Genomic DNA, 813,786 nt, shown 5'->3' on the forward strand with positions numbered 1-813,786 from the left:
TTTTATAATTAAATTTGAATTCCTTATGTTTAAATGTTTAAAACCATTTACAGTAAATAGTTTTACAGATGTCATTAACAACTCACTAAGAGAATAATTTTATCCAAAGACACTCCTTTTAAAATGGCTGTGTGCTCAATTGCCTTAGTCGTTTCAGACTCTTTGAGACCTTATGGGCTGTAGCCCTCCAGTCTCCTCTGTCCATGGTATTCTTCATTCAAGAATACTGGAGTGGGTTGCCATTTCCTCCTCCAGGGGATCTTATCTACCCAGGGATCTGAACCTGCTCTGCCAGCGCTTCCTGCATTGCAGGCAGATTCTTTACCTACTGAGCCACCTGGGAAGCCTTTCATTTTTTACTTTCTCTTTTCGTCTCCCCTTCCTTCCTTTCTTCCATTCATTAGAGCCACTTCTTCTAGCCTAATTTGAGAAGAATGTTATTGGTATTCTGTTTACAATATAGTCTCTAAAATGTAGTATTCAAGTGAAATATCAAAATTTAAGTTAAAACACTGATATTAAGATATTTTTACTCTGGGTTTTGGGGGAAGACAATTTCTTTTTAATGATATTCTGTTTTTCTAGTTTTCTGATAAACTGAAGAAATGTATGATTTATTAACTTAGAAATGCAAATTATGTTAATTTCTAACCTTGTAGTTTTTAAATTAACTAGACTTGCAAGATTTTCAAAATAGAATACCACTAAAAAGAAGTTGTCTCCCCCCAAAACCCTAGAGTAAAAATATTTTAATATCAAAGTTTTAACTTAAATTTTGATATTTCACTTGAATATTACATTTTAAAGATTATATTGTAAACAGAACACCAATAACATTCTTTTCAAATTAGGTTAGAAGGAAGTGACTCTAATGAATGGAAGGAAGGAAAGAGGAAGGGTAGAGGGAAAAGAGAAAGTAAAAAAAGAAAAGCTGATTCATTTCTAGGATTCACACTTATTTCCAAATCATGGCACAATATTTCCAACTAGGGTACAATTTCCGAATTATAGTACAATATCATGGTACAAATGCTGTTATTTACTTCAGAGTAATCACCAACTCAGTGGACATGAGTTTGAGTAAACTCCAGGAGTTGATGATGGACAGGGAGGCCTGGCCGCAAAGAGTCAGACACAACTGAACAACTGAACTGAACTGAACAATAAGAGCTGATAAACTTGTATTTCTATCTTCATTCCTACCTAAAAATTCACCTACAATTCACATTTTTAGTTTGTTTAAATAAATCATAGTTAAGCATGACATAATATATTGCTTACATGGCCAGATAGTTGAAAATCATATTCTGATTTTGGTCTTTAAGAAAACAAATAATTTTATTTTTTTTCTAAATATTAAAATACAATATGTTTCATGTGTTTAGACACTGCTTATTGCATATCTAAAATATGATGGTATCTTAAAAATTCACCTCAAAGAAGAATTGAAATATAATTTTCTTGACCTTCAACTAGAGTAAGAGTCCATGGATTTGATGTAATTATCAATTCCAAGGACTTCCCTGGTGGCTCAGATGGTAAAGAATTTGTCTGCAATGCAAGAGACCCAAGTTCAATCCTTGGGTTGGGAAGATCCCCTGAAGAAGGAAATGGCAACTCTCTCCTGTATCCTTGCCTGGAGAATTCCATGGACAGAAGAGCCTGTGGGGCTAGAGTCCATAGGATCAATTTCAAAACATGATTGTAAAAAGAATTATCTTAACCATTTGACCATTTGTGTTATACTATATATATATATATATACAGGCTTCCCCAGTGGCTCAGTGGTAAAGAATCTACCTACTAATGCTGGAAACACAGGAGATGAGGATTCGATCTCTAGTTTGGGAAGATCCCCTGGAGGAGGGTATGACAACCCATTCCAGTATCCTTGCCAGGACAATTCCATGGACAGAAGAGCCTGTTGGGCTAGAGCCCATAGGATCGCAAAGAGTCAGACATGACTGAAGTGACTGAGCACACACAGGTGGCATTAGTGGTAAAGAACCCAGCTGCCGATGCAGGAGACGTATAAGAGACATGGGTTTCATCACTGGGTTGGGTGGATTCCTTGGAGAAGGGCATGGCAACCCACTCCAGTATTCTTGCCTGAGAATCTCATGGAGAGAGGACCCTGGAGGGCTACAGTCCATAGAGTTGCAAAGAATGAGACACGACTGAAGGGCCTTAGCATGCACACACATGCACACATATGTGCACACACAGTGTGTACATGTGTATTCATTCTAAAATATTTGTTGAGCTCTTTCAAATGTTCAGTTCTCTTCATTCAGAAAAGTTAATGGTGATGTGAGTAAAATAATTTACTCTTTAAAAGTAACTTTTTGTTTAAAATATAATCATGGTTATTTTATATGAGTTAGAAGCAATTGTACTTACCAAAATGTACTTCCTTTTTGATTTTTTAGCAATGTTGATATATTTGCTGACATTTGAGTTTCAAAGTTGTAAGCCACTCAATGAACCAGATGCAATATTCATGTAGATTTATTTGCACTTGTCTGTTTGAATCATACTTATATTCAGAAAAGCATTGATGTCTCATTTTTCAGTACTATATTGTTCAGAATTCTTCTGTATGCTCTCCGACTATTGTTCTTCATGATATATGTGGTCTAGATTCAGGTATGAATGATTAACTTTTTATTAAATAAGGAATGTATGACACTAAAACTAGTCTAAGCTTTCATTTGTAGGAGAAATAATTGTATTCACAAATACTATTTGCTTTTTAAATGATGAGACTTTAACTGAAATTGGAGAAGGAAATGGCAACCCACTCCATTATTCTTGCCTGGAAAATCCCAGGGACTGGAGAGCCTGGTGGGCTGCCATCTATGGGGTCACACAGAGTTGGACACGACTGAAGTGACTTAGCAGTAGCAGCAAACTGCAATTAATTTATTTGGAAAAAAAGAAGGATTCTAATGTTTAATACTAAGCATGTTTCAAGGCTTGAGACAGTCTTAATTGTTTTATTTTGGTAAAACAGTAAATTAATCCATTTATATCTATAATTTGCATGCTCTAAGTTCAAGATAGAAGCAACAGGAATATAAAGAATATTGATCCACAAGTATGTCAAAACATCAGGTCTAAACTTTAGTATTTGAATGAGTACCATTATCTAAGTCATTTTTTTTTTGTTAATATAAAATTCAGAAATGTTCTATAAACAGTATTGTTTTCATCTCATCAGCTTTAAAATATAAATTAAATGATTGAATTTTATGTAAAATTTGACAATGTCAAATACTTATAGTTAATTTGAGGCTCTTTCCTTTAAGAAACTGTGTAATCATGGAAAAACACATACACTATTTATTTTGGAAATTTTTCTTTGATGTTAGAATCAAATTGCCAATATCCACTGGATCATCGAAAAAGCAAGAGAGTTCCAGAAAAACATCTATTTCTGTTTTATTGACTATGCCAAAGCCTTTGACTGTGTGGATCACAATAAACTGTGGAGAATTCTGAAAGAGATGGGAATACCAGACCATCTGACCTGTCTCTTGAGAAAAATATTACCTACCTGTCTCTTGAGAAACCTGTATGCAGGTCAGGAAGCAACAGTTAGAACTGGACATGGAACAACAGACTGGTTGCAAATAGGAAAAGGAGTACGTCAAGGCTGTATATTGTCACCCTGCTTATTTAACTTATATGCAGAGTACATCATGAGAAATGCTGGGCTGGAAGAAACACAAGCTGGAATCAAGGTTCCCGGGAGAAATACCAATAATCTCAGATATGCGGATGACACCACCCTTATGGCAGAAAGTGAAGAAGAACTAAAGAGCCTCTTGATGAAGGTGAAAGAGGAGAGTGAAAAAGTTGGCTTAAAGCTTAACGTTCAGAAAACTAAGATCATGGCATCTGGTCCCATCACTTCATGGGAAATAGATGGGGAAACAGTGGAAACAGTGTCAGACTTTATTTTGGGGGGCTCCAAAATCACTGCTGATGGTGACTGCAGCCATGAAATTAAAAGACGCTTACTCCTTGGAAGGAAGGTTATGGCCAACCTGGATAGCATATTTAAAAGCAGAGACATTATTTTGCCAACAAAAGTCCATCTAGTCAAGGCTATGGTTTTTCCAGTGGTCATGTATGGATATGAGAGTTGGACGGTGAAGAAAGCTAAGCACTGAAGAATTGATGCTTTTGAACTGTGGTGTTGGAGAAGACTCTTGAGAGTCTCTTGGACTGCAAGGAGATCCAATCAATCCATCCTAAAGAAGATCAATCCTGGGTGTACATTGGAAGGTCTGATGTTGAAGCTGAAACTCCAATACTTTGGCCACCTCATGCGAAGGGTTGACTCATTGGAAAAGCCCCTAATGCTGGGTAGGATTGGGGGCGGGAGGAGAAGGGGACGACAGAGGATGAGATGGTTGGATGGCATAACCGACTTGATGGACATGGGTTTGGGTAGACTCCGGGAGTTGGTGATGGACAGAGAGGCCTGGCGTGCTGCAATTCATGGGGTCGCAAAGAGTCGGACACGACTGAGCGACTGAACTGAACTGAACTGAATATTTTTCTGGAAGATACTCAAAACAGTTCTAGGTTAGCATATCAAATCTTAAAAACTTCACAGAAAAAAAAGCAACTTGAAGCTACACAAGATATACTTTGGCTTATTCTGCTGTCATATTGCATTTTCTTCTTGTATAGTATATTTATAGCAAAAGAAAAATATGTGTATAACATATGTCATGTACATATCACAGATATATAATACATATTACAAGTATATATGCTTTTAATTCGATGAAAACAAACTTTCTAGTAGTTTTCTAATTCAGTAACCAAAAATTTACTAGGCAAAATTTTTGTGTGCATTTGTGCTGAGCATTGTGAAGAAGGTACAAGCATTATTTGGATTTGGTTACTAACTATCAGAAGTTTATATTGTATTGAAGGATACATACATGTGAATTACTCCAGTACAAACATTTTATGCTACCTCATAATGGAGTCCAAATTGTTACAGTTATGAAAGAGGAGAGGAATCATACCCTCACCCTCTAAGGCACGAATCTCTACAGTTAAACCTACTGCTGGTATGGATTGATTCTGAAAGCTAGTGATGAACTTTTACTTATAATACTAAAGGTTATGCACAATGGCCAAATAATGCTATTAGATTCAAGTAACTTACAGTTTTTAAATGAAATGTGCTTAGCAGTCGAAACGTGACATCAGGTACCCACAAAAAATAATTTTAACTAAATTATGTAGATTTCTTAATAATATATTTAAATTTATTTTATTTTTACTGGTAATATATTATTATTTATTTTTCATGCCCCAGAATGACCAGCTGTGTCAAAATAACTTTGTTTTCATGTAATTAGAATAAATACCATTGAATATTGACATAAATGTTTGATATTTATTCAAACAGGGAACAACTAATGAAAGAAGGAAAACTGTCTTTAAAAAAATCTTTTGTATATTTTATAAAAATTTATAAATAATATTGTGGTTTGGTTGCTCAGTCGTGCCCGACTCTTTGTGACCCCATGAACTGTAGCCCACCAGGCTCCTCTGAAGAATTATGGGATTCTTCAGGCAAGAATCCTGGACTGGGTTGACATTTCCTTCTCCAATAAATAATATTATCCATATTTATAACCATTTTCAGTTAAAACATTTTATTTTTATATGAATAATACAAAATATTGTTTTACTACAGTCAAATTGGAGATAGATTAAAAGTGTCAGATAAATAGAAGTGATTCCCTAATGATCTTTAAATTGGGTTTTGAAGGTAAGTTTCTTTTAATAGAAATGTTGCCTATAATATTTCAGTTTATTTTGAAATTAGGTAGCAGGCTTGCATTTTTGAAGTTCTCTTTTTTTTTTTTTTTGATGGGGGTGTATATTAAACTTGATTAAAAAATAAAAGAGCAAGTCTTGAGTGACATAGCATTATACTTCCAAGTGAGTTTTAACAACCCAATATTAATAAAAACTTAATATGCCTAACAGTTACTTTTTAGTTCAGGTTCTAAATCATTTTAATCATAGTGTGTTTCTTTACTATGGCTGTTAACATGTATACATGGAATAAACATTTCTCAATATACCCTTATATTTTTCTGATTAAAAATTCTATATAACTCACTTACACCCATCATTTGACAATTAGCATATGGTTTTTCATATCCTTGCCTCACTTTGATGCAGATTCCAAATTCCTAAGGACCTCAAAAAATATAAAGAGAAGAAAATGTTTCTTTCACATCTCTACAAAATATATATGATAAATAATTCATATTTAAATACTAATAATATTTATCTTTTTCATCAAATTTACCATCTTTATTAACTTTCTTCATAAAAGATAATATATTTTTCAACTGTAAAAATGTATATAGTTGCCCTTTTCCTGTTTTTTAAAGATTATTAAGTACTCAAGTCATTTTTAACTTTATAAAGTGTAATATATGAGTAATAATTATTACACATATGTGGTGCCTATTGTGAGTTGTTGGGAAAATCATCTTTTCTCCTTGGGGAACTAAATCCTACTACAGAGTCCATTTGAGATGTCTCTAGTATTTCAGAGTTAAATTCCATCGTGGTTCATTGTATTAGAAGTATACTGAGGATGATAGTGTTTAGAATTCAATTGTATTATATTTTATATTTATATTTTTATAGGTAAAAAGTAAATATTTTAAAATAGTGGGAAAAAAGCAAACATAAACACTAGCCTGGCTTAGATTAGCTTTAATATGTAGTCAAAGACTTTTCTTGATTTGCTTGCTCCTGACTTATTTTGCAGCATAATTTGAAATATATAAGCAAAGGGAAGAATATTCATGCTTGTCTTTGATTATTTTCACCTAATGAAAAAATAGTAAAGTTATTTTCTTATGGAAATTATGTACATTGTAAAATAAATATCAAGCTTATATGTTATTTATCTAAAGCAAAACTCTATGCTAATACTGCCTTACAGTATTTGCAAAAATAAAAGTATTGTATGTCTTTGCTGTTCAATATAAATGCCACTAACCACATTCAACATGTAGCTTTTGAGTGTTTGTGATTAGTGTGACTGGAAAACTGAATTTTTTGTTATTTATTAGATTTAAAATTAAGTAGCCATGTGTGGCATTAGCTAATACATATGTACATGTGTGTGTGTGTGTGTATTCTAGTTTTATTTTCAATACTTCCACTTCCATGTTGATAATGGGAGAAAATAAGAAAGGAATTTGAAAACCATGTGAACACACAGTACAACTTTCTACAAGAGGAGCTCACTTTTACTAGAGAAATTCTATTACAAACAGTCATGTTTATCATCAAGAAAAATGAAGCTCACCTTGAACAATAACTTTGCTACTGCATGTGTTTACAGTCTTCAAAGCTAGCCTATGATGTGCCTTTTTATAATGCATTCAGTTAGTCAGAAGGCATTAAAAGTAATCACTCTGATAAAAACTTTATTAAAATTTATTTCAATTCTGAGTAGAATTACTTGCCTAACATGCCTAATCATGGATACTAAAACTTTTTAGATGATTCAGGATCTGCCATCACCCTGCTATGACCACTATGTCTGTTACACCTCCCTAGGTTCCACAAAAATCACAGTGGCCTGAAAGACTCAATAGCATCAGTGGAAGTTCCAAATCCAATATACCTACCTGGAGATTTGTTAAAGAAGCAGCAAGATTTTTCCATCTAGATACTAGTATTTGTATTTGTTTTGCTTTTGAACTTTCAATTTACATGTAAAAACACTGTCAGGATCTCATTTTTATTTTAGTAGATTTTTTAAAATATGAGGTTTCACAAAAAACTTGGAGAATCAGTTTACCACTGTTTTATTAATATTGCCCTAAAGTTTGTCACTTGATGATATCCTTTCTAACTTTAATTTATCATAAGCACCAAAGTTAAAAAAAAAAACCCAGAAAAAAATTCGATAAAAAAGTCATTTCCTAAAGAAATTTTAAAATATGATAAAATAGAGTATTAATTTTTATATTACTTAGAAAACAGTTATATAGTATTTATTAAGTACCAGACACTGTTCCAAGTCCAAATATTCATTTCAGATAATTTCAAATAGATAACTAGTGGGAAGTTGCCATAAAACACAGGGAGCTCAGTCTGGTGGTCTATGATAACATATAAGAGTGAGATAGCGGATGGATGAGAAGGAGGCTCATTAGGTAGAGGATATACGTACACTTATAACTGATTCACATTGTTGTACAGCAGAAACCAACACAATATTGTAAAGCAATTATTCTCCAATTAAAAATAAAAAATATTTTTAAATAACAATTTCAAATACTAATAGTAAACAGGAACTTAATTACTCCTCAAAACAACATTCTGAAGTAGTTGCTGTTGTTATCATTATCTTACAGATTAGAAAGCTGAAACACAGAACTTGCCCAAAGCCACCAGGATAGGAAGTGATAGAGCAGAGATGTGAACCCATCTCTGTGCCTTTCATTGCTATGCTGCCTCTCCTGTTGCTCGGACTGTTGACCCAAATATACACAAGCATGTGCATATGTAGTTGGCATACACCTGTGTATCTATGAAAATTTATCTAATTATATGAAATTAAGCCTAGGTCATGGAATCCTTTCAGTGAATCTTCTTCCTGTGACTAAGTTCCCAAATGACCTCATTCTTCATTCCCACGGCCCAACATTTGTTACTCTTGCCTGCAGCCTACAAATTGGCACTTTCTGTCTGCCTCAACAAGGATTAAATTATAAACTGCTGCAGCTGCTGACCTTCAACACTCCCTGTAAAGAGTTCAGGGTGGATATTAGGAATGAGGCACTCTGTGCTCTGGGAAAAACTGGCAGACGAGGTCTTTGGAGAGTTAGATGTTTTCAGAAGATTTTATGAGCCCAATACTTGCATGTCCTCATCTAGAAAAGCACTAAAATCCTTCACTGCGATGTCTGCACCTGGTGACTAACAGTAACCTTCACAAGACTAGCAGAAACCATCTGTAAAAACATATGTGCTTGATTGCATGTACACCCACTTCACCAAAATCACACGTACGGACTTTCCTTACTACCTCTTGGGAGTAGACTCTCGGAGCTATTTGAAATGCTATCTCCCAGGCTATAGTCCTCATTTTGCCCCAAATAAAACTTAAATCACAATTCTCACTTTGTGCATTTTTTTCAGTTGACATACTGAATACTTTTTCTCTCTTTTCTTAAAGTTGTTCTCCTAAATGACACCTGTCTCCCAATACTACTAGCTCACATTTATTCAGCAATTTTTCTATGCATTGTATGTGGAGCACCTTTTCAGGGCACTAAGGATTAAAGTGATGAACAAAAGAGACAGACGTGTGCTTACATATAACTCACTTTCTAGAGTTCATATGTCTAAAATGCTTATCATGTGTCTCACTGTTCTAAGAGCATCATACATGCTAAGTCATTTAATATTCACAGTCCTATGAAACAGATACTCTTATTATACCCATTTTAAAATGATAAAGCCAAAATATACAGAATATACACTAATTTGAGGCAGATTAGTTATTCTTGCATTTTAAGGAGTGTTGTGTCTGCTCTTTGTAATTCAGGCAATAACATAAACAGAGTAAAGAAATAGGAGGCTTGGTCAATAATTCCAGAGTAAGTTAATAGTGGTTTGTCCTAGGGTGCTGACAGGAAGGGAAAAGTGAATGGATTTTCTATATATTTTTAAGGTGGAATGGATAGGATTTCCTAATGATTTGGATGGTGTTTCCTGCTATTTTATATGTATTGTTTTATATATATATATACACACATATATATATGTATATGTATATATAATACAATATATATTACAATATATACAATAATACAATATATAAATACAAATACATATATATATATAACAAATTTACATTTGCAAAAAGCCCATTCAAGCCATAAATTGAGCTATTGAAGGAGAATTTGAAAAAAGGTTTCATTTTGTGCGTTCTTAACAGTACCAAGATTCTGCCCTCATTCTTCTAGAAAATAGTAATATATCAATATTGCTTCATCTATTGTAATAAATGCACCGTATATTGATGTGCTAATGCAAAATGCTAATAATAAGAGAATTTATTTGCCAGAGCCCAAAGATAATAGGAACTTTATTTTCTGTTCAATTTTTATGTGAACCTAAAACTACTCTGAAAAATAAAGTCTATTTTTAAAAATGGCATTATTATTTATCTCTGGGAATTATTTTTCTATTATTTATATTCAGTCTAATTTTTATTTATTTTCTATCCCCAGTACAGTATATTATTATATAGAACTGGACCTCCTGATGTGATTTTTTTCCAAGTCAATTATTCCTTTTTCTATGTGGTCAAATTTTGATGAACTTATTGGCTCTACTTAGTATTATTTGAAAATTTTAATAATATTAAATTTCCAAAACTCTTTTTGAATGTTTGATTGCCCTATTTCAATTACAGTTCAGTTTTTGCTGTTTTGTTGTATACAGCAATATTTTGTTTGCTATTTGTGATTAATCTGAGTCAGACCTCTTCAGTTTCAAATGACAGAAACCCTATTTCAAACTAGAAAATGAGAAGACATTCATTGGCTATTATTAGTTCAACTCTGACCAATGGACAGATTTAACAAATCATGATTGCCGGAAGGATATAAAATTCTCTTTGTTTGTGACCGGTTCATATATCTACTCCTAATACCGTGGGATAGGTTAAACACTATGTAAGTGAAAGTGTTAGTCATTCAGTTGTTTCCAACTCCTTGAGAACCTATGCCTATAAACTGTCAGGCTACAATGTCCATGGAATTCTCCAGGCAAGAATGCTGGAGTGGGTAGCCATTCCCTTCTCCAGGGGATCTTCCTGACCTAGGGATCAAACTGGGATCTCCTGCATTGCAGGCAGATTTTACCTTCTGCATCACTTTACCTTCTGAACCACCCTCTGAACCACTAGGTATGCCCCTAAACACTAGGAGACCTATGCAAGTTAAAACTAGTAAAGGGTGGTTTTTGAAGAAGAAAAACAATGGATGCTAGTCAGACAAAAAGATTATCAGAAGGAAAAATATTATATTATTTTAAAATATCTCTGTCCTCCAAGGTTAGCTGTTTTATTTGTTTAAATAACTTATTCTTTGTTGGAGTGGGGGGGAGGAAGGGGGCAAAGTGTAGAAGTAGAGATTTACTTTCCTTAAAGAAACTAGATATGTTTGCTTCTCCCTATACTTCTAAATAAAGGACCAATTAATAAAATTAGCTAGTGTGGATCTTCTCTTTATATCACAATTTTATTTGCAGGTGGCCTCTCTTCTGCCTTGAAAGATTGATTGAAAGTTTACTTCCATTCGGAGAAGGAAATGGCAACCCACTCCAGTACTCTTGCCTGGAAAATCCTATGGACAGAGGAGCCTGGTAGGCTGCAGTCCATGGGTTCACTAAGGGTCAGACATGACTGAGCGACTTCACTTTCACTTTTCCCTTTCATACATTGGAGAAGGAAATGGCAACCCACTCCAGTGTTCTTGCCTGGAGAATCCCAGGGACGGGGGAGCCTGGTGGGCTGCCGTCTGTGGGGTCGCACAGAGTCGGACACGACTGAAGTGACTTAGCATTACTTCCATTGCCTTGGCAGGAAACTGTCAGGCTACTTAGACTGCAACCCATCCTCTTATCAGAATAATTAATTCTTTACTCTGAATAAAATAAAACCCATTTTAGGAACCCTTGCCCACCCCTGAAATTCAATTCTATTTCTCTAGAAGTAGGCCCTTGAATTTGTCCTGGGTCATATATTGTTGTCATCGGTCAGCTCTTGGTAGAGTGTAAAGTCTGTTGCTGGAGCCCCAAGGGAAGAACACCTCTCATCTCTGCTCCAGACTTCTATGGATGCTTTATACTGTGTGTAACAAATAGTAAAATTGATGTTTTGACAGTAAGCTGATACCAAGATACAGCAAAGCCAGATTATTATGTGTATTTACAAAGGAACTTTACATGACTCCACTCCATGTCACCTGGACACATCTGTTAGAAAAAGGATTAGGGCTTAAATGAGAAGGATTTTGAAGAAACTTCTGTGAAAAAAAAAATGTTGTCTTACTGCAAAAATAAAATGGTGGTTGAGAGAGATTCATCAGACCACTTCAAGCTCAAAATGTGTTTGTTGCATATGGAAGACATAGGGGGCTGATGCATAATTCACTCATGATATTTCATATTTTTACTGCTTGTACCTTAGTAGCATAAAAAAATTTATTATATTCAAGACTCAGTGGGGCAGGAAGCTCAGACAGGGTGCAACTTGGTGCAAAACTCATCTCTGTTTCATAAGGCCCAAGGCCTCAGCACAGAAAACTCAATGGCTGTGGATGATGCAAGGCATCTTTCCTAACTTGTCAGGTAGTTGATACTGGCTGGTACCAAAGCTGGAACTGTCAATCAGGATTTCTACACTCTATACCCGTCCATCTGGTCTAGGCCTCTTCAGAGAACAAAAGTCTTACATCTCAAGTGTAGACATATGAATATCACCTTGTAAGAAAAGCATGTGTGCTGGAAAATCTTGTTGTGGTCATTTTACAAAGAAATTAAGATAGGGATGCAATCAGAGCAGCCCAAACCTCAATTTGTTGGACAAAGAATGAGTGGGATGTATGAGAGTGAATATTCCATCAGCTCCTATTGAATTCAGCTTCATAGGGAGTAAAAGATTGAGGAATTCCAGTAGTGAAAACAGACACTATGTCATCAAGAAAATGAAAATTAAAAAACAACAGTGAGATACTATCACTCTCCTATTAGAATGACCAGAATCTAGAATACCAGTGACACTAACTACTGGTGAGGATGTGGAACAACAGGAACTCTGATTCACTGCTGGAGGAAATGCAAAATAGTACATTTTGGAAGATGGTTTGGTGGTTTCTAACAATTATAAGCATAATTTTACCATACAAATCAGTGCTCCTTGATATTTATTCAAAGGAGTTGAGCCTTTATCCACACAAAACCCCACAGATTGTTGTTTGTAACATCTTTATTCATAATTGCCAAAACTGAGAAACAACCAACATTTATTTTAGGTAGATGAATTGATAAACTGTGGTACATTCAGAGAATGGAGTATTATGCAATGCTACACAGAAACGGACTATTAAGTCATGAAAAAAAAAGCATGGATAAACTTTAAATGCACATTACTGAGTGCAAGAAGCCAATCTGAAAAGGCTACATGCTATATGATTCCAACTATATGACATTTTGGAAAAGGCGAAACTTTGTATATGATGTGCTGGAAAGGAAACAATGAAAAGCTCAGCGGTTGTCAGGGATTAGGAAATGAGGGGAGTGAATAGCTGGGGCACAGAGAATTTTTAGGGCAGTAAAAATACTCTATATGACACTATAATGATGGATCCATACTGTTATATACTTATCAAAACCTATAGACTGCACAACACCAAGAATGAACCACAATGTAAACTACGGACTTTGGAGAATAATGATTGTCAGTGTAGGCCCATCAGTTACAACAAATGTCCCATTTTGGTGAGGGACATGGATAGTGGGGGAGGCTATGCCTGTTTGAGGACAGAGGGTATATAGGAAATTTCTGTACTTTCCCCTCAATTTTGTTGTAAACCTATAACTGCTCTTAAAAAATAGTCTTTAATGAAACAGAAGATAAATACTGGGTTTGTAAGATAATGTGGAATGAGTCATAAAGGTCCAACTGGAATAGAAATGCATCCTCTCAGTTCAAAGGAATGAAAATATCAGTCACAGGAAAAAAATCTGAAAATTTTACAATAGCAGCTCATGAGAAAGAAAAAGAAAGTTAGTGTAAAACCCTTGCCAGCAGCAGAAACAGAGAAGCCACCAATTTCACATAAAATTCTTTCTAGTCTCTTGTACCTTTTTCCTTCCTTGGCGGAACAAATCACTGCTAGAGTGGAAAGCCTTGACTATGAAGAGAGAGCAGAGATCAATTATATCACTGAACATGAAAGTAGGTAGGTTAAAATAGAAGTAGAGTTAGAGGAGAGAAATGTGTTAAGAGACCATACTCCTGAGTTAGTGTTTAATTAGTATTTTGAGAGATACTCTATTCCAAATCAAGTCATGATTATGAGGTTAAGTGGTTGTCCACTGCCTGAAACAGAAAACTCATGGAATATGTCCAAATTTATATTCAAGGATGGGAAGACTTCTTTCCGCATTGAAAGAAAATGTTAAGGAACAGGAGGAAACCAAAATAGGTTTTCAAATAGATGACATTCTATGAGCCATATATTTAACACACTAATTGCATGCAGCTTACTTTGATCAGGTTTTTCATCTTCCAGAAATACACATGTATTTCTATCCAGTTAATGGTCTGCTAATATTACTTCTATGAAATTACTCACTTTTATTCTTTACTACCTGCAGGGACAGAAAACATGCATCCCCAGATTAACCTCAATCCCAAATACCCAGAGTCAGACTAGTAGAGAATATTGAATGCTAGGCTTGGGAAATTAATTTTGTTTCAAGTTGTAACTTCAGTTTTCAGAAACGGTTTTTCTGCTCTCATCTTGCTAATTTTCTGTGAAATACTTGCCATGCACACACAGTCTCCTTCCAGATTAGGTAACTTGTTGTAGGACAATAGTGACTTATTCCAGGTGATAACTGATTCACATGTGTACATCATTTTATACCAGAGTTGGTTTAAGAAATATGATATGGACCCTGATAAGTCCCTGATACTGTGACTGATTTTATATAACCTATATACAGTGTTGTTCATAGTTACAGGTACACAGGTGTGATATTATTCTGTTGAAGAACTTGAACAATATGCCTCAAGTGGTCACTTGATAACAGCAGAAGCATTAGAAAACTACCTAGAGGAATTTAAAAGTTACTGCTTCTGGCGATTCACTCAACTACTTTGCAAAATGAAATTTCTTAACTGCTAAAATGAGTCATTTGGCATTTGTGGGAATGTTTTCAGTTTTAGTAGAAAAGCACTCTATTAGTGTTATTAGTGTTATATCAATAAAATCATAAGGTAAAATATTAACTAAATAGCCCTATAAGTTAATAGTCACTGCAATACTAATTTGAACTTTAAGGGAAGATAAATTTGTTGATAATTACTAAGAGGGAAAATGTTAGCATAAATAATAATATCTGTAGGTATATGAAATGGTAAGAGTGTTGAAAATACTTCTAAAGGAGAATTCTAATAGGGTTGCTTATCAAAAAACGTTTTATTGTAGAGAAACTTGCTGTTCTTAGTAATAACTGATAAGACCCTTGAACCCAAATAATGTGAACCATAAGATATTGTGATTTTCCTTCAACATTTAGAAGATAAACACATTAATATGGACAGCAGATCTTCAAGATAACTCAATATAGGCAGTATTGATGTGACTGAAGGTATCATCGCTTGCTGGAAGCTATGTAAAATAAGACGGAGCTTTTCTTAAAATACTGATGTAACAAAAGCTCTCTGGGATATACACCACAATTACACTTCATGTTATTTCCAGCTTTATATCAGAGAAGGCATTCAGATAAACTTAGCAAAATATGGTAAATAAAAGCCTATGTGCATAAAGGGATGTTTATCTATCTATTTTTAATATATGCATGTATGGAAGATATGCCTAATATCTCTTTTTAATCAGTTTTAGGTCCACTAATAATTATCTTAAAAATCTTGTTGCAATTGAAAATACCTAATCAATAGTGAAAATGTGAAATTAAGAAATATATGATGACAATGAAAAAAGTTTTGATTAATTGATTTCTGTTTTATTTCTGGTATATATATAAAAAAGCAATATTCAGGTTCTTTAAAGTGAAAGTCAACAGAATGTAACAATTTATTTTTAATATATAAAGGATAAACTTACATTTATTGGGTACTTTAGAATGAAATTTGTGGGTGGGGGCATCTAAATAATTTACACACTTGAACAGACTTAAAATTATTTATTGACAAACGTTTTGTTGTGATGTATTTCCTCTGTAGAATTCCCATTCAATCATGAGATGAGTTTTAATCCATGTGAAAATACTGGTGGAAATTCTTTTGATATATAATGTCCAAAGATAGCTGCTATCAATTCCTTCCTCCTGAGTGAAATACACATACTCTTCCTCACATCAAAAGGTGGAATTTATTCCCCTGTTCTCTTGAATCTGGACTAACTGTAGTAACTTGTTTGAACCACTAGAGTGCAGTGAAAGTGGTATCTTAGAACACCTGAGGCTAGGTCATGAGTCTCACTTTCTGCCTGAGCATCTTGGAATGCTTAGGATTCTGAATCTTGGAAGGAGACCGACCATGCTCTCAGAAACCCGAGCCCCGTGGAGTGGCCATTGCAGGTGTATTTAATTGGAAGCAAAGGATGCTTCAATTCGACTGCAAGCATTCAGGAAGTAGACGATCCTGCTTTCCTCATTTACAAATCACAGGCACAAACAAAAACATATGTTTTTCAGCTTATAAACATTTTAGGAAGAAATTAAAATTATGTTAATTAATAAATTTTTCTCTTCATGAATCAGGAACCCATTCTGAGGTAGATATTAGTCAGGTTGCTGGTGTGGAGGGCTGAACTGTAAGCATCCAGGCCTTAAAACTCCCATCTATTGTAGAAAACATAGCCAAAGAGTGATATTCATTGCTTTCCAAGCATCTGGATGAATAGACTCGTTCACCCTTACAACTTAAAATATGCCTACATCAATAATCCTGAAGAAAGATACATGTTCTTCTGCAATTTAAAGATTTTGTTTGAATTGGGGGCTATGTTTATTTATATCAGAAAAATTGCCAACAGAATAATATTTTCACCTTATGGTGAGATTTCAGACAGTTGTATTTTAAAGATTTGTTTCTAAATTTTGAGAAAACTAAATTTTAAACCCTTCTAAATTTGTTACCTTTTTTCCCCTCCTTTCTTTGTTTTCTTCTCTTCCTTTCTTCCTCCATTTCTCATTGTCTGACTTGTCACCATTTATCTACGTTTTATCTTTTAGAACAATGGCGTAAAAAAGGACTAGAATTCAGGAGAATTGATTTCTAAACTAAATTCTGCAAGTAACTAGGTATGTAAACTTGGTTAGATCAATTATAATCTGGAGGCCTAAATTAATCTCTTTGAAACTTTAGGGAATTAAAATAGATTATTGTTCTAACCCTAACTACTTTAAAATTACACAATTCAAAAATGTTTAAAACAAGGCAAATAAACATCAGATGTATATTTGGAAAAGAAAAAAAATGCATCAAGTACTTAGTGTGAGTGACTTACTGGAATGAACTAAAGTCAGAATGAAAAGGCAAATTGCTTTAGGCTATTTATTTCTTATAAAACAATAAAAGACTATAAAATTTCTCTCTAGAAGGAAATAAACTTCTCGTCTTTGACTTCTAAGAGAAATAAACATAATTTTCATGTATAAGGGCTATTGTATAACATAATCGGATCGGTATTAAGGGATCCATCTCTATAATCCCATTGACCACAGATATACTGCATCTCATGCATAAACTAATTTGTTAGTTGTATATTTTAATAATTTATGTGTTCATTTGTCTAATTAAACTGAAATTTCTTAGGGACATCTGACCTTAACTTGTTCAATTTTTTATTCCCAGCCCCTACACAGTATATGGGGCATCCAACAGGCCCTAAATAAAATTTTTGTAGAGGAAAGAGGTACCAATTTATCATCAAGTGGATATTTCTTGTATCAAAACATGCTGCGCTTAGTTGTTCAGTCATTTCGGACTTTTTGCAATCCCATGGACTGCAAGCCTGCTAGGCTCCTCTGTCCATGAGGATTCTCCAGGCAAGAATACTGGAGTTGGTTGCCATGCCCTCCTCCAGGGAATCTTCCCAACCCAGGGCTTGAACCCAGGTCTCCGGCAATACAGGTGGATTCTTTACCAACTGAGCCACCAGGGGAGCCTGTATCATCACATAAAATATATCAAAACCATATAATGAAATTGTAATTAAGAAAGGCATGTCTGTATAACACTGACAATATTTTCAGGTAAGCATCTTAGTGTTGGCCTAACAATATATTTGGGATTCCCTCGTAGCTCAGTCGGTAAAGAATCTGCCTGCAGTACAGTAGACTGGGGTTCGATTCCTTGGTGGGAAAGATCCTCTGGAGAAGCAAATGGCAACCTACTCCAGCATTCTTGCCTGGAGAATTCCTAGGACATAGGAGCCTGAAGAGCTACAGACCATGGGGATTGCAAGAGTCGGACATGACTTAGCGACTAAACCACTACCAAACACTATATTTATAAAGATCTTAGCACACTCCAAGTTAAAAAAAAAAAAAAAGTCCCCTTAAAAAGCATTTTCCCAATAATGAATATTCCATGGGAGTTTATAAGCACCAAGTTTGGTCGATCCAGTGTTATAAGTTGACATAGTAATTGGAGTGCCAAATTTTACTGTAGTCACACTAAATATGATTCAAAATAAGATTCAGGTGGTAAAGGTAACATCTTACCGTGTCAGATTAGGAGTCTGATATATTCTGTTTCAAGTGGAGGCCTGTCCTATTCCTTTATCAGTTTATATCAGAAGGGTTCTTGAGCAGAGTTTTAGCCAGACAGTAGTTTAAAGCATCTGCACACACTTAAATAATGGATTAAAGTAAGTTTGGATCAGATGCAGAAAGTTAAGAGTAAATGTCATCGGTTGGCCACAATTTGTTAAACTGTGACTTCCATAGAAAACCTAATTACTATAAGACTTTGCAAAGGTGTAAACTGTAATTCTTCCTCTCTCTTTCACCTTCGGTCACTGAAAGAGCTGGTGTGCAGGTAGAATTAGTCACTATTTAAATGTAAAAATGTTGGTTAAACTTAAAGGTTTTAAGTATGGTATTGATAATGCTGTGTGATGTTTCACATGGTGCTTAACAAATACTTTCAGCTGCTTTATAGGGCGGGATACAGTATAGCAATTCAATTTCCCAGTTCTAGATTTCCTATGGATGTAGCATTGGTAGAATTCTGACATTTAAGTTTCTAAAATTTGTTCCAGCTAATGGTTTCTTGGGATATGGCTATGAAGTTTAGAACTGCCAAATTGGTTCTAAACATCTGCTGGCTCTCTGTACTAGTTAGTGGACTAAACAACCCTCTTATATATAAAGGATATATTATATATATACAGGGAGACTTGTCAGCAAGTGTCTTCAGGATTGAGAAGAATATGTTCTTCTTATTTAAAATAAGTATTTCAGAATTTGACTTTTATAACAACTTAAATTAGTATCAGTCCAGTTCAGTTCAGTTCAGTCGCTCAGTCGTGTCTGACTCTTTGAGACCCCATGGACTACAGCACGCCAGGCCTAACTGCCCATCACCAACTCCTGGAATTTACTCAAACTCATGTCCATAGAGTCGATGATGCCATCCAACCATCTCATTCTCTGTCGTCCCTTTCTCCTCCCACCTTCAATCTTTCCCAGCATCAGGGTCTTTTCAAATGAATCAGTTCTTTGCATCAGGTGGCCAAAGTATTGGAGTTTCAGCTTCAGCATCAGTCCTTCCAATGAATATGCAGGACTGACTTCCTTTAGGATAGACTAGTTGGATCTTGTTGCTGTCCAAGGAATTCTCGACTCTTCTCCAACAAACTAGTATAGTCTCTTTATTCTTATTCCTGATTGCTCAAATATTGGATACAAATAAGATTAATTTTACATATAGAAAAGTTCATGTTATAAACCCTTATTATTGTAGACAGAGCTTGAAAAATCCTAAATAGAAGTTTAGAAGGTCACATTTTTACTTTGGGTTTGTTAGAATAGCCCTATAAAAATTTGGGCTATTCTTTGCTAGCAAACCTTCCTTGCGAAAAATTCTGAAGGAAATTCTTTAGTCTGAAAGATGGGACATCAGACACAATTTGAATTCATACACACACACACACACACACACACACACACAAACCTTGAAAAGTAATTAAATAATTAGAAAATAAAATATTAATACATATATATTACTTTTAAACTTAATTAGAAGCAATTATCTACAATAATATATACAATTGAATCTGTAACACATAGAAATGTAGTAAATTCAACAATAATAGAAGAAAGGAGGCAGGCAAAGCTGTATTAGAGTAAGAAGGTGATACCAGATTTTAATTTGAACCCACAGAAACAAATGAAGAGGTCTAAAATGTAACTGAGAAGATTAAATTGGTAAAAACTATAAATATATATTTATTCTCCTATCTTCCCTTGGTTTATCTGAAAAGATAAAATAATATAATGATTATGAAAATTATTAGACATAACATGCATAGATATATGCATGTTATGAAACATACATAACTTTCTTGACGAAAGTGAAAGAAGAGAGTGAAAAAGAGAATAAAAAAGTTGGCTTAAAAATCAACATTCTGAAAACTAAGATCATGACATCCAGTCCAATCACTTCATGGCAAATAGATGGGGAAACAATGGAAACAGTGAGAGTTTTTATATTTGGGGACTCCAAAATCACTGCAGATGGGGACTGGCAGCCATGAAATTAAAGGACGCTTGCTCCCTGGAAGAAAAGCAATGATCAACCTAGACATCATATTAAAAAGCCGAGACATTACTTTGCCAACAAAGGTCCATCTAGTCAAAGCTATGATTTTTCCAGTAGTCATGTATGAATGTGAGAGTTGGACTCTAAAGAAAGCTGAGCACCAAAGAATTGATGCTTTTGAACTGCAGTGTTGGAGAAGACTCTTGAGAGTCCATTGGACTGCAAGTAGATTGAACCAGTCAATCCTAAAGGAAATCAGTCCTGAATACCCATTGGAAGGACTGATGCTTAAGCTGAAGCTCCAATACTTTGACTACCTAATGTGAAGAACTGACTCACTGGAAAAGACCCTGATGCTGGGAAGGATTGAAGGAGGGAGGAGAAGAGGATGAGATGGTTGGATGGCATCACTGACCCGATGGACATGTGTTTTGAGTAAGCTCTGGGAGTTGGTGATGGACAGGTAGGCCTGGCATGCTGCAGTCCATGGGGTTGCAAAGAGTCAGACAGGACTGAGTGACTGAACTGAACTGACTGATATAGATATAATATGTATAGAAATAGTAGTACAAATAAGAGGAAATTGTGTATATGGGGATAATAATATTCTGTAAAGACTAGCCCAAGTTTTACTAATCAGAAAATGTCTTTATTTCACCTTCATTTTTTGAAAGATAAACTTGCTAAATGTAAGATTCCTGGTATATAGTGATGTTTTTTCTTTTCGCATTTTAAATATGTCATAGCACTGACTCTGACCTCTGTGGGTTGTTGTAAGAAGTCAACTGCTAATTTTATTGGATTTCTCTGTATGTATTAATAAGCCATTCTCTCTTACTGTTTTCAAACTTTTATTTATGTCATCTTCTTTTAACATTTTTGCTATATGCAACCTCTGTGCTTATCTAACTTTGATATTGAATTTGGAGTATATTGAAATTTAGTATATCCAACTTGGAGTATATTGAGCTCCTTGGATATGTAGATTTTTAAATCAAGTTTGAGCTAAGTTAGTCATTATTTAATTATTTTCTGCTCTTTTTATCTTTTCCTGGTATTTCCATTAGGGCTTTCTTGGGGCAATTAGTAGCATCCTATACTTTTCTGTGGCTTTGTTCATTTTCCTTCATTCTTTTTTACCCTGTTCTTATCTTTATTAATCTAGTTCCATGTTTGTTAATTCCTTTCCAAACAGTTAAAATCTAGTTTTGACCTTTCCAGTACATTTTAAAATTTAAATTATTTTAACTCTAGAATTCTCGGTTCTTATTTTATATTTCTATCTTTTTTAATGTTATTCCCTATTTAACAAGACAATGTCATCATATCCTCCTTTACTTTTCAAAGTATGATTTCCTCTAGTTCTTTAAACATAACTGTAAGAGCCATTTTAAGTTTTTGTCTCCTAACTCTGACATCTTGTTCCTTATCTAGGCAGTCTCTGTTGCTTACTTTGTTCTTTGTATATGGGTCATTTTTCTGTATCTTTGTCTCATAATTTTTGCTTGAAAACGAGACATTTTAGATAATATGTCTTCTACTGTGGGGCTTTGCTTATTTTTTTAGTAGCTTGACCGGACCTGTTATAATGTAGTTTATTTCCCCTTCAGTTTAAGGCTTTTGATATTACTCTTCAGAGGACATATCCTTGAGCATGCATCTAGTCACCCTGATATGATAATGGGTTTAGCAGAGATCTCATTAGCCTTTTCCCTGATCTCTCTGTTAAGCAATTTGCCTCATTTGGTATCACAACCAGATGTTAGGCTGTACTAATTGTTGCTGATTGATTTATTATTTTCAACAATGTCCTATAGTAGACATTGTTATAGTGTGATGCAGTTATGAATAGACCACTTTGCCAGGGTAATTACAGAAACAAATCTTTGAGGTTTCTTCCGATGCCAAGAAGAATTGTCTTGTTTCTTTCTCTGGTTCTTTCTGGTAAACTAGCTGGCCTACTGTTTAGCTTGATTCTCTCATGAAGCTACTAATCTCCCCTTAAATACTTACCACCAAAATATCCACTGATTTTAAGACTGACCTAAGGCTTGGACTTCCCCACACACTATTCCCTGGTGGCCTAGATGGTAAAGAATCTGCCCTGCAATGCAGGAGACACAGATTCAATCCTTGGGTCAGGAAGATCCCCTGGAGAAGGGAATGGCTAAACACTCCAGGATTCTTGCTGGGAAAATCCTACATATAGAGGAGCCTGCCAGGCTACAGTCCATGGGATGGCAAAGAATTGGACACAACTGAGTGACTACACACACACACACACACACACACACACACACACACAGAGTATTCCAAATAAAGTCAGTTCCCTTGGGGAGAGATTTAAACACTGTCCTTATGGCCTGCCTTTCCCATTGGGCAAATCTATATTCCACTGTTCTGTAGATTTAGAAAGGGACAGTGGCCCATTTCTAAAAGAGGAAACTTAAGACCCCCTATAAATCAAAAGAATGTGATATAAACAAGAATATAAACAGAGATTAATGGAATAATATATAGAGTTCAGAATTAGACCCATACACAAACTGAATTTTGACAAAGATACCAATATAATTCAATGGGAAAAGATAGTTTTACTATTTCCCAAGAAAAGTGCTTGAACAACTGAATACTTATATGGGAATAAATAAAGCATCACTGAATATAAATAAACCTTAGTTCTTAATATGTTATGAACATAAAAGTAAAATTTAAACCTATAATACTTCTAAATGACAGCTTAAAGATTTGATGACTAGGGATAGGTTTGAAAAGGTAAAGAATTTTATACAGGACACAACAAGAATTTATTAAAAAGAAAAAAATTGGACATCACCCAAAAAACTTCTACTTTTTGAAAATCATCCCTAAGAAATGAAAGGCAAACCACAAGCCATGAAAATATTTATAAGCATATATAAAGTGTTGGAACTAAATCCAAGATACATGAAGAACTCAGTATAAAAAATAATTCAAAAATAAAATGTGATTGAACATTTGAACAAATACTTCTGAGAAGATATATAAATGAATAATAAACTCAGAATGATTCTCAAGATCTTTTAAATTCATCTCAAGTTAAAGCATCCTTTATGTCTCAGTGTGGCCTCATTTAAACTGAAGACTGGTACTCTTTCTCATTTTTTGCATTTAAATCTTTTAAATTAATTCTTATTGGAGTATAGTTACTTCCCAGGTGGCTCAGTGGTAAAGAATCTGCCGACAATGCAGGAGATGTGGGCTTGAACCCCGGGTCAGGAAGATCCCCTGGAGAAGGGAATGGCAACCCATTCCAGTATTCTTGCCTGGGAAATCCCATGGACAGAGAAGCCTGGTGGGCTACAGTCTATGGGGTCGCAAAAGAGTCAGACATGTTTTAGTAACTAAACAACAATCTAGTTGCTTTACAATGTTGTGTTACTTTCTACTATACAGTAAAATGAATCAGCCATACATATACATATACCCCCTCCCTTTTGGACTTCCTTCTCATTCAGGTCACCACAGTTCCTTAAGTAGAGTTCTCTGTGCTATACTGTATGTTCTCTTTAGTTATCTATTTTATACACAGTATCAGTAGTGTAAAGAAGATGTGGTACATATATACAATGGAACATTACTCAGTCATAACAATAAACAAAATTGGGTAATTTGTAGAGATGTGAATGGACCTAGAGAGTGTCATACAGAGTGAAGTCAGAAAGACAAAACAGTATCATATTAACACATACATGTGAAATCTAGAAGCATGGTATAGATGATCTTTTTTGAAAGCAGAAATAGAGACAAAGACCTAGAGAAAAAATATGTGGATACCAAGGGGGAAGGGGAAGGGTTGGGAAGAATTGAGAAATTGGGATTGAAGGCTGGTAGTCTTAATTTTCCAGTTTACATATCACCTGGCTATCACCAGCCAACACAATAGTGGCTTTTAACACATGCAGTTTGGGGAAGATAAAGGGAAAAAAAGTAAGGGACAGGAGGTTGTCATCACTCTATCTGCCCAGTGTATACTTCCCCCTCCCTTTCAAGCAAATGAGAATGGGGTTGAAAAAGAGAGATCTGTCTTGTTGGAAACACTAGTCTTGCGTCTGAAGATTGAGAGGCTTGCTGAAGCAGCCAGGGTCAGTAGAGTAAAGGCTAAGGCTGGAAAATTTCTGTACTCCCACGTAGCAAGCTAAATGTAAGCCTATCTCATGGATCAAATGCAGCACTAAGGAGAAAGAAACAAACTGATTTTTTTTTTTTTTTCTTAAATCATGTCCAAAATGGCAACTTAGATGGTCTGGGAGATGATTGCTGAAAGAGATTGGAGTTACAATGCAGAAACCCCAGAGGAGAAAGTGAGAATTATCTGTAAACAGCCAGAGAAGATTTACATGACATCAAAGACACTTTAAGGGAAGGTCCCCAGCAATGTAGCATCTCTGTACCCAAGAAAATGCCCTCAGGAAAAGTCACCTTTAAATATTTATCTCATCCAGGGACAATATCCATCAGCTCTTTTCAGGCAAATAAGAATGTTTTTGTGAATAACATCTAACTTAGGAACTTGTTTGAGATTTCATTCCCAGCATGGAGCACAATGGTAAATTTAGTTAGGTAATAATATGGACATATTAGAGATTTTTTCCTTGAAAGGAGTGCCAGTTTGGGGGAATATTGGTAACAATTGGTTATGAACAAATACTGAATTTGCTTTTATAAGCACATAATATTAAAATATTAACCAGAACGAGAAACAAAACTGCTAAAAGAATAGCATGCTTATAACTCAGATAACACTTTAATTAAAATAGAACAAAGTAGGACTGTCAACAATTTGATATTTTGTAGATTTTTCCTACAGAAATTGGGAGAAATTCTAAAATGGCTTTACCCTGTTTTTCCCATGCAACTATGCCTTTTTAGTAGGCTTCTTAGACTAAAAATCGAGATTATAGTAAGAAGCATCCTATTATATAAATTTTGTATATTTTATTTTCTATCCTGACATGGTCCAGCGTTGGTTAGTGTGAGGTATCCGTTACATAATTTCAACAGAATTCAAATTGTGAATAATAATAAATAAAAAAGTTAAATAGTCAAATCTTAAACTTCATTTAAAAATGAAGCAAGACACATATTAATTCACCTTTCAGTAAAACATAATCTGGTTAAAAAGAAAAGTGGGAAAATGAACCAATTTAATTATATCAGAATTTCAGATTTAAAAACCTCTTTTTGACCCATTCACCTTCTTGCAGGTTAGTATTATCCTTCTACTTGTCAGTTTAGAATTAACTGTCAAATTTTTCTAGTTACATGTCAGTCTTTCTCTTCATTTTTAAACAGTTTTATTTTAAGAGGGATGTATAGTAAAATGTGCCTTAGATAGACCCCTTATTCTGGCACTAGTAAGATATGTGACATTATTTTTTGAGTTTTATATTTTTAAGTGAAAAATTATACTATTCTATAAACTCATTGTTGATTAAATTAAATGAATAAAGGGGTAAAATACCTAGCATGAATTAGGTGTTTAAGAAATATATTCTCCCTGCTCCATATGGAACTATCCCTTTGAATTTTGAAAATGTGATTGTTTTATCAATTTTAATATTAATTTGACAAAATTCATATAAGAAAATTAAAGGATAAATATATACCAGAATGAGTCAATATTGCAATAAATAAATGACTGATAGTTCCATTATTTCTAAATATAGATTTTATTATAATTCTTAAATATTTTACTGTATTCTCTAAGCACTGAGAAAAATAGCAACTTTTAGTTATATTACAAATTTTACATTGATACCACTAGAGGGACTTGTATTATTAAAAGCGTCTTTCAGAAGCATCAGCAGAAAATATAGGAGGAAAATGTACTAAAATGAAAATGCCAGGTAATAATTTCTAAATTTAGAATTTCAACACTTTATGAAATATAAAAACTTTTTCCTTCATTGATTCATCTTGCTTTTATAGACTGTCTCACAGTAATTGGCATTTAGTGTACTATTAAGAATTACTATATCTCACACTTAATTTTAAGTAATTAAAAACAATGTATTAAGTAATTTTTGAATAGTTTAATAGGTCTTAGTTGTAAGACCTATTGTTTTAAAAGGGACTCTTTAAAGGGGTAGCTCTGCCTTATTTTGACATTTGGAGGCATTAAATTGTCAAAATAAATTCTTCACATTTTTCTACAGTTGATTAAGACTAAATCAGAGGATCCCTTCAAATTATATTTTATGCATAGAGTTTTCTGTAATATGTTCACCTCAAGGTGATATCCAATATAAATCATTTCCTACTTATTAAGCATCTTCTAAATTAAAGGAACTCCACCTTGAATGGATACAAAGATGAACAGAAGCACAAGGCATGTTCTACATTACTTAAGGGAATTACAATTTCCTGTATATCATTTAGGATATAAAGAAGAAAGAGATATCATATTTAAATTAGGATAAGTGTAGCTTTAATTTAAAAGGCTTCTTTTCAGAAAGTTGTCTGCCAATTATCGGGGAAGCTTAGGAAGATTAAACCACGACTGCAGTGAGGAAGGGAGGAAGCAATTACAGGAGAGAGAGTCCCATGGAGGAGACTCTCTGGAGAGGAGCAGTGATCTTAGGTCAAGAACATAGCCAACCATAGAGGAAGCTAGGAGGATAAATACCTATCCTCTCTTTTTTTTTCTCTTCATATCTGCCAGGATGCTCCCTCTGCAGCTCATGGATAGAAGAGATTTCAGGGCAGAGCTCAGGGTAGACAAGAGTTAAGAAGGTATCTACAGAGACAAAGAGAAAGTATTCAGCAAAAGAATCAAGACTAAACTGCTGTAAGAAACAACATGTTGAATTCTAAGTTTAAGTAACTTTCTATGGGAACTTACAGAAAAAGTGATTAACTGTGTACTTGCGAGATCCAGGAACACTGAAGGAAGGAGATGACATGGAATGTGAGACAGCTGAATAGTAAATTGTAAAGTGTTAAAAATAAACAGAAGTGAAGCAAAAAGTATAGTTTGAACAGAAGTTATGCAAAAAGTGTAGTTTGCTTGGCTAGAAGACAGCTTTCTGTGGTAACAAAGGTTTAACACATTTTTATTAAACTATATGTGATATACAGTATTATATTAGCTTGGGGTATATAGCATAGTAATTTGGTATTGTTTACAGATTATACACCATTAAAAGTTATTTCAAGATAATTGCTGTAATTCCCTGTGCTATACAATGTATCCTTATTTCTTATTTTATGCATAGTAATTTATATTTTCTAATCTTACACCCCTAATTTGTCCCCTTTCTCTTTCCCTTCTGATAACTACACATTTGCTTTCTATGTCTGTGAGTCTGTTTCACATATATGTTCATTTGAATAATTTTTTATGTTTCTCATGTAAATTATATGATAGAGTATTTGTCTTTCTTTGTCTGACTTTTTTCACTAACCATGACATTATCTAGGTCTATCCACGTTGCTGCTAATGGCACCATGGCATTCCTTTTTAAGACTGAGTGATATTCCACTGTGTGTGTATGTGCGTGTGCGTGTGTATACATACATTTATATACATACTACAATTTCTTTATCCATTTGTCTTATCCATTCTTCTGTTGATGAATGCTTGTGTTGCTTCCATATGTTCACTGCTATAAATAGTCCTATGGACACTGTGGTTTATATACCTTTTCTAATCAATGTTTTTATTTTCATCTGGATATAAACCAAGAGTGGAATTGCTGGATCATACAGTAGTTATATTTTTAGGTTTTTGAGGAAACTTCATATCATTTTTCATAGTGACTGAACCATTTAACATTCCCATGAAGAGTGTACTAGGGTTCTTATTGTCATTTTATTTGCATTTCTTTGAAAACTAGCAATGTTGAACATCTTTTCTTGTGCCTATTAGCCCTTTGTATGTCTTTGGAAAAATGCCTATTCAGGTCTTCTGCCCATATTTGGATTGAGTTATTTGTTTTTTGATATTGAGTAGAAAAATATTTTGAAGTATAAAAATAATTGGGTTCATCTATGTGATTTCTTAAAAAATTTCTGTATGTGTGTGCTCTTTTTCCAATGTAGAAAAAAGATATTGAAATTAGACACAGAACCCACATGAGGGTATATTTTCCTTTTAAAAATTATTTTGTATTAATTAATTTTATCAAAATAATAGATGTGTCTAGCATGAAATATCAAATACTATTAACAGCTGTCAACTAAAACAACAGTAAAAAACAAACAATAGTTGCTAATAGAGTAGATTTTTTTTGTTTTCATCACAAGAAAAAAATTGTAACCATGTATGGTAACGTATATTAGGTAGACATTATAGTGATAATGCTCAATGTACACAAGTATCAAATCATTACGTTTGCAAATTATTAAGAAACTAAAGTAGTTAGCATATAATATTATATTTCCATTTTTAGAACATCTTGAAAGTTACATCAAAAAGTTTCATAAGTTGAGGCTTTTTTTTCTATGAATTTGAATTTGTCTTTAATATTAAAGTTCAAAATAAACTCATAAAATTAAAAGAAAAATCTTTTTCTATTCCCCAGGTTCATGGATAGCCTTGGGGTGTCATCCTTACTTGGACCACTATTCAGGGTACTCTGAGAAGAGAATACTCTGTTAAGTTTGTATACTGAAACATAAACAGTGATCTTATCCCTTGCCCAATGAAAGTTCTCCTAAAACTTTTTTAAAACTCCCAAAGAATCTGGTTCCCTTATTATTTCCCCAGGTTTTACTCTTCATTAAGTCAAAGTAGTTTCTTAGAACACAGGTTTTCAGCTGTTCTGGGAGAATGCAACTATTTCATCCTCTCACTCCCCAAACAAACAAACAACAAACAGTAATTCTCTAGTCACCCTCCCCTACCATGTCCCATTCCCCAGAGGGGAATCTGCATTTTTCTATTTTCAGTTGACAATAATTGATCAAATCACTTCAAATCAACTGGTAGTGCCATTCTTTTTAATAGCTTCATAACATTATAACATATTTACATGATGTTACATCTCACTTGTCTTAGATATGCCATCATTAATTTAACATTCTCTTGCTGGAACACTTGCTTTGTAATTTTTTAACACTATGACAAATGTTACAGTATATATTTTTGTACATATATACTTATGTGCTGCTGATTTTGTATCTATAAGATACAGTGCCTGGACTGCACTGTCATTAAATTTTGGTAAGATGTTTATTTACCTGTTGCTTAGGTTTTTATTTCATATATCTCCAATACAATCAAGGGTCATTCAGCACAATTAGTGTAATCATATATTTGTCTCCTATTCTGAATGAAATGAATCTACTGATACATAGCTAACAATTTTAACATACTTGAATTACTGTTATAAACTGCTGTGTCAGTCATAATTCTCCCTTGCAAATACTACTTTTAAATAATTTAGTTGCTGTTATTGTTTAGTTTCTAATCCATGCTCTACTCTTTGCAACTCCAGGGACTATCACCTCCCAGGTTATGCAAGAACATGGACTGGGTTGCCATTTCCTTCTCCAAGGGATCTTCCCCACTCAGGGATCAAACCTGCATCTCTTGAGTTGGCAGGTGGATTCTTTACTGCTGAGCCATCAGGGAAGCCCAAAGTTCTAAATACTTTACTCAGAAAATGAATTTATTGTAGTATATTAGCAATTCAGAAAATCTCCAGTAGAATTCAGCGCTTTTCAGACTGAGAAATGCATGAATCTCTTCAACATACTGCTGCAACGTGCAAGTACCATACACAGATGTGGAAGAAAAAAATGCTCTGATGACACTGAACAAAGGAACCTAACTGATAGGACTACACCATTTTAGAAACCACACCTGCAATCTCCTTCTCCTTCCCCAAGCAAAACGGACTCTATATGCTGAAAGTGAAAGTGAAAGTGAAGCAGCTCAGTCGTGTCCGACTCTTTGCGACCTCATGGACTGTAGCCTGCCAGGCTTCTCTGTCCATGGGGTTTTCCAGGCAAGAATACTGGAATGGGTTGCCATTTCCTTTTCCAGAGGATCTTCTTCACCCAGGGATCGAACTCAGGTCTCCTGCATTGCAGGCAGCTGCTTTACAACCTGAGCCACCTTATCTTAGAATCAAGAAGCCCGTCAGGTGGTCTGGTATTACCATCTCCTTCAGAATTTTCCGCAATTTATTGTGATCCATACAGTCAAAGGCTTTGGCATAGTCAATAAAGCAGAAATAGATGTTTTTCTGAAACTCTCTTGGTTCTTTGATGATCCAGCAGATGTTGGCAGTTTGATCCCTGGTTCCTCTGCCTTTTCTAAAACCAGCTTGAACATCTGGAAGTTCACGGTTCATGTATTGTTGAAGCCTGGCTTGGAGAATTTTGAGCATTACTTTACTAGCGTGTGAGATGAGTGTAATTGTGTGGTAGTTTGAGCATTCTTTGGCATTGCCTTTCTTTGGGATTGGAATGAAAACTGATCTTTTCCAGTCCTATGGCCACTGCTGAGTTTTTCAAATTTGCTGACATATTGAATGCAGCACTTTCACAGCATCATTTTCTAGGATTTGAAATAGCTCAACTGGAATTCTATTACCTCCACTACCTTTCTTATTAGTGATGCTTCCTAAGGCCCACTTGACTTCACATTCCAGGATGTCTGGCTCTAGGTGAGTGATCACACCATCGTGATTATCTGGGTCATGAAGATCATTTTTGTACAGTTCTTCTGTGTATTCTTGCCACCTCTTCTTAATATCTTCTGCTTCTGTTAGGTCCATACCATTTCTGTCTTTTATTGAGCCCTATTTTGCATGAAATGTTCCCTTTGTATCTCTAATTTTCTTGAAGATATCTCTAGTCTTTCCCATTCTATTGTTTTCCTCTATTTCTTTGCACTGATCACTGAGGAAAGTTTTCTTATCTCTCCTTGCTATTCTTTGGAACTCTGCATTCAAATGGGTATATCTTTCTTTTTCTCCTTTGCTTTTGGCTTCTCTTTTTTTCACAGCTATTTGTAAGGCCTCCTCAGACAGCCATTTTGCTTTTCTGAATTTCTTTTTCTTGGGAATGGTCTTGATTCCTGTCTCCTGTAGAGTGTCACGAACCTCTGTCCATAGTTCATCAGGCACTCTGTCTATCAGATCTAGTCCCTTGAATATATTTGTCACTTCCACTGTATAGTCATAAGGGATTTGATTTAGGTCATACCTGAATGGTCTAGTGGTTTTCCCCACTTTCTTCAATTTAAGTCTGAATTTGGCAACAGTGGAAACAGTAACTGACTTTATTTTTTGGGGCTCCAAAATCACTGCAGATGGTGATTGCAGCCATGAAATTAAAAGACACTTACTCCTTTGAAGGAAAGTTATGACCAACTTAGACAGCATATTAAAAAGCAGAGACATTACTTTGCCAACAAAGGTCCGTCTAGTCAAGGCTATGGTTTTTCCAGTAGTCATGTATGGATGTGAGAGTTGGACTATAAAGAAAGCTGAGTGAAGAAGAATTGATGCTTTTGAACTGTGGTGTTGGAGAAGACTCTTGAGAGTCCCTTGGACTGCAAGGATATCCAACCAGTCCATCCTAAAGGAGATCAGTCCTGGGTGTTAATTGGAAGGACTGATGTGGAAGCTGAAGCTCCAATACTTTGGCCACCTGATGCGAAAAGCTGACTCATTTGAAAAGACACTTATACTGGTAAAGATTGAGGGCAAGAGGAGAAGAAGAAGACAGGCATGAAATGGTTGTATGGCATCACTGACTCAGTGGACATGGGTTTGGGTAAACTCTGGCAGTTGGTGATGGACAGTGAGGCCTGGCGTGCTGTGATCATGGGGTCACAGAGAGTTGGACATGACTGAGTGACTGAACTGTATTGAACTGAACTATTTTATGAATCAAAGACTCTTACCACTGGAAGTAGGGGAGTCTGGTAGCTAAGTTCTGCCTTCTGAAAGAAGACTATGAATACGTGATATGAGAAATTACTAGAATACAAGATACATGTTTCAAAGATGCTGATGCTGTTAACTTGACAACTGTCTGCAAAGGTCTTAGAATAGTATTCTTTCAACAAACTGCTGTATATAATTTTCTTAAGTTTTACTTATCTTATGTATGTTTACTAGGGAGATAGGTAGTTTTATTTATGTACTATTTTAATTTGGTTTTGAATTTAAAGTTATATTGACTTCTTAAAATAGTACTTAAAATAACATTGGTATTATTGGCTATAGAGGATTATAGAGATATGATCAATTAAAAGCATATTTTAAAAAGAAGCTGTAAAAATCTTTTGTGCATATTTACTGAATTTTTTAGGAGTTATTATCTCTTTTTCCAAATTCTTTCTACAACAGTATGATTTTATTGTAGATATATTCTGGTCATTCAAGTTGTTTTATTTTCTTTTTTCTTAATGTAACTTCTCATCATGGTGCTATTTCTCTGGAACTTTTAACTATATTTTTCTATCAGATTTTTAGGCTAAAATTTTCAGTGTAATGTCTTAATTTAAGACATCAATTGACAGCTATGGGTACTTCAAATCTTTCAACCATTGGAGAATTTTTTTTCTTAGATATTGCCACATTAGAACGTTTAAAACTGTTTTAAAGCATCATGTTTTTTCCATCAACATATAATTTTGCAAAGATATTTCCATAGTTGTATGAGTTTTATATCACTCATCAAAATTTAATTCCTTCTTCTTGATATCTGCTCTGTAGATTCTATGAGGATGCAGATTTTTGAATGGCCTTTAACAAAAATAAGTGTTTTCATTTAGTTTTCACTTAAGCACTAACTTAAGCAGATTCAGTGGGATGTCATTGTGTATTTATTTATGCTATGATTCCAATAGGAGTACCAGTGTATTATAACAAGTTCTTGTATCTATTCTCATGAGTTATTTAGATGTAGTGAAAGTGAAAATTGCTCAGTCCTCTCAGACTCTTTGAGACTCCATGGACTGTAGCCTGCCAGGTTACTTTGTCCATGAAATTCTCGAGGCCTGAATACTGGAGGGGGTAGCCATTCCCTTCTTTAGAGGGTCTTCTCAACCTAGTACAGGCAGATTCTTTACCATCTGATTCACCAGGGAGGTCCAAGAATACTGGAGTGGGCTGCCTATCCCATCTCCAGAGGATCTTCCAGACCCAGGAATCAAACCGGGGTCTCCTGCACTGCAGACGGGTTCTTTACCAGCTGAGCTACCAGGGAAGCGCTATTAGATGTAACTTATATTTCTTCAGCAGAAATGGTAAAAGTTACAAGAGAAATCATTTGCCTACAGAATATCTAAACTTTCCTGAATTTTGTATGAAGAATGTTCTAGTACAAAATACATTTGAGATTTAACTGGTAGAATCTTAAAGATAGGATCATTACAGAGTAAGGTCCACCAGTACTTCCAAGAATACTAGATTATGTCTGTTCCTGTAACGTTTAATATTCTAAAAGAAGGGGTAAAGACTAAAATTTTTAAAAATAAGTCTATTAGATTTTCAGTTAAAATATTAAACGTGAACTGTCATAACCAAGAGGAATCTAAAAAGACAGAGAAATGTAGTGTGGCATCCTGGATGGAATCCTAGAATTTTAAAAGAAGACATGAGGTAAAAATTAAAAAAACCTGATTAATGTATAGACATTAATTAACAACAATACATCAATACTTTTTAGTTGTAATAAATGTGTCATGTTAATGTAAGATGTTAATAATAGGGACAAGTGATGCAGCATATATGATAACTATCAATATTGTCTTCAACTTTTCTAAAAATGTTCTAAAATAAAGTAGTTGGATAAATTTGACCATCTATGATTCAATATATAAATTTTTCCCAGCACTTACTGTGATCTTAAATTAAGAGCTTTTGAAAATTGAACCCACTCTTTCAGAGTTTAGAATCATTCAAGATCAATTGATGTTATAATTTCAATATATAGACTTTTACCAAATCTAAGAACTCTAATTGAGATAAGTTCATTTTTACACTGCCTTTCTACAAGGGAATCAATGCCAATGATTTAAATCATTCATATATTGTTGTTTTGGAGGCATTCTTATGAGAGTAATAGCACAACACATTTATAGAAATACACTTCAATTTGAAGGGATTCCCTTGGAAAATAAATTGAATACAGAAATCACTTTAGAGTATTCAAGCTCTCAATGAGGAAAATATGAAGGGATTTTCTACAAATTTATTCCTATTTTGTTTTTAGTTCATTCTAAAATATTATTATAAGGAAAAGAAAACTTGTTCACTTAAAAAGTTGCAATAGTACAATAAAATAAACATTTGTCTATAAATTTTTAAAAAATTGTATTTCATCAATGAATGCTGAGTTGCTTATGCTATTTATATGTTTGATAGAGCATCCCTAAGAAACAGCACAGCCTGTTTGGACAAAGAACAACTCTATTTATTTGTCCATGAATCATCTATGTGTAGGTTTGCATATGTTAATTCATTATTTTACTTGGTTATATTTGTCATATCATTACACTGACTAATGAAATTTCAAATATCTAGTAACTTCAGGAAACACACAAACAGCTAAATCCATTCTTAAAGAGAAAAATATTAAAAATAAAAATTTAATTATACATTATCTATCATACATTATCTAATGTAAAACTACTTAATATAGTTAATATATGATATGATACGAAGTGAAAGTCACTCAGTCATGTCTAGCTCCTTGTGACCCATGGACTGTACAGTCCATGGAATTCTCCAGGCCAGAATGCTGGAGTGGGTAGCTTTTCCCTTTTCTAGGGGATCTTCCCAACCCAGAGATTGAACCCAGGTCTCCCTCATTGCAGGTGTATTCTTTACCAACTGTGCTATCAGGGAAGCCCTATGATGCTAAATGCTTTATAATTATGACTTATTTAATCTTCAATACTCCCCATGAAATAGTGACTGCTTTTTTTTTTCCAGATCTGAAACAACTTTATTAGAAGGCTGTTTTAAATGAAAACTTCCAATTCTTTCTTAATTTGTTTTGTCACCAATTCCAGTTACAACTCTGTTTATATATAACAGTAATTTTTGCATTGATCTTTGCATCCTATTTGAATTGTCCTCATCAGGCCATTTGAGTGAATGGAAGTGTGACCGTGCCATTGCACGGTGACCAGCATTATTGAGCAGGGGGAGCAGGTGGTGGGAGGTGGCCGGGATGGAGGGGGCCTGCTTCACAGGGTGTGGCAGAGGGAGATGGTGGCCCTCTCCTCTGACCCTCACCCCCAAACTCACAGTGATAGGTACCTCACTGCCCTATCCTTCAAACACGGGGGGAATAAAGAAATCCCTTCCCAATCCAAGAAATGATTTGGAGTTCCATCTTCAATGGGGTGAGAATTTCCCTCCCTCTTCCCTCTTTGATCAACCCTCAGCTCCTAAGGCTTTCTGGGTGCTGGCCCCCACCCTCCGGTGACTGTTCCATTTAGACATAAGGAAATCTACAGCTTTTGGTTGTCACATTAATGAGGAGTTATTGACTAAAGGAAAGGGGTCATAAAGCTGGGCAGGCTAGATCCACACTCCTCAGATCATTAATTTTATAAGAAGTATAATTGCTTCTGAGCTTATTGCAGGAATGTATTTTGACACATACATTCCAGTGTATGTCACTGACGTATATTGCTGCATCGACAGTTAGTTTATTCAACGTATTATACATTGCATCTGTGGAATGAGAGTTTTCAACATCTGCACTGAATTACAAATGAATAAGTATTATATTCATTTGTAAATAAATAAGTAAATATAAGATCTGCTAAAAAGTAGTGTATATATATATATATATATATATATACACACACACACATATATATATATGACTTGATAGAAACTGATTTGCCTTTCTTGAAACAATGCTGATGTCATTATTTGAAAAGTAAATGATCAGTTAACTTATCTAAGCCTACAATCAGTGAATATCACTCTGACCATCTATTCCTCCTTTTCCTCTCCCCAGCCTCCCTCCCTTTCTCCTCCTCTTCCTTATTCTCCCTCTTTGCAAAATGGTTCCATTGTTCGGTTGTTACATTACATTGACTGAGTCTCAGCATGTATTTACCTTCAACTTCAACAGTATGAGGTTATGTAATTCATTTTTTAAACTGGTTTCTAAAATTTGTAAAAGCTTCTGTATTATAAAAATTAACATGTTCATATAGGCTTATTAAAAGAATAGACTTCAGAAAAATGATTTAAATTTCAGCATTAAAATGAATCCAATAATATATCTTTCAGACCACTTCTGTATCATATGACAAAGGGAAAATTTTTCTTTTTCCTAATTGGGTCATATGATACCATAGACTGAAGTAGTTACATAATTGACAAATTTAATTCATATAGAATTTTCTTGTATGGAATTTATTTCTATGAGAACATCCATTTACTGTCTCAAGTTGTTTGGACTACATCAAACAACATAGCCAATAAAATTCACACATGTATACAATCAATTAAAATATTCATTGATTTTGGTGGATAATGTATTCATGGGGTATTGAAATTTTTTAATGCATTCACATGTTTTCATTTGCACAAATGTATTTTTATATGTCATTTTTAAAATTCTTTTCCATTATGGTTTATCATAGGATATTAAATATAATCATTTCCTGTGCTATACAGTAAGAACTTGTTATTTACTCTATATATAATAGTTTGCCTTGCACAAAAATATTATAACCAACTTTATATTATTTAATTTAGAATTAATCATATTCTATTGTTCAGTTATATGTATTGAATGTATATATTTTGATATTCTCTAGAAGAATACTAATGTAATGAAAAAGGCACCCATTATGAGAATATTTTATTTACAGCAATTATCTTTCAGTTGATTTTGGATTACTTCAAAGCATTTCTTTCATTGGAAAAGTTTACATTTGTATTTTGCCTTAGTGAATATTTATAACTTCCTTTTTTAAAAAATTGAAGCATAGTTTATTTACAATATTGTGTTAGTTTCAGGTGTACAGCATAGTGATTCAGTATTTTTGCATATTATATTCTGTTCAGACGTTAAAGAGTCTGCCTGCAATGCTGGAGACCTGGAATCAATCCCCGGGTTGGGAAGATTCCCTAGAGAAGGAAATAGAAATCCACTCCAGTATCCTTGCCTGGAGAATCCCATGGATGGAGGAGCCTGACAGGCTACAGTCCATAAGGCCACAAAGAGTTGGAGATGACTAAGCAACTTCACTTTCACTTTCATAGGTTATTGTAAGATAATTGGTATAATTCCCTGTGCTAAATAGTATGTCCTTGTTCCTTGTCTATTTCATATACTGAAGTTTGTATATGTTTACTCCATATCCCTAATATGTCCCTCCCTCCACTTATCTTTCCCCTTTGGTAACCACAAGTTTGTTTTAAATACCTGTGAATATGAGAAACAACTTAATCTTCAAATAAGATGTCCCATTAAGTATAAGAAATTAATAAAACAATTGTTATATGTTACATATGGATGACATATTTGATCATGGGTAATAGTTTAAATCCATGGTAACTGTCCAGGCAGGCAAATGCAGTATTTAACTGAACGTTGACAAGTTACATATTGAACCCTTTGGGGGTTATGTATGTAGTTTAAAATTTTTGTCATGTGTAATTAATTTTCAATGACATTATAAGTCACCACTGCAAAATTTAACATTATTTAACATATAATACTTTTTTTGAACTAGGAAATGATTAGATAAGCTTGCCACTGCAGCATTTTTCAAGACATGATCACTACTATATAAGATTAAAAATCTCTTGAAGAAACAACCTAGAATAAAACAATTTCATAAGCAAATCCCCCAGGTGCATAAATAACATTAATGTGTTAATTAAGTAATGTGTTATAATGGGGTTTTATGATATGTTCAAAAAAGAATATGTCTGCATTATATGAGTTCTATGTAATATTATATTATAAAATTATAAGAGTTCTATGTAATAATCTGAGATCTTCTGTGACACTAATTAGTGATCTGACCTTGAATAAATCACCAAACTCTTGTATGCTTCATTATGCTGATTTGCAAAGTGAATACATTTACTTGAATAATTGCCAGCTTTTTTCCAAGAACCAAATTCTCATATTCTATTTACTATATTTGCTGATAGAAGATATCAATAGAAGAATCATAAGCAAGTATTTGATTAAAGAATTTCTCTCTCATTTTATTAAAACATCATATAATTTACCTTGGATTTTATTACAGTTGATTATGGCTTTGAATTTTGTGATTTAAATATTTATTTGTTTAACTTTATTATAATTCTCACTAATGATAACAATTACAAATTTCACTTGAGGTTTTAGGCAAAGATTATCTTTTCCTCTTCATAAAATCTTACCTTTAAGATTATATGCTTTATAATATTTTCAAAAATATATTTATACTGAGACATAATTAACATAATTAAAGTGACTTTCTGTGTTGGAGCATAATTTCAATGAAGGGTGGAGATTTCATATTTCATTTGCCAGTTTACTAGTTTTTTTTCTTTTATTATGTGCAATTAATCAGAAAATATTCTGAACTAGTTCCTTTTCCTCTTCATTTTTTGAATTATTTGTACAATATATTAGTTTTTTTAATATTGCTTTTAGAATGACCTGTTTTTTTTTTTTCCTTCAGAACTTAAAACATCATCCTAACTCTACTTCCTGACTTCACCTGTAGCTAGAGTATGTAATATTGACATTACATATTTTCCCACAATTTAGTAGGAAAAATTAGATTTACTAATACTTTTAGGAAAATGAATATTGTATTAATGCAGTGAAGTTATTGATAGATGTGGTAGGCTAAGCAGTTGTTGTTGTTCAGTCTCTCAGTTGTATCTGACTCTTTGCCACCCCATGGACTGCAGCACACCAGGCTTCCCTGTCTTTCACCATCTCCGGAAGCTTGCTCAAACTCATGTCCATTTAGTCGGTGATGCCATCCAACCATTTTGTCCTCTGTCAGGGGATGACAGAGGCTAACAAGCAGTGGCCGTCCAAAAATGTCCACATTGAAATACTGGGGTACTTTGAATATGTTAACTTATATCGCAAAATGAAACTTGCAAATGTGATTAAAGATCTTGAGATATAGAGATCATTCTGGATTATCTGGGTGGGTATAATCACAAGGGTAGTTATAAGAATGAGACAGGAGCATTAAAGACAGAAAAAGGAGACATGGTATCTGAACCAGTAGTGATTGTGATGTACTTTCAAGATGAAGGAAAGGGGCATAAATCAGCAAATGCAGGTGAGCTTCAGAAGCTGGAAAATGCAAAGAAACAGATCCTCCCTGAAGGCTCTAGAATGACTATAGCATTGACAATACTTTGATTTTATATTTCTGATCTTCAGAGCTATAAGAGAAAACTTTTGTATTGTAATTAACTTGGTGGTAATTTATCACTGCAGCAATAGAAAACAAATACAATACCCTCTTAATACATTCTTGCATTTTCCAGTGTGTCTCTGGGCTTCCCTGATAGCTCAGACAGTAAAGAATCAGCCTGCAATGTGGGAGACCTGGGTTCGATCCCTGGGTTGGGAAAATCCCCTGGAGGAGGGCATGGCAACCCTCTCCAGTATTCTTGCCTAGAGAATCCCCATCGACAGAGGAGCCTGGCAGGCTACAGCCCATGGGGTTGCAAAGAGTCAGACATGACTGAGCACACACACATTGTATCTCTACTGCGTAGGTCTTTTGTCAATCTTTTGAATTCCATATCTCATGAAAGCCAGTATTGCTTTTAAGTATCACACTGCTATTTGATAGTTAAACAAAATTAAGTGAAATTAACATTTACCTAACACAATACTACAAACTACTTTTCTCTTTCTGTAAATAATTCATATTATCTAGACTTTATTTTACTTTTTTCTTGAATAAAGTGCATTTGTCCTTCATGATTTGTACAAGCTCCTGTTTCTGGTAATGTTTCCTTTCTTCTTCTACATACACATACACAGACATGTTTGTGTATTTTAAATTCGACTCTCTTTTTTATCTTCTAATCAATCTGAAAAATTATTATATTGGTAATTTAAAAATTATATACTTTATCCGTTTTTTTGGAGGCTCATTACTTTACAATATTGTAGTGATTTTGCAATACATCGACATGAATCCTTTTTAAAAATTCATTATTTTCAGTGTTGATCATTACTAATTTCTCTTCCTACTTTGGTTTAACTTCTTTTTCATTTATCATAAAGTATTGTCTCAGGACTTCTAGCCATTAAATTCATGTTCTAGGTATCAGTGTGGAGGAAAAGAGAAGGCAGAATAGGTATACCTCCCTGCCCAGTCTGCAACATTTAATAGCTTTCCAACCAATACACCAAAACCTCCATGTATATCTACCACATAGCACTTGGTCACATGGCTCTTCCATCTGCACGGCATGGCAGAAAATGTTATGTTTTACTTAGATACATTGTTGACGTGAATAAAATTGAATTTCTATTAATAAGGGAGAGAAATAAAATGGACATTGGATAGTTACTAACAGTTTCTGCTGCATATCATTCTTTTGGGTGCAGGCATGATAGTTAAAATGTTTTTATTGTTTTTCCATTCTTATAACTTCAAGGTCCTGGATATTGTTGAAATCTAGTTTTAGGGTTTCCCTCACAATTTGTCTTATTTCCTTTAAGAAACCTTATTTTAGAGCAGTACTATAATTTTCCAATCATAGTAACATTTAGAGTTGAATAAAAATCGATTTAGACTCAATTTTGTAAATCTACTAATTACCACTCTGTCCAACATCCTTATCTTTTACAGTATATTAGTTCTGATTTAATAGTCATTTGGTCATTATATTTTTCTCAGAAACACACAGGTGATATGAATTCTGAATCTACTTATATCTGAAAATGTCATTCCTTTTCTCTGACAAGTGAATTGTAATTTGAATCTAACTCCTTTGGTCTCAATAGACTATATTTCATTGACTGCTAAGTTTTAATATTATACATAAGTCAGGTATTAGTCAGATTCTCTTTCCTCTAAAAGTTACTTGCTTACCTAGAGGCTTATAAGATTTTATATTACTTTTGGAATTAAAAATTTTCACTGGGATATACCTAAGTAAATGACCTTTCTTATTAATCCTCATTGAGACCCAGGGAATCCTGTCAATCTTCGGGCAAAATCTTTCTTCAAATAAAGGAAAATTTCTCAACTTGTTTAAATATTATCTCTCTTCTATAATTGCCTTTTAAAAAACATTTCTAGACCTTTTAATCTGCATGAAAATTCTCTTGTCAGTGTTCTCAATAACTCATGTTTTCATTGATTGCCATCATTTATGCTATTTCTACACATTTTGTATTTATTTCAATAGATCTTTCAGGACAGCTTAACTTTTAACCATAGCTATTTTTTTAATTGTAACTATTGAAAAATGTAAACTGGAAAATAAATCTCTTGTTGTTGTTTTTCCACAAGTTATTTTATGTCTGATGTCCTTGAGAGATCTTATTCTTTTATTTATATCATCTGACATATCCATTGGTTTCACTTCTTGTGAGATGGTTCTTTGTTTCTTTCTTTGTTTTATTTTTTTTAATTTTCTTGCTGGTCTTATTTATTTATTTATTTTGCTTGCTCATGCTTTAAAACACAGCGACATCACAGGCAATAATCATCTCTGCTAGCATACATCAGTCACCATAGCATTTGAGAACAGCTCAGCCTACCAACGTAGCTATATTCACGGTCCTACGGTTCTTTAAATATCTCACTCAACAGAGCAGGGCAGATACAACTTTTCCCTTAGAACACTCAGAATAATGATGTTTGATCTAGCTGTAAGTGAAAAGTGAAAGTTGCTTAGTCGTTTCGGACTCTTTGTGACCCCATGGACTACATACAGTCCGTGAAATTCTAACTGTCAAACAAAACCTGCTTTATAATGTCTGAGAGTTATTTTGACCTCTGATGCATAGCACCCATTCACTATTTCTGATAAGAAACCCTGTTTATTTTTTGTTCGTTCTTATAAATAGAAAAACGTTTTTCCCATTTTCAGTCCAAATAGCTTGGAAGAAATTGACCCTACAATAGAATTCATGGGAGCATGTTTGAAACCAGCCATCAGCACATTCTATTCTGGGTCAAAAAAATGATCATGGAGATGAGAACAGTCCGTTGACGCACAAGGCATTCATAGAATGAAAAATTCATTTCTCCACTGTGTTTATATTTAAAAGGAAAAATCTAAAATGACTGAAAGTCTTTTTCCCATCATGCATAGTCTTATAAGTCAACACAGATGAGAAAACAACTGAGAAATGGGTAAATTTGTCTTCCTAAGAAACAGGTTGTTTGAAGCCTAGGTTGCCTGAGTTTTAAACTGTGTTAAAAAAATAAATACATATTTCGCTAAGGAATTTTAGAATGTTTTTGAATATCATAAATAATGTATTTTTACAATCTAAATAAGCTTGTGTAATTCAAACCTAGATCAACAAACAGAACATTACCATTACCCCAGAAACTCCTTTTATCCTTTCTTCTAGTTAATCAGTAACATCCAACGATAACCACTGTCCCGTAGCCAAACAGTATATTACTAGATTAGTTTCGTCAGTTTTTACTTTAATATGAATAGTATGGATATGATTTTTGTTCTGGATCCTTTGGCTTGATATTTTGTTTGTGAGATGCATTGTTATTGTCATGATGTTGAAACTCCAATACTTTGGCCACCTGATGTGAAGAGCTGACTCATTGGAAAAGACCCTGATGCTGGGAAAGATTGGGGGCAGGAGGAGAAGAGGAAGACAGAGGATGAGATGGTTGGATGGCATCACCGACTCGATGGACATGAGTTTGGGTAAACTCCGGGAGTTGGTGATGGACAGGGAGGCCTGGTGTGCTGTGGTCCATGGGGGCCCAAAGAGTGGGACACGACTGAGGAACTGAACTGAACTGAATTCCAGTTTGTTTATTACTATTGGTATTCTGGATATCATTCTGTGAACATACCACAATTTACTTATCCATTTTTCTGCTCAAAAGCATTTGGGTATTTTCCATTGGAGGCTATTATTTATGTAATGCTCTGAACATACTGGAACTTGTTTTTCAATGAATGTTTCTAATTCATTTCTGTTGGGTGCACACCTAGGTGTGTAATTACCAAGCCAAAGGGTAGGCACATAGTCATCTTCAATAGATCCTGACAATTTTTCATAATGGTTACAAAATTCATACTCCTACTAGCAATACATGAGAGTTCTCTTTACAGTTTTGCTAATGCTGATATTTCTTTAAAGACTTAAAATTCTGAGTTCTCTGTCACTTGAAATAATTTATTATTATTAAAAGACTTCCTGTTTTATTGGTTGGGCTGCTCTAGCTGTTGTTTTATGGAGGAAATTGGGCAAGACATGCTTATTCATATCAAATTCAAATTTCAATCTTTCTGGAAAGTTTCAAGTACTCTTTTCCTTTCAGTATAAGCATTTTTATCCTGTCATACAGCCTCTTGTCATTCCCATGTAACAATAACTTTATAGAGTCTGTGTTTCTATTTTTGTTGTATTTCCTTCTTAAATCAAAGAAATTAATCTTGTTGTGGAATTATGTGGTCAGTTGATGAGGAGATGCTGTTTCATTAGTCAGATATTGACCCTATTCTATTTTTGACTCGAGATAAATTTAGACCATGTATTAATTCTATTTAATACACAAATAAATAAATTTCAAAAAGGAAAATAATTGTCACAATTGTCTCTTCCAGAAACTTATGATTGATAGTAAAAATATATTTACTTTGTGTGTGGTTGTTGAAATTTTAAAAATATACAAACGATAAATGCAGGAGAGGATGTGGAGAAAAAGGAATCCTCCTACACTGGTGGTGGGAATGTAAATTGATATTATGGAGAACCATATGGAGAATAGTATAGCGGTTTCTTATGCAACTAAATATAGAAATACCATATGATTCAGCAATCCTTCTCCTGGACATATAGCTGGAGAAAATCATAATTTGAAAAGATTCATACATTCCAATATTCATTGCAACACTATTTACAATAGCCAAGATATGGAAACAACCTAAATTATTAATAATATCCTAGCATTAATTTTGGGCTTCCTAGGTGACGCTAGTGGTAAAGAACCTGCCTGTCAATGTAGGAGACATAAAAGACATGGGTTCAATCCGTGGGTCAGGAAAACCCCCTGAAGGAGAGCCTGACAATTCACTCCAGTATTCTTGCCTGGAGAATCCCATGGACAGAGGAGCCTGGAAGGCTACAGTCCATAGGGTCGCACGGAGTCGGACATGACTGAAGCGACTAAGCAGGAGCACGCAAGCACAGGAGATAAGAAAGGGGCTTTCCTGGTGGCTCAGATGATGAAGAATTTGCCTGCCGATGCAGGAGATGCAGGTTTGAGCCCTATGTCGGGAAGGTTCCTTGGAGAAGGAAATGGCAATCCTCTCCAGTAGTCTTGCCTGGAAAATCCCATGGACAGAGGAGCCCATATTGTCGCACAGAGTGGGTCACGACTGAAGCAACTTAGCATGTATAACATTCAGTTATGATATTAATGAGTCCAAGGTTCACAAGAATTTACATTAACAGGTAGTGTTAGTTACCTCCTGAGTCAGTCCTCACCAAGTGTCCTCCTGCCCAGTGTTATCTGAGCCAAAAGGAGGAGACTGGGTTTAAGTTTGGGTCTCAGCAGGGGGAGGGGGCGGAGTTCTAGCAGAGCTGGCGCACCTGTGCCGCTCCTGAGGGAGGCAGCGTCTCTGCGCGCGGCGCACCGCGGCCATCTTGACTTGAGATGCCGGTGCTCTCCGCTTATGCTCACAGTATGAGGTGTCGGCACAGCCGGTTTCATTGGAGGAACTCTGGCCTGAAGGACGGGTAAAAGACCTTTGCATGCAGCACCCTATAAGCAAGTAAAACTAGACTAAGCCCAAACGGAAAAAAGGCTAGACTTTATCTTTTTACTCCTATTTTATTTTTAGTTCCCAGTACTTGTTAACCGGCTTTGCGGGTGATAAATTTCTTTTTCTTTCGTTCTGCTCCTCATTCTTAAGGGGGGGCCTGAAAGATGAATGAATGTCTGCTATAACTGCTTCTTAGTGAGTTTGGATGTCATAACCCAGAGTAGAGGAGCAGAAGTTCTCCCCCGCACCAGTGGAGATGTTTGTCACCAGGTCCTCACCGTCTGTATCCATAGTGAACACTATTTGTCTAAACTTTTTGAGACAAAGAACACCAAATAATTTAAGATACATGCCCCAAATATTAGCAAGAGAATAATGGCCACATGTCAAATTTTTCCTGAAAATGAAGGTACGGAGGTCTTTTGCCTGTAGGGTTTTTCCCTGATGTTGAAACTCAGTGCTGTGGCCTGGTTACCCCTGGTTACACTTCAGGTCAGAGAGGGGTTCACACATGTAGTCGAGGGGGTCCGTTTCCCCAGGTTTTTCTTTTTGGAGATTTGGCTCAGGAGTTGTCTTCACTTGAGTGTGATGTGCCCAGAGAGAGATCTCCTGTAAATTCAGGGCGGAAGGGGTGGTTAGGATCACCAAGTGGGGTCTGTTCCTTTTGGGAGTGAGTGATCTTACATGCTTGTGGTTTTCTAGGTTTTTAGGGTCACCCTGCCTGTTGGCTGGAAGTATTGGAGGGTCTCAGGTCAGTGGGTATCCCTGCACCTGGTTGCCATAATCTGTGAGAGGTTTCTCCTACCTGGAGGAAATATTTGAGTTATTTCATTTGAAGGGGGCTAAGGTATCTCATCTCTTGGGCTTGGGGAATGGATTTACCATAATGAATTCAAATGCACTTAATTTTAATTTATCTTTTGGGGATGACTGTATTTGGAGCACACAAATGCTGGACCATTATCACTTTGTAGGGATCATGGGAGCCGAAACCTGGGAATTATTTATTTTAGTAATGGTTTAGTGACTTCAGTTACCCTTTCACTTCTAGTGGGGAATGCTTCTATACACCCAAAAAAGATGTCTTCTAGCATCCAGAGATACCTGAAATTGCCTGGTACTCTTGGCATTATAGTGAAATCAGTCTTCCAGTCTTCTTCAGGGTCTTATGGGCCCTCTGGTCTTATGGGCCTTATCTGGTGAATCTGGTGTTTGGGTAGTTTATTGTGCAGACAGGGCATGTCTCAACCATCTGACTGATTATATTTTTCATGCCAGAAGTTACCATGACCCCAACTAACTAATTATATATGCCTCCCTCTCAGAGTAAGTTCCTTGATCAAGGAGCCCCCTTGATGGCTTGACAAAGCTGCATTTGAAGAAAGAAATATTGTCCATGTTCATTAACTAGCCATCCATGTCCTCCTAGATTTCTGTTGAAGCCTCGTTTTTTTACTTTGTCTAATTTTTCCTTTGTGTAGCTTGTGGAATAGTTGGATGGATCTGGCTTTTGAGGTGAGGGGTAGTTGATAAATTACTGGTTCTAAGGCCACCCTTTTGACAGTTGCATCTGCCTTGTTGTTTCCCTTTATTACCTTTGCATCCCCCTTTGGTGAGTCCTGCAATAACTCACTGCTACTTTTTGTTTTAAAAGCTGTACCAATTCTAAGAGCTTCAATGTGTTTAAATCATGTTTCACCTGCTTGTTCTCCATAATACACATACTGCCTTCATTCCAAATAGCCCCATGTGCATGTAGCTTGGCATACGCATGTCACAAATCTGTGTAAACCTTTAAGATCTTCTCTGTCCAATTTCTAAGGCTCTGGTGAAGGTTATCAACTTGGCGTTTTGGGCCAAAGTCCCTGGGGGTAGGCTTCTTGCTTCTATGATTTGGGTCTGGAAGGTTACTGTGTATCCCATCAGCCTTTTTCCTGTTAGAAAACTGCTCCCATCTGTAAACCATTCCTCTTCAGCATTTGGGAGAGGCTCACTTCCTAGCCTGAGACAACTGAAATAAATTGTGTCTGCGGTTTCTATACAGTGCTTGGGATCTTTAGTTGTGGTCTGCAAACTCTGAGTTGCAGCATGTGGGATCTAGCTCCCTGATGCTCCCTGACCAGCGATTGTACCCGGGCCCCCAGGGAGTGTGGAGTCCTAGCCAGGATAAGTTTTCACATAGCCACCAGTTTGTCTAAAACATAGCCTGAACTTGACTCGACCTTCTAGGGGATAGCCATTCTGTTCCCCTAGAATGACTAAAGCTTTTACCTGATGTGGAGTCCATACGTGATTGGCTGATCAAATGTTAACTTTTCAGCCTCCTTTAGCAGAGTTGCTGCTACCGCCTGCAGGCAAGGAGGCCATCCCTCAGTGGTTTCATCTGTTTCCCATTGGGTTCCCCACTTTGTATCTTTATGTGGGGAATGGGGGTATTACAGGTTACTGGCATAGTCTAATAAAGCCCTGGTCAGTTAGGCCCTGTGTAATAGGGGCGATGTCCAACAAGACCTCCTGATGGAGAAGGTTCTGTTTTCTATTGGGCCATGTATGTCTGGGTTTTGATGGAGTACTTCACTGTCTTCTACAGCTCATCCCACCCATCCCTGGGCCCAGACCTTGGGATCTACTCTTGGGAGTAAATCTGTCTCTGCTCTGTCTCACTCATTAACATTATCATCTTATGCCCTCTGTCTAAGGGGATGCCAATCTCCAATTTGCACATATAGGAATGAATGGCCTCCTAATGGCTCTGTGAATGCCTGTTCTTGGTCTTTTCTGATACCCTCTTAATTATACAACTCTCATGATTGAGTTTGCCTGATCTGGCTTCATAACTAAGTGGCCTGGGTTATGACTAAGAATTTGACAGACTTTTCCCATGTCCAGTGCCAGCTGAGGCTGCTCAGGAGTCAGCTTAGGAGCGCTCTGGCCCTGTCATTTTTCATCTATTTGGACTGTCTACATTCAAGTGTAGTTGCTTGGATCTGCCATTTCCAACCCCCCTTCAGGGCAGCAAATACATTTTCCCTTCCAGTGTCCCTCTTGTTTATATATGGTGCACAGACGGGGTTCTAATTTCATTGGCTGCTGTCCCTCAGTGGGGGCTGTGGGTCACTCACAGGAGGAGTTGAATCTCGATGGGCAGTTAGTACAGATTCCTATGCTGACCAGTTGACACTGCAGGGCAGTAGCCAGTAGGTGAGCTTGCCTCTAGGCCATTTTATCCTCTGACTTTTCCTCTATTATCTCAGTTATTAAACACATTAAACACCTTCACCACACGAGTGGTAGGTGTATATGGTTTTTTTCCTAACTTCTGAAGTTTATACCTAATGTTGGGGACACTTTGGGAAATGAAATACAACCTCAGGATTATTTTCCCTTCTAATGACTCAGGGGCTGGTGCTCATATAGATTCAGAGTCATTCCCTGAGGCACTCCAGGAATGCATAATGGTTTTCTGTTAACTCCTGATTGACTTCCTTTATCTTATTTCAATAGAGGGATTTTGATAAGGAATCACCTAAGATTTATGTCGTAAGCAGAGGGTGGAGAAGGGGTACAGTGGGGTGGGTGTTTTCTGTTCTTGCAAGCAGCTCACAGAATTTCCTGATACTAGGGTTCCTGGGTCTTGTACGTGGTTCACAGGACTCCCCAGCCCACTTCAGAGAAACTAGTGCCAACTAAAAGAGGTCAAATCATTGGTCCAGTACCTACCTTGGGAACTTTTTTGCACTCCAGATTCTCTGGTCTCTTCTCCTGAGCTCAGATATAGCATCCTTGGCCTCTTAATTTTCTGAGCTGTTCCTTATCACCTGTGCCTTTTCCAGGTCTTGCATCTTGGCTCACAGGGGTGGCCACCTTTCTTTATCAGAAAGTGACTATGGAGAATGCTACTGTTGACCCCTGGAGGTCAGCAAGGAGAAAAAAAATCCCTGGTGTGGCCACTACTGCCTTATATATGGGTCAGGAGGACAGCACTACTGACAAGACAGTGGGCAAAACTTCTGTGGCTCCCTCTCATCCACAGCTCCCTGAGTATTTGATACTGAAGAAAGGCCAGTCAATGAGGCCACAGTATCATTTCCTCAAGGGGACACAGTCTAGATTACTCTGGGGCTCTATTATGTGCACATCACACTTGGACATCAGCTTGCTGGGTAGAGTTGCTGAATTTGGCCAAAGACTGCTGCCATTCTACCCTGTTAGAGTTACTAAAAAAAATTAGAGTCAAGAATCCTCACATAAACCTCCCAAGGCCTCTGTTGTCCTCCCACTGGAGCCAGAGCAAGCTGGAGCCTGACGGATAGGTGCAGGCAAAAAGAGCACAGTCCCCCACTTCTTGGTTGCCAAATTTTGTTACAGACCCTCTTCAGTTGGTCCTAAACACGAGTTCTCCTACCCAGTGTCCTTTGTGCCAATGGAACAAGGCTAAGTGTGGTTCAGAAGCAAAGGAAAATTTTAATCTTTGATCAAAGAATGGAGTTGCAAGCTTGCTCTCTAGAGTACACACTCTCCTCAGTAGGCCTTCGATATGGCTGCTTTAGAGGGTTCTTATGGATCAGGAGAGGGATGGAGTTCTTGCACATCAGGAGCAGCTATGCTGCTTACAGTACTCTAGATCAAAGTGTCAAATGCAGCATTTCTGTACACAGTACTCTGTTGCCATCTTGCACTGAAGTCTTGTGCTCAGTGCTTTTGCACATGGTCCTGCAAGCTGAAGTTTGGGGCACAGCCATTTCACAATAAGACCTCTGGTCTGAAAGGCTGGTTGTGAGCCTTTGGATGTGCTGCTCTATGAGCAAGTGAAGCTAGGCTGAGCACAAAGAAGAAAAGTAAAGATCAGCTTATTTTATTACTCAGATTCTGTTTTTATTTCTTGGGGATTGTTAATGGATTTTGCCAGTGGCAATAGCTTAGACCCAGTGTCACAAGCATCATTTGCAGCAATACATCTTTCTCATTTCACACCATAGGCATTGTAGGACCTTCATTTTTGACCTTTGTTTTAGACCTTCATCTGTGGTCCTGTGATATAACAGAAAACAAACTCAGATCGGTTCATAGGTATGTTGGTAGAATGCTTGTTCTGTGACACAGTTGTAAAGGCCTGTGGGTCACATTTGAGAAAGACAAGACTGGACCAACTGGAGGAGGTGACAGCACTCTGGGTGCCTCTGTAGCTTCTTGGGGACCTATAGACATCCATGTATGTTCTCCCAGGCTCTTCCATGTAAAGTTATTTATTGGATGCCTTTAGAGTAGTGGGAAAACTCTAATGTTTCCTGTAAGAAAATACTTTGCTTTGATAGTTGAATATACCAAATTACCAAAAGATAAAAAGGATTTTTACTACATCACAACTCCCATTAGAGTTAATACTGAAGTATAGTAGCAAGAGGAAACCCTTCCACTTGGCAGATCTTTGAACAGTATATCTGGCCATTAATTTTGCAAGAAAAAAAAAAAAAAAGGAGAAGTGGTTGGAGATAAGAGTTTTCAAATGTAAGGGTAGTGATGATTGGCTTGACTGGTTGGTAAGGGGCCTAGAGTTAATATGATTACAAGTTCAAATGAAGATGTTGAGAGGAAGTATATGATCAAACTTGTGGTAGAGAGTATGAAGTATAAACATTTGTGTGTCAAGTCAGTGTCCAGCAGTGTGCATCCACTGAAGGAAAAGAACTAAACAAACTGATGAATAGAATAACTTATCCATCATACATCAGATCAGCCAGTTCCTGTCCTTGGATACCTGATACTTGATGAGTTAAAAACTATATATGGGTTCAATTGCATGGAATTCTTCTCACCAGCAGTAGTTTAGCTATTGCCAGTGATGAATATTTAAACTCTAAGTAGCAAAGACAGAAGTGGATTCCTCACCATGGTACAAACTCTTAAGGAGGCCAATCAGCCACATAGTAGCAGTTGCTAAATTTCCCTTATATCCAAAGGAGACAGTATTTCATCCTTACTGTAATTGCTAAATATTTCTGATGAGGGTTTCCATTTCCTGCCTGCTTTCTTGGATAGGACCACTATTTAAGAATTCATAAAATGTCTTACTTACTTAATGAGGTCTTGTGTAACACCACTTCAGAACAAGGAAAACATTATATGGCAAAGGTCACGTTAAAGTGGGATTCGGTGATCAAATAGTGTACCTCATCATCACCCAGAATCTGAAAGCCTGATAGAAAGTTAGAATGGTACTTCTAAAGGTACAACTAGGGTGCCACTTAGGCTACGAAACTCGTTGGATTTAGAGTGTAAGTCTTCATGATGTAGTATATATACTATGAACCAACAGCCATTATATTGGGCTGTATTCCTGATAGTTGTTGTTGTTCAGTCGCTCAGTCGTGTCGGACTCTTTGCGACCCCATGGGCTGCAGCACACTAGGCTTCCCTGTCCTTCACTTCATCATCTCCCAGGGCTTCCTCAAACTCACGTCCACTGAGTCATGATGCCATCCAACAATTTCATCCTCTGTCATCCCCTTTTCCTCTAATCATTCCCAGCATCAGAGTCTTTTCTAATGAGTTGACTCTTCACATAAAGTGGCCAAAGTATTGGAGCTTCAGCTTCAGCATCAGTCCTTTCAGTGAATATTCAGGATTGAGGTCTCTTAGGATTGATTGGTTTGATCCTCTTGCAGTCCAAGTGACTCTCAAGAGTCTTCTCCATCACCACAATTCAAAACATCAGTTTTTTCACACTCAGCCTTCTTTATACTCCAGCTCTCACATCCATACATGACTACTTGAAAAACCATAGCTTTGACTATATGGACCTTTGTCAGCAAAGTAATATCTCTGCTTTTTAATATGCTGTCTAGGTTGGTCATAGCTTTTCTTCCAAGGAGCAAGTAAGTGTCTTTAAATTTCATGGCTGCAGTCACCATCTGCAGTGATTTTGGAGCCCAAAAATAAAGTTTTTCACTGTTTCCATTGTTTCCCCAACTGTTTGCCATGAAGTGATGGGACCAGATGCCATGATTTTAGTTTTCGAATGTTGAGTTTTAAGCCAGTTTTTTTCACTCTCCTCTTCTACCTTCATCAAGAGGCTCTTTAGTTCTTCTTCACTTTCTGCCATAAGGGTGGTGCCATCTGCATATCTGAGGTTATTGATATTTCTCCCAGGGCAATCTTGATTCCAGCTTGTGCTTCATCCAGCCCAGCATTTCTCATGAAGTACTCTGCACATAAGTTAAATAAGCAGGGTGACAGAATACAGCCTTGACATACTCCTTTCCCAATTTGGAACCAGTCCATTGCTACATGTCCAGTTCTAACTGTTGCTTCTTGACCTGCATACAGGTTTCTCAGGAGGCAGGTCAGGTGGTCTGTTATTCCTATCTCTTTAAGAATTTCCCACAGTTTGTTATCATCCACACAATCAAAGGCTTTAGCATAGTCAATGAAGCAGAAGTAGATGTTTTTCTGGAATTCTCTTGCCTTTTCTATGGTCCAGGATAGTTAGAATTTGAAGCTAATACTCTGCCCTGTTCGAGGAAGTAAAGACAACACAGAGTTTTCAACAAATGGTCGAGATACAGGACTACATCTCTTAAGTAAGCTAGAACATTATTCAATCCACATCTATGAGGAAGGCTAGTTAGTCCAGGTCAATCTATGGATGAGGAAGGATGGTAATTATTAATAATAATGCTAATAAGAATGGCTTACTTGTAGTATCTAGGCAACATAGTAACAGTGGAATCACCTGTAACATATAACTTTTGTAAGTGGAAGAAGCGGGCATGTAAATGTAACTGAGTACTTGCTGCCTTACCAGCTGTGTAATCCCCCTGGGCAACTAACTTGCTATTTCTGAGTCTCAGTTGCCACTTATTTGTCAAAAAGGGAAGGAAATTGCTCCAATTCCCCTGTGATTATTTTGATTAAAAATTAGTTTTCATGAAGTATTTAGCACAGTGTTTGCTATACAAAAGGATTCAGTATATTTTATTTGTCAAGTATATATTATCAGGATTTTTGCTATTTTTAGAGCAGCGTTGCATTTGTCTTATTAAATAATATTGAAATATTTTTTAAAGGAGAGGATGGTAGTAAAATATTTTATAGAATTCTAGTAGTTGTTACTTAAGGTTTGATGATATTTAACTCAAAATTTTTAGCTTTTTAAAAATTCATTAACCATCTCTCCCTACTATGAGTTAAGTCTATTTTCACACTGTTTAATATACACTAGCTATATCACAAATACTTTTTTATGGTTATACTTAAATATCTTTGTTCTTAAATATCTTTGTTATCTTAGTCAGTAAAAAATCATCAAAAAGTAATTGTCACATTTTACAGGCAAACATCTGTACTAGGATAAGGCAGTTCTAATTAAGAAATATTTTTGCAGTTCTAATGAGGTAGATAAACTGGAGCCTATTATACAGAGCAAAGTCAGTCAGAAAGAAAAACATCAATACAGTATATTTACACATATATATGCAATTTAGAAAGATGTTAACGATGACCCTATATGCGAGACAGCAAAAGAGACACAGATGTAAAAAACAGAATTTTGGACTCTGTGGGAGAAGCAAGGATGGGATGATTTGAGAAAATAGCATTGAAATATGTATATTATCATGTGTGAAATAGATCGCTACTCCAGGTTTGATGCATGAGACAGGGTGCTCAGGGTTGGTGCACTGGGATGACCTTGAGGGGTGGGGTGGGGAGGGAGATGGGAGAAGGGTTCAGGATGGGGAACACATGTACATCCATGGCTGATTCATGTGAATGTGTGGCAAAAACCACCACAATATTGTAAAGCAATTAGCCTCCAATTAAAATTAAAAAAAAAACAAAACAGAAAAAAAGAAATATTTTTGAAACAAATCTTCCCTCTCCTTCCTTTTTACTTAATGACCTATAGATATTTTAATCTAGTTAGAATGCAAAGCAATACAGGTGTTCTAGAAGTTTTGATTTCACGTTCTACCTTCTTCTGTATAATGTTCAAAATTAACATTACTCACATAGATGAAAATTTGACTTAAGTTTTTAACACAGTGTAGATCAATTCTGATAGAACACTCTTCAAAATAATTATATTGATCTGAGTTTATACTGAGCCTATAAAACACTTGCATTAATACTGTACTTAAGCCATGTGTTGTGAACTATTGGTAAATAGTGGTGTTAGGTGGTTGGTTGGAAAATGGCTTATTTGTCCAAGTCATACTTGTGTAAATTATATCACCTTCATGAAAATAAAAAGTCATTTTTTGAGTAAAAATATACATAATAATATGCTGGAACATATTATAATTTTAAATATGTCATACTTTAGAGTAGCTGTCTATCAATGGATTCAAAATAGATATATAGTTAGGCTTCTAAGATTGAAGAGGCAGAACCTCGGAAAAATCTCTTAGGATTTCAGTAGATATTGACCATTAACAAATTTTCCTAAGCTGAAATTTTATTATGGCTATTCAAGACATTTTTATAAAGATATATAGTTATTAGAGTAGCACTGTGAATAAGAATATACCAGGGAATAAAAGTTTCTCAGTGATATACTCATAATACCTTCTATGTACCTATATCACTCCGTTCTTGGTTGAGAACAGCAGAAACCAATTCTGTCTGAATTAAACAAAAAATGAAGTGTGTTGATGGGATACTAAGTATCAATACCTCAAGGAATCAATAGACCAGTGAGAAAATTAGGTTCAGAATACTACCAGGTTCTGAGAATCTAGTTTGCACAAACAGGAAAAGTATAGTGCTTTTCAGATGCCTGGTTAGGCAGTCAGTATTGCTGAACTCTCTACTTCATTCCAGTCATACTTCTGTCCCGGCCACCATATTAAGTCATTATCTGACTTTCAGTTTTTCTTATGCATTTTTCTTCAATATGTAAATTCCTGGGAGATATTTAAGTGGCCTTAAATATTAGTGGCATTAAATATTAAGTGGCCTTGGGCTGCTGCCTAATGGGAAAAAGGAGTATGTGGCTAAATACACTCATAGATCTGTCAGCTCTTTCCAAAACATATGTTGAAACTGAAAGCAAATTACAAAGATCCTTTTCATTTCCAGTGTATCAGAAAAGAGGATTTTGTCACCCATATAGTTCAAGATACTTGACATTGTGTTCTGAATGACACTACATTGTGTATGTCTAGAATTGTTTTCTTGCTACTAAACACCATCGTGTTGGTGGTACACAGCAGGTTACTATCTTTATGCGGTCGGACACGGTGAATGAATGAATCACTTACCTGGATACTGAGACAAGAAAATATGACAATTTAGAAAATTGAAAATTTAGAAAATTGAAAAATATGAAAATTTAGACCAATGTAATTTCGTTATAAGTACACATACTTGGTTGACATCATTTTATTATATGTCTATTGTTGAAAACCTTATTGATTTTTGCCTTTATAGTTAATAGTACTAATGTATTAATCTTATGAGTCAATACTAAATCATAAGAAAATATTCAAAAAATACTTATAAAAGATAATTATTATTGTGCTGATTTATATCTAATTTATATTAATGGAATTCTTTATAAGGAGAATGAGACAAGTAAAAATTGCCATGGTATTTAAAGCCTGCCTGTATAGGATTATGGACAATGTGTTCAATACAGAACACAACCCTGTGACACAATGGGCCCAGATCAAACACTTGAGAAATAACTATCAGCCCAGGTGAGGCACACAGCTGCTGATTGGGCCCAAGGCTATCACAGATGATTGTGATGTTTGTTAATAGCACAAAGGCATCTGGCTGAGGGAACTAGTGAAAGCTAATATCTAGTCCACTGCTCAAATATCTATGGCCCCTGGAAACATCCATCTGCTCCAAGACAGGTAGTGTTGAAGTTCCTCCAGGGTGTTCTATTATTGTACCAGTGTACTTATAACCTGGCCTTTTCCAAGATGTGAACTAATCTCCTGTGGGTTGTGGCTGGACAAATCAGCCTGTCAAGATTTCTTTCCTCTTTGTATAGCATTGAGATTTGATGGAAAATCCAGTGAAAAATTTTCATCCTAAGTGACTCCTTTGACATTTAGCAAAAGGGTTCTCCTACAGTTGATCTTTTCCAAATGAGACTTTGATAGAAATGATATTGATTTATGTAAATTAAAACATATGTGATCCCTGGAGAGGTATTCTTATTTGACTAATTTTTCCTCATTTGTGGATTTCCTAAAAGCAAAGTAACAATCCCAATCTGTCAAATAAGAGAATTATTTTTTAATGAAAGGACCTTTTTTCAGCAGGGATAACTATGCATATCAATTAATATGCAGTCTCAGTTTGTTGACTTTTGCAGACTGCAAGTATAGTGTTCTTTCTTTTAACATTGCTGCACAGCTTTCTGTGATGTGAAATTTGGCCTCTATAGTGAAATCAATAAATCAATGATTTTCTAATTGTTAAGTTGAAACCTAAATCCACGTCTCAGGCGCTGGAGGATCTGCTGCTATTTTTTGAAAACAAAAAGCCTTCCACCAAGTGACTTTCAAAGTGAGTTATGTTTCCTCCTTTAAATGTTAGGAAGCAAGGAGGGGAGCAGTGTGAAATCATCTGTTGCCTGACTTTGGAGAAGAGGGAAAAAATTGACACTGCACATATTTCTAGGAGATAAGTAAGGACCATGAGAAAAGATGTATTTAGGAAACAATTAGTTAATCATTTTTGTCTCTGCTGAGACATCTGGCAAGAGTTATTTCGTTATTTTTGCTATCTGGGAACTTTTTTTTTTCTAAATAAGATAAAGAGCAGTGTGACAGGGCCATACCATGGTGTTTGCTGTGTACATGCGGGGGTGGGGAGGAAGAGAGTTTTAAGCATTATAGATTATTCCAACAAGAAGCCAACTTGCTCTTAAAAAAAAACTATTTCCTCTTATGTTGGGATAGTAATTATGCCAATAAAGGGCTTTTAATTTTAGTCGCACCATGGAGACGTAAGTTGAGAATTACAAATGCCTACTCAGAGTAAAGCACATATAGAAGACAGAGCCTTATACAAGAGCAAATTATGGGAAGAATTATCTCAAACTGAAAATGAATATTTTAGTTCATATGATTGTCACAGGTTTTCAAAATTCTAGTTTTCAAAGTTCAAAATTGAACTGACTTGGAGAATTCAAAGAAATCAAAATAAAAGATTTTGACCTCTTAGAATTTACAATTGAAAACAGACTAATAAGATATAGTAACAAATGTAAAAATAACTCAAAGCGTAGAAAAATATAACCTATTTGCAGAATAATTTTTCTGTTTATGTCATATACAGCTGGTGTTTGACTATTTTTACTATGTGATATTAGCATACTTATATTAATGTGTAGTTACTTATTGTATAAGGGAAAAACTCATTTATACTCATTTATTTGGAAAAACTTTGAAATTTATTTTCCTTATAATTTTTATTTACTTTTTTGTTATGTAAGGCTATTTTTTTAGTCTGTTTATTTTGGAATTTTTCATACCAAATGTTTCTTTAAACAACAACAACAACAAAAAATTATGTTTCTCTGCTCAATAAAAATCAGAAGGAAATGGTTAATGTATAAGGAGCTGCTAGTAAAAGATTCAGGACTTATTTCTTGACCTGACCTGAGGTCTTTCCATCTTTCATTTATTTTCAACAAATTAATCCTTACCTTTACCTTTATTTTCTTCCTACCTCTTTGTCAATATATTATGTCCAATCTTAAAAGCAAACACCACAAACATGAGCTATTACCAAGCTTATTATCATCACAGGCATCCCAGGGTAACATAGGTTCTTATTTATAGACTGTGGGTCTTTGATTTTCATTAATTCTCTTTCTCACCCCTCTACATCATTATCATACACACCGTAACAAAAATAAATTTGGTTTAAATGAACACTAGAGCAAAAACAGGACCAGTAGGAGTGGAAAAAGAAAGAAGCAGGATATTGTGGGTACAGAAAAGAAAAGAGGTAAAAGGTTTCTGTTTTGTCTCAGTGGCAATGAAGAAGAATGAATATTTTCAAATAGTCAGTTATTTTTGTAGTATTGTCATGCTGTTTCCTCTCCCATTTTGCAGACTAGAGGCATTCCCCCTTCTGGTTTTTGCCCTAGTGTTGCAGTTGATAGAGAAAATAAGGAGAGGGATTCACACATATTTAGGAACTAGATTGAATAAACTGAAAATGGAGACAAAAGCCTTTTTACTTGACCTTCTGTGTCCCATATGTCTGGAATTAAGACTCAGTGACTTAAGACTCTTACTTGAAATCTGATGAAAAAAGAAATCCTACATTTAATAACATTCAATAAATTTAAAAAATTCACTCTGCTCCCTTTGTTTTCCAAAAAAAAAAAAAAAATGAGATGTTCCTTTTCAGAAGCCCACATATTTCCAGAAGGAATTGAAAAATGATGGGAAATTCAGATTCATTGTTTAAACATTAAACTTCTTATTTCTGTCTTCAAAGGATAGTGATAAAATTAATGAAGGTAATCATGAATGTCATGGGGTTGGACTCATCTGTTCACGTATTACCAAATTATATCATCTAAACCATTTGTGTGGTCATAATTTAGAGATGTTTATGACTGAAATGATTCTTTGCAGACATATGAACACATAAAAAGGCTTATAAGCTGTTGTATACTGACTCCCTAAATATCACCAACACAGTCTGTTCATAAGACAAATTTGAATTAATACCTTAATCTGGTAAAGGAGATCTGTGTAAGTGGCCAAGAGAACTTTGTGTCTCATAGTAGAGTGTTCAAGATTCAGTTTTACTGAGAAGTTTCAGTTTGATTTAACGTGGGCATTTCAATGTGGGAAATAAATAGGACTGATTAGGATTGGGTAAGAATCAGGATAAAGCACTCTGGGATTGGTAGAAATAGCAAACCAAGGCTTTTTGGTCTTAAGGTTCAAGGAGTCTTAGGATAAAACTGTTGATGCTTTATATTGAAGTTTGTGGGCCTTTCACTAAGTTCCTCTAATAAAAAATTAGTGTATTTGCCTAGATAAGAGTTTTTTGGAATAGAAAAGTTATGCTGATGAAGGTAATGGAATAACAGAATCATATTATTGTAGAAAATGAGCTGGGTCATGTGAGTGAATAGGTGGTTTCAATTCTCAGTGTCCAAGCTCTAATTGTATCCATTATTTCTTTACAAATGTTTCATTATTTTTCTAATAAGCCTGAATGATTATTATTGTTATAAGTTATAAATGTGTGTTATATAAATGTGGAATCAACCACATTTTACAGGTCTAAAGCTTATATAATTTTGCCAGCTTTTTTACAGAAAAAGAACACAAAGGTATGGGAAATAACTAGGCACATGACTCTGAAAGGTGACTTTACCAATGATACTTATGCATCATTACTGTCACGACTGAAGCAACTTAGCAGGAGCAGCAGCAACTGTCAGGGTAGATCCATTTCTGAGAAGAATATTATCATACATGAAGGTTGGCATTGTCCCATTAGGTTACAACTTCATAGACCTAGAGTCAAGAGACCCTTTCCCTAAAATAACTCACGATGGCCTATCCCCTAAGGACAAATATTTCCTGTCATCGGGGTAAATCATACTTCTTGAACAAGCTTGTAGCTTTGCCTTTATAAGCCTCTGACTCAGTCTCTTCTCTGCAACACTTGATTTTATTCAAATATGTGAAATTCTTAAAAGTGAAAGTGTTAGTTGCTCGGTCGTGTCTCACTCTTTGCAACCCCATGGACTGTAGCCCATCAGGCCCCTCTGTTCATGGAATTCTCCAGGCAAGAATACTGGAGTGGGTTGCCATGCCCTCCTCTAGGGGATCTTCCCAACTCAGGGATGGAACCCTTCTCAAGGCCTCAAATAAAGCTCTTTATTCTTTGAATCCTCCATACTTATTATTGTTTCACAGAAAAATACAAATGTTTGGAAATACAAGAACTGTATTAGCCTTAGAAGAAAATTAATCTAGGATAGTCTAAAGATATAGAAAAATTATGGTAAAGCTGGAGTTCAGGAGCAATTTAGAATGGATTGGTACCATGATCAGAATTGAAAAAAGGAAGTTAAAATTAGCTGACAAAATAGCCACAGATTTGCAGATCACGCTGAACAGGCAATCATGATAAGGGCCTTTTAAGAAAGGTGAAGATATGGTGGTTTAGTCGCTAAGTCGTTTCCAACTCTTGTGACCCCGTGGACTCTAGCCTGCCACGCTTCTCTGTCCATGGGATTCTCCAGGCAAGAACACTGGAGTAGGTTGCCATTTCCTTCTCCAGGGGATCTTCCTGACCCAGGAATTAAACCTGGGTCTCCTGCCTTGCAGCAGATTCTTTACTGACTGAGCTATGAGGGAAGATGTAAGTCTGTTACTTGGGCAAGCAGTGTAAGAGGCAGTGATTGAGGAAGGGGAATCAGAAATTAATTTTAGGACAAATTCTATGTGTTTTTCATATGCCATCATGAAGAAGACCTTGATCCTAAGGTCAGACCAAGCTTTAGTCTTCATGTCTCCATTATGCTAGATGTCAAGTAATAAGCCAAATTTATCTACTTGTAGTTTGATTGGTGTTTTCCAAATTTCAGTCTTTTTCACGTTATCTTTAAAACACCTGACAGACTATTTAGTTTTAACTAGATCAACTAACTTTCTTAAACATATATATATATATATATATATTTTTTTTTTTTTTAAGAAGACTCGGGTTTGATCCTTGGATCAGGAAGATCCCTTGGAGAAGGACATAACAACCCACTCCATTATTCTTGCCTGGGAAATCCCATAGGCTGAGGAGCCTGGCAGGCTACAGTCCATGGAGTTGCAAAAGAGTTGCACAGAACTTAGCAACTAAACAACAGCAAAGTATTTTTAAAAATTTCTGTATTATTATTTTTAAAAAATCGCTATAATAGAAGATAACTATGCAAAATAAATTTAAATTAAGGTTTTAAAATTTCAGCTAAACACTGTTACCTAACTAATGTTCTAATAACAAAGGCTACTTTGTCTTCCATTAAAAATTAACAAGTAAAAGTGAGGTGTAAAGGCATAATAAGTGCACATTGAAATTATCTTTGATTAATCAGAAGATGTATAGATACTTGAATAACATCTGTATGTGTTTTCGGTGTTATTTAATGCATCCAGTTTTATTCACATCCTTCATTGCAGAAAGCACTTTTGTAATGGGCAACCTTCATTAGCAAGCAAGCTCATTAGCACATTGTGAAATTTTAACCTCTCCAAAAAATGAAATATTTCCTTTCAGGCTTGAAGCTCATCTGACTACTTTGAGACATAATTTGCCATGGGCTAACAGAATAAGTGGCATCAAATCACAGTCAGTAATTCTTATTTTATCTTTCAAAGATGCATTTCCTTCAATATATAACAAGTAGCGGGTAAGAAAAATCTGATTATACAGCCCTGCTCTTGCTGTTACATGTCACAGTAGTCAACAAGTATTGTGTCAACAATACTTATTGTGCATGTGTTATATTCCAAGCATTGTTGTAGCATTAGCAATATACCAAAGGATAAAAACTTACTGCTCTCTAAATGACATTGGAAAATTTACATCTACAACACAAGTTGACCAAGCAAAAATATACATCTAAATATACTTACAAATATAATTATACAGATATATACATAATACATAAGTACAAAATGAAATATAAATACAAGGATGGATGCCACCATTGATACTATACAATACTATCACCATATATTGCCATTGTGAAGATCAGTATAAACAGTTTTGTACAATCTACAATTTTCTGACCACTGTCTTCTATTGGGTCTTCCCAGGTGGCACAATGGTAAAGAATATGCCTGCAATACAGGAGACGCAAGCCTGCAATATAGGAGACGCAAGAGACACAGGTTTGATTCCTGGGTTGGGAAGTTCCCCTGAAGTAAGAAAAAGCAACTTGCTCCAGTATTCTTGTCTGGAAAATTCCATAGACAGAGGAGCCTGGTGTGCTACAGTCCACGGGCTCACAAAGAGTTGAAAACAACTGAGTGTGCATGCACACAAACACATACACACATGCACACAGTCTTCTATTAGCCCCATATCTAATAGTCTTACTTGCTGATTGATATATTTTGCAGAAAGTTTTTGCCTGCTTGGCTCTAGGAATATTTACCAACTTCTACTTCAAAAACCTTTATGGAAAGATAATAAGTGCTTGAGTCCATATCTTAATATACAGCAAAATTGATCTTCAAATTTTCTGCTTCCATTTCCCTCCATCTGAAGATTCCCTGGAATCTGAGTTCTTAAAGGTAGAACACTTTGTTATTTATATTTATTTTCCTAATAAATAGAAAATAAAGCTCATGGCACGTTGTAGGTTATCAGTATTTGTCTTTAAGTAGATGAACAAAGGAAGGTTGAAGAGCCATATCACTTGAATGAAGTGAAAATTTCACTATGGCTAACTAAACTGTCTAGGCTTTATTAACTCTTAATTCCCTTATTAATTTCTGCAGCTCCTAATGTTAGGAAACAGTGATTTTATAGACCTCAGAGCTTCTGAACTCATGAAAACGTCCTTAGAAACTAAATATTGCAGTGCCCAAGGTCAGAATGTTTCCAAAGCAGTTAGTAATCATAGCAGGCTTTTATTATTATATATGCTATATTTGGGCTTCTCTTGTAGCTCAGCTGGGGAAGAATCTGCCTGCAGTGCGAGAGACTCCAGTTCAATTCCTGGGTCGGGAAGATCCCCTAGAGAAGGGATAGGCTACCCATTCCAGTATTCATGGACTTCTCTGGTGGCTCAGACTTCTTAGGTGGCGAAGAATCCACCTGCAGTGCGGGAGATGCGGGTTCGATCCCTGGGTTGGGAAGATCACTGGAGCAGGGCATTGCAACCTACTCCAGTACTCTTGCCTGCGGAATCCCCATGGACAGAGGAGCCTGGTGGGCTACGGGGTCCACGGGGTCACAAAGAGTCTAATATGACTGAGCAACTAAGCACAACACATAGCACATGCTATATTTTATAACATGATTTTACTAAGAGAGAAGAGAAAGACAGGTAAAAAGTATGATTCCCAAGTGTTTGGAAAAACTACCAAGGAAAAATACATGTTCTGGGCCTTCCAGTGAAAGCTCAGTCCTTTGCTTAATACCTAACCTTTGGTCCAGTATTTTGCTTACTTATGTCATGAGTATATGATCAGCATACCAACTGAAAATTCTTCACTCCAGTTGTTACTTGATTATGAAATGTATTTGTTCCCCTCTGCATGTGACACTGAGATATAACTCCTTGCTGTGATCTTAGCTTGAAGGTAATGCTCTGGTGAACTTGCTCATTCTTATGTGTTTGTTGTTTCTCTACCAAATCAATATCCTAATGCTAGTCTTTGCTAATCTTAACACTTTCATGTTATAACATTCTGTGAATGCCCCTCACCCATAGTGAGGCAAAGTTTCCTAAGGGCTTCTAGTTGAAGATTGAAACAGGCTGAGAATCAGGTTGTCTGGTTATTCACAGAAGTCTAATTACTTCTTATGGCTGACCTTTATTAGTGAGTATCAATTTTCCTTGATTCTAATCTAGTAGATGTTTTGCTGGAATATGGTAAAATAATTTGAGGTTAACAGCTAACTTCAGAATGTGTTTGCTTCCTAATCCCCTCCTTAGAGACATCATTTGTAGATTTGATTGCTGACATTTACAACAATCTTTGAACTCTGGTAATGTCGGATAAAACAATTTAGCATCAGTTCCTGACCACTGAGAATAAGTTTTTAGGGCTTTCTTTTTCCTGTAGATCAAAAACACAAAGTTTTAGTTTATGCTTCAAGACAAAACTTTTCTTGTTTCTATATGAAAACAAACCATTTAAAGAATCTTTTCTTTGAGGGAAAGAGGTCTTCTATGTCTCTCCTATTAAAAATTTTTTTTTTTTTTTTTGCTAAGAACTTTTTTCAGCCTTTGTGAATTCTCTTCATATACACAGTATTACACATTGTTATTGTTCAGCTACTAAATCCTGTCCAACTCTTTGTGCCCTCATGGACTACAGCATGAAATAAGTTGTTTATATATTATATATCCATATAATACATATTTATATGTTTGTAAATTTATATAAATATATATGTATAATTTCATTTCCTTAAGTGATATATTCTTTTCTTCTTGGAAAGATAATGAATAGACAAAAGAAATACACAGAACTGTGACTGCATATAATGTGAACATAATATTCATAGACAATTTAGGGAATTCCTTAGTATTTTAGAACAAATACTGTGACAAATCTTGAAGTGGTTAGACAAGTAAGAAAGGACTCTGAGTTGGAGGAAAGGATATGATCTCTCTAAGACCAAAAATGCAATATGATGGGATTGGATGTTGTGCTAAATTTGAAACTCCAATATTTTGGTCATTTGATGCAAACAGCTGACTCATTGGAAAAGTCTCTGACGCTGGGAAAGATTGAAGGCAGAAAGAGAAGAGAGTGTCAGAGGATAAGATGGCTAGATGGCAACACCGACACAATGGACGTGAACTTGGGCAAACTTCGGGAGATGGTGAGGGAAGAGAGGTCTGGTGTGCTGCAGTCCATGGGGTTGCAAAGAATTGGGTACCATTGGGTGACTGAACAACAAGTTCAGTAATTATGGCTAAATGATAATAGTAATGGACATGAGCTGGCAAACTCATAGATCAACAATTTTGAGGAGAGGAGGCGGAAACACTGCTTGGCTAATATTTATTGAGAAACTAATGAGCTCAAAGTTCCAAGTGAATACTGGTCTTATTTTTTCTCTACTGGGCTCTCTTGTTGATGGCAGCATCTGATACAGAGGTTAAGTAGTAGTGGTGACTCCAGAATTTCTGTGTAAGAGAGGATTATTTATGTCCACATGGTTTGAACAACTAGGGCACTGGGCTTGAAGCTGTGTTTATGTGATAAGTGTGCTTAGTTGCTCAGTTGTGTCCTACTCTTGTGACCCCATAGACTGTAGTCTGCCAGGCTCCTCTGTCCATGGGATTCTCCAGGCAAGAATACTGGAGTGTATTGCCATTTCCTTCTCCAGAGGATCTTCCCGACCCAGGAGTCGAACCCAGGTCTCCTGTATATCAGGCAGACTCTTTACTGCTTGAGCTACCAGGGAAGCCCCTTACGTGATAAGCATACTCTTTTTATTTATATTCTGTATTTCCTTGGGTATTAGTGGTTCTTTTGAGGCTTACCGTGAAAAATAAATTCTGTGTGTGTGTGTGTGTGTGTATATTAGTACCTCAGTCATGTCTGACTCTTTGCCGCCCCAGGCTCCTCTGTCCATGGAATTCTCTGGGCAAGAATACTGGAGTGGGTTGACATTTCCTTCTCCAAAATTCTCTGTAAGTAATGCTTTTATTGTTAACCCTGCTGAGTCATCTGATTCATGAGGTCAATGAGGTCAAAGAGGCAATCGTTCACTGCCAGCTAAATTTAATATCTAGTCTAGTTTTGGTTTCAGTAAATGTAGACAGTCCTAACTTTGGAGTTTCATTATGAACAAATTTCATTCACTGTGCTTTAGTTAACTAACTGCAACTTTCCCTTAAAGAAAGTTCGAATTCCGGTTGCTACATATATTAACTGTGAGTGATAACATGAAGTAAAAACTTTGCTACTACCTTTTCATTGCATAGATTTCTTTGTAAATAATAGGTGCACATCATAATCAGTTACCAGTCATGTCACGTCCTTCAAGATCTGTCGTTGATTGGTGACTGTGTGGTTGTTGTTCAGTTCAACACAGAAAGAAAAACTGTAGACTCTTTGTTTTCCCCATAAACTGCAGTAGCATTTCACAAACTGATAATCAAGAGGGAGTTGTACAACAGAGATGAAAATGCATCAGAGAAACAAAAAGTGGTAATACTGAAAATTGAATTAGAGTCTTGTGTAAATGGAATTCTAAAATAGCTTGAGAGACTCTTTAAGAGGAACTTAGTGGAGGCAAACTTATTGAGGTAAACGAGAAAAGTGGTTGTGATGAAAAGAATGACTGTCTCAGAGAAAGAGACTGGCAAAAAAATTTCACATTAAAGAAACTGTTGAGATATTCATGACATTGTAATTGGAAATGATAAAATGCTGGAAACTGATCAAAACTTAGAAAAGAGTATGGCAATTTTCCAAGATATGGAAAAGATACTTGCTCCATATTATAAGTAACATAATGAGAATAAGCCAAGCAGTGTTTAAACTACTCTATATATTTTTTTAAAAAAGAAATAAAACACCTCAATTCTTAATGTTTCTAATATTTTAAATTGCACTGTACAAAATAAGTGTTAGTTTTACCATATTTTAGTTCTTTATGCATTTATAGCTAACAGCAAAGTAATTTTTGATGTTTTCACAAACATTTAAAAAATTCATTTAGCTGTGTATTGTAGTTTTCCCACTTTTAGTAAGAGCACTTTGCACAGTTCACCTTGCACACTCATTTTTTTGGTCCTGCACTAGTACATACAGTGAGGATTACCTATAGCTTAGAAAACATATAAATATTGGTCAATATACGGTTTAAATTATATTATAGATTAAGGTTTTTGCTTCCAAATCAAATGTTAATAACTAGCATTAATGAGTTAAAGACTGATAGATGAATATCTGGAATAAACCTATTAGAAATACCACTGGGTATTACAAGTATTAAAAAAATTACTATGGTTTACCTTGGAGAGTACATTAAATAAAACATAATTACATTCTTTTTTTGGCCTCTCATTCCCAGCACAATTTGGTTAAATAATTTACTTTTACTTATGCACAATTTGAAAGCACTGATGATCTTTCATAAACTAGGGCAACAAATGCATGCACTTAGTAATATTTTTACATTTGTACTGTAACACAAGCTCTAGTGTTAAAATATAATTGAGGGATGAATACGAAAGATAGCAACTTTTGTTGCCCTCTGAAAATTGTCCCATTCCCCTGCCTTTACTAGTCCCTCTATTCTCTATATTGCTGCAGCTGTTCTCCTTTTCTAGTAGACAATTCTGTTTTTCTTCTCTCTCTGTATATGATTTCAAAACAATCATCAAAAGAAAAGAAACAGAAAAAAATTAAAGAAAAGCTCCTTCAGCATCATGTATCTAGGTTCTATTCATTCTTTTCCTAAATTTCAGCTAATGAATGAAGGGCTTTTTGACTCTGAAACATTTCCCTCTGTGAGACCTTGAGCCCTTTTCTCTAAGAGAACAACTTAACACTGCGTTTATCAGTACTAGATGGTACTTTACTTTCTCCAAACCTGATTCCCAGGATGACAATATAAGAGCATCTAGAATTAGGGTAATGATTCTTTAGGCAACCAAAGCAGTCTCTAGTCTTTCACAATTGTTCCTGGGCTTTGGACTCAGTCTTAAAAAGCATATGAACAATAACAGGAGCCTATCAGAGAGGCTTACCCATACTTCTTGGGTCATAGTAAGCTTTGTCAGAAGTCAGGCTGAAATTTTAAAATATTTACGAACTTAAAGCAATAAGAGGTACTGAATTGTTCCGTGAATATATTCATTAGAATTAAACCCTATATTTGTGTAGGACCTTTGACTCTTATCCTATGCACTTAGCTGTGCATGAATCATTACCTTAATTTCTAACTAACTTATTAAGTCTAACCCAGTCCTATCCTGCTAAGATAGGGTTATCACATAAAATACAGACCACCTAGTTAAAGTTGGATTGCAGAGAAACAAAAAACATTTAAATTATAAATATGTCTTATGAGGTATTTAGGACATACTTACACTAAAGCTTCAGGTTTCTTTTCACCAAGTCGCATATTGTAGTTATCACTGTACTACATCTGGTCAATTCACTGCTGTAATCTAATTTCAGGAAGAAAAAACTTGTATTTGATTGAAGTGTCTAGTAGATCACTTCTGTTAAAAGCAGTCCAACAATGTCCTAATATATGTATGAAATGTTTAACTATGACATTACTTTGGTACTTTGGTAGAAACTCATGTGCATATATTTTGGACATACTTGGGATCTGAGGTATAAAAAGGACATTTTTTTTTTCTGTGCTTTTTTTTTTCCTTAATATTGCTCTTCATCTGAATATGGTAAACTTAATCAACTGATAGTACCAGCTCTATAGTAACTGTCATTTAGGATAGTATCTTGGTGTTTTACAATCTCCCCTTCTTTCTTTGGGGCTTCCCAAATGGCCCTAGTGATAAAGAACTCACCTGTCAATGTAGGAGACGTAAGAGACATGGGTTGATCCCTGGGTTGGGAAGATTACCTGGAGGAGGGCATGGCAACCCACTCCAGTATACTTGCCTGGAGAATCCCATGTACAGCAGAGCCTCAGGCTACAGTCCATAGGGTTGCACAGTCGGACATGAAGTGACTTCGAATGCATACATACATTTTTCTTTGATAAAATTCATGGTGCCTCTGTGCCACAGTTACATCTGTGATAGTGTGACCCACCCCCAACTTAAAACAGAAAGAGCCAATGAGAACTCCTGCCACAGTGTCCTTCAGTCTCTTTCCTGCTTCTTTGAATTTTTGAATAGAGTATCTGAAGTGAGCAGGCTTTGAAACTTGACTTGTACAATATTTTCTCTGTCATATACCAGTAAATTTCTTGGTTTCAGTGACTTGAACCCTAATAAAAATTAACATTTTCTAGATCTGATTCTATGCTTTGTGGTGCTTAGGCTATCCTAGCTCTTTGCAAGATGTGTATTTTCTATGACAGTGGTGATTCACCTCTCATGTATTCCCAGATTGCATCTCCTAAGAGTAAAATATCGTCAGAACAAGTATCCAACTATGTTTACATTCTGTTGCATTCCTTATCATAAAGAGAATTGTTGCTGCTGTTAACTGTTTTTATTTTGTCTTTCATATACCTTGTCACGGTCTTTTGTTTTATCCATCTTACACAGTTTTAAAAAAATAGACACAAGTTTCATTGGAAATAGGATGAAAGAATAGATATTTTCAACTTTCAGAATAGTAGTGTCATGACATCAATAATAATATGTTTTCAATATAAGGCTTATACAAGTAAACACATCTAAAGTAATATAAGTAAATTCAAATGTATTTATCTTATGTGGGTAAATTATAAAAAAGAAATAGAATACCTGACACATAAATGGGACTAGTTTAAATATTGTTCTTATTGTTTTTAAATAAAAAGATGGGGAAGATATTTTGTGATTTCATATGTAAATTTTCTTTCAATTATGGGACCACCTAAGTTTGAACATCATTATAAGAGCAATGTATATGAAAAGTGTGATGTGAAAGGATTCCAAAGCTGTAAGCACTAATGACCAGCACTAGCTACACTACTTCATGCTATCTTGGATGAGAAAAGGGCTTTCTTTATATAATGTCTAATATTTTACATAAAAAGTGTTAATTTTTCAATTGGCTGCTACTTTAATACTTGTTTGGAATGTTTATTGATTTTTTATTTTTTTGTGTGGTGTGGGAATTGAAGACAACAAAATAGCAGTGAGTATACATACTTTTATTCCATGGTATTAGTGGTATAGATGATCAGAATAATCCCTAAATTTGCACACTATACTTCTGGGTTCTTCTTTTATATGTTATTAAAAATATAACTACTAAGCTAGTATTATTGTAATTTACATGTATTATTTCATGTAATCCTGACAATTCTTAAGTGATATTATTTTAAATATTTTAAAGCAAAGGAAACTCCTCTAATAAAGGGAGCTAGACTTTAGAAAGTTGAAGGACCTTAATCAGAACTACACAATTAAGAAACAGATGAATCAGAATTTAAACATGCATTTTTCTTGCTCCAGGACTGTAATCTAGTATAAAATAACAGCCACAGAATTTTGTCTGGAGTGCTTTGTCTTCCAGACTCAGAAAAAATAATTACTGTTTGTAATTCACCTTTGTTTTTCAGTGCATGGTAAAATACCTGCTAATTTATCTGCTTAACAAATACATGCTAAATGAATTTATGCTTGTAAACAGATGCACAGATGAATAAGTAAATATACTTGTGCTTAACTCAGAATAGGTCATTGTTTCAGATTATAGAAATATTTCTTATAATGTTCAATATTTTATAATATTTTAAGAGTGATATCTGTTAAACCCACTTATCTTATGTTTAAGATATTTTTACTACAGAAACAGAAAATGTAATAAGATTTGCCAAACTTATTTGATATTATTTTTAATTGAAGTTGATTTGCAACTCACTATAAAACTAGCATTTGTAATCTAGATTCTGAGAGCTAACAAGACTGCAAAGTATTCAACTCTTTCTATGCAAATTCTATTGAGTGTAAAATGTAAATATGGGTTATTATTGTTAAATTTTTATAAAAATCACTGAATAAAAACATGTTAGAAGCTCAACACAGGGATCGATTCAAAATAACTACATGGTGTTTGTACAGATAATATGCTCTTATATGATAAAATAAAATACATTTCCGATTACTCTATTGAGAGAAAGTAAAGAAGTGTGAAGAATACTTTATATTTAGGAAAACCATACACTCTTGCAAAATATTCAGTTGATTTAGAAAGACAGTCTAAATTTATGAATTCATACATGTTTTTAATGATTAAAAGCACTTCTTATGAAAAACTATCTTTCTCAAATTGAGTTACTTGTTGCCAAGCTTCTCAACTGCTTGGGATTATGAAAAATGTTCTTATAAATTGCATTTGATAAATATATAGCGTTTGTATATTAGCAATGTAAGTGGTATTAAAATATCACTTAAATATACCTTACTAGAGTACTTTAATAAATACTTTGCAGTTGATTCCCCAGCCCCAGCCCTAGAGAATTATACTAAGAGAGTTTGTTCTGGCCACTTCTTCTCAAGTTGCTGCTATCACAATTGGTGCTTTGATTATGGCCTCCCTCCATGGTTTCAGTCCTGCTTACTGTTAGTTATGTTGGAAATAATTTGTTTCCCCCATTGCACCAGAGTGAAATGGACATCCTAACTATTTACCTCCCTTTCTCCATTTTCCAGCTCTCTTAGATCAAGTCCAAGGTTGTAACCACCCTACTTTTTCCTGTGAATAACGTGAAACACCAGGGATTGTCACGCCAACCATAGTCACTTCTCTTCTACTTAAGTCTGCATCAGGAATACACTTCTGTTTTTATCTATATCAAGATTATAATCTTGCTTTACTATAAAATCTTTGCAGCTTTAAAGTATTATCTTCCTACCATATATCAAATCTTTGAAAAGCAATATAGAGTTGCGTGAAGATGCATACTATCTCTTTAATGTGGAGGATTTTTCGGTGTGTGTGCTTAAAACCTTCCCCAGAAATACTTGTGGCATTTTAAATGAGTTGATATATAGGATGTCTTTTCTCTTTGCCCCAGTTGACTGTCATGGGAATTAGTTCTTTGTGAACGGGCTTTGGGCTTCCCTGGTGGCTCAGACAGTAAAGAATTTGCATTGTGGGAGACGAGAATTTATTATGTCAAAATACCTTATTTCTGAAAAGAGTATGATTAAAATCTCAGTCTCTTTTGAAGTTTCAAGAGTTCTAGGGACCTTTCTGGAAATTAAGGGATGATTGAAGGCATTTATTCATAGAAGGGTTGATTTCTGACATTTTCTTTCATGTTCTTGATTACCACTCATCTCAGATTAATGTTTTAAATGGTTGGAAATATGCCCTTCCTGCCTACAGGAATGCCTCTAAGTCCTTGTTTGATGTCTACCAAGTAGGCTCAAGGGTAGAGGGACAGAGTTTTTTAAATCATTCTATGAATTTAGATTATTTTAGAGAATTTAGATCTGTGTCTAGGTCATCACTGCATTTCAAGTCCATAAAGAGTACTGGTTATGGTTGGCTCTGAATGTTAAATTACTGAATAAATGCATTAATAAAATTAGAGCTAAGAGAAGGAATTCAGTTCAGTTCAGTTCAGTCGCTCAGTTGTGTCTGACTCTTTGCGACCCCATCACGGCAGCATGCCAGGCATCCCTGTCCATCACCAACTCCCGGAGTTTATTCAAATTCATGTCCATTGAGTCGGTGATGCCATCCAACCATCTCATCCTCTGTCATCTCCTTCTCCTCCTGCTTTCAATCTTTCCTAGCACCAGGGTCTTTTCAAATAAGTCAGTTCTTCACATCATGTGGCCAAAGTATTGGAGTTTCAGCTTCAACATCAGTCCTTCCAATGAACACTAAGGACCAATATCCTTTAGGATGGACTAGTTGGATCTCCTTACAGTCCAAGGGACTCTCAAGAGTCTTCTAAAACACTGCAGTTCAAAAGCATCAATTCTTTGGTGCTCAGCTTTCTTTATAGTCCAACTCTCACATCCATACATGACTACTGGAAAAATCATAGCCTTGACTAGACAGAGCTTTGTTGGCAAAGTAATGTCTATGCTTTTTAATATGCTGTCTAGGTTGGTCATAACTTTTCTTCCAAGAAGTAAGCATCTTTTAATTTCATGGCTACAGTCACCATTTGCAGTGATTTTGGAGCCCCCCAAAATAAAGTCTGTCACTGTTTCCACTGTTTCCCAAATTGCCATGAAGTGATGGGACCAGATGCCATGATCTTAGTTTTCTGAATGTTGAGCTTTAAGCCAACATTTTCATTCTCCTCTTTCACTTGCTCTTTAGTTCTTCTTCACTTTCTGCCATAAGGGTGGTGTCATCTGCATATCTGAGGTTATTGATATTTCTCTTGGCAAGCTTGATTCCAGCTTGTGCTTCATCCAGCCCAGCATCTTGCATGATGTACTCTGCATATAAGTAAAATAAGCAGGGTGACAATATACAGCCTTGATGTACTCCTTATTCTATTTGGAACCAGTCTGTTTTTTCATGTCCAGTACTAACTTGTTTCCTGACCTGCATACAGATTTCTCAAGAGGCAGGTCAGGTTGTCTAGTATTCCCATTTGTTGAAGAATTTTCCAGTTTGTTATCATCCACAGTCAAAGGCTTTGGCATAGTCAATAAAGCAGATATAGATGTTTTTCTGGAACTCTCTTGCTCTTTCGATGATCCAAAGGATGTTGGCAATTTGATCTGGGATGTTCAAGCTGGTTTTAGAAAAGGCAGAGTAACCAAGAAAAGGAACTACATAATTTAAATATTTGTTGGAACCTTGTATTAAACTCCATTAAAGAGACATACAGCAAGTAGTGTCCAAATGCAATGATATTTACCCCACTATGATTTTCTGAGCACTAGTTAAAAAATCTTTTATTTGACTACCTCCTAAATCCCCCACCTCTTTGTTACCAATATCCCCTTCTGTTGATAAAGACTTTACGTATGTTATCATTCTTGTTTTATACTCATTCCTTGAACAAATCTCTCTTTCATCTACTTCATCTCACTTTCTAGTTCATTATTTTTTATTAATCTATTTTATTTGTCATTTACCTTTAGATAGAGAAGCAGTGTATCATAAAGAGAAGATATCCTGGAACTTAATTGCTGCTGGTTCAGTTACTAGCTCTGCCATTTACTGGCTGTTTGAGGTTTGATAGTATCTTTGTGCTTCAGTTTTCTTATGGATAATATGAAGCTAATAACATGCACAGTGTGTTATAATTAACAACTAAAGTGCATAAATCCCTGAGAATAGGGCAAAAACTAGAAGTCAAGATGTTACCTACATATATTTTGGGTTATTAGATGTCATTTATTGTAAATTGTTTTTCTGATTTAATTTCAGGGATTTAAGAAGATTTCTCTATGTACTGCTTTAAAATGTCTTACAAATGTTAATAATAGTGATAATAACATTAAATGTAGGCGTCAGACTCTGTGTGAAGTTCTGTGCCTTGTGTATTTTGCCATTTAATCTTGAAAAACACTGTATGATTTAAATATTGTCTTTTATATTTTAGTAAAGAAACCAATGGATATATAACTAAGTTCATGGTATATCTGAAATTTAAACTCAGATCTGTCTTACTGAAAAAGTACTCACATTTACTAATATATGCTTAATGTAATGTTTTTTATGATAAAAGGTGAATAATAATTAGTTAGGGATATTACACAAATCATTTTCATATTTCAAGGTAGATTGTAATATAACCTGTAAGACTTTTGAACATTAAAATTCTATCATTACAACATAACTCGTTTTATACAGAGGTTTGTGTATACTATAGAATAACTTACACTCTATTTTCAAAATATAAATACACAAAATAAATTGTGTGTTACAAGTTAGATTAAGATATGGTTCTTCTTTATCATCAGATGCCATAGCTATGATCACACTCCATTGTATTAATGATATAGTCTGTTGTATATGTATGTCTTTCTCTATATTTGTCTGCTTGTCTACTTATCTATCTGTATCTTGGCTCTTATTGTGGTTGGGTATTAGTACAATTTATAGATAATTATTAAAAAAAACTTCCTCTCATTCACTGGCTTTTGCAGTTTTGCTTTAGTAATCTTCTCAGAAAATGTATATAATCTGAAGTATACATCTAGAGTTTTCTTTCCTAAAGTATGTGCTATAAATAATATCCAGATTTACAAAGAACATTGCCATATTAAAGAGTTAGAGAAGTATGGCCAGATATTTTTGACATTTCTTGATTTTAAGACTGTTTCAGTGTCTCATGATTTATAAACTATGGAACCATTAGGGAGTTTTGGTTCAGATATTTGTTACCAGGGGTTGATTGTTACCATAAACTGACTTGAATATTATTGATCTGTTAAGTAACTGAAGTCAGTTAAAATCATAATATTGAGTCTTAATGAGGTAATTAAATGTTCACTTTTATTTGTGCCCTTTGGTAGATGAAAATATTAAAAAGTGAGGGGTGTTGGGACCAAGTAAAAGTATTACAGAGGGATCATAATTCTCTTAGTATAGAACTACAAATCATTAAAGCACAGGTGAAAGTTATGTTAATGTAACAGCATAAATTATTGATATTTTGTCTACTCCAAAAACAGTCCCTGCGTTTTGAATTTATAAACACAGCATACAAGTGTTTTAAGATAAAATCAATGTTTTCTTGAAGCTCAGTTTATGAAAGATATTATGTATTAAAGAGATCTTAGAACTATCAATTTTTGTAGATCTGCTGTCCCAGGTACCGATTTTCTTTTATTTCAGAGATAATTTACGAATTCAACAGAATTTCTTTATAGCAGTGTTCTGAGAATACTAAGCTTCCCTTGTTGAAATAATCTCAGCTAGGGCAGTGTCTTGACAAGGAGAACACATAAATATTTTAAAGCCAACCATTATTCGTGGCTGTTTAACCAACAGGGGTAAGATCTCAGCATGCTTCAGGAAAACAAGTATATATTTTGACCCAGGAGGACAAGGCTTAACCTCCAAAATAATTGTCAGTATTACCATACTTAGTTCCATGACTTGAAGTATCATCTTTAAGGATATTATTTTCAGATGTTTTTCATCCTGTGAATCTCTCCTTATAGCTAACTGTGCACTCATCATCTTCACTTGGATGTATATCAGATTTCTCAAAAGTGACATATCCAGAGTAGAACTACTCATTTCTTCCACCAAACTTGTTTCTTCTATAATCTTTATTAATCTCTGTATTTTGAAACTCCTTTTTTCCAGTTGGCAAGGGAAAACACCAAACCAAACCATTATACCTATTCTTGGCTTCTTTCATACTTCACCATTAATCCATTAGCATATCTTACCTGCATTACCTTCAAAATAAATCCAGAATCACACCACGTAACAGTATGAGCACTCCTACTGTCTTAGTACATGTTACCAGCAATTGTTGCCTAAATTGCTGGAAAATTTTGCTAACTTGTTTTCCTGCTTCTATCATTTCTCACTTTCAGCCTATTCCCAAATATAGGCAGAAAATTTATTTAAAAGTAAGGCAGATCATGCCTTTCCTTACATTAAAAGAATTACCTAAAAATATCATTTACAGTAAAAGACTAAGACCTTGAAATGGCTGTAATACTCTTACACAGTAGCCCTTTCTCCCCTCAACCCTCAGTCCCCCACCAGCCCCACTCCAGGGTTGCTAAATTAGAAAACACAAAACAAAACAACAACAATAAAAACAGAGTATTTCTAAATTTGAGTTTCAGATAAACAAGGATTTTCAAAAGTATGTATGTCCCATATAATACTTAGGATATATTAATATCAAAAATGTTTCATTTATCTGAAATTCAAATTTAACTGGATGTCTTTAATTTACATGGCAATTCTTCTCCATGTCACTTTCCCTGCAAACATTTATCTGACCTTTTCTCTTAGTACTCTCTCCTTCGATCACTTTACTATTTTATTATAACCACCGTGGCTATATGGAGATCATATTCTCCATAATCTGTGGATTTTATTGGATCATATACTCCTATATAAAATAGGACTCTATGAAAAATTCAATATATTAGGGTTTGGGGTAAATTTATTTAGACTACTACTTAACTGCCACACAATTGCACTCATCTCACATGCTAGCAAAGTAATGCTCAAAATTCTCCAAGCCAGGCTTTAACAGTACATGAACCGTGAACTTCCAGATGTTCAAGCTGGATTTAGAAGATCCAGAGGAACCAGAGATCAAATTGCCAGCATCCATTGGATCAATGAAAAAGCAAGAGAGTTCCAGAAAAACATCTACTTCTGCTTTATTGACTATGCCAAAGCCTTTGATTGTGTGGATGACAACAAACTGTGGAAAATTCTTCAAGATATGGAAATACCAGACCGCCTGACCTGCCTCCTAAAAAATCTGTATGCAGGTCAAGAAGCAACAGTTAGAACTGGACATGAAACAGCAGACTGTTTCCAAATCAGGAAAAGAGTATGCCAAGGCTGTATATTGTCACCCTGCTTATTCAACTTATATGCAGAATATATCATAAGAAACGCTGGGCTGGATGAAACACAAGCTGGAATCAAGGTTGCCAGGAGAAATACCAATAACCTCAGATATGCAGATGACACCACGCTTATGGCAGAAAGTGAAGAAGAACTAAAGAGCCTCTTGATGAAAGTGAAAAGGAAGGTGAAAATGTTGGCTTAAAACTAAACTTTCAGAAAACTAAGATCATGGCAACTGGAAACAGTGGAAACAGTGACAGACTTTGTTTTGGGGGGCTCCAAAGTCACTGCAGATGGTGACTGCAGCCATGAAATTAAAAGACACTTACTCCTTGGAAGAAAAGTTATGACCAACCTAGAGAGCGTATTAGAAAGCACAGACATTAGTTTGCCAACAAAGGTCCATCTAGTCAAGGCTATGGTTTTTCCAGTAGTTATGTATGAACGTGAGAGTTGGACTATAAAGAAAGCTGAGCACCAAAGAACTGATGCTTTTGAACTGCAGTGTTTTAGAAGACTCTTGAGAGTCCCTTGGACTGCAAGGAGGTCCAAGCAGTCCATCCTAAAGGAGATCAGTCCTGGGTGTTCATTGGAAGGACTGATGTTGAAGCTGAAACTCCACTACTTTGGCCACCTGATGCAAAGAACTGACTCACTGGAGAAGACCCTGATGTTGGGAAAGATTGAAGGCAGGAGGAAAAGGGGATGACATAGGATGAGATGGTTGGATGACATCACTGACTCAATGGACATGAGTTGAAGAAACTCCAGAAGTTGATGATGGGGAGGCTTCCCTCTCTGCAGTCCATGTGGTTGCAAAGAGTCAGACATGACTGAGCGACTGAACTCAATTTTCTAACATCCCTCAGAGAACATTATCTACCAAAGGACTGCGATTAGCAAATGGCTGCAAGCCCAGAATTTTGGAGCTGGAGTAGGTTTGGGCTAGCCAATTTCTCCTGAAAGTACTTCTTTGGTAAATCACTTGCACCTGAAATCTACACTCATAATCTGCTCTGAGAAAAACAGAACTAGGAAGCACCACTTTAATTCTTTATGAGTGATGGCCTTACCACCTTTGAGTTGAGCTATCCCTCCAGTTGCATTTATTAGACTTACTCAGCCCCCTGTTCAATTCCTGGTTTGGGAAGATCTCCTGGAGAAGGGAACAGCTATCTACTCCAGTATTCTTGCCTGGAGAATTCCATGAACTGAGGAGCCTGGCAGGCTATAGTCTATGGTATCGCAAAGAGTCAGACATGACTGAGCGACTTTCACATTCAGCTCACTGTATTTATATTAAATTGAATATTTTATTGTCGTTGGGAAATGCTTTTATTTTCCTACCTGCTAAGTTCCAGATTTTCCATACTTTCTACATTCTTTCTCAATTTTGTTTCCAAACTGGCCATTTTTTCCCTGAATGTTTATTGTTTTGTTTTTTCAAATGCAGCCAGTAGGAGCCAGCTTATGCTTTCAGTGTTCTTCCTGGTAAGCCTCTTTCCCAAGCCCATAAGATCATTAGGTACATTTTTTATTTTTCAATTACTGCAGGTGATAGTTGTTGCAGATATTGGCCATTACATAACACAAGTCTTCATTTTTCCAGTCTCTTTTAAAAGTTTTTTTTTTCATTTTTATGAAAGCTTTCAGTCTTCTGTAACTACAACTTTTCCCTCACTGTCCCCATAGATAACACTACAAAATTTAAAGTTTTGATGAATAGTGTTGTACTTCTGGTTACCAATTTTGTCACCAGTAATATCATGCTTTGTAAATTATGGTGCTTTGCAAAAAAAAAAAAAATAACACCTTCTAAATTCAGTCGCGTACAATAAAAAGCCTTTATTTCTTATTTACATCTCTGTGGTTTGGCTGGGACAAGGCCAACTCAGTTGGATTATCTCCAAGCCATGAGTTTCTGTCTTATTTATTCTTCTGTGACCAATGGACTTCCTGGGATATGAATTCATGTTGTTGCAGAAGCACCGGAAAGTAAGCTAAAATAGCCGTGCACATTTCAATCCCCTGTTTGAATCATGTTCACTCACATGCCATTGTCAAACAAGTGACATGGGTATATCAAATTTGTATGGGATGTATGCTGCCTCCTTTTGAGGGGACTGCAAAGTCAGGTGACAAAGAGAGCATAGATAAAGGAAGGAGTGAAGAAAGGGGAAAAATCATTTAGTCCACAATAGCTGACTGTATTGCTAAACTCTCTTCAACAGGATGATTATTCAATACCTAGAGTGACAGAATTCTTCTAATAGGAGTGCTATTAAATTGATCCAGTTCCTAGAAAAACATCTTGCCTGTGCTTATTCCAGCTATGGACATGGAGGACAGAAACAAAGAACTTTCTTTTCTCCCAGAAAGCAAAACAAGAAGCCACCAGACTGACTGACCAAACAATTCACTCACTAGCGGGGCAGAGTTATTGCATTATTGTCTAGTTATACTATGTGCTATGGCCGGTGGACTCTGTATATTCTATTCAATCCTCATTTCCAAAGGGGAGTTATTAGTTATGTAATTGTTATCATGGCATAGTGCAAGTGTTGTGGGAAGATAAATCTTCATCTAACGGTCACCACTAGGCTATACAGGGGGCTCATGAAAAGCCCTGACACACACACACACAAAAGGCATATCCCTGGTGACTCTGGACTTAAGCATATAGGCATAGATATTTGAAACATTGGGTTGTTTCCTTATGGAGAGAAAATGCATTGCTTTTATAATAGCTTAAGCATTTATTTATTTATTTATTGCTAGGGGTGTTGGGGGCTTTCCCACCAAAAAAAATCTTCCTGCAATGCAGAAGACCCCAGTTCGATTCCTGGGTCAGGAAGACCCTCTGGAGAAGAGATAGGCTACCCACTCCAGTATTCTTGGGCTTCCCTGGTGGCTCAGACAGTAACAAATCTGTCAGTGATGCGGGAGACCTGGGTTCAATCACTGGATTAGAAGATTCCCTGGAGGAGGGCATGGCAATAGGGGCTTCGCTGGTGGCTCAGATAGTAAATAATCTGCCTGCAATACAGGAGATCTGGGTTCAATCCCTGGGTCAAGAAGGTCTCCTAGAGAAGAGAATGTCAACCCACTCCAGTGTTCTTGCCTGGAGAATTCCATGGACAGAGGAAGCTTGGTGCACTACAGTCCATGGGTTGTAAAGAGTCAGACACAACTGAGTGATTAACAAGCATTTTTTGATAGTTCATGCATTTTTAAAGGCTAATATCTCTTCCTATGAATTCTGTGTATCTTAATGCCTTCATAAGCCTTGGTAGGTTTATGAGGTACATATAGCTGTTGGGTAAACCCCCAAATTCTACATTACCCTACTATGTTAACTGAGTGATTTGGATAGAGCTAACCACACACTCAACTTCAGAATTGAGTCCTTATTGATATAAGTCATTTGGGCTAGTTTTAGTAAAGGCGTTATCACGGATAATTTAAGGTGGATTGCAGATCAAACTGTGCCTGAAACCAAACCCACACCTAGTCTTTATAGTTAGAAAAAATAGTAAATACTCTGTTGCTTAAGGCATTTAACTGCTTTCTTCAAACCAGGTAAAAATGAATAAAATAAGTACTTATGTTTTTATGAATTATAAAATAAAATAAAATTTCTCTATTTGTAAATTGAATAATTTATGATGATGTGGGAATCATACCAAGAACAATAAAAAATTAATTGGGCAGTCACATAATATATAGAAAGTCCAACTCTGTTATTTAAGATCATGGATTGGCATAAATCTCAAGTGAAAAGATAACTGCATAGATATGGCCCTTTGTGTCCTGAGAGATATAGTCTCTGAGTGATATTATTAATTAAGATGAGATGTACATGAAATGAAGAAGTGAACAACAATTTCAGATATCACAGCAGGTGACCAGGAATTAAGAGACACAAGGAAATGTCAGGGAAGGTTTAGAGAAGTCTCACATCTCCATTATACAATTGCCAGATTCCCTACTGGGTCATGAAATCAGAGCCAAATGGCAGCTTGCTACAGACATACATTATTCAATGTAAACTGTTATCAGAAAAGATTGCATAGTCTGTGTGGAGCAGCTAGGAAATAGCCTTTGTGATATTGTTTGATGTGGTACTAGTTATTTAGTCCTTAAAGCAGCATATGTTTTCCCTCACTATTAGCTACTAGGGTTCAAGTCTGAATGAAGTCAACTCTTTAAGTGTATATCAGGTACTATACATTCTCTAGAAGAGGGGTCCCCAACCTCCGGGCTGTGGACCAGTACCTCCTGTCAGATCAATGGCAGTATTAGATTAGAAACAAAATGCCCAATAAATATAATGCCCTTGAATCATCCTAAAACCTACCTCCCACCCCTGATCCATGGAAAAATTGTATTCCACAAAGTTGGTCCTTGGTGCCAAAAAGGTTGAGGACTGCTGCTGTTGACAGTCCTGCTTCAAATTTCTTACTGATAATACATTTGTCTAGTTCACAAATCACTAAAACGGAAATCAAATGTGGTATTACATCTTATATAATAACCTTAGGCAAATGAGCTAACTATAGAATTTAATATTTTATGTATTGTTTTAGTTTTCTTTATTTTAGATTTTTTTTCTAGTTATTGAATGACTTACATGAAGGGAAATATGAAATAATTTAAATAAACTGAATTTAACCACAGACCTTTTCAAGTTGACTAATTTTAATATATCAGAAACTGTGGTCCAATGATGGTGGAAGCCTTCTTAAAGTTTGCCATGACATGATCTAAAGTGAAATTTTTCAATCCTGACAGTTTATGGGTGTATGTTACTCCTGGGACTAATCAGTGTTCTGTTTCTTAATCACCATGCTAAATGTGTTGTTACATTGCTTTCATGTTACAGAATCCTTTTCACTGCTTTTCAGTAGTCTTCTATCATGCCAGGGTTCATAGGATGCAAACAGACTAATAAGATTACTAATTTTTCAATGTTAAGGAAAATACTTCCTTGATAGGTATGTTGTTGTATCTAAATCAGGTCATTCAAAAACAGTAACTATTATTTATTGTCCTTGATTCAAAAGCACAGGCAGAAAATTTCAGATATGTAAAAATGTGACAATGTTTTTAGGGAAAATATCTAATTTTTGTCAATTCCAGGTAAACTGAGTCATGTCACATTTATGTTGTGCCAGTTCAGTATTTTTTCATTTAGTTCCTACAACCATATTGTCTTTTAAGAGCTATTGGTCTAAGATAGCTTTATGGCATTATATTGGTGAGAAGTTTATTAGCCAAGCTTGAAATTTCACCTACCATGCCTTTACATGTCTCTGTTCTCAAACAGGATCTGAAAATATGGCCCATTCTTGGTTCTTTTCCTTGTCATAACTGTGAGAGACTTTAAGTCTGTAGGCACTTTATTCCTTTCAACTTATATTCATACATTCTTCCAGAAATCAGGGACATTTGGCAGCTCTCTAAATCTACTCTCTGCTCCCAGGCTATTCACTAGGACAGCCTTTCCTTGCTCCTGCCTCAGCATCCGAAACAGCTTATATACATGAGGAACTTTATTTTAGTGCCTCTGTGATGGCACAAGGACTACAGTGAAACTACTGACTCCGGAGGGTCCAGAGGCACTTTAATTTCAGATTCCTAAAGACTTTAACTGACCTTTAATACTTTGCCCTCTAACTTCTTTTCCTATACAATCTCACTGTGGTGAGAAACACTAGTACAGTAAAGCTTTCTTCCCTGCCTTTGTGTTATATCTCAGCTGTGGCTTTCCATGTTAAAATAAAATAACTTGATGCCTCTCCTTGGTCTACTATGCCAAGTCCTTTTTGGGACAATAATATTACAGCCTGAATTGAGGCGATATCAGTGGATAGGGAATTGTTAGAGATAAAGCCATAACATCTGGTCTGGAGTGCTTCTCGTGCACAGGCGTTGTGTAAGCATTTTGTATTCATTGCCTAACTTGGTCTTCATAATCACACTCTGTATATTGAGAGAGTGTGATCTCTGGTTGACATGGGCGTTTAACCTAGACAATCAGAGGCACCTTGCTCTCTCTCCTCTGTCCTTGGAATGTATGATCCATTTACTCTTCTACATCAGGAGCCACTTCAATGTTGCAGGCTTGAGAGAGTAATGTGTTGTTGAGCCTATCTGAATGATATATGTCATTGAAATCCAGTGAGTGGAACCAGAGATTTAGTCACTTGTAGCCACGTAAGACAATGCCTCATATAAATGTTCCCTTGCTCTTTAAAACTGCCAATTACCAATATGGAGGTGATCTACCTCCTTCTTCAGTCTGCCCTTTTCCTCCATATATGGGAGTCAGTTTATGATTATATCTGGAGAGCTCCTGACAATTGGCAAGGCAGCCAGGACACCAAAGTAATGAGTCTTAGGAAAGAGATATCCACAAGGGAAATCCCAGGGAGGCCACTGACCTCTATGTGGGGAAGGGTAACCTGTATTTTAGGTGTTTGAGGGTCACCACTTGAAGGCAGGGATACCCAGAAACACCTCAGTGCTGGAGTCCAGCTCCAGCAGCCAGGGAATTGGCCTGAAAGGATGAGCAGTGTCAGCGGAGAATGATGCTGCCTCTGGTTCAAAGTGTGGGACTGCATGTTTATTTTAAGCATCAGGTTTTCTTTTATACTTTTACAAAAGCATTAGGTCAGAGGTTTGACGTCTTCAGTTTCCCCTCACCCAGATTTACTGTCTCCATAAATCACTGTTGTCCTTTAGCGATCCCTCTTAAGTTTCCTTGTGATTACATTGTAACTCATGTTTGTCTCTAGGCTGCATACCACATTCCTCAGTTTATTTCTTATCTTTCTAAATCCTGCTAGCCCCTAATATCTTAAGCTCCTTATCTCCTAAAAACGCTTCTAGCTATTAGTATCTCTAAAATTCCTAGTCTCTATAAGCTATAGTAACATATGCCCACACTACAACATTCCTTAATGAAAAGCAAGAGAGTTCCAGAAAAACATCTATTTCTGCTTTATTGACTATGCCAAAGCCTTTGACTGTGTGGATCACAATAAACTGTGGAGAATTCTGAAAGAGATGGGAATACCAGACCATCCGACCTGTCTCTTGAGAAACCTGTATGCAGGTCAGGAAGCAACAGTTAGAACTGGACATGGAACAACAGACTGGTTCCAAATAGGAAAAGGAGTACGTCTTTACAAGGCTGTATATTGTCATCCTGCTTATTTAACTTCTATGCAGACTACATCATGAGAAACGCTGGGCTGGAAGAAACACAAGCTGGAATCAAAATTGCCAGAAGAAATATCAATAACCTCAGATATGCAGATGACACCACCCTTATGGCAGAAAGTGAAGAAGAACTAAAGAGCCTCTTGATGAAAGCGAAAGAGGAGAGTGAAAAAGTTGGCTTAAAGCTTAATGTTCAGAAAACTAACATCATGGCATCTGGTCTGATCACTTCATGGGAACTAGATGGGGAAACAGTGCAAACAGTGTCAGACTTTATTTTTTGGGGCTCCAAAATCACTGCTGATGGTGATTGCAGCCTTGAAATTAAAAGACACTTACTCCTTGGAAGGAAGCTTATGGCCAACCTGGATAGCATGTTTAAAAGCGGAGACATTACTTTGCCAACAAAAGTCCATCTAGTCAAGGCTATGGTTTTTCCAGTGATCATGTATGGTTGAGAGTTGGACAGTGAAGAAAGCTGAGCGCCGAAGAATTGATGCTTTTGAACTGTGGTGTTGGAGAAGACTCTTATGAGTCCCTTGGACTGCAAGGAGATCCAACCAGTCCATCCTAAAGGAGATCAATCCTGGGTGTTCATTGGAAGGACTGATGTTGAACCTGAAACTCCAATACTTTGGCCACCTCATGCGAAGAGTTGACTCACTGGAAAAGACCCTAATGCTGGGTAGGATTGGGGGAAGGAGGAGAAGGGGATGACAGAGGATGAGATGGTTGGATGGCATCACTGACTCGATGGACATGGGTTTGGGTAGACTCCGGGAGTTGGTGATGGACAGAGAGGCCTGGCGTGCTGCAATTCATGGGGTCGCAAAGAGTCGGACACTACTGAGTGAGTGAACTGAACTGAACTGATTCTTAATTATTCCTAAACTGTAAGCTCAGCAAACTTCTTTTGCCATAAACATTTCCCTCACAAGCAGGTCTCAGATAACAATCTTTCCCATGGCCTCAAGCTTCAGCCTATGTGCTCATCCTGGAATATTTTTCGTAAAGATCCTTGAACAAATGTCAATAGTTAACTTTATGGATTATTTCCTGGGGATAACTGCAGAAGGCTTTGTGCTTTCTCACGCTCCTCGCAAGAACAATAAGCACCTTAACATTCTTTCCAGCCAACTCAACCGAAGGAAGAAAAGGACAAGTCAGAATCAGAAGACCTAACTCCTTCATCCCGGGACCGTGCCTGCGGGATGAAAAGAGGGGGTTGGGGCTGTGCCTCCATTTTGTCAGTAATGCCTAACGCGGCTCCTGACACCTCAGGTTTAATGTGTTTATTTTAATGTATTTAATGAAGAACTGTGTATAGCATACTGCAACAGAGAAGAGAAATGCACGACTGAAACATGGAATGGCCTTTTACTGTCGGCATGCCAGCTAGAGGCTGAAGCTCCAGTTAGAAAGTTGGAAGAAGAGCTGAAGTTAGACAAGGACTGATCTGCAGGATTTGGAGCTGGCAGACAAGGTTGGGGGAGCAGGATGATACGTTGGAGTACATAATGTGGGTTTTGCAAAGCTAGGAAGGTAAGAGATGACATGAACTAGGTCTGAATGCTATGACAAAGTCTGATTGAGATGCTAGGAGGTGGAATCCCTGGGAAAGTAGAGAGAGTGAAGAGCGGGATGTTATGGTGATTGAGGGTGAAACAAAGTGGCTCATGTCCTTAGACTCTAATACAGAGAAAAGCAAAAGAACAGCAACCACCCCAACCAGTGGAGTAGTCCCAGATTCAGGAAACACCTATGTTGAAAGAATATACACCCTCTGGGCTTATTGATATAGCTGTTACTTCAATAGATATAATGGCCTGGATGCATAGAAACAGCTACCACCATAGTGCCCACATGGGAAGACATTACCAAGAGTGCTAGATTTCCCTTAAATAGAGTGATTTGGTTAATGCAGGAACTAACATGTCCTGTGTTGGAGCAATCCACCAGATTCCCAACTGGTAAAGGAAATGGCAAATTGATTACATAGGATCCCTCTCTCCAAGTTGTTATTACTGTTTAGTTGCTCAGTTGTGTCCAGTTCTTTGTGAGCCCACGGACTGCAGCATGCCAGATCTCCCTGTCCTTCACCATCTTCTAGAGCTTGCTCAAACTCATGTCCATTGAGTTGGTGATGCCATCCAACCATCTTGTCCTCTGTCATCCCCTTCTCTTCCTTCAATCTTTCCCAGCATCAGGATCTTTTCCAATGAATCAGCTCTTCATATCAAATAGCCAAAGTATTGGAGCTTCAGCATCAGTTCTTCCAATGAATATTCAGGGTTTATTTCCTTTAGGATTGACTGATTTGATCTTCTTGCTATCTAAAGGACTTTCGAGAGTCTTCTCCAATATCATAGTTCAAAAGCATCAATTCTTCAGTGCTCAACATTCTTTATGGCCCAACTCTCACAGCCATACATGATTACTGGAAAACCATAGCTTTGACTGTTGTACTATTTTGGCAAAGTAGTGTCTCTGCTTTTTAATATGCTGTCTAGGTTTGTCTCCCTCCAAGAGAGTGTGCTAAACATGTCCAATTTGTGTGGGTACATTGTTTGGACTAACCCATACTTTCCTCTGTCGCCATGCAGACCAGGATGCCACCATCAGGCAATTAAAGAAGATGAAAAAAAAATTAGTTGCTCAGTCATGTTTGACTCTTTGCAACCCCATGGACTATAGCTTGCCAGGCTCCTCTGTCCGTGGGATTATCCAGGCTAGAATACTGGAGTGGGCAGCCATGCCTTTCTCCAGGGGATCTTCTTGACCTAAGGATGGAACCTGGGTTTCCTGCATTGGCAGGTGGATTCTTTACTGACTGAGCCACCAGGGAAAGACACTTTTATCAAAAAGACTGTGATTGAGGGTCACATTTCAAAGGTCATGGTATGCAAATCATGGTATGTACAAAATAACCTGGCATTGAATGGATAGTCCATCTCCCTTAAAATGCACAAGCAGCGGGAATGGTAGAAAGGAAGAATGGAATATTAAAGCAGAAGATTATGGACCAAGTACTATCCAGGTTTTAATACATTTGAATTATCAACCAGCAGAGCCTGCAATTCCATATGTCAGACTGTGGACCTCTGTTGACATACCCCGTGCTGTAAAGGTATGGAAGTCTTGAGACCTTGGGAGAAAGCCATTGCCCCCATTCTCACTGTGGAACAATGTGCTATGCTGCTGAGAACACCCAGCCCCATCACACCTGGGAGAGGCATCAGCTATTGGAATCTGCAGTAGGATGTCCCACCAAGATAGATGAGCTACTTGATACCCCTAGGTGAAAGGGAACTACTCAGTCTCTACTGGCATCCCATTGTCTTGCTGCTTAGTTGAACCTGTTGCAATCCACTCTGCCTGGAATGCAACATGAATCACTGAGAAAGGTGGCAGGGTGGGGGCCCTATGCCAGAGAGTGCTGCCTTTCTTGGCCAAAATGTACGGTATGCACAAGCATGTCAGATTCATAAACCTGCAGCTGCAGTAACATCTAAGGATCAGACCACAAGCATAATTCTTATAGAAGAAGACCTTTCTGTACAAGTTTCTTTTAAATGCCTGTCTTTTCATTCTTAGACATCTGCTGCTTCTGTGATTTCTGGTCGTGGAATAGGCACCTTATGGAAATACTTTTCTACAGTGTGCCCACTTGTAGGCCCAGCAAAGGAATTAATCCAGTTGTTCGGTATGTAGGCAAGCTTGTCCTGCTCTTTCTCCTTCATGCTTTCCTAACATTAAGCTTTAGCTACAAAGATGATGTCAAGGAAAGCTACCTATTTTAGTTCTAATGGATTGAGAAGAAGATGTGGTAGAAGAGAAAAAAGACACATGTGTTAAAGTACTCTGAGGATGATGACAAATGCCTTTCACCTTATTCAATTTTGGGCTCTTGGAAAACAGGACATTTTGAATTTCCCCAATAATACCTCCTATCCAATTTAACCTGAGGAGTGTGTGCACCACAATTTTGTCTATGAGCCATTGGTAGATAGGGGAAGATGAGTTTAATGTTACCAAATTTCTGGAGCATGGCCAAACATAGGAAGACATTAAATTAAATGTCACCAAGATTTTCTGTAAGCCTAACATGGCAAGCAGCAAGGTGACTCTGCAGCAGAGGCTTTGAAAAGTGTCCATAATGATATTGGTCCAGAACTGAACTGAACGTGAGTCAGGTGGGGATCAACTTCAGGCAGTGGGCAAGTTTCAGAAGAACACATTTAACTAAACCATCTTCCAACTTTTGCCAAAGATATTATCAAAGCAAGCTGAGTTCAAGTAGAAAAGCTGTTAACAAAATGTTAACAAGATTCATGCTTACATATACAAAGCTTTATATTATATACTATGTTTTCTCAAACTCTTATAACAATACTAACATACATCTACTATTATTTCCATTTGATTGATGACAATCATGAGTCATAGGCTGATTTAAATTGTTGTTGCTCTGTCTCTCAGTTGTGCCCAACTCTTTGTGACCCCATGGACTGCAGCATGCCAAGTCTCCCTGTCCTTCACCATCTCTTGGAACTTGCTCAAACTCATGTCCATTGAGTCAGTGATGCCATCCAACCATCTCGTCCTCTGTCATCCTCTTCTCCTCCTGCCTTCAATCTTTTCTAGCATCAGGGTCTTTTCTAATGAGTTAACTCTTAACATCAGGTGGCCAAAGTATTGGAGCTTAAGCATCAGCCCTTCCAATGAATATTCTGGACTGATATCCTTTAGGATGGACTTGGTGGATCTCCTTGCAGTCCAAGAGACCCTCAAGAGTCTTCTCCAACACTGCAATTCAAAAGCATCCATTCTTCAGCACTCAGCTTCTTTGTAGTCCAACTCTCACATCCATACACAACTACTGGAAAAACCATAGCTTTAACTATACAGACTTTTGTTGGCAAAGTAACATCTCTGCTTTTTAATATGCTGTCTAGGTTGGTCATAGCTTTTCTTCAAGGAGCATGTGTCTTTTAATTTCATGATGACAGTCACTGTCTGCAGTGATTTTGGAGCCCAAGAAAATGAAGTCTGTCACTGTTTCCATTATTTCCCCATCTATTTGCCATGAAGTGATGGGAGTGGATGCCATGATCTTAGCTTTTTGTATGTTGAGTTTTAAGCCAGCTTTTTCACTCTCCTCTTTCACCTTCATCAAGAGGCTCTTTAGTTCTTCTTTGCTTTCTGTCATAAGGATGGTGTCTGCATATGTGAGGTTTTTATATTTCTCCTGGCAATCTGATTTAAGCAAACTGAGTTTGCTTGAGTTGATCGATTTCACATGTCTAGTAAGAGAAGGCAGAAGGCAATGACACCCCACTCCAGTACTCTTGCCTGGAAAATCCCATGGACGGAGGAGCCTGATAGGCTACAGTCCATGGGGTCGCTAAGAGTTGGACATGACTGAGCGACTTCACTTTCACTTTTCCCGTTCGTGCACTGGAGAAAGAAATGGCAACCCACTCCAGTATTCTTGCCTGGAGAATCCCAGGGATGGCAGAGCCTGGTGGGCTGCTATCTATGGGGTCGCACAGAGTCGGACATGACTGAAGTGACTTAGCAGCAAAAGCAGCAGCAGTAAGAGAAGGCCAAGCTTTGAACTCAAGTGAGTAATGAAAGTAAAATTTAATACTCCTTAAATTAAGCTAAACAGGTGTGTTGGAGTGGGGAAAAGGGAGTGTGAGAGAAGCAAAAGGGAAATTGACATTATTTTATTTATACTTACAGACCTGAATATTTATTTTCATTTAAGATACTAGAGTTTATAATGTATATTCTGATTTCATTTTTAAAAAATGATTGATTGTTATATCAGATTTAAGCAGTGTGTTGTATTAAACATAATTATAATCTGCTAATTATGTGTTGCATTTTAAAACACCTAAGTTACATATTGACTTAAAAGTAGAGGAATCTTAAGGCATCCAGATACAATGCATATTACAAATTTTGCTACCACAGAATCAATCCCAGTACTTAATAAAATCAGCCAAAACAGTTTTTAGAAAATCATAAAACAAAAGGAAAATACATCATTGAAGAACATTTTAACAAATTGAGTTTTTTTGTAGTATATCTCAATTGTTTAATTATCATAGTTTCTGCTTCTTATGCCTTTTGAAAGCAGTGTCATGACCTTTTCCTCTCAGAATTTTGAAAAAGCAATTCAATATTCTCCTATTTTCATTTTAGACAAGTCATCACTATCAAAGTTTGACTCTCTTCCTGCTTTTTGAAATTTAGTGACAGATCTGTCAAATTATAGATCACTAATCCCTACCTGAAAGTAATGTCTTTCTATACTTGGAGTGAGCCACATAACTTTAATTATGGGAATTAGCACACACACACAAAAAACACACACACAATTAAGAGAGAGATATAAGGTAGATAATGAGATACTCAAAAATATACTTTTTTTTTTTTTTTTTTAGTTGATAACCAACACTACTACTCAATGATTAAAGATCTTAAAACTGGAAGTATATTTTCCTTAGAAAACAGGGTCTTTGGCTTCTCTGCTTTTTATTAAAATTCTATACAGAGAAAAGAAAAGACAGTACTAGTTCTCTTGATAAATGACAAAGGGAGCCCTGAAATGCACTTTCTCTTCCAATTGAAAGATACATTCAAGTTTCTATCACTAAGGGATGACCTCTGTGAAAACATCAATGTGATGTTTATTTAAATTGAAACGTAAGCATCATGATTTCAAAGCTGGGTCAATTTTTCTAAAAATTATTTGTTTACTTTTATGTTTTTCTCATTAGCTATCTTTATTTGATAAATAAGCAAAACCCCCATGTTCTTTCTGTGGTAAATATTACACAAATATATCGATTTTGTATGTATATATATAATAATATGATTATATATAATACTACAATATATGATTATATATATATACATGATTACATAAATTATATATATATATGTATGTATTATTTATTATTCCAATGTGATTGGATCTCAGTCAACTCTAAATTTTTCCTTTCTCACTTTGAGTGTTAGTTGCTCCATAGTGTCACACTCTTTTGTGACCCCATAGACTCTAGCCTGCCAGGCTCCTCTGCCTGTGGGATTCTTCAGGCAAGAATACTGGAGTGGGTTGCCATTTCCTTCTCCATGGGATCTTCCTGACCCAGGGATCGAACCCAGGTCTGCATTGCAGGCAGATTTTTTACCATCTAAGCCACCAAGGAAGCCCTAATTTAAGTATTGGTTGGGCATTTGTGTTTATGTAGAGCAGAATTTTCCAACTTTATTTTGGGCCAGATAATTCTTTGCTAAGGGGCTGGGGGTGTGTCTTATGCAGTGTAGTATGTTTACAGCACTGCTATCTTTTACCACTATATATCAGTAGCAGCCCTGAACCGGTTCTAATAACCAAAATGTATCCAGACATTGTCGAATGTTGCCTGAGAGGTAAAATCTCCTTTAAGAGAGGCAAAATCTCCCCTAATTAAGAACCATTGTTCAAGAGGTAGAGGACCATAGTAGTACCATGTCTGTTATACTTTGGGAGCTCTTTAAGCTCTCACCGATGCTTTCTGCAACATAAAGTTTACAGGAGCTCTCAGCAGACTTCCTGAGAGACGTTGACATGCTGGTGTATGCCAGTAAATACATCACTTTGAAATTCCGATTTATCATTGCTAATATGCAAAAAGGCATATTGTTATAACCACTTCTTAGTGCCAAGAGGTTTTATTTTTGTGGTTGTTATTGATTAATTTGTTGTTGTTTGGTCTCTCAGTCATGTCCAACTCTTTGTGACCCATGGACTGCAATAGGCTAGGCTTTCCTGTCCTTCACCATCTCATCCCCTGGAGTTTGCTCAAACTCATGTCCATTGAGTCAGTGATGCCATCCAACCATGTCACCCTCTGTCACCTTCTTCTCCTCATGCTCTAAGTTTTTCCCAGCAATAGGGTCTTTTCCAGTGAGTCCACTTTTCACATCAGGTGGCCAAAGTATCAGAGCTTCAGCTTCAACATCAGTCCTTCCAATGAATATTCAATGTTGATTTCCTTTAGGATTGACTGATCTTGCTGCCCAAGGGACTCAAGAGTCTTCTCCACCACCACAGTTTGAAAGCATCAATTCTTTGGTGCTCTGCCTTCTTTAATGATTCAATTCTCACATCCGTTTACATGGCTACTGGAAAATAGGCAAACATATCATCTGTGAACATAGTCAATTTTATTTCTTCCTTTCCAATCTATATACTTTATGTCCTATTTCTCTAGTCTTATTGCACTAATTAGAACTTCCAGTACAATGTTTAAAAGTAATAGTGAGAGGTGTTATCCTCTTTGTCCTTCCTGATCTTATGGGACAATATCCAGTTTTTTATCATTAAGTATGCAGGAAGATTTTTGTATTTGTCCTTTATCAAGTTGAAGAAGTTGGTCTCTAGTCCTATATAGTAGAGAAGTTGTTCTCTAGTCCTAGTTTGTTGAGAGTTTTTATTACGAATGGGTTTTGGATTTTGTTAAGTGTTTTTCTGCATATGATCATGTGATTTTTTTTTTTTTGCCTGCTGGTATTGTGCGTTACATTAATTGATTTTTCAAGTGTTGCACTAGCTCTGCATACTTGCATTAAATCTTATTTAGCCTTGGTGTATAATTCATTTTATAGGCTATTAGCTTTAAATTGCTAATATTTTTTCTAGCATCTACCTTCATGAGAGATATTGATCTGTAGTTTTCTGTTTTGTAATATCCAATTTTGGCATTTGGGTAACAGTGGCCTCATAAATTGAGTTAAGAACTGTCCCCCCTACTTCTATTTGCTGGAAGAGATTTTAGAGAATTGTACTTAAATATTTGGTAGTACTCACCAGTGAATCATATGGGCCTTTTTAAAAGGTTATAAATTATTGATTTTATTTCTTAAATAAAGACCTAATCAATTAACCTATTTGTCCTCGTGTGAGTTTTTGTTCTTTTCAGAAATTATCAACTCTGTGGGCAAAGAGTTCATAATATTTTTATTATCATTTTGATGTGTATGAATCAGTAGATATGACCAATTTTTTATTTCTAATATTGATAATTTATGTCTGCTCTAATTTTTTCTTTTTTTTTTTTGGTTAGCCTGGCTAGGGAGTTGTCAATTTTATTTGTATTTTCAAAGAATCAGCTTTTAGTTTTGTTGATTTTTCTCTATTGCTTTCTTGGTTTGAATTTCATTAATTTCTCCTCTTCATTTTATTATTTTTTTGTAATCTCTTTAGGCTTAAATTGCTTCTCTTTCACTAGTGTCTTCTTAGGCAGAAGCTAAGACAATTGATTTTATATCTTTCTTCATTTCTAATATATAAATATTTATCTGTTACTTGTATACATCCTACAAATTATTATAATTTTTAATTTTCAATTAACTGAAAATATTTTAAAAACTTCTCATGAGCCTTCTTTGATTGATATGTTATTTAGTCATATTTTGTTTACTCTCTAAATACTCAGGTAAATGTTGGCTATCTTTCTGTGATTTCTATTTTTTTAAATTTGTGAGATGAGTTTTATGGCCCCAAAGCCTATAGTTGAGAATGTTCTATGGCATTTAAGAATAATGTATAATCTGCTCTTTAGTTAAGAAGGTTTAGATGGTACTCTTCTATCAACCATACCCTTAGTGATTTACTGCCTAATAGAGCTATCTTTACTAAAAGAGGGATATTGAAGTCTTCAACTATAAGCATGGATTTATTTTTCCTTGCAGATTTAGCCTTACATATTTTGAAACTATTGTTAGGTGCATACACATTAATAGTTTTATATTTTCTTGGAGAATTGACCTTCTTATCATTACATAATTGCTCTCTTTATCCTTAATAATTTTCCCCTATCTAGCTTTTGAGAAATAGAAGCAAAGAAGTTTGCTTTTTAAGAAATTAATATAGCTACTCCAGTATCTTTTTGATTAGTGTTAGTAAATTATATTGCTCTCTGTCCCATTACTTTTATCTTAGTCTTTAGCTTTAAAATGAGTTTCTTCTAGACAAATTTTATTTGTTTTTTTTTTCTTTTAAGTCAGTTTTGTCAATTTCTCTTTTTTAATTGATATTTTTAGGCTATTCACAATTAAAGTGGTTATTGAGGAAGTTGATTTATTTTCCCATGACACTGCTTTCTATTTGTTGTATTTGTTCTCAACTTTTATCTTGCTTTTATCCAATTTGCTTTTAATGAAGCATTTTATACATTTCCATTTTTTCTACTCTGAGTATAAGTTACACTTATTTTCAAATTGTTTTTTGGTGGGCTCCATAGAACTTGCAATATAAGTTTATAGGTAATTTAAGTCTTTTTTCGAATAATGCCTTAGTGCTTTATGGATAGTGCAGGTACGTTTAACATAATATTACTAATTTTTCCTTTCTGTCCCTTACAGCAGTGATTTCATCTATTTTACCTATAGGTATGCTACAATCACTTTATATATTTGTTGTTATTATTATATTGAACAAATATGTATCTGTTATATTCAGTTCAGTTCAGTTCAGTCACTCAGTCGTGTCCGACTCTCTGCGACCCCATGAATTGCAGCACGCCAGGCCTCTCTGTCCATCACCAACTCCCGGAGTCTACCCAAACCCATGTTCATCGAGTCAGTGATGCCATCCAACCATCTCATCCTCTGTCGTCCCCTTCTCCTCCCGCCCCCAATCCTACACAGCATTAGGGTCTTTTCCAATGAGTCAACCCTTCGCATGAGGTGGCCAAAGTATTGGAGCTTCAGCTTCAACATCAAACCTTCCAATGAACACCCAGGATTGATCTCTTTTAGGATGGATTGATTGGATCTCCTTGGAGTCCAAGGGACTCTCAAGAGTCTTCTCCAACACCACAGTTCAAAAGCATCAATTCTGCAGTGCTCAGCTTTCTTCACCGTCCAACTCTCACATCCATACATGACCACTGGAAAAACATTCCAGGTTCCTATGCAATATTGCTCTTTACAGCATCGGACTTTGCATCTATCACCAGTCACATCCACAGTTGGGTATCGTTTTTGCTTTGGCTCCATCTCATCATTCTTTCTGGAGTTATTTCTCCACTGATCTCCATTAGCATATTGGGCACCTACTGATCTGGGGAGTTCATCTTTCAGGGTCCTATCCTTTTGCCTTTTCATACTGTTCATGGGGTTCTCAAAGCAAGAATACTGAAGTGGTTTGCCATGCCCTTCTCCAGTGGACCACAATCTGTCAGACCTCACCACCATGACCCATCCATCTTGGGTGGCCTCACATGGCATGGCTTAGTTTCATTGAGATAGACAAGGCTGTGGTTAATCTGTTAGATTAACTAAGAATAAATAGAATAAAATGTTTCTCTTTTTTCAATCCTTTTCTGATGCTCTTCTCTTTATGTCAATCTGAGTTTCTGAGCTATATCACTTTCCATCAACCATGAAAATCATTTTTAGCATTTCTTGCAGGGCAAGTCTACTGCTGATGAATTCTCTGTTTTTATTTATCTAAGAAAACATTTTTTCCTCTTTTAAAAGGTAATATCACTGCATATAGAATTCCTTTCAGATTGATGTTTTGATATTTTGTTGAATATTTTGAATTTTTCACTCCAGTATCTTCTTGCTTATATGGTTTCTAACAAGAAATTGATGGAATTCAAATTCATCTGTAGGTACGATGTTTTATTTCTCTGATTGCTTACAAGATTTTTTCTTTATCTTTGATTTTCTAAAATTTCCATACGAAACACCTGGTTTTATTTATTCATCATGTTTGGTGTTCTCTGAGCTAGCTTTCTGGTTTGTGGTTTGCAATTAATATTGAAAAAATTTCTTCAAATATTTTTTCAGCACTAATATCACTTTCTTTTCCTTGTGGTATTCTTGATACATGTAATTGCACATTTTGAAATTGTTCCACAGTACATGGATTATTTTTCATTATTTTTTCTCTTTGTATTCCAGTTTCAGTTTCAGTTCAGTTCAGTTCAGTTCAGTCGCTCAGTCATGTCCAACTCTTTGAGACCCCATGAACTGCAGTGCATGCCAGGCCTCCCTGTCCATCACAAACTCCCAGAGTCCACCCAAACCCAAACCCATGTACATCGAGTTGGCGATGCCATCCAACCATCTCATCCTCTGTCGTTCCCTTCTCCTCCTGCCCTCAATCTTTCCCAGCATCAGGGTCTTTTCCAGTGAGTCAACTCTTCGCATCAGGTGGCCAAAGTGTTGGAATTTTAGCTTCAACATCAGTCCTTCCAATGAACACGCAGGACTGATCTCCTTTAGGATGGACTGCTTGGACCTCCTTGCAGTCCAAGGGACTCTCAAGAGTCTTCTCCAACACCACAGTTGAAAAGCATCAATTCTTATGTGCTCAGTTTTCTTTATAATCCAACTCTCACATCCATACATGACCACTGGAAAAATCATAGCCTTGACTAGATGGAGCTTTGCTGGCAAAGTAATGTCTCTGCTTTTTTATGTGCTGTCTAGGTTGGTCATAACTTTCCGTCCAAGGAGTAAGTGTCTTTTAATTTCATGGCTGCAATCACCATCTGCAGTGATTTTGGAGTCCAGAAAAATAAAGTCAGCCAATGTTTCCACAGTTTCCCCATCTATTTCCCATGAAGTGATGGGACCAGATGCCATGATCTTAGTTTTCTGAATGTTGAGCTTTAGGCCAACATTTTCACTCTCCACTTTCACTTTCATCAAGAGGCTCTTTAGTTCCTCTTCACTTTCTGCCATAAGGGTGGTGCCATCTGCATATCTGAGGTTATTGATATCCTGGCAATCTTGATTCCAGCTTGTACTTCCTCCAGCCCAGCATTTCTCATGATGTACTCTGCATATAAGTTAAATAAGCAGGGTTACAATATACAGCCTTGACGTACTCCTTTTTCTATTTGGAACCAGTCTGTTTTTCCATGTCCAATTCTAACTGTTGCTTCCTAACCTGCATACAGGTTTCTCAAGAGGCAGGTCAGGTGATCTGGTATTCCCATCTCTTTCAGAACTTTCCTAGGAGGTTTCTATTCACCTATCTTCAAGTTCACTGATATTTCCTTTGTTAGCTCATCAGAAATCTCCTTCCATTTCTGTCAAACTGTTTTTGATTTCTAGTATTTTCTTTTGATTCATTCTTTGAGTTTCCATTTCTCAGCTTATATTACCCATCTCTTCTTTCATATTGTCTACTTTTTTTTTCACTAGAGCCCTTAGCTTGTTAATTATAGTTACTTAAATTCCAAATTTCATAGATCAAAAATCTGTTATGTCTGAATCTAGTTTTAATTCTTGTTTTATTTCTTTAGACTTTATTGTTTTTTCTTGCCTTAGGAGTTTTGTTATTTTTTTTTTTTTTGAAAGCCAAGCATGATTTATCAGGTAATAGGAACTGACATAGATAGGTTTTATGTGAGGTTCTATGTTAATTTTGCTAGAAGTTGGACTGTGTTTAATGTTTTCTGTAGCTTTATGTGTCAGAACCTTCAGTTTCATCTGTTGTCTTTGTTGTTGTCTGTTTGTTCATTTTTAAATTCCCCTGTATTTTTGAGTTCCCCTAAACAGTCCTTTCCTAATAGAGTCTGAACTTTGTCGACTCTTAACTATAATCAAAAAAGCAAGAGAGTTCCAGAAAAACATCTATTTCTGCTTTATTGACTATGCCAAAGCCTTTGACTGGATCACAATAAACTGTGGAGGATTCTGAAAGAGATGGGAATACCAGACCATCTGACCTGTCTCTTGAGAAAAATATTACCTACCTGTCTCTTGAGAAACCTGTATGCAGGTCAGGAAGCAACAGTTAGAACTGGACATGGAACAACAGACTGGTTCCAAATAGGAAAAGGAGTACGTCAAGGCTGTATATTGTCACCCTGCTTATTTAACTTATATGCAGAGTACATCATGAGAAACGCTGGGCTGGAAGAAACACAAGCTGGAATCAAGATTGCCGGGAGAAATATCAATAACCTCAGATATGCAGATGACACCACCCTTATGGCAGAAAGTGAAGAAGAACTAAAGAGCCTCTTGATGAAGGTGAAGGAGGAGAGTGAAAGAGTTGGCTTAAAGCTCAATGTTCAGAAAACTAAGATCATGGCATCTGGTCCCATCACTTCATGAGAAATAGATGGAGAAACAGTGGAAACAGTATCAGACTTTATTTTTTTTGGCTCCAGAATCAGTGCTGATGGTGACTGCAGCCATGAAATTAAAAGACGCTTACTCCTTGGAAGGAAGGTTATGGCCAACCTAGATAGCATATTTAAAAGCAGAGACATTACTTTGCCAACAAAAGTCCGTATAGTCAAGGCTATGGTTTTTCCAGTGGTCATGTATGGATGTGAGAGTTGGACGGTGAAGAAAGCTGAGCACCGCAGAATTGATGCTTTTGAACTGTGGTGTTGGAGAAGACTCTTGAGAGTCCCTTGGACTGCAAGGAGATCCAATCAATCCATCCTAAAAGAGATCAATCCTGGGTGTTCATTGGAAGGTCTGATGTTGAAGCTGAAACTTCAATACTTTGGCCACCTCATGTGAAGGGTTGACTCATTGGAAAAGACCCTAATGCTGGGTAGGATTGGGGGCAGGAGGAGAAGGGGACGACAGAGGATGAGATGGTTGGATGGCATCACCGACTCGATGGACATGGGTTTGGGTAGACTCCGGGAATTGGTGATGGACAGAGAGGCCTGGCGTGCTGCAGTTCATGGGGTCAGAAAGAGTCGGACACGACTGAGCGACTGACCTGAACTGAACTGAACTATAATCCAGAGTTATTATATGGAATCCTTATTGCTATGGTGGTAAGATGTGGAAGAAGGAGATACAGTCTATAGTCTTCTGATTGTCTCATTCTTTTACTGATTCTGTCTGGCCTGTTATCTCACAAGTATTTATCAACTTTTATTTTGTTTCCCTTAGGTGAGGTAGAAGGCTAGAGAAAGGCTGTAGTTAGGTTCCCTTTCTTCATGTCATGTCAGTCTCTGGTAAAGTTTTTCTCTTATTGCATCATCCTTTCTTATGAAGAACACTCTGGGCATATATCAGAATAGTTTTCTTTCTTCATCTTTGCCATAAACAAAAGAAATTTCTTGCTTCTGCATCATGTGAACTAGGCTGGGTTCCTGGATATGATAACATAAAAATGTGAGGGATCTCTAACAACAAAGAAAATTAGAAGTTTCTTATTCTCATAAGAGTCTATGCTCTGCATCCCGCAATTTTCCAAACTTATTATTTAAGCATTTCTACCAGTATATGGCTTGAGTGACTTCTAATCCTGGTAAATTGATATAGGCTGTGCTTCTATGTACTTGTCACTGCAGATTTTGGATTGGGCTCTATTCTCTGACCTCAGTTCTCAGACAAGCCTAATTAATGTCATTGATTTTCAATTTGTTCAGCTCTTGCCTGCTCTAAGAGGGGAGTGATGACTTCCAAAGACTTTGCATGTTAGAGGTAAGACCAAAAGTCAATACTACTTGTTTTTGAAAAAAAAATCTATATTCTGCTGAAGCATGTAGTATGATATTATGATTTAATATTACTCTAAAATAGAATTCTCCCTTCAAAGAGAACAAAAGTGCAGCTGGGTCTGTGTAAATCTAATTCCTAGTCTGCAAAAACCTTTGGTCAACAATTGCTCAAAAGCAGTTATGACAGAATGCCTATGTAATAAGTTATACAAAGTTTACATATATTTTTAGATCAAATTTAATGTCTAATATCATTGAAAAATTGGTAACAGTGCTTACACTTAACTAGATCATTCGTTAATTATGTTACATGATTGTTTTTTGTTAATAAACATATCAAAATGTCAAACACATTCATATTTTCTATTTTAAATGAAAATAAGTAACTAAATTGAGTTTTGAAGACAACACATAGAATTATTTGTTAATAGCATAAAATAATTTTGTTATTAATATTATACAAATGCCTGTGTGTAATCTTATCATTATGTTTATTAATCCAGTTAGTTGGCAACCTTAAGCAAGCATCACTTCAGATGTCCATTTTTTTCTTATTTTTTTCTTAATTTTTTCTTAAATTTTTATTATGAAATTATTAATTTATATTTATTGGTTTTTATAAGTTTATCTCTAAAATCACTATGCCTATAAATATTCTAGCATAATAGGACATTTTATAAACTTATACCATTGTTTTATCAGAGAAAGAATTCAGCTTGACGCATTTTCATTATATAATTGATATACACAATTTACTTGGCTGCCTAAAGTTAATTACTGGTATAAGGTAGATGTGTCTATAAAGTGTTTTTCTGGCCTCACTTGCCTCATGGAGCAGACTGGGTATAGTACACTATAAGCTTCTGATTTATAATACATTGAAATTCTCCTGCTGCTTTTATGTAAGCTGTCTTAAAATAGAATTTCTTTTACTCTTTTCACACAAATACAAACAATAATATTCATTTCAGTATTGTCGTTAATAAAGGCTTGAAAATTTCATTTCAAAGTTAAGATAGATCATAACAGTGAGCATAAGAAAGGAAATATTTTGCTTGTGATATCCATTTGAATGAAATTCAAAATAATAAAATGACTAGTGTAACAAAATTTTTTAAAAATAAGACATAAAAATCTGCTTTATTATAATATGAAAGGCACTGTACCAAATAATTCCAGATTGATTGAAAAGAAGAAGCCTACACAGGAGATTTATAGTACCTCTGTGTTTTGATTAAGTTGAAATCAGGGGAAAATGGAGAGAAAGAACAAGAGAGATTTGTATCCAACACACATAAAATTTATGTGAGATATACATATATTTACCTTCCTCTTACAGTAAAATGACCATGAATATCATGTGAAATAAGTAAGCTGGCAAATGGCTATGATATCATAAGCTTAGCACTATGGTCTATGAATTACAGAATTCTAGTAGGATTATAGTTTCAGTATCAGTGCAAGAGAGTAAATGAAAGAATGCTCATGTAGTCCGTCATCATAGACTACATGAGAAACTGAGTAAGTGTCATTTTTTATAAACAGTGTGGCTCAGTAGTAAAGAACCTACCTGCCAATGCTGGAGACACGGGCTGTATCCCTCGGTCGAAATGATTCCCTGGGAAGGGAATCACAACTCACTCCAATATTCTTGTCTGGGAAATCCCATGGACAGAGGAGCCTGGTGGGCTATAGTCCATGGAGTCGCAAAGAATCAGACACAACTTAATGACCAAGCAGGAGCACATGATAAATTTACTATTAAATTAATGTTCTTTTTGTCAATTGAATTAAATGAATTCAAGAAATATTTACTAAGTGTCATCTATATTCTGGATTGTATTCTGCACTCACGATGCTTATATTTTAGTGGGAGAGAGTTAAGTAAACACAAAAATACACAAATTCATTTTCAGTTGGTAAACATAAAAATGCACAAATTTATTTCCATGTTTTAAGAGAAATATAAAAGATGATAAACTGAAGATTTGGGTTTCTTCTAATTTCCTATTCAGTCCCTCTTACAGAAAAGGAAAATGTGATATACATGGGTTAAAGGCAGGATATTTTTGCATCAGTGCCATAATGTTTCTCTCTTTTTAGATTGCAACAGTTTTGGGGTACTTTCTTCTTTGTAAGTTATAACCTTTTATAATAAACTAGCTATCTAGTAAGTAAAAAGTTTCTCTGAGTTCTGGGAGACACTTTAACAAGTTAATTGAGTTAATCTTTTGGAGTTAATTCTTAGGACTTCCAATCTATAGCCAGTGGGTCAGAAGCACAGGTGACAACTCAGTTTAGGGATTGGCATCTGAATTGCGTTTGTGAGTGAGCAGCCTTGCAAGACCAAGCCCTTAACCTGGGAGATCTGACACTATCTCCAGGTAGATAGTGTCACAATTGTGTTGATTTGTAGGACATCCAGCTTGTTGGTGTCATAGAACTTCTTGGTGCATGGGGAAACTCCTTCCACACATTAGAATTGGGTGCAGACTACTTAGTACCCTAATTATATTTAGTTCCTGGAATATTTCACCAAGAAGGAAAACACACACACAAAGGCCACTATAATGAGAACCCAGAGTGAAGGATTTGAAAAAAAAAGTAAATTATTTTGAGTATTATTTATGTAATACCTTTCACACTGATTTTAAAATTGTGAAAAATTAGTCTTTAAGAGATTGATAGATAGGGATTTTTCAGGGCTGTTTTCCTGATCCTAGTCTGTTGCTTTTTTCTCCACAACAGGTTCTTATTGCATGTGGTATTTTTCCTCTCAATCTCTATGTGAGCGACATGTGCTGCTTTTATGTTGCTGTCACCGCTTCTCCTTTATACATATGATTTCGTTTTCTTTTATCCATTATGCCTCATTCTTCAGAGAGAAAAGCTGGGATATTCTAGCAGTTCTTGGACCACTAAGAACTAAATAGATGTTAAGGAAAAAGAAAATCATTTCTGTAATCATCTCCAGAGAGTAGAGATGATGATGTTTACATCTGTATGATCAACAGCTACAATTTCACTTCATCTTTTCTATTCTTTGCTGCTGCTATAAACCTGGGTAGGGCTGTTAGTAAAACTTCCTCTTCCAGGCAAAGATATGTAAGGATATTAATGTAAGAGCTAGCGCCAGGTAATTAATTAACCTTATTTATAAAATAAATTGGTTTTATAAATGGAAGAATACCCAAACATTCTGTTGTTATTCTAACTTCATTCATTTATATATAATGCTAAAATTCATTAAATTATACTAATCACCATTAATCGTTAGTATTTAAAGTATCGTTAGTATTTAGTATTTAGTTAGTATTTAGTATCGTTAGTATCGTTAGTATTTAAAGTATACTAATCACCATAAATCGTTAGAAAGGTATTCCCTTTCTGACTTTTTCTTTAACTGTGCTTTTTAGTTTTTTCCTCATTTATCTGTAAGACTATACCAATATTCAAGGTTAGCTTTCAAAACTAACATTCTGTTTCATTGCAAGAGCTTTTTCACTCCAAGTTAATTTTAAACAATACTACTCTCTACAGCTTGATTCATCTAAACAAGATATGCTGCTATGATGGAGGTAGTCAATTAGCTTTTCAGAAATTTAATCACATTTCTCAAAGATTATATAAAAAGCCTCCTGAATCCATTATGAAGACCTAAGCATTTCTTATACTTGAGCAACTTCAGAATGAATGATTTAGTCATGTTTGATATTCATCTATGTGACAGTAAAACAGCTATGTCTAAAATTTGAATACATTTAAAGCAACCTAAAGCCTAAGGCTCTGTAAGTTTTATGCCATTACTACATAGTACAAATGCTGAAGTAAATTTTGCAGAAAGGTTTAAGCTGAGAAAGACTTAATAATCATGTGGTTGAATGACTTTCAATCATTTCCTAAGTTGAAGTGGATATTCAATTTCTTTATGACATTTTATCGCGTATGGACACCAAGACATTGAATGTACCTTAGAGGTCACCTAATGGTCTTACCTGATGGCTCAGACAGTAAAGAAGCTGGCTGCAATGCAGGAGACCCAGGTTTAATCCTTGGGTCAGGAAGATGCTCTGGAGAATGGCTATCCACTCCAGTATTCTTGCCTGGAGAATTCCATGTACAGAGGAGCCTGGCAGGCTACAGTCCATGGGGTCACAAAGAGTTGGACACGACTTAGTGGCTAACATGCTTTCAATGCAAAAATACTCTTTATATGTATATATATATATTAGAGGGAAACATTCAGCTGCTGTTTGAAAAAGATTCAGTAACAAAGAACTCTGTCTCCATGTGGTCTATTCCATTGTTCTAGTTTGTGGAAAATTCTTCAATCTTTATCTCATTTCTTTATGAGTTCAAGTTAAATGTAGGCCAGAAAATTCTTTTGGTTGAAAGGGATGAAAAGCTCCATTTCTTTATAAATATTTGATTTACTGAAAGTTGTTGTTAGATTAAGTGAAAGCTGAAATGCAACATTTTATATAAATATCCTAATGGTTGTAGAGATGAATTGTCTTATTTCATAAACTTTTAAAGTTTTTAGCATGCTTATACATGTCCACACCTAGTTAGAAGTAAGCTTTGTTAAGATGAAATTCAGATGTCAATAGAAAGTTCATTGAAATAAAATGTCTCCATTAGCAAATAAGTTTGGGAAATACACAATCTTTTGTTAATGTACCCTATACCCAATGAGTCATAAGATACATTCACATATAAAATACTTTGAGAATTTATATGGGCCTGAAACCTATCTAAAATTTGTTTAACTGACATTTCCAAAATGTGCCAAAAATGCTTTTAAAGATATAAATAATTATTAGCAACTGGATAGACACTCATGAAATTTGAGAAATACTGTTTATTTGGTTACTTTATCTGCCCACTCTAGGCACCGGTATGTTCACTCCGGTTGTCAGATGGACTATTTCAGATCTCTTCTAAGTATAACATGGGAAGGGATTATTCAAAATAGAAATTCATAAAGATTAAACAAAATCAATTGAGAATGACTGCTTCTGCACAGTAGATGGAGAATAATGTATAGTTCTCTGTTTTGTTAACATAACATTGAGACAAGTTACCTAGAATATGATCAAATTAAAGATAAGCCTCACCAAAGAATTGATGAAAGTCATAGCTAGCTATAACTAAAGGAATTATTTCTGTTCCATTTAGTCTATTTTCATTATTTCTTTTGATAATGTTTGATGAACAATGTGCAAATGAGTGTCCCACACAAGTTCTGTTTCCACTTTTGATTTCATTAATCTATCCAGTTAGAGGAAAATGCATTTCATTTTTTAACTGTAATAATCTGTGCTCCATTTATCTATTTACTTTTGTGAATTCTCCCATTCCTCTATCCTCCCTGGATTGTAAACTCCTTTATTATTTTGAACTAGAGAATTATAGGGTTTTTATTTTTCATAAAATTTGTAATAATTTACTGGGAAATATCATAGTATTGTTTTTGGACAAGTATGCCTCCTGACAGAAAATTTTTTATTCTTTTAGTTTGCATACAATATATGGTTATTGCATTTTAAATTTAAATATAGATTATTTATATCCAGAAAAATATGCCCATTATTTTCTTAATAATGCAATATTCAACTATATTTTAGAATTTCTGCTACCCCTTTCTGAACACATCTTCTCCCTCACTCAGAGATGGCTAATATAGATTTGGTGTTTATAATTCACATGTATTTCTTTGTAATTTGCTATATATGTATAGATCCCTAAGAATTCTGCAAAATTGCATATTTCATATAGAAATAGGTTATACTGGATGCTTTTTCTTCAACTGCTGTTAGCATAATACATTTGTGAGATTTATTCATGTTTATGCATACAGTTCTTGTTTGCTTTTACTACTATGTAGTAATAGTTGAGAAGGCAATGGCAGCCCACTCCAGTACTTTTGCCTGGAAAATCCCATGGACGGAGGAGCCTGGTAGGCTGCAGTCCATGCGGTCGCGGAGAGTTAGACATGACTGAGTGACTTCACTTTCACTTTTCACTTTCATGCATTGGAAAAGGAAATGGCAACCCACCCCAGTGTTCTTGCCTGGAGAATCCCAGGGACTGGGGAGCCTGGTGGGCTGTCATCTATGGTGTCACACAGAGTCGGACACGACTGAAGCGACTTAGCAGCAGCAGCAGTAATAGTTGTATCTATATACCAAAATGTATTTAACTATTCCTCTTCATAAAACAGTAAGTTTTATTACGTTTTTCACTTTTTCCTTTTTTCATTTGTGTGTGTGTGTGTGTGTATATATATATATATATATATTTGTTATTTACAAATATGCTGCTTTAATATCTTGTGCATATCTCCTTCTGTACATGTGTCAGAGTTCTCTTATTTAAAGTAAAATTATAGGATTGTGACATATGTATTCAAATGGACAGCATATGTTCAAAATGGCAACATTATCATGAAATTATTTTCTATGTAATGTATTTTATATTCCAAATCTAACCCCTCCCATACTTGGGAGAATTAATGCTCTTGACCAGACTGCCTTGAAATATGCCAATGACTACAACCAGAATTCTTTAAAAAAAATTAAATAAAGCATATTAGACAATTATATTAACAGAATATAATCTATAATTTTATTATCAATGAAAAATAATTATGAACGTGTTGGTTATATATAGCGACATTACTTATCTGTGTAACTGAGGAAGAAAAAAACCAAGGAGCCTCCAAACTAAAATAACTTAAATTGAAAAAACTTTTCACATACATTATTTAAAACTAAGTCTGTTAATCCAAAACCTAATATAACCTAATGCAAAAGAAAAGGGAAGTTTTTGGACGTTGCTTCTGAAAGTTTCAGGTTCCTTCAAAAAGAGGTTTTTTTCTGTACCTGGTGCTTGTCTGTATTGAGTTCTTAGTAAATTAGATATTGAACAAAATCTATGATTTGTGTTCATCTAGTATGATTATTTAGTCTTTGCTGTGAACACAAGATCTAAATCTGTTTTTTTACTATTTAGGCTGTCTTCTGATCATTATGGCTTACACTTTCCTGTGCATTATGCAATTTTTTATTGTGAAAACATAATTGGCTACCATTTATGTGATAAACCTAGAAAATCTGAATAGTCTTATATATTTTAATGAAATTCAATCCATAATTTAAAGCTGTGCAAGTACAAATAAAATACAGATCTAGATGGATTCTGTTATAGATTGCATAATTTTGCCCCCAAAATTCATATATTGAAATCCTAACACCTAAAGTAATGGTGAGGCCTTTGGAAGGCAATTAGGCCATGAGGGTAAAGGCCTCATGAATAGAATTAGTGCCCTTATAAATGATACCCCAGAGAACTCTTTCAGTTCTTCTGCCATATGAGGGCACAATGAGAGATATATGTAGAGAAAGACAAAATTTTGAAAAATGAAGTGCATCAGTGAATCACGGACAGCTTAAACTGACCTAATATATATGTAACTAGAGGAGAGGAGGGCGAGAGTAACAGAAAAAATAATGTTTAAAGAAACAGTGCTGAAATATTTTGCAAAGTGGTGAAAACAATAAACCCACAAATAAGAAGTTCAATGAACCCAAGCACAAGAAAAAAGATTTTAACCACACAAAGCACATCTTAATCAAATTCCTTAAAACCAATGATAAGATAAATAAACTAATTTAAAAAAAAACAATGATAAAGACAAGCAGCTAGGGAATAAGGGCATCTTCTACACAAAGGGCTTCCCTGGTGGCTCAGCTGGTAAATAATCCACCTGCAATGCAGGAGACCTGTGTTCGATCCCTGGGTTAGGAAGATCCCCTGGAGAAGGGAACAGCTACCCACTCCAGTATTCTGGCCTGGAGAATTCCACGGACTACAGTCCATGGGGTTGCAAATTGTCGGACAGGACTGAGCCACTTTCACTTTCATACACAGAAAGCAAAGATAAAGATGGCAGTAAATTTCTTGTCAAAAACAATGCAAGTCATAAGGCAGTGTTTAAAATACTGAAAAAGCTATCAATAAAAATATCTTTCAAAATAAAGGATAAATAAAGAATTTTTCAGACATACAAAATACTGAAAGAATCATCATTAGCAGATCTACTCGAAAAGGAATGTTAAGGAAAGTCCTGGAGACAGAAGGGATATGACACCAGATGGAAAATATAGTTATTATTTCTAGGTATATTGACTAAAATGAAACACATATATGTTCCTGTGGTGGTCCTAGGAATTCATCAATATCCTAAATAATATTTTAAAATGTTGATTCACTCTGCTGTGAAGTCCTGTGGGCTTTGACAAATGTATAGTGCAATTTATCCTGTGCTATGGTACCATACGGAATAGTTTCACTATCCTAAAAAATTGTTTGTGCTTTACCTATTTGCCATACCCACACTGCACCCCTGACAACCACTGATTACTTTATCAACTCCATAATTTTGTTTTTTTTTTCCAGAATGTCATATAATACTAATCAAATAGTATATAGCCTTCTTAGACTGGAATCTTTCCTTTAAAAATATGAATTTTAGATGCCTTAAGATGTTGCATGGATTGATAGCTAATTCCTTTTCATTGTTAAATTGTACCATACTGTATGGATATACCACATTTGTTTCAATCATTGACCTGTTGAAGGACATCTTGCTTGATTGGTGATTATTAATAAAGCTGCATTCATATGCAGGTTTTAATGTGGATAAGAGTTAATTAATTAATTAGGAGTACAATTGCTGGATCATATGATAAAATTATTCTTAGGTGAACCAGTTCAGTTCAGTCACTCTGTCGTGTCTGACTCTTTGCTGCCTTATGGACTGCAGCACACCAGGCCTCCTTGTCCATCACCAACTCCCAGAGTGTACTCAAACTCATGTCCATTGAGTCGGTGATGCCATCCAACCATCTCATCCTCTGTCGTCCCCTTCTCCTCCTGCCATCAATCTTACCCAGCATCAGGGTCTTTTCAAATGAGTTAGTTCTTTGCATCAGGTGGCCAAAGTATTGGAGTTTCAGCTTCAACATCAGTCCTTCCAATGAACACACAGGACTGATCTTCTTTAGGATGGACTGGTTGGATCTCCTTGCAGTCCAAGGGACTCATAAGAGTCTTCTCCAACACCACAGTTCAAAAGCATCAATTCTTCGGCGCTCAGCTTTCTTTATAGTCCAACTCTCACATCCATGCACGATCACTGGAAAAACCATAGGCTTGACTAGACGGACCTTTGCTGGCAAAGTAATGTCTCTGCTTTTTTATATGCTGTCTAGGTTGGTCATAACTTTCCTTCCAAGGAGTAAGTGTCTTTTAATTTCATGGCTGCAGTCACCATCAGCAGTGATTTTGGAGCCCCCCAAAATAAAATCTGTCACTGTTTCCACTGTTTCTCCATCTATTTCCCATGAAGTGATGGAACCAGATGCCATGATCTTAGCTTTCTGAATGTTGAGCTTTAAGCCAACTTTTTCACTCTCTTCTTTCACTTTCATTAGGAGGCAATTTAGCTCCTCTCCACTTTCTGCCATAGGGTGGTGTCATCTGCATATCTGAGGTTACAGATATTTCTTCTGGTAATCTTGATTCCAGCTTGTACTTCCTCCAGTCCAGAGTTTCTCATGATGTACTCTACATATAAGTTAAATAGGAAAGGTGACAATATACAGCCTTGACGTACTCCTTTTCCTATTTGGAACCAGTCTGTTGTTCCATGTCCAGTTCTAACTGTTGCTTCCTGACCTGCATACAGGTTTCTCAAGAGACAGGTCAGATGGTCTGGTGTTCCCATCTCTTGAAGAATTTTCCACAGTTTATTGTGATCCACACAGTCAAAGGCTTTGGCATAGTCAATAAAGCAGAAATAGACATTTTCTTGGAATTCTCTTGCTTTTTTGATGATCCAGTGGATGTTGGCAATTTGATCTCTGGTTCCTCTGCCTTTTCTAAAACCAGCTTGAACATCTGGAAGTTCATGGTTCACGTATTGCTAAAGCCTGATTGGAGAATTTTGAACATTACTTTCCTAGCGTGTGAGATGAGTGCAATTGTGTGGTAGTTTGAGCATCCTTTGGCATTTCCTTTCTTTGGGATTGGGATGAAGACTGACCTTTTCTATTCAGGGACTAGCTATGATAGACAGAGTGCCTGATGAACTATGGACAGAGGTTCATGACATTGTACAGGAGACAGGGATCAAAATCATCCCCAGGAAAAAGAAATGCAAAAAAGCAAAATCGCTGTCTGAGGAGGCCTTACAAAGAGCTGTGAAAAGAAGAGAAGCCAAAAGCAAAGGAGAAAAGGAAAGATATACCCATTTGAATGCAGAGTTCCAAAGAATAGCAAGGAGAGATAAGAAAGCCTTCCTCAGTGATCAATGCAAATAAATACAGGAAAACAATAGAATGGGAAAGACTAGAGATCTCTTCAAGAAAATTAGAGATACCAAGGGAACATTTCATGCAAAGATGGGCTCGATAAAGGACAGAAATGCTATGGACCTGACAGAAGCAGAAGATATTAAGAAGAGATGGCAAGAATACACAGAAGAACTGTACAAAAAAGATCTTCACAACCCAGTTAATCAGTGCTGTGATCACTCACCTAGAGCCAGACATCCTCAAATGTGAAGTCAAGTGGGCCTTAGGAAGCATCACTACAAAGCTAGTGGAGGTGATGGAATTCCTCCACAATAGTTGAGCTATTTCAAATCATTGTTCAACATGCAGTTAAATATTACTATCTCTGAAGCTTTTCCATTTTCAAACAGGCAGACTAAATTCCACCCCCTACACACTTTTTTTGCTGCCATAATACTTTATACATTCTTGTTTTTTTTACAGATGTCTTATTAAATCCTTAAAATACAGAAAGACTGTTTTTATCCACATATCTGACTCCTCCACTGAGTTTTCAGGAATCCCTTTAGGTTACAGGATAGATATTCTCTTTGTCATTGGGTCTGTGGTGTATACCCAACCAAAGCTGTTGAAAGATTAGATAAACTTAACTCCATTCACTTCATGGCAAATAGATGGGGAAACAATGGAAACAGTGACAGACTTTATTTTGTTGGGCTCCAAAATCACTGCAGATGGTGACTGCAGCTATGAAATTAAAAGACGCTTACTCCTTGGGAAAAAAGCTATGACCAAACTAAACAGCATATTAAAAAGCAGAGAGATTACTTTGCTGACAAAGGTCCATCTAGTCAAAGCTATGGTTTTTCCAGTAATCATGTGTGGATGTGAGAGTTGGAGTATAAAGGAAACTGAGCACTGAAGATTTGATGCATTTGAACTGTGGTGTTGGAGAAGATTCTTGGGAGTCCCTTGGACTGCAAGGAAATCTAAGCAGTCAATCCTAAGAGAAATTAGTCCTGAATATTCATTGGAAGGACTGATGCTGAAGCTGAAGCTCCAATACTTTGGCCACCTGATGTGAAGGACTGACTTATTGGAAAGACCCTGTTGCTGGTTAATATTGAAGGTGGGAGGAAAAAGGGATGACAGAGGATGAGATGGTTGGATGGCCTCACCGACTCGATGAATATGAGTTTGAGCAAGCTCCAGGAGTTGGTGCTTCACAGGGAAGCCTGACATGCTATAGTCCATGGGGTCTCTAAGAGTCAGACACGACTGAGCAACTGAACTGAACTCTATTCACATGGATGGATAAGTTCTCTTGTCTTATCTATGAGTTATAAAAATCATTGTGGATAAAAAGGTAATAGGAAAAATAGAGAGGAACTATATTTTTTTCTACTATAAGACCCAAATTGATTGTATTGTTCTTTAAGAATCTTAAGAATATATAGTTACTATAGACTTATTTTCAAACTCATAAGCCAGTCTCTAAGAAGAGGACATATTGTACAATAGCAAAGAGAGGTTTGTAATGTAGAAGCTGCTCATATATAAATAAGATACTGGACATAAGACATATTAAACACAGAAGAGAGATAATAGCTAGAGCTTATGCTAAAACTATATCTCTATCTTAATTACTTAATACCAATTTCAATTCTTCTTACTAATCTTTAATTTTTATTTAATCTCCAAAATAAAGTTAGAAAATAATCAAAATCAGGGTAAAGTCTAAATAATATTTAGACATTCTAGTCCATGAGTAATAAAGTAAAATAAAAAACTGCATCTAGGTTGGTTTCCTTTGGAAAAATGGTTATATCTAGGTTACCAGAGATAAGAATGAAATTTAGATATGTGGTGCAATTACATTTATCACTGAAATAATCAACTGGCCCTGGAACTAAATGAGTACTAGTTAGATTCATGGGGGAAAAAGGAAAAAAAAAATTACTGAATTAGTATACTGTATAAAAACATATATTGATTTTTTAACTTTTATTTTTAGACATAATTTAGTTTCACATGTAAGCTCTACACTCAAAAGTAATTTAAAAATGGCCAAGCTTCCAGAAATTCTTATTAGCACTACCAGTATTATGGAGTATATGAGATATTTTAAATGTGTTTATTATTTTACTTCTTTCTGTTATATAACTTTTCTAAAATAAAGCAACAAACTTTCTGTTTTCAAGTTTTAAGTAATAAAATAATATTTGCATAATATAAGCTCTTTTACTTGAATATTGAATCAGTGACTATGACTAAATAGATTACAGTCAGGCTACAAATCTATCAGTAAGTAAAATCAATATGAACCACAAAGTTACTAGATTTATGATTCAAACTAATTTATAGTGGTGCACAGATGGCTAGTTATTATTGTAAAGTATTATACTTACTCATTATAAGATGAATATATTACAATTAGTTATTGATTTAGTCATACTTTCATAGGTTATTTTCTTTGTTACAAATGAGATCTGTTATGATCATTCTCGCTTCCCCAAACCCATATATTATAATCTTCAGCATATTGTTCCCTAGACAAATTTTAGAATAAATGTGGAGCAAAGAATTTTTCAGAATAAAATGCTGAATAAAATTTGCAACTCATCAAAACTATTAAAAAATTCTACTTCCTAAGGCAAATAAAGGATTGATACAAACCAGAAGGATGTCATTATATGTAATTCTGAGGTTGGACATTTGCTATAGTAGTTACTTTTATGATCATCATCTTGCTTCCACGGGCAAAATTTTCTAATTCAGTGAGAACTGAATCCAAGATGTTGTACATTCTAATGTAAATGAAGAGAAAAAGAGACACATATGTTAATATACTATTACATTGACCAGTATCTTAAGGTTTTACTGAACCTCACAGACAATGCTTTTCTATGAAATAAAAGATATTGCTTGAAAGAAACTATGTAGTTTTATACATATCTTACTTCAAATTTATTATGACTGAACAGTTTGAGAGAAGAAATGCTCTTGTAATAGAACAAATAACACTGGCTATTTCTTCCTGATGCATATGATTTCTATAATGATACTTCCTAATCTGGGTAGATCATTTTTATTCAACCTTTATAAAACTATACTTGCTATATATTTAATTATATTTGCTATAAAACTTAGTCAAGATTTTACACAGCATATCTGTGTAAAATATATGTAGTTCATTTGTGTGTACTACTAATACATACATCTGATCAATGCATCAAAAACTTTAAAAATGAAGGTTTTATTGTTACTCTTGCTTTAGATCTTTTGTTTACTCTTTTCCTTCTTCCTTTCACTTCTTATAAATGTTTAGGCTTATTTTTTAATTGGTTACAGTTATTTTTAAAAATAATGTATAAATATATATGTAGTTTAATCTTAATATTTATCAGTATTAGTAAATGAATTAATGCAATTGCCTAAGCAATAAGTAAATATAATTTACCAAGGGGTATATAAATTTATTTCAAAGAATAAAGTAATGTCTTCATAATAATTTAGAATCTCATCATTCTACATATTCTTAAATTATATAGAAATGAGCATTGACAGTGTGAAATTATTTAAAGGTATAGACTTCAGTAAATCCATAGTGTTCAAAGATTTGATTATTTAGGAGATCATCTGATACGGGCCATGTTTCTAAATAAACCTGCACATTAAGAATACAAAGTAATATTGAATTAGTTAGTTAGTTAGCTGTGGCTGTGCCGGGTCTTTCTTGCACACATTGTTGTGTGCTTTCTCTAGTTGCAGCGAACAGGGGCTACTCTCTATTTGTAGTAAGTGGGCCTTTCATTGTGGTAGCTTCTTTTGCTGGGGATCATAGTCTCTGGAGCATGTGCACTTTAGCAGTTGTGGTTCATGGGCTTAGTTGTCCTGTGGCATGTGGAATCTTCTCAGACTAGGGGTCAAACCCATCTTCTGCATTGACAGGCAGATTCGTAACCACTGGACCACCAAGGAATTCTGTTAATACAAAGTAAAATTTGCAAAGCATCTTTATTCCTATGATTTCTGCCAATGCCTCAGTTAGGATCATGATGCTTCTGAGTGTAATAGTATATACTGTTTCCTAGAATTACTCAAGTTGCTCTCTGCCTCTATCAGAGCCATAGTGAGGACAAGCTACAGTTGGAGCAAGACTTACTCCCCTGCATGAGGATGGGCAGATGAAATACTTCATAAGACTGACTGTTCCAGAATTACTACTGAACACTTCAGCCAGTATTAAATGACTTTTCTTCACCTCTCTCTCCTACAAACTGAGAGAGTTTTGGCCCACTTTTACCAAATACCCTTGAGAAAGGGAGCTGGGGTGGATGGCTTTGTGGTCCTATTGGCCACTCGCCTTTAATATTCCATCTGTACAAAATATCTAGATATATTTCCCTAGAGTTCAACTTGATAGGAATGCTGCCCCACAGGGTGCAGATTGGTAAGGTGATAATTACTGACCATCTGTAAGACTCTGATATAGTTTTAACCATTTTTTAATTTAATATTTAAAAAGCAAATCCAAAAATTTTCTGCTGATATTTACATAAACTAATTGTATTTCATGTATTTATAGAGAGAAATGAAAAGAGAAATAGGGTAAATTGTGTGATGACTATTACAACTTCTGATTAGTATTAAATTTGTCACTTCCACTCACTTTCTATTGGCAGAAACTAACATGAGCAAGCCCTATTTCACGGGGCCTGGGAAGAATTCTTACACTACAAGTCACACAGTAAAAAATATCACAGGTTATGCTTGCACTCAAAAGTGGAAAAGTGCAAAAAGTCTTGGAATAAGAGAACTGGACAATTGTGAACAGACCAAAAATTACTATATAGTCTTTGTGTTGGTGGCAGAAACTTTTTTGTTAAGAACAATGGTTGAAATTTTTTGTTTGGAAAAAATTCTACAATAGTGAAGAATTTAAGTCACATATTTTTTGTAGATAAGCCCCAAGTTCAGACATTACTTTTTTTGTGGCAACACAAGCATTTAGTATTACTGGAAAAAATACATAACTTAGAAGGGAATTTCATATATAAATTAGTGTGGATTAAAAACAACACAATATTTATCTCATTCACTGAAATTTTCAAAACTTATTCCTCATAAATAAATCATATATTTCTCTATATACCAGGAGTTGGTGATGGACAGGGAGGCCTGGTGTGCTGCAGTGCGTGGGGTTGCAAAGAGTCGGACACGACTGAGTGACAGAACTGAACTGAACTGATACCTAAATTACGTAATAAATTATTAATGTTGTATATAATAAAATTATATATGTGTAATATTATTATATTTTAAATTACCCAATAGTTTCTTCTTTCACAGTACTTTTGCTGACATTGTTGGTTAGATAATCCAAGAGCTAGCTATTCCCAGCCTAATCTCAATTGCTAATCTTCAAACATTAAGGTGAAAACATATGACTAAATATATTTGCTGCTGAGGTGCACAAAGGTTGGCCAGGTTCCAGTTCTGACAGATTAGATGCATATGTAAGTGAAAGTCAAATGGATATTTTTCTAACCTTCTTGATGAATGAGAGAAAAGTTACATTTACTTCTAGCCCAACCCCATTCTTCAATTCAGACTTAAATTGAAGAAAGTAGGGAAAACCACTAGACCATTCAGGTATGACCTAAATCAAATTCCTTATAATTATACATTGGAATTGAGAAGTAGATTCAAGGGATTAGATCTGATAGGCAGAGTGCCTGATGAACTATGGACAGAGGTTTGTGACATTGTACAGGAGGCAGGGATCAAGACCATCCCCCCAAAAAAGAAATGCAAAAAAGCAAAATGGCTGTCTGAGGAGGCCTTACAAATAGCTGAGAAAATAAGAGAAGCTAAAGGCAAAGGAGAAAAGGAAAGATATACTCATTTGAATGTAGAGTTCCAAAAAATAGCAAGGAGAGATAAGAAAGCCTCCTTCAGTGATCAGTACAAAGAAATAGAGGAGAACAATAGAATGGGAAAGACTAGAGATCTTGTCAGGAAAATTAGAGATACTGAGGGAATATTTCATGCAAAGATGGGCTCAATAAATGGTAGCAGAAGATATTAAGAAGAGGTGGCAAGAATACACAGACAAACTATACAAAAAAGATCTTCAGGGCACAGATATTCATGATAATGTGATCACTCACCTAGAGCCAGACATCCTGGAATGTGAAGTCAAGTGGGTCTTAGGAAGCATCACTATGAATGAAGCTAGTGGAGGTGATGGAATTCCAGTTGAGCTATTTCATATCCTCAAAGATGATGCTGTGAAAGTGCTGCACTCAATATGCCAGCAAATTTGGAAATCTCAGCAGTGGCCACAGGTCAAGAAAAGGTCAGTTTTCATTCTGATCCTAAAGAAAGGCAATGCCAAAGAATGCTCAAATTACCGCACAATTGCACTCATCTCACATGCTAGCAAAATAATGCTCAAAATTCTCCAAGCCATGCTTCAACCATATGTGATCCATGAACTTCCAGATGTTCAAGCTGGATTTAGAAAAGGCAGAGGAACTAGAGATCAAATTGCCAACATCCGCTGGATAATCAAAAAAGCAAGAGAGTTCCAGAAAAACATCTACTTCTCCTTTATTGACTATGCCAAAGCCTTTGTGTGGATCACAACAAACTGGAAAATTCTGAAAGAGATGATGATACCCGACAACCTGACCTGTCTGAAAAATCTGTATGCAGTCAAGAATCAACAGTTAGAACTGGAAATGGAACAACAGAATGGTTCCAAATCAGGAAAGGAGTACATCAAGGCTGTATAATGTAACCCTGCTTGCTTAACTTATATGCAGAATACATACTGAGAAATGCTGGACTGGATGAAACACAAGCTGGAATCAATATCAATATCAATATGAAATACAAATGACCTCAGATATGCAGATGACACCACCCTTATGGCAGAAAACAAAGAAGAACTAAAGAGCCTCTTGATGAAAGTGCAAGAAGAGTGAAAAAGTTGGCTTAAAGCTCAACATTCAGAAAACTAAGATCATGGCAACTGGTCCCATCACTTCATGGCAAATAGATGGGGAAACAATGGAAACAGTGGAAGGACTGATGCTGAAGCTGAAGCTCTAATACTTTGGCCACCTGATGCAAAGAACTGACTTCTTTGAAAAGAGCCTGATGCTGGGTAAGATTGAAGGTGGGAGGAGAAGGAGACTACAGAGGATGAGATGGTTGGATGGCATCACCGACCCAATGGACATGAGTTTGAGTAAACTATGGGAGTTGGTGATGGACAGGGAGGCTGGGCATGCTGCAGTCCATGGGGTCTAAAAGAGTCAGAGATGACTAAGTGGCTGAACTGAACTGAACTGAACAACCCCATTCCTGCTTCTGAATATATTCAACATCATAGTAGAATCTGAAGTTACGTGCAACTGTGGAACAAAAATATTGGAGAATAGAACAGAGATAAACATAGACTCTTGATGTGTAAAGATGCTGCTAGAATGTTTGGAACAGCCTACACTGAAATTTCTTTTTATGTGAGGAAAAATTTTACCTTGCCCCCCACCTTGTTTAAACCCTTGCTACTTTTATTCACTTTTACTCACAAGCATTGCTATCTGGTATATTGTCTCAGGAACTATCAGAATTAAAACTATCTTTGTGTCTATTAAAATCAAAATCATCTCTGTAAGCATTTGGCTTCTTTGCTGAAACAGAATCATAATTTCCACCAATTTCTGAAAAACCATAACCTAATTCATTTCCATGAATCAGTGTCTCTTCATATATATCACTCCTGTTGCAAATTTCCATATGTATATAAAATATAGGTCTTAGCAAATCATTATTTTGTTACACAAATCATGGTAAGCTAATATCAAAGTATTATCAATATGAATTTAATTTATTCAAAACTGTTTCTTTTTCTTACTAGCTTTATATTAAAGAAGAAATAGAGATATGCTTCTCTTCTAAGGAAATTGATGAACGTAAATACAAGTATGGCTTTTTAGAAGCCCCTGGAATATTTTATAATTGCATTAGTAATATTAAAATACTCATGTACTCAAGTGTGTGATGTACAGCTTATTGATTTAATGCTTGTTCAGCTATCACTAATGTATTTTCTTTGCCTGTAGTGATGTACAAATTGTGTCTTTTTAAAAAAATAATAGTTTTTACAGTACAGAAAATGGCCTCCTTCATTTCTGCCAGTTGTTATCTAGATTAGGTTCAGTTTATATAGTGAAGCAATTCCAGAGGGTGAATTGGAATAATCTAGATGCTGTTTAAAATCCCAAACCATGTCTCTTAAAATCAAAAGAAAGAAAGAGTTTTATATTTGTTTAGGACATTTATTCTTTTCAAAAGGCTTTCACATATATTACCTCATTGAATCTGAGGAAGATTTTATGTTTGTTTAAAATATTAACTATTTTGTAAATGAGAAAATTGGGGCTCATAAATGCTGAGTAATTGCTAAAGCTCATCTTGATAGTAAGTGGAAAATCTAGGCATGAATTTCAAATTTTGATTCCAGCCTTATGATCTTTTAAAGGCAAAAAGTTTTGTGAAGAAATATTCTATAAACTTTTAAAGATGTTCTATTTGTCTTTGACTTTAAGCACTTTTGCTATGAAATACCTTTGCAGGTCTTTTTGTGTTTACTCTCTGTGAAGTTCGTTGAGCTTGAGCTTCCTAGATGTGCAGACTACCATTTCTCACTAAATTTGGGAATTTTTTAGCTGTTATTTCTTCGAGTTGCTTACCTACCCCTCCCCCATCAAGCTCTCTCTCTTCCTTCTGATGGTCCCATTACCTGTATCTTGGTGTTCTTACTGGTGTCCCATTTTTCTGAGACTTCCATTTTTTCCTTGACTTGAATGATTTCTATCAAACTATCTTGAAGTGCGTTTGTCCCTTCTTTAGACAGTTCTGATTTACTATTTCACCTCTCTAGTGAATATTTTATTTCTGTTGTTACTTTTCAACATCATAATTTGCATTCGGTTCCTTTTATAATCCTTATCTCTTTATTGATATTATCTGTTTGATACTTTATTATCAGCATGCGTGCTGATTCACTCAGTAGTGTCTGACTCTGCAGACCCCATGTACTGTAGCTTGCCAGGCTCCTCTGTCAATGGAATTTTTGAGGCAACAATACTGAAGTGGTTTGCCATTTCCTTCTCCAGGGGAGTTTCCTGACCCAGAGATTGAATCTGTGTATCTTGTGTCTCCTGCATTGGCAAGCAGATTCTTTACCACTGTGCCATCTTTATTTCACTAATCATGGTTTCCTTCAGTTCTGTGAACTTATTCATTACTCTAAAATCTTTTCCTGCCCAATCTTATATGGGCTGTATCTCACAATTGGCTGCTCTTTTTTCAGTGTATGGGTCATGTTTTGCATGTCTTATAATTTTTTGTTGTTGTTGTCGGAAACTGGGCATTTTAGTTAATGTATTATAGCAACTCTGAGTACTAACCATTCTGCTCTGGGGTCATTATTTTTATTTGCTTACTTATTTGTTAGTTGTTACCTGAATTAATTTAGTGACATCAATTCAACTACCCCACCCACCCAATCCTTTACATCCATATCCGCACACACTATTCAGCCCTAGGGTAGTTTCTCAGGAAGCTGCACATTTGGGTATGCCAACACTTACCCTGAGATGGAGCTGGCATTGATAGAACTCTCTCTGGCCACATCCAGGTATTAAGCTGTACTGTATACATGCTAAGGAGCTTCAGTTGTGTCCCATGCTTTGTGACCCTATGGGCTATGGCCCACCAGGCTCCTCTGTCCATGGGATTGTCCAGACAAGAATACTGGAGTGGGTTGCTATTTCCTCCCTCAGGGGATCTTCTGGATTCAGGGATCTAACCCACATTTCCTGTGGCTCCTGCATTGCAGATGGATTCTTTACCACTGAGCAACCAAGGAAGCCCTTTAAACTACTGGTTGCCAGCTGTTTCTGTATTATTTTCAAGTGGCCTGAGACATACATTGCTCTTCAGTTCAGTTCAGTCCTCTCTGACTCTTTGCGACCCCATGGACTGCAGCACAACAGGCCTCCCTATCCATCAACAACTCCTGGAGTTTACTCAAACTCATGTCCATTGAGTCGGTGATGCCATCCAACCATCTCATCCTGTTGTCCCCTTCTCCTCCCATCTTCAATCTTTCCCAGCATCAGGGTCTTTTCAAAGGAGTCAGTTCTTTGCATTAGGTGGCCAAAGTATTGGAGCTTCAGCTTCAGCATCAGTCCTTCCAATGAATATTCAGGACTAATTTCCTTTAGGATGGACTGGCTAGATCTCCTTGCAGTCCAAGGGATTCTCAAGAGTAGTCTCCAACACCACAGTTCAAAAGCATCAATACTTTGATGCTCAGCTTTCTTTCTAGTCCAACTCTCACATCCATACATGACTACTGGAAAAACCATAGCTTTGACTAGATGGACCTTTGTTGGCAAAGTAATGTCTCTGCTTTTTAATATGCTGTCTAGGTTGGTCATAACTTTTCTTCCAAGGAGCAAGCATCTTTTAATTTCATGGCTGCAGTCACCATCTGCAGTGATTTTGGAGCCCCCCAAAATAAAGTCTGTCACTGTTTCCATTGTTTCCCCATCTATTTGCTATAAAGTGATGGGACCAGTTGCCATGATCTTAGTTTTCTGAATGTTGAATTTTAAGTCAACTTTTTCACCCTCTCTTGCACTTTCATCCAGAGGCTCTTTAGTTCTTCACTTTCTGCCATAAGGGTGGTGTCATCTGCAAATCTGAGGTTATTGGTATTTCTCCTGGCAATCTTGATTCCAGCTTGTGCTTCTTCCAGCCCAGCGTTTCTCATGATGAACTCTTCATATAAGTGAAATAAGTAGGGTGACAATATACAGCCTTGATGTACTCCTTTCCCCATTTGGAACCATTCTGTTGTTCCATGTCCAGTTCTAATTGTTGCTTCCTGACCTGCATACAGATTTCTCAGGATGCAGGTCAGGTAGTCTGGAATTCCCATCTCTTCAAGAGTTTTCCACATTGCTCTATACATCAGTTTAGTCAATTTTGGCTTCTTTGAAGGTTGGTTTCTTAGACCCATGTTTGATTTTTGTTCTGACTCCAGGGAGGCCCCTCCTGCTGTTACTAAGTACCTTTGACTGGAACTTCTTCACTTTGTTACAAATGAAGTCAGTTTCTTCCTGAAGAGATTAGGACCTTTTGTATTGTGTGGTCTGTTTCTTCCCCTAGGCAATATACGCAGCCAGAGTTCACATATAGTTGGGGATGGGGACAATGGTAAGCTTCTCTGAATGACACCATTGTTCTAGAAGCTCAGAAATGAAGTTGGGGGTTGCTCTCAGTTTGCCCTCGCAGGAAGTAAAAAGCATAGGAGCCAGGGAAAAGGTGAATAGGGCCCCAGCATGCTCAGCATGCCACACACAAAGTAAAGCTTCTATTCCACGTGTCCTGCCTTTCAACTGTACTCCCCCAAGACTTAACTTCAGTAACAGATAGGGGCAGGTTGAGGAATGCTGGTATTCTGCTCCTCCCCAGAAGAAAGTCATATCTTAGTGCCAGGAATAGAGCCAGTCCTGTCTTCTGGCCTGAAGCGCTCAGGAATGGTGTTTCTACCTCACTGTGTTGGGAGGAAGGTGAGAGGGAGAGCCCTTGATACAAATAACACAGAGTCTTGCCATTCTTATGAAATTTTTATAGATTTAATTGAACAGATACTTCTTCATGTGTCGATCACTCTTAAGACTATTGCAAGAGACTTTAGTGGCTGTATTTTTTTTATTTTTTACCAGTTTCGCTGAAAAGTAGGTCAACAGCACTTCATATTTTCATGTCATAAGTTGATCCCCTCTACAGTAATTTGGATATTTATTTGTAGATAGGCCTAAAGTGATATGAGATTTGCTAGTTTGATTAGAGGCTTAAAAAGCACTGTGTTGAGTCATAGTTTCCCATATAGTTCTGGTGTGAATGATGTAATTTGTTAACTTAGATATGCTTCTATGCTTTCAGTGCAAGCAGAAATATGTAAAAATGTAAATAGAGTTTGAATCTGTGATTTAAATGTAATATGCAAATTTCAAACTATTTGTGGAATTTAAATATTCTGAATTTTTTTTTCACAGTGAATGATGACTAAGGTAGGAGAAACCAATTTAAACAAATTATCCTAAGTGACAATAGATGTGAAAATCAGTGTTTTATGTATAAGTTTGATATTTTCTTCTTTCTTTAAACTTCAGCCAATTTTTAATCTTTAACTGATAATTACAATAATGAAGTACAGTCACAAAAATAAATTATTTTAAGATCAGATTAAGTAGATTTGGGAAGTATATATTTTTGTAGATGTTAAATCTATTCTGATAAGTGTCCAGAAAAAAGACATTGCTTTTGAAGAAATAAAAGCAACCAAAACAGAGTAATTTCTTAAAAATTATTCAAGAGAACAATAGGATCTGATTTTTCTGACAGTTTTCTAGCTACAAATTTACTTTTATACATCAGTATCTCAGGCATATTTTAGTTTGCTAACGTAGACATGTTCTAAACAATTCCAATATAAGAATGAAGTATAAAAATAATTTTTCTATAAGTTATTCTATTGTTAAAAAGCAAAATTCAGCTGAGTAAATTTGAAGATCTAATTGACTTTATTCAACTATTCATGAATCAGGCAACATCCCATCTCGAAAGTAGAAAGGGGTTTCAAGGAGTTGTCAAAAGTGGGAGGTTTATATAGGCGGAAAGAGGGTGGAACAAGAAGTTAAAAAATGGATTATTAAAAAAAAAAAAAGGATTATTTCAGGTTACCTTTCCTTAGGGGAAGGCAGGGGGCCTTAGGGATATTACCTAGTGCTGATTAGGATTTTCCAGACTGACTGGTTGAAAATGTCAGTCCAGAGAGATGCTGCAGTTATGTTAGGCACTAAGTTGTTGTGGATCTTAGCACAAGTGACTCCATTTTGAGCTGGATGTTTCTTTTTAACACTATTCTAGTTAACTTTTCATTTGAAAAACAACTGGAAATATTGTATAAGAAATTAATTATAAAAAAATAATGTGCATAGGTTTTACTATTTATATAGCATTTATATAATTTAAGCTCACTGACAATCACATGCGTGATAACATTATGACATGTTATTTATTTATTTTCCAAGAAATGTTTACTCTGATTCATACAACTAGCATTAATTGAGCAAGTTTTTCTGAAAGAAGTGCTATGCCAAGTTCCTGGGGGAGAAAAATTTTAGAATAATATATTTCCCCCTAAACGAGCTACTAGTAACTGAAAGGCATAGCTATATAATCGACCCCTGAATAATGCAGGGTTAGGGTGCAGTTGAAAATCAGCATATCACTTTATGGTCCTTCCTCCCTATTCACATCTGCAGTTTCAACAACCTCAGATCATGGGTACTGTAGCATGTATGTATTGAAGAAAATCAATGTATAAATGGACTTGTACAGTTAAAACTCATATTGTTCAAGGGTCAACTTTATATAAAATTTGATTAGAGGTTAAAAAAAGCAATTAATGAATCAGTTTTACATATAGTTCTGGTGTGAATGATGTAATTTGTTAACTTAGACATGCTTCTGTGTTTTCAGTGCAGAAGAAAATATGTGAAAATATAAATAGAGCCTGAATCTCTGATTATAAATATGTTTGCAAAATTTAAACTGTGGAAATGTAAATATCCTATAATTTGGTTTTGACAGAGGAGGATGACTAAGATAGGACAAATCAATTTAAATAAATTATTCTAAATGGAAATAGCTGTGAAAATCTATTGTCTTGTGTGTGTATATATATAAATAGTCTTCTAACAACCTACAATTATAACTATCTTCTAAAAGGTAACCTGGCATGTTGCTTTACTGCTCAGAGAATGGGAAAAATATTTCAATAGAAATTCAGATAAAACTATAAATATTCTGTTTGTGGAAAATAGCACTTTGAATGATAGTACACATAATTTAAAGAAATATTTTCCCACTTTAGTTCTAAACTCATTGTCATTATAGAGCTAAAGATAAATTAGCATGAATCAAATGGATGACACCTAATAAAATATTTTATTTTCAAATTCTTTAACAATAAAATTCCACTTTTCTATCAAAATCAATAAGCACATTAAAAAAATCATTCCATTTTAAATCCAGCCCTGCTTTGATCATACTTTTTGGAAGTGAAAGTTGCTCAGTTTTGTCTGACTCTTTGCCACCCCTGTACTATACAGTCCATGGAATTCTCCAGGCCAGAATACTGGAGTGGGTAGCCATTCCCTTCTCCAGGGGATTTTCCCAACCCAGGAATTGAACCTTGGTCTCCAGCATTGCAGGCAGAATCTTTACCAGCTGAGCCACCAGGAAAGCCCTCATTTTACTTATAAGTAAGCAGTTATGGAGGATCAAGGGCTCAGACAGTCCTCTAGCAGTTTCCTTTTCTTAAGCAAATGGGAAAATGGAAAAGAACACTCTCATACATAGGTGAATGTCACCAGAGTGAATTCCGCCATTCTGGATGTGAGGCCACTTGGAAATAGAAGCAATCCCGAGTGGCTCAGAGCCCTGCGTTGCTTGGGATAGGATGCAGGGTAGTTAACATCTAGGAGCAGTGTCAAGAAAACAAGCATTCGAGTCCTGTCTACACTGTGGATTGGCAGCAGAAGCCAGGGCAAGATGCTTTACTCTGCCAACCCTCACTTTGTTTATAAACATGGGATCGTGCCTATCTCAAAGGATGCTGGAAAGATTAAATGAGATGTCTGCAAGTGTCTTTAATTAGCAACCTTGTGCATGAGATAAAGTCACATCCTTAAAATGTATGGAAAAGCTACAACTATAGTAGATCTTTATTTGAGAATCTAAAAGAAACTAAAAAGAATTTTTTAATATCAAATCAATGTGTAACAGGCACATATAAAATAAAATATATGAATTTAATAATATAAATCATTTAACAGGTAGTTACAGTATTGTGTTTACTGTGTGTAAAATACTGATCTAAAATGCTTTTCTTTATTAATACTCCCAATTCCATGTATTGTTGGAAATTTTCATGCAACTCTCTGCTGTAGTTTGTTCCAGTGCGATCTCTAAGTTCAAGGAATATTTGACCTCTAATCCTAGATTCCTCTTTTGTTCCATCAGCCTGTGCTTCAGGGATAGTGTTCTCCTGGGGTCTAAAATAGGCTGAATTCTGGAAGAAAATAATGAATTGAACAATGAAGCTTTTCTCCTTAGCCTCAGGAAAGATAAATTTCTAGCTGTTTCCATGTCCCAGATGTTCGAATAGTTTCACGTTAACTTGTTTAATAAGCACAGCTAACTGCTTCCCTAGTGACTCAGGTGGTAAAGCGTCTGCTTGCAATGCAGGAGACCAGAGTTCGATCCCTGGTTTGGGAAGATCTCCTGGAGAAGGAAATGGCAGCCCACTCCTGTACTCTTGCCTGGAAAATCCCATGGACAGAGGAGCCTGGTAGGCTACATTCCATGGGGTGGCAAAGAGTCGGACATGACTGAGCGACTTCACTTTCACTTTTCACTTTCAACCCAATGTGGTGAGTCATGCTTACACCCATTTTAAAGGAGATGTTATGTGACTTTCTTAGGTCATGTAACTAGTCAGTCAGGGAGTCCTACTGTCTGGCTTCAGAGTCCTTACTTTTCCTTTTTAACTGCACAGACTTTGAACGTGTAGCGTATATTTCTGTAGTTCTGAATGCCTTCATTTCTTATCACTTTGGAAGTCAGGCTAATCTTTTCATGACTCTACTTCCTTTTTTTTTAATGTGATAGTTACTTAAACAAGGAGGGAAGAATAGCTTCTCTCATGTTGCCAACTGTAGCCTAACTCCTCCTATACAATTTCTAAATGAGGAAGTAGAGAACATAGTTTTAGACCCTTCTCATGGAAAGAGATATATGACTCATGATTATTTCCCTGACCTTCAACAATATAGTAACTTAATTGGACTTTTAAACTTCTTTTATTCTTTAAGTTGCAAAGTAATGAAAATAGCCCTTTCTGAATCCCTGCATAGCTTTAACCTTAGTCTAAGTCATCATCATTTTTGCCTGCATTTGTATATGTAATAACCTCTTACTTCTCCCTCCTTCCATCCAGATCACTTTTTAAATGTGCATGCAACACCCTTGCCAAAGAAATTCTATGAAGGCAAGATGATGCCATTCTCACTCAAAACTCCACAGTTTGCATATCACTTAGGTAAAAATGTATCCCCTTTGCTCTAACTTGTTCTTCTGCTATTCTCCTCCCCCTGGTTGGCTTCATTACTGTTCCTTTGTGTTTGCCAGGACTACTCTCATGATTCAGGGAATTGTTCCTTGTTTTTTCACCTGTCTGGAATGCACTTCTCCCCATATTTCACTTTCTCCATATATTTCATTTTCTCTTTTCCTTCAGGTTTTAAAGTATGTCCTCAGGAATGCCTTTCCTCTCCATCTCTGCCTAAAGTGTTATAGCTTCATGACTGCAATTTCTCCCTCTCTTTCTACTTTATATTTTTTTTTTCTGTAGAAAACATCAATATCCAATACACTATATATTTTGCTTCCTTGTAGATGAAGCTTGCTTTTTCCATAGCTGGAGTCTTTGCATGGAAAGCAAAGACTACCATACAGTAAGAGCTTAAAAAATCATTTGCTGAATAAAGAATGAACTGTCAGGTAGGCAAATACTGAGTTGAGCTGACACGCTCTAAGGAAATATATTTCAAATAAATTTGAAAAAAATGCAGTTTTACACATTCTGCAAAAACAAAAAAACAGACTAATTGTTTAACTCTTCTTTAAATTTTTCTTGTAACTGTTGACTGTCTTACCGCTGCTGAGGTTGGTTAGTCCAGGGGAACACAGGGGCTGTGAAATGTGTTCATAAAACACATCAATTATCTCATCTTGGCCTATGATCATTTCTCTCTCTGCTCATTGAGTTTGAACAACAGCCCAAATTACAGACTGCCTGTAAGAAAAAAAAAAAAATGTTATTCCCTTCATTCTATAGAAACTCCTTTGAGAAGAGTCTATCGAATGTTTCTCTAATTTTTTAACCCTGCATCTACTCCAAGAGCCTCACAACCCCAAAAGAAAAGACAAAACAGACTGAGGCAAAAACCTGAGCTCTCTGTTTCCATGTTTATCATGCTTTCTCATTCCTTCTCAACTCTCAGCCTCTTCCCCTTGTCTTCATTTCCTTCTTCTTTATCCCATATCCCTCCTGCTACATCGTCCCTCTCAAGCTGTAAGAACCATGTTTGCTTTGTTTACCACTGGATACATTGTCACCTCCTCTGGGGTCTGAATGTGGCAGATGACTAATATTTGTTGACTGACAACTTTGAAGGGATCCTTCAGGGCTCAGGAGGACTTGGGTGCTGAGGTGCTTCTTTTTAGTGTTGTGTTCATTCATAACTGAAGTAAATATTTGCATACCTGGATTTTAACTTCCTAAACTTGAAACTTTTGAGAACAGTATTTTTTTTTTTAAACAACACTCCTGGCTTTACACTTTGTGATCAGTAAATATTAGCTGAGTGAAAGAACAAATGTTATAATCACATGCAAAACCCAGAAATGGCAAATGTGAAAGAGAATGTATTTTCCCATATGATAAAGCTTTAAAACTCTTCTAGAATGTAACAGGAAACTTATTATCAGGCTGCCTAAACAAAGCCATTCTAATAACATAAGCATTTTAATGTAAAAATATCATCTTCTATGAGCATATGTGATTTTCCAAAAAGTGATTTATTATCTAGATATTGAATACAATAAAGGAAAATAAATGTAGGATAAATAGAACAAAATAGAGATATGCAGAGAGGAAAAAACTAAAGCTAAAAAAATTAGAATACATGAAAATCTTAAAATGAAAAAAATAAACTGTGAGTTTTATGACCAAGAACCAAATGGAGAGAATTTGACATAGGGAAAAGTGACAATGCTTTATTTGTGGAGAAAATTTAAAAAAAAAAAAGAGTCCCCATCCATATTTTTTTTAATTTAAAAATAAAAGGTAGAGTTGACTATATTTTAACATAATACTAGGCTTTGCATAAAACCAAAATTTATCAAAATTACTTTAGAGTAATTTTTGAGAATAAAAGTTATAATTTTAATAATTTTTACCCACAGAATATGAAGAGCACAGTGGTTTTAGACAAAGACTAAGCTTTATGAATCCCATGCTTTATTTCAACAATATTCAAAACATTAATGTGTAAAACTCAACCCTCAGCTCATTTTCCACTGAGTACCCCATGAATTATAAAAATTCTTTAGAGTAAAGAGGAAGGGTTTCTCATTGTATAGCTTTTCAATTACACCAATTTATGGGAACGTTAGAACTATAATTTTCCATAGCAATCTTTGAGCAAAAATAAATTCAAGTTCAGCTATGCTTCACACATTGTTTTAAGCAATCAAAATCATGTTCTGCTCTATTCCTGTCATCTGTCTGTTCAACACATTACCAAACACAACCTTTAATTCACTTTTATGATGAAACCTAGGACACTTCATTAAGAATCTAGGGTTTTTATTAAGTACCTTTTTTGTAATAAGCTCTGAGTTAGGAATTAGGGATGTAGACAAAAATGTGATTCCACCCTTGACTTCTAAGAGCTCAATTATTACTGAAAGTAGAAATATGTATACACATATAAATTGCAGTATCACTTGATATACATAAAGTGGTGGTAAAGCTGTTTTAAGATGGGGGAACACAAAAGTGATCTCATGTAAATGAGATCAGAAGGTCTTTGGGGGAAGAATTTATGTTTATGTTGCTCTCTAGTACTATCAGTTGTTTTTCTGTTATTCAGTGACAGGGAGAAAGGAAACATTCTAAACAAAAATAGTTCAAAATCACTGAGAAGAAAGAATAAATATGAAGACTGGTGCAAGTACAGTGTGGCTGAATCTGAAGTATGGGGGAGGTGGGATCCAGAGAGCTGTCAGATGTCTGAGTAGCTGGTTAAAGAGTGAAAGAGTTAAGCTTTTAATCACTGCCGTGTTATAACCAAGAAGCAAAGACAGGAAAAGCATGGGCTTTCTCTGTTCCATTTTTCCCTATGGAGTGATGCACAGGTCAAAGGTCATGGTGATCAGAGTAGGCATGGGGACATAGATCATCTCACTGTAGAGGGAGCCTCAATAAAAGGCTCTGGAAGTTTTACAAACCCTAAGGTAGGAGAAGAGTAAGAGGGACAGGGGAAGGGAAAGGGGTTGGAGTGGAAAATTATAAGGTATTGAGTCAGAATGGGGAAAAAAATATGTGTTTGGTTCAAGACCACTACGATATAAATAATGCACTGAAGTGAGTCACATGAATATTTTGATTTCCCAGTTATGTTTGTACCATACCCAGTTCAGTTCAGTTCAGTTCAGCCGCTCAGTTGTGTCCGACTCTTTGCAACTCCGTGGACTGTAGCACGCCAGGCCTGCCTGTCCATCACCAACTCCTAGAGTTTATTCAAACTCATGTCCAATGAATCGGTGATGACATCCAACCATCTCATCCTCTATCGTCCCCTTCTCCTCCTGCCTTCAATCTTCACCAACATCAGGGTCTTTTCAAATGAGTCAGCTCTTTGCATCAGGTGGCCAAAGAATTGGAATTTCAGCTTCAACATCAATCCTTCCAATGAACACCCAGGACTGATCTCCCTTAGGATGGACTGGTTGGATCTCCTTGCAGTCCAAGGGACTCACAAGAGTCTTCTCCAACACTACAGTTCAAAAGCATCAATTCTTCAGGGCTAGTTTTCTTTATATTCCAACTCTTACATCCATACATGACTACAGGAAAAACCAGAGCCTTGACGAGACAGACCTTTGTTGACAAAATAATGTCTCTACTTTTTAATATTCTATCTAGGTTGGTCATAACTTTTCTTCCAAGGAGTAAGCACCTTTTAATTTCATGGCTGCAGTCACCATCGGCATTGATTTTGGAGCCCTCCAAAATAAAGTTAGCCACTGTTTCCACTGTTTCTCCATCTATTTGCCATGATGTGATGGGACCAGATGCCATGATCTTAGTTTTCTGAATGTTGAGCTTTAACCCAACTTTTTTCATTCTCTTCTTTCACTTTCATTATGAGGCTCTTTAGTATTTCTTCATTTTTGCCATAAGGGTGGTGTCATCTGCATATCTGAGGTTATTGATATTTCTCCTGGCAATCTTGATTCCAGCTTGTGCTTCATACAGAACAGCGTTTCTCATGATGTACTCTGCATATAAGTTAAATAAGCAGGGTGACAATGTACAGCCTTGATGTACTCCTTTTCCTATTTGGAAGCAGTCTGTTGTTCCATATCCAGTTCTAACTGTTGCTTCTTAATCCGCATTACTCAAGAGACAGGTCAGGTTGTCTGATATTCCTATCTCTTGGAGAATTTTCCACAGTTTGTTGTGGTCCACACAATCAAAGGCTTTGGCATAGTCAATAAAGCAGAAATAGATGTTTTTCTGGAACTCTTTTGCCTTTTTGATGATCCAGTGAATGTTGGCAATTTGATCTCTGGTTCCTCTGCCTTTTCTAAAACCTGCTTGAACATCTGGAAGATCACGGTTCACATATTGCTGAAGCCTGGCTTAGAGAATTTTGAGGATTACTTTGCTAGCATGTGAGATGAGTGCAATTGTGCGGTAGTTTGAGCATTCCTTGGTATTGCCTTTCTTAGGGATTGGAATGAACCTGACCTTTTCCAGTCCTATAGCCACTGCTGAGTTTTCCAAATTTGTTGGCATATGGAGTGCAGCACTTTCACAGCGTCATCTTTTAGGAGTTGAAATAGTTCAACTCGAATTCCAGCACCTCCACTAGCTTTGTTCGTAGTGATGCTTTCTAAGGCCCGCTTGACTTCACATTCCAGGATGTCTGGCTCTAGGTGAGTGATCACACCATCGTGATTATCTGGGACATGAAGCTTTTTCTTGTACAGTTCTTCTGTGTATTCTTGCCATCTCTTCTTAATATCTTCTGCTTCTGTCAGGTCCACAGCATTTATGTCCTTTATCGAACCCATCTTTGTATGAAACATTCCCTTGGTATCTCTAATTTTTTGAAGAGATCTCTAGTCTTTCCCAATCTGTTGTTTTCCTCTATTTCTTTGCATTGATCGCTGAGGAAGGCTTTCTTATTTCTCCTTGCTATTCTTTGGAACTCTGCATTCAGATAGGAATATCTTTCCTTTTCTCCTTTGCTTTTCGCTTCTCTTCTTTTCCCAGCTATTTGAATGGCCTCCTCAGACAGCTATTTTGCTTTTTTGCATTTCTCTTCCATGGGGATGGTCTTGATCCCTGTCTCCTGTACAATGTCACGAACCTCTATCCATAGTTCATCAGGCACTCTATCAGATCTAGTCCCTTAAACCTATTTGTCACTTCTACTGTATACTCATAAGGGATTTGATCTAGGTGTTACCTGAATGGACTAGTGGTTTTCCCTACTTTCTTCAATTTAAGTCTGTATTTGACAATAAGGAGTTCATGATCTGAGCCACAGTCCGCTCCCGGTCTTGTTTTTGCTGACTGTATAGAGCTTCTCCATCTTTGGCTGCAAAGAATATAATCAGTCTGATTTTGGTGTTGACCATCTGGTAATGTCCATGTGTAGAGTCTTCTCTTGTGTTGTTGGAAAAGGGTGTTTGCTATGACCAGTGCATTCTTTTGGCAAAACTCTATTAGCCTTTGCCCTGCTTCATTCTGTACTCCAAGGCCAAATTTGCCTGTTATGCCAGGTGTTTCCTAACTTCCTACTTTTGCATTCCAGTCCCCAATGGAAAGGACATCTTTTTTGGTGGTTAGTTCTAAAAGGTCTTGTAGGTCTTCACAGAACTGTTCTAGTTCAGCTTCTTCAGCGTTACTGGTTGGGGCATAGACTTGGATTACCGTGATATTGAATGGTTTGCCTTGGAAATGAAAAGAGATCATTCTGTCGTTTTTGACACTGCATCCAAGTACTGCATTTTGGACTCTTTTGTTGAACATAATGGCTACTCCATTTCTTCTAAGGGATTCCTGCCCACAGTAGTAGATATAACGGTCATCTGAGTTAAATTCACCCATTCCAGTCCATCTTAGTTCGCTGATTCCTAGAATGTTGACGTTCACTCTTGCCATCTCCTGTTTGACCACTTCCAGTTTGCCTTGATTCATGGACCTAACATTCCAGGTTCCTATGCAATATTGCTCTTTACAGCATCGGACTTTGCTTCTATCACCAGTCATATTCACATCTGGGTATTGTTTTTGATTTGTCTCCATCCCATCATTCTTTCTGGAGTTATTTCTCCACTGATCTCCGGTAGCATATTGGGCACCTACTGACCTGGGGAGTTCATCTTTCAGTGTCCTATGTTTTTGCCTTTTCATACTGTTCATGGGGTTCTCAAGGCAAGAATACTGAAGTGGTTTGCCATGCCCTCTCCAGTGGACCACATTCTGTCAGACCTCTCCACCATGACCCATCTGTCTTGGGTGGCCACACACGACATGGCTTAGTTTCACTGAGATAGACAAGGCTGTGGTCCGTGTGATCCGATTAGCTAGTTTTCTGCAGTTAGAGTTTCAGTGTGTCTGCCCTCTGATGCCCTCTTGCAACACCTACTGTCTTACTTGGCTTTCTCTTACCTTGGACGTGGGGTTTTGCTTCACAGTTGCTCCAGCAAAGTGCAGCCGTTGCTCCTTACCTTGGACAAGGGATATCTACTCACAACAGCCCCTCCTGACCTTGAATGTGGAGTAACTCCTCTCGGCCCTCCTGTGCCCACGCAGCCGCCGCTCCTTGGACCTGGGGTAACTCCTCTCGGCCACCACCCCCGGCCTTGGGTGTGGGCTAGCTCCTCTCAACTGCCACCCCTGGCCTCTGGCCTGGGCTAAAGGGTAGAAGAAAGCAAAGTTTACAAATAAACTTTCACAATTTTGAGAAAATTTTTATAGGAGAAATTTACACTATGCATTGTGTTTATCAGATAGTAGAATCATTCAAATTAAAGTCAGAAATAAGAAAAAGATGCCACTTGTTTCACTAGTACTCAGAATGGTAGTGGCAGTCCTAGTTGATATGTTAAGGAAAAGAAATGTGAAGTATAAATTTTGGAAAGGGAGAGCCAATATCTCTTTATTTTCAGATGATGTGCTTGTTTCCGTAGAAATCAGTAAAATCAACTAACCAAAAAAAATGTGGTTTAAGATAATCCAGCAAAGTAGCCAGAAGCATGTTCAAAAGAAGATAAACAATAATGTTCCTATACAAAAAAGAGTAACCAATTAAAAATGTAATAGATGACATTCCAAAACAATTGAGGAAAAAAATTATGGACTGTCTAGTAATAAGAAATGCATAAGCCCCCCCTTTTTTTGAAAAGTGACAAAATACTATTGAAGGGAATGAAACTAGTCCTAAATGAATAGAAACATAAACCAGTTTAATATGTACAAAATTCTATATTTTTAAGATATCAATCGTATTACATATTGTCTATAAAGTATTTACTATCCTGATCAAAACTGAAGCAGTTTCTTTTTTTGGAAATTTAATGGAATCTTCGGAGAAGGCAATGGCACCCCACTCCAGTACTCTTGCCTGGAAAATCCTGTGGACGGAGGAGCCTGGTAGGCTACAGTCCATGGGGTCGCTAAGAGTCGGATGACTGAGCGACTTCACTTTCACTTTTCCCTTTCATGCACTGGAGAAGGAAATGGCAACCCACTCCAGTGTTCTTGCCTGGAGAATCCCAGGGACGGCGGAGCCTGGTGGGCTGCCGTCTATGGGGTCGCACAGAGTCGGACACGACTGAAGCGACTTAGCAGTAGCAATGAAATTTTGAATGCTTCTTACATTTTTAGATAGAAGAGTCATTGTGCAAGTATAGCGCAAATTATGGAAAAGAAAACAAACCCTAGGAAAAAGAAGGACTTGAATTTATCCTTCTAGCTCTCAAAACTTTCTCTTAAAATATTGCACTGTAAATAATGTAATAGCAAAAATGATGGACAAATATAGCATTACCAGTTTATGGAAAATTACAAAATAAACACATGAGCAGATCAAGATGGCTTTTAAATGGAAGGATAAAATGAAGTATTTAGACAGTAAATTTAAGACTAACCCCAACATTCAAAAAACTATATCATGTCAGTGAGTCCCATCACTTCATGGCATATAGATGCAGAAACAATGGAAACAGTGACAGACTTTATTTTCTTGGGGTCCAAAATCACTGCAGATGGTGACTGTAGCCATGAAATTAAAAGGCACTTGCTCCTTGGAGGAAAAGTTATGACCAACCTGGACAGCATATTAAAAAGTAGTGACATTACTTGGCTGACAAGGGTCCATCTAGTCAAAACTATGGTTTTCCCAGTAGTCATGTATAGATAAAAGACAGTTGGACCATCAAGAAAGCTGAGAGCTGAAGAACTGATGCTTTTAAACTGTGGTGTTGGAGAAGACTCTTGAGAGTCCCTTGGACTGCAAGGAGATCCAACCAGTCCATCCTAAAGGAGATCAGTCCGGAGTGTTCATTAGAATGACTGATTTTGAAGCTGAAACTCCAATACTTTGGCCACCTGATGTGAAGAGTTGACTCATTTGAAAAGACCCTGATGCTGGGAAAGAATGAAGGCAGGAGGAGAAGGGGACGACAGAGGATGAGATAGTTGGATGGCATCACCGACTCAATGGACATGAGTTTGAGCAAGCTCTGGGAATTGGTGATAGACAGGGAAGCCTGGTGTGCTGCAGTCCATGGGGTCACAAAGAGTTGGACGTGACTGAGTGACTGAACTGAACTGAAAATGAGGACAACTCATAACTTATGTAGAAAAAATAAAAATGGAATCGTAACTTCAACAAGTATTAAAACTTTGATTAAAAGAACTCTATTGAGGAAAAATTTCAACTATGTCTAGGAAACATTTTCTTCTATAATTTTAAAGATTGAAGAATAGATTCTTACCTCTGTGATAGGAATGAACTTCTTAAATAAAATTATATAGAAAAGCATTTAGGAGGCATTCAGTTCATTTCAGTCACTCAGTCGTGTCTGACTTTTGCGACCCTGTGAATCGCAGCACGCCAGGCCTCCCTATCCACCATAAACTCCCTGAGTCTACCCAAACTCATGTCCATCGAGTCGGTGATGCCATCCAGCCATCTCATCCTCTGTCATCCCCTTATCCTCCTGCCCCCAATCCTTCCCAACATCAGGGTCTTTTCCAATCAGTCAACACTTCACATCAGGTGGCCAAAGTATTGGAGTTTCAGCTTTAACATCAGTCCTTCCAATGAACACCCAAGACTGATCTCCTTTAGGATGGACTGGTTGGATCTCCTTGAAGTACAAGGGACTCAGAAGAGTCTTTTCCAACACCACAGTTCAAACATCAATTCTTCCGTGCTCAGCTTTCTTCGCTGTCCAACTTTACATCCATACATGACTACTGGAAAAAACATAGCCTTGACTAGACGGATGTTTGTTGGCAAAGTAATGTCTCTGCTTTTTAATATGCTCTCTAAATTGTTCATAAACTTCCTTCCAAGGAGTAAGCATCTTTAAATTTCATGGCTGCAATCACCATCAGCAGTGATTTTGGAGCCCCCCCAAAATAAAGTATGGCACTGTTTCCACTGTTTCCCCATCCATTTACCATGAAGTTATGGGACCAGATGCCATGATCTTAGATCTGAATATTGAGCTTTAAGCCAAATTTTTCACTCTCCTCTTTCACTTTCATCACGAGGCTTTTTAGTTCTTCTTCACTTTCTACCATAAGGGTGGTGTCATCTGCATATCTGAGGTTACTGATATTTCTCCTGGCAATCTTAATTCCAGCTTGTGCTTCTTCCAGCCCAGCGTTTCTCATGATGTACTCTGTGTATAAGTTAAATAAGCAGAGTGACAATATACAGCCTTGATGTACTCATTGTAAAAAAAATCATTTTGGGAATGGATCAGTCATGTCTTCAAACAAGAGGTCACATTTGAGTTAAGCTTGATTTCGATTTTGAACAGAAGATTTTCTGGAACAACTTTAATAAAAGAATAGAAGCATAAAATTGTGTGTCAGGTTTGACAAACTGTCCACAGTGGCTGGAGGTCAAAATATACAATAAGAATCTACACCCTAGGACTTCAGTAGTAGAAGACATTCCATTTAGTTCTGCATCAAATCTCTCTACGTAAAATTTAAAGCTATAAATTTTCAATTTATCTTAATAATACTACTTAGTAATATACTATGTTATTCATTCTAAAATTTATCCATTCATTTAGACTGTAGATTTATAGTCAACTTGTGCATAATAATGAAAGCAAAACCAAGCCAAAGCAATCAGTTAGTATATTATTTTATGTGACTTTGGTAATCAGCTTCAGAATATTTCATTGATCTCACTTGCTGGAATTGATGAGCTTCCCTTCAACAGCTGCTATACAGAGCTGTAGCTTCAGTGTTGGATTCAGAGAGCTCTGATTTACCTTGATTTCTTCAATGACAAACAACGACCAGGTTCAGCTTGATTGCATCTACCCTTGCTTGCTTCCTGGTGTTCTCAACACCACTGAGTTTCAGATTTTAACGTGAAAATGACAAAAGATCACTTATTTCAGTCCTGTTAATGTGACAGTGGATAAAAGTAAGGTATTCAAAGCCATAAAATGAATATCTTAAGATGATGCTTTCTGCTCTTAAAATGAATGTATAATTATTATGTCAACTGGATCAATGCTTAATGATAAATATCAAATTACTTATAAATTATCATAATTAGACAAAAATTTAGCAGCAAGTCAGAATTGGACTGGTTTATAGAATGTGAAGTCTAGTGGGCCTTAGGAAGCATCACTACGAACAAAGCTAGTGGAGGTGATGGAATTCCAGTTGAGCTATTTCAAATCCTAAAAGATGACGCTGTGAAAGTGCTGCAGTCAATATGCTAGCAAATATGGAGAACTCAGCAGTGGCCACAGGACTGGAAAAGGTCAGTTTTCATTCCAGTCCCAAAGAAAGGCAATGCCAAAGAATGCTCAAACTACTGCACAGTTGCAGTCATCTCACATGCTAGCAAAGTAATGTTTAAAATTCTCCATGCCAGGCTTCAGCAATACGTGAACTGTGAACTTCCAGATGTTCAAGCTGGTTTTAACAAAGGCAGAGGAACCAGAGATCAAATTGCCAACATCTGCTGGATCATCAAAAAATCAAGAGAGTTCCAGAAAAGCATCTATTTCTGCTTTATTGACTATGCCAAAGCCTTTGACTGTGTGGATCACCTTAAACTGTGGAAAATTCTGAAAGAGATAGGAATACCAGAACACCTGACCTGCCTCTTGAGAAACCTGTATGGAGATCAGGAAGCAACAGTTAGAACTGGACATGGAACAACAGACTGGTTCCAAATAGGAAAAGGAGTACCTCAAGGCTGTATATTATCACCCTGCTTATTTAACTTATATGCAGAGTACATCATGAGAAACGCTGGGCTGGAGGAAGCACAGGCTGGAATCAAGATTGCCCAGAGAAATATCAATAACTTCAGGTATGCAGATGACACCACCCTTATGGTAGAAAGTGAAGAAGAACTAAAGAGCCTCTTGATGAAAATGAAAGAGAAGAGTGAAAAAGTTGGCTTAAAGCTCAACATTCAGAAAACTAAGATCATGGCATCTGGTCCCATCACTTCATGGGAAATAGATGGGGAAACAGTGGAAACAGTGGCTGACGTTATTTTTTGGGGCTCCAAAATCTCTGCTGATGGTGATTGCAGCCACGAAATTAAAACATGCTTACTCCTTGGGAGGAAAGTTATGACCAACCATGGCAGCATATTAAAAAGCAGACATTACTTTGCCAACAAAGGTCCGTCTAGTCAAGGGTATGGTTTTTCCAGTGGTCATGTATGGATGTGAAAGCTGGACTATAAAGAAAGCTGAGCACTGAAGAATTGATGCTTTTGAACTGTGGTGTTGGAGAAGACTCTTGAGAGTCCCTTGGACTTCAAGGAGATCCAAGCAGTCCATCCTAAAGGAGATCAGTCCTGGGTGTTCATTGGAAGGACTGATGTTGAAGCTAAAACTCCAATACTTTGGCCACCTGATGTGAAGAGTTGACTCATCTGAAAAGACCCTGATGCTAGAAAAGATTGAAGCCAGGAGGAGAAGGGAATGACAGAGGATGAGATGGTTGGTTGGCATCACTGACTCGATGGACCTGGGTTTGGGTGGACTCCAGGGGTTGGTGGTGGACAGATATGCCTGGGTGCTGTGGTTTATGGGGTTGCAGGGATTCGGAAACGACTGAGTGACTGAACTGAACTGAACTGATAGTTTAGTATTGTGTGTGTCAGCCATATAATTCCTGGGTTAGCTAACTTCCCTGCAGGACTATTTGGTATTCTGATTCTCTAATTGTCTAGATTTAAGTGATTGATTTAAACTTGAATTTAATTTTCTGTCGTCTAAGAAAATATATATAGTTTAAGTTGCTCAGTCGTGTCTGACTCTTTGCGATCTCTTGGACTATAGCTCACCAGGCTTCTCTGTCCCTGGAAGTCTCCAGGCAAGATTACTGTAGTGGGTTGCGATTTCCTTCTCCAGGGGATCTTGTCCACCCAGGGATCAAACCTGGGTCTCCTGTATGAAAGGCAGATTCTTTACCGTCTGAACTACCAGGCCACGGAAGCCTGGTAATTCACATATGTTGTAACTTAAATTGTTCTTTAGACAGTAGCTGAAAAACTACTTTTATTTTTTTCAGTTTAGTAAGTTCACAAGTGTAAAATCTTAACACTAGAAACAATATAATCAATGCCATTTTGTTATAGGCTCACCGTTTTGGGGAGTTTTTGCTAGCCATCTATTTATAAGTGTATGTATAGACAAATAGTATTAATACCATGAAGCATGTTGATCTTAAATGTCATATACCCAAACATACATAGCAATTTTTATATGCCTATAGTTTTTCTAAGAACTTGACAAATGTTAACTTACTTAATTATTCTAACATACCAGTGAGATTAGTTCTAATATCCTTGTTTTCTGCTAAGGAAACTGAATACAGACTATTAAATACTTTGCTTAATTCCAACTGCTCTGAAAGTGGTGGAGCCTGGATTACAGCCTAGCCAGGCTGCCTGTCTTGAATCTGTCCTACACTCTGCCACACTATTTTGTTTTTTATGCTAGAATGAAAAATTTTATTGTTAAATTACTTGACAAATAGTGCATACATTCAGAAGAAATGCCAGTTAAACTATTTTGTTTTACTCTATAGTAAAGTTTTTTACTTTTTAAATTGAAAAAAAAAGAAATTTACCTCTCTGCCTCTCAGGATTTAACTGCATTATCTACTGGATACTCTGCTGCTAAGTCGCTTCAGTCGTGTTCGACTCTGTGATCCCATAGATGGCAGCCCACCAGGCTCCCCCATTCCTGGGATTCTCCAGGCAAGAACACTGGAGTGGGTTGCCGTTTTCTTCTCCAATGCATGAAAGTGAAAAGTGAAAGTGAAGTCGTTCAGTCGTGTCTGACTCTTAGCGACCCAATGGACTGTAGCCTACCAGGCTCCTCCATCCATGGGATTTTCCAGGCAAGAATACTGGAGTGGGTTGCCATTGCCTTCTCTGACTGGATACTCTAGAAGTCACTAAAATTTTAAGATATATTTTAAATTAAATATAAATAATTTAAGTTTGTATTAGTATAAATTTATTATACATTTTTTAGGTTAAATTTTAATTTAATATAATTGAAAATATACAAATTTCATATACTAAGTTTGCCTTTGATAATAAACCATGTTGTAGAATGCTTCAAGAAAGTATTATTTTCCATTTAAAATTCTTTCCTTTCTTCAGAATTTATTTTATGTATCCATAATGTGCAACATGTTAAGCTTAGTTTGAAACAGATGTTTCAAATGTCATTTTAATATAAATGCAAAAACAGATAATCTGAAGATAGCAGATATATCAAAAAGTCTTTCAAAAGATCTAGCAGTTGTCATGTCAAATGCCAAAACTAAAAAGAAGAACAGTGGAGAAAATTAATTTTAGTTTAATAGTTGTATTCCAAGGATGACACTTATACTGTGTGGGCCTTTCTGGGATCAGAAAAGCAAAGTAGAGACTCCCAGATAAGTAGGCCATTCTAAAACCTAATTTACACCCTAAACCTAGAGGTATCTTTCATACTATTCATATAGCTAGAGAAAGGACAGCAATAAACACTTGGATAGAAACAGCAGAAAAATATATAATATGGTATTTTTTACTTTATACCACTGAGTTTAGGAAGGGTAGTTAGAATTAGTATGTTGTGTATCTAACAACAATGATACTATCCATGGGTAAGCAATCTGTTTATCCTCTTGTAGTCTCTAAGAATGAGATACTAAATGAAGAAAAATAGCAGAATAGAAACGTCAATGTGCTTAAATCCCTGGTGGGGACAGATACTCTACAGAAAATGTTAGGAAAGGAAGACACCTCATTGATCAAGGAGAAATATGGCTAAATTTTATATAGTACTCTACTGGGGTGGGGAAAAGAGGTAAATATAAAAGAGATTATAGAAACAAGTATATTTTTGTCAACTGCGAACATCCCCAGAAGTAAACTTATTTTTGTAATCAATACATTGTGACCAATAAAAGGACAAGAAGATGATCAGCTACAGACACAGTAATTCATTCAAATATGTTATTAGGGATCAGGGCCAGCAATACAATCAGATCTAGTGCAAAATGAAAGCACAGAGTCGTTGATTAAAAAAGCAGGGAAAACTTGCCTTTAAAGGTACTAAAATATGGAACTTTTATATTTTTTTGTAGTCTCTCTCTTGACTTGTATTAGTGCTTTTATTAATTTTTAAGTAAAAAAAAATCAACTATTAGAATGGATTTTACCTTTAATCTTTATAGTATATAATTCTGTTTTTAATGATTTTTAATTAAGTAATTTATGTTTGGCCATGCAGCACAGCATGTGGGATCTTAATTCCCTGATCAGAAATTGAATCTATGCCCCATGCAGTGAAAGCTCAGAAACTTAACCACTGAACCATCAAGGCATTCCCCTGTAATTCCATTTTTATTTCTTTATTTATTTTTATTTGTTGTTTTAATTGCAGGATACTTGCTTTATAATGTTGGGTTGGTTTCTGTTGTACAACAGTGTGGATCAGCTATAAGTATACATATGTCCCCCTTTCTTGAGCTTCCCTCTCAACCCTCCCTTTCCCCTGCATCTTGACCATCACAGAGCACCAAACTGAGCTCTCTGTGCTATATAACAGCTTCCCACTAGCAATCTATTTCACACATGGCAGTGTATATATGTCAATGCTACTCTCTTAATCTGCCCCACTCTCTCTTTCCCCTACTCTGTCCACAAGTCCATTCTCTACATTTGTGTCTCTATTCTTGCTTTGTGCTTAGTCACTCAGTCATATCTGACTCTTTGTGACCTTTTGGACTGTAGCCTGCCAGGCTCTGTGTTTCTATTTCATACCCTGCACAGAGGTTCATCAGTACCATTTTTCTAGATTCCATACATATATATGCATTAATAAATGATATTTGCTTTTCTCTTTATGACTTCACTCTGTATGAAAGACTCTGTGTTCATCCATACCAGTATATAAATAACCCAGTTTTGCTCCTTTTTATGACTGAGTAATATTCTGTTGTGTATATGTACCACATCTTCTTTGTCCATTCATCTGTTGATGGACATTTAGGCTACTTCCATGACCTAGCTATTTTAAATAGTACTGCAATGAACATTGGGGTACATGTGTCTTTTTGAAGTATGGTTTTCTCAGGGTATATGCCCAGTAGTGGCACTGCTTGTAATTCCATGTTTAAATTCCATTTAAACAACAAAAACAAGTGTGTGTTCAGTCATGTCCGACTCTTTGCAATCCCATGGATTGTAGCCCACCAGGCTCCTCTGTCCATGGAATTTTCCAGGCAAGAATACTTGAGTGCGTTGCCATTTCCTACTCCAGGGGATCTTCCTGACCCAAGGATTGAACCTGCATCTCTGTGTCTCCTGCATTGACAGGTGAATTCTTTACCACTGGCACCACCTGGAAGCCTGACATATTAGAATACTGAAATAATATGCAGAATTACTGAAATTACACAATTTGTATTTCATACCTTGCAGATGCCTATGTATTTTTTTCATATCAGAATAGTGGTAATTTAGCACAAAACTAACTGAACTGTTTTCATTTCACTCTTTGGTATACGCATATTTTACTAAAAATCTCTACTTTCAGCTTATTGGTAAGTGAGGAAGTGTTAGTCAGTTAGTTGTGTCTGACTCTTTGTGACCCCAGGGACTATAGCCTGCCAGTCTCCTCTGTCCATGTGATTCTCCATGTCCAAGAATACTGGAGTGGGTAGCCATTCCATTTTCCAGGAGATCTTCCTGACCCAGGAACTGAACCTGGGTCTTCTACATTGCAGACAGGTTCTTTACTACCTGAGCCACCAGGAGAGCCACAAGTGAGGCAGGACTGAAGGTAGCAGGAAGTGTGGGGTTGCCCTATCTTTCCCTTTCCTTCTGTGTGATCATGTTCAGCATAGGTGATTGGCTAATATGGAGAAACAATACAAGTACATTTGAGAGTATATGGAAGGAACATGTCATTCATGTTCCTTAATGTGCCATTGCTTTTCTCTATTTGAGGCAAATTCTGGTTTTAATAGTCCAAGTGTAGCCTTTCTGGTTGTCAAGGCCTCTGTGTACTTATTTATAGAAAAAACAAGCTTATCTTCCCCTTGAGCCTCCTTGAATCTCCATACATCACGGATCCAGTGGAGCAGGGACATCAAATACTCTATGGGAATAGGGCAACAGAACAGTGGACATACATAGTTGCAGGTAATGTCTTCATTAGTGCACATGCTCTGTTGTTCTATTAAAATTCACTTCAAAGCACAAGTTCAAAGATATAAGCACTAAGAATTTCAAGATGGTTACTGCAGAGCATTGAATCAAGAGTGGAATCCTTCTCATCATGGGTCTCTGTATGACTGCCCAGGTTGTATGCCTGTGAATCTAGCTGTGTTAAAGACAGTATTACCTTTTCAGTTCAGTTCAGTCCCTCAGTTGTGTCTGACTCTTTGTGACCCCACGGACTGCAGCACTGCAGGCTTCCAAATCCATCATCAACTCCCGGAGCTTACTCAAACTCACGTCCATTGAATTGTTGATGGCATCCAACCATTTCATCCTCTGCTACCCCTTCTCCTCCTGCCTTCAATCTTTCCCCGAATCAGAGTCTTTTCCAAAGAGTCAATTCTTTGCATCAGGTGGCCAAAGAATTTGAGCTTCAGCTTCAGCATCAGTCCTTCTAATGAATATTCAGGACTGATTTCCTTTAGGATGGACTGGTTGGATCTCCTTGCAGTCCAAGGGACTCTCAAGTTTTCTCCAACACCATAGTTCAAAAGCATCAATTCTTCAGCACTCAGCTTTCTTTATAGTCCAACTCTCAGTTTGAGTTTGTATTATATTACATTTCTAGGTTAAATAGCTTATTCTAATATATATTCTTTTTTTTTCTAATATATATTCTTAAAGAAAATAATTAAAAATATTAAGAAAATACTGAGTTGTACTATCTGTGAAAACCAAAATGCAAATATAAATCACATATTAGAGTGTCTCTTGATGTTAAAGCGAAAGAAGGTGGCAGAGTTATGATGAGTCATCAGCAGTACTAGATAACAAAGAGGAGAAAAGCCAGCACCACTAAGACAGGCATGAGGAGACAGAACAGACAGTGTAGGGCTCAGAGAAAAGCCATACCTGGAATTGGAATGGACAACCTGAAATGAGCCAGGGCACAGCAGAAGCAACTGTAATTAATTATCATTGGGAACATGTAGACAGAAAGTGATTTCTGGTGGATCCATTTGTTAAGAATAGATCCAGAGGCAAAAGTAGGGTTTTCAAGATAAAACTGAGGCACTGAGAGACAAAAAGTGATAAGAAGTAATTGGGGTACATTAGTCCAATCTCTGTAGAGTGATTGGACTACAAAGCAAAATAACCAGATTTCCAACAGGATGAAGGAAGCAGTAAAAAACTGTAATTCATAATAATGAGTGATGTGATAGAGTGAGTATGGAAGGCTGCAACTGAGACCTTGAACTAAAGACCAGAGCTCAGTAAATGAAGCATGTATTGGTTATTGTTATTGTTCAGTTTCTCAGTCATGTCCAACTGTTTGTGACTACATGGACTACATCATGCCAGGCTTCCTTGTCCTTCCCTATCTCCAGGAGTTTGCTCAAACTCATGTCCACTGAGTTGGTGATACCATCCAATCATCTCGTCCTCTGTCATCCCCTTCTCCACCTGCCCTAAATCTTTCCCAACATCAGAGTCTTTTCCAATAAGTCGACTCTTTGCATCAGGTGGTCAAAGTTCTGGAGCTTCAGCTTCAGCATGTCATTCCAATGAATATTCAGGATTGATTTCCTTTAAGATTGATAAGTTTGATCTCTTTGCTGTCCAGAGAACACTCAAGAGTCTTTTCCAGCACCACAGTTTGAATGCATCAATTGCTTGTGCTCAACCTTTATGATCCAATTTTCACATCCATACATGACTACTGGAAAAACCATAGCTTTGACTATATGGACCTTTGTTGGCAAAGTGATGTCTTTGCTTTTTAATATGCTGTGTAGGTTTGTCATAGCTTTTCTTCCAAGGAGCAAGTATCTTTTAATTTCATGGCTGCAGTCATGGTCCACAGTGATTTTGGAGCACAGGGAAATAAAGTCTGTCACTGTTTCCATTTTTTCCCCTGTCTATTTGCCATGAAATCATGGGAAAGGATGCCATGATCTTAGTTTTCTGAATGTTGAGCTTTAAGCCAACTTTTCCACTCTCTTCTTTCACCTTCATCAAGAGGCTCTTTAGTACCTCTTTGCTTTCTGCCAGAAAGGTGGTGTCATCTGCATACCTGAGGCTATTGATATTTCTCCTGGGGCATTCTTGATTCCAGCTTGTGCTTCATCCAACATGGTATTTTGCATGATTTACTCTGCATATAGTTATGTAAGTTAAATAAATATTGGTTATTCAGTTCAGTTCAGTTGCTCTGTTATAGCTGGAACCAAATCTACAGAGTGATGTGCAGTCAATTGTGACAGCCACTCAGCAGTCTTGAAGTTATAGCTAGTATACTTTAATTATAAACCACTGGTTGGTGTGTTTGAGGTTGTCTGCGCATCCTAGTTGAACAGAGTTGTGTTAAGATTGGATATTGCTGTATCCACAGGGTTGTGCTACATGCTAAGAGCATTGTAGAGACAAACATAATAGAAAAAACATAGGACATATTATTGAATATTACTGTTAAATTCTTCTGGGGCTAAATTATCCAGATAAATGTCTTTTTGTTTCTCTTCTCTTTAAGGAGTAGACCCTAAATAAATGAAAACAAGGAGCAGTCAGTTCAGTTACTGACTGTACCAAACATTCAGTTCAGTTCAGTCGCTCAGTCATGTCCGACTCTTTGCGACCCTATGAATCGCAGCACGCCAGGCCTCCCTGTCCATCACCACCTCCCAGAGTTTACCCAAACCCATGTCCATCGAGTCGGTGATGCCATCCAACCATCTCATCCTCTGTCGTCCCCTTCTCCTCCTGCCCCCATTCCTTCCCAGCATTAGGGTCTTTTCCAATGAGTCAACTCTCCACATGAGGTGCCCAAAACATAATGTTTAAGAAAATGCATTTGAAATATGTTAGAAGTTTTAAAATGCATAAAAAATTCTGCCTGAAAAGCATTAAGTATAAATAAGTATATAGGACTTTGGTGAAATAAAATATTTTAATATACACAGATACATGTATTTTCTAGCCCTCTGCTTAGCTCCTGTAAGAGAACGAATTACTGTTATAGGAAATTAAGTTATAGTACAGGAGGAAGTCCTCACCTTATTAAGAGTTCTAGTCATTCAAATAAATACATTTGCACATCGTTGTAAATGACCCATATTTAATTTCCATCAGATGAAACTGGAATATGTAAACTGACTAATATATGAACATTGTTGTTATAACCGTAACAACTGTAATTGTGATATTGTGTAAAATTAAACATTCATTTGCATCTTATTTTGTAATAGTATTGCAGGTTACTAATATGGACAATGAAGATATGTTTCATTATTATAAAAAACAGAAACAATTTATATATGCTAATTCTAGTACCTAATACCTGTTTATAATGTAATATTTTGCCTATGTTATGATAATATATATTGCTTTCCAGGTTACATTTACATGATTTTAACATAGATATATTAATAAAATGTGCACACAGTGATATAAGAGTCTGTAAGAAAGTATTCCAATCTGCTTTGTCTATGCTAAGCAGGAGAATATTGTAACCATATTGAGGCAGAGTTACATGTTACAGATTTTAAAATTCCTAGTTTCCTTCCCTCTGCTAAAATAGCTCAAGAGGTTGATCTGTTCAGATCTTTGGTTATATCCCAATATTATATTCATTGTTTAAAAAAAAGAGAGGACAACTATTTTACTGCAATTGATGAGTGTTACATAACTTTGTTTAGAATGTTTGCTTAGGACAACTGCTGAACCATTTTCCTGAGTCATCTTTTAATAACATTTTCTTTTCAAGCCTCTGTACCATTTATTTGAGGGAAAAGCAGACCATTCTGATTGCTTAGGTTAATGAAAGCCAATACTTTGGTCAGGAAAACTTTGCTCCACATAATCAAAGAGAACAGTTTGGAGGAAGCATATTCCTGACATATTTCTCTAGGGAAATGAATTCCATTTCTCAGATAATACTACTCAATTCATATATACTCTCCAAATATGTTCCCCTTTAACACATTTTTCAATAAGTAGCCACAACCAGACAAATATCTCAATATCCAGTGATACATGGATAATGACTCATATTTACAAAATTAGGATTTTAATGGAAAACTTTATGACCTCATTTTTATAATAATAAGTTGTTATATGTCTCAGAGTTAACCAAGGAAAATTTATACTTTCTCTGGAAGTTAGAAAAAAACAACTGGAAAGAAATCACAATTTCTTAGTTTTAGATTAAAAAAATGTGTAATAAAAAGTAATATATTGGACAAATTCTGTATGGTGTTCCATACACATGTTGTACACTATAATCAGGAACTTATTTTCTATATTATTTTGAGAGATTTAGAAATGCAGTAAAACATTCTGGAAAATATTTATTGAATAACTGAAAAATATTTTACTAAGGGTATATACACCGTATATATGTACAATTATTCTCAAAATAATACCATGATAATAAAGGTATGTATAAGAAAAATCCTATTTCCAAAACTGTGTAAGAAAGAAATGATAGATGGGAAATAACAATATTATGTCATAAGTTTATGAGTATTATGATGAAAATATTTGCCTTTAGAGTATATTGCAAGCATTAAAATATTTGATCTAATTCTTTAAAGCTACTTACTTATTTTAATTCTAGGTGAATCAGTCTGCATCTTAAAAACATGAGGAATTTTAAAGTAGGATTTTATAAGTACATTCCCCAGAATATGCCTGCAATTATAAAATCCTGGAGGCAATTTTAGATTCTTCAAGCTTGTTCTGAAAATAATTGACATTTTCATAGCCCATTGAATCATATTAGTTATTCATTTTAATACACAGTAAACTCTTTTTCCCATGGAATGGTAAATTGGAATTAGATTGGTTAACTGAGTTATAGTATAATCCATATATACATTATGAATTTTCAAAGAATTAGAATACAGTCAAATATGTTTGATGTAAAATCTATACTAATGTAATCTGCCATTTTTGACTGTTATTTTGCTCCTCTGATGATACATTTATATGGTATTTGGCAGAAGGCTAATAACATACTCTGTGCTGTGCTGTGCTTAGTCTCGTCTGATTCTTTGCGACTCCTTGAACTGTAGCCTACCAGGCTCCTCTGTCCAGAGGATTCTCCAGGCAAAAATACCAGAATGGGTTGCCGTGCCCTGCTCCAGGGGATCTTCCCAACCCAGGGATCTTACCCAGGTATCCCACACTGCAGTTGGATTCTTTGTTTTCTGAGCCACCAGGGAAGCCCATGAATACTGGTGTGGGTAGCCTATCCCTTCTCCAGGGGATCTTCCCGGTCCAGGGATTGAACCAGAGTCTCCTGCATTGCAGGCAGATTCTTTACCAGCTGAACTACCAGGGAAGTCCAATAATGTACTCTAGCATAAAAATTTCTTTTAAAAACAAAACCATAGTAAGTTATTAGCTACATTTTTCTTTTACTTGAAAATGCCCATAGGGAAGTTATGTTTACAGTTTTGTTCAGGCCATGAAACATGTTGAGCTTTTCCTATTCTGCTCATTTCATATTCTCTTTCTTATTCCTCAAACCTCATGCATCTCAAAGAATCTAGCTCTCAGCCATATCTTCACTTCTTACATTATATGTATCTGTGTATATATTTGTTTTTTGCTGTTCAGATCCTAAGGTGTCCAACTCTGACCTCATGGACTGCAACATGCCAGGCTCCCCTGTCGTCCACCATCTCTCAGAGTTTGCTCAAATTCATGTTCACTGAATCGCTAACAATGCTATCTAACCATTTTATCATCTGCATCCCCCTTTTAATGTGTGTGTGTATGTGGGGGGGCGTTATTTCTTCTCATCTTCACTTCCTATTTTCTTTGTCTTTTTCCACAACAAATATTTCTGCCACTATGTCAAATCCCTTACAATTATACAGTGGAAATGATAAATAGATTTAAAGGACTAGATCTGATAGAAAGAGTGCCTGATGAAATATGGATGGAGGTTCATGACAATGTACAGGAGACAGGGATCAAGACCATACCCAAGAAAAAGAAATGTAAAAAAGCAAAATGGCTGTCAGAAGAGGCCTTACAAATAGCTGTGAAAAAAGAGAAGTGAAAAACAAAGGAGGAAAGGAAAGATAAACCAATTTGAATGCAGAGTTCCAAAACATAGCAAGGAAATATAAGAAAGCCTTCCTCAGTGATCAGTGCAAAGAAATAGATGAGAACAATAAAATGGGAAAGACTAGAGATATCTTCAAGAAAATTAGAGATACCAAGGGAACATTCATGAAAGATGGGCTCAATAAAGGACAGAAATGGTATGGACCTAACAGAAGCAGAAGATATTAAGAAGAGGTGGCAAGAACACACAGAAGAACTGTGCAAAAAAGATCTTCATGACCCAGATTAATCACGATGATATGACAACTCACCTAGGGCCAGACATCCCGGAATTAGAAGTCAAGTGGCCCTGAGGAAACTTCACTATGAACAAAGCTAGTGGAGGTGATGGAACTTCAGTTGAGCTATCTCAACTCCTAAAAGATGATGCTGTGAAAGTGCTGCACTCGATATGCCAGCAAATTTGGAAAACTCAGCAGTGGCCACAGGACTGGAAAAGGTCAATTTTCATTCCAAACCCCAAGAAAGGCAATGCCAAGGATTGCTCAAACTACCACACAATTGCAGTTGTCTCACATGCTAGTAAAGTAATGCTCAAAATTCTCCAAGCCAGGCTTCAGCAATACATGAACCATGAACTTCCAGATGTTCAAGCTGGTTTTAGAAAAGGCAGAGGAACCAGAGATCAAATTGCCAACATCCTCTGGATCATCAAAAAAGCAAGAGAGGTCCAGAAAGACATCTATTTCTACTTTATTGACTATGCCAAAGCCTTTGACTGTGTGGATCACAATGAACTGTGGAAAATTCTTAAAGAGATAGGAATACCAGACCACCTGACCTGCCTCTTGAGAAACCTGTATGCAGGTCAGGAAGCAACAGTAAGAACTGGATATGGAACAAGAGACTGGTTCCAAATAGGAAAAGGAGTACGTCAAGGCTGTATATTGTCACCCTGCTTATTTAACTTATATGCAGAGTACATCATGAGAAACATTCATCTGGATGAAGCACAAGCTGAAATCAAGATTGCCGGGAGAAATATCAGTAACTTCAGGTATGCAGATAACACCACCCTTATGGCAGAAAGTGAAGAAGAACTAAAGAGCCTCTTGATGAAAGTGAAAGAGGAGAGTGAAAAAGTTGGCTTAAAGCTCAACATTCAGAAAACTAAGATCATGGCATCCGGTCCCATCACTTCATGGCAAATAGATGGGGAAACAGTGGCTGATTTTATTTTTTGGGGCTCCAAAATCACTGCAGAGGGTGACTGAAGCCATGAAATTAAAAGATTCTACTCCTTGGAAGGAAAGTTATGACCAACCATGGCAGCATATTAAAAAGCAGAGACGTTACTTTGCCAACAACGGTCCATCTAGTCAAGGCTATGCTTTTTCCAGTAGTCATGTATAGATGTGAGAGTTGGACTATAAAGAAAGCTGAGCACTAAAGTATTGATGCTTTTGAACTGTGGTGTTGGAGAAGACTCTTGTGAGTCCCTTGGACTGCAAGGAGATCCAACCAGTCCATTCTAAAGGAGATCAGTCCTGAGTGTTCATTGGAAGGACTGATGTTGAAGCTGAAACTCCAATACCTTGGCCAGCTGATGTGAAGAGCTGGCTCATCTGAAACGACCCTGATGCTAGAAAAGATTGAGGGCAGAAGGAGAAGGGGATGAGAGAGGATGAGATGGTTGGATGGCATCACTGACTCGATGGACATGAGTTTGGGTGGACTCCAAGAGTTGCTGGTGGACAGTGATGCCTGGCGTGCTGTGGTTCATACGGTCACAGGGATTCGGAAACGACTGAGTGACTGAACTGAACTGAACTGATATTTTAGTATTGTCTGTAACGTGTGTCAGCCATATAATTCCTGGGTTAGCTAACTTCCCTACAGGACTATTTGGTATTCTGATTCTCTAATTGTCTAGATTTAAGTAATTGATTTAAACTTGAATTTAATTTTCTGTGGTCTAAGAAAATATATATAGTTTTAGTCGCTCAGTCATGTCTGACTCTTTGCGATCCCTTGGACTGTAGCTCACCAGGCTCCTCTGTCCATGGAACTCTCCAGGCAAGAATACTGTAGTGGGTTGTGATTTCCTTCTCCAGGGGATCTTCTTCACCCAGGGATCAAACCTGGGTCTCCTGTATGGAAGGCAGATTCTTTACCGTCTGAACTACCAGGCCAGGGAAGCCTGGTAATTCACATATGTTGTAACTTAAATTGTTCTTTAGACAGTAGCTGAAAAACTACTTTTATTTTTTTCAGTGTTGTAAGTTCACAAATATAAAATCTGTTGCCATGTGTTTGGGTATACTCCGGGAGTTGCTGTTAGACAGGGAGGCCTGGCATCTTGCAGTCCATGGGGTCTCAAAGAGTTGGACAGAACTGAGTGACTCAACTGAACTGATTTCAAATCTCAGTTTGCATCATCCAACTCAATGTTTCATCAATTTTATCCTTCCCTCTCATATACTACTATTTTTCCTTTATTTTCGTCTGTTTCCATGATCTGTCAATACTTTCAAGCCACCCTATTTCTAAAAATAAAGTTAAAGCATATTTTTTCATTAATCTTCCCTTTCTCTCTGGTTCAATTCTTAACTATATCTCTAGACTACAAATTTTTTGTTTTTTAAACTGCTTTCTTGAAGTTTAAGTGTGATTATCTGATGGTCAAATCTAATAGCTTATTTTCAAAGAAAGGGAGGACTAAGTAAAATGAAATAAACCACCCACTTCCACAAACTGTGTTAGGCAGGTGATCATTGCTACACTGGTAAACACACTTGAATATACACAATAGCTTAAATATAAGTAGTCATTCTTATGAAGCCCCTAATGAAAGTTCTTTTGTGTGTATCTTTCTTCTAAGTCATGAAATAGGGAATCACCCATTCTCATCTTCTGGCTCTTTCATTTTCAGCACATGAATCCAATATTTCTCTGCTCTTGTGCTAGTGCTAAAGAACCTGCCTGCCAATGCAGGTGACATGATAGACTCAGGTTCAATCTCTGAGTCGGGAAAATCCCCTGGAAGGGGGCATGACAAGCCACTCCAGTATTCTTGCCTGGAGAATCCAATGGACAGAGGAGACTGGTGGGCTAAGGATCCCAGGGGGAGCAGAGTGGGACACAACTGAAGCCACTTAGCATAGTACGGCACATCTATACAAAGCTGTTGGAAATGTAAAGAGGGTTTGATTTTGTGTGAGAGGTTTACATGGTCTGACCTAAATACCACTTCCACTCATACTCCTTTGACTTGAACTTAGCCTTAGGCACATTTAATTTCAAAATAAAGTAGCATATATAATCTGTGTTCAGAAAGGACAGAAAATTAATTTAAATAGCATGTGCCCAGTCCTTGATACATCAAGATTTTCCTTCTGAAATTTTTGTTTTTTCTATCTACCTCCTCAATTTTTAAATTCTCTCATTAGATGTGATGATTTCAAATGGGACCCTAGCTATGGCTGACATGTTCATTTTGTTACTCTAACAGTGAATGACAAGACAGAACATTCCCTTATGAAGAACACCAAAACTGTCAGCTGATTATCATGGAGTAATAAAATCTTTGCAAAATAAAGATTATTTTTCATCTCAAGTTATCATTATGGCTCAACATTGTTTGAAGACTCCACAAAGGGCTACTTGACCCTCTTCAATGTATTCCATAAGCATTAAATGGACTTAAAGGGATTTATTTTCAGGTACAGGTTCTTTCACACTGATAGTCTCTCCACTAAAGAAGCTCAACACTCTATCTGCTCTTCTCCTTCCACTTCTTTCATTCTCAGTTCACATAGTAAATTATTAAGTTTAACATGCTTAGAGATTAATATCTATTTAGCATATTTTATTATTTACAGCTTTCCAATAGCCAGAGAAAACATAATTGCCTTTTCAATATATGTTTTAAAATGTATACACTGTAGTGTGAGTTTATTTTGAGTCATTCCTTTATAGACAGGTAATTCTCTTAATCACATATTTGTTAGAAACTCATTGTTTCAATGTGGAAGAGAGGCATATATCATACTGTGGTTTAGTTTTACAAGATTATAAATATATATATGTTGAATAAATTTCCTTTTTCTATTTTTATGATTATTTTAGCTTTATGAATATTAGCTCTGCTAATTACAAAGAAAGGAAAAAGCAATGGCATTTTTATGTTACTCTAATTAACTTGATCACTGAAATAGTGAAGCATTACCTAGGACCAAACTTATATTTTAGAATAGCTAATCAAGTTAACTTGTCTTCATTGATTTATGCCTGCCAAGATTCACAAATCTTCATTTGCATTGTTTAAGGAGCAAAATATTTTATTTCACTTAGATTTTTATTCAAAAACAAATGATGTATCTATATTCTGAGTAGAATATATCCGAAAGTTAATTTACTGTCCAGAATTTACTTAAGAATCCATCGGCTTGAAAGATCAGTTTTATTTAACATTTCAAGTTTGAAGAGTTGGAAGAACATAAAAAAGAATATTCTCAATGATTAGTTCTATTGAAAGAGATTTTAAGTGGTTCCTTTTCAATTGGATGATAATTATTTTTTTCAAGAATATTTCAATTCACCCTTTGTTGCATCTGATATTACTTCCAAATTAGCACTAAACAAGGAATGAGTTTTAGACAATAGAATGGTTCTTATAATACCAAGAATATAACATGAATTTGTGAAAATTGTTCTCCCTGAGTTATAGAATCCTATAATTTTAGCATGACTGAAATTGTGTGGACAGAGCATGATATTGTTTGAATGTAAAATATATATACTATATATATATATGTATATATATAGTTACCTCTTCATTGAATTCAGTTTAGTAGCAGATTTAGATATAGTACCATTGGCTATTTCAGGAGTATCAGTTTCTATATAATTGCTATTGTTGTTGTTCAATTGCTAAGCTGTGTCTGACTCTTTGTGACTGCATGGATTGCAGCATGCCAGGCTTCAATGTCCTTCACTGTCTCCTGGAGTTTGCTCAAATACATGTCCATTGAGTCAGTAATGCTGTCTAAACATCTCATCCTTTGCTGCCCCCTTCTTCTTTTGCTTTCAATCTTTCACAGAATCAGGGTCTTTTCCAGTAGTCAGTCTTCACATCAGGTGGCCAAAGTATTGGAGCTTCAGCATCAGAATCAGTCCTTCCAGTGAATATTCAATGTTGATTTCCTTTAGGATGGTGTGATCCATGAAGAGGTTCTATATGATTACATTATTTAATTTAGTTGTGCAAAAATAATGACTGGAAATCAATTTTATTATATGTAACAAAAGTCGCTCAGTCATGTCAGACTCTTTGTGACCCCGTGGAATATATAAACAGTCCATGGAATTCTCTAGGCCAGAACACTGGAGTAGCCTTCACCAGGGGATCTTCCCAACCCAGGGATCAAACCCAGGTTTCCCACACTGCAGGTGGATTTTTACCAGCTAAGCCACAAGGGAAGCCCTTGTAGAGATATCATAAACTTGCTTTACTTTAAAAAGTGCAGAATTTTACCATAATAGTATTGTATGCATGTGTGCTAAGTCTCTTCAGTCATGTCTGACTCTGTGCGACCCTGTGGGCCGTAGCCCACCAGCCTCCTCTGTCCATGAGATTCTTCAGGCAAGAATACTGGAGTGGGTTGCCATGCCCTCCACCAGGGGATCTTCCCAACCCAGGGTTAAAACCCACATCTCTTATGTCTCTTGCATTGGCAGGTGGGTTCTTTACACTAGCACCAACTCGGAAGCCCAGTGGTACTATATAATCATTAATAAATCCCTCCCTTACTCTCACAAAGTCCTACATATAATAAATTATATATTTATTTATGGGTGATACAAACGGCAACCCACTTCAGTATTCTTGCCTAGAGAATCCTGTGGACAGAGCAGCCTGGTGGGCTGCTGTCCATAGGGTCGCACAGAGTCAGACATGACTGAAGCGACTTAGCATGAATGCATGCGTTGGAGAAGGAAATGGCAACCCACTCCAGTGTTCTTGCCTGGAGAATCCCAGGGATGGAGGAGCCTGGTGGGCTGCCGTCTATGGGGTCACACAGAGTCGGACACGACTGAAGCGACTTAGCAGCAGCAGCAGATACATTATATAGCTACCATAATCATAAAAAAGCAAAGCTTCTTTAAAAATGTAAGTTCAGTTCAGTTCAGTTCAGTCGCTCAGTCGTGTCTGACTCTTTGCAATCCCATGAACTGCAGCACACCAGGCCTCCCTGTCCATCACCAACTCCCATAGTCCACCCAAACCCATGTCCATCGAGTCGATGATGACATCCAACCATCTCATCCTCTGTTGTCCCCTTCTCCTCCTGCCCTCAATCTTTCCCAGCATCAGGGTCTTTTCAAATGAGTCAGCTCTTCGCATCAGGTGGCCAAAGTATTGGAGTTTCAGCTTCAATATCAGTCCTTCCAATGAACACCCAGGACTGATCTCCTTTAGGATGGACTGGTTGGATCTCCTTGCAGTCCAAGGGACTCACAAGAGTCTTCTCCAACACCACAGTTCAAAAGCATCAATTCTTCTGCACTCAGCTTTCTTTATAGTCCAACTCTCACATCCATACATGACTACTGGAAAAACCATAGCCTTGACTAGATGGACCTTTGTTGGCAAAGGAATGTCTCTGCTTTTTGATATGCTGTCTAGGTTGGTCATAACTTTCCTTCCAAGGAGTAAGCGTCTTTTAATTTCATTGTTGCAGTCATCATCTGCAGTGATTTTGGAGCCCAGAAAAATAAGGTATTATACATTATTTATAATTTATGAGTTGCTCAAAGTTAATGAAGGAAACACTGTATTTTTCATAGTTAAAATTAAATATATTTTAAAATGAGTTGTTCATACTCCTTATGAACTCTTATTGCTCATGTTACTGTGCCATATATGTCATATAATTTTATCGGCATAACAGCATTATTATGCAGGTGTTATGAGCATCATCATTTTACAGTTGATACAACTGAAGCTGTGAGAGTTTTAATGATATTCTCATGGCTACCCAGTTGGTAAATGGTAGAGTGGTGATGTTAATCTATTCTGCTGACACAAGAGGTGGAGAGTTTAATTGTGTATAGAGTGGCTTCCCTGAGGGACTAACTGAATCTAATTATTCTTTTTATGTAGTATTTATGTAGTATACTATGAAGAATTTGACCAATAATGACATTGAAATTGAAATGTTCCTGTTTATTTTTTCATATTAAAAAAAAAATCTTTCTTTTTCAACGATTTTGAACTTTTTGTCTAAATTGGATTTTTTAAAACCAATTTTGAACAGCAATGCTTTTTTTTTCTTTTACCTGAGAATTATATATTGTCTGTTCTGGAAAGTTCTGTTATTATTTCTTCAAACATTAACTTGTCTTCCTTTTCTCTATTATTTCCTTTGAAAATTCTGTTAAAAATCTATCTTCTGGAGTTTCTTATCTATTTTTTAATCTCTTCATATCTCTGTATTTTTTTCATGGTTAATTGCTATTTTGTAATTCTCTCTTTAACTCTGTCTTTTTCATTGCGTAACATATATTTGATGTTTATATGTTTTGTTTTCTGTAACAATACTCACTTATTTTATGTTTTCTTTCTTTAATCTCTTTGAATCTGATATTGACTCACATTTCTGAATTTGCACTTTAAACTGTGTTTTCCAACAACCTGAGATGCTCCTCTTTTTACCAATGTACTAAGCCAACCAATGCTTGGAGATATTCAGAGATGTGATGGGATTAGTCAGCTTCTTGCTTTTAATTGGTGAATTAGTTTTTTTCCACTACTCTAAACATTACATTAGGACTCTAGTCTTTGAAATATATTTCTCATTCTGATAAACTTGAGTTATACAGATTCAGTTTCTGATTACATAGGAAAAGGAGCTTCTCCATCTGTTCCTAAAATAGATTTTTTTTTCTTTCAGACTCAACCATATTTATATTAATAGTTTTCTTACTTCTTATTTACACAAATGTGTGTATGTATAATGTGTAAATGTGTTGTGTGTGTGTTTGATGTGTGTGTGAATGTTACTATTTCCCATGTTTGTTCTACTGCCCTTTTATCTGTACATGCCAAGAACTTTAAGTTGGATATTTTGAGCTTAAATGCAAGGTATTTAAGTTGATAAGTCTAGTAAGTCATTAGAGTAATCATCTGTTCAAGGCTAAGTTCAGTCTGGGAGCTTAGAGTAATGGCCGTAATAGTCAAAGCAAGGAAGTGAAGCACTAATATTGAACGATTATCGATGAGTTTAGCAAAACATTTGCAACCTGACGCCAAGCAGAGGAAAATAAACTTAAAAATTCCCAAGAAGAGTCAAAAAATAAAAGAGGATAAAAAAGAACAGAAGAAGAGTGCAATGAATTTGTGTCACAGAAACAAAGGAATAAGAATAGTGATAAGGAAAAGAGGTAAGCAGTTGGTCTGCTTCATGGAAACATGAAGTAGGCTGAAGACTGAAGGGAAGTTTTACTCATTTTTTTTTGATGGTTGATTATATTTTTTTTTTTGAGGGGGGGGTGTGGTTTATAGGATTTTAGTTTCCTGACCAGGGATCGAACTCATGTGACCTGCAGTGGTAACACAGCGTCCTGACCACTAGACTGCCAGGGAATTACTGGTTGTATGTTTTTGTTTTTGTTTTTTTAAAGAAGACTATTGTTTATCTTTTTTTTTTTTTGGTTTATTAAATTAGTTTATTTTCTATTTTTTAACTTTACAATATTGTATTTGTTTTGCCATACATTGACATGATTCCACCATGGGTGTACATGTTTTCCCCTTCCAGAACCCCCCTTACACCTCCCTCCCCATCCCATCCCTCTGGGTCACCCCGGTGCACCAGCCCCGAGCACCCTGTATCATGCATTGAACCTGGACGGGCCATTCGTTTCACATATGATAATTTACATGCTTCCATGCCATTCTCCCATATCATCCTGCCCTCGCCCTCTCCCAGAGAGTCCATAATACTGTTCTATTTATCTGTGTCTCTTTTGATGTCTTGCATACAGGGTTATCTTTGAGAACATAATTTGAATGAATTGCTGACATGGAAACCATTGTGTAATGCAGTGATTATTTTGCATTTTTTTCATTTTTTCATTCAGTGAATATATATTAGATGCCTACTGGTCAAATGTTGTTCTAGGTGATTGAGAATCAAAGAGAAATGTCTGTCCATGGATGAGCTTACTTCTAGATGGAGAGGCAAATGATTAGCAAGTATAACAAAAGCATATTCTTTTGCAAAGTGCTATTCATATATAATATGATCACACTTCACAAAATACTGAAATGGCATAAAGAAAGCAAGAAAATGTGGGACACAATTTCAGCTTTCAAAAGATTTGTCATAGAAGGTGTATCTTCTGAGGAGATGACATTTGAGTAATGCTCTTAATTAAGGAAATCAATGTTATTTATTCCCATACTTTAATTTTTTTTCAACTTTCACTTGTGTTTTCATTTCCCTGGCCTGAAATTATAGTCAAGGAGGCCATACAAATCTGAATATTCAGAAAATACAGCTATTGACTTTAGCTTGAAATTTACTGTTAAGAAAAAAGGAATTGTTTACCCTAACTTTCATGGTTGATATTGTAAGTGGTCACTTGTATTAAGCTTTCCTTTTCTTGGCTCAAGGAAACTACACTTCCAATCACTGCAAAATGAAGTGTCGTGGAACCAGGTCTAGATTATGGACTGTGAACTTAAGCGAAATATATCACATTTGGCCCTGATCATAGGAGGGAAATGTGCTATCTCCAGAAGTACCATTTCTATTATAGCAATCAAGTGATACACATGTTCCTGGAGGTATACATTTGTGGAGCTTCTGTTACCTTGGATCCCTAAGTAACAGATTAGGATAGATACTGTGAGTAAGGAATAAGCCAACATTGTGTTGAGTTGCTGAGGCATCCTTTAACACAAGAGCTATGATTACATATAGAAGTCCCATGAATGATGAATTGGGAGATTCAGATTGACACATATACACTATTGATACTATGTATAAAATACCTAACTAGTAAGAAACTACCGTATGGCTTAGGGAACTTTATATAGTGCTATGGGGTGACCTAAATGGAAGGGAAATCCAAAAAAGAGGGGATATGTGTATATGTATAGCTGATTCACTTTGCAGTACAGTAGAAATGTAAAACATTGTAACTAACTGTACTCCAATAAAAATTAATTTAAGAAAAGAAATCCCATGAATGAAATATAGTAGCTTGCTCAGATGAACTGTGGGGAAACAACTAGCAGGAATGAAAATAAGGGGAAAGGCAAAGGGTAGGTAGACAAAATAACATAGCAAAGTTTCCTGGGTTTTGCTTATCTTACATGAGAAAGTTTGTTGAAGGCAAAAAACAACAACATAATTTTCAGAAAACAGAGATGCCAAAAGAACAGTCAGTACATAATCAAATGGATAGGAAACCTTCTCCCTCAGGTCCCTTTAGATAGAGCCATTCAGACAAATGTTTTTGGGGTGTGGGGAATACTGGACAGCTCAGAGGAGGAGAAATTCATCCCCTTCTCTCACTGTAGGTGTGACATTTACTTATATTTGCAAAGTTTAAGAAGTGAGTCCCTCTTCTAGATATCCAAAGATAGTGATTTACTTTTCTTCAGTTGTTGGTTACTTTTGAGAGCTCATCTAATGATGCATATTTAAAGAAAAACAGTTCCCATATCTGTGGGTCAGACTGTTGCCATCACAGATGCCTTCCAGAGAGAGGTGTATCAGTTCTGAAAGGTTCTTTCTACATGGCATATAAAGATATAGACAAAGGGGATTGAGAGGGTACCCATCATAGAGACTGTTATTTAAGATAGTCTAACAACCTACTGTAAAGAGCAATATTGCATAGGAACCTGGAATGTTAGGTCCATGAATCAAGGCAAACTGGAAGTGGTCAAACAGGAGATGGCAAGAGTGAACGTTGACATTCTAGGAATCAGCGAACTAAGATGGACTGGAATGGGTGAATTTAACTCGGATGACCATTATATCTACTACTGTGGGCAAGAATCCCTTAGAAGAAATGGAGTAGCCATCATGGTCAACAAAAGAGTCCAAAATGCAGTACTTGGATGCAATCTCAAAAACGACAGAATGATCTCTGTTCGCATCCAAGGCAAACCATTCAATATCACGGTAATCCAAGTCTATGCCCCGACCAGTAACGCCGAAGAAGCTGAAGTTGAACGGTTCTATGAAGACCTACAAGACCTTCTAGAACTAACACCCAAAAAAGATGTCCTTTTCATTATAGGGGACTGGAATGCAAAAGTAGGAAGTCAAGAAACACCTGGCGTAACAGGCAAGTTTGGCCTTGGAGTACAGAATGAAGCAGGGCAGAGGCTAATAGAGTTTTGCCACGAGAATGCACTGGTAATAGCAAACACCCTATTCCAACAACACAAGAGAAGACTCTACACGTGGACATCACCAGATGGTCAACACCGAAATCAGATTGATTATATTCTTTGCAGCCAAAGATGGAGAAGCTCTATACAGTCAGCAAAAACAAGACCAGGAGCAGACTGTGGCTCAGATCATGAACTGCTTATTGCCAAATTCAGACTTAAATTGAAGAAAGCAGGGAAAACCACTAGACCATTCAGGTATGACCTAGATCAAATCCCTTATGAGTATACAGTAGAAGTGACAAATAGATTTAAGGGACTAGACCTGATAGACAGAGTGCCTGATGAACTATGGACAGAGGTTCGTAATATTGTACAGGAGACAGGGATCAAGAAAATCCCCATGAAAAAGAAATGCAAAAAAGCAAAATGGCTGTCTGAGGAGGCCTTACAGATAGCTGGGAAGAGAAGAGAAGCGAAAAGCAAAGGAGAAAAGGAAAGATATTCTCATCTGAATGCAGAGTTCCAAAGAAGAGCAAGGAGAGATAAGAAAGCCTTCCTCAGCGATCAGTGCAAACAAATAGAGGAAAACAACAGATTGGGAAAGACTAGAGACCTCTTCAAGAAAATTAGAGATACCAAAGGAATATTTCATGCAAAGATAGGCTCGATAAAGGACAGAAATGGTATGGACCTAACAGAAGCAGAAGATATTAAGAAGAGGTGGCAAGAATACACAGAAGAACTATACAAAAAAGATCTTCACGACCCAGATAATCACGATGGTGTGATCACTCACCTAGAGCCAGACATCCTGGAATGTGAAGTCAAGTGGGCCTTAGAAATCATCACTACGAACAAAGCTAGTGGAGATGATGGAATTCCAGTTGAGCTATTTCAAATCCTCAAAGGTGATGCTGTGAAAGTGCTGCACTCGATATGCCAGCAAATTTGGAAAACTCAGTAGTGGCCACAGGACTGGAAAAGGTCAGTTTTCGTTCCAATCCCAAAGAAAGGCAATGCCAAAGAATGCTCAAACTACCGCACAATTTGCACTCATCTCACATGCTAGTAAAGTAATGCTCAAAATTCTCCAAGCCAGGCTTCAGCAATACGTGAACCGTGAACTTCCAGATGTTCAAGCTGGTTTTAGAAAAGGCAGAGGAACCAGAGATCAAATTGCCAATATCCACTGGATCATCGAAAAAGCAAGAGAGTTTCAGAAAAACATCTATTTCTGCTTTATTGACTATGCCAAAGCCTTTGACTGTGTGGATCACAATAAACTGTGGAAAATTCTGGAAGAGATGGGAATACCAGACCATCTGACCTGTCTCTTGAGAAACCTGTATGCAGGTCAGGAAGCAACAGTTAGAACTGGACATGGAACAACAGACTGGTTGCAAATAGGAAAAGGAGTACGTCAAGGCTGTATATTGTCACCCTGCTTATTTAACTTATATGCAGAGTACATCATGAGAAACGCTGGGCTGGAAGAAACACAAGCTGGAATCAAGATTGCCGGGAGAAATATCAATAACCTCAGATATGCGGATGACACCACCCTTATGGCAGAAACTGAAGAAGAGCTAAAGAGCCTCTTGATGAAGGTGAAGGAGGAGAGTGAAAAAGTTGCCTTAAAGCTCAACGTTCAGAAAACTAAGATCATGGCACATGGCCCCATCACTTCATGGGAAATAGATGGGGAAACAGTGGAAACAGTGTCAGACTTTACTTTTTTGGGCTCCAGAATCACTGCTGATGGTGACTGCAGCCATGAAATTAAAAGACGCTTACTCCTTGGAAGGAAGGTTATGGCCAACCTAGATAGCATGTTTAAAAGCAGAGACATTACTTTGCCAACAAAAGTCCGTCTAGTCAAGGCTATGGTTTTTCCAGTGGTCATGTATGGATGTGAGAGTTGGACGGTGAAGAAAGCTGAGCGCCGCAGAATTGATGCTTTTGAACTGTGGTGTTGGAAAAGACTCTTGAGAGTCCCTTGGACTGCAAGGAGATCCAATCAATCCATCCTAAAAGAGATCAATCCTGGGTGTTCATTGGAAGGTCTGATGTTGAAGCTGAAGCTCCAATACTTTGGGCACCTCATGCGAAGGGTTGACTCATTGGAAAAGACCCTAATGCTGGGTAGGATTGGGGGCAGGAGGAGAAGGGGACGACAGAGGATGAGATGGTTGGATGGCATCACCGATTCGATGAACATGGGTTTGGGTAGACTCCGGGAGTTGGTGATGGACAGGGAGGCCTGGCGTGCTGCAATTCATGGGGTTGCAGAGAGTCGGACACGACTGAGCGACTGAACTGAACTGAACAACCTACTGCTGCAAAATCTATTCCAGTTTTTCATGGTTTAAGCTAGATTCCTCTTAGCTTACCTACACCAAAAAAGACCTATTAATGATACCTTAAATGATTCAATAGTTTCTCACTTAGGCGTGGGAGTACAGGTGGAGAATTTATGAAAAAGCTGGGCATCACAACCTACCACTACCTAATATTCACCTCCTTGGCCAGGTCTGGTTTTCTTAATTGCTGATGCTCCAAATTTTGTTTGATTTTTGCAAATGCTAAGTATTATCTATGTAATGAATGTGGGGTTATTTAGACAAGAGCAGTTCATACTTGGGGCATTAAAGTTGGCTACATTTTGTTTTTTTAACATTACTCCAATGAAGAGATGGGATGAATAGTCTCTGCCCTTTAATCAGGATGTGATACTGCTTTGAATATGGTAGAAATGATGCTCTGCCACTTTCTGGTTCTAAGCCTTAAGAAACTTACAGCTTCTGCTTCCAGTTTCTTAACTTTTCCTTTTAGAGACTTGAGCCACTACCCATGTTTTCTTCTCTATTAATTTGATTTGACAGAGAATGTACTAATCATATAAGTAAACATGTCAATAGTAGCAGTGTTAAAATGAAGTGAGATAAGCAACATGCAAACTATTCTACTCAAAGATAAAAACTGAACTTATTACGCTCATAATACTAATCTTACCATCATTTATGAACTCAAAATTGTGCTTATGCTTTAATTATTATAAAATACTTGCTAAGTTCTAAGAGAATCACTGTAATTTTATAGTAAGAGTGATTCTTGTTTAAAAGTTTTAATTTTTAATATTAAACATTTGGTGGAAACTTTGGGGTTCCCAAGGGGTGCTAGTGGTAAAGAACCAGGTGGCGCTAGTGGTAAAGAACCTATTGCAGGAGAGGTAAGAGACACAGGTAAGAGACACAGGTAATGCAGTAGAGGTAAGACACTTCCTAAGTCGGGAAGATCCCCTGGAGGAGGGCATGGCAACCCATTCTAATATTCCTGCCTGGGAAATCCCATGGACAGAGGAGCTTGGCAGGCTACAGTCCATAGGATTGCACAGTCGGACATTACTGAAGCAACTTAGCACAGCACAGCATTACACAGCAATGGTATAAACTGTAATTCATTGAAGATAGGTTTATTCCAAGGCAAAAATACCTAACAACTGATTCTTCTAATTGGTAGGATGCCTGGAAATAATGAATAAAAGTTATGATGAAAAAAATACTGATTTCTTAGGGCTTCCCTGGTGGCTCAGATGGTGAAGAATCTGCCTGCAATGCAGAAGACCCAGATTTGATCCCTGGATTGGGAAGATCCCCTGGAGAAGGGAATGGCAAACCACTCCAATATTCTTGCCTGGAGAATTCCACGGTCAGAGGAGCCTGGAGGGCTATAGTACATGGGGTCACAAAGAGTTGAACAGGACTGAGAGACTACCACTTTCACTGATTTCCTAAAGGAAGAAAAAATAAACCAGTATATCTTCAGATAAACTTTAATAAAAACTGACTTTCCTAAGAGATGAGTGTGCCTATTCTTGCTTTTGATGTATTTTTATAGTTGGTTCATGCTGTCATTCCCAGCTCTCATATTTTTGATTATGTTCATAATGCTGACCTTAAGTGAATAATATGTTTTAACCACAGGAGAGGGTTAGAAAGTTATGATATTCTGAACTGAAACTATATTAGGTTTTTCTTCAAAATTTCAACCAGGAAAAGATGTCAGAAGAGCAAATACCAGAGAGATCTTGCAATAAAAAAAAAAATCACTAGAAAACTAATCTTTAATAAAATCACTCAGGAGCTATTCTTCAGGGCCCGTTTATTCAAATTCCATAGAAAAAAGAAGTGCTGACTTGACTTTTGTTTGACTATAAGAGTAACCTTTGCTTAATGTAGATACAACCATAGAATGAACCATTGGATTTTACCTGTTTTCCGGTATGGGCTACTAAAAATTTAAGTATGCGCTGGCAAGAAGGCAAAAAGAATAACTTTTAAAGTTTGTTTTATCTAGGGAAATGCTAACTTCTTAACAGATCACCCTCACTTAGTATTGCAATAAAAATCATGGCTATTGGAAATGCTGCCTGTGTTCAAGTTGTGAGGTAATTTTATTTTGTAGTCCTGGTATTTTGCTCTTGTACTGTTTATTTATTTTAGAATGTATTCCAGGGTTATATACTTTAGAATTTTGTCCTTTTTGTTTCTGCTTCTCTCTGCCCCTTAATAAAGATCTGAGCTTTCTAACTTCCTGCCTGCTGTTCTTAAAATTTGAGAATCTTTTAAGCAAGCAATCAATCTATTTATTCCTATCTTTTTGAACTGTGTGATGCACTTTTTGAGAGCTGAAGATACTAAATGACCTCCATATGTAAATTAATAAGTTTGATTGTTTTTTTACTCTTGATAACTGAAAGCACAATTTGATATTTATCTGATATTTCTTTTCTCTTTTCCACTTAATATTGGTTAGGTATGTAACACTGTAGAATATATAGAATCATTTTCACATTTTTAATCATCACTATTACAGAAACTTGGAAGTAAGTGGTATTTTCTGTTAGGCTGTTTTTTGCATAAGAGCTAATGACTTAAAGTAAATACACACCTGTTACTTGTTTATATTTTTTAAGGAAAATAAGCCCTTATTGTTACTGTAACTTGTAGAAGAATCAAAACAACAACAAAAGTCCCACTGGAACTGGAACTAAGCTTAAAATCTCTGTGATGAAAGTATAATTGATTATATCAGCACCATTCAAAATGTAATAGTCATATGTGACAATTTACTTTCATATTAATAAATATGAAACAATTAAAAATTAAAATTTTTAGTCAGATTAGTCATCTTTCAGATGCTTAATATTCATCTCTGGTTATTGGCTACCTAGTGTATCCACTGGGCATACATTGGGCAGAGTTAGGAGATATCTAACATCTCAGAAAGTTCTACTTGAAACCACTACCTAAAAATCAAAGTTATGTGAATGTTGGATGCAGTATCAAGTATGGAGTAGATAATTTTTAAAAGAATGAAAATATTATAAAATAAATTACAATTTATTATAAAATTTTAACATAGTTTTAATTTAGAACAACTTTAGATTAACAGAATAGTTGCAAAAATAGTACTATTAGTATCTTATAATAATATATTTTGTTAATCTGGTACATTTGTCATAATCAATGTACTAATATTGACACATTATTATTTAATAATATTTAATACTGGGCCAAATGTTAACCTTTTGTCAGGTTTCCTTCATTTTACCTAATATCTTTTTTTCTGTTCCATGACTCCATTCAAGATCTCACATTTAGTCTTTATGTCTCCTTTGGTTCTTCTTGACTGTGGCAGGTTCTCAGGTTTTGTTGACCTTGATAATTTTGAGGTGTACTGGTCAGGCATTTTGTAGAATGACTCTCAGTTGGCATTTGTCTAATGTTTTTCTCATGATAAGACTGATGGGTTTTTGAAAAGAAAACCACAGACATCAAGTGACATTTTCATCATATCCATATCCAGAATACATTCCATTACTTTGTCTAATATTGTTGAGTTAATCTTGATTACCTGGTTTAGGTAGTGGGTATCAAGTTTATTCACTGTGAAGTTGCTTCCTGCCCCACCCTACATACTGTATTTTTTGAAAATTACTATACACAGCCCACATAAGGAGTGAGAAGTTATGCTCTGCCTTCTTGAGAACAAAGTATCTACATAAATGATTTGTAATCCTTTTGGATAGTGATTTATCTAGAGTATTGTAATAAATTAAGCTTGTCTAAATGAAAACACAGCATCAACTTTAATTTTATTGGCTATATGCTGTCTTGAATTTACTTACTTGATCCTCAGCATTTTTAAGAGATACATTTGACTTCATGGATAACAATCTCATTAAATATTCAAGTATGTACAGAAATCTCTTCCATTTTTCTTGTATCAAGTTTCTATTGAGATTCATTTAATTACTGGATTATTTAAATTAATATTTATCGAGTCTCTAATATTCACCACCACATTCTTCTAAGTTTTGGAAATATGTTATTTAAATAAAAGACAGTAAAGCCCATTCTCATAGAATTAACATAATAATGAGAGTTACAGATAATAAATATTAATAATTAAGTATAATGTAGCTGTTATTGTTAAGTGTTGTGGAGAACATAAATCAGAGAAAAACGTAGTGATTTTGGGGTTGCTATTTTAACTATTTTTTCCAAACTATTTTAGGCCATTTTATTTTGATCACATACAGTATTAGATTAGTTTCAAGTGTACAACATACTGATTCAGCAGTCAAATGCATTACAAAATGATCACCATGACAGGTTCAGTAACCATTTGTCACCATATGAAATTATTAATAACTATATTCTAATGCTGTATATTATGTCCCTGTAACTTATTTATGACTGGGTTTGTATCTCTTAATCCTATTCACCTATTTTACCCAAACCCCTAATGCCTTCTGGGAACCACCAGTTTGTTCTATGTATCTGTAAGTCTGTTTCTGTTTTGTTTTATTTATCCATTTTTTGTTTTTCTAAGATTCCACATATAAGTGAGATCATATGATATTTTTCTTTGTTTGACTTATTTCACTCAGCATAATACCCTCTAGGTCCATTCCTGTAATGGCAAGATTTCATTATTTTTTCTGGCTAAATAATTATTCATTGTATGTATATATACACATATTACTTCTTTTTTTTTTTTTTTTTCACATATTACTTCTTTATTCATTTACCCATTGATGGATATTTAGGTTGCTTTCATATATTGCTTGTTGTAAATAATTGTGCAATGAATATAGGAGTATATGTCTTTTTGAATTGATGTTTTAATCTCCTTAGGTAAATACCCAGAAGAGGAGTGTTGGTAAATATCCATTTGCTGGATTGTATGGTCATTCTAGTTTTAATTGTTTGAGGAACCTCCATGCTGTTCTCTGTGGTGGCTGCACCAGTTTATCTTTCCACCAACAGTATACAAGGGTTTCCTTTTTCTCCACACTCTTGTCAATACCTGTTATTTGTTTTTTGTTGTTGTTGTTGTTGTTCTTCTTCTTCTTTTGGTTGATAGCCCTTCTGACAGGTGTGGAGTGAATAGTGTGTGTTGAAGTAACATTTGTTCAGTGAATGTATGAAAGCAATGGAGGAAGCCAGGGATTATCTGAAGAAAGTATTTCAAGCAGAGAGTACAGCAAGTGCAGTGGCCAGTGTGTTCTATCATTTGTTAGGTGAAAGTACGATTACAACAGTATAAAAATGCAGCCAAAGTGGTAGTGGGAGAGTTTGAGCCAAGTCCAGGAGATGTGAAGGACAGGGAAGCCTGGTGTGCTGCAGATCATAGGGTTGAAAACAGTAGGACACAACTTAGTGACTGAACAATAACAGTGAACCAGGTAAACTCGGCTTTGTCTTTTAATTGGGAAAGGATTACATCAAGCTGTATACTGTCACCCTACTTACTTAACTTACATGCAGATTACATCATGCAAAATGCCAGGCTAGATGAAGCACAACCTGGAATCAAGATTGCTGGGAGAAATATCAACAACCTCAGATATGCAGATAACACCACTCTTATGGCAGAAAGTGAAGAAGAATTAAAAGGCTCTTGAGGAAAGTGAAAGAGGAGAGTGAAAAAGCTGACTTAAAACCCAACATTCAAAAAACGAAGATCATGGCATCTGGTCCCATCACTTCATGGCAAATTATGGGGAAATAATGGAAATGGTGGCAGTCTTTACTTTCTTGGGCTCCAAAATCATTGCAAATGTTGACTGCTGCAATGAAATTAAAAGGTGCTTGGTCTTCAGAAGAAAAGCTATGATAAAACTAGACAGCATATTAAAAAGCAGAGACGCTGCTTTGCTGAAAAAGATCTATATAATCTCAGCTATGGTTTTTCCTATAGTCATGTATGGGTGTGAGAGTTGACCCTAAAGAAGGCTGAGCACTAAAGAATTGATGCTTTTGAACTGTGGTGTTGGAGAAGACTTTTCAGAGTCTTTTGGACTACAAGGAGATCAAAGCAGTCAATCCTAAAGGAAATCAGTCTTGAATATTCATTAGAAAGACTTGATACTGAAGCTCCAATACTTTGCCCATCTGATGTGAAGAGCCAACTTATTAGAAAAGACTCTGATGCTGGGAAAGACTGAAGGCAGATGAAGAAGGGGATGACAGAGGATGAGATGGTTGGATGGCATCACGGACTCAATGGACATGAGTTTGAGCAAGCTTCGGGAGATGGTGAAACAGAGGGAAACCTGACATGTTGCAGTTTAGTTCAGTTCAGTTGAGTAACTCAGTCATGTCCAACCCTTTGCGACCCCATGGACTGCAGCATGCCAGGCCTCATTGTCCATCACCAATCCCAGAGTTTACTCAAACTCATGTCTGTTGAGTCGGTGATGCCATCCAACCATCTCATCCTCCGTTGTCCCCTTCTCCTCCCACATTCAATCTTTCCCAGCTTCAAGGCCTTTTCAAAGGAGTCAGTTCTTCTCATCAGATGGCCAAAGTATTGTAGTTTCAGCTTCAGCATCAGTCCTTCCAATGAATATTCAGGACTGATTATCTTTCGGATGGACTGGTTGGATCTCCTTGCTGTCCAAGGACTCTCAAGAGTCTTCTCCAACATCATAGTTCAAAAGCATCAATTCTTTGGTTCTCAGCTTTCTTTATAATCCAACTCGCACATCCATACATGACTATAGGAAAAACTAGAGGCTTGACTAGATGGACCTAGGTTGGTAAAGTAATGTCTCTGCTCTTTAGTGTGCTGTCTATGTTGGTCATAAATTTCTCCAAAGACCACACCTCTTTTAATTTCATGACTGCAGTCACAATCTGCAGTGATTTTGGAGTCCCCCAAAATAAAGTCTCTCACTGTTTCCACTGTTTCTCAATCTATTTGCCATGAAGTGATGGGACCGGATGCTATGATCTTAGTTTTTTGAATGTTGAGCTTTAAGCCAGCTTTTTCACTCTCTTCTTTCACTTTCATCAAGAGGTTCTTTAGGTCTTCTTCACTTTCTGCCATAAGGGTGGTGTCATCTGCATATCTGAGGTTTTTCATATTTCTCCTGGCAATCTTGATTCCAGCTTATGCTTCATCCAGCCCTGCATTTCTCAAGATGTACTCTGCATATAAGTTAAATAAAGATGGTGACAATATACAGCACTGATGTACTCCTTTTCCCAGTTGGAACCAGTCTGTTGTTCCATGTCCAGTTCTAACTATTGCTTCCTGACCTGCATACAGGTTTCTCAAGAGGCAGGTCAGGTGGTCTGTTATTCCCATCTCTTGAAGAATTTTCCACAGTTTATTGTGATCCACACAGTCAAAGGCTTTGGCATAGTCAATAAAGCAGAAATAGGTGTTTTTCTGGAGCTCTCTTGGTTTTTCAATGATCCAGTGGGTGTTGGCAATTTGATGTCTGGTTCCTTTGCCTTTTCTAAACCAGCTTAAACATCTGGAAGTTCACGGTTCATTTATTGCTGAAGCCTGGCTTGGAGAATTTTGAGCATTACTTTCCTAGTGTATTAGATGAGTTCAATTGTGCGGTAGTTTGAGCATTCTTTGGCATTGCCTTTCTTAGGGATTGGAATGAAAACTGACCTTTTAAAGTCCGTTAGCCACTGTTGAGTTTTCCAAATTTGCTGACATATTGAGTGCAGCATTTTCACAGAATCATCTTTTAGGATTTGAAATAGCTCAACTGGAATTCCATCACCTCCACTAGCTTTGTTTGTAGTGATGCTTTCTAAGGCCCCCTTGACTTCACATTCCAGGATGTCTGGCTCTAGGTGAGTGATCACACCGTTATGATTATCTGGGTCATGAAGAACATTTTTGTACAGTTCTTCTGTGTATTCTTGCCACCTCTTCTTAATATCTTCTGCTTCTGTTCGGTTCATACCATTTCTGTCCTTTATTGACCTCATCTTTGCATGAATTGTTCCCTCGGTATCTCTAATTTTCTTGAAGAGATCTCTAGTCTTTCGATTCTATTATTTTCCTCTATTTCTTTGCACTCATCACTGAGGATTACTTTCTTATCTCTTCTTGCTCTTTTTGTAACTCTGCATTCAAATGGGAATATCTTTCCTTTTCTCCTTTGCTTTTGGCTTCTCTTCTTTTCACAGCTATTTGTAAGGCCTCCTCAGACAGCCATTTTGCTTTTTTGCATTTCTTTTTCTTGAAGATGATCTTGCTCCCTTTCTCCTGTATGATGTCATGAACTTCCATCCATAATTCATCAGGCACTCTGTCTATCAGATGTAGTCCTTTAAATCTATTTCTCACTTCCACTGTTTAATCATAAGGGATGTGATTTAAGTCATACTTGGATGGTCTAGTGGTTTTCCCCACTTGCTTCAATATAAGTCTGAATTTGGCAATAAGGAGTTCATGATCTGAGCCACAGTCTGCTCCTGGTCTTGTTTTTGCTGACTGTATAGAGCTTCTCCATCTTTGGCTGCAAAGATTGTAATCAGTCTCATTTCGGTTTTGTCCACCTGGTGATGTCCATGTGTAGAGTCTTCTCTTGTGTTGTTGGAAGAGAGTGTTTGCTATAACCACTCTGTTCTCTTGGCAATACTCTGTTAGCTTTTGTCCTGCTTCATTCTGTACTCCAAGGCCAAATTTGCCTGTTACTCCAGGTGTTTCCTCTCATTTACTTCATAAGAAAAAAATCCTGTTTCTCCTTTTCATCTCTGCACAGATTCTATGTGCCTCTAAAAGTGTCATAGCACACAGAAGAATTCTATTAATATTTTTGAATGAATAGATAAATGATTAAATATTTCCCTCCTGCCATCTAGTTTCTATTTGAAACACTATCATTTATCAGTATCCACAAGAAATTGGTTCTGGTACAGACTAGCAAGATCCGTGGAAATTGAAGTCCCATATTGGACTCAATATCCAAGGATTCCCACATCCATGGATTCAAAGCCAGATGTGGAACTGTGGATAGAGAGGGCAGACTGTGTTTATTGGAAAAAAAGTATGCCCATTAGTGAACCCACACAGTTCAAATCTCTGTTATCCAAAAGTCAACTATATGTGCTCCTTGAACAGAAATCTGTGTTTATAATACAATGTTAAGGTGGTCACTGAATGTTAAAATAGGAAACTGCATTCATAAAAAGTGGAACACCTGGATAAGTTTTGGGGTCAAATAGTGTCAAAATTTTTTGAAAAGAGAGGAATAGTTAAAATTCTGAGTTACCAATAATTCTATCTCACAGTCTTACATTTGCTTATTTAAAAATAATTTATCATCAGTCAATAATAAAGTCTCTTGGAAATAGCATTCGTGTAGATTAAAGACACCCAGGTTCTAGTCTTTAAGGCATTTATTTTTTCCATGGATTTTTGGGATGATTTCTTGCTGGATGCTTGATGATTTAGATTTGCTATGTCAATTCGTAGAACTGGAAAGGTTTCCTTCTTGATCATCATAAGCCAGATAACTTAAAAATCCTTACATCATAACTTGATTTGAAATACTCAGCAGTTATAACTTTTGAAAAGATACACTAAATTATAATACAATGCTTTATGTTTTTTTCTTCCTAATCTTTTGGAAACAGAATAAAACCAGAAGCATCAGTCAATATTCCACTTTGATAATGTTTGTTAGATATTCTCAATTTAAATGTTTACACCATGATTCAGCAGTGTTTTTGACAAAAGAAAGCCTATTTGAAGCATTAATTTCCAAGCAGTGCATTCAGTAAGTAATATTTGTATGTGAATGCTGATAAGGAAGTGTAAATTACATTCACAACTTTTAATTGGTGCTAGAAGCAAGAGAAATAAAAGCTTAAAATGTCTAAACAGCTAATAATGCATTAAAGCAGACATTTTATAAAATTTTATAGGTCCTAGGAATCAACATAGACTTCTTTATAAGTTAAATTAAGAACAAAAGTTGTACATTGTATATGCTAATAAGCAAATAATAATAATATTGCTCTCTATTATATATATATATGTATTTATGTGTGTGTGTATATATATATTTATTTGGCTACTGTTTATCACTGAAAATATGCAGCTTATTAATGCCTTGATTTTTTTTACTGCTTTCACTACATTTTTCAAAGTGAATATTTAGGTTTGAAATAGAGACTTCCTTACCAGTGACTAATTTTAACAAAACTACATATTCACATTTAATTAATTATGTATGAAATATACTTTAATAACTATTGAATAATTCCAGAAATCCTACACATGTAAATAAAGAATTCTTGTTCAACAAACCTTAACCTAGACTTTTCAAAAGGTTGTGTAATTTCCTCAGAACCAAAATAATGAAGGCAATAAACAAATATCTGCATCATGGAGAGGACTATTATTATTTATGTGTCCTTTTTGTGTTTATTTGTATTTTTCAGTTTTTAAACCTTATCACAGGTTATTTTAATACTAAGGGCAGATTTAGTTTGTAAATAAATAAACCCATTATTTAAGAAAGAAACCGGATTTTCATTTTGAGGTCCAACTAAAACTTTCAGGTTATATTTCCACTGCATCAAGGCAGTTACTATTTTTTTCAACAGAGCATAACAAAATCCATTCAACATCTTTTTTTCTTCTCTTAGAATTCTTCTCCCATTAAAAATGGATAATTTTACTACTGATCTTAGGAACAATGCATGATTTGAAAGCATCTTCAGGTCCAGCTCAGGGCTGTGTTGCTATGGTGATTTTATGATCCGCATAAGCGCTCCAGCAAGTGTTTTCTTATATAGTCTTGGAAAGACTTTCACCATACACATCACTCCTGTGAAAGGCAAAGTAACTTGAATTCAAAGTAACTATATGTTGATGTATGACAGAAATCAAACCAATATTGTAAACCAATCATCAATCAATTAAAAATAAATAAATGAATAAACCAAAGTAACTGTATTCAGAAGACTGACTAATTTATCTCGGCTAATGGAATGAGTGTGGCAAGTAGTTTAACTCCTCTAATTCTTCTAACAGGGATGGTTTCTTACTTAATATAAAGAATATACAAGTTCCATTGTACATGTATAACACAGATTATGGAAAGAAAAAGATTCTATATGCTTGAGGGAAATTTAGAAAATATTCAGGTAACCTCTTTTTATAGGTGAGGTAATATAGTCATAGACTTAATGAATAGTTTGAACTCAAACAAATATAAATAGTCTGGGTTATAGCAATAACAACCACTCAGACTATTTAAATATAAATAAACAATATATTGACTCCCCTGGTGGCTCAGATGGGAAAGTGTCTGCCTATAATGCAGGAGACCTGGGTTCAATCCCTGGGTCAGGAAGATCTCCTGGAGAAGGAAATGGCAACCCACTCCAGTATTCTTGCCTAGAAAATCCCATGGACGGAAGAGCCTGGTAGACTACTGTCCATGGGGTTGCAAAGAGTCAGAGAGGACTGAACGACTTCACTTCACTTTCACTTTCAAACAAATATTAAAAGGATACCAGAGAGTCACCGAAATAAAGGGAACATTGGAAAATGAGGGCATCATGAAAGTCCTTTCTCAAGTGTTGATATTACTGAACTCAGATTTGGCTATTCTCCACTCACAAGTCAATACTCTAGAGGCAAGTGCTGGTAGGAACTGAAGAGCTGCTTTAATCAGAAAGCCAATAACCAGGAGAAGACAGACTCATGTCCCAAAACCAACTCCAAAGATTTTGCTTGGCCATGCAAATTTTTAAAGGGAAAAAAGGAAAGTAATCTCAGCTAATCATTGAGATAGCAGGTAAGATTTGTCACCATTTCCCACCATCATCCCACCGTGCACCATCTTCATTGCATGAAGACTTGTCTCCTCCTTGTGATCTTTCTTTAGATGCTATACAGTTTGTAAGATTACTAAAGAGGAAGCCAGGGAGAGAAGACCTAGTCCATCTTTTAATTACTAATTATTTATTTCTATTTCTTTTATTGAGGAAAAAATCAACAAGTTAGACATGTATTGTGTAATCAAAAGATTGGAAAAGCTGAGGTTGACCTATAGCTTAGTTAAAATACAAATTTGCTAAGTGATAGGCCAAAAGGGGCCTCCTGCAAAGAATGCTTTTCTGCAAAAAGTTGCTTACAAATCCCCACTGTCAGTCATCATTCCATTTTTATGGGATTGTGGGTGAAGGTCCATCTTCTGTAAATTCTTTATGTAACATGCAACCCATGGCTCTTAAGTTGTGTAGGAAGCTGTATTAAAATGGAAGATGTTGGCATGAGTCTATAGCATCTTTGCTAACAGTTTTAGTTGCCTGCTTACATATATGAACAGAGCAAGTTACAATTATTTTGATATGCACAAAGATGCAGATTTTATGAGCAATAGTGTTAATCTCATCGTCTCGAGGGCACTTCTTGAAATTGTACTCGTAGTAGATTTGGTACTACTCAAGATGGGGCAGTTTATGTCATGGCTACAATCTGGTCATCATACAGTTAGACTTTTCCCTCTGGTGGCAGTTTTAGTATCTGTAAAACAACTCAGGAATGTTCATCAGACACTGGAAGATTCTGTGACCCTATTGTCCTAGTAATTAACTGTTTGAATATGCTCTTTCATGACTCAGGGAGGCCTGGGATATTTCAGCTTTTCTGTAATCAGGAGGAAGGGCACATGGAAGGGCCTTTGTACTGGAAAAGGGGAGGCAACAGGGTTTTGTTCAGTTTCACTGATAATTAATGTAACATTTAATTTCCTTTTTTTCCTAATAATTTTTGGGTCAAAATTTCAAATTCTACAAATATACTAGCAGTAACAGATATTAAAGTCTCATTTTGAAGGTGCATTTTTCCATCTTCTAGTTTCACAAGGATTAAGTCATTAACCACTACAATCACTGAGTAATTGTACACCCTGAGAGGGATTAAAGACAAAAAACATGATAAGGCATTCTGTGCTTTGGATTAAAAAAAAAAATGGCCCTCAAACAGTTAGATATTCTGGGAAGAATTTCAATGAAAACAAGTTATTACAAATTCCCATACATAGGAAAGGACACTAAAATCATTAATGGAGATATCTGTTCCTTCTGAATGACAGTAACCTTTTATTGTTCTATATGCTTGACTGCATGTATTCCCTGGCCTAAATCATTTATTTACTGGCTACATCCCCCTACCACTTCAGAGCAGTTCCTCAGACCTATCTGAGAAGATATCTCTTGAATAATAGTCCTCTGATCCTGATAACACTCAACTCATAGCTCTTACGTTGTGCATTTTTTTTCAGCTGACATCTTATTATCTATATAATGTTGTCTTACTATATATATAAATATAATTTATCACTCCATTTACTGAGGTCTCTTTTATGCACATGTTATTTCCTAAAAATAATTTTATTTATAAAATGTATTTATCTATGAAATTATGTATTTTGGTAGATTTATTCCTATATACCATATGGGTTACTGTTTCTGTGAACTGAGTTTTCAAAACTTGTTTTGCTAAGCACAAAGGTATGGATTTTTATATTGATTTTATATATTTTAATTTTGCTTACTCATCTTAATATTTTGCCTGTAGATTCTATTGAGTTTTCCACATGGGCCATCATTGCATAAAATTATCACATTTAAAATGATTCCTTTCCAATTCCTGTATGCTTCACTCCTTTTTCTACTATTATTGACATGCATAGGACTTCTAGTGACTATCCTGTTGAATAAAATCAATGTTATTTGGTAACTTTGTTTTATCACTTTTGGATAATATCTTACAGTACTTTTATCACACTGATAGTTGCTACAGATTTTTTATAGGTAGTTTTTATTAAGTTAATATTTTTATTAAAATTTTGTTTTACTAAAGTATTTGTCATTGATGATCCTTGTTTTATCTAATACTTTTTATTTAGCTAGTACTAAAATCATTATTTTTGTTTTTTTCCTCTAACTGATTCCTTTGGCAAAATTCATAAAAAGTTGCCCTTTACATTTCTAGGAATAATTCCACTTGATCATGCTATCTGTGTATGTGTTTATAAATAAGCACATATGTATTCCTATCAATGGTGTTCTGTTATTTCATTTATGCTTTTTTCATCTGTAAAGAAAATTTCCTCACAATTTTCTTTCAATGTTGTGTTTCTCAGGGTTCTCCAGAGAAACAAAGCCAATTGCAGATATACTATATATATAATTTATTATTAGACATTGGCTCACTAGATTGTGAAGGCTGGCAAGTCCTAAGATATGCAGGGTGAATTGGCAAGCTGGAGACCAGAGAGAGTCATTGGTGTACTTCCAATTTTAAGGACACAGGCTTGATCTAGGAAGAGTTGATGTTTCGATTTGAATTTGAAGGCAGGATAAAGCTGATCTCCAAGTTCAAAGGCAGTCAAGCAAGAGGAATACTGACTTGCTTGGTGAAGGATCAGTCTTTTTGTTCCATTCAGGACTCCAAATAATTGGATAAAGGCTATTCACATTAGGGAATGCAATCTGCTTCATTTAGTTTGTAGATTTAAAAGATAATTTTATCAAAAAAAGAAACATTCTCACAGATATACCCAAAATAATGTTTCACTAAAAGTCTGGATACCCTGTGGCCCAGTCAAATTGATATATAAAATTATCTACCACAAATGCCTTTCTTTGTTACTATTACATTAAAAATATTAAATCAATATTTTGCAAAAGTTGGTTTATTCATGTCTTAAACTTTTAATATCACTTCTAAAATATATTATGTACTCATGGTATTACCTTTGTGAACAGATTTTTACTAATGTTCCATTTTCTATAATTGTTTGGTCTCTTCAGGTTTTGTTTTTTTGACTAAGAATCAGTTAATTTATTAGTCTTCTCAAAGAACAAGCTTTTAATTTCATTGATGGTATCTATTATGTCTTTACTCTTCATTTTTTTCCTTTTCTGATTTTGTCAATAATGTTTTCCTCTTTTCTCTCTCTTTGTTCTTCTGTAGTGTTCTTAAATTGAATACTTATCCTATTAGTGTCCTTAAATTGAATACTTAACCTATTAATTTTACATGCTTCTTATTTTCCTAATCCAAGTAGTAAAGCTATTATACACGTTGATCTGAAAGAAATAGATTGCCAGATATTTCTCTAGCAAAGATAGGTTTATTCTGGATTGGCAGAGAATTGCAATTTGGAGTCTGCACCTTAGGAGAGCCCTAAGCAAGATCCCCCACAGCAGGGGGAGGAGAATTCTTTTATAGAGGGGAAGAGAGAATGTGGAGGGCTGTTTACTAACAGAATCCATGACTTTTCATTGACTAAGTGCTTACCTGGAAAAACCGGCAGTCTTTCTTCTTCCTGTCAGGTTCTGCTAAAGATGGGAAATACTTTTAGTCTCCCAGATCTATTTAACAGAGGTTTCTGTTTAATAACATTTTACAGGCTCTAAATATCTGCTGCTGCTTTCCTTTTTCATTCAGATCTGAACATTGAATGGTTTTGTTGTTCAGTCCTAAGTCAAGTCTGACTCTTTGGGACTCCATGGACTGCAGCACTCCAGGTTTCCCTGTCCTTCACTCTCTCCTGGAGTTTGTTCATGTTCATTGAGTTGGTGATGCCATCCAACTGTTTCACCCTCTGCCACCCTCTTCTCTTTTTACCTCAGTATTTCCCAGAATTAGGGTCTTTCTGAATGAGCTGGCTCTTGGCATCAGGTAGCCAAAATATTGGAGCTTCAGCTTCCACATCAGTCCTTCCAATGAATGTTCAGAATTCATTTTCTTTAGTATTGACTTAACATTCCAAAAACTAAGACCATGGCATCTGGCCCCAACATTTCATGGCAAATAGATGGGGAAACAATGGAAACAATGACAGACTTGATTTTCTTGGGCTCCAAAATCACGGCAGATGGTGACATGAAATTAAAAGGCACTTGCTCCTTAGAAGAAATGCTTTAACAAACTTAGACAGCATATTAAAAAGCAGAGACATTACTTTGTTTGAAAACATTCTTTGGAGCTCAGCTTTCTTTGGGCTTCCCTGATAGCTCAGTTGGTAAAGAATCCAGCTGCAATGCAGGAGACCTCCATTTGGTTTCTGGGTCAGGAAGATCCACTGGAGAAGAGATAGACTACCAACTCCAGTGTACTTGGGCTTCCCTTGTGACTCAGCTGGTAAAGAATCCACCAGCAATGCACGAGACCTGGATTTGATCCCTGGGCTTGGAAGATCCCCTGGAGAAAGGAACAGCGAACCACTCCAGTATTCTGGCCTGGAGAATTCCATGGACTGTACAGTCCATGGGGTTGCAAAGAGTTGGACATGACTGAGCAACTTTCATGACTTTCTTTATGGTCCAACTCTAACATACATACCTGGCTAATGGAAAAGCCATAACTTTGACTATATGGACTTTTGTCAGCAAATAAATGTCTCTGCTTTTTAATATGCTGTCTAGGTTTGTCATAGGTTTTCTTCCAATGAGCAAGTGTCTTTTAATTTCATGGCTGTAGTCACCATCTACAGTGATTTTGGAGCCCAAGAAAATAAAATATCTCACTGTTTCCATTGTTTCCCCATCTATTTGCCATGAAGTGATAGGATCATAAGCCATGATCTTAGTTTTCTGAATGCTGAGTTTTAAACCAGCTTTTTCACTCTTTTCTCTCACCTTCATCATGAGGCTCTTTAGTTTCTCTTCACTTGCTGTCATAAGGGTGGTGTCATCTGCACGTCTGAGGTTATTGATATTTCTCCTGGCAATCTTGATTCCACCTTGTGCTTCCTTCAGCCCAGCATTTCACATGATATATTTTGCATATATGTTAAATAAGCAGGGTGACAATATGTAGCCTTGACATATTCCTTTTCCAATTTGGAACCAGTCTGTTGTTCCATGTCCAGTTCTAAATGTTGCTCCTTGACCTGCATACAGGTTTCTTGGAAGGCAGGTAAAGTGATCTGGTATTCCCATCTCTTTAAGAATTTTCCACAATTTGTTTTGACCCACACAGTCAAAGGATTTCATGTAGTCAATGAAGTAGTAATAGATGTTCTTCTGGAATTCTCTTGTCTTTTCTATGATCCAATGGATATTGGCAAGTTGAACTCAGGTTCCTCTGCCTTTTCTAAATCAGCTTGAACTTCTGGAAATTCTTGGTTCATGTACTGTTGAAGCCTTGTCTTTAGTGTTTGACCCAAATCTGCATTCAGTCAGGAGAAGCAAAAGGAGCCTGTAGAATTGTCATGGCTAGACCTGGAAATGACATTTTCTATTTATGCTTACATTTTCTTGCAGAATATTTAGATACCTGGTTTTATATATTCCACCTCTAGGAGGTTAGAACTGGACATGAACAGCAGCCTGGTTCCAAGTCAGGGAGGGAGTACGTCAAGACCCTGCTTATTTAACTTATATGCAGAGTACATCATGAGAAATGCTGGGCTGGAAGAAGCACAAGCTGAAATCAAGATTGCCAGGAGAAATATCAATAACCTCAGATATGCAGATGACACCACCCTTATGGCAGAGAGCAAAGAACTAAGGAGCCTCTTGATGAAAGTGAAAGAGGAAAGTGAAAAAGTTGGCTTAAAGCTCAACATTCAGAAAACTAAAATCATGGCATCTGGTCTCATCACTTCATGGAAAGTAGATGGGAAAACAATGGAAACAGTGGCAGACTTTATTTTGGGGGGCTCAAAAATCACTGTAGATGGTGACTGACTGCAGCTATGAAATTAAAAGACACTTGCTCCATGGAAGAAAAGCTATGACCAACCTAGACAGCATACTAAAAAGCAGTGACATTACTTTGCCAACAAAGGTCCATTGAGTCAAGGCTATGGTTTTTCCAGTAGTCATGTATGGACATGAGAGTTGGAATATAAAGAAAGCTGAGTGATGAAGAATTGATGCTTTTGAACTGTGGTGTTGCAGAAGACTCTTGAGAGTCTCTTGGACTGCAAGGAGATCCAACCAGTCCATCCTAAAGGAAATCAGTCCTGAATATTCATTGGAAGGACTGAAGCTGAAGCTGAAATTCCAATACTTTGGCCACCTGATGCGAAGAACTGACTCTTTGGAAAAGACCCTGATGCTGGGAAAGATTGAAGGCAGGAGGAGAAGGCAACAACAGACGATGAGATGTTTGGATGGCATCACCGACTTGATAGACATGAGTTTGAGTAAGCTCTGGAAGTTGTGATGGGCAGGGAAAGCAGGCGTGCTACAGTCCATTGGGTCACAAGGAGTTGGACATGACTTAGTGACTGAACTGAATTGAACTAGGGAAGTTATGAATGTAGTTCAGTTTGGTAGCCAGAGAAGGGGAAATTTTAAATGGAAGATTAGTTAGCAGTCTCCATCAGTTTATGGCTTTTGTATTGTCTTTTCTCTGGAACACATAGTCTGTATAATTTAAATAATTTGGTACATGTTATAACTTGTTTTGTAGTGTAATGAAGTTCAAATGTTATATGTTACAATATGATTCTTAAAAAGAGTACTATTTTTTGTTATGCAGGGTTCTTTATGCATGTATGATACACAGTTTTTTGCACTATGTGAATCTTCTGCATACTTATTTTTTCCTAATTTATCTTTTTGAAAATGATGTTTTAAAGTGTGCACAATGAATGTGGACTTGTCAATTTCTCTATGGTTTTTTCTCAATATATAATTTTCCTTTATGTTAAGATTATGTTTTTAAGAACAAGTGTGTCCTATTTTATTTTGTTATTCTGAACCATTTCTCTTTTATATTAACTCATGAGCTCCTTGGGCTTCCCTGGTGGCTCTAATGGTAAAGAATTTGCCTACAATTTAGGAGACTGGGGTTTGATCTCTGGGTCGGGAAGATCACCTGGAGAAGGGAATGGCTACCCTCTCCAGTATTCTTGCCTGGAGAATTCCATAGATAGAAGAGCCCAGTGGGCCACAGTCTATGGGATAGCAAAGTATCGGACATGGCTGAGCAATTAACACTTTAACTCTTTCATTGGCTCTTTATCTTTGATTTCCTTAAATTCTCTTCTGTCTAACATTTCTAATGCTATGTGTGTGCTAAGTTGCTCTGTCTTGTCTGATTCTTTGCAAATTGTTGAATATCACTCTCCAGGCTCCTCTGCCCATTGGATTTTTCAGGCTGGAATACTGGAATGGGTTCCTATTTCCTTCTCCAGGGGATCTTCCTGACCCAGGAATCATACCCAAGTCTCCTGTGTCTCCTGCATTACAGACAGATTCTTTACCCAATGAGCCATTAGGGAAGCCCATATAATGCTATAACGGATTTCTTTTGGGTTGGTAAATATGTGGAGGTTCTGGGAGGATGATGTGCCTGGACTCTAGAGCATGGAAGTTCCACAACTTTTCCCCATACTTTGTCCTTTGTAAGAGGTGCATAGGCTGCTCCTGGGTTATTTCCTTATTATTACCATAAAAAACTGGTAATCTAGTAAGGAAAAAAATTATATGGACTATTGCCCACCATCTTATTGAGTGCTTACTTTGTGTTTTCAAATATTATCCCTTTTTTTGGGTTACTATCTTTGTTTTGCTTTCCTTTATAACAGTTGCATTTCTTTCTTTCTTTCTCTTTCCTTATGTGGATTTTGTATCTTTGTATCTTTGTACATTATATTCATGTTATTTTACTGTATATTGTTACATTTTAACACGCTTCCTCAACTGAAAATATCTAAAATCAATGCATTTCTTGATCTTCCTCTTCAGGCAATAACAGTGCCTTAAAAAACTTGAAATTTTAATCATGTTCTTCCATTTTACTTGAAAAAGGGTCTACTGTTTGGTTTTCACCTTGTTTTAAAATTCCCAACGTAGCTTTTTGTTTAAATACAGAGTTACTTCTTATTTTATTTAAAAGCATATTTTAAAAATTTTTACTAATCATGTTTTTTAGGATTTTTACTCTGGAGAAGGAAATGGCAATCCACTCCAGTATTCTTGCCTGGAGAATTCCTTGGACAGAGAAGCCTGGTGGGCTACAGTTCATGGGGGTCACAAGGAGCTGGATATGACTGAGTGACTAATTTTCACTTTTCTTTCCTTCACTCTTTAGTTCTAGATATAATTTCCTTTTTATTAAATATATCCAACATAAGAATTATTATTTTTATTTTGTTTATTTTCTTTCAAGGTATTTCAGTATCTCTGTATTTTCAACATGACCCTAGAGTTTGGTTAAGCCTTTGACTACTTTAGTGCCTCTGAGGGTTCCTGGCTCTAATTCTTTTATTATATTAATTTCTAATATCATGATTCTGATACTCATTTCTCTCAGGTCTTCTTTCCTTCCTTCATCTTTCTCTCCCTTTCTTCTTATCTCCCTGTTTCTTGTTTTTTTCTGTCATATTTTCCCCCTGAGCACTTACCTAGGCTGGTGGGTTAAGAACTTCTTAATACTTTTCCTGAAAACATAGCTCATTCAAAATTCCATCTTTACACATAGCTATTAATTCCATTTCCCTTATTCACAGGGACTGAAATCCAAGTCTTCTGTCTTCACACAGAGGTCAGGGCCCAAGTCTTTGCACCCCACTGGTTATATATAGAATTGAAACTGTTTATTAAGTTATATTTGAGTTTTCCCTTTATTTCTGGCATAAAGTAAGTTCATTTTCTTCCTTTTCATATTGGGCATGTGCTTTTTTATTTTATATATATCCAGGTTTTTTTTAAAGTGTTGACATCTAGAGGAAAATTGAAGTTAGCCCTAGCCAACATATTTCAAGTTTTACATTGATTTCAAAGATAAATTAATGTTTTGTGGAGCTTTGATAAGCATTTTATTCTTGAAGTCTACTTGATCTAGCCTCATCTACATAAAGACCTTTTAATTATGAACCTTAAAAATAAAACAGCCAGTTATTTTACAAGCAAAATGGGTTTATTTGGGAATAGCAGAAAACCGCAATTTGTAACAGGCAAACTGTGGTGGCTTCCCTGGTGGCTCAGTGGTAATGAATCTGCCTGCAATGCAGGAGTCAAGAGTTCAATCCTTGGATCAGGATGATCCCCTGGAGTAGGAAATGGCAACCCACTCCAGTAGTCTTGCCTGGGAAATTCCATGGACAGAAGACCCTGGCAGGTTACAATCCCTGGGGTCTCAAAACAGTGTGATAGGACTTAGCGACTAAACAACAACAAAGTTTTGGTGACTCATGGGCAAGTGTGGAGATCAAAGGGGAAGGGCTTAGTTTTAGTAGATTTTAAGAGGATGCCAGGGGCTTCCCTGGTGGCTCAGATGGTAAAGAATCCACCTTCAATGCCAGAGACCTGGGTTTGATCCCTGGGTTGGGAAGATCCCCCGGAGAATGGAATAGCTACCCACTCTAGTGTTCTGGCCTGGAGAATTCCATGGACAGAGGAGCCTGGCAAGCTACAGTCCATGGGGTCACAAAGAGTTGGACATGACTGAGTGACTTTCACTTCACTTCACTTTATTCAAGAGGAAATTGGGGAGAGTTGTCTTGAACAAAAGCTTATTGGGAAGGAGTTCAAGGTTGTGGTGGTTTCTCATGGGCTGCAAGTAGTGGTTAGAGAATTGTTGCTGGGGCAGGAAGGAATCTTCTTTTCTTAAATGCATAAAATAAAATTCCTGTGTGATTAATGTCATGGTTTGTCAGAATAATTCTTATCTTTCTTCTTCCTGCTAGTTATGCAGATTGCAATGGGAGGTACAAGTTTGAGAGCTCTTTCTTCAGGGCTTCCAGATCCATTTTAAATAAGGTTTCCTTTCTTTATTTTCATATAATGAAGTTGTTTAACCAGTAGTTGTAAAACTAGCTAAACATTATAGCTTTTACATAAGCAAATTTTCAAAAAAGTAATGCGTATATACCTCTCCTAACCCCATTCATAATTGTTAATAATTGTCTAGCATGAAATGTGGAAACTGGCATTTGTAAAAATCCTTATGAATTTCCAGTGTGAAACAGGTTTTGGAATCAGTAATTTTAACATGTTCAATCTTATATTACTTATGTCTTATTTCTACAGTAAAGATAGTGTGTAATTCTGAGTGGTGTTATCATGAAGAAATAAAATTATGTAGAAAAACTTGTTTAAAGATTATAAAGGACCACATTCTGGTTTATTATATATCATAAACAGTAAAAGGTAAGAAGTTATGCTCTGAGAATAAAGAGAAACCAGGCTATTTGTAACCATGGATTTCTTCTGTTGGATAGTTTACTAACAGGTGTTCCTATAATATTATAAGGTGTTCTATTTTTAGTCAAATATTTTCCAGTTATTTTTCTTGTAACCAGTAGTATAATAAATATTATTGTACTTATAGCCTTCAGAAGTTTTGTTTTCATTTATGTAGAAGATTCTTAAAATGTCTTAAAACTGTTGTGCCAATAGGTATTGTTTTCAAATTTTTATAGATACTGATTAAATTTTTACCAACAATGAATAGGAATGTTCATTTTCCTTCAACCTCTACAACACTGGTTTGTGATGAGATTTTGGTGGTTAAAAATTCAGTTTTTGAATTTTGTGTTTCAGATTAGTGCTATATAAGTGAGAAAACAGGAATGTTTTGGGTAGCAAACACATATTCTCCTTTCTCATTGACCCTGGTAAACTGCTTTGCAGGCAAAAATATATTCCCTCTGCCTATCTTCCTTATCTAATTTTCTCCTATTCTTTCATCTTGCTGAATTTACTTCCGCTAAAAGATGTCTATCTGTGCTTTTCAGGGACATTGTACTTTGCTTTTCAGCCATAGTTTTCTGCTAAAATATTACCTCCTCAGGAAACCTTTCCCAGACCATCTATATTAGTTTGCTATGGCTGTCATAATAGAGGACCACAAACTGAGTGTGTTTAACAAAAAATTTATTTTCCAGAATTCTGGAGACTAGAAGTCTGAGATCAAGGTACTGGTAATGTTGGTTTCTTCTGAGACTTCTCTCTCTGTAGATGGCCATCTTCTCCCTGTGTCTTCACATCATCTTCTCTTTAAATATGTCTATGTCTAAATGTACCTTTTTTTTTTTCGAGAGTAAATCAGTCATATTGGATTAGGACCTACCCTAATTACCTCAATTTAACTTAACTATCTTAAAATATTGTCACATTCTCAGGTACTGGGAATTAGAATTTCAACTTATGAATTTGGAGGGGGACACAATCCAGCACATAACACCACTCTTTAAAAATATAGTACCCCGACCATGCCCTCATCCTTCATATTTTATTACATATTACATTTAATCACCTTTTCACATTCATTGGCTTACTTATTAACCATCACCCCCACCAGAATGTAAGATTTATGAGGATGCCAGCTTTTCTTGCTTTAGTCACTGCTATACACCCAAGCAATGGCACCCCACTCCAGTTCTCTTGCCTGGAAAATCCCATGGACAAAGGAGCCTGGTAGGCTACAGTCCATGGGGTCGCTGAGAGTCGGACACGACTGAGCAACTTCACTTTCACTTTTCCCTTTCATGCACTGGAGAAGGAAATGGCAACCCACTCCAGTATTCCTGCCTGGAGAATCCCAGGGATGGTGGAGCCTGGTAGGCTGCCGTCTATGGGGTCGCACAGAGTCGGACACGACTGAGGCGACTTAGCAGCAGCAGCAGCAGCATACACCCAAGGCCTAGAAATATGCTTTGCACACAATATGTTCTCAGGAATTATGTGCCAAATGATGGATATATAAATTTTAGATAGTATGAGAATACACAAGACTCAATGTTGTTATGAGTTAACACTCTATTATGGAACTGAGTTTTCCAACTCTACACTTGAAATTTAATTTGAAGTACATTGCCAAATGATCAACTAGATTTACTTTTGTACATTGTGCAAATCTTTAAAATCAATTTAATTATTTTCTCTGTTTTTACATATCTGCATTAGCTAGGGCTGTCATAATGAAATACAAAACTGGATAGTTTAAACAAGGTCAAGGTGTCAGCGGGCTTAGTTTCTACTCTCTCTTTGGTTTATAGACAGCCACCTTTTCTGTGTTCTCTAATGGTATTTTCTCTGTGTAGGTACCCCTGCTGTCTCTCTGTGTCCAAATTTCCTCTTCTTATAAGGATGCCAATTACATTGGATTAAGAGACCGCCCCCCCCCCCCCCGCAAAAGTCTCCTTTTAACCTAACCACCTCTATATACCCTATCTTCAACTACAGTTAAATTCTGAGGTACTGGATATTAGGGATTCAGTATTCCAATTTTGAGAGAGATATAATTTAGTCTATAACAACATCTACTTCTGCCTCAGACTTACATTTTTGAGGATAAATTTGAGGATGACCTCTTTAATACTTATTATCAGAATTAATTGCTCAATATTTGATAGCTTTTTTTATCAGCATATAGACTTGTCATATTTGTTTGGATTTTGGATAATAACCATGGTATTAAATATATTCACCACATTTATACTAAGTTCACTCAACTCAACATGTATTTTCATGGTGAATGACTAAAGTTTGCAGGTAATAATTCAATATCAGTGCTCTAAAATTTTCAGCTTTGTACAGTTGTGCTCTGACTGGCTAGAAAGATGGACTTCTCTTGTGGCTCAGTTGGTAAAGAATCTGCCTGCAATGTGGGAGACCTGGGTTCGATCCTCGGGTTGGGAAGATCCCCTGGAGAAGGGAAAGGCTACCCACTCCAGTATTCTGGCCTGGAGAATTCCACGGACTGTATAGTCTATGGGGTTGCAAAGAGTTGGACACAACTGAGCGACTTTCACTTTCACTTTCTGGCTAGAAAGATAAGGTTCCCTATCAATGGAGGTTCATACACAGTCTTGTTAAACACTTCAGAGGTATTCTGGAGTTGATGGAAGCATTGACTTGGGAAGTATACTCAAAGTTTCAAGGGCTCCTTCTGTGTCTTGGAAATAACAATTTTAATCACACTTCTACTCCTATTTTCCTAAGCTCATATGTGCATAAAGTGATTGTTATCCATTTTAGGAAGATGACCTAAATTGCATGGTAAAGTTTGTAAAGTTCATCCATCATTAAAATCAACCACATAATTTAAGTTTTCAAAATATTTTGGAAATATCAAACACACACATGTTACAGATACACACACACACACACACACACACACACAATTATTTAGGTAAGTCTGCCTGATATATAAAGTGAATTTGAGTTCCTGATCATATTATAAGTCAAGTATTATTTTTAGATAAGAAATATGTTTTATAATTTTAATATGCTGCATGGTTTGTTTTATCAGCTGAAAAAAATATAGTGGCATGTTGCTAACTTTATACTTGTGGGGAAAACATCTAGTGCCTATGTGAGTGGAATTTTAATTGAACAGATGGCTGCTACAGGTGAAGACTAAATAAGGAAAAAATATTTCTTCATGTTATTGACTTGGTTTAAGCTATAATATTTGATTAAACTTTTTCTAGGAAACAGAAAATACTTAGAAATATATACTTTTTGAAGTTTGTAGAAGCAGTTTTAAAATTAAAATAATATACAAATCTCTTTATCACTCATTTATTCACTTGATTACTGGCAAAATTCTGTAGTCAATTAACATAGCTTAAATGAAGTACTTATCTCTCAGCAATCATTACATAACAAAATTAAATTTTACTACAGTTCAATTTGTGTTTCATTGAAGACTGAAGTCTTGTTGGGTAAAGCATATTTGTCACCTCAATTATCATTTTTTTTCCTTTATTGATGTGAATTAGCTTCTTTTATAATCTTACAGACAGGAGAAAGATAAGTTTTGGAAAGGTTCATTTTCTTGTATTTTGGAGTAGTTCACTTTTTAAAAATTTGATCTTAAAAGTTGAATGGAATCTCAAGCTGATGTTTGGGTTGTCATAAATATGTAATCAACTACCGCACAATTGCACTCATCTCACATGCAGTCATCTCACACGCTAGCAAAGTAATGCTCAAAATTCTCCAAGCCAGGCTTCAACAGTACATGAACCATGAAACTCCAGATGTTCAAGCTCAATTTAGAAAAGGCAGAGGGACCAGAGATCAAATTGCCAACATCCGTGGGATCATTGAAAAAGCAAAAGAGTTCCAGGAAAAACATCTACTTCTGTTTTATTGACTAAGCCAAAGCCTTTGACTGTGTGGATCACAACAAAGTGTGGAAAATTCTGAAAGAGATGGGAATACCAGACCACCTGAACTGCATCTTGAGAAATCTATATGCATGTCAGGAAGCAACAGTTAGAACTGGACAGGGAACAACAGACTGGTTCCAAATAGGGAAAAGAGTACATCAAATTGCATATTGTCACCCTGCTTATTTAACTTATATGCAGAGTACATCATGAGAAATAATGGGCTGGATGAAGCACAAGCTGGGATCAAGAGTGCTGTGAGAAATTTCAATAACCTCAGATATGAGGATGGCACCACCCTTATAGCAGAAAGCAAAGAAGAACTAAAGAGCCTCTTGAAGAAAGTGAAAGAGGAAAGTGAAAAAGTTAGCTTAAAACTCAATATTCAGAAAACTAAGTTCATGGCATCTGGTCCCATCACTTCATGGTAAATAGATGGGGAAACAATGGAAAAACTGATAGACTTTATTTTCTTGGCGGGGGTGGGGGGGGCTCCAAAATCACTGCAGATGGTGACTGCAGCCATGAAATTAAAAGATGCTTGCTCCTTGGAAGAAAAGCTATTACCAACCTAGATAGCATATTAAAAAGCAGAGATATTACCTTGCCGACAAAGGTCCATCTAGTCAAGGCTATAGTTTTTCCAGTAGTCATGTATGGATGTGAGAGTTGGACTGTAAAGAAAGCTGAGCACCAAAGAATTGATGCTTTTGAACTGTGGTGTTGGAGAAGACTCTTGAGAGTCCCTTGGACTGCAAGGAGATCCAACCAGTCCATCCTAAAGGATGTCAGTTGTGAATATTCATTGGAATGACTGATGCTGATGCTAAAACTCCAGTACTTTGGCCACCTGATGCGAAGAGCTGACTCATTGGAAAATACCCTGATGCTGGGAAAGAATGAGGACAGGAGGAGAAGGGGATAACAAAGGATGAGATGGGTGGCATCACTGACTCAATGGACATGAGTTTGAGTAAACTCTAGGAGTTGGTGATGGATAGGGAGGCCTAATGTGCTGCAGTCCATGGGGTCGCAAAGAGTTGAACACAACTGATCGGCTGAACTGAACTGACTGAAATATGTAATTATCATAGAAGTTTTTATGGAGAATCTAGTTTACAAGTAAAGAGAAAATATTCATAATTTATATCTCAAACATGAGGTGGCCTTTTAAACATATGCTGCACTGAACAAAGATAATATTGATGCATTTAAATAAATTAATCTTATTCTTCTCTGGTCAAATTCTGAATTATGATCATTTTGAAATTGTAATATATGGATAGAATAGATGTATAAGACTTGGGAATTAAACGTCCATAAAAGTAATCTCAGTTGTCAAGTGACTGCTCACCTACTGAAGGATTAGTACTTGAAGAAGCACATTATGTACACATTCTTAAGCTGCATTTAAAGTCAGGTGATTTACTAAGAATGAATGTATTCTTTCTGAAGTAGCATTCATTACTGACCTGAGAATGAGGAAATTTATGATGTAAATGTGCATGCAAATTATAATCTCTTAGAGTTGATTTTTTCTTCTTAAAAGTAATTATTTAAAACTTGACCAAATTGGAAATAAAATTTAAACATCATTGAAAATTTTCTTTATTAAACATATGATCTTAAGCCTTTTTAAAGCCTTGATTAAGCACAATTGATAATTGGCTTTAATATCTAAGTATTTCCTCAGTTGTCACACTTTCAATTAAATCATTTGTTAGGCCAAAGTACTAGAATTTTTTTAAAATCCAGTTATTTTCACCAGAGCAACCTATACAGTTATTTAGTGAGCAAGTCTGTTAAGAATCGTACAGACTTATAGAGGACATTGCTTGGCTGGTCCTGGTGTCCTAAAGTTAGGGGAGGGGCAGTGCTAGGATGGGACCATGTAGAAGATGCTGGCTGTCGGTGCTAGTAGTATCTCTGAGGGAAACCAGCGAGACTATTATGGGATTGTTGGAAAGACAGCAAACAAGCACCAACTATTGCTGCTGATTTCAATTGTTACTACCAGGATTAAAAAAAGAAAAAGTTAAGCTAATACTGTTTGGAACAGGAAAGAAATAACCTGACATTATTTTCTCCTCTAGTCTTCCAATCCTCTCAAGCCTTCTCAATTCATAGATCTCACCAGAAAATCAGTTATTCCCTTAGCCAACTCTATTTCTTTATAATATTACTGCTCTCAGATATTATACTATTCTATATTTGTGCTTGCTTACTTTCTCTTCAGTGTCATAGATGCCATGTAAGAACACATTTTTGCTGCTTTATTTACTATTCTTCTCCTACTACCTTGAGAATTGAAATACAGGCACTCAATAAATATTTGTATATTAAGGAATGAATGAGTCCCATAGAGCTCTCCTCAATGCTAGCTCTTCATTCTGGAATCCTATTCATTACTTATGATAGAGTCCCTACTAGTGTAGACTTCTATCTGTTCCTGACTTCTGTCTTCATATACAATCTTTTTCTATAAGGGAAGATAAAAATATTTTCCATAATCTCATCTTACCTTCAGGTACTAGTGATTTCCTATTGTATCTGTCTCACCCATTTTACCTGTAATGACTATGTAAGAATGACTGAATAGTGATGTTTATAGCTATATAAACTATCAATTAAAGCATTATTTAATTAGCATGTCTTGGAAAGATTAAGATCCAAGGAACCAGAAAAAAGAATTTTTCCAGATCTTATTTTATAATAAATTAAAAACTTTTTATGTTGCTATAATAATCTCATAAAATTTTTATTATATTTAGAGAGAATCATTTTACTCTAATAAATGAAGCTACTTTCTTCCAAAAAGACAATATATAACATATACAATCATAATTTTATTGTTTCTAGTATTGGACAATTTTCTTTGAAATATAATCTTTACTCTGAATAGTAAACCAAATACTCCCTCTGAAATACTCAAAATATACTTACTTCTCTACTAATCATAAGATATTTTGACAGGTCCATGTTTTATGAGCTGAATGGGGCCACAGTATACCAGGATCTAGAAAGGAAAGCATTCTATGTGGGGGTACATATATTTTGAATAATGTGGCATAATTTATTCTTTTTCCTTGTGAGAAGATATCTTGGCACAGCTATCAGCCAATGTATAAAACACTGAAACAGGCAAGTTGACACTTTTACTAGAGTTCTATGATCCCATAATTTTTTCCCTTGGTAGTATTTCCACTTGAGATCTTTAAAAAGTCTATTTATTCCCCTTAAATAATTGCTTCCCCTTAACCTATTACTAATATTGGAGCATAAAATAATGTATAAATAATTTTGACCTTTTCCTGCAGTATCTGGTTGAACTTGGCAAGTTGTCCTAGAGTTGATAATGTTACAAAATTTCTTTGTTACAAAGTAGTAAATAGGAACACTTTTTTCCATTTCTAAAACTTCTATATTTGAAGGGGACAAAAGAAACTTTAGCTATAAGTAGCCTTTTCTTTTTCTGAAAATCAAGCCTATCATTATTCTTGTAAATTATATTATTATAATGGATTATCAATGAGAACAATTTTAAAGTTGAACAAATCGCATTGATACAATCAATTCTCGAATTATCATTGTTTTATATAGAATACTGAAGAGACTAAAATGTATTTTGGTATTTCTTACAACTGGCTTCACACTTTCTCTTTCAAAATATCAAGTAGTACAGTTTGATAATTCATTTCAGCTTAACATGTGTATTAAGTACCTAGTAAGTACAAGCTTGTAAGAGTAAGGAGAAGGGAATGGCAAACCACTTCAGTATTCCTGTCTTGAGAACCCCATGAACAGTATGAAAAGGCAAAAACATAGGACACTGAAAGATGAACTCCCCAGGTCAGTAGGTGCCCAAAATGTTACTGGAGTTCAGCGGAGAAATAACTCCAGAAAGAATGAAGAAACGGAGCCAAAGCAAAAACAACACCCAGTTGTGGATGTGACTGGTGATGGAAGCAAGATCCGATGCTGTGAAGAGCAATATTGTATAGAAACCTGGAATGTTAGGTCCATGAATCAAGACAAAGTGGAAGTGATCAAACAGGAGATGGCAAAAGTGAACGTTGACATTTTAGGAATCAGTGAACTAAAATGGACTGGAATGGGGGTATTTAACTCAGGTGACCATCATATCTACTACTGTAGGCAGGAATCCCTTAGAAGAAGTGAAGTAGCCATCATAGTCAACAAAAGAGTCTGAAATGCAGTACTTGGATGCAGTCTCAAAAACGACAGAATGATCTCTGTTTGTTTTCAAGGCAAACCATGCAATATCATGGTAATCCAAGTCTATGCCCTGACCAATAATGCTGAAGAAGCTGAAGTTGAATGGTTCTAAGAAGACATGCAAGACCTGCTAGAAGTAACACCCAAAAAAGATGTCATTTTGATTATAACGGATTGGAATGCAAAAGTAGAAAGTCAAGAAATACCTGGAGTAACAGGCAAATTCAGCTTGGAGTACAGAATGAAGCAAGGCAAAGGCTAATAAAGTTTTGCCAAGAGAACGCACTCGTCATAGCAAACACCCTCTTCCAACAACACAAGAAAAGACTCTACAGATGGACAGCACCAGATGGTCAACATTGAAATCAGACTGATTATATTATTTGCAGTCAAAGATGGAGAAGCTCTATACAGTCAGCAAAAACAAGACCAGGAGTTGACTGTAGCTCAGATCATGAACTGCTTATTGCCAAATTCAGACTTAAATTGAAGAAAGTGGGGAAAACCATTTGGCCATTCAGGTATGACCTAAATCAAATCCCTTATGGTTATACAATGGAAGTGACAAATAGATTTAAGGGACTAGATCTGATAGACAGAGTGCCTGATGAACTATGGATAGAGGTTCATGACATTGTACAGGATACAGGAATCAAGAACACCCCCAAGAAAAAGAAATGCAAAAAAGCGAAATGGCTGTCTGACAAGGCCTTACAAATAAATGGCTGTGAAAAGAAAGGAAACAAAAATCAAAGGAGAAAAGGAAAGTTATACCCATTTGAATGCAGAGTTCCAGAGAATAGCAAGGAGAGATAAGAAAGCCTTCCTCAGTGAACAATGCAAAGAAATAGAGGAAAAAATAGAATGGGAATGACTAGAGATTTCTTGAAGAAAATTAGAGATACCAAGGGAAAATTTCATGCAAAGATGAGGTCAATAAAGGACAGAAATGGTATGGACCTAACAGAAGCAGAAGATATTAAGACGAGGTGGCAAGAATACACAGAACTGTACAAAAAAAGATCTTCACGACCCAGATAGTCATGATGGTGTGATCGATCACTCACCTAGAGCCAGACATCCTGGAATGTGAAGTCAAGTGGGCCTGAGGAAACATCACTATGAACGAACCTAGTGGATGTGAAGGAATTCCAGTTGAGCTAATTCAAATCCCAAAAGGTGATGCTGTGAAAGTGCTGCACTCAATATGTCAGCAAATTTGGAAAACTCAACATTGGCCAAAGGACTATAAAAGGTCAGCTTTCATTCCAATCCCTAAGAAAGGCAATGCCAAAGAATGCTCAAACTACTGCATAATTGAACTCATCTAATACACTAGTAAAGTAATGCTCAAAATTCTCCAAGCCAGGCTTCAGCAATACATGAACCATGAACTTCCAGATGTTCAAGATGGTTTTAGAAAAAGCAGAGGAACAAGAGATCAAATTGTCAACATCCACTGGATCATTGAAAAAGCAAGAGAGTTGCAGAAAAACATTTATTTCTGCTTTATTGACTATGCCAAAGCCTTTGACTGTGTGGATCACCATAAACTGTGGAAAATTCTGAAAGAGATGGGAATACCAGACCACCTGACCTGCCTCTTGAGAAGTCTGTATGCAGGTCAGGAAGCAAAAGTTAGAGCTGGACATGGAACAACAGACTGGTTCCAAATAGGAAAATGATTATGTCAAGGCTGTGTATTGTCACCCTGCTTATTTAACTTATATACAGAGTACATCATGAGAAATACTGGCTGGAGGAAGCACAAGCTGGAATCAAGATTGCCAGGAGAAATATCAAGAACCTCAGATATGCAGATGACACCACCCTTATGGCAGAAAGTGAAGAAGAACTAAAGAGCCTCTTGATGAAAGTGAAAGTGGAGAGTGAAAAAGTTGGCTTAAAGCTCAACATTCAAAAAACTAAGATCATGGCAAGTGGTCCCATCACTTCATGGCAAATAGATGGAGAAACAGTGGAAACAGTGGCAGACTTTATTTTCTTGGGCTCCAAAATCACTGCAGATGGTGACTGTAGCCATGAAATAAAAAGACGCTTACTCCTTGAAAGAAAAGTTATGACCAACCTAGACAGCAGATTAAAAGCAGAGATGTTACTTTGCCATCTAAGGTCTGAATAGTCAAGGCTATGGTTTTTCCAGTATCATGTATGGACCTGAGAGTTGGACTATAAAGAAAGATGAGCACCAAAGAATTGATGCTTTTGAACTGCAGTGTTGGAGAAGACTCTTGAGAGTCCCTTGGACTGCAAGGTGATCCAACCAGTCCATCCTAAAGATAATCAGTCCTGAATGTTCATTGGAAGGACTGATGTTGAAGCTGAAACTCTAATATTTTGGTCATCTGATGCGAAGAACTGACTCACTGGAAAAGACCCTGATGTTGGGAAAGACTGAGGGCAGGAGGAGAAGGGGTCGACAGAGAATGTGATGGTCGGATGGCATCACTTACTCAATGGACATGAGTTTGAGTAAACTCTGGGGGTTCATGATGGGCAAGGAAGCCTGGCGTGCTGCAGTCCGTGGGGTCACAAAGAGTCAGACACGACTGAGCGACTGAACTGAATTGAAGTACAAGCTATTGCCAATTGCATTTATTGCCTTCAGCAGAAAAATAGTTGGTCGTGCTAATGATTAAATATGCAAGGGAAACAGTGTGATTGTTACTGGATAGAATAGTGAGTTATAAAACAAGCAGATCCTTAATAATTTAAGGTTCCATTTGGTTACGAGGAGTAGTGAAAGTTTCCCTGAGAGGTATTTTAAGTACTACAGGGTATTGAAAAGTTGAATTGGTGGTTGAATGCATTCCTGTTAGCTACATCCAGGGTACACATTAAGAGGGGAACTGGAAAGCTAGAGAGGAATAACATTACAGTAAGATGTAACAGGGAGATGATGCCCAATACTGATAAGGTAGAGAGTAACAGGGGAAAAGTGAATTTCAACTGGTCAGCATACACAAAGAAAGGTTAATAATAACAAATTAGTTTTAAGCTAGTGTGGTGGAAAAAATACTGATTTCAATAGTAGTCAGAAGGAGGGAGAAAGATAATGTTCAGTTCAGTTCAGTCCAGTCGCTCAGTTGTGTCCAACTCTTTGCGACCCCATGAACCGCAGCATGCCAGGCCTCCCTGTCCATCACCAACTCTTGTAGTCTACCCAGACCCATGTCCACTGAGTCGGTGATGCCATCCAACCATCTCATCTTCTGTCGTCCCCTTCTCTTCCTGCCCTCAGTCTTTCCCAGCATCAGGGTCTTTTCCAATGTGTCAGCTCTTCACATTAGGTGGCCAAAGCATTGGAGTTTCAGCTTCCACATCAGTCCTTCCACGGAGTAAGTGTCTTTTAATTTATTGGCTGCAATCATCATCTGTAGTGATTTTGGAGCCCCAAATTATAACGTCAGCCACTGTTTCCACTGTTTCCCCATCTTTTGCCTTGAAGTGATGGAACCAGATGCCATGATCTTAGTTTTCTGAATGTTGAGCTTTAAGCCAACGTTTTCACTCTCCTCTTTCACTTTCATCAAGAGGCTCTTTAGTTCTTTACTTTCTGCCATAAGGGTGGTGTCATCTGCATATCTGAGGTTATTGATATTTCTCCTGGCAATCTTGATTCCAGCCTGTGCTTCCTCCAGCCCTGCATTTCTCATGATGTAGTCTGCATATAAGTTAAATAAGCAGGGTGACAATATACAGCATTGACATACTCCTTTTCCTATTTGGAACCAGTCTGTTGTTCCATGTCCAGCTCTAACTGTTGCTTCCTGACCTGCATACAGGTTTCTCAAGAGGCAGGTCAGGTGGTTTGGTATTCCTGTCTCCTTCATAATTTTCCACAGTTTATTGTGATCCAAACAGTCAAAGGCTTTGGCATAGTCAATAAAGCAGAAATAGATGTTTTTTTGTAACGCTCTTGCTTTTTCGATGATCCAGTGAACATTGGCAATTTGATGTCTGGTTCCCCTGCCTTTTCTAAAACCAGCTTGAACATCTGGAAGTTCACGGTTCATGTATTGCTGAAGCCTGGCTTGGAGAATTTTGAGCATTAATTTACTAGCATGTAAGATGAGTACAGTTGTGTGGTAATTTGAGCATTCTTTGTTAGACGTGATCAAGAGGAAGTTCGAATTTATAATCTGGGGATTAAGGGAGATAAGAACTTGATTTGTTAATTCCTGCAAAATTTGTGTTTAAACGCATCAGAATTTCTAGAATGTAAACCAAAACCTCATATATATATATATTAAATAATATATGCTATGTATTATATATATTATATGTATATTAGAGAGAGAGTGATACAGAGAGATTGATATATGCATATAAATTGGTTTTTGGATTTTCTTTATTCCCAAACCGGATGTGTTCTCTTTAATTTTATACATCACTTTATGCCACATTTACTGTGCTATCCAAGGTCTTTTGTCGTTGTTCTTTAATTATTTGTGAATTTAGCTCACGGGTGTATTTGTCTGATTATTTCTTGAGTGAAGAAACATTTATTTAACTTTTTACTTCCTTCAGTGCCTTTAGCAATGCTTTACATATAAAAAGAAGCAACAAATATTTACAAAATTTAGTAGAATAATAACACTCCAAGCTGGAAAGTTAAAGATAAACTGCTTTAATCTGCCTATTCAATTCACCAATAAAAACTTCAGGATACCAGTAATTTTATTTTGATTGAGCCAGATTGAAAATAAAAAGTAAGGCCACTTAAAAAATTGAACAAACAAAAGCAGCAGAAAGAAGAAAAAACGTGAAATAAACGCATGTGTAACTTAGTTTCTCTATTCTTCACCAGCATATTTTCATTAACAAGTCTACTTGTAATTCTTACCATGGATCAGTCCAGGCATCAAAGCTTTTGTTCTGTGGGCCACCCTGATTCTCTTGGATAAGGAAGTCTCCCTTCCTCCTGTAAATTTGTCTGCACCTGAAAGCTTAGCTGTTACTGCAGTGGTACTCAACATTGTATTTTGACCTTTCCCATAGCCCTACAGAATTATCTGCTAACCTAGTACCCACTGCTCTTTGGGAAACCACTCACACCTTCAGCACCTCTTGCAGAAAGTAGATATTAATTTGCATTCAAGTGACAGCTTGGTATAGGGGTAGGCTATTTTTTTTTTCTTTTTTTGAGGGGACTCATAGGAACACTTGATTTCCCAGCTTCCCCTGCAGTAAAGTGAGACACAGTGATGATATTAGGAGTGGAAGTGAGATAAGGTACTTCTGGACCAACACAGTTAAGAGTTAGTATGCCTTCCTCTTCTTCTTCTCCTCCCTAACATTATGGTCCAGGAGATCATGTGATCCAACCATTCTAACTGTAAATTGGAGAAAGATTTTTCCAACTGACATCAGACAGATCTCTATGTTTATCTGTTACATAGCATAACAGCTTATCTTGAAAGATATACACGAAAGCATTTTCTTTTTTTTTTTTATTACACTATTGGAAAGATCTCAAAATAGTTCTGTGTGTACCCAAAGGTTTTAAAGAGTTCAGTGCATGATCTTTTTCAGCTTTTCATTCCTGTTCTCTACCTGCCATAGGACAGAGCTAAATCCACTGAGGGCTAAGCCGTGTATTAAATCTGTGATACTTATTGTATCTTGCACAAAGTTTCTCTTTAACTCAGAAGACTATGGCTTGACATTAGGTCAAGTTTGTTGTGTCTATCTTGACCTCTGTATAAATAGAACTTTCTTAGAAATTAATCAGACATGTCCAGAAATGCCTGGATCTTAAAAGCAAACAGGGTCTTAGTAGCAAACATGACACAATATATCATCTTAGTGTCATAAGGAGAAGCTATTTTATAGACATGAACACTGATAAATGAAAAATTTGTATAAATTGCATAATGGCTAGATTTCAAAGGTCTTCTAAGTACATGTGAAATTAGAAATTGCATATTAAAGCACTCCTAATTTCTTGGTTGGGATAACTTGAAATATATTTCCTTATCATTCTTAAATAACCTAGTAATGGAGAATATTGCAAATAAAGAATGATATGTGTGTCCAAGAATTATATGTATTATTTTACCAGTAGTTTTTATAGCATATTTTAGCATTTGAGTTAATGTACGTTCCCAGATTTAAATCTTATAATTTTCCATTTTTGATTGTGAGAATATGAGAGTATTTGAATTTAATATTTTAAATATTTGTTAATGCACATTGTTCCTTGTTAATAATCATTGAATATGATATTAATCAGAGCATTTTCAGTAATTTTCCTGGTTAAGATAAATTTCAGATACTCAAAGCATTTTCTTTGCTCTTTGATTAAGAGGATTATGAGTTTAATCTTAATTGGTAGTTTTGAACTAACCATCTTGAAACACCTCTCTGGAGTAACACATCTATTTTCTGTACTCTTTCCTTTCTTTCTTTCCCTCCAGTTACTTTAGAGAAAGGATCTCTCATTTGTTATCCCCTTCCCAGCTTCTACTCTTCCATCTTTCTCCCACTGTGTCTCATGTCTTCTTCCATAATAATACCCATAAACACACTTTGTTTTTTAGAGCAGAGATTATGACATATTATTCTTTATATTCCTTATGTATATAACAATGCTTGAAAGATAGAGATCATAAATAGGTTTTTTAAAAAGAATGAATGGGTGAGTTATACATATGTTAATAAAACTTTCAACACTATGTAGGGATCCTAATGTCATCAGTAATCACTTTTGCATTTCTAAAACTTTTGCTGGAAAACAACCTGAGAGATCTAGAGCCAGATCAAATTATTCTGACCAACATCCTCAGAATCATTTGTTAAAACGGTGGTTAAACTTGGATAAGCATAGAGAAGATGCAGTAAAATCTTCATGAATTCTAGTTAAACTTGAATACTCTTTATCAACATGTCACTTTAACAATCTCACTCCCATGGTTATGACACAGAATTTATTTCCTGAAATCTCTCAACTGTGAAATCTTATTGAATTCTTTGAACATAGTTTCCTATTTTTGCTGCTCTATCCCTCTCAACATCAATAGCCATCTTTGCAGTCTCATCAAGATTTCCAGTTCTGTTTTGTGTTTTTTCCAGTTCCAACCTTTTTCTTTTCTATCTAGCCCAGATCCCATCGTTTATGACATCAGTTTCTTGCTCTTGCTCACTTCTGTTGCTCTTTCCATCATTCTGTTGCAGGTGTTCTGTAAACCCCAATAAAATATACTGCATCCCAACCCCAAGGTAGTACAACAACTTCATATTATTTTTAGATAAGAAAATAAATGTGTGCCTAGATTCAACTGAAAGTGTTTTAATTTAACGAGGACTATTACCCTTGTTTCTCAATATGTTTTATTATTTCCTTCAATGTTGTTATCTAATCATTTCTTTACTTTCATCACGTAATCTTTCTTCCTTATTATGTCATTAGGCAAATATTCTCTCTGCTTTCAGGCATCAACTTTTCTCTATATTTACCCTATTTGCTCTACTTTCAGTAGAAAAAAATATCATTTTCTTTAGTGAAACAAATATACCTTCCTTCATTTTGGATGCCGCTTCTTCCTGTATTACATCATATAATTCTATAAGATTCTCTTTATGAAAGAAATTTAGTCTTTTAAAAAAAATTTTAGCAATTAAATAATAAAACTAACTTTAAATATTAGAATATGTGAATTTGAAAGAAACACATGTATCATGTATAGATATAGATATTATTGTAGGCATCAGCCTTATGGAGAATACTTAATAATTTGTATGATTTATGATTGAGGTCCTACTGCCAAACAGCATTTATAGTGCAAAAAAATCATGTTTCTGTTAATGAGCACACTGATAGTTTCAATGTTGCCTTTGATCAAAAAGACCAAAGGGTTTTTGCTAAATATTCTGGGAAAGAAATTCTTGTGAGTTTCCAACTGAACTTAAGTAAGAAAGTATATAGAATGTTGTAGTTACAACATCTATCTTGAAAGCATAAATGTAAAACTGGCTGAATATGGACAACTTTGGGAGAAGACAGAAAATAAGAGACAGAAAATCTATTCTAGGTGGCATAAGATATAATTTGAGCACCTTTTAAACCCTGCCTTAAGCCATCCTCAATCTTTAACTTGAGTCATTTTGTTATGGTCATTTGGAACTGAAAAATAATTACTAATATAGTATTTTGTATGCAGTGAATGCTCATTTATACTTAGATTAATTACTGATTAATTCAGTTGAATCTGTTCACTTAATTCTACCATGAAAATTTTATAATTCTTTTTATAAGAATATATAACACCTTTAAACCTTTAAAAAAGCAATTTTCTGGCTACATACAAATATTTATTTTACAGATAAAATTTATACTGATTTGTTATGTTTCTAAAATCTAGAAATAATGAGAAAAGATAAATAAACTAAACAAAACAAGAACATTAGCAGGATTTTGATAATGAGCACATGGATATCAATGTTAAGTTGTTAAGAATTTATGTTTTCATCTTTGAAATATCTTATTGAATAATTTTTATATACTTATTTTAGTCTTTATATTTCCCAGTGAGTTTAGATATTCTTTTTTGTTTGTTTTTTTCTTGCTGCTTTCATATTATTGTTATCATAAATAAAATAAATTTTATTTGTTAAACTACTGGTTTAAGAAAACTGGAATTTGTAAGAGGACATGTGGAAGTACGTGAACTTAAGTGAATGGGGAGGCAGCAGTGTGTTTACACAGTTAAGATCTCCCGGGTGTAGGAACTGAAGAATATATTTACATCTTGCAAAGGAAAGTGGAGGGTTCAACTGAAACAGACTCTGTGATGAGTTCCCTCCTCATGAACGTGATGTCATATTGAGCAGAACTGCTCATTACTCAAATAAATTAGATAAGAATCAGTGGTGGCTGATTCTACATTGGGCAGGGTTCGAATGAGTGACATACATCATTGCTTTCTCATTGGAAAAGGATAAGATCAAATGAAAATGAATATGAGTTGTAGATAATTGGATTCATACAAATTTTGTGAGCTTGAATATTTAGGAGTACAGTGGAACTCTTGTTCCTGTCATTGATATTTTTTATATTTGTGCAAAAAAATTAAGTTCTCATGGTTTCATGTTTACTTGTCTGCCCTCTATTGCTGTCATTTAAAAGGAAAGAAATACTGAAGATAGTAGAAGTAGGACTGGAGATCAAGAGTTTCTTATAAATTTTGAATTTTTTTAAGGTCTTTCATGTATGTCATTTTAAAGTAGTCAGTGTTTCTAAAGATATATAGGTAATAGACATTTTAAATATTTCAGAAACACAAATCTGAAACATATTTTTAAAGAATGTGGTCAACATAAATTTTACACATCAGCCTAATTCTCATTCTATGTTTTTTCTTAAATAGTAAAGGGAATAAGCTAAAATTAATTTAAAAATTATGTCCATTCTTTAGAGAAACATTTCAAATTTGCGTTGATTAAATATCAACAATTCATGAAGCAATGATATTTGTACAAAATGAATAAAATTCACAGTTTGTGTTGATGTAAGTTTGATCACAGTGATCCTGATGTTTAAAACCATATTCATCTTTTTTTTTTTTTTATAAATTTATTTTAGTTGGGGGCTAATTACTTTACAATATTGTAATAGTTTTTGCCATACATTGACATGAATCAGCCATGGGTTTACATGTGTTCCCCTTCCTGGACCCCCCACCCACCTCCCTCCCCATCCCATCCCTCTGGGTCATCCCATTGCCCCGGCCCTGAGCCCTTGTCTCATGCATCGAACATGGAATGGTGTTCTGTTTCACATATGATAATATACATGTTTCAATGCTATTCTCCCAGAACGTCCCACCCTCACCTTCTCCCTCAGAGTCCATAAAATTGTTCTATGCATCTGTGTCTCTTATTCTGTCTCGCATATAGGGTTATCGTTACCATCTTTCAAATTCCATATATATGCATTAGTATACTGTATTGTTGTTTTTCTTTCTGGCTTACTTCACTCTGTATAATGGGCTCCAGTTTCATCCATCTCAGTAGAACCGATTCAAATGTATTTTTTTTAATGGCTGAGTAATATTCCATTGTGTATATGTACCACAGCTTCCTTATCCATTCGTCTGCTGATGGACATCTAGGTTGCTTCCATGTCCTGGCTATTGTAAACAGTGCTGCGATGAACATTGGGTTACATGCGTCTCTTTCAATTCTGGTTTCCTCGGTGTATATGCCCAGCAGTGGGATTGCTGGGTCATAAAACCACATTCATCTTATTGATGGAAATATCAAATCTAAAATTAGACAAGTTGTTTTGTTTTATTTCTGTTTATTGAAGTAGACATGTGAACAATTTCTTATGGAATAAAGACATTTTAAAAACTACAAATCATTATATAAAATGATGCTAAAATATTTTTCTAGTAATTTATAAAGGGAAATGTATAATAATGTTACAATATCTTGAAACATGAGGACGTAATAAACTGATTTAAGTTATTTCTTGACTTGCAGTATCAATAATCTCTAGCACAGTGATTGTCAATGTGAGAATCATTGCTATGATAATTTTATATGATAATAGGTTTAAATGTTTTTTTTAAGTTTGAATTTGTTAAAACATTCTGTGACTTCTAAATTCAGATAATTTCCTTTTCTTAAGGTTTCAAGTACAAGAAATATCTTGTTAAAAGTGGGAAACTTATTTCCTGCTCTTTCATACAGAATGACCAATTATGCTCCAGATTCTTGCTATTTTGTCTTTTATTTTTTCTGAATGAGTGAGCCTCAGGTGCTATTCTTGGCTAATTTAAAGGAACATAAGAGAGAGAATGCATGGGGATATGAACATTTCATCACAAAATCTAATCTTTGGAATTTCAGCATAATGTAGAAACATTTTATAGATGTAATATGTTGATTTCAGGTTCAGTTCAGTTCAGTCACTCAGTCATGTCCGACATTTTGTGACCTCATGGACTGCCGAATGCCAGGCTTCCCTGTCCATCACCAACTCCTGGAGCTTGCTCAAACTCATGTCCATTGAGACGATGATGCCACCCAACCATCTCATCCTTTGTCGTCCCGTTCTCCTCCTGCCTTCAATCTTTATATAAAATAAATGTTATTAGGTTGGTGCAAGTTAATTATGGTTTTACATTGTTGAGTTTTGGCATTTGATATTAGAATACATTCTTAAATAAATGTAGTTATGTTATACATCATTTTAATGCACGTTTCTTGCTTGATTTTTTTTTGCTAGTGACTTATTACTTGCTGTTTATTTTATATTTAGTTTAAACTATAGAAATGATGTTAGACAAAATGCAAATTCAAGCAGTTTTTTATTTGTGTTCAAAATGGGTCAAAAAGCAGCAGAGACAACTTGCAACATCAGCAATGCATTGGGCCCAGGAACTGCTAACAGACGTATAGTACAATGGTGATTCAAGAAATTTTGTAAAGGAGAGGAGAGCCTTAAAGATGAGGAGCCTTATGAACTGACCACAAATAAAAAAAAAATCGTCATTTTGAAGTGTTGTCTTCTCTTATTCTGTGGAAAAACAACAAACCCTTTCTAGATCGGATTGTGATGTGCAATGAAAAGTGAACTGTATATGACAATCACCGATGACTAGCTCAGTGGTGGGGCTGAGAAGAGACTTCAAAGCAATTCCTAAAGCCAAACTTGCACCAAAAAGAGGTCATGGTAACTGTATGGCGGTCTGCTGCCCATCTGATCCACTACAGCATTCTGAATCCTGGTGAAACCATTACATCTGAGAAATATGCTAAACAAATTGATGAGTTGCACGAAAAACTGCAATGCCTGCAGTCGGCATTGGTCAACAGAATGGGCCCAATTCTTCTCCATGACAACACCTGACTGCACATCGTATAACCAGTGCTTCAAAAGTTGAACCAATTAGGCATGAAGTTTTGCCTTATCCATCATAGTCACCTAACCTATTGCCAACTGACTACCGCTTCTTCAAGCATCTCAATAACTTTTGGCAGGTAAAATGCTTCCACAACCAGCAAAAGGCAGAAAATGCTTTCTAAGAGTTTGTCAAATCCCAAAGCTTGGATTTTTACGTTACAGGGATAAACAAACTTATTTCTCATTGGCACAAATGTGTTCATTGTAATGTTTCTTATTTTGATTAGTAAGATGTGTTTGAGTGTAGTTATAAAGATTTAAAAATCCTTGATCCGAAACTGTAATTATTTTTGTACTAGCAACCTAATATTGAAGATGGCATGAAATTAAAATTGTAATGTCCTCATACTTCTGATTTCTTGAGCTTTACTCATGAATATAACTGTCCAAATAAATTAACCAGTTTTGATGTATTGTCATTAGTTGTATTTGATACTTTATTTAGTGTCCTTTAGTTTTTGCTTTTACCTTAGTCACCCTTTTCTGTTCCACAATCCCATTTAGGATGCCACATTACATTTAGTTTTAATAAATTATTTGGGATTCTTCTGTATATGAAATTTGTCTTTACCATCCCATTTATTTATTTATTCAATTAATTTATGTATATCACTTCAGTACTTTAAGTTGTAGCTCAGTATTACTTTATTTTGCTGTTCAAATGTTCCATCTTTGGCAATTTGGAGATGTTTATTTTTGTTCCAGTGTCTTTTTCACATCCCATCAGTATCAGTTCAGTTCAATTGCTCAGTCGTGTCCAACTCTTTGGGACCCCATGAACTGTAGCACGCCAGGCCTCCCTGTCCATCACAAACTCCTGGAGCCTACCCACACTCACATCCATTGAGTTTGTGATGCCATCCAACCATCTCATCCTCTGTTGTCCCCTTCTCCTCCTACCCCCAACCTTTCCCAGCATCAGGGTCTTTTCCAATGAGTCAGCTCTTCCCATCAGGTGGCCAAAGTGTTGGAGTTTCAGCTTCAACATCAGTCCTTCCAATGAACACCCAGGACTGATCTCCTTTAGGATGGGCAGGTTGGATCTCCTTGCAGTCCAGGGGACTCTCAAGAGTCTTCTCCAACACCACAGATCAAAAGCATCAATTCTTCAGTGCTCAGCTTTCTTTATAGTTCAACTCTCACATCCATACATGATTATTGGAAAAACCATAGCCTTGACTAGATGGGCCTTTGTTGGCAAAGTAGTGTCTCTGCTTTTTAATATGCTGTCTAGGTTGGTCATAACTTTCCTTCCAAGGAGTAAGTGTCTTTTAATTTCATGGCTGCAATCACCATCTGCAGCAATTTTGGAGACCCCCAAAATAAAGTTTCCACTGTTTCCCCCATCTATTTGCCATGAAGTGATGAGACCAGATGCCATGATCTTAGTTTTCTGAATGTTGAGCCCATCAGTATAGGTTTCATTTATTCATTTATTTTGATATGACTAAACAAGATGCTCCAGTCTCATCATTCATATTTCTTGCTTGGGTCCTAGAATCAATCATTTCTCTCAGGAACCTGGTTTCTTTTATTGAAAAATGGTATTAGAAATCAAGATATTTGGAGTGTCCTGGTGATGCAGTTGTTTTCACTCAGCTTTCACCCCTGTGGCCCAGGTTCTATTCCTGGTCCTGGCCTGGAATCCAAGATATCCCACAAGCAGTGCAGCACAATCAAGAACCCCCCTCCCCCAAAAAACCAAACAAACAAAAGAAAGAAACAGAGACATTGGCACCAGGTGTACTTTAGCTCCTGGGGTGTTAGCTTCTATGCCCACTCACTGGAAGATAATAAGAACTAGGAAATGTGTGTTTTTTCTAACATATGTTCATTAGTATACCTAGAAATAGTTCTTTTTACCCAATCTGCATCTATATTAGGATGAATATGAGTTCATTCTGATAACTACAACACTAATCTATTACCATGTGGATCATTCTAGTCTCCTTTTGATTACCTCTTAATTCCCATTTCAATGATGAGAATGTAGCTTCCTCCATTCACCATAGATTTGATTATTTGTTTTATTCCAATATATTGAAGAGATGTATAGCAGTATAAGATTTGCTTCACCATGGGAAATACTTTGTCAACTAAAATACAGTACTTATTTACAGTTTCTTTTCCCTAACTCTTACACTCTCTACTTGTTTCCATAATTACTTAGGTCATCACATCCCCACCTGATCTGTCCTCCATCTCCCAGTCCCAGCTCTCACCTCTGCAATGAGGTTATTTCATACATGAGCAAGTGAACTTAGATTTTTGTGTCATATTCTGCACTCCATCCTGGGATCTGAGCAGTTTATACATAATCACTTATCTTTTGCTCATCCTTTGTGCTGTAAAGTTCTATGAGTTTTGACAAATGTATAATATCATGCATTCACCATTGTACTATGGTCTCATACCCACAAATCTCCTGCATCACATGCTCTCCCATAGTCCCACTCCCAAATCCTTGGCAACGACTAATTTTTTAAAAACACTATTTATAGTTTTGCCTTTTCCAGAAATTAGCATAATTGGAGTCATATAGTATGATGTCTTTTCTGGCTAGCTCTTTTCAGTTAGCAATATGTATTTATATTCACCCACATTTCACATGACTTGATAGCTCATTTCTTTTTATCACTGAATAAAATTCAATTATATGGATGTGTAGTTATTTATCCATTCACTTATTGAAGGACATCTTGTCCTTAGGCAATTATGAATGATGTTGCTGCAAAGATTCACATTTAGATTTGTGTGAATATAAATTTTCAGCTCAACTCATTAAAGACGTAGAAAGTTTATTGTTAGATAGTTTGGCAAGAGTAAATTTAGCTTTGTAGGAAACTATGAAACTGTCTTCCAAATTGACTGTACAATTTTGCATTTCCATCAGCAATGACTAAGAGTTTCTGTTGCTCTAGTTCTTAAAAATATTTGGCATCCCAGTTTTAAAAAATATTGGTATCATCATTTGTTGTTGTATTTTAGCCATTTAATAGGTGTCACCCTGCTTATTCAACTTATATGAAGAGTACATCATGAGAAATGCTGGGCTGGGTAAAGCACAAGCTGGAATCAAAACTGCAGAGAGAAATATCAATAACCTCAGAGAAGCAGATAACACCACCCTTATGGCAGAAAGTGAAGAAGAACTAAAGAGCCTCTTGATGAAAGTGAAAGAGATGAGTGAAAAAGTTGGCTTAAAGCTCAACATTCAGAAAACTAAGGTCATGGCATCTGGTCCCATTACTTCATGGGAGATAGGTGGGGAAACAATGGAAACAGTGACAGACTTTATTTTTGGGGGCTCCAAAATCACTGCAGATGGTGACTGCAGCCATGACATAAAAAGACACTTACTCCTTGGAAGAAAAGTTATGACCAATCTAGACAGCTTGTTTAAAAGCAGAGACATTAATTTGATAACAAAGTTCCATCTAGTCAAAGCTATGGTTTTTCCAGTAGTCATGTATGGACATGAGACTTGGACTGTAAAGAAAGCTGAGAGCTGAATAATTGATGCTTTTGAACTGTGGTGTTGGAGAAGACTCTTGAGAGTCCCTTGGACTGCAAGGAGATCCAACCTGTCCATTCTAAAGGAAATCAGTCCTGAATATTCATTGAAAGGACTGATGCTGAAGCTGAAACTCCAATAGTTTGGCCACCTGATGCAAGGAACTGACTCATTTGAAAAGACTCTGATGCTGGGAAAGATTGAAGGTGGGAGGAGAAGTGGGTGACAGAGGATGAGATGGTTGGATGGCATCACCAACTCAATGGACATGAGTTTGAATATACTCTGGGAGTTGGTGATGGACAGGGAGGACTGAGGTGCTGCAGTCCATGGGGTCGCAAAGAGTCAGACACAACTGAGCACTGAACTGAACTGAGTGATACCATATTGTTTTAATTTGCTATCCCCAATTGATGAATAATTTTAAATGTGTTCTCATATATTTATTACCATGAAGTAAATATTCTTTTGTAGGCATCTGTTCAGATATTTTACCCATTAAAAATAACTGGATTGTTTGTTTTTTTGTTGTTGAGTTTTAAGTGTTCTATTCATAATTTGGATATAAGCCCTTTGTGGGAAATGTGTTCTACAAGTATTTCTCCAAGACATTAGTTTCTAATTTTGTTCTTTTAACAATGTCTTAGCAGAGCAGATAATCTCACTTTAGTAAAGTCCAATTTGTCATTTAAAAAAAAATAGATTTTACTTTTGATGTTGCTTCTGAAAACTCATCACTGAAGCCAAAGTCACTTATCTTTCTCCAGTGTTATAGAATATTGCAAATGTAAAATATCTTACATTTAGGTCTTTGATTCATTTTGAGTTAATTTCTGTGAAAAGTGTAAAATGTGTTTAGATTCCTTTTTACTTTTCTTTCCCTCCCCTTTTCTCTCTCCTTCCTTCCCTCCTTTCTTTTAGTTTCTTCCTTTCTTCCTTCTTTCCTTTCTTTCTTTGTCCCAGTACTATTTACTGAAAGGACCATCCTTTCTCACCTTTCTCCACTAGATTCTTGTCCTTGTCCTTCTGCCTTGTCCCTTTTTCAAAGACCAGTTAATTATATCTGTGTGGGTCTGTTTCTAGGTTCTCTTCTCTGTTCCATTGACAAGTGGTGCTGGGAAAACTGGTCAACCACTTGTAAAAGAATGAAACCAGAACACTTTCTAACACCATACACAAAAGTGATCTATGTGCTTCTTTTCACCAGTGGTATGCTGTGTTGATTACTATAGCTCTATAATAGGTCTTGAAGTCATATAGGATTACTTGTCCAACTCTATATTTTTTAGTGTTATGATGAGATGGCAAGATGGCATCACCAATGCAATGGACATGAACTTTGGGACACGGTGAGGCTCAGAGATGTCTGGCGTGCTGCAGTCCATGGGGTTGCAAAGAGTCAGACATGATTGGGTGACTGAACAATGGACATTCTATTAACAAGTCTTTTCCTTTTCCATATGAACTTTAGAATTACTATTTCAATATCTATAAAATACTTTTCTTGGATTTTGATTAAGATTGCATTAATCATTCTTTGCAAGAATGATAGTCTTAACAATATTGTGTTTCAGTCTATGATTATTTTTCTCCATTTTTTAAAGATCTTTGAATTTTTTCATCAAAGTTTTATAATTTTGCATATAGACTTAAACATATTTTGTTCAATTTCTCTAAGAATTTCATTTTTGTGGGAGCTCATATAAATTGTGTTTTTTTAATATTTCAAAACTCAGTTTTCATTGACAACATATAAAACACAATTAACATTTGAACATTACCTTTGTATGTTGCAACATTTCTATAATCACTTATTAATTCCAGGAGTATTTTTTTAATTGATTTTTTGGTTTTCTATGCAGACAATTATATCATCTCAGAACAAAGACAGTTTATTGCATTCTTCCAAATCAGTATATTTTATATTCTTTTCTTGCTTTATTGTAGTACCAGGCTACTAGCATAATGGTGAATAAATGTGATGAGAAAGGAAATCCTTACCTTGTTTCAGATCTTAATGGGCAATTTTCCAATTGCTCGCTGTTAAATATGAAGCTAACCTTGCATTTATTGTAGATGCTCTTTATGAGTTATTGAAGTTCCCCTAGATTTTGACTTTTCTGAGTTTTATCATGAATGGACATTATATATTCTCAAATAGTTTTCCTTCATCAATTGATATAACCACATAATTTTTGTTCTTTAGTCTGTCAGTGGGGTGAATTACATTAATTGACTTTTGAATGTTGACTCAAACTTGCATATGTTAAATTTAACTTTTGTAATATATAATTTTCTATACACTGTTGTATGTGATTTGCTAATATTTTGTTCTAGACTTTCACTTCTGTGTTCATGATAGATGTTTGGCTTTATCTGGGTTAATATCAGGGTAACGCTACCCTTTCCTCAGTTCTATTTTCTAAAAGATGTTGGGGAGAATTGGTATCATTTCTTATTTAAATATTTGGTAGAATTCATCAATGAAAACATCTGAGCCTGGAGTGTACTTTTATGAAAGTTCATTGATATAAATCTGATTTCTTCAGCAAAATTAGGCCTATACAATCCTAAAGAAAGGCAATGCCAAAGAATGTTCAAACTACTGCACAATTGCACTCTTCTCACATGCTAAAGTAATGCTCAAAATTCTCCAAGCCAGGCTTCAACAATATGTGAACCGTGAACTTCCAGATGTTCAAGCTGGTTTTAGCAAAGGCAGAGGAACCACAGATCAAATTGTTAACATCCAATGGATCATCAAAAAAGCAAGAGCGTTCCAGAAAAACATCTATTTCTGCTTTATAGACTATGCCAAAGCCTTTGACTGTGTGGATTACAATAAACTGTGGAAAATTCTAAAAAAGATGGGAATTCCAGACCAACTGACCTGTCTCTTGAGAAATCTGTATGCAGGTCAGGAAGCAAAAGTTAGAACTGGACATGGAACAAAAGACTGGTTCCAAATTTGGAAAGGAGTACAACCAGGCTGTATATTGTCACCCTGCTTATTTAACTTATATGCAGAGTACATCATGAGAAATGCTGGGCTGGGTAAAGCACAAGCTGGAATCAAAACTGCAGGGAGAAATATCAATAACCTCAGAGAAGCAGATAACACCACCCTTATGGCAGAAGGTGAAGAAGAACTAAAGAGCCTCTTGATGAAAGTGAAAGAGGAGAGTGAAAAAGTTGGCTTAAAGCTCAACATTCAGAAAACTAAGATCATGGCATCTGGTCCCATCACTTCATGGCAGATAGATGGGGAAACAGTGGAAACAGTGGCTGACTTTATTTTTCAGGGCTCCAAAATCACTGCAGATGGTGCATGCAGCCATGAAAGTAAAAGATGCTTACTCCTTGGAAGGAAAGTTATGACCAACCTAGACAGCATATTAAAAAGCAGACACATTACTTTGCCAACAAAGGTCTGTCTAGTCAAGATTGTGGTTTTTCCAGTGGTCATGTATGGATGTGAGAGTTGGACTATAAAGAAAGCTGAGCGCTGAAGAATTGATGCTTTTGAACTGTGGTGTTGGAGAAGATTCTTGAGAGTCCCTTGGACTGCAAGGAGATCCAACCCGTCCATCCTAAAGGAGATCAGTCCTGGGTGTTCATTGGAAGTACTGATTGAAGCTGAAACTCCAATACTTTGGCCACCTGATGCGAAGAGCTGACTCATTGGAAAAGACCCTGATGCTGGGAAAGATTGAGGGCAGGAGGAGAAGGGGACGACAGAGGATGAGATGGCTAGGTGGCATCATCAACTTGATGGACATGGGTTTGGGTGGACTCAGGGAGTTTGTGATGGACAGGGAGGCCTGGCGTGCTGCGGTTCATGGGGTCGCAAAGAGTCAGACACGACTGAGCGACTGAACTGAACTGAACTGAATTGTCTATGAGCTTCTTTTCAATATAATGTTTCAACTAAGGTTATAATTTTACTTTGTAAAAATTATTCCTCATTAGTTAACTGAATTGTTCAAGTGCACATTATGCATCATATTAAAATTATACTAAATAATGAATAGCTAAATGGAAGACCTTGGTAAATTTACACTTGAATTAAAGATGGAAATGAGTTATGAAAAATGGAACGAAGTATCTCACATTTTCAAACTAATATTGAAACTCTCTAATTTTGGTTGAATATTTACAATTTAAAATTAAATTCCTGTCACTGCAGATATATTAATATACAATGTAATAAAATAATGTAAATGACAAAGAAGCAGTAAGAAAAGGGTCAGATGGAGAGGCACTACATTATTGTGTTAGAAAGCAAAACAATATAGACAATCTTTCTGGCTGGTCCCAGTATTTCTCAGTTATATTGTATATCTAACCTAAAAATGCACTACAATTGTAGTGCTTTTGTAGCTTGTGTTTGCATGCTCAGTCATGTTTGATCTTTGCAACCCCATGGACTGTAGCCCACCAGGCTCCTTTGCCCATGGAATTTTCCAGGAATTCTGGAGTGAGTTGCCATTTCCTACTGCAGGGGATCTTCCCAACCAAAGGGTAGAACCTGCTTCTTCTGCATCTCTTGCATTTGCAGGCAGATTCCTTACCAGTGCACCACTTGGGAATCCCAAATATACCTTAGGATTAGTTAATAATTGTGCTTGTAAACTACCTACTAGGGTATTGTAAACACTGCATTTATGTATGTTAATTTAAGAAAAATAGAGAAGGGAGAAGAGAGTAAAAGAGAGAGAGATGGAGTTAGGTTTGGAGTCAGGTTTACTGGTCATTTATATCTTAGTTCAAGGTGAGCTGTATGTGGAAGGGATATTTTTTTCCCGTACATTCTCCAAGTTTCTAACCTGGAGACCTTACCATCCCCTAGGGTTTTGGTGTCTCAGATGAATGCTCTGAGTCCGGTTGATAAACATAAGAAGAAAGACAGAAAAGAGGAGAAAACAAAAGAATTTTAAAACCCAGACCAGAGGTGCTATTGATTATTTCCAACCACATTCCACAAGTGAGATACTTTTGGTCAAAATTAAACAATAAGAATCAAAACATTCCAGCAAAAAAAAAAAAAAAAAATCTAATGAAGCAACTTAGAACAGAAGAAAATTACATCACAGTTTTGAAACTTGAATCAAATATCCTTAGACAAGCATATGCACTTATAAAAAGAAAATGAAAACAAATAAAAATTCACCAGAGAATTGGATAAAAATACAAAATGAATTGACTGAAATTAAGTGAAACTAACAGCTGAATTATAAAATCATTTAAATTGGAATTCTAAATTTCATTGTAATTATATGTAAATGGAATTAAGTGAAAATCTAATTAAGAGAGTTGAAGAAATGAATAAATATTGTCAACAAAGTGTAAATAGAAACACTAATTTGAGAGGTAAAATGGATTAGAAAGAAACAGTAATAACACGAGAGGATTCAACACAGCATCTTGGAGCCAGTGAAATATTAATAGAATGGGGGAAAAACTGATTCTTAAAGTAGCATAAAGAAAACTTCTTATAATAATAGAAGATCTACTCTTTATGTTTGAAATGGTACCTCTTACTTTGGGATATTTGATGGAAATTTGACCTGAAATGGTCTATTTCAAGTTATATAGATAAAATTCAGGAGACTTAAAAGCGAAGATTTAATCCTATGGATGTCAAGGTGGAAAGTTGTATTAATTGACGAAAGAGAGAAAATCAGGTTGGTATCAGAATTTTGACAGAAATATACAAGACTGCTCAGAAATAGAGATGTCTTTTCAAGGAAATCAGGACACAAAGAGTAGATCAATAACTTGTAACCACCCAGGGTGTCCTCATTTAACAAGTCTGCAGAACTTCAGTTTTTATTTTCAGTCAGGAACACAAAACTTACTATACTGTCCTTTCAGAAGCATCTTGCAGAAGATGAGCTTTGTTCAATTGAGAAATAACTAGAAAAGATAGAAAAGAATAGCTGTAGTTAGAATTCTCAATTTTTATCGTTGTACTTGGCCATGAAGTAAAGATTGCACTTCTTAGTTTTCCTTATGTGTAGTTTTGGCACTGTTCAAGTCAATGGTACATGAAGTAGAGTATACCAATACTGTAATATGTTTTTAAAGAGATGGGTTGTCCCTTGTTTCCTTTATTCCTTTTATTTTGTGTAGAATGCTGATGTAATAGCTAGAACAGGAAGAGCTCTTTTGAACTATGTGGGCAAAGAGGTCTTGTGTCATAGAGAAACAAGTCAGAAGGGTTAAATACCTGATAGTATATAAATTGTTGATCAGTTGCTTAGTCATGTCTAACTTTGCAACCCCATGGACTCAGCACGCCAAACTTCCTTGTCCTTCACCATCTTCTGGAGCTTGCTCAAACTCACGTCCACTGAGGTGGTGATCCATCAAACTATCTCATTCTCTGTCATTCCCTTCTCCTCCCGCCTTCAATCTTTCCCAGCATAAGGGTCTTTTCCAGTGAATCGGCTCTTCACATCAGGTGGCCAAAGTAATGGAGTTCCAGCTTCAGCATCAGTCCTTTCAATGAATATTCAGGGTTGATTTCCTTTATGATTGACTGGTTTGATCTCCTTGCAGTCCAAGGGACTCTCAAGAGTCTTCTCCAGTACCACAGTTCAAAAGCACCAATTCCTTGGCTCTCAGCCTTCGTTATGGTCTAACTGTCACATCCATATATGACTATTGGAAAAACCATAGCTTTGACTAGATGGACCATTGTCAGCAAAAAAGTTCCTCTGGTTTATAATATGTTGTCTAGGTTGGTCATATCTTTTCTTACAAGGAGCAAGCATCTTTTAATTTCATGGCTGCAGTCACCATCTGCACTGATTTTGGAGCCCAAGAAAATAAAGCCTGTACTGTCAATTGTTTCCCCATCTATTTGCCATAAAATGTTGGGACCGAATGCCATGATTTCAGTTTTCTGAATGTTGAGTTTTAAGCCAACTTTTTCACTATCCTCTTTCACCTTCATCAGGAGGCTCTTTAGTTCCTCTTTCTGACATATGGGTGGTGTCATCTTAATATCTGAGGTATTGATATTTCTCCTGTCAATCTTGATTCCAGCTTGTGCTTCATCCAGCCTGGAATTTTGCATGATATACTCTGCATAGAAGTTAAATAAACAGGAAGGCAATATACAGCCTTGACATACTCCTTTCCCAATTTGGAACCAGCCTGTTGTTTCATAAGGGATTTGATCTAGGTCATACCTGAATGGTCCAGTGGTTTTCCCAACTTTCTTCAATTTACATCTGAATTTGGCAATAAGGAGTTCATGATCTGAGCCACAGTCTGCTCCCGATCTTGTTTTTGCTGACTGTATAGAGCTTCTCCATCTTTGGCTGCAAAGAATATAATCAATCTGATTTAGGTGTTGACTATCTGGTGATGTCCACGTGTAGAGTCTTCTCTTGTGTTGTTGGAAGAGGGTGTTTGCTATGACCAGTGCGTTCTCTTGGCAAAACTCGATTAGCATTTTCCCTGCTTCATTCTGTACTCCAAGGCCACATTTGCCTGTTACACCAGGTGTTTCCTGACTTCCTACTTTTGCATTCCAGTCCGCTATCATGAAAAAGGACTAGATCTGATAGACAGAGTGCCTGATGAACTATGGACAGAAGTTCATGACATTGTACAGGAGACAGGGATCAAGACCATCCCCATGGAAAAGAAATGCAAAAAAGCAAAATGGCTATCTGAGGAGGCCTTACAGATAGCTGGGAAGAGAAGAGAAGCGAAAAGCAAAGGAGAAAAGGAAAGATATTCCCATCTGAATGCAGAGTTCCAAAGAATAGCAAGGAGAGATAAGAAAGCCTTCTTGCAATCAATGCAAAGAAATAGAGGAAAACAACATATTGGGAAAGACTAGAGATCCCTTCAAGAAAATGAGAGATACCAAGGGAACATTTCATGCAAAGATGGGCTCGATAAAGGACAGAAATGGAATGGACCTAACAGAAGCAGAAGATATTAAGAAGAGGTGGCAAGAATACACAGAAGAACTGTACAAAAAAGATCTTCACGACCCAGATAATCACAATGGTGTGATCACTCACCTAGAGCCAGACATTCTGGAATGTGAAGTCAAGTGGGCCTTAGAAAGCATCACTATGAACAAAGCTTGTGGAGGTGATGGAATTCCAGTTGATCCTTTTCAAATCCTGAAAGATGATGCTGTGAAAGTGCTGCACTCGATATGCCAGCAAATCTGGAAAACTCAGCAGTGGCCACAGGACTGGAAGAGATCAGTTTTCGTTCCAATCCCAAAGAAAGGCAATGCCAAAGAATGCTCTAACTACCACACAATTGCACTCATCTCACATGCTAGTAAAGTAATGCTCAAAATTCTCCAAGCCAGGCTTCAGCAATACGTGAACCGTGAACTTCCAGATGTTCAAGCTGGTTTTAGAAAAGGCAGAGGAACCAGAGATCAAATTGCCAGCATCCGCTGGATCATCGAAAAAGCAAGAGAGTTTCAGAAAAACATGTATTTCTGCTTTATTGACTATGCCAAAGCCTTTGACTGTGTGGATCACAACAAACTGGAAAATTCTGAAAGAAATGGGAATACCAGACCATCTGACCTGTCTCTTGAGAAACCTGTATGCAGGTCAGGAAGCACCAGTTCGTACTGGACATGGAACAACAGACTGGTTCCAAATAGGAAAAGGAGTACATCAAGGCTGTATATTGTCACCCTGCTTATTTAACTTATAGACAGAGTACATCATGAGAAACACTGGACTGGAGGAAGCACAGGCTGGAATCAAGATTGCCGGGAGAAATATCAATAACCTCAGATATACAGATGACACCACCCTTATGGCAGAAAGTGAAGAAGACCCAAAGAGCCTCTTGATGAAAGTGAAAGAGGAGAGTGAAAAAGTTGGCTTAAAGCTCAATGTTCAGAAAACTAGATCATGGCATCTTGTCCCATCACTTCATGGGAAATAGATGGGGAAACAGTGGAAACAGTGGCTGACTTTATTTTTTTGGGTTCCAGAATCACTGCTGATGGTGATTGCAGCCATGAAATTAAAAGACGCTTACTCCTTGGAAGGAATGTTATGGCCAACCTAGATAGCTTATTTAAAAGCAGAGACATTACTTTGCCAACAAAGGTCCGTCTAGTCAAGGCTATGGTTTTTCCAGTGGTCATGTATGGATGTGACAGTTGGACGGTGAAGAAAGCTGAGCGCCAAAGAATTTATGCTTTTGAACTGTAGTGTTGGAGAAGGCTCTTGAGAGTCCCTTGGACTGCAATGAGATCCAGTCAATCCATCCTAAAGGAGATCAATCCTGGGTGTTCATTGGAAGGACTGATGTTGAAGCTGAAACTCCAATACTTTGGCCACCTCATGCGAAGAGTTGACTCATTGGAAAAGACCCTAATGCTGGGAAGGATTGGGGGCAGGAGGAGAAGGGGACGACAGAGTATGATATGGTTGGATGGCATCACTGACTCGATGGACATGCGTTTGGGTAAACTCCGGGAGTTGCTGATGGACAGGGAGGCCGTGTGTGCTGCAGTTCATGGAGTCGCAAAGAGTTGGACATGACTGAGCTACTGAACTGAAATGAAATGTTGTTTCATGTCCCGTTTTAACTATTGCTTCTTGAACTGCGTACAGGTTTCACAGGAGGCAGGTAAACTTCCATGTAGATCTTAGATTGTGTGCATGATATGAGAGATACCTACATTTTATTTCTACCTTTAAAAGGTTACTTTGGGTTTCTGATATTGGAAATAAAATATATTTAATACAGATCCAGTCCGTACAATCTTTGCCTGTCATTTGTATCATGTTCAAGATTATCTTTGGAGAAGGCAATGGCACCCCACTCCAGTACTCTTGCCTGGAATATCCCATGGACAGAGGAGCCTCGTAGGCTATAGTCTATGGGGTCGTACAATGTCGGACACAACTGAAGCGACTTAGCAGCAGCAGCAAGATTATCCTAGAAGTTAGCAGACACATGCATGGTTTTGATGGAAGTAGGAGACATTTTCTCATCCAGGGCTTGCTGGTCAGAAAAACGTGCAAGTGGATTGGAAAATTGAAGTTAAATTCCTATTGTTACTTGGATATGCTTGAGGGCCCTATCTATTAAGCTTCCTTGACAAACTGGAAGGTTACAGGGTTGCTTAGGTTGCTACAACTGACAGTTGGGCATATAGCATGATCAGAAAGGCAATATTTTACTGTCAAATAATTGTAGTAGTAATGTATTTTATAATTGAAACTTTTACCTTGCCATTTAAAAATAAGCTTCATGGGGTGCTTTCCAGGTGATGCTGGTGGTAAAGAACCCACCTGCCAATATAGGAGATATAAGAGATGCAGTTTAATCTCTGAGCTGGGAAGATCCCCTGGTGGAGGACATGGCAACTGACTCCAATATTCTGGCCTGGAGAATCCCATGGACAGAGGAGCCTGGCGGGCTACAGTCAATAGGGTTGCAAAGAGTTGGACACCACTGAAATGACTTACCATGTACCACACACGTGGGGTGCTATATCTATGATATGATTGCAATAAAATAAAGGGAGACAGGATACTTTCAGTTTTAATTTTTTTCAAGTCTTTTAAGTATAAATGTAGGATGACGAAACTTAAATGCCAGTATAATGTTTCAAGGAATGAATTTTAACAATTCAAGTATAAAGGGGCTATTATTTAAATAGCAAATTTCTTATTAATGGTAATCAAGTTTTTGTTTATTTTTATTTAATTCAACTTTTTTCTATAATTTTCTGAGTTCTGCTTGCAAAACTTGTTTTAATGTTACCTCTTCTGGTGTTTTTTTCATCTTTGTTATTAAAATACTCCAGACTACAGCAAAAATTCCAGTGAAAAAACACTCTGGATTTAAGTGAATTTATATACTTTTTTCCTAATCCTAGGACTGCCAGCAATCTAATTTCAACCAAATAAAAGTTCTAAACAAAGGCAAGCATGGAAAGCAGTTTCTTTTTTTCTGAGATCTTTGGAAAAGCTTGCATGACAAAGCTCTAGAATAGAGATCTTAAAAATGACCCATATATCCTTGGGACAAATTGATGGGTGTTGGAACTTTCCTGAAAAGAAAGTAACGTTTTGCTCATTTTTTTCCGCTACTTTGCGTCATTCTAGAAACAAATATTTGTATCAAATATTAAGAAAATATTTTAAACCAAAAAGGTAGTGTGATGTGCTCCTGTATAATCTTTATGCCTGCCATATTGAAATGTTTGTAACTTTTTTTCAGTTGATAATTTGAAAATCATGCTCTGCAATTATAATCATAGACCTTTGTTTGCTTTAAATAGGTTAGGCCTGGAATAAATTGAATTATGTAAAACAAAAGAAAGGTCTGTAAATATTAGATATTATGTTACACTTTTATTACTGAATATGGTAGAACAAACATTTTCAATACTTCTGAAAATAGTTCAGTTCAGATTTATGGCACTTAAAAAGGAAGAGTTAATTAAACATAACGTGTTTGTTTTTTTTTTTTTCTTGAGAAGATGGAATTGACTTGTTAACAAAATTCAGAAACTTCAAATCTGTGACACAGTGACAAGAAATAAAGTTTTACTTGTTAGTAAAACAAAGGAGTAAAATACTAAGGAAAGGGAATAAACAAAGCTTTGGATTATCTGTAGGGATGGAGAGCTGTATGCAGCTATAAAGAATACATATGAATATATTTTGCTAATTTTTATTATAATCACATACAATCAAGATTCATTTTGTGTCCTTTTTTTAGTATATGTATATCTTAATCTCTAGGAATTCTGAAAGGAAATGATAAAATGCTGTCTCTAAGATTTTTAAAAAATATATTAACATTTAAATATTACGAGACAACCTTGAAAGATTAAGAAAACTTTATTTTAGTGTATTTTGTTGAATAGGGAATTAACGCATGTTCAGTTCAGTTTATTCATAAAATTGTCAAATTACACCGACTCAAGATTAATTTCATATTTTTCTTATTATTTATATATATCTTCTAGAAATTTGTTGTTGCTTAATATTTGACTGTATCATCAGAAAAAAAAAGAGATCAAATACTTTCAACGTATTTTATGTCAAAATAAACACATTTTGGGTTTTTTTTATCATCTTATATTTTCATTATGACAAAATTTGTACCACCTTATAAATTTTAGTAAATATTTTTTGGGGAAAATAAACTTTGACATTTGACTTTACATATAAAAATTTAAAAAGTAGTCTAAAGTAGTGACACTAACTTCAATAATTAGATAAAGGGTTAATAGAGGGGATAATGTCCTACCTAATTTGATAATTTTATTTGCCTTGGTATATTACCTACAAAAATTCTTTGACAAGTGCATTATATCAAATGGAGGAAATACATTCATTGACTTGAATGTCACAAATTTGAAATATTAATTAAGAGTAAATTTGGCTTGTTGTGCTGTGTTCAGTCATGTCTGACTCTTTGAGATCCAGTGGACTCTAGCTTGCCAGGCTCCTCTGTCCATGGGATTTCCCAGGCAAGGATATTGGAGTGGGTTACCATTTCTTTTTCCAGGGCATCTTCCAGGCGTCAAACCTGAGTCTCCTGAATGGCAGGTGGATTCTTTACCACTGTGCCACAAGTTGAGCTTTATTTTTAAAGCAACTGGTTGTCCCATAATAAAAAAAAAATAAATGTTGAGCATTCACTATAAACAGAATATGTTCTAAACAGAAATAAATCAATGATCAAACTATATTCTCTGACTTTTAAAAATTTTTATTGAGGTATAGTTTACTTAAGATGTTGTGTTAATTTCTGCTGTATAGCCTAGTGATTCAGTTATATATACATTATTTTTGTATTCTTTTCCATTATGATTTATTGCAGGGTATTGAGTATAAATTCTTGTGATATAGAGTAGGACCTTGTTGCTTATCCATTCTATATATAATAGTTTGCAACTGGTAATCCCAAACTCCAATCCATTTCTACCCTCATTCCCTCTACTTCTTGGCAACCACAATCTGTGCCCTATGTCTCTGAGTCTGTTTCTATTTCTTAGATAGGTTCATTTGCATAATATTTTTGATTCTACATATAAATGCTATTATATAGTATTTGTTTTTCTCTTTCTGACCGACTTCACTTAGTATGATAATCTCTAGATCCACCTATTTTGCTGCAAATGCCCTTCTTTTATTCTTTTGTATGGCTGAGTACTATTCTGACAGACTATATAGTCCCTGTGGTTGCAAAAAGTTGGACTTGACTTAGGGGCCAAGCGAAACACAGAAAAGTATTCCTTTATATATATATGTACCCCATCTCGTTTATCCATTCATTTACTGATGGACATTTAAGGTATTTCCATGTCTTGACTATTGTGAACAGTGCTGCTATGAACATAGGGCAGCCTTTACCTTTTTGATTATAGTTTTACCAGGATAGGATATTATATTCTCTGACTTTTGCAGGCAATAGCAGTTGAAGAAGTACAAGCCCTTGAACCCACTATAAATGGTAAAAATTAGCAAAGTTAATTTATAATTTGTAATCATGAACTTTGAGGGTTAATATATTGTTACAGATATATGACGTATATCAATATATGAACAATAATTTCATCTTCTGAAATCAACCTCTCTGAAGTAAACATTTCTTTAAATTTATTGTTATTAAAGTTTTACTTGAAAAAGAGTCTTTAATGCTTGAGTTTGAACTTAAAAGTAGTCAGCCACTTTGACAGTTTATTATTGATATAAAACTGAGAGTCAGAAGAAAATATTTTCAAGTGTCAAGTTCCATAATCAATCTAAGGTGTATTTTATTTTTAAAAAAGGAAGTATTTTGTTGTAAAAGAGGTGATTGAAAGGGTTTGTTCTACAAACTTTGTTTTAGATTTTTAATTTTATGTATGAATCATATGTGAAAAAACAATTGCTTAAAAATCCTTTTAATCTGTAGAACACCTAGTATGTAACTGAATTGTGGAAAGCTATATATATTTTCATTTTATTATAATTAGTTCAGCATTTACTCCCAATGAAAAAAATTTTTTAAGAACAGAAGCTTGACTTTCTCTCTTGTTTTTCAATGCTTAGGAAGAGAGGGTTGTCAATAAATGTTTCTTAAATTGACTTATTTTGCTTGAACATGTATAAATCATTCAAAATAACTATTAAAAGAGAAATAATAGGTAACATTTAAATAAACATTTAGCACATAAGAGACAGCATAATAATTATTTAATTCCTAAAAAGTAATTATTTGATGTATTGTTTTATTCATCAAGTTAAGATTGTGTGTGGCTAACATTTACAGAAAACTAGAAGTAACAGTAGCTTAAATAAAGAAATGCTTATTTCTATCAAAAATAACTGAAGGATTTATATGATAACTCTGTTCCATAATTCTCCACAAACTCGGGTTTCTTCCAAGTGACTGTTTCATTGTGAAGAGTTGGTGATGACGGGGAATGGTGGTTGCAAAAGAAGGGTGGGAAGAAAGGGATGAGGAAGAAGCAAAAATATGGGGTGAACCTACAGATCTCCAGAAACAGATAAATGGCAGCTTTCATTTGTCAGAATTTAGCCATATAAATAAATGCAAGGGAAGGAAAAAGTAAGAAATGTAGTCTTCATTTTGGAAAATCATATATCTAGAACTAATTCTCTTTATGAAGGGAACAAATGGATATTGGTGGATAATTAGCATATTCATTAATATATTTTAGAAGTATATAATCAAGAGGTAGAAAAGTATTTTCCAAAGCTGATACAATTAATAAATGATGGAGTATGTTCGAAAAGTTTATCTGCAGGTGCAGTTTGTTTAAAAGTGTTTTCTAACTTAGAAATTCTGATGATTTCACACAGGGTTTATTTTTATATTATATTATGTGCTGATAGGTACCAGAATTGTAATGGGAAAGAATGTCAACTGTAAATCATGAAACAGAAAAACCTCCCAAAGGATAATTAACATCTTAATCCTACCACTCACCTAGAGCCAGACATCCTGGAATATGAAGTCAAGTGGGCCTTAGGAAGCATCACTATGAACAAAGCTAGTGGAGGTGATGGAATTTCAAATCCTAAAAGATGATGCTATGAAATGCTGCACTCAGTATTCCAGCAAATTTGGAAAACGCAGCAGTGGCCACAGGACAGGAAAAGATCAGTTTTCATTCAAATCCCAAAGAAAGGCAATGCCAAAGAATGTTCAAACTACCACACAATTGCACTCATCTCATACTCTAGTAAAGTAATGCTCAAAATTCTTCAAGCCAGGCTTCAACAATATGTGAATGATGAACTTCCAGATGTTCAAGCAGGTTTTAGAAAAGCCAGAGGAACCAGAGATCAAATTGCCAACATCTGTTGGATCATTGAAAAAGCAAGAGAGTTCCAGAAAAACATCTACTTCTGCTTTATTGACTATGCCAAAGCCTTTGACTGTGTGGATCACAACAAAAATTCTTAAAGAGATGGGAAAAGGAGACCACCTGAACTGCATCTTGAGAAATCTATATGCAGGTCAGGAAGCAACAGTTACAACTGTACATGGAACAACAGACTGGTTCCAAAGAGGAAAAGGAGTACGTCAAGGCTGTATATTGTCACCCTGCCTATTTAACTTATATGCAGAGTACATCATGAGAAACGCTGGGCTGGATGAAGCACAAGCTGGAATCAAGATTGCCAGGAGAAATATCAATAACCTCAGATATGCAGTTTACACCACCCTTATGACAGAAAGCCAAGAACTAAAGAGCCTCTTGATGAAAGTGAAAGAGGAGAGTGAAAAGTTGGCTTAAAGCTCAACATTCAGAAAACTAAGATCATGGCATCTGGGCCCATCACTTCATGGGAAATAGAAGGGGAAACAGTGGAAACAGTGACAGACTTCATTTTTTTGGGCTCCAAAATCACCGAGATGGTGACTGCAGCCATGAAATTAAAAGATGCTTACTCCTTGGAAGGAAAGTTATGACCAACCTAGACAGCATATTAAAAAGCAGAATTACTTTGCCAACAAAGGTCCATCTAGTCAAGGCTATGGTTTTTCCAGTAGTCATGTTTGGATGTGAGAGTTGAACTATAAAGAAAGCTGAGCACTGAAGAATTGATGCTTTTAAACTGCGGTGTTGGAGAAGACTCTTGAGAGTCCCTTGGACTGCAAGGAGTTCCAACCAGTCCATTCTAAAGGAGATCAGTCCTGGGTGTTCATTGGGAGGACTGATGTTGAAGCTGAAACTCCAATACTTTGGCCACCTGATGGGAAGAGATGACTCATTTGAAAAGACCCTGATGCTGGGAAAGATTGAAGGTGGGAGGAGAAGGGGACAGAGGATGAGGTGGTTGGATGGCATCTTCGACTCAATGGACATGAGTTTGGGTAAATTCCGGGAGTTGTGATGGACAAGGAGGCCTGGCATGCTACGGTCCATGGGGTGGCAAAGAGTTGGACACGACTGAGTGACTTAACTGTACTGCCTGAACCCTACCAATCAGAAACACCTATTGCTATTGATTTTGAATGCACTACCTTCTAAGCTATTTATTTGTTGCTCTGTGTGTTCTTCATGGTATATCATGTAGAAATAAATGTAGCCTTTATAGAATCAAGTTGTAGTTTAAGTTGTATAATACTATATGTAGTTAATTTATGGTATATATTCATGTTATATATATAGATCTCTCAACAGACTTCATTTGTGGCATTTAAGTATATAATCAATAAGAAAGTAAAATATAAAAATATTAAATAATAAATGAGGTGGTGAGAACACATGATTGGACTATGTGGTGTTTAGTTAAAAAGACTAAATTTGCTCTGAGGATCCAAGCATTCATTTCTTTACCTTCTCTCTAAGTAAAACTAATTTGATATATATTTCAATTCAGAATATTTTTGCTAATTCCCAGGAAAATCTAATTACATGTATTATTCACTGTCTGAATAAATGTTTTGCAGTTTTTTTTTTTTAACAATAAGTGCTTTTATAAATTCAAGATGGTTGTATCAGGATCTTCTTCTTCCTATAGCACCTCTTTGGGAAAAAAGAAGTCTGTGAAGAGTAAATAAGAGAAGTGATTTATTATATCAATGTAACTGTACTTCATGACAAGGAATTTAAACAAGTTGCTTTAATTCATTATAGTGACAGTGTCATGGTATTTATGGTGTCCACCTTAAAATCTGGTAATTGAATTAGCATATGTGATAGACATTACTAATGCTTATTACTGTCTAGATTTTCTCTTCTTCCTGAGCACAAGGAATATAAATTTTAAGCTTTCTTACAATATAATGGGAACATATGACTATTTCAAAAAGCTATAAAAATCAGCTGATATCATTTCCTTGATAAATTATAGAACAATAGTTGGCAGTTTACATATTCATTTTTCCCAAGTTGAAGGAGATGGCAATCATAGTTTTGAACCACAATCAACCTGCATTTATAAGTAGTACTTTGCTTGGAATTGTTATCAAACTCTCTTGAATTGGACATTTAGTGTAAGAGGAGAAGGAAAAGAGCTTTTGTTAACTTAAGACATTGAGATTTTAATTTAAGACACTTTATCTTTCTAGTACTGAAATTGGATGGAATAATTGAAGCTTTAAATTTTATTTTTTTCTTTTTATTTATTCTGAAATCATATAATAAAGGAGTTGTGACTATAATACTATATTATGTCTGGTTTGTTTCTCATGGAATCCCAAATATTCTTATATTAGCTTATAAAAATGTAATTAAAAGTTGAATTGTAAATAAATATGTCAATTACATAAATTTTATTGTTCTACATGTAGCTACTAATTTATCTGATGTAGAAAATTGGCATAATGTTTAAATAACCATGGCAGGAACACTGTCTGCAATATTGTCTGAAGACCTCTTTGTATAACATCAGATATTATTAATATAACTATCAGTGATTATATTTTTCATGCTAGACTAAGAAGTTTGAAAGAGAGAATTATGCATGACACACATTGTTCACTGTATTAACTGTTAAGAAGTCCCATTGATTCAGTTTCCCAACTGGTTCTTAAATTTGCCTTCTAGTTTCTCCCCAGAACTCTACCCACTTCAGCACTTTTTTCTACTTGAGTATTAGAATACCTCCCTAACTGACTTTCCTATCCTTTGTCTTGCTTTCTCCTTCTCCAACTTTCCCATTCATGCAATGTTGATCTTCATAAAGAGTCTACTTCTTAAAGTTTACGTGGTATATAAATAACTACCATTTATTAAATTGATATGTATAAGATCAAGTCAAAGAACTTTTCGAAATTCATAACATTTCCATCTGAAAAAAAAAGTTCTCTTAAAAAAAGTATCCATCTTATGAGAAAGAGAAAGTTATAAAAGCTTTGCTTTCCTTTGAAATGTTTATATGTAACACAGGCCACACCAGTCTTTAGTAAAATTGACTTTCAATGGCATAAGTAACTCTTATTTCTCTGGATCTAACTCCCACCTGCTGCATTAAGACCTCAGCAATGTGGCACACTACAAAATGTCCTCCAATATTTCTGAACATTCTTTAGGAGTGATCCTTGTCAGTCTCTGAAACTGATTTGTCAGTTTCCGTGGGACACAATATCTTTGTAGAGGCTGCTGATGAATTAAGTCCTCAAAGTGTCTCCTAAATATGGCAGTGTGTGAAGAAACAGCATGTTCCTTGTTTGTATTCTACATTATTGAAAAAAAAATAGTATTATTTTATACCTGGGAATATTACAGTATTTTTATCTGAAAATATAGTCTTTAAAGTCTTTATTTATAGACCTCTCTCTTGCTCTGGAAAGCACATTAATTCCCAAGAAGTTGAATTTGATGAAAATGTGAGAGGCAGCTGCTGCTGCTAAGTCGCTTCATTCGTGTCCGATTCTGTGCGACCCTATAGACGGCAGCCCAGCAGGCTCCCCCGTCCCTGGGATTCTCCGGGCAAGAACACTAGAGTGGGTTGCCATTTCCTTCTCCAACGCATGAAAGTGAAAGTGAAGTCGCTCAGTCATGTCTGACTCTTCGCGACCCCGTGGACTGCAGCCTACCAGGCTCCTCCATCCATGGGATTTTCCAGGCAAGAGTACTGGAGTGGGTTGCCATTGCCTTCTCCGGTGCGAGGCAGAACTCTGCTCTTTTCAGAAACTTCCTTTTTCATGCTAGGGAAGTTGTGATTCCACTGTGCCCTTCCATGTGTCTATCTAAAGGCTCTGAATTGGCTGGTCTATTCTCAGAGGGACAGCAGTCTTGAAGCAGGATTTTATTTCCCTGTGCAGAAATTATACCTAACCACTAGTCCACCAGTGGCTTGAGGTTAGAAGCAAAGTTCCCCTTGGCTCTTGCCCCATTTGAAAAAGGAATTTCAAAGACTACAAAAACAGGTACAAAGTTGATTATTAGAGACTCTGCACAGCATATGGAGAGTACACAGAGAAACAGTTTATTTAAGTCAGAAGTAAGGCAGAAATACACACCCAGCATCCTGAATGAGGAGAGAAATAAAGAGGTGATTTCAACCACTTACATAGGACACTTCTTCTGGGTCTTGTGTAAGGGGCTTCCCTGATGTGGTCTTTGTTTACCTTCAGCCAATTACCTTGTTTCTTTTTGCACACTTGACCTGCTCCAGGACCCTCCCCAACATGTGTGCACAACTTTTTTTAAGAACTCTAGTGCAGTGGCCTGTTAAGGGTAGGTCCACATTTGTTATGGGATGTTGCCCCCCACCATTTGGATCTCCAATGAGCCTTCCTATGCATACATAGTCAGAGAGGTTTCCTTGACCTTGGTAGTGGCCCTCTTATCTCTACTCCAGCAGAGCTCAGCTCCTGCCATCAGATTTGTCCTTGGAGTATCTAGGGAAAACAAAGCTTCAATTTTATTCCACTTGACAAACACCAGCTGTCCAGCCTAGAGGCCCATCTCAGGCCCACCAGTTTATGTATATTACATAGTCATATCTGTATCTCAGCAGACAAAGTGGCTGAATTTTAGCTATTTTATGTTGAAAAGTATAATTTTTATTATATAATAAAATAAGAAAATGAAAAATGTAATATCTTATATAATTTCACAATTTTCATATGAATTTCCAGTTCACATAGGAAGGTATACAACACATATATTAATTTTTTTTTAAGTTAAATGGAATAGAAACATTATGAAAATGAGCTGGTTCAGTTTCTATATTTAAAAGTCTGTTTTGAATGCATACTTTCCTTATAATGCATAATATAGTATGTGAGATACATTACTCTATGCTGATGTGCGCTGTGGGAAGATCATGCATTTTTTTTTCTGTTTTTTAAGGTAGAAGAGACTAGAGTACATGACTGACTAAAGGTCAATTCAGAAGCATATATTCATTTTGAGAGGATTCACAGTCATGGTTGAACACCATTTTGACCTCCTCAATAAAGGCTTTTCACAGAAACCTACAAAGCCATATTTGCCACATTTCTGCCAAGACCAGCATAGAATTTAGAGACTCGGATTGTATCTTTCAGAAGTCAAGCTCTCTAGCACAGTTAATAGATTACTACTTTTTGAAACAGCCTCATCCTGCTGTGGAATAAAAAAAATATATCCTTCAAAGAGAAAACCTATAATAGTCCCTTGTCAGGGAAGTCATGGAGAGGATTTTGGTTTAAGAATACATAAGTCCAACACCCGCTGCTGCCCCAGGTTTCTAGGAATTAATGCGATTTTAGTTCCTGTCCATAAATCATGGCTCCAACATGATTTACTTTCAACTCATCTCCCATGTTTGCTATGAACTTGCTCTGGGTTGCCTTCAATAAAATAAAGGTCAGTGGATAAATAATGCGATTAACAACACAGTGAGATTTTTAACACTGAACACTCAACCCACCAAGAGAATAGAACACTACTGAAGCTAGCCAAAGATGTAACTGTGTAACAGAAAGTCTGCAAATTGGATAATCCACACCCAGGTGATTAAAGCATTGCTTGACTGATCTTGGAATTTGAGTACAAAGTTAATAGAAATGAATTTGTGTGAATGCTTTTATGTGATTTTTATGATTTGTCCCAGCAACATGTATGTGAGGCACTGGAAAACTGCTATCATTGGGTAATTCTGCTGGTGAGATAGAGTAAAAGAATTGCAGATATTATCCAGATTCTATGTTACTAATATGTTTAGCAAATCCAAATTTTACCAAAGTTAGTAAGAACACTTACTTAATAACAGAAAATGTCCTTACAGCTGAGGCTACTTAAAGGGACATTGAATTCTGAGTAAGTAGTCGTGGTTCAGTCACTTTTTAAAATACATTACATTAAACAACTGATGGTACCTCATCTGCAAAGTAAGGTTATTAATACCAAGTTACTAAGGCCCATATTATGAATTCAGTAATTAATGTGAAAATGCTTGGAATGGTAGGAAACTCATTAAGTCTTAAGCGAGCCTGAAACTGTTAGCTAAAAATGAGGAAAGGCATTATTGCTTTATATAAAGATTTTGAATCATTCTTGCCATGCTTGCTTAAATATAAGTGCCAGGTCATTTTGACTCCTTTGAAGAACATTTTTGTTTGTTTGTTTTGTTTTTTCACACAGAGTTTGCTCCACAACACCTTTATTTCATGTGTAGTTCTTGTAAAATCATTAGCATCACCACATCTCCTAGCTAATTTTTACCATGATTCCCTCTTAAGGCTTGTATTCCATTTGATCCTTTTTCATTATTTCCTCAAAGTATGTCCCACATTTAACCATCTCTTAACTCATCCACAAACCTGGCCACAGTCTACCCTGATCTATCACATAAGTGGAAACTGAAAAATGGATGGTGAAGTGAGGTTTTATTGAAGGATAGAATGAGCTTATGAGTTGTGGGAGGCATAGACAAAGGTTTGGATAAGGGTTCAAGTTTTAGCATGTAATTTGTATACACATTTTGACTTGAAAAAGAAAAAAAGCAAAATAACTGCCCTCAGCATTCTTATATTTGATTGAACTCATTAGAAAAATCAAAATGTCCTATATTATTACATATACATCTTTTAAAAGTTGGATTGAAAACAATTTGTTTTGAGGCTAGTAGGTATCCATAGCATTTCTTATAAGGGAGAGAAATAGTACAATAAAGGACAGAAAGAGCAAGAACCTAAGTGAAGCAGAAGAGATTAAGAAGAGGTGGCAAGAATGTAGAAGAACTAGACGAAAAAGGTCTTAATGATCCATATACCATGATGGTATGGTCACTCACCTAGAGCCAGACATCCTGGAGAGTGAAGTCAAGTGGGCCTTAAGAAGCATTACTATGAACAAAGCTAGTGGAGCTGATGGAATTACAACTGAGCTATTTCAAATCCTAAAAGAGGATGCTATTAAAGTGCTGCACTCAATATGCCCAAAACTTTGGAAAACAGCAGTGGCAGCAAGAGTGGAAGAGGTCAGTTTTCATTCTAATTCCAAAGAAAGACAACGCCAAAAAGTTCAAACTACTGTACAATTGCACTCATTTCACACGCTAGCAAGATTACACTCAAAATCCTTCAAGCTAGGCTTCAGCAGTATGTGAACTGATTTCCAGATATACAAACTGTATTTAGAAAAGGCAAAGGAACCAGAGATCAAACTGCTAGCATCTGTTGGATCATAGAAAAAACAAGGGAATTAAAAAAAAAAATCTAGTTCTGCTTCATTGACTATGCTAAAACCTTTGATTGTGTGAATCACAACAAATTGTGGAAAATTCTTAAAGAGATGGGAATGCCAGATGACCTCACCAGTCTTCTGAGAAGCCTGTATGCAGGGCATGAAGCAACAGTTAGAACTGGACATGGAACAACAGACTGGTTCCAAATTGGGAAAGAATTATGTCAAGATTGAATTTATATGCAGAGTACATCATGCGACATGCCGGGCCAGATGAATCAAAAGCTGGAATCAATATTGCTGGAAGAGATATCAACAACCACTTTAATGGCAGAAAGCAAGGAGGAACTAAAAAGCCTTTTGATGAGGGTGAAAGAGGAGAGTGACAAGGCTGGCTTAAAACTCCATATTCAAAAAGTGAAGATCGTGGGATCTAGTCCCATCTCTTCATGGCAAATAGATAGGAAAAAAATGGAAACAGTGACAGATTTTATTCTCTTGAGCTCCAAATATCTACGGATGATGACTGCCACCATGAAATTAAAAATGTTTGCTCCTTCCAAGAAAAACAATGACAAACCTATACAGCATATTAAAAAGCGAGTCATCATTTTGCCAACAAAAGTCTGTATAGTCAGAGCTGTGGTTTTTCCAGTAGTTGTGTATGGATGTGAGAGTTGGACCATAATGAAGGCTGAGTGCTGAAGAATTGATGCTTTTGAATTGTGGTGCTGGAAAAGACTCAAGTATTCCTTGGACAGCAAGGAGATCAAATCATTCAATCCTAAAGAAACCAAAAGAAACCAACCCTGAATATTCATTGGAAAGACTGATGCTGAAGCTGAAGCTCCAATAGGTTGGTTACCTTATGTGAAGAGCTGACTCTTTGGAAAAGACCCTGATGCTGGGAAAGATTGAGCACAGGAGGAGAAGGGGGTAACAGAGGAAGAGATAGTTGGATCACATCACTGACTGAATGGACATGAGTTTGAGCAAACTCCGGGAGATGGTGAAGGAGAGAGAGGCTTGGTGTGTTGTAGTCCATCCGGTCCCAAAGAGCTGGACATGGCTCAGCCACTGAACAAGTAGGAACTTCCACTTTATCCTTTTAACATCTTCTTTTTCCTCTTTTTTTTTTCCCACTCAATAAATTTAACCTGGGCTTCCCTGATAGCTCATTTGGTAAAGAATCTGCCTGCAATGCAGGAGACCCTGATTCGATTCCTGGGTTGGGATGGTCCCCTGGAGAAGGGATAGGATACACACTCCAATATTCTTGGGCTTCCCTTGTGGCTCAGCTGGTAAGGAATCTGCCTGCAGTGCGGGAGACCTTGTTTCGATCACGGGGTTGGGAAGATCCCCTGGAGAAAGGAAAGGCTACCCACTCCAGTCTTCTGGCCTGGAGAATTCCATGGACTGTTTAGTCTATGGGGTCACAAAGGGTCGGACACACTGCGCGACTCGCACTTGCACTTTCAAATTTAACCTGTTGGTGTCACTTAGTGGAACATACTAATTATTAATACTAATTAGCTCAAGGCATTTGGGGCTACTTGACCTGAGATAGCCTTTCTCCAAGTTAAGTGATGCATTATGAGTTTATGTTTAGGGAAACAGTACCAGTCCTATAAAATGATGAGAATAGCATGTTGAAGATGGCATATTTTACAGAGAGATGAATGAATATATATATATATATATATATAATGCATTTTTTTAATGCTGAGTTTCAAATCAGCTTTTTCACGCTTCTCTTTCATCCTCATCAAGAGGCTGTTTAGTTCCTCTTCACTTTCTAATGGTATCTAATGATACCGTTAGAAAGTTACCATGTGCATATCTGAGGTTGTTGCTATTTCTCCTGGCAATCTTGATTCTAGCTTATAATTCATCCAGTCTGGCATTTCACATGATGTACTCCTTATATAAGTTAATTAGGCATAATAAATTAAATAAGGCTGACAATATACAGCCTTGTCATACTGCTTTACCATTTGGAACCAGTCAGTTGCTCCACATCCGGCTCTAACTGTTGCCTCTTGACCTGTATACAGGTTTCTCAGGAGATAGGTAAGGTGGTCTGGTACTTCCATCTTTTTAAGAATTTTCCAGAGTTTGTTGTGACCCATATAGTCAAAGGCTTTAGCGAAGTCAATGAAAGAGAAGTAGATGTTTTTCTGGAACTTCCTAGCTTTCGCCATGATCCAAAGAATGTTGGCGATTTGATCTCTGGTTCCTCTGCTTCTTTGAAACCCACTTTGTACATCTGGAAATTATTCTTGTGTAGATTTAGTAAACAAAATTATTATAAATCAGTGTTGTTTTGAGGAAATTATATTCAGTCACTAATTGATAAATACTAAAGCTGTAGTAAGGAAAAGATGAAGGACTTTAATAAAATAGAAAGGGAATATTACCTTACAACTGCTTAAAATGTGAAAGCGTTAGTTGCTCAGTTATGTCCAACTCTTTGCAACCCCATTGACTGAAGCTCACCAGGCTCTTTTGTTCATGGAACTCTCTAGGCAAGAATACTGGAGTGGTACAGCAAATTTCCACTGCCTATCTATTTTACATATGGTAATGTAAGTTTCCATGTTGCTCTCGCCATACATCCTACCCTCTCCAACACAGTTCTGTAAAGTAATTATCCTTCAATTAAAAAGATTAATAAATTTAAAATTAAAAAAAAAAAAAGAATACTGTAGTGAGTAGCCATTCCCTTCTCCAGGGGATCTTCCCAACCCAGGGATTGAACCCAGGCCTCCCACATTGCAGACAGATTCTTTACTGTTTGAGCTACCAGGGAAGCCCTACAATTTCTTAAGTATGTTTTGGTTTTTTTTGCATATGTAAGTCAAAGTAATTTTGTTTACTATATAACAAATAAACCTCTGGTTAACATATATTTTTAAAATAATTTATACTTTCCTATTAAAAATTCACCATGGGGAACATTTTTAAAATATTATTGGGCTGGACACATGAACAATTGTGGAGTAAAGAAATATTGCCTCTAGAATTTTCTATTTCCTTTTACATCTTTTCTGTGCCATTTAATTCAGAGCTTGCTGATTGGGTAGAACAAACAGTTATCTGCCTAAGGTGACCGTATATAAATGTTTCTGAAACATCAAGGGAATGGATTGAAATACAGTTTTTATAAGTGATTCTTTGTTTAGCTAGCAAAAGAGAAAATTGAAAATGCTTCAGCTGCAATAAATGCATACACATTTACCCACACAATAAAGGGAATAATCTGGTATTACAGTGTGAAATGTTTTAGTAATTTTTTCATGATATTTCCTATGAATCAACCAGGCGTTAATTATTGAATTTATTTCTCAATGTAATTTTTATTTTTAGATATTATATTCTTTCAATTCTTGTTAGATAATTTTGAATATATTCAGTATAATATCGAGAAACAATTAAAGATTGTCTATTTCAAAATAGACAGTATTATTAGCCTGCCCGTGGCATCTACCTATAGGTTACTATATCACACTTTTTATACCATTTGATCTGTATCTCTCCAGGTACTTGGCTCTGGGCATTGCATGCAGAAGGATGAAATTGAGTATATTAATTAGCCTCAAACCATAAATAATTCTTCAAGTTCATAGTATTGGCTGAGCCTTTGCTTGGAGAGCTATTGTCATTGCCTGAACAAGATAGAAACTTATCTTAAAAAAATGTCACTTATATAATTAAGTTCCAGAGGCATTGGATGCTTTATAGGAGGCACAGGCTCAGTGGAACATAAGGAGAACATAACGATCGTTCTCCATTAGAGGGTAACAAACAGATCACATGCTTCCAGAGATGCAACTCTGGCTCCCACACTTTTAATTAGCATTTAATTGCTTAAACTGGTAATTTTCTCTCCTAAAAACATTAGTAGTTCTCAATAATAGGCACCTTATTAAACAGTCCTTATAATTCTTATTTATTCCATACCTCTCTAATGTCAGCGATAAGCCAGTCTGATTCTTTCCATTCCTCCAGTTCCATGTGAGTAATATTCTAGTAACTGCATTCAAAAGACGTTGCATGCTTAGTTTCTCAGTGATGTCTAACTCTTTGTGACACTTTGGACTGTAGCCAACCCCCTCTCCCCCACCAGGATCCTCTGTCCATGGAATTTTTCAGGCAAGAATACTGGAGTGCATTGCCATTTTCCTCCTGCAGGGAATCTTCCCAATCCAGGGGTGGAAACTGCATCTTCTGTGTCTCTGACACTGAAAGAGAATTCTTTACCCATTGAGCCATCAAGGAAGCCCCTACAGGATATTAATAAACATCAGTATCCCACAATGGAGAGACAGGATTCTCTTTGTTTCCTAGGTGTTACATGATTGAACTCTAGAATCCTTAGAATCTCCTTTGTGGAGCCATTCCTTCACTAATTGTTTTAGGTTCAATTCCTGGAAACAGAGAATGGGACAAAGATTTGAGAACACATGATTTATCAAGGATTTTCTGTTAGGAGAAAAGATTTACATGAAGAAAGAGGGATGACATGAAGGAGACCTACGCAAGGTCTTCACATGCAAATGAAGACAAAGGTCTTCACTTTGTCTCAAGTGAAATCTAAACTGCATAAGTTGCAACACAAAATTGATCCCATCTTGAGGCAAAGGGAGTAGAAATTTGTCCCCTCTTTTAGTCAGTCTTTGGTTGTGGGTTCCCCTTGGATGGGCAAAACTTCTCAGATGCAGCAACTTCTATTTTGCCAAGGGCAGTTTTACAAAGAAGAGGGAATCGTCCAGCCAGTAGAAGTCACCTCTCACAACAGTTAGGAAATGGATGCACTGGCTTAGAAAAGTGGGCTGGTAACTGCTACAAGATATGAATTATGGCAAGAGTAAACAGTTAAGATTTGAAATTGATATATAATTTCATAACTTGCAACCTATCTGGTAATTGATTTAGGAATTGAGATAAAGCTACTTCAAGATGGTACTATATAGTAATTTCCCCTATTTTTAGAATCTATTTATTACCTGTATTTTAATAGCAGTAAAATAATTAATAGCAGTAAAATTAATTAACTCTAGTAAGTAGCTAAGTCATTGATTATATCAACACTTGAAAACATCTATGTTGGTTAGAAAACCAAATATTGTACATAATTAAAAAAATTTAATGTGCACCAGCCCCTGGGATGACCCAGAGGGATGGGATGGGGAAGGGGGTGGAAGGGGGGTTCTGGAAGGGGAAAACATGTACACCCATGGTGGATTCATGTCAATGTATGGCAAAACAAATACAATATTGTAAAGTTAAAAAATAGAAAAAAAACTAATTAAAAAAAAAAGAATTTTCCAAAATTTGTTGTGGTCCACACAGTCAAAGGCTTTGGCACAGTCAATAAAGGAGAAGTAAATAATTTTTCTGGAAAAAAAAAATTTAATGTGGATGCAAGAGGAGAATACTCTTATAATATCATATTTATATCATTTTTGTTATACTTATTTGAAAATGTCATTCCCTTATGTCTTAGGTTTATGCTAAGATAAGCCATGTATAAATCACAATATATAAATGAGATTACATATAAATTCTTTGGAAAACTTTACAGAATAACTAATAAAGAAGCAGTGTAGAGGCTGGACTTTTATAAACTCATCAATCAGACTGAGTTGTCTATAGGAAGAAGTCCCTACTAACAGCTTCTGTCAGTATCCTGATGGATTATTCACTGGATTTTATTTGTAGTGAAAGACTGACAAGATGCTCTATTGTGAATGAAGGTCCTCTTCACCACCAGACTTATCAAGCTGGCACTCATTAAAAAATCACACCATTCATTGTTTCATTTGGAGGCTGTTTGCTGATTTGTGTTCCCAGAAGAGGATGAGCAATTTCTGACAATAAAAGAAAGCCCATGAAATGGTGATAAAAATGTACATTTTTATAACACTGTGCAGTTTTTCAACCACTGTCACATTTTTTCTCTCATTTGATTTTTGCAACTGCACTATGAATTTGGCAGGACATACCATGTCTGAATTTTTGGTTTATTTGATTTACAGTCTTTTCTTTATTGTTTTTGGTGAAAAACAGACATTCAAACATATCCACAGTAATACAGAACTGCTAAGTCGCTTCAGTCGTGTCCAACTCTGTGCGGCCCCATAGACGGCAGCCCACCAGGCTCCCCCGTCCCTGGGATTCTCCAGGCAAGAATACTGGAGTGGATTGCCATTTCCTTCTCCAGTAATACAGAAGGAAGTGTTAAATCCAAAATCAGACTCTAGCCCATTTTCTGATTTCTCCAAAGCCTTTTAAAATTTATAATGTTGGAATGTTTTCTCTCAATAGATAATGAAGCATTTTATAAATATATTTGTAAAAATCCGTAACGTTATTTTTAATTTATGAATGAAATACATCAGTCACATAATCCAGGAGGTTTAATAACACTAACAAAGTTTAGTAGGCCCCATTGGATGCTTCCCTGTATTTGGAGAATTACAATATTACTAATCACTACCTTTTCAACTGTTAGCTGCGAAACATACTTGGCTGAGAATTTTGACATTGGAATAATGCTTAGCAGTGGCCCAGATTCAGGAATAAAAACTAGAGTATGGCAGTACAGTTCAAAATACCTTTCCACCAGGAAACACTTTAACACATTTCCTCTGTCCAATTTATTGCGCAGAGCTATTGTGCCAGCTGCTTAATTCAAAAGATCATCCAAGTGCTGCTCCCTTCTCTTCTAACGAGGAGGCAGCAGGTGCAAAGATCAAGTTCCTTTCCTGATGTGGAAACATGGCATTCAGCAGAGTAAGCAGGGACTCAAATCAAACAATAGTTGTTAAGAGCATGAACCCCACAGAATCACTACCAACCTCCTGCACTCCTCAGACACCACCTCTTCACCTTCAGTTTACTCCATCTTACTGTTCAATTTAGTCTTTAGGGATGATTCCAAAAGTGGAGACTAAACAGCAAATGTACAGGAAAATAAAGAAAATGAGACAGATACATTTATTGCCCATTTAGAAATATGTGTGCTCCTACAAGTCTTATATTTGGCAGTGTACATACAGTAAGGTAAAAAAAGGGAAATTTGAAGGGGTTAACACTCGCTTCATTATGTGGCAGCTGGTTTATATCTGAGGCTTTGTGCTCATGCCAGTCTCAGGCCCAGGTAATTTATAATAGCCTAAAGTTCCAATATAAAAAGCACATAGCTGCAGGGAGACATGTCAGCTTCTCTTACATAGCCTGTCATTTCCTTGGAAACATAATAATTAAGATGTCTGGTATAACTGCTTCTGCCAGAAATATTTTTAGATCTCAGCCCATTTCAAGAAACTCTAAATTCAAGGAGAGAATTATTAAATACTGCATGACAAACTAAGGAAAGTACTCTTACAGATTTGTTCTGTCAAAAGGAGCAGATACTTCATCTAAATCTCTCAGTAGTAAGTGGAGGAATACATAGACTTGAATTAAAAATAAAAGGATTGGCATTAGTTTGATTAGAGAAAAAGTAGATGAAATGGGAGAAAACTGTACTCTAATCAAAAGCAGTTTTCAGTCTAAAACTGACACAGTTTTACAGGTTAATTGGCATTGCCCCTGATCCTCATATTAACTCAACTACCTGTTCTGATTGCCTATATTATTCGTAAACAAACTACTCATTATAGCATGAGACTGCTACTGAGGATTCTATTCAGTATCAATTTGAATGGAACCGTCAGAGGGCTTCCCTGGTGGCTCAGATGGTAAAGAATTTGTCTGCAATGCTGGAGACCCAGGTTTGATCCCTGGGTTGGGAAGACCCCCTGGAGAAGGAAATGGCAACCCACTCCAGTATTCTTGCCTGGAGAATTCCATGGACAGAGGAGCCTGGCAGGCTACAGTCCATGTGGTAGCAACGAGTAGAACACAACTGAGCAACACTGTCTTTCTTTCTTCGATCAGAGGAGCAAACCCATGACATTTGTAAGGTGGATTAATTTCTTGGATTAATAGACATGGTAAAACTGTATATTGCATTAAAATAATTTACCTTATAATATGTTTAACTTATATTGGTTGGTTGGTAGTTAAGTCATGTCCGACTCTTGTGATCCCATGAACTGTAGCCCTCCAGGCTCCTCTGTCCATAGAATTTTCCAGACAAGAATACTGGAGTGGGTTGCCATTTCTTTCTCTAGGGGTCTTCTCCAGCCAGGAATCAAACCTGTGTCTCCTGCGTTGAAGGCTAATTCTTTACTGCTGAGCCACCAGGGAAGCCCATTTAACTTATAGAGGAGTACAATTAGATAGTTAAAGGATTTAAATTCAATGGGTTAACATAATTAAAAGAGGGCCGAAAATTTCCCTTTAACAGTGAAGTTTATTTTTCTAATCTCTTTGAGTTTCCTTAATAAACTCTCTTATGAACTCAGATGAGGCCATAAATTCATTTCAATTACAATAAATGAGTCAATAGTTATATGATGAAGGCAAAGACTACATTACAATTTTATGATGAATATTATGAAAAACAGTAATTAAAGGGTCATTTAGATTCAACTAACATTAATTTAAAACTTAGTCTATTCCAGATAATGTGCTAGGTTACCACCCTCACATACATTATCTCATTTAATCTTCATGACTATCTACTAAATGATCCCTTTTGTTCCCATATTTAAGTGACAGGATCAAATCTCAGCATCATAGTTATTAAAAGGTAAATTTCTCTCTATTGCACTTAGTTACTCTTTTCTGTTTGAATTAGATTTCTTTAAGATTTTTATTATCTACTTCTTTTTATGGAAGACACTAACCATAGCATGCAAAATTATAATTCTACCACATATCTACCATAACTCATTGCACTAAAAGTTTTGAGAATGAAAATAATTTATCTTAAAAAGCTATTTGAGCTATGAAGACAATATTTAAAGTGTTAGTCACTCAATCACATCTGACTCTTTGAGACCCCATGTCTATCAATCCAAGAAATTAATCCACCTTACAAATGTCATGGATTTCTTCCTCTGATCGAAGAAAGAAAGACAGTGTTGCTTAGTTGTGTTCTACTCTTTGCTACCACATGGACTATAGCCTGCCAGGCTCCTCAGACCGTGGAACTCTCCAGGCAAGAATACTTCAGTGGGTAGCTGTTTCTTTCTCCAAGGGATCTTGGATATTAAACCCAGATCTCCTGCATTGTAAGCAGATTCTTTACCATCTGAGCCACAAGGAAAGCCCTAAGCTAAATAGACTCCTATTCAAAATATGACTTAGAGGCTTATATAGATTTTGTTAATGCAAATAAAAGAACCTTAATCATGTAATGTTTATTTTCCTTATCTTGCTCTATTTTTCTTCATTGCATTGATCATCTAACTCTAATATCTGTGTCTCTATATCTATTTATTTTGTATATTTACATATGTATGTATCAGTTCTGCTATCTATTGTCTATTTATATTTCAGTTCAGTTCAGTTGAGTTGCTCAGTCATGTCCGACTCTTCGCGACCCCATGGACTGCAGCCTACCAGGCTCTTCCATCCATGGGATTTTCCAGGCAAGAGTGCTGGAGTGGGGTGCCATTGCCTTCTCCGCCTTATAAAAGGAAAGAGCACAAACACAAAGAAGGCAATGTGAAGATGTAGGCAGAGACTGGAGTTATGCTGCCACAAACAAAGGAATGGCTGCAGTCACTAGAAGATGGAAGAGGCAAGGAAGAATTCTTCCTTAAAGCCTTCAGAGGGAGCATGGCCCTTGATTTCAGTCTTCTAGCTTCCATAGAGTGAAAAAATTCTGTGTTTTAAGCCAACTAGTTTGTAGTACTTTGCCAAGGCACCCCTAGAAAGGTAAAACAGGGAAACAAACTTTTTTTTTTATAGTTGACCAACTTTGACTACCAGGGAAATTGGCCAGTCTGCTCTTCCCAAAGAATTGAGCAAGGCATATGGGGTGCAGAGATGAACAGGATCAAGCAGTTCCTGAGGAATTTATAGTTTTATAGAGGAGATAGAAAAACACATAGACAACTGCAAATCACAAAAATAAGCAAATTTGCTAAATGACAGGGGTACAATGAGGTTAGGAGAAGTGAAAAAATCAATATTTTATTAGTTGTAAGAATCTGAGAAAAATGTTGACTCTACTTTAATAGGTATTCTGGGTGTTCCTATTTAAAATTAGACAGTATGGAAATATGTCTACCATGAGTACACATGTGTGTATGTGTGTATGTGTCAGTATACATATATATGCTACAAGATTATTGCACTTGTCATTTGTCTGTTATATTCATATTCATGTGTGTGTATGTATATATTTACAGCCATACATGTGTAGTAAATAAACATTTGCAGAGAGACAAATTACTAGAATGCCTAGCCTAAAGTAGAGATTTAAAGAAGAGTGTTGTGTCATTGTCCTGGATCACTTTTTAACTGTCTTAATTTTTAATTATACTGTACTTGAATGAACTATTTACTTCCAGGTCCCTGACCATTTAAGAACTGATTTAATTATGATTACTTTTTGATAGTATTTTTATTGTAAAATGTAAACCTACTTTTATATATATATTTTTTACTTTTATATTTTTAAAACTGAAAATAATTGACAAAACCCAAATATTGCTGACATGTGTACCAAAAAGTGTTTTGTCCCTCTATATCTAACTTGCAATGATTAGTCCTAAATTTATGGCATAAGCACACAACAATCCTCTTATTTCATATTCACTATTTTTATTTTCTAAGTTTTACTGAATTAATCTGTGAAGGAACCAAACACTTTTGTCCATGCACTGTTCTTCAGTCTTGGTAGGTTTCTGAAACTAGAGGGTGCGTTCTTGACTTTGACCTCCAGCAAGGAGGTTCTCCCATTCTATCTTAAGTGCTGCCCTAGAGGATATTTTCTAAACCTCCTGTCCTTACTGGTGTTTTGCCTCTCCTTACCAACTGCAGTAAATTTTTTGTCTTTGGATGTGGGTCTTATGGTTTTATATGGCTTCTTTCACCAAATATGCAGCATATCTTTGCATAGAGTACTTGCTCAATATGGATAGGTAAAAGCAAGTAGCTTATTCCACAGGGCTGAATTCCTCAGGAATTATCGTCAGGAATTATTCTTTCATCAAAGGTTATTTCAAAAGTACACTTGACATGACAGGCACTAATGAGGATAAAGACATTAAATAATTGAAATCAGATTGCCTGCTTTCTTACTCTTGAGAATGTAATTCTGATGAGGATCTTTGTTTTTTTCTGGCCCAATTTGTAAAATTTTTCCATCTAGAGAAAGAGTATGTGACTCTTACATCATATATCAGATCACCAATACAGTAGATGGGATGGTGGTCTATCAGTATGTCCAAACTGAAGTTATTTTTTAATCAATACTTCTAATGTTAACATTGATGTTTACATGTTCTACTCAGAAAAAGAAAACTGTATTGGCAACAAACTAGACCATTTTTAAAATTTTTAAATTCTAAACTAAACATTGAAGACAAAGACATTAACAGAAAATTATGAATGTTCTTTTACTCACTAAAAATGATCTTTTGCCTAAGCTGGCAAACATCACTCAACAACATTAAATAAAATTTGTATCTGCCACTATAATATCCACACTGCAGTTTATCCATAATAAATTACTCTCCTGATAACCACTATATTCTAATTGAGCTCATCTTCCCATCAATTGGTATGTTAGAAGACAAATTTATTAATTTTAACTGTAAAATGTACTAAATATACTCATGAAGCTAATTTCTTTCCTCAAATTTCAAGCATAGATAGGGATGAATGTTGAAGGGAGCTGTATTCTAGTTCTGAATAGGTTTATACTCATTTGATAAGCTTCTCTGAAGTGTCTGTGAGAGGTAATAGTATTCTGCTGCCTAACTGAGATGTTTAAATCTGAATGATTCAGGGTTATTCCATGCAAATTTGCAATTTAAACAATTCTATAGCACTTCCCAGGTGGCTCAGTGGTAAAGAATCTGCCTGCAATGAAGGAGACCTGAGTTTGATCCCTGGGTCAGGAAGATCCCCGGCAGAAGGGAATGGCAACCCACTCCAGTATTCTTGCCTTGAAAATCCCCTGGACAGAGGAGCCTGGAGGGCTACAGTCCATGGGGTCGCAAAGAGTTGGACAGGACGGAGCATGAGCCACTACCACAGGCCCTGAGTATTCCTTTTTTACCCCAACTGTCAGTATCCAGTTTGGAAGGTATTCTTTATGTCATTTATCTATAAAAAACTTTGAACTATGGATTAGTTTTATTCAGTTATATTTCCCTAGTCCCAACCAAGCAAGGAAATATAAAGATGAATAAATTTCATTTTGCAGAGCATAGGTATGACTGTTCACCAAGATATCCTGTACAAAGCCTTATAAGGATTCCAACACTGGAGAAGAAAATTATCCAGAAAAATAGATGTTTCAGAATTCAGCTTTATGTATAACCCACATCTGTCTAGTTAGATCAGTAATGATGGTATTGTATGCCACTAAAGAAGTTAATTTATTTCGCGTGTTGATACTGCCATTTTCACAATCTCATTCTTTTTACTCCCTTATGACCTTCTCTGGAACTGGAAACTGTTGTTCTGCCCTTCCCTTCTGACTTTCACAAGCTCAGTAGATATGCTGACTAACTCCCTTCAAATAGACATCAAAGATTGTCATTAAAATCCCATCAATGAAATAGTTTTCAAAATTACATTTGTTTTCCATGATTTGCCCATGGGGCTTTTTAATAAAAAGGAAGGATTCCCACTTTAAAAGACTGCAAAATTCTCACCAGCTTCAACTCCCTGATGACTTTAATCTAAATAAAAGTCATTGCAATCCATTACAATAAAGTTATTAGGAAAGACCAAGAGAAAACAAAATTGACAGTAGATTCTCTGGTCATAAATATATTCATAAAACCGTATTACTTCAATTGAAAACCCAGGATATTACTATTTCAGCTGTGCCAGTTAAAATAGAAATCTGAATTGATTTAGATCTATCTTCACATTTCTAACACCTATTTGGCAAGATATGAGCTCTGTAGCTTTTCCAGCATTGGCCAAATAGCAATAACAACAGTAAAATAAATACATATTTCTGAAAACCTAGGCTATGATTATATCTAGTAAGAAATTTCCAGGAAATTTCATTAAGACTAAACATCCCTTCTAATAATTCTATTGCTTAGAAAGAGCCATATTTTGAAATTGCTTTACAAATGTTACAAAGTAAAGTATGATTTAGTAATTGATATGCTTAAGGATAAGAAGATGACTTCTGAAATAAAATTAATTAACATAATTTTATTAAAAGAAAAACAAATAGCCACCCATCCATCTTTACCTTAGATGCCTATGAAATTTTGGAGCTAAATTTATAGTTTATAGAAAGTTAACCAGTTTTATCAATATGATTTTGGTTACAAATTTCAAAGATTCTTGGTATGGTTAAAACTGCATACTGTAGGATTGGTTTTAACTTTTGGAACTCATGCAGAAATGTGTTGAGAAAATAAAGTCTTGTGATAAGTTCTTTGATCATTAACAAATAATGTGCTCTTCATTATGTTTCCTACACACTTGTGTTAATTAGTGCTTTAAAATTCTATTTGTATATTAACCATAATTATTCATCTTTATGATATACTGCATATCAAATTACTATCTTGATATGTATTCATTTATAAGTGATACTTAGAGTCAAATGTTAACCACATTTTATGCCTTTTTCAAAAAAGAAAATAAACTTGCTTTACTTTCAGTTATAAATGTTGAATCTGAATTTTTTCTCCCTGACATTTCTCACATCTGAACTTTGTTGTGAATGATTCACTTTAGAGGAAACACATTGAAGAAAGCAAGTTGGATGGCACACTGGCAAATTTTTCATTCACTCTTTTTCAAAAAAAAAAAAAAAATCAAGTAACAGAGTAACTATCAAGTGTCTGAAACATTTTCCTTTAAGCACCAAATTTAACATTCACTTTAACATAGACATTGTTTTCTAAAATTGATTGCAGTATTCTATGCCTTTATGGAAAGAATTTCCTAATGGAAATTATTTTTAATGCTTAAGGATATGATGATGAATGCTATTGCATTCTTTTAAATATAAAATCTTTAAAATCACTGAAGTACATAAAATTATCTACTCCTACACTTAAAGGCCCTAAACTTCTATAATTTTCAATTTTTGTACTAATTTTTCAGAATCTCTAGCATCTTGTTCAACGAAATGATACCAAACTAACTTTCTTTTGTAATTGAGAATTAGTATCTAGCAGTCATTAATACTACATAAGCTTTGCTTCAGAAAAGTTGGGTTTGAGTACAGGGTATATCATGGAACTTGGTTAAATTAATAACCTAATGATGCCTCAGCTGTGACAATAAGATCTAACTTAGAGTATCATGCTGTGAAGTTTAATTAAAATAGAGCATGCGGACCTGCTGAGTACTAATAAACAGTCAATAAATGCCATCTCTTGCTATTATTATGACTCTAAGAACAATGTCTATTAGATTGGACATTTGAGCTAAAATCTGAGAGTTGAGAAGTCAGTTATGCAAAGACTAGAGTAAAAAAAAAAACATTTCAAGCAAAGTTCCAACAGAGATGTCTGTGAAGTAACAAGAGTATTCTTCAATAGCAGAGATGAAGTCAGGATGCTTTTAGTAAAAATATGAGATAATGTTGAAGATGTAAAGACATTTCACAAAGTACCTGTAGAACATGACAGTAGCCTGAATTATTTCTTAGTGTGGCAAGAAATCATAGCGTGAGTTTCAGTAGTCAAGATTTGATTTCTGTTTAAAAATAATATTCTCATTGCTTTTTATGTAGGAAACACTATGTGGATAAAAGTAGGGAGACAACAAGAGGTGTAGTGTAGGTAAAAAAATAAATAAATAAATAGCCGTGTTGTAGATTAGGGTAATTTTCATAGAGATTGGGGGAAAAAAAGCATGTTTTTCTCATGTTTTATTTTGGATTCCATAACATTTGATCTATGATACTCTAAGGGAATTACTGGTTTGCTCATATTTTTTCCAGGCTGAGTGTTCTGAAAAAACACTTTCACGTGCTGTTGTTATACTATACAAATCAGCACCTTATCCTTTACAAATCACAAATACCTCCTTGGGTTTGTTATGGGTTGAATTGTGCACACAGTGACCAGATTCATTGATTAAAGAATTAATCTTCAGTATTACAGAATATGACCTTATTTTGAAGTAGGTGTTGCAGAGGGAATAAGTCAAGTTTAAATGAGATCATTCTGGAGTAGGACAGGCCTCTGATCTAATGATGACTGGTGTCCTTATTAAAACAAACAAAAAATGCCATGAGAAGACATGCCTACGTGAACACAGGGAGACCACCTGGTGCAGATTGGCATTATGCGGCCACAAGTCAAGGAATTACAAGAAACTACCAGAGAGGCTCAAAGCAGATGGTTTGCTAGAGTTTAGAAGGAACGTAGCCCTGCTACACCTTGATTTCAGACTTCTAGACTCTAGGGCTACAAGACAAGAAATTTCTGTTATTCTAAACCACTCAATTTGCAGTACTTTGTTACAGTGAAAATGAAAGTTGCTCAATCGTGTCGGACTCTTTGTGACCTGGTGGACTATACAGTCCATGGAATTCTCCAGGCCAGAATACTGGAGTGGGGAGCCTTTCTCTTCTCCAGTGGATCTTCCCAACCCAGGAATCAATCTGGGGTCTCCTGCATTGCAGGCGGATTGTTTACCAACTGAGCTATCAGAGAAGCAAACTACTACAGAATTACATAATAGCGCTATCATATGAAGAGGCTTTCTAGGTGGCGCAATGGTAAAGAATCTGCCTCAGTGCTGCTGACACAGAGATTCAGGTTCCATCCTTAGGTCAGGAAGAGCCCCTGACATAGGAAATGACAACCCACTCCAGTATTCTTGCCTGAAAAATTCCATGGACAGAGGAAACTGGCTGGATATAGTCCATGGAGTAGCAAGGAGTTGGACATAATTGAGCATGCATGCACATGCATAATCTGAAGAAATTAAGACTGAGAGGTTTTATAATTAATCCAAGATCAGATAGCATTAAACATTAGAGCTAAAGTTTCAGCCAACAATCTGACTCCAGACAGTGAACTCTTAACAATGATGCAAAATTGCCTGACATATGACATTAAGATACCCCTTCAGTGTGAATGAGGTTTCTGCAGCATCTTTTTTTATCTGCTGCAGAGAAATTTAAGATTCTTCTTGTAACAATAAAACTATTCCTCAGAAACTTGTATTTGAATCAGTTTCTTTAGTTGGAATTTATAATAACCTCTACACTTATGATAATTTTCACATTTTATAGAAAGCGTAAGATAAGTAAGTTTTGCTTAGAAGAGTATTTTAGGGGATTATTGTCAATTAAATATTAGATACTCTTAATAAATTGGGTATCTAGCTACTCTAAATCAGCCTTTCAAAAAAATCTTTGGCAAAACTATGAAATTTAGGAGAAAGCCATTGTTTAGCTTTTTATCTCCTAACAATTGTCTAAATGTACTTTAATATGACATAGAGACATGTGATGTACCAAGTTAATATAGTTTGTAACCCATTTTATTCATATTCTTCTATTTTTATGATTGTTATAAGTTCTAACATAAAGTACATATCTTTAAAGAATATTGCTTGTAAGTGGGAGGATCTAAACTTAATTTAAAAGTTTAAATTAACAGTGGCCTTGTGCAAAATGTACTTGTTTGCAAGGCTGTTTCTTATCTCCTCATACTGTATTTCTGTGCTATAAACCTTAAAGTCCATGTTATATAAATTAAATATTGAATCACATTTTACAATTACTGAACTTTTAAAGTACTTTTATCCAAATAATTAAAAAATTATTTTGCTTACTACTAATTTAATCAGAGAATATTCTTATTTTATTGATAAAAATATTCATGCATAAAGTAAGTAAGGCAGAGGTCATTAAGTTACCAGGGTCCCTGGTGGCTCAGATAGTAAAAAATCTGCCTGCCATACAGGAGACACTGGTTCAATTCCTGGGTCAGAATGATCCCCTGGAGAAGGAACAAGTTATCTACTCTCACCACCTGACACTGTAGAGGAAGTCTCTGGCACTCAACAAAATGAAATTCTTGGCTAAATTCCCAGAATGAATAGCAGCACAGCCTAGAATAATGGCATACTGGTTTCTTAACGTTTAGATTTTGCACTTTATAATACATTATTCTGCCTGTCAGAACTTTCCTATATTAGGAGCTGATTTTTAAAAATCGTCTTGTTCCATAGCCTGTCTACTTGTTCCATGTACCCCTTACTATTTGAAGATGTTCAAATGGTCAATCAGCATTGCTATTTAAAATGACTAATTTTTTTAGACATTGTTCTCCCATCTACACTGAAATTTTATAGTTTTATCTTTAGAAATTGTTTTTCTCAAATGATAAATTTACTTTTAAATAGGAAAAAAAATCACCTTTATTTTATTCCCATCTCTATATTGATTGCCCTCAAGATATGCTCCCTAATTAGTCAAATGGTTGCACCTAATTAGCTGAGCTCTAATTTTGATCTGTCTGTTCACTACCTTCTTCTTGACGGAGACAAGCCCTAGGGATATGAAAGCTTGTCATAGAGTTTCTGACTGTGAAGGGTTATAGTTCACATAATTGCTGAACATTTTATTTGTCATTCAGTCTTTTCCTTGCCTCTTGCTAGCAAAGTACTACTTGTCACAAAAATATATTTATCTTTCTTACCCTTTCTGATCCAAGCCCACTCATGATTGCCCAAGCTAGATCATAGTTACAGGTGAATGGTTTCTATGTTAAGGTGAAAACAGATATTGTAATTTTAATGACTCCATACTAACTGTATTTTTTTAGGGAATAAAGGACAAAAGAGGGATCTGAGGACAAAGAAGGGATCTGAGCACAAACCTTTTTGCCACTTACTTTTTAAAAATGTGATTCCAGTGCTATTGGAAAGTATCCATATAGAAGGTTGGAATATCATGTTGGTTTAGCTGAATTTGGATGGTTGGCATAAATAGAGTGATGGCGCCACCTCAGTTTCAATCAAACTGTCCATATGCTGATCATATTTCTCATTATTGCTTTGAGAGGTGTGATCACTTTAGGCATAGTACCTCTCAGCAGCACCATTATTCTTTATTCTTATCAGGCTGTATAAAGTCATAAGGAGAAGTAGATCAACTGAACTTTCTGTTATGTATCTATAAATCAAATGTCATCCAAATGTGAGTAGTAACACTGAAAATGCAATTTGTGTTTAAATAATTATATCTTTTGTAAATACTTGCTTTTTTCCTTTACTGCTATTCATATGTTCGAGTGGGCACTTTATCTTTTTTTTTTTTTTTAATGACATAGCTGGAATTATCTAAGGAGACAGAGACAACATATCTGAATAAATATCCCTTAAACAACATAATTCTTCTGTAGAATAATGCATTTTACTAAGAAACACATAAAGTCATAGAGATTATTTTAGCAGTTGACAGAAATTATACTCTTTAATACATACCATTGTGAAACTTGGGGAAAATAATCTCTGCAAACCACATTACCTTTAAAGCACAGAATGCTCATTACGGAAAAGTAGTTGTTTGACCTCTTTTCATATTTTATGCTGCCAAGAACTTAACACAAGTATTTTTTTGCAATCTTAGGGCATGCCTCCTCTTGGTTTTAAGAAAAAGAATGATTTTGTAGTAAAGAATTGAACACCTAATAAGCATTCAGAAAACTCTTACTGGTTGATTAGCTGACCTGTCTTTATGAGTGCCATTCTTCCATTCATTAATGCATTAGATAACCACTTTCCTGGTAAAGGAAAACAGTAAAACTGTTTTCATCAGTTAAAGCATTAGCTAATCATGTGATGGATTAAAATTAAGCCCCCACCACCACCTCCACCACTAAAGCAGAGTCCAATAAGATTTTCAATGATCACATTAGGATTTATACCTCAAAATCACCAGATGTTTTGCTGCCATATTCTCTCTTCAACTGCTAAAATTCACAAGGTTTAGGAGATGAGATTTAAACTAATTGAAGTTTTATTCTTCTGTTCACCCTACATACTTCCTATTCAAGACTCAGTCATTCGTTATATTCAAAATTTAATCAGGAAATATAGATAAGGAACATAAAACAGAAAAATACCCTAAATCTAATCACACAAAGTTAAGTACTCCTATCGTTTTGTACACACACATAATTTTGTATAAACTCTTTCAGGTTTTTCCTCATGATTTTATGTTGATATACTATTGACATCACAACACACTCTGTTGTATAGTCTGTATTTGTTACTAAATATTTTCATTAATCTTTTTCTATCAAGAAGCTTGTAATTGCATTTTCATTTCACAGGGCTGTATAATAGCCTTAATATTCCATAATTCTGATAAGCAGACACCTATTCTGGATCTTAAGTTGTTTTCAAATTTATAAAAATTTTACAAATAACCATCTTATTGGTTTTAACCAGATATTGAAATTATTTTGATGAAATTTTATCTTTAGCATATACATATTTTATATTTGTATATTGTTCTAGCTTTTGTTTCATTTTCATTAATTATTGACATCTTATTATTATTTCTATATTTTAATTTACTGTCTCCAAAATAACAAATCTGAATAATCCATTTATCTGTTAGTCATTTTAAGAACAATGGTATTACAGGAAAATAATTTATGTATTTTGTGCTTTCTTCTCATTTCATCACAATGGACATTAAAGTAGACATGTAAATAAGTGTCTAAGTTGAATAAAGTTAATGACGTTCCTGTTTCATCAAGGGCATTTAGAAAGTGAAACTGGCATTTATATTTTATGAGCATAGTTTGGTGCCACTGTCAGAACCTGACCCACAATTGCTTTTGGACCATCACTACAAATGTTATCATAGTGGAAAAAGGCAAGTCATGCCTTAAAATTATTATGAAATAGTTTCCACTTTGGGTCTTCCCAAAAGAAATTGAGTCATCTATCAGTTAGCAAAGCACTTTTATCTACCACTGACCTAATGAGACTGATTTTGTAATGTTGCCTTTGTAGTCTTAGAAGCATTCTCTCAACAAGTACCTGTTGTGCACATTTCTAGTCTGTGAGTGAGTGAGTGAAAGTCTCTTAGCCCTGTCTGACTCTTTATGACCCCATGGTCTGTAGCCCACCAGGCTCCTCTGTCCATGGAGTTCTCCAGACAAGAATACCGGAGTGGGTTGCCACTCCCTTTTCCAGGGGATCTTGCTGATTCAGGGATTGAACCCAGGTCTTCTGCATTGCAGATGAACTCTTTACCATCTGAGCCACCAGGGAAGTCTTTCTAGTCTGTGGAGACACATTAGTGAATAAAACCTTGAGTCAGACTCATTGATGTCTTTTAAAGTGCATGAAGAGTCATCAGATGTGAAAATATTGAAGAAATGTTGAACAGAAACTGATTGTTACATAATATTGTAAGATACTAGAAGATGTGATTTACCACACATGGATTTCTATGGACACTTCAATTTTAAGTGAGGCTTAAAGAAAAACTTGGTATTTGGCTTATTACTGATGCATTTTTTTTAGTTCAGTTCAGTTGAGTTCAGTTGTTCAGTCGTGTCCGACACTTTGAGACCCCATGAATTGCAGCACGCCAGGCTTCCCTGTCCATTACCAACTCCCAGAGTTTAACCAAACCCATGTCCATCGAGTCAGTGATGCCATCCAACCATCTCATCCTCTGTCGTCCCCTTCTCCTCCTGCCCCCAATCCTTCCCAGCATTAGGGTCTTTTCCAATGAGTCAACTCTTCGCATCAGGTGGCCAAAGTATTGGAGTTTCAGCTTCAACATCAGTCCTTCCAATGAACCCCCAGGACTGATCTCCTTTAGGATGGATTGATTGGATCTCCTTGAAGTCCAAGGGACTCTCAAGAGTCTTCTCCAACACCACAGTTCAAAAGCATCAATTCTGTGGCACTCAGCTTTCTTCACCGTCCAACTCTCACATCCATACATGACCACTGGAAAAACCATAGCCTTGACTAGATGGACTTTTGTTGGCAAAGTAATGTCTCTGCTTTTAAATATGCTATCTAGGTTGGCCATAACCTTCTTTCCAAGGAGTAAGCGTCTTTTAATTTCATGGCTGCAATCACCATCAGCAGTGATTTTGGAACCCCCCAAAAATAAAGTCTGACACTGTTTCCTGTTTTCTCATCTATTTCCCATGAAGTGATGGGACCAGATGCCATGATCTTAGTTTTCTGAATGTTGAGCTTTATGCCAACTTTTTCACTCTTCTGTTTCACTTTCATCAAGCGGATCTTTAGTTCCTCTTCACTTTCTGCCATAAGGGTGGTGTCATCTGCATATCTGAGGTTATTTATATTTCTCCCAGCAATCTTGATTCCAGCTTGTGCTTCATCCAGCCCAGCATTTCTCATGATGTACTCTGCATAGAAGTTAAATAAGCAGGGTGACAATATACAGCCTTGACGTACTCCTTTTCCTATTTGGAACCAATCTGTTGTTCCATGTCCAGTTCTAACTGTTGCTTCCTGACCTGCATACAGATTTCTCAAGAGACAGGTCAGATGGTCTGGTATTCCCATCTCTTTCAGAATTTTTTTAGTAGGTAAATGATTATTTCTAGTGAAAACTCTTTTTAAATAGACCTTTCAACTTTTGAGCTTACCTTGAAAGTTGCTTACTAAATTACCTATTTAGAAATATATAATAATATATATTATGGTGCTGCCTATGTTTTGGAGAGCTAATATCAGTGAAACTTTGTCAGCTAATATAAAACAAAGAAAATGGCTTTGATCTGGTGTTATCGAAAATTTCAGGAAATGAAACTTAATCAGTAGATTGCAATGTATTTTCATGTGTTCCTGCTTCTGTGTGTGCTCAGTCACTTCAATCATGTCTGATTCTTTGTGACCCTATGAAATGTAGCTGATCAGGCTCCACTGTCCTTGGGATTCTTCAGGCAAGAATACTGGAGGGGGTTGTCATACCCTCCTCCAGGGGAATCTTCCCAAACCAGAGATTGATCCCGTGTCTCCTGCCTCTTCTACATTCCTAGGCAGCTCTTTACCCACTGAGTCATCTCGGAAGCCCTATGAGTTCCTACTATGTAATTTCTCAATATACCTGTAAAACACCTGTTTGGAAGGGAAAACAGAGCACAGACGAAAATTATACAATTAAATGAATGAAAGTTAAGACTCAAAACCAACCAATTTCTAAAATCTATGAAGATTTATCAATAGGTGAAAAACAGTTGGAGACATATCAAGGAAAATCTTTGGTGACTTGTAGTTGTTACACTGTGTTTATCAGGTAAGGATGGTTTGTCTGGTAGTAGATAAGAAGGCTTCAGCCTTTCCAACAGATTACTGCTTGCAGGCTTACAGATGCCTTATTTTACCAACTATAAAACTTGGGAAACTAGAAATAAATTATACTTTTCATCCTTATCAGTTTATACCTTTCCATAAACTTTCTGAGACTTCTTTAATCATATTCAGTCTGTCAGGATGCTGAGTAGAGGCTGTGGGCCATGGTTTTATTTTAGGAGCTATAATTCCACCACCTAAGATTTATAGGCAAAAACAAAATCAGGAGGAGCCAAGAGCAATATATTTTCAAATTAAGATATCTAAATGGCAGGCCTTACTGAAGTATAGCACCTAAGTCTAGGAAGAGTTGTCCTGTATAAAGGTACTAAAGATGTCAGGCTCTGTGTTAAGAGATGTATTTATCCTTCTCAGGCTGTAGACTGGAGAGCAGGATGCTTCAGGCTTCCAGATGAATAGTGGCAATAGCAAAGGAATAGTCCCATATTTTCTTCCTTGGCAAATATTAGGTCTATTTGGACATATATTTTATAAGATAAGTAATCAGTAAAAGAAAATTAAAAATCCAAAATGTGAAATATATTTTGAAAAAAGAAGAGAAAAGTAATTATTATAGAATAGTAGGAAAACTTCCCACAATTAATCAAATAAAGGAAAAATATTTAGAGAGATTAATATTCTTTAAAAAGTACAAGAAAACATCAACTCAATGAAATGAAAGGGAGAGATCATAAAGCAACATCTAGAAGAATGATAGCAGACCAAGGATTAATAATATCATATTAAGGTATAAGCACTTAAATGAAAACTGATAAATTAAAATGTACTTGAAAATGTAATAACAAATTCATAATTCATTTACTTGGGAAACTAGAAAGACTGCACTAAGGAAAACTGCAACAATTATCGTCAAGACATTTTGAGAACGTCTCCTAGAATGTCAAGTATAAGGCCAGTAATCCAACCTTTCCAAGAATAGATGGTTGGCATTGAGGAGAAAGGGGAAAAACATGAGTGTTAACCCACTTGCGTGAAGGAAATAATAAAATTTAAAAGGCAACTTCCTGATTTGAAAAACTTACTGGCTAGCTGTTTTCAAAGTCCTTATTAATGTTAGAAAAATTAGTGAAAAGACAACCATTCATTATATTTTGAATTATAATGATAAAGGAAAACTAATCAACATATACTCATACAAAAACTACTGAGTTACTTAAAAAACAAAACAGAAAAATCATGTCAGATTATACTCAGACTTTATCTTTGAAAAGCTAAATGCCAAGAAAATGTTGATAAATGTTTAGAGATTTTAAAATGATACTATGTTAATTTGTCACCCAGTAATTCTGATTTCAGATACAATATTGGGTGTACAAAATGATCTCAACTTCTTTCCTCATCAGTCACAAAGGAAGAAAGACCAAATTGTCAATATAATATATGTGCCAAAAATATTGTTGCCTGGTCCAAGAACTTGACCTTTTTGGTTGCTATGGCAAATACGTTTTGATTTTCCAGATGGATGCCTCAGAATTTATAATTCTGACGATATTCAAATTTCAGATTATTTTACTATCCTCATTCACTTGGATTCTATTATTCCCCCCAAAAATTTTGTTGGCATCCTGGCTGCCAAAGTAAGATACCTACAAAGAGAGAATTTTCTAGCAGGAAAACTTGTATTCAGTTTTCCTTTGAAGTTGTTATTTTGAAATTCTTGAATATAGACAATTTGACATATGGTTTATGCATCAATCTAAAATATTTTAAAAATAGAGACACTCTTACTTTGTCAGAAAGTTTTGTGTCTCAAACTTAGGGCAAATTTTTGTACTATGTAATGTTTAATAGTGTTTATAAGGCTTCCATGGACTTAAATAACGGGCTTTACTTTTCTTGTTTAAAATTCTGCTTTGGATGTTAGATTTCAAACATTCATTTCCTTAATATCATAGTAATTACAGTAGAATTCTATTTTTTATTCATGTTTTATGTGAGATAATTGAGCCTCCAAAAAGATAGGAAATTTGACAGTATTCAGTTTATTGTCTTGAAAACCTCCTTAATTAGCATATTTTATAGACCTTTGTGCAATATAGAGACAATAAAAATTCATTTTCATATAAGTTCTACCACCACCTTTAAACTTCTGTTTTAGTAAATTAAAATTCATTGTATTCATTCTAATTCCTGGCATTTGCCTACAAAGCAAACAATATAAACATGTTATAAAGTTTTAAAAAATGTTATAACTTGAAGCAAATAATATAAAAGTTCCTGAAATTTGATGTGCAATGAAATCTCATGAATCCTAAATTATTCTGGCAGTACTTTTATTGCATCAACTTCCCCTAGTTATTTTCAATGAATAACATTGAAAGTATTAAAAAGTTGCAGTTTTCTTACTAGTATCATCATGAAATGTCTTACTGTGTTTTAAAAGCATGATAAGCTCAGATTTCTTTTTTTTTTAAATTGCAGTCAGTCAATTTACAAATTTGTGTTAATTACTGCTGTATAGCAAAGTGATTCCTATATATATATATGGCTTCTCTGGTGGCTCAGACAGTAAGGAATCTGCCTGCAGTGTGGGAGACCTCGGTTGGATCCCTGGGTCGGGAAGATCCCCTGGAGAAGGGAATGGCAACCCATTCCAGTATTCTTGCCTGGAAAGATCTATGGAAAAAAGGAGCCTGGGGCCTGGCAGGCTACAGTCCATGGGGTTATAAAGAATCAGACATGACTGAGCAACTAACACACACACACACACACACACACACACACACACATACATACATATATACTTTGCTATTTCTTTTTATATTTATCCATTCATTTTATATATATATATATATATATATATATATATATATATATATATAAAAGCTTACATCTGCTAATTCCAACCTTCCAGTCTATCCCTCCCTGAGTCCCCTTCTCCTTGGCAACCACCTGTCTCTTCTCTATGTCCATGATTCTGTTTCTGTTTCATAGATAAGTTCATTTGTGTAATATTTTAGATACCACATATAAGTAATATCATATGGTATTCGTCTTTCTCTTTCTGACTTGCCTTACTTAGTATGATAATCTCTAGTTGCAAGCTCCGATTTCTCACATGGGAGAGTACAGCTCATTTTAGGCCTATGGCAACAATGAAAAGGATAAACTAGGAAATGTCTGAAAGCAGCATTTTGAAAATGCCAGATCCTTGTTGAGGGGTCAACCTCTGGGAATGATATACTCTGGCTATTGTATGTGGACTCTGGGTAGTTGCTTCTTTTGGTGGCTCAGATGGTAAAGTGTCTGCCTACAATGAGGGACACCCAGGTTCAATCCCTGGGTCGGAAAGATCCCCTGGAGAAGGAAATGGCACCCCACTCCAGTACTCTTGCCTGGAAAATCCCATGGACGGAGGAGCCTGGTAGGCTACAGTCCATGGGGTCGCAAAGAGTCGGACACGACTGAGCAACTTCACTTTCACTTTCACTGACCGATAGAGCTCAGGTTTGCTGCTAGGTTGCTTTCTGTCTTTCTATGATAGATACGTGATGAACCTGGGTATATTTAACTAGAGAATGAGTGATGCTAGTTATACCTTGGCTAGAGGTGCATAGTCGGAGAAGGCAATGGCAACCCATTCCAGTACTCTTGCCTGGAAAATCCCACGGACAGAGGAGCCTGGTAGGCTGCAGTCCCTGGGGTCGCTAAGAGTCAGACACGACTGAGCGACTTCACTTTTACTTTTCATTTACCTGCATTGGAGAAGGAAATGGCAACCCACTCCAGTGTTCTTGCCTGGAGAATCCCAGGGACGGGGAAGCCTGGTGGCTGCCGTCTATGGGGTCGCACAGAGTCGGACATGACTGAAGTGACTTAGCAGCAGCAGAGGTGCACACTATTAAAATTCTTTGTGTCACATGTTGTAGGATGTAGTTACTAGAACTGCCATATTTTATTTGGATAGAAGAAAATAGAACTAAATATGGATACACATCAGAAACAAATGTTTTCTGAAATTGAGGCTTTGCCTAAATCAAAGAAGTAAACTTGCTATCATATCTCTGTAAATATTTGAAATAAAGGAATTTTTGTAGTGGCACTGCTGAAGTCAGAAAAAATTGTTCTGTCATATGTAATAGTTTTCTGATATGAGTTATATTTCTTTTATGTGGGGAATATAATGGAATTGCTTACTGTGTGCATGTGCAAGGACTCCTTGGTGAAAAACATACTGGAAATATGGAAATGGAAAATAAAATTACTCTTTTTCATTTTGAGACAAAATTGCATGTACCAGTTATTTATAGCTAAATAACAAATTATCCCAAAGTGACTTAAAAATGTAACATAATAAATGTTTATGGTTATGTTCAGATCCTCATAACTTTTGAGGATCTGAGGTATCTTGGTTGGGCAGCTCTTGAAATGGATTGGGTCTGTTTCTAAGAGACATTCATCAGGACTGTAGTCTTCTGAAGGACGGACTAGGTCCAGAAGATTCACCACAAAGTTTGCTCATATATCTGGCTGGCAAGTTGGTGTTGATTGTTGGTGAGAGGTCTTAGTTCCTCTGAAAGTGGGCCTCTGTACAGGGATGCTTCAACACCCATGTGACATGTTGAATGGCTTCTCCAAAAGCAAGTGATACAATGAGGGAAGAAATTCTCATGTATTTTTTGCTTTAACCTCAGAAGTCACATAGTATGATGTCTAAAATATCTAATTGGCCACAATCAGTATTGTTCATTGTGAGAAGGGGCTATACACATATGTAAATAGAGTAAGTCCCCTACCTATGAATGAGTTCTGTTCAGAGAGCGCATTTGTAAGTCCAATTTGTTCATAAGTCCAACAACGTTAGCCTGGGAATCCAACTAATACAGTTGGCTATAGAGTACTATATTGTAATAGGTTTGTAATACTTTTCACATAATTAATAGATGAAAAAATAAACAGAAAAATAAACATTTTAAAACTTACAATGCAGTGCCTTGAAAAGTACAGTAGTACAGTACAACAACTAGCATGTACAGAGACCGGCATTGAATGAACTGACAAGAAGAAGTACTGACTGAAGGAGGTAGAGGAAGTGGGAGATGGTAGAGCTAAAGGATCCTCAGCAGTAGAAGACAGGACAAGCTGTAATTTCCCTCATACCCGACATTGATGGAATGTGTGCTCACATCTTTGAAAGTTTGCAACTTGAAGGTTTGTATGTAGGGGACTTACTGTAAAGGATATGAGAATTATTTGAGGATGATTAGGTCAGTTCATCTTTTTCTTAATGATTCATGACTTCATGTCCATCCCTTTATGAAAAATCTATCTCTTCTCTCCAAAGTCTCTCCCAAGTTCTATTCCATTTCTAACATCAGCTCAGATACAGGATTTTGTCTTTAAATAAGACTCAAGTTTGGGTGAGACATCTCAGGTCTGGTGGCTAGAATGTAAGTCTTTTTGATCTGAAAACATGTTATCTAAAATCACAAGTTATTTTCCCCACTCCACCTCATATCTCCCAATTACATTCAATATACAACAATGGGATAGAAATAGAATTACTAGCGTAGAACTTCTAATTATTACAGGGGGAAAATGAGGAAACACAAGGCAGTCACTATTCCATAATATTTGTGAAATCCGAAACCACACATATTACCAGTTCCTAGGTTAGAATGCTAAGGCTGAAAATTAGGTACTATGGCTCTTGTAACTGTCCTCTGAGTAATTTCTCCTTTTTCATGAAATATTACTCTGGTGTGCTACTGAATGACTTTCTCCAACATGCTTTGGATGTTCACCACCCTTTGTCTTTTCTTCTCCTTTTTTTTTTTTTAATTTTAAGTTAGTTTATCTATTTTTTAACTTTACAATATTGTATTTGTTTTGCCATACATTGACATGAATCCACCATGGGTGTACATGTTTTCCCCTTCCAGAAGCCTCCTCCCTCCTCCCTCCCCATCCCATCCTTCCAGGTCATCCCAGTGCACCAGCCCTGAGCACCCTGTATCATGCATTGAACCTGGACTGGCAATTCGTTTCACACATGATAATTTACATGCTTCAATGCCATTCTCCCATATCATCCCACCCTCACCCTCTCCCATAGAGTCCATAATACTGTTCTATTTATCTGTGTCTCTTTTGGTGTCTCGCATACAGGGTTATCTTTACTGATTAACTAAATACCATATATATGAGTTAGTATACTGTATTGGTGTTTTTCTTTCTGGCTTACTTCACTTTGTATAATAGGCTCCAGTTTCATCCACCTCATTAGAACTGATTTGAATGTATTCTTTTTAATGGCTGTGTAATATTCCGTTGTGCATATGTACCACAGCTTCCTTATCCATTTGTCTGCTGATAGGCATCTAGGCTGCTTCCATGTCCTGGCTATTATAAACAGTGCTGTGATGAACATTGGGGTACACGTGTCTCTTTCAGTTCTGGTTTCCTCGGTGTGTATGCCCAGCAGTGGGATTGCTGGGTCGTATGGCAGTTCTATTTCCAGTTTTTTGAGGAATCTCCACACTGTTCTCCATAGTGGCTGTACTAGTTTGCATTCCCACCAACAGTGTAAGAGGGTTCCCTTTTCTCCACACCCTCTCCAGCATTTATTGCTTGTAGTCTTTTGGATAGCAGCCATTCTGATGGGCATGAAATGGTAATCTTCTCCTTTTAAAATTGAGATATAATTGGCATATAACATTGTATAAACTTGTCATATAGCATGTTGATTTGATGCCATTATATATAGCAATCTGATTACTACCATAGCATTAGGTAACATCTCTATCACATCACATAACTTAGGGTAATACTCTCAGGTTTCATCTATCTGACTGCAAATGGTAGGATTTTCTTCTTTCTCATAACTGAGTAATATTCATTTGTGTACCAATGAAAAGGTACACTTGTTTTATTTATTCATCTGTTGATAGACATTTAGACTTTTCCCCATATCTTGGTTATTATAAATACTGCTGCAATAAACATGGAAGTGCAGATACCTTTTCAATATCCTGTTTTAATTTCCATTGGATATATATACAGAAGTGAGATTTCCAGGTCATACGGTGGTTCTATTTTTAATTTTTTGTGAAACTTCCATACACTTTGTAAAACTCCTGGAAGAAAAATTACAGACGAAGCTCCTTGACACTAGTCTTGATGATAATGTTTTGGATATGACATTAAAAAAAAAGGAAACAAAAGCAAAAATCAGAGTGAGCCTACAATAAACTAAAAGGCTTCTGCAAAGCAACAAAACAAAATGAATAAACCAATAAGCAAAAAACTCACAATCAACAAAATATAAAAGAAACCTATAGAATGGGAGAAAATATTTGCAAACCATATACTGAATAAGAAGTGAATATCCAAAATATTTAAAGAACTTACTCAACTCAATAACAAAAGAATGATTTGATTAAAAATCAGCAGGGGAAATAAATGGACATTTTTCCAAAGAAGGAACTCAAATGGCCAACAGGTACACGAAAATATGCTCTGCATTACTAATCATCAGGGAAATACAATTCAAGACCACAGTGAATTATCACTCTCACACAATAGAATGGTTGTTATCAAGAAGAAAAGTTGTATCAGGTGTTGGCAAGATGTGGAGGAAAGAAAACTTCTGTGCACTATTAGTGGATCTTTGTTCATTTTGTTTAGTCATTGTCTCTTTTAATTAAAACTGGAAGTATATTGCAGTCCTCTTAAGACTTTTTGGATTTCCTACGAATGATATTGGGTCAGATTCACTAAAGAAAAACCATACTTACAAGTTGCTTTGATATAAATACTTTCCTATATGTACCTCTCCTTAAGCTGCTGAGAAATACTGCCTTATATTCTTATATGCTGTATTCTTTATTTGCTGTATCAATTCTCTGAAGTGCTGCCCTTGATATGTCTGAGGTTTTAACAAAGGATTTTGCAATCACATCACTGGTTTTATTATTAGACTGTTTCATAGACTGAAATCTAGTGATAGACCACATAATTAGTAACCTGCAAAGATGTCCTTGTCTTAATCTCTGAAACCTATGAATATGTTACCTTCCATGGCAAAAAGGACTTTGCAGATTTGACTAAGTAAAAGGTGGCCTTGATATAGGGAGATTATCCTGAGTATTCTAGGGGGGTCCAGTGTAATTACAAGGGTCCTCATAAGATATCCAGAAGAGTCAGAGTCAGAGAAAAGAGTTGTGATAACATAACAGAGGTCAGAGCGATGTGGCCATGAGCCAAAGACAGGATAGTTTTCAGTGCTGAAAAATGTAAGGAACAGATTTTCCCCTAGAGCCCCCAGAAGAAATGCTGCTCTGATGATGTCTTTATGTAAGCTGTCTAAGAACCAGTTTGGACTTCTGACCACCAACTTTTAAAAAACTAACTTTGTATTGTTTATATCCTCTATGTTTGTGGTAATTTGTTGCAGCAGAAATAGGAAACTAATACAACTGTGTTTTCCTGAATATGCTTTGGATTTGGTTTTTCCCAGAAGACATTGCTTTCTTTTAACATGTTTTGTCACCTGGAAAGGCTGGGGATTTTCAAACCCAGAAGGCTGTTGCTCTCATATGATCAGTGATTTTGTTTTAAATCATTTTCTTGCATTTTTCTGTATGCATTAAGAGACTAGATGACACATTCAAACACACTGATTGGAAATATCCTTATCTAGATATGACAATATATGAAATATTTTATCTCTTTTTCAAGTTATAATAGATACATTTTCTGCCACTACATAATCATCTTCTTTCTCTTGTTTTTCTGCTAATTATTCTGAATAGATCACAGAGACTTATGTAAATACTTTTCTGGACAAAACATTGGGACTAAGTATGTGCTATAACTTTATATTTTGTAAGACCTATGAGATAATAAAGAATTCAAACTAATTGTTTGGGATATTCAATTTCAAAATTAAATTATTCAGATTAAAAAATGAGAATTCTACTGATAAATATGTGGCCAATTTGTATAATGAGGATGTTATTTTGTCGTTATAGTTAATCAAATATTTATTTATATTTATTTTGCTACAGGTAATGAAAATTTTATTTAGTAATTTAAATAATATTTATCTTTAATACTATATTGAGTTATATATACAATGCAATATACATACACAATAAAATTTTCAAGTATATGGTTAAATCATATTTTGATTTGCACAGTAATGGTATTTACAGTATTTCTTAGCAAAACATAACATGCTATTCTGTAAAGCATTGACATGAAATTTTATCTTATTCATTTGACTATATGAATGTCTCAGTGCTGGTTTATTATGTCATAATAGTTTAGTATAAGTAAGCCTGGAGTTATATGCCTGCCTGGAAAATGGATGATATTAAATAAACAGTTTAACATAATATATGATTTTTACTAAAATGATACATTTGAATTAGTAGAAATGAAACTTTTCTTAAAATTTCTGTACATACTTTATTTTTCTAGGAAAATTTCTGCTAGTACTTTCTCCTGCTATGTTTCTTTAACAGTTCATGTCACCACCGGTAGACTATTTAAAAAGAAGAACTTATAAATTACACTTTTTCCTCAGATCATTCTTAATTGGACATGTACACAATGGAGCATGATTATTTTATTGGTTGATGTTATATATATGTACACTCATCAAACATCTGCCTGATACAGTTTTTATATTCCCCAAAAACCAACCTGCTACAGAAAATCTCACCTGCTAGATTGATATTCTGTTCCCATTTCCTGCTCTAATTATCACTCTAAAGCAGTTATTTTGTCTCTTAATACATGAATTGAGACACAAATATGACATTTATATTGCTAACACATCACGCCACTAGCAGCAAGTGTACTTTCCTGAATTAGTTGGTCATGAAGGAGTCAGGGCCTGAATGAATGTAATACAGGCTAGGTAAATTTACTGTAACAGTTATGAAGTATTGACCAAAAATTGCTGAGTCGCATGGACACCAGAGTAGGGAAAGCAAAAACATCAAGAGGTCAAGATGAGGACACTGAGTGCTTCAAGTTGGATCTAGGGATGCTAGAAGGCAAGTGAGAGAGCATTGAAAACAAACTTGGCCTATTTCAAAATTTTGCCTGCAGCTACAATACACCTCTGTAAATATCTCCATTACAGATTTGTATCTGTCACATCTGTCATTTTGTCACATCATCATAATAGTCTACATCATTTTTGCTTGTGAAACCTGATTGCTGCCAACTACCCATTCTCATGCTCTTTAAAAATCTTCATGTATTTCCTTTGTCATATCTGATTTTCTTCTGTCTCCTTCACTTTAAAGCCTTAACATTTAACTTTATAATTTTATTTTTATTCTTTTTCCAGCTATCAGCCCTCATTTCTTCCTGTGATAAACCCAATTAAAATTAAATACCTCTTGGCACTTGTGATTTCTCCCTATTTGAAAACAAGAAAAAAAATAATTTAAAAATAAATGCAAATTTCCTAGAGTAGTACAAATACCAGTAATTAATGGAAAGAACCACGATTGCAGTAGGTCAAGTACAAAATTGTTGAATATATGACTAAAAAACTTAAATTTACACTATTTGTATCTCAACATGTTTATTTTCTAGCTAACTCAAATGTTAATTCAGATACAAAAAATTCTGTCATAATGAACCAGCCATACGATGATAATCCAAATCTGAGTATCATTTTATCAAATCATACTATTCTAGGTCTTTTCATTTTAGAATACAGAAAACTAAAAAAACAAAAAAAAATCATTATATCTGATTCTCAAAATGTATTTCCTCTGTTTTATTTTTATTTAAAGAAATATCAAGTAAAAGATTTTTTTTCTTTTTATAAGTAAGAGTTAATTTTAAGTAAAACTCAGAATGCAAGGGGAAAATACTTTATAAATGTCACTACACAATTGCTCATAACTGAAGTCTATGAGTCATCCTTGATTTTTTAACCCCCTTATCTCTACATTCAAACACTAACAAGTCCTTTTGTATTACTTCTGAATATGTTTTAAAAATATCCATTGACATCCATTTTTAGTACCACAATCATAGGTCAAACTGTCATTTCATCTTTGATGTACTGGAGGAGTCTTTTAGTTTCATTTGTTTGTTTGTTTTTGTTTTTTCCATGTTTGCTGTTTCACCAACCTCCTAATTCATTCAGGCAGTCTTAACATTTCTTGGGAAGTCTCGTGAAGTCTATGGGACATTTCCCAGAATAATTGTTTCTAAAATAAAATATTTGAATTACAGGGAAAATAATTAAAGTTGACCCTTGAGCAACAGTAGGGGTTAGGGGAACCACCCCTCTATTTAGTGCCAAGTTCATCTCTAAATGATGTTCCATATCTGTGGATTAAACCAATCAAGGATCCTGTACTACTGTAATATGTAGTTATTAAAAAAATCCCACACATAAGTGGTCCACATTACAGTTAAATCTCCCCTATTTGTAAAGTGTAAATCAATTCAGGTCATAATTCTACTCAATAAATTATCACTTAGCTAAAACCTAAAAAGTTCTGTTTAGCATGACCAAAAAGATTCAACTGACCTGCTTCTCCAATGTACTACAACTTGTCCCTTATTTACCAGTCTTTAGGGAGATATGTTTTATTTTCTATTAATACCCAAACTCTTTCTGTCCTCAAGGTGTTTGAACTTGATATTCCTCACATCCGTCTCACGTGTCACTTTAAATCCTCCATCAGTCAGTTCTCTTTTTTATTTTACACTTGTATCTGACAAAATAACATTGTAAAAAGTGTTGATTATAAACTTATTGATCAAATTAGTAACAGTAAATAAAAAAAAAAAGATCATTGCTTTCAAAGGCTCCTAGTTGAAAAGTTCATTCCAAGGATAGTTAGATCTTTTTAGTGATGTTTGCTCTGTGTGAAAATGTTGACATTTTCCATACCATGTGTCTTGCCTTGAATTTGGACATGATAAAAATGCAGTATATTTTATTACTGACAGATTGAAATGGTAGAGAATAGAGTTTTTATTAATTTTGAAATTGCTTTGTCTATACTCCAAAAGATATAAAAGAATAAGCATAGCCATTTTTAAGCTACATATGGGAAAATCCCAAAACTTAAATATTAAAACAAATTACTTTTTGGTTGAATGAACTATATAAAAAACAAGATTATGTTTTAACATATACTATTTTTGAAATTAGTAATTCATGAAAATATATTGCTTAATTGGCTTAGCTCAGTAGTATATATGTATATGTTCCTGTATCAATGACAGGAAAAAGAAAGAGTTAAACCACAAATGGCCTGAAAATTATTGAAGGATAGCTCAAAAAGATGGATTAAGCTGGACAAGGTTTATTTATGAAAAGAGTCAACTGAGACAAAGCGCTGTAACATTTGTCAAACTAGTCAGGGAAGAACGTAAAATCACACTTTAAAGTGTGACCCTTAGGGTCAGAACTCTTACCTAATAACGTCGTTTTGTTTTGAAGAGGTTCATTGAAATTTAGTCTGGCATTTAAAACATTGGGCATAATATGAGATCCAATCAGTCCATCCTAAAGGAAATCAGTCCTGACTATTCATTGGAAGGACTGATGCTGAAGCTGAAACTCCAATACTTTGGCCACCTGATGTGAAGAACTGACTTATTGGAAAAGACCCTGATGTTGGAAAGATTGAAGTCAGGAGGAGAAGGGGATGACAGAGGATGAGATGGTTGAATGGCATCACTGACTCGATGGATATGAGTTTGAGCAAGCTCCAGGATTTGGTGATGGACTGTGCTACAATCCATGAGTTCACAAAGAGTTGGATGTAACTCAGCGACTGAACTGAACTCAACTAAAACATTGGGCATAATATGATTGAGAATACAAATGGTTGTGAATTTCCTCTCAGATAATTAAAACACAAATTTGTTAAGATATTTTCATCTAAAATGATGAAATTCCGCCAATATTGGGCAAGTTCCTTTGTGATTTGATTGCATCTAATCTTGGAGACTTAAGAGAAAATTTCTCATCTTTACTTACAAATAGTGTTATGAGTAGGAAAGTTAACACTGTACATGAAATAACCTGCAACTTATAAAGTGTAGCTAGATATACTTGCTAACTTATCTCTTCTGAAAGAGCATATTTGCTCCAGCAAAGCTAACGCATGTTTTCACCACATGTATTTTATACATGTACCTGAATAAAGGAGAAATATTCTGTTTCATGTAAATTTAAATCACTATGAATCTCTTTTAGAAGAAAACAAATAAATGCTTTAATTTTCTCAGTGATTTTGCTATTTCGCCAATACAATATAAGTAAAATAAGTATGAATTAGCACAACAATGTGAGTAGCAGAGACTTTGGAAATGATGAAACATAAGACATGATCAATAATTTAACTCCGGTGAAAGCTATAAGATTATGTATAGTTCAACATATTCTTGTTTTCATTGGCCGGTTTTAGTCATTTAGAAAGATGTGTAAGAAAATATCTTTGCTAAATGGATGTTGGGAAGGATATTCAACAAAACATAGACTGTATTTTATGTATGTGCTAAACTGGGGATAAGTAGGAGAAGGTCATGGTCATAGAATATGATCTTTCCCCTGTTAACAAAAACAAAGCTGATAACCATAATTCAAAGATTTTTAAAACCAGTGAAACATTTCAGAGCTGTATCTGTGCACTACCAAAAAGATTTTAAAATTCCTTAGCACGTGTTTAAAATGAGGTCATTATTGGAAATATCTCATATATGCTGTATTATCATGCTACCATTTTATTTTACGGCTATAGCCCTCGGATTCTAAAAGTTGGCTGGTCTCACACAATTTGTTGTCTTCCACCAGAAAGCAAAACAAAACAAAACAAAAACCTCTTCTTGACTGGGTAATAACATCAACTATGACAATATTATTATTATAGACTCATTTAAAGAAGAAATACAGATGGCTAACAAACACATGAAAAGATGCTCAACATCACTCATTATTAGAGAAATGCAAATCAAAACCACAATGAGGTATCATTTCACACCAGTCAGAATGGCTGCTATCCAAAAGTCTACAAGCAATAAATGCTGGAGAGGGTGTGGAGAAAAGGGAACCCTCTTACACTGTTGGTGGGAATGCAAACTAGTACAGCCACTATGGAGAACAGTGTGGAGATTCCTTAAAAAACTGGGAATAGAACTGCCATATGACCCAGCAATCCCACTGCTGGGCATATACACCGAGGAAACCAGAATTGAAAGAGACGCGTGTACCCCAATGTTCATCGCAGCACTGTTTACAATAGCCAGGACATGGAAGCAGCCTAGATGTCCATCAGCAGACGAATGGATAAGGAAGCTGTGGTACATATACACAATGGACTATTACTCAGCCATTAAAAAAATACATTTGAATCGGTTCTACTGAGATGGATGAAACTGGAGCCCATTATACAGAGTGAAGTAAGCCAGAAAGAAAAACAACAATACAGTATACTAATGCATATATATGGAATTTGAAAGATGGTAACGATAACCCTATATGCGAGACAGAATAAGAGACACAGATGCATAGAACAATTTTATGGACTCTGAGGGAGAAGGTGAGGGTGGGACGTTCTGGGAGAATAGCATTGAAACATGTATATTATCATATGTGAAACAGAACACCATTCCATGTTCGATGCATGAGACAAGGGCTCAGGGCCGGGGCAATGGGATGACCCAGAGGGATGGGATGGGGAAGGAGGTGGGTGGGGGGTCCAGGAAGGGGAACACATGTAAACCCATGGCTGATTCATGTCAATGTATGGCAAAAACTATTACAATATTGTAAAGTAATTAGCCCCCAACTAAAATAAATAAATTTATAAAAAAAAAAAAAAGATGAAAAAAAAAAAGAAAAACTGCAAAAAAAAAAAAAATAAATATAATTGTATTTGAGCTGGTTAGCTTGACTACTTTATGATTCCTATGTATTGCAGTTCTTTTCTAATTTTTTAAATTTTATTTTCTGATATTTGATTACATTTTCAATAAAAGGGACATGGTTTTATTGGCTGCTCAGGAAGAAAATATGAACATTTTTTTCCCTACATCAAGTTGTTGACTGTTGCTTTCTTAAAATGAACCAGGTAACAAATCCTGATAAGGCCTCTCCAGTGTAGGGTGGTAAGTCATGATAGTAGGGTCAAGGTCTCTCAAACTTTTCACCACCATTTCCCATTATGACTGTAAAATGTTTGTTCCGAGGGCATATCATTTAGGAGATAATAATACAAATTTTTTCTAAAATCTTATGGCTATGACTCATCTGTGCTTCATGATCCAGTGTTCTTACCCGCTGTGCTTTACCTGTCATGTTTATGTCTCCAGTTTAGGGCTATTTGGCATAATTATTATTTTATACTGTTAATGTTGATCTTAACAATGATTGGAGGGCCATGAATACCCATTTAAAGTAGGAAAGAAGTTGTTTCTCTTGATATTGATGGTAGTGCCTGAGTTTGGAAGATGTTTTCCACAGGTGGTAAATATCTCAATACCAATAGAGCTGTTGCATGGAAACTCAATGTCCTAAATATTTGATTTTCATTTCATTTTGTTTCTATTCATATGGATTTTTTTTTTTTTTACCTTGTGTTTGAAGTATATGCCCATGAGAAGTTATGTCAAGAACAAACTTTGGGATAGTAAACACTTGTTTAGAATCACACTTCTACTTCAACTTTAATGTAATGACTGTGAATCCAATTTGTGAGACTCTACTTACTTTTCCCTTAGGGTGGATTTCTTTATAGAATTTCTTTATAGGATTTCTTTATCTTCTTGCCCAGGCAGGTTTGATTTCTAGGATGTACACAATGTGGTTTCAAACTTGAATCCCTGCTGCTTTGAGCTAAACCAGCCAAATCTCTTGACCATGACATGGAAGAAGACATAAAAAACACTTTGAAAACCAGAAAGTGTGGGGTATATACTGTTGAATGTTGCAATATTAGCACAAAAAACATGCTACATCTTTCTTTTTTTATTTTATAACCAGACTCAATATTCCCAGGTCACTCCACTTTAAAGATTCTCTACTTAAATATAGATTTCTTTTAGCACTTATTGCTCTGCTGAAAGAAAAAAGGAAAGGGAAAAAACACCATAGCAACTGCATTTTTGATAGATAGCTTAATCTATTGATATGTATATATGTATATGTTTGTCTTTGTTTAAAGCAACACCACTGTTCTTCAACAGAATATCAGCAGAAAGGATAGACAGATAATATCATAGAAAGAAAATTGTCTAAATATTAAATAGAAATTATGTTCAGTACTATTCTCTCATTGAATGTGTGTATTTTTTTTTTTTGAAAAATAGGTGAACTGTAGCTGACAATATTATCATTGGAATAGCAATTGTAAAATAGGAAAATGTTAAGATACCGTAATGTCATTTACACTTGTACATCTATTCTGTTTTTTTGGAATATACTTACTTTGGTAATTATCAACTACGTTTAGCTCCTCATGGACTAAGCATTTCTTTTGGGCTTCTTCAGTGTAATCTTAAGTTTTCTTTATTTATTTTGACATACAATATAAATTACAAAGTCAAATTAAACTTAAGTTCACCCATCATATGTTTCTCATTTCCTTAGGATGTGACATTTATATACAACTGATAGATTTTCATTTTTGTAATAACTATATAACAATTGATTCTCCATCCAATATTAATAGCATTAATTTTTTTACCTTTTATTTGCCAAAGGTAAATGCCATAGTAATTTTTCACCTTACCTACTTACTTTTTAATATTAAAATTCACATTTTCTGACAACCAAAAACCTTATTTTTGGCAAAGTGTAAGATAACATATTGCTTATTTGCAATACTAGTTTTCATGTTTAAAATAAAATTATGAAATATTTTCCCTCTATGATACTTCAGGTTAGTAGCTTTGAAAGTGAAAGTGAAGGTTGCTCAGTTGTGTCCAACTCTTTGTGACTCCATCGACTACACAGTCCATGTAATTCTCCAGGCCAGAATACTGGAATGAGTAGCCTTCCCCTTATCTAGGGGATCTTCCCAATTCAGGGATCGAACCAAGGTCTCCCACATTGCAGGTGGATTCATTACCAGCTGAGCCAGTAGCTTTTAAACACTGAGATTTTAAAAAGGCTAATTTCTGAATGGTCTGGTTTTCCCATTTCTTTAAGAATTGTTCATAGTTTGTTGTGATCCACACAGTCAAAGGCTTTAGCATAGTCAATGAAGCAGAAGTAGATGTTTTTCTGGAATTCTCTTGCTTTTTCTATGATCCAATGTCTGTTGGCAAATTGATCTCTGGTTCCTTTGTCCTTGCTAAATCCAGTTCGTACATCTGGAAGTTCCCGGTTAACGTATTGCTGAAGCCTGGCTTGGAGAATTTTGAGCATAATCTTGCTAACATGTGAAATGAGTGAAATTATACAGTAGTTTGAACATTCTTTGAAATTGCTTTTCTTTGAGATTGGAATGAAAATTGACCTTTTCCAGTCCTGTGGCCATTAGTGAGCTTTCCAAATTTGCTGGCATATTGAGTGCAGCAGTTTAATAGTATCATCTCTTAAGATTTTAAATAAATCAGCTGGAATTCTTCACCTCCACTAGCTTTGTACTAATACCTCCTAAAGCCACTTGACTTCACTTTCCAGGATGTTTCCATCATGCTTATCTGGGTCATTCAGACTTTTTGTTATAGTTCTGTATATTCTTGCCACCTCTTCTTAATCACTTCTGCTTCTGTTTGGTCCTTGCCATTTCCATTTCTGTCCTTTTTTTGTGTCCATGTTTGCATGATATCTTTCAGGATTTGAAATAGCTCAACTAGAATTCCATCACCTCTACTAGTTTTGTTCATAGTGATGATTCCTAAGGCCCTCTTGACTTCATTATCCAGGATGTCTGGCTCTAGCTGAGTGATCACACCATCATGGTTATCTGGGTCATTAAGATCTTTTTTATATGGTGCTTCTGTATACTTTTGCCACCTCTTCTTAAAATCTTCTGTTTCTGTTAGGTCCATATCATTTCTGTCCTTTATTGAGCCCATCTTTGCATGAAATGTTCCCTTGGTATCTCTAAAGGAAATCAGTCCTGAATATTCATTGGAAGAGTTGATGCTGAAGTTGAAGCTTCAATACTTTGGCTACTTGATGCGAAGAACTGACTCATTGATAAAGACCCTGATGCTGGGAAAAATTGAAGGCAGGATTAGAAGCAGACAACAGATGATGAGACGTTTGGATGATATCACCGAGTTGATGGACATGAGTTTGAGCAAGGTCCTGGAGCTGGTGATGGACAGGGGAGCCTGGTGTGTTGCAGTCCATGGGGCTGCAAAGAGTTGGACACAACTGAATGAGTGAATTGAACTTGCATGAAGTGTTCCCTTGGTATCTCCAATTTCCTTGAAGAGACCTTTAGTCATTCTCATTCTATTGTTTTGATCTATTTCTTTGCATTGTCCACTTAAGAAAGCATTCTTATCTCTCCTCACTATTCTCTGGATCTCTGCATTCATTTGAGTATAACTTTCCCTTTCTTCTTTGCCTTTGCTTCTCTTCTATTCTCAGCTATTTGTAAGGCCTCCTCAGACCACCATTTTGCCTTCTTGCATTTCTTTTTCTTGTGGATGGTTTTGGTCACAGCTTCCTATACAGTTTTACAAACCTCCATCCATAGTTCTTCAGGCACTCTGTCTATCATTATCTAGTCCCTTAAATCTATTCATCACCTCCAATGTATAATCATGAGGAATTTGATTTATGTCATACCTGAATGACCTAATGGTTTTCCCTACTTTCTTCAATTTAAGTCTGAATTTTGCAATAAGGAGCTGATGATCAGAGCCACGGTCAGCTTTAGGGCTTGTTTTTGCTAACTGTACAGTTTTTCCATCTTCAGCTGCAAAGAATATAATCAATCTGATTTTGGTATTGAACATTTGGTGATGTTCATGTGGAGTCATCTCTTGTGTTGTTGCAAGAGAGTGTAGGCTTTGACCAGTGTGTTTTCTTGAAAAATTCTGTTAGCCTTTGCCAGGCTTCATTTTGTACTCCAAGGTCAAACTTATCTGTTCCTCCAGGTATCTCTTGACATCCTACCTTTGCATTCCAATCCATTCTTAAAGAGATAGGAATTCCAGACAATCTTTTCTGTCTCTTGAGAAACCTGTATGCAGGTCAAGAAGCAAGTCAGAACCAGACGTGGAACAATGGACTGGTTCAAAATAAGGAAAAGAGTATGTCAATGCTTTATATTGTCACTCTGCTTATTTAATGTATATGTGGAGTATATCACAAACTGCTGGGCTGTATAAATCACAAGCTGTAAACAAGATTGCTGGGAAAAGCAAGATTTCTGCCACTCTAATGGCAGAAAATAAAGAGGAACTAAAGAGCCTCTTGATGAGAGTGAAAGAGGAAAGTGAAACAGCTGGCTTAAAACTCAACATTCAGAAAACTAAGATCATGGCATCTGGTCTCATCACTTCATGGCAAATAGAAAGGGAAAACATGGAGACAGTGACAGATTTGATTTTTGGGGAATCCAAAATCACTGTGAACAGAGCCATGAAATTAATTAAAAGACACTCCTTGGAAGATAAGCTGTGGCAAATTTAGACAACAAACTAAAAAACAGAGACATAACTTTGCCGACAAAAGTCCATATAGTCAAAGCTATGGTTTTATCAGTAGTCATATACGGACGTGAGAGTTGGACCATAAAGAAGGCTGAGCACTGAAGAATTGATTCTTTCGAATGTTGGTGCTAGAGAAGACCCTTGAGAGTCATTTGGACTGCAAGGAGATCAAACCAGTCAGTCCTAAAGGAAATCAACCTTGAATATTTATTGGAAGGACTGATGCTCAAGCTGAAGTTCCAATATTTTGGCCACATGATGCAAAGTGCTGACTCATTGAAATATACCTTGATGCTAGGAAAGATTGAAGGCAAAAAGAGAGGAGGACAACCCAGGATGAGAGAGTTAGAGAGCATCACTGAGTCAATGGACATGTGTTTTAGCAAACTCAGGGAGATGATGAAGGACAGGCAAGCCTGGCATGCTGCAGTACATGGTTTCACAAAGTCAGACATGACTAGTGACTGAACAAGAACAAAACAATAATTTGAATTTTTTCCTTTTGTTTATTTTAGAAATATTTATTTTTTTTTATTATAAATTTTCACAACTACTTGTTTGGTAAAGATGCTGAAACAAGTGTTACAAATTTATGAAATATTTATTAAAAATTTTATGTCTTACTGATATCTGATCATTGACATAGGACATTTATTCTTTTGGAAGAATTTATTGTTTTTCTATTATTTTTTCTCCATTTCTCTCTGCTATGCCTAATGTTGATATTTCTACATTAACTGTCCCAATGCATGCAGAACTTTAAAATTTCCTATATTTTTTTGCACATTGTAATATTATCTTGATCATATATTTAAATAACTGCCTTCTTCCTTTTCCCTGTTCTCTCTTTCTGAAATATCTATCGATTTTTTTTTTCTCTTTTAGCACGTGAGGGATGTTTGCCACTTATTTCTCTGTGTCTGATAATACTTTCTCCATGGTTCTGAAGAGGAATCTGGTGTTACTTGAACTGCTACTCCTCTGTAGAAAAGGTGTTATTTCCACTTTGCTGCTTTGAAGATACTTGATTTTAGTTTTAGAAGTATGACTATGATGGGTCTTGGGTTATGATAGATTTCTTTGGGTTTATCCTGCTTGAGGTTTGCTCACTTCTAGAATCTGTAAGCATATATTTCTTGTCAAATTTAGTTTTCAACCATGATTTATTCAGAACTTTTTTAGCCCAGTTCTCTTTCTGCTTACTTTCTGGCATTCCATTGACACAATATTAAAACTTTTGTTATAGTTCCATAGATCCCTGGGTCTCTATTCGTTGTTCCCTGTATTTTTATCTCTGTTGATCAGACTGTGTAATTTTCTTCATTATAATTTCCAGTTTACTTATTATTTATTCTGTCCTCCCCATTCTGCTGTCAAACCTATCTTTTGAGTTTTTAAATTTCATTTGTTTAATTTTCCAGTAATTTTCAGCAATGGCTGACAAATATATTCAAGAGATAAAATCTGATAGACAGAATGTCTGAAGAACTATGGACAGAAGTTCATAACTTTGTACAGGATGTAGTAATCAAAACCAGCCCTGAGAAAAGAAAAGCAAAAAGGCTAAATGATGGTCTGAGGAGGCCTTAAAAATAGCAGAGAAAAGAAGAGAAGTGAAAGGCAAAAGAGAAATGGAAACATATACCCATCTGAATGCAGAGTTCCAAAGAACAGCAAGAAGAGATAAGAAAGCCTTACTAAGTGAACAATGCAAATAAATAGAGGAAAACATTAGAATCAGAAAGACTAGCGATCTCTTCAAGAAAATTAGAGATACCAAGGGAACATTTCATGCAAAGATGGGCCCAATAAAGGACAGAAACAGTATGGATCTAACAAAAGCAGAAGATACTGAGAAGAATTGGCCAAGAATGCACAGAAGAACTATGCAAAAACGATCTTCAGGACCCAGATAATCACGATGGTGTGATCACTCACCTAGAGCCAGACATCCTGAAATGTGAAATCAAGTGGGCCTTAAGGAGCATCACTATGAACAAAGCTAGTGGAGGTGATGGAATTCCAGTTGAGCTATTTCAAATCCTAAAGATGATGCTGTTAAACTGCTGCACTCAATAGGCCAGCAAATTTGGAAAACTCAGCAATGGCTGCAGGACTGGAAAAGGTTAGTTTCTGTTTCAATCCCAAAGAAAGGCAATGCCAAAGAATGTTCAAACTGCTGCACAATTGCACTCACTTCACATACTAGCAAAGTAATGCTCAAAATTCTCCACGCTAGCCTTCAACAGTAAATGAACCAGGAACTTCCAGATGTTCAAGCTGGATTTAACAAAGCCAAAGGAACCAGAGATCAAATTGCTAACATCTGTTGTATCACCAAAAAAACAAGAAAATGCCAGAAAAACGTCTACTCTGCTTTTTTTGACTACACTAAAACCTATGACTGTGTGGATCACAACAAACTTTGGAAAATTCTTAAAGAGATGGGAATACCAGACCACCTTACCTGCCTCCTGAGAACTCTCTATTCAGATCAAGAAGCAACAGTTAGAACCAGACATGGAACATACTGATTCCAAATTGGGAAAGGAGTATGTTCAGAGTGTATATTATCACCTTACTTCTTTAACTTATATGCAGGATACATCTTGTGAAATGCTGGGCTGGAATGAAGCACAAGCTGGAATCAAGATTGCAGGGAGAAATATCAATAAACTCAGATATGCGGATGACACCACCCTTATGGCAGTAAGTGAAGAGGAACTAAAGAGCCTCTTGATGATGGTAAAACGGGAGAGTGAAAAAGCTGGCTTAAAACTCAACATTCAAAAAATGAAGATCATGGCATCTAGTCCCATCACTTCATGGCAAACAGATGGGGAAACAATGGAAACAGTGAGAGAAGAGACTTTATTTTCTTGGGCTCCAAAATCACTGCAGATGGTGATTGCAGCCATGAAATTAAAAGACACTTGCTCCTCGGAAGTAAAGCTATGACCAACCTAGACAGCATAATAAATAGCAGAGACATTACTTTGCCAACAAATGTCCATCTAGTCAAAGCAATGGTTTTTCCAGTAGTTTTGTATGGATGTGAGAGTTGGACCCTAAAGAAGGCTGAGCATCAAAGAACTGTTGGTTTTAAACTGTGGTGTTGGAGAAGACTCTTGAGGGTCCCTTGGACTGCAAGGAGATCAAACCAGTCAGTCCTAAAGGAAATCAGTCCTGAATATTCTTTGGAAAGACTGATACTGAAGATGAAGCTCCTATACTTTGGCTGGCTGATGTGAAGAACTGACTCCTTTGAAAAGATCCTGATGCTGGGAAAGACTGAAGGCACAAGGAAAAGGGGACAACTGAGGATGAGACGGTTGGATGGCATCACCAACTCAATAGACATGAGTTTGAGCAAGCTCTTGGGTGATGGTGAAGGATAGGGAAGCCTGGCATGCTTGTAGTCCATGGGGCCACAAAGAGTTGAATACGACTGAGTGACTGAAGAACATGTTGATTTTAATAATTCTTTAAACTTTTGAATAATACTCTTTTATCAGATATGCCTTTTGCAATTTTTTCCCTAATCCTTGACTTGTCTCTTCTCTGACAGTATCTTTTATAATTAAAAACTTTCAGTTCAGTTCAGTTTGGTCATTCAGTTCAGTTTGGTCATTCAGTTGTTTCCAACTATTTCTGACCCTTTGTGACCTTTAATTTTAATGAAATCTAGGTTAATTATTCCTTTCATAGATTCTGCCTTTTTTGGTATATCTAAAAAAATGTCCCCAGTCCCAAGATCATTTCTGTTTTTTTAAATATATTTGAAAAGCAAATTGACAAAATGTGTCAAAAGTGAATTTTTAAATTGACTTCCATCAGCCCACAATTTGACTTATATTTGTGGTATTTTATAGCAAGTGAATTGGTTAGGTAATAAATGTTTGACTGCATGCAAAAATAGAAGAATTCCTGGTTAAGTGCCACTTTCTAATCTGGGTGCTGGCAAAAGGATATTTGGGAATGTAACTGTTTTCCAATTACCTTTTAAACTCTATACATTTGAAATACATGCTCCCTCTACACACACACATGTAATTCCTTCCTTATTTAGAACTGAACTCTTTCCTTTAGTCCATTTGAATCTTGATTTTTGGGGGGAGAGGGTTAGAGGAGAAGGAAACAGTTGTTGACTTTGTTTTTGAACTCTTTTGAACTTCTTTAGGGCATACAAGCTCCACACTGTTAGTCACTTTTCTAGTATTTTAAAATGCTTTTATATTACTTCATATATGCAGTTATTTTCCCATCTTCTATATGCATATTTCCTCTGCAGTATAATAAGACTTTCCTTTACTAATTTTCAAATTTTATTGTATTCTTAACTGGGGTAAGATACAAAATCTGAGCATGAGTAGTCAGCCGGTGTCAGGTTCTCTTCAGGCGAAGAAAGGAGGGAAAGAAGCCAGGTTATTGTATATCTCACTGAGACCACTTATTCTTTAGAGTACGTTTACTGAGTAAGAAGATAAAGCATAAGAAAAACTTGAGTAGAAGACAGAGAATATAGAATGGAAATAATTATTTCCCAGAGTAGAGATCACTGAAAATTAGTACTTATTGTGTGGGAATTGTTAAGCAATGGATACTTACCACCAAGACATGATTTTAAGAAGATTAACATGAATCCAGGAAAGGTAGCTATGATGACAAGAATTTAAATAAACCTCAGGGGATATGTTTAGGAAAATGGTCCTCAAATCAACAAGAGAGTGAAGCCTTAATTAAAAATTTCTCACTAGTCAAGAAATTTAAAAAACTGATTAATATTAATGCATTTAATTAATAATCAAATTTACTAATAAATATTTTATTCAGTTGTCAGAAAAATACTTGTTCCAATTACATTAGTCCCTCATAAAATATTTAATTAAAATTTTGCAGGTAATTTCTAAAATGATTTAAGTTACTTAAAAACATTAAAAGCTGTTTTCAATAATCTTGTAATTGAATTAGGAGAAAATTATTTCTGTTCAATCATTAATAGAATTGAGTCATATTTAACTCTAAATTTCTATTGTAAGACTTTTCTATTTGAGGAGTGTTTAACTCCTTTATGTATGGACAGGTTTTTATAGAATTACAACTATGCTATCTGTTTGGACTTAGATATATTCAATAAACAACTTAATCTGGAGAAGATTAAACCTAGAGGATGATACTGCAATTCCAAGTGAGCTTAGTTTGTGTGATAATTATGAATCTCTAGGTTTACTATAGAATCTTAATTACAAAGAGACTTCCTATCTGAGTTCTGAGTGGATGTCTAATAATTATCAGAAGAATTCTGGATATTCACTGTATATATATAACATCTAATTAAATCTATTTTCTGCATTTCATGCTACTTGACAGTTTTATTTACAAAATTTCCTTTCTGAACTTCAAGCCTGAGTGACTTCTTTCTGATGCAAGTTAAATTCCTGTAAATCTAAGGCTTTGATCAATGACAATTAGAAGCTTTCTAGACAAGCCAAACTCTATCATATTTCTTTATTGTGCTTTCTAACTCATACAGTTAACATGTAGCAGTTATTTGTTGCTTGTAATTTTCTTTTGAGAAATCATATTGCTAAGAGTAAATTTTCTACTTTAACTATATCTGAATCATTTTAAAACAGATAATTTAGATGCTGGCTTTACTGTGTTTCAGTTTTATTTACAAATATTTATTTAAATAAAGCAATGATACCATAGAACAACACAAAATTTTAAAAGTATTTGTATAATATATAAACTTGAAATTCATCATATAAATGCATTCATTTTTCTCAGCTTTCACTCATTAATTTTTGAAACAATTATCTAGATAACACAATTTATAAATGAGGGAAAAGGCTATTTTGAATAAAGGGGAGAAACTATAAAAAATCTTTTCCTTAGTCTTTATCGGAGAAACATGAAATGCTCCTTTAGAAGCAAAGGATAATGGGCAATGAGTGCATCAATGTGTACCCTGACTTACCAAAGAAAATAACTGGGAAAATGGATAAAAGTAATGTTTATACACTTACTTGAGTCTTTAAAAAATTATTTCTTTTATTTTCGCCTGCACTGGATTTTCATCACTGCGCGTGGACTTTGCCTAGTTTTGGTGAGCAGGAACTACTCTCTCGTTGTGGGGCATGGGGTTTCATCTTCTGGTAGCTTCTCTTGTTGCAGAGCAAGGTCTCTAAAGCATGTAAGCTTCAGTAGTTGTGGCTTCTGGGATTATCTGCCCTGTGGCATGTGAGACCACAGATTCTGATCAGGAAACAAACTCATATCCCCTGCATTGACAGGCAAATTCTTAACCACTGGACCACCAAGAAGTCCCCGTGGATCTTTCTTAAAGTGAAAGTGAAAGTCGTTCAGTCATGTCCGACTCTTTGCGACCCCTTGGACTATAGAGTCCATGGAATTCTCTAGGCCAGAATATTGGAGTGGATAGCCTTTCCCTTCTCCAGGAGATCTTCCCAACCCAGGGATCGAATCCAGGTCTCCCGCAATGCAGGCGGATTCTTTACCAGTTGAGCCACAAGGGAAGCTCAAGAATACTGGAGTGGGTAGCCTATCCCTTCTTCAGAGGATCTTCCTGATCCAGGAATCGAACTGGGGTCTCCTGCATTGCAGGTGGATTCTTTACTAACTGAGCTATCAGGGAAACCCCTGATAAATTGTGAATAAATTGTGGTAAATATAGATTTGGGGGTAATTAGAACTTAAGGAGAAATTATCCATTAAAAAAGGAAATCTGTAATATCAGCCAAGATCCATTCAGAAACATGGAATGTATTCCATGCATGTTAAAATGAAGAATTAAATCAGGTCATTGTTTCATTGTTTTTCCTTGTGAAGGAAGACCTGAAAATACAAACTATGTAGTGAGGCCACCCAAGAATTAGCAACATCAGTGTGATGTGATGGTTAATTTTATGTGTCAACTAAGCTAGAGAGTACCCAGATTTGGTCAAACACTATTTTAAGTGTTTCTGTTAGGAGGTTTGGGGATAAAAGATTAACATTTAAATGGGTAGATAAGTAATGTCTAATGTGGACGTGCCTCACGCATCAGTTGAAGACCTGAGTAGAACAGAAAGTTTGACTCTCCCCTGAATAACAGTGAATTCTTCTGCCTGGCAGACTTTGAATAGAAAAATTTACCTGCCTTTGGACACAAACTGAAACATAAGTTTCTCTTCTTGGGTTTCAAGCCTGCCAGGCTTTAGACTGGAACTACTCCATCAAACCTTTAGGTTCTCCGGCCTTTGGTATGAGACTAAAACTACACCATTGATTCTATTGGGCATCTAGCTTGCTAACTCACTGAAAATCTTGAAACAGACTTTGTAAGGAGACTGTATCTATTTCAATATATCTGTATCTCTCTCTCTTATATATATGTTATATGTATAAAAGTATTATATATGTTACATATAAACATATATGTATTATATGTTATATATAAATATATATATATGATCTGTTTGTATATCTATACCCTTGTATATACAATCATATGTAAACAAGGAATATTGCCTACCATTCCAGCTCTATAGAGATTAAGTCATTAGCCAAAGCAATCAACCACCCTGAGGGGAATTCAGGCTGAAGGAAAAGAGGAATCGTACTGTGCTTTGGATAGGGACTCTGGGTAGTTAAGATGTGAATCAAAGTAATAATTTCAAGGAACACAGGTTCTTACATCTTCCCATACACAGAAAAGCACTAAAATCATTAACTTGAGATGACTGTTTTTTTGTGATTAGCAATAATTTTTTGATGTTCAGCTAACATATTCTGTTCCAGAAAGAAAAAAATAAACACTCATATATATCCTGGTTCCTTCCTTAGCTCTTCAGAGCAGTTCCTTAGAGTTCTCTGAGAAGCAATCTTCCAGACTATAGAGCTCAGTAAGATCCCTGTATAGAATTTAGCTCACAACTTTTAGGTTGTGCATCTTTCTTCAGTTGACATACAAATATACATACATAAGTATACATGTTTGTATATCCACACGTAGGCTTCCTAGGTGGCTCAGTGGTAACAAATCCACTTGCCAATGCAGGAGATGTAGGAGACACAGTTTGATCCCTGGGTGGGAAAGATCCCCTAGAGGAGGAAATGGCAACTGACTCCAGTATTCTTGTAGGGAGAATCCCATGGACAGAGAAGTCTGGTGGGCTACAGTCCATGGGGTTGCAAAGAGTCAGGCATGACTGAGCACGCACACTCACACACACACACACACACACACACGAAGTGTATGTATATATGCATCTCATATATATATATATATATCCTTATATATACATATCACATGATATGTATATGTGCATTTTATTGGTTTTGTTTCTTTCGAGAATCCTGACTTATGCAATCAGTAAAGAAACTATCCTCATCCCTATGACTAGAAGTGCAAAGGTAACATTTAGTTTTGACAGAGATCAGGAGCTGAGGCTACATAACTGAATTTAGAGATTTGGCTGAGAGTGGCTGAACTTATGATCGAAGTGCTGAGTATCAGAAACTAGAGCCATGGAGAAAGTATGCCAAACATACCACCCAGTGGATGAGAATACCTGAGCTTCTTATTCCTCTTGTCCTCAAGTCATTCACCAAGACCTCCTATGGCCGAATAGAACTAGAAGTTAGTTTGCAAAGGAATCAAGAGAATTATTTACTAGCATCATAAAACACAGAAAGTGAAGGTGGAAAATTATTCAGAAAGCAAATGCAGATAAAAGACAAAGTACCGCTACAGAAGATTTACATCTGCATTGATATTCATGAAGTTAAAGAAAGAAGAAACGTTGGAAATACTTGGAGCTCTTTTCAAAGTACTATACATATACAATCCAAGAATTATAAACCTTCTGGGTGAAAACGATCTTATGTGTGCTCAGTCATTCAGGCATGTCCAACTCTTTGAGACCCCATGGACTGTAGCCTTGGAGGGAAAGTTATGACCAACCTAGACAGCATATTACAAAGCAGAGACATTACTTTGCCAACAAATGTCCATCTAATCAAGGCTATGGTTTTTCCAGTAGTCATGTATGGATGTGAGAGTTGGACTATAAAGAAAACTGAGTGCTGAAGAATTGATGCTTTTGAACTGTGGTGTTGGAGAAGACTTTTGAGAGTCTCTTGGACTGCAAGGAGATCCAACCAGTCCATCCTAAAGGAGATCAGTCCTGGGTGTTCATTGGAAGGACTGATGTTGAAGCTGAAACTCCAATACTTTGGCCACCTGATGCAAAGAGCTGACTCATGTGAAAAGACCCTGATGCTGGGAAAGATTGAAGGCAGGTGGAGAAGGGGATGACAGAGAATGAGATGGTTGGATGGCATCACCAACTCAATGGACATGACATTGGGTAAACTCCGGGAGCTGGTGATGGACAGGGAGGCCTGGTGTGCTACAGTCCATGGGGTCACAAAGAGTTGGACAGGACTGAGTGCCTGAACTGAACTGGACTGTAGCCTGCCAGGCTCCATTGTGATTTTCCAGGCAAGAATCCTGAAATGGGTTGCCATTTTCTCCTCCAGGGGATCCTCCTGACCCAGGGACCAAACCCATGTCTCCTGTGAGTCCTGCATTGCAAGCGAATGGTTTACCACTGATCCACCTAGGAAGCCCAAAGACTTTTTAGGTTTATCTTATTTTATAATACAGACCATGTTCTATCATATTGCATTATATTTATCTCCTATTCTTGCTTTGATTTTGGCCTGTTTGCAAGAATGGTTTTGGGGTTGAAGTGGATTTTATTTACATAGATGAGGGTTTTTTGAGATGAAAAATTTGGTCTGGAAAGAAAATACATGTTTGATGCCAGAACAGCAACAATAAAAAATGAAAAAAAAAAAGAGTCAGGGGAAAGCAATACGAATAAAAGAAATTGCAAAGACTTTTGTGAAGTTCATTTAAATGGAAAGTCAGTTGTCTATTGTGCAGTGATGAAGTAAGCAGGAGAATTAGACGAAATATGAGATTTTATATGGGAATACAATTATGCAAGGCCACATTAAAGACTGTGAAATTCATACTAAATGCAATGGAAAGCTATTAATGTTCTTTAAAGATGGATATGTGAACATATTTTTCTTTAATGAGATCGATTGTGATCACTAAGTGGGAAATGCACTGGAAGAGTATGTCAGGTAATTAGAAACCAGTCAGGAAATCTTTCCAGGAGAAACTAATGGTATCTTGGGTTTACAAAGTATAAGTAAGCAGAAAATAGTAGAGATTGAAATAATGTTGTGGAAGGACATTATGGTATGCTAACTCCCCAAGTTATTCACATCCTAATTCCTGGAACCTGTGAAGATGGTAGTTTTCATAGTGAAAGACACTTTGAGGATGCAATTAAATTAAGCATCTTTATATGGAGAAATTATCTAGGATTGTTGGGTGGCCCTGCCTGGAGAATTCCATTGACAGAGGAACCTGACAGATTACAGTCCAGGAGGTCACAAGTGTAGGACACGACTTAGCAACTAAACTACCATAACACCAATGTAATCATGAAGGTGCCCTGGTGTGTGCTAAGTTGCTTCAGTTGTGTCTGACTCCTTGTGACCCTATGGATGTGTAGCCTGCCAGGCTCCTCTGTCCATAGGATTCTCCAGGCAAGAACACTGGAGTGGGTTGCCATGCCCTTCTCCAGGGGATCTTCCCCACCCAAGGATCAAGCCTGCATCTCCTGTGGCTCCTACCTTGCAGGTGGATTCTTTACCACTGAGCCACTGCGGAAGCCCACCCATTCACAAGGGACCTTATAAGAAAATAAGGGAGACAGGAAATTCAGTGTCAGAGAAGGAGATATGATGATGAAAACAGAGATGAGGATAAAAGGGGGAGAGGAACAGAAGGAGGGAATGAGAGAGAAAGAGCAAAAGAGAGAGAGAGGAAATGTTACGTTGCCAGCTTTAAACACATAGAAAGGTGCCACATACCAAGGAATCTAAGCAGCTTCTAGAAGTTAGGAAAGGCAAGGAAATGAATTCTCCTATGAATTCTTCCAAAAGCAGCTGGACACGGTGGTCTTCCCACAGGTGACCTCAGTCTGCTGTGAACTTGGGCCTGCTTCGTCAGGAAGGATGTCTTCTCCCCAGGAAATCCTCCTCCTACAATGTTCTCCAGGTCTGCCCACAAGAGCCAGTCAAGCTGGTCCCTCATGGAGCAGTGATCGAGCGGCACACGTGTGTGGCCTTAGATCTGTGTGCAGAGCTGGCGTGCCTGGGTGTGTGTCTGCTTTTGCAGCCAAAAGTGTCCTGAGCAGGAGCCTGCTTTTGTAGATAGCTCTCTGGGTTCAAAAGCCTTCCCAGATGGTGCTAGTGGTAAAGAGCACACCTGCTAATGCAGGAGACATAAGAGACTCTGGTTTGATTCCTTGGTTGGGAAGATCCCCTGGAGGAGGAAATGGCAACCCACTCCAGTATTCTTGCCTGGAGAATCCCATGGACAGAGGAGCCTGGCAAGCTATAGTACATAGTGTTGCAAAGAGTCGGGCATGACTGAAGCAACTTAACCCAATAACATGAATTCTTCAGTTAGAACATAGCCCTGCAAAGTGCCTGATTTTAGACTTCCAGCATTCAGAAATAAAACGGAATACATTTGTTTTGTTTTAAACTGTTAAGTTTGTCGTGATTTGTTACTACAGCAATGGGAAATTAATATATTTAGAAACTCAGAGGAATTAGTGCTGGTTTAAATGTGAGGAATGAAGGAAAGGAATGGGGTCAAGAAAATGTCTCACTGGCTAACAAATGGAGCATCTATTTCAGGGGTGGGAGACTGGAGAAGTATTTTAATGTGTGGACATTTTAAGTTTGAGATATTCATGAAATGACCAAATGGTGACATCAAATATGCAGTTGTTTTTGTGGGTATGGAGCAGAAGCAAAGATAATTCTGGCTATACTAGTGCTTGAATTACCCTATATGTGGAATTTAAAATTATGGCAAGAAATGAGATTCTTGATGGAAGTGATATATGAGAAGTCCAACAATTGAAATCCAAAGCACTTCAACTTTTAGAAATTATATAGAGAAAATAAGACTAGCATATAATATTAAGAAGTAATCAGGAAGGAAGAAGGGGAATATATTTTGTTTTAATGGAAACTAACAAAATATTTTAAGGGAGTTCAGTCACTCAGTTTTGTCCGACTATTTGCGATCCAATGGACTGCAGCACGCCAGGCCTCCCTGTCCATCACCAACTCCTGGAGCCTGTTCAAACTCATGTCCATCGGGTTAGTGATGTCATCAAACTATCTCATCCTCTGTCGTCCCCTTCTCCTCCTGCCTTCAATCTTTCCAGCATCAGGGTCTTTTCCAATGAGTCAGTTCTTTGCATCAGGTGGCAAAAGTATTGGAGCTTCAGCATCAGTCCTTTCAATGAATATTCAGGACTCATTTCCTTTAGGATTGACGGTTTGATCTCCTTGCAGTCCAAGGGACTCTCCAGATTCTTCTCCAACAACAAAGTTCAGAAGCACAGGTTCGATCCCTGGGTCAGGAATATCCCCTGGAGAAGGGCATGGCAACTCACTCCAGTATTTTTGCCTGGAGAATCCCATGAAGAGAAGAACCCAGTGGGCTATAGTCCATGCGGTCGCACAGAATTGGACACGATCGAAGTGACTTAGCAGGCATGCATATATGATTTATACATACTCAAATATTCTGTTGTTTCTGTTTTTCTGAAGAATCCTAACTAATACAGTGAGTAGCAGTAGGGATAGTAAACAGGCACATCTGAATGTGGCAGGAAGTGGAAGCTTTTGTGTATGTAATTTGAAACAATTGTCCTCTCCAAGATTCAGATTCTTCCCCATGATGGGACTATCCTTCTGCTTGTTTTGAATTTCTAATGTAAAAACTAATCAATTTTTTATAATCTATGAATACAGTTTTATATCTTAATAGAAAGTGAGAAGGAATGACAGGTTGGTATCACCAGAGGTTCTCCAATATAGAGCAAGAATTTTACAGAAAAAAAAAAAATGCCTAGAATCTTGCAGGTGTGTGATTCTCAAAAGATCTATACACTGGAACGCTGAAGTCAAATTTTTCAAAGAATTTTTAATTATAAAATACTTAGTTCCCTTTTTTATTTTGACACTCCTTTCTACTTATTTTTCAGTCACACTTTCTCTGCACTGGTGGTAGAGGTGGTGATTTTAGTCGCTAAGTCATGTCTGACTCTCGTGACCGCATGGGTCTTGCAACCCGGTGGTCTGTAGTCCTCTGTGCTCCTTTGTCCATGGAATTTCCCAGGCAACAATACTGAAGTGGGTTGCCATTTTTTTTTCCAGGCGATCCTCCCAACCCAGGTATTGAACCTTGGTCTCCTGCATTGCAGGCAGATTCTTTTCTAACTGAGCCACTAGAAAGGCTGGTATATCTTTATTTAAACCCCAAAGCCTCCTATCTCTATATTTACAGTGCAGTGCTTAGATCTAGACACACACACACGGCAACATTTATAAATGAGTTTATTTGATTGCCTAAGTGAAACCCAAATCTTCCATAGCACATATTTCCGGAACTTCTACCAAACATGTTCAAGGCTTTTGACTTCTTGATATTTTAAAATCAAAATATACCATTTTGATTCAACACTCTTCCACCCACTTGAATTCATGTTTAAGGAATCTCCATTTCTTACATTTATGTTGAAATGATTGATCAGTCAGCTTTATTATTCAGTGGAAGAGTATTTAATCCTGATGTTTCAAATTGTCATTACAAAGGAATAAATAAGTCCTATTTACCATGAAAATTGAAGCAGTGACAATAAGACATGTCTTAAAATAATTGTCAGTGTAGAAATTACTAAACCTTAAGAGTTTTTGATCCCACTAGGCTTGTTGAATTTTCACTTCCACTTTGTTTATTCTTAAATAAATATTGTTCTCTGATTCTGCTTAATAAATAAAATTATAGTTGGTTCTATACTTAATTTTATTTTCTTTTTATTGCTTTTCCTTTGAATTTCTATTAGTTTGACAACTTTATTCAAGATTATATATTGAAGTAGTTTTTCTGTAATTTACATGTTAATTATTTATTTAATATATTAGTACAAATCTATTAGGGAAAATGAATGTACTCTTTAGATAATGCATTTATTCCTTATTGTCATTCATGAAAACCACTGATTAAATACTACATCAGTATCCTTAAAGAAACTATACTTACTTGGTGGCCTAGATTTTTTTTCCAGTAATGTTTGTTGGCTTCCTCAATGTGACTTTCTTCCATGTATCTGTTTAACTTTGTTTTTCTCTTTTACACACTTCTGTTAGCTATCTCAGGAGCTATTCAGATTCTGAGTTTAAGAGAAGTTGACATTTGAATGACTCTTTCTGAATGCCAATATAATGAGTTCTTGCAATTGGAAAAGTCAAATTGATGACTTTCATAAGTGGATGCAGTATACTTATCCCATTTCAATGCCCACATATATGTATTATTATGTATTTTCTCTAATACTGTACACTGATTTTGATAAGCTGATTTCCACCAAAAAGTGGACAATAATTTATAAACAAATCAAGTCTATTCAATGTAAACTTCCTATATATGATTTAGATGAACTCTAGCAAATGTATGTGATACAAGAAACCAAAGAAGCAAAGTTATATGGATAAATTATAATTTTTAATCAAACAATAGAATTTAGATAGTTAATGAAAAAGTAATGATTATTAGGTATAATATAGTGTACAAGGAGCTGCAAAATAAGTATAAGCTTATTCTTTATAAATATGTCATAGCAATGAAGGTAGATTAAAAATTTGAATTGTATATACTTTTATAATTACCAACTGAAAGATAAATCCACTAAACCATAGCTTCTAATTAGGATGCAGAAACTAGCAAGAGTATTGCTCCCACCCTACACATAAAAGCAAACTGGACAAGTTAAACCAGCATAATTTTCAAGCCTATTAAATGGTTAAGCATGCAAAGAAATTTAAGTGAACTAAATTTCAGAATGTAAGTTGTCATTTCTAACAGAGACATGATCCAGATTGGCCTTCATCCTTGATGGAGTAGCAGGGCAGAGAAATACAATACAGACAGGATTAATGAGAAATTAGCCATATTTTAATCACACTTAACTAGCTATATCTGGCCTGGCGTAAATGATTAATGACTGTAGGAATCATAGCCACAGACTGCATCTGAAGCTACTGGCCAACACTTTCCCACAGACTTTTAACAAGTGCACAGTGATTGTAGGCAAAAGGTTGGAATCAGGGCAAGGAAACAGAGAGGTCCCCTCAGAGTCCGAGCATATCCTCTGTAGGTGAAAGGCGATGTCTTGCCTCAAGCTGCAGTCACAAAGAGAGGCACAGCCAACCTGGTAGGAAACATCAGGTCCTCACTGTAAAATGCAGGTTTATAGATGGGGAAGTGTCTCTATTCTGAAAGATAGAAAGCTACTGGTGGGATGATAGAACAAAGAGAACTAAAGTAACTCCCACACCTAGTATCCACATTTCAAGGCAGAGGGCTCTTCCACCCTTAGGAAAGTTGGTCCCTTGGAAGCATATCAGCTAGTGAACACAGAATCTCCACTGTGCTCAGATCCAGTGTTCTACTGAGGGATAATCCTCATGTGGCCTTCAAAACATGTAAAGCTAGTGGTGAGCTGAGCCAAACTAAGGCAATAATAAATTCAAACTCAGCTCAGATAGATTTTATTGACTTGGCATAACTTTTCCTAGGAACAAATACATACTGCAGCTTTTACTTTTGTAAAGCCAGATATCTAGAATATCGTGATCAAGAATCAAGAATCAAGACAACATAATTTGACCCATTGCTAAGAAAGAAAATTAACAGAGGCATACTGAGCAATGACCTAGACCAGATATATAAATTATCAGTGACAGAAATAGACACATTTTTACGACCTCCACTATTTCCTTGAATCATATGAAAATTACCTCATTGTGGACAACATGAATCTCCATGTCAGTATTACTTTGTAAGAAGTCACTCATTGTTTGTATCAGTGTATACCTGTATGCAAAGTGTCTTTTTGGGGTCCTCCATGGTGTCTCAAGTGGTAAAAAAGACTGCCTGCAATGTATGAGACCCAGATTTAATCCCTGGGTCAGGAAGATCCCCTGAAGAAGGGAATGGCTACCCACTCTTGCCTAAAGAATTCCGCGGACAGAGGAGCTTGGTGGAACACAGAATTCCATGGACAGATGAGCTTGGTGGGCTACAGTCCATGGGGTTGCAAAGAGTCAGATATGACTGACCAACTAACACACACAAACACACACACACACAATGTATCTGTTTCCTTTGGATATATGCAAAATGCTCACCCTAGCACTGATATTCAGTTGTTTTTCTGTGCTCCGTTTCAACATAAAACATTGTATATTGGCGATGCCCGTTATTCAAATAGGGATAGAAGGAAATTCACTAGGTTGTTGTTCTTCAGTTGCTCAGTCATGACACTTTGTGATCCCGTGGACTGCAACACACCAGGCTTCCCTGTCCTTCACCATCTCGCGGAGTTTGCTCAAATTCAAGTCCATTGAGTTGATGATGCCATCGAACCATCTCATCCTCTGTCAACCCTTTCTCCCTTTGCCCTCAGTCTTTCCCAGCAACAGTGTCTTTTGCAATGAGTCAGCTCTTTGCATCAGGTGATCAAATATTGGAGCTTCAGCCTAAGCATCGGTCCTTCCAATGAATATTCAGCGTTGATTTTCTTTACAATTGACTGGTTTGAATTTCTTGATGTTAAAGGGATTCTCAAGAGTTTTCTCCAGCACCACTGTTTGAAAGAATCAGTTCTTCAACACTCAGCCTTCTTTATGGTCCAACTCTCACATCTATACATGATTACTGGAAAACCATAGCTTTGACTCTATTGACCTTTGTTGGCAAAATGATGTGTCTGTTTTGAACACGCTGTCTAGGTTTGTCATAGCCTTTCTTCCAAGGAGCAAGTGTCTTTTAATTTCATGGATGCAGCCACTGTCTGCAGTGATCTGGGAGCCCTAGAAAATAAAGTTCTGTCACTGTTTCCACTTTTTCCCCATCTATTTGCCATGAAGTAATGGGACTGGTGTTACCCTGCTTATTTAACTTATACTGAGTACAATATACAGCCTGACATACTCTTTTCCCAGTTTGGAACCAGTCTGTTGTACCATGTCTGTTTCTAACTGTTGCTTCTTGACCTGCATATAGATTTCTCAGGAGGCAGGTAAAGTGGTCTGGTATTCCCATCTCTTGTGGAAAATTCTTCAAGAGATTGGAATAACAGACCATCTTATTTAACTTATATGCAGAGTACTTCATGAGAAACGCTGGGCTGGATGAAGCACAAGCTGGAATCAAGATCAATAACCTCAGATATGCAGATGACACCATTCTCATGGCAGAAAGTGAAGAGAAACTAAAGAGCCTCTTGATGAAAGTGAAAGATGAGAGTGAAAAAGCTGGCTTAAAACTCAACATTCAGAAAACAAAGATCATGGAATATGGTCCCACCACTTCATGGCAAATAGATGGAGAAACAATGGAAACAGTGACAGACTTTATTTTCTTGGGATCCAAAATCACTGCAGATGGTGACTGCAGCCATGAAATTAAAAGACACTTGATCCTTGGAAGAAAAGCTATGACCAACCTAGACAACATGCTAAAAAAGCAGAGACATTACTTTGCCAACAAAGGTCCGTCTAATCAAAGCTATGGTTTTTCCATTAGTCATGTATGGATGTTAGAGTTGGACTATAAAGAAACCTGAGTGCCAAAGAATTGATGCTTTTGAACTGTGGTGTTGGAGAAGACTCCTGAGGGTCCCTTGTACTGCAAGGAGATCAAACCAGTCAATCCTAAAGGATATCGGTCCTGAATATTCATTGGAAGGACTGAAGCTGAAGCTGAAACTCTAATACTTTGGCCACCTGATGTGAAAAACTGACTCAGTGGAAAAGACCCTGATGCTAGGAAAGATTGAAGGCAGGAGGAGAAGGGGATGACAGAGGATGAGATGGTTGGATGGCATCACCAACTCGATGGACATGAGTTTGAGCAAGCTCTGGGAGTTGGTAATGACAGGGAAGCCTGGTGTGCTGCAGTCCATGGGGTCGCAAAGAGCAGGGCACAACAGAGCGACTGAACTGAACTGACTGAATGGGACTAGATACCATGATATTCATTTTTTGAATGTTTAGCTTTAAGCCAAATTTTTCACTCCCCTCTTTCATCTTCATCAAGAGGTTCTTTAGCTCCTCTTCACTTCCTGCCATTATGGTATTGGAATCTGCATATCTGAGGTTATTGATATTTCTCGTAGCAATCTCACATGATGTACTCTGCATATATATTAAAGAAGCAAGGTGACAATATATGGCCTTGAAGTACTCTTTTCCCAAGTTTGCACCAGTTTGTAGTTCCGTGTCTGATTCTAACTGTTTCTTTTCCTTCACGCAGGTTTCTCAGGAGGCAAGTCAGGTGGTCTGGTATTCCCATCCCTTTAAGAATTTTCCACAATTTGTTGTGATCCACCACCAGGCCACTGAGATATGACCTAAATCAAATCTTGTATGATTATACAGTATAACTGAGAAATAGATTCAAGGGATTAGATCTGATAGACAGAATCCATGAAGAACTATTGATGGAGGTTCATAACATGGTATAGGATGTGGTGTCAAAAACATCTCCAAGAAAAATAAGTGTGAAAAGGCAAACTTGTTTCCTGAGGAAGTCTTTATAATAACTGAGAAAAGAAAAGAAGTGAAAAGCAAAGGAGAAAAAGAAAGGTATACCAATCTGAATGCAGAGTTCCAAAGAATAGCAAGGAAAGATAAGAAAGACTTCTTAAGTGAACAATGCAAAGAAATAGAGGAAATTCACTTTATATATATCTTAATTCTGGAAATTATTTCAAATGGGTTGACCTATGAGTATACAAATATAAACCTGATAGTTATTATATGTATATGTATGGTCTTCCCTGGTGGCTCAGTGATAAAAACCACCTGCCAATGCAGGAAGATGAGGGTTTTATCCTTGCATTGGGAATATCCCCATAAGAAGAAAATGGAAACCCACTCCAGTATTCTTGCCTGGGAAATCCCATGGACACAGATCCTGGTGGGCTGCAGTTCATGTGGTCACAAAAAGAGTCAGAATGGCTTGGTGATCAACAACAAATGTGTGTGTATGTATATAAAATATTAGTTGATATTTTGTATCAACTTTTCAATGAATTTCACACTAAATATTAGGTAGCAAAGGAATATGAAAAAATCTTTCTTTCAAGGAACTATGACTTATTGAGCTATTAAGTTTGAGGTAAATAAGAATAATGACTAAATAGTGCAATATAGCCTAGTAGGAATTAAATCTAGTACTTTATTTATAACATATATAATGGTTAATATCTAAATGGTTAAAAGACATAATTTATTGGCTTCTCTCCATGGTGTGTTAAATGTATGTATTACTAACTTAGAATTCATAGAAAATTAGCTTATGCACTTTAGCTATGTTCAATCTAGGTTTTCAGTGAAATAAATACTTCACAATATATTTTATTGTTTATATAGCTTATGTTATTTGTAGAGCATATTTTGTGTTTTTCTAAATGATAAAATCTGTATGAAAATATAATTTATGTTATGAACTATGTCAAGAGCTATGTTTAGATGCTAGATGACTGTGACAAACCTACAAACTGGTTTCAAAGAGATTCTATATTTCTAGTTCAAAATTTTCAAAAGATGCATTAAAAAAAATTCGTATTATAGTAAATTATTATTACATAGAATAAGTAACATGGATGATAAAGAATGACATAAAAAAGTGTAAATATACTACAGTACATCATTATTTGAGAAGCCATATCAGTTAAGGTTTTCACAGAATTCAAAACACCACAAAAATGACACAGAATCATTTAAAAATTGTTTAAGTAAAGGAAAGTCCCTTAATCCAGATTCTATTTTACATTTCCATTTTTCTCTCATAGTCAGAGTGAGGAAGTACAAAGTTTTGGAAATAAAGCAAGTCTTTAGAGATCACAAGCAATCATTTTCACACTACAAGCAGTCGTAAATAGAGCTAAATTCCCTTTAGTAATACACTATTTATCTTTGTGCTTCATTGGGTTCAAAGAAAAGCATTTTTCAGAGTTTAAGGAATTAATTTCTCATTTTTTTTTCGGTTCTAGAAAAGACGTTATCAGAAAAGCATAGGAATAGGAAGCTACAGAGCTATCAGAGTTATTCTTAGTGTATGAAATTTCAATTTAGCAAAATATGTAAAACCCTAAAGGCAGTTAAAACTCAATACAAAGGAACCATTTTGTTTTCACAGTATATTTATTTTGCATCATCACTGACCCACCTGATTATCTGCTGAATGAAATGAGTAGGTATTAGTTTCATAAATTATTCTGTGCTGTATATTTGTTACCAAATCAATGTTACAGTTCACCTAGAAAATTCCCTAAAAAATCCCATGAAGCTACTTAAATAAAATAAATCTCACAGTGTAGACATTTTATATATCTGACATCTAGATTTAACTTTAAAAAATAGCTGAATTAAAATAAATTTATTAAATGTATACTTCATATCCTTCAGTTAAGCTCAGTTCAGTCGCTCAGTCGTGTCCGACTTTTTGCAACCCCATGAACCGCAGCACACCAGGCCTCCTTGTCCATCACCAACTCCCAGAGTCCACCCAAACCCATGTCCATTGAGTCGGTGATGCCATCCAAACATCTCATCCTCTGTTGCCCCCTTCTTCTCCTGCCCTCAATCTTTCCCGGCATCAGGGTCTTTTCCAGAGAGGCAGCTCTTCGCATCAGGTGGCCGAAGTATTGGAGTTACAGCTTCAACATCAGTCCCTCCAATGAACACCCAGGCCTGATCTCCTTTAGGATTGACTGGTTGGATCTCCTTGCAGTCCAAGGGACTCTCAAGAGTCTTCTAAAACATCACAGCTCAAAAGCATCAATTCTTTGACGCTCAGGTTTCTTTATAGTCCAACTCTCACATCCATACATGACTACTGCAAAAACCATAGCCTTGACTAGATGTACCTTTGTTGGCAAAGTAATGTCTCTGCTTTTTAATATGCTGTCTAGGTTGGTCATAACTTTCCTTCCAAGAAGTAAGCGTCTTTTAATTTCATGGCTGCAATCACCATCTGCAGTGATTTTGGAGCCTAGAAAAATAGTCAGCCACTGTTTCCCCATCTAGGAATATTAAAAATTACTGTTACCAAATGACTACTCATTAGGATAATCATAATTCCCTTTGCTCACTGAACTCTCTCTTTATTTTAATATCCATAGATTATAAGATAATTTATAAAATAGTTCATAAATGCATAAAGGTCAGTTATATATTGTGTGAATAAAAAGAGTTACAAGAAGAGAGGATCTGGAGAAGATGGTGATGGCATGATCACAGTTATTATTCCTTTGTATCTTATCAAATTCTTCATTAAAAACAGAAAAAAAAAAACACTAGGATAGTAAAACTAAAGACCTTTGGACAAGATCTGTTGTAAAACTTGGGGAAGAATATCTCTAAATATTTCTGAAGACTCAGAAACACATGGAAGCAAGGGCAAAGTGCTGGTAGCTACAAGAATTACATTGTGTCTATAATGGGAAGAAGCACAACTCCAAACTTGGCTTCTGCTGAAATTTTTAGTTACTGGAAGATATGTTGGACCAGTCTTAAAGAGCACTGGAAATCAGAGAGTTACTCAAGATCAATCTGATGAGTAATGCAGGACTTAGAGTGCTGGAGCAGTTTGAACCCTATTAATACAGTAAATTAATACAACTCAAGCCCCTGTCAACACAAAGCTCCACGCTATGGAGACCAGTGCAGGTGGGAGAATCCAAATTGAGCAAGACTGGGCCAATGGGGAAAGATAAGTTCCTTGTAAAAAGCAGGATAAGAAGCAAAAGTGACAGGTTCCATAAAGTACGTGTATGTGTATATATAAATATATACACATATATACATATATATAAATATATACATGAATAATTTCATTGTGAAATCATAAAAGAAGGAGCTAGTATATTAGTGGAATTATAACATGAAAATTTGTTAGGATGCAGCTAAAACAGGACTTAGAGGAAAAGTTGTAGTTAAAATAATATTAGAATAAATAATGTACTAAAATCAATGACCTGAGTTTCCATTTTAAGACAAAAAAAGAGAGAGAATAGTAATACAAAAGGAGACAGAAAGATGAAAATAATGAAAACCAATGAAGTAGGTAAAGTATTAAAAGCAGAAAATTCAAAAAGCCAAAACCTGGTTGTTCAAAAATATAAGACATATTGACAATCTTTCTTCATACTCCTGCAAAAAACAGAGAACCCAAATCAACAAAAGAAGAAATAAAATAAAGGGATTGTCAGCAAATATCCTACAGACATTAAAATGATAATCTGAGTGATTTCATGCCAACACATTTTGAGAACTTAAAAGTGTTTAAATTTGTTGAAAACATAATTTATAAAATGTTTTGTAAGAAAATTAAATCCAAATAGATCTATGGGTGAATAAATTTATTTTTAAAACCTTTCTGAAAGAAAAATTTAGGTCTAGAGGATTTCACTGATAAATTCTCTCAAACATTCAAGTAAGAAATTGTATTAATCTTTTTTTCTCTATAAGTAAAGAAGGAGGGTCTATTTTCCAATTCAATTTATAAAGCTGGCATAACCCTAATAGAAAAATAAAATAATAAAATAACAGACCAATAATCATCATGATTATTGGCATAATAGTCTTTAAAAAGTATTAACAAATCAAGTTAAAAAACAGATATATACTGTAACCCAAAAGTGTCACTTCTCCAGTCTCCTCCTGCCCCGCAAATGTTTGGAAGCAGCTGCATCACAGGTTAGCTCTATACTGTCTTGACAAAAGTGACTCTTCTGGGCATTAACAAATATTTCCTAGAAATTTAAGCTTCATATAATAATAAAAAAACAATAAAAGTTACTGAGTAAATTTTATGTTTTCAGGCAATATTCTAAGTGTTTTACTTATATTAAGTATCCCAATAAGTATTGAGAAAAACAAGGTGCAATTAGTAAGTGGCAGAAATGTAATAAAAATAGAAAGAAGCTAGTTCCAGAATCCATACACTTAGTCATTGTGTTAAGTTGTGGCCAAATGGCTATAGGACAAAATGTATCAGATTTTACCTAAAATTCTGCCTTAGTTGTTCAATATTCAGTTTCATACAACCCATCATAGAATATGACCCAGTGTTCCTATATTCATGTGATACACAGAGTATATTTTTTTTAACATTTCCAACCATTAGGGCATATATGCAATAATCAACCCCCAAAGAGGAATTTTTTATAAAAAGGAAGCATAGCTTATATAAAATAATAAAATCCAGGCTGAATACCTATCTTTCTGCAATTGTTTAATTTCGGAGGAAGACATCATTTCCCTACAAATGAATGTTTAGCTGAGACATCATTCAGGAGAAACCAAACATTCAATAAAACAATATTTAGATGCTGCATATTTCCTGGAAATTGTTTTATGGTTTTTATCTTAATGTTAAGCTAAACATAAAATACAGGATAGTTAAGTGATAACAAAATAAAAATCAAAACTCTAATCACAAAAATATAGCAACTTTGCTTCTATTTTCTCATTTCACAATTTTTGCTTAAAATAGTACATTTATTTTATACATGTGCTGACTTGTATCACTTTGTAATGGTTTTCTTGCTGCTGTGTCAATTCTAAGATGTATCTAAGTTATTCAGGAAAGATTACCTTAATGGATTTGGGATATTTCAATTTCTATCACCACTGCTTAATATGACTTGAAAACTGAATATGCCCAGTCTTCTTTTATTCCCCACATGTAAAACAAAACTAAATAATATCACTGCAAATTAATTCTTTTTAGCTAAAACAAAAGAAGAGAACCTCCTGTCTTAAAAATGATTATCATGTTGAATTATAGATAGTGCATTAATTTTTATATTTTAACGTTTCTATGTTCGGGATACATTTTAAATAGAATATTTTATGTAACCTGAAATAGTAATAGTTGTAATAGTATATTAATATACTATGGCTGAAATAACAAATTCCTACAAAATTAGTGGCATAAAACAACAAAAACTTACTCTCTCATCTTCTAGAAGCCAGAAGTCTGAAAACAGTATCACTTAGCCAAAATGAAAATTTTGTAGGACTTTGCTACTTCTGAAAGCTCCAGGTGAAAATTTGTTTCTTGCCCCTTGCAGCATTACGTAGTTGCCATCATTCCTTAATTTGTGACTGCATCTCTCTAATCTCTGCCTGCATGGTCACCTTTCCTATTTCTTACTGGCTGCATCTTGCTCTCTTCTATCTGTGTGAAATTCCTTCTGCTTCCCTCTTATGAGGACACATCCAATTGCATTTTGGACCCACCCAGGTAATCCAGGATTATTCCCTCTCAAATGTTTTTAATAATGTTATTTACCATAAAAGTGTGGCAAAAGATTCTCACAGATTCTGGAGATTAGTGCCTGTTATTTTGTGGAAATATTTTTTAGCCTAGTACAAATGGTAATAGTAAAAATAAAAGAAAAAAATAATATCTAAAATGTATTGAGTGCCTATTGTGCACTGTGCTTTGTGCTGAGTGCTTCAAATATATTATTTAGCTTCTCATAATCTCAATGATATGATATTGTACTTTTTATGAATCACCATAGTGGGGCAACAATTTCAAAATTTAAAAACTTAGAAATAAAAAGTAACTGCAATAGTGGTAAAACTCATTGATGATAGAATAGATCCTTTGAGCAAAATTAGAAAATATGTAAAAACTGGTGCAACTTAATTAAATTGCCCCAGGGAAAATGCAACAGAAGCACATCAGAAAATAGATATCTATAGAAATTAAGATGAAAATATTTGAATTTAAAAATAGATATCTAGCCACTTTCAATACATTCCAGTTGCAGTTCAACAGCTCAGTCGTGTCCAACTCTTTGCAACCCCATGAACCATAGCACGCCAGGCCTCCCTGTCCATCACCAACTCCCAGTGTCTACCCAAACCCATGTCCATTGAGTCGGTGATGCCATACAACCATCTCATCCTCTGTCGTCCCCTTTTTCCTCCTGCCTTCAATCTTTCCCAGCATCAGGGTCTTTTCCAGAGAGTCAGCTCTTTGCATCAGGTGGCCAAAGTATTGGAGTTTCAGCTTCAACATCAGTCCTTCCAATGAACACCCAGGACTGATCTCCTTTAGGATGGACTGGTTAGATCTCCTTGGAGTCCAAGGGACTCTCAAGAGTCTTCTCCAACACCACAGGTCAAAAGCATTAATTTGTCGGCGCTCAGCTTTCAATACATTCCAATATATTAATTGGCTCAGAATAATGTATCATGGGAATATATTTGTTTTAGATTCTGTTCAAAATTTTACAAAAATTTACACCTAAAGAATGTACCAGTATAGGAAATTCAGATTTAAAAAAAAAAATGTATGTCATATCTTAAAGTATAAAATAAATAATGATGACAAATACTTTCAAATAAGAAAGTCATTTAAATAAGAAATTTAATAATGGATAAAAACTAATACCTTTGATTTAAAAATATGACATTTGAGCAAAAACTAAAAAGCAGCATTCAGAAGAACATAATATTACCTATATTTTTATCATTAATAGGAGGAAATACTAAATCTTGTCAAATATGTGGCTATTACTATAATGTATAATACAATGAAAATTGTCTTTTTCAATAGGTTCCCTAAAAACTAGCTTGCTGCAAAGCTTACATGCTTCATCTTTATTGGTTACAATCCAATGAAGCAAGAGTGATTGAAAAATGAAGTACCATAAGCTAGGAGAGAGAGCAAATAAAAAGAGCTGCAAAGCTAAATTTATCCTGGCCTCACAGGAAAGTTAGTTGTTTTCTTGGTCACATTTGTCATTCCTGGTGAGAGGTCAGAACATCCATCTGGGCCAGAAGAATGAGCAAATAATCTGCTGGCTCCTTCTTATTGCCTATTTCTCAATGTTAAATGTTTACCCTCATAGCACTTTAACTTCACCATATCAGGTTTGTGTTATTCAGGCCATCTGGGCAGCCAAAGTCCCTCTGATTTAGAAAAAGTGTTATCCAGTACTGCTGTAACTCTATAGTCTCTGTCAGCTGCATTGGGTCAGAACTGGTTGCTGGAGTTTATATAACGTCCCACCCAATTTTAGCTGAGAGTTATACTGAAGTCTTTCTCTTGTCATACACAGATTATGAAGGAGGCAGTAGCTTTAGATGAAGGGCAATGAAAATGGTGAGAAGGATTTAAACTGTGAAAATGACCATCATCCAAGAAACACAGCAAGTGGCCATGGCCAACAGGAGAGTGGAGCTGATCAAATGTTGGGAAGGTCATAAACAACCCATGCACTGCTCAGATCCATGAGTGCCTTTTAGCTATATGTGAAACTTCTCTGAGAACAGGCTGTCATCATTTTCTTCTCCAGAAGGAAGGTGCTTTCATACCTTGGTACTTGTAAATAATGCTGCTATAAATATTAGAGTGCATATATTTTTAAATTAGTGTTTTTGTTTTCTTCGGGTGAATACTCAGAAGTGAAAATGCTGGTTCATATGGACATGAGTTTGAGCAAACTCTGGGAGACAGAGAAGGACAGGGAAGCCTGGCATGCTCCAGTCCATGAGGTCTCAAAGAGTCGAACACTACTTAGTGACTGAACAACAAAAATGGCAGTTCTATATTTGATTTTTTTAAGGAACCTCCATACCATTTTCCATACTTGCTGAACCAATTTACAACCCCATCAACAGTGCATGAGGGTTTCCATTTCTCCACATCCTCCCCAACACTTGTTATTTGTTGTCTTTTTGATGGTCGCTATCATGACAGGGGGCTTCCTAGGTGGCACTAGTAGTAAAGAATCCCCCTTGCCAAGGCAGGAGACTTGAGAGACATGGGTTTGATCCCTGGGTCAGGAAGATCGCCAGGAGGAGGGATTGCCATGGCAACACACTCCAGTATTTTTGCCTGGAGAATTCCATGGATAGATGAGCCTGGTGGGCTAAGGTCCATTTCAGTTCAGTTCAGTCTCTCAGTCATGTCCAACTTTTTGCGACTCCATGGACTGCAGCATGCCAGGCTTCCTTTCCATCATCAACTCCCAGAGCTTGCTCAAACTCACGTCCATCAAGTAGGTGATGCCATCTAACCATCTTATTCTCTGTCATCCCCTTCTCTTCTCTCCTTCAATCTTTTCCAGCATCAGGGTCGTTTCTAATGAGTCATTTCTTCGCATCAGGTGGCCAAAGTATTGGAGTTTCAGCTTCAGCATCAGTCTTTCCAATGAATATTCAGGGCTTATTTCCTTTAGGATGGACTTGTTGGATCTCCTTGCAGTTCAAGGGACTCTCCAGAGTCTTGTCCAATACCACAGTTCAAAAGCATCAATTTTTCAGTGCTCAGCTTTCTTTATAGTAGAACTCTCACATCCATACATGACTACTGGAAAAAACATAGCTTTAACTAGACGGACCTTTGTCGGCAAAGTAACATCTCTGCTTTTTAATATGCTGTCTATGTCCATAGGGTCACAAATAGACACAACTGAAGCAACTTAGCATGCATGCATATTCTGACTGGAACAAGGTGTGTCTTATTGTGGTTTTAACTTGAATTTTCCTATTGATAGTGTCATTGAGCATATATTCATGAGGTCAGTTTGTATGTCTTCTTTGGAGAAATGTCTATTCATTTCCTTTGCATATTTATTTGCAAATAGCATCTCCCATTCAGTAAGCTGTCTTCTTGTTTTATTGATAGTTTCCTTCCATGTGCAAGTTTTCAGTTAGATGTAGTCCCATTTATTTAGTTTTGTTTTGTTTCCTTTGCCTAAGTATACACATCAATAAATATTGCTAATACTCAGTGTCAGAATATATAGCTTATATTTTCATCAGAATTCTATGGTTCCAAGCCTTACATTTAAGTATTTATTCATTTTGTGTTTATCTTTATATATTGTGTGAAAAGTTAGTTTAGTCTCATTATTTTACATGTAGTGGTCCAGTTTTCCCAAAACCCTTTAGTAAAGAAGGTTTCTTTCCCCCATTGTATATGCTTGCCTATTTAATTGTAGATTAATTGACCATTTGAGTGTCCAATCATTTCTAGGCTATGTGGAACCTAAAAAACAAAACAGAAACAAACTCAGATACAGAGTATAAGCTGGTGAGTGTCAGAAGGGAGGGTGTTGAGGGATGGGTTAAATAGGTGAAACGAATTGAGAGGTAAAAACCTCCAGTCATATAATAAATAAGTCATGGGGAAGTAGAATATAGCATAAGGAATGTGGTCAACAACATCCTAATAACCTTGGGGACAGATGGTTACTACACTTATTGTAGTGATCCTTTCATAATGTATGCAAATGTAAAGTCATTGGGTAGCACAGCTGAAAGTAACATAGTATTGTACATCAGTTAGATTTCAATAAAAATGTTATCTCTAGAAAAGAATGGAGGAACAATTCCAATGCTTAATGGAGTGTCTTGTTGGAATTCTGAGGAAATATTTAAGATAATCATACCAAGCTATAATACCAGATTTTCTGGAAGATACAGCCTTAACTAATATTGACACTCTTTTTTATCCAACATCCACTGTAGATTTCCCTACCCTGGTCATCAAGTTAAAATAGTTTGTATCGCTTGCCTGGTGTTAACAACTCAGGTACTAATTCATTTCTTTGCTTAAGAATCCTCCTCAAAATAGCATTCCATGAAGCCATGAGAAAACTATTGGGGTCAATAAGTGAAATGAAATAATTTGTTAATTGTATTATATATCACAAAAGTGACAAACAAAACAGAGTGTATGAAGTTATATGTCAGAATTTGAAACATATAAGCCAGGAGAATATCTGTAATTAATGTAATAATAACCCTATTAAATCAACAACTGTCAGCTTGGGTTAAAAATTTATCGGTGTGCACTTATAAAGGGAACACATCATAAAAATAAAGGTCAAATTTAATTATGCTGACAAAGTTTTATTAGGCAAATGCACAAACATAAAGAAATAATGTTATAGCAATATAGGAATATGTGGCTATAATCACCAGAGAGAAATAGGTGGTCAATTTATATTAAGAAATAGGTCAATTACATAAATATTATGTATTTTATTTAGGCATCTTGTATCATAATAAATTATACAAATTAAACCGTAAACTAAGGAAAGAGATTGCTGAAAATTTTAACATGATATTAATCTACTTTGACTGATTAAAAAGACAATATACCTTTGTATATAGATGTTTTGAGATATTCTATAGATGAATTAGTCTTATTTAATACTTTAAGTAATGGACTGGGTAGCCTATCCCTTCTCCAGCAGATCCTCCCAACCTAGGAATCTAACCGGCATCTCCTGCATTGCATGTGGATTCTTCCCCAGCTGAGCTACCAGGGAAGCCATATACTTTAAGTAGTATCTACTTATTGAATTTTTACATTTACTTCTGCTTTATTCACTATGCCAAAGCTTTTGACTGTGTGGATCAAAACAAACTGTGGAAAATTCTTAAAGAGATGGGAATACCAGATCATCTGACCTGCCTCCTGAGAAATCTCTATTCAGGTCAAGAAGGAACAGTTAGAACTGGACATGAAACAACAGACTGGTTTCAAATCAGGAAAGGAGTATGTCAAGGTTGTATATTGTAACCCTGCTTATTTAACTTATATACAGAGTACATCATGAGAAACACCGGGCTGGATGAAGCACAAGCTGGAATCAATATTGCTGGAAGAAATATCAATAACCTCAGATATGCAGATGACACCATCCTCATGGCAGAAAGTGAAGAAGAACTAAAGAAACTTTTGTTGAAAGTGAAAGAGGAGAGTGAAAAAGTTGGCTTAAAGCTCAACATTCAGAAAACTAAGATCATGGCATCTGGTCCCATCACTTCGTGGCAAATGGATGAGGAAACAGTGGAAACAGTAACAGATTTTATCTTTTTGGACTCTAAAATTACTGCAGATGGTGACTGCAGCCATAAAATTATAAGATGCTTGATCCTTGGAAGAAAAGCTATGACCAACTTAGACAGCATATTAAAAAGCAGAGGCATTACTTTGCCAACAAATGTGTGTATAGTCAAGGTTATGGTTTTTCCAGTAGTCATGCATGGATGTGAGAGTTGGACTATAAAAAAAAGCTGAGCATTGAAGAATTGATGCTTTTGAACTGTGGTGTTGGAAAAGACTCTTGAGAGTCCCTTGGACTGCAAGGAGATCTAACCAGTCCATCCTAAAGGAAATCAGTCCTGAATATTCATTGGAAGGACTGATGCTGAAGCTCAAACTCCAATACTTTGAACACCTGATGCGAAGAGCTAACTCAGTGGAAAAGACCCTGATGCTGGGAAAGATTGAAGGCGAGAGGAGAAGGGGACAACAGAGGATGAGATGGTTGGATGGCATCACCGATGTGATGTACATGAGTTTGAGTAGGCTCCAGGAGTTGGTGATGGACAGGGAAGCCTGGCCAGCTACAGTCCATTGGCTTGAAAGAGTCAGACATGTCCGAGCAACTGAATTGAACAGAACTTACTGAATTTTTACTGTAAAAATAAAGACTATGTCTTCTTTCAAGCATCAGAAAAAGTTTAAAAGCTTTTTCATACATGTCACTCATAAACTGTATTAGGATGAAATGTATACCTGTGAAGAAAATATTTATTTCCAAATTGAATTTAAAAGGAGAAAAGAATAATGAGAGAGTAGTGTATTATTTCAGGTTTCAGGGTTCATAGATTTTTCATACTATATTATTTTCTAAATAATATAAAAATGGAAAAGTTCCTGAATACATTTCATAAATGTAGAATTTCTATGAGGCTAGAAAATATCAGATATAGAAAAAGTTTTGTTCAATAGTGCTTATTATATAAAACATAATTAAATAGAAAACTATATTCAATTGTACATTTAAAAATAATTTCTCACCATAACTAAATGAAATATTTCAGATATCTGAAGTAGGTATAAAATTACAAAATGTGTTGAATAATATTTCATACTTTTAAGTCAATTAGTAAATCAGAAAAACTTCTTAATAGATGTAAAATTATTAATAGTTATGATAAAACATTTAGAAAAATTGGACTGAAAACTAGTAAGTCAAGAGCCAATATAATGCTTTAATATGTTAGATATATTTGTGAAATATGTGTGATACAGAACTGAGCAAAAATTGCATAAGGAGCATTTATATAGTCAAAAACTCAATAAATGATACCAATTCCAATAGTATTATATGTCATGCACCAGGATTTATGCATGGTGAATATATTATGACAATCAATATCTCTTTGATTCTCTTTGGTATTGTCTTGAAGAAGAAGTATTTTAAGTTCTTGAAATCATATCTATTAATCATTTCCATAAGAATTTGCTCTTTAATATATTATTTTAAAATGTGTTCCTACATAGCTATAAAGTGTATTGTCCAAAAATATTTTAGAGTTTTTTTTCACATTTAAAAAAATATGTTTGGTAATAATTTTGGTGCATGACTCATGGTAGAAGTACAATTTAATATTTTCTATGTAAATTACCAGTTAAAGAAAGTCATCCACATATCTACAAGGCATCATCATATATCATTGAATTATATATACTCAGCTATTGTTCTGAAATCTCTCTTCTGTTCTGTTGATTTTTACAAGTTCTTCACAATATTTTATTATTTTAATTACTAAAGGTTTTGATAATCTTGATACCTAGTAGTGCAAATCCTGCAAACATGATATTTCTTTGAATTTATACTACTTATTTGTTTTTGTCACATAAATTATAGAACCAGTTTTGCCATGCAAAGGAGAAAATATGCAGAGGAGAAAATAAAAGCTCCATAGAATTTATATTGGCTTTACTTAAAATTTTATATTGATGTAAGGATAATTATCAACTTTAAAATTGTGAATATTCACTTCATATTTAAACACCTTAAAAATATAAATACCTACATATTTCCTTTACACAAGTACCCTTTATTATTGCTCAATCAGGTGTTATATTCCTCTCTAAAAACTGTATTCCATATTTATCACAATAATATCTATTAATATTGGGAATTGTATCTTTCTAAAAGTATATAGTCAAAGAGCACAATGAAGAATCCTAGTGGTGATATAACTTCTGAATCTTGGCTTTAATAATGCATAGCCTAATCTATAGATGTGATAAAATTACATAGAACTACACAATCACACACAAGTATGATTAAAACTGGATAAATCAATAAAATGAGTGATGGCATCAATATCAGTTCCTGTTTTTTAATGTTGCAGTATTATCTTGCAAAATGTTATAACTGAAGAAAATTGACTAAAACATAATGGATCTCTCTGTTTCTTTGTATTATTTTGAAATGTTGTTGCTGGACCACGGAAAGAAGGCCAGGATTCTTGGCCTCCAGAGGAGAAGAATTCAATCCGGGGCCAGAGACAAGGCTTGATAGCTCAGAGCTTTTGTGCGATAGAGTTTATTAAAGTATAAAAGGGATAGAGAAAGCTTCTGATATAGGCATCAGAAGAGGGCAGAAAGAGTACCCCCTTGCTAGTGTTAGCAATGGAATTATATATTCTCTAATTCAAAGAGTCGGACACGACTGAGCGACTGAACTGAATTAATTATTACACTGAATCAAAAGAATGTCTGGAGGTTGGAAAGACCTCACCAGACCCACCCCCATAATTTACATTTTAGGATAACAGGACAATAGAAAGATCCTCCAGACCTACTCCCATAATATACATTCAAAGATCTCAGGATTAGTCAGAACGTTTTCAGGAAGGAGAAATTGTCCTCCAGCTGGACACATTGTTGTTGTATAATTCCTAGTATAGAGTTTAAACTGAGTTGTATAATTGACTAAACTAAGGAATGCAGAGGAAAAAAAAAAGTTTGTCCTTTTCTCCTCCTTGAGAATTCCAGACGCCTCTCTCCTTGGGGACCCCTAGACTTCTTATCAACCTGCCTAGGAGATGACTCTCTCAATTTCTTAAAGATGTGTATGAATCTATGTTTATATAAAAATAGAAAGTTTAAAATAGAAAGAGTAACATTTTTAACTCACATATATATTCTAATGACTGTTAGTGCACAGGAATATGATGACTTTAGTTCTAACGACAAATTTAGCATGGCTGCTGAATGAGAATTTATGATTAATTTATTTGTGTATTTATGAGACATGATAGAGCACTCTGGAAAACTTTGGGGTGGAGGTATGTTTGGCTTCTATGTGAGCGGAAAGACCAACACTCTGGGAAGAATCAACAGAAAAGAAAAAGAGAAAGTACACCAATTCCTAGGCAGTCAAAGCACAAGAATAAAGAGAAGAAACAATTTTCCAATCTCAGGAAAAAAAGAGGGCATGACCCATGATTCTATATTTATTAAAATGATAAGAAAATGCTGTCAGGTCAGTTCAGTTCAGTCGCTCAGTCGTGTCCGAATCTTTGCGACCCCATGGACTGTGTAGCACGCCAGGCCTCCCTGTCCATCGCAAACTCCCAGAGTTTGCTCAAACTCATGTACATTGAATCGGTGACGCCATCCAACCATCTCACCCTCTGTGGTCTCTTTTTCCTCCGATCTTCAATCTTTCTCAGCATCAGGGTCTTTTCCAGTGAGTCAGCTCTTCTTATCAGGTGGCCAAAGTATTGGAGTTTCAGCTTCAGCATCAATGCTTCCAAAGAATATTCAGGACTGATTTCCTTTAGGATGGACTGGTTGGGTTTCCTTGCAGTCCAAGGGGCTCTCAAGAGTCTTCTACAACACCACAGTTCAAAAGCATCAGTTCTTTGGCACTCAGTTTTCTTTATAGTAGAACTCTCACATCCATACATGACTACTGGAAAAACCATAGCCTTGACTAGATGGACTTTTGTTGGCAAAGGAATGTCTCTGCTTTTTAATATGCTGTCTAGGTTGGTCATAGCTTTTCTTCCAAGGAGAAAGTGTCTTTTAATTTCATGGCTGCAGTCACCATCTGCAGTGATTTTGGAGTCCCAAAAAATAAAGTCTGTCACTGTTTCCCCATCCATTTGCCGTGAAGTGATGGGACTAGATGCCATGATCTTAGTTTTCTGAATGTTGAGCTTTAAGCCAACTTTTTCACTCTCCTCTTTCACTTTCAAGAAGAGGCTCTTTAGTTCTTCTTCACTTTCTGCCGTAAGGGTGGTGTCATTTGTATATCTGAGGTTATTGATATCTCTCCTGGCCATCTTGATTCTCCCTTGTGCTTCATCCAGACTGGCGTTTCTCATGATGTACTGCTACTACTGCTGCTGCTAAGTTGCTTCAGTCGTGTCCGACTCTGTGCGACCCCACACGGCAGCCCACCAGGCTCCGCAGTCCCTGGGATTCTCCAGGCAAGAATACTGGAGTGGGTTGCCATTTCCTTCTCCAGTGCATGAAAGGGAAAAGTGAAAGTGAAGTCGCTCAGTCATGTCCGACTCCTAGCGACCCCATGGTTCTGCAGCCTACCAGGCTCCTCCACCCATGGGATTTTCCAGGCAAGAGTACTGGAGTGGGGTGCCATTCCCTTCTCCGTCATGATGTACACTGCATATAAATTAAATAAACAGGGTGACAATGTACAGCCTTGATGTACTCCTTTCCCTATTTGCAACTAGTCTGTTGTTCCATGTCCCATTCTAGCAGTTGCTTCCTGACCTGTTACAGATTTCTTAAGAGGCAGGTCAGGTGGTCTGGTATTCCCTTCTCTTTAAGAATTTTCCACAGTTTGTCAACCTATTATTATCAATAAATTCAACAAATTGAATTAAACAATTTCCATGAACAATGCAAATAAAGCTCACTCATGAGAAATTTGATAACCTCAAAGCCCAATTAGTTCAATTCAGTTGCTCATTTATGTCCAACACTTTGAGACCCCATGGACTGCAGCACCCCAGTCTTCCCTATCCAACACCATCTCCGAGAGCTAGCTCAAACTTATGTCCATTGAGTTGGTGATGCCATCCAACCATCTTATCCTCTGTCGTCCCCTTCTCCTCCTGCCTTCAATCTTTCCCAGAATCAGGGTCTTTTCCAATGAATCGGCTCTTCACATCAGGTGGCCAAAGTACTGGTGTTTCAGCTTCAGCATCAGCTCTTCCAGTGAATATTCAGGACTGATTTCCTTTAGGATGGACTGGTTTGATATCCTTGCAGTCCAAGGGACTCTCAAGAGTCTTCTCCAATACCACAGTTCAAAAGCATCAATTCTTTGACACTCAGCTTTCTTTATGGTCCCACTCTCACATCCATGTATGCCTACTGGAAAAACCATAGCTTTGTCTAGATGGACCTTTGTCAGCAAAGTAATGTCCCTGCTTTTTAATATGCTGTCTAGATTTGTCATAGCTTTTCTTCTAAGGAGCAAGCATCTTTTAATTTTCTTTTAATTGCATGGCTGCAGTCACCATCTGCACTTATTTTGAAGCCCAAGAAAATCAAGTCTGTCACTGTTTCCACTGTTTCCCCGTCTATTTGCCAAGAAGTGATGGGACTGGATGCCATAATCTTTGTTTTTTGAATGTTGAGTTTTAAGCCAGCTCTTTCACTGTCCTGTTTCACTTTCATCAAGAGACTCTTTAGTTCCTATTCATTTTCTGCCATAAAGGTATTTGAGTCTGCATATCTGAGGTAATTGATATTTCTCCTGGAAATCTTGATTCTAGCTTGTGCTTCATCTAGCCTGGCATTTCGCATGATGTACTCTGCATAAAAGTTAAGTAAGTATGGTGACAATATACAGCCTTGACATAGTTTTTTTCCCAAATTGGAACCAGTCTGTTTTTCCATGTCTGGCTCTAACTGTTGTTTCTTGACCTGAATACAGATTTCTCAAGAGGCAGGTTAAGTGGTCTGATATTCCCATCTCTTGAAGAATTTTTGACAGTTTGTTGTGTTCCACAGAGTCAAAGACTTTGGTGGACTCATTAAAGCGGAAGTAGATGTTTTTCTGGAACTCTCTTGCTTTTTTGGTGATCCAATGGATGTTGACAATTTGATCTCTGGTTCCTCTGCCTTTTCTAAATCCAGCTTGAACGTCTGGAATTTCTTGGTTTACATTCTTTGAAGCTGAGTTTGGAAAATTTTGAGCATTACTTTGTCAGCATATAAGATAAATGCAATTGTGTGGTAGTTTGAACATTTTTTGTCATTGGCTTTCTTTGGGATTCGAATGGAAACTGAGCATTTCCAGTCCTATGGCCACTGCTGAGGATCCCAAATTTGCTGGCATATTGAGTGCAGCGCTTTATCAGCATCATCTTTTATGATTTGAAATAGCTAACTTGAAATTCTATTACCTCTACTAGCTTTGTTTGTAGTGATGCTTCCTAAGGCCCACTTGACTTTGCATTCCAGGATGTCTGGCTCTAGGTGAGTGATCACACCATCATGTTTATCTGGGTCACTCGCATCTTTTTTGTATAGTTTTTCTGTGTATTTTTGCCACCAGTTCTTAATATCTTCTGCTTCCGTTAGGTCCATACCATTTCTCTCCTATCTGTTAAAAAGTTGAATTGTTTAAAATACGTCTCACATAAAAATTTCAGACCTTGATGGCTTCACTGGCCAGTTCTCAGACACTTGATAAAGAAATACTGCATCCTATATAAACTATTGCAGAAAATTAAGGAAAAATGAAGCAATTACAAACAATTTTTTGAGGACAAAATTACCCTAAATTCAAAATCTGTCAGTGAAAATAGCTGGCAAAAAAAATATGGAACAATACCATTCATGAATAAAAATGTTCAATTCCTTAATATTTTATTATATTGCATTCAGTAAGACATAAAATTTGCAATAACTCATGACCACTTAGGGCTTTGTGTCCCAGAAATTGAAAAAGTCAAACTTTATTTATAATTAAACCCACAAATGTCTATTCATAGAAAGGGACTTGCCTTTAGTAAACATCATTTACAAAAATTCTACAGCATCATAAAGAAATCTTTCTCCTAAAATGAAGAAGAAAGCAATAGCTCCTACTCTCACAATTCAAGATTTTACTGAATATTCTAGTCAGAGCAAAAAAAAAATTAAAAAACCCACAAATTTTAAGATACAATTCATACAGTTTAGAAAGGAGGAAGTGGAAATCCTATGGAATCTACAAAATAGCTAACAAAATAATGTGTGAGTTTAACAACGTCACAAGATACAAGGTAACTGTAAAAAAAGAAGTTGCATTCTGTTACTAACCACATCTATTTGGAAAGCAAAAGAAAACTATTTGTGATATCACAATGTGAAATATTAGGGATAAACTCAACCTTGAGTGAAAACATGTATTTATTGCATATGTATGTATTATATTTATTATAGACATACTAAATTTGATTTGGTTTATTTTGCTAATTGAAATGCAGTCGATTTTATTGTTGTGGTAGTTTCAGGTGTTCAGAAAAGTTATTCAGACATATATGTGTGTGTGTGTGTGTGTGTGTGTGTGTATGTGTGCGCACGCTGTACAGTAGGTCCTTGTTGCTTAATTATTTTATATACAGTAGAGAGTATGTTTTAATCCCTAACTCCTAAATTACCCCTCTCCCCTCCCTTCTCCTTTGGTAACTTTCAGTTTGTTTTCTATGACTGTGAGTCTATTTCTGTTTTGTACATAAATTAATTTGTATATTTTTTTTTAGATTCCACATATAAGTGATATCATTTTTTTTTCTTTTCTATCTGACTTGCTCCACTTAGCATGATAGTCTGTAGGTCCATCCATTTTCCTGCAAATGACATTATTTCAATTTTAATGACCAAAGACCATTTCATTTTGTACATATGTATATCATTTTTGTTTTCATTCATCTGTTAATGAACACTTAGACTGCTTCTGTGTCTTTATAAACTGCTATAAACATTGAAGTGCATGTATCTTATAAAATTATAGTTTTCTGCAGATTCAGGTCCAGGAGTGGGATTGTTGGATCATATGGCAACTTTGTTTTTAGATTTTTAAGAAACTTCCATATTGTTCTCCATAATGGTTATACCAATTTACATTACCACAAATAGGATAGAAAGATTCCTTTTTCTTCACACCCTCTACAACATTTATTATTTGTAGATATTTTGATAATTTTCATTCTAACCACTTCATTATAGTTTTGATTTCCACTTCTCTAATAATTAGCCTTGTTGTACATCTTTTCATGTTCCTTTTGGCCATCTGTATGTCTACTTTGAAGAAGTGTTAATTTAGATCTTCTCCTCATTTTTTGATTGGGAGTTTTTTGACATTGAGCTGCATGAGTTGTTTGTATATCTTGGAAATTAATTTTTTTTTTTTTGCCTCTTACCATCTTGTTCTTTTTTTAAAATAAATTAATTTATTTTTTACTTTACAATATTGTATTTATTTTGCCATACATTGACATGAATCAGCCATGTGTGTACATGTGTTCCCCACCCAGAACCCCCTTCCCACCTCCCTCCCCATCCCATCCTTCTGGGTCATCCCAGTGCACCAGCCCCAAGCACCCTGTATCATGCATCGAACCTGGACTGAGGATTCATTTCACATATGATAATTTACATGCTTCAATGCCCTTCTCCCATATCATCCTGCCCTCGCCCTCTCCCATAGAGTCAATATATCTGTCTCTTTTGCTGTCTCGCATACAGGGTTATCATTACCATCTTTATAAATTCCATGTATATGAGTTAGTATACTGTATTGGTGTTTTTCTTTCTGGCTTACTTCACTCTGTATAATGGGCTCCAGTTTCATCCACCTCATTAGAACTGATTCAAATGTGTTCTTTTTAATGGCTGAGTAATATTTCATTGTGTATATATACCACAGCTTTCTTATCCATTTGTCTGTTGATGAACATCTAGGTTGCTTCCATGTCCTGGCTATTATAAACAGTGCTGCGATGAACACTGGGGTACATGTGTCTCTTTCAATTCTGGTTTCCTCAGTGTGTATGCCCAGAAATTAAGTTTCTGTCACATTGTTTGCAAATATTTTCTCCCATTCTTTGGGTTTTCTTTTTGTTTTTTTTTTTACCCTGGGAGAAACCTTTTAAGTTTAATTAGGCCCCATTTGTTTATTTTTGTTTTCATTTCCATTTCTTTAGGAGACAAGTCCAAAAAAATATTGCTGCAAGTTATGTCAAAGAGTGTTCTGCCTGTATTTCCTCTAGGAGTTTTATAGAATCCTGTCTTACATTTAGGTCTTTAATCCATTTTGAGTTTATTTTTGTGTATGGTGTTAGAGAATGTTTCGTTTTCATTCTTTTACATCTAGCTGTCCAGTTTTTCCAGCATCATTTATTGAAGAAACTGTCTTTTCTCCATTGCATATTTTTGCGTTCTTAGTCCTAGATTAATTGCCTATAGATGCATGGGTTTACTTCTAGGCTTTCTATCCTGTTCCATTGATCTATATATCTGTTTTTGTGATAAATTTTGAGCATCATTAAATCAAAAGATGCTAAATCTATATACTCAAGACTATAAAATATAGCTGAGAGATTTCTGAAAATCTAAATTAATGGACAAATATAGTATGTTAATTTGGGTTTCCCTGGTGACTCAGCTGGTAAAGAATCTTTCTGCAATGCAGGAGACCTGGGTTCAATCCCTGGGTTGGGAAGATGTCCTGGAGAAGGGAATGGCTACTCACTCCAGTATTCTGGCCTGGAGAATTCCATGGATTGTATAGTCCATGGGGTCGCAAAGAGTCAGACACTACTGAGTGACTTTCACCTCACTTCACTTCATAGTATGTTAATGATGTTAACTCAAATTTGCTAAAAGATTATTTTTTCTCAAATCAATATAAAAATTCAATGCAATTTCTGTCATAATTATAGTAGGCTTTTAAATACAAAGTGACAAACTCTTTGTACTATTTACATGGCAATGAGATGGACTTAAAGCATTCAAAATTATTTTGAAAAGGACAAGTTGTAAGATACTCACTGTTATAATGTCCCTATAATTGCCAGTCCTGTATGGGAAGAAAATAACTATAGCAGTAGATAAACATGGAATGTCTATATTATAGATAATATATATACAATGTATATATGCATAATTATTGATCTTTGAAAAAGCAGTGCCAAGAAAGGATAAACACTTAAACAAATGCTTCTGGAATAATTATCTATACATAAAAATAACGAGCCTCAACCTTTATTACATGCCACATAAAATTTTAATAGAAAATTTAGTATAAAATTTCTAGATGAAAAAAAGAGAAGCTTACAGTCAAACTTAGGTAGAAGTTGTTTAAAATAAAAAAGTTCATGAAAGATAAAATATTGATACCTTGGACTTAATTAATTATTTTTATTTACCCTTCAAAAGACATTGTTACAACATTGTAAATACAACTCAATAACTGGGAAAATATCTGCTAAATATTTACTTAATAAAGACTTTTTTCAGAATAAAACAATGATATATGATTGTGCAACTTTTAGAATGATTTTAAAAAACAAGCAAACAAAAACCTCTGATAGTAGCAAGTATTTTTGTGCATGTAAAACAAGTAGAACTCATTTATTTCTGGTGAAATGAAAATGATGTAGCCACCTTGAAAAATACTTATAAATTAAACTTTACATTTATTATCTAAAACTGATTCTACCACTGGGCTTTTATTCAAAATAAGTGAAAGTACATGTTAACACAAGTATTTGTACTTCAAATTTCATAGAAGCTTTGTTAACAATTATTGAACAAAAACAATTGGGAGAAGTCAGCAAGGGTCTTTGACATTTAAATGAATAAGCAATTTATATATTCATACAAAGGAACATTAGTAAGCAATAAAAAATAATTAGCTACAGACACAGAGAACAGTGGTGGCTCGGTGGCAAAGAATCTGCCTGATGATGCAGTAGATACAGGTTTGATTCCTGGGTCAAGATCCTCTGGGGAAGAAAATGGTAACCCACTCCAGTATTATTGCCTGGGAAATTCCATGGACAGAGGAGCTTGGCACGCTATAGTTCATGGGGTAATAAAAGAGACAGACACGACTTAGTAACTAAACAACAACAAAAAAAGAGAACAATATGGGGAAATCTCAGAAATATAATGCTAAATTAAAAGTTAGACATAAAATATTATATACTCTGATTTCCTTTATAAGAAAATTCTAGAAATGGTAAGACTTGAGTGACAAAAAGAAAGTACACAGGGAATGGGATAGGAGCCTGACTCCATGAATTGGATACGCAGCAGTAGAAGCAGACAGGCAAATAGATACATATCATGGGGTGGTCTACAAGAACAAAGATTAATGGGCTCCTCTTAAACTTAGGAGCTTGTATGGATCTTAAAATATGTACTTTATTTTTTTTTAAGTAAGAAATGGAATGAGATAATAAGGTAACATTACATTATCCAATTTAAAATAAATGCATATAATATTTTAAAGCATACATTGAAACTAAAGAATATTCATAAAGCACATGAAAGTGTTTTTTTGAAGTAAGGGAAGTAAAAGGAAGAGGGTACAAAAAGATAACATTTTGTGAAATTTGCAGAATTTTTGGACCTTTGGAGAAGTTCCAAAAGTCAAAATTAATTATATATCTTTATGACTACTTGAATGTAGTTTCATTTCTGTTTGCTTTTATTATGTCAACAAAATATAATGACAGTACAATATAGGGATTATGTTATTATAGTGAAGAAGATTATAAAATATGAATATGGATTTTGTTGTTGTTGTTCAGTTAGTAAGTTGTGTTTGACTCTTTCCAACCCCATGGACTACAGCACGCTAGGCTCCACTGTCCTTCATTATCTCCCGGAATTTGCTCATTCATGTCCATTGAGTTGATGGTGCTATTTAAACATCTCATCATCTGCTGCACCTTCTCCTTTTGTCTTCAGTTTCTTCCAGCATCAGAATCTTTTCCAGTGAGTCAGGTCTTTGCATCATGGTGCCAAAGTATTAAGGCTTCAGATTCAGCCTAAGTCCTTCCAATAAAGAGCCAGGGTTGATTTCCTTTAGGACTGACTGATTGGATCTCCTTGCAGTCCAAGGGACTCTCAGGAGTCTTTTTCTTGCACTACAATTCAAAAGCATCAATTCTTTGGCACTCACTACAATTCAAAAGCATCAATTCTTTGGTGCTCAGTCTTCATTATGGTTTAACTCTCACATCTGTGAATGACTCCTGGAAAAACCATAGCTTTGACTATAGGGACCTTTGTCAGCAAAATGATGTCTCTGCTTTTTAATACATTGTTTGTCATAGTTTTCTTTCCAAGGAGCAAGTATCTTTCAATTTCATGGTTGCAGTCACCACTGGCAGTGAATTTGGAGCCCAAGAAAAGAAAATATCTCACTGCCTATGATTTTTCCCTTTCTATTTGTTATGAATTGATGGGACTGACTGGATAATATGATATTCATTTTTTGAATATTGAGTTTCAAACTAGCTTTTTAACTCTTTTCACCCTCATCAGGAGGCTCTTTAGTTCCTCTTCACTTTCTGTCATCATTTGCATAACTGAGTTGAATATTATTTGGTCTATAATCCCATGAATAATATTATTAATAAAATTACTAGTTGTGATTAGATATACATCTATTTTACATTTGTAAAATAGGGACAGAATTAGATACTTTGTAGAAAAGTAAATATAACTTTATGATCACTATTTATCATCATAATACTATTACTTTGTTTTTATAAGCCACACTGGAATATATTTTACACAGAAAAAAAACTCATACTCTTTTTTTTTTCAAATCTGTTTCTAGCTAAGATGTCAATGCAAAAATACCTGCCTAACACTCCCTCTGAGAATCCCATAGGAATGACCTCAGACTATATATTAAGGAGATATAAGATTAGAAAAACATATTCAGTTTAAATTAAAAATTCCTACTATAACTGCAGGACCTGTACAAACAGGCCCTGCCTTGTGTCTAACAAGATACAGATACTTTTTCTGAGACAAGAGAACAAAACCACTAGTCATGAAGTCAAAGCATGTGTAGAGGAGAAAATTTGACCTAAATAGGTTGTACCTCCCAACTCTACCCCATAGAACCAAATAACTGGGATATGATATGAGCCTGAACCCTTAAGTCCTTTCAGAAGCAAAGGGTCCAGGAAGATATGGTGCTGAAGCTCTGTTTACTGTATCTTACCATAAATGGCAAAGTTCCAAAACCCCTAGTCAAAATGTTCCCTGCCAGTGCCTTCACATAGCAACCTGCCTTCCCTAACTCATAAAAATAGAAACTAACCTCAGATAGGGGAGACAGATTCATGCCCTCGCTCGTGCCTCCTTGCTGGTCAACTTTGTAAAAAAGCTGTCTTTCCTCAAAAGCCAGTACCACAGTTTTTGCTTCTGTGTACATCAGGCAGTGAGCTCTGGTAGTAGGTATTGGTACAATACCCTAATATCTGATGCATGACAAACAATTAATTTATGTTAACTATTCTTATTCTTGGCTTTCCTTGGTGACTCAGCAGTAAAGAACCTGCCTGCCAATGCAGGAGATACAGGTTCAGTCCCTGAGTGGGAAAGATCCCCTGGAGAAGGAAATGGCAACCCACTCCAGTGCTCTTGCCTGGGAAATCCCATAGACACAGGAGCCCGGCAGGCTGTAGTCCATGGGGTCACAAAGAGTCGGACATAACTTAGCAACTAAACAACAACAATTCTTATTCTCATAGCAGTATTTTGTTGTCATTATTGTCACTGCATATCAGAAAGTACTCAAGCACTATATTATAATTGCCTGTGTCTTGTAACAAAACACTTATTTCTAGGTATAAAAGATGAAAAAATGACAGAACCCTCTAATACTTATTAATATGAAAGTAACAGAGTACTGCCAAAAGCTTTTGTTTTATAAATGTTGATGTCATGATGTTTTTGATTCTGTAATCTAAGATATTTCTGATTGCTCATTTTAATGATACGTAACTTTTTTTATATCAAATATTCTTGCTAGTTTCACTAACTGAACATTTTTCACTTTCACTGAAAATAGGATACAGAGTCTTTATAAATTATCCTTTATTTTCAGGTTTTTTTTCCTAATAGGGCATAGTCATATTACTTTTTAAATTGATTCTCATCTATTCACATACAATTTGCCAAAAATGGGCTCTATCAAAGAAAGTGTGCATTAGTGACAAAATTTAATATTAATATGTAACACTAAAGGATGGAAAATTAACCGAAAGAAGCAAATAGGTATGTTGGTAGATATTTTTTCTCTTATGCAGATTAGAGATCAAAAACTTAATAGTTTTATTTAAAGAAAACAGTTTAATTATTGGGGAAGGAAAATAAAGAGATAAAGGCAGGGCTAGCAATTTGATGAAAAATCTCTCCATGTCTATGTTGAGGTGGCTTCAGCAGTCACCATTTACATATAGTTATCTGAAAAGTGAAGCTTTCTACAGATCTTTTAGTGACTACTCCTGTTTCTGGTTACTTATAGTTTCTGGTTACTTAATTATAGTGCAGATCATTAGAATTTTAGGAGGAAAACTTTGCCTTCCATTGTTGGTAAGTATTTTACTGACACAATTTATGGCTTGCACTGGCCTTAGTAGGGAGTGAGTGCTTGATAATGAACCGCCATGGTAACATGCAACATTAACATGCAATCTGCATGTTAACATGCAATCTGAAGTATCCATAAAGAATTGTGTTTTGTCTCATATACCAAACCATAATATTGGGTATGTCAATAACATTGATAAACAGCATCAGATGAATGTTATTTATATGAGTTTGAGTTCAATCGAGTTGAAGGCACAAGATGCCTAATCTTGTTTCCCAGAATTTCACGGCTCATATTCCTGCTACTTTGACTACTTCCTCTCAAATATTTCTAGATTTATGAGGAGCAATTGTTCTGCATGATACATTGGTTAATATATGAAAGTGAACAGCTGTAGACTTGCACTAGAGTAGCCCTGACAATGGAGAAGCAAAATCCTTCCAGTGTGTAGAACAGCAAAGAATGTGCTTTATTTATTTTCTAAGAGATGTGATATTAAGGTATAGATTTACTACTGACTTAAATACTGTAGCTAATGGTTTGGCTGAATGTTCATGTATGTAAAAGGAACATAATTGAAAAATTAGGAAAAGAAGTAGACAGAACTTTCCAAATGGGCACAGAGTAGATAGATATGTGTGTCTTGTGTGAATATTCATCAAAGATAAATCTCAGTAGATGAGGATCTTAATAATCAATTGAATGGATTAAGCTATTCTGTATATATCAGGAAGATTTTTTTCCCCCAGTCAACCATGTCTATGCTCAATAAATTTATAAATAAACATGTCATGGCAAAAGAGGTAGAGTATGTACATGAGTTCAACAAGATGGACTTCCAATACTCATGTCTATTTGATTAGAACCATTGCTAACTGTTCAACTTATCACTGGCTGAGACCAATTATTTTGCGAATATGGCACAAGTCTTGTGCAACCTGAGCTTCCCTGGTAGCTCAGCTGGTAAAGAAACCACCTGCAATGCAGGAGGCCTGGGTTTGATCCCTGGGTTGGGAAGGTCCCCTGGATAAGGGAACAGCTACCTACTCCAGTATTCTGGGCAGGAGAATTCCATGGACTGTATAGTCCATGGGGTGGCAAAGAGTTGGACATGACTGAGCAACTTTCCTGGTGGTTGACTAATTACATAAGAACCCTTCCATTGTCATAGACTAGATCCTTATGTAATATGGATTTGCCTTCCTTTCACATTTATTCTGCACAAACCACCACCTATGAATCTCTAGAATATCTTACTAATAATGATGGTATTTCACACAGTTTTGCTTCTGACCACAGAACTTATTTTAGAGCAAGTGGACTGACAATCTGCTCCTGCTTATGGTTTTCACTGGTCTTACCATGATCTCTGTCACTATAAAGTAGCTGGCCTGATAGATCAGCAGAATGACTACTTTTTAAAACAAGCTTTTATTGGGAACATTGTAGATTAACGTAGAAGTTGCAAAGTTGGTGCAGAGAGTCCTTGTAAATTCCTTACCCAGTTTCAGTTTTGGTTAACAAAACATTTAGTTAATCTTATGTTTTGTTAGTATGGTATGTTTGTCAAAACTAAGAAACCAATACTAGTGCATTACTATTAACTAACCTTCAGGCTTTATGTGGATTTCATCAGTTTTTCCATGAATATTCTTTTTCTTTTCCAGTATCCAATACAGGATACCACACAGCAATTAGTTATCATGTCTCTTTAGTCTCCTCTGGTCTGTGACAGTTTCTCAGTTTACTTTAAGTTTTATGGAATTTTTAAGTTTTCTTGGAATTCACAAGAACTGAGCAGTTATTTTGTAAAATTTCTTTCAATTTCAGCTTGTTGGATGTTTTGTCATGGTTAGATTTGGTATTTAATTTTTGTAATGAATGGAGTACCCTTGTTATTACATCATATCAAGAGTGCATTTTATCCATATGACATCACTGATGATGTTAACAATAATCATTTGGTTTTAGATAGGGTTTGCTAGATTTACCCACTGTAAAGTTACTACTTTCCCTTTCCATAATCCAGCTTATGTCCAACCCATTTTAAAGGGGGTGGGAACATTGAGGTTCACTTCCTGGAAGAGTGACTATCTACATTATTATTTGGAATTTGTCAAAAGGAGTTATCTCTTCCCATTTATTTATTCATTCAATCATTTATTTATAATAGTATGATCTCAAGTGAATTGATGTTATACTGTTTGTTATAATCCAGTATTGCATTTTCTTCTTTACTTTTTTGTTCAAATTGCTACAGTTCTGGCCATTGGGAGCTCTTTCATGTTAGTTTCTGAGTCCTTTGAAATATCCTCATCCTTTAATATTTGAGCACTTTTTTTTCTCATACTATAAGCCACTCCATACCACCTTACCTGCCTCCTGAGAAATCTGTATGCAGGTCAAGAAACAACAGTTAGAACTGGACATGGAACAATAGACTAGTTCAAAATTGGGAAAGGAATACATCAAGGCTGTATTTGTCACTCTGCTTATTTAACCTATATTCAGAGTACATTATGCAAAATACCAGGCTGGATGAAGCACAAGCTAAAATCAAGATTTCCAGGAGAAATATCAATAGCCTCAGATATGCAGATTCAAACACCCTTACGGCAGAAAACAAAGAGGAACTAAAGAGCCACTTGATGAAAGTGAAACAGGACAGTGAAAAAGCTGGCTTAAAACTCAACATTCAAAAGACAAAGATCACGGCATACAGTCCCATCATTTCATGGCAAACAGATGAGAAAACAATGGAAACAGTGGCTGACTTTATTTTTTTGGGCTCCAAAATCAGTGCAGATGGTGACTGCAGCCATGAAATTAGAAGACGCATGCACCTGGAAGAAAAACTATGAAAAACCTAGACAGCATATTAAAAAGCAGAGACATTACTTTGACTACAAAGGTATGTCTAGTCAAAGCTATGGTTTTTCCAGTAGTCATGTATGGATGTGAGAGTTGGACCATAAAGAAAGCTGAGTGTCAAAGAATTGATGCTTTTGAACTGTGGTTGGAGAAGACTCTTGAGAGTCCCTTGTACTGCAAGGATATCAAACCAGTCAATCCTAAAGGAAATCAGTCCTGAATATTCATTGGAAGGACTGATGCTGAAACTGAAGCTCCAACACTTTGGCTACCAGATGTGAAGAACTGACATATTGGAACACACCTTGATACTGGGAAAGATTGAAGGCAGGAAGAGGAGGGGATAACAAAGGATGAGATGGTTGGATGGCGTCACTGACTCGATGAACATGAGTTTTAGCAAGCTCTGGGAGTTGATGATGGATAGCAAACCCTGGTGTGCTGCAGTCCATGGGGTTGCAAAGAGTTGGATATGACTGAGTGACTAAACTGAACTGAACAAGTTGCTCCAAGCTCATCTTACATTTTTGCTGATCCAGTTGTAGAATGAGGCATAAAGTGACCTTTAGAAGATCAGAGTACCAGCTGTGTAACAACCTCTTGAGAGACTGAATTAATAAACATTACCATGATGTACATAGCCGTGTTGGGTGATATTGTGGGTTTAGCTTCAGAACACAGCAATAAATTGAGTTAAACAAAATTTTTCATTTCCCAATGCATATAAAAGCTATGTTTACATTATACTGTAATCTAGTAAGTAAGCAATAGCATTATGTCTAAAAAATGCACATACATTAATTAAAATATATACTTTATTCCTAAAAATGCTGATCATCTTCTGAACCTTCAGGGAGTCCTAATCTTTTTGCTGGTGAAGGGTCTTCCTTTGATGTTGATGTGCTGACAATCAGGGTTGAAGATTGAAGGTTAGGTTGTGGCAATTTCTTAAGATAGGTAACAATAATGTTTGCCACATCAATTGACTCTTCCTTTCTCTGGGGTCTCAGATGGTACAGAATCTGCCTGCAATACAGGAAACCTGGATCTGATCCCTGGGTGGGTACGATGTCCTGGAGTAGGAAATGACAACCCACTCCAGTAGTCTTGCCTGGAGAATTCCATGGACAGAGGAGACTGGTGGGCTACAACTCATGGGGTCGCAAAGAGTCAGACATGATTGAGTGACTTTTACTTTCACTTTTTCATGAAATCATCTGTTTGTTGCATGTAGTGCTATTTGATAGTACCTTACCCACAGTAGAACTTTCAGAGTTGGAGTCCTCTCAAACACTGCTTTTTCTTTATAAACTAAGTTTATGTAGTATTCTAAATCAATAGTTGTCATTTCAACAATCTTCATAGCATCTTCACCAGGAGTAGAGATTCCATCTCAAGAAACCATTTTCTTTGCTCAAATCATAAAAAGTAAACTTCTCATCCATTAAAATTTTATCATGAGATTGCAACAATTCCATCACATATTCAAGCTCCATTTCTAATTTTGGTACTCTTGCTATTTCTAACACATCTGCGGTTACTTCTCTGCAGAAGTCTTGAACCTCTCAAAGTTGTCGATGAGGGTTGAAATCAACATATTTCAAACTTCTATGATTATTGACATTTTGACCTTTTCCTTTGAATTATGAATATTATTAATGACATTTAGAATAGTAAATTCTTTCCAGAAGGTTTTTTTTTTTTACACTGCCCAGATAAAGGAATCATTATGTATGACACTTTATGAAATGTACTTATTAAGTAATAATAAGTCAAAATTGCTACTTGATTCATGGGCTACAAGATGGATATGTGTTAGCAGGCATGGAAACATTAATCTCATTTTACATCTCCATCAGAGCTCTTGAGCAATCATTTGCATTGTTAATGAGCAGTAATATTAAAAAAAAATTTTTTTCTGCACAGTTATTCTCAGCAGCAGCCTTAAAATCTCAGTAAAGCATGTTGTAAACAGAAATACTGTCATTCAATCTTTATTTTTCCATCTATAGAGCACAGGTGGAGTATATGTACGCATAATTTTTAAGGATCATAGGATTTCCACAATGGTAAATGAGCATGGGTTTCAACTTAAAGTCATCAGCTATTAATGCATTAGCCCCTAGCAGGAGAGTCAGCCTGTTCTTTAAAACTTTGAAGCCAGGAATTGGCTTCTCTATTAGCTATGAATGTGCTAGATGGCCTCTTATTCCAACATAAGGCTGTTTCATCTACGTTGATAATCTATTGTTTAGTGTAGACATGTTCATTAATTATCTCAGCTGGGTCTTCTGGATAACTTGTCTGGAGCTTATACATCAACATTTGCTGCTTCACCTTGTAATTGCATGTTACAGAGATAGCTTCTTTCCTTAACTTCATGAACCAAATTCTGCTAGCTTCAAAGTTCTCTTTTGCAGCTTCCACACCAATTTCAGCCTTTATCAAGAAGAGGAGAGCTAGGATCTTGCTATGAATTAAGTTTCGTCTTAACGGAGTGTTGTGGCTGGCTTTGTTTTTAATCCAGACCACTAAAACTTCATGTCAGCAACAAGACTTTTCTTATCATCTGTGTGTTCACTTGAATAGCACTTTAATTTCACTGAAGAACTTTCTATTTGCAATCGTAACTTGTCTAACTGGCACAAGTGGACTAGCTTTTGGCCTGTCTCAGCTATTGACATACCTTTCTCACTAAGCTTACTCATTTTTAGCTTTTGATTTAAAACAAGAGACTTGCAACTCTTCCTTGAACACTTGAGACCATTGTAGGGTTATTAATTGGCCTAGTTTCAATGTGTCTCAGGAAATAGGGAGGTCCAGGGACAGGTAGAAAGAAAGGGAACTGCTAGTCTGTGCAGCAGTCAGAATACACATAACATTTATACATTGAGTTCAGTGACTTGTTGTTGTTGTTCAGTTGCTCAATCACGTCCAAATCTTTGGGTCTCCATGGACTGCAGCATGTCAGGCTTCCTCCATCATCTCCCAGAGCTTGTTCAAACTCATGTCCATTGAGTCAATGATGACATCCAGCCATCTTGTCCTCTGCCATCCACTTCTCCTCCTGTCTTCAATCTTTCCCAACATCAGGGTCTTTTCTAATGAGTCAGCTCTTCTCATCAAGTGGTCACACTATTGGAACTTCAGCTTCAGCATCAGTCCTTCCAATAAACATTAAGGATTGATTTCCTTTAGGATTGACAGGTGCGATCTCCTTTCAGTCCAAGGGACTCTCAAGAGACTTCCTTCTGCAACATAGGTAATAAAAGTGTCTAGCAAACATGCCATCAGGGTCTTGGTCTCTGTGCCTTCTACTGTGATTGGTTACTTCAGGTAGTCAGCTCAGAAGCTGATTGAGGAGAAGAGAGACATGGAAGCCCTGGCAGAGCCCTGGCCTACATTTCTGGTTTCATGTCAGTAGATCAGTGCTTCTTCACCAGCTCAGATGCAGGTTTTGTGACCATGATCTTGTGGTGCTCAACTGAAATGCCAAACATTAGTTATGCTTGCAAAGAACTTAAAGAGCAACTGGGTGAGGATATTGATTCCAAAGTGAAGGGAATGGTCTTTCTCAAAGGAAAGCAGGATGTTTGCTTTGATATCCCTACTGCATTGGTAACAGAAGTACAGGAAATGTGGCATGATTCACGGAACAGGCAGCTTTCTGTGGCCATGGAGCAACCAGAACTAGAAGGACCATGGGAGGGATACTGCAACTTCCGAGGACAGCGGGGAGGCAATCCAGGCTTCAGGGGACAGAGCAAGGGCAACCAAGCTGTCAGAGGACAGTGGGAAAGAAGTAGAAGCTTTAGAAAACAGTGATCAGGAGGTGGCAACAAAAGTAGCAGACCCCAAAACAAAGGCCAGAAGTGAAGTTTTAATAAAACTTTCAGACAGTAATTTGAAGTAGAGGATTTATTTGGCAAAAACAGAACTCTGTTCAGCAACATGGAAATGAACATTATTTTTTCACTCCAAGTTAAAAGCACATTGTATTTTCTTCCTGACCACTTGCCCAGTCCCCATCTCTTCCAGAGAGATAAGTTTCATCTACATTATTTCATCTTATTGAAGACTGTCACTTATAACTTTATTTCTACTTCTGTCTTGGGTATTCCTTTGGAAAAGGTGCATGGATTTATTACATTTTTAATGTATTGTCTATAGATTATAAGATAAAGTCAAGCATGTATCTGCTGATACTTTTTAAGTTGACCTTTCTAAGTATTTCTTTATACTTAGAAATGTTTCTTAATAGTAGGCTTCCCTGGTGGCTTAGATGGTGAAGAATCTGCCTGCAATGCAGGAGACCTTTGTTTGATCCCTGGGTTGGGAAGATGCCCTGGAGAAGGAAATGGCAACCCACTCCAGTATTCATGCCTGGAGAATTCCATGGACAGAGGAGCCCAGCAGCCTATAGTCCATGGGATCACAAAGGTCATAAAGAGTCACTCACACAATAGATAGTTGTATCAATATTATCTGGAATTGAGATTTCATTGTTGTCTTTATTTGGAAGTTCAGTATGGTTTTAAAAATTAATATATGGATGGCATGTTGAAGTACTGTGGGCTATGGTAGATTTGAAATGTTTTAACTCCAGTTCAGTTCAGTTCAGTCACTCAGTCAGGTCTGGCTCTTTGTGACCCCATGGACTGCAGCACGCCAGGCTTCCCTGTCCATCACCAACTCCTGGACCCTATTCAAACTCATGTTCATCACGTCAGTGATGCCATCCAACCATTTCATCATCCTCTGTCATCCCCTTCTCCTCCCGCCTTCAATCTTTCCCAGTATCAGAATCTTTTCCAGTGAGTCGGGTTCTTTCCATCAGGTGACCAAAGTACTGGAGTTTCAGCTTCAGCATCAGTCCTTCCAATGAATATTCAGGACTTAGTTAAACCAAACCTGTGTTTTCTAGGCATAAACTTTGCTACATAGTTCCAGGATAGAGTGAGTTACAGAAGACATTTTGGACATCATTTGCAACATAAAGGACAGCTGTATTCTTTTTAAGCTTGGAAGTTTGGTTTAGGGTACTCTGTTATCCTACAGTTCATGCACATTGTCACTGATCTGCAGGTTTACTTGACTGTTGTGGGGCAGCAGCTCATCTTAGATCTCTTCCAGTTCCCTCTGGACTTACTCCTCTAGCTTTTCTGAGTCTTAGGGCAGAGCTTGCAATTTGGGCAGCAGTAGCCAGGTTTTCAGCTTCTTCTTGTTCTGTTGAATCTCTCCCTTCATTTTCCTGGCTCCTGCTTAACTCTGTGGTGTTAGTTTTGCCTGCATGTCACCTGCAATATGAGGATGGAGGTTAGGAGTCAGTAGAAGACAGGCATAGATTCCAGATCCTCCCTGCAAGTTCCATTTTCCCTAACTCATCCCTACTTTACATTCACCTTCCCTTCAGGGCCATTTGTTCTGCTGGCCTCAGGACCAACACCTGAGAAGCAGTGGCTGCTTGTGACCTGTGTAATCAGCTCCCACATTTTGTAAGGTCAAATCTCTAGTAAACCCTCAATTTTATATAATTTCTCATGATTATATTTCTGTGAGCAAATGCTCACTGATAAGCTACAAAGATGGAATATGATATGAGCCTTTCTCTACCCTCCTACCCACTGCTTCATAGAAGCACTGAACCAGAATAGTAAGTAGGTAAAAAAGGACTGAAACTTATGCTACAAAGTTTGTATCCTTAACCACTGTGTTAGAATTAACAAATATTCTCTTGGTAAATGAGATAACTATCTACCAAACAAATTGCGACAAAATTATAATTTATCTACTTAGTCGGGCTTCCCAGGTGGGGCTAGTGGTAAAGAATCCAGCTCCCAATTCAGATTTAAGAGATATGGGGTTGATCCCTGGGTCAGGAAGATCCCCCGGAGAAGGGTATGGCAACGCATTCCAGTATTCTTGCCTGGAGAATCCCATGGACAGAGGAACCTGGCAGGCTACAATCCATAGAGTGGGAGAGTCAGATACGACTGAAGTGACTGAGCATGCACACACTTAGTTACTGTAATCAGTTAGTATTCCTAAAAGAAAATTTACATTTAAAGCATCTGCCTATAACCTTAATATTAAAGAGACACAAGCTGTATTTTTAATAATGACAATACTTTATGATGCAAAACTCGATAGAAAGAAATCTTAAGTTTTGTGTTAATTGGTGGAAGACATAAAACTAATCCATAGATATCTAACTGCTAGACACTAACAATGTGAAATATTAACTTCACATGAGCATGGTCAGTTAAAATCCGTTTATAAAAATCTTTATTTTCTTCAATATGTTTTAAAACTATAGTATTTTTGATGCACCCATGAAAGTCTACACAAGTGTGTGTGTATGTGTGTGTGTGAAATTTATTCTGCTAAGCAATCAAAGAATATAGAAATGTAACTGTCAATCAGCCTGGTGGAAAGAGGCCAAAGGAAACAAATTTGGAATTTCCCTTACCATATACACTATGGACCATGGGGTCCATTTAAAACTTTTCCATAAAATATGCAATGCTATTTATTTTCCTACACTGTCCCAAGTTTTTAGAGATATCAGACCAAAACCTGACCCCTCCCCCCCGGAATCTTTGGATCAATTGTTTAAGGAATAATTTCTCTCTATATCTCCAGGTGGTGAACCCAAGATCAAGACCAACTCTGATGGATATTGAAAGTCACAATAAGGTTAAAGAAAAATGTGTTTCTGAAGATAGTTGCAGATCTTAACCCTAGGATACAAGGTTAGAACCCACAGAGTGGCCCATCAGGTTTTTAAGTTTTTAATTATATGAGTGTATTTACTTTAAATGGTGAAGGCGGAGTAGACACCTCATGTTTTTCCCAGTGACATTTCATATTTTATACATATTGTTGATTACTTTTCTCCTTTGAGCTAAGTGTTACATGTGAAATCTGTACACTTGAATAAGGTTAAATGCTCATGGAAATCAGAATTGTGGTCATAAAAGGAGGCAAGGAGGCATTACCTGCTGTAAGTCTTTTCTTGTCCAACCTCAGGTGGCTCTCGCATAAGTTATGACATTGAACTTTTTAGTCCTTGTATCTATGCCATGATGAACATCAAAATCACCAGTGACCTCTTAGAGAGGATGGAAGGTTTGGAAAATACTTGTCCATTTGGGACTTTCTCCCTTTCCAGGTATGCTAAGTGCTGGTGGCCTGTGCTAGGCATTGTATTTGTGTATATTGTTGTTTGGCCGCTAAGTTGTGTCTGACACTTTGTGACCTTGTGGACTGTAGCCCGCCAGGCTCCTCTGTCCATGGGATTTCCCAGGCAAGAATACTGAAGTGGATTGCTATTTTCTCCTCCCGGGGATCTTCCCGACCCAGAGATTGAACTCTAGTCTCCTGCATTGACAGGCGAATTCTTTACCACTGGGAAGACCAGTGTCCTATATACAAGGGAAGCCCAGCTTGCATATAGGACACAGAAAAATAATGAAAATATCAAATTTAGCTAGAACTATCTCTAAGAAAATTTGTAATCATAGAATATGATAATTATTCACTGCAAATATAAATATTTTAAGAAGAAATATAATGAAAGTTATCATCTAAAATATATAGTTGATTCACATATAGGTTTTTTAGAATAATGAAAGCAGAAAATACAAGATTGCCATTCACAACACAGAGATAGGAATGATCATTTCCATCAGCTGCACACAAATGTGTGGATCAATTAGAGATTGATTTCACTTGAGGGAAAAAAGCCTGAAAAGTCATTAACTCCTTTGAAAGATGCTCAGGATGACCTTTAAATCACTTTCTTACCTTTTGAGTCTGTTATTATTATTTTATCCTGGAAATTCTCTACATTGTATGAAAGCTTTGCTTAGAAGAATCACCTGCTTTTGAAATAATAAAGTTTTAGACTAATGGAGGTACAAAAATGGCTTCTTCCTAAAAACTGTACATTATATTGACACAGTATATTTCTTCTTAAAAATTATAAACTCAGTAAGAAAAAATGTTTAAAAAGTATAGATTGTATTTTATAAAGATGAATTAAATAGGTGAAATTATGTAAAGTCCCAGGGATGCTTACACAAGGTTTATGTTAAATCTTTCAGCTTTCTAATTAAAACAACTATGATATGTGATTTTTTATAAAACTGCACAAATAGTAAATCAGGCTATCCTCCTTTTTAGTAATGTTCACAGATTTTGCTTTTATTTAAGCAATTAAGAAATAAAAACATATTAGCCTAGAATGCTTTGCATGCATTAAAAATGTCAGTTCTAGAGTCTCTTCAAGATTGAAATGAAAACAGGAAAAATAAGATTCCCCTAAAAATTAATTTTGCATTTACTAATGGTCATTTTCTATCAAATTATGTTTTGGGATATGTAAATTTAGAGAAAGTTTTTGCCGTTGGGAACTTTCTATTATTCAAGTAGGCATTTAAAAGGAAATTAATATGAAATACTAATGATTGACTTTTAAAAGACAAATTATATTTCTACTTCTTTGCACAATATGAAGTGAATTTGATATTCTATACAAATTGTTGCTGTGTAAAATATCATTAGTTAATTTATGAGCTAAATTAATCTAATTCTGGTTTGAAAAGAATAAGGTGTGACATTTAGAGAGACCGTTCCATATTTGTTTTATATCAGCTTCTGACATTCGATGTTCAGTAAGTAGTCTGTTCTTGAAATTCAAATTTGACATAAACAAATACATTTTTTTTATCCTGTGATAATAGCATATTATGATTTGTACATCATATTTTACAAAATAATGTTTAAAAGCAAAGTGTTTTCTTATACCCACTTTCAAGACTCAAGTTTTAATTATTGGTTAAAGGTTGCAGGATCTTTTCTGTTTGTTCATTTGTTTTCCACTTACTCTCAAGATAATTTGAAATGGTCTACAGTTAAACTTCAGTTTTAATATTGACTTAATAATATGGATAAATTAAAATTCATTTAGTAAAGGGGGATGTTGAAAATGACTTTTAGATTTATTTTTTAAAATAGAAAAGACTGCATATTTGACTATTGTTATTATTTAATTAAAATCTACTAAGTACAAAATGTAGATATAATGCCATATAGGCTTCTTAGAAATCTTTCAAATATTCAAAGATACCCATATATGTGTTAAGCATCTTTCAGTGAGGAATATCTCCTACTGAGGTTAAAGCAGTCTTTAACAGTTTATCATGATGTTTATTTCTTCTTACCAAGAAAGGCAAAATTAAAAGTGAAAGCTTGTATATGAATTTATTTATAGATTCTTTATTCTATTCTATTGGTCTATGTATCTATCCTTTTGCCAATACAAACTGTCTTATCTACTATAGCTTTAGATTGCATCTTGGTATCTTACAGTTTAAGCACTACAACTTTGTCCTTTTTCAATATATTTTGGCTATTCTAGCTATTTTTGAAAGGATTATTGATTTCTATAAAAAGAAATCTAGCCTAGATTTTTACTGGAATTGCAATAGTTCATACTGCTCCTATTGATATTTCCTCATTATGGAGACTTCGAATCCATGAAGATAGTGCACATCTCTATTTATTTAGATCTCTTTTGATTTCTTTCACCAGTGTTCTGTAATTTTCAGCATTCAGATCTTTGCACATATCTTAATAGACCTATAAATAAGTATTTCATGGTACTGGTATTATAGGAAATGGTAAAATAAAATCTTTAATTTTTAGTTAGTCATTGTCAGTGTTTAAAATATAATAAATTTTTGCATATTGACCTTGCATGCTATGGAATTATTAAACTTTCTTATTCAAATAAATCTTTTGGGTGGATCCTGTGGCATGTTCTATATAACTTATCTGTGAATAGGGAATTTTAATCTTTCTTCTTTCTAGTAAGTGTATCTGACATTTATGTTTCTTGCTTGATTGTACCAGCTTGGGCCTCCAGTATGATATTAAAAATAGGTATTTATTTAATGGTGAGAGAAGATATCTTCACCTTGTTTCAAGCTTTGGGAAAAACTGTCTAGTGTTTTTTCATTAATTGTTTCATTAGCTGTTGTCTTTGTGTGTGTGTTATTGTTTTTGATTTATCAGGTTGAGGTTGCTCTCTTGTATTCCTAGGCTGCCTAGACTTTTTATCATGAGTAAATGTTGAATTTTATTAGAGAACTTTACTGCATCTAATAGGATATTGGTTTTTATCTTCTGTCTGTTAATATGGTGAATTACATTGATATCCAGGTGTTGAATCAGCCTTCTGTTCCTGGGATAAACCAAAAATTGATTTATGGTATATGTATTGTATTTTACATATTGCTGGGTTTTATGTTTTATATATTGCTGTATTTTAATGAATAATTTTGAAAGTGTATTCATTAACTACATCAATATGTATTTTTTCCTTAATTTTTAAATTTAGATAATGATAATCTTCTGAAATAATATGGAAAAAAATCCTCCCTTTTCATTTTCTGGAAGAGTTTATATAGAATTGTTACTTGTTCTTTAAATGTGGTGGAACTCATCAGGAAAGTCATCAGAGCCTAGAGTTTTCTTACTCTGAATATTTTAAAGCTATAGATTCAATGGCTTTCATATATATGGAATTATTCATATTATTATTTCTCCTTGGATAATGATTGCTAGTTTGAATCTTTCAAGGAATTATAGAATCTCATCTAAATTTTCAAGTTTATGGGCATAAATTTGTTTATAATACAAACTTTCTCTGACTTGCAGTGGTTGAACTAACAACTTTTTGATTTTGCGATGGTGCAAAAGTCATATTCATTCAGTAACAGCCATGCTTCAAATTTTTAATTTTTATCTTTTCCCAGGCTAGTGATGTGCAGTATGATACTCACTTGTGATGCAGGGCAGTGGCAGCTCCCAGTCAGTCACTTGTTCACAAGAGAAAACAACCAATCCTCTTACAACTATTCTTTACCTATACAACCATCCTGTTTTTAACTTTCAATGTATTGTTCAATAAATTACATGAGTTATTCAACACTTCATAACAAAATAGGCTTTAAATTATATTTGCTAAACTTTAGACTAATGCAAGTGTTACAGGTACTTTTAAGGTAGGCTAGGTTAAGCTAGGGCTTCCCTGGTGGCTCAGTGGTAAAGAATCTTCCTGCAAATGCTGGAGACATGGGTTCATTCCCTGGGTTGGGAATAACCCCTGGAGAAGGAAGTAGCAACTCACTCCAGTATTCTTGCCTGGGAAATTCCAAGGACAGAGAAGCCTGGTTGCTACAGTCCATGGGGTCACAAGAGAGTTGGACATGACTTAGCAACTAAACAACAACGACATGCTAAGGTATGATATTCAGTAAGTTAAGCTTATTTAATGCTTTTTCAACTTAAGATATTTTAAATTTACAGTGTGTTTATTGGGGTGTAACTCCATCATAGGTTGAGGGATATATTCTCTTATTATCCTTTTAATATTAGTAAGGTATGATGTGATTTCTCCTTCTTCCTTCCTAATATTTGTAATTTGTGTGAGTGTGCATTTCTATTCATAGTGAGAATTTTATCAGTATTAGTGATATTTTCAAATAACCAGTTTTTGGTTTTATTAACTCTATTTTTTAGTTTTTGTTTTAATTTTATTAATATATTGTTCTTTAATATTTCTTTATTTATGCTTGTTTTGAATTTGATTTGTGCTTCTTTGTTTTAGATTCTTAAATAAATAAAATAATTCTTAAATAAAACTTAGATCGATTAGATTGGATCCATTTTTCTTTAAGAATCACACAGCTTCAGTAGCTTTCATTTCCTAATAATGGATCATTTGGTTTCCTGGTATCTACACTCAACTGTTAAGTTATAGTTTAGATGGAGAATAGCACAAGAGGATATTTTCTGGGTATAGATTTGGTTGTACATTATTCTCAATGTACCACCAGCTTCAAATCCCCTGGGTTGACCTTGTGCTGTGACTGGGGCTCATTCCTTGAAAGTTTTACTTAACGGTCTCATTTTACCCCTTGCTTTAGGCTTTCCCCATGTGCCTTCTCTTTGGAAAGATTCTCTCTTCATTCTCTTGTATTCCCACTAGTGGTGTGTTGTTGAATATTTCCTGATGCTTGCTAGGCATTTTGGTGTAGGATGAGAGGAGCAGAGTGTTTTCTATTGTTTAATTCAGCCTAAAGGTGTATTCAGAGTTGTGTCTCTGAATCTTGACAGTGAGACTTTCCAATTTATCCTGCCCATATACAATGGTTGGATATCTTGGATGCCTCCAAGTGTCTTGTTCAAAGAGGGTTTCCTGCCCCTTTCCAATTTTATCCCTCCACACACTCCTACTACAATGGATCTTCCCCCTCTGCCTTTAGGCTGACAATTTGCTGCCTAGTGATTTAAGGCTCTATAGGGGAGGAAAAGGTGAAGGATACGGGGTAGAGCTTATCATTTTCCTCCAGTGGCTGATGTTCTCCTCTCACAGGCCTGCACCAGAGACCCTTTCCTACCACTAATGTTTCTTGTGAGGAAGTGGAGAAGTTTGTAGAAAAGAGCCTGTGAATAGGGGTGAATTCCTTTTTGGATTTGTGTGTCCTAGGGTTTCTACTCTCCCATGCTAGCCTGCATTTAGCTTATAGCAATTTGTTAGCAATTTTAGTGCATTATTTCTAATAGCACTTATGGTATCTGGAATCTTTGCCTTAATATCTTAAAAAAATATGTATCTATTCAAATTTCAGGAAAATTACTTCCTATGACCTTAACTCCCTAATAGGTTAAAGAAAAGCCATGATTTTGTTGAGTACTTTTTCTGTGTGTGGTAGGAGAAATGATCTTTCTAGTGCTCAGTTATTTTTTCAACATCCTATTAGCTGACAATTTTTAGGTCCTCTATCAAAAAATTTTGATGATAATAACTGCACATTATCTGATTTGAAAAAATTAGTTCTTTGCTATTGATATTTTCATTTCTTAATATAAATATTAATATTTTGAAATATTCTGTTTGTGAACCATTATAGAATTTACATGCATGTGCATGCTCAGTTGTGTCTGATGTTTTGCAGCCCTATGGACTGTAGCTCACCAGGTGCCTTTGTCCATGGGATTTCTCTGGCAAGAATACTGGAGTGAGTTGTCATTTCCTTCTCCAGAGAATCTTTTCAACCCAGCGATCGAATCTGTATCTCTTGTGACTCCTGCATTGACAGGCAGATTCTTCATCACTGTGCCACCTGGGAAGCCACAAAATTAATAGTCAGTGACAAATTCTACCTTTTTTCCAAATATGGGAAAAGACTATTGTGAAAGAGGAAAGAAGATGGGGGTATGAGCATAAACATAGATGTTTAGAGAAATAGTGGTTTTAGGGACTATTACTTTGAAAGTTGTATACCTGGAATTGAGTCCTTTATGATTATGCAAGACACAGTTTTTTTTTAGTAACTATTTCCATATCTCTAAAGATGAAACAGCCCATTTTAGGGAAACATGAATTAATCAAAAGGTTGACAAGAATACTTGGTACATCATCATTTTTCCATAAATATTTTCTCTTTTTATTGTTATTAAAACTAATCCAATGGTGAATTAAAATGTAGAGTCTGGAGACGGTCTGAAATAGTCTGAAATAGATATACAGGAAACAAATGACATGGATTGATTCAATTACAAAGTAGAACACAAATGGAGAAATAATTGTTGAATTACAGTTACCATTTTTTACATCCTTCCTGTGTATTTAGAATAAGAACACGACAGATAAATCATTCTTGTGGGATACTATTAGGCAATATCAAAGCCAAAGATATTCAGTGTTGGTCACTGAAGTAATGTTTATATTCTTTGCTTGCAGTGGTACAGGTATGTAGAAAAACAATGTTAATCAAATTCAAAGACCCTGAATTATACACTAGTTTTACTAAAAATTATTCCATTTATTCATAAATATAGGATACACGAGTACCTTTAAAGAATCAAAATATTTTAAAATTATTCTCTATTTGTGCACGTGTTCAATCAATTCTGTAATTGAATCCCTCTAATAATAACCCAAACTGATGAAAACAATTGAACTTGAGGTAGATGATATTGTGAACCAGTATGAAAATATTGTCCATCTTTCTATGACGTTTATAGTTGGATCGATTATGAGGAAGTCTTCATCTCAGAGAATGTTCATGAATAAGTTAACTGCACATATGCATTCAAATTAAATAAAAATATATTATTGATAGAATTGTGAAGTAAAGAGCCTCTTGATGAAGGTGAAGGAGGAGAGTGAAAAAGTTGGCTTAAAGCTCAACGTTCAGAAAACTAAGATCATGGCATCTGGTCCCATCACTCCATTGGAAATAGATGGGGAAACAGTGGAAACAGTGTCAGACTTTACTTTTTTGGGCTCCAGAATCACTGCTGATGGTGACTGCAGCCATGGAATTAAAAGACGCTTACTACTTGGAAGGAAGGTTATGGCCAACTTAGATAGCATGTTTAAAAGCAGAGACATTACTTTGCCAACAAAAGTCCGTCTAGTCAAGACTATGGTTTTTCCAGTGGTCATGTATGGATGTGAGAGTTGGACGGTGAAGAAAGCTGAGCGCCGCAGAATTGATGCTTTTGAACTGTGGTGTTGGAGAAGACTCTTGAGAGTTTCTTGGACTGCAAGGAGATCCAATCAATCCATCCTAAAAGAGATCAATCCTGGGTGTTCATTGGAAGGTCTGATGTTGAAGCTGAAGCTCCAATACTTTGGCCACCTCATGCGAAGGGTTGACTCATTGGAAAAGACCCTAATGCTGGGTAGGATTGGGGGTGGGAGGAGAAGGGGACGACAGAGGATGAGATGGTTAGATGGCATCACTGACTCGATGAACATGGATTTGGGTAGACTCCGGGAGTTGGTGATGGACAGAGAGGCCTGGCGTGCTGCAATTCATGGGGTTGCAGAGAGTCAGACATGACTGAGCGACTGAACTGAACTGATCTATCTAAATGTTCATGTAAGTCTTTCAAAGACGGTGTTTTTTAATATAGATATAATGCATTCATGATCCAGTTCATTTATTTAATGAGATCATTTCTGAAATATGTGATTAGGGATGCATCATTGGCATTTAAAAGGCTGCCTATCTTTCCCAAGCACTTAAGTATAATGGCCTAATGACCTTCCTATAAATACTTTAAGAACCTCAACTGATGATGTTCTAAATTATCAATTATTTGCACCAACTTCTTCTCATATATATAATCTAAGTTTATAATGACCTAGTTCATCTAGTCACCCAGTTACACCCTTATTTGACAACTACCTTCCTTCACCATTGCAAAAGACATAACCAATAAGACACTAATTTTTATTAATTTTTATCACCTAGTCCATGGAGTCGGGAAGAGTCAGACACGACTGAGCGACTTCACTTTCACTTTTCACTTTCATGCATTGGAGAAGGAAATGGCAACCCACTCCAGTATTCTTGTCTGGAGAATCCCAGGGACGGGGGAGCCTGGTGGGCTTCCATCTGTGGGGTCGCACAGAGTCAGACACGACTGAAGTGACTTAGCAGCAGCAGCAGCAGCAGCAGTTTTTAAAAATAGATTTACTTTTCTTAAATGATCCACTATTGAATTAAATTATATCTGTAACCATCTTAATGAACATACTGAAACAGATATGTTTGCTATTTGGTCCTCTTGCACCAATTTTTTTTATTATTCAGCAAAATGAACAAGTATGATAACCTTATTGTGTCTTTGAATTACTGTGTGATAAGAAGAGAATGGAGAATCCCACCATGGGTATAATTATTCTTGTAAGCATTTCTGCTTTGCACAGAGAAATTCAATTCCTGCTTTTTTTGTTTTTGTCCTATTTTGAATACATTTCTATTTTAACATTTCTTGTTCAGGTTATATTTAGATTATGAGATCTTGAAAAATAAGGTTTTCTTTTTTCATTCTCAGTGTAGAGCAAAGTAGCTGAAACAAAGTAAGCATTCCAAAATTTTTAGCTGAATTTATGTTATTTAATGAAATCATAGAATTTTACACCACTTCCAACATGAATGTGTCACTTCATTAGTTGAGTTTTGTCTTTCTTTACACTTAAATATTTAAGAATACATGGCACTGGCATAATGATAGATAAATAGGTCAAGGAAAAATAATCAGAATCAAGAAATAAACCCACACAATTGAATGTTGATAAAGTTCTAAGGAAAAAATGATAATCTTTTCAGTAGTAGTTGCATGAACAACAGATAGTCATATGGAAGAACACAAATCATAACACTAATCCCACAACAACACAAAACTTACCTTGGAATGAATGGCACATAGATCTAAACAAAAAAGATAAAATAAAATAAAATAAAAACTTTCCAAAGATACCATATCATTTCCAAAAGAAGAACGGGAGACCTTGACCTTCTAGATGGGAACTAAATGAACAAAGGATAGTAAGAAAATGTCTGGTGGTGATGGATGTGTCTGATATCCCTACAGTGGTTTCATGGGATCATATATTTATCAAAACTCATTCAACTATGCACTGGAAATGGATGCATTTAATTATATAATATGTCTCAATAAAGTTGATTTCTCAAAAGTATAATGTACTGTGCACACAGGCAGGCTTTGCATATGCAAAATAAATACCAATAAATTTGTAAAATAAAACATTATGATGACATAACACACACATACACTTTAACCACAAAACTGAAAAAGACTGACAAATGTATGGGAGCATTCAGGGCAGGTAGAAATTTCATACTCTACAGATTTAAATATAAATTGAAAAATACTCTGGCAGCTTATTAAAAATTAAACGTATATCTACCATATGACCTAGCAATTCAATGCCATTCTAGGTTTCTATCCAAGAGAGACACACAGACACACACAGAGGATCCTCATTATTTGTGGATTCCCTATTTGCAAATTTACCTACTCTCTAAAATTTATTTGTAACATCAAAATCAATACATGCAGCTCTTTCAGGGGCATTAGTGAACATGTGCAAAGTATCAAAGCAGTTGAGAACTCATCCTGTTTTTACTGGTCAGTTCAGCCTGCCACAACAAAATACTTTAAACTGGGTAGTTTAAACGATAGAATTTGGTGCCAGCAAGGTCAGTGTTCGGGGAGAGCACTCTCTCTGTGTAGTAGATAGCCGCTTCCTTGCTGTGTGTCCCCACATGGCCTTTCCCCTGTAAATGTGGTGGGGAGAAGGTGAGAGAAGGCAAGATCTCTGATATCTCTTCTTATCATGGTATGAATCCCAACAGGAAGGTTGGCACTTTCCCAGCTGAGGCTCAACAATGTCATGTGTTGCATTTTTGTTTCTGCTCTCATACTGTAAATAAGGTTCTTTGCATAATCAATTTTGTGGCATGTTTTTGTGCTTTTTCTTGGTGATTTCACTTTTTGAAATGACCCCTCAGTGTAGTACTGAAGTGCTGTGTTTTGTTCCGAAGCCTACAAAATATTTGAACTCAGGTAGTCACAGCAACTTTATTCATAGTAGCCTGAAATTGGAAACAATTCTGTTTGCTGTCAAGATGTGAGTGAAAAACAAATTGTGTTATACCCATGCAATACAATACTACCCTACCATAAACATGCTATCTATGTACACAGTAACTGGAATAAATCTCTTAAATTTTATGCTGAGTGAAAATACCTGGACATCAAAGAGTATGTGTTTTATCAATTCTTTTTATGGTTAATATAGAATAGACAAACCAAATCATGGTGATAGAAAGTAAATTGATAACTCTGACTTGGCAATTGGGAGAGGGGATTGATAGCAAAAGTTCAGTAAGAGGCTTTGGGGGATGATTAAAATGATCTGTATCAGGCTTGTTGTAAGAGTTTCAAGTGTGGATACATTATCAGAATTCACCCACTTCATACTCCCAATGGGTACATGTCATTGTATATAAATTATAACTTAGTAAAGTGATTTTAAAATTTATAAAATGATATAAAAGACATTGGAAGACTGAAATGTATTGACCAGAGAGGTGACATCTTCAGTAATATAGTTAAAAGAAAATGTGAAATTAAAGAAGATTAACAAATATAAAGATATAGAGGATAAAAGTTGTGAAAACACCTCATTATTCTCCAAGGTTTTGTACAACTCTTACAAACTTCTTTTGATGAAAGAAGAATCCAGAATGATACTTTAAAATTTTTCTTCAGTATATTAACCTGTAGGTTTTTTGGAACATACATACATGCATACACACACATTCACACACACACATACACTCCTTTATATATGCTAGTAGCAGCTGCGCTTTGTTGGAGCAGCTGTGAAGACAGACCCCGCATCCAAGGTAAGAGAAACCCAGGTCAGACGGTGGGCACTGAGAGAGGGGATCAGGGGGCAGACAGGCTGAAACTACAATCACGGACAACTAGCCAATCTGATCACATGGACCACAGCCTTGTCTAACTCAGTGAAACTAAGCCATGCCATGTGGGGCCACCCAAGATGGACAGGTCATGATGAAGAGGTCTGACAGAATGTGGTCCACTGGAGAAGGGAATGGCAAACCACTTCAGTATTCTTGCCTTGAGAACCCCATGAACAGTATGAAAAGGCAAAAAGATAGGACACTGAAAGACACTGAAAGATGAACTCCCCAGGTCGGTAGGTGCCGAATATGTTACTGGAGATCAATGGAGAAAAAACTCCAGAAAGAATGAAGAGATGGAGCCAAAGCAAAAACAACACCCAGTTGTGAATGGGACTGGTGATAGAAGAAAGATTCGATGCTGTAAAGAGCAATATTGCATAGGAATCTGGAATGTTAGGTCCATGAAACAGGGCAAATTGGAAGTGGTCAAACAGGAGATGACAAGAGTAAACATCGACATTCTAGGAATCAGTGAACTAGAATGAACTGGAATGGGTGAATTTAACTCAGATGACCATTATATCTACTACTGTGGGCAGGAATCCCTTAGAAGAAATGGAGTAGCCATCATAGTCAACAAAAGAGTCCGAAATGCAGTACTTGGATGCAATCTCCAAAACGACAGAATGATCTCTGTTTGTTTTCAAGGCAAACCATGCAATATTACGGTAATCCAAGTCTATGCCCCTACCAGTAATGCCAAAGAAGCTGAAGTTGAACAGTTCTATGAAGACCTACAAGACCTTCTAGAACTAACACACAAAAAAGATGTCCTTTGCATTATAGGGGACTGGAAGGCAAAATAAGGAAGTCAAGAAACACCTGGAATAACAGGCAAATATGGCCTTGGAGTACAGAATGAAGCAGGGCAAAGGCTAATAGAGTTTTGCCAAGAGAACGCACTGGTCATAGCAAACACCCTCTTCCAAAAACACAAGAGAAGACTCTACACATGGACATCACCAGATGGTCAACATCGAAATCAGATTGATTATATTATTTGCAGCCAAAGATGGAGAAGCTCAATACAGTCAGCAAAAACAAGACCGGGAGCTGACTGTGGATCAGATCATGAACTCCTTATTGCCAAATTCAGACTGAGATTGAAGGAAGCAGAGAAAACCACTAGACCATTCAGGTATGACATAAATCAAATCCCTTATGACTATACAGTAGAAGTGAGAAATAGATTTAAAGGACTAGATCTGATAGACAGAATATCTGATGAACTATGGATGGAGGTTCATGACATTGTACAGGAGACAGGAATCAAGACCATCCTTAAGAAAAAGAAATGCAAAAAATCAAAATGGCTGTCTGAGGAGGCCTTACAAATAGGTGTGAAACGATGGGACTCGAAAAGCAAAGGAGAAAAGGAAAGATATACCCATTTGAATGCAGAGTTCCAAAGACTAGCAAGGAGAGATAAGAAAGCATTCCTCAGGGATCAATGCAAAGAAATAGAGGAAAACAATAGAGTGGGAAAGATAAGCAAATTAAAGCTACCAAGGGAACATTTCATGCAAAGATGGGCTCAATAAAGGACAGAAATGGTAGGGACATAACAGAAGCAGAAGATATTAAGAAGAGGTGGCAAGAATACACAGAAGACCTGTACAAAAAAGTTCTTCACAACCCAGACAATCATGATGGCATGATCTCTCACCTAGAGCCAGACATTCTGGAATGTGAAGTCAAATGTGCCATAGGAAGCATCACTACGAACAAAGCTAGTGGAGATGATGGAATTCCAGTTGAGCTATTTCAAATCCTAAAAGATGACACTGTGAATGTGCTACACTCAATATGCCAGCAAATATGGAAAACTCAGCTGTGGCACAGGACTGGAAAAGGTCAGTTTTCATTCCAATTTAAAGAAAGGCAATGCCAAAGAATGCTCAAGCTACCACACAATTGCACTCATCTCACACGCTAGTAAAGTAATGCTTAAAATTCTCCAAGCCAGGCTTCAGCAATACCTGATCCGTGAACTTCCAGATGTTCAAGCTGGCTTTAGAAAAGGCAGAGGAACCAGAGATCAAATTGCCAACATCCGCTGGATCATCGAAAGAGCGAGAGAGTTCCAGAAAAACATCTATTTCTGCTTTATTGACTATGCCAAAGCCTTTGACTGTGTGGATCACAATAAACTGTGGAAAATTCTGAAAGAGATGGGAATACTAGACCACCTGACCTGCCTCTTGAGAAACCTGTATGCAGGTCAGGAAGCACCAGTTAGAACTGGACATGCAACAACAGACTGCTTCCAAATAGGGAAAGGAGTACGTCAAGGCTGTATATTGTCACCCTGCTTATTTAACTTCTATGCAGAGTACATCATGAGAAATGCTGGGCTGGATGAAGCACAAGCTGGAATCAAGATTGCTGGGAGAAATATCAATAACCTCAGATATGCAGATGACACCACCCTTATGGCAGAAAGTGAAGAAGAACTAAAGAGCCTCTTGATGAAAGTGAGAGAGGAGAGTGAAAAAGTTGGCTTAAAGCTCAACATTCAGAGAACTAAGATCATGGCATCTGGTCCCATCACTTCATGGCAGATAGATGGGGAAACAGTGGCTGACTTTATTTTTTTGGGCTCCAAAATCACTGTAGATGGTGACTGCAGCCATGAAATTAAAAGACGCTTACTCCCTGAAAGGAAAGTTATGGCCAACCTAGTTAGCATATTAAAAAACAGAGATATTACTTTGCCAACAAAGGTCTGTCTAGTCAAGGCTATGCTTTTTCCAGTGGTCATGTGTGGATGTAAGAGTTGGACTATAAAGAAAGCTGAGCACCGAAGAATTGATGCTTTTGAACTGTGGTGTTGGAGAAGACTCTTGAGAGTCCCTTGAACTGCAAGGGAATCCAACCAGTCCATCCTAGAGGAGATCAGTCCTGGGTGTTCATTGGAAGGACTGATGTTGAAGCTGAAACTCCAATACTTTGGCCACCTGATGTGAAGAGCTGACTCATTGGAAAAGACCCTGATGCTGGGAAAGATTGAGGGCAGGAGGAGACAAGGATGACAGTGGATAAGATGGTTGGATAGCATCACCGACTCGATGGACATGGGTTTGGGTGAACTTAGGGAGTTAGTGATGGACCAGGAGGCCTGGCGTGCTGCGGTTCATGGGGTCACAAAGAGTTGGACAAGACTGAGTGACTGAACTGAACTGAACTGATCTAACAAAGTGCTTAAAATGTAACCAGTACTGTTTGTTGAAATGAATTTTCTTCAACCAAATTTTGTACTAACAAAATTTTGTAAAAAGTAATTATTACAAAATAATCAGAAAGATATGTTTCCAGATGAAAACCTTAAAGGATTTTCTGCACAGATTTGGAGTCTACCTCTTTAATGCAGTCTTGGAATTCTTGCTGATTTGCCATAAAGATGTCATAGACATTATAGGGTCAGATCAAAGTTCCCCTGGAAATATCTTAGTTTTGAAATTGCTAGCATACAGTTATTTCCACATGAAGGTGAACACAGACAAAGGTCTCTGTTAAATAGAATTCTTAAATCAGAAATTTGTCATTTTATTTACTAACTCCAATACCAGTTTAGTACTTCTCCCCCAGTTTAATTGTGGTTATCTTCAAATTGTCTGATACAGTAAGCATGGTTTCAGGAGGATCACCTATTAATAATAATTAATAAGATTAACTAGATTATAATGAATTGTAATTATTAATTAATTATAATTAGGATTAATCATAATCGTTCCTGCTTTGTCTTCGCAAAATGACTTATTGGGAAGCGTTTGAGAAAAACTTGAAGCCTTCTCTCCTGCAAACACTGTTTTCAAATAACTTAAAATTGTTCCTCCTTTACTTCTCCTTGTAAGGCTTTGCTAAAACTTCCATTCAGTATTCAAATAAATCAATATTCGCACTTCCCCCATTAAGTCTGACTGTTGTTAAAGTGGATGTTAACATGAAGTCACCTTTTAATTTATCCAGGTTATAGTTTTGAACATGTGTTGTAATAGCTTAAAAAAGGTCAACAAAGGTTAGCAAAAGTCAGAGTTCAGTACTGGAGACAGAAACCCTTCTTGATATTAATGGCAGGAAGTGATTTAATAAAGTTTAGGTATAGACAAAATCGTAAGAAGTTTTATAACCCACTCAATAAGAAGGCAAAGTGGAGAATGAGTATATATAGATAGTATCCCATTTTGTTTGTTGATAGCTATGTCCATTTATCTGTTTAATTTTCCCACTCTTTGTGTACAGTGACCAAAAAACTCAGCCAACTTTAAAAATTTATATTCTGAGGTAAATTTTTATTGTATTGAATTAGATCTCCTTTTAACATGTAGCTGTAGATCACATCTTCCACGTTTAAAGAGAAATATAGTGTGTATGTGAAAAAAATTCTAATCCACTGACAAATGCTATTTTAGTACTTTGAGAAAAATTTTAAGATCTAAATAGAAAAACTATCAAATCTAAAAAGTGTGAGAACCTCATAAAAAAGTGTGAAAACTGGAATTTTATATCAACTTTATAATTTCTTCTGTTCTTTGTTTTTATTTGCTGAAAAATTAAGTAGAAATACTGTTAATACAGAGTGATTTCCAATGAATGCTAAAATGTTTTGTGACTGTGTCCTTTTCAGATTAATATACACAGCTATTAATGTTAATATACACAGTTATTGATAAAAGCAAGTTTATTATGCATACTTACATAGTTTATTATTAATGGAGAATATTTAGATTTGACACATTAAACCTTGCCACAATTTGTATAGGTTCCTTCCTACTTTTAGATGAGAATTGGCAATCCAGAGCCGTCAGGCCAAGTCTAGCTCACCTCTTCATTTGTAAATAAAGTTTTAATGGAACATAACCATCCTGCTTTCATCCTATCCTGGCAAAGTTTAGTAGGTGAAACAGAGACCTCTGACCACAAGTCATAAAAATATTTCCTAGCTGGTTTTTTACAGAAAAAAATGTGCTGACCCTTGCTTTAAAATCTTTCTCTGGGATCTAAGGCAAAAAACTTACTGGGTGATTCCTTTAGGAAATGGAAAGAGTTTGTTAGTTCTATATTTGCAAAGTTGAATAATTATATAAGAAGCTCTTTTAATATAGGCACTTCTAAAAAGTCACTTTCAATTAGGATTTAAGGGAAAACATATTTAGCACAAGTTCGGTTTAGTTTGTTTTAGAAGAATTTAAGTGTGCTTAAACATTGTCTTGGGCTTCCCTTGTGTCTCAGCTGGTAAAGAATCCACCCACAATGCAGGAGACATGGGTTCGATCCCTGGGTTGGGAAGATTCCCTGGCTAAGGAAAAGGCCACCCACTCCAGTATTCTGGCCTGGAGAATTCCATGAACTGTGTGGTACATGGTCTCACAAAGAGTCCAACATGACTAAGCAACTTCAACATTGTCTTTGAATGCACTCAAGTGATCTAAAAAAAACCTGACAAATCTAACATGTGATCACCTAATAATGTAGCAAGCAAATTACTACAGAATGAGAGACATATTTATACACACACACACACACACACACACACGTGCATACGTAGTTCCAGACAAAGTGTCACACACACTCAGGCACAATCTTTTAAAGCAGGTGAGCCCTGTATTCTCGCCTTTTATTCACATATTCATGGCATCCTAAACGAAATGAGAAAACTAAATCAAACTTGATTACAAAACCAATGGTCTCACCCACGGAGCATTTAATTTTCAAACTGAAAAAAAAAATGTTTATAATTGCTTTTTGAGGCTCAGACCCCACACATGAATTCCACATTAGTCTTTCAAGTTTAGTGTAAATGTGGGTATCCAAAACGCTATGAGTTTAAGCGGTTTTGAGTTCTGTAATGAAAAGTTTGAGCACTGTTCTCAGAGGAAACGCTTCCTGGCAGAGCTTCAGTGAAAGAATATGTGATTGCAGGGAGATTAGAAATTCTGATTGCATTAGGTTTTCATCATTCTGTGGGATAGGGCTGCTGTCAGTGCTGTGTCAAAAGGAGTGACAGATCTGTATCTGCATCCATTGCGAAAGCCCAAGATGGAAGTTGTTGTATACGTTTAACATAGTAATACGTTATTTTCTTGGGCATCAGATATAATAGTAATACTGAAACAATTTTTGCACTCATTTTACATTCTGTTGTGGTTAAAACATATGGTACTTTTATTTATTATCCTTTAAATAAACATTAGCTACTTTCAATGTTATTAGAGAAGTTGCTGAGTATAAATAGAATACCAAGCTATTTTCCTTACTCAGAAAAAAGGTATATGTTCACTACCAGTTTTTAAAAGAAGAAAACACTCTCCATTGATCAGTTACTACAAAGGACAATAAAGATCATGTAATGATATTCTGTGCCTGTTTTCCTGTCTTTAATCTGAGGAGTCTACAAAGAAAGCATATATTCCATATGTTTTCACAAGGGATAAGAATATGCATGCATGCTAAATCATTTCAGTTGTGTCCAGCTCTGTGTGACCCTATGGACTGTAGCCCACCGGGTTCCTCTGTCCATGGGATTCTGCAGGCAAGAATACTGGTGTGGATTGCCATGCCCTCCTGCAGGGGATCTTACTGACCAAGGGATCCAATCTTCTTTTGTCTCATGTATAGGCAGGCAGGTTCTTTACCACTAGTGCTACCTGGGAAGCCCTGGATAAGAATATATATGCATATAAATAAATTTGGTTTCCTTATCATATAGTTAAATAATAATTTTGTCCATTCTATGCAGAGAAACACTTTAGTTGGTTTAAAATGATGATATTATTAAAATCAGTTCAGTTCAGTGGGACAGTCTTATCCAACTCTTTGCAATCCCATGGACTGCAGCACACCAGGCCTCCCAGTCCATCACCACCTCCTGGAGTTTACTCAAACTCATGTCCATTGAGCCAGTGATGCCATCCAAACATCTCGTCTTCTGTTGTCCCCTTCTCCTCCTGCCTTCCATCTTTCCCATTATCAGATCGTTTAGAATGAGTCAGTTCTTTGCATCAGGTGGCCAAAGTAGTAGAGTTTCAGCTTCAGCATCAGTCCTTCCAATGGGTATTCAGGACTGATTTCCTTTAGGATGGACTGGTTGAATTTCCTTGCAGTCCAAGGGACTCTCAAGAGTCTTCTCCAACACCACAGTTCAAAAGCATCAATCCTTTGGTGCTCAGCTTTATTTATAGTCCAACTTTCACATCCAGAATGACTACTGGAAAAACCATAGCCTTGACTAGATGGACATTTGTTGGCAACGTGATGTCTCTGCTTTTTAGTAAGCTGTCTGGGTTGGTCATAACTTTTCTTCCAAGGAGCAAGCATCTTTTAATTTCATGGTTTCAGTCACCATCTGCAGTGATTTTGGAGCTCCCCAAAATAAAGGCTGTCTCTGTTTCCTCTGCTTCCTATCTATTTACCATGACGTGATGAGACCAGATACCATGTTCTTAATTTTCTGAATGTTGAGTTCCAAGCCAACTTTTTCACTCTCCTCCTTCACTTTGCTCAAGAGGCTTTTTAGTTCTTCTTCACTTTCTGCCATAAGGGTGGTGTCATCTGCATATCTGAGGTTATTAATATTTCTCCTGGAAATCTTGATTCCAGCTTGTGCTTCATAAAGTCCAGTATCTCTCATGATGTACTCTGCAAATAAGTTAAATAAGCAGGGTGACAATATACAGCCTTGACGTACTCCTTTTCCTCTTTGGAACCAGTCTGTTGTTCCATGTACAGTTGTAACTGTTGCGTCTTGACCTGTATACGGATTTCTCAGGAGGCAGGTAAGGTGATCTGGTCTTCCCATCATTTGAAGAATTTTCCACAGTTTGTGGTGATCCACACAGTCAAATGCTTTGGCATAGTCAATAAAGCAGAAGTAGATGTTATTCTGTAATTCTCTCGCTTTTATGATGTCACAACAGATGTTGGTAATTTGATCTCTGGCTCCTCTTCCTTTTCTAAATCCAGCTTGAAATTCTGGAAGTTCACATTTCATGTACTGCTGAAGCCTGGCTTAGAGAATTTTGAGCATTACTTTGGTGGTGTTTGAGATGAATGCAATTGTGTGGCAGTTTGAACATTCTTTGGCATTTCCTTTCTTTGGGATTAAAACAAAAAGTAAACTTTTCCAGTCCTGTGGCCACTGCTGAGTTTTCCAGATTTGCTGGCATATTGAGTGCAGCACATTCACAGCATCATCTGTCAGGATTTGAAATAACTCAACTGGAATTCCATCACCTCCACTAGCTTTGTTCGTAGTGATGCTTCCCACTTGACTTCACATTCCAGTTTCTCTGGTTCTTGGTGAGTGATCATATCATCATGATTATCTGGGTTGTGAAGATCTTTTTTGAATAGTTCTTCTGTGTATCTTGCCTCTTCTTCTTAATATCGTCTGCTTCTGTTAGGTCCATAGCATTTCTGTCCTTTATTGAGCCCATTTTGCATGAAATGTTCCCTTGGTATCTCTAATTTTCTTGAAGAGATCTCTAGTCTTTCCCATTCTAATGCTTTCCTCTATTTCTTTGCATTGATCACTGAGGAAGGCTTTCTTATCTCTCCTTGCTAGTCTTTGGAACTCTGCATTCAGATGGGTATATCTTTCCTCCGTTGCCTTTCACTTCTCTTCTTTTCTCACATATTTGTAAGGCCTCCTCAGACAAACATTTTGCCTTTCTGCATTTCTTCTCTTGGGGATGGTCTTGATCACTGCCTCCTGCACAATATCTTGAACCTCTGTCCATAGTTCTTTAGGCACTCTGTCTATCAGCTCAAATCCCTTGAATCTATATGTCACTTCCATTGTATAGTTGTAAGGGATTTGATTTAGGTCATATCTGAATGGTCTAGTGGTTTTCCCTACTTTCTTCAATCTAAGTCTGAATTTGGCAATAAGGAGTTCATGAATTGAAGAGATGGGAATACCTGACCACCTGACCTGACTCTTGAGAAGTTTATATGCAGGTCAGGAAGCAACAGTTACAATGGAATACAGAACAACGGACTGGTTCCAGATAAGAAAACAAGTACGTCAAGGCTGTATACTGTCACCCTGCTTATTTAACTTATATGCAGAGTACATCATGAGAAACACTGGGCTGGATGAAGCACAAGCTGGAATCAAGATTGCTGGGAGAAATATCAATAACCACAGAAATTCAGATGACACAACCCTTATGGCAGAAAGTGAAGAAGAACTAAAAAGCCTCTTGATGAAAGTGAAAGAGGAGAGTGAAAAAGTTGGCTTAAAGCTCAACATTCAGAAAACTAAATCATAACATCTGGTCCCATCACTTCATGACAAAGATGGGGAAGCAGTGGAAACAGTGACAGACTTAATTTTTTTGGACTCCAATATCACTGCAGATGGTGACTGCAGCCATGAAATTAAAAGACATCAGTTCCTTGGAAGAAAAGCTATGACCAACCTGGACAGCATATTAAAAAGCAGAGGCGTTACTTTGTCAACAAAGTGTATCTAGTCAAGGCTATGGTTTTCCCAGTAGTCATGTATGGATGTGAGAGTTGGACTATAAAGAAAGCTGAGCGCCAAAGAATTGATGCTTTTGAACGGTGGTGTTGTAGAAGACTTCTTGAGAGTCCCTTGGACTGCAAGCAGATTCAACCAGTCCATCCTAAAGGAAATCAGTCCTGAATACCCATTGGAAGGACTGATGCTGAAGCTGAAACTCCAATACTTTGGCCACCTGATGCAAAGAAGTGACTCATTTAAAAAGACCCTGATGCTGGGAAAGATTGAAGGCGAGAGGAGAAGGGGATGATAGAGGATGAGATGGTTGCATGGCATTGCCACATCGATGGGCATGAGTTTGAGTAAACTCCGGTACTTGGTGATGAAATGGGAGATCTGGAGTGCTGCAATCAATGGGAGTCAAACAGTCAGATGTGATTGAACAACTGAGCTGAACTGATCTGAGCCACAGCCAGATCTGGGTCTTGTTTTTGATGACTGTATAGAGCTTCTCCATCTTTGACTGCAAAGAATATAATCAATCTGATTTCAGTATTGACCATCTGGTGATGTCCATGTGTGGAGTCTTCCCCTGTGTTGTTGGAAGAGGGTGTTTGCTATGACCAGTGTGTTCTCTTGGCAAAACTCTGTTTGCCTTTGCCCTGCTTCATTCTATACTCCAAGGCCAAATTTGCCCATTACTCCAGATATTTCTTGACTTCCTACTTTTGCATTCCAGTCCCCTATAATGAAAATACATCTTTTTTTGAGTGTTAGTTCTAGAGTCTAGAGGTCTTCATAGAACCATTCAGCTTCAGCTTCTTCAGCATTACTATTCGGGGCATAGACTTGGATTACTGTGATGTTGAATGGTTTGCCTTGGAAACGAACAAAGTTCATTCTGTTGTTTTTGAGATTGCATCCAAGTACTTCATTTCAGACTCTTTTGTTAGCTAAGATGGCTACTCCATTTCTTCTAAGTGATTATTGCCCACGGTAGTAGATATGATGGTCAACTGAGTTAAATTCACCCATTCCAGTCCATTTTAGTTTGCTAATTCCTAAAATGTCAATGTTCACTCTTACTGTCTCCTGTTTGACCACTTCCAATTTGCTTTGATTCATAGGCCTAACATTCCAGGTTCCTATCCAATATTGTTCTTTACAGCATCTCACTTTACTTCCATCACCAGTCACATCCACAGCTCGTTGTTTTTGCTTTGGCTCCATCTCTTCATTCTTCTGTAGTTACATCTCCGCTGATCTCCAGTAGCATATTGGGCCCCTACCAACCTGAGGTGTTCATCTTTAAATGTCCTATCTTTTTGCCTTTTCATACTGTTCATGGGGTTCTCAAGGCAAGAATACTGAAATGGCTTGCCATTCCCTTCTCCAGTGGATCATGTTTTGTCAGAACTCTCCACCATGACCCGTCTGTCTTGGGTGGCCTTACAGGACATGGCTCATAGTTTCATTGATTTAGACAAGGCTGTGGTCCATCTGCTCAAACTGGTTAGTTTTCTGTGACTGTTGTTCTCAGTCTATCTGCCCTCTGATGGAGAAGGATAACAGGCTTATGGAAGCTTCCGGATGGGATAGACAGACTCAGGGGGAAGCTGGGTCTTGTTTTAATGGGTGGGGCTATGATCAGTTCAGTTCAGTTACTCAGTCATGTCCAACTCTTTGCGACCCCATGAACCACAGCACACCAGACCTCACTGTCCATCACCAACTCCCTGAGTTTACCCAAATTCATATCCATTAAGTAGGTGATGCCATCTAACCATATCATCCTCTGTCATCCCCTTCTCCTCCTGCCTTTGATCTTTCCCAACATCAGGGTCTTTTCCAATGAGTCAACTCTTCGCATCAGGTGGCCAAAGTATTGGAGTTTCAGCTTCAACATCAGTCCTTCCAATGAACATCCCAGACTGATTTCCTTTAGGATGGACTGGTTGAATCTCCTTGCAGTCCAAGGGACTCTCAAGAGTCTTCTCCAACACCACAGCTCAAAAGCATCAATTCTTCAATGCTCAGCTTTCTTTATAGTCCAACTCTCACATCCATACGTGACCACTGGAAAAACTGTAGCCTTGACTAGATAGACCTTTGTTGACAAAGTAATGTTTCTGCTTTTTAATATGCTGTCTAGGTTGGTCATAACTTTCCTTCCAAGGAGTAAGTGTCTTTTAATTTCATGGTGGCAATCACCATCTGCAGTGATTTTGGAGCCCAAAAAAGTAAAGTCTAACACTGTTTCCCCTTCTATTTGCCGTGAAGTTATGGGACCAGATGCCATGATCTTAGTTTTCTGAATGTTGAACTTTAAGCCAACTTTTTCACTCTCCTCTCTCACTCTAATCAAGAGGCTCTTTAGTTCTTCTTCATTTTCTGCCATAAGGGTGGTGTCATCTGCATATCTGAGGTTATTAATATTTCTCCTGGCCATCTTGATTCCAGCTTGTGCTTCATCCAGCCCAGTGTTTCTCATGATGTACTCTGCATATAAGTTAAATAAGCAGGGTGACAATATACAGACTTGACGTACTCCTTTTCCTACTTGAAACTAGTCTGTTGTTGCATGTCCAGTTCTAACTGTTGCTTCCTGACCTGCATACAGATTATCAAGAGGTAAGTCAGGTGGTCTGGTATTCCCATCTCTTTCAGAATTTTCCACAGTTTATTGTGATCCACACAGTAGAAGGCTTTGGCATAGTCAATAAAGCAGAAATAGATGTTTTTCTGGAACTCTCTTGCTTTCTAGATGATCCAGGGAATGTTGCAATTTGATCTCTGGGGCCATGATCAGTAAATCTTTAATCCAATTTTCTGTAGAAGGGTGGGTCTGTGTTTCCTCCCTATTATTTGACCTGAGGCTAAACTATGGTGCAGTTAATGAATATAATGGGGAATTCCTTCAAAAGGTCCCATGCTTGCACTTCTACACTCAGCGTCCCCGACCCTGCATCAGGCCACCGCTGACCCATGCCTCCGCCAGAGACTCCTGGACACTCTGGGTCGGTGTCTTGTGGGGTCACTCTTCCTTTCTCCTGGGTCCTGGTGCACACAAGGATCTCTTTGTGCCCTCCCAGGGTCTGTTTCCCCAGTTCTGTGTAAGTTCTGGCGGCTATATTTTGTGGTTAATGGCGACCTCCTCCCATAGGGCTTATGCCATACCTAGATCTACTGCACCCAGAGCCCCTGCCCCCGCAGCTGTCCACTGCTGACCCTTACGTCCTCAGGAGACACCCAAATACAGTTTTGTCTCAGTCTCTGTGGGGTTTCTGGGTCCTGGTGTGCACAAGGTATGTTTGAGCCCTCTGAGTGTCTCTGGCAGGTATGGTGTTTGATTCTAAACACAGTTTTACCTCTCCTACCATCTTGCTACGGCTTCTCCTTTGCCCTTGGATGTGGAATATCTCCTCAAAGTTGCTCCAGCATCCCTAGTACTAGAAAAGACTTTTCTTCATCTTTTGTGTGTGTGTGTGTGTGTGTGTGTGTTTTGGTTAGGTTTATAGATTCCACGCTTATGGAAAAAAAAAAAATCCCCAAGCCAAAGAGATAACTTTTAAGAATACAATGTACTTTTTACACTTAAATAAAGTTTACTAATAAAGAGCACACAAAGATACTGCAAACGTTTTAATATTTATATTGCTAAAGAGTCGTTAAGAATGTCACAGACCTGAGACTTACAGAAAAAGATAAAAATAGAAAAAGTATATTACTGTCTATTTGCACCAGGCTTCTGGAAACTTTTAGAATAGTGATGCTTGGGCCATTGTTTTAGGGAGGAAAAAGAGGGTGTTCAGCCTCTAGTGAGTCAAGGGCTTATGTGTTTTGATTCTCTGGTTCAGATGCAGCTGAAGTCATGTGTGATAGGTAAGCTTTCAGTGAAAGTATGGTGTATATAACCAACTTGCCCTTTTAACTATCAAATAATTATTTATACTGATTTTTTTTTCAAATATGACTCTACCATTTAAAGAAAGTAACCTTGCTCATTCAAGATGTCTTTTGGGGAACTGACATTAATAATTTGCTGTATTACATTACTTGATTCTTATATTTTTATATAAAGTTTATTTGGTCACTGTATACTTTATAATTTTCCAGGGTGGAGGCAGTTGTGTTTCTATCTTACTTCCCTAATTTTTGAAATTTTAGCGAGACTTTTTATCCAAGTTTTTTAGACTCATTAAGTCTTCATATGAGAAACTCAGATTGAGGAATAAGCTATGAACTAATGTACTTTAAAAACTCAGCTTTTTAAATCTCAGTGTTTCTAAAATGTATTTGAAGACCCAATAATTTGTATCTTCTCTGTATTGTGGACCGTTATTTGAGGAAAGTGTTGAGGAAGGACACATAGGACAACAGGGAAAAATTTAAATGTGTTATTTATTATGAGGGAAGCCTGGGTGTAAGAAATACGTACTTAAATTATTCTGAATTCTTGTATTAAATTTGGATAACATTTTAGTTGATGTTTTCAGTACTATATTGGGGCCTTATTTTCTCCATGTCTTTATACTTTTAATGGAAGGATAGAACTGGCTGCCTTGAAAATTCGTAAGCAGTTTCATAATAGCAAACAGTACAGATAGTTAATAAATATTTTGATAAAGCTTATATTATAAATCCCTTTAAAAGTAGCGAGCCTCTTTATTTCATACAGAACTTTTCAAAGACCTTTGCCTACATTAGACTTGTCATCCCATTATTTTAATTTTTTCTTTTAAAATAGTTTGAAAATGAACCTCTATTAGATGTATTGACAAGTTTTATGATAGAAAATAGTTTACATGTTTATTATGTGACGAATGATTAAAAAACAAATCATGATGTATCCCTGAGAATGTAATAAGTGTTAGTGTTTTGACTACCATTAAAAGACAAATTTGATTTTGAGATTCAATATAAATAATATACATTCAGTATTTTGCTCAAGAGGCTTTTTAGTTCTTCTTCACTTTCTGCCATAAGGGTGGTGTCATCTGCATATCTGAGGTTATTGATATTTCTCCTGGAAATCTTGATTCCAGCTTGTGCTGGAATGGATAAGTTCCATGGATAAGTTTGAGCATACTCACATTTTCATTTACAAATAATATTGTAAAATATAAATTATATTTCATATGCTTGTAAGTAATCTGCATTACTGCAATAGACATTAGCTATATGAAGAATTATTTATATATTTTTTAAAAATAAATTTATTGAAATTAATTCTGGATTTATTTTTATAATGGACCCTTTAATGATGTTGCATATAAAATAAAATTTATACACATTTGAATAGTACCTAGGATGGCTTCATGAACTCATGTGAATACTAAGAAATTTAAATCATTTCTAATGCCTCCCTCGACTAGGCGAGTATAAAGTAAATACTTATAATCTTGGTTTTATGAGTATTTTGGATTATTTATAGACAAATAGAATAAGAGGATTTTTGCTTTAGCATTTATAGAAAGCATAGAATGACTTGGAAAATACAGAAAAACCATTGGCAAATTTTCATAATACTTAAACACCATCATCTATTTCAGTATTTTATGACTAGCTGGAACAGTGTTGACCACTATTTTTGGTTGTAATAGGACAAGTCACATTAAATGTGCTATGACTTATTTGTGAACCTGTGCAGAAAGCTTAATTCATCACTTTTTAATGCCAAATTGTAATTGGCATCTATTTTTTTAGTAATGCAATATTACTCATCCATGCTCAAACCCCAAGCTGAATATATGTATTAAAATTTTTCCTTTTCTTTAGCCCTAGTAAATAATTTGTATTCCTTCAAAAATGTCTCCTTATATTGAAACTTTTTTTTTGCTTTTACATTGCAATCACTCTGATCTAGGATTTCACAGTCCAATGTTAATACAATGCAAGAGACACAGGGGCAATTCCTAGGTTGGGAAGAATCCCTAGAGTAGGAAATGGAAACCCATTCCAGCATTCTTGCCTTGGAAATCCTATGGACAGAATAGCATGGTGGGCTATAGTCCCTGAGATCACAAAAAGTCAGACAAAACTGAGTGACTAAACTTGCAATGAAACAACAGCAATCACAATAATTACTTAATTTTAAATGTCCTCCCTGCCCAGTTGTTTCTGGTTTCTTCAGGTCAGATGTTTAAAATGGACTAGCAGGATTGGATTTCTACTAGAGACTTTAGGGAAGAATATATTCCCTTGCCTTTTATATCTTCTGCAGGCTGCCTGCATTTCTTGGCTTATGGCCCCATTCTCCATCTTCAAGGCAACCAGCAGTGAAGTGAAGTGAAAGTTGTTCAGACTATCCGACTCTTTGCCACCCCATGGACTATACAGTTCATGGAATTTTCCAGGTCAGAATATTGGAGTGGGTAGCCTTTCCCTTCTCTGGGGGAATCTTCTCAACCCAAGGATCAAACCCAGGTCTCCCTTATTGCAGGTGGATTCTGTACTAGCTGAACCACAAGGGAAGCCCAAGAATACTGGAGCTGGTAACCTATTCCTTCACCAGCGGATCTTCCTGACCTAGGAATTGAACCGGGGTCTCCTGCATTGCAGGCAGATTCTTTACCAACTGAGCTGTTAGGGAAGCCCTTAGAGCATCTTCGAAACTCTCTTTCTCTCTGCTTCTGTTGTCTTGTCAGCTCTTCTCTAATTTTGACCCTACTTTCTCTTCTTACAATGACTCTTGTGATCACATTGAGCCCACACCTGATAATCTTACATAATTTTCCAATCTCAATAACCTTAGCTTAATCACATCTGTGGCAACTTGTGGCTCAGATGGTAGAGTATGCTCCTGCAATGCGGGAGACCTGGGTTCAATACCTGGGTCGGGAAGAACCCCTGGAGAAGGGAAATGGCAACCCACTCCAGTACTCTTGCTTGGAAAATCCAATGGATGGAGGAGCCTGGTAGGCTATAGCCCATGGGGTCACAAAGAGTCGGACATGACTGAGCGACTTCTCTTCACTTTAATCACATCTTAAAAGTCCTTTCATTTTATTTTACCTTTTTACCATGTAAGGCAATGTAGTCACAAGCTTTAGGAACCTTTGGGGGTCTCTTTCAGGGATAAGGGCATCATGCAAACTATAGAAAATAGCCATTACTTACCTAGAAAACAAAGACAATCTCTTTATCACACTGCACAAGAATTATAACTTGATTCATCATGTAGTTATCTGTTCCTTTTCTTATTCTCTCCATTTTTATGGTGAGAGATATTTTCTTTTTTTCAAAAAAAAAAAAAAAAGAATTCAAATAAATTATCAACTTTAGTGCTACATTAATAAGTTTTGTAGTAGGATCGTTTTCCCCACTTGGGAGTTGAAATAAAATATTCCTCAGGAAAGTAGGTAAGAAAAACCAAAATAGCTATCAGGAACAACTAGGAAGGGACAATAAGGGCAAGGACATCAGTATCAGAAGGAGATAGGAGATGAATGGAAGGAACTACGAGGAAGACTTGTTTCAGAGTTTTCCTTGTACTTTCCTGTACCAAATCATCATTTTGCAAAAACCAGTTGCTCCAGATTATCAGAAAGTTTTAATAACTGCTGAACAAGGGTAGGGTTTTTGGGTAACTTGTGTATATGGTTGCATGAAGAGTTACATTGATTGTAGACCATGGTGGGATTAGACTAATCCTTGAGGAATTCCCCTGTGAATTGGAGCAATGATGGAAACAATAGCATGATATAGTATCATTCAAGGTTATTAAATCAAAGCACTTTTTGACTTTATACTCTAATATTTTCCTACACAAATACTGTATTCCAGCAATATTGTTACACAATATTTCCATAGTGATAGGATTACTCATGTTCTTTTGATTGTATACATTTCTCTTCTCTGAATTGTTCTTTCTTTTTTTTGTCCACCTAGCTCTGATACATCCATAGTCCCACTGAGTGATCTTAAGTATAGTCTTTTCCATGGAGGTATTCCTAAACTCTTAGTTTGATTTTTTTTCCTAAAATTATGTATCAACCTCTCCAAAACTCTCAATATTCTAGAATGTATAATTTGCTCAGAACTGTTTATCTGAAATATAAAAGTAGACAGGAAAAGTGCCACAAATGCCAATATTAAGAACAATGCTTTATATAATGGTTTCAGGTAAGAAATAAGAAATTTTAGAATTAGAATTTCTCCCTTTGTAATACCTAATGAAGAAATGGGTATTGACAATGATCATGGCTGGCTATTAATATCACTCTTAAAAAAAGAGAAATCATGTAATAGTTTCTAATGAAAAAATAGTATCAAATGTCTACATAAGTGTATTCCAATAAAAATATAATCCCAGACACATTCTAATTAACACAGCAAATTAAATGGCCACATTTAAAAAGTAAAACAGAAACAATGAATTTAATTTTAATAGCTAAAATCTGCCTTCAATTATTTAAAAACTACCTTCAGCAAGGTAAATTTCCCCAAATATGTGAAATAACAAACAAGTTATCTAGTAGATCACTGGCTTAAAAGTACCAATGATTGATTGATTTGTTGATAGACTGATTTAACTTCAGCAGTACTGAGGTATATAAAATTGTAGTATAATTAAAGGGTACATTACAGTGATTATGTATATATATGTATAGATATATATACATTATGAACGAATTCCTTTCATTTAGTTAGAAGTATATAGGATTTGAAGTGGCAAGTCCTAAAAAGAGCCAGCTTAAAATTAAATATTTAAAAAAACTAAAATCAAGGCATCCAGTCCCATTACATCATGGCAAATAAAAAGGGGAAAGGTGGAAGTAGTGAGAGATTTCCTCTTCTTGGGCTCTAAAATCACTGAGGATGGTGACTGCAGACACGAAATCAGAAGACCTTTGCTTCTTGAAGGAAACCTATGACAAACCTAGACAGTATGTCAAAAAGCAGAGACATTACTCTGCCAGCACAGGTCCATATAATCAAGGCTACGGTCTTCCCAGTGGTGACATACAATTGTGAGAGCTGGACCATAAAGTAGGCTGAGTGATGAGGAATTGATACTTTTGAACTGTGGTGCTGGAGAAGACTCCTGAGAGTCCCCTGGACAGCAAAGAGATCAAACCAGTCAATCTTAAGGGAAATCAACCCTGAATACTCATTGAAGGACTGATGCTGAAGATGAAACTCCAGTATTTTCGTCATCTGATGTGAACAGCTGACTCATTGGAAAAAGTCCCTGATCCTAGGAAAACTTGAGGGCAGAAAGAGAAGAGGGCATCAGAGGATGAGATGGCTGGATAGCACCACCAATGCAATGGACATGACCTTGGGCAAACTTCAAGAGATGGTGAGGGACAGAGGGCCTGCAAACTTCACTCCATGGGGTCACAAAGACTTGGACATGACTGGGTAACTGAACAACAACAATATCTAGGATTTGAAGTGGCAAGTCTTGAAAAGATAACCTTTCTGGGAATCAAATTCTGAAAGCAGGGAAATTACTTTGACGATAAAGTAAGCAAAATAGAAAAACTTATGATAATACTAAATAATACCTAATGAACTATGGATGGAGGTTCGTGACATTGTACAAGAGACAGGAATCAAGACCATCCCCAAGAACAAGAAATGCAAAAAAGCAAAATGGCTGTCTGAGGAGGCCTTACAAATAGCTGTGAAAAGACGGGAAGCAAAAAGCAAAGGAGAAAAGGAAAGATATACCCATTTGAATGCAAAGTTCCAAAGACTAGCAAGGAGAGACAAGAAAGCCTTCCTCAGCGATCAATGCAAAGAAATAGAGGAAAACAATAGAATGGGAAAGACTAGAGATCTTTTCAAGAAAATTAGAGATACCAGGGGAACATTTCATGCAAAGATGGACTCAATAAAGGACAGAAATGGTAGGGACCTAACAGAAGCAGAAGATATTAAGAAGAGGTGGCAAGAACACACAGAAGAACTATACAAAAAAGTTCTTCATGACCCAGAAAATCACGATGGTGTGATCACTCACCTAGAGCCAGAGAACCTGGAATGTGAAGTCAAGTGGGCCTTAGGAAGCTTCACTATGAACAAAGCTAGTGGAGGTGATGGAATTCCAGTTGAGCTATTTCAAATCCTGAAACATGATGCTGTGAAAGTGCTGCACTCAATATGCCAGAAAATTTGGAAAACTCAGCAGTGGCCACAGGACTGGAAAAGGTCAGTTTTCATTCCAATCCTAAAGAAAGGCAATGCCAAAGAATGCTCAAACTACTGCACAATTGCACTCATCTCGCATGCTAGTAAAGTAATGCTTAAAATTCTCCAAGTCAGGCTTCAGCATATATGAACTGTGAACTTCCAGATGTTCAAGCTGGTTTTAGAAAAGGCAGAGGAACCAGAGATCAAATTACCAACATCCGCTGGATCATCGAAAAAGCAAGAGCGTTACAGAAAAACATCTATTTCTGATTTATTGACTATCCCAAAGCCTTCAAATGTGTGGATCACCACAAATTGTGGAAAATTCTGAAAGAGATGGGAATACCAGACCACCTGACCTGCCTCTTGAGAAACCTGTATGCAGGTCAGGAACCAACAGTTAGAACTGGACATGCAACGACATATTGCTTCCAAATAGTCAAAGGAGTACATCAAGGCTGTATATTGTCACCCTGCTTATTTAACTTATATGCAGAGTACATCATGAGAAATGCCTAGCTGGATGAAGCACAAGCTGAAATCAAGATTGCCAGGAGAGATATCAATAACCTCAGATATGCAGATGACACCACTCTTATGGCAGAAAATGAAGAAGAACTAAAGAGCCTCTTGATGAAAGTGAAAGAGGAGAGTGAAAAAGTTGGCTTAAAGCTCAACATTCAGAAAACTAAGATCATGGCATCCAGTCCCATCACTTCACGGCAAATAGAAGGGGAAACAGTGTCAGACTTTATTTTTTTGGGCTCCAAAATCACTGCAAATGGTGACTGCAGCCATCAAATTAAAAGACACTTCGTCGTTGGAAGAAAAGCAGTGACCTACCTAGATAGCATATTAAAAAGCAGAGACATTACTTTGCCCACAAAGGTCCATCTTAGTCAAAGCTATGGTTTTTCCAGTGGTCATGTACGGATGTGAGAGTTGGATTGTAAAGAAAGCTGAGCGCAGAAGAATTGATGCTTTTGAACTGTGTTGTTGGAGAAGATTCTTGAGAGTGCCTTGGACTGCAAGGAGATCCAACCAGTCCATCCTCAGGGAAATTGATCATGGGTGTTCATTGGAAGGACTGATGATAAAGCTGAAACTCCAATATTTTGGCCACCTGATGCAAAGAGCTGACTCATTTGAAAAGACCCTGACGTTGGGAAATATTGAAAGCAGGAGGAGAAGGGGACAACAGAGGATGAGATGGTTAGATGGCATCACTGACTCAATGGACATGAGTTTGGGTAAACTTCGGGAGTTGATGATGGACAGGGAGGCCTGGTGTGCTGTGGTTCATGGGTTCACAACGAGTCGTACATGACTGAGCGACTGAAGTGAACTGAAGTGGACTGATAAATCAAATTACATAGAAATTTATTTAATAAAGTAATATTTAAAGGGAATGCAAGGAGCTAAGTTAGAAGTACACTAAAAATGCACGACAAATTATAATCAGTAGAAAATTGACCAAACTTATATAATACAAGTAAGAATACAGAAAACCTGAACAATATATAAATAATACTAGGTACCAAGAAAATGTTATGTCTATTCTCTAATTTTCCAAGATAAAGTCACACAGGTCTCTTTCTTTGATCTGTCAAAGCTATCAGTTCAGTTCAGTTCAGTTCAGTTGATCAGTCCTGTCTCTTTGTGACCCCATGGACTGCAGCACGCCAGGCTTCCCTGTCATTACCAACTCCTGGAGCTTGCTCAAACTCATGCCCATTGAGTCTGTGATACCATCCAACCATCTCTTCCTCTGTCGTCCCCTTCTTCTCCTGCCTTCAATCTTTCCCAGCATCAGGGTCTTTTCCAAAGAGTCAGTTCTTTGCAATTCATATCTTCCAATGAATATTCAGAATAAATATTCAGGAATGATTTCCTTTAGGATTGACTGGTCAAGGCAATGCTGCAGGCCAATAAAATAAAATCCAAGAGTTAATAGTCCAGTAGTCTAGTCACCAGTTTATCAGCTATGACTTAAACTGCTTGGCTCTCAGTGTGAACTTAGTAGGGTAAATATTATATTAGCAGGAGAAATTTTTTTTCAAAGGCATTTTTATTTTATCAACACAGTATTGAATTGTGTTAAAACTATTTAATATCTTGTCCAAAGTCTCTTATGGAATGATTAATGTAATGAAAATCTCTGAGATTCTAATACAAGAAATATTTTCCATTGAATAATTAGAATGCCCTTTTGTTAGACAATGAGCATTTTGTAACATAATATATCTCCTTCTTTCCTTATCTTGTATAAATGTTAGAACAAAACTTTTGTGCTAAACTTCTTCCAGGTTTTCTGGTACAATAGGCTCCCAACACATCCATCTCTTTCATGTTAAACCCCGAGTGTTTACTTTTTTTTTTTTTTTTGTAGCTTAACTCATCTTCTTATTGGAAGCATTTGTAGCTTCGGTATTGTGATTTATAATAAAAATGTGCATTTAGTTCTTCAAATAACCAAAATATATTTCTTGTATATATCTGATTTTTTCCATGGTTTCTAATTCCCAAAATTTTTGAATTTCCTAGGAGTTGAGAGGTACAAAGGTGTTTCTTGCTATTTTAGGTGGCTTTTGGACCCCACAAAGGAGAGCTGGTTACGAGGAGAACCAACTGTGTAATTAGAAAGTTGGAACTTTCACTTCTACCCCCTGGCCTTCAGGGTGAGGAGAAAGTGTGGCGTTTGAATCAATTACCACCTGTCAATTAGTTAATCAATCATGACTATGAATAAAGAATCTGCAAAGCCCCAAGAAGACAATGTTCTGAACACATGAAGGTTTGAGAGACTGGGGTGCTTGGAGAAGGCCTGGAGGTTCTACCACACCCCTTTCACCACACCCCTTTCACCACACCCCTTCCACATACTTTGCCCTATACATCACTTATCTTGCTTTTCCTGAGTTATATCATTTTATTATAAACCAGCAATCTAGTAAGTAATATGTTCTATGAGCTGTTATTTAATCTACCTCAAGGAGACTGTCTTTAGAAATTCCAATTGGTAGCTGATTGGCATCTGAAGGGTGCTGAGTCCTTTTGTGGGGCTGAACCCTTTCCCTATGGAATCTGATTCTGTTTCTGGGTAGGTAGTATCAAAATTTGAGTTAAATATTTGGACACTTGACATGATAAATTTCCAATCATTTCTAGAGTTGATGATTAAGCTTTGACATAGAATATTTAAGTTATATATTCCTACAAGTGTTACCTAGCCAAACTGAGGTCTGCTACCCTGTGCACAATAAAGCCAATCTACTGATACCTGTATGGTGAAGGGACATGCAGCCTTTACTCTAAGGCACCATACAGGAAGTCTTGGACAGCTAGTGCTCAAAAGCCAAGACTACCAGATGAGTTTCAGGAAAGCATTGTTAAAGGCAAGGTGAGGGAAGGGAGTCCCAGAGTATGAGATCAGCTTGTGCACGACTTTCTAATTTGTTGGTGGTGAGGTAACAGGGTGGTTGACATTATCAATTCTTAGGGACCGGTAGGCCTGGAGGCTATGTGCTCCAGGTCATCAAGTAGTTAACATCTTCCATTTAGTGGAGGTTTTAATATCTGTGAAACAACTTCAAAAATGTGCATCAAGTACTACTATCTAGGTACTTCAGAGAGTACTGTCTAGGTACTTCAGAAAGGATCTAAAGCAGAGGATATGTTGGGGAGGGAACCCATAGCATTCTAACCCATAGAGACTCTATCATGGGAACCCATAGAGTCTTAAACAAGGCTATGGTAAAATCTGATTTTGATTTCTGGCATCTGAATTGAAATCTTGTATCCTTAACCACTAATGCAGCTTTATAGGTACTGTTAGGCAGATGGAAATTGTATTGAAACTATAGAACAAAACCACTCCCTAAAAAAAACATAATATGTAATTTTCTATACTTCCTAAAGCACTTTGTTTCAAAGGTAAACGACTTTACCTATTACATTGTGTGATAAAGACCCTACATAAAGTTTATTTTAGCTTTAAAAAATTTATTGGTTGGTGTTAAGATTTAAACATATGCTCTTGCTAAGATTGTGTCTGCAATGTTTTGAGACACCTGGCTAATTCAGTAAAATAACTCAAAGAAATTTAAGCTGTATTAGTATACACACATATATACTATTATTACACTGATTGAAGTTTTTCAATTTTCAGATAATTGTACTGTGGGTGTAGTATCACATCACTTTGCCATTGGGTTTAATGATATTACCATAAAGAACTTAAAATCTGCAGACTTATATTGCCAGTACCCTATTTCTTAGCATCTTAATATTCATCAAGGTGCTCCAGTTTCTGTTCCTCCCTCATTCCATAGGATGAAAGTGAAACAGCTGTTGCCAATTCATAGCATATGGACTTATCTTTTTCATTACAATATATTTCCAACTGAACACATTGGAACCTCTTATAGTGAAGTGTTTTTCTTCATAATCCAAATAACTGGAACACAAAAAGACCTACTAAAAAAGATGCATAATTTGTTAACTGTATTTCCTTACAATGTTCTGAGTTTTATAAATGCTTAAAATATATAATAACTACTGTTACATTTTTCCTTGATGCTTTAGGGAAGAAAAGTTAACTACATATTTAACATGGCAAAGCCGTATGTTTGATAGCTGACTTTTGGCATCAAAAGGAATCCCTTCACTATCAATGATTGCTCTATGGAAGTTTGGGGAATAGCTACACTAAAAAGACTGAGAAAGGAAATCAATGATAAGTTTTTAATGATAAAAGAATTTTTCTTCAATTTTACTTCATCAAAAACATCATTAGCAATGGAAAAGTAGTAAACTTTTCTTTTTGTTAGATGATTAATGTATTTTTATAATTAATATGCTTATTTCAGATTCTCTTTAAATGTGAAATGTAAATCTAATATACTCAAATTTTCATTCACTTGAATTTAATAAATTGCTAGTAAATTATATCTTAGTGATTTATAATCTACACACAAATATTGTTTGACATAACCAAACAAATGATAACATAATCTGCTATTTATGTTTTTTCCAATTAAAGTACTAAATATTATTATTTAATAAATATTTTAAAAATTAATAATATTTGACACCAAAGAAAAATTTCATGAGATCAATCATATTTGTTTATTTACTGCTATAGTCTAAGATCTAGAATAAACATGGCATATTTCAACAACACAAATACTTGCATGACTTGGGAAATTATCAGGAATACCATTAAGGAAAGTTAATTTTGATTGGCAAGTGATAGACATTGTTTTCTTCAATACTGACAGCATTTTGCCATTCTAAGTTAAAAAAGAGACCTCTTAATGTATATTTTTATCAACTGTGAAATTTAGTATTTTTAATGCAAATTTTTAAGAACATCAAAATATTTTAAAATGAGTATTTAGATAATTTTAATTAGTATGCTTCACTTGAATAATTGAATATTTTCAAAATATTTTGTGAGCGTAATCAATTGTTTATTTCAGTCAGGAAACTCATTATTTTTGAGATAGTTACTCTGAAAGATAATGTAAGAGTAATTTGAGTCTTGGCAGTCAGAGGATGAGAAAAAAGTGAATGGAGAATACGTATAGGTAAAAATAAGTTGTCAGTGCAAAAATATAGTGTTCTTTTTTTGTGGACAAGCAAAGCTGTTGAGAAGAAAATTAAACCAAAACTGCCATAACAAGAACAACAAGCATAGCTTAACTTTCCCCGTTTTAAAAAGTGAATTGTAATCAAGAGCTGACAAGACAAACACTACTACTAAATAGATATTCAATTCGTAGAAGAGGAAATTACACCATGGTTGTGAGACAGCGATCACCGATGGAAAATACAGGAGATGTGTTTCTTGAAAAGCTAAGGTGCTGCGGCCTGAGAGGAAAGCAAGAATAACCCCTGACGTCTTCTATTTCATCCAGGAAATGGAAGGATGAAACCATGGATGTAGCTGAGATAAATAGAGATCAGAAAGGAATTATAAATGTGTAGTAAAATCTGCGTAGTCACTGCGTAGTTTTATATCATTTTCTACTATGTCTATTTTACTAACTTGTTGACAAATACTTTTGCTACTGTAATTATTCCAAGAAGAAATAAGACTATGTCATACTGGCATGTAGTTTTTTGAAACTAATAACTTAAAGAAAAGTTTACAAATGCAAATATAGACTTTAAGTAATTGTAATTTTCAACTAAAGTAATACTTTAGTAATTATAGTAATACTATTATACTAAATAGTATTATCTAAAAATTATATTATGCCAAGTATTATAGGTAGGTGTTTATATACATATAAACAGCATATATATGTTTTTGTCTATGACAATAAAAAACTTTCAAATTTTCCAGCTTGGAAAAACAGGTTGTGCATATTATAGATATAGTTTATATTTTTAATTGAATTCAAATTTATTCCTAAAACTAAATTTGTGAGAGGGGGGATAAAAGCTCTAATAGAAGAATGGAACTTGTTACAAAAGTCAGAATTTGCTTTCTAAATCCACTCAACAGACATGTATATTGGATTTGCCCATTGTTAAAATGTATAGAATTTCCATTAAACTTGTCTTTATTTCCATCTCATACACAAATCCTCCAATCCATAAATCAAAAGAAAAGGATTAAAGATATAAACTGAGAGAGGACACTAAAGGAGGCATCACTGAGTAGAAGATATCAACATGATTTAAGAAGATGGAACAAATGAGGAGAAATGACTTATCTAGCAGCATGGAATAATTTGAAATTGACCTGGTTTGGTAAAACTAAGTGGATACCTAACACTCATGTTCACTTAAATGACTATTCAAGTCACTCAAAATAAAGCAAAAATCCTATACAGAACCCAGCCCAGCATGATCTGCTTCCCATTACATCTCTGACCGTGTTGCCAGTCTTCTCCCATGCGTTTACTTTACTCCAGCCACTGAGGTTCCCCATGAATCCGAGACACACCAGTTGGGCTTCTGCCTCAAAGGGTTGCATTCCCTTGTCTCTCTGAGAGGAAGATTGTCAGAGCATCACCATGGGTAGCCAACTCACTTTCCTATGTCTTCTCTTTGTTCAAAAGTCACAGAGATTCTCTGTGACCATTCCATCTAAAACCTCAACCCCACCTCCATCGCATATCATCCTTGCATGGTCTGTTTTGTATTACTAGCAATTATAATTGACTAATATACTATGCATGTTATTTATTTCTTGTACATATTATTCTTTTCCCATGATATAATGAAGACTACGTTGCTGCTAAGTCGCTTCAGTCATGTCCGACTCTGTGCGACCCCATAGACGGCAGCCTACCAGGCTCCCCCATCCCTGGGATTCTCCAGGCAAGAACACTGGAGTGGGTTGCCATTTCCTTCTCCAATTTCCTTCTGCCATTTCCTTTTCTACGTTAGAGAAAAGTATATGATTCTTATCATGGCTGTAAGAGTCTGAAACACTGTCTAGAATGTGGTATAATCTTAATAAAGATGAGATGAATAAAGGATCTTTTTAAAATGTAATTGGGTACTTGCCTGACGATGAACATTGAGCAGTATTTCTTGTTTTGTTTTGTTTTTAAATATAGTACATTTTGTTTTTCTTCCAGTTTTGTACAGATAGAATGGACATACAGCACAATGTGTAAGTTTATGGAATATATCACATGATTTGACTGACATATATCATGAATTGATGACCACATTGAGAGCTTTTAAAATATATTTTTCAAAAGTATTATAATACCACAATGTTGAAAATTTCCCAATGGCTTTACTCTTCAAAACTGACTTTGAGAATGCCAACTTCATTTTAGCACCACCCTGTCTCTACTTTCCACAGAGACACTGAACTGTTTCTAAGGATATGCATTATCTGTACTGTTATGTCCATCTTCCACAGGAAATTTTGTATTTAAAAGGCTCCAGATCAGTTGATGGAGAAGGAATTGGCTACCCACTCCAGTATTCTTGCCTGGAGAATCCCATGGACGGGGAGCCTGGTGGGCTGCTGTCCATGGGGTTGCACAGAGTCGGACACGACTGAAGCACCTTAGCGTGCATGCATGCATTGGAGAAGGAAATGGCAACCCACTCCAGTATTCTTGCCTGGAGAATCCCAGGGATAGAGGAGCCTGATGGGCTGCTGTCTATGGAGTCACACAGAGTCACACACGACTGAAGTGACTTAGCAGCAGCAGCAGCAGCAGATCAGTTGAACACTAGTTAGGGGACATTGAATCAGCATTAGCCTTTCTATTTTTTATTGTTATATTCTGATAAATTATACATAATATGCAAAAAATAGCTATTATCTGTCACAGAAAATTTAAACAAATGGTCTATTCATGTAAGCAGAAATTAAAAGGTATGTTAACAGTTATCCTTAGGAAGTTCTGTAATAAAGCACCTCCCAAAGTAGACAATAAATACGAAAGCACTAAGATAGCCTCCTCCTAACAGTATATACAGTCATTTTCACATATAAACTAACAATGTGTCTGCCTTAAAAATACAAAGAAATTTATAAAGCTGCCAGCATAATTTAGCCCCCAGAAGGAAAATCATAAAAAAGTTCCTACGTTATAGGGAAATAAATTAGGAACAAGAAAATCATTATTAAAAATGATTGAGAGAGAAGTCATAATTTTATTGTAAGGATCTTACTACACAAATATGCTTTTTAAAAATCTAATTAACATTCTAAATATATAGGTAGAATATTTCAAGTTGGTTATTATCAGTGTTTTTACCACATTTCTGTATTTATTAGGCAGTATCTGTTGAAGTGTAGCCACTGGTCAGGGAATTTCAATATTTCTGAGCATTGGTTTGCTATACTTTTGAATACACTTAAAGTGATGTTTTTAATGGAAATTTTTTTTTCATGAATGATGGTATGCATTTTGGAAGTGTTTTATCTTTGTCTGCATGCTCAGTCACTTCAATAGTGTCCGACTCTCTGCGACCCCACGGACCATGGCCCGCCAGGCTCCTCTGTCCATGGGATTCTCCAGGCAAGAATATTGGAGTGGGTTGCCATTTCCTTCTCCAGTGATAAAGTATGAAGTGAGTGAAGTGAGTGAAGTGAAGTCATTCAGTTGTGTCTGACTCTCTGCGACTCCATGGACTGCAGCCCACCAGGCTCCCCTGTCCATGGGCTTTTCCAGGCAAGAATACTGGAGTGGGTTGCCATTGCCTTCTCCGTTTTATCTTTGAGACACTTTATTTCTTCCTTTGGGAATTCAAAATAGGGAGATACAAAGGAGTAGGCAAAAACAAGAAATAGAAAAAAGAAAGAAGACAGAATGAAAACAAAAATCCAAACCTCTGAACTATCAGCATTCACTATTGATTGACCTACAAATATAAAGAACATGACTAACAAATTTATTTCTCTCTAATTCCTATAATTCCTCTTTATTCTTATTTGTTGAGAGTTTATTTTAAAATAAAAGTAGCTTAACCTAATCACATTATTTTATTGGATTTTTAATTTTTGAGCTGATGGAATATTTCCTCCTATTGCATTCCACTTATCTTGTTTCTGAATATATTATCTATGTTTACTATTCCTTTTATAATCATATATAAACTCTAAGACTTGCCTCTGCTTGAAAGAATGCAAAATAACTCACTTTACAAAAATTTATTTTATTTTTATCTAACAGTTCACAATTTTAATGGAATGCATTTTGCTTAATATCTTAGAATTTAGATGTGGTGAGATAAATAATTCAGATTTAAAGTATTATGAAAGTGGTCACCTCTGCTTTATTCACTAATGCAATATATTTAAAGTGTGGACTCCTTTATTTTACATGTAATATCTTCTTATTTATTTCAAATATTTAGTCATATTCACTAAATTAATTGTTCCAATGATCCAACAATTAAATATATTCTACACTCCTTTTTGTTGCTGCTACAACTAGCAACATGGATATTATTTTTTGGACAACACATTGAGAATGCCCTAATATGCTTTAAATTTTATATTCAATATTTAGTTCGAAAATTATTTTTTCTGCTAAATGCATTGTCCTTCAATAAAGTATATAGTTTTGCTTTTTAAAAATGTTAAGTGATATGATACAATATCTATACTTTAAGTAATTTTGCTAGAATAGAGATCATATGATTTCTAAAAGTAGGTCACTGAGTTTTGAAGAATACAATCTATGCTTTTCCATCAATGCTAGGATAATTACTTCAAATATAAAGTCATTATAATGTTTCTTGATAATGTTAATGTTCTTTTCTATAAAACAATTTTGAGGTCAATAGAAGGTAAACATTTACTAAGTAGTTTTAACAGGAGTCATTGTTTAAAAAAAAAAAAGACTGTCCCAGTAATTATCTGGATTTGACAGATTTGATCCATGAAGTTTTCCTAATGTTGATGTAAAAAGCTTCCACACTTCAAAGGTATATAATAGGTAGTAGTTATTCTAACGGAGAAGGCAATGGCAACCCACTCCAGTATTCTTGCCTGCAAAATCCCATGGACGGAGGAGCCTCTTAGGCTGCGGTCCCTGGGGTCGCTAGGAGTCGGACTGGACTGAGCGACTTCGCTTTCACTTTTCACTTTCACGCATCGGAGAAGGAAATGGCAACCCACTCCAATGTTCTTGCCTGGAGAATCCCAGGGACAGGAGAGCCTGGTGGGCTGCCGTCTACGGGGTCACACAGAGTTGGACACAACTGAAGCGACTTAGAAGCAGCAGCAGCAGTTATTCTAAGCAGTAATTAAACAACTAATGACAAAGAAAGATTATAAATGATAGTATAATTGACTACATTAGAAATGAAGAAAAATAAAATGTCTTATTAGACTTATTCTTGTTTGAATTTAGTGAAACTGTTGAAAGCACAGTAATGTCTTAACTTACCTAGCTTTCTAAGTGCTATAAGAATAAAAGAAACTGTGAAAAGACATTGACTATTGATATTTAAAGAAAAAAAGATAATTTGTGTTTGTTTTAGGTGGTTCTTCAGAAGCAGAGCTTGGAGTGGGTAATTGGATGCTAGCGAGTTATTGTGAGCATGCTCTCAAGAACACACGTACAGGAGTGAGAGGAGCAGGATGAGTAAGGCAAAGAAACTATGCTGGAATATGTTTTCAGATGTTGTCTAGGTTATTTCGTGGGGAACTCTGGAATGTAATTTGTGCTGCTCTGTCTGCTCACACTTGAGACAGATCTCATACTTCCAAATAACTCATACTTCCAAAGTCAGTTATTGCCTATAGAGTCATGCTACCAGTGCAGTGGGATGCAGCATAAATCTTAAGACCACAGGGCCAGGCAGCTTCTGTCTCTAAAGGGCATCCTCTAAGACAGTTCGCACACATGAGACATTAGTTTCAGTACTTGGACCAGCAGCAACAAGGGGGTGGGGACACTGTATTAGTTTCCTTTTGGTATTGTAACAAATCATTAAGAATTCAGTGCCTTAAAATATTTATGCTTCCAGAGGTCAGAATGGGTTTTACTGAGCTATTGCCAAGGTTTTGGCAGTTCAAGTTGCTGCGCAGTCGTGTCTAACTCTTTGCAACCCCATGGACTGCAGCACACCAGGTTTCCCTGTCCTTCACCATCTCCAAGAGCTTGCTCAAATTCTTGTCTACTGAGTCGGTGATGCCATCCAATCACCTCATCTTCTGCTGTCCCCTTCTCCTCTTGCCCTCAATCTTTCCCAGCATCAGGTTTTTTTCTAATGAGTCAGCTCTCGGCATCAGGTGGCCAAAGTATTGGAGCTTCAGCTTCAGCATCAGTCCTTCCAATGAATATTCAGGATTAATTTCCTTTAGGATTGACTGGTTTGATCTCCTTGCAATCCAAGGGACTCTTAAGAGTCTTCTGGAAAGAGAAAACATGTACACTCATGGTGGATTCATGTCAATGTATGGCAAAACAAATATAATATTGTAAAGTTAAAAAATAGAAAATAAACTAATTAAAAAAATTAAGAGTCCTCTCCAACACCACAGTTCAAAAGCATCAGTTCTTTGGTTCTCAGGCTTCTTTATGGAAGTATGGAAAGTATGAAACGGTAGTTTCAGTATCCCCTGCTTTTTGAAAGTTTACATTATGCCACTTCACTTATACGAAAGACCTATCTCTTTTTGCCAACTGAAAGAAAAATCCAAAAAGGATTTTGGCTTTTATGGAAAAGGGCAAAAAATGGAAATAGTCTTCATATTTTGTTTTGTGGAGAGTGCTCATCCACAGCAGTGAGAGTGTCCCTAACAAAGTCCTTCCCAGAGAACAAGACTCAGCATCTCAGTATTAAGCTGCCATAGCTTTGAACTGTGTCTGTGAGCACCTGTGTTTTATCTTGTTCTATTTGTGCATTTGTTACCAAGATGTGTCCTATGGTAACTGCTTCTTCACTTGATGCTATTTTAACTTATAAAAGGGCGTCCCAGGTGGCTCAGTGGCAAAGAATCCACCTGCAGTACAGGAGCCACAGGACACACAGGTTCGATTCCTGGGTTGTGAAGACCCCCTGAGAAGGAAATGGCAACCCACTTCAGTATTCTGGCCTGGAAAATCTCATGGACGGAAGAGCCTGATGGGCTACAGCCCATGAGGTCGCTAAGAGTTAGACACAACTGAGCACACATTCACAACTTACAAAGGGTTTCCTGGGAATGCAGTACTATAAGATAGAGAGGGAAACCTGTATTGCATTTCTTCTGGAGATTGTATGGGACGACTTGTTTCCTTGTCTTTTCCAGCTTCTGGAGACTGCCTGCATTTCTTGGTTCATGGCTATGTTCTTCATCTTCCGATCTTTCTCTAACTCTGATTCCCCTGCCTTCTTCTTATGGGAACCTTTGTGATTACATTGGCTCACATGAATAATACAGAATAACTCTCTATTTCAAAAAACTTAATCATATCTGCAAAGTCCCTTTTGTTATATAAGGCAACATATTAACAGATCCTGGGGATTAAGACATGGACATCTTTGGGGGGCACTTTTCTGGTTATCATAGGTTCCAAGAGACCCAGCTATAACTTAATAATAAGTCATAGCAGTCATACAAAGATATACTCTTCAAATGTAGAAATATTTAAAAAATTAAGCAGTAGAGCCATGTGTATAAACATAGAGGAAGGATTAAGTCTTATACATGATTGTTTTTCAACAGTATGACCCTGATGTAAATCTAAGCAGTGTGCATTGTTTGGAACTGGGATATGGGCTTGTGCATCTTATAGTAGGTAAAGAACAAATAATCAGTTTGCATATTTCTAAGCATAAGAGTCAGCAGATAACAAAAACACATTAAGCCATATTTTTGTTTCCAGTTATGCCCATTGACTACTAAAGAGAGAAATATGGGGAATAAAAACCAACCTTTTAAATTATTTATAGTTTGGAAGCATAAATGTAGATCAAACAATTTTTTTGTATTACATTAAGTATAGATTAAATATCCTGATCCTCAGGAAATAAAACCTAAGAACATTTGTTTGGAGACAGAGAAAGAGTAGTGAGATATCTGTGTTTAAGTTCCAATTGAAATTGACTTAAACAACTGCAGTGGCGATGATAACGATTAAGGAATTTGGGGAATCTTATCCTGCAAGGTCCAGAGAGTAGAGTTTACATTAGACAAAGCTGAGTATAGGTGTTTAAACGGTTACCAGGTTTCAGACTTGGGTCTCTCCTTTCCCTCAGTTAATAAACAGATTGTATTCCTTTTCTCTCTTCTAGCAGTGGCAAGTTGGATATAAGCAATAAAAGTTTTATTTTATCTTTCATTCATTCCAAGCACACACACACAAATGAGCCAACTATCCAAACATTTTTATGTAAAATCCTGGAAAATTTCATTGTGGTAGTCTGAATAATGACCTCTGCAAATGCGCATTCTCTAATCTCTGGAATTTGTGAATGTTACCTTATATGATATGATTAAAGATTATGAAATATGAAGACTATCCTGGGTAATCTGGATGGGTCCTAAAGGAATTTGTAAATATCCTTATAGGAGGAAGACAGAGGGCAATATAAGAAGAAAAGTAAGCAATGGTACCACAGAGGCAGGGATTAGAGTGAGGCAGCCACAATCCATAGAAATGCTGGCAGTTTTCAGCAGCTGAAAGAATCATGAAATGGATTCTCCTCTAGAGTCTTAGGAGAGCATTATTTTGTATGAATTAATCACTGTGAGTGAAGAATAAATTGCATTAATTGCTCTGGCCTGAGTTAAGTGTGCACAACTTGAGTAGAAGTACCAGATGGATTGAAGTTTCATGGATTAAAAGTCAGAGAGGGATGTTTTTACAAAGTAAAAATGGCACTAGTTTCAGAAGTTGGGTGAGTGGAAGCTAGGCATTCATACCCAGAAGACATTTATGACATTTGGCACTCAGTGAATATGACTAGTATATTCCAGGGCTCTACTTGGTTGTCCGTGGGTTTCCAGGTTGGTGTGGAGACAAAATTCCTTCTTAGGGAACATAATGCTCCAACGTAGGTGGAGAAAGAAAAAAGTTTGTCTTCACTCTCTTCTCCCTTTCTAACAGATGAACTGCTTTTCACAAGTAAAACAAGATTAATCTGAAGATGAAAAGATAGATATAAAGTTGAAGTCTATTTAGGCGTTTAATATTAGCATCTTCATGTTTTGATTATTATTTTATAGAAATTACTTTTAATTTGTTTTTAGTCCTAATCAATTTCCAAACTATGAAAGTGCATCTCATAATTCTTACTACATTACTCTACTTAGAAATAAAAACATGTCTAAAACAACCATCTTATTAATGTAAATGTACACATTTTTCTCTCTAATAAAAAATATAATCAATTTTGTTAACTCTAAATCTCAAGATATCTATATCTGTGTTTTTCTTCCTTTTGAAAATATCTATACCTAAGATCTTATCGGTTTTGGTCATCACGACAACCACAGTGACATGTTTTGTTTCTTTTTACCCTTTACCAATGAGGAAGACCAGGAGTCCATTCCTTCATGCGTTACTGCCCCTGGCTTTCTAACTTCACTCTTATTCTTCCATACCCAACCAAAGAAGTACTGACAATTTAATTTTAAGCTACATATTGAAAAATAATTCCTTTACAAAATAAAGTAGCTCTCTATCAGCTATAGATATTAAGTTCAGGTTCCTTGGCTTGACATTCAGGTCTCTCCAAATCTGACCAATCTAAGCTGTGAAACATCTATTAACACTCTTCTCTACCCTTGAGACTATCACACTTAAAATGCTTAATATTCCTTTATGCCTGCTTCCTGTGCATCTTGCACTACATTGTTCTTTGTAAATTTTACATATCTTCCAGAACAGTGTTCCCAAAATATGAACTGATGTTCAACTGCTTCAGAATCTTCTGCAATGTCTTTAGAAAATTCAATTTTTGCCCTATATCCCAGGCCTACTCATAGGAAGTACTGATTCTTGTCAGGCTTCCCTGTTGATTCTTTTATACACTAAAGTTTAAGACTCTCAGAAGTTGACTCAAGATTCATTTCCTCCACAAAGACTTGTCCAATCATCAGAGCTGATAATAAAATGCATTTTTAGATATTTAAATTCCATAATTAGAATTGAAAAGATTTACTTTCATGTGCTATGTATTTTAATGCATCCATATATGTATTTTTTAATTTCCAACATTTTAAAGGACAGAGGCAATTAATTGCTCATTTAATATTCTACCATAACCAAATAAATATTCTAAACAATTTATTTAAATTTCCAAATTACAGAAAAAATATCTTTAAATGCCATATTATATATTCCAAGATATTTATTAAAATATTTTAACTTTTCAAATTTATTCACAGAAAATACTCAACATAATTTAACTTCTTTTTGAGTATAAGTTTACTTTATAATCACATCTGATATATTTCTTGCAATTATCTCTTAAGTGGATACTACTATTATTCATCATTTAAGAAGCTGAGCTCCTAAAGGTCTTTGGTTACATATTTCTTTATACTTTACCAATGTTAGTCACCAAGTTACCAATTATGGCTCTGTCTGGGCTTATTCCTTGATGTCTAACTGTGGACCTCATGTACTTTGCCATTAGGAGACATTGCCTTACTAAAGTCATTTTATGTTGAACGAGCTTAAGGAATTGACCAGAATGGCATATGCCCAAGGCATGGATTTAAAATATTGCAAACGTGTTTTGGTGCCAATTTAACTGAGATTTTCTCATACAAACTCCTGTATTAATGACAGACTGCACATTGATCAAACTTCTACAGATTTAGACAGTGTATCAAAAAGAAAAAAATCACAGGTGACAAATATCTCTGTTGAATTTTTTTTAACAGAATAACTATATTTGTAGGTTGGGAGAAATGAAAGTTAGAATAACTGCTAACAAGTAGTCACCTTAAATCAAAATTCAGTTTAAAACCAATGAATGCTTATAATGGTGCTAGGTAATGGAAATTATTTATTTTGTTTCCTAAATTTTTTACAAGTTAAAATTTTCCACATAGGTCAAATGTCACATAACAAATGCTACAATAAATATTTATTTAAAATATAAGACAAAAACATGTAATTTGAATTTAGTAAAACATATTTTCCTTTTTGACAGTGTTAAATAAATATTATACACATATTGAAGGGATAGAACTTGAATCCAGAGCCACACAATTGATCTCTCAAGTGTTGCACACATATCTCAGTCCAGTACTAAATGTGTGTTTACCTTTTGGAGTTATTATTAGGTTTAAATGTCACATCTGTTGATACACTAAATTGCCCTCAGAAATGCTATTTTTTCAACCTTGTGGCTGGCTGCTGCCTCATTGTCAAGGTATCAGCTGTTACTTTCTGAATCTTCACTGACTCAGTCACATAATATGTATCATTTGTAATTTAGATGCCGTAGACCTGTTCTCATAGGTACTTGCCAATGCTTGTTTACAAGCTGATGTATAAGTCTTTGAATCCAGATAATGAGTTAGACTTAAAAATCATAACATTATAAATACCCTCAATGAAAGGAAATGCTGAGGGGAATGTTATTTTAAAATTACATGAGTTTATGTTTGTAGCTATTAGGCTTCTATTCTCTGAAGATTTGTTTCACTTATTTGTAATTTCTTTGTTGTTTTATACATTGGTGTGCTCATGAGGTTTAACTTGAAATTGGACAAATTTTTTATACATGCGTATTACAATGACTAGATATATGGGGTTCAATATTGGGGGTTAATAAACTGTTGAATGGATAAATTATTCTATTATAAATTTCTATTGTTACTCAACATTACCTATAAATGGGAACATATCAATATCCATATTTGATGGAAGGATCCAAAATACATGGAAGATGAATTGATTTTAAAGGTCAGATAACAAATAACAGGCTTAGACTTTGAAGTGCTTTGCCTACCAGTTTCTCAATTCACAGAGTATAGGTGGCTTTAGTGAATACAAACAGAAAAAAATACTTGTTCAGGAAGCAATATATAGAAGATAATAAGAGAAAGTTTAGGCAATTTTATAAGACATTTAACTTTAAGAATACCTGTCAGAAAGAGTGCAACTTGCATGATTGATTATGTACTGTTACAATATGAAACAGTTTATAAAGTCCTAAAATGAAGGATAATAGGTTAGTCTAATGCATAGGCATGCATCTTTTCCTATTTAATAAAGTTTCCTGCTTATAATCTATTTTCAAAGTGCTTTGGAAAATATTATAATATTTTACTGTATTTTCAATGCATTGAAACAAAGAAAAACCCTTCCCTGAAGTGTGTATATGTCTGCTTGTAAATCATTCTTTTAGGATAAAAGTACATAAATTTTGAGAAGTCACAGTACACATAAACATAACTTTGAATATAAATGCACAAAATAATAAATAATCCACATTTTCAGCTACAAACACTTTTTATTCAAAATTATGCTTGATGATATTATAATACTATGGATCAGCCTGTTCATACAAAACTGAAATGAAATGAAAGTATTCAAGTAGGTCAAAATTCTGCCTTCTCCATAGTAATAGAATATGCTATTCTATTCCTTCCATAGGATTTATATCACATATCATAGAAAAAAATCTATATTAGAATATGATGTCATTTTAAAAATTGCCTTTTCTGATTAGTTTGTGACATAGTCTTCATCTTCCAAAGATGAATTAACACTTGGCTATAGAAGCTGTAGCGTTAATGTCAGTATATCATTTAACCAACATTTTTTTATCCTCAATTCTGAGAAGAGGACTACATATAAAATTAATACAACTTTGAGATTAAAGTAATAAATACAAGTTAGCATTATAAATCTGTATATTAACTCTCATTGATATTTTGTAAGTTTGATGGTAGTTAAGTTTTAATCTCCAGTCACAAATATGATGCACTACTCTAATAAAACCACACAGTTTATGTTCATGACATATGGGACGTTTTAGAGAATAATGAAAATTGTTTGAGTTTATATGCATATCTTCGGTCAAATCGTTTTTGAAGACTTGGCCATAATGATTTTCTCTTTTATAGAAATAGATAAGAAAAATCTTTAAATATTAGCTTCAAGGACATTAAAAATGTTTTTTTCTTTTACCCAATAAATTATGCTTTTTTTTTTTTTTACTTCAGACTATTTGATTCTACTTTCACCATGGCAATAAAACTTAAGTTTTTAGTTTATTTTAATCTAATATTTCTTCCAGTTCTGTGTTTCAAATCATATATTTATAGTATGCAAATTTTACTATAATCTGAATCCCACTTTTAAAAATCATTTGAGGAATACATAATAAGCAAACAATCTTACATTAAAATGTTAAAAGATGAAAATGATGTCTTATATAAAGATGTGAAATATAATTCAATTATAATGAATCACATTTGAGCAGCCAGTGGACAATGTATGTTCGAACCAATAGGAAAGGTCCTCTGTATGTAAAAATTATAGTGTGACCATTTAAGAACATCCCAAGGGCTATGGATGAAACTGAGAAAGATTTTCTCAAGCACAGAGAAGCTGTCCCTCATACAAAAAGGTGGTCCTACAAAGAGACTTGCACTGGAGTAACAATTGTGTCATTGGCTCAAAGATACTAGCATAACTGGGTTCATATCTGCTTTAATTTGTTTCCACAGCTAGGAAAAATAAAACCTATAAAATGCAATTTTGTCCTCAGCACATAGGTATTTTAATGATACAAATTACAGGAATCTTTAGTTTAGAAACATTATTTTGTTGTTATGAAAGGCAATTATTATTTTGTTAAATAAGACAAAATTTACCCTACAGGACTGTGATCAAAGAAACCAAGCTCTATTTGCAACTTACTTGTTCCTAGATTGTTACAAAGAGTAATAACTAAGATAATTTTTACGACTCTAATATTGCCTTTTTTCAAGTAGATAATATTTGACAAATTTTAACTATGCTCCTTATTAGTATTAGTAGTCAAAATAGAAGTTTAATTTAGTGTCTTCTAATTTAGTAAAAAAATATAATCCCTTTGGAATAGACGTGTAACTGTTTTTCCAATATCCATTCTGTTTTTCTTCCTTTTTAAAGGAACTACATTTTGTGATGTAGCATCCCACTCAGTTAAGTAGTGACAAGTCCATTTCAAATTAAAATAGCTCATGAAAGGTACAAGGAAGCGTTTTGGATGGGAAAAAAGGGCGAGTTCCTTAAACAGAGTCAGCTTAGTCTTTTGCTCTTTACCCTTCCTTTTCCTGTCTATCTAGAATAGAATGTGATGGCTGGACTGTAGCATTAATGTTGACACTATGAGAAAAATGCCATAAAGATTTTTAAGATTCCAAATCTGACATTTTTGAGCATGTAAACCACTATCACCAACTGCCTACCTCAGACTACTTATTAAACAAGAAAAATAAACCACTTTGTGTTTATTCCAACTGAGTCATGTCTCTGTCACTTGCAATTGTGTAAGATGCCTCATTAATTAATTTGCCACTTGAGAGGAAAAAAAGCTTAACATATTTATTACCCACTATTACCCAAAACACCGTTTAATAAAAACTCTTCTCCTTTAAACATAATATTCTTCTTCTACCTCTTAACATATTATTTGTTTTATCAGACATGGTGATTTCCAAAACAGTATGGAATCTGCCTTACCTTTTCAGTAAAAGTTGATAAGGCGTTTATTTGTCATAAAAATAATACCAAAAGAACATTAAAAGAACATTGTAAGGCTAACTCTGGGAGAAAAAATACAATGAACTATCATTCACACTGATGGTTTAAGATTCACAGAAGGTCTAGGAGCAGGAATCTAACCCTCTGCTATAAATAAATAGCAAAAGCTACAATTAATTTTCAAAGGAAAGTAAAGATAGTTCCACTGAGACCTCATACCCTGCACTGAGAACACAAAATTAATGGATGCATCTTTTTTCAACGTTCACTGCTGGTAAGAATAATAGCCAATGGTACATTGCCTTCCCATTAGAGTTAGTAACCTCCAGAGAGACTGTGAAGGCAAAGAGCATTTCACAAAGTCACTATTTGATAAGGATCATTGGTGAGTATATAGAGTTTCTTCTCTGTGGTTTCAGAGGGAGAATTTGCAAAATGTTATGGCTGCTTATTTGCCTATGAGAGACTTATCTGGAGATTTCATTTATGGATATTTGAGAAGCTCATATTGCAGCATTGCAGCCAATTTAATGTATTTTAAAGTTAAAGGAAGAGAAAGGCCAAGATGCAAACCTAGCTCTACCCAGGGGAGGACTACCTATTGTGTAGGTTCATTACCGGAATGAATAACAGGAAGGTGTTCAACTTCTGTACTAAGGTTGATAAGCCAGCCTGCTTATTTTAAAAGTTCACATGCAGAAGATATGCTACAACTTCTAACACAACAAAAATCACCCTTGGAATTTTAAGCTCTGAAGTACATACTGTCTACACATTTGAGGTGGCATTTTAGATGCAGAGTTGAATTGCACACTCATACATACACAGCACTCAAAGTGAACTCCATCCTTCAATCTCAACAGACATTTTGTGCTATAAGATGCTGAGATAGCAAAAGATGTGGCTTAGCTTTAAGACTGTTGATAGTACTTTTGAAGGGCATCAAAAGATGCCCTAAAATATATATTAGCATCCATTTAATGCTGAGAATCTGGCATCTATTTCATACTACTTTAAAACTGGAAGAGATAGATTGTTTCTGCTGTTATACTTTTGATATAGATAGTTTGGAGGAACAATTTTTAGCAAGGAACTTGAGGTTTATTTATAATATCGTGACTAATAAGTAGCAAATTGAACCAAGCTTTCCTAGTTTCTTTTATAAACATGTCAGTTATTGGTTACTCCCAACTCCATCACTCACATCAGGAAGCTTTCACTTTAAAATAATTTATCTGCTTTTATATAGCCATACAAAAGAAACAAGGTAAATACAAACCAAAGGATTTTTTTATTCTCCAAGGAATTTGATACTATCAAATAGTTAATTCCATTTAACCATTTGCTATTCACTCAGAGAATAATGGTTGAATTCCTACTTTCTTCAGGACACTGCTACAAGATTGAAGATTTGTGTTTATAAACTGTTGTTAATATAATTAAAGGCAAGTGGAAATTGATCTCCTCTTTTGGACCATTTAGAACATTTGAGCAATCTTTCAATCAAATGTAATTTGTTAGACTAAAGAGAGTGATGAGAGTAAGACAGATTGGTTGAAATAAGGCTGGGAAGCCCCTAGAAAATCCATATTTGGTTTGGATTTGAAAAATCACTGAGGTAGTTTATGAACTAGAGTTTATAAGTGTATCTGTCTCCAAATTTTTTTGGCAGAGAGAAAGAGAGTCCATAGCCTCTAATTGAATGCCCACAATATACCCCAGTTCTTGTCCACTTCTATTGTAAAATCATTGGTGTAAGAAAATCTATTTCAGAATCTTTCTCTAGTACATTACTTTTGTAATTATCATTGAACCACTGGCAATGCTACTCTGCGGTAACGAGTGTTGAAAAGTGAAGACCCCTTTTAAAAATTTGTGGAGGATGATATTGAAAGAATCACTGTAAACAATATTGTCTTGCTTTGGGGCCCCAAGTACTTCAGGGACAGATTCTAAGGTAGTCATATGTCCATGTAAAGTCTCAGTTCTCCCAAAGACTGAAACTCATGATTCTTATGTCTAGAAATTTGAATATTTAGAATTGCATTTGAATGGATGTAATTGAGCTTCCCTGGTGGCTCAGATGATAAAGAATGTGCCTGCAATGCAGGAGACCCGGATTCTATCCCTGGGTCTGGAAGATCCCCTGGAGAAGGGAACAGCTAAACACTCCCATATTCTTGCCTGGAGAATTCCATGGACAGAGGAGCCTGTGGGCTACAAGTCCATGGGATCACAAAGAGTCAGACATGACTGAGTGACTCACACTCACTTTTCACTTTTTTCAGATATGATTAGAAGGGTTATGAAGAAGTACTTCAAGGGATGGGAGAAAGGGATAATATTAAATATATTGGTAACAGTATGACTTTAGAACGCAAATAAACCATAACTGTATTTACAGACAAATTGAAGATCTTACTGGGTTTAAGCGGAGTGACAGAGGGGGCTATCTGAGACGTTGTTGCAGGAATTAGGTAGGAAGGCCTGATGAACTTGAGCATTAGTGTCTGGCCTCAAGCTTAACTATATTTGAGTTATGGAAACTACTTAGAAAGTTATTAAAATTGTGAAATTATTTCAAGCATTAATGTAAATCATGATTAACTGTGATGCATTAGATCTTAGTTTGAATACACAAAACTACAAAAAAATGTTTTTCAAGGACTCTTGTTGTAAAGCTGTCTTTGTTAATAAACATTACTACTAAAAACTGGAAAACACATGTTAGGTAACACAGCAGTGAGAAAAAGGATGAATTTAGAAATTATAAATCACTCTTGAATTGAAACTTGAAGCCTGTAACTTCATCTTTAAAATAGGATGTAGGTTTCAGATTCCATTTTTAAATTAAACTATAAATATATATTTATTTATTTCTAAAGATAAGGTATTGATATTATTATTCTGTTAGCTCATATGAGTCTAAACTCTGTTTCAAAGCATTTTATATTCTTGCTGCTGTGATCATGATAGAAGTATGTTACACCTTGGTAGGAAAATAATATTGCTATATTTCTGTCTACCCCCAAAGAAGTAGCATTAGATCTTTTTGGCTATCAAGGTATTATCTAGTTTACTGAAGCAGTACTTATTAAATAGTAGGTAAAGTACCACCTATTTGAAGTTAACTACCTTTGAAAACTGTATCATCTCTTACAGGTCACCAGGATAGTATTAAGTTACTGCTTCAGTGCACTAAATAGTACTTACTGGTCTGAAAGAGCAGAAGTAGTCTCTAAAGACTGACTTATGGCTAGGGATAGATTGCAAATAGGATGAATGAAGTTCCACTAGGGAACATTTATCTTAGAACTGCATCTTAATAGACTGGACTTTTGAGCCTTTAGTCATTTTATTAAGTGGATAATAAGAAACTTGTTTTATATGTAAACTTTAAAGCATGGCCATTTTGAGCCTCAAGCTATTCTTTTTGTTGGTTTGTTTGTTTTTCCTCTTCTAGAGTCCACAGTCCATGCTCTTAACCATAATTTTTTGTCTTGTCTACATGTCTATAGCCTTTTCATAAAGGGTGCATATTTCACACATGAATTATACATAAAGGTATATCTATTTGCTAAGGTACAGAACAACGTATTAAAAAAATCTTTGAAATCATGTCAACAAGTTATCCTTAGATTTTGCCAGATGAAAAGAGGGTTGAGAACTAGAAAGACTGAAGAGCAAGAAGGGTTATCTGAAAGATTAGTCAAAGATATTCAAAGGAAATGGTCAGCATCTTTAAAAATATGAGGTTCTATACTATTTTCTTCTAAAAAAAATGGGAAGTTGGCCACACATTCTTGTTTTCAAATTAGAAATTGTGTTAATCTTTTCCTTTCTAAATTTGCTCATATTTTTAAAATAGGAGGGTACATATTTTTAGTTATTGCTAATAAATTTTTGAACATATTCCAAGAACAGGTACAGAAACAGAGCTTTGTTTCCATCCTATTTTTAATTTAATCACTTGCCAAAATCCAGAGTAAATGGAAATAATGACAATATATATCTCTCAAGGTTGTTTTGCACATTATATATTACTTGAGTTCATGTATGGGGTATTATTGAAAGAGAAATATTTACCTTCTTAACTACTCGAAGTGAGGCGGCTGTGTTAGCTCCGCGCAGAAGCGAGGCGGCTGCGACGGCTCCGCACAGAAGCGTGGCCAAGGGGAGCTAGGCAGGGCCAGGGGCTGGGGGCCGGGTCGGCGGCCAACTGGAGCTAGGCCGGGCCGGGGGCCTGGGGTGGCAGCGAGAGGAGTTACCCCAGGCCCAAGGAGCAGTGGCTGCGTGGGCACAGGAGGGCCGAGAGGAGTTACTCCACATTCAACGTCAGGAGGGGCTGTTGTGAGTAGATATCCCTTGTCCAAGGTAAGGAGCAACGGCTGCACTTTGCTGGAGAAGCCGTGAAGAAATACCCCACGTCCAAGGTAAAAGAAACCCAAGTAAGATGGTAGGTGTTGCGAGAGGGCATCAGAGGGCAGACACATTGAAACTAAAATTACAGAAAACTAGCTAATCTGATCACATGGACCACAGCCTTGTCTATCTCAATGAAACTAAGCCATGCTGTGCGGGGCCACTCAAGACAGATGGGTCATGGTGGAGAGGTCTGACAGAATGTGGTCCACTGGAGAAGGGCATGGCAAACCACTTCAGTATTCTTGCCTTGAGAACCCCATGAACAGTATGAAAAGGCAAAAAGATAGGACACTGAAAGATGAACTCCTCAGGTCAGTAAGTGCCCAATATGCTACTGGAGATCAGTGGAGAAATAACTCCAGAAAGAATGATGGAATGGAGCCAAAGCAAAAATGATACCCAACTGTGGATGTGACTGGTGACAGAAGCAAAGTCCGATGCTGTAAAGAGCAATATTGCATAGGAACCTGGAATGTTAGGTCCATGAATCAAGGCAAATTGGAAGTGGTCAAACAGGAGATGGCAAGAGTGAACGTTGACATTCTAGGAATCAGTGAACTAAGTTGGACTGGAATGGGTGAATTTAACTCAGATGACCATTATATCTACTACTGTGGGCAAGAATCCCTTAGAAGAAATGGAGTAGCCATCATGGTCAACAAAAGAGTCCGAAATGCAGTACTTGGATGCAGTCTCAAAAATGATAGAATGATCTCTGTTCATTTCCAAGGCAAACCATTCAATATCACAGTAATCCAAGTCTATGCCCCGACCAGTAACACCGAAGAAGCTGAAGCTGAACGGTTCTGTGAAGACCTACAAGACCTTCTAGAACTAACACACAAAAAAGATGTCCTTTTCATTATGGGGGACTGGAATGCTAAAGTAGGAAGTCAAGAAACACCTGGCGTAACACGCAAATTTGACCTTGGAGTACAGAATGAAGCAGGGCAAAGGCTAATAGAGTTTTGCCAAGAGAACGCACTGGTCATAGCAAACACCCTCTTCCAACAACACAAGAGAAGACTCTAGACGTGGACATCACCAGATGGCCAACACCGAAATCAGATTGACTATATTCTTTGCAGCCAAAGATGGAGAAGCTCTATACAATCAGCAAAAACAAGACCGGGAGCAGACTGTGGCTCAGATCATGAACTGCTTATTGCCAAATTCAGACTTAAATTGAAGAACGTAGGGAAAACCACTAGCCCATTCAGGTATGACCTAGATCAAATCCCTTATGAATATACGGTAGAAGTGACAAATAGATTTAAGGCACTAGATCTGATAGAGAGAGTGCCTGATGAACTATGGACAGAGGTTCGTGACATTGTACAGGAGACAGGCATCAAGACAATCCCCATGGAAAAGAAATGCAAAAAAGCAAAATGACTGTCTGAGCAGGGCTTACAGATAGCTGGGAAGAGAAGAAAAGAGAAAAGCAAAGGAGAAAAGAAAAGATATTCCCATCTGAAGGCAGAGTTCCAAAGAATAGCAAGGAGAGATAAGAAAGCCTTTCTCAGCGATCAGTGCAAAGAAATAGAGTAAAACAACAGATAAGGAAAGACTAGAGATCTCTTCAAGAAAATTAGAAATACCAAAGGAATCTTTCATGCAAAGATAGGCTCGATAAAGGACAGAAATGGTATGGACCTAACAGAAGCAGAAGATATTAAGAAGAGGTGGCAAGAATACACAGAAGAACTGTACAAAAAAGATCTTCATGACCCAGATAATCACGATGGTGTGATCACTCACCTAGAACCAGACATCCTGGAATGTGAAGTCAAATGGCTCTTAGAAAGCATCACTACGAACAAAGCGAGTGGAGGTGATGGAATTCCAGTTGATCCTTTTCAAATCCTGAAAGATGATGCTATGAAAGTGCTGCACTCGATATGCCAGCAAATTTGGAAAACTCAGCAGTGGCCACAGGACTGGAAAAGGTCAGTTTTCATTCCAATTCCAAAGAAAGGCAATGCCAAAGAATGCTCAAACTACCACACAATTTCACTCATCTCACACGCTAGTAAAGTAGTGCTCAAAATTCTCCAAGCCAGGCTTCAGCAATACGTGAACTGTGAACTTCCAGATGTTCAAGCTGGTTTTAGAAAAGGCAGAGGAACCAGAGATGTAATTGCCAATATCCGCTGGATCATGGAAAAAGCAAGAGAGTTCCAGAAAAACATCTATTTCTGCTTTATTGACTATGCCAAAGCCTTTGACTGTGTGGATCACAATAAACTGTGCAAAATTCTGAAAGAGATGGGAATAGCAGACCATCTGACCTGTCTCCTGAGAAACCTGTATGCAGGTCAGGAAGCACCAGTTAGAACTGGACATGCAACAACAGACTGGTTCCAAATAGGAAAAGGAGTACATCAAGGCTGTATATTGTCACCCTGCTTATTTAACTTATATGCAGAGTACATCATGAGAAACGCTGGGCTGGAAGAAACACAAGCTGAAATCAAGATTTCCGGGAGAAATATCAATAACCTCAGATATGCAGATGACACCACCCTTATGGCAAAAAGTGAAGAAGAACTAAAAAGCCTCTTGATGAAAGTGAAAGAGGAGAGTGAAAAAGTTGGCTTAAAGCTCAACGTTCAGAAAACGAAGATCATGGCATCTGGTCCCATCACTTCATGGCTAATAGATGGGGAAACAGTGTAAGCAGTGTCAGACTTTATTTTTTTGGGATCCAAAATCACTGCTAATGGTGATTGCAGCCATGAAATTAAAAGACGCTTACTCCTTGGAAAGAAGGTTATGACCTACCTAGATAGCATATTTAAAAGCAGAGACATTACTTTGCCAACAAATGTCCGTCTAGTCAATGCTATGGTTTTTCCAGTGGTCATGTATGGATGTGAGAGTTGGACGGTGAAGAAAGCTGAGCACCGCAGAATTGATGCTTTTGAACTGTGGTGTTGGAGAAGACTCTTGAGAGTCCCTTGGACTGCAAGGAGATCCAATCAATCCATCATAAAGGAGATCAATACTGGGTGTTCATTGGAAGGACTGATGTTGAAGCTGAAACTCCAATACTTTGGCCAACTCATGTGAAGAGTTGACTCATTGGAAAAGACCCTGATGCTGGGTAGGATTGGGGACAGGAGGAGAAGGGGACAACAGAGGATGAGATGGTTGGATGGAATCACTGACTCAATGGACATGGGTTTGGGTAGACTCCGGGAGTTGGTGATGGACAGAGAGGCCTGGCATGCTGCAATTCATGGGGTCGCAAAGAGTCGGACACAACTGAGCGACTAAACTGAACTGAACTGATCTACTCAAATAATAAATATTAAAATGTTCAAATAAAATTAGAAGCTGCCATTTATCATAACTTTTACACTAAAAATGCATGAATCCAATGCAATACTTGCATTTAAGTATGTAGCACTAATGGATTTCCAGGTTACTCTAGTGGTAAATAAACCACCTGCCAACGAAGGAGACCTACGAGATGGTGGGTCTATCCCTGGGTCAGGAAGATCCCTTAAGGAGGACATGGCAACTCAATCAAGTCTCTTGCCTCGAGAATCCCATGGACAGTGGAGCCTGGTGGGCTACAGTCCATAGGGTTGCAAAGAGTTAGACATGACTGAAGAGACTTAGCACACAAGCAAGCATGTAGCACTAAAAATGTATGTAACAGAGATAAAAGTTGGGGGATAAACTATTACTCCCTGATGATGACATCCTACACACAAAATGTCAGAACAGAGGTAAATGATGCCTCTTAAAGGTATTTTTTCTTTAATAAATATAAACATTTTTCACATCTCATTAGCAACTGAGATTATTCTATTTTAGATTTACAATGTACTACAAATTTAAAGTGTTGTAAGTTTAGCATAATAGACTTTGAAAAGAGCAATAAATCTATGGAGTAGCATTTTGAAGCCAGCTCTTACTCCTTTTCTAGTGGACTCAGTGACAAAGAGATTCACCTGGAATCTTTGTGTTTGGACACAAAAATTTGCCTCTCCAGATATGAAGGATAAATTCAAAAGTATTTGTGGTACTTGTTTTTATTTTCTTTCCTTCTAATGTAACCAGGATTATGAGTTAAAGTTTCTATTAGATGCTGTTTTCTGTTTTGCTTTCTGCATCCTGACTCTTAGGGAGACATTTCCTCTTCTTGAATGCATATACTTGGCGTATAAATTCCTTCATGCACTCTGAAACCACAGTTACATCTGCACCAACCTAATAATTTTATCTAATCTTTCCACCAGTTTTACTGAAAATATTTGCTTGATTGGAGTTATATGTATGTGTGTGTGTGTGTGTGTGTGTGTGTGTGTGTGTGTGTGTGTGTGTGTATATATATATATTCATTCATGTGATTTGCATTTTACCAACATTTGTATATAGCCTATTCATTTGGGTGTTTCTCTCACTATTAACCCAGGTTTTGATTTCTACTCTTCTACCACTACATATGATTGGCTGAACCTCAATCGTATTTTGAACCACAGTTTCTTCAAAAGAATTGTGGAAATACAGATTTTAGTTTTTCTATATGTGAGATCTGAGAAAGTACTTCAAAAGGAAATCTGAATAAATGGTGAGCAAGCCGATCCAAAAAGTTGCAAATATTTTCTCTGAAATAAAAACTGCTAAAAGTTTCATATTTTATACTCCAAAGTGATAACAATATATTTAACAATTCAGTATTATTGCCTCAAATTTTATGTAACATCTCTCTCTCTCTCTATATATATATATATATATATATGTGTACATATATATAAAATGGAGAAGGAAATGGCAACCCACCCCAGTATTCTTGCTTGGAGAATTCCATGGACAGGGTAGCCTGGTGGGGTACAATCCATGGAGTTACAAAGACTCAGACACGATTGAGCAACTAATACATACACACACATACACACACACACACACACACACATACACACACACACACACACACACACACATATATATATAATGCCCATTGTGGGTTTTTTTCAGTATTGCTTCCTTGTGCACAATACACTTCAACTTGCTCAATACCTCAGTCTCCCCAATCAATAACTAAGATTCAAAACACATTTGACCCTACAAAAGTGTAGACAGAGTGAACTGAAAATTAAATGGGGAAAATAAATAATCTCACATAAAGATGTGGATAGTTAAAGAAACTCGTGATAGAAATAATACTTCAACCAATATCAGTGTGAGAACACTTGAACTATATAAAGTTACACACTGAGTACGTAAAGAAAATTAATAATCCAAATTAACTTCTATACTGAGCAAAATAAACAATTAGTATTAGAGAAGGCCTTGACTTCAAAGAACACAATAGCATGAGGAATAATGGTCATTCATTCTCAGCAAGTGTCCAAACTCCATTTCATTAGACTGCAAATACATGTATCATTATGAAAAATACTCTGGCTAATTTCAAGTTCTAAGTCATTACAAAGTGATATTAGGTGCAATAAATTCCTAACTATAAAATGTTGCTCTCTAAGAAATGATTTCAGCTTTATTTAATTTGGTATTACAGTATTAATTAGTATCAGAGTTATAAAATTGCAGTTTTAGCCCTGGGCATTTTGCCACTCCAAGTACTGTTTACTAAAATAAATCTAGCTGGAAATAATTGTTTTTATAGTGAGGGATCTATGATTCTTTATTATGAATTAGATTTGGGAGATGATATTTCAAGGGCTTTCTGTGCCACAATATTAATAAATTTTCTACCTACAAACCCTCACAAAATTATAAGTATAGAAATGAAGAAATATTCCAAATGTACACAGTGAGGCTGACTTTACATTATCTCTTCTTTTAGAAATATTTTTAAACCCTGGAACTTTCACATACCAAAGGCCTCACTTGTATCACACTTGAGCAATGACTGGTTCTCCTTTTTCTGCAGAGGTTTCCAGTGTTGAAGTAGAGACTGAGCCCTTCACATAGCCTCTTCCTCACTAGCTCATCCTGGCTCCTATATTCCTCTTTTCTGCTCTTTAATTTTCTTTAATGATTTTCTTCAGTGCCTATGTATATCTTAATCCTTCTACCTCTTGTTTAAAAAAATCTCATTTTGAGTGCTTATCCTGAAAAATTGAATTTATTAATATGTCATATATTATACGGAGAATAGGGAAATCTTACCACTGAATGCATTAAAATAATATACCGCTAGACCCTGAACTTCTAATAGGGTTTTAGTTGTGAATATCTTTGAGAGTTGTCAAAAGAGAAAAACAAAACTGAATCCTTCACTACTTAAAAATGCTCTTGCACAAATGCCAGCAATCGTACACAAATGTCACACCAGCAGTCTATTCTCTGTTCTGTTTAATTACTACATTGCAGTGATAGTTCTATAATTTTAATTGTGAAATTTTCCCCCTTGAAAACCAAGACAAAATATAAGAGAGAAAAACAAGTTGTAATATTAGAACTCATTCAACATTTAGAACATTGCTTGTACCATCTCCTTGAGTTTCAAAAAATCAGTATACAATGTAATCTAAATACAAAATTGTATATAAGTATTTGTATTCATGTATGATTTTTATAGACACATCATAATTTAACCATTGTCAAAAAGTTATCAATTTGATACGACAGGCATAAAATACTGAGACAGACTGAGATCATCATTGTTTTCATATGTAAATTTGTGTCTATGAGTTTTCTAAATATAGTCATGTATTTTTTACTAAGTTAAAATTTTATCTAATGCTTTAAATGAACTGTATCACAGAAGCTAAAAGTAGATAGAAAAAGACAAATTTTCAAAGTACACCTGGCTGCATGAAACTTTAGAATATTCTCTACCTGATCTGTAATGCAAATACTTACAGTTAAATGTGTTACTCTATTACACAATGTTGTGGTTGTTAGAGAAAAATCTAATAAACAGATATCCTTTATTAAAGGCTATCAGGAAACAAGTTGTGTTGAACTGCATCAACTTTAATATCATACATAAATCTCATCTCCCACTTGCCAAAGCTTGCTAATGCTTTGTTCTATTAATAATAGAATATATCTTTAATACAAAAATTTAGTCAGGAGGCATAGGAAGCATGTAATCCTTTCAGCTGATTTATTTCAATAATGGGAAAATGTTTTTCAATATGTATTAGTATTTTAATTTGACCAGTCTGTGTATGGGCTACCCAAGTGGCTCAATGGATAAAGAATCTGCCTGCAATGCAGGAGATGCAGGCAGACATGAGTTCATTCCAAGGTCAGGAAGATCCCCTGAAGGAGGTCATCGCAACCCACTCCAGTATCCTTGCCTGGAGAAAACCATGGACAGAGGACCCTGGTGGGCTATAGTCCATAGGGTTTCAAAGAGTCAGGCACACCTGAAGTGACTGAGCATGATCTGTGTATACCATCAAGAACATAGGGAAAGATTGTTTAGGAAAGAATTGTCTGTTTCAAGACTAATCAATTGTCTTCGTTTTATACTATGGCAAAATATTATCTTTCTCACAGTAAACAATTTGGACTTACTGCAGGTCATTTCTATCCAATCCCCAATTGGGAATAGCTCAGCATTTTACATTTCTATGAATCAAATCTTGAAAAATTATTAGTTATGCTAGTGACAAAATAAAACCCATGAAATTCATTTTTAGTTGGAAAATTTTAAAACTTTGAAGTAACGTATATCCCCCCAGATTCTCTTTGGTCTCTAGAAGACTTCAGATTTGAAATTGTAATACAGAGAAACAAAAAATGATGCTTTATTGTGGGTGTAATTGGGTCCCCCCTCAAATATAATTGCACAGATCCACTTACACATGGATTTTTCTCAATAAATACATACTACACTATTACATGATCTGAGATTAATTCAATCTGCTAGTGCAGAACTGCAGATATAGAGGGCCACCTGTAAAGTTATACATGGATTTTTAACTGCGGGCAGGCATGTTAGCACCCCTAATCCCTGCATTGTTCAAGAATAAACTGCATACAACTTTTTAAGTAAGAGAATAGAGGCTGAGAAGAGAGAGAGGAGATGGAGAGGGAAAAGGATAAGTTATTAATAGTTTTGTTTTTCCCCCCTAATTTCCAATATTTTGCCTGTAGTCAGAAACTTACTGTCAGAAACATGGTTGTTGGAGTGCTCTGCTGACTAAAACATATGTATGGTCAAAACATTTTTATCAACATCTTTATCAAAAATTTAGATTTTGTGCTCATCCCTGCTAAAATTTACTATTGTGGCTCTACCCAAATATAGAGAGGCAGCAATATCTTCAACTGAATTTACATATATATATATAGGTTTCCTTGGTAGCTCAGACAGTAAACTGCCTGCAATGCAGGAGGACTGGGTTCAATCCCTGGGTTCAAAAGATCCCCTGAAGAAGGAAATGGCAACCCACTTCAATATTCTCATCTAGAGAATTATTTATGGACAGAGGAGCTTGGCGGGCTACGGTCCATGGGATCAAAAAGAGTCGGACAGGGCTACGTGACTAACACTATATGTACATATACATAGGCTTCCCTGGTGGCTCAGTCAGTAAAAAATCCACCTGCAATGCAGGAGACCCACGGACAGAGGTGTCTGGTGGCTACAGTCCATGAAGTCACAAGGGTTGCACATGACATAGTGACTATACCACCATACACACACACACACACACACACACACACACACACACACGTATATATATACACATACATATGTATGTATGTATTTGTGTGTGTGTATATATATAATTATTGATCATTCTGTAAAAGGGAAGAAAAGAACTGTCAACAGCCCATGCTGCTCACAAGGTATCTGTGAATACAACCTTATTTGGAAATATGGTTCTTGCTGATGTAATTAAGTTAGGATGAGGTCATATTCGACTAGCATGGGCCTGAGTTCAGTACAACTGCCCATATAAGAAGTGGAGGAGAGACACACAAGGAGAAGATCATGTGACAACTGAGGCAGAATTTGGAATGATGAAACTCTGTAAGAAAAGGAATGCCGAGAATTGTTGGTAAAAACCAGAAGCTAAGAGAAAGACACTGGGAAATACGCTTGACATCCCAGAGGTTAAAAGTTTGAAATTGTGATGGCCCACTGGATCATTTTTGAGGTGCTTTTAATTTTGATCTAGCATACTCAAAGGTCTTAATTTCTGTATTTCCTTTCCTGTTATTATTTGAACTCTAATGTTCTAGACAGAGTTTAGACTCTCTTGAGAAAAAGAATTTCCAAGATTTTTTCTCCTTTTCTGAAATTGCTTAGGCCTGAGAAATTGTTTCTTTAGGGTAAATTTAGCCCTAATATCCGAAGTCCCTGTCACTGTAAAATCAACCTTAACAGATGGCTGAAATGAAGCCGTTTTAATGTTTCTGAAGGCTGGGTCCCTGAGAAATGCTAAAAACAATGCTTATGCTGTGTGATTATGAGTATTATGAGAATTCTGCCTGAACCATTTAATTGGATAACATTTTTGAAAATGCCAAATTTTCTTCTGTAGTGGTGTGGTATGCCTCAAGTATTTAATTTTCATCTATTTCCCCATTCCTTTCAGGAAGATGTAAGTGAGTTTCTAATAGCTTATTCCACTCAAATTGGTTCATTTTCTTCTTTAGGTAGGTTGACATACAATTTGTCTAAACCAGAGAAATTTTTGAGAGTGACAGGGGCAGCAGGCATAAACCGTGGCTATGCTTGGCTGAACAGACTGTCTCACAACATAGCAGGTTTGCTGGAATTGAAATTCTTTCTTCTTCTGAGTATCTTTCTACTTTGTAGCTCAGTTATATTGCTTTCTAAAATATTTTTTCCCAAATTTTATATTTAAAATCTCATACATACGAGATATATATGTATACATACATGCATATATACAAAATTTAATATGTACTAAAATCACTTACTGTTATGAAAAATCTTGTCCATCTTCACTCCCTCATGCTGCAGAATCTCAACAAGAATATATTTTCTCAATGGACCTATTTGTAACCCAAGTCTGGATTGATTGCCATTTTTCTGTTCTCAGATTCCTTTCCCTTGCTTTGAACTCTAGAGTGGTGGGGTGGCATTACATGCTACATTTATCAGAAGTCCTTGTACCCTGGATTCTGATTGAGTTCAGTCAGTGGAAACCATTGGGAAGAATTTGGCTGGAAAGAGGAAGAGAGGTAGAGAACTTTCCACTCTGAAGTCCCAAATAATGCTTGTGTAGCCCTTTTTGGCAGAGAAGGCAATGGCACCCCACTCCAGTACTCTTGCCTGGAAAATCCCATGGATGGAGGAGCCTGGTAGGCTGCAGTCCATGGAGTCTCTAAGAGTCGGACACGACTGAGCGACTTCACTTTCACTTTTCACTTTCATGCATTGGAGAAAGAAAGGCAACCCACTCCAGTGTTCTTGCCTGGACATTCCCAGGGACAGTGGCGTCTGGTGGGCTGCCGTCTATGGAGTCACACAGAGTTGGACACGACTGAAGTGACTTAGCAGCAGCAGCAGCCCTTTTTGGTGGTCCAAGCTTCTATACTTTTCTGAAGACCCTCAGCTCTAGCTACAGCCAAATGACTCTTCTCAGAGTGCCAGCTACTGCCTGATGCCTCTGCACAGCAAGACTTGGTTCTGGAAGTATCTCATGGTATTGTGCTCTAGTAGCATGGTCTCCCTCCGGCCCATCCAGCCCTAAAGTTAATTAAAGCTTCCTGTTGTATTTATTTAAATTTTTTGTGTTTCATCTCTGCCAACAACCTTGAAACTAGTTTCTTATTTAAAATTTTTCTGTTCATGGTACTGTTTTTCTGACCATACCTGAATATACTCAGAAACAATCTATTAATAAACAAACTGTCTTATATTTAATAGTTCTCATTGTCACGTGTAGAATTCTAAAGTGGCTTTCAAGGTTCATGCTCACAGATATACATGCCCTGAATAATCCCCTCTCTTTGACTAAGGATGAAACTTGTGGATACAGTGGAATATCACATGATTGTTTGTTTACATTAAATGACATTTTACAGATGTGATTATCTTCCCGTATCAGTTGACTTTGAGTTAACAAAAACATGTTACTGTGAGTGGGCTTGCTGTAGTCAGGGGAACCTTTAAAAGAGGATTTAGGATTTTATTATTTTTTTTGCAGTAAATAAATTTAATCATTAGGCATTCATATTTTTGAGCATGTTTCAGTTGCTTAGTAAAGGTAGGATAAAAGATCACACTTTTGATATTTCTAAATAAAATTTATTCTGATACAGACAGTCTTGATTTTGGTATTCCAATATCAATCATTTTTTGTGGGCACTCACCCCAGGGATTTCAGAAGAAACTAATTGAAGACAGGACTGTAGTATATTTATAGTTTCCACTATATTCATTTGACTGGTTCTATAATGTGGGCAATATTCTTCTATTAGCATCCAACTCCTACACACCATGCTTGGTCACCTGGACCTTCATTGCATCTTTCAAATTAGGGCTTAATATTCAGTCATCAGAAAGCTACACAGTCACTGCAGCTCTAGGTGCTACATGAGAGTATGTACACCTGGATTTTTCTTTCTCACGAAGTCTTCCGCTCCTCTCTTCCCATCTTGGAAATCAAATCTCCAGCCACCAGTGAGGCCATTCTCACTTTTCCTTACCACAAAAAGCACACACTATTTGGCCTTTATATCTCAATTGGTCTCTGAAAATCCATATAAAAAATAAGTAAGTGTACATGTTGAGCTCTCAAAATTTAAAAACTGCATTTCAAGTATGTATTTCTTTTTCAATTTATGTTTGTCCAGACTCACTTTCTGGAATCCAGTCCCATCACTTCATGGCAAATAGATGGGAAAACAGTGGAAACAGTGGCAGACATTTTAGGGGGCTCCAAAATCACTACATATGGTGACTGCAGCCATGAAATTAAAAGATGCTTACTCCTTGGAAGAAAAGTTATGACCAACCTAGACAGCATATTAAAAAGCAGAGACATTGCTTTGCCAACAAAGGTCTGTCTAGTCAAAGCTATGATTTTTCCAGTAGTCATGTATGTATGTGAGAGTTGGACTATAAAGAAAGTTGAGTGCTGAAGAATTGATGCTTTTGAACTGTGGTGTTGGATAAGACTCTTGAGAGTCCCTTGGACAGCAAAGGAGATCCAACCAGTCCATTCTCAAGCAAATCAGTCCTGAGTGTTCATTGGAAGGACTGATGTTGAAGCTGAAACTCCAATACTTTGGCCACTTGATACAAAGTACTGACTCATTTGAAAAGACCCTGATGGTGGGAAAGATTGAAGGTGGGAGGAGAAGGGGACAACAGAGGATAAGACAGTTGGATGGCATCACAGACTCAATGGACATGAGTTTGAGTAGACTCCGAGAGTTGGTGATGGACAGGGGGGCCTGGCATGCTGCAGTCCATGGCGTCACAAAGACTCAGACATGACTGAGTGACTGAACTGAACTGAACTGAGACTCTCTTCTGCTCCTTCCTAAGTGATCTCCTCAATTCTTCTTCCCTGAGGAAAGTATATAGAAAACATGCCTATCCCATTCTCCAGGACTTTAGTTTTGTTTACCTCACTAACCATTACAAACCCCACTGAACTCAAATTACTATTATTCTTTTCTTTATAATGAGAAGCCTCAGAATCATCTTCTGAGTTGTAGTTTAAAAATACACATTTTTGTAAATAAGGCTATCAGTCATCTTTTTCTATGTTGTTAGTCTATTATACTAAACTTCACATTTATGGTATTTTGGTAATAATAATTGGTTATAAGATAAAAATACAGTTAATTATTTGCTCACAGTGAGTAAGGAGTAAAATTTTGTCTTTCATTAAGTGTAAATGGTTAAAGACCCTCTCACATGAACTCCAGTAACCACTGAGATTCTCAAATCCAATGTGCAAGTGAATCATCAGAGGGTGACTTTCTCAGAAAACGAATGCTCAAATAATTAAAAAAACTCTTTGCATTTCTTAACATGGTATTCAAAAATGAAAAATTTTTAACATAGTACTGGAAAATTAAACTTCTAATGAAGAACTGAGACTGTAATATAAATCTGAAAAAATATAAATGTAGAGAGATCCAGACAATATTTAGAACAGCCATATTTACTGTGATATAATATATTATATGATGTTGAGGCTGCAAAATGTTTAAAAACACAATAACTAAAACAAAAGCAAAATCAAAGGTAGTTGAAACCAACACTGAGTGACTCTGGGAGATGCAAACTCTTATCAGTTACATAATATTCAAAATGGAAATGAAAGTACTTGTCATGGTGTAATAAGTGTAAAAGACTTTGATGATAAGAAGATTAAAAGTAATTTAAGTATCTCATATTTAGAATAATAGCATGATAATGTGATAATATAAATAACACTCATGAATATAGGCACCATTTCACTAATAATATAAATGCTGGTGGTGATGGTGGTGGTTTAGTCGCTAAGTTGTGTCTGACTCTTGCGACCCCATGGACTGTAGCCTGCCAGGCTTCTCTGTCGATGGGATTCTCCAGGCAAGAATACTGGAGTGAGTTGCCATTTCTTCTCCAAGGGATCTTCCTGACCCAGGAATTGAACCCAGGTCTCCTGCACTGCAGGCAGATTCTTTAACAACTGAGCTACAAGGGAAGTCCAATACAAAAGTTAGTAATCTGGAAAAAGAATGAGCGATTTTATTTTAGCAAATACTTTTAAACACATTTTTAAAGATTTTGTTCTGCTGCCTGCATTATACCACAATGGGTAATGTTTTAGATGAAGATAATGTTGAAAACTATCTTCTGACTATTCATACTGTTCATGAGGTCCTCAAGGCAAGACTATTAAAGTGGTATGACATTCCCTTCTCCAGTGGACCATGTTTTGTTAGAACTTTCCACCATGACTCATTCGTCTTGGGTGGCCCTACACGGCATGGCTCATAGTTTCATTGAGTTAGACAAGGCTGTGGTCCATGTGACAAGTTTGATTTCTTTTCTGATATTGTGGTTTTCATTCTGCCTGCCCTCTGGTGGATAAGGGTAAGAGACTTATAGAAGCTTCCCAATGGGAGAGACTGACTGTGGGGGCAACTGGGTCTTGTTCTGATGGGTGGGGCCTTGCTCAGTAAAACTTTAATCCAATTTTCTATTGATTGGCAGGGCTGTGTTCCCTCCCTGTTGTCTGCCTGAGAACAGACTATGGTGGAGGTAATAAAGATAATGGCGACCTCCTTCAAAAGAGCCCATGCACGACTGCCACACTCAGTGCCCCCAACCCTGCAGCAGCCCACCACTTACCCGGGCCTCTGCCAGAGACTCCTGGACACTCACAGGCAAGTCTAGGTCAGCCACCTGTGGGATCACTGTTCCTTTCTCCTGGGTCCTGGTGTGTACAAGGTTTTGTTTGTACCCTCCAAGAATCTGTTTCCCCAGTCCTGTGTAAGTTTTGTAATTCAATCCCAATTGCCTCCAAAGTCAAATGAAGCTAAAGGCAAAGGAGAAAGATATACCCATTTGAAGGCAGAGTTCCAAAGAATAGTAAGGAGAGATAAGAAACCTTCCTTAGTGATCAATGCAAAGAAATAGAGGAAAACAATACAATAAGAAAGACTAAAGATCTCTTCAAGAAAATTAGAGATACCAAGGGAATATTGCATGCAAAGATGCACAAAATAAAGAACAGAAATGGTATGGACTTAGCAGAAGCAGAAGATATTAAGAAGAGGTGGCAAGAATACAAAAAAAGAACAATACAAAAAAGATCTTCATGACCCAGATAACCACGATGGTGTGACCACTCACCTGGAGCCAGACATCCTGGAATGCGAAGTCAAGTGGGCCTTAGGAAGCATCACTGCTAACAAAGCTAGAGGAGGTGATGGAATTCAAGTTGAGCTGTTTCAAATCCTAAAAGATGATGCTGTGAAAGTGCTGCACTCAATATGTCAGCAAACTTGGAAAACTCAGCAGTGGCCACAGGACTGTGAAAGGTCAGTTTTCATCCCAATCCCAAAGAAAGGCAATGCCAAAGAATGAACAAACTACCGCACAGTTGTACTCTTCTCACACGCTAGTAAAGTAATGCTCAAAATTTTCCAAGCCAGATTTCAACAGTATGTGAACTGTTAACTTCCAGATGTTCAAGCTGGATTTAGAAAAACCAGAGGAGCCAGAGATCAAAATAACATCTGCTGGATCATCAAAAAAGCAAGAGAATTCCAGAGAAACATCTACGTCTGCTCTATTAACTATGCCAAAGCCTTTGACTGTGTGGATCACAACTAACTGTGGAAAAATCTTAAAGAGATGGGAATACCAGACCACTTGACATGCCTCCTAAGAAATCTGTATGCAGGTCAGGAAGCAACAGAACTGGACATGGAACAACAGACTGGTTCCAAATAGGAAAAGGAGTAAGTCAAGGCTGTATATTGTCACCCTGCTCACTTAACTTATATGCAGAGTACATCATGCAAAATTCCGGGCTGGATGAAGCACAAGCTGGAAGCAAAATTTTTTGCCAGGAGAAGTATCAATAACCTCAGATATGCAGATGACACCACCCTTATGGCAGAAAGCAAAGAATGTTGGCTTAAAACTCAACATTCAGAAAACCATGATCATGGCATCTGGTCCCATCACTGCCTGGCAAGTAGGTGCCAAAACGATGGAAAGAGTGACAGACTTTATTTTCTTGCTTGGGCTTCAAAATCACTGCTGATGGTGACTGCAACCATGAAATTAAAAGACACTTGATCCTTGGCAAAAAGTTATGACCAATCTAGACAGCATATTAAAAAGAAGAGATATTGCTTTGCCAACAAAGGTCTGTCTAGTCAAAGCTATGGTTTTTCCAGTAGTCATGTATGGATGTGAGAGTTGGACTATAAAGAAAGCTGAGCACTGAAGTATTGATGCTTTTGAACTGTGGTGTTTGAGAAGACTCCTGAGAGTCCCTTGGACTGCAAGGAGATCGAACCAGTCCATCCTAAAGGAAATCAGTCCTGAATATTCATTGGAAGAACTGATGCTGAAGCTGAATCCTGATTGAAAAACTAGCTCATTAGAAAAGACTCTGATACTGGGAAGGAATGAAGGCAGGGGGAGAAGGGGATGACAGAGGATCGGATGGTTGGATGGCATCTCCGACTCACTGGACATGAGTTTGAGCAAGGTCCTTGAGTTGGTGATGGACAGGGAAGTCTGGTGTGCTGCAGTCCATGAGCCCATAAAGAGTCGGACACGACTGAGCAACTGAACTGAATTGAACTGATCTTATAGTTTTAAAATTACATTTTTCAAACCAGAAAAGTTTGGAGAAAAACCTGACAACCTGTGAAAGTATGTTTCCTGTTACATTTCTGAGATTCCTTTGTAAAACTACTGTGTCTTTTAAGGTACAAATATAAAAGCTTGAAATTGGCTAAAAATATCTTTGATTATAGTGTGACATCTCATATTAAAATGCACTGATCTCACTGGAATAAAATTAAAATAAATTTTTAATTAGTATAACACTACACAGCATGCCAGAGAAATACTGTAATTTTCTATACAGCTATAAATGCTGCTATCTTGAGACTTTTATTATAAATCAGGATGATGTAAACAGGTTATTCATATAGTGTAATACTAAGTTGTTTCAACAAGTCTACAGTACTGGGGGTTTTCATTATTTGAACTTTCTGTATATAATAAGCTCCTTAATAGAAACTTATAAAATAGAATACTTATAATTCTCTGAGCCATTCACGCACTTAGAGCTACATAAAAAGGGGTATAATTAATTGATTAGTAGATGTTTTTAGTCCTACGTTATTCCACTTTGTTCACTAGAAAAATATTTTATGCATATTAAATGATACTATTATGTACACTGTCCTGGGGAAATTAATGTTTGTGATTATGTACTGAATTACAAAATAACAGTTGAAGGCATTTGATGTGAATTTAATGATTTAGCCCATAGCTTCAAGGACGTCCCTAGTACCATAAAGAGTGATCCAATTTTTAATTAGATCATGGTATCTTAACATGCATTCTGAAATAAAAATAATTGAATTTTTTACATACTTAACCCTCTTAAAATTACCTGGCAGATTTTGTAGTTACTTGAAGTTATACCAAGAATTTGATCATTGCTAAGTTAATTAGGTCCTTTACACCTTAGTTTCCTCTTTAACAAAAAGGAAATAATATCAGCAATCTCCTTCAGCTGGAGTGAGGAATAAATCAAGTTTGTGCATGTAAATATTCTAGTATACTGTTTGATGTGTGATATTCAATTCTTTTTGTGATATCTCATTCTTTTTCAGATTTCACTCTGAGACATTTAAAGTCTTGTCAACTGACATTCCTCTGTAGATATTCTAAAATTCATCCTCATAGGACCGTTTATTGCTCACATTTATCATGTGTTTTCCCCCATGACTTTCTATACTGTTGAACAGATGCTTCCTTGGAATGAATGTGTCTTTCATTCCACCTGGTTCATGCTCTACACACATTGATGTTCTTCTCATCCTTACATGCAGACTCAGAATGAAGACCATCTTTCCACTGAATACGACTCCTGTCTTCAGAGTTTGTGTCTCTTACAAAAATTCATTTTTATTTCATGTTTGGCATATTTATCTTGTAGAGTTATTTTTCCTTATATCTGCCCCACTGGAATTTAGGATTTTGAGGATAATGTTACATGCTTTCAATTCATTTCCATATACTACTTCTCCTATTTTTTAAGAAAATTTTGTCAATATATGTTCTATCAAATGTGAAGAATATAATTAACTCTGTATATACCATAAAACCCAGTATAAACAATATGTGATATTTAATATTAAACTCTTGTAGCAGATGGTGGACAGTATCCATCTGTATGGCTCTATATTCTCAACTCCCATCTAACCATAAGCTGTATCTCCTGTACAGAATTTCCAGTAATGTCAAAAGTCAAGTAACATGCAACCATGTTAGACTCAAAAGGCCTCAGGTTCTAGTCAGGGTACAGACAGAGGAAGCTGGAACAGAGTGCTATCCCAAATTAAGTGAATCTAAAATATGGGATTATTCCTTTCTGCTCCTAAGATTGTGAACGCTAGTGGGAGACTGGTGAGCAAAAAAATTTCTTTCCAGTGCTCTGAAGTAAGGACTGTACACTTACCAAATGGTTCTGTGCATCTCTTAACATTTAATGAATAGCCACTACAGACATGGACATGAACTCAATGAACAAGCAAAGGAAAGACAAAAGCAAAACCACAACAAAATAAAAATAGAATGAGCACCTTTCTAGGATCTGACTGTTGGAAAAAATGAAAAAAACAGCTAGAATAATATACAATAAAAACATGCAAATAAATTAAACACACATGAAAAACTTTCTGAAACAAAGGCAAAATAAAGTTGCAAAAATGTGAATCTAAACCACCACCATTGCATAAATATTAAGTATCAATAGATTATTTGAAGTATAGATGAAGGCAACATTGGATAAGATGGTTGGATGGCATCATCAGCACAATGGACATGAGTTTGAGCAAATTCTGGGAGATAGTTAAGAACGGAAAGGCCTGGCATGCCTCAGTTCATGGGGTCACAAAGAACTGGACACGACTTAGTGACTTAACAACAAGTATAAAATAAAACATAGTAGCTTATGTGTTTCCCAGGTGGCACTAGTCCTAAAGAACCTACCTGTCAATGCAGAAAATATAAGAGATGCGGGTTCAATCCCTGGGTTGGGAAGATCTCTTAGGGGAGGGCATGGCAACCCACACCAGTATTCTTGCCTGGTAAATCCCCATGGACCAAGGAGCCCGGCGGGCTGGAGTACATGGAGTCTCAAAGAGTTGGACACAACTAAAGTGACTTAGCACGTAGGCATGCATGTCATAGGTTATAATATCCAGGAGAAGGAATGTACTAAAGGATACGAAAGGCTTGAAAAAAATCAGATAACTTAAATAATAAATCTTGAGTGCATTTTTAGATATTTTCTGAATGTTCATTTACATATTTTAAAGCTTTTTTGTTGTCCTGTTTATCCTTATTATATCTTTCCTTCTCACCATCTCTCTCTTTCATCACTATTTTTACAGTTGTATCACATTAACAATAGAATACTTTCTTCAAATATATAAATACCTAGTATTATTTATGCCTAGTGCTGCATCCTCATTAATATAGTGGTGAGTATCCCCTCCTGTCACGCTGGAGACCAGGGTTCGATTCCCCGACGGGGAGGCTGACTCGATGTTTGGGCTTCCCAGGTGGTGCTCATGTTAAGAGCCTGTCTCCCAATACAAGAGACGTAAGAGATGTGTGCTTGATTCCTGGGTTGGGAAAATCATCTGGAGAAGGGCATGGCAACGCACTTCAGTGTTCTTGTCTGGAGAATCACATAGACAGAGGAGTGTGGTGGGCTAGTCCATAGGGTCACACAGAGTCTGACATGACTGAAGCCACTTAACACATAATACAACCTGAAAATGAAAAATTTAAAATTTAAATAACTTAATAGCAAAATTACATTTTGAAATAATACTCCCTTTTATCCTTTGAATCATTGATTCAAAGCCTTTTATGACTTACAAAAGCAATTTTTATATTACTTTGCTATTTTATATATGAATACCAACTTTAAAGGTGCTAAATAACTTCTAACATGCTGTGACAAGAGAAAAAGCAAATATTAGAGCAAGTTTTTATCTTTTATCTTTAAAGATATAGTTTTACCTTTAATCCAAGTAAGTATAAGCACATACTTAGATTACAATAATTGAACCATTTTTTGACTGTGAATAATAATTTACTCTAATTTTAAAATATGGGGATATAATAATTGGAATTTTGCGCTATGCTTCCTGTTTATTCATAAGTAATATATAGCTGCACCATATAGTATATAGTTTATGCAGTATATAGTTTTTTATTTTTGATGACTTTGGGCCAGTTTTTAACATGGTTACATAAATTATTTATGCATATTCATAGCAGATGGACATCAATATGATAGGTTTTTAAACAATGTATTATATATATATGGATATTTAATATCCTACTTAAATCATGTTATGCATAAGCTTAAAATATTTATTTTCACTAATCTACAGACAGACATTATCACAAAGAATAAAATTGGATTTAGATGTTATGTGTGTGTGTGTGCCAAGTCACTTCAGTCATGTCCAACACTTTGTGACCCTATGGACTGTAGCCTGCCAGACTCCTCTTTCCATGGGATTCTTCAGGCAAGGATACTGGAGTGGGTTGCCATGCCCTCCTCCACCTAAATTTACACTTTTGGCAGAACTATTAGATTGATGCAAATGGAACTGTGGTTTTTGCATTGTGGAAATTTCTGTTTGATATTGCAATATATTCTTTATAAATGTGGTTATGTTGTATGTCATTTTAATGCATATTTTTCACTGTATTTTTTATTACTTTCTGTTTATTTTATATGTATTTTAAACTATGGAAATAATTTTAGACAAAAAGTAAATTTGAGTGATTTTCTTATTCAGGTTTAAAATGGATCTTAAAGCAGCAGAGACAACTCCCGACATCAACAATACATTTGACCCAGGAACTGCTAATAAACGTATGTGCGCAGTGATGGTTCAACAAGTTTATTCATTGCTTTCTTGATCCACATGCTCACAGGTAAATAAATATTCAGTACTTCTTTTATAACAAAAGAACTTGTGCTTAATAGAAGAGTTTATTTCAAGAAAGGAAAATAATAATATATATATCAAATGCCCACTACTGGACACATATTTTATTGTTTTATGCTTAGAAATTAATATAAGGAGGTTTGCATCAACTCAGCTATTTTTTACAGAGGAATTATTCTTTATCTCTTTATTTATCTACCTACAAATATATGTGCTCTTGTATATCCATATAACACATACACACACACACACACACATATATATATCACGGAGTACATATAATGCATTCTACATATTTAAGATGTATTTTCATAGAATTCATATACATGTTTATGTATGAATTGTATGTTATTATTGGTATGATTATTTATTCTGAAATGGGATTTAAATATGGGGTAATATTTGACTCATGAGAAGGTTTTAGGGAATTTGTGTATCACTGGCATCAGATCAAATATATGTAGCAAGGTTAATAGTAGGTCAGTATCCTAAACATGAAAAAATAACATTCCATGCTAAGTGAAGTTGAAGTGTTGGAAGTTTCAGGGAAAACAATGGTAGAAGGACTATAATGCTCAGTAATTGCAGTGTTCTAGAATGGATATACTATGTGGATGTACTTCCAAGTATATCCACCAGAAGATATACTGGAAGACCCACCAGAGAGTGTGTTCTAAGGAAAATAACAGACCACAAGCATACCAGTTAAGATGTTTATAATGAATGTGCTGGTGAAAAGAGCACCAGCATCTCTAATGAATGCAGGGGTGGTTTTCTTCTGTAAGTCCAAACCTGACAGTAAAAGAGTCAGTTTCAAAACTTGTCTGATAATAATGGCTATTATAACACCTCATAGTAAAAAGCATATTACAGCACTTATTTGCCACAAGCCAGAAGATTGTAATTATAATAACTACCAAGCTTTACGTGGTGACCAAGAGAATATGACTCATGAATAGTTATGGAGATGATTAAATTGCTATTATATTAACCATTTCCAACCTAGGTATAAATAAATGGATGGCTGTACTATGAGAAAAGAAATCAAGAACAAATAGCTAGAATCCTGAGGTCAACCCTGCAAATGAAGATTCATGATTTCCATCCCAGTTTTTAAAACTGATCAAGTGATCAGACCCAAAATTCTTGAACTGAAGAGGTGGCTGCAGTTTTAGGAAGAAGTGACTCTGCAATCCCAGGTTATTTATATATGAAATGAATCCATCAGTACTTCTTCAAAGGACCATAGGACAGTTTATATGAGTAACTGAACTGGGAAATGGAGAATACCTAAACACTGTTATGAATGTTGGGTAGGAGTACCTAATTGTCATGATATCCTGAGTCCTTAAGTGTCATCATGACCATTCTCTTAATGTAGTAATACATAAAAATCAAACAATAAATCAAATCTTAGCTAGGGTCTGGCTTACACTGGATAAACATACAGTATCTGAACTCATCTAATGACATTTTCTTTAGGACTTTCCTGGTGCTCAGTGGTAAGGAATCTGCTTGCCAATGTAGGAGACGCGGGTTCGATCCCTGTTTCAGGAAGATCCACTGGAGAAGGAAATGGCAACCTACTCCAGTGTTCTTGCCTGGGAAAAGTTAGGCACAGAGGAGTCCTGCAGGCTATAGTCCATGGGGTTGCAAAAGAGTTGGACATAACTTAGAGACTGGGCTTCCCTGGTGGCTCAGCTGGTAGAATTCATCTGCAATGCAGGAGACCTGGGTTCAATCCCTGGAATGGTAAGATCCCCTGAAGAAGGGAAAGGCTACCCACTCCAGTATTCTGGCCTGGAAAATTCCATGGACTGTGGGGTCGCAAAGAGTGGGACACGACTGAGCTACTTTCACTTTCACTTAGCCACTAAAACAACAACAACAAATATGTAATAGGAATTGTCATAGTTGGTAGTTTGCACAACCCTTATGTTCTTGATCTGTAGGATAGAAGCTACTAAGTGGGAAGTAAACTAAAAGTCTCTTAAACTGGTTGTCTCCAGCCAAGGTAGTAAGTACAAAATAATATCTCATTCAGAGTTGTGAGGAGATTAGTATCACCTTATAGACCTAAAGGATGTAGAAGAGGTTATCAGTGTCTGATGTGTCTTTCTGTACTTCAGTAGTTAAACTCCTATAAAAACCAAATGGATCATGAAAGATAACTGTACACTATTGCAAAATCAGTCAAGTAATCAAACATAGTATTTTTGCTAAACCAGATTAATGTAGTCTGGGGCATGGCATTTAGCCATTGATTTAGTGAATATGTTATCTTCTATTTCAATCAAAAAAGAAGGTCAGAAACTGTATGCACTCATGTCATGAACAGGTATACTGATTTAGTTTTATAGTCATGTCAATTATTCTGCTTTCCATCACAATATAGTCAGAGGATATCTGGATATCTTGGACATACTGCAGAACATCACAGTGATTTATCACATTGATAATAATATTTTGCTTGAGTTTTATGAGCATGACATGACTAGCATGCTGGAAGATTTGATAAGGCATCTATACTCTAGAGAGTGGAACATAAACTCTATGAAGATTTAGGAACCTGACATATGCTAAAACTACTTAGGAAATATAGTTAAACAGGAGTATTCTGGGAATTCTCTCCAAAGTAAACATGAAGTTGCTGTAACTTTCTCACTTATAAAACCCTACGACTCTCAAGGCATTAATGGTTTATACCAGTACCCTACTCTCAACTCATACCTATGGCTGATGGGAAATTCTGTATGACCTCCTAAATAAGGATAAGAATGTCTGAACTTAATTTATAGAGGGGTCATTTCATTGTATGGGTGCACATAAAAAGTGGACAGCAGTTTTATTGTAGCCTACTCAGGGGTGAACTTGAAAGATAATATCGAAGGAAATTCTTTGGACAGTGCGTCTACTTTTCCACTTCAGCAGAAAACAATGTATCAAAGTTAGAACATAAATAGTTTTGAGAATAGAGACAAATCTCCTGGACAAATGATCAAGAAATTGGAGGAAAACAGATGGGAAAATAGGAGGAAAGTATTATGAAGTAAGGGCTTCCCTCGTGGCTCAGCTGGTAAAGAGTCCGCCTGCTACGCAGGAGACCTGGGTTAGATCCCTGGGTTGGGAAGAGCCCCTGGAGAAGGGAAAAGCTACCTACTCCAGGATTCTGGCCTGGGGAATCCCACGGACTATACAGTCCATGGGTGGCAAAGAGTCAGACGTGATTTAGCAAATTTCACTTTCTTTTTCATTATGAGGTAAATGCATGTGGATGGACATATTGAAGTAAGCATGACATTTTTATCATATATTATTGTCCACTAGAGAGCTTTCACCATTGAAGAAGCACTGAACTATTAGGTAAATAAAATTGCCTGGCTAGTTGGTGTCATCCAACTAGCTGACACCTTGTCTTTCAATGGACAAGCCAGTGTTCGCATGAAAAGATATGACTGAAGAAGCTTCTGCAGAGGCAGAAGCCTAACAGAATGAACTCCCATTGCCAAAAATGATCTAAATTGCCAACAATAGACACCAACAATAAAACCCCAAATGACATCATTCTAGAGGAAACCTACAATACTTGGTGGCAAATTTATTATATTGTATTCCTTACATTCTGATCAGATCAAGAGTTTGTTCTCACGTACATAGACATGTATCCTGAGTATGGATTTGCCTTTCTTGTTAGCAGGGCATTGACTAGTACCTACTTCAGTGAGCTTATGGGACATCTGATCTATGGACAAAGAATCCCTTAGAATACTGTATCAGACCACTGAGCACATTTAAACTAAAAATGCTATAGGAGTGGCGTTTGTCCACAAGATCTAATATTTCTGTCACTTATTGTACCACCCAGAAGCCCACTGGCCTGAAGAAGATACACTGAGAATAACCGCTCTAAAGAAATATTTTGTAATAATAGCATGCATCATCCAGAATCATTAACACATATTGAAAAAAATGTTTATTTTGCACTGTTTCTCCAGAGGACAAATACATGGGAATGGGAAGCAAAGCATGGAAACAAGAGTACCCTCAGTTATTATTAACACTTCTAATGGTATGCCAGGAACTTTTGAAATGTCTCTGCATCTGGGCACTGCAGGATTATAGGTCCTAGACCCAAAGTAAAAGAGGAAAGAGTTCTACAGGACTATTACATATACCTGTTGCCCAGACACTTTGGCGTTATTTTTATTCAAGAAATAGCAACAAGAAGGAAAGTCAATGTTTGCTGCAAGTGTGATTGATACTGTTAATAAGGTGGTATATGCTACCCAGTAAATGCAGGGAAGATACAGATAATCAGTTTAAGGGATTTTTGATGCTTCTTGCCCAACTGTGAATATAATTAGAAAAGTACAGTAACTCCAAATTAAGAAGGGCATAGTGACTAGGACTCATCTTGTGGATGAAACTCTGGATCACACCAATGGGTAAGACATCAAGGCAAAAAAGAAGTACGAACTGAGGGCAAGGAGAATCTAGAATGAACGCTGGAGGATGATGACAATGAATGACAACTGAAGTACTAACAGTGACTGCCTTTGCAAAGTCTGAGGTCTATTACTGTCACATCCCTCTATTAGTTTCCTTTCAGAAATAACTGTTCAATGGAATTTTGAGGGAGCTGCTCCACAAACATATATGGAGAGTGGATCCAAGTAGCACGATTGGTGGAATGAAGTACACAGGATCACATTGCCACCCAGATCGAATTTTGAGACTCAGCTTGCTGCCTCCCGCTGAGGAATGTGGTCAGCAGACTGCCTCCAGCTATCAACTACTTCAGTCTGGTTTGGCTGCAGAGACATGCCTTAACTGAAGTCACACTTTCTCAGGGATGCCTGAATCCTATGACTAAGCAACTCAACCAGTAAAGCCGCTTAGTTGTGTTTGACTTTTATGACCCCATGGATAGCAGGATGCCAGGCTCCCCTGTCCATCACCAGCTGCCAGAGCACGTTTAAACTAAAGTCCCTCAAATCGGTGATGCCATCCAACCATCTCATCCTCTGTTGTCCCCTTCACCTCCTGCCTTTAATCTTTCCCACCATCAGGGTCTTTTCTAATGAGTCACTTCTTTGCATAAGGTGGCCAAAGTATTGGAGCTTCAGCTTCAGCATCAGTCCTTCCAAAGAATATTCAGGACTGATTTATTTTAGGATGAGCTGGTTGGCTCTCCTTGCAGTCCAAGGGACTCTCAAGAGTCTTCTCCAACACCACAGTTCAAAAGCATCATTCTTTGGCACTCAGCTTCCTTTATAGTCCAACTCTCACATCCATACAAGACTACTGGAAAAACCAAAGCTTTGACTAGATGGACCTTTGCCAGCAAGATAATGGATCTGCTTTTTAATATGCTTTCTAGGTTGGTCATAGCTTTTCCTCCAAGAAGCAAACATCTTTTAGTTTCATGGCTGCAGTCACCATATGCGGTGATTTTGGAGCCCCCCAAAATAAAGTCTGTCACTGTTCCCATACTTTCCCCATCTATCTGCCTTGAAGTGATGGGACTGGATGCCATGATCTTAGTTTCCTGAATGTTGAGCTTTAAAGCAACTTTTTCACTCTCCTCTTTCACTTTCATCATGAAGATCTTCAGGTCTTCTTCGCTTTCTGCCAGAAGGGTGGTGTCATCTTTACATCTGAGATTATTGACATTTCTCCTTGCAATATTGATTCCAGCTTATGCTTCATCCACCCTGGCATTTCCCATGATGTACTCTGCATATAAGTTAAATAAGCAGGGTGGCAGTATACAGCCTTGACATACTCCTTTGCCAATTTAGAACCAGTCTGTTGTTCCATGTCCAGTTCTAACTGTTACTTCTTGACCTGCATACAGATTTCTAAGGAGGCAGGTCAGGTGGTCTGTATTCTCATCTCTTTAAGAATATTCCACAGTTTGTTGTGATCCACACAATCAAAGGTTTTGGTATAGTAAATAAAGCAGAAGAAGATGCTTTTCTGGAGTTATCTTGCTTTTTCTATGATCCAATGGATGTTGGCAATTTGATCTCTGATTCCTCTGCTTTTTCTAAATCCAGCTTGAACATCTGGAATTTCTTGGTTCACATACTGTTGAAGCCTAACTTGTACAATTTGGCATTGCCTTTCTTTGGGATTGGAAGGAAAACAGCATTTCTGGCCCTGTGGCCACTGGTGAGTTTTCCAAATTTGTTGGTATATTGAGTGCAGCATTTTCACAGCATCATCGTTTTGTATTTGAAATAGCTCAACTGGAATTCCATCATCTCCACTAGCTTTGTTCGTAGCGCTAAGGCCCACTTGACTTCCCATTCCAGAATACCTGGCTCTCGGTGAGTGATCATACCATCATGGTTATCTGGGTCATTCAGATCTTTTTTGTATAGTTCTTCTGTGTATTCTTGCCATCTATTCTTAATATCTTCTGCTTCTGTTAGGTCCATACCGTTTCTGTCCTTTATTTTTCCCATCTTTGAAAGAAGTGTTCTCTTGGTAACTCTAATTTTCTTGAAGAGATCTCTAATCTTTCTCATTTATAGTTTTCCTCTGTTTCTTTACATTGATCACTTAAGGAAGGCTTTTTTATCTCTCTCTGCTGTTCTTTGGAACTCTGCATTCAGATAGGTATACCTTTTCTTTTTTCCTTTACCTTTCACTTCTCTTCTTTTCTCAGCTATTTGTAAGGCCTTATCAGACAAACATTTTGCCTTTTTGAATTTCTTTTTCTTGGGGATGGTTTGGATCACCAACTCATGTACAAAGTCATGAATCTCCATCCATATTTCTTCAGGTACTCTCTATATCTAATCTAATCCCTTGAATCTATCTGTCACTTCCACTGTATAGTTTGAAGGGATTTGGTTTAGGCTATACCTGAATGGTCTAGTGGTTCTCCCTACTTTGATCAATTTAACTCTGATTTTGCAATAAGGCATTCATGATCTGAGCCACAGTCAGCTCCCAGTCTTGTTTTGCTGACTGTATTGAGCTTCTCTGGACTTCCCTGGTGGCTCAGACAGTAAAGTGCCTGCCTACAATGCAGGACACCTGGGTTCAATCCCTCAGTTGGGAATGTCTCCTGGAAAAGGAAATGGCAACTCACTTCAGTATACTTGCCTGGAAATTCCCATGGATGGAGGAGCCTGGTAGGCTATAGTCCACAAGGTTGCAAAGAGTCAGACACTACTGAATGACTTCACTTACTGAGCTTCTCCATTTTTGGTCTCAAAGAATATAATCAATCTGATTTTGCTATTGACCATCTGGTGATAATTCTGTGATCCACAATGGATTTCCCAGCCTGGGAACCCAGAAAATTCACTTTGGAGGCCAGTGAGATTTGATGGCAGAAATTCCATGGGACTGGGGAAACAGACTTTTGGGGGCACAAACGGGACCTTGTGCACACCAGGACCTGAGAGAAAGGAGCAGTGACCCCACAGGAGACTGAGCCAGACTTGCTTGTGTGTGTTTATGAGTCTCCTGAAGAGGTGTGGGTAGACAGTGGCCTGCCATGGAGTCAGGGTCATTGAATACAATAGTACTGGGAGCCCTGGGGTGTGCTGGCATAAGTCCTTTTGAAGGAAGTTGCCATTACCCATAGCATAGTTTGGCCTTAGCCCAAACTACAGGGAAGGATCACAGCCCCAGCCATCAACAGAAAATTTGATTAAAGATTTACTGAGCATGGCCCCACCCATCAAAATGAGACCCAGATTCCCCCACAGCAGGTCCCTCCCATCAGGAAGATTCCACAAGCCTCTTATTTTTATCCATCAGATTGCAGACAGAATGACAAAGCAAGACAGCAGTATAAAGGCCTGGCCATTTTTGTCCATCAGGTAAAACTTCGATGGAAGTCACACTCTCAAGTGTCCCTTCCACAGACTGGCTGAGGCTTTGTCCACCCTGTGCCACAGTTTGACTTGTTCCTCATCCCCATTATTCTTCTCTTTTCTTTTCACAGATGTTAATGTCTAATAAATGTTAATACCTAATAAAAACTTCAATCTTCATATCAGAGTTGGCTTATAGAAAACCCGTTGGATATTTCCTTTACATACATTTGTACACAGAAATGGAAAACTTAAGATGTGGTTTCTCTGTGTTATTTCTAGTACTGAATCAGCTTCTGGGTGGAAGCAGTAGCTGCCATTTGAATGAATCACCAACTTTCCTGTAAAATATTATCTTAAATAGCCCTTTTAAAGTGACTCTGGCTATTACTCATTTGTTCTAATTAAATGATGTGAAGACAATCCTGAATCTCTTATAGTAAAACATGATTATAATTAGATTTCCATTTCTCTTTGTGCCTCTATAAAGATCTTTTATATTCCTCTCTCCCATCTTACTTCTCTCTTATACTAGAGCTGTTATGTTTCTGTGTCTTTGACATATGTTTAATGATTATAGCTTCAACATTTTTGAGCTGAATAATGAAGCTTCATCAGGCAACGGCTACCAGTAACATATGTTTTATATCTATAAAGAATGCTGTTCACTGACTTTACATACCAATATGATATAATTTTGTAAATTAAGTCAGATGTACATAATGTACTTTAAAATGGAATATATCATTTTCAAAGGAGAGTTATTTATATCTGGGGTTTTGGTTAACTAAGCAATTTGTTTATATCAGTATTATAATATCTATAATAGTTTCTTGGTTTTTGCTTGGTTGCCATTAAATCACTGTCTTTTTCATCAATTCAACATTTCCAATAGGTTCTATGAATACATAAATTCATAGTAATTAAGAGTTATTACATTGTTTACATCATACTGTAAAAGAATTAAGTGATGCGTTCCTTCATTCCCAGTACTATGCATTTTTCAATATATCAAACTTTCCTAAACTCGTTTTTCATAGATTAATAACTTGATTTTTATTTTAGTTATATGTGTATATATATGTGAAAATATACTCTTTTCTCTGTTTCTGATATAAAGCAAACTGTTTACCAAAAAATGGTAACAAAATTAGCAAAAATTGATTTGTCATTAATAGGGCGGTGATATATGGCCAGTTACCTAGGCATCCATAATTATCTCTGATATATAATTTTAAAACAAACCTTTAACTCTGAGTTATAGCAGATCTGCCAAAATAAATATAGACCATAAAGCAGTGTGGTAACACATGTGGCTAAAATTAATGTATGGATATTAAATAAATTATACATACAGAAGGACTTCCTTGGTATCTCAATCAGTAAAGAATCCACCTGCAATGCAGGAGACCCAAGCTTCATCCCTTGTCAGAAATATCCTCTGAAAAAGGAAATGGCAATCCACTCCAGTATTCTTTCCTGGGAAATCCCAAAGACAGAGAAGCCTGTCGGGCTACAATCCATGGAGGTCGCAAAGAGTCAGACTTAGCGACTAAACCGCCACCACCACCATCTCATACACAAACACACTAATATGTATATACTCTGCTCATATGCAGAAGGCTCTCTGTATGCCTTCTTTACTATCCCCTCTAGGACCTTACAGAAATTAATTGTACACAGTATCCAGAATATTCTTAGAAGAATACAAATCAGATAGATCATGTAGTTCTCTTGTTGAAAGCTCTCAATGATTGACTCTCATACTTAGAATAAAATAAAATTTCCTAAACCAGTGAATTAGTTTGCTGGGCTTCCCAGGTGGTGCTAGTGGTAAAGAACCCCTTTGCCAGTGCAGGAGACATAAAAGATGTGGGTTTGATCCCTGGATCATGAAGATCCCCTGGAGGATGGCATGACAACCCAGTCCAGTATTCTTGCTTGGAGAATCCCATGGACTGAGGAGCCTGACAGGCTATAGTCCATAGGGTCGCAAAGAGTCAGACACAACTGAAACAACTCAGCCTGCTATACAAAAGAGTACCCTAAACAACAGACATTTTCTCACAGTTCTGGAAGCTAGAAATCTGAGATCAAGGAGTCCACAAGATTTTTTTTTTCTTGCCGAGGCTTCTCTCCTTGGCTTGTAGTTGGTCTTCTTCACGTTCACATGGTGTTCTCCCTCTGTGTCTCTGTGTCCTCACTCCCTCTCCTTTTAAAGTTAACAGTCATACTGGATTAGAGTCCGTCACATTCTGAGGTATTGGGATGAAGAATTCAACATATGAATTTGAGGGAAAATACGTCAGCCAATAAAAGCAAAGGCACAAATTTTACTTCACCTAACCAGGTACTTCCTGAACACTTTTGTATCTTTCAAAAGAAAATTCTTTACTTGAAATGAACATTTTATTGAGTGAGAAACAACGAACTGGTATGAAATTTAAAAGCACTATGTTACAGGGTAACTTAAAAGTTGAAAATGGGAATATTCTTTAACCTTTACATTTACTGATTATTACAGTGGGGTTTTCAGATGGCATGAAAATGGTTAAAAGTGATTGCTTTATACTATTTTAAGAAAGAGACTTTAATATCCTTTATGATTATCAGAGACATTTATAAAAAAATAACCTAAGTTAAGTTTTGATTATGTTTATGAAAAGAGTAAACTAAAGTTTTGCTTATCTGGCTTAAATGGTTTCGTATGCTTGAGGGAGCTTCGATTCTAGTCTCTGTTTGGTTTTTATTTAGATATCTTCTACCCTTCTGGTCCAGACAAAGAAATCTTAGACATTTTTCCAGTTTTTCGATTCCAGCCTATTTCTACTTTGACTCATTTCCTCTGATTTAAAAACTCTTCACAGTGGTTTTGATTTTGCAATACTTTCTTCTTTCTTAAAACTTCAATTTAAGTGCCACCTCATAAGACAGATTTTCCATTAAAATAACAAAATTAGAAAACATTGTCTAACATAATGCTACTTTAATTTTCCTCATAACACTTTTTGTTATCTGATGTTCTCTTTTTTAGTTATATGTTAAATTCAGTTCTCTCAATTGAATATACAAAGAGAAGGAGAAAGAGAGAGAGAGACAAAGAGGGGATGAGGCTCTCTTCTCACTGTGTTGAAATAACAGTAATATAAAAATCCCTGGCACATAGAAGGTAGACAGTAAATACCTAATTACCTTATGACATGAATGACTACATGGATGGATCTAAATAATTAAATGTTGAAAATTACTTGTTTCTTATTTTTTAAAATATAATTAATCATTATTTAAGATTGAATAGACATAACACAAATAATGTTTGATAAGTAGCTAAAATTTTACATAGTTGAAGAAAGTTTTTAAATCATTCACTAGTTAGAATTACAACAATATCTTCATGAATTAAGTTGATCAGGTGTTACTTCCTTCAGTCAATCATTAGAATCATATATTTTTAAACTAAATGTCTATAGTCATATATCAAGTTAGAAAAATCAGGGCTTAAAATAGTTTCCTTCAAAACTAAAGGCTTATTGCACTGTGGATATCCTTCTTTATACTTGTGAATATGTAGTTACCCTCTCAATAATATTGAGGCATTTTGACAATGGATTTTGAAGAAAATGCTTCTGCTTTTATTGCTTATTTCAGAAGAATAGTACTAATAGTATAAGATATAGACAAAGTAGGAAGAAGTAGCTGTGAAATGATAGAAGTTGGTGTGAAGTTCTTGGGAGGAAAAGAATGCTAACATTCCTCAATACTTATTTGTTTAACGTTGTAGGATTTTTCTCTGATGCTGTATGAATACAATTGAGACACATCCCCAAACCCTCAGATTGCTCACACTGGAAACACTATAATGAGCCAAGATATGGATTGCCTTTAAAAGAGGAAACTAGAAACACAGTTATAGGAGCTGATAAGAAGTAATTTTTCTTACAATGAAGCAAATGTCAGGCAGGCTTTTTTATCAGCTCTTTTGATTTTTGGATACCTTCAATGTGTGTTCTGTGGTTTTAGCTTAGACAGTGTTTAACTTGTCATGGGTAAAGTTTGTAAGACCTGAGATGACATACTGTTAGGATATTAATCTTGACTATTTAAAGAATTGGTGAGCTTCTCCAGGTATTAAGAAGGTATAAATAAAATATTAAAAATTATCTTTTATTCATATACTGATAACTACACATTTCTGTCACATTGTTTTTGTCTTTAAGAAAAAAAATCTAAATTTTATAAAGCTAGATTAATTTGAATGTTATCTTTAATTAACCCTTCTCTCTACTTAGTAACTTCTCCCTGAGTAGGAATATAGGCAAACTAATTGTTGGTTCTGTTGCTGAAGATGCATTCATTTAAACTGTAATTCCAAAATGTGTGCTTATGGTTTCCACAGTTTGTTAAAACCTGGTAATCTAGATTACTTAAACTAGTGCTTGAATGTGATTTTGTTAAATCAAAAAGCTATTAATTTTTGTAAATTATTTCTGGTAAATATACATTTTAAATTGGAAAGAAATAGAATCCTAGGCTTTTAAATTTATTTTAAATTCATATTTAGTATTCATATATAAACTTGTGTAACAGTTTTTAACTTTTGCTTCAGTTTTATTTATTAATACTTCTCCAGTGATTTTTCTAGATTCTTAAACATAAAATGGATTTTTAACTCAAAAAATTTTGTGTGTATTGATCATCCATTATTTTCACTATTTTTAGTAACAGTTTTCCTTAAGATGTTTCTATAATAGTTGACAGCTCTTCAAAACAATAGTAACAACAACATCAAAATGTTGTCAGTAACAATGCTACCTTCATTTGGGATTAGATCAAGCTGTAATAAAAAGATTATAGTATATAAGAACAACTGAATGGTGAACAAACCTAGAAAGTCAAATATATTTCTGCAACATCCATTAAGGAGATCACCATCTCTAAAACATGTCTAAGATTATGACTACTCTGATTTAAATAAGTGACTTAAAATATTACAGAGTAAACTGGAAGTATTATTTTAGTATAAAGAAGAATTTTCAATTTAAAGAAATCCTTAATGTTAACTATATTTTTTACTATAAATAACATACGAGGGCTTCCCAGGTGGCACAATGATAAAGAATCTGCCTCCCAATGAAGGAGATGCGAGATGTGGGCTCAATCCCTGGATTGGGACGATCCCCTGGAGTAGGAAATGGCAACCCACTCCAGTGTTCTTGACTGGAAAATTCCACGGACAGAAGAGCTTGGGAGATTACAGTCCATGGGTTTCCAAAGAGTCAGACATGACTTAGCATGCATGCAAATGACATTCTAGAAAGTGATACCTGCTGATGCCAAAAGACTATAAAAAAGAAATATAGATACATAAGCAAGGTAGCTGGATGTCACCAGGACAGGAACTCATCATGTTATTTCATTAAATTGTTTGGGGGCCATAGTCTGTGCTTCACCTTTACAGGTCTGTAAACTCAAAGAGAGGTAAACGTAGAGTGTATGAATGCAATAATAATAATAATATAGTAATAAGAGGATCTTGCTCTTATTAAAACTTGCTCACAAAATGGTAACTGTAAAGATTTTTATTTTTACATTTTTAAAGATGTAAAAAGGATTGTGTCTGTCCTCACATGTGAAGAAAAAAATAAGACAGTTTGAAGAATGGATACGCATTCTTGCTTGTTCTTTATGTTGTTGTGCAGTTGCTCAGCCATGTCCAACTCTTTGCAACACCATGGACTGCAGCACACCTGGTTTCCCTGTCCTTCACTATCTCCTAGAGTTTGCTTAAACTCATATCCATTGAATCGGTGATGCCATCCAACCGTCTCACCCTCTGTTGTCCCCTTCTCCTCCTCCCTTCAATCTTTCCCAGCATCAGAGTATTTTCCAATGAGTTGGCTCTTCACATCAAGAGGCCAAATTTCTAATTAACATAATATTGAAAATCCTAGTTAGTGTAATCAGAAAAGATGTAAAATTGTTTTTGTTTGCAGATAACATGATTTTATATATAAAAAGTCCCAAAGACTCCACCAAAAGCTGTTGGAACTGATAAATTAATTTAGTAAAGTTGCAGTAAATAAAATCAACAAACAAAAATAAGTAGAATTTCTATATACTAACAATAAACTATCTGAAAAATAAATTAAGCGAACAATCACATTTATAATAGCATAAAAGACTTGGAAATAATTTTAAACAAAGAAGTGAAAGATATGTACACTGAAAATGATAAAATAATGATGACAGAAATTGAGAAAGACAAACAATTGGAAAAGTTTACTATGCTTATGGAATGTAAGAATTAACATCATTAAGATGTTCATATTGCCCAAAGTGACCTACAGATTCAGTGCAATCTTTATTAAAATACCAGTGGTAGTTTTCACAGAAATAGAAAAACATTTCCAAAATTCATGTGGAACAACAAAAGTCCTCATACAGCAAAAGCAACCTTGAGCAAAAAGAACAAAGTTGGAAGTAACACTACCTGATTTCAAAACACACTGTATAGCTATAGCTATCAAAACAGCATGTTACCAGCATAAAAATATATAGACCAACGGAACGGAATAGAGCCCAGAAATACATCCATGCATTTATAAGCAATGGATTTTAGACAAAGACAGTCTCTTTAGTAAATGATGTTGGGGAAAGTAAATATTCACATGCAGAAAAATGAAATTGGACTTTCCTCTGACACCATTTATAAAAATCAACTCAAAATTGATTGAAGACTTAAACACAAGATCTGAAACTGTAGAAAGTAACAACATAAAAAAGAAAAAAACTTTTTAACAATGGTCTGAGCAAATTTTTTTGGATACAATACTAGAAGCATAGGCCACAGAAGCAAAAGTAAACAAATATGATTGCATCAAACTAAAAAACTTCTGGATAGAAAAGGTGAAAAAAAATCAACGAAATGTCGAGACAACCTATGGATTCGGAGAAAATATGTTAAAATCACACATCTGATAAGTTGTTATATAATATCTATACCCAAATAGCTCAATAGCAAGAAAACAACCTGATACAAGGCAAAGTTCCTGGATAGCCATTTCTCAAAAAATAAAAAACAAAAACAAAAACACAAATGTCCAATGGTATATGAAAAAATGATCAACATTATAATCATCAGGGAAATGCAAATCAAAAGCACAATGAGATGTTACCTCACACCTGTTAGAACTGACTATTATCAAAAAGACAAAATTTGTAAATGTTGGTAGGGATGTAGAGAAAAAGGATCTCTGTACATTGTTGGTGGAAATGTAAATTGGTACAGCCATTATGGAAAATAGTATGGAGGTTTCTTAATAAAGTAAAACTAGAACTACCATATAATTTCTCAATCCCAGTTCTGGGTATCCAAAGGAAGTGGAAAAATTTCTGTATTCACTGAAGCATGACTCACAATAGTGAGGAAATGGAATCCGCCTACTTGTAAAATAATTGGGTGAATGAATAAAGAAAATGTCACACACACACACACACACACACGTATAGCAACATTTAAAAATAATGAAATCTTGCTATTTGCAATGACACAGATATATCTAAGGGATGTTATGCTAAGTGAAATAAGCCAGTCATGAGACTGCATGATTTCACTTATATGTGGAATCTAAAGAAGTTGAACTCATAGAAGCAGAGAGTAGAATGGTGATTGCTTGGGTCTGGGTAGTGGAGGCAACAGAGAACATGGTCAAAAATACAAAGTTTCAGTTATGTAGAATGAATAGTTCTGGAGAGCTAATACACAGATTTCTGACCATAGCTAATATGTCTTTGTATACTTGAAAGCTGCTAAGAGAGATGATTTTAAATGTTCTCACTGTACACAAAAATAATAATTATATGCTAATTACCTTGATTGTAGTAATCATTTATACATTTATAAAATCTTTATTTGTCAATTAGCTTCAGTAAGCTTGAAAAAATGTTTACCTTGAAATTGTTATTTGTTCACCTGTAATTAATTTAGGTAATCTAGAAGATGAAATTTGGACATTTTGAGTGTTGAGATTTATATGAGCTTTGGGACTTTGAGTTGATATTGTAATGGATTGAGACTTTTGGAAACATTGAGATAGGATACATATATTTTGCATGTGGGATGGATGTAGCTTCTTGAGAGTCAATAGGTATACTGTGGTAGGCAGAATAATGGCCTCCAGAATATGTTTATGCCTTAATCCCCCAAATCTGTGAATTTGTTACCTTATATGGAAAAAGAGACTCTGGATTAAGACTTAATACAGGAAGATCATTCTGAATTATTTGGGTGAGCCCAATATAATTAAGAGTCCTGATTAAGAGGGAGGCAGGAGCACCCGAGTCAGAGAAGGAAACAATACAGACAGAAATCAGGGAGGAGAGGGATTTGAAGATACTATACTTCTTGATTTAAAGATGGGAGGTGGGCTCACAAGCCAAGGATTCTAGGTAGTCTTTGAAGGATGGAAAAATCAAGGAACTCATTTCTTCCCCTAGAACTTCCAGAGAGATTGTAGCTGTTTTAACAACTTTGAATTTATCCAGTCAAGAACACTTTAGACTTCTGAACCTCAGAGCTCCAGAACTGTAAAAGAACAATTTTTGTTTATTTTAAGCCACTAAGTTTCCCAAAGTGTGTATAGGGAAAATTTGCTTTGTAATAATTAGAAGTGTTCAAAGAATGTTTTATATTTGTTTCTTTCTCTTCTTGATCAATTAGAATTAAGTTTGGAAAAAGACTAAGCAGGTGATTTAATACAGGACTTGTCCCTACTTTTAATAGATACTATATTTCAGGAATCTCTCAGTCAGAGATATGATACACATTTTTTTTTATATCTCTGCAAAACACTTATTTTTTTTTCTTCTTCATGTCTATTTCAACTAATTAGCTAATAAATATGTGTTGTAATATCTTTTTAAATTTCACTGTTGATATGACTATTTTTCTAGAACATTTCATGACTGAGATCTAAACATTAATAGATAAAATGAATTCTGGCATTTCTTATCTATATTTGCCAATTATTTTGAATACTAGATATGGCAATAGCTTGTGGTATCTAATATCAAAAATTTAGAAAATTAAAAGTAAATCATTCCATTGTTCAACTGAAGTTGTTAAGAATAAGCAAAAGGAGGATTTCCTTTTTATGATAACTTTCCAATATACAATCAGTTAACTTTAGGACTATTTCTCATGCATTATTTAAAATGCATTGCTCACTGTACTATTATTCTGAACTTGATTTTTTTAATCGTATGTATGCTGCCACAAAATAATATGTTATTTTTTTCAATCTTTAGATTAAACTGAAAGGTGACCGGTATCTGTGCTGTGCTTAGTCACTCAGTTGTGCCCAACTCTTTGCGATTCCATGGATCATAGCCCACCAGGTTCCTCTGTCCATGGGGATTCTCAAGGGTAGAATACTGGAGTGTGTTGCCATGCCCTTCTCCAGGGGATCTTCCCAACCTAGGGATCGAACCCAGGTCTCGCACATTGCAGGAGGATTCTTTATCATCTGAGCTGCTAGGGAAGCCCGTGACTGATACCTAGACATGCTCAATTAGTATAACTTAATTTAAAATTGAAAAAATCAATTTTATGTTTTCAACCTTATAAATATTTATACATAACTGAGAAACAATGATAGAACAAAAAGATTATTTTGAAAAAAATGCCTGTTTTAATTAACTGATATAATCAAGTAGATAGTCATCTAATTGTGCTATTTTGGTTTTCAAGTCAATTAGATGTTGAGTAGAATGAATTATTCATATATTTTTCCACACTATTCTAGAAGGCAAATGTTTTCTATTCATTACATTTTTCACCTTTTGCCAAGGAAAAAAAAAATCAATTGAAAACAACATACCATTCAGTCTTCTTTACAATAAATATTACACTAAAACTGATGGAAATGTGAAGAGAGTACTTGTTTATTGTTGTGCTGTTGAATTTTGCTTTAACTTTCAGGGTATCAGAAGGATAGATTACTTTAATGTTCAGTCTCAGATATAAAAGTCATTGCTCTGCTCACATAAAAATTAAGTTGGTCCATTTTCTAATACCTGCTCTAAATATCATATGTAATATGTTTACCCATTCATATGTTTCCAGTGCTGCCTACATACAAAGCACTCTCTCTGGTGCTTTAAGGAAAATAATTTAATTGATAATTATATTACAAATCTGTAAAACAAGTTCTATTTTTCTCTGTCCAAGCTGATGTATCAAAAATCTGACCTATCCTGAATAATCAAAAATTCTCTTAGAATCCTTTTTACACAATTTTTGTTGGGCCATTTACAATTCACTGTTACCCTTATCCTAAAATAACATTGTGTATAAGATTTCTAACTTGGATTGAAATTTAATTTTTACATATTTATTTTGTCTAATCAAATAGATATTAAATTACTTTAGCATAAATCTTAGCAATTCTGTGTTGTTGTTACTGCAATGATTTAAGCTAAATAATGTTGTGTATATTTGGCGCAAATTCAGTACTCATTAATTTAACCTTCTAAGTCCTGTTGTCACCATTCATTTCTATTTTTGCTTTATTTTCCTTTGTCATTTTGTTGAGTAGTGACATTTTCAACCCCCATTCTTTAGAATCTCATGTTAAAGTGAGTTTAACATTCTGAGCCACAAAATAAATATGGTCCAGAATTATTAGTTTTATATGAGAGTTTGAGGAAAATCCCAAAGTATCAGTAAAATATTTTTTTTTTTATATTTAAACAAATGTGCAATTAGGGGTAGAATACAACTTAAGAAATGCTGTACTTCTATTGATCATCTTCAGACTTCTTCAACAACCACTCAACATTCTTATCAACATACTTCTCTATATGAGCACTGCATACTGCGAAACTTTCTTCTACCTTATTATTTAACATAGCTCACTGCTGTTCTGTTGCTTTTCACACATTTTTTTTTTTTTAGAGGGGAGTGGTAGATTTTCATTCTCAGTCTTATTTTCCTTTCCTACCTATTAGGACCTGTTTCTCACTTTCTCATCCTAATACCTTATGATAATTTGATCTATTCAAATAAAGCCAACTTTCAGAGAGTTAAAAGTTGATATAATTGTGATTGCATGCACGAAGACATAACATTCAGATCAAAAATAAAGTGGATCTGATGGAATGTTGAAAAAATCCTGAACACTATTTATAGAAGTTGCCTTTGTATTTCTGTTTTCCTCCCTCAAAGGTACCATTACTTAGGCATGCTCCTGCTTAAGGAAGACTTTTTTTCCCACAGTATTTTTTAAAAGACAAAATGAAAGACTTGTTTCATTTTCCTACCTATCTATTTTCCTTTCTAAGTTAAGTCTCATCAGTGGTTGTGAAACCTTTTTGAGAGAAGTAAGTTTCAGTATTGCATTTTGAATTACAGGCAACTTTGCTCTTGTAACATAGCATACCATGCTGCATGTCATTTTGGGTCAGGATCTTTATGAGAAAAGTCTGTTTTCTGAAAAGGAAATACATTTTCTTGTTGATATAATTCAACTTTTCACAATATGAGATATGTGATATAAATTTTCAAGAGTGCTGTTTCAGACTTTAAAATCAAACATGAAAATAAGAGGAAGAAAATGTAAATGCAATACTTCTACAAAAATGAGTTAGAATTAAAAAATTGTGATGAAGCTTGTGTGACAAATGTTTTAAATTGGCAGGTCACTATTTTTTAATTCTTCTAAAAACAGAGCTTATAGTATCAAAAAGACTTAAAGTTTTAAAAATTAATTCTCATTCACCAACTATGTTTCTTTTATATAAATCCCAATTATGCAGACAGAATGCTTTGTAGTTAAATTGTAGAAAAGCTTACTAATAACCAAAATGTTCTTTTTTCAGTGTATAAAAAAATAATGTATTTGATTAAACACAAAGAATTTGTTTTCAAAGGAAATTGTAGCAAAGTGTCATACTGGAAGGCTTCCCAGGTTGCTCAGTGGTAAAAGATCTGCCTGCCTGTGTAGGAGAAGCAAGTTCGATCCCTGGATCAGGAAGATCCCCTGCAGTAGGAAATGGCAACCCACTCCAGTTTTCTTGCCTAGAGAGTCCTATGGACAGAAGAGACTGGCAGACTACAGTCCATGGGTCACAAAGAGTTGAAAATGACTGAAGTGACTGAGCACATTTGTATTAGAATCAAATTCTTGCACTGTCTAGAAAAAACAAGGAGATAACAGAGGATTCAAACAAATTGTTTAAAATAAGAAAATAAAAAAATCCAGGAAAGATATAGACAACATATGAGTCAACACACAAGTCATTAAAGGGAACATCTGAAGTGCAAGCGATTACAAAGGGATTCTAAAACTCACTATCCGTTAGAGACACTCAATTTTTAAAAATTTTTATTTATAGAAATCAGTATGATAAAATTAGATAATGAAAGCTTTTCTTGTGCTCAGTCACTCAGTAATGTCTGACTCTTTGTGACTCCATGGACTGCAGCATGCCAGGCTCCTCTGTTCACGGGAATCCCAGGCAACAGCCCTGGAATGGGTTGCCATTTCTTCTTCCAGGGATCTTCCTGACCCAGGGATCAAACCTGCATTGGCAGGTGAATTCTTAACCAGGTTTTTCTTAGGGTATGGAAAATAGAAATTCATTCCAGTGAAGTACACAAGTACGGATTTTTTGGGAAGAAATCTGGCACTACTTACTAACATTATAACTATCTTGTGATCTCACTACTAGGCTATAAACCAGTGAAATTTACAAACACACATGTTTTGTGAAGGATCTGCCTGCAATGCAGGAGGCCCGGGTTCTATCTCTGGGTGGGGAAGATCCCCTGGAGAAGGAAATGGCTGCTCACTCCAGTATTCTTGCCTGGAGAATTCCACGGACAGAGGAGCCTGGCGGGCTACAGTCCACGGAGTCGTAAAAAGTTGGACATGACTGAGCAACTAACACTTTCACTTTCAAGTAAAATATAATAAAGCTTACCATAAGATGGTTGGATGGCATCACCGACTCGATGGACATGGGTTTGGGTAAACTCCGGGAGTTGGTGATGGACAGGGAGGCCTGGCGAGCTGCGATTCATGGGGTCTCAGAGTCGTACACGACTGAGCGACTGAACTGAACTGAACTGAACTGAAGATACTATGGCATTTGGTTAGAAGCAGTAACATGCAGTTTATGGGCCTATGTCAAAAGGAAAGCAGTGAATATCAAATATAATGGGAATGTAGAGGGACTGTCTCTCTCATGTAGTAATGGTGGAAATGTAAAACAACACAGTCACTCTGGAAAAAAGTTTGACAGTTTCTTACAAAGCCAAAGCTACATTAACGTACTACACAACAGTTATGCTCTAAGTATTTTTCCTAAAGAAACGAAAACCTACATTTAACACAAACCTGCACAAATCTTCATAGCCATTTTATTTTGAATAGTCAAAAACAAAGAATATACATTTTCTTCAGCAGGTAGCTAGAAAAACTCTGCTGTATACATATCGTGGAATAGAATTCAGCAATAAAAAGGAACAAAGTATTGCTTCACACAATTTTGTGAATTTCAAGGCGTTATTTTGAGGACAAAAACCAATTTGGTGTATTTTCTATAACTTTCTCAATGTGACACAATTTTAATTATAAAGAACAAGTTAATATTTGACACAGCTTAACTTTAGGGAAGGGTGTGACTATTAAAGTGTAGCAAAAAGGAGTTTATTTGTGGTTATTAAACAGTTTTATAATCTGACTATATTTGTTGGTTAGACAAATCTATACATGTGATGAAATTTCATATAACTACACAGGAAAAGTTTGCAAGTAAAATTTTACCTTATACAGGCAAATTCTATATAAAGTTCTTAGTTTTGTTAATAGTTTGTTTTTTTTTTTCATTTTCTGAATGTTGAGTTTTATTTTTTATTTTTGGGGATTCTGGAAGGGGAACACATGTACACCCATGGTGGATTCATGTCAATGTATGGCAAGACCAATACAATATTGTAAAATTAGTTTTGTTAATAGTTTAAAAAATGCCAAATTTCTGGTCTTGACAATGTCATTTTTTAACATGATAGTTTTGGGAGAAGATAGATAACATGTACAAATAAACTCTCTGTACTATTTTTGCCATTTCTTTTAAATTTAAAGTTATTTTAAAATAAGAATTTAAAAATAAAGTACAAATGGATTTGGAAACTAGTAGTGCTGAATTAAATTTACAAATTAATTTTAGCAGAACTGACATATACATGTTACAGTTGACCCTTGAACAAATCTGGTTTTCATTCTGTGGGTCCACTTAAATACAGATATTTTTCATTATTAATTTTACCCTACTCCATGGTCTAATGTCATTGATTGAATCCAAAAATATGAAGGAACCAAGGGTTAAAAGTGTGGAATACAATCCCCATGTTGTTCCAGGTCAGCTGTACATTAATTCTTTCCAAACTTGGAAGAATAGTATCTTAGTATTTCTCTTCCCTTAGAATTTGTTCAAGTCCTCATTTTGTCTTTGCAGTTAAGTTTTAAATTTAAATTTCTTTCTATATAGAATTACATATATAGAGAGAAATTAAATTTTTCAGATTCAGATTTTGTTTATGCTTAATTCTACTTAGTTCATTTTTTAAATTCTGGTTATTAATGTGAAATATGTATTTAACCTTGCAGTATCAGATGGGTTATAGTTCTTGTCACATACAATTTTTTTTGTTTCTTCTAACCTTTGAATTTGACTATATAGCACATTTTATTCATGGTTTATTAGTTTTTTGTTAATTCTATTAGTTTCTCTGTGTATAAATCATAATTACATAGAAGAGTGTCAACAGCCTTAAGGGAAGATTGTATTTTCTAATATTGTATAAATAATATTAAGTGAATGAGAGGATAAGCCATAGACTGGGAGAAAATATTTGCAAAATACATATCTGATCAAAGATAGTTATTTAAACTAGACAAAGAACTAACGACTCAACAATAAGTTAACAGACAATCCAATAATAAAAATGGAGCAAAGATCTTGACAGAGAGCTCATCAAAGGTATAAAAATGCAAAAAAAATTATGATAAAATGCTCCACATCTTATGTCATCAGAAAAATGAAAATTAAAACTATAATGAGATATCACTACACACCTCTTACAATGTCTCAAATCCAGAATAATGGATGTGTCAATGTAGGTTCATCCTTGCTAAAAAAAAAAGTACCATTCTGGTTAATAATGTTAATGGGGCTGCTATGCACATGTAAGGGCAAGGAGGATATGGGAAATCAGTATTTTTTTTTTTCTTAATTTTGTTGTAAATCTAAAACTGCTCCAAAAATTAAGATATTTTAAAAAATAAACAGAGGAATGAAATCAACTCATTAACTCACAGGCCTCCTTGCTGTGGGAGGTATCTCATTATATCCCAATGTCTGTGGAGATGCTGGGTCACAAAAGAAAAGTACTTTTTAAAATCGTATGATTCTTATACTAATGAAATTACTTTATAAATTGATGGAATGCTTAGTAATAAACTCCTCTGTCAAAAGTTGGCTACAGTAGTTTCAAAGAAAGACTTTGAATTGTGAATTTTTCACAATGAAAAATTCATTGTGAATCAAGCTAGTGATACACTTGATAATAAGAAAAATAACTGGCATAAGAGTTTAAAAGTGATTTCTTAATAGAATAACTGTCACTATAAGGACGAGGTGATCCATTCCAAAATTCTTTAATATATCATGCATAATTCAAAACAATACTAAACTCAGCAACATATGAATTTTAAAAGATGGATGGTGGAGTACTGCCAACTAGCTCTATGACTATACTCCAGCAGCGTAGTGAGATTGACAATACACTTTTAAACTAGTAAGGCAAACATAACCAGGTTTACTTGAAGTCCTTTACAATAAGTAAAATAAACACAACTCACTAAGCAGTGGAATTAAAGAAAGGAGAAAAGTTCTTGAATTTGTATCTCCCTTGTTTGATACAAACGGAATAGACAGGATGTTATAACTGGAAACAAAGTTTTACTGAACTAAATGCAACTTTTCTACTAAGTATGAATCAACAAAATGATTTTGATTTTAGTGAATGGGGAGAAGAGCTTCACAAAGGCAAAAATAACTCAGTAGGACAAAACATAAGTTACACATTTTAAAAAACTGAATAATTTTAAAAATTAAAAATTGAATTGAACAACACAATTCAAAAGACTCAGTATTTTACTTGTTAATAGGTGCAATAGTTTCCTATTACATACATATTTTCCCTGTTGATCTTAAAAGTGGTGGTTGAGCATTAAAGGATAAAGTTAATGAGCAAATAGAACTTATATGATAGACTGTATCTAATTGAATGTACCACCAGCTGTCCATGTGCAGTTCATTTATAATGTAATCATGGTTACAGTGTTGCTTTCATTATGTTTATAGTTGTCTTTGAATGTACCATGAGATTTCTCAGTTCATAAAATTTTATATTATGCAGTAATATGTGTTACCTCCTAATATTATACCTTTGGTTTTATATATTACATATTTTAAATCTAAATTATAATATGGATTATTATAAACTGGTATCCAAAATTTTACCTAGATAGGGAAGAGTTAATCAGTGAAAAATATGAAAGAGCATGTCATAATTTATTCTGTTAATGTGCTTGTTTACAATCTATAACATAATGATGTGTTTATGTATTTCCAATTAGGAGATTTCATTACATAATTTTATCACATAACTACACAACTATATATTACCACATAATTGTTGTTGTTCAGTTACTCAGTCATGTCTGACTCTCTGCCACCCCATATTGCAGCATTCTAGGCATCCCTGTTCTTCACTATTATTCCTTCTGAATTTGCTCAGACTCATATCCACTGAGTTGATAATGCCTCATCCTCTGGCAACCCCCTTCTCTTTCTGTCTCAGTCATTCCCAGCATCAGGATCTTTTCCAATGAGCAGACACTTTGCATCAGGTGGCCAAAGAATTGGAGCTTCAGCTTCAGTATCAGTCCTTCCAATGAATATTCAGGCTTGATTTCTTTTACGATTGACTGGTTTGATCTCCTTGCAGTCCAAGGGACTCTCAAGAGTGTTCTCCAGCACTATAGTTCTAAAGCATCAATTCTTTGGCTCTCAGCCTTCTTTATGGTCCAACTCTAACATCAGTACATGATTACTGAAAAAACCATAGCTTTGCCTATATGGACCTTTGTTGGCAAAGTGATGTCTCTGCTTTTTAATATGCTGTCTATGTTTGTCAAAGCTTTCCATCCAAGGAGCAAGCATCTTTTAATTTAGTGGCTGCAGTCACCATCTGCAGTGATTTTGGAGCCCAGGAAAATAAAATCTGTCACTGTTTCCATTTTTTCTCCAATTTGCCATGAAGTGATGTGACTGGATTCCACGATCTTAACTTACAGAATGTTGAGTTTTAAGCCAGTTTTCACTTTCATCTTTCACCATCATTAAGAGGCTCTTGAGTTTCTTCTTGTATTCTGCCATAAGGGTGCTGTCATATGCATATCTGAGGTTATTGATATTTCTCCATATATCAGTAATGATATTATTAGGTTGATGTAATTTGTTATTATTATTGTTTAGTATACTAAGTTGTCATTGCAAGAGACTTAATCAAACACTTCCTAATGATATGTTCAAAATTGTTCTCCAAAATTGTTATTTATCACATGTCTTGTGAGATGCAGTAAGGTATTTTCAAAAGGCAACTGTTTGAGAAATATTATGAAAATAATATCATCAGTTCAGTTCAGTCACTCAGTTATACTCAACTCTTTGTGACCCTGTGGGCTGCAGCATGCCAGGCTTTCCTGTCCATCACCAACTTCTGGAGCTTACTCAAACTCATGTGTATCGAGTCAGTGATATCATCCAACCATCTCATCCTCTGTCGTCCCCTTCTCCTCCTGCTCTCAATCTTTCCCAGCATCAGGGACTTTTCTAATCAGTCAGTTCTTCGCATCAGGTGGCTAAAGTGTTGGAGTTTCAGCTTCAACATCAGTCCTTCCAATGAATATTCAGGACTGATTTCATTTAGGATGGACTTGTTTGAACTCCTTGCAGTCCAAGGGACTCTCATGAGTCTTCTGCAACACCACAGTTCAAAAGCATCAATTCTTTGGTGCTCAGCTTTCTTATAGTCCAACTCTCACTTCCATATATGACCACTGGAAAAACCATAGCCTTGACTAGATGGACCTTAGTTGGCAAAGCAATGTCGCTGCTTTTTAATATGCTGTCTAGGTTGGTCATAGCTTCTCTTCTGAGGATAAAATGTCTTTTAATTTCATGGCTGCAGTCACCATCTGCAGTGATTTTTGGAGCCCCCAAAATAAAGTCTGTCACTGTTTCTACTGTCTCCCAATCTATATGCCAAGAAGTAATGGGACCAGATGCCGTGATCTTAGTTTTCTGAATGTTGAGCTTCAAGCCAACTTTTTCACTTTCCTCTTTCACTTTCATCAAGAAGCTCTTTTGTTCTTCTTCACTTTCTGCCATAAGGGTGGTGTCATCTGCATATCTGAGGTTATTAATATTTCTCCAGGCAATCTTGATTCCAGCTTGTGCTTCATCTGGCCAGCATTTCATATGATGTATTCTGCATATAAGTTAAATAAGCAGGGTGACAACATATAGCCTTGATATTGTCCTTTCCAAACTTGGAACTAGTCTGTTTTTCCATGTCCACTTCTAACTGTTGCTTCCTGACCTGCATACAGATTTCACAGGAGGCAGGTCAGGTAGTCTGGTATTCCCATCTCTTGAAGAATTTTCCACAGCTTACTGTGATCCACACAGTCAAAAGCTTTAGCATAGTCAATAAAGCAAAAGTAGATGTTTCTGGAACTCTCATGCTTTTTTGATGATCCAACAGATGTTGGCAATTTGATCTTTGGTTCCTCTGCTTTTTCTAAATCCAGCTTGAACATGTGGAATTTCACGGTTCTCATACTGTTGAAGCCCAACTTGAAGAATTTTGAGTATTGCTTTGCTAGCATGTGAGATGAATGCAATTCTTGTGTGGTAGTCTGAACATTCTTTGGCATTGCCTTTCTTGGGACTGGAATGAAAACTGAATTTTTCTAAAAGTAGGAAGTCAGGAAACACCTGGAGTAGCTGGCAAATTTGGTCTTGGAGTACAGAGGGAAGCAGGGCAAAGGCTAATAGAGTTTTGACAAGAGAACACACTGGTCATAGCAAACACCCTCTTCCAACAACACAAGAGAAGACTACACATGGACATCACCAGATGGCCAACACCGAAATCAGATTGATTATATTCTTGGCAGCCAAAGATGGAGAAGCTCTATACAGTCAGCAAAAACAAGCCCAGGAGCTGACTGTGGCTCAGATCATGAACACCTTATTGCCAAATTCAGACTTAAATTGAAGAAGGTTGGGAAAACCACTAAACCATTCAGGTATGACCTAAGTCAAATCCCCTGTGATTATACAGTGGAAGTGACAAATTGATTTAAGGGACTAGATCTGATAGAGTGACTGATGAACTATGGACAGAGGTTTGTGACATTGTACAGGAGACAGGGATCAAGACCATCCCCCAAAAAAGGAAATGCAAAAAAGCAAAATGGCTGTCTGAGGAGGCCTTACAAATAGCTGTGAAAACAAGAGAGACAAAAAGCAAAGGAGAAAAGGAAAGATATACCCATTTGAATGCAGAGTTCCAAACAATAGCAAGGAGAGATAAGAAAGCCTTCCTCAGCGATCAATGCAAAGAAATAGAGAAAAACAATAGAATGGGAAAGACTAGAGATCTCTTCAAGAAAATTAGAGATACGAAGGAACATTTCATGCAACTATGGGCTCAATAAAGGACAGAAAAGGTATAGACCTAACAGAAGCAGAAGATATTAGAAGAGGTGGCAAGAATATACAGAAGAACTGTACAAAAAAGATCTTCACGACCCAGATAATCACGATGGTGTGATCACTCACCTACAGCCAGACATCCTGGAATGTGAAGTCAAGTGGGCCTTAGAAAGCATCACTACGAACAAAGCTAGTGGAGGTGATGGAATTCTAGTTGAACTATTTCAAATCCTAAAACATGATGCTGTGAAAGTGCTGCACTCAATATGTCAGCAAATCTGGAAAACTCAGCAGTGGCCACAGGACTGGAAAAGTTCAGTTTTCATTCCAATCCCAAAGAAAGGCAATGCCAAAGAATGCTGAAACTACTGCACAATTGCACTCATCTTACACGCTAGTAAAGTAATGCTCAAAATTTTCCAAGCCAGGCTTCAACAATACGTAAACCGTGAACTTCCAGATGTTCAAGCTGGTTTTAGAAAAGGCAGAGGAACCAGGGATCAAATTGCCAAGATCCTTTGGATTATCAAAAAAGCAAGAGAGTTCCATAAAAACATGTATTTCTGCTTTATTGACTATGCCAAAGCCTTTGACTGTGTGGATCACCATAAACTGAGGATAATTCTGAAAGAGATGGAAATACCAGACCACCTGACCTGTCTCTTGAGAAACCTGTATGCAGGTCAGGAAGCAGCAGTTAAAACTGGAAAAGGGGGGTATATAAGTTTATTGAGTACAAAATTTATCTCTGATTTTCCTTAGAACTCTAGGGACCACCATTGCTTTTACTTTCAATACATTTTTTTTTTTTTGCTATTTATATGTAGTGAACAGCAATCATTATAGGTGTATATATTGGTAAAGTTTGATGAGGATGAGTTTGGTGTAGAGTCAAGATAAGGAATTTTCCATCACCCTAGAAAGTTTCCTCACTTTTTATCAATAGACAGTTCCCACACAGAGGCAACTTTTTTTCCTGATTGATTATTTTTTCTGATTATGGAATTTCATATATTTAGAATAATACAGTAGGTATACTTCTTTGTCTGGTTTCTTTGCTTAAAGATGAATACATGTGTTACCATGCATACATCAGTGAATCATTTCTTTGCATTGCTAAGTAGTACTTTATTTAATTAGCATGTGCCTGTTTGTTTCCTCATTCTTCTCTTCATGTGTATTTTATTTTTTAAATTAATTTATTTATTTTAATTGGAGGCAAATTACTTTACAATATTGTAGTGGTTTTTGCCATACATTGACATGAATCAGCTATGCGTGTACATGTGTCCCCATCCTGAACCCCCTCCTACTTCCCTCCCCATCCCATCCTCAGGGTTGTCCCAGTGCACCGGCTTTGAGAGCCATGTTTCACACATCGAACTTGGACTGGTGACCTATTTCACATATGGTAATATATCTTCATGTGCATTTTAGTTGTTTCCTGTTTTGGGCAGTTATAAATAAAGCTGCTGTAATCATTATGATACAAGTCTTTTTTATGGGCACGCGTTTTAGGTTACTGGCTTAAATATCTAGCAAGCAATTCTTTGATCATAGAGTAGGTCTATATTTATCTATGGGGCTTCCCTGGTGACTCAAATGGTAAAGAATCCATGTGCAATGCAGGAGACCTGGGATTGATTCCTGGGTTGGGAAAAGCCCCTGGAGAAGGGCAAGACAACCCACTCCAGTTTTCTTGCCTCGAGAATTCCAGGGACGGATGAGCCTGCTGGCTACAGTTCACAGGGTAGCAAAGAGTCAGACATAACTGAGCAACTTTCACTTTCATGCTTATCTAAGAGACATTTTCAGATATTTTCCCAAAGTCATAACATTTTATGGCATCACCAACAATATAAGAAAGGACATGATGTTCCATGTCCTTGTTAACATGGAATTTGATTAGTCTTTCTAATTTTAGCCTTTCTGATAGCAGGCTCTCACTGGAATTTTAATGATAGTTAATGATACTAAATGCTTGTTCTCAAAGACTTTATGTAACATTGATATTATTTCTTTATTATATGTTGATACAATTCTTGCATAAAATTATCTGACTTGTTTTATTTAGTTGGATGTATGTATGTGTGTGAACCTTATCTTAAAATATAGTCTGCATCCTAGTTAAGAGTTATTTGGCTTTTCTATTTCATATTATGTCATTTTGGTAAGTTAAGCTTTTCAAAGAATTTGTCAGTTTCTACTACATTTTAAAGTCTATTGGCAACTAGTTATTCATTATATTCCCTTATTAATGTTTAACATCTATGGAGTCCATCTTTTCTCTTCTTTCTTTTCTTACGTTGCTATTATGTGCTTGAAAGATTTCATCCTTATAAGTCCTATTTTATTTTATTAGTTTTAATTATATTTACAAAGAAACACATTTTAAACTTATTTTATTTTTAAATCATTTTATTGAGATATATTTGACAAATAGAAATTGCATACATTTAAGGTGTACAACTTGATGATTTTGTGTATACATATATATTGTGAATGGTTTCCCACTTGTTGTTGTCCTTGTTGTTTAATCACTAAATCCTGTCCAACTCTTTGGGACGCCATTAACTTTAGCTCAACTATATTGTCACCCTGCTTATATAACTTATATGCAGAGTACATCATGAGAAACGCTGGGCTGGAAGAAGCACAAGCTGGAATCAAGATTGCTGGGAGAAATATCAATAACCTCAGATATGCAGATGACACCACTCTTATGGCAGAAAGCGAAGAAGAACTGAAAAGCTTCTTGATGAGAGTGAGAGAGGAGAGTGAAAAGTTGGCTTAAAGCTCAACATTCAGAAAACTAAGATCTGGCATCTGGTCCCATCACTTCATGGGAAATAGATGGGGAAACACTGTCAGGCTTTATTTTTCTGGGCTCCAAAATCACTGCAGATGGTGATTGCAACCATGAAATTAAAAGACACTTACTCCTTGGAAGGGAAGTTATGACCAACCTAGATAGCATATTAAAAAGCAGAGACATTACTTTGCCAACAAAGGTCCATCTAGTCAAGGCTATGGTTTTTCCAGTAGTCATGTATGGATGTGAGAGTTGGACGGTGAAGAAAGCTGAGCGCTGAAGAATTGATGCCTTTGGACTGTGGTGTTGGAGAAGACTCTTGAGAGTCCCTTGGACTGCAAGGAGATCCAACCAGTCCATCCTAAAGGAGATAAGTCCTGGGTGTTCATTGGAAGGACTGATGTTGAAGCTGAAACTCCAATACTTTGGCTACCTGATGTGAAGAGTTGACTCACTGGAAAAGACCCTAATGCTGGGAAGGATTGGGGGCAGGAGGAGAAGGGGACAACAAAGGATGAGATGGCTGGATGGCATCACCAACTCGATGGACATGAGTTTGGGTAAACTCCGGGTGCTGGTGATGGACACGGAGGCCTGGCGTGCTGCTATTCATGGGTTCACAGAGTCGGACACGACTGAGTGACTGAACTGAACTGAACAGACTTATCTGTCCATGGGGTTTCCCAGGCAAGGACACTGGAGTACGTTGCCATTTCCTTCTCCAGAGGATCTTGCTGACTCAAGGATCAAACCCATGTCTCCTGAATTGGCAGGTGTATTCTTTCCTGTTTAGCCACCAGGGAAGCCCCTCAGTGGTACAGATTCGGCGTGCAATGCAGAAGATGTGGATTTGATCATTGGGTAGTGGAGGTCCTCTGGAGAAGGAAATGGCAACCCACTCCAGTATTCTTACCTGGAGAATCCTATGGACAGAGGGGCCTGGCAAGCTACAATGCACAGGGTCTCAAAAGAGTTGGACATGACTGAGAGACTAAACAACAAACATGCATTGTAAAAGGATCACCACAGTCAACCTAAATTAGCTATCCATCACTTCTGCATAGTTACCCTCTTGTGTGTGTTTCCGTGTGTTCAGAAGATTTAAATTGCCCTCTATTCCCTTAGAAAATTTCAAGTATTCACCACTGTGACAGTTACCAGGCTATACATAGATCTCCAGGAAATATTTATACCATATAACTGAACCTTTGTATGCTATGTCCAACATCTTTCAGTTTCTCCCATACCCTAGACCTTGGCAGCCACCATGCTACAATCTGAGTTTATGAGTTTGACTTTTTTAGATTTCACATATAAGTGAGCTCATGCAGTGTTTGTCCTTCTGTGCCTGACATTTCACTAGCATGATGCTTTCTATGTTATTTTCTATTTTACTGACACTTTCATGGTATATGTTATTTCTTTTCTAAACTAACTTTTGCTTTGTTCTGTTCCTTATATTTGTTCCTAAAAAAGGAATTTATATCACTTATTCCTCTTAAAATTTATCTTATAAAAATGTAAATTTATTTCCAAGCACTGTTTTAACTTTTTTACACAAATTTTGATTGGATATGCTTTCATAATCATTCAGTTCCAATATTTCCTAATACATCTTGTGAATATTTCTTTGAGCTATTTTTTTTAACTAAGTGTGCTGTAAAATTTTCACATGCTTTTTTCACATACTTTGACCTTTTCTAATTGTTTCATAATTATTGTTTAGAAGTTTGTTTTTTCAGCCAAGAGCATATTCTTTAATATTCCAGTCTTTTGAAATTTATTAACATGTATTTTATGAATCAGAATAAATTTTATCATCATAATGTCCCCTGAACAGTTGACAAGGATTTCATAGTTGTTGGTTATAGTGTAAATATTACTTAGATCAATATGGTCAATGAGATGAAGATCGCATATAATTTTTTACTGGATATTTTTGGCTAATATTCTATCAACTATTGAAGAAGATGCATGAAATCTCCAACTGTGTATTTGCGCACTTGTCTAGTTCTCCACTAATGGCAGTCTAAATGCCTTCAAATATTTCTACATAAATCAAATGTGTTGCTGTACTTTGTTGTTGTTGTTTAGTTACTAAGTTGTGTTGGACTCTTTTGTGACCCCATGGACTGTAGCCCACCAGGCTCCTTTGTCCATGGTATTTCCCAAGCAAGAATATTGGAAAGGGTTGCCATTTCCTTCTCCAGGGGATCTTCCAAATCCAGGGACAGAACATGCATCTCTTGTGTCTCCTGCATTGGCAGGCAGATTCTTAAACTTAGGCCACTAGAGAAGCTTTGAGAGTATAATTAGATACCAATATAACAATGTAAGTGGGTAATTAACTCTATAAAACTTATTAAACTGTTCTCCAAAATGGTTGTGCCATTTTGAATATTATCAGCAATGTGTTAAGAGTTTCAGTTGCTTAACATTTGGCATTTTCAGTCTTTTAAAAGTTTGACCATTCTAATAAGTATGTTAGTACTTCATGTGGAATTAAAATTTTTACTCCTGTGGTACCTTAGAGTTGAGAATTTTTATGTATATTTTGACCATTTGCATTTCTTCTTTCATAAATGCACTGCCCATTTCATTTACTTATCATCTTATCATTGAAGGTAAGATATTCTTATATTATATTTATATTATGCAATATTAGTGTGATGTATTTTATTATACATACCTTATAATTATAGTATATATTCACAATATTATGGATATAATAATGTTATACTTTCATATACTAGTGTTTAGTAGTTATGTTTATTTTTTGTTCAGTCTTTCAGTCATATCCGACTCTGTGATCCCATGTACTGGAGCACACCAGGCCTCCTTGTCCTTCACCATCTCCTAGAGTTTGCTCAAACTCATCTCCTTGAGTCACTGATCCCATCCAAGCATCTTGTACTCTGTTGTCCCCTTTTCCTCCTGCCTTCAATCTTTCCCAGCATCAGGATCTTTTCCGCTGAGTCAGCTTTTCACATCAGATGGCCAAAGAATTGAAGCTTCAGCTTCAGCATCAGTCCTTCCAATTAATATTCATGATTGGTATCCTTTAGGATTCACTGTCTTGATCTCTTTGCAGTCCAAGGGACTCTCAAGAGTCTTTTCCAACACTACAGTTTAAAAACATCACTTCTTCTATGCTCAGCCTTCTTTATGGTCCAACTGTCACATCCACACATGACTACTGGAAAAATCATAGTTTGACTATGCAGATCTTTATCAGCAAAGTAATGTCTCTGCTTTTTAATATGCTGTCTATGTTTGTCATAGCTTTTCTTCAAAGGAGCAAGCATCTTTTAATTTCATGACTGCTGTCATCATCAGAGTGATTTTGGAGCCCAAGAAAATAAAGTCTGTCACTGTTCCCACTGTTTCCACATCTATTTGCTGTGCGGTGATGGGACCAGATGCTATGATTTTACTTTTTGAACGCTGAGTTTTAAGCAGGGTTTTTCACTCTTCTCTCACCTTCATTAAGAGGCTCTTTAGTTTCTCTTCACTTTCTGGCATAGGGTGGTGGATATATGTTTTATGTTTATGTTCATTTATTTATTATGTAAGCCCTGATTTTCTTCCATGTTTTCCTACAAAATTTTAAGTTTATCATTTAATTGTATTGGTTAATTTTTATATAAAGTGAGATTAGAGTTGAAATTCATTTTTTTCCAAATAAATATCTAATTATACTCCATATTTTAAAGCTCAGTTATTAGCAGAAAGCATTTATTTGTATAAAATCTTTTTGTGGAACACCCTTATAATCAAATGTTTTCTGTTACCTCCAGTAATGCTGCTTGTTTTGAGCTTGACTAACCTGATTTTAACTTCCAAAATTTCTGTGTTCTTAAACCATGAATTTATCTTTGGTAGACATTCCATAGTAAGTTTTTTTTTTTAATTCTTTTTTACAATCTCTGCATTTAATAAAGTCAATTTATAATTAATATAATTATTGATAAGTTTGGATTTGTTTATTCCTCTACTGTTTTTACTCTCATTCTGACATCAGCTTTTTGTCTTTTTCCTTAATTCCATGTGTTTATTTATAACCACAACTTTTTCTAAATGTTTTGTTGTAATTATCTTCCTTTAATTGTATTTTAGCTGTTTATTATTTCAGTATTAAAATTTTTTCCCTAGACTATGTTCCCTTAAATTATTATAGTGTAATTAGTGTTAATATCATTCTCAGTTCAGTTCAGTCGCTCAGTCGTGTCCAACTCTTTGCAACCCCATGAATCGCAGCATGCCAGGCTTCCCTGTCCATCACCAACTCCCGGAGTCTACCCAAATTCATGTCCATCGAGTCGGTGATGCCATCCAGCCATCTCATCCTCTGTCATCCCCTTCTCCTCCTGCCCCCAATCCTTCCTAGCATCAGGGTCTTTTCCAATGAGTCAACTCTTAGCATGAGGTGGCCAAAGTGTTGGAGTTTCAGCTTTAACATCAGTCCTTCCAATGAATACCCAGGACTGATCTCCTTTAGGATGGACTGGTTGGATCTCCTTGCAGTCCAAGGGACTCTCAAGAGTCTTCTCCAACACCACAGCTCAAAAGCATCAATTCTTCAGTGCTCAGCTTTCTTTGCCGTGCAACTCTCATATCCATACATGACCACTGGAAAAACCATAGCCTTGACTAGATGGACCTTTGTTGGCAAAGTAATGTCTCGGCTTTTAAATATGCTATCTAGATTGGTCATAACCTTCCTTCCAAGGAGTAAGCGTCTTTTAATTTCATGGCTGCAAGCACCATCAGCAGTGATTTTGGAGCCCCAAAAAATGAAATCTGACACTGTTTCCACTGTTTCCCCATCTATTTCCCACGAAGTGATGGGACCAGATGCCATGATCTTCATTCTACTTCATATAAAATGTGAAAACTTTACAAAAGTATAGTTCCATTCATCTACTTCTATTCTTTGAGTTGATATTGTCATACATTACATCTATATGGCTTATAAATCTTCAAATAGTGTTTCAGTTTTTGTTTTAAGAGAGTTATATGTTCTTTAAAAGTATGAGAAGAAAAATAAGCAATCATATTTACCCTCAAATTTTTCATTTTTTGTTGTTCATTACTTCCTGAAGACTTGGATTTCCATCTTCTTGTCATTTTTCTTCAGGCAAAGAACATGATGTAGTATGTTTTTACAATGTAGATCTGGCAATAAATTATTTCAGTTATATTTAACTGAAATTTTCTTTAGTTTGTCTTTATTTTTGAAGAATACATCAAGAGTATAGAAAATTATGAGGTAACAGATTTCTCATGTAACAGCTTTGAAATGAATTCATCATAAGACAGAAAAATAATCTTTCCAATAATTCTTTCTAATAAAATTTAATAGCATGAATGCATGTAATATATATATATATAAGCACTTACTAGTATTTTTTATAGTCCTTATCTACTGCTCCTTCTTCTTTCTTCTTTTGAATTCAATCTAATCAGGATTTAGTACCTGTTTATTCATTTCAAAAGTTTTCTTGTTAGTCACTAATTGTATCCTTACAAAACTAGTCATCCTTTTTGACCTCTTAGTAGAATTTGAAACCGTAGTTTATTTGTTTTTTTTTTTTCTTTTTCGCCCAAAACATACCTTCATATAGATTTTGAAACAGTGTGTTACAATTATCAGTACTTCACTAACTCACTAACTCCCAATTTTAACCCACTGTTTAACCCTTCTAGTTTTACTTGCCTATTCCCGTATCTTCTACTTAAGGTTAAATTAACCCAAGATATAATTGTTTTGTCCTTTTTCTTTTCTCTCTGGAGCAGTCTTTATACACTCCTTGCATGCGTGCATGCTAAGTCACCTCAACCATTCTGACTCTTTGTGACCCCACAGACTGTAGCCCTGCAGGACTCTGTCCATGGGATTCTCCAGGTGAGAATACTGGAATGGGTTGCCATGCCCTCCTTCAAAGGGTCTTCCTGATCCAGGGATCGAACCCATGTCTCTTATGTCGCCTGCATTGGCAGGTAGGATCTTTACCATCAGTGCCACCTGATAAGCCCCACACACTCCTTAGATGATCTCATTTTTTTTCCTTATGGTTTTGCTTTCATAAACTCTAGATACAGTGCAAAGAGCAGAGTAATTTCTTTATATTAGCTTCCTATTTCTGTGCAATAAATTATCAAAATACTTATTAGCTTAGACAACACTCATTTATTATCTCAGTTTTTGCAAATCAGAACTCTAGGCTTAACTAAATTCTTAGCTCAGAGTCTGACAATGTTGAAATCACTGTTTTCATCCAGAGATTCAACTAGGGTATTATTGACTTCCAGTTACATTAAGGTTGTTGCCAGAATTCATTTTCTCATGGTTGGGTCATTCAAGTCCAGCTGAACCCTGTCACTCTTATGATTTTCACTTGATTAAAGTCAAGCCCATCAGGATTATCTCACCTTTCACTAACTCAGACTCAATGGACTTGAGACTTGAATTAGATCTAAAAATTTCTTCCCTTTTCCATATTCTACTGTCCAGAACAGCCATGTATTCCACCCACACTCAAGGAGACATGGGTTATACAGGGCATAACACCAGTGAATTCTGCTTACCATGTTGCTCAACAAATATTGGAAAGTGAGTGAATAAAGATCTGGGATTGTGGAGTGGAAACAGTTCATTTTAGTTTTCTTTTTTTATTTTCTAAAGGTGTAGACTAAAGTAATTGATTTGAGACTTTTCAGTGGAACCCAATTAAGTCAAATTTGTTGAAAGTGCTGTAATCGACAATATTTTTGATAAAGTTTATATATTTCCCAAATTTATTTTTTATCATTTTTTTTCTTTAGGAATCAGTTTTAAAGGTAAATTAAATACTAAAAATATACTTTATATTTACTAAACTAGTTACTATTCCTGGCACTTTTAAATCCTTTGTATATAGTCACATTTACATCTGCTTTTTCCCTTTGCTTGAAGAATTTTATTTAACATTTCTTGTTTAAGGACTACTTTATTGACTTCTTCCAGTATTTGTATGTTTGAAAAAGTATTTAGTTCACTTTGTTACTGAGCTCTAAATGACATACAATAAATCACACTTATTTTTAGTGTACAATTTGATGTATTTGACATATTGATACAACTATGAAAAAGCCAACACAATCACAATAGTAAACATATATATCACTCTCATTTGTTATTTATGTGATTATGTATATAGTTAGTTTTAAGGGTATGATCTTGCTTTTTTGTTTCTTTTTGGTCCCACCATTTTCTTTCATTTTTAACTGTTAATAGAATTTTGAATTAATTAAATAATTTTATAATTACATTGTATTGATTTCACTTATCAAAATTTAACTTTAATCAAATTAAGATTTATCACAATGAATGTACATTAAGGAAAAAAGTAAAATTGCATTTCCTTTCCAGCCTTTTTTCCATTTTGCCATACATCATATTTATACATATACTGTGAACTCCAAAATACATCATTATATATTTGTTTTAGCTGTCAATTATAATTTAAAATAATTAAATAATAAAAGCAACTGTATAATATGTATATCATATATTATATAATTATATTAATGTATGTTACATATTACTTACCATTTTTGTGTCCTTCATTCTTTTGTAGAAACCTGTATTTCCATCTGGTGTAATTTTTCTATGTCTGAAGAGCTTACTTGAATATCTCTTATAGTGCAGGCTTCTTCTAATAGATCCTTTTCCCTTTCACTTGTCTAAATCATTTTTATTTAATGCACATTTTTGGAAGATACTTTCTCTGGTAATGGAATTCTAGATTGACATTTTATTTCAGATTTTGTAGCAGTACATTAAAGATCCTCTTCCTCCTGTATTTCTGAAGAGAAATGTGTGTCATAATTATTTTGACTCCTTATATCTAACTGCTTTCTATTTTGACTCCATTAAAGATTTTCTCTTAATATCTGGTTTTGTACTATTTGAATATGTATGCACTAGTTTATTTATTTCTTTATTTACATTTATTTTGTTTTATTTAGGATTACTCAGCTTTTGGATCTATGTTACTATATTTTCCATCTAATTTGGAAACTATTCATCCATTATTATTCAAATATTTTTCTGATATCCTTTTGTTTTCTTTCAGGGATAGCAATTATATGCAAATGAAGCTGCTTGATGTTGTCCTAAATCTCAGTGATCTTTCTACCTATATTAAATTCTATTTTTCTCTCTCTATGGTTCATTTTGAATTTTTTTGGTTTCTACATGTTCAAGTTCTCTAATATCTTCTTATACAATATCTAGTCTCTTTTTAAACCAATCAGTATATTTTTCATTTCACACATAGTTTTCATCACTTAAATTTTAATTTAAATATTTTTCTATATATTCCACGAATCTGTTTAAATTTGTGAGCAATGGAATACAATTATAATAACTATGGTTATCATTTTGTCAACTTTGGATTGAATATAATGTTAGAATATAATGAAACAATTTTTCTAGGTCCAAAATTACTTCCTGGGAATGAGTTAAGCACACTGGGATGCTGCATTAAAGCCACCATGCTAATGTGCCATGCAAATCACCAGAGTCCCTCTCTCCAGTAGGAAATCATAGGAAATCAGATCCTAGGAGAGTTTGACTGATTGTACTTAGGCATACTAATTTTAATATTTAAAGAAAAATGATCCCCAAAGCTTAATTTCTCATGATATGTACATGTAGAATTTGTCACACGTAGAATGTCAATTTTGACTTTCATAATATTCTTATATTCTTGTTGTTTATGACTGTAGAATGACAAAATAACCATTTATCAGATATTAAGTCAATATGGCAAAGAAATGCATTCTTTGAAACTGTAATTTAGATCACTCTTCCAAAAATACTTTGAGGGAATAATAAGTTCATAATTGCAATCAAATGTGGTCTATTGAATTTATTTCACATCGCTGCTAATAGTTGTATGCACTCACTAGAGAGAAAATCAAAATGGCATGCCTGATGACTCAGATGGTAAAGAATCTGCCCCCAATGCTGGTGAACTGGGTTTGATCCATGGGTTGGGACAATCCCCTGGAGGAGAACGTGGCAACCCACTCCAGTATTCTTGCTTGGAGAATCCCATGGACAGAGGAGCCTGGTGGGCTACAGTCCATGGGGTTGCAAAGAGTTGGACATGACTGAGTGACTAAGCACAGCACAGAGAGAAAATCCGCGCGCACACACACACACACACACACACACAAATGACTATACAAATAAAAATAATTGGTACACAATAAGCTTGAAAATACCTTGTAGTCTATTTAGAGCAAGTAACCATTTAACTACGAAATCATCTACAGATGTTGTTTTAAAATAAAGGACAGCTGTGAACCACCTACGTTTTTTTTTTGTCCCCTTATCAATAAAATTCACGTTTGAATCACTAAATGCTTGTTTCAGTACATTGTACATAGCTCATTAGAAATTTTAAAATTTTGAATGAATATATTTTGTAACCCATTAATTTTATTACTAATTAGAAGTAAAACAGACAATACAAAATGTGACAGATCCAGGACCAGCTTTATATAGAGAGCTTGCTATGTTGCAATGAAAATATTGAAATAATTTTTGTAACACAGATGTGATAGGAAAGCTGGTTCCAGAGTGTTTAGAACCACTTTGTCAGTTTGTTTGCCTTAACATGAATCAGGTCCTTCTTTATAGGCAAACTTATTTGATAGCTGGTAAGGAAAACTTTGTACTTCTTATTCACATATTACCTATATTCATTTGAGAACTCACTCATTTATCAGTTTAAGTAATTGATTATCAAGTAAACCTGGAATGTTACATTTTAAAAACAAATAGATCTGGAATGTTATTTATCTATTGTGTATTCTAATGGCAAATGAGTATTTTTTTTTTTTTAGAAAATATGTGCTATATGCATGTATATCCCTCAGTTCATGTATGTACTTCTAATGGCATTGAGCAATTATTCATAATATATAATAGAGACATTATAATCATCATACAAAGTAAAGATAGTCTCTTTAACCTCAAGTTTTGCTAGAAATAAATAGTCTAAGTTATGATTTTCAACTTTTTAGCTAGAATACATATTTTTACTAGCATTAAAAGCTTAATATAGGAAATGTGTCCTCTTTTTATTTAAGTTGTATTTTGACATGTTTGGTTAAAGAACATGTACCATGTCATCATTTTACTACAATTATTACTCTAATTTCCATTTTGTTATATTACACTTTGGAATTTTATTTGATAAATTCTACATATACAAAGTGCTGTTTTGGAAATAAGTCATATCAGTTCATAAGCAGGGTTAAATTTTCAGAATCTTGTGAGTTGTTGGAATTCACACCAAAAGCTTGAAATCTGCCATGTTATGATGATTTATATCACAGAAACAGACAAAGGAAATCAGAGAGTTCTTCTCCTAATAGGAGAACTAGTTTTTCAATATTTATCAGCATATCACTACAAACACACATGTAAAATAAATCTTTATGTTCTTTAGCCATGGCAGAAAGAATGGCCTCCCCAAAAGGTATTGTATTCTTATTCTTGGAACCTGTGAATATTTTATGTTATATGACAGAAGGGGCTTTGCAATTGTAATTAATATTATGGATCTTAAAATAGTGACTTTATTTTGGATTATCCAGGTTGACACAATCTAATCACCTGAGTCTTTAAAATCTGAGAACTTTCTCTGACTAGGGGCATGAGAAATGAGACAAAGGGAGGTTTCAGACAGAGTGTGAAAAGAACTTGACCCACTGTTGCTGGTTTTGAAGATGAAAAGGGTCATAGGCCAGGTAGTAATGGGAGGCCTGTAGAAGGTGACTGTGATCCCTGGCCAGAAAGGTAACCTCAGTTCTACAACTGCATGGAACTGAACTCTGTCAAAACCTTGAATGAAGCTGGAAGTGTATTCTCTCCCAGGGACTTCTGAAAAGAGTTCTGGCAACGGGTTCCTTGATTTCAGCTTGTGAGATGCAGTGCAGAGAAATAAGCCATGTTCCCATGGACTTCTACCTTACAGTATTCTGAGATAATAAATTTGCCATGACAGGAATAGAAAGCTAATACTTGCACATATACTTTGTGGTTTAATCAAATTCAAATATTTATTTTAAATTTATAAGATTTGAATAAACTGTGTATGATCTTCACTCATGCCCCATGAGTATTCTTCATAGTTTTTCCAAGGTACTTTGGCCACCTCATGCGAAGGGTTGACTCATTGGAAAAGACCTTAATGCTGGGTAAGATTGGGGGCAGAAGGACAAGGGGACAACAGAGGGTGAGATGGTTGGATGGCATAACCGACTCGATGGACATGGGTTGGGGTGGACTCTGGGAGTTGGTGATGGACAGAGAGGCCTGGCATGCTGCAATTCATGGGGTTGCAAAGAGTCGGACACGACTGAGCGACTGAACTGAACTGATTAATGTTCCTAAGTAAGTATCCAATATAGTCTTGACAACCTGATAAAATGTGCTTTTTTACTTGAAAAAATAAAAACATAATCCAGATAAAACGAATTTTTTTCAAAGAGACAAAAATATTTCAATTATTGTGCTGTGCTCAGTAGCTTGGTCGTATGCAACTCTTTGTGACCCCCGGACTGTAGCCCACCAGGTTCCTTCTCCATAGAATTTTCCGGGCAAGAATGCTGGAGTGAGTTGCCATTCCCTTCTCCAGGGGATCATCCTGACCCAGGGATGAAACCTGCGTCTCTTGCACCTACTGCACTGGCAGGTAGATTTTTACCACTGTGCCACCTGGGAAGCCCCTTCAATTAATGAAGGTACTACAAATTTGATTATATGTGTTTCAAAGTTACTAAACCACATGTTTCTTAATTATTATTTAAATAACTAAATTCTGTTTTAAAAACTATATTAACAGTGTTTCCAGGATTATCTCCAAGCAGTTAATTATTACTACTTACTATCAGTTAAAGCAGGTCTTTAGAATTGTCTTCATATAGAGGATCTCTGGGTCTCTACAGAGATAACCTAATGTTAAGATATTTAAATTTATTACTATAAAGATGTGTTCCTAAAGCACATGCTAAATTAATATGAATAAGTATGGCATGAGGTTTTTATAGCTAAGATTTGAGAATAATTCATAAAAGGATAGAGCAGAGACTTTAGAAGGATGATGTATTTTAATTAAATGATCTACGTTAGTTTAGATTTCTAAATATTTACAAGATATGGCAAAAGAAGTCATTTTTAGAACCCTTTGAAATTGGAACATAATTGAAATAATTATATATTTTACAAATATAAAAAATATTTAAGTACATTTAGTAACTTAGTAAACAGTCTTACATACACAATGTATACAACCCACCTGTTTACTCTGCTGAGGGGAAATAGTCATAAAAGAGAGAAGAATGTGTTAAAGAAATAATTTAGAATGATATAAATAAATCATTTAAATAATGGATTTAAAATAATACGCAGATACTCCTCACTTTGGCAATTTTTTACTTTAGAAATAAAAAATGCATAAAATATAGGTTGAATTAAATTTTCAAAAAAATTGGAGACTTATCACATCTCCTAAGTTTAGTGAGAATATTCTCCCATTAACTAAAGAAATGAAATCTTATTTATATGCGGGTGATGCTGCTGCTCAGTTGTTCGGTAGTGTCTGACTCTTTGTGACCCCATGGACTGTGTAGCCTGCCAGGCCCCTCTGTCTATGGGATTTTTCATGTAAGAATACTGGATTGAGTTGCCATTTCCCTCGCTGGGAGATCTTCCCCACTCAGGGATCGAACCCTCATCTCCTGCATTGGCAGGCAAATTCTCTACCACTGTATCACCTGGAAAGCCCCTTATTTGTGGGGCACAAATAAATTGAACAAAAAAATGATTTTGCATGTTAATGCTTTATATACTTGCTTTTCCTACATTAAAAATAAATGTATATATATAATAGGCACCTATGTATCATATATCATATAGAGTTTATATATATACATATTTATGGTTTATTTTTATATACATACACTCATTCAGGCAAAAAATAGGGTTAGAGGTTTCTCATGGGTGATGAAAGATCATTTGTTTTATATTGATTCTGAACATTTTATTTCAAATACTCATGATTTCAATTAATGAGTTTGTTAAGTCTTTTTAAATTAAGAATTATTTTGGATATTTTGGATGATCCTTAAATTGCAAGAACAAATCACTAAAACACACAAGCTTTTTACTGTACATCACTAAGCTTGATGAAATGAAATAGATCTTTTTTAGAATTGTGTAACATTTGATGACTATCCATCCATGAAACAAAATTATACCAATGCCTAATTTGTATCATTTCTAAATCTTGAGTTTCTATGTACTTCTAATACACCATTAGATTTCAGATTTGAACAGCACGCTATTGATTAGAAAGGAATATATTTGAACTTATTTGAATGATCTTTAAAAATCTCATTTTGAAACACTTCATAGATTGTTAAAGGCATGCTTTTAACATGTTCATAAGCAATAGTCCCTCTAGTCCTCTTCTTCCGTGACAAGACCAAAGAACCTGGATGATGCTAATCTAGAAGGACATTCACAGTTCATGAAAGAATCATCACTGCTAATCAAATCAGAGAGAAAACCCACCACTCTGCACCACTGGAGACATTTCATGTACTGAATATTTCATAAGAAAGGGGCTCTAGCTGAAGCAGAAATTCTCAACAGCTTCAGCTTGCGTGCAAATATTTACTTAAACACTCTAGCACAGTCCAATTGGTGTGCAGCAACACCACCAGTGAGCTTGGAGTGATCCTTATAAATTTTGGTAATTACATGTGACATGCTTCTTGCTGGATCACAGCAGCTTGTCTTGGTTCCTCTTGCTTAGCCAGCAATTCCCCACCTTGCACGATAAAGTGGGCAGGGTGCCACAGAAAATCGGATGCAAACACAATGACAAATGTCTGTTTTGACTGCTTAAAATTGAACTCAATTGTTGATTTGCAAAAACATCAAAACACAATCCAGGACTGACACCAAGCCTCTGAGCCAGGAGAATTGGTGTGAGTGTAGAACTTGAAAAGTCTTAGAAAAGAATACACCAGAGTTTGTCACAATTTGCAATACCAATTCTTTGTTACAATGACACACAATGCCCTGCTACATTTTTCTCTACCTATTTAAAGAGCTTTGCCTCTGCCTGCATTTGGAAAAAAAATCATGTTCAAAGATTAAAACAAAACAATCATTCTTATTGTTTCAAAAGATAATTTTTACAATGTCCTGATGACTACCTTGAATTAATCAAAGATGAAAATATGAAAACTTATTTGGAAATGAATCATAGTAACTTAAAACATTTGTTAAGTTTTGATAAGAAACTCATTTGCATGAATATCAAAGAACCAGTCTAAGTTGAACCAGTTTATTGTTAAACTTAGAAGTATATGTTACTTCTTAATAACTTCTCAGATTTTATTCCTTTTGGAATTAATCATAGTGATTTCCCTCTATCCTAGGAGCTTTAAAATAAAGCTATCAATCAATTCTTTTACTGTTTATGCAATTCAAATATTTTCCCTTTAACATTGAAATATATTTATATATATTGCAATAGATATAGTGGATATATATCTATATATTCCAATATATAGTGGATATATTTAATTGTCCTTATTTGGATTCCAGCCTAGAATGAGGCTTTCATATATTAGTAAGAAGGACTGTTAATGAGCTAATGAGGCAGAGAGAGAAAAATAAAATATCACATAGTTTAGTGCCTTGAATAACAGGAATATAAGAATAACATAAAGAGATGCATGAGTAAAATAAAAATTATCTGTAACTTCGATACATTAAAAAACCCACAAATGTATAAGGGTAACTGTTAATTGGTAGTCTTCATTAATAATATATATCCAATTTATTAGAATGGTAATAGGAACTAGAAAAATGAAAACACTGGAAGTCGATTATAGAAAAAAATAAAAATCAAGTTATCAAATTTAAGGCATATGTAATTAACAAGATAAGAATGGACTTCTATATTAAAACAAATTTTTAAGTACCTATGAGAAACTTTTTGAATATAAGATATGATGGAAAATGGTGTGAAGTGTGAAGGTGTAAATTAAAATTAAAATATTCCCTATGTCTATGGCAAGAATTTGTAGCAGAGTTAGCCTCCCAATAAAAGCAACTATGCACTGTGTATAAACTTATTTAAAATGTCATCTACTGAAATGCCTCACAGAGCTTCCAAGGCAGCTTGGCATAAAGACTAAAGATGCTTTAGACAGAGCTCAAAACTGCATCATGGCCACTAAATTCAGGAAGCTGAATTTGACATTAGAAGTTTAGCTGATCACAGAAGAGTGACAGTAGAACTCATCTTGGATGCTGTCACTCCTCTCTTTTGTGGATTTTCCTTGTGGAATGGAGGGATTCATGGATACTTTCTAGGAAAATGGTTAGGCTGAAAGCAGATCTTATGTGATAAATTTGCTTCAGCATTCCATTTGTCTGAGCTGTTGGAGTCATCTTTCTAAAAACATAGGAAAATTCTGTTATTTCACTGTTTATCATAAGCAGACTACACCCTTCTGTTTCTTCTGCTTTGATAACCGACTCTTAAGATGAAAATCTTACATATATTCCCTATATCTTTTAAAAATAATTTGGTGAAAGTTTTGTGATTCTTTTGGCATGCACTGCACCATCTCACAAGTCATATTTGTTATTCACCCTATGATGACAGTTGGCGACTTGAGTTTTATTATAGATCTAGAAGCACTGAGATATGATAGGGTAATATCCTTACTAGTATCAACAGTTCCTTGCAAGGCAACCACTATAGATTCTATTAATACAGGGAAGGGGAAACTAACTTCTTCAAACAGGAAAGGAAGGGGTGATTCTAGAAGCAAAGTTTAGGGTATTATTGTCTTCAGCTTCAACTGATGCATCCCATTTAGCCTTACCCTGAATTTTAGGGTCTCATGTCCTCCCAAAGTTTAAACTTTTAAAATAAGAGATCCTGTGAAATTGGGAATCAAACTTGCTTTTCACCACCATGAATATACTGCACACTTTGTGTTCAGAAATCATATCCTTCAGGAGATAATGGTTTTTGTTGTGCTCTTGTTGTTGTTTCAGTTTATTTTACAATATTATCAGATACATTAATTGCAGTTTTACAACACAGTAACTCAATGTTTTTACAGATTATAGTCTAAAGGAAAGCAATGCCAAAGAATGCTCAGACTACCGCACAGTTGCACTCATCTCACATGCTAGTAAAGTAATGCTCAAAATTCTCCAAACCAGGCTTCAGCAATATGTGAACCGCGACTTTCAGATGTTCAAGCTGGATTTAAAAAAGGCAGAGGAACCAGAGATCAAATTGCCAACATACAACTGATCGTTGAAAGAGCAAGAGAGTTCCAGAAAAACATCTATTTCTTCTTTATTGACTATGCCAAAGCCTTTGATTGTGTGGATCGTGACAAACTGCGGAAAATTCTTCAAGAGATGGGAATACCAGAACACCTGACCTGCCTCCTGAGAGACCTGTATGCAGATCAAGAAGCACCAGTTAGAACTGGATATGGAAAAACAGACTGGTTCCAAATAGGAAAAGGAGTCACCCTGCTTATTTAACTTACATGCAGAGTACATCATGAGAAACACTGGGCTGGAGGAAGCACACGCTAGAATCAAGATTGCCGGGAGAAATATCAATAATCTTATATGCAGATGACACCACTCTTATGGCAGAAAGTGAAGAACTAAAGAGCCTATTGATGAAAGTGAAAGAGGAGAGTGAAAAAGTTGACTTAAAGCTCAACATTCAGAAAACTAAGATCATGGCATCAGGTCCCATCACTTCATGGCAGATAAATGGGGAAACAGTGGAAACAGTGTCAGACTTTATTTTTCTGGGCTCCAAAATCAATGCAGATGGTGACTGCAGCCATGAAATTAAAAGATGCTTGCTCCTTGGGAGGAAAGTTATGACCAAACTAGACAGCATGTTAAAAAGCAGAGGCATTACTTTTCCAACACAGGTCCATCTAGTCAAGGCTATAGTTTTTCCAGTCATCATGTATGGATGTGAGAGTTGGAATATAAAGAAAGCTGAGTGCTGAAGAATTGAAACTTTTGAACTGTGGTGTTGGAGAAGACTCTTGAGAGTCCCTTGGACTGCAAGGAGATCCAATCAGTCCATCCTAAAGGAAATCAGTCCTAAATATTCATTGGAAGGACTGATGCTGAAGCTGATACCCCAATACTTCAGCCACCTAATGCGTAGAACTGACTCATTGGAAAAGACCTTGATTGACAGCAGGGTCAGATTGACAGCAGGAGGAGAAGGGGAAGATAGAGGATGAGATGGTTGGATGGTATCAGTGACTCGATCGATATGAGTTTGAGTAAGCTCCAAGAGTTGGTGATGGACAGGGAAGCCTGGCATGCTGCATTCCATGGGGTCCCAAAGAATTGGGGACCACTGAGCAACTGAACTGAAACTGCTGCAAAGAACTCACTCATTTGAAATGATCCTGATGCTGGGAAAGATTGAAGGCGGAAGGAGAAGGGGACCACAGAGGATGAGATGGTTGCATGGCATCGCTGACTCAATGGACATGAGTTTGAGTAAGCCCTGGAAGTTGGTTACGGACAGGGAAGCCTGGCATACTGCAGTCCATGGGGTGGAAAAGAGTCGGACATGACTGAGTAACTGAACTGAGATAAGTTCTTGTTATTTTAATGCTGTCTTCTCTTTCCACAAAATTTACTTGGACAACTCATTAAAAGCACCACTTATACTAACTCTCATTCCGTCACTGATCTTTCTTTGGAATTCCACAACAATGTCCCTATATACTTAAAATATTTATTGATGCAGTTGCCTTATAGGCCCTTCAAATCGTTATATCTAGTTTTAAGCTCCTGACCTCATCCTGTAATATTGCTATCCTCTCAGTGTTACCTGGCTTAGCAAATGATATTATCATTTCTCTCATCTCATAACAAGATCTAAAAATCTTCAACCTTTTGGACCTCATTTCCTTACTTCTCAGGCTTCTCTGATCACTCAGTTGGTAAAGAATCCTCCTGTATTGCAGGAGACCCCGGTTTGATTCCTGTGTCAGGTGCTGCTGCTGTTGCTGCTAAGTCACTTTGGTCGTGTCCGACTCTGTGCGACCCCATAGACAGCAGCCCACCAGGCTCCTCCGTCCCTGGGAATGTCCAGGCAAGAACACTGGAGTGGGTTACCATTTCCTTCTCCAATGCATGAAAGTGAAAAGTGAAAGTGAAGTCGCTCAGTCATGTCCGACTCCTAGCGACCCCATGGACTGCAGCCTACCAGACTTCTCTGTCTATGAGATTTTCCAGGCAAGAGTACTGGAGTGGGTTGCCAGTGCCTTCTCTGCTGTGTCAGGTAATCTGCTGGAAAAGGGATAGGCTACCCACTCCAATATTCTTGGGTTTACCTTGTGGTTCAGCTGGTAAAGAATCTCCCTGCAATGTGGGAGACCTGAGTTCAATCCCTGGTTTGGGAAGATCCTCTGGAGAAGAGATAGGCTACTCACTCCAGTATTCTGGCCTAGAGAATTCCACGGACTGTATAGTCCATGGGGTTGCAAAGAGTCAGACACGACTGAGCGACTTTCACTCCTTGCTTCTCTAATCTTACCCAATCAATTACTAAAATACTACATAGTCTACACTATAAATAAAACTCTAATGTTTTTACCTTTGCCTTTTACACAAACTCTACCTGGTACAGGTCATAATCAGTTTACTCTTGAATTACTAAGGATCATAGTTTTATAGTTTTAGTAACAGGAATTACTGAACATCATAGTTGTTTCTTATTCTTCTGTAATTATATTCTCGGTGTGGGGGAAAGAATAGTACCTCTCTAATATAAATTTTATTGCTTTACTTAAAATACATCTTTTCTAACAATTCTGACTGTGAAGTTAGAAAGCTTTAACTCACAAGATACTTCATGACACTGTCCGGGATTAATTCATCAATGTCATCTTTTATAAGTAATCTTTTCATTTACTATAATTGGACTATTCAGATAGAGTAATATTTTATGAAAATAATAAAGGCTTCTTATACAATTATTATTTTTTACTTGTTCTTCCACTACACTTCATGCAGTAGGGAATTCTTTCCTCACTTAGTAGCCTCAAGGTGAGAGATTTTATGTAACGAAAATGACAATTCTTCATGTTGAGTTTCAAATTGTTTCCTCAATCTTGTAACAGAATTAACACTCTTGGAAATTTGGAACTTTGAGTGCATGGGCTAGTTTTACTTTTTTACACCTTTGGGTACTGCTGGTAATGGTGGTGGTATGTGTGTGTGTGTGTGTGTGTGTGTGTGTGTGTGTGTGTGTGTGTGTGTGTGTGTGTGTGTGTGTGAAATGAAGAACCATACATTATGAGATAACATAATTTCATGGCTTTATAATTTGGTAAGTTACTACAACCAAAGTTTAGATGTTTGCATTTAGTATCTATGTGATAAAAGCCTCTAAGCATACGTACTGGGTATGGTCTTATTCAATATTTATACTAATGACTTTCACAAAGACACATGCTATGTGGCAATAAGATACACAGATGGCACAGAACAGATGCATCTGGGACAGGTGGAAACACTGTAGGATAGCACAAGTAAAAGAGAAAAAAAAATGCGAACCGTAACAACACCAAAGAAACCCAAAACTGCTTTCAAACAAGATGAAACATTATGATTTAGTAATACTACACACCTGTTTTTTTATTACTTCCTTAATTTTACAGGAAAAATTACTAGGCTTGACATGAATCTTACCACATCCTCTGACAAAAAAGAATACAACATCCCATGACCCTTCTGTTATTAACCTGCTTGAAAGAGCTCTGTCTCCAGCCAGGTCTATTTCTAATTAGATGGAGGACTATTCTTAATGGGGCTTTCTACCTCAAGGCTGTTACATCAAAATCAGAGGCTGGTTATTTATTGGATTATTTCCTTCATTGAAAACTTAGATTAATAGAAGATATAGAGCCAAGTATTTTACATTTTGAGTCAAAATCAAAACAAAGTTCTTTCAAGTCCTACTATTATGACAAATCTCCTATTCACACTAATCAAAAGCACATGTGAACTAATCATACTTTTTATGATAACTGCTTTATTCCTTCCGGGGGAAACATATTAAGATTATTATTGTTTTATGGATTTTCTTAAACAACTCCATATCTTTTTTTGGTGAATGCTTCTCATGTAAGGAAAAAGGGTTATCAGTTCAGTTCAGTTCAGTTCATTTCAATTGCTCAGTCATGTCCGACTCTTTGTGATCCCATGGACTGCAGCACGTGAAGCTTCCCTGTCCATCATCAATTAAAGGAGCTTTCTTAAACTCATATCCATCGTGTTGGTGATGACATCCAATGATCTCATCCTCTGTCAACCCCTTCTCCTGGCTTCAATATTTCTTTTTCCAATGAGTCAGTTCTTCACATCAGGTGGTCAAAGTATTGGAGCTTCAGCTTCAACATCAATTCTTCCAATGCATATTCAGGACCGATTTCCTTTAGGATGGACTTGTTGGATCTCCTTGCAGTCCAAGGGACTCTCAAGAGTCTTCTCCAACACCACAGTTCAAAAGCATCAATTCTTCAGTGCTCAGCTTTCTTTATAGTCCAACTTTCACATCCATACATGACTACTGGAAAAATCACAGCTTTGAACAGATGGACCTTTGTTGGCAATGTAATGTCTCTGCTTTTTAATATGCTGTCTAGTTTGGTCATAGTTTTTCTTCCAAGGAGCAAGCAACTTATAATTTCATGGCTACAGTCACCATCTGCACTTATTTTGGAGCCCAAGAAAAGAGTCTGTCACTGTTTCCAATGTTTCCCTTTCTATTTCCCATGAAGTGATGGGAACAGATGCCATGATCTTAGTTTTCTGAACGTTGAGCTTTAAGCCAATATTTTCACTCTCCTCTTTCACTTTCATCAAGAGGCTCTTTAGTTCTTCTTCACTTTCTGCCATAAGGGTGGTGTCATCTGCATATCTGAGGTTATTGATATTTCTCCCAACAATCTTGATTCCAGCTTGTGTTTATTCCAGCCCAGCGTTTCTCATGATGTACTCTGCATATAAGTTAAATAAGCAGGGTGACAATATACAGCCTTGATGTACTCCTTTTCCTATTTGGAAGCAGTCTGTTGTTCCATGTCCAGTTCTAACTGGTACTTCCTGACCTGCATACAGGTTTCTCAAGAGACAGGTCAGATGGTCTGGTATTCCCATCTCTTTCAGAATTTTCCACAGTTTCTTCTGATCCACACAGTCAAAGGCTTAGGCATAGTCAATAAAGCAGAAATAGATGTTTTTCTGGAACTCTCTTGCTTTTTCGATGATCCAACAGATGTTGGTAATTTGATCTCTGGTTCCTCTGCCTTTTCTAAAACCAGCTTGAACATCTGGAAGTTCACGGTTCATATATTGCTGAAGCCTGGCTTGGAGAATTTTTAACATTACTTTACTAGTGTGAGAGATGAGTGCAATTGTGTGGTATTTTGAGCATTCTTTGGCACTGCCTTTCTTTGGGATTGGAACGAAAACTGACCTTTTCCAGTGCTGTGGCCACTGCTGAGTTTTCCAAATTTGCTGGCATATCGAGTGCAGCACTTTCAGAGCATCATCTTTAGAATTTGAAATAGCTCAACTGGAATTCCATCACCTCCACTAGCTTTGTTCGTAGTGATGCTTTCTAAGGCCCACTTGACTTCACATTCCAGGATATCTGGCTCTAGGTGGGTGATCACACCATTGTGATTATCTGGGTCGTGAAGATCTTTTTTGTACAGTTCTTCTGTGTATTCTTGCCACCTCTTCTTAATATCTTCTGCTTCTGTCCATACCATTTCTGTCCTTTATCGAGCCCATCTTTGCATGAAATGTTCCCTTGTTATCTCTAATTTTCTTGAAGAGATCTCTAGTCTTTCCCATTCTGTTGTTTTCCTCTAAGAGTGTACATTAAACATACACACAACCATACACATATTTTATAGATTTATACTCTCCCATGTAGAGATTTACAAGATATTACAGTCACATTTCATTCATTTGTCAAAAAAGAATAGCATATACTTTGTGCCTACACTAATTATTTTTTTCTTTTTAAAAACAGCTATATTGAAGTATAATTAATAGTTCAATCTTAAATATTTTGCTATAATAAAAATTTGTAAATGTGGAATGTATACCAATCCAATATGAAAAATGTCTTTTTTGTAGGTTTTTCCAAACCCCTTTATATTGCTGAAAGCAAAATGAGAAGTTTGAGAAATATGTCAAATCAACTTGCTTCTAATTATTTCAAGAATATGCCCTCCCCAGTAAATAAATACACATCAAATTCATTTTCTAGAACAAAGTTGTGATCCCATTCAGAATACATTAAAATTTATATTTATTCTAAGAATTAGTAATGCTCGATGACTATTGTGTATTTAAAATATGCAATGTTGTGTTAGTCATAAAGATCTACAGGTCATATCATCTACAGACCATCTACAGGTCAATATCAAGCACATGAGAAAATATTTTTTACTTGCAAGACACCTGCTACCATGTTCTAGAAGTCTCAAGACCTATGGTGGGAGATGCTAGCTTATTGTCTTACAGAAACTGAACTAATAATAGAGTTATATTCAATGTATTCAGTCATAATCAACCTGCCTTTTATTTGTATTCATTTGTTGCAGTTACATACACTTTTCTGAAGCCTGTGTTGAACTTCCATGTATTTGAAAAAGTTTTATGATCCTTTTTTTTTCATTTTCTTGAGTCTAAGGCAAGCTTCCTTAAGCAATCCTCATTTTATGAGATTTCTTCACTTTATATATTTTAGCTCAACTTCTCTGCATGGGCCACTATTTCTTAAAACCCTGCCTGAAATTTGCTTCCTAGACGTTAAGCTAAGTTTCCCAGTGTTGCTCACAACCAGAGAACACAACAGCTTCATTAACTACTGTATTCTTTAGTTTCTGCTTCAATCAATTTTGCTCCAATCAGGTATTCTCTTTTGTAGCCACTGTGATAGTCTGACCCATGAACCTAAGGTGATCTTGGTCGGAACTGCTTTCAATTTAGATGTCTTTCATGCTCTGGAGCTGATTTTTTACTAACTAGAACATTTTATGTTTATCACAATTGGTCTTCATTATCATTATCAGGTTGTTCGCTTTACTTTCTTATAGTGATATAAGATATAGTTATATTCTAATATACACATATACATACATGTATATATATAGTTGTATGATTGTATTATTTGTGTTTGTGTATGCATGAATAATAATGTAAAGGTTCACTTGATATTTTATCTCTGAACAGTTTATATCAACTTTAACTTGGATATACTTCCCATAATTTTGAACTAGTCACTGAAAAACTTTTGATAAGGTCAAATCTGAACTCTGTGATACACTACTGGGCCTCTAGCTAAGATTATATTATACCATGATCTCTGAACATAGTTAATCATCAAATCTGGAAAAAACCCACACTACTGCATTCAGCTTTCCAATATTTGCTACCATTTCTCTGGTGCAGCCTTGCCTAGAAAAAAATTATATTTGAATGCCACTGCTCCTATGTGCCTGGATTAATAATGGCAAGGAAAATAACCTTGTTTTATTGAGTCTATAGAGTAGTAATAATTATGCCCATCCCACATGCATTAATAGAGTTTGATGAATAATGGTAAAATATAGGCATTAAAAGTAGGCATTTGATAAATAAGATATATAAATTTGATCTGAAATAGTTTGATACTATATCATACATAATAAAAATATGAGCTTAAATTCATGTAATAAATATCTTTGTACTTTTCTAGTTAAATTCACATATATGTAAATATTTTGAATTAACTGAAATTAGGGAAAGCATATGGAATTTATTAATGAAAATTTTTTGTTGACAAGTTAAATTTATATAGATAGCTATTTTTATAATATTTGTACCACTTTTTTTGAAAATGTGGTTTGCTTTTTTATAATTTTATTTATTTATTTATTGGCTGTGCTAGGTCTTCATTACTGCACAGGGTTTTCTCTAATTGTGGCAAGTGGTGCCTACTCTCCAGTTGTGGTGTGTGAGCTTATTGCTGAGCATAGGCTCTGAGGCACATGGGCTTCAGTAATTGTGGCTCTCATCAGACTCTAGAGCACAGGCTCAATAGCTGTCATGCACGGGCTTAGTTGCTCCACAGCATGTGGGATCTTCCCGGATTCAGGGATTGAACCAGTGTCTCCTGCATGAGCAGACAGATTCTTTACCAATGAGCCATGAGGGAAGCCTCTTGTACCACTTTTATAAGATTATTAAAAAGACTTAGTCATGCAATGATTGGCTAATATGTTTTCTTTATTGTATATAGAATTTTCTTATTTATAGATGATGCTGGAAGGTGTTAATCTTTTTGTTTGAATGATAGTATCAGTGTTATTGAATTCAGTATAAAGTTATATTTTAGTGCACTTTTCAAATATTAGCAACAATAGAAACAAGCTTCCTCACTAGGTGATCTTAACTAGAGCATATACTTTAATAATTTATGCATACATATGCTCAAACAATATGTATTCACAAGTGATCATTATTTCCAACAAGTATAACAAACTAGGTGCAGATTTTAGTGATAAATCAGAAGTAAAGACTGAAATTAAGATTCAAATTTATTTAAAACAGAATAACAAGGAAACGTAATGGTAAACATAGATGTATGATTGCAGACAAAATGTGGCATATTGTAATTTGCATGCCCGTGTGCTCAGTCATATCCAACATTTTGTGATCCCATGAACTGTGTCTCACCGGGCTCCTCTGTCCTCCTCTGGTGGATCTTCCCGACACAGAGATCAAACCTGGGTCTCCTGTGTCTCCTGCATTGGTAAGTGGATTCTTTACCACTGAGCCATGTAGAAAGCCAGTATATTTTAATAGTTGCATGTAAGTGTTAATGATCTTGAAACATGTTGTTTTGATAGTCTTTTATAAAAGCACAACTTTCACTTTTTAAAGGTTTTGAGAAATAAAAATTTTATAGAGAGCACATAATCTTTGTGTAGTGTTCTTTTACAAGACTGTGAAAAATGTAGGTTTATGTAATTTTCCTCTTTAAAAATAACTTAGTGGAGGTATGATTAATATACTAAAAATTGCATGTTTAATGTATGCAGTTTAATTAGTTTGAGTATCCACATATACCAGTGAAAGCCTCACTGCAATCAAGGTAATAAACACATCCATCACCTCCAAAAGCTTCGTTGTATCCATTATTTTTATGTGAAGTGAGAATGCTAAGCATGACATATATCTGCTTAACAAATTTTTAAGCGCACAATATTGTGCTGTCAATTATAGACACTATGTTGTATAGTGTATGTCTACAAAGTCATCTTGCATAATCGAAACTTTATACCCATTGAACAGCTCCCTATTTCACCTTCCTCTTGGCCCTGGCAGCATCATTCTACTTTCTGCATCTGAGTTTCACTGTTTTATATTCCATATATAAATGAAATCACACAATTCTTGTCCTTCTGAGACTGGCTTATTTCACTCTGCATGATGTTGTGTAGTTTCATCCGTGTTGTTGCAAGTGGCAGGTTGTTGCTCTTTTAAAGGCTGAATAGCATCTAATTGTATGTATGAATATACTGAGTTTCTCTGGTAGCTCAGCTGGTAAAGAATCCACCTGCAATGCAGGATATCCCTGTTTGATCCCTGGGTTGGGAAGATTCCCTGGAGAAGGACATGGCAACCCACTCGAGTCTTCTTGCCTGGAGAATCCATGGACAGAGGTACCTGGCAGGCTACAGTCCATGGGATCATAAAGAGTTGGATGCAACTGAGTGACTAAGCACAGCACAGCACATGGGTATATTGCATTTTCTTTGCCCGTTCATCTTTGGATGAACGTTTAAGTTATTTCCATGTCTTGGCTAGTATGAATAATGTTTCACTGAACATAGGCATTCATATAACTCTTTGAGATACTGATTTCATCTTCTGGATAAAACCCAAGCATTGAATTGCTAGATTGTTTGATAGTTTTAATTTTAACATTATGAGGGAGCTACATACTATTTTCCATAGTGGCTGCACCAATTTACGTTCCCACCAACAGTGCATAAGTGATCCAATATCTCTATATGCTCTCTTTTGTCTTATTTTTAATAACCATTATTCTAACAGTTTTATTTATTATTAAAAGTAGCCAGAATTATAAGATGTATAAACAGTATAAGAAGCAAAAGTATAGATAAAATAACAGAACTGACAGCTTGCAAATTGCTTGTTGTCATGGGATCTTATGTTGGTTAATGCTTATGAATTAATCCCATATAGATCAGTCTTTAAGGGTAAACACAAATCAAAGAAAAAAAAATCCCATATTGAAAATAAGGGAAGAGACTCCTCCTACTCTCTATTCCATGAATATTTGCTTTAGAGAACTTTTAATTGTGAGCTTTTTCTCTGTTTGAAATGTACATAAATCTTTTTTATAAAAGCTGTAAGCCTCTTACCAATTTTATGATCCAGGAATGAATATTCAAGGATCTGGGAACCACATCTTTGACAAGTAATAATCAAGAATGATAATACTTTCTGTGGGAGAAGAGCTGAACTTCTGCAGGCACTTTGCTCCAAGTTGCAAAGCTGTCTCCAGTTATGAAGACATTAGTAGTTTATATTTCTCTCTGTGTGTGTTAGTTGCTCAGTTGTGTCCGACTCTTTATGACACTGTGGACTGTAGTCTGCCAGGCTCTTCTGCCCACGAAATTCTCCAGGGAATACTGGAGTGGGTTGCCATTTACTTCTCCTGGGGATCTTCTGGACCCAGGGATTGAACACGGGTCTCCTGCATTTGCGCAGATTCTTTACCATTCTAAAACACTCTAACTTACATATTTAACTTGAAACTCAAGAAGACTTGAAAATTTTTAGTCTATTTTTAGTAAGAAAAACATGGGTAAATTTAGAATGATTTCTTTGTTTTCTGACTGTGGTATTCAGTTGTGGGCTTAGGTCTTTCCTCTAAGAGACTTGTCTTTCTGGTAGTGTATTTTAATATACACCATAAAGAGCTATCAAGTCATTATTGAAAGAAAAAATATTAAATATAATTTACCTCTAAAACTGTTTATCCTTTTGTGATATGCACAACTTAATCTTCATTTCCTTTTGCTAATGAAGCAAATAAAAACCACAATGAGATATCACCTCACAACTGCTATTAATAGAATCACTATTATCAAAGAGACAAAAGAAGTGCTGGCAAAGATTTGGAGATATTGGAATATTTGAACACTATTGGTGGGAAGGTAAATTGGTACAGTCATTATGAAAAACAGTATGGAGGTTCCCCCAAAATCTAAAGCTACCATATGATCCAGCAATCCCACTTCTGGGTATATAGCTAAAGGAAATTAAATGAGTACATATCAGAGATATCTGCATTCCCATATTCATTACAGCTTTATTCACAGTAGCCCAAATATGGGAATGACTTTAATATCCATTATCTGATAAATAAACAAAGAAAATGTGGACTATTATTCAACCTTAAAAAATAGAAAACCTGCCACTTTCAACATAGATTAAGTTAGAGAACATTATGCCGAGTGAAGTAAGCTAAACAGGGAAAGATAAATACCCATGATCTCATTTATATGTGAAATCTAAAATAGTCAACCTCATAGATGCAGAAAGTATGATTGTCGGGAACTAGGAGAGGGTGGGGGGAATGAGAAGATGTTAGTTAAGAGGTACATAGTTTCAGATTTACAAAGTTAATAAATTCTGGGGATCTAGTGAACAGCAATGTGACCATATTTAACAGTACTCTATTGTGTACAGTTGGCCCTTGATATCCTCAGGTTCAGCATCAGTTGATTGAATCTGCAGATGCAGAACAGTATAATATGAAAGGTCAACTATACTACAGCATTTTGTGTAAGAGACATAAGCATCCCAGAATTTTGGTATCCATAGAGATCTTGAAACTAGTTCTTTGAGGATATTGAGGGATATCTGAACTTGAATTTTACTAAGAAAGTAGAGTTCAAGGGTTCTTATCATAAAAAAAAAAAGAGAGAGAGAGAGAAAGGGAAATGAAAATAAAGCAATAGGAGGTGATGGATCTGTTAATTAGCTTGATTGTAAATTCACTGTTACACAATGTATACGTACCTCCAAACATCAAGCTGTACATCTTAAATATGTACAATTTATATTTGTCGATTATGCTTCAATAAAATTGGTGAAAATGATTACCCATGACTGAAAAAAGCAAAATAAGGACACTATTTTATAATTATTATTGCTTTCTATTAAATATGATCTGGCAAACTTTGGAAAATTCCAAATTTGTGATTAACATTATCAATTAAAGTTTTCCTGATAAATTGCCACAAGAAATAATATTCTCACGATGTCCTGATTTTCCATAAAGAGAGGAAAATAGCCATATTTAACTTAAATATTCTATTTGAACTTTCCCCAAATTTCACATTCCACTTTTTGTGTGAAACAAAATTATTAAGTACCATCACAGTTTTTGAATTCTTTACTTCCCCTTATGTATGTCATCAGCATTGTTTATTCTTTGTGTGTTAGTGTCATTTTTCAAAGAGAAACATACTGTAGAGCATTCTGAAATTTATGTTTTGCATGACAGAGCACAGAAATGAACAGCATTCATTGCTCTGTGGATTTTGCCCAACTGGTCAAGGTTTGGATTCACTGATTTGGGGCATTTGGCACTATCAATAGTTCGATACAACAGTTTTACTGCCATTACATTCTTTTCTGTAGTTACTCTACTTTTTAAAGACCTTGAGAGTCCTTGCTCAAAATTTTATCCTTGCAAATTTTTTTTTTTACTGTTAAATAATATTTAGAGGAACAAATTTTCTTCCCTCATATTTTGGCTGAAACATTAATAGTAATAGCATTATATACTTTTATTAGAACCTTTAGATTCTATTTTTAAGAATGCATGTGTGTGTGCGCTAAGTTGCTTCAGTTGTGTCTGACTCTGTGTGACCACATGGAGTGTAGCCTGCCAGGTTAAGAATGCATAACATATTTTAAATATTTTATCTAACACCTATATATGTGTGTATATGTGTGTGTGTGTGTGTATATATATATATATACACATCTCCCCAGGTTTTACAATACCACAATTAAAAATAGTTATGAAAATCAAATAATAATTGGCAATTGATAAAAGATTATCCTTTTCAAAATACCCATTGCTTGAGAATGTCAGTTTATAAAATCATCTATAATATTTCAAGTGTTTTGAGTGGCCAGAGTGATAGTAAATTGTTGTTTCACCCACTGACACAATCAAAAAAAAAACTTCAAAATATTTATTACCGCTCCCTTGAGGAAGTTTGGTATGAGAGTCAATGAAGATATAGGTAATTAAAAGGCAATATGAGTCATACGATTATTACTGTAAAGGGCCATAGACAAGTTGTTTATGAAATCATGAAAATGAAATATATTCCACACTACTGAGGAAACTTATATATCATTTTGACTAAGGCAAATAATTAAGTTTAGTTTAAAAATAGGCTAGAAATGAAAAGAGTTAAATGGAAAAAACAGATACAAAATTTGTTGAATTTGTATTTTTAAAAACTGTCCCAGGAAAAAAGATTACCATTGAACTTGAACTGGCTAAAAAATAGATTTTCTGGAAAGTTTTGGCATAGTTTGTGGTGACAATTTGTGGGTCATTTCTAAGGATAGAGTGGTTATACAATAAATCATTAAATAGAAGTTAGTTGTTGTACAATAAAATAAATTATTAGATAATAAATATATGAAAATCTGTAAAAGGTTCAAATATCAGAAATAAATTTGAAGAGAATAGATAAAAATATTTTGTTCTTAATTGGAATTACTGTGCTGCTATTTTTATTCTGTATATTTTATCTCAATTAGTCTCAAACAGCACTTTACTTTTTATTATATAATGATTGCTAAAAGTCATTTTTTAGTGTCAAATAAAGGATTTTAGGGAGACCAATTTAAAAGATGAGGATCATCCTCATTGGTGCTTTTATTCCACAGAATTTTAAATTAAATCATTTAGGGCGGATGGCTATAGAAGGGCATTCAATGTCATTCAGAGGTAACTTTTGGAAAAATTATAATACAGCCTTTTAGTCAACATAACAAATGAATTTTGGTTGGGTTTCTTGGTCTAGATATTGTACATTAATAATAGTAGCCCTTTATCTTAATTTTGAGTATATAAATACTGAGAGTTAGAAATATTCAATTTATAGTTTAGTATAGATACAAGGTTGAATGCACTTATCACACTTCATTGGTTGAACATTTTATACTTAGAAAAAGTGTTAAGAGTCTTTTTTATTGATTCACAGGCTAAGCAATTTCATTTTTTGTTTTCATACTTTGACCTACAACCCTAGGATCCATTAGGGCACTACAATAGCAAGGTGTAGACACATCAACTACAAAGAAATAGAACTAAAATGACACTGTCTCCAGCTACGGATGCATTAATAGACCTGAGAATTCAAACGTAGAAAAGGCAATTTTTTCCTGCTGGGAAGTGAAGTCCTCAAGAGAGCCATCTCAGACTGAAGAACATGATATGAAAATCAATAAGAGCCCTATTGTGCTACTGATGTGTCCGGGAAGTGTCATTTTATATCTTGCTAGCGGATATCTAAAGGAAGTTAAAGCTACTTTGCTCATAGTAATTGGATGAATCCTTTTTCATCAGTGGTCTATTTTGCTGCTCAAAGTAAAAGTAAAATATATTGTGGGATCCAGTCTGAAATGAGATACTATGAAAATAAATTAATGTGGAAACTGTTAGGTCTTCACACAGATGCAAGAATGAAATCAATGATGTTTTCCACTCTCAAAATTCCTATAATTATACATGAATCTAAACAGATAACTGTAAATACTAGGATAAATGGCAGGAAATTGTGGTCTGGGAGAAAGTGTATAGTCTAACCAGAGAAAGAACCTTTAAAGGCATTGTTATGAACATCAGAATGATTTGAAGACCTTGAATAGCTCATTTGAAAAATATAATTTTGTAAATGGCTATTGCATTAAATCTAAAAGAGATACAATGAAAACAATTATATTACTGGAAATAATAAAGATATTAATTCACACAATTTTTATTGTTTATGCTACTAAATACCTTATTTTGCCAAATCACTATAATAAAAAGTTTGAGAGTTTTATGGAAACTATAAATAGTTTCCCCAAAAGTCACTTGCCAATTATCTCATCATTTCCCCCAAGTATCTGCATCCTATTGAAAATCTTAATATTCTCTTATTGCTATCTTATGATATTTGAAAGAGGCTGAGGAAGGTGAGAGTAGCTATTAAAATTTGAAGTTTATATTTTAGATGCTCATTTCATCTCTTTTTACTTTTACTGTATTCCACAAAGAATTTGAAATGGCTAAGACACAAACTTACATAGATATCCTGAAAAGTTTGAGACTTCTGAATTTGAATGTTTACTAAATTTAAATGTGCTTCATTAGTTAGTGGAAAACTCTGGGAATCATAATTCATTATGTTTTCAACAGGCGTTTTGTGGGAGATCTGGGTTCCATCCCTGGGTTGGGAAGATCTCCTGGAAAAGGGAAAGGCTACCCACTCCAGTATTCTGGCCTAGACAATTCTTTGGACTGTGTAATTCATGGGGTCACAAAGAGTCGGACACGACTGAGCAAATTTCTCTTTCACTTTTGAGAGATGTCTGTATGAATGTCTCTGTGTAACACACCAGTGTCCACAAACACAAGTATGTGACCTCAAAGGTGAAAATGATTGGGCAAAATTAGTAGAACGATAAGGGGACAAAGATGTTTTAAATGAGAAATGGAAGAACTTAAGGATTTAATTTCCTTTGACAAATAGAAGTGGTGGTAATTGGCAGAACGACCCCTGCTTCTCCATGATGTGGAGCAAGCAGAGGGATTCTACTCCAGATCTCTTATTAATGGAAGGCTCACTCTGAACATTTGGTATCTGAAAATTCCATGGATCTGCCCCCAAACTAGTAACATCTTTTATTAATTCCAAATATTGATATATGTGTTCTTTCAAATAAGTTTTATAAAATCAAAATATTTTTCAAAAGATGTGAACTCAGATTATGAAATAATAAACATTTTCAGTTTTAAGATGCACTTTTTTCTCATTTTAACGGTGAAACGAATCCATCCTATAATCAATGGCAACTTAGCCTTATCTAATAATTAAGCTAATAATTTATTTATGTTTCATAAATAACATTGCAATATCATGATTTGGTATAAGTTATAGTATCTTAGATTTGATATATGGAATCTAATTATATACCTGGCAATTAAAACCAATGAATAGCCATATTTACAATCTGATAGAACAATAGCTATAATTTCTGGAAATAATAGGGACAGAATTTAGATTCTCCTTTACTAGTGCTATTACATATTTCTCCCTCTTTCCCTCTTACTGGTTTTGAATATTTTGTCTCCATTTCCTAAAATCAACTTCATGGAAAAAGGGCATTTCCCCAATGTTCATTCTCCTTCATCCTCTCTATTCTCTGTATGGCTGATAACTGTATTTCTAAAATAAGAATTTTATCATGTCAAACTCTTAATAAAGTTTCTCAATTCCTTGTTAGCATCTTCAGGATAAATTTTCAACTCCGAGAATGATACAAATATTTCATTATGATCAGATTGATATAAAACCCTGTCTTTTATTTCTTCCCACTTTCAATATCCACTCCTGTCTCCCTTTACAAAAGTACTTGCATATACCCAATTATAAAGTTTCCATTTGATTTCATATATTGATTTCTTCAAAAGGTATACTGTTGAACAAATTTCGGACATAATCGATAGCTTTGCATGAATGAATGAGTAAATTGAATTGACAATTAGGGATTAGTCATTTGATGTATCAAAAATATCAATTTAAATACTTATGATATTTCTAAAAACATTGATTTACATATACATATTTTATTAAAGTATCACATTTCTTCCATTCATTCCTTGTCTTCCCAACCCAGGGATTGAAGCTGGATCTTTTGCATTGGAGGCACATTCTTTACCATCTGAGTCACCAGGGAAGCCCAGTTTATATGCACATGTGTGTTAACACAAAAAGCTTAATTATTTTACTCTCTATAATAAAAATGTGTCTTATTCTAACTTTTACAAAAATTATGCAGTGCTGCATTATCTGTTCATAACTGTTTTATGTACCAATATGATTTTAGTGGTAGCTTTTGTCATGACAAAGAATAAAGCATTTTATTTAGAGGATCTTAATTTGTATTTCTCTATTTTCTACTACACTATAAATTCTGATCTTGCATGAGCCAACTATAATATTTTTGCATCTGTATTTTCAACTTCTAGGAAACTGTCTAGTTGGCTGAATTAATGAACTGTGTGTTTTAGCTTTAGTGGATTTTAAACTATAAAGTTGCTACTTGAGTAATGAACATATTCCTCTGTAGCTGATATTTTAAAGAAATTAAATAGTTATTTGTTACATGGTTATTACTGGCAAGGAGAGGCAAGGAGATTTTTGCTTTAACTATGTTTTAGTGAACATAAAATATTTCAAAATAAATAATTAAACTGACTATGAGCTTAAAAGGTAGATATTTTTGTATTATATGAAAATATTTGTGAAACAGAATGATTAATATATATTGCATTTGTCTATCTATATCATCTAAAATGATTGAGATTAAAATATACCAATCTTCAATGAAAATGTTGCAGTTTAATTAGTGGCATTTGACAGATACTTTCAAAGTTATTTGGCCAAGAATTCTTGAGTAATGATAACTGCTGTCTTCTTTTTTTTTTAATAGTTTTCAGGCACATAACTGGTGCTGTGCTTTTCTGTCTGAAATGTCTTAGTGTTTGGCATATTAACAAATCAAAGGAATGTTTCACAACTAAGTACAATAGCAAGGAGGCTATAGTACAATAAACACTCTCAAATTCTTGTTTTCTATAAAATTCAAAGTAAAAAGGAAGTGAAATCATCAGGTATTTATTTGATGACACATTGAAATAATCATCTGTGTAAGTGATATCAAACAATACTTGTCTTTCTATCTCTGATTTATTTCACTTACTGTAATAGCCTCCAAGTCCATACATGTTGTTGCAAATGGAAAAATTGTCTTTTTTAACAACTGAGTAGTTTTGCATTGTATAAAGATAGATGTGGTACATCTTTATCTATCCATCTGTTGATGAACACTTAGGTTGCATCCATATCTTGGCAATTATAAATAATGCTGCTATTAACCTCAGAGTGCATGTGTCTTTTCTAATCGTTTTTTTATTGATATATATATATATATATATGTATATATATATACACCCAGGAGTTGGGAAGATCCCCTGGAGAAGGGAAAGGCTACCCACTCCAGTATTCTGGCCTGGAGAATTCCGTGGACTGTATAGTCCTTGGGGTTGCAAAGAGTCGGACACGACTGAGTGACTTTCACTCACTCACATAACCAGGAGTGTAATTGCTGGGTTATATGATAGTTAAATTTTTAGTTTAGTGAGAAACCCCCATAATAGTTTCCACAATGGCTGCATCATTTTACATTTTCTCCAACAGTGTGCAAATGTTCCTTTTTCTCCACATCCTTACCAACATTTATTATTTGTGTTCTTTTGGATGGGAGCCATTCTGAACAGTGTGAGGGAATATCTCCTTGTGGTTTTCTTTTTCTTATATGATTGCTTTGGCTAGGACATACAATACTATGTTGAATAAAAGTGGTGAAAGTGGGCATCCTTGTCTTATACCTGATCTTAGTGGAAATGCTTTCAGCTTTTCCCCACTGAGTATGATGTTGGCTTTGTTTTTGTCATATATGGCCTTTCTTACGTTCAGATATGCCCACTTTCTGGAGAGTTTTACCATAAATATATGGAAAATTTTGTCAAAAAACTTTTCTGCATCTATTGAGATGTGTATGGTTTTTATTCTTCAATTTGTTAATGTGTCACCTTGATTGATTTGCAGATATTTAAAAAGCTTTGCATCCTTGGAAAAAATCCCACTGAGTCATGGTGCATGATCCTTTTAATGTATTGTTTTATTCAGTTTGTTAATATTTTGTGGAGGATATTTGCATCTATGTTCCTCAGTGATATTGGCCTATAATTCTCTTCTATGGAGTTATCTTTGGTTTTGGTATTAAAGTGATCCTGGCCTCATGGAATGATTTAAGAAGTATTCCTTCCTCTACAATTTTTTGGGAATTTTTGAGAATGCTAGTTGGCAGGCTGACTATGTGGGTAATCTGTTAGGCTTACCAGTCCAGAGTTAGGCTTGGTTGGCTCTCAGCTGGTGGGGCCTGGTAACAAAACCCCAGGGGCCACTGGGGTTAGTGCTTTCTCACTAGTAGATGGAATTAGGGTCCAGAAAATGCTGTGGCTACTGCCTGCCAACTGGTAGGTGAAGCCATGTCTTGGGGTTAGTACCAGACTGTTAGCAGGCAGAGCCAGGTCTTGAAGTCTGGCTGCAGGGCCCAAGAATCCCAGAGTTGAAGTCAAATTGCTGATGGGGAAGTGGTGGTTCCTTCCAAAGTTGAGTATGGGGGGTCCAGGCTGTCCTGAAGCTTGCATCTGCCTGCTTGCTGGACCCAGGGCAGGGTCTGGCCAGCCGTGGACAAGGTGAGTCCACAGGCTGTGGCACTGTGGTTTTCTTGCTTATGATGTGTGCCCCTGGTGAGTGGGGCTGATCCAGAGGCTAGACAGACTGTCTGGAGGGCAGGGCCAGGGCCTGCCCACAACTGTTGGAGCTGTGTCCTTGCCCTGCAGAGGGCAGGGCTGTGTCCAGAGGAGTGTCCAGGGCTCAGGAAAGCTTCAGGTAGCCTGTCTACTGATTAATGTGTTCCTGCCCAGCTAGTTGTCTGATGTGAGGTGTCCCAGCCCTGCACTGCCCAACTACAAGCTATTGAGTGGGACCAGGTTTGGCTCTAATGTGCCAGAGGGAGGATTCCACAGTGGCACCCATCTTGACCAGTGCCCAGATGGTAGAAGGAGCTTCCAAGAATAGCTGCCTTCAGTATCTATTTCCCCATAGTGAGCCGCAATCACTGCCCGCCTCTTCAGGAGACTCACTAAGTCCAGCAGGGAAGTTTGGCTCATGCTTCTATCAAACTACTCTGTTTGTCCTGGGTTGTGAGATTTGTGTGCATCCTTTAAGAATGAAGTCTCTGTTTCTCTCAGTCCTGAGGGACTCCCAAGATTAAGCTTTGCTGGTCTTCAAAGCCAAATGCTCTAAGAGTTCATATTCCCAGTGGGTGGATCCCTGGGCTGGGGAGCCTGATGTGGAGCTCAGAACTCTCACTCTTGTGGGAGAACACCTTCAATATATTTATTCTTCAGTTGTGAGATTGCAGCTAGGGAATATGGGATTTAAGTTTATCTTGAGTCCATCTCTCCCACCCATCTTGTTGGGATTCCTTCTTTATGCCTTTAGTAGCAGGAGATCTTTTTCTGGGAGGTTCTGGTCTTTTTCATCAATAGATGTTCTGCAAACAATTGTGATTTTGGTGTACTCCTGAGAGGAGGTGAACTCAAGGTCTTTCTACCCTGTCATCTTGTTCAATATTCTCTATGATTTTACTGATGTGATCCACCAAGTCACATATTGAGCTACATGTGATTTTACTAAAATTAACTTTTATTATATAAAGCATTAGATACATATGCATGTACAAATATATTTTAAAAATATATATATTTAAACTGATATATGTAATATATTATCTTTGAGTTAGGCAAGAATTGTTACACAACATTTATTATGAGAAAAGATGTTAGTTTCAATAAAAATGACCTCTACCGAGCTAAGCCTTGACATTGTAGGTGGTCATAATAGCAGAATAGTAAGGAATTCAGTTTGACCATCTGATGCGAAGAGCTGACTCAATGGAAAAGACCTTGATGCTGGGAAAGATTGAAGGCAGAGGGAGAAGGCAGCAAGGGAGGATGAGATGGTTGGATGGCATCACTGACTCAATGGACATAAGTTTGAGCAAACTCCAGCAGATAATGATGGCCAGGGAAGCCTGGCATGCTGCAGTTCATGGGGTTGCAAAGAGTCAGACACGACTTAGAGAGTGAACAACAGCAACAACAATAAGGAATTCACAAGGTATATTAAATTTTGTGAGGTGATTTTACTGGAATTGTATTTTTGGTATGGAATCTCTCATTAAAAATACATAGGCATTCCTACAGCTCCATTTTTCTTTCTCAAGATTTGGTTTCTATTTGGGGTCTTTTGTGTTTCCATACAAAATGTAATTTTTTTTTTGTTTTAGTTCTGTGAAAAATGCCACTGGTAATTTGATAGAAGTTGCACTGAATCTGTATATTGCTTTAGGCAGCATAGACATCCTCACAATATTGATTCTTCCACTCCAGTATGTGATATGTCTCTCCATCTATTTGTGTCATCTTTGATTTCTTTCATCAGTGTCTTATGGTTTTCTGCATATAGATCTTTTATCTCCTTAGGTAGGTTTATTCCTAGGTATTTTAATATTTTTGTTGCTGAAGTGAATGGGATTGCTTCCTAAATTTCTTTCTGATTTTTCATTGTTAGTGTATAGGAATGCAAGGGATTTCTGTGTATTAATCTTGTATCCTGTGATTTTGCTAAATTCATATTGATCAACTCTAGCCATTTTCTGGTACTATTCTTAGGGTTTTCTCTTTATAGTATCAAGTCATCTGCAAAGAGTGGGATTTTTACTTCTTTTCCAAGCTGGATTCATTGCAGCACTATTTACAATAGCTAGGACACAGAAGCAACCTAGAAGACCATGAACAGACAATGGGTAACTAAATTGTGGTACATATATACAATATTACATTTATGTGGAATATTACTCAACTATAAAAATGATTGAATTTAAGTCAGTTGACTTGATGTAGATGAATCTAGAGCCTGTTATGCAGAGTGAAGTAAATCAGAAACACTAAAAAACAAATATTGAATATTAACACATATATATGGAATCTAGAAAAAAAAATGGTGCTGATGAACCTATTTGCAGAGTGGGAATAGAGATGCAGAGAAAGAGAATAGACTTGTGGACACAGTGGGAGAAGGAGAATGTGGGATGAATTGAGAGAGTAGCATAGAAATATATATATTACCACGTGTAAAACTGATAGGTAATGGAAAGTTGCTATAAAACACAGGGAGCTCAACCTGGTGCTCTGTGATGACCTAGAGGGGTGAGATGGGGAAGGTGGGAAGGAGAGCTAAAGTGGAAGTGAATATATGTATACTTATGACTGATTCTTATTGTTGTATGGCAAAAACCAACACCACACTGTAAAGCAATTATCCTCCAATTAAAAATATATAGGCATGAATAATGATTATCCTTTAAAATCTAAAATGCACCTTCAATTAAGTAAGTTTTCTTCCATATCTTTTGTTTTTCTCCACCTCTATTCTATTATTTGAACAGCCTTCCATATGCAAATTGGCCATTGTATTTAATATGAACTTATATTTTGTAGATATTAATTGGTAGGAATTCTGAGTGCCTACATTAGAGTCAATTCCTCCAAAAGGGTCTTGCAATTATTTCCAATGTGGAAATATTTTAGTTTTATTATTTTTTTCAAGTATTTTTAGTATTTATTTTTAATTGATTGATGATTGCTTTACAATATTGGTTTCATTTCTGTCATACATCAACATGAATTATCCACAGGTGTACCTACATCCCTTCCTTCTTGAGTCTCCCTCCCACCTCCTGCCAATTCTCACCCCTCTAGGTTATTACAGAGCCCCTGTTTGAGTTGCCTGCATCATACAACAAATTTCCATTGGCTACCTATTTACATATGTTAGTGTATATGCAAACCCCTATAGAGGGTATTTTTTGTATCAAATGTTCAGGATGTATAGTTTCATCTACCTTCTATGTGGTTCAAGAGAGAATTCCTTCTTTGTAAGCAGTTGCTGAAAAGTAGGATTTTTTAATTTGTTTTATTAAGTAGTTTTCCCTTTGATAAGAGGGTTGCACTTGAGTGTTCTAGCATTATATGAGCACCTCGTGGTTTTTCATCACACCATCTTTCTTCCTTTTCCCACTCTGTCTGGTTAAAATTTAGGACTCTTAAGTTCTGCATGACGACTTAAGCCTCTAAGAAACTAAGGTACTTGTCTTTCAGTTTCTTCTTCATTTTTGGTCCTCCTTAATTTGCGGTTCCTTATGAGTTCAATAATGCAAGTAATATATATGTTTTTAGTTATAATAGTTTTCTTTCTCACATAACATCTACTTGGCTAAACTATATATAGTTCAGTTCCAACAAGTACATTTTCCGTTCTCAAAGTTCTTTCATGTGACTGGTGCAGATGTTTGCATTGTTGATTCTGTATTAGTCATTTCTAGAACTGTCTTTTAGACTTTACATATTTTATCATTGTTTCTATTTTAATAGATAACTCTTACCTTGAAACTGCTAAATATCCTTGACTAATGAATCTTTTATACTTCAAGCCAAGCTTCAACAGTATATGAACCGTGAACTTCCAGATGTTAAAGCTGAATTTATAAAAGGCAGAGGAACCAGAGATCAAATAGACAGCATCTGCTGGATCATCAAAAAAGCAAAGAGAGTTCCAGAAAAACATTTAATTCTGCTTTATTAACTATGCCAAAGCCTTTGACTGTGTGGATCACAAACTGTGGAAAATTCTTCAAGAGATGAGAATACCAGACCACCTGACCTGCCTCCTGAGAAATCTGTATGAAGGTCAAGAAGTAACAGTTAGAACTAGACATGGAACAACAGATTGGTTCTAAATCGGGAAAGGAGTATGTCAAGGCTGCATATTGTCACCTTGCTTATTTAACTTATATGCAGAGTACATCATGAGAAAAGCTGGCTGGATGAAGCACAAGCTGGAATCAAGATTGTCGGGAGAAATACCAATAACCTCAGATACGCAGATGACACCACCTTTATGGCAGAAAGTGAATAAGAACTAAAGAGCCTCTTGAAATTGAAAGATGAGAGTGAAGTTCGCTTAAAACTCAACATTCAGAAAACTAAGATCATGGCATCTGGCACTTCCCAGCAAATAAATGGGGAAACAGTGGAAAGAGTGACAGACTTTATTTTAGGGGGCTTCAAAATCACTGCATATGGTGACTGCAGCCATGAAATTAAAAGATGCTTACTCCTTGGAAGAAAAGTTATTACCAAGCTAGACAGCATATTAAAAAGCAGAGACATTACATTGCCAACAAAGGTCCGTCTAGTCAAAGCTATGGTTTTTCCAGTAGTCATGTATGGATGTGAGAGTTGGACTCTAAAGAATGCTGAGCACCAAGGAATTGGTGCTTTTGAACTGTGGTGTTGGAGAAGACTCTTGAGAGTCCCTTGGATAGCAAGGAGTTCCAACCAGTCCATCCTAAAGGAGATCAGTCCTGACTATTCATTGGAAGGACTGATGCTGAGGTTGAAACTCCAGTACTTTGGCCACCTGATGCAAAGAACTGACTCATTTGAAAAGATCCTGATGATGGGAAAGATTGAAGGCAGGAGGAGAAGGAGACAATAGAGCATGAGATGGTTGGATGGCATCACTGACTCAATGGACATGAGTTTGAGTAAACTCTGGGAGTTGGTGATGGGCAGGGAGGCCTGGTGTGCTGCAGTCCATGGGTCGCAAAGAGTTGGACATGACTGAGTGACTGAACTGAACTTAACTGATCTTTTTTTCTACAGTTTCACATCTTTATTTGTGCTATCTTCCAAAATAGCAAAATCTCAGGTGTTCTACACTTTGAAATTTTCCTGACATTCCTGATATTTTTAAACACTAGAGCTTAGTTTTTCTCAAACTGGCTATTCATTTGACCAAATCTCAGTCCTAAAAATGGGAGAAACTAAACAAGAGGCATACTTAGGCATAGTGTTTTCCACTTTTCTTAAAGATTAAATTATTACTGACTTTTTCAACTTAGTATTGTATTCCCCATAAAAAGAGTAGAATAATAATTTGACTTTGTTTATTCTATAGATATCAAAGACACTCAAAGTGTTTGAAGTTGAAGAGTAGGTTTACAATATTGCAATCAAAGCCATTAAAAATTCATGGTTATTATGACAGCAAACACTTATACAATTGGTATTAGTTCTTGTAGTTCAGTCTCTCAGTCGTGTCCAACTCTTTGCGACCCTATGGGCTGCAACACGCCAGGCTTCCCTGTCCTTCACCATCTCACAGAGCTTGCTTAAACTTATATCTATCGAGTTGGTGATGCCATCTAACCATCTAGTCCTCTGTTACCCCCTTCTCCCTCTGCCTTAAACCTTTCTTCAATATACAGTGTGTTAGGTGTTAGTACTAACACACTGTATGTATTAACAGTTTAATCCTCAAGACAACCCTGGTGAAGTAGATGTATTATTATCACAACAAATTTTAGATAAACTGTAGTGCAACTAAGTTCAGAAGAGTCTAAGTTTCACAGAGCTATTAAGTTATGAAGTTAAGTTTTGAATTCTAAGCACAAGATTCAGACTCACACTTAGGCCTACATATAACAATATGTGAAAATTATTATTTTTACTCTCTAAAACAAAAGAGAATTTGAAGAAATGGAGAGGGACATTTGTAAGATTTTTCATGAAGCTGGTCCTTGAGGAAAAGATGGTCAGTGTAATAAAAAATCAACTTAATCTCCACAAGTAGCTGGATACAAATCACCGCTTTGACATCTGACAATGTTGCTATTTTGCATAGTTTATTTAGTCCCATTGACCATGACTTATATGTTCTGCACAATGGATATGGCGTTAACAACTTGTAGGTCTCTTGTGAAGATTACAGATTGGTAAATGTGTATCATAAGTGCCATTTTCCTTTTTTCTTTCTAGTGTCACTAATAAACCAATATTTTTAAGATGGGACAGTTTAGGGAGGAGATAATAATTGGATAAAGCTCATAACAGTCAATCCATGATCTGGAGTATTAACACTAGTCTAGATAAGTAGAAAAACTTCCTAAGGGAGACCTTTATGATATAACTAAATGTTAGATTGATTTCAGGTTTAGTGCATCTTCACTTTCCTTTCTGAAAAGTAATCTACCAGTATGAACTTCTTAAAAATTTACACTTCTTAGTGGAGCAATTTCACATCTGGAAGTCAAGCTGGAGACCATGATCTTAAACATGATAAAAAAATGTGATGTTCATTACAGCTTTTGAAATAATAAACAAACAAATATGAACTACAGTAGAAAATTTAAATAGTGATATATGATAGAATATTACACATGAAAATATTTTTGAAAGATTAGATGTCTTGTTACTATAATTAAAACTGTCTTTTAAGTTATGTGGACATGATTATTACATATATAGTAATACAACAAAATGAAATTAAGACTTTAGAAAGGTATGGAAGAAAAAAGACAAAGATAGTTTTTGGTAAAAATCAGAAAGAAAAGTTGCCTTACTGGTTATCACATCTCTTCTGCTGCTACCATTAATCTTAGTATTCTCTGATAAAAGTGAATTATTGTTCTTACTCAGAGTCAGGGAACATCATTCCATCACCCTTTCTATAGGACTGAATTTCACTGCACCTGCTTAGATAAAAATTTGCACTCTCAAAGAAATAGAAACATTTCATGCTTCTCTTTATTCATACGATTTGTTTAATTAAAACAGTACCAGTTTAATTATAAAATCTTACTTTGGTTTATTTGCTTAAGATTTTATGATATAATCCAACTTAAAACATCTTCTGATCTTGTTATAATGTTAAGATTATTTGAACTTTTGTTTTATTTGAAAACTCTCTTTAAACTTCTTTTTCCCACTTTGCTGTTTGATATCACTTTGTATTTTTATCAGGTCTTCAAAAATCTCCTTTTCATCTTACAATATTTCAGAAGAATAAAGTGTTACGGGTTGCACATCTAAAAGAAACTGGTACTATACTATTTTACAAAGCAATTACTATGGTTAACAGCTGCTCAGAGCTACCTTTGAAAGAATCTCTCAGCCTAACATGCCACAAACTGTGTTTTTCTTTTTTTGCTTTTTTCTTTCATCTTGCACTTTTTTTTTTTTTTTTGAACAGCCATACGCTAAATTACTATAACAGCTATTTAGTGTGGATTTATATGTGGTCAACTTCTGTATTTGTTTCCCTGGGAGTGGAGTAACTTCTTTTTTCAGCTTTTTTAACTGCTCCATAGTCTGTCCAGTGAAATAATTTTAATTAGTTATTTTCTCTCAGAGCTCACTCTAAGTGGAACATTGGGCAGTATGATCTAGATAAGAGCTCATTCATCAAATTTATGTTAATTCTTGAGAACATGGCTGGACTTTGGATAGCTATTTGATTTGGGAAATACAGGAGACTGAAGTTCTTAGAAGAGGTTCAGTAATACACAATCCATAACATAGATATTCCCTTGTAAATTGAAAGCATAAAATCCGATGTCAAAAGTGAGACTAAAGCACGTTCTATGTGTAAATGCAAATACATATCAAAATAATCAGTGTTCTTGGGCGCAATCATACTATATACAAAGTAATCAAAAATTATTCAGAGATATTATAATTCTTAATAGTGACTAAATCAAGCTTCCCAAATATCTAAAAATGTGACAGAAATATATAAATACATATTTAACTATAACTTATGGAATGGTTATAAAAACCAGCTGTAAAAATAGCCATAAAAACTATCTTATGAAGTGTTTTTAGGAGTTGGGATATATTTATAATAAATTATAATAAGTGTATAACACATCCCCAACAGAATAATAGTAGCCTTCTAAATGTACAAATAACTTTGCAAAGTAAGTCATGGAAAATAGTGATAAGGTATTTTTTAAAAAGTGTAACAATAACCAATTTTGGCTGTTAAGCATGTTTTTGATTTTTACCTTTCTCTTTCTTTTTTCCAAAAATTTCATATTTACTAAATTTGCTATGATGGGTATAAGTGATTAACTTAGAAGAGTAAAAGGCAAAAATTGCAATTTTAAGCCAGTAATACCTAAAGAAAATTCTCATTTTTTGAGAAGTGAGCAGAGGAAGAGGGTAAGACTGAGTCTACAAAGTTAACCATTTTTCTGTAATCCCTGGGCTAATGAACTGATGTGATTCCCTCATCTTGAGATCCATGCCTCTTCCCATAGCTAATGGAAAGGAATAAGGAAGACTACCCCTTCTTTTCTGGCTTCAGAAACACAGATGCAAGGTTAATACAGCTATACCTTCTAATGGGAAATAATATGCACAATTCTATTTATACCTTTATATTTAGAATGTACGACAGATATTCTTCCTCCTTAAAAAAAAGCGTGAAAGTTGAGAAACTAAAATCAAAATTATCTTAATTATATCAGAACCATGTGCATGCATGTGTGCTAAGTCGCTTGTTGTGTCCGACTCTTTGCGACCCTATGGACTGTAGCCCACTCCCAGGCTCCTCTGTCCGTGGGATTCTCCAGGCAAGAATAGTGGAGTAAGTTGCCATGCCCTCCTCCAGGGGTTCTTCCCGACCCAGGGATCAAACCAGCATCTCTTACATCTCCTGCCTTGGCAAGTGGGTTCTTTACCACTAGAACCACTGTACTTTAATAAAAGCACAGTCTTCTGAAATTAAATGTTCCTTAATCCTAAATATTAGTATTGGGTTATTTTATGAACAAAGGAACACTAATATATCATTTACAGTTTCCATGCCAAACAGAACCCAATTTTAATTATGAACACATGTTTGAAGGAATCCTTGCTGTTTCAGAGAATGACTCTTATTGCATAATACTCAGTGAGATAAAGCACAGTTCATTTTCCAGTCAGGTATAGTCTTTTGCTTTCAAGTAGATGTGGCATAAATGAATTTACACCTGAAAACCTGGTAAAAACCTATTTCATGATTAATTAGTTTCTTCTAGAAACTCAGGTAAATGCTGGATGCCACACATTAAAACGAAGAGATAATGACTGACAGAATAGAGAAACATGGGTGTGCATAAATTGTTTCTGACCTGATTTAAAGACTTAAACTGAAAATTTAACATCGAAATGAATATTATAGTAATGTGTCACATCCATCATTCTCTCAGCCAGTGTAGCATCGTCAGGTTTTATCACAGCACGAGTACTGACATTGTTTCATTAGGTTGAATCTTTGTTTTAGTCAAAGTATACAGTTCCTACAGGCTGAAATATTGTAGTTGTCTCTAGAACCCATCAGTTTTCATAGTACTGTGTAGATCTTTGCTACATTTTTGAAGTATTTTCATGATCATATAAGGCTGCAACCATTAGACAAAAAGCACAGAATATTGAGAATGACTGCTTGTTGAGACTTTAGATGTTGCTAAAAGCCTGAGAGTCATCTGCTTCAATAACTTCATTTGTTAAATTAGAAAACTGAGGTTCAGAGAGGTTTATTTTATTGTCATGGTCACATAATACTTAACAGATCGATTTCAACATCTGGATGTCCAGACCCCAGATTGATCCGATTTCTTAAAAAAAAACAATCTGAAAAGTCCTGTGGTTATTCTCTTTAAAGAAAGAGCTTCATATGAACATAAGTTGTCATACGCCATCTAAGTTGATAATTACTTTTTTATACATGCCAAAATAAGTGTTCCTAGTTTATTTTTAATCTTTCAATATATAACATTAGTCACTTTTAAAAGTTATTTTAAATTAAATTTATCTGTGTAAGTCATACATATATGACATGCTTTTGTAATTTTTGCACTAATATCTAAAAGTAGCATTTTTATAACATTCATTTTGTTACAACTTATAAAAAATGCTGATGGTATCTTATTCGGTTACATAGTAAAATAGAAACAAAAACAAAATCGTTACAATATTTCATTACCAATTACCTGAGTAAATTAAATTTAATATTGTGGTGAATTTCATTTTCTTTCTTCCTTTCTTTCTCTCTCTCTCCCTCCTTTTTTTAATCTATCATTTATCTTCCACCAGGGACTTCCCTGGTGGCTCAGACGGTAAAGCGTCTGCATGCAATGTGGGAGACCAGGGTTCGATCCTCGGGTCGGGAAGATCCCCTGTGGAAGGAAATGGTAACCCACTCTAGTACTCTTGCCTGGAAAATGCCATGGATGGAGGAGTCTGGTAGGCTACCGTCCATGGGATTGCAAAGAATCTCACATGACTTAACAGCTTCCCTTCTATCTTCCTATTATCCATCTCATCTATCATTTATCTGTTTATCATCTAATTATCTATCAATCATATACCTATTTATTCATTCCTGTAGTTTTCACTTTTTTCTTTAAAATTACTCTTCGAAAATCTTATTTTCCAGTTCATTTTGTATTCAATCATGCTCATTCAAACATTACTCATGCTCAATGTGCAGAGAAAATGCACACTTTGTTGGAATGAAACTACCAGGAATAATAGCATTAAGGTCTTCAAAAAGGAATATTCAATGCTTAAATACAAACTAATATAATAGATTTTTAACAAATAAAATTAGGGCAGTAAAATTCTACCAGTGAAACTTATAAATGTTTAATGAATAGTAGTAATTTGGAAGAAGAATTTAAAGAAAACCATTTTCTTGAGCATAACATTACTGGTTAGAAATGGGTTCTTAACTATACAAAATATGGCTTCCCAGGTGGCTTTAATGGTAAAAAAAAAATCTGCCTGCCAATATAGGAGATGAAAGAGCTGCAGATTTGATCCCTGGGTGGGGAAGATCCCTTGGAGTAGTAAATGGCAACTGACTCTAATATTCTTGCCTGGAATAGTCCACGAGGCAGAGAAGCTTCATGGGCTACAGTCCATGCTGCTACAAATAGTTGGGCACAACTGAGCAACCGAGCACACACACACAACATTGCTGGGTAGGAATGGGTTCTTATTTACAAAATTAAATGTTGTTAGGCAGAGAAAGATTCTTAACCTAAAGTTCCTTATTGAATAAATTCATTTGGCATCCACTTTGGACATATGAATATCATTAATGACCATTAGTCCTGTCTTGTGAGACAGAGAGATTGCCACAGCAGATACACATGGAAGATCATTTAGTTTACAGCTCATACAACAATTAAAATATATTTAGTGACTATAAGATATAGAACATTAGTTTAGATGGATCATTAGTCTCATTTGATACACTCGTTTTATTTTTAACATACTTTTGGAAAGTGCCATTTTACCTCTTATACAATTAGAGATATATCAACTTGGAAGAGCCTTAGTTGTGACTATCCATAACAAACAAATAGTTCTAAGGACTCAGGACACATTTTAAGGTATGAGACTGCTCAAGAAAGTATATTATTAGTATCTTTATGATAATGAGATTTTGTGTGTGTCAGTGTGCGTACGGGTGAGAGAGAATCATAATTAGATAGACTGGTTTGAATCTTATTTCTTACTCACTATAGAAACACAAAACTATGGCTTCTCTTATACAAAAATAACAAATACAAATAATTAGCATCCACTAAAATGGACTGGAATGGGTGAATTTAACTCAGATGATCATTATATCTACTACTGTGGGCACTAATCCCTTAGAAGAAATGAGTAGCCAACATAGTGAACAAAAGAGTCCAAAATACAATACTTGGATGCAATCTCAAAAACGACAGAATGATCTCTGTTTGTTTCCAAGGAAAGCCATTCAATATCACAGTAATCCAAGTCTCTACCCTGACCAGTAACGTTGAAAAGCTGAAGTTGAATAGTTCTCCAAAGACCGACAATACCTTTTAAACAAACAACCAAAAAATATGTCCTTTTCATTATAGGGGACTGGAATGAAAAAGTAGGAAGTCAAGAAACACCTAGAGTAACAGGGAAATTTAGCCTTGGAGTACAGAATGAAGCAGGGCAAAAGCTAATAGAGTTTTGCCAAGAGAATGCACTGGTCATAGCAAACATTCTCTTCCAACAACACAAGAGAAGACTTTACACATGGACATAACCCAATGGCAAACACCAAAATCAGATTGACTATATTCTTTGCAGCCAAAAATGGAGAAGTTCTATACAGTCAGGAAAACAAGACTGGGAGCTGACTGTGGCTCAGATCATGAACTCCGTATTGCCAAGTCAGTCAGTTCAGTTCAGTCACTTAGTAGCATCAGACTCCTTGCGATTCCATGAAGCACAGCATGCCAGGCCTCTCTGTCCATCACCGACTCCTGGAGTTTACCCAAACTCATGTCCATTGAGTCGGTGATGCCACTAACCATCTCAACCTCAGTCGTCCCCTTCTTCTCCTGCAATCAATCTTTCCCAGCGTCAGTGTATTTTCATATGGGTCAGCTCTTCGCATCAGGTGGCCAAAGTATTGGGGTTTCAAATGAACACCCAAGGCTGATCTCCTTTAGGATGGACTGGTTGGATCTTCTTGCAATCCAAGGGACTCTCAAGAGTCTTCTCCAACACCACAGTTCAAAAGCATCAATTCTTCTGTGCTCAGCTCCCTTGATAGTCCAAATCTCACATTCATACATGACCGCTGGAAAACCATAGCCTTGACTAGATGGACCTTTGTTGACAAAATAATCTCACTACTTTTTAATATACTGTCTAGGTTGGTCATTACTTTCCTTCCAAGGAGTAAGCGCCTTTTAATTTCATGGCTGCAATCACCATCTGCAGTGATTTCGGAGCCCAGAAAAATAAAATCAGCCACTGTTTCCACTGTTTCCCCATCTATTTGCCATGAAGTGACGGAACCGGATACCATGATCTTCGTTTTCTGAATGTTGAGCTTTAAACCAACTTTTTCACTCTCTTCTTTCACTTTCATCAAGAGACTCTTGAGTTCCTCTTCATTTTCTTCCATAAGGGTGGTGTCATCTGCATATCTGAGGTTATTGATATTTCTCCCTTTAATCCTGATTCTAGCTTGTGCTTCCTCAAGCCCAGCATTTCTCAAGATGTACATTGCATATAACTTAAATAAACAGGGTGACAATATACAGCCTTGACGTACTCCTTTTCCTATTTGGAACCAGTCCGTTGTTCCACGTCCAATTCTAACTGTTGCTTCCTGACCTGCATACCAATTTCTCAAGAGGCAGGTCAAGTGGTCTGGTATTCCCATCTCTTTCAGAATTTTCCACAGTTTGTTGAGATCCACACAGACAAAGGCATTGGTAGAGTCAATAAAGCAGAAATAGATGTTTTTCTAGAAATCTCTTGTTTTTTCAATGATTCAGCGCAAGTGGCAATTTGATCTCTGGTTCCTCTGCTTTTTCTAAAGCCAGCTGGAACATCTGGAAGTTCACGATTCACATATTGCTGAAGCCTGGCTTGGAGAATTTTAAGCATTACTTTACTAGCATGTAAGATGAATGAAATTGTGCAGTAGTTTGAGCATTCTTTGTCATAGCTTTTCTTTGGGATTGGGAGGAAAACTGACGTTTCTAGTCCTGTGACCACTGCTGAGGTTTTCAAATATGCAGACATATTATTTTCAGCACTTTCACTGCATCATCTTTCAAGATTTTAAATAGCTCAACTAGAATTCCATCACCTCCACTAGCTTTGTTCATAGTGATGCTTCCTAAGGCCACTTGACTTCACATTCCAGGAAGTCTGGCTCTAGGTGAGTGATCACACCATCATGATTATCTGGATCATGAAGGTCTTTTTGTATAGTTCTTCTGTGTATTCTTGCCAACTCTTCTTAATATATTCTGCTTCTTTGGCTTGGTTTAGTTGCTAAGTCATGTCCGACTCTTGCGACCCCATGGATGGTAGCCTGCCAGGCTCCTCTGTCCATGGGATTTTCCAGGTAAGAATACTGGAGTGGAGTGCCTGAGAATTATGGACTGAGGTTCATGTCATTGTACAGGAGACAAGGATCAAGACCATCCCCAAGAAAAAGAAATACAAAAAGGAACAATGGCTGTCTGAGGATGCCTTACAAATAGCTGTGAAAAGAAGAGAAGTGAAAAGGAAAGGAGAAAAGGAAAGACATACCCATTTGAATGCAGAGTTCCAAAGAACAGCAAGGAGACATAAGAAAGCCTTCCTTAGCAATCAATGCAAAAAATAGAGGAAAACAATAGAATGGGAAAGACTAGAGATCTCTTCAAGAAAATTAGAGATACCAAGGGAATATTTCATTCAAAGATGGGCTCAATAAAGGACAGAAATATTATGGATCTGACAGAAGCAGAAGATATTAAGAAGAACTGGCAAGAATACATAGAAGAACTGTACAAAAAATATCTTCACGACCCAGATAATCACGATGGTGTGATCACTCGTCTAGAGCCAGACATCCTGAAATGTGAAGTCAAGTGGGCCTTAGGAAGCATCACTACAAACAAAGCTGGTGGAGGTGATGGAATTCTAGTTGAGCTATTTCAAATCCTGAAAGACGATGCTGTGAAAGTGCTGCACTCAATATGCCAGCAAATCTGGAAAACTCAGCAGTGGCCACAGGACTGGAAAAGATCAGTTTTCATTCCAATCCAAGGAAAAGCAATGCCAAAGAATGTTCAAACTACTGCACCATTGCACTCGTCTTACACGCTAGTAAAGTAATGCTCAAAATTCTCCAAGCCAGGCTTCAGCAATATGTGAACCGTGAACTTCCAGATGTTCAAGCTGGCTTTAGAAAAGGCAGAGGAACCAGAGATCAATTTGCCAACATCCGCTGGATCACGAAAAAACAAGAGAGTTCCAGAAAAACATCTATTTCTGCTTTATTGACTCTACCAAAGCCTCTGCCTGTGTGGATCACAACAAACTGTGGAAAATTGTTCAAGAGATGGGAACACCAGAGCACTTGACCTGCCTCCTAAGAAACCGGTATGCAGGTCAGGAAGCAACGGTTAGAACTGGACATGGAACAACAGACTGGTTCCAAATAGGAGAAGGAGTATGTCAAGGCTGTATATTGTCACCCTGTTTATTTAACTTATATGAAATGTACATCATGAGAAATGTTGAGCTGGAGGAAGCACAAGCTGGAATCAAGATTGCCGGGTGAAATATCAATAACCTCAGATATGCAGATGACACTACCCTTATGCCAGAAAGTGAAGAAGAACTCAAGAGCCTCTTGATGAAAGTGAAAGAGGAGAGTGAAAAAGTTGGCTTAAAGCTCAAAATTCAGGAAACTAAGATCATGGCATCCAGTCCCGTCACTTCATGACAAATAGATGGGGAAACAGTGGAAACAGTGACCTACTTTATTTTTTGGGCTCCAAAATCACTGCAGATGGTGATTGCAGCCATGAAATTTAAAGACACTTACTCCTTGGGAGGAAACTTGTGACCAACATAGATAGCATATTAAAAAGCAGAGACATTACTTTGCTAACAATGGTCTATCTAGTCAAGGTTATGGTTTTTCCAGTGGTCATGTATGGATGTGAGAGTTGGAGTATAAAGAAAGCTGAACGCTGAAAAATTGATGCTTTTGAGCTGTGGTGTTGGAAAAGACTCTTGAGAGTCCCTTGTACTGCAAGGAGATCCAACCAGTCCATCCTAAAGGAGATCAGGCCTGGGTGTTCATTGGAAGGACTAATGCTGAAGCTGAAGCTCCCATTCTTTGGCCACCAGATACGAAGTGCTAACTCATTTGAAAAGATCCTGATGCTGGGAAAGATTGATGGCAGGAGGAGAAGGGGACGACAAAGGATGAGATGGTTAGATGGCATCACTGACTCAATGGAAATGGGTTTGGGTGAAGTCCTGTTGTTGGTGATGGACCGGGAGACCTGGCGTGATGCAGTTCATGGAATGCCAAAGAGTCAGACTCGATTGAGCAATGAACTGAATTGATCTGTCTGATGAAACCTCACAAGATTGCAATTTAACAGGAATATTTGGCAGATATCACAAACAGGTACTCACTAGAATATAGAGTACTGTGTATTTCACTTGTCAGTGTTTATTTCAACAAGTTATGAAAACAAATACTTTAAACATTTTCCAAGAATTTTATTTCAAATTGTTGTTATATTGTTCAAAAGGAGTCTTTTATATATATATATATATATATATATCAAATAGAGAGAGTTCTTTTAAGTTTAGCTAAAAGAATTATAAGTCTGATGCAAAATAAATTATACTTTTGACTCTATATTACCTTTCTTTGAACTGTTGTATATGATGTGAATGAACACTACATAGGCCACATTAAACTAAATGACCTGAAAATCAATAATCATAAGGTATTCTTTATTTGTGTTTCCTCTAATTAGAATCTACACCCTAGAATGATGTTGTGATCTATAAATAGAAATGAATTTAGGATGGTTCACTTGCATGTATGTTGGTAATTTAAAAAATGACCAGCAGTCCACAAATTGCAACTTGAGGTTTATTTGAGTTAACACGTTTTTAAAAATCCTGTAGTATTTCTTAAATGCATAGAAAAGTATGTGTTCATAAACTGTAGTATTCCAGTAGAGTCATAATAGATTAGTTTACAGAGTATAGAGGAAGTTTTCATAAATAATATATAGAAAAATAAATTATTTAGCAATGTGAAATGTTAATTTGCTTTTTTAAATCATAAGTAAATAAATAAATATTCTTTGGTTAGAAAGCTAAAAAAAGTGTACAAATTTTAATCACTGAAGTCAAATGTCTGCTAGTAATTTATTTGAATTTATTCAAAATTATATACAGGTTAAAATTATTAATTATTATAATCAATTTGTGCTTCCAGTTAGGTTAGATATTTCTATTACTAAACCATTTATGTTCCAAATGGTTTCAAAAATATATTATTAAATTCTTTGCATATTTAGAATAGTATAAGAAACATGTTACATTATTTTAATTAATATATTATAAAATTATAAATGCATATTTAACAATTTCAGGTACAGCTTCATTTTAATTCTTAATAATTTGTTCTTTTATAATTTAACTTTTATTTATGAAGTGTGAATTTTCAGAAAAATTAACAAATTTTCCAAAGATCACAGATTCTAAAGAGTTAAAAAAGGCAGTTAAATATATTTTTTCTATCTAATTTTGAAATGCTTATTCTACTATACCCTCTGTGGCTGTCACAGAAGTTATCTGTAGAAAAATATACATCTGGTTATTACTTAATAAAAGGAATATTGCTTAGAAGCTCAACATCTTCATATTTTAAATGAGAATTAACATCTTGAATATGTATACATGAAGGCATCATCAGGTAAAACTGGTGTAGAATTTATTTCACAGTGAACATCTTGGGAAAATGCATGAATATAGGTATAGAATATAAAAATAATTCAGTGAGGTTGGACCAAAAAGATTACATATGTTTAGGCCATAGAATGGCCATGTGTGTCTGTGTGTTCGGGTCAAGGGTGGAGGATGAGAGATGCTATTTATATCATATTAAAGCCTATGGTAGCTACTATTTCATTTAAAAATTACAGTCAAACACTCTGTGTTGACACAAAGTCAAATTTTAGAGTTTGAAAAATAAAAATTTAAAATGATCTAAGCAAATTCTATTTCACTATGTCAATAACAATTCTGGTAAACAGTGTTAATAAAACCACTTACTTTGCTGAATGTTGTCTTCATGCTTAATTCTCTGTGCTAATAGTTACAGTTACAAAAATTATTTAATACTGTAATTTCTTATGTCAAAATGGTTTTGAAATAGTGGAAATATTTAAAGCAGTCAAAGGAAAATAAATAACTGCTATATAGAGGGAAATTATTTTATATTGTTATAAACACTGGGAGTTTAATTCCATAAGCTGTAGCATATTTATTAAATATAAAAGAAAAATAGAACAGTGTGATATAATGCTTTCAGGAAATCATCATAAAAACCGTGGGATGATTGTTTTAAGCACCTTGTAAGGAGTTATCAACATATTACTTCTATTTGTCATTGTTTTATATCTTACCTTTGCTTGATAGAGTAAAATACATTGAATCTATAGAACAGCAAAATATAGTTTAGTCATCAAAAGTGATGAAGACTCAGACATAAGCAATGATCATGGAATATAGGAATAAATTGAGATGAAATGAATGTGATTCATGCTAAAGGCAACATTCAAAATCATGTATATAATGGTCTGCATTTTGGAATTTTGCAACTGTGGATGAGAATATGACATTTAATATAGTAATGTAAATGCCTTTAATTCTTATTGATATGTAATTACTTTAATTTATTTGGCTATTTTAAGTAAATTATTAATAATACCTTTAATTAGCAATCACCAATCACTATGTATCATTACCCTTGTAAATATTTTACACATGCATACACACACATAATTTAATTCACTCAACATGGAAAGCAATTATCTTTACATAGAACTATTATTTATCTTCATTTTATAATGATACAAAAGGCATAAAGAAAGTAATTGCCTAACTTTACTAGGGAAATTTGTACCTAGGCAATCTTGATCCATATTTCATGTTCCATGTAACACTGCACTGTGCCACTTATTCTAGTTTCTATATTTGGATTGCTTTTTATGTATCCTACCTGTGTTGTTTCTGCAAAGATACATAACCATTTGACTGACATTTGAAGTATATATTCAATCTGTATTGAATTCATGTATACACTATATACATTTATATGTAAAGTTTTAAGATATTTATATCATCAAATTTAATGTAATTTTAACCACCTCCTATCAAGATGATAGCTGCCAGCATGCTATGGCAGTGTTCATGTCAGATTCAGGTCTCCTACCAAAGGCAATAGGCACACAATTAAAAGTTTTGCACGAGGTAGTCCCAAGATGGTGGAGGAATAGGATGGGGAGACCACTTCCCCCCCAACAAATTCATCAAAAGATGATTTGAATGCTGAGCAACTTCCACAAAACAACTTCTGAGTGCTGGTGGAGGATATGAGGCACCCAGAAAGGCAGCCCATTCTCTTTGAAAGGAGGTAGGACAAAATATAAAAGACAAAATGAGAGAAAAAACAGTTAGGGACAGAGACCCATCCCAGGGAGGTAGTCGTGAAGGAGGAGAAGTTTCCAAACAGCAGGAAACCCTCTCACCGGTGAGTCTGTGGGGAGTTTTGGAATCTCAGAGAACAACAAAACTGGGAGAGAAACACACACACACACACAGAATATGCTCCTAACTGCAACTCCCAGAGGAGAAGTAGCCCAGATGCTTATGTCCGCCACCAGTGAGCGGGGTCTGGAACGGAGGCACGGGTTGTATGCCTAGGGTAAGGAGCAGGCCTGAATCCTCTGAGGACAATCTGAGGGGGCTAACATGAGATAGCAACCCAAACTGTGGGATAGCCAGAGAGAGAGGGAAAAAAAAAGAGAGAGAGAGAACTTTCCTGTGAAAGGCTTTAACCTAACACACAGCCTGGCCTGCTCACAGAACAAAGAATTGAGCGAACCAGAGGAGAGCTAGTCAGCTGCAAGCAAGCCCCTTCCCCACCACTGGAGGCAGAGAGGCAGGTGTGGGACAGCCAGAGCCAAAAGGCGAGGGGCAATCTTGGTCCCAGAGACCGGCATCGTCTACCAAACCATGAGCAGGCTCCCAGTTGCTAACCAAGTCTTCCTGGTATCCTGAACAGTTTACATCTGCCAGGAGGGTTGCAGCCTGAGATCAGTTCCCCAGAGGAGGCACATGGAACATCTGAGTCAGTGTTATCTCAGCACACCAGGGAAACCAAGCAGCCAGGACCAGGGAGGTGGTTAAGATGCACGGCCCACCTGGGACAGTGTGCTCAACAAGCACATGGTCATTTGAGTTGCTCAGACCTGGGAAGGGCACAAAACACATGCCCACCCGAGTCTGTGCCCTTGCGGAGTACCCGAGAACCTGAACCTGAGCAGCTCAGACCTGGGAATTGCACGAAATGCAGGGTCCGATTTGGACAGTGCCCCTGCAGAGCAACCTGGAGCCTGAGCAGTGTAGACCCAGAAAGCACATGCTGCAGTGAGCTGGGGCAAACCCAATGTGGTCCATACACTGCAAGAACCCCTACACATGCCAGTGATATTTGCTTGCAGGTTTCCTCACTCCCCACAGCACAACTGAACAAGTGAGCCTAAATAAGTGACCACCTTCGACCCCTTGTGTCAGGGCAGAAATTAGACACTGAAGAGACTTGCAAACAGAGGAAACTAAAATAAATAAAGAAGAGGGAACTGCTCTGGAAGTGACAGGTGAAACAGATTAAAACCCTGTAGTTAACATTGACTAAGCATTGGAAGGGGCCTATAGAACTTGAGAAAAAGTACAAGCTGAAACAAGGAACGATCTGAAACTGAACTGACCCCAGACTGCAACAACAGCTCCAGAGAAATTCCTAGATATATTTTTACTATTATTATTTTTTAATTTTTAGCTCTTTATTACTACTTTAATTTTCATTTTTATACCTACTGTTACCTTGCAAAAAATACCCTATTTTTAAAGCAAATTTCATATATATATATATATTTTATAATTTTTGTGATTGGTTTTGTTTTGTATTTTTAATATTGTATTTTTGATAGTTTAACCTCTACTCCAGATTTTTAATCTTTGCTTTTTGGTATTTGTTATCAATTTTTTACCTTTAAGAATCTAATTTTCATTATTCATTTTCACTTAGGGGTGTGATTACTGGCTTGATTGCCCTCTCCCCTTTTGACTCTCCATTTTCTGCCCCAGGTCACCTCTGTCTCCCTCTCCTCTTCTCCATGTAACTCTGTGAACCTCTCTGTGTCCCTCCTGTGGAGAATATTTTCACCATTAACCTAGATGTTTTACCATCTGTACTGTATGGATGGAGAAGTCCTGAGGTTACTGTAAGAATAAGACTGAAACCAGAGGCAGGAGGCTTAAATCCAAAACTTGAGAACACCAGAAGACTCCTGAGGACTTGAGAACACCAGAAAACTCCTGATTCCAGGGAACACTAACTGACAAGAGCTCATCCAAAAGCCTCCATACCCACCCTGAAACCAAGCTCCACCCAAGAGCCAACAACTTCCAGAGCAAGACATAGCATGCTAATTCTCTAGCAATGAAGGAAAAGAGCCCAAAACATTAAAATACAGGCTGCCCAAAGCCATGCCAAACCCATAGACACCCCAAAACTCACTACTGGACACTTCATTGCTCTCCAGAAAGAGGAGATCCAGCTCCACCACCAGAACACAGACGCAAGCTTCCCTAACCAGGAAACCTTGACAAGCCACTTAGTCCGACCCCACCCACAGGGAGCAACCTTCACAATAAAGAGGAACCACAAACTTCCAGCCTACAGAAAGTCCACCCCAAACACAACAGTCTAAACAAAATGAAAAGGCAGAGAAATAATCAACAGGTAAAGGAAAATGATAAATGCCCACCAAACCAAACAAAAGAAGAAGAGATAGGGAGTCTGCCTGAAAAATAATTCAGAATAATGATAGTAAAGATGATCCAAAATCTTGAAAGCAAAATGGAGTTACAGCTAAATAGACTAAAGACAAGGATTGAGAAGATGCAAGAAATGTTTAAAAAGGACCTAGAATAAATAAAAGAGTCAATCAATAATGAATAATGCAATAACTGAGAACAAAAGCACTCTGGAGGGAAACAACAGTAGAATAACTGAGGCAGAAGACAGGATAAGTGAGGTGGAAGATAGAATGGTGGAAATAAATGAGGCAGAGAGGAAAGAAGAAAAAAAGAATTAAAAGAAATGATGACAACCTCAGAGACCTCTGGGACAATGTTAAATGCCTCAACATTAGAATCATAGGAGTTCTAGAAGAAGAAGACAAAAAGACAGGGCATGAGAAAATACTTCAGGAGATAATAGTTGAAGACGTCCCTAAAATTGGGAAGGAAATAGCCACCCAAGTCCAAGAAACCCAGAGAGTCCCAAACAGGATAAGCCCAAGGTGAAACACCCCAAGACACATATTAATCAAATTAATGAAGATCAAACACAAAGAGAAAGTATTAAAAGCAGCAAGAGAAAATCAGCAAATAACACACAAAGGTATCTCCATAAGGATAACAGCTGATCTTTCAACAGAAACTCTTCAGGCCAGAAGGGAATGACAGGGCATACTTAGAGTGATGAAAAAGAAAAACCTACAACCCAGATTATAATACCCAGCAAGGATCTCATTCAAATATGAAGGAGAAATCAAAAGCTTTACAGACAAGCAAAAGCTGAGAGAATTCAGCACCACCAAACCAGCTCTCCAACAAATGTTAAAGGATCTTCTCTAGACAGGAAACACAGAAATGTTTATAAACCCGAACCCAAAACAACAAAAGTAAATGCCAACGGGATCATACTGATCAATAATTACCTTAAATGTAAATAGGTTGAATGTCCCAGCCAAAAGACAAAGAATGGCTGAATGGATACTAAAACAAGACCCCTATATATGCTGTCTACAAGAGACCCACCTCAAAACAAGGAACACATACAGACTGAAAATGAAGGGCTGGAAAAAGATATTTCTTGCAAATGGAGACCAAAATAAAGCAGGTGTAGCTATGCTTATATCAGATAAAATAGACTTTGAAAAAAAGGCCGTGAAAAGAGACAAAGAAGGACACTACATAATGATCAAAGGATCAATTCAAGAAGAAGATATAACAATTATAAATATATATACACCAAACATAGGGGCACCACAATATGAAGGCAAATGCTGACAAGTATGAAAGGGGAAATTAACAGTAGCACAATAATAGTGGGAGACTTTAATACCCCACTCACACCTATGGATAGATCAATCAAACAAAAAATTAGCAAGGAAACACAAACTTTAAATGATACAATGGACCAGTTAGAACTAATTGATATCTATAGAACATTTCACTACAAAACAATGAATTTCACCTTTTTCTCAAGTGTACACGGAACATTCTCCAGGATAGATGACATCCTGGGCCATAAATCTAGTCTTGGTAAATTCAAAAAAATTGAAATCATTTAAAGCATTTTTTCTGATCACAATACAGTAAGATTAGATGTCAACTACATGAAAAAAAAAACTGTTAAAAATATAAACATATGGAGGCTAAACAACACACTTCTGAATAACCAATAAATCACAGAAGAATTCAAAAAGGAAATTAAAATATGCATAGAAATGAATTAAAATGACAACACGACAACCCGAAACCTATAGGATTCAGTAAAAGCAGTGATAAGGGGAAAGTTCATAGCAATGCAAGTTTATTTCAAGAAACAAGAGAAAAATCAAGTAAGTAACCTAACTTTACACCTAAAGCAACTAGAAAAAGAAGAACCCCAGGGTTAGTAGAAGGAAAGAAATAGTAAAATTAGGGCAGAAATAAATGAAAAAGGAACAAAGGAGACTATAGGAAAAATCAAGAAAACTAAAAGCTGCTTCTTTGAGATGATAAATAAAATAGATTAACCATTAGCCAGACTCATCAAGAAAAAAAGGGAGAAGAATCAAGTCAACAAAATTAGAAATGAAAATGAAGAAATCACAACAGACAACACAGAAATACAAAGGATCATAAGAGACTACTATCAACAACTATATACCAATAAAATGGACAACTTGGAGGAAATGGACGAACTCTTAGAAAAGTATAACCTTCCAAAACTGAACCAGGAAAAATAGAAAATCTTAACAGACGCATCACAAGCATGGAAATTGAAACTGTATTCAAAAGTCTTCCAACAAACAAAAGCCCAGGACCAGATGGCTTCACAGCTGAATTCTACCAAAAAATTAGGGAAGAACTAGCACCTACCCTACTCAAACTCTTCCAGAAAATTGCAGAGGAAGGTAAACTGCCAAACTCATTCTATGAGGCCACCACCACCCTGATACCAAAACCTGACAAAGATGCCACAAAAAAGAAAACTACAGGCCAATATCACTGATGAACATAGATGCAAAAATCCTTAAAAAAAATTCTAGCAAACAGAATACAACATATTAAAAAGATCATATGTCATAACCAAGGAGACTTTATCCCAGGGATACAAGGATTCTTCAATATTCTCAAATCAATCAATGTGATACACTACACTAACAAATTGAAAGATAAAAGCCATATGATTATCTCAATAGATGCAGACAAAGCCTTTTACAAAATTCAACACCCATTTATGATCAAAAGCATTCCAGAAAGCAGGTATAGAAGGAACATACCTCAACATCATTATAAAAGTCATATATGATAAACCCACAGCAAACATTATCCTCAATGGTGAAAAATTGAAAGGATTTCCCCTAAAGTCAGGAAGAAGACAAGGGTTCCCACTCTCACCACTACTATTCAACATAGTTTTGGAAGTTTTAACCACAGCAATCAGAAAAGAAAAAGAAATAAAAGGAATCCAGATTGGAAAGAAGAAGTAAAACTCTCGCTGTTTGCAGATGACATGATCCTCTACATAGAAAACCCTAAAGACCACCAGAAAATTACTAGAGCTAATCAATGACTATAGTAAAGTTGTAGGATACAAAATTAACACACAGAAATCCCTTGCATTCTTATACACTAACAATGAGAAAACAGAAAGATAAATTAAGGAAAAATTCCATTCACCATTGCAACGAAAGGAATAAAATACTAACAATAAATCTACCTAAAGAAAGAAAAGACCTCTATATAGAAAACTGTAAAACATTGGTGAAAGAAATCAAAGATGACATAAAGAGATGGAGAAATATACCACGTTCATGGATCGGAAGAATCAGTATAGTGAAAATGAGTATACTACCCAAAGCAGTCTATAGATTCAATGGAATCCCCTATCAAGCTACCAAAGGTATTTTTCAGAGAACTAGAACAAATAATTTCACAATTTGTGTGGAAATACAAAAAACCTCGAATAACCAAAACAATCTTGAGAAAAAAGAATGGAACTGGAGGAATCAACCTGCCTGACTTCAGACTATACTACCAAGCTACAGTCATCAAGACAATATGGTACTAGCACAAAGACAGAAATATAAATCAATGGAACAAAATAGAAAGCCCAGAGATAAACCCAAACACATATGGACATCTTATCTTTGACAAAGGAGGCAAGAATATACAATGGAGAAAAGACAATTTCTTTAATAAGTGGAAAATATTGGGAAAACTGCTGGGAAAACTGGTCCATCACCTGTAAAAGAATGAAACTAGAACACTTTCTAACACCATACACAAAAATAAACTCAAAATGGATTAAAGATATAAACATAAGACCAGAAACTATAAAACTCCTAGAGGAAAACATAGGCAAAACACTCTCTGACATAAATCACAGCAGGATCCTCTATGACCCACCTCCCAGAGTAAAGGAAATGAAAGCAAAAATAAACAAATGGGACCTAATTACACTTAAAATCTTTTGCACAATGAAGGAAACTATAAGCAAGGTGAAAAGACAGCCTTCGGAAGGGGAGAAAAAAATAGCAAATGAAGCAACGGACAAAGAATCAATCTCAAAAACACACAAGCACCTCATATAGTTCAATACCAGAAAAATAAACGACCCAGTCAAAAAATGGGCCAAAGAACTAAACAGACATTTCTCCAAAGAAGACATGCAGATGGCTAACAAACACATGAAAAGATGCTCAACATCACTCATTATTACAGAAATGCAAATCAAAACTACAACGAGGTACCATCTCACACTGGTCAGAATGGCAGCTATCCAAAAGTCTACAAGCAATAAATGCTGGAGAGGGTGTGGAGAAAAGGGAACCCTCTTACACTGTTGGTGGGAATGCAAACTAGTACAGCCACTATGGAGAACAGTGTGGAGATTCCTTAAAAACCTGGGAAGAGAACTGCCATACGACCCAGCAATCCCACTGCTGGGCATACACACCGAGGAAACCAGAATTGAAAGAGACATGTGTACCCCAAAATTCATTGCAGCCCTGTTTACAGTAGGTCGGATGTGGAAACAACCTAGATGTACATCAGCAGATGAAAGGATAAGAAAGCTGTAGTACATATACACAATGGAATATTACTTGGCTGTTAAAAAGAATAAATTTGAATCAATTCTAATGAGGTGGATGAAAATGGAGCCCATTATACAGAGTGAAGTAAGTCAGAAAGAAAAACACCAATACAGTATATTAACACATATATATGGAATTTAGGAAGATGATAATGATGACCCTATATGCGAGACAGCAAAAGAGACACAGATATAAAGTACAGACTTTGGGACTCTGTGGGAGAAGGCGAGGGAGGGATGATTTGAGAAAATAGCATTAAAACATGTATATTACCATGTGTGAAAGAGATTGCTAGTCCAAGTTCAACGCATGAAAGAGGGCACTCAAAGCCGGTGCACTGGGACAACTCTGAGGGATGGGATGGGAAGGGAGGTGGGAGGGGGGTTCAGGATGAGGGACACATGTACACCCATGGCTGATTAATGTCAATGTATGGCAAAACTCACCACAATATTGTAAAGTAATTAGCATTCAATTAAATTAATTAATTAATTAAAAAAAACCTTTTGCACAACAAGGAAACTATTGACAAGATGAAAACATAACCTACTGATTGTTAGAAAATACTTGTAAATGATTTGCCCAATAAGGCTAAGATCCAAAATATACAAACTTCACATAAAACTCAATATCAAAATAATAGCAACCTTATTAAAAAATGGGCAGAATAACTGAATAGTGAAAAGTGAATGTTTTAGTCATTCTGTGCTGTACTGTACTTAATCGTTCAGTCGTATCTGACTCTTGTGAACCCATGAACCATAGCCACCAGGCTCCTCTGTCCATGGGATTCTCCAGGTAAGAATACTGGAGTGGGTTTCCATGTCCTTCTCCAGGGGATCTTCCCAACCCAGCAATCAAACCCGAGCATCCACATTATAGGCAGAATCTTTACTGTCTGAGCCACCTGGAAAGCCCAACCGAACTGACATTTTTCCAAAGAATATGGATTGAAATAGGTACATGAAAAAATGCTCAACATTGCTAACCAACAAAGAAACACAGATCAAAATCACAATGAGATAGCACCTCACACCTATCATAATGGCTATCATCAAAATATTTACAAATAACAAATTGTTGGTGAAGATGTAGAGAAAAGGGAACCATATTTCACTATTGGTAGAAATGTAAATTTGCGCTGCCACTCTGGAAAACAGTATAGAGAAAGATCTTTAATCCATTTTGAGTTTATTTTTGTGTATGAAGCTTGGGAGTGTTCTGATTTTATCCTTTAACATTTAGCTGCCCAGTTTTCCTAGCACCATTCATCGAAGCATATGAAAAGATGCTCAACATCACTAAGTTTTAGAGAAATGCAGATCAAAACTATAATGAGGTATCACTTCTCAATGATCAGAATGGCCATCATCAAAAAATCTATAAAAAAAATGCTGGACAGGATGTAGAGAAAAGGGACCCTCCTACACTGTTGGTAGGAATATAACTTAGTAGACTCACTATAAAGAATAGTATGGAGGTTCCTTAGAAAACTAAAAATAGAGCTACTATATGATCCAACAATCCCACTCCTAGGCACATATCCGGAGAAAACTATACTTTGAAAAGATACATGCACTCCAGTGTTCATTACAGCAGTACTTACAATAGCCAGGACAGGCAAGCAACCTAAATGCCCATTGACCTAGGAATGGACAAGAAGATTTGGTACATATATACAATGAAATATTACTCAGCCATAAAAACAAATGAAATAATGACGTTTGCATCAACATGGATGCATGTAGTGATTGTCACACTGAGTGAAGTAAGTCAAATAGAGAAAGACAGATATATGATATAGCTTATATGTGGAATCTCAAAAATGGTACAGTTCAGTTCAGTCGCTCAGTTGTGTCCAACTCTGTGACCCCATGAATCGCAACACGCCAGGCCTCCCTGTCCATCACCACCTCCCAGAGTTCACCCAAACCCATGTCCATCGAGTTGGTGATGCCACCCAACCTCTCATCCTCTGTCCCCTTCTCCTCCTGCCCCCAATCCTTCCCAGCATTAGGGTCTTTTCCAGTGAGTCAACTCTTCGCATGAGGTGGCCAAAGTATTGGAGTTTCAGCTTCGACATCAGTCCTTCCAAAGAACACCCAGGACTGATCTCCTTTAGGATGGACTGGTTGGATCTTATTGCAGTCCAAGGGACTCTCAAGAGTCTTCTCCAACACCACAGTTCAAAAGCATCAATTCTTCAGCACTCGGCTTTCTTATAGTCCAACTCTCATATCCATACATGAATACTGGAAAAACTGTACCCTTAACTAGACAGACCTCTGTTGACAAGTAATGTGTCTGCTTTTGAATATGCTGTCTATGTTGGTCATAACTTTCCTCCCAAGGATTAAGCATCTTTTAATTTCATGGATGTAATCACCATCTACTGTGATTTTGGAGTCCAAAAAATAGAGTCAGCCACTGTTTCCACTGTTTCCCCATGTATTTGCCATGTAGTGATGGGACCGGATGCCATGATCTTAGTTTTCTGAATGTTGAGCTTTAAGCCAACTTTTTCACTCTCTTTCACTTTCATCAAGAGGCTCTTGAGTTCTTCTCTGCTTTCTGCCATAAGGGTGGTGTCATCTGCATATCTGAGGTTATTGATATTTCTCCCGGCAATCTTGATTCCAGCTTGTGCTTCCTCCAGCCCAGTGTTTCTCATGATGTCTTTTCAAATGAGCCAGTTCTTAACATCAGGTGGCCAAAGTATTGTAGTTTCAACTTCAACATCAGTCCTTCCAATGAATATTCAGGACTGAGTTCCTTTAGAATGGACTGGTTGGATCTCCTTGCAGTCCAAGGGACTCAAGAGTCTTCTCCAACACCACAGTTCAAAAACATCAATTCTTTGGTGCTCAACTTTCTTTATAATCCAACTCTCACATCCATACATGACTACTGGAAAAACCATAGCTTTGACTAGATGGACCTTTGTTGGCAAAGTAATGTGGTTGTTTTTTTTCATATGCAATCTAGGTTGGTCAGAACTTTTCTTTCAAGGAGCAAGCATCTTTTAATTTCATGGCTATAGTCACCATCTTTACAAATGCATAATGCCATGTATCTATTGCGACAGTATTGAAACTATTAGTTTCACTATCTTAAAAATATCCCCTGTGTTTCACTTATTCCACCTTCCTTCTCACTTTGAACCTCTGGCAACTCCTGATCTTTTAAATGTATGTATAGTTTCACCTTTTCCAGATTGAAATAATATAATCATATAAAATCTAATCTTTTATACTATCTTCTTTCATTTAGAAATATGTGTTATAAGACTGAACTGTCTTTTGTAGCTTGAAAAGGCATTTCCTCTCTTCTATAACTAATACTCATTGTATAAATGAATCATTAATTTTTATTTATTTACCCACTCATTGAAAGATACCTTGGTTTCTTGAAGTTTTTGCCAGTTATGTGTAAACATCTATATGTAGATGTTTGTTTGCACATAAGCTTTGTGTTGATTACTATTTTTTCAAAATCCCCTAGAAGTAGGGCTTTTTTCAGGGAGTTGTAAGATCAAATAGTAACAAAGTTGGAATGGGGCTTTTCAAAGGAAATCAATATATTACCTTTTTTCTGATGATTTTTTTTTTAAAATAGGCTTCAAAAGAGTCAGCCCTCACGACTAACACATCAAGGCTCTAGGGAGGGGAGATGCAGATTTACTCCAAGTAAAATGCCAGACCCCACTGCTCTTACCAAGGTTCATAGTTTTTCTTGAATAAATGCTTTTCATGTTTTCTGTGCTTTTGGTTAATTGCAAAAGTCCTGAAATGTTTGATAATTATGGTTTGGCTGTATTTTTATTTCTTCTAAGAGAGAGTGAATTCACAGATGTCAACTCGAACTTTTGGGAGTCCCACACTATTTCGGTAATCACTTTTCAAATACCTGTCCAAGCATAGCTGACATAAATCAGAAAAAAATGCTAAAAAAAATCTGTTTCCTGACCTCTTTCCCTAGACATATTAACTCATAAATTATACACTCTACTATGAGAGACACTTTACGCATTTTCCACTGAGAATTATGGATCACCATATTTCCAGTCTCTGATAGTAGCTCACAAGCCACCAACTGCCTAGCCCCTATGCCAAAGATGTCTTTTTGTTATGATCACTGTTACTGTTTTCAATGGCAGCAACTCACATCTAGATATCAGCTTCTGAATTAGTTATGAAAGACTTGGTATTGCATCATTTTCCTTAACAAATGATTTTTTATCTCACTGGCATAAAATAATATGTTTTATTTCTCTTCTACTCCACCCAAAGTATCAAAATTTTGGCAGAGGGAATTCTTCTCAAGGTAGTCACTCTAGACTCAAGCTGATGGAGGTTGTTGCAACTTAAATAACTCAAAATTGACAAGGGAGGGTGAGACGAACTTGCTCAGAGACATAAAATACTTTTGCTCACACTTCACTGGCAAAAACAAGTCATATGTACAAGTTATATGTACATGCCTCTAAAGAGGAGAACTTACAACAGAAACAATAGAAGTATACTCACAATTCCAACAGTTCCTTGTCCTGTTATAAAGTAGACAAGCTAGAAGATTTGCATCCTAATGCCTATTCTGAGCATGTCTTATATCTGTACAGCTACATCAGGAGAGTAGCTATTATTGTAGGTTTGTAGTTCTAGCCTAAAGATGGAAAAACATATTTCATTTCCAGTGCTGGCTAAGATATATTGATAGCAGGGTGGTGTGTTGAGAAGTATTGTGAAGCCTCTTCAAGGCTCAGGGGAGAAGATTGCTATGATTGATTAGTATGTTTCAGATAAACCAAACTATATTATAGACATCTGAAATAGGTAGTTCAATCATTCTACTCTCTAGAGCTCTAAGCATACACTGTGAACAGTCATGCTTTAGCTCTAGAAGGATAGGAGTGTTTTAAACAAAATATCATGTCAAGTCCTTAGAATATTTTAATAATAGTTATAATAATTATAGTCATCTCAATGATAGAAATATCTGACATCTCATGGACAGTAAAATGAAATACTGCCACACTGACAAATACACGTTCCAAATATTATTGTCAAATGTCTCTATATGCATGTACACATATTTACTAAAATTTAAACTTTGATATGAGTGTCTGAAACTGTTTATCTGTGCATAATTAGTTATCATCAGCAGAGGTACATGTGAAATTATTTGACATCAGCTGAAAATATTTCTAATAACACTGTTTAATCAAACTTATCTAAGGAATTCCTACCTATAAGTTACCAACCACTTCCCTACCACTACTACCAGGCAAAATTTGGTCTTTCATCAATGAAAGCTGCTGCTATTACATGGTGCCTAAATTTGCAGATGTTTAAGTAACAACATCCTAAATTGCATGGCAAATCCCTTTCCCTTCTAATAATCAGACACTCAGACTGAATCAGCTAGACTCATTCTGTAAAATTGTTTTCCAGAATGCTTTTCTATCCATTTGGCAAAAAGATCTCAGTTGAGGCCAACTGCAGTTGTCTTCCTTGATTTGTCACATGGTGGATGTAATGAAGCATTAATATGGGTCTTCTAAAAAATCCTTAAAGAGTTTTAAAGTGCCCATTCTCACTAGTGATATGAAAATAGCACGAACTTTTGGTTCTCTATAACCAACACAAGTAATGACTTCATTACCTAAGGACTTTTATAACATCAATTGATACTTGCCATTTATGATAAATCAATTTCTTCTGCTTTTGGCAATTATATGTTCTTACCAAATAATATTCATGTTTCATTGTGTTTTGTTCTATAATAAGTCATGTGCAATGTTAAATTTGGAAAAATGTTTTAAATATTTTATATAATAAATGTAACTTATAGGCAGGGTTCTAGGAATTAACTGTCACTTAGTTCATTTTCTTCTTTTTATATAAATGATAGGAAAATCTTCCATATTTAATGACTTGTCCAAGATCACAAGTCACTTAATTCTAAAACCTGTGTCTGTGTCTCCTGACTTAATTTAACAAACATTCCCCTGATATTTGATTTAAAATCTACAATTAGCTTTATTGTATTTTGTCCTAGATTCATGATTAAAATATCTGGCATTCTGTGTAACATCTTATACCAAGAGGTAGTTACATAATACAGCACACAATGTCATGGGTTTGTAAGTTAGAAATTTTGACTTGATTCACTAAGGATGGTTTGTTCCTACTTTATGATGTCTAGTGTCTCAGTAGGAGGTCTAGAAAAAAAAAAAACAACCTTGAGAGGATGGGTTTGGAATATTTTAAGGTTACTTTACTTACTTGTCTGACACTGATGCTATAAAGATTCAGAGGTGGGGTCGGACACAATGTGGCTCCTCAGGCGACTCTTTCTGTCTCTATGTGATTTCTAAAAATGTTATCTCCAACACGATGGCTTTCGAGTATGCATAATTCTTATGTGTCATCTCAGGGCACCCCAGACATGTGTCTCAAATGAGATATTAACTTTTAAGCCACATCAAACTTTATGACTCATAAATCACTGTGATGCATCTTTCACATTTTATTTATCAAGGACATTACAAAAGTCCACCAAATTTTAAGGGAAGGGTACACTAGTATCTCCTCTCTCTCTCTCTCTCTCTTTTTTTTTCTTTTTGGAAAAATGTCAGTATCATTTGCAGGAAGATGAGTGTGATGGCATATATATTGCTATATATTGGGAAAATATAATCCACAAATGTCTTTCTATTTCACTTTAAAATTTACACTCATCCCCGCCACCAAAATTGCCCAGTCCCCTCTTGCTATGGCAATATCTAGGATCTTCAGGTGCAAATGAGTCTCCTTAAGTATAGCTGCTGCTCCATGATATCAAGGCAATTTTTAGGTTATATTTGGTAATTTAGCAAAAATAGTTTAAATTATTTATGGAATCATCCAATAATTTCACAATTTTTAAAAAATCGCTAGTATCTTATATTGATTGATTATGTTGATTTATTGCCTAAAATTTAAACATACTCACACCCATACTCACAATTAAGGTGTTATGGTATATACAGGATCGTTATCATGTATATCTTTTATATCATTTGGGGAGAGAGATAAAGTGATTTTTAAACTTTCAACAATTTTTTTCACAATTCCTTAGGTTGCAATTTTTGTTTCTCTGACAGCATATTTATTGCTAATTTTGTTTTATAACGTACTTTAATCTATAACTGGATGTATTTTAATTTATGAAATTTTATAAAATTTTATTTCTATCTGATTTGAGGCATATATTTTTGCTGTATATTTTGTCATTGTTGTGTCATGATTTTCCTCTTATTCTATATACTCCTTTAGGGTGATAACTATAATCTGTTCATATTTTCTAGATCATTCTGTGTACCCATGTATATTTGTTGAAATAATGAATTTGTACATATTGTTTTTATACTATATTCTCTAGACCATATTAAAGAAAAATGTTTGTCCATAATAATTGTTTGATTTTTAAAAGAAGTTGAATACTTTTGGGGTCTCAATTATTTCAGGTAGTCTGTTAAGACAGAACATATGAAAGATATATATTCAAAATTTATTTCCTCCATTGTCATTTTTCATAATTGTTACGAAAGGTGACATGAATAGAATGAATAAAGCTGAAAATGTACTTTCCCACCTTCTTGTGTAACAGTTGAAACTCTGATTATGCTCCATCAAGAATGCTTCTTTTTTAGGCTTCTCTGTAAAGGAGAGAATTTATTTAGTTTGCTCATCCGCCAAAGCAGAAAATTAGACTACTCTCAAAGACTGATCAGCAGGGAAGAAAGTTATCTATATATTTACAGCTGAGTGTAAGTGACTTTGACATTGGAAGTCATGCTGTATCACCACATTGGTAAAATTATTTGGGAAATAAAAGCATAAAATTGTTCATCAGTATCTTTATGAAATATATGTAATGTAAACAAAATAGTTCATTGAAACAGCCTGAAAAAATTCCAATAAAAATTAAATTTGTTATAGAGGTATGTGGGCTTCCCAGGTGGTGCTAGCAGTAATGAATCCATCTGCCAATGCAGGAAATGCAAGAGACAAAGACATGGATTTGACCCCTGGGTTGGGAAGATCCCATGGAGAAGGAAATGACAACCCACTCCAATATTCTTGCCTAAAAAATCCCATGGATAGAGGAGCCTAGAGGGCTAGAGTCCATGGGGTCACAAAGAGTCAGACCTGACTGAGCATGCATGTGCCTATAGAGACATGTAGAAAACCAATGAAATATGTGAAAACTGAAAGATACTAGGGGAGATATTGAAAATACAAATGTATGAGGAACAGCAGTTAAATTTTCTATTGCTGTCTTACAAATTACCATAAATGGTGCCTCAATACACATTTATTATCTTACTGTTTCTGTAGGAGAAGAGTCTGGAGATGATTTAGCTCAATCTTCTGTTTAATGTCTCATAAGACTGGAATCAAGATGTCAGCTTTTCACCTGGAGGCTTGATTAGGAAAGGATCTACTTCTAAACTCACTTGGATTATTGGGAGAATTTCACTGGGGCTGCAGGGCTGAGGCCACTGCCTTTTGCTGGATACTAACTGCAGTTCCTTGCCATATGGCCTTTTCCCTTGGCACTCTCATGACAAAGCAAACTGTATCTACAAAGCTAAGGGAGAAAGTTTACACAGTAAATATTGTACTAATATAGAATCTTACACAGTTTAATGTAATCATGGTGGTGCCCTTCCATCATCTTTGCTGTATTTTCTTGGTAGAAGCAAACCACAGATCCTACATGCATTCAAAGAGAAGAGGTTATAAAGAGATGTCAATATCAGAAATTCATATGAGCTTAGAGATTTTTTTACACAACATCTGAGGATCAAGTTGTGTAGCAGTCATACTATTTCTATAGTGGCTGGACCAACTTAGATTCCCACCGATAGCTGTTCAGGGGTTCCCTTATCTTCACACCCTCACCAACACTCATCACTTGTCTTCTTGATGATAGACATCTGATACATTCGAGTTGATATCTCATTATTTCCCTGCTGGTTAGTGATGTTAAAGAGCTTTTAATGTACCTGTTGGCCATTTGGGTGTGTTCTGTAAAAATATGTCTATTTGGTTCATTTGCACAGTTTTTGTTTGATTTTTTGCTTATGAGTGGCATTATTTCTTTATGTATTTTGTATGTTAACGCCTTATGCAATATATGGTTGGCAAATGTATTACTCCCATTCTGTAGATTTTTTCATTGTTTTGTTTCTTTTGCTGTACAGGAGTTTTTTGGACAGATAGTCTGGTCTCTATTTTCAAATGAATGTCTTCAAGGCAATTTCAGAGAACTGTCTGTTGACCTAAGTGCTGAACATTTGAGAGTCCTTGCTCCACCTCTTGAAAATCCATATCAATTTCTCAAAGAATTTGACTATTAAAAGAATACAGCATTTAACCAAGGTAGTACAATTTCAGGGGTAAATAGGTAGCTCTGAATAGAGCTTTTCACTTAGAATCAATGTGGAATACTGAATAAAGCTGGATGTCCCAGATGGGGCTAGCAGTAAAGAATCTGCCTGCCAATCAATGCAGGAGATGCTGGTTTGATCCCTGGGTTGCGGAGATCCCCTGGAGGAGGAAATGGCAACTCTCTCCAGTATTCTTGCCTGGAGATCCCATGGACAGAGGGGCCTGGTGGGCAACAGTCCATGGGACCTCAAAGAGTTGGACACGACTGAGTGACTGAGCACACATATCTATAATCATCTTTGGAATCTCCCAGAACAGAATATTCCGGGTTCTCCATTATTCCCAGCAAATATTTTCATTTTAAAGGACTTGTTGAATAAAGCCCAATGACAAATGATGTTACTGACGTGTCATATCACACTTTAGCACATGCTTGAATACCAGGGAGGATTAAATACAATATAACACATCTGCACTTCTATGTTATGTCAGCTGTTACAACCTGCAGGGACCATTTCAATTCCACCTAATCACAGATAAATTTTCTTTCAGCTTATTTAAGTTTCAGAATTTCTATTCTTCATTGTTTCAGTTTCTATTTCTTTGCTGATATTTACTATCTTTTAAAAATTCTTTTAGACATTTTTATTACATTTTACTCTAATTATAAAAAGTGTTTTAAAATTTCTATCAACTTATTGCAGGAATTATCTGGAAATCCATCTCTGTTGATTGAATTTCACCTTGAGATTGTGTCACTTTTTCATATTTCTTCATTTGAAGAGTAATATTTGATTGTGTGCTAGACATTGTAAATGAGACATTGTGAAGACTTTAGATCCTGAACATTTTAATTTTTGTTATTATTTTAGAAAATTATTATTTTTGTTGGATTCAAAGTGTAAACTCTGTCTTTTTTATAGTATCTCAAGTCTCCATTCTTTCTACTGAACTGAGATACTTGGATTCTGTCCCATGCTTACTTGTTTAGGGAGTCACCAAGATGTTTGGGTAGAGTTTATATAAAAGAAGTGGACTTCCTCTGGCTTCTTTTACATTTTCTGTTGTCTTCTCTATTTTCACTAGCTCTGGTTTCCCAAAATTCTGTCCACTGTTTCTTTAAGATATAGACTATGGATTTCATATCAGTGTTACAGCTACTCTATTTAATCAATGCCTTCCTTCAGATTAAAAATATTAAAACCTACTCTAACCTAAGAACATCCTTTTTAAATGCTTACTACTCTGTTAACACCATGATTTTCTATGTTTTCCTCTGCCTACAAGTATTATTTTTCTTAATGTGTGTGTGTGTGCATGCGCTTGTATGCACGTGTGTACTTTGACCAGAATTTATAGTCATTTTGATTAGAATTTTGCCAAGAATTTATAGTTATTTCCATAGTAGATCTATCCAATGGGAATTTATATGTCCATAGTAGGATTAGATGTTCCAGGAGCAAAACCAGCAATGAAGGGATGCAATTTAGAGTTCCAGGGTCTTTTAGTCCTTTTTCTTTTCAAGAATTCTTCAGTGGCTTAAACATGATTATATTGTCCTCTTTTATTTCTGTGTGTGAAATTAAAACCTTCAAATTAATAATACTAAGAGTTTACAACTGCCAAAGGGGATGATCCCTTAATATTTTGGTAATATCACTTTGAAATTATATTTTTTTAGCCAATCTCATTCTTATAGCAGCTAAAATTTAACCTTTATTCTCAATAAAATTTCTTTAGTAGGTACTAAGCTTTACTTTTTCTGTTTTATTAAGCAAAATTTACTTTTGATTCAGGGAAAACTAGAAATATTGAACATTAGAACATAGTTTCCTTAGAAATGCAAATGTGTATCAAAGAAATGTAAAATATAAATTTATCTATTTTTAATATTTTTAAAATTAGAGGTCATTAAGATGTCTTAAATAATAGATTATTTAAATTTTGAATAAATTATTTTCATTTTCTCAACACATATTCATCTCAGGAATAGCAAGCAAGTATTGCTTTTATAGCAGCAATATGACCATAATGTCAATCCACATACAATTTTAAAATAAAATAATTTGGAAATACCAAAAAATAGCTTTGATATACTTAGAGCAATTTTAATTTTCCCTAAAGAAAAATTAACTAAATTATAAATAAGTCACTTCCAGTGATGATGCTTCTAAAGTTATTTTATAAAGAATAATAAATATTATCATTATATTATGATAATTAAAACAATATTATAAAAATTATCATTCTAGTGAATGATGCTTCTAAAATTATTTTATAAGGCATTGGGTTAATGAATCATTAATAAGCATTTTTCTCTTTATTAGCAAACATGTACTATAAAGAAAGCTGAGCACCAAAGAATTGATGCTTTTGAACTGTAGTGTTGGAGAAGACTCTTGAGAGTCCCTTGGACTGCAAGGAGATCAAACCAGTCAATCCTAAAAGGAAATCCATCCTGAATATTCATTGGAAGGACTGATGCTGAAGCTGAATCTCCAATACTTTGGCCGCCCGATGTGAAGAACTGACTCATTTGAAAAGACCCTGATGCTGAGAAAGATTGAAGGCAGGAGGAGAAGGGGATGACAGAGGATAAGATGGTTGTATGGCATCACCACCTTGATGGACATGAGTTTGAGCAAGCTCTGTGAGTTAGTGATGGACGGGGAAGCCTGGCATGCTGCAGTCCATGGGGTCACAAAGAGTCGAACATGACTGAGCAACTGAACTGAACTAGCAAATATGTATTGAGGACCTTATTGACAGATTCTCCTTTATGGGAAGCTTTCACAGTTATCATATTGACATACCATTAGAAGTTGGCCAAAGATTCAAATATGCCACTCTGCACTTAGAAAAAGACCTTAAGATGCAGACATTATGTCTGCATTGGGAGTTTCAGGCCTGCTATGATCTTTCCATTTCTACAGAAAGTCACTGATTTCCTGTCAAAGAGAGATTCTGTGCTCTGGTGCTCATGAGCACTTTACACCACAGACAATAGCCTGAAGGACATTTAGTGATATTTCATTCACAAGAATTCTTGATCTAATAAGAGTGTTCATCTTGGAACCCACTAGTTTTTACCACTCACACATAGTTCTATAAGGAGGGTATGCTAATTAACAAAGATTTTATGTAACTCTTTTCAGAATTACTGAAGATAGCTCAGAAATTTATTTAATTATGATGATGCCACAGTATCATGTTAGTAATTATCCAGGGATCAGTAGGAAGCATTGGTGGACTATAGCATGACAAGCTCTTTCTGTTAGTGTCTTCATTTGAGAAGAATGAGATACACCAAATCTCAAGAACTGAAACACCAATAATCACCTAAATAAAATCCATAGTTTAAATTAAAGTTCACTCTTGGTGTTATACATTCAGTGGGTTTGAATATCTGTTCATATATTCATGAATTGATGAGTGGTATGCATTTATCAATATAGTATCATATTTATACTATACTGAATAATTTCACTGCCCTAAACTTTCTCTGTGCTCTAAATATTCAACCCTCCCATAATGAAATCTTTAAAAATGCAGTTCTTCTGTTGTGCAAGCCAGATAAATTTAAGCAAAGTTACTTAGGGACAGTGGCTGAATCTACTTCATTGTAAAATAGGAATAGTATATGTTTTAAATAATTGATATTCTTTCATGATGATATTGGATGATTTTTAAATTATTTATATTTTTCAGATTACTTGGAAAACAAGTTTTCCTCAATTTTAAGACTGACTTGCATTGAAGTAGCAAATTGTCTCTTGCTTATTTTGCTAAGTATATTCTGTACGGATTTTGAAACAATATAAACTGGCATGTTTATACCAAATAGAATTCTCTTATGTACCATTTTCTACCCTTTTGATAAGGACATAAAACAGATAAATGCTCCTCCAAACAAAAAGAGACATGTGGTAACAAACATACAATGTTTAAATTTTAGTTTACATATACAACTAGATTTTTTAAGGCATGAATTTATGTATTGGTATTCTGAAATTCTCTCTGAGAGACTGACATATAAGTTAAAATGAACTTTCACTTCATGACATGGGAATTTAAACGATTTCATAAATAAACTTATCTTGTATGTTTTATTTTATAGTTTATTCAGATTTTAACAAGAGAATCTTAATAGTTTATAAATTATCAGAAAATGGGCATTAAATGTGAAAAAATTACAATTTAAGATGGAGATTTTATGAGATCTGTAGGTCTTTGCATCCAAAAGACAGATAATATAGTTAAAGATTTTTACAAAAATCAGTAACCTTTGTGAAATAAGCATCGTTTTGCTTAACCAAGGAAAGGCTCAAGTTTTTGCATCTACCTCAACTTTGGCATGGAGTTTAACAAAGATAAATGATACTGTGAATAAAAAGAGGCATTTTTTATTGCTTCACACTTCAGCACATTGAAGTTTTTCCACTTATTTTGCTTTATTAATTTTAAAGAAGATGGCACTTAAGAGCCTGATTGCTGCATTGCTAGAAATAGACTCAGAAACATTCAAGCATTTATTTGAAGAAAATTACTTAAAAAAAAAAAAACAGCTATTGAAAAAGATAGATAATAAGAGGTAAAATGTTAAATTACTAGTATTTTGCTTTATAGTTTAAACTATAAAAAAAATTAAAAATTGCATACATTGTGGCTACATAGGTATTACGCATACAGGCATTTTATGTGTGTGCTTATATATATATGTATATATATATATATAAGCACACACATATATAACAAAAATTAGCATTGTGCCTGTGGATTCAGTTCAGTTCAGTTCAGTAGCTCAGTTGTGTCTGACTCTTTGTGACCCCATGGACTGCAGCATGCCAGGCTTCTTTGTCCACCACCAACACCAAGAGCTTGCTCATGTCCATCGAGTCACTGATGCCATCCAACCATCTCATCCTCTGTCGTCCCCTTTTCCTCCTGCCTTCAATCTTTCCCAGCATCAGGGTCTTTTCCAACAAGTCAGTTCTTCCCATCAGGTGTCCAAAGCATGTGGATTATTTTCATTTAAATAACTTTGAAAGTTCAAGTAATTTTGTATGTTATATTTTTTCCTATTGCTAATTCATTCTAAATGTTGTGAATTATTTTTTATTGATTTATGGAGTAATTGAATAAAATATATTTGCTTTTTTAATTGAATGTCAAAATAAAATGCTTAGCATTTGGCTTATATTAATTTATAGTGAACCAACAGACAAATATTTAGGGAAGCAAAATATTACTCAGAATCCTTTGTAAAGTATAAGGAAATATTTTTTCTTTCCCCTCTATAACATAACAATAGAGACATTCTAGAATTTGGAATTTGATGTATGCAGTCACCTTTAAAAATTAATTAAAAACAGTTTTGGTCCAGGACAGATATATTGTGTGAAAATGGTCAAGGGATGATTTAGATTATTTTTAAATAATTAAAATAAACAAATATTTTAACAAAATGTAACCATATAATATTAGAATAACAGTGTTTAAAGGACTATGGAGGAAAAAAAAAAAAAAAAACGCTAAAGTCCATTCAGGTTTTGACTATCTCTGGAGGAGGCATGTAGAACAGAATTTTGTAGTATTTTATTTCAGTCTCAGATCTTAATTTACTTATTTTTTAGCTTTCAACTTGTTTTAAAATGCATTTCATAGGTTCTGTGTTTATAGAGTCAGGATAAATTTACAAAAAGCAACTTTTATGAATAATCATGCAGAACAATGTACTGCATTATTTGGAGAGTCAATGTCTTAAATCTACTTAAAATCAGTATAACTTATGTAACAAATAACTACATAGGTAACATTTTCTTTTCTTGCAATGTGTAGAACAGTATTAAGATATGTTAATAAAATACTAGTTAATGAAAAATGATGATACCTTCTAAAAATATTTTAAGAACATAGAACTTCCTATTTTATATCATATCTAAATCAAAAATGTCAATTAATAATTACGTGGTAATTTCTGCCATTCTACAAGGACACTTCAGACAATGAATGATTAATCAAATTGATGGTGGAATTTAATGAACAAATTAACAAAATATCTGTTTAATTGCATCATCTAACTGTGAGTTCATAAGAATTATCTTCTTGAAACTTGAAGAAAAGAACTTTGTGAGGTATAGAGTGCAACAATAGCTCATAGCTAGCATTATTGTACAGTTTACTTATTTCTTGGACACAAAACAATGACAGTTGTGAAAAAAGCAAAGATTAAATGTACACCTATACACACAAAGAAAAAAAATAAATGACAACGTTTACACATAACAAGATAAAGTTTTGAGGCAGGTGTAACTTTTTGACCGAAATGGTAAGGACCTAACAGAAGCAGAAGAGATTAAGGAGGTGACAAGAGTGCACAGAAGAACTATACAAAAAGATCTTCATGACCTAGATAACCACAATAGTGGGATCACTCACCTAGAGCCAGACATTCTGAAGTATGAAGTCAAGAGGGCCTTAGCAAGAATTACTATGAACTAAGCTTGTGAAGGTGATGGAATTCCAGCTGAAGTATTTAAAATCTTAAAAGTTGATGTTGTTCAAGTGCTGCACTCAGTATATCAGCAGATTTGGAAAACTAATCAGTGGCCACAGGACTGGAAGAAGTCAGTTTTCATTACAATCTCAAAGGAAGGGCAATGCCAAAGAATGTTCAAATTACCATACAATTTCACGTGCTAGTACGGTTATGCTCAAAGTCTTTCAAGCTAGGCTTAAGCAGTATGTAAACTGGAAGCTTTAAGATGCAAAAGCTGGGTTTAAAAAAGGCAGAGGAACCAGAGATCAAATTGGCAATATGAAGAAGCAGGGGAATTGCAGAAAAACATCTACTTCTGTTTCATAGACTTTCATAAGCTAAAGCCTTTGACTGTGTGGATTACAACAAGCTGAAAAATTCTTCAAGTCTTGGGAATACCAGACCACCTTACCTGTCTCCTGAGAAACCTGCATGCAGGTCAAGAAGCTAAAATTACAGGACATGGAACAGCAGACTGGTTCAAAATTTGTAAAGAGTACATCAAAGCTGTATGTTGTCACCCTGCTTATTTAACTTATATGCAGAGAACATCATGTGAAATGCCAGGTTGGATGAATCACAAGCAGGAATGAATATTGCCAGGAGAAATATCAATAACCTCAGGTATGCAGATGATGCCACTCTAATGGCAGAAATTGAAGAGGAACTAAAGAGCCTCTTGGTGAAGGTGAAAGAGAGGAGCTGAAAAAGTTGGCTTGAAACTCAACATTAAAAAAAAAAAAAAACTAAGATCATATCATCTGGTCCCATCACTTCATGGCAAATAGAAGGGGAAAAAGTGAAAGCAGTGACAGATTTTATTTTCTTGGACTCCAAAATCACTGAGGATGGAGATTGCAGTGGGAAATTAAGACACTTACTCCTTGGAAGGAAAGCTATGACAAACCTAGACAGTGTATTAAAAAGCAGAGACATTATTTTTGACAAAGGTCTTTATAGTCAAAGGTATGATATTTCCAGGAGTCATATACAGATGTGAGAGTTGGATGATAAAAAGAAGGCTGAGTGCTGAAGAACTGATGCTTTCAAACTGTGGTCCTGGAGAAGACTTGATAAGTCCCTTGGACTGTAAGGAGATCAAACCAGTCAATCCTAAAGGAAATCAACCCTGAATATTCATTGGAAGGACTGATATTCCACCACTTTGATCACCTGATGCAAAGGGTCGACTCACTGGAAAAGACACTGATGCTGGAAAAGACTGAAACAAGAGCGAGGGGGCATGGGACAGAGCATGAAATGATCAGATAGCATCACTGACTCAATGGACAGGAATTTGAGCAAACTCTGGGAGATAGTGGAGGACAGAGGAGTCTGGAATGCTGCAAAGAGTCGGGCACGACTTTACACGTAAATGATAACAACAAAATAGCTTTTTAAATTATGATTTTCTCTGGCTATATAATCAGGGATGAGATTGCTTAGTCATGGTGGTTCTATTTTAAGTTTTTTAAGGAACCTCCATACTGTTCTCCACAGAGGCTGTATCAGTTTACATTTCCACCAACCGTGTAATAAGAGGGTTCTCTTTTAACCACACTCTCTCCAGCATTTACTGTTTATAGACTTTTTGATGATGGCCATTCTGGGCAGTGTGAGGTGATACCTTATTGTAGTTTCGCATTTCTCTAATAACTCATGATGGTGAGCATCTTTTCATGTGCCTCTTGAATTCCTCTATGTCTTCTTTGGAGAAATGTCTATTTAGGTCTTCTGACTATTTTTAATTGGATTATTTACTGTTTTGATGTTGAACTTCATGAGCTGTTTATATATTTTGGAGTTTAATCTCTTGTCAATTGCTTCATTTGTAAACGTTTGACCCCATTCTGAGGGTTGTCTTTTCATTTTGTTTATGGTTTCCTTTGCTGTGCAGAAACTTTTAAGTTTAATTAGATCCCATTTGTTTAAATTTGTTTTTATTTTCATTACTCTAGGATGTGGATCAAAAAGGATCTTGCTGTGGTTTATGTTAAAGTGTGGTCTGCCTATGTTTTTTTCTGAGTTTTATAGTATCTAGTATTACATTTAGATCATTAATTCATTTTAAGCTTATTTTTGTGTATGATGTTAAATACTATTCCAATTTCATTCTTTTACATGTAGCTGTCCAGTTTTCCCAACACCATTTATTGAAGAGACTGTCTTTTCCCCACTATATTTTTGCCTTCTTTGTCATAGATTAAGTGACCATAGGTGTGTAAGTTTATCTCTGGGCTTTCTATCTTGTTCCATTGATCTATATTTCTGTTATATTTTAATACTATACTGTGATGATTGCCTTAGCTTTGTGATATAGTCCGAACTCAGGGAGCCAGATTCCTTCAGTTCCATTTTTCTTTCTTAAGATTGCTTTAGTTATTTGTGGGTTATTTATTGTTTTGTTCTAAGTCTGTGAAAAACACCCTTGAAAATTTGATAGGGATTGCACTAAATCTGTAGATTGCTTTGGGTAGTATAGTCATTTTCAGAATATTGATCCTTCCAATTCAAGAACATGGCATATCTCTCCATCTGTGTCTTCTTTGATTTCTTTTATCAATATCTTATAATTTTCTAAATACAGGTCTTTTGCCTCCTTAGGTAGGTTTATTCCTAGGTATCTTATTCTTTTCATTGATATGTTAAATGGGACGGTTCCTTTAATTTTGCTTTCTGCTATTTCATTATTAATGTATAGGAATGCAAGAGATTCTTGTGTATTAATTTTGTATCCTGCAACTTTGTCAAATTCATAAATTAGCTCTAGCAGTTTTAGTGACATCTGAGAATTTTCTATGTATAGTATCATATAATCTGCAAATGGTGATCTTTTTGATTCTTCTTTTCCAATTTGTATTCCCTTTATTTCTTTTTCTTCCCTGATTGCCATGGCTGTTACTTCCAAACTGTGTTGAATAAAAGTGACAGAAGTGGACATCTTGGTCTTATTCCTGATTTTAGAGGAAAGGCTTTCACTTTTTCAACATTAAGAATGACATTTGCTGTGGGTTTGTCATATATGACCTTTATTATGTTGGGGTAAGTTCCCTCTATGCCCATTTTCTCAAGTTTTTATCATAAATGTTCACTGAATTTTGTCAAAAGCTTTTTCTACATATATTGAGATACTCATATGGTTTTTATTTTTCAGTTTCTTAATGCAGTGTATCACGTGATTGATTTGCATATATTGAAGAATCTTTGCATCTCTGGGATAAATCTCTGTTGATCATGGTACACAATCCTTTTAATGTGCTGTTGGATTCGATTTGCTAGTATTTTGTTAAGGACTTTTCATCTATGTTCATCAGTGATATTGACCTATAATTTTCTTTCTTTGTGATATCTTTTTCTGGTTTTCATATCATGGTGATGGTGGCATGATAGAATGAGCTTGGGAGTGTTTCTCCCTCTGCAATTTTTGGGAAGAGTTTGAGTAGGATAAGTGTTGGCCTTTCTCTAAATGTTTGATAGAATTCACCTGTGAAACTATCTGGTTCTGGACTTTTTTTGCTGCAAGATTTTGAATCACAATTTCAATTTAATTACTTATGATAGGTCTGTTTATATTTTCTATTTTTTCCTGGTTCAATCTTAGAAGGTTGTACCTCTCTAAGAACTTGTCCATTTCTTCCAGGTTGTCAATTTTTTTTTTTGGCATATGTAGTCTCTTATGGCCTTGTCTTTTTGGCCTTTTAGTCTCTTATGATCCTTTGTATTTGGGGATGTCAGTTATGACTTCTCCTTTGTCATTTCTAATTTTATTGATTTGAGTCCTCTCCCTTTTTTATCTTAATGAATCTGGATAAAGGTTTATCAATAACATTTATCTTCTCAAAGGAACAGGTTTTAGTTTCACTAATCTTTGTTATTGCTTTCTACATTTCTATTTAATTTGTTTTTGCTCTTTTCTTTATGATTTCCTCAGACATGGGGTTTACCAAGAGGATCAGGAGGAATTAATCCACGTAGCTGCACAGAGAGATTTTAGTTCCCCTTCCTTAGAGGCATAGCCCCTGTGGGCCACTCTCAGGCATCTGTTCCCCATCCAGGCAAAAGAGGGCAAAAGCAGTGACTGATTGAGGAACCCAGGCTGATTGGGGCACCTACTTGCTCAGGGCTGGGAGAAATAAGGCAGCCACAACTGGAACGTGTGCAAAGTGCCCACTGTGACAGCAGGAGGTTGCAACATACTGGGGCACAACCAATAGTTATTACCTCCCTGAGTTCTCTTTCCAAACCTGACCAGCTAGCATCCAGCTCCCAACCTTAATAGGAGATACATAGTTCAGTCTGAAGGCGTGGACCTTGCTTGCAGTTCTTACTTTGTCTTGCCTTCCACAGGCTGGTTGTTGCACATCTCTCCATTCCCTCAAAAGTCTCTTTTCTGTACCAGCTGATTTCTCCACCATGAATGGGTTTTTCTCTGTAGCCATATAATTTTATCACTGAATTATTTAAATCCTTATTGACTTAATATTGGATGATATTCTTTTACTTACTATTTTAGATGATCTTGTACTAAATTCTACATTACATCAATTATTTACTCACCAAGTTTCTCTCATATTTACTCCTTAGCAAGAAATACTAAAAAGGCATGTTGATAAGTTTCTTATTAAAATTATATTCTTGCTGTGGAAGATCTTGACTTCCTGAAGAATATCATTATCTGTAACTGACAGCCAATTCATTTATCTGTAGAATTTCATTGTATACAGTGTACTGATTAATTTTATGTAAAGTTGAATTCTTTCAAAAATTGATGACAAATATTATTTACATCATTGTTGTTCAGTTGCTAAGTAGTATTCTACTATTTGTGACCCCATGAACTGTAACACACAAGGCTTCCCTTTCCTTTACTATCTTCCAGAATTTGGTCCTCATGTCCACTGAATCAGTAATGTCATCCAACCATCTTATTCTCTATTACCATGTTCTCCTCCTGTCCTCAATCTTTCCCAGCATCAGGGTCTTTTCCAATCAGTAGGCTAATTGCATCACGAGGTCGAAATGTAGGAGCTTCAGCTTCAGCATCACTGTTACCAGTGAATATTCAGGGTTGATTTCCTTTAATTTCCTTTAGGATTGACTAGCTTGATCTCCTTGTGGCCCAAGGGACTCTCAAGAGGCTTCTCCACAATTCAAAAGCATCAATTCTTCCATACTCAGCCTTCTTTATGGTCCATTGCTCACAATGTATATGACTATTGGAGAAACCATAGCTTTGACTATACGGACTTTAGTTGGCAAATTGATATCTCTGCTTTTTAATGTGCTGTCTAGATTTTTCATGGCCTTTTTCCCAAGGAGCAAGTGTTTTTTAATTCTGTGGTGGCAGTCACTGTCCACAGTGATTTTGGAGCCCAAGAAAATAAAATCTGCCACTGTTTTCACTTTTTTCCCATCTATTTGCCATGAAGTGATGGGACTGAATGCCATGATCTTAGTTTTGTGAATGCTGAGTTTTAAACCAGCTCTTTCACTCTCCTCTTTCACCCTCATCAAGAAACTCTTTAGTTCCTCTTCAATTTCTGCCATTAGTGTGGTATCATCTCCATACGTGAAGTTGTTGATATTTCTCTTTGTGAGTCGTGATTCCAGCGTGTGAGTCATCATGATTCCAGTCTGTGAGTCATCCAGCCCAGCATTTCACATGGTGTACCCTGCATATAAATTAAATAAGCAGGGTGACAATATAAAACCTTGACCTGCTCCTTTCCCAATTTTGAACCAGCCCATTGTTCCATGTCCAGTACTAACTGTTGCTTGTTGTCCAATATCAAGGCATCTCAGGAGACAGGTAAGGTTGTCTGGTATTCTGATCTCTTTAAGAATTTTCCACAGTTTTTTGTGATGTCCCTGGTGGCTCAGATGGTAAACAATCCACCGGCAATGCAGGAAACCCAGGTTTGATCTCTGGGTTGGGAAGATCCCCTGGAGAAGGGAATGGAAACCCACCCAGTATTCTTGTCTGGAGAATCCCATACACAGAGGAGCCTCCTAGGCTATAGTCCATGTAGGTCGCAGAGTCTGACACGACTGAGCGACTAACACTTTCACTTTCACATCACATAGTCAAAGAATTTCCTGTCACCAATGAAGCAGATGCAGATGTTTTCTGGAATTCCATTGCTTTTCCTTTGGTCCAATTGATGTTGGCAATTTGATCTCTGGCTTCTCTGCCTTTTCTAAATGGAGCTTGTACATTTGAAAGTTCTTGGTTCATGTATTGCTGAAGCCCAGCTTAAAGGATTTTGAGCATTACCTTGCCAGCATATGAAATGAGTGCAATTGTATGGTAGTTTAAACACTATTTGGAATTGCCTTTCTTTGGAATTAGAATGAAAACTGACCTTTTCCGGTCCTGTGGCCTCTACTGAATTTTCCAAATTTGTTTGCCTATTGAGTAGTACACTTTAACAGATCATCTTTTAGGATTTGAAACACCTCAGCTGGAATTCCATCACTTCTACTAGCTTTGTTACCAGTAATGCTTTCTAAGACTCACTTGACTTCACATTCCAGGAGGTCTGGCTCTAGGTGAGTGACCAAACCATCATGGTTATCCAGATCATTAAGATCTTTTTAGGAGAATTCTTCTGTGTATTCTTGCCACCTCCTCTTAATCTCTGCCCTTTATCATGAGCATTCTTGCATGACATTTTCCCTTAGCATCTCCAATTTTCTTGAAGAGATCTCTACTCTTCCCCATTCAATTGTTTTCCTGTATTTCTTTAGATTGTTCACTTAAGGAGATTTTCTTATCTCTCCTTACTCTTCTCTGGACCTCTGCATTTAGTTGGAGATATCTTTCCCTTTCTCCTTTGTCTTTAATTCTCTTCTTTTCTGAGATTTTGTAAGGCCTCCTCAGACAACCACTTTGCCTTGTTACATTTCTTTTTCTTTGGGAAGATTTTGGCCACCACCTCCTGTACAATGTTACAAACCTCCATCCATACTTCTTCAGGCACTCTGTATACCAGATCTTCTCCCTTCAATCTATTAGTTATCTCCACTGTATAAGGGATTTGATTTAGGTCATACCTTAATAGTCTAGTGATTTTCCCTAATTTCTTCAATTTAAGCCTGAATTTTGCAATAAGAGTTCATGATCTGAGCCACAGTCAGCTCCAGGTCTTGTTTTTGCTAACTATGTAGAGCTCCTCCATCTTCAGCTGCAAAGAACATAATCAATCTGATTTTGGTGTTGACCATCTGGTGATGTCCATGTGTAGAATCATGTCTTGTGTTGTTGGAAGATTGTGTTTGTTATGACCAGTGCATTCACTTGGCAAAAATCTTTTAACCTTTGCCCTACTTCATTTTATACTTTTTTTTTTTTTTAATAAATTTATTTATTTTAGTTGGGGGCTAATTACTTTACAATATTGTAATAGTTTTTGCCATACATGGACATGAATCAGCCATGGGTTTACATGTGTTCCCCTTCCTGGACCCCCCACCCACCTCCCTCCCCATCCCATCCCTCTGGGTCATCCCATTGCCCCGGCCCTGAGCCCTTGTCTCATGCATCGAACATGGAATGGTGTTCTGTTTCACATATGATAATATACATGTTTCAATGCTATTCTCCCAGAACGTCCCACCCTCACCTTCTCCCTCAGAGTCCATAAAATTGTTCCATGCATCTGTGTCTCTTATTCTGTCTCGCATATAGGGTTATCGTTACCATCTTTCAAATTCCATATATATGCATTAGTATACTGTATTGTTGTTTTTCTTTCTGGCTTAAAAACAACATTTTATACTTTAATATCAAACTTGCCTGTTACTCCAGGTAGCTCTTGACTTCCTTCTTCTGCATTCCAGTCCCCTATGATGAAAAGGACATATTTTTTTGGTGTTAGTTCTAGAAAGTGTTTCAGACTTTCATAAACTATTCAAGTTCAACTCTTCTGCATTAGTACTTGGGCCTAGACTTGGATTACTGTCATGTTGAATGGTTTACCTTGGAAGCAAACCAAGATCATTCTTGTTTTTGGTTTTTAAGATTGCACCCAAGTACTGTATTTCAGACTCTTATAACTCAAGGCAATATAATTTGCAAAAACAAATTAATGATGTGACCTGTTAGATCTCTTTCAGCTATAAACATTTTCTTTCTATAACATAAATAGAAAAGTGTTGGCAAGGATAGATAAAAGTATTTAGGAAGTAGGGTGAGATTTTTCTATTCATTTTTCAGGAAACAAGTTAATGCCTTTTCAAAAATTCTAGAATATTTAAGTCAGAATAAGTCTCAACAATGATGGGAGCTATCCCAGTCTGCCATTGACCTCTATAATTATGCCACTCTTTCTTTCTCTTGGGTTTTCCACAATTATTTCCTTCACGAATGAGGGTCCAATACCTAAGGCAAAAGTCATCTACAAGAATCTCAACCAAAGAAACTGCATTCTCTGGGGAAAAGCTGTACCTATTACAAGACTTCTCTAGTATTCCCTCCAGGCATAATTAATTGGGTGAACTCTTAAAAAGTAGTATTCTGGTAACTGAATTTTTTAGGGTTGATAAAAAGTGACAAGTTTTTTCACAACCCCAAAAGAATAATGAATAAAAAGAATTTTTGCCTCAACATATTAGCATATTTTCTGGTTTTTCTAATGCATTTGCATTAATATGACCTACTCATATGTTTAATATTAAATATGCATTGACATTTAGTATATATCTTAGACAATGTTTTCCAAAATATAAACTGGTGCTTTATTTCAAGTAGATAATAATGAAGCTTTTTTCTTGTAGATTATATTTAAAAGCTTCATGTTTTAAGCCTATAGGATGATTTTGAGGTAATTCATTCTGCTTGTAAATACTAGCAGAAGACACTGGTTCTCTGATACTTAAATGGCCTTTTCAGCAAAAATTCAACCATTTTAAAATAATATATCTCTTGAAAAATGTGTGCATTATGCCTATTTTTGGATAAAATGCTTTTTATAAGATCATAAAAAGTAGCATGTTTTATGAGATGCTCTTTCAGAAACGTTCAAAATTTCAAATATATTTGGAGAACAAAGAGATAAACATTTGCAATATCTTATAGGAATTGAATCATTAATAATATTTCTGGAGTTTTTTATTGTGTTATAATGACAAATGCCAAAAAAATGGCATGAATTAGTTGTCACAAATATAAAGGAACTCCCTTTATTTCTTATATATAATAAAATGTTTACTATGTGTAAACATTTACATAACAAATTAAGCAAATGTTTATCTGTTTTGAAATAGGACAACCATAGTTCAGTTCAGTTCAGTCACTCAGTCGTGTCCAACTCTTTGATATCCCATGAATCACAGCACGCCAGGCCTCCCTGTCCATCACCAACTCCCGGAGTCTACCCAAACCCATGTCCATCGAGTAGGTGATGTCATCCAGCTGTCTCATCCTCTGTCGTCCCCTTCTCCTCCTGCCCCCAATCCTTCCCAGCATTAGAGTCTTTTCCAATGAGTCAATTCTTCACATGATGTGGCCAAAGTATTGGAGTTTCAGCTTCAACATCAGTCCTTCCAATGAACACCAGGACTGATCTCCTTTAGGATGAACTGTTTGGATCTTCTTACAGTCCAAGGGACACTCAATAGTCTTCTCCAACACCACAGTTCAAAAGCATCAATTCTGCGGCGCTTAGCTTTCTTAACCGTCCAACTCTCATATCCATACATGTCTACTGGAAAAAACATAGCCTTGACTAGACAGACCTTTGTCGGCAAAATAATATCTCTGCTTTTAAATATGCTATCTAGGTTGATCATAACTTTCCTTCCAAGGAGTAAGAGTCTTTTAATTTCATGGCTGCAATCACCATCTGCAGTGATTTTGGAGCCCCCGAAAATAAAGTCTGACACTGTTTCCACTTTTTCCCCATCTATATCCCATGAAGTGATGGGACCAGATGCCATGATCTTAGTTTTCTCAATGTTGAGTTTTAAGCCAACTTTTTCACTCTCCTCTTTCACTTTCATCAAGAGGCTCTTTAATTCTTCTTTGCTTTCTGCCATTAGGGTGGTGTCATCTTCATATCTGAGGTTATTGATATTTCCCCCAGCAATCTTGATTCCAGCTTGTGTTTCTTCCAGCCTGTGGTTCTCATGATGTACTCTGCTTATAAGTTAAATAAACAGGGTGACAATATACAGCCTTGATGTACTCCTTTTCCCATTTGGAACCAGTCTGTTGTTCCATGCCCAGTTCTAACTGTTGCTTCCTGACATGCATACAGGTTTCTCAAGAGACAGGTCAAATGGTCTGGTATTCCCATCTCTTTAAGAATTTCTGCTGTTTATTGTGATCCACATAGTCAAAAGCTTTGGCATGGTCAATAAAACAGAAATAGATGTTTTCCTGGAACTCTCTTGCTTTTTCGGTGATCCATTGGATATTGGCAATTTGATCTCTGGTTCCTTTGCCTTTTCTAAAACCAGCTTGAACATCTGAAAGTTCATGGTTCACGTATTGCTGAAGCCTGGCTTGGAAAATTTTGAGCATTACTTTACTAGCGTGTGAGATGAGTGCAATTGTGTGGTAGTTCTAGCATTCTTTGGCATTGCCTTTCTTTGGGACTGGAATGGAAACTGACCTTTTCCAGTCCTGTGGCCTGCCAGAGTCCAGCTCCGGCAGCCAGGGAAGCACTGAAGGGATGAATGAAAATGATGCAGTCTCTCGCTCAAAGCACTGGGCTGCATGTTTATTTTAAGCATCAGGTTTTCTTTTATACTTTTACAAAAGCATTAGGTCAGAGGTATGACATCTTCAGTTTCCCCTCACCCATATTTACTCTCTCCATAAATCATTGTTGTCCTTCAGAGTTCTCTCTTAAGTGTCCTTGTGATAACATTGTAACTCAAGTTTGTCTCTGGGCTGTATATCACATTCCTCAGTTTGTTTCTTACCTCTTTAAATCCTGTTATCCCCTAGTAACTTAAGCTCATCATCTCCTAAAAAGGCTTTTAGCTATTAGTATCTCTAAAATACCTAGTTTCCATAAGCTATAGTAAAATATGCCAATACTACAACATACTTTAAACTTTTAGCTTCTAACTATTATAAATTATTCCTAACCCCTAATCTCAGCAAACTTGTTTTGCCATAAACATTTCCCTTACAAGCAGGTTGCAGATAGCAATGTTTCCCATGGCCTCAGGCTGCAGCCTATGTGCTCATCCTGAAACATTCTTTGTAAAGATCCTTAAACAAATGTCAATAGTTAGCTTTATGGATTATAACATTATTTCCAGCCAACTCAACTGGAGGAAGGAAAGGACAAGTCAGAATCACAAGACCTAACTCCTTCATCCCGGGACCGTGCCTGCGGGATGAGGAGAGGGGGTCGAGGCCGTGCCTCCATTTTGTCAGTAATGCCTATTGCGGCTCCCAACAGTGGCCACTGCTAAGTTTTCCAGATTTGCTGGCATATTGATTAGATTTGACCTAAATCAAATCCCTTATGATTATACAGTGGAAGTGACAAATAGATTTAAGGGACTAGATCTGATAGACAGAGTGCCTGATGAACTATGGACAGAGGTTCATGACATTGTACAGGAGACAGGAATCAAGACCATCCCCATGGAAAAGAAATGCAAAAAAGCAAAATGTCTGTCTGAGGAGGCCTTACAAATAGCTGGGAAAAGAAGAGAAGCGAAAAGCAAAGGAGAAAAGGAAAGATATTTCCATCTGAATGCAGAGTTCCAAAGAATAGCAAGGAGACATAAGAAAGCCTTCCTCAGCCATCAATGCAAAGAAATAGAGGAAAACAATAGAATGGGAAAGACTAGAGATCTCTTCAAGAAAATTAGAGATACCAAGGGAACATTTCATGCAAAGATGGGCTCGATAAAGGATAGAAATGGTGGACCTAACAGAAGCAGAAGATATTAAGAAGAAGTGGCAAGAATACACAGAAGAACTGTACAAGAAACATCTGCACCACCCAGATAATCATGATGGTGTGATCACTCACCTAGAGCCAGACATCCTGGAATGTGAAGTCAAGTGGCCCTTAGAAAGCATCACTACAAACAAAGCTAGTGGAGGTGATGGAATTCCGGTTGAGCTATTTCAAATCCTGAAAGGACAACCGTGAGTCCAAGGTAAAATACGTGTTTCCAAAAATTCCCCTTGGGTTCAGAAAAACCAAAGAAGTCAATATACAGGAAAATGAAGATAACACATTATTGACATATTTTTAGTTAGTTGGAAAAAATATTACATTCTTTTCTTTCTACTTGCTACTGCTGAGGCTGAATTAGTCTCAATACAATGAATCATAAATATTTTAAATGAATTGTATGGATAATCACTGTGCCTATTGAATTTTGCTTCCTCATTTTTATTTTACATTGTTATATAAATTAATTAATAGTATACTCTTATTTCCTATATAATGTTTGGAAAGTAACACTTCTGACACTTCTGACACTTCTTTCACTGTTGATATTAATATTTTGTTATCAGACATCTCTTTATGAATCAGTCTTACTATTTTATCAATTTTATAGCTCTCTTTCAAAAATTAACTTGGTTTTTATGGTTTTCTTTTACTTTGTTTTGTGTTTATATTTATTTCTCTTCTTATTTTTATTGTTTTCTCCTTTTTTCATTGGTTTTAATCTACTTTTATTTTTTTCTTTAGCTTTTCTTTACCCTTGTTGGAAGCTTAATTAATTGATTTTCAACATTCTTATTTTATGATGTATAGATTTAGATTTAATGTATATCTAATTCACTTTCAAGATGCATTAGATACAATCTACATTTTTCAGTAATATTTTCTTTACTGTTCAGATTATAGTAAGTTATGTGATACATTATAATTTATTTTTCGACCTGCTTGTTATTTAGAAAAGTGCTGAATACTTTTGAAGCACTTGGGGATTTCCTAGGTATCTTTGTATTATTATTGTTATCTAATTTATTGCCATGTTGTTAGACAACAAATACATGTAATTTTAATTCTTAAGACATTTTCAGAGTTGTATTACATCTCTAAAGGTGCTCAAAATTTGAAATATGAGTGTGGATTTATTGATTTACCAACATTTTGTTATAAAAATTGAACTTATCTATATGTCCATAAATTTTTAGTATTATATTATATTATATATACTAATGATAAGCATTAGTGATTGACTATGGAGGCATAGACTGAGTTTCCCTTTGAAGATGTAGAACACTTACAGAGGTGTGCATGCTAAATCATTTCAGTTGTGTCTGATCCCTTGTGACCCCATGGACCATAGCTCACCAGGCTACTCTGTCCAGGGAATTTTCCATAGGCATATGATAATTATATCATATATACTAATATGCTATTATATCAATGTACTAATATAGATATATATTAATATATTATATTATTTCAGTGAATTTATTCTTTTACTATTTCATGATGTCTTTTTTTATTTCTTATAAGACTTTTTTTTCTGTATCTTTGTCTTGTATTCCTTAGTCTGTGTATTCAAAGAATATATTTTGCCATATTTTTAATTTTCAACATTTCTTTGCCCTTAATTTAAAATGTGCATGCTATAGACATCATAAAGATGGCTTGTGTATTTCAACCTACTCTAAAAGATGATAAAAGTTGCTAAAAATGGAATCATTGGGGGATATTTTATCTAAAATAGCATACGAAAATTCAGATTTCAATTCCAGGTCATTGATTTATCTTTATTTCAATAGCTCAGGACTAAACTGATAACTTATTTACATACAGCATTTAGAACTATGTGAAGTTGAAAAACATTTTAAGAATGATTTAATCATAATTTAATCATGTATTCCTTCTGATGTAGAATTTTCATAATTTTCACATGTATCTATGCATTATATAGGAGGCTTTCCAGGTCGTGCTACTGGTAAACAACCCACCTACCGATGCAGGAGACATGAGATGTGGGTTGGCTCCCTGAGTTGGAAAGGTCCCATGGAGGAGAGCATGACAACCCACTCCAGGATTCTTGCCTGGAAAATTCCCTGGACAGAGTAGCCTGGGGGGCTATGGTCCATGGTGTCACAAGGGGTCAGATAGGACTGAAATGATTTAGCACGCACACATGGATTATATAGCCTCTACACTGTAAAGTGTTCTACATCTTCTAAGGGAAATTCAGTCTATGCCTCTGTCAGTGCCTCCATTTCACTCCTTATTTGAAGAAATATATTATGAGTAAGGTCTTTTCTTAAAAGTTTGCAATACATGACTGTTGTCTTCTATTTTTCTATTATGAATGATGTTGCGTTTAAAAAGTATTTTTTTCAAGTTATAAGAAAGATGTCTTAACTAACTCTGTCATGTATTCTGTTACAACAAAAGTAATGCTACACACACTGGATAAGATTTTGTACATTATTTTTGGATAATTTACATATCAGATGTATTTGGTCAGAAAAAAATAGCATTGCTTCAGTTCAGTTCAGTTCAGTTCAATCGCTCAGTCGGGTCCAACTCTTTGCGACCCCATGAATTGCAGCACGCCAGGCCTCTCTGTCCATCACCAACTCCCGGAGTCTACCCATTCCCATGTCCATCGAGTCAGTGATGCCATCCAACCATCTCATCCTCTGTCATCCCCTTCTCCTCCTGCCCCCAATCCTTCCCAGCATTAGGGTCTTTTCCAATGAGTCAACTCTTCGCATGAGGTGGCCAAAGTATTGGAGTTTCAGTTTCAACATCAGTCTTTCCAATGAACACCCAGGACTGATCTCCTTTAGGATGGATTGATTGGATCTCCTAGCAGTCCAAGGGACTCTCAAGAGTCTTCTCCAACACCACAGTTCAAAAGCATCAATTCTTCGGCGCTCAGCTTTCTTCACCGTCCAACTCTCACATCCATACATGACCACTGGAAAAACCATAGCCTTGACTAGACAGACTTTTGTTGGCAAGGTAATGTCTCTGGTTTAAATATGCTATCTAGGTTGGCCATAATCTTCCTTCCAAGGAGTAAGCGTCTTTTAATTTCATGGCTGCAATCACCATCAGCAGTGATTTTGGAGCCCCCAAAAATAAAGTCTGACACTGTTTCCACTGTTTCCCCATCTATTTCCCATGTATTGCTTACATTTCTTTATTTAATTTATGATAATATTAGATTAGTACATAGTTTCTAAACACTTAATTCAAGAAGTTAGCGTTTTTCTGACACCCTTAACATCTTGCTTTGATTTAATTTAATAAAGTAGTTCACCAAAGACCTGTTATACTCCGTTTGTACAAAATAATTATGTTTTAAGAAGTTAAAAGTGAAAGTGAAGTTGCTCAGTCCTGTCCGACTCCTTGTGACCCCATGGACTGTAGTCTACCAGGCTCCTCCTTCCATGGGATTTTCCAGGCAAGAGTACTGGAGTGGGTTGCCATTTCCTTCTCCAGGGGAATCTTCCCAACTCAGGGATTGAATCCGGGTCTCCTGCATTGTAGGCAGACACTTTTACTGTCTGAGACACCAGGGAAATCTTCAAGAAGTTAAGGTATACTTAAATTTAAATGTGATCTATGACACACAGCTTTAACTTGTCATATCAGTATCTTACAGTAAATATCATTTCCCTTTAGTAAAATACTCAGGTCTAACTAAAGGAAATAACAGTTGTTTAAGGGATACAACTTAAACTGTTACTGATATGGTAGTAAATTGCTTGTCTGTCAGTTTTTTAATTAAAATGTGCTTTTATTTAAATTTCTAGACTTAGTATTTGACTTGAATCGAGCAGACAGAGGATACAATTTAGTGTTCAGCACAGAGTGGTATTTCTGGAAATTGGAGAAAGTAAAATGTACCTTAAAATATCAAGACAAGGAGACTGATCAGCTTGATGTCTCTTTTCTCTCTGTATATCTATGCCTGTCTGTGTGTGTCTCTCTCTCCAAACTGCATATGCTACTATTTCCATTTAAGTAACTGAATGTCAAAGTGAAAATCTTCATGAGTTTTCAAACAGTGTAAACCTGCATGTATCAGGCTTATTTCAATTAAATATGGGCTGTGTTATTTCAGTTGAGAGTTCTCATGACAAACAGGTAGAGAATAGATTCTTGTATCAATATTGCTGATGTATACTTCACTTCACTTCACACACACACACACACACACACACACACACACACACACACACACAGTTTCTTTATTTGTATTATATCCAAATGACTTTTTTAAGAGCCATAAATAAACACATTTAGATTACATAGCAGAAATAATACTTATATTTAGAAAGAATTTTTTAGAGATTACAATGGGAACATTTATCAGTTGTATCATTTTTTGAGGAAACTGTTTCCTCTCCCACCACTCATACTATCCCTCTTTATCTTGGAATTCTTATCTCATCTCCTGGGACCACCTGTCCCCTTTAGCATCAAGCTTGAAATATCTCACAGTAGTGATTATGTTTAGAAGGACTGCAGTTTTTAAAGAGGAAAAATTCCAAACCTGGAGAATGTATCTATTCAAGATGCTTAGGCACAGCATGTTATCTGAATATGTGTTGGAGGAGGGAAGTAGTTTTTCAGGAAAAGGCACTATCTTTGAGATAGAAATGGATTGACCCAACGCAGACTTTGGAGTGGAAATGAAAGAAGACTGAATAAGCAGTGTCTCCAGATTTTGTTTGCTAGTGAAGAGATCGTTTGAAGTCAAGAATATAGAGCTTATTTATGTCTTTTTACACCCCTCTCCAGCCTTTTGATCACCCAAAACTATAACATGATCTTGTGAAGTTACATACCTTGTTGTTGTTGTTTAGTCAAAGTTGTGTATGACTCTTTGCAACTCTATGGACTGTAGACACCTGGCTCTTCTGTCCAGGGGATTTCCCAGTCAAGAATACTGGAGTGGGTTGCCATTTCCTTCTCCAGGGTATCTTCCCAATCCAGGGATGGAACCCATGTCTCTCCTGCTCGGCAAGAGGATTCTTTACCAATGAGCCACCTGGGAAGCACTACGCAGGACTTACCATTGACGCGTGTACGCCAATGTTCATCGCAGGACTATTTACAATAGCCAGGACATGGAAGCAACCTAGATGTCCATCAGCAGATGAATGGATAAGGAAGCTGTGGTACATATACACAATGGAATATTACTCAGCCATTAAAAAAATACATTTGAATCGGTTCTATTGAGATGGATGAAACTGGAGCCCATTATACAGAGTGAAGTAAGCCAGAAAGAAAAACACCAATACAGTATACTAATGCATATATATGGAATTTGAAAGATGGTAACGATAACCCTATATGTGAGACAGAATAAGAGACACAGATGCATAGAACAGTCTTATGGACTCTGAGGGAGAAGGTGAGGGTGGGACGTTCTGGGAGAATAGCATTGAAACATGTATATTATCATATGTGAAACAGAGCACCATTCCATGTTCGATGCATGAGACAAATGCTCAGGGCCGGGGCAATGGGATGACCCAGAGGGATGGGATGGGGAGGGAGGTGGGTGGGGGGTCCAGGAAGGGGAACACATGTAAACCCATGGCTGATTCATGTCAATGTATGGCAAAAACTATTACAATATTGTAAAGTAATTAGCCCCCAACTAAAATAAATAAATTTATTTAAAAAAAAAAGAAAAGAAGCTATAAACACCTGCTCTTCCTCCTTTAGAGGTGACGTGAATATAAAAGGAAACACAGATGCATTTTGAGTCATTATATAAAGTTTAGGCATTCCTATTGTCTACCATGGCCATGAAGTTTCCTTTGTGGTTCTTTTTTAAATACTTGCATCTTTTAATTGTTATTTCCATGATAATTAGTGAAGTTAGAAAATAGAGTTAATGATATCCGTGAAGTGAAACTAAAATAATGAGATTATTTTGTTTCTTAAAATAATATATCAGAATACAGTATGTGTGGAGCGGAGAGAATGAAAAAGACAATATAAAGTAGTTTCTCAGGAGGATATTTACTTCAATGAATTAGATAATTGTTATTGAAAATATTTCAAGAAACCGTCATAGTACAATAATTACCCTCAGAAAGGGATTGACATGGGTAAAGATTGAATCATGGCCTCTGAAAAGATATGTTGAATACTAATCCCTGGGAATTGTGAAAGTGATTTTATTCAGAAAAGAAGGAGTGTTTGCAGATTTAATAGGTTAAGAGTCTCAAGATGAGCTCATTCTGCACGATTTTGTTACCACAAAACTCTGGAAGCACCAGAAGCTGGAAAATTTAAGAAAACATTCTCCCCTTGAGGCTTCAGGAGTATCACCCTGATGACATCTTGCTTTCAGATTTCTGGCCTCCAAAACTTTGAAATAGTAAATTTATGTTGTTTTAAACCAGTCTGTTTATAGTAATTTAGTACCAAATTCCAAGAAACTAATACAAGGGGCTAAATAATAACCTGCATAAATCACTAACAAACTAGTAAACTGGGTCACCCATAGTCACACTATGCTGTGATCAAATGATATTCTGAAGTTTTTGGATCGAATAATTTTGAAAGAATTTCCTTACACTCAAGGTTTCAATACTTTTTCAGGGTATATGTAACAGATTTTTAAATTCAGGCTAAAAGAATAGTGCTAGAGAAAGCTTTGAACAATGAAAGCATAATCAAACAATACACACATGAAGAGTGAGAAGTCACAAATTGTATTTTTTAACTAAAAAAGAAGTCTGGTATATTCTTATACAACTATGAACTATGTTTAATTACTTTGACTAAACTGCAAACAAAATTGGGAGTGAAACAGAAAACAGTGAATAATTTATCCAGCATTGAAAGATAATAAAGAGTGGCTCATACAGGACAGGATCATCACAACCTGAAGAAATAAAGAAGACACTTTCATATTGAACTAGGTGAAAAGTCTAGCCAGATTGACAACTTTTTAGCATTAGGGAATTTGATATGTGTACCAGTGAACGTTGCACATAGCTAATTCCTTATTCAATATTATTTTCATAAGTAAGTTTAGTTCAGTTCAGTTGCTCAGTCATGTCCAACTTTGTGACCCCATGGACTGCAACACACGAGGCCTCCCTGTCCATCACCAACTCCCGGAGTTTACTCAAACTCATGTCCATTGAGTCAGTGATGCTATTTAACCATCTCATCCTCTGTCCTCCCCTTCTTATTCTGCCTTCATCTTTCCCAGCATCAGGGTCTTTTCAAATGAGTCAATTCCTTGCATCAGGTGGCCAAAGTATTGGAGTTTCAGGTTCAGCATCAGTCCTTCCAATGAATATTTAGGACTGATTTCCTTTAGGATGCACTGGTTGGATCTCCTTGCAGTCCAAGGGACTTTCAAGAGTCTTTTCCAACACCACATTTCAACGCATCAATTCTTCGGCACTCAGCTTGCTTTATTGTCCAACTCACACCCATATATGACTACTGAGAACCATAGCTTTGACTAGATGGACCTTTTATGGCAAAGTAATGTCTCTGCTCTTTAATATGCTGTCTAGTTTGGTCATAACTTTTCTTCCAAGGAACAGTGTTGTTTAATTTCATGGCTGAAGTCACTATCTGCAGTAATTTTGGAGGCCAAAAGAATAAAGTCCGTCACTGTTTCCACTGTTTGCCCAGCTATTTGCCATGAAGTGATGGGAACAGAAGCCATGATCTTAGGTTTCTGAATGTTGAGTTTTAAGACAGCTTTTTCACTCTCCTCTTTCACTTTCATCAAGAGGCTCTTTAGTTCTTCTTCACTTTCTGCCATAGTGGTGGTGTCATCTGCATGTCTGAGGTTATTGATATTTCTCCCAGCAATTTTGATTTCAGCTTTGATCCAGTCCAGCATTTCTCATGATGTACTCTGCATATAAGTTAAATAAGCCGGGTGACGATATACAGCCTTGACGTACTCCTTTCCCTATTTGGAACCAGTCTGTTCCATGTCCAATTCTAACTGTTGCTTCCTGACCTGCATACAGATTTCTCAAGAGGCAGGTCAGGTGGTCTGGTATTCCCATCTCTTTCAGAATTTTCCACAGTTTGTTGTGATCCACACAGTCAAAGGTTTTTGACATAGTCAATAAAGCAGAAATAGATGTTTTTCTGGAACTCTCTTGCTTTCTCGATGATGCAACGGATGTTGGCAATTTGATTTATGGTTCCCCCATTTTTCTAAATCCAGGTTGAACATCTGGAAGTTCACGGTTCAAGTACTGTTGAAGTCTGGCTTAGAGAATTTTGAGCATTACTTTACTAGCGAGTGTGATGAGTGCAATTGTGTGGTAGTTTGAGCATTCTTTGGCATTGCCATTCTTTGGGATTGGAATGAAAACTGACCTTTTCCAGTCCTGTGATCAATGCTGAGTATTTCAAATTTGCTGGCATATTGAGTTCTACAGTTTCACAGCAGCACCTTTCAGGATTTGAAATAACTCAACTGGAATTCCATCACCTCCACTAGCTTTGTTTCTAGTTATGCTTCCTAAGGCCCACTTGACTACACATTCCAGGGTGTCTGGCTCCAGGTAAGTGATCACACCATCATGATTATCTGGGCCATGAAGATCTTTTTTGTACAGTTCTTCTGTGTATCCTTGCTACCTCTTCTTATATGTTCTTCTTCTGCTAGATCCATACCATTTCTGTCCTTTATTGTGCCCAACTTTGCATGAAATATTCCCTTGGTATCTCTAATTTTCTAGAAGGGATCTCTAGTATTTTCCATTCTATTGTTTTCCTCTATTTCTTTGCATTGATCACTGAGGAAGGCTTTCTTATCTCTCCTTGCTATTCTTTGGAACTCTGCATTCAAATGGGTATATCTTTTCTTTTCCCCTTTGTCTTTCACTGCTCTTCTTTTCATAGCTATTTGTGTGGCCTCCTCTGACAACCATTTTGCTTTTCTTTTTCTTAAGGATGGTCTTGATCACTGCCTCATGTACAATATCATGAACCTCTGTCCATTGTTCTTCAAACACTCTGTCTATCTGATCTAATCACTCTAATCTACTTCTCCCTTTCACTCCATAAATCATAAGGGGTTTGATTTAGGTCATACCTGAATGGTCTAGTGGTTTTCCTTACTTTCTTCAATTGAAATCTGAATTTGGCAATAAGGAGTTCATGATCTGAGCCACAGTCAGCTCCCAGTCTTGTTTTTACTGACTGTATAGAGCTTCTCCATCTTTGGTTGCAAAGAATGTAATCAGTCTAATTTTGGTATTGACCATCTGTTGATGTCTATGTGTAGAGTCTTCTCTTGTGTTGTTGTAAGAGGATGTTTGCTATCACCGGTGCATTCTCTTGGCAAACATCTGTTTGCTCCTGCCCTGCTTCATTCTGTACTCCAAAGCCAAATTTGCCCATTACTCCATGTATCTCTTGACTTCCTACTTTTGCATTCCAATCCCCTATAGTGAAAAGGGCATCTTTTTTTGCTCATTAGATCTAGAAGGTCTTGTAGGTCTTCATAGTACTGTTCAGCTTCAACTTCTTCAGCATTACTGGTCAGAGCATAGACTTGAATTACTGCGATATTGAATGGTTTGCCTTTGAAATGAATAGAGATCATTCTGTTGTTTTTGAGGTTGCATCCAAGTACTGCATTTCAGGCTCTTTTGTTGACCATGATGGCTACTCCATTTCTTCTAAGGGATTCTTGCCCACAATAGTAGATATCATGGTCATCTGAATTAAATTTACCCATTTCAGTCCATTTTAGTTCATTGATTCCTAAAATGTGGACGTTCACTCTTGCCATCTCCTGTTTGACCACTTCCAATTTGCCTTGATTCATGGACCTAACATTTCAGGTTCCTATGCAATATTGCTCTTTAACATCCACAACTGGGTGTTGTTTTTGCTTTGGCTCTGTCCCTTCATCCTTTCTGGAGTTATTTCTCCACTGATCTCCAGGAGAATATTGGGATCTACTGACTTGGGGAGATCATCTTTCAGTGTTCTCTCTTTTTGCCTTTTCATACTGTTCATGGGTTTCTCAAGGCAAGAATACTGAAGTGGTTTGCCGTTCCATTCTCTAAGGGACCACATTTTGTCAGAACTCTCCACCATGACCCATCGATGTTGTGTGGCCCTCCATGGCATGGCTTATTGTTTCACTGAGTTAAATAAGGCTGTGGCCCATGTGAGCAGATTGGTTAGTTTTCTGTGCAGTTGATGCTCCAGCCTTCATAAGTAAATTAAGAATGAATTATAAAATATGTAATAATAAGAAAAAGAATGGAAACCTAACATATTAATAGTCTTTCTGTAATTACTAGTTAAAGGTTCTTATGTATGTCATTTTAGTTAATTTCCTGGAATACATGCAAACTTAATGAAAGTTTCCCTTTAAGGTTTTAGTACCGAAATATTAGTTTTTAAGCAAAACTTCTTAAAATAATGTTTCCAAAGTATTCAGCAAAAGCTCAAGAATCAGAACAGAGTGACAGAAATATGTTTTTTTTCTTTTTTATATTAAAGTATAGTTGATTTAAAATGCTCTGTTAGTTTCAATTATATTGCAAAGTGATTCAGTTATCCATATACATATTTGCTTCCCATATATGTTCTTATAGAATATATAATACAGTTCTGTGCTCTATATAATAAGTAGGACGTAATGATTTCTATTTTATATATAGTACAGAGTAAATGTTAATCTCAACTTTTCCCCTTTAGTAACCATAAGTTTGTATTCTAAGATTGAATCTATTTCTGCTTTGTGAATTTCAGGTCAGTCACTCAGTGGTGCTTGACTCTTTGTGACCCCATGAACCGCAGCACGCCAGGCCTCCCTGTCCATCACCAACTCCCAGAGTCCACCCAAACCCATGTCCATTGAGTCAGTGATACCATCCAACCATCTCATCCTCTGTCGTCCCCTTCTCCTCCTGCCCTCAAACTTTCCCAGCATCAGGATCTTTTCAAATGAGTCAGCTCTTCTCATCAGTTTGCCATAGTATTGGAGTTTCAGCTTCAACATCAGTCCTAACAATAAACACACAGGACTGATCTCCTTTAGGATGGACTAGTTGGATCTCCATGTAGTCCAAGTGACTCTCAAGAGTTTGCTCCAACACCACATTTCAAAAGCATCGATTCTTTGGTGCTCAGCTTTCTTTATAGTCCAACTCTCACATCCATACATGACTATTGGAAAAACCATAGCCTTACCTAGACGGACTTTTGCCGACAAAGTAATGTCTCTGCCTTTTAATATCCTGTCTAGATTGGTCAAAACTTTTCTTTCAGGGAGTAAATGTCTTTTAATTTCATGGCTGCAATCACCATATGCAGTGATTTTGGAGCCCAGAAAAGTAAAGTCAGCCACTGTTTCCACTGTTTCCCCATCTATTTGCCATGAAGTATGGGACCAGATGCTGTGATCTTAGTTTTCTGAATGTTGAGCTTTAAGCCAACTTTCTCACTCTCCTCTCTCACTTTCATCAAGAGGCTTTTTATTTCTTCTTCACTCTCTGCCATAAGGGTGATTTCATCTGCACATCTGAGGTTATTGATATTTCTCCCTGCAAATTTGATTCCACCTTGTGCTTAATCCAGTCCAGCGTTTCTCATGATGTACTCTGCTTATAAGTTAAATAAGCAGGGTGACAATATACAGCCTTGACGTACTCCTTTTCCTATTTGGAACCAGTCTGTTGTTCCATGTTCAATTCTAACTGTTGCTTCATGACCTGCAAACAGATTTCTCAAGAGGCAGGTCAGGTGGTCTAGTATTCCCATCTGTTTCAGATTTTTTCACAGTTTGTTGTGATCCGCACAGTCAAAGGCTTTGGCATAGTCAATAAAGCGGAAATAGATGTTTTTCTGGAACTTTCTTGCTTTTTCGATGATCCAGCAGATGTTGCATTTATTGTCTGGTTCCTCTGCCTTTTCTAAAGCCTGCTTGAACATCTGGAAGGTCACAGTTCACGTATTGTTGAAGTCTGGCTTGGAGAATTTTGAGCATTACTTTACTAACTTGTGAGATGAGTGCAATTGCGCGGTAGTTTGAGCATTCTTTGTCATTGCCTTTCTTTGGGATCAGAATGAAAACTGACCTTTTCCAGTCCTGTGGCCACTGTTGAGTTTTCCAAATTTGCTGTCATATTGAGTGCAGCACTTTCAAAGCATTATCTTCCAGGATTTGAAATCGCTCAACTGGAATTTCTTCACCTCCACTAGCTTTGTTTGTAGTGATGCTTCCTAAGGCCCACTTGACTTCACATTCCAGGATGTCTAGTTCTAGGTGAGTGATCATACCATCGTGATTATCTGGGTTGTGAAGATCTTTTTTGTACAGGTCTTCTGTTGTATTCTTGCCACCTCTTCTTATTGTCTTCTGCTTCTGTTAGGTCCCTACCGTTTCTGTCCTTTATTGAGCCCATCTTTGAATGAAATATCCGCTTGGTATCTCAGTTTTCTTGAAGAGACCTCTAGTCTTTCCCATTCTATTGTTTTTCTCTATTTCTTTGCATTGATCCCTGAGGGCTTTCTTATCTCTCTTGGCTAATCTTTGGAACTCTGCTTTCAAATGCGTATATCTTTCCTTTTCTCCTTTGCTTTTCGCTTCCCTTCTTTTCACAGCAATTTGTAAGACCTCCTCAGACAGCCATTTTGCTTTTTTTGCATTTCTTTTTCTTGAGGATGGTCTTGATTCCTGTAATCTGTAGACTGTGATGAACCTCCTTCCATAGTTCATCAGGTACTCTTTCTGTCAGATCTAGTTCCTTAAATCTAATTCTCACTTCTGCTATATGGTCATAGGGATTTTATTTAGGTCATACCAGAATGGTCTAGTGATTTTCTTCATTTTCTTCAATTTAAGTTTGAATTTGGCAATAAGGAGTTCATAATCTGAGCCACAGTCAGCTCCCGGTCTTGTTTTTACTGACTGTATAGAGCTTTTCCATCTTTGGCTGCAAAGAATATAATCAATCTCATTTTGGTATTGACCATCTGATGATGTCCATGTGTAGAGTCTTCTCTTGTGTTGTTGGAAGAGGGTGTTTCCTATGACCAATGCATTCTCTTGGCAGAACTCTATTAGCCTTTGCCCTGCTTCATTCTGTACTCCAAGGCCAAATTTGCCAGTTACTCCAGGTGTTTCTTGACTTCCTACTTTTGCATGCCAGTCCCCTATAATGAAAAGGACATCTTTTTTTGGGTGTTAGTTCTATAAGGTCTTGTAAGTCTTCATGGAACTGTTCAACTTCAGCCTCTTCAGCATTACTGGTAGGGACATAGACTTCGATAACCGTGATACTGAATGGTTTGCCTTGGAAACAAACAGTTCATTCTGTCGTTTTTGAGATTGCATCCAAGTACTGCATTTCAGACTCTTTTGTTGACTATGATGGCTACTCCATTTCTTCTAAGGGATTCTTGCTCAGAGTAGTCGATATAATGGTCATCTGAGTTAAATTCACCCATTTGTGAATAAGTTCATTTATATCATTTAAAAAATTTCCACAAATATGTTGTCATATGATAGCTGCCTTTCTCTGACTTAGTATGATCATCTTTAGGTGCTTCCTTGTTGCAGCAAATAGAATTGTTTCTTTGTTTATGGCAGAGTAATATTCTCTTTTGTATATGTACCGTATCTTTTTCCATTCATCTGTCGATGCATTTAGATTTGTTCATTGTCTTGGCTATTGTAAAAAATTGCTGTTATGCATATAGGAGTGCATGTATTTTTTGAAGTATGTTTTTCTCCAGATATATGTCCAGGAATGGGATTGATGGATCATATAGTACCTTTATTTTTAGTTTTTTTTAGAAACTTCCACACGGCTCTCCATAGTGGCTGTACCAGTTTATATTACCACCAACAGTTATAGAGGTTCCCTTTTCTCTACACTCTCCAGCATATACTGTTTGTCGACTTTTGATAATGGCCATTCTCATTGGTTATGACCAACCTATACAGCATATTAAAAAGCAGAGACATTACTTTGCCAACAAAGATCCATCTAGTCAAGGCTATGATTTTTCCAGTAGTCATGTATGGATGTGAGAGTTGGACTATCAAGAAATCTGAGCACCGAAGAATTGATGCTTTTGAATTGTGGTGTTAGAGAAGACTCTTGAGAGTCCCTTGGACTGCAAGGAGATCCAACCAGTCCATTCTAAAGGAGATCAGTCCTGGGTGTTCAGTGGTAGGACTGATGTTGAAGCTGAAACTCCAATACTTTGGCCACCTGATGTGGTGGCCAGCTGACTGGCCATCCCAGCTGACTCACTCGAAAAGACACTGATGCTGGAAAGATTGAGGGCAGGAGGAGAAGGGGACGACAGAGGATGAGATGGCTGGATGGCATCACTGACTCAATGGATATGGGTTTGGGTAGACTCTGGCAGTTGGTTGTGGACTGTGAGGTCTCGCGTTCTTCAGTTCATGGGGTTGCAGAGTCAGACACAGCTGAGGGATTGAACTGAACTGAAGTGATTCTCATCAATTTGAGCTGATATCCCATTGTAGTTTTGATTTGTATTTATTTAATGACTAACAATGGTGAACACCTTTTCATGTGCTTTTTGACCAGCCATATCTCTTCTTTGAAGAACTGTCTGTTTAGATCTGCCCATTTTTTCATTGAATTATCTGTTTTTTGATATTGAGCTGCATGGGCTGTTTGTATATTTTGTAGATTAATCTCTTGTCAGTTAAATGGTTTGCAAATAAATTTTCCCATTCTCTGGACTGTCTTTTTTATTTATTTATGGTTTTCTTTTCTGTGTAGAAGCTTTTAAAATTAATTCAGTTCAGTTCAGTTCAGTCACTCAGTTGTGTTTGACTCTTTGCAACTCCATGGATTGCAGCATGTCACGCCTCCCTGTCCATCACCAACTCTAAGTGCTTACCCAAACTCATGTCCATTGAGTTGGTGATGCCATCCAACCATCTCATCCTTTGTCATCCCCTTTTCCTCCCACCTTCAATCTTCCCCAGCATCAGGGTCTTGTTAAATGAATCAGTTCTTCACATCAGGTGGCCCAAGTATTGGAGTTTCAGCTTCAACATCAGTCCTTCCAATGAACACCCAGGACTGATCTCCTTTAGAATGGACTAGTTGAATTTCCTTGCAGTCCAACGGACTCTCAAGAGTCTTCTCTAACACCACAGTTCAAAGGCATCAATTCTTTGGTGCTCACCTTTCTTTATAGTCCAACTCTCACATCCATACATGACTACTGGAAAAACCATAGCCTTGACTAGATGGACATTTATTGGCAAAGTAATGTCTCTGCTTTTTAATATGCTGTCTAGGTTGGTCATAACTTTCCTTCCAAGGAGTAACTGTCTTTTAATTTCATGGCTGCAATCACCATCTGTGGTGATTTTGGAGCCCCCCAAAATAAAGTCTGACACTGTTTCCAGTTTCCCCATCCATTTCCCATGAAATGATGGGACCAGATGCCATGATCTTAGTTTTCTGAATGATGAGCTTCAAGACAACTTTTTCACTCTCCTCTCTCACTTTCATCAAGAGACTTTTTAATTCCTCTTCACTTTCTGCCATAAGGGTGGTGTCATCTGCATATTGGTCTCATTTATTTATTTTTACTTTAATTTTCATTACTCTGGGAGTTGTATCCAAAAAGATATTTTTGCAATTTATGTCAGTTTTCTATATTCTCCTCAAACAGCTTTATAGTATCCATCATTACATTTAGATCTTTAATCTGTTTTGAGTTTATTTTTGTTTACGGTGTTAGGGAGTGTGCTGATTTCATTCTTTTACATGTAGCTGCTCATTTTTCTTAGCACCACTTATTGGAGAGACTGTCTTTTCTCCATTGTCTGTTCTTGTCTTTCTTGTCATAGATTAATTGACCATAGCTGTGTGCTTTATTTATGGGCTTTCTATTCTGCTCCATTGATCTACAAATCTATCTTTGTGCCAGTTGCATGATGTTTTGATTAATGTAGCTTTATAGTATATTCTGAAGTCAGGGAGCCTGATTCCTTCAGCTCCATTGTTTTTCTCAAGATGGATTTGGCTGTTTGGGGTCCTTTATGATTCCATGCAGATTTTAAGATTTTTTGCTCTAAATCTGCAAGAATCTAGGAGTATGTGTTTAAAATGAATATTTTTTAAGTCCTAATACAGGTCAGGTGAATCATGAACTTTTTATAACTAGTACTACCTTAACAAGATTTGTGATCTCACTGTGTTGCAGTTTACAATGATTGCATTCCAATCTTTCTAGAAATGTGGGACACTTAGTGAGGAATTAAAGGTGATGAGATTAGACGTGCCCATTTAAATGACTCTTGAGAGTCCCTTGGGCTGCAAGGAGGTCAAACCAGTCAACCCTAAAGGAAATCAGTCCTGAATATTCATTAGAAGGACTGATATTGAAGCTAAAGGTCCAATAATTTGGCCACCTGATGTGAATAACTGACTCATTGGAAAAGACCCTGATGCTGGGAATGATTGAAGGCAGGAAGAGACAGGCATGACAGAGGGTGAAATGGTTGGATAGTATCACTGACTCTAAGGGCATGAGTTTGAGCAAGCTCTGGGAGTTGGTGACGGAACATGCCAGGGAAGCCTGGCATGCTTCTGTCCACGGGGTCGCAAAGAGTCAGACGCAACCGAATGACTGAACTGAACTGATTTAAAAGTGAGTAGGAGTCCATGAGCTGAACAGTCTTCAGTGTGTTTCATATGAAGAACAAAAAGTTTTTTTTTTTCTTTTAACTGAATTGCAGATTTAATAATCCATGGATTCAGATGGTGAAGGGTCTGGTTTACCAATTTAAAGAATAGAATTTACTCCTCAAAAAAGTCAGATATTTAACTCCATTATTGATTTGCTTTTCCTGTAACAGAATGTGCACGTAATATTTGTACTATTAAGAGAGATCTGTTACAGTTCTCTGCTTTCAACTGTAGGTTATATGGGCTGTGTCTGTTGGAATTTTGATTGGATTGAAATAAAAGGTGAGATCTGAGAACAATGTAAATAGGACTCCTTGAGAGAATTAATATCCATATTGGGCTTCTTGACTCTGAGGCATTCCATGCATGCACTTTTGGTGGTGGTTTCTGATCCGAAATGTGAATCTTATCCAGGCTCAGCCCTTACCAGTGGAAGATGAAAGTGAAGTCGCTCAATCATGTCCGACTCTTTGCGACCCCGTGGACCGTAGCCCACCAGGCTCCTCTGTCCATGGGATTTTCCAGGCAAGAATACTGGAGTGGGCTGCCATTTCCTTCTCCAGGGGATCTTCCCAACCCAGGGATCGAACCCAGGGATCGAACCCAGGTCTCTTGCATTGCAGGCAGACGTTTTAACCTCTGAGCCACCAGGGAAGACAATGGAAGGTTATAGGAGCTAATTGTGGCCTCATAATCCTTTGCTGTGAGGAAGACTTTGGTCTTTATTACCTTATGGCTTTTTCTTGCAATAACATCAGCTTTTTATGATGATGTTATTTTAGATCTTGTATGTCTTCTTTAGCATTTGAATTCAGACATCTTTAAAGCAAGTTTGAATTTTTAAAAGGAATAGCATTTCTGTTTGTGTGGGTTTTAATTTGGGCTTCAGAATATACACTTATAATGCTACATTTACAAAAAGTAAAATTAAAATGTGTTTTATTTGAAAATCAATAGAAATTCAACCATAGAGTTCAAATTAAATACTATGGTGAAAACTTGGAGGATAAAATTTCAAATTTACTAATGACACATTTATTTATATTTACCAATATGTAATTCTTACAATTTTATTATGAGCATTGTCTCCTAATAATAATAGAGGCAAATATTGAATCAACAATTCTCAAATTTTCATTATTGATGGGCTGAGTTATTCCATGATGCAAAGTAAAAACTTCTTTTTTCTGGAAAATATTCAGGACCATATTGAAACATAGGTTAACATTCATATTGTTAATTGAAATATTATTGTAATGGATGTCTTGCACAATGTATAATTGTTTAAAGGTACATCTTATTCTAGACAGTTTTGAAGGGCATTATATGAAAGTTAGAAAATCAATGTCAAAAATAATAACATATCAATCTGGATTTGAGTTCAATTTATCTTTTCATAATGGCTGTATAAAAAGGAATTATTTGATTTGAGTTTAAGCTAGCAAAGCCTATTGGAGGATGCACATCACATTTTTTTTTTTTTTTTTACTTTTAAACTCTTATGTTGCATGCTGAGGAAAATAAGGTACACAAAGTATGTAGAGTGAAAAATATCTCGCCAAAAGTATTTGGTAATAAAGCCTTTATAAAATTCTCAAGAAAATAAGGAAATCAAGGAGAGTTGAACAATGAGCATTACATAATTTCATTGACTAAATGTTTGTATTGTTTATGGTAATAGTGATGGCTGTAACTAGCTCCAGACCTTGAGAGAATTTATTTCTCACTCAATATAATACTTAAAATTCAGACATCAAGATATTGTCATATTCTAGAATCACAGAAGGCTTCTCTTTCAGCCAATTGATAGAGAAAGAAAATATGGAGAAAGGATATTTATTACCCACTTTTTCATGGATAAGATACACATCACTTCTGCTTACATAGCAATTGCAATAATTTGTACCACGACATCAACTAGATGGAAAGGGAACTATAAAGGTAATCTCAGTCCGGTCAATTGTTCCCTTTCCACTGTACTGTTGAATGGGTTCTGGTGCAGAGTTGATTATCTCTTGGTGTCAATTTTAACCACTATATGGCACTAGAAGACCAACTAGTGTTACTTGGTACCATTGTTCTATAGTGTTTTCTGAGGTTTTGAGAATACTGTCCTGTGAAATATTTCATGAATAAAAAATAATTTCAATATTGTTTGGAAAAGAATCTATATAATAGTCATATGCTTTTGATACATATCAAATCTAAAAATATGTAGCATTTCCAAAACATAAATTCTAAAACTTCCCACAAAGGAAAATCTTGTTAAATTTTAAATTTTATTTTCAAAACATCATTGCATGTTTATTAATATATAATTACATAAAATAAAATTGCAAATAATTAAATGATTTGTTCCAAAAATCTAAACATAGGTTTATATCTGTAAAACCACCACCACAATCAAGATAATGTGCATAACTCTTTTTCCTCCAAAAGATTCTTCATGCCTCTTTGTAATTGCTTCTTCTCTGAACAACCACTGGTTAAATTTCTGGCAATACAAATTAATTTTCATTTTAAAGAGTTGAATATTAATGAAATCATTTAATAAGTAAGATTTTGTCTGCCATTTTTTTATGCACCATGATTCTTTTGTAATACATCCATGTTGTGCTATGTATGTAATAAGAATAACTTTTTTTGGTGAAATATGTGTTCAAATATTTTCCAAGGTTATTTATTTCATTTCTTGTTAATAGAGTTAAAAGGTTCTTATATGTTCTCCACACAGATCTTTCAACAGGTCGTGATTTGCAAATATTTACTCCCAATCTGTAGTTTATCCTTTCATTCTCTTATCAGTGTCTTTCTCCTTGTTAGTGATACACTTTTATGATATGATGCATTCAGACTCACAGCATTCCTGTTTCAATTGTCACATTGTATCATGTGATTGAGAACTCTTATAACACACATAAACAAATTAAGCTAACAAATGTAATTAGATTTTGCTGCTTTCAGTTCATCATTCATAATATGCTACATGTTGTAACTTATAGTGTATTCAAACTAACAGCCAGCCATTTGGTAATATATTCTCCGCTTTAAGAATGATTTATTATCTAAAGACAATTTCTAAATACAGTGTGTAGTGATTATTGCTCTTTTAAAGCTCTTTATTTCATCAAATACTCATTTAAATTAGTTTCTATGTACTTTATTATACATGCTGGTATGACAAATTCTTCAAATTAAGTTGAAGTAACAGCCATTGAAAATCTGAGCTGCTAAAGTCTTTGAGCTTAGGGAGAAAATAGAAGAAAACAGTTTAATGCACAATTTCATCTGCTAGTGCTGTTAAAACAAAAATTTTTAAAGCTGTCTCTCAATGCTTAATCATAAAAAATGCAAAGGAAAAATGAGTAAAAGTCAATTTAGAAGAATGCTTCTGTTCTGTCTTACTCTTTTAAGATATTTTCTAACTTTTCTTTTCTCTGTTCATGTTGAATCACAGGAAAATATTAAAGAACAGTTTGTTCTTTTGGAATAGTGTCTTTATTTCTAAAAACTAAAGTACTATTATAGACATTTGTTTTCCAGGGAATAAAGAAATCAGAAAAGCAGGTGTGGAATATTTACTCTTTTGTGAAATTTGTATTTGTTTGGTTTCTCTTTGATAAGAGTATGGTAAGGTAGAAAATACACATTTTTTTCAAACCTTCTATTTATTTCTTACTCGAGTGATTAGAATACCTTTCTTTCTCCTGGAAAATGCTTGTGGCAACAGCTTGAAATATTTCAGTATTTCCTATATAAAACTTGAATATTGGCCTTCTTACAATTGTATTTTCTATTCACATCTGAATCTCCTTCCCAGGATTTCTTCACGTTTGTGAAGAAAAGGACTGCAGATCAGAATTCAAATAACTATCTCATGCTCAAGGAATTTCAGATTAAATTTTAGTCTTTTGATTGAAATGAATTAAACAACTTAAAGTTCTTTTTCTAAGCATTAACAAGGCTATGCTCATTTTGATCTTAAGGTATTATGAATTTATAAATGGCTTATAAATGTAGCATTGGCCTTAGGAAATATCTAAATGTTTTGCATTTATAAAAATCTTTCATATCACCATCAGTCTTTATATAAAGAAATTTTTATGAGACATGTAAAGATATGTAAATGTCTAATTAGCCAAATCAGCCTCCAATGTTATTCAAAGCTATGGAGAAATTCAAACTACTTAATCCTTCAGAAATAACTTTGAAAGTACTTAAAATGTGTATACCATCCAAAGGAAAGATTTATGTTCAAGCATTTTGTTCCATTTTTCCAAATGAAAAATATTTTTACCTCACCATCAATATTTTGCTAATTAATGCAAAAGTTTTTGTCAATAAAATTGAAATGAGTGCCCATTTTGTCATTAAAATATATGCTGGATGATATATATATATATATAATTTTAATGATATATTGAATGACTTCTAATATGAGAGTTGACTTATATATGTGTTTATGGTATATATGTACATTATACATAGAGAATAAAAAAGACAGAATGTATTTGGTTTTATAATAATATACTACATATTTAATATTTATTATAAAAAAGAAATAAAGTTAAATTCTGTTTCTAGTTTTGTTGCTTCTTGTGTGACCTTGGACAACTTAATTTTCCTAGATGTTCATTTTATTTTATGACATTCATTCATTTTTAAGATATCTAAGTGATGAGCAATACTTTGAAATGTGTTTGTGTGTAAATACATTTTGGCCTTTTGGTAATTTAGTGATGAAGTTAAAAACAAAATGAGATTTTTATAATTAGGGAAACGTCTATGTAAGAAAACACCACATGACATCACTGCTCTTAAAAGACAAACTTGATTTCAAATCTAAGAGCAGAGCTATGTAAGGACTGAAAGTGAACAAAAGATATGGAAATAAATCATATGTATTTTGTATTTATGTTAAGAAATAATTATAAAATGCATTAATAGCAAAAACAAATCCTTGAATGTTATGAAAAGTAGCTCATTTCAATTTGGGGATTATTTCCTTAGATACATAAAATACTAACTCCTTTTAGACATGGTTTTTGTATGTTTACTTCACTTGGTATTCTTATCCATGTGTGAGCCCTGACCATTTAATCAGCATGGAGTTAGGGAAGTGTGAGCTTCTTGACCTTGTAAATTACTAATTACCATTAAATTGGCCTCAATCAACTTGAGTGTAATTGAAGTAGCATGGTTCTCTGTGTAGGTGAACAGTTTATTGAATGCTTATTTTGTTACATCAAGCTGAAAATGTTAAATTATAAGCCAGAGTACTTCCTGAATCAATATGAGACATGTCCCAATTATCAATTGTGAGACTTCTCAAACTTCATTGTTTACTTTTTGTGTATAGCATAGCTAACTATTCATGAGTTAATAGCCAAACAAAAATCAAAGGTATATAGAGTTTTGTCAGTGGATATCTTCAGGAAAGGATGATTCTAAACTTTTCGAGTACTGGTTGTATTTTTTAAAATTAATTTAAATGGCAATTATGTATCAATTAACAGCCAATACTGCATGCACAATCGTTGGATGGGATTTTATAACAAAACTCATCATTAATATTTCTACAATTTTAGTATAAATTCAGCATTAGAGAACTCATGTATTAAAGATTTCAATATGCAGAATATGCCAGAATTTTCATTTTAATCTATATAAGTTTAACTGAGAATTAGATTAAATGTCTTACATTTTAGTACCTTCCATATATTCCAAGAAGTTTTATTTACTGTAGAGTAACATATAGTATCTAATATACCTAACACTCATTGCACTGGAAAAGACCCTGATGCTGGGGAAGATTGAGGGCAGGAGGAGAAGGGGGATGACAGAGTATTAGATAGTTGGATGGCATCATCAACTCAATGGACATGAGTTTGAAGAAACTGCAAGAGAGAGTGAAGGACAGGGAAGCCTGGCATGCTACAGCTCATGGGATCTCAAAGAGTCAGACATGACTTAAGGACTGAACAATAATATTCAGTGAAGGCAAATCTACAGGGAAAGAAAAATTATAGATTGTCATATCGCTTTCTTCCTATAAATTTAGAGAAAAATTTATAGCAAAATGGTGCCTTTTTAATTTAGATCTCAATTTTTCTTATGCCAGTTATAAATAAACAGATGTGTAAATTTTTTTTTAATTTAAATACTACTAAATATTAGTGATAAAGTTATGTAGGGCTAGTTCGATTCAGTTCAGTCACTCAGTTGTGTCCGACTCTTTGTGACCCCATGGACTGCAGCAGGTGAGGCTTCCCTGTTTAACACCACTCCTGGAGCTTACCCACACTCGTGTCCATTGAGTCAGTGATGCCGTCCAACCATCTCATCCTCTGTCTTCCCCTTCTCCTCCAGCCTTCAATTTTTCCTATCATCAGGATCTTTTCAAATGAGTTAGTTCTTTGTATCAGGTGGCCAAAGTATTTCAGCTTCAACATCAGTGCTTCCAACTCAACTCTCAGGACTGATCTCATTTAGGATGGACTGGTTGGATTTCCTTGCTGTCCAAGGGACTCTCAAGAGTCTTCTCCAACACCATAGTTCAAAAGCACCAGTTCTTCAGCACTCAGCTTTCTTTATAGTCCAACTCTCACATCCCTACATGACTACTGGAAAAACTATAGCTTTGACTAGATGGACCTTTGTTGGCAAAGTGATGTCTCTGCTTTTTAATATGCTATGTAGGTTGGTCACAAGCTTCTCTTCTAAGGTGGAAGCGTCTTTTAATTTCATAGCTGCAGTCACCATCTGCAGTGATTTTGGAGCCCCCCAAAATAAAAATCTCTCACTGTTTCCATTGTTTCCCATCTATTTGCCATAAAATGATGGACCGGATACCATGATCTCAGTTTTCTGAATGTTGAGTTTTAAGCCAACATTTTCACTTTCCTCTTTCATCAAGAGGCTCTTCAGTTCTTCACTTTCTGCCGTAAGGGAGGTGTCATCTGCATATCTGAGGTTACTGATATTTCTCCCAGCAATCTTGGCTATGTAGGGCTAAGTGACATTTTAAGAAATAATTCAGTGCCACCGGGGGGCGAGGGGGAGATAGGGATGGTCAAATGTAAATGTGAATGTTTATTGCTTTGTTAATTTCCAATGAGAAATATTTCATGTGTTAGCCTTAGTATTTTTAAGAATAGAATACCATAATTTTTGATGTTATACTAGAATATTTATTGGGTATAACATAGGCTCTGATTAAACAACATTTTGCCTGTGATTTTTTTGTGTGTGTGTAGAAAATTTTAAACTTAAGTGTGGAATGGAAAATCTATGACTATTTCATTGATAATGTTTTAGTTCAGCTCGCTACTGCTGCTGCTGCTAGGTCGTTTCAGTCATGTCCAACTCTGTGCGACCCCATAGACGGCAGCCCACCAGGCTCCCCCATCCCTGGGATCCTCCAGGCAAGAACACTGGAGTGGGTTGCCATTTCCTTCTCCAATGCATAAAAGTGAAAAATGAAAGTGAAGTCGCTCAGTCGTGTCCGACTCTTCGCGACCCCATGGACTGCAGCCTACCAGGCTCCTCCATCCATGGGATTTTCCAGGCAAGAATACTGGAGTGGGGTGCCATTGCCTTCTCCGTCCAGCTCTCTATTCAGGTGCAAATCCAGTATTTGTACTATGTACTAAAATTAGTAAAGTAGTAACATCCTATAATATGTCTGCCTGTCAGTATAAAAGATGTAAGAAATGGTTTTTGAAAATTCATTTTTAAGCTTGCTGTATATAATGATATAGAAATTTTACTTCATTTTAAGCTTAAATGTTTTCCACATTTGATCCATGTTTGATAATTTCCCTTTGAATTTTTATGTAAAGAGTAGTTTAATCATAAATTTGTTAACTGACCACAAGTTAATGTCATATTTGACATATATTTTGAAAATTATATAACAATAATAATTTTGGTAAGCAAACAGATGCACAAAGAAACAAGAAAAATGTACACAAATTAGAAGTTTGTGGAGTAACGTCAGAATTTTCCATTCTACTTATGAATATAAAACATTGTGATAATGAGAAATAAAAGCACAAATTTTATTTCAGAAAACTATAAGAAGACAAAAACAATGAACACAAAACAGAAACACAAAAAATGTCTGAGAGCAGTGAAAGCTAAAGGTGTCAAAACTGTGAAGAGAAAGAAAATTCCACAACTTCAGATCATAAAATAGCCAAAGAAATACAAATTAAAGTTAAATATTATACCTATAGATGCAAAATCTAAATTGCTTATTTGTAAGAGCAAGAACAGAAAGTTGAGGCTGATATTGGTTCTTCCTTCGACCTAGATGGAATTACACATGTATCAAGACACATTTGCATGAATTAATGTTTCTCAGTGGCTATGGGGTAGGAAAGAAATTTTTTGCTGTGAAAAACTCATGGTTTCTTTTTCCATGTGGTAGTGAGATACTACAGTTAGACAAGTTCAGTTGGAAAAAAAGTGAGTTTTGGAGAATATTTATATAGCTTTGAACACTATTCTGTGTCTTCCCTATAGAATAAACTTACTCTGTATCACTCTTCCAGAAAACAAAATGACCATCTTTTTAGAAAAAATTAAATAAAATCACAAAAAATATATACAAATATAGAGAAAAAAATGGACACAGTCAAAAATGCAAATACGAAAGAACTACCCTCACCCCTTGCCAAATGTTCAATTGAGCCAATAAAAGTAACGCTATCTATTTTTCATATTTAAAACTTAAGAGATATAAGATGAAAGAAAAAGGAATATGGATGACGTGTATTAGCAGAGTGCAGAAAAGATGTGGAAGGAATAATTAAAATATTATAAAAGTAAAGGAAACATTTGAAGGGATGGTTATATGGAAAGATAGGTACTAATGAAAGCACAGTAAAAGAAATGTTAAAAAAAAAAAATTGAAATGGAAGAGTAATAAAGAACAAAGCAAAAAGAAATATAGAAAAACAAGTGTATGTACCTGAGAAGTTGATACAACATCCATAGAGTTGTTTCCCAAAGAAGAAAATATTAAATGAAAGAGAATAAATATTTATATATGTGATATTAGAATTTTTTTAAAAATTTAAAACAAGCTTTAGAAACATTTGAAGGGCAAAGTACTTTTCAGTGAAAATCAATTTAGAATGGCATATTCAAAGAAATAAACTCTTAAAATTATTGGATATTATTGCAAAGAATCCATTTGCAATAGGCAAAAATACAGCATTATTTATTAATAAGATGTTCATATTTCTTTAGTTGTTAAGAACAGTGCCAGTCTTGCCTTGTTGTCTCAAGTGCCAACATTCAAAGACTTTTAATTTTTAATGAATTATTATTGTTACTATTAGTATTATTACTATTAAATGTTGCTTTAAAATAGATGTAGGTTACATGAAGTGAAAGTCGTTCAGTCATGTCTGGCTCTTTGAGACCCAATGGACTATACAGTCCTTGGAATTCTCCAGGCCAGATTACTGGTGTGGGTAGCCGTTCCCTTCTCCAGTGGATCTTTCTGACCCAGGAATCGAACTGGGGTATCCTGCATGGCAGGTGGATTCTTTAACAACTGAACTATCAGGGAAGTTATCAGTTACATAAACTGATTTTTTATTCCCAGGTTCTGTTATTGTCTTCTTGATAGTGTATGAAATGTAGATGTAATGAACAGGAAGTTCTCAGTTTATCACATGATTAATATGGGAAGAACAACTGGAATAGCCCATTTCTCTGACTTTTCAGATACATCATAGCACACATCTCCATCAGCCCTTCATGTGCAGATCTCACTGGTGACACAACATACACTCAAATAGGGACCACAAACTCCTTCAGGTCCATGAAAAAATTAACAAAAGCATTACTTTCTTTTCTGTCCGTTTGGTGTGACAGTTACCCAGTTTAAGTGTGTGTCTTTATTTTCTTGTTTATTTCCTTGTTTGCTCACTCTTTAATTTTGCAATCTGCAATTTGTTACTAGTGAATTGATCAAGATAAATGTATATTTATTCCAAAACAAAGAACCGAATTTCCATTGCTTGACAAAGTTTTTGGTCAATGTGTAACTTGCAGCAATATGTTTACCAGCGCTTATTTGTATTGGGCTTCCCATGTGGCACTATCAGTGAAGAACCTGCCTGACAGTGCTGGGACTTAAGAGACTTGAACCAAATCCCTGAGTTGGAAGACCCTCTATGGAAGGATATAGCAACCCACTCCAGTATTCTTGCCTGGAGAATCCCACAGACAGAGGAGCTTGGCAGGTTATAGTCCACAGGGTCGCACAGAATTGGACACGACTTAAGCAATTTAGCACAAATGCATGCATTTACCTATATTACCAATACTTGCTATTAAATTCCATAGTGAATGAGATCACTAATCTCATGAAAATCGGAAAACATAGATGCACCAGCATCTAGTTAAAAAGACAGTAGTTATTTTGAAAGAATGTGCCAGAAGATGATGATCTATTGGGGATGTATTGGGGAGGATAAGGAGATTAGTGCAATTCAGTTCAGTTTGTTTCAGTCACTCAGTCATGTCTGACTCTTTGTGACCCCATGGACTGCAGCATGCCAAGCCTCCCTGTCCATCATAAACTCCCAGAGTCTACTCAAACTCATGTCCATTGAGTCGGTGATGCCATCCAACCATCTCATCCTCTGTCGTCCTCTTCTCCTCCCCCACCTCAATCTTTCCCAGCATCAGGGTCTTTTCAAATGAGTCAGCTCTTCTCATCACGTGGCCAAAGTATTGGAGTTTCAGCTTCAACATCAGTCCTTCCAATGAACACCCAGGACAGATCTCCTTTAGGATGGACTGGTTGGATCTCCTTGCAGTCCAAGGGACTCTCAAGAATCTTCCCCAACACCACAGTTCAAAAGCATCAATTCTTCGGCGCTCAGCTTTCTTTATAGTCCAACTCTCACATCCATACATGACCACTTGAAAAACCGTAGCCTTGACTAGACGGATCTTTGTTGGCAAAGTGATGTCTCTGCTTTTTAATATGCTGTCTAGGTTGGTCATAACTTTCCTTTCATGGAGTAAGTGTCTTTTAATTTCATGGCTACAATCACCACCTGCAGTGATTTTGGAGGCCAAAAAAATAGTCTGTCACTGTTTTCACTGTTTCCCCATCTATTTGCCATGAAGTGATGGGACTGAATGCCATGATCTTAGTTTTCTGAATGTTGAGCTTTAAGCCAACTTTTTCACTCTCCACTTTCACTTTCATCAAGAGGCTCTTTAGTTCTTCTTCACTTTCTGCCATAAAGGTGGTGTCATCTGCACATCTGAGGTTATTGATATTTCTCCCGGCAATCTTGATTCCAGCTTGTGCTTCATCCAGCCGAACGTTTCTCATGATGTACTCTGCATAGAAGTTAAATAAGCAGGGTGACAATATACAGCCTTGACGTACTCCTTTTCCTATTTGGAACCAATCGGTTGTTCCATGACCAGTTCTAATTGTTGCTTCCTGACCTGCATACAGATTTCTAAAGAGGCAGGTCAGGTGGTCTGCCATCTCTTGAAGAATTTTCCACAGTTTGTTGTTATCCACAGTCAAAGGCTTTGGCATAGTCAATAAAGCTGAAAGAGATGTTTTTCTGGAACTCTCTTGCTTTTTCAATGATCCAGTGGATGTTGGCAATTTGATCTCTGGTTCCTCTGCCTTTTCTAAAACCAGCTTGAACATTTTGAAGCTCACGGTTCACATATTGTTGAAGCCTGGCTTGGAGAATTTTGAGCATTACTTTACTAGCGTGTGAAATGAGTGCAATTGTGTGGTAGTTTAAGCATTCTTTGTCATTGCCTTTCTTAGGGATTGGAATGAAAACTGACCTTTTCCAGTCCTGTGGCCACTGCTCTGTTTTCCAAATTTTCTGACATATTGAGTGCAGCGCTTTCACAGCAATTAGGATATGGTTAACAACAACAACAAAAAAATGTGCTTGAGATTCAGCATACAGTATTGCTTATAAAAAGAATGCAAGTATGTTTTAAATATAGGAGAACATGCCATGGAATCAATAATCATTGCTTCTTTTGGAATCCATCATACTCCTACTGATTTCAAGCATGTGTGAACACTCTGAAGCATGTAAATAGAAATTTATTTTCTCACAGTTCTGGAGTCTCCAAGTCCAAGATCAAGCTGACAGTAGGGCTGGCTTCTAGTGTGAACTCTCTTGAAATAATCAAGAATATTATACTAGATCCATCTTAATCTACCTTAATCTTACTCTTAATCTCAGTTAACAAACAATAAAAAAAAGTAAACAATGAGGATAATTTTAATAGTTACCTTATAACACTGAGTGATATATTGCCTCAAGCAATATTTGACTTACCACAGGAACTAGTTGATTTCATGGAAACTAAAACACATATCACCCAACAAAAAATAAATATGTTTACTGAACACATTTTCCTTCTAAGGTGATTCAAAATTAATTGTTGTGTTTATAGATTGGTCATGATCATTGACAAATACTTCTGTGCAATCTGTGGAAGAAATTGAGTACTTAACAATCTTCATCCTTTTCTGAAACTTGATAAGAGGTAAGATTTTTTTTTATCATTTTCTGTAACTTTTTCTGTCATCATTTGTGTAAAATTTAAATTTTAAGCATGAAAAACTATAGAAAACTCATGAACACTGTTAGAGATAATTTTTCTATTTTATAATAAAATTATAAAAAGCTATAAATTATAGTCTACCTGTCAAACATATTTTAATGAAAAGGTGTGAATTATCTTTGTCATAAAAGTCACCTGTTCAAAAATTAAAGAAATGCGTAATCAACATTTTGGAGGGACTATTATGACTTCAAATAATGAAATATGTAGTTTCTTTAGTTTATTTTTATTTAATTGAATAAATTTCTAGCTTTTTGTTCTAAACAAAGCTCAAGAATCCATATTCAAATTAAATAGAGATACAGTGTGTAAGTTCAGTGTAAAACTGGAATTAATAAATTATATATGTATATTCTTTCCAAGCAATTTATTACATATGTTCAAAAGACAGAATGATACATAATATGTTCAATATTATATTTCTAAATTTGTATAGCATGATTTTCTGGAGTTGGTATGAAAACATATTGACTAATGTCATATTTTCTCTTACAGTTTGTTATTTTGAATAATTTACATGTTGAAATTTGAAAGACAAATTATCAGAGGATGTATTAAATATATAGTCATTACTGGAATCTAAGTTTATATTGTCTGTGTTTCCAACCACCAAAATTAACACTATTTTTGAAAAATGTTATTTATTAATACAGGCATTTTTCTTTAAATTGCTACAGAATTTTCATGGTTTCCTCATATAATTTGGGAGTTGGTATGATATATATGAATAACTGATCAAATATTTTTTCCTTCAGAATATTTGCATTGTATATCCATTTGTTTCTGTCATTTTTAATTTTTCAATTCAAAGTTTACCTCAGATCAAGTTTTTAACCCAATAGAAATAGGATTAGGGAAGCTCACAGCTTGATAGCGTGGTATTTTTGCTAAATTAGTCCCATGACTGTTTTGCACAGGAATTTGTGTGTGCAAATACCTTGATTAGATTCACATTCTCAGGCTAAGTTCTGAAAATTTATCATTGAAGAAGTAAATTTACATTTAAATGTACTGCTGCTACAGCTACAAGTTAAATTCCAATTTAGTCCTGTCAACAAAAATTAAGGTTATATATACAACAGTCTAACGTGATAGAGTGACAATCATGTATGATGTATATGACTTTGAATCTGATGTTAGTTAATGCTCTCTGAATAGGCAGATACTTATAAGTTACAAACTGAAGGCTTAGGAACTTGAATGATATTATATTAAAAGTTCTAAATTGAGTTTCCCAAGTTTGTAATGAAAAGCTTCATTTGATTAGTTTGTGAATAAAGTGAAGAGAAAGGAAATAATCGAGAAGTAAAAAGACGGAGAAGGCAATGGCACCCCACTCCAGTACTCTTGCCTGGAGAATCCCATGGATGGAGGAGCCTAGTAGGCTGCAGTCCATGGGGTCGCGAAGAGTGGACACAACTGAATGACTTCCCTTTCACTTTTCACTTTCATGCATTGGAGAAGGAAATGGCAACCCACTCCAGTGTTCTTGCCTGGAGAATCCCAGGGACGGGGGAGCCTGGTGGGCTGTTGTCTATGGGGTCACACAGAGTCGGACACGACTGAAGCGACTTAGCAGCAGCAGCAGCAAAAAGTAAAAGAAGGAATGGTGAATAAGATGTAACTGAATTACAAGATTTCAGATTAATATTCCCAGTAAGTGGTATATTTTCTGTTCACAAAATATTATAAATTATTTTAGAAGGTATGCTTTTGCTTGAGTTGCTATATCATCAAACATTTCAGGGAGGGAAAACCTTCAAATTCTTGTTTGCAAAATTGATGAATGTTCAATAAAAAGTATATTCAACAGAGCGGTCTTCTCTGTCCTTTGCACAGAAGAAAAGATTATTAAAGTAATTAAACAATTGCAATTAAAATCTTTCTCAAATGTTTACTCAAAAGCAGGTCTTTAAGGTGACTGATCACTTGACAGAAACGGCTTTGTTAACTTTTTAGTCGACAGATTATCTGTGCTGTGCTAGTTGTGTTTGACTCTTTTGTGACCCCGTGGACTGTAGCCCACCAGAGCTATGGAGATTCTCCAGGCAAGAATACTGGAGTGGGTTGCCATGTCCTCCTCCAGGGGATCTTCACAGCCTAGGGATTACACCCAGGTCTCCCGCATTGCAGGTAGATTCTTTACCATCTGAGTCACCAGGGAAGCACAATGGATTATCTACTCTAAGAATAAAAGAAATCAAATGACAATTAACAAAAACACCAATGATGCTAAAAGAGTTTTTGAAACGTGGGCTAAATTCATACAATATATTTTAGTGGCTGTGCCTTTACTTAACTCCATTGCTGTGCTTAGAATGTATGCAAGTTTGTTGGTTACTACTGGTTTTGTTTTCTGAATCAAATGTTTATATTCTTGTGATTTAAAATATGTTAGAGGAAATGAGACCAGCTTGGGAAGGACTGATAACTGTGGTAGGATCATTCAGGCTTAAAATAATTTTTTTCAGTATAAAGACTATGGTTATCCAAGTGAAGGGTCAGAGGACTTGGCTACAGGAGGTATGAAAAATGCTAAACTGGAAAAATGAATTAAAGAGGGGAAATAAATAATGCAAAGAGTTTAGGAGAGGGTTTGTGAACGACTCTTAGTCCTTAACTCTATGCAGGGCTTCATACAGACTCAGCTGTGTAGGATGTGAACTATATATGGAAGTTAACTTCAGTCTTCTTTTAAAATTATAAAGATGGAATGTACTTATAAATTTCTATGAGTGGGATGCAAATTCCGCCTCTAACCTCAGCACTCAGTACACAATTCAATTGTTATCTGGTTGTAAGAATACTTCAGTGTTCACAGTTATTTTAGTTGATTATTCTCATTGCCTTTGTGATTCTCTTTTATATTATTTAAAACATGTTTCACTGTATTAATAAAAACTTTTGTGTTTCTTGGTACATGTGACACTTTCAAAAATAATATAATTTTGTGTCTGGGAGGATTCTTTTTCTTTCTATTCTATTTTTTCAAATATGGAGAAAAACCTATTTCAACCTATACATTTATTGAATCAAGCTACAAATATGGAGATAAAACTATTTTTAAACAGGCAAAATAGTTTGTCTACATAAATGCAAATATTTTAGCATATTTTTGATAATATATCCAAAATGTTGGAGAATACGTAGAAAAAGTTTATAATTAGTTAGGAACTGAAGACTCCAGCCGCAAAGAGCTGTCACTGTAGGTTCTATGGAGAGAGCAGTGGAGTGCAGCTGGGACTCCACTGTCTATGGTGAGCAGCAGAATGGAGACTTTGGAAATAGTCCTATGGCAAGAAGGGGTATTCCTAGAAAACACAGGATGGGTCAGAAATGATAAAATTTCAAAGCGTATTATCAGAAAATAGTGGGGAAAAGCATTCAGACTTTGAAGTAATGTTAGACAGTTATAATCTGTATAAGTACTTCATGCTAACTGTGCTACTGAAGCTCCTAGAAAATTATAATTTGAACGGTACAAGAGTAGGTGTTCATGTCTGAACAAAGCAGAGATGAAACTGTAAAAACAGGATAAATAAGATAGTAAAAATGCTATATGGTAATAAATACACTGTGAATAAAATACACTATGGAGGTTGAGGAAAATTGTCAGAAAATAAAGCCCTCCTGGAATAAACAGATAAAACATGGAGATGAAAATAGGCAAAGTATAATGTAGAAGAGGGATAAAAATGAATTACTGGAGTACCTGTGCTGTGTATTCATCAATCAAAAGAAGCAGAACTACAATTAATGTATAATGGAAATTATCTGAAAAAAATGAAACCCAGTGAATGCAAATTGAAAATCTTAACTATTATCTTGGAAAAGTTCATATTTTTATTTTGTGCAAAAACCAAACCAAATAAACTCTGGAATAAACACACTTAATAAAGACCATAAAGAAAATATTAACTATTTCTACAAAACGCAAAAAGTAAAACTCAACAGCTGTATAAGAGAAGCTAAATTTATCTCTATAAAACTAATTTCCTGAACACAATAGGAGTATAAAATAACATAGCTTTAAAAAGGTAACCACACACATTCCAGTTCTTACTAAATGTGAAAAAAAAATTTCTCGAAACTAAGAAACATTAATAGCACATACCTGACTAGTACAGTTTTTCTCCAAACTGTTACTAAAGCATATGTGCATTAGTGTAATAGACTTTATGCCCTACACTGTCTTTTGTAGAGTGACTTGCCATTCCTGTCAATATGCCAAGAGACTGAGCACAGAAGGCTAAACTACTTGAAGCAGAAATGTACTGTGGCTATGAGAAACACCCATGCTCTAATCGCATCCTCCATGTAGTGATAACTAACTCATTCTAATGTATCATTTCTAAAAAAAAATGTTAAAATGGTAAGCTATTGTCTTTATCAAACTATGTTTGAGTCCATATTAAAATAAAGCTTTATTATTTTTATTATAATTGATAATCTTAAAAGTTACATTATTTTAATGGCTCAACATGAATATATTGATGTATAAACTGAGACTTGAGTCTCTTAGTATGATATAATTATCATTTCTTGATTGTTATATAGTTTGAATAAGCAAATTCTTTGATAATCCATCTAGATTGAGCTTTTATTACATACTGATAAACCAATCTTGTGCACATCTCTGATTATTTTCTATGGATTTATTTCTAAATATGTAATTTCCAAATTGAAGAGGAAGGATTTAATAGTCTTCTTAAATCACAAACCTAGAAACAAATGTTATATAATATTGATGAAGGCAGTAATCTTTTACTTGGTTCTTACATAAATGACAAAATCTAATGTTCTTTTAGTAAATCATATGCTGAATATTGATTTAAAGTGGCTATGAAATAGCATGTTACTGACTAAAGATCATTACTACTGATCAAATGATATTAAAAAAAAAGAAATGATGAGTGGCCTGTTGGTACTAATGCAGTACGCATATCTCACAAACTCACTTTGCCTCCCTTAACCTAGGGAATTCCCTGATAGATCAGTTGGTAAAGAATCTCCCTGCAGGGTAGGAGACCCGGGTTCAGTTCCTGGGTTGGGAAGATCCCCTGGAGAAGGAAATGGCAACCCATATCCAGTATTCTTGCCTGGAAAATCCCATGGACAGAGCAGCCTGGTGGGCTACAGTCCATGGGGTTGCAAGAGTTGGACAAAACATAGTGACTAAACCACCATGTAAGGCATTGTAGTATCCCTTTCTATTGCTGAAGTACAATAACAGACATTTAATTTAATCAAATGCTCAGTTACTTTATCTATATGGATTAACTCACTTTGATTATGCCAGTTACCCCTAGAGAAGCCAGTTCTCTGGAAAAGTATACTAAAAAACAAAACAAAAACTAGTTGCTTTTTTATCTGGTGTCCATGCTAAGTTCACCATACTTTTAACTTAACTTATTTTTTTGCAACTAGCATGCATTTTAGAGTTATAACCACCTCCCTGGCATCAAAGGCTTAAGTAACAAGTAACAGTGGTTGAGTTGCAGAAGCAGAAATTGGACACAGAGCAACTAAAGCATTAACATAAGTTTCAGCTAAAGAGCTGCAAGTGTTCAAGTTGAATTACTTGTAACATGACTTACAACAGAAGGATAAATTTTACCTGCATTTTCACAGAAAGCAACAATGGTAATATATAACCTGATTTGGAAAGAGGCTGTAGTTCTCATGAAAATCAAGCAAGCACAATAAATTGAGGGAGTTAACCAGAAAGGAGATATCACTTCTAGCTTATTAAATATTATTTCCATTTGAAAAAAAAAAGAATAATGAAGAGAAATTTACCAAAATTAGAAAACATTAAAAACATGTCTTTGATTTTTTTTCAACCAGGATGGGAATCTTATTACAGTCACCTTTGCAAAATCTTCCTTTCCTCTCATCTAAAGAAATTTAGACAACTCTTTCTCTCCCCCTTCCTTTACTGCCAGTCATACTGTTTCAGTCACACTTAACAAAGGATATTAGTATAACTCAAATATGCTTAGCTAGTAAATATATTAGCATTTATTCCTTAAATGGTAAAATATGAGCATTAAAACTGATGTATAATAATAGATGTTAAACAAGAAAAAATCTTGAAGTATTGCAATTCCAATCTGAATTTGTTTGTATCAAAATATAATTTTCATAGTGGCACCAGTATGTATATACAGGGGTGATTTCTGTTTCTACATATGAAAAGCACATAAAATATTTTTAAGTTAGGAAATATATATAAAGTAAATTAGCAAATAATGCTAGTAGCAACACAATGAAATAGCCATGCTTTGACTTAAATTACTGGTATTCTTCATAGTGACTGGTTACTTATTCATTTTCCCTTTCACATAGCTCATCCTATCAACATTGTAAACAGCTTCCTTGACTGTACAGAAAACAAATTATACTTTTCTAATGCCTTCATCTCATGGGCATAATCAGTAAAAGTTTCTATCATCATCATCATCATCCCTACCATGTCTGTTTTTCCTTAAAAGCATATCATACAAAGGTCACATGCTTTTAAGATTTTTTCTTTCACTATTGTCATAGATTGAATTGTATCTCCTTCAGATATGTGTGTCAAAGTCTTAACTCCTAATGTGACTGTGTTTGTATCTAGGGATTTTAAGGAGGTTTTAGTTAAAGTTAAATGAAGTCATGGGGATAGGACCCTAATCTGATAGGGCTGGTATCCTTACAAGAAGAGACAATGGAGATCTCTTTCTCTCCCTATTCTGAAACAGAGGAAAGGCCATGTGAAGACAAAGTGAGAAGGCTGTCATTTGCAAGATAGAAAGGTCACACTAGAACCATCCCTGCTGGCATCTTGATCTTGAACTTCGAGACTCTAGGAATGATAGTTGTGAATTCACTTAATGTTTATTTTCTATTCTTATAATTTGAGATAAAACAAAATTTCATTAAATTCAAGGAATTACCTATGCCTTTTCATGTGTTAGGACAATGAATATAGTTCAATATTTTGAGTATGGTTAAACTTAACACTGAATAATTATAAATATTGCAGAGTTATCAACATAGCATGATGTTTTCAGAACATTTAAATGTATTACATATAATTTTGTTCACCAAGATACTTAGTTCAGTGTTTTTAGGAGAGGATATATTTTTCTTCCATTTTCTTTCTTTTGGAATTAATGTTTTCTTACACCTTTCTCATGTATAAACTCTTAGACATTATTGAGAAAGCCCAACTGTGTAATTATCCAGGATCTTGACAGTATGTTTTCCGTAGTGGTATTCTCCAATGTGACTGTCTCATGTAGTTCACACAGTAGGTGCTCAAGAACTACTGATCAAATGAGGATAATTTGGGATCTATAGGTACAAATCTATTTCGTGCTTCCCACTTGAATGGAACAGATTAGGATGTATTTCAAACAAGGCAGGTCAATTCCTTTTGTTCATTTGTAATCTGGTTGAAGTTAATAGACACCATAAGTCACTCTATGGGAGTAAGTAACTCAGTTGAGAAGATGTCTTAACTCTTTTCATATACAATGAAACCATTTGTGTTTTGGAGATTGAGTTACTACCACAAGTTGCTTAGGCCCTGGTGGTCATAGGATTTATTAAGGAAGTTTAGGACACTGAACTGACACTTTAATAAACAATATTTCATGTTAATATACTGTATAAGAGAAAATGAAATAAAGCAGCATTTTTTGAGCCAAATCTGTCCATTTTAAAAGAATTTTTGTGTCAAAACATGATTTTCTCACACTACTTTTTAGAGTATATGAACAGGTTTAAAGACAAAGCAGAAGGTGTACAAAATGTCCTTCGTTTATTGCTCAAGAAAAATATGGCCTCCTAATGAAGTAAGACAGAAACCCAAGATGTGATAAATGATCTCTAACTCCTGCAACACACATACACACACACACACACACACACACACACACACACACACACACACACACAGAGGACTCTGTTTCAGAGCAGATATGACAGGAATGAATTTTTTTTTTAAATGAGGGCACATAAGGTAAAAATTTACTCTTCTGTTTCTAAAACCCTGCATTTTACTTTCTTTCTTAAGAAAATTTCACTGCATGTAGAATACACAGAGCTCAGTGAAGATGGAGTATACACACATCATATTATATCTCTCTAAGTAGGCAAAAGGAAAGAAAATTCTACAGTTTGTTTTTAATGTAATGCCATGCAATAATGCCATATTCTTAGTCTGGTAAACTAAAATCAATAAAAGCATATGGGCATTATCACTCAAGAACTAATGCCAATTTAAAGTTAATACAAAAACATCTATTGATATTTTAATATCACTTAATGGCAACAGTTTTTTTTTCTTAAATTTTAGAAATAAAATTCCACATGGCTTTCTTTTTCATTTGTTTTCACTCTCTCTCTTGGTCTCTCCTTCCCTCCCTCTCTTCCTCCCTGTTGCACATTTTAGGAGTCAAAATAGAAAAGTCAACTTTTTACCATGTCTCTCACTATATGTTTAAATTGTAGCAACATAGTATAAATGCAATTTTGGATTTCCTCATATATAAAATTAAAAATTTCATAGAGACTCAATTCTATGACATTCTTTCAGCCTTTCCCTATGTACACTCTCCTTCTTATTTATTACAGATATCATGATTTGTCAGGTTAATAATTTCACTGCAACTAACTTTACCCCCTTTAATTTCCTTTTCTTTTGTTACACTTACTTGTAAATCACCCACTCAGGATGTATCCAACCATTTTTGTTCTCCATATATACATAACAGGGAGCTGTAAAAATGTATAATTTAATTAAGATTCTTGATCAATTCATATGTGTTAAGTACCTTCAAGGCTTTTGGGAGACACAAAATAACAAAAGAGCAAAGATCCCTGATTATATTCTAATGAGGGAGATACATGATAAGTGAGAGAAATTAGGAATTTTTATGATAGTCAAGGGCTTCCCTGGTAGCTCAGTTGGTAAAGAATCTGCCTGCAATGCAGGAGACCCCAGTTCAATTCCTGGGTTAGGAAGATCCCCTGGAGAAGGGTTAGGCTACCCACTCCAGGGTTCTTGGGCTTCCCTGGTGGCTCAGATGGTAAAGAATCCACCTCCAATGTGGGAGACCTGAGTTCAATCCCTGGGTTGGAAAATTCCCCTGGAGGACCATGGTAACCCACTCCAGTATTCTTGCCTGGATAATTCCCATGGACAGAGGAGCCTGGTGGGCTACAGTCCATGGGGTTGCAAAGAGTCGGACACAACTGAAGTGACTAAGCACAGCACAGCACACGATAGTTAAATATACATAGTGCTTTGAAAAAAAAAAGATAAAGCAAGGAAGGAAAATAGAGTAGAAGAGTGTGTTTAAAGGGGTCTTCATGAGAAGACAAACTTTCATAACACCTGAGGAAGTAAGGATGTAGGGCTTTGCAGATGTATGTGGAAGAGAAGTACTAGCAGAGGAAACAGCAAGTGCAAAATTTCAAGGCAAAAACAGACCTAGCATGTTTTCAAATTACAAGAATGCTTAAGTGTATTTAACAGGGAGTAAGGGAAATTGTTATACATGCTTAAAGTCAGGGAAGTATTAGAACACAAGGACCTTAGAGGTATATAAGAACAGCTGCACACACACACACGGCTTATATGACGTTACTGTGGAGACTATTAGGCTAAAATCTTTAGAGAAAGCCAATAGTCTGGAAATTCAGGCAGGAATTATATAAAATGGACTAGTAACCCCAGTATATAGGCCTTTATGTTTTCTACATTTTCACAGGTGTCTAGGAATGTTAACCTTGAGATTTCAAAGGCATCCCAACATGCCATCAACCTTCGTGCTTCAGGATGATGAACAACTTGGTAAGAACAGTGAATCACACTAACATGGGCCAATTGCCACATATTTTATGCTGTGACATGTGTTCTTTGATCTGAAGCAATTGTGGAATGCAGTGGATAATGCAGTGCATTCTGTGTAAATGAATGGCAGAATTTGCAGAAGCATTGCATGTAGGGAAGGCAAATCTGTACCCAGAGTACATGTCTATTCCTGAAAGATTATCTCTCCCACGATGGAAGCAATCCAAGGTACTCAACCTGCAAATCTGGTAGCCAGCTCATTCCCCTGGGGAATGGTGTCATAACAGGTACTCAGTATTGTTTTCTGCTGCTGCCTGGTTGGGCATTCAGCAGTGGCTATAGTCAGTTTAGCCTTGACAAATGGAAGTCCATATTGCTGAGACCATGCATCACCCCCCACCATGACTGTTTTGTCATGAGCCCATTGGAATAACAAGAGTGGCTGGGGAAAGAGGTTGACTGATAGTCACAGAAAGAGTCACCCTATTTGCTTAATTATTAAAATCCTCCTCTGCTGAGGTCATACTCTGATAAGACATAAACAAATATCTTCACAAATTCTGACCCATTTTGAGAAATAGTTCCACATTCCTCTTTCTCCAATCTCTGCATAATCAACCTTCCAATTATTTTCTTTCAAGTCCCTGACCATCCAGCCAAATTATTTGACCAGAACACAAGAAACGGTATACAGTTACACATCTGGCTGTTTCTCCTTGCTAGCAACATGAAAAACCAGTTCACTATTTGAAGTTCTGTTCTAGGAGGATTTCCCTTCATCACTGTCCTTCAGGGATATCACAGGAAAGAGCTGGAGTGTTGCAGCTCTTCACCTCCTGGTGGTGCCTACATATCACATAGAACTATCTGTAAACCATCCCAAGTTGTCTTTTCCTCAGTCATCTGATTGCAGGGAACTCCCTTTGATGCAGGCTTGGAGAGAGAAGGCAGTGTGGCAGGAATTTTTACTAAGGGCATTGCCCACTTCCTCATGTAACTGTTTTGTATCTTCAGAAATGTCTGTATCCCAGTCTTACACATACCACTTGTATCTGATGATGAAGTGCTGCTGTGCATGTCCAACTTTATTGTGCTTATCTCAGAATATACCAAATTTTTGATGGACAGCTTAGATCACTTGGTAACTTAGGGCCTGTGGTGAACCATTTATTCTGTGCTAAAGGCCAGCAAAAAAATACTTTTGAAAAGGAGAGTAGTTATCCCCAGAGGATGGCCAGACTTTCCCTCCAAATTCTAAGGGTCTGCATGGGATTCAACCATAGGAGCTATTTATGCCATGTATGTACTTATGCTATATTTTGATGACAAACAAATGTAGCCAAATATAAACAATAAGTGAATGTGCTTAAAGAGTATTCATGAGTTTCTTACATTACTGCTGCAACTTTGAAGTTCAAATTTTTATCAACATATATGATATATTTTCTCTGCTCATTTCTATCCCATATTAAATTGTTATTTACTTTGATCTTGATCCTCTTTCTTGAACATAGTAAACATTGAACGTATGTGTGAGAAATCCTTGGAAATAAAGTGATTTAGAAGTGTTGGGGAAAATTCATTTAAAAAGCTTTATGTTTGTCTTTCCATAGTGTATATTAATAAGTATGCTTTTCTGATAGTTATTTTTCTTATTTGTAAAAATTCTACTTCATTTTATTTTTCATCAAAGCTGTGACATCTGCATATACTATCTTTGGGAGATAGTTTCATTTAAACTTTTTCTGTGGACATTTTTTTGTTTTATTTTTTCTAAAATTGGTGGATTCTTTCAAATATTAAGTAAAGTTTTGTCAATAAATGCCTTTATCACCAATTCAGATGAAGTAAATTAAAATCCACATTGATTCCAAGGTACTTTTAGTTCAATTAGATATAACTTTAAATAGTCTTTAAATGATTAAGAGTCCTTTAAAGAATTTGGGAACAATTGTGAGTTTGCTATGACTTTTACCATACCAAGCTGGACTTAGAAAAGGCAGAGGAACCAGAGATCAAATTGCCAACATCCACTGGATCACTGAAAAACAAGAGAGTTCCAAAAAAACATCTATTTCTGCTTTATTGATTATGTCAAAGCTTTTGACTGTGTGGATCACAACAAAATGTGGAAAATTCTGAAAGAGATGGGAATACCAGACCACCTGACCTGCCTCTTGAGAAACCTGTATGCGGATCAGGAAGCACCAGTTAGAACTGGACATGGAACAACAGACTGGCTCCAAATAGGGAAAGGAGTATCTCAAGGTTGTATATTGTCACCCTGCTTATTTAACTTATATGCAGAGTACATCATGAAAACACTGGGCTGGATGAAGCACAAGCTGGAATCAAAATTGCTGGGAGAAATATCAATAACCTCAGATATGCAGATGACACCACACTTATAGCAGAAATTGAGGAAGAACTAAAGAACCTCTTGATGAAAGTGAAAGATGAGAGTGAAAAAGTTGGCTTAAAGCTCAACATTCAGAAACCTAAGATTATGGCGTCTGGTCCCATCGCTTCATGACAAATGGATGGGGAAACAGTGGAAGACTTTATTTTAGGGGGCTCCAAAATCACTGCTGATGGTGATTGCAGCCATTAAATTAAAAGACGCTTACTCCTTGGAAGGAAAGTTATGACGAACCTAGACACCATATTAAAAAGCAGAGACATTACTTTGTCAACAAAGGTCTGTATAGTCAAGGCTATGGTTTTTCCAGTAGTTATGTATGGTTATGAAAGTTGGACTATAACGAAAGCTGAGCGCTGAAGAATTGATGCTTTTGAACTGTGGTGTTGGAGAAGACTCTTGAGAGTCCCCTGGACTGCAAGAAGATCAAACTAGTCCATCCTAAAGAAGATCAGTCCTGGGTGTTCATTGGAAGGACTGATGTTGAAGCTGAAACTCCAATACTTGGGCCACCTGATGCGAAGAACTGACTCATTTGAAAAGATCCTGATGCTGGGGAAGATTGAAGGTGGGAGGAGAAGGGGACGACAGAGGATGAGATGGTGGGATGGCATCACCAACCCAGTGGGCATGAGTCTGGGTAAACTCTGGGAGTTGATGATGGACAGGGAGGCCTGACATGCTTCAGTCCATGGGGTTGCAAAGAGTTGGACACAACTGAGCGACTGAACTGAACTGAACTGAACTTACCATATCCTAGGGTTTCAGGATACTAGAAAATTATTGTTTATTTACCTGAATATGGTCACATATATTTAAAAGATCTGCTAGTACATACACTGTTGCTCTGACCTCATAAAGTTATTTTTATTTAAAAGATATCCATCTTATATACATTTACAGAGTATTTGCTTTAAATTGCAACTTGAAAGTATAATTCATTATTCTAATATTTTCTGTTGTTGTTGTTTAGTCCCTCAGTCATGTCCAACTCTTTCGTGACCCCATGCACTCTAGCCTGCCAGTCTACTCTGTCCATGGAATTTTCCAGGCAAGATTACTGGAGACAGTTGCCATTTCCTCTTTCAGAGGATTTTCCCAACCCTGGGATCAAACCCGTATCTCTGCATCTCCTGCATTACAGGCAGATTCCTTACCCCTGAGCCACTGGGGAGCCCATTTTAATGTTAAGCCACTCCTAAATAAAGCTAGTACAATTTAAAACTTGCATTTGGTGGCCACTTAGTTCTGGTTGTATTTGATATTACCATACCCTCTCAATTAAGCCATGATAATAACTTACATAGAACAGGCATGTGGTTTTCCTGGTGGCTCAGTAGTAAGGAATCTACCTGCCAAGGCAGGAAACATGCATGGGTTTGATCCCTGGGTTGGAAAGATACGCTGGAGAAGAAAATGGCAACCCATTCCTGTATTCTTGCCTCGAAAATACCGTGGACAGAGGAGCCTGGCAAGCTAAAGTCCATGGAGTCACAGAGAGTCTGACATGACTTAACAACTAAACAACAGCAAAATAAACATGATGAATAGTTATTATTGCCCATATTTTTATATATAAAAGTAGTTATCTGTAAAATCCAATACTAAACAGATACAAGTTCTCTGCAAGTTGTTTATATTCAAACTACTAGGATCAAGATTTCTATTTTGTTATCATCAATTTTTTTTCCTTCTCTCAGGGTGTTGCCTTAAATTTTGAAAACATTTTCAACATTAGATATTGTATTGATAGGTAATGCATTTAGCATGGTTTTTTTTTTATCAATTCATAAAACCATAAAATGCAGGAATGCATTTGTTTTTATCATGTTTAAAAGATTTTTTCATTCATGAATATAGTTAGGGATATAAATTAAGAAAAATGCATGTCGCTAGCCTGGGCTTTCTGTCTACTAATGTGTGTGTCTATTTTTAAGGGATTGCTAAATATTCCTTCTATATTTAGCTCATTGTAGGCATGCAAATACTAAATAATATGAATTCTCTCATAAAGAAAATATTATTTAGTATTTGCATGCCTACAATGAGCTAAATAAAGAAGGAATATTTAGATTTATCCTGTGTCATAATATATCTTCTTAATCAATGTGCTCTTTAGATTCTTAACAAAAATTCTCTTTCTTAAAAATATCTGAGTCCTTTTTTTTTGAGGTAGGGAGGATATCAGATAGCAAATTCATAGTTAAGTGAATAATGCTTATACTCTGCTATAAATTAAAACATTGTTTAGATGTATCTATTTAAGTTGAGCTTTTTCAGTCTGTATTGTTCAGTTTTCAGCATTAGTATACATAATATCACAAATGTTTATTATAGCTTAATATGAACACCAAACATATGATAACTTAATAGACCTAACTGATTAAGGTATGTGTGTAAGGAAACAGGGCAATCATAAATATCTCATATTTTTGCTTGAGTGCCTGGTTGGCTAAGGGATAGAGAGTATTGTAAGAAAGACTGAGGGAACATCAAGAGAGACTGTGTGTGGATATGGGCGTGTGTGTAGGGGCAGTGCACAAGAATAAATTTTTGTGATACTGGCATGTAAATTTTATGTGATTGTGAAGTGGTATATGCATGGTGTAGACATAGGAAATAAAGTCAAGGATGTGGAAACCATTTGGGCAACAATTTGCCTTTATCAAATTTCACATAGCATTTTAAATTCATGAAACTAGATGGGATGTCTTAAAGACAATTTGTAGCTAGAGAAGGTAAAGAGGTCTCAGACAACCGCATTTTGAGGTTCCAAAGGAAATGGGTGTCATGAGGATCGCAATGAGAGTCCAATCAAGTTGAAGCCTGGGATTCCCAATGGGCAGAGAAAAGTGTGTTTTAATCAGAATGACATGAACACCAAGGCCAAAGAGTGCAGATATGGGGAGTCAGACGAAACAGAGAAATGACCTTTGTTAATGTTATTTGTGTCTTTAATAAGAGGTGATTAATCATAATGAAGAGAAAAATAACTTACTTAAAATATTTTAAGAAGAGAATATAAGGATAGTTAATATATAAGGATGACTAAGAAAACAGTCTAAAAGATTGGAAATGAAATAGTTTAAAAAAAAAATGGACCAATGATCCAGGGAGGGTGTTAGGACAATGGAATTTTTTATTTTTTCAGAAATTCTCAGAGACAAAGCCTGGGTTAACACTTATTTGTCCCCAGGATTCCTGGGGAGCTGATATTTCATTCAGTTCAGTTCAGTCACTCAGTCGTGTCCGACTCTTTGCCAGCCCATGAACCGCAGCACGCCAGGCCTCCCTGTCCATCACTAATTCCCTGAGTCCACCCAAACCCATATCCATCAAGTCGGTGATGCCATCCAACCATCTCATCCTCTGTCATCCCCTTCTCCTGCCCTCAATTTTTCCCAGCATCAGGGTCTTTTCCAATCAGTCAGTTCTTTGCATCAGGTAGCCAAAGAATTGGAGTTTCAGCTTCAATATCAGTCCTTCCAGTGAACACACAGGACTAATCTCTTTTTAGGATGGACTGGTTGGATCTCCTTGTAGTCCAAGGGACTCTCAAGAGTCTTCTCCAACACCACAGCTCAAAAGCATCAATTCTTCTGTGCTCAGCTTTCTTTATAGTCTAACTCTCACATTCATACATGACTGCTGGAAAAACCATAGCCTTGACTAGATGGACCTTTTTTGGCAAAGTAATGTCTCTGCTATTAAATATGCTATCTAGGTTGGTCATAACTTTCCTTCTGAGGACTAAGTGTCTTTTAATTTCATGGCTGCAATCACCATCTGTAGTGATTTTGGAGCCCCCCAAAAATAAAGTCAGCCACTGTTTCAACTGTTTGCCCATCTATTTCCCATGAAGTGATGGGACCAGATGCCATGATCTTAGTTTTCTGAATGTTGAACTTTAAGCCAACTTTTTCACTCTCCTCTTTCACTTTCACCAAGAGGCTTTTTAGTTCCTCTTCACTTTCTGCCATAAGGGTGGTGTCATCTGCATATATGAGGTTATTGATATTTCTCCCAGCAATTTTGATTCCAGCTTGTGTTTCTTCCAGCCCAGTGTTTCTCATGATGTACTCTGCATATAAATTAAACAAGCAGGGTGACAATATACAGCCTTGACGTACTCCTTTCCCTATTTGGAACCAGTCTGTTGTTTCATGTCCAGGTCTAACTGTTGCTTCCTGACCTGCATACTGGTTTCTCAAGAGTCAGGTCAGATGGTCTGGTATTCCCATCTCTTTCAGAATTTTCCACAGTTTATTGTGATTCACACAGTCAAAGGCTTTGGCATAGTCAATAAAGCAGAAATAGATGTTTTTTTGGAACTCTCTTGCTTTTTCGATGATCCGACGGATGTTGGCAATTTGATCTCTGGTTCCTCTGCCTTTTCTAAAACCAGCTTGAACATCTGGAATTTCACGGTTCATGTATTGCTGAAGCCTGGCTTGGAGAATTTTGAGCATTACTTTACTAGCATGTGAGATGAGTGCAATTGTGCGGTAGTTCGAGCATTCTTTGGTATTGCCTTTCTTTGGGATTGGAATGAAAACTGAACTTTTCCAGTCCTGTGGCCACTGCTGAGTTTTCCAGATTTGCTGGCATATTGAGTGCAGCACTTTCACAGTATCATCTTTCAGGATTTGAAATAGCTCAACTGAAATTCCATTACCTCCACTAGCTTTGTTCGTATTGATTCTTTCTAACACATTGATTACCTATTCCTATTCACAACCTGGTGGCTCAGCTGGTGAAGAATCTGCCTGTGATGCAGGAGACCTGGGTTCGATCCCTGGGTTTGGAAGATGCCCTGGAGAAGGGAAAAGCTACACACTCCTGTATTCTGGCCTGGAGAATTTCGTGAACTACAGTCCATGGGAGTGACAAAGAGTTGGATACAACTGAGTGACTTTCAATTTTCACATACACAGTCAACATCAGCATATTATCTGAACTGTAGATAAAAAATACATGTAATTAACAATATATTTCAATATATAAATGCTCAGCTAAAACTTCACTAGAAAACAAGTTTAGGTGTATGTGTTTAGATTTATATGTCTAAACCTATACAAGAAATCACAAGAAATATATGGTTTCACATGTAGAATCATACAGTTGGGTTGGACTATTTACACAAACATCACTATTTTTGTTAATTGAAAGGACTTTTGGAAATAACAGGCAGTCTTTATTTTGAACTAAATGAATTTCAGTCTTTTCTCAGTTCCCCGAATATCAATTTATTTAATGATGATTTATTTAAAAACTATTATAGAAGATTTTTAGGCATAGTTAAAATATGCATTAAACTTAGTTTTAAGTGTTAAAACGTGACACTGTGCCCAAACAGGCATTTTTCATGACAAAACATTTAAGTATTAGAAAATACAGAAGTGAAATTCATTATATTAACACATTAAACAAAAACTATGATTTACTTAATAAGTACTTAAAATGTAATTTGAATAATTTCCACAATCATTCTATAAAAATTCTAAATTAAATTAAATGTGGTTATCGGATTATAAAAGACTATTTGCAGGAGCAACATCAAACATGATTAAAACAGCGAATTATGAAACCATCTTTAAGAATGTTGGAAATATGCATTGATATGTTCACTTATCATGTTTTTAATATAAAAATGGGAGTTCAATGTTGAAGTCTCAAGAATTAGAAACTAAAATTACACATAAGCAAATATAAACATCCCTATGTACTAATGAGATAAAAAAATTATACAGAAATCTCAAGAGATTTTTAAAAAATTTATTAAAATAAATAAAGGGATTTGGCAAAGTGTTGAATGCTAGGCAAATACACACAGATTAATATTTTGTTTTTGTACTATAATAACGATAACCAACTTGAAATAGAAATGGAAATAAATTACATACCAAGTAGTAATAAAAATTATAAATTTAACAATAAGGGTATAATGTTAATAAAAAAGGTACATGAAATTTATTGAAACATACATATCAAGAGCTAAACAAATGAAAGCAATGGCACCCCACTCCAGTACTCTTGCCTGGAAAATCCCAATGGACGGAGGAGCCTGGTGGGCTGCAGTCCATGGGGACGCTAGGGGTTGGACACGACTGAGCGACTTTGCCTTCACTTTTCACTTTCATGCATTGGAGAAGGAAATGGCAACCCACTCCAGTGTTTTGCCTGGAGAATCTCAGGGATGGTGGAGCCTGGTAGGCTGCCATCTATGGGGTCACACAGAGTCGGACACGACTGAAGCGACTTAGCAGCAGTAGCAGTAGCAAACAAATGAAAAGGCTAGTGATAATGGTGGAATTTTGGTTCAGTTCAGTTCAGCCGCTCAGTCGTGTCCAATTCTTTGCGACCCCATGAACTGCAACACACCAGGCTTCCCTGTCCATCACCAACTTCCAGAGTCTACCCAAACCCATGTCCATTGAGTCCATGAGGCCATCCAACCATCTCATCCTCTGTCGTCCCCTTCTCCTCCTGCCCTCAATCTTTCCCAGCATCAGGGTCTTTTCCAATGAGTCAGCTCTTCGCATCAGTTGGCCCAAATATTGGAGTTTCAGCCTCAACATCAGTCCTTCCAATGAACACCCAGGACTGATTTCCTTTAGGATGGACTGGTTGGATCTCCTTGCAGTCCAAGGGACTCTCATATTGGAGATTAAATATTCTATATTTACCCCCAAAATAATAACATGAACATACATAAGAATCAAAGCTAAATTTGCATAGAAAACTATGACACATCAAGTGTCGGCACTGAATGCAAATGTGTAGAAAAAAGGCATGATTCATTTTAAAGTAATTAAATGACTTTCTGGGAGACTTGAGTAAGTGGAAAATAGCTTCAATCCTCAAGGCACTTATATTTTTATTCCCATTAGTATTATGAACATACTTATATTCTTAGTCTGGTAAATGTGCTCCACTTTGCAACGACTTTTCATAGCTTAAATTCTATTGGTATCATCTGATTCTCATGACAGAAAAAAAAAAAAGCTAAATGGCTTAAGTGTCTGAAATATTATGGAAATGATGTCCGTATTCAATTCTACAATGGACTAAATCACTTACAAGTTTTCCATTCTTCTCAACACTATGCATTTTAAATTATACTTATCTGTGTTATTTGTGATCTAACAAATATGCTGTTGTTTAGTCACTAAATCATGACCAGCTCTTTGTGGGCCCCATGGACTGTAGCCCACCAGAATCCTTGGTCCATGGGATTTCCCAGGTAAGAATGCTGGAGTTGCTTGCCATTTCCTTCTCCAGGGGATTTTCCAGACCCAAGGATCAAACACATGTCTCCTGCACTGGCAGGCAGATTCTTTACCGCTGGGCCTCTTGCTTATAATATATCTGAAAAGTCTTAAGTTTTCAAAATGATTGGTATTACTTAAAAAAATACTCAGTACTCCCAGCTTTAGAATTATAGATCTGGATGATTTTTCATTAGTTAAGAAATCTGAAATAGAGGAATCCAACAAAAATCCTGATTCTGGATTTCTTTAGTTATATTTGGGAAACTGTTATTCAGAGTACTGTGAAAATTACTATATCACCACCAGGAATGTCTAATGAGAAATAACTTTAATACTAGCATGAATGAAATAGTAAAGAACTTGATTAAGCAAAGCCATCAGTGTAAATTGCCCTGAGGATTGGATGAACAAGCACCACAAATGAGGGAGATTTACCCGTTTAATCAGCCAAATCTGCACCTGCAACACTGACTGTGGTATCCAAATGACTGGGCAGCCTTATCCAAATCAAACACAGAGCAATATGTAAGGTTCATCAGGCTATATTCTTGAGGTGAATGGAAAAGAAATGTTTCACTAAAATCAGTAAGGAAAATCTAGCATAGGCCCAAAATCCGAATGATGGTTCTGTATTTGATTTTTTTAATTAAAAATTGCCTATTGGTCTGAGAAAATGATATATTTTCTACTTATTGAAGGTACTTTTAATAATTATCATTTTAAAAAATGATCCTGTAATCATGTAGGCTATGAAATCTCTAATACTAAAGACTTTCTTAGAAAATGCAAGACTACTCTTTCAGATGCTTGAATTTAAAAATGATTACTTTGGTTTTATATTCATTCTTAGATTAATGTATTTGAAAGATAACACATCCACTATTGAAATGCTTTGGGTTTATATCTATAAAATTATAGATTTCAAAAAGACTCAAGAAAATATTCTTCTAATGTTAATAATAATTATTTAAAGCATGTCTCTAAGAGATTAGAACTGACTCAGCATCAGGTGATAGAAGATAATTTCTCTTTGTTGGAGATATAGACTTGTAGACTTGAAAGGAAATTCATTTATAATCAGATTCAAGCGTCTCATTCTACATAGATATATTTTAATTAAGATGCTCAGGACTCCTGTACACATTTTGAATCTTTAAAGTAAATTTTTTTATTTTGTATGCATTTACTAATTATCAATTTCTTTGAACACCAGGTATACACTAAAATATTCCAACTCCAACTTTTCCCTTATGCTTTAGCCCTATATTTTCATCCTTAGTGTCTTTATGTTTGACTGGCAAATACATTTTCCAACTTTGGCTTTGAATGGTAGCTGTTATGCAAGATCTAGTATTCCTTTCTTATATATTCATTCACTTTTCATTTATTCATCCATCTACTCTCTACCTAATTAACACCTATTATGAGCTAACAATTCTTCTAGAGACTAAAGTTCTAGCACACAAAACTCCTTTCGTCATAAAGCTTATTTTCAAATACAATGCACACACACAAACTGGATAAATAACTCAATTTTGGTATATAAAACAGTGATATGAAGTGAAATGAATATAGGAAAATAAATTGGAATTCCATTCAGAGGGATGCCAAGTTATCTTATAATTTTAAAAGTGTTGTCAGAGAAAGGACTCACTGGATGATTAAATTTTGAGTCAACTCTTAAGGGATATTGGGAGCAAATTGAAGGTTGAGAAAATACAATTTTAAGTAGAGGAATTAGGCGATATATAGACCTTTGGCCAAAGGTACTATTGAAGTCTGTTGAAGAAATTCTAAGGAGGACAGAAATCTGTGAGCAGGAAATTGAGAGGAAGGTAGTCAGAGATAAAACAAAAGCAAAGATAGAATGACATAATCTGACTTTATTCTTAGAGAATAACTCAGTTCAGTCTGTTCCATTGATAATAAATAGACGGAATTAAGAATGAAAGCCTGAAGACCAGTTAGACTCCTAGTGTAAAATCCAGGTGCAGTTTTGACAAGAGTATTAGCCTTGGAGGTCAAAAAAAGTGTTTGGAATCTGGATATCTGTTGAAGTACAACTGACAGAGAGTAGAAATTGGAGGTGCGTGTATGCTCAATCATTCAGTCGTGTCCAACTCTTTGCGACCCCATGGACTGCAGCTTGCCAGACTTCTCTGTCCATGGAATTTTTCAGACAAGAATACTGGAGTGAGTTGCCATTTTCTATGCCGGGGGATCTTACTGACCCAGGGATTGAACTCGTGCCTCCTGCATCTCTTGCACTGGAACGCAGTGCCAAATAGGCAGATGGATCTAAAGAATGATGTTCTTGGGAAATGTTTAGAGTAGCAGGATCAGTTTCATTAGTGGCAGCAGTGTACCTTACTGGAAAATCTTGATTCTCTATTTTCTGATAATATGTGGTTACCCTTGAGCTCAAGTTTTGGTCAATATTATGTAGCAGATATTGCCAGATATGGTTTCCAAGAGATCTCTTTTAAAATGAAGGTTTACTTATTTATATATATATATATATATATTTTTAAGGGTCCACTATTTATTTACTAAATATTTATGCTAGATATTTAGCAAGAACTAGAAGCACAGAAATGAACAAATAAAATTCAGTCTCTGCCCTTCATGAAGATTTGAGAGGGAGAGAAAATTAAAAGTAATTTTAATATTAACTTAGAGAATATGTGAAAACTTATTACAATTTATTTATTCATTATTTTTTTAAATTAGTTTATTTATCTATTTTTTAACTTTACAATATTGTATTGGTTTTGCCATACATTTTTTGTTTTTGCACCCCCTCTGCATTTCTCTTCTTCCTGCCTGCAGTGCAAACACTATAAGTGTATTTCATCTAGGAGTAGGCCCCTTGTGTATGGAAGGTCACACAAAGAATGGTGAAGCAGGAAATCCAAAGGAAATTGGATCCCTGCTGATATCATGAAAATGCCAGGCTATCTACCTCCTGACTTCATTTTATTTGAGGGAAAAATATACTCTTGTCCTAATTAAATTACTTTTTTCAGTTTTCTCTTATCAGCAGCCAAGCAACAACAAAAGTTTACCTAATCCACTCAATCTATTCAACACCTCCATAATCTTTCTCTCTCTACATTCTCCTTAATATTAAAATTTAGAAAATTTGCTACCTTTTGTTTTTTTCTCTCAATAATCTCTAAATCAAATAGGATCTGTGGTACTGTTAATTCTATGACAGGATGTCTTTATAATACAAAACAAAATCAAATCCTAAAATGACAGATAAGCCTTATAAACAGACTGATTCTCCTCTGAGACCAATCTAGGATTTCTCTTTCACTTTTTTCAGTCTCAAGAGCTAACCATTAAACTGTTAGAAAAATATAGTTGATACATTCATTATATCTTGTCAAAACACAGTCCCATTGTATCCATCTCCAAAATATATCACATTCTATTTTTAAGATCTTCATTTTTATAGCGCTTTCAGAGTACTATTAAATTTATCTTACTTATTCACCTGCTTACATATTTTTTTTTTCCTTTCTCCAAATGATGTCTTATGAAATTAAGGTCTGCGACTGTCTTGCTAACACCTTAGTATTAATTGTCTAAAACATGAGTAGGTGTTCCAAATTATTTGCAGAAAAAAAAAAAACCTTGTGTGTGCATGTGTCTGTGTGAGTATATTTCTGTATGATTGACAGGAAGACAGAAGAAAATTAAAAAAAAACCTAAGTGAGCTTTGTACTTGAATATATATGACTCAGTTATAAACCTGATATGACTGAGCAATCACAGAAATCAGATTTTTTTCTGAAAATGACTCATTTAAATACCCAACTAAGGAGAGTATGAGTTCCAGAGAGAAAACTAGATTAAGGCAGAGAGAAAAACAAAATTACTTTTTTTAACATCAGAATATGTGACTGAAAAAATGATACATATGATATGATTCCAAATAATTTGGTTCAAGTGTTTTTATCTCAGGAATGTATTCATTGTCTCAAAAACTTGAACTTCTCATGTATGGGGCAAGACACAATGATGTTAGAATAAGATGCTTGAATTAAAAACAAACAAACAAAAAGACTAGATAGAGATCCAAAATACAACACATGATTCTCACAAAACTGTTTGTTAACTGGATATGAGTTTAAAAATCCAAAAATATATACATCCAATATATACACCCAAAAATATTTTATTAAACATGTTCAAAATCATTCTATTTCCATAACAAGGAATAAATAAATATTTTCTAGACAGCCCCCCTCAAAATTAATTAGAAATCCATTTGTCACTGTTGCTCAACTTAACATATTTAAACTTAGATCATACTGGTTATACTAAATGTTGATTATTCGATGAAGTAAGAACACATTTCTGTAATATCATTATCAGTTTTGATTTGAAGATTAAGCATTCTCTGATGGTGTCAGCTCATTCTGACTGCGCACTCTGATCGTGTCTTTTCCAGTGAGTCAAAATTGTGAATTAAGATTTTCTGTTTGTTAAATGTAAAGCATGGATAAAAATAAAAACCTTTATAGGTTCCACACATAAGGGTGGATATGATATTTTCACTTCTCTGTCTGACTTATTTCATTCAGTATGACACTCTATGGGCCCATCCATGTTGCTCCCTTATATGTGGAATCTAAAAAGAAATGATACAAATGAACTTATTTAGAAAGAGACTCACAGACTTAGAAAATGAACTTATGGTTGCTGGGGGGAAGAGATAGTTAGGGATTTGGGGCAAGTCATGTACACACTGCTATATTTAAAATGTATAACCAACAAAGACCTATTGTATAGCATATGGAACTCTTCTCAATGTTATGTGGCAGCCTGGATGGGAGGGCAGGTTTGGGGAAGAATGAATTACATGCATATGTATGGCTGAGTCCCTCGCTATTCACCTGAAACTACCACAGCACTGTTAATTGGCTATATCCCAATACAAAATAGTTTTGATGCTAAAAAAATTAAAAATATATATCCCTGGTGGCTCAGAGGGTAAAGCATCTGCCTGCAATGCAGGAGACTTGAGTTCGATCCCTGGGTCAGAAAGATCCCCTGGAGAAGGAAATGGCAACCCACTCCAGTACTCTTGCCTGGGAAATCCCATGGACAGAGAAGCCTGGTAGACTATAGTCCATGGGATCGCAAAGAGTCGGACAGGACTGAGCGACTTCACTTCACTGTATATATAAACCAGAATGTGAAACTCTCCCTACAGATTAAGCTGAATGTAGATAGTTGATAAAACACTATGAGCACATTTTTCTTTCAATTAATATTATATGATAATAGTAATTACTACTGTTCATTTTATATTATATTTTAACTAAATATTTGATGAAAATGCAGAAAATAACCAGTTAAATATAAAATTTAGCCAATATAATTACAGTATGTTATGGGAAAAACATATATTAGTGACTGTTTAGGACTGTTACAAAGAAAACATTAATGTGCTAAGATGCATTCTTGCTTTGGAATTCTATGCTGTTAAAATTGCAAGTCCTACTTAAAGTTTTTTTCTTTTGAAGCTATATTAACAGTTATTAAATTATTAGTCTAACTTAATGAATTTAATCCTGAATTCAGGTACTTAATCATGTTGCATAAAATTCATTATACCTTACCTTTCCTTAATTTAGATCATAGATTAATGAAAATGTCACAGTTAAAAATATCTCAGTGATGCACTTGTAGAAATGATTCTGTGTTTTGGTATGGTTTTTTATTTACTCACCAATGTCTTTCTGACAGAACTAAAACTGTAACTCAGAGAATTACATTACTTACTAGTTATATAAAGGTAATTCATTATTGGCAAGTTCTGCTTGTGCCTATAAGAATTTTCCTGGTTCTATTCTGCCACTGAATATTGGGTTCCTTTTCAATACCCCAATGTGATGTCCATCTAGTATCTGACTGAAAACATTCAGAGGACTAGATTCCCCTATTTGGGGAGGACATTTCTACATTTGGACTGTTTTCGCTAGTACACCAAAAAAAGGAATCCAATTTTCAGTCATTTGTCATACTTTAGGTAATTACAATTTAATACATTATTTTTTAGAACAGTTTTAGGTTCAGAGCAAACAAGACAGGAAAATACATATATTTCCCCTATACCCTTTGCCCCACACGTGCATAGTTTACTTGAGGGTTTACTCTTGGTAATGTACATTCTATGACTTGGAACAAGTGTAAATGACATGAACGGGAATTACAGTGTTATATAGAGTATTTCTACTGCCCTAAAAATATTCTGCTCTCTGCCTCGTCATCTTGTCTATCCCCTATCCCTGGAAAATACCAGGGAGGATTGCTATATCATACAGCGAATGTATATATAGTTTTGTAAGAAACTAGCAAACTGTTTTCCAAAGTGACTGTACCATTTTGCATTCTCACCAGCAATGAATGAGAGTTACTGTTGCTCCACATCCTCATCAATATTTGATGTTGTTCTGGATCCAAGAGCAAGAAATAATAATCTCACAGTACTTGTGGGAGCTAGATCTGAAGCTTCCCTATCACTTCTGTTATTGTATAGTCAAATTAAGTTGCAAGGACAGACTAAACTCACATCTAGATGTGTGGAGTGTCATAGGGGCAAGAGAAGAAAAGGAATTTATAAGGGTCATTTTTGTATCCTATCAACCACAATTTACCATGCATTTTATTTTGACAAATCAAACATTATTTGATAAATTTGTTAAAATATAGATAGATTGTCCAATATTCTATTGAGGAAGAGCACATGGCAATTACTAATATCTCCAGAAAGAATGAAGCAACTGGGCCAAAGCTGAAATGACACTCAGCTGTAGATGTGTCTGGTGGTGAAAGTAAAATCCAATGCTATAAAGAACAGTACTAATAGGAACCTGGAATGTTAGGTGCCTGAACAAAGTAAATTGGACCTGGTCAAGCAGGAGATGGCAAGAGTAAACATCAAAATCTTAGGAATAAGTGAACTAAAATGAACAGGAATGGGCAATTTAATTCAAATGTGGGCAAAAATCTCATAGAAGCAATGGAGTAGCCCTCATAGTCAACAAAAGAGCTGAAATACAGTACTTGGGTGCAGTCTCAAAAATGACAGTATGACCTCTGTTTGTTTCCTAGGCAAACCATTCAACATCACAGTAATCCAAGGATATGCCTCAAACACTGATGCCTTAGAAACTGAAGTTAATCAGTTCTATGAAGACCTACAAGACTTTCTAGAACTAACACCAAAAAAAGATATCCTATTAATCATAGGGGACTGGAATGCAAAAGTAGGAAATCAAGAGATACCTGGAGTAACAGGTAAGTTTGGCCTTGGATTACAAAATGAAGCAGGGCAAAGATTAACAGCATTTTGCCAAGAGAACGCACTGATCAATAGCAAATACCTTTTTCCAACAACACTAGAGATGACTCTATACGTGGATATCACCAAATGGTCAATACAGAAATCTGATTGATTATATTCTCTTCAGCCAAAGATGGAGAAGCTCAATACAGTCAGCAAAAACAAGACCAGGAGCTGACTGTGGCTCAGATCATCAGCTCCTTATTGAAAAATTCAGGCTTCAACTGAGGAAAGTGGGGAAAACCACCAGGCCGTTTAGGTATGCCCTAAATCAAATCCCTTATGATTATACAGTGGAGGTGACAAATAGATTCATGGGATTAGATCTAGTAGACAGAGTGCTTGAAGAAGTATTGACAGAGGTTCATATATTGTACAGGAGTCAGTGACCAAAACCATTCCCAAGAAAAAGAAATGCAAGAAGATCTAGTGGTTGTCTGAGGAGTCTTTACAAATAACTGAGAAAGGAAGAGAAGTGAAAACGATGGGAGAAAGGGAAAGATATACTCAACTGAATGCAGAGTTCCAGTGAATAGCAAGGAGAGATAAGAAGACCTTTTTCAAAGAACAGTGCAAAGAAATAGAGAAAAATAATAGGATGGGAAAGACTAGAGATACTGTCAAGAAAATTAGAGATATCAAGTGAACATTTCATGCAAGGATGGGCATGATAAAGGATAGGAATTGCAAGGACCTAACAGAGGCAGAAGAGCTTAAGAATACACCAAAGAACTGCTCAAAAAAGTCCTAAAGATCCAAATAACCATGATAGTGCAGTCACTCACCTAGAGCAGACATCCTGGAGTGTAAAGTCCAATGAGCCTTGGGAAGCATTACTATGAACAAAGCTAGTAGAGATGATGGAATTCCAGCTGAACTATTTCCACTCCTAAAAGAGGATGTTGTTAAAGTGCTGAACTCAATATGTCAGCAAATTTCAAAACCCTGGCAGTGGCCACAGAACTGGAAAAGGTCAGTTTTCATCCCAATACCAAAGAAGAGCAGTGCTAAAGAATATTCAAACTATCAAAAAATTGCATTCATTTCCCATGCTAGTAAGGTTATGCTCAAAAATCTTTCAAACTAGGTTTGAGAACTTCCAGATATACATACTGGGTTTAGAAGAGGCAGAGAAACCAGAGATCAAATGGCCAACATTCATTGGCTCATAGAGAAAGCAAAGGAATTCCAAAAAATCATCTACTTCTGCTTCATTGATTACACCAAAGCCTTTGACTGTGTGGATCACAACAAACTGGAAAATTCTTAAAGAGATGGGAATACGAGACCACCTTAAATGTCTCCTGAGAAACCTGCATGCAGGTCGACAAGTAACAGTTAGAATCCGATATGGAACAACAGACTTGTTCTAAATTGGGAAAGTACTACAAGGCTGTCACCCTGTTTGTTTAAATTATATGCAAAGTACATCATGCAAAATACGGGGCTGGATGAGTTGTCAACTAGAATCAAGATTGCCAGGAAAAATATCAACTACCTCAAATATGCAGATTCAGTTCAGTCACTCAGTTGTCTCCAACACTTTGTGACCCCATGAACTGCAGCACAACAGGCTTCCCTGCCCAACACCAACTCCTGGAGCTTACTCAAAGTAATGTCCATTGAGTCGGTGATGCCACCCAACCATCTCATCCTCTGTCATCCCTGTCTCTTCCTGCCTTCAATGTTTCATAGCATCAGGCTTTTTTCCAATGAGTCAGCTCTTCCCATCAGGTGGCCAAAGTATTGGAGCTTTAGCATCAGTCCTTCTAATGAATATTCAAGGTTGATTTCCTTTAGGATTGACTCGTTTGATCTCCTTGCAGTCCAAAGGACTCTCAAAAGTCTTCTCCAACACCACAGTTCAAAAACATCACTTCTTCAGTGCTCAGCTTTCTTTATAGTCCAACTCTCACATCCATACATCACTAAAGGAAAAACCGTAGCCTTGACTAGACAGACTTTTGTCAGCAAAGTAATATGCTTTTTAATATGCTGTCTAGGTTGATCATGGCTTTTATTCCAGGGAGCAAGCATCTTTTAATTTCATGGCTGCTGTCATCATCTGCAGTGATTTTGGAGCCTCTCCCAAAAATAGTCTGTCACTGTTTCCGTTGTTTCACCATTTATTTGCCTTGAAGTTGTGGGACTGGATGCCATGATCTGTTTTTTGAATTTTGAGTTTTAAGCAAGCTTTTTCACTCTCTTCACTTGAAGATGATACCATGCTACTGGCAGAAATTGAAGAGGAACTAAAGAGCCTCTTGATGAATATGAAAGAGGAGACTGAAAAAACTTTCTTAAAACTCAACATTCAGAAACCTAAGACCATGGTAACCAATCCTGTCACTTCATGGCAAATATAAAGAGGAAAAGTAGAAGCAGTGACTTTTTTTGTTTGTTTTTCTTCTTGGGCTCCAAAGTCACTGGAGAAGGTGACTGCAGCCATAAAATTAGAAGACACTTACTTTTTGGAATTAAAACTATGATAAACCTAGACAGCATATTAAAAAGCAAAGACATCACTTTCCTGACAAACATCTGTATAGTTAAAGCTATGGTCTTTCCAGTAATCATGCATGGATGTGAGAGCTGCACCAGAAAAAAGGCTGAGCATAGAAGAATTGATGCCTTTGAATTGTGGTGCTGGAAAAGACTACTGAGAGTCCCTTAGCAAGATCAAACTAGTCAACCCTAAAGGAAATCATCCCTGAATATTCATTGGAAGGACTGATGCTGAAGCTGAAGCTCCAATACTTTGGCCACCTGCTATGAAGAGCCAACTCACTGGAAAAGACTGATGTTGGGAGAGATGGAAGATAAAAGGAGAAGAGGGCAGCAGAGGATGAGATGGTTAAATAGCATCACTGACTCAATGTATGTGAACCTGGGGAAATTCAGAGAGATAGTTAGGTACAGGGAGGCCTGGCATGCTGCAGTCCCTGGGGTCGCAAAGAGTCAGACTGACTTAGTGACCGAACAATAACAAATATTTATTTAATCAAAAATACATCAAGAAGAATAAAAAAACTTGAACATGGAATAGTGATACAAATAAAAATCAATACTAACTTGGTAGATATAAATCTTTAACATACCTGTCATTGTTTTAAGTGTAAATGTACTAATAACTCCTATTATAAGACTAATATTTTCAGACTGGTTGAAAAAATACATGATACTTTAAAAATGCACAGATTGCACATAAAGGTGGCTGAAAATAAAAGGACAGGGAAATGCTTTTCGTTAAGTCACTATCTGAAGATAAGCTGATGAAATAGACTTTAAGGCACAGCGCATTTCAAGAAAGAGACCACGTGATGGCATAAAGGAGAAAGAGATAATACTTGATGGTAAAAGAATCAATCAATATGAAAAATAATATATTTAAATTATGCACATACATTAATACAATCTCAAAATATTTAAACAAAAAACAATTAAACTAAAGGCAGTAAAAGGAAAACAGAACACTGAGAGAGAAAAAAAAAAACAGGAAAAAAATCAGCAAAGTTCAGCAGTTCCATGTAACAATTAACAAACTATTTGACATATACAAAACACTGCAACTGACAATGACAAAATACCCATCTTTTTATGTTCATATTGAAAATTTAGAAAAATTGACAGATTTCTAAAAGTGCATAAGTTTTTAAAACTGAAAGAAAAAATAATAGAAAATCTGAATTCTTAACACTAATTTAAAAAAGAAAACCATAATTAAAAGACTTCCCTCAAAGAAATATCCAAGTCCAGATATCTTTCTCAATGATTTCTTTTAAACATTTGACATGAATCTTGAATAGTCCCTTTTAGATGATAAGAAGGAAGAATTGTTGAGCATTCCCATAAAACTAATGAAGTTTCGTTTTCCATACCTGAGAAGTACATTAAAGGAATAGAGAAGTAGCCTCTGAGAGTCGGTAGCTGGTCTTACACTTTTATCAAGGCTTTCCTGTTCCTAAGAACTTGTATGGTACTCACAGCTATGCCCATGGTGCTCTCGTCCATTGAACAATTTAACATCAACATCAGACAAGACTCCTCTGGAAACTGAGTGGATCAGTTCAAAACAAGACCAATCCGTATTCATGCACAATTTTAGAGAAAACAGTAATGTTACCCAAAGTACTAAAATAACCAAATATTCTATCTAGCTGATGCAAATCACTGCTGCTTCTTTACTAATGACTTTTCCCTCATACTGCTCTTTCTATCTTCTGGAAAAGAAATATTAAAATATTACGTTAGAGTATTATTCCCACTTTCTGATGGTATCTAATCTAGGACAATGCCACATTTCCATAAATCCTCAGGAAATTCTCAACATAAAAAAATTACTACAAAAGAGAGGGGATGTATGTATACCTATGGCTGATTCTTGTTGAGGTTTGACAGAAGACACCAAAATTCTGTAAAGCAATTATTCTTCAATTAAAAAACAATTACTATATAAACAAAAACTCTGTTACTGAGACATCCATTGATTTCAGTGGTGAGCATACATCCTCACTGAAACAAGATAGCAAACCCAGCTTTATTCAAATACAGTTGTGTTCTTCATAATATTTTTTCTTGAGGGCATTGACATTTTGAATGTGCTTGTAAAATGGTGTGAGAGCATGGAAATGAGATTGTGAAACTGGAGGAAGAAGAATGCCTACAATCCAGAGCCCTAAAGATTTTCAGGAGGATGATACAATGGTTGCCCTGGATGTTTTATAATTTTATAAGAAATTATATTTTTTGGAAAGCAGATTTTTCACTGTGCTAATTTAAGAATGACACAAAGTTCATTGCTTACTGATTTTTTCTGACTTTAATTTTTGTGTGTTAATGGTAAGATTATTTATAAGGTTTACTAGAATCACTGAAGAGGTAGGTTGTTTGCATTAAGCAATTCTCTGTCAATTCTGAATACAGTGAATTTTTATTTTTTTATATTTGAGGTAAATGAAATAAAAACCAAGTAAGTCATCTTCCTTTAAATTTAACTCAATTTTATTTCATACTGGGCATGGCACATAGCTGTTAGTTAATAGGTACACCCCTAACCTGAGAATAAAATATTTTTTAAAAAAGCTTTAATCAAATGTCTTCCCTTATTGAATCTGAAAGCTTTACTGATATCTGGAGGTGGAGCACTTATTGGAATGCAAATTCATTTCAGCATGGAAAATGATTTCGAACATTCATTATAGTTTCTATTTATAGTATTTTTAACTTTTTCATAAGTTAATGAACAAAATAGCAACCTGCCACCTTATAATGTATCACAAGATAAATTGAAGGAGATGTGCTGTTTTCACCTTTCTGATGAAACTAAAATGTGATAGATGAAATGTCAGAGCATTATAATAAATACAAAAGCTAATAGCCTATTAATCTTACTTCATATGTGATGTACCAAATTAATAAAGATTATTTCTGTGTTGCATCTATTTTTAAGTTTTCTTTAGTATCCTTGTTAGTTATAAACTGTAAACTTCATAAAGTTGAAGGTGAGGAAATGGAACTATTTAAATCAATCTGCAATTCTCTACTAATGTTCAGTTAATAAACTATATTTAACACATAGATACATGTATGTTATAGATATGTTTCTATGCTATATATATACACATATTATATATTTCTATGTCATATAATTGTTATAGATATGTTTCTAAGTTATATATATATACACATCATATATTTCTATGTCATGCATTTACCATAAGATCTGTATATATATATATAGCATAGAAACATATCTGTATCTACAGAAACATACATATATCTATAATTTTTATGCTGTATATACAAAGAAAAGGCTTCTACGATGGCTCAACAGGTAAAGAATCTGCCTGCAATGCAGGAGACACAAGAGACACAGATTCGATCCCTGGGTTGAGAAGATCCCCTAGAGAAGGAAATGGCAACCCACTCCAGTACTCTTGCCTGGGAAACCCCATGGACAGAGGAGCCTAGTGGGTTACAATCCACAGGGTCACAAAGAGTCAGACACGACTGAGCAACTAAGCACAGCACATACAGAGAAAGGGGGAAGCTTGATTGAAGTATTGTCTTGAGAAATTTACTTAAACAATATAGTTTTTAAAACCACAGCAACTCTGAATTTGTCATTATTTATAAATGATAAACATACTGTCTTAAGATAGTACCCTTTGTTTTCTTCAAAGTAGAATGCTCTGATTATATTAAATATAATTATGGCTTAAAACACTCTTCCATGTATTTGACATATACTCTTTTAATAAAGAACACACAATATTCATTGAAAGATTATATGCTCAAGGCTATGGTTTTCCAGGAGTCATGTATGGATGTGAGAGTTGGACTATAAAGAAAGCTGAGCTCCAAAGAATTGATGCTTTTGAACTGTGGTGTTGGAGAAGACTCTTGAGAGTCCCTTGGACTGCAAGGAGATCCAATCAGTCCATCCTAAAGGAGATCAGTCTTGGGTGTTCATTGGAAGGACTGATCTTGAAGCTGAAACTCCGATACTTTGGCCACCTCATGTGAAGAGTTGACTCATTGAAAAAGATTCTAATGCTGGGAAGGATTGGGGGCAGGATGAGAAGGGGACGACAGAGGATGAGATGGTTGGATGGCATCACCAACTCAATGGACATGGGTTTGGGTAGACTCCTGCAGTTGGTGATGGACAGGGAGGCCTAGCATGCTGTGGTTCATGGGGTCGCAGAGTCGGACATGACTGAGCGACTGAACTGAACTGATATGTCAAATATTACCGATTTGTATTGGATATGTAGATAAGTATGTACATACAATAATATAGGACAAGTAATCTGGTATTTAAAATAAAGATGTGGGATAATTTTGACATTTAATATTATTTATTAAATATTAGTTTATTTATATATAATTAATTTATGTATTAAATATTGATATTAAATATTAAGATAATATTAATATCTTTTACAAGACAAAGCACATAATGAGTGTAGGAAATCTTTCTGTCCAAACTTTAAGGAAGTGCTCAGAAGAATGATGAAAAATATGGTTTTAAATTAAAATTTTAAGCTGTTGCTTATATCTAATGCATTAAAAATTTATATTTATAAATCCATCCTAAAGAATACGACAGATCTAAAAAATCATAGATTGAATATATACTATCCCCTAAAAAAATAATCATTTATTAATGCTTAGATGTATGTTTGAGTTCTATTTATTCCTAATTAAAAATGATTGAATAAACATTTCCATTATGAAATACTTTCAGAAATGAAAATTTTCTTCTTTGTCAGTCATAAACTGCTGGATATTTGAGACTTTACTGTCACAGAAGCTGTGTTGCCTTACACTGTAATAATTTTATTTTCTCCCACTTTTATCTTAATTTTATGGCAGGCTTTTATACTTTTATGATTCCCTAGAACACACTGAAATTTCCATTGTGTTTTAAGGTTTTAGAATTCCAACACATTTTGTACTCAATCTGGGGTCCCACAAATATTTTCATTGTTACAAAGACAATGGGTGACTTTTGGGGTTTAAACTTAAAATTCAAATATACTTAACTATCCAATTGGCTAAATAAAAGAAATTTTAATGTCTTAGTTTCCCAAAGCTCTAATCAAAGTGACCTAATTTTAATCTCAAAGAAGCTCAATTAGAATATAATTGAAACATCACATGGGAAATTTAATTTATCCTATTAAACCTTGATTCAAAAATTAACATGTGATTAAAGGAAATTGTCAAAGTGAAACATAGAGAATGGAAAGCTTAAAAGTCAGAACAACTTATTTAGCAAAATCTTTCCTAAAGAGCCCCTGTGTTCTCAGGATAAGGATAGAACTATTTTAACAGGTGTCATAATTTCCTAGGTAGAATATTTCTCCAAAGTCATTTCCCCTCACTTTAGATTGATGAGTTGTAAACATTCTGTTACTAATTTTGTTTTCCATTTAGAATGATAGTAGAAAGAATTGCCACTTTGGATAACATAAGAATTACAATTTGCAAAAAAAAAGTTTATTTTTACTTTTAAACGAAATAAAGTTATTTACCTTTAGTATCTTAATGTGTTCTACTGCTATGTTTCTTCCCAAAGTGTAACCAGCTCTAGAATGTAGAAATACCAGTGTCCAGGCTGCAAAATATGATGCATCTACCAAGGCAGTATCATGTTTAAAGTGAGTCCATTGGTCCTTCTGGCAAGACATTCAGACTTAGTTCTGTACGTATTCTTACTTTAGGGATGTGGCCTAAATCCAGAGCTAGTTCACTAAACATGATCCTAGCATTGTAAAAACGCTTCAAAATGAGGGATGTATACAAAGGAAAGGCAGGAGAAAAAAAATGAACTTTTACTGAAGTGCTTATATTATGTACTAACAGGTCATTTGAAAACAGTGAATATTTGAAATGACCTTGGTAGAGAGAAATAAACAATTAAATAAATAAAATGTCACAGAGCAGCACAAACTGTCACCCTCCAATACAAGTCAAACACCTACTCTAATGAATGACTCTCATGCCCATAATACAGTTTTGTGAATTGCTTATGTTGATGGTGTGTGGCACATCATTTACATTCCATGATAAATAATAAAACATCTCTGGTGGCCCAGCACTTCCATTATGCTCTCTATTATAGTCTGACCAGGTTGAAATTGAATTTCAAATTTAAAATCTACTCTGTCCTATTGCAGTTTTACAACTGAACTTGCATTACTTAAGCTTTGTTCATAGTACTTCTAGAGACCACAAACCAGGGTTTAATTGTTAATTAATTAGATAATATGTCTGGGTAAAAGACACAGATTAAAATGGATGAAAAATTATAATATTGCTTTGAAAAAAAATTGATGGATAAATCTGCTTTTCACCTATAGTACATTTAATATTCTTTCAAATTATCAGTAAAGGTAGTTTAAACATTATGTTGAATACCACATTGAATTTTGTTCTTCGATGCATAAAAAATCATTTTCCTATTCCTTTTGAGTAATATTTCACCCTTTATCCAATTAGAGCAAAGAATTTATGTGGTCCAAATAAACTAGCTGCATATATGAGCAGCAGTATTTCAAGGGGAATATGCCCTCAATGATTTATCAGAAAACCTTGTTAACTTGTAAGAATGATTCATAGGTTGCTGACTGAAAAGCAAAGCAGAGCCTGTGAGAAGAACCAAGTAGACTGAATTCTGAATCTATATTGGTTTTAATAACTATCAATACCATTAATTTTCTAACCCTTTTTACTATGAAATCTTTATGAAATATGCCACTGCAGAATGATGACTTATATTTATTGCCTTAAACAGCTAAATTTTGTTGCTCTTGATTGAATGCTAATTATTAATATTATTATTATTGCTAATTATTATTATGATTATTATTATTTAGAGACATCCCAGATGCCAATCCACCTGCAAATGCAGGAGACGTTAAGAGACACAAGTTCGATCCCTAGGTCAAGAAGATTCCCTGGAGAAGGAAATGGCAACCCACTCCACTACTTTTGCCTGGAAAATTCCGTGGGCAGATGAGCCTGGCAGTTTACAGTACATGGGGCCGCAAAGAGTCAGACATGACTGAATGACTCAGAACTCAGGTTATTATTATTATTTAGTAGACCCTTTACTATGTTGAAAAGATCCCCTGGAGAAGGGAAAGGCCACTCACTCGAGTATTCTGGCCTGGAGAATTCCATGGACTGCATAGTCCATGGGGTCGCAAAGAGTCAGACACGACTGAGCGACTTTTACTTCACTTCACTTCACTTACTATGTCCCAGGCATATTGCTAAAAACTTTGCATGCTTAATGTGTTGGAGTTTTTCACAGCAACACAGTACGGCTGATGCTCTCATTATTTGCATTTCATCTGTAAGTAAACACAGGTTTATGAAGACTAAGATGAAACAGGTAGAAAGACAGAGCAGCCACCTCATATCCCCAACTTATTTTTCCACTGACTTTAAGTCACTATGCACTGATTTCTCATTTTACATCCAAACAATTTTTGCTTTCAAACTTAGATTGTGAATGTGGCAAGTGATAGGGCCATATAGGCTTCCCAGGTGGTGTTAGTAGTAAAGAAGCCGCTTACCAATGCAGGAGACTTAAGAGACATGAGTTCAATCCCTGGGTCAGGAAGATTCCCTGGAGGAGGATATGGCAACCCATTCCAGTATTCTTGCCTGGAGAATCCCATGGACAGAAGAGCATAGCAGGCCCCAGTCCATAGGATCGCAAAGAGTCAAACCCAACTGAAGTGACTTAAGTGTTAATCACTCAGTCATGTCCACCTCTTTGAGACCTCATGAACTACAGCCTGCCAGGCTCCTCTGTCCATGGAATTCTCCAGGCAAGAATACTGGAATGGATGCCATTCCCTTCTCCAGGGAAGTGACTTAGCACATAGGTATATATTTGTATATAAAGCACATATGTGTGCATGCATATATATATATATGTATATATATGTATAGTCAAACTAAGATGAGGCCGTTAAGGTGCTCCCTAATTCAATATGACTGTGTCCTTATGAAAAGGAAAAGATTTGTCCATAGAGAAACATGCAGACAGGGAGAACAACATGTGAGAGTGAAGGCAGAGTGACTCATTTATAAGCCAAGGAAAAGATGGCCGACACACCACCGGAAACTAGCCAGGAAACTAGATTCTCCCTCATATTCCCCAGAAGGAACCAACCCTGTCAGCACCTTGATCTCAGACATCTAATCCTGTAAAACTGTGAAACAATGCACTTCTGTTAAAGATATTTACTTTGTGGTGCTTCATCATAACAATCTATGTAAACTAACACAAATATGCTGTGCTTTTTTACTTGAATTAAGACGTATACTATATCATAATGATATATGATGAAACTATGAATGCAATTCACTAATATATTTTGTTCAAAACAGCAAATCCATTTTTGGCCTAAGAATCTAAAAGTTAAAAACACAGTATTTAAAAGTGAACATAAACTTTAAAAATCAAGTTAGATATAAAAGTCTCCTACTAAAATTAAATTGCTCTTCATTTCTTGATTTTGGAAATTAAACACAATGGCATATTTAATGCAAAGTTTTAACTCACTAAACTGTAGTAAAGAGGTAGTTGAATAGAATTCCATAACTATCAGTTCAGTTCAGTTGCTCAGTCGTGTCCAACTCTTTGCGACCCCATGAATTGCAGCATGCCAGGCCTCTCTGTCCATCACCAACTCCCGGAACCTACCCAAACCCATGTCCATCAAGTCAGTGATGCCATCCAACCATATCATCCTCTGTCATCCCCTTCTCCTCCTGCTCCCAATCCTACCCAGCATCAGGGTCCTTTCCAATGAGTCAACTCTTCGCATGAGGTGGCCAAAGTATTGGAGTTTCAGCTTCAACATCAGTCCTTCTATAGTTTTTCAAAATTAGACATGGTCCTTTTCAAGTATCTAGTTTTCAAAGTGGTTTTGAAATAATGACCTGACACACAAACACAGTAGCACATTTAAAATTTGTTGAATACAAACAAATAATTATGTTTCTAGGAAAATCTTTTAAAAATAGAATAGTAGTTTTAGAAGAAACTGGATTTTCATTTGGGCTTAAGTTATTTGCAAGAGACCTGGGTCTGATTCCTGGGTCAGAAGATCCCCTGGACAAGAAAATGGCTACCCACTCCAGTATTCTTGGCTGGAGAGTTCCATGGACAGAGGAGCCTGGAGGGCTACAATTCATGGAATTGCGAAGAGTCAGATACACCTGAGCAACTTTCACTTCACTGTTTTCTGTTAAAGTCCAAAGCAGCGCTTGTTTTCATACCTGAATTGAATTTGGAAAAATTCAGGCTGCTTTCCAACATTGACCTTTAAGGAAATATCTCTTCCTGGTCTTGGAAAAAAGTTCCTTTTTTTTGTTGTTGTTATTTTCTGTGGAATATTTCTACAAGTATTTGATCAACTGGGCAAGAATCCATACATTAAGGACTGTTAAGACTTTCTTTAGAATACTGTTGAACAGAGAACTGCAATAGAAAAAGAACTTAGCAAAAATCACTAATGAAATATGTCATTCAATTGTTTTAATATTATGGTCTAAAATCTGAAGAATAATATCAACTTCATTTAATTCTAAAAGAAAAATTTGTATTTTTCATACTCTTCTTTGTCATTAAGCCAGTTGTTCTACAGAGAGTCTCACTTATTTGAATTACCATTGCCCTTTCTACATGAAATACTGAATTCACATTCAATTTGTTTAACTTAATAGAAAATATTTATAATAAAGATAATAATGAATCACTCAGAAAGATACTCAGAACTTTTATTTTTGGCCCAAGTGAGTATTTTCAAACTAATCTAGGTCACCAACAATAGTTTCTTCACCTTTGATTCAAAGCTTCTCGATTGTTAGATTTTAAAACCTAACTTTAAAAAACTTAAAGAAAAAAAGTATTGTAATGTCTTAATTTTGACTTTTCATTTTAATGTGCATTCTGGCAACTTACTTTAACATTTTGAAAAAAAAAATTTGTATTTACTTTTTGTAAACAAAAATAGACTACATAGAAATTATACTAGAGTATTAATATTTTACATCAAATATTGTTTAGTGTGCTTTCAACAACAAATATTATAGCAGATTTTCTTTTTATTCATTGGGTTATTTCAACCTTTGTTTGAATAGATAAGCCAATTAATAATAATTCACAAGTAATTTTATCATGAAAATTTATCTTCATGATCGTGGCCATACATTTCCTATACTTGTGACTTATTTCCATAAGTTACATAAAAGTAGGCTTTTTCTCATTTTATTGTCTTAAAATCAATTGTAGAAGTCAGTATAAAACTTATAAATGTCAGGAATATATGGATAAATTTGGACAAGGTCCAGTTTACAGAAACAGCCTCCTTTTAAAATATTACATGTTTTATCTCTGTTTCCTGTCTTCCTGCTTCTCTCTCTCTGACTCTGTGACTAAATACCAATTAAAATATATTTTACTTATTTTTTGTAATTTTATATTTGTATGTACTTCATTAGAATTTAAAAAATAAAAGTAAAATATTTAAACTAGATTTAGATCGTATAAAATGAATCTATAAAATATGATAATGTTTTAGTCACTATAGGCTAAGTTTTGCAGTGGTAAAAATAGATCCATAATCACAGTGGCTCTGCAAACAAACATCTATTCCCTGTTCACATAAAGGTGGACACAGCGTCAAATGATCTCTAGGACCACTGTGCTCCATGATTTTGATTGCTTTAATCTTCAACCACAAAGTCTCAATAGAAAGTGCTTTCCCAGTGCCACAGCACAAACATAGAGCCCTGTTGTGTTTCACAGGAGCAATAATACACTTTGTCCGGAAGTGACCACATGTTCATTATCCATGAATCAGTTATACTGATTACTGTCACAATTATTACTGACACAATTATTACTGTCACAATTAAATCATAAAGGCTGAAGAGATGTGCCTGGAAATAGAGGTTTTGCTTGGGCAAATGAAGTCCCCATAACAAATCATATTATTATTTCAATTTCACAGGGGAAGGAAAGTGGAATCAGAAAACCTAACAACCTCTTTAAGGTTGGACAATGCTTAATGAAAGAGAATTTTGAAAGGTGTGTATTTTTAAGTCTCAGTTACTCCCACACTCTGTTTAGTTTAAGAACCAAATCTGAAATGAGTAATCCACTGTGGCAGAAATTTGCCCCACTGTAAATTAGGACAGATTGTTTTATCCTTGGAGTTATATATATATGTAATTCTCTGTCTATAACTAGATATAAACATAAAAATATGCACAGCTACAGATTCCGATGTCATATATTAGCAGCTACACTGATGACTGTTGCATTTCTCAACATCATGATAAATAGGAAAAGAACAGAAATTCTAAAAATATTGATACATACCTTTAAACATGTGTCCTGTGTCATTTACATGGAGGGAATCAGACAACTCAACCAAATGCAAAGTAGATTTTAACCCAGAAAGTAGTCCAAAAATGGGGAGAAATTGTACGTATATAATTTATTATATATGCTGTGCTATTCTTAGTCACTCAGTTGTGTCCAACTCTTAATGACCCCATGGACCATAGCCTGCTAGGCTCCTCTGTCCATGAGGATTCTCCAGGCCAGAATACTGGAGTGAGTTGCCCAGCCTTCCTCCAGGGGCTCTTCCCAACCCAGGGATCAAACCCAGGTCTCCCACATTGCAGGCGGATTCTTTTTTATTTTTTTTAACTTTTTTAAAATTAATTTATTTTTATTGGAGGCTAATTACTTTACAAATTTGTAGTGGTTTTCTGACATATATTGACATGAATCAGCCATGGGTGTACATGTGTTCCCCATCTTGAACCCCCCTCCTACCTCCCTCCCCATCCCATCCTTCAGGGTCATCCCAGTGCACCAACCCTGAGAGCCCTGTCTCATGCATCAAACCTGGACTGGCGATCTATTTCACATATGGTAATATACATGTTTCAATGCTATTCTCTCAAATCACCCCACCCTCGCCTTCCCCTACAGAGTTCAAAAGTCTGTTCTTTACACCTGTGTCTCTTTTGCTGTCTCACGTGTAGGGTCATCATTATCATCTTTCTAAATTCCATATATATGAGTTAATATACTGTATTGGAGTTTTTCTTTCTGACTTATTTCACTCTGTATAGGCTCCAGTTTCACCCACCTCATCAGAACTGATTCAAACGTATTCTTTTTAATAGCTGAGTGATATTCCATTGTGTATATGTACCACAGCTTCCTTATCCATTTGCCTGCTGATGGACATGTAGGTTGCTTCCATGTCCTGGCTATTATAAACAGTGCTGCAATGAACATTGGGGTACACATGCCTCTTTCAACTTTGGTTTCCTCGATGTATATGCCCAGCAGAGGGATTGCTGGGTCATATGGGAGTTCTATTTCCAGTTTTTTAAAGAAATCTCCATACTGTTCTCCATAGTGGCTGTACTAGTTTGCATTCCCACCAACAGTAAGAGGGTTCCCTATTCTCCACACCCTCTCCAGCATTTATTGTTTGTAGACTTTTTGATAGCAGTCATTCTGACCAGCGTGAGATGGTACCTCGTTGTAGTTTTGATTTGCATGTCTCTGATAATGAGTGATGTTGAGCATCTTTTCATGTGTTTGTTAGCCATCTGTATGTCTTCTTTGGAGAAATGTCTGTTTAGTTCTTTGGCCAATTTTTTGTTTGGATCACTTATTTTTCTGGAATTGAGCTGCATGAGCTGCTTGTATATTTTTGAGATTAATTCTTTGTCAGTTGCTTCTTTTTCTATTATTTTCTCCCATTCTGAAAGCTGTCATTTCACTTTGCTTATAATTTCCTTCGTTGTGAAAAAGCTTTAGAGTTTAATTAGGTCCCATTTGTTTATTTTTATTTCCATTAATCTGGGAGTTGGGTATAGAGGATCCTGCTGTGATTTATGTTAGAGAGTGTTTTGCCTATGTTTTCCTCTAAGAGTTTTATAGTTTCTGGTCTTACATTTAGATCTTTAATCCATTTTGAATTTATTTTTTTGTATGGTGTTAGAAAGTGTTTTAGTTTCATTCTTTTACAAGTGATTGACCAGTTTTCCCAGCACCACTTGTTAAAGAGATTGTCTTTTCTTCATTGCAGGCAGATTCTTTACCAACTGAGCCACCAGGAAAGCTCAAAAATACTGGAGTGGGATAAAATTGACTACATGGTAAATGCTCTGTTTTCCTAAAGTGCAACACTAGGTTTTATTTTTTTACAGGTCAACCTATACATTTCTGTGTGACCTTTGCCTCAAAATTTAAATGTTGTTTACTAAGAGTTATTTTCCATAAGTTTATACCCTTCAGAGTCTAATTTTCTATGCCTTTAGCTATTTCTTCTATTTCCATACTTCTTAATAGCTTGATTAAGTTGAAATTTATTGATTTATAAATTTCAAAGAAGTTAAAATGGATATCTACAATGAAAAAATGAGTATTTTATTTGACTCTGCCTTCATATATTCCTTCACCTCTAACCAATATCAACATATCATAATTATTTGCTAAATCCAATATCTGTCATTTATAAAATCATGATCATGATACACACTTTTTTTTGCAAATGCGTTTCACAATATACTCTGAGGTGGATCATTTCAATGTGGACAGTTGTGTCCATACTAGTTTTGAGTTGTGAGTTTAGTTCTTAAAACTATTGAATTAGTTCTTTGGTGATACATTCTCTATATTTTCTCTGTTCTCTCTTTTTTTAGAATTCCTTTTATATTGATATCAGTTTGCCTGTTTGTTTGCTTGTTTTAGTGGATACTTTTATTTATCTTCCCCTCTAAAATCATTGGCTATTCAGCGAAACCATATTTCCAGTTTTCCTTGATTCTTGATACAGTCAGAGCAGAATACTTCACCAATGAAACTGAATAAGAGAAATGTCTGAACTTGTGGTTTTGCTTGTTTGGAAGATACTCACAATGGAGTTTTATATTCTTTTCCCTTTTGATGAATAGAAATGATGAGCAACATTGAAAACTACATATTTAGGATGAGAATGCTACTCTGCCACTCTATGTTCCCTCCATAACTTGTGTAGCAAAATCTGTCACACACTATTGATTATTATATAAAATTGACAGCCGATTTGTTTGAAATATTAAATTCTGATGTTTTTGGTTATTACTGTTAGAATTCTACTTTAACCAGTAATATGTTTATTTTAGCCCTTCCTTTTTACATCACTTTCTCAGATGATGAACACTTTTACTTCTGCTATTATATTTTTAATGAACTCTTTCCTGTTCTTGGATATTTGTTTCTTTTTTTTTTTTTAATTCTGTACTTTGATACTTTCTCTGTTTCCTCTAATTTTCTATTTGCTTTAGTTTCTGTATCTATGGTAGAAAATCTTGTTTTCTTTTGCTAGTACTCATTGATCACAAACTTTTCCATAATATTAAAAACTGAAATACTGAAAAGCTGAATGGAATCTATGTGATCAAGTGTAAGAGTTTATCTACTGGATTAATTGCAATGTTAAAGGCTGGAAATCAAGGTTTTCATAATTGAGGGTAGGATCTTTTCATTTGCTTCATCTATTTCTCTAAATAGGAAACTTCCAGTCACTTCTAAATGTGGTTCTATTTGTGTCTGGTGGATTTAAATAGCTCTTTTAAAAAGGTTCTTAGGATCACAACAGGCTGATTTTGGCTTAAGCTTCATATATTAAAAACAGTTATTTGTAAGACTATTTCCCTAATCATAGACAGGGTTACTGACATCAAGCAAGTAAAAACTCACTAATCCATGATTAGTAACAGCAGAAATCTTTCACTCTTCTTAGGAATCAATGTCCAAGGGGAGAGAGAATTTACCAGGACCTCAAGAAAATTGTTGAATGGAAATGGCTACTCCACAGTGGTCAGTGTGCTACTGATCAGTATGCAGAAAGGGGGGAAACAGGACAATGGATACCCCTGAGGATATCCAGCCCAGCCTTTCTCTCCTGAGACCAGTTGGTGTTGATGTTCCAAGTTCAGATCATTTAGGTTAGTATCTTCACAAGCGTAAGCAACTTTTCACCTGTGGAATAAAAAGGTATGTTGTTGGACTGCATTGCTCTGGGAAGGAATTTAATTATCTAACCATTCATTAAACATAATTTTGACTAATATTACTGTTTTCAGTCCTACCATCTCTTTCAGAAGTATCTTTCTGATAACTATCAAGGCAAAACTAATACAACTAGTATCAGTTAATTTACTTTTTTCATGTGTTAAATTTCTGATTTGTCTACAAGCAAACATGCAAGTTTTTCTTTTTCACTTTTTTTTGATGTGTGTGTGTAATACATAAGAACATATTTTTAAGTTCCTCAAGAAACCTCTAAAAATGGTTAATGTCTTAAGCAAGAGAGAAACTGGAATTATGCCACATGATTAAGACTACTTAGATTTGAAGCCAGATCATCTAGTTTAAATCTTGTTTTACTTGTTTAATTTATTAGGTGTGTGACTGAGTATCTGCTTATTTTTTGATGTTTAGTTATCTCACATGAAAATGGAAGATATGAAATTAACAATATATTGTATGTTATATTGAGTAAAGTATCTGGAACACTGATTTAGCCATTACTATATCAATAACTGGATTCATTTTGCTTTGCTTTGTTTTATGTTGGATTATCTACAGAGAATAGATCACTGGCCACCAGAAATTAATTCAAGGAATCTCATTCCGGAGTCAGAAGTCTAAAGATGTTTGCATTAGTTTCCTACTCTGTTATAACAAATCACCACAAATTCGGTTGCTTTTAAAATAACCTAAGTTTATACTTTTATAGTTCTGTGGGTAAGAAATTTGAAATTGATTTCATTATACACAATCAAGGCTCTGTCACGTATTGATCTTCCTCCTGGAGATTTTAGGAGTCCTTCCCTCCTCTTTTCCAGCTTACAGAAATCACCTGCATTGATGGGTTTGTGGCCCCTTCTTGAGAGGTAGCAGTGTGGTATCTTCATTCTCTCTTTGATTCTGACCCTCTGCCTTTTCTTTAAAATATAAGGGCTTTTGTTATTATAATGAGCCCATCCAGATAATCTGTGATAATACCCCCTTCTAAATATCCTTCACTTAATCACATCTGAAAAATTCCCTTTGTAATGTAAGATAACATATTTACAGGTTCTCGGGATTAGGACATGGACACCTTTGAGTGCCATTATTCTGCCTCTCACAATGTTATTCAGTCATACTCTAAATTATGAACTGCTGTAAATGAAACTTCCAGATGCAATTAAGGCTAATTATCAGCTGACCATAAAATTGACTTATTATATTGGATTGTCCTGGATATTGCTAATTTGGCCCTTTAATGATTATTTTTCAGATGACCAGTAAACCATATTAATCTATATGTGGGATTTTACACAATAGACATCGAATAATTTATCTTTATTTACTCATGCGCTCTAAGAGGTAATACACATGTGTGCATATACACATACATATACACACACTGATACATTTCAAAGATTATAATGATATATATGTATATAGTTTGCTTTCGTCAGAAAATTAACAGAAACATTTAAGAATAGATTTTAGATCCAATCTGACCCACTTACTAAGTCTTGAAAATAATTGAGAGGAAGTCACTGTGTCAATGAAACACAATCTTCATTTTAATTGTACAAAGTACCTGAGTAGAGTTTCTCAAAATCCACAAGAGTTATGTAACTGTTTGGAGATTAAATAATTATATTAATAATTCCCTCTTCCCCTTTGACCATACCTCTCCATCACAGCAAATTCTTCTCATTTAGCGATGAAAATCTTCAGGATTCCTGAAACAGAGAATAAATCTTTCCTAGACTAAAGTCATGTAGATTTAAAATTGCATGAATTTCTTCCCAAATTATAAGGAATGTATAATTCATCATAACCTTAACTGAAGATAAATATATGGAGTTAATGCTTTATTTATACCACTACACTCTTTTGGTCAGTCCTACAGAGGTGGGGGTAATTCAGTTGACCCTTCTGTGCTGTGTTTAGTAGCTCAGTTGTATCTGACTCTTTGTGACCCTGGACTGTAGCCTGGCAGGCTCCTCTAGTCCTGGGGATTCTCCAGGCAAGAATACTGGAGTCTGTTGCCATGCTCTCCTCCAGGGGATCTTCCCAACCCAGGGATGGAGCCCAGGTCTCCCATAACACAGGCAGATTCTTTACCATCTGAGCCACCAGGGAAGCCCTCTGCTTCTCAGGTATAACAACTGCAGGTACAGTTGCAGCTCGAAGAGCAACACAGCAATAGCTGGACACTACATGCAATGCAACCTAGTAACACAAAGCAGTGTCACCACTATAATCAAATAATCCACAGCAACAACTAATGCAGCTAACACTGAAGGCAGTCAGAAAACTCTGCAAATTTCCCAGTTTCTTGTAACAAGGTTGAATGATCCTAAAATGTCTGAAACAGAGTACCAGCCCATGGGATGTGAGCTCACAGACTATGCCAAAGAGCTCCTTCTGTCTAATTTAGTTCAGGAAGAAAGCTTGTCCTCAGATAAGGATAAATAGGGGAGATGATAGATTTGGAGTTATGGGCTATGTTGATATTATATCTTTAGTTGTTGTTTTAGAAAATCCAAATTTAAAAGAGACTAATAAAGGAAATGAGCCTTTATTACTTCCTCTTTAATGATCTTTCAGTTCACAGACAGTGTCCCTGTGCTGTATTTGCCAATGAAAGTGGACAACTAAAATCTCACATTTGTTTAGTGATTGCACTTTCAGGTCTGTCACTCTTGTTACCTTGTGTGCACTCTGAAGAAAGAGACAAATACATATGGTGATCTTTTCCATTTAGCCAACTTTTATTTCTAGCAGGTAAATGTAGGTAGCAGTGCAGGAATGAACTCTGTTTCCTATGTTGTGACTGCAAAAAGCTCAAAATTATTAGGATACTCTATTTCCAAACGGAAGAGGAAAACTGAAACCTCTAATGAAGCTGCTGTGTATATTTATGAATATTAATGAATAAAAACTGCTTAGATGGTTTACCTGGAAAAAATTTTATTAGTTGGTATTGTCCTACCAAATTTAGGATCTATAAATCACAAACTACCTATTACTATTCCACCACCCCTATGTCCCTGTGTTAAAATAGAAAGTTGGGAGAAAAATAAATCAATAAATTTACATGCAATTTTATTACATAACTCTGATGGTCATTTCATTTCCCAGCTACATGTCTTTTGAAAACCAATTTTAATTCTTATTATATTTTTGCTATTTATTTTAATATAGAATTTATTTTTAGGAAAAAGTTTTAGATTCACAGAAAATTGAGCAGAAAGTACAGAATTCCCTTATACGCTCTCTCCCACACATGCATAGCCTTCCCACCATCAACATCCCAAGTCAGGGAGGAATATTTGTTACAACTAATGCACCAACATTGACACATACTGTTACCACTCAAAGTCCATAATTTACATTAGGGTTCACTATAAGCTTTGCAAAGTCTATGGATTAAACAAGTGTATGATGACACATATCTACATTGGTAGACATACAAAATAGATTCACGGGCCAAGAAATCATTGCACTCTAATTATTCACCCCTCCTCCTCACCAAAACCCTGCCATTCATTGATCCCGTTTACTGTTTCTATATTTCAAGTTCTATGTAACCAAACAATCAGTGGCTATATAGCTGGAATCACCAGAACTTAGCCTTTTAAGATGGGGCTTCTTTAATTTGCATTTCAGTTTCTTCTGTGTCCTTACTTGGCTTGATAGCTCAATTAATTTTAGTATATGGATATACCAGGGGCTTCCCTGGTGGCTATGCTGGTAAAGAATCTGTCTGCAATGTGGGAGACCTGGGTTCCATCCTTGGGTTGGGAAGACCCCCTGGAAGAGGGCATGGCAACCCTTAGTGTTCTTGCCTGGAGAATCCCCATGGACAGAGGAACCTGACAGGGTACAGTCCAGGGGGTCACAAAGAGTTGAATACGACTGACTGACTTTCACTTTCACTTTCATGGATATATCAGAGTAAGCATTAAGATTTCTATTAATTTTCTGTAAGATATAAAGTAATCTAATTGTTACCTTTATCAATTTAAAATCATTCTATATTTGCATTTTCTTAATGATATCCATTAAGGATATTAATAAAGCTTTGAATCAGGTTATGAGTGTTTGATTTTAGATTTGACAGTAAACGAAATCATACTCTAGTAAATGTTTCATATTTTAAGACATCTGCTTATTTCTATTAGTAATATAAACACAATGCTTATATAAATTTTTTTTTGCATTAACATGATGTGTTTGCTACTCTGCAAGTTCTTCATTATTGTCCTTCAAAATTTTCCTTGGCTCATAACAAAATGCATTAAATTAATCCTGTGTTGTATACAATACCTTAACTCCGCTTTGGCATTTTATCTTCTATAATGTATACCAAAGTTTCACTAATAGTATTGTGGTTATACTTCCTAGAGATATTTTCAAGTATAATTTAACATTTATTTTAGGAAAAGAAATGTATTATAGGCTATGTGTGTTGATTATCTGAAGATCTCATTTGAACTCTTAAAAAAAGATCTATTATTATTAATTTTCTTAACCCCAATTCATATCTTATAGAATTACAGAACTAATTTATGTAAAATAATGATTCTTGAATCTAAAATAATTTAATGGAAACTAATGAGCTAATTCAAATCCTAAAAGATGATGCTGTGAAAGTGCTGTGAAAGTGCTGCTCTCAATATGTCAGCAAATTTGGAAAACTCAGCAGTGGCCACAAGACTGGAAAAGGTCAGTTTTCATTCCAACCCCAAAGAAAGGCAATGCCAAAGAATGCTCAAATTACCACACAATTGCACTCATCTCACATGTTAGTAAAGTAATGCTCAAAATTCTCCAAGCCAGGCTACAGCAATACATGAACCGTGAACTTCCAGATGTTCAAGCTGGTTTTAGAAAAGGCAGAGAAACCAGAGATCAAATTGCCAACATTCACTGGATCATCAAAAAAGCAAGAGAGTTCCAGAAAAACATCTGTTTCTGCTTTATTGACTATGCCAAAGCCTTTACTGTGTGGATCACAAAAAACTGTGGAAAATTCTGAATGAGATGGGAATACCAGACCACCTGACCTGCCTCTTGAGAAACCTGTATGCAGGTCAGGAAGCACCAGTTAGAACTGGACATGGAACAACAGACTGGTTCCAAATAGGAAAAGGAGTATATCAAGGCTGTACATTGTCACCCTGCTTATTTAAATTATATGCAGAGTACATCATGAGAAATTCTAGGCTAAATGAAGCACAAGCTGGAATCAAGATTGCCAAGAGAAATATCAATAGCCTCAGATATGCAGATGACACCACCCTTATGGCAGAAAGCAGAGAGGAACTCAAGAGCCTCTTGATGAAAGTGAAAGAGGAGAGTAAAAAAGTTGGCTTAAAGCTCAACATTCAGAAAACTAAGATCATGGCATCCGTCCCATCACTTCATGGCAAATACATGGGGAAACAGTGGAAACAGTGGCTGACTCTATTTTTTGGACTCCAAAATCACAGTAGATGGTGATTGCATCCATGAAATTAAAAGATGCTTAATCCTTGGGAGGAAAGTTATGACCAACCTAGACAGCATATTCAAAAGCAGAGACATTACTTGTCAACAGAGGTCCATCTAGTCAAGGGTACAGTTTTTCCAGTAGTCATGTTGGGATATAAGAGTTGGACTATAAGAAAGCTGAGTGCTGAAGAATTGATGCTTTTGAACTGTGGTGTTGGAAAAGGCTCTTGAAAGTCCCTTGGACTGCAAGGAGATCCAACCAGTTCATCCTAAAGGAAATCAGTCCTGGGTGTTCATTGGAAGGACTGATGTTGAAGCTGAAACTCCAATATTTTGGCCACCTGATGCGAGGAGCGGACTCATTTGAAAAGACCCTGATCCTGGGAAAGATTGAAGGCAGGAGGAGAAGGGGACGACAGAGGATGAGATGGTTAGATGGCACCACCGACTCAATGAACGTGAGTTTAGGTAAATTCTGGGAGCTGGTGATGGACAGGGAGGCCTGGCGTGCTGTGGTTCATGGGGTCACAAAGAGTCATGCATGACTGGCCGACTGAACTGAACTGAACTGAATTTATATTCTGAACAAAATTTATAATAGATTATGCATAAATTGGTCTTCTCAGGTGGTGCTAGTGGTAAAGAATCCACCTGCCAATGCAGGAGACATAAGAAATGTTGATTAATTCCCTAGATTGGGAAGATTGTCTGGAGGAAGGCATGGCAACTCACTCCAGTATTATTGCCTGGAGCCTCCCACAGGAAGAGGAACCTGGTGAGCTACAATTTATAGGATTGCAAGGAGTCAGATATGACTGAAGCACTTATCATGTATGCATGAACTATGATATTTTGCTGCTAAATCCGAGGGGTAAATAAATTATTTAATCATTATTATGTAATCAAGTGTTCTTTATTATTGATGACGATGGCTAGGTAGTTTTATTATAGGTGTTAAGATTCTGATACATCTCATTTCAGACAAGGTAAAAGCTTCCTCCATGAAAATATTGGGAAGCACCTGAAAACAATGATGTTTTCCACCCTGGGCCTAGTTATTTGCAATTCATTCATAATTCTTAACCTTCAGAAATTGATATATAACATCTGTTTAAAGAGAACTTATTAATGTAACAAGGACCAATCTGGCTCTTGAATTTCAAATGTTATCTTAATTAAATTGGTGTCCTTGTACTGAATGTATTTAGGGGCCTGGGATATACATGAGTTCTGTAAATGAAAATATTAATAATGCAAATGAATTTTAGTCTATGAAATGTCTCTGCATCCCCAGATACAGAAGGAACTCTTACTATAGCTTGTGTTGTTATTACAGTTCATTTTTCCATTGATTGCAAACTTTCTATACATTGTTCACAATTGTACTAATCTTTCACTTTTATTAGTTCACAATAACTATAATCTTATATCTTATGGTTCAGAAGTTACATAAAATATATTCTACTCTACATGAGGTTAAAATATGTAATATATTTTACTTTTACATATCAGTGTCAAAAATTAAAAATGCAATGATTTCAAGACAATTGCACTTTTATTTACTTATATTCATGGTATTAACTGGGTTATAGATATTTGTGATCTGCTCATTGGGTCACTTAATTATAAAGAACCCTAAATGTAAGAACACTAACAGACACTATGATTGTATATGCGCCTATTGCATGTGCAATATGTATGTAGATGTACATATTAGCTCTTTCTTTTACATGAAATCTAAACAATGGTAAGTTTACACAAGTTTAGGCAGTATACAAATAATAAGGCTGTATATAAATAAATGAGTTTGGACTGTAAAACTATACATAAATGAATATGAATTTAAGCTCCAAGTGTTATAATATCATTCAATCAGAATGGGTAATAAGTATATTACTACAATAAATATTCACTAAGTGCTTATAATCGGCTTGTGCTGTTGTTATGCAGGCAACAAAGTCAGAAAACAAAGTGTTCATGCCAACATGGGGATTGTATTCTAGAAAGAAAGGTGACTTTCAAAAAACTTATATAGTATAAATTGTGCAGTAGTTTGAGCATTCTTTGGCATTGCCTTTCTTTGGGACTGGAATGAAAACAGAACTTTTCCAGTCCTGTGGCCACTGCTGAGTTTTCCAAATTTGCTGGCATGTTGAGTGCAGCACTTTAAAACTGTCATCTTTTAGGATTTGAAATAGCTCAACTAGAATTCCATCACCTCCACTAGCTTTGTTCATAGTGATGCTTCCTGAGGCCCACTTGACTTTGCTTTCCAGGATGTCTGGCTGTAGGTGAGTGATCACGCTATCGTGGTTACCTGGGTCATTAAGATCTTTTTTGTATAGTTCTTCTGTGTATTCCTGCTACCCCTACATAATCTATTTTGCTTCTTTTAGGTCCATACCACTTCTGTCCTTTATAGTGCCCATCTTTGCATGAAAATTTCAGTTGGTATCTCTAATTTTCTGGAAGAGATCTCTAGTCTTTCCCATTCTATTGTTTTCCTCTATTTCTTTGCATTGATCACTGAGGAAGGCTTTATCATCTCTCCTTGCTATTCTTTGGAACTCTGCATTCAGATGGGTATATCTTTCTTTTTCTCCTTTGCCTTTTGTATCTTTTCTTTCCTCAGCTATGTGTAAGGCCTCCTCAGACAACCATTTTGCCTTTTTCCATTTCTTTTTCTTGGGGATGGTCTTGATCCCTGCCTCCTGTACAATGTCACGAACCTCCATCCATAGTTCTTCAGGCACTCTGTCTATCAGATCTAATCCCTTGAATCTATCTGTCACTTCCACTGTATAATCTTAAGGGATTTGATTTAGTTCCTACCTGAATGGTCTAGTGGTTTCCCTACTTTCTTAAATTTAAGTCTGAATTTGGCAATAAGGAGTTCATTATCTGAGCTGTAATCACCTCCCAGTCTTGTTTTTGCTAACTGTAGAGTTTCTGCATCTTTGGCTGCAAAGAATATAAACAATCTGATTTCGGTATTGACCATCTGGTGATGTCCATGTGTAGAGTCTTCTCTTGTGTTGTTGGAAGAGGGTGTTTGTTATGACCAGTGTGTTCTCTTGGCAAAACTCTGTTAGCCTTTGCCCTGCTTCGTTTTGTACTCCAAGGCCAAATTTGCCTGTTACTCCAGGTATCTCTTGACTTCCTACTTGTGCATTCCACTCCCCTATAATGAAAAGGACATCTTTTTTAGGTGTTAGTTCTAAAAGGTCTTGTAGGTCTTCATAGCATCATTTAGCTTCAGCTTCTTAAGCATTACTGGTCTGGGCATAGACTTGGATGACAGTGATATTGAATGGCTTCACTTGGAAACGAAGAGATCTTTCAGTCATTTTTGAGCCTGCCTCCAAGTACTACATTTTGGACTCTTTTCTTGACTATGATGGCTACTCCATTTCTTCTAAGGGATTCTTGCCCACAGTAGTAAATATATTGGTCATCTGAGTTGAATTCACACATTCCAGTCCATTTAGTTCACTGACTTCTAAAATGTCAATGTTCACTCTTGCCATCTCCTGTTTGACCACTTCCAATTAGCACTGATTCATGGACCTAACATTCCAGGTTCTTATGCAATAGCAGACCACCTGACCTGCCTCCTGAGAAATCTGTATGCAGGTCAAGAAGCAACAGTTATAAGTGGACGTGGAAGAAAAGAGTGGGTCCAAATCTGGAAAGGAGTACATCAAGGCTGCATGTTGTCACCCTGCTTATTTAACTTATAAGCAGAGTACATCATGAGAAATGCTGGGCTGGATGAAGCACAAGCTGGAATCAAGATTGGCGGGAGAAATATCAATAACCTCAGATATGCAGGTGACACCACCCTTATGGCAGAAAGCGAAGAAGAAATAAAGAGCCTCTTGATGAAAGTGAAAGAGGAGAGTGAAAAAGTTGGCTTAAAAAAGGTGGCTCAACTTCCAGAAAACTAATTTCATGGCATCTGATCCCATCATTTCACAGCAAATAGATGGGGAAATAATGGAAACAGTGACAGACTTTATTTTTGGGGGCTCTGAAAATCAATGCAGATGGTGACTGCAGCCATGAAATTAAAAGACGCTTGCTCCTTAGAAGAAAAGTTATTACCAACCTAGACAGCTTATTAAAAAACAGAGATATTACTTTACCAACAAAAGTCTGTCTAGTCAAAGCTATGTTTTTTTCAGTAGACATGTATGAATGTGAGTATTGACTATAAAGAAGTCTGAGCGCCGAAGAATTGATGTTTTTGAACTGTGGTGCTGGAGAAGACTCTTGAGTCCCTTGAACTGCAAAAAGATACATCCAGTTCATCCTAAAGGAATTCAGTTCTGAATATTTTGTGTAAGGACTGATGCTGAAGCTGAAACTCCAATACTTTGGCCACCTGGTGTGAAGAACTGACTCATTGTAAAAGACCCTGATGCTGGGAAAGATTGCAGATGAGAGGAGAAGAGGACAACAGAGAATGAGACGGTTGCATGGTATCACTGACCCTATGGACATGAGTTTGAGTAAGCTCTGAGATTTGGTGATGGACAGGGAAGCCTGGCGTGGTGGAGTCCATGGAGTGTGTCCATGGAGTCGCAAAGCATCAGACGGAACTGAGTGACTGAACTGAAATGATGTAGTATAAAGTAGTCAGTACAAAAGTGCAAGTGGGTTGGATGTTCAAAGGTATAAGAGATCAGCTGAATGCTCAGAAAACCTTTATAAAATAAATAATGTTTCACCTGGCCTTTGAATTTGTAAATGCATAGAAAAAGCAGATTCTGAAAGAGTTCAGTGCACAAAAAATAAATGGCATGAAAAAAAAAACACAGACAAGAAAGCATGACATGAAATCTGGGGAAATTCTCTCTTCAGTTTGATAGTACATGAAGGTCTGATTGATATAAAATCATTTTTAAAATTCACATAAGTTAAGAAGCCTAAAATTTTTATTCTCTATACCATAATATATTCAATGCATTTACCTAAAAGTCATATATTTTGGTACATATTTAATGAATATTAATATTATTGCAATGTATAGCAGACACAGAAGGAATTCAGTATGGAAGAACCACAAGAATATTTCCAGCAAATTCTGTAAACCACATGACATCCTATACAGATTGTAACTTGTAGTATGTGCATAGACCAGTCAGAATGGATACCAGCTAGTATGCCATACCAGTTTCTAGTGATTCGCAGCATCACATTAAGTTGTAATTTGACTCATTAAGATTAATTATACCTTATCCAAGTTATACATTAAAGTGCAAGTGTTACTGCTCAGTTATGTCTGACTCTGTGTGACCCCATGGACTGTAGCCCACGAGGCTCCTCTGTCCGTAGGATTCTCCAGGTAAGAATGCTGGTGAAGTGAAAGTCGCTCAGTCATGTCTGACTCTTTGCAACCCCATGGACTTGGAATTCTCCATGGAATTCTATGGAATTCCCAAGCCCAGAATATTGGAGTGGGTAGCCTTTCCCTTCTCTAGGGATCTTCTCAACCCAGGTATGGAACCCAGGTCTCCCACATTGCAGACGGATTCTTCAATAGCTGAGCCACTGGAGTGGGTTGCCATTTCCTCCTCCAGGGGATCTTCCAGACCCAGGGATCAAACTCGATCTTCTCCATTGCGGGCAGATTTTTTTACTGTCTGAGCCACCAGGGAAGCCCCCAAGTTATATAAATATCTACAATGTTGAAAGTTTGAGCTTAATATCTCAATATATATAAATAGACATTTTGTTTCTAATTACACTATATAATTTATTTCAGTGATGAAAGTGAAAAATTTAATAGATATGAATTAGCTTTTTACATCCTACATAAAACATTCTATTTTCTTGTTGAAGCTCCTTTCCTCCTTATCAAATCACAGAAGTTTATCTTTCTTTTTAAAAAGTAGTCATTAACTGAATTTATATAGTAACACCATTTTGTGAAATAATAGCATTTCCAGTTGACAATAAAAAAGCAAATTAGTCTGTCTAATGCATCTGATTCTTACTGCAGCAGTAATTTTCTAACATCTGCAGCTATACATATTCATTAAATTTCTCTAATATTATAAAGCAAAAGATTATCAACAATTCTTAAAGGTCTGGAAAGAAACAGAGGTGACAAGAAAATTACTGTACTATATTCGATGTTTTAAAAAAAAATTGGAGCTATATTTAGTATTTGTACTGACATAAAAAATTAAAACAAACATGAATAAATAGCTCTTATCAACTTCTCCTTTGGAAGAAAATAACAATTGAAACTTAAGATATCATTTGGCTTTCTTAATATATAATTAGAGGCAGGTTACTCTGAATTTCACATCAACCAGGATTGCACTCAGGAATGAATGAGTAATTCCAGTTAATTTGTATATGTGTATGTGTGTGTATTTCAAGAGATAGAGAAGTGTTCTCTGGCAAGGACATTTTTTTATATCAAATTTATGTCTTTTTTTTTTCTCTATAGGGCTCTAGTATAATAAGATTTGTATATGAGATTTTTACCTCTTTACTTGCTTGGAGTAATAAACTCCTTCACTTTTTTTTTTACTGTAGGTGTAGAAAGCTACCCTATTTAAGACAGGTCCTCCTTAGAATGGCCCATGGCAAACAATGATCAAAACAGGGTCTGAAATCCTTGGACACTTACTTCCAAATTAACTATTTTTATATATGAATGTTTACCCCAGAGCTCCCTGTTGTTTTGCTAGAGTTTGCTTCATAGACACTCATCACAACTTGAAACAGAATCTCCCTAATTCTACTTCTCCATCAATTCCTCATTTTTCAATCCTTAATAATAACCTTCACACCGAATGCCAATCAGTGTTTCTTATAAAAAGACCCACATGTTCAGCACACAGAGAACCAGATGATTGTCAATGCTTTTCTTCTGTTTCATACATTCAAAATGAGAATTAGGCTATACAGTATGTGACATACTTGTTTGTAAAGAAGAAAATATTGAGGAAAAAAAAGGGAAAATATAGAGAAAGTACTTAACATGTAAGTGTATGGGCATAAGTTATTCCCATGATGGGAGATGAAAACTTCTTTCCTGTCTGTCCCTTGGAGCAACTTTTCAAGGTCCTTTGGTTCTACCGAAATGAACCACCAGCAGATCCATTTGTGAGCAGCTCTGATGAGGTAATTCGTATTAGGGCAGGTAAATCAGCTTGTCTCTGTTCAGAGACAATTATCAATGAACAGTTTACATGTGCTCAATTGACTTAAAATTTACTTAATGGTATATATTGCACACCATTTGACAGGCACTTGGCTAAACACTAGAAATACTATGGCCAGATGTTTAAGATATACCTTTGCACTGAAGGAATTCAAAATCTAATGCAGAGAACAATTATGTAAGCAAATATGATAACTGTTGTAAGAGAAATAATTGCAAGGTACAGTAGAGGTACAAGGTACACAAAGGAAGGAGCAATTTATTGTTAATTTTAATGTGTTTATTGATCTGTACTAGTTATTCTTACTCCTTCAACTGTGCTGCTTCTAAATTGCTCTGTATTGAGAAAATGTATCAGTGCTTTTACCATAATCATGTATAAAGTTATCAGCTATAAATGACATTGTGAGTGAGGTCGGGTCTCACTTCTGAAAAAGTGATTTTTATAGGATATAATTAGTGACACATTTTGAATATTTGAGGAAATTAAAAAATAACTCTCTGGTTTTCACCTCTATTTCAGTTAGAGGATTTGTTGGAAACCTGAGTTTCATATGTAAGTTGTTATTCTACAACTTATTTTTTCACCAGATTCTGAGGGTGAAAATCCCAGGTTGTCTATGATATTAATCATTAAGCCTAATGGGTTAAGAAAACAAAGAGCTGGAGAATGTAAAAGGAATGCTTCTTCAAACTCCACTGGCTTCTGTGAAGAGGGATTTTTCTCTAAACATTTCGGGATTTTGCCTGACCACCTTAGCTTTCCCAAAGAGATGGAATGAATTACGTGCATGGTCAAGGTGAGCAAAGAAGCATGCAACTTATTTTCATTCTTCTTTCTTTTCTTGATATATGACTGTTCTTGGAAAGCTTCAACAAGTATTTATTTAAAAACTTTGATGTGCCAAATACTGTTATTGTTGGAATACTGCGGTGAGTAAATGGGACAAAAATTCTACCCCTCATAGAATTTCAATTGTAGCCAAGTTAGAAAGACAGTAACAACATAAATAAATAAAATAGAAAGTATGTAGAACCGTGATGAGTGGAATGGAAAAGAAACTAAAGCAGAGAAGGAGATTGGATTCACAGGTGTGGGAAGGATTAGTAGCTATTTTAAGTGTGATAGTTAGAAAAGCTCTTACTGATGTAGTATTTGAGCCAAAACCTTAAGGGGAGCGAGGGGGTCATATGTTTAGTTATGAGAAGACTATTTCAGATAAGGAAAGAAAACTTGCAAAGCCTTTGTAATGGAATCCCACTCAGGAAATTCAAGCAAGAGCAAGAAATTCTGTGAAGTACTCTATTAGGTTTCTCCATACTAATAAATTTTAAGAAGCTAGCTTACACACATTAAGCAAGAAGGGAAGGAATAGTAATGGTGGCTTCTGTTTGTCATTACAATAAAAATGTTTAATAAATTCTGTGATTTTATACCGGGAATATATAATATACCTTGCTTTCTGTTTAACACATGTTTTAATATATATTATATTATATTAATATTATATTATTAATAGACACTAATATTAATATATTTAATATATAATACTTTGACATATAACATATTAGTTTTGGGTACAACATATTGATTCAGCATTTGTATATACTGTGCAATAATTATCACAATAAGTTTAGTTAACACCCATCGCCATATATAGTAACAAAAACTTTTTCTCATAATGAAAACTTCTAAGATTTACTCTCAGAAACTTTTAAATATTTGATACAATATTAACTGCATTCATCATGCTGTTCATTACATTCCCATGACTTATTCATTTTACAACTCCAAGATTGTACCTTATGACCTCCTTTACCCATCTCATCCACCTTTCATCCTCTAGTAATCACCAATCTTTTTTCTGTATCTACAAGTTTATTTCACTTAGCACAACTCCTTCAAGGTTCAAACATGTTACAAATGGCAATGGCAAGATTTTATTCTTTATATATGACTGAAATACACACACACATATATGTATAAATGCATATATATATGCATTTATTCCACCATGGGACAGAGAATACATTTAGTATTCACTTTAGATCAATGTCTATTTTATTAATGCAGCTGTGACATAAATTATTCTTTGCCCTTTAAAAATTTTATGGCTTTAAATTATGATTTATTTTAATATGGAATAAATGTGTGCTCAGTCACTCAGTCGTGTCCAACTTTTTGTGACCCCATGGACTATAGCCCTCCAAGCTCCTCTGTTCATGGGATTCTCCTGGCAATAATACTGAGTAGATTGCCATTTCCTTCACCAGCAGATCGTCCTGACCCAGAGATTGAACCCACGTCTCTTACTTCTCCTGCATTGGCAGGCAGATTCTTTACCCCTGCGCAACCTGGAAGTCCCTACAGATATCTGTTTCTAATTCATGTATTTATTCCACTGGCCTTCCCAGGTGGCACAGTGGTAAAGAAGCCACCTGCTAGTGCAGGACACATAGGAGACATGGGTTTGATCCCTGGGTTGGGAAGAAACCCTGTTGGAGGAAATGGCAACCCATTCCATAATTCTTGCCTGGAGAATCCCATGGTCAGAGGAGCCTGGCGGTCTACAGTCCAATGCAAAGAGTTGGAAATGCTCACACACACACTCACACATATATTTTCTTTATCCATTTATTCATCAATGATTGATGGTCAATTTAAGGTTGTTTTCATTTCTTAGATATTATAAATATTGCTTTAATAAACATGGCTGTGCATATATCTTTTTGATTTAGCGTTTGGATAAATTCTTGAAAGTGGAATTTTTGGATCTTATGGTACCTATATTATTAATTATTTGAGAAATCTCCATACTGTTTTCTGTAGTGACTGAACCAATTTACATTCCCATCAACAGTGCAAAGCCTATGACTGTGTAGATCACAACAAACTGTGGAAAATTCTTAAAAGATGGGAATACCAGACCATCTGACCTGCTTCCTGAGAAATCTGTATGCAGGTCAAGAAGCAATAGTTAGAACTGGACAGGGAACAACAGACTGGTTCCAAATTGGAAAAGGAGTGCATCAAGGCTGTATATTGTCACCCTGCTTATTTAACTTATATGCAGAGTACATCATGAGAAATGCTGAACTGGATGGAGCACAAGCTGGAATCAAGATTGCTGGGAGAAATATCAATAACCTCAGATATACAGATGACACCACACTTACGGCAGAAAGCGAGGAAGAACTAAAGAGCTTATTGTTGAAAGTGAAAGAGGAGAGTGAAAAAGTTCACTTAAAACTCAACATTCAGAAAACTAAGATCATGGCATCTGGTCCCATCACTTCCTGGCAAATAGAAGGGGAAACAGTGGAAACAGTGATAGACTTTATTTTCTTGGGCTCCAAAATAATTGCAGGTGGTGACTGCAGCCCTGAAATTAAAAGACGCTTGCTCCTTGGAAGGAAAGTTATGACCAACCTAGACAGCATATTAAAAAGCAGCGACATTGCTTTGTGACAAAGGTCCTTCTAGTCAAAGCTATGTTTTTTCCAGTAATCATGTTTGGATGTGAGAGTTGGACTATAAAGAAAGCTGAGGACCAAAGAATTGATGCTTTTGAACTGTGGTGTTGGAGAGTCCCTTGGACTGCAAAGAGATCCAACCAGTCAATCCTAAAGGAAATCAGTCCTGAATATTCATTGGAAGGACTGATGCTGAAGCTGAAACTCCAATACTATGGCCACCTGATGTGAACTGACTCATTAGAAAAGACCCTGATGCTGGGCAAGATTGAAGGCAGGAGGAGAAAGGAATGACAAAGAATGAGATGGTTGGATGGTATCATCGATTTGATGGACATGAGTTTGAGCAAGTTTCAGCAGTTGGTGATGGACAGAGAAGTCTGGCATGCTGCAATCCACAGGGCTGCAAAGAATCAGATAAGATTGAGCAACTGAACTGAACAACAGTACACAGTGTTCCCTTTTCTCCTCATTCTCTTGCCTTCTTTGTATTTCTTGTCCTTTTGATTATAACCATTCTGTCTAATGAAGGGGGCATCTTGTCATTTTGACTTGCATTTCTCTGAAAGTTAGTGATATTGAGCATATTTTCATGTACCTATTGACCATCTGTATGTCTACTTTGGAAAAAATGTCTATTCAGATCTTCCACTCATTTAAATCTAATTGTTAGGACTTTTTTTCTTTTTTTGCTATTAAGCTGTATGAGTTTTAGTATATACTTTGGATATTATACCTTTATTCAGAGTGTGGTTGGCAAATCTTTTCATTTCATTTCCTTTTGCACTCAATCTATTTTGATCTATTAATTGGTTAAAATATAAGGAGAAAATCCAAATCATGCAGATATATAGTTGAAAAAGAGAGTTTATTTGAATATTTTCAGCTGGCTGTAGGGATTCTTTGATACTCCAGAAAACATAAAAAAAAAAAAAATAATGGCAGCTTTTTGAAGGTTAGTTACAAGAGCTAATCTGAGGCCACAGGAATGAAATTTTCCTACATTGCTGCATTAAAATATGTTGGTCTCTCTCTTCAGAATAAGAGACACAGATGCACAGAACAGTCTTATGGACTCTGAGGGAGAATGTGAGGGTGAGATGTTCTGAGAGAATAGCACTGAAACATGTATATTATTATATGTGAAACAGAACACCATTCCAGGTTCAATGCATGAGACAAATGCTCAGGGCTGGGGCAATGGGATGACCCAGAGGGATGGGATGGGGAGGGAGGTGGGAGGGGGGTTCTGGATGGGGAACACATGTAAACCCACGGCTGATTCATGTCAGTGTATGGCAAAAACCACTACAATATTGTAAAGTAATTAGCCCCCAACTAAAATAAATAAATTTGTTAAAAAATAAAATAAAATAAAATATGTTGGTCTCTATAACTTCAAGTGGATTATTTACATGGATTATTTTATAATATTATGCACAGGTCTTTCAGAAAACACTGATTCACAGAATTATATAGATCTTCCACATATTACACATTTCATGATATGATATCAAAAAATCATCTTTTATAAACTATCAAAAATAACTTTACAAAAAAGCTTTTAAGTATGATTTTCAATCTAATGTTGATAGATAGAAGTTTTCCAAATATCTAATTTTCATCTAAAAGGTCCAAATTTATCACTGACAGCAAATGCTGTCATATTTTTAAAAACAACAGTTTTATTTTAGTCATTTTTCCAGAAAAATGATCGGTGCAATATGAGACTAAAAATATTGCTTGCTTATCACTCATTGTTTCAAGTGAAAATGGTATTTTATTGAAAAAAAAAAAAACTAGTTAGCAGGGAACATAAATCAACAAACAAGTTCTTTTTACTCTAGACAAACATTTTGTAATACAGTAGAAGTGTTTTAGTTTTATTTCTTGTTTTGTCAGTGTTAAAAATAGGTTACTCAGGTTAATATTTGGTTAATATTTAATAAAATGAATGGCTTTTCTATTTCATAAAAGATATTCTTAGGTTTTTTGTTTTAACTGTGAATCTACAGCATTAAAAACTACAGTGACTACTAAGCATTTCTAGTGTCCAAACCTTGATTTGTCCCAAGGTACCATTAATTGACTCACCATTGTTCATGCCTCATAAGGCAAATATCAACATGGTTAAAAGGGCAAAGAACTACTTTGAAGAGAGTTTTTACCTAACACTTTATAACAATGTTTCTCTAAAAATAGTCAGCTAAGAGCCTGGGCCAGACTTAACATTTTGCAATAAAAAGTAAATATCTAGGCTTCACGCTCTATGTACTGAATCAGACACTCTGGAGGAATATGAATTTTTAGCAAGCTTACAGTTTCTGGCTATGGGTGTTGTTTTTGAGAACCACTCTCCTAGGAATTCTCTAAAAAGTATAGGTCAGAAAAAATTTTCAAACATATTTTGCTACTCAGGCTTCTTTCTGCTTTAGCTCTTTTGCTATTTCCTGTCCATCTCTAGGGTAGATCACTAACATGGTAGCATACACCTGCTTTCAGCAGCTGAATTAATAATACATCTGATCTCTTCAACAAATTCCTCACTGGATATTTCTACAATTGTTAGTGTTTTCTGTTTGTCTCTCTCACTGGCTCATAGGAAGATATTTACCTCTTCTGGTGTCCTGATAGTTTAGAAGTAAGGAGTGACTGGAGGAGGCAACAAGAGATTGAGGGAGGGAGGAATTTTATTCATCACATTTCTTTCTTCAACCCAGAATTCCTAGACCTTAATGGCAGTCAGATGGATAGCTTGAATAAAGAATGTTGAGACAGTTCTCTAGGCCTGCCAGAGCATAGCTTATCTCCAACTGTTATCAGAATTCAAGTTTTCTCTCGAGAAGTTTCTGGGCATAAAACAACAAAGGATGTCTCTAGACACTATTCAGTTGACTCTAAATATTTTAAAATAATTTAGGTTATTTCCACCTAGAGCATCCCAAAGCGATTAATTTTCTACCCTGGTAAAATCTAATCTCACTAGACTTTCCATCTCTGACATTCTTCATTAATGCCCTAAAGAAGACTCTTTATGTCTGTGTCCTTGATTGTCTCTTTATTGTCTTTGCTTAATAAAAATCACCCACTGACATTTCTATTGCCTCTGTTAGGCAAAGACTGTCTTTTCAATAAGGTCGTCTTCTAACTGTGTTTCCATTACGCTCTCTGCCACCACCACACCCATCTATATAATTAACAAATTCCCAAGTCCTCAACTTCTTTACAAACTATAATTTTCTCTTCTTAATCTTACATTCCCATACTCTTTTGACTGCTTCACAGTCTCTTCTTATCCTTCTCAAATTGAATTCATTTGATTTCAAGGTTTCAAAAACAAGCTATTTGCTAATGCTAAGCACAAGCATTTCTTCTGATTTCTAGGACCATATGTTGTTGCTGTTCAGTCACTAGCCATGTCTGACTCTTTGCCACCCCATGGACTGCAGCACATCAGTCTTCCATGTTCTTCACTCTCTCCCAGAGTTTGCTCAAACTCATGTCCATTGAGTCAGTGATGCTATCCAACCATCTCATCCTCTGCTGCCACCTTCTCCTTTTGTCTTCAATCTTTCCCAGCATCAAGGTCTTTTCCATTGAGTCAGTTCTTCGCATCAGGTAGCCAAAATATTGGTGCTTCAGCTAAGCATCAGTTCTTCAGTGCACAACCTTCTAAATGGTCCAACTCTCACATCCATACATGACTACTGGAAAAACTATAGATATGATTATATGGACTTTTATCAGCAAGGTAATGTCTCTGCTTTTTAATATGCTGTCTAGATTTGTCATAGCTTTCCTTCCAAGGAGAGTGCATCTTTCGATTTCATGGCTTCAGTCGTGCAGTGACTTTAGAGCTCAAGAAAATAAAATCTGCCGCTGCTTCCACTTTTTCCCTTTCCATTTGCCATGAAGCAATGGCAGATGCCATTACCTTAGTTTTTTTAATGCTGAGTTTTATATCCAACCATAATATTCAATACTCAGATAGCTGTTGCCTTTAAAGAATAGTTGTCTGCCCTTTATGATCAGACTGGGTTAGACATCATTCATTCATTCATTTGTTCATCCAACAAGGATAAATTATGTAGTTTCAGCCATGTCTTATGTAGGAGATAAAGAAATAAGACTCTTCACACTCATAGGTTTAATGTATTGTGGACATTATATCTGTAAAGAGTTAATTGCAATATAGTGTTACAGAGGGGCTTCCCAGGTGGCTTCATGGTAAAGAACCCACCTGCCAATGCAAGAGACATACATGATGCAGCTTCTATCCCTTTTTTTTCCCTCTTGGGAAGAGCCCCTGGAAGAGGTCACAGGCAATCCACTCCAGTATTCTTGCCTGGAGAATTCCATGGAGCCTAGCAGGCTACAGTACATAAGGTCACAAAGAATCGGACATCACTGAAGCGACTTAGCATGCATACATACCCCATGAAAGATGGTTCTAGATATAATAGTAAATTCATAAAGAGTGGAACATTTAGTTATATCTTGAAAATCACAAGAGTTATGGAGAGAATGGATCTTGAGATGTATCTTAAAACATAGTTAACAGTTAGTAGCAACGCAGATAGAGAGGGGGATATGTGGAATTGCAGAAGTGCTTAGGCTGCAGTATTATATCATGAGTATGCTTCCTTCCTCGTACTTATTAAAATATATTGTATTTGTTCATTGACATTTATGTCCTCATGAGAGACTGCACCTTAATTTTTTAATCACTGTGTGTGATGCAAAACATGATACATTTTAGGCATCAAGTAAATGTGTATAATGAACTAGTGACTTGTTTTAGTTTATACAAGCTTTTAATGGAGAAACCAGCATCAAAACCTAAGTCTCATTACCTCAGTCAATTTTTAAAACCTGCATTGTACTCTGCATGTACTAGGATTCTGATTTAAAAATGCAACATACATGTATGTCTGTTTAAAAGCTATCTTACTATCTGGACTTTAAATGAAGGCTTAAAATCTTGCACCAGTAGGTGATTGCCAAAGATTTTTCATTTGTGGAAGTTAATATATTCTTTGCTATACCTCAGAATTAATTATTTATAAAGTGGGTGATTCACAATAAAGATGGAATTTACAGCCCAAAAGAGAATTTTTATCATTTATTGACTGGAGACCCTTATCCCTTAATGAAAATCTGTAATGTAAAGCATTTCATTACATGTGACATTTTCTGATCACACTTTTAGATGCATTTATATACATTTAGGAATATAACACTCTTCAGCTTTTTGAATCAGTTTCTTTATTCCATGTCTGCTTTCATAAATGCTTTTCATTTATTCTCTGTCATGTACCTTTGACTTGTGGTGATATTTATAATAAGTCAATCAGCAAAGGTGACTGACTGAATTGATTTATGCCAGATGGACCTATCCCCTTCACATATAAATGGCATGAACTCCATAAATCTAAGTTCTAAAGGTGTTAGCCAGCTTTAATGAAAGCAGAGACGTTGACCCAAGAAGATGAGCAATAACTTTCTTCTCTGTTTCTTTATACTGTAAAGAGCAAGAGGTGTTCTTAGATGTAGCCAATACAACTTTCTATTATTTCCAGATTGCCATCTGTTCTATGTGACTTACACATTTTAAACATCTGAATTTATAAATATTTATCCGAATTATTAATATTAAGAGACCTTCAGACATTAGTCAACAACTACAAATAATATAAACAATAGTTATTGAGTAACCATTTCATATTGGGAACCTAGGTAAGAAATTTGTGATTTCATTTATTCTTCAGAAAAAATCTGCTAAATCAAATACTAAAATGGACAATGCATTTAGCATTTGATGAAACCACAGCATTAGAGAAGCTAAATAAGTTGTTCACAGTTATAGGTAAGGACAGAAGAAAGAATTTAAACCTTTCTATTCAAATTTCAGAGTCCAAGCTTTAAAATACTAGACTGCATGACCTCTCCTTTACTACAGTCCAAACACTTTATATATACATCTCTGGAGAAGGGAATGGCAACCCGCTCCAGTGTTCTTGCTTGGAAAATCCCATGGACAGAGGAGCCTAGTGGACTACAGTACATGGGGTCGCAAACAGTCAGATGTAAATATATATTTACAGGAATCTTATACTAGAAAGTGGAAGGGCTACAGTATAATCTAATAAAAGTTGTATAAGAGAATATACACATGTATATTATGAAAGTTCAAATAATTATTGAAATAAAGGAAAGTATACACAATAGTAGCAGAAAAAGAATTAGGAAAATATTGAAATAATGTATGCAAGAGATGAAAAGGAAAGGCTATAAGATGGTCAGATACAGGTTAGAAATATGAGCCTCACTAAGGTACTCTTTGTTGTGACAAATAGGTATAACTTCAGTTCAGTTCAGTTGCTTAGTCGTGTCTGACTCTTTGCGATCCCATGAACTGCAGCGCACCAGGCTTCCCTGTCCATCACCAACTCCTGGAATCTACACAAACCCATGTCCATTGAGTCGGTGATGCCATCTAACCATCTCATCCTGTCGTCCACTTCTCCTGCCTTCAATTTTCCCAGCATCAGGGTCTTTTCAAATGAGTCAGCTCTTCGCATCAGATGGCCAAAGTATTGGAGTTTCAGCTTCAACAACAGTCCTTCCAATGAACACCCAGGACTGATTTCCTTTAGGATGGTCTGGTTGGATCTCCTTGCAGTCCAAGGGAATCTCAGAGTCTTCTCCAACACCACAGTTCAAAAGCACCAATTCTTCGGTGCTCAGCCTTCTTTATAGTCCAACTCTCACATCCATACATGACCACTGGAAAAACCGTAGGCTTGAATAGACAAACCTTTGTTGACAAAGTAATGCCTCTGCTTTTTAATATGCTGTGTAAGTTGGTCATAACTTTCCTTCCAAGGAGCAAGAGTCGTTTAATTTTATGGCTGCAATCACCATCTGCAGTGATTTTTGAGCCCCCCAAAATAAAGTCAGCCACTGTTTCCACTATTTCCCCATCTATTTACCATGAAGTGATGGGACCAGCTGCCATAATCTTCATTTTCTGAATGTTGAGCTTTAAGCCAGCTTTTTCACTCTCCTCTTTAACTTTCATCAAGAGTCTCTTTAGTTGTTCACTGTATCATCTGTATATCTGAGGTTATTGATATTTCTCCCAGCAATCTTGATTCCAGCTTGTGCTTCATCCAGGCCAGCGTTTCTCATGATATACTCTGCATATAAGTTAAATAAGCAGGGGGAAAATATATAGCCATGACGTACTCCTTTTCCTATTTGGAACCAGTCCATTGTTCCATGTCCAGTTCTAACTGTTGCTTCCTGACCTGCATACAGATTTCTCAAGAGGCAAGTCAGGTGGTCTGGTATTCCCATCTCATTCAGAATTTTCCACAGTTTATTGTGACCCACACAGTCAAAGGCTTTGGCATAGTCAATAAAGCAGAAATAGATGTTTTTCTGGAACTTTCGTGCTTTTTTGATGATCCAATGAATGTTGGCAATTTGATCTCTGGTTTCTCTGCCTTTTCTAAAACCAGCTTGAACATCTGGAAGTTCACGGTTCACATATTGCTGAAGCCTGGCTTGGAGAATTTTGAACATTACTTTACTAGTATAACTTATTATGTTTAATTTTATTTTCTAAGAAATCTAATAATGGGTAATAATTACAGTGGCCCTTAATTATGTTGTCAGGATGAGGAATCCATTCCTTACAGACATGTTTCATAAATAAGTTAAAAGAGAATATGGAGACAGTCTGACTCATGGAATCTTAAAGACTGTTAATAGCAGCATGTTGTAAAGAGCCCATAGTCACAAAAATACTATTTATGAGTTTTGTTATTTATTAAAGCATTATTTTATCTTCCAAATTATCTTACTATAACAATTCTTAGCTCTAAAAATTCTAGTTATTGAAATTTTACATATCTATGTATATGTATGTATGTATATAGGATAGATAGATAGATAGATAGATAGATACACACACACACACACACTCAAAAAGGGAAAGTTCTGATGTTTTTCTTTTGGTAATTATAAGTAATTTCTAGTTCTTAATGAAATACAATTTAAAGTATCACTTAACAAAATACCCTGAATTGTCATCTCACTTTTAAAATGTTCTGAAGGCTACTTAGGATATTTCAAGGCCATATATATTTTTCAATATGCAAGAAACATTTCAAAAATATGAAATCTAGCCCTTATCCTGTTATGAAGGTCCTAATAAATGCTAACAAAGATTATAAATGCTTTCAGACCAGGGCTGCCACCTAGAGCTAAGCAGATGATGTAACTCTAGGAGATACCACTCACAGCGTCATTTATATGATGACCACTCCAGACCATCTTCGTGGAATATTAAGAGTAGAGAAATTTCTAGGAATTTTAGAAGGAAATATAACACATTTAACATACTTTGATACATCACACTCAAACGTTCTTTTAAAATTTGGAAGTTGTATGTAACACATCTTGGTCTCAATTTTAATATTAACCCAAATTTTGTGAAACTGAGAACAGACTCATGGACATAGATCTACATCAGCCTTTAATTCTCAATGTGTGGAAGATATCTATACAGATTAAGTGCCAAAAGTGAAGAAGTGATAAAGTATTTATGTCCCAAAAGAGTAGCTGATACTTGTGGAATGTATTTTAGTTCTATACTTTGAGTGATAAGTAATATTTGCCTTTCATTTTTGTGACCTTAATATAGCTATAATGAGTAATAAAAAGTATTTTTATATTTGATCAGGGAAGTATTAGAGACTACAATAATTACTTTTTTCCATTTGAATTCCCTAGAAGAGAGTTGCTAATAGAAACAAAGCTTGTTTGTGGAAAAAGCTATTTTCAAATTATTTGAAGAAAAATATAAAATATCCAGAGCTCTATTTAACATTTGCAAAATGCTTTAATAAAAAAGCGAGTCATACATCTCTGAGCTCAGGAGGGATATAAACCACAAACAGTACTTTGTTTGTTTCTTTTTGACTAAATGCATAAGTCATTCTAATGGCTAGTTAAATAAGACCAAATAATTACATCTGAATTTGCATCAATCAACCATTCATTTATGCCCTTTTCACTAATGTCTATTTAATGCTTGGTTGTTACTTGTTAACATTTTACTTGAGAACATGAGCTCAGTATTGAAAGGATCATTTTAGACTAATATAAAAGTATTTAATATTTGAATGATGGGACTAATTATTTTTATTTGAATAAATACAATTTGAGCTAACAAAAGACCTTCATTATAAGATGTGGAAAAGAGTTATTATATTCATATTAGTATTACATTTCTTATCCCTTTTACATTCTATCATTAAAAATATGAAGTTCCTGTGCACAGCAGATTTTAAGTTAAAGAAATTCCAGATTTTAAAAATATTTATGTTACAAAATTTATTTCTGAAATATATTTACTGATTATTTCTTCTAGTTTTCTTGTCCTGGGTAAGTTCACTGGAGGCTCTGCATAAAGAAGAGAAAAGAGGTGTGAAGAAAGACAAAATTTTTGTCTCATTTGACAGTATTAAATACTACATATCAGAATAATGTGTCAATTCAAATATAGCACCTTCCCTCCAAAAAATGTTACATGCTGGAAACTTTGTCATGTTAGAGTTTGCCTGTAACAGAGTTACATATAGATTTGAACAGGATGAATCTTACAATTGAAAAGTGAATCTGAGTTTGTAAATAATTATTCTTACTATCTCTTAGAAAACTTACACTTAGAAAATATTTTTTAAAAAACTAGATGCTAATATAAAAGTGCTGATGGAGTAGAAGACACACCATGACTTTGCTTAGAGTGCTTTTCATGTTTTCTTCGCTTTTGTTTTTTTCTCATTTGCTGTGCTATTCTGATCCTCAACTCCACTATATCTTCTATTTAGGAAAATGGTGACTCATTTACATTTGTGTACTAACTATAGGAAAAATAAGTGTATTGAGCTATCATATTACGTAGAAGCTGTTTATTCATTTACTTATCATTCAAAAGATAGTTGAAGGGCACTTTAATGAGACAGTTACTGTATCAGTCTCTCAGTCGTGTCCAACGTCCAACTATTTGCAGTACCGTGAACTAAAGCCCACCAGAATGTAGCCCCTCTGTCCATGGGATTCTCCAGGCAAGAATACTGGGTGGGTTGTCATCCCTTACTACACTGTAGTGGGTTGCCATTCGCTACTCCAGGGAATCTTCCTGACCCAGGGATCAAACCCACGACCCATGTCTCCAGCCTTGCCAGGCGGATCCCTTACTACTGGCACCATCTGGGAAAGAAACTGGAGTCTATTATACAGAGTGAAGTAAGTCAGAAAGAGAAAGACAAATACTGAATATTAATGTATATATATGGAATTAAGAAACATGGTACCAAGGATCCTAGAGGCAGGGCAGCAAGGGAGACACAGATGTAAAGAACGCGCTTTTGGACTTGGTGGGAGAAGGCAAGAGTGGAATGATTTGAGAGAACAGCATTGAAACATATACATTACCATATGTAAAATAGATGAGCAGTGTGAGTTCGATGCATGAAGCAGGGCACCCAAAACCAAAGCTTTGAGACAACCTAGAGGGATAGGATGAGGAGGTAGGTGGGAGGAGGCTTCAGGATGGGGGAACACATGTATACATATGATCAATTCATGTTGATGTATGGCAAAAACCATTAAAATATTGTAAACTAATTATCTTCCAATTAAAATAAATTAATTAATTGAAAATAGTGACTTGAAATACAAAGTTCCTGCCTGTCGGGAGCTGACTCTCTAATACAGAAAGAGGGGAATATGTTTAGTATGTTAAATATTAAGTTCTTAACTGCTCTGATTGAAATATTTGCACAGTGTGATGAGAATCAAGAAAGGTGACATCAGTGTCAAATGATAGATTTAAGGTAGGATTTAAAGAATAGATGGAAAGTTGAGAAAAAGGTTGATTCAAAGGATGGATGAAGTAAGTCAGATAGAGAGAGTGGTAGAGTCCCATGGATGATGAATGATGAGACCAGCCATTTTAGTAAGAGGCAGTGATGTGTGGCATCATAATGATGGAACTTGGAATTAGGTCAGTAAAACAGGAATGCATACTCTGAGTAGAATCTATGAAGCTAAGGAAATAGCTTTACTAGGCTTTGTTGTTGTTCAGTCATGTCCGACTCTTTGTCCCCCCATGGACAGCAGCATGACCGGCTTTCCTTTCCTTCACCATTTCCCAGAAGTTGCTCAAACTCATGTCCTTTAAGTAGGTGATTACATCCAACCATCTCATCCTCTGTCACTCCCTTCTCCTCCTGTCTTCAATCTCTCCCAGCAACAGGGTCTTTTTCCAATGAATCACCACTTCCCATCAGGTGGCCAAAGTATTGGAGTTTCAGCTTCAGCATCAGTCCTTCAAATGAATATTCAGGACTGATTTCCTTTAGGATGAACTGGTAGGATCTCCTTTCTGTCCAAGAAACTCTCAAGGGGCTTCTCCAACACCTCAATTCAAAAGCACCAATTCTTCAGCGCTTGGCCTTCTTTATGGTCCAACTCTCACATCGATACATGACTACTGGAAAAACCATAGCTTTGACTGTACAGACTGTTGACAAAGTGATGTCTCTGCTTTTGTATATGCTGTTCAGGCTTGACATAGCTTTTCTTCTAAGCAGCAAACATCTTTTAATTTTCATGGCTGCACTCACCATCTGCAATGATTTTAGAGCCCAAGAGAATAAAGTCTGTCACTGTTTCCATTTCCCTATCTATATGCCATGAAGTGATGGGACCAGATGCCATGATATTAGTTTTCCGAATGTTGAATTTTAAGCCAGCTTTCTCACTCTTCTCTTTCACTTTCATCAAGAGGCTCTTTAGTTTTAATTCACTTTCTGCCATAAGAATGGTGTCATGTGCATATCTGAGGTTGTTGATATTTGTCCCAGCAATCTTGATTACTGCTTGTACTTCATTGAGCCCGGCATTTCATCAAGGCTGTATATTGTCACCCTGCTTATTTAACTTATATGCAGAGTACGTCATGAGAAATGCTGGACTGGATGAAACACAAGCTGGAATCAAGATTGGTGGGAGAAATATCAATAACCTCAGATATGCAGATGACACCACCCTTATGGCAGAAAGTGAAGAAGAACTAAAGTGCCACTTGAAAGTGAAAGAGGAGAGTGAAAATTTTGGCTTAAAACTCAGCATACAGAAAACTAAGATCATGGCATCTGGTCCCATCATTTCATGGCAAATAGATGGGGAAACAATGGAAACAGTGAGAGACTTTATTTTGGGGGGGGGCTCCAAAATCACTGCAGATGGTGACGTAGGCATGAAATTAAAAGACACTTGCTCCCCTGAAGAAAAGTTATGACCAACCTAGACAGCATGTTAAAAAGCAGAGACCTTACTTTGACAGCAAAGTTCTGTCTAGTCAAAGCTATGGTTTTTCCAGTAGTCATGTATGGATGTGAGAGTTGGACTATAAAGAAAGTTGAGTGCTGAAGAATTGATGCTTTTGAACTGTGGTGTTGGAGAAGACTCATGAGAGGCCCTTGCTCTGCAAGGAGATCCAACCAGTCCATCCTAAAGGAGATCAGTCTTGGGTGTTCATTGGAAGGACTGATGCTGAAGCTGAAACTCCAATACTATGGCCACCTGATGCAAAGAAATGAGTCATTTGGAAAGACCCTGATGCTGGGAAAGATTAAAGGTGAGAGGAGAAGAGGACCACAGAGGATGAGATGGTTGGACAGCATCACTGACTCGACGGACATGAGTTTGAGTAAGCTCCAGGAGATGGTGATGGACAGGGAAGCCTGGCATGCTGCAGTTCATGGGGTCGCAAAGAGTTGAACATGACTGAGCAACTAAGCTGAACTGAACTGAAGCAGAGTGACAATATACAACCTTGAGATACTCCTTTCCCAATTTGGAACCAGTCTGTTGTTCCATATCCAGTACTAACTCTTGCTTCTTGACCTGCATACAGGTTTCTCAGGAGGCAGATAAGGTAATCTGGTATTCCCATCTCATTAAGAATTTTCAGCAGTTTGTTGTGATCCCCACAGTCAAAGGCTTTAGCATAGTCAATGAAGCAGAAGTAGATAGTTTTTCTGGAATTATCTTGCTTTTTCTATGATCCAAAGGATGTTAGCAAACAGATGTTGACAATTTTATTTCTGGCTCCTCTGCCTTTTCTAAATATACCTTGTACATCTGGAAGTTCTTAATTTACATACTGGTGAAGCCTAGCTTGAAGGATTTTCAGTATTACTTCACTAACATGTGAATTGAGTATGCTTGCGCAGTAGTTTGCACATTCTTTGGCATTGCTCTTCTTTGGTATTTGAATGAAAACTGAATTTTTCCAGTCCTGAGTTTTCCAAATTTGATTGCATATTTAATGCAGCACTTTAAGAGCATCTTCTCTTAGGTTTGGAAATAGCTCAGCTGATATTCCATCACCTCCAATAACGTTTGTAGTGATGCCTCTAAGGCCCTCTTGCCTTCACGTTCCAGAATTTCTGGCTCTTGGTGAGTGATCACACCATCATGGTTATCCAGGTATTTAGATCCTTTTTGTATAGCTCTTCTATGTATTCTTGCAAACTCTCCTTAATATCTTCTGTTTCTGTAGGTTCATACAATTTCTGTCCTTTATTATGCCCATCTTTGCATGAAATTTTCCCTTGGTATCTCTGATTTTCTTGAAGAGATCTCTAGTCTTTCCCATTCTATTGTTTTCCTATATTTCTTTCCTGATTTCTTTTTATAGCAGTAGCTCTAGTGCCGTGACATGGATAAGGTAGGGGAAAGTTCTGGGGTGGTGGGGGTGGTGACATAAATATACAGCTCCAGAGAGATATTAAGTACAGTATCTCAGATAAAATGCAATAAGCTTCTAGCCTAAAATATTGACTTTATAATAATAGGGCCACAAGCTAATTTGAAAGGTAGAATTGACAGTACTCCTCTTCCAACAGAGATTGAAGAAACAAGAAAAGAGATGACTGACTAAAACAGGATCATTAGAGAGTCTGAAGGCCATGGACTCCAGATGAAAACTAGCGATTAACAGACACAGGGAGGCCTCCTGTTTTAATCAGTTGGTACCTTAGGCAGGTGAAATGATTGTAGATGATGTGTATTCTAAGAACTGAGTAGAAAATTGAGGGAGATGTCATTAATTATGTTCATTTTTCTCAGTTAAGTAGAAGGCAAAGAGCAATCCATTGTAGTTGAGAAGATGATGGGTAAAAGAGTTAAAAGAGATTTATAAGTATTCGGAATGACTGATAAAAGGAGTGGTGAAGGTATTTGTTCCTAAGTTGTGTCTGATTCTTTTGAACCCGATGGATGGTACTCTCCAGGCTCCTCTCTCCATTGGATTCTCCAGGCAAGAATATTGGAATGGGTTGCCATTTCCTTCTCCAGGGGATCTCCTGACCCAGGGATCAAACCCAGATCTCCTGCATTGTCAGACAGATTCATTACTACTGAGCATCAGTGAAAGTGAAAGTCGCTCTGTCTTGTCCAACTATTTGGAACCCCATGGACTATATGGTCCATGGAATTCTCCAGCCAGAACACTGGAGTCTTCCCCTTCTCTAGGGTATCTTCCCAAACAGGGATAGAACCCAGGTCTCCCACATGGCAGGCAGATTCTTTACCACCTGAGCCACAAGGGAAGCCCAAGAATACTGGAGTGGGTGTCCTATCCCTTTTCCAGCAGGTCTTCTGGACACAGGAATTGAACCGAGGTCTCCTGCATCCAGGGAGGGGCTTAAAGGAGTGGGAAAGGAGGTAATTAAGAATTGCTAAGAACCTTCTAGGTCTCACAACAAAATAAAGTTATTTTGAATATTTTATTTTTTGTTTGCTTTTCAAAAGCTGAGGGGCAGTGCTGAGTAATAATTAACCTAAATGTGATCTCCTGGTATGGATTACAAACAGGAAGAGGGGTGGTTACTGATTTGAAGAAGGTTGGGGAAGTGTAAAGATAGAATGCTAGATAATCATTCAATAGTCATTCACCCGTAGTCTAAAGAAGCCATTAATTCATAAAAGATCTTATTTTTGGAGCACTTACTCAATGCACTTTATGAAAACAGAAGAGAATTTGAGGTTCTTAAGAAGTTTGAAATCTTAAGAGGAATATGTTTTACCCTTATAAAATCAGAGAATTAGACAGAATTTGAAATTTTAACAGTCATTTCTGTTACCATAGTCATATCTAATGTACTTGGAAATTCACTTTACTTTTTAAATGGTGTCACTTTTATTAATAGAACTACCTTTCTCATGTTATAATTTACATATGTATATATAATGTGTATATATCTATAGATGTATATTTATACATAGATGTTTATTAAATGTATGATACATATTTTTATTTGCTAAGTCAATCTAAAATGAGGCATAATATTGCTGAAGTTTTGTATAGATTTGACAGACAATGACTTTGAGTAACTATATTTCTATGTTTCCATATAAGTATGACTAAAATTTGAATATCCTACTGTCGATAGATAGAATTATTATTATACTTGGTAGTAAACTGATTAGACCAGGAACCACCTTTCTTCCAGACTGCTCACTCAGTTCAATCGCTCAGACATGTCCAACTCTTTGCCACCCCGTGGACTGCAGCACACCAGGCTTCCCTGTCCTTCACCAATTCCTGGAGCTTGCTCAAACTCATGTCCATCGAGTCGGTGATGACATTCAACCATCTCATCCTATGTCATCCCCTTCTCCTTCCTGCTTCAATCTTGCCCAGAATCAGGGTCTTTTCCAATGAGTCAGTTCTTCATATCAGGTGGCCAAAGTATTGGAGTTTCAGTTTCAGCATCAGTCCTTCCAGTGAATATTCAGGACTGATTTCCTTTAGGATGGACTGGTTTGATCTCTTTGCAGTCCAAGGGACTCTCAAGAGTCTTATACTCATTAATACTCAATAAAAACAAAGATAAAAGATATATTAGAAATATATTCATTCTACTTTCATAAAATAGGCGAAGATTAGCCAAAACATTCCTATTGAATGTCCTTAGTGAAATAATTTCAGTGAATTAAGTGAGCCCATATTCTATTTTTAACTTTATTGAAGTACAGGTAATGTACAATGTTTTCACATTTTGGTGTTATCTGCCAACCTTCTGTGTATTCCTCAATCCTATTTTCCTATTCTCATACTTTATAAAGTAAAGGTGAAGATCTATTAGTAGGTTTGTAGATTAAGCAAGAGAGGAAATATGTGTATCATGATGCACATATGATCATTCATTGAGGAGGATATTTCGTCTCTGAAGAATGAGTTGGAATTTTTAGCAATGGCTATAGGATACTCTATGTGCTCAAAGAATTTGTAGTGGCGAATATTTGGCTAATGAAAAACACTTGTTGATTTGTAGGAAAATTCATATCAATCCATTTTAACTAACTGGAAAATACATTTATTTCTATACAGAAAATATTATTAGTTTGAGAAAGAATTTATCAATATTAATGTTTTCAAAATAGAAGGAATACATTTTTGTAAAGACCTAATGGACGAATCACGGTAGAGAGAGTCAAATACATGATGAATATTTGATGATTCAGGCTTCTTCCAAATACACCATAGATCTATTCAGAAGCCTGGGTGTCACCCCACATCAGCCTATCTTTCCATTCACATTCATAATGGTAGACTATATATGGAACTAGTAATAAAGAATCTGCTTGCCAATGCAAGAGATGGAGGAAATGAGGGTTTGATCTCCGGGTCAGGAAGATGCCCTGGAGGAGGGCATGGCAATTCACTCCAGTATTCTTTTGTGTGTGTGTGTGTGTGTGTTTAACAGCAGTTTTATTGTGACATGGCTCACATACCATACAAATCACCCATTTAAAGTATGCAATTCAATGGCTTTTAGTGTATTCACAGATATGAATTTTAAATATATTTGTCACCTTAAAAAGAAACTGCATGTCATTTAGCTGTCAGCCCACTACCTCCCCACACCTCTCCTTATCCCTCAGTCTTATGTGACCATGAAATCACTTGCAGTCTCCTTTTTCCCTCTTTTGGACTTTTACATGACTGAAATTGCATGATATGTGGCCTTTCTCTTAGCATAACGTTCTCAGTGCTCATTCAGGTTGTAACAGATGTCAGCACTTCATTCTTTTTATGGGGAGAGCACTCCTCCACGCATTTTGTTTGTCCAGTCCTCTATTGATGGACTTTGTGAGATTTCTACCTTATGGCTTTTATGAATAACTATGGTATAAAATTTTTGTGTGTGTGTAGACATATGTTTAATTTCTCTTGAGTATATACCTAGTAGTGAAATTGCTGTGTCACATGATAACTCTTTTGTTTAATTGTTTAAGAAACTGAGAGAAACAGAGTTTTCCAAAGTGTCAGCACCATTTTATATTTCTACCAGCCATGCATGAGAGTTCTAATTTCTCTGTCAGCACTTGCTAATATCTTCCTTTTTCATTCTAGACATCATAGTGAATAGGAAGTGATATCTCATGGTTTTTATGTGTATATTCCTGATTACTGATGTTGTATATATTTGTATAACTTCCATTTGCATAGTTTTCTTGGTTGTCGTTGTTGTTCAGTTGCCCAGTCATGTCTGACTCTTTGTGACCCCATGGGCTGCAGACCGCAGGCTTCCCTGTCCCTCACCATCTCCCAGAGTTTTCCCAAGTTCATGTTCTTTGTATTGGTGATGCCGTTCAGCCATCTCACCTTCTGATGCCCTCTACTCCTTCTGCCCTCAATCTCTCCCAGCATCAGGGCTTTTCCAATGTTGTATATATTTGTATAACTTCCATTTGCATAGTTTCCTTGGAGAAAAGTCTACGCAGATCCTTGGCCTATTTTAAAATTAAGCTTCTTGTCTGTTTATTATTAAGTTGTAAGAGTTCTTTGTATATTCTAGATATAAGTCCCTCCCTTATCAGGCATATGGTTTGCAAAAACTTTCTCCCATTCCATGGGTTGTCTTTTCATTTTCTTTTGCAAAGCAACTGACAAAGAATTAATATCAAAAATATGCAAACAGCTCCTGCAGCTCAATTCCAGAAAAATAAACGACCCAATGAAAAAGTGGGCCAAAGAACTAAACAGACATTTCTCCAAGAAGACATACTGATGGCTAACAAACACATGAAAAGATGCTCATCATCACTCATTATCAGAGAAATGCAAATCAAAACTACAATGAGGTGCCATCTCATGCCAGTCAGAATGGCTGCTGTCCAAAAGTCTACAAGCAATAAATGCTGTAGAGGGCGCAGAGAAAAGCGAACCCTCTTACACTGTTGGTGGGAATGCAAACTAGTACAGCCACTATGGAGAACAATGTGGAGATTCCTTAAAAAGCTGGAAATGGAACTGCCATATGACCCAGTAATCCCACTGCTGGGCATATACACCAAGGAAACCAGAATTGCAAGGGAGATGTGTACCTCAATGTTCATCACAGCACTGTTTACAATAGCTAGGACATGGAAGCAACCTAGATGTCCATCAGCAGGCAAATGGATAAGAAATCTGTGGTAAATATACACAATGGAATATTACTCAGCTATTAAAAAAGAATGCATTTGAATCAGTTCTAATGTGGTGGATGAAACTGGAGCCTATTATACAGAGTGAAGTAAGTCAGAAAGAAAAACACTGATACAGTGTATTAATGCATATATATGGAATTTAGAAAGTTGGTAACGATGACCCTACATTCGAGACAGCAAAAGAGACACAAATGTAAAGAATAGACTTTTGGACTCTGTGGGAGAAGCAAGGGTGGGATGATTTGAGAAAACAGCATTGAAACATGTATATTATGATATGTGAAATAGATCGCCAGTCCAGGTTTGATGCATGAGACGGGGTTCTCAGGGCTGGTGCACTGGGACAACCCTGAAGGATGGGATGGGAGGGAGGTGGGAGGGGGGTTCAGGATGGGGGGACACATGTACACTCATGGCTGATTCATGTCAATGTATGGCAAAAACCGCTACAATATTTTAAAGTAATTAGCCTTCAATTAAAATTAATTAATTAATTTAAAAAAAAGACAAAATGCAAGAGCTAAAACTAAAACAAAGTAGATCTTAATGACCTTGAGTTCAACAAAGCACTCTTAGATGTGACACCAAAACCATGAGCAACAAAAGAAAGATGAGTAAATTGGACTTCATCAATATTTGAAACTTTCGTACTTCAAAGTGAAGCACAAAAGAAAAAAAAAAAAAAAAAGAAAACACTCCAGTATTCTTGCCTGGAGACTCCCATGCATAGAAAAGCCTGGTGGGCTATAGTCAATGAGGTTACAAATAGTCAGACACGACAGAAATGACTTAGCATGCATGGATATTTTATTTGATTTTATATGTTGAGCTCAGAAAACGTACTTAAATTTCAACCATTTCAGTAAAAATGACAAGTAATAAATTTGCCACTTTTTTCCCTAGCAATATAGTACTAAGAATTAAGTAAAATAAAACAGTCTATTTTTGTTTTATAAGAGTAAAATCTCTCTTGTAAAACTTCATTTTGCATATTGTTACCATAATTCACTTTTACAAGGGCTTCTGCATGCATAAGTGACAATGGTAGTACAACTAAAGAGGAGCATATTTTTGTGTGAAAATTACTGTTGTTGTCTATTCAAAAAATATTCTTGATTACTCAGCAGTTGATTTTAAGGTAGAAGCATGGTTTAATGATTCAGATAAGTTTAAATAACTTAAATCAGGTTATATTACTTTTACATGGTGTTTTGTACTTTTCAGTGTATTTTCTTCTGTATTTTCAGTGTAGAATCTATTTTCATATCTCATCATAAGTAATTTTTCATTAAGAAACAAGCATACTATGCATATTTAGCCATTTGCAAATATTTGTCATCACTCTTACAATTTTCACAAATACTTCAATAACTTATTTTGTTAATTCAAAATATTCATGTATTTATTAACACCTCTTCAGCTCTTTCACTTTATTTCAAAGTGGATTAATAATAACTACCCATACTCAAATTATGGCTGTTAATTTTGATGAATATTAACACGATCCATTAATAGTTTTTCACTTCACATTTCCCATTTGCAATAGACACACCCCAGGCCTCTGGCTAAACCCAGGAAGCATATGTAGGACTAGGTATCTTCATCATTTGAAAACCTGCTCTTATTTCTGATGTTGTTTTCAGCTTCCTGGAGAGATATGATCCAAGGAGGCTGGAGGCTTTGTGCAAATCAAACTTATGAGAGACTCTATAAACTAGAATACCAATGACTGTACTTATAACAGCAAATGTAACTATCAAATAGACCAAAATGCCACTAATTTTCCTTCTTGTTGGCTGATCACTACTTTCTCTTCATGTCAAGCACACACATACACAATGTATTTTATCCATATTGGTATTTAATTATGGGTGGCATGTCCATAATCTGTAACATAAATAGGCTGAAACAAGTTGAATTGATAATTTATGTAAAGACTGTTGCTTCAAGCTATCTCCATCCTGAGTACTGAGATCTTTACTAGAATATATAGCCCTCTTGGGCTAATGGATACAGTGAACTGTCACTCAAAGGGCTTTTGATCTTGGAATTTGTTTATATCCCAAAAGGAACTGTTGAAATAAGACTGAAAACATCTATGCAGTGATAAATTACATTTTGTATAATTATAAATATATATTGAATTCTGGTATAAACCTCTGTTTCTCTTGATAGAGACCTAGTGATAATCCATAACAACAGTTGCCTGATTCATTTTTGCCCTAATCATCAGAAGTATGGCATTTACTCATTATTTGAGGCTCTTAATCTAATGTTGTGTTTAGCTTAAATACTTACTCAGAACAATATTAAATTACTTAATATTTAACCACTCTATTAAATTCAGTTCAGTTCAGTCGCTCGGTCGTGTCCGACTCTTTGCTTACTTGATATTTAACCACTGATATTTATAGAATCTATTTTTCCTTGTGGTGTTTTGAAATTTGGTCCACTGCTTAATTAAAATGACTGTGATTCTGTATCTGTGTCCCCTTAACCTGTAGACTTTATTCTTGTATGTTCTTTATTCTCTGTCATCTTCTACACCTATATTCTCCTGTGTCTTGTAGGACGTGGGAGTGATTTTCAAGTATTCTTTGGCTAGAAGAGTTATATGTTGATTACAGGTGAAAAATTGATCCCCCACTTGCTATTCCATTTTGACATTCATGTGATACCACAAAGTGTCCCAGACAGGTAACTTGTTGCTGGTGTCATTAATGACATCAAACATATCATGGAAAAGGTCAACAAAAATCATAATGTCATACATAGGTTATATATTTTTATAATAATTCAAAATGTAAGAAACATTTTATTATTGTATTAGCTCAGCTTGCTATAACAAAATATCATAGACTGGGTGGCTTAAACAACAGATATTTATTTCTCACAGTTATGGAGTCTGGGAAGATCAAAACGTCAGCAAGTTTACAGTCTGATGAGAACAATTTTCCTGGCTCGTAAATGGCCTCCTTCTTGTTGTGTCTTCACATAGTGGAGACAGAGGAAGGACTCTGCCCTTATAACTTCCTCTAAGCCTAATTACCTTCCAAGGGCCTCACCTTCTTATACTATTACACTGGAAGTTAGGGTTTCAATATATGAATTTGGAAAGATGTAAACATTCTGTCTACAACAATCAGCATTGTAACACACAGATAAGAAAGTGAAGAGTGGTCAACTCTGAAAGCTGCCAGTTGATCTGGCACTAACAACTAGAATATGGGGTTCTCCTGCTGAGCATAGAAATTTCATGGATCACTGGACGAGAACACAAAGATTATCCAGTAAGTATGTCTGTTCACACACAAAAACAAGAAAGTTTTGTGAATTACAGAGGTGACCAAACAACTTCTTTATCTACTCAACTTGATTGTTATTTCTTTGCTAATTACAGCTTTAACCCTGATTCATTTCTCCCAGCCACTATGTTAAATTAAGATACTTGATTATGTAATTATTCTTACCTGTTAAAAACACTCAATTCCAGAAAAATCACCTCTTTCTTGAACCATCTTCAAAATTGCATACCACAGGTTTAATTCCTTTAAAGAGCAGCATGAAATGCACTCTCACAGAAATTTCTCCCTGTTCTCTATAATGTGAACACCTTCCTTTTACTGTGAAAAGTGATAAACCCAACTGTGTTTTGTTGCACATGTGTTCCTAGTGATTTTTAGCCAAGTAGTACAGCACTGATAAATAATAATTTATTGTGCATTATGCTGTATAAAACTTAGTCCAATTTAAAAATAACTAAGTCAATTTTATGCTTTTCTCAAATTAGTGTTATGTAATGACAGAATTCATTAAAAAACAGAGACATTATTTTGCTGACACAGGTCCGTAGAGTCAAAGCTATGATTTTTCCAGCAGTCATGTATGGATATGAGAGTTGGACCATAAAGAAGGCTGAGTGCCAAAGAATTGATGCTTTTGAACCGGGGTGTTTGAGAAGACTCTTGAGAGTCCCTTGGACAGCAAAGAGGTCAAACCAGTCAATCCTAAAGGAAATCATCCCTGAATATTCATTGGAGGGACTGACGCTGAAGCTGAAGTTCCAATACTTAGGCCACCTGATACGAAGAGCTGACTCATTTGAAAAGATACTGATGTGGGGAAAGAGTGAAGGCAGGAGGAGAAGGGGACGACAGAGGACAAGATGGTTGGATGGCATCACCAGCTCAATTGAAATGAGTTTGTGTAAGCTCCAAGAGATGGTGAAGGACAGGGAAACCTGGAGTACTGCAGTCCATGGGGTCACAAAGAGTCAGACATGACTGAGTGACTGAACAACAGCAACAAGGACAATAATAGCAACAGAATTAACCACTTGGGGAAAGCTGATGTGATGTCAAACAGCTTCCAGCCATTAGGAAAGAGCTGCAGAGAATAATTTTCTAATTTTAGTTTTCCCTAAAAAAAAAAAAAAAAGTATTTATTTTAAAGCAATGAATTGCCATTTTTATTATAAGTTCTTAAAAATAATAAAGCATACACATAATCCCCCTTTTAAGAAACTATAAAACCAAATGTGCTAATTCAAAAATATATTGCATTAGAGAGTATTTGAAACATATTGGTTTTTGAAAAATATTTTCTTTTTAAAATTCTAGTAACTAAGACATTAAACTGACACAAATAAATAGCTTATTTGTCTCAAGTGTCCCAATGAACTATATAGAAAATCAATTTTGGCTAAACAAAGAACAGATGGTAAATAATGTGTTTACATTAAAATGACTATGATAGTAGTCACAACATAAAAATAAGCACTGGGTTTCATTTTCTCAGGCTGAATGTTGTAGACTAGAGAAAAGAATTATCACAAGGGAATGAGAGTAAGTCTCATATAATTTCCTTTTATTACCTTCAGAGAAACCAGCATTATCATTATCATAAGCAGATGAGTAAAACAGAGCTTTATAATAACTCATAATAGAAGAAGATAATTTAGAAAAATCATTAACATTATCATTTTCTTTGAAATCCTTGAATGCGAATGAAAACAAAGGAGGTTAATAAATATTTTAAATGAATAGCTTATTTAGTTACCTGAACACAAAAGATCTATTATCCAATGGCATAATTGACTGTGTGTGTGTTTTGACAGCCCAGCATATTTTTGCAAGCATTCTTCTGCAGAGTTTAAGTTGTAATCCTTACAGTCTTTTGATTTGATCCAAACTCACCAAGGTCTTACAACTCTTAGCTGAAAAGAATAATGATTACTCAGTGGAGCAAAATGAATGCAAGGCAAAAAGCTGTCACAATATTTACAATAATATGTTTTTCTATATTCTCATAGTTGCTTAGGGGATTATTTGGATTGAGAATTTAATGAAATTTTTAATTATCCTACATAGTCAAATTTTTAATGATTTTTTCCTGTACTTTTAATCAACTTTGGTAATGTATTCCTACATTTTTTGAATTTCATATTACCTTGGATCATATCATTTTCTTCTCTTTCATTTTTAACCTCTTTTATTTCCAAAACAAGAGAAGAAGAAGAGGAGGGAGAGTATTAGAGGGAAAAACAAGTAAAAGAGAAATAGTAAGAAAGCTAAGGAATAATAAAGCAATTTCCTTTACAAAGTTTAAAAATAAAGTGGTTAGTAGGACATAAAAAAACCATTACATATTGTATATTTTTCTAAAATATGCAGAGCTACCATCCATTAAAAAATGAAAAAAAACTCTAACGATTTATAATGGCGAATACTGACAATTAAAGAACCTAAAACACTAATAGAAACAGTATATTTTAACATTTCAAGGCTTTGCATAGTAAGGAATGCCCAAATACAATATATCTGATTATAATGAAGAAGGAAATGGGACAGGAGAAGCTGGAGATAGCAATCTCAGGGAGACAAAAATGAAAAACAGACAACAGTTATATCTTCACTTAAGATTTGATTATATCTACTAACTTTTTTTGGTAATTTCCTTTCATTTAAATCAAGAATTATTTGCTTATTTGTATTTTTTTCTTTTATATAACATCTTATCAAACTCCCCTTTCTAAACATGTTATTTTTTCCTTGGCTACTTTTGAGGAGGAACTTTTTCTTCAAATATATTAACACAGCTGTTTCTCTTTGTATTGTTGGTGTTTAGTCATGTCTGACATTTGCAACTCCATAGACTATAGAGCACTAGGTTCTTCTGTCCATGAGATTTCCTGGGCTAGAATACTGGAATGAGTTACCATGTCCTTCTCCAGGGGATCTTCTTGACCCAAGGATCAAATTTGCGTCACCTGCTTGGCAGGCAGATTCTTTACCACCAAGCCACTAGGTAAAGCCATTCTCTTTATACATTTTTTTTTCAAACAAATTTTGTATCATCTCCCTAATGTAAATTCTGGAAACTCCTTCATTTCCTTTCTGTTGATACATACTACATAATTCCAGTTACTGCTAGAAAATTCTTTCATATCCCACATATTCTAAATATCTTTTTTCTTGATTCATTTTTCAAGTTTTCACATTATATCACAAAAATAGCATAACAACAAAAATAAGCTATTTAAATCATGAAGACAAAAAATATATATATTTATTAATGTTGTATTCACTCTTAAAAAAAAAAGTCTTCAAGAGGGCTTCCTGGGAGGGAAGCATGGCTTCCATCCCTGGTCAGTCCTGCATTCTGCAAGGCCTGATCAAAAAACAAACAACAACAAAATAAAAACCTCTTGAAATTGAAGTATTCCAAACTAACTTTGCAGAGTTGTTTGAAGGTTAGTATGGATATTCTTTTCTAGTGACTCCTAAAATCCACAATAAAGTGATCTACTGAATCACAGGTATTGAGTAGAAATACGCAAATCCCTTTAGGGACTATCCATTTATATTTGTTGTGGGAGGAAGGAGATGAAATGCTAAAAACACAAAGGGAATGTCTTCCTCACTCTATATATCCTTTGCGGTTTGGTTAGGAGTTTCATTCTGTGGTCTCCCATCTCCATGATCTGGACTAAGGGGATATCCAAGATTTGGATCATTTCAGAGAATGAGAAAGCATGGTGACTCCTCCCTGGTTCCTAAAGCTTCCACCAGGAAGATTCACATTTCATAGGTATGCACATTTTATTAAATGAAGCAGGTCATAGGTCTATCAAACTTCAGTGTGAGAATATAATTCTAATATTATGAAGATAGTGATTTTGAAATATGTGGTATGTAGCAATTACTTATGACTTTAGAAAGTACCTTAAAGATTAAAAATTCCTTGATGTGAGGCTATTTAACAATATGTCTCAGAATTTTTTTCTGTACAAATCTAGGAAATAGAGTGTTTAATATGAAAATGTCCACTTCAAAAACCTTGTTTTTATGTTTAAATATAATACATTACCACTTTTTAAAAATTCAAAAAGAAAAGTATAAATAACAGTATAAAGATCATTTAAAGTTTCATAACTAAAAAATAACTGAGGTTAACATTTTGGAACATATTTTGGAATTTTTAATACATGCCTACATTTTCATATAATTCATTTATTGGGCTTGGACTCTCATACTGTTTTTTTACCTGCTTTTATTCATAAGACATCTTTCTATGGTACATGGAATTCTCTTAATAACTATATAATAACAAAACCTTGTAATTTTTATGGTTTCTGTTGCTGCTGCTGCTGCTAAGTCGCTTCAGTCATGTCCGACTCTGTGAGATTCCGTAGACGGCAGCCTACCAGGCTCCTCTATCCCTGGGATTCTCCAGGCAAGAATACTGGAGTGGGTTGCCATTTCCTTCTCCAATGCATGCATGCATGCTAAGTTGCTTCAGTCGTCTCCAACTGTCCGACTCTGTGCGTGTTCAACTTTGTGTGACCCCATGGACAGCAGCCCACCAGGCTCCTCTGTCCACTGGATTCTCCAGGCAACAATACTGGAGTGGGTTGCCATTTCCTTCTCCATGACGGTTTCTAATGATAGCAAATTATACGGTAGTGAAAAATCTAATTCCAAATGAGATGGTATGAAGAGGTGGGGCCCTTGGTAGGTGACTAGGCCCTGAGAGCAGAGCCCTCATGAATTTAATTACAGACCTTATAAAAGAAATCCCAGGGACTCCCTTCCCCTTCCCATATAAGACACAGGATATCTACTTACCAGAAAGTGAGCTCTCACTAGACACTGAATCTGCTGGCACCTTGATCTTAGATTCTCCAGCCACCAGAACTGTGATAAAAAACATTTCTGTTGTTTAAAGCCATCCAGTCTATCCTATTGCAGCTGCCTGAATGAACTAAGACAAAGTCTATAAATCTATTTCTTGACTTTCTAATCTGTTCTCCTGATCTCTTTGTCCAACTTTACACAAACATCACATTCTCTTGATTACTGTTGCTTATTTATGTTTCAAAATCAGGTAGAGTTCTCCTGTATAGCTCTTATTTTTCAATATTGGTTTGTGTGTGGTAGTCTCTTTGCCTTTCCATATAAATTTAAAAGTAGTTTGTGGAAAAAAATACTTCTAGGATTTTGATAGGGGTTGTATTGAAACTGTAGGGTCTTTCTTGAAAGGAGGGCAGTTGTCAGCCTGGCAGAGGTACAAGACTTTGATCACCATGGTAAGGTAGGGCTAATGTTGCATATACACATACATAACATTACTACAACTGCTCCTTGGAAGGAAAGCAATGAAAAACCTAGAAAGCATATTAAGAAGCAGGGACATCACTTTGCTGACAAAGGTCCATATAGTCAACTGTATGGTTTTTCCAGGAGTCATGTACAGATGAGAGATGCATCATAAAGAAGTCTGAGCACTGAAGAAAGGATGATGTTGAATTGTGGTGCTGGAAAAGACTCTAGAGAGTCCCTTGGATGTCAAGGAGATCAAATCAGTCAATCCTAAAGGAAATCAATCATGAATATTCATTAGAAGGACTGAGGCTGAAGCTAAGGCTCTGATACTTTGGCTACTTGATGCAAACAGCCGATTCTTTGGAAAAGAACCAGATGCTGGGAATGATTGAAGGCAGGAGGAGAAGGGAGCAACAGGGGATGAGGTGGTCAGTTGGCATCTCCAACTCAATGGACATGAGTTTGAGCTAACTGCAGGAAATAGTGAAGGACAGGCAAGTCTGGTACACTTCAGTCTATTGGGTTGCAAAGAGTTTAAGAAAACTTAGCAACAAAACAACAACAAAAAATTTTACATAAAAAGGAAAGAGACGAATATGTTTGGCATCTGGGTGGCTCATGGAGTACCTCTTTGTATTTCACTGCTCGGTACTGATCATTAATGAACATTAGCCAAAGCCTGTGAAAGGCTCAAATCTCTGAGGAATAAGGATCTAGGTCAACTCCCCACAAAATTTACCTACACCAGCCAAGGTGTTGCTTTTGAGAAGAATCTGAAATGGTAACCCAGGAGGAAGATAATAAATATCACATGTATTTTACTGCTAGCTGTTAGGTTTAGGGTAATTTGTCTCACTATTCTTTCCGTTATACATTTTTCTGGTAATGATAAATTAGAATCTTGGAGGATCTGTTATCTAAGGCCAATTTATGTGAAGTGAAGTTGCACAAAGGGTACACTGTAGCAACTGCTGTGGTACATCACACAAATTTTCCTTTAAGGATCAGGGTTGTTGTTCAGTCAATAAGTCATGTCAGATTTTTTGTAACCCCTTGAACTGCAAGGATCAGGGGGGACCCCGTTTTCTAGGAATGTTGCCAGCTAAAATTGTCTTGTTTGGGTTTGACTGTGCAGATCATAACAAACTGTGGAACATTATTAAAGAGATGAAAATACCAGACCATCTTACCTGTCTCCTGAGAAAACTGTATGCCAGCCAAGAAGCAACTGTTAGAACCCTGTATGGAACAACTGACTGGTTCAGGATTAAGAAAGTAGTATGACAAGGATGCTTGCTGTCATCCTGTTTATTTAACTTATATGGACAGCACATCATGAGAAGTTCCAGTCTGGACGAGTTACAAGCTGGAATATAGATTGCCAGGAGAAATATCAACAACCTCAGACATGCGGATGAGGTTGCATGGCAGAAGCAAAGAGGAACCAAAGAACCTCTTGATGAGGATGAAAGAGGAGAGTTAAAAAGCTGGCTGAAAACAAATTATTAAAAAACTAAGATCATGGCATTCAGCCCCATCATTTCATGGCAAATAGAAGGAGAAAATGTGGAAAAAGTGACAGATTTCTTCTTCTTTGGCTATAAAATCACTGTAGATGGTGACTGCAGCCATGAAATTAGAAGATGATTGCTTCTTGGCAGAAATGCTATGACAAACCTAGACAGTGTATTAGCAAGCAGAGACATCACTTTGCTGACGAAGGTCCATATTGTTGAGGCTATGGTCTTTCCAATAGCCATGTACGGTTATGAGAGCTGGACTGTAAAGAAGGCAGAGCGCCAAAGAATTGATGCTTTCAAACTGTGGTTTTGGAGAAGACTCTCAAGAGTCCCTTGGATAGCAAAGAGATCAAACCAGTAATTGAAAGGACAGATCCTGAAGCTGAAGCTCTAACACTTTGACCACCTGATGCGAAGAGCTAACTTATTTGAGAAGACCCCAGTGCTGGGAAAGATTGAAGGCAGAAGGAGAAGAGGGTGACAGAGTATAAGATGGCTGGATGATATCACTGATTCAATGGACATGAACTTGGGCAAACTCCAGAAGATAGTGAAGGACAGGGAAGCCTGGTGTGCTGCAGTCTATGGGGTCGTGAAGATTCAGACATGACTAGGTGACTGAACAACAAAATTGTCTTTCTCTCAAGGAATTGTCCTCAATCAAAGGGAACTGCCTACACCAAAGTAACACCCATTTGAAAACTAATTCATGTGGGTATAAAAAAGCCTGTCCCCCTTGTTTCAATTCTGAACCTATTTGAATTTCAATTCTTATTTCACAACTATCTTGTAGAAGTCTTGTTTTCAGGGGAATCACAATTCAACCTCTTTCTCAACAGGATCCTGTTGCTGATATTCTCTTTCATTTGTTATTGCTGAGAGCATTTTGCAGTAATATCCTTCCACATATAAACCTTTTCTCAAGAGACTTCCAGGGAATTAGGTCTCATATAATCTTTTCAGTTATTTTGACAACTAGTCGATATATTAGAAAGAACATAATTTGCACATGTCTAGCATATAGGAGCTAATACTAAAAAAGTATACACACAAGTGAACTTAATTTGCTTTTATTAATTTTATTCATACTTTTACCAAATATGTTATATATTGTTTAAGTATCTTATAAATATCTGAAAGTTACTATTTTTATAAAATTAGAAGATTGCTATTGCTCTCATTAAAGCTCAAATGTCTTATTTTATACATTATATTGCCACCAAACATATATCGAGGGTCAATGTTTATCAATTTTATTACATTTGAAAAAACATACTATCTGTGTTCACAATGACCCTATGAGGTAGAAACTATTACTGCCCCCATATTACATGTGAATATGCGGGTAAAAGTAAAAACAGGGTTTTCTGTAACTCTTCATAAACTTAATAAGGTGGCTGGCCTTGAACCAACTCACTAATCAGGAGTTAGCAAATTTTTTTCTGTAAAGGAATATAGAGTAAATATTTTAGATTTTGCAAGCTGAATACAGTCACTGTGGCAGTCTTTAAAAAAAAATTCCCTACACTTGAAAAATGTTAACATATTTTGAAGCTAACAGGCCACACAAAAACAGGCAGAAGGCTGAACTTGTCCTACAGGCTGTACTTTGTAATCTTTGTGCTATACTAAAAGAAACTACTTTCCTTGCCCCTGGTTACTTGTTATGACAGATCCTAGAAGAAAATATTCTAACCTCACTATTGAAAGTTCTTTTTACTGATTTATTTGTTGTCCCTGTAAAACTGGAAATAAAAACTGCTGTTGAGTTGCTTTCTACTTATTATTATAAATATACAATATTTAAGTAGACAATGCTATGATGCAACTTGAAATGTTTAAGAGTTGAATGTTAAATGTTTATTTGAATTTTTTTTAAATAAAGATGAAACTGAGTCAGTGTCAATCTTTATTGTAATATATGTGCTTTTATTTAACTAAAAGCATAGCCTGATGCTGAAAACATGAGAGAGTTTGTTATATGATTTTATGTCTACTCAGAGATAGATTTTTAATCAGAAAAATCAGCAGTCTTTCAAATTAACAACTTCAATAACCATTTTCAATTAGCAATAATACTTTACAAGCATCCAATTAAATCTCAGTTAAATATTTATCTGAAACATTAAACATGATGGAATGTCCAATAGGTAAGGTGAAATATTTACATAGTCTGAAGATTTCTGCTGGAGAAAAAAAGTAGCTTTGTCCTCAGAAAAGAAAATTTTATTTTATGAACCTAATTTCTGCTAGGCATATAATTTGTATTTACTACTAGTTGATAATATATTAAACCAAAAATCCAATCAAATTGACTTCTGTATTTGTAGTATGTGTCTACATATGTGGGTGCATGAATTCTAAGTTGCTTCAATCGTGTTCATGACTTGTGACCCTATGGACTGTATTATCTCCCCATATCTGGTGACCCTATGGATTGTAGCCCACCAGGCTCCTCTGTTCATGGAATTCTCCAGGCAAGAATACTGCAGTGAGTTGCTATGCCCTGCTCCATGGGATCTTCCTGACCCAGGGATCGAACCCATGTCTCCTAAGTCTCCTGCATTGGCAGGAAGAGTCTTTACCACTAGCGCCACCTAAGAAGGCTGTCTACATACTCATGTGTGTGTGTGTGTGTGTGTACATATGTATATATGTATATATACATACATATATATAGTCATGGACTTCTCAGGTGGTGCTAGTGGTGGTAAAACTTACCCGCCAATGTAGGAGATGTAGGAAACATGGGTTGGATCCCTGGGTCAGGAAGATCCCCTGGAGGGGGGCATGACAACCCACTCCAGTATTTTTGCCTGGAGAATCCCATGGATAGAGGAGCCTGGCAGATTCATAGGATCCTACAGACCATGGGGCTTCAAATAGTTGGACATGACTGAAGCAACTTAGCACACATTATATATAGAGAGTTAGACAGTTTTATATATTTTATTTGTGTATGTATATTCAATAGAAACACTTGAACACAATGATAAGAAAGCCTATAATTACCTATATGCCACAATTTGATTCATCTGTGTACTGTGTTAAAGAATAGCAATTATTTTGTAGTAATGCAGTAGAATGGTAAGTTAGTTGATTATTTGTTGTTGTTCAGTGGCTCAGTCATGTCCTACTCTGCAACCCCATGGAATGCAGCATGGCAGGCTCCTCTATATTTCACTATCTCCTGGAGCTTTGTCAAACTCATGTCCATTGAGTTGGTGAAGCCATCCAACCATCTCATCCTCTGTCATCCCCCTGTCCTCCTGCCTTCAATCTTTCCCAGGGTCTTTTCTAATGGATTGGCTCTTTGCATCAGGTGACCAAAGTATTAGAGTTTCAACTTCAGCATCAGTCCTTCCAATGAATATTCAGGATTGATTTCCTTCAGGATTGACTGGTTTGATCTCCTTGCAGTCCACTGGACTCTCAAGCCTTCTCCAACATCACAATTCAAAAGCATCGATTCTTCGGCACTCAGCCTTCTTTATGGCCTACTGGAAACGTCGTAGCTTTGACTATACAGATCTTTGTCAGCAAAGTAATGTCTCTGCTTTTTAGTACACCATGTTTGTCATAGCTTTTTTTTCCCCAAGGAGCAGGTATCTTTTAATGTCATGGCTACAGTCATCATCTCAGTGATTTTGCTGCCCAAGAAAATAGTCTATCACTGTTTCCATTGTTTCCCCATCTATTTGCCATGAAATGATGGGACCAGATGCCCTGATTTTCATTTTTTGAATGTTGAATTTTAAGCCAGCTTTTTCACTCTCCTCTTTCACATTCATCAAGAGGCTCTTTAGTTCCTCTTCACTTTCTGCCATAAGTGTAGTGTCATCTGCATATCTGAGGTTATTGATATTCCTCCCAGCAATCTTGATTCCAACTTGTGCTTCATTCAACCTGGCATTTCACATGATGTACTCTGTATATAAGTTAAATAAGCAGCGGGACAATATACAGCCTTGATGTACTTCTTTCCCAATTTTGAAACAGTCAGTTGTTTCATATCCAGTTCTAATTGTTGCTTCTTGACCTGCATACAAGTTTTGTAGGGGACAGGTAAAGTTGTCTGATAATTCCCATCTCATTAAGAATTTTCCACAGTTTGTTGTGATTCACACAGTCAAAGGCTTTAGCATAGTCAATGAAGCAGATATTTTTCTGAAATTCTCTTGTTTTTTTCTATGATCCAATGGATGTTGGCAGTTTGATCTCTGGTCCCTCTACCTTTTCAAAAATCCAGCTTGAATATCTGGGAGTTCTCAGTTCACATACCTTTGAAATCTAGCTTGGGGAATTTTGAGCATTACTTTGCTAGCATGTGAAATAAGTGCAATTGTGTGGTAGTTTGAACATTCTTTGGCATTTCGTTTCTTTGGGATTGGATAAAAAACTGACCTTTTCCAGTCCGGTGGCCACTGCTGATTTTTCCAAATTTGCTGGCATATTGAGAGCAGCACTTTCACAGCATCATTATCTAGGATTTGAAATAGCTCAACTGAAATTCCATTACCTCCGCTACCTTTGTTCATATTGATGTTTCCTAAGGCCCACTGACTTTGAACTCAAAGATGTCTGGCTCTAGGGAAATGATCATATCATCGTGGTTATCTGGGTCATTAAGATATTTTTTGTATACTTCTTTCATATGTTCTTACCACCTCTTCTTAATAGCTTCTTCTTCTGTTAGGTTCATACCATTTCTGTCCTTTGTGTGCCCATCTTTGCATGAAATGTTCCCTTGGTATCTCTAATGTTCTTGAAGAGATCTCTAGTCTTTCCCATTCTATCATTTTCCTCTATTTCTTTGCATTGATCACTTAGGAAGGCTTTCTTATCTCTTTTTGCTATTCTCTGGAACTCTGCATTCATATGGGTATATCTTTCCTTTTTACCTTTGCCTTTCACTTCTCTTCTTTTCTTAGCTATTTGTAAGGCCTCCTCAGACAACCACTTTGCCTTTTTGCATTTCTTTTTCTTGGGGTTGTTTTTGATCACTGCCTCCTGTACAATCCTATGAACTTCCATCCATTGTTCTTCAGGCACTCTTTCTACCTGATCTACACCCTTGAATCTATTTCTCACTTCCACTGTATAATTGTAAGAAATTTGATTCATTGATACCTTAATGGTCTAGTGGTTTTCCCTACTTTCTTCAATTTAAGTCTGAATTTTGCAATAAGATGTTAATGATCTGAGCCACAGTCAGCTGCCAGTCTTATTTCTGCTGACTGTATAGAGCTTCTTCATCTTTGTCTGCAAAGCATATAAACAATCTGATTTCAGTATCGACCATCTGGTGATGTCCATGTGCAGAGTCTTCTCTTGTGTTGTTGGAAGAGAGTGTTTGTTATGACCCATGTGTTCTCTTGGCAAAACTCTGTTAGCTTTTTCCCTGCTTCATTTTGTACTCCAAGGTGAAACTTGTGGTTAGTTGATTTTACCAGCATGTATTAAAAGAAAAGCCTCTAAGTGAATGTACTAGTAAAAGGAACATACTGTGATTTGGAAAAGCGTTTGGAAGTCATGTAACCTAACCCAATACCAAGTTAATCCCTACAATCACCTTCTTTTGCAAATTCTTGAACAGCCCAAAGAAAAATAATTCACTGGAAAACATACTCTGTAATCAATAAAGAGAACTTTAAATTCTGGAAGACAATCAAACAAGCTTATTCCCTTCATTTCAGTATTTATTTCAACTCCATTGTTTCATTCTAGTAATCTTGAAAAAATAACAAGAATAAAAAGTATCCATTTCTATATTTATCATCCACAGTCTTTGGAGGTGATCTAAAATCCGTACAATATTATTATTTTGATCAATATTATGTCAGAGCAAAATTCATATAGAGGGAAAGGAGAAATTCCAATTCTAAGAGTGATTTGCAGTTTCATTAGCTATATAAATCTCATCATACTTACTAGATGGATCATCATGCATCAGTTGTGACAAGCCCTAAACTCTGTAAACATTCATTTTCATCTGTGAAAACTTAACTTGAAATTAGAGGATCTTTATGAAAATTTCCAGCTCATAATTCCCAGGGATGTACATCTGACTTGAAATTCATGACCTGTTTTCTAATGGAGAAGTCTCTCAGTGTTGAAATGGAGATATTTGTAATTCTTTTCAAGCTCCTAGACACAAGCTGAATCTATGTGACTTCACTTCCTCCATCAGCCTGATTAGGTCCATACGATCTTACCCAAATAGGCAAATAGCTGGGTCCATGTAAGGATCTTGTTCCTTATAATTCATCTAAAGGTAACTCATGCCATTCACATGTCTGAGGAGCTTACTGACAATTTAAGTAAAGTCCATTCTCTTTGGCAATATTTGGAAGTATCATTTTATTATAATTAGACTTTCATTAGCATAAATTACAAAATGCACACTGCTATGCATAACTATTACTCAAATCTAGGATTCTTTATTTGTGTAACCCAGAAATAATTACAATGCCTAATGCTTCATTGGTGGCTTTCTACACCACCCCTGGGTTATTTATTCCTGACACTTCTTTATGTGTGTCTAATTTTATATCTTTTAAAAGGCAATAGAGTGTGGCTAGGAACATGTTTTTGAAGTTACAATCATTCTCAGATAACAATTTCAATCAACTCAATCATATATCATTATAGATAGAAAGAGCATAAAGTCAATACTTACATATGAAAGCCAAGAAATTCTCAAAATTTCAGTATTAAAGAGTTAAATGACATCTGCATGCTGAATTGGAAAATATTTTCATAGTGTTCCTTCTCTGAATATAGGCATTTGAAAATAACCTAATATATACAATTTTATTTTCATAAAACAAGAATCACCTCTTGATTTATATTTTACAACTATCTTAAAATATGTATTTTATTTCCCATCTCTAAGTAAAACTATTGCAATGATAAGAAGTTTTTTAATCTTAAGATAACTATGTTTTTCAAAATTTGTTTTTGGAGCAAAAGCATTCCAAAAGTTTACCTAGACTTTCATATCATTTTACTTTATATATTTTCAAAAGTTTTTAAACTTTGGCCCAGGCTATGCTATGTATTATTCCAATAAGACTGAAATTATCTTGATTGAAATAACATCATTTGTGATATTTGTAAGAGGATATATTTCATCCAGGAGGATATATATGATTTGCTTCTTTGTATCTTTTGGTGTGCATTATAATCAGACTTACTGGTGCCACAATTTATAAAATATTTATAAATCTAAGAAGCAAATTCTGAATGACTGCTACAAGAAATTTCCATGCAAAAACTTTTTTCTAACTAGTTACTAATCCCATAAATGGTGTTTGAAATAAGATAATGGCCAAGGAAAATGATAATATGATTTATCCAAGCTATTTTTCATTAATAATTTTTACCAGTAAATTTTTTACTGAATGATTAAAAACAGAATACTAAATTAAGGATTTTTTCATAAAATCTCAACACAGATAGAAATTTATTATTAAATGTTTTAATATATTTTAATGCTTCATGATTTCAGGCAATTGTATAAAAATTATATAAAGAAGATGAATAAATTGAGCATTATATATTAATGTATTAATGTCTGCTGTATAATTATTATAATTATGTATAATAGTGCTAATATAATACTTTTCAGATTCTAACATGTTTAAACCAGTTATTTGATAATAACCTAGTCTTATTTTAGAGTTACGTGCATGCATGCTAAGTTGTTTCACTCTTATCCAACTCTCTGTGACCCTCTGGACTGTAGCCCACCAGGCTCCTCTGTCCATGGGATTCTGTAGGCAAGAACACTGGAGTGGGTTGCTGGGTCCTCCTCCTGATCCTTCCCAACCCAGGGATTGAACCCGTGTCTCTTAAGTCTCCTGCATTGTCAGGTGGGTTCTTTACTACTAACACCACATGGGAAGCCCATTTTGTACTTGAGTTTATATTTTATAGTTATTTGTGAAGTATTAAATTTTTCTATTTATGTGTTAAAATAAGACTAACATAGCAATTTGCTGATTTGTGTGCTTAGAGTAAGTTAAAATAGTTTGTGTGTGGATAGAAAGACAGAAAAATTTCAACAAAGGAGAGGTATCAGACCCTGAAATTTGCCAACACTAAATAGTATATGGAAGTCTGGTGTGCTGCAGTTCATAGGGTCGCAAAAAGAGACAACTTAGCGACTGAACAACAAAAAAAATATTATATGCAGGAAATCAGTGACAAAGGAGTAGTAGGTGGCAAATTCAGGGGATTGATCAAGAATGAAGATGTCTGGGAGTCTTGGCACCATCGTACTAACTCTCTCAGGAGTCTGAATAAAAATCTATGCATGGATTTGTTACCAACCCTACCATGGCTGAGCTGGTAAAGAATCCGCCTGCAATGTGGGAGACCTGGGTTCAACCCACGGGTTGGGACGATCCCCTGGAGAAGGGAACGGCTACCCACTCTAGCATTCTGGCCTGGAGAATTCCATAGACTGTATAGTCCATGGGGTCGCAAAGAGTCAGACAGGACTCAGCAACTTTCACTTCTACCAAGTCAGTCCCCAACAAGGTTCCTACTGCCCTCGGAGCCAAAAGATGGAGATGGAGTTGGGTTTACTAGCAAAACAGAAGTTCTTTTCTCTGATCAAAGAATGGGGTTTGGAGCTCCTGCTCTGGAGCTCAGACAGCACGTGGTGTTCTCTGGGAGGGGATGGACACAGCTGTGCAGCTCCAGCTCCAGAATTCTGTGCTGGGCACTGTGTCTCTGCACAGAACCCGCTGGGCTCAGCCATTTTGCAGGAAGGACACTGGTTTGAAGAGTCGTGAGAGAGGTCTCTGCGTGTGGCTCCCTAAGAATTGAGTGAAACTAGATGAACACAAAGGAGAAGAGAAAAATAAAAATTAGACCATATTTTATCGCTCAGCTTCTATTTTTATTTCTGTGGAATTGCTAATGGGCTTTGCCGGTGAAAATTTTTCAGGCCCAATCTTGAAAATCACAGAGCCTTTATGTGGAAAGTTTCAGTGTGGAGAGCTGCCTCCCTCAACAGCTGGGGGGGCCCAGCCAGTGCATTCTCCTCTCTGAAAGGAGTTGCAGTCCTGGAGTCAGGACCTCCTGGCTGGTCAGGCTCTTGGGCATGTCTACATTCCTAGCTCAGGAGCATCCATTTGGGGGCCTTTTTAGAGGGAGAGGGAGTGTTTTGCCAGAGGCCTTTCAGGCACCACTCCCAAAGCTTCCCCATTAAAAGGCAGGAGAGAACTTTGACGGCTCTTCTTCATGGTGACTCAGTGCTTGGCAGTTCTCTACACCTAGCCTTTCTCTCATTCAGATCCATGAAACCACAGGAGCCTTTGCTTTGGGGTTCCCTGTGCATTAAGAATGTTATTGATCCCAGGTCCAGCTGCTCACTCCTCAAAAGCCAGTTTGGTGGAAAGTTTGCTTTATTCTGGATGCTAAAACCTGGAGGGAAGGGTGGATGCTCACTCAAAGTCTAACTGCCCCACTACCCACCCACACACACACATACACACACACACACCCTATAACTTATATCAGTGGACAAGATCTTTTATAGGCTGAGGGAGGGGGGGCTACATGCAGAAATAGCACAGTCAGCTCTGATAGACATCTTGAAATTGGTCACACAGTGGTTTGATCAGTGTCACCTTGGTTGTTTTAGGTACAATTAATCTTTGGTTCCAAGGTCAGTTTGTTCCATTTCTTCGAGGCCAGTTCTTGGAATTGTGGCAGCTTATATCATGGCTAGAGTCTGCTCATCATGTAGTTAACTTTTTCCACCTGTTGGGGTTTTCAGTATCTACAAGATAGTTCACAGGGTATCTTTCAGAATGTTACCTACAGCTCTTGAGAGGAAACTAAAGGTTCTTGGCTATGCTTAATGACTAAACTTTATTATTTGGTCTCTTTGACTGTTTTCCTCTGTTTCTGCATGTTCTCATCTCTCCGATTCAGCTTATTCTTTGGCTAAACTTTTCCACAGACAAAAGATAGGCAGAGGACATGGGAGGGGGCATGGGGAAGGACCATGGAGTCCTGCTCCATTTCAAGAGGAACCCCATATTCTTTCTGTGTGTGCTAATCCAATTAAACTGTGACTAGAGCCATGCTGCAGCAAACATGGATGAGGAGGAATGGACTTAACGCTCTCTCCTGTTTAGCCTATTGCTTATGTTATGACATTCATTGATTAAAGAATCCTTGAGCAATATTTTCCTTTTGGAAAGTTGTATGAGTTATTCCAATATTTGGCAGCTCAGTTCTCTCCAGCTCAGCTGAGCCCTACACAGGAAACTAGCCAATAAATTTTTATTAATATATTTATGCTAAATTTGGAAATTCTCAAATAAGATGCCTGGGGAAAATGAAGATACAAAGCCTTGATTATTATTAGCTGTGCTTAAGAAATAAGGAGGGGAATTCCCTGGCAATCTATTGGTTAGGACTCCATGATTTCACTGCAGGGGCACGGGTTCATCCCTGGTTGAGGAATTAAGATCCTGCATGTCCTGTGGTACAGACCAAAAATAAATAAATAAATAAAAGCAACAAAGAGCTTCATACCAGAGTTTCAGTCTATTATTCATCAATGAAGCAGATGCTACTAATATGTCACCTGTCTCAACACTGAGAGACTTAACTGAACTGACCTGAACTGAACTCAACACAGGACAGATAACACAGTATATGAGGAAAACAGGAAGGGCTAATTTGGGAGATGAAGTCAGGGTGAGAATAAGGATCAGTTTGTTTTGAAATATTCTTTAATTTTGTAACATCATGCAAAGGAGAGAATGACTTAATTTGGGAGATAGGATTAATATATTTAAATATAGATTTATGTTCCAAAAATGATTTAACACCTATAAAATATATTTCTCTCTGCAAAACTCTTTGATTAAACATTTATGGGCAGTATTTTCTTGGTCTGCATGTAAATTTTAGAAATTTTTAAGTAAATTGTGTTATGTTCCCAGAGATCAAATTGCCAACATCTGCTGGATCAATGAAAAAGCAAGAGAGTTCCAGAAAAACATCTATTTCTGCTTTATTGACTATGCCAAAGCCTTTGACTGTGTGGATCACAATAAACTGTGGAAAATTCTTAAAGAGATGGGAATACCAGACCACCTGACCTGCCTCTTGAGAAACCTGTATGCAGGTCAGGAAGCAACAGTTAGAATTGGACATGGAACAACAGACTGGTTCCAAATAGGAAAAGGAGTATCTCAACGCTATATATTGTCCCCTGCTTATTTAACTTATATGCAGAGTATATCATGAGAAACGCTGGGCTGGAAGAAGCACAAGCTGGAATCAAGATTGCTGGGAGAAATATCAGTAACCTCAGATATGCAGATGACACCACCCTTATGGCAGAAAGCAGAGAAGAACTAAAGAGCCTCTTGATGAACATGAAAGAGGAGAGTGAAAAAGTTGTCTTAAAACTCAACATTCAGGAAACTAAGATCATAGCATCTGTTTCCATCACTTCATGGCAAATAGATGGGGAAACAGTGGCTGACTTTATTTTGGGGGGCTCCAAAATCACTAGATGGTGATTGCAGCCATGAAATTAAAAGACGCTTACTCTTTGGAAGGAAAGTAATGACTCTCCTCGACAGTATATTAAAAAGCAGAGACGTTTTTGCCAACAAAGATCCGTCTAGTCAAGGCTATGGTTTTTCCAGTAATCATGTATGTGTGTGAGAGTTGGACTATAAAGAAAGCTGAGAGCTGAAGAATTGATGCTTTTGAACTGTGGTGTTGGAGAAGACTCTTGAAAGTCCCTTGGACTGCCAGGAGATCCAACCAGTCCATCCTAAAGGAGATCAGTCCTGAGTTTTCATTGGAAGGACTGATGTTGAAGCTGAAACTCCAATACTTGGGCTACCTGATATGAAGAGCTAGCTCACGTGAAAAGATCCTGATGCTGGGAAAGATTAAGGGCAGGAGGAGAAGGGGACGACAGAGGATGAGATGATTGGATGGCATCATTGATTCAATGGACATGAGTTTGGTTAAACTCCGGTTTCAGGAGCCTCGTTAGGCATTACTGACAAAATGGAGGCACGGCCCCAACCCCCTCTCCTCATCCTGCAGGCAATGGAATCACAAGTTAAATACAGGACGCTTAAGAGAAAGTAGATAATAGATGGTAAACCTGATTCTGAGAGAATCGCTAAAGCAGGAACTCTGGTTAAAGGGCAACAATGATTTATGGAGACAATAAATCTGGGTGAGGGGGGACTGAAGATGTCAAACCTATGACCTAATGCCTTTGTCAAAGTATAAAACAAAACCTGATGCTTGAAATAAACATGCAGTCCCGCACCTTGAGTCAGAGGCTGCATCATTCTCCACCAACACTGCTCATCCCTTCAGGCCGATTCCCTGGCTGCTGGAGCTGGACTCCGGCACTCCGGGAGTTGGTGATGGACAGGGAGGCCTGGCATGCTGTGGTCCATGGGGTCGCAAAGAGTCAGACATGATGGAGTGACTGAACTGAACTGGACTGAACTTGTTTACAAATTAAGTTATCCACTGTTGTACTTCCCATTTTATAAACAAAATACAAAGCAAATTATATAGACACAAATATAAAATCATGATTGCACTACTAGACTAGATATTCACAAGTTATTGAGCAACCCCCTCCCCCTTCTTTTTGACTTGCTGTTCCTTATACTGTAACAGAATTTGACATAAAGACAAATGAAAATGTAGATATTTTGGTCACTTTTCCAACCTCTGTTAGCTAAGTGGCTGCTGTTGTTTACTCACTATATCCTGCCCTACTTTTTGTGAGGACACAAAAACGGGACATAGAAACAGCTGGGTCAGAAAAAGGAAGAAATAGATAGATTTTAGTACAGTGAATAAAATATGTCCTTATTGTTTATTTTGTCAGGAGTTATCAGAGAAAAGAAAAATAAGAAAGAAAAGTCAATGAAATGTGGCATGCATTACACCTGTCAATATTAAATTGCAAATAAATGAATAGGCACTAGGGGGAAAAGAATAAACACTGTTTGCCTTTATATACCAGGGTGCACCAGAAATGTGATAGTAGAATAAATGTATAACTGCCGGAATTATAGGATGAACTAGATTAATTCATTTACACATTTTTTAAAGTGATTACTGAAGCCTTTAATGTAATCATAAAATGTGTTAGGGAATTTGTTACCTGCCTTCCTTTCCAGCCTGGTCTTTTATGTTTTGTTGTTTGGTCACTATCCTCCAGTCACAATGGTCATCCTCAAACCTATACAGCTCTTAATCTGGAACTCACATACCATCTGATCCTGCAATTCTCTCTTAATCTTATATACAAAAGAATCCTCCCATGGGGTCACTTATAGGCAGAATTCTAAGATGGTCCCCAAGATTTCTCACCCCTCCCCACCAGTGTACATGCCTGCATAATTCCCAGAACTGTGAATCAGTTGGAGTAACCACCTTCACAACATGATGTTACCTGGCACAGTTGACCTTAAAATGGGAACCTTACCCAAGTGACTGAACTTAATCACAAGAGCCCTCTAAAAGGAGAGTTTTCCTTCAGCAAGAAGAGGAAGCCAGAGGAATTCATGACAGCTGGCTGAAAGAAAGCAAAGATGCATGTTATGAACTGTTGTTGCAAAGACAAAGCATCTAGGAGCTGCTTCTAGAAGCCTGGTTTGCAGACAGTAAGAAATTTTAATTTCAGTCATAACACCATAAGGAAGTGAATTCTTCCAACAACCAATAAGAATGAAAAAGAACCTGGAATCTCAGTTAAGACTTGAAGTCCTGGCCAACATTTTGACTTTATCCCACTGAGACCCTGAGTGGAGAATCCAATCTTGTGGTCCCTTGACTTCTGATCTATAGAAACTGCAAGAGAATAAATTTTTATTGCTGTAATACTTGTGGTAATCTGCTATGCAGCATAGAAAATTAGGAAGAGATGAGTGAAGAACTTTATCATGATATTAAAGACAATCAACATATCACTGAGGAAAGCAAAAGCAAAATGTAGATTGTATCATTATATTCCATGAGAAATTAGGAATATCAGACTACCATTTCACAAAGCAGCAGGTATCATAAAATGCCAAGTGGGAAAAAGTAAAACAACGATGCAATATACAATAAAAATAATTTATATGAATTGAGAAGATATGTTTATACAGCATCAAGGCATGCTTTAAAATAAAATACATAAGCAAAAGAGGGAACATTAAACCTATTAGAATATCTGCATATAATCAGGAGATTTGGAGTTGGGAATCCAAGTAAAGGAATAAATCAAAACCAAGAGAGGGGCTTTGCAAGGAAAGTAATAACAATGTTTTATTAACTGAAAAATTTTGATTAACTTAGCTTCCAACACATGAAGTAGGGGAAAGGGTAGAGTCAAAAACCAAGAGTCCTACCAATTTTTATCTCTCTAGGACTTTTACTTACATTCATGCTGTTCTTGTGAAAAACTCCTACTTGCTCCTAAGAGTCAATTTGAATATTACTTTCTCATAGAGGTTTTCCCATATGTTCCACTAAAGTTGCTTCCCTCTATGCAAATACACATTCTTTAGCATATTGCATTTTTCTTTTCAAAACATGGAACACACTTGTTATAACTTGTGTTTAGTGTGATTATTTTAAATATTCACTCTTTGGTAACTTCTGTGAGAGAGGGACTGTATTTCTTTGCTTAGTGATAAATTTCTCTATCAATCATGGTGCTTAAAAAATATACTTTGAATATATCAAGGAATAATTCAGTACAGTTTGGGCGACCCACTCCAGTGTACTTGCCTGGAGAATCCTATGGACAGAGGAACCTGGTGGTCTATAGTCCATAGGGTTGTAAATATTCAGACACAGCTGAAGTGACTTAGCACTCATGGTCTTCCCCATGGCTCATTAGGTAAAGAATATGTGTGCAATGCAAGAGCCATGACAGAGGCAGTTTTGATTCCTGGGTCAGGAAGATCCGCTGGAGAAGGAAATGGCAACCCACTCCAGTTCTTGCCTCACAAACCCATGAACAAGAAGAGGCTAGTGGGCTGCAGTCCAAAGGGTCACAGAGAGTCAGACATGACTGAGTTTACACAACAATAATGGAATGAGTCAAAGCTGTCTCTACCTTCCCTTTCTAAGAGTAAGTGATTTTTTTCACTTCCTAAGAATGGTTTTCATATTTCATCTGATCTCTTTTGTTTACCTCAGGAAAACCTTTCTCTGACTGACAAATGTGAGTCTTGAATCCAAAGATCCAAAGTTACTATTAACTAAGGACCATTAAACCACTGACAACCACAGGCAGTTGTGTTTTGACACATCATCTTTTCTCTGTGATGGCAATGATTTTGGATGTTGAAAGGACTACTTCAGATAATCGTGTTTAAAATTGAAAATACATTCCCATGATGATGTATTTCTAAATCTTCCCTTTTATATTTTCTAGTTTTTTACAATGGTATAATTTTCCTCTGCCAGAGTCATTTCCTCACAGGTATTTTTATTCTTTCTGTCTGGAATTTACAAGAGTTCTGGCTACTCTAGAAAATGCATTTCTTCTAGAACTGAAGAATAACAATTTAAAGAATATCTACTACTTATGGGTGTTTCTGTTTAAAAGTTTTGTTATGGTCTATGCTGGAAGAAATCACTCATGCTGTTGATAAGCCCATTATTTACTATGCCAGAAATATTTTTAGTACTGTCTTTTTCTTATTATCGCTTTTACAATTGCACAAATGCTTCCTTTTTCCATGAAACCAATTAAATAATATTTCAGATTAAACAAAGTCTAAAAGATACAATCTGTGTTGCCACATGGCTCCAGGAAAAAAAAAATAAACATGTATTTCCTAATTAGGATTTTGGATACAAATGGATGTTAGCATAAAAATGAGAAAAATCTCTCAAGAGAATTACTTTTTTTCTAAAAAGTAAATAACCAGAAATATGATTAAATTTATAAGATAATATACCTCATCTCACCTCTTTAAGTGCTAGGAAATGAGAAATTTCTTTTTATAAAATGTTTATCTTTTTTCCTTAGTAAATTATTGAAAGCAAAATAAGAAAATGAAGCAATCTTAAAAATAATGTAACAGTGATGCTTTTAGAATATTCTGAATTCTATTGTAAAGCATCTTAGGGCATTCTATACTCTAGCTCATTACAAAGAGATTTCAAAATGCTCATAAATGCTCATTAACAAATAAATCCATTTTTTTTAAGTAAAAGGAGACCTAATGAGGAAAGGAACTGTTTCTAAGTAACTATTCTAAGTGCTCTGTGTTGTGTTAATCTCCCCAAGAATATTCCCCTATAGACATCTTCAGCCCATACTAGGAATGAGGTAAATAGATTTAAATTATTCCATTTGTTCAAGTTTCAAGACCACCATTTGACCAAGAAGTATGCACTTGCCTCATCTGCATCCAGTCAACAGATGTGAACTGAGTAATTGCTATGTTCAGTAATGTACTGTTTTGGTCACCAGAGTACTGCAGGTGGTATGGGATTCAGTTTGTAAGCCTATCTTCTCTCTCTTGAAATTGCAGAGAGTTAGATAATTCTCCTTTATTATAGACATAATTAGATAATTTTCCTAATTGTATTAATTATCAGACTCTCTCAACTTTGATTCCCTCTCTGGACAAATACAGCCTCCATGTAGTCAGAAATGGATAAACAGGTAAATAGTACTAGTTTTTCTTATATTATATGCCTTTTATTTACTCTTTTAAATAAATTAGATGATTGTCATTTAAGCACCTAACTCTCTGACTCTTGTGGAGCAGATGTGGATGGTTAAACACATCTCTAATTTTATGTCTGTGGATAACCACAAATTATATAACAAGCACTCTACTTCTGGAGATATTAAAATATGGCTCAGAGGGCAGCTGGATAAGGGCTTTTAGACTGCAAATTGGTATGGCTTTCTTATAGTTCAAATTGCTTTGAAATTTTAAATGAAATAGAAAAAATAAGAAGAGCCAGTTAACCTGTAACAACATAATAGTTAAAAGCCTAGTGTCTCCACTAAATATTGCTGCCAATAAGTCTTGTGCCTTCTGTTTCTCTATAAATCATCCAAATGACTCATCTTTTTGTTCAGTATATAGCACACAGTAAGTGCATATAAAGTCATTATATGACTTTAAAAATGGCCCTAGGTCTATTATCTGATGTATTTAAGTTGTGATTCTTATTCGTGCATGAAAAATAAATTAACCACCTGGAAATTTAATAGGAAATCTTTGTAATATAAAGTCAAAACCAAGTTTATACAAAGCATATAGTTACTTCGGAATCTACTTTAAACAAAAGTAAACCCAGACAAGTTTCATTACTTCCCAAATTAGGTTTTGGATCATTTGCTTATTCCATTTTGACTCAGTTAACTACAAGGAAGCATATCGCAATTGAAGATAAGCAACTTATTTTCTACATATAAAAGAATTGCATATTTTTCATCCCTTAAAGATGTTTTTGTAAAGCATTTTAGTTTGGTTTAGAATTTCCTTTAACATATTAGAGTGCCACATTCAAATAAACCTATGATAGAACAACAAAGCAATGACAAAATATTTCATAAGTGAGAAATAAAATGCTTTCATCATTAGTATAGCAACCACTTTCATAACGCTAAGATGTTCAGCCACATTTAGAAAATCAAGCTTTTACAATTTTCCCAACATCTGTCTCTTATTGGAATTGGTGAGGTGCATGTGAAATTCCCCAGGTGAACTAATGATAAAAGGCAAGAAGAAATTTATAAATGCAAAACTTGACCTGATCTCAGGTAACCTGAATCAGCTTAATTATATCATAGCTCTTAGTAGTTTTCTTAAAAACAAATAGTAATAATTTTAGCAAATATATTCTGAGAATAAAAGCAAGAAGTAAAGAATGGTGACACTCTTTAAACAATACTTGATGATTCTTTATTGTTAATTTTATGATGATAATGCTGATGGTCAGAGAAGGCGATGGCACCCCACTCCAGTACTCTTGCCTGGAAAATCCTATGGACGGAGGAGCCTGGTAGGCTGCAGTCCATGAGGTCGCGAAGAGTTGGACACAACTGAGCGACTTCACTTTCACTTTTCACTTTCATGCATTGGAGAAGGAAATGGCAACCCACTCCAGCGTTCTTGCCTGGAGAATCCCAGGGACAGGGTAGCCTGGTGGGCTGCCATCTATGGTGTCACACAGAGTCGGACACGACTGAAGCAACTTAGCAGCAGCAATGCTGATGGTGGTTGTAGTAGTCATACTAATAGTAATATTTTGTGATTTAGTATAGAAAATTTTTAAAAAGAAAGATAAAAGTAGAAGAACCAAGAAAAGAAAGAAGAAGAGAGAAGAATAAGAGAAGGAGAAGAAGAGAAAGAAAAACATGGATGAATGAAAAACAAAGTGATGAAGTAACTGGCATGAATGTCAATGGCTAGTTATTAGAAAAATATAGTATGCATATATTTATTTAGAATCTGTTGCCATTTAAATGATTAAATATATATGAATATTAATTCAATTCATATCAAGAAAAATACCCATGTTATATCAGTATGATTTTCCAGTTGATTAAATTTCATGTTTGATTTAATTGACTGTTTTAAAACTGTTAATGTTGTCTTATTGATTATTACTCTTCAGTAATACATTAGACTTGTGATTCTAGTTCAGCTGTTTTAAATGTATGACAATCGAACAATAAATATGTTGGAGATTTCAAATTTCACTGTGTGGGACACCATCGGTGATCCACCCATATTGACCAGGATTTCCTTTACTGTTTCTGAGTCCTCTTCTGTGCTTTTATCTCCAGGAATCTCACCCTATTCCTCCTAAAGGGAGGACTACCCTTTCTCTACTAGAGCAGCAGAAAGCTCCAGGAATTGGAAGTTAAGCTCCCCTGGAGCCTGACACCTTTGTTTAAGGTGGAACAAACTCTGAGGCAAAGCCTACATTCCAGAGCCCCATGCAGACGTGTCCCATTCCTGTCACTACACTGCTGTCCTCCCTTCTAAGTCCTCTAATCCCCTACTCATGGCCATCAGAAGTACTTTCTTAGCAAGTCACTTCCACATAAAGCTTTGTCTCAGGTTTGCTTTTAGAGAACCTGACCTAAAACAACTGTAAACCAAATACATGAATTACATTTTGGCTTTTCTGTGGAAATCAAAAATTTTGAAAATGAATCACAAAAAACAGAAAGTCCTCAAAATTAATTCATGTATAAGCCCAAATTTATTTAACAATTTTTCCTGTTAGTACCGGCCTGGGTATTTTGGATCCTAGGATGTTTTGTGCTTCAGTGGTTCAGAGAGAGGAGGTTGTTAGCTTTTCTTATCACTATAAAATACAAACCCTGAAAATTATAGAAACATCACACTTACAAATTGAAAGTAATGAGATAGTTGGTGATAATTATGGACATCAATACATTTTAATTACTATTATACAAAAACAAAATAAATTAATCATTTTAAAGAGAGTTATGTGTAACATATGTATGTATAATAGGAATGACTAGATCCGTATTCACACTATTCAATGTGCCATAACTTTTACTTAAAACTTTACATATTTTGATAGAGAAAAATGAAAGTGAACTTGCTTATATATGGAGTTATATGCACTGAAATTTTCTGTCTCCTAGATTTATGATTTTAACATTTTTATATTTTTAGCAAATATTCAAAAACATTATTAATATTTGCATTGAGCACAGTCTATAAAAGCAATTATTTGGATATAGTACATAATTCTATAATATTTATTAGGAAACTTGGTGTCATGTGGTTCACATAATTAGCTTTTGGCCAAGACTGACAAAGGAATAAGTTTCTAATTCTTACTAGGATTATGTAAAGAGTGAGTGGAAAAATTGTTTATTCTACATAATAAGGGAGTCCAGGGATGAATGTGACTACAAACACAGCTGGATCTGCTTTCAATATATATTAATATCAGGACAGAATTTCTTAAACATTCCTTAGCTCTCCTTCTCCTACCTGCATTCCTATGCCTTTGACCTGATTCTCAGGTGGGCTGTTTCTATTTAGTAGTAAAAATTGTGACAAGCAGCAGCACTAAATCCATCTTTTCTTAGGTAAAAAATTCTGTAGAAATTGTGTGCCTTTATCCTACAAGCTCAACATAAACCCATGTTTGATTTTTATCGGCTCAGGAGGTCATATAACAATCTAATCACTATATTAAAGGGGATATAGGCAATCTAACCTAACCTGAACCTCATATGTTAAGAGATGGAGAAGCTGTGTATTCAGAAGAAGGAGGAATGACTATTACATATATAAAAGCAAAGATTCCCTGGATACTATTAAACCTAGGATGTTACCAGGTTAAAGTCCTGGCTTAAAATTGCCACATAATAGAGTGTTATCACGTATCTAAGAAACTGATTAGAAGTCAAGTAGAAATCACCAAGGACAAACCCAGGAATTGGAAGTAAATGGTCAATATATATTGATTTCAAGTTGATGTGTTCAGTCTTACTGCAAAAATGTGCAGTTGAGTGAATCTGACCAGATTGAGGCATTTTCTTTCCTTTCTCTCTCTTTTAAACTTCTAAAATGATGTCTCTTATCACCTCTCTTAATACTTATCTTTATGTATATCAATCTTGATTTTTATCTTTATGCACATCAGTGTTGGTTGTAACTTACTTATTTTCAACTTTACATTATTTGTGATGTTGATAGATTTGAGATATTTATTTTGTAATATAAATTATAGTTTCTTTACTTTATTATTTTACTGATCAATACACTTTTCTATTTGGCAAATATGCATTTATTAATTGTATACAAAGTTTTGAGAACTATTTTTAAGGTAGGGCATGCAAAATTATTAACCCTTATTCCTCTTCTTAAAGATTTCAATATCTAATACACATAAAATATCTGAGCAAGAATTATATTCCACAATTTTCCCTTTTGTAATTCTTTTATCCACAGAATATCTTGTACATAGTAAATGCTCCAAATATTTCATAAATGGATAAATGCAAATATATAATGTGATTATCAAACATATTTTCCACATATATATGAAGGCTTCCCTGGTAGCTCAGCTGGTAAAGAATCTGCCTGCAATACAGGAGACCCCAGTTTTATTCCTGGGTTAGGAAGATCTACTGGAGAAGGGATAGGCTACCCACTCTAGTATTCTTGGGCTTCCCTGCTGGCTCAACTGGTAAAGAATTCACCTGCAATGTGGGAGACCTGAGTTCAATCCCTGGTTTGGGAAAATCCTCTGGAGAAAGGAACGGTTACCCACTCCAGTATTTTGGCCTAGAGAATTCCATGGACTATACAGTCAGTCCATGCGGTCACAGAGAGTTGGATAGACTGAGTGACTTTCACTTCACATATAGGTCATTGAAAATATTAAAAAAAAATTAAAATTCATTTCAATCAAATCATGTGTGTGTGCTAAGTCACTTTAGTCATGTCTGACACTTTGTGACCCTATGGACCGTTGCCTGCCAGGTTCCTCTGTCCATGAGATCCTCCAGACAAGAATATTGGAGTGAGTTGCCATGCCTTCTTCCAGAGAATCTTCCCCACCCAGGGCTCAAACACGCATCTGCAGCTTCTGCCTTGCAGGCAGATTTTTTACCTCTGAGCCACCAGGGAAGCCTCAATCAAATCATAATTTTCCTCAAATTAAGTGGTTAGACTTAACACTGAAATATATAAATAATTAAATATTTAATTAGGCATGAATATTCTTCTCTCCTTTGTTTTAGAAAGAATTTCATGGAGTGATTTTGAAAGCTTTTGTGATTTCAGAAATTTGTACTAATTTAAAATGATGAAATTGGTTTTTTAAGAAAATCTAGTGGCATTCAAAGATATCAAAATAGTTTTAGTATTCTTCTATAAAAAATTTTACCAAGACATCTATTTATAGACATCATTAAAAAAGTTCCCTTGATGGCAGTGACATCACAGATATCAGTCATTTCACATTTTGTTGCTCAATTTCTCCTCATATACTTTCAGTTCAGTCAGTTCAGTCGCTTAGTCATGTCCGACTCTGTCCGACCCCATGAACTGTAGCAAACCAGGCCTCCCTGTCCAACACCAACTCCTGGAGTTTACTCAAATTCACGTCCACTGAGTTGGTAATCCCCTCCAACCATCTCATTCTCTGCCGTCCCCTTCTCTTCCTGCCTTCAATCTTTCCCAGCATCAGGGTCTTTTCAAGTGAGTCAGTTCTTCACACCGGATGGCCAAAGTATTAGAGCTTCAGCATCAGCCATCAGTCCTTGCTGTTGTCCTTGTTGCTGCTGTTTAGTCACCAAGAAGTGTCAGACTTTTTGTGACCCTATGGACTATAGCCCACCAGGCTCCTCTGTCCATTGGATATAAATGAATGTAAATTCAAGGAGAAATAGTTGGGAATTAGCAACTTTGGTACAGTTGATTAATGTTAATACATCACATGTTCTTCCCAAGATAAGTCATTATGTATATTTTTTAGTTTTAATTCACTGTATCCAGAAGAGAGACCTCACTTGAAGTGAAAATAAATTAATGAATAAACAAATAAATGTAGAAATGAAATGTAACTGTTAATTAGATCAAACTGAAGGAGCAGTAGGGTAAAATTGGAGTATTAAAAATCAGAGTTCAGAAACTAGTTTTGGATATGAGAAACAATACTAGTTGTATATAGCAAATGCAACATCTTTTGGGTATAAGTGTATTTGAGCTATCATAATGAAATATCACAGACTATATGATTTAAACATAAAATCATTTCTCACAGTTTTGGAGGATGGAAAGTAAGATTAAGGTCTATCAGGGTATGTTTCTGGTAAGGTGTCTCTTCCTCCCTTGCAGAGAGCTACTTTGTCCTTATCTGGCCATTCCTGAGTGAGCACTGAGGGGAGTGGGGCAGGGAGGAGGGGAAAGAGAATAGAGTGACCTAGAAACAGGTTCCACTTTTTGACCTCAATTAACCATAAATACTTCCTTAAATGTCTCATGTTCAAATATAGCCACACTGGGGGTTTGGCCTTCAACATAAAAACTTTGTAGGGATACAAACATTCAGTGGCTAATAATGTAAGTGATATCTAATAATATGATAATCCATTTTGTTATAGTGCTGTTTTCTTCTCCTGTGAATTCTTCTTAATACATTATACTCAACCTTGAATTAATTTAAATAATCAAATTTCTATAGTCATCATGGTGACTATATTTAGCAACTCCATATTTCATATTTGAAATTTGGTAAGACAATAAATCTTAAAAGTTCTCATCACAAGGAAAAAACCTAACTATGTATGGTGGCAGATATTAACCAAGCTTATTGTGGTGATCATTTTGCAATATATACAAATATCAAATCGTTATATTGTACATCAGAAGCTAGTAAAATGTTATATATTGATTATACCTCGATAAAAAGAAATAAAATTGAATTTTATCATTTAGCACACCTAATTTAAAAATTGCAGTTTTCTACTGTTATAGAAAATATTATTAATTCCATATATATACTAGTCCATTATTATTATTTGCAATTTTTTTCTTAAAAACTTTTCTCAAAAATATTAGCAAACCTTGAATCTGGACACAGAATAAAGTTATCTGCTGTGAGATAATGGAAAATATATATTGGTCTCTGCCCCTTGTTCCTGACACAGAGCTCCTGAAATACTTGTAATTTCCTGGACAATAAGAGTTTCTTTTGTTCTGTGTGGACTATTCTATGAGGGTTGCTCACTAGAAAGACCAAGCCATGATAAGAAGCTTGGAATTTTCAGCCCTATCCTTCATTCTCTTAAGAAGAGAGAGGGCTGAAATAAAGTTACTGGCCATCCCAATGAAGCCACCATAAAAATCCCATCGGTAATGGGGTTGGCATGCCTCTGGATCAGTGAACATTTAGAGGACATGGAAACTCCCAAATCCCTTCCCACATTCCTTGCTCTACTCTTCTCTTCCATCTGGGTATTCACCCATATCCTCTATCATCCCCTTTTATAATAAACTGATAAAAATAAGTAAAATATTGCTCTAAGTTCTGTGAGCTGCTCTTACAAATTAATTAAACCTGAAGAGAATATGGTTGGGACCTCTGATCTATAGTCAGTAGTCAGAAGTCTGGGTAACAACCTAGACTTCCAACTGGCATCTGAGGTGAGAGTAGAGGGCAGTCCTAGGAGACTGAGTGATTAGCCTGCGAGATACAAACATCTGCCTGGATACACTGTCTCCAGACAGATAGTATTAGAATTCAGTTCCATTATAAGATGCCAGTAGGTGTCTTAGAGAACTGTGTGGGAAATCTTCACATTACATGATCAGGAGTATTCTGTGTGAGTACTCAAGGAAACACACAGGCAAGTAACACACAATAGAGAAGAACTTGGTTTTCATTATAGGAAGGAAAAACTCAGTTTTTTTCCTTTTTATCCATAATTTCAGTTTTTATACAAACAGAATTTCTCCATCATTTTGTAAAACAAAGGAGTTACCATTGGATGTGGCATAGAATACTTAAGCAGAGAATCAATGACTACAGTTTTTACTCTTAGGTTTCATATCGCAGCAGTTGTTTCATTTCTCAGGCTCCTCAATTAAACAAAGAAGCTAGACACACAAAGTGCATTATCCTTTTATTCTCTAGTTTTGTACAACACACCCATGAATATATTTCAGATCCTACTGTTTTTGTTTTTGTTTTTGTTTTTTTTGCTATTCTCTGCCTTGCTTCTTTCCTGAGGATTTGGAAACTTCATAGTACAAATTTAATTTATATGGGTTTAGGTAATTTTTTTTATTTTTTTAATAATCTAAATAATATATATTATAAGAATATAAATAATATTAATAGCCTTGGTGGCCACGCAGTTACTTAAAGTGATATTTCCTGAGTATGAATTCAGTGGTTCAGTTACTGATCCTGGATGTTTCAGACACATTTCTTTCCTAATCCTTCTTTTCCAAGCCACACTCTGAGCCAGAACTCTTGTATTTGGTCCCTAGACCTTGTTGGAGAAAGAATGATTGAGAGATGTAAAGATTCATTATATTGTGAAAAAACTATGAAAATCACTCAAAAAATTACCTTATGTAATTTATTTATTTCCAATATCTTTTTAAAGGTAGATCACAGATGAAGAATTCAAATATCATGGAAATTTACCAAGTCTCAGGATAAAAATTCAGATATAGCGAAACTAAAACCCATTCCCTCTTTCAAACCATGTTAATTTCCCAAATCAAGTCTTTCGTAATATTACCTCCTCTGCCCTGATTTTTTCACATTTTCTCTCCTCGGTTTCTGTTCCATCTCTGATCACTACAGGTCTCCCTGCTGCTGCTGCTGCTGCTGCTAAGTCGCTTCAGTCATGTCCAACTCTGTGCAACCCCATAGAGAGCAGCCCACCAGGCTCTTCTGTCCCTGGGGTTCTCCAGGCAATAATACTGGAATGGGTTGTCATTTCCTTCTCCAATGCATGCATACATGCTAAGTCGCTTCAGTCGCGTCCCCAACTTTGTGCGACCCCATAGATGGCAGTCCACCAGGCTCCCCTGTCCACAAGATTCTCCAGGCAAGAATACTGGAGTGGGTTGTCATTTCCTGCTACAACAGTTCTCCCTACTTTTTAAAAAACAAAAGCCTGCCTCCAAATCCTGTTTCTGGGGCACCTGACCTCCCTACTTTCTTGCTCTTAATACTCAACAGTGGAGAAGCATGTGGTGACTCTTCCATTAACACTTCTTCTAATTCTGTGTTATTACTGATTCTGTCAGTAATAATGACAGGAGTGGTGGCTGCACAGCGCAGGAGCTGCGGACAGGAGATACCCCACGTCCAACGTCAGGAATGGCAGCCGAAAGGAGAAAACCCACGTCACAGGTAAGAGAAACCCAAGTAAGATGGTAGGCGCTAACAGAGGGCATCAGAGGGCAGATGGGCTGAAACCAAAATCACAGAAAACTAGCCAATTTGATCATATGGACCACAGCCTTGTCTAACCCAGTGAAACTAAGCCATGCCATGTGGGGCCACCCAAGACAGACGGGTCATGGTGGAGAGGTCTGACAAAATGTGGTCCACTGGAGAAGGGAATGGCAAACCACTTCAATATTCTTGACTTGAGAACCCCATGAACAGTATGAAAAGGTAGAAAGATAGGACACTGAAAGATGAACTCCCCAGGTCAGTAGGTGCCCAATACCCTACTTGAGATCAGTGGAGGTATAACTCCAGAAAGAATGACGGGATGGAGCCAAAGCAAAAACAACACCCAGTTGTGGATGTGACAGTTGATAAAGCAAGGTCTGATAGTGTAAAGAGCAATATTGCATAGGAACCTAGAATGTCAGTTCCGTGAATCAAGGCAAATTGGAAGTGGTCAAATAGGAGATGTCAAGAGTGAACGTCGACATTCTAGGAATCAGTGAACAAAAATGGACTAGAATGGGTGACTTTAACTCAGATGACCATTGTATCTACTACTGTGGGCAGGAATCCCTTAGAAGAAATGGAGTAGCCATCATAGTCAACAAAAGAGTCCGAAATGCAGTACTTGGATGCAATCTCAAAAACAACAGAATGATCTCTGTTCATTTCCAGGCAAACCTTTCAATATCACGGTAATCCAAGTTTATGCTCCGACCAGTAATTCTGAAAAAGCTGAAGCTGAACGGTTCTATGAAGACATACAAGGCCTTTTAGAACGAACACTGAAAAAAGATGTCTTTTTCATTATAGGGGACTGGAATGCAAAAGTAGGAAGTCAGGAAACACCTGGAATAACAGGCAAATTTGGCCTTGGAGTACAGAATGAAGCAGGGCAAAGGCTAACAGAGTTTTGCCAAGAGAACGCACTGGTCATAGCAAACACCCTCTTCCAACAACACAAAAGAAGACTCTACACATGAACATCACCAGATGGTCAACATCGAATCAGATTGATTATATTCTTTGCAGCCAAAGATAGAGAAGCTTTATACAGTCAGCAAAAACAAGACTGGGAGATGCCTGTGGCTCAGATCATGAACTCTAAATTCAGACTTAAATTGAAGAAAGTAGGGAAAACCACCAGACCATTCAAGTATGACCAAAATCAAACCCATTATGATTATACAGTGGAAGTGATAAATAGATTTCAGGGACTAGATCTGGTAGACAGAGTGGCTGATGAACTACGGATGGAAGTTCATGACATTGTACAGGAGACAGGGTTCAAGACCATCCCCAAGAAAAAGAAATGCAAAAAAGCAAAATGGCTGTCTGAAGAGGCCTTACAAAGGGCTGTGAAAAGATGGGACGTGAAAAGCAAAGGAGAAAAGGACAGATATACCCATTTGAATGCAGAATAGCAAGGAGAGGTAAGAAAGCCTTCCTCAGTGATCAATGCAAAGAAATAGAGGAAAACAATAGAAGGGAAAGAGTAGAGATCTCTTCAAGAAAATTAGAGATACCAAGGGTATATTGCATGCAAAGATGGGCTCAATAAAGGATAGAAAAGATATGGACCTAACAGAAGCAGAAGATATTAAAAGGAGGTGGCAAGAATACACAGAATTATACAAAAAAGATCTTCATGACCCAGATAATCATGATAGTGTGATCACTGACCTAGAACCAGACATCCTGGAATGTGAAGTCGAGTGGGCCTTAGGAAGCATCACTATGAACAAAGATAGTGGAGGTGATGGGATTCCAGTTGAGCTTTTTCAAATCTAAAAGATGATGCGTGAAAATGCTGAACTCAATATGCCAGCAAATTTGGAAAACTCAGCAGTGGCCACAGGACTGGAAGAAGTCAGTTTTCATTCCAATCCCAAAGAAAAGCCATGCCAAAGAATGCTCAAACTACTGCACAATTGCACTCATCTCACATGCTAGTAAATATTGCTCAAAATTCTCCAAGCCAGGCTTCAGCAATATGTGAACCATGAACATCCAGGTGTTCAAGCTGGTTTTAGAAAAGGCAGAGGAACCAGAGATCAAATTGCCAATGTCTGCTGGATCATCAAAAAAGCAAGAGAGTTTCAGAAAAGCATCTATTTATGGTTTATTGACCATGCCAAAGCCTTTGACTGTGTGGATCACAATAAACAGTGGAAAATTCTAAAAGAGATGGGAATATTAGACCACCTGACCTACCTCTTGAGGAAGCTTTATGCAGGTCAGGAAACAACAGATAAAACTGGACATGGAAAAACAGACTGGTTCCAAATAGGAAAAATAGTACATTAAGGCTGTATATTGTCACCCTGCTTATTTAACTTATATGCAGAGTACATCATGAGAAACGCTGGGCTGGGTGAAGCACAAGCTGGAATCAGGATTTCTGGGAGAAATAACAAGAACCTCAGATATGCAGATGACACCGCCCTTATGGCAGAAAGTGAAGAAGAACTAAAGAGCCTCTTGCTGAAAGTGAAAGGAGAGTGAAAAAGTTGGCTTAAATCTCAACATTCAGAAAACTAAGTTCATGGCATCCAGTCCCATCACTTCATGGCAGATAGTTGGAGAAACAGTGGAAACAGTGGCTGACTTTTTTTTTCTGGGCTCCAAAATCACTGCAGATAGTGATTGCAGCCATGAAATTAATAGACGCTTACTCCTTGGAAGGAAAGTTATGACCAACCTAGACAGCATATTAAAAAGCAGAGACATTACTTTGCCAACAAAGGTCCGTCTAGTCAAGGCGATGGTTTTTCCAGTGGTCATGTATGGATGTGAGAGTTGGACTATAACGAAAGCTGAGTGCAGAAGAATTGATGCTTTTGAATTGTGGTGTTGGAGAAAACTCTTGAGAGTCCCTTGGACTGTAAGCAGATCCAACCAGTCCATCCTAAAGAGATCAATCCTTGGGGTTCATTGGAAGGAGTGATGCTGAGGCTGAAACTCCAATACTTGGCCACCTGATGCGAAGAGCTGACTCATTGGAAAAGACCCTGATGCTGGGAAAGATTGAGGGCAGGAGGAGAAGGTGACAACAGAGGATGAGATGGTTGGATGGCATCACCAACTCAATGGACACAAGTTTGGTTAAACTCCAGGAGTTGGTGATGGACAAGGAGTCCTGACATGGTGTGGTTCATTGGGTGGCAAAGAGTTGGACATGCCTGAGTGACTGAAATGATCTGAACAGAACTGATTTTGTATACTAACTGCTTCTGTGCTCCTAATCCTGAATTTACTCTGTAATTCTGAGTTCTACCCAGCTGTCCAGTCTTTGGATCCTGGGATCAGTGGCTATATAGAGGACTCTTCTGTGCAGATTCAAAAAAGGCTTTGCAAATGTCTTTGCCCTTTTGGAGACATTGCTACTCTTTCTTTTCAATTGTCAAGGTGTAGACAGTCTATACAAACATAACCATATTTAACATGATGATGTACAAACCCAGAAAATATCTGGCTTATGAATTTTCTGTTTTGGATATCATTCCTTTATAGTTACCAATGTAATTCTATTGGCTTGGAATTTTGTGAGATTTCTTTGTTGTTTTCTTTTTTAAATATTTTCTCTTTCTGACAACATTTGCTTGTCAGTGGATGATGAGAAAAATATCTCCACATTAAGAATGGTTAAGACATACTTAGTACATAGATAATGTACTTAAAAAAAAAAAAAACTAGTTATAGAGCTTTTTTGATACCAATCCCTGTTAATTTCTGTGCACTGTTTGATAACTTGTGATATTATTGTAAAATATATTAAAAAATCACTTCACTTATTCATATCACCTTTGTCTTACTATCAACATGTAGATGTCACTTGTGTGTAAATTATTTTACTTTTGTAATAGCATTACTATTAATGGAAAGTATAGATCCAGTGTTAAGACATGTTTATCTCAGGTGAATGGAATAATATGTGCTAGATAAATAGTTGAATTTTCGATTTTCTCTATCTTTCAGTTTTCTACATGAGACATGGGTATCCTTTGTAATCAGCAAGTAATATATAATAATGTTTTAGCGTAAAAACAGAATACACAGAAGAAAGTACTTTTTGGTAGACTAACTTATAGTAGATATTTATGTTTAGAGTTAGTCATCATGTTTAAATAAACACTTTAAATTTACACTGCATATTCTGCAAGAGAAAAAAGAAAAAAAAATGAGCAGCCTTAATAGGTGAAAATGAAGAACTACTGTGTAGCTTTGAAACATAATATATATCTTCTTGGGGTGTACTGTGCTTAGTCACTCAGTCATGTCTGACTCAGTGACCCCATAGACTGTAGCCTGCCAGGGTCCTCTGTCCATGGGGATTCTCCAGGCGAGAATACTGGAGTGGGTTGCCATGCCCTCCTCCAGGGGGATCTTCTCAAAACAGGGATTGAACTCAGGTCTCCCGCCTTTCAGATGGATTCTTTACCATCTGAGCCATGAGAGAAGCACAAAAATAGTGGAGTGGGTAGCCTATTCCTTCTCCATAGGATCTTTTGGACTCAGGAATTAACTGGGGTCTCCTGCATTTCAGGTGGATTCTTTGCCAGCTGAGCTACTAGGAAAGTCCATTGATTCTTTATTCCATGCCTCTTTACTAATTCCTTTGAATATTTTTGCTTCTTTTTAAAACAAATTATTATTATTTTTATTTTTCAATAACCATAAAGGAATTTGTATGGGACACCATGGAAATAAGCCATGATGAACTCCCTCAAAACGACTTTCATCACACCATGCTCCAAACACAAGAGCACTTATTTTATGCTCATTGGGGATCTTGCATTGACCAAGGCATATAGGATCTTTCAGAGTAAATAGCATTGTGGAATTCCATAAATATGAAAATACACAGAATGTACACAGAACCTACACATTGTCTAACTCATGGGTTTAGTATGGTATGGTTTTGCTGCTGAAGCATAAGTTTATGGTTTACAAAACTACAGATCACTGACCATATTAACTGAAAAAAGAATTCTAAGTTTTTCAGTGAGAAGAGAGTGAGAAGAGAGTTTTTCAGTTTTCATAATGTAAATGTAGGTTGTTGATGGACTTTTAGTATTGGAGAGGTCTAACAGTTAATTAGACAGATTATTCTACAATTTAGGAAGAAATTTGAAGTTGTACATTTGAATATCTACAGCAGTATTTGTTAAACCCATTAGTGTAAGCTCATCCAAGATGAGACGTTTAGATGGCAAGAATAAAAAGGAAACGGCAGCAACCTGAAAATGTAAAGATCAGGAGGAAGAGGAACAGTAAAGAAAATTGACAAAGAAATAGTCTTTAGTAGATGTAGAAGATATTTTAGCAGACAATGGTGTCTGAATTCTGAAGGAGAAAGTTTCAGGGACATAGTTCAAAACTGCTTATAGATGAAGTAAATATAAGCTTTTACCATTCTATATGTATGTATGTATATATGTGCTATTTATTTGCTGTTGAATCAATGTTAGTCATTTATATTTTACATTAAATACTATGCTAGTTGAAATAATCCAGAGTAATAATTGATATATGCTTTATATAAAATTTTACCAGAGGCTTTAAAGGCTCTAGGGGACTTGCTTTGGCTCAACTACCATTACTGTAATTAAAATATATGGATGGTCAAACAAGTGCTTATGTCCTTGAATATCAGATGTAAGAAACCAAAGAAAACTATCAATAGGGAAAAAGTTTGATTTTAACAATCTTCTTTTTAAGATCTAAAATAAAAATCAAAGCTTTTTGTTCCCACTTCCTCTTATATGCGAGGTTGTCTTAATGAGAACAACAATCAATATAGGAAGATTAACAGAATATGGAGCTATAATGAAGAAAAAATAAAGTTTAAAAATAGAAAAAAGCCTTCTTCTTTTGATAGGTAGATGGATACACATACTTATTTTCAAAGGCATACAATTTATTTTTAAATGTAATTTATATTGATTATTTCATGCATCATTTTATGTATTCATTTAATAATCATTAATTGAATTTCTTTTGTGACAACTCCTTAAATTTCACAAAGGTTCACAACCAAGTGACACGGAGGGAGACTGAGCATTTAATTATAATTGAAGGACTTTCACTATGTCCATTATTTTCCTGTGACAGGCATTGCTTTTCACAGGACCACAGTCTTTTTAGATGCTAATGATTCCAATCTGTATGTTAGAGATACATATGTGGGTAAATTGTAAGAATGTGATGGCTACACAGTTCACAGGCTTTAACTGTTTTAGAGACAGAGGTGGGCAGGGCATTGGTTAAAAAGATGTTGTGTGCTTTAAAGCAGGTGTTGACAGATATCTTATACCAGTCAGAAGTAAGAACAGAACATGTGTCTTAAAAATACATGTTACGGGCATAGTTAGCCTTAGAGGAACAAAGGACCTGCTGGCATCAGATCAGGAGCCATGCTGCTCTGAGACCTGTGGACCAGTAACCTACTCAATGCAAGCTCCCTCTGAGGGTCCCTCTAGATGAGTTCTTACTTTAAGCCCTAATCCACTCTCCTACCTGCACTTCCCGATAACCCTGATCCCCTGGGGGCTAGCTCCATGGATTAATTTTCCTCTTCATTTCAATCTGTTGTAATGGTACCTCCAGATTATTCTGCTTCCTTTGGGATAATCTTTTTCCTAGCAAACCTAGAATTCAGCATTTATAATTTTAATTTTGTTTTCAAAAACATTTTTAGTGTTAAAAGATACTAAAATTCTGAATACATGCAGTTTCTTTTTGGTTTTCTGATAAAACAATTCTACTTTTCTGGGAAGATGATGTGGGTGGACCTGAACAGCCATACAGCTATAGTAATTCATACTGAAGGACAATTGGAAGTGGCTTTGATTGCCAGAATGACAAGGTCTTCTATTGGCATTTAGAGAGTGAGGGAAAGGCATTTTAAAAGTCCTGAAGTGTGAACCACAGAAACAAGAAAAATTGTTCCAACCAGAATAACAATAGTATCTCTATTTGGAAATATTGAAATGGAAGTGGCTGTTTACGGTAATTTTAGTCAAGAAAAATAAAGCACTAAATATTTCAGAATATTTCCCTACCTCTCATAGTAATTCTAGTACAATGTAGAAAATTATAGAGATCACTATATATCTGATAATTTAGAAAGATTAAAAGAGGTAGAACTTCACATAGTTCATTTAGTAGAGTAGTGGCATAGCTCATAGAAAATATAAATTTAGAACTCCTGCTGATAAATAGAAAATATCCTTGTTACTCTGTACTAGGTCGACAATAAGAAAGAGCGAACAGGTACTTTTTAAACAGAGATCTTGCACAGTGCTGATTATAGGTGCTGTGTAATTTTTTAAATTGCATGCACAAATTAATAAAAATGATCTTAAGTTCTGGTGTACATATATAGAAATGATATTTTTCTAAGTTTAGAATGTAAGACATTGAAAACCATGTATCATGTTATTTTGGAGAGATCCCACTTTTTAATCAGCCATTTAAACATCTTGCCACAAAATGCAATGCTGTAAATTTCTGTTACTACTGAAATTTTTATTTCTTCTCTTTAAAAGAACATAATCCAGCTCTTTCCTTATTGGGATTAGCTTCCAGGTGTTGAACAATCAGTTAATTGTTCAATTCACTATTCCTCATTTACTTCAACATATTTGAAAGTGAAAGTGAAAGTGAAGTCGCTCAGTCGTATCCGACTCTTTGCGACCCCATGGACTGTAGCCTACCAGACTCCTCTGTCCATGGGATTTTCCAGGCAAGAGTACTGGAGTGGGTTGCCATTTCCTTTTCCAGAGGATCTTCCTGACCCAGGGATCGAACCCAGGTCTCCCACATTGTAATTAAGACGCTTTACCATCTGAGCCAATTTAAATAATATCAAAAGAATTTTATAGCAGAAGTTACATTTGGAACTGACCAGATCAAAGTTTCATAAATTAAAGAATGATTTAGAGTCATTAAAAAATAAGTGAGGTGCCAAATGTAATTTTAAGAAGGACTGTTGATTCACTTGTCAAGCAAATAATAACTCCTTTAGAGGGTAGATTGTGTGAATAGTTTTTGTTTATTTTTAGGGGAAAAAAAAAGCAACTTTCTATCCAGTTATTTTTTTTTAACACTAGAAAGTTGATGTTTCTAATTGTGTTATCATATTTCAGCACATTTGAGCAAACATCAGAAAACAGAAAAACAGCAAAAGTCTGTATCTAGCACATGTAAGATCTAAACTATAATTCCCATATCACTATGCTAACCTAAAACAATAAGCATCCAGTTATTCTTATTTCAGGGCAGCAGATAAGTGCAATTCAAGACAGGCAACAATGGCAAACCACATGCAAAGCAAAAAAACAAACAAAAAAGAATTCTTTTACAGAGTAGTAGAGGAGGTGGGAATGTTTGTTATAAACAAGATGTCCATTGGAGCAAATTGGGAGTTCAAAGTACACTGGACTTTCGTTGGGTGAATTGTGACAATATCTCATTGGCTGAACAGTTGCCAGGGAAAGAGAAAATTTTCCCTATAGCAGTTGGTGGCAGTAAAGTAGTCTCTCTACCGGACTTACAAAATATGTCTGAAGATGAAGGCATGTTTCTTTTTGTTGGGATCTATATTGATATCCTGGAGAAGGCAATGGCAACCCACTCCAGTGTTCTTGCCTGGAGAATCCCAGGGACAGGGGAGCCTGGTGGGCTGCTGTCTATGGGGTCGCACAGAGTCGGACACGACTGAAGCAACTTAGCAGCAGCAGCAGCATATTGATATCCAGCAGTGTATTTGTGAAAGTGCCCCCTTTGGCCCCCTGACTGCATTTTATTGAGGTTTCATTTTATTAATTTTCACAAGTATCAAAAGTAAGAAAAACTGAAAAGAAGTGAAAAATTAGAGTATCAATGGAGGAAATAACAATATGGAGATACAGAAGTAGATATCTACTGGGAATCACATTGAATTAGAGAATGTCTCAAAGTCTCTTAAGGCTGAAATTGTATGGTTTCAAGCTTTTAATTAACTATAACTAACCAGAAAGAATGTAAGGCTTGCAGTAACCCAGGTTTGTTGGACAATGATGGTGCATATTTATGAAATAATCCTTGAGTTAAATTTACTTTTTCCTTCTGACACATTATTGCCTCCACTACCTCTTAACTTGAACATCCCATACATTGTAGTAGATTTATTTTTTTGCATGTTCATTCACTCTCAGTAAGCTCCTGTGTAAAGGGATATTCAGCTTTTAATGTGTCTAACACAGTAACATATGGTAGCTGCGTAATCAAACTGGGCTAGTATTCATAGAAAATATATTGATTAAGTCATGGGTGAAAATAAAATTGGTTATTAGGTAGAGAACTTGAATATTCTTTGATGTTGACCAAAATTTGCCTAGGATCATGGTAATTCCTATATCAAGTACAACACAGAAGCTCTGTTTGTGTTTACTAGGATGCTTTATCTGTTTTCATTTTTGCTTTTTCAAGAATAATTCAATGTTTGTCTAGTCAGTAGTTCCAAAACAGTAGTGATGGCTCAGTAATAAAGAATTCGCTTGCCAATGCAGAAGCCAAAGGAGATGCAAATGTGATCCCTGGGTTGGGAAGATCCCCTGGAGAAGAAAATGGCAATCCACTCCAGTATTCTTGCCTGGGAAATCCCATGGACAGAGGAGCCTGGTGTACTACAGCCCATGGGGTTGCAAGAGTCGAACTTGACTTATAGACTAAACAAAGAAAACAATGAAAGACTGAGATCAAGATAAAAAGTGGTTAAGCTAAAGAGAAGACTATAGCCACAGAGAGATTAAGTTTTCAGATTGATTACACCCATTGGATGATAGGAAAAGGGCATTGATTATCTGGCAGTGGTTTAATTTGAAAATCATTTCCATAATACATAGACATCTGTTTACACTCTGGTTTTGCCCCTGTATTTTTCCTAAACCAAAATCACATCTCAACAGCAAACTGTTGCAGCTTGAATATATTATAAAGCTTGCTTTTCAAGTTTTGGTAATTGTAGGACTGATTTCTCACTTATTTGTTATCATAGCAACGCCCATTACCAGTTTCCCATAAATGGAAGTAGAATTTGCAAAATGTTCACAAATAATTACATTCTTCTGTTGAATGCACAAAACATAGTCTTACATGTTTAACTGATAAAAATTCACTGTAATTTTAGCAAAGTTGTCACACAGAAGCTTTGATATGTGGAGGATATTGATTAATGACCCCATATTGAAAATAAATATTTGCTGGCTACAGTGAATATTCAAATACCATCCTAACTTTAATCTGTTAAAACACTTTTTCCACTGAGATTCACATAGGTGATACTCTCATGATGGAATAAAAGATAAAGTGTTAAAAGGTTAATAGTAATAGCTTGTAAACCCCAAGCAAGTACTCTAAGAGACATTGTGTATTTTTTTGCAGATCCTGCTGTCATCCTCTTCCCACAAGGGTTGTGTGTCCCTCAAAGGAGCTTCTCTTTGACTCTGGGACCCAGAATGAGATTGTGGAACAGAGTAACCAACCTGTAGCAACTGCCATGCAAGTTAGTAATATTTGGTGCTATAAAGCAACTGAGATTTTGGTATTGTTCACTACTGCAAAGATGATTCTGATTCAAAGCCTGGATTGCCTAGATTCCTTACATCATGACAGGATGGTCTAACTTGTATCAACATCTTCCTTGAATTCCACTAGAAAAAACAACACAGAATTCATTTTTTTTTAATTGTCTATTTCTATACACAGGAAAATATAGAATGAAAATATGTGGCCCTGTCAACACTTAAACTAATAAAAATACAGTATTATTAGACGCACATAATATTTAAGGCAAATACAAGGTTTGTCTTCCCTAATGTACATATGTTTTCATTATTTTTTTCAAATATTGTCTAATTTCCTTTTTGTCTTAGTTTCTTTTGTGACTTATTTAGAAATAGGTTGTTTAATTTCCAAATATTTGGAATTTTTTAAAATATCATACACATTTTGTCTCAATTCCTGATGGTAAGAGAGTATTTCAAACTTTTGACATTTATTTTATGACTCAGTATAAAGTCTGTCTTGGTGAATGAACAAAGGGCACACTTAGAAAGTATGGGTTTTACAAGCAGTGGGTGTAGTGACCTATAAATGTAAAGTAGATCAAAGTGGTTGAGAGTGTGTACATTTTGAAATCATGCAACTCAGTTGGGACTTGAATGCACAGTCTTTTAACCAAAATCACACATCTGGTTTTAGGACTTAATGAAGCTAAAGATCTTAATTTCTCATCACAGAAAGAATTTAGTGAAAGGCAAAGTGATAGGTAATAAATAGATTTACTTAGAGAGAAATATTCCACAAATGTGTAGGCCATCTCAGAAGGCAAGAACTTCCCAGAAATATGGCATGGTTAGTTTTTATGAGCTGAGCAATTTCATAGGCTAATGAGTGGGATAATTATCCCAACAATTTTGAAGAAGGGGCAGAGATTTCTAAGAATTGGACCACTACCCACTTTTTGATCTTTAATGGCATAGGAACTGTCTGGCACTGGTGGGTGTGTCACTTACCTTGCTGATGTGTAAGAATGAGGATATACTGAGGCTCAAGGTCTACTGAAAGTTGACTCCTCCACCATCTTACACTTATTTGATTCTAGTCAGTTTAAGTAATGTCCTTGGGTTATGTCATTCTTTTAAAGTTTGTGCATTGCCCCCTTCCTTCCTGAATCTATATCTTTTAAAGTTTTACTCCTTGTCTTTCTTTCTTGTTGAGAGAAATTAATGTCAAAATCTTTAACTGTGATTGTGAATTTTTCCATTTCCTTTAAGTACTTTTGATTTGTGACTCATGTATTTGGAAAGTCTATTGTTGATGAATACATATTTATGACTGATAGCCTTCCTAACCAACTAACTCTTTCATCATTCCATATGAAATATCCCATCTATCTCTGGTAATGATCTCTGTCTTGAAATTTACTTTATTTGTTGTTGTTCAGAAGCTAGATCATGTCCAAATCCCTGTGACTTCATGGACTGTAGCACACCAGGCTCTTTGTCCTCCATTATCTCCCTGAGTTTGCTCAAATTCATGTCCATTGAGTCAGTGATAGTATCTAACCATCTAACCCTATGCTGCCACCTTTTCCTCCTGCCCTCAATCTTTTCCAGCCTCAGGGTCTTTTCCAGTGAGTCAGATCTTCCCATCAGGTGGCCAAAGTATTGGAGCTTCAGCTTCAGTACCAGTCCTTCCAATGAATATTCAGGGTTGATTTCCTGCAGGATTGACTGGTTTGATCTCGTTGAAGTCCAAGGGGCTCTCAAGAGTCTTCTGTGCTGTGCTGCACTTAGTCACTCAGTTGTGTTCAACTCTTTCCAACCTCATAGACTATAGCCTGCCAGGCTCCTCGGTCCCTGGAATATTTCTGGCAAGAATACTGGAGAGGGCTACCATTTCTTCCTCCAGGAGACCTTCCAAGCCCAGGGATGGAACCCAATTCACTGGCATATTCTGCATTAGCTGTCAGATTCTTTACCATTGAGCCACCTGGGAAACCCCAAGAGTTTTTTCCAGCACCACAATTCAAAAGCGTCAATTCTTCAGCACTTAGCTTTCTTTACGGTTCAAATATCACATCTGTACATGATTACTGGAAAAACCATAGCTTTGACCATATGGACCTGTGTTGGAAAAGTTATGTCTTTGCTTTTTAATATGCTGTCTAGGTTTATCGTGGGCTTCCCCAGTGTCTCAGTGGTAAAGAATTTGCCTGCAATGGAACAAAAGAGCCACAGGAGATCTGGGTTCAATCCCTGGATTTGGAAGGTGCCCTGGAGGAGAAAATGGCAACCTACTCCAGTATTCTTGCCTGGAGAATCCCCATGGACTGAGGAGCCTGGTGGGGGACAGTCCATGGTGTTACAAATAGACAGGATGGAAGTGACTCATCATGGCATAGCATGGCAGGTTTATCATAGCCTTGCAAGGAGCAAATACCTGTAAATTTCATGGCTACAGTCACCATCCACAGTGATTTTGGAGCCCAAGAAAATAAGGTCTGTCACTGCTTGCAATTTTTCCCCGTCATTTTGCCGTGAAGTGATAGGACAAGATGCCATGATCTTAGTTTTTTGAATGTTGAGGTTCACACCAAACTTTTCAGTCTCTTCTTTTACTCTCATCAAGAGGCTCTTTAGTTCCTCTTCAATTTTTGCCATTAGAGTGATATCATCTGCATATCTGAGGTTGTTGATATTTCTCCAGGCAATCTTGATTCCAGTTTATGAGTCATTCAGTCAAACATTTTTGCATGATGTATTCTGCATATAAGTTAAATGAACAGGGTAACAATATACAGTCTTGATGCACTTACTTCCTAATTTTGAACTAGTCCATTGTTCCATGTCTAGTTTTAACTGTTGCTTCTTATCCTGCATATAGGTTCTCAGGTAAGGTGTTCTGGTATATCCATCTCTTTAAGAATTTTCCACAGTTGTGATCCACACAGTCAAAGGCTTTAGCACGGTCAATGAAGCAGATGTAGATGTTTTCCTGGAATTCTCTTGCTTTTTTATGATCCAATGGGTGTTTGTGATTTGACCTCTGGTTTCTGTGCCTTTTCTAAAGCCAGCTTGTACATCTGAAAGTTCTGGGTTCATGTACTGCTGAAGCCTAGCTTGAAGGATATTTGGGCATAACCTTAAGAGCACGTGAAATTAGCGCAATTGTAGTATGGCAGTTTGAACATTCTCTGGCATTGCCTTTCTTTGGGATTGTAATGAAAACTTACCTTATCTGTCAGGTGGCACAGATGAGTTTTCCAAATTTACTGGCATATTGAGTTTACTATTATGATTTTAATATAGCCAGTCCAGTCTACTTAGGTTTATTGCTTGCAGAATGTCTTTTTCCATCATAGTATTTTCAACCTATGTTTTTATTTTTACAGTATCTCATATTTAAAGTTTATACTTTTTATTTTTGTAAATATTTTACTTTATATTGGAGCAGAGTTGATTTACAATGTTGTGTTAATTTCAGATATACATCAAAAATTATTCAGTTATACATATAGATATTTTTAACATTGATAACTGCTTTGCCTATTTTCTTTTGCTTGCTAAGCACTGTATTTTACAGTCAACAAATTTTGAGCAGTTTGAGCATAGAGATTAATAATCACAATAAACAACTAGAGAAACATTGATCACAATACAGAAATAAAAAATAGGAGTTATTTGTGTTCTTTCGCTCTCACTTTCTCTGTATTTGTCTTTCTCTTTCTGTTTCTCCCTCACTCTATCTCTTCTTCTCTCTTTTCCTGTCTTTGTCTTTCTCTGCCAATATGATTTTTGATTCTAGAAGCTTTATAATCTTAGAAAGAATTCAGGTCTTTGCAAAGAATCATATTGATAAATATTTTCACATTCACTCAGCTATCACCAGTTGGTAATCAGCTCAGTTCAGTCGCTCAGTCATGTCTGACCCTTTGCGACCCCATGAATCGCAGCATGCCAGGCCTCCCTGTCCATCACCAACTCCCAGAGTTTACCCAAACCCATGTCCATCGAGTCAGTGATGCCATCCAACCATCTCATCCTCTGTCGTCCCCTTCTCCTCCTGCCCCCAATCCTTCCCAGCATCAGGGTCTTTTCCAATGAGTCAACTCTTCGCATGAGGTGGCCAAAGTATTGGAGTTTCAGCTTCAACATCAGTCCTTCCAATGAACACCCAGGACTGATCTCTTTTAGGATGAACTGGTTGGACCTTCTTGCAGTCCAAGGGACTCTCAAGAGTCTTCTCCAACACCACAGTTCAAAAGCATCAATTCTGCGGCGCTCAGCTTTCTTCACCGTCCAACTCTCACATCCATACATGACCACTGGAAAAACCATAGCCTTGACTAGACGGACCTTTGTTGGCAAAGTAATGTCTCTGCTTTTAAATGTGCTATCTAGATTGGTCATAACCTTCCTTCCAAGGAGTAAGCGACTTTTAATTTCATGGTTACAATCACCATCAGCAGTGATTTTGGAGCCCATAAAAATAAATTCTGACACTGTTTCCACTGTTTCCCCATCTATTTCCCATGAAGTGATGGGACCAGATGCCATGATCTTAGTTTTCTGAACATTTAGCTTTAAGCCAACTTTTTCACTCTCCTCTTTCAATTTCATCAAGAGGCTCTTTAGTTCTTCTTCACTTTCTTCCATAAGGGTGGTGTCATCTGCATATCTGAGGTTATTGAGATTTCTCCCAGCAATCTTGATTCCAGCTTGTGTTACTTCCAGCCCAGCATTTCTCATGATGTACTCTGCATATAAGTTAAATAAGCAGGGTGACAATATACAGCCTTGATGTACTCTTTTTCCTATTTGGAACCAGTCTGTTGTTTCATGTCCAGTTCTAACTGTTGCTTCCTGACCTGCATACAGGTTTCTCAAGAGACAGGTCAGATGGTCTGGTATCCCCATCTAATATGATGATTCAATTATAGACATCTGACCATGGATTATATAATTTTGATATTTCTTTTTCCTTCATAATAAATATTATATATCTGAAAGGATAAAAGATTATGCATATGTATATATGTGCATATACATATGTATTGATACATATGCATATATATTAGATGGACATGTATCAATATTTCTCTAACTGCATTTAATATTAAATTCTTATTATAGTATTAGACTGGATATTTAACTTTTCTGAAATAAAGAGTTTAGTTTTTCTGACATTGAGTTAAGATATAAAGCATGTTTCCAATTTATATTCATTTTTCAAAATAAAAAGCTAATATTTCCATTTATTATTTTTCTCAGCAAATGCTGCTAGGTGAATAAGTTTGAATGAAGCCATAAAGTTATGTGGCTTTATGCTATATTCTGGCATTTCTTTTGGAAAACAGGCATGTCTGTGGAATATCACATTAGTTGTGTTATAGTATTATTGAAGCCAAATCCAGCCTCATTATCGTGACAGCAAATTAAATCTCAGAGACAGTGTTTCAGGTGAAGTAGAAAAGAATAACTTTATTGGTTTGCCAGCAAAAGGAGCCATTGCAGGCTAATGATCTAAAAACTGTATGTCCTAACATAGAGGAGCCTGTGAGGAATCTTTTAGTCCAAGAACGAAGTGTCTGATTAAAGGCAGGGTGCATGCAAGGCCTGCTTTCTTCAATCCAGAGATCATTTGGCATCAGGTGATGATGGGAAAGCTGCACCCTTCTCTGGAATGAAAAGTGCTTACTCAAGTCTTTCATTTGGTGTGGGTTTTGGTCCTGCAGTAGAGCTCAAAGATATGTTCTTGTAAATGGGGAACCAGGACCCTGCCTCCAAGGCTGTCTACTGTTTTTTGATTGCTTCTTGAATACCCTCCCTTTCCCGATTAGCAACTGTTTGAACCTACCCTTTGGAACTCAGGGAAAGGGCACAGAAAGGTTTTTGTTTCCAGGGGCCCCCAGGTGCTCAGTAGCAAGGATAATCTTGCAATTGTTTACAGGGTTGCCCATGGAGCCTCAGAATATGGCTAATTAAACACCATGTACCGTAAAAAATAGATGTGATTCTATTCAACCAGTCTTCTCTTTGAACGTCTTCCTTTCCCTATGGGATTGTTAATATGTGTTGTCAAGAAATGATTGAGTATTTCAATCAGTATAAATTAGAAACATTTTTAAAAATTTGTTAAAATATATTGATGAAGAATAAAAATGCCCTTAAGTGGCCCAAGTATACAGGGATATATAGTTCAAGACAAGATGATAATCTAGTAGTCAGTCACCACCAAGGGGGTAAAATGGATATAAAAATCTTGTGAGTACCAGAGCTGGAAATATTGGTACTGCAGTCTAATAAATTTGGAGGATTTTGGTCCTTTTGTATCATTTTTTCATGTTTTTATTCTCATCCACTTCATATTGTCAGCTCTTCTCAGTCTTCTCTTCTACCTAATTCTTTCATGTGTTTTCAAATGGCACTTCAGCACTTGAGTTATTTTTCAGGTTCCAATCCCAGACTCCCAGGAGAGAGAGTCCGATATTTGGATTCCAAATCTGGCCTGATAAGCTGAAGCCTGTTGTGATGGAGAGAGAAACAGGTTCCCATGGGCAGAAGGGATATAGTTGAGACAGTTTTAGTACCAAGCGTGAGACCAGCAGGTAGTGGGACATTCAGTACTGAAAGACTGTCATGTTTCTCAATCTACACATCATATTTCTTTATTATAATTATAGTCAAATAATTTTTGTTGTTGTTCAGTTGCTAAGTCGTGTCCAACTCTTCTCGAACATTACTTATTGTGGCATCCTCATTCGTCTGTTTAATTAATTGGAATGTATCTGATTTTGTCAACCAACTATAACTTTGCTTCCTTAAAAACTTTGTATATATTAATGTCTAAAATAATGTTTAAGATGTAAGCGAGTAAATTTTGTGTAGTTTGGGAAACAGGGACCTAATTCAAAGAAAGATTAGCTGAGATTATTAAAGCTGTATGTAAAATATAATGAAGAGTTGAATCACATTTCTTGACAATTAATTATTGCCTCGTTCAGACAGGAGTTATGACTGTTTATATACAGAAAATAATCCAGTTGTCTCTTCTCTCTCACATACACACACACCACACACACACACACTTTTTGCTTTCCCTTCATATTCATTTAATCATCCATTCATCATACATCAACTCATTCTTCAAACTTTATCTCATAGTGAGAGGGTAACAGGCAGGAAGGTCAGGGGTCTCCAAAAGGAGGAAATGGGCTGCAGGTGTCAGACATTTTTATCTCTCTCTTAAGTGTCAGGAGGAAACAAACTAGTGATATAGTGGTTTTTTTTTTTTTCTTTTTTCCCTTCTCTATACAAATTTACAAGGAGGTTTCTCTTAAAATACTGTTTTGCCATATGATACCTGGTTCCACCTGAAGTTAACTATTCTCAAACCTTGAGTTAACCAATGCATTCTTCTTATGAAAATGTTCATCTTAAGCTATGTTAATGTACTATGCACTTACCCCAAACTCTGTCTTCAAGTCCATTCTGCCTAATGGCTCAGAACTGACTTGACAAACCAGTATGTTATACTCAGACATTGTTTCCCTAATGTATGTAAATGAAACTATTTGTATGGTAATCTGCCTTTCTACAAGACTCAAATCAATCATTTTATGGTCTGAGATGACTCTTCTGGTGCCAAGATTATCCCAAAATACATCTTATGGATGAGGGACCTGGTGCCATTCTGAGTTTTCAGACATTCCTTTCTTTCATTTACAAACTGCTAGTGACTATATAACATCCAGCTGAAGACTAGCAAGGGGGTACTCTTTCTGCCCTCTTCTGATGCCTGTGTCAGAAGCTTTCTCTATCTCCTTTATACTTTAATAAAACTATTACACAAAAGCTCTGCGTGATCAAGCCTCGTCTCTGGCCCTAGATTGAGTTCTTTTCCTCTGGAAGCCAAGAATCTTGGCGTCTTTTTCATGGTTCATCAACAACCTTTCAATAGCTTTTTTTCTGTGTATCTTTTTTCTTTTTATTTATTTTATTTTTATTGAAGGATAATTGATTTACAGAATTTTGTTTTCTGTCAAACCTCAGCATGAATTAGCCATAGGTATACATATATCCCCTCCCTTTTGAACCTCCCTCACATCTCCCTCCCCATCCCCACCCCCAGATTGATACAGAGCCCCTGTTTGAGTTTCCTGAGCTATACAGCAAATTCCTGTGGGCTATCTATTTTACATATGGTAATGTAAGTTTCCATGTTATTCTTTACATACATCTCACCCTCACCTCCCCTCTCCCCATGTCCATAAATCTATTCTCTATGTCTGTTTCTCCATTGCTGCCCTGTAAATAAATTCTTCAGTACCATTTTTCTAGATTCCATATATATCGGTTAAGTGAGTGAGTGAAGTCGCTCAGTCGTGTCCTACATTTTGTGACCCCATGGACTGTAGCCTACCAGGCTCCTCTGTCCATGGGATTTTCCAGGCAAGAATACTGGAGTGGGTTGCCATTTCCTTCTCCAGGAGATCTTCCCCACCCAGGGATCGAACCTGGGTCTCCTGCATTGTAGACAGATGCTTTACCGTCTGAGCCAGAATACTATATTTATCTTTCTCTCTCTGACTCACTTCACTCTGTATAAGAGGTTCTAGGTTCATCCACCTCATTAGAACTGACTCAAATGTGTTCCTTTTAATGGCTGTGTAATATTCCATTGTGTATATGTACCATAATTTCTTTATCCATTCATCTGTCAATGGACATCTAGGTTGCATCCATGTTATATCTATTGTAAATTGTGCTGCAGTGAACAATGGGATACATGTGTCTTTTTCAAACTTGGTTTCCTCGGGGTATATGCTTAGGAGTGGGATTGCTGGGTCATATGGTGGTTTTATTCCTAGTTTTCTAAGGATTCTCCATACCATCTTCCATAGTGACTGTATCAATTTACATTCCCACCAACAGTATAAGAACGTGCCCTTTTCTCCACATCCTCTTCAATATTTATTGTTTGTAGACTTTTTGATAATGGCCATTCAAACCACTGAGAGGTGATATCTCATTGTGGTTTTGATTTGCATTTCTCCAATACTGAGTGATGTTGAGCATCTTTTCATGTGTTTGTTAGCCATCTGTATGTCTTCTTTGGAGAAATGTCTGTTTAGGTCTTTTCCCCACGTTTTGATTGGGTTGTTTATTTTCCTGATATTGAATTGTATGAGCTGCTTGTATATTTTGGAAATTAATCCTTTGTCAGCTCTTTCATTTGCTATTATTTTCTCCCATTCTGAGGGTTGTCTTTTCACCTTTCTTACAGTTTCCTTTGCTGTGCAAAAGCTTTCAAGTTTAATCAGGTCCCACTTGTTTACTTTTGTTTTTATTTCCATTACTCTGGGAGGTGGGTCATAGAAGTTATTGCTTTGATTTATGTCATTGAGCATTCTGCCTATGTTTTCCTCTAAGAATTTTATAGTTTCTGGTCTCACATTTAGGTCTTTAATCCATTTTGAGTTATCTTTTTGTATGGTGTTAGAAAGTGTTCTAATTTCATTCCTTTACATGTAGCTGTCCAGTTTTCCCAGCACCATTTATTGAAGTAATCAGAAGGGAAATCAAAAAAATTTCTAGAGACAAGGGACCACAGGAACATGACAATTCAAAACCTATGGGATACAACAAAGGCAGTTCTAAGAGGGAAGTTATAGCAATACATTCCTACCTCAAGAAACAAGATAAACATTGAATAGACAACCTAACTTTACACCTAAAATAACTGGAAAAAGAACAACAATAACCAAAAAAAAAAAAAAATTAGTAGAAAGAAAGAAATCTTAAAGATCAGAGCATACATAAATGAAAAAGAAAGGAAAGAAACAATAGCAAAGATTAATAAAACTAAAAGCTGATTCTTTGAGAAGATAAACAAAATTGACAAACCTTCAGCCAGACTCATCAAGGAAAAGAGAGAGAAGAATTAAATCAACAAAAGTAGAAAAGAAAAAGGAGAGGTTATAATAGACAATGCAGAAATACAAAAGATTATAAGAGACTATTATGAACAACTTTATGGCAATAAAATGGATAACCTGGAAGAAATGGACAGATTTTTAGAAAAGTTCAATCTTCCAAGACAGAACCAGGAAGAAATAAAAATTATGAGCAACCCAATCACAAACACTAAAATTGAAGCTGTGATCAAAAATTCCCCCCAAAATCAAAAGCCCAGGACCAGATGGCTTCACAGGAGAATTCTATCAAACATTTAGAGAAGAGCTTAGTGCCTGTCCTTCTAAAACTTTTTCAAAAAATTATAGAGGAAGGAACATTTCCAAACTCATTCTATGAGGTCACCATCACCCTGATACCAAAACCAGACAAAGGCAACACAAAAAAGAAAACTACAGGCCAATATCACTTATGAACATAGATGCGAAAATCCTCAACAAAATTTTAATAAACAGAATTCAGCAAAATATCAAAAAGCTCACACACAATGATCAAGATGGGTTTATTCCAGGGATGCAAGGATTCTTCAATATACACAAATCAAGCAATGTGATAACACCATATTAACAAATTGAAAGATAAAAAAACATTTGATAATCTCAGTAGATGTATAAAAAGACTTTGACAAAATTCAGCACCCATTTGGGCATAGAAGGAAACTACCTCAACATAGTAAAGGTTATATATGATAAGCCTATAGCAAACATTATTCTCCACAGTGAAAAACTGAAAGCATTCCCCCTAAGATCAGGAAAAAGACAAGGGTGTCCACTTTCACCACTGTTATTCAACATAGTTCTAGAAGTCCTAGCTACAGCAATCAGAGGAGAAAAGGAAATAAAAGGCCCACTTGACTTCACATTCCAGGATGTCTGGCTCTAGGTGAGTGATCACACCATCATGATTTTCTGGGTCATGAACATCTTTTTTTGTACAGTTCTTCTGTGTATTCTTGCTACCTCTTCTTAATATCTTCTGCTTCTGTTAGGTCCATACCATTTCTGTTTTTATCGAACCCATCTTTGCATGAAATGTTCCCTTGGTATCTCTAATTTTCTTGAAGAGATCTCTAGTCTTTCCTATTCTGTTGTTTTCCTCTATTTCCTTGCATTGCTCACTGGAGAAGGGCATGGCAAACCACTTAAGAATTCTTGCCTTGAGAACCCCATGAACAGTACGAAAAGGCAAAAAGATAGGACACTGGAAGATGAACACCCCAGGTTGGTAGGTGCCCAATATGCTACTGGAGATCAGTGGAGAAATAACTCCAGAAAGAATGATGGGATGGAGTCAAAGCAAAAACTATACCCAGCTGTGGATGTGACTGGTGATAGAAGCAAAGTCTGATGCTGTAAAGAGCAATATTGCATAGGAACCTGGAATGTTAGGTCCATGAATCAAGGCAAATTGGAAGTGGTCAAACAGGAGATGGCAAGAGTGAATGTCAACATTCTAGGAATCAGCGAACTAAGATGGACTGGAATGGGTGACTTTAACTAGATGACCATGATATCTACTACTGTGGGCAAGAATCCCTTAGAAGAAATGGAGTAGCCATCATGGTCAACAAGAGTGGAAAATGCAGTGCTTGGATGCAATCTCAAAAACAACAGAATGATCTCTGTTTGTTTCCAAGGCAAACCATTCAATATCATGGTAATCCAAGTTTATGCCCTGACCAGTAACGCTGAAGAAGCTGAACTTGAACGGTTCTCTGAAGACCTATAAGACCTTTTAGAACTAACACCCAAAAAAGATGTCCTTTTCATTATAGGGGACTGGAATGCAAAAGTAGAAAGTCAGGAAACACCTGGAGTAACAGGCAAATTTGGCCTTGGAGTACAGAATGAAGCAGGGCAAAGGTTAATAGAGTTTTGCCAAGAGAATGCACTGGTCATAGCAAACACCCTCTTCCAACAACAAAAGAGAAGACTCTATACGTGGACATCACCAGATGGTCAACACTGAAATCAGATTGATTATATTCTTTGCAGCCAAAGATGGAGAAGCTCTATACAGTCAGCAAAAACAAGACCGGGAGCTGACTGTGCCTCAGATCATGAACTCCTTATTGCCAAATTCAGACTTAAATTGAAGAAAGTAGGGAAAACCACTAGACCATTTAGCTATGACCTAAATCAAATCCTTTATGATTATACAGTGGAAGTGAGAAATAGATTTAAGGGAGTAGATCTGATAAACAGAGTGCCTGATGAACTATGTACAGAGGTTCGTGACATTGTACAGGAGACAGGGATCAAGACCATCCCCATGGAAAAGAAATGCAAAAAAGCAAAATGGCTGTCTGAGGAGGCCTTACAAATAGCTGGGAAAAGAAGAGAGGCAAAAAGCAAAGGAGAAAAGGAAAGATATTCCCATCTGAATGCAGAGTTCCAAAGAATAGCAAGGAGACATAAGAAAGCCTTGCTCAGTGATCAATGCAAAGAAATAGAGGAAAACATCACTTAATACTTGCTATCAATTCACAATTGAATATAAAAATTGGAATCGTCTTTAAAATTTTCATCCATTTTAAAATATATTTGGAGCTCCTAGGATACTTTTTTTAAAGAGTTATGATCAGAGTCCACCCCAGATTGTTCAAATTAAAATCTCCAGGGAAACTGAACTTGATCACATTAACTTTATCTATCCCTGAATAACTCTATTGTTTTGATAGTGTCTCCATTCTGTAAATCATTTTTATCACAGCATCACACACATTAAATAAGGTATAGTTTATTTAAATGTTATTATTTCTATAAATGAACACATTTCTCATACATGCAGTATAATTTTTTAATAAGAATGCTCATATGTTTATAAAAGGATTTAACACAAAACCACAATTTAATTCAAGCTCTAAATTTCTTGATGGACAGGGTAACTTTGCCAACTGTAGCAAACAGAGCACTTGTTTTAGAGTAACAATAAAGCCACCTGAAATTATTCACTACTGGCTTCTAAAAAGACTTGAGGTTGTTAAACAGGTTTATCCATGAATAAGATTTTTTGCATTAGTTTGTAATATGTAGCTTTTTTGAATACTTCATGACATTAGAACTGAAGAACTTATTACTGTCTGAATTCATGCAATCTTCTATATCTGTCTGGGGTTTTTCAAGACTTTCCTTGGGGAAGTTAATTATTTATAAATGATTTTAGCATTTAATGAAAATGGATTTTCTTTCTCATTTTAAGCCAAAATGAATTCAATTTGATGAAATTTTCAATTAAAAGAAAGACCCCAAACTAAAATGTGTTAAGAATAAAATAAATCTATCCTTCATGTGAGGAAGAAGTGTCTCAGCATGATTACAAAAGCAATATAATCTATTGTTTTGTAGAAAGGACCATCCACATTGTAGCCCCTGGTTTCACTGCTCATTTCACTTGGGCAGAGACAACACAGCAGAGAAGTTCAGAGGGAGATATTTAATCACTGTTTGTACACATGCTAGTTTTGACTTTGTGTCCCAGTTTATTTTCTCTAATGTAAAGATAATAAAAGCATTTACCTCTTAATGTAGCCTGAGGAAAGAAAGAAAAAAAGATACCCCATGCCTGGCACATCTAAAGTGCTCTATAAATGTTACTATTGGTATCTAATCACACTAGGATTCACTGAACTTATCCATAAAGACAACCTGAGTTCTATTCCCGAAAATAAGATTCCAACTTTTTACGAAGTCATTATGTGACTAAATCCAAGATTTTGATCATGTCCAATTTTCTTATATGAAGCATTTCATATTCAATTTGCTTCTTTGAAACTTAATACTAAAGTGTTTTATTCCTGGTCTTTCAAAGTATCAGTGAATACGTCAGTTCATAGCGAACAAGATCATTCAAATGCTTTTTAGTAAGTTCGTATACTGTGGATTTCAACACATCGTTCCATTTCATTGTATTTAGATAATTAAGCAATGAGACAGGACAAAGTGTGAATTTTATGGCATTTATTTACACATGGTGGATTATTAGTCATAAGGCTGAGCCTAATGTTATCAGATGAGTGAAGTGTGAACTAGGCATCACAGGCCTGGGCTGACGTGTCTAAGTTCAGTATGAAATGTGATTCATAAAATCAAATTAGCAGATGTAGATATGCTTCAGAATAACAAAGTGACAATGTCAGCAAAACCCATAACTAAGGATTGTGTGACTTGAACAGGGTTAATTAAAATAAATTTCGGATTCTTGTTGAAAACACAAAAAGTTTTTTTTTGTTATTATTCACTTGTTCTTGTTAGAATTTATTACTTGTTTGACTCTTATTGAGATTTGTTCATATAAATAGTAACATAAGACATCAAATAGTCAAGCAAATTTAACAGAGTCCACGGTACTGTTATATTTATGACGTTAGGCTACATACACTGGTTAATTTTCTACAAGTTCCTTTTGAAACTCTAATATCTATGCCTACCCTACATCAGCACTGTTCCATTTTGCACCAGTCATTCTCAGATACAGTGCTAATAGCAACTCCATATGTACTACTCTGCATGAGTATTATATGTGCTGTTAGTACATATTCGCTAATGCTATTTGTATGGTTTGTAAATTTTCTTTCCCTTTATTCTCTTCTATGATTTAGGGATAGCTTCAGCTAGCCTATATCCTCAATCTGTCTGAAGCTCATAATTATATTATCATATATAAAAATGCAAAGAATTGGCAAGATTTTCTGTATTCTTTTAGCACTTAAAAATTATATGAATTAATACAAATTAACTCAATACTTGCATGATTTCAAAAGCAATAATCACAAACACACAGACACATAGACTCACGTATACAAACTTTTTTATCCAACTCCCCAGTATATATGTATCATACCACTGCTTAAGAGTTCTACACTGAGTTCCCACATATCCTTTATTCAGCTTCCCCTTTTGATGACACAATCATAGAACATTCCCCAAAACTAAGACTTGTTCTTGGTACAATATTGTTAGCTAAAGTCCAGAGACTATTTAGACTTCAGCAGTCATTCCACTAACATCCTTTCTTTTCCCCTGGATCTAGCACAGGAATTCCATGTTGCAGTTAACTGTCTTCTTAGTCTCCTTTCATCTGTGATAGTTCTTTAATCTTTCATTTTCTGACACCAGCTTGACACTTCGAAGATTATAGGTCAGTTATTTTTGTAGAATGTCCTTCAATTTGGGTTTGCCTGGTGTTTGCTTATGCTGTGGTGAGCTCTTAAAGGCTTTATTGTCTCACATCCCCCGCCCTTGAAAGACTTTTTTCCATAGTAGAGATGAAAGAAATAGATTTGAGTCAAGTGTTTTGTGGCTCCCCAGGCGCTGTTGTTTCTCTAACCATGGTGACCATCATAGACACTTCTTAGAGCTTTATCCATTCCTTTCTGTGAGCATGCAGTGAGGTTTGTATAGAAAGAGACTGATCTATAGTACACTTGGCATTCTTCAAATGTTAGCTTTTCTGATAAATCTTAGCCACATCAGACATATTTACCCCCAAGTGAGTGTTTGCTCATATATTCTCTCTCCCTTCAAGTATAATCTCTTTTGTCCTTGAACCATTTGGTGGTTCTACAGTATTAGGTCTCCAATGTTGTTGTTGTTTAGTAGCTAATTGTATCTGATTCTTTGCAATCCCAGGGACTGCAGCATGTAAAATTTCTCTGTCCTTCATTTCACAGGTATCCAATAGATTTGAAGAAATTGTGATTTTTAAATTCCATCCACATCTGTCGGGAAATATAGTCATTCCAATCTGTTGTACCCATCCTGGGCTACAGAAAAATGGGTTTTGGTTTAGAATATTTCTAACTAGGAGTTAAAGAACCCTCACAGCCTGTGTTGGGTTGAATCCACTATTTTACATTCAAAGTGTTGTCCTTTGTTTTGCTTAAGTGCATGTCAATGGTCCTTAGGCATTCCCCCAGGTTTCTGTATTTCCAACCCCATGGTAGGAGAGATCAGGGTCCTTCCAGTGCAGCAGGAAAGTGAGGTGCTTGGTTGCAGAAGGGATCCACTGGTCATGGAGGACCTACACATTGCAAGGAGTTGAATCTTGTGGACATCACTCTCTCATTTTTTTGTTAACCCTGTACCTCATGAGTCTGAAGTGCATATTGTCTGTTCTTGGTGATTTCAGATCACGAATTTGTTTCTTCCCTGGGTGGTATTTAATCTACCTATGAACCATGGGAATGCTCCTGTTATATTCTGTCCTATGCCACAGCTTGACTGCTCAGTTAACAGTGAAACATCTTTTTCACCATAAGCTGGAAACAGCATTCCTCCTAGCTTTCTACATCCTGGATACGGAATTTTGAACAACTGGCATGGTAATGACAGTGTCCATATTTTCTTAAATACAGTAAAATACAGTTTACTTTATTATAAAAGTACGATCACTTAAGTATTTTATATAGAACTAATTAATATGAAATTCAGTTTAAGTTTTGAAAGACACTGAATCCATACAAAATTTGTTATGTTCTCATAGAATTGTCATTGTTTAGGGTTTTTCAGCATTAAAAATGCCAATGCAGTGTTATGGAAGCAAGCCAAGTTGGCTCGATTGTATAAATAATTTCAATTATATGGAAATGTTTCACTAACACAAAAATGATAACACATTTGCTAACCCCACTAAGTTAAAGAGATGACTTAAATTTTTAGTCATTCCTTGATTATATTCTTCATGTTTCTTGCTGGATACAGGAAAGTTTAAGGAAAAACTGTCTTCATCTTTGCCTTTGGACTCTGTTCTAAAGCTTTAATTTCTTCTCGAGAGTCTGGGATATTTTTCAATACATAGTAGGCTTCCTAACTTGTTCAATGAATGGCACATATTTACCTAAACATGACACTACATGTCTGACTAATGTTGGTGGGCCTGTCTGGAGCTTAGCAGAGATGTCAGGTTGACACTGAGTGAGGAACTCCTGGAACTGCTATAGGCTCACTGTTCATGTTGACTTTATTAAGTAGTAGAATAAAACAAAGTGGACCATAATCAATGAGGAAATTTAAGAATGCTGGTAGCTCAGAGTTGGATTACAGATATAAAACCAGGTTGTAAAGAGAAAAATGAGTCATAAAGTCAGAATCCATGAGAAATGGGTCAGTAAATAATAGGTAATATGAAAAATAGGTATCTGTCCCATACCAAGGCTATTCATCTTTCATGTCTGCTTTGTTCCTGTTCTCATTTGGTATCAACTGCATGTGACAAATTCAAGACTCTTAGTTTATAAATGAATGGTACCAAAATAAACTTTGTTGTTTTGTTCAGTCACTAAGTCGTGTCTGACTCTGTGACCCCATGGATTGATGCACTCCAAGCTTCCATGAAGATAGCCAATCTCTATCTTAGATCACTTCAAGTAAGAATAAAGGTAAGATGAATTAAGATTGATCTTGATGTATTATTTTGATTACTAACTTTGTTAAGTATTTTTTTCTGAATATGGAATATAATTAGGTTTCTATGCATTCATATCTGTATAATTTACTAATTGCCTTAAAAATATCTTTGGGAATTTAAAAACATATCATTTTCAAATACTAAATGAAAATTCATTTTCATTTCAATTTCCAAAACAAATTTTATTCTGTAATTTAAATAGCTTACACTTTTAAAATTCAGCCAAGTTAAATGCTAAAGCATCATTTTCTTATTCTGAAAGGATTACAAGCGATGGATTAAAAAATGTCCAGATTATGAAGCTTCCATAATGATAGAGTATGTTAAGTAAGCATTCACTTCTTGATAGTGATTCAGAATTATCGTTAAGCATAGAGTCTTTCTATTCATTTTACACATTCCCTAGAATATCTATAGAAAATCTATGGAACAAAAATATAAAAATATATACTTGTCTGCATATCCCAAAATCGAAGTAGGAAAACCAGGGTACATATAGCTTAAAGGCCCATGACCAAGGAAGCAAATTTGTAGTAAAATATGAGTGAATGATCTCTACCATTAAATTATAGTATAATGAATTTGATTTTATCACATTTAGAAAGGATGTACACCATTAAGGGGATAATTCATATTTTAGTATTAATGGCAAACATTTTTCAGTAAAACATGTATGATAAAAGGGAAAAGCCTATTAGAGATTACATGTGTAAAAGAAAAGATTGATAACTTTTGAAAAGTTTTGAAAAGAAGCATGTCAACTAAAATTTTACTGAAACGCTTTTCCTTTTAAATTTAAAAATTAGAATGAAAAAATCAGATAACAAGAAAACTCTCACTTTTTAATATGTTTTAAATTGTTTTGGTGGTTTTAAAAGAGAAAGAGCTATGTTAGACATTTATGTTTAAATTATAAATGAGACCAATAAGACATACAACAAGAGAAACCAAAATTAATTATAAATAACTCCTCTGGACATTGAAAAAATATTTCCAGGGATAATGACTATACTGATTATACTGACTATACTGATTCAAATAATACATAAAGAATGATTAGGTCTTATTTTTCTGGATGTATTATTTTAAAGATGAGTTCTTATGAGCCTTAAAACATAGATTCATTAAAAGATGGAAAGTTTCCTTTCAGGACATAGATGAATATCTCAGTGGTAAAAACAGGATTCTTTAGATATTTTGTGTGCCTCCTACCTAAAATAATTTTTACCACCTGAACAATTTTATGTTTATATAAATTATATTAATTATTAAAATATTTTTATTCATTTACATAGTTTCAAAACTTATAATTCCCAGCATGTAGTATGGGTATTTAAAAATAAAACTCCCATATGACTGTTTAAAAATGTATCTAGTGGAATCTAAATATAGTAGAGATTTGATATTAACTTAATAGATTTTAAAAATGCCCGGAAAATATTGTTCCTGAGAACCAAAATTTTATTTCATTTGTTATTGAATTCATACTTCTCCTCTGCTTTTATTCAGAATTTATTCTGATCTATTTATTTTTATGCTTGAAATTCTTTTATTGATCACCCTATCTTATTTCCCTGTAACAACCATCTGTAACAAAGCTAAGAGCTAAATTTTTCCTTCTTCTTTGTTATATTTAGAATTACTTTGTACACATTTATGGGGTTTCCCTGGTATCTCAAACAGTAAAGAATCTGCCTGCAATGTATGAGACCCAGATTCGATCCCTGGGTCAGGAAGATTCCAATGAGAAGGGAATGGCAACCCACTCCAACATTGTTGCCTGGAGAATAGACAGAGGACCTCCTCTGTCTATTCTGCCTCCTCCATAGACAGAGGACCCTGGCAGGCTATAATCCATGTGGTTGCAAAGAGTCAGACACAGTCAGTTAGGTTATCAGAACAACCTAAAATGTATTATAAATTTTGATGAATAACTAAAATACAAAAAATAGATTCTGACTGGAAATGAATTTTTAAATGACTTAGGTGGTGCTTAAAATTTTATGTTAAAATACATTCAAATCAAAGAGATGGCTATAAAAGGAAGTTTCCGGAAATTTTTAAGGTTTTTTTTTTTTTTAACCTTTAAAATGTCATTGAATGTTTTGACTTCCTTCTGAGTAATAGGTCAAGAAACACATAGTAATCTGTCTGGAAAATTATAACAGTCTGTTACCTGGCAATTCAATTATTTCCTTCTTTAATTTTGTTGGTAGACATAAAACAAAGGGAATTTTCTGATCCACTGATGGATTTGTTACATAATTATTAGAATCATTCATTTTTGTCAACATGTTCAAGTTTTCATTCTGTTAGGTGTTCCGAATGTTTTACCTGTTCTGTGCATTTTTAAGACAAATTTATTTATTCATTTTTGCTGTGCTGACTCTTTGTCACTGCATGGGCTTTTCTCTAGTAGCAGCCAGCAGGGCCTACTCTCTAACTGTGGTTTGTGGGCTTCTTATTGTGGGAATATTTCTAGTTGTGGAGAACAGACTCTAGGGCATGCAGGCTTCGGTAGCTGCACGTGGGCTCAGTAATTGCAGTTTCTAGGTTCTAGAGCACAGGCTTAATAACTGTGGCCCACCGGCTTAGATGCTCTGCAGCATCGAACCTGAGTCTCCTGGACTGGCAGGTGGATTCTTTACCACTGAGCCACCAGGGAAGCCCATTATGTGTTTATTTAGTTTTTAAAATTTATTTGTACTTAACAGTTTCATTGAGATAAAACTTTCATACCACAAAGTTCATGCATTTAAATTGTGTAAATCATTGGCTGTTAGTATATTTACAGAGTTGAGCAAACATCACCATGATCTAATTTTAGAATATTTAATGACCTAGGATAATGGAAGTAAAGAAAGCATGTCCCCATTAGTAGAGGATCATAGCCAAATGCAATACAATAAAATTTAGTTGCAGTGTAAGGACATGTCTGATTGTGATTTTCACAGGCAGGGCAGAGAAACTTCCCCCAGAATAGAGTACATTTAGAAACTGAGGATATGGAAAAAGATTTCTACAAACTCTGCATGATCTAGTGCCTTTCAGAAAATCTCTTTATACCCCAAGAACTGTGCTTGCTCAGAAGTATGTCATGATATAGTAAGGTGCTATTTATCTTTTGAAACCTGTTTGCTCACTGGGTAATAGATAATAAAAGTCAGAATATAACATTCCAATAGGAAAATTTATAAGTAGAAACATATATGTTACATTAACAGAATTTTATTATGGGCATATAAACCAGTAGTTTAATTATTTTGTTAAGATCATTCATAAATACTTTGAGCCAAAGCATAGCTGTCGTCTCTGAATGGTTTGGATAAGTTGTATAACGATGAGAACATACTTTTTTTTTTTTGCACTATGTTAGTGCTAGCTGCTTAAAGTTCACATATGCTAGTGATTTTTAAAGGTATTTCACCCTTCGATAAAGTTTTATGATACTCTTGGGTGGGTCTATACCTTAGCAGTTTTTGAGGAACTTGATGGGATGGTTTGATAGCTTATTAGCTTGTGATCATATTTATGCTATATGCTGAGGGCAATTTACTGTCAGTTAACATATAAGGGATGCTGTGAACTTAAGAATTGTAATTTGTCATTTTGATGCATTAGACATAATAGTCAACTTGTGTTTATGTTCAACATTTTTCTGAAATGTTTGGACTGTTAGCATTAAATATTTTATTGTTACACAACATTGCAGAATCAACAGAAAAATAGTAAATCTATGATTGTAAACCCATGTTTACTTTGGAATTGTTTAGTCAATGAGAATGACTAAAAAAAGGAAAAAAGCAAAATGGCTGTCTGAGGAGGGCTTACAAATAGCTGTGAAATGAAGAGAAGTGAAAAGCAAAGGAAAAAAGGAAAGATTTACCCGCTTGAATGGAGAGTTCCAAAGAATAGCAAGGAGAGATGACAAAGCCTTGCTCAGTGATCAGTGCAAAGAAATAGAGGAAAACAATAGAATGGGAAAGACTAGAGATCTCTTCAAGAAAATTAGAGATACTAAGGGAACATTTCATGCAAAGTTGGTCACAATAAAGGGCAGAATTGTATGGACCTAACAGAAGCAAAAGATATTAAGAAGAAGTGGCAAGAATACACAGAAGAACTGTACAAAATAGATCTTCACTACCCAGATAATCATGATGGTGTGATCACTCACCTAGAACCAGACATCCTGGAATGCAAAGTCAAGTGAGCCTTAGGAAGCATCACTATGAACAAAGCTAGTAGAGGTAATGGAATTCCAGTTGAGCTATTTCAAATCCTGAAAGATGGTGCTGTGAAAGTGCTGCACTCAATATGACAGCAAATTTGGAAAACTCAGCAGTGGCCATAGGACTGGAAAAGGGCAGAATTCATTCCAATCCCAAAGAAAGGCAATGCCAAAGAATGTTCAAACTACCACACAATTGCACCCATCTCACATGCTAGTAAAGTAACGCTCAAAATTCTCCAAGTCAGGCTTCAACAGTACATGAACCATGAACTTCCAGATGTTCAAGCTGGTTTTAGAAAAGACAGAGGAATCAGAGATCAAATTACCAACAACCATTGGATTATCGAAAAAGCAAGAGAGTTCCAGAAAAACATCTATTTCTGCTTTATTGACTATGCCAAATCCTTTGACTGTGTGGATCACAATAAACTGTGGAAAATTCTCAAAGAAATGGGAATACCAGACCACTTGACCTGCCTCCTGTGAAATCTATATGCAGATCGGGAAGCAACAGTTAGAACTGGACATGGAACAACAGACTGGTTCCAAATAGGGAAAGGAGTACATCAGGCTGTATATTGTCACTCTGCTTATTTAACTTCTATGCAGAGTACATCATGAGAAACACTGGACTGAACGAAGCACAAGCTGGAATCAAGATTGCTGCGAGAAATATCAATAACCTCAGATATGCAGATGACTCCAACCTTATGGCAGAAAGCTAAGAAGAACTAAAGAGCCTCTTGATGAAAGTGAAAGAGGAGAGTGAAATAGTTAGCTTAAAGCTCAACATTCAGAAAACTAAGATCATGACATCTGGTCTCATCACTTCATGGCAAATAGATGGGGAAGCAATGGAAACAGTGACAGACTTTATTTTGGGGGGCTCCAAAATCACTGCATATTGTGACTGCAGCCATGAAATTAAAAGATGCTTACTCCTTGGAAGAAAAGTTATGACCAACCTATACAGTGTATAAAAAAGCAGAGACATTACTTTGTCAACAAAGGTCTGTCTAGTCAAATCTATGATATTTCCAGTAGTCATGTATGGATGTGAGAGTTGAACTATAAAGAAAGCTGAGTGCTGAAGAATTGATGGTTTTGAACTGTGGTGTTGGAGAAGATGCTTGAGAGTCCCTTGGACTGCAAAGAAATCCAATCAATCCATCCTAAAGGAGATCAGTCCTGAATATTCATTGGAAAAACTAATGCTGAAGCTGAAACTCCAATACTTTCGCCCCCTGATATGAAGAACTGACTCATTTGAAAAGACTTTGATGCTGGGAAAATTTGAAGGCAGGTGGAGAAGGGGATGACAGAGGATGAGATGGTTGGATGGCATCACCAACTCAATAGACATGAGCTTTGATAAACTCCAGGAGTTAGTGATGGACAACGAGGCCTAAAGTGCTGGAGTCCATGGGGTCACAAAGAGCTGGACACACGACTGAGCAACTGAACTGAATGGAACTGAATCAATGAGAATAGTAAAAAAGTCTATTTAACTTTTTCTCTTTTGTTTTCTATCTTTCATGCGGGATCATGTGTTCTCTCTCTTTAGCATTATGTAGGTGGTTTACAAAAGGACAGTCTCAACAGGGAATATTCTTCTGTAGAATTTCATGATGTCTATACATGATCATTTCAGTACATCTGGTGAAATAATTAATCTGTAATCAATACTGGAAAATCCCCTTATATACTTCTATTCAATCTCCCGCCTATGTGCTTGCATGCTAAGTTGCTTCAGTTGTGTCCAGCTCTTTTTGACACTATGGACTGAAGCCTGCCAGGCTCCCTTGTCTATAGGATTCTCCAGGTAAGAGTCCTGGAGTGGGTTGCCATGTCGCCTTCCAGGTGATCTTTTCGACCCTGGGATCAAACCTGTGTCTTTTATGTCTTCTGCATTGGCAGGCAGATTCTTTACCACTAGTGCCACCGGAGAGGCATATATATATATATATGCAAATTTTTAGATAAGTACAATTGTTACAAAAAAATTCCCTTTTTAACTAATTGCCTCTGAGTAATTTCATTCTCTTGGTCCTATCTCCAACTCATAGGTGAATGTAGGTAATTCCCCAGAAGCAAACTTTTATGATTAAAAAAGAGAAACAAATTATAAATAATCAATAAAACTGAGATTATTTCATTATTTCAACTCTTTAAGATTTCTGAAATCAAATTGTTTAATAACAGCCACTATAATAGCTATATTGATAGCATTTAATTTTAATTGATTTACTCAATTAGAATCATTTATTGTGCCTGTTATTGTGTTTAGCCTTCCTTTTCTATGAGATATTTAATGTAGTAGGACCCTTGATATTTTTATAAAACAGAAGAAAAGAGACAAGTAAAGAAATAGAAGGAAACATGTCTTTTCTGTCTTTTATCCCCCATGTAACAGCTATGCAGATTATAAACTATCTTAGACCAACTAGATTTTCTTACAGAAAATCAAAAATGGCTACAAATCCATACATATATAATTTAAGCCAAGTAGATTTTATGAACATGTAAAATTATAAAGAAATTGAGGAAAAATGATAAATTCATGATTTTATGGATGATCTTAAAATAATCTAAAAATATATATATTGGAAGGAAATTAGGTAATAACAGAAATCAGTGAGCTATTAACAATAAAATAGGAAATTAGGCAAAGAAGAAAAAAAATTTTTTCATGATGACTAAAGTGACCTGTCTTTTGAGAAACCTGTATGCAGGTCAGGAAGCAACAGTTAGAACTGGACATGGAACAACAGACTGGTTCCAAATAGGAAAAGGAGTACGTCAAGGCTGTATATTGTCACCCTGCTTATTTAACTTATATGCAGAGTACATCATGAGAAACACTGGGCTGGAAGAAACACAAGCTGGAATCAAGATTGCCGGGAGAAATATCAATAACCTCAGATATGCGGATGACACCACCCTTATGGCAGAAAGTGAAGAACTAAAGAGCCTCTTGATGAAGGTGAAGGAGGAGAGTGAAAAAGTTGGCTTAAAGCTCAACATTCAGAAAACTAAGATCATGGCATCTGGTCCCATCGCTTCATGGGAAATAGATGGGGAAACAGTGGAAACAGTGTCAGACTTTATTTTTTTGGGCTCCAGAATCACTGTGGATGGTGACTGCAGCCATGAAATTAAAAGACGCTTACTCCTTGGAAGAAAGTTTATGGCCAACCTAGATAGCATATTTAAAAGCAGAGACATTACTTTGCCAACAAAAGTCCGTCTAGTCAAGGCTATGGTTTTTCCAGTGGTCATGTATGGATGTGAGAGTTGGATGGTGAAGAAAGCTGAGCGCTGCAGAATTGATGCTTTTGAACTGTGGTGTTGGAGAAGACTCTTTAGAGTCCCTTGGACTGCAAGGAGATCCAATCAATCCACCCTAAAAGAGATCAATCCTGGGTGTTCATTGGAAGGTCTGATGTTGAAGCTGAAACTCCAATACTTTAGCCACCTCATGCGAAGAGTTGACTCATTGGAAAAGACCCTAATGCTGGGTAGGATTGGGGGCGGGAGGAGACGGGGACGACAGAGGATGAGATGGTTGGATGACATCACCGACTCGATGGACATGAGTTTGGGTAGACTCTGGGAGCTGGTGATGGACAGGAAGGCCTGGCGTGCTGCAATTCATGGGGTCGCAAAGAGTCGGACACGACTGAGCGACTGAACTGAACTGAAAGGAGACAAAACCATGGCAAACTAAAATATATAAATTAATGAAATATTTTTTGTTTTCCTGAGATAGGAGAAAGCTGACATAATGCAGTTGTGTTAGAGTTTTGAAATGCTTGTAGTCATGTCAGTACGTCAGCAGGCTTTCGCATTTCATCCTTTGCAGTGAGCCATTTCCAGATCACAAGAGTTGACTACCGAAATATGATCATACTTTAGAATAGGTTAATTATAATTTCATGAGATGTATTTATAAATCAGAATGCAAACATAGCTAAAACAAGAAGCAGAGAAAAAGACCATGACCATGCTGCATAGGCAATAATTTAATGTATAGTAATTTATCGTAAATTTAGTAGTTTTATTTCTTAATAATCTGAAGACTATTTTAGTTCCAAAACTTCTTGCATATGACATGTAAATTAGAGTTTAATAGGAATGCTAATTATAAAATTATGTTTTTATAACTATTAAGGAATGTCTCAAAGGGCTATGCAAAAGGAGAAAAAAATTAATACTGATTTTATAAATAATCATTAAAATCAGAAAATTTAAGATTACAAAAAAATCATAAAAATGAAAATAATAGGTTGGCAAAAATGTATCTGCATTATAGATGGCAGTTAATAAATTATGTAGGAATAGGAATGCATAATGAATCTAATAGATGGATAGACAAATGCTATCTTTTATAACTTGAACTACATAAGGATAAAGGTAATATTTTATTCACAGCTGTATGCTCATACCTTAAGAAAACATGACAGTAGACAAGGGCTCACCATATAATTGCTAAATAGATGATTGGATCATTGAGTGGATAGTTACTGAGACTTCGTTACCTCCAAAACTTCAATATTAATAAAATTAGTTGCTGTTGATGCTGATGTGCTCAGTTGTGGCCAACTCTTTGTGACCCCATGGACTGTAGCCCACCAGGTTCCTCTGTCCATGGAATTTTCCAGGCAAGAATACTGGAGTAGGTTGCCATTTCCTTCTCCAAAATTAGTTGAGGGAAAGTCAAATTTCTGAATCCTTTAAGTCAGTGATCTCCAACCTTTTTGGTACCAGCGACCAGTTTTGTGGAAGATAGTTTTTCTATGGGCTGGTGGGGGGATGGTTTTGGCTTTGACTGCCACTCACATTCTGCTGTGTGGCCCAATTAATAACAAACCATGGACTGGTACTCATCCCTGGCTTAGGGTTTGGGGATCCCTGCTTTAAGATAAGGCCAAAACTGTGATGAGTTATTCCACTTAATAAGATTTTTGTCTATTGCTTGGAAAATTACTTGTTCATGTTTTTCAAACTTGACAATAACTTACCAGTAAGAAGTGTGTGTGTGTATCTGTGTATATTAAAAAGTACATAAAAAATAGTGATACACTCTGTTATTTATATTTTATTTCATCCAAATATATATGATTGCAAGAAACAGAATAGAAATATACTCTGTTATTTTGTGTGATATTGTACTTCATTCAAATATCTGATTACAAGTTACCAAATGAATTCTAGACCTGAAAATGAGACCCAATTCCAATTTAGAGCAATTCCTAGATTTTACAATTGTGACAAGAAATTGTGCATAAATCATAACCCAAGTATTTTGATACCTAGCAGAGCATTTTTCCATCACTATATTCAAAATCCATATTTATATCCAGATGTCAAATAAGCAAATAAATCTGTAAATAAAAATAGAAATTTCACCTACTGCAAGCTTTTAAGCTTGAATACTTCATAAGTAATACTGAATGTGTTTAATTGATTTACTTACTAAATAGTATGTTGCTAAAGGAACTATTAATCATCTCTTCTTTATGCTTCCATCCATACGATAATGTAAACCTAAAACTAAAATGCCAAATAGTATTTAAGGCTAGAAATTTAAAATGTCTATTAGAACGTCTGATGAATTTATAATACTATATAGTCTCATAATATATCTTCTGGTTTATGTGTCATTCCTCAATGTAAGAATCAGAATTTCAGATTAAGCACTTGGATCAAAAACCTCATTTAATAAAACACTCAGTTTCAAAAGAAGTTATCTATGTAATTCATCCATTTATTAATGTTCATTTCCTTTAAAAGAAGTATACCATTAGATGTTTTATTAGTATTTAATTCCTTGAACCTATTTTTATCATAATGCTTGATAAAGATGCTAAAGTATATAATAGTTATAGTAAAACTCCTAAAAATTGTGGTAAAGTGTCTAATAACATTTTTCAAAGAATGAAGTTTACTAACTCTATTTGCTTAAAAATTAAAAATATGAGAGAGAGATTCAGTCAAACTTTCAGTTTTATTATTACAGGACTATGACATAATAACTCCACTATCAAAATAAATTGTTTTAGTGTAAGGAGGGTTCAATAGCTATTAAGATGAATTGTTAGGTTTTAAATTCCAGACTTCTAAAACTTTAGTTCCAATCTCTAAAACTTCATTGCAGTTCAGTTACAAAAAAAATTTTAAAAAATGAGATAGTTATACTGCCTGGGTTAGTAAAGTGAAAGAAAATCTAATTAAAATAAAATAAAGAGTGGAAATGAATTATACTAGTAAGTAACATATATTATAAAACTGTGTAAAAACTATCAATTATTTTATTGTGTTTAAAACAATATCAATTGTACAATGCTTTTAACTTAGACATTTTAAATTCATATAACAACTTTCTAACGAGAGCCTAAGTAAGGTATTTAATGTACATATTATCAGTGTAATGCATTGTTTTTTAATATTGTTTTTCATTAAAATAAAGCCACTAAGTTGGTTTCAAATAGTTTTGAAACAATGACTATACTTTCAGTAAACCTTAGAACTGATGAAGGTAAATTCTTATTGTTTGATATTTTCTATCTCCAAGAACCAGTGCTCTCTCTGTACTTTATTGATGGGAAATCCCCTGAGATTTAATACTTGAAGTCAAGTTTGTGATTGTGACACATTCTGCTCTACAAGATCATCTGTCTAAAGATAGCAAACTGCAAAGAATTGAGAAATTGATTTTGCCAAATTTTAACTTAATAAAAAACAACCTGGTTTCAATCACACTGGAAGGTGAAAGATAGAGTTACTTATTAGAACTAGATACGCTGGAAGTCAAGTAACTTTCTTTCTTCAGAGACAAGATACAACTGAAGAGAATGGTCTCTAACAAATTTACTCTAACAAAACAAACTTACAAGAAAGGCATTGCTATGCCAAATGTGTGGTTTGAAATTCACCAATAAGGAAAACACATAAGAATCCTTGAATTATTTTCATTTTCTAGATCAACAAAACAAAAGACAATAATTTCATTTTCATCTTTCTTTGGAAAGAAAGGAGAGATTCCTGGATATCCAATTCTTTCCAAGTGTCTCTCAGTCTCTCTCTTTCTAATTAAGTATATAGAAATCTAGATCTATCAAAACATGGTTAATGAATATGTTTTAATTATAAATAAACTGGATTGTTGTCTCTTCTCAGTGGATGAAACTGTTTCCTCGCCACTGAGCCCAAGTCTGTTTCTCCTGAAGAAGCATATTTTCTTCTTTTAGTGGTTGTCCCTTAGAAAAGCTCAAAATACTTTTTCTTATTCTATTCACATACAAGTAGACTTTTAGTAGCTAGTTATGACCAAATAAACAGATAATATTAGGCAGTTATATATACCTAATGCAAACCATACTTCTTTAGATTTTACTGCACACAGATTTTGAGATAGATTCTTTGTCTCTTGGTGAATTCTTTGTCACTAAATGCCCTTGTTTTGAGCTTTTGCAGACCCTTCAAGAAAGACTGTCCATCAAATGAGCAAAGGACTCTGCTTGTTCAATTACTTAACCAGAGATTATATTATTATTAAGAGCAGAAATAGAATTTAAACAACTTTCAACTTTTTTTCCCCCAGAATAGTTACATTATTTTTTATAGTTCAAGTTATTTAAATTTTTGAGAGGATAAAATCACCCTGTGAAAAACGGATCGGAAGAGAGTTACTGATATATTTTTAATATTGCACTGTCTAGTGCTTTTGAAAACCAGGAATTCTTAAATAATAATAGTTACAAAAATACTATTAGAAAATGAAAAATATAAGAGCTTCAGTGATACACATATTGAGGTTTTGCTTTGTTTTAACTTTTTTAGATTCAATGAAACTTTACAATTCAATGAAAGGTAAGAAAAGTAATCTCTAGTAGATATTGTGTTGAACTTCCTTGGATAACAAATCAGAGCTAGCAATTGTAACTGTATTCTCCGATAAACTAGTGATTTGTTAATCCTGAGCAAGTAACATCTGGAGTAGAACAAGGATCAAAATAGAGACAACTGACTTGCTCCACAAAATAGGTTAATTAATTCATTTATGTGACATTTTTTAATATCCTCTGTATTAGAAAGTTGGATGGAAGTTGATGAATTGGAAATAATGTTAGGAAAAGAATAGTACTCTAAATGATATCAAAATTTCTTCTAAGAAACTGTATCCAGTGATCATTACAATTCTCATTTACTCTAGTGAATTTATTCAGCTCAGTTCAGTTCAGTCTCTCAGTCATGTCCCACTCTTTGTGACCCCATGAACTGCAGCATGCCAGGTATCCCTGTCCTTCACCAACTCACTGGGAGTCCTTCGGTAGACTCCCAGTCTACGGAAACTCGTGTCCATTGAGTCGCTGATGCCATCCAACCATCTCACCCTCTGTCTTCACCCTCTCCTCCTGTCCTCAATCTTTCCCAGCATCAGGGTCTTTTCAAATGAGTCAGCTCATCGCATCAGGGGGCCAAAGTATTGGAGTTTAAGCTTCAACATCAGTCCTTCCAGTAAATACCCAGGACTGATCTCTTTTAGGATGGACTGCTTGGATCTCCTTGCAGTCCAAGAAACTCTCAAGAGTCTTCCTCAACACCACAGTTCAAAAGCATCAATTCTTCGGCACTCAACTTTCTTTATACGCCAACTCTCTCATCCATACATGACTACAAGAAAACCATAGCCTTGACTAGACAGACCTTTTTTGACAAAGTAATGTCTCTGCTTTTTAATATGCTGTCTAGGTTGGTGATAACTTTTCTTCCAAGGAGAAAGCGTCTTTTAATTTCACAGCTGCAGTCTCCATCTGTAGTGATTTTGGAGCCCCCCAAAATAAAGTCAGCCACTGTTTCCACTGTTTCCCTACCTATTTGCCATGAAGTGTCGGGACAGGATGCCATGATCTTAGTTTTCTGAATGTTGAATTTTAAGACAACTGTTTCACTCTCCTCTTTCACTTTCATCAAGAGGCTCTTTAGTTCTACTTCACTTTCTGCCATAAGGGTGGTGTCATCTGAATATGTGAGGTTATTGATATTTCTCGCGGCAATCTTGATTCCAGCTTGTGCTTCATTCAGTTCGGCATTTCACATGATGTACTCTGCATATAAGTTAAATAAGCAGGGTGACAATATACAGCCTCGATGTACTCCTTTTCCTATTTGGAACCAGTCTGTTTATACATGTCCAGTTCTAACTGTTGCTTCCTGACCTGCATACAGATTTCTCAAGAGGCAAGTCAGGTTGTCTGATATTCCCATTTCTTTCAGAATTTTCCACAGTTTGTTGTGATCCACACGGTCAAAGGCTTTGGCATAGTCAATAAAGCAGAAGTAGATGTTTCGGTGGAACTCTCTTGCTTTTTTGATGATCCAGTGATATTGGCAATCTGATCTCTGGTTCCTCTGCCCCTTCTAAATCCAGCTTTAACATCTGGAAGTTCACAGTTCACGTATTGCTGAAGCCTGGCTTAGAGAATTTTGAGCATTACTTTACTAGCGTGTGAGATGAGTGCAATTGTGCGGTAGTTTGAGTATTCTTTGGCATTGACTTTCTTTGGCATTGGAATGAAATCTGAACTTTTCCACCCCTGTGGCCACTCCTGAGTTTTCCAAATTTGCTCACATATTAAGTGCAGCACTTTCACAGCATCATCTTTTAGGATTTGAAATAGCTCAACTGGAATTCCAGTACCTTTATTAGCTTTGTTCATAGTGATGCTTCCTAAGAACCTCGTGACTTCACATTACAGGATGTCTGGCTCTAGGTCAGTGATCAAAACATCGTGATTATCTGGGTTGTGAAGATTTTTTTTTTGTATAGTTCTTCTGTGTATTCTTGCCACCTCTTCTTAATATCGTCTGCTTCTGTTAGGTCCATACCATTTCTGTCCTTTATAGAGCTCATCTTTGCAGGACATGTTCCCTTGGTGTCTCTAATTTTCTTGAAGAGATCTCTAGTCTTTCCCATTCTATTGTTTTCCTCTATCTCTTTGCTCTGATCACTGAGGAAGGCTTTCTTATCTCTCCTTGCTATTCTTTGGATCTCTGCATTCAAATAAGCATATATTTCCTTTTCTCCTTTGCTTTTTGCTTTTCTTCTCTCCACAGCTATTTGTAAGGCCTCCTCAGACAGCCATTTTGCTTTCTTGCATTTCTTTTTCTTGGAGATGATCTTGCTCTCTGTCTCCTGTAAAATGTCACGCACCTCCAACTGTAGTTCATCCGGCACTTTGTCTATCAGGTCTAGTCCCTTAAATCTATTTCTCACTTCCACTGTATAATCATAAGGGATTTGATTTAGGTCATACCTGAAGTTTCTAGTGGTTTTCCCTAATTTCTTCAATTTAAGTCTAAATTTGGCAGTAAGGAGTTCATGATCTGAGCCACAGTCAGCTCTCGGTTTTGTTTTTGCTGACTGTATAGAGCTTCTCCATCTTTGCCTGCCAAGAATATAATCAATCTGATTTCAGTGTTGACCATCTGGCTATGTCTATGTGTAGAGTCTTTTCTTGTGTTGTTGGAAGAGGCTGTTTGCTATGACCAGTGCGTTCTCTTGCAAAACTCTATTAGCCTTTGAGGCTAACTCTATTAGCCTCTAAAAGCCTTCTTCATTATGTACTCCAAGGCCAAATTTGCCTGTTACTCCAGGTGTTTCCTGACTTCCTACTTCTGCATTCCAGTCCCCTATAATGAAAAGGACATATTTTGGGGGTGTTAGTTCTAAAAGGTCTTGTAGGTCTTCATGCTGCTGCTGCTGCTAAGTCGCGTCAGTCGTGCCCGACTCTGTGAGACCCCATAAACGGCAGCCCGTCAGGCTCCGCCGTCCCTGGTATTCTCCAGGCAAGAATACTGGAGTGGGTTGCCATTTCCTTCTCCATTGCATGAAAGTGAAAAGTGAAAGTGAAGTCACTCAGTCGTGTCCGACTCTTCGCAACCCCATGGGCTGCAGCCCACCAGGCTCCTCCGTCCATGGGGTTTCCCAGGAAAGAGTACTGGAGTGGGGTGCCATTGCCTTCTCCATAGGTCTTCATAGAACCATTCAATTTCAGCTTCTTCAGTATTACTGGTTACGGCATAGACTTGGATTACCATGACATTGAATATTTGCCTTGGAAACAAACAGAGATTATTCTGTCGTTTTTGAGATTGCATCCAAGTACTGCATTTCAGACTCTTTTGTTGACTATGTTGGCTACTCCATTTCTTCTAAGGGATTCCTGCCCACGGTAGTAGATAAAATGGTCATCTGAGCTAAATTCCCCCGTTCCAGTCCATCTTAGTTCGCTGATTCCTAGAATGTCAACGTTCACTCTTGCCATCTCCTGTTTGACCACTTCCAATCTGCATTGATTCATGGACCTAACATTCGAGGTTCCTATGCAATATTGCTCTTTACAGCATCGGATCTTGCGTCTATTACCTGTCACATCCACAACTGGGTGTTGTTTTTTGCCTAGGCTCCGTCCCTTCATTCTTTTTGGAGTTATTTCTCCTCTGATCTTCAGTAGCATATTGGGCACCTACCGACCCGGTGAGTTCATCTTTCAGTGTCCTATCTTTTTGCCTTTTCACACTGTTCATGAGGTTCTCAAGTCAAGAATACTGAAGTGGTTTGCCATTCCCTTCTCCAGTGGTCCACATTTTGTCAGAACTCTCCACCATGACCCATCCATCTTGGGTGACCCTACACGGCACGGCTTAGTTTCATTGAGTCAGACAAGGCTGTGGTCCATTTGATCAGACTGGCTAGTTTTCCATGATTGTGGTTTCAGTCTGTCTGCTCTCTGATGCCCTCTCAGTGCCTACTGTGTTAATGGGTTTTCTCTTACCTTAGACATGGGGTATCTCCTCTTAGCCGCTAGCTGATCCAGTGCCGCACAGCTGCCAGCATCTTAAATTTAATAGAAATAGAAATATTTTGTATATCTATATTCATTTTTACTACATTAATAAAACTATGAATCAGTCAAAATTCATCAAGATTCAAACATTTCAGCATTTTGGTATGTTTCTCAAAATTATATCTTAATGTCTAATACAGATATAATTAAAATAATTGCATATTTCATGAAGTAAATAGCTTTATACTAGGTATTCCAACTGTTATAATAAAGCCTCAATATGATTTGATAAATGCACAATTTTGGATAAAATTTCTATTAAAGTAAAGGACAGTATGCTAAGTATTAAAAGGTATAATTTTATCAAGTTTAAATATTTGATTACCTAATATCACTTCTATAATGAAATACCAGTATAACTACTAACACATAAATACTACTACTACTACCTTCCAAACAGCTTTTTCAGTGTATTAACTAATTTAGATTTGAAAATAGATCTTTGAAAATTAAGCAGAAAGAACAATTCTTTTCACATAATACTACAGTTAAGTTATAGAACTATAATTTATATTTTACTCCTAATATAATTAAATTGTGCTTTTTTTTGACAAATACCCACTCTGTAAAGCAAAAAAAATTAGCATTTTTAAGATGAGTGAAGAACCTTTGAGAGTACGCTTAGAAGTCTACCACCCAGTTTTTTTTTGGAGGCATATATTTGAATATAATAGTATATTTCAGTCTTAAATGTTCACTTCTTATTTGATTAGCAATATAATTAACATGTATAAGATTTTAAAATATTTAATGTGCTTCTAAACCATATTGTTGACTGCATTGTATTTTATCTTATGCCATAACAAAAAGTATTAAAACTATCTTCTTAGGTTCTCCCTTTTCATGATTGTTAAAAACAATGTTATGATAAATAGAAATATTTTAGCAGAGCCATGATTGTTTCTTAAAAAGAGAATTTAGAAGTGTGATGAATGGAGGAAGATGAAGTATTTAAATGCTAATGAATGTGTCAATTTATATTATAGATCTATAAGCCATGTATGAGATCATCCTTTTCACTTAAACAAATGCTAAATAGTGGCTCTCCCTTTAAATAATTTTCAATTTGCTAAATTAAAATTATCTTCATTTAAGATGTGCTTTAATTTTACTTATGGATTTATTCATTGCTTTATATATAAAAAGTATTAATAATTTGTGTTCAATATCATTTTGTTTACCAATAGTAGTATTACAACTATATTTCTATTTTGATCATTTTTAAATTAGCTTTTAAAATTAGTTTATTTTAATTGGAGGATAATTATTTTACAATATTGTGGTGGTTTTTGCCATATATCGACATGAATTAATGGAAAATATATTCTGGCTAAGGGACATTTAATATCATCCTTAGAATTGACTTCCTCGCAGTGAAAGTATAACTAGGTTTTCTTTCATAAACTTTTTGTTTCTTTTTTTAATATTTTAAATTTTAATTCCCCTAGGATTTAATTTGAGGTATTAGCATCAACCATATTTTCCCCACATGCTTAGCCTTTTGTCAATCAACATTTCATTGAATTATATATCTTTTTTTATAAATGATATTTTATATTTCTAATTATTGAATCTTTAGGAATTTTTCTTGATATTGCCATTATTGATCATTATTATTTAACTTTATAATTATTTTTTAAATCAGGAGCTTGATTTTAAAGTACTTGAAATTTATCAGTAGGATCATACATAGTAACATTGGAGAACATTGAGTACTCCTATCCACATAGCATTATTTTCATTTTTTCTTTCCAATATTTATAAAATGTCTGCATACTTTGTGATTTCTATCATTATGAAACTGAAAGTGGAGAAGACAAATTCCATATGAAAATAATAACTATGAAGCTAAAAATGAAGTTTCTGGGATCAAAAAAATATATGTGCATGATGGTAGGACGTATTTGATGAATGTCCTGGTAAAGATTTTCTAAGAATGCAAAATTAAAGGAAAATTTGAACTGGTGCTAGAGTTGGCAGTACTAAATAAATAACTGATAGAAAGAATTCCAGGCAAAGAGAACAGCCTGTGCAAAAGTCTAAAGATAGAAAACAGCTTGTTGAAGGAAAGTGAAGGTGACCAATGTATCTATAGTTCAGTGGGAAAAGGAGGCAGGCTCAAACTGATGTTGGAGATGTATAAAGATACTGGATATTAAAGGATCGAGATAATCATGGTGTTTATATTTGTTTTTTTATAATATCCAGTTAAGATTTGTAGCTGAATTTCTTGTTTTGGAATTCCTCTTTAAAAATATTTTCCCATTGTCTATTTTGCAATGAAAGTGCTAGTATACAGAGTTCTTACTAACTTTTTGTTATTTAATTGTGTGATGGATCATCTTCTTTGGATTTATTACATGAAGCATGATCATATTGTGGCTCAGATAGTAAAGAATCTGCCTGCAATGCAGAAGACTCAAGTTCGATCCCTGGGTAGGGAAGATGCCCTGGAGAAATGAATAGCAACCCACTCCAGTATTCTTGCCTAGAGAATCCCATGGACAGAGGAGCCTTGTGGGCTACAGTGCATGGGATCACAGAGAGTTAGACATGACTGAGTGACTAACACTTTCACTTTCATGCTATCAATAGATGTCTTTATTTGTTCTTCATGGAAAAGGAAATGGCTTATGTATTAGATTGTTACATTGATGTTGAGAGGCAGTTTAAGATATAATCTTTACCATGTTAAGGACACAAATATTTTTTCTTCCCTAATTAGAGTTTAATGAATTTTACTTGAGTTTTCATTTTAATTCTTCAATTGATAAATTCTTTAAAAATGCATATTAGCATTTACTGAAATAATCATGCTTTCCCACTTTGATTTATTGATATCCTTAGTATATTTCAAGTACTGTACAATTTGTTTTCTGAAAAAAAATACTCATGTTTTATTATTCTTTAAATGTCTTTGTGAACTTAAATTTAAATTAAGGTTTTCTTCTGTTTTGTATAGCACCTGTTCCATCTGTGCTGATCTCTGAGCCTAGAATACCATTAATTTGTCTGTTGTCTCCTCATCCTATTCTGATTATTCTCTTGTTCATGATTTAATTCTTCACACTTTTCTTTTTTCATTCTGGGAGCACCTCTCCTTTGTCGTTCTCCTCACTGATACTGGTTTTAGAGAAAAAATTCTAATTTTTTAACATCTAAGTATGACTCTCAGTGCTATTTGAGTTCCAGTTCCTTGCCTTGTTAATTTTGATTTTCCTTTCATATTATGATAGTTATACTTTTCTTGTGACTTTACATGTTTGTTTCACAAAGGCATGTCTTATTACACTCTGGAGATATAAAATAATTAACTGCTTTTATTTACATGCAATACAGATTTTTGTTTCATTAGCAAATGAATTAAACAATACAGCAATGGATTATTTTTTAGAAGTGTGTTTCTTGATCCTTAGCTGTTCTTTTCTCTCTAGTTTTCCAGGATTTATTTTCCTAGTTCCAATTTTTATTTCCTCCTTTCCCAAGGGCGATGAGAGTCTTGATCAGTGGAATTCCATTTACATGAACTTTCCATTTGTATGTGGATAAATTTCCTTCTGAATGTTTATGCTGGATCTGAGGGTGCTGTGAGAAATTCCCCAAACTTTCAAAGCCCCCAATTATTAACAATTTTAGGTCTGGTACAAACCTACTCTCCTAGATAGTATTTGCTTATCACTTATTAGTTATAGTAATAATTAATAGTTATTAATAATTATTATTATAATAAATTATTGTTATATAATAATACTGACTCCTAATGTTGTAAGTAAATGGGATATGAAAAATGCAAATTGCCATTATGTAAAACCACTCACAAGTTCTACTTCCTTTGTCCTATTTACCTCAGGAATAACCACCCCAGAATACTACAATTTTATCAAGCATTTCTTTATCCTGTCCAGTTTCTGTTTTGTATAGATTTTTGTTTTCTTTTATAGAATTTTTGTATTATTTTCTTTCCGATTATTAGGCAAGAGCAAGTGGGTAGGGAAATGTAATAATATTTCACATAGTTTTCATCAAATTATAGAAAGAGACTACAGTAGCCCAGTTGTCCTGATGACATCGTTCAAGTTTCTCTATATTAGGTATATAATTTTCTTTTGTTGCTTGGTGTAATGGGTTCTTCTTTATATGAATAGGATTTACCACATTTCTTTATCAAGAAATTGGATTTAGCAATTTCTTTATCATAAATCTAATCTTAGGAAGATCTTTTTCAACCCAGTGTCATCTGTATTACAGCTCTGTGTGTTTTACCTAGATTTTAATATGATATTCTACACCAGTCTTCTTCATTTCAGGTATAAATAGTCTTTTTATCTGTGTAAGTATAGACATTAGAGGAAAGTTGGAGAGGTTAAATCAGAACTAGTGGCCAAAAGATGGAAGCTCTTTTCCTCAGTCACTAAATCTTCTGAAATAATTGCTAGTCTATTTTTCTATAGGATAAAGTTTGCAACTGATATTAATATGTTAAAATCCTGCTTGAGTCAGAATGTCTTCAGGATATTATCTGAAAAAAAAGCAATAAATGTTTAATTAATAGAATAATTAAGAAACTACCCAATTCAGAGTCCTGCAAGTTCCAGAAGATACCCAAATTATTCTGAGGTTGAAATTTGGGAGAATTTAGGTTAGTGGGGCCATATAGCATCAGATGAAAGTAGTGACTACTTCTTATTGTCATTTAGAGTTTGTTGAACACTGTAAGATTTCTAATGTGGAAAAAAAAACACAAGTATCTAAATTCTTTAGATAGTGGATAACTGGTAAAATATCATCAATTAAGAAATCAAACCATACTTTGCAACTAGTTGTACATAACTCCTCTGATACAATATTGTGAGAGATATGTCACTCCCAAAACATACCTTCAAACTGCCATGACCACACTAAGGGCTAAACAGAATTACTGCTATCAAAATGACCAATAATTGCCAGTGTGAGAGTTTCACTTGTTACTTTTTTCTCTAGATGTTTTTAAAAATTCTGCTTGTTTTCTAGGTAGGATTAGCTTTCTTTTCCTATATGTATTAGCTATCATCCTGCCCCATCTTTATTTTTATTTTATCAACTACTTATTATTCATCATTTTTCTAATAAATCAGTTTATATGAACCATCTCTGTAGTAAAAACAAGCAAACAATCCAAAAGGCTAATAATTCCTTGTCACATGTGTTGCACATACTGGCTAATTTTTTTTTTTTTTTTTGTCTTTTGATGCTGGTCGTGGTATTTTACTCACATAGATATTTTTATGTAGATAAATTAAAAAATATTTCCCTCTGTGTTACTGGATTTTTCAGTCATGCTTAGAAACCCTTACCCTCTTCTAAGATAATAAACTAAACCCTATACTACTTCCACTCATTATAGAGTTACACTTTTATAGCATTTGCAGATTGTTCCATCTGAAATGGAAAGCTAGTAGAGATGAAGGAGAAGCCTATACTAATTTTATTTTTAGAGTGGGCAATTTGAATTTTTGTACCATACTTCTGGTAACTTTCAACTTTTTTTTAGTATTTTTATATGTTATTTAAGTTTTATTACCTAAGATAAAACTCTGCAGTATATAATGAAAATTGTTTGCCTGCTTCTTGTATTCCTAGAGCATCAACACTAAAGAACTGGAGTGAATTACACAGCAACTCAGGTGTTGGAAAATAAGGATTCTAGCTCTTAACCTGTTGTTTGCTAATTGTTAGACCTTTGACCTAAATAGCAACCCACTCCAGTATTCTTGCTTGAAAAATTCCATGAATAGAGGAGCCTGGTGTGTTACAGTCCAAAGAGTCACAAAGAGTCAGACATGACTGAACGACTAAACACAGACACAAAGATCTTTGACCAGTTCCCTCTTCTCACCAGCTTAGAGTTCCTGCACCTTATTTGAAAGAAGCCTCTCAAAAACCCAGACAGGACAATGGCTCTTTAAAACCATACTGGGTTTTTTTGTACCTTAAAAAGCAACAATTAGTAGAAAACTGGCTTCTAGCCCAGCTCTATTGTTTGAGTGCAACTTTCCAGGGAACTTGACCTTGTCTTGCTATGTCTGATAACAGGAACTCATTTGTTTCAAACTCTGGACAATATCAGTCACTCAGTCCTTGCATTATTGGTTTTCGTGTCTGTTTTCATGAAGGACTTGCTTCTATCTCTGGCTTCTGCTATTCACATCGTATTAAGTTGCCAGCTTCACTTTTGCTAACATCTCCATTGCATGCTGAACTGGCTCAGAATTCTGGAAGTACCTAAGCATCTGAAGGATATCTGAGGCTCTCACTTGTTAGTATTTTCTTTGACCATAGAGAGCTGTGTTCAGATTCTTTCAGCTGACCAAATATCATTTGCTTTGGAAAACTACCTTATGCTCTTCCAAGCTTTTCTTCCTCCAAGGAAAGCATTTCTCCAAGTGTTCCTTGGATTTATGTATTTATTCAAATGTAAAAGTGGAGCTTGGGCTAAATAATTTTTGAGCTTCCTTTGGTTCTGACAGTATGATTTTACAAATCTATATTTGAATATGTCTTTTTTTTAATACGTAAACTTTTCACTAATGCAATTATGATTTTTATTTCTCTTTAAGGAACATAGTTCATCTCTGGTATTCCTCTCTTATAGAACCAAAGGATGATATTTTTTTAAAATACCAGGACTTGCATTTTGTAATTTTACACAGTCTACATTAACTAATTTAAACCTACCATAGTTAATTGAATGAAAAAGGTCATTGCTAATTTTCTTGGATATAAAATGTAATTGACAGGCAAAATTTAACTTTAAGGAGGTTATACTATGTTTAATAATCCAAAATTAAATTATTCTTATTCCTTTATTTTATATATTGCTTTCCACTTTTTCTATTTTATTCTATAGCAATACACATATTCTTTCATCACATCATTTTTTCCCTATAATTTCCCCTATAATTTTGCTGAAGATCTGCCTCACTTTACCTCTCTTATTATGGGAAACCAATCAATAATAAACTTCCTGTAATTCAAAGAGGAGGACATTATTAATTTGAAATTGACCTAATTGATACAGATGTGCTTTTTTAACATCTTCTGAGGCTGCTAATATTTGTCTTCTGGTCCATGTTAGCCAGAATACAACATTGGTTCATGACAGAACAGTTGGACTCTAGTGAATGAGAAGCTGAAGAAATAGAAGAAAGAGGAGGAGTGTAAAAGAGGAAAAAGAGAAGGAGAGGGGAAATAGCAGGAGAGAGAGAGGGAATGGGGAGAGGAAGAAAAGGAGAAACACTGGGGATGTTGTCAGGTTCTTGAATAGAAGAGAAGAAATGTCATTTCATCTTAAAAGTTTTGTTTTGTTCCTAAATGAAAGCCATCATAAAACTTTATATAAAGCACAATTTTTACATAATAACTGTGTGTCACAAGGTTTTCCTCCCTCTTTATAACAGCAAAAAACTTCAAAGCCCCTTAAACTTGATAAGAAATTTAATTATATTTTGCCATCAGTAATTTATGGTTCCAAATTATACTAAATTGGCAGCTGCTGATGTGAAGTGCAAATGAAATCAGACCAATTCTAACCAAATCAGGCATAAAATTATATTTTGATAAACTTTGATTCCACTTCCTGTTACCTTTTTTTCTTTATCATGATAAAGAGAGCTCCATGTGTAATTTGTGTACACAGATGTTGAGTTTTATTGCTTGGATAATTTAGAAATCTGACTGTTAAGAGGAAGATATTCACTTATGGAAGCAGAAACCAATGGAAGTTAAAACATACACACACAATGGCGATGCAAATCTACTGCTTAAAAAATAAAAGGCCACTGTAGAAGAAACAATATGTTTCTTAACTCTGTTGTATTTCTTTCGTAGGATTAAAAATTTGGCTCATCGGCTAGTTTTGGCATTATTTGTATAACAGGAGGAACTAAGATGACATAATGGAGACTGTATACTTTTGGGGAAAAAAGTACAATAAATTGACGGTATCTATTTTTATAAAAAATGGGAATCTAGAAATGTTGACCTGAAAAAAATAGACTGTCAGGTATCTCTCCAGCATAGACAGGTTTGTTCAGGATTAGCAGAGAATTGCAGTTTGGGGTCTATCACCATGGCAAACCACTTGCAAGTCTCCACAAAGCAAGGGAAGGAGAACACTTTTCTAGAGAGGTAAAGGAAGTTGGGAGGACCATAATAAACAAAGAGTCCATGGCTTTTCCTTTACTGAGTACTTGGCAGGAAAGTAAATGAGTCTTTCTTCTCCCTATTGGGTTCTGCTACCATCACAGGCAGAGAGAGCTCCCGCTTCAGTTCTTCTGGACTCTATTCAACTGAGGTTTCTGTTTATCATTATTATTTTACAACATTTGCTCATTTTGGTCAAAATCTTTCTGTGAAAGCATTGTTGATCAAGGGTCATGTGTTCTAGTCTTAGTGGACTTTTGTCTCTCCATGCCAAGAAGGATCTTTTCCAGATGAAATGTTTCAAGTTAGAGGGATAGTACACAGACTGGAAACCTATTGGAGTCACAAGAAGGAGCAGCACTTTTTATCTAATGTCCATACATTATCAAGATCATAAAAATTGGGGATTATCTGAAGTATTATATTATTATTAAGGTTTGGTGAGGAACTTCCAATAGGACTGGTCCAGATATCTTGAGAAACTAGATGTCATCTGCTTCAATTCCAAGAAATCTTTGCTTTCAGATTACTAGATACGCAGATCTAGTCAGCGTTCAGTGCTTCCTTTAGGTTTGTTATGGGAATCCAAGAGACTTGCTTTGAGTTTGTGGCACAAGCACTGATTAATAGAACTGAATGGGGCCTCTCCAGTGAGGTTGAAGGTAATCCAATAGAGGAAATCTCCAGGTTGCAAGGTGGGATGATTAAAGACTTTTTCTCCAGAAACATTGGAAAAGACCCTAATTGTGGGAAGAATTGGGGGCAGGAGGAGAAGGGGACAACAGAGGATGAGATGGCTGGATGGCATCACTGCCTCGATGGACATGAGTTTGGGTAAACTCCGGGAGTCGGTGATGGACAGGGAGGCCTGGCATGTTGTGATTCATGGGGTTGCAAAGAGTCAGACACTACTGAGTGACTGAACTGAACTGAACTGAACTCCGGAAACTACACTGTGAAAAGACTGCACGATTAAACTATAGTTATTTTTAATAGAAAAAATTGGGCCTATGAAATATTAGAATGTCTCTCCTTCTATCAGTTGTGGGTCAAAAGAAGCAGGAACCAAGTACGCTGGGGACTCTGTGACTATCTCAAAGGATGAGAATTGATAAATTCTGCTAGTTTGATATTTAGAAGGAAAAATGGCAATGCTTTTGACCAAGGTTATTTGGAGGATCCCTACAAAATTTGCCAGTTAAGACTGTTAAAATTTATTCATTTTTAGTGAAGTACAATAGATCTATGGTAGTGACTTCATTTCAGGTATAGAGCAGAGTGATGCAGTTATGTGTGTGTGTATAGTTGCTGTTATTCAGTCGCTAAGTCCTGTCCAACTCTTTGCAACCCCATGAATTGCAGTATGCCAAGATTCCCTGTTCTTCACTATCTCCCTGAATTTACTCAAACTCATGTTCACTGAGTCAGTGATGCCATCCAACCATCTCATCCTCTGTTGCCCCCTCCTCCTCTTGCCCTAAACCTTTCCCAGAATCAGGGTGGGTCTTTTAAAATGAGTTGACTCTTCACATCAGGTGATCAAGTTACTGGAGCTTCAGCTTCAGCACCAGTCCATCCAATGAATATCAGGGTTGATTTCCTTTAGGATTGACTAGTTTGATCTCCTTGCTGGCCAAGGGACTCTCAAGAGTCTTATCCAGCACCACAGTTCAAAAACATCATTTTTTGGTATTCAACCTCCTTTATGGTCCAACTCTCACATCCATACCTGTGTGCCAAGTCGCTTCAGTTGTGTTCGACTCTTTGCGAACCCAGGGACTATAGTTCATCAGGTTCCTCTGCCCATGGGATTCTCCAGGCAAGCACATTGGAGTGGGTGCCATTCTCTTCTCCAGGGGATCTTCCTGACCCAGGGATCCCCATCCATCCATGACTACTGGGAAAACCAAATCATGACTAGATGGACCTTTGTTGGCAAAGTGATATCTCTGATTTTTAATACAAACTCTAGATTGGTCATAGCTTTTCTTCCAAGGAGCAAGTGTCTTTTAATTTTGTAACTTTAGTCACCATCCTCAGTGATTTTGGAACCCATGAAAATGAGATCTGACATTTTCCCACTTATTCCGTATCTATTTGCCATGAAGTGATAAGACTGGATGCCATGATCTTAGTTTTTTGAATGTTGAGTTTTAAGCCAGCTTTTTCACTCTCCTCTTTCACATTCATCAAGAGACTCTTTAGTTACTTTTCACTTTCTGCCATTAAAGTGATATCATCTGCATATCTGAGGTTGTTGATATTTCTCTAGGCTTGATTCCAGCTTGTGTACTCTTCACAGATGTACTCCTCATAGAAATAAGCAGAATGACAATATACAGCCTTGATATACTCCTTTCCCAATTTTGAACCAGTCCTTGTTCCATGTCCAGTTTTAACTGTTGCTTCTTGTCCTACATACAGATTTCTCAGGAGGCAGATAAGGTGGTGTGGTATTCTCATCACAGTTTGTTGTGATTCACAGTCAAAGGCTTTAGCATAGTCAATGAAGCAAAAGTAGATGTTTTTCTGGAATTCCACTGCTTTTCTATGATCCAGCAGATGTTGGCAATTTGAACTCTGGTTTCTTTGCCTTTTCTAAATCCAGTTTGTACATCTGAAAGTTCTCGGTCCACGTATTACTGAAGCCTAGCTTGAAGGATTTTGAGCATGATTTTGCTAGCATGTGAAATGAGCACACTTGTATTATAGTTTGAAAATTCATTCCTTGGCTTTGCCTTTCTTTGGGATTGGAATGAAAACAGACCATTTCCAGTTCTGTGACCTCTTTTGAGTTTTCCAAATTTGCCAGCATATTGAGGGCTGCACTTTCACAGCATCATCTTTTAGGATTTGAAATAGCTCCACTGGAATTCCATCACATCCACTAGTTTTGTTCATAGTAATGTTCCTAAGGCCCACTTCACTTCACAGTCCAGGATGTCTGGCTCAAGGTGAGTGACCACACCGTTGTGGTATCTCAGTCACTAAGAGCTTTTTTTGGTATAGTTCTTTCTATGTATTCTTGTGAAATCTTCTTAATCTCTTCTGTTTCTTTTAGGTCTTTGCTGTTTCCATCCTTTATTGTGCCCATCATGTTCTCTTGGTATCACTAACTTTTTGAAGGGATCTCTAGTCTTTACATTCTATTATTCGCCTCTGTTTCTTTGAATTTTTCATTTAAGAAGGCTTTCTTATCTCTTCTTGCTCTTCTCTGGAACTCTGCATTCAGATGGTTATATCTTTCCCTTTCTCCTTTGCCTTCCACTTATCTCCTTTTCTCAACTATTTGTAAGGCCTCCTCAGACCATTTTGCCTTCTTGCATTCATTTTTCTTGTGGATGGTTTTGGTCATCACCTCTTGTACAATGTTGTGAACCTCTATCTATAGTTCTTCAGATACTCTGTCTACCAGATCTAGTCCCTTGAATCTATTCATAGCCTCCACCGTATAATCATAAGGACTTTAATTTAGGTCATATCTGAATGGCCTAGTGGTTTTCCCTACTTTTTTCAATTTGAGCCTGAATTTTGCGATAGGAATTTATGATCTGAGCCAGAGTCAGCTCCAAGTCTTGTTTTGTTGACTGTATAGAGTGTCTCCATCTTTGGCTGCAAAGAATATAATCAGATTTGGGGAGATATATATCACCATTATAGGCCATTGCTAGGGATTGAATACAGTACCCTGGGCCATATAGTAAATCCTTATTGTTTGTGTTTTTACATATGGTAGTGTGTATCTGTTAACCCCATATTTCTAATTTATCTCCCCTTCCCCTTTGATAACTGTAATTGTTTTCTAGGTCTGTGAGTTTGTTTGCTTTGTGAATCAGTTCATTTGCACTATTTTTAATATTCTACATAAGTGGTATCATCTGATAGTTTTATCTGTCTCTGTCTGACTTACTTCACTTAGTATGATAATCTTTAGATTTTCCATATTGCTGAAAGATATTGTTCTTTTTTATGTTTAATAGTCCATAGTGTGTGTGTGTTTATGTGTATATGGAATTTTCTTAAGTCAGTCATCTGTTGATGAGCACTTGAGTTGATTTCATGTTTTGGGTATTGTAAATAGTGCTGCTGTAAACACTAGGGTACATGGATCTCTTCAAATTACGTTTTTGTCTTTTATGGATGTATGCCAAGGAGTAAGATTGCTGGATCACATGGTAATTTTATTTTTAGCTTTCTTAAGGAACTTCCATATTGTTTCCTATAGTGACTGCACCAATTTACATTTCTACCAACACTGTGGGTGGGTTCCCTTTTCCCCATACTATATCTAGCATTTAATATTTGTAGACTTTAGCTATTCTGACTGGTGTGAGATGATACCTTATTGTAGTTTTGATTTGTATTTCTCTAGTAATAGGATATTGTTAGGAATGTTGAGCATTTTTTATGTGTCTGTTTTTCATCTGGACTGCAAAGAGATCAAGCCAGTCAATCCTAAAGGAAATCAGTCCTGAATATTCATTGGGAGGACTGAAGCTGAGATTGAAACTCCAATACTTTGGTCACTTGATGCGAAGAACTGACTCAGTAGAAAAGACCCTGATGCTGGGAAAGACTGAAGGCAGGAGGAGACAGGGATGACAGAGGATGAGATGGTGGGATGCCGTCACTGACCTGATGGACGAGTTTGCATAAACTCTGGGGGTTTGTGAGGGACAGGGAGGCCTGGCATGCTGCAGTCCATGGGGTCACAAAGGGTTGGACATGACTGAGCAACTGCACTGAAATGGCCATCTCTATGCCTTATTTGGTGAAATATCTATCAAGATCTTCTGGCCATCTTTTAAATCGTGTTTGTTTGTTTGTTTGTTTGTTTAAATGAGTTATATCAGCTGTTTGTATATTTTGGGAATTAAACCCTTTTTGATCACATTGTTTGCAAATACTGGGTTGGCCACAAAGTTCATTTTGGTTTTCCCATAGCATTTTTCAGAAAAACTCCAACGAACTTTTGGCCAACCCAATATTTTCTCCCAGTCCGTAGGCTGTCCACTCATTTTTTTTTTATGACTGTCTTCACTGTGAAAAGTATGATTGTTGTATCATATGGTATTTTTTTAATTATATTTTTATTTTGTAATTATAGATTCTATTTCACTTCTAGTGATGAGTCTGTTCAAATCATCTGTTTCTTCTTCATTCTGTTCTGGTGGGCTGTATGTTTCTAGAAACTTAGTTCTTCTAAATTGTCCATTTGGTTGACATATAAAAATTCATACTATTTTCTAATAATTTTTTGTATCTCTGTGGTAATACAGTATATATAATTCAGCCTGTTTGGCAAAAGGAACTATTGATAAAGAGGTTGTCTTAAAAATCAGAAGTAGTTGCAATAGCATCCCCAGGACAATGTTTGTCTTTGTCACCTTCTAAATAAGAACCATCACTGAATCATGAGAAGTCAGTGTTACTCAAAGAAAGTTGCTGCAAATCATCAGGCATACTCAGAAGTTGGTCAGTCAACTTTAAGCAGTTGTCAGATGCTTCATCAATGATGGAGGGGAAAAGAGTTGCAGGTTTAAGGTTATTATGACATAAAAGAATTACATGAAAAGCAGTTAACAAAAGGACTTCTTAGGAGTTGAGGCAAAAACTGACTGAGAAATACTGAGTGTGAAGAGAATTCAAGAGAATTTTGCTGCATGAGGTAGAAAAATGGTTAAAGGGGATCCCACAACAGTTTTCTCAGTAATTGTAACCATAAGTGCTGTGCTATAACACCTCTAAGGCAAGGGGAAATCCTTATGCTACAAGGTTAGTTCCTGGCTGTAATGCTGTATGAGTTGAAGGTGGTCCCCAGCCTTTGGATGAGTATTTCAAGGGCACTGCCCTCCTCTTCATATACAAAAAAGAAAGAATAATTATGATAATTAGGGTACCCAAAGACAAGTTGGCTTATCAAATGCACCTTTAAGGCCTTAAAGGCTGTGTCATCCTGTTCTGTGCATCATGTTAGGTCAAGGTTGTAATTGTTGAGTAAAACTCAGCATTCAGAAAACTAAGATCATGGCATCCGGTCCCATCACTTCATGGCAAATACCTGAGAAAACAATGGAAACAGTCACAGACTTTATTTTCTTGGGCTCCAAAATCACTGCAGATGGTGACTGCAGCCATGAAATTAAAAAACTCTTGCTCCTTGGAAGAAAAGCTATGGTCAATCTAGACAGCATACAGGAAAACAGAGACATTACTTTACCAACAAAGGTCTGTCTAGTCAAAGCTATGGTTTTTCCAGTAGTCATGTATTGATGTGAGAGTTGAACTATAAAGAAAGCTGAACACTAAAAAAATTGATGCTTTTGAACTGTGGTGTTGGAGAAGGCTCTTGAGAGTTCCTTGGACTGCAAGGAGATCAAACCAGTCAATCCTAAAGGAAATCAGTCCTGAGTATTCATTGGAAGGACTGATGCTGAGGCTGAAACTCCAATACTTTGGCCACCTGATGAGAAGAACTGACTCATTGAAAAAGACCTGATGCTTGGAAAGATTGAAGGTGGGAGGAGAAGGGGACCGCAGAAGTTGAGATGTTTGGATGGCATCACCAATGTGATGGACGAGTTTGAGTAGGCTCCAGGTGTTGGTGATGGACAGGGAAGCCTGGTGTGCTGCAGTCCATGGGGTCACAAAGAGTGGGACATGGCTGAGCAACTGAACTGAACTGAACATACAGAACTTTTTCCACAACAGAAATACTTGGAATCTAATTTCAGCAATAACCAAGTAGCCTGAGAAATCCTCACAGCCAGTACTTAGTTTGGGTTTTGGTAAGCTTAGGACACTCTGGAGCCTATCTAGATCTAAGTGCAGCCCTTGTTCTGATACTGGCTTTCATAAATATTAAACCTAGGTTGGGCCAACTTCAATTTTTCTTTGTCCCTTTAAGGATAAAGCCTTTAACAAGTAGATGCTGTCTTCCTAGAGGAAGCTTGAGAACGATACAAATTATCCTCTATTGGAACAAATAGGGCCCCTAGGGAACTTTCTCTCATCCAGAACAGACTTCATGATTTGCAAAAAATGAGAAGACTTCTGATCAAACCCTGAAGCATTGCTATGCAGGTGATTTGTTTTTCTTCCCAAATAAAGGCAAAAGGGTATTGGCTAGCTTCATCAACTGGAATACTAAAGGATGTACTACATAAATTGTATTAAAGAATTTACTTCTGATGGGAATGGATGTTAATAATTATGAGGTCTAGGAACAATGGGGTATCAAGGGATAACAATATTGTTTATTGTTTGAAAGTCCTGAGAGCACCTTGGACAGCCAGATCAAACCAGTCAATCCTAAAGAAAACAATCCTGAATATTCATTGGAAGGACTGATGCTGAAGCTCCAATACTTTGGCCAATTGATGCAAAGAGCCAACTCATTGGGAATGACTCTGATGCTGGGAAAGGTTGAAGGCAGGAAGAGAAAGGAGCAACAGAGGATGAGATGGTTGGATGGCATCAACAACTCAATGGACATGAGTTTGAGCAAACTTAGAGACATAGTGAAGGATGGAAGCCTGGTGTGCTGCAGTCCATGGTGTCACAAAGAGTTGGACATTACTCAGTGACTGAACAACCTAAACCTTAGATTTTCTCACCAGTAAAAGGCAAGTGTTACAGGGCCTAGTACAAGGGATGACGAAGCCTTGAGTCTTGCAATCTTCTATTATGGGCTTAATACCTTGAAGAGCATCTTTTAGGGTATTGCTTAATTCTGAGAAGAGTTTTTGAGGGATCTGTTTGAATCTTGAATGTGAATATTATTGTAAACAGTTGGAGATTTTGTCAATAGGAAGGATATTAGCTAATTCAACAGGGACAAATAAACAGTTTCTTCTTCTTTTTCAATGAATCAGCTCTAATACCATCAGAAGCAGAACAAATAAAATACATCAAAAGATCATTTACTTTAACTAGTTGGTTACTTTGCTGACTACTCTCAAATTCAAAAACTATTTCACCTTTTTCGGAGAAAGGAATTCTGACATGATACTTCTCCAAGAAGTCTCAGCCTAATAAATGGATAAAGAAGTGGATAAGGGAAAGAAAGGTTTTCATCTCTCAGAGAGCCTAAACAAAAGGAGTTAGGTTCAGAGACATGAACCTCTTGACGTTCATTAGTGATCCCCACTGTTGGAACTATTTTAGTACACCAAGTCAGGGGTTGTTTATAGCACTGTAGTGGGGTTGAGCACTGAAAGTGTGGTTCCAGTGTCAGCTAGGGATGGAAAAAATTCATCCACAGTCTGGAGAAATGTTTCTGCAAGCTGATTATGAGGGATGACTGGAGAGAACTCCTACAGTTCCTCAGATTCTCGTCTTTGAGAATTGGGAGAATCCTGAAAAGGCTGGTTAGAGGGTGGACTGCATCTAAAGCTTTCAAATTATAACAACCTCTTTTCCAGTGTTCTAGCTCTTTGCAATAATAACAGAAACTAATAGGGTTTCAGTTTTGTTTGCTGCTGTTTAATCATTTCAGTTGTGTCTGACTCTGTGTGACCCTATGGACTGCAGCCTGCCAGGCTCCTCTGTCCATGGGATTCTCTAGGCAAGAATACTAGAGTGGGTTGCCATGCCCTCCTCCAGGGGATCTTCCCAACCCAGGATCAAACCCAGGTCTCCTGCCTTCCAGGCAGATTCTTTACCACTGAGTTTAGGAACCTTCATTTGCTGAATGAAGCTGAAGATAAAAAATTTTGATAGCCTTCCTTTTAGGGGACTCTTCTAGAATATGAGAGAGCTAGTTTGCCAGATTGACTCAATCTAGAATGAACATAGCTTCCCATTTTATCCTGGTTCTTTTTACTAGAAGGGAAAGGTCCCAGTTCTGTCCATTAATAAACATAGAGTTAAAATCTGTGTGACTCAGCGAACTCAAACTGAGGCCCTGTGACAACCTAGAGGGGTGGGAGGTGGGATGGAGGTTCAAGAGGAAGGGGGCATATGTATACTTATGGCTGATTTATGTTGATGTATGGCAGAAACAAACACAATATTGTAAAACAATTATCCTTCAATTAAAAATAATTTAATATTTTTTTTTAAAGCTACTAAGATGGAAGCCACATCTGAAGATGAGAATTTTCTTTAAAAACAATCTGGAGTTGATTGTAATAGTCATGAACAGGTTCATCAGATTTTTATGTGAAAGCTTGAATTGTTTTCCAATCAACAGGCTTTGAAAAAGCCCTAGGAATTTGCTCAGTGAAATTGCCTAGTGATTTCCCAAGCCTGATCATATAATATGTAAGCAGGCTTGTCTCCTAGTTGTAATTCAAGAGAGCTTTCAGGATTTCCCAATAGTATTTTTTATCTGATGCTGGGCCTGGCCTTCATTGACAAGCATATGAACTAGCTGATAAAAGTCAGAGAAACTAGGCTGATAAGAGTTTGAATGACTATATTAAATTTCTCAGCAAATCTGTGAGGAACTAGATTACTTTGAGAAAAATCTTCAACTTTCTCACAGCTCATGTTCAGGAAATATGGGAAATTAAATGTTTAGTTTCTGTGTCCTCAGAAGGCTTAAAGGGATAGATTCTGACAAGTTCAGAGGAAAGAGTAGTAAGGAGAATCTCATAAAAAAAGGTAAGATTGGTAAGAGAATTATTATGGGGGTATTGAGTATATAAAGGAAGTATAGGTGGTATAGTTGTTGTTTTAGTCACTAAGACATGTCTGACCTTTTTGTGACCTCATGGACTGTAGCCAGCTAGACTCCTCTGTCCATGGGATTTGCCAGGCAAGAATACTGGAGTGGTTGCCATTTACTTCTCCAGGGGATCTTCCCCACCCAGGGAGTGAATTCTCATCTCTTGAATTGCAGGTGGATCCTTTAGCACTGAACCACCTGGAAGCTATAGATGGTATAGTAGGGGAGGAGAAAGATGATGCCATAAGTGAAATCTGACCTTGGGGAACCAAGTAAGAGAGACAAAATTGTGCCAGATATGCAGTTTGAGACAAAGAAGTCAAGGTCATTGATATTCTAAAATGCCTTTGGTCAGGTTGGTCCATTTAGTTAGAAATGTCTATGAGGAAGGACCACAGCTTTTAAGTGTAAAATAAGTCAGAATCACTGTAAAGGGGTGCCCTTAAAATATTTAGAAAGCTAGGATCCCATTTCTCAGTGTTTTTTTCTCTAAAGTAAAGAAAAATTTTCAGAGAACTCAACAACTCAATTCAAATAATTTATAAGCTAAAACCAGCCAATTCTGAGAAAACAGCTTGGTGCTAGAGGAGCAAGGCCAAAGACTTTCTCAGCCACTTCCCAGAGAATAGACCTAACCCAAAGGAACAGGTTGATGGCTGAACCAGCACAATTCAGCAAAGCAGCCCCTGTTCCTGAAGGAATGGGCTGTTGATTTCTCAGCCAGCTTTGGTTAAAATAATACATCCCCCAAATCAAACCAAAGTGACAAGTGAGTAATCACATATAGAACCAGGCTTTAACCAAAAAGATGAACCTTAAAATAAATCTCACATAAAGCCTGGAGAACTTCAGATCCAAAAGTGATGTAAGCTCAGATCCAGGAGAAAAAAGTACCTCAATTTCCAGGGATATCAAGAAAAGAAGTTTCAATGAGGTCAGCAGTGGGTACCACATCTATTTACTCAAAAACCTGGAGCATTTAGAGATATTCTGTGGTCTCCATATGGGTCACCAAAAGTTGATCTAAAACAAATAGACTGCCAAATATTTTCTCCAGCAAAAATGAGTTTATTTGGGATAGGCAGAAAATTAGAGTCTGTAGCCCTGGTGAGCCACGTGTAAGTCTCTTTACAGCAAGGGAAGAGGAATGTTTTTATAACAAGGAAAAGAAAGTCAGGAGGGCTATAGTAAACAAAGAGTTCATAACTTTTCATTGGCTGAGTTTTCATTAAGAAAGAAAAGGAGTCATTCTTCTTCCTGTTGGGCCCTGCAATGGTCATAAGGCATGATGACCATAGCTCCCCCTTTTGATCTCCAAATCTATTTAATTGAGGTTTCTACTTATTAATTTTTTATAGAACTAAACTAATGTCAGAGAACTATAATGCCATCTTTTAAAAATGTGCATACTGTTTGCTTTTTTATTGAAGTATAGTTGATTTTCTTTTTTTTTTTAAAATAAATTTATTTATTTTAGTTGGGGGCTAATTACTTTACAATATTGTAATAGTTTTTGCCATACATTGACATGAATCAGCCATGGGTTTACATGTGTTCCCCTTCCTGGGCCCCCCACCCACCTCTCTCCCCATCCCATCCCTCTGGGTCATCCCATTGCCCCGGCCCTGAGCCTTTGTCTCATGCATCGAACATGGAATGGTGTTCTGTTTCACATATGATAATATACATGTTTCAATGCTATTCTCCCAGAACGTCCCACCCTCACCTTCTCCCTCAGAGTCCATAAGACTCTTCTATGCATCTGTGTCTCTTATTCTGTCTCGCATATAGGGTTATCGTTACCATCTTTCAAATTCCATATATATGCATTAGTATACTGTATTGGTGTTTTTCTTTCTGTCTTACTTCACTCTGTATAATGGGCTCCAGTTTCATCCACCTCAATAGAACCGATTCAAATGTATTTTTTTAATGGCTGAGTAATATTCCATTGTGTATATGTACCACAGAGAAGTATAGTTGATTTTCAATGTTATGTTCGTTTCAAGTGTACAGCGAAGTGACTCACACACATATACTTTATTTATTTTTAATTGAAGGATAATTGCTTTACAGTATTTATTGGTTTCTACCAATTATCAATGTGAATCAGTCATAGGTTTACCCATGTCCCCTCCCACTTGAGCATCCCTCCCACCTCCTTCCCCATCCCACCCCTCTAGGTTGTTACTGAGCCCCAGTTTGAGTTCCCTGAGTCATACAGCAAATTCCCATTGGTTATCTATTTTGCATATGGTAATGTATATTTCATGTTATTCTCTCCATACATCCACCCTCTCCTTCCTCCCCCCAGCCAGCTGTGTCCATAAGTCTATTCTCAATGTCTGTGTCTCCACTGCTGCTCTGCAGATAGTTTCATCAGTACCATCTTTATAGATTCCATATATATGAGTTAGTATATGATATTTATTTTCCTCTTTCTGACTTGCTTCAGTCTGTATAATAGGGTCTATGTTCATCCACCTCATTAGGACTGATTCAAATGCATTACTTTTTATGGTTGAGTAATATTCCATTGTATGTATGTACCACAGCTTCTTTATCCATTAATCTGTCAATGGACATCTAGGCTGCTTCCACATCCTAGTTATTATAAATAGAGCTGCAATGAACATTGGGGCACATGTATGTTTTTCAATTTTGGTTTCATCAGGGTATATGCCTAGTAGTGGGATTGCTAGGTCATATGGTGGTTTTATTCCTAGTCTTTTTAAGAAATCTCCATACTAGACTCAATAGTGGCTCTCTCAATTTACATTCCCACCAACAGTGCAAGAGTGTTCATTTTTCTCCACGCCCTCTCCAGCATTTATTGTTTATAGATTTTTTGATGATAGTCATTCTGACTGGTATGAAGTGATATCTCATTGTAGTTTTGATTTGCATTTCTCTAATAATGAGTGATGTGAGCATCTTTTCATGTCACACACATATATATTCTTTTTCAGATTTTTTCTCTTATAAGTTATTACAAGATATTGGATATAGTTCCCTGTGTTATCCAATAGGCCTTTGCTGTTTATCTATTTTTTTTGTATAATAGTGTATATCTGTTAATCCCCAAATCTTAATTTATGCCCCATGAATTTTTTACATTCCATATATATGTGATATCATATGATAGTCTACTCTTTACATCATTTATATTCACTAGTTCCATAAAGGAAGTTTATCCTATCTATATTGTAAATTACACCAACTGTCCAGGATTCTGGTAGTTTTCATTTCCTGGAGAAACTTATAAAGTTAAAGTGTTAGTTGCTCATTAGTGTCTGACTCTTTGCAACCCTGTGGACTGTAGCCCTCCAGGATCTTCTGTCCACGGGATTCTCTGGACAAGAAAACTAAAGTGTCATTCCTTGTGTCATTCCTTTTTCCAGGGGATCTTCCCAACCCAGGGAAAGAACCCAGGTCTCTTGCACTGCAGGCAGATTCTTTATCATCTGAGCCACAGGGAGAAACTTATAAGAGGCAGTTTAAAAAAATACTGCCCAGGAACTAGAGCTTCGCTATCTCCTTCACTACTATTATAAATTATCATCACCTTGACATAGCATCTTTCCTCATTGAAGTGATTTAGATGGAGGGTTAACTCAGACCTTCATCTCTGAGGGGTCTGCTTCCCTGGTGGCACTTGGTCACTGTGCTTTTCATAGGCTCAGACTGCTGTACTTGTTAAATTTAAGGAGGAGAACATCAAAATGGTCCTAGTAAATTAACTGGAAACAAATATGTTTTCTGCTCTGTTTTATGGTAGTGATCCTACCTCTTTCTGAAGAACAGAGTCCTTTGCCCCACCAAGATATATTTTCTTTCCTTTCCAGCTTATCTCTTAGCATAAGGGGGTCAAGGGAAAAGGACAGTATGGCTTTTTGAGCCACTAAACATGGCTCAATGTTTAGTGGACCTCTTTCTATTTTTTCTGGTGAAAGTGTTATCTGCCTGTCAATAGAACTTCTAAACCCCTATAACCTTAAGTTGTATAGACAGAAAACACGAATTATCTGAGTTGGTCATTAGGAATGATCGTAAGTAGGCCCATTCCTACTTTAACCATTTGATTCCCAGACTCATATGTTGCATTTCTACGGACAAAAGTAATAATAGAAAGTTTATTGGTGCTTTGGATATTTTAGCTTTGAAATAGCAAAACAAGTATGGTTGTAGTATGTATAATGGGCCACATAGTTTTCTAATTGCTTTACCTATAAAATCTTTAATACTCAAAGCTACCTGTGAGTATTCATATCTTCATTTGTTGGCTGAGAAACTTAATTTTCACAGCTAGTAAACAGTTGAAGGTGACATTTGAAAAGTTTAGCATTTGAGTTCATGAACCAAATCCCTATGTTACACTACCTCTTAGAAAGTTTTTTATACTATTGTATTATCTGAGAATGTTACCTATATTGTGGTTATAATGGCATAAATTATATAAATCTCAAATATGTCTATAAAGGAATTGGTAACATTTTTACAAATGCTACTAATAATATTTTTAAATTCACTTGTATTTTGGAAAATCAGTGAACAGTATTTCCATTTTTATGAGGGTGTATAATACCAGATATGTTTTATAAAAATTTATAAAGATTATCCTATTAATTGGTTGTTTTATTAAGAAAAAATGATTTTATGTTTCTTTACCAGATTTAGGAAATCCATCAAATATGTAGGACATAAAAACTAAATAAGACACTATTTAGAATTTTTTTTCCATAAACTTTAATGTACAAAGGATAATATGGTAGAATTATCAATAATTTAAAAGAAAATCCTAATCTGTATTTCATGTAAATTCATGAAGTTTCCAGTTCTCAAAGCTTACTGTTCTTAGAATCAGCTGTGAGCATTGTAAAGATACCCATGCTTGGGCCCTACTACTAGAGGTTCTGAATCAATTGTTCTGGAATTGAGGACAAGGCAATCAATGTTTTTAAATGGTTCCCAGATGATTTTAACATGCAGTTGAAGTTGAGAATTCCTGGATTATGATAAAGTCCATATATCAGAAATCTAAAATTTTAATATATTCCATGTGACTATATAAAAATATTTCATTGTAATAATAAATGAACTGTTGAGTTAAATGTCACAAAGTGCAATGTTACTAATTTGAATATTTTTTACATAAGAGCAAAAACTGTGATTCTGCACTAGTTGAGGCTTTAACTTGAGCAACACTGCTGGGTGGCACTCCTTTCAGATGAAAATGGAAAACAAGATGAACCACTGAAAGTAATGTGATTAACATAAAGCAATCACAATATACTAAAAACCATTGTGAGGTTGCAAAGAGTTAAAGGGTATGAAGAAAATGACAAAAAATAATCCCCTAAATGAGTAATAACTAGATACACTGATTAAGTAAATATGCCTTAATTTGGTGACAATTATGACACAGTAATTATAAGAGGCATTCTCCTAAAAGTACATATTTATGTTAACTGTTACTGGTTTCCTATTCCATTTGAGGAAATAAATAGGAACCTTCAATTTTTGGTAAACTTAGAATTGCACATACCTGCTGACCATTTCATGTAGCTCTATTAAACATTCCTAATTCTATGTGTTGACAAGAGTATCTAGAAATTAAAGTTTCATAGTGAATAGAATTGGAAACACCCAACTAGATGAAGTGCAGGAACTGTCTATGTTATGACATTAAAGCACTTTGAAGACAGTAGTTCATTTGAGCATAAGGGACCTAATAATAGAGACAGCAACAACTGGATTTTGAGAGTTAGACACGTTACATTGACTCTAGTCACGTAAATCTCAAATTTTAAATTATAAAGTTCTCTTTTGTTCAGTCTTTTAACTTTTTCTTCAGGGACATTTCTATCTAAGGCCAACATTTTGATGTTTTCTACTTTGCACCATATCTCTTAGCCATAGAAAACCTTTTTCTAAAACTGTAAAAAATAAAGTCCCAAAATATTATTTTTAAAGACAAAAATTTAACAAAAAATTTAAAAAACACTAACTTTGAGTGTCCCATATTTTTAGGGGATAGTACTCAAAACTAACACATATGCTTTAAAAAAAAAAGATAAAAAATGAATGTTTAAGTAAAGTTTAATATTTCTAAACTTGTTTCCTTTTCTGTAAAGCAAAATATCTACCTCATATAACTATTTTGACATTTTAATTAAGCAATAATTTTAAGTGTTTAGTACAGAGTCTGAAATATGTTTATTATATATTCAATATATTATGACCATTATTTATTTTGTCATTATTGATTATAATTGTTTACCACCATGTAGACATTTGGCTGGTAAGTAGGAGTCAAGCATTAATATATCAAAAGGTTTCTGTGTATTAGAGAATTTACCAGCCACTCGAGTTACTTATAAGTTTAGGATTTTAAACATTTCAGATGCCTTTAAAATTAACTTTATAATTATAATTCATATACTCCTATAAGTTGTTGCACAATCTGGCTCAATTCTTGCTTATAAACCTAAAATAAAATAACTTTAGGAAGTGTAATTTTAAGAGTTGGTTTCTTATATTCTTAAAAATATATTCTTAGGCTAGTTTTAAGTAGCTTTCAATTTTTAAAAATTAATTATTTCTAGAAATTTACTGTAGATTCAGATTATAACACTGCGCTATAATCATGATTCAGATGGTACTGTTATTCTTAGCTCATACTTTCATTTGTATATAACTTCATGACAAGTACCTTTTTGGGCTAGAATTTCTCACTCTCCAAGCAAAAAATAGTTTTGTTTTGTTTTTTCTGTAGGTTGTTTGAATAAGCAACAATTCACCAACTGCTAGGATAAAAAAGGGTGTTTTAGAAATTCTGTGAAAAAGTTTTTTTAACTTGTTTTTTTCTAACTGTTAATAGTCCGTTCAGCTTATATTTGGTTTATACTTTCATATATAAACTTTTCATAATGTACCATGAAAGTAATATAGTATATTTAAAAAATAGTATAGCAGGAAGTCAGTGATGTTTTAGTAAAAATTAATGAGGGTTTTATATGATATTTGTATCTTGAAAGAAGAATAAATAAAGCAAATTACTTATAGAATTTTTTTGCAAACCAATCTGAAATTAAATCCTGTATTGAATTTTATTGTTATAAGATGTCACCTGGACTGTTGATCTCTGGAGAATTAATTCATTTGTGGAAAGACTTCATGAATAGTTCAGTCTGATAGTAGCAGTGGCAGAAGCCCAGAACTATGTCATATCGGGGCATCCCAGGTGGCTTAGTGGTAAAGAATTCACCTTCAATTCAGGAGACACAGGCTCAATCCTTGGGTTGGGAAGATCCCCTGGAGAAGAAAATGGCTACCCATTCCAGTGTTCTTGCCTGGGAAATCCCATGAACAGAGAAGCCTTGCAGGCAACAGTCTATAGGGTTCTCAAAAGAGTCAGACACCATTTAAAGACTAAAAAACAACAGCATGGCATATAGATAAAAGCAGAGGTTTCTGTTTACAAACTGAAAACTAAACTGAGAGAGAAAGTTGTGCCTCAGGATCTCCACAGACCCTATGGGCACCATAATGCATACCTGATAGACAGCAACCAGGCTTGCAGTATTTCTGACAGTTGAGCCCTCAATTCTGTGATGGAGTAATGGTGAAAACCATGTTAGATTGTGAAGTTGAGTCTGCTGATGCACTTTCTACCTTCATGAGCATTTCTGTGGTATTTGTGAAAGAACTTCCAGATTCCCCCATGCAAAAACTACCCTATAAATATTAGTTGCTATTTGAAGACTCTGCTTATATTTGCTATTCTACATATTTGTCTACAGTGAAACATTTGCTTAAAAATTCAGACCATCTTAAATTTCTTACAAGCTGAAATACCCTGTCCAGATGCTGCTTCGCTGTTTTACAAAGACATGTAGCTGACTGGGAATGGTGATGACTCTATCATGACTCTCTCATCAATTCTGAATACCTTGTCAAATCTCTACAATGTACTACTGGTCCACTCATAATAATGATAATGAAAATAAAATAATGATAATAGTGCCCAAATATAAGTACTTTCATTTTAGTTACTATCTTAATTGTATCTCAACATAGGATATATAGTCAGTTCTTGGTCCATAGCCTGTAACAGGCAAAACAATCTCCACTTCTACTCCCAAAGAAGTCTATGCCCTAATCCCCAAAACCTTTGAATATGTTACACTGCATGTAAAGAGAAAATGAAATGAGAGTCAGAATTAAGGTTGCTAATCATCTGACTTTGCCTGGTAAGATTTCCCTGAATTATCTGGGTTGGCTCAACACATTCTCAAGAGGGAAGTCAAAAATCAATTCAGAATGAGAAAGACTCAGTAGGCCTGTGCTAGATTTGAAGATGGAAGGAGAACAGGCAGCTCCTATAAAATGGAAAAGGCAAGGACACAGATTCTTCCCTACAAAGTGCAGAAAAGGTACAATCCAGCTGATACCTTGATTTAATCCAGTGAGATCCATTTTGGACTGCTGACTTTGAGACCTGTGAAAAAATAAATTTTTTGTTATTTTCAATTACAAAGTCTATGAAAAAATTTTACAGAAGCAACAGGAAACTAATAGAGCTCATCTTTACTGTGTCTATTAATGAGGCCACAGGACTGGGAAAGGTCAGTTTTCATTCCAATCCCAAAGAAAGGAAATGCCAAACAATGCTCCAACTACTGCAAAATTGCAATTATCTCACACGCTAGTAAAGTAATGCTTAAAATTCTCCAAGCCAGGCTTCAGCAATACGAGAACTGTGAATTCCCAGATATTCAAGCTGGTTTTAGAAAATGCAGGAGAACCAGAGATCAAATTGCTAACATCGCTGGATCATCAAAAAAGCAAGAGAGTTCCAGAAAAACATCTATTTCTGCTTTATTGACTATCTCAAAGCCTTTGACTATGTTGATCACAATAAACTGTAGAAAATTCTGAAAGATATGGGAATACCAGACCACCTGATCTGCCTCTTGAGAAACCTGTATGCAGGTCAGGAAGCAACAAGAACTGGACATGGAAAAACAGACTGGTTCCAAATAGGAAAAGGAGTACTTTAAGGCTGTATGTTGTCACCCTGCTTATTTAACTTATTTGCAAAGTACATCATGAGAAATGCTGGGCTGGATGAAGCATAAGCTGGAATCAAGATTGCCAGAAGAAATATCAATAACCTCAGATATGAAGATGACACCACCCTTATGGCAGAAAGCGAAGAAGAACTAAAGAAGCTCTTGATGAAAGTGAAAGAAGAGAGTGAAAAAGTTGGCTTAAAGCTCAACATTCAGAAAACTAAGATCATGGCATCTGGTCTCATCATTTCGTGGCACATAGATGGGGAAAGATTGAGAGACTTTGTTTCTGGGGGCTCCAAAATCACTGCAGATGGTGATTGCAGCCATGAAATTAAAAGACACTTACTCCTTGGAAGGAAAGTTATGACCAACCTAGACAGCATATTAAAAAGCAGAGACATTAGTTTGCCAACAAAAGTCCATCTAATCAAGGCTATGATTTTTCCAGGAGTCATGTATGAATGTGAGAGTTGGACTATAAAGAAAGCTGAGTGCTGCAGAATTGATGCTTTTGAACTGTGGTGTTGGATAAGACTCTTGAGAGTCCCTTGGACTGCAAGGAGATCCAACCAGTCCATCCTAAAGGAAATCAGTCTTGAATATTCATTGGAAGGACTGATGTTGAAGCTGAAACTCCAATACTTTGGCCACCTGAAGCGAACAGCTGACTCATTTGAAAAGACCTTGATGCTGGGAAAGATTGAGGGCAGGAGGAGAAGGGGAAGACAGAGAATGAGATGGTTGGATGGCATCACCGACTCAATGGACATGAGTTTGGGTTAATTTCAGGAGTTGGTGTTGGACAGGGAGGCCTGGCGTGCTTCAGCTCATGGGGTTGCCAAGAGTCAGACATGACTGCCCGACTGAACTGAACTGAACTGATGGGGAAAAGAGCAAAGATTATAGAAAAACATAATATTTCCTCAAAATGATTATTTGATAAACCATAAAATATTTGATATGAGTTGCATGCAGCCTGACAAATGATTAATGGTTGTTTGAGGGTTTTTTTTTTTTTGGAAATGGGGGCAAAGTACAACTTTGTTCTGAACTGAGGAAATAAAACTTAGAGAAAACACTTGAGACTGTGAATGGGTAAAAGCAGAAGATCCCTGAGAAGTAGATCATCACCTGACTCCTAAAGAACAAGGCTCCCCAAAGCATGGCATATTCTAAGAGATGACACCTTTTATGTAATTAGGAAAGCATTTCTATGGCACAGGTTATCTGTTGAATTGATTGATTAATATTTTAGCAACATGGCTTCATTTTTAAGGGTGTGTGTAGGTATCAAAAGTCTGATCATTAGATAAAAATATTTAGGCTTAGATTACACTTATTAAGTCACACCAAACTTTCGCTTTCATACCTTGTTTCTATTTCATGGTAGAAACTTTGTCACTAAAGCTAGAACCCAGGTACTATAGGCTGAATTCTGACTATGCCAAAATTCATACGTTGAAGTCCTAAACCTGAGTACCTCAGAATGTGACAGTATTTGATGATACGCTTTTTAAAGAGGTATTAAGTCGGCCCTGATCCAGTGTGAATGATATTCTTAAAATAATAGAAAATTTGGATATAGGCATATTGATAGAAGGCCACATGCAGACACAAAGAGAAGACAACCATCTATAAGCCGAGCAGAGAAGCCTGAAACAGATACTTCCATCATGGCCTTCAGAAGAAACCAATCTTGTTAACACCTTGATGTTGACTTCTAGCTTCAGGAACTATAAGAAAATACACTATTGTTATTTAAATCACCCAATTTGTGGCAATCTTAGCAAGCTGATATACCAGGTCAAATTGATCATAATCTTTTTAAAATTTATTGTTGCAAAAGTGACCAGAGCAAACTGTTCCATTAATGAACTTTATTATAACTGATATCTGCCTAATTAAGTGAACCTCAGGATCTGGAGTACAAAAGAAAAGTTACAGCAAAGTCACACCAATAGTAGAAATTGAAAGGAAAGCAAGACAAAAATGCTTGGGAATGAGAATATTGTAAGTCTAGGGGGAAATTATGTCTTCCAGAACTTTCTGGACAACTTATTTGGAGGAAGACAGCAGTAGCATGGAAAACAGAAGGGAAAGTTTAGTTTAGTCACTCAGTCGTGTCCAACTCTTTGTGACCCCATGGACTGTAGCCTACCAGGCTCCTCCATCCATGGGATCTTCCAGGCAAGAGTACTGGAGTCGGTTGCCACTTCCTTCTCCAGAGGATCTTCCCGACTCAGGTATTGAACCCAAGTCTCCCACATTGTAGGCAGATGCTTTACCATCTGAGCCACCAGGGAAGAAGGGAAGGTGAGTGTAAACTGCCAACCTGAAATAAGAAACTATAAGTGTGGAACTGGTGGAAAAGTTAGAAGTCGCCCAGCAAAGGGCTAGTGACAGATGTAGCAGCTCACCATGGAGGGAAATTTCTGTTAAATACTTCATTAAAAAATACAATTTTATTCTAGATAACTCCAGTGGGCAGCCAGTGCACAAATGTTAAGGCCAAAGATATGCTACATTCACTGCATGTAGTAGTGACTGGGCTTTTTACATTATGAACAAACAAAGTATTGATTGGTTTTATTTCAATTTCACTGTTGATTACGGTTTTCATAGTGCATTTTCCAGGATCAACACTGCAACCCTATGATGCTAGTTAAAGTTTATGCTCACTGAAATCAGTACACGTTTCTAAGATGATCATTGGTTTCCTGCTTACCACTATGAGTTTTGTTTGTAAAATAAGGTTAGTGTTTATAGATGACATAATACATAACAAACCCTAATGAGCCTGCCAGAAAACTATCAGAGTGCATCAATGAATTTGGTAATGCTCACAGAAATCTCTTGCATCTCTATGCACTAACAAGAAAATATCAGAAAGAGAAATGAAAAAAACAATCCCACTTACCATTACATCAAAAAAATTGGACCACGGTATAGAATGGGGAATACAATGCAATATTCTGTAATGGGGAAAAGAATCTAAAAAAGAGAGGATATATGTATATGTATAACTGATTCACTTTGCTTTACACCTGAAACTAACACAACTATTCCTCCAAGAAAAAACTATTACTATTGTAAGTCAACTATACTGTAATAAAAATTAAAACAAAACAAAACAGTCCTTTTAATTTTAAACAGATTACAGGATTTAACTATTCTAGAATTTTCATTTGTAAAGATACCTTCTTCATTTTTCATGTTAACACCGCTAAGACTTATTATTTTATTAATTGTTCTAGCAGAATTTTAAAAATAGACATCTTTTGGTAGGCACTAGGCTATTTCCAATTTTCTATTACTAAAAATTTAGTGCATATCATTTTATATATATTTCATTCACTTTTGCATAGATATGTGTAAAATAAATTTAGACGAAAAAAATTTTGTTGCTTTCTATTGCTTTAAAGTATATCCAGACTGTGCTGTGCATAGTCGCTCAGTAGTGTCCAACTCTTTGCGAACCCATGGATTATAGCCTGCCCCCAAGGCTCCTCTGTCCATGGGGATTCTCCAAGCAAGAATATGAGCCACCAAGGAATATCTAGGCTACATATCTTTTAAACACTTTCACAGCTTCTGATCTCCAAGCTGCCACCTCTCTTATCAAGATCATTGCTATAGCCTCCTAAACATTGTCCAGCTCCCCAGCTCTTTCTCCCTTACAATCTAGCCTCACTCCAGTGGCCGAGATACAAAAGCCGTTGCTTAAAATCTTCTGAATTATATTGTTTTATTCGAAGGAATTTATGCCTATTAATTTTCCCTTCATTCATCCCATGTCCTGCATGGGAGTTTTCTTGATGTTTCTTGAGCATATCAGGCCACAGTACATTTGTATTAGCTGTTTCTTTAGTAACAAATTTGTCTCCCTGTAAACTGTGGAAGGTCAATCTCTCACCCTTTCTAAGTCTATTTTAAATGTCAACTTCTCAGTCCTGCCTTGATCATACACATGATGAATATCCAACCCTTCAGTCAACAGTTCTGACCTACATTCTCCTATTCTTTAAAAAAAAAGTTTCATAGAGTGTTTCTCACCTTCTATTTAATTTATAACTTATTATATTTTTCTCTTTCTTTACAAGATTCATCATAACAGGAACTTTTGTCTGTTGTGTTTACTGACTTATCCTAAGCACCAAAACACTGGTAATTTAAGTACTCAATAAGTATACAACGAATAATTAATGAGTCGAGTGTTGTGTTAAATTTAAATGATAATTTTTGAACATTTGTCATCTACTAATGCTGCAAAAGGAATTTTCTCCACACACTCAACGAAGATTGTATACTATTAAATATTTCACTTTCTCCATTGAGTAGAAAAGTGAGAGAGAGTGAGGCAGACCACATTCAGTATGAAAGTTGGCCATGAAGTCCTGTCATGCCCACATTAAACATGAGCTTACTACCATGGAAAACTTCCTTCCTGTCAGTTCAGTTCAGTCTTTCAGTCGTGTCCGACTCTTTGTGACCCCATCGACTGCATCACGCCAGGCTTCCCTGTCCATCACCAAATCCTGGAGTTTACTCAAACTCATTACCATCAAGTTGATGATGGTATCCAACCAACTAATGCTCTGTCATCCCCTTCTCCTCCTGCCTTCAATTGTTCCCAGCCTTAGGGTCTTTTCTACTGAGTCAATTCTTCCCATCAGGTGGACGAAGTATTGGAGTTTCAGCTGCAGTCCTTCCAATGAATACTCAGGACTAATTTCCTTTAGGATGGACTGCTTGGATCTCCTTGCTGTCCAAGGGACTCTCAAGTGTCTTCTCCACACCACAGTTCAAAAGCATCAAATCTCCGGTGCTCAGTTTTCATTATAGTCCAACTCTCACATCCATACATGACTACTGGAAAAGCCACAGCTTTAAACAGACAGATCTTTGTTGGGATCCCTAGTGGCTCAGAGGGTAAAGCATCTGCCTGCAATGTGGGAGACCCAGGTTCAACCCCTGGGTCTGGAAGATCCCCTGGAGAAGGAAATGGCAACCCACTCCAGTATTCTTGCCTAGAAAATTCCATGGGTGGAGGAGCCTGGGGGGCTACAGTCCATGGGGTCACAAAGAGTCAGACACGACTGAGCAACTTCACTTGATGGCAAAGTAATGTCTCTGCTTTTTAATATGCTTCCTAGGTTGGTCATAACTTTTTTCCAAGGAACAAGTGTCTTTTGATTTCATGGCTGCAGTCATCATCTACAGTGATTTTGGAGCCCAAAAAAATGAAGTCGGTCACTGTTTCCACATTTTGCCCACCTATTGGCCATGAAATGATGTGACCATATGCCATGATCTTAGTTTTCTGAATGTTGAGCTTTAAGCCAACATTTTCACTCTCCTCATTCACTTTTATCAAGAGGCTCTTTAGTTCTTCTTTGCTTTCTGCCATAAGGGTGGTGTCATCTGCATATCTGAGGTTGTTGATAATTCTCTGGCAATCTTGATTCCAGCTTGTGCTCCATCCAGCCTGACATTTCACATGATGTACACTGCATATAAGTTAAATAATCAGGGTGACAATATGTAGCCTTGATATACTCCTTTCCTGATTGACACCAGCCTGTTGTTCCATGTCCAGTTCTAACTGTTGCTTATTGACCTGGATACAGGTTTCTCAGGAGGCAGGTCACGTGGTCTGGTATTCCCATCTCTTGAAGAATTTTCCACAGTTTGTTGTGATCCACACAGTCAAAACTTTGGTGTAGTCAATAAAGCAGAAGTAGATATTTTTCTGGAACGCTCTTGCTTTTCTGATTCTCCAGCAGATGTTGGCAATTTGATCTCTGGTTCTTCTGCCTTTCCTAAATGCAGCTTGAAATTTGGAATTTCAAGTTTCATGTACTGATGAAGCCTGGCTTGGAGAATTTTGAGCACTACTTTACTAGTATGTGAGATGAGTACAATTGTGTGGTAGTTTGAACATTCTTTGGCTTTGCCTTTCTTTGAGATTGGAATGAAAGCTGAACTTTTCCAGTCTTGTGGCCACTGCTGAGTTTTCCAAATTTGCTGTCATATTGAGTGCAGCACTTTCACAGCATCATCTTTCAGGATTTGAAATAGCTCGTCTGGGATTCCATCACCTCCACTAGCTTTGTTCATACTAATGCTTACTAAGGCCCACTTGACTTCGCATTCCAGGATGTCTGCCTCTAGGTAAGTGACCACACCATCATGTTTATCTGGGTCATGAAAGTCTGTTTTGTATAGTTCTTCTGTGTATTCTTGCCACAGCTTCCTAATATCTTTTGTTTCTGTTAGGTCCATACTATTTCTGTCAGGTCCATACTATTTCTGTCCTTTATGGTGCCCATCTTCTCATGAAAGTTTCCCTTGGTATCTAATTTTCTTGAAGAGATTTCTAGTCTTTCCCATTCTATTGTTTTTCTCTATTTCTTTGCACTGATCACTGAGGAAGGCTTTCGTTTCTCTCCTTGCTATTCTTTGGAACTCTGCGTTCAGATGGGAATATCTTTCCTTTTCTCTACCTTTCGTTTCTCTTCTTTACATAGCTGTTTGTAAGTCTTTCTCAGACAAAAATTTTGCCTTTTTGCATTTCTTTTTCATGGAAATGATCTTTATCACAGCCTTTTGTACAATGTCAAGAACCTCTGTACATAATTCTTCAGACACTCTGTCTATCAGATCTGATCTCTTGAATATATTTGTCACTTCCACTGTATAATCATAGTGGAATTATTCAGGTATGACTTGAATCATAGGTCATACCTGAATGGTCTAGTGGTTTTCCGCACTATCTTTAAGTCTGAAATTGGCAATGAGAAGTTCATGACCTGAGCCACAGTCAGTTCCCGGTCTTGTTTTTGCTGCCTGTATAGAGCTTATCCATCTTTGGCTGCAAAGAATATATTCAATCTGATTTCGGTATTGACCATTTGTTGATGTCCATGTGTCATCTTCTCTTGTGTTGTTGGAAGAAGGTGGTTGCTGTGACCAGTGCATTCTCTTGGCAAAACTCTGCTCCAAGGCCAAATTTGCCTGTTATTCCAGGTGCTTCTTGACTTCATACTTGTGCATTCCAGTCCCCTATAATGAAAAGGATATCTTTTTGGGGTGTTAGTTCTAGAAGGTCTTGTAGGTCTTCATAGAACCGTTCAACTTCAGCTTCTTCAGCATTACTGTTCAGGGCATAGACCTGGATTACTGTGATATGGAATTGTTTGCCTTGGAAATGATCATTTTGTTGTTTTTGAGATTTCATCAAAGTACTGCATTTCAGACTCTTTTGTTAACTGTGATGGCTACCCCATTTCTTCTAAGGGATTCTTACCCACAGTAGTAAGTATAATGGTCATCTGAGTTAAATTCACCCATCCAGTCCATTTTAGTTAACTAATTCCTAAAATGCCGATGTTCACTTTTGGCATCTCCTGTTTGACCACATCCAATTTACCTTGATTCATGGGCCTAACATTCCATGTTCTTATTCAATATTGCTTTTTACAACATTGGACTTTACTTCCATCACCAGTCATATCCACAACGGTGTTGTTTTTGCTTTGGCTCCTTCTCTTATTTCTTTCTGGAGTTATTTCTCCACTGATCTCCAGTAGCATATTGGGCACCTATCGACCTGGGGAGGTCATCTTTCAGTGTCCTATGCTTTTGCCTTTTCACACTGTTCATGGGGTTCTCAAGGCAAGAATACTGAAGTAGTTTTCCATTCCGTTCTCCAGTGGACCATGTCTTGTCAGGACTTTCCACCATGACCCGTCCATCTTGGGTGGCTCTACAAGGCATGGCTCATAGTTTCTTTGAGTTAGACAAGACTGTGGTCCATGTGATCAGATTGGTTTGTTCTCTATGATTGTGGTTTTCAGTCTATCTGCCCTCTGATGGAGAAGGATAAAAGGCTTTTGGAAGCTTGCTGATGAGAGAGACTGACTGAGGGGGAAACTGGGTCTTGTTCTGATGAGCAGGGCCATGATCCATGAATCTTTAATACAATTTTCTGTTGATAGGTAGAGCTATGTTCCCTCCGTTTTATTTACTTGGGGCCAAACTATGGTAGAGGTAATGAAGATAAAGGCAACCTCCTTCAAAAGGTCACAGTCATGCACTGCTACACTCAGTGCCCCCAACCCTGTAGCAGGCCACCACCAACCCATGCCTCTGCCAGAGACTCTTGGACACTGTGGGGCAAGTCTGGGTCAGTCTCTTTGGGGTCACTACTCCTTTTCCCTGGGTCCTAGTGTGTACAAAGTTCTGTTTGTGCCCTCCAAGAGTCTATTTCTCCAGTCCTGTGTAAGTTCTCGTAGCTCTATGGTGGGGTTAATGGTGACCTCCTCCAAGATGGCTTATGCCATACCCAAGTCTGCTGAACCCAGAGCCCCTGCCCCTGCAGCAGACCATTGCTGGCCCATACCTCTACAGGAGACAATCAAACACAATTCTGTCTCAGTCTCTTTGGGGTCTCTGGGTCCTGGTGTGTACAAGGTTTGTTTGAGTTTTCTAAGCTTCTCTGGTGGGAATGGGGTTTGATTCTAAACACTTCCACAAGAACATCTTAAATTAACAAAATTAGAACTAGCAATGGGTTTCCCTCACAGTTCAGTTGGTAAAGAATCTGCCTGCAATGCAGGAGACTCGGGTTCGATTCCTGAGTTGGGGAGATCCCTTGGAGAAGGAAGTGGCAACTCACTCCTGTGTTCTTGCCTGGAGAATCCCATGGACAGAGGAGCCTGGCAGGCTATAGTCCATGGGGTCGCAAAGAGTTGACATGACTTAGTAACTAAATCACCACCAGAACTAACAATAGAAAGGTCTTACTAGACCCACTCCCACAACTTATGTCTTAAGATAACAAGGTTAGTCAGAAAACCTTCTTATTAAGGAGAAACATGTCCTTGATCAAGTTACATTGTTATACTGACTAAAACAAAGCAATGTAGAAAAAAGTTTGTGTCTTTCTCCTTGAGAGCCCCAGACTCCTTTCTCCTCGTTGGGGACCCTGGACTTCTTATCAGCCTACCTAGGAATTGACTCTCTCAGTGAATGACTGTTTTAGTTTACTAGGAGTGCCACAACAAAGTACACCATAGACTAGATGACTTAGACAGGAGAAATCTGTTTTCTCATAATTCTGTAGGCTAGAAATCTGAAAGCAAGATGTTGGCAGTGCTGGTTTCTTCTAAAGTCTCTTTCCTTGGTTTGTAGATAGCACTTTTTTCTCTTTGATTTCACATGATCTTTTCTCAGCATATATCACTTTATACCAGGACATAGTCATATAGAGTTAGGATCCACACACTAATAAATTCTTTTTAAGTTAATTACCTCTTTAAGACCCTATCTCTAAATACAATCACATTCTGAAGGACTGGAGGTTAAGACTTCAATATATGAATTTTTATGGAAATATAATTTAGCCATAATGCTGATATAAAATTATGATTTTTTCTTAAGAATAATTATGAAGATTCTTCTTAAGAGTGACACAACTTTTATGGTAGGCCTAATTCTAAGATGACCACCAGTGACCCACAGCCCTGTATGATCCCCTCCCCTGAAGTGAGGTGACATTTGTGATTTATTTGTGGTCAAGGTGACAAAACCCCTCGATTAGATTGTATTGTATGACAGAGTTGATGGGAGAATCAATTCCACAACTATGTTATGTTATAAGACTAAGACTCTGTCGTTTACATACTGTAGCAGAAGATTCTCTTAATAGCCATGAAGAAGAAAAATGCCATGAATTGTGCAATCACAAAGAAAAACTTATTCCAACAATCTGAGGAAGCTTGGAAGTAAATCCTACCTTAATATGAGAACACCATACTGTTGAAATTTTGAATTTTGGCCTTGTGAAGCTAGAAGTAGAGGGAACCCTGGAAAGCTGGATCTAGTCTTCTGGCTTACAGAAACTTGAGAGAGTAAATGGATATTATTTTAAACCACTAGTTTTGTGATAATTTGTTATGCAGGATAGAAAAGGAATACACACTTAGTGAGAAGTGAAGCTAGAAGTAAATGAAGACTTAATAGGCCCTAGAAGGGTCAACCTATCTGCTGGTTCCTTCTCAGTGGATCCTTATGTCTTTTTTTTTTTCCTGCTTTATTATTATCCTTTAATCAATCTGACCTAGTTCTTCCCCAGAGCATATAAGCCATCTGATAATTTTAGGTTTTCCTGAATAGCTTTCTAATTGATTTTACTGCCCTATTCTCATTACTTTATGATTCTTTTGTCAACCTTTCTCACTCAAGCCTCTCCTGGCCATTATTTAGTACAGATGGAATTTGAGGGCTTCCAGTGCTCCAGGGCAGAATTTACATATTCTTTTCCTTCACCAAAATTCCTCCCTAATATCATTTTAAATCTGACTTTCTCAGTACTCCTACAGAGAGAGAAAAAATTGTAAATGAAAAATGTTGAAAAATAATTTCAAGCTTAGAAGATAATTTTGCCCACCCCCCTTTTTTTTAAGTGAGTGAAAGTCATCCAGTCATGTCTGACTTTTTGGGACCCCATGGACTATACAGTCCATGGAATTCTCTAGGCCAGAATCCTGGAATGGGTAGCCTTTCTCGTCTCCAGAGGATCTTCCCAACCCAGGGATTGAACCCAGATCTCATGTATTGCAGGTGAATTCTTTACCAGTTGAGCCATAAGGGAAGCCCAAGAATATTGGAGTGGGTAGCCTATCCCTTCTCCAGCAAATCTTCCCAACCCAGGAATCGAACCAAGATCTCCTGCATTGTAGGCAGATTCTTCACCAACTTAGCTATCAGGGAACAACCCCCCCCCCTTTTTTTTTAATTGGAGTATAATTGCTTTACAATGTTGTATTAGTTTCTGCTGTATGACAATGCAAATCAGCTATGTGTAGACATTTATCCCCTAATCATGCCTCAATAATCTTTTTAAAAATTTCGTTTTTACTTGAAATACTAACTTTTAAAATATTATTAACAAGTGTTTTCTCTTTATGTATATATGTTTTGTATATATACATATATATGGGGTTTTAAATTCAGTTACTTTGGGAAGGGATTCCAATGCTTAATAGACTAATGGAATCTATAGGCTAGTTTAGAGCTAGAACTGAAATAAAGTTAGGACCTGAAAATTACAGCCCAACTTGTCAGCGTGGAACAAATGTGAATGGCAGAGCAGAAAAAAGAGACTCAGACCTATAAATAACTATGTTAGGATACTTTACCACTTTTCATCTATTTCATATTTTTTATTAGAGAGGATCAACTAGTATCAGTTTATAAATTCAATGACTATTATCTTTATTCCTTAATCTTCAGTGGGTTCTGTCTCCCTCATATCATGCTGAGTTTTTAGAGCTGCTTAATGGCTGTAGGGACATCAAGTTAAAAATTCTCAATAGGATTATTTTTAAGTGATTATTTATTTGTTGTAAGTAAGAGGGGAAGGTGCGATGTCATAGTCTTCACAATGTCTAACAAACACAGGCTGTGTTTTTAAACTAGATGAGCTGTGGATGGTGATTTTATCATTATTATCTTTGTAAAAATTTTGTTAATGTTAAGGTAGTATAAGAAGTATTGATTGAGGCATCATCTGTAATAAAAATGAATCCAATCCCTGCACATTCTGTTATCTTAGGGTATATTATTTTTCCCTGAGTGCTTCCAAGCTACCCAGGGATGTCAGACTTGCAAACTCACCAATGTTTAACATCCTTCTGGATTTCCTATGCTGGAGATACTATGAAATACTTTTTAAACTCTATGAATATTAAAAACCTATTTGGTCTATTAAATAATGATATGAATTTATGTAATACTTCATACACAATGTCTAAGAATTTGATGTGAGTTGGTACATGGTTTCCACATCAATTACCTACTTTCAATTTTCCATGAATTTCATTAATTTCTTTTGTATTATCATTTATTGGGTCAGATATTGTTTTTACTGGATTTCAACCTTCAAAAGTTTGTTAAAATTCTGAAATTAATATAAAAATAAATATTATGTAAGTATGACAGCTATATTTTTGGGCGGCAGTATTGATTCAACTTATTTTAATTCTAACAGTATAAGATTCTAAAAATATTTACAGCCACATAAATAACATATGTTAAATTTTTAACATATAGAGAGAATTTCAATATGATGGCTTTCACTTTGGAAATATAGCAAGTAGAAAATAAACTGGGTAGTGATAAACAAGTGTGTGCTTATTTTCAAATATTTTAATGTTATCAAATTTTAAAAAAAATTTTTTTTAAAGAGATAAATGCATTTCTTAAATGAAAAATTACCCATTATGAGCTATAAAGGATAATAAGAATATGAAAATAATGCTTTAAGTAGAAATGAAAAAAAGATTATGTTCATTATAAGTGACAGAAACAATATTAAAATACCATTTATTTGATTAGAAATGTTGGTGCTGATCATATTAAGCCTTTATTTAGCTTTATTTGTGCAATCTACCTTGTCTTTGATCTGTCTGTCATATGGTATTTTGGTGAAATATTTCAAGTAAAAATAATTTTAACTGATTATCTTATAGTGACTAACAAACTTTAAGAAAATGATACTAAAACAAGATATATCTTTAGATTACAGTTATACAATTACACTTTCATAACTATTTCTTCTGTATCCAATAATTCTTCGATGTACTTTTATGAAAATGATCTGTGAGTCTATAAGGCAAAAGGGTAAAAATTGCATCATGATTCAATGAAGCAGATAAATATATGAACAAATTTAGTGATGTTAAAACAAAGGACCCAAGTATAAGGCTATTAATGGCTATAGGTTTTAGGATTGCAGACATTAAGTATTCATGAAAACATTTCATGTACACATTGTCAGAAGGTCACCTCCCTTGAGGTACAGCTCCCTTTCCAGTTATGGGAAATAAATGACTCAGTTAGACCAAAGTTGATCTAATTAAGTTAAATAAATACTAAATTAAAATTTCAACATAAACATAACAGTGTATTGTGTGAAGGAAAGATGACATTAAAATTTCAAAACAAAATAATTTAAAAAGTTATCTTATTAAATTAGTACATTTGATTCTTTCATCTTTTGGCAAAATGTTCAAGAACTTATACTTTTAAATGAATTTCATAAATATTAAACCTGGTTAAATTGTTATTAAACCTACCTCCTGAAAGTGAAAGTGTCTCAGTCATGTCCCACTCTTTGTGGCCCCATGGGTACACAATACATGGAATTCTCCAGGCCAGAATACTAGAACGGATAGCCTTTCCTTTCTTCAGTGTATCTTCCCAACTCAGGGAACGAACCCAGGTCTCCCACACTGCAGGCGGATTCTTTAACAGCTGAGCCACAAGGGAAGTCCAAACCTATTTCCTAAAGATTCCCAAGTCTTGTTACCATTTTAAGGAATATATCTTACATAGACACTCATCTGCACCTAGTAACTTTTGATTATTGATGTAGCTAAATTCAAAGGGAAAAACTCATGTCATTCTGAGAGGTTTTTGTAAGTTTTAATGCAACAACAACTTCATTAAAAGCCGTAGATGGATTATTTTTTGTAGTAGAAAAGGTTAAGCTGTATTTCTAGGGCCTGTTTACTTTTATCATCTTAACATTAATTGATACTCATCTTTAGATGGAGTATATATTGTTTAACATATCCCAGAGGCCTGAATTCAAATACTGTAATGTTTTCTCTCTTATATTTCCATAACTCATGAATTTTAGTTCAAGAATATTTCTTACAGTTAAAAGTTATTGAGCACTAACTGTCCACAAAACAGTGTTATTATTCTCAGAATCAAAAATATAAGTTCAAACGGTAAGAGTAACTGTGTAGTATTTCATTAATCCTTAAAGATTATTTCTGTATATATAACTTTACAAACAGCTTTTCACTGGGAAATTTGAGCAATCGTAACATTTGAAAGCAATTTTGATGTTGAGTTCAGTTCAGTCGCTCAGTCGTGTCTGACCCTGCGATCCCATGGACTGCAGCACTCCAGGCCTCCTTGTCCCTCGTGGACTCCTTATGCAAACTCATGTCCATTGAGTCAGTGATGCCATCCAACCATCTCATCCTCCATCATCCCCTTCTCTTTCTGGCTTCAATCTTTCCCCGCACCAAGGTCTTTTCAAATGAGTCAGTTCTTCGCATCAGTTGGCCAAAGTTTTGGAGTTTCAGCTTCAGCATCAGATCTTCCAATGAACATTCAGGACTGTTTCCTTTTAGGATGGACTGGTTGGATCTTCTTGCTGTCCAAGGGACTCTCAAGTCTCTTCTCCAACACCACAGTTCAAAAGCATCAGTTCTTCAGTGCTCAGCTTTCTTTATAGTCCAAGTCTCACACCCATACATGACTACTAGGAAAAACAAAGCTTTGACTATGCAGACTTTGGTGACAAAGTAATGTCTCTGCTTTTTAATATGCTGTCTAGGTTGGTCATAACTTTCCTTCCAAGGAGCAAGCGTCTTTTAATTCCATGGCTGCAGTCACCATCTGCAATGATTTTGGAGTCCAATAAAATAAAGTCTGTCACCATTTTCACTGTTTCCCCATCTATTTGCCATGAAGTGATGGGACTGGATGCCATGATCTTAGTTTTCTGAATGTTGAGCTTTAAGCCAACTTTTTCCTCTCCTCTTTCACTTTCATCAAAAGGCTCTTTAGTTCTTTGTTTTCTGCCATAAGGGTGGTGTCATCTGCGTATCTGAGGTTATTGATATTTCTCCCAGCAATCTTGATTCCAGCTTGTGCTTCATCAAGTCCAGCATTTCTCATCATGTACTCTACATATAAGTTAAGTAAACAGGATGACGAGATACAGACTTGACATACTTCTTTCCTGATTTGGAACCAGTCTGTTGTTTCATGCCCAGTTCTAACTGTTGCTTCTTGACCTGCATATAGATTTCTCAGGAAACATAAAATAACATAATTTTGATGTTAATTAAGCATATTTAGAGATTTTATTTTGTTTTGGCTTTTGAATTTAAATTAGCTTTATAATGAATTTTACCTACAGCATGGGCAATGTAGATATTTTCTATTCTACTACACTTTTTTAAAATGAGAAAAAGTTAATTAAATATTGTCATTCATTAAGATTTACAGGTCATAAAAGATAGTGTCAAATATCTTATTTATGTAATAAGTTTATTAGGAATTTTACCTCTAGTGATTTGATTCATATGTAAATTACCTCAAAGTAAAATTAACCTGTCACTTCTATAATTATTAATTATGCAATTATTTTATAGGCAAGAAGAAAGAGATAAAAATTAAATATATATAACACCAGAAATCATTATTTGCTATACAAGTAATTATGGTCTTAGTCTCCATTTATTTTACCATATTACTATATTATCATAATATATAATTAAATTTATTAATCATCCATTACATAAAGGACAGCTAAATTAAGGAAACAGCTAAATTAAGGAAACCACAGATCATGGCAGTATTAATTTTGTAATATAATAACTCTAGTGTCAAATCATAGTCTCTGCATTCCTATGCACCTCATTTATAGTTTTGTTTATAATAATTGACCATCTAAATTAGGACTTCAACAACATGACAATGCTTGTTTAGTGAAGAAATTTAAGGATTGCAAATAATATACTTTAAAATATATTCTCTTTCTCTTTCCTTTAAAGTACTCACTATCTTTATGAATGAAATAAAGTGTAACTAGAAATAACTTTTTGATCATTTAATATCCTGTTTCTTTTTTGTTGAAGTCTAATTAATTTACAATATCGTATTAGCCTAGCGGATACAGCAAAGTGATTCAGTTTTACATACACATATTTTTTCAAGTTATTTTCCGTTATAGGTTTCAATATACAAGATACTGAATATATTGATCCCAATGTTATATAGTAAACCTTCATTGCTTTTCTATTTTATATATAATAGCGTGTATCTGTTAATCATACACACCTAATTTATCCCTTCCCCAACTTTCCCTTTTGTACCTGTAAGTTTGTTTTCTATGTCTGAAAGTCTATTTTTGTTTTTTAAGCAAAATCATTTGTAGTATTTTTTTAGATTCCACATATAAGTGATACCACATAATGTTTGTCTCTCTCTGTGTAACTTACTTCACTTATTATGTTTATCTCTAGATCCATCCATGTTGCCACAAATAACAATATTTAATTCATTTTTATGACTGATTAATATAGACATAATTTTAATCACCCCTATCAGGTTCTGAACTAGTACATTAGTGTGGCATGTGACTTTATTGAAAATCATAAAATATTCAAGTGTACTAGTCTAAAAATATTTTTCTAAAATGAAGCTGAAAAATCATAGGGTAGTCAAACAGACTTGGTTTCAACACAGGAACCTTTCAATTATTAGCTGAATGTTAGTTAATTTAACAGTTGAGCCAATTTGATTTTCAATTTTCACAGATGTAATAATAACTTTAAAAATTTATGCAAAAATTAGAGATAAAGTATGGGATTCATTTGGGGCATCCATGGTGGCTCAGATAGCAAGGAATCTGCCTGCAGTATGAAAGACCCAGGTGCAATAACTGGGTTGGGAAAATTACCTGGAAAAGCAAATGACAATCCACTCTGGTATTCTTGCCCAGAGAATCTCATGGACAGAGGAGCTTGGCAGGCTACATGGGGTCACAAAGAGTCAGATATGACTGAACAACTAACACCTTCACACTTTCATGGAATTCGTTTATAGTTGGAAAGTAATAACTCATAGCTACTCTTAATATATTAAATCTGAAGTGTGTAAGTATTAAAATTTAGCTGGAGTGATATTGAATATACTACTGGAAACTAACATTTTATGTATAATGATTATGTTCTTGCTTTTTTAATAAAATGTGTATATATAACATGTAAGTAAAGCACAGATATAGCAAAGAAAGTAAGTTGTAATTAACTCCGGAGATGAAGTTACATGATCTATTCTAGTTTGTACTAATTGATTTTGAATATCTTTGAGGTGTAAATATTTTTCTTAAAATTAAATAGAAATTAAATAGGTTTCATTTCTGTATATGTCTATCACATATTCTACTGCTGCTGCTAAGTCGCTTCAGTCGTGTCCGACTCTGTGTGACCCCATAGACGGCAGCCCACCAGGCTCCGCCGTCCCTGGGATTCTCCAGGCAAGAATACTGGAGTGGGTTGCCATTTCCTTCTCCAGTGCATGAAAGGGAAAAGTGAAAGTGAAGTCGCTCAGTCATGTCCGACTCCTAGCGACCCCATGGGTCTGCAGCCTACCAGGCTCCTCCATCCATGGGATTTTCCAGGCAAGAGTACTGGAGTGGGGTGCCATTGCCTTCTCCGGTCTATCACATATATATGTTGCCTAATTTTTAAATATAATTCTTTCAGAATTCACTACCCATATGCTAATGTGGAAATTAATAAGGTTTTTAGCTCAGAATCTCATCTTTAAAGATTTATTAATAAAATTAACATATCATAGATTATATTTCAGATGAGTTAGATTACTGAATTTTAAACATTTGTTGTTTGGTCAAGATAATGCATTGAATATAATCTTAAACTTTCAAAGTGATACAGTAAATAATTGTGCCACAGGAAAGGTTTTCTTAAACTTTAGTTTCCTAGGATCAATTAGTTGTGGGTATGTTACACAATTTGTAGACATTATTGGACACAGTTATCATGCTGATTAATTTTCCTGATCTGCTTCTCTGGTCAGTGTCATCAACAGAGAAGGTAGATTGTAACTAAAACAAAATTGTTGTCCTCATTTAGTCAATAAAGAAAGTATAACATATTGCAAAATAGTATTGCTTATTCTTGGGCCCCACAGGTGGCTCAGGTACAGATATCGCCTGCCAAGCAGGAGATGTGGTTTGATCCCTGTGTCTGGTAAATCCTCTGGAGAAGGACAACCCTCCAGAATTCTTGCCTGGAGAATCTCCCCAGAGGAGCCTGGAGAGCTACAGTCCATGGAGTCACAAAGAGTTGGACGCAACTGAGCGACTAAGCATGCATGCGTTGCTTATTCCCAGAGGAAAATTAACACTTTCTTTTTCAGGATACTATTACTTGATTTTCTTTTTGATTCTTTATTCTGAAAGAAGGCAAATGTAGCTCAGCTCATCTTCCTAAAAATATGCCTGGCTTTCTCAATAGAATCAAAAATATGTTGCTATTTAAGATCATTTTGTGGTACATTCACTAATTTAAAGACTGTGAATAATGGAAAATGCATTATTTTTACTTTTTAATTTAAGATATTTATAATTGGAGACTGTGTGCTTAAAAAATTCATGCAAATTTACATGTAACATGGTCGTAAGAAATTATAGAGTAGCTAGATATAACAAATAAATTATTGACAATATTTTTTATTTCATTCTTAAAGTAGCAACTTAATTAGAATTGACTTGGTGAAAAGTATTAATTAATTTAGTACATAATTTAGAGATGCCAAATAGATTCAAGGGATTGGATCTGATACACAGAGTGCCTGATGAACTATGGTTGGAGGTTTGTGAAATTGTACAAGGGGCAGTGATAAAGACCATCTCTAAGAAAAAGAAATGCAAAAAGACAAAATGGTTGTCTGAGGAGGCTTACAAATAGTGGAGAAAAGAAGAGAAGCTAAAGGCAAAGGAGAAAAGGAAAGATAAACCCATTTAAATACAGAGTTCCAAAGACAGGAAAGAGAGATAAGAAAGCCTTCCTCAGTGTCAATGCAAAGAAATAGAGGAAAACAATAGAATGAGAAAGACTAGAAATCTCTTCAAGAAAATTAAAGATACCAGGGGAATATTTCATGCAAAGATGGGCACAATAAAGGGTAGAAATGATATGGACCTAATAGAAGCAAAAGATATTAAGAAGCTGTATACAAGTATACACAGAAGACTATACAAAAAAGATCTTCATGACCCAGATAACCATGATGGTGTGATCACTCACCTAGAGTCAGACATCCTGTAATGCAAAGTCGAGTGGGACTTGGGAAGCATCACTACGAACAAAGGTAGTGGAGGTGATGGAATTCTAGTTGAGCTCTTTCAAATCATAAAAGATGATGCTGTGAAAGTGCTGCACTCAATATGACATCAAATTTGAAAAACTCAGAAGTGGCCATAGGACTGGAAAAGGTCAGTTTTCATCCCAATCCCAAAGAAAGGCAATGCCAAAGAATGTGCCAAACTACAGTACAATTGCACTCCTCCCACACACTAGCAAAGTAATGCTCAAAATTCTCCAAGCCAGGCTTCAACAGTACATGAATCGTGAACTTCCAGATGTTCAAGCTAGATTTAGGAAAGCAAGAAGTACCAGAGATCAAATTACCAACATCTGTTGGATCATAGAAAAAGCAAGAGAGTTCCAGAAGAACATCTACTCTGCTTTATTGGCTACTCTAAAGCCTTTGACTGTGTGGATCACAACAAACTGTGGAAAATTCTTTAAGAGATGGGAATAGCAGACCACCTGACCTGCCTCCTGAGAAAACTGTGTAGAGGTCAAGAAGCAACAGTTAGAACTGGACATGGAACAACAGACTGGTTCGAAATTGGGAAAGGCATATATCAAGACTGTATATTGTCACCCTGCTTATTTAACTTATATGCAGAGTACATCATGTGAAATGCCAGGCTGGATGAAGCACAAGCTGGAATTAAGAGCTGGTAGAAACGTCAATAACCTCAGATATGCAGATGACACCCCCCTTATGGCAGAAAGCAAAGAAGAACTAAAGAGCCTTTTGATGAAAGTGAAAGAGGAGAGTGAAAAAGTTGGCTTAAAACTCAACATTCAGAAAACTAAGATCATGGCATCTGGTCCCATCACTTCATGGCAAATAGATCGGGAAACAATGGAAACAGTGACAGACTTTATTTTTGGGGGGGGGCTCCAAAATCATTGCAGATGGTGACTCCAGCCATGGAATTAAAAGACTCTTGCCACTTGGGAGAAAAGTTACGACCAACCTAGACAGTATATTAAAATGTAAAGATATTACTTTGCCAACAAAAGTCCATCTAGTCAAAGCTATGGTTTTTCCAGTAGTCATTTATGGATGTGAGAGTCAGATTATAAAAAAAAGCTAAGTGCCGAAGAATTGATGCCTTTGAACTATGGTGTTGGAGAAGACTCTTGAGAGTCCCGTGGACAGCACAGAGATCCAACCAGTCCATCTTCAAGGAAGTCAGTCCTGAATATTCATTGGAAGAACTGATGCTGAAGCTGAAACTCCAAAACTTTGGCCACCTGGTAGGAGGAACTGACTCATTGGAAAAGACTCTGTTGCTGGGAAAAATTGAAGGCAGGAGGAGAAGGGGCGACAGAAGCTGAGATGGTTGGATAGCATCACCAACTCGATAGACATGAGTTTGAATAAGTTCTGGGAAATAGTGATGGAGAAGGAGGCCTGGCTTGCTTCAGTCCATGGGATCGCAAAGAGTGGGATATGACTGAGCAATTGAACTGAACTGAACTTACAGATGTGAAAAATTTATATTTATTTACCTAACTAGTCACCATGATATACAGAAGAAAAAGTATATTGCTCCACATTTTGAACAGCAAGCAGTATTTAGTTGAATAAATACATAGTACAAATTGTGAACATGTGTATATCACTGTCTTTGTATTCTAATGAAGCAATGAAATAGATTAAATATTTTACCACATGTAAAAATCTAAAGAGTAATCAAGTAAACAATACTATGAATGCAACATTTTATTACATAAATCTATTTTAAAATTTGCCCTATAATTAACATTTATATTATTTTAATAATAGCAGTGAATGTTTTTATTTACTCAACTTATTTAATGAAAACTAGAAGTAAGAAAGTATTTTTTAGAATTCTCATTCCATGAGTTCAAGAGCAATGATAACTTTAGTACATAAATGGAAGTATAAATATTCCTAGTTATTGGTGAAAATAGTATTAATTACATTATAAGAACAGCAGCACTGAATGGTAAATAGACCCTGGGTATGGCAGTTATGAAGACTGATACTGACTGTGAATCTATCACTAAATTATTCCAGTTTCTAAAATAAAGATGGGGAACAAAAGAACATGTATAGTCTTTTCTGGATCTAAATTTCTATGATTTTGAGGTTCACTCATTAAAAAAATAGCAATGGCTTATTTGTTTTAAACATAAAATATGCTGCTGCTGCTGCTGCTAAGCCGCTTCAGTCGTGTCCGACTCCGTGCGACCCCATAGACGGCAGCCCACCAGGTTCCCCCGTCCCTGGGATTCTCCAGGCAAGAACACTGGAGTGGGCTGCCATTTCCTTCTCCAATGCATGAAAGTGAAAAGTGAAAGTTAAATCACTCAATCGTGTCCGACTCTTCGCGACCCCATGGACTGCAACCTACCAGGCTCCTCCGTCCATGGGATTTTCCAAGCAAGAGTACTAGAGTGGGGTGCCATTGCCTTCTCCGATAAAATATGCAGATAGAGGTTATCCTAAATAAATGAGTTTAGTCCTCATTCTTGGGTGCTGATAATGGGTTGGCCATTAAGAGACAGTAAAACATGTTTTAATGTAAAATTAGCTTCCTGTTTGCGTTTACCTGTCCATTATTTCTTTTGAAATGGTTTTGTATAGTAGGAATTATATTGTACACTTATAAATAATGCAATGTTTATCAAATTTCTCTATGCCAATGTATGTACTGTAGAAGCATTTAATGTCAATTTTATATTAATTATGAATAAAGGTACCAGACTGACTACTAAACATTTTTATTGCAATTATCTTACATGGATGGGTACATTGTAATTAGTTAAAAATTTACTGTCAGAAGTTAATTGTGCTTATATGTGAAATACAGAACCTAAAACCTTATTTGAATACTGTAGCCAGAAAATGCCTGTAGTTATACTAAAGGGATACACATTTAAAAGTCTGGGATACACGATTCCTTCCTGTGTAATCCTGTCTGTGTGTATGACATCTTAACTTGATTCTAAATTTTTAGACCCATCTAAGCATAGTGAAGAGTCTGATAGAGTAACCATCACATAAAAGCAGAAAAAAGCAACCACAACACACACACACATAGAAGAAAAAATATCTGAAGAAGAAAAAATATCTGAAGAAGAAAAATGAAGCAAGGGCTAGACGCTTTTGAAATGGGAACTGTTCATACTTAGCCCAGAAATAGATCAATCACATTGGCCTCCAGCCAATTTTTATCAAATTCAGACCTCAGGACAAAAGAAAAGGTTGACTTTTTTTATCATAAAGTCTTGCAGGACATGTGAATGCATTTTCATTAGCACTGGTTCTAAAATTCTTGGTAACTTTGGTGTTATAATTACAGTCAGAGTATGTTTCCTTTATTCAAGCAGACACACAGACATGTTCCACCTGTTGTGAAGCTTTGGCAGCTCCTCTTTGAGTTGTAAAAACAATCAATGTTAACAATTTTGGTTAGCATAAACAAAGCTAGAATCAATTCTATTGATGAAATCTTATGATGTACTTTGTTTTTGGTGTTTGTTTTGTTTTTTAGTATCAGAAGCAGTAGGCATTATTTTCAGAGAAAGACTGATTAAGAAGAATTATACTTATAAAAAAAGTATAGCTAATGGATCAAAATGTAGGTGAGAAACTTCAACCACATAATCCCTTTAAAGGTAAAACTGCTTTACATTGAGAATTGGAGGCAACACCAGAAACACTATTCTAAGACAGCAGTAAAACTCTTTTTAAGCCTAGGCTCATGTGAATTCTGGAGGGAACCACTGATTAAGAGGGCTTCCCAGGTGGCAGTAGTGGTAAAGAACCCACATGCCAATGCAGGAGATGTTAAGAGATGTGAGTTTGATCCCTGGGTGGGGAAGATTCTCTGGAGTAGTAAATGGCAACCCACTCCAGTATTCTTGCCTGGAAAATTCCATGGACAGAGGAGCCTGGTGGACTACAGTCCATGGGGCTACAAAGAATTGGACAGTACTGAGCATAAGCACAGATTAAGTATGGCAGCAGACCAACATAAGAATAAATAGAAATGATTTGGAAAGTTGAATTTAAAACAAAAGTTTTACTAAAATAACTAAGCGTTCAGGACATACGTTTGTGTGTATATGTGTTTGTTTGTTTAATATATGGATGTAATTACTGTATTACTTCTAATAGGGGATTTTCACATTTAGGTGTTGCAAAGTCCTTTTGGAGTCTTAAACCTATATTTCACTAAATAAGAATGTAATATGAAATTGTATTAGGTTTTCATGTACTTGTGTAGGCACATTTTCAAATTAAATTATATACAATTGACTTGATTAAGGTCTTAGAATAAAAATAGCCTTTATAGTCCCCTAATATCAAAAAGAAAGTCTTCCTTGCAGAATAGATTATTCTCATGGAATAAGCACCCATGTCTGAATTGCCAGGAATAGTAGATGCTTTATGTTTTCCCTACACTAGTCCAAAAAAATAAAAAACAGAAAAATAAGTGTTTGTGTATATCTTCAGATAATAGAATATAATTTAAACCTGAGAGATAAAATGTAAATAAATATAATATACTTTTAAGTTTTCTTGATGAACTGTTTGAAAATATTGGCAGATAAAATCAAGGAATTTTCCTCTCCTTTTTTTTTCAGTTCAGTTTAATTTTTTTCTAAAAAATCTCCATAGAAAAAATGCTCTTTCAGTTTTTCTCATGGAGAAAATTACATATAAGATTGAATTATGCACATTCTGATATATTTTCTTTTCTTAATAGTAAAATTGAATAGTCCTTGTTGGTTCATTTCACCTCTCAATGATCTCTCCTGAGGAAGATTAGCATAGATTAAATATAGGATTTTTTAAGGGAAAACAGAACTATTTTAGCTTATTATGCTTGCCTTACTTTTTTGCCTCGCTTTTAGTTCCTGTGTATATCTGCTCCTGTTTGTGTCTTCTGTTTTTAAAAATATTTTTAATAAAAGAGAAAAATTGCATGTGTGAGCAAGACTGAATCAAATACATTTTGTCCAATGTAAGTGAATGTTGGTGGTATCTCACTAATGCAGATGAGGAAGTTAAAGCAGATATATATATGAAATGACAGAAACATATTAAATTCTTTCCCACAATGACAATTTAAGTCAGATAACTAACCTATGCACATATATTAAAAATTTTGAAATATTTGTGTGCCAGAGTCCAGCTCCGGCAGCCAGGGAATCGCCCTGAAGGGATGAACGGGGTCGGCAAAGGAAAATGATGCAGTCTTGCTCTCAAAGCATTGGGCTGCATGTTTATTTTAAGCATCAGGTTTTCTTTTATACTTTTACAAAAACATTAGGTCAGAGATATGACATCTTCAGTTTCCCCTCACCCATATTTACTGTTTCCATAAATCATTGTTGTCCTTCAGAGTTCCCTCTTAAGTGTCCTTGTGATAACATTGTAACTCAAGTTTGTCTCTGGGCTGTATACCTCATTCCTCAGTTTATTTCTTATCTCTTTAAATCCTGCTATCCCCTAGTAACTTAAGCTCATCATCTCCTAAAAAGGCTTTTAGCTATTAGTATCTCTAAAATATCTAGTTTCCATAAGCTATAGTAAAATATGCCAACACTACAACATACCTTAAACTTTTAGCCTCTAACTATTCTTAATTATTCCTAACCCCTAAACTCAGCAAATTTCTTTTGCCATAAACATTCCCCTTACAGGCAGGTTTCAGATAACAATGTTTCCCATGGCCTCAGGCTGCAGCCTATGTGCTCATCCTGCAGCATTCTTTGTAAAGATCCTTGAACAAAAGTCAATAGTTAACTTTATGGATTATAACATTCTTTCCAGCCAACTCAACCGGAGGAAGGAAAGGACAAGTCAGAATCACAAGACCTAACTCCTTCATCCCAGGACTGTGCCTGCGGGATGAGGAGAGGGGGTTGGGGACGTGCCTCCATTTTGTCAGTAATGCCTATCGCGGCTCCCGACATTTGTGTAACCTCAAAAAGTCTAGAATCCTGTCAGATAACATTAAATAGATTACAGATGAGCTTTTATGTGAAATTCCTTAAAATGTTTGTTTTCTTTCATTGTTTTTTAAATCTTGTTGCAGGCAAATTTAATTCTTAACATTTTCAGAAAGACCTTACTAAAGCCAAATCTATACAACTATAATACTTTTCAAACAATGTACACCTGTGTATGCTAAGTCGCTTTAGTCATGTCCAACTCTGTGTGACCCTATAGACTGTACCCGCCAAGCTCCTCTGCCATGGAATTCTTCAAGCAAGAACACTGGAGTGGGTTGCCATGCCCTCCTCCAGGTGATCTTCACAACTCAGGGATGGAACCTGGGTCTCCTGCACTGGCAGGCAGGTTCTTTACCAATAGAGTCACCAATGTACACCTACAACTCTACAATTTAATGGTTCAGTTAATAACTGAAAATCTAGAGACAAGAGAATTTTTGGATTATATTGGGAATGATATCATTATCTTTGATTTGAGAAGAAGATTGGGGGTTGACAGCAAAGAGTAGTCTAATTTGATTGAAATATTTTCATATTATATAAAATGTGTATTGTCTGAGAACTAAAATGCAATTTTGTCTAGTTAACTAAAATAATTTGTGTCATTTGTTAATAAATATGTTTTAAAAGAGTCATTTGTTTAAAAAGAATATATGTTTTCTTAATATAGATAGAGATTCTTTGTAATAAATCTAGTGATATATCCATATATATCCATATATATACTGTATATATATGGATATATCAGATATATATGATATATCCATATATATATTATGCATATGCAATGCAGGAGATGCAGATTCAATCTCTGGGTGGAGAAGATCCCCTGGAGGAGTAAATGGCAACCCACACAACTATTCTTGCTAGGAAAATCCCATGGACAGAGGAGCCTGGTGGGCTACTTTCCATGGGGTCACAAAGAGTTAGACAGTACTGAGTGACTGAGCACACTCACACACACATATATGTAATAATCATTTTCTTATCTTTAAAGTCCTAAGAGGTGGAATATTTCATAAAACATAAGGTTATCTTAGATTTAGTGTTAGTGTGTATATGTGTCAGAGTGCATGTGTGCACAAATAGCAAATGTCACTAACACGTATAGTGTATTCCTTAAGGTGAGATAAAAATATTTTTAAAATAGTATTTCTTTTCAAATAGAAAAAATTCATTATATTAGTCATTCCAATTTAAAGTATTTTTGAAGAAAACAATTCTAAGTATAAAGATTCAATTGTTTGTTTAATTCCATTTCTATTTTAACATCTTCTTTACCTTTACGTTTGTGATATCTTGCACCAAGCTTACAAAATCTAATGATATAAAAGATTGAAAACCAAATGCTTATAAAAACTTATAAAATACTTCTACCACTTAGTGACTACATTTCACCTTTAAAAAATAACAGAAATAATAATTTTCTTAGGTTGTATATTTCCTGTAACTTTTAGTGGGTGTGTTGCCTTTTTTTCTGGATGAAGGAAAACATATTGACAAATATAATAGTTGTTATACTGTTGCAATGGCCATGACCCTAAAATGTGAAATAAGATTAGTTTTAATAATATCTCAGGTTTAATAGAACTATTTAATTTTATTTTGGTCAGTCTTTTGAAGAGAATTCCTACTTAGAGAATATAATACTATAATTATTCTATTAGAGAAATAATGTTTGAGCTACAACTTGGGGAAGCCAGCAAAAAGACCTCATATAATTTTGAGTAGGAAATTGTGGAGCCTAAAAAAATGATCTGTTTAGATCCAATATTTGTATAATCTTGAAGATCTCTCAAATGTTGATACTTCAGTTAAAAGAATGCCAATTTATTTTAAAATGAAACTGTAAAAATGAAGGGAACCTGATTTTCATAACATCTGACAAAATGTTATTTTTTTCCTGATTAAGCTACATGGAATTTGAAGGTTTCTTGGTAACAAATCAAAACATGTAAACTGATATATGGTTCAGACCAGTAGGTCTTAAATTAGAACCTGGACACTTGCTAGGAAATCATATTTTCAGACTCCATCAATCTAGATGGATCAAAATAAGATAGATACTGAATTAGAACTGAACCAAAAATTCTAGCTCTTCTTCATAGTTCTTTACAGTTGAAGAACTATGGATGAAGGTTCATGACATTGTACAGGAGGAAGTGATCAAGACCATCCCCAAGAAAGAGAAATGCAAAAAGGCAAAATGGTTGTCTGAGGAGGCCTTACAAATAGCTGAGAAAAGAAAAGATGTGAAAGGCAAAGGAGAAAAGGAAAGATATACCTATTGAATGCAGAGTTCTAAAGAATAGCAAGGAGAAATAAGAAAGCCTTCTTCAGTGATCAATGCAAAGAAATAGAGGAAAATGATAGAATGGGAAAAACTAGAGATATCTTCAAGAAAATTAGAGATGCCAAGTGAACATTTCATGCAAAGATGGGCTCTATAAAGGATAGAAATGGTATGGACCTAACAGAAGCAGAAGATATTAAGAGGTGGCAAGAATACACAGAAGAACTATACAGAAAAGATCAGAATGACCCAGATAACCACTATGGTATGATCATTCACCTAGAGCCAAACATCCTGGAACGCTCAGTCAAGGGGGCCTTGGAAAGCATCACTACGAACACAGCTACTAGAAGTGATGGAATTCCAGTTGAGCTATTACAAATCCTAAAAGATGATGCTGTGAAAGTGGTGCACTCAATATGCCAGCAAATTTGGAAAACTCAGCAGTGACCATGGGACTGGAAAAAGTCAGTTTTCATTCCAATCCCAAAGAAAGGCAATGTCAACGAATGCTCAAACTACCACAAAATTGCACTCATCTCACGTGCTAGCAAAGTAATCCTCAAAATACTTCAAGCCAGGCTTCAACAGTACATGAACCATGAACTTCCACTTGTTCAAGCTGGATTTAGAAAAGGCAGAGGAACCAGAGATAAAATTGCCAACATCTGCTGGATCATAGAAAAAGCAAGAGAGTTCCAGAAAAACATCTATTTCCACTTTATTGATTACGCCAAACATTTGACTGTATGGATCAAATCAAACTGTGGAAAATTCTTCAAGAGATGGGAATATCAGACCACCTGACCTGCCTCCTAAGAAATCTGTATGCAGGTCAAGAAGCAACAGTTAAAACTGGACATGGAACAATAGACTGGTTTCAAATTGGGAAAGGAGTATGTCAAGTCTGTATCTTATCACCCTGCTTATTTAACTTACATGCAGAGTACATCATGTGAAATGCCGAACTGGATGAAGCACTAGCTGGAATCAAGATTGCCGCGAGAAATATCAGTAACCTCACATATTCAGATGACACCACCCTTATGGCAGAAAGCAAAGAAGAACTAAAGAGCCTCTTGATGAAAGTGAAAGAGGAGAGTGAAAAAGCTGGCTTAAATCTCAACATTCAGAAAACTAAGATCATGGCTTCTGGTCCCATCACTTCATGGCAGATAGATCGGGAAACAATGAAAACAGTGACAGACTTCATGTTTTGGGGGGAGAGGGCTCCAAAATCACTGCAGATGGCGACTGCAGCAATGAAATTAAAAGACACTTGCTCCTTGGAAGGAAAGTTATGACCAACCTATACAGCATATTAAAAAGCAGAGACATTACTTTGCCAACAAAGGTCCATCTAGTCAAATTTATAGTTTTTCCAGTAGTCATGTATGGATTTGAGAGTTGGAATATAAAGAAAGCTGAGTGCTGAAGAACTGATGCTTTTGAACTGTGGTGTTGGAGAAGACTCTTGAGAGTCCTTTGGACTGCAGGGAGATCAACCAGTCCATGCTAAAGGAAGTCAGTCCTGAATATTCATTGGAAGGACTGATGCTGAAGCTGAAACTCCAATAGTTTGGCCACCTGATGCGAAGAATTCACTCATTTGAAAAGACTCTGATGCTGGGAAAGATTGAAGGAGGGAGGAGAAGGGGAAGAGAGAGGATGAGATAGTTAGATGGCATCACCAACTCAATGGACATGAGTTTTCATAAGCTCTGGGAGTTGGTGATGGACAGGCAAGCCTAGCGTGCTGCAGTTCCTGGAGTTGCAAAGAGTCTGACACTACTGAGCCACTGAACTGATAAACTCTGGTAAGGTTCCCAGATCCTGTGTTTTAAGAAATACTCCAATTATTCTTATATATGCTAAGGCTCAGAACCACAGATTTAGCTAGTAAATAACGTCAGATCATATGGATCTAAGAGTCTGTCTTCAGTCCATTGTGATATCAGTAATAAAGGGTTTATTTATGATTCATCCATGCCCTTGTTTGCCTTTGATTGGCACATTAGCTGTTTGAATAATAGGCAAAGGTAGACTTTGTTTTGTTATTAAATGTGCTAATAGATTCACTGTATTTGAAGTGAAGATTTGATATAATAACATCTATTTTACACCTTTGTGCTTAGTCACTTGAGTTGTGTCCGACTCTTTGTGACCGTACGGACTGTAGCCCACCAGGCTCTTCTGTCCAAGTGATTCTCCAAGCAAGAATATTAGAATGGGTTAGCCATGCCTTTCTCCAGGGAATATTCCTGACCCAGGGATAAAGCCTGCATCTCTTACATCTTGTGCATTTGTAGGCAGTTTCTTTACCACTAGAATCACCTGGCAAGTCCATTTTACACCTTTAGGTGATTGAATATCTTGGTTATACCCATTAAGTCTTGTTTTATAGATGACTCTCAGGCAAATTTATATTCACTGTGTCTAATAAATTATGTAAGCATTTCAGTGGTAATCCCTTTTCCTCTCTTTCTCTTTCTCACTTCCTGCAATTTGGGGTTTTTGAGAATCTCACAATCTATGGTTATGAACTTTCTTTTTTTACAAAATATATTAACAGAAAGGACCTTTTATAATTTTTAATGAGAAGGAACTGAACTATGTCAAAGCATGGAAAGGCATTCTGTAATAATCACAGAGTCTTATGTAGAAGATTTTTTAAAAAGCAATCACAACTTTTGACTTTGACCATGAACACATCCTTAGCAGGGTGCCAGGAAAAATTCATTTTTAATTTAAACTGAGAATGTTAGTAGGTGGGATGGATAAAGATTATCCCTTCAAATTCAACACTGTGAGCTTTCTTCTTTATATCAAGTTTGTATTGTTCATGAGAGTTAAAAATTCATCAAATGTATTTAACTGATTTATTTTTATGATGTGCAAGTAAAAGAGGTGGCTCAACAGTCTGACTTTATAAATTTTACAGAGCCTGCCTTGGCAATGGCACCCTACTCCAGTACTCTTGCCTGGAAAATCCCATGGACGGAGGAGCCTGGTAGGCTACAGTCCATGGGGTCGCACAGAGCCGGACACGACTGACAGCAGCAGCCTTCGTAGTTCTTAATTTGGCATTGGTATTATGGTAATACTGTTGTAGCCACTCGTTCCGGGAAACTCACTGGGAAGGACAATGCAGATAGTGGAGTGCAGTTTATTACACCGGCGTGCCCGAGGCAGAGTCTTCTCTTAGCCAAGGCCCCCCGACCAGTTTTTGTGAAACCTTATATACCCAAGTGTATGTGCTCAAACCCACCTCCTCAAATTCCTTGAAACTAGTCTGGACAAGGTAAGAGAGATACGATCAAAGTTAACCTATGATTCATGTGTCATAAGCCTAGATAGTTAAACAGTGGACATTTACCAATAGGCCTGTGGTCATACCCTGGATAAGCATAATGGGATTTACGACTTTGTTCTGTTACAGAGATAATTAGCATATTCTTTCAGGCGAAGGAGAGTCTAGGTACAAGTCCTGAGGCTCCTTCTTCCAGGGGGTCTGGTTTTCCAGTTTGTGTGTTGTTTCCATAGATACAGGGCACATAGTTCAAAGTCCGCAGTCCAGCCCATACTGGAGTCCTGCTTTCAAGATGGAACCTGTTCTGTCTGTTTCCTCCTTCAATATCAGTTTTGGGGAAAAAAAATACTGAGAATGTATAATTTGAAAGTATAACATTATCAAATAGGTTATGTTCAATTACGAAGACCAGTTACATTTTTAATATTCAGCCAAATTTGATTTTCTGAAACCATTTTCTTGGTGAAATTCAATTGGACCTGCTAATCAGTTTAGATACAGCTGTTCTAAAACATGCAACTCATTGCATATATAATATATGAAGCTGCAGATTCAGGTCTCTAACTCATAAAAGTGTCAGCGAAGTGTTTTAAAGGGATATCCAGGAAAATAAAGGATTTATTCTTGGGAGATAACATAGGATTTCCCCTTTGAAGAAAAGAAGATTGTACTTTGAGCCTACCCTTTGGGATGTTTGTTTGAAATGTTAATTAGAATAACTGGTCTAGCAAGGATTAGGACAAGAGCTAAATGCTGCTGACAGTAAGATATTTTCTCCTGGGACTCTTTCTGTTTTAGTAACTACTGTGGTGTTTAAAGTGGGTAAAGCTACTGCATCTGTGCCTGGAAAAAATGTTCCAAAGACCACACCATTTCTGCATATACCATAATATTCACTATTGAACCAGAAACATTTCATTTTTAAAATTATTCATGTTTCGGAAAGTTCCAAAATGTAGTATGTGAAAGAGTACTTTACACTAATACGTTTTAATTAATGATATGATTGTTTATCTGACAGTTTCTTTACATTAGCAGTGTTATTATTTTATAAAGTGTGTTTTTCCTAAAATGTATCTCCAGAGACAATACTTTTTAGTTGCTGAAATTCAAGTGTACACACTCTGAAAGCAACACCAAATATTTAATTATTCAGTGATTCATTCAAAAATTATTGAGCCTTTAATATGGCCCATGTATTAAAAAATACAAATATGGACTCTGATCTTATGGGATTTATACTTCAGTGACAGCATTGCTATAGTCATAGTACGGTACAATGCATGATTTAATGGAAATAAGTGGAGTAGTGTTATTTATGTAGCTAGAAGGATTTCTAACACTACTTGGGAGGCATCATAAAAAATTTTTCTGAAAGAGGTGGCATCATGAATAAAATATAAAATCTGAGTAAGAATGAGGCAAAGGGTGAAACAAACTGGGACATTGAGAAGAGTCATCTTACAAAGGATCTTTATAATAACAATCTACAACTTTGAGGAATTTCCCTGGTGGCTTGGTGATAAAGAATCTGCTGCTAATGCAGGAGATGTGGGTTCAATCCCTGGAAGATTCTCTGAAGAACTAAATGACAACCCACTCTAGTATTCCTGCCAGGGAAATCCCACGGACAGAGGAGCCTGGCAGGCTACAGTCTATGGGGTCGCAAAAGAGATACAACTTACTTACTAAACAACAAAAATAACTTTGAGACAGGCTCCGGGCGAAATAGTGCCTTTTTCCCAATCTGTCCTTTTTTACATCCCAAGATGAAAATCTCCCACATTACTAGCAACCATGTTAGACTTTGTCTCATTAAGTTAACCAAGTATTCAATGAACCCAATCAAAAAGGAAACTCGAGGAGTGAAGAAAGCAGATTAGATGGGGCTGTAAAAAAGCAAATAAATAAATAAATAATAATAAGGAATTGATAATTAGAGTCAATTTATAATGTGAGCCTCTAAGCATGTTCTCATGCTATCCACTGAAATAGGAAAATAGAAGGACTGTCAGTTTCAGTGGATATGCTTAGTATCATTGTGGAAATGATAAGCTTTAAAAGGTTGCTCAATACTTATTGGGAGTAAGCAGTAAAAACAATAACAAATAAGAATCTGGAAGTCAGGAAAAAAATTAGACTTTTCAGGAAAAAAATTAAACTTTATAGATAAACTTAAGAATCATCATCATTAACATGATCATTTAAGTACCAATGAAATAATCTAATAATTTGTGGGACAATATCAAATATGGGCAGATATGACTGAACAATATGTTACCAAACCAAATATACCAATGTTAGGAAAGAGAATATTGTATAGAAGAGTCAGAGAAAGGAGATTGAAAGTGAATCTTGAGTTTTGTCATGTTCATATGGTAAGGTTTAGGCTGAGTTGATTAAACAATGAATGAAAGACTGAAAATGAATAGCCTATAGGAACTAATGGTTTGCAACTCACCTAATTAGTTTGACAAATGCAGCTTGATTATTGACCAAGGGGACTATTGACAAAGGGTGTCCCACTGAGAACTCTGTGGAACTCTTTCAAAATCAATACTTCCTGGCAAAAGTCTTGAGGGGTTGAAGACAGAAACTCAGAAGAGTTCACAAAGGTAGAGATTCTCCTAAGATTCTAAATGCTTGTCTGCATTTTCTTTCTTTTCTTACTCTGTATTGCTTATCCTTAAATAAAAGCTTCATGTTAGTATGCACTATAGAGTCTAGTAAATCATTTCAAATTCGAAACTGGGGAAAAATACATTCATTCTTAATATCTATTTTGTTAGGTATGGCAATGAAACACTTGCTGGGTCAGTAACTTGATCGCAGATACAGGAAGTGAGATGACTTTTTTTTATGATGCTAACAAGTCCAATACAATTATAATCAGACAAGGATCAACACCAGAACCTGACTAAATTTGTACTATCTAGAGTCTTTCTCCATAATCTGGCTTTTGCTTTGCCAAGCAAAGATAAACATATATCATGGGAATTCATATATTTTTAGCTTTCAAGTATTTGATGGCAGCACTAATCTCTGTTATATTTCAAGGAATGTATCATTCTTTTGTTGCTGAGGTATAATTGACATGTAACACACTGACTTCAGGTATATGACATAATGATTTGATATTTGAATGTATTACAAAATGATCTCCATGATAAATGTAGTTAACATTCATCACCAAACTACATACAAGAAGTTTTCATATGAAGAGGACTTTTAGGTCTACTCTCCCAGCAAACTTCAAATATGCAATAATGTTATTAGCTATAGTTATCATGACGGCTATAGTTGAGTGAAGGGAGTCAAAAAGTACAAATACCTAGGTATAAAATAAATTATGCTTTCTTGAAAGTGTTTACCCTAATAGAACACACTGTGTTAGGTATTAAATTTGGTAACTTCTGTGGAATCAACCTTCTTATGCTTAGTGATTTTCAGTGTAAAATATTAAATTTTTGAACATATAATAGGAAGATTACTTCATATTTAGTTAAGTAAAAAATAAAAAAAAATACTTATATACAACTACATAACCAAACACAAGCAATAAACCAACAAAGAGACTTACACTTTGAATTAGTTGGTTATTTTAAATCCTTTAAATCTTGCAAGAAAATAGTTTAATTTGATATATAGTAGTAGAAAGGATTTTGTAAAGTTGAACAATCTGCATATAACATTGGAATGATCTTTTTCACTCTGATAAAATATAATTGTCAAGGCATGTGTGTGCTCAGTCGTGTCTGACTCTTTGCAACCCTTTGGACTATAGCCTGCCAGGCTCCTCTGTTCATGGGGTTTATTAGGCAAGGATACTACAGTGGGTTGCCATTTCCTTCTCTAGGGAATCTTCCTGACCCATGGATCAACATGCATGTCCTGTGTCTCCTGTATTTCAGGCAGATTCTTTATACATTGAGCCATCAGGGAAACCATAATTGTCAATATGACTACCTAAAAAGTATCTTGAATGATTATTAGGAAATTAAATGTGTGTGACTTCTTCTTCTTTAGATAAATTAACATTAAAATTTAGAATCCATGTATTTAAATATTGTCACTGTTAAAAGAAAAAAATAAACAATATATAGTTAAATATATCTACCAGATTTGTAAAAGTTTCAAAAAAATAGGGTATTTATTTTCTTTTTGTTAGAAATGTTGTAGCATGATCTCTACTAATTTATTCTAAAAATATGTATCTGTGAATCCATTGAACTCTTTATTATTAACACTAAATATTGAAAAGTGAAAAGAAGCAACATAAGAAGAGAAAGAGATGCTGAAACAAAAACTAAAGCGTTGTTGCTTTTATTAACATAATTACAATATATTGTATAAAGCCGTTTTTTTAAAACACATTAATATCAATTTCCTTACAGTTTTAATTCTAACATGAGAGTCACTAAACTTTGACATAGGCCTAATTTCTAAAGAAATATTTACTGCCATTGCATTTTTACAACTATTGCATTAATTTATGACTATGTTAAATAAAGTTCTATTGTATAGAACCTCAGAGGTACTCCAGAATCTGCTCTGTACCTAAGTTAACTAAGAAACTGCAAAAGATCTAAGATGTTACACTACATACACAGTTATATATTTATATAAATATTGATAACATAAAACTACAGATATGGAGATAGATATATATGTAGATTTATATGGATAATAGCAGAGATGCCAAGTCTGTAGTCAGAGGCCAGACTTTACTTACAGTAATAGCAATGGGTGGAGTAACATGGCAGCATGGATCTCCCTATGTTAAGCACCCGGCCCATGTTATGTGTGGGTGTGTGTGTGCTCAGTTGTGTCTGACTCTCTGCAATCCTGTGTATTGTCACCCATCAGCCTCCTCTGTACTTAGGATTTCCCAGGCAAGAGTACTGGAGTGGGTTGCTATTTCTCTCTCCAGGGGGTCTTAATGACTCAGGGATGGAAACTGCATCTCCCACTTGGCAGGCAGATTCTTTACCATTGAGCCACCTAAGCCTGTACTTACAGTAGGGTTTTCTTATAGGAGAATAATATGGAAAATAAATCGCTGTCCTTACAAAGAAAAGACTACTGTCACTCACTCCCCTCCTGAGAGAGGAAAATAATTACAATCTTCTCAGTATAAACAAATTCTCTCCTCTAACAGAGAGGACATAAAAAATTACTTTGCTAACAAAGGTCTGTCTAGTCTAGGCTACGGTTTTTCCAGTAGTCATGTATGGATGTGAAAATTGGACTATAAAGAAAGCTGAGAGCCAAAGAATTGATGTTTTTGAACTGTGTTGTTGGAGAAGACTCTTGAGAGTCCCTTGGACAGCATGAAGATCAAATCAGTCCATCCTAAAGGAAATCAGTCCTAAATATTCATTGGAAGGACTGATGTTGAAGCTGAAACTCTAATACTTTGGCCACCTGATGCGAAGAACTGACTCAATGGAAAAGACCCTGATGCTGGGAAAGATTGAAGGCAAGAGGAGAAGGGGACAACAGAGGATGAGATGGTTGGATGGCATCAGTGACTCGATGGACATGAGTTTGAGCAGGTTCCAGAAGTTAGTGAAGGACAGGGAGGCCTGGTGTGTTGTAGTCCATGGGGTCGCAAAGAGTCAGACAGGACTGAGGGACTGAACTGAACTGAACAAAGAGGAAATGACCCTGGATCTTAATCCTTTGAAATTTAAATCAGTCTCTCCAGGAAGAAGATAAGGTAAATGTCTACATTTTACAACCCAGTGTTTCATCCCTTTGAAATATAGGTGCATAGGAAGAAACTCTCTAAATTCCCCTAGAGGTCTACAGGCTGTGCAGTCACCCTTTCTGTTAATCTAGGTCACTACCCTGTAATGCAATCATTTAGTTGTTGGGAGCATAAAGGAAGGTTTATTGTCCTTTGGATGGTATAAAAAGGAAGCAAATGACATCAAATCTGATACTCCAGGCATGTAAAAAGCAAATGTTTTTGAGGGTAGTTAAACCAAATAGTCTCTGTCTTTTTAGCATATCAATTTCCAAGTCTCAGGAGGCCAGGGCTTTGCAAAAACACTGAGAAGTCCAGGGAAGATTTATCTTCCCACATTAAGCACTTTTTATGCTTTGTGTAAAAGCCCTATTTGTATTGATCTGTGAATTCATGTGCATGTAAAAAGCATAAAATGTCTCAAGTTAAACATAATCTCTCATGACATTCCAAGAATTGGCTTGATAGAATATTTGCATTGAGAAAGGTTGCAATGAGTTATTTAGACACAGCTTTATTCAGTCCAGATTGTTTTCTATCAGCAATGATGGGGAGATATCATACTGATTTCTCAATAGCTATAACCTATCATAGCAATTTACTTCTCCCATTATTTTGAAGATTGCTTTTAAGATTTTTGTTTATTATGGCAACTTAATTATACAGGTTGATTGCTAGGAATGAGATATTATCTTTTAGAAGGAATGAAGGAAGAAAAGTAGAAAGGAAGGAAAGAAAGGAGAAAAACTGCTTGGCAGCTTATAGCTGACAGCTAAAAGTAAGAGCTAGGATATAATATTCTCAAAGAAACATAAACAGTCTTCACAGAATATCAACAATAATCAAGTAAAGGCACTAATCATTTTAGGTTTTACTTCCATAAAGACAATTTTCAAAATGTCAATATTAAAGCTAAAATTATCAATAGCATTGATCAAAAAAGGTTTTAAAAGATGAAACTATTACAAGTTGATGATAAATAATTAAATTGTTCAGAATCTTTTAAACTTGAATCATCTACCCTCATTTCTATTAACCACAATAAGACAAAAATATATTAAAAAATATGGTCTTCCCTGGTGACTCAGGTGGTAAAGAATCTGCCTGCAATGTGGGAGACCTGGGTTGATCCCTTGATCTGGAAGATGCCCTGGAGAAGGGAACGGCTACCCATTCCAGTCTACATACATATATCTCATGTGGTTTATAAATTTTATGTGTACACATCATTATAATTTTACAAGGTGGACATAATTGTATAACCTTTACTCTGATCAAGTTATAGATGATCAGCACCATGGAAGCCTCTTTTATGCTACATCTCAGTCCATCTGTCTCTCAACCCCCATCAAATGTAGCCACTATTTTTCATATTAGCTTTTATGGAAGTAAATACACACTTGTTGACTATTTAGCTACATTAATATCATAAGTACGTGGAGAACAACTCTCTGATTAAACAGAACCCAGCCACTAGGTTGGCCAAAAAGTTTGTTAGAGTTTTTCCAAAACATCACACGGAAAAAAAACAAACTTTCTGGCCAAACCAATACGTAAATATAAGAGTCCTTGTACTCTTCAAAAAAGAACCAACCACTGTAATCAATCCTTGTCACTTTTTAGTTCTTTCAGCAAAAATGAGTATATCTAGATGTAACTCTTATTTATCGTTTTCTTTTATTGCAAATAAAAGTAAAGTTATCCAAAGACAAATACTGTGTGATATCACTTATATATGGAGCTAAAAAGATGCACAAACACAGCAAAATGAAAACAGACTCAGAAATATAGAGGACAAACTGGAGTTTCCTAAAGGGGAAAGGTATGAAAGAAATAAGTAAAAGGAAACCAGTAGGTCCAAACCTCCAGTTGTAATTAGTCACAGGAATGTAATATACAGCATAAGGAATATGATCAATAACAAAGTAACATTTTGGGGAACTGATGATTACTAGACTTATCATGGTGAACCATATCATAATATATGCAAATGTCAAATCACTATGTCATACATCTGAAACTAACATAACCTTGTATACCAACTATGTATTGGCAACCCAACTGTTGGCCAAACAGTTCATTCAGGTTTTTCTGTAACATAGTACAGAAATTTTTGACCAACCAAATCTATATGACATGAGGGAATAAAAAAAAAAGTAAATTTATCCATCTCCCTTTCTTGGTGGTGTTCAGAATGAAATATTCTGATCTAACTCTGTTCAGGTGACTATTTTGTCCTTAAAAACAATTATAATTGTTCAGTTAAAACAGGTTTCTTATAATTCTGAAAATGTCTTTTTAAATTTACTAGTTGGCTTAAGGAGATTACACCTAGTGAAAGTTTTGTAACTGTTTTATGTGTGTATTACTTTATTTGTCAGCTTAGCTTGTGAAGAAAAATTTGATATTTAACTGTCCATTCAAATAGTTACAGCTCCTTAAGGAAAATTTTGGAATATAAACTTGACTCTGAATTGACCCTGAAGGTCAGTTGATCTAGGATGTATAAATCAACAGTAGATTCCATTTGCAATATTTAAAAAACCTTAACAAAATATCAAAACAGAATATTACAGAAATAGAGTATTACATAGAAAATATTTTTATTTCATATTTGGATTTAATTTCTATGTAATATGTTTCAGTGATACATGAACCGAGAACTTCCAGATGTTCAAGCTGGATTTAGAAAAGGCAGAAGAACCAGAGATCAAATTGCCAACATCCGCTGGATTACCAAAAAAACAAGAGAATTCCAGAAAAACAACTATTCTGCTTTATTGACTATGCCAAAGTCTTTACTGTGTGGATCACAATAAACTGTGGAAAATTCTGAAGAAGATGGGAATACCAGACCATCTGACCTGACACTCGAGAAACTGTACATAGGTCAGGAAGCAACAGTTACAACTGGACATATAATAACAGACTGGTTTCAAATAGGAAAAGGAGTACGTCAAGGCTGTATATTGTCACCCTGCTTGTTTAACTTATATGCAGAATACATCATGAGAAATGCTGGGCTGAAAGAAACACAAGCTGGAATCAAGATTCCTGGGAGAAATATCAATAACCTCAGATAAGCAGATGATACCACCCTTAAGGCAGAAAGTGAAGAAGAACTAAAAAGCCTCTTGATGAAAGTGAAAGAGGAGAGTGAAAAAGTTGGCTTAAAGCTCAACTTTCGGAAAACTAAGATCATGGCATCTGTTCCCATCACTTCATGGCAAATAGATGGGGAAATAGTGGAAGCAGTGAGAGACTTTGTTTTTCTGGGCTCCAAAATCACTGCAGATGGTGATTGCAGCCGTGAAATTAAAAGACACTTACTCCTTGGAAGGAATGTTATGACCAACCTAGACAGGATATTAAAAGCGGAGACGTTACTTTGTCAACAAAGGTCCATCTAGTCAAGACTATGGTTTTTCCAGTGGTCATGTATGGATGTGAGAGTTGGACTATAAAGAAAGCTGAGTGCCAAAGAATTAATGCTTTTGAACTGTGGTGTTGGGCAAGGCTCTTGAGAGTCCCTTGGACTGCAAGGAGATCCAACTAGTCCATCCTAAAGGAGATCAGTCCTGGGTGTTCATTGGAAGGACTGATGTTGAAGCTGAAACTCCAATACTATGGCCACCTGAAGCGAAGAGCTGACTCATTTGAAAGGCCCTGATGCTGGGAAAGATTGAGGGCAGGAGGAGAAGGGGATGACAGAGGATGAGATGGTTGGATGGCATCACTGGCTCAATGGACATGGGTTTGGGTGGACTCTGGGAATTGGTGATGGACAGGGAGGCCTGACCTGCTGCGGTTCATGGGGTCGCAAAGAGTCGGACACGACTGAGCGACTGAACTGAAATATATTTACTTTGTTTTTTTCATATATATTTTTCTTTTGTGTATTAATAAAGGTACTGATTAGCAAAATGAAAAAAAATAAAACATCCATTAATTTTTGAACTATCTCTGATATTTTCATCATGGGTGTATTTCTTTATTTGACAAATGTATTATATACGACGTGACTGCTATAATCTTGACCTTTATGATAGAGGTTGTTGATCTTATAGTAAAAACTATTTCCTGTATATATGAATTTGGACTCAATAAATAATAATATATAAATATAAGTGCTATTTATAATATACATAGTAAAAGAAAATTGTAAGTTTTTTATGAAAACTTATGATATTGAAACTTGTCCTCTTTGTTTACTATATAGTTTTTATTAAATGTTAAAATAAATATTAAGCTATGATTCTAAACCTATGTGAAAGATTTCTGAAATAAGAATCAAAGTGAATAAGGAGAGGCAATGAAATACAAAATAAAAACTTTAGACGAATAGACATATTTTCCATATTCTAGTTTTAAAGTAACACTTGCTGGCCAGGATAATCTGAAGAAGTTATTTAATGCTCTGAAATCTAATTTCCAAATTTGTAAAATGGAGATTCATGAAAGTTGTGGATAATCAAGTAAAATAATGTATCTATAACTACTCTGTATATGATAAGTCATTAAACAAATATTAGTTAAAAGTTTGTTTTCAGAAGTGCAATGTTCATATTATAACTATCATGAGCTTCATTCACTTAAAAAAAAGATTCTTCCTCTTCTAGTACATCATTTGTTTTCACATATAGTACTTTGGGTTTTCCTCCCTGATTTCAAACTAAAATATCACTGATATATCTGTATTAGTTGTACACTTTTATTCTCATACACGAAAGTTATTTTCAATTTCCATTTTAATTCACATATTCTCAAAAATGACAATATACAAAGCCCAGTGATATTATGACTAGTGACAGTGTATTGTCAGATAAATGACATGTCAGTTTTCATTTATATTTCTGAATGCCTGGCAAAGACTGACAGCTGCACAGAGCTTATAATTTGGTATCACATTATTGCAATGAATGGAGCAATTTCTGTAGGAAAATACATTTGAAATTAAACACTGAAAATTCAGATAATACTTTTATTGATTTAAAGAGAGACTAAGTGTTACAGAAATATAGTTCATAGTTCTGACAGTGTGTTTAAAGAAACAGGGAATGTCAACTTAAAACAATTCAGAGAGATGGTAAGCATTTTCCTGTGTTAAAGCATTAGATATAGAAATATATTTGAACAACACAGCAGTTATTAAAGAACATTAATCTGGAATACCAAAGACATTTCTCTAGGCTACTTTTCAGGGAATGATTGTATACACCTCCTATTAGAACTAGGCTGCCAAGTTTGTGAAAGACTCTGCTACAAACTGGAAGCTCCAAAAAAGCAAAGCATCACCTAAGCTCTCCAGGCCCATGGGACTTGCCACTGTTAGGAAATTACCAAATTAGGATGATGACTGCTGGGTCAGAAGACTACTACAAAACTGTTGCATAATAGCTGATTTTGATACTGTGGCAGTTTGGGTATAAAAGGTAAACCACCAAAGAAATGAACACAATGTGTCCTGCTTCTCTTAGCACACAATGCAGATCAAAATTAATGTATTGTATGAGAGATTTTTGATAGTAGGGATCTAAATTGCATCTGAATTCCAGATTGTAAGGAAATTTAGAAACTAAGATGTATAGCTTCCTTTTTATATATTGTATCAGTTCAGTTCAGTCGCTCAGTCGTGTCCAACTCTGCAACCCCATGGAATGCAGCACGACAGGCTTCCTTGTCTACTCAAACTCACGTCCATTGAGTCGGTGATACCATCTAACCATCTCATCCTCTGTCATCTCCTTCTCCTCCGGCCTTCAATCTTTCCCAGCATCACAGTCTTTTCAAATGATTCAGTTCTTCACATCAGCTGGCCAAGCTATTGGAGTTTCTGCTTCAGCATCAGTCCTTCCAATGAATATTCGGGACTGATTTCCTTTAGGATGGACTGGTTGAATCTCCTTGCTGTCCAAGAGACTCTCAAGACTCTTCTCCAACACCACAGCTCAAAAGCATCAATGCTTCAGTGCTCAAGCTTTCTTTATAGTCCAAATCTCACATCCATGCATGACTACTGGAAAAACCAAAGCTTTGACTAGACAGACTTTTGTTGACAAAGTAATGTCTGTGCTTTTTAATATATTGTCTAGGTTCATCATAGCTTTTCTCCCAAGGAGCAAATGTCTTTTAATTTCATTGCTGCAATCACCATCAGCAGTGATTTTGGAGCCCAAAAAAATGAAGTCTGTCACTGTTTCCATTGTTTCCCGATCTATTTGCCATGAAGTGATTTGACCTGATGCCATAATCTCAGTTTTCTGAACGTTGAGCTTTAAGCCAACTTTTTCCTCTCCTCTTTCACTTTCATAAAGAGACTCTTTAGTTCTTCTTTGCTTTCTGCCATAAGGGTGGTGTCATCTGCATATGTGAGGTTATTGATATTTCTCCCGGCAATCTTGATTCCAACTTGTGCTTCTTCCAGCCCAGCGTTTCTCATGATGTGCTCTGCATATAAGTTAAATAAGCAGAGTGACAATATACAGCCTTGACATACTCCTTTCCCAATTTGGAACCAGTCTGTTGTTCCATGTCCAGTTCTAACTGTTGCTTCTTGACCTGCATACAGATTTCTTAGGAGGCAGGTCGGGTGGTCTGGTATTCCCAATTCTTGAAGAATTTTCCACAGTTTGTTGTGATCCACACAGTCAAAGGTTTTGGCATAGTCAATAAACAAGGAGTAGTTGTTTTTCTGGAACTCTCTTGCTTTTTCGATGATCCAGTGGATGTTGGCAATTTGATCTCTGGTTCCTCTGCCTTTTCTAAATCCAGCTTGAACATCTGGAAGTTCACAGTTCATATGCTGTTGAAATCTGCCTTGGAACATTACTTTGCGAGCATGTGAGATGAGTGTATCTCATATATATATATATATATATATATATATATATACATATATGTGTGTGTGTGTTTGTGTGTGTGTGTGTGTTTTCATATATATATATATGATACAAAAAGTGTTTGGAAAAGCTACTTGAGCAATCCAGTCCAATTATAGTATCTACTACTACTTTTTTGATGCAATGGTAAGTGGAATTATTTCCTTAATTTCAATTTATGATATTTCATTGTTAGTGTAAAGTACTAAAACTAATTTATGTATATTAATTTTGTATTCAGCTAGTTTGCCAAATTCATCAATGAACTCTAATAGTTTTCTGATAGTGTCCTTAGGATTTTCTACGTATAGCATCATGTTATCTGCAAACTATGGTAGTTTTACTTATTCTTTTCCAATTTGAATTCTTTTTCTTCTCTGATTGCCCTGGTTAGACTTCCCAAACTGTGTTGAATAAAAGTGATGAGAGTGAACATCTTTGTCTTGTTTCTGATTTTAGAAAAAATGCTTTCAGCTTTTCAGCATAAAGAATGATGTTCACAGTGGGTTTGTCATGTATGACTTTTATTATGTTGAGGTACATTCCCTCCATGCCCATTTTCTGGTGAATGTTTATCGTAAATGAATGTTGAATTTCATCAAAAACTTTTTCTGCACTTATCAAGGTAATCGTATGTTTGTTTTTTTTTTTAATTCTTGAAATTGTTAATGTTATATCACACTGACTGATTTGTGGGTATTGAAAAATCCTTGTATCTCTGAGGTAAATCCCACTTGATTATGGTATATGATTCTTTTACTGTATAGTTGGATTCAGTTTGCTAGTATTTTTATATCTATATTTATCAGTGATATCAGCCTTTAATTTTCTTTTTCTTTTCTGTGTTATTTTTGTCTCATTTTGGTATTAAGGTAATGGTTGCCTAAGAGAATGAATTTGGAAGTTTTCCTTCATTTTAAGTTTTTTCTCAATAAATCTGAAGGACAGGTGTAAAATCTTCTTTATATGTTTCATAGAATTTACCTATGGAGCCATCCGGTCCTGAACTTTTGGTTATTTAGAGTTTTAATCACAGATTCAATTTCATTACTTGTAATTGGACTGTTCATATTTTTCTATTTCTCCCTGGTTCAGTCTTGGGAGATTGTATATTTCTAGGAATTTGCCCATTTCTTCTAGATTTTCCATTTTATTGGCATAGAGTTATTTATAGTAGTCTTGTATGGTCCTTTGTATTTCTATGGTGTCACTTGTAACTATTCCTTTTTCATTTCTAATTTTGTTGACTTGGACTCTCTCCCTTTTTTTCCCAGATAAGTCTAGGTAAAGGTTTATCAATTTTGCTTATCTTTTCAAAGAACCAGATTTTAGTTTCCTTGATCTAAAGTTCCATTTCATTGATCTAAAATTCCATTTTATTTATTTATGCTATGATCTTCATAATTTTTTTCCTTCTACTAATTTTGGGTTATGTTTGTTTCTCTAGTTGCTTTAAGTGTAAGATTAGGTTTTTTATTTGAAATTTTTCTTATTTCCTAAGGTAAGACTTTATTGCTATAAATGTCCCTATAAGCACTGCTTTTCCTGTGCCCCATGCATTTTGGACCAATGTGTTTTAGTTATCATTTGTCACTAGTTTTTTTTTTTTCCTTCTCTTTGGTTTCTTCAGTGATCCATTGGTTGTTTAATAACATATTGTTTAGCTTCCACATCTTTGTGATTTTTACATTTTTTTCCTGTAATATTTTTCTAATCTCAAAGCATTGTAGTCGGAAAAGATGCTTGATATTATTTCAATTGTCTTAAATTAATTGAGGCTTCCTTTCTGGCCCAAAATATGATCTATCCTGGAGAATGTTATGTGTGAACTTGAGAAAAAATATATTCTGCTGCATTTAGATAGAATGTTCTATAAGTATCAATTAAGTCCATTGGTCTCACATGTAATTTAAGGCTGGTATTTATTGGTTTTCTGTCCAGATGATCTGTCCATTGATGTAACTGAGGGTGTTAAAGTTCCCCATTATTTTTGTGTTACTGTCAATTTTCCCTTTTATGGTTGTTAGTATTCACCTTATATATTGATGTGCACCTATGTTGGGTGATGTATATTTATGACTGTTTTATATTCTCCTAGGACTGATCCTTTGATCATTAGGCCATGTTCTTCTTTGTCTCTTGTAACAATCTTTATTTTAAACTCTATTTTATCTGATAGAGATCAGCTACTTCAGTTTTCTTTTGATTTCTATTTTCATGGAATACCATTTTCCATCCCCTCACTTTCAATCTATATTTGTCTTTAGATATGAATTAGGTCTCTTGTAGACAGCATACATATGGATCTTATTTTTGTATTCATTCAGCCAGTCTATGTCTTTTGGTTGGCACATTTAATCCATTTATATTTAAGGTAATTAAAAATACATATGTTTTTATTGCCATTTTGTTAATTGTTTTGGATTTGTTTTGTAGGTCTTTTTCTTCTTTTGTTCTTTTGCTAAGTTAAATTTTTTTAGATGGAAGACAAGAGTTAATCAACTAGCCTAAGATCCATTTCTTTCCATTATAAAGTACACACTGAGAATAAAAGGTAGATGGTGAGGTTTAATGCTTTGTAAACCTATTGATATGGACTAATATGCAGACTAATGATATTTGTTAAAAGGAGATTCTTTAACTATGGAATGCTTTTGATGTGACTGTCTTGGCTTACAATTTTTTTGGTAAAAACAAAACAAAACTAGAATCTATGTAATCCTGGAAAATGCTACTTATCATAAGAAACTGCTTGAACATAAAATGCAGATATGTCACATCCTCAAATTCTCCTTGTTGCTTGAAGTAACCTCATTTGTCTTAGAAAACTTCTGTTAATGTTGGCTAGAAAGCACATCTGATGTGGAAAAGAAGACCTGATAGATCACACTCAGAACACCTGGCATCTTTCTACTTTGCCTGGGCCTCTTGATTTCTTGTGTTCTTGAATTATTAGTAACATTTGATATTGATTTGTGAGTCTTATTCAGCAAGTCTATCCTTTATTTTCTTAATAGCTCAGTAGAGAAAATCTTAAATCCTAAACAAAGTATAAAACATAAATATTATATTTGTTTTGTAAACCTCCTTCAGTTTTAAAACAACAAAAAGCTATTTTTGTTCTAAAACATAAGACTGGCTGTTACAGTAAAGTAGATTTTTAGTCACTATGTCTGACTGTTTTGTGAATCCATGTACTGTAACCCACCAGGCTCCTCTGTCCATGGGATTTTCCAGGCAAGAATACTGGAGTGGGTTGCCATTTCCTTCTCCAGGTGATCTTTCCGACCCAGAGATAGAACTCACATCTCCTGCATTGGCAGGCAGATTCTTTACCACTGAGCCACCTGGGAAGCCCATCACAGTAATACTGAATATTTTAAAGAGATCATACTGAAAATTCAAAAATGAATTGGAGAATAAATGTTGCAACATCAGCCCTTTATTTCCAGCATCTTATTTTTTTCAGACTTTGTTCTTAATCTCTTTAGGAGCTCATATTCTTGACTATCAGGAACTTGTAATAAAAAATAATTATTTTAGGAAATTGGATTTGCATTGAAAATTGTGTTTTCAAAACCTCATCATTGACAATGATTAAAAAATCTATCTTTCTTTTCTAAGGAAAATGTACAAAGGAGTTTTAAATTTGAAAATAACTATGACATGCCATTGAAAACAGAAGTAGTTCTAGAGTATAGAAAGTGAGAACAGTAGTGAACATTAAACATTAACATTAAATTGAAATAAACACAGAATATCTGGAGATGGATCAACCCAATTTGATGATGTATCAGATTATGGGCTGGAATGCATTAGACCTATGATTCAGAAGTTGACAGACTGCAATATAAGTACTAATGCTTAAGACTGCTTCTGGGGATATTCTTGAGTATGCTCCAGTGTTCTTGCAAGCATTAATCTTCTCTAACAGCTTACACTTGGAGACATAGGACAAAACTGATTTTTTTTCCAAAGTGGAATAAGGTGCAAATAGATAATTCAGGCAGATTCTGTTTGGAATGCCATACAGGTAATGTGCTCACCATCTGTTTAAGGTTAAGACAGTCCTCAATTATCAATCTTGGGTTTTGGGATAAGACTCCAAATGTCAAAGAACCATGCTGGTCCTCTAGAATACATCAAGGAGAAATGGAAATAAAGTAAGCTATTGAAATAGGATCTGGCTGTGGAGAAGAAAAAACCCACATATATGAACTTCAGCAAAACTGTGGTACCGCTCAAGCTAAATAATGTAGTCATGTTCTATGCTTAGTAGCTCAGCTACATCTGACTCTGCAACCCCATGGATTGTAGTCTGCCAGGCTCCTCTGCCCATGGGGATTCTCCAGGCAAGAATACTGGAGTGGATTGCCAAGCCCTCCCCCAGATTTTAGTCATAGGACCATCATAATTTGAAAAAGGGACACCCAGAGAAACAAAGAGCAAGTTTGAATTCACTTCTACATGCCAATAAGTCAATTATATGAAGATAACAGATATACATCCTTTAAGATTTATGTTCTAAATTTTAAATAATCCTCATTTCTTCAACTTTTGTTATAGGCTATAATTTCTTATATATTTTCTTTATTTTTAGAAATTGACCACATTCTCTGTAAAACTATGGCACTTTAAAAAGTGAACACTTAACTATCTCTTCCATCAAATGATTTCAGCAGCAAAAGTATCCTTTTTTCACAACAGTATGGCATGTCTACTCCTCCAAAGAATAATTCTGTGTCTAATAAGAATCTCTTAACTATTTAATTTGTTTGATGAGACTGTTAATGGTTTTCTTATTAAAGTACATTTTTAAACATAAGGCATGATTCAATCTGTTTGCCCTTCACTGTCTCCTATTTTCAGTCTTTTCAAATTCTGCCCAGTATTAAATCAATTAAATGCCAAGATGGACTAATAAATGGCTTTTATCAGGGCTCATCATACTTAATTATAATACTATAGAACAATTACTTGGTCATTAACATCTTGTTCAATGAAGCCTCAGGTTATCTTTATCAGAGTTTCTAATACAGGCTTACAGCAGGATATCCTGACAACAGACACTATCACCTTCCTGTAGAAAATCATCAGCAGAAAACATGTGACAGTTGCTGTTAACACTTTGCTGTAACTACAGATTTAATACTTAAATATTCAGGTTAAACCTTTGCCCCCTTTAGAGATTTCAAAGTAACTTGCAGTTCCCCTTTTCAACATGACCCAATGGTGCTTATCAATGACCTGTTACCACCTGAAGCTTAGGTATTACTCAATTGGAGATTTATAACCTTTGCTAAAATTATGGTGACTGTTTCTGTAAATGTAGTTCGTCAACCCACTTCTACAAGATACAAGCTTGTTTTGTACTCTGACCTCTGCATGTTTCTCTAATCTTCAAATAATACATTTTATCACATTCTTTTTTTATGACTGAGATGTAGTATTAATGAATGAGAAACTTTAAAACTGAGACCCAAATTGTAGGCTAGATAGGAAGGGACATTCTTTTCAGTCATTTATCTGAGTAAGAGGTGTTAAAATGACAGCCAGGCTTAAAAATATCCCAAGCAGACAAAACCATTTAAAACACTTAAGCAAAACTAAATCTAACTTACTTCATGAATTTAAGTGAAACTTAGGCTATTTCTTATAAATACCCCCTGATAATCATAGAATAAACTTAATGATCTTCCAAAAATGGTATAAATACTTTCAACCAATCCCGTGTCATCTGGAAACCCCCAATGTAATAGCCAATCATTATAAAGATTTAAACCTCCTGTTGTCACATTACAAGCTGTCTTATAAAGTCATGTTTCTGAGCTTCAAACTGAGTTTCAAACTGATTTTGCTTTTGAAGGCTCAAAATTCAAGGATTGTTCTTTTGTGCCCAACAATCTCTTGCTAAATACTGTTTCAGTTCTATTCAGTCGCTCAGTCGTGTGCGACTCTCTGCGACCCCAAATCGCAGCATGCCAGGCCTCCCTATTCATCACCAACTCCAGGAGTTTACCCAAACCCATGTCCATCGAGTCGGTGATGCCATCCAACCATCTCATCCTCTGTCGTCCCCTTCTCCTCCTGCCCCCAATCCTTCCCAGCATTAGGGTCTTTTCCAATGAGTCAACTCTTCGCACGAGGTGGCCAAAGTATTGGAGTTTCAGCTTCAACATCAGTCCTTCCAATGAACACCCAGGATTGATCTCCTTTAGGATGGACTGGTTGGATCTCCTTGCAGTCCAAGGGACTCTCAAGAGTCTTCTCCAACACCACAGTTCAAAAGCATCAATTCTGCGGCGCTCAGCTTTCTTCACTGTCCAACTCTCACATCCATACATGACCACTGGAAAAACCATAGCCTTGACTAGATGGACCTTTGTTGTCAAAGTAATGTCTCTGCTTTTAAATATGCTATCTAGGTTGGTCATAACCTTCCTTCCAAGGAGTGAGCGTCTTTTACTTTCATGGCTGCAATCATCATCAGCAGTGATTTTGGAGCCCCCCAAAACAAAGTCTGACACTGTTTCCACTGTTTCCCCATCTATTTCCCATGGCGTGATGGGACCAGATGCCATGATCTTAGTTTTCTGAACGTTGAGCTTTAAGGCAACTTTTTCACTCTCCTCTTTCACTTTCATCAAGAGGCTCTTTAGTTCTTCTTCCCTTTCTGCCATAAGAGTGGTGTCATCTGCATAGCTGAGGTTATTGAGATTTCTCCCGGCAATCTTGATTTCAGCTTGTGTTTCTTCCAGCCCAGAGTTTCTCATAATGTACTCTGCATAGAAGTTAAATAAGCAGGGAGACAATATACAGCCTTGACGGACTCCTTTTCCTATTTGGAAACAGTCTGTTGTTCCATGTCCAGTTCTAACTGTTGCTTCCTGACCTGCATACAGGTTTCTCAAGAGACAGGTCAGATGGTCTGGTATTCCCATCTCTTTCAGAATTTTCCACAGTTTATTGTCATCCACACAGTCAAAGGCTTTGGCATAGTCAATAAAGCAGAAATAGATGTTTTTCTGGAACTTTCTTGCTTTTTCGATGATCCAGCGGATATTGGCAATTTGATCTCTGGTTCCTCTGCCTTTTCTAAAACCAGCTGAACATCTGGAAGTTCACGGTTCACATATTGCTGAAGCCTGGCTTGGAGAATTTTGAGCACTACTTTACTAGTGTGTGAGATGAGTGCAACTGTGCGGTAGTTTGAATATTCTTTGGCATTGCCTTTCTTTGGGATTGGGATGAAAACTGACCTTTTCGCGTCCTGTGGCCCCTGCTGAGTTTCCCAAATTTGCTGGCATATCGAGTGCAGCACTTTCACAGCATCATCTTTGAGGATTTAAAATAGCTCAACTAGAATTTCATCACCTCCACTAGCTTTGCTCGTGTGATCAGTCACCTAGAGCCAGACATCCTGGAATGTGAAGTCAAATACTGTTTAACAGGTCTGATTTTAATTTTCACTTTTTCTGAATTTTTGAAAGATACAAAAACTTGTAGGATTTTAAGCAACTGTGGTACATTTTCATTGGAATTGCGTTGTGCACTCCTGTACTCTGATAATATTCTTAGTATCACCAACATGATTTTTGTGCATGCTGAAAAAAGTGGAAGAAAGTGAAAGTTAGTTGCTCAGTTGTATCCAACTCTTTGTGACCCCATATACTATAGCCCACCAGGCTCCTCTGCCCATAGAATTCTCCATGCAGGAATACTGGGGTGGGTTGCCAGGGGAACTTCCCAACCCAGGAATTGAACTCAGGTCTCTGGCATTACAGGCAGAATCCTTACCATTTGAGCTACCCAAGGAAGTATGCTGGTGAAGGTTATATTTATAAAACAAAGGGTGAAGATATGAGCCTGGAATTTTATCACCACATTTACCTATTTGACATTCCTTATGTCCTGGAAAATAGTAGTGATGTGCTTTTATGAAGTTGAAATATTCATAGAGGACACATTTTGAAAGCAGAACTGTATTATTAAAATCAATGTTTCTTTTATGTTCTCCTACAGCTATTTTTGTAAAGTATCTGCAACTTAATATCTTGAGAAACAGGCTACCTTGTAACATTCTTTTGGTTTTTTAAGCTAACATAAAGTTTTCTAAACTGCTCTTCGGGGTGTGAGAGATTAAAAAAAGAAATTTGCCTTACACAAGCACACTGACAAACAGAATTTCAGTTTCAAGGTGTATTTCATTGTTCATGATAGGTAATAGTTTATTTATTATTTTGTGCATTAAATAGGATTTCTCCTACTAGTAGTATATTAAAAAAAATAAATAATTGTCCTCTCGCTATTTAAGCTTATATGAATGATGCTCAATACTGAAATCAGATTGATTATATTCTTTGCAGCCAAACATGGAGAAGCTCTATACAGGCAGGAAAATCAAGACTGGGAGCTGACAGTGGCTCAGACCATGAACTCCTTATTGCCAAATTCAGACTTAATTGAAGAAAGTAGGAAAAACCACTAAACAATTCAGGTATGACCTAAGTCAATTCCCTTACAATTATACAGTAGAAGTAAGAAATAGATTCGAGAAATTAGATCTGGTAGACTGAGTGACTGAAGACCTATGGATGGAGGTTCATGACATTATACAGGAGACAGGGATCAAGACCATCCCCATGAAAAAGAAAGGTAAGAAAGCAAAATGGCTGTCTGAGGAGGCCTTACAAATAGCTGTAAAAGAAGAGAAGCAAAAGGCAAAGGAGAAAAGGAACGTTATACCCATTTGAATGCAGAGTTCCAAAGAACATCAAGGAGAGATAAGAAAGCCTTCCTCAGTGATCAGTGCAAAGAAATAGAGGAAAACCTTAGAATGGAAAAAACAAGAGATCTCTTCAAGAAAATTAGAGATACTAAGGGAACATTTCATGCAAAGATGGGCACAGTAAAGGGCAGAAATCATATGGACCTAAACGAAGCAGAAGAAATTAGGAAGAAGAGGCAAGAATACACACAAAAACTATACAAAAAAGATCACGACCCAGATAATCACAATGGTATGATCACACAGCTAGAGCCAAACATCCTGGAATGTGAAGGCAAGTGGGCATTAGGAAGCACCACTATGAAGAAAGCTAGTGGAGGTAATGGTATTCCAGTTAAACTATTTCAAGTCCCAAAAGATGATGCTGTGAAAGTACTGCATTCAATATGCCAGCAAATTTGGAAAACTCACCAATGGCCACGGGACTGGAAAAAGTCGGTATTCATTCCAATCCCAAAGAAAGGCAATGCCAAAGAATGTTCAAACTACCACACAATTGCACTCATCTCATATGCGAGTAATGTAATGCTCAAAATTCTCCAAGCCAGGCTTCAGCAATACGTGAACTGTGAACTTCCAGATGCTAAAGCTGGTTTTAGAAAAGGCAGAAGAATCAGCGATCAAGTTGCCAACATCTGTTCGATCATCAAAAAAGCAAGAGAGTTCCAGCAATACATCTATTTCTGCTTTATTGACTACGCTAAAGACTTTGACTGTGCAAATCACAACAAACTGTGGAAATTTCTTCAAGAAAAGGGAATACCAGAAAACTTTACCTGACTCTTGAGAAATCTGTATGCAGGTCAAGAAGCAAAAGTTAGAACTGGACATGGAACAACAGACTGGTTCCAAATAGGAAAAGGAGTAAGTCAAGGTTGTATATTGTCACCCTGCTTATTTAACATATGCTGAGCACATCATGAGAAACGCTGGGCTGGAAGAAGCACAAGTTGGAATCAAGATTGCTGGGAGAAATATCAATAATCTCACATATGCAGATGACACCACCTGTATGGCAGAAAAGGAAGAAGAATTAAAGAGCCTCTTGCTGAAAGTGAAAGAGGAGAGTGAAAAAATTGGCTTAAAGCTCAACGTTCAGAAAACTAAGATCATGGCATCTGTTCCCATCACTTCATGGCAGATAGATGGGGAGACACTGGAAACAGTGACAAACTTTATTTTTTGGGCTTCAAAATCACTGCAGATGGTTCCTGCAGCCATGAAATTAAAAGATGCTTAGAGAAGACTCTACACATGGACACCACCAGATGGTTGGCGCCGAAATCAGATTGATTATATTCTTTGCAGTTAAAGATGGAGAAGCTCTATACAGTAAGCAAAAAAAAGACCGGGAGCTGACTGTGGCTCAGATCATGAACTCCTTATTGCCAAATTCAGACTGAAATTGAAGAAAGTGGAGAAAACCACTAGATCATTCAGGTATGACCTAAATCGCATCACTTATGACTACACAGTGGAAGTGAGAAATAGATTTAAGGGACTAGATCTGATAGACAGAGTGCCTGATGAACTCTGGATGGAGGTTCATGACATTGTACAGAAGACAGGAATCAATACCATTCCCAAGAAAAAGAAATGCAAAAAAGCAAAACGGCTGTCTGAGGAGGCCTTACAAATAGATGTGAAAAGACGGGAACCTAAAAGCAAAGGAGAACGGGAAAGATATACTCATTTGAATGCAGAGTTCCAAAGAATAGCAAAGAGAGATAAGAAAGCCTTCCTCAGTGATCAATGCAAAGAAATAGAGGAAAACAATAGAATGAGAAAGACTAGAGATCTCTTCAAGAAAATTAGAGATACCAAGGAAGCATTTCATTCAAAGATGGGCTCAATAAAGGACAGAAATGGTAGGGACATAACAGAAGCAGAAGATATTAAGAAGAGGTGGCAAGAATACACAGAAGAACTGTACAAAAAAGAACTTCACGACCCAGATAATCATGATGGTGTGATCACTGACCTAGAGCCAGACATCCTAGAATGTGAAGTCAAGTGGGCCTTAGGAAGCATCGCTATGAACAAAGCCAGTGGAGGTGATGGAATTCCAGTTGAGCTATTTCAAATCCTCAAAGATGATGCTGTGAAAGTGCTGCACTCAATATGCCAGCAAATCTGGAAAACTCAGCATTGGCCACTGGACTGGAAAAGGTCAGTTTTCATCCCAATCCCAAAGAAAGGCAATGCCAAAGAATGTTCAAACTACCGCACAATTGCACTGATCTCACATGCTGGAAAGTAATGCTTAGAATTCTCCAAGCCAGGCTTCAGCAATATGTGAACCATGAACTTCCAAACATTCAAGCTGGTTTTAGAAAAGTCAGAGGAGCCAGAGATCAAATTGCCAACATCCACTGGATCATCAAAATAGCAATAGAGTTCCAGAAAAACATCTGCCTCTGCTTTATTGACTATGCCAAAGCCTTTGACTACATAGATCACAATAAACTGGAAAATTCTGAAAGAGATGGGTATACCAGACAACCTCATCTGCCTCTTGAGAAACCTGTATGCAGGTCAGGAAGCAACAGTTAGAACTGGACATGGAACAACAAACTGGTTACAAATAAGAAAAGAAGTACGTCAAAGCTGTATATTGTCACCCTGTTTATTTAACTTATATTAAGAGTACATCATGAGAAACGCTGGGCTGGAGGAAGCACAAGCTGGAATCAAGATTGCCGGGGGAAATCTCAATAACCTCAGATATGCAGGTGACACCACCCTTATGGCAGATAGTGAAGAAGAACTAAAGAGCCTCTTGATGAAAGTGAAAGAGGAGAGTGAAAAAGTTGGCTTAAAGCTCAACATTCAGAAAACTAAGATGATGGCATCCGGTCTCATCACTTCATTTGAGATAGATAAGCAAACAGTGGAAACAGTGGCTGACTTTATTTTTCTGGGCTCAAAAATCATTGTAGATGGTGATTGCAGCTATGAAATTAAAAGACACTTAAACTCCTTGGAAGGAAAATTATGACCAACTTAGAAAGCGTATTAAAAAGCAGAGACATTACTTTGACAACAACGATCCATCTAGTCAAGACTATGGTTTTTCCCGTGGTCATGTATGGATGTGAGAGTTGGACCTTAAAGAAAGCTGAGTGCCAAAGAATTGATGCTTTTGAACTGTGGTGTTGGAGAAGACTCTTGAGAGTCCCTTGGACTGCAAGGAGATCCAACCAGTCCATCCTAAAGGAGATCAGTCCTGGGTGTTCATTGGAAGGGCTGATATTGAAGCTGAAACTCCAATAATTTGGCCACCTCATGCAAAGAGTTGACTCATTGGAAAAGACTGTAATGCTGGGAAGGATTGGGGGCAGGAGGAGAAGTGGATGACAGAGGATGAGATGGTTGGATGGCATCACTGACTGGATGGATATGGGTTTGGGTAGACTCCGGGAGATGGTGATGGACCGGGAGGCCTGGGTTGCTGCGGTTCATGGGGTCACAAAGAGTCACACTCGGCTGAGCGACTGAACTGAACTACTCCTTGGAAAAAAAGTTATGATCAACCTAGACAGCATATTAAAAAACAGAGATGTTACTTTGGCAACAAAGGTCCATCTAGTCAAAGCTATGGTTTTTCTAGTAGTCATGTATGGATGTGAGAGTTGGAGTGTAAAGAAAGCTGAGCGCCGAAGAATTGATGCTTTTGAACTGAGGTGTTGGAAATACTTAGAAGTCCCTTTGCAAGGAGATCCAAGCAGTGTATCTGAAAGGAAATCAGTCCTAAATATTCATTGGAATGACTGATGCTGAACCTGAAACTCCAATTATTTGGCCCCCTGATGCAAAAAACTGATTCACTGGAAAAGACCCTGATGCTGGGAAAGATTGAAGGCAGTAGGAGAAGGGGACAACAGAAGATGAGATGGCTGGATGGCATCATTGACTCAATGGACATGAGCTGAGTAAACTCTGGGAGTTGGTGATGGAGAGGGAAGCCTGGCTTGCTGCAGTCCATGGGGTGGCAAAGAGTCAGACATGACTGAACGACTGAACTGAACTTTAACAAAATATTACATAATTTTATGTATTATAAATTACTTTTTCACATTGGGACATTGTGCCTAGCATACTTATCTTTAAAATATTTCCTGCTCAAAATTCTAATATACATAAATGTTGGAATAAAGCTACAAAATGCTTTAGGACAGACTAATGGATTTATTTATATTTCCCCAATTTGCATTTCTATGGTATCAGTAAAGTTGCAACCTTATTAAATTTTAAAGATTTATGATTTAGAAATTATTTTCACTGCTCTTTGATTTTTTAGTATAGCAGATAATTTAAGTATTACTATTATCATTGAATAAATGATAAATTTAAGTTCCAGATAAAACAGGAAATAAAGTCATATAACAAATTAACAACCAGTAAGGATCTTGAGTTCAATTTGAATTTAAAATTGAGAAAAGTAAAATTAAGTCTACTAGTAATCAAATATCTGGAAAATAACTGATGATGACTAGGATGATATTAGCAGTGGAACAAAGAATTCTGAGAAATTGCTATAGGTCAATACAGTATCATATATGATGAATTTATAATAATATACTGACCCATATGCCTGTGCATATATGCATATATTCCCTGGTTGCTCAGAGAGTAAAGAATCTGCCTACAGTGCAAGAGACCTGGGTTTGATCCCTGAGTTGGGAAGATCCCCTGGAGAAGGGAATGGTAACTGATATCTGGCTAACTACAGAGCCACATACAACTATTAACAGCAATGATAGTAAGGAATAAAACAGAAAATGGTTTATATTCTATTAATATTATATTTGAATATCTCTTGAAAAATATTGAATAATACTTTTTATTTTTAAAATATAAATTATGTTAAATTGTATACTGATTTGCATTGCTTTTCAAGTTTCAGAATCTTGATTAATTTCTATGGAAGAAGTACAGAAATACAAGTATAGTCTATAATAACTATAGTCCCTCAAAGAAAATATATATTTGGAAAACTTACTATATAACAATGAAATAATTGCTGATCTGGTTTCTACAAGACAATTAAGCATAGAGATATTTATAACTAAGCATGCATCCTGTATAGTTAGATAAATAGTGACTAGTTTAAGAATAAATATAAGATTTTCATCCTAGGTAATCTGTTGTGATGGTGGTTTAGTCACTAAGTCGTGTCCAACTCTTGCGACCCCGTGGACTGTAGCCTGCTAGGCTCCTCGGTCCATGGGATTCTCCAGATAAGAATACTGGAGTGGGTTGCCATTTCCTTCTCCCAGGGATCTTCCTGACCCAGGGATCAAAACTGTGTCTCCTGCATTGCAGGCAAATTCCTTACCAACTGAGCTATGAGGGAACACCCCAGGTAATCTGTATTAGTATCCAAAATTAAATTTAAGAAACTCTAGCGAGTTAAGTAATTTTTAATAAAAAAACCACATCATAACATTTTTTCTTTTAATTAATATAAAACTAAGTTACCAAGGCTTCCCTGGTGGCTCAGATAGTAAAAGCACCTGCCTAGAGTGTGGTATACCTGGGTTCGATCTCTGGGTGGGGAAGATCCCCTGGAGAAGGAAATGGCAACCCACACCAGTACTCTTGCCTGGAAAATCCCATGAATGGAGGAGCGTGGTAGGCCACAGTCCATGGGGCCACAAAGAGTCGGACACGACTGAGCGACTTCACTTTATACTTCACAAGTTACCAAGACAAGCGTTGATCTTATTATGTTTCTTGTTTCATTCAGTGAGGCATATATAGAATACATATTAATAGCATCATCTTTTCACTCTTGAGTAAATTGTGCCTAAGGTGGTCCAATTTTTATCAAACACACAGAAAGCCAAAAAGCTACTGGTTCTTTACTTCAGAAATGTAAAGATTTCAGTTTAGTTTGAAAGATAAGCTCTTCTAATTCACATTCACCTACCTTTATTATATACAAAAATCCAGGTAGGATGTAAGGCACAGAGTGATGTCAATTTACAGTCTTCCTTTACTTAAGTTTTTGGAGCTTCTGAAAGTTACTGAACATTGCTTAAAATTTCTAAAGTTCGGATTGCTGCTGCTGCTAAGTCACTTCAGTCGTGTCCGACTCTGTGTGACCCCATAAACTGCAGCCCACCAGGCTCCTTTGTCCCTGGGATTCTATAGGCAAGAATACTGCAGTGGGTTGCCATTTCCTTCTCCAATGCATGCAGGCAGGCTAAGTTGCTTCAGTCGTGTCCGACTCTGTGAGAACCTATGCACAGCAGCCCACCAGGCTCCTCTGATATCTGTTTTCCTTTTATTTTTGATTATTATTTCTAACTATTTTCCTTTAAACATAGTCTACATGATTATACATATTTAAGGAAAAATTAAAGGCTTAAAATATCAATTCTCACTTCCCTTTAATATCTCCTGAAAGATACTGTTCACTTCAGTTCAGATCAGTTGCTCAGTTGTGTCCGACTCTTTGTGACCCCACGAATCTCAGCACGCCAGGCCTCCCTGTCCATCACCAACTCCCAGAGTCTACACAAACCCATGTCCATTGAGTCAGTGATGTCATCCAACCATCTCATCCTCTGTGGTCCCCTTCTCCTCCTGCCCCCAATCCTTCCCAGCATTAGGGTCTTTTCCAATGAGTCAACTCCTTGCATGAGGTGGCCAAAGTATTGGAGTTTCAGCTTCAATATCAGTCCTTCCAATGAACACCCAGGACTGATCTCCTTTAGGATAGACTGGTTGGATCTCCTTGCAGTCCAAGGGACTCTCAAGAGTCTTCTCCAACACCACAGTTCAAAAGCATCAATTCTGTGGTGCTCAGCTTTCTTCACCGTCCAACTCTCACATCCATACATGACCACTGGAAAAACCATAGCCTTGACTAGACGGACTTTGGCTGGCAAAGTAATGTCTCTGCTTTTAAATATGCTATCTAGGTTGGCCATAACCTTCCTTCCAAGGAGTAAGTGTCTTTTAATTTCATGGCTGCAATCACCATCTGCAGTGATTTTGGAGCCCAAAAAAATGAAGTCTGACACTGTTTCTACTGTTTCCCCATCTATTTCTCATGAAGTGATGGGACCAGATGCCATGATCTTAGCTTTCTGAACGTTGAGCTTTAAGCCAACTTTTTCACTCTCCTCTTTCACTTTCATCAAGAGGCTCTTTAGTTCTTCTTCCCTTTCTGCCATAAGAGTGGTGTCATCTGCATAGCTGAGGTTATTGAGATTTCTCCCGGGAATCTTGATTCCAGCTTGTGTTTCTTCCAGCCCAGAGTTTCTCATGATGTACTCTGCATAGAAGTTAAATAAGCAGGGTGACAATATACAGCCTTGACAGACTCCTTCTTCTATTTGGAACCAGTCTGTTGTTCCATGTCCAGTTCTAACTGTTGCTTCCTGACCTGCATACAGATTTCTCAAGAGACAGGTCAGATGGTCTGGTATTCCCATCTCTTTCAGAATTTTCCACAGTTTATTGTCATCCACACAAAGGCTTTGGCGTAGTCAATAAAGCAGAAATAGATGTTTTTCTGGAACTCTCTTGCTTTTTCGATGATCCAGCGGATATTGGCAATTTGATCTCTGGTTCCTCTGCCTTTTCTAAAACCAGCTTGAACATCTGGAAGTTCACGGTTCACATATTGCTGAAGCCTGGCTTGGAGAATTTTGAGCATTACTTTACTAGCTTGTGAGATGCGTGCAATTGTGCGGTAGTTTGAATATTCTTTGGCATTGCCTTTCTTTGGGATTGGGATGAAAACTGACCTTTTCGTGTCCTGTGGCCCCTGCTGAGTTTCCCAAATTTGCTGGCATATCGAGTGCAGCACTTTCACAGCATCATCTTTCAGGATTTGAAATAGCTCAACTGGAATTCCATCACCTCCACTAGCTTTGTTCGTAGTGATGCTTTCTAAGGCCCACTTGACTTCACATTCCAGGATGTCTGGCTCTAGGTGAGTGATCACACCATCGTGATTATCTGGGTGGTGTAGATGTTTCTTGTACAGTTCTTCTGTGTATTCTTGCCACTTCTTCTTAATATCTTCTTCTTCTGTTAGGTCCATACCATTTCTGTCCTTTAGCGAGCCCATCTTTGCATGAAATGTTCCCTTGGTATCTCTAAGTTTCTTGAAGAGATCTCTAGTCTTTCCCAATCTGTTGTTTTCCTCTATTTCTTTGCATTGATCACTGAGGAAGGCTTTCTCATCTCTCCTTGCTATTCTTTGGAACTCTGCATTCAGATGGGAATATCTTTCCCTTTCTCCCTTGCTTTTCGCTTCTCTTCTCTTCCCAGCTATCTGTAAGGCCTCCTCAGAGAGCCATTTTGCTTTTTTGCATTTTTTGCATTTCTTTTCCATGGGGATGGTCTTGATCCCTGTCTCCTGTACAATGTCATGAACCTCTGTCCATAGTTTATCAGGCACTCTGTCTATCAGATCTAGTCCCTTAAATCTATTTGTCACTTCTACTGTATACTTATAAGGGATTTGATCTAGGTCATACCTGAATACTGTTACTATCATAAAAAGGATAGTTGTTTCAATAAATGGTGTTGGAAAAACTGGATATCCACATGTCAAAGAATGAAATTGGGCCATACACAAAAATCAACCCAGTGTATTAAAGCCAAAGGCCTGAAATCATAAAACTTCTAGTAGGGAATATATGGAAAAATTCTTCTTGACATTTGTCTTGGCATTTTCTTCGAAATGACACCATAAGCTCAGGCAAAAACAGTGGAAATAATTAAATAGGAAAACAAATTTTTTATTTAAAAAATGTATAATCAATGAGCAAAAAAAGTTTCATTTTTGAAAAATTTGTTTATTTTCCTAATTTTTGTGTGTCAAGCAACCTCCTAATGATGTCATAAACTATGTAAAGTTCCTTACCATATAAAACACTTCTTTTGTATAGAAAATATGTCTTGATCTTGCATTTTTAGAAATTGTTAAAAATGCTTAAAATTTCAGATAATTTTTCCATGGCATTGTTTTCATGGAGCTCTATTACAAATATATTTAATTTCATCAATTTTTATTTTTTACTCTGTATAGACAACTAAAAGTCAAATTTCAAATGATAGTGTGTCATATATTTCTCAAGTTTTTGGTATTTTAGGTTAAAAATCAAATCCCAATTTTGCATTAAACTCATAGTTCAACTCTGTAGATATTCGGTGAAATCAGGCATCTGTGACCTGGCCAGAGATAATGCATTCCTTAGGGCCTTAAAATGATTTTAGCTTAACAGTCTCATTTACTTGTACTAGATTCTTATCTTTTCAAGATTAAAACATAGCTTGCAGTTATATTCTATCTGTGACTATTTTCCCCTTACACCAGGAACAGTATCTGATGCAGCTGAGTCCCTGTCTTCCTTAGGGAGCCACTTTCATGCTAACAACATTGACCCATGTGAGAAAAAAATGTAAAAGTACAGGAAAAGGCACACAGGTGCATGCTGTTAATCTATAGTACTTCATCTTAATATATCTGTTTTTTGTACAAACTATTTACCTCACCAAGATTCAAAACATAGATTTTACATCACGTGAACAATTGTTTTCTATTTCCAAGTAGATAACCACACCTACAGGTCCTGGCACTTCTTTGCCTGCCCATCTAAAGTCCTACATAGTAATAATTGTAAGATTTAAGTTCAACCCTTGGGCATCTTAAGATTTAACATTCTGAAGAAAATGTGTGGCAGTCTTTTTACTAGCTAAATTCAATAATGTATGTAAGTCCTGCTTCCCACTCAATATGAGGAGATATGCTCTAATCCTTGATTTCCTACAAGCAGATTAATTAAGGCATGGAACATATAACGTTCAATTGCTCAAGTTCATAGAAATGTTGATTTTGGCCACTGGTCTCTCAGGGAATTATGTGCTCTCAGTTCCAGGAATTCATCATTGAAATTGACTTCCTTCTGTTCTCAGACAACGCTATGCACGCGGGTTGCTCAGTTTTGTCCGATTCTTTGTGGGCCTACGGACTGTAGCTTGCCAGGTTTCTCTGTTCATGGGATTTCCTAGGCAAGAATACTGGAGTGGATTGCCATTTCCTATTCCAGGGGATCTTCCCAATCTATGGATGAAAGCTGGTTTCTTACATCTGCCACATTGGCAGATGCATTCTTTACCATTAGTGCCACCTGGGAAACCCTCACTATTATGACACAAATTAAATTACTAGACTGTACAGAAGTTTGAACATGTAGACACATATAACACTTTAAAAAGCATGCATTTCCAAAATAATACATATATTTGTATTATAAATAATAAGTCTATCCATTTTTTATGGAGCTATTGAATGAAAGTTGCCAAGATGATATAATTGACTTGTATTTTGACATATGCCACCTATATACTGTGAGACTTGAACAGTTATTTTCCTTCTCTGAATTACAATATGCCCTCTAAAGTATGATCAGTAAGCTTGCATCAGCTACTTTATTTAAAGCCTCAAATATTTTATTGTAAGCCTCAAATAAAGTAATGAATAGAATATACCTTTGAAATATAAATTATTAGCCTATGTAAAATATTAAGATGAGAAGTGATTCTCTAGGACATTCAACCTAATCATTTTATCATTAATGAAATTCTATTTTAGGTCTATAAGGTATAAAATAAACATTACATTTAATAAACTGAAAAACGTTGAAAGTGACCCTGGGTTCTTGATTTAAGAGTATAAATTTCCTGAACTAAAATGCCATTTCTTCCCCTCACTTTTTATAAATTACAACGACTTCATTCTGAACTATGGTATCTAAAATATCTTATTCTCAAATCTAAGATTCTAAGATATGGTATTAAATTCAAATATTATTGAATTGCATTTCTTTAAAAAATACTTATTTTGTTTAAATCACAATTGTTATTGTTTGTAAACTGGATAACAAGTATGCTGGAATTCTTTGAAGTACAAAATTGATTATGTCTCCACCCCACCCCACCCCTCCCAGAAAAAATGCTTCCATTCATTGCATGCAGTACAGATCAGCTCTATTTAACTAGCTGGCTGGGTGTCTAGCTATTAACTTTCACACTGATTATTTACTTTTCACTCATTGGAAGTCTGACAAATCTGTTGTGTTTGTGATTGAGACTTGCACAGCTGTTACAACAGACGATTAAGTTGCCCCAACACTAAACTGAATGATTGATGGTCAAGGTTTTCATATAGCAAAGTGCAGTTTTGTTACATAATTAATAGAATTATATGCAGCACTATTTCTATTTTCTGACTATAAATTGAAGGGTTATTCTGTCTGAGTTATGAAAGAAATTGTAAACTAATTTGTGGAAACAACATCTGTTGTGAACAGGCAAAAAGCTCTAGTAAAAAAAGGAATAATTTATTTCCTTCTGTTTTGTAGCTATTTATAAGATCAAAAGAAAATGAAAGTCTTTTCATAGTCTATAGTCCTCTATAAAAATATTTGTTCTTCTATATTCTGAAAAAGCACAATGCTACAATTTCTGTCATGCTCAGAAAAAAGTAAAATATTCAATTTCCCATAAATGTATTTTGACTTAATATGCAACACCACGTTAATTTTGTCTGCACATTTTGAAAATGATGGAGTACATCTAAATGTACTCTAAAGCATTCTAGTTCTCAGAACACAAAGAAAATGATACAGGTATTTGATAAGTCCTTCATAGATAGGACAATAAATAAATTATCACTGAAATTTCTAACTCTGTTCCTTTGAATCCCACTCCTTTCTAATTCATTCATACGGATTCTTTTTTTTTTTTTTTCATACAGATTCTACCAATACTTAAGTGTCTCTTTAAATAAGATTTGATCCTGAGATTGGGTGAATTACATTTGGTGTAAAACAAGAGGGATTTGGGGGTGTGGGATTTTGGTCAAACTATGGAGTGTGTTCCTCATAAAGTCTTCATATTGTGTTATACATAGTTCAGACTAAAAAATCATACATCTCTGAATCCCTTGACTGTCTATTGGCTGTTATTATTTTTGTTTAATCTTCAAAAATAAATAAAATCATAAAAGAGAAAGTCAATTGTATATATTCATATTTATGTTACTTCATAATTTCTTTTTTCTTTCCTGATAAAACTTCCTTTTATCATTTTCCTTCTGTTTGAAGAACTTCCAATAGCCAAATTTTAGGTCTGCTAGTAAATTCTTTCAGTTTTCCATCATTTGAGAATGTGCCACTTTAATTTCTAAAGAATTTTTTTTTTTTTCTTGATAGAGAATTCTGGTCTGAGTTCTTTTCTTTCACTACTTGAATAATGCTGTGCCACTCCCTTCTGACCTCTTTGGTTTCAGATTAGAAATCACCTGTGATTAGAATTAGTGTCCTTTAAGTTTATGTTCCAATTCTCTCTGGCTGCTTTCACTTTTTTTTTTTATTGGTTTGTTTGTTTGTCTTTTGTTTTCAAGAACTCAATTATGATACATCTTGGAATAGAATTCTTCAGATTTATTGTTTGAGGTTTGCTTAGTTTCTTAAATCTGTTGTGTCTTCTGCCAAATTTGCCATTTTAGGGCCATTTTCTTCAGATACTCATTCAGCCCAATTCTCTTTCTCAGACATAGATGACACAATGTAAGACCTTTTGCTATCAAACCATCAATCCTTTAGTCTCTGTTAATTTTTTTCCAGTCTGTTTTCTTTCAATGATTGAGACTAGGAAAGTCAGTTGATTTGTCTTCAACTTCACAGCAAATAGATGGGGAAACAACAGAAACTGTGACAGACCTGGGTTCAATCCCTGGGTCGGCAAGATCCCTGAGTTGGGAAGATCCTCTGGAGAAGGAACTGGTAACCCTTTCCAGTATTCTTCCTGGAAAATCCCATGGATGGAAGAGCCTGGTGGGCTACAGTCAATGGAGTCACAGAGAGTCGAACACAACTGAACAATACATTTCCACATTTTGTGTTTAGAATACAATCTGTGAATTCATGAGAAGAGGGATCATGCTTATTCGTTGGCACATTATTCTCAGTTTCAAACCTAGTGCATTTACCTGGGGCTCAATATTTTATAAATGTCTGAATGAATATGGTCTATAGTGTTTAATAAATAGGTGTTATTTGTTGAACAAAATATTTCAAAGCAAATTTACCAAAATGTCTTCTGAAGTAAATAACACATTATAGTTTTCAACAATTATTTCATAAGACTTTACCAAGAAAAATTATAATGTGCATTTAAATAGTGATAAATATTTTAAAACTAGTTTCCATGGAGCAAATATTTGGAACTATTTACCATAGTTTCATATTAATCTAGTAATGTGTGTTTATTTGTGGGTCACAGATGACTTAAATTTTAATCATTGCCTAGGGCATGATTTATCTTTTTAGGTCCATGGAAATAGATCACTTAGAATACACACAGACACACTTATATACATGTACTAGACCGAGAGAGAGATTTGTAAGCACCAGATAAAAATCAAATTGTCTTGTTATCTTCTACTGATTACTGTATTCATACAATAACTAAGTTAATGCTTGACTTATAAAAGTTACATAAAACTTGTGAATCTCAGTAAGTTTTGGACTCTATGATCTCTACAGTATTTTTATAGCTTAAACAATCCATTATTGTATACTTATGAATTTGGAAAAAGAGTAAAATCTTTTGTGTGCAGTATTGTATATTCCTTGTTCTCAACTATTTCTACTTTTTTTATTTAAAAATATAAGTTTCTTTTGAGGGACTATTTCTTTTTCTTATACATTAGTTTTTGTATTTTTATTCGTAAGTGAAGGAAATATATATTTACATATCCTTGTAGACTTAACTGTAAACTATGATTGAACACATAAATGTAATATTTATTAATATCTATGTTGGTGTAATTATATTTATTGATAAAATAGTTTATTAATTGTTTGGATATTTATTTTATTTTCTATTTTCACTTATCCTTCATAATGTAGATGATATTAGTATTATCATTTATATAACTTATGAAGAGTATAAGGGCAGAGACTCCCAAATTTTAGTGATATGTTTGCATAAACACAAATTTTATTTTTCTTAATTGATCTAATTTAAAAGGCCTATAAATTTGACTAAAAGATAGTAGCAAGGATTAAAATAATGCAATTGTAAGCAATTATTGGAGAACTTTCGTAGGATCTCACAGAAGTGGAAAATTTAATCAAAAACACAGATGTCATAAAGCAAACTATTGACAGATTGACTTTTAAAATTCTATATTTCAGATATGTCAGGCAGGACAGCTGAACTCTGGTAAAAGAAGAACTTGATATCCGGTGTCTTAAAACAATAGAATTTATCCTTGCACACATTGATTCCAACACAGATATTCCTGACTTATAGATGGTCCTCCCTCAAGCAGTGATTAAAAGCCAGGCTGCTTTCATGTTATAGGATTTCACAGTCACTGAACTCATTGGAATTGTGTGGTGTAGGCAGGAAAGACAGTATATGAATGATTGCATGAGTGATTTGTACCTAAATATATGTTAAAAATTGATAAAACCACTACAATAAACATTACTGGGAAATTTATAAATATTCACAGAATAAGAAACAGAACTATATAATAAATATGAGAAAAGATGTACAAATATAATGGTAACAAAGACATAAAATACACATTTTTTATGAAGGCCTAAGATTAATATAACTTTAATGAGTGTATCTCAAAACTGCTGGTAGAAAAATGAACTGATCATCTTTATGACGTGAAGTTTGGTGGTAGCCATTACATTTTAAAACAGGAAAACACTTTGACCTATAAATTTTCCATCTAGGAATCTGTCAAAGAAATAAAACAGTCGTTAATAAGACTGGAGTTCCAGTGATACTTACTGAAGCAGATTTTATACCAATGAGAAAAATAAAATCATCAGAAAATGATTTAGTACCATTTTTGTTGTTTTTGCTAAATTGTGTCCAACTCTTTATTGCTGTTCATTCACTCGGTCAAGTCTGACTCTTTGCGACCCCATGGACTGCAGCACGCCAGGCTTCTCTTGTCCTTCACCATCTCCTGGAGCTTGCTCAAACTCATGTCCATAAGTCGGTGATGCCATCCAACCATCACATCTTCTGTCATCCCCTTCTTCTCCTGCCTTCAATCTTTCCTAGCATCAGGGTCTTTTCTAATAAGCTGGCTCTTCACATCATGTAGCCAAGTAACTGGAGTTTCAGTTTTAGCATCAGTCTTTCCAATGAATATTCAGGGTTGATTTCCTTTAGGATTGACTGGTTGGATCTCCTTGCAGTCCTAGAGACTCTCGGGAGTCTTCTCCAATACCACAGTGCAAAAAGCATCAATTCTTCAGCGCTCAGCTTTCTTTATAGTCCAAATCTCACATCTATACATGACTACTGGAAAAACCATAGCTTTGACTAGATGGACCTTTGTTGGCAAAGTAACGTCTCTGCTTTTTAATACACTGTCTAGGTTTGTCATAAATTTTCTTCCAAGGAGCAAGCATCTTTTAATTTCATGGCTGCAGTCACTATCTGCAGTAATTTTGAAGCCCAAGAAAATAAAGTCTGTCACTGTTTCCATATCTTCCCATCTGTTTGCCAGGAATTGATGGGACCTGATGCCATAATCTTAGTTTTTGAATATTGAGTTTTAAGACAGTTTTCACTCTAATATTTCACCTTCATCAAGAGGCTTTTTAGTTATTCTTTACTTTTGTGCCATTAAAGTGGTATCATATGCATATCTGAGGTTGTTGATATTTCTCCTGGCAATCTTGTTTCCAGATTGTGCTTCATCCAGCCCAGCATTTCTCATGATGTATTCTGCATGGAAGTTAAATAAGTAGGGTGACAATGTACAGCCTTGATGTACTCCTTTCCCAGTGAAGAACCAGTTCATTGTTCCATGTCCAGATCTAACTGTTGCTTCTTGACCTACACATAGTTTTCATGGGAGGCAAGTTAGGTGGTCTGGTATTCCCATCTCTTTAAGAATTTTCCAGTTTGTTGTAATCCACACAGTCAAAGGCTTTAATGTAGTCAATGTAGCAGACATAGATATTTTCCTGGAATTCTCCTGCTTTTTCTGACTCATTGCAACCCCATGAACTGCAGCACTCCAAGCTTCCCCGTCATTCACCATCTCCCTGGTGTTTGCTCAGATTCATGTCCATCGAGTCAGTGATACCATCCAACCATCTCATCATCTGTCATCCCCTTCTCCTCCTGCCTTCAATTTTTCCCAGCATCAGGGTCTTTTCCAATGAGTCAGCTCTTCACATCATGTGACCAAAGTATTGGAGCTTTAGCTTTAGCATTAGTTCTTCCAAAGAATATTCAGGGTTGATTTCCTTTAGGATTGACTGGTTAGATTTCCTTGCAGTCCAAGGGACTCTCAAGAGTATTCTCCAGCACCACAGTTTGAAAGCATAGTAGACTAATGCTGAATGTTACTTTGAGCATTATTTTTGTGTGACAATAGGAAATTAAACTATATCGGAAAAACTTTAAAAACGGAAAATTTTATAAAATTTTTTGTATTTTTTTCCTGACTTGTACTTGTCACTCATCAGCAGAGAGTTTTATTGTGAATCACGTTTTAAAATTTTTACTTGCTACTAAGTCCTTTGGGCTTCCTAGGTGATAAAGAACCTTCCTGCCTATGCAGGAGACGTTAGAGACACGGATTTGATCCCTGGGTTTGGAAGATCCCCTGGAGGGGGATTTGCTAGTCCCTGGAGGGCATGGCAACCCACTCCAGTATTCTTGCCTGGAGAATCCCATGGACAGAAGAGCTTAACGGGCTACAGTCCATAGTGTCACAGAGTCATACACAACTGAAGTGAGTTAGCACACTGGCACACAAGTCTTTTGAATTAAGAAACTGTCATGATTATTTTTCACGTACTACATTTTCAGCTCTTAAATTTTGTCCTTTACCTTGAATTGTCTGCAAAATAGCTCTCAGCTAAAAAGAGATGTTTAAAATAGATACAATTTAAATAAATAAATAAATAAAATAGATACAATTTAAGCAAATAACAATATTTTAGAAAATTCTACAAATATGTACTGGCTCCTATTATAACTTCTATCTTTTGACACAAAATTTTTAAAGTAATTACTTAAGTAGTAGTGTATCCAGATATTTAATTATAATGCTACACTCTGAAATGCATATCATTTAAAAAGTAGCTACTTAAATATTCTTTTCTTAAATATTCTTTTCATAAATATCTAAGCATTTAGCTCTGATTGTTTTATCTTGATGCAATAAATATAAAAATGAATTTCCTGAGGCTTCCCTGGAGTCTCTGTGTTAAAGAATCTGCCTGCTAATGCAGGAGACACAAGTTTAATCCCTGATCCAGGCAGATCCCACATGCTATGGAGCAACTAAGCCTCTGTGAGGCACAGCTAGTGAGCCTGTGCTTGGGAGCCTGGAAGCTAAAATTGTTAAGTCTACTTGCCACACCTACCAAAGCCTGCATGCCCTAGAGCCTGTGCTCTGCAGCAAGAGGAGCCACCACAATGAGAAACTCGTGCACTGTAACTAGAGTAACCCCTGCTCGCTGCAACTAGAGAAAAGCCTGCACAGCAATGAAGACCCAGAACAGACAAAAATAAATAAATAAAATTAAAAATGAACTCCCTGTCAAGATTAAGGTTTAGTAAAAATTGTTTCATGTATTTAAATGTACATTAAAAGTCTAAATTAAACCCAATTTAAATGTAAAGAAAAATACATTGCTCTATGTAAAACAGAATTACCAATTGATATGACATAATTTTGAGAATTACTTTGGATTTATGTGTTATGATTTATGTGATATGAAGTTTAACTTGATATTACAGGTTTATATCTGTCTCTAAATCTAGCATTCCTTGCATTTTTTTCCTAGCAATATGCAGTTAATAAAAACAATGGGTCCTTTGTAATAAAACACCAACATATATAATGTTGCATTTTAATTGCTTTTTACACATTATCCTTTTTGAATTCTAGAGCTTATTAGTTCTATAGAGTGGATTTTTCTCTCCCTTCCCTTACTACAGAGACAGCTATTTTATCTGGGCCTCAGAGATGTACACTGTTTTCCTTTCACCTGAATTTATAAACAAGAACAAAGATTTTGTGACCTCCTTTTTAAGGAAATAAAATTGACTATTTGGCTTACAATCCAACTACATCTGGGTTGTTTTCTGTAGTAACCTGGCATAGAGAAATGAAAAGTGATAGGTCTTTGGGGTGCTTTGATACAGTGAGTGACCATTGCACGATGGAAGATCTCCCAGAGACCCAGTCATGTTTGATTTTTTTTTTAATTGAGTATAGTTGATTTGTAATATTGTGTTAGTGTCAGCTGGACAGCTATAGCAAAGTGATTCGGTTATGCTTATATATATACATATAAATACTGTTTGAATCTATTCCCTTATATTTTAATATAAGATATTGAATATAATTATCTGTGCTATGCCATAAATCCTTGTTGTTTTTTTACATATGGTAGTGCATTTCTGTTAATCTCCTACTCCCAGTTTACCCCTTCCTCCTTTGTTAACTATAGGCTTGTTTTCCGTCTGTGAGTCTGTTTCTGTTTTGTCAATAAGTTCACTTGTACTATTTTTTTGATTCCACATATAAGTGATATCATATGCTTGTCTTTCTCTGTAGGATTTCACTTAGTATGATAACCTCTAGGTCCATCCATTTTGCTGCAAGTGGCATTATTTTATTATCTTTTGTGGCTGAGTAATATTCCATTGTATATCTATGTATACACACACACACACACATATATATTATGGATTGCGTATATATATACATACATACACCAACATCTTCTTTGTTTTTTTGGCATAGCATGTGAGATCTTAGCTCCCTGATCAGGGATCAAACCCATGTCCCCTGCATTGGGAGTGTGGAGTCTTAACCATTGGACCACAAGGGAAGTCCTGTATACTTCTTTGTTCAGTCATCTGTTGATGCCCACTTAGGTTGCTTCCATGTCTTGACTATTGTAAATAGTGCTGCTATGAACAGAATTTGAGTTTTTGTCTTTTCCAGATATATTCCCAGGGGTGGGATTTCTCAATTATGTGGTAACTTGATTTTTAGTTTTTTTTAATAAACTTAATACTGTTTTCCACAGTGGCTTCACCAGTTTATATTCCCACTAACAGTATAGAAGGGTTCCCTTTTCTTGACACCCTCTCCAGCATTTATTATTTGTAAGCTTTTTGATGATGACCATGCTGACCAATGTGAGGTGGTACCTCTTTGTAGTTATGATTTGTATTTCTCTAATAAGTAGTGAAACTGAGCATCTTTGCACGTGCCTATTTGCCATCTGTGTATCTTCTTTGAAGAAATTTTTTTTTTCTTTTTTAATTAACCCCTTGTTGGTTGCATTATTTGCAAATATGTTTTTCCAGTTCATAGATTGTTTTGTTTATGATTTCCTTTGCTGTGCAAATGCTTATAAGTTTGAATAGGTCCCATTTGTTTACTTCAGGATCACAGGCCAGCCCTCACATTCCCCTCTCCAAGCTTTGAAGCTCCTTATCTGTCCTGATGGAACTCCCAGCTGGTGAAGGAAGTTCTCAGAGAGGGAGACTTTACCTCCTTTACCATTCTCTTCCAGGGGTACAGATCCTGTCCTGATTCCTCCTCTTCTCCTTTTTCCTTGATCTAACCTTGTAATGTGGTGGTTGTTCCTGCAACTTCTGCAAGATTTCAGTAGATATTCTGTGAGAATTGTTTCACACATAGATACATTTCTGAGGTATTTGTCAGAGGAGGTGAGCTCCACATTCCTCTGCTCTGCCATTTTGATCTCCCCCTGTCTTCCATCAGAATTTCTTTTTTTTTCGAGTGATAAAATCTGCAGCATGTCATTAAGAGAATATTATAACAGTTTAAACTGCCTTAAGTATAATTTAATTTGCTTGTACATATAAGGCATAGACCATATTTGAGAATTTGTTAGATACAGAGCCCCTGTTTGAATATCTTGAGCAATACGACAAATTCTCATTGGCTATCTATTTTACATATGGTAACGTAAGTTTCCATGTTACTCTTTCCATACATCTCACCCTCTCCTTCCCTCTCCCCATGTCCATAAGTCTATTCTCTATGTCTGTTTCTCCATTGTTGCCCTGTAAATAAATTCTTCAGTATCATTTTTCTAGATTCCATATATATGTGTTAGAATACGGTATTTATCTTTCTCTTTCTGACTCACTTCACTCTGTATAATAGGGATGGCAGGGAGAAGGGAGGGAGTTTCAAAAAGGAGGGGATATATGTATACTTATGACTGATACGTATTGAGGTTTGACAGAAAACAGCCAAATTCTGTAAAGCAATTATCCTTCAATAAAAAAAAAATAATTAATTAAAAAAAGTTTGTTTTATTACTCTGACTCTGAAGTACCCTATACATTTTGGTGCAGAGACCATGATTGAACTTGGGTCCATTTGGGGTCCAGTTACTTTTACATTACTTCTAAACCTAGTGAACCCAATCAACCACTGTAAATTTATAACACTGTGAACCATCAGAGAACTGGGTAAGTCAGACTGAAATTCCATTATCACAAGAAGAATGAGTTTCAAAAGTTTTCATTCTAGTGAAATATAGAAGTGTCCTGGATCTGTGAGGTGTTGTAGGTGATCTTAGGGAAGAACGATTTCTTCAGATAAGCTTTGTGAATCAGGTTCTTGAAATTTAGGAAAATAATGCAAGGTCTCCTCCAGAAAATGAATAGCTTGATCCCAAAATCTATGATGTGCTTACTCTGTACATAATTCCAGGGATATCATATAAGGCATAATTTGCTACTTTTGCATTTCCAGTTGATTTCATAAATATATGAGGTAAAAGGAACAAATTAGCTTCAGGGTGTCTCCATACTTACTTAACATACAGGTGGTGCCAGGTGACACAGTATGCATCCATATTTTATGGCTCCTTTTAGAATGGTGAAATCAGATATAAAAATAGATATTTATAAGATTATACTTGATAGGAAAGTAAAGCACCTGTTACAGTGTAAACTTTTTAAATGCAGTCATTTCACCAAAATTTTTAAATGATTTATTTTTTTCTGGTTTGAACATGTTAAGTGAATTTTATTTCTGGTTTGCAAATGGGGTGCTAAAATTAAAATGCCCATTCTCTTCCTAGAATTCAAGC

At 35.9% G+C, this 813,786-nt stretch overlaps 1 protein-coding gene across 2 annotated transcripts; it reads left to right on the forward strand.

Annotated features, from left to right (window-relative positions):
• Nucleotides 1–45,400: 45,400 nt before the first annotated feature.
• Nucleotides 45,401–793,646, forward strand: LOC145539113 (uncharacterized). Of its 2 annotated transcripts, XM_081572604.1 has the most exons (9): nt 45,401–45,520; nt 100,046–100,100; nt 327,907–328,016; nt 404,313–404,451; nt 596,844–596,913; nt 598,542–598,746; nt 669,471–669,576; nt 680,050–680,170; nt 792,172–793,646. In XM_081572604.1, the coding sequence occupies exons 6-9, from the start codon at nt 598,665–598,667 to the stop codon at nt 792,289–792,291; spliced, it is 429 nt and encodes a 142-aa protein (XP_081428730.1). In that variant the 5' UTR covers nt 45,401–45,520; nt 100,046–100,100; nt 327,907–328,016; nt 404,313–404,451; nt 596,844–596,913; nt 598,542–598,664; the 3' UTR covers nt 792,292–793,646. The 2 variants fall into 2 exon arrangements, 1 of the variants encoding a protein (XP_081428730.1); XR_014077579.1 differs by lacking the exons at nt 100,046–100,100; nt 327,907–328,016; nt 404,313–404,451; ... (3 more) ...; nt 680,050–680,170; nt 792,172–793,646 and adding an exon at nt 62,355–64,197 and having other exon boundaries at nt 45,411–45,520.
• Nucleotides 793,647–813,786: the final 20,140 nt, after the last annotated feature.

Source organism: Giraffa tippelskirchi, chromosome 2 (assembly GCF_054371585.1).
Source record: "Giraffa tippelskirchi isolate mGirTip1 chromosome 2, T2T-mGirTip1v1.2.pri, whole genome shotgun sequence".
Taxonomy (NCBI): domain Eukaryota; kingdom Metazoa; phylum Chordata; class Mammalia; order Artiodactyla; family Giraffidae; genus Giraffa; species Giraffa tippelskirchi.

What these genes read in the sequence shown, in the direction of transcription:
- LOC145539113 (XM_081572604.1), top strand. Translation starts at nt 598,665, where the DNA reads ATGGATACCCCTGAGGATATCCAGCCCAGCCTTTCTCTCCTGAGACCA. An exon ending in TCCAAGTTCAGATCATTTAG is followed by an intron (nt 598,747 to 669,470) that starts GTTAGTATCTTC and finishes TGATTCTGTCAG; the next exon opens with TAATAATGACAGGAGTGGTG. An exon ending in CTGTAGCAACTGCCATGCAA is followed by an intron (nt 680,171 to 792,171) that starts GTTAGTAATATT and finishes TACTGAAATCAG; the next exon opens with ATTGATTATATTCTTTGCAG.